This window comes from Ranitomeya imitator, chromosome 1, assembly GCF_032444005.1.
Source record: "Ranitomeya imitator isolate aRanImi1 chromosome 1, aRanImi1.pri, whole genome shotgun sequence".
In the NCBI taxonomy this organism is placed as follows: domain Eukaryota; kingdom Metazoa; phylum Chordata; class Amphibia; order Anura; family Dendrobatidae; genus Ranitomeya; species Ranitomeya imitator.
Window position 1 is genome coordinate 1,149,785,119 of NC_091282.1, and position 1,153,433 is coordinate 1,150,938,551.

A 1,153,433-nucleotide genomic window follows, 5' to 3' on the forward strand; every position below is an offset into this window, starting at 1 on the left:
AAGGAAGCGAACCCTGTTAAGTCACAGGGCCGTGGTACCGCATACAAGAGCACAAGCAAGGAGTCTCCGAGCTCAGTCCTAAGACTTGGGATTTGAGTCTGTGTAGACTACTTGCGGTCGACACAGCAACTGGGGTGTCAGCGTAACCAAAATAATAACAAAAGAATGCACGAGAGTGCGTGCGGTGCTGCACTGGTTGACGCCACTAACCACCCAGGCTTGGGTCAGGAAAGCGCTGTGAAAGCGCACGGCGCCGCACTGGCGGACACAGCAACTAGACGCTGTATTAGTGTGTAACGTGCTGTTGGATAAGTCGGGCGCTAGATAGCAATCACCCACCTTCCGCGAACAGTCATCCAATAGGGAGGGTTATTTAAAGAGCGACTTTCACTCACAACACAGACACGTTTACAAATGTACACTAGCGCATGGCCGTGCGGCCATGCGAGCCTTAAAAAGCTGCAGCACGTATAGGACCTTTCAAAAGAAGGACCAATGGAATTGCTGCAGTACCTGAGCATGTGACCCTAGATCTTCACTGAGAGATCTTGCCCTGGGCATGCTCAGTGTGTGCAAAGTGGGACTTAGTCTCAGAAGTATATAAAGGCACAGATGATTGGCCTCGGGGAGACCAAAACATCCAACACTGCGGAGACACCATCACGTGTTTCTCAACGCAGTGATTCCAGAACACTGCCCCCATCCCTTATGGGAAATATGCAGATGCAGGTAAAGAAGCTGCGGAGACACCATCACGTGTTTCTCGACGCAAGCAGTGAATAGCCAGGCCTTTCCCCGGGAAGGAACAACCACGGGAAGGGCAGCATCCTATGAAGGAAAGCCACCTATGCCAAGCATGGTATCCATCCACAGACAGCTGTTTCGGGGTTTTTGCCCCTCATCAGTGTGGAGTAGGAATCTGGCTATTAGGAGCAGTGCCTAGTAAAAAGGCTATAAAGGCACAGATGATTGGCCTCGGGGAGACCAAAACATCCAACACTGCGGAGACACCATCACGTGTTTCTCAACGCAGTGATTCCAGAACACTGCCCCCATCCCTTATGGGAAATATGCAGATGCAGGTAAAGAAGCTGCGGAGACACCATCACGTGTTTCTCGACGCAAGCAGTGAATAGCCAGGCCTTTCCCCGGGAACTTTTTACTAGGCACTGCTCCTAATAGCCAGATTCCTACTCCACACTGATGAGGGGCAAAAACCCCGAAACAGCTGTCTGTGGATGGATACCATGCTTGGCATAGGTGGCTTTCCTTCATAGGATGCTGCCCTTCCCGTGGTTGTTCCTTCCCGGGGAAAGGCCTGGCTATTCACTGCTTGCGTCGAGAAACACGTGATGGTGTCTCCGCAGCTTCTTTACCTGCATCTGCATATTTCCCATAAGGGATGGGGGCAGTGTTCTGGAATCACTGCGTTGAGAAACACGTGATGGTGTCTCCGCAGTGTTGGATGTTTTGGTCTCCCCGAGGCCAATCATCTGTGCCTTTATTGCCTTTTTACTAGGCACTGCTCCTAATAGCCAGATTCCTACTCCACACTGATGAGGGGCAAAAACCCCGAAACAGCTGTCTGTGGATGGATACCATGCTTGGCATAGGTGGCTTTCCTTCATAGGATGCTGCCCTTCCCGTGGTTGTTCCTTCCCGGGGAAAGGCCTGGCTATTCACTGCTTGCGTCGAGAAACACGTGATGGTGTCTCCGCAGCTTCTTTACCTTAGTCTCAGAAGTGTCTGCTCGCCGCTGCCCAGCACTGGCTTCAATGGCAGAAGCTGGAAAAGTAGCAGCAACCCTATGCACAGAGTGAGACTGAGCAAGACGCTGGGACCAATGTCTCCGCTGAGCAGACTCCGCTGCGGCTAGAGAAGAATGGGAGACTGCAGCAGAGATAGTTCGAGATTCCCCCTGTGCAGAGGTGGGAACTCGACACCTAACACCATGTGCATGGCATTATAAAGACTATCAACAAATTTTGCAGCATAATGTAGGGCCCAGTGTGAGAAAGCTGGGTCTCCCTCAGAGGTCATGGGTCTTCAAGCAGGAAAATGACCCAAAACACACTTCAAAAAGCACTGGAAAATGGTTTGAGAGAAAGCACTGGAGACTTCTAAGGTGGCCAGCAATGAGTCCAGACATGAATCCAATAGAACACCTGTGGAGAGATCTAAAAATGGCAGGTTGGAAAAGGCACCCTTCAAATATCAGGGACCTGGAGCAGTTTGCCAAAGAAGAATGGTCTAAAACTCCAGCAGAGCATTGCAAGAAACTCATTGATGTTTACCGGAAGCGGTTGGTCGCAGTTATTTTGGCTAAAGGTTGTGCAACCAAGTATTAGGCTGAGGGTGCCAGTACTTTTGTCTGGCCCATTTTTGGAGTTTTGTGTGAAATGATCAATGCTTTGCTTTTTGCTTCATTCTCTTTTGTGTTTTTTCATTTAAGACAAATTAAATGAAGATAATAATACCAAAGAATTTGTGTTTGCAATCATTTTCAGGAAGAAACTGAGTATTATCTGACAGAATTGCAGGGGTGTCAATACTTTTGGCCACAACTCTATAGTACATGTGTAACAGTTACAGTTGGCTAATTAATACTTGATACTGCTGCCAACAACACATTGCTATTAATAGTTTATTTTTCATCAAATCAGCTCTTACATTTGTTTAATTTAATGTTATAAGACAATGCTGTACACAGAAGGAAAGTTTCCATGGGCATTTCCATGGGATATGTGTTGGTGTTTAAGAGGGTTGAAATAAACTGTTCCTGCTTCCCCTCTTAGAAGGTAAACTGATACTTTTTACATACTGTATTTTCTGGCGTATAAGATGACCCCCAACTTTTCCAGTTAAAATATAAAATCTTCTCAAAAGTCATGGGTTATCTTATACGCCGGGTGTCGTCTTATAGAGCGGGTGCGGAGCAATCTGCATATGGTGGGGGGAGCAGTCCCTATGACGGGGTGAGGGGAGCCTCACTGGGAAGGTGTAAATGAAGCAAACTGCAGGCGTCCAGGATGCCCGGGGTATGGAAAAAAGATGAGCGGTGAGGACTGCAGTGAAGTGGAGCAGGCACGCATGTGCGACATCTGAGCGGCAGAGAAAGAGGTAATAGGATACAAGGGCGGGCCAGACGGGTGAAAGAGGCGTGTTTTTCTGGGCACAGCACCGCTATCTCTCTTTTTCCATACCCTGGGCGTCCCGGACGCCTGCAGCTTGCTTCATTTACACCTTCCCAGTGAGGCTCCCCTCACCTTGTCGTTGGGACCGCTCCCCCAACCATATGATTGCTCCGCACCCGCTCTATAAGATGACATCCAACGTATAAGACAACCCATGACTTTTGAGAAGATTTTCAGGGGTTAAGAAGTCGTCTTATACACCAGAAAATATGATAGTTATATAGGTTGAAAGAAGCTGGGTGCGGTGGTGTCAATCTGGATTGAGACCCTTATATTACCCAATGGATCTAACCATAGGTACGGGAGTGACGTCATTACCTAAACTAGTAGCGGTATCCACCGCGTAGGTCAACCGGCAGTGATTCTTGCACGCTTGCCACTGAACGGGGCAGCGTTCATTCACTATCACTGCCCAAACCAAGCCCCTTCTAGCACTTTTGAACATCATCACAATTGTCATCCTTGGACCAACCTGAAGCAGGTCAGTGGATAATATCCACTAGTGTGATCGCCTGCTTGAACCAGCAGCACAGTCTGATCGACACCACCGCACCCAGCTTTCCACAGCAGTCTTCACGGTGTGGCTTTCCTGACATCCAGTGCACCCAGCTTTTCCAACATTGATCGTTACCCATTTTCTCCTTACAACCAACACACCACCAGCAGCACAGCCAGAATGCTACCAGCACTCCCAGCTCTCCTCAGCAGTCATTATGTAGCTCTCTAACAGCCAGTGCACCCAGCTATCCTAACATTGATCGCTATCCATCTTCTCTCTACAACCAACGCACCGCGCCAGGAACAACTTACATTAACTAAGATACGGTAATTCCTTTATTGCAACCAATTGCATGGTATAAAATATCGTTTTTAGTAGTGGCAGTTAAGGCACCAGATCATTGGTAAAATTCACGGGGGTAACCCAGGGACCTTATACATATATTATCTCAGTCATTATATGCAATTTTTCGTGTTCACTTCATACTCCTGGAATTTCACCTAACAGCCAGCGCACCCAGCTTTCTCAATAGTGGTTGCTATTAATCTTCTTTCTACAACCAACGCTCATGATACACCATCATTATTGGTGCTAAAGTGCTGAATATACTTTTGTGGCCACGCAAATATTTTCCCGCACTTTTTACCGAATGTTACAAATTTTTCCGGATATTATACAATTTTGCTCGTGTATCCGATCACGAATCCAAATGTGCCATATTCGTATCAAATTTATGTTTTGTACAAATTCGCTCATCACTACTCACCAGGCATCCATCACATCTATACGTAGCCAGTAGAATTGAGCAAAAAGATTAACAGGACCCTGGTACAGTGGCAACTCCGGTAATCCATCACAGATGTACCACATCCCTTTGAATCTCCTTACATATTAACATAGTTACATAGTTATTAAGGTTGAAGGAAGACTATAAGTCCATCTAGTTCAACCCATAGCCTAACCTAACATGCCCTAACATGTTGATCCAGAGGAAGGCAAAAAAAACCATGTGGCAAAGAGTAAGCTCCACATTGGGGAAAAAAATTCCTTCCCGACTCCACATACGGCAATCAGACTAGTTCCCTGGATCAACGCCCTATCAAGGAATCTAGTGTATATACCCTGTAACATTATACTTTTACAGAAAGGCATCCAGTCCCCTCTTAAATTTAAGTAATGAATCACTCATTACAACATCATACGGCAGAGAGTTCCATAGTCTCACTGCTCTTACAGTAAAGAATCCGCGTCTGTTATTATCCCTAAACCTTCTTTCCTCCAGACATAGAGGATGCCCCCTTGTCCCTATTTCAGGTCTATGATTAAAAAGATCATCAGAAAGGTCTTTGTACTGTCCCCTCATATATTTATACATTGTAATAAGATCACCCCTTAGTCTTCGTTTTTCCAAACTAAATAGCCCCAAGTGTAATAACCTATCTTGGTATTGCAGACCCATTCAAATTTATGGGTGAGCAAAAAAAAATGGGTGCCACATGGATCCCCAGTATAGCATCCAATTTTTACTGATACATTTCAGTTCTGTAAGGCTACTTTCACACTAGCGTTAACTGCAATTCGTCACAATGCGTCGTTTTGCAGAAAAAACGCATCCTGCTTGCAGGATGCGTTTTTTCCCCATAGACTTGTATTGACGACGCATTGCGACGGATTGCCACACGTCGCATCCATCGTGCGACGGATGCGTCGTGCTTTGGCGGACCGTCGGCGCAAAAAAACGCTACATGTAACGTTTTTTTGCTGCCAACGGACCGCTTTTTCCGACCGCGCATGCGCGGCCGGAACTCCTCCCCCACCTCCCCGCACCTCACAATGGGGCAGCGGATGCGATGAAAATCTGCATCCGCTGCACCCGTTTGGAGGCGCTTACAACGCTAGCGTCGGTAACCTCGGCCCGACGCTAGTGTGAAAGAAGCCTTACAAAGGAAACTAAATGTTTAATAGCTGGTTGTGCAAAAAAACTGATTGTGTACAGATAATAATTGAGAAAAAAATCATCGCACTTTTTTGGATGAAATGATTTTTTACACGTTTGTGTGAGTCTACCATACCCGTCAGCATCCCCAGCGCCTCTCCTGATTAACAGGTCCAGCGTCATGCATGTGGTGTAACTTGAAGCTCATGGGCCCCAGGGCAAAGGTCTTTAATAGTATTGGTTTCTATTGGATTTTGCTTTTGAGAATCTAGCTGCAGATGTCCTGGTAAACCCTGTGTGCACATGACCCTATAAGTGAAATTTCCATTCTTAGGAACTAAATCTATAGCACTGGCCCTTTAATATGAAGATCATTTCACAGCACAAAGGGACACAATGCATTCCAGCAGGTCCAGTACAGCGCTCTAAAGCTCCATCTAGTGGAAGAAGTAGTAAATGCATCAGCTTAATAAAGGCTCATGCAGCACGTATGAACTGGTAATTGCATAAAGAGTATAATAAAAGGGGAAAATCATACAAAGGCTAGTACTTTGGGGAGGTTTTTTTTAATGATTGAATACTCTGGATGCTCCAAAAGAAAAGGTAATAAAAATTATAAAAATGGCACTTTTTTATGAATGACATGTGAAAGACAAAGAGGCTAAGGCAGCATAAGTAATTCTCACAGTCCGGGGTGATCTATGTAAAGACTAAATAAGAATACATGGGGGGCTTATTCTTTGCACCTGTTTATCTCCGTTCACAAGAAAAGGAGGAATATTTCAGGTCGGAGAAATATTTTATTTCTATTTCCGCTACAAAGCCGGCTCATTAAATTGCCTATAACGTTAATAGCAATTTACAGTATTTATCTGCTCACACGGCTCCAGCATCATTGAAACCATCTGCTGGGCTGAATATATCGCTGCTATAGAATAAACAAGATTGACGTTCTCTCCGGTCCTCGCATTAATTGCAAAATACTGTCTGGCAACTTGTCAAAGCGATTCTCAACCAGCATTGATGCAGAAATCACAGCATTAATTAGCTTCAATATTTAAAGAGACATCTCGAAATTCGCTCTGCGCTCCGTTCACTGTCAGAGGCAGAGGATTAGCCGACAGGGGAATTAATGGGATGTGTACATTTATGCATCCTTGGGCCGGCTCATTCTAACGCTGTCAGTGTGATTATAACATAGAAGCCGAGCTGTCACCATCATCCGCGCAGAATCTGATCAGCTTCTCCGCGTTTACTTCCATGTATAAATTAAATCCAATGCAGGACAGCTGATTGTGTTCATTTTAATTCATGATAATAATGGTAGAGGAGAAGCTTCCTATACCTAAAGGGAATCTGTCAGCAAGTTTTTCTGCCTCATATGAAAGCAGCCTGATATAGGAAAAGAGACACTGATTCCAGTGATGTGTCACTTACTTTACTGGATGCAGCAGTTGTGACAAAATCAGAGTTTTTAGATGTAACATGTAGCAGAGATCAGAAAGTTACAGCCGCCCACACCCTTGATTAGCAGATTTTTATGTACACCGTACATTGACAGTAAGCTGATAATCAATGGTGGGGGTGGGGTTGGACCAGGATGCACACGAGTACTAGTCCAGGCAGTGATAAGCTCATGGTATTAAAACACTAAGGTTATGTGCACACGCTGTGGATTACTCTGCAGATTTTTCCGGACTGATTTTTGTAAATCCGCAGGTAATCGGCACTGTGTATTTCCTGCGGAATTACCGCGGATTTACCACTTTTTTGGCCGATTTCACATCCAGTTTTACACCTGCGGATTCCTATTATGGAGCAGGTGTAAACCACTGCAGAATCCGCACAGAGAATTGACATGCTGCTGAATGTAACCCGCTACGTTTCCGCACTTTTTTTTCCACAGCATGTGTACTGCGGATTTTGTTTTCCATAGGTTTACATGGTGCTGTACAACGCATGGAAAACTGCTGCGAATCTGCAACGGCCAATCCGCTGCAGATCCGCAGCAAAATCCGCAGTGTGTGCACATACCCTAACTGTATTTAAACAACAGCACACAGCCTTTTAAATGACACATTGCTGAAATCAGTGTCTCTGCCGATACATCATGGTGTTCTCAAATTACATAACAAAAACCTGCTGACAGATTCCGTTTAAAAGGAGTGTGTTTTCAGAAAGTGATCCATTTTTTTTAAGCGAACCTGACAGCGGAATTGTGCTCAGTCACCTACAGACAGTCAGGCTGACGCTTTTTATGCTGATTAAGATGATACCTGGGGTGATGAAATCCGTCTTGTGGTTGTTGTTTAATCTTTATTTGCAGTTTTCAGTTACTGATATGCTCGTGCTCGGGGCGGCTTTTTGTGGTGCTCTGCTTACATATGCATCTGTAAGGGCTTATGACAGGTCAACGATCCTTCAGACTCCCACTCCCTATTTTACATACTGCATATATTGTGGGGTTAGAAGAAAGAAATTACATCCAGCAAAATGGCACTGGCGGCAGCGCATGCGCATTAGCGTCTATCGCTTGCTGATTGAGGATACTGCGCAAATGCCGCCGCAATTTTGCTGGAGTAAAAAAAATTTGGTTGCAGCAAAATTGTGTTGGTGGCGGTGCTTGTGCAGTAGAATCGATTGGTCTATTGGAAAGCGATGGATGCTACTGCGCATGCATCACAGCTGACATCCGGCACTATGTGCCAGGAGCGGTCACGGACCGCTCCTGGCACATTAACCCCCGGAACACTGCGATCAAACATGATCGCAGCATTCCGGCGGCATAGGGAAGCTTCGGGCAGGGAGGGGGCTCCCTGTGTTCTTCCCTGAGACCCTTGGAGCAATGTAATGTGTTAACGTTGCTCCTCCGTCCCCCTCCCTGCAGGCCCTGTATCCAAGATGGCAGCGGGGCTCCTTCCGGGTCCTGCAGGGAGGTGGCTTGCAAGCGCCTGCTCAGAGCAGGCGCTGGGAAGCCTCCTGCAGTGCCTGTCCGATTGCTGATCTGACACAGTGCATTGCAAAGTGTCAGATCAGCGATCTGACACTTTACCATGATGTCCCACACTGGGACAAAGGAAAAAAAATTTACACGTGTAAAAAAAAAAAAAAAATCCTAAATAAAAAAATAACATTGTTCCAATAAATACATTTCTTTATGTAAATAATAAAAAAACAATAAAAGTACACATATTTAGTATCTCCGTAACGTAACTGATAAAAGGAATCCTTCATCGCTTCCCAGCATGACATCACCGTCCCCGTGAGGAAAGCAATGCCACTGTAAGAACCAGGAACCTGGGGTGTTACACATACCCATATATTTCCTTACCTGTATTTCAATGTAATTTTATCATTTTTTTAATACAAAATAAAATGTGCACATTCTACCTAGACTATCGACTTCTGTTTCCCCCTTTGGGTTACTCCTAAGGCTGCTGTCACACTATGAGTATTTGGTCAGTATTTTACATCAGTATTTGTAGCCAAAACCAGGAGTGGAACAATTAGAGGAAAAGTATAATAGAACCATATGCTCCACTTCTGCATTTATCACCCACTCCTGGTTTTGGCTTACAAATACTGAGGTAACATACTGACCAAATACTGCTAGTGTGACGGTAGCCTGATATATATGCAGTCACTGTGGCATCTGGGATTATAGAATTAGCCAGTATGACCTTTGTATATAAAATTGTGCAGTGTGCCTCCTGAGTGTGGCAGAACTATATCAGTTTTTAATAAGTTTACATTATTTTCTGTGAACTATGCCTAATGCTTCTATCAGCTATATATATTAGGTGGCGCAGTGGCAAGTCACCCATTTTTGGGATGTACAATAATTATATATATTTATATAGAAGTCACAGCGGCTAATGATTTGTGGAGCGGGCACAATGTGGGGCAATTTTTTATTCATGGGGGATTATTAGGTATATTTATGCTCAGAGGGCACATTGAGGTGAATTTGGAGCGCACGGCAGAGGGAGAGCCCCTGTGTATGGGATAGTTGGTGGATATGGCTGTCAACTGGACAAACGACAGTTATCTACAGTGTCAGTGGGGCTTATGAGTAGTCAAATAGAAAATAGTCAAATATATCATAGAGACATGGCGGGCAGCAGAGTCCGCAAGTCATAACATTCGGGCTATCACGTCATTGTTAGTTTGTTTACTGTATGTGATATTTGTAACTTGTATGTAACCCCTTCTCATGTACAGCACCATGGAATCAATGGTGCTCTATACATAAATAATAATAATATAAAGGCAAGGAGGAAGGTGGAAGAACCATTACTGGTCCTCATAGCCCCTATAGAAGACCTGTGGCTTTCTCTCCACACCACACTTCAAAATGGCCGACATCTCCACACTCTCATTCTGCACCTCCTTGGATGAGAAAAATTCTTACAATTGCTGATGTCTGGCAGGTTTTGGGTCATTTTTTTTGCCTTTCCAGGAGTTTATGAGGTCTCCCCTATTCCACAGATGTCTCCCAGACATTTCCGGCAGTGTCAATCTTTCTGTAGTTAATTTGCCAACTTTTCTCGAATTCTTATTAACATGCACATGGAAGCCAATATGGTTGGAAGGTCAGATTACACAGGATCTGCTTGATGTCTGCAACCTTGGAAGCACAGTTGCCCTTTATAAATTCTGTACATATACAACAATGAGACATTTTTTCATTTTGATAAGTTACTTTATTTTTCCTTTTAGAGGCTTTAAAACAGTGGAAAAAATGCATCCAAAGGTGGGCATAGCTTAGCATTGACATAAAATGTACATACAGAAAAGATTTATACAGTTACATATCCTGTGAACGTATCCTCGGACATAATAATGGCCTCTATACTGGAAATAGTGGGTAAAAACTTTTAATCTTATACTTGGCTGCGAAAATGATGTCATATATTCAGATTGGCCTATTTATAGATGTTTTATGCTGTCTGTCCTTTTATAGTACTCAGATTTTTCCAAATTGAATATTTTACATATTTTACTGCTTTTGCGGTAGGAAGTTAAGTCTTTGAGCGCCATCTTGTGGAAAATGTGATACCACTGTTTGGCAAGATGAAGACGAAGTTTTGAATGCATGCTCGTAAATCTGATTTAGGTTATAAGGAATAGTAAAGCTACACCACCCTCATATCTATATACTTATTGAAAGGAAAGTATGAGAATGATGTCATAAATGTTGTATTCAAATATATCATTATTTAGCCTAGTCAGAAGAAATCTCATTCACGGAGCCTAGTTGGATATACAGTAGAGGTGGCACCCTAGAATAATTTTAAAAGATCCCTCTATGGTAGGTTGATTGCTTAATGGCATGTCTAAATCAATTTAATTAAGGAGGAGAATAATGGGCGGCAGCCATTTTTAATTTTCAGATTTTGAACCAGGCCTAATTTAGACGTTCGTGATTGTTCTCACACGTTAAACCATTGATCGTTTCTCATTGGTGTTTGGCTCATCGGTTTTTACCATCATAATTTCAGCAGTGATTTTCCGGTATGAACAAATTATTAAATTATAAAGATTCTGTATATTACAATGTTTTACATGGACATCGCATGAACTGCACGCGAATGCCATCCATCTGATTTTCATAGACTTGCACTGGTAATTTTAATCTTTGACTGGGATCAAAAACAGACTAATATTTTTGCGGACACAAGGTCCATAAAAACATATGGACATGTGAATTATATAGATTATAATAGGTACGTGTTCTATGCGTAAAAGAATCCTACCCCTTAGATCCTAGTCTTAAAGGGAACCTGTCACCTGAATTTGGCGGGACTGGTTTTGGGTCATATGGGCGGAGTTTTCGGGTGTTTGATTCACCCTTTCCTTACCCGCTGGCTGCATGCTGGCTGCAATATTGGATTGAAGTTCATTCTCTGTCCTCCATAGTACACACCTGCACAAGGCAAGATTGCTTGCCAAATCAGATCTCATACTTTGCACTGATGAGGGGCAATGCCCTGAAACACTGTGTCTGCAAATTGAGATTCTGGTTTGGCTATTATCCCAAGTCACATCTCAAGCCTTGTTAAAGGGTCGACATTGACTGTTAGGATTGCTACTTCCTATAGGTGGCACTAGAGTTCTAGTCCTCTTCCTCTCTGAAGAGGCAACTTGCATATTTAATATCCCAGAGGAGCATGCGTGGCGTATAAGTCTCTTTACACTGACATGCCAGGCCTGACTTTTCACAAGGAGAAACATTACTCCTTAAAGAGGGTATCCAGGACTTTGCAAGATTAAAAAAAAAATGTATTTAAGCACTAACAGGCAGGTAGTTGCAACTTACCTGCCTGTTGTGCATGGCATTGTTCTTCTTCAGCACAAGCAGACTCTCCTGTCGGGGATTCAGCTGCATGTGCTGACGCAACGGTGCGGGACTTCCAAGGTCATTCTGATAGACAGCAGGGACCGGGAAGTCCCGCCCCGACGACAGAGCGGACTGGAAAAGAAACCTCTGCTCTGTAGACGTGACGTCAGCAGAGTCTTCTCAGTCCCTGGCAGGAGAGTCTGTGACCGCTCTGCGTCGGTGAAGAACGGGCACGTAAGTTTCCTGTTGATGCTTAGGTAAATGTTTTGTTTTTTTTTTAAAGTCCTGGATTTTCCCTTTAATACCCGGAAAAAATATGGATAGAACATTTATGTGAAAAATGGACATCTGAGCGTGGCCTAAATCAGACGTTAATAGAAAATTAAAGCCTATAAATGGATGGATGATAATTGTTACGATTTGTTCTAACACTGCAGATACATCCAGATCATAATTTATTAAAGTGCGTAATCATTAATATGAAAATATTTTGATACAATAATTGAAAATATATATATATGTATTTTATAGTGAAATCCTGGATTAATTACATTCAGTGGTTTATAAGCATTGCTGACCTAACATTTATCCATATTGTTCCTAAACTAGAACCACACAAATTGTTTGCGCCATTGTCACCAAAAGTTAAAAAAATGATAAAAATGTTTCAGTGTTATAAAATGAAAACTTTGCTGAATTTTGCTTGCTATATTATCGACTTTGCAAAGTGTGTATTATTATATAAAATAATCTAAAATATTTCAATATTACACATCTCTAAATATATCTAGATAGGGGGCATGGTGTGTTTGGCTTTACTAATGGTGCTTAGACTTTTAGGATAATAGAGTCCTGGGTGTAAATCTGGTACTGATTAGACTTCTTACTTTTGCTATTTTTCCTTGTATTCATACTTGTATTAACTTTTTTTTTTATCATTGTACCATTTGCACATTTTACACAGGTGTACAGTAGATTTTTACTGCCATTGATAAATACTTTGCACTCTTTGAAAAGTGTTTTTATATACTGAGAGATTTTTCATAAAAGATTACAGAGTTGCTAGTCCAAGCATGTTGGGTTCCCATTTCACTTTCATCTGTTCCACTAGATCACTTCTCCCACTCTTTTGAAGGTGTCGACCTAACAGGCGGAATTTATCTGTAGATGTGGGAAGCCTTTTCTTCCATAGACTCAGGAGTTCGTAGATCTGATTAGTCAAGTTATTTGGGCTCTTTAGTCTCACTAGCTGGATGGTACTGCGACGAATGGGTAGAGAATGTAAGAGTTCAGCTGCATCTTCTTCTGAGAGCTCTTGAGCCACCCATTTGAGAACACTGTCCCACAACATATCTATTTTGGGATCATATAGATAAAGACACAATTACATATTGCATAAGTGTATAACATATTCAAACACAGATTCCAAATTGACAAGCATATATTTATATTCTTGATGTGGCTCTGTCATCAGATTCATAATACAAACGGCATACAATATTATACACTGTACGTGTATTTTAAACCTAATGTGGCTGGTGTACTTACTTTCAGAATGGCTTTGTAATTCTTTCTGAAATTTTGCCAGCAGAAAACTAAGAGAGCCTGCTCTCATTGTTATCAGCAACAGCAGATGTAGGCTGATGGGAATAGTACTCTGTCATCAGCCAAAGCCTCTGTCACCAGAGGTAAAAATTTTTCCTCCGGTCACAGCTGCTGACCACTGATCAGAGCCACTGGTGTTTCTTGTGCTGTCATGCAGATGACAGCACAGGAAACACCTGGTGTTTGGGGTGCTGAATCCAAACAGTTACATAGACTTCCTGGAGAAGTTCATGTTCGTTGTCTGTGCCCGAACAGTAAGTGTTTGTTACTGTCGCTACACATTATCACTAAAGCATTTTCATTCCGCCCCTACCTAGATGTAGCCATGCACCCTTGTACATCCCCTTAAAACTGGGACCTATGAGTACGCTCTTGGCTCAGATGCATTATTTTTTGTTTGTTATATATTTTTTTATTGTTTTTATTGTTATCAACTAAAAAAATGCAAACAAAAGTGACTGAACAAAAGAGAAATTCAAATCAAAACAATATTTGACTTTGTTTTCAAAATAGTATTGAGTCTTTTAGCTACACAATGATTGAAGGAACTTGGCAGTGAGGTTGTTCCAAACTTCTTGGAGAATTAACCGCAGATCTTCTGTGGATTGAGACATTGTACGAATCCTTCTGTCTCTTTGTGTTAATCCAACCAGATTCATTGATGTTAAGATAAGGGCTCTGTGGGGGCCATGCCATCACTTCCAGGACTTCTTGTTCTTCTTTATGCTGAAGATATTACTTAATGACATTGTATGTTTTGCATCGTTGTCTTGATGCAGAATAAATTTGGAGGCAATCAGACGCCACCCGTGATATTACGTGATGGAAAATTATTGTGCAGGCGTGTACTATGGAGGACAGAGAATGAACTTCAATCCAATATTGCAGCCAGCGGGTAAGGAAAGGGTGAATCAAAAACCTGAAAACCCCGCCTCAATGGCTGAAGATTGTTCCCTCCAAATTCAGGTGACAGAGTCCATTTAAGTGCATGTAGAAAAGCCGTGGAGACACCATCACGTGTTTCTCAATGCAAGCAATAAATAGCCAGGTCTTTCACCGGGAAGGAACAACCACGGGAAGGGCAGCATCCAAAAAGGAAAACCACCTATGCCAAAACATGGTATCCATCCACAGATGGATCCACACATGTCTGTGGATGGATACCATGAGAAACACGTGATGGTGTCTCCGTGGCTTTTCTACATGCATTTGCATATTTCCCATAAGGGATGGGTGCAGTGTTCTGGATCACTGCGTTGAGAAACACGTGATGGTGTCTCCGCGGTGTTGGATGTTTTGATCTCCCCGAGGTCATTCATCCTTATGTTTATATGTTTAGAGTCCCTTTAAGGACATCATTAGCCTGACTAAATCCCTTAAAGGGAACCTGATAGCAGGATTGTGCACAGTAACCTACAGAGATTATCAGGCTGGTGCCGTTATTTTGATCGAAATGATACCTTGGTTGATATGTGTCTTTTGGTTGTTTCATCTTTATTTTCAGTTTTGAGTTAATGATATGCTCGTGCTATGGCCTGTAGGGGGGTCTTCATGTGGTACTCTGATAAGGTATTCACCAGTATGGCTTCTGACAGGTCAATGATCCCTCAGCGACCTCCCCATTATTTTACATACTGAATATCATATATACTGAAAAAAAAATTCCCCTCTACAGGCAGGTGCCAGCTGCGGCGCCTGCGCTGCAGCCTGGTCACATTTTTTTTTTAAGGTATACATTAATTCATTAAAAAAATCATTCTGAAAATGGTGACGGCCATGCCTGTGCAGTTTTTAAATATAGGTCTTTATTATTAAGGGAAAAAGAAATCCAAACCTACAGGGCCATGTGTCAAAAAGTGATTGCCCCCTAAACCTAATAACTGATTGGGCCATCCTTAGCAGCAACAACTGCAAGCTAGCATTTGTGATAACTGGCAATGAGTCTTTTACAATGCCCTGGAGAAATTGTGTCCCACTCATCTTCGCAAAATTGTTATAATGATGCCACCTTGGAGGGTCTCAGAGTATGAACCGCCTTTTTAAGGTCATGCCACAGCATCTCAATCATATTAAGGTCAGGATTTTGTCTAGGCTACTCCAACGTCCTAATAAAGTTTTTCTTAAACAATTCAGAGGTGCACTTGCTGGTGTGTTTTTGATCATTGTCCTGCAGCATAATCCAAGTTTGCTTTAGCTTGAGCACACAAGCAGATGTCCGAATATTCTCCTTCAGGATTTTTGCTAGACAGCAGAATTCATTGTTCCATTTAACACTATTGTTGAGCGATACCTTCCGATATCCAGAAGTATCGGTATCAGATTGGAGCGGCCGATAACCAAAAAATATCGGATATCGCCGATACCGATACCCAATACCAATGCAAGTCAATGGGACACAAATAACGGAATGTAAATAAGCCCTTTCTGTCCTTCTACATCTTGTTTCGGAGGGGGGAAGAGTGTGGGCTGTGCGTGGGCAGACACTGTGCATGTCTGTGTGTGCGGGCGGGGTATGTGCGGGCCTGCCGGGGATCTGTATGGGCCTCTTGGGGGTCTGTGCGGGTTGCCGGGGGTCTGTGCATGCCTGCCGGGGGTCTGTTCGGGCTGCCGGGGGTCTGTATGGGCCTGCCGGGGGTCTGTACGGGCTGCCGGGGGTCTGTGCGGCCTGCCGGGGGTCTGTGCGGGCCTGCTGGGGGTCTGTACGGGCCTGCAGGGGGTCTGTGCGGGCTGCCAGTGGTCTGTGTGGGCCTGCCGTGGCTCTGTGCGGGCTGCTGGGGGTCTGTGCAGGCCTGCCGGGGGTCTGTACGGGCTGCTGGGGGTCTGTGCGTGTGTCTGTGCGGGTTGCCGGGGGTCTGTGCATGCCTGCCGGGGGTCTGTTCGGGCTACCGGGGGTCTGTACGGGCCTGCCGGGGGTCTGTGCGGGCTGCCGGGGGTCTGTGCGGCCTGCCGGGGGACTGTGCAGGCCTGCTGGGGGTCTGTACGGGCCTGCAGGGGGTCTGTGCGGGCTGCCCGTGGTCTGTGCGGGCCTGCCGTGGCTCTGTGCGGGCTGCTGGGGGTCTGTGCAGGCCTGCCGGGGGTCTGTACGGGCTGCTGGGGGTCTGTGCGTGTGTACAGGCATCGTCCGATGGGACTACAAGTCCCATCAGACGATGCCTGCTACAGTGACAGTGATTGACACATTAGCCAATGATGGGACAGTAGTAGTCCCATCATCCGGCTAATGTTTTGAATGTAAAAAAAAAACATACATACTACATACATACTACATACATACATACTACATACATACTACATACAGTTCATTCGTACATTACATACAATACATTCACACATTACATACAATACATACATATAGACATACAGTACATAAAGCATAGATTACATACCATTACTAAAATTGTCCCTAGTCTCACTTTTGGCATTGCTGTGTGAGAAATTTTCCCACACAGCAATTGCCATAAAATGAGACTTTGAACTATAGTAACCTCAGTGATGCACTGCAGGAGCCATTGTCTCCTGTCAGTGTGTCACTGAGGGTCCTATAGAGCAGTGACATCACCCGATGTCACTGTTCTATAGGGGAGATCATCCTGGGACACTCGTTATTAATTGGACTACGGCGGACAGGTAGTATACGGTTTATTATTTTACGTTTTTTGCAGGTGCTGAAGTATGGTAAGTGTGGTTAAATGAAGAATATTAAAATACTTTTTTCCTAATGTGTGTGCTTTCTTAACCCTTTATTACTACTGGTATAATAATGGATAGGCGTCTTATTGACGCCTCTCCGTTATTAACCCGGCTTAATGTCACCTTACAATAGCAAGTTAACATTAACCCCTTATTACCCCATATCCCACCACTATACAGGAGTGGAAAGAGAGGGGCTAAGTGCCGGAATTTCTGGGGTGGTTACGGACTGGGATTTGTAGCCGGGGGGGCCAATATGCCAATATCCATGACCCCTCTCTAGGCTATGAATATCAGCCCGCAGCTGTCTGCGTAGCCTTTCTGGCTATAAAATATAGGGGGACCCCACGTCATTTTTTTGGGGGTCCCCCTATTATAATAGCGAGTAAAGGCTACGCAGACAGCTGCGGGTTGATATTCATAGCAGGCTACAAATATTGGCCCCCGGCCGTCGGCTTTTCCCCTCTGGCGCAGAAAATTGCGCGGGAGCCCACGCCGTTTTTTTCCATTTTTTTTTAAATTAAATGCTCATTAAGGCCTCTTTCACACTTACGCCGGTACGGGTCCATCGCGTCGGGCCGACATACTGACGCACGTTCTGAAATTTGTGCATGACATGGGCAGCGGATGCAATTTTTCAACGCATCCGTTGCCCATTCTGAAGTCCGGGGAGGATGGGGCGGAGTTTCAGCCACGCATGCGCGGTAGAAAGTGGTGGACACGACGAACAAAAAAACATTCACTTGAACGTTTTTTCGTGCTGACGGTCCGCCAAAACACGCCGGATCCGTTGCACGAAGGACGCGATGTGTGGCCATCCGTCGCGATCTGTCACTAATACAAGTCTATGGGTAAAAAACGCATCCTGTGAGCACATTTGCAGGATCCGTTTTTTCCCAAAACTACGGATTGCGACAGATTGCTAAAAACGCAAGTGTGAAAGTAGCCTTAGAAACATCGGCCTTTCTATTATATATCTATGGATATCTATCTATAGATATATTTATAGATAGATACTAGCTGAAGAGCCCGGCGTTGCCTGGGCATAGTAAATATCTGTGGTTAGTTATAGCACCTCACTTCTCTTATTTTCCCATCACGCCTCTCATTTTCCCAATCACATCTTTCATTTTCCCCCTCACATCTCTCATTTTCTCCCTCAAGCCTCTCATTTTCTCCCTCACTCCTCTCATTCCCCCCTAACACTTGTCATTTCAACCTCACATCTGTCATTTTCTGATCACTCCACTATTTTTCCTCACTCCTCTCATTTTGCACTCACACCTTTTCATTTTCACCTCACACCTCTCATTTTCACCTCATCACCTCAGTATATACATGTTTGTCATCTCCCTTATATATAGTATACATCTGTATGTCATCTCCTGTATATAGTATATACCTGTATGTCATCTCCCCTGTATATAGTATATACCTGCTGTGTGTCATCTCCCCTATATATAGTATATACCTGAATGTCATCTCCTTCTATATATAGTATATACCTGTATGTCATCTCCTCCTGTATATAGTATATACCTGTGTGTCATCTCCCCTGTATATAGTATATATCTGAGTGTCATCTCCTCCTGCATATAGTATATACCTGCATGTCATCTTCTATATATAGCATATACCTGTATGTCATCTCCTCCTGTATATAGTATATACCTGTGTGTCATCTCCCCTGTATATAGTATATATCTGAGTGTCATCTCCTCCTGCATATAGTATATACCTGCATGTCATCTTCTATATATAGCATATACCTGTATGTCATCTCCTCCTGTATATAGTATATACCTGTATGTCATCTCCTCCTGTATATATATGTACCTATATGTCATCTCCTCCTCTATATAGTATATACCTGTGTGTCATCTCTCCTGTATATAGTATATATCTGTGTCATCTCCCCTGTATATAGTATATACCTGTGTGTCATCTCCTCCTGTATTAGACCTCGTTCACACGTTATTTGCTCAGTATTTTTACCTCAGTATTTGTAAGCTAAATTGGCAGCCTGATAAATCCCCAGCCAACAGGAAGCCCTCCCCCTGGCAGTATATATTAGCTCACACATACACATAATAGACAGGTCATGTGACTGACAGCTGCCGTATTTCCTATATGGTGCAATTGTTGTAGTTTGTCTGCTTATTAATCAGATTTTTATTTTTGAAGGATAATACCAGACTTGTGTGTGTTTTAGGGCGAGTTTCATTTGTCAAGTTGTGTGTGTTGAGTTGCGTGTGGCGACATGCATGTAGCGACTTTTGTGAGATGAGTTTTGTGTAGCAACATGCGTGTAGCAACTTTTTGTGTGTCGAGTTGCATGTGACAGGTTAGTGTAGCAAGTTGTGTGCAGCAAGTTTTGCGCATGGCGAGTTTTGCGCATTGTGAGTATTATGTGTGGTGCCTTTTGAGTATGTGCAAGTTTTGTGTGAGGCAACTTTTGCATGTGTTGCAACTTTTGTGCATGTGGCAATTTTTCCGCGTGTGCAAGTTTTGCGTGTGGCGAGTTTTTCATGAGGAGAATTTTGCACTTGTGGTGAGTTTTGCAAGAGCCTAGTTTTTGCATGTGGCGAGTTCTGCGCGTGGCGAGTTTTGAGTGGCGACTTTTGTGTTTTGACTTTTATGTGGCGAGGTTGGTGTATTTGTGGTGAAATGTGTGCTGAGGGTAATATGTGTTCAAGCACGTGGTAGTGTGTGGCGCATTTTGTGTGTGTTCATATCCCCGTGTGTGGTGAGTATCCCATGTCGAGGCCCCACCTTAGCAACTGTACGGTATATACTCTTTGGCACCATCGCTCTCATTCTTTAAGTCCCCCTTGTTCACATCTGGCAGCTGTCAATTTGCCTCCTACACTTTTCCTTTCATTTTTTCCCATTATGTAGATAGGGGCAAAATTGTTTGGTGAATTGGAAAGCGCGGGGTTAATATTTCACCTCACAACATAGCCTATGACGCTCTCGGGGTCCAGACGTGTGACTGTGCAAAATTTTGTTGCTGTAGCTGCGACGCTTCCAACAATTTTCCTTTCACTTTTTTCCCCATTATGTAGATAGGGGCAAAATTGTTTGGTGAATTGGAACGCGCGGGGTTAAAATTTCGCCTCACAATATAGCCTATGACGCTCTCGGGGTCCAGACATGTGACTGTGCAAAATTTTGTGGCTGTAGCTGCGACGCCTCCAACACTTTTCCTTTCACTTTTTCCCCATTATGTAGATAGGGGCAAAATTGTTTGGTGAATTGGAATGCGCGGGGTTAAAATTTCACCTTACAACGTAGCCTATGACGCTCTCAGGGTCCAGACGTGTGTCTGTGCAAAATTTTGTTTCTGTAGCTGCGACGCCTCCAACACTTTTCCTTTCACTTTTTTCCCCATTATGTAGATAGGGGCAAAATTGTTTGGTGAATTGGAAAGCGCGGGGTTAATATTTCACCTCACAACGTAGCCTATGACGCTCTCAGGGTCCAGACGTGTGAGTGTGCAAAATTTTGTTGCTGTAGCTGCGACGCTTCCAACACTTTTCCTTTCACTTTTTTCCCCATTATGTAGATAGGGGCAAAATTGTTTGGTGAATTGGAACGCGCGGGGTTAAAATTTCGCCTCACAATATAGCCTATGACGCTCTCGGGGTCCAGACGTGTGACTGTGCAAAATTTTGTGGCTGTAGCTGCGACGGTGCAGATGCCAATCCCGGACATACACACACACATACACACACACACACACACACACACACACACACACACAGTTAGCTTTATATAGTAGATATCTATAGATACATAGATGCATCTATCCATATATATGGCTGCTTTCACACATCAGGTTTTTGCCGTAAGGCACAATCCGGAGAGTTTTGAAAAAAATGGATCCGGCAAAAAAACGGATCCATCGGAAAAAAACGGATCTGGCAGAAAAAATGGATCTGACTTAAAAAACGGATCGGGCGGAAAAAAACAGATCCTTCTGAAAAAAAACGGATCCGGTGGAAAAAAACGGATCTGGCGGAAAAAAACGTATTCGGCGGAAATAAACGGATCGGGCGGAAAAAAATGGATCCTGCTGAAAAAAACGGATCCGGCGGAAAAAAAACGTATCAGGCGGAAAATAACTGATCCGGTGGAAAAAACTGATACGGCGAAAAAAACGGACCTTGCGGAAAAAACGGATCCGGCAGAAAAAAACGGATCCGGTAAAAAAAACAGAAAAAACAGAAAAAACGGATCCTGCAAATGTGCTCGCAGAATGCGATTTTCATGTGAAAACAGCGGAGGGGGCAGTGCCCAGAGCCCCTGAAGATTTGAGTGACGGCAGAGTGGCGGTTCAAGCAGGGGGGTGAGGACCTGCCTCCCTGGATAAAGACAGGTATTTTGGATAAATTTGAAAACGCTTTATTTTGGGAATACATGAACCAAAAACTAAAAGAGCCACCTTGTTAGAATGCAGAATTACTGCTACACAAGGTGGCTCTTTTAGTTTATAACGGCTGGAGGGGGTGACAGTGGCCCTTTAAGCCGGGTTAATAACGGAGAGGCGTCAATAAGACACCTATTCATTATTATACCAGTAGTAATAAAGGGTTAATAAAAAAACACACATTAGGAAAAAAGTATTTTAATATTCTTCATTTATCCATATATACCATACTTCAGCGCCTGCAAAAAACGTAAAATAATAAACCGTATACTACCTGTCCGCCGTAGTCCAATTAATAACGAGTGTCCCACGATGATCTCCCCTATAGAACAGTGACATCCAGTGATGTCACTGCTCTATAGGAACTTCAGTGACACACTGACAGGAGACAATGGCTCCTGCAGTGCATCACTGCGGTTACTATAGTTCAAAGTCTCACTTTATGGCAATTGCTGTGTGGGAAAATTTCTCACACAGCAATGCCAAAAGTGAGGCTAGGGACTATTTTTTTTTTACAGCGGCGGAAGAATACAGTGCGAAGGATACCGTCCTCCCAACATTGGATTCCTGGAGCCCCTGGAGAGTGGTCGCATCAGCTGATGCTGCTGTTCTCCACGGGAGTTCATCGTGAGACACTCGGATTTCTGTGGATCAGGGATCATATTGGTTGTTTGTTATATTAATATTTTTTACAAATGACACTGGCTTCGTGGATCAAAATGACAAGTAATGGTGAGTATGTAATCTATGTTTACTGTACTGTAGGTTTATATGTATGTATTGTATGTAATGTATGAATTAATTGTATGTAGTATGTATGTAGTATGTACGTAGTATATATGTAGTATGTATGTATTATGTAGCATGTATGTAGTATGTAGTATGTACTGTATATATGTAGTATATATGTAGTATGTAGTATGTATGTAGTATCTAGTATGTATGCAGTATGTAGTATGTATTTATGTAGTATGTATGTACTATGTATGTATTGTAAGATTGCACTTACTAACGGGTAGGGGATTACTCGCTTGGCACGGGATTGACGTAGTCAGGCACGATTTTTGAACAAACAAAACAGTCCATTTGGTTTATTAAAGTATCATAAACCACATCATGAGCAGTCCATTTACATACTGGACCAGGACATCACATCAAGTCTCAGATCCTTAGTCTGCGGTAACTAAACACGCTGGTCCTCTCCTGACCAGTTGCCATGGGTTACCGCACAGTTCATATAACATAACAAGCAGCAACAATCAATGGTACCTTATGGGAGCTCCTGCTCCACCTGCTGACTCCTTCTCAGTCCTCTCTCTTGGGAAGGCTGCCTCACGGGGATCACCAACTTGCCAGGTCGGCACACATTAGTCAGTCCAGATCCACCGAAGGACTGTAGCTTCCCCACACAGTACCTGTCACTGGCTCTGCAGATCCCTGTCCTCACCTCGTGCTGTTCAGGGATCCGGTCCTACTCCCAGGACCTCCCAACACCCAGGTTACTCAGGATCACACAGGTGGCCAGTCCGGGTACTATTCAGGGCGTCCATCCCCAGCCGGGACCGTCCAATACCCAGGCCACCAGGTCTGAAGCCCCACCATGTGCTCTTCAGGAAGCCTCCTCCCAGGTCTTCCAACACAGGCTCACACAGGTCACTCACAGCGACGATACACAGGTACATGTTGACCCACACCCTGGTCACAATATATACCTTGAACCACTCCCCTGGGTGGGAGTGTGGGTGTGTGGCTAGTTTGTCCCACCCATCTCACATAACTAGCCCTGCCAAACCTCCCATGACTATTATACAACATGCATCATACTTGTGGGAATATAGGTCCCAGTACACCACATCACTTCAGGCTGGCAGTGCAGAGTATTCTCCTCTGCGACACACATATCGTCCATTCATCACAATTCCCGACTTTGTCTTATGACCACAGCCATGCATGCAACTGCCATGCACTCTCATGGCCTCAATACACCTCTGTGTGCGTACTGGGGAGACCATGCAGTGCCCCCTACCTGTTACAGGGGTCACTGCATCACAGTTTGTAGTATGTATGTATGTATGTATGTAGTATGTATGTAGCATGTATGTAGCATGTATGTATGCAGAATGTAGTATGTATGTAGTATGCAGTATGTATGTAGTAAGTATTATGTATGTGGTATGTATGTATGTAGTATGTATGTAGTATGTATGTAGTATTTTTTTTTACATTCAACACATTAGCCGCATGATGAGACTACTACTGTCCGATCATTGGCTAATGTGTCACTCACAGTTACTGTAGCAGGCATCGTCCGATGGGACTTGTAGTCCCATCGGACGATGCCTTCTCAGATGCACAGACCCTCGGCAGCCTGCACAGAGCCCCGGCAGCCCACACAGAGGCCCGGCAGCGCTCACAGAGCCCCAGCGGGCCCGCATACACCCCCGGCAGCCCGCACAGACACCCTGCAGCCCGCACAGAGCCCCGGCAGGCCCGCACCGATCCCAGCAGCCTGCACAGAGCCCCAGCAGGCCCGCACAGGCCCCCGGCAGGCACGCACAGACCCCCGGCAGCCCGCACAGACCTCCGGCAGACACGCACAGACCCCAGGCAGCCCGCACAGACCCCCGGCAGGCATGCACAGACCCCCGAGAGGCCCATACAGACCCCCGGCAGGCCTGCACAGACCCCCCATGGTCACACTCCATTATAGTGCATCATTGCACTATGGGAACTTCCGATTCCGGTGTCCGATATCGCAAAAGTATCGGAACTCGGTATCGGAATTCTGATATAGCAAATATCAGCCCATACCCGATATTTGCATTATCGGAATGCTCAACACTATTTCACACAGCAAGTCTTCCATGTCCTAGAGAACAAAATAGCCCTAGACCATCACACTACCACCACTATATTTTACTGTTGGTATGATGTTCCTTTTCTGAAATGCTGTGTTACTTCTATACCAGATGTATTGGGACCTAAACTTTCCAAAAAGTTTTAATTTTGTCTCGTCAGTTGTCAGAGTATTTTCTCAAAAGTCTTGGGGATCATCAAGATATTTTCTGGCGAAACCAAGAAAAGCCTTTATGTTCATATTGCTCAACAGTGGTTTTTGTCTTGGAACTCTGCCATGCCGGCCATTTTTGCCCAGTCTCTTTCTTATGGTGGAGACATAAACACTGATCTTAACTGAGGCAAGTGAAGCCTACATTTCTTTGTATGTTGTTGTGGGGTCTTTTCTTATCTCTTGGATGAGTCATTGCTTTGCTCTTGGGATAATTTTGGTCAGCCGGCCACTCCTGGGAAGGTTCACCACTGTTCCATGTTGGTGCCATTTGTGGATAATGGCTCTCAATGTTGTCCGCTGGAGTCCCAAAGCTTGAGGAATGGCTATATAACCTTAACTAGACTGATAGATCTCAAATACTTTCTTTCTCACTTGTTCCAGAATTTCTTTGGATCCTGGTATGATTTGTAGCTTTTGAGTTTCTTTTGGTCTACTTTACTTTGTCAGACAGTTCCTATTCAGGTGTGGGTAGGGAATTTGAACTTTGAGCTTCTCGAAGATTTAATAAACCACAGTTCATTTGTGTTTTAATGTGAAGGGACAATCACTTTTTCACACAGGGCCCTGTAGGTTTAGATTTCTTTTTCCCTTAATAATAAAGACCTTCAAATAAAAACAGCATATTGTGTTTACTTGTGTTATCTTTTTCTAACATTTAAATATGTTTGGTGATCTGAAACATTTGAGTGTAACAAACAAGGAAAAGCATAGGAAATTAGGAAGAGGGCAAATGCTTTTCACACAACTGTATGTCATGGAGCAGGTGGTTGGGTGTAAGGAACAAGCTCAGGTGTTGCATTCACAACACACATTTCTGCCCAGGAGTGTGTTCTGGGTGCCTTTTGGTCAATCTATGACATGATCACGGGGTGCTGATTAGTTAACATGAAGGTTGCTGCAGCCAGGCCCTCATCGCTGATATATTGGTATTTCTGTGAAGCCAAGTAATAGACTTGTCTTCATAAGAGATCATGATTCATCATTTATACTGCAGTACTGCAAGTTCAACTTCTGAATAGAGTCTAAACCAAGTCAAAAGTAAAAAAAATAAAAAAAAAATTAAAAAGTAAGAAAAATCCAAACTTTTGAATTATCACCCCCCATTCTTCAGTTAAATAAAAGAAAATTAATAAATACAAATATAAGGTTAATATTGATGTATCTATAAAAGTCTGATATATGAAAATATAAAATAGTTTAACCCATATACTGTATTCATTGTTGTAAAGACAGAAAATATAAAAATACCGAAAATACTGTTGTTAATGGCCAACCCTCTAAGAAAGAAGGCTTGAGAAAATTATGATTTTTTTAAGCTGCTAAAATAGTAAAATATTTTTTTTTTACATGTTTGATACTGTCATACAATGAACACAGTAAAAGCAAATCCCCAAAAACTATGATGGAATTGCTGTTTTTTAGCACCATTTATCCTCAAATGTAATTTTGCACCATTTTTGAGTACATTCCATGGTGAATTGAATTAGATCATTATAAACTACAACACATCCTGCAATAATTAAGCCCTCAAATGGAAATATGCTGACAGAAATTTGAAGTTATGTTTATTGGAAAAAAGGAGGAAAATATGAAATGCAAAAAGAACAAAATTGGTTGCAACATTAAAAAAAACACTCCTTCCATCAAAATATTCATCCTCTTTATATATTGCAGTCATTATATTATATGGCACTCTGTATTTTCAGTTGCTCATTTATCCCCCTTTACACAGTAAATTCTTCCCTTTTCAATTAGCTCTATGACATCACGTGATTAAATAGTGTCTAGCTAAATTTTTCTAAGCTCTATGTAGAGACAGGAAGTCTCTCTTCCCTGCAAAAGTTCCTGGCATGGGGAGGAGTGAAGCAGCTGAGTGGGAGATAAAAAGGAGGATGACTCATGGAGTGAAAAGAGACTTCCTGTTTCTACATAGAGCAGAGAAAAGAGAAGAATCAACTGTGTAGAAAAGCGAAATGAGAAATTGTCATTTCACAGTGCTAAATAATATGTTGATTGCAAAATTTTAAGAGAATAAAAAGTTGGATGAGAGTTCCTCTTTAAAGCTATTGTATAATTCGTACCTTTAGGACCCACTGTCAAAAGTTTTGTACTTGATGGACGACTGATATTTTTCTCCACCTGTAACCACAGAATCAGAAACACTGAGTTGTAATAGGAATCATTGGCAATGATATCAGAAATCAAATTCTATTTCAAATTTAATGAAGTGTTGAGTGTTCAAGAATGGTTTCACTCCAAAGATAATGTAAGATAATGTAAAAAAGAACTTGACACTCCAAGAGATGTGCAGAGGATGTAGAAACAATTTATTTCAAAATGGCAATCTTCTATATATGCAGTATTTTTACGTTCAATGGGCACTCATTCAACAGCACATTGTTGCACATCCCTTAGCGTTATACACACATGGTCAAAATTGTTGGTACCCCTCGTTTAATGACAGAAAAACCCACAATGATCACAGAAATATCTTGAATCTGACAAAAGTAATAATAAAAAAAAATCTATGAAAATGAACAAATGAAAGTCAGACATTGCTTTTCATCCATGCTTCCACAGAATTAAAAAAAACTCATGAAATAGGCCTGGACAGAAATGATAGTAATTGATGGTACCCTTAACTTAATATTTTGTTGCACAACCTCTTGAGGCAATCATTGCAATCAAACGATTCTTGTAACTGTCAATGAGACTTCTGTGTTGTGAATTCCATTCTGGAGCTCCCTCCTGTGGTTGCTAATGGTATTTTTGTGAGTTCTGCCCTTGGGCTCCCTCTGGTGGTTTCGAGTGGAACTGCTGCTCCTTTAGGTAGCTGTAGCAGCTGCCTTCACTAATTGCCTTGCCTGGGTTTGTTATTTAAACCTGCTCTGGGTTTTAGTCCATGCCTGCTGTCAATGTTCTTGGTTGGATTTGGTTCTTTCCTTGGAATTCTCATATGGCCAGTCCTTGTCTGCAAAAGATAAGTTTTTGCTAGTTTTTGTTTGTCCATTTGTTTGGACTCTATTGCTTTGCAAATATGTCTCTTTTTGTCCAGCTTGTCACTATGTGTTATTCAGGCTAGCTGGAAGCTCTGGGAAAGCAGATTTGCCCCTCCACACCGTGAGTCAGTGTAGAGTTCATTTTTGTAAACTCTGCGTGGATTTTGTAGTTTTTATACTGACCGCACAGTATCCTTTTCTCTCTGTCTATCTAGTTTAGTATTGGCCTCCTTTGCTGAATTCTGATTTCATTTCTTTGTATGTCATTTCCCTCTCCATTCACAGTCAATATTTGTGGGGGGCTATCTTTCCTTTTGGGGGTTTTCTCTGAGGCAAGATAGCTTTCTATTTCCTTCTTTAGGGGTAGTTATTTCTTAGGCTGTGAAGAGGTGTCTAGGGAGAGTCAGGAACATCCCACGGCTATTTCTAGTGTTGTTGTTAGGATTAGGGACTGCGGTCAGTAGAGATACCACCTTCTCAGAGCTTGCTCCATGTTGCGTTTTAGCCACCAGGTCATATCAGTGTGGCCTCTTAACCACCAGGTCATAACAGTACAGCAGGCCAGAAATGAATTAAATGCATCTCAAAAGAAGGAAAAGAAAGTTCTGAACCATTTTTTTTTTCTGTGCTCTGTTCTGTCTTTTTTTTCCTCTTGATATCTGGGTGGTGCTGGATATATGCTCTGGTATGGAGGTTCAGAGTTTGTTTTCTCGTGTGGATCAACTTGCTACAAGAGTCCAGAGTATCCAAGATTATATTGTCCAGACTCCGGCTCTAGAGCCTAGAATTCCTACTCCTGATTTGTTTTTTGGGGACAGATCCAAGTTTTTGAACTTTAAAAATAGCTGCGAATTGTTTTTTGCTTTGAAACCCCGTTCTTCTGGTGATCCCATTCAGCAAGTAAAAATCATCATATCCTTACTGCGTGGTGATCCTCAAGACTGGCCTTTTGCTCTTGAAACAGGGGATCCGGCATTGTTGAGTGTGGATGCATTTTTTCAAGCGCTCGGATTGTTGTATGACGAACCTAACTCAATAGAGCATGCTGAGAAAACACTGTTGGCCCTGTGTCAGGGTCAAGAAGCGGCAGAGTTATACTGTCAGAAATTTAGAAAATGGTCTGTGCTCACTAAGTGGAATGAAGAGGCTCTGGCTGCTATTTTCAGAAAAGGTCTTTCTGAAACCCTTAAAGATGTTATGGTGGGCTTTCCTACGCCTACCGGTTTGAGCGAATCTATGTCTCTAGCCATACAGATTGATCGGCGCTTGCGTGAGCGCAAGGTGGTGCACCATATGGCAGTTTCCTCTGAGCAAAGTCCTGACTCTATGCAATGTGATAGGATTTTGACTAGAGCAGAAAGACAGAAATTCAGACGTCAGAATGGCCTGTGTTTTTACTGTGGTGATTCTGCTCATGCTATTTCTGATTGCCCTAAGCGTACTAGGAGGGTTCCTGGGTCTGTTACCATTAGTACTGTACAGTCTAAATTTCTCTTGTCTGTTACCCTGATTTGCTCATTGTCGTCCTTTTCTGTTATGGCATTTGTGGATTCTGGCGCTGCCCTGAACTTAATGGACTTAGAATTTGCCTAGCGCTGTGGTTTTTCCTTGGAGCCTTTGCAGAGTCCTATTCCCTTAAGGGGGATTGATGCTACGCCATTGGCCAAGAATAAACCTCAGTATAGGACTCAGTTAACCATGTACATGGCTCCAGCACATCAGCAAAATATTCGCTTTTTGGTGTTGCATAATTTGCATGATGTTGTTGTGCTGGGTTTTCCATGGTTACAGGTACATAACCCAGTGCTGGATTGGAGATCTATGTCTGTAACTGGTTGGGGTTGTCAGGGGATACATAGTGATATTCCTTTGATGTCCATTTCCTCGTCCCCTTCTTCTGAAGTTCCTGAGTTTTTGTCGGATTTCCAGGATGTATTTGATGAGCCCAAGTCCAGTTCCCTGCCTCCTCATAGGGACTGCGATTGTGCCATTAATTTGATTCCTGGCTGTAAGTTCCCTAAGGGCCGACTTTTCAATCTTTCTGTGCCAGAGCATGCCGCTATGCGGAGTTATGTAAAGGAGTCCTTGGAGAAGGGGCATATTCGCCCATCTTCGTCACCGTTGGGAGCGGGATTTTTTGTTGTTGCCAAGAAGGATGGCTCCTTGAGACCATGTATAGATTATCGCCTTCTCAATAAGATCACTGTCACATTCCAGTACCCTTTACCTTTACTTTTTGATTTGTTTGCTCGGATTAAGGGTGCCAGTTGGTTTACTAAAATCGACCTTCGAGGGGCGTATAATCTCGGGCGTATTAAACAAGGTGATGAATGGAAAACAGCATTTAATACGCCCGAAGGCCATTTTGAATATCTTGTGATGCCATTCGGGCTCTCTAATGCTCCATCGGTATTTCAGTCCTTTATGCATGATATCTTCCGGAATTATCTGGATAAATTCATGATTGTGTATTTGGATGATAATTTGGTTTTCTCCAATGATTGGGAGTCTCATGTAAAGCAGGTTAGGATGGTATTTCAGGTCCTTCGTGCTAATGCGTTGTTTGTGAAGGGGTCTAAGTGCCTCTTTGGAGTTCAGAAGGTTTCTTTTTTGGGTTTCATTTTTTCCCCCTCGGCTATTGAAATGGACCCTGTTAAAGTCCAGGCCATTCATGATTGGACTCAACCTACATCTGTAAAGAGCCTTCAGAAATTTTTGGGCTTTGCCAATTTTTATTGCCGCTTTATTGCTAATTTTTCTAGTGTGGTGAAGCCTCTGACCGATTTGACGATGAAGGGCGCTGATGTGGTGAATTGGTCCTCTGCGGCTGTTGAGGCCTTTCAGGAGCTTAAACGTCGTTTTACTTCTGCCCCTGTGTTGCGTCAGCCAGATGTTTCTCTCCCTTTTCAGGTTGAGGTTGATGCTTCTGAGATTGGGGCAGGGGCCGTTTTGTCTCAGAGAAATTCTGATGGCTCTTTGATGAAACCGTGTGCTTTCTTCTCCAGAAAGTTTTCGCCTGCTGAGCGTAATTATGATGTCGGCAATCGGGAGTTGTTGGCTATGAAGTGGGCATTTGAGGAGTGGCGACATTGGCTTGAGGGAGCCAAGCATCGCGTGGTGGTCTTGACTGATCACAAGAATCTGATTTACCTCGAGTCTGCTAAGCGGTTGAATCCTAGACAGGCTCGGTGGTCTCTGTTTTTCTCACGTTTTGATTTTGTGGTCTCGTATATTCCGGGTTCTAAGAATGTGAAGGCTGATGCCCTTTCTAGGAGTTTTTTGCCTGATTCTCCGGGAGTTCTTGAGCCGCCTGGGATCCTCAAGGAGGGGGTGATTCTTTCTGCCATCTCCCCTGATTTGCGGCGGGTATTTCAGGAGTTTCAGGCTGATAAACCTGACCGCTGTCCTGTGGAGAAATTGTTTGTTCCTGATAGATGGACTTGTAGGGTAATTTCTGAGGTTCATTGTTTGGTGTTGGCTGGTCACCCTGGGATTTTCGGTACCAGAGATTTGGTGGCTAGGTCCTTTTGTTGGCCTTCCTTGTCGCGGGATGTGCGTTCGTTTGTGCAGTCCTGTGGGACCTGTGCTCAGGCTAAGCCTTGCTGTTCCCGTGCCAGTGGGTTGCTTTTGCCTTTGCCTATTCCTGAGAGGCCCTGGACGCATATTTCTAGGGATTTTATTTCTTATCTTCCTGTCTCTCAGAAGATGTCTGTCATCTGGGTGGTTTGTGACCGGTTTTCTAAGATGGTCCATTTGGTGCCGTTGCCTAAGTTGCCTTCCTCCTCTGATTTGGTTCCATTATTTTTTCAGCAAGTGGTTCGTTTGCATGGTATTCCAGAGAATATTGTGTCTGACAGAGGTTCCCAGTTCGTTTCTAGGTTTTGGCGGTCCTTTTGAGCTAGAATGGGCATTGATTTGTCTTTTTCTTCAGCATTCCATCCTCAGACAAATGGCCAAACGGAGCGAACCAATCAAACCTTGGAAACCTATTTGAGATGCTTTGTGTCTGCTGATCAGGATGATTGGGTGACCTTTTTGCCGTTGGTCGAGTTTGCCCTTAATAATCGGGCTAGTTCTGCTACCTTGGTTTCGCCTTTCTTTTGTAACTTTGGTTTTCATCCTCGTTTTTCTTCAGGGCAGCTTGAGCCTTCTGACTGTCCTGGTGTGGATTCCGTGGTGGACAGGTTGCAGCAAATTTGGACTCATGTGGTGGACAATTTGACGTTGTCTCAGGACAAGGCTCAACGTTTTGCTAACCGTCGTCGGTGTGTTGGTCCCCGGCTTCGTGTTGGTGATTTGGTCTGGTTGTCTTCTCATCATGTTCCTATGAAGGTTTCTTCCCCTAAGTTCAAGCCTCGCTTTATTGGGACCTATAAGATTTCTGAAATTATCAATCCAGTGTCTTTTCGTTTGGCCCTTCCAGCTTCCTTTTCCATTCATAATGTGTTCCATAGATCCTTGTTGCGGAGATATGTGGTACCTATGGTTCCCTCCGTTGATCCTCCTGCTCCGGTGTTGGTTGAGGGGGAATTGGAATATGTGGTGGAGAAGATTTTGGATTCTCGTTTTTCGAGGCGGAAGCTTCAGTATCTGGTCAAGTGGAAGGGTTATGGCCAGGAGGATAATTCTTGGGTTCTTGCCTCCGATGTTCATGCTGCCGATTTGGTTTGTGCTTTCCATTTGGCTCATCCTGATCGGCCTGGGAGCTCTGGTGAGGGTTCGGTGACCCCTCCTCAAGGGGGGGTACTGTTGTGAATTCCGTTCTGGTGCTCCCTCCTGTGGTTGCTAATGGTATTTTTGTGAGTTCTGCCCTTGAGCTCCCTCTGGTGGTTTCGAGTGGAACTGCTGCTCCTTTAGGTAGCTGTAGCAGCTGCCTTCACTGTTGTGAAAGGCAATTCAGTACTACAATGGACATAGCGGTCAGAGCACATACAGTGATCTGACAATAACCCCAAATCATAGAACGAGCTCTGAGACGTGGGAACTCTGCAGACCGCAATCCCTAATCCTCTCCAAACAACACTAGAGGCAGCCGTGGATTGCGCCTAACTCTGCCTATGCAACTCGGCACAGCCTGAGAAACTAGCTAGCCTGAAGACAGAAAATAAGCCTACCTTGCCTCAGAGAAATACCCCAAAGGAAAAGGCAGCCCCCCACATATAATGACTGTGAGTTAAGATGAAAAGACAAACGTAGAGATGAAATAGATTCAGCAAAGTGAGGCCCGACTTTCTTAACAGATCGAGGATAGAAAAGGTAACTTTGCGGTCTACACAAAACCCTAAAGAAAACCACGCAAAGGGGGCAAAAAGACCCTCTGTACCGAACTAACGGCACGGAGGTACACCCTTTGCGTCCCAGAGCTTCCAGCAACAAATTAGACAAGCTGGACAGAAAAAATAGCAAACAAATAGCAAAGAAGAACTTAGCTATGCAGAGCAGCAGGCCACAGGAATGATCCAGGGAAAAGCAAGTCCAACACTGGAACATTGACAGGAAGCCAGGATCAAAGCATTAGGTGGAGTTAAGTAGAGAAGCACCTAACGACCTCACCAGATCACCTGAGGGAGGAAACTCAGAAGCCGCAGTACCACTTCCCTCCACCAACAGAAGCTCACAGAGAGAATCAGCCGAAGTACCACTTGTGACCACAGGAGGGAGCTCTGCCACAGAATTCACAACAGTACCCCCCCTTGAGGAGGGGTCACCGAACCCTCACCAGAGCCCCCAGGCCGACCAGGATGAGCCACATGAAAGGCACAAAGAAGATCGGGAGCATGGACATCAGAGGCAAAAACCCAGGAATTATCTTCCTGAGCATAACCCTTCCATTTAACCAGATACTGGAGTTTCCGTCTAGAAACACGAGAATCCAAAATCTTCTACACAATATACTCCAATTCCCCCTCCACCAAAACCGGGGCAGGAGGATCAACAGATGGAACCATAGGTGCCACGTATCTCTGCAACAATGACCTATGGAATACGTTATGTATGGAAAAAGAATCTGGAAGGGTCAGACGAAAAGACACAGGATTAAGAACCTCAGAAATCCTATACGGACCAATGAAACGAGGTTTAAACTTAGGAGAGGAAACCTTCATAGGAATATGACGAGAAGATAACCAAACCAGATCCCCAACACGAAGTCGGGGACCCACACGGCGTCTGCGATTAGCGAAACGTTGAGCCTTCTCCTGGGACAAGGTCAAATTGTCCACTACATGAGTCCAAATATGCTGCAACCTGTCCACCACAGTATCCACACCAGGACAGTCCGAAGACTCAACATGTCCTGAAGAGAAACGAGGATGGAACCCAGAATTGCAGAAAAATGGCGAAACCAAGGTAGCCGAGCTGGCCCGATTATTAAGGGCGAACTCAGCCAAAGGCAAAAAGGACACCCAGTCATCCTGATCGGCAGAAACAAAGCATCTCAAATATGTTTCCAAGGTCTGATTGGTTCGTTCGGTCTGGCCATTAGTCTGAGGATGGAAAGCCGAGGAAAAAGACAAGTCAATGCCCATCCTACCACAAAAGGCTCGCCAATACCTTGAAACAAACTGGGAACCTCTGTCAGAAACGATATTCTCTGGAATGCCATGTAAACGAACCACATGCTGGAAGAACAATGGCACCAAATCAGAGGAGGAAGGCAATTTAGACAAGGGTACCAGATGGACCATCTTAGAAAAGCGATCACAGACCACCCAAATGACTGACATCTTTTGAGAAACGGGAAGATCAGAAATAAAATCCATAGAGATATGTGTCCAAGGCCTCTTCGGGACCGGCAAGGGCAAAAGCAACCCACTGGCACGAGAACAGCAGGGCTTAGCCCGAGCACAAATCCCACAAGGCTGCACAAAAACACGCACATCCCGCGACAGAGACGGCCACCAAAAGGATCTAGCCACCAACTCTCTGGTACCAAAGATTCCAGGATGACCAGCCAACACCGAACAATGAACCTCAGAGATAACTTTATTGGTCCACCTATCAGGGACAAACAGTCTCTCCGCTGGACAACGATCAGGTTTATTAGCCTGAAATTTTTGCAGCACCCGCCGCAAATCAGGGGAGATGGCAGACACAATTACTCCTTCCTTGAGGATACCCGCTGGCTCAGACAAACCCGGAGAGTCGGGCATAAAACTCCTAGACAGAGCATCCGCCTTCACATTTTTAGAGCCCGGAAGGTACGAAATCACAAAGTCAAAACGGGCAAAAAACAGCGACCAACGAGCCTGTCTAGGATTCAACCGCTTAGCAGACTCAAGATAAGTCAAGTTCTTATGATCAGTCAATACCACCACGCGATGCTTAGCTCCTTCAAGCCAATGACGCCACTCCTCGAATGCCCACTTCATGGCCAGCAACTCTCGGTTGCCCACATCATAATTTCGCTCAGCAGGCGAAAACTTCCTGGAAAAAAAAACGCATGGTTTCATCACTGAGCAATCAGAACCTCTCTGCGACAAAACAGCCCCTGCTCCAATCTCAGAAGCATCAACCTCGACCTGGAACGGAAGAGAAACATCTGGTTGACACAACACAGGGGCAGAAGAAAAACGACGCTTCAAGTCTTGAAAAGCTTCCACAGCAGCAGAAGACCAATTGACCAAATCAGCACCCTTCTTGGTCAAATCGGTCAATGGTTTGGCAATACAAGAAAAATTGCAGATGAAGCGACGATAAAAATTAGCAAAGCCCAGGAACTTTTGCAGACTTTTCAGAGATGTCGGCTGAGTCCAATCATGGATGGCTTGGACCTTAACAGGATCCATCTCGATAGTAGAAGGGGAAAAGATGAACCCCAAAAATGAAACCTTCTGCACACCAAAGAGACACTTTGATCCCTTCACAAACAAAGAATTAGCACGCAGGACCTGAAAAACTGTTCTGACCTGCTTCACATGAGACTCCCAATCATCCGAGAAGATCAAAATGTCATCCAAGTACACAATCAGGAATTTATCCAGGTACTCTCGGAAGATGTCATGCATAAAGGACTGAAACACTGATGGAGCATTGGCAAGTCCGAATGGCATCACTAGATACTCAAAATGACCCTCGAGTGTATTAAATGCAGTTTTCCATTCATCTCCTCGCCTGATTCACACCAGATTATACGCACCACGAACATCTATCTTGGTGAACCAACTAGCCCCCTTAATCCGAGCAACCAAATCAGATAACAATGGCAAGGGTTACTGAAATTTAACCGTGATCTTATTTAGAAGGCGGTAATCTATACAAGGTCTCAGCGAACCATCCTTCTTGGCTACAAAAAAGAACCCTGCTCCTAATGGTGACGATGACGGGCGAATATGCCCCTTCTCCAGGGATTCCTTCACATAACTGCGCATAGCGGCGTGCTCAGGCACGGATAAATTAAACAGTCGACCTTTTGGGAATTTACTACCAGGAATCAAATTGATAGCACAATCACAATCCCTATGCGGAGGTAGGGCATCGGACTTAGGCTCATCAAATACATCCCGGTAATCAGACAAGAACTCTGGAACCTCAGAAGGGGTGGATGATGAAATTGAAAGAAATGGAACATCACCATGTACCCCCTGACAACCCCAGCTGGACACCGACATGGATTTCTAATCTAATACTGGATTATGGGCTTGTAGCCATGGCAACCCCAACACGACCACATCATGCAGATTATGCAACACCAGAAAGCGAATAACCTCCTGATGTGCAGGAGCCATGCACATGGTCAGCTGGGTCCAGTATTGAGGCTTATTCTTGGCCAAAGGCGTGGCATCAATTCCTCTCAATGGAATAGGACACTGCAAGGGCTCTAAAAGAAACCCACAACGCTTAGCATACTCCAAGTCCATCAAATTCAGGGCAGCGCCTGAATCCACAAATGCCATGACAGAATACGATGACAAAGAGCAGATCAAGGTAACGGACAGAAGAAATTTTGACTGTACCGTACCAATGGTGGCAGACCTAGCGAACCGCTTAGTGCGCTTAGGACAATCAGAGATAGCATGAGTGGAATCACCACAGTAGAAACACAGCCCATTCAGATGTCTGTGTTCTTGCCGTTTAACTCTGGTCAAAGTCCTATCGCACTGCATAGGCTCAGGTTTAAACTCAGGTAATACCGCCAAATGGTGCACAGATTTACGCTCACGCAAGCGTCGACCGATCTGAATGGCCAAAGACATAGACTCATTCAAACCAGCAGGCATAGGAAATCCCACCATGACATCCTTAAGGGCTTCAGAGAGACCCTTTCTGAACATAGCTGCCAGCGCAGATTCATTCCATTGAGTGAGCACGGACCACTTTCTAAATTTCTGACAATATACCTCTATCTCATCCTGACCCTGACAAAGAGCCAGCAAATTTTTCTCTGCCTGATCCACTGAATTAGGTTCATCGTACAGCAATCCGAACGCCAGGAAAAACGCATCGATATTACTCAATGCAGGATCTCCTGGCGCAAGAGAAAATGCCCAGTCCTGAGGGTCGCCGCGCAAAAAAGAAATAACAATCAAAACCTGTTGAACTGGATCACCAGAGGAGCGAGGTTTCAAGGCCAGAAATAATTTACAATTATTTTTGAAACTCAGAAACTTAGTTCTATCTCCAAAAAACAAATCAGGAATAGGAATTCTTGGTTCCAACATAGCTTTCTGATCAATAGTGTCTTGAATCTTTTGTACTCTTGCCGAGAGCTGATCCACAAATGAAGACAGACTTCTAATGTCCATGGCTACACCTGTGTACTGAACCACCCAAATGTCTAGGGGAAAAAAAAGGCAAAACACAGTGCAAAGAAAAAAAAATGGTCTCAGAACTTCTTTTTTCCCTCTATTGAGAATCATTAGTACTTTTGGCTTCCTGTACTGTTGTGAAAGGCAATTCAGTACTACAATGGACATAGCGGTCAGAGCACATACAGTGATCTGACAATAACCCAAAATCATAGAACGAGCTCTGAGACGTGGGAACTCTGCAGACCGCAATCCCTAATCCTCTCCAAACAACACTAGAGGCAGCCGTGGATTGCGCCTAACTCTGCCTATGCAACTCGGCACAGCCTGAGAAACTAACTAGCCTGAAGACAGAAAATAAGCCTACCTTGCCTCAGAGAAATACCCCAAAGGAAAAGGCAGCCCCCAACATATAATGACTGTGAGTTAAGATGAAAAGACAAACGTAGAGATGAAATAGATTCAGCAAAGTGAGGCCCGACTTTCTTAACAGATCGAGGATAGAAAAGGTAACTTTGCGGTCTACACAAAACCCTAAAGAAAACCACGCAAAGGGGGCAAAAAGACCCTCCGTACCTAACTAACGGCACGGAGGTACACCCTTTGCGTCCCAGAGCTTCCAGCAACAAATTAGACAAGCTGGACAGAAAAAATAGCAAACAAATAGCAAAGAACTTAGCTATGCAGAGCAGCAGGCCACATGAATGATCCAGGGAAAAGCAAGTCCAACACTGGAACATTGACAGGAAGCCAGGATCAAAGCATTAGGTGGAGTTAAGTAGAGAAGCACCTAACGACCTCACCAGATCACCTGAGGGAGGAAACTCAGAAGCCGCAGTACCACTTCCCTCCACCAACAGAAGCTCACAGAGAGAATCAGCCGAAGTACCACTTGTGACCACAGGAGGGAGCTCTGCCACAGAATTCACAACACTTCACAATTCGCCTTCCTTGGGTTTGTTATTTAAACCTGCTTTGGGCTTTAGTCCATGCCTGCTGTCAATGTTCTTGGTTGGATTTGGTTCTTTCCTTGGAATTCTAATATGGCCAGTCCTTGTCTGCAAAAGATAAGTTTTTGCTAGTTTTTGTTTGTCCATTTGTTTGGACTCTATTGCTTTGCAAATATGTCTCTTTTTGTCCAGCTTGTCACTATGTGTTATTCAGGCTAGCTGGAAGCTCTGAGAAAGGGGCTATTTGCAGATTTGCCCCTCCACACCGTGAGTCGGTGTGGAGTTCATTTTTGTAAACTCTGCGTGGATTTTGTAGTTTTTATACTGACCGCACAGTATCCTTTTCTCTCTGTCTATCTAGTTTAGTATTGGCCTCCTTTGCTGAATTCTGATTTCATTTCTTTGTACGTCATTTCCCTCTCCATTCACAGTCAATATTTGTGGGGGGCTATCTTTCCTTTTGGGGGTTTTCTCTGAGGCAAGATAGCTTTCTATTTCCTTCTTTAGGGGTAGTTATTTCTTAGGCTGTGAAGAGGTGTCTAGGGAGAGTCAGAAACATCCCACGGCTATTTCTAGTGTTGTTGTTAGGATTAGGGACTGCGGTCAGTAGAGATACCACCTTCTCAGAGCTCGCTCCATGTTGCGTTTTAGCCACCAGGTCATATCAGTGTGGCCTCTTAACCACCAGGTCATAACACTTCTGCACCTCTCGACAGGTATTTTGGCCCACTCCTCAAGAGCAATCTGATCCAGTTGTCTCGTGTTTGAAGGTTGCCTTTTCCAGACGGCATGATTCAGCTTTTTCCAAAGATGCTCAATAGGATTTAGATCAGGGCTCATAGAAGGCCACTTCAGAATAGTCCAATGTTTTCCTCTTCGCCATTCTTGGGTGTTTTTCGGGTCATTATCCTGTTGCAAGACCCATGACCTGAGACTGAGACCAAGCTTTCTGACACTGAGCAGCACCTTTCTCTCTAGAATCCCTTGATAGTCTTGAAATTTCATTGTACCCTGCACAGATTCTAGACACCCTGTGGCAGATGCAGCAAAGCAGCCCCAGAACATAACAGAGCCTCCTCTGCACAAGATATATAATGGCGGTTAGTGATTTTCAATCTTGGCTTCACTGGCTCTTGGGGGTTCTAGTTTCCCAAACCACAGAATGAAGGTAATCTGACAAGAATGTACCATGACAGGGAGTATTTTTTGGATTTATTTAAATATTTTCACCTGAAGAAATTTGGTTCCATCACCCACAAAGTATGGTAAAAAAGATTAGAGTGTGACCTCATCAATTTGAAATAAAAATGGAAAAGTATATCTTTTCATATTTGTCGCACCCCTGTAGTGGAAGCATGGTGTAAAAAGACTGGAGCAGCTTGCAGCGGACAGTGCTTCACAGTAACAGACATTAATCCCTTCTTGGCTGCATTGTCTTGGCTACCTGGAAGAGGAGGAGCAGCAACATTGGGAAAGACAGATTGGCTGAGCAAGTTGGAGAAGAAAGATGGAGCTAGCTGGACATAAAGAGTAGAGTCGAGCTAATTTTTCAAAATTCAGTTTCAATTACGATCGGCAGCCAATATTGTTTTTGCACACAGCCAAAGGTAATTGGAGTCAATGGGAGTTGAAATAAACGAATATGTTCAAAATCGTTCATCAAACATCAATTCAGCATGATTAAGGTACCAATATGGCACGAATATGGCAAATTCAGATTCGGTGAACGATTCTGAACATATTCACCCAACTTTAATAAAGAGATGTGAGTGATCCTCCATTACAGACTGGTGAGAATCTGATCCTGGAGAGCGAAGAACAGAGGCATGCAGTAAGTGCTAACAGCCTGGCAGCTCAGCGTGCATGGAGAGAAGATAATCCTGCAGCTGCACTTCAACTACAGACCAGCCAGGTTACAAGGCGATGCCCACCTCCATCTGGCTTCTGACATAAAAGAATTCTGCCTTCAATTCACTGTGTAACCAAGCACCTGGAACCTGCAGCATCAAGATGGAACCCTATGTGACTTCAGATCTGCTACATTGAGGAGTGAATAGCTACTGGTGGGACTTGCGGTTCCACTGTAAGTATACTAAAGCTATCTTGAAGGGAGCACTACTGAAACTTGCTGTCACGGGGCTACCGCAACAGAGAGGTTCCAGAGAACCACAGCGCTCTGGGCCTCGTTTGCACACAGTGAACAGAAGTTCTTCACCTGTATTCTGACCTACCTGCTTTGTGTCAGCAGTGCAGGTGTTAACCGTATTGCTAAGTTGCTGAGAGCTGGGTCTCTCAGCTGAAGTGGATCTTGTAATCTGATCCTCTATATAGACCCAGTCCTGACTTCAGCTAGTGTCAGTGATCAGTTCTACTGCCTGGCTTGGAGGTTGAAGGAGCGTAGTGTTGGTGTTGGAGGTTTATTTACAGAAATTGGTGTCTGCAGTTTTGGTTGCATGTTAAACCTGTTTTCCTTCCTAAGTTTATTCCTTCTCTTCCCTTCTCTGTGTTTCCTCTGTGGTTGTGTGAGCATTTGGTGAGTTTGAGTCATTTAGTTACCTTGTCTGTATACCCTGTTATTTGTTGTATTATTACACTGGTGCAGTTAACCTCCTTTGGGGAGGAGGGGGCCCCTGATAGGGCCTGCACAGGAGACAGGGATACGCTGGCAGCTCTGACCTACTAACCATCATAGGTACCCCCGAAATAAAGAAAAGCCAGGGCCCCATTTAAGTGGTAGGGACAGGTGCGGGTCCCAGTACGCCGTCCTGCCCCTTTATTGCCGTTTACGGCGTGACACTTGCGGTTCCACTGTTGGGAAGTATACAAAAGCTGTCTTCAAGGGTGCACTGCTGGAACTTGTGGTTCCATGAACAAGGAGTCTATGATAAGGCCATACTTAGAGGGGATTTTGATCTCATTGTATTAAGTGCACCAACGGATCTTGTAAGTGGCAACATTTGTGGCAACATTTGTGGCAACCGGACCCCAACGTTGGACTGTATTATTTTCATTGATGCAGCCACTTTTGGGTTAAGGGTGATTAGTTAGGAATGTCTCTGCTGCCATTGAAAAGGGAGGTGGCAACCTTAACATTCAGCCTTACTGCAAAGCTTAGCTTATCTTGTACCTGTATTGTAGCTTGTATAATACAATTTGTTTTGCTGTTCCCTTTACAATTCTTACGATTTATCCCCCCTATAAAAGAACCTGTTAAGTGTTTGAACCTTTTCTCTTGTGACAGTGTATGGAGCATGGAGAGGGGTATCCTGCGTTGACCCTTGGCAGAATAGGAAGACTCTCCTGCATGCCACGACAGCTCCCAGCAAGATTCGGGTAGAGGCACTGCACCATACTGAGGTGAGAGCTATCAGACACCCTGCCCATGGAGGCAGCATAAAGGGGAGTAACATTTGCACATAACTCCTTTAAAACATGAATTCCCAAAAATAAACAATATGCATTTTAAAATCAACAGTAAACAAATACCTTTGGAAGAGTTACTGACAATTTGCATACTGGAGTCCTTTGTTGTATATAGTTATCTGTGGACAATCCCGACTTGTAACCCTCTGTAATTTCCTCTTTTGATATTTTATAAAAAGCAACAGTTCCCTTAAAATGTGGAGAACTGTAGTTTCCAAACTCATCCACAACACTAATGTCCATGCACTTTTTCTGCATTCTTTGTGAATGAAATGTGAGTTTAAATGTCTTTCCAGACTCTTTGACATCTAAAATTAATGAAATAATAAAACGTTATCAAATTAGAAGTTTATCGAATGATATCACGTTAAAGATTCATCTGTGATCAGACATGCAATAAAGAACAGACTAGTGAAGACGCAACTTGTGGGATCACCATGACTGGGCCAGTAACATTATTTGCACGGTTTCTGTTCAGCATGTGCAGTCATTCTACATACAAGGGCTCGATCCACTTGCGATTAAATCGAACGAATGCAATCCAATCAAAAAATTCGGATTACATTCCTTCCAATTTAATCCTGGAGCACAGAGCACTGATGCTCATCTCCCATTCACAGCAGAGCAGGAGTCGAGTATCATTAGAATATCGCATCGGATGTGATATGCTAGTGGGAACCCGGCCTTGCTGGGAAGTGAAAATGCAAATGAATAAAATAAATGTATTTTAGGGAAGCTCTATTTTAAATTTGGAGTAGAGCTCTAACAATGAAATCTAAACTGGTTTAATAAATCCCAGTTGCTAGAAGGAGGGAGAATCATATTTGCATTGTTTTCTAGTTACAGCGAAGAAAGTTCCTATTGCCTAGGTAGTCAAAGTGGTTTCCAAAAAGGTTTGACAAGCTCCAAAGGTCTAAACAAATGAAAGGGAATTTGTCATCAGGTTTTTGTCATCCTATCTGAGAGCAGCATAATGTATGAAAAGAGACCCCAATTCTAGCGATGTGTCACTTACTGGGCTGCTTGCCGTCATTTTGATAAAATCAATATTTTATTTGCTGCAGAACTGCCAGTTCTCTGAATTTTGAGTTTTATTTAATTCCACCTCCACCACTGATTGGCAGCTTTACGCCCATTTAGAATGTACAGTATACAAAAAGCTGACAACCAGTGGTCGGGGTGCGATTATCTAAAGGTTAAAAATATGGAGGACTACATGGCAGCAGGTTTACTAGTCCTGTAGTGATAATCGCCTGGTGATAAAATCATGATTTTATTAAAACTACAATAAGAAGCCCAGTAAGTTATTTGAGGGGGTGGGAGTCATGTCGCTTTTCGAGAGTCTTTGTTCTACCAGTAACGTGAGAATTCCCTATAGTTCCAGTGACAGATGATGGACCCGAGTGGGGGCTGGTTTTGTGCTGGAAAATTGGGGTTTTTATTGGTGACCTTTTTGGCGTACATAATATTTTTCAATTGCTTCTATAATAAGGCTGGATCACATTCTTGTGTTCGACACTGAGCAGTTACATTAGGTTTTCGGTGTAAATCCTCCAAAAAATGCTAATCAGACAAAACCCCCAAGGGAACAACCCACCATATTGAGGCAGATAGAGACATTTTGGAGTCTGTTTGGTGTCTGCTCCGGTGGTCTCCATCTTTTTAGGTGTTCACTAGTGAAGAGCGAGTATGCGCGTTACTCATGTTTCTCCGAGCATGCTCAGGTTGTCTCCGAGTATTTGGGCATGCTCGGAGATTTAGTTTGTTGACGCAGCTGCATGATTTGCAGCTGTTAGACAGCTTGAATACTTGGGGGGGTTGCTTAACAAACAGGCAATCCCCACATGTATTTAAGCTGTCTATCAACCACAAATCATGCAGCTGTGTCGACATAAACTCTGAGCACGCCAAAATACTCGGAGACCACCTGAGCGTGCTCGGAGAAACCCGAGTAATGAGCATACTCGCTCATCACTAGTGATCACAGATCTGTGGTCACCCACATTTGTGCATTAAAAATGCGCCTAAAACGATGGGACACTGCCGCAACACAGACCTGTCCAAAGTGACTCCATCTGCATCGTAAGTGAGTAGTTCCATCAGGGTTTTGTCTTTATCATGGATTTGGAGAATTTAGATGGAAACCCCAACGTAAGCATGCAGCGCACAGCACAGGATAAATGTGAGCAGTCTTGTTTTGATTTTTGGGAGGAAGAACGAACAAATAGACAGAAGTACAAGAATAGTTCTTATTTTTATTTTTGCGCCGTTCACTGTGCGGTATAAGTGATAAGGCGGATTTATTCTTCAGGTCAGTGCGATTCCAGTGATACCAGATTTGTGTTGTTTTAGGCTTTGCTGCTATCACACCTTAAAAATGCTTGTTTATAAAAAGTAGGGTTTTTTTGTCGCCATATTCTGAGAACTGTAACTTTTCTATTTTTTGGCAAACAGAGATGTATGAGGACTTAGTTGCAGATTGTTTTGTTACCATTTTGGGGTACGTAATATTTTTTGATTGCTTTTTATTCAAATTTTTGAGACACAGGAGGAACAAAACCAGCAATTCAGTTATTGTGCTTACTTTTTATTTTTTTTGCGCTGTTCACCTTGCGGTAAAAGTGACAAGGCCAATTTCTTCATTGGGTCGTTAAGATTGCAGTGATACCAGATTTATATTGTTTTTTTATGATTTGCTATTATTACACGCCAAAAAACAATTTTTTACAAAAAATAATTTGTTTTTGCATTGTCATATTCTGAGAGCTATAACTATTTTTGTGAGTCAGTATATTGAAAAAGCAACATTTTTGGCTTTTTTTAAATTATTTTTTCACAACGTTCATCGTACGAAATAAATAACATGCCAGTTTTATAGAGTTGGTTGTTCCAGACACGTCTATACCAATTATGTGCACTTCTTTTTTTTTTCATCACAAGCGCAGTGTTTTGCATGGTGAAACGGCTTTTTGTGATTTGTGTTTTTCTTACTTTTTTACATGTTTTATTATACTTTTTTTTTTACTTTTTCACTTAGTCCCACTGTGGGACATGTATATTTTTTACTTTGATCACTTGTCTCATACACTGCAGTCATTGTGTACTCCAGTGCATGAGAGCAATCAGTAAGTCCAGTGAGACCATGCTTATAGCTAGATTTCACAGCTCACTGTTCCCTGGGGTCAACATATGACCACAGGGTACCATAGCAGCCATTGGAACCTGCGGTTCTCCTCGCAGGGGTCCGATGATTAGCAAGGAGGTCTTGACAGGGGGTCACAAGACCCCCTGGCAAATTAACAATGGTATTTAAGGGGTTAATTGGCCCCAATCAGCTCTAAAACTTGCTGGGCCGATATAGCAGGGTGTCAGCTGTCAAAAACAGCTGATGCAGCGCCCCGGAGACCTGGTCATTGCAGTAACGTTGCTCTGCCACTAAGGGCAGTGATGGTACGTCTGATGGCACTAAAGGAGTTCTTCTGACCAGGTATCACCAGCACACATTACACTTCACACTCCGGCCACTAGGGGGCGCAAAAGGTTTTATTTATTAGGCCACTCCTCACACTGGTAAAACTAGGGGTTGGATAGGAAGTTAGCCAGAAGCTGACTGGGTTTTGTCCAGGCAACATCCCGTGGCAGGGGGTGTTGTGGGGGAAGATTTAGGGGGGTCCCTGTCAGGCATGGGAACCTGGCAGGTACCTAGCGACTAGAACAGAACGTTACGGAACCGCGCCTGCACCACCCGCGGCGGCGGAGACACAAAGTGAAGGATATTGTTGACAGTGAGAAACGAGATCAAAGCACAAAGGAGAGCCAGTAGGAGTCGTGCCCAGAGAACGGCAACTTCCTACTGAGGCACGTAGCCGGTGCCCGGAACACCGAGGAAGTAACTGACTTTATGCCTTACTTCAAATACCGCAGGACAGTTAATTATAGGTTGGCTGTCTACCTTACATCACCTAAGCAAACATAGGAGGCAACGCGTGGAGAGGGGCATCTCTAGGGTCCCGGAAGAGCTCCAAGCCTTCCCGTCAAACGGGTGCGTCCTAGCCATAACAAACCTGGGGGATGGAGAATAGAAAGAACGAGAAAGAATGAGAAAGAACTGGAACGAACGAGAACAGAAGTTGTGAGGACTATCCCGAATGCTCAGCAGGGAAGCACTACAACACACAGGCACTAGTGGTAGGCCACGATTTCCACCTGTAAAGGGAACTCTGGATGTGCCTTCGGACCGGCCGGTCTCAGACAGGCCTGTTAACCGTGCTCTGGATTGAGGATCCTGAAGTCTTCAGTAAAGAGGTAAAGAGACTGCAACCTTGTGTCCTCGTTATTAACTGCACCTCACACCATCGCCATCTTCATTATCGGGAAGCCCTGGGGACATACTTCACCTGTAGGAAGGTAAACCATCTAGCTGCCATCACATCACCCCAGTGGACCCCAAGCAGCGTCGGTCTCCCTGGCCGAGTACCACAGGTGGCGTCACAAAGCCTTAGCTGACTTTCATCATCCCTTTTATTGGACGCCCCTTAGCAGGGTCACGGACCGGGTCCAGCCACCGTGACAACCCCAGAACTGAGACAGAGAGGGCCGGTACCGAGTAACCTGTGGCCCTGTGTCTGGGGGCGCTACACTGACACCCATGGAAATTGCCACCAGGCCCGCCGTTGCCTGCAATCTCATTTGCAGCTGTCTGACAGTAAACGTAGGTCAAGCCAGTCAAGAGTTTTGTTGGAGAGTTCAGCAAACAGAGTTCAAACATCACATGTGAACGTAAGGACAAGTTACAGGGTAAGCCAATTACAATGTTAGTGGCTCCTTCCTGGAACTTTACAATGGGTTCCCCAGACGACTACAAGTTATGGTAGTTGAAAAAAATCGATCCCTCCATCAGAGGTGGATGTATTATTGAGTAATTACTCAGGTGAAATCCAAGATGAATCTATAACGAGTAGTCTATCACCTAGAGGCCTTAATGAGGAACCACTTTTTTAGCGGCTTTTATAAGAAAACAAGATTATTGTTGTATCCCTGGCTTATACACTTTCTCATTTTGTTTTTATTTTTCAATTACGGTATTTCTTCTCTCTTTTTTTCACAGGTCTCAGTCGCAGCATCACTTTCTGCTGTCGCTTTTGTTTCACCATTAGCATGGATCATTTCCCTGCTTCTTTTTCTTTTTTGGTTGGCAATTCCTCCTCTGTACTGTCTCACAAAAAAAAGGCATGTCCTCATTTATTGAAATTTTTACACATCTTATTCTGTCAGCTATAATTCAACTTTATGGACTCACCCTTCTTGGAAATTGAAATGTTATATACAGTATGTGATTTCACTGAAATAATTTGTTTTACCCATTTTCAAAATTCTTATGAATATTTTCAAGTGTTATTTGTCTTGTTCAGGAATAGTCTCTTTATACTGAGAGTACTCCTCATAAAGCTTAATGGGAATCTGTCAGCCCAAAAATCATATATGAGATAAGGTCACCGGCATCACAGGCTTATCTACAGCATTCTGTAATGCTGTAGATAAGCCCCTGATGTAACCTGAAAGGTAAGAAAAACAGGTTATATTATACTCACCCTGGGGCGGTCCGGCTGCGGTCCGGGTCCGGCGCCTCCTATCTTCATACGATGGCGTCCTCTTGTTGTCTTCCTGCTGCGGCTGCAGCGCAGGCGTACTTTGTTTGCCCTGTGGAGGGCAGAGCAAAGTACTGCAGTGCGCAGGCGCTGGGAAAGGTCAGCGAGGCTGTCACGATCGCCGATACTTACCTGTCCGGCCGGCGCGCTCCCAACGTCCCTCCTCCTTCTGGTCGGCTCGGCTTCTCTGCTTCTTGGCGCATCTGCGGTCCGCGCATGCGCCGTAGGGCCTCTTCCGCCGCTCTGCCTGCTGGGAGGTTGTGACCCGGTGGCTCCGCCTCCAATATGGCGGCGCCCACCGGGTATTTCTGTTCGGCGCTTCCACAGGTAAGCGCCTGTGTATCTTCGCTGTAGCGTTCCTGCTAGCGCCAGCGTCGTATTTGGGCCCATCCTGAGGATACCTTTCTGGGTTCCGTTTCTCCGGTTTCTCCCTGTTCCTCCGGTTTTCCTCTGTTCCCTGTTCCTGCTGGTTCCTGGTTCTGCCTTATCCTAACATTAGTGTTTTTCCTTTTCAGCTCTCCGCCTCGTCTTCCTCTGCGTTCCTGCTCCGCTGCTTCTCCCAGTCGTCCCTTTGGCTCCGGCAGTTGCGGTTCCATCCTCCTTGGGCCTGCTCCTAACACTCCCTGTATAGGGGGTGCATCTATCAGGTTTGCTCGCCCTGGGGGGCTCTGGGACCGTGACCCAGAGGGTCCACTATTGGGTTCACTACGTCTCGTCATCTCACCCCCGTGTAGCGTTATAGTATACACAGGCCATGGATCCCGCTGGAGCCTCGGCTGCTCAGAAAGAGTTGCTCTTTCTTCGTGAAAATCAGTCCCGTATGATGGCTTTCATGAAGTCTATGGATTCCCGTTTGTCCTCACTGCAGTCTTCCGATCCCGGGAATGCGTCTTTGTTGCATAGTTTGCAGCAAGAACTGGCGCAGCAGCGCGACACACAAACGCAAATTTTGTCTTATATGGCTACGATAGATTCTCACCTTCTCTCTCTGCAGACCTCTGCATCTGCTCCCGCTCCGGTCCCCGCTTCTCACGCACCACCTCGTCTGGCCAAACCCCCATGTTATAATGGAGACCCTAAATTATGTCGGGGTTTCTTAAATCAGTGCCGTCTCCACTTTGAGCTCTTGCCCTTACAATATCCCACCGATCGGGCTAAGATAGCTTTCATAATTTCTCATCTTGAGGGGGATGCGTTGGCGTGGGTAAATCCTCTCTGGGAGCGTGACGACCATCTTATGTCTCACTTAGCCGATTTCTTTGAAACCTTCCGTCGAGTTTTCGACGAACCTGGTCGTCTGGCCTCTACTACCGAGTCTCTATTCAGCTTACAACAGGGGACTCTATCTGTGGGTCAGTACGCCATTCAGTTCCGCACGCTGTCGTCTGATCTTGGGTGGAATAATGAGGCCTTGGTAGGGGCATTTTGGCGGGGACTGTCCGGACGCATTAAGGATGAGTTGGCGGGTCGAGATACTCCTACTAATTTGGAGGATTTGATACCCCTGGCTACCCGTATAGACCTCCGATTTCAAGAGCGTGCGCGTGAGAGAAGGATTCCTCGTCCTTCCCTGCCATTACGAAGACCATCTAGTCCCAGACCCAGGGCATCTACTATTGTGCCAGCACCTGAGCCGATGCAAGTGGACCGGCTCAAGATGTCTGAGCAACGGCGCCAGGAGAGGCGCACCCAAGGCTTGTGTTTCTACTGTGGTAGTGCTTCCCATCTCCTCCGTGCTTGCCCTGATCGTCCGGAAAACTCCTCCGCCTAGGTCAGGTAAGAGAGGCCTCCCTAGGTACTTGTGATACCTCTCAACCCCTTACGCTTTCCGTCTTACTTCATGTCTCTGGTAAACGCTATTCTTTGCTAGCCTACATTGACTCGGGTGCTGCCGGGAATTTTATTAGACAAGAGGAGGTTGTTAGATTTTCTGTTCCCGTTAAGACCCTAGAAAGTCCTCTTTTTCTTGCTTCGGTGGATGGCAAACCCTTGCAGGAGACTGTAACCCAAGTCACTCAGGTAGTAGAGCTGCAAGTAGGGGTTTTACATAAGGAGAAAATTGTGTTTTACGTTTTAGCCAATATTTCTCATCCAGTCCTTTTAGGTTTACCCTGGTTACGGACCCACGAGCCCGCATTTGATTGGCATAATGGCAATATTCTTTGTTGGGGGGATTCCTGTCGGACTCGGTGTCTGTCGTCAGTACGTCCTGTGGGTGACTCTTCCTCTTCCATTGTTCTTTCTGGTCTGCCTTCTGTTTACTCTTCTTTTTCTGATGTTTTCAATAAGAAGGAAGTGGAGAGTCTTCCTCCACATCGGTCCTACGACTGTCCTATAGACCTGGTTCCTGGTACCATGCCTCCGTGAGGAAGAATCTACCCTCTCTCCCCTGCAGAGACTCAAGCCATGTCGGAGTACGTTCAGGAGAACCTTGCCAAAGGTTTCATTCGAAAATCCTCTTCGCCAGCTGGAGCCGGTTTCTTTTTCGTCAAGAAAAAAGACGGCTCTCTTCGTCCGTGTATTGATTATAGAGGTTTGAACAACATAATGGTGAAAAACAAATATCCATTGCCATTAATCTCTGAGCTCTTTGACCGTTTAAGAGGAGCATGAGTGTTCACTAAGCTGGATCTCCGTGGTGCATACAATCTGGTACGAATTCGTGCAGGAGACGAATGGAAGACCGCGTTTAACACTCGAGACGGCCATTATGAGTACTTGGTTATGCCTTTTGGACTCTGTAACGCTCCTGCTGTATTCCAAGAATTCGTAAATGACATCTTCAGAGATTGTCTGTATATTAGTGTCGTGGTTTATTTAGACGACATTCTCATCTTCTCTCCGAATCTCACCACTCATCGACGTGACGTCTGTCTGGTTTTACAACGTCTCCGTGAGAATCATCTTTTTGCCAAGATTGAAAAATGTGTCTTCGAACAATCAAGTGTACCTTTCCTGGGATATATCATTTCCGATGCCGGTCTGAAAATGGATCCAGCCAAAGTGTCTGCGGTTCTGGATTGGCCACGACCAGTAGGAGTTAAAGCCATTCAACGTTTCCTCGGCTTCGCCAATTACTATAGGCAATTCATCCCACATTTTTCTTCATTGACCAAGCCCATCTCGGCTCTTACTCGCAAAGGAGTTGATTCCAACAACTGGTCAGCAGAGTCGCAAAATGCATTTCTAACTTTGAAACAGAGATTTGCTGAAGCTCCGGTGCTTCATCGTCCTGATGTCAACAGACCCTTTGTTCTTGAAGTGGATGCATCTTCCTTGGGAGTTGGAGCAGTCCTCTTACAAAAGGCAGCCTCTGGACGTATCGTCACGTGTGGTTTCTTCTCCAAGTCATTTTCGTCTTCGGAACGAAACTACTCCATCGGAGACAAGGAACTGTTAGCCATTAAGTTGGCCTTAGAGGAGTGGCGTTATCTCCTCGAGGGGGCTGTCCACCCCTTCACTATATTTACGGACCATAAGAATCTAGCCTATGTGCAGTCGGCTCAAAGACTTAAAGGGACTCTGTCACCTGAATTTGGCGGGACTGGTTTTGGGTCATATGGGCGGAGTTTTTGGGTGTTTGATTCACCCTTTCCTTACCCGCTGGCTGCATGCTGGCTGCAATATTGGATGGAAGTTCATTCTCTGTCCTCCATAGTAAACGCTTGCGCAAAGCAATCTTGCCTTGTGCAGGCGTGTACTATGGATCGAGGAGTCCAGTTCACGGCTCGATTCTGGAGAGCTCTGTGTGGCTTAATGAAGGTAACTCTGGATTTCTCCTCCGCTTATCATCCTCAGTCTAATGGCCAAGTGGAGCGCGTCAATCAAATTCTCACATCCTATCTACGACATTTCTCCAATGCTCATCATAACGATTGGGTTTCCTTGCTTCCATGGGCGGAATTTGCCTATAACAATCATCCTAATGAATCTTCTTCTAAATCTCCTTTCTTTGTGGTCTTTGGGCAACACCCTGGCATTCCTTTTCCCATTTCCAGCACTTCAGGTGTACCGGCGGCTGATTCTCTGTCCCTGGAGTTCTCCAAGATTTGGCTAGAGACTAAGGAGTCACTTCTAAAGGCTACTGATCGTATGAAAAGGTTTGCAGATAAAAGATGACTGGATGCTCCTCCATATCTACCGGGGGATACGGTTTGGCTCTCCTCTCGGTACATTAGGCTAAAGATCCCTTCTCACAAATTAGGTCCTCGCTACATTGGTCCTTTCGAAATTTCTAGCCGAATCAATGAGGTGGCATATAAGTTAAAATTACCGGCTTCTTTGCGTGTGCCTAATGCCTTTCATGTCTCGCTTCTTAAACCTGCTGTATTTAATCGTTTTCACTCTTCGTCATCTTTTGTCCCATCCTTTTCCTCTTCCGACGATCAGTTCGAGGTGAGGGATATTTTAGCTCAAAAGACAATTAAAGGCCGAATGCTATTTCTTATTGACTGGAAGGGATTTGGTCCTGAAGAGAGATCTTGGGAACCTCGAGAGAACATCAATGCACCCCATATTTTGAAGAGGTTTCTTTCCAGCTCTAAAAGAAGGGGGAGTAAGAAAGGGGGTACTGTCACGATCGCCGATACTTACCTGTCCGGCCGGCGCGCTCCCAACGTCCCTCCTCCTTCTGGTCGGCTCGGCTTCTCTGCTTCTCGGCGCATCTGCGGTCCGCGCATGCGCCGTAGGGCCTCTTCCGCCGCTCTGCCTGCTGGGAGGTTGTGACCCGGTGGCTCCGCCTCATATATGGCGGCGCCCACCAGGTATTTCTGTTCGGCGCTTCCACAGGTAAGCGCCTGTGTATCTTCGCTGTAGCGTTCCTGCTAGCGCCAGCGTCGTATTTGGGCCCATCCTGAGGATACCTTTCTGGGTTCCGTTTCTCCGGTTTCTCCCTGTTCCTCCGGTTTTCCTCTGTTCCCTGTTCCTGCTGGTTCCTGGTTCTGCCTTATCCTAACATTAGTGTTTTTCCTTTTCAGCTCTCCGCCTCGTCTTCCTCTGCGTTCCTGCTCCGCTGCTTCTCCCAGTCGTCCCTTTGGCTCCGGCAGTTGCGGTTCCATCCTCCTTGGGCCTGCTCCTAATACTCCCTGTATAGGGGGTGCATCTATCAGGTTTGCTCGCCCTGGGGGGCTCTGGGACCGTGACCCAGGGGGTCCACTATTGGGTTCACTACGTCTCGTCATCTCACCCCCGTGTAGCGTTATAGAGGCCTGGCGCCTGCAGCGGGACCGCCCCTGAGTGAGTATAATAAAACCTGTTTTTCTGAACATCAAGGGCTTATCTACAGCATTGCAGAAGGCTGTACATAAGCCCTTGATGCCGGTGACCTTATCTCATATATGATTTTTGGGGTGAAAGATTCCCTTTCATCTGTTCTTTACTTCTCTGGCACATTTGTGTTGCTCTTGTTTACATCCCAGCTGTATAGATCAGCTGTCATATGCCCAGAAAGGTGCAGGCTCAGCACCGGAGCAAGCTCCCAACAGGTGGAGTCCGGCATCGGCGTACTATTATGCCCAATGATGGAAAGGGGTTAAAATAAGCTCTACAGGCAGATTCTCATGCAGATCAGTGTCCAGCCCATAGTCCTGAACAGCTCATTTTCATGTAACAAGAGCATGAATTTCTTTGGAATAAGGCTATGTTCACACTTGCGTACCGGGGCTTTGCGGACGGCTGTGCATTTCCTCCCTGAAGCTCCGCCCACTTCGGCACTTCTTCCATTTAGGTCTGCCTACTTTTGCATGCATACCTTTCTTTAACATTGGGTACGCAGGCCATGTGGATGTATGCGGATGCATCGTTTTGACGTACCCACTGACCACACGGAAACGCAACTTGTTGCATCAAAACGATGCATCCGCATACATCCACTTACATCTGCATACATCTGCATGTCCTGCATACCCAATTTTAAAGATAGGTGCGCAGGACGCATGCAGAAGTAGATGGACCTAAACGGAAGAAGTGCGGAAGTGGGCGGAGCTTCAGGGAGGAAGTACACAGCCATCCGCAAAGCCCCGGTGTGCAAGTGTGAGCGTAGACTAAGTAATAGGATTGCAGATATCAAGGTATCATTTTATTCCCTTTTCTAAGACTTGCATGCAGGGCCGTATTTAGAGTTTCTGCTGCCCTAGGCCCTTTAAGTGCTGCCTCCCCCATTGGTATGCATGACACAGTAGAGCAGTACATACACAGTAAGTAGTGTACACTGTCTCTGTCTGCAATGATCTCCCTCCTTGCTCCTGCCCGCGCGTTGCCTGCTGCACGGCTCTGTCTGTGACTCACCTCACAGTCCTCACCCCTTCCCTCACATACCTCAGCCTCGTTTCTGCCTATAGTGTCTGAGCCTGGAGGAGCCATGAAAACACAGTCGGCAGCCCTTAATGTTTGATCTTTGCTCCCGACAGATGGACCCAGGGAGTGAATGGTGGGGGTGGGGTATAATACACCCCCACTCACTCTATCTGGGTCCTGGGGGCAAATATTGCCAGTGCTGGTGTGTGTGCGTGGCTGTATCATATGTGTTTGTGTGTATGTGTGTGTCTGTGCGGAGCTGTGTGTGTGTGCAGAGCTGTATGTGTGTGAGGCTGTATGTATGTGTGTGTGTGCATGCGTGTGGGCAGCGGAGCTGTATGTGTGTGTGGAGCTGTGTGTGTGCAGAGCTGTGTGTGTGTGTGTGCGGGCAGCGGAGCTGTATGTGTGTGTGCGCGAAGCTGTGTGTGCGTGGAGCTGTATGTGTGTGTGTGGAGCTTTATGTGTGGCGGTGCTGTATGTGTGTGATCGGAGCTGTATGTGTGTCTGTGGGGTGCTGTGTGTGTGGGGCTGTATGTGTGTGTGTGGGCAGCGGAGCTGTATGTGTGTGCATGCGAGCAGAGCTGTATGTGTGTGTGGAGCTGTGTGTGCAGAGCTGTATGTGTGTGTGTGTGTGTTAGGGCAGCAGAGCTGTATGTGTGTGTGTGTGCACAGAACTGTGTGTGCGGAGCTGTGTGTGCGTGGAGCTGTATGTGTGTGCGCGGAGCTGTATGTGTGGCGGTGCTGTATGTGTGTGTATGTGTGCGTGGAGCTGTGTGTGGGGCTGTATGTGTGTGTGTGCGGGCAGTGGAGCTGCATGTGTGTGCATGCGAGCAGAGCTGTATGTGTGTGCAGAGCTGTGTGTGTGTGTGTGTGTGCGGGCAGCGGATCCGTATGTGTGTGTGCGCAGAGTTGTGTGTGCGGAGCTGTGTGTGTTCAGATCTGTGTGTGTGCGTGGAGCTGTATGTATGCGTGTGTCTGTGTGGTGCTGTTGGTGTGTGTGGAGCTGTGTGTGTGCAGAGCTGTATGTGTGTGTGGGGCTGTATGTGTGTGCGGAGCTGTGTCTGTGCAGAGCTGTATATGTGTGCGGAGCTGAATGTGTGTGCGGAGCTGTATATGTTTGTGTGCATGTGCGGAACTATGTGTGTAGCTGTATATGTGTGTGTGTGTGTAGCTGTATGTGTGTGTGTGTCCGGAGCTGTGTGTGTGTGCGGCGATGTATGTGTGTGTGTGCGGGGCTGTATGTATGTGTGCCGCGAATGGCAAAAATCGCTGATGTGAAAGTAGCCTAAGTCACTGCTGACAGTGTCTGCATTAGGGTTCACACTCGCAGGCGAGAAACGTGGATGAGCGTCGCACATCTATACCTGGCACTCAGGAGCGGAGCGTGTACTGCTATGCGGCCACAGGCTCTGATCTCAGTGCCGGGTATTGACGTGCGATACTCATCCGAGTTTCTTGCATGTATTAGCCCTTAGTCATACCAATGGGGGAGGCAGCACTAAAAGTGCCTAGTGCAGCACAAACTCTAAATACGGCCCTGCTTAAGATACTATCAAAATCTGGTTTAGGATCAGCAATACTGGGAAGATTGAGAAGCTTTGACTACATATGCCCAAGAGCGCTTTCTGTTGTGAATTCCGCTCTTGGGCTCCCTCCGGTGGTTGTAAGTGGCACTTTTGTGAGTTCTGCTCTTAGGCTCCCTCTTGTGGTTTCTAGTGGTATGGCTGCTCCTTGGAGTTAGCTGTCATCAGCTTCCTCCACTTATTGTCCGCTATTTAAGTCTGGCTCTTTCTTCAGCCTGTGCCACTTGTCAATGTTCCTGGCTGGATTCACATCTCTGCTTGGATTCTCCTGGTTTCCTGACCAGTTCTGCAAAGATAAGTTCTGGCTTTGCTCATTTCAGTCTACATGTTGTGGACTTATTGTTCTGTGCATTCTATATTTGTCCAGCTTGTCAGTATGGATTTTTTTCTGTTAGCTGGAAGCTCTGGGAAGCAAATTTACCCTCCACACCTTTAGTCAGGTGTGGAGATTCTGTAAACTCTGTGTGGATTGTTTTGTAGTTTTTATACTGACCGCACAGTATCCTTTCCTGTCCTATCTATCAAGCTAGACTGGCCTCCTATGCTAAAATCTGATTTCATCTCTGTGTATGTTATTTTCCCTTCCTCTCACCATCAATATTTGTGGGGGGCTATCTTTCCTTTGGGGATTTTCTCTGAGGCAAGATAGGTTTCCTGTTTCCATCTTTAGGGGAAGTTAGATCTTAGGCTGTGCCGAGGGGTCTAGGGAGCGTCAGGTACCCCCCACGGCTATTTTTAGTTGCGCTGCTAGGTTCAGGGTTTGCGGTCAGTACAGATACCACCTCCTTCAGAGCTTGTCTCATGTTGTTCCTAAACCACCAGATCATAACAGCTTTCAGTCTGTTGGGAAATGGTGGGAGCACATACAAAAAGAAAAGCCTTATCTTAAACCCCTATGGATCTGTTCTATCCTTTATAGATCATGTTAATGTTCTCTTACTCTTACTCATATATGTTTTAATACACTTTTACAAGAATAACTTATTCACAAAAAATATTACATTACAATTTTGGGTATTGGAACATTGTAGAAATTAGCTTTACCTGATGCTGCTATGTTTCCACAAAATGTAAAGTGAATTTGGTCTCCCTCTTGAAGGATAATTGCTTCAGAGGGTTCAGGTGGACCAGTGTATCCAGCCTCCATTAGAGCATTGATTTCCCAGTTTAACTCCTTGGATGGAACCAGTTCAGCAATAACTTTGTTAAAGTTGTTATTCTTTCTGTACAACACAACATTGACCATGGAGCTATAGATGGCATATTCCAGGCTTTGAATAAATTTAATCAAGTGAGTGTTGTCCATAGCTGAAGAAAGACGAACTACAATAAATCTGTAAAATGAGATGTTGAAAGGTTATAGAAATGTGTTTCATTAATAATAGGACAGTCATGATTCTTCCTCTAAGTGGGTGACTGTTTTGCTACCGTATGGAATCTGGGTCATGCTGAATTGTTTGTGTTTAATTTTGTGTTAAAAAATTCTTTGTGCTAGAAAAACTCCAGAAAAATTCTTTGTTTGCTAAATTAGAAAAGTGTACTTCGTCTGTTAAAGAAATATCATTCATAGGGTTCATTGTATCTGCTGAAGAGTTTAAGATAGATCCTGGGAAGGTGCAGACAATAATGATTGTGTACAACCTCATGACCATAAAGCACTACAAAAGTTATGATTTTTTTGCAAATCGCTAAACCTCTTACTGAACTCACATGTAAGGGAGCGGATATTAACCCCTTAGTGACAGAGCCAATTTGGTACTTAATGACCGAGCCAATTTTTACAATTCTGACCACTGTCACTTTATGAGGTTATAACTCTGGAACGCTTTAACGGATCCCGCTGATTCTGAGATTGTTTTTTCGTGACATATTGTACTTCATGTTAGTGGTAATATTTCTTCGATATTACTTGCGATTATTTATGAAAAATCGGAAATATGGCAAAAAAATTTAAAATTTTGCAATGTTCAAACTTTGTATTTTTATGCCATTAAATCAGAGAGATATGTCATGAAAAATAGTTAATAAATAACATTTCCCACATGTCTACTTTACATCAGCACAATTTTGGAAACAAAATTTTTTTTTGTTAGGGAGTTATAAGGGTTAAAAGTTGACCAGCAATTTCTCATTTTTACAACACCATTTTTTTTAGGGACCACATCACATTTGAAGTCATTTTGAGGGGTCTAGATGATAGAAAATAATGAAGTGTGACACCATTCTAAAAACTACACCCCTCAAGGTTCTCAAAACCACATTCAAGAAGTTTATTAACCCTTTACGTGCTTCACAGGAACTGAAACAATGTGGAAGGAAAAAATGAACATTTAACTTTTTTTTGCAAACATCTTAATTCAGAACCATTTTTTTTATTTTCACATGTGTAAAAACAGACATGTAACCATAAATTTTGTTATGCAATTTCTCCTCAATACGCCAATACCCCATATGTGGGGGTAAAGCACTGTTTGGGCGCACCGCAGAGCTTGGAATTGAAGGAGCGCTGTTTGACTTTTTCAATGTAGAATTGTCTGGAATTGAGATCGGACGCCATGTTGCGTTTGCAGAGCCCCTGGTGTGCCTAAACAGTGGAAACCCCCCACAAATGACACCATTTTGGAAACTAGACCCCTTAAGGAACTTACCTACATGTGTGGTGAGCACTTTGAACCCCCATGTGCTTCACAGAAGTTTATAACGTAAAGCCGTGAAAATAAAAAAATCGCATTTTTTCTACAAAAATGATATTTTTGCCCCCAAATTTTTATTTTCACAAGGGTAACAGGAGAAATTAGACCATAAAAGTTGTAGAGCAATTTCTCCCGAGTACGTTGATACCCAATATGTGGGTGTAAACCACTGTTTGGGCGCACCGCAGAGCTTGGAAGAGAAGGAGTGCCGTTTTACTTTTTCAATGTAAAATTGGCTGGAATTGAGATCGGACGCTATGTCGCGTTTGGAGAGCCCCTGATGTGCCTAAATAGTGGAAACCCCCCACAAGTGACCCCATTTTGGAAACTAGACCCCCCATGGAACTTATCTAGATGTGTGGTGAGAACTTTGAATGCCCAAGTGCTTCATAGAAGTTTAGAATGCAGAGTCGTGAAAATAAAAAATATTTTTTTCCACAAAAAAGATTTTGTAGCCCCCAAGTTTTTATTTTCACAAGGGTAACAGGAGAAATTGGACCACTAAGGTTGTTGTGCAATTTGTCCCGAGTATGCTGGTACCCCATATGTGGGGGTAAACCACTGTTTGGGCGCATGGCAGAGCTCAGAAGGACGGAGTGCCGTTTTGGAATGCAGACTTAGATAGAATGGCCTGTGGGCATTATGTTGCATTTGCAGAGCCCCTGATGTACCTAAACAGTAGTAACCCCCCACAAGTGACCCTGTTTTGGAAACTAGACCCCCCAAGGAACTTATATAGATGTGTGGTGAGAACTTTGAATGCCCAAGTGCTTCACAGAAGTTTATAATGCAGAGTCATAAAAATAAAAAATATTTTTTTTTTCCACAAAAAAGATTTTGTAGCCCCCAAGTTTTTATTTTCACAAGGGTAACAGGAGAAATTGGACCCCAGAAGTTGTTGTCCAATTTATCCCGAGTACGCTGATGCCCCATATGTAGGGGTAACCAACTGTTTGGGCGCACGGCAGAGCTCAGAAGGGAGGGAGCACCATTTGACCTTTTGAGCGCAAAATTGGCTGTCGTGTTTGGAGACCCCTGATGTACCTAAACAGTGGAAACCCCCCAATTCTAGCTCCAACCCTAACCGCAACACACCAATAACCCTAATCCCAACCCGATCCATAATCCTAATCACTAACCCTAATGATAATCACAACCCTTACCCCAAAACAACCCTAATGTCAACCCTAACCATAACCCTAATCAAAACCCTAAATCCAACACACGCCTAATCCTAATCTCAACCCTAACCTCAAACCTAACCCTAATCCCAATACACCCCTAATCACAACCCTAACCTTAACCCTAATCCCAAACCTAACCCTAATCCCAAGCGTAACCCTAATGCCAACCCTACCCCTAATCCAAACCCTAACCCTAACTTTAGCCCCAACCCTAGTCCTAACTTTAGCCCCAACCCTAACCCTAGCCCTAAGGCTACTTTCACACTTGCGTCGTTTGGCATCCGTCGCAATCCGTCGTTTTGGACAAGAAACGGATCCTGCAAATGTACCCGCAGGATGCGTTTTTTGCCCATAGACTTGTATTGCCGACGGATCGTGACGGATGGCCACACGTCGCGTCCGTCGTGCACTGGATCAGTGTTTTGGCGGACCGTCAGCACAAAAAAACGTTCAATGTAACGTTTTTTTGTACGTCGCATCCGCCATTCCTGACCGCGCATGCGTGGCCGTAACTCCGCCCCCTCCTCCCCAGGACATAGATTGGGCAGCGGATGCGTTGAAAAACTACATCCGCTGCCCACGTTGTGCACAATTTTCACAACGTGCGTCGGTATGTCGGGCCGATGCATTGCGACGGCCCCGTACTGACGTGAGTGTGAAAGAAGCCTAACCCTAAATTTTGCGCCAACCCTTACCCTAAATTTAGCCCCAACCCTAACCCTAAATTTAGCCCTAACCCTAACCCTGGCCCTAACCCTAGCCCTAGCCCTAACCCTAGCTCTAGCCCGAACCCTAACCCTAGCCCTAACCCTAACCCTAACCCCAACCCTAATTTTAGCCCCAACTGCTCTTCTCCTGCCGGCATGCGCCCGCCATTTTCTTTTCCCCGGCGGCCAGGAGGAGCAGCAGAAGGACCCAGGGACACCAGTGAGTATGATAGGGTCCCCGAATCCCCATATTTCTCTGTCCTCTGATGTGCGATCACATCAGAGAACAGAGAATTACACTTTGCCTTTTTTTTTTTTTTGCGGTCGCCGGTAAACAGTTAATTACCGGCGATCGCAAAACAGGGGTCGGTAAAACCGACCACGATCATGCTCATTGCGCATGCGCATGCGCCCGCCATTTTGAAGATGGCGGCGCTCATCGGGAGCTACGAGGAGCACCGGGGGAGACAGGTGAGAATCGGGGGGCGATCGGGGGCCCCTTTTCTCTGTCTTCTGATGTGCGATCACATCGGAGGACAGAGAAATTAAAAAGAAATCGCGTTTTTTTTTTTGCAATCGCCGGTAAATGGTTAATTACCAGCGATCGCAAATGCGGGGTCGGTACAAAACCCCCCGAATCATGTTCTCTTGGGTCTTGGCTACCCCCAGCAGCCGAGACCCCGGAGAAAATCCGACTCTGGGGGGCGCTATTTACTTTTTCCACAGCGCTGTTAATTAACGGCGCTGTGGTTTAAGTGCCCTTAGCGGCCGCCGTTAAAAGGCGTATCGGCGGTTGCTAAGGGGTTAAGGCTATGTGCACACGTTGCAGATTTTTCTGCGGATCCGCAGTGGATCTGCAGCTGCAGGTCCACAGCAGTTTTCCATGTGTTTACAGTAGAATGTAAACCTATGGAAAACGCAATCCGCAGTGCCCATGCTGTGGAAAAAAAATGCTCGGAAACACTGCGGGTTACATTCCGCAGCATGTCAATTCTTTGTACGGATTCTGCAGCGGTTTACACCTGCTCCATAATAGGAATCTGCAGGTGTAAAACCGCAGGTGGAATCCGCATAAAATTCACATAAAAACCGTGGTAAATCCGCAGGTAAAATGTAGTGCCTTTTACCTGTGGATTTCTCAAAATCCGCAGAACTCCTTTCTACGTGTGCACATACCCTTAGGATTGGTTGTCGGGTGCCATTGGGGCTTTTAAGAGTGCCTCTTGTCTGCTCCAGTTTTGATTCAACCCGATCTCCAGAAACTGTTCATCATAGAGGTGAATGCCTCAGGGGTTGGGGTAGGGGCTGTTTTGTCTTAAGTACCAAAACTCTGACTATCTTACGGTCACATGCATTTTTTTCTACCGAATTTTCATCTGCTGAGAGAAAATATGATGTTGGAAATTGGGATTTGTAATTGCTGTTAAGTTATCTTTTGAAGAAAGAAGGCATTTTTTGGGAGCGAGCTATTCATCAGTTCATCGTTTGTGATCAAAAAAATGTAGCCTACATTGAATCTGCTAAAAATTTAAACCAAAGACAGACCAAGTGGTCTTTTTTTTTCTAAATTAAATTTTTCCATCATGTTCAGGCCGGGGTCTAAGAATGCTAGGGCCGACGCTTTGTCACGCAGCTTTGATTCAGCTTCTACTCCAGAATATCCATCCTCCATTCTTCCTCAGGGTTTAGTAATTTTTATAGTATCCTCAGAATTGGAGGCTGAGATTCCCAAAGTCCAGTCGTTAGCATCTTCTGCTACTCATGGGTCTAAATTATTTGTGCCAGTGTGTATAAGATTACGTCTGTTGCAAGAGTCTCATGACACTGTCTTGAGTGGTCACCCCAATGTCGCTGCTACAAAAAAGCTATATGTAGGCTCTTTTCGTGACCATCTATGCTTAACGATATTAAAAGTTTCGTATCCACTTCTGAAGTTTGCGCACATGTTAAAGTTTGTCATAAGTGGCCGGCCAGGGAATTGGCTACATTTCCTATTCCAGAAAGACAGTGGACTCAATTGTCCATGAATTTAATTACTGATTTGCCTTTGTTTAGTGGGAAAACTGTTATTTGGGTGATTGTTGACCGATTAAGTAAACAAACACCTTTTGTTCCATTATCGGGGGTTACCTAATGTGGAGACGCTTTGCAGGTTATTTATCAAGCATGTGGTGAGATTGCATGGCATGCCTTTGAATATTGCCATAGAATGTAAGTCTGCAAGGACAGGGTCCTCTTCCCTCTGTACCAGTCTGTCACTGTAAACCTGCTTACTGTAATCGATATCTATAACCCTGTATGTAACCCCTTTCTCATGTACAGCACCATGGAATTAATGGTGCTATATAAATTAATAATAATAATAATATTGTATCCAATAGGGGAATGCAGATTGTCTTCAAATTCTGGAGAGTTTTGTAAGAAATTTGGAATTGACTTGTCATTTTCCTCTGCTTATTATCCTGAAACCAATGGCAAGACTAGAGGACAAATCAGTTGCTGGAACAAATTTTAAGGTGTTTTACTGCGGCTCAGCAGAAGGACTGGTCCTCATTTTTACCTCTTGCTGAGATCGTCTTTAACAGTCTGGTTAACCAGTATACTGGAACCTCAACTTTTTTGTAATTATGAGTGATTGCCCGCACCTCGGGCGTGCGCGGTGATTATGAAACATGCAATGGGGTGTACCCACGCACCAGACTGGCGTATGTGCAGACTAATAGCAAACATAAATACCTAAAAAAAGAATATGTGAGAGGGCACCACTGAAATAACGTCTATGATAGATGCTAGGTGCTACATATGCGCCAATAAATACTTGTACAAAAAAAGAGAGAAAAGAAGCGCAATAAATGTGCACACTCAGCTGTTATTTAGAAAATGTGAACAATGCTTTATTGAGGCGGAAAAACACAGTGCCTATACATATAAAAACATTTAAAACAGCATGTAAAAACATACCCAAACATATCACTACCGTACCCTCTGGATAAAGGAGTACGGTCAAAAAGCAGACCCCATAGGGAGAAATAATCCCTCAAGACTAGATGGTGAGTATATAGAAAAGATTTTTTAATAAATGGTGCACACAAAATGCTGCAGGGCATGAAAATCAAGGCTTCCCAATGGTAAAAAATATAATGAAATAAAGCGCTGTCACAGCTGGTGTCGGATTCACTAGATGGAAGCTAAGTTGACTCAGTGAGTAAAGCAAGAGCTATACAAAGCTGTGACACTGCTGGGAATTGCCCCGCCACAATGCCTACAGCATATCGTGTGCACAATGCTAGCAGCACAATAACAAAATAACAAAATGACAGCGTAAATAATAATGCTCACTAGTCTGAATGGGGCCCACTGGCTCCCAAGACTAAATGGTGAGTGTATGAGGAGAAAAAAAAAAAAACGTTGTAATAGACAGTACACACAAAATGCTGCAAGGCATAAGGATCAGGGCTTTCCAATAGAGAAAATATAATAAATCTAGCTGAAGAGCCCGGCGTTGCCTGGGCATAGTAAATATCTGTGGTTAGTTATAGCACGTCACTTCTCTTATTTTCCCATCACGCCTCTCATTTTCCCAATCACATCTTTAATTTTCCCCCTCACATCTCTCATTTTCTCCCTCACACCTCTCATTTTCTCCCTCACTCCTCTCATTCCCCCCTAACACGTCATTTCCACCTCACATCTGTCATTTTCCGATCACTACACTATTTTCCCTCACTCCTCTCATTTTGCAGTCACACCTTTTCATTTTCACCTCACACCTCTCATTTTCACCTCAGTATATACATGTTTGTCATCTCCCTTATATATAGTATACACCTGTATGTCATCTCCTGTATATAGTATATACCTGTATGTCATCTCCACTGTATATACCTGCTGTGTGTCATCTCCCCTGTATATAGTATATACCTGTATGTCATCTCCTCCTATTTATAGTATATACCTGTATGTCATCTCCTCCTATATATAGTATATACCTGTATGTCATCTCCTTCTATATATAGTATATACCTGTATGTCATCTCCTCCTGTATATAGTATATACCTGTGTGTCATCTCCCCTGCATATAGTATATATCTGTGTGTCATCTCCTCCTGTATATAGTATATACCTGTATGTCATCTTCTATATATAGCATATACCTGTATGTCATCTCCTTCTGTATATAGTATATACCTGTAGGTAATCTGCTCCTGTATATAGTATATACCTGTGTGTCATCTCCTCCTGTATATAGTATATACCTGTATGTCATCTCCTCCTGTATATAGTATGTACCTGTATGTCATCTCCTCCTCTATATAGTATATACCTGTGTGTCATCTCTCCTGTATATAGTATATATCTGTGTGTCATCTCCCCTGTATATAGTATATACCTGTGTGATCTCCTGTATTAGACCTCGTTAACACGTTATTTGCTCAGTATTTTTACCTCAGTATTTGTAAGATAAATTGGCAGCCTGATAAATCCCCAGCCAACAGGAAGCCCTCCCCCTGGCAGTATATATTAGCTCACACATACACATAATAGACAGGTCATGTGACTGACAGCTGCCGTATTTCCTATATGGTACATTTGTTGCTCTTGTAGTTTGTCTGCTTATTAATCAGATTTTTATTTTTGAAGGCTAATACCAGACTTGTGTGTGTTTTAGGGCGAGTTTCGTTTGTCAAGTTGTGTGTGTTGAGTTGTGTGTGGCGACATGCATGTAGCGACTTTTGTGAGCTGAGTTTTGTGTGGCAACATGCGTGTAGCAACTTTTTGTGTGTCGAGTTGCATGTGACAGGTTAGTGTAGCAAGTTGTGTGCAGCAAGTTTTGCGCATGGCGAGTTTTGCGCGTGGTGAGTTTTATATCTGGTGCCTTTTGAGTATGTGCAAGTTTTGTGTGAGGCAACTTTTGCATGTGTTGCAAATTTTGTGCATGTGGCAATTTTTCCGCGTGTGCAAGTTTTGCGTGTGGTGAGTTTTCCATGAGGTGAGTTTTGCACTTGTGGCGAGTTTTGCGTGAGCCTAGTTTTTGCATGTGGCGAGTTTTGCGCGTGGCGAGTTTTGAGCGGCGATTTTTGTGTTTCGACTTTTATGTGGCGAGGTTGGTGTATGTGTGGTGAAATGTGTGTTGAGGGTGGTCTATGTGTTCAAGCACGTGGTAGTGTGTGGCGCATTTTGTGTGTGTGTTCATATCCCCGTGTGTGGTGAGTATCCCATGTCGGGGCCCCACCTTAGCAACTGATCGGTATATACTCTTTTGCGCCATCGCTCTCATTCTTTAAGTCCCCCTTGTTCACATCTGGCAGCTGTCAATTTGCCTCCAACACTTTTCCTTTCACTTTTCCCCATTATGTAGATAGGGGAAAAATAGTTTGGTGAATTGGAAAGCGCGGGGTTAAAATTTCACCTCACAACGTAGCCTATGATGCTCTCAGGGTCCAGACGTGTGACTGTGCAAAATTTTGTTTCTGTAGCTGCGACGCCTCCAACACTTTTCCTTTCACTTTTTTCCCCATTATGTAGATAGGAGCAAAATTGTTTGGTGAATTGGAAAGCGCGGGGTTAAAATTTCACCTCACAACGTAGCCTATGACGCTCTCAGGGTCCAGACGTGTGACTGTGCAAAATTTTGTTTCTGTAGCTGCGACGCCTCCAACACTTTTCCTTTCACTTTTTTCCCCATTATGTAGATAGGGGCAAAATTGTTTGGTGAATTGGAAAGCGCGGGGTTAAAATTTCACCTCACAACGTAGCCTATGACGCTCTCAGGGTCCATTTCAAAAACCTGACCTGCACATCCAAACATAGACTGAGTGTGAACAGGTGCTGAACCCAGAGTCGCCAACTCGTATATAGTTAAATAAATAGGGCAGCACACTGCAGCGCCAAAACATGCAAACTTGAAAAAACGAAATTTGAACTGCATTACTGCACTAGAAATATGAAAAATGAGAGCTTTTAGCGCACAAAAATGGCCAATTTTATGTGTACCTCGTAGCCACGTTAAGGCATCTCTCTTATACGAGGTCCTACGTTTGACCTACCTCACTGAGAATAAACGTCTCCATCTGAATGGGTACATGTAAAAACCTCTTCTTGGACTCAAATTCTCTCTCTATGTGGAGGGGTATTGGACCTACTATAATTAAAACACCTGAAGCTAGGAGGCGTCCTACGTTTGACCTACCTCACTGAGAATAAACGTCTCCATCTGAATGGGTACATGTAAAAACCTCTTCTTGGACTCAAATTCTCTCTCTATGTGGAGGGGTATTGGACCTACTATAATTAAAACACCTGAAGCTAGGAGGCGGGGAGTGCACGATCAGAAGGCTAGAGAATACATTTCAAAAACCTGACCTGCACATCCAAACATAGACTGAGTGTGAACAGGTGCTGAACCTAGAGTCGCCAACTCGTATATAGTTAAATAAATAGGGCAGCACACTGCAGCGCCAAAACATGCAAACTTGAAAAAATGAAATTTGAACTGCATTACTGCACTAGAAATATGAAAAATGAGAGCTTTTAGCGCACAAAAATGGCCAATTTTATGTGTACCTCGTAGCCACGTTAAGGCATCTCTCTTATACGAGGTCCTACGTTTGACCTACCTCACTGAGAATAAACGTCTCCATCTGAATGGGTACATGTAAAAACCTCTTCTTGGACTCAAATTCTCTCTCTATGTGGAGGGGTATTGGACCTACTATAATTAAAACACCTGAAGCTAGGAGGCGTCCTACGTTTGACCTACCTCACTGAGAATAAACGTCTCCATCTGAATGGGTACATGTAAAAACCTCTTCTTGGACTCAAATTCTCTCTCTATGTGGAGGGGTATTGGACCTACTATAATTAAAACACCTGAAGCTAGAAGGCGGGGAGTGTACGATCAGAAGGCTAGAGAATACATTTCAAAAACCTGACCTGCACATCCAAACATAGACTGAGTGTGAACAGGTGCTGAACCCAGAGTCGCCAACTCGTATATAGTTAAATAAATAGGGCAGCACACTGCAGCGCCAAAACATGCAAACTTGAAAAAACGAAATTTGAACTGCATTACTGCACTAGAAATATGAAAAATGAGAGCTTTTAGCGCACAAAAATGGCCAATTTTATGTGTACCTCGTAGCCACGTTAAGGCATCTCTCTTATACGAGGTCCTACGTTTGACCTACCTCACTGAGAATAAACGTCTCCATCTGAATGGGTACATGTAAAAACCTCTTCTTGGACTCAAATTCTCTCTCTATGTGGAGGGGTATTGGACCTACTATAATTAAAACACCTGAAGCTAGGAGGCGGGGAGTGCACGATCAGAAGGCTAGAGAATACATTTCAAAAACCTGACCTGCACATCCAAACATAGACTGAGTGTGAACAGGTGCTGAACCCAGAGTCGCCAACTCGTATATAGTTAAATAAATAGGGCAGCACACTGCAGCGCCAAAACATGCAAACTTGAAAAAACGAAATTTGAACTGCATTACTGCACTAGAAATATGAAAAATGAGAGCTTTTAGCGCACAAAAATGGCCAATTTTATGTGTACCTCGTAGCCACGTTAAGGCATCTCTCTTATACGAGGTCCTACGTTTGACCTACCTCACTGAGAATAAACGTCTCCATCTGAATGGGTACATGTAAAAACCTCTTCTTGGACTCAAATTCTCTCTCTATGTGGAGGGGTATTGGACCTACTATAATTAAAACACCTGAAGCTAGGAGGCGTCCTACGTTTGACCTACCTCACTGAGAATAAACGTCTCCATCTGAATGGGTACATGTAAAAACCTCTTCTTGGACTCAAATTCTCTCTCTATGTGGAGGGGTATTGGACCTACTATAATTAAAACACCTGAAGCTAGGAGGTGGGGAGTGCACGATCAGAAGGCTAGAGAATACATTTCAAAAACCTGACCTGCACATCCAAACATAGACTGAGTGTGCACAGGTGCTGAACCCAGAGTCGCCAACTCGTATATAGTTAAATAAATAGGGCAGCACACTGCAGCGCCAAAACATGCAAACTTGAAAAAACGAAATTTGAACTGCATTACTGCACTAGAAATATGAAAAATGAGAGCTTTTAGCGCACAAAAATGGCCAATTTTATGTGTACCTCGTAGCCACGTTAAGGCATCTCTCTTATACGAGGTCCTACGTTTGACCTACCTCACTGAGAATAAACGTCTCCATCTGAATGGGTACATGTAAAAACCTCTTCTTGGACTCAAATTCTCTCTCTATGTGGAGGGGTATTGGACCTACTATAATTAAAACACCTGAAGCTAGGAGGCGGGGAGTGCACGATCAGAAGGCTAGAGAATACATTTCAAAAACCTGACCTGCACATCCAAACATAGACTGAGTGTGAACAGGTGCTGAACCCAGAGTCGCCAACTCGTATATAGTTAAATAAATAGGGCAGCACACTGCAGCGCCAAAACATGCAAACTTGAAAAAACGAAATTTGAACTGCATTACTGCACTAGAAATATGAAAAATGAGAGCTTTTAGCGCACAAAAATGGCCAATTTTATGTGTACCTCGTAGCCACGTTAAGGCATCTCTCTTATACGAGGTCCTACGTTTGACCTACCTCACTGAGAATAAACGTCTCCATCTGAATGGGTACATGTAAAAACCTCTTCTTGGACTCAAATTCTCTCTCTATGTGGAGGGGTATTGGACCTACTATAATTAAAACACCTGAAGCTAGGAGGTGTCCTACGTTTGACCTACCTCACTGAAAATAAATGTCTCCATCTGAATGGGTACATGTAAAAACCTCTTCTTGGACTCAAATTCTCTCTCTATGTGGAGGGGTATTGGACCTACTATAATTAAAACACCTGAAGCTAGGAGGCGGGGAGTGCACGATCAGAAGGCTGGAGAATACATTTCAAAAACCTGACCTGCACATCCAAACATAGACTGAGTGTGAACAGGTGCTGAACCCAGAGTCGCCAACTCGTATATAGTTAAATAAATAGGGCAGCACACTGCAGCGCCAAAACATGCAAACTTGAAAAAACGAAATTTGAACTGCATTACTGCACTAGAAATATGAAAAATGAGAGCTTTTAGCGCACAAAAATGGCCAATTTTATGTGTACCTCGTAGCCACGTTAAGGCATCTCTCTTATACGAGGTCCTACGTTTGACCTACCTCACTGAGAATAAACGTCTCCATCTGAATGGGTACATGTAAAAACCTCTTCTTGGACTCAAATTCTCTCTCTATGTGGAGGGGTATTGGACCTACTATAATTAAAACACCTGAAGCTAGGAGGCGTCCTACGTTTGACCTACCTCACTGAGAATAAACGTCTCCATCTGAATGGGTACATGTAAAAACCTCTTCTTGGACTCAAATTCTCTCTCTATGTGGAGGGGTATTGGACCTACTATAATTAAAACACCTGAAGCTAGGAGGTGGGGAGTGCACGATCAGAAGGCTAGAGAATACATTTCAAAAACCTGACCTGCACATCCAAACATAGACTGAGTGTGAACAGGTGCTGAACCCAGAGTCGCCAACTCGTATATAGTTAAATAAATAGGGCAGCACACTGCAGCGCCAAAACATGCAAACTTGAAAAAACGAAATTTGAACTGCATTACTGCACTAGAAATATGAAAAATGAGAGCTTTTAGCGCACAAAAATGGCCAATTTTATGTGTACCTCGTAGCCACGTTAAGGCATCTCTCTTATACGAGGTCCTACGTTTGACCTACCTCACTGAGACGTTTATTCTCAGTGAGGTAGGTCAAACGTAGGACCTCGTATAAGAGAGATGCCTTAACGTGGCTACGAGGTACACATAAAATTGGCCATTTTTGTGCGCTAAAAGCTCTCATTTTTCATATTTCTAGTGCAGTAATGCAGTTCAAATTTCGTTTTTTCAAGTTTGCATGTTTTGGCGCTGCAGTGTGCTGCCCTATTTATTTAACTATATACGAGTTGGCGACTCTGGGTTCAGCACCTGTTCACACTCAGTCTATGTTTGGATGTGCAGGTCAGGTTTTTGAAATGTATTCTCTAGCCTTCTGATCGTGCACTCCCCGCCTCCTAGCTTCAGGTGTTTTAATTATAGTAGGTCCAATACCCCTCCACATAGAGAGAGAATTTGAGTCCAAGAAGAGGTTTTTACATGTACCCATTCAGATGGAGACGTTTATTCTCAGTGAGGTAGGTCAAACGTAGGACGCCTCCTAGCTTCAGGTGTTTTAATTATAGTAGGTCCAATACCCCTCCACATAGAGAGAGAATTTGAGTCCAAGAAGAGGTTTTTACATGTACCCATTCAGATGGAGACGTTTATTCTCAGTGAGGTAGGTCAAACGTAGGACCTCGTATAAGAGAGATGCCTTAACGTGGCTACGAGGTACACATAAAATTGGCCATTTTTGTGCGCTAAAAGCTCTCATTTTTCATATTTCTAGTGCAGTAATGCAGTTCAAATTTCGTTTTTTCAAGTTTGCATGTTTTGGCGCTGCAGTGTGCTGCCCTATTTATTTAACTATATACGAGTTGGCGACTCTGGGTTCAGCACCTGTTCACACTCAGTCTATGTTTGGATGTGCAGGTCAGGTTTTTGAAATGTATTCTCTAGCCTTCTGATCGTGCACTCCCCGCCTCCTAGCTTCAGGTGTTTTAATTATAGTAGGTCCAATACCCCTCCACATAGAGAGAGAATTTGAGTCCAAGAAGAGGTTTTTACATGTACCCATTCAGATGGAGACGTTTATTCTCAGTGAGGTAGGTCAAACGTAGGACGCCTCCTAGCTTCAGGTGTTTTAATTATAGTAGGTCCAATACCCCTCCACATAGAGAGAGAATTTGAGTCCAAGAAGAGGTTTTTACATGTACCCATTCAGATGGAGACGTTTATTCTCAGTGAGGTAGGTCAAACGTAGGACCTCGTATAAGAGAGATGCCTTAACGTGGCTACGAGGTACACATAAAATTGGCCATTTTTGTGCGCTAAAAGCTCTCATTTTTCATATTTCTAGTGCAGTAATGCAGTTCAAATTTCGTTTTTTCAAGTTTGCATGTTTTGGCGCTGCAGTGTGCTGCCCTATTTATTTAACTATATACGAGTTGGCGACTCTGGGTTCAGCACCTGTTCACACTCAGTCTATGTTTTGATGTGCAGGTCAGGTTTTTGAAATGTATTCTCTAGCCTTCTGATCGTGCACTCCCCGCCTCCTAGCTTCAGGTGTTTTAATTATAGTAGGTCCAATACCCCTCCACATAGAGAGAGAATTTGAGTCCAAGAAGAGGTTTTTACATGTACCCATTCAGATGGAGACGTTTATTCTCAGTGAGGTAGGTCAAACGTAGGACCTCGTATAAGAGAGATGCCTTAACGTGGCTACGAGGTACACATAAAATTGGCCATTTTTGTGCGCTAAAAGCTCTCATTTTTCATATTTCTAGTGCAGTAATGCAGTTCAAATTTCGTTTTTTCAAGTTTGCATGTTTTGGCGCTGCAGTGTGCTGCTCTCAGGGTCCAGACGTGTGACTGTGCAAAATTTTGTTTCTGTAGCTGCGACGCCTCCAACACTTTTCCTTTCACTTTTTTCCCCATTATGTAGATAGGAGCAAAATTGTTTGGTGAATTGGAAAGCGCGGGGTTAAAATTTCACCTCACAACGTAGCCTATGACGCTCTCAGGGTCCAGACGTGTGACTGTGCAAAATTTTGTTTCTGTAGCTGCGACGCCTCCAACACTTTTCCTTTCACTTTTTTCCCCATTATGTAGATAGGGGCAAAATTGTTTGGTGAATTGGAACGCGCGGGGTTAAAATTTCGCATCACAACAGAGCCTATGACGCTCTCGGGGTCCAGACGTGTGACTGTGCAAAATTTTGTGGCTGTAGCTGCGACGGTGCAGATGCCAATCCCGGACATACACATATACACACATACACACACATTCAGCTTTATATAGTAGATAACACACTGCCACAGCTAGTGGATGATTCACTGAATGGAGGCTCAGCTGACTAAACAATGAAGCTGAAGTTTTAACAAAGCTGTGACACTGCTGGGAATAGCCCCGCCAGAGTGCCTGCAGCACACCGTGTGCACAATGCTAGCAGCACATTAACATAATGACAGCATAAATGGTGATACTCACTAGTCTTTATGGGGCCCACTGGTCATACACTCACCATTTAGTCTTGGGAGCCAGTGGGCCCCATTCAGACTAGTGAGCATTATTATTTACGCTGTCATTTTGTTATTTTGTTATTGTGCTGCTAGCATTGTGCACACGATATGCTGTAGGCATTGTGGCGGGGCAATTCCCAGCAGTGTCACAGCTTTGTATAGCTCTTGCTTTACTCACTGAGTCAACTTAGCTTCCATCTAGTGAATCCGACACCAGCTGTGACAGCGCTTTATTTCATTATATTTTTTACCATTGGGAAGCCTTGATTTTCATGCCCTGCAGCATTTTGTGTGCACCATTTATTAAAAAATCTTTTCTATATACTCACCATCTAGTCTTGAGGGATTATTTCTCCCTATGGGGTCTGCTTTTTGACCGTACTCCTTTATCCAGAGGGTACGGTAGTGATATGTTTGGGTATGTTTTTACATGCTGTTTTAAATGTTTTTATATGTATAGGCACTGTGTTTTTCCGCCTCAATAAAGCATTGTTCACATTTTCTAAATAACAGCTGAGTGTGCACATTTATTGCGCTTCTTTTCTCTCTTTTTTTGTACAAACATAAATACCTGGTGTACCTCTCCTGCCACTCCTACCTTGTGAATGAAAAAGATCTATAGTTAATACTGTTCGGGTAGAGCTATCCGATAGCGCTATCCATGAAGAAAGTGAACCAGTAGAGCTATCCAATAGCGCAATTCCTCAATGTTGCTGAGTGTAAGCTATTTCACATGGTTTATCACACTAGGGATCTGCCCCCAAGGCCCTGCTCATGCCCAATGTTTGGTTCGTAGACCGCTGCTAGTCCTGCTTTTGTGTACAAAATTTTGTGGTTTTTGCAATTGTTAAAAAGCTTAAGGCTAGGTTCACATTGCATTATGTGAACCCGTTAAAAGGACTACGTTACACCGCGGTATAACGCGGTGTAACGTAGTCTGTTAACGCTGCCATTGCTTGTATTGGCAAACGCATCGCTAGCGCACGCCCACATTGCTTACAGCGTTTGCGGTCCGTTCCTCGCTAGCGCAGATCGGGCATCTGCGCTAGCGGGATCGGCAAACGCGATCCCTTTTGGGACATTGCATTAGCGCAGTCCGTAGCGCTATGCGCTAAACAGACTGCCCTAACGCAATGTGAACCTAGCCTAATAAAAGACTTATTTGTACACACAGTTGACAGTAAACCATTTGTCAACGTTAGGAATAAATTTACCCTGCTTCTGTGTCTCAAGTATTTTGAGCCATATTTGTTGGATTTTCCTTCCCCTAGAGAAAGCCACATATTACTGCCCATGTGAAAACACTGGGAGAGGCAAATAAATTCCTACAATATCTAAGGACTGTCCCTGAGATTTAGTCAAGTAAATAAGGCAGCACACGGCAGCGCTAAAACATGCAAACATGAAACACGAAAATTGAACTGCATTACTGCACTAGAAATATGAAAAATGTGAGCGTTTAGCGCATAAAAATGGCCAATTTTATGTGTACCTGGTAGCCACTTTACGGCATCTCTCTTATACCAGGTCCTACACTTGCCTTTCCTTGCTGAGAATAAACGTTTCCATCTGAATGGGTACATGTGAAACCTCTTCCTAGACTAAAATTCTCTCTCTCTGTGGACGGGTATTGGACCTGCTGTAATTAAAACACCTGTGGCTAGGATGCAGAGTGCTCAATCAGAGTTGGCGATTCCAGGTTCAGCACCTGTTCACACTTAGTCTATGTTTGGATGTGACGGTCAGTTTTTTTAAATGTTCCTGAGATTTATTGACAGTCATTGCAAAAGTCAACATGACAGGAAACTGACGCAATCGTATCTGGACTGGCAAGTTTTTATCTTTGGAAATCAGGTCAATTCTTGGAATAACAACTGTCTGACCCTTTGCTTCTCCATTTAAAGCAATGGCATGAATAACGTTTGCTTTTAAGCTTTTCACATAAAGCCTTGTGCCATTGCAAAGAACAGGCTTTCTGTTAAGATTACGCAGGAGCATAATTACAGCTCCTGCATTCAGCTTAAGTTCATAAAGGTACCTTCACACATGACGATTTCGTTAACGATATCGTTGCAACATCACGCTTTTTGTGACGTAGCAACGATCCCGCTAACGATATCGTTATGTGTGACAGCGACCAACGATCAGGCCCCTGCTGGGAGATCGTTGGTCGTGGGGAATGATCAGGACCTTTGTTTGGTTGCTGATCACCCCGCTGTCATCGCTAGATCAGCGTGTGTGACGCCAATCTAGCGATGTGTTCACCTGTAACCAGGGTAAACATCGGGTTACTAAGTACAGGGCCGCGCTTAGTAACCCGATATTTACCCTGGTTACCATTGTAAATATAAAAAAAAAACAGTACATACTCACATTCCGATGTCTGTCACGTCCCCCGCCGTCAGCTTCCCTGCACTGACTGTCAGTGTCGGCCGTAAAGCAAAGCACAGCGGTGACGTCACCGCTTTATTTTTTTGCCATAATGCCAATGGTTTAGCTGGTTCCCCATATACACAAATTATAGCAAATAATTTGCAAAGTTAGTAGGGCATTTGGAAAGCGATTGAATCCATTATACCATCTTCCCATTGGAAATCATTTTCCAAAAGATGAAGATAAATGCACGCATTTTTATACGTGCTAGGTGCGACACCATTGACAGTCCTTAAGTCAGTATAAGACTTTGCTCCTCTTACGTGAAGTAAAAGGAGTCTTAGGTAATACAGCTCACCATCTGTTAGAGACTGTATACATTTGGGCATTTGTTTTCCCAAATTGAGCCCGTAGTTTTTTCCATCCTTCTAGTACAACTTTTCTATTCCAGACATAGTGATCAGGGATTTCACAGTACAAACACTGAGGGGCGGAAGCGTCAACTCTGTTTAGCTCAAAATAAGCCTGCAGAGTAGAGGCTTTTGTGTCTGAAATAACCATATCCACATTACTATCTTCGAAAAACACTTGTTTTCAAGGTGAACAGCAAGCCTTTCAATGGCATGTGAAGCATCATGCATTTTATTTTTTCGGATTCTCCACATACCCTCAGGGGAGCTTATATATCGAGAATCTAGGTACATGGCTGGTTCATTCCAGTTTAATGTATCAAACTTGATATTGGCACAGTCATGTCCTTTGTTTACATATTTGAAAAGATATTTAACACTTTTTATTGAAGCACATATTGATATGGCAATTGTACTTGAGTAATAAATAAGGGTTGTATGGAATTACCCATCTATTGTTGATTTCTCTCATTCCACATCTGGTTTTCCCAGTATTGCCTTGACGGTACTCTGGAGAACATCAAAATTGGGGTTTATCTCTGTATTAAATTCCTTTGGGAATTTTTTTGCGCATTGACCATCTGTCATGCATATAGCACCAGGTTGATGTTCGCCACATGGGCCTTGAATCATGTGCTTCATCACTGCTTCATGCAGTTTTGGATTTGCTGCCTCATTTGGGATTTCAGCAGAGACCAATTCGTCAATTATTTCTTTGTCCCTTGGTTTATCTTTCACTCCGAGGATTAAGAGCATGTGAGAATGTGGTAGTCCACACTTTTGAAATTCTATTACACGCACATAGACAACTACACGGCCAAAAATTTGTTTTTTCAAAATCTCATTAAGCACGGCTTGGAGTTTGATTTTACTCGTGCAACCAAATTTGGTCTGAACTCTGACCTTTGCCATGGTTCTAAGTTTTCAGTAACTTGTTTCCACTTTGGTTTACAGTTCATCGTAACAAAAAGATTTGGCTTTCTGAGTTTTCGGACAATTGTCATGGCATCTTGGTAATTTTGCTGCATAGCTCTTGGGCTTCCAATAAAGGTGGACAGTAAAATTACTGGTGTCCCAGCTTTTAGGCCTTGGTGTAATGCAGCATTATGGATGCGATCCATAACGCCGGCATAACTGTCGACGCGTAATGCCTTTTGATTTCGTTTTATATATTCTATCCTGTTGGATTCCATTTTGACGTAACTGTCAACGATAAATTGTTACATCAACTTCCCAGCATTTAAAAGGGGATTGAACTCATCACGAATGGCAAGCCTGTATGCATAGTACTGCAGCAGGGTGATTTTTTTTTCTTGTCGATCTTGATCCACTGGTATGGATGGTAGATGAATGTCACCAATTCCTTGATGTTGCACACTTAGGGCAATTGGAGTTGTCAAATTTATTGTTCATTCACTGTCCCCATATGGGAATAGAAGTGGATATATTATTGCATCACACTTTATGTGAAGAAATCTGATTTGAACAGTTTGGTTTTCACTTTCGAGGTGAACTCTGATGTCCCTATTAAATGGGGGTTCACCCATTGCATTTTGATAAATTATAGCTACTTCATTGCACCTTGCATTGTAGCACCTCTGGTCATCATTGTAGTCATTTATAATTGACATTGTTATTTCGAGTGGATTGCGATTTTCTAATTCAGCAATCCTCTCTTCCTGTATTTCAAATTCCCTCATCATTGTGAAGGCTCTTGCGAGTGGGATAATTGCTTTCATTTTCTCTCCAAGAGATGATGGCAGTGCTGGGAGGCACTTTTTATTTGCTTGACTTCTTGTACTTAATGCTTCTTCACTGTCCAAGATATAAATCTGGGCAATCTTGGGAGTACCACCCACAGCGGGATGCAATGGGGCAGTTCTGTGGTAAATTTGCCCATGGATTCGAAAACAGTATGGACCATGACCAGGAGGTGGCGCTACTTGTGCTCCCATTGATGCCAAAGCAAGCGAGCTATTGTATTGCCTTATATTAGCCATAAAGTCATTGGAGTGCTGATGCTCTCCTTTCATCAACTTGACTAATTGATAATCCATGCGAATGGGATGCAATTGGATGCGCCCTCTCTTGCAGCAGGAAGGGAATGTTTTGTCCTGCGCCATTTAGTCTTTGAAATTTTTAGTTTGGCAGAACTGACATCGAAATGTCAGTTTGCCAGCATACTGCTCTTCAATACGTGTCTCATCAATTTGATTTAGAAGTCCTCTAGCGGCAAATGTAATTTGCCGTCGTCGAGTGCCTCTTGCATTTTGGACACGTATTCTATCTTGTTCTCTTTTTTGTGAAATATGTGTATCACTTTGTGCATTGTGTGTTGCTCATTTTCGTGCAGCATTAGATGCTCTTCGACAATTTTGTTCATCTTCTGTTTCATTAAGACGCAGGTTACGCATCCGTATGCGATTCGCTTCTCTATGTGCAGCAGTGCGCTCAATTTGATCCATCTTTGCAATCTTGCCGCACAGTGTTGCCTCACAGGCTAACATTCAAAAAAATGCTTATGCCTTTGTTTATGCCTTAACTCGCCACCAGGGGGAGCTCCTCTCCTTAGGTATCCGTGGTTATGCCCAACTGTGGATGACTCATTGTGCACAGACACACGGACGCATCCAAATTACGTATATTGATGGTTTTCATCCTCATTTTGGTGAATTCTTATGGATGAATTCTGATTGCCCTGGAGTAGAGGTTGCCATACAAAAACTTGAGGGAGATTCAGAAGAATATTAAGGTGACTCAGCTTCAGCAGAAACGAAAGGCTGATAGACCTAAACTAACAGTTTGTCTATTACCATGAGCCCCACTCGATCACTGTAATCCACCCTCCCATGGCACCCCCCTGTGTGACGACAGTCATGAACTTACAGATATTTTTATCTCGTCCACATCCTCCTTTGCTTCCACCTCTTCCTCTGGGACCACAACCAAGAGGGATGATGATGATGGTATCATCAGTGATAACCATCTTAGCAGCAATTTCAACACTGTGCAGAAGGGTGCAGAAGTCCTTCATCTGTTACCACTCTGCAAGTGTGATTTGCACCACGTCCATACTGCGTTGGCCCAAAATATGCAAAAAGACATATTGCACCAGTGCTCGTAGCTACTGCCACAGTCACTGCATCATGTGCAGAGTGGGATTCTACAGTGTGGGAATATTGCAAATCAAATGGTTAACCTGTAGGCCAAAACGCCTATAAAGCGATGCAAGTTGGTGACCTGTGGGGTGCGATCGTCAGAAGAGAACACACAGCGACCGTGCTTTCTGCAGTTTCGCATCCAGGTCATGATAATGGTGGAGAAATTGCTGTACCACTAGGATGAGGATATGAGTCATGCAAGGCACGCGTGTGAGGTTTCCCCAACTTAGGGCCGCCACCACATAGGGCTCCAGGTTCAGTGAGACATCCAATGCTCTAACTCGGCCTGGATAGCTCTCCACAACTCTTGAGCTGTGTGACTGCGATATCTGAGGCATATTCATTTTAACACTGTCTGATTACAGTGAGCCCTGGCTTTGCAGTACGGAGGTGGGGTGATTCTCTCAGCACTGTTGGAATGCCTTTCACATTAAAAAGGAGGTTGAAGGCACAGGTGGAGGGCCTAGAGGTGGTAGAGGAGTCAGAAGCAGGGACTCCAATATTTGTGGAGCAACCCCTTTCCCACCCACAGCCACCAGTTTCACCCAGTGTCCAGTCAGTGAGATGTAAAGCCCCTGCCCATGTTTGCTCATCCAGGTGTCAGTGGTGAAATGCACCCTGGCAGACATAGATTTTTCAGGGAATGGGCGACATGCTGGTGTAGCGCAGGCACAACTTTCTTAAAGAAGTAATGGTGACTAAGCAACTGGTACTGGGGAGTGCGACGTCCATTAACTTTCCGAAGCCGTCTGTATCCATCAGGTGGAAAGGCCACATTTCCGTGGCCAACATATTGGAGATGTGGAGTTTAAGCTCTTAGCTTTTGTGTGTGTAGGAGGAAACTTTCTTTTAATTGACCACAACTGGGGGACAGAGGGCTTGCTGCTGCGCTGAGAGAGGGTGGAGTAGGGTGAACAGGACAAACTGCTAGACTGTGAATGTGGTGCAGGCGGAGATGTTATGTTGAATTGAGAAAGATGTGTTGTGCTCGGAGAAACAGAAACTGCATCCATCTCCACTTATGTAACAGCTGATGGACTCTCACACCATGACTGTAGGGGGTAAACAAGTGGAGTTTCTGCAGCTGGAGACCTGTGTGAGAACACTTGGCATGATGATGTAGAAGGAAGAAGCAGCAGATGTGGTTGATGGGACAGCCAGTGGTTGACAAAGCCTGCTAGTCCGCATTTTAGTGCAGTGAGATTACCACACTAAGGCATTTTGGTCACACATGTGCTGGTTCATGCATGTAGTAGTCAAATTATTGCAACTTTTGCCTCTACAGAGTCTTTTTTTGCAAATTTGTCAGATACCGTGAATTTGGTCATCTTGTGAAGTCTCAAAAAAAGGCCAGGATAGGCAACCCTTGCCTCCCATATGAACTGCAGGCTCACGAACGCTGCTGGGAAAAGCCAGAGTTGTGGCTATGGATGCAGTGCTTTTCATGGATACATCATTCCCTGTCTGTGTGGGACTAACAACATAACCTCCTCATCTTCCTCCTCTTCCACCTCCTCTGATGAGCTACTGAGCAGCATACCTCTGGGTTCACACCAAGTGGGATCTACAACCACATTGTCATCCTTTCTGTTCTCACAGTCCTCACCCTGAGAGTCACCCTCCTCCTCTTCCTGCACTGATACCACAGTACAATCCACATGTGCCTCTTGTGTCCCATCAGGATCACCTCCACCCCTGGTGGTTAACATCTGGTGATGAGGGTCTGGATTCTGTTCGGATCGGGATCCAACATGACAACTTTTTGGGCATCAGTGCAAATGCTTTCCTCCTCTGGAACCTTTGGAGCAGACCTCTGATGCCCAAGGAATACAATGTGTGAACAGCTCTGCAGAATGGCCCATCTGTGGTTCCCCACAGTCAGTTGGGTGTTTGGAAATTTGTGACGCTGGGGACACAAGGGTGTTTTGGGTGCCACCTCTGAGAATTGTACTGTGTGTGAAGTTAAGGTGGAGGAAGAGGAAAAGAAGCTACTTGATGCAGAGCTTGCCATCCACCTCTGCACATGCTTTTCTTGCCCTCATCTACAAGGCATACCGCTGTGCAGCTGCAAAAGAAAGAGAGTGGAGTAGCCTGTCCAGCAACAGATGTCAGTGGTCTTTGGATAGGACGAGATGATGTTTGTTCAGTTGAGCTTTCATTAACATTAACCTGCTGTTCAAGAACATTAGGCCCAAACGTATCAGTAAGCTGTCAGTTATTGAACAATCACTATTTATTTTCTTATATAGTATGCCAGGACAACACACTTATCCCTAATAATTTTTAAGAGGAAATGTGTCCTCCTAATTCCTCAGTGCAACACAGTTATATTACAAACAATTTGGATAAAAAATAGGGCCTCCTGGCTGAATCCCAATATTAGTCCTAACGATTTTTAAGTGGAAATGTGGCCTTCTTTTTCCTCACTGCAACACAATTTTATCCCACGTTATTTGGATTAGCAAATGGGGCCTCCTAAGACTGCAACACAGTTTTAGCACAATCTAGTTAGATGCTGGAAAATTGATTTCACACTTGACAGGATCCTATCTAGCTAACTGACAAGTTCACTTTCAGCATTAAAACTAGCAGGAACTGTTTCACTGCACTGTGACGCTGAAAAAATGGTGACAGCAAAACAAGAGGTCCACTTTTTTATATGGACAGTGGGAGCCAATCACAGATGACCTTGTGCCATGATGTTGTGGATGGATTTTGCGCCCTGATTGGCTGCCGTAATGTACACACATTAAGTTATTAAAGAAAAAAAAGAAAAAAAAATTACACTACACAACTCCTCTAACCTAGACACACCACCAAACCTCATAAAACACGTCCCCAGTGCTGATCATACAGCACACTATCCTAGACAATTGGAGAACGAAGGTATTAGTGTAAATCCGATCATTTACTGAACTTTGGCCGAATTTTACCGACTTTGAGGAAAAATGCTTGGGAAATTAAACACGAATCCAAATGTGCTACGTTTGAGATTGGGGAACATTTTCTGAACAAGTTCGCTCATCTATAGTCATAATCATCCAAGACTTCAACTATATCTCAAGTTTGGAATGATGATAAACTGGAATAGTGACCGAGCTAGAGGAAAAAAATGCATCATGTTCTAGTTTCATCCGACTTTTGGATCGCACTTGGTCATGAAGGTCTAGGGGGTTCTGGAAAACATTAGACTGCACTTGGATGATATCTGAGTGCAGTCCAATGTTCACAGAGTGGCAGAGTGGAGGAGATGGAAAAAATGTTTTTCTACATCTTCTCATCTGAGAAAATTGGATCAAACTATGATTTTCCCTGAGTTTGATCAGAGTGTGATTTGCACAATTGACCTGATTCTCTCAGATGAGAGAACATATATGTTCATGTAACCCAGCCTTAAACAATATAAATGCTGGGATCTATTACTTTCAATAGATCTGATGCAAGTTATCATATTCTATAGGTTAAATAATAGTACTGAAAAAAGTACATGATAGATATACAAAACTCAAACATAATTTATTCTATTTTTACCAATTTACTGAATGTATGTATTTGTTGAGGTTTCTTGCTAGTCTTTTTTTCATTATTGAAGCAGATATATTAATAAAATAATTTACTAATACTGGTACATGGTGCAATCTTTGACAGTATCTTACTTCTAGACTTTGTAGACGTCTTAGATCTGGCATTGATACACTACTCAAAAAAATAAAGGAAACACTTAAAAAGCACAATGTAACTCCAGGTCAATGACACTTCTGGGAAAACAACCTCTCCAGTTAAGAAGCAACACAGATTGTGAATCAATTTCTTCTGCTGTTCTGCAAATGGAACAGAAAAAAGGTAGAAAGGATAAACATTTAGCAAGATCCTGTAGGGATGAACACTGACCATTTCTCTGTTCTCATCCTTTTTGGCTGTTTTTTTGGTCACTTTTGCATTTTGTAATTGCTTTCACCCCTAGAGGTACTGTACAGTAGCATGAGCCGGTGTCTACAACCCACAGAAGTTGTTCAGGCAGTGCAGCTCATCCAGGATGGCACATCAATGCGAGCTATGGAAAGAAGGGTAGCTGTGTCTGTCAGCATAGTGTCCAGAGCATGGAGCTGATACCGGGAGACAGGCCAGTACACCAGGAGATGAGGAGGGGGCTGCAGGAGGGCAACATCCCAGCAGCAGAACATTCCACATTGGTGCCCTGTGCACTTCACGGATAAGGTCAGGTTTACACTGAACACGTGTGCCAGACATGACAGAGTCAGGAGATGCCATGGAGAACATTCAGCTGCCTGCAACATCCTCCCTCCAGCATGACCGGTTTGGCAATGGATCAGTAATAGCATAGGGAGTCGTTTCTTTAGAGGGCCACACAGCCCTAGCCAGAGGTACCCTGACTGCCATTAGGTACTGGGATGAGATCCTCAAACCTATTGTGAGACAATATTCAGGTGCAGTGGGCCCTGAGTTCCTTCTGATGCATGACAATGCTAGGTTGAAGTGTGTCAGAAGTTCCTGCATGATGAAGGCATTGATGCTATGAACTGGTCTGCCCGTTCCCCAGACCTGAATCCATTCGAGCACATGGAATCTGAATGGAATCTGAGAATCTGGAATTGCTTGCCTGAGGAGGTGGTGATGGCGAACTCAGTTGAGGGGTTCAAGAGAGGACTGGATGTCTTCCTGAAGCAGAACAATATTGTATCATACAATTAGGTTCTGTAGAAGGACGTAGATCTGGGGATTTATTATGATGGAATATAGGCTGAACTGGATGGACAAATGTCTTTTTTCGGCCTTACTAACTATGTTACTATGTTACATCTAGGATATCATGTCTCGTTCTATCCACCAATGCCACATTGCACCACAGACTGTCCAGGAGTTGACTGATGCTTTAATCCAGGTCTGGGAGGAGACTCCTCAGGAGAATATCCACCACCTGATCAGGAGCATGACCAGGCTTTGTAGGGAGATCATGTAGGCACATGGAGGCCACGCACACTGTTGAGCATCATTTCCTTATCTTGAGGCATTTCCACTGAAGTTGGATCAGCCTGTAATGTGATTTTCCACTTTGATTTTGAGTATCATTCCAAATTCAGACGGCCATGGGATATTAATTTTGATTTACATTGCTTATTTTTTTGTTTTATTGTTATTAACGCATTCCACTATGTAATGAATAAAGATTTGCAACTGGAACATTCAGTGATATGTAGGATCTGGTATTTTAGTGTCCTCTTTATTGTTTTGAGCTGTGTATATAGCTTTAGAAAAGTGCCAGAAAATGAGTTGAAATAAGTGTGACAATCAGAAAAAGAGTTTCACAAATATAACGAATGAGCAAAAATTGTTATAAATAGTTTGAAACATCTGCCCAATTAAGGGCAAAAACATATTCAAATAATCATAACCATGCAATGTGAGAAAATTTTACCTCTGCATATATTCAGTTACTTCCAGTGAGACTAAGCCATTCTGAACATTTTTAACCACAATGTCATCTAAAATAATCCACTGATCTTCTTTTAATGCCAGTAATTTCAATAATTCACTAGGATTATCACCGTGCTTCCTCACTGAGGCACTGACTGCTCTGTAATATAAAAAAAGCAACATTTATCCAACATTGAGACAAGAGTTAAAAAACAATAAACAGGGTGGGCCATTTATATGGATACACCTAAATAAAATGGGAATGGTTGGTGATATCAACTTTCTGTTTGTGGCACATTAGTATACAGGAGGGGGAAAATTTTTCAAGATGCGTGGTGACCATGGCGGCCATTTTATAGTCGGCCATTTTGGATCCAACTTTATTTTTTTAAATGGGAAGAGGGTCACAGATCAAACTTATTGATAATTTCACAAGAAAAACAATGGTGTGCTTGGTTTTAACATAACTTTATTCTTTCATTAGTTATTTACAAGTTTATGACAACTTATAAAATGTGTTCAAAGTGCTGCCCATTGTGTTGGATTGTCAAGGCAACCCTCTTCTCCCACTCTTGACACACTTATGGCAACACCGCAGAAGAAATGCTAGCACAGGCTTCCAGTATCCGTTGTTTCAGATGCTGCAAATCTCGTATCTTCACAGCATATACAATTGCCTTCAGATGACCCCAAAGATAAAAGTCTAGGGGGGTCAGATCGGGAGATCTTGGTGGCCATTTAACTGGCCCACGACGGCCAATCCACTTTCCAGGAATGCTTGGACCTGACATCCAAGATCGTGCACTACCACATTATCTTCATAGGTGTATAGAGGCCCATTTCCAACAACCATCACTCCAGTGTTGTTATGACACTTTGTTTTTGCTAACTGTGTAAGAAGGCTAATGGATGGTTGGAATACCCTTGAAAACCCTTGTGCTAGTATGTTAGCACAGCTGAAAACAGGTTGGCTGATTAGAAAACCTATAAAACTGACCTTCCTTTGAGCTAGTTGAGATTCTGAAGCATTACATTTGTTGGTTCCCTTAAACTCTCAAAATGGCCAAAAAAAAAGAACTTTCATGTGAAACTCTACAGTCTATTCTTGTTCTTAGAAATGAAGGCTATTTCATGTGAGAAATTGCCAAGAAATTGAAGATTTCTTACAACGGTGTGTACTACTCCCTTCAGAGCAGAGCACAAACAGGCTCTAACCAGAGTAGAAAGAGAAGTGGGAGGCCTTGCATCACAACTGAGCAACAAGACAAGTACATTAGAGTCTGTAGTTTTAAAAATCGATGCCTCACAGGTCCTCAACTGGCAGCTTCATGAAATAGTACACGCAAAACGCCAGTGTCAATGCCTCAGTGAAGAGTCGACTCTGGGATTCTGGCCTTCAGGGCAGAGCAGCAAAGAAAAAGCCATATCTGGGGCTGGCTAATAAAAGGAAAAGATTAATATGGTCAAAAAAACACAGACATTGGACAGAGGAAGATTGGAAAAAAGTGTTATGGACAGACGAATCCAAGTTTGAGGTGTTTGGATCGCAAAGAAGAACATTTGTGTGACGCAGAACAACTGAAAAGATGCTGGAAGAGTGCTTGATGCCATCTGTCAAGCATGGTGGAGGTAATGTGATGGTCTGGGGTTGCTTTGGTGCTTGTAAAGTGGCAGATTTGTACAAGGTAAAAGGGATTTTGAATAAGAAAGACTATCACTCCATTTGACAACACCATGCCATACCCTGTGGACAGCACTTGATTGGAGCCAATTTCATCCTACAACAGAATAATTACCCAAAGCACACCTCCAAATTATGCAAGAACTATTTAGGGAAGAAGCAGGCAGCTGTTATTCTATCTGTAATGGAGTAGCCATCGCAGTCACCAGATCTAAACCCCTTTGAGCTGTTGTGGGAGCATATGGTATGCAAAAAGTGCCCATCAAGCCAAAACAACTTGTGGGAGGGGTTTCTGGAAGCATGGGGTGAAATTTCTCCAGATTACCTTAGCAAATTAACTACTAGAATGCCAAAGGTCAGTAATGCTGTAATTGCTGCAAAGGGAGCATTCTTTGATAAAAGCATAGTTTTAAGGAGAAAATTATTATTTCAAATAAAAATCTTTCTTTCGAACCATGTCAATGTCTGGACTAGATGTTCAATTCATTTGGCAATTCATTTGATTAATAAAAGTATGAGTTATCACGGAAAACACTAAATTGTCTGGGTGACCCTAAACTTTTCAACGGTAGTGTAGTTCTTTATATAGTATAATGTATTCCCCATTGTCCTTGATACAGTATAATGCAGTCCACATATAAAATAATGCAGCCACCCCATAGAGCATAATGCAGCCACCCCACAGAGTATAATGCAGCCACCCCACATAGTATAATGCAGCCACCCCACAGAATATAATGTAGCCCCCTCAGAGTATATTGCAGCCCCGTCATACAATATAATATAACCCCATAGAATATAATGCAGCCCCCCTCATAGTATAATGCAGCTGCTCCATATAGAATATATGATAGCCCCCCACACAATATAATGCAGATCCTCCATAGAAAATAATGCAACCCCCTTTTATAGTATAATGTAACACCTCCATAGATTACAATGTAGCCCTCATATAGTATCATGCAGCCCCCATTGAATATAATTTAGCCCCCTCATAGAGTATAATGAAGCCCCATACAATATAATCTAGCTCCCCATAGAATATAATGCAGCCCCTCATAGAATACAATGTAGCCCCCTCATATAGCATAATGTAGCCCCCTTATAGAGTATGATGCAATCACCCCTCATAGAATATAATAAATATAATACAGCCCTCATAGAATATAATGTAGCCCCCATAGAATATAATACAGCCCATCTCCTAATAGAATATATTGTAGCCCCTCATAGAATATGATACAGCCCACCTCCCCATGGAACATAATCTATTCCCCATGGATTAAAATACAGCCCACCTCCCCAAGGAATATAATGCAGCCCCATCAAAGAGTATGATGCAATCCTCCCTCATAGAATATAATACAGCCCATCCATAGAATATAATGTAGCCCTCCATAAAGTATAACACAGCCCACCTCACAATAGGATATAATGTAGCCCCAAAGAGTATGATGCAAACCTCCCTCATAGAATATAATGCAGCCCCCCATAGAATATAATACAGCCCAACTCCCCCTAGAATATAATGCAGCCCCATCAAAGAGTATAATGCAATTCTCCGTCATAGAATATAATTCAGCCACCCATAGAAAATAATGTAGCCCCCATAAAACATAATACAGCCCACCTCCCCATAGAATATAATGTAGCCCTCATAGAATATAATACAGCCCACCTTCCCATAGAATATAATGTAGCCAACATAGAATATAATACAGCCCACCCCCATAGAATATAATGTAGCCCCCATGAAATATAATAAAGCCCACCTCATCATAGAATATAATGTAGTCCCAAAGAGTATGATGCAAACCTCCCTCATAGAATATAATACAGCCCCCATAGAATATAATGTAGCCCTAAAGAGTAGTGTTGAGCATTCCGATACCGCAAGTATCGGGTATCGGCCGATACTTGCGGTATCGGAATTCCGATACCGAGTTCCGATACTTTTGTGGTATCGGGAATCGGTATCGGATCCATAGTTATGTGTAAAATAAAGAATTAAAATAAAAAATATTGATATATTCACCTCTCCGGCGGCCCCTGGACATCACCGCTGGTAACCGGCAGGCTTCTTTGTTTAAAATGAGCGCGTTTAGGACCTGAGAATGACGTCGCGGCTTCTGATTGGTCCCGTGCCGCTCATGTGACCGCCACGCGACCAATCACAAGCCGCGATGTCATTCTCAGGCACTAAACTCCTCATTCTAGGAATTTAGGACCTGCGAATGACGTCGCGGCTTCTGATTGGTCGCGTGGCGGTCACATGAGCGGCACGCAACCAATCAGAAGCCGCGACGTCATTCTCAGGTCCTAAACGCGCTCATTTTAAACAAAGAAGCCTGCCGGTTACCCGCGGTGATGTCCAGGGGCTGCCGGAGAGGTGAATATATCAATATTTTTTATTTTAATTCTTTATTTTACACATTAATATGGATCCCAGGGCCTGAAGGAGAGTTTCCTCTCCTTCAGACCCTGGGAACCATCAGGATACCTTCCGATACTTGGTGTCCCATTGACTTGTATTGTTATCGGATATCGGTATCGGCGATATCCGATACTTTTCGGGAATCGGCCGATACTATCTGATACTGATACTTTCAAGTATCGGACGGTATCGCTCAACACTACTAAAGGGTATGATGCAATCATCTCTCATAGAATATAATGCAGCCCCCCATAGAATATAATACAGCCCAACTCCCCCTAGAATATAATGCAGCCCCATCAAAGAGTATCATGCAATCCTCCATCATAGAATATAATTCAGCCACCCATAGAAAATAATGTAGCCCCCATAAAATATAATACAGCCCACCTCCCCATAGAATATAATGTAGCCCTCATAGAATATAATACAGCCCACCTTCCCATAGAATATAATGTTGCCAACATAGAATATAATACAGCTCACCCCCCATAGAATATAATGTAGCCCCCATGAAATATAATAAAGCCCACCTCATCATAGAATATAATGTAGCCCCAAAGAGTATGATGCAAACCTCCCTCATAGAATATAATACAGCCCCCATAGAATATAATACAGCGCAACTCCCCCTAGAATATAATGCAGCCCCATCAAAGAGTATCATGCAATCTTCCGTCATAGAATATAATTCAGCCACCCATAGAAAATAATGTAGCCCCCATAAAATATAATACAGCCCACCTCCCCATAGAATATAATGTAGCCCTCATAGAATATAATACAGCCCACCTTCCCATAGAATATAATGTAGCCAACATAGAATATAATACAGCCCACCCCCCATAAAATATAATGTAGCCCCCATGAAATATAATAAAGCCCACCTCATCGTAGAATATAATGTAGTCCCAAAGAGTATGATGCAAACCTCCCTCATAGAATATAATACAGCCCCCATAGAATATAATGTTGCCTCAAAGAGTATGATGCAATCCTCCCTCATAGAACATAATACAGCCCCCTATAGAATATATAGTGTAGCCCCCATAATATATAATACAGCGCACCTCATCATAGAATATAATGTAGCCCCAAAGAGCATGATGCAAACCTCCCTCATAGAATAAAATACAGCCCCATAGAATATAATGTAGCCCCAAAGAGTATGATGCAATCATCCCTCATAGAATATAATGCAGCCCACCTTCCCATAGAATATAATGTAGCCAACATAGAATATAATACAGCCCACCCCCCATAGAATATAATGTAGCCCCCATAAAATATAATAAAGCCTACCTCATCATAGAATATAATGTAGCCCCAAAGAATTTGAAGCAAACCTCCCTCATAGAATATAATTCAGCCACCCATAGAATATAATGTAGCCCCCATAGAATATAATACAGCCCACCTCCCCATAGAATATAATGTAGCCCCCATAGAACATAATAATGCCCACCTTCCCATAGAATATAATGTAGCAAACATAGAATATAAAACAGCCCACCACCCATAGAATATAATGTAGCCCCCATAGATTATAATACAGCCCACCATCCCATAGAATATGATGTAGCCAACATAGAATATAATACAGCCCACACCCCATAGAATATAATGTAGCCCCCATAAAATATAATACAGCCCACCTCATCATAGAATATAATGTAGCCCCAAAGAGTATGATGCAAACCTCCCTCATAGAATATAATACAGCCCCCATAGAATATAATGTAGCCTCAAAGAGTATGATGCAATCCTCCCTCATAGAACATAATACAGCCCCCTATAGAAAATATAGTGTAGCCCCCATAATATATAATACAGCGCACCTCATCATAGAATATAATGTAGCCCCAAAGCGTGATGCAAACCTCCCTCATAGAATATAATGCAGCCCCCATAGAATATAATACAGCCCAACTCCCCCTAGAATATAATGCAGCCCCATCAAAGAGTATCATGCCATCCTCCGTCATAGAATATAATTCAGCCACCCATAGAATATAATGTAGCCCCATAGAATATAATACAGCCCACCTCCCCATAGAATATAATGCAGCCCCCATAGAATATAATACAGCCCACCTTCCCATAGAATATAATGTAACCAACATAGAATACCCCAAAGAGTATGATGCAAACCTCCCTCATAGAATATAATACAGCCCCCATAGAAGATAATATAGCCCCAATAGAATATAATACAGCCCACCTCCCCTTAGAATATAATGTAGCCCCATCAAAGAGTATCAATCATGCAAGCCTCTGTCATAGAATATAATTCAGCCCCCCATAGAATATTATACAGCCCACCTCCGCATAGAATATAATGTAGCCCCCATAGAATATAATACAGCCCACCTCCCCATAGAATATAATATAGCCCCCCATAGAATAGAATGCAGCCCACCTCCCCATAGAATATAATGTAGCCCCCATAGAATAAAATACAGCCCACCTCCCGATAGAATATAATGTAGCCCTCCATAGAATATAATACAGCTCACCTCCCCATAGAATATAATAATAATTTAATAATAATAATTTTTATTTATATAGCGCCAACATATTCCGCAGCGCTTTACAAATTATAGAGGGGACTTGTACAGACAATAGACATAACAGCATAACAGAAATACAGTTCAAAACAGATACCAGGAGGAATGAGGGCCCTGCTCGCAAGCTTACAAACTATGAGGAAAAGGGGAGACACGAGAGGTGGATGGTAACAATTGCTTTAGTTATTCGGACCGGCCATAAGCTGCATGAACCAGTTAATTGCCTAAGTATGTAGCAGTACAGACACAGAGGGCTATTAACTGCATAAAGTGAATGAGAACATGATGCGAGGAACCTGATTTTTTTTTTTAATTTTTTTTTTTTTTTTAAATAGGCCACACAGGGATCGTTAGGTTAATGCATTGAGGCGGTAGGCCAGTCTGAACAAATGAGTTTTTAGGGTACACTTAAAACTGGGGATTGGGGATTAATCGTATTAACCTAGGTAGTGCATTCCAAAGAATCGGCGCAGCACGTGTAAAGTCTTGGAGACGGGAGTGGGAGGTTCTGATTATTGAGGATGCTAACCTGAGGTCAATATAATGTACCTCCCCCTCCCCCGAGAATGGCCCCACAGTCCAGTACTCAATAATATATTTAAAAAAACAAAAAAAACACAAATCCTCACCTTTCTTCGTGCCCCGTGCTGCCCCAGGCTCTCCTCTGGTCTCAGCAGCTTCACTGCCCGGGCCGTGAGTTTGCACTTCGAAGGTCCTCTGTGTAGTGGGAGTTTCAGGGGAGTGGCAGTCTCTGGGAGCTGCAGCCGCTCATTGGCTGTGCAGCTCCGTGCTTTGATTGGCTGCCAGGCTGCAATTGGTCTGACGCTGAATGGTGAATCATAGCAGCGTGGGGCAGAATTAGAAGGTGGAAGGTGTTCTGTTCACAGTATATAGCACAGGTCAGTGATGCTTATCTACACAATATACAGTATATAGTTTAGGTCGGGGATGCTCACCTATACAGTATACAGCTCTGTTTACAATATATAGCTCAGGTCGGGGATGCTCACCTATACAATACAGCTCTGTTTACAATAAATAGCTCAGGTCCGGGATACCCACCTATACAATATACATCTCTGTTCACAGTATATAGCTCAGGTCTGGGATGCTTACCTATACAGTATATAGCTCAGGTTGGGGATGCTCACCTACACAGTATACAGCTCTCTTCACAGTATATAGCTCCTCTGACACTCCCACTACACAGAGGACCTTCGAAGTGCAAACTTATGCCCGGGCCCGGCAAACAGCAGGAGCGTGATGAAGTGATGTCATCGCGGACCCGCAGTGTCAGAGGAAGAGGAGAATGATGGAAGAGGGAGCGTCATCTGACGCTCTCTCCCCCATCATTGCTTTGAACTGTACCAGCGTCTGTCTATGATGTCGGTATAGCTCAATGCGTCAGCAGCGGGGATGTCAGCGCTGGTGGCACAGGCCCCAAAGCAGCTGCGTGATGTGCCGCTATTAGAGGCATGCCATAGGCTGGGGGTCCCTGGGGGAGCGGGGGCCCTAGGCAGCTGCCTGGTCTGCCTGCCACTAACACTGGCCCTGGGCTGACCATAAGTGCTTACAACTACACAAGCAAGAGTCTTATCCAGTAACTATGGAGATGGAAAACGAGCACTGTACAAATTGTGCCACGCTTGAAAGCGCTGATCTGTGATGGCTGAGGTACTGACCACCATTGTACAAGATATGATAATTCGGAAGATATCATAGCTGTAGGGCATTATGGGGAGGTCTGCGTAACAATGTAGGAAATGGTACCCGGCAAAATTTATTTTTAATGAACATCATATCAAATCTCAAAATGTTTGAATTCACGTGAAACCGTAAATTTCAAGAAATGCGACTTGATCGCCATCCTCCATGGATCGATTGGCTCATCTCCAGTGTCAGGGATTTGTCATTTTGTTGTATTCATAACCACTAGGGTTGAGCGACCTTTACTTTTATAGGATCGGGTCGGGTTTCACGAAACCCGACTTTTGAAAAAGTCGGGTCGAGTGAAATCGGCCAATCCTATAAAAAAGTCGGGGTCGGGCGAAACTCGAAACCCAATGCAGTGCATTGGGTTTCCATGGTTCCCAGGGTCTGAAGGAGCGGAAACTCTCCTTCAGGCCCTGCGATCCATATTTTAGAGTAAAATAAAGAATTAAAATAAAAAATATCGCAATACTTACCCTCTGACGCGCCCTGGTACTAACCGGGAACCTTCCTTCCTTAGAATCAGCCTTCCAGGACCTTGCGGTGACGTCGCGGTGACATCGCGGCTTGTGATTGGCCGCGCGGCCGCCCATGTGACCGCTCGCGCGGCCAATCACAAGCCGCGACGTCACCCGCGACGTCACCGAAGGTCCTGGAAGGGCTGATTCTTAGCAAGGAAGGCTGCCGGAAAGAAGCAGGGCGCGTCCGAGGGTGAGTATATTCCTACTAGGTATATACTCACCCTCGGACGCGCCCTGCTTCTTTCCGGCAGCCTTCCTTCCTAAGAATCAGCCCTTCCAGGACCTTCGGTGACGTCGCGGGTGACGTCGCGGCTTGTGATTGGCCGCGCGAGCGGTCACATGGGCGGCCGCGCGGCCAATCACAAGCCGCGACGTCACCGCGACGTCACCGCAGGATCCTGGAAGGCTGATTCTAAGGAAGGAAGGTTCCCGGTTAGTACCAGGGCGCGTCAGAGGGTAAGTATTGCGATATTTTTTTATTTTAATTCTTTATTTTACACTTAAATCTGAATTCCGATACCAATTCCCGATATCTTAAACATATCGGGAATCGGGATCGGAATTCCGATTCTAGATTCAAAAGATCGCCGACTTCATGGCCGACCCCACACTGGGGTCGGATCGGGTTTCATGAATTTCGACCCGTTTCGCTCAACCCTAATAACCACCTCATACTCTCAGCATCTTATACCCAGCTAGCTCTTCAGTCCAATAAAAGGGTTATCCTACGAACAAAATAAATTTTAAGCAAACGATCTTGGAATAAAAATAAGTTGGACAATTAATTAAAACAAATGTTCCTGTACTGAGATAATCTTATAAATGTGACCCTGTTGTGTATTGTGTAAAGGCTGTTTCTGATGATGCAGGAACATGGTCTGATCATACCACTGCTCCTGGGCAGGGGAGGAAGCAAAAGAGAAGCAGGCGATCACAGCTGATTCTTTCTGTGAGGTCAAACAGTAATTTAAACAGGAAGAGAAGGATTTTACTATACATTTTTTAACACATTCAATTGTGGAACTTACTATTATTCCAAGATCTATTGATTAGAATGTACTTTTTTGTAGGAGAACCCCGTAAAAAGTCTCAAGGAGTAGCATAAAGATGTGCTTTTGATTAGTTGTGTGCAATACTTGTAACAAAAAGGTCAAGTTATATGTAATAAAGTACATAGAATGCAAAGGAGCTGTTATATACTACGTAGTATATAAAATTGCCCACGTAGTATATAGCAGCCTCGCAGTATATAACACAGCCCACGTAGTATATAGCACTGTGGGCACCATATCCCTGTTAAAAAAAGAATGAAAATAAAAAATAGTTATATACTCACCCTCCGGCGTCCAGGGAAGCTGTCCCTATGCGCGTGATGTGGCCGCCAGCTTCCATTCCCAGCGATGCATTGCAAAATTACCCAGATGACTTAGCAGTCTCGCGAGACCGCTACATCATCATCTCGCGAGACCGCAATGCAAGGCCCAGAGCGTCGCGATAAGCAGGAAAGGTGCTGAAAGGTGAGTATATAATGATTTTTTTTTTTTTTTCTTATTTTTAACATTAGATCTTTTTACTATTGATGCTGCATAGGCAGCATCAATAGTAAAAAGTTGGTCACACAGGGTTAATAGCAGCGTTAACGGACTGCGTTACACCGTGGCATAACGCGGTGTAACGCAGCCATTAACCCTGTGTGAAAGCTGACTGGAGGGGGCACTGACAGAGAGTAGGAAGGGACGAATTCGCGGCCGGACTGTGCCCGTCGCTGACGCGGGATTTCCGTGACCCTTAGACGATTATATATATAGATTTCATATCCCAACATTCCATGGTGGGGTGCACAATCCCAGAGTCACAAATGTTTAAAGATAGAAATTGATGGAAAGTTAGTCCTAAGATTAAAAAGGAATATTTCTTTTCATTAACTAATCGTCAACTAATTTAAGTATCAAATGATATTAAATGAATAAACTAATAAAATATATGACCAACAAAGAATCCTTCATAGAAACCCTGCACAAAGTCCCATGAAATGACATAGAAACCACATGGTATGTTGAATTTGAGATGCGAGATAACCACATCGTAAATTGGTTTTGAGATGCGCGAAATTCCCATGGTCTTGAAATAAGTCTCATAAACACACAGAAAGAGGCATGTCAATCACACTATGAAAGAGACCTGTCAATCACCTTCAGTGGTGCAGGGAGAAGCCGGCTGGACAAGTCAAGTTTCAAAGAAAAATAAATCTAGCTGCCATCATTCAGTGAGGCTCTGATTCATGCTGCCGATGGATTGTGCAGCCTGAATTAGGCAACGGGTTCCCTTTTAGTCTCTAATTATTTTTTTCTCTTAAACATAGAGCTTAATATATTCCAATAATTAAATGTGTTTTAAGAGAACAACATTAAAACTGTGACTAAAACGTGGTAAAGAATTCAGTGTATATTACAGATAATAGGAGCTTTAAAAGCAGCGACAAAGGATTCAGTGTTCTATAAAAAAAAAAGCCCTTACCGAATCTGATGTGTTCCTGTAGTTTTTGAACCTGCAGCGCTTGCTGCCCTCCTATTTTCTGCATCATCACCTGTCTTCTTTTTCTCTGGGTTCGGAGGGCAAGGAAGGAAAACCGTGACGGGCTTGTGGAAAGCCTGAACTGATGGCTGTTTCACTTGAATGAGTGGGCTGCTTGACACGACTGGATGATATATATCATGTTTCGCCTTCAGTACAGAGATCAACGATGTATCTATTGGTTGAACCTGCAAGAATAATATAAAAGTTAGAAATGGCTTTGAAACTGTAGAAGTAGAAATTTGAAGTGAGAGTTTGATCATTGCCATTTTGTGATGAAAAACCAAGTGAATATTGGATTTCAGTGCGAAAAAGAAATTGTCAAGAGAAGACCAAATCTGCGTTTGGATGATTTGTTAGGAGATATGAGTGTGATAAATGGATCTATCGAGAATCTTCCATAGAAAATGGTAATTGCTAAATGTAACATTAATCGAGGAGATGCTCTCTGATAATGTACAACTACTTAGTTTATTGGTATCATATTTGTTTGCGAAAAAAACAAGATTTTCGTGCATTTGTTTACATGTAGCTTTAAAAGAAGTTGCCCACTACTAGGAAGAGCTCTTCCCATTCCCCATGTTTGGAGCCAATAAAACACCTATACTAACCTCCCGTATCCTGAAGCCGTTCTAGCCGTGTCAGCACTCATGTTCCAGGGGCTCACGTGTGGATGATATGACACGTGAGCCCTGTGTCCAATCATCGCTGACTTCACTGTCCCCACCTTCGGGTGTATTAGTAATTAAGAGTAAGTGGGTAACCAGCTGCAGCTCCTATTTCTTCTTGAGAGATAATATTGCTGGAATTTCGTTGGCACCGGTGTTGAGTATAATTTTTTTTTTTTTAAGGGCCAAACATGGAGACTGAGAAGGTGCTGTCCTAGTAGTAGAGAAGCCTATGGAAAACTCAAGATAGAAATGCCACACCTTGATCATGCTGCTTTGGAAACAAATGCTAGGGCATAGAAAATATCTAAGTGTGAAAAAATGTAAAAAAAATAAATAGCCGACTGTTTGAAATTCATTTCATATTTTCCTGGCGACATGCAGCCACAATTTTATTTATAATGTGTCTTAAATATAAAAAGCTTGCAAACAAAAAAAAGAGTGAATGTCAACTTTAGTTATCACTGTCATAGTCAGAAGCAACAGATAAGGAGATAAGTCCAGGGTTAAGATGGAACGAGACATGTAACTAACGCAGTACAGTAGAACTGAACTTTGTGTTCCAACAAACACTATTATTGCAGCTCTGTTGTATTGCAACATTGGCTTCCTGTGAGATGGAAGCTGAAGCTGAGAGGAACCTGCAGATGTGTCAGGGATAATCACACACAGCTCTGCAGTGAGATCAGGAGAGCAGAGAGTGGACATTATGTATCACACTAAAAATATCTGCTTCATGTAAAATGAACTCTGGAGGCAGATTCTCATGCAGATCAGAGTTCATCCCATAGTCCTGAACAGCTCAGTTACATATAAGGAAAACACGGATTTCTCTGGATTAAAACATTGGTTTGCAGATATCAAAGTATCATTTTATTCAGCTTCCTATACCCTGCATTTCCATATAGCTGGCTTAGGAGGGTTGATCCTTCTTTCCTTTAATTTCAAGACGCAGCCCTTTTTCGTTTTTGCGTTTTCGATTTTCGCTCCCCTCCTTCCCAGAGCCATAACTTTTTTATTTTTCTGTCAATATGGTCACATGAGGGCTTATTTTTTGCGGGCCAAGTTGTACTTTTGAATGACATCAGTGGTTTTACCATTTCGTGTACTAGAAAACGAGAAAAAAATTCCAAGCGTGGTGAAATTGCAAAAAAAGTGCAATCCCACACTTGTTTTTTGTTTTACTTTTTTCTAGCTTCACTAAATGCTAAAACTGACCTGCCATTATGATTCTCCAGGTAATTACGAGTTCATAGACACCTAACATGTCTAGGTTATTTTTTTTATCTAAGTGGTGAAAAAAAATTCAAAACTTTGCCTAAAAATAATAAAAAAAATGCCCCATTTTTCAATACCCGTAGCGTCTCCATTTTTCGTGATCTTGGGTCGTGTGAGGGCTTATTTTTTGTGTGCCGAGCTGACATTTTTAATTATACCACTTTTGTGCAGTTACGTTTTTCTTTTGATCGTCTGTTATTGCATTTTAATGCAATGTCGCGGAGACCAAAAAAAACGTAATTCTGGCGTTTCTAATTTTTTTCTCGCTACGCTGTTTAGCGATCAGGTTAATGCTTTTTTTAATGATATATCGGGCAATTCTGAACACGGCGATAGCAAATATGTGTAGCTTTGATTTTTTTATTGTTTTATTTCGGATGGGGCGAAAGGGGGGTGATTTAAACTTTTATTATTTTTTTATTTTTTTCATATTTTTAAAAACATTTTTTTTAACTTGTGCCATGCTACAATAGCCTCCATGGGAGGCTAGAAGCTGGCACAACTCGATCGGCTCAGCTACATAGCAGCGATCATCAGATCGCTGCTATGTAGCTGAAATGCAGGCTTACTATGAGCGCTGACCACAGGGGGGCGCTCACAGCAGGCTGACATCAGTAACCATAGAGGTCTCAAGGACCTCTATGGTTACTGTCCTGACACATCGCCGACCCCCGATCATGTGACGGGGTCGGCGATGCGCTTATTTCCGGCCATGCTGCCGGAAGCAGTAGTTAAATGCCACTGTCAGCGTTTGACAGTGGCATTTAACAGGTTAATAGCGGCGGGTGAATTGCGATTTCACCCGCCTCTATTGCGCGTACGTGTCAGCTGTACAAAACAGCTGACAAGTCGCGACTTTGATGTGGGCTCACCGCTGGAGCCCACATCAAAGGGGGAGATATGACATGCACAGTAATAGTAATGCTCATGTTATGAAGGGGTTAAGATAAATCATCAGTATCAGATATGAGGGGGTTTAACACTTCGCACCTCCACCAATCAGCTGTTTGCTGTTCCAATGACAGCTTGATGTAAGCAATGCACAGAGGTAGAACTGTGCAGCTGCATGCATTGTTTAGTGACTGCTTTTAGGTACTCTACTGTGTCCCCCATTTACTTGAATAATAGATAAGGTGCAGCATCTGTGAGCTGTGAATAAACAATTTACAGAGATATGTGTCCACCACCAAAAGAGACAACAGCTGATAGGTGGGGGTGCCAGGAGTTGGACCCTCGCTGATGTGAAACTGAGGACCCATAGTCCATCAATATGCTAGTCTTGGAGAACCCCTTTTATTATCTGACTACATTTCTAGTGTGTTCCATTTATTGATTCATAGTACTATTTCTAAAACTCCATAGCTTTCATGAGCTGGAATAAATAAAAAGTATGTGGTCCCCAGAGTTTACTTCTCAGCATCTCTAGGACCAGTTCATTAATTTGGATAATATGGTTTCATTATTCCCTTTGTTAGAAGTCCTATTTTGGTGGCAACTCTTTTTTAGGCTCACCTAGTGAGCTGGATCCTCAAAGCCGAAGGTCTGAGTGGGCACCTGGGCCATGGGGCATTGTTGCAGCAGGCAGGTGGGAAACAGGCAGCAGATGTACTGGAGCAGAGGTTCTGGAGACTGCAAGTGGAGGAATGGGCAGCAGAGGTCCTGATGACCGCAGGTAGACAGGAGACCGGGAACAGGTCCTGCAGACTGCACACACATAGCAGGGGGTTGGACCATATGACCCTGGAGGTACCAGGGTACACTACTGTCTATGATTCTATGATGGCAGAGATGCAGGAGATTATACACAAACAGCGCTAGAAACCACAGGTGAACAAGAGACTGGGAACAGGTAATGGAGGTCTTGGACACCGCAGATAGGTAGCAAAGATCCTGGAGACTGTAGACAAGCAGCCGAGGTCATAAAGACTGCAGGTGAACAGTAGACATTTAAAATATAGCAGAGGTCCTGGAGACCACAGACAGGAAGCTGAAGTCCTGGAGACTATATTCGGTTGGAGACTAGGAATGGGTAGCAAATATCTTGGAGCCAGCAGGCAGAGAGAATTCTGGAGCAATTAGAAGTCTTATCACCAAAACGCAGGTGTGTGTCATGTTAGAACTTATATAAGTCCAAGTAGATGATTATGTAAGATGCAGGACCAGGACCGTAGTTGTGGCTGAGGACATCTGGTTACACATGTCCTTGCCCCCAGTTACATGCAAACAATGTCCCTTCTGCAGCCTACCTTTCACTTCACCCTCTGCACCATCTGGGTCCCATCTGGCTGACTGTAGGCACAGGCGTGTACTACGGAGGACAGAGAATGAACTTCAATCCAATATTGCGGCCAGCATGTAGCCAGCGGGTAAGGAAAGGGTGAATCAAACACCTGAAAACTCCGCCCATATGACCAAAAACCGGTCCCGCCAAATTCAGATGACAGGTTCCCTTTAAAGGGGCATCCTCCTCCCTTTGTGCATGGTACTGTCCTGTGTGCCCCATGTGTGCTGTCTGGTTATAAAGCACAGTCTGATGCTGCAGCTGTACCTGGTCCATTAGTCCAAGGACCCTACTTTTCCATAAAGGTGAAGTTCTGCTATCCAGCAGAAAAAGCTCAACAGGCACAACAAAACATAGCCAACATCTCAATGTTCTTTACTGGCCATACTGGCCGCCTTACTCCCGCTTCTGGGAGTGTGATCAGGGCTCACTTGCCCACAGGGATGCAGAACAGTCCAAATTTATTCTGAAGGTACAACAAGTACAACTTTTCTTAAGTCTCACCAACAAGTGTATGCAGTTCAATGGCAGATATCCTGTGCCGCTCTATCAGACTGGCTCCACGCCCGAGTACGGGCTGAATGGGACTCTGAAGCCACAAAGCCCGCAGGCTGCCAGGATGCAGCAGAAGCAGTATTAGAATGGGGGTAGACGAAACACAGGGGGCCAACCTAGCCTGGTTCTGGCCCGCATACAGGCCCAGGCCATCATCCTCTGAGCAGAGGATCACTGCCACAGCATAGTAGCCCCTGGGACAGTCCTCTTTCATAAAGGAGACCCAGTCCCCTTCTTTCAGGCGTCTCCCAAATTTTATCAAGGCAGTATTTAAGTAAACCTTGTCGTTGGTTCCTGACTCACAGATGAAGCCGAAACTTCTTCCCACCTCCATATATACAAGTTGGCCGTGAGTACGGTGACTGGCCATAACACCCTCTCCATGCCAATGCAATTCGGCCCATATCGCTCTCTCCCACTGCTCCTTATTCTCAATGACACCAGCAATCCAGGCAGACTGCCTGGGAGAAGGGAACGGGCCCTCCATGGCCTGAATAGAACAAAAAGTGCCCATCACAATGCTTGTGCCAGACATGGGCCTGGTGTCCCACTCTGGACATCTACGGGATGGATCAAGAAGTTCGCTCCTTGAAACAGAAGGTCGAGGTACAGTCTGCCCTGGTGGAGTGGAGGGCCACACTCACCGATGTTGTCTGCAGTGATCCAGCCACACCTGTCTTGTGATTGGTGGATCCCTCCGCAGACACCGCAGCACACTCCGACTCTCGCTGACAAAGTGCCGACCTGACCATTGCTTCCGGTTCAGGCTCCTCCAGGACCCTCGTCGATCCTAGGCCCCGATGCTGTTGAGGGAAATGTTCCAGACAAAGTGGTTTCAGCCTCCCCTGCTGTCTCATCTCATGAAGACCTGGCTCCCATTCTGGAAGACTTTGAGGCTCCATTTCCCGCCAAACGGTCTCCGCACAGTATTGCTTGGGCTCCCATGGTGCTACAGCTCGGGCAGCCACAGACAGCTCTCCTCCACAGGTAACGGGGAGGTTTCAGCAGCGTCGTCTCTCTGTCACCGGGGGTCGGGTCCTCTCCTCTTCCTGCTGCCATTTTAACTCCATGCGGCCTACTCCCTTGCAGTGAAGCACGCATGAGTGCTCTATCGCTGCCGGTGCCGTGTCTTGTAATGACACCACACAGCTGCGCCTGGAGTTTTCTTCTGGGCCCCACCCATTCCAGGGTGGGGTCGCTTCTGGTCACTCCACCCGTTTCTTAGTAACCTGTTGTAAGGGGCAAGTCCTTCTTCTTCTCCAACACACCCACCAGGGGCGGGCACCATGGAAAGGCCACCGACTCTGCCAAACAGCTTTTTGTGCCAATTCTCCATCAGGAAGCCGACAAGAGGAGGGATCAGAGTTGTTGTCGCTCAATTGCGTGCCATTATCCACCATCTTTAGGGTCGCCATCTTGGCCATCACAATGTCAGCCTCGTTAAAGGTTTTTTCAAGCCCAGTGTATCAGTTGCTTCCAGCATTTCAGTACCATACATATTGACTTAATTCTTTTCTTTTCTGGGCGCATCAACAACATCTTCCACGACGTTCCCTACAATGCACAGTTGTGGGATCCTGCCACGCTACGCCAAGTGTAAGAGGCAGAACCAGGACCATAGTGGTGGCTAAGGACAACTGGTTACATGAGTCCTGACCCCCAGTTACATGCAAGCAATGTCCCCTCTGCAGCCTACCTTTTGCTCCACCCTCTGCACAATCTGGGTCCCATTGGGATGGATGTAGTTCCGCTGCTCCCATTGTAGAATAAGAGACAGAGTCCTTTTCCAATTTAAAATGTTGAACTTTACTATTCACTTGTCGCAGCACATTCCAGTCAGTTACACCAACAGCATTAGGTTCCAAACAGTTTGATTCTCTGTTCTCCCTATGCTTTCTCCTACTTCCTACAGTACATTACGGGGTCGTATCAGCTCCTGCGATAAAACAGCGTCCTCCCTGTGCAAGCCCACTACACCTGAGTGTTCCTCCATCCGTTTCGTCAGCCCAAGCAAGGATTTGCCACATGGTGAGCGACCTGTGTCCCTGTACTGGTCTTGGACCACTTCTCTAGCTTCTGTCCTGAACTGTGATTACACTGCTGCCTTAGCTGTACTTGTTGTCCATCTGGACTCTGAATGGCTTGGTTTAATGCTTGAACGTTGCAGAGCTGTCTACCCAGCACGGGCACTAGGCCCCTACTGCCTCTAAGTAGGAAGACACTTTTCCACTTAACACAGACAACCCCTCCTACGTAACTACATACAATATTGTGCCCCATGTAGTGTCTGACTAAGGGTACTACACTTACCCTATCACTGTATACGCATAACAACATGGGATCAATACATATTTTACACATAGTAACATACCATATACATTGCAGCATAACTTATTTCACAACTGTATACTTTTAAGGGGTATTGAGGCATGGCACCCCCTTAAAATCACATGGGATCACTCATCCACAAAGGCCGGAGTTGAGCACAACAGAGTTCAGCAGATCGAGGAACAAAACCTTGATCTGGGACAGGTGGTTAACAATTTTGTGTCTGCACCATGTTACTGACCTAATAGTTTCCAATATAGTAATTTTAATAAATTGCAAACAAAGATGTGAAAAGTTTATTTAATGCATTTCACAACCTTTTTAAATAGTAGTATTACTTTTATTGAAAAGATATTTTATGAAAAAAATATATATACCGTATATTGTCACAAACCTGCATATCCTAACAGAATATTACTGGTAAGTAGCTACTCGCTTTGATACAGCTCTATTACTAATTCAGATGTTGTCTGATTAACCCAAGGGGTTCATTTATGAAGTGCGAAATTTCCATGAACATTAACTATGATTTTTTAAAACTGAAAACAGATCAGTTCATCTTGGAGATCAATTAACTAGAGGAGTCATTATACCTGCAGATGGTGAAATTTAAGGTGCGGACATAAAAGTCAGTTTCTTGAAATACTTACCCCCTTAGGAGTACTTATCATTGCTAGCACATTACAATGAGTCTAAGTTGTAATAATGCCTTTCCCACTTTTGTCTCAAGGACTGCTGCTTTGGGAAATAACTCTGACGATTTATGTTCCAGATGTAACACATTTTAAAGAAAAGATACAAATTCAGACTTACCTTAAACTGCACAATTACTGAAGAGCTAAAACAGCCTGGGGGGTAATTTAAGGAAATCCGTGAATCCACGCTCAACTTTAAAGATAATCCTTTTTTAAGAACATTGAACTTCTCCTTTTTCAGACATGAAACCACAGAAAACGTGCCAAGTTTATACACTTTAACCTCTGCAAAACTCCCCTGCATTAAACAAATGGCAGAAATAAAACTGTATAAGGAGCCTGTGAGATGCTAATGTGAAACTGCTGCACATAACATTTTACAGAAAGTATAAAGAATGTGAGCCAAACTGAAAAGAACATGTCTAGAGTATAAAGTCAGCCTACAATTATACTCGTGTTCAAGAGATTTGGAAATTAACTCGTAAAAAAACAAAACAATTGAAACACGATCAGTATTTGCAGTAGATTTTTCTGCTGCAAGAGCCAGTGGCAGGAAAAACTGTGAAAAATAAGTGTGTTTTGGCTGCATTTTTTGAGCTTTTTCTTCTTCATTTGAATGGTTTAAAAATGCTTCAAAACACTGAAATGACTGACGTTCTGCAGACTTGAAAAACATTTTGAAGGTTCAAACGTTCAATGAAATAATAAGCAGCATGTGTTCGAGATGTCAGAAATCGCATTCACTTTGGTTCTTCAAAACACTGTGATTTTTCAGCTCCAAAAACACATGGAAAAACCACAGTGTGTAAAGAATCCCTAATCAAGCCAGAAGACAAAGGCATGCATATCAAAGGTTCGTCCCTGGGTTACAGACAGGAAAAATAAGAGTAGATGAACTGCAAAAGTACTATAATTTGTCATTGCTAGGGAATTCATACTCTGTCAAAAAAACATAAAAATAGATGTCCTAAAATGATAATGTATCACTTATCTGCAAATCTATATTATTCCTCACTCCCTGACGAAGCAACGTGTGAAACGCGCGTTGGAGTGTGGGGTAGCAGCAGCACCACGTGGGAAATGATTCCTGGTTAGTATATGGATGTGTTCATTTTGTTCCAGTCATTCTCCTATTAGGGATTACTATAGGTAATTTATTCATGTGCACTTTATAATATATTTGGGGCTATATGCACCCTGCTTATGCACGTTATATTATACTACTTGGATTTTGATATATATATTTATAAGCACTTTATTATTTATTATGAGATTGAAAATATGAAATGTATGCTACCCTATTTATGGTAGTTGGATTTGTATAGCATTGTATGCTATTTTGTCAATTTGTTCGGATTACGGGTGGTGCTCTGTTCCCCTTGTTTTTTAGATTTGTCGTATATGTTTTTTAATCATTTTGTGTGTTAAATTGGATTGGTGTCCTCAATAAATTTATTTATATCTTGAATATACTTGTTTTCGTGATTATTTTTGGTTATATATATATATATATATATATATATATATATATTCTTTCAAGTGGTTTTTCTTTGGTATACTATCTACAGTGGGGCAAAAAAGTATTTAGTCAGTCAGCAATAGTGCAAGTTCCACCACTTAAAAAGATGAGAGGCGTCTGTAATTTACATCATAGGTAGACCTCAACTATGGGAGACAAACTGAGAAAAAAAATCCAGAAAATCACATTGTCTGTTTTTTTAACATTTTATTTGCATATTATGGTGGAAAATAAGTATTTGGTCAGAAACAAACAATCAAGATTTCTGGCTCTCACAGACCTGTAACTTCTTCTTTAAGAGTCTCCTCTTTCCTCCACTCATTACCTGTAGTAATGGCACCTGTTCAAACTTGTTATCAGTATAAAAAGACACCTGTGCACACCCTCAAACAGTCTGACTCCAAACTCCACTATGGTGAAGACCAAAGAGCTGTCAAAGGACACCAGAAACAAAATTGTAGCCCTGCACCAAGCTGGGAAGACTGAATCTGCAATAGCCAACCAGCTTGGAGTGAAGAAATCAACAGTGGGAGCAATAATTAGAAAATGGAAGACATACAAGACCACTGATAATCTCCCTCGATCTGGGGCTCCACGCAAAATCCCACCCCGTGGGGTCAGAATGATCACAAGAACGGTGAGCAAAAATCCCAGAACCACGCAGGGGGACCTAGTGAATGAACTGCAGAGAGCTGGGACCAATGTAACAAGGCCTACCATAAGTAACACACTACGCCACCATGGACTCAGATCCTGCAGTGCCAGACGTGTCCCACTGCTTAAGCCAGTACATGTCCGGGCCCGTCTGAAGTTTGCTAGAGAGCATTTGGATGATCCAGAGGAGTTTTGGGAGAATGTCCTATGGTCTGATGAAACCAAACTGGAACTGTTTGGTAGAAACACAACTTGTCGTGTTTGGAGGAAAAAGAATACTGAGTTGCATCCATCAAACACCATACCTACTGTAAAGCATGGTGGTGGAAACATCATGCTTTGGGGCTGTTTCTCTGCAAAGGGGCCAGGACGACTGATCCGGGTACATGAAAGAATGAATGGGGCCATGTATCGTGAGATTTTGAGTGCAAACCTCCTTCCATCAGCAAGGGCATTGAAGATGAAACGTGGCTGGGTCTTTCAACATGACAATGATCCAAAGCACACCGCCAGGGCAACGAAGGAGTGGCTTCGTAAGAAGCATTTCAAGGTCCTGGAGTGGCCTAGCCAGTCTCCAGATCTCAACCCTATAGAAAACCTTTGGAGGGAGTTGAAAGTCCGTGTTGCCAAGCGAAAAGCCAAAAACATCACTGCTCTAGAGGAGATCTGCATGGAGGAATGGGCCAACATACCAACAATATTGTGTGGCAACCTTGTGAAGACTTACAGAAAACGTTTGACCTCTGTCATTGCCAACAAAGGATATATTACAAAGTATTGAGATGAAATTTTGTTTCTGACCAAATACTTATTTTCCACCATAATATGCAAATAAAATGTTAAAAAAACAGACAATGTGATTTTCTGGATTTTTTTTTTTCAGTTTGTCTCCCATCGTTGAGGTCTACCTATGATGTAAATTACAGACGCCTCTCATCTTTTTAAGTGGTGGAACTTGCACTATTGCTGACTGACTAAATACTTTTTTGCCCCACTGTATATAATCGTCTAACACTAGAACTACTGATGGAGTCATTTTGACTCCTTTCGATTTTTATTTCTCTTCTGTGACAACATTTTTCAGAATTCCGGCTTGAAACTCGGTGACTTTTCCTCAAATATGATGTGAAAAAAGATTTTGTGAGAATAAATAATTTTGGTAAAAAATTTGCGCGTTTTTTTCAAAATTTACCAAGAACTCCTGAAGGGAGTCATTTTGACTCCCTACTATATTTTGAGGTCCTTTTGTCACTAAATGTTGCTATAAAGTTTTGTGCATAATTTTTTCACTCTGTCTTATTTACCCTGATGTTCATATAGATGTAGTTCAATTTACATGTCAACTTTTCACATTTTCCTTGTGTTTTACCTGCTTGTATTACTGTGTAATGCTGAACAAAATAGCTTGTTTACTCTAGGCTCTTATCTTATGCTAATGAAGGGTGGTGTCCTCAATAAATTTATTTATATCTTGAATATACTTGTTTTCGTGATTATTTTTGGTTATATATATATATATATATATATATATATATATATATTCTTTCAAGTGGTTTTTCTTTGGTATACTATCTATATAATCGTCTAACACTAGAACTACTGATGGAGTCATTTTGACTCCTTTCGTTTTTTATTTCTCTTCTGTGACTACATTTTTCAGAATTCCGGCTTGAAACTCGGTGACTTTTCCTCAAATATGATGTGAAAAAAGATTTTGTGAGAATAAATAATTTTGGTAAAAAATTTGCGCGTTTTTTTCAAAATTTACCAAGAACTCCTGAAGGGAGTCATTTTGACTCCCTACTATATTTTGAGATCCTTTTGTCACTAAATGTTGCTATAAAGTTTTGTGCATAATTTTTTCACTCTGTCTTATTTACCCTGATGTTCATATAGATGTAGTTCAATTTACATGTCAACTTTTCACATTTTCCTTGTGTTTTACCTGCTTGTATTACTGTGTAATGCTGAACAAAATAGCTTGTTTACTCTAGGCTCTTATCTTATGCTAATGAAGGGTGGTGTTTTTCTAAGGTCCTAGCAGGAGACAGTATTCTGGATAGTAACTTTACTTTCAGTTCAGCTGAAGAGACAAAGAGAACAGACGCAGACATATGAGCTCTGAAGACTCATACAGGTATGAATTGTTATGAAATAGTTTAGCTGTCTGTCAACTGATTCAGCCCACCTACTTTTGAAGGTGGCAGAACAGTTATTATTTCTTTTAGTTTTCATTTCATTTCTATTTTTCAGCAGGGAACTATATAGAATTATGGAATTTGTGAGGAATATGGAGAGAAACATAGTAACATAGTAACATAGTTAGTAAGGCCAAAAAAAGACATTTGTCCATCCAGTTCAGCCTATATTCCATCATAATAAATCCCCAGATCTACGTCCTTCTACAGAACCTAATAATTGTATGATACAATATTGTTCTGCTCCAGGAAGACATCCAGGCCTCTCTTGAACCCCTCGACTGAGTTCGCCATCACCACCTCCTCAGGCAAGCAATTCCAGATTCTCACTGCCCTAACAGTAAAGAATCCTCTTCTATGTTGGTGGAAAAACCTTCTCTCCTCCAGACGCAAAGAATGCCCCCTTGTGCCCGTCACCTTCCTTGGTATAAACAGATCCTCAGCGAGATATTTGTATTGTCCCCTTATATACTTATACATGGTTATTAGATCGCCCCTCAGTCGTCTTTTTTCTAGACTAAATAATCCTAATTTCGCTAATCTATCTGGGTATTGTAGTTCTCCCATCCCCTTTATTAATTTTGTTGCCCTCCTTTGTACTCTCTCTAGTTCCATTATATCCTTCCTGAGCACCGGTGCCCAAAGCTGGACACAGTACTCCATGTGCGGTCTAACTAGGGATTTGTACAGAGGCAGTATAATGCTCTCATCATGTGTATCCAGACCTCTTTTAATGCACCCCATGATCCTGTTTGCCTTGGCAGCTGCTGCCTGGCACTGGCTGCTCCAGGTAAGTTTATCATTAACTAGGATCCCCAAGTCCTTCTCCCTGTCAGATTTACCCAGTGGTTTCCCATTCAGTGTGTAATGGTGACATTGATTCCTTCTTCCCATGTGTATAACCTTACATTTATCATTGTTAAACCTCATCTGCCACCTTTCAGCCCAAGTTTCCAACTTATCCAGATCCATCTGTAGCAGAATACTATCTTCTCTTGTATTAACTGCTTTACATAGTTTTGTATCATCTGCAAATATCGATATTTTACTGTGTAAACCTTCTACCAGATCATTAATGAATATGTTGAAGAGAACAGGTCCCAATACCGACCCCTGCGGTACCCCACTGGTCACAGCGACCCAGTTAGAGACTATACCATTTATAACCACCCTCTGCTTTCTATCACTAAGCCAGTTACTAACCCATTTACACACATTTTCCCCCAGACCAAGCATTCTCATTTTGTGTACCAACCTCTTGTGCGGCACGGTATCAAACGCTTTGGAAAAATCGAGATATACCACGTCCAATGACTCACCGTGGTCCAGCCTATAGCTTACCTCTTCATAAAACCTGATTAGATTGGTTTGACAGGAGCGATTTCTCATAAACCCATGCTGATATGGAGTTAAACAGTTATTCTCATTGAGATAATCCAGAATAACATCCCTCAGAAACCCTTCAAATATTTTACCAACAATAGAGGTTAGACTTACTGGCCTATAATTTCCAGGTTCACTTTTAGAGCCCTTTTTGAATATTGGCACCACATTTGCTATGCGCCAATCCTGCGGAACAGACCCTGTCGCTATAGAGTCCCTAAAAATAAGAAATAATGGTTTATCTATTACATTACTTAGTTCTCTTAGTACTCGTGGGTGTATGCCATCCGGACCCGGAGATTTATCTATTTTAATCTTATTTAGCCGGTTTCGCACCTCTTCTTGGGTTAGATTGGTGACCCTTAATATAGGGTTTTCATTGTTTCTTGGGATTTCACCTAGCATTTCATTTTCCACCGTGAATACCGTGGAGAAGAAGGTGTTTAATATGTTAGCTTTTTCCTCGTCATCTACAACCATTCTTTCCTCACTATTTTTTAAGGGGCCTACATTTTCAGTTTTTATTCTTTTACTATTGATATAGTTGAAGAACAGTTTGGGATTAGTTTTACTCTCCTTAGCAATGTGCTTCTCTGTTTCCTTTTTGGCAGCTTTAATTAGTTTTTTAGATAAAGTATTTTTCTCCCTATAGTTTTTTAGAGCTTCAATGGTGCCATCCTGCTTTAGTAGTGCAAATGCTTTCTTTTTACTGTTAATTGCCTGTCTTACTTCTTTGTTTAGCCACATTGGGTTTTTCCTATTTCTAGTCCTTTTATTCCCACAAAAACAACAGGCAAAATGTGGGATTTGAACCCAGGAAAAGCTCCATTGGAGAGTCGACAGCCGGAAGTCTTACCACTGTACCACAAGCTCAACTGAGAAGACGTTTGATAAAGCCTCAGGATATTCTGGCTACTTTGCAATCCATACCGGAGGATGAATCGGAATCCGAATTGCAGGAACATGTATTTGATTCTGACAGTAATGAAGATTTCATTCCTCAGAACATATCATGTGAATCTGAAGACTCAGAAGGAACAAATCCAGAAGGTAAGTAGTTATGTGTATTTATTTGTTCTTCCACACACTGAATTAGGGCCTGTGCACACTAGCAGAATTCTGGCTGAATAGCCATCTGGATATTCTTGCCGCAATACAGGCCGTACCTGCCCGCTCATGCCTGAAGCTCCGCTCCGAACCCCGGGCTGGAGCCGCTGTCAGGGACAGAGCAGCACTTGCTTACGCGCGAGCACGGCTCCGTCCCAGACAGCGGCTCCAGCCCGGGGTTCGGAGCGGAGCTTCAGGTATGAAACTCCGCTCTGTACCTGAGCGGGCAGGTACGGGCCGGATTGTGGTGAGAATATCCTGTCGGATATTCCGCCGCTAATCCAGCCAGTGTGCACGGACCCTTACAAAACAAAAATTCTAAATATTCATCAACTTTTTTCCAGATATTCCAAGCACATCAACTGGGGATCGGGCTCATGCAGTTATGTTGCCTCGTGACCATCCTCCTGGTCGTGGACAGAGAAAAATCAGCAAAACGTCTCAGAAATGAAAGAACAACAGATAACGATGGCGGCGAAGGTAATGCAACAACAAACACCAGAGAAGGCGAATCTGAAGGAATACTAGTTTCAGCGGATGGTATTCAATGGAAACCTGTTGAAATTGGACAACACTTGCCTGGTAGGCGTGACAGCCAAAATTTTCTTCGAGAAGCACCTGGCCCTACAGGATACGCCAGAAGAAATATCATTATCGATAGTCCTTTGAGCGCATGGCGTTTATTTTTTGATTCATATATATTGACACATATAAAGAACTGTACGCTTGCAGAAGCATGCAGGAACAATAATTTACAGTTTACTCTATCTGATGAGGAGCTAGATGCATTCATTGCGATAATCTATGCTCGTGGAATATCTGGCACGAACCGTCACTCGATTAGCAGTATTTGGTGTAATGACTGGGGAATACCGTTTTGCAAAGCGACAAAGTCTAGGGACCGCTTTGTTGAAATTATGAGGTTTCTCAGATTTGATGAGAAATCTACTCGATCGGAGAGACTGCAAACGGACAAGTTTGCTCTATTTTCTACTGTGTGGGACAGGTTTATTGAAAATTGTATTGCGTGTTACAAACCTGGCCCATACATAACGGTGGATGAGCAACTTTTCCCAAGCAAAACTAGGTGTCCATTCACGCAGTACATGCCTTCCAAGCCAGATAAATATGGCCACAAATATTGGCTAGCTGTTGATAAGGAGAGCAAATATCTGGCAAATGGCTTCCCTTATCTAGGCAAAGATGACACACGCCGTGCTGAGGACCGTTTAGCTGACCATGTGGTAATGAAGTTATTGGACCCGTTTTTGAAAAAAGGTCGCAATGTTACAACCGATAATTATTTTATTTCATTAAAATTAGCTAAACAGCTAAAAAGCAAAGGAACAACCATCGTGGGAACACTGAATAAGATAAGGCGAGAAGTGCCTAAAGAAATAAAATCCATGAAAGAGGAATTGTACAACACTAAAGTGTTTAGAAATGAAGACAATTTTACACTTACAGTATATCAAGGAAAGCCCAACAAAAATGTTGTCATTTTGAGTTCCGTCCATCCAGATGTTGTTGTTGCGTCTGATTCCGCTAAAAAAACTCCAGAAACGGTAAAGTTTTACAATGAAACAAAATATGGAGTAGATGTAGTGGATCAGATGGCACGAAAATATACCACACGAACATCCACAAGGAGATGGCCTGTTCATGCATTTGAAAATGCCTTAGACTTTGCGGGTATAAATGCATGTACTGTATAATATTCAAGGAGATTACCCACCAAAAAATGTCACGCAAGGCATTTTTGCAAACGCTTGTGAGAGAGTTGAGTGGTCCTTATGTCACAGATAGGGAAAAGGGTTCTACGTCCCAAGTTTCTACATGTTCAGAAGTGATGGTTCAAACTAAATTTTGCCAGATCAAAGAAAAGTGCAAGAAAAATAGATCTGTCGGCAATTGTAAGACTTGTGGTAAGTCTTTGTGTGGGCAATGTACTGCCATAAATCAAAGGCAATGCCTAAAATGCGAAACACCAAATGTTTAGAAGGTGAATTCTGCGCCATATTTTCATTTTTATGCTCCTCCACCTACATTTTCTCTGCTTTTTGTTCTTCAGTTGTTGTTTATGTGTGTGCACTTGAATAAAAAAAAGTTTGAAAAACGTCTATTATAATTATTGTTATTTTCTGTAGAAAAATAAGAAAAGCAGAAAAAAAACAATCAAAAGCATTACTGTTGGATCTCACAATAATAATACATTACAAAAAATATAATTATTAATAAATAACCACAAATGAAACTCTAAAAATAAACGAAAACAAGCAAGGAGTCAAAATGACTCCTTTCAGAAGTTCTAGGCGGGGTCACGAGTCCAGTAGTCCTAGTGCTAATGGTCACTTCCGTCTGTTTGTCTGTCATGGAAATCCGGCGTCACTGATTGGTCGTGGCTGGACGGCACAGTCCGGCCACGAATTCGCCCTTCCCTACTCTCCTCCAGTCAGTGCCCCCTCCATACTCCCCTCCAGTCAGTGCCCCATTGCGGTTTAGCAGTCCATTAAATGGACGCGGTGTAATGCAGTCCATTTATGCTGCTATTAACCCTGTCGAGACTGCTGCATCATCACGTGTTATTGCCGCAATGCATTCTTGGGACCGGAGGGTCGCGAGGAGCATTGCTAAAGGCCTGGGCTGGATCTGGGGGCCGCCAGAAGGAGAGTATATAACTATTTTTTATTTTAATACTTTTTTTTACAGGGATATGGTGCCCACATTGCTATATACACATTGCTATATACTAAGTGGGCTGTGTTACATACTACGTGGGCTGTGTTATATACTGCATGGGCTGTGTTATATACTGCATGGCCTGTGTTATATACTGCGTGGGCTGTGTTATATACTACGTCTCTGTGCTATATTCTATGTGGGCTGTGCTATATACTACATGGCTGTGCAATATACTATGTGGCTGTGCTATATACTACGTGGGCTTTGTTATATACTACGTCTCTGTGCTATATACTACGTGGGCTGTGCTATATACTACATGGCTGTGCAATATACTATGTGGCTGTGCTATATACTACGTGGGCTTTGTTATATACTATGTGGGCTGTGTTATATACTACGTGGGCTCTGTTATATACTGGGTGGGCTGTGCTATATACTACTATACATATTCTAGAATACCCGATGTGTTAGAATCGGGCCACCATCTAGTAAGTAATAAATGACTAATTGCTTGATTTCCAACAATTGGCCTTCCCATGATCCTTAGAATAGGTTGTCCTGAGTCCCTTTCTTCTCCTTACTGCATGATCACAGTAAACAGAAGATTGAACAGAGCACCTGAAAATTTGCCCTGCTAATAATTCAATGTTTATGAGGTTTACAGAAACACAGAAAATCATATTAATAAGGCTCTTTGCATTAATCGACATTAACAATGTATCCACCTATACATGGCACTAAGATGCAGTATTTATCCTTTTGGAAAACAACTATCAGGTACATCTTCACTGGAGATGAGCGAACGTGTTCGGGAAATGTTCATCAATCTCAAATTCGGCATGAACCTTGCACATTCGGATTCGTGTTCGGATTCCCAAGCATTTTCCTCAAAATCGGCAAAATTTGTCCAAAGTTCAGTAAATGATCGGGTTTCCACTAATGCTTTTGTAAGGACTTTGGCTGGGATAGTGGTGCTGTATAATGAGCGGGGGGGGGGGCTTGTTTGATGAGGGGAGGGGGTCAGAGGAGCAGGGGACTGTTATATTTTTTTTAATTAACTTAATGTGTAGAATCCGGCAGCCAATCAAGGTTAAAAAAAAACCATCCAACATGTCCATACACAAGGGCTTTTGTCAATGGCTACCAAAGTCACATGTCCCTCTCCATATAAAAAGCAGACATGTGGCTTCGGTGTCATTTTGTGAGTGTAACAGCGTAGTGAAATTGCTGTTTTGCTGCTGCAAGTAGGGTTGAGCGACCTTTACTTTTATAGGATCGGGTCGGGTTTCACGAAACCCGACTTTTGAAAAAGTCGGGTCGAGTGAAATCGGCCGATCCTATAAAAAAGTCGGGGTCGGGGTCGGACGAAACTCGAAACCCAATGCAGTGCATTGGGTTTCCATGGTTCCCAGGGTCTGAAGGAGCGGAAACTCTCCTTCAGGCCCTGCGATCCATATTTTAGTGTAAAATAAAGAATTAAAATAAAAAATATCGCAATACTTACCCTCTGACGCGCCTTGGTACTAACCGGGAACCTTCCTTCCTTAGAATCAGCCTTCCAGGTCCTTGCGGTGACGTCGCGGTGACGTCGCGGCTTGTGATTGGCCGCGCGGCCGCCCATGTGACCGCTCGCGCGGCCAATCACAAGCCGCGACGTCACCCGCGACGTCACCGAAGGTCCTGGAAGGGCTGATTCTTAGGAAGGAAGGCTGCCGGAAAGAAGCAGGGCGCGTCCGAGGATGAGTATATACCTAATAGTAATATACTCACCCTCGGACGCGCCCTGCTTCTTTCCGGCAGCCTTCCTTCCTAAGAATCAGCCCTTCCAGGACCTTCGGTGACGTCGCGGGTGACGTCGCGGCTTGTGATTGGCCGCGCGAGCGGTCACATGGGCGGCCGCGCGGCCAATCACAAGCCGCGACGTCACCGCGACGTCACCGCAGGGTCCTGGAAGGCTGATTCTAAGGAAGGAAGGTTCCCGGTTAGTACCAGGGCGCGTCAGAGGGTAAGTATTGCGATATTTTTTATTTTAATTCTTTATTTTACACTTAAATCTGAATTCCGATACCAATTCCCGATATCTTAAACATATCGGGAATCGGTATCGGAATTCCGATTCTAGATTCAAAAGATCGCCGACTTAATGGCCGACCCCACACTGGGGTCAGGTCGGGTTTCATGAAACCCGACCTTGCCAAAAGTCGGCGACTTTTGAAAAATTTCGACCCGTTTCGCTCAACCATAGCTGCAAGTAGTCAGATAGTTAACTAGGTGGTTTATTCTTAGCTAGTTCAGATAGATAGCATCCTGTGTCAAATAGTCTTTCCATATAAGTTAATAGTTCTAATTCTGTGGTGCAGCCACAAGTCCCCACATCAGCATATCATTTCATAGGGCTGCTGATTTTGTGTTACCGCTACCAGTCACCACTAGTGATGTGCGAGTATGCTCATTACTCGAGTTTCCCCGAGCATGCTCGGGTGGTCTCCGAGTATTTCGGCATGCTCGGTGATTGCCAAATAGGCAATTCCCACATGTATTCAAGCTGTCTAGCAGTCACAATTCATGCAGCTGCTATGCACTAGTCACCTCTTCAGCATATAAATCCTTTGTGCTAATTGTGTGGTCTAGCCACCAGTCCACATTTCAGCATATAAATCATTTGTGCTAATTGTGTGGTCCAGCCACTAGTCCACATTTAGCATATCAAGCCTTTGTGCTAATTGTGTGATCCAGCCATCAGTCCACATCTCATGAAATAAATCATTTGTACTAATTGTGTGGTTCAGCCACCAGTCCACATTTCAGCATATAAATTATTTGTGCTAATTGGGTGGTCCAGCCATCAGTTCTTGTTTCAGTATATAAATCCTTTGTGTGATCCAGCTAAAATCCACACTATCTAAGCAAAAAAATACTGATTATTAATTTAGTAAAAGGTGACTGACAGGTCTGGGCCTAGGGTTGTGAAACAGTTGGTTAATAGAGGGGAAGGGTACATCCACCATGAGTGTGAAAAAGCGAGGTTGTGGTGGAAGGGGGAATAGGCTTGGTGTTCGAGGTGTACATGGGGCAGGTGGTAATGTTACTGAAAGCTGAAAGCTCTATTGAACAAACACAGGCTCGTCCTATCCAAAGACAACTGACAACTTCTGCTACTGGATGGGCTACTCGACTCACCTTCTTTGGCAGCCACAAAGTGGTATGCTTTGTAGATGAGGGCCAAAAAGAGCATGTGCTCCAGTGGGTGGTAAGCGCTGCATCAAGTGGCCTCTCTTCCTCTTCCTCCACCTTAACATCACACATAGTACAGTCATAAGAGGTGGCACCCCAATTACCCTTGTTTCCTCCCACGCCACAACTCTCCAACCGTCCAACTGACTCTACAGAGCTGTTCACACATTCTATTCTATCGGCATCAGAGGTCTGCTCCAAAGATTCACAGACTCTAGAGGAGGAAAGCATTTCCACCGATGCCCAATTTTTTTTTCAGTTGGATCCATGGGACAAAGGACGGTACAAGTAGAATCTCATCATCAGTTGTTAACCACTGAGGCAGGAGTTTATACTGATGGGACTCAGGTGCCTGTGGTGCACGTGTACTGTACTGTGCTGTCGGGGCAGGAAGAGGAGGGTGACTCTCAAGTCGAGGAGTGGGAAAACTCAGAGAATGATGATGAGGTTGTAGATCCCACTTGGTGTGAACCCTGAGGCATGCAGCTAAGTAGCTCAGCAGAGGCGGTGGAGGAGGAGGAAGACAAGGAGGTTACATTGTGGCTTCCTGCATAGACATGGAGTGATGCAACCATGACAAGCACTGCATCCTCAGCCACAATTCTGGCTGTGGCCAGATGCAGTTGCGGATCTGCAGTTCACAGGGGCAGCAAGGGTTGCCTAGCCTGGGCTTTTAAGACCACAAAGGATGACACAACTTATGTTATCTGCCAACTTTGTAAAAACTGACTCAGTAGGGGAAAAAATTCCAATAATTTGACTACTACAATGCATGAACTGGAGCATGCGTGATCAACATTCATTAGTATAAGTATATAAGGGGACAATATAAATATCTCGCTGAGGATCTGTTTATACCAAGGAAGGTGACGGGCACAAGGGGGCATTCTTTGCGTCTGGAGGAGAGAAGGTTTTTCCACCAACATAGAAGAGGATTCTTTACTGTTAGGGCAGTGAGAATCTGGAATTGCTTGCCTGAGGAGGTGGTGATGGCGAACTCAGTCGAGGGGTTCAAGAGAGGCCTGGATGTCTTCCTGGAGCAGAACAATATTGTATCATACAATTAGGTTCTGTAGAAGGACGTAGATCTGGGGATTTATTATGATGGAATATAGGCTGAACTGGATGGACAAATGTCTTTTTTCGGCCTTACTAACTATGTTACTATGTTACTATGTTATGTTAGTCTGGGAATCTCACTGCTCTAATGTGGCCTTGCAGGCATCACCAACCCCTGGCCAACCACATCTGCTGCTTCTCCTTCCTCAGTCACTAAGGCAAGTGTTCTCACACAGGTCTCAGGCCAAAGAACCTCCACTTTTTTACCTGCTAAAATAAGGGTGAGGGAGAGCCTGTCAGCTGTTACAGATGTGGGCATGCCTGCTATTTTTGACAGATTTTAGACACCTTGCACACCACATCTTTGTCAATCCAACACAACTTCTCTGCATGCACCTCACCCACAGTCGAGCAGTTTGTCGTGTACACTCTACTCCACCCTCTCTCAGAACAGTAGCCAGCCCTCGGTCCCGCAGTTGTGGTCACGTAAAAGATTTTTTCCTCCTACACATGTAAAAGCTAAGAGCTTGAACTTCACCACCCCTAATCCATTGGCCACGGAAATGCTGCCTTTCCTCCTGGTGGATACAAACGATTTCCGAAAGCTGCTGCTGTTGCAGCCCCCTAGTACCAGCTGCTCAGTCTCCATTAATTTTTTACGAAAGCTGTGTCTGCGCTACACCAGCGTGTCCCAGACAACATCACCAATATCAAAAATATATGTCTGACAGGGTACATTTCACCACAGATACCTGGATGAGTAAGCATGGCCTGTGGCTGTAACTCTCGCTGACTGGGCACTGAGTGATTCATATGGCTGCTCCACAAATCCTGAATTACCCAAGGCATGCGAGACAAACCTCTATATCTAACACATCCTTCACTGCTTCTGCCTCATCCACCTTTTCTTGGGCCTCCACCTGGCACTTCACCTCTCCATTAATTAGACACTCATTCCAACAATGCAGTAAGATTCCCCCCACCTCTGTACTGCACCACCAGGACTCACCACAATCAGGCAGTTCTTGACTTCTAACCCCGAGAATGTCGAGTCGTCAATGCAAAACATTAACAGCAGCAGTGTAAGTGGCAGAAGCAATTTCTGTGAGTTGTTTCACACATTTGTTAGACCATCCCATGCACCAGCAGAAAAGACTAGAGTACAAGTCTTACACATAGTGAATGACTGGAGGGGGTGGTGCAGGAGTATCTCAAGCTCAATATTGATGTCATCAGGGGAGTTTGGACCCTTTTGCATTTTGATCTTCAAAAATGGAAGAGTGGCATAAGCTTGCCTGCCATGCCTTGTAGGCTTTGCCATGCCCAGCAGCCAATGTTGTCTCAGAATGTCACATCAGCATTGGTGGTGTTGTCCTGACAGATAAGCGCATCTGGCTGTCCCTTGAAAGTGTAGACCACCAAACTTTCATCAAGATAACTTTTGCACTGCAGCCACAGACTGGGCAGAGTAGGCAATTGTGTAGTTTTCAGTGTGCTGCATTGATCTCACATTTTTGTAGTCTGTGACACCTTTGTCATGGCTCCTGTGGCTGATGATACTAATAAGTGCTTTGGTGGTGCACCAATCAGGTGTGTCCACCACTATTACTTTTACAATTTTTCTTTTTTTAAAACACCTATTATTTCTCCTATTCCTCTTCCCTTTGGTTCCTCCTGAGTCAGAATAAGCCAAGCTTTTTGGTAAATGGAGACTCTTATTCGGGTCTCCTTGTTGTGTGTTGCCTGTAGTAGCAGGGGTCTCAGAGCACCATTGTACTATTTCTACTCTGGGGAAATTGATGCCACTTTAGTGTTGTGTGCCAATAATTTTTTGAAATGTTGAGACTCTAAGTTGGGTCTCCATCTGGTGGGTTGCCTTAGTAGCAGGGTTCTCAGAACATCATTATACTATTTCTACTCTGGGGAAAATTGATGCCTGTTTAGTGGTGTGTGCCAACAATTTTTTGAAATGTGGAGACTCCAAGTTGGGTCTTCGTCTGTAGGGTTGCATGTAGCAGTAGGGCTGAAGCTAATATTTGTGCCACCTAAGTGTGGCTGAGCAGAAAAGCAGTTTGAGCTGTTGCATAAGGTATCAGGGCTCACAACATAGTAGACCCACCCTGGTGCCTCATCCACCTTTTAATTTTAACTTAAATGCTGGCCTAGACCCTGTCTCATAAATGGCCCATTCCTGACTGCTGCGCCATTATAAAATTTCTACTGTGGATCAATTGATGACATTTTTTCTGATGTCTGCCCCTAATTTTTGAAAATGTTTCTACTCCAAGTTGGGTCTCCTTCAAGTGTATTGCCTGAATTTGGCAGGGCTTCCAGAGCACCAGGCCTAAACCTGTCACTCCTAAACCTGTTGCTGATCAATGTTTAAGCTAGAAATGCTGGTCTAAGCCCTTTCCCAGGGCCTGTCCCATGCATCCATACTGCGCAATTATACTATTTGTACTCTTGGTCAATAGATGCCACTTTTCCTGGTGTCTGCCCCAAATTTAAGATGTTTTTACAGCTTTTGTGCCCGTTGAAGGTGTTACCTATGCGTTTGATTTTGCCTCCCATTGGGTTTAATATGGTTCGCATAAGTTCGGCGAACTGTTTGGTATACATCGGAAAGTTGAGGTAAGACTGAAAGACATTGATAGTTGTTTAACTGAGAGATAACCAGACAGAACATATAACAAGATTTTGTGATTTCTATACTATTGTTATTGCGATTGCTATACTGTTGTTATTGTCATTATCGCTAAGATTGTGTGTTTTTAAACCCCATACACAACTAACCATCTGTTCTTATAGTTAAAATTTAATTTTGTAGTAGGAAAATAAACAGCTTTTGTTGATTACTTCCGCATCATCATTTTCTTCATTGTTGCATCCCAGTATCCCATTCACATAAAAACAAACTTAAATATCTTAGTCATGGGCTTAAGATCTAGATTGCTGTTTTACTGTACCAAACTTAGATGACAAGGGAACTCTAAGGGTCTCAGACTTTAATTCTACTAAAATCCAGGTTTTTAGCCAAAATTTGATTGTTAATATATATATATAGCTAGATTCTAGCTTTGGAAAATTTACCTATTACATAAAAATGTTTAGAATGGTATTAAAAGTATATATAATAGAAGTTATAAACTGCGTCACTTACCTTATGTTCTCCATGACGTCCTTCTAAAGAATTAGGTGTTAAATAGCTTGAATTAAACTTTTTATCAATGACTTTTACCATTATATCCTTATAACTTCCTCTGTAATGACTACTAAATGGAATTGAAATATTAATTGGGTAAGGGATTTTTAAGTGATCATCAAGACAAGATATATTCAACACCTTGCTGACCAATTCTTCCGAATTTGATACTACTAAAGAGCTTATGTCATCCATAAATCTGCACTGCAGTTTCTGCAAGATGGAAGAAGGTGCTCTAATAAAGCAAGCAAGAAGATCTTCACCGACCTCATCATCTTGTAGAGTAAACCTATAACAAAAATAATAATCTCAATTACAATTTAAATCTGCTAATCTACAGAAAAATATTGTAAATGTAATAAAGCTGACCACGCTCCTATTTCAAAATACAATGGGCATTTTTTTTAAATATAGTTAAAATCTAAAGGTTCAGAAAAAATAAAACTGGACTCCTTTTTGTGTATGGAAAATATACATAGAATATTATTGTAAGTGTTGACTGTTTTATACCTTCATGTAATAAAACCTTAAAAGGTATCTGTTGTTTACCAATCTTTGAATAGATCAATAGTACAAGCAAATATATATATATATATATATATATATATATATATCTAATATATAATTGCCTAGAATACTACTTCCGGCAATTTGTGCCAACTTCCGTGGCTTTGTCCGGAGCTAATGTCCGGAGCTAATGTCCGGAGCTAATGTCCGGAGCTAATATCTGGAGATAAGTGACGTCAACAGTGTCCAGTGTCTGATTGGTTGCCGCCTGCTGCGCGCGACCAATCAGAAACGTGCCGTACTGTGACACACTCCGCCCGCCATTTTGGTGTGATTTTTGAATTTTTACCTCACAGCAAGTTTCTACTGCGTGGAGGCGGGCCCAGTGACGTTGCTCTTCAAGCTCCTGCCGAATTTCGTCAAAAAAATGATAATACCATTTACCAAAACTATATATATTTAGTTGTGAAGTGGTTCAGTGACATTTTCACACCAATTTTGAACGTTTGTTTGGTGTTTTCTCCATATACTGCCTATTATTTTTGTTCTTTCTTACTATTATTTATTAATTGTATTATTCTTACATTTGAATAAATAAAGTATATATGGATTCTAGACTCCCGATTCTTTAGAATCGGGCTGCCATCTAGTATATATATATATATATATAGAAAGGCTCAGAGCGAGCCGAAACGTCGCGAGATGTGGGTCTGAAATAAACTTCACAGCTTTTTTCACCTTCATTACCTATTGGAGTGCTGCCTTCCGTTTTTTGCCTAGTATATATATATATATATATATATATATACAGTGGGGCAAAAAAGTATTTAGTCAGTCAGCAATAGTGCAAGTTCCACCACTTAAAAAGATGAGAGGCGTCTGTAATTTACATCATAGGTAGACCTCAACTATGGGAGACAAACTGAGAAAACAAAATCCAGAAAATCACATTGTCTGTTTTTTTAACATTTTATTTGCATATTATGGTGGAAAATAAGTATTTGGTCAGAACTAAAATTTCTTCTCAATACTTTGTAATATATCCTTTGTTGGCAATGACAGAGGTCAAACGTTTTCTGTAAGTCTTCACAAGGTTGCCACACACTGTTGTTGGTATGTTGGCCCATTCCTCCATGCAGATCTCCTCTAGAGCAGTGATGTTTTTGGCTTTTCGCTTGGCAACACGGACTTTCAACTCCCTCCAAAGGTTTTCTATAGGGTTGAGATCTGGAGACTGGCTAGGCCACTCCAGGACCTTGAAATGCTTCTTACGAAGCCACTCCTTCGTTGCCCTGGCGGTGTGCTTTGGATCATTGTCATGTTGAAAGACCCAGCCACGTTTCATCTTCAATGCCCTTGCTGATGGAAGGAGGTTTGCACTCAAAATCTCACGATACATGGCCCCATTCATTCTTTCATGTACCCGGATCAGTCGTCCTGGCCCCTTTGCAGAGAAACAGCCCCAAAGCATGATGTTTCCACCACCATGCTTTACAGTAGGTATGGTGTTTGATGGATGCAACTCAGTATTCTTTTTCCTCCAAACACGACAAGTTGTGTTTCTACCAAACAGTTCCAGTTTGGCTTCATCAGACCATAGGACATTCTCCCAAAACTCCTCTGGATCATCCAAATGCTCTCTAGCAAACTTCAGACGGGCCCGGACATGTACTGGCTTAAGCAGTGGGACACGTCTGGCACTGCAGGATCTGAGTCCATGGTGGCGTAGTGTGTTACTTATGGTAGGCCTTGTTACATTGGTCCCAGCTCTCTGCAGTTCATTCACTAGGTCCCCCTGCGTGGTTCTGGGATTTTTGCTCACCGTTCTTGTGATCATTCTGACCCCACGGGGTGGGATTTTGCGTGGAGCCCCAGATCGAGGGAGATTATCAGTGGTCTTGTATGTCTTCCATTTTCTAATTATTGCTCCCACTGTTGATTTCTTCACTCCAAGCTGGTTGGCTATTGCAGATTCAGTCTTCCCAGCCTGGTGCAGGGCTACAATTTTATTTCTGGTGTCCTTTGACAGCTCTTTGGTCTTCACCATAGTGGAGTTGGGAGTCAGACTGTTTGAGGGTGTGCACAGGTGTCTTTTTATACTGATAACAAGTTTAAACAGGTGCCATTACTACAGGTAATGAGTGGAGGAAAGAGGAGACTTTTAAAGAAGAAGTTACAGGTCTGTGAGAGCCAGAAATCTTGATTGTTTGTTTCTGACCAAATACTTATTTTCCACCATAATATGCAAATAAATTGCTAAAAAAACAGACAATGTGATTTTCTGGATTTTTTTTTCTCAGTTTGTCTCCCATAGTTGAGGTCTACCTATGATGTAAATTACAGACGCCTCTCATCTTTTTAAGTGGTGGAACTTGCACTATTGCTGACTGACTAAATACTTTTTTGCCCCACTGTATATATATATATAAACCCTTCTAAATATACTCGATCAGGGAACTATGTTTCTGTCTTCACGTATGAGCATTTCTACCCTAACCCCTTCAATCATTCACTTTTAAAAAGTGCTAAAATCTGTATTAGTCAAAGAAAAGACAGACCGCCAAGGTCCTCGAAGGATAATATTGCAACTACTTATTGAAAGAGAAGGGGAGCAGAAACAAGCTGCAGAGAGAAGCACAAACACAGACAGATTGGGTTGCAGCTCTTTAGTAGAGATGAGTGGTGTTCGAGTCGAACTGTTCGCCAATTTCAAATTCGAGCTGTTTTGCTTAAAATTCGGCTGTTCGAGTTTCTGTTCGATAACCATCCGTTCACCAAAAGCCTAGCTTGATTTGTACATTAAAACTGTTTATCATTGTTAACCCTAGAACGCTTACCCATAGAAATCTACACATTCATGCACCTGGGGTCTTTTAGGCCTGTTTACAATTATCATGGAATAACTCAAATAAAAATACTTTTCAAAGTTTATTGCAAAGTAAGGATGCATTCCCACTAGCGCAGGGGTCCACCAGTACGGAATTCCGTAATGGATCTGACCTCCTGGTGACCCCAGCTAAGGTTGGCGGACGCATACCTGGGGCCTCGCAGGCCTGCCAGGTTACTTGTTTTCTATTTTCTGTAAAATTACTTTAGTTAGAATTTTGAAACTCTAGGTATTCCTCAGGTATATAGTTGTTAGTAATTTCCAGTTGTTCATATATTTTTATGTTATAGGCATTTCGGTATAGCAACCTTTTTTTGGGACTACCCCATATTCACGTACCTGGGGCCTTTTAGGCCTGTGTGCAAATAACACGGAATAACTCAAATAAAAATACTTTTCAAAATTTATTTTACAATTGCAAGATAAGGATGCATTCCAACTAGCGCTGGGGTCCGCCAGGAGGGGATCTGTAATGGATCTGACCTCCTGGTGACCCCAGCTAAGGCTGGCGGAATCCCGCCATTCCGGCAGCCTTAGCTGGAGTTACCAGGAGGTCAGATCCATTATGGATCTCCTTCTGGCGAACCCCAGCGCTACTGGGAACACAGCCTAAGATTTGTATATTTCAAAACATAATTATGGGCATAAAACAACAAAAAAGTAAGTAAACAGGCACGCCAAATATAGGCATTCTATATGCAATTTTGTTATGAAAACATTTTTTGGTTGTAGCAAACTTGGTGCAGGAATATTTATTTGTAACTTTACATATTCCCCCAACAATTCTCACATATTATTTTTTCGGCTGAATGTTCCTTTGTTAGGGTCCCAGCACACCAAGCGATATAAAGCAGGCAAAGTGCAGTCCCCCTCCTCTTACCTTCAACACATCACTTTCTTGTAGTGCAGTAGAAGCCTCTGGTTTTGGAGCTCAGAAAGTTTCTATTTCCAGACAAAAGAAAGCTGACTTATTCCTCCAAAGTCTCTCCAGCAATTAGGACAAAAAGATCTGCGATGAGGTCAGAGACACATGACTTTGTGAGGGAGCCTCCCTTCCAAGATCACATAACCATGTTGTCATGCAGAATCCACACTCTTCCCAGCAATAGCAGAGTCATAAAAGTTCTTCCCCAATACAGACAAAAAGACTGAGTATCACATGTAAACCTAGTACAGGCCTAAAAGGCCCCAGGTGCGTGAATATGGGGTAGTCCCCAAAAAAGGTTGTTATACCGAAATGTCTGTAACATAAAAATATATGAATAACTGCAAATTACTAACAACTATATACCTGAGGATTACCTAGATTTTCAAAATTCTAACTAAAGTACTTTTACAGAAAATAGAAAACAAGTAACCTTGCAGGCCTGCGAGGCCCCAGGTATGCGTTCTAGGGTTAATAGACTGTTTCAGTGTATAGTGAGCGGGGGGCTAGGGGATAGATCTGTGCTGAAATAACACCGATCTCCATTTTTTTTCTTTCCCGCATTTACAGTGGGGCGGTGCAGTCTCTCAGCCTATCAGCAGTGCACACACAGCAATGTGCATGTGATGCACACAAACAAGGGCATGTGTCATTGGATGTTTATGTCACATAAATAAATAATAATAATCTTTATTTTTCTATAGCGCTAACATATTCTGCAGCGCTTTACAGGTTGCACACATTATCATCGTTGTCCCCGTTGGGGCTCACAAAGTAAATTCCCTATCAGTATGTCTTTGGAATGTGGGAGGAAACCGGAGAACCCGGAGGAAACCCACGCAAACATGGAGAGAACATACAAACTCTTTGCAGATGTTGTCCTTGGTGGGGTTTGAACTCAGGACTTCAGCGCTGCAAGGCTGCTGTGCTAACCACTGCACCACTGTGCTGCCCCTGTCACATGTCCTTGCCCTATAAGAAGCAGCCATTTGTCCCATCGCCACCATTTCCTCACTGCTGCAGCTTAGTGTTAGACGGCACCGCTGCTGCTGTGGGCGCTATACAGACTAAGGGTACCGTCACACAGTGGCATTTTTATCGCTACGACGGCACGATTCGTGACGTTCCAGCGATATAGTTACAATCTCGCAGTGTCTGCCACGCTCCTGCGATCAGGGACCCCGCTGAGAATCGTACGTCGTAGCAGATCGTTTGAAACTTTCTTTCGTCGTCTAGTGTCCCGCTGTGGTGGCATGATCGCATGGTGTAACAAAGGTGTGCACGATAATGCATACGATGTGCGCATAGTAACCAACGGCTTCTACATTGCACATACGTCATGAAATTATCGCTCCAGCGTCGTACATTGCAAAGTGTGACAGCAGTCTACGATGCTGGAGCGATATTGTTACGATGCTGGAGCGTCACGGATCGTGCCGTCATAGCGATCAAAATGCCACTGTGTGACGGTACCCTAAGAGTATTATTTTGGAACGAATTGTCAGAGAGATAGGTTTAGGAAGTTGGAAGGAGTCGGGACTAGTTGTAATATCAGCCCTTTTCAGGGTAGGTCACAGCAGTTCATAGCACTGATTGCCAGGCAGGTCTGTGCCAGTGCTGTGCAAGTGTTTGTCACAGCATTTGGTGTAATCTATCTCAGCCAATCTTTTTGGACTATTAGCATTGTCTGATAGTCATCTGAGTAGCCTACCTGTGAAGCTAGCTACACCGCCTGTATATCTCAATTTTTACTGCACCTAACCCAGTTAATAGTTTAGGGCCTAGGAGCAGTGTCTGCATGTCAGCAGAGTAGCCCGCCTGTGAAACTAACTACACCGCCTGTGTATCTCTATTTTCACTGCATCTAATCCAGTTAATAGTTTACGGCCTAGGAGCAGTGTCTGCACGTCAGCAGAGTAGCCCGCCTGTGAAACTAACTACACCGCCTGTGTATCTCTATTTTCACTGCATCTAATCCATTTAATAGTTTAGGGCCTAGGAGCAGTGTCTGCACGTCAGCAGAGTAGCCCGCCTGTGAAACTAACTACACCGACTGTGTATCTCAATTTTCACTGCATCTAATCCAGTTAATAGTTTAGGGTCTAGGAGCAGTGTCTGCACGTCAGCAGAGTAGCCCACCTGTGACACTAAGTACACCGCCTGTGTATCTCAATTTTCACCGCATCTAAGCCAGTTGATAGTTTTGGGCCTAGGAGCAGTGTCTGCACATCAGCAGAGTAACCCGCCTGTGAAACTAACTATACCGCCTGTGCATCTCAATTTTCACTGCATGTAATCCATGTAAAACAGCAGGTGCTTGAACGGATATCAAGTGCTCGGTCAAGTGGGCTCTCCTCCATGTCACATGTCAACTTCAACATGACAACTACTCCAGTCCTTAGAGTTGTCACCCCAATCGCACTTGCTTCCTCACAGCTCCCAAGTCTCCAGCTGCCCGTCTGAGCATGGGGTGACACACATGGTTGAGTCTGTAGAGCTGTTTATGCATACTATAGCCTGGGACTCAGAGGTCAGCTGCAGAGCTTCTGTGAATCCAGACAAGGAAATGATCTGCACTGTTGCCCATAATCTTTGTGAGTCGGATCCAGGCCCAGATGAAGAAGGTTCTGAGCATAATGTAGATGCTCGTTCCCAAACTGTAAATCCTGTTGGTGGAGACAATGAGGAAGATGATGATGAGACTGAGATACCTGATTGGAACAAAAACTTATCTTTTCGGCCGGGGCAGGAAGAGGTTGGCTCTGAGGACGACGGGTGTGAGAACGCACAGGATGATGATGACGAGGTTGTAGACCCCACTTACTGTGAACCCCCAGTCCGCCAGTCCATACGGTCTGCAGAGGAGGTGGAGGAGGATGCTAGTGACGAGTCTGATGACGAGGTAACGGTGCACCTTCCTGGACAGAGACTGAGTACTGGAAGCACGTCAACACCTGCATCCTCAACCCCAACTGTGCCTCAGACCAGAAGTTGTGGTGGCTCTTCAGGTCGCACAGGCTCTAAGCCTTGCATAGCCTGGGCATTTTTTGACATCGCAAAGGATGACCCAACTCATGTTGTCTGTAAGATTTGTCAACAAAATCTCAGTAGAGGCCAAAAAATCACTAGCTTGAGTACTTCATGCATGAACCGTCACATGGATATGAGGCATAAGTTGCAGTGGGAAGCTCACTCTGCTACAATGCTGCCTATTGGGCCGGGTCAACCACCGTCTGCCACATCAAGTGCATCCGTGTCCTCTTCCACCTCTGTGACTGTGGGGACAGCAGTCGCACTTGGTTTTGGATGCAGACCTTACACCTTTTTACCCGCAATAGCCAGTGTGATTGGCAGGTCGTCAGGACATTTGCAAGTGGAAACACCTGCTGCTGTTGAGCGCTCTCCGACATCGACACCACCTTTTGATCAAGGCAACATAATATCTCCGCCTGCACCTTCCTCACAGACCATCAGTTTGCCGGGGACACCCTACTCAACTCCGTCTAAGCACGGCAGCCAGCCCTCAGTCCCTCAGATGTGGACAAATAAAAGACAATTTCCTCCTAGCCATGACAAAGCTAAGAGGTTGAATTTTTCCTTCTGCAAGCTGTTGGCTACAGAAATGCTGCCTTTCCACCTGGTGGACACAGAGGTTTTTCGAGACCTTATGTCCGTCGCAGTGCCCCAGTACCAGATGCCCAGTCGCCACTACTTCTCAAAGAAGGCTGTACCTGCGCTACACCAGCATGTGGCACACAACATCACCGCTTCCTTGAGAAACTCTGTGTGTGACAGGGTGCATTTCACCACAGACACTTGGACGAGTAGACATGGACAGGGGCGTTACATGTCAGTGACTGGGCACTGGGTAACTACAGCGACATCAGGAAAAGGGGCTGCTGTTCAAGTCTTGCTATCCCCACGAGTTGCTCGTCGATCCTCTGTATCTAGAAGTTCCTCCACTGCTTCTGCCTCCTCAACCTCCTCTCGGTCCTCCACCTGCACCCAAAGCCTGTCTGGTAAAGCCACCCGCGCTGTAACTGCGCAGAAGGAATCCTGCACACCTCCTCACTATGCTGTCACCAGGGCTCAACGGCATCAGGCAGTGTTTACATTGAAATGTCTGGGAAATGCGAGTCACACAGCTGAGGAGTTGTGGTCAGCTCTGGAGAACGAGTTCCATCAATGGTTGTCTCCACTGAACCTGCAGTCAGGGAAAGCCGTGTGCGACAATGCTGCAAGCCTGGGTGCGGCCCTTCGCCGGGACAATGTCACACACGAGCCTTGTATGGCTCACATTTTGAACCTGGTTGTCCAGCAATTTTTATCCCACTATTCCGGACTAGATGGGCTTCTGCAGAGGGCACGGTCATTGTGTGCTCACTTCCGCCGTTCGCATCCCGCAGCTCGACGACTTGCATCTCTACAGAAGTCGTTGGGCCTGCCAGTTCACCGACTGAAATGCGATGTGCCCACACAGTGGAATTCAACTCTGCACATGTTGCAGCGACTGTGGCAGCACCGACGAGCCCTGGTGCAATACGTTATGACATATAGCCTGGGCCAACGAGATCAAGAGGTGGGGCAAATCACGCTGCAGGAGTGGTCTCAGATCAGGGACCTATGCACCCATCTGCACAGTTTTGAAATAGCAACGAAGATGTTTAGTGCTGATGATGCAATTATCAGCATGACCATTCCAGTGATTTACATGCTGGAGCACACCTTACACAGTGTTCGGAGTCAGGTGGTGGAACAAGAGTAGGAGGAGGAGGAGGAACAGGAGGAGTCGTATGCAGAAGGGATCATATCTCCAAGGTCAGGAAGGTTGGCAGCACCAAGGCGGCTGGCATTGGAGGCTGGGGGAGAGGGATTACCGAGGGTACATGGTAGCAGCCAAACTGTTGAGGAAGGTGCAGGAGGCGAGGAAGAAGTGGAGGACGAACTGGCGCTGGGCATAGAAGACACATCAGATGAGGGAGACCTTGATCAAATTTCTGTTGTGCGAGGTTGGGGGGAGAGGGCAGATGAAGGAAGCATGATTCTCACCTCGCCACCACCAAGACAACACGGACTTGGTCCTCCTGGATGCGCATGACACATGAGTGCTTTCTTGCTGCACTACCTGCAACATGACCCTCGGATTGTCAGAATCCAAAGTAATGCCGACTACTGGGTTGCCACACTCTTAGATCCCCAGTACAAAAGCAAATTTGGTGAAATAATTCCTGCCATAGAAAGGGATTCACGCATGCAGGAGTATCAGCAGAGACTGTTACAGAATCTAACATCTGCTTTTCCACAAAACACCAGAGGTGCACGTAGTGAATCTCAGAGTTTTAACTTGCCAACTGTGGGACTATCGTGGGAGTCATCACTCAAACCGTAACAGTAACATCATGTCTGGTGGTAACAGCAATTTTTTTCCAATCGTTTCAAGATTTTTTTAGACCATCCTTTGCAAGGCCACAGGAGACAGGAAGTCTGATGCACAGCCCACGCCTAGAGAGGATGGTACAAGACTATGTCCAAGTTAACATCGATGCCATGACTGTGGTACAGGACCCTTGCTCATTTTGGGCTTCCAATCTTGAAAAATGGCCTGAGCTCGCCACTCACGCCTTGGAGATCTTGTCGTGCCCCGCAACCAGCGTTCTCTCTGAACGTGTGTTCAGCGCTGCTGGTGGTGTGCTGACAGATAAGTGCACGCGGCTGTCCAGTGACAATGTAGACAGACTAACTTTCATCAAGATGAACAAATCCTGGATCCGCAAGGACTTTTCTACCCCTTTTTCATCTTGGGGAGACTAAAAGCTTGATGATTTCTGAAAATCACCTCACCAACCGTTTTAAAAAACTCTCGTGAAATTGATGCCACTTAAGTGGTGTCTGTGGCCGAAATTTTTGACAAAATAAAGACTCTTTATTGAGTCCCCTTGCTGTGTTTTACTTGATGTTGCCATCATCAATTCCAGGTGGGTGTGGTTGTCTGCAGAGTTGTTTACTCATACTATGGCCTGGGATTCAGAGGTCTGCTCCAAAGCTTCAGTGTCTGCTCGTCAGCAGAGTAGCCCAGCCACCCACCGCCTGTTTACCTAACTACTATTTTGTAATGGCATCTATCCCAGGAAATCCTTTTGGGCCTAGTAGAATTTAGTGCTACTCAGCAGCGCACCCCACCCATGAAGCAAGCTACACCGCCTGTTTACCTAAATACTATTTTGTAACGGCATCTAGCCCAGGAAATCCTTTTGGGCCTAGTAGACTTTAGTGCTACTCAGCAGTGTACCCCACCCATGAAGCAAGCTACACCGCCTGTGTACCTAAGTACTATTTTTTAACGGCATCTGGCCCTGGAAATCCTTTGGGGCCTAGTAGCAATTTCTGCTACTCAGCAACGTACCCCTCCCATGAAGCAAGCTACACCGCCTTCTTTCTTTCTCAATCTAACCCCTCGGCTCTGGGGTGTCCACGCTCCCTCCAGCTTTCTCCTTCTCACAGGTGAACTACCGCGTGTTTTCACAGTGTGGCGAATCTTTTGGGCCCAGGCATAAGAAGTCGTCGAGGTAATGGATAATATGTGCCGCCTTACAAGCGTCCATGATGACACATTTGAGGAAGCAACTAAACGCCTCAAATAGTGAGCAGGATATGGAACACCCCATGGGCAAACAGCGATCTATGTAGTATGCTCCTTCACAGAAACAGCCCAATGGGAGGACACTATTCAGAGGCACAGGTAGTAACCGGAACGTCCCCTCAATGTCTGTTTTGGCCATTAGGGTGCCCCTTACCAACTTCTCGACCCGCCTGATTGCCTTATCAAAGGAGGTACAGTACATAGTACTGTACATGGTTCCGCGTCGATGTTGTCGTTTACTGACCTGCCCCTTGGATATGACAAATGGTGGATTAGTCTGAATGTATTGGGTTCATTTTTTGGCACAACTCCCAATGGGTGTACCACTACGTCTTCTAAGGAAAGTGTTCTGAATGGACCCGCCACCATTCTACCTAAAGATATTTATTTTTTATTTTATTTTTTTAACGATGTCTGGGTGTTGGTAGAGTGATTTTAGATTTTTACTCCAGCCTTTCTTGATTTTAGAAGGGCATGACATGCCTATATCTGTGTCTCCTCCACCTTTTACTCCTCCACCTCTTTTCTTTTCGCATGACTATATGTAGTTGTGACTTTTCCATGTGTTTGTTGTGTCTTATGAGCAGTTTGTCAGCTTTTGGACACCTTTTAAGGTGTTTTCCTATGTGTTTTCCATGTGTTTGTATGTGTTTGTGTTTGCCTGCCATTGGTTTCAATGGGGTTCGATGGTGTTCGTCGAACGTTCAACTAACAATTCGTTGAACACCTCCCTGTTCGACAAACCGAACCCGAACACTAGGGAGGTGGCTCAACACTACTCTTTAGTGTCTATGTTTCTTCAGTAATGGATTCACAGCTATACTGCTCAGTATTGATGTAGAATGATTCTAGAAAGTTTGTGAACTTGTTAGAATATTCCATAATTCTGCATAAATTTGATCTAAAATTACCTCAGATTTTCAAAAACTTAAAGAGAACCAAATCAAACAAATGACTCAAAAACATTACACTGATTTATTGCTTTTAGAAAGAACAGCAATAATTGTATCTAAATGTTTTAAGCAATTGATGATTAGTCCTTCATCTGGCATGGAGGAATTTTAGCTCATTCCACCCTACTAAACATCTTTAATTCTGTTATGTTGGTTAGTATTCTCTGATAAATTGCTTGCGCTTCAGGTTTTTCCACAACATTTCAGTCATAGAAGAAAATTAAAATCCATAATACATCTCCAGAAGAGATAAGATCTGATACTTCATCCTCTTTGAAGGACTACACATTGAACACGTGAGACTAATTATAGCTAGGGAGAAATAAACTATTTATAACAAGAGAAATGACAGAGAAGAACTCATACATCATCTCCATTATAGTAGCTGCCCTCTGCAGTGACCAGCTAATTAAAACTGGAAGATCTACTCTGGGAACCAGACACAAAAATGTGGATTTGTTTACACAGAGACGTAAGCTTCTTTCCCTCAAAGAAAAGCTGGACAATTACAGCAGACACTCAGTTGCCAATGTCCAGATATGAATGTTGTTTGCCTTGATCCAATAATTATAGTAGATACATTTTCAGCGTGGTAGCAATGGGACGAACATTACTCATTCACTCACATCACCGTAAGGCAATTCTAACCCCTCCAACTTAATAACAATCAGATAGATGATACTATCTATGTAAAGGTAAAATTGCAATAAGAAATATGACGACAATATCTACCACCTGGGATATCAAGGGGCGAAGATATTCTGTAAGTTGGGAGATCTCATAAAATTCTGAAGAGTCAAGCACATCCCACAATCAGCCCCACATGAGCTCAACAAAGGAAGATATGTGGGCATAACCTAGAGCTAATAAAAGACAGAATTTAGGTTTTAGTCATTGTTCATTCTGGAAGCCATAGTTTGCTGTGAGGGTGGTCTATTTTCCCAATCTGGGTACTTCAGACCACTAAGCTCTTTGCCATTTCCATGAAATCAGGTTTAGTAATTCTCTTTCGTTATTTCTTTTTATTTTAAGTAATTGTATATATTTTATTGTTTTGTTCCCATTATGTATAATCTTTGTACATTTTTTTATAAACACAGTCTATCTTTCAGGATTAAATATATAAAATTTAATAGATCTGCTGCTCTTGCTCTGGAGACTGCACCTCTGAAGCCGTAACGAGTGTCCAATCGGCCTGTATAAATTATTGGTAGTGGAAGCTAGTAGATCTTTTTTTATTGAGGAGCTGACAGTGTCCGCATGGGGGTATATATGTGTATTCCATGTGATGGAATCAGAGGTGTATATACCATATGCTCACTGTGAGTTCCCCAGTAACTGGCCTACTAGTGAAAGCAGCCATGGTCTTGTCCATCACTTGTCACTCAATTGCACAATGATTAGAAACAGCAGGGTTGTGTTCCATTGAAAACTGGTGGCAGCGGTGAGATCTGTGTGATCTCTCCGGTGTCATCTGTGAGAAACTGGTAACAGATGTGGGATCTGAGTGACCCCCCCTGCTGATATCTGTAACAATTTCTATAGGGTTAGGGTTAGGACTTTGCCTTAACTCTTCCAAAATGTAAACTTTTTTTTTTCTTTAACCGTTAATTTGTAGAACAAATTGTGTGCGTAGAGCCATTATCTTGCTACTTGACCAATGTTCTCTTGAGATTTGGCTCATGGAAATGTGTCTTAACATTTTTCTTTACAATTTGCTCATTAAATACAAAATTCATTGTTCCATCAATGATGGTAAGTTGCCCTGGTGCTGCAAAAGAGGCCCAATCCATGATACTACCACCATGTTTCACAGATGGTGTGAGGTTTTTATGCTACAATGCTATATTATTCAATTCTCAATTGAACAAGAAACACTAAAGTTTGGTCTCATCTGTCCACAAAACTTTCTGTCTATAGCCTTCTACCTTGTTCAAGCGATCTAAAGCAAACTGCAGATATGCTTTTTCCTTACAACCCTGTCATGCAACCTATCATTGTTCAGTGTCAGCAGTTTCCTGCTTGCCGATTGGTGTGGAACCATTATAGGGATGGTAGGTTAGGAAGGGTGCTATTAGATCTGCCTAGGGGTCTCCATTCCCCCTTTCCTTAGCGTTTGGGCTTCCTTCTCCTCATCCCCATGTGTTGCATGTATTCTATCAACACTGTGTATGACAGATTAACAGTGGATTGGTGGCATCCAAACTCTTTAATATGGTTTTTAACCTTTTCCATTCTGTTAGGAATGACACACCATAAATGTAAAAGAACCTGGCACTCAACTTCAATGCGTGTGGCTTGAGAATTTATTGCATAGATCCAACAAAAAACGTTTCGGTCTATTCGACCTTCTTCAATTACTAAAGTGTGTGAAAAATTAAATAAATAAATCAATCAATAAATCAAAAATGATGGGTGGACAAAATGGTGAAACGGGAGGGGAACAAAGAAATAAAACAAAACAAAAGTATATACAACATGTGGAACTGGTCAAATCTTTGTTCAGACTTTCTATGAAAAGCATGGATACAACATAATAATCCAATTCCCAATTCAAGATATATTATAGTGGAGGAAAGGAGAGAAGATAATATGGACTAGCATACCGTACTTAATGGATAATTGCGTGTCACTTTGTGATAATGTCCAGTGGGTCTGGTTAGAGACACTGTGGAGTCGAGAGGGCAAATGGGTGTCAGTAACAATAAGGAGGAATACCGTATGTGCCCCAACTGAATGAAGGTTACCTGAGTTATCGGTGCCCTGCTCATGGAATGGGCTGAGAGCTGTGGAGAGAGGAAGTATCCTTACATTTATGGGTAACCGTGCTGTGGTGCCTGTTGTGAATTCCGTTCTGGAGCTCCCTCCTGTGGTTACTAATGGTATTTTTGTGAGTTCTGCCCTTGGGCTCCCTCTGGTGGTTTCGAGTGGAACTGCTGCTCCTTTAGGTAGCTGTAGCAGCTGCCTTCACTAATCGCCTTGCCTGGGTTTGTTATTTAAACCTGCTCTGGGCTTTAGTCCATGCCTACTGTCAATGTTCTTGGTTGGAGTTGGTTCTCTCCTTGGAATTCTCATATGGCCAGTCCTTGTCTGCAAAAGATAACTTTTTGCTAGTTTTTGTTTGTCCATTTGTTTGGACTCTATTGCTTTGCAAATTATGTCTCTTTTTGTCCAGCTTGTCACTATGTCTTATTCAGGCTAGCTGGAAGCTCTGGGAAAGCAGATTTGCCCCTCCACACCGTGAGTCAGTGTGGAGTTCATTTTTGTAAACTCTGCGTGGATTTTGTAGTTTGTATACTGACCACACAGTATCCTTTTCTCTCTGTCTATGTCTATCTAGTTTAGTATTGACCAGGTCATAACAGGTGCCAACTGTATACCGGGCGCTGTCTAATGTATAGCGCTGTGTCGTATATAGTGCTGTGGGTGGGCGGCGGTGCTGGGATTACCTGTATAAGTACGGAGCTTGATGCGGTGTCCACCGCTGGTCAGTGAATGTGCCACACGCATTGAAGTTGAGTGCCAGGTTCTTTTACATTTATGGTATTAGGGTGTGCGAACCTACCTGTGCACCACCGTTGCAGTGCTCACGTTTTTGCTCACCAGGAATGACACACCGTCACATTAAACCATTTTTTGCAGAGATATTCAGCCACTGCTGTTATCTAGCTTTGACGGACATTTTCTCTATGACATAATGGTATATGGCTTAATGGCTACTCAGAACTCCCCTGATGAATCCCTGTGACTGGGGAAGAAATGCATAGGGAGGTGTTTTTATCTTTTTCTACATGTGGTGGGTGTCCATAGCAGGGCTCACTTGGAGCCTGTCCATGTGAGGACAGGAGTATTACAGGGGCACGACAGGGGTTTAGGGCACGGACCCCCCTTACCCTGCTGCATTGCCCCTTCTGGATTCCTCTGAATGACCGTGGGTATCCGTCCATTTATATTTGGTGAGACCAAACCAACTTTTATCTTTGAGCACTGTTTTTGGCACAAGCACTTTATTCATGTATTGTTGGTGTGATATGTTTGTCCAATTTTAAACATTTTCATTAAAAGTTATATTTTAGTTTTTGGGAGACTCTCCAAACTGTACTACATTGTTAACCATGAGGGTGTTTGGTAAATTCATACTGTGGCTGATTGTCTATTAGTTGGGAGAATGACACTGAGGGGACAGGATCTAGGTTGAAGTCCTGGAGCCATAGATGGATGGCCTATGGAGTTTTGGAGATCGGTTGCCAGGTGGGCAGGATCCCTTTGCTAAGGTTTAGGAATATGTTTTCTGAATTTCATAAACTGTGACTTCAGACTATACTGGCGGGAGATATTAAATCTGTGGGCCAAACAAAAGCTGGGAGACAGTGAGTATCGCCTGGTACAGGGACAGTTGGAATACTAGCCCCGGGGAGAGGATCTTGTGGACTGGGGCAATGTATTTTGGCCATCTACCTGGATTTGCTGTAAAACCATGGACATAAGGAATAAAAAATAATTGCATCCTTAACCTGCCTAGATGATTATTACAACCCACAACCTCAAATCCTCACACATCCCTTGGATCTTAATGTGCTCAATGAATTGGAGAGATTACATCAGCTGGTTTTCACCCACTACATCAGGAACAACTTAAAATTAAAAATACAGTTCATCTTGTTGTGAAAACTGGTGAAAATCGCAGGATGCAATTCATATAATGGTCAGAGTTATCGATTCCTAATATACACACAGGACCGCTTTTTCTGAAAAGTTAGTTGAAATGGCAGGTACGCTTGTACTTGTTACACTATTGTTGTCATCGTACATAGAATATAAGACCAACCTTATCAATAAAGTACCCCCCCCCTATTTAACTAGGTTTAGGAGACAAGCGAAAGATAAATTAAATGTGACACTGAGTCACTACTCACGGACAAATCATGATAGGGGTAGTCAGGATATCCAAGGTCAGATACCAGGAGGGCTCGTAGTATTGAGGAACAAGACAAAGGCATGGTCAGGTAACAGTCCAGGGTCAAAAGCCAGAAGGGTATGTCAAAACAAGGGAGTTAAACAAACCAATAGTCAGAGGTCCAGTCTGGTGTCAGATACCTGAATTCAGAGCGCATGAAGAGCAGGAATAGTCACAAGTCACAAGAATGGTCACTACAAATCCTAGGTTTGGCAACAAGGTCAGCGAAGATAGACACTGGGCTAAGCAAGCACACCTACAGTGCTGTGCAAATTAATTGGGACAAAGCATTTTCTAAGTAAAATCATATGTTGGTTACCAGTCAGTGATTCCAACCAGTTTTAATATATAATAAATAAATCTTGGCCAACTAGCCAGTGGAAAAACGTAATTTTCAGTGATGAAACCCATCTTTTTGTTCAAGGGTACAGAGCAAGTGTTGTTAGAAGAAGCAAAAATGAACCATTGCGAGCTGATCATATTCAAAAAACTGTAAAACACCCTCAAAAACAGATGTTTTGGGGCTTTTTTTTTTACAGCTGATGGTACAGGGAGCTTATTTCCTGTTGATGGTATGATGAATTCATCCAAATACATAAGACGTTTTAAAACGCTTTATTGTGCCATTCATGCCTAAATTTGAAAGGAGATTCCAACAAGATTTGGCTCCATGCCACAATTCCAAGTGTGTGAAGAAATTCCAGGAAGTAAATAAAGTAAAAGTGCTGGACTGGCCTGGCAATTCACCAGACTTAAATCTTATAGAAAATTTGTGGAGCATTGTGAAGAGACGTCTTGGCAAAATGGACTGTACAACCAAAGAACGCATGATAAACAGTGCCATACAAGTGTGGTTCCATAATGAAGAATTAAAGAATTTATGCAAAAACTTGGTAGAATCAATGCCAAAACGCATTGACAATCTTATATCTGCTAAAGGAGGACATATTTCTTACTAAAATTAGTATGTAACAGTGAATTAACCTTTTATTATTAAATATTCAAAAATATGTGTTTTTTTGCTTTGTCCCAATTAATTTGCACAGCATTGTAATTTAAGCAAAGCTACAACTGACACTGACAACTAATAGCTAGCCAGCTCAATACCTTGCAAATAATTAAGGGTAGGAAGCACTGGGAAAAACGCCCGCAGACAGGACAAGATTGAGCAGGAGAGTTGTCAATCAAAATTCTGACAGCCCAGCACACCCCAGGATGAGATTGATGACTTGACTCTCACTCACAAAACTGACATAAGTCGGTTTAGCTGTCACTTGCAGCTTCCCTTAGCCACAGTCAATGTTGAAGCCATGACATTGAAATAAATGTTGACCTCTGCCATAGAAAACTGGAGAAATATAGGTATCACCAAGTTTTTGCTCTAGTAGAAAAAGTTTAAATAGCCTTTGCTATAGGGACAGTTGTGCTAAAAAGTTTACATACCCTGGCAGAATTTTTGCTTTCTTGGCCTTATCTCCACTCATGGTTAGTGATTGGGTGAAGCCATTTATTGTCAAATTTCTGTGTTTTCTCTTTTAAATCATAGTAACAACCCAAAACATCCAAATGACCCTGATGAAAAGGTCACATACCCCATTTCTTAATACCGTGTAATGCCCCCTCTAACATCAATGACAGCTTCAAGTCTTTTGTGGTAGTTGTGGATGAGGCTCTTTATTTTCTCATAAGGTAAAGCTGCCCACTCTTCTTGTCAAAAAGCCTCCATTCCTGTAAATTTCTGGGCTGTCTAGTATGAACTGCACATTTGAGATCTCCCCAGAGTGGCTCAATGATATTGAAATAAGGAGACTGAGATGGCCACTCCAGAACCTTCACTTTGTTCTCATCACTCCAAATTACCTTGTTCCAGAAGTTTTGAGGCTTGTCTCTGTGCTGTTTTGCATATTGTAGGTATTTTGTGGCATTTGTGTAGTAATTGCTTTTTTCTGTTGACTCAATCATGCAGCCCATTTTTCTTCAAGTGCCTCCTTATTATGCGCCGCTAGTTTTCAGAGTCCTGTACTTCAGCTGATGTTATTTGTGGTTTTTTCTTTGAATCCCAAACAATTTTCCTGGCAGTTGTTGATGACATTTTTTGTCAGTCTACCTGACCGCGGTTTTGATTTTACAGAGCCCCTGGTTTTCCATTTGTTAATCACAGTTTGAACACTGCTGACTGGCATTATCAATTCCTTGGATATCTTTTCGTATCCCTTCCCTGTTTTATACAGTTCAAAAACCTTTTCCCGTAGATCCGTTGACAATTCTTTTGCTTTCCCCATGACTCACAATCCAGAAACGTCAGTGGCTGGACGAAAGATACAGGAGTCTGTCTGGATCCCAGAAACTCACTCAGCTTTTATGCACACATACTGATTACAAGCAAACAGTTCACAGGCGAGGATGTTACCTTTAGTAGCCATTTAAACCAATTTGTGTCAACATCTGTGCATGTGAACTTTTGATCAGGGTCATTTGTATGTTTTGGGTTGTTAATATGATTTAAAAAGAGAAAACGCAATGGTGTTTGACAATAATTTGACACCGATCTCCTAACCATGAGTGGAGAAAAATATTTGGTGTTTTCATTTATATTCTCTGAAAAAAGGACAAGAAAGCAAAGATTTTGCCTGGGTATGTAAACTTTTGAGCACAACTGTATGTGTCTATGTTTTGACCAATACATGGTTTTGATATATTTTGCAGCTGGTCAAGGGTTTTGGTAGCCTGTTGCTATAACATACCAGATGGGCCAAATTCATCAAGCTCGGTGTTGTTCACACTGGTCTTGATGAAGGGGCGTCCTGGAGTCAGATGTTCATTATTCATGAAAAGGCATATGCCTCTTCATGAATCAGGAGCACCGGATGAGGGGTGTACACATCAGTGTGCGCCCTGCTACAAATCTTACTCCAGCCCCTGCTGGAATAAGATGTGTGGGGTAGCGAATGACGTTGTTAGTCATAAATTTGATGAGCAATACTCATTATGCCTCAGTCTTAGCTCAGGTCTTCCTATTTGGTCAGAGCTGGGATAAACTGGCCTAAAAACGCCAAAACTCACAAAATGTAGTCACAACTATGAGTTGCGGCTATGTTTTTTTCTTTTCAAAGCTTTCACACAAGAATTCTTGTATGAAAGCTTTGATGCATGGGACTGGATGTGTTTAATGAAAATTGGGAGCTTCACCCTTGCAGTCACAAAAAAATGAATGTTAAAATAGTGAGAAGCTATAAACTTCTCCTTACTCTTTATAGGTCCAGGCTCCCGAATCCGATAAGCAATCAGCTTTATGTCTTGTCCCATTAACTATGACCTCTGAACTAGACGGCTCCTCTGCGTTCTCCCGCCTTTGTTCGGGTTGTGGATTTATTATTTGTTCACAGGTAATATTTGTGTTATGTAGATGAGCTTGTTCCTCAGTTACGGAGAAACGATTCTTGTCCATGCATTCTGGCTCATTGGTTTCATCAGTATTGTCATTGATTTTTATTAAATTGTCAGGTTCCTCCCTCTGTACATTTGTCTCTATTTTTCTTTCCTGACTTGTATCTTCACTGAATTCAGAAGAATCTGTAGTAATTACATTTTCTTCACTTTTAGCAATTCCATTGATATGTTCAGAATTAATTCTTAATGCAGCATCATTGTTGTAATTTTCATTGGCAAGTAGTTTTGATTCTGCATCAATGTTTTCCAAATGTTCTTCACTAAGCTTCAGGCTTCCCTCCGTATCTTCAAGTATTTGTTTGACCATAATAAGGTAATTGATGTAATCTGAATGTGAGAAAAAATGAGATTAATGAAACTTTACTTTTGTGACATGTTTTCATCATTGTTGACTTTTTTATGGTCAGATTCAAACCAGTGCTTATGATGGCAGTTACATAGAAAATGTAATCTGTTCCTTGTTTATGACAATCTATATTCATACCACTACCAGCTCTATTTGAGTCTCCTTTATGAGGCCCCAGCTTTAGCTTTATTTTGTTTTTAGATACCTACCAATCACTCTACCACGGGAGTTATAGCTAATCTGTTTATGACCAACAAACTGTGCATTACAAGATTCTGGAAATCAAAGTAGATCACTTCACAGAGAACCATAATTCAATCAATCGCTTACCTAGTTAATTCACTTAACATTTTACCAATTATGGTACTGAGACCTAAAGGGAATCTGTTAAGGTACCGTCACATTAAGCGACGCTGCAGCGATATAGACAATGATGCCGATCGCTGCAGCGTCGCTGTTTCGTCGTTGTGTGGTCGCTGGGGAGCTGTCACACAGACAGCTCTCCAGTGACCAACGATGCCGAAGTCCCCGGGTAAACAGGGTAAACATTGGGTTACTAAGCGCAGGGCCGCACTTAGTAACCCGATGTTAACCCTGGTTACCATTGTAAATGTAAAAAAAACAAACACTACATACTTACATTCCGGTGTCTGTCGCGTCCCCCGGCGTTAGCTTCCCTGCACTGTGTAAGTGCCGGCCGTAAAGCAGAGCGGTGACGTCACCGCTGTGCTCTGCTTTACGGCCTGCCGGCGCTGACACAGTGCAGGGAAGCTGACGCCGGGGGACGCGACAGACACCGGAATGTAAGTATGTAGTGTTTTTTTTTTTTACATTTACAATGGTAACCAGGGTAAATATCGGGTTACTAAGCGCGGCCACACGCCGATTCAGCGATGTCAGCGGGTGATCCAGCGACGAAATAAGGTGCTGGCCTTCTAGCTCTGACCAGCGATGTCACAGCAGAATCCTGATTGCTGCTGCATGTCAAACACAACGATATCGCTATCCAGGACGCTGCAACGTCACGGATCACTATTGTTATCATTGCAAAGTTGCTCAGTGTGAAGGTACCTTTAGTAGGGTCATCCCTCCTAAGCCATCTATATAGGCTTGTATGTTGTGATAGGCAATTCAATATCACAATGGACATAGCGGTCAGAGCACATACAGTGATCTGACAATAACCCAAAATAATAGAACGAGCTCTGAGACGTGGGAACTCTGCAGACCGCAATCCCTAATCCTCTCCAAACAACACTAGAGGCAGCCGTGGATTGCGCCTAACTCTGCCTATGCAACTCGGCACAGCCTGAGAAACTAACTAGCCTGAAGATAGAAAATAAGCCTACCTTGCCTCAGAGAAATACCCCAAAGGAAAAGGCAGCCCCCCACATATAATGACTGTGAGTTAAGATGAAAAGACAAACGTAGGGATGAAACAGATTCAGCAAAGTGAGGCCCGACTTTCTTAACAGAGCGAGGATAGGAAAGATAACTTTGCGGTCTACACAAAACCCTAAAGAAAACCACGCAAAGAGGGCAAAAAGACCCTCCGTACCGAACTAACGGCACGGAGGTACACCCTTTGCGTCCCAGAGCTTCCAGCAAAACAATAAGACAAGCTGGACAGAAAAAATAGCAAACAAATAGCAAAGAAGAACTTAGCTATGCAGAGCAGCAGGCCACAGGAATGATCCAGGGAAATACAAGTCCAACACTGGAACATTGACAGGAAGCATGGATCAAAGCATTAGGTGGAGTTAAGTAGAGAAGCACCTAACGACCTCACCAGATCACCTGAGGGAGGAAACTCAGAAGCCGCAGTACCACTTTCCTCCACAAACGGAAGCTCCCAGAGAGAATCAGCCGAAGTACCACTTGTGACCACAGGAGGGAGCTCTGCCACAGAATTCACAACACTTGTACCTACATAGGAAGCTGAAGCAAATGACACCTTGATATCTGAGATCTGATGTAATATTCCAGAGAAATGCACAATTTTCTTATATGTAAATGAGCTGTTCCAGGCTATGGGACAGACACTGATCTGCATGAGAATTGTGTTTTTCTCATGGTGCTTTCACATTGCGTTTTTGCACCCATTCAGTGGCACTGTCGACACATACATATGAATCCAGTTTTGTTTGGGGTTTGGACGCAAACTGCCAGATACTGTAATGCTGACAGCTGACTGACCACCTCCTGTAGGTGTACACTATTGAAAATGATTCATGGCAGAGCTCATGTTCGCTTTGTTGTCACTATTACAGGCTTTGGTCCCATCGGCCCATACTTCCGAGCCCCGTTTTGCTGGTGGTTCTGACGGGATCACTGAACAGGTGCAGAAACACAATGTGAAAGGATTCACCTTAGAAGTGATAGGCACTCTGTACAGAGTAAAACTGAAAACAAACCAAATAGCTGACAGCGTTCTCATGATTGCTCCTCTCCACCCACTTAAATCCCATTCAGATTCTGTGGCAAAACTGGAAAGCTGCTGTTCTCAGACGCCTCCATCCAATCTCACTGAGTTAGAGCTAGTTTGCAAAGAAAACTAGATGGGTATTTCCTGAAGGAACTACAGATAGTGCTTTGGAATGGTGCCCCGGCTGCCCCTGCAAGACTTTCAAGGCTGCAAGGCTGCCCCTCAGGGTCCGATTTGGTGGGCGGGGCCTCTCAGGGTCCGATTTGGTGGGCGGGGCCCCTCAGGGTCCAATTTGGTGGGAGGGGCCCCTCAGGGGCCGATTTGGTTGGCGGGGCCCCTCAGGGGCCGATTTGGTGGGCGGGGCCCCTCAGGGGCTGATTTGGTGGGCGGGGCACCTCAGGGTCTGATTTGGTGGGCGGGGCCCCTCGGGGGCCGATTTGGTGGGCGGGGGCCGATTTGGTGGGCGGGGCCACTCGGGGGCCTATTTGGTGGGTGGGGGCAACTCGGGGTCCGATTTGGTGGGCGGGGCCACTCAGGGTCCGAATTGGGGGCCGGGGGCGCACTTTTGCACACCCGGGGCCGGGGTGCTCTTACTTTTCACACACGGGACAGGGGGTGCACTTACTTTTCACACACAGGAACGGTGGTGCACTTACTTTTCACACACGGGATCGGGGGTGCACTTACTTTTAACACACGGGACCGGGGGTGCACTTACTTTTAACACACGGGAACGGGGGTGCACTTACTTTTAACACACGGGACCGGGGGTGCACTTACTTTTCACCCACAGGATTGGGGGTGCACTTACTTTTCACACCCGGGATCGGGGGTGCACTTACTTTTCACACACGGGACGGGGGCGCACTTAATTTTGCACACCCGGGGCCGGGGGCGCACTAACTTTTGCACACATGGGGTCGGGGGCGCACTTACTTTTGCACACCTGGGGTGCACTTACTTTTGCACACCCAGGGCCCACTTAGTTTTGCACACCCGGGGCGCACTTACTTTTGCACACCCGGGGCACACTTACTTTTGCACACCCGGGGCCGGGGCGCACTTACTTTTGCATACCCAGGGCCGGGGGCGCACTTACTTTTGCACACCCGGGCCCGGGGGCGCACTTACTTTTGCACATCCCGGGCCGGGGGCGCACTTACTTTTCACATACGGGGCAGGGTGCACTTACTTTTGCACACACGGGGGCGGGGGTGCACTTACTTTTGCACACACAGGGGCGGGGGTGCACTTACTTTTGCACACACAGGGCGGGGGTGCACTTACTTTTACACACTTGGGGTGGGGGTGCAATTACTTTTGCACACATGGGGTGGGGATGAACTTAGTTTTGCATACACAAGGGGTGCACTTACTTTTGCACACATGGGGCAGTGGTGCACTTACTTTTGCACACACGGGGCGGGGGTGCACTTACTTTTGCACATACGGGGCGGGGGTGCACTTACCTTCTGGGTCCGATTTGGTGGGCGGGGCCCCTCAGCGACCAATTTGGTGGGCGGGGCCCCTCAGCATCCGATTTGGTGGGCGGGGCCCCTCAGCGTCCGATTTGGTGGGCGGGGCCCCTCAGGATCCGATTTGGTGGGCGGGGCCCCTCAGCGTCCGATTTGGTGGGCGGGGCCCCTCGGCCTCCGATTTGGTGGGCGGGGCCCCTCAGGATCCGATTTGGTGGGCGGGGCCCCTCAGCGTCCGATTTGGTGGGCGGGCCCCTCGGCCTCCGATTTGGTGGGTGGGGCCCCTCAGCGTCCGACTTGGTGGGCGGGGCCACTCGGCCTCCGATTTGGTGGGCTGGGCACCTCAGGGTCAGATTTGGTGTGCGGGTCACTTTAAGAGCTGATATTATCTGGCAAAACTGTGTCCTGGTGGGGTCATGTAGAGTTCGTAGGCGTTGGCATAGTAACTGGGTGTGACTGCACATAGCAATGAGCTAATCAGCCAGGTGGCAGTTGGCAGTTATTTTGAAATTGCCTCAGAAATCAGCCATTATCCCCTATTGGAACAATTTCCCCATTAAAATGCATTGAGACAAAATTTTCAAACGCCAATTGCGCCAAAACTACAAATCCGATCGACACGAAAAATACTTAGCACACCTCTCAGGAACGCTGGCTTCGAAATGACACCTCACTGGAGTCTGTGCGTGCTGCGGTTTGGGCCGCATTAATTGCGGACTGAATAATAATAATAAGAAGAAGAAGAAGAAGAAGAAGTTGACTACGGTGGAATAACAATATAGTGCTTTTTACAAAGCACTATAAATAGCCAAAAATTATAGCCTCTAGATGTGCAAAGCTGGTAGAGACATACCCCTAAATTCCAACAACAGTAATTGCCCTGAAAGGTGGTTCTACAAAGTATAAACTCAAGAGGGCTGAATACAAATGTACATCACAATTTTCAGACTCATATTTTTTAAATATTTAGAAAACCATGTATCATTCCCTTTACACTTCACAAATACTTGTTACTTTGTGTTGGTATCTAATATATAATTGCCTAGAATACTACTTCCTGCAATTTGTGCCAACTTCCGTGGCTTTGTCCGGAGCTAATGTCCGGAGCTAATGTCCGGAGCTAATGTCCGGAGCTAATGTGCGGAGCTAATGTCCGGAGCTAATGTCCGGAGCTAATGTGCGGAGATAATGTCCGGAGCTAATGTCCGGAGCTAATGTCCGGAGATAAGTGACGTCAACAGTGTCCAGTGTCTGATTGGTTGCCGCCTGCTGCGAGCGACCAATCAGAAACGTGCCGTACTGTGACACACTCCGCCCGCCATTTTGGTGTGATTTTTGAATTTTTACCTCACAGCAAGTTTCTACTGCGTGGAGGCGGGCCCAGTGACGTTGCTCTTCAAGCTCCTGCCGAATTTTGTCAAAAAAATGATAATACCATTTACCAAAACTATATATATTTAGTTGTGAAGTGGTTCAGTGACATTTTCACACCAATTTTGAACTTTTGTTTGGTGTTTTCTCCATATACTGCCTATTATTCACTGACTGTTATACTGAGAGACTGCCGTTTATTAACCTCTTCTTTGCCACATTGGGTATATTGCTCTATTATTTGCCACATAAGGACATTGTCCATTATTGCCCAGCAATTTCTCAGCAATATAAACTGCCTATTTATTAATATCTGCATTCCTGCAAAGAACTATTGCCTATTATTAACTGGCTATTTTCCTACTACCTGACACTGCCTCTTATTAACCTGTTGTTTGCCACCACCACGCTTAAAGCTGTTTAGATTAGCCAACATGAGCTCTAATAGTAAGGATACTAATGACACAGAGCCCAAAGCTGCTGATGGCGCACATAAGATTAGGTCTGATAGAAAGTATACTAATAATGCAGAGCAAAAAGACGCCGATGCCGCACGTAAGCGCAAACAGCGTGCTAACAAGAGTACAGAGGATAGATGCAAGCGCATGGACACTGTTAAGTATACTAATGACACAGAGTCCAAAGCTTATGATGGCGCACGTAAGATCAGGTCTGATATAAAGTATGGTAATGATGCAGAGCGAAAAGCCGCCGATGCCGGACGTAAGCGCAAACAGCGTGTTAACAAGAGTACAGAGGATAGATGCAAGTGCCTGGATACTGTTAAGTATACTAATGACACAGAGCCCAAAGCTGCTGATGGCGCACGTAAGATCAGGTCTGATATAAAGTATGGTAATGATGCAGAGCGAAAAGCCGTCGATGCCGCACGTAAGCGCAAACAGCGTGTTAACAAGAGTACAGAGGATAGATGCAAGCACCTGGATACTGTTAAGTATACTAATGACACAGAGTCCAAAGCTGCTGATGGCGCACGTAAGATCAGGTCTGATATAAAGTATGGTAATGATGCAGAGCGAAAAGCCGCCGATGCCGCACGTAAGCGCAAACAGCGTGCTAACAAGAGTACAGAGGAGAAGTTGTCGTCTGATGTCTTTCATCCCTCCCCTCATAAGCATGTTCATGGATCCTGTGTAACTGTACCTTAAATAACAAGAATTGTCAAGAGCTGGTGAGTGCAGCCATTTTTTGTTCTTTCTTACTATTATTTATTAATTGTATTATTCTTACATTTGAATAAATAAAGTATATATGGATTCTAGACTCCCGATTCTTTAGAATCGGGCTGCCATCTAGTATTACATAAAATCCCAATAAAATACATTTACGTTTGTGTGTGTGATGTGAAAAAACGTGGAAACTATTTCTTCAAGGTGCTTTAAATGCATTCTTTTTTTGTTTTACTTTAGTTCAGCCAGTTTCCCTCTGCCCTCTGACATATACTGCAACGTATGTAGGGAGAGATATGTAATTATCTTTAACTCAGTAACTGACATTAAAAAAATTATATCCTGGAGATATAGGTCGCCTAATGCTGCAATATAAATTGTATCATATATTTCACACTGTAGTGTGCATGAATGTACCAAGCACTCCTGAAGTACATGGACCGTAATTACCGTAACTCATAATACTGTCAATTCTACAAGATAAGTGTGAAGTACTATCCAACTGATGCAATAAAGTCATATATTTAACAGTACAATCAGCCAGTATCCATGTCCTAATGATAGTATTAAAAAAAACTTTTCAGACAGGATGATTTGTGCTCTAGCATCATCTATTGGCTTTAACAATCCTAAAAGAAAATATCAACTCATCAAGGTTTAATGAGGCTTCCCACATGACATATGATAAGAAGCCACACCAGACACTCCATTTGTCGACACATTTGATTTGGTGAGAGGCCTCTATGGTATAATATGTCTGTATGTCTGCATGGAAAGAATGCCATGCTGAGAATTATTACTCTGTCTTTATACAATAAGTCTGAGGCATTTTATACAAAGAAGTCTTCCAGCTTTTCCCTGATGAGGGGTAGACATCCCTGAAACATGTTTGCAAATGGAATGTCTGGTTTACCTTCTTAGCATAAGTCATGTGGCAAGACTCTTTAAAGAGTTTGATATTTACATTTACTATTGACACCCTCAATAGATGGCACTATGTTTCTAGCCCACTTCCACTCTGAAGAGGATTTTTGAATATTTAACCCCTATCTGACCTCGGACGGGATAGTACGTCCGAGGTCAGATCCGCTGCTTTGATGCAGGGCTCCGCGGTGAGCCCGCATCAAAGCCGGGACATGTCAGCTGTTTTGAACAGCTGACATGTGCCCGTAATAGGCGCGGGCAGAATCGCGATCTGCCCGCACCTATTAACTAGTTAAATGCCGCTGTCAAACGCAGACAGCGGCATTTAACTACCGCATCCGGCCGGGCGGCCGGAAATGACGTCATCGCCGACCCCCGTCACATGATCGGGGGTCGGCGATGCATCTCCATTGTAACCATAGAGGTCCTAGAGACCTCTATGGTTACTGATCACCGGTGGCTGTGAGCGCCACCCTGTGGTCGGCGCTCACAGCACACCTCCATTTCTGCTACATAGCAGCGATCAGCAGATCGCTGCTATGTAGCAGAGGCGATCGAGTTGTGCCTGCTTCTAGCCTCCCATGGAGGCTATTGAAGCATGGCAAAAGTAAAAAAAAAAAGTTGAAAAAAATGTTAAAAAAATAAAAAAATATAAAAGTTTAAATCACCCCCCCTTTCGCCCCAATCAAAATAAATCAATAAAAAAAATACAAAATCTACGCATATTTGGTATGCACTCAGAATCGCTCGATCTATCAACTAAAAAAAAGCATTAACCTGATCGCTAAATGGCGTAGCGGGAAAAAAATTCAAAACGCCAGAATTACGTTTTTTTGGTCGCCACGACATTGCATTAAAATGCAATAACGGGCGATCAAAAGAACGTATCTGCACCGAAATGCTATCATTAAAAACATCATCTCGGCACGCAAAAAATAAGCCCTCAATCGACCCCAGATCACGAAAAATGGAGACGCTACGGGTATCGGAAAATGGCGCAAATTTTTTTTTTTTTTTTTTAGCAAAGTTTGGAATTTTTTTTCACCACTTAGATAAAAAATAACCTAGTCATGTTAGGTGTCTATGAACTCGTACTGACCTGGAGAATCATAATGGCAGGTTAGTTTTAGCATTTAGTGAACCTAGCAAAAAAGCCAAACAAAAAACAAGTGTGGGATTGCACGTTTTTGCAATTTCACCGCACTTGGAATTTTTTTCCCGTTTTCTAGTACACGACATGCTAAAACCAATGATGTCGTTCAAAAGTACAACTCGTCCCGCAAGAAATAAGCCCTCCCATGGCCAAATTGATGGAAAAATAAAAAAGTTATGGCTCTGGGAAGGAGGGGAGTGAAAAACGAACACGGAAAAACGAAAAATCCCAAGGTCATGAAGGGGTTAAAGTCCCAAAGGAGCAATGCATGGCCTATAAGTCTCCATATGCTGACAGCCCACTGTCTACGTGGATAAATGTTACTCCTTAGCCAGGGGTCCCCAACTCCAGGCCTCGAGGGCCGCCAACAGTGCAGGTTTTCAGGATTTCTTTAGTATTGCATTGGTGGTAATGTGATCATCTGCACAGGTGATGATTCCAACCCCTGTGCAATACTAAGGAAATCCTGAAAACCTGCACTGTTGGCGGCCCTCGAGGCCTGGAGTTGGGGACCACTGCCTTAGACTCTGTTAGTTCCCATAGACCTTAAACTTCTGAATTATAGTGATTTTCTGGATTTGTTTTCTCAATTTTGACTCTCATAGTTGTGGTCTACCTATGATGTCAGTTACAGGCCTCTCTCATCTTTTTAAGTGGGAGAATTTGCACAATTGGTGCTCCTGGCGCATCTCTGCATGTCCCTGCTTCTCCGACTCCAGAGGCTCTTCCTGTGTTCAGTGGTCACGTGGTACTGCTCATTAAAGTAATGAATATGGACATGACTCCACTCCCATAGGGGTGGAGCCACATATTTATTACTTTAATGAGCAGTACCATGTGACCGCTGAACACAGGCGGCGTCAGAAACCATCGCATCGGAGAAGCTGCCAGGGAGGGTGAGTATAATTGGGGAGGGTGAGCATTGGCTGTGACGTTCAGGTCGGAGGGCCCGGTGATGTGTTTAGTGTGTGCGGCGGTGGTACGGGGACAGGTGAATATTGCAAGTGCCGGTGTCCCCACCTGCTCAGGACAAGAGGTGAGTATGTCATTTTTTTTATTGCAGCAGCAGGATATGGGGCAAATGTTTCAAAGGAGCATCTTATGGGACCATAATCAACCTTTATGCAGCATTATATGGGGCAAATGTTTCTATGGAGCATCTTATGGGGCCATAATCAACCTTTATGCAGCATTATACGGGGCACATTTTCTATGAAGCATCTTATGGGGCCATAATCAATCTTTGTGCAGCATTATAATAGGGGTCATATTTTTGCATGAAGCATCATATGGGGCCCATCATAAACTTTATGGAGCATTATACGGGGTATATTTTATTATGAAGCATCTTATGGGGCCCATCATGAACTGTATGGAGCATTATATGGGGCTCCTGATTCAATATGGATATTCAAAAACACTTAACCTACTGATGTCTCAATTAATGTTACTTTTATTGGTATCTATTTTTATTTTTGAAATTTACCAGTATCTGCTACATTTCCCACCCTAGGCTTAGGGTACCGTCACACAGTGGCATTTTGATCGCTACGACCGCACGATTTGTGACGTTCCAGCGATATATCCGTGATGTTCCAGCGATCTCGCTGTGTCTGACACGCTCCTGCGATCAGGGACCCCGCTGAGAATCGTACGTCGTAGCAGATCGTTTGAAACTTTCTTTCGTCGTCTAGGGTCCCGCTGTGGCGGCATGATCGCATGGTGTAACAAAGGTGTGCACGATATTGTATACGATGTGCGCATAGTAACCAACGGCTTCTACATCGCACATACGTCATGAAATTATCGCTCCAGCGTCGTACATTGCAAAGTGTGACAGCAGTCTACGATGCTGGAGCGATATTGTTACGATGCTGGAGCGTCACGGATCGTGCCGTCGTAGCGATCAAAATGCCACTGTGTGACGGTACCCTTATACTCGAGTCATTAAGTTTTCCCAGTTTTTTTGTGGCAAAATTAGGGGTCTCGGCTTATACTCGGGTCGGCTTATACTCGAGTATACACGGTATGTTGTATTTTGTTAATAAAAAATTAACTGTTAAACCTTGTATATTTGAAACCATTCATATCTTGCAGCATTTTTCACATAATAAAGACTTCCTTTATTTCCTTTTCATTTAAAAATACTAAAAGGAGATTCATTTTTAATCATCTTTAGAAATTACAATTTTTACAATCTTTGTATATTATTTTTTTTTTTACTGGAGCTAGTGATGAGATTGTAACGTATACTTGATAAAGTACGGAATGGCATCATTTTCCATTAAGACTCCTAACCCACTTTGCATATACATACACACACACACACACACGGAAACATAAATATTTAATGTATATATATATATATATGTATATACACAGTATGTATACAGTACACGTTCACTCAGCACTTTAGGTATTTATTTTGTATGCGTTCAGTTTCAGTAATCTTACCATTTGTTGTGTTGAGATCCTTAAATTTCTCCTGAAGTTCCTTTAAAATATGAAGTGTGTTTTGCAGCGTCTCTGTTGTTCCACTCAGTTTCGCACACAGACTTTTGCTAAGGTCACGGATTAAAGGAATTAATAGACACATGAGTTCTTTAAAGTCTTGATGATTTTGGGGATGTGATTCCTCTAGGGCATCTTTCACACTCTCATTGTACTGTTTAATCTGTGCCAGAATCAGAGTCAGATCATCATCCTTAGCATTTGGGCAATTACTAGATGGCATTTCCATCCTTACTGTGAAATCCTATAATTCTGTTCCTGGCTGGTTAGAATCAGGTAGCAGTGAGAATTGAATGTCTTCCCTGCCGGATGTTTCTGCCTCTTAAAGCCATCTGAGCAGGTTTTCTTCCAGCTCCCAGTCATTGGGTGACTAATGGCTGCCAGTTACTATAGCCACTGCAAGGAGTGGCAGAGGCAGCACAGTACACAGAGAGCACAGATAAGGCAGGGAATTGTCCCATTACTGCAGTTCATCACTTCAATGACATGTTCTTTGTTTATGGGACTTACAAATGCAAATCCATGTACTATAACCAGTCAGCAGCCTGTGCTTATCTGTGTTTGATCTGAGCACATCAAATATACTTACTCCAACAATGAGGATTTACTTTTATTTATACAGAAATGTTCCTGTTGCCTAAACACAAATTGAAAGAAAAATAAGATTAAAGGGATTGTGCCAAATATCTAAAATTAGTACTTCTTTAAGTAGTAAATAAACCTTTGCAAAAAATAATCATAATAAATGGGCTTTTTTGTCACTCTGTTGCAGTTTGGTGGTTTTCTTTGTCTTGGGACTCCCACTGATTGCTCCAAAAAGCCCTGAGAAATGCATGGTTAGTGGAGACAGAAGTTCACAGCTCATTCTTAAAGGGAACCTGCACCCCTAAAATCGAATGTGAGGTAAGCCCACCGGCATCAGGGGCTTATCAACAGTGCTGACCTGGGCCTCTCTGACCTTTCCTGGCGCCTGCGCACTGCAGTACTATGCTCTGCCCTCAACAGGGCAGACAAAGTACGCCTGCACCGGAGCTGCAGCGTGAAGACAAGAAGAGGACGTCATTGTAAGAAGATGGGAGGCCCTGGACCGGACCGCAATGCCCATCGGACCGGACCGCAGAGGGACCGCCCATGGGTGAGTATAATATAACCTTTTTTCTCATCTTTCAGGTTACATCAGGGGCTTATCTACAGCATTACAGAATTCTGTAGATAAGCCCCTGATGCTGGTGGGCTTAGCTCATCTTCGATTTTGGGGGTGACAGGTTCCCTTTAAGCATGGGCATTGAGTGAAGAAAGGATTCGATAGAAAGTCCCATAGACTGATGAATCAAAGCCTTCATGCAAGATTTCTGGCATACAAGCTTTTGAAAAGTCGCAACATTTACGCGGAACTGAAAGTTGCGCCAACATTTTGTGACTTTTGCCATTATCATGCCAGTTTCTTCGAGTTATGGCCAATGGGCAAAGGTGGGGCGAGACAGAGGCATAGTGACTAGCACTCATCAAATTCATGAAGAGCAGTGGTGTTCGCCATGCCACAAGTATTACTCCAGGACGGACTAAAGTAGGATTTGTGGTGAGGTGCACACAGAGGTGTACGCTGCTCATCAGATGCTCCTGATTCATGAAAAGGGTTGAACTCCAGACTTGATGCATTGGGTCCTGCCTGTTTTCTATTGCATTCATACTCTACTTTGTGCATGGCCTTAGTCATTAATTGTGAACACTTTTCTACTAAGCTATGCATTTCTCAGGGGTCTGTTGAATAATCAAGTATGGGGTCTTATGACCTGGACCTTCACCAGTCTTTAAGCAATTGAAGGGACAAAATTATTACATTTTTACATACATTTGTAAGCATTGAGTTATCCTTTCTTTTAGAATTATCTTTTATCTTCCTATGCAAATCATGCACTGTCACAGACTAACGACTATATACTATGATATCTATGATATAGAGCTGTGTTCCTTCACCTCTAGTTGATTATAATTGATGTTCGTAAAGCAGCACTCAACCGTTTGTTTATTTTTCAGCGCAGTTGAAGTGGTGCTTCTAATCTAAGCTCCCTGACCCTAGTCTTATACTTTGCCCATTGCTGTCTTCACCTTTTATCGGCTCTGCTCTGGTCCAGCGGCTTCCACTTATGACAGCAGCTTCTGACTGGCTGGAAGTCAGAGGTAAGGATCACAAGCTCGCAACGCAAGTCTACAGGCTTGCTTTGAAACATTACCTCTGACTCGCTCAAACAAACACCGGAGACATCCGGAAGGTCACAAACTGCTGGAGACCTATGGGAACAGCGGTGATTGAAAGTGTAGATGACGGGAGGTACGTCTGAGAATAGGGGAAGAGACCTTATGTTACAAGCACCACTCCTGAACTAAAATAAAATGTATAAAAAATGGAGTGGTGCTATCATTTTTTTATGATTTTTTTTTTTGCAGATTTTGCCTATAAAGGTATACTAGTTTAAATTAAAAAAGACAAGTGTGTTTTGTTTTTATTATTATTAGTAAGTTTTTTATGAACCTAAAGTTACATGGGAGAGGTTCACAGCTTCCTTATTAACTGTTCTCATGTTAACAAATAGAATTAGATTTCAATAAGTAAGTAGAAGATTACATCCATTATTTAGAAAGCGCCCTGTAATAGCATGGTAATGCTATGCCCATTAAATGTTAGGTGTTTAGTGTCTAGTGAGGTGAAATTACCAGATGCATTCCAGTAACTAGGTAAATTTAAAGACAAACCAATTATAGCGGCTCAATAAACACAGTGCTATTAGCAGACGTGGGACTGGTGAGGTGACCCAATGTACTCTCTGCAGTATAGTAAGACATTACACGTCACTATGTACGGCTCGGTCACTGCATTTAATAGTAGAGTTTACATTATTTATTTAAAATTATTGGGACACATCACACCTACAGGAGCTATTATAACATCCCGTTCTAAATCCATAGACATTAATATGGAGTTGGTACCCGCTTTACAGATATAATAGCTTCTACTCATCTGGGAAGGCTTTCAGACTGATTTTGGAGTGTGTCTATGGGAATCTTTGTCCATTTGTGATTTTGGACATTTCTGAGATCAGACACTAATGTTGGATACAAGGCCCAGGCTCACAATCTCTATTCTAGTTCATCCATAATGTACTCGATGGAGGTGAGGTTAGGGTTCTTCGCAGGGCAGCCATGATCTTCCAAGCTAAGCTTACCCATCCATGCCAATATGGAACATCCTTTGTGCACTGGGCACAGTCATGATGGAACAAAAAATGGCCTTCATTAAAATTTTTCCCAGAAAATTGTAAGTTACCAAATGTCTTGTATACTGAAGGATTAAGATTTACCATCACCTTAAAGGGAACCTGTCAACCCGAAAATCGCGGGTGAGGTAAGCCCACCGGCATCAGGGGCTTATCTGCAGCATTCTGTAATGCTGTAGATAAGCCCCCGATGTTACCTGAAAAAGGAGAAAAAGACGTTATATTATACTCACCCAGGGGCGGTCCCACTGCTGGTCCGGTCGGATGGGCGTCTCCGGTCCGCTGCAGCGCCTCCCATCTTCATTCCAAGACGTCCTCTTCTGATCTTCAGCCACGGCTCCGGCGCAGGCGTACTTTGCTCTGCCCTGTTGAGGGCAGACAAAGTACTGCAGTGCGCAGGCGCCGGGCCTCTGACCTTTCCGGCGCCTGCGCACTGCAGTACTATCCTCTGCCCTCAAGAAGGCGGAGCAAAATACGCCTGCGCCGGAGCCGTGGCTGAAGATCAGAAGAGGACGTCTTGTAATGAAGATGGGAGGCGCCGCAGCGGACCGGAGACGCCCATCCGACCGGACCAGCAGCGGACCGCCCCTGGGTGAGTACAATCTAACGTCTTTATCTCCTCTTTCAGGTAACATCGGGGGCTTATCTACAGCATTACAGAAGGCTGTAGATAAGCCCCTGATGCCGGTGGGCTTACCTCACCCGCGAATTTCGGGGTGACAGGTTCCCTTTAACACAGCATATTCACATAAAGGGGTATTCCCATTTCCAAGACCCTATTCCAATATGTAGAAAGGGCAACAATAATAATCTTAGGGCATATCTTCAAGTATAAATGTAGTATAGTTCTTCTGATTTGCTATATCACTTACCCCATGTGTAGGGCATTGTAGTAGCTTAGGTATCCATGGTTATGATCACTCATATAGTGACAGTTAATTAGTTATTTAGCTATTATTGTTCATAACCATTGATACCTAGGCTACTGCAGTGCCATGCACATGAGGTAAGCAACATTGTGAATCAGTAGAACTGTACTACATTTATAATTGGAAATGTTGGCTAATATTATTATTAATAATATACTCACTACATATTGGGATAGTATCTTGGGGATTCAAATGTCCCTTTAACAGCTGACATAACATTTTCCTGTCAATTTCCAATCTAAGACCCATCCATCAGAGTGCCAGATAAAGAAGTGTGACTCGTCTTTCCACACAACACATTTCCGCTTCTCCAGAATCTAGTGGTGGCAGTGCATTATACACCATTTGTGAACTCTTTAGAATGGCAAATTCATTCATAAATGATAATAAAGGGTGAGGGGCTGAATTTTATACAGTTGTTGCAATAGCACTGAATTAAAAATCTGAATTCAATGAACAAAATGTGTGTCTGAATACTTTTGTTCACACAATGTTGGTCCCAGCCATGCCCACCTATATGCCCATACAGTTGCATACATTTTTGTGCCATTGTGTGCTTATAGTTGTATTGAATACAATATTATGCTTTTTAGTGTAAAACAAATGTGCACCAATATAGCCATCATTCACATTAAAGGCAACCAAACTCAACAATTTTGGCAGAACCAGCAAACCATCCAAGGTGTATTTTGGCTCACTTTTACCTGGCAGATGATATTGGGGGTGAAAGGATCTTTTAGTTTAACCCCTTCATGACCGTGGGATTTTTTGTTTTTCCGTGTTCGTTTTTCGCTCCCCTCCTTCCCAGAGCCATAACTTTTTTATTTTTCCGTCAATTTGGCCATGTGAGGGCTTATTTTTTGCGGGACGAGTTGTACTTTTGAACGACATCACTGGTTTTACCATGTCGTGTACTAGAAAACGGGAAAAAAATTCCAAGTGCGGTGAAATTGCAAAAAAAGTGCAGTCCCACACTTGTTTTTTGTTTGGCTTTTTTGCTAGGTTCACAAATGCTTAAAATGACCTGACATTATGATTCTCCAGGTCAGTACGAGTTCACAGACACCAAACATGACTAGGTTATTTTTTACCTAAGTGGTGAAAAAAAATTCCAAACTTTGCTAAAAAAAAAAAAAAAAATTGCACCATTTTCCGATACCCGTAGCATCTCCATTTTTCATGATCTGGGGTCGGTTGAGGGCTTATTTTTTGCGTGCCGAGATGACGTTTTTAATGATAGCATTCTTTTGATCGCCCGTTATTGCATTTAAATGCAATTTCACCGCGACCAAAAAAACGCAATTCTGGCGTTTCGAATTTTTTTCCCGCTACGTTGTTTAGCGATCAGGTTAATGCTTTTTTTACTTCATAGATCGGGCGATTCTGAGCGCGGCGATACCAAATATGCGTAGATTTTATATTTTTTTAATTGATTTATTTTGATTGGGGCGAAAGGGGGGTGATTTAAACTTTTTTATTTTTTTTATCTTTTTAACATTTTTTTTCAACTTATTTTTTTTACATTTGCCATGCTTCAATAGCCTCCATGGGAGGCTAGAAGCAGGCACAACCCGATCGCCACTGCTACATAGCAGCAATCTGCTGATCGCTGCTATGTAGCAGAAATGGAGGTGTGCTGTGAGCGCCGACCACAGGGTGGCGCTCACAGCCACCGGCGATCAGTAACCATAGAGGTCTCAAGGACCTCTATAGTTACAATGGAGACGCATCGCCGACCCCCGATCATGTGACGGGGGTCGCAATGACGTCATTTTCGGCCGCCCGGCCGGAAGCGGTAGTTAAATGCCGCTGTCTGCGTTTGACAGCGGCATTTAACTAGTTAATAGGTGTGGGCAGATCGCGATTCTGCCCGCGCCTATTACGGGCACATGTCAGCTGTTCAAAACAGCTGACACGTCCCGGCTTTGGTGTGGGCTCACCGCGGAGCCGTGCATCAAAGCAAGGGAGCCGACATCGGACGGTATAGTACGTCCGATGTCGGTAAGGGGTTAAAATCCGGATCTTTTTTCTTGTCTCTGGAGGTGAGCTACTGTCTGAAGTGTGTGACAGCGGTCAACCAACAGCTAACTGACGTACTGTATATCTCCAGCCTTAAGGCTAAAAGCTTTCCTGTTTGAATCAGCCAATCAGTTACATTTATGTGTATGGTGTCTTTCTGACTCTTCAAAATAGATTATATACCTGGAGGTAAAAACTGGGTGGTTGGAATTTAATCACCTGTTCCTTTTGCTTTGCATCAGATCTATATGATTTTGCAATGGTTTACTTTTCTCTCTCTACAGAGAATTCTATTTATGGGGTTGTCTGGAGAGAAAGCTCCAATTCAGCCAACAGCTAAGGCTACTTTCACACTAGCATTTTTTTCAATACGTCGCAATGCGTCGTTTAGGGGAAAAAACGCATCCTGCAAAGTTGTCTGCAGGATGCGTTTTTGCCCCACAGACTAACATTAGCGACGTAATGCGACGCATTGACACATGTCACAACCGTCGTGCGACAGTTGCGCCGTGTTGTGGCAGACCGCCGGGAGCAAAAACCGTTACATGTAACGTTTTTTGCTTCTGACGGTCCGCCATTTCCGACCGCTCATGTGCGGCCGGAACTCCTCCCCCACCTCCCCACACCTCACAATGGGGCAGCGGATGCGCTGGAAAAATGCATCTGCTGCCCCCATTGTGCGGCGCATTCACTGCTAGCATCGGTAACCTCAGCCCGACGCACTGCGACGGGCCGAGCCCGACGCTAGTGTGAAAGTAGCCTAAGTCCTCTTTCACACTTCCATCTTTCACCTCCCGTCACAATCCATCAATTTTTGAGAATGCAAGATCCTGCAAAAAAATTTGCAGGATCCTCCATTTTCTCCTAGACTTGAATTAGCAACGGATTGTGACGGATGGCCATCCGTTTCATCCGTCGTGCACTGGATCCTGCATAAAAAAAGGTCCGTCGGGCAGAGAAAACGTTCAGAGGAACGTTTTTTCTGCACGTCGGAAAATCGGTCATCGCTGACTGTGAAAAGCAGGAATCCAGCGATGGGTCCTTTTCAAATTGAGCATGCGTGGGAGAATTTCCCGTCAGCGTCTCTCGCTCGCTCTCCTTCTCTTTTTACTATTGATGCTGCCTATGCAGCATCAATAGTAACAAGATATAATGTGAAAAATAATAATAATAAAAAAAAATGCAATATTCTCACCTACCGAAGTCCGGCGCAGCGTCACCGATGCTCCCGGCAGCCAGCGTTCCTAGTAATACATTGCAAAATCTCGCAAGAATTCTCCATGATTCAAAACTGAGTACTCACCCGGGCATTTCTGCAGTAGCAGAGTCTTTCGGTGGTCTTTAATGGCTTCGAATATTAAGAAGTATGTCGCTGCATGTGGAGTATGAGCCAGTTCTAAGAGTTCTCATTGCCGGCAGGCTGGGGAATTGATGCCCTTATCAATTCCAGGAAGACCATGGACTCACTTGTCCATGGACTTCATTACCAACCTTCCTGCATTTCGGGGTAACATAGTAATCTGGGTAGTCATAGACAGGTTTTCTAAGTTAGCGCATTTTGTACCTAAGGCAAGTCTATCTTCAGCAGAGACTCTCGCTAAGCATTTCCTTGCACAAATTGTACGATTACATGGGGTTCCTATAAACACTGTGTCTGATAGAGGGGCACAATTTGTGGCTAAATTTTGGCAGGCTTTTTGCAAAAGGTTGGAGATATCTTTGTCTTTTTCCTCAGCTTACCATCTGGAGAGTAATGGGCAGACGGAGCACACCAACCAGTTGCTTGAACAAATTCTTTGATGTTTGACTTCTGCTCTGCAAAGCACCTGGTGTGATACCCTACCGTTAGCAGAGTTTGCCTTCAACAACCGTACCAATCAATCAACCAACCAGTAGGTGACCGTTTTTATTAATTATGGTCTGAACCCCGATTTTGGTGAATTCTCGCGATTAGATTCGGGCTGTCCAAGAGCTGAGGACTGTGTCAACCGAATCAGGGAGTTATGGTCAAAAGCTCGGCTAAATATTTCCAGGGCTCAGGACAATTATAAGCTTTTTGCGGATAAAAAAATGGACTCTGCTCAGGTTTTGCAGTGTGGGGACAAGGTGTGGCTCTCTACAGTCTCCATTTGCCCGCTGCCAAACTGAGACTTAAGTTAATCAGTCCCTATGAGATCTTTGAGGTAGTTAACCCAGTGGCGTATCGTCTTCGCCTCCCTCCCTCTTTGAAACTCCATAACGTATTCCATAGATCCTTGCTTAAACCCTTGGGATTGGTGGTAGAAGATCCAGCTGCTGTTCCCTCCCCAGTCTTGGTCAATGGGCATATACTCCCAGCGGGTTCAGGGATCTTTATAGTACCTGGTGCATTGGAGGGGGTAAGGGCTGGAGGACCGGTCTTGCGTGCTGGCCAGATCGGTACACGCTGACCATCTGGTTTGGGCATTCCATGCTTAGAATCCTGAGAAACCTGGGGGTCCAGAGGCCCCCCATTAAGTAGGGGGTACTGTCATTGTTTACTGGGCTCTCAGGTCAGGTAGTTGCAATGTTAACTCAGATGGCCTCTTTCTGGATCCTGGGAGGCTTTTTATAGCCCCACAGTGAGGTCAATCCTTGTCGTTTATACTCTGACCCTTGGCTGAGTGTGTCTGACCCTGGTGTGCCTCTGCTTTGTGCATGTACTATTGTTTGTCTGTTTTTGATCTGGTTACATCCCTGTTGTGATTCCTGCCTGCCATTTCGGTACCTTCTATTGCCTGTTCTGGTTTTCTGATCTCTTGCTACGTCCTGACTATTCTTCTGACTGCCCCTGTGTACTGCGCCGAACTCTCTGTGTATGACCTTGGCTTGTGTGACTATGTTTTTTCCTGTCATCCCTTTTAACATCCTTGGGGCTTCCCCTCATTCTTACACTTTCTCCCAGAGACGCTGCAGCATGGCACTGCAGGCTCAAACAGCTCCACCCACCCCCTCTGACACGCGGTCACGTGACTGTCTGCCTACTCTGGAGAATGGCTAGCACCTGCAGCACCGCTGCTACCACTCTCGTTCACAGCTCCTCGGTGTTACAAGCTGTCCCTGGCACCAGACGTCCAGGCTATCCTCCTGCGCTGTTGCCGGTGAGTGCCCATCAGGTAGCTGGTCCTGACAGTAAGAAGAGTCCGATGGGATCTTGTGCAGAATTTGGACCTGTTACTCCCCCGCATGTTGGTCAGATGTAGGGCCCATTATAGCAAACTAAATCCTATAAAGGACATATGTGTTGCCCCTTTCCCCATTTTTAGTATTGTCCCCCATCATTTACTAATGTCCTCCATCCAGGGCCCATCCTGATATATTTGTCCCCCTTCCATGTGTATATATCTCCCATCCTGGGCCCATTCTTGATATATATGTCCCTGTAAGACTCATGCTGGTGTGGTAGTTGGAGGCAGATATATCTCGCCCAGGTGTTTGTCCTATGTGAATTAGGCCACTCAGTATCTTCAGGGTGCTAATGGGTTAATGATTGCAGGAATAAAAGATGACCAGCTGGGTGTTTCCAGTGTCTGCCTGGGGCACACAGATTGCCTGCCTGTGTGAGACAAACGTGAGTGAAGAGCTCTGCTCAAGAATTGTGTGATGTTAGCTGGGTGGGAGAAGCCCCCCCAGTTGTTGAGATAGCAACGTATTTGTTTAGTTAGTGCCGGACAGGCTAGGATTTATTTTTATGTTTTGTTTTTTGTGTTGCTTTCACGTTAATAAATCTGACCTGAGGTCAGCCTGCTCAGAAACCTGCTGTACGCCTCAGATTCAATGCACAAACCACGTGTCCTTTGACCCCAGCAAAGGCGATCCCAGAGTGTTTTGTCACATTGTGGTGGAGAACGCGGGCATACCGTGGCACAGGCGACAGCATGGAAGACGTGGTGAAAGCCTTAGTACAGTCCACTGCCGTACAGCAGCAGGCCACTGCCGCACAGCACGAAGCTAATCGCTTGATGGCCGCACAGCTGAAGGAGTTACTGGACATGACGGTTGCAGACCGCCAACTTCTCCAACAGGTGGCGCAGCGCCTGGTGAGCATGCCTGACGCTGACCCGGAAGCAGAGTCCAGAAGGATCCATGTGAGTCGATACTGGCAAAAGCTGACTGCAGAAGATGACGTCGAGGCATACCTGACAACGTTTGAGTGGACGGCATTGAGAGAGAAGTGGCCGAAGGCACGATGGGCCGATTTGATTGCCCCGTTTCTCTCCGGCGAGGCCCAAAAAGCTTACCATGATTTGGACCCGGAGGTCGCTCAGGACTTTGAGAAGCTGAAAGCTGAGATCCTGGCCCGGCTGGGTGTGACGACGGCTGTCCGTGCACAGAGGGTACATCAGTGGACATACCAGCAAGATAAACCGGCGCGGTCTCAGATGTTCGATCTGATCTACTTGACAAAGAAATGGCTGCAACCCGAGGTACTGACAATACCCGAAATAATCCAGCGGGTTGTCCTGGACAAGTACCTGAGAGTACTACCCCCAGCGCTGAAAAGGTGGGTAAGCCAAGGAAATCCCACGACAGCGGATCAACTTGTGGAGTTGGTCGAGCGTTATTCCGTGGCAGAAGGACTTCCCGACGACACCGCCAACCCCCGGTCTGTGCCTCCTCCTCGTGGAACCGGTAAGACTGTTCCAGGGACCACGGGTGAAGGAAAATCGCTTAAAACTGTGGGGGAGGAGTCCGGGACTGCTCGCACTCCGAGACCAAGAGTATTGGACGGTGGTCTCAGTAGGGGACCTGTTAGGTGTTTCCGCTGCCATGAGAAGGGTCATGTTTCTGCGAACTGTCCTGTTACCGCTGAACCCATGCAGTGCGATGTTATAGACTCTAGAAAACGCATGTCTTTGGTTACACAGCTAGTGAGTGTGAATGCGGGTCAAAATGATACAGTGAAACACCTGTGTGAATTATCTGTTGATGGGAAAAATGTTGTGGCATTACTAGACTCTGGAAGTGTGGTGACTCTGGTGAAAGCTAGTCTGGTAGCACTTCCGTCTGGTCCGTCTGACAAGTTTTCTGTGACGTGTGTGCATGGTGACACCCGCTCGTACTTAACAGCGGTCATATGGATTTCTACTCCCTATGGGTCAGTGCAGCACAAAGTGGGACTCGTCCCCGCATTGTTACAGGATGTAATCCTGGGCAGGGATTTTCCCTATTTCTGGCAGTTGTGGGAGAATCAGTTGCTCCTTCACGGTAGCTGTACCCGTGAATCTTCTCCCATGCCATCTGGAGGTCCCGAGTCCCTAGAGGAGACCCCACAGGAAGATGTTGCTGGGGAGGTTGGTGAATCTAACCTTCAGTACCCCTTCTCCGTCATGGCGGGGGAAACAGAGGAAACTGAGGAACCTCAGCGAGAGGCGGAGGCAGACAGCCATCCGGCACCCTGCCTGCCAGATTTGGGAGTCCAGGTGGATGACTTCCACAGCGAGCAAATGAAAGATCCTACCCTAACTCCGGCTAGGAAAAATGTAAAAATGATAGATGGGGTACCCGTAGAACCTGACACTAGGCTAGCGTACCCGTATATGGTTCTTGAAAATGATTTGCTCTACCAGGTAGAAAAAAAAGGGGAAGACACAGTGCAACGGTTAGTGGTACCCAAACCTTATCGGCGGAAGGTACTGGATTTGGCCCACGGACATATAATGGGGGGGCATCTGGGGGTACAGAAAACCACAGAAAGGATATTGCATTGTTTTGTGTGGCCTGGAATACATTGTGATGTGCGTAACTATTGTGAGTCCTGTCCAGAGTGCCAAATCGCGGCCCCTAAATCTCAGTTCTGTAGCCCTTTGGTACCCCTTCCTATCATCGGGGTCCCTTTTGAGAGAATTGGGATGGATTTGGTTGGGCCCCTTCCCCGATCCGCACGTGGGCACCAACATATCCTCGTCATCATGGACTATGCCACTCGTTACCCGGAAGCCGTCCCTTTGCGTAACACAGCTACCAAGACGATCGCCAAGGAATTGGTACAAGTGTTTAGTCGGGTGGGAATTCCAAAACAGATACTCACCGACCAGGGGACTCCCTTTATGTCGAGGGTAATGAAGGAGCTCTGCAGGCTCTTACAAATAGAGCCGTTGCGTACGTCTGTCTATCACCCTCAAACAGATGGCCTGGTTGAGCGCTTCAACAAAACCTTAAAACAGATGCTCCGGAAGGCGATAGACAAAGATGGGAAGAACTGGGATTACTTGTTACCCTATTTGCTGTTTGCCATTAGGGAAGTTCCCCAGTCTTCCACAGGGTTTTCGCCTTTCGAACTGTTGTACTCCCGTCGTCCCCGGGGACTGCTGGACGTCGCAAAAGAAACCTGGGAAGGTCAAGTCACTCCCTTTAAAACGGTGATCGACCATGTAACACAAATGCAGGATCGTATTGCCGCTGTCATGCCCATTGTTAGGGACCATATGTTACAGGCCCAGGGAGCCCAGAGGCAAAGTTATGATAGAGGCGCTAAGGTCCGTACATTTGCACCCGGCGATAGGGTGTTGGTCCTAATCCCTACAGTGGATAGTAAATTCCTGGCGAAATGGCAGGGCCCATTTGAGGTCCGAGAAAGAGTTGGTGAAGTGAACTATAAAGTGTACCAGCTGGGTAAGAGAAAACCGGAACAGATTTATCATGTGAATCTGATAAAATCCTGGAAAGACCGCTCTGCCCTAACGGCGGATCTGCCCCGTCCGGTTTGTTCACCTACTGTACCAGAGGTGCAGGTTGCTGAGACTCTCTCAGAACGACAAAAATCTGAGGTTAAGCAATTTTTGTTACAGAACCGACAGTTTTTCTCCGAAAAACCTGGCCGGACTAAGTTGGTGAAACATGAGATTGTCACAGAGCCTGGCGTCACTGTTCATGTGAAGCCCTACCGGATTCCGGAAGCCCGCCGTGAAGCCGTCTCCCGGGAAGTGATGGCAATGTTGGACTTAGGAGTCATTGAGGAGTCACACAGCGCCTGGTCCAGTCCAATTGTGTTGATACCTAAACCGGATGGCTCCATCCGGTTTTGTAATGACTTTAGGAAACTGAATGCAGTTTCTAAATTTGATGCGTACCCTATGCCCCGGGTCGATGAGTTGATCGACCGGCTTGGTAAAGCCCAATACATTACGACCCTGGATTTAAGAGAGAAGACGGCATTTGCTACACCGGAAGGTCTGTTCCAGTATGTCTATATGCCATTTGGACTTCACGGAGCTCCCGCAACGTTCCAGAGATTGATGGATCGAGTCTTGAGGCCTCACAGACAGTACGCTTCTGCCTACCTGGATGACATCGTAATTTACAGCATGGACTGGGAAACTCATCTCCAGAAGGTACAAGCGGTGATTGATGACCTGCGAGATGCAGGTTTAACGGCAAACCCCAAGAAATGCCACATCGGGCTTGAAGAAGCCCGATACTTGGGCTACGTGATTGGCCGAGGAGTGGTTAAACCCCAGATCGACAAAATACAGGCAATTCAGGGCTGGCCACAACCAGTGAACAAGAAACAAGTGCAGGCTTTCCTGGGGATTGCCGGCTATTATCGCCGGTTCATACCCAATTTTGCAGCCATGGCTACTCCCTTGACGGATCTTACCAAGGGGAAGGGTTCCGTCATGGTAAAATGGACCTCAGCTGCTGAAGAGGCCTTCCACAGCCTGAAACAGGCTTTGTGCTCTCAGCCCGTACTAGTGACTCCTGATTTCAGCAGCGAGTTTGTGGTACAAACTGATGCCTCTGATACTGGTGTCGGAGCTGTACTTTCCCAGGTGAGGGACGGAGTCGAACACCCGGTCCTCTATCTCAGTCGGAAACTGAATGTACATGAGCAGAGGTATGCGGTGGTTGAAAAAGAGTGCCTAGCCATTAAATGGGCTCTCGACTCCCTAAAGTATTACCTGGCTGGTCGGAAGTTTAGGCTGGTCACAGACCATGCCCCTCTCAAGTGGATGCACCTCCACAAGGACCGTAATAGTCGGGTAACCCGGTGGTTCCTTGCCCTGCAGGCTTACTCTTTTACGGTGGAGCACCGACCTGGGGTGCAGATGGGGAACGCCGATGCCCTATCCCGAGTGCACTGTTTCAAAAGTGTTCTTGCTCGACCGGAGTGGTCTGAGCAAGGGGGGGGATATGTAAGACTCATGCTGGTGTGGTAGTTGGAGGCAGATATATCTCGCCCAGGTGTTTGTCCTATGTGAATTAGGCCACTCAGTATCTTCAGGGTGCTAATGGGTTAATGATTGCAGGAATAAAAGATGACCAGCTGGGTGTTTCCAGTGTCTGCCTGGGGCACACAGATTGCCTGCCTGTGTGAGACAAACGTGAGTGAAGAGCTCTGCTCAAGAATTGTGTGATGTTACCTGGGTGGGAGAAGCCCCCCCAGTTGTTGAGATAGCAACGTATTTGTTTAGTTAGTGCCGGACAGGCTAGGATTTATTTTTATGTTTTGTTTTTTGTGTTGCTTTCACGTTAATAAATCTGACCTGAGGTCAGCCTGCTCCGAAACCTTCTATACGCCTCAGATTCAATGCACAAACCACGTGTCCTTTGACCCCAGAAAAGGCGATCCCAGAGTGTTTTGTCACAGTCCCCCATTCTGGTATAAATATTCGCCATCCTAAGTCTATCCTGGTATATATATCCCCCTTCCTGGTATGTTTGTCCCCCATCCTGGGCCCCTTCCTGGTATATATGTCCCCCATCCTGGTATATATGTCCCCCATCCTTGGCCCATCCCAGTATAAACATGATTCTCATCCTGGGCCCATTATGGTATATATATATATATATATATATATATATATATATATGTGTATACAGTTAGGGCCAGAAATATTTGGACAGTGACACAAGTTTTGTTATTTTAGCTGTTTACAAAAACATGTTCAGAAATACAATTATATATATAATATGGGCTGAAAGTGCACACTCCCAGCTGCAATATGATAGTTTCCACATCCAAATCGGAGAAAGGGTTTAGGAATCATAGCTCTGTAATGCATAGAGTCCTCTTTTTCAAGGGACCAAAAGTAATTGGACAATGGACTCTAAGGGCTGCAATTAACTCTGAAGGCGTCTCCCTCGTTAACCTGTAATCAATGAAGTAGTTAAAAGGTCAGGGGTGGATTCCAGGTGTGTGGTTTTGCATTTGGAAGCTGTTGCTGTGAGCAGACAACATGCGGTCAAAGGAACTCTCAATTGAGGTGAAGCAGAACATCCTGAGGCTGAAAAAAAAGAAAAAATCCATCAGAGAGATAGCAGACATGCTTGGAGTAAAATCAACAGTTGGGTACATTCTGAGAAAAAAGGAATTGACTGGTGAGCTTGGGAACTCAAAAAGGCCTGGGCGTCCACGGATGACAACAGTGGTGGATGATCGCCGCATACTTAATTTGGTGAAGAAGAACCCGTTCACAACATCAACTGAAGTCCAGAACACTCTCAGTGAAGTAGGTGTATCTGTCTCTAAGTCAACAGTAAAGAGAAGACTCCATGACAGTAAATACAAAGGGTTCACATCTAGATGCAAACCATTCATCAATACCAAAAATAGACAGGCCAGAGTTAAATTTGCAGAAAAACACCTCAAGAAGCCAGCTCAGTTCTGGAAAAGTATTCTATGGACAGATGAGACAAAGATCAACCTGTACCAGAATGATGGGAAGAAAAAAGTTTGGAGAAGAAAGGGAACGGCACATGATCCAAGGCACACCACATCCTCTGTAAAACATGGTGGAGGCAACGTGATGGCATGGGCATGCATGGCTTTCAATGGCACTGGGTCACTTGCGTTTATTGATGACATAAGAGCAGACAAGAGTTGCCGGATGAATTCTGAAGTGTACCGGGATATACTTTCAGCCCAGATTCAGCCAAATGCTGCAAAGTTGATTGGACGGCGCTTCATAGTACAGATGGACAATGACCCCAAGCATACATCCAAAGCTACCCAGGAGTTCATGAGTGCCAAAAAGTGGAACATTCTGCAATGGCCAAGTCAATCTCCAGATCTAAACCCAATTGAGCATGCATTTCACTTGCTCAAATCCAGACTTAAGACGGAAAGACCCACAAACAAGCAAGACCTGAAGGCTGCGGCTGTAAAGGCCTGGCAAAGCATTAAGAAGGAGGAAACCCAGCGTTTGGTGATGTCCATGGGTTCCAGACTTAAGGCAGTGATTGCCTCAAAAGGATTTGCAACAAAATATTGAAAATAAAAATATTTTGTTTGGGTTATGTTTATTTGTCCAATTACTTTTGACCTCCTAAAATGAGGAGTGTTTGTAAAGAAATGTGTACAATTCCTACATTTTCTATCAGATATTTTTGTTCAAACCTTCAAATTAAACGTTACAATCTGCACTTGAATTCTGTTGTAGAGGTTTCATTTCAAATCCAATGTGGTGGCATGCAGAGCCCAACTCGCGAAAATTGTGTCACTGTCCAAATATTTCTGGCCCTAACTGTATATATATATATATATACATATATATATATATATATATATATATATATATATATACTGAAGGCATCAAAAGTATGAATTAACACATGTGGAATTATATATTTAACAAAAAGTGTGAAACAACTGAAATTATGTCTTATATTCTAGGTTCTTCAAAGTAGCCACCTTTTGCTTTGATGACAGCTTTGCACACTTGGCATTCTCTTGATGAGCTTCAAGAGGTAGTCACCCGGAATGGTCTTCCACCAACCTTGAAGGAGTTCCCAGAGCTGCTTAGCACTTGTTGGGCCTTTTTCCTTCACTCTGCAGTCCAGCTCACCCCAAACCATCTCGATCGGGTTCAGGTCTGGTGACTGTGGAGGCCAGGTCATCTTGCATAGCACCCCATCACTCTCCTTCTTGGTCAAAAAGCCCTTACACAGCCTGGAGGTGTGTTTGGGGTCATTGTCCTGTTGAAAAATAAATGATGGTTCAACTAAACGCAAAGCGGATGAAATAGCATGCCGCTGCAAGATGCTGTGTTAGCCAAGCTTGTTCAGTATGCCTTCAATTTTGAATAAATCCCCAACAGTGTCACCAGTAAAGCACCCCCACACCATCACACCTCCCCCTCCATGATTCACAGTGGGAACCAGGCATGTAGAGTCCATCCGTTCACCTTTTCTGCATCGCACAAAGACACAGTGGTTGGAACCAAAGATCTCAAATTTGGACTCATCAGACCAAAGCACAGAATTCCGCTGGTCTAATGTCCATTCCTTGTGTTCTTTAGCCCAATCAAGTCTCTTCTGCTTGTGGCCTGTCCTTAGCAGTGGTTCCCAGCTGCTATTTTACCATGAAGGCCTGCTGCACAAAGTCTCCTATTAACTGTTATTGTAGAGATGTGTCTGCTGCTAGAACTCTATGTGGCATTGACCTGGTCTCTAATCTGAGCTGCTGTTAACCTGTGATTTCTGAGACTGGTGTCTCAGATAAACTTATCCTCAGAAGCAGAGGTGACTCTTGGTCTTCCTTTCCTGGGGCGGTCCTCATGTGAGCCAGTTTCTTTGTAGCGCTTGATGGTTTTTGCCACTGCACTTGGGGACACTTTCAAAGTTTTCCCAATTTTTCCGACTGACTGACCTTCATTTCTTAAAGTAATGATGGTCACTCGTTTTTCTTTACTTAGCTGCTTTTTTCTTACCATAATACAAATTCTAACAGTCTATTCAGTAGGACTATCAACTGTGTATCCACCAGACTTGTGCACAACACAACTGATGGTCCCAACACCAATTATAAGGCAAGAAATCCCACTTATTAAACCTGGCAGGGCACACCTGTGAAGGGAAAACCGTTCCCGGTGACTACCTCTTGAAGCTTATCAAGAGAATGCCAAGAGTGTGCAAAGCAGTCATCAAAGCAAAAGGTGGTTACTTTGAAGAACCTAGAATATAAGACATCATTTCAGTGGTTTCACACTTTTTTGTTAAGTATATAATTCCATGTGTTAATTCATAGTTTTGATGCCTTCAGTCAGAATGTACAATTTTGATAGTCATGAAACTACAGAAAAATCTTTAAATGAGAAGGTGTGTCCAAACTTTTGGTCTGTACTGTATATACACACATATATACCCACAGTATATGTGTCCTCCATTATGGTATACATGTCTCTCATTCTGTGCCCATACTGGTATATATGTCCCCCATCCCATTATATATGTCATCTTGGACCCATCTGGGTATATATGTCTCCCATCCTGGTATATGTGTCCCCCATCCTGGGCCCATCCTGGTATATGTCTTGATATGTCTTGTGTTAATTAATTTAAAAGCGAGCTGCCCATTAACAGCAGCCCTTCTCTTGGTATCCGCAGTCTGAATAGGAGCGACCAGCACAAAAAGTTCTAATTCTAGCCAGGGTCAGGGTATTGTGTACAGTGGCATATAGATGGTTGGAAGTTGAGTATGGTGGTTGCTGGTAGTAGAGATGACTCTGGAGCAGTACATATATATTATTCTTATTATTGATGTGCTCATGTACTAACATTGTGGTAGTTGAATACCCTTGTCATAGTCTATGCTTGCACAGAGGTCTCTGCTGTCTAATTTGTACGATATTTGGTTCTATACATGTGGTATGCTGCTCAGAGAGGAGTGGATATAGGCTGATGAAAGCCAACATGTGGAAGCAATATATAGGGTCAAACAAGTGAGATGATATTAAAAACAAAATCCTGTATTGGTTTTGTATTTTTGTATCAAATAGCACAAAATATAATCCAGCAGCAAACAATCTGGAACATGATAAGTAGAATAGCTGTTACAATATTTGTATGGTAGTAATTGTGCAGATGCAGGTGCCACACTGTTCTGTTTGCTCTTATTTCAAGATCTTAGGATGCATTTACAATGGTTAACCCATGGCAGGCTGACCAGACTTCCTTGCAAGACAGCTAGGAACTAAAACAGTGGTACAACTTAAATGGTGGAACTTAAATGCAATATGTGTATTTCTTACTTTATTGGCTTTTCACATTCCCTGCTTTTTGAAGAAAAAAATAATATATTGAACAGCCCCAAATGTGTTTTTTTTCAACTGTTTTATGGAATGATTGTTAAAGGGTATCTGTCAGCAGGTGTTTGCTGTGTAATTCGAGAGCAGCACAATGTAATGGTTATGAGCTGGATTCCAGAGCTGTGTCACTTAATAGGCTGTGTGACTTTGTTTCAATAAAATCAATGTATTATCAGCAGGAGATTATTACTACAGGACTAGTGTTGTGTGCCTCCCAGTCAACTGCTCTGTGTGATCCACTCCCACCACTGATTAGCTGCTTTCTGTTGATGAATAATGTACAGAAAAGCTGTCAATCAAACATTACACACAACAATGTGCTGCCTAAAGTGATTATTTTTAAGTGAGTTCGAAAATCATTTTGCTCGATAAACGAACGTTTTGATGGTTTGTCAAGTAATTGGTAACTTGTGTAGATGAAACAATTTTTGGGATAAAGCTTTCATGTCAACGCAAGTTTCCGAATAATCAGAAAGTGTATATGGCCCCGTTTTAAAAAGCAAAGATTGCATAATGGAAACTGTATGTTTACATGAAAAGTAAAGCAACGAAGAACAGCTTGTCAACGGAGTTGCTGTAACCAACAAATATGAAAGAAAAATGCTTTTGAAGTCTTTCAGTTCTGAAGATATATAGCAACCATAGGGGCAAGGATTTTTCTGTTCTCATTGTCCGTTATCTTGTTGAATAGCATTAGGTTTTTTATTTCATCTAAAACATGGAGTGGACTCAATAAAGAACAAAGTCTTGATAAAAAAAAGTACACAATTCACACACAGTTTCTTTTTAAGTGGATTGAAGAAGAAGGAAAATTTATAAACGGAACACACATACTGTACAGTCAAGCTTGAAAGTTTTGTGAACACTGCAGAATTTTTCATATTTCTGCATAAAAATGACCTAAAGCGACATAAGAATTTTCACACAAGTCCTAAAAGTAGATAATGAATAACTGAGCAAAAGATATTAGACTTTGTTATTTTTTTTTTACTGAGGAAAATGATCCAATGTTCTATGTCTGTGAGTGGTGAAAGTATGTTAAATTTTAGAATAAGTATAATTTGAAAGTGATATTGCAGAGAGATGTTTCCAGCTAATGGGATTTCAATTAAATATGAGTGGCCGACCTATCTAATGTAAAAACCAGGCATCATCGCGTTTGTGGAATTGTATAATGACACAAACAAAACAGACATGTCCTCGAGGACCTTAGAAGAAGAGTTGTTGATGCCCATCAAGCTGGAAAAGGTTATAAAATCATTTCTAAAGAGTTTGGATTTCACCAATTCTTGGTCAGATAGATTGTGTACAAATGGAGGAAATTCAAGACCATTATTACCTTCCCGAGGAATTGTTGACCAACAAAGATCATTCGAATAGCACGGTTGCATAATTGTCCATGAGATCCCAAAGCAAGTCAAACTAACACCATAGCAAATAAAGGACTCTGACATTAGCTAATCAGGTTAACCCCTTAGCAATAATTGATGTACTGGGTACATCGTATGTCGACTCCCTGATTTTGATGAGGGTTCAAAAGGCGAGCCTGCATCGTTCCTGGCAGATGATGGCTTTGATCATCATCCATCATCTGCCTCAAACATCCGCAGTAAGCAGAGTAAAGCAGAATAAAGTTATAGTTTTGAAAATGCCAAGTCAAAGTCTGGAATCCTATAAAAATATTGTGGATGAACCTAAAGTGAGTGGTTCATGGTAGAAAACACCCAAACTACAAAGTTAAAGCTGTTTTTATGGGAAATAGGCTAAAATTCCCCCACACAGTTATGCAGGACTGATTAACAATTACCATTAACATTCCAATGCACAAGGGGATCTCACCAGATGCTAAAAGTAAAGGTTCACATACTATTGCCATTCACTGACATGTGATATTGAATGATTTTCGTCTTCCTCCACCTCAACATCACACCCAGTACAATCTACAGAGGTGGCACCCAAATTCCCCTTGCTTCCCCCCACGTCCCAACTCTCCAACCATACAATTGACTGTACAGAACCACAGATGGGTGAGTCTGAAGAGCTGTTCACACATTCTATGCTATGTTAATCACAAGTGTTCTCAAAATCTTCGCAGAGTCTAGTGGAGGAAATCTGCACCAATGCCCCAATTTTTTTTGCTTGGAACCGGGGCAGGATGAAGTATGGTCCGAACAGTATCCTGACCCTCATCATCAGATGTTAACCCCTGTAGGGGAGGTGATCCTGATGAGACTCAGATATCTGAGTCTCACGTGGACTGTACTGTACTGTCAGGGCAAGAAGAGGAAGAGGTTGACTCCAAGGGCGAAGAATGTGATAACACAGAGGATGATAATGAGGTGTAAGATCCCAGTTGGCATGAACATAGAGGCACACAGCTGAGTGGATCATCTGAGGAGGAAGAAGAGGAGGTTATGTTGCACCGTACGTCGCAGTGATGCAGCCACAATAGGCAATGCATCCTCAGCCACAACTGTGCCTGTGACCAGCAGTGTCCACTGGTCTGCAGCTTGCAGACATGGCAAGGTTTGCCTAGTCTGGGCCTTTTTGACACTACAAAGGATGAGCCAATTCAATAATGTGCCAACTTGGAAAAAAAAGAGTTCAGGTGAAAAGTGCAATAATTTGACTACTACATGTATAAACTTTCACATGCGCCATCAACATGCTTTGCTGTGGGAATCCCACTGCGCAAAAATGCGGACCAGCAGAACCCAACAACCATCAGTCGCCCCATCAATCGCATCTGCTGCTTCTTCCACCTCTATGACTGTGACTGTGACAACTATTGAGATGCAGGTCTTCGACTGCAGAACCTCAGGTTCTTTACTTGCTTCAGTCACGCTGACCGAGAGTCCGCCATCAGCTGTAATGCAAGCGGACATGCCTGCTCTCATAGTGGTCTGTGAGTACTTTGTACTCATCTTTTGGTGGTATAGATTCCTGATTTTGTGGCGCAATCAGGAATCCAGTTTGACACCACCGTCCTCACAGAAATTGACTTTTTCAAAGTCTTTTTCACTGAAGATTTTGTAAATCTCATGGTGTCGGAAACAAATTTATACGCCCAGCAATTTTTATCCCAAAATCTGACTTAATCATTTGCCAACTGGACCCCTGTAAACACCATAGAAATGATAAAGCGCTGCGGAATATGTTGACGCTATATAAATAAAATTATTATTATTATTATAAAGCTTTGGGGCCTGGTTCTTCACATGGGGATAGTGAAGAATCCAGAAATTCGGCAACATTAGAGTGTTGACATCTTGTATAACACTTCAGTGTTCCGCATGGCTATGCCACTAACCCGCTTTGAGGCCAAATTCCGGCAATACCTGCCCAGTAAGAGGGCCAGGCCAGGTACAGAATGAAGCTGTGCAAACTGTACGAGAGTACCTCAGGGTACACCCACAAGTTTAGGGTTTATGAAGGGAAGGACATCTGGATTCAACCCCCTGAATGCCTCCTAGTGGAATCCCCACATGTATTCAAGCTGTCTAGCAGCTGCAAATCATGCAGCTGCGTCGACATAAACTAAATCTCTGAGCACGCTGAAATACTCAGAGACCACGTGAGCATGCTCGGAGCATACTCGATCATCACTAATGCCTACCTGTCCTGGGAGTGACTGGGAAATTTGTGTGGGATTTGGTGCACTCACTGCTGGATCAAGGCTATCAACTCTATGTAGATAAATTTTATGCCAGTGTTCAAGTCCCTTTCTACGCGAGCTGCCGCAGCCTGCAGTACAGTCAGCAGAAATCAGCGAGGCCTCCCTAAGACATTAAAAGGGCAGATGCTCAGAAAATCAGAAAAGGCGAGAACAGAGCCCAATGATCTCTCTGATCAAGTCCCCCATCTGTACAGTGCCATGAGAAAAGCCAAGATGTGGTACAAGGAGCTGGTAGTGCAGGCCAAACCGAGACCTTCCTTCTGTTCCAGGAATTAGTGATCAAGGCCCTAATATTTGTCAGTCAGGAAAAAGTGGGCCCAGTACTTCAGGAACTGAAAGTGCCTGTGTTATACCAGGCTAACATTTCTGTAGTGCAGAAGCAAGGAAGGATGCAGAAAGATGCAAAGTGTATTGCAGAAGGTGGATACGCAAGGACTCTACTTTCGCCCCCGGAAGAAGCAAAGGGCAAAACATATGTTGGGGTGAGGGGGGACACCTAATCCATCTACATCACATGGTCCAGTGGCTTTGTCTTTCGTACTCAGGTACTGTGTCTCTTTCACTTGTTACATTGCATGTGTAAAAGACTTTTTGATCACACTAGGGTATACTTGCATTATGTTTAGTGTAGATCTGTGTTAAGATTATTTATGGGAGGATTCATTTACCCCTCTGCTCAGAACACCAGGTATATAACATTTTGGCTTTTGACATAATTATTGCACGGTACCCATAATCTATGTATTAGCCTCCTTATCTACATTTGATTTCACATTGGGTCTTTGGGTTTTGACTCATGGGATATATCCCACACTAATTTTTTTATGATCATTGAACCTATATATACTTGAATTTTTCTTGTCTGAACCCCAGGTTACCCATATATCAATAATTGCGGTATTTAACCATTTTTGGATTGGATTGGGGTTCCTCTACTGGTAACTTTGCTTTCTGCTGTTCTAACCAGTGTTTTTATAATTTATAAATAAAATTTAATTTTTATTCTTACATATGGTTCTCTTCTTTCGGCTAACAAAAAATGTAAGTCCGAACTTGGTTAGATATTGTTGGAAGTCCGATAGTTTTTCTAAATTTGGACACTATTGAGTAAATTAATCTCTATATAAATTGTCTATTGACAGTGAGTAAGCCAACAAAACGGGCAAGCAATGCATAAGCTCCGCCATTCAAAATACACAGAAAACCCAACAAAAGAAATGGACACTAGAGCTAAAAAAATATATAAATTTATCCAGAATATTCTAGAAATTAATCAAAAAACAATCATAAATAACCAATGAATGGAGACACAAAAATAAGAGACACAATAGGTAAGATAAACAGGCAACACACTAATGCCCCTTCCAGGTGGAAGATGTCACAGGATTAATCAAAGTAGCCACTTAATAATGTGAATACACTGCATATAGAAATTAATAATATCAAAATTGTATATAATAAATATAGAAGATAGCAGAATTAAGTATATAGGGTAACAGGTCATGGTGGCTAATCAAACCCTAATACCCGGACCAAAATGCCAGTAAAGATAAAGTGCACAGTGCCAGCAATGTAGTATATATAGCTCCGCAATAAGACCACAAAAGTTACACCCAAAAATTTTTAATAATTAATTAGTGGGGAGCGTATATAGACCAGATAGTAATTTATAATGTTTATTGATACTAAATTGCTGGTATACTGAATGTAGAGTGCATAATGCCAGTAGTCCAATATAAATGACCTCAAAGAATAAAGCCAGAGATAGCCAAATAAATGATTGAATCAAATATATAGATGACCAATGCACGTAGAACAGATCTGAGTAAATGAATCATATAGTAAAGTGCAAAGTCCAAGAACTGCAATAAATTATAGGGGAATAATAACCTCTGGCCATAATGGTTACTCAAACCAGTGAATACCATAGGCTACCATAGGCTAACACATCGAAAGTAAATCAGGAAAAAATCCTAATAAATATATGCAAGAAAGAAAAATAAGGGGCCAAAGATGGTAAGGGGAAATGATAAGTACACATGAACCAACCTGCTCCTGGACGCGGGATGGGGAGCTCCTACGCGCGTTTCGCACACTTACTTCCTCGGGGAGAGTCAACCAGTGTTCTAACCAGTGTTTTTATAATTTATAAATAAAATTAATTTTTTTTTCTTACATATGGTTCTCTTCTTTCGGCTAACAAAAATGTAAGTCCAAACTTGGTTACATATTGTTGGAAGTGCCATAGTTTTTCAAAATTTGGACACTATTGAGTAAATTAATCTCTCTATATATTGTCTATTGACAGTGAGATGCTTATTAGAGAAAGGGGTGTAATTGGCCTACTTGGAAGGAGGGAGCTAGTCTCGGCAGTGATAATCTCTTTGTGATAAAACATCCTTTGCATAGAAACAAGGACACACAACCTATTAAGTGACACATTGTTAAAATCAGTGTATCAGCCCCTACCCCATACTGTCCTCAGATTACATAGCAAAAAACTGCTTACAAATTCCCTATAAAAAGTATAAGAACTTGTCACCTGATTCATGCCGTCCAACCTGTAAGCAGCACAAACTGATGCCTGACTGCACAACTGCTGCCAGGTATATTTTTCTCTTAAACATTGTGACATAGATATAGGGCCGCTGCATGAAAGCTTTCGCACCAGAATTCTGGTGTAAAAGCTTTGAAAAGTCACAAAATTTAGGCGCAACTCAGAGTTTTGCCTAAATTTTGAAACATTTGGTATCTTCATGCCAATTTCTACCTGCTCAGAGAAAATGGGTGTATTTGGGCAAGGAGGCAGGCATGGCAAACACGTCAAATTCAAGACGAGCGTCGCCATTCGCTACGAAACAAATCTTACTTCAACAGAAGCTGGAGAAGGATGTGTGACAAGGACAACAGAAAGTTGTATACCGCTCTTCTGACACTCTTCATGAATCAGCAGACTGACTCTAGCACATCATCACCGTCAGGACCACAGTTTGAGCAGCATGAATTAGGTGATGGGTTCAATTTTAAAATCTTATGTCTTATCATCTAGATATGAAAATCTCTGCATAAAGCTCATAAAACTAAAGGGATATAGCTAGAATTGAGAAAAAAGATTTGCAGGGTTCTGGTATAGCAACCATAACAGTAGTCTTAGGCCATCGGACTATAGCACTGTGAACCTCCTACTACCTGCGGAATCCCAAGCACCTCTTCTGATTTTTCGGCTTACAACATTATGACATCAGGTGGCCCACAAATCAGAAGAGGTGTCAGGAATGTCGCAGATATTAGATGGTAAACATTGATCTGGTCTGACTGACCTAGCACTACCTATGTGGCCGTTGGACCAAGGTCCTGCAAGTTTCTAGTTATGACCTTTGGGCTAGAAGTTGGTTGAGATTTCAATGACATTTCAAAGGATGTCTTAGTTTCTTTTACTACATCATCTTCAATGAATCTTTTTTACAAGTCTCCTGATGTTTGTTTGCAGCTGCGTCTCGTAATACCTGTGGGTAAATGTACATTTACTTTGGAAAAAGGAATTTGCATTTATTTTGTCAAAGTTCAAGTTCTTGTTTAGTTCACTATGTAAGTCTTTATGAGCATAACAGATCATGACATCTGCTGGTAAATGTAGCCCTGTGTGTGTATTACACAATACTGCTTTACTAATAAAATATTCTGCATTTGCTTATTGAACCATGCGGAATCACTGCATCCAATGCATTGGACAGGAAATTTATCTTGCAGAGACTGAGCGTTTCCGCAAGATAAATTGACATGCTGCAGTCTCGAAAGACGCGCCGCATGTCCGTCTCCATGGGGAAACCAGAGGCATCCTTACACGCATAGTGGAGATGGGATTTCTTCAAATCCCATCCACTGTGCTGTAACATCTGGCTGCTGCAGGTTGGACGCTGCGGTTGTCTGCAGCATCCAATCCGCAGCGTTCACTAACCATGGGAACATACCTTTAAAGAGTTCTACATTATTGACCAAGTTAATCTTAACTGTACAAGGGCAATATGACAAAAGAAAAATCCTAAACTCCCTTTTTGGCATGTGCACAACCCCTACAAACTCTATGCCCTACTGGTCTACTGGCATCAACATCTGGTAAGAGGGGTGTAAAGGAGTGGAGAAGCTGTTGACACCCCTCTTGAAGATCTTATGGTCATATAATGCATTAACGTGTTTTCAGTGTTGCTTTATCTGGTTTGTGGCGTCCAACAGTTGATTAGATGCAGACAGAGTTAATTAGAGGGGTTAGCCCATGGTTGGAGGAGTTACTTTAGCAAAACCTGTTGTTTGGCATTTAGGGACTTGAAAGGAGAAGGAACAATGGTCCTGAACGTCACAGACTTGCATTAAGAAAAGTGTTTGTGTGGAAAGATGGGAGACTATAATCGGATAACATGTTCTGAAGGAAACAAAGACTAAAGGTACCGTCACACTCAGCAACTTTGCAACGAGAACGACAATGATCCGTGACGTTGCAGCGTCCTGGATAGCGATCTCGTTGTGTTTGACACGCAGCAGCGATCTGGATCCCGCTGTGCCATCGCTGGTCGGAGCTAGAAGTCCAGAACGTGTATCGTCATGTTTGACATCAAAAGCAATGATGTCAGCAACGTTTTACATGGAGCTAACTACCAGCGAGAACGATAAGTGAGTCGCCGTTACGTCACTGGATCGCTCCTGCATCGTTCTGGAGTTGCTGTGTTTGACGTCTCTACAGCGACCTAAGCAGCGACGCTCCAGCGATCTAGTTTAGGTCGGATCGTTGTCTATATCGCTGCAGCGTCGCTGAGTGTGACGGTACCTTAAGTGGCAGAAGGATTTGTTATCTCAGGCAAGTGGGTCTAAAGCAAACATTATCTATACTAGAAGCAAAAGTACAGCCAGACATAAGGGTCATAAAGGAGAAAATGGCCAGGCTGGAATGCATGTTCTCCTATGGGAAACTGAAGATGCAGTGGCACACAAAGTGTGACGCTCATCTAAAGGACTTTGAGATTAGTAGGGCGGTGTCGTAGCAATGCACTTCAGCCAGTGAGGTCCTCACTAGGGAAGATGGAGATTCCCATAATGGTTTGCAGTACTATTGTAACATGTAGTTGAAGCAATGCAACCTCACGCGTGACTGTGAAGTTCTTTAAGTGTTGTGCCTGCAATCTGATGTATATACTTCTCATCAGTTTGTTCAGTAGAGAAAAGATTATTTTTGTACTTTAATCATTCTCATTCATCTCTACCTCATTTGGTCCTGACCTGCCATGTCAAGTGCTAGCATGTTTTCTGCAATTACATATCTTTAAGGTAAAATAACACACACCTAGCCAGGATCCCCATTTTCCTGTAGCATGGCAGGATGCAGATATGACTCTTGGTCACGGCCGCCCCTCGCATTACAGGGGTCATAAGACCTTTACAACAAATCCACAGCCGCTGATCACCTTCAGCCATGTCATTTTCTTCCAACAGTTTATTTTTGCTTAGTCAGAATGTGATGGCTGAAAAACTTGCATCTATTAATGTGCATCTAAGGTAAAATAAATACATAATGATTTAGTTGTAGGCTATAGGGTTCCCTGACAATGGGAAGGTAGTTGAGTGCAGTGCTTCCCTCCGCTTTCACTGTCAGTGCCACAGATTTACAGCTCAGAAAAATAAGGGGAGAACAAGAGATACATGTCCCCTGATGTGAAGATCAGTAAGGTTCTCAGCAGTAGGTTCTACCACATGCAAAAATTGTCATCTATCCTGTCGATAGGTGATAATCTATGTAAACTTTTTATAACTTGGAACCAGAATGAAAAATTATTTTGAGTGTCTATTATGTGTTGAAGCTTTTCTATAATTCATTTCTAAATAGGCAATTTATGAATTTACTGTCCTCCCACCAAAAAAAAGTAGATTCTCTAACTCCTGTTAGGACACATAAAAAGGTATAATGTATCCTAAACACTGAACAACAATATACAGTGGGGAAAATAAGTACACTGCAGATTTTGCAAGTTTTCCGGCTACAAAGTATGGAGAGATCTCTAATTTTTATCGTAGGTACACTTCACATAGAAAAATCACATAGTATGATTTTTACATAATTGATTTGCATTTTATTGCATGAAAAAAGTTTTTGATACAATAGAAAAACAGAACTTAATATTTGGTACAGAAACCTTTGTTTGCAATTAAAAAGGTCAAACGTTTCCAGTAGTTCTTGACCTAGTTTGCACACACTGTAGCAGGGATTTAGGTCATCTACTCCACACATATATTCTCCAGATCTTTCAGGTTTTTGGGCTGTTGCTGAGCAACATTGAGTTTCAGTTCCCTCTAAAGATTATTATCTATTGGGTTCGGGTCTGGAGACAAGCTGGCCCACTCCAGGACCTTGAAATGCTTCTTATAAAGCCGCTCCTTAGTTGCTCTGGCTGTCTGTGTCTGGTCATTGTCATGCTGAAAGACCCATCTGCAATGCTCTTACTGATGGAGGTTGTTGGCCAAAATCTTGCGATACATGACCTCATCCTCCCTTCAATATGATGCAGTCATCCTGCCCCTTTGCAGAAAAGCACCCCTAAAGTATGATGTTTCCCCCACCATGCTTCATGGTTGGGACTGTGTTCTTGGGGTTATACACATTCTTCTTCTTCCTCAAAACACGGCGAGTGAAGTTAATACCAAAAAGTTCTATTTTGGCCTTATGGGACCACATGACCATCTCCCATGCTTCCATTGGATCATCCAGATGGTCATTGGGGAACTTCAAATGGGCCTGGACATGTGCTGGTATGAGTAGGAATTTACCTACCCTGCAGGAGTTTAATCCACGACGGCGTAGTATGTTATTAACAGTAATGTTTGAGACTGTGGTTGCAGCTATCTTCAGGTCTTCTCCTGTGTAGTTCTGGGCTGATTACCAACCTTTCTTAGGCTAGGTTCACATTGCGTTAGTGCAAAGTGTTTAGTGCATATGCTAACGGAATGCGCTAACTCAATGTTCAAAAAGGGATTGCGTTTAGCGATCCCGATCTGCGCCAGCGAGAAACGGACCTCGAACGCTGCAAGCAGCGTTCGAGGTCCATCAGAAAATAACAGGACATTGCTAACGCATGCCAAAAATGGCATACACTAGTGAGGCGTTAGTTACATTGCGGTCAATGGGTGCGCTAACAGATCCGTTACATAGCGTTAATTGCGCCATGTAACGGATTCTGTCAGTGGACACCCACTAACGCAATGTGAACCCAGCCTTAGGCCTTACTCCCACAAGATTTTGCATGGAGCCCCGGGCCAGGGAAGGTTAACAGTCATCTCGTGTTTCTTCCATCTTCTAATACTTGTGCTTGCTTGTTTGCCTATTGTTCTGTAGCCCATCCCTGCATTCTGCAGATCTACTATTTTGTCCCTATTATCCTTAGAAAGCTCTTTGGTCTTGGCCATGGTGGAGAGGTTGGAGTATGATTGATTGACTGAGTGGACAGATGTCTTTTATACTGAGAACGGGTTCAAGCAGCTGAAATTAATACACGTAATGAGTGCAGAGTAGGACGGCTTCTTAAAGAAAAACTAACAGGTCCGTAAGAGCCAGAATTCTTGCTGGTTGGTAGGTGATCAAATACTTATTTAATTCAATAAGATGCAATTTAATTATGTAAAAATCATACAATGTGTTTTTCTGGGAAAACTTGAAAATCAGCAGCGTATCAAATACTTATTTTCCCCTCTGTAAATCAAAATTGGGAAAAGCAAACCTGAAATATTGCACATACTTAAAATGTATACATTGCGCATAATGAAATAAGCACAGTTAGGAAAATACTGATACTGCTCACATGCTTGGCAAATATTCATATGTATTGCGATGGATTTTGGCAGCTATTTTCTGGCCTCGGGTCAGCTTTTCTGAGTACATATAATAATGACAGTTCTTTCGACACAGTGTAAAAAAAAAAAAGAGATATTGCAGCTTATGTACAAGAAAACATTCCTTTCTGATGACTCAGTTTGTGAGTGAACTAGGTGTGACTTATCTAAGTGCCCAGGTAAAAAGAAAATAAGGAAAACCTGTGTCCTGTCTCTGTGAACGAGTATTTTCTGGGGACAAAGTCTACGAAGGAAGCAGGAAAAATGAAAAGGAAGAAACAACCGCCTCGTACTGTACATAATGCCTGGAGCGTTTGCACAACAGACGCTTGTTGCAGACGATGAGAATATTGATAAGGGACTTGGATATTTACAAGGAAAATCGCATTCCCTTCATAAGGTAAGAGGAGAATGAGGCACAGGAAGCAAGAAAGAAGAAAACCGCAGGTTACACAACACTACGATGTGGCTTTCTGTGTATTCTGTACTCACAGTATATTCATGTGATTCTAGGTTGATCATGGTTGACTTAATGTATAAAAGCTACTTTAATAATATCTTTATTTTACATCTTTGCCTTATCTGCCAATGTGTATTTAATGGGGCCCTCACTGTTTGCACTGGGTGTCCTTGGTTATAGCCATCAGCTCCACAGTTGTGAAATGAATGTTCATGCTCAGATCACTTTGTCCTGTCCACAGTGTCTGTGATGCTTGCTATATTGGCAAGATAGGTTGCAGTGTAAAGGTACCTTCACACATAACGATATCGTTAACGATATCGTTGCTTTTTGTGACGTAGCAACGATATCGTTAAGGAAATCGTTCTGTGTGACAGCGACCAACGATCAGGCCCCTGCTGGGAGATCGTTGGTCGCTGAGGAAAGTCCAGAACTTTATTTTGTCGCTGGACTCCCTGCAGACATCGCTGGATCGGCGTGTGTGACACCGATCCAGCGATGTCTTCACTGGTAACCAGAGTAAACATCGGGTTACTAAGCGCAGGGCCGCGCTTAGTAATCCGATGTTTACCCTGGTTACCAGCGCAAAAGTAAAAAAAACAAACACTACATACTTACCTACCGCTGTCTGTCCCCGGCGCTGTGCTTCTCTGCACTCCTCCTGCTCTGGCTGTGAGCGTCGGTCAGCCGGAAAGCAGAGCGGTGACGTCACCGCTCTGCTTTCCGGCCGCTGTGCTCACAGTCAGTGCAGGAGGAGTGCAGAGAAGCTGAGTGCCGGGGACAGACAGCTGAAGGTAAGTATGTAGTGTTTGTTTTTTTTTACTTTTACGCTGGTAACCAGGGTAAACATCGGGTTACTTAGCGCAGCCCTGCGCTTAGTAACCGGATGTTTACCCTGGTTACCCGGGGACCTCGGGATCGTTGGTCGCTGGAGAGCTGTCTGTGTGACAGCTCTCCAGCGACCAAACAGCGACGCTGCAGTGATCGACATCATTGTCGGTATCGCTGCAGCGTCGCTGAGTGTGAAGGTACCCTAAGGCCTCATATTCACATGAGGTAAACTCGGATTAGTCTCGCACGTCAATACCCGGCACTCAGGAGTGGAGCGTGAGGCCACGTAGCAATACATGAAGCCGCCCGCTCCGCTCCTGAGTGCCGGGTGCAGTGCCAGGTATTGACGTGGGAGACATGTTTCTTGCATGTGTGATCCCGGCCTAACGGCAAGTTCACACTAGACGTTTCTTCAGAAGGAAAGAAGCTGCAGACAAAAAAACATGTTTTCCTTGGTTTTTCTTGCGTCGTTTTTTGTGTATTTTTTGTGGTGAATTTGGCTTGCTAAATTTGTGCATGCTGATAAAGTTTAGTGTTGAAAAAAAGGTCTTACTGTGAAAAAAAGTCTTATTGCGTAGAATCAGGCTTTGACACAAAAAACACAGCAAAACGTGATACCTGCATTTTTGGTGCCCTTTCTTCAGTGTTTTTTTTCACCACCCATTGAAGTCAATGGGTGAAAATGGCTGGAAAAACACTGAAAGAAGTGACACGCTTTATGTCCAAAAACATGCAAAAGCACAAAATACTGATGACAAAAAAAAGCAGTGTGTGTGCATGACATTTCTAAAATCTCAGTCTTTACTGGTACTGTAAAAGGCAGCTGAAAATTTGCATAATAAAACACATTAAAAATACGCAGCAAAAATGCCTGGCGTGAATTTAGCCTAAGGCCGGGGTCACACTTGTGAGTGTAATGCGAGAAACTCACGCGAGTCTCTCGCCTCCATACACGGCACTGCCGCCGGCACTCGGGACCATGTATTTCTATGCAGCTGAACCGAGTGGTCCCGAGTGCCGCCAGCTATGTCGGGTATTGAGGCGAGAGACTCACGCGAGTTTCTCGCATTACACTCACAAGTGTCACCCCGGCCTAAGACTTTTTACACCATGGTTTGTCCCTATTTTCCAAGCCTGCATCAGGAAAGCTAATGCTATATATGCTGAATGTATTTATAATCTCCCATTGTCTGCCGAAGGTTAGTCATATTCCACGTCAGAATGGAGAATGGAATAGCATATTGCTATTTGCTATGTAAGCGGGCAGTTTACAGTGGATATTTTTTTAGTACATGATCCTATTAGGAACATATTTCTATGCAGAATATCCAAACAAAACAACACAGCAACTGGTGCTAGATGTATGGGATGATTGATGTATGAAAATTGGATTGCATTTTTGCTACATAGTACGGTATATACTTAAAAAAATGAAGTTATAAATTGGCCAATTCATGAGAGCCCAAAAGCCAGCTTTCTACTTATATTTATTGAACATTCCTGTATTGGGTTAGTGATGAGTGAACGTGCTGGGATAAGGTGTTATCTGAGCATGCTTGGGGGCTAACCAAGTGTCTTCGGTGTGCTCTAAAAAAATGTTTGAGTCCCCGTGCCTGCATGTCTCATGGCTGCTAGACACTTGCAGTGATTGTTTAACAAACAGGCAATCCCTGCATTTGTTGCGGCTGTCAAACAGCCATGGGGACTCGAATACATCATTTGAGCATGCTGAAGACACTCGGTTAGCACCTGAGCATGTTCAGATAACACCTTATCCCAGCACGCTTGCTCATCACTATTTATGGTCCCATCAAAGAACTGTATGCCTTGTCGTGATTCGAGGGCTCTTTCATACATTCAGTGTTTGCATACATCCTAGCGCTTAAGCCACGTGCACACAAGCTCAGGAGAGGAACAGTCAAAGGAAAAGTATAATAGAAACACGTCACCACTTCTGCATTTCTCACCCACTCCTGGTTTTGGCTTACGAATACAGAAGTAAAAAACTCGCCAAATACTCAATGTGTCCACGTGGCCTAACAGAGTGCTGCTGTACTCTTTTGTTTGCACAGTATATTATGCAATCACATCAGCTAGAACCTGTTCACGGTTGCTTGATTCTTTTAGAGGTGCAATTCAGTTTTTTGTTTTTCGTATACTTGTTCATGTCTGTACAGTGGGAAATGTTCTAGTTTACTATTGGAGTCATATATTGGGAGTTCATCCCAACCTACAGTATACCTCCTAGGGAAGGCACTGCTCTAGTTTGATCAGGGCCTAATCTAAATGCAGAGCTTCTGGAGAGGAAGGCCAGCAAGACACTTCTGTTTTTTGTCCTGTCGTGGTGTCATTCAAAAGTGTAACTTGTCTCACAAAAAACAAGCCCTCATATGGCCATATTGACAGAAAAATAAAAAAAAAGTTAGGGCTCTGTGAATAAGAGGAGCAAAAACCGAAAACGAAACATGGCCCGGGGTGAAGGGGTTAAGTCCGCCTTCTGTAGCTTCTGTCTTGCACTCTCTTTTACAGGCTGCAGAACGCTTTTATTTAGAATCAGTCAGTGGACTCGCTCTGGCAGACAGTTTGTAACTCTTTTATCTGTCTTTTTTCTGAGCTCCTTGAATGCCGTGAAAGTTAAATGGTGCAAAATTTTTATATAAACCCAATTGTAAAAATATTTTCAAACTATAATATGTACATCTAAATAAAAAAGTTCCCAAAACTGTCCATATACTTTACAAATAATCACTCATCATGGAAATGTTATACAATTTATAGGCCTTTACAGAGCTGGAGGAGCTGAGCTTAATAATGGAAGAAATTCAATATATCTGTCATGACTCTCTTGTTAGGTGTCCTGGGACAAGGGGCTCCTTCCCTGTTCCTAACACTAGGGGCACCCTTGCTCGCCCTATTCCCTGGGTTACTTCTGATGGTGAAGATGCCGGGGCCACGTACCTTGCCTTAGCTCCTGAATTTACCCTCAGTCTGTATCCTTCCCCCACCCAGTGAAGAGGGGAGTAGTAGTGTACCATAATACACCAACCAGACTAACAAGGTAATACAAACAGGGGTAACAAAGAATACCAAGCATACAAACATAAACATACAAATAACAGAGGGATGCCCCGGGGAGTGTAGGGTGGGGTTAAAGGGAATCTGTCACCCCCAAAATCGAGTGTGAGCTAAGCCCACCAGCATCAGATGCTTATCTACAGCATTCTGGAATGCTGTAGATAAGCCCCCAATGTATCCTAAAAGATGAGGAAAAGAGGTTAGATTATACTCACCCAGGGGCTGTCCCGGTCTGGTCCGATGGGTGTCGCGGTCCGGCACCTCCTATCTTCATCAGATGATGTCCTCTTCTTGTCTTCACGCTGCGGCTCCAGCGCTCCGGCTCCGGTGCAGGCGTACTTTGTCTGCTCTGTTGAGGGCAGAGCAAAGTACTGCAACGCGCAGGCATCGGGCCTCTCTGACCTTTACCGGCGCCTGCGCACTGCAGTACTTTACTCTGCCCTCAACAGGGCAGACAAAGTATGCCTGCGCTGGAGCCGCAGACAAGACAAGAAGAGGACATCTCGTAAGAAGATGGGAGGCCCCGGACCGCGACGCCCATCGTACCGGGACCGACCCTGGGTGAGTATAATCTAACCTCTTTTTCTCATCTTTTAGGATACATCGGGGGCTTATCTACAGCATTCCAGAATGCTGTAGATAAGCCCCTGATGCTGTTGTGCTTAGCTCACACTCGATTTTGGGGGTGACGAGAAGAAAGGGAATTATCACATACTCAAAAGTAGCAACAGTCACAAATAAATCCACCAACTGCCTACTGCAATAACCAACAACAACCTCCAGCCATGCAGCATAAGCTAGCTCTGACAATGAGTGCTAGCAAGGACCCAGTTTATGTAGGAGATGGGATTTGCTAACAGTGCACAGCTGAGAGCCTAAACTCTCCAGGAGCTTTCAATTGAGCAGATTAACCCCTACACTGCCAAAATAAATTTATATAATTTAATATGAAGGTGAAGTGCTTTTAACCAGTGTAGGAGTATGAGAAACCAGACGCTGGGGTTTTCTGGCTCCTCTCTGTCGCTGTAAATCCATAACAATATCTTGTATTTTGGCTTAGGAGTCAAGTAAGCGAACCTAACAGAGGTGTAGTAGGGGGTTCAGCTAAGGGGGTGGCAAAACATCTGAGTGGGCCCTTAACCATGTAACCGGGCTTACAACTATGGTGGCACACCCAAATCATAGGTATAGGGAACCCCAGCAGATGACTCTGCTGTTACTTAAAATCTCTATACAAAAATTAACACATTATTAGAAATTAATAATGCCTCAAGTATTCCCAGTTGACAGTCACAATACCCTGAGTGTCCTATGACAATTATGCTTCTTAAGTACCCACTTAACAAGTTGCTATTAAAGCATGTTGGGCCCACAGCTCCCTTTATACAGCATGATGGACCTGGCAGGAGCCCCTTCTCCTACTGCATGACAGCACCAAGTAGAGCCTCTACACTGTATGACAGCCCTCAGCAGCCCCCAATGTATGATGGCTTCCAGTAGCCCCCCCCCACCACTGAATGATGACACTCCAATAGTCCCCCTACACTGTGTGGTGGCCCCTGGTAGTGCCTTAACACTGTATGCATGGCCTGCAGTAGTCTCCCACATTGTATGGATTGCCTCCAGTAGTCCCCCCAAACTATATGCATGGTCCCCAGTATTCCAGTAGTTCCCCACACTTTATGCATGGACCCCAGTACCCCTTACAATGTATGCATGGCCCCACAGTTGCCCTCCCACATTGTATTCATGACGCCCAGTAGCCCTCTCACATTGTATGCATGGCCACAAGTAGACCCTCCACATTGTATGCATGACCCTTAGTAGTACCCCCACTGTATGATGGCCCCCAGTAGGCCCACCACACTGTAAGATGGCCCCAGCAGTCCCTCAACACTGTCTGCTTGGCCCCCAGTAATCCCCACACACTGTATGCAAGGCCCCAAGTAGCCCCCCACATTGTAGGCATGGATCCACAGTAGCCTTCTTATATTGTATGCATAGTCCCTAAGGAGCCTCCCCCTGCATTGTATGCATGGCCCCACAGGAGCCCTCCCACACAGTATGCTTCATTCCCAGTATTCCAGTAGCCCCCCACACTATAAGTATGGACTCCGGTAACCCCTCCACATTGTATGCTTGGGCCCCAGTAGTCAACAGTGTACAGAAAGAAAACACTCTAAAATTTAAGTTTTAATAGTTAAATTAAAACATGTATACCCTCTGTATAATCTTAGACCAGAGGTAACTTGTTTACCACAAACATAGAGAGACAAATATAGATAGTAGCCCCAGAGACTACTGTACATCCCTAGGGAATGTATCTACCTAGACACTGAGGTTGGCACCCTAAGAGTGAACCTAAATGGCGCCCCTGCTAAACGTCGACTGATTCTGGAAGGTCCTACTTATTACTGGTCTAATGTAATACTGATGGAAAAAACAATAAACCTGGAAGATTCAAAAATCACATAGTAGCCCTATATACCATATTTAGCCAGATAGAAAAGCAGATCCAAAAAGGGGACTGCAGGAAAAATTGAACAATACATTATCTTATGAATCATCTGCTGTGTATGGTCTATAGTTGAAATAAACAAAATAGAATAGAATACAAATAAATGCACTTATCTACATCCCTGCTGTGTCTGCAGCTTCTGTATACCTTGATTCACAAATCAGATGAGTAACTGGCACCCCAAAAGAATTAATAATATATGGTAATTCTATCTCTCCCTGATTGGGTCTGAAAAGAAAGCCGGACCTAGCCGCGTTTGTTGACACCCTACAACATACTAATAAGTCCTATGTAATACTGCTCTGATATAATAATAAATTCGTCAATATCCACTCAATATCCAGGAAGTCTAAAACTAACACGCCAATTTGCATTCACTATTAGGGAGCCAACCTCCGTGGCTAGGAAGATATATTCCCTAGGGACATACAGTGAGAGACAGAAATATTCTACACACTAAATTATGGTTTCTTTGCCATATTTTGTCTAATATTTAAGTAGCAAACAAATGATCCTCTTCTGAGGTTATATTTTTATAACATATACATGTTTTAATTAAACTATTAAAAGTTAATATTTAGTGAGTATTATTTCTGCAAACTGTTAACTAATTACCCTAATTTTTGTAAGTCACCCCCAGTAGTCCCCACAATGTATGATGGCCGTCAGTAGTCCTGTAAGATGGTCCCCAGTAGTCACTCAATACTGCATGCTTGGCTCCCACACATTGTATGCATGGCCTCTAATAGACCAGTAGTTCCCCCCACACTGTATGTTTTGCCCAAAGTAGTTCCCCCACACTGTATATTTGGTCCTCAGTAGTCCAAGCACACTGTATGCATGACCCACAGTAATCCCCTCACACTGTAAGTAAGGTCCTCAGTATTCTAATAGTCCCCTATTCTGTCTGCATGGCCTCCAGTAGCCCCCCAAACACTGTATGCATGACACTAGTAGTCCCCCACACTGTATGCATTACCCTATTATCCAACCACGCTGAATGCATGGCCCCCAGTAGTTCCCTTACGCTATATGGATGGCACCCAGTTGTCCACCACACTGTATGCATGGACCCCAGTAGGCCCCACAGTATATGCAGGGCCCCCAGTAGCTCCCTCATACTGTATGCATGGCCCTCAGTATCCCCCCATACTGTATGCATGACTGTTGTGAATTCTGTGGCAGAGCTCCCTCCTGTGGTCACAAGTGGTACTTCGGCTGATTCTCTCTGTGAGCTTCCGTTGGTGGAGGAAAGTGGTACTGCGGCTTCTGAGTTTCCTTCCTCAGGTGATGTGGTGAAGTCGTTAGGTGCTGCTCTATTTAACTCCATCTAGTGCTTTGATCCTGGCTTCCAGTCAATGTTCTAGTATTGGACCTGTTTCCTCCTGGATCGTTCCTGTGGCCTGCTGCTCTGCATAGCTAAGTTCCGCTTTTGCTTTTTGTTTGCTGTTTTTTTCTGTCCAGCTTGCTTATTTGTTTTCTCGTGCTTGCTGGAAGCTCTGGGACGCAGAGGGTGTACCTCCGTGCCGTTAGTTCGGTACGGAGGGTCTTTTTGCCCCCTTTGCGTGGTTGTTTGTAGGGTTTTGTGTTGACCGCAAAGTTACCTTTCCTATCCTCGCTCTGTTCAGAAAGTCGGGCCTCACTTTGCTAAATCTATTTCATCTCTACGTTTGTCTTTTCATCTTAACTCACAGTCATTATATGTGGGGGCTGCCTTTCCCTTTGGGGTATTTCTCTGAGGCAAGGTAGGCTTATTTTCTATCTTCAGGCTAGCTAGTTTCTCAGGCTGTGCCGAGTTGCATAGGGAGCGTTAGGCGTAATCCACGGCTGCCTCTAGTTGTGTTGGAGAGGATTAGGGATTGCGGTCAGCAGAGTTTCCACGTCTCAGAGCTCGTTCTATGTTTTTGGGTTATTGTCAGGTCACTGTATGTGCTCTGACTCCTATGTCCATTGTGGTACTGAATTACCAGATCATGACACATGACCTCCCGTAGTTCCCTCCCACTGTATGTATGGCCCTCAGTATTTCAGTAGTCCCCCACATTGTGTGCATGGCCACTAATAGCCCCCACAGTGTATGCATGGCCCCAGTAGCACCCCCCTCCCATTGGCGGTCTGGGGACATGCTCACGTCCTGTAGCAGCTCCTATTGGACCACCAGGAAGGTCCTTGTCGCTGCAGCTATAAAAGGTTCACATAGCCGCACGGCCATGCGCTAGTATCAACCTCTGTTTTGAGCCTTGCTACTGTGTGGTCATGTTTGTGTGAGGTCAGGATTGGCTGAAATAAGCCCCTAGAATACCAGCACCTCCGGTGAGGAGTTTTGTGTGTTTGGATTCAGGTCTTGGCTGAAATAAGCCCCTAGAATACCGGCACCTCCGGTGAGGAGTTGTTTGTGTGCTATGCTGACTGCATGACCACAGTTTTGCTCTGTTTGGTAGCTGTGTTCCTCTGTGAGGTTAACTGGGCACAGCATTTCCCTATCCTAGCTATTCTGTGAAGTAACAGAGTTCGCTAATACCACCATATAGCGCTGCCAATTGTAAGCAGCAGGTTCCTCTCCTGCACGGTGGACCCCGGGTTGCGAACGCACCTATTATTACCTATATTTATACTCGGTGCGTTCCGCCAACCCTAACACATAGTAGTCCCCATACTGTTTTCTGGGCCCACTGAAGTTTCCGCACAGTATGATTGTATAACAATATGATTGTAGTTCCCACACAGAATGACCAATGTATGATCCTCACATATTATGATGCCCTCACATTCCCTTACAAGAACTTACTATCAAAATAAAAAATAGCTTAAATTTCTCACCTAATCCCTGATTGTGGTGTGTCTGTCAGCAGTTAGTATCACGGCCCAGGCAGACCAACTTGACTCTGTCATTGCACATACAGGAAGTCCTGTGTGTCACATTGCCAGTCATTAGGCTGCAGGCCTGAAATATCCTGAAGACTACAGAACAGAGAACGGTAGTGCAGGGAGACTATGGCTCCCTCCTCTGCTGCAGAGTGTAACAGGCTGTTCCACCCCTCTGCCCCACAGTAGTTACGGTACTACTGCTAAATCCTTATTATGTAAGAGTTTCAGTGAATAAAATGCAAGTTATACTGAATCGTTTCCCACAAGCCTATATAATAATATTCTTAGCTACTCTGTCTTTTTCACATTCTGTCTATGGTGCAGATTGTATTTTCTATGTATCAGGTTTCTTTTGGTATTTAGGATTATATACGGTTATAAATATAACTAATCACCATTAAATACTGTAAGTAAGTTCTTATAAGTTATTGAAGCAGGCGTTGCTTGCCAAAATTGACCTATTATTTCTCTTATCAAGCTACAGCAACTGTATACCAATGGATTAAATGTTGTTATGCCATCTCTTTAGTACCAAAGCAGAGGCTTAACAAAATATGAAAGAATTCATTTCTGTAGCCCTAAACCTATTTCAACATTGCCAATCATTCTCATTTTACAGTTAGGCTCCATAAGTAAAGTACAACTGCCCTATGTGTCGGGAAAGCCCCAGCTGCAAACAGGAAACGTATTTAGAGGCCCAATTTACCCAAAGTATGCCAAAAGATTGTCCTTTCGACATGTGTTTGCAAGATACGTGCCAGAATTATTTTTTCAGCTGTATTAGTCATCTACAGTTTTCAGTAAAAGCTTTATTGAATAATGGTAGATTGTGTGAAATACATTTCATTCATATGGGATCACACCATAAAAATCTGTCACTGTAAGGTATAGTGTTTCCGGAAGGTTATGAATTGGGTCTCTTTTAGAGATGAGCAAATTTGCTTGGAAAATTCAGTTTGCATTGAATTTATTAGATAAAAATTAAATTTGCCATCTAAAGACATATATCTTCTCAGAGGTCTCTCCAGATCCAAAAGCATAATAAATCTGTTATTAAAAAAAAAAAAAATATATATATATATATATATATATATATATATATATATATATATATATATATATACAGTTAGGTCCATATATATTTGGACAGAGACAACATTTTTCTAATTTTGGTTATAGACATTACCACAATGAATTTTAAGCAAAACAATTCAGAAGCAGTTGACGTTCAGACTTTCAGCTTTCATTTGAGGGTATCCACATTAAAATTGGATGAAGGGTTTAGGAGTTTCAGCTCCTTAACATGTGCCACCCTGTTTTTAAAGGGACCAAAAGTAATTAGACAGATTCAATAATTTTAAATAAAATGTTCATTTTTAGTACTTGGTTGAAAACCCTTTGTGGGCAATGACTGCCTGAAGTCTTGAACTCATGGACATCACCAGACGCTGTGTTTCCTCCTTTTTGATGCTCTGCCAGGCCTTCACTGCGGTGGTTTTCAGTTGCTGTTTGTTTGTGGGCCTTTCTGTCTGAAGTTTAGTCTTTAACAAGTGAAATGCATGCTCAATTGGGTTAAGATCCAGTGACTGACTTGGCCATTCAAGAATATTCCACTTCTTTGCTTTAATAAACACCTGGGTTGCTTTGGCTTTATGTTTTGGGTCATTGTCCATCTGTAGTATGAAACGATGACCAATCAGTTTGGCTACATTTAGCTGGATCTGAGCACACAGTATGTCTCTGAATACCTCAGAATTCATTCGGCTGCTTCTGTCCTGTGTCACATCATCAATAAACACTAGTGACCCAGTGCCACTGGCAGCCATGCATGCCCAAGCCATCACACTGCCTCCGCCGTGTTTTACAGATGATGTGGTATGCTTTGGATCATGAGCTGTACCACGCCTTCACCATACTTTTCTCTTTCCATCATTCTGGTAGAGGTTGATCTTGGCTTCATCTGTCCAAAAAATGTTCTTCCAGAACTTTGTTGGCTTTTTTAGATGTTTTTTTAGCAAAGTCCAGTCTAGCCATTTTATTCTTGATACTTATGAGTGGCTCGCACCGTGCAGTGAACCCTCTGTATTTACTTTCATGCAGTCTTCTCTTTATGGTAGATTTGGATATTGATACGCCTACCTCCTGGAGAGTGTTGTTCACTTGGTTGGCTGTTGTGAAGGGGTTTCTCTTCACACGGAGATTATTCTGCGATCATCCACCACTGTTGTCTTCCGTGGGCGCCCAGGTCTTTTTGCATTGATGAGTTCACCAGTGCTTTCTTTCTTTCTCAGGATGTACCAAACTGTAGATTTTGCCACTCCTAATATTGTAGCAATTTCTCAGATGGGTTTTTTTCTGTTTTCGCAGCTTAAGGATGGCTTGTTTCACCTGCATGGAGAGCTCCTTTGACCGCATGTTTACTTCACAGCAAAACCTTCCAAATGCAAGCACCACACCTCAAATCAACTCCAGGCCTTTTATCTGCTTAATTGAGAATGACATAACGAAGGGATTGCCCACACCTGTCCATGAAATTGCCTTGGAGTCAATTGTCCAATTACTTTTGGTCCCTTTAAAAACAGGGTGGCACATGTTAAGGAGCTGAAACTCCTAAACCCTTCATCCAATTTTAATGTGGATACCCTCAAATGAAAGATGAAAGTCTGAACTTCAACTGCATCTGAATTGTTTTGTTTAAAATTCATTGTGGTAATGTCTATAACCAAAATTAGAAAAATGTTGTCTCTGTCCAAATATATATGGACCTAACTGTATATATATATATATATATATATATATATATATACCCACCTCCCACCAGATTCCACCTGTTCTGCTCCACAGCTACATCTGGTTATTTTCACTCTTCAGGATTCTTTGGTGCATCCGGAAGCTGACTAGTCCTCACAATATCATGTCACGATGTTGCGTGAGGCTTTGTCACTTAATGTTATGGTGATGTCCTGCAACTTCATGGCTTTTGTTGCCCCACCACATCATGATACCATGAGGCTTAACTGAAACTATAAGGCCCAGTCGGTGCTACAGACATTAAAGAGCCCTGAAGAGTTGAAGAAGCTAAAGGAAGCAAAGCAACAGCAGGCTGGTATAAGGTGAGCATTATACATATATATTTATACCTTCCTGGCCATTAAACAAATTCATCAATTGCGCAGCCTGATTTCTTGAATTTTCACTTTCATTCAAGTGTGGTGACAACATAGTCCTCTTTGGTGTACAGTCATTGTATGGAAACCAAAAATCACACCAGTACTAGAAAGAAATCAGGATACACGTAGGAAACCCACTAAAAGAGAAGTAAACATAGAAACTTATTGCAGATGAAGTTGTGGGTCAGAATTATCCCCAGGACTCCACAAGTGGAAGGCAACAATTTTAACAGAGCCCATCAAGATTTTTTGTGTGTAAAGATGTAATTCTTCCCAACTGTAGAGGAGAGCAGTGTCATTCTTTTCCTGAGTTTTAACAAACACCAAACATGAAATTTACTAATCATTTGTTTCTAATTTTGCTTTTTCAGAAATGTTTTTTATGTTTGAAGTGTTGGAAACACTATAATAATTTCCTGCCTTTTTTAGGTACTGACATCTTACATGAAAGGTCTCAGAATTTGTTTAGCCACAGTCATCTTCCAGTTATGTTTATGCTAATATCAGGATTACAGAATGGCCTTCGACAATAAAAACAGGTATCCTGTTGACCAAATGCTAAATGATATTCATTTGGAAATTTATCACAAGCTCTTCGGGATATTAGGCTATAGAACAGTTTCAGACTGTGCACCATTAAATCATGAAACGTTACAGGAAATGGGAGTCTCTCTTACTGGACACCGGAAGAGAATTCTCAGGAAGATACAAGAAGAATTGGAAAAGGGTTATGGAGACCTTGAACTTTCTAATGCTGAAAAACAAAAGGTCAACAATGACATCTTATTAATTGATGACAGAAAGAGAACAGTACCTGATCAGGAGGCGATTGCTTTGAATTCCGAATTCAATAATCTAATGGAATATTGTACAACTACATCAATTGATTGTGGGATGCCCAACAAAAATGTCAATGATGTTTCTGAACTTTTGGAACACAGTGCCAAAGAAAAAAACACTGAATCATTCCCTGAATCCAATGGAGAAAGTAGTGATAAAACATTAGATGATATAGAGGAGTTGGACTCCGAAAATTTTTTTGAATTTCAAGGACCTATGACTGAAAATGAATTATATAAAGAAATCAATTTAGAAATGGTGAATAGAAAAGCAACAGGTCCTACAAGATCATTCATATTAAGGAATAGACCTGTACCCGATTTACCGGATTCTGCCACAAACACATCATACAATTTGTAAGTATTATGCTTTAGTAATACTCTTTACATAAAAATTTAGATAATAAACCAATAATCTATGTCTTTAATATACAAAAATGCAATCTAATGTTGTTTGGTACAGTGATGATGTTAGTGTATTTTAGACCAATTTTCGTGGTTATTGCTGTTCTTCATCAACAATAAACAACATCCATTATATGGATGAACATTTCAATTTTATTTATCATGGCAGCATAAAAACATCTTCATTTTAGAAAAAACAAATAGTAAGTATAAATGCCACGTCTACTGACTTTTATATTTACATTCATCATTGGTGCTTAGAGGATCATTTTTATGAACCTTTAGATTTCTCTCTTTAGACGAGGATTATACTATTGTACACAATGGTTTGGTAGTTTATATTGTATAGTCTACTTAAAAACCTAAATAATGATCTACAAAAAGTCTCTTATTCTAGTAATTCATAGAGCTACATAGGAACTATAGACATAAAACTGTAGAACAGCATTTAGAGGTTGTCTGGGAAAATTGCATTGATGATCTGCAGATTGCTATAGAATTAGTCATCATTATCAGATTGGTGAGGCCAACACTCATTAACCCCAAGAATCAGCTGTGGTCAGATCGAGCAGCAGCTGAATGTAAACAGTGAAAGGACCTGAACAGCATAGCTCTGTTCACTTTGTAGCCCACCACTGCCAAGAACTGGAGATCAGCTCCTTTTAAAAAAAATGGATGGTAACAATATCAGATCAGTGGGGGTCTGATACTTGGCACTGCTGTTGATCAACTATCATCAGCTCTGCAGGCAACGGGATAAAAACATTGAATAGAGGTCAACAGCTCAACTTCATGCACTGTGTAGTAGTCACTATTGAAAGCTGTAGATCATCTCCAATTATCTAGTATTAGAGATAAACTTCAGCTCTTGTATAAGAAATAGGGTCATCTGCAGATAAACTGCTGCACTGCTGTATACATCAAGGCCTTTAACCCCTTAATGACCGCCGATACGCCTTTTAACGGAGGCAGTTAAGGATACTTAAACCTCAGCACCGTCAATTAATGGCGCTGTGGAAAAAGTGAATAGCGCCCCCCAGAGTCGGGTTTTCTCTGGGGTCTCAGTTGCCAGGGGTAGCTGAGACCCCAGAGAACATGATTCGGGGTTTTTTTACCGACCCCGGGTTGCGATTGCTGGTAATTAACTGTTTACCGGCGGTCGCAAACAAAAAAACGCGATTTCCCATTTAATTTATCTGTCCTCCGATGTGATCGCACATCAGAGGACAGAGAAATGGGGTCCCTGATAACCCCCGATACTCACCTGTCTCCCCCGGTGGTCCTCGTGGCTCCCGATGGGCGCCGCCATCTTTTTCCAGCAAAAAAATGGCGGTCGCATGTGCAGTGCGCCCGCCGACCGGCACCCGGAAGATTTTTGGGGTTTCGGCTGCCAGGGGTAGCCGAGACCCCAAAGAACATGATCGGGGTCGGTTTTTACCGACCCCAGTTTTGCGATTGCCGGTAATGAACTGTTTACTGGCGGTCGCAAAAAAAAAAGCGATCTGTCATTCTCTGTCCTCTGATGTGATCGCACATCAGAGCACAGAGAAATAGGGGGATTCGGGGACCCTGTTATACTTACCGGTGTCCCTGGATCCTTCTGCATCCCCTCCTGCCCGCTGGCTTCTTCTTCGGGAAAGAAAATGGCTGGCGCATGCGCAGTGCGCCCACCATGATCTGCCGGCCGGCAGCTAGAGGAGTTGGGGCTAAAATTAGGGTTAGTGTTGGGGCTAAATCTAGCGTTAGGGTTGGGGCTAAATTTAGGGTTAGGGCAAGGATTAGGCTTCTTTCACACTTGCGTCGGTACAGGGCCGTCGCAATGCGTCGGCCCGACGTACTGACGCATGTTGTGAAAATTGTGCACAACATGGGCAGCGGATGCAGTTTTTCAATGCACCCGCTGCCCAGTTTATGTACTGTGGAGGAGGGGATAGAGTTATGGCCACTCATGCGCGGTCGGAAATGGTGGACGCGATGTACAAAAAAAAGGTTACATTAAACTTTTTTTTGTGACGACGGCCTGCCAAAACACAACGGATCCAGTGCACGACGGACGCGACGTGTGGCCATCCGTCGGCAATACAAGTCTATGGGCAATAAAGGCATCCTGTGGGCACATTTGCAGGATCCGTTTTTTGTCCAAAACGACGGATTACAACGGATGCCACACAACGCAAGTGTGAAAGTAGCCTTAGGGCTAGGGTTAGGGTTGGGACTAAAGTTAGGGCTAGGGTTAGGGTTGGGGCTAAATTTAGGCTTAGGGTTAGGGTTGGAGCTAAATTTAGGGTTAGGGCTAAAGTTAGGGTTACGGCTAGGGTTAGGGTTGTGGCTAAATTTAGGGTAATGGCTAGGTTTAGGGTTGGGGCTAAAGTTAGGGTAGGGCTAGGGTTAGGGTTGGGGATAAAGTTAGAGCTAGGGTTGCGGCTAAAGTTGGGGTTAGAGTTGGGATTAGGGATAGGGTTTGGATCAGGGATGGTATTAGGATTAGGGTTGGCATTAGGGTTATGTTTGGGATTAGGATTAGGTTTGGGATTAGGGTTAAGGTTAGGGTTGGGATTAGGGTTAGGGGTGGATTGGGATTAGGGTTAGGTTTGAGGTTAGGGTTGAGATTAGGATTAGGGGTGTGTTGGATTTAGGGTTTTGATTAGGGTTATGGTTAGGGTTGAGATTAGGGTTGTTTTGGGGTTAGGGTTGTGATTATCATTAGGGTTGTGATTAGGATTATGGATCGGGTTGGGATTAAGGTTAGGGGTGTGTTGGGGTTAGGGTTAGATTTAGAATTGGGGGGTTTCCACTGTTTAGGTACATCAGGGGATCTCCAAACACGACAGTCAATTTTGCGCTCAAAAAGTCAAATGGTGCTCCCTCCCTTCTGAGCTCTGCCGTGCGCCCAAACAGTGGTTTACCCCACATATGGGGCAACAGCGTACTTGGGATAAATTGGACAACAACTTTTGGGGTCCAATTTCTCCTGTTACCCTTGTGAAAATAAAAACTTGGGGGCTAATAAATCTTTTTTGTGGAAAAAAAATATTTTTATTTTCACGACTCTGCATTATAATCTTCTGTGAAGCACTTGGGCATTCAAAGTTCTCACCACAAATCTAGATAAGTTCCATGGGGGGTCTAGTTTCTAAAATGGGGTCAATTGTGGGGGTTTCTACTGTTTAGCTACATCAGGGGCTCTGCAAACACAACATAAAGCCCGCAGATCATTCTATCAAAGTCTGCATTCCAAAATGGCGCTCCTTCCCTTCCGAGCTCTGCTTTGCACCCAAACAGTGGTTTACCCCCACATATGGGGTACCAGCATACTCAGGACAAATTGGACAACAACTTTTCGGGTCCAATTTCTCTTGTTACCCTTGTGAAAATAAAAGCTTGGGGGCTAAAATATCTTTTTTGTGGAAAAAAAAATATTTTTTATTTTTACGACTCTGCACTATAAACTTCTGTGAAGCACTTGGGCATTCAAAGTTCTCACCACACATCTAGATAAGTTCCATGGGGGGTCTAGTTTCTAAAATGGGGTCACTAGTGGGGGGTTTCTAGTGTTTAGGCACATCAGATGGCATCCAATCTCAATTCCAGACAATTCTACATTGAAAAAGTAAAACGGCACTCCTTCTCTTCCAAGCTCTGCAGTGTGCCCAAACAGTGGTTTACCCCCACATATGGGGTATCGACGTACTCAGGAGGAATTGCACAACAACTTTTGTGGTCTAATTTCTCCTGTTACCGTTGTGAAAATAGAAATTTAGGGGCAAAAAGATCATTTTTGTAGAAAAAATGTGATTTTTTTTTCACGGCTCTACGTTATAAACGTCTGTGAAGCACATGGGGGTTCAAAGTGCTCACCACACATCTAGATAAGTTCCTTAAGGGGTCTAGTTTCCAAAATGGTGTCACTTGTCTGGGGTTTCCACTGTTTAGGCACACCAGGGGCTCTGCAAACGCAACATGGGGTCCGATCTCAATTCCAGACAATTCTACATTGAAAAAGTAAAACGGCACTCCTTCCCTTCCAAGCTCTGCGGTGCGCCCAAACAGTGGTTTACCCTCACATATGGGGTATCGACGTATTCAGGAGAAATCGCACAACAACTTTTGTGGTCTAATTTCTCCTGCTACTGTTGTGCAAATAAGAATTTGTGGGCGAAAAGATCATTTTTGTGTAAACAAATGCGATTTTTTATTTTCACGGCACTACGTTATAAACTTCTGTGAAGCACTTGGGCGTTCAAAGTGCTCACCACACATCTAGATACATTCCTTAAGGGGTCTAGTTTACAAAATGGTGTCATATGTGGAGGGTTTCCACTGTTTAGGCACATCAGGGGCTCTCTAAACGTGACATGGCATCCAATCTCAATTCCAGCCAATTCTGCATAGAAAAAGTCAAACGGCGCTCCTTCCCTTCCGAGCTCTGCGGTGCGCCCAAACAGTGGTTTGCCCCCACATATGGGGTATTGTTGTATTCAGGAGAAATTGCACAACAAAATTTATGGTTAAATTTCTGTTTTTACACTTGTGAAAATTAAAAAAAATGGTTCTGAAGTAAAATGTTTGCAAAAAAAAAGTTAAATGTTCATTTTTTCCTTCCACATTGTTTCAGTTCCTGTGAAGCACGTAAAGGGTTAATAAACTTCTTGAATGTGGTTTTGAGCACCTTGAGGTGTACAGTTTTTAGAATGGTGTCACACTTGCTTATTTTCTATCATATAGACCCCTCAAAATGACTTCAAATATGATGTGGTCCCTTAAAAAAATGGTGTTGTAAAAATGAGAAATTGCTGGTCAACTTTTAACCCTTATAACTCCCTAATAAAAAAAAATTTTGTTTCCAAAATTGTGCTGCTGTAAAGTAGACATGTGGGAAATGTTATTTATTAACTATTTTGTGTGACATATCTCTCTGATTTAAGGACATAAAAATACAAAGTTTGAAAATTGCAAAATTTTTAAAATTTTCGCCATATTTCCGTTTTTTTTTCATAAATAATCGCAAGTAATAGCAAAGAAATGTTACCACTAACATGAAGTACAATATGTCATGAAAAAACATTCTCTGAATCAGTGGGATCTGTTAAAGCGTTACAGAGTTATAACCTCATAAAGTGACAGTGGTCAGAATTGTAAAAATTGGCTCGGTCATTAAGTACCAAATTGGCTCTGTCACTAAGGGGTTAAACAAGATATAGTACAAAAGATGTGTAGTCTATTGTATATTCCATAAACTTGGAGCAATATAAGAGAAAATGGTATCAATGTGAAGGTATTGAGGCAGCTCACTAGTTTTACCCATCATTAGATATTTATTGTCTGGCACCTTGGTAATGGTAAACCTTTTGTTTTTGGGTAAACCTTTTGATAGCTTAACCCCTTAGCGACCGCCGATACGCCTTTCAACGGCGGCCGCTAAGGGTACTTAAGCCACAGCGCCGTTAATTAACAGCGCTGTGGAAAAAGTGAATAGCGCCCCCCAGAGTCGGATTTTCTCCGGGGTCTCGGCTGCCGGGGGTAGCCGAGACCCCAGAGAACATGATTCGGGGGGTTTTTAACTCACCCCGCATTTGCGATCGCCGGTAATTAACCGTTTACCGGCGATCGCAAAAAAAAAAAACAACACGATTTCTTTTTAATTTCTCTGTCCTCCAATGTGATCGCACATCAGAGGACAGAGAAAAGGGGTCCCAGGTAGCCCCCCAATACTTACCTGTCTCCCCCGGTGCTCCTCGTGGCTCCCGGTGGGCGCCGCCATCTTCAAAATGGCGGGCGCATGCGCAGTGCGCCCGCCGGCCGGCCCCGGGAGAATCTTTGGGGTCTCGGGTACCGGGGGTAGCCGAGACCCCAAAGAGCATGATCGGGGTCGGTTTTACCGACCCCTGTTTTGCGATCGCCGGTAATTAACTGTTTACCAGCGACCGCAAAAAAAAAAAAAAAAAAGTAAAGTGTAAATCTCTGTCCTCTGATGTGATCGCACATCAGAGGACAGAGAAATAGGGGGATTCGGGGACCCTATTATACTTACCGGTTTCCCTGGGTCCTCCTGCTGCTCCTCCTGGCCGCCGGCGTCTTCTGGGGAAAAGAAAATGGCGGGCGCATGCGCAGTGCGCCCGCCATCTGTCTCCATCTGCTGGCCGGCAGGAGAATAGCAGTTGGGGCTAAAATTAGGGTTAGGGTTAGGGCTAGGGTTAGGGTTAGGGTTAGGGCTAGGGTTAGGGTTAAGGTTAGGGTTAGGGCTAGGGTTAGGACTAGGGTTAGGGTTATGGCTAGGGTTAGGGTTAGGGCTAGGGTTAGGGCTAGGGCTAGGATTAGGGTTAGGGTTAGGGCTAGGGTTAGGGTTAGGGCTAGGGTTAGGGCTAGGATTAGGGTTAGGGCTAGGGTTAGGGTTAGGGCTAGGGTTAGGGCTAGGGTTAGGGCTAGGGTTAGGGTTAGGATTAGGGCTAGGGCTAGGATTAGGGTTAGGGCTAGGGTTAGGGTTAGGGCTAAATTTAGGGTTAGGGTTGGGGCTAAATTTAGAGTTAGGGTTGGTGCTAAATTTAGGGTTAGGCTTCTTTCACACTTACGTCGGTATGGGGCCATCGCAATGCATCGGCCCGACATACCAACGCACGTTGTGAAAATTGTGCACAACGTGGGCAGCGAATGTAGTTTTTCAACGCATCCGCTGCCCAATCTATGTCCTGGGGAGGAGGGGGCGGAGTTACGGCCACCCATGCGCGGTCAGAAATGGCGGATGCGACGTACAAAAAAACGTTACATTGAACTTTTTTGTGCTGACGGTCCGCCAAAACACTGATCCAGTGCACGACGGACGCGACGTGTGGCCATCAGTCAGGATCCGTCGGCAATACAAGTCTATGGGCAAAAAACGCATCCTGCGGGCACATTTGCAGGATCCGTTTCTTGTCCAAAATGACGGATTGTGACGGATGCCAAAGACGCAAGTGTGAAAGTAGCCTTAGGGCTAGGGTTAGGGTTGGGGCTAAAGTTAGGGTTAGAGTTGGGATTAGGGTTAGGGTTTGGATTAGGGTTAGTATTAGGGTTAGGGTTGGCATTAGGGTTACGCTTGGGATTAGGGTTAGGTTTGGGATTAGGGTTAAGGTTAGGGTTGTGATTAGGGGTGTATTGGGATTAGGGTTAGGTTTGAGGTTAGGGTTGAGATTAGCTTTAGGGGTGTGTTGGATTTAGGGTTTTGATTAGGGTTATGGTTAGGGTTGACATTAGGGTTGTTTTGGCGTAAGGGTTATGATTATCGTTAGGGTTAGTGATTAGGATTATGGATCAGGTTGGGATTAGGGTTAGGGGTGTGTTGGGGTTAGGGTTGGAGCTAGAATTGGGGGGTTTCCACTGTTTAGGTACATCAGGGGGTCTCCAAACACGACAGCCAATTTTGCGCTCAAAAAGTCAAATGGTGCTCCCTCCCTTCTGAGCTCTGCCGTATGCCCAAACAGTGGTTTACCCCCACATATGGGGCATCAGGGTACTCAGGATAAATTGAACAACAACTTTAGTGGTCCAATTTCTCCTGTTACCCTTGTGAAAATAGAAATTTGGGGGCAAAAAGATCATTTTTGTAGAAAAAATGCGATTTTTTTTTCACGGCTCTACGTTATAAACGTCTGTGAAGCACATGGGGGTTCAAAGTGCTCACCACACATCTAGATAAGTTCCTTAAGGGGTCTAGTTTCCAAAATGGTGTCACTTGTCTGGGGTTTCCACTGTTTAGGCACACCAGGGGCTCTGCAAACGCAACATGGCGTCTGATCTCAATTCCAGACAATTCTACATTGAAAAAGTAAAACGGCACTCCTTCCCTTCCAAGCTCTGCGGTGCGCCCAAACAGTGGTTTACCCTCACATATGGGGTATCGACGTATTCAGGAGAAATCACACAACAACTTTTGTGGTCTAATTTCTCCTGTTACCCTTGTGAAAATAAGAATTTGTGGGCGAAAAGATCATTTTTGTGTAAACAAAAGCGATTTTTTATTTTCACGGCTCTACGTTATAAAATTCCGTGAAGCACTTGGGGGTTCAAAGTGCTCACCACACATCTAGATAAGTTCCTTAAGGGGTCTAGTTTCCAAAATGGGGTCACTTGTGGGGATTTTCCACTGTTTAGGTACATCAGGGGCTCTCTAAACGTGACATGGCGTCCGATCTCAATTCCAGCCAATTCTGCATTGAAAAAGTCAAACAGCGCTCCTTCACTTCCAAGGTCTGCGGTGCGCCCAAAAAGTGGTTTACCCCCACATATGGGGTATTGGCGTATTCAGGAGAAATTGCGTAACAAAATTTATGGTTAAATTTCTGTTTTTACACATGTGAAAATAAAAAAAAGGTTCTGAATTAAGATGTTTGCAAAAAAAAGTTAAATGTTCATTTTTTCCTTCCACATTGTTTCAGTTCCTGTGAAGCACGTAAAGGGTTAATAAACTTCTTGAATGTGGTTTTGAGAACCTTGAGGGGTGTAGTTTTTAGAATGGTGTCACACTTGGTTATTTTCTATCATATAGACTCCTCAAAATGACTTCAAATGTGATGTGGTCCCTTAAAAAAAAATGGTGTTGTAAAAATGAGAAATTGCTGGTCAACTTTTAACCCTTATAACTCCCTAACAGAAAAAAATTTTGTTTCCAAAATTGTGCTGATGTAAAGTAGCCATGTGGGAAATGTTATTTATTAACTATTTTTCATGACATATCTCTCTGATTTAAGGGCATAAAAATACAAAGTTTGAAAATTGCAAAATTTTAAAAATTTTCGCTATATTTCCGTTTTTTTCATAAATAATCGCAAGTAATAGCAAAGAAATGTTACCAATAACATGAAGTACAATATGTCACAAAAAAAATTCTCTGAATCAGCGGGATCTGTTAAAGCATTACAGAGTTATAACCTCATAAAGTGACAGTGGTCAGAATTGTAAAAATTGGCTTGGTCATTAAGTACCAAATTGGCTCTGTCACTAAGGGGTTAAACAAGATATAGTACAAACGATGTGTAGTCTATTGTATATTCCATAAACTTGGAGCAATATAAAAGAAAATGGTATCAATATGAAGGTATTGAGGCAGCTCACTAGTTTTACCCATCATTAGATATTTCTTGTCTGGCACCTTGGTAATGGTAAACCTTTTGTTTTTGTGTACACCTTTTTATAGCTTAACAAGCTGATATTATTTTTGACTAAGTGGCAGGATTGTTTTCTAATTACTGATAGATTACAGCTGGCGTCATGACTTTCCATGACTTTTTACACATCTCTTTTTTTCATGTGTTCAATATTTTTTCCCTGTGTCATTTCTCATTATTACTTGTGATGAGCGAGTATACTCTTCACTCGAGAATTCCCGAGCACGCTCGGTTGGTCTCCGAGTATTTCGGCATGCTCGGAGATTTAGTTTATGTCGACGCAGCTGCATGATATGCGAATACTAGAGAGCTTGAATACGGGTGGGGGTTGCCTGTTTCTTAGGGAATCCAAAATAATCGGAGACCACGCAAGCATGCTCAGGAAATCTCGAGTAACGAGCATTCTCGCTCATCACTAATTATTACACATAATTTTATTTATGGACATCTGTGTGTTGATTTCTTTGACTATTTGGTTTGGATGGGCTGTTACTGATATCTGGTGAGAATTTCATGTCAAAAACACCTTTAGAAATGGTTGAAGTGTTCAATACTTATATCACCCACTGTATATGCATTTGAGTGAGTTATGCCTGACACAACCAATAAAGGTGAACACAATCCCACCCTCTTTCTTTGTCTCAAACTGTACCATGCTCTGCATTGCTTCTACTTCAATTCACATTAAGAACTTCAGTTCTTGGCAGGGGCTACTACACAGTGAATGGAGCTGTGCTCCTTAGCTCTAATCACTGTTTAAATCTGGCTACCGCATGTGCTGACCAGATTTGGTCACAGGTGTAAATCCCCTATTTATCTAATATCGTTAACCTATCAGATTGATTGATTATCAATATCTTTAGACCAGACTGTCTGTCTGTCAGTCTGTCTGTCTATCTACAATATTATTTATTTTTGTTACCTAAGGTCCCCAAATACATCTTTATATCTGATTGAAAAAGAGAAGAGAAGTCTTGTTGTTTCATTTGTTTTCTTTCTCTAACTCCTCGTGGTGTTTTCTGTTAAACAATTCCATCTCAAATCCTGCTCCAATTATACTCTGCAACTCAGAACTCCAGATACCAGTTTCTTTTATGACTCATAATTCCCTATACTACATTACAGAAAATGATTATTTTCATAGCCTTCTAAAGCTAGCTGAAAATAATGCCAAACTGTTCTTTACCCACAACAATTTGAAGACACTTGAACAGGTTTACTCACCTTTGTTTGAAGAGCATTTTCACTAAACTATTGCAAATTGTCAAAGGGGGAATCTTCAAGCCTTGTATCTGGTAGCTATTTGGGCAGGTGTCCTATGCAGAGTAGTCTAAGAGAACTAAGTCACAGTTAGGATATAAAATATATATGACAGTCACATTGAGCAATTCTATCTATAGTCTTACATCTTAAATATCGCATATCTATCTTTCATGACTCTTGCAAAAACATGCACACTTGTCAAACCCGAGTGTATATATTTACTTCAATAGAAAGAATGAAATCAGCCATGCCAAGAGCCCAATATCTGCTATCAAAGGATATTTGGGAGGTTCTTACACACATTAGTTGTTTGGCTGATCCCATGTAACTAGTATATGTATCCTAACTAGTGATGAGCGAGTATACTCGTTCCTTGGGTTTTCCCGAGCACGCTCGGGTGATCTCCGAGTATTGTGACTGCTCGGAGATTTAGTTTTTGTTGACGCAGCTGAATGATTTACATCTGCTAGCCAGCCTGAGTACATGTGGGGGTTGCCCGGTTGCTAGGGAATCCCCACATGTAATCAAGCTGCCTAACAGTTGCAAATCATGCAGCTGAGGCAACGAAAACTAAATCTCCGAGCAGTCACAAATACTCGGAGATCACCCAAGCGTGCTCGGGAAAACCCCAGCAACGAGTTGACTTGCTCATCACTAATCTTAACCGCCGGCATCTATGGCACATTTTTTGATTAGCATGGCATGAAGTTGTGTGTGCATCATGTTGCAACAATATCAGTCATGCTAGGCCGGCTAATCAAAAAAAATAGTCAGTGATTCAGGAAAGATACAGTTTACGGGGCTTCTAATAACCACCGACGACCAAGCCGTCCAGTGATTTAGTTGTTCAGGAGGGTCCTCGGTGGCTGCCAGTGACTGAAAAGCCTTTGGCAATGTGCACATAAAGGCAGAGGTTTGTCAGTCACTGTCAGTGGGTGGAAGAAAGCCGCTAGGCAGCCAGGGACTCGCCCGTATGACTAGTGCACAGTGCAGCTTGGTCCCTGGCCGTTCAGAGACAAACATATATGGTTGCGATTGTACAGCCATATACCTCCACAGTTTGGACAGCATGTATCAGCTGACTGGTTCTTTTTAACTTTACATTTCATTCCTTTTTAAGCAGTCGAAAAGCAGCTAGAAAAAAGGATCTGCATACTGGAGGAAAACCTATCCAAAGTTTACAAAATGGTGAGTTAGTATGTCTTTATACTATAAAGTGCTGCATATAGATGTGACATGTTCTAACTTGACACACATGTAAAAATGCAGCAAGATATTTTGATGGAGAAAACTGTAATTCGATAACTTACTTGTCATCTTGATGGAGTTATACTTTTTTATATTTAGACTTTTGTATTCACTTATGTAACACCAGTATTTCACAGTGCTTTACAGAAATCAGCAGTTTTTTCCATCAAGTTACTTTTTTGCATAACTAATTTATGACACAAAATTTAGGACACAAAAAACATCACTGCCAAAAGGGCCTAGACGTGTTTCCGTTTTGTTTTTTCATGTATGTTTTGAAATGGTTTTCTCAAAATTGGACATTATAGGGCATAGGATAAAAGATTGGGGATAACTTGCTGACTGCTGGAGACCGAACAGATAGAAATCCATAGATTAGGGTCTGTAACCCCGAGATTGTTCAGTTTTTTTTAATAAACATGCCTACAACTGTGAACATTTGTTTTTCTTTTTATTGTGAAGCAAACAGCAATTAGGAGAAAATAATTTAAAACTTCAGTGTGCATACTGTAACTATTCACCCCCTCTATGGAGTGTACTGCTTATTGTGGTCATACGGACAGATACTGACTTGTTTGGACATCTCCTTGGTCTTCATGGTGCTGTTTGGTTAGTGGTGCCTCTTGCTTAATGGTGTTGCAGCCTCTGTGGATTTTCAGAAAAGGTAAAGTCTATGTACTGACAGGCCATGTGACACAAGTTATTTGAGCTCATAAATTTAATGCATTCCTATATTTTTCAAACTTCACCGACTTTGACTATTTAGTGCTGATAGACACAAAGTGGATTACGAAAATATTTAAACACAGGTCGTAAAGTAACAAAGTTTGTACAAAGCCAAGGAGGGTGAAAACTTTGAAAGCCGCTGTATTTCTGGAAGTTTCCTTTAGAATGACTGGAGCCATTGGCATTGATGTACATCTTATGTCTTTTCAAGGTGGGGCTATGCAGACTCCCATTCACAGTGTTCTTGAGATTGTTGGTAATCTCAGTGGTTGGAAGCCCAGCTATCCGTCAATTGATCCCCTTTCCTATGAGTAAGAAATAGCGATTTTGTGAAAACCATTTCATTTGCTCTAAGGGGTATTCCAGCTCCTCTCGCTTCTGAATCATGTGAGTGATTGGTAAGCATCACTCATCTCTTTTCTAATCATTAAAAAGTACTAGTTACTACTATTAAAATGATTATTATTAATAATATCGAACATGTAGATTATGTGGCAATTACGAGTGGATTTTTTTTTCTAGTACAGTACAAATGAAGTTGTATAGAGTAGGAATTTTCAAGATGTTAAGGGAGGCCCATACACTGCAAAGAGCAGCAGTGTTTCTTAATCAGTGCTCAGTGAAACCCAGTTAGAAGTTCCAAAAAAGGTAAAAAAAAAACATTTTTTAATTGATTAGCCGTGAAACACAAGACTGCAAAATCTCCAATTGCCCTGGAAAGACAGTTGTACCACTCTATCCAACCCTTTTCAGCTCTTTAACACAAAACCAGCCTTAGTAGTGTTAAATTAACTTCACCATTAAAGTAGATGTCAGAAATCAAAAGCTCATTTATAAACACAATATACTTACAGATTTTTCATGTTTAAAAAAATCATACAACTTAGTCATTTGTAACGAGAAGGACCATATGGTGCAGAACACTGACTGGAACTGATAGTATTGCTGTCAGAGGTAACATCATCCTGCTGTGTGGGGTGAACATATTCCATAACACCTTCTGCTTCTTCCCACTAACACACTTGACCGAGGCAAAGGAGGCTAATTGTGGATCGTGATTGGTTGTTCTACTGCCCAAACAAATGGTGCCAATGGTGGTGACAGTGGAGTTACTGCTGCTAGCGACACACATCCTCAGCAGCGATATGTTATTATTTCCTTTCTAACTATCCAATACATTATCATTGCCCATTTTTCACCATACATTTTGTATCACGTTATAATTTACTTCTGATCATCATTTTAGCCCAGACAATTCAAACCCTGATTAAAAGGATATAATGTAAAATGCTAGATAGGTAGTTACACTCAAAGAAAGCGAAATGTCCTGCAGTTGCAAGTCACAATATAGTTTGTTGAATTTGATCTTATCAAACAGATGTTCATAAACAGATCTGTTTAGCTAAATGTCTAAAAAAAAATTTATTTAATTTTTTTAATTCATCCCCTTCACAAAAAGGTAGGTACACATCCAAAAAGATGTGAAAAAAATATTGTTTATGACATACACACCTTGGGTTATAGACAATCATAGATAAATGGCTGAAGTTTTGGGAAATTGTCTTTGCATTTAAAAAATAAACAGTTATTCCCATCTTCACAAAAAAAATTGCACAAGAAATGCAAAAACTCTGTAAAGTCGCTTGTGACTAGCAGCAATAAGTATATCCTTTCTGCTTGTCACTGATTTCAGATATTTTTTATACGGCTTGTTGCTGCTTTCTAGTGCATAATGAGTAAAGAAAGAAGAATGTGTATTTGTAATTCAAATGCAGGAGGACAAATGCCTGCTACATCATATCACAGACTAAGCATCCGCATAATGTAGGGACCCTTATTACAGAGATTTGTCAATGTCACTTACTTGTCTTCTTTCTGTAGCTTTCATAAAGTCATTGTTTTATCAGCAGGAGATTATCACTGTAGGACTTCTTGGTCTTCTGCTCAGTAGTCCATCCTTGCCTCCACCACTGATTAGCAGCTTTCGGGCTATGCATAGTGTACACAGAATGCTGCCAATCAGTGATGTGGCTGGAATATGCAGAGCTCAGTATTCAGAGAACTACTAGATCTGCAGAAGAGAACACAGTGTGTAATCAAAACTGCAGCACCCACTAAAGTAGGTGATACATCACTGGAATCACGGTATTTGCACCTATATCATGCTGCTTCCTGATGGAGGAGCAAAATTCTGGTGACTTATGCTCTTTAATCAGACTGCATCTAGTACTTCTGCTGATAACTCATGTATCAATTAAAAGTCTGCATTAGGCCGGTGTCCTATTTTCAACTGCAATGCGAGAAATTAGTGCGAGTCTCTCGCATCAATACCCAGCACTGCAGCAGGCGGTTCGGACTGGAGCGTTCAGCTGCATCGAAATACATGCAGCCGCACACTCCAGTCCCGAGTGCCGGTGGCAGTGCTTGGTATTGAGGTGAGAGAGTCACGCGCAGTGGTGTATCTAGGGGGTCAGCCGGGGCATGTGCCCCGGGCGCAGTTGGCATGGGGGCGCAGTCGGGCCGCCTAATGCGGCGGTCTGCAGTGTCTCCCCCGACAGCTGCATTCTGCCGCCCTTTGGACTGAGAGTCGGCTTTCAAGCTGACAGCCAGCACAGAGAAGCTGCAGTGGGCCAGCACCCAACAAGTGCGGACATACCACACTGGGACCCGGCAGTGGAGGGGGCCCCTGCAGGGTGGCTTCGGTGGGCAGGGAGAAATCTCTGCAGCTCCGCTGCCTACAAGAGAAAATAGCAGCGGAGCTGCAGTGATCTGTCTTCCTGCCCGCGTTTTCTCTCACATAGGCAGCGCCGCTGGATGACGTCATCATTCAGCGGCCGGCTGTGTGAGAGGAAGGCGATGGAGATGCTGCTGCAGAGCGTGTGGAGAGGTGAGAAGTTGTGTGTGTGTGTGTATAGAGGTGAGAGGTTGCATGTGTGTGTATAGAGGTGAGAGGTGCCGTGTGTGTGTTGTGTGTGTGCGCGTGCATTCTTAGCACTGCGGGTGAATGTGCAGAGAGAATTCAGAAGCTGCAATGTCAGGATTCAGCTCTGCAGGTTCCAGTAGTCGTCAAATGGACACTTCACTCATATGTGATTTTCATACCTATGGTTTTGTGACAACGAGCTTCTCTTCTGCTTCTCTGTTTTTCACTGAATATTGAGAGCATTAGGGAGAGCAGCTCGTCGGTACTTGACTAAGTGTGAAAATCACATATGTCCTTGGAGGGGGGGCGCCAAAAAGAATTCTTGCCCCGGGTGCCAGAAACCCTAGATACACCTCTGGTCACGCGAGTTTCTCACATTGCAGTTGCAAATGTGATACCGGCCTTATTCACATACTACTACATTCATTTTTTCGCTTCTGCAGTCATACGACACTTTACTGACTGGAGCATTTGTTCAATGTTTTCGGAATTCCTCTCTTTCTATTGATGCGCTGTGAGCTCTGACATCCTTTCACTATACTAAATCACCACTAAAATGGTTGCTGTATTCCCGGCACAGTCATTTATAAAGGCTACTATAATATCGCCTGATTGGCTGCACAATATCATGTGATGTGGTAGCTGCAGTGCATTATGGAGAGGCCCACGCAATACGCAATTGCGACTTGGGTCATTTCAGCCTTCTACGGCTGATGCAAACTTCAGGAAAGTGTAAAAAGTCAGTAGGCATTATTTAGTTGATTTGCTCAAATCAAATGACAAATTGTTTGAAATCACTAGGACCTCTATGAGTACCAGAAAATTCAACTCATTTTTTCTCAATTTTAATCAAATCCAAAGCTTTTAACATTTACAGTAAAATTGTTAGGCTGATTTTAGGCATGTTAAATATTCAAGATATGGAAAGAGGCAAATCAGTCAATAAATGTCAGCCAGAACGTATAAATAGTTGTGATTATGAATATTGTGTCAAGTTTGAGGACAAGGAGAAGTGGTTCCAGGTTGGATAAACATTGGTTTTGCCATCATAAAAGATTTTGGGGAATTATTATGCTATTCTTGTCTAAAGTCTGTAAATATTCAGCGATATTAAATGTACCATGAGTGTGACTGTTTATTTCACTTAATTAATGCAGAACAATCTGGGGGTGAAAACATTCCTCCAATCTCACCATATGAAGAGACATTCTTTTTCAGACATTCAGAGGACACGAAGGTATGTGAAATCATATACGTCAATGCAAATTAGCTACAATAATAGAATCCTTGCAGACAATTCATTTCTGCTATAGAAAACGTAATTACAAACTAATGCAGGTAATTAAAATTGCTACAGATTGGAGGCAAAATCTAGGAAATGTAAGAAAGCAAATGAAATAATTCTATTAAAAAAGGAAATTACTTGATAAAAGTAATTTCTTTTATTTATAGTTTATTGTTTAAGGTGAATATATGGGAAAATACTAATGCAATAGAAAAACTAAGACCCTATTGTGCTAGTATTCAGAGGTTTCAAAGTTTTTTCTTACTCATGTCTTGATATCTTGATAACTACAGTAACCTCCAGGGTCCTGTCTTAAGTAACCATGTCATATGTATAAATACATTCTTTGCAGCAACCCACAATATCTGGTATACAGTATATAGTTGACATGCAGCAATAATTCCAAAATGTTGGAACGCTGTGTAAAATGTAAAAAATTCAAGAATGCACTTATAGGCAAATCTCTTATAGCCGTATTTAACACAACATGGAACACATGTTGCAAGGAAAATATTACAATAAAAAAACTTGGCACTCGGGAAGTTGCAGTGAAAGAAAACAAGTTTTACTTGGCAATCCTTATAGTTGGTAACGTTTCGGTCCTACATATGGACCTTCATCACAACTGTACAAAATACATAAGGAAATAATAGTGAGTGATGAGAGATAAGAATATTTACAAAATTTACATTTATGCATGTATCAAATACATGGCCAAGCATTTAATCCTTTTGTCGAATACAAGATACAGCATAATTCCGAATATTATTGAGTATCATTTTAGGCAATATTATATTAAAAACAGTTCTCTAAATTGACATTTGATAGGAATTCATATATAGAACAAATAAGACATAGAAGGATATTGGAAAAGGATATGGAGGTGATCTAGCTGTGATCTGTACCAAGGTTCCAGATTCCATCACTAGGTGGTGGCCTGTCCAAAAGGAAGGGGAAGCAGTGCAGTCCTGTTTGGTTGTGGCGATGCCAGTATTGAAGATTGATATTCCAAGGTATAAGAACAGGAAAATAGTACTGTGAGCCAAATATCTCAGATTAAGAACATTCTATACCGAAAACACCACAACCCCACAGGACTGCACTGCTTCCCTCGAAATCTTCTGTGAAGCCATGCAGTTGTGATGGATGCAGTAAGTCTTTTAGCATGATCCTACTGAAATATGTAAGATCTTCCTTGAAATAAATGTTCTCTGGATGGAGCATATGTTATTCTAAAATCTCTACATAATGCTCAGCATTGATAGTGCCTTTCTTGATGGGTAAGCTTCCTTTCCATATGCATCACCGTGCCACAGAGGTGCAGCAGCTGTGCATTGATAATAAGCTAGATGGTCCATCTCCTCTTGAGTCTGCAGGCGTCTGTGGCTTCAATAAATAATTCCAAAATTGTATTAATCTGAACACACAACAATTTTCAATTTTCCATCCATTTTAATTGAGCTTTACTAGAGAGAAGACAGCACTGTTTCTGGATTATGTTGATCAGGCTTCTTTGCATAATAAAGTTTTAATTTGCATTTGTGGATTGTACGGCAAACTGTGTTTACAGACATTTATTTTTGGAAGTATTCCTGAGCCCAACAATGATTTGCTCAATGAATTATGCCTGCTTTTAATATAGTGTCCCCTGAGCGTCCGTAAGTCACAAGCATCCAATATTGTCCATTGCCTTTGTCTTTTGTGCGCATGGATTTCTCCACAAACACTGAATCCTTGATGATATTATGTACCTTATGTGGTGTAATATTCTAAGTCTTTGCAATTCTACACTAAAAAGCATTTTTCTGAAATCGTTCTGCAATTTTTATATGCAGTTGTTAACATATTGGTGAATTTCTGACCACCTTTGCTTCTGGGAGGCTCTGCCTCTCTAACGTGCTCTTTTTTTTTCTATAAGATTATGTGATTTAGTTGAATATTGCTGTCTTGACTTTTTTGAGATGTGTTACTGCCATCCTTTTTTTAAATGAATGATTGATTTCAAATAAAGTGGGAACATGTCTCTCATCAACTCATCTGCATTCTATGTTTTACTGCAAATACAATATTACTGTTAGAGATTTTCAAATTGCATTCTTGTTTCCTTTCCATTTTACCCAGCGTCTCAACTTTTTGGGAATTGAAATTGTATATTGATAACTAATATCGCATAGGTATTTATGAGTAACAATAACAGACTCAGAAGAGATTCATTAAAAATAGGCCCATAAATAAATAGATTCATTGATAAATATATTACTATTAACAGATTTATTTTGCCTTTTTTTCACCTTATGATGTATTGGTAAATTGTTCCTATAGTCTTTTTGCTTTTTGGAAACTTCATTTTTGTACTTGGATCAATTCACAAAATTTATGTTTGCAGATAATTGTGTCTCTTTTTTTGTTGAAAAAATCATTAGTATTTTTAATTCAATATAAAAGTTTGATTTTAAGTTTAAATGGCTATGGTGGAATACATTTTACATAGAGGCATAGCAACACTAATGTCATGCTATGTCTGTAGTTCACTATTAGTGAATACTCCAAATAATCTCATCACTTATGTGACAATGTACAGTACCTATATCATTTAAAGAGGTCCGGTCACTTTCTTAAAAATTGAGTTGAATAGATGCAAAAAATGTATTATCTCCCTTGATTCTTCCTTTTTCTTTATGTTTAAAACTGCATCGTTCAATTATAGGTACATTCACATTTGCAGCTTTTCGAGCACAGTGTATGTATTCTATGTTTTCAGACCAACTGGGCGTTTGTTCTCTTGGGAAACTCCTTCCTCCAAAATACTGTAAATCACAGCTTGACAGATGATAAGACACACTGCCGAGTTATGATTGGCTGTGTTGGGGGAGGATTGACAGAGCACACCCACAGAAAAAACTTTGAAGAAATGTCAAGTTGGTCTGCAATCAGAGATTTCACATACTATGCTCCAAAAGCAACAAATGTGAATATCTCTGCAATAGAGCTACAAACAGCAAAATGGAAAAAAGCAGCTGAATCAGGGGAGTTCAGAAATCTTTTTTGCAAGGTATGTAACGAAATTTTTGAGCAAATGACATGAGGAAAAAGTGTCATTGTTTTGCCAAATTACACTGACATCCCATGGCTCAAACTCTATTGAAATATGTAGCTGATTGTGGTTGTATACAAGAAATATACCAGCATTTTTAATAGTAATCTATGGTAGACATACTATGAGAAAATAAATACCATATGCAGTCATTCCAATTGTTTGTCTATCCATTTTTTCAGACTATTTTAACCGGTCTAAACATAAACACTGTACATCACAGAAATTTAATCTTATCCTTCTTTATATTAAAAAGAGGTTGCCCGTTTGTAGGACAAATTGGCCTATAATTAACATAATTGTTCTTATTTGAAGAAAGTGATTGGCTGATGAGGTCACATGATGTAGAGGGGAAGTCACTGATGCAGCCCCACAAACAAATGTGGGGAGCAATGGAGAAGTGGCACTGGGGAATCAGGGCCATCTATATAATGCTTAGTTTATTACTATGAAGCGTTATTTTGAAATAAGCCAAATTGGCCTGAGACCAAATACCGTTCAATAGTATTGATCTTTAAAGCATGTCAAGTTTTTTTTTTTTTTACTTTGGACAATCTCTTTTTGAATTAGGTCACTCCTCTGTTAACTCACAGGCTAGAGATGCAGACTTGAGAGTTTTTTGCTTTCCAGTATTTGAAAATCGCCTGTGCAATACATGGATATGTCTAGTTTTCAAATGGGAATTGGCCCAAAAAGATAAACTATTTAAATATAATTTATTGGATTTATGATCTATGAAAAACTCTCCAAAATAAAACTGAGGAATGTATAATTAAAATGTTTAATTATAATGTTTTCAAGGAATACCATGGTGAAGCCGTTTCATTTTCTAGTACGAGTGACTTCAGTGACGGGAGAGAAACCAATGCAAGGTAAAAACAAACTTTCTGATTGATAACCTATAATAAAACATCTTTGGTTTTGTTATCATTCCGTCTTTCTTATTTTTTACTTATTGTTCAGTAAAATGTATTGACTGTCATAATGAGCTTTATGAGATTTATACAACAATTACCATGTTCAGTGATCATCATCTATAATATTTTTCACCAGACTAGCATAATTTATTATAGGACAGTATTTATTGTAGCACATTTTCACCCTTTTAAACCTTCACACTTGTGCATCTTTTCATTCTCTTTCAAATTTTTCCACTCTTTTCTATTTATTTTCACTCTAATATTTGTTTTCTTCCATATCTTTTCTATATATCTTCACTTCTGTACCTTTCACTTCCTCTTTCTTAGCATGTTTAGTAAGACTAGGATGTTTTCTAACCCCTTACCGACATTGGGCGTAAAAGTACACTGATGTCGGTATCCCTCCCTTTGATGTGGGCTCCGACGGTGAGCCCACATCTTTCCAGGGACATGACAGCTGTATTGAACAGGTGACTTGTGCCCGCAATAGCCGCAGGTGGAATCAAACTCTAAAAGCGGCATTTAAATGACGCTTCCGGCAATCGTGTCGGAAATACGCACACCGCTGACCCCCGTCACATGATCGGGGGTCATCGGTTTGTTGGCATGATGACCAGACGTCTTCTGGAGACCTCTATGGTTGTCAATGCTGGATTGCTATGAGCTCTACCCAGTGGTCGGTACTCATAGCAAGTCAGTAATTAGTCAGTCAGTAAAGCGAACTGATCATCGCCTCTACGTAGCTGAGCTAATTGGGCTATGGCAGCTTCTAGTCTCCTTTGGAGACTATTGAAGCATGTCAAAAGTTAAAGAAAAATGATAAAAAAATAAATAAATTAAAAAAATATAAAAGTTCAAATCACCCCCCTTTTGTCCATTTCAAAATAAAGCAATAAAAAGAATCAAACATACACATATTTGTATCGCTGCGTTTAGAATCGCCCGATCTATCAATAATAAAGAAAAGGATTAACCTGATCCCTAAACGGCATAGCAATAAAAGAAAGTAAAAACGCCAGAATTATTTTTTTGGTCGCCACAACATTGCATTAAAATGCAATAACGGGCGTTCAAAAGAACGTATCTGCACCAAAATAGTATCATTAAAAACGTCAGCTTGGCACGCAGAAAATAAGCCTTCAACCAACCCGAGATCATGAAAAATGGAGATTCTATGGGTATCGGAAAATGGCACAATTTTTTGTTATTTTTTAGCAAAGTTTGGAATTTATTTTTTCTCCACTTAGATAAAAAACAACCTAGTCATGTTTGGTGTCTATGAGCTTGTAATGACCTGAAGAATCATAATGGCAGGTCAGTTTTAGCATATATTGAACCTAGTAAAAAATTCAAACAAAAAACAAGTGTGGGAATGCACTTTTTTTTGCAATTTCACTGCACTTAATTTTTTTTTGCCATTTTCTCGTACACGACATGCTAAAACCAATGGGGTAGTTCAAAAGTACAACTCGTCCCGCAAAAAATAAGCCCTCACATGGCCATATTGATGGAAAAATAAAAAAGTTATGGCTTAGGGCAGAGAGGAGTGAAAAACGAAAATGCAAAACTGAAAAAAAAGCTCCCAGAAAAAAAAGACATTTTTTGAATTTACCAAATGGCTGCAATGAAACAAAGAGTGAAAAATTTAAAGGGGTCTGTTAGGAGTAGAGTTTCCTCTGCTGCACAGGGGGAATCTCGATCCGTCTCCGCTGCGGTCTCCCATTCTCCTCCAGCCGCAGTGGAGCCTGCTCAGCAGGGACGTCAATCCCAGCGTCTCGCTCAGTCTGACTCTGTGAGAAGAGTTACTGCTGCTTCTCCAGCTTCTGCCTTTAAAGCCAATACTGGTCAGCAGCGAGTGGACTTCTCTGGGACTAAGTCCTTGTCTGCGCACACTGAGCATGCCCAGGGCAAGATCTCCCGTTGGAGATCGAGGGTCATGTGCTCAGACTCTGCAGCGCATTCTATTGGTCCTCTTGGCAGGTCTCGGAAGGGCAAAGTTTCTGTGGCCGCTTCCTGTCCTGCAGCTATATAAACTGCGCATGACCGCACGGCCATGCGCTAGTGTACAACTTTATACGTGTGTTTGTTGTGAGTGCAAGTCGTCCTTTAAATACCCCTACCCTACTGTATGATTGTTCGCGTATGGTGTATGGCTGCTATCTAGCGCCCGACTTAACACTCAACGTGTCACACACGTGTCAGCGTCCTCTGCTGTGACCGCCAGTGCGGCGCAACGCGCCTGTGTGCGCTTCCTGACCCATGTCTGGGTACTTAGTGGTGCCTGCCAGCACGGCACAGTTTGCACTTCGGTGCCTCTATTGTATATACTTTTCACACCCAGTTGTGGTGTAGTGCCAGCAAGGGTCTAATCGGACTACTATCCCTGTTGGGGTCTAGTTCGCTGACCACTTGCTCGCGCTCTATGTGCGGTACCGCGATCCTGTGACGCAACAGGATCGCTTTCTTCACGCTGGGTGAGGTTTAACCCACGCGTGTATACTTATGAGTACCGCCATATCGTCTGTCATGTCCTAGCAGCAGGTTTCACCTGCACGGTGGACCCCGGACTGCGAACACATCCATTACATCTCTCTTGGTGCGTTCCGCCAGTCCTAACATTACACTAGCGCCAGGGTCTGGCTAGTGATGACAGACATACAGCAATCTCTGCGGCATATCCAGCAGCTGGAGGGTAGGTTGGCGGCTCTCGAGAGCGCGACCTCAGCTGTGGATGTTACTGCAGTAGCTGTACAGGCTGCCAGCGTGGCTGCAGCTACTATGTCCATTGCCACCCCTGTTCCGACATTATCTCACCTCCCGCTGCCAGAAAAATTTTCTGGTGATAGCAAGTTTTGTAGGGGATTTGTGAGTCAGTGCTCTATTCATCTCGAGCTCCTGGCTACACGTTTTCCCACAGAGCGGGCTAAGGTGGGATTTATTTTGTCTCTATTGTCGGACAGGGCGTTGGAATGGGCTACGCCGCTGTGGGAGCGTCGCGATCATGTGGTGCAGAGTGCTCCGCTGTTTCTGAGCGCTCTGAAACAGGTCTTTTTAGGACCTCAAGTCACCCATGATACTGCTCTCCAATTGCTGGCATTAACTCAGGGTGAGTCCTTGGTCAGTCATTTTGCCGTCCAATTCCGCACCTTAGCATCTGAGCTGGATTGGTCGGATAAAGCTCTTATCCCCATATTTTGGAGGGGCTTGGCTGACCACGTAAAGGACGCTCTGGCCACTAGGGAGATTCCTGCCACACTGGAGGAGTTAATAACTGTCTCCACTCGAATTGACCTCCGTTTTAACGAGCGGAGGTTAGAGCGAGCCCAGTGTAGGCAGAGGTTTCGGCTGGCTCCTACTTTTGCCAAACCTCTTGAATTTCCAGTCCTGGTTCCTGAGTCATATGAGGCCAGGGAGGTGTCACAAGCAGGATCTAAGTCCCGGACCGCTTGTGCACTCAGGGTCTGTCATGTTTGCCAGCAGTCAGGACATCTAGCCACCAGATCTCCTCAGCGGTCAAGGAAACGTCAGCGTCTAGTGGTAGTTGGTGGAGGTACACTAGACACGGCGACGTTTGCCTCTAAGTTGTCCTTTAAGGGGACAATTACTATTGGCTCATTTTCCCACTCGGTAGAGCTCTGCGTGGATTCTGGGGCGGAGGGCAACTTTATGTCTTCTGCCTTCACCCAACGTCACGCAATACCCTTGGTTATGCTTGCTCAACCAGTAACGGTGCGAGTGGTGAATGGGTCGACATTGCCCTCACAGATAACACACCAGACCATCCCTTTTACTCTGTCCATGTCGCCATCTCATCAGGAGATAATTTCTCTGCTCGTCATTCCGGAAGGAATTGATGAGATCCTGTTGGGAATACCTTGGCTACGGTACCACTCTCCTCATATCGAGTGGTCCTCAGGCAGAATTCTGGGTTGGGGTGAATCTTGTGGGGGTAGGTGTCAGAGGGAGTGCGTTCAGGTTGCTACTACTGAGGTATCCGCAGATCTATCCTCTCTCCCCAAGCAGTATTGGTCATATGCAGACGTATTCTCCAAAAAGGCGGCGGAGACCCTTCCGCCCCATCGCCCCTATGACTGTCCTATTGACCTCTTGCCTGGTGCTGAGCCTCCCCGGGGTCGAGTCTATCCGCTATCTCTCCCGGAGACGGAGGCAATGTCACAGTACATACAGGAAAATCTGGCAAGAGGGTTCATCAGGAAGTCAGTGTCACCTGCTGGGGCAGGATTCTTCTTCGTGCAGAAGAAGAGTGGGGAATTGCGTCCATGCATAGACTACAGGGGTCTTAACGCCATCACCGTTAAGAATAAATACCCTTTGCCTTTGATATCTGAACTGTTCGATAGGCTTCGGGGAGCAAGGGTATTTACTAAATTAGATCTGCGGGGTGCTTACAACCTGATTCGCATCCGTGAGGGGGACGAATGGAAGACGGCTTTTAACACCAGGGATGGGCACTATGAATATCTGGTGATGCCCTTTGGGCTCTGTAATGCCCCAGCCGTTTTCCAAGACTTTGTGAACGATATCTTCCGGGATATGCTTTCCACCTCGGTCGTAGTCTATCTGGATGATATTCTCATCTACTCTCCAGATATTGACTCCCACCGGAGAGATGTTTGCAAAGTCTTCGACCTCCTACGGGCAAACTCCCTCTATGCCAAGTTGGAGAAGTGCATGTTTGAGCAGGAGTCCTTACCTTTCCTAGGCTACATCATCTCAGCCCAGGGATTGGCTCTGGATCCTGCCAAACTACAGGCTGTGATGGACTGGCAGGAACCTCATTCTCTTAAAGCGGTGCAGCGCTTTATGGGGTTCATCAATTATTATCGCCAGTTCATCCCGCATTTCTCAACTTTGGTAGCTCCCTTGGTTGCCCTCACCAAGAAGGGGGCAAATCCTAAATTGTGGTCTGAGGAGGTCTCCAAGGCCTTTATCTCTATAAAGTCACACTTCGCTAGCGCTCCCATACTTCATCGCCCCGATGTTGATAAGCCATTTATCATGGAGGTGGATGCCTCTTCTGTTGGTGCTGGAGCAGTCCTCTTCCAAAAGGATGCTCAAGGTCGGAAGCATCCTTGCTTCTTTTTGTCCAAGACCTTCGCACCAGCAGAGAGGAATTATTCCATCGGGGACAGGGAGTTGCTAGCCATGAAGTTGGCTTTCTCGGAGTGGAGACATCTCTTGGAGGGAGCACGTTTTCCCTTCCAAGTCTTCACAGATCACAAAAATTTGGTGTATCTGCAGACAGCCCAGCGGTTGAATTCTCGCCAGGCCAGATGGTCCTTGTTCTTCTCCCGGTTTCATTTCACCCTCCATTTCCTTTCTGGGGAGAAGAACATTCGGGCCGATGCTCTCTCTCGCTCCGTTGTGTCATCTGCGGAGGAGGAGGAGGAGCCTCGGCTTATTGTCCCCACCGAGAGTTTGAGAACCGTGGCCCCGGTTTCACTGGAGTCTGTGCCCCCGGGCAAGACTTTTGTTCCATCTAGTTTGCGGCCGGAGGTTCTCTCTTGGGCGCACTCGTCCAGGGTGGGTGGACATTTTGGTACTAAAAGGACATCTGAGTTACTGGCGAGGACATACTGGTGGCCGCATATGGCTCGTGATGTCGCGGAGTACGTTCGGGCGTGTGTCTCTTGTGCCAGGAACAAGACTCCTCGGCAACGGCCAGCTGGTTTGCTTTACCCTATGCCCGTGGCTGACAGGCCCTGGGAGATGGTCGGGATGGACTTTGTGGTGGGCTTACCCAAGTCTCGTAATTGCACCATTATCTGGGTGATCACCGACCATTTCTCCAAAATGGTGCATTTGGTGCCTCTTCCACGGCTACCATCTGCACGGGCATTGGCTGTCTTGTTTATCAAGCATATCTTTCGCTTACACGGTATGCCAGACAAAATTGTTAGTGACCGGGGTCCCCAGTTTGCCTCTCGATTCTGGAGGGAGCTATGTCGTTTACTCAGTATTGAGTTAAATCTCTCTTCGGCATATCATTCCGAGACGAATGGGTTGGTAGAAAGGGCCAACCAGACCTTGGTCACATATCTGCGACATTTTGTTTCTGCCAGACAGGATGACTGGGCATCCTTGCTACCGTGGGCAGAGTTTGCACTTAACAATGCCGTAGCCGACTCCACCGGTCAGACTCCATTCCTCTTAAATTACGGCCAGCATCCGCGTGTTCCAGTGCCCATGCCTGTGTCTTCCGCTGATCCCAGGGTGGCAGACTGGGCTGTGGAGGCACGGGACATTTGGGATCGCACGCAGGATGCCATTCGGGCCTCCAAGGAGAGAATGAGGTCCTCCGCCGATGTTCATCGGCGCCCTGCTCCGACTTTTGTCCCTGGCGACTTGGTGTGGCTCTCCGCCTGTAACATCAGGCTGCGAGTTGAGTCCACTAAGTTTGCTCCTCGCTACTTGGGTCCCTTCAAGGTTCTCGAACAGGTTAATCCTGTGGTCTACCGCCTGGCTCTTCCTCCACGCTTGGGTATCACCGACACATTTCATGTGTCCCTCTTGAAACCCGTATACATGTCCCGGTTTTCCGAGTCATCTGCCGGGACATCGGGTTCGTCTACGGACGATTACGAGGTGAACGCTATTTTGGGGTGTAAGGTGGTACGCGGCAAAAAGTTCTATCTGGTGGATTGGAAGGGTTATGGTCCAGAGAACAGGTCATGGGAGCCTGCTGAAAACATTCGGGCCCCACAGCTCATTGCTGCCTTCGAACGTAGCGAGGCCCAAGGAGGGGGGGGCCCTAGGAGGGGGGGGTAATGTTAGGAGTCAAGTTTCCTCTGCTGCACAGGGGGAATCTCGATCCATCTCCGCTGCGGTCTCCCATTCTCCTCCAGCCGCAGTGGAGCCTGCTCAGCAGGGACGTCGATCCCAGCGTCTCGCTCAGTCTGACTCTGTGAGAAGAGTTACTGCTGCTTCTCCAGCTTCTGCCTTTAAAGCCAATACTGGTCAGCAGCGAGTGGACTTCTCTGGGACTAAGTCCTTGTCTGCGCACACTGAGCATGCCCAGGGCAAGATCTCCCGTTGGAGATCGAGGGTCATGTGCTCAGACTCTGCAGCGCATTCTATTGGTCCTCTTGGCAGGTCTCGGAAGGGCAAAGTTTCTGTGGCCGCTTCCTGTCCTGCAGCTATATAAACTGCGCATGACCGCACGGCCATGCGCTAGTGTACAACTTTATACGTGTGTTTGTTGTGAGTGCAAGTCGTCCTTTAAATACCCCTACCCTACTGTATGATTGTTCGCGTATGGTGTATGGCTGCTATCTAGCGCCCGACTTAACACTCAACGTGTCACACACGTGTCAGCGTCCTCTGCTGTGACCGCCAGTGCGGCGCCACGCGCCTGTGTGCGCTTCCTGACCCATGTCTGGGTACTTAGTGGTGCCTGCCAGCACGGCACAGTTTGCACTTCGGTGCCTCTATTGTATATACTTTTCACACCCAGTTGTGGTGTAGTGCCAGCAAGGGTCTAATCGGACTACTATCCCTGTTGGGGTCTAGTTCGCTGACCACTTGCTCGCGCTCTATGTGCGGTACCGCGATCCTGTGACGCAACAGGATCGCTTTCTTCACGCTGGGTGAGGTTTAACCCACGCGTGTATACTTATGAGTACCGCCATATCGTCTGTCATGTCCTAGCAGCAGGTTTCACCTGCACGGTGGACCCCGGACTGCGAACGCATCCATTACATCTCTCTTGGTGCGTTCCGCCAGTCCTAACAGGGTCTGAATACTTTCCATACACACTGTATATACATATACACTGCACGTATATACCACCCTAGTGAACATGTACGTTACTCCTTGAGAAAGACACCTAGAGAAACATACATTAGAGTCCTTGGGTTTCTTTTCCTGTGTTATTTTCTTTCATATGGTATGTCTGCTGATATTTTATCTATCCACCAATTTTTTTGTATATTTAATGATCCTGCTGCTATAACCACATACAGACTTAGAATTACATTTTGGGAAGATAACATTGTAATTTTTATTAAATATTTTTTTTTTATCAAACCCACTCTCTATGCGTTTCACTGTGAAAATTTCCTTGAGTATGGTCTCCCTCCCCCATATATGTTTACGTGTTTCTTTATTTTGATGTGATAGTACAATTATATATTTTATCAAGAAAACCTTTTTGGTTTGTGGCTATACATGTTTATTGGTAGTATATTAAACATGTAGTTGAGACAAGGACAAAGCCGAAAAAAGATTGTGCACATGATGAATGGAATTTGATCTGGCATGTCGCAGAAGAAAGGGACATATCCCCACAAAGCCTGATTTGATTTATAAGTTATATTAAAAAGAACATTATATTAAAATAAAAAGGAAATTCAAATACTTAATACTTTAATACCTACAACAGGGAAACTCCTATAAATAACTATTTTCTTTAAAGGAATCCTGCCACCACTATTCAGTGTCAGCTATGCATTCCCTAAATAGTTATGTAACCCCCTGACTCCCCATGTATTACCCATGAAAATTTGTTATATTTCTCCTGCAATGTATGCTGCTAATAGGGTCTGCCTGGATCTATGGGCGTGGCTTTGGTTCACTCACTCCACCCCTCTCCTTGGCTGCTGCTCTCAGTCCTTGAGGTGAATGACGCAGATCGCAGCGATGAGCCCGCACTTTTTCTGGCACATGACACCAGATCTGATCAGCTGAAATGTGCTTCTAACAGCCGCGGGTGGAATCGCGATCTACCCGTGGCTATTAACATGTTAAATACTGCTGTCAAACTCTGTCAGCGGCATTTAACATGCACGCACAGGAAGCGCGTCATTACCTCCTCCTAATAATGCCCGTGTCACATGACAGTGGCTCTCTGATAGGTTGGCATGACAACCCGTGGTCAGCAGGAGACCCCTGTGGTTGTCAAAGCCAGATAGCTATGAGTGCTGCCCAGCCGTCGGCGCGCATAGCAAGTGAGCATATATGCTGTTATGATCCGGTGACCTTGGAGCAGCATCAAAAAACTTTCACTGGAGTAGGTGGTAACTATACTGACCGCAAATCCTGATCTTAACACCGCAACTAGAAGTAGCCGTGGGGTGTACCTAACAAACCCTAGACACCTCGTCACAGCCAGAGGACTAGATACCCCTATAGATGGAAATAGGAATACTACCTTGCCTCAGAGCAGAACCCCAAAGGATAGGCAGCCCCCCCACAAATATTGGCTGTGAGTAGGAGAGGAAAGACAAACACAGGCAGAAAACAGGATTTAGCACAAGAGGCCACTCTAGCTAAAATAGGAAAGGATAGAACAGTGTACTGTGCGGTCAGTATTAAAACCCTTCCAAAAATATCCACAGCAGATCATACAAAAAATTCCTCCATCTAACTAAAGACGTGGAACGTATATCTGCAACTCCAGAGACTCTGTTGTGAATTCTGCTCTTGGGCTCCCTCCGGTGGTTATGAGTGGTAGTGCTGCGGTAGTTGGATCGCAGAATTTATCAGGTGTATCCATTTTTTGTAATTTGGGCTGGGTTATTTAAGTCCTGCTTTATCCTTTGTCAGTGCCAGTTGTCCATTGTTTTTGGAGGATTCACATCCATTCTTGGTCTCTCCTGGTCTGCTGTTTATTTCTTCAAAGATACAGTGGGGCAAAAAAGTATTTAGTCAGTCAGCAATAGTGCAAGTTCCACCACTTAACAAGATGAGAGGCGTCTGTAATTTACATCATAGGTAGACCTCAACTATGGGAGACAAACTGAGAAAAAAAAAATCCAGAAAATCACATTGTCTGTTTTTTTAACATTTTATTTGCATATTATGGTGGAAAATAAGTATTTGGTCAGAAACAAACAATCAAGATTTCTGGCTCTCACAGACCTGTAACTTCTTCTTTAAGAGTCTCCTCTTTCCTCCACTCATTACCTGTAGTAATGGCACCTGTTTAAACTTGTTATCAGTATAAAAAGACACCTGTGCACACCCTCAAACAGTCTGACTCCAAACTCCACTATGGTGAAGACCAAAGAGCTGTCAAAGGACACCAGAAACAAAATTGTAGCCCTGCACCAGGCTGGGAAGACTGAATCTGCAATAGCCAACCAGCTTGGAGTGAAGAAATCAACAGTGGGAGCAATAATTAGAAAATGGAAGACATACAAGACCACTGATAATCTCCCTCGATCTGGGGCTCCACGCAAAATCCCACCCCGTGGGGTCAGAATGATCACAAGAACGGTGAGCAAAAATCCCAGAACCACGCGGGGGGACCTAGTGAATGAACTGCAGAGAGCTGGGACCAATGTAACAAGGCCTACCATAAGTAACACACTACGCCACCATGGACTCAGATCCTGCAGTGCCAGACGTGTCCCACTGCTTAAGCCAGTACATGTCCGGGCCCGTCTGAAGTTTGCTAGAGAGCATTTGGATGATCCAGAGGAGTTTGGGGAGAATGTCCTATGGTCTGATGAAACCAAACTGGAACTGTTTGGTAGAAACACAACTTGTCGTGTTGGGAGGAAAAAGAATACTGAGTTGCATCCATCAAACACCATACCTACTGTAAAGCATGGTGGTGGAAACATCATGCTTTGGGGCTGTTTCTCTGCAAAGGGGCCAGGACGACTGATCCAGGTACATGAAAGAATGAATGGGGCCATGTATCGTGAGATTTTGAGTGCAAACCTCCTTCCATCAGCAAGGGCATTGAAGATGAAACGTGGCTGGGTCTTTCAACATGACAATGATCCAAAGCACACCGCCAGGGCAACGAAGGAGTGGCTTCGTAAGAAGCATTTCAAGGTCCTGGAGTGGCCTAGCCAGTCTCCAGATCTCAACCCTATAGAAAACCTTTGGAGGGAGTAGAAAGTCCGTGTTGCCAAGCGAAAAGCCAAAAACATCACTGCTCTAGAGGAGATCTGCATGGAGGAATGGGCCAACATACCAACAACAGTGTGTGGCAACCTTGTGAAGACTTACAGAAAACGTTTGACCTCTGTCATTGCCAACAAAGGATATATTACAAAGTATTGAGATGAAATTTTGTTTCTGACCAAATACTTATTTTCCACCATAATATGCAAATAAAATGTTAAAAAAACAGACAATGTGATTTTCTGGATTTTTTTTTCTCAGTTTGTCTCCCATAGTTGAGGTCTACCTATGATGTAAATTACAGACGCCTCTCATCTTTTTAAGTGGTGGAACTTGCACTATTGCTGACTGACTAAATACTTTTTTTCCCCACTGTAAGTTCTGGCCTTGTTTTTGCTGTCCACCTGCTGTGGACCTTATAGTCTGTGCATTTTCTTGTTTTGTTTTGTCAAGCTTTGTCTGTGAAGGATTTTTTGCAGCCTAGCTGTGTCTCTGGAGATGCAGATATACCCTCCATGTCTTTAGTCAGATGTGGTGTTTTGTATTTTCTGTGGTGGATATTTTCTAGTGTTTTTATACTGACCGCATAGTACTCTGTCCTATTCTTCCTTTTTAGCTAGTATAGCCTCCTATGCTAAATCCTGATTTCATGTCTGCGTATGTTATTTCCCTCTCCTTTCACAGTGAATCCCCTTTGGGGATTTTCTCTGAGGCAAGATAGTTTTCCCGTTTCTGTCTTTAGGGGCAGTTAGTTCTTAGGCGGTGTCGAGGGGTCTAGGGAGTGTTAGGTACCCCCCACGGCTACTTCAAGTTGCGCTGCTAGTTCAGGGTTTGCGGTCAGTAAAGGTACCACCTTCTCCAGAGTACGTCTCATGCTGCTCCTAGGCCACCAGATCATAACAGTACAACTGGCCAACAATGAGTTAAATGCATCTCAGAAGAAGGGAAGGAAGCTCTTGAGCCATTTTTTTTCTCCAGTCTATTCTGTGTTCTCTTCCCTCTTAATCTCTGGGTGGCTACTGAACCTAGTATTAACATGAATGTTCAGGAGTTAGTTTCTCGGGTGGATCAGCTTGCTGCTAGGGTACAGGGTATTTCAGATTTTATTATTCAGACTCCTGCCTTAGAACCTAAGATTCCCACTCCTGATTTATTTTTTGGTGACAGATCCAAATTTTTGAGTTTCAAAAATAATTGTAAACTGTTTTTTGCATTGAGACCCCATTCTTCTGGTGATCCCATTCAGCAGGTTAAAATCATCATATCCTTGCTGCGTGGTGACCCACAGGATTGGGCATCTTCCCTGGAATCTGGCAATCCTGCTTTGCTTAATGTTGATTCTTTCTTTCAAGCATTGGGGTTATTGTATGATGAGCCTAATTCTGTGGATCAAGCTGAGAAGATCTTGTTGGCCCTGTGTCAGGGTCAAGAAGCGGCAGAATCGTATTGCCAAAAATTTAGAAAATGGTTTGTACTGACTAAATGGAATGAGGATGCCTTGGCGGCAATTTTCAGAAAGGGTCTTTCTGAATCCGTTAAAGATGTTATGGTGGGGTTCCCCACGCCTGCTGGTCTGAGTGATTCTATGTTTCTGGCCATTCAGAATGATCGGCGCTTGCGCGAGCGCAGAGTTGTGCACACTGTGGCGTTGTCATCCGAGAGGAGCCCTGAGCCTATGCAGTGTGATAGGATTTTGTCTAGAGCTGAACGACAAGGATTTAGGCATCAGAGTAGGTTGTGTTTTTACTGTGGCGATTCTGCTCATGTTATTTCTGATTGCCCTAAGCGTACAAAGAGAATCGCTAGTTCTGTTACCATCAGTACTGTACAACCAAAATTTCTGTTATCTGTGACCTTGATCTGCTCATTATCGTCATTTTCTGTCATGGCATTTGTGGATTCAGGCGCCTCTCTGAATTTAATGGACTTGGAATTTGCCAGACATTGTGGTTTCCCCTTGCAGCCTTTGCAGAACCCTATTCCTTTAAGGGGGATTGATGCTACACCGTTGGCTAAAAATAAACCTCAGTTTTGGACACAGCTGACCATGCGCATGGCGCCAGCCCATCAGGAAGATTGTCGATTTCTGGTGTTGCATAATTTGCATGATGATATTGTGCTGGGTTTTCCCATGGTTACAGCTACATAATCAAGTGTTAGATTGGAAATCCATGTCTGTGACTAGTTGGGGTTGTCAGGGGGTTCATGATCATGTTCCTTTGATGTCAATTTCCTCTTCCCCCTCTTCTGAAATTCCTGAGTTTTTGTCAGATTTCCAGGATGTATTCGATGAGCCTAAATTTAGTTCCCTTCCACCACATAGGGACTATGATTGTGCTATTGACTTAATTCCAGGTTGTAAGTTCCCTAAGGGTCGACTTTTCAACCTGTCTGTGCCAGAACATGCCGCCATGCGGAGCTATATTAAGGAGTCTTTGGAGAAGGGGCATATTCGGCCATCTTCTTCACCATTGGGAGCAGGTTTTTTTTTTGTTGCCAAGAAGGATGGCTCCTTGAGACCGTGTATTGATTATCGCCTCTTGAATAAGATCACGGTCAAATTTCAATACCCTTTGCCCTTGCTTACTGATTTGTTTGCTAGGATTAAGGGGGCTAGCTGGTTTACTAAGATTGACCTTCGAGGGGCATATAATCTTATTCGTATTAAACAGGGTGACGAATGGAAAACTGCATTTAATACGCCCGAAGGCCATTTTGAATACCTGGTGATGCCATTCGGACTCTCTAATGCCCCATCTGTGTTCCAGTCTTTCATGCATGATATATTTCGGAGTTATCTTGATAAATTCATGGTTGTATATTTGGATGATATTTTGATTTTTTCTGATGATTGGGAGTCTCATGTGAAACAGGTCAGGATGGTATTTCAGATCCTCCGTAATAATGCTTTATTTGTGAAGGGGTCGAAGTGCCTCTTTGGAGTGCAGAAGGTTTCTTTTTTGGGCTTCATTTTTTCTCCCTCATCTATAGAAATGGATCCGGTTAAGGTTCAGGCCATTCATTATTGGATTCAGCCCACATCAGTGAAGAGCCTTCAGAAATTCTTGGGCTTTGCTAATTTTTATCGTCGTTTCATTGCCAACTTCTCCAGTGTGGTTAAACCTCTGACCGATTTGACGAAGAAAGGCGTTGATGTGACGAATTGGTCCTCTGCGGCTGTTTCAGCCTTTCAGGAGCTTAAACGCCGATTTACTTCTGCCCCTGTGTTGCATCAGCCGGATGTTTCTCTTCCATTTCAGGTTGAGGTTGACACGTCTGAGATTGGGGCAGGGGCCGTCTTGTCTCAGAGGAATTCTGATGGTTCCTTGATGAAACTGTGTGCCTTCTTTTCTCGGAAGTTTTCGCTTGCGGAACGCAATTATGATGTCGGCAATCGGGAGTTGTTGGCTATGAAGTGGGCATTTGAGGAGTGGCGTCATTGGCTTGAGGGGGCCAAGCACCGTATTGTGGTCTTGAACGATCATAAGAATCTGATTTACCTCGAGTCTGCCAAATGACTGAATCCTAGACAGGCTCAATGGTCACTGTTTTTCTCCCATTTTGATTTTGTGGTCTCGTACCTTCCTGGTACTAACAATGTTAAGGTGGATGCCCTGTCTAGGACTTTTTTGCCTGATTCTCCTGGGGTCCTTGAGCCGGTCGGCATTCTGAAGGAAGGAGTGATTCTTTCTGCCATCTCCCCTGATTTACGATGGGTTCTTCAGGAATTTCATGCTGATAAACCTGACCGCTGTCCAGTGGGGAAACTGTTTGTTCCTGATAGATGGACTAGTAAAGTGATTTCTGAGGTTCATTGTTCTGTGTTGGCTGGCCATCCTGGGATTTTTGGTACCAGAGATTTGGTTGGTAGGTCCTTTTGGTGGCCTTCTTTGTCGCGGGATGTGCGTTCTTTTGTGCAGTCCTGTGGGATTTGTGCGCGGGCCAAGCCTTGCTGTTCCCGCGCTAGTGGGTTGCTTCTGCCTTTGCCGGTCCCTGAGAGGCCTTGGACGCATATTTCTATGGATTTTATTTCAGATCTTCCGGTTTCCCAGAGGATGTCGGTTATCTGGGTGGTTTGTGACCGGTTTTCTAAGATGGTTCATTTGGTACCTTTGCCTAAATTACCTTCCTCTTCTGATTTGGTTCCGTTGTTTTTTCAGCATGTGGTTCGCTTGCATGGCATCCCGGAGAATATTGTGTCCGATAGAGGTTCCCAGTTTGTTTCTAGGTTTTGGCGGGCATTTTGTGCTAGGCTGGGCATTGATTTGTCTTTTTCTTCCGCATTTCATCCTCAGACAAATGGCCAGACCGAGCAAGCTAATCAGACTTTGGAAACTTATTTGAGATGCTTTGTGTCTGCTGATCAGGATGATTGGGTGGCGTTCTTGCCATTGGCCGAGTTTGCCCTTAATAATCGGGCTAGTTTTGCTACCTTGGTTTCGCCTTTTTTTTGAAATTTTGGTTTTCATCCTCGTTTTTCTTCAGGACAGGTTGAGCCTTCTGATTGTCCTGGTGTGGATTCTGTGGTTGACAGGCTGCAGCGGAATTGGGCTCATGTGGTGGACAATTTGGTGTTGTCTCAGGAGGAGGCTCAGCGTTTTGCTAAACATCGTCGGTGTGTTAGTTCCCGGCTTCGGGTTGGGGATTTGGTTTGGTTGTCTTCCCGTCATGTTCCTATGAAGGTTTCTTCCCCTAAGTTCAAGCCTCGGTTTATTGGTCCTTATAGGATTTCTGAGATTATTAATCCGGTGTCTTTTCGTTTGGCCCTTCCAGCCTCTTTTTCCATCCATAATGTATTCCATAGATCTTTGTTGCGGAAGTATGTGGTGCCCGTTGTTCCCTCTGCTGATCCTCCGGCCCCGGTGTTGATTGATGGGGAGTTGGAGTATGTGGTTGAGAAGATTTTGGATTCTCGTTTTTCGAGGCGGAAGCTTCAGTATCTGGTCAAATGGAAGGGTTATGGCCAGGAGGATAATTCTTGGGTTGTTGCCTCCAATGTTCATGCTGACGATTTGGTTTGTGCCTTTCATTTGGCTCGTCCTGATCGGCCTGGGGGCTCTGGTGAGGGTTCAGTGACCCCTCCTCAAGGAGGGGGTACTGTTGTGAATTCTGCTCTTGGGCTCCCTCCGGTGGTTATGAGTGGTAGTGCTGCGGTAGTTGGATCACAGCATTTATCAGGTGTATCTATTTTTTGTAATTTGGGCTGGGCTATTTAAGTCCTGCTTTATCCTTTGTCAGTGCCAGTTGTCCATTGTTTTTGGAGGATTCACATCCATTCTTGGTCTCTCCTGGTCTGCTGTTTATTTCTTCAAAGATAAGTTCTGGCCTTGTTTTTGCTGTCCACCTGCTGTGGACCTTATAGTCTGTGCCTTTTCTTAATTTGTTTTGTCCAGCTTTGTCTGTGAAGGATTTTTTGCAGCCTAGCTGTGTCTCTGGAGATGCAGATATACCCTCCATGTCTTTAGTCAGATGTGGTGTTTTGTATTTTCTGTGGTGGATATTTTCTAGTGTTTTTATACTGACCGCATAGTACTCTGTCCTATTCTTCCTTTTTAGCTAGTATGGCCTCCTATGCTAAATCCTGATTTCATGTCTGCGTATGTTATTTCCCTCTCCTTTCACAGTCAATATTTGTGGGCGGCTGTCTATCCTTTGGGGATTTTCTCTGAGGCAAGATAGTTTTCCCGTTTCTGTTTTTAGGAGTAGTTAGTTCTTAGGCGGTGTCGAGGGGTCTAGGGAGTGTTAGGTACCCCCCACGGCTACTTCTAGTTGCGCTGCTAGTTCAGGGTTTGCGGTCAGTAAAGGTACCACCTTTGTTGTGAATTCTGTGGCAGAGCTCCCTCCTGTGGTCACAAGTGGTACTTCGGCTGATTCTCTCTATGAGCTTCCGTTGGTGGAGGAGAGTGGTACTGCGGCTTCTGAGTTTTCTTCCTCAGGTGATGTGGTGAAGTCGTTAGGTGCTGCTCTATTTAACTCCACCTAGTGCTTTGATCCTGGCCTCCAGTCAATGTTCTAGTATTGGACTTTCTTCCTCCTGGATCGTTCCTGTGGCCTGCTGCTCTGCATAGCTAAGTTTCGCTTGTGTTATTTTTGTTTGCTGTTTTTTCTGTCCAGCTTGCATATTTGGTTTTTCTTGCTCGCTGGAAGCTCTGGGACGCAGAGGGTGTACCTCCGTGCCGTTAGTCGGTACGGAGGGTCTTTTTGCCCCCTTTGCTTGGTTGTTTGTAGGGTTTTGTGTTGACCGCAAAGTTACCTTTCCTATCCTCGCTCTGTTCAAAAAGTCGGGCCTCACTTTGCTAAATCTATTTCATCTCTATGTTTGTCTTTTCATCTTAACTCACAGTCATTATATGTGGGGGGCTGCCTTTTCCTTTGGGGTATTTCTCTGAGGCAAGGTAGGCTTATTTTCTATCTTCAGGCTAGCTAGTTTCTCAGGCTGTGCCGAGTTGCATAGGGAGCGTTAGGCGCAATCCACGGCTGCCTCTAGTGTGGTTGGAGAGGATTAGGGATTGCGGTCAGCAGAGTTCCCACGTCTCAGAGCTCGTTCTATGTTCTTGGGTTATTGTCAGATCACTGTATGTGCTCTGACTTCTATGTCCATTGTGGTACTGAATTACCTGATCATTACAGTACTGGAGGCCAAAAGTACTAATGATTCTCAATAGAGCGAAAAAAGAAGTTCTGAGACCATTTTTTTTTTCTCTGCACTGTGTTTTGCCTTTTTTTTCCCCTAGACATTTGGGTGGTTCAGGACACAGGTGTAGCGATGGACTTTAAAGGTCTGTCTTCATGTGTGGATCAGCTCACGGCAGGAGTACAAAAGATTCAAGACACTATTGATCAGAAATCTATGTTAGAACCTAGAATACCTATTCCTGATTTTTTTTTTGGAGATAGAACTAAGTTTCTTAGTTTCAAAAATAATTGTAAACTATTTCTGGCTTTGAAACCTCGCTCCTCTGGTGACCCAGTTCAACAAGTTAGGATCATTATTTCTTTTTTACGTGGCGACCCTCAGGACTGGGCATTTTCCCTTGTGCCAGGAGATCCTGCATTATGTAATATTGATGCGTTTTTCCTGGCGCTCGGATTGCTGTACGATGAACCTAATTCGGTGGATCAGGCAGAGAAGAATTTGCTGGCTCTGTGTCAGGGTCAGGATTAGATAGAGGTATATTGTCAGAAATTTAGAAAGTGGTCTGTACTCACTCAATGGAATGAAGTTGCGCTCGCAGCTATTTTCAGAAAGGGTCTCTCTGAAGCCCTTAAGGATGTCATGGTGGGATTTCCTATGCCTGCTGGTCTGAATGAGTCTATGTCTTTGGCCATTCAGATCGGTCGACGCTTGCGTGAGCGTAAATCTGTGCACCATTTGGCGGTATTATCTGAGCATAGACCTGAGCCTATGCAGTGCGATAGGACTTTGACCAGAGTTGAACGGCAAGAACACAGACGTCAAAATGGGAAGTGTTTCTACCGTGGTGATTCCACTCATGCTATCTCTGATTGTCCTAAGCGCACTAAGCGGTTCGCTAGGTCTGCCACCATAGGTATGGTACAGTCAAAATTTCTTTTGTCCGTTACCTTGATCTGCTCTTTGTCATCTTATTCTGTCATGGCATTTGTGGATTCAGGCGCTGCCCTGAATTTGATGGACTTGGAGTATGCTAGGCGTTGTGGGTTTTTCTTGGAGCCCTTGCAGTGTCCTATTCCATTGAGAGGAATTGATGCTACTCCTTTGGCCAGGAAAAAGCCTCAGTACTGGACCCAGCTGACCATGTGCATGGCTCCTGCACATCAGGAGGTTATTCGCTTTCTGGTGTTGCATAATCTGCATGATGTGGTCGTGTTGGGATTGCCATGGCTACAAGTCCATAACCCAGTATTAGATTGGAAATCCATGTCTGTGTCCAGCTGGAGTTGTCAGGGGGTACATGGTGATGTCCCATTTCTGTCTATTTCGTCATCCACCCCTTCTGAGGTCCCAGAGTTCTTGTCTGATTACCGGGATGTATTTGATGAGCCCAAGTCCGATACCCTACCTCCGCATAGGGATTGTGATTGTGCTATCGATTTGATTCCTGGTGGTAAATTCCCAAAAGGTCGACTGTTTAATTTATCTGTGCCTGAGCACGCCGCTATGCGGAGTTACGTGAAGGAGTCCTTGGAGAAGGGGTATATTCGCCCGTCATCGTCACCATTAGGAGCGGGGTTCTTTTTTGTGGCCAAGAAGGATGGTTCGCTGAGACCTTGTATAGATTACCGCCTTCTAAATAAGATCACGGTAAAATTTAAGTACCCCTTGCCGCTGTTATCTGATTTATTTGCTCGGATTAAGGGGGCTAGTTGGTTTACCAAGATAGATCTTCGTGGTGCGTATAATCTTGTGCGTATTAAGCGAGGCGATGAATGGAAAACTGCATTTAATACGACCGAGGGCCATTTTAAGTACCTAGTAATGCCATTCGGACTTGCCAATGCTCCATCAGTGTTTCAGTCCTTTATGCATGACATCTTCCGAGAGTACCTGGATAAATTCCTGATTGTATACTTGGATGATATTTTGATCTTCTCGAATGATTGGAAGTCTCATGTGAAGCAGGTCAGAACGGTGTTTCAGGTCCTGCTAAAGAAGATCCAGGAAAACATACTCAGAAGGGAGGTAAGAACATTTCTAAAACAATCCACAGCGAGGAGATTGGAACAAAACAAAATCCTCTAAACTGCATGCTCGCAAACGCCAGAAGCCTGACAAACAAGATGGAAGAACTAGAAGCAGAAATATCTACAGGTAACTTTGACATAGTGGGAATAACCGAGACATGGTTAGATGAAAGCTATGACTGGGCAGTTAACTTACAGGGTTACAGTCTGTTTAGAAAGGATCGTAAAAATCGGAGAGGAGGAGGGGTTTGTCTCTATGTAAAGTCTTGTCTAAAGTCCACTTTAAGGGAGGATATTAGCGAAGGAAATGAGGATGTCGAGTCCATATGGGTCGAAATTCATGGAGGGAAAAATGGTAACAAAATTCTCATTGGGGTCTGTTACAAACCCCCAAATATAACAGAAACCATGGAAAGTCTACTTCTAAAGCAGATAGATGAAGCTGCAACCCATAATGAGGTCCTGGTTATGGGGGACTTTAACTACCCGGATATTAACTGGGAAACAGAAACCTGTGAAACCAATAAAGGCAACAGGTTTCTGCTAATAACCAAGAAAAATTATCTTTCACAATTGGGGCAGAATCCAACCAGAGGAGCAGCACTTTTAGACCTAATACTATCTAATAGACCTGACAGAATAACAAATCTGCAGGTGGTCGGGCATCTAGGAAATAGCGACCACAATATTGGACAGTTTCACCTGTCTTTCACTAGGGGGACTTGTCAGGGAGTCACAAAAACACTGAACTTTAGGAAGGCAAAGTTTGACCAGCTTAGAGATGCCCTTAATCTGGTAGACTGGGACAATATCCTCAGAAATAAGAATACAGATAATAAATGGGAAATGTTTAAGAACATCCTAAATAGGCAGTGTAAGCGGTTTATACCTTGTGGGAATAAAAGGACTAGAAATAGGAAAAACCCAATGTGGCTAAACAAAGAAGTAAGACAGGCAATTAACAGTAAAAAGAAAGCATTTGCACTACTAAAGCAGGATGGCACCATTGAAGCTCTAAAAAACTATAGGGAGAAAAATACTTTATCTAAAAAACTAATTAAAGCTGCCAAAAAGGAAACAGAGAAGCACATTGCTAAGGAGAGTAAAACTAATCCCAAACTGTTCTTCAACTATATCAATAGTAAAAGAATAAAAACTGAAAATGTAGGCCCCTTAAAAAATAGTGAGGAAAGAATGGTTGTAGATGACGAGGAAAAAGCTAACATATTAAACACCTTCTTCTCCACGGTATTCACGGTGGAAAATGAAATGCTAGGTGAAATCCCAAGAAACAATGAAAACTCTATATTAAGGGTCACCAATCTAACCCAAGAAGAGGTGCGAAACCGGCTAAATAAGATTAAAATAGATAAATCTCCGGGTCCGGATGGCATACACCCACGAGTACTAAGAGAACTAAGTAATGTAATAGATAAACCATTATTTCTTATTTTTAGGGACTCTATAGCGACAGGGTCTGTTCCGCAGGATTGGCGCATAGCAAATGTGGTGCCAATATTCAAAAAGGGCTCTAAAAGTGAACCTGGAAATTATAGGCCAGTAAGTCTAACCTCTATTGTTGGTAAAATATTTGAAGGGTTTCTGAGGGATGTTATTCTGGATTATCTCAATGAGAATAACTGTTTAACTCCATATCAGCATGGGTTTATGAGAAATCGCTCCTGTCAAACCAATCTAATCAGTTTTTATGAAGAGGTAAGCTATAGGCTGGACCACGGTGAGTCATTGGACGTGGTATATCTCGATTTTTCCAAAGCGTTTGATACCGTGCCGCACAAGAGGTTGGTACACAAAATGAGAATGCTTGGTCTGGGGGAAATTGTGTGTAAATGGGTTAGTAACTGGCTTAGTGATAGAAAGGAGAGGGTGGTTATAAATGGTATAGTCTCTAACTGGGTCGCTGTGACCAGTGGGGTACCGCAGGGGTCAGTATTGGGACCTGTTCTCTTCAACATATTCATCAATGATCTGGTAGAAGGTTTACACAGTAAAATATCGATATTTGCAGATGATACAAAACTATGTAAAGCAGTTAATACAAGAGAAGATAGTATTCTGCTACAGATGGATCTGGATAAGTTGGAAACTTGGGCTGAAAGGTGGCAGATGAGGTTTAACAATGATAAATGTAAGGTTATACACATGGGAAGAAGGAATCAATGTCACCATTACACACTGAATGGGAAACCACTGGGTAAATCTGACAGGGAGAAGGACTTGGGGATCCTAGTTAATGATAAACTTACCTGGAGCAGCCAGTGCCAGGCAGCAGCTGCCAAGGCAAACAGGATCATGGGGTGCATTAAAAGAGGTCTGGATACACATGATGAGAGCATTATACTGCCTCTGTACAAATCCCTAGTTAGACCGCACATGGAGTACTGTGTCCAGTTTTGGGCACCAGTGCTCAGGAAGGATATAATGGAACTAGAGAGAGTACAAAGGAGGGCAACAAAATTAATAAAGGGGATGGGAGAACTACAATACCCAGATAGATTAGCGAAATTAGGATTATTTAGTCTAGAAAAAAGACGACTGAGGGGCGATCTAATAACCATGTATAAGTATATAAGGGGACAATACAAATATCTCGCTGAGGATCTGTTTATACCAAGGAAGGTGACGGGCACAAGGGGGCATTCTTTGCGTCTGGAGGAGAGAAGGTTTTTCCACCAACATAGAAGAGGATTCTTTACTGTTAGGGCAGTGAGAATCTGGAATTGCTTGCCTGAGGAGGTGGTGATGGCGAACTCAGTCGAGGGGTTCAAGAGAGGCCTGGATGTCTTCCTGGAGCAGAACAATATTGTATCATACAATTATTAGGTTCTGTAGAAGGACGTAGATCTGGGGATTTATTATGATGGAATATAGGCTGAACTGGATGGACAAATGTCTTTTTTTGGCCTTACTAACTATGTTACTATGTTAATTCTTTGTTTGTGAAGGGATCAAAGTGTCTCTTTGGTGTTCAGAAGGTTTCATTTTTGGGGTTCATTTTTTCCCATTCTACTATCGAGATGGACCCTGTTAAGGTCCAAGCCATCCATGATTGGACTCAGCCGACATCTCTGAAAAGTCTGCAAAAGTTCCTGGGCTTTGCTAATTTTTATCATCGCTTCATCTGCAATTTTTCTAGTATTGCTAAACCATTGACCGATTTGACCAAGAAGGGTGCTGATGTGGTCAATTGGTCTTCTGCTGCTGTGGAAGCTTTTCAAGAGTTGAAGCGTCATTTTTCTTCTGCCCCTGTGTTGTGTCAACCAGATGTTTCGCTTCCATTCCAGGTCGAGGTTGATGCTTCTGAGATTGGAGCGGGGGCTGTTTTGTCGCAGAGAAGTTCTGATTGCTCGGTGATGAAACCATGCGCCTTCTTTTCCAGGAAGTTTTCGCCTGCTGAGCGAAATTATGATGTTGGCAATCGAGAGTTGCTGGCCATGAAGTGGGCATTCGAGGAGTGGCGTCATTGGCTTGAAGGAGCTAAGCATCGCGTGGTGGTCTTGACTGATCATAAGAACTTGACTTATCTCGAGTCTGCCAAGCGGTTGAATCCTAGACAGGCTTGTTGGTCGCTGTTTTTTGCCAGTTTTGACTTTGTGGTTTCGTACCTTCCGGGCTCTAAAAATGTGAAGGCGGATGCCCTGTCTAGGAGTTTTGTGCCCAACTCTCCGGGTTTATCTGAGTCGGCGGGTATTCTCAAAGAGGGAGTAATTGTGTCTGCCATCTCCCCTGATTTGCGGCGGGTGCTGCAAAAATTTCAGGCTAATAAACCTGATCGTTGCCCAGCGGAGAAACTGTTTGTCCCTGATAGGTGGACGAATAAAGTTATCTCTGAGGTTCATTGTTCGGTGTTGGCTGGTCATCCTGGAATCTTTGGTACGAGAGAGTTAGTGGCTAGATCCTTTTGGTAGCCATCTCTGTCGCGGGATGTGCATTCTTTTGTGCAGTCCTGTGGGATTTGTGCTTGGGCTAAGCCCTGCTGTTCTCGTGCCAGTGGGTTGCTTTTGCCCTTGCCGGTCCCGAAGAGGCCTTGAACACATATCTCTATGGATTTTATTTCAGATCTTCCCGTCTCTCAAAAAATGTCAGTCATTTGGGTGGTTTGTGATCGCTTCTGTAAGATGGTCCATTTGGTACCCTTGTCTCAATTACCTTCCTCCTCTGATTTGGTGCCATTGTTCTTCCAGCATGTGGTTCGTTTACATGGCATTCCAGAGAATATCGTTTCTGACAGAGGTTCCCAGTTTGTTTCGAGGTTTTGGCGAGCCTTTTGTGCTAGGATGGGCATTGACTTGTCTTTTTCCTCGGCTTTCCATCCTCAGACTAATGGCCAGACCGAACGAACCAATCAGACCTTGGAAACATATCTGAGATGCTTTGTTTCTGCTGATCAGGATGACTGGGTGTCCTTTTTGCCTTTGGCTGAGTTCGCCCTTAATAATCGGGCCAGCTCGGCTACCTTGGTTTCGCCGTTTTTCTGCAACTCTGGGTTCCATCCTCGTTTCTCTTCAGGGCAGGTTGAGTCTTCGGACTGTCCTGGTGTGGATACTGTGGTGGACAGGTTGCAGCAGATTTGGACTCATGTAGTGGACAATTTGACCTTGTCCCAGGAGAAGGCTCAACGTTTCGCTAATCGCAGACGCTGTGTGGGTCCCCGACTTCGTGTTGGGGATTTGGTTTGGTTGTCTTCTCGTCATATTCCTATGAAGGTTTCCTCTCCTAAGTTTAAACCTCGTTTCATTGGTCCGTATAGGATTTCTGAGGTTCTTAATCCTGTGTCTTTTCGTTTGACCCTTCCAGATTCTTTTTCCATCCATAACGTATTCCATAGGTCATTGTTGCGGAGATACGTGGCACCTATGGTTCCATCTGTTGATTCTCCTGCCCCGGTTTTGGTGGAGGGGGAGTTGGAGTATATTGTGGAGAAGATTTTGGATTCTCGTCTTTCAAGACGGAAACTCCAGTATCTAGTTAAGTGGAAGGGTTATGCTCAGGAAGATAATTCCTGGGTCTTTGCCTCTGATGTCCATGCTCCCGATCTTGTTCGTGCCTTTCATATGGCTGATCCTGGTCGTCCTGGGGGCTCTGGTGAGGGTTCGGTGACCCCTTCTCAAGGGGGGAGTACTGTTGTGAATTCTGTGGCAGAGCTCCCTCCTGTGGTCACAAGTGGTACTTCGGCTGATTCTCTCTATGAGCTTCCGTTGGTGGAGGAGAGTGGTACTGCGGCTTCTGAGTTTCCTTCCTCAGGTGATGTGGTGAAGTCGTTAGGTGCTGCTCTATTTAACTCCACCTAGTGCTTTGATCCTGGCCTCCAGTCAATGTTCTAGTATTGGACTTTCTTCCTCCTGGATCGTTCCTGTGGCCTGCTGCTCTGCATAGCTAAGTTTCGCTTGTGTTATTTTTGTTTGCTGTTTTTTCTGTCCAGCTTGCATATTTGGTTTTTCTTGCTCGCTGGAAGCTCTGGGACGCAGAGGGTGTACCTCCGTGCCGTTAGTCGGTACGGAGGGTCTTTTTGCCCCCTTTGCGTGGTTGTTTGTAGGGTTTTGTGTTGACCGCAAAGTTACCTTTCCTATCCTCGCTCTGTTCAGAAAGTCGGGCCTCACTTTGCTAAATCTATTTCATCTCTACGTTTGTCTTTTCATCTTAACTCACAGTCATTATATGTGGGGGGCTGCCTTTTCCTTTGGGGTATTTCTCTGAGGCAAGGTAGGCTTATTTTCTATCTTCAGGCTAGCTAGTTTCTCAGGCTGTGCTGAGTTGCATAGGGAGCGTTAGGCGCAATCCACGGCTGCCTCTAGTGTGGTTGGAGAGGATTAGGGATTGCGGTCAGCAGAGTTCCCACGTCTCAGAGCTCGTTCTATGTTCTTGGGTTATTGTCAGATCACTGTATGTGCTCTGACTTCTATGTCCATTGTGGTACTGAATTACCTGATCATAACACACCTTCTCCAGAGTACGTCTCATGCTGCTCCTAGGCCACCAGATCATAACAAGACTCCCAAACTCAGAGCATGAATACAATCAAAAAACAAGCACACAGCTTGTGTGTCATAGAAAAAGAAACAGACACTTATCTTTGCTGAATTGGCAGCTAAGCAGGAGAAGCCAGACAGAGATCCAACACTTCCCAAGAAACATTGACAACTGGCAAGGACTAATGAGTCCTGCAAACCTAATTACCCCAGTCAGAATTGCAATCAGCAGATACACCTGTCCAGGACTGCAGGCCAGGGACAACTGCATTACCACCTACAACCACCGGAGGGAGCCCAAAAGCAGAATTCATAACTATCTGCTACATAAAGCAGGATGAGCGCAGCTTCTAGTCTCCCATGGCGACTATTGAGGCAAAGTAAAAAGTAAAAAAAAAGTTTTTAAAAAATTTAAAAATAAATAAATTCAAATCACCCTCCTTTTTCCCCATTCAAAATAAAACAATAAGAAAAATCAAATACACACATATTTGGTAGCGCCACGTTCAGAATCACCCAATCTATCAATATATAGAAATCTATAAATCCAATTGGTAAACGGCGTAGCGAGATACAAAATTGAAACGCCAGAATTATGTATTTTTGGTCACTGCAGCACCGCAATAAAGTGCACTAACGGGAGATCAAAAGATCATATATGCACCAAAATAGAATCAATAAAACATCAGATTGGCACTCAAAAAATAAGCCCTCACCCAGCCCCAGATCCCGAGAAATGGAGACACTACGGGTCTCAGAAAATGGCAATTTTTTTTTACAAAATTTTTGAAAAAAATTTCACCACTTAAAGGGAAGCTGTCACCCCCCCAGGCGTTTGAAACTAAAAGAGCCACCTTGTGCAGCGGTAATGCTGCATTCTTACAAGGTGGCTCTTTTAGTTATTGGTGCGGTAAATGCAGAAATAATCGGTTTTGTAATTTGTCCAAAATACCTGTCTTTAGTCCTAGAGGCAGGTCTTTCCCCCCCCCGCCGCAGACGCCTCACAACCATCACTCAAGTCTTCTTGGCACTGGGCGCCGCTTCTTCAGCGCTGTTTGTTTTGAAATCTGCTGGCGCCTGCACTCTTTTGTCTTGCCTGGGGCAGGCGCAGTGAGCGCTGCCCGTCTGTCCTCATATGCAGTCTCGCTGACTGCGCGGCCACCCTGCTTGTGAATCCCAGCCCCTCAGTGTCTTATGATTTATTCACACTGTGGGGCTGGGATTCCTGGGCATGCGCACTGTGACCTGGGTGAGTGGCTTTGACACGCAGTGCGCATGTCCAGAAATACCAGCCCCGCAGTGTGAATAAATCATAAGACACTGTGGGGCTGGGATTCACAAGCAGGGTGGCCGCACAGGCGCAGTCAACGAGACTGCATATGAGGACAGACAGGCAGCGCTCACTGCGCCTGCCCCAGGCATGACAGAATAGCGCAGGCGCCGGCAGATTTCAAAACAAACAGAGCTGAGGAGGCGGCGCCAAGAAGACTTGAGTGACGGCTGTGAGGTGTCTGCAGCAGGGGGGGAAAGACCTGCCTCAAGGACTGAAGACAGGTATTTCGGACAAATTACAAAACGGATTATTTCTGCATTTACAGCACCAATAACTAAAAGATCCACCTTGTCAGAATGCAGCATTACTGCTGTACAAGGTGGCTCTTTAAGTTTCAAACGCCTTTTGGGGGTGACAGCTTCACTTTAAATAAAAAATAACGTAGACATCTTTGGTGTCTGTGAACTCAAAATGACTCGGAGAATCATAATGACAGGTAATTTTAGCATTTAGTGAACATGGTAGAACAAATCCCCAAAACATTTATGGAATTGCACTTTTTTTTGCAATTTCGTTGCATCTGGAATATTTTTCCTGCTTTCCAGTACATGATATGGTAAAATTATTGATGCCATTCAAAAGTACAACTCATCGCACAAAAAACAAGCCCTCCCATGGCGATATTGATGGAAACCCCTTAAGGGGTTAGACTCAGATTAATTACACTTCCACCAACTAACAAAATGTGTTTAATTCACACACACATGGCCAGAACTGACTGGGAAGACTGTGCTGGGTCATCCAGTAGGCATGGAAATTTTGACTATGATACTATAATTTACCTAATCGTGCAGCCACCTAGTGCGGATACTAAGTTTTTACCTGGAAAACTGGAACATTCAAATGAATGCCAGGGATGGCTTATTGGTAATGCAGCACATCAGATTACAAACGTAACAAGATGACTCTAAAACCCCTAGGTAGATCCGAGTTATTGAATTATACACCGTCGTGTTCACTTTAAGGATCATGTGAGTGCAATGGGTCACTCCACGGATCACCTCTGTGTACTTTGGTAGATCCCCTTTAATGCTGTAGTCTCTGTAAGTTTCTAGTGACTCAGCAAGCTGAGCCTGATGGGCACTGATTCATTCAAATGCCTGTTCTTTGCTGCCGAATGTGTCCCTATTACTGCCCCTGATACCTCAATACTGAGCTACAGCTGCCATATGTGTCCCTATTACTGCATCTGATACCCCAATACTGAGCCGCTGCTGCCGTATGTGTCCCTATTTCTGCCCCTGATACCCCAATACTGAGCCGCTGCTGCCGTATGTGTCCCTATTACTGCCCCTGATACCCAAATACTGAGCCGCTGCTGCCGTATGTGTCCCTATTACTGCACCTGATACCACAATACTGAGCCGCTGCTGCCGTATGTGTCCCTATTACTGCCCCTGATACCCCAATACTGAGCTGCTGCTGCCGTATGTGTCCCTATTACTGCCCCTGATACCCCAATACTGAGCCGCTGCTGCCGTATGTTTTCCTATTACTGCACCTGAAACCCCAGTACTGAGCCGCTGCTGCCGTACGTGTCCCTATTACTGCACCTAATACCCCAATACTGAGCCGCTGCTGCCATATGTGTCCCTACTACTGCCCCTGATACCTCAATACTGGGCCGCTGCTGCTGTATGTGTCCCTATTACTGCACCTGATACCCCAATACTGAGCTGCTGCTGCCATATGTGTCCCTATCACTGCACCTGATACCCCAATACTGAGCTGCTGCCGTATGTGTCCCTATTACTGCCCCTGATACCCCAATACTGAGCCGCTGCTGCCGTATGTGTCTTATTACTGCACCTAATACCCCAATACTGAGCCGCTATAGCCGTATGTGTCCCTATTACTGCCCCTGATACCTTAATACTGAGCCGCTGCTGCCGTATGTGTCCCTATTACTGCGCCTGATTCCCAATACTGAGCCGCTGCTGCCGTATGTGTCCCTATTACTGCCCCTGATACCCCAATATTGAGCCGCTGCAGCCGTATGTGACCCTATTACTGCCCCTGACACCCCAAAACTGAGCCACTGCAGCCGTATGTGTCCCTATTACTGCCCCTGATACCCTAATACTGAGCCGCTGCTGCTGTATGTGTCCCTATTACTGCGCCTGATTCCCAATACTGAGCCGCTACTGACGTATGTGTCCCTATTACTGCACCTGATACCCCAATACTGAGCCGCTGCTGCCGTATGTGTCCCTATTACTGCCCCTGATACCCCAATACTGAGCCGCTGCTGCCGTATGTGTCCCTATTACTGCCCCTGATACCCCAATACTGAGCCGCTGCAGCCGTATGTGACCCTATTACTGCCCCTGACACCCCAAAACTGAGCCACTGCAGCCGTATGTGTCCCTATTACTGCCCCTGATACCCTAATACTGAGCCGCTGCTGCTGTATGAGTCCCTATTACTGCGCCTGATTCCAAATACTGAGCCGCTACTGACGTATGTGTCCCTATTACTTCGCCTGATTCCCAATACTGAGCCGCTACTGACGTATGTGTCCCTATTACTGCCCCTGATACACCAATACTGAGCCTCTGCTGCCTTATGTGTCCCTATTACTGCACCTGTTGTGTGGTTCTCTGTGCCCTCTAAATTCTAAGGCAACCCTCTATAATATAGGAATGCCAGGTGCAAGTGCCCTACAAAACAGCGCACATATTTTGCCCTCTAGAAAGTAATATTGTCCTGTGTGCCCCTTTGATAGTCACAGTAACCTGAGTTCCCTTATAACAATAAGTGCCCACTTTACATTTAATAATGTCCTGAGTCTCCCCCCTGTACAGCTCCCCTAAATACAGCATGATGCTCTCTTATACACAGTATACTGACCCCTTAGTAGCCTTCAAACTGATGGCTCCAACACTGTAATCCCCACACTGTATGATGCCCCTCTAGATAGCCTCCATATAGTATAATGCACCAGGTCATCCTCAATATATTATAATGCACCAGATAGTTCTCAATCTACTATATAATTGTCTAAGGGTCACTTCCGTCTTTCTGTCTGTCCTTCTGTCTGTCACGGATATTCATTGGTCGCGGCCTCTGTCTGTCATGGAAATCCAAGTCGCTGATTGGTCGTGGTAAAACGCCCACGACCATTGCCACAACCAATCAGCGACGGGCATAGTGCGCCGGCAAAATGGCCGCTCCTTCCTCCCCGCAGTCAGTGCCCGCTCCGTACTCCCCTCCAGTCAGCCCTCACACCGGGTTAATGCCAGCGTTAATGGACCGCGGTGTAACACACTCAATTAATGCAGCTATTAACCCTGTGTGACCAACTTTTTACTATTCATGCTGCCTATGCAGCATCAATAGTAAAAAGATCTAATGTTACAAATAATAATAATAAAAAAAACGTTATTCTCACCCTCCGACGTGTCGCCCTGTCCTCGGCAGTGCAAGCGGCAGGTTCTGGTGCCAAGGATGCTATGCGAGAAGGACTGCGACGTCATCACAGGTTCTGCGCTCATACCAACCCTGGGACCGGAAGATGCCGCGTGCACCGCACACAGGCGACAGGACTACAAGGGGCCTTCGGAAGGTGAGTATATGTTTATTTTTTATTTTAAGTCTTTTTTAACCTGTTACATACGTGGCTGGGCAATATACTACGTGGCTGGGCAATATACTACGTGTCTGGACAATATACTACGTGACTGGGCAGTATACTACGTGTCTGTTCTGTATACTACGTGGCTCTGTGCTGTATACTACGTCACTGTGCAATATACTACGTTGCTGGGCAAAATACTACGTGGCTGGGCAAAATACTACGTGACTGGGCAATATACTACGTGACTGGGCAATATACTACGTGGCTGGGCAATATACTACGTGGTTGGGCAATATACTACGTGGCTGGGCAATATACTACGTGGGTTGTGCAATATACTACGTGGACATGCATATTCTAGAATACCCGATGTGTTAGAATCGGGCCACCATCTAGTATAGTATAATGTACCAGATAGTCCTCAATATAGTATAATGCACTCCCCATAGGCCTACTCTATATTGTATAATGCACCCCCCCATAGGCAGACTCTATAGCACAAGGCAGCACCCATAGGCAGACTCTGTAGTATAAGGCAGCACCCCATAGGCAGACCCTGTAGTATAAGGTAGCAACCACAGGCAGACCCTGTAGTATAAAGCAGAACCCCTATAGGCAGACCCTGCATTATAAGACAGCACCCCTACAGGCAGACCCTGTATTATAAGACAGCACCCCTATCGGCAGACCCTGTAGTATAAGGCAGCACCTCCATAGGCAGACCCTGTAGTATAAGGCAGACCCCAATAGGCAGACCCTGTAGCATTAGGAAGACCCCCTCATAGGCAGACCCCCCCATAAGCAGACCCTGTGGTATAAGGCAGACCCTGTAGCATTAGGCAGACCCAACATAGGCAGACCCTGTAGTATTAGGCATACCCCATAGGCAGACCCTGTAGTATAAGGCAGACCACCTCTCTTCTTCATGGTTCCTGTGCTGCTCTTAGCTCCCGCTCATCTCCTGACAGTTGGCGCCGGCCAGTGACTCATTACGCCCCTTGTCAGCGTTGCCGAGGTCAGATGCTGACAGGGGGATAATGGGGAAAGGAGCACAGCGCTCCTTCCCTCATCATTGCGGTCAGCTGTATCGGCTAAATGCCGGTACAGCTGACCCTGCGATGACAGGCGGGGGGCCCACTGCTGGCACCGGGCGCCCCCGCCTGCTCAGGGGCCCCATAGTGACAGAGAAGGGAGATCGATTCAGATACAGTTACAGTAGCGTAGCTTCAGGTGGGCCCCCTCAGAGCTCCGGGCCCGGGCGCCCGCACCCTCTGCCCCCCTGGTAGCTATGCTACTGGTGTGTGTGCATGCTCCTACCCTAATGTTTGCGGTGGGCCTGAGCTCAGGATTTACAGACCTGTGTCTAGCCAGTATGTCGTTGCAGAGATGAGCCTGCCTGGACAACAGCTGTCAGACCAAGGAATGATGTGATTCTAACTGGTGTGTGGTACTACAGCCGACTTGGTGGAGGGTCTTACGGGTGTGTAACAGATGTCAGATGCTGGGGATTTCCACTCAATGGATGGCACACTATAGAGGCGTTACACATCCTCCTCCTTCCAGATCGCACCAATCTTTCTGAAGATGGCCACCGAACCAACCCTTCCTGTCAGGCACTTCTAAATTACTTGCACTGCCCCCTGGCCTGGGGCTCTGTTTGGTTCTGTCCAAACTGTAGTTCAAACCAGCAGAACAGAGTCCATTTAGCATAATAACAGTCACTGACAACAGAATCGCTGTTTTTATTTCTCCTCACAGAACTGTAGTCACCGCCTCAAAATCAAACTCCTGCACAAACATGTTTTAGCCGGAGTCATCAAGCAGTTGCAGGGGAAGCAGTGGCCTCTTGTGGCCGGTGATTAGTACTTCAGGCAATAAAATTATAAATTCTACATTACTAGCAAAATATTATTATTATTATTTATTATTGTAGTGCCATTTATTCCATGGCGCTTTACATGTGAGGAGGGGTATATACATAATAAAAACAAGTGCAATAATCTTAAACAATACAAGTCACAACTAGTACAGGAGGAGAGAGGACCCTGCCCGCGAGGGCTAACAGTCTAGAAAATAAATGCAAACGGTTAATGGTAGGTGTTGGTCAGCGGCATATTCCCCCATCAACTCCCAGTTACACGCTTTCAAGGTTTTCTTCCATATGACCATTCCATTTCTCTCACCTATAACCTCCAAAACTTGAGTTGGAAAACAGGTTCTAATATTGACGTCAAGGTTCGTAGTTCACAAATTTGTGAGTTGATGTTGGTTTAGAATGATTTTAAATTCACACAAACCATGGATAAATGGATGTTTCCATTAATATTTTACAAGTTATGGTAAGAACAATTGGATCATTTTTTTTTTTTTTTTTTATATAGCGATCAACATATTTCGAAGAGGAATTCAGACTTATCACTGCATGCAAGTTCAGAGGAGTCAATATATTCAACACTGGAGGAAAGCAATATTCGACTGAGTTTAAAAAAATATTCCAATGAGGACATAAAAAGACATTCATTCCAGAATACCACATTACAAAATGATGGCGTCAATCACCAAAAAAAATCAGAGACTCAAAATCAGAATTCATCATCCCAAGAAGAGTTCTCGATCACACCATATGCATGCTTCTATGAGCCATACGCTACTTTGAATAAAGCCGGCTGGTTGGAAAAACTTTCCCCTCACAGGTGAGCTTCATCTTCTTATAATTTAAGGTATTCAGCATTATAAATATGCTGGTAATAATAACCTCTTAGTGACCACCAATACTTTTTTTTACTGACCTGTGATATAAGAAACTAGCATCTTCCAACAAGTGACAATATTGTAGCTGTCGGCTGTAGACTATAGCTGACACCTTGCTGCGTCAGCCACGATCAGTGTTAGCACCGATTATGGTTTTTATCCCCTTAAATGCTGCTGTCAATAGTGACTACAGCATCTAGATGGTTAACAGAGTGTGGAGGCTTCCTCTTTATCCCCATCGGCATCCTGAGATCATGATCGTGTGGTCCTGATATTTGCCATGGCAATACATGGCTAAATAACGGCCTGAGAATCTGCCGGCTATTGTGGCCTGTTCAGAAGTTATCAAAATTTAGCTGGTAAAACTAAGCCTTTTCATTCCTGTCATGCCACTTTGCATGAATTCCTGAAAAGCACCTGAAGGGTTAAAAAACTACCCAAAACCAATTTTGAATATGTTGAAGGGTGCAGATTTTAAAATCGTATCACTTTGGGGGGTTTTCCAATATATAAGACCCCCAAAATCACTTCAAAGCTGAACAGGTCCCTAAAAAAGTGTGTTTAGTAAATTTCCTTGAAAAAATGAAAAACCGACAGGAGGTGCACTGTTAATGCTGTTGTCACAGATGGACATCGGAATTTTACACGTTTGACAGGTTAAAAATAATGGCTGATCGCAAGCTAAGCCAGCATCAGAGTCAGGGAGCTGTCATATGTTGTTAAAGGGACACTGTCACCTGAATTTGGAGGGAACAATCTTCAGCCATAGAGGCGGGGTTTTTGGGTGTTTGATTCACCCTTTCCTTACCCGCTGGCTGCATGCTGGCTGCAATATTGGATTGAAGTTCATTCTCTGTCCTCCGTAGTACATGCCTGCACCAGGCAATCTTGCCTTGCACAGGCGTGTACTATGTTCTAGATCCACATTGGTGCACCCATGACGTGATTGCAGGGCGCCGACAGGTAGCTAAAGACCCCTTTGCTTTTCATAATGGTATTCAATGACTGTGATTTTTGCTATACTACGGTATTGCTGTATATATAGTACAATCAGACTTCTTTCAAAAATATGAAAAAAAAAAGTTCAAATTCCCTCGCTTTTCCACATTAAAAATAAAGAAATAAAAAAGTACACATATTTGATATCACTGCATTTTTCATTTTTAAAGTCTGATCTATTAAGATATAAAATAAATGTATCTGATCGGTAAACAGCATAATGAGAAAAGAAATCAAAAAGACAGAATTGTGCTTTTTTCAGCTGTCACAACAATGATAGGAGTATGTGATGCAAGGTGATCAAAATATCACGTTACCCAAAATTATATCAATAAGAATATTGGCCAGGCACAAAATGCAACCAGTCACGACCGCCGATATGCCTTTTAACGGTTGTCATTAAGGGTACTTAAACCACAGCGCCGTTAATTAATGGCGCTGTAGAAAAAGTGTATAGCGCCTCCCAGAGTCCGATTTTCTCCAGGGTCTCGGCTTCCGGGGGTAGCCGAGACCCCAGAGAACATGACCCCGAATTTGCGATCGCCAGTATATAATCGTTTACTGGTGTCCGCAAACAAAAAACGACTTTGCATTTCATTTCTCTCTCCTTTGATGTGGTTGCACATCAGAGGGGGGAGAAATAGGGTCCCTCGAGCCCCCCACGATACCTTATGTACCGTAAAAGCTGTCCCCCGATCCCCCTCCATCTTCTCCGGCAGAAAGAAAATGGCGGGCACATGTGCAGATGCGCTCGCCAAAATCTATCTTCCGGCACCCAGCTACAGAATTTGAAGCTAGATTGGGGTCGGTTTTTACCGACCCCGGGGCGATCGCACACTTGGGAGTCTTTACAGACCCCCGGGGTTGCGATCACCCCATATAAGATATCGGAAAAAAATAGTTTGTTTTGCATTTTCTCTCTCCTCTGATGTGATCACTAGTGTTGAGCATTCCGATACCGCAAGTATCGGGTATCGGCCGATACTTGCGATATCGGAATTCCGATACCGAGATCCGATAATTTTGTGGTATCGGGTATCGGTATCGGATCCATAGTGAGGTGTAAAATAAAGAATTAAAATAAAAAATATTGATATATTCACCTCTCCGGCGGCCCCTGGACATCACCGCGGGTAACCGGCGGTAAATTCTAGGAATTTATTACCTGAGGAATGATGTCGCGGCTTCTGATTGGTCGCGTGGCGGTCACATGGGCGGCACGCGACCAATCAGAAGCCGTGACGTCATTCCTCAGGTCCTAAACGCGCGCATTTTAAACAAAGAAGCCTGCCGGTTACCCGCGGTGATGTCCAGGGGCCGCCGGAGAGGTGAATATATCAATATTTTTTATTTTAATTCTTTATTTTACACATTAATATGGATCCCATGGCCTGAAGGAGAGTTTCCTCTCCTTCAGACCCTGGGAACCATCAGGATACCTTTCGATACTTGGTGTCCCATTGACTTGTATTGGTATCGGATATCGGTATCGGCGATATCCGATACTTTTCGGGTATCGGCCGATACTATCCGATACCGATACTTTCAAGTATCGGACGGTATCGCTCAACACTAGTGATCACACATCAGAGGGAAGAGAAATGGGGTCCCCCGATCCCCCTACGGTACCTTTGTCCCCCATAGAGGTGGTCCCCGGACCACGAACCCCCTTCTTCTCCTTCACAGGAAGAAAATGGAGGGCGCATGCGCAGTGTGCCCTCCAAGATCTGCCGGCGCACACCTGGCAACTAGTGAAAATTTTCTCATTGGCTGCTGGGTTTTGATTACTGTAATAGGTCCTATCACAGTGATCATACCCCCTAATGTTGGATAAACATGGCAGCACTTGGGCTGTACCTCTCTCTTATTTCCTTGTAGTTGTTCTGGGAGAGAAGAGAGAGAGAGAGACTACTGTTGAAGTGCTGCCCTGTCAGTGACCCAAAAAAAATTTGTTGTTATAATTTTTCTTTCTAATAATTTTTATTTTTTAGGGTTAGGGTTAGGATTACGCATACTAGGGTCAGGGTTACACCTATTAGGGTTAGGGTTACACATATTAGGGTTAGAGTTATGCATATTAGGGTTAGGGTTAGGGTTACACATATTAAGGTTAGGGTTAGCAGAGGAAATAAATAAAATGGCCCACAAAACTTTCAACGCTGAGCAAGCTTACAACCTGCTTTGCTCCGGCAGCTCCGGCGGTGAAACAGAATCTGCCTCTGAAGCTAAGCAGCTTTCAGACAGTGACAGCGACTCTTCCTTGATGGGATCCCCCAGCCCAGTAGTAGCAGAGTCGGTCATCACTGATGAAGCTTCAGAGGTAGAACCAAGTACCACAGTCCCCCCACTGCTGTGGTATAATGACACCTCATTTTCCCCTCAAATTCCCCCTTTTCTGCAGCCCCTGGACTAAGAGTAGATGTCGCCAATTTTACCAAAATTGATTATTTCCAAATTTTCATTAGCCCCGAAGTCCTGCAATTAATCGTCCACTAAACAAACCTATATGCCTGACAACATATTTCCCAAAAACCCACTGCTTTTCATTCCTGTTCCTGGATTCCCACAAATGTCCCCGAAATAAAAAAAATTCTTAGGCCTCTCCCTGAATATGGGTTTAGTAAAAAACCCCACACTTAGTTCTTACTGGGCAACAAAAGCTGTCCACAGCACCCCTGTATTTGCAGCCATCATGTCCCGAGTCCGTTACGAAGCTCTGATGAGATTCCTCCACTTCAGTGACAATTCACAAGCCCCCCCTAGAACTGACCCCAACTACGATCGGCTAAATAAATTGAAACCCCTAATTTCCCTCCTAAAAACTTAATTTCTAAAGTCTTATACCCCATAGAAATATATGGCAGTCGACGAGTCCTTAATGAGCTACAAGGGCGTCTATCATTCCACCAATTTATTCCCTCCAAGAGAGCCAAAGACGGCATAAAATTATACAAAACTCATCAGGGTACACTTCCACCTTCCTAATTTATGAAGGTAGGGACCGCCAAATAAACCCCCCAAACTGCCCCAAGACAATTGGTATCCCAGGCAAAATTGTCTGGGAGCTAATGATGCCCTTTCTCAATCAAGGGTACCACATGTATACTAACAACTACTACACGAGCATCCCCCTATATAAATCCCTCCATGCTGCAAGTACAGGGGCCTGTGTGACAGTCAGGAAAAACAGAGTGGGGTTTCCGTCACAGTTGGTGTCCAGAGTTTGGAGAGGGGGGCGTCATTCTCACTCGTAAGTGACCAACTTCTTGCAATGAAGTGGAAAGACAGGAACGACGTCTACATGCTTACCACACTGCATGCGGACACCACTGTGATGGTCAGAGAGAGGGGTGCCACCAGGGACAAGGAAAAACCAGTCTGCGTCACAGACAGGTTTTGCAACAATACCTGGTCAAGAGGAAGACCAGGGTCTGGAACAAAAAGGTGGCAATCTACCTTATTCAAACTGCCACATATAATAACTTTGTCCTATATAAAAAGTCTCAAGGACCACTTATGTTCCTGCACTTTCAGGAAAAAATTGTAGAGAGCCTCATATTTGAGTCAATGGCACCGGGGGAAGCCTTCGACTCTGAGGATTCCCGGAGACTTGCAGAACGCCATTTTCCTTACCCTGTCCCTGTCACTCCCACCCAAAGGTATCCTCAAAAAAGATGCCGAGTTTGCAGAAAGCATGGCAAACGGAGTGATTCCCGATTCTATTGCCCCACATGCCCATCCCAACCAGGCCTTTGTATCTCCCCCTGTTTTGAAACCTACCACACCACCTACAATTATTAGTTTGGTTTTTTTTTTCAATAATTTTTATTTTCTGCTTGGTGGCCCCAGTAGAACAATTTGGAACAGTTGATAAAGAATACTTTAATTAGTAGATCCCATTTTACCCCATTTCACAATTAATTCCAGAACTTGATCAATCCCATACCAAACTACTATCCCAACAAATTCTCGTCCACGTACCCACGTCTATAAACTCTAGAGTGTGGACCCCACAAATGTTCTTGCAAAGTCAGGTCATCTGAAAATTCAAGGACTTGATCAATTCCATATCAACCTACTATCCCAACAAATTCTCGTTCACGTACCCACGTCTGTACGCTCTAGAGTGTGGACTCCACAAATGATCTTGAAAAGTCAGATCATCTTAACATGATTTCTAGGACTTGATTACTCAAATACTTTTGACCATTTATCTAACTTTGACTGTTTTTATGATTGTCTTGCTACACAAAACTATGGCTTCCATTTATATTACTTATTTTTATGTTGATGATACGGGCATGATCATTTTATTGGAGGATTTCTAAAAATGAGGAAGTTCCGTACTTATACACTATGGGCTTTACTTTATGGTTCTTGCCGAACCTCTGGTACCAAACAATACTTTCTATAGAGAACTGGTTGTTTTGTGCATATAGCGGATCTCACCTTGGTGGGTGGGAGCTTGCTATGATGTACCACGTCTATTGGCACATTTGTCTCTCATATAGGGATTGATGGAGCTAAACGGACGTTGTACGACTAGTCTCTGAAAGTGTCTGCCATTCTAGCCCTGATGGTGTTCTTTCATCTTTGGAACAAACTCAGCTTTGCCACATAGTTGGCTGCATTTTCCTCCACATTTTGCCCTTCATTCCAGTACAGTTTATTCTTCCTGCTACAATATACGCAAATGCGGGACAACTGTTTTGTTAGCAAGACCAATTTTATAATCAGCCAATATGTTTTAGGAGCATGCCTCCCTCTGTGAGTAATAATTCCTGGAAGGATTTTCTTGTTTGCTCAATGTCTCTAGAAGCTTTGAATGGGTCCTGGATCTTCAATTTCACCCTAAAGACCAAACGGTGTGCCATCTTTTATAGCCACAGCGATGTCTCCAGTACTCAAAAACTAGTGAAATAAAATTTGAGGTTTGTTTCTCAGAACGTACAAAAAAGAATCATAAAAGAGACAGTGAAAAAAAATGCAAATTGTAAATTTTCAAGCTTGTGTTGCATCAACTGCATAAAAACTGGTGGCGTCAAACTACGCATTACCTCCCTAGATAAATAGATTAGAGGGTACAATTTATAAAAAAATGGGGGATTTCTGTTGCTCTTGAACCATACAGGCTCTGCCAGTATAATAATCGATTTCAAATAAAGCCTAATTTGTCACATTGTGCCCCTTTCTGTCCGAGCCCTGCCATTTGTCCAAACAGAACTTTTTGACTATATATGGGATATTGCTGCGCTCATAATAAAGTGGGTAATGAATTGTGGGGCCCACCTTTTGGTGTTACTTCTGAAAAAAGTGAGAAATTCAGGTCTCAAATAAGATTTTTGTGAAAAAAATGATTTTTTTCAATATGACGACCTAATGTTATCAAATTCTGTGTCGTACATGTGGGTTCAAATTGCTCAATATACCCCTGATTAAAATCTTTGAGAGGTGTAGTTTCCAAAATGGGGTCAGTTGTGGGGGGTTTCTGCTGTTAGGCACATCTACAAACCCGAAATTGCGTCCGCTCTCACAATTAAGAGATTAAAAAGTCAAACAGCGCTCCTTCCCTTCCGAGCTCCGCAGTGCACCCAAACAGAGGTTTAACCCCACATATGGGATATCAACATACTCAGGACAAATTGCACAACAACTTTTGGGGTCTAATTTCTCTTGCTACTCTTGGGAAAATAAAAAATTGGAGGCGAAAAAATTATTTTTGTGAGAAAAGTATGATTTTTCATTTTTACGGCTCTACGTTCTAAACTTGTGTGAAGCACTTGGGGGTTCAAAGTGTTCATCAAACACCTAAATAAGTTCCTTAGGGGGTCTAGTTTCCAAAATGGTATCACTTGTGGGAGGTTTCCACTGTTTAGGCACATCAGGGGCTCTCCAAACACGACATGGCGTCCGATCTCAATTCCAGCCAATTCTGCGTTGAAAAAGTCAAATGGCGCTCCTTCCCTTGTGAGCTGTACTGTGCACCCAAACAGTGGTTTACCCCCCACATATAGGGTATCAGCGTACTCAGGACAAATTGACCAACATCTCTTGGGGTCCAATTTCTGTTATTACCCTTGGGAAAGAAAATAAAAAATTGGGGGCGAAAAGATCATTTTTGTGAAAAAAATATGATTTTTTTACTTTTACAGCTCTACATTATAAACTTATGTGAAGCACTTGGGGGTTCAAAGTGTTCACCACACACCTAGATAAGTTCCTGAGGGGGTCTACTTTCCAAAATGTTGTCATTTGTGGGGGGTTTGCATTGTTTAGGCACATCAGGGGCTCTCCAAACACGACATGATGTCCGATCTCAATTCCAGCCAATTCTGCGTTGAAAAAGTCAAATGGCGCTCCTTCCTTCCTGAGCTCTTCTGTGCACCCAAACAGTGGTTCACCCCCACATATGGGATATCAGCGTACTCAGGACAAATTGCATAACATCTTTTGGGGTCCAATTTCTCTTGCTATCCTTGGGAAAATAAAAAATTGGTGGCGAAAAATCATTTTTGTGAAAAAAAATATAATTTTTTTACTTTTACGGCTCTACGTTATAAACTTGTGTGAAGCACTTGGGGTTCAAAGTGTTCACCACACACCTATATAAGTTCCTTAGGGGGTCTAGTTTCCAAAGTGGTGTTACTTGTGGGGGGTTTCCACTTTTTAGGCACATCAGGTGCTCTCCAAACACGACATGTCGTCTGATCACAATTCCAGCCAATTCTGCGTTGAAAAAGTCAAATGGCGCTCCTTCCCTTCTGAGCTCTACTGTGCACCCAAACAATGGTTCACCCCCACATATGGGGTATCAGCATACTCCGGACAAATTGCTCAACAAATTTTGTGGTTCATTTCTCTTTTTATATTTGTGAAAATAAAAAAAATTGGTTCTGAAGTAAAATGTTTGTAAAAAAAATTTAAATGTTCATTTTTTCCTTCTACATAGCTTCAGTTCCTGTGAAGCAACTGAAGGGTTAATAAAGTTATTGAATGTGGTTTTGCACACCTTGAGGGGTGCAGTTTTTAGAATGATGCCACTGTTTCGTATTTTCTGCCATATAGACCCCTAAAAATGACTTCAAATGTGAGGTGGTCCCTAAAAAAATGGTTTTGTAAATATTGTTGTAAAAATAAGAATTTGCTGGTCAACTTTTAACCCTTATAACTCCCTAATAAAAAAAATGTTGTTTCCATAACTGTGCTGATTTAAAGTAGACATGCGGGAAATGTTATTTCTTGACCAATTTGTGTGACATATCTCTCTGATATAAGGGCATAAAAATTCAAAGTTTGAAAATTGCAAAATGTTCTAAATTTTCGCAATATTTCAGTTTTTTTAATACATAAACATAAGTAATATCAAAGAAAATTTACCACTATCATAAAGTACAATATGTCATGAAAAAACATTGTCAGAATCAGTGGGATCCGTTGAAGCATTCCAGAGTTATAACCTCATAAATTGACAGTGGTCAATTGTAAAAATTGGCTTGGTCATTAAGTACCAAATTAGCTCTGGAACACATTACAGCTCTTATGGAAAATGGCATAACAGATTCACAAGTAAATTTTTTTTTTTTACAACTTTATGAATTTTTTTTAGCACTTAAATAAAACAAAAACTATGCATGTTTGGTATCTCCGTAATTGAGCTGATTTGGAGAATCATATTACTCAATTTTTACTTTAAAATTAATGATGTAAATAAACTAAAAAAAAAACAATTGCCTAATTATGCTTTTCATTCTATTTTCCCACACTTGGACCTTTTTTCCCGCTTTCCAGTACATCACATGCTAAAATGGATAGTGTTATTAACCCCTTTACCCCCAAGGGTGATTTGCACGTTAATGACCGGGCCAATTTTTACAATTCTGACCACTGTCCCTTTATGAGGTTATAACTCTGGAACGCTTCAACGGATCCCAGTGATTCTGATATCGTTTTCTCATGACATATTATACTTCATGAAAGTGGTAAAATTTCTTTGATATTACCTGCGTTTATTTGTGAAAAACATGGAAATTTGGAGAAAAATTTTAAAAATTTTGCAATTTTCCAACTTTTAATTTTTATGCAATTAAATCACAGAGATATATCACACAAAATACTTAATAAGTAACATTTCCCACATGTCTACTTTACATCAGCATAATTTTGGAAACAATTTTTTTTTGTTAGGGAGTTATAAGGGTTAATACTTGACCAGCAATTTCTCATTTTTACAACACCATTTTTTTAAGGGACCACATCTAATTTGAAGTCATTTTGAGGGGTCTATATGATAGAAAATACCCAAGTGTGACACCATTCTACAAACTGCACCGCTCAAGGTGCTCAAAACCACAAGAAGTTTATTAACCCTTCAGGTGTTTCACAGGAATTTTTGGAATGTTTAAATAATAATGAACATTTAACTTTTTTTCACAAAAAATTTACTTCAGCTCCAATTTGTTTTATTTTACCAAGGGTAACAGGAGAAAATGGACCCCAAAAGTTGTTGTAAAATTTGTCCTGAGTATGCTGATACCCCATATTTGGGGGTAAACCACTGTTTGGGCGCATGTGAGAGCTCGGAAGGGAAGGAGCGCCGTTTGACTTTTCAATGCAAAATTGACAGGAATTGAGATGGGACGCCATGTTGCGTTTGGGGAGCCACTGATGTGCCTAAACATTGAAACCCCCCACAAGTGACACCATTTTGGAATGTAGACCCAATAAGGAACTTATCTAGAGGTGTGGTGAGTAGGGTTGAGCGAAACGGATCGGGTCGGCGGTCGGCGATCTTTTCTCCAAAGTCGGGTTTCATTTTATATATATCTATATATATATATATAAAATTGAGACATATACATATATTTATATTTACTTCAGCGCGATATTGCAGAGAAGCCGGTAATTCAATTGCCGGCTTTTCATTTCTCCTTCCTAAACCCGACATGATATGAGATATGAAATTTAATAGCTACAGGCAATTTAAGGATTAAATCGAGGAAAAAATTGGCGTGGGCTCCCGCGCAATTTTCTCCACCAGAGTGGTAAAGCCATGACTGAGGGTAGATATTAATAGCCTAGAGAGGGTCCACGGTCATTGGTTCCCCCCTGGCTAAAAACATCTGCCCCCAGCCACCCCAGAAAAGGCACATCTGGAAGATGCGCCTATTCTGGCACTTGGCCACTCTCTTCCCATTCCCGTGTAGCGGTGGGATATGGGGTAATGAAGGGTTAATGTCACCTTGCTATTGTAAGGTGACAATAAGCCAGATTAATAATGGTGAGGCGTCAATTATGACACCTATCCATTATTAATCCAATAGCATGAAATGGTTAAAAAAGCACACACACAATATTGCAAAGTATTTTACTGAAATAAACACACAGGTTGTTGTAATATTTTATTGCACTCTCAATCCACCTGAAGACCCTCGACCTGTAACAAATTAAAAATAATAAACCAACAATATCTCATACCTTCCGTCGATATGTCCCACGATGTAAATCCATCTGAAGGGGTTAAATAATTTTACACCCAGGAGCTCTGCTAATGCAGCTGTGCTTGTGGCTGTAAAACCCCAGCGAATGAAGTTAATGTAGGTCAATGACCTATAGTTACCTTCATTCATGGTGATGCGCCCTCTGCTGGGAGAGCTCGGAAGGGGAGGAGCGCCATTTTGACTTTTCAATGCAAAATTGACAGGAATTGAGATGGGACACCATGTTGCATTTGGAGAGCCACTGATGTGCCTAAACATTGAAACCCCCCACAAGTGACACCATTTTGGAAAGTAGATCCCCTAAGGAACTTATCTAGAGGTGTGGTGAGCACTTTGACAAACCAAGTGCTTCACAGAAGTTTATAATGCAGAACCGTAAAAATAAAAAATCATATTTTTTCACAAAAATTATCTTTTCGCCCCCAATTTTTGTATTTTCCCAAGGGTAAGAGAAGAAATTGGACCCCAAAAAGTTGTTGTACTATTTGTCCTGAGTACGCTGATACCCCATATGTGGGGGTAAACCACTGTTTGGGCGAATGGGAGAGCTCGGAAGGGAAGGAGCACCGTTTGACTTTTCAAGGCAAAATTGACAGGAATTGAGATGGGATGCCATGTTGCATTTGGAGAGCCACTGATGTGCCTAAACATTGAAACCCCCCACAAGTGACACCATTTTGGGAAGTAGACCCCCTAAGGAACTTATCTAGATGTGTGGTGAGCACTTTGACCCACCAAGGGCTTCACAGAAGTTTATAATGCAGAGCCGTAAAAATAAAACAAACATTTTTTCCCACAAAAATTATTTTTTAGCCCCCAGTTTTGTATTTTCCCGAGGGTAACAGGAGAAATTGGACCTCAACAGTTGTTGTCCAATTTGTCCTGAGTACGCTGATACCCAATATGTAGGGGGGAACCACTGTTTGGGCGCATGGGAGGGCTTGGAAGGGAAGGAGCGCCATTTGGAAAGCAAACTTAGATGGAATGGTCTGCAGGCATCACATTGCGTTTGCAGAGCCCCTAATGTACCTAAACAGTAGAAACCCCGCACAGGTGCTACACCACTTTGGAAAGTAGACCCCCTAAGGAACTTATCTAGATGTGTTGTGAGAGCTTTGAACCCCCAAGTGTTTCACTACAGTTTATAACTCAGAGCTGTGCAAATAAAAAACATTTTTTTCCACAAAAATTATTTTTTAGCCCCTAGTTTTGTATTTTTCCAAGAGTAACAGGAGAAATTCGACCCTAAATATTGTTGTCCAATTTGTCCTCAGTACGCTGATACCCGATATGTGGGGGGGAACCACCGTTTGAGCACATGGCAGAGCTCGGAAGGGAAGGAGCATCATTTGGAATGCAGACTTAGATGGATTGGTCTGCAGGCGTCACATTGCGTTTGCAGAGCCCCTAATGTACCTAAACAGTAGAAACCCCCCACAAGTGACCCCATATTGGAAACTAGGCCCCCCAAGAAACTTATCTAGATGTGTTGTGAGAACTTTGAGCCCCTAATTGTTTCACTACAGTTTATAACGCAGAGCCGTGAAAATAATTAAAAAAAAAATTTTCCCCAAAAAATAATTTTTTAGCCCGCAGTTTTGTATTTTCCCAAGGGTAACAGGAGAAATTGGACCCCAAAAGTTGTTGTCCAATTTGTCCTGAGTATGCTGATACCCCATATGTGGGGGGAACTACCGTTTGGGCGCATGGGAGGGCTCGGAAGGGAAGGAGTGCCATTTGGAATGCAGACTTAGATGGAATGGTCTGCAGGCGTCACATTGTGTTTGCAGAGCCCCTAATGTACCTAAACAGTAGCAACCCCCCACAGGTGACCCCATATTGGAAACTAGACCCCCCAAGGAACTTATCTAGATATGTTGTGAGAACTTTGAGCCCCCAAGTGTTTCAGCACAGTTTATAACGCAGAGCCGTGAAAATAAAAAATCTTTTTTTTTCCCACAAAAATTATTTTTTAGCCCCCAGTTTTGTATTTTCCCAAGGGTAACAGGAGAAATTGGACCCCAAAAGTTGCTGTCCAATTTGTCCTGAGTACACGGATACCCCATATGTTGGGGTAAACCCCTGTTTGGGCACACGGGAGAGCTCGGAAGGGAAGGAGCACTGTTTTACTTTTTGAACGCAGAATTGGCTGGCATTGAGATCGGATGCCATGTCCCGTTGGGAGAGCCCCTGATGTGCCTAAACAGTGGAAACCCCCAAATTATAACTGAAACCCTAATCCAAACACACCCCTTACCCTAATCCCAACGGTAACCCTAACCACACATCTAACCCAGACACACCCCTAACCCTAATCCCAACCCTATTCCCAACCATAAATGTAACCCAATTCCTAACCCTAACTTTAGCCCCAACCTTAACTGTAGCCTTAACCCTAGCCCCAACCCTACTCCTAGCCCTAACCCTAGCCCTAACCCTAATGGGAAAATGGAAATAAATACATTTTTTAAATTTTTTATTTTTTCCCTAACTAAGGAGGTGATGAAGGGGGGTTTGATTTACTTTTATAGCGGGTTTTTTAGTGGATTTTTATGATTGGCAGCCATCACACACTAAAAGATGCTTTTTATTGGAAAAAATACTTTTTGCGTTACCACATTTTGAGAGCTATAATTTTTCCATATTTGAGTTCACAGAGTCATGTGAGGTCTTGTTTTTTGCGAGACGAGTTGACGTTTTTATTGGTAACATTTTTGGGCACATGACTTTTTTTATCGCTTTTTGGCAGAATGACCAAAAACCAGCTATTCATGAATTTCTTTTGGGGGAGGCGTTTATACCGTTCCGCGTTTGCTAAAATTGATAAAGCAGTTTTATTCTTCGGGTCAGTTCGATTGCAGCGATACCTCATTTATATTTTTTTTATGTTTTGGCGCTTTTATACGATAAAAACTATTCTATAGAAAAAATAATTATTTTTGCATCGCTTTATTCTGAGGACTATAACTTTTTTACTTTTTTGCTGATGATGCTGTATGGTGGCTCGTTTTTTGCCGGACAAGATGACGTTTTCAGCGGTACCATGGTTATTTATATCTGTCTTTTTGATCACGTGTTATTCCACTTTTTGTTCGGCGGTATGATAATAAAGCGTTGTTTTTTGGCTCGTTTTTCTTATGGTGTTTACTGAAGGGGTTAACTAGTGGGACAGTTTTATAGGTTGGGTCGTTACGGACGAGGCGATACTAAATATGTGTACTTTTATTGTTTGTTTTTTTTATTTAGATAAAGAAATGTATTTATGGGAATAATATTTTTTTTTCTTTATTTAGGAATTATTATTTATTTATTTTTTTTACACATGTGGAAATTTTTTGGGGGACTTTTTTACTTTGTCCCGGGGGGGACATCACAGATCACTGATCTGACAGCTTGCACAGCACTCTGTCAGATCAGCGATCTGACTTACAGCGCTGCAGGCACTTGGTAAGCCACCTCCTTCCCTGCAGGACCCGGATGCCGTGGCCATTTTGGATCCGAGCCTTGCTGCAGGGAGGAAGGTAAGAGACCCTCGCAGCAATGTGATCACATCGCGTTGCTGCGAGGGTCTCAGGGAAGCACGCAGGGAGCCCCCTCCCTGCGCGACGCTTCCCTGCACCGCCGCAACACTGTGATCATGGGGACAGATTCCTTTAGCTGCATCCGCAGCACTGCTGCACTTCTTTCTCCTAGAGGAACCTTCCCGCGCAAGCTATTCTATGCTGGGTGCCTCTCTTGTAACATTACGGGGCACAATAACTTCTGGCCAGGCAGCCCTGTGAGCTGCACGGGCGCCCAGGCCCTGACTGACTAAAACAAAGAAGCCTAACTATTCTTATGCCACTGTGCCCTCTCCTACTCTAACTATATGCTACAGTGCCCCCCTCTAATGGCCAATTGTGGACACTATGCCCCTACCACTATACTGGGCCTGGGGACAAACTTTCTGTAACACAAAGTGTGCCAAACATATCTATATATATATATATACAGAACACTATACAGAAAGTATAGCAATGCTCTTGTACAGGGTGGAAATAGACTTTATGTGTAGCAGTACCACCGTGTACGAACACACACATTAATAACATACATTATACACACTTTAAGGGGTTGGGGAGAAGAGGGAACAATAACATATTCATATCCCCTACACACACTGCTTAAAAAAAGGTTTAAAAAAGAATAATTAAGTTTTGCCAAAAATACCATAGACAATATTTATACCTTCTAGGAAAATGTTCTACGGACAGATTAAATCAAACTAGATATCTCCCAATGCAGATAAGCATTATGTTTATAGAATAAATGAAGTCAATGAAGAAAAGTAAACCCTATCTGTAGTGAAACATGATGGAGGATTCATAGTGCCTTAGGACTCCTTTGAAGTCCCTCGAAGTGGAAGCCTCAAACACTGTCAAAGCTTGAACAAATCGGGTGATAAAGGAAGATTATCACCCAAAGCACACATCTAAAAGTACACTGTAATGGACAAGAAAGAAAAATTGTCTGTTTAAACTGGTCAGTATTGAGTCCTTAATTCAATCTAATTAAAATGGAGACCGATGAAATCCTCTATTAGAAAAAGGATCCTTACAAACATTCAAGAGCTTGAGAGAATTTAATTGGAAGGAACCACCAACAGCCGAGTGCAAGAAGCTCCTAGATGACTACAAAAAACTAGGAGGCTGTCATTGCTACACTATGTTGTGCAACCAGGTTTAGAAAGGGTGCCCTTAGTGTTGCCCATGTCCCATATCCTATATCCAATATCACATGACATGTTTCTTTTTTCTCTTTTTTACACGACTGCATGTTTGGTGACAGATCATTTGTTTTCGTGTATGTATTTAGACTTGCTATTAATATTCTAATGATGCACAGTTGGTAAATGTCCACTTATTTATTGAATGAACTCTTTTCTAAAAATTTATCAATAGTTCCAATAAAGTTGATGACAGGTATATGAATTCTTAGTCAATGATTTTCTAGCTACTGTATATCAATTGAAAATGGATGTACATTACCATATTCCTCTATGGCAGGAATGAGAGCACCCATGGGATATTGCATAATAGAGCAAGCACTTTACAAATGGAGAATACATACTACTGTATATGTCTAATGAGTTGAAGACAGCTTTTTGTCTTTAGTCTCCACTATGTGGAATAGGTCAAATACTATATGTACTAATATCCTTAAAGCACTTTAGGGAAACTTCAAGTTCCATTTTTTTTTGCCGAAAAAACTAGAAGAGCAATGACTCAATGCACAAAATAGAATAAATGCTGAGCTTTTTAAATTGTATATAATGGAGCAGCTTTTTCAAAGTCAATTACATGAGTAATTATTCAGGCTGATTGACTTGATAGATCTCTAGAAATAATTGAAAAATGTGCATGCCAAAACCAAGAGGGACTGAACTAGCTTTACGAGTATTCCAATTTAAAAAAAATGATATATCGCTATGATGTGCATGCAAAAAAATAAAAATCCAGCAGCAGGAAGAAATCCTTTTAGAAAGCTCTGTTTTTTTATGTACATGAAAACTCTAGAGCCTGTATCACTGTCCTATGTGTGTTAGATAACTATATCTAATATCTGTCTGAAACATGTAGGCCAGCTTTGACAGCAATGTGTCATTATTTTTAGATCAATAAGGGTCTGTCATATGGGACCTCCACTGATCCTAAGACCAAAGACACCTTAGCGCTGATTTTGTTCTTTCCTATACTATATCATCCAGCAGGCATGGCCACCCATAGGGCAGGTGAACTGAATCAGAGTCAGGTGCTATTATGTGTGCCGCCAGGTGGCCGGGAGCTTGATACCCAGAGGTTGAACCTGACTGGTTATAATCTTTATGACAAACTGTCCATAGTTTTTGCTGTCGTAACCTCGTCTTGTCCAAGTTTAGCTACATAGTTGGCTACATCAGAGCAGTCTGTCTGTGAAAGGATGATCTCACCTTAAACCGCGGTCAATCACTGATAAAATATTCCTAAATGTGAAGTCTGTATCCCTCATGATAATATGTAAGGGTAAACTGGCTGTGTAGTCTGGACGGGATGCAGTAACGAACAAGAGGCAGACCAAGGGTTTACAAGGGGTTTGATAAACAATAGTAACTCCTCGCAGGGAGATATGTACACAAGGAGGAAGGTTATACCTAATACAGAGAGAACTAATAAGGGGGGAGGTTTTCTAACAAACAGGGGAGAATAATACAAATAATACTCTTAACACTTTGGGCATCAGCCACTGGTGTGCTCCTGCCTGTGACTGAGGACGTTTAGATTATGTGACAAAAAAAGGATCTGTCACTGTTCTGTTAAAAAAATGGGGAACTTCCCTGGCGTTAACGGTGTCCTCCTATCGTCCTGAAGATGGCAGTGTCCTCTGGTGGTGCTGGTGGTGGCGATGTTCTCTGGTGAACCTGGCGATGGCGATGATAGTCTGTGGTATTATCACGGGCACTGGCCCCAAGGTATGAAGGGATGAAGGAGGAATAGCCTCTTCCCTCGGCGGTGAGAGTCCCTACGCTGCCGAACCCTGTGACACTATCCGTAGACATTCTATAATGGCCAGCTCGGTCTGCTGTGCCGTACCGATGAGCGCCTGTATCCCATACACAGACCTTGCCTTTCACAGTTTTTTCTCCAGGCTGGGGTGGTCTTGTCAGCTTCGTTGACTGAGTCAGCAGTCTCTTAAAGGTCTGCGATGTAAGCAGGGACAGCGGTGTTAGTGAGGACAGCGTTATCTGTGGTGTCTCAGCGGGACCCTCTTGGTCATTTCCTGTCAGCACATCTGCTCGTCCCCGGCTTCACTCAGCGCCGCCCTGTCGCCTCACAGCTGATCTACTCTTACAGGACTCTCGCCAGCGTGCCGTTCCCACCTGAACTGTTTTAATTTCTGAACGTGCGTTAACTGTGTGCTTAGCCACGCCCCCTTCTCTCGAGCGCAGGAACACTCCAAGCTCTCCCTCCTGTATCCTAGGTGACAGACCCGATGGTTCTAGACCTGTTACGGATGAGGCAAACCTGGTTAATTTATCCCCCTTACATAAACTTATTGCTCGGGTCTTCCCGAGCAAGTTCAGGTGGTCTCCGAGTATTTATGGGTGCTCAAATATTTAGTTTTTGTTGACACGGCTGCATGATTTGCAGCTGTTAGACTGCTTGAATAAATGTGGGGATTCCCTAGCAACCAGAAAACCCCCACATGTATTCAAGCTGTCCAGCAGCTGCAAATCATGCAGCTGCAGCAACAAAAACTAAATCTCCGAGCACTAACAAATACTCCGAGACCACCCAAGCTTGCTCGTGAAAACCTGAGCAACGAGTATACTCGCTCATTACTAGTGGTGGGACATTCTCCCTTAACAGCAATGGCTGTCTTGTGTTCTCTCATAACAAAATTCTGAGCAAATCTCCCTGAATATCTGAATAAAGCATAAATGTCTGAGCCAGGATGAGTGTCCTACTGCCTGATCCTGTGATGTTACACAGATAAATGAGTGGCTGCCTCCATAGTGAGTAACTATTTGGTTGTCAGACAGCACCATTGTTGTATTGCAGTGGTATTTGGGTATTATTTGCTATCTTTTTTCACTATTTATGAAGCATTATTAGGATAATTGGCATGATTATTTGTATATTGTATTTTAAAAAATTGTTGATATAGAGTAAAGCTGTTTTGCTTGCTCTGTATAAGTACATAGCTTAATGTCCTAATGTTGTAATAATCCTATAATAGCAGGTAAACACTTCCCTATATACAATAGAATATATCAACCCAGGTACATATTAAACGCAGGAAGAAAGAAGTGTTGCAATGTTGAATTTAAAAAAAAAAATTGTATTGGTAACATAGTAAAAAGGTGATTAAAATAAAAGAAAGGTACAGGATATACAATTCATTGCAGGGGCATGTGGCATGGTAAATAACTCCTTTAGTGGAGCAAATAATGTGCTTGTGAATATCGTAGGTTTCTGAGGTAAAGAATGTTTTCTCTGAAATATCACAGCGTTTCACAGTAACAAAGAAATATCTGTAATAAAGGAGCCAGACTCTGATGCTCTTCGCGGTTCGGGCATCATGAATTACCTAACAATTTTTTTTATTTATCCTATACCATGTCTATATTTATTTAGATCATATCTACATTTACCAGTATGTTAAGTGTATCCATATTAGCAGGCACCTGCTATGCCATATAGTACATAAAGTTATAGGGAAAAGTTTGGGCACTCCTATTAATCTTAAGCTTAATGTTTTATAAAAATTGTTTTTTTTTGCAACAGCTATTTCAGTCTCCTATATCTAATTACTGTTGGACACAGTAATGTTCCTGCCTTGAAATGAGGTTTATTGTACTAACAGAAAATGTGCAATCTGCATTCAAACAAAATTTGACCGGTGCATAAGTATTGGCACCCCACCAGAAAAGTGATATTAATATTTAGTAGATCCTCCTTTTGCAAAAATAACAGCCTCTAGTCGCTTCCTGTAGCTTTTAATGAGTTCCTGGATCCTGGATGAAGGTATTTTCGACCATTCCTCTTTACAAAACAATTCCAGTTCAGTTAAGTTTGATGGTCGCTGAGCATGGACAGCCCTCTTCAAATGATCCCACAGATGTTCAATGATATTCAGGTCTGGGGACTGGGATGGCCATTCCAGAACAGTGTAATTGTTGCTGGGGCAAGGATATGGAAGTGCCTGATGATGGTGCATCAGAATGTGCAAGAACAGGTGCAAGGGCAGGAGGTATCTGTGCCAGTGTCATGGACAGAAGGCTGGAAAGCACCTACCATAGGGAAGAGGCAATGGTATGACTCGCTTTCCATGCTGGCACCAATCACAAATCCAGGCTTTTGGCCCACTGAGTCGGGTGCTTAGATGACACGTGTCTGATAATACTGGTGGTCGTTAGGCTCTTGGTGGTCAGACCCCTGCTGATCTTGGCATGTCACAGTTTGCAAATGACAATTTTTTTGTCTCGGAACTATTTTTTAAAAGTCTCAGGTTGGAGAACACAAGCTTTTTGACAGAGAAATTCAAGAGTATTGTTGCTTTGGAAAACAGTTGCCCGCCTTCTTCCTCTTTTCACCTCACTGCCTCTTCCTGACTTATTGGCAACTGTGTTTCATCATCATCATCTTCCTCATTAGACAAAATTTCCTCACCATCATTTTCTTGTGGCCATGGCTACTATAAGTTTTGTGCTAAACAGTATCTCCTCCTGTCCCTCTTGGAACATTCGGAGTGATAGGCCACAATTAAGAATTGATGTTGTAAAGAGCTCCTTGGAGTGTCCTAGTGTGGGATCACTAGTCTCCTGGGACTCAACATGATGGGAGGAAGTAGGATCAGGGTGATGATTAAGTAATTCAAACTGTTGGCTGGTGAGATTGGACCAAGCGGAAGACTAGGTGGTGCTTGCAACCCTGCTGTAAACATTATCTGCTATCCAAACGACCACTTGCGTGCACTGCACTGGCTTCAGAAGTGGTTTACCATGCCTTCCTAGAAAGTGTATGGTCATGTTTCTAGTGCTGCAGCAAAAGGCATAGTCACACCTGTCCCCCATATCCTAGGTGTCTGCATACACGATCATAAGCACTTCAATTTAATTGTCACTTGCCGAACATATTAAGCATTTTCTAGTGCTACTTCTCTTAAAACCCAGATCATTTCTCATTTAAAAAAAAATGATCACATGCAGAAGTCAAAGTGTTTTTTAGAGTTTAATACCACCTTTATTTACCACAAATAACACTTGTTTGAAGTGTTATATAAAACCAAAATTTACCACAGACCATGGTTTGAATGATGTTTTTGCACTGGAATGTAACATCGAAATGTACCACTGATCACGCAATAGTATATGGGTGAGTAATTGAATACAGAAAAATGTTCAAAAGGCTTTTTTGGACTGTTTCATAGCACAGAAAAATTTCACAAAGCACCTAATACTCTATGAATTACATTATAGTCAATTTTTTCACCCCATAAAGAAAAATTTGGTCTACTGCTGCAACTTTATATTTAGCAACAGACTGCAAAGCCCTAATGCCTGCCTAGAGACTGTATTTAGCCACACTCCTTGCTTCTGCAACTTTCTCTCCCTCCCTAGGCTAAATGCAGATTGTGCCTGATACAAGCAGCAAAGCACAAAATTAGCCCTTACACTGACTGTTACTATGATGGTTCGGGTTTAGCACCAGTATCAACACTAGAGGACTCTGATTCGTAAAACTGTGCACACGCAGGCCTAGACAAACACTCTCTTGCTCCAATAAGAACTGTCCCAGAGCTGTGCAATGGCATCAGTGTACCAAGCCTAGCGGAGCCAGACCTTTAATAATCCCTGACAATGTCACATGGCACTAAACCTAGAGGATGACTCCTTGGTCGTGTCACATTCAAGTGTATACAGATCATTAGAAAGATCTCTGTGCTGTACTGACCCTTCAAATATTTGAAGATTCTAAAAAGATCACCCCTAAGTTTTAGCTTTTTCAAAGTGAATAACCTTGAGTTTGATAACCTGTCTTGGTATTGCAGTCCAGTCTTTCATCTATTTCCTTCAATGACAGTTACAAGGAATTTCAGCAATTCATCTGCTTTGCAATTGTGACCCATTATTCCTCCATTACCGCCTTGCAGCTGGCATGGGAGCTGGTCAGATTGACAATTCTGTAGGAGAGGTGTCACCTGGCACAGCAATGCACTGATCAGCTCTGCATCCGCACACTCTATTCTTTCCTTGCTGTGTTGATGCTAGCTATTGGAATCAGACTTGCACTTACAACTCCACAGACTATGTGATTTGAGTAACACATAAAATCTCTCAATGTAACTAACACCTGTCCTGCAGAAAGACCAATGTCAAAAACACCTCTCCTTCACAGGTGACAATGACACGTTTCATTGCAAAGGTATTAACTGACTCACATGTTCTGCAGAGGTGTCTGTATTACTTCAATAGGTAGCACCTGTACAGCCAGGGAAGTAATACACTGTGAATACAGATTAGTTAAGTGCATATCTGTGCTAAGGAAGGAGAGAGAGGGACCTTCCACTACACATTAGTAGAGGCCAGGAGGTGGAGCCCACCTGGAGATTCACCAGCTATCCAGTGGGACAGTCCAAGCCTGCTGAATACATTGAAATGTTTTGAATATTTTGATTCCATTATTTCATCATATGGATATTATTAATATGTCTATTGATCCTGTGATTTCCATAGCTCCATAGATTTTCTTTCTTGGTGTTGCAACTTTAATGTTAACGATTGTATATGCAGACTAGAACACCCAACATGTTTTTCGTATTTGTATCGCTACCATGAGTTTATGGCAAATCTATTTTCATTGGGCTAAATTCTGACACTTGATCACACACATTATTTCCTCTACTTTGTCAGGCTTCCCTAGCCATCAGTTGTAGTGAGTGAGTCCTGTATCACCTATCATTTCCACTGTGTAGAGAATTGATTAACGGAATTTATCCCTGAACAATGTGAAATGTGACCTAAAATAATTAGTGATTAAATTGTAGTTTTTTGCAAGAACAATTAGAGGACACAGGTGCTACACTTATTTATAGGTATATTGTATAAGGAACTATACCTTTCTATATCCCATAGTGCCATATCACAATGGGCCCTTGATTACCCTGCTTGTTTCCAGTCATCGCTATCTCTCTCTGATTTACAAATTGGCCTCCTGATGATACACTTTCTTGAGGAAAGATGTGGAGGCATGGGAGACTGACACTATGACATGTTAACACAATCTTTTTTTTATCATTTTGATGGTGTGTCTTTATGCCCTGTTTATGCTTATGTTGTTTAGACTAGTGATATATCAGCATCTGCATGTCTAGCAGGGACAACTAGAGAAAACTAGGTTGAGCCACTGTGGAGCGAGGGCACCAAATTCCTAGGGTGCCAACCTATGCTGCTAGGTAGTTACAGCCTAGTTTGATTCCTGGGAAAAATAGGATTTATATATTTTGTGATATGAAATGGGATTATTTCCACTAATATGCAACAGTGGTAATACAAATTATCTTGTTCATCCCTTTAATGGTGATAGCAATTTCTTACTACCATATGATCTCTATATTATTGCAATCTACGCTTTTATTGGAACCCAATTAGTTTCTTTTCTGATCATTACTGTGCACAAGGCTGGGTGTTTTTTTTATTATTAATTGAATAAATTGATGCTGTAAAGGGGTATTTGATGTACACTAATGACCCAATTGACCAAAATGTATTGACTGCAAAGATGCATTTTGATGGGTAGATTTCTGGCCATACATGAGACCAATGAACAATTGTAAGTAGTGTTGAGCATTCCGATACCGCAAGTATCGGGTATCGGCCGATACTTGCGGTATCGGAATTCCGATACCGAGATCCGATACTTTTGTGATATCGGGTATCGGTATCGGATCAATAGGGATGTGTAAAATAAAGAATTAAAATAAAAAATATTGATATGCTCACCTCTCCGGCGGCCCCTGGACATCATGCTGCTAACCGGGAGGCTTCTTTGTTTAAAATGCGCGCCTTTAGGACCTGGGAATGACGTCCCGGGTTCTGATTGGTCGCGTGCCGCCCATGTGACCGGCACGCGACCAATCAGAACCCGGGACGTCATTCCCAGGTCCTAAAGGCGCGCATTTTAAACAAAGAAGCCTCCCGGTTAGCAGCATGATGTTTCGGGGCCCGCCGGAGAGGTGAGCATATCAATATTTTTTATTTTAATTCTTTATTTTACACATCCCTATGGATCCCAGGGCCTGAAGGAGAGTTTCCTCTCCTTCAGACCCTGGGAACCATGAGAATACCTTCCGATACTTGATGTCCCATTGACTTGTATTGGTATCGGATATCGGTATCGGCGATATCCGATATTTTTCGGGTATCGGCCGATACTATCCGATACCGACACTTTCAAGTATCGGACGGTATCGCTCAACACTAATTGTAAGTCAATCAGCATCTATTCACAAGGGCCCAATCTCTCTACCTACTGCATATCTAAGGAATTTGGCCTCTTCTTTCCCATTGGACCATTTATTTGTAATTTATAAAGAACCCCACCTTCATGAAAGCATCAAACACTGACTGGAACTTTCCCAGGTGACTTTCCCAATCTGGACTGAAGATTACCATATCATTCAGGTATGTCACAGCGTAATTCTTACGTGGAGTGACGATTCGGTCCATGGCCCTTTGGAAGGTGTGCGGAGTTTCCTGCAGTCTGAACGTCATCCGGACATATTGGAAGCAACTGTTGACCATCGAAAAAGCTGTCATCTCCTTGGCTTCTTGTGACGTGGGGATTTGCCAAAATCCCTTTGTTAGTTCCAAGGTGGTTATGTACCTTGCAGGCCAAGCCTCTCAATCAGTTCATCGGATATGCATCGGTCTTAGAGACTTTGTTGATAATCATTACAGAATCTCTACTCTCCATCAGGTTTCAGATCAAGTCCAATCGGATTAGACCACCCTCTTTAAAATTTCTCAATGACTCTGAGATTCAGCATACGCTTCACTTCTTTCAAGATCAGTTCTCGAGAGTGAGATGATAAGACAAAAAATGCAATTCTGGTTTATTATTTATTCTTTTATTTATTATATTTATCGTAAAGACAAATTAATTTTGCATTTTAACACCTTTGATGGGCCAGACTCCAAGTGCGGCAATGCCAAATATGCTAGTTTGTTATGCTTGTTTTTTCATTTCTTTCATTTTTAAACTTTTTTTTTCATTTTTTCAGTCTCCTTAGGGGACCTAAACCTGTGATTGTATTAACACTTATCATATACTATTTTAAACTATTAGTATTCTGGTGTGTAGGATAAATCATAGTCTGCAAAGCAGCTTAGCTTGTGGCACAAGAGAGCCAAAATGGCAGTGATGGGTTCCTTTGAATATAAATATAGATGTAATATTCCATTCTAGTGAAATAATATTTTATAATCATAGCTATGTAGCATGTCATCTGACAAGTTGTAGATTGCTGTATCTGTATACTACCAGAAGCAATAACAATATAGCTGTCACAAAGGTGTTGGGACTTTAGGCACTAACCAGGTCCCTAAAACTAGGGGCACCCTGGTCTATCTGTGTCTCCCAAATTACTCCTGAAGGTGGAAACACTGGGTTCTATTGCCTTGCTATGCTCCTACATCTACCCTGATTTGTCCCCTCCCCTCCCAGGGAAGTGGGAAGCTGAAGTGATTACGGAAACACTAGCCAGACAAACAAGAGAAGACAGGAATTAATTAAAATACCAACCATACAAAATACACTCACCAAACAACAGAGTGGGACACGGGCGTTAAAGGAGAAACCAAATAGGAGAGAATGAGGATGTGCACACAAACAAAACTTTAAGCAACCATCTCCTGAAAAATCTCCAAGCAATCTTCAAGCACTAACTCAAACCAACTCAAACAAATTGTGACTTGTAGGATCGCTACTTCCAATAGGTGGCGCTATAGAGTTTAAGTCCTCTTTTTCTCAGAAGAGGCAATTTGTATAACTCAAACCATGAACTACACCTCCAACTCCAGTAGCAGGCAGAAAAAACTAACACTGGCAATTACTTAGTGTCAGAGGTGAGCATACATAGCAGAGAGGAGTGGCCAACACTGAACAACTGAGACAATCCAGGTAAAAACACCTGCATTCTGTAAAACGAAGATGAAGTACTTCTAACCAGTGCAGGAGTGCATAAAACCAGACATCGCAGACTTCTTGCCCCTCTCTGTCGTGGTATCCCAGTGACAATAACATGGTAGTTATTGCGATTCATGTCTCTAGTAGAATGGTGCTACCCCAGCAATCTGCACCCATCTAATAAAGGTCCGAACCAGGGCCAAAACAAGAAAATATTTTAGATGTACTATCTGGAATTGCTTAATTTAGATGAATAAATAAATAATTTCTTGCTTTATGTTACCCTTGGAGTACTAAGTTTTTGACATATTTATCATCGGTACATAATACAGAACCAAACCCGCCATTAGTAAATTACTTCATCACAAGAGCATCATCAGTACAGGCATACATCACCCGAACCACCATTAGTACATGAACACATCACCAAAACCACTAACAGTACATGAATAGAGCACGAGGACCATCATCAGCACATGAATATCGCACTAGTATCAACTGAAATGTCAGGTGAACCACTGCCAAATAAACTGGTATCATACAAACCTACAGCTCCCAGTATGTTCTTAACAATGGTAATAAGATGTTTTGAGTTACTGTTCCTAGCCATTGTCAGTCTATTGATCATACGGGAACAACAATCTGACCTTCTGAATCATATCCCAACTAAGTGCCATTAAAAGTAGCAGTGTCAAAATAATGTGCTCTGTATAAATATATTTGTTGGGACTCCAAATAAATTATTTGCCCTTACTGTGAATACTGCAGAAAATATGACATGCAAAATTATGGTTCATTGCCTTGACATCATCCACTTTTATGAACTAAAACTGCCACACTGCTCATCCATATCTATGCTGCACCACCTTTTACATCTGCATAATGTACCCACCATACTATGGTCTCAAACAACCCACGCCATCCCACCATGTACAATTATAGTTCCTTATTTCTTTGGCTCTACAATGGAGCACTTACCACTAGAGCACTCACCTCGAGCAACCATTTCTGTGCAGCAGTGATTTCGATAGCATGATTAGGTGATCTCATCATACTGCTGCACATTGCCTCAAACCTGGAAGTGCCCATGCATCACTCATAACCTCAATTGCATTTTTATCCGAAAAAGTGAATATAATTGAATGCAAAAAGCCAGAAGCTGATAATATAGTTCTTCTCTGAGATGGCTCCTGGCTTACCAACCAGTTCGGATAAAGAGCCAGATCCCACTCCTGAGAGACACCTTGGACCAACATCTGTGGTGAGTGCTCGTATTTAGTGATGAGCGAGTATACTCGCTACGCGGGTTTCCACGAGCATACTCGGGTGGTCTCCGAGTATTTTGGCGTACTTGGAAATTTAGTTTTTGTTGCCGCAGCTGCATGATTTGCAGCTGCTAGACAGGCTGAATGTATTCAGGCTGTCTAGCAGTTACAAAACATGCAGCTGCAAAAAATAAATCTCCGAGCACGCCAAAATACTCAGAGACCACCCGAGCATGCTTGGGGAAACCCAGAGTAACGAGTATACTCGCTCATCACTACTCATCTTCCCTCATGGCACAAGCAGCCCTTAATACATATTAATTCAATTCTAGTAGTAGTAGGACCTATAGAATGTAATATGTTGTTATTGTTATATGAAAATTTAAATAAGACAAGTCAAAATAAAACTGTGACTGTCCAGTGACTGTAACAATTCTAACAATTGTGTTCACTAATTTACAGAATTTTTGCTTTCTTGGCCTTTTTCCAGAGAATATGAATGATAACACAAAGGGTAATTGGCATGTTTTGGGTTGTCATTATGATTTTAAAAGAGAAAACACAGTAGTTTGACAATAAATGGCTTCACCCAACCACTAACCATGAGTGGAGAAAAAGTTTTGGTGCTATCATTCAAATTGTCTGAAAAAGGCCAAGAAAGCAAAAATTCTGCCAGGGTATGTAAACTTTTGAGCACAACTGTATGCATTCAGAGAAATGATTTTCTGTTCTTTTATTTTTTTTTCAGCAGTCGCATGTTTCAGAAGCGATGGGTAAAAGTGGATGGACTTTGCATATCGTACTATCATAGTGACAGGGTAAGATTTTAGTCAATTCTACTTAATAGTGAAATTGCATGTTGATTTAGTCTCAGGGCTGTATTTAGAGTTTCTGCTGCCCTAGGCACTTTTAGTGCTGCTTCCCCCTTTGGTGAGTATGACACTATCGGCAGTGACTTTGCCGGTGAATACACACTGCAGATCTTTGCTCTGCCTTTTTCAAAGCAGGGAGATGTGAGCTTGCACAGGAGCACAATGGGGGACACTGTGTGGATGATGTAGGACGCGTCATTCACATGAAGCAGTGAAAGATGATGACAATTAAGGAAGGGAGGAGGCATTGGATCATAACCAGAGATGAGTATCAGACCAGACAGTGCCATTTATGAGTATATTAAACGGTCTTTTGGATGACTTTTTTACACCATTCTAGTATGCTGTAAAAGAGGCCTTGATGGTGGTGACCATACCTTATATGGAGTAAACCTGGTGACGGGTTCCCTTTAACAACTTCACGACCTTGGACATACTCAGAATGTCCTGGTTAGGAAGTGCTTCCCGACTTTGGACTTAGGCTGGAGTCACACTAGTGATTTTAAAATCAGTCCAATTTTGTTCCTGCAAAGTCGGACGAGTGTAAGGCAAGTGTCATGAGAGTGTCATGCGTTTTTCATGGGAGTACAATCCAATTTTTCACACTTAGCATCCGATTTACATTCAAATGCAGTGTGATTGCTATCCAACTGCAATGCAATTTTAACATGAGCTTATACATAGAGCAATTCTCTATATCATTTACACATCATTTTCAAAGGGAATATTTTTCAAAACATACAGTACAGACAAAAGGTTTGGACACACCTTCTCATTTAAAGATTTTTCTGTATTTTCTTGACTATGAAAATTGCACATTCACACTGAAGGCATCAAAACTAAGAATTAACACATGTGGAATTATATACTTAACAAAAAATTGTAAAACAACTGAAATTATGTCTTATATTTTAGGTTCTTCAAAGTAGCGACCTTTTGCTTTGATGACTGCTTTGCACACTCTTGGCATTCTTTTGATGAGCTTCAAGAGGTAGTCACCGGGAATGGTCTTCCAACAATCTTGAAGGAGCTCCCAGAGATGCTTAGCACTTGTTGGCCCTTTTGCCTTCACTCTGCCGTCCAGCTCACCCCAAACCATCTCGATTGGGTTCAGGTCTGGTGACTGTGGAGGCCAGGTCATCTTGCGTAGCACCCCATCACTCTCCTTCTTGGTCAAATAGCCCTTACATAGCCTGGAGGTGTGTTTGGGGTCATTGTCATGTTGAAAAATAAATGATGGTCCAACTAAACGCAAACCGGATGGAATAGCATGCCGCTGCAAGATGCTGTGGTAGCCATGCTCGTTCAGTATGTCTTCAATTTTGAATAAATCCCCAACAGTGTCACCAGCAAAGCACCCCCACACCATCACTCCTCCATGCTTCATGGTGGGAACCAGGCATGTAGAGTCCATCCGTCTACCTTTTCTGCGTTGCACAAAGACATGGTGGTTGGAACCAAAGATCTCAAATTTGGACTCATCAGACCAAAAACACAGATTTCCACTGGTCTAATGTCCGTTCCTTGTGTTCTTTAGCCCAAACAAGTTTCTTCTGCTTGTTGCCTGTCCTTAGCAGTGGTTTCCTAGCAGCTATTTTACCATGAAGGCCTGCTGCGCAAAGTCTCCTCTCAACAGTTGTTGTAGAGATGTGTCTGCTGCTAGAACTCTGTGTGGCATTGACCTGGTCTCCAATCTGAGCTGCTGTTAACCAGCAATTTCTGAGGCTAGTGACTCGAATAAACTTATCCTCAGAAACAGAGGTGACTCTTGGTCTTCCTTTCCTGGGGTGGTCCTCATGTGAGCCAGTTTCTTTGTAGTGCTTGATGGGTTTTGCCACTGCACTTGGCGACACTTTCAAAGTTTTCCCAATTTTTCGGACAGGCTGACCTTAATTTCTTAAAGTAACGATGGCCACTCGTTTTTCTTTTCTTAGCTGCTTTATTCTTGCCATAATACAAATTCTAACAGTCTATTCAGTAGGACTATCAGCTGTGTATCCACCAGACTTCTGCACAACACAACTGATGGTCCCAACCCCATTTATAAGGCAAGAAATCCCACTTATTAAACCTGTCAGGGCACACCTGTGAAGTGAAAACCATTCCTGGTGACAAATTCTTGAAGCTCATCAATAGAATGCCAAGAGTGTGCAAAGCAGTCATCAAAGCAAAAGGTGGCTACTTTGAAGAACCTAGAATATAAGACATAATTTCAGTTGTTTCACACTGTTTTGTTAAGTATATAATTCCACATGTGTTAATTCATAGTTTTGATGCCTGCAGTGTGAATGTACAATTTTCAAAGTCATGAACATTCAGAAAAATCTTTAAATGAGAAGGTGTGTCCAAACCTTTGGTCTGTACTGTATATCATGTAGATAGATCGAGAGATATTTTCCCACGGCGCTCGTGCTGATGTCATAAGGGTGAAGTGAGTTCTTTGGCTGTGAACTCGCAGGACCTGTCTGACAGCACCGTGATCAGGAGAACTTTCTCACAATCGCGGTGTCATCAGATAAGTAATAGAAGTTCACAGGGAGACACTGAACACATGGAGCTCAATGTCTGCTGGATGACATGCTGTATGGTCTCATCATGCAACCATGCAGCCTGCCATCTGCCAGCTTGACCTGTTGTGGGACAAATGGGTTACTAGCATCTCTGCGGCAAGGTGAGGAATATTGTTGTTTGTTTTTTTAACTCTTTTGCAAATGATGACGGCATCGGGGATTGGGCGATGTCGTAAGTATGGTTTAACTAAGATTGTTAAAGGAGTCTATGTCATTCTTTCAATTAAAGGACTTTTTCTGGGTGTCTATATTTTCATACAATGTGACTATGGGGTTAGTAATGGGGGCGTCTTATTGTCGCCTCTCCATTACTAACCTCGGGGCTTGATGTCACCTGACAATACAACCCACTCCAACTATCACCTCACTTACCACCGCTAAAGGGCAAGTGGGAAGAGCGAGGCTAAGTGCCAGAATTGGCAAATCTTAGAGATGTACCTTTTCTGGAGCTGCTGAGACCTAATGTTTTTAGCCTGGGGGGCCAATATCCATGGCCCCTTCCTAGGAAATTAATATCAGCCCACAGCTGTCTGTATAGCCTGCACTGGTTATTAATTATAGGAGGACCCTACAACTTTTTTTGGGGGGTCCCCCATTTTAATAGTCAGTAAAGGCTAATTATACAGCTGTGAGCTGATATTAATAGCCTGGGAAGCTTCATGGATATTACCCACTATAAACATCTGCCCCCAGCTGTTGGCTTTCCCTCTACTGTTTTGCTGTTTAAGAAAATTAAGCAGAAAACCATGCCATTTTTTTTCCGAAAAATAATCTTTTATTAATTAAGTACATGTACAGTAAGCTGCACACACGCTGTACTAATTTTGTTTGTCACTGACATCTATATATCTACCTATTCCTTATGTATTTACTGTATGTAATCCATCTCTTCTATCCTGTCGGCTCCTGCAATGATTTTACAGTACACGGCAGATGAATTGCCGGCTTTTCTTCTAGGTATCTATCTATCTATCTATCTATCTATCTATCTATCTATCTATCTATCTATCTATCTATCTATATGTGTGTGTGTGTCACTGACATCTATATATCTTACTTATCCCACTTGTATATATCTATTCTCTCTATTCTTTACAGTACGTGGCATATGAATTGCCCACTTTTCAAATACGATCAGTGTGTAAAAATCGGACAGCACTCGCATGGTCCGAGTGCTGTGTGATTCTTTTCTCGCACCCATTGACTTCTATTGTGGGATGCAATTCGAATTCCAAATACAATCGCAGCATGCTGTGACTTTTTTCCAGTCCGATTTATGATCGAATCCGAGCTGGAAAAAAAAAATGCAGATGAACACACAATGATAGAATAACATTGCTCCAGTTTCATCGCAAGTGAGATTGAGCCCTTACTGAGTATGTTCAGACAATTTTGCGAGCACAGGGGCTGTGCGCACGATTGTCGCCAGGTGTAACCTGATTCTCACAGCTGACACCCAACACTCACTGCCAAGAGTGGTGCACACATTGCTCCCGACTCTTTAATCCTCTAAATGTTACGATCGCTAGCAATCGCAGCAGTTATCAGGCATGCAGAGGGAAAGAGCCCCCTTTGCCCTCTAATTGCCACCCCCACAATGTTATCGCAGGGGCCAGATTATTGTAATGGTAACCTAATGTCATCATGATGACATCCAGGTCACCAGGCTCTAGCAATCTTCTAAGATTCTGCTCAGTGCATGATCTAACAAGTTCGAGTGAGAGCAGGCTGACAGTTCTAAATGCTACAATGCTGATGCATTAGAACCACAATCAAACTGCAGAAATTGAAAGTCACATAGTGGTACAACGCAAAAACATTTTAAAAAAGTTTTAAAAATTGTGAAAAAAAATGAAAAAGCCACAAAATAATAAAACAATAAAATAAAATCTGCACTCCAAGAGGAAAATAGCTCTCCGTCCCTCCTGAGTCTCTTACTGTAAAGCCATAATGGGCATTTGTACATTCAGCAAGAATTGTGGGGCAAATATTGGTGCCATTTTTACCCATTTACCAGTGTACAAAATGTAAAATATTCAGCTAAAGCAAAAATTTGGTGGTAAAGAAGTAGTTATTTTTTTCTTCACTGCCAATGGTTTGAAATACTGTGACCCATTGTGTCAATATGATCACTGCACCCCTAGATTCATTTGTTGGGAGGTGTTGTTTGTAAAATGGGGCCTCTTGTAGGAGGTTCTGCTGTCCTGGCACCTCAGGGGCTCTGTCAATGTGACGTTGTCTAGCAAAACTCCAATAAGGCGATTCTTCCCTTCTGAACTTTGCGCTGCGCCGCAAAAGCAGTTTTTGACCACATACGGGGTATCAGCATACTCAGGAAAAATTGCACAACAAATTTTGAGTTCCATTTTCTTCTGCTATCCTTGTGAAAATAAATTAAATTGTGCCTAAAATAATATTTTCGTGGGTAAATTTTTTTTTTTATTATTTCCACAGATCAAAGTTGTAAAATTCTGTAATGCACCTGTGGTTTCTGTTAGAATCTGTTTAATTTGTGACTGTCCGCCATTTTCTTGTGGAGCTCTGGCTGCTGGTCTTTTTCCTCTGGTGCTGGGTTTGTCTTGGGTCAGGTGTTTGTTTCACTTTTTATTAGCCAGAACCTGCCTCCCAGTCCTTGCTGGACAACAGTGTTTATCTGGTTGAGCTATAGCTTGGTGCTTTGCTTTGTCTTCTGTATGTGTTATTTGTGCAGTGCTGGTACCTCTAGTTCTGCTAGCCTTAGTTTCAGTTTTCTATTGGTTTCTGCAGTCTTCACTTCGTTTTCTATTAGGAGGTGGGGAAAGGTGAGCAAGGAATGAGTTGCCCACTCCATCGTAGGGTTTCAGCCTAGTCTTAGTGCAGGGTCAGTTTCCCCCTTCTACCTTAGTCCTGTGTTACAGATCCGTAACAGTTTGTCCAGCCAGAAAGAAGTATAAAAAAAACAAAAAACTCCCCTCCCAGATTTCTGCAATATGAACAGCGTTCAAGATCTTGCTCAGCGTCTGCAAGGGTTAAAGTTGGAAGTTGCCAGCTTACAACAGCTCGTGAGTAATGGCCCTGGAATCTGCTCTGAAGAACCTAAGGTGGGTTTGCCTGAAACTTTTTATGGTAAACGGCAGGAATTTTTTTCGTTTAAAATGCATGTTTACTTAATTTTCGGCTTAGACCCAGGTCTTCGGGGGCTGAATTACAGTGTGTGGGGATTATTATATCGTTATTGCGAGGTGAGCCGCAAGTTTGGGCATTTTCTTTGCATTTGGATGACCCTTGTTTGATGTCAGTAGAAGCGTTTTTTTCTGCTATGGGGGTATTATATGATGATCCTGATCGGGTCACAACAGCCGAGGCAGAACTCAGGTGGCTGAAACAGGGTTCTGGCGACCCTGAAAGATATCGTACCCAGTTCAGACGATGGTCTGCAGAGGTCAGCTGGAATGATCCAGCACTCGAGAGTCAGTTTTTAGCAGGTTTGAATGACAGGGTTAAAGATTTGCTCATTGCATGTCCTGCACCTGCTACGCTTGAGACTGCTATGCAATTAGCTATCCGGGTGGATAGAAGATTGAGAGGTAGACAGAATGAAGAGAAGGTTTCAATTTTGCTGGAGAGCCCCACTGACTGTGGGGAGCCGATGCAACTTGGGGTGATGTCTTCTCGTTCCCAGGAAAGGCAGAGAAGATTGTCTGAGGAGCTATGCCTTTATTGTGGTAAGGCTGACCATTTTATTAAGCAATGTGAACAATGCATAAACAAGGAGAAGAGAAAAAAAAGGTCAATCAGAATAACCCTCCCTTTCGCATTGCATTTTTACGGTCGGCAGGAGTTTCTTTTTCTGGTAGTTCTACCTGTCGTGGTCATTCGATTGATTTTCAAGTGATAGTGGACTGTGGTTCTGCACTTAATTTGATTTATCAACAATTTCTAGACACGTAAAACATTGATTCTGTACCTTTATCATGCCCTTTTCTTGTAGTGGCGATTGATAACACTCCTCTAGAGCATGGGTTCGTTTCTCGAAAGGTCACCGAGTTTCCACTCACTGTGAATATGGAACACCCGGAATCTTTAGATTTGTTTGTACTTGAAAAATTGCTTTTCCAGTTGTCCTGGGGTTACCCTGATAAAAAATGCACAATCCTGGACTGGACGTCAAGTAAGATAATTCCTGGGGTCAGGAGTGTTGTGGGAAATGTTGTGATGTACACATTGCTGCTGTTGTGAAAAATGAGCTACCTTAAGCTTTTCAGAAATTCTGGAAAGTATTTTCAGAAGTGAAGTCACAAGCTCTCCCACCTCATAGAGATTATGATTGCTCTCTTGAGTTTGTCCTAGGTGCTACTCTCCCTAAAAGTTGTTTATTTAATCTGACGATTCCCAAGAGGGAAGCCTAATAGGAATACCTGCAGACTAGTCTTGCTGCAGGTCATATAAGACCCTCTAAGTCCCCTGTGGCTGTGAGGTTCTTTTTTGTAAAAAAAGAGATGGGGGTCTTAGGCCGTGTCTGGATTTCAGGGAGATTAATAAGATCACTGTGTGCAATTCTTACCACTTGCCGCTAATTCCGGATTTGTTTAACCAATTAGTTGGAGCCAAGTGGATCTTTAAGATTGATCTCCGTAGGGCATGTAATTTGCGGCGGGTTAAAGAAGGCGATGAATGGAAGACAGCCTTTAATACCCCGGAAGGTCATTTTGAGTGTCTAGTTATGCCTTTCGGCCTTACAAATGCTCTGGCAATCTTTCAAAATTTCATTAACGACATCCTGAGTGTCACGCCCGCTGCACATACTCACCCGGCTTCTTCCATCCCGCGGCGCGCTTGCGATCCTGTCCCGCGCCGCGCTGCGTCCTCCTTTGCCGGCTCTCGGCGTCCAGTCTCTCTGCACATGCGCAGTCGCATCTCCTCTGTCGCTGGGCCTGCTGGGAGGTCGCGACTCGATGGCTCCGCCCCAACATGGCGGCGCCCATCGGCTATTTCTTTGCGGCATCTTTCCAGGCAAGATGCCTTTGCCTTGTAGGTGCACTGCCTGCTGTCAGTGTCCCTATGCCCTAAGGCTCCCCTGTATCTTTTCCAAGCTTAGTTCTCGTTTTGTCTCAGTGTTAGTTCCGTGTTCCTGTTGTGTCCTGCCAAGTTCCGTGTTCCTGTTGTGTCCTGCCAAGTTCCGTGTTCCTGCTGTGTCCTGCCAAGTTCCGTGTTCCTGCTGTGTCCTGCCAAGTTCCGTGTTCCTGCTGTGTCCTGCCAAGTTCCGTGTTCCTGCCGTGTCCTGTCAAGTTCCGTGTTCCTGCTGTGTCCTGCCAAGTTCCGTGTTCCTGCTGTGTCCTGCCAAGTTCCGTGTTCCTGCCGTGTCTTGCCAAGTTCCGTGTTCCTGCCATCTCCTGCCAAGTCCTGTGTTCCTGCCGTGTCCTGCACCGTCTCGTGTTCCTGTCTTTATCAGTTAAGTCCTGTTTTCCTATCATTTTACCGCCATTCCAATAGCTCTGTGGTCACCTTCCTTATCTTGGGTCGTCCCTTTGGCTCTAGCTGTTGTGTCTCCATTCCCCCGAGGTCCTGCCCCTAACACTCCCTGTATAGGGGGTGATTCCATCTGGTCCGCTTGACCCCGGGGGCTCTAGAGTCACGACCCAGAGGGTCCACTCTCGGATTTTTGTCCGAATCCTTACAGTAGGCAAAGGCCATGGACCCCGCTGGGGCCTCTGCTGCGCAAAAAGAGTTACTCTTTTTGCGGGGAATCAGTCCCGTATTATGTCCTTTATGAAGGCTATGGATTCTCGCCTGTCTACGCTCCTGCCCTCTGATCCTGTCAACGCCGCTCTACTCGTTGGCTTACAGCAAGAGTTAGCTCAGCAGCGTGACACCCAGGCTCATATCCTTAGTTATATGTCTTCGATAGACGATCGGCTGCTTTCTATCCAGACAGCCGCTACTACCTAAGCTTCTGCTCCCCATCCTCCACCCCGCTTGGCTAAGCCACCTCGGTACAATGGGGATCCTAAATTCTGCCAAGGATTTTTGAACCAATGCCGTCTTCACTTTGAACTTCTGCCCCAGCATTACCCGACGGATCGCTCCAAAGTTGCCTTTTTGATTTCCCATCTGGAGGGTGACGCCTTGGCATGGGTTAATCCACTCTGGGAGCGAGACGATCCCCTAGTCTCCCGGTTGTCTGAATTTTTGGAGACCTTCCGTCTTGTCTTTGACGAACCTGGTCGTCTGGCCTCTACTACTGAGGCTCTATTGTCTCAGCATCAGGGATCGTTATCTGTGGGCCAGTATGCTATTCAGTTCCGCACCCTCTCCTCTGACTTAGGCTGGAACAATGAGGCGTTAGTGGGCGCTTTCTGGCGGGGCCTCTCTGGGCGCATTAAAGATGAGTTAGCTGGTCGGGACACCCCTACGGTTTTGGAGGATTTAATTTCCTTAGCTACCTGTATTGACCTTCGGTTCCAGGAACGCGCCCGGGAGCGGAGATCTCTTTGTCCTTCCCCTGCCACCCGTAAGCCACTCAGCCCACAGCCTAGGTCTTCCTCTCTGGCGTCCGCACCAGAACCTATGCAAGTGGACCGTCTTAAGATGTCCGAACAGCGACGTAAAGAGAGGCGTACTCAGGGTTTATGTTTTTACTGCGGGAGTGCTGCCCATTTGCTGCGGTCTTGCCCTGAACGTCCGGAAAACTCCTCCGCCTAGGTCAGGTAAGAGAGGCCTCCCTAGTTGTGTGTGATTCCTCTCAACCCCTCACTTTGTCTGTCATTTTGCATATCTCTGGCAAGGGCATTTCTTTGGATGCTTATGTGGATTCTGGCGCAGCAGGGAATTTTATCAGGTTGGAAGAGGTTTTGAAATTCTCCGTTCCAGTCAAAACCCTAGAGGCTCCTGTGATTCTTGCATCTGTGGATGGTAGACCGTTACAGGAGACCATTACTCAAGTTACGCTTGAGGTGGAACTTCAAGTTGGGGTTCTGCATAAGGAAAAAATTGCATTTTATGTTTTAGCGGGTCTGTCTCATCCTATGCTTTTAGGTCTTCCTTGGTTACGGAATCACGAGCCCACTTTAGATTGGCGCAATGGCAATATCTTGCGCTGGGGAGAGCTTTGTCGGGAACGTTGTCTGCTGCCGGTGCATCCTGTAGGTTCTTCTTCTTCTCCTTCCTCCTCTTTTCCCGCCTTACCCTGCGTCTACAGTGCTTTCTCTGATGTCTTCAACAAGAAAGAGGCTGAGGGTCTTCCGCCTCATCGTCTCTATGATTGTCCCATAGATCTCGTGCCTGGAACTAACCCGCCCAGGGGAAGAATCTACCCTCTCTCTCCTGCTGAGACACAGGCTATGTCTGAGTATATTCAGGAAAATCTTGCTAAAGGATTCATTCGCAAGTCCTCTTCTCCCGCCGGAGCTGGGGTTTTTTTCGTGAAGAGGAAGGATGGTTCTCTTCGTCCCTGTATTGATTATCGAGGCCTAAACAACATCACGGTGAAGAACAAATATCCTCTGCCACTCATTCCAGAACTCTTCGATCGTCTTCGAGGTACGCAAATTTTTACCAAACTGGATTTACGTGGCGCATACAATCTGGTTCGAATTCGTGTGGGCGATGAGTGGAAGACCGCCTTCAATACTCGTGACGGTCACTATGAGTACTTGGTTATGCCGTTTGGTCTCTGCAACGCCCCTGCGGTTTTCCAGGAATTTGTGAACGATGTATTTCGGGATCTTCTCTACTCCTCAGTCGTGGTTTACCTTGACGACATTCTCATCTTTTCTCCGGATCTCTCCACTCATAGACGAGATGTCCGCCGTGTTCTGCAACGGCTAAGAGAGAATCATCTGTTCGCTAAGATTGAGAAGTGCGTCTTTGAGCAATCTTCACTTCCCTTCCTTGGATATATTGTCTCAAGATCCGGCTTAGAGATGGATCCAGAGAAGGTTTCTGCTGTCTTGAATTGGCCCCGTCCTCTTGGAACAAAAGCAATCCAACATTTTCTTGGCTTTGCCAATTACTATAGACAATTTATTTCTCATTTTTCTTCCATGACCAAGCCTATCTCTGCCCTAGTTCACAAGGGAGTCAACTCCAGTCTTTGGACCCCTGAAGCTGAAGAGGCCTTTCAGTCCCTTAAACAAAGCTTTGCTACAGCCCTTGTGCTTCATCGTCCTGATGCTAATAGACCGTTTGTCCTTGAAGTCGACGCATCCTCTGTTGGAGCCGGAGCAGTACTTTTACAAAGATCCTCGTCCGGACATTTGGTGACCTGTGGTTTTTTTTCTAAAGCCTTTTCTGCTCCTGAGCGTAACTACTCCATTGGGGATAAAGAACTATTGGCTATCAAACTAGCCTTAGAAGAGTGGCGTTATCTCCTTGAGGGGTCTCTTCATCCATTCACCATTTACACAGACCACAAGAATCTGGCCTATATTCAGTCTGCCCAAAGACTAAATCCACGACAAGCCAGATGGTCTTTATTCTTCGGACGATTTGAATTTGAACTTCATTTCCGACCCGGAAATAAAAATGTCAAAGCGGATGCACTTTCTAGATCCTTTCAGCCTCAGGACATTGAGGATTCTCCGGCTCACATTATTGATCCTGCGAAGGTCGTCACTCTCGCTCCTCTAAGAGTGATTTCAGCTCCTCCTGGCAAGACTCTTGTGTCTAATCAAGACAAGGAGAGAGTTTTACGTTGGGGTCACTCCTCCAAGATTGCGGGGCATGTAGGAGTCAAGAAAACAATTTCCCTCATCTCTCGGCACTACTGGTGGCCATCTCTCCGACAAGACGTCACCGAATTCGTTGCTTCTTGTTCTTCTTGTGCCAAAAATAAAGTTCCTAGGCAGCTTCCTTCCGGTCTCCTGCATCCTCTGCCTGTGCCTTCCGTCCCATGGAGCCATATCGCTATGGACGTCATCACTGATCTACCTTGTTCCTCGGATTGCTCTGTCATTCTAGTTGTAGTGGATCGGTTCTCTAAGATGGCTCATTTCATCGCGCTGCCTGGTCTGCCTTCCGCTCCTGAGTTGGCAAAAATCTTTTTACACCAAGTCTTCCGTCTTCATGGTTTTCCACATCATATTGTCTCAGACCGCGGAGTACAATTTACCTCACGTTTTTGGAGAGCTCTCTGTAGTCAATTGAAAATTAACTTGGACTTCTCTTCCGCTTATCACCCTCAGTCCAACGGTCAAGTAGAGCGAGTTAATCAAGTCCTGACTACCTACTTACGACACTTTTCCAATGCACATCAAGATGACTGGGTCTCCCTTCTCCCCTGGGCTGAGTTCTCATATAACAATCTTCCCAGTGAGTCTTCCTCCAAATCTCCCTTTTTTGTGGTCTATGGTCAACATCCAAGCATTCCTCTTCCTGTTTCTCTCTCCTCGGGGGTACCGGCAGCGGATTTCTTGTCCCGGGAATTCTCTAAGATTTGGAGTGAGACTAAAGAGGCTCTTGAGAGAGCTAGCCATAATATGAAGAGATTTGCTGATAAAAGACGTTTGGATGCTCCTCCCTATTCCCCGAGTGATAAAGTTTGGCTCTCCTCTCGCTATATCAAGCTCAAAATCCCCTCTTACAAACTGGGTCCTCGCTATATTGGTCCTTTTCCTATCTTGAGTCGCATTAATGATGTTTCCTACAAATTGAAACTACCTGCCTCTTTACGCATTCCCAATGCCTTCCATGTATCTCTTCTCAAGCCCGCAGTCTTTAATCGTTTTCACTCCGCTACCTCTCTTTCTCCTCAGCTCTGTACCACTGATGGAATCTTTAATGTTAAAGATATTCTTGCCAAAAAGGTAGTTAGGGGCAAAACTTATTTTTTGATTGATTGGGAGGGATTCGGTCCTGAGGAGAGGTCCTGGGAGCCTCGAGAGAACAGCACCTGCCAGCACCTGCCTCCCAGTCTTTGCTGGACAACAGTGTTTATCTGCTTGAGCTCTAGCTTGGTGCTTTGCTTTGTCTTCTGTGTGTGTTATTTGTGCACTGCTGGTACCTCTGGTTCTGCTAGCCTTAGTTTCTGTTTTCTATTTGTTTCTGCAGGCTTCTCTTAGTTTTCTATTACGAGGTGACCCGTTTTTGTACCTAGTCCTTAGTTCTTTTAGGGAACCCCTTCCCCTTAACTATAGGTCTTCGCTTGAGATTAACCTAGGATCCTCAGTGGGTCTATTCGCAAGGAATGGGTCGCCCACTCCATCGTAGGGTTTCAGCCTAGTCATGGTGCAGGGTCAGTTTTCCCCCTTCTAACTTAGTCCTGTTTTGCAGATCCGTAACAGTTTTAAGGTGATCTGCACACATCTAGATAAATTGCTTGAGGGGTATAGTTTCCAAACTCGGGTCACTTGTGGGGGTGTTCTACTGTTTAGGCATATCAGGGGCTCTTTAGACATCACATGATATGGGTAGACCGTTTAATTAAAGTCTGAATTCCAAAACGTCACTCCTTCTTTTCTGAACATTGTTTGGTGCCCAAATAGTAGTTTTCCACCCCATATGGGGTACCTGCGTACTCAGGAGAAATTGCACAACAAATTTTTGAGTCTATTTTATACTGTGACCTTGCGAAAATAAAAACATTGGGACTAAAGTACATTTTTGTTGGAAAAATGTAACATTTATTATCTCTATAACTTTTGTGAAGCATCTGGGGTTCAAGGTACTCATCACACAGTTAGTGCTATAAGGAATCTAGTTTCCAAAATGATGTCACTTTTTTTGTGTTTCCCTTTTTCAAGCACATCTCTCCAAACACGACATAGCACCCACTAATTATCCCGGTAAATTTTGCTTTAAAAAAATCAAATGGAGCTTAGTACTTTGCAAGCCCTGCTGTGTGCCCAAACGGTAGTTTTTATTCACATTATGGATATCGGCGTACTCAGGAGAAATTGCACAAGAAATTGCAAGGATACCCTTATGAAAATGAAAAATTTGGGGTTAAAAAACATTTTTGTGGGGAAAATGTGATTTTTTTTTCTTTCTTTGCTCAATATTATAAACTTCTGTGAAGCAACCTAGTGGTTCAATGTGCTCACCACACATCCAGATAAGTTTCTTGAGAGGTCTAGTTTCCAAAATGGTGTCAATTGTGGGGTGCACTGTTTTGGCACATCAGAGGCTCTCTAAATGCAATATGGCATTTGCTAATTACTGTATTCCAGCTAACTTTGCATTCAAAAAGTCAAATGGCACTCCTTCCCTTCCAAGACCTTCAGTGCAGCCAAACAATAGTTTTCCCTCACATATTGAGTAGTTGCATACTCAGTAGAAATTGCACAACAAGTTTTGGAGTCCCTTTTTTCCTGTTAACCTTGAAAAAAAAATTTGGATCTAAAATAAAAATTTTCGTGAAAGAAAAGTAAGTTTATTTTTTCCTTCCACATTCCAATAATTCCTGTGATGCATCTGAAGGATTAATAAACATATTGAATATAGTTTTGAGCACCTTAAGGGGTGCAGTTTTTAGTAGGGTGTCACTTTTGGGTATTTTCTGTCATATAGATTCCTTAAAGCCATTTCAAATGTAATGTGGTCCCTATAGAAAACGCTTTGTAAAATTTGTGGGAAAAATGAGAAATTACTGGTCAACTTTTAACCCTTCTCACCTCCTAGCAAAAAAAAATATGCTTCAAAAATTATGCTGATGTAAAGAAGGCTTGTGTGAAATGTTATTTATGGATTATTTTTTGTGACGTAACTCTCTGATTTCAGGGCATAAAAATTAAAAGTTTGAAAATTGCTTAGTTTACCATAAATTTGTTTTGTTTTTTTCACAAATAAATGCAATATGTCTTAAAAGTACAATATGTCTTGAAAAATCAATATCAAAATCAGTGGGATCCATTTAAGCGTTCCAGAGTTAGTACCTCATACACTGACACCCGTCAGAATTGTAAAATTTGGCCTGGTCATGAAGGTGAAAACAGGTTTGGGGGTGACAGGGTTAAATAATCTCGACAGCAGATCCTCTAGGAGGTCTGTGTCCGGCCTGTAGATCTTAACAGCTCATTTGTGTTTAATAAAATATTGATTTTTTTGGAATAAGCCATCGGATTGCTGATGTCAAGGTATCATTTATTCAACTTTCTATGGCCTGCATGCCCAGATAGCCAGCTTAGGAGGGCTGATCCTTCTGACATAATATCATTATATATTAAACTTGGCTCATGTACATACTAAAAAATTCAAGTCTTAAACGTAATTTTCTTGTCTTTCGGCCCTATTGACTAAAACCAAGTCAATAGAAATGACTTATACTAAAACTTCCCTTTTTAAACCAAAAAGCATCCTTGAAAAATTAAAAATTGACTTATTTCTCAATTACATCGATCGTTTGGTCATTTCAGTTAATGCAAGATACATTCAGGATTTGGAAGGCATCATGCTTACAAATTAGATCAAGTGAGCACCAGATGTTGGATAAAGGATGAATTGGACACACAGCAGCCATTAATGGAAACTGGTAGATGGCAGATAAAGGCATTAAGAACGGAAAAGAAAAGTAAAGAAAATTGGCAGTTTGGGTATTAATCAATGGGTGGAGATTGTATTACTCTAATAGGATTGGATTAAAAAGTAAAAGTGAATAAGGATTTCTTTTTATAGTACTGTGAGCAATATATCAGAAAAGTGGTGGTCATTGGCATTACTGCACATAAACCATCAGCATCAGTCCAAGTTGGAAACAGATACATTTATTTAATTAGCTCCATTACCACAAACCTCAAGCTATGGCTGCGATCAAACAAGACTTTCATCTATAAAATTATTATAAACGGTTGGAGAAAATATAAACATATATACAGAGCCAGTTTTAGATGTGTGGCATTGGCAACAAATTAAAAGTGGGAGCCTAAATACTAAGATATTGCTCCATTTACAGAAATATTTAAGGTAATTTATTTTAGTCAATTTTAGACCGTTAAACGAGCACCAATTAATTATATCCAAGTCATTTGACGCTTGTTTACTGGCCTCTTCATTCAAGCTGACTATGAGGCCTCTTTCACACATCCGTATGAAAACTGTAACCACACATACCGGTGACACTGACACACGTAGACCCATTCAAGTGAATGGGTTTGTGCACGCCCTGCGTGTCCATGGGCAAAACACGCTGACATGTCCTTTTTTTACTGTCAGCATGGGCCGCAAGACTTCCCGCACACATGCACAGGGAGAACACACATTGATGTAATCTGTGTTACATGCATTGGCACCGAGGATGAAGCGCTACATTAAGCGCTGTTCCTCAGTGGCAGGTGCTGAAGATGGCTGTCATCATTCTCCCCTGCTCTGCTGGTGATCGTCACGAGCACAGGAGAATGATGACGAGAGTTATATTAAAGTCAGAACGATGACAACAGGTAGGGGCAATTGGGACTCTTACTCCCACACACGGCACACGGGCGGCATACGGTTGCCACACTTGTACCGCAAGTATTACACACACGGACGCATGGACACACGAACACAGATAGCTCCAGTACCGGTTTCTCCGGTACCGGAAATATCAGGATGTGTGAAAGAGGCCTGAATGATTGGGATAGAACCATCACTAATACACCCATACTTTCTCCATACAGTATCATGTTATATGGCAAACGTCTTGCCTTCACTGGGCATTAGCTGTTGAGAATGATACCATCACCCGATGAATGAGCATTAATCTCGTTCTTTGGGTGTTTGCAAAAACGCTTGTTTACGCTGCTGGTATTTTAAAAGGAAAATGTTAGACATACTGTGACCCCCATTCATCAAAGTGCTTTTGTGAGAAATCTGTCGTAACAAACGTTTGAAATTTTTGAATAATGTTAAGTTACACGAAAACTTTGCAAACTTTTAGTGTGTAACTTTTCACGTCAGTTTACACACCAAGTGGAGCCAGGGTGGAATGCGGCAGGATGGGATGTGGATTAATTTATTCTAATTCATCTTCCTCCAGTCTCCAGAGATTTGTGTATATCACCCTCCTATTTCGCAGCACTTTGCAGACATCAACATTGCATACCCCAATAGGGCTCACAGTCTAAATTCCCAATCAGTATGTCTTTTTTGAGCGTGAAAGGAAGCCACCTCTGAGATAATCGTACTCTTATCAGAGTCTGAATAGCATAATTGTATTGCTTTTCTTTGATGGAGTCAAAATGGACATGTGACCCTAGCCTAATACTGAAAATGATGGACATGTGAAATTTCAACATTCCCATTCATTTTGTTCATAGGGGAAGTAAGCTGCTGCCAGAGAACATGTACACGATCAGCCAAGCATGCCTGTAAATAAGGAAGCTGAAAGGACTAGTTGTTAGCTGAACAACCTTTTAGCTGGTAGCAGACTATATACTGTACACCTTTACAAAGAGTTTTTATTTTATTGTTCACTTGTTTTTCCTGAATGTAAAGTTTTGCAACTATTTAAATAGTCTTCATTAAAATATATTCTACCTAGTTGCTGCTGTGATATGTTTGTAAGTTTTTTATCTAGCTAAGGCTACGTTCACACTAGCGTTGTGCGCCGCTGCGTCGGCGACGCAACGCACAACGCACGCAAAAACGCAGCAAAACGCACGCAAAAACACTGCGTTTTGCGACGCATGCGTCTTTTTTGCCGAAAATCGGACGCAAGAAAAATGCAACTTGTTGCGTTTTCTTGGTCCGACGCTTGCGGCAAAAAAGACTGACGCTAACCCGACGCACACTAGCATAACGCTAGTGTGAACGTTACCTAAGCACTTCTGCAAAACTGATACAAATCCATCAAAGCTCTTGCTCGTGATGGCTCTCTGCTCTCTTCTCCATTTTTATAGTGTTAGATATATCAGAAGGGATAGGGAGTAATGATGAGCAAGTGTACTTGTTGCTCAGGTTTTCCCAAGCACGCTCGGGTGACCTCTGAGTATTTCTGACTGCTCGGAGATTTAGTTTTCATCGCTGCAGCTGAATGATTTACAGCTACTAGCCTGCTTGATTACATGTGGAGATTCCCTAGCAACCAGGCAACCCCCACATGTACTCAGCCTGGCTAGTAGCTGTGAATCATCCAGTTGCCGTGATGAAAACTAAATCTCCGAGCAGTCATAAATACTCAGAGGTCACCCGAGCGTGCTCGGGAAAACCCGAACAACGAGTACACTCGCTCATCACTAGTAGGGAGCAATTGTTTATATATCTGCAGTGGAAAGGGGAGAAAATTTCTAAATTGTTATGGAGTGCAGATTAAACAGGCTATAGACATGGAGGAAAGCACATGGGGATTAAATCTGTGTAGTTCTAGAGCTCTGCTGATACATGTGAGTAAGTAAAGACAGCAGCACGCTGGTTATTACTGGGAGAGACACTGCCACAGGTGAAAAATTAGGAATTTGGATTAAGCTGCAAACTGCATATTAAGCGGTCTAATGATGAATTAAGGAGTGAGGATTGCAGAATAAAACTTTGTGCAGAGAAAATAAATTGTAATAAACAATTTTAATTTCTTTAATCCTAGGATGTGTTTTCAAAAGGGAAGATTTTTCTATCTGCAGTACTGAAAGCGCAAAAAGTCGGAGACAATAAATTTGAAGTTGTGACGTCACAAAAGACATTAGTCTTTCGAGCATTAAGAGAAGGTATGCACTACAGCCTGTTGACAATTTGTTAACTGTAGAAGGACAATTTGACTCTGTGTAACTACATTTACCTCCTCAGTATGGACTGCCTAATCTGCTCTATAATACTGAGTATTGGTCAAGAATGGGCTCTGAAAGTTACATTAATAGACTGTACATCAGGTTAATGTCCACTAAATTGCTGATTTCAGGACTGTCTGCTATCTTATTTGAAAGGGAACCTTCCCTCTAAAAAATAATGTTGGAGGAAAGAAGAATTGAGCATGTTAAATTCCAATACCCTTTTGGGTCCTTATAAGAAAAGTGACCACCAAAGGAGTCTGCTCGGGGACGGAGGAGTCTATTAGCTGCTCAATAATGGTTTCTAGCTAGCAAAAATCACCAATTTAATCTGCACGCATATTTGAAAATAATTAGAGATGCAAAATAATATTCCTAATAACAGAGAGCCCTAGGAGATCCACACTACTGAAAAGTATTTTAAGAAGATTTGGTCCTCAAAATAATGGTCTTGGGGACTAGGCAGACAAAGAGGAATCTTATGTGGACTACTTAGTTGACCGGCAGACCACAAATGCTCAACTGACTCGGTCAACTCTCAATGGTTTTGTACGCAGAATTCTATAATTAACCATTATAGAAATTTGGACAGTCAGTTTAGATGAGAACATATATCCCAAAAATTTATATCGAATTTAACAAGAAAGAAAAAAAAAGTTTAAGCTTACTGACAGCAGGCAGTAATCCTCAAAATGGTGAGACATTGGCTCACAAATTACATTAGATAGTTACAGAACTGTCAAAATATTAAACAGAACTGTCAAAATATTAAAAAGTACCTGCCATTTCAAGGGGATGTCCAGCCTCGTAAATCCTCACAGCGTGCGCACGGTGTGCTGTAAGGTTTCTCCAGTGTCGGCATCTGGAGCAGGCGATCATGTGACAGCAAGTACGTAATTTCCATACTTCCAGTCACATTCCGACTAGACATGTCCAGCCACACTCTATACACTCGCATTGAGTGAGGCTGTGCACGTCTAGTCAGCACGGGACTGCATGTATGCAAATCACCTACTTGCAATAACGCTCAGCACCGCAGGACTAGAGAATCCTCACAGAGTACAGTGCATGTGAGGGTTCACAAGTCTTCAGTTACATGGGAGATTTACAGTGACATTTAAATGGTTAAATAGCTAGCTCTAATCTCTATTGTTAGTCATGCTCTGGCCGTACTACACAGGCGACATTTGCCCTCCTGATCGCTCTCCATGCACCTGCCTAACTCCATGAAGTAACAGTACATCATGTAGCAGGAATAGGCTAAAGGATTTATTGAATCTGGAACAATAATGGCATATCGATAGGATAAAATGTAGAAGAGATGCAGGTAACAGAGAATCAGGCTCTGACACTCACTCTCAGCAATGCTTGGAGATCCTCACATATAGAGCATCAATTTTGCCGCAACCTCTTTATTCCTGACAGCCCACGTTGGAGCCCCATTCTTAAGATGCATGCAGGACGCAGCTGTAAATCAATATCCACCAGTCATTTTTGGAATATCCTAGCGATCTACTATCTGATTGTCTAAGGGTCACTTCCGTCTGTCTTTCTTTCTGTCTGTCTGTCTGTCACGGATATTCATTGGTCGCGGCCTCTGTCTGTTATGGAAATCCAAGTGGCTGATTGGCCATGGCAAAACGCCAATGACCATTGCCACGACCAATCAGTGACGGGCACAGTCTGGCAGCAACATGGCCGCTCCTTCCTCCCCGCAGTCAGTGCCCACTCCATACTCCCCTCCAGTCAGCACTCACACAGGGTTAATGGCAGCACTAGCGGACCGTTTTATGCCGTGGTGTAACGCACTCCATTAACGCTGCTATTAACCCTGTGTGACCAACTTTTTACTATTGATGCTGCCTATGCAGCATCAATAGTAAAAAGATCTACCGTAATGTTAAAAATAATTAAAAAAATTAAAAATAGTTATATACTCACCGTCTGTCAGCCCCTCGGATCCAGAACAGGCCTTTACCGCTCCTCACGAAGCTCCGGTGACCGCTCCATGCATTGCAATCTCATGAGATGATGACGTATCGGTCTCGTGAGACCGGAGCGCGAGGAGCGTCGGTAAACGCTTCCTGGATCCGGGGGCCAACGGAAGGTGAGTGTATAACTATTTTTTATTCTAATTCTTTTTTTTATCACGGATATGATGCCCACATTGCTATATACTACGTGGGCTGTGCAATATACTACGTGGGCTGTGCAATATACTACGTGGGCTGTGCAATATACTACGCAGGCTGTGCAATATACTACGTGGGCTGTGCAATATACTACGCTGGCTGTGCAATATACTACGTGGGCTGTGCAATATACTGCGTGGGCTGTGCTGTATACTGCGTGGGCTGTGCAGTATACTGCGTGGGCTGTGCAGTATACTGCGTGGGCTGTGCAATATACTGCATGGGCTGTGCAATATACTGCATGGGCTGTGCAATATACTGCGTGGGCTGTGCTATATACTGCGTAATGTACTACGTGGGCTGTGCAATATACTACGTGGGCTGTGCTATTTACTGTGTGGGCTGTGCAATGTACTACGTGGGCTGTGCAATGTACTACGTGAGCTGTGCAATGTACTACGTGGGCTGTGCATTGTACTACTTGGGCTGTGCAATATACTACGTGGGCTGTGAAATACACTACATAGGCTCTGCTATACACTATGTGGCCTGTGTTATACACTACGTGGGCTGTGTTATATACTGCGTGTGTGGGCTGTTATATACTACGTGAGCTGTGTTATATGCTATGTGGGCTGTTATACACTCCGTGGGCTGTGCTCTATGATACATGGCTGTGCTATATACTACGTGGCTCTGCTATATACTCCGTGGGCTGTGCTATATACTCTGTGGGCTGTGCTATATACTACGTGGCTGTGCAATATACTACGTGGCTGTGCTATTTACTATGTGGGCTGTTATATACTATGTGACTGTGCTATATACTATGTGGCCGGCCGCGAACAATCAGCGACAGGCGCAGTCCGGCCGCGAATTTGCACGGGAGTTGAACCACGCTTCGCTAATTGGTCGCGGCTGGGCAAATCATATTCTAGAATACCCGATGCGTTAGAATCGGGCTACCATCTAGTATGTCATAAATAACCAAGATGGGAGCACACCTTTTACTCAGTACTAGAATGAAACATTAGGTGGAGTCATACTTTAAATTGAATATCCTTCTACATTACACATAATCTTTCCGCAGTCGCATAATCGAGTGAGTTGGTTTTTGTTATCTATCACTTATTTTCCATTGTAGATTCTGTTTGTCTTGGACTATAGCCTCCAATTCTGTCTCCAAAATGTAAATACATAAAGAAATAAGTGAAAAATACAGAATCTGGCAGGAGATGATTACATTGCCTCTTTTGAAAATAGCATTACTCATGCAAACACACTATGGATGCATGAAAAACAAAATCCATTTCCCATCTATTGCATCTCTCATGTCTTCATGAATGAAAAATGATATGCTGCTGCAGGTGTCCTAGGTACATTACACATCAAGTCATAACTGATAATATATATTTTATAGCAATAGACCCGGCTGGTGCAAACATTTACATGTTACTTAGATCTATGACACAACTAGAATATGATCTCTTTTATATTGTATTTTGCTTCCTCTGAATTTTATTCCGGCCTATTCTACATTATTGCACTATTTACTTTTCGGTAAAAAAAAAGACAGGTTTGAATAGACACAATCAAATATTTTGCTTTAGGCAGCGCATTTTATCTAATACATCATTCCAATTTCTTTTTCTTCTCTGTACCTGGAGGAAAGGGTCACCTTTATACTAACCAGGTAATCAGTACAAAGAGCCGCGGAAAAGAGATATAACAGAGCTTAGTTTGTCATTTTGCCCAATCCATGAATCACAATGTGGTTGTCCATAGCTACTTATCTTACATCAGTAATTAATAATGCATTTTTCTTTATAGGGGGCAGAAATATATGGATAAAAACATTGGAAGACGCATTAAGAATACAGGCAAAGAGGAATCCTGTGCTCCGCGCTGGTGATAAAAGTGGATACCTTGAATTAAGGGGATATAAAAACCGAATTTTTACTGTTGAAAATGGAAGCAAATTATGGCTCAGCAAAAGCAAACAGGTATATATCAGAATAATGCCTTTTATTCTCAACTTGACAAAGTCTAAAACTCACAGGGAACCTGTGACCATGAAAATTCAGTCCAATCTGCTGGCACCATGTTATGGAGCAGGAAAAGCTGAGAAGATTGATATATAGTTCTGTGTGAAAGGATTTATGCATTTTTACCTGTTCTCTTTCTGTGGTTTTGGGTCCAGTGGGCGGTGCCATCAGTGACTGACAGCTTTCTTTACATACGTATGCATACAGAGTTAGCTTTCAGTCATTGATAGCACCGCCCACTGGACTGAAAATCCCATTAAGAGTAGAGAATTAAATGCATAAAACACAGATTATGCTGAATCCTTTCTCACAAATCAATATATCGATCTACTCGGCTCCCCCTGCTCAATAACATGGTGCCTGCAGACTGGACTGCATTTTCATAGTGACATGATCTCATCTCATTATCTTCATATTGGATCATTTTGGCTCCGTTTATCACTGCAGGTTTACATTGTTTCAGATCAGATATCACAGCGCAAAAAAAGTGTGAGTTGACATCTATCTTGACATTGGCCTTTGGTTCGTACAATGGTAAGGGTCAAATGTGTTTAGTTTTTGCTCTTATTTTATTCCTGCTGCTCCATGAGAATGTGTTTCATCTTCTTTAAGTCCATCATATAGTTACAGAGATGTAGGTCTTTTATCCAGTGCTAACACTCCATGTAATGCTCACTGGATTCTTTGGGGGCATGTCTTTAGTTTGCTTTATATACTCACCTTGTGACCAATGACCCCCTTGGTAAAGACCATAAAAATTTGCATGAAATAAAAGATTGACATTATATCTTTATAATCATATAGTTGATTAAAAAAGTACCATGAAATATTCAAGGGAGCAGCAGGAATGAAATAAAAGCAAAACCCACTTTTGAAATGGTGACAGGCCCTTCTTAGGTGGCTAAACCTTCTCTAACAAGTTGTCATTGTGAGTCCATGAGGCTTGACTCGTAAATGTTAATTTGGATTTTTTTCTCTATTCTTCATTTTTACATGTTTGAACTTTAGATTATTATTATTATTATTATTATTATTATTTATTATTATAGCGCCATTTATTCCATGGCGCTTTACATGTGAGGAGGGGTATACATAATAAAACAAGTACAATAATCTTGAAAAATACAAGTCACAACTGGTACAGGAGGAGAGAGGACCCTGCCCGCGAGGGCTCACAATCTACAAGATTACAAGATTATCATAAAGATTGTCCATAGTCTGTTGTGCATATATTACAATTGGGGTTTTAGGTCAGCTAACATGATGATGATGAAGGAGCTATGTACAAATCTAGTATTTGGCTTCCCTTCTGTATGGCACATATAGGAATCTGTAAATCAAGTGGCTGGCAAGTCTATTGTTTTCCCGTGAGGACTGTGCCTAGTGTGTTTTTAGCATATTCAGTTGTGGATCAATAGCCTAAAACATAGAAATATTTTGGTAAATTACCGTATATACTCGAGTATAAGCTGAGATTTTCAGCCCATTTTTTTTAGGCTGAAAGTGCCTCTCTCAGCTTATACTTAAGTCACCCCCACTGTCTGTCTCTCGGCACCCCCTGCCGGTCAGTCTCCCCTCTCCCCCGGTCCATCTCTCTGTCACATCATACTCACCTTTAAGCTGCCGGCGCCGGAGAGACGATCGCATTGGAGAAGCTGCCAGGGACCGTGCCGGGAGGTTGAGTATGACAGGGAGGGTGAGAATTGCAATATTCACCTGTCCCCGTTCCACCGCCATGCGCCACTCCGTCTTCTCTGTCTCCGTCTTTTGCGTCCTCTGACTGTGACGTTTAGGTCAGAGGGCACGATGACGTGTGTAGTGTTTAGCAGATAGCCGGAAGACGGAGCGGTGCGCAGCGGTGGAACGGGGACAGGTGAATATCGCAGTTGCCGGTGTCCCCGACTACTCAGGACAAGAGGTGAGTATGTATTTTTTTTTTAATCGCAGCTGCAGCATATGGGGAAAATGTTTCTATGGAGCATCTTATGGGGCCAAAATAAAAAAAAAATCAACCTTTCTGCAGCATTACATGAGGAAAATGTTTATGGAGCATCTTATGGGGCCATAATCAACCATTATGCAGCATTGTATGGGGCAAATGTTTCTATGGAGCATCTTATGGGGCCATAATCAACCTTTTTGCAGCATTATATGGGGCATATTTTTGTATGGAGCATCTTATGGGGCCCATCATAAACTGTATGGAGCATTATATGGGGCTCCTGATTCAATATGGATATTCAAAAACACTAAAGCTACTGATGTCTCAATTAATTTTACTTTCATTGTTATCTATTTTTACTTTTGACATTTACTGGTAGCTGCTGCATTTTCCACCCTAGGTTTATACTCGAGTCAATAAGTTTTCCCAGTTTTTTGTGGCAGAATTAGGGGTCTCGGCTTAAACTCGTGTCGGCTTATACTCGAGTATACACGCTAACTTCCAAATGTACCTAGTGTATATTTGAATAGAATATTTTATGTATAAAACTATCAGGATCTGGAGAATTTGTCAGGATCTGGAGAATTTGTGAATACCGATTTTTGAAGAAATATATTAACATGAGGTTTTTATTTATGGCATTTCAAAATGTCAGGCACTTCTTCAGAATCCAACCATATGTGTTTGCCAGATTCATCAAAATATCTTGGTAGATTTGATTCCAGAATCTTTTTGTTAGTAATTGAATATATTTGAAAGCCTCCAATTGATATATAAATTGTGTGTGACACTATTCTCTTTTCTCACACACTGTGCTTCCAAGCTGTTCTGTCACTTTATGTCTGTACAGTTTCTTCACCATTTTATGGCTTTCTTTCGCTATCTCTATGTCTAAGCTGTGAGCTATGATGTGCTTTCACTAATCCAATTCACCCCGAATGGATGCTGCATTTCCTGCTTGGCTTTTATACATGCTACGATAGTCTCCCATGATTGACTATACTATATAATGTGATGCGATTGCTGCAAGTCATTATGGGGAATATACAAATATAGATCAGAGCAATAATAGTACTATACAAGATCTGGCAACATTGGATAAACTCAATATCCCAGTACGACAGAAAAACTCTCAAACATTTGCAAAATTCTAAAAATTTGGAGTCATAAAAACTGTCTTTAAAGTAAATACAAAAACTCATTTATTAAATACCAATATCACATGAAAAAGTATAAACAGTACAAGAGTAAAATTAGACACACATAATGTTCAAACGGGTATCTAAGGCATGAAGGACACAGGTAAAAGAATCCAGAAGACCACAGTGATAGAAACAAAGTAAAGTCCGACCAGAGAAATCAAGTTCTTTAGGCTAATAGACCATAAAATATAATGTGTATACACCTTTAAGAACATCTAAACAATTTGGCTAGCCAAAGATTGATCCTCCTCCAGATTGGTCGCATTGTGGGAATGGACTTCCCCAGCCCCTATGCGCGTTTCACGCAGGCTTCTTTGGGGGGCCGTGATGGGGGTCCATGAAGATTATGAGGTTTTTTTAAATTCTGTAGAAGCATGGATGAAAAGCAATGTCTGACTTTCATTTGTTCATTTTCATAGATTTTTGTATTTATTATTACTTTTGTCAGATCCAAGTTATTTCTTTAACCATTGTGGGTTTGTCTGTCATTAAATGAGGTGTACCAACATTTTTTTGCCACATTCGTACAGGTTTATCACACACTAGATGGTGGCCCGATTCTAACTCATCGGGTATTCTAGAATATGCATGTCCACGTAGTATATTGCACAGCCCACGTAGTATATTGCCCAGTCACGTAGTATATTGCCCAGCCACGTAGTATATTGCCCAGCCACGTAGTATATTGCCCGGCCACATACCACACCAGCGGAAAAAAAAGAGGAGTATCGACACAAAAATAGGTAGAAAAAAGGTAACAATATTTTATTAATACATAAATACAACAAAAAATAACAGACACATAAAACGGCATGATAGCCTGTAACAAGAATTCCACCATGCTAAGAGGAGGAGAACCAACCAGTACACTAATGGTAAACCACACAGATACGAAATAAGACCTGGGTAAGGGGGAGTGAAAAAGCTACGAACGCGAAACGCGCATCAGGGGCAGTGGGAAGACTACGTCGATACAGACTGATGATGGGTGAGTATACAGCATGTTGGTGATATTGTGTATCTAGGATTATATTATCTTGAACTACCTTATGGTGCCTATTTGGCTCCGGAGGGACTATCCCTCATGGTAGGTACTTTAATATCCGTGATCACTTGAAGTAATTTCTCTGATTCTTACCCAGGTCTTATTTCGTATCTGTGTGGTTTACCATTAGTGTACTGGTTGGTTCTCCTCCTCTTAGCATGGTGGAATTCTTGTTACAGGCTATCATGCCGTTTTATGTGTCTGTTATTTTTGTTGTATTTATGTATTAATAAAATATTGTTACCTTTTTTCTACCTATTTTTGTGTCGATACTCCTTTTTTTTCGCTGGGGTGGTATTCTTGTATTTGGGAGCAACACTCCTACTCATATGTATTTGTTTGATAATAGGGAGAGTTATTTTGGTATATTCTGACCATGCTCTCGGCCACTTACTGTATTCGATGCTTACTGATTATTGTATCTGCCCAGCCACATAGTATATTGCCCAGCCACGTAGTATATTGCACAGCCCACGTAGTATATTGCCCAGCCACATAGTATATTGCCCAGCCACGTAGTATATAGTACAGCCCACGTAGTATATTGCCCAGCCACGTAGTATATTGCCCAGTCACGTAGTATATTGCCCAGCCACGTAGTATATTGCACAGCCCACATAGTATATTGCACAGCCCACGTAGTATATTGCCCAGTCACGTAGTATATTGCCCAGTCACGTAGTATATTGCCCAGCGACGTAGTATATTGCCCAGTCACGTAGTATATTGCCCAGCGACGTAGTATATTGCCCAGTCACCTAGTATATTGCCCAGCGACGTTGTATATTGCCCAGTCACGTAGTATATTGCCCAGCGACATAGTATATTGCCCAGTCACGTAGTATATTGCCCAGTCACGTAGTATATTGCCCAGTGACGTAGCATATTGCCCAGCGACGTAGTATATTGCCCAGTCACGTAGTATATTGCCCAGTCACGTAGTATGTTGCCCAGCGACGTAGTATGTTGCCCAGCGACGTAGTATATTGCCCAGTCACGTAGTATATTGCCCAGTCACGTAGTATATTGCCCAGTCACGTAGTATATTGCCCAGCGACGTAGTATATTGCCCAGTCACATAGTATATTGCCCAGTCTCGTAGTATATTGCCCATTGACGTAGTATTCAGCACAGAGCCACATAGTATATTGCCCAGCCACGTAGTATATTGCCCAGTCACGTAGTATATTGCCCAGCCACATAGTATATTGCACAGCCCACTGTTGTGAATTCTGTTATCGAACTCCCTCCTGTGGTCATGAATGGTACTTCGGCGAGTTCTGTCCATGGACTCCCTCTGGTGGCTGTGAGTGGAGCTGCTGCTTCTGAGGTTCCTTCCACAGGTGTCTCAGTTTATTCTTTGGCTGGCTGCTCTATTTAACTCCACTCAGATCGTTACTCCATGCCAGCTGTCAATGTTCTTGTACTGGTTCAGTTCGGTCTTGGATCTTTCTGGTGACCTGTCTACTCCAGCAGAAGCTAAGTCCCTGCTAGTTTATTATTTGTTCATTGTTTTCTTGTCCAGCTTGCTATCATGATTTTGCCGTGCTAGCTGGAAGCTCTGGGATGCAGAGTGGCACCTCCGCACCGTGAGTCGGTGCGGAGGTCTTTTTGCACACTCTGCGTGGTCTTTTTGTAGTTTTTTGTGCTGACCGCAAAGATACCTTTCCTATCCTCAGTCTCTTTAGTAAGTCTGGCCTCCCTTTGCTGAAACCTGTTTCATTTCTGTGTTTGTGACTTTCATCTTAACTCACAGTCAATATATGTGGGGGGCTCCCTTTTCCTTTGGGGGAATTTCTCTGAGGCAAGGTAGGCTTTATTTTCTATCTCTAGGGCTAGTTAGCTCTTAGGCTGTGAAGAGGCGTCTAGGGAGAGTCAGGAACGCTCCATGGCTATTTCTAGTGTGTGTGATAGGATTAGGGGTTGCGGTCAGCAGAGCTCCCACTTCCCAGAGCTTGTCCTTTGTTAGTTTAACCATCAGTTATTTTCGGGTGCTCCTAACCACCAGGTCCATAACAGCCCACGTAGTATATTGCACAGCCCACGTAGTATATTGGCCAGCCACGCAGTACATTGCCCAGTCACGTAGTATATTGCCCAGTCACGTAGTATATTGCCCAGCGACGTAGTATTCAGCACAGAGCCATGTAGTATATTGCCATGTCACGTAGTATATTGCCCAGTCACGTAGTATATTGCCCAGTCACATAGTATATTGCCCAGTCACGTAGTATATTGCCCAGTGACATAGTATATTGCCCAGCCACGTAGTACATTGCCCAGTCACATACTATATTGCCCAGTCACGTAGTATATTGCCCAGTCACGTAGTATATTGCCCAGCGACGTAGTATTCAGCACATAGCCATGTAGTATATTGGCCAGTCACGTAGTATATTGCCCAGTCACGTAGCATATTGCCCAGTCACGTAGTATATTGCCCATTGACGTAATATTCAGCACAGAGCCACGTAGTATATTGCCCAGCAATGTAGTATATTGCCCAGTCACGTAGTATATTGCCCAGCCTTGTAGTATATTGCACAGCCCACGTAGTATATTGCACAGCCCACGTAGTATATTGCCCAGTCACGTAGTATATTGCCCAGTCACGTAGTATATTGCCCAATCACGTAGTATATTGCCCAGTAACATAGTATATTGCCCAGCCACGTAGTATATTGCCCAGTCACGTAGTATATTGCCCAGTCACGTAGTATATTGCCCATTGACGTAGTATTCAGCACAGAGCCATGTAGTATATTGCCCAGTCACGTAGCATATTGCCCAGTCACGTAGTATATTGCCCATTGACGTAATATTCAGCACAGAGCCACGTAGTATATTGCCCAGCAATGTAGTATATTGCCCAGTCACGTAGTATATTGCCCAGCCTTGTAGTATATTGCACAGCCCACGTAGTATATTGCACAGCCCACGTAGTATATTGCCCAGTCACGTAGTATATTGCCCAGTCACGTAGTATATTGCCCAATCACGTAGTATATTGCCCAGTAACATAGTATATTGCCCAGCCACGTAGTATATTGCCCAGTCACGTAGTATATTGCCCAGTCACGTAGTATATTGCCCAGCGACGTAGTATATTGCCCAGTCACGTAGTATATTGCCCATTGACGTAGTATTCAGCACAGAGCCATGTAGTATATTGCCCAGTCACGTAGTATATTGTCCAGCCACGTATTATATTGCCCAGCCATGTAGTATATTGCCCAGCCATGTAGTATATTGCCCAGCCACGTAGTATATTGCCCAGCCATGTAGTATATTGGCCAGCCATGTAGTATATTGCCCAGCGATGTAGTATTCAGCACAGAGCCATGTAGTATATTGGCCAGTCACGTAGTATATTGCCCAGTCACGTAGTATATTGCCCAGCGACGTAGTATATTGCCCAGTCACATAGTATATTGCCCAGTCACGTAGTATATTGCCCATTGACGTAGTATTCAGCACAGAGCCACGTAGTATATTGCCCAGCGACGTAGTATTCAGCACAGAGCCATGTAGTATATTGCCCAGTCACGTAGTATATTGCCCAGTCACGTAGTATATTGCCCAGTCACATAGTATATTGCCCAGTCACGTAGTATATTGCCCAGTGACATAGTATATTGCCCAGCCACGTAGTATATTGCCCAGTAACGTAGTATATTGCCCAGTCACGTAGTATATTGCCCAGCAACGTAGTATATTGCCCAGTCACATAGTATATTGCCCAGTCACGTAGTATATTGCCCATTGACGTAGTATATTGCCCAGCCACGTAGTATATTGCCCAGTCACGTAGTATATTGCCCAGTCACGTAGTATATTGCCCAGTCACATAGTATATTGCCCAGTCACGTAGTATATTGCCCAGTCATGTAGTATATTGCCCATTGACGTAGTATTCAGCACAGAGCCATGTAGTATATTGCTCAGTCACGTAGTATATTGCCCAGCCACGTATTATATTGCCCAGCCATGTAGTATATTGCCCAGCCACGTAGTATATTGCCCAGCCACGTAGTATATTGCACAGCCTACGTAGTATATTGCCCAGCCTCGTAGTATATTGCCCAGCCACGTAGTATATTGCCCAGCCACGTAGTATATTGCCCTGTCACGTAGTATATTGCCCAGTCACGTAGTATATTGCCCAGTCATGTAGTATATTGCCCAGTCACGTAGTATATTGCCCAGCGACATAGCATGTTGCCCAGTCACGTAGTATATTGCCCAGTCACGTAGTACATTGCCCATTGACGTAGTATTCAGCACATAGCCACGTAGTACATTGCCCAGTCACGTAGTATAATGCCCAGTCACGTAGTATATTGCCCAGTCACGTAGTATATTGCCCAGCGACGTAGTATTCAGCACAGAGCCATGTAGTGTATTGGCCAGTCACGTAGTATATTGCCGAGTCACGTAGTATATGGCCCAGTCACGTAGTATATTGCCGAGTTAAATAAATAGGGCAGCACACTGCAGCGCCAAAACATGCAAACTTGAAAAAACGAAATTTGAACTGCATTACTGCACTAGAAATATGAAAAATGAGAGCTTTTAGCGCACAAAAATGGCCAATTTTATGTGTACCTCGTAGCCACGTTAAGGCATCTCTCTTATACGAGGTCCTACGCTTGACCTACCTCACTGAGAATAAACGTCTCCATCTGAATGGGTACATGTAAAAACCTCTTCTTGGACTCAAATTCTCTCTCTATGTGGAGGGGTATTGGACCTACTATAATTAAAACACCTGAAGCTAGGAGGCGGGGAGTGCACGATCAGAAGGCTCAGAATTTGAGTCCAAGAAGAGGTTTTTACATGTACCCATTCAGATGGAGACGTTTATTCTCAGTGAGGTAGGTCAAGCGTAGGACCTCGTATAAGAGAGATGCCTTAACGTGGCTACGAGGTACACATAAAATTGGCCATTTTTGTGCGCTAAAAGCTCTCATTTTTCATATTTCTAGTGCAGTAATGCAGTTCAAATTTCGTTTTTTCAAGTTTGCATGTTTTGGCGCTGCAGTGTGCTGCCCTATTTATTTAACTATATACGAGTTGGCGACTCTGGGTTCAGCACCTGTTCACACTCAGTCTATGTTTGGATGTGCAGGTCAGGTTTTTGAAATGTATTCTCTAGCCTTCTGATCGTGCACTCCCCGCCTCCTAGCTTCAGGTGTTTTAATTATAGTAGGTCCAATACCCCTCCACATAGAGAGAGAATTTGAGTCCAAGAAGAGGTTTTTACATGTACCCATTCAGATGGAGACGTTTATTCTCAGTGAGGTAGGTCAAGCGTAGGACCTCGTATAAGAGAGATGCCTTAACGTGGCTACGAGGTACACATAAAATTGGCCATTTTTGTGCGCTAAAAGCTCTCATTTTTCATATTTCTAGTGCAGTAATGCAGTTCAAATTTCGTTTTTTCAAGTTTGCATGTTTTGGCGCTGCAGTGTGCTGCCCTATTTATTTAACTATATACGAGTTGGCGACTCTGGGTTCAGCACCTGTTCACACTCAGTCTATGTTTGGATGTGCAGGTCAGGTTTTTGAAATGTATTCTCTAGCCTTCTGATCGTGCACTCCCCGCCTCCTAGCTTCAGGTGTTTTAATTATAGTAGGTCCAATACCCCTCCACATAGAGAGAGAATTTGAGTCCAAGAAGAGGTTTTTACATGTACCCATTCAGATGGAGACGTTTATTCTCAGTGAGGTAGGTCAAGCGTAGGACCTCGTATAAGAGAGATGCCTTAACGTGGCTACGATGTACACATAAAATTGGCCATTTTTGTGCGCTAAAAGCTCTCATTTTTCATATTTCTAGTGCAGTAATGCAGTTCAAATTTCGTTTTTTCAAGTTTGCATGTTTTGGCGCTGCAGTGTGCTGCCCTATTTATTTAACTATATACGAGTTGGCGACTCTGGGTTCAGCACCTGTTCACACTCAGTCTATGTTTGGATGTGCAGGTCAGGTTTTTGAAATGTAGTATATTGCCGAGTCACGTAGTATATTGCCCAGTCACGTAGTATGTTGCCCATTGATGTTGTATTCAGCACAGAGCCACGTAGTATATTGCCCAGCCACCTAGTATATTGCCCAGTCACGTAGTATATTGCCCAGCCATGTAGTATATTGCACAGCCCATGTAGTATATTGCACAGCCCACGTAGTATATTGGCCAGCCACGTAGTACATTGCCCAGTCACGTAGTATATTGCCCAGCGACGTAGTATTCAGCACAGAGCCATGTAGTATATTGCCCAGTCACGTAGTATATTGCCCAGTCACGTAGTATATTGCTGCCCAGTGACATAGTATATTGCCCAGCCACATAGTATATTGCTCAGTCACGTAGTATATTGCCCAGTCATGTAGTATATTGCTGCCCAGTGACATAGTATATTGCCCAGCCACGTAGTATATTGCCCAGCCACGTAGTATATTGCCCAGTCACGTAGTATATTGCCCAGTCACGTAGTATATTGCTGCCCAGTGACATAGTATATTGCCCAGCCACGTAGTATATTGCCCAGTCACATAGTATATTGCCCAGTCACGTAGTATATTGCTGCCCAGTGACATATTATATTGCCCAGCCACGTAGTATATTGCCCAGTCACGTAGTATATTGCCCAGTCACGTAGTATATTGCTGCCCAGTGACATAGTATATTGCCCAGTCATGTAGTATATTGCCCAGCGACGTAGTATATTGCCCAGTCACATAGTATATTGCCCAGTTACGTAGTATTCAGCACAGAGCCACTTAGTATATTGCCCAGTCACGTAGTATATTGCTGCCCAGTGACATAGTATATTGCCCAGCCACGTAGTATATTGCTCAGTCACGTAGTATATTGCCCAGTCACGTAGTATATTGCTGCCCAGTGACATAGTATATTGCCCAGCCACATAGTATATTGCCCAGTCACGTAGTATATTGCCCAGTCACGTAGTATATTGCTGCCCAGTGACATAGTATATTGCCCAGCCACGTAGTATATTGCCCAGTCACGTAGTATATTGCCCAGTCACGTAGTATATTGCTGCCCAGTGACATAGTATATTGCCCAGCCACGTAGTATATTGCCCAGTCACGTAGTACATTGCCCAGTCACGTAGTATATTGCTGCCCAGTGACATGGTATATTGCCCAGCCACGTAGTATATTGCCCAGTCACGTAGTATATTGCCCAGTCACGTAGTATAGTGCCCAGTCACGTAGTATATAACACTGCCCACGCAGTATTTAACAGTGTGGGCACCATATCTCTGTTAAAATAAAAGTAATTAAAATAAAAAATTGTTATATACTCACCCCTGGGATCCAGCGAAGCTGTGTGATGCGGCCGCCATCTTCCGTTCCCAAAATGCATTGTGAAATTACCCAGATGACTTAGCGGTCTTGCGAGACCGCTAAGTCTTCTGGGTAAGTTCGCAATGCATCTCTGGGAACGGAAGATGGCAGCCGGCGCGAGCGGCTCGGCGGAGTACGGAGGGTGAGTATAGCAGGTTTTTTGTTTTTTATTATTTTTAACATTACATCTTTTTACTATTGATGCTGCCTATGCAGCATCAATAGTAAAAACTTGGTCACACAGGGTTAATAGCAGCGGTTACGGAGTGCATTACCCGTGGCATAACGTGGTCCGTTACCGCTGGCATTAACCCTGTGTGAGCGGTTACTGGAGGGGATTATGGAGCTGGCACTGCGTGCAGGGAGTATGGAGCGGGCCCCGGGGACACTGACTGCGGGGAGTATGGAGTGGAGCGCCGGGGACACTGACTGCGGGGAGCGGGGAGTATGGAGCGCAGCGCCGGGGACACTGCAGGGAGCGGGGAGTATGGAGCGGAGCGCCGGGGACCCTGACTGCGGGGAGTATGGAGCGGAGAGCCGGGGACACTGACTGCGGGGAGTATGGAGCGGGCGCCGGGGACACTGACTGCGGGGAATATGGAGTAGAGCACCAGGGACACTGTCTGCGGGGAGTATGGAGCGGGCGCCGGGGACACTGACTGCGGGGAGTATGGAGCCGAGAGCCGGGGACACTGACTGCGGGGAGTATGGAGTAGGCGGTGGGCACTGTGACTGTAGGGGAGGGACTAATCGGACTGTGCCCATCGCTGATTGGTCACGGCAGCCATTACAGGCAGCTGCCGAGACCAATCGGCGACGCGGGATTTCCATTACGGACATTGAGGACAGAAAGACGGAAGTACCCCTTAGACCAGTGATTCTCAACTTTTCTAATGCCGTGACCCCGCAATACAGTTCCTCATGTTGCGGTGACCCCCAACCCAAAAAATAATTTTGGTGGCTACTTTAAAACTGTAATTTTATTAGTTATGATTCGGAATGTAAATATCTGATATGCATTATGTATAGAGGTAATACAGAGATCACTGGTGACATTATACACAGGACCTCTATATAGTATACAGTGTATAGTGTCAGTGTATAGGTAACACTGACTCACCAGTGACGTCTCTAGGTGAAGTCCTTCATCTTTCATCCAGCACAGACCGCCATCATTCCTTCCAGCCAGGACTCGTTTCTGCAGGAAATAACACAGTTATCTAGAACTCCGCTTGCAGAACACATTACTTAATTTTTCACAACTTCTACATTACACCACATAAAGATAAAAAGGCGATATAGTGTCACTCTGCACAGTAACAGGACCGCCCCCCCATTTAAAACAGTATACTCAAAAAATAAAATAAATACATCACTGCAGTAATAATATCCCTTAATTATCCCCTATTATGCCTATGGTAACACTATTCCCCACCCTGGCCCCGTTTATCTCATTCCTGGCTCCAGCCATATGTTCTCGTATCCTGCCTTCATGAGTATCCATTCTACTCCATATGATCTCCCCATCCTGCCCCACCAGCCTCCATCGTATCCGTCCTGCCCCATGATCCAATCCTGCCCCGTGTCTCCAATCATGCCCCGTATCTACATTCTGCCCATGCCTCAAGTCCTGCCCCCAGTGTGTCCAGCATATTACCCCCATGTTGTCCAGCAATCTGCCCCAGTGTGTCCAGCATATTACCCCCAGTGTCCAGCATTGCCCCAGTGTGTCCAGCATATTACCCCCAGTGTGTCCAGCAATCTGCCCCAGTGTCCAGCATTGCCCCAGTGTCTCCAGAAGTCTGCCCCAGGGTCTCCAGCATTGCCTCAATGTGTCCAGAAATCTGCCAAAGGGTCTCCAGTATTGCCCCAGTGTGTCCAGCAATCTGCCCCATAGTCTCCTGTATTGCCCCAGTGTGTCCAGCAATCTGCCCCATGGTCTCCAGCATTGCCCCAGTGTGTCCAGCATTCTGCCCCATGGTCTTCAGTATTGCCCCAGTATGTCCAGCATTCTGCCCCATGGTCTCCAGTATTGCCCCAGTGTGTCCAGCAATCTGCCCCATAGTAGTCTCCTGTATTGCCCCAGTGTGTCCAGCAATCTGCCCCATGGTCTCCTGTATTGCCCCAGTGTGTCCAGCATTCTGCCCCATGGTCTCCAGTATTGCCCCAGTGTGTCCAGCAATCTGCCCCATAGTCTCCTTTATTGCCCCAGTGTGTCCAGCAATCTGCCCCATAGTCTCCTGTATTGCCCCAGTGTGTCCAGCAATCTGCCCCATGGTCTCCTGTATTGCCCCAGTGTGTCCAGCATTCTGCCACATGGTCTCCTGTATTGCCCCAGTGTGTCCAGCAATCTGCCCCATGGTCTCCAGTATTGCCCCAGTGTGTCCAGCATTCTGCCCCATGGTCTCCAGTATTGCCCCAGTGTGTCCAGCAATCTGCCCCATAGTAGTCTCCTGTATTGCCCCAGTGTGTCCAGCAATCTGCCCCATGGTCTCCTGTATTGCCCAAGTGTGTCCAGCATTCTGCCCCATGGTCTCCTGTATTGCCCCAGTGTGTCCAGCATTCTGCCCCATGGTCTCCTGTATTGCCCCAGTGTGTCCAGCAATCTGCCCCATGGTCTCCTGTATTGCCCCAGTGTGTCCAGCATTCTGCCACATGGTCTCCTGTATTGCCCCAGTGTGTCCAGCAATCTGCCCCATGGTCTCCAGTATTGCCCCAGTGTGTCCAGCAATCTGCCCCATGGTCTCCAGTATTGCCCCAGTGTGTCCAGCAATCTGCCCCATGGTCTCCAGTATTGCCCCAGTGTGTCCAGCATTGCCCCCAGACAGTCAGACATAAAGAAAAAAAAAAAAAAGTAAAATCCTCACCTCTCCCGTTCCTAGCGCAGGTCCGGTGCAGCCAGTCAGCGTCTCTCCGGCTCTGCGACGCTCAGGACAGAGAGGCAGAGCGGCGCGCACAGTAGTGACGTCATCGCGCCCTCTGCTCTGAGACGTCGCAGAGTCAGAGGACGCTGCAGCTGCCGGCGCCGCAGGAACCAATAGAGGTGAGTATTAGAGCGGGGGCGGGGCCCGGGGGTGGGGGGAGCTGGCCCTGGTCGTGGCGGCGGACGGCGCCGCCCGAAGATTTAAAGGGGCGTCTTTTTTTTTTTTTTTCTTCTTCTCCCCCCTTCCTACGCCACTGGTGGCGACCCCTGTGTTTTGGTCGTTCGACCCCCCTCGGGGTCGCGACCCCCAGGTTGAGAACCGCTGCCTTAGACAATTACATATATAGATTTGTAGCAGAATGAATGAAAAGTGGCCATGGCTTGTTCCTTAGCCAGGATATACTGTAGACACATTTATGACATAGGACTCTTGCTAATAAACTTGCCAAGCTTTAACCTAGGCATTGGCCACAAATTTAATAAATCCAAGTCATTTTGTCTCAAAATTTAGAAGAGTAAAGCAGCATTTACATTGAAAGGTAATTATGAAGGAATTTTGTTAAGAAAGCTCATTTCATAATCTTTCAGTGTAAACAGGTTGATGATCACCAGAGGAATGAGCAAAATACTTACTGCTCGAGAGAAATGATATTTTGTGCAGCACCAGAAAAAAAATCTAAATTCCCAGCAGTGCATCGTCCTGTGCAAACAAGAGTCACACTGGCGAGAACTATATCAGTCTATGCACACTGATTGAAGGGGTTGTCCACTATTAGGACAGCCTTTAGTAAATTTGAATGTTTCCTCCATTTAAATAGAAACACATGTATTCCTCTCCCATTCTGGCGTCTTTCCAGCAGTTTCGGCAATCGCGTTCTCGGTGCTCACATTAGATTGTTATGTCACGTGACCCCTGCGACCAATCAGTGCTGGAGTCACTGTTGCAGCGTTTGGGTGTATAAGTAGTCAAGAGAACGAAAGGGCTGTGGCTGGCTTCTCACCTCTCCTTGATTACTTGTTATTATTATTTTTTATTGTTATAGCGCCATTTATTCCATGGCGCTTTACATGTCAGGAGGGGTATACATAATAAAAACAGGTACAATAATCTTAAACAATACAAGTCATAACTGGTACAGGAGGAGAGAGGACCCTGCCCGCGAAGGCTCACAATCTACAAGGGATGGGTGAGGATACAGTAGGCGAGGATAGAGCTGGTCGTGCAGCGGTTTGGTCAATCGGTGGTTACTGCAGGTTATAGGCTTGTCGGAAGAGGTGGGACTTATATGTCCAAAAGAGGGGATAGAGCTGGTCGTGCAGCGGTTTGGTCAATCGGTGGTTACTGCAGGTTATAGGCTTGTCGGAAGAGGTGGGACTTATATGTCCAAAAGAGGGGATAGAGCTGGTCATGCAGCGGTTTGGTCGATCGGTGGTTACTGCAGGTTATAGGCTTGTCGGAAGAGGTGGGACTTATATGTCCAAAAGAGGGGATAGTGACACCAGCGCTGATTGGGCGCAGGGTACATGTGACATAACAACCTCATGTGAACCCTGGGAAACACTGCTGGAACGGGAGGTGACGATAAGTGCTTCTGTGTTAATGGGAAAAGCACTCAGATTGAAAAGAGGTGGTCCTAGTAGTGGACAACCTATTTAGTCTATTACAGACTGTTCTGAGTGCATCATAGGTCTACCTATAAACAAGGCTATTAAAAGACTGGCAATCTGGAAATGTTGATGATTGTTTAGTACAGGCGGTTGGTTTGTGTAAACGTTCCCACTATGAGTTTTTGATGTTGTAGATTTTCTGCACCACTTTTGCACCTATTAGGCAAAATAGATCACTTGCATTTTTTCATTGCATTTTTCAGTGCTTATTATTTCATTTTTGATGCTGCGTTTTATGTCTCTTTTTGGTGTGTCATGATTTAAAGGGAACCTGCCAGTCATAACGCTGCCAACCTGCCGATGCAGTGGGGCAGCGCTGTTTCACTCTCCGCTCTGAGTATACAGAGCAGCTGCTGTAACCGCACCCCCAGCCATGACTGACACTGGCTCTACATTGCGGCCAGCTCTCAGACAGGGATGGTGGTGCAGTTACAGCCACTGTATACTCAGAGTTCTGACTGAAACAGCAATGGAACCACCCTCCATGACTTAAAAACAAATTCTGACAGAGAAAATAAAGATATTTTTCTTCCCTCTGCATTCGGCTGCATGCAGACACCGGACAGCATCTTAACACTGCAGATTTACCCCATATCTGCAGGTTAACATGGTCACCGGTTCCCTTTAAAGAAAGCTGCTATGTTTTTAATTCTTCATTGGTATTTGACTTTGACAAAACTTTATTGATACAATCATATGCCGAATACATGCCTTTTTCATGCTTTTCTGCCATGGATACGCACTAAAAACACATATGTGCTTTTTACCCGTGAATTCTCTGCATCTAATACAAGTCTATGGGGAAAAGCTGCACATAAAATTGAGTGTACCTCTAAGAGAAATTGACATGTTGTGAGTTTAACGGGAAGCGGTCACCAGGACTGGCCGATATTGATATTGATTTACCGCCATCTTTCACGGCTGATATACAGCACTCTTTAATACTGTATATCTGCAAGACAAGAAAAAGACCTTTTATTATCCTCACATGTGGGGTGGTAGTGTCCAAGGGAGTGTGGCTCTTATGGATCTGGCGCCTCCTCTCTTCTTGCGACACTGTTCTCTTTCTTGGTTTGTGTGGAGGACACGTCCCTGCCTAATCCACAGGAGTCTCCTTATCATCACGCCTGTGCAGGCATACTTCTCTGCCTTGTTGATATAAATGTAAGACAGTGCATGTTTGATGCATTGAAAATACGCAGCATTAAAGCTCATTGTTTTGTAACACTCCAGTGGCAAGAATTTCTTCTTTGGGCCACCTGGAAGCAATAGCTCCAGCATGGTTGATCCTACTAAATTTGCTATTGGTTTTTGAAAACGTGCAGGACTCTTAATGCAAAGTTAATAGTTTGCTAAATAGTTAGCAAATTAAAGGAAGGGGAAATGTCATGAAAAGGATTTGGCGTATGGAAAAAAAAACACCATCAACTTCTGTTCCGGGTGGGTGGACCAAATACTATAATTTAGCTGCTACTTTCTAACACATTATATCTTGGGTTCAAGACAAACCCACCAATGACAACATTTGCAAGGTGTGCAAGTTCTTCCTGTGTTTGTGTGGGTTTCCTCCGGGTTCTTTGGTTTCCTCCCACACTTCAAAGACATACTGGTAGGGAATCTAGATTGTGAGCCCCAATGGGGACAGTGATGATAATGTTGGTAAAGCGCTGCAGAATTAATGATGACATTTAAGTGAGTAAAGTAAATAACGTGCCTAGGGAGGTGCAACAAAACAAAATTGACCTAGCAGTCCTTGATACTTTACACTTCGTGCCTCCGTGGCCTTCTGGCTTTGTCTTCTCATGGGATGGGAAGAAGAAACATCAGGAACCCACTGCAAGTGGCCGCTGATTAGCTGCAGAGGACATGATTTGTCTGAGGCAGAAAGGCCTTGTCACTTTCTAAGCTCATTCACACTGAATTTGCTATTTTTTACTGTCTTATCCCAAATCCCACTCACTAAACTGTCTTGATGTACTGGTTTCTCGGAGGATACTGCAGAACCTGGGAGATTTGGCAGATCTTCCTGTTGTTAGGAATGACTTTCCTTTTTTCTAGGAGCTTCTTGGATGTTTCAGATTTGGTTTGTGTTAGGGTTGGCGGATTGCACTAAATACATTTAATAGAGAAGTGCAGTCGCAACCCGGGGTCCACCATGCAGAGATGTAAAACTGCAGCTAGTGTGAACAATGACGGAACACACAGCGAGCGATTGCTTTCACATGCTGAGTTAAATGCCACTCAGTGAACAGCACATGAAGCTGTATCACTTGCTCACAGCAATGGAATAGATGCTCTGCAGTAGAGCTGTTTCACTCGCACACAGAAACGGAATAGATGCTCTGCTATAGAGCTATGTCACTCGCACACAGTAATGGAATTGATGCTCTGCTATAGAACTGGAATAGAAATGATGCTAGATATGATCCCTGTTAACCTCACAGGGGAACGAAACCCGCTCACGGGGTGAGATGCAAAGAGTGGTCACTCGGTCAGCAAAAGCATTCAACTAACTCCTCTCAGGAGGTGCCGGAATTCTAATGGCTAAACGCCAGCCCTGAATTAATTCTGACAAACTACTCTTCAGAGAACCGGAATTCTAACGGCTTACCGTCGACCCTGAGCCCATGCTGAAAAAGACCACACTGTTGCAATGTCCCATTCACACACGTGCACCTCTGAGACCCTTTTGTACGATCAGCTCATGTCCAGTTGGACAGGACAACGCTTGCGGACCAATCTGGAGCTGCCACATCACCAGAGCAGCTGACGACCGACCACCAATGAGACATCGCCACATCACGAGCATGCTCAGCAGAGTGATTTCTGGACTTAGTCTCCAGAGCGTTCGCTCGTCGCTGCCTACCGCTGGTTACCATAGGCTTGGCTGAAGAGTCAGCAGTAACCAGGTGAACAGCACGAGCCTGAGCAAGACGCCGGGACCAACGTCTATGCTCAGCAGCACCTGCAGCTGCCAAAGCTGTATGGGAGATCACTGATGCAGGTAAGGCTTGGGATCTGCCCTGTGCAGCTGGAGAAACCTGGCACCAAACAGATTGTTTATTAAAAGAGGAGTCAAGAAATCAAGAACATGAACTTGTCAATGATATCTGTGAACATATTTTGCTAAAGCAAAATGGGCAGCACGGTGGCTCAGTGGATAGCACTGTAACCTTGCAGCACTGGAGTCCTGGGTTCTAATCCCACCAAGGACAACATCTGCAAGGAGTTTGTATGTTCTTTCAGTGTTTGCGTGGGTTTCCACCGGGTTCTCCAGCTTCCTCTCACATTTCAAAGACAGACTGATAGGGAATTTAGATTGTGAGCCCCATTGGGGACAGTGTGTGTAAAGCGCTGCAGAATATGTTAGTGCTATATAAAGATTATTATTATTAAAGCAAATGTCTAACCGGTTCTATATAATAAGCCATACTGCACTAAAATCTTAATATTAAGACAAAACATACCCTTGCCCTGAATTTTCCCTTTTAATTAATTTTAAAACTTTGTCCCAGTGCAGCGTCTAAGAACTCAATAACTCAGATTCAAAGATGCAACCTAAAGTTCTGAATAATGACCAGCAGAGGGCAATGTTGTCCTAAAAACTGGAAGCTAGCGGCATGCAATAACCCTGAAAATTCACAAAGGGATGAGCTAATACTCTTCTTATATTGGCACTCACATCCATGCTAGAACTGCTCCCATTGTGATTTATAGAGCTTTATTATGACTGCAGTGCTAAAACTTACCTAGTGTTAAAATAAGAACACATCACACTGAATTCTATTAACTCCAGTTCAGGAAAAAAGTAACTCTGTATAGCGTTTTTTTTTTTCTCTCCAAGATTTTCTCAAACTGTTCTTATGAAATGTAAATCACTGTTACATTTACACCCATGTGTTGTTAACAAAAACTTCCTGGTCATAAATATAAGAATGATGTACGAGTTGATTGTAATGTGTTTAGAAATAATATCTGGCAAATTTCAGAAGTAAACTGATCCAAAAACCATTCCTGGCAATAATGTGTTATTAACAATGATATGCACTATAATGCCAAGTATAGCAATCATTCTAAAAGCTGTAATGCATAAAAACATTTATTAATCATCATCATCATCAATAATCTCAAGATAAAATTGAATAACATTTTCTACATTTTAGACATCTTCTGAGCATTCATAAGTGCAACATTGTGTCATACAAAATCTGCACGTACCAATCAGGCTCACTAGGCATTTTTCTAAGGCAAAAGTTGCACATCAACAATGGAATTATTAAATGTATTTACATTATGTAATAGTTTTGTACTATTTATTTTTCACCGTGAGCTACACTCATACATTCTTTTTATTGGTAAGTTTGGTTGTGAGTAAGATCATTCCTTCTGATTTCTCAAAAATGCAGCAACTGATAGAGGACATAAGATTTAGCTTTAAAGACCTGCATGCCCATGTATGCTATTTTGGAGGGGGGTGGCATAGGCATGCAGGTCAATGACAGCAAAATATTTCACCATCTTTATATTTTATGTCTGAGTCAGTGGCTAACTTCATATGCAAATTAAACTGTTAAGTGCTCTGGTTTTGGCAAAGCACTTCCCAAGCCTCTGCCTCCAGAGATTGCCTAGTACCAGCCTTTTTGGCTTTTTTTGGTAGATCACTGTTTGATTTCTTTGCCTGGCACCTTGATTGACAGTGAGCTGCCAATCAAGGTAAAGATGTTTGTGCTAGGAGACAACCGCAGAATGCGGATCCTTGGAAAGTGCTCAGTCACACCCATAGCACCTTATTTGCACATTCAAACACTTATTTATCAGAAAGGCAGCAACATAGAGAAGATATAAAGGTGCTGATGGATTTAGCTTTTAAAACCCTGTATTCTTAGATAAGCGATTTGAGGCGGAGGGGGTTAATTTTACTGACAGATTTCCATTATGTTTGTTGTAACATGGCTGACAGACTATTAGGCTAAGGGTCACATTTAACATATGCACTTCCATTTATCTGCCTATACTGTGAAGAGGAATTCACATGCAAAAAGTAGACGTTGAAATACTGATTCAAACTGAAGTGTAGAGCCAACATCATTATTATGTGGTCTGTTTAGCTTACATTTTGTGTAGAAAAAAAAATGGAACAGCACCGTATAAGTGAATTCAGGGTGCAGGGCCGTCAAAACAAATATCCATTTGTATAAATGATAAAAAAAGGAGGCAGCGCACCAATAAATGATGAAAAAGGTGGGCTTTATTAGCCCCTATGGTGTGGCAACGTTTCCGCTGTGACCAGCCTTTCTCAACCTTCTTTTGAGAAAGGCTGGTCACAGCCAAAACATTGCCACACCATATGGGCTAATAAAGTCCACTTTTTTCATCAGTTATTGGAGTGCTGCCTCCTTTTTTCTTTGCTTTTCTTTTTTTTACATTTTGTGTAGATTTTCAGAATGAAAGAAAAAGTTCTGAAATCTCTTCTGTTTGCCTCAATAATGCAATGAATGTATTTTACCATGAATTCCATTTGTCTGTTTTGCTAAAATAGAACAGACAAATCTAATATGCAAACAGAAATGAGAACTTAGCCTAAAATGGAAATGATAGTTGGGGGGCTATTTTAGATTTTCCACTGGCGTTTAGTGTCACATTTTTGGATTTGTGGCAGCTCTGGTTCCTCTATAATATAAATGTAGATTTTTTCCTTCAGGCCTTCAAGGGTTAATGTCACTTTTCCTTGCTGGAAGCCGCTGCTTTGCTGGTCAGCTGATATGAGTGGTGACCACTCCCACCAACCTTTAAATAGTCACCTGACGCATCAGCTGACTTTTGGTGATAGGGTTTTTCTCTGGAGACCAGCCAATGAGTGTGGAGCTCTCTAGTGTAAGCAGTGTATTAGCTGCATGAGGTCCTGGTTCCGAATCCTCTTCTGTGTGGAGTTTGCAGCAGCAGCTTGGAAGCTAAGTTTCCTTATTCCTTGTCTTTGTCTGTCTTGTGCTTGTCACTACCCCCTGTGCTTGCACCATTTGCAGTGGTGGGGTGTTATGATGCGGTGGTCTAGGAGCAACATGGAACGAGCTCTGAAGGAAGTGTAACTGTACTGACCGCAGTCCCTAAGCTCAACACAACACTAGAAGTAGCCGTGGAATGCTCCTAACTCTCCCTAGGCATCTCGTCACAGCCTAAGAGCCAACTACCCCTAAAGACAGAAGCAGGAAAACTATCTTGCCTCATAGAAAATCCCCAAAGGATAGATTAGCCCCCCACAAATAATGACTGTGAGTGGAGAGGGAAAAGACATATACAGAATGAAACCAGGATGAGCACAGGAGGCCAGTCTAGCTTGATAGATAGGACAGGATGGAATACTGTGCGGTCAATATAAAACACTACAAAAATCCACACAGAGTTTACAAAAAAAATCTCCACACCTGACTAAAGGTGTGGAGGGTAAATCTGCTTCCCAGAGCTTTCAGCAAGACAGAATTAATTCATACTGATAACGCTGGACAAACATAGAAAGCACTGAACGGATAAGTCCACAATCTGTGAACAAAAAAGCGCAAGCAAAAACTTAGCTTTGCAGAACTGGTCAGGATAACAGGGAAATCCAAAGAGATGTGAATCGAACCAGGAACCATTTACAAGTGGCACTGGCTGAAGAAAGAGCCAGGCTTAAATAGCCGATCAGAAGAGACGATAAGTGGAGGCAGCTGATGACAGCTAACTCCAAGGAGCAGCCATACCACTTGAAACCACAAGAGGGAGCCCAAGAGCAGAACTCACAAAAGTGCCACTTACAACCACCGGAGGGAGCCCAAGAGCGGAATTCACAACAGTGGGGCTAGCGTCCTTGCTGTCCAGTGCACTAGCCAGGGTATAGTGAGGTGATAGTGAGGGATGAATTTCGTGATGATGGCGGGGGGAAGGACCCACATAGGACATTAGAGGAGCTTAGGTAGAGGCACAGGCTGAGTTAGGAGGTAACCCGTCCCCTGTTCCCTACTAGTAGGGCCTTCCTTTCCCTTTTTCCATCCCCTTGTTGGTGTTGGTTGTGCCGTCTGCTGGTCCGACCCTTGTGGGTCGTGACACTTACAGGCTGAAAGTTATCCACTGCCATCATCTCCCATCCATATGGTAGTATGTAAGTAAACTTACATAAACAAGGCAGCTTATGGTGATGTCCTCTGGGAATCCATGTTCACATCCAACTACATGTCACCTAGCATTGACGTGCCAAGGAAATACCATAAAGCAAATGTATCAGGGAAATTCCATTGCAATGATTTCAAATTAAATATGTTTTTTAAATTAGCTTAAATGGGAACAGTAATTTCAACCAACATAAATGAATAGTGCAGGCAAATACAAAGTAAAATCTTGCAATTTTGTATCTTATTAGAGAAATCTGCATCTAGCATCTGTTGTATGAGAAATTTCCTGAAGAAGGGGTCGCATTGACCTTGAAATGTGTTGAATAAACCACCGTCTAATTTCATCATCCTTTGGATCCTCATTATTAAGGCAGCGCGGATTTAACCCACACCTCCTACACAGTTTATCATATTCATAAAACTATCAGTTTCCCATACAATCTTCCAAAGTAGACAAGTGTGACTTACACACCACACACCTGTACAAAGTACACTAACACGCGCACAAAATTATATAATTACTTGCTTTCTGGAGAACTTGTCTGCAACAGTCAAAAGAAGATCCTTCTAGCCAATTTACAGAAGTTGTCTTGCGGCTGCCATTCTGGTAGAACTAGAGGATTCCATAGTGACTTTTACTTGCAAAATGGTCATATTAAATTACACAAGCACAGTATGGAATCTTACAAAGACCAGTCAACTTCTCTGCAGGGAAACATTCTAATGGTGTGATGGTCACAGTGATGCATGATTTGACCATGTGCAACCTAATGTCGTTGTGCAAGAAGAGACTTATTTTCATAGAAAAATGGATGCACCAGAAACCATGAGGTCTATTGTGATGTGTGATCAAATATAGTAGGTAAATCTGCGCAAGCCTCATCAATGATATTATAATAGTAAACTAACTACCTGATGATTCACGGAGAAGAAAATTCCTAATTATTGGAGAATTTTTCCACATTTACATAATACAGAAATAATTCTGTATTTAATGGAAATTTGAAAAAAATAATACAAATAATTCAACATTTGTATTTTCTTATCTTGTTCAGTTGCGATTATTTTAATATTTTCCATTACTTCAGGGTTACCATGGCTGCATCGAAAGACCTTTATTCACGAATATCCTGTCTTGCAACCTCCACTCATGAGAACTCATTTATAAAAGAGGAGGTCAGATGACAAGAAAATCATGCACAAAGAGTTGGTCTATTACTTTTATATTACTGCAGCCAATATAGCTGGAAAAAGAAAGAAAAAAATATCTCAGTGTGTTGTAAAATATCATTTTTTTATCATGTAAAATCTCTTGACTTCTTTTCAAACTTATTGTAAGCCAATAATATTTTATAGCTATGTCCTTTAACGGTTCTTCTTTATGAAATATTTATTCCAGAATTTCCAAGACCCCCAATCATCCCCAAAAAGTGAGGGCAAAGGTTATTTTGAAATTTCTACTTTACTGCACAGCTCCAGTTTAGAACTACATTCATAGGATCATTGGGGCTCCTAGCATTTGGTGCTAGAATTTGGACGCTTGCATCTTAGTAATGTTTAATCGCTTCCTACAGAAGGAAGAAACCTGTTGAAAATGAAATGTTAGATTATTTTATAGATGAGCCACAGATCAATTGCTATTTCTGATGGGTTACTGTAACATCTGTGCTGATTCGTGTCCCTATGTTTTCGCTTTGACTGCTGGGTGATGCATGACAGCGACTGTCCCGTTTTTGTCCAAGGACTTTTTGTGGCTCTTAATCAGGCAGCTATGTGGTTAATTTTGATCTGATATTGTCCAGCCTTTCCTGAGAGTCCTTGGTGGGGGCTGTGTACTATTTAAAACCCTAAAACAATCACTTCCACTTCAAGTCAAAGTTGTACTTACTTGTTCTAAAGCTCGTTGTTGTGCTTCTGTCCTTTTATCCTGTTTTATCCCTTTCTTTGACCTCTGCTTGTTTATTGATGTTTCTTCTGATCGATCATTTTTGTACCTCCTGTACCTCCTGATTCTGAGCCAGCTGCCTAACTAGTCTCCTTACCAGCTTGCGTCCCCAAACATCAGCTGACTCCGTGTCCCAACCCGATCGGTCTCTGCTTAGGTCCAGATCCCAGAATAGTGTAACCAATTGGATATAGAAAATGGAGTAGTTAATGCCACGACTGTTTGTGGTAGCCATTTTGGAGTTGCCACGTGAACACAAGCAGTGCCCTCGTAACAATTACACATTCAAGTTGCTGTATATATTAGTCAAATCAATTTCTCCTCCTGGCAATTGCATGTAATAGAGAGTCTCCTGGTCACAACTTGTTGCTATTTACCAAAGCACAAGAAGTATCTGTAGGCTCATATGGTGTCTCAATAGCTTATGTTTTGGGGATGACAAGTGATGAAATATTTTTCATACAGATTCCATTAAAATATATAATGACATATACAATGTATTCATCCCCTCAGCATTTTTTCATGTTTTCCTACCTCACAAACTGGAATTTCACTATTTTTTGGAGGATTTACATTAGTTCATATAAAGAACCTGCCCACAACTTTGAACATTTGTTTTTTTTTTCTTGTGAAGCAAACAACAAATACAACATAATAACTGAAAACTTCAGTGTGCATAACTATTCACCCCCTTAAGTCAGTACTTTGTAGAGCCTCCTATGATGGCAATTACAGCTGCAAGTCAATTTTGCTAAGTCTCTATGAGGTTTCCACATCTTTCATCTGGGATATTTGCCCATTCCTCAATATAAAACTGCTCCAGCTGCTTCAAGTTAGATGGCTTTCTCTGGTGAACAGCAATCTTCAAGTCTGACCACAGATTCTCATTTGGATTAAAGTCTGGGTTTTGACTAGGTAACTCCAAATCATTTACACATTTCCCCTTGAACCACTCGAGTGTTGCTTTAGCAGTATGCGTTGGGTCATTGTCTTGTTGGAAGGTTAACCTAAGTCCCAGTCTTAAATCACTGACAGACTGAACTACTTTTGTTCAAGAATATCCCTGTATTTCTCACCATCCATATTCCCTTCGACTCGGATCATTTCCCTTCCCATGTCCTCTGTTCTGCTAATGATCTAAGATTAATAGCCTCAGTAATCTGAACTTCCCATTCCCATCTCCAAGACTTCTTGAGTACTGTGCCAATTCTTTGGAATGCACTACCCAGGACAATTTGATTAATCCCCAATACCCACAGTTTTAAGCGTACCCTAAAAATGCATTTCTTCAGGCTGACCTATGTTAAATATGCTTATTTTGCACATTTATTTAATCAGGACTATTCACCAGGTGCGTTACTCTTAAAGAAAAAATGTCATGATATTTTCGTAAAAAATTTAGTGGTTTATTGAATTGTCCACAGAAAAACCACATTTCAGCAAAACATAAAAATAGTTGAAATAGCTATGAACAGATTGTCCATTAGTAAATTGTTGTGAATTCCGCTCTTGGGCTCCCTCCGGTGGTTGTAAGTGGCACTTTTGTGAGTTCTGCTCTTGGGCTCCCTCTGGTGGTTTTAAGTAGTATGGCTGCTCCTTGGATTTAGCAGTCTGCAGCTGCTTCCACTGATTGTTTTTCTGCTCGGCTATTTATGCCTGGCTCTTCCTTTCAGCCAGTGCCACTTGTCAATGTTTCCTGGTTGGATTCACATCTCTCTTGGATTTCCCTGATATCCTGACCAGTCCTGCAAAGTTAAGTCCTTGCTTTGCTCTTTTCTGTCTACATGTTGTGGACTTATTCGTTCTGTGCATTCTATGTTTTGTCCAGCTTGTTAGTATGGATTAATTCAATTAAGCTGGAAGCTCTGGGAAGCAGATTTACCCTCCACACCTTTAGTCAGGTGTGGAGATTTTTGTAAACTCTGTGTGGAATTTTGTAGTTTTTAATACTGACCGCACAGTATTCTATCTTGTCTTATCTATCTAGCTAGACTGGCCTCCTGTGCTACATCCTGGTTTCATTCTGTGTATGTCTTTTCCCTCTCCACTCACAGTCATTACTTGTGGGGGGCTATCTATCCTTTGGGGATTTTCTCTGAGGCAAGATAGTTTTCCTGTTTCTATCTTTAGGGGTAGTTAGTTCTCAGGCTGTGATGAGGTGCCTAGGGAGTGACAGGAACATCCCACTGCTACTTCTAGTGTTGTGTTGAGCTTAGGGACTGCGGTCAGTACAGGTACCACCTCCTTCAGAGCTCGTCCCATGTTGCTCCTAAACCACTAGTTAATAACAGTAAATATCAGCGCTTGTTACTCATCATTTCTGAGATAAAGTAGAAGTCATCTTTCTTTCATGGCGTAGAATCATGGCTACCAGCTGTTCCTTCCTTGTGTGACTTGTCTGACGTCCATGGAGAATGATGGTGAAGGCAGGAGGTGACAGCTCCCACGTGACAACCCCCCTCCACCTCATAAGAGATGTTATTTATATGTCCCACAGATCACGTGTTCTCTCTATATGGTGTTAACTTATACTCTGAGCTATACAGATATAGCTTTTGTAATGTCAGTAAAAGACAATGTGATCAGTACAGAATTCAGAATAAGAATAATTCAATTAATAATTAATATTTAACAACCTGCCACCTCAACATAATTATCTAACTATCCCTGTTTTGTGCATTCAAATTTTTTTTTCAAAATCAGGACCCTTGTCTCATCTGTTCTCACACACTTTATGCATTTAATGGCCCTCTTTGTCTGTACTTTTACACATACTGGGTGGTTACCGGTTCATGCAGCATTATTTGAACAACCTATTAGTTAAATTGATGCCTGGAGAGTAAAATTAAAGCAATTGTTACCATCAACCTTTCATGTCCTATTTCCTCATAGATTGTAAGCTTGCAAGCAGGGCATTTACTCCTCTTGGTATCTCTTGATTTATATCATTATTGTTATTCTGTAAAGTCGTTTATTGTCTGCTCTAAAATGTAAATAGCTGCTGAATATGTCGGCTTTATAGAAATAAAACTGCTACTATTTTTTTCCTATCCCTGATGCCAAAAAACATCCCCACAGCACCACCATGTTTTACTGTGGGGATGTTGTCCTCAGTGTGATTAGCTGTGTCCGTCTGGTGCCAGACATAGCATTTACTTTGGTGTCCAAAAAGTTCAATTTTGGTCTTACCTGACAAGAGCACCTTCCTCCATACTTTTGGGGAGTGTCCCACATGTATTTTGGTAAACTCAAAATGAGCCTTACAATTTTTGTTTGTAAGTAAAAGCTGTTTTCTGCCCACTCTTCCATAAAGACCACCACTGTGTACAGCTTATTGTGACCATATGGACAGATACTCCAGTTTCTGCTTGGGAACTATGCAGCTTCTTAAGGGTTACTATTTGGTTTCTGTGATGCCTAACTAATGCCCTCCTTGTGTGGCTGAGAGCTTTGGTGGGCGGCCTTCGATTGGCAGATTTATTTTGGTACCATATTCTTTTCATTTGATGATATTTGTCTTTATTGTGATCCAGGGGATCATCTAAGATTGGGATATTTTATTATAACCCAACCCTGACTTTACTTCTCAACAACTTTGTCCCTATCTTGTTCGGAGATCCAAGGTAATTGCTTGCACCAGAAATGTTTAGGGGCTTCATAGAAAAAAGAATGAATATATTTACACATGCCAATTTTTTGTCAATTGAACCCATACATTTCATTTATGCCTATATTATTGTCACTTCACTAACTTAGACTATTTAGTGATGATATGTCACACACAAATTGTATTTTAAAAATATTTAAACACAGATTGTAATGTAACATTGTAATAGGACAAAACTAAGGGGGTTGTGAATACTTACAATGTACAATGGTCATGCTATGTCTGCATTGCCATATTATTACATAATACTATTTTTGTAGAAAAGTTGTTTTGCCAGTCTTGCAACTGTGTGAGGTAGAAAAATATTCGTTTGTGCTCAACCCTTTGACCAATGGATCTAGGCCAGCATAAGAAATGTGGATTTAATAGATACAAATGCACACTGCATGTAACATTAATCTATTCATAGTATTTATTTCCCAATTAAAAGCGCCTAAATTAAGAGAAATTCATTACATATACAAGCATAATAAAGCAATAAAATATTTGAGAGAAAAACGCATTGATTATGTGTTAGGCAAACAGTGTTTGCATCAGCATTAGATTAGGCCTTGAAATGCGTTGCAGAAACAAAGTAATGAAGCGGGCGTAAAAACATCTGCTGCATCTGTACAAAGTGATGCAATCATTCTTTATTTAATTAGTTCGACAGAAGAGTTCTAATTTTGCAAACTCTTATAGTAATTTAATTAATTTGTCATAGCAAAGAGTGGAAAATACATTCTATACATAAATAGCAGCCGGAATTAATAAAGTAAACCACAATATTCAAGCCGCAATTTATAAAATATTTATTTTTTTATTGCTGAATAATTTACTCCTCGATATTGATTTTTTTTTTTTTCCCCGAATAATGTCAAGGCAGTCGTTTGATTTTCTGCATCTCTCTTAATGACAAGCTATGTTCCAATTGAGGATAATCTATTTGCATGATCCAAAAATAAGAGTTACGGTTTTATAGCGTTTTAATTTGTGTTGCTAGATTTTTTTTAATGCACTTTCATTCGGAGGTGGCGAAGCCTAAAACAAATCACGGTTTGATTTTTTTTGTTTTGTTTTTCAGAAAGAAATAATTCTAATTAATTGTAATCCCATAAATTACTGACGGGACGGGGAGCACTAAAATAAGACAGGCAAAATTGAGCTGCCAGTCGGAATGAAGAATTGAGTAAGCACCGCTTGAATATATTTCGAGAGAATCAGATTACAATGGAAGAAATAGATTCAGTCGAGGTCCTTTGAGGTATAAAAATAATAGGAGGAGGAAACTAGTGCAAAAATATATTGATAAACGGAGCTAAGGAAGAGACTTTGGGGAAATCATAGAAAAAGGAGGAATGGGGACCAAAATGTATCTAGTTATTACATGTGATAAATGCTCCCAGTTGTGTTACCTCTGGCCCTGAATGTGAGATGAAATCTATGCACAGTGTTAATGATCATCATATCTAGTGGGTATACACTAAGGAGGTGCAACCTTTCATTTGTAGATTTATTTAAAAGGCTTTTGCCCTTGAGTCAGTGAGTGGATGTGTTTCGGATTCAAAATGCTTTATAGCGCGATGTTGAGTTATTACGGCCCGACGCTACTATGTCATCCTCAGAATATATTCCTACCAAATCACTGCCTGCAATGCCGTCTACTCAAATAATCCAACAAATACTGTCCAAGGATAAAACAACTTGATGAACATTGCAGCCTAGTAGTCCTAATAGCCAGCAGACATATTTATTCTAAAATTTAGTGTCTAAACGGTAATTTTGTGTGTGTGATTGGATTGGTTAACTAACAGTATAAGGCATGCTTCAGGCAAAGAACGTTATAGCTACGCCACGTATATTAGATGACAATTCCAAGAAAATGTCTAAAACTTATATCTCAAGTTCAAATCAAATATTTATTTTGAAGGCATCATAAGTAAGAATGACTGGAGGGAAGGAGCAGACGTATGTTTTAATTAGTGGTTCTATTTATTGGCATGTAATTGCTGGGCCATATGTTCCAGGCATTCGTCATCCTTCATTCTGTTAAAGTACTTCTGTTCAGTTCAACTTCAAGTCAGCGTCCATATTTTAATACTAAATTGTAATTTTTACATCCGACATTTTGTGCAGAGAAATTTACTATATCCTTAGCTTAGTTTTTGTTAAAGAGGTAATGTGTACTGAAAAGGCAGGCCACATTCAGATGGGTGATTTTTTTTTTTTTAAATTAGTTTTCTTTTTTGGTATTTTGGCATGCATTGGTTACTTTTGCACCAAATTCATCAAAATGAAATGAATGTAAATTTTGTGAAAAATAAAAATGATATTTTTTTATCTTTATCTGTTTTGCAACATTTTGGTGCAAAAATGTGCATGTTTCGCTAAAATGTTCTAAACTATGCAGAACATTTCTGGCATACATAGAATCTAGTAAACTTGTAACATATTTTATAACTTTTTAAAAAGTCACAAATGATGAATCAGGCATAAGCAACATAGAGTCAGGCCACAATGAAAAACTAAAACCTGTTGAATACATAGAAAAGTGAATTATAAAAAGCACAAATGGCAAAATTAATATGGAGCAAACAAAAAAGCTGAAAACTTGACAAAAGAGAGGCGCAAATGGGATAATGATCAGGTCCCTTAGTGTTATGAGCTCTTCTGTTGAAATGGAAACCCTAAGCAATAGGTCGTAGTGTTATGAGCTCTTCTGTTGAAATGGAAACCCCTAAGCAATAAGTCGTAGTGAGCAGCACGAACAGAAGACACTGATTCAGCTGAGCAGGACTTCCCGGATTCAATGTGTGTAAGATGCCCAAGCAAGGAAGTCGTGGGCAAGCTTTGGTTCCACTCACCCCAGCATCTTACAGACAAGGTGTTTCTCAGTCCTGGTGTGCTGTAGTGTATAGTGAAGGAAATGTTCCTCTTGACGTGTGCTTAAACTTCATCATCAACTGCAAAAAAGTCTGACTGCTGTGCTTGCCAACAATCGCATACAGTCCGGGAAGACTTACTATCATTGCGACGTGATTTCCAGACAGAGACAAGTGGATTCCAGGGAGCGGAAATAGCGTCAGATGCCATTACAGGAGGAGGTGGAGTTTGGTAACAATGAAATGATGCTAGACGAGAGTATAGGTGGACTGTACTTTATGCAGGAACATTAACGGACCGGTTAGACCCCTTTTTCGGTACTGCTTGCCACTGCAAAAGACCGATTTGTTTACTATCAACAAGGTTCCCCCCTGATAAACCCCCCCAAACAGAGGGGGAAACGCGTTGGGAGTTCATATAGGTTTTGGGAGGCTACACAATTCCCCCTTATTTTTGGGTAAATTTAAACAGGCCATACTTGGGTACTGCCCTTGGAAGGGGGGAGCACTACTGTTGTGAATTCTGCTTTTGGGTTCCCTCCAGTGGTTGTAGGTGGTAATGCAGTTGTCCCTGAGTTGCAGTCCTGGTCAGATGTTTCTGCTAATTGCAGTTCTGACTGGGGTATTTAGGTGTGCAGGATTCATTAGTCCTTGCCAGTTGTCCATGGTTCTGGGAGGTTTTGGATCTTTGTCTGGTTCCTCCTGCCTTGCTGCCAATTCAGCAAAGATAAGTGTCTGGTTTTGTTTCTGTGGCACACATGCTGTGTGCTTAATAATTCTGTGCTATTCATTTGTTTTTTATTGTCCAGCTTAGGCTGTGTCAGTGTTTTCTCAGCCTTGTTGGATTCTCTGGTGTTGCAGATATACGCTCCACATCTTTAGTTAGATGGTGGAATTTTTTGTATTTTCTGCTGTGGATATTTTTCGAAGGATTTTAATACTGACCGCTTAGTATTCTGTCCTATCCTTTCCTATTTTAGCTAGAGTGGCCTCTTTTGCTAAATCCTGTTTCCAACCTGCGTGTGTTTTTTCCTCTACTACTCACAGTCAATATTTGTGGGGGGCTGCCTATCCTTTGGGGTTCTGCTCTGAGGCAAGGTAGAATTCCTATTTCCATTTATAGGGGTATTTAGTCCTCCAGCTGTGTCGAGATGTCTAGGATTTGTTAGGCACACCCCACGGCTACTTCTAGTCGCGGTGTTAAGTTCAGGATTTGCGGTCAGTACAGTTTACACCAACTCCAGAGAAAGTTCCATGCGGCTCCAAGGTCACCGGATCATAACACACTACAGGGGCATGGCAGGGAGTTATATGAACAACTCATAATCTATCTCCTCCTGCTATTATTGCTTCCTCCCTGCTCCTGTTCTGTGGTGCATCCAGTTCAGAAGACTACCTTGGTGAGATCAAACCATTTTTTATGAGTACGGTTGATCATGAGCACTAGCACTTTATGTCTGGTTGGCATTTTTGCATGTTAGTCTAGATTTTAATATTATGATTAAAAGTTACTTTTTATGTAATTCCTATTCAGCTGAAAAATAATTTAACATTTGGTAGGAATAGAGTCCAGTGACAACTCATTGTACTCTTGCTGATATTCTTGAAAACTACTGTTGGGTGCATGGCAGAGCTTGGAAGGGAAGGAGCGCCATTTGACTTTTTGAATGCAAAATTTGATGGAATAATCAGCGGATGCCATAACACATTTGAAGAGCCTCTGATGCCATTTTTAAAACTAATCCCCTTATGGAAATTATCTACATGTGTATTGAGCACCTTTAACCCTCAGATGCTTCACAGACGTTTATAGCGTAGAGTCGTGGAAATAAAAAAATTGCATTTCTCCCAAATAAATCTTTTTTTAGCTCCATGTTTTGCATTTTCATAAAGGTAACAGGGGAAATTGCTCCATACAATTTGTTGTGCCATTTCTCTGCACTGGAACCAATGTGATTCAATGGGGCAGTGCAGATATTTTTCACTGACCGAATCTGTGTGTGCACTAGTTTCCTTCTTAAATCGGATGGGACTAATCCATTCAAGTCTATGGGTGTGAGAAAAAAATTGGATGCCTTATGGAGCCATGGTATTCCACCCATTTTTTATGGACGTATTGCAAATCTGCAGTTTTACAATTTAGCAAACTGTAAATGGTCCGGTAGCTGCTGCGGTAAAACACGGATTGTATACGTACAACACAAGTGAGAAAAAAATCATCTCACTTTTCTGAATGAAACTCTGAATGAATTTTTGTATGTAATAGTGTAAACCTACCCTAAGAATGAGTGTCAATTTTTAAATGTACAGATATAGCTAATTCTTTCCACTAGGGTTGTTACCGAATGAACACATAAGCATGCATAGATTCCCAATGATTTTTCAAAATCATCACTTCTCTACTTCAATCATGTTAAACTTGGATTAGGCATCATGCACACAGCATAGCAAAGTGTAGGGGGTTGTACGAGGCCCCATGTGTATTTTTTTTACAAAAGCGCAAATATTTCATGTACATCTATATGATGCTCCATCTGTTGCTATCTTTTCTGCTTGTTCTAGGGGAGAATGACTCTGTAATGAAGTATGCAATGGAGCAGGCTTTGAGTTTTGTCTACAACTGTTTCAAAGTTGGGAACGTGGTGGTTCCATAAGTTCCAATGCTCCTCAAGGGCTCGCTCACATGGGCGTATAACATTGCCAAGTTCTAACTGATGAAACATTGGACCAATGTTATACTACGGGGCAGTGCAAATCTGTCTATGGAAAAAAATGCAGCATGCTGCGAGTGGCTCCAGAATTTGGATCACTCGCACACCTACAAGTCTATGGGTGCATGAGACACATCCACAGACCTAATGAAGAATATGGAGAAATTAAGTTCTCCATCTTCTCCGCACCTGTGCTGCAATTCTCTAAACTGAGATTACTGGATCACAGTATGAGGAAACTCGGTTCGATTGCTGACAACATTTGAGCCAAGTATCATTAGCATAATCAATACGATTCTCTCGCATGACAGAATCATCCATCGTGTGACCACAGCTTTATAGGGAGCCTTATCTTGTCAAAACTTCCATCCTACTCACCTTATAATAAATGATTCTACATTTTCGAATGTGACAACAGCTGTCCTATTTATGAAAAATGTATTTACGATGATCTTGATAATATCCAAGATATGTAGTATGTAATATTTGATTTTCTCTACCGCTGCAAATAAATTAGCTGAAATATTAAGATGCCGTTACGGAAATCAATTCTCTACCTGCTGTCTGATTCAATTTGTCTAAAACTTGAAAGTTTTCTAATATGTGTCATATTCTTATGTTTTAATTACACTCAATGGGACCATACCACATTAATCCATGTTAAAATCAGACACATTTAGGTGAAGAAAAGTACTTGTGGTTAGCTTCTCTTCTCTTCGATTTACCTGTATCAGGTATTGACTTGTATACAAAATATCCAGCACGGACACACAACGTGAGCTAAAAAAGCAAATAAAACACTTCATCTAGCCCCAGCTGACTTTATCTCCACGTCTTGCCTCCTGGAGTTGGTAGCAGGACGAGACACATTTCTATCAGAATGGTAGAAGGTGGCATAAAGGAAATCGAAAGCTGTTGTTCTAGAAATCTAACATGGAGAAATGTGTCTTCCTCAGAGCATTTGTTATTTGTGTTGTGCTTCAGTGATGACAGAGAGGTATTGTTGTATTGTATTCATAATTATGAAGTGTGCATGGTCTACTGCCAAGGATCACACAATGTCATATACATTAGCATATTATCTTTGACTATCTTTTTGTATCATTACAACATATGTCATACAAGAAAAAAAAACATTGTATTGAGAATGAGTGGGTAAATAGAATATTAACTTTTATTTGTAATTAATTCTCTTTTTTTTAATGTTTCAAAAATGTCAAGAATACAGAAAGAAATGCTAGTGAAAAAATCAAATAAAAATCAATAAAGCATCAGTAAAAGGACAGTAATCAAGAGCAATTATCTAAATCAATAATGGAGACAACTGAAGCATCTTAATCTGAGACATGCATTATATGGATACCTTACAATTTCTAAATCCATAGGCATTATTATGCAGTTGCCATTTTTTGGGTGGCTGAGCTTCCCCTCACTGCATCCATAGGACAGAGTGAGTGGCGGATTCTTCACAGAACACGATGATGGTGTCCTATTACAGAACAATGCTCAAATTCACTGAGCTTTTTAGAATAAGCTATTCTGTCACATGTTGGTAAATGCAGGCTGAATGGATAGGGACTGAATTTTACATAGCTGAGGCCATATTGACTGTATGAAACCTGAATTCAATAATTAAGAAGTGTATCCCAGTACTATCTCCATATAGTGTATATATAGTATAACCATAAATCATATATACAGTGGGGGAACTAAGTATTTGATACAATGCCGATTTTGAACATTGTCCCATCTACAAAGAATGGAGAGGTCTGTCATTTTTATCATGGGTACACTTAAACTGTGAGATACAGAATTTAAAAAAAAATGCAGAAAATCCCATCACATTGTATGATTTTTACATACATTATTTCCATTTTATTGCATGAAATAAGCATTTGATACAAAAGAAAAACAGAACTTAATATTTGGTACAGAAAACTTTGCTTGCAATTACAGAGGGTAGATGTTTGCTCTAGTTCTTGACCAAGTTTGCACACACTGCAGCAGGGATTTTGGCCCACTCCTCCATACAGATCTTCTCCAGATCTTTCAGGTTTTGGGGCTGTCGCTGGGCAACATTGAGTTTTAGCTCCCTCCAAAGATTTTCTATTGGGTTCAGGTCTGGAGACTGGCTAGGCCACTCCAGGACATTGAAATTTTTCTTACAAAGCCACTTCTTAGTTGCCCTGGCTGTGTGTTTAGTGTCATTTTCATTCTGGAAGACCCAGCCACGACCCTTCTTCAGTGCTCTTACTAAGGGAAGGGGGCTGTTGGCCAAAATCTCACAATACATGACCTCATCCATCCTCCCTTCCATACAGTGCATTCCTCCTGTCCTCTTGACAGATAAGCACAATAAAATATGAGGTTTCCCCCAACATGCTTCACGGTTGGGACTTGTAGCCCATCCCAGTCTTGTGCAGGTCTACAATTTTGCCTCTGATGTCCATGGTCTTTGCCATGGTGGAGAGGCTGGCGTGTAAATGATTAAGTATGTGGACAGATGTCTTTTATACAGATAACAAATTCAAAAATAGGTAATTAATACAAGTAATGAATTCAAAGTAGGGCTGCTTCTTAAAGAAAAAATAACAGGTCTGTAAGAGACAGAATTCTTGCTGATTGCTAGGTAATCAAATACTTATTTCATGCAATAAAATGCAATTTAATTATTTAAAAATCATACAATGTAATATTGTTTTCTTTTTGTAAATTCTGTTTTTCGCAGTTGAAGTGTACTTACTATAAAAATTTCAGACCTCTATATTCTTTGTAGGTGGGAAAACTTGCAAAATCAGCAGTGTATCAAATACTTCTTTTCCCCACTGTAAGTAGATAGTCATAGATAGTGTTGAGCATTCCGATACCGCAAGTATCGGGTATCGGCCCATACTTGCGGTATCGGAATTCCGATACCGAGTTCCGATACTTTTGTGGTATCGGGAATCGATATCGGATCCATATTAATGTGTAAAATAAAGAATTAAAATAAAAAATATTGATATACTCACCTCTCCGGAGGCCCCTGGACATCACCGCTGGTAATCGGCAGCCTTCTTTGCTTAAAATGAGCGCGTTTAGAGCCTTCCATGACATCACGGCTTCTGATTGGTCGCGTGCCGCTCATGTGACTGCCACGCGAACAATCACAAGCCGCGACGTCATTCTCAGGCCCTAAACTCCTCATTCTAGGAATTTAGGACCTGAGAATGACACCCGGTAGATCACACCCGGTATTCATGGCATCATGTGAAGCATAGCGCGAATTTGCCAACCTGAATACCGAGCCAAATAAATTTAAAACACTTGGAAACATGCCCTTATCCTTTATCTTCAGTACTTATAATGAAATAATCAACCCCTTTTGGGCAAATCACCAAATTTTGAAACTCAGGGATATTTTCAATGGAAAAAATTTCCTTCCCTTTAAATCACTAAGGGATACTTTTGCCGTCCCGTCCTCAGCCTTCTGGGACTACCAGATAGTAAAAAACCAAGTAAAAAAATTTATTGCAAATAAACCATCATTCTCAGAACCCTCTATTAACCTGCTGTGTAATCCTGGCCATAACATCTTCTGGAGCTATAGGTACATTTATGGGTGGTTCAGCAAGAATATGGTTTTTACCAAAACCGCTTCCATGATTAAGTGGGAGAGAGACCTTCAAATTACATTCCAGACAGAAGAGTGGGAGGAGACCCTTTCTTACACTTACTCATCCACGATCTCCTTAAACCTGCAAGAGTCCTTCTTCAAGATGATATCTAGGTGGTATCTAACCCCTTCAAGGCTATTCTCCATAAATAATAGCATCTCTCCTGACTGCTGGAGGAACTGTAGGAAAAGGGGGAACATACTCCATATTTTCTGGCAATGCCCTAAACTGAAACCATTGTGGCGAGGAATCTCCAACATTTTAAACACTTTAGCAAAAGGGAAGATTGACCTCTCCCCTCAACTAGCACTGCTGTCCATAGGTATTGACCGTATTAGCCCCTCTCTTAGGCCTATTGTGGCATATATTCTCCTCGTAACTAAAAATTCCATTGCATTCCATTGGAAAAAACCTTGCCCTCCTACAACGCAAGAATTTTTTGATCTGGTCTCCCTACATAAATCCTACGAATATAAATTTTCCATTGCCAATGCAGGTTTTAAAAAATTTGCCATCAAATGGCACCGCTGGTTAGAGATTATCCCTAATATATCTGGTCATGCATATGTGGGTTCTTGTAGTTTCAGAATGCTGATAAATATTAAACTTACATTGTTTATTTCTCTTCTACTACATAAAATACTTGAGAGTTATTGATTTTCCTAACTATTAAAACCAATCAAAAGTATTCAGTTTTCTAGGTTGTTACACCAACATTAGTTGCTACTGTTTTGTTCCAATTACTGATTGTTATACAAATATTCACCTATCAAAGTTGTTATAGTTGTGTAAACTATCTACGCTGCGTACGTAGATCATATTTGTCTTCTTACCTTGTCTTTGTCTCCTCCCCTATGTCCTCATGTGCCACCCCTTTTTTCCTAGCCCTTGAACCCCACCACCTCCTCCCCTTTCGTGTTATGTCTCGTGTTATGTCTTGTTGACATGGTTGAGAAATTTTTCAATAAAAACTATTTGAATGAAAAGACCTTTAGTGACACTGTGGTCACCTGAGCATGATGTTACCAAAGGTCCTTTAACTTTGGATTAGAAACACTGGGATCCCCAAAGAAAGTCAGGATCTGGGAAATTGCCCAATTTGCCCTCCCTCTAATGCTGCCATGCCACCGACTGTAAGTAGGGCTTATTTTAGGAGCAAGGTTTATATTTCAAGCATACTTCAAAAATCTTGTAAAATCATAGTAGGGCTTATTTTCGGGTAAACACGGTAAGATGCTTTTGTCATTTTAGAACGTTGTCGTTTTTTATTTTTATTTTATTACTTATGAGCAGTGTAACCTCTTTCGCACACAGGTACACTATTCCTATAGGTAAATCCTGTTCTGAGACATTCCCTCTAAATACCGGCATACAACTAATGAATAATCTACTCCAATAATAAATAATTTAATGAATGCGAGCCACATGCCGAGCTGTATCACTAACCCTATAATCAATTTGAACCTTGTAAGAAGTCGAGAATAAGATCCCCATTTTACATACAGCTCTTCTCTCTCATGTTAAATTGGTGTAATCACAGTTTAGATGGAAATCAGCAGCATCTTGTTAAAACTTGTACCATCCATCTGCCAGGACAATAACAATGGCTTTCTGCATTCAATCTTTTTCACAGACAAGACTGTCAGGTCGCTTTCTTATTGCTTAACATTGGAACTCAAGACACTGGAATGAATTTCCAGCCAGTTTTTTAGGTCAGTCTGTTTAATCTTCCTGAGCAGGAAATAATAGGGCGATATAATCTAATCAGCAAAGCCATTCTTAAGCTATTGAAGTATCTGACCAGTCCCTAGATGCACGCTGTGCTCATCAGCGTGAGCCTTACATTTCAAGGGACAGTGGCTCTTACTGGAATTATGTCCGATTTTCCTCCTATTTTATGTTGACTGGGGAAAAAAAAATCTTGCTGGTGCCAAGCTTCAGCAAAAATATATGTATGTAATACAGGAACACAGCTTGCCTTGTTGCTGATGCTGTGAGTGGATTCATGATGCCTGGCTGAAAAGAACATTATTAATGGTACGCACTGAGGTTTCATGCGTCAGCATGTGCAATCCTCATATCACCTCTCTTCAAAAAATCCATTACGGATCAGAACATCAAAGATAACGTTCAAGCAAGAAGCATCTATTAGAAGTGATCATGGATTGGAAAAATAAAATCTGACCATCCTTAAGACATATATATCTTACAGTGACAGATAATCTATGTATGGAAGCAACTGACACTAGACTAATTAGAACAATAACTTTTGGTAGAGTGTAGTCTGCGGTATACTGTAGTGGACATCCTGGCTACACAGTGCAAAATAAAACATGGATTTAAAAGTGATAGATCTGACTTTTTTATCAGAAATATCACTCTTATCCACGCGTCTGGTACTGTAATGGTATGTTTCCATGGGGCATATTTTTGCTGCGGATTGGATGCTGTGTACAGCCAGAGCGTCCAATCTGCAGCGTCCAGATGTTACATCATAGTGGAGGGGATGTTATGAAATCCCATCTCCACTATGCGTACAAACACGCAAACGGCAGACCTGCGCAACCGGACATGCGGCGCATCCTTAAAGACTGCAGCATGTCTATTTATCTTGCAGAGATGCTCCGTCTCCACAAGATAAATAACACAGTCTATGTATAGGATGCGGTGATTCCACCTGTGTTGAATGAACAAAGGTGGAATCACCGCACGTACAAAAGGGGGCAGGGCTTTGGTCAGAGCGGGTGTTATCCGCTGTGTCCAAAGCGCTGCCAATACACCCCGTGGACACATACCCTAACTCAGGCCTATTCAAATGAATATGGTTTAATTCTAATACCAGACACAACCATAGATGGAGTAACACTATTTCTGAATTAAAAAAATATATTGATTCATAGGATAACCACTCCTAGTAGATGATACCTTGCGCTATAGACCCCCATGAGGCTCCATAAGCACTGTGCTCAGGCAGCTCTTCCGTATTCTGCCAGACTCAACTGGCAAGGGGTGACAGCCATTCAGAAATTGTAGGACAGTCCGTAAATATAGGGCACTTTTTTTCCAAAAAAAAAATTTAAGACGTCTGAGATTTTTTTGAAGCTGAAGAAACTTAGATTATTTTGACTGTAATTATCATCATTTTACATTTTACAGTAAATGCAGCTTCATACCAGAATTATGTGCTGTAGACATAATTCACTTATGATCATAATGATTTGTTATGGTTTTCAAATGTGTCCATAAAAAAGGTGATTTTTTGATAAGACGTTGAGAAAAAAAAAATTCAAGGTGGCCACCCTGGGAGTGGCTTATGTGTATGAACAGACATTGACTTCTACTCCAGTCACGTTTCCTAGTACATTTTCCTGGCACATTTGTTCTGTAGAGAGCTAATTTACATACTTCTCTCCAGGAGCATATTACCCGTAATAGCACACCTTACAACTGTTATGGGGTCTGTGAGTCTGTATCTTCAGAATTCGGATACAGTGGAATTGAATGGGGTAACAAGAAGCCATCAGCTCTCTGCTGCAACATTTAGCTGAGCTTTTCAGTTTTAGCACATAAACCATGATGACATCACTAGAACGCACCTGCTGTGCTGAGCCTCAGTTCACTGTCAATACTTGTGGGGGGACTGTGAGGACCCTAATACAGTGTATTGGAAATTATGCTGTGGGGGAAATCATAATCTGTGTGGGGGACTGTGTGGGTATCATATTGTGTTGGAGACACCAAGAGGGCACTATACCTTGTTTAAGGCAATATGAAGGCATCATACTTTGTTGGGGCACTAAGGGGCATTACACCATGTTGAAAGCAATATAGGGGCATCACACTGTGTTGGCACCACTGTGTGCCTTCATACTCTGCATGTGAGGGGTACTGTGGGGGCAAATTACTTGGTGAAATTCTCTGTGGGGGTATCATACTGTATGTTGCTGCATTTTGGGGATCATCATCATAGTCTGTAGGGGCCAACGATGGGGCATTGGAGTAGTCAAGAACACTAAAAGGCTTCAGTAGGGGTACAATTACCGCCTGCCACAATACATGAGACTCTCCCTGTTTTTACAAGTTAAGATGTATGCCTACTATGTTAACTTTATGTACAGTATATATATATATATATATATATATACTGTACATATAAAAATGTACATATAATAATAATAATTTTTATTTATATAGCGCCAACATATTCTGCAGCGCTTTACAAATTATAGAGGGGACTTGTACAGACAATAGACATTACAGCATAACAGAAATCACAGTTCAAAATAGATACCAAGAGGAATGAGGGCCCTGCTCGCAAGCTTACAAACTATGAGGAAAAGGGGAGACACAAGAGGTGGATGGTAACAATTGCTTTAGTTATTCGGACCAGCCATAGTGTAAGGCTCGGGTGTTCATGTAAAGCTGCATGAACCAGTTAACTGCCTAAGTATGTAGCAGTACAGACACAGAGCGCTATTAACTGCATAAAGTGAATGAGAACATGATGCGAGGAACCTGATTGTTTTTGTTTGTTTTTTTTAAATAGGCCACACAGGGATCGTTAGGTTAATGCATTGAGGCGGTAGGCCAGTCTGAACAAAATGAGTTTTTAGGGCACGCTTAAAACTGTGGGGATTGGGGATTAATCGTATTAACCTAGGTAGTGCATTCCAAAGAATCGGCGCAGCACGTGTAAAGTCTTGGAGACGGGAGTGGGAGGTTCTGATTATTGAGGATGCTAACCTGAGGTCATTAGCGGAGCGGAGGGCACGGGTAGGGTGGTAGACTGAGACCAGAGAGGAGATGTAGGGTGGTGCTGAGCCATGGAGTGCTTTGTGGATGAGGGTAGTAGTTTTGTACTGGATTCTGGAGTGGATGGGTAGCCAGTGTAATGACTGGCACAAGGTAGAGGCATCGGTGTAACGGTTGGTGAGGAATATGATCCTGGCAGCAGCATTCAGGACAGATTGGAGCGGGGAAAGTTTGGTAAGAGGGAGGCCGATTAGTAGAGAGTTACAATAGTCCAGACGAGAATGAATAAGTGAAACAGTAAGAGCTTTTGCAGAGTCGAAAGTAAGAAAAGGGCGAATTGTAGAAATGTTTTTGAGATGCAGGTAAGAAGAGCGAGCCAGTGATCGGATGTGGGGTGTGAATGAAAGGTCAGAATCAAGGATGACCCCAAGGCAGCGGGCATGTTGCTTTGGAGTAATGGTGGAACCGCACACGGAGATGGCAATGTCAGGCAAAGGTAGGTTAGTAGAGGGAGAGAACACGAGGAGTTCAGTTTTTGACAGGTTCAGTTTCAAATAGAGGGAGGACATGATGTTAGAGACAGCGGTAAGACAATCACTGGTGTTTTCTAAAAAGGTCGGCGTGATATCAGGAGAAGAAGTGTATAATTGGGTGTCGTCAGCATAGAGATGGTACTGGAACCCAAATCTACTGATTGTTTGTCCAATAGGGGCAGTATACAAAGAGAAGAGGAGGGGGCCTAGGACTGATCCTTGAGGAACCCCAACAGTAAGGGGAAGGTGAGAGGAGGAGGAACCAGCAAAACATACAGTGAAGGATCGGTCAGAGAGATAGGAGGAGAACCAGGAGAGAACGGTGTCCTTGAGGCCGATGGAGTGGAGCATAGTGAGGAAGAGCTGATGATCCACAGTATCGAATGCTGCAGAGAGATCCAAGAGAATTAGCATGGAGTAGTGACCATTAGATTTAGCTGTTAATAGGTCATTAGAGACTTTAGTGAGGGCAGTTTCAGTAGAGTGTAAAGAGCGGATGCCAGATTGAAGAGGGTCGAGAAGAGAGTTATCTGAGAGATAGCGGGTAAGACGGGAGTGGACCAGGCGTTCGAGGAGTTTAGAGATGAAGGGAAGATTAGAGACAGGTCTATAATTAGCGGCACAGTTTTGATCGAGGGATGGTTTTTTAACCCCTTCCCGACCCATGACGCCACGTAGGCGCCATGAAAGTCGGTGCCAATCCGACCCATGACGCCTATGTGGCGTCATGGAAAGATCGCGTCCCTGCAGATCGGGTGAAAGGGTTAACTCCCATTTCACCCGATCTGCAGGGACAGGGGGAGTGGTAGTTTAGCCCAGGGGGGTGGCTTCACCCCCCCGTGGCTACGATCGCTCTTATTGGCTGTTGAAAGTGAAACTGCCAATCAGAGCGATTTGTAATATTTCACCTATTATAAAGGGTGAAATATTACAATCCAGCCATGGCCGATGCTGCAATATCATCGGCCATGGCTGGAAATACTAATGTGCCCCCACCCCACCCCACCGATCGCCCCCCCAGCCCTCCGATCTGTCCGGTACACTGCCCCTCTCCCCTCCGTCCTCCTGTCCACGCCCCCCTGTGCTCTTGTCCGCTCACCCCCGTGCTCCAATCACCCCCCCGTGCTCCAATCACCCCCCCTGCACTCCGATCCACCCCCCCGTGCTCCGTTCCACCCCCCGTGCTCCGTTCCACCCCCCCGTGCTCCGTTCCACCCCCTGTGCTCCGTTCCACCCCCCCGTGCTCCGTTCCACCCCTCCTGCATTCCGATCCACCCCCCCATGCTCCGATCCCCTCCCGTGCTCCCCCCCACCCCATCATACTTACCGATCCTGCCGGGGACCGTCCGTCTTCTCCCTGGGCGCCGCCATCTTCCAAAATGGCGGGCGCATGCGCAGTGCGCCCGCCGAATCTGCCGGCCGGCAGATTCGTTCAAAGTGCATTTTGATCACTGAGATATAATCTATCACAGTGATCAAAATAAAAAAATAATAAATGACCCCCCCTTTGTCACCACCATAGGTAGGGACAATAAAAAAAATAAAGATTTTTTTTTTCCACTAATGTTAGAATAGGGTTAGGGGTAGGGTTAGGGTTAGGGGTAGGATTAGGGGTAGGGTTAGGGGTAGGGATAGGGTTAGGGCTAGGGTTAGGGGTAGGGTTAGGGGTAGGGTTAGGGGTAGGGTTAGGGTTTCGGTATGTGCACACGTATTCTGGTCCTCTGCAGATTTTTCCACTGCGGATTTGATAAATCCGCAGTGCCAAACCGCTGCGGATTTATGGCGGATTTACCGTGTTTTTTCTGCGCATTTCACTGCGGTTTTACAACTGCGATTTTCTATTGGAGCACTTGTAAAACCGCTGCGTTTCCGTGCAGTTTTTCCGCAGCATGTGTACAGCGATTTTTGTTTCCCATAGGCTTACATTGAACTGTAAACTCATGGGAAGCTGCTGCGGATCCACAGTGTTTTCCGCAGCGTGTGCACATACCTTTAGAATTAGGCTATGTGCACACGGTGCGGATTTGGCTGCGGATCCGCAGCGGATTGGCCGCTGCGGATTCGCAGCAGTGTTCCATCAGGTTTACAGTACCATGTAAACCTATGGAAAACAAAATCCGCTGTGCCCATGGTGCGGAAAATACAGCGCGGAAATTCTTTGTGCGGATTCCGCAGCGTTTTACACCTGTTCCTCAATAGGAATCCACAGGTGAAATCCGCACAAAAAACACTGGAAATCCGCGGAAAATCCGCAGGTAAAACGCAGTGCCTTTTACCCGCGGATTTTTCAAAAATGATGCTGAAAAATCTCACACGAATCCGCAACGTGGGCACATAGCCTTAGGGTTAGGGTTGGAATTAGGGTTGTGGTTAGGGTTAGGGGTGTGTTGGGGTTAGGGTTGTGGTTAAGGGTGTGTTGCGGTTAGGGTTGTGATTAGGGTTATGGCTACAGTTGGGATTAGGGTTAGGGGTGTGGGGGGTTAGTGTTGGAGGTAGAATTGAGGGGTTTCCACTGTTTAGGCACATCAGGGGTCTCCAAACGCAACATGGCGCCACCATTGATTCCAGCCAATCTTGTTTTCAAAAAGTCAAATGGTGCTCCCTCACTTCCGAGCCCCGATGTGCACCCAAACAGTGGTTTACCCCCACATATGGGGTATCAGCGTACTCAGGATAAACTGCGCAACAATTACTGGGGTCCAATTTCTCCTGTTACCCTTGTGAAAATAAAAAAATGCTTGCAAAAACATCATTTTTGAGGAAAGAAAAATGATTTTTTATTTTCACTGCTCTGCGTTGTAAACATCTGTGAAGCACTTGGGGGTTCAAAGTGCTCACCACATATCTAGATAAGTTCCTTGGGGGGCCTCGTTTCTAAAATGGGGTCACTTGTGGGGGGTTTCTACTGTTTAGGCACACCAGGGGCTCTGCAAACGCAACGTGACGCCCGCAGACCATTCCATCAAAGTCTGCATTTCAAAAGTCACTACTTCCCTTCTGAGCCCCGACGTGTGCCCAAACAGTAGTTTACCCCCACACATGGGGTATCAGCGTACTCAGGAGAAACTGGACAACAACTTTTGGGGTCCAATTTCTTCTGTAACCCTTGGGAAAATAAAAAATTCTGGGCTAAATAATTATTTTTGAGGAAAGAAAACGTATTTATTATTTTCACGGCTCTGCATTATAAACTTCTGTGAAGCACTTGGGGGTTCAAAGTGCTCACCACACATCTAGATAAGTTCCTTTCGGGGTCTAGTTTCCAAAATGGGGTCACTTGTGGGGGGTTTCTACTGTTTAGCCACATCAGGGGCTCTGCAAACGCAACGTGACGCCCGCAGAGCATTCCATCAAAGTCTGCATTTCAAAACGTCACTACTTCACTTCCGAGCCCCGGCATGTGCCCAAACAGTAGTTTACCCCCACATATGGGGTATCAGCGTACTCAGGAGAAACTGGACAACAACTTTTGTGGTGAAATTTCTCCTGTTACCCTTGGGAAAATAAAAAATTGCAGGCTAAAAGATCATTTTTGAGAAAATATTTTTTTTATTTTATTTTCATGGCTCTGCGTTATAAACTTCTGTGAAGCACTTGGGGTTCAAAGTCCTCACCACACATATAGATTAGTTCCTTTGGGGGTCTAGTTTCCAAAATGGGGTCATTTGTGGGGGATCTCCAATGTTTAGGCATACAGGGGCTCTCCAAACGTGACATGGTGTCCGCTAATGATTGGAGCTAATTTTCCATTTAAAAAGCCAAATGGCGTGCCTTCCATTCCGAGCCCTGCCATGCGCCCATACAGTGGTTTACCCCCACATATGGGGTATCAGCGTACTCAGGACAAACTGGACAAGAACATTTGGGGTCCAATTTTTCCTATTACGCTTGGCAAAATAGGAAATTCCAGGCTAAAATATCATTTTTGAGGAAAGAAAAATTATTTTTTATTTTCATGGCTCTGCGTTATAAGCTTCTGTGAAGCACCTGGGGGTTTAAAGTGCTCAATATGCATCTAGATAAGTTCCTTGGGGGGTCTAGTTTCCAAAATGGGGTCACTTGTGGGGGAGCTCCAATGTTTAGGCACACAGGGGCTCTCCAAACGCGACATGGTGTCCACTAACAATTGGAGCTAATTTTCCATTCAAAAAGTCAAATGGCACGCCTTTCCTTCCGAGCCCTGCCGTGTGCCCAAACAGTGGTTAACCCCACCATATGAGGTATCGGCGTACTCGGGAGAAATTGCCCAACAAATTTTATGATCCATTTTATCCTATTGCCCATGAGAAAATGAAAAAATTGAGGCAAAAAATTTTTTTTGTGAAAAAAAAGTACTTTTTCATTTTTACAGATCAATTTGTGAAGCACCTGAGGGTTTAAAGTGCTCACTATGCATCTAGATAAGTTCCTTGGGGGGTCTAGTTTCCAAAATGGGGTCACTTGTGGGGGAGCTCCAATGTTTAGGCACACAGGGGCTCTCCAAACGCGACATGGTGTCCACTAACAATTGGAGCTAATTTTCCATTCAAAAAGTCAAATGGCACGCCTTTCCTTCCAAGCCCTGCCGTGTGCCCAAACAGTGGTTAACCCCACCATATGAGGTATCGGCGTACTCGGGAGAAATTGCCCAACAAATTTTATGATCCATTTTATCCTATTGCCCATGAGAAAATGAAAAAATTGAGGCAAAAAATTTTTTTTGTGAAAAAAAAGTACTTTTTCATTTTTACAGATCAATTTGTGAAGCACCTGAGGGTTTAAAGTGCTCACTATGCATCTAGATAAGTTCCTTGGGGGGTCTAGTTTCCAAAATGGGGTCACTTGTGGGGGAGCTCCAATGTTTAGGCACGCAGGGGCTCTCCAAACGCGACATGGTGTCCGCTAACAATAGAGATAATTTTTCATTCAAAAAGTCAAATGGCGCTCCTTCCCTTCCGAGCCTAACCATGTGCCCTAACAGTGGTTTACCCCCACATGTGAGGTATTGGTGTACTCAGGAGAAATTGCCCAACAAATTTTAGGATCCACTTTATCCTGTTGCCCATGTGAAAATGAAAAAATTGAGGCTAAAAGAATTTTTTTGTGAAAAAAAAGTACTTTTTCATTTTTACGGATCAATTTGTGAAGCACCTGGGGGTTCAAAGTGCTCACTATGCATCTTGATAAGTTCCTTGGGGCGTCTAGTTTCCAAAATGGGGTGACTTGTGGGGGAGCTCCAATTTTTAGGCACACGGGGGCTCTCCAAACGTGACATGGTGTCCGCTAAAGAGTGGAGCCAATTTTTCATTCAAAAAGTCAAATGGCTCTACTTCCCTTCCAAGCCCTGCCGTGCGCCCAAACAGTGGTTTACCCCCACATATGAGGTATCAGCGTACTCAGGAGAAATTGGACAACAACTTTCGTGGTTCAGTTTCTCCTTTTACCATTGGGAAAATAAAAAAATTGTTGCTAAAAGATAATTTTTGTGACTGAAAAGTTAAATGTTCATTTTTTCCTTCCATGTTGCTTCTGCTGCTGTGAAGTACCTGAAGGGTTAATAAACTTCTTGAATGTGGTTTTGAGTACCTTGAGGGGTGCATTTTTTTAGAATGGTGTCACTTTTGGGTATTTTCAGCCATATAGACCCCTCAAACTGACTTCAAATGTGAGATGGTCCCTAAAAAAATGGTTTTGTAAATTTTGTTGTAAAAATGAGAAATCGCTGGTCAAATTTTAACCCTTATAACTTCCTGGCAAAAAAAAATTTTGTTTCCAAAATTGTGCTGATGTAAAGTATACATGTGGGAAATGTTATTTATTAACTATTTTGTGTCACATAACTCTCTGGTTTAACAGAATAAAATTTCAAAATGTGAAAATTGCGAAATTTTCAAAATTTTCGCCAAATTTCCGTTTTTATCACAAATAAACGCATAATTTATTGACCTAAATTTACCACTAACATGAAGCCCAATATGTCACAAAAAAAAATCTCAGAACCGCTAGGATCCGTTGAAGCGTTCCTGAGTTATTACCTCATAAAGGGACACTGGTCAGAATTGCAAAAAACGGCAAGGTCTTTAAGGTCAAAATAGGCTGGGTCATGAAGGGGTTAAGTAATGGATGTATGATGGCATGCTTAAATGAGGAGGGAAAGTGAGGGAAAGGTTGAATATTTTTGTTAGGTGAGAGGTGACAGCCGGGGAAAGGGACTGGAGGAGATGTGACAGAATGGGGTCACTGGTGCAAGTGGTCGGGCGAGAAGATGCAAGGAGCCTGCTTACTTCTTCTTCTGTAACTGCTTCAAAGTCAGAGAGTGAATTAGATGCAGTGAGGGAGGGAGGACAGTGCATGGTGTGAAGAGATTGGGAGATGATTTCCTGTCGAATGTGGTCAATTTTTTCTTTGAAGTAATTGGCCAGATCGTCAGTACGGAGATCCGTGGTTGGGGCCTGCTCTCTTGGGTTGAGTAGGGACTGGAACGTGTCAAAGAGACGTTTAGGGTTATTGGACAGGGAGGTGATGAGGGTGTTGAAGTAGGTTTGTTTGGAGAGGTGAAGGGCAGAATTGTATGTCTTTAGCATGAACTTATAATGGATGAAATCTTCGTGTAGATTAGATTTTCTCCACAGACGTTCTGCACACCTGGAGCACCGCTGCAGGAAACGTGTTTGCAGCGTGTGCCACGGTTGTTGCCGTCTGTGCCGAGTTGTTTTATGTATAGGAGGAGCAGCTTCATCCAGAGCACTTTGCAGGTTTTCATTGTAATGCTTCAGAGCAGAATCAGGACATGAGATGGAGAAGATTGGGGCCAATGAGGACTGCAAGTCCTTCATAAGTTTCTGGGTGTTAATGGCCTGTATGTTTCTATAAATGGGGAAAGTGGGGGTGGCCTGAGCGGGATGGCAGTTCTTGATAGAGAATGAAAGAAGGTTGTGGTCAGAGAGCGGGAGAGGGGAGTTTGTGAAATCATCCACTGAGCAAAGCTGGGAGAAGACCAAGTCAAGGGAGTTTCCATCTTCATGTGTTGGAGAGTTAGTATGCTGCGAGAGGCCGAAAGAGGGGGATAGAGATAAAAGGTGAGAAGCAGATGGGGAGAGGGGAGAGGCAATGGGGATGTTGAAATCACCCATGATAAGGGTGTCACAGGAGAGAGAGTGTGGAAGCCAGGTGGCAAAGTGATCCAGGAACTGATGAGAGGGGTCGGGAGGACGATACACCACTGCCACTCGCATGGAGAAGGGGACGTAGAGTCTGACCACATGGACCTCAAAGGAAGGGAAGACAAGTGAGGGTACTTGGGGGATAAATTGGAAAGTACATTTGGGTGAAAGGAGCAGACCAACGCCTCCACCTGCTCTGTTGTCCAATCTTGGGGTATGAGAAAAATGTAGTTCACCATATGAAAGAGCAGCAGCAGCGGTGGTGTCTGACTGCTGGATCCAGGTTTCAGTAAGAGCCAGGAGATTAAGAGAATTAGAAAGGAAGAAGTAATGAATGAAAGACATATAAAAATAATATAAATATATATATATATATATATATATATATATATATATATATATATATATACTGTACATAAAGTTAACATAGTAGGCACACATCTTAACTTGTAAAAACAGGGAGAGTCACATGTATTGTGGCAGGCGGTAATTGTACCCCTACTGAAGCCTTTTAGTGTTCTTGACTACTATATATATATATATATATATATATATATATATATATATATATATTTATATTATTTTAGATGGTTACTATTTCTGTGTACTTATAATTAGCTATAGCGTGAGGTGAGCACCACTATTAATATATCCTCAGGATCATCAATGTTACTAGCTAGGAGGATACCCCTATATAAAAATGTTATATAGGGGTATCCTCCTAGCTAGTAACATTTCTATGTACTCCCTGCTTTTCTCAGATGAATCGTTTCTGTTGAGACTCCATACTCAGCTGGTCACTTTTACAGTGACGGAGTACTTCCTCACAAAATTTATGGAAGAAGCTACATTTCGTCAACATTGGCACAGTCACTGCCCCATTATAGCTTTTTGTGAAACAGCTGAAAAGCCAGAAAGGGTCAATCACAGGTTCTCCCTCCTTTTGTGTATTTCTGACATTTCGGACAATTCAATCTCAGACATTTATTGAACTTGCTCGGCAATTTTCTGAACTTTCCTGGAAGTGAATAGAGAGAGTCACACAAGAGCATTAACCTCACTATTCCTAGTGGTGAGAATGATCAGATGGACGGGTTTCAGAGGTGGAACCTGCATCTATCTGACATTTAGGGCATATTCTTTTGTTATGCCTTAAATATCTGAGATAGTATACCCCTTTGAGGGTAGAATCTGGTAGTTTTTATTCCAGTTTTTTTGTTCCAATTTGTTTTGTGTGAAGCAAAAATGATTTTGGGGAAGGGGGAATTGGAATTAAAAAAGAAGGTCTTATGCTGGCTTTGTCTCAAAACATTGCATATAAATCTGCTTGATCATTTCCAGTCAACTGTTATTTCATTGGTCATTAGGAGGCTCATACAAGGACTCAACTGTTTAAATATAGTTTTGATTCAAAAGTTTTCCTTAAGAATGACCCTCATTGTGAATATCTTAGGTTATCTAGCTGACTAAGCGAAGATGATCAAATTAATATGAATTTTCATATTCAGCCTAATATTTTATTCTATAGGGGGATTAAAATGTTTTCCTCAATAAATAATTTATTGTCAGAAGCAGAAAGCATGTGAATGCCCAATGGTTTACAGAAAGCATGTAAGTATAAGCTTGTTTGAATCATATTAGGAAGGCAAACCTTCTGAGCTGATGTCTGCTGTCTATACCAGCAGTGAGCCAGTTTGTGTTATCAGGTAATGTCACTTTAGATTAACATGGTGCCACCTTCTGAGATCTGGTGACAGCGAACATGTTCTTCACAAAACACTGAGCATTGCACTGCAAGATTGTGCATTTTCTATTCTGGGAGATGAAGTAAAAGATACACAATACTCAAAAAAAAAAACACCACTCCATTGTTATTTTTTTTAACATTTAAATTTTAGCGCTGGAGTGATGTCACTAACCTAAATTCCCTTTCCCTAGAATTATATACTTACTATCATCTTATTTCATCTGTTGTAAGTGCCACTCTGGTTGGTTTCCAGAAGTTTGTGACCTTCTGGATCATTCCAGTGTTTGCTGGACGGGATTGAATTCACAGCTCAATGTAAGTCTATGAGTGGCAGAATGTGGCCAGAATGAGACTCTCATAGGTTTACACTGAGAGCTTGGGATCATTACCTCTGACTTCCGGGCAGTCAGAAGTTGTGGTCACAAGACCAGATGGCAGCACAAGGTCATAGCAGCGCTGGGAAAAGCTGAAGACAGTGTCTGTTCAGTATAAGACTAGGATCAAGGAACTTACGTTAGTGGCAGCACTCCAGCGCTGAAGCAAAGGAAAAAAAGTGGTGCTTCAAGTCGCTGGTGAAAAAATGTACTTTTTAACGTAGAAGGGTCCAGCTAAATGTATCTATCTATCTATCTATCTATCTATCTATCTATCTATCTATCTATCTATCATACATTTATTTCATCTCTCTTATTTATCTATTAAAGAAGCACGCTTCCTCCCATCAAAGTTTAATCCTCTTAATATATTGTTGCCATCATATTATATGGCACTGTGTACTTAGAATTGCTCAATTTTTCTTTCTACCCAGTTAATTATTCTTTTTTCCATGATTTCTATGACATGATGTGCTTAAAAACTGACTAGCTGAATCCTTCTAAGCCCTATGTAGAAGGATGAAGCCTCTTTTCCCTACATGAGTCATCAATAAAGCTAGAATCCTATGTCAGTGACAAAAGGAAACAAGGGAGAAAGACAAAAGCAAAAGGGGTGGGGGAAACTTTGTCAGGAGTTGAAGAAGTGAAGAAAGGATGCCAAGGAATTTTTGGTTATACAGAATTGTAGTTCTAACGATGACTCATGCAGGGAAAATAGACTTCCTGTTTTTACATAGAGCTTACAAAGATTCAGCTAGTCAGTTTTTAAATATGTAATGTCATAGACCTAATGAAAAACAGGAGAATCAGCTGGGTAAAATGAGAAAATGAGGAATTGTAAGTACACTGTACTATATACGGCGGGGAAAAATATTTAGTCAGCCACCAATTGTGTAAGTTCTCCCACTTAAAAAGATGAGAGAGGCCGGTAATTCACATCATAGGTAGACCACAAGTATGAGAGTCAAAATGAGAAAACAAATCCAGAAAATCACCTTGTCTGATTTGGCAAGATTTATTTTGCAAATTATGGTGGAAAATAGCTATTTGGTCACCTAAAAGCATGCAAGATTTCTAGCTCTCACAGACCTGTAACTTCTTAAAGAAACTCCTCTGTCCTCCACTCATTACCTGTAGTAATTGCACCTGTTTGAACTTGTTATCAGTATAAAAGCCACCTGTCCACAACCTCAAACAGTCACACTCCAAACTCCACTATGGTGAAGACAAAAGAGCTGTCGAAGGACACCAGAAACAAAATTGTAGCCCTGCACCAGGCTGGGAAGACTGAATCTGCAATAGGCAAGCAGCTTGGTGTGATTAAATCAACTGTGGGAGCAATAATAAGAAAATGGAAGACATACAATACAACTGATAATCTCCCACAATCTGGGGTGCCACACAAGATCTCACCCCGTGGGGTCAAAATGATCACAAGAATGGTGAGCAAAAATCCCAGGACCACACGGGGGATCTAGTGAATGACCTGCATAGAGCTGGGACCACCGTAACAAAAGCTACCATCAGTAACACACTATGCCGCCAGGGACTTAGATCTTGCAGTCCCAGACGTGCCCCCCTGCTTAAGCCAGTACATGTCCGGGCCCACCTGAAGATTGTAAGAGAGTATTTGGATTATCCAGGAGAGTATTGGGAGAATGTCATATGGTCTGATGAAACCAAAGTAGAACTGTTTGTTAGAAACAAAATTTGTCGTGTTTGGAGGAGACAGAATTATAAGTTGCATCCAAAGAACACCATACCTACTGTGAAGCATGGGGGAGGCAACATCATGCTTTGGGGCTGTTTCCCTGCAAAGGCACCAGGATGACTGATCCGTGTACATGAAAGAATGAGATTTTTAGTACAAACCTCCTTCCATCAGGAAGGGCATTGAAGATGAAACATGGATGGGTCTTTCAGCATGATAATGATCCCAAGCACACCACCAGGGCAACGAAGTAGTGGTTTCGTAAGAAGGATGTGAAGGTCCTGGAGTGGCCTAGCCAGTCTCCAGAGATCTTAACCCCATAGAAAACCTTTGGAGTGAGTTGAAAGTCCGTGCTGCCCAGCAACAGGCCCAAAGCATCAGTGCTGTAGAGGAGATCTGCACGGAGGAATGGGCCAACAAACCACCAACTGTGTGTGCCAACCTTGTGAAGACTTCCAGAAAACACTTGACCTCTGTCATTGCCAACAAAGGATATATAACAAAATATTGAGATGAACTTTTGTTAATGACCAAATACTTATTTTCCACCATAAATTGCAAAATAAATCTTGCCAAATCAGACAAGGTGATATTCTGGATTTGTTTTCCCATTTTGACTCTCATAGTTGTGGTCTACCTATGACGTCAATTACAGGCCTCGCTCATCTTTTTAAGTGGGAGAACTTGCACAATTGGTGGCTGACTAAATACTTTTTTTGTCACAGTAATATGAAAACTGTAATATATTAAGAGGATAAAAACTTTGACAGGAGAAGGAGTGCTTCTTTAATGTATCATCTGTTTAATCTACATGTTGCTCTATTAGGTTGAGCACTAGAGCAGGCTATGCAATTCTTTTACTCTTACATGTATATTAAAAAACCAAAGAACATTGCTATTCTATATTTGGTCCTACCCAGAGATGTAACGTAGTGCTGGGTGCCATTGGGATGCCTTGTCAGGATTGTAAATGAAGGGAAACAACTGGCAGATGGTGAAGTGCTGTAGTTCATGTAATTGTTAAAAAACAAAAATATATATATATTTTTTAAAGAGCATATAATTGAAAGGTCAATAGGTTTGTCTTCAGCGCACCTACAAAAATGGTTCATTCAATGTCACTTTTTTCACATCTGAGAAAATCTATGACAGTTTCTTTCACCAGTGACTGTGGGCAGCATTTCATCTGAATTTTACCAGTGTTTGGTCTAAGTTTTCTCAATTTTTTTCGGACGTGAATGAAAAAGTTTCTCCTACTTCTATTATCAATCCATGAGAACTGTCCCGCACTTGAGTTACATCAAAGTGCTGCCTGATTTTTTTTTTCACTAACATATCCAATATATAAAAATAATTGTAAGAAAAGGCAAATACCAATTAGACTGAGTTATACTGACCCTTTTTGTCTTTAAAATTTTTAAAAAATGTTAAACACAAATGTCATTTTGTACATTTTCCTCCGTAATCGCCAAAAATATCTTAAAATAGGTATGTAAAAATTATATGAAAACTAGGTTCCATGTATTACAATAAAAGGCAAAATTGTTTTACTAATGGATAGAAAACAATTTTACAGCTTTTTGCTTTTTTTTTTTTCGGGGGTGGGGGGGGGGGGGCATTATAAAACTGTCCGATTAATATTAAGTTGCAAATATCTATAATTATTTGTTTTTACTATTTTTTGACCAGCATGAAAAATTCTTATTACAGAGATTTACCCATTACTTTGCTGTTCACAGGATAAAAATCTGCAACTTGAGCACTTCTCATAATTCTTGCTCATTCGTTTTCTAGGACTTCAATGCTGGGATTGCCATTACTGACATCACAATGACAATGGTCACCTTAAAAAATACAGACAGGAAAACCTTTGAGATCATAACTCCTTTTCGAAATTTTTGGTAAGGTCAAAACATTTCAATCTTTTTTTCAGGATTTTCTGTAGCTTCTATACTATGTGAGTGCATGGTAAATTACTACAAAATGTAGAACCTTTCAATTAACTTGTATGAACGTATCCATATGCTGTCATTGGCCTGACATATGCCCATTGTGTGCCCTTACATGCTTCTGTATAACTTTATTAAAGGTAAACGGTCACCTAATTTTCATAATATAAAATTGGTCCAAAATCTTAAGCCCTAATTTCCAGCATACTAGTATTCTGTATATAAGTCCCCAATCCACTATGCAAGACACAAAAAATTACTTTTATTATACTTACAGATAGCACGGTCCGGATGCCTCTGTTTAGATCTGGCACCTCCTCTTTTCTTATGACCGTTATGTTCTTACCCGTCCTGTGTCATCCACACAGTGTCTCACATTGTGCTCCTGCGTAGGTGCACTTGCCCTGTCTAGGGCAAAGCAAAGTCTTACAGTGCATAAATGGCAGCTTTGCTTACAGGACATCTGTGCTTTTTGGCCTTTCTCGGCGCATGCGCACTACAGCGCTTTGCTTTGCCTTCAGTAGGGCAGTGAGAGGTACGCCTGTGCAGGGGCATGATGGAGGACACTGTGTGGATGAAATCAGCTACACGAAGTAGGGAAGTCATAAGAAGAGAGCAGGCGTCAGATCAAGACTAACAATGTCCATCAGAACAGTCCGCGCCGTCTTTGAGTATCATAAAAGCTGTTTTTGTGCCTTGCATACTGGATCGGGGACATATATACAGCATTCTAGTATGTTGCAAAAAAAAATGCTTACAGGTGCTGGCAGTACTTTATATAGGGAAAACCTGGCGACAGGTTACCTTTGACCTTGCGGTATACATTTTTTTACAATGGCATTCAGTAAACTACATATACAGCTGTATGTGATACAAATGCCATACAATGTAAGCATAGGTGGTAGTAATGACCAGTGTCTTATCTAGAAGTCAAGCTGTGTTTATCAGTGCATAAATAATGAAAACATTTACCTATTTACTTTTTATATCATCTCTAACCTCATGATCAAAAACAATCACCACGGCACACAAAGCGGCGCACTGTAACAGTCTATATTACCATCTGCTGGGAGAATTATTTGGAGTAATAATTTACAATTGTGTTATAAAAAGCTCAAACAACACAATATCATGTTTAATTCTTACAACTAGTAAAAGTAATATTAATCGCCAACATTGCTTGACGATTAAATGATATATGCTATATATTTAAATCAACGTCACCTTTACATATAGTAGTAATTTAACTACGTATACGACACTGGTTTTCACAATACAACGTGCCTACATTGCTAAATAGATACCTTTTGACATCTTTTGAGACTATTGCACTCATTGTGATACTAGTGGCTGTATAATCCATTTTGAATGTGTTGATTCATTTTCTGCTCAGCTAGCCTGACGGGCAGCTCCACAGTGTCCCTCCTTCTGTTGAGATCTCTCACTGCTCAGTAGAAGTTGCAGCTCTCAATCTGGCTGGGTGGACAGACACCGAATACACTTTGACTCTAGATTAGATCATGCACCTCAATGTATAAATTATCATCTTAATTTGATACAGCCTGTCTGAATTTCTGACACATATTTTAAAAATAAGTACACCAGTATCATCAGGTTTAAGAGATTTATATATTAATGTATGCAGTTTGTATTGTGAAAACTCAGATCCGCTTTGAAGTGGATTACATATTATGGTCTTTACCGGTGGTTACCTGCTAACTCAATGGATAGCTACAGATGTCTACTCATGTTTCCAGCAATAGCTACAAGTAAAATGTGGGATTACATGCTGCCTTTTTCCAAGGTCCACTACTGATGTCTATATGCCATAATAGAACAATCTTTTTTACGTGGATAGGTTACAATATTCCGCTGCCTTTCGTGTAAGAGATTTCGCAAAGTAACAAAATAGTAATAGGATTCTTGTAATATTTTAGCTTTACAGCAGAGTCAGAAATTGAGAAGCAAGAGTGGATTGAAGCATTGCAACAATCAATAGCTGAGACGGTAGCAGATTATGAAGTAGCTGAAAAGATTTGGTTCAATGAATCGAACAGGAGGTGCGCAGATTGCCGAGCTCCAAATCCTGACTGGGCATCCATCAACCTGTGTGTTGTCATCTGCAAGGACTGTGCGGGTAAAAGAATACTGCGATTTTGTGCTTCAGCATGGCTTGTAGCTCATTGCTTATCATTAAGTGGATTTTCTCTTCATTCTTCATTTTGCTTCTTTTAAAAGACTGAGAAATAAAACACGTAGCGACAACATGTGACTACAATCATAATCCAAACATAAGAGCTAAATCTTCTGTAGCTGTTAACTAATATATAAACTTTTTTTAAGCATTTTATTTGGGCAAAAAGTATCGAAATACATGCTTCACATATTGCCTAGGACACCAGGACTTGCTTTCAGGTGGTGTTTGCCGCATCTGTACTATATATACATACCATACTGTATATAAAATGCACACATGTTTACATTGTTTATATAGATTTGTCATATGCACAATATTTACCTAATTATCTATGGTAAAGGGGTTTTCCACTACTCGGAAAGCCCCAACTCAATTGCTATATTACCCATTATTAAATAAAAACTGCCTAAACTCACCTCCGGTGCCAGCGCAGTGACAGCAAAGATGGCGCCTTGTCTCTTGTGGCTACATGACATTGTTTTGCCATGTGAATCCAGCAACCAATAAGCGACCGATTCACTCCAGGTAGACATAGAAATGCTGACGCTCTCTGACTGTCTCCAAATGTCGATTACATTCGAAGAAAATGAGAATCATCTTGGGAATGACATCTGCCCCGGAGGTGAGTACAGGCTGTTGCCTATTTTACAAGGGGGAATATAGTAATTGAGAAGGTGTTGTCCAAGTAGTTGACAACCCATTTAAGTCCAATGCAGATATTGATATGGTGGAACGCTCCTACAGAGATAGAAGCATATAGTTCTCTAAGTTGCCGAATGAAATTTAGCTTTCTAGTGAAAAATGTGAAATACTAGTCCAAGATAAGTCCTTACAAGGTTTCAGAAATTAGCAAGCAGCAAACTTTGCATACAATCTAATATATAAAGCTGAATGTGTGTGTGTGTGTGTATGTCCGGGACTGGCATCTGCACCGTCGCAGCTACAGTCACAAAATTTTGCACAGTCACATGTCTGGACCCCGAGAGCGTCATATGCTATGTTATGAGGCGAAATTTTAACCCGGCACTTTCCAATTCACCAAACAATTTTGCCCCTATCTACATAATGGGGAAAAACTGAAAGGAAAAGTGTTGGAGGCAAATTGACAGCTGCCAGATGTGAACAAGGGTGACTTAAAGAGTGAGAGCGATGACGCCAAAGAATATATGCTGTACAGTTGCTAAGGTGGGGCCCCAACATGTGATACTCACCACACACGGGGATATGAACACACACACAAAAGGCGCCACACACTACCACGTTCTTGAACACATATACCACCCTCAGCACACATTACACCACACATACACCAACCTCACCACATAAAAGTCGAAACACAAAAGTCGCCGCTCAAAACTCGCCACGCGCAAAACTCGCCACATGCAAAACTAGGCTCACGCAAAACTCGACACACGTGCAAAATTCACCTCATGGAAAACTCGCCACACGCAAAACTTGCGCACGTGGAAAAATTGCCACATGCACAAAAGTTGCAACACATGCAAAAGTTGCCTCACACAAAACTTGCACATACTCAAAACGCACCACACATAAAACTCGCCAGGCGCAAAACTCGCCATGCGCAAAACTTGCTGCACACAACTTGCTAAACTAACCTGTCACATGCAACTCAACACACAAAAAGTTGCTACATGCATGTCGCCACACAAAACTCATCTCACAAAAGTGGCTACATGCATGTAGCCACATGCAACTCAACACACACAACTTGACACATGAAACTTGTCCTAAAACACACACAAGTCTGATATTATCCTTCAAAAATAAAAATCTGATTAATAAGCAGACAAACTACAAGAGCAACAAATGTACCATATAGGAAATACAGCAGCTGTCAGTCACATGACCTGTCTATTATGTGTATGTGTGAGCAAATATATACTGCCAGGGGGGAGGGCTTCCTGTTGGCTGGAGATTTATCAGACTGCCAATTTAGCTTACAAATACTGAGGTAAAAATACTGACCAACTAACATGTGAATGAGGTCTAATACAGGAGGAGATGACACAGGTATATACTATATACAGGGGAGATGACACACAGGTATATACTATATACAGGAGGAGATGACACACAGTTATATACTATATACAGGAGGAGATGACAGACACATATATACTATATACAGGGGAGATGACACACAGGTATATACTATATACAGGAGGAGATGACACGCTGGTATATACTATATAAAGGGGAGATGACATACAGGTACATACTATATACAGGAGGAGATGACACACAGGTGTATATACTATATACAGGAGCAGATGACACACAGATATATACTATGTACAGGAGGACAACACCAAAAATATATCCACCAAAGGAAGACCATGAAGGAATATAACTATAACACCAAAAACCTGCCTTCACACAAGGTCAGTAAAACAAAAATCATTTTATTAATCAAACAAAAGAAAAATATACATATAAAATACAGCGGGAATACACCAAAGTACAGGAATGGGCGGGCAACCCAGGTATGAGCCCCAAAACGTAGTGGTATCATATAGATTATGACCAAATCATATTAACGCAAAAAAATCAATGTGCAAGTGACCATGTACAAAACATGCAGAAAAATGATAAGGTAATAACAGTAACTTATAATATTAAGTAGTACAGAAATAATGATATAATTACCAAATGGGGCACTCCTGGGGACCCACCAACACCCGACGCGCGTTTCGCACCGAAATGCTTCACCTGGGGGTGGTTGGGTACTGGCCATTGTTTGTATATATGTATGAAAGATCCAATAGGGACAGAGCTAACAATAATTAACTAATATAAGAGTCCTGTGTACGCCTGCGCAGATAGGAGTAATGGCGGTGAGATGGAAACTCAGATGTAAACCCACCTTAGTAATTGCCAAGAGACACGTGCGCCAGCCGACGGCCGCCATGACCGCATTGCCACAACAACTCCAGCAGTAACCGGAACCACCATCGCCGCCTAGTGCTGATGTCACATCCGGTGCGGCGCAGCTTGACACCATGGCAACCGCCACCAGAGAGACAGCGCGCTCCGTCAGCCTCATTGAAATACATCAACCACTGGGACATCAACAGGTATCAATCACCGCAGAAGGAACGGGCATCAGCCAACTAAAAACTGACCATATTGTGGTAGTATACCACAAAGAGCAGCGCTGCCCTCCACTGACGTCACATCCGGCGGCATATGCCACCATGGTAACCACCATAAACACAGCGCAGAACGCGCACCATATGTCTGCACATAGATAGAAACACAATAAGACCCGATAAATAATAAGTGCAAAGTGAAATATGTGCGCAGTGAGTGAAAAAAGAAAACACAGCGCTGAAAGAAAATATGCAATTAATAAATAAAAAATATAAAAAAACACATAAATATAAGCTATATGTGTTATACATAGTAAAAAGGACTGATGAGATATACAAAAGACATGTGGACACAGTCCAAAAGCCACATGTACAGAATATCATAAATAGTGACATGTAAAAATATGTATACAATCATTAACATACTAAAAAGGCACATACATAGGAAAAGTGAAAGCACATGATGCACATGGACACCAGCACAGAGAAAACAACAACGTAACAAAACGCCGATTGTAGCCATATCCAAAAAGAGTATAATATCATAAGAGGCGGAAGATTTCGCGTTGCACCATAATATCCACTGTACCACAGGACACTAAAAACCAGCACTAGCCCTAAGGATCAAAAACAGAAAAAGAAAAGAAAAATATTTTTATTAATAAAACAATAAAACCAGCTAAAAACAAATTAAAAGATAAGACTGCACTGAAGAACTGCCAATACTGGTATAATGAAATAATGATGAAAAAAAAAAAAACAGGTAAGTATAAAAGGAGGACCAGAACACATCTATCTAAAAGATGCAAACAGCATCTAACCTGACCCCAAATCTATCTTGGAATCACATGGACAAAAAGGGGGAAAAGCTGTTGTGATCATTCAAGCCCATGGGTGTAATAGTGGATCTTTCATACATATATACATGGTCACTTGCACATTGATTTTTTGGCCTTAATATGATTTGGTCGTAATCTATATGATACCACTACGTTTTGGGGCTCATACCTGGGTTGCCCGCCCATTCCTGTGCTTTGGTGTATTCCCGCTGTATTTTATATGTATATTTTACTTTTGTTTGATTAATAAAATTATTTTTGTTTTACTGACCTTGTGTGAAGGCAGGTTTTTGGTGTTATATATACAGGAGGAGATGACTTACAGGTATATACTATATACAGGAGGAGATGACATACAGGTATATACTATATAAAAGAGGAGATGACACATAGGTATATAGAGGAGATGACATACAGCAGGTATATACTATATACAGGGGAGATGACATACAGGTATATACTATATACAGGAGAGATGACATACAGGTATATACTATATACAGGAGGAGAAGACACATAGGTATATACAATATACAGGTATATACTATTTACAGGAGATGACATACAGGTGTATACTATACATAAGGGAGATGACAAACATGTATATACTGAGGGGAAAATGAGAGGTGTGAGGTAAAAATGAAAAGGTGTGAGTGCAAAATGAGAGGAGTGAGGGAAAATAGTGGAGTGATCAGAAAATGACAGATATGAGGTCGAAAGGACAAGTGTTAGGGGGGAATGAGGGGAGTGAGGGGCAAAATAAGAGGAGTGAGGGGGAAAATGAGAGATGTAAGGGAGAAAATGAGAGATGTGAGGGGGAAAATGAGAGGCGTGATGGGAAAATAAGAGAAGTGAGGTGCTATAACTAACCACAGATATTTACTATGCCCAGGCAACGCCTGGCTCTTCAGCTAGTCATTAACAATTGGAAATAAGAAACTTTGTTATATATCTTGTCAGATAAATCTGCTTCCTTCCTCCATAGCCCCAGAACTTATCATCCAGTCTGAGAAAAGCAGCTCAGATCCATCTTGGTCAGACAAGACAAATTTTCAGATCACTTTGGTCACAACCACACAGCCCATTGTATATAAAAGGGAGAATGGAGGAGGAGAGGGGATCACCTAGAGAGGGATGGGGAACATCAGGCCCCAGGGCCATTTACGGCCCTCGATAACCCTTTATCAGGCCCCTGAGCAGATTCTCAAGGACCACATTCTTGGGCAGGGAGGTGTATTTTGATTTCAACCAGCTCATTAATTTCTTCTTGCTCTGTTAGCACACACATGCAGTGTTCACTACACTGCCAGAGCCAGGATGTACTTTGTGGGCGGAGGATGGTATAAATATCGAAATGGCCCTTGGCAGAAAAAAGATTCCCCACCCCTGACCTAGAGGAATCTAGCAAGAAGATTCACTGAAAGTGTGTTAACATTTCTAATAAGTCATTTTTCTCATCTCAGAGCTGGAATCACAAGTACACTGCTTAGTGTTGCTGTATGTGCTTAAAAAAAGGAAAAAAGACCAGGAATCCCTCTTTGTATGATGTGCTATGCATGGCAAAGAACATTGCAGCTAGTGTTGTCCCACCAGCTCAGAGTGGATTGAAAATTAACAGATAGAGCCAACAGAGGAAAAACTTGTGAAAATATATTGCCCAGAAATAGTGTTATTTTTTCATGCACTCACATGGGACAGCTTACAGAGGCCTACATAGAAATCATGGGGCACTACAGCATAAGTCCTAATTGCCCCATGCCCCCCCCCAAATAAATATTCAACGGCATCACAGAAGAGACTATCTCACAACTTTGCAGCCCTTACAATTTAATTTTTCTTCTGTTGAAGCCCCTTAGTGTTTTCCAATATATATTGTGTTTATAAAGTGGTTGCAACATTCTCTGTGATGCATCACCTGTTCACTGTCTTCACTAAATCTAAAAATAATTACATCCCAATTATATATTATTATTAAAATATTATTATTATAATTTACTTGTGATATGCCAAGAAGCAGGTGATATTTACCCAAGTAAATCTTTATCTTATAGTCTGACCTTTTCATTCTTTGTCATTAATCCTGCTTGATGCAGTCTTATACTGTTCCCCATTATCCCATCAGTCCTCACAGGTAAGCAGGTACTTATTACCGCTCTCTGTCCCTACTGACATTCTGGTTTATAGATCAATATGTAATCATAGAATTTCTATTATCAAAGCTGCTTAAAACACTACAAATTGGTAATATCATTGACACACACTGTATATACAGTGGGGCAAAAAAGTATTTAGTCAGTCAGCAATAGTGCAAGTTCCACCACTTAAAAAGATGAGAGGCGTCTGTAATTTACATCATAGGTAGACCTCAACTATGGGAGACAAACTGAGAAAAAAAAATCCAGAAAATCACATTGTCTGTTTTTTAACATTTTATTTGCATATTATGGTGGAAAATAAGTATTTGGTCAGAAACAAAATTTCATCTCAATACTTTGTAATATATCCTTTGTTGGCAATGACAGAGGTCAAACGTTTTCTGTAAGTCTTCACAAGGTTGCCACACACTGTTGTTGGTATGTTGGCCCATTCCTCCATGCAGATCTCCTCTAGAGCAGTGATGTTTTTGGCTTTTCGCTTGGCAACACGGACTTTCAACTCCCTCCAAAGGTTTTCTATAGGGTTGAGATCTGGAGACTGGCTAGGCCACTCCAGGACCTTGAAATGCTTCTTACGAAGCCACTCCTTCGTTGCCCTGGCGGTGTGCTTTGGATCATTGTCATGTTGAAAGACCCAGCCACGTTTCATCTTCAATGCCCTTGCTGATGGAAGGAGGTTTGCACTCAAAATCTCACGATACATGGCCCCATTCATTCTTTCATGTACCCGGATCAGTCGTCCTGGCCCCTTTGCAAAGAAACAGCCCCAAAGCATGATGTTTCCACCACCATGCTTTACAGTAGGTATGGTGTTTGATGGATGCAACTCAGTATTCTTTTTCCTCCAAACACGACAAGTTGTGTTTCTACCAAACAGTTCCAGTTTGGTTTCATCAGACCATAGGACATTCTCCCAAAACTCCTCTGGATCATCCAAATGCTCTCTAGCAAACTTCAGACGGGCCCGGACATGTACTGGCTTAAGCAGTGGGACACGTCTGGCACTGCAGGATCTGAGTCCATGGTGGCGTAGTGTGCTACTTATGGTAGGCCTTGTTACATTGGTCCCAGCTCTCTGCAGTTCATTCACTAGGTCCCCCCGCGTGGTTCTGGGATTTTTGCTCACTGTTCTTGTGATCATTCTGACCCCACGGGGTGGGATTTTGCGTGGAGCCCCAGATCGAGGGAGATTATCAGTGGTCTTGTATGTCTTCCATTTTCTAATTATTGCTCCCACTGTTGAGTTCTTCAATCCAAGTTGGTTGGCTATTGCAGATTCAGTCTTCCCAGCCTGGTGCAGGGCTACAATTTTGTTTCTGGTGTCCTTTGACAGGTCTTTGGTCTTCACCATAGTGGAGTTTGGAGTCAGACTGTTTGAGGGTGTGCACAGGTGTCTTTTTATACTGATAACAAGTTTAAACAGGTGCCATTACTACAGGTAATGAGTGGAGGAAAGAGGAGACTCTTAAAGAAGAAGTTACAGGTCTGTGAGAGCCAGAAATCTTCATTGTTTGTTTCTGACCAAATACTTATTTTCCACCATAATATGCAAATAAAATGTTAAAAAAACAGACAATGTGATTTTCTGGATTTTTTTTTCTCAGTTTGTCTCCCATAGTTGAGGTCTACCTATGATGTAAATTACAGACGCCTATCATCTTTTTAAGTGGTGGAACTTGCACTATTGCTGACTGACTAAATACTTTTTTGCCCCACTGTATGTTCATATGTAAGTGTATCGGAAGGTTCTAAGCAATGTGAAATCAAGAGAACGTTAATCATGGGGAGATAAGACAAAAACTCTGGAATACTTCAACGTTTCCCAGTGATTCTGAGAGCATTTATTTGTGACACATTTTACATTATGTTAACATTAAATTTAGGTTGTTATGTTTCATATTTTTTTATGAAAATATCTGAAATCTGGTGAAAAATTAGAAAATTAGCAGTTTTCAAATGTTTATATTCCTAAAAACCAAACTCTCACACTGTTAGGGCTAGCGGAACGCACATAGTATAGATAGGTAGCTACAAGGTGCATTCGCAGCCCGCGTCCACCAAGCAGAGATATCTGCTGCAAAGTAATGGCGGATAACTTCTGAGCTCACATGTGGGTTAAGCTTCACCCCGTGTGAACTGGAAGCGATCTCTGTTGACTCACAGAGTCGCGCTGTACACAATACTATTACCCTAACTAAGGGTTGTGTGACGCTAGCTGCCTGCCTGAGTGTACAGTCCCAAAGCTACAGCCTCAAATTACATATTTATTGAGTGGTATAGTATCCACTGGCATAAGCCAAACACATTTGATACTACTGCATGGCCATGCGAACCTTTTATAGTTGCAGCTCTACAGGACCTTCCTGATGGACCAATAGGAGCTGCAACAGGGCCTGAGCGTGTGACCCCCGACCTCCAATGAGAGGTCCTCCTGTGGGCATGCTCAGTGCGTGAAAAGCAGGATTAGTCCCAGAAAAGCCTGCTCGCCGCTGACCAGTGCTGGCCACAAAGGCAGAGCCTGGAAAGGCAGCAGTAACCATTCGCACAGTATCAGGCTGAGCCAGACGCTGGGACCAACGTCTCCACTGAGCAGACTCCACTGCGGCTGGAGGAGAATGGGAGACTGCAGCAGACATGGTTCGAGATTCCCCCTGTGCAGCGGCGGGAACTCGACACCTAACACACACCACATAAAGTGGTTAATTCATAACATTTCCAATATGTCTACTTTATGTCAGCATCATTTTTCAAAAGTCCTTGTATTTTGTTAGAATGGTTAAAATTTAGCAGCAATTTTTATTTAGTCCAAGGAAAATGATTAAGAAAATTCAATTTTTTACAGATCTATTCAGTTTTTAAATAACTTTGAGGGATATATTATTTTTCAAAATGGCATCTCTCAAACTGTTCTAAACTGCTGTCATAAATTTGTTAACCATTCAAGACTTAATAATTAAACCCTTCCCAACATGCACTGAATGTATGCTGCTTTGTGGGAGCTGCGTTCCCACAAAGAGAAGTATATGATCGGTGCTTTGATCGCTCGGGCTCATGCTGAGTGATGCCTTTGTCAGGTGCAGGTGTCAGCTCTGTGTGAAAGCTGACACCCTACAGAAACACCCATGATTGGTGCTAGCACCAATCATGGTTGTTTAACACCTCTGATGCCGCTGTCTGCAGTGACAGCGACATTGATGAGCATCGCAGAGGGAGTTGGCTCCCTGTGTGCTTCCATCAGCACAACGCGATTTGATCGTGTTGGGCCGATGGTCTCCATGGTGACACCGACCACAAGATGGCTACAAGGTCCTTCAGGGTCCTGCTTAGAGCAGTGGCTGACACTGCTCCTTCTCTGCCTGTCAGATGCTGCTCTGATGCCCTACAGTGCAGAAGCATTGCAGAGTATCAGATCAGTGATCTGTCACAGTACAGTGATGTCCCATCCTGGGACAATGTAAAAAAGTAAAAAAAATTACAAAGTGTACAATTTAAAAAAAGAACAAATAAAGAAAAAAAGATAAAATATTATTCCAATAAGTACATTTTTAAATGTAAAATATGTACACAGGATTGGTATTGCCACATCTGGAACAACCAGACCTAAAAAAATGTCCCACTAGTTAACCTCTTCAGTGAACACTGTAAAAAAAAATTTTAAAAAATGAAGCAAAATACTACGTATACTTTATCATCATACTGCCCAAAAATGTGCAGTAAATTGTTATCAAAAAGACAAATTTCAATAAAAATAGTGCCGCTGAAAACATAATCTTGTGCCACAAAAAAATAATAAGCTGCCGGAAAACTCCATCAGCGAAAAATGAAAAAAGTTAAAGCTCTCAGAATAAAGTGTTGCAAAAATAATTTTTTTTTCTATAATATAATTTTTATTTTGTAAAAGCACCAAAAGATTAATAAAAATCATATAAATGGCGTATCACTGTAATCGTACTGACCCGAAGAATAAAGCTGCCTTATCAATTTTACAACACATGGAAAGGTGTTAAAAACCCTCAAAAAATTCCTGAATTGCTGTTTTTTGTTTATTCTACCCCCAAAAAATCAGAATAGAAAGAGACTAAAAAATGTCATGTGCCCAAAAATGGTACGAATAAGAATGTCAATTCGTCCCGCAAAAAAGAAGCTGTCACTGTTTGGAAAAATTATAACTACCTAAATATGGAGATGCAAAAACTAGTTATTGCAATAAAAAGCATCTTTTCATGTGTCACAGCTGCCAAACATAAAAACCTGATGTAAATCTGCTAGCGCTGTAATCGCACCGACCCCAAAAAATAGTTATCTAATCACTTATACCGCAGGAAGAACAGCATACAAAAATAAATTAACCCCTTAGTGACAGAGCCAATTTGGTACTTAATGACCGAGCCAATTTTTGCAATTCTGACCACTGTCACTTTATGAGGTTATAACTCTGGAACGCTTCAACGGATCCCGCTGATTCTGAGACTGTTTTTTCATGACATATTGTACTTCATGATAGTGGTAACATTTCTTCGATATTACGTGAGTATTTATGAAAAAAACGGAAATATGGCGAAAATTTTGCAATTTTCAAACTTTGTATTTTTATGCCCTTAAATCAGAGAGATATGTCACAAAAAATAGTTAATAAATAACATTTACCACATGTCTACTTTACATCAGCACAATTTTGGAAACAAAATTTTTTTTTGTTAGGGAGTTATAAGGGTTAAAAGTTGACCAGCAATTTCTCATTTTTACAACACCATTTTTTTTAGGGACCACATCACATTTGAAGTCATTTTGAGGGGTCTATATGATAGAAAATAATGAAGTGTGACACCATTCTAAAAACTACACCCCTCAAGGTTCTCAAAACCACATTCAAGAAGTTTATTAACCCTTTACGTGCTTCACAGGAACTGAAACAATATGGAAGGAAAAAATGAACATTTAACTTTTTTTTGCAAACATCTTAATTCAGAACCATTTTTTTTTATTTTCTCAAGTGTAAAAACAGAAATGTAACCATAAATTTTGTTATGCAATTTCTTCTGAATACGCCAATACCCCATATGTGGGGGTAAACCACTTTTTGGGCGCACCGCAGAACTTAGAAGTGAAGGAGCGCCGTTTGACTATTTCAATGCAGAATTGGCTGGAATTGAGATCGGACGCCATGTCACGTTTAGAGAGCCCCTGATGTGCCTAAACAGTGGAAACTCCCCACAAGTGACACCATTTTGGAAACTAGACCCCTTAAGGAACTTATCTAGATGTGTGGTGAGCACTTTGAGCCCCCAAGTGCTTCACAGAAGTTTATAATGTAGAGCCGTGAAAATAAAAAATCGCTTTTGTTTACACAAAAATGATCTTTTCGCCCACAAACTCTTATTTTCACAAGGGTAACAGGAGAAATTAGACCACAAAAGTTGTTGTGCGTTTTCTCCTGAATACATCGATACCCCATATGTGAGGGTAAACCACTGTTTGGGCGCACCGCAGAGCTTGGAAGTGAAGGAGCGCCGTTTTACTTTTTCAATGTAGAATTGGCTGGAATTGAGATTGGACGCCATGTCGCGTTTGGAGAGCCCCTGATGTGCCTAAACAGTGGAAACCCCCCACAAGTGACCCCATTTTGGAAACTAGACCCCTTAAGGAACTTATCTGTGTGGTGAGAACTTTGAATGCCCAAGTGCTTCACAGAAGTTTAGAATGCAGAGTCGTGAAAATAAAAAATATTTTTTTTTTCCACAAAAAAGATTTTTTAGCCCCCAAGTTTTTATTTTCACAAGGGTAACAAGAGAAATTGGACCCCAAAAGTTGTTGTCCAATTTGACCTGAGTATGCTGGTACCCCATATGTGTGGGTAAACCACTGTTTGGGCGCACGGCAGAGCTCGGAAGGAAGGAGTGCCGTTTTGGAATGCAGACTTTGATAGAATGGTCTGCGGGCATTATGTTGCATTTGCAGAGCCCCTGATGTACCTAACCAGTAGAAACCCTCCACAAATGACCCCATTTTGGAAACTAGACCCCCCAAGGAACTTATCTAGATGTGTGGTGAGAACTTTGAATGCCCAAGTGCTTCACAGAAGTTTAGAATGCAGAGTCGTGAAAATAAAAAATATTTTTTCTCCACAAAAAAGATATTTTAGCCCCCAAGTTTTTATTTTCACAAGGGTAACAGGAGAAATTGGACCACTAAAGTTGTTGTCCAATTTATCCTGAGTATGCTGATGCCCCATATGTGGGGGTAAACCACTGTTTGGGCGCACGGCAGAGCTCAGAAGGGAGGGAGCACCATTTGACTTTTTGAGCGCAAAATTGGCTGTCGTGTTTGGAGACCCCCTGATGTACCTAAACAGTGGAAACCCCCCAATTCTAGCTCCAACCCTAACCCCAACACACCCCTAACCCTAATCCCAACCTGATCCATAATCCTAATCACTAACCCTAACCATAATCACAACCCTTACCCCAAAACAACCCTAATGTCAACCCTAACCATAACCCTAAATAAAACCCTAAATCCAACACACCCCTAATCCTAATCTCAACCCTAACCTCAAACCTAACCCTAATCCCAATACACCCCTAATCACAACCCTAACCTTAACCCTAATCCCAAACCTAACCCTAATCCCAAGCGTAACCCTAATGCCAACCCTAACCCTAATACCAACCCTAATCCAAACCCTAACCCTAATCCCAACTCTAACCCTAACTTTAGCCCCAACCCTAACCCTAGCCCTAAGGCTACTTTCACACTTGCGTCGTTTGGCATCCGTCGCAATCCGTCGTTTTGGACAAGAAACGGATCCTGCAAATGTGCCCGCAGGATGCGTTTTTTGCCCATAGACATGTATTGCCGACGGATCGTGACGGATGGCCACACATCGCGTCCGTCGTGCACTGGATCACTGCACTGTTTTGGCAGACCGTTAGCACAAAAAAAGTTCAATGTAACTTTTTTTGTACGTCGCATCCGCCGTTTCTGACCGCGCATGCGTGGCCGTAACTCCGCCCCCTCCTCCCCAGGACATAGATTGGGCAGCGGATGCGTTGAAAAACTACATCCGCTGCCCACGTTGTGCACAATTTTCACAACGTGCGTCGGTATGTCGGGCCGATGCATTGCGACGGCCCCGTACCGACGTAAATGTGAAAGAAGCCTAACCCTAAATTTAGCGCCAACCCTAACTCTAAATTTAGCCCCAACCCTAACCCTAAGTTTAGCCCTAACCCTAACCCTAACCCTACCCCTAACCCTACCCCTAATCCTACCCCTAACCCTAACCCTAGCCCTAACCCTACCCCTAACCCTAGCCCTACCCCTAGCCCTACCCCTAACCCTACCCCTAACCCTAGCCCTAACCCTACCCCTAACCATAACCCTAGCCCTAACCCTACCCCTAACCCTAACCCTACCCCTAACCCTACCCCTAGCCCTAACCCTAGCCCTACCCCTAACCCTACCCCTAACCCTAGCCCTACCCCTAACCCTAGCCCTAACCCTAACCCTAACCGTAACCCTAGCCCTACCCCTAGCCCTACCCCTACCCCTAACCCTACCCCTAACCCTAGCCCTAACCCTACCCCTACCCCTAACCCTAACCCTAGCCCTAACCCTAACCCTAACCCTAACCCTAACCCTAATTTTAGCCCCAACTGCTCTTCTCCTGCCGGCCGGCAGATGGAGACAGATGGCGGGCGCACTGCGCATGCGCCCGCCATTTTCTTTTCCCCAGAAGACGCTGGCGGCCAGGAGGAGCAGCAGGAGGACCCAGGGACACCGGTAAGTATGATAGGGTCCCCGAATCCCCCTATTTCTCTGTCCTCTGACGTGAGATCACATCAGAGGACAGAGAATTACACTTAGCTTTTTTTTTTTTTTTTTTTGCGGTCGCCGGTAAACAGTTAATTACCGGTGATCGCAAAACAGGGGTCGGTAAAACCGACCCCAAAGATTCTCCCGGGGCCGGCGGGCGCACTGCGCATGCGCCCGCCATTTTGAAGATGGCGGCGCCCACCGGGAGCCACGAGGAGCATCGGGGGAGACAGGTGAGTATCGGGGGGCTATCTGGGACCCCTTTTCTCCCCTTTTCTCTGTCCTCCGATGTGCGATCACATCGGAGGACAGAGAAATTAAAAAGAAATCGCGTTTTTTTTTTTTTGCGATCGCCGGTAAACGGTTAATTACCGGCGATCGCAAAAGCGGGGTCGGTACAAAACCCCCCGAATCATGTTCTCTGGGGTCTCAGCTACCCCCGGCAGCCGAGACCCCAGAGAAAATCCGACTCTGGGGGGCGCTATTTACTTTTTTCACAGCGCCGTTAATTAACGGCGCTGTGGTTTAAGTACCCTTAGCGGCCGCCGTTAAAAGGCGTATCGGCGGTCGCTAAGGGGTTAAACCAATTCTTCACCTGCTGCTGTTTTGTTCATTATGTTTCCCAAAGCTTGCAGTACGGTGCATATTTATCCTGCACTGAATGCTTACATTGGGTATTTCGTGTAAATCTCTGATATATGTGATTCAGACGGAATCCCAGGTGGAAGATTCCCTCTTATGAGGCAGATGGAGACACTTTGGATGCCATGAGACCTGTGATCCGACGTTGTCCATCTTTCTGGCGAGCATAAAAGCGAGGTCTATCACAGTTTGGTGTCCAGAGTAACTCTACTGCCTCAATATAGTGAATGGATACCTTGGGGGTTTCATCTGTCATGTCGCTATGAGATTTCAATGGAAACTCCAAAGTAAGTGCTCAGCGTAGACCACCAGATAAATGTGATTTTAAATGTTATGTAACATGTTCCCAATAAAAGCTTCAACTCAATCCACAAAAAAAGCAAGTCACCACTCAGGTACATCATCAGTCCATGGAAATATAGGGCGCTTCCACGTTCCTGGTAGTACAAAGGCTTTGGAAAAAGCTAAATGGTTCCTCACCCCCAAAAGAAATTAATCAAATTCTGTGCACCAAAATCCAAATGCCCCCCTCCATTTTGAGCCCCATAATGTCTAAACTCCATTTAGTACTCACACAAATAGCATTTCTGTAGCGATGGGAGCCCACCTAAGTTACGTGTGCGTGTCTACAGATGCATGGGCTCATCATAATGTACTGGTCACTACAATGAACTGGGCACTATAATGTACTGGTCACTACAATGGTAGTTTGCAGTTTTTAGGCTACGTTCACATTAGCGTTGCATCGGGCGCAGCTGCGGCGATGCATGCATCATGCGCCCCTATATTGGGGGGCGCATGGACATGCGTTGCACTTGTGTTTTGTGACACATGCGTCACTGTGGCGCATGCGTCAGGGCGCAGAGGACGCTGCATGATGCCGTTTTTTCTGTGCCAAAAACCATGCAATAGTGGACGCATGCGTCACAAAACGCTGCGTTGTGCATGCGTTTACATTTGCGTTGTGCGTTGCGTCACCGACGCTGCACCGCACAACGCAAATGTGAACGTAGCCTTACTCAGCAACATCCATTGCTGCTTGATTCTGAAAAAATACCCATGGAGTCAAAATCATCACTAAACTTATAGATAAATTCCCAAAGGGGTATCATTTCCAAAATGGAGTCAACTGAGGGGGAATTCTGCTTTTCTAGCTCTTAGGTGCTCTGTATATGGAGTATGCAAACTATTCTAGGAAAATCTGTGATCCAGGAGGCAAATAGTGCTCCATTCCTCCTGAAGCTCGCCATGTGGCTAAATAGTACTGTACAGCCATATATAGGGTATTTCTACAATTAAATTGTGGGTCAAATTTTAGTGCCATTTATACCTATTTCCCAGTATGAATCTTGGTGGTAAAAATGTAAATTATTTTTTCTTCACTGCCTAATTATATACAATTTGTGACAATATGATCACTGCACCCCTATATGAATTGATTGAGAGGTGTACTTTGCAACATGGTGTCATTTATGGGGGGTTCTGCTGTTCTGGGACCTCAGAGGCTTTGCCAATGTGACATGACACCTTCAAACCAGTGCAGCAAAATCTGCACTGTAATATGGCGCTCCTTCCTATCTGAGCTTTGTACTGTGCCTCAAAAGTAGTTTTCAATCACATATGGGGTATTGGAGAATTCAGGAGAAATTGCACAACAAATTTAGAGTTCACTTTCTCTTGTTATCCTTGTGAAAATGCAAAATTGGGGGTAAAAAACATTTTTGTGGGACAAATGTGATTTTTTTTATTTTTATGGCTCAATGTTCTAAACTGAGCAAAAAAGGGGAGAAGCCAGCGCAGCCTAAGGTTAAGACGCAATACATAAAGTGCAAATGCACATATTAATTTCTAACTGTATTTTCAAAATGAGACATTTAGCAAACAATTGATCAATTCTTTGAGCCACCCCGCCTCTTCACGGCAATCTCATATTGGGGCAGTCCTACACTACGTTTTTTATATTCGCTGTGCCATAAAGGCCTCATGTTTTTAATGTGGTCTTGCATTTAGTTCATTTAGGAGGCCTTTATGGCACAGCGAATATAAAAAACGTAGTGTAGGACTCCCCAATATGAGATTGCCGTGAAGAGGCGGGGTGGCTCAAAGAATTGATCAATTTGAAAATACAGTTAGAAATTAATATGTGCATTTGCACTTTATGTATGGCGTCTTAACTAGGGTTGAGCGACCTTTGCTTTTATAGGATCGGGTCGGGTTTCACGAAACCCGACTTTTTCAAAAGTCGGGTCGAGTGAAATCGGCCGATCCTATAAAAAAGTCGGGGTCGGGGTCGGCCGAAACGCGAAACCCAATGCAGTGCATTGGGTTTCCATGGTTCCCAGGGTCTGAAGGAGCGGAAACTCTCCTTCAGGCCCTGCGATCCATATTTTAGTGTAAAATAAAGAATTAAAATAAAAAATATCGCAATACTTACCCTCTGACGCGCCCTGGTACTAACCGGCAGCCTTTCTTCCTTAGAATCAGCCTTCCAAGACCTTGCGGTGACGTCGCGGCTTGTGATTGGTCGCGCGGCGGTCACATGGGCGGCCGCGCGACCAATCACAAGCCGCGACGTCACCGCAACATCACCGAAGGTCCTGGAAGCGCTGATTCTTAGGAAGGACCTTCGGTGACGTCGCGGTGACGTCGCAGCTTGTGATTGGTCGCGCGGCCGCCCATGTGACCGCCGCGCGACCAACCACAAGCCGCGACGTCACCGCAAGGTCTTGGAAGGCTGATTCTAAGGAAGAAAGGCTGCCGGTTAGTACCAGGGCGCGTCAGAGGGTAAGTATTGCGATATTTATTATTTTAATTCTTTATTTTACACTTAAATCTGAATTCCGATACCAATTCCCGATATCTTAAACATATCGGGAATCGGTATCGGAATTCCGATTCCAGATTCAAAAGATCGCCGACTTCATGGCCGACCCCACACAGGGGTCGGGTCGGGTTTCATGAAACCCGACTTTGCCAAAAGTCGGCGACTTTTGAAAAAATTCGACCCGTTTCGCTCAACCCTAGTCTTAACCTTAGGCTGCGCTGGCTTCTCCCCTTTTTTGCAATGTTCTAAACTGTTGTGAAGTGGGGCTTCAAGATGCTCACCTGAGTGGTCTAGTTTCCAAAATAGTGTCGATTGTGGGGGGTTTACACAGTTTAGGCACATCAGGGGCTCTCCATACGCGACATGGCCTCTGCTAATTATACCAGCAAACTTTGCATTCAAAAAGTCAAAAGGCACTCCTTCCCTTCTGAGCCCTGCAGTGCACCAAAACAGTGGTTTTCCCAAGCCTATTGGGATTTGGCATGCTCATGAGAAATTGTGCAACAAATTTTATTGTGCAATTTCTCCTGTTACATGTGAAAGGAAAAAAATTGGGTCTAAAGGAAATTTTTTGTGAAAATAAGTTAAATGTTTATTTTTGCCTTCCACTTCCCATTAAATCCTTTGAATCACCTGAAGGGTTAATAAACTTCTTGAATATGATATTGAGCACCTTGAGGTGTGCAGTGACTCTCTGATTTAAGGGCATAAAAATTAAAAATGTGAAAATTGCTAAATTTTCAAAATATCACAAAATTTCCAATTTTTTCACAAATAAACATGTCATATAAAAGAAATTTTACTATTATCATGAAGCACAATATGTCACGAAAAAACAATCTTAGAATCAGAGGGATCTGTTGAAGCATTCCATAGTTATGACCTCATAAAGTGAAGGTGTTCAGAAACACTAGTTGGGAAGGAGAAAAAAGACGTCAAGGTGAAGGTGGTTGAGGCAAAGTGGAATGAAAAAAAATGAAAAATGTTCTTTTTTCCACATTAACCCCTTCGTGACATGCGCCGTACTAGTACCGCGCTGCCGGCACTGCATTTGTGCCAGCAGCAGTACTAGTACGGCGCACCGATCACCGTGGTCTCGCGCTGAGCGCCGCGGTGATCGGGTGCGGGTGTCAGCTGTATATGACAGCTGACACCCCGCAGCAATGCCCACGATTGGCGGTAGCACCGATCGCGGGCATTTAACCCCTCTGATGCCGCTGTCAGTAGTGACAGCGGCATAAAGGGGGATCGCGCAGGGACGGGGGCTCCCTGCGCTCTCCCACCAGAGAAACGCGATGAGATCGCGTTGCTCCGGTGACCCGGAAGGAGTCCCCGGATCCAAGATGGCCGCGGGACTCCTTCCGGGTCATGAAATGACCTGGCTAGCCGGCGCCTGCTGAGAGTTGCTGAGAGCAGGCGCCGGAAAGCCTCCTGAACTTGCCTGTCAGATCGTTGATCTGACAGAGTGCTATGCACACTGTCAGATCAACGATCTGATCTAATACAGTGATGTCCCACAATGGTAGAAAGTAAAAAAAAAAAAAAAAATAGAATGTATAAAAAAAAATTTAAAAAATCCCCAAATAACGAAAAAAAAAACATTTCCGAGTAAATCCATTTATTTATGTAAATTAAAAAAAACAATAAAAGTACACATTTGGTATCGCCGCGTCCGCAACGACCCGCTCTATAAAACTATCCCACTAGTTAACCCCTTCAGTGAACACCGCAAAACAAATAAATTAAAAACAAGTCAAAAAACATTGCTTTATTATCATACAGCATAACAAAAAGTGGAAGAACACGCAATCAAAACAACAGATATAAATAACCATGGTACCGCTGAAAACATCATCTTGTCCCGCAAAAAAAAAGCCGCCATACAGCATCATCAGCAGAAAAATAAAAAAGTTATAGCTCTCAGAATAAAGCGATGCAAAAACAATTATTTTTTTATATAAAATAGTTTTTATGTAAAAGCGCCAAAACATAAAAAAAGCTATAAATGAGGTATCGCTGTAATCGTACTGACCTGAAGAATAAAGCTGCTCTATCAATTTTACCACACGTGGAACGGTATAAACGCCCCCCTAAAAGAATTTCAGGAATTGCTGGTTTTTGTTCATTCTGCCTCACAAAAATCGGAATAAAAAGCGATCAAAAAATGTCATCTGCCCGAAAATGGTATCAGTAAAAATGTCAACTTGTCCCGCAAAAAACAAGATCTCAAATGACTCTGTGGGCCAAAATATGGATAAATTATAGCTCTCAAAATGTGGTGATGCAAAAACTATTTTTTGCAATAAAAAGCGTCTTTTAGTGTGTGACAGCTGCCAACCCTAAAAATCTGCCAAAAAAATGCTATAAAAGTAAATCAAACCCTCCTTCATCACCCCCTTAGTTAGGGAAAAATAATAAAATGTAAAAAAATGTATTTATTTCCATTTTCCCATTAGGGCTAGGGTTAGGGCTAGGGCTAGGGTTAGGGTTGGGGTTGGGGCTAGGGTTAGGGTTGGGGTTAGGGTTACCATTGGGATTAGGGTTAGGGGTGTGTTTGGATTAAGGTTTCAGTTACAATTGGGGGGTTTCCACTGTTTCGGCACATCAGAGGCTCTCCAAACGCGACATGGCGTCCGATCTCAATTCCAGCCAATTCTGCTTTGAAAAACTAAAACACTGCTCCTTCCCTTCCGAGTTCTCCTGTGCACCCAAACAGTGGTTCCCCCCCACATATGGGGTATCAGCATTCTCAGGACAAGTTGGACAACAACTTTTGGGGTCCAATTTGTCATGTTACCCTTGGGAAAAAAAAATCTGGGGGCTAAAATTGTTGTGAATTCTGTGGCTGAGTTCACTTCTGTGGTCACAAGTGGTATTGCAGTCTCTGGGCTTCCTCCCTCAGGTGTTTTGGTGAGCTCGTTGGCTGCCTTGCTATTTAGCTCCACCTGAGTCTGTCTTCCTTGCTCCTTGTCAATGTTCCAGTGTTGGATCTGAGCTACTGCATCTTTCCTTGGGCCTGCTGCTCTGCTAGATAAGTGCTTCTAGTTGTTTTCTGTTTTTTTCTGTCCAGCTTGCTATTGTCTTTTGCTGGAAGCTCTGAGAAGCAGAGGGGTGCACCGCCGTGCTGTTAGTTCGGCACGGTGGGTCTTTTTGCCCCTTTGCGTGGTTTTCGTTTTAGGGTTTTTTGTAGACTGCATAGTTCTCTTTGCTATCCTCGCTCTGTCTAGAATATCGGGCCTCACTTTGCTGAATCTATTTCATTCCTACGTTTGTCTTTTCATCTTGCTAACAGTCATTATATGTGGGGGGCTGCCTATTCCTTTGGGGTATTTCTCTGAGGTAAGTCAGGCTTGTATTTCTATCTTCAGGCTAGTCAGCTCCTCAGGCAGTGCCGAGTTGCATAGGTAGTTGTTAGGTGCAATCCACTGCTGCTTATAGTTGTGTGAGGATAGATCAGGTACTGCAGTCTACAGAGATTCCACGTCTCAGAGCTCGTCCTATTGTTTTTGGTTATTGCCAGATCTCTGTATGTGCGCTGATTACTGCACACTGTGTTGCCTGATTGCCAGACATAACAGTACAAGGAGCCACACCAATGATTCCCAATAGAGGGAGAAAAGAAATCCTGACATCATTTTTTTTTCTTAGCTCTGTCTTCAGTCTTTTTTTTCCCCTAGACATTAGAGTGCTTCAGAACACAGCTGTGGACATGGATATTCAGGCTCTGTGCTCCTCAATGGATAATCTCGTTGTAAATGTACAAAAGATTCAAGATACTATTGATCAGAAATCGATGCTAGAACCAAGAATTCCGATTCCTGATTTGTTTTTTGGTGACAGAACTAAGTTCCTGAGCTTCAGAAATAATTGTAAGCTATTTTTGGCCTTGAAACCTCATTCTTCTGGTAATCCTATTCAACAGGTTTTGATTATTATTTCTTTTTTGCGTGGCGACCCACAGGACTGGGCGTTTTCTCTTGCACCAGGAGATTCTGCATTGAGTAATGTTGATGCATTTTTCCTGGCGCTCGGATCGCTTTACGATGAGCCTAATTCAGTGGATCAGGCTGAGAAAAATCTGCTGGCTTTATGCCAGGGTCAGGATGATGTAGAAGTATATTGTCAGAAATTTAGGAAATGGTCAGTACTCACTCTGTGGAATGAATCTGCACTAGCGGCTTTGTTCAGAAAGGGTCTCTCTGAAGCTCTTAAGGATGTAATGGTGGGATTTCCTATGCCTGCTGGTTTGAATGAGTCTATGTCCTTGGCCATTCAGATCGGTCGTCGCTTGCGCGAGCGTAAATCTGTGCACCATCTGGCGGTACTGCCTGAGAGTAAACCTGAGCCTATGCAGTGCGACAGGACTATGACTAAAGTAGAACGGCAAGAACACAGACGTCTGAACAGACTGTGTTTCTATTGTGGTGATTCTACTCATGCTATTTCTAATTGTCCTAAACGCACTAGGCGGTTCGATAGCTCTGCCGTTATTGGTACTGTACAGTCCAAATTCCTTTTGTCCATTACCTTAATGTGCTCTTTGTCATCGTATTCTGTCATGGCGTTTGTGGATTCAGGCGCTGCCCTGAATCTGATGGATTTGGATTATGCTAAACGTTGTGGATTTTTCTTGGAGCCTTTGCGGTGTCCTATTCCGTTGAGAGGAATTGATGCTACACCTTTGGCCAAGAATAAGCCTCAGTACTGGGCCCAGCTGACCATGTGCATGGCTCCTGCACATCAGGAAGTTATTCGCTTTCTGGTACTGCATAATTTGCATGATGTGGTCGTGTTGGGGTTGCCATGGCTACAAACCCATAATCCAGTATTGGATTGGAACTCTATGTCGGTAACCAGCTGGGGTTGTCAGGGAGTACATGGTGATGTTCCATTTTTGTCTATTTCGTCATCCATTCCTTCTGACATCCCAGAGTTCTTGTCGGACTTTCAGGATGTATTTGAAGAGTCCAAGTCTGATGCCCTACCTCCGCATAGGAATTGTGATTGTGCTATCGATTTGATTCCTGGTAGTAAATTCCCTAAGGGTCGTTTATTTAATTTGTCCGTACCTGAACACACCGCTATGCGCAGTTATGTGAAGGAGTCCCTGGAGAAGGGACATATTCGCCCATCGTCGTCACCATTGGGAGCAGGGTTCTTTTTTGTAGCCAAGAAGGATGGTTCGCTAAGACCGTGTATTGATTACCGCCTTCTTAATAAGATCACTGTTAAGTTTCAGTATCCCTTGCCATTGATTTCTGACTTGTTTGCTCGGATTAAGGGGGCTAGTTGGTTTACTAAGATTGATCTTCGTGGTGCGTATAATCTGGTGAGAATCAGGCAGGGAGATGAATGGAAAACGGAATTTAATACGCCCGAGGGTCATTTTGAGTATCTGGTGATGCCGTTCGGACTTGCCAATGCTCCATCTGTTTTTCAGTCTTTTATGCATGACATTTTCCGTGAGTATCTGGATAAATTCTTGATTGTTTACTTGGATGACATTTTGATCTTCTCAGATGATTGGGAGTCTCATGTGAAGCAAGTCAGAATGGTTTTCCAGGTACTGCGTGCTAATTCCTTGTTCGTGAAGGGATCAAAGTGTCTCTTCGGTGTGCAGAAAGTTTCATTTTTGGGGTTCATCTTTTCCCCTTCTACTATCGAGATGGATCCGGTTAAGGTTCAGGCCATCCAGGATTGGACTCAGCCGACATCTCTAAAAAGTCTGCAGAAATTCCTGGGCTTTGCTAATTTTTATCGTCGCTTCATCTGTAATTTTTCTAGCATTGCCAGACCATTGACCGATTTGACCAAGAAGGGTGCTGATTTGGTTAATTGGTCTTCTGCTGCCGTGGAAGCTTTTCAGGAGTTGAAGCGTCGTTTTTGCTGTGCCCCTGTGTTGTGTCAACCTGATGTTTCTCTTCCGTTCCAGGTCGAGGTTGATGCTTCTGAGATTGGTGCAGGGGCGGTTTTGTCACAGAGAGGTTCTGGTTGCTCAGTGTTCAAACCATGTGCTTTCTTTTCCAGGAAATTTTCTGCTGCTGAGCGTAATTATGATGTGGGCAACCGAGAGTTGCTGGCCATGAAGTGGGCATTCGAGGAGTGGCGTCATTGGCTTGAGGGTGCTAAGCATCGCGTGGTGGTATTGACTGATCATAAGAACTTGACTTATCTCGAGTCTGCCAAGCGCTTGAATCCTAGACAGGCCCGTTGGTCGTTATTTTTTGCTCGTTTTGATTTTGTGATTTCATACCTTCCGGGCTCTAAAAATGTGAAGGCGGATGCTCTGTCTAGGAGTTTTGTGCCCGACTCTCCGGGGTTATCTGAGCCGGCGAGTATCCTCAAGGAAGGAGTCATTGTGTCTGCCATCTCCCCTGATTTGCGGAGAGTGTTGCAGAAATTTCAGGCTAATAAACCTGATCGTTGTCCGGCCGAGAAACTGTTCGTCCCTGATAGGTGGACTAGTAAAGTTATCTCTGAACTTCATTGTTCGGTGCTGGCCGGTCATCCAGGAATCTTTGGTACCAGGGAGTTGGTTGCTAGATCCTTCTGGTGGCCATCTCTGTCACGGGATGTGCGTGCTTTTGTGCAGTCCTGTGGAATTTGTGCTAGGGCTAAGCCCTGCTGTTCACGTGCCAGTGGGTTGCTTTTGCCCTTGCCGGTCCCGAAGAGGCCTTGGACACATATTTCGATGGATTTCATTTCTGACCTTCCCGTTTCTCAAAAAATGTCGGTCATTTGGGTGGTCTGTGATCGCTTTTCTAAAATGGTCCATCTGGTGCCCTTGGTTAAATTGCCTTCCTCCTCTGATTTGGTGCCTTTGTTCTTCCAGCATGTGGTTCGTTTACATGGCATTCCTGAGAATATTGTTTCTGACAGAGGTTCCCAGTTTGTCTCGAGGTTCTGGCGAGCCTTTTGTGGTAGGATGGGCATTGACCTATCTTTCTCCTCGGCCTTCCATCCTCAGACTAATGGCCAGACCGAACGAACCAATCAGACCTTGGAAACATATCTGAGATGTTTTGTTTCCGCTGACCAGGATGATTGGGTGTCATTTTTGCCGTTGGCTGAGTTCGCCCTTAATAATCGGGCCAGCTCGGCTACCTTGGTCTCTCCATTTTTCTGCAATTCTGGGTTCCATCCTCGTTTCTCTTCAGGACAGGTTGAGTCTTCGGACTGTCCTGGTGTGGATTCTGTGGTGGACAGGTTGCAGCAGATCTGGACTCAGGTAGTGGACAATTTGACCTTGTCCTAGGAGAAGGCTCAGCTTTTCGCTAATCGCAGACGCCGTGTGGGACCCCGACTTCGTGTTGGGGATTTGGTTTGGTTATCTTCTCGTCATATTCCTATGAAGGTTTCCTCTCCTAAATTTAAACCTCGTTTTATTGGTCCGTATAGGATTTCTGAGATTCTCAATCCGGTGTCTTTTCGTCTGACCCTCCCAGACTCCTTTTCCATACATAATGTATTCCATAGGTCGTTGTTGAGGAGATACGTGGCACCTATGGTTCCATCTGTGGAGCCTCCTGCCCCTGTTTTGGTGGAGGGGGAATTGGAGTATATTGTGGAGAAGATTTTGGATTCTCGTGTCTCTAGACGGAAACTCCAGTATCTGGTCAAATGGAAGGATTATGCTCAGGAAGATAATTCCTGGGTTTTTGCCTCTGATGTCCATGCCCCAGATCTTGTTCGTGCCTTTCATGTGACTCATCCTGGTCGGCCTGGGGGTTCTGGTGAGGGTTCGGTGACCCCTCCTCAAGGGGGGGGTACTGTTGTGAATTCTGTGGCTGAGTTCACTTCTGTGGTCACAAGTGGTATTGCAGTCTCTGGGCTTCCTCCCTCAGGTGTTTTGGTGAGCTCGTTGGCTGCCTTGCTATTTAGCTCCACCTGAGTCTGTCTTCCTTGCTCCTTGTCAATGTTCCAGTGTTGGATCTGAGCTACTGCATCTTTCCTTGGGCCTGCTGCTCTGCTAGATAAGTGCTTCTAGTTTGTTTTCTGTTTTTTTCTGTCCAGCTTGCTATTGTCTTTTGCTGGAAGCTCTGAGAAGCAGAGGGGTGCACCGCCGTGCTGTTAGTTCGGCACGGTGGGTCTTTTTGCCCCTTTGCGTGGTTTTCGTTTTATGGTTTTTTGTAGACTGCATAGTTCTCTTTGCTATCCTCGCTCTGTCTAGAATATCGGGCCTCACTTTGCTGAATCTATTTCATTCCTACGTTTGTCTTTTCATCTTGCTAACAGTCATTATATGTGGGGGGCTGCCTATTCCTTTGGGGTATTTCTCTGAGGTAAGTCAGGCTTGTATTTCTATCTTCAGGCTAGTCAGCTCCTCAGGCAGTGCCGAGTTGCATAGGTAGTTGTTAGGCGCAATCCACTGCTGCTTATAGTTGTGTGAGGATAGATCAGGTACTGCAGTCTACAGAGATTCCACGTCTCAGAGCTCGTCCTATTGTTTTTGGTTATTGCCAGATCTCTGTATGTGCGCTGATTACTGCACGCTGTGTTGCCTGATTGCCAGCCATAACATAAAATATCATTTTTGTGGAAAAAAAATATTTTTTATTTTCACGGCTCTGCGTTATAAACTGTAGCGAAACACTTGTTGGTTCAAAGTTCTCACAACACATCTAGATAAGTTCCTTGGGGGGTCTAGTTTCCAATATGGGGTCACTTGTGGGGGGTTTCTACTGTTTAGGTACATCAGAGGCTCTGCAAATGCAACATGACACCTGCAGACCAATCCATCTAAGTCTGCATTTCAAACGGCGCTTCTTCCCTTCCGAGCTCTGCCATGCACTCAAACGGTGGTTCCCCCCAACATATGGGGTATCAGCATACTCAGGACAAATTGGACAATAACTTTTGTGGTCCAATTTCTCCTGTTACCCTTGGCGAAAAAAAAAATTGCGGGCTAAAACATCATTTTGTGGAAAGAAAAAATGATTTTTTAATTTTCACACCGCTACATTCTAAACTTTAGTGAAACAATTGGGGTTAAAAGTGCTCACCACACATCTAGATAAGTTCCTTAGGGGGTCTTCTTTCCAAAATGGGGTCACTTGTGGGGGGTTTCCACTGTTAAGGCACGTCAGGGGCTCTCCAAATGCGACATGGGTTCCGATCTCAATTCCAGCCAATTTTGCATTGAAAAGTCAAATGGCGCTCCTTCCCTTCTGAGCTCTGCCATGCGCTCAAACAGTGGTTTATCCCCATATATGAAGTATCGGCATACTCAGGACAAATTGCACAACATCTTTTGGGGTCCAATTTATCCTGTTACCCTTGGGGAAAAAAATTGGGGGCAAAAAGATCATTTTTTGTGAAAATTAATATGAAATTTTTTTTTACGGCTCTACATTATAAACTTCTGTGAAGCACCTGGAGGTTCAAAGTGCTCACTACACATCTAGATTAGTTCCTTAGAGGGTCTACTTTCCAAAATGGTGTCACTTGTGGGGGTTTCCACTGTTTAGGCACGTCAGGGGCTCTCCAATCGTGACATGGGCTCCGATCTCAATTCCAGCAAATCTTGCATTGGAAAGTCAAATGGCGCTCCTTCCCTTCCGAGCTCTGCCATGTGCCCACATATGGGGTATCGGCGTACTCAGGACAAATTGTACAACATCTTTTGTGGTCCAATTTCTCCTGTTACCCTTGGTAAAATGAAACAAATTGGACCTGAAGTAAAAATTTTGTGAAAAAAAGTTAAATGTTAAATATTTTTAAACATTCAAAAAATTCCTGTGAAGCACCTGAAGGGTTAATAAACTTTTTGAATGTGGTTTTGAGTACCTTGAGGGGTGCAGTTTTTAGAATGCTGTCACTTTTGGGCATTTTCTGTCATATAGACCCCTCAAAGTCACTTCAAGTGTGAGGTGGTCCGTAAAAAAAATGGTTTTGCAAATTTTGTTGCAAAAATGAGAAATTTCTGGTCAACTTTTAACCCTTATAACTCCCTAACAAAAAAAAATTATGTTTCCACAATTGTACTGATGTAAAGCAGACATGTGGAAAATGTTGTTTATTAACTATATTGTGTGATATAACTCTCTAATTTAAGGGCATAAAAACTAAAAGTTTGAAAATTGCTAAATTTTCATAATTTCCGACAAATTTTTGTTTTTTTCACAAATAAATGCAAGTCATATCGAAGAAGTTTTACCACTTTCATGAAGTACAATATGTCACGAGAAAACAATGTCAGAATCACTAAGATCCGTTGAAGCGTTTCAGAGTTATGACCTCATAAATTGACAGTGGTCAGAATTGTAAAAATTGGCCCTGTCACTTAGGTGAAAACAGGCTTTGGGGTGAAGGGGTTAAAATGTTGCTTTAGTGGCACATTTTTCATTTTCAAAAGGCATAATAGGAGAAAATGGACCCCAAAATGTATTAGACAATATATCTCAAATAAGGCCATATTCCATAGATGGTCAAAAACTGTTATTTGGGCACACAACAAGGCATGGAAGTGAAGAAGTGCTATTTGATTTTTTGGTGCCACATCACATTTCCAGTATCCCTAAGGAACCATAACAGCAGAATCCCCAAAAAGCTACCCCTTTTGGGAAACTAGACCCCTCAAGTCATTCAACTAATGATATCAAATGTTGTTTTAGCCAAACTTGAAATTTTCACTCTTTTCATAAACAGTAGTAGGAGAAAATGGACCTCATAATTTATTTCACATATTCTCCCATAAAAAGTGCTGCTCTGTATATGGTTAGAATCTAATGTTTGTTCACACGGCATGGCTTGGAAAGCAATGAGCGCTGTTTAATTTTTGGGATACAAATTCAGACACCAAGTTGCATTTACAGAGCCCCAGAGGTGCCAAAAAATGCAGAAATCCCCAAGGCAACCCCATTTGGAAAATAAACTTTACATGGAATTCATGTAGTGGTGTGGTGGGCATTTTTAACCAACAATGAAGGAGTGTCATTTCCCATTTTTACCCATTTAAATGATACTTTTGCAATTGACAGTGACAAATAAGTGGTAAACAGCCTCAACAAGTGCCAAAACCAATGCAATACGGTGTCAGCTGTCATATACAACCAGCAATCATGTCATGATCTCCCCACAGAAATTGCTATTCATCTATTTCTTAGAACTACATAATAGCACCATAACAAAATCTCCTGATGAACAGCGCATATGCGGTTGTTAAAGGGAACCTGCCACATCAGATTGCGCTATTTTCCAGATATAGGGATGATCTGCAGATTATTAGAGTTAGAAAGGTGTCTGCAACTGAAAGCATGGCTACCAGGGGGAAATTAACTTTATTGCTCCTCGGAGTTGTTGGCTTCCAATCTTACCGCCGTGCCACAACAGCTACAGTCGCCACTCACAACATTGTGAGAAGTGTCTGTAAGGATGTTCTGGCGCTTTGACTGACAGACTACACTGCATTGATATACCGTAGAGCCAGCTGTAAGTCAATGTTCTATGGCATGTTCACAGCCCACTCCCTGTCACTGTAGCCATATTGGCACGCCTATATGACTGAAAGCCAGTGGCTCCTGGTAGGAATAAAGTTCATTTCCTACCTTGAGCCGCATTTTCAGGATAGTGGCCATGCAAATTTTTAACACTATTAAATTGCAGAATGACCTTATATCTGCAGGTTAATAGCATTTCCTGACATGACACCTTCCATTTATGGCTACTTTCACACTAGCGTTGTTCGACGCATGTCACAATGTGTCGTTTTGAAGAAAAAACGCATCCTGCAAAGTTGCCTGCAGCATGTGTTTTTTCTCCATAGACTTTCATTAGCAACGCATTGCGACGGATTGCCACATGTTGCATCCGTCGTGCGACGGATGCGACGTGCTTTTGCAGTACGTCGGGACAAAAAATTGTTGCTTGCAACGTTTATGTCTGTCGGGTCCTCTTTTTCTGGCCGCGCATGCGCAGCCGGAACTCCGCCCCCTCCTTCCCGGACCTTACAATGGGGCAGCGGATGCGTTGTAAAACTACATCCGCTGCCCCCGTTGTGATTTTACTTCACAGCATGCATCGGTATGTCAGCCCGACGCACTGCGACGGGCCCGTACCAACGCTTGTGCGAAAGTAGCCTAACGGGTTAAACTTGTAGATGTTGAGTCACATATCATGCTCTGCATCCTTTATGTTTAGTTAGAGATTCCGAATTTCACATAAAGCGGCAATTTACAGCTAGAAGAACTGACAGTGTGCAGGATTTGCAAGCAGAGACAAATGCTTTGGGTGATTAGCGTCTTGGTGGTAGATCCTGTAGACGACTTATACCGCCGAGTTTCATGGAACAACGTGAGGTGTTGATGCTTAAACTGTCACTGAATAGTGAATGATTTCCTTAGAGGATATTTTACTGCTTCATTTATGATTAAATATTTCTGTTAAATACAGAAATAAGAAAAGAAAAGTAACAGAAAAAGAACTTAGAACTTAGACTCTTTCAGAAAGTCACCACAACAAATCGCAGCTAAAATATGTACTTGTATATAGATTTCGCTCATTGTGAAAGTAAACTTTTAATTGATTTCTTTACCTTTTTAAAGTAATCCATTTATATATTTGGAAGTTATTAATTTTAATTTAATTATCCCTGCAACACATATATTGAAAATCAGAGTGATTTTGAAAACAGCAAAAATACTATAACTTTTCCCAACTCTTGCAGATTTATTTTATTATCTAGGAAAATTATTTGTTTTCTTAAATATATTTAATGAAGTATTATAATTTCATTCTGATGAAAAAAAAACATCCAGTGTAGTACTTATGCCATTTATCCACATAGTATGTTGCCTCGTGGTGTCCAAAGTGCAGATCTATGAGCTGAGTGCTAAGTGATCCTATGATCACTGCTGAGCAGCCAATAAAAATCGCTTTCTCTCTGCTTGTCAGAAGTAAACTAGTAACCTAGGATGGCAGTGTAAGTTATTATTGTCAGCTGCCAGAAGGGGAAGAAAGGTGATTCTGCTCGGAGCTCATCAATCAGCACAGATTACTAGAAGCACAATAGGAAAATAATTTCAAGTTATTTTTTTTAAAAAAGGGAATCTGTCATCGAGTTATTGCTACCTCATCTGACCTCAGAATGATGTAGGCAAAGAGACACTGAATCACATTATGTGTCATTTAGTTTACTGAGTGAAGTAGTTTTGTCACAATCAGAGTTATTAGATTTAGAATACAGCAGAGCTAAGAAAGTTAACCACGTCCACACCTGGCTCTGCATGTAATTGGTCTATAGACATTGAGCTACTTATTACAGGAATGGGCGGAATGGGACAAGAGCCCATGCAAGAGCTGGTCCCAGCAATGATAATGTCCTAGTGATGAAATCTTCACTGTAAGTCCTCTTTTACACTTCTGTCTTTCAGCTCCCGCCACAATCCGTCGCTTTTTGAGAATGCAGAATCCTGCAAAAAAATTTGCAAGATCCTGCATTTTCTCATAGACTTGTATTAGCGATGGATTGTGACGGATGGCCATCCGTTTCATCCGTCTTTCACTGGATCCTGCATAAAAAAACGGTCCGTCGGGCAGAGAAAACGTTCAGAGAAACATTTTTTCTGCACGTTGGAAAATCGTCGCTGCCTGTGAAAAGCAGGAATCCAGCGATGGGTCAAAGAGAGCATGCGTGGAAGAATTTCCAGTCAGGGTAATTCTCTCTCGCTCGCTCTCTTTCTCTTGTTACTATTGATACTATTGATACTGCCTATGCAGCATCGATAGTAACAAGATATAATGTTAAAAATAATAAACAAATAAAAATCGCAATATTCTCACATACCGGCGTTCCCACGCAGCGTCACCGATATTCCCGGCAACTAGCGTTACTTCCTAGTAATACATTGCGAAATCTTGCGAGAAGTTGCAGTCTCGCGAGACCGCGACTTCTCGTGAGATTTCACAATGTATTACTAGGAACTCTAGCTGCCGGGAGCATTGCTGCGTGGGAACGCCGGTAGGTGAGAATAGTGCAACTTTTTATTTTTTTAACCTGGTTCGTGTTGTGTATGCATTTTCGCAGCTGAAAACCGCTGCGAAGACGCATACACAAAAGGTGCACATAGACTCGACAGGTCCGTCAGAAAGACGGGCCCAGTGCACACGTTTTCCACAATCTGCACAGGATGCGTCATTTCAACGTCTTGACGGATCCTGTGCAGATTTGGAAGACGGAAGTGTGAAAGAAGCCTAAGTAAACAACAGCACAAAGCCTGACATGTGACACATCGTTGAATTCTGTGTTTTAACTCCTACTTCATGCTGTCCTCAGGTTAAATGGCAAAAACATGCTGAGAAATTACTTTAAAAACACTATTACTAGACTCAATGGTGGACACAGACACAGACAGAAAAGGACCCAAAAATAATATATGGGCCTCTTTGAGCCCAAGTGGTTCTAAAAATGTAAAATTGCACCTTAAGGTACCTTCACACATAACGATATTGTTAACGATATCGTTGCTATTTGTGACGTAGCAACGATATCGTTAATGAAATCGTTATGTGTGACAGCGACCAACGATCAGGCTCCTGCTGGGAGATCGTTGGTCGCTGAATAAAGTCCAGAACTTTATTTCGTCGCTGGACTCCTGCTGACATCGCTGGATCGGCGTGTGTGACACCGATCCAGCGATGTCTTCACTGGTAACCAGGGTAAACATCGGGTAACTAAGCGCAGGGCCGCGCTTAGTAACCCGATGTTTACCCTGGTTACCATGCTAAAAGTAAAAAAAAACAAACACTAGATACTTACCTACAGCCGTCTGTCCTCCAGCGCTGTGCTCTGCACTCCTCCTGTACTGGCTGTGAGCGTCGGTCAGCCGGAAAGCAGAGCGGTGACGTCACCGCTCTGCTTTCCGGCCGCTGTGCTCACACAGACAGTACAGGAGGAGTGCAGAGCACAGCGCTGGAGGACAGACGGCTGTAGGTAAGTATGTAGTGTTTGTTTTTTTTACTTTTAGGATGGTAACCAGGGTAAACATCGGGTTACTAAGTGCGGCCCTGCGCTTAGTTACCCGATGTTTACCCTGGTTACCGGCATCGTTGGTCGCTGGAGAGCGGTCTGTGTGACAGCTCTCCAGCGACCAAACAGCGACGCTGCAGCGATCCGGATCGTTGTCTGTATCGCTGCAGCGTCGCTTAATGTGAAGGGGCCTTTAGAGGTAGAAATGGGCCCCCTTATCTCTCAGGCTCCTGAACTGCCACAAAGGTTGCACCAATGATATGTCCATCCCTGATTAGCCTTTCAGGACATTTTGAAGAGGTAAGATTGATGGGATAACCCATTTTACTACTTATTTCCAAATTAACTGTAGAAAATAGTAGTTGTCTTCCAGCACATCTGTGTGGCCAGTCAACAAATAGAATACTTTATGCTCAGTTCATTCATGACTGCACTTTATAATGAAAGCAATGATACTACTGGGAATGGAGCAATGCTTAAAAAAAGTTTTAAAAAATTGCACAAATATATATAGCACAAAAAATGCACCAATAATCTTCAATCAACACATTTAACACACTTGTGTTTTTTCCTGAAAGGTCAACATAAGATCCTTGGAAGCAAAATTTCAAAGGTACAAAGCTTAAAACTAGATCCGACAATATGGAGCAATGAACTTGTTCAGGTACGGTACAAGAATACTTTATATTCCCTGTCATTGAAGTCAATATGGTAGATTATGATTCCAGAACTTAGTGGGTATCTTAATCACAGCCCTCAGTCTATGTTTCATCCCCACAGTAAAGTAAAAAGATCTAAAAAGCCGGCAACACATATAATAAATGATTTCATTATGTTTGGGTTTGTTCGTGTTTTCTTTTGGTAGCTTTTCATTGTTCTGGGAAATGAAAAAGTTAATAGCTTCTGGGAAGCAAATCTTTTGCCTGAAAACGTGCTTTGTGTGACCTCCACTATTAATCAGAGAAGATTATTTGTTGCACAAAAATACAAAGAAGGAAGATTTAAAAAGACGCTTTCTCCGAGCCCAACTTCTCAGCAACTAAATGAGGTGTGTAAGTATCACAAAGTGTATATGTTATTTTTCACCAGTGATTTAATAAAGCAAGTGCACAGAGTCTGGCTGACATATAATGTTTAGAAGAATAAAAGGGCAGCAAATAATGCATTACTATATAACATTCATTTTGGATGCTACGTCAGGATTGAGGTTCCAGATATGATAGAGTAGAATGTAAGCATTTCATTAGTTTTCTTTTATTTACTCTTTTATTATTATTTCTGTGACTTTAATTGAGATTTTCCAATATTTACTTAAATTTTTATTGTAATAATAATAGTTATTATTAATATTTTCTATTACATAGTATTTCTGCAATTGTTTAACTAGGTGTGGGACAACCACAAAGGAAAATAGCAATTGCCATATTTTTTGGACTATAAGATGCATTCTTTACAAAAAAATTGCGAGGAAAATTGAGGGTGCGTCTTTTACTGCGTACGCAGGATTACCAGGGGGTTGTGGCAGAGGTGTGATGATGCTGTGGAGGTGGGCGGTGCAGAGTGCACCTGAGCAGGGTCCCTTCTTCAGGATACCGGCGTCAGAAATGTGGTGACACTGTGGCTCGGTGTCAACAGTGACCAGAGCTGAGTGCATCACTGGTTTTCCTGCAGCCTTCTTTCTGAAGCCGTGGCCCACCGGAGGCTTCAGGAAAATGGCCGCCGGAGGCTGCGAGTGTGCCAATTTAAATCTTTGCAGCACTCGGCTTCAGGAAAATGGTCACCAAGATCTCAATCTGCTCAAGCGTGGCCTTCAGGGGCAATTTTCCTGAAGCCTCGGGCAGCCCACGGCTTTAGGAAAATGGCTGCAGTGAAGCTGGTGATGCACTTGGCTCTACTCACCTTGAACTCTGGGCCGTGGTGTTACCACATTTCTTCCACTGGAATCCTGAAGAAGGGACCCTGCTCCATGCTCTGCCTCACCGCTAACGCCGGACCCACAGCATTGCCCCACTTCTGCCACCGACGGCATCCTGAGGAAGGGACCATGCCTGCTATGACCCTGCTGTACCATCGCCAGCCCTCAGGTAAGATGCCTTAAAATCAGACAATAAGACAGACTCCTATCTTATAAAAACCTTTTTTTCTGCTATTTTCCACCCCAAAATTTTGGATGCATCTTATGGTCCGATGCTTCTTATAATCCGAAAAACATAAATGTGTTGTCCACTACTGGATAACACCATGTAAATAGCTCTGCAGCAGAAAACACAATAAAAATAATTAAAACTTACCTCTCTGACCTACGCTGTTCCTGGCATGTCGGTGATGTGACCATTGGTGGTCACAAAACATTGTTTAGTCAAGTGACTACTGCAACCAGTTAGTGGCCATTGGTTAGCTACAACGTTTCAGTTGATGCATATAATGAACTGTACGAACGTAACTGCAGTTGAAATGGACTATATGTCAGTCCTGTTCAAATACCCTGCCGTGGTTTATAGAGCTATAATAAACCAGGCACGGACTTTGTAAAGAAAATACGGTCTTACTGTGTGTTATATCGCTGCCAAGGGAGTATTCCCCAACCCGTTAGCAATCGCTGAATCACATATGGTGCTAGACTGTGGGCAACGATCCAGGAAGCACGTGTGAGGTGATTATTACTGTAACTCGGTGGGGTTATGAAGTTTGCTTTCGAACGGCAGGTCCACGAAGCTTACAAACGTCTGGCTGTAACTCGGCGGGGTTACGAAAAGTTGCTGTGGATCGGTGGATCCACGAAGTCTGCAGTGCGGAGCTGTGCAGAGCCTTGTGGAGAGTAGCTGCAGGTGCAGCAGGAGGTTCTGCAGCATCAGGAGCTGCAGTTTCAGCAGCAGTGGCTTGTGGTCAGCACCCAGAGGTGCCGGCAGTTTGTGACTGCAGCAGGAGCTGTGGTAGCACCAGCAGGAGCTGGTGAGGTGTCGTAAGGACATTGGTAGTCCTGATCGTGCAAACAGTTAAAGGTCCATTCCTGGCCCAAAGAGATTTTCTGTGTACTGTCCGAACTGGGGACTGAGAGTACTGTGGGGAAGTCCATAGGGTGTACCCAAGAAAACGGGGTGGTGTCCCTAAAAGTGGGTGGCAATCCAAAAAGGATGATTGCCCAGAAGGGTGTGGAGTCCCAAAAGGGGGCAGTGACGCTAAAGGGAATGGAGTCCCAAAAGGGGGCAGTGACCCTAAAGAAGGTGGAGTCCTGGGAAATGGTAATTACCCAAAGAGGATGGAGCATTCTGAAGTCAAAGGGGTGGCACAGACAGATTGTTGCCAAGGGCAATTGTACTATGTGTGTCCAATCTGCTCTATGAACTACCCACCTGGCAAGAGGCTATGTGGGTGTGCCCAGCAGATGAATGAAGAGGATATGTTTGGACTGGTCGATTCTGGGAGCACAGTGACTCTGGTGAGGGTTGTGCCCAAGGGATGGGTAGTGACCAAATGGAAGATGGGGGTAATCTGTATCCATGTTGGCACTAAGGATTGTCCAGTTGCCAGGGTGATCCTGGAGGTGGCCAGGGACATAGCATTCTATGATGTCGCTATAGTCCCAAGCATAACCCTGTCCGATGATAATGGGGCTGGACTCTAGGTTACTCACAGACTTGTGAGAGAAGGGAGCTCCTCTGCAGCAGGAGCACAGAGGGCTCTCTGCTGATTGGGTGGCGTAATTAAAAGTAGTAATACCTTCCAAAATTGATGGGTCAGACGTCAGGTTATCCAGTAGGAAGGGTGCGTCTTCCCAACTTACGGACATGATGTCACCTGATGTGTACCACAAGATGACTGTTAGTGATGTGGAAGATAAAACATATGAAGCTGACACTTATTTAGAGACCAACTGGAGGGTTCACCATGTAGTGGGGTGAGAGACAGACTCCGGGGGTGACTGTGACATGTCATTGTCAGTAGCAACTGCTAAAGCTGAGTACGATATTGTGCTGTCAGAAGCATTGACTCAGTGGAATGACAGTGCTCCACAAGGTGAAGTCAGGATGGTGGTGGCAGCCATACCAGAAAAATATGACCTGTTTAAGTGGGGACTGCTGGTTCCAGGATGACTGATTGGGTGGTGGTGACTACCATTCAGATGGTGAGTGCAGTAAGGATGCCACCTTTGAGACCAAGGGTGTAGAGGTGGAGGAAGCCACCAAAGAAGTGGGGCCTGAAGCAGATACCTCCTCGAGTGATGGAAACTCAACCAATCCAGAGGATGGGAGAAGCGAGTTAAGGAGGATCCAGGAGACAGTAGAAGCCCGTTTGAAGCAAAAGGAGCTTCAGAGGCAGGCTGCTGAGTGCTGTGTGAGTGTCTTGGAGAAAGAGGTGGCGGAGCTCAGAGGTAGCCTGGCAGAAAGCCAGTCGATGAATATAAAAGCCTTGAAGAAGATGGAATGGCAGGTGTCAACCCTGGCCAGACAGGTGGAAGCAGATGACATGCTGAAGCAGATGGCTCCGAGAGCGAACAAAATGGTGAACTTGTGACAGCAGAAGAGAAGGAAACTTCCTTGTTTAAATACATGATAGATGTACCTGAAGACCTGAAAGAGGCATGTGCCAGGGAGTCTATGCATGAAGTGTTCAAGAAGGTTGTGGGGGCGTGTAGGGTGTACTGGACCCCAGAAACTAAACAGCTAGTGGTACTGTCCACAATGGATGTCACGGCGAAGAGAGTAGCTGTCCTGAGTGACCTGCACTGGAGATGTATATGGACGAAACAGAGGATCCTCTTGAGGAATGAAGATGCTGCTCAACGTCTGGAGCGTGCGAAGAAATCTCAAAGTCAGCTGGGCATTATGGAAGACATCATTCAAGTGCCCAGAGGTCTGGTGAGGAAGGTCATCAGAAGACTTGGGAAAATGATGCAGGAGATGATGAATAGGGTGAGGATTCCAGCTGATGACGAGGCCCTGGTCATGGGTGAAGTTGGGATGGTTCCATTCCTTGCTGTGGGATCCATGGAGAGCCTTGGGAATATCTGGATGCTCCTGGAATATCGCGTGGCGTACCTAAAAGTGATAGAGCAGCTAAGACTTGAGAGGGAGCAGATTAATAGAGAGCTGCAGGAAATGGGAAATAGGTGGCCACCACCTTCAAATTGCGGTATAGAGAGGCGAAGAGGTTCGCTAAAGACTGGAGGTCCTCAAGCTGAAGCATACAGAGGACATAGAGACAAATGGAGGAACTGCTCTTCGTCAATAAAGACCAGAAGAGAGATAAAAGAAGGGGGCCTTTTGGAAGAGGTAGAAGTATTGATGCCTTGTCACGCTCGCGCCTGGACTGGTTGGCGCAGGCGTACGGGGGTGTGGCCCCACTGTGCCACAAACCAGACTACCCTGGAAGGGGCGTGACTAAGTAGCTTCCTAGGTGTTCGCTGGAGCCTCTGATGGTGAGGTCCGACTTGTGCAATAGGAAGCTACCAGGTGCCACTCCAGGGTGATGTCTGGCTGTGGCTGCTGATCCCACTAAGGAACGGAACATAGACAGGCAAGCGGGCACGGCTGGCACTCTGGCTGACAGGCGGGCATGGCTGGGACACAGGCAGGCAGATGGGTACAACAGAGACACTGGCGGGCAGGCAGACACGGCTGGCTCTCTGGTAGGCAGGCAGGTACGGCTGGAACATAGGTAGAACCGGTAGGGACCGGTCTGCAGGCAGGTATGTGAAACAGGTAGGATCCTGTTCAGACAGGAGGACTAAGTAACAAGTAGAGAAAGACCGCAAGAGCGGATGCAGAGCGAAAGCACAAGAGCTAGAACCAAGAACAGAAACGCAGGAGGTGGAGTCAAGAGCAGGAGGCGGAGCCAGTGCAGAAACGAAGGAGGCAGAGCCAAGAGCAGGAGAAGTAGAACCGCAAAGAGCGGAGCCAGGTAGAACCGCAAAGAGCGGGGCCAGGTAGAACCGCAAAGAGCGGAGCCAGGTAGAACCGCAAAGAGCGGAGCCAGGTAGAACCGCAAAGAGCGGAGCTGCAGAGCGAAGCCACAGATTGCAGAGCAAAGCCACAGAGTGCAGAGCAAAGTTACTGAGAGCAGAGCTAGAGCTAAGCCACAGAGTGCAGAGCTGAGTGCAGAGCAAGACACAGAGTGCAGAGCTGAGAGCAAAGGCACAGAGTGCAGAGCAAGGAGCAAAGCAAGGTCGCAGAGAGCGCAGCCAAAAACAGAGCAAAGCAAGACACAGAATGCACAGCAGAAAAGGCAAACCAAGACAGAGATATAGACACCAGAATAAGGACTAGACTAAGACAGAGTCAGGAACGAGACAAGACAAAGAGACATGGACACAAGCCAGGGTATGATGCCCCTTTGGGTGGCAGACATAGGCCAGGGTACGAAGCCCCGCTGGGTGGCTACACAAAAACATAAGCCAGGGTACTAAGCCCCACTGGGTGGCTACACAGGACACAGACCAGGGTACAACGCCCCCCTGGGTGGCAGACAAGAGAGAGTAACAGAGACAGGGCCTGGCACCTCAGCAGCTAAGAACTGACTGAGGGAGTAAGTTGCACAGGCCCCCACCAATGGGTGGGGATGTCTTAAATACAGGAAGCCTCATGGCGATTGGCCAGGGACACCTTAGCAAGGTGCACACAGTCTCTATATGAAACAGGAGTTGCTGGCGCCCACCCCCTATGCACACAGACAGAGCATGCACAGAGCAAACAGCAGACATGAGGCACACAGCATGGAGCTGGCAGCAGAGAGAAGTCACCACAAGGCCCAGAGAAGTTAGAGAGTTTGAGTGTAATACAGGTGGGGGATGGGAGGCCATGCATTGATGCCAGCAGGGTTGTTACACGCCTCAGTTAGCTCATTGCTGAGTGACGTAGGCGGGAGACCCTGTAACTGATGTGAGGACAAAGAATCACAAGACCATACTGACTGCTGGGGGTGGGGGAGGCCTAACAAGGGTATGATAATGAAGGATGCTCAATACTAACTGAGAGGACCCTCTCAACTAGTAGGGTAAGGTGACTTGGATACCCGATCTCAAAACCCCTGTTGTGTAACAAGTAGTGTTGAGCATTCCGATACCGCAAGTATCGGGTATCGGCCGATATTTGCGGTATCGGAATTCCGATACCGAATTCCGATACTTCCCGCGTATTGGATACCGGAATCGGAAGTTCCCAGAATTCAAACTGAACGCAGCAGCCAATGAGGAATGATTGGAAGTGTGGGCACATCCTGTTTAGCATGGTGGGCATGTAAATACTGGCAAGGCTTGGATTGGCTGCTGAAATGATGTCACTCTGCACTATAAAAAACGCTGCCGCCATTTTGCGCTCACTCTGCTGTGATTTCAGTTAGGGACAGGACGCTGTGTTCTAACTGAGGGCCAGTCGAGCTAGCTAATTGCTTTATTTTCCTTTCCAAAGGCTAATTTAGCAAAACGCTGTGTGTTCTTCATTGTTCACCTTGCTCTTGCCTTGCAGCGCTGTTTTAACAGCGTTCTGCAAGGTCTCTGTGTGTGTGTGTGTGTGCAGCTCACTCTGTAGTCGGTGTGCAGCCATATACCCGGTTGTATTCAGCTCAGGGGGGTTCACACTGCCTCACACAGTTGTCCTTTTTTGCTCTTAGTGCAGCCTGCTGCACATTTTTTCTCAAATTTCCTATTAGTGTTTTTCCACCAGTCTCCAGCTCTATTGTGGAAAAACACTACATAGGATAACCTAGAGGGGGGTTTTTGGGCCTTGCAGCGCCGTTTACGGCTGTCTGCACGGTCTCCGTGTGAGCCCAGCTCGCCCTGTAGTCTGTGTGCAGCCATAGCCGGTTGGATTCAGCTCAGGGTTCGTTACTGGCTCATACCTAGAGAAAAATGTTACTTTTTTTCAAATAGTGCAGCCTGTTTAAAATTTGAAAAACAAAAATTCCTATTAGTGTCTTTCCACTCGTATCCAGCTAAATAGTGGAAAAACACTATATAGGATAACCTAGAGGAGGGTTTTTTGGCCTTGCAGCGCCGTTTACGGCTGTCTGCACGGTCTCTGTGTGAGCGCAGCTCGCCCTGTAGTCTGTGTGCAGCCATAGCCGGTTGGATTCAGCTCAGGGTGCGTTACTGCCTCATACCTTGAAAAACAATTTCCTTTTTTTCAAATAGTGCAGCCAGTTTAAAATTTGAAAAAAAAAAATTCCTATTAGTGTCTTTCCACTCGTATCCAGCTAAATAGTGGAAAAACACTATATAGGATAACCTAGAGGAGGTTTTTTTGGCCTTGCAGCGCCGTTTACGGCTGTCTGCACGGTCTCCGTGTGAGCCCAGCTCGCCCTGTAGTCTGTGTGCAGCCATAGCCGGTTGGATTCAGCTCAGGGTTCGTTACTGCCTCATACCTTGAGAAAAATTTTACTTTTTTTCAAATAGTGCAGCCTGTTTAAAATTTGAAAAAAAAAATTCCTATTAGTGTCTTTCCACTCGTATCCAGCTAAATAGTGGAAAAACACTATATAGGATAACCTAGAGGAGGGTTTGTTGGCCTTGCAGCGCCGTTTACGGCTGTCTGCACGGTCTCTGTGTGAGCGCAGCTCGCCCTGTAGTCTGTGTGCAGCCATAGCCGGTTGGATTCAGCTCAGGGTGCGTTACTGCCTCATACCTTGAAAAACAATTTCCTTTTTTTCAAATAGTGCAGCCAGTTTAAAATTTGAAAAAAAAAATTCCTATTAGTGTCTTTCCACTCGTATCCAGCTAAATAGTGGAAAAACACTATATAGGATAACCGAGAGGAGGGATTTTTGGCCTTGCAGCGCCGTTTACGGCTGTCTACTTGGTCTCCGTGTGATTTAAACTAGCTCTGTAGCCCGATCTGCACCAAAAAAAAAGTTAAGTTCACCAAACACAACTTAACACTTGTGTAGGCCTGTTAGGAGGAGCATTTCAGGAATAAGCACACTAAGGCCTTAGTACTTTTCTGCTTATCTTTATCTGTCAACCAAGATGAAGAGGGCAGGGAGTAAGGCACGTGGGCGTGGGCGCGGAGCAGGGAGAGGAGCAGGGAGAGGACGTGGTGATTCTGTGCCTGCTGCGGGCGCCGGTGACTCGTCGTCACTCAGTTTCAGCAGGGAACAGTCCTTCATGCGCAGCTTTGTCGGAGAGCGCCGTGCACCGCTGCTACGTGAAGACCAAATTGAAGCCGTTGTCGGGTGGATGGCAGCTAACGCCTCGGCATCGACTTCAGTTAGTGCCACATCCTCTCAGGCACAGAGCACTGGAGAGCAGCCATCTGTCTCTTCACCACCTGCCAAATTGGCCAGGCAGTCAGAGAGCCCAGGACAGGAGCCGTCTCTACTTCTGTTCTCTGAATCTCTTGGCTTGGAAACAGGGGGCCAGCCAAGCAGCATTGGAGAAATGGAAGAAGAGGCAGTGTGCAGTGATGCCCAAAAGCTTTATCTCTCTGACTCTGAAGAGGCAGGTGGGCCAGTGCCTCCAGTGACCACAGCGCAGTACGCATCTGATGATGAAACTCAGGTGCCGCTTTCTGATGCGTACTGTGCTGCCGAGACTACCCAGGAGGAGCAGTTGGTGGCAGAGGGTAGTGGAGATGATGAGGTCCTTGACCCATCGTGGCGTGAGGAACAGGAAGGTGGTGGGAGCAGCTCTGAGGAAGAGCTTCCCCTTACGGGCCAAAGAGGGAGAGGGAGGGGGAAGACTGCGGAGCCTGTAGCCTCCACTTTGGCACCCGTTAGGAGCCTGTCTCTTTCCAAAGCCAAAAAGGGCGCTCCCAAGACTTGCAGTGCCTGGTCCTTTTTTGACACAGTTGCAGATGACATTTGTTTTGTCAAATGCAAGCTGTGTCATCAGAAAGTAAAAAGAGGTAAAAGTGTCAGCAACCTCAATACCACAAATATGTGGAAACATGTGCGGAACAGGCACGCGGTGGAGTTACAGAAACACAGTGAAGACGTAGGCCAACCAACAGCGGCAGCTACCACCTCTTCATCTCGTGTTGCCTCTTCCTCCACTGTTGTCCAGAGACCTAGTGTAATTCCACCCACAGCACCACCTTCCCAGTCATCCTCACACTCCCAGTCTACTCTACAGCCATCGGTAGTCCAGGCATGGGAGAAAAGGCGGGCATTCTCGGCCAACCACCCCCGAGCACAGGCTCTGAATGCAGGCATTGCCAAACTGTTGTCCCTGGAAATGCTCTCGTTCAGGCTGGTGGAGACTGACAGCTTCCGTGACTTGATGGCATTGGCAGTCCCACAGTACAAGGTGCCCAGCCGCTTTTACTTCAGCAGGCAGGCTGTCCCTGCCCTGCACAGGCATGTTGAGGCAAAAATAAAACATGCGCTACTGAACGCCGTCAGTAGCAAGGTCCACCTCACCACCGATGCGTGGACCAGTCAGCATGGACAGGGGCGATATGTTTCCCTCACTGCCCATTGGGTTTATGTTGTTGAGCCAGGTACAGATCGTGCGAGTGGCGCAGGACGTGTCCTGCCCACTCCAAGGATTGCAGGAATCCAGTCTGTACGCATCGACTCCTCCTCTTACACCAGTTCCTCTGATTCCTCTCTGCAGGATCCGTCACAGTCCACCTCCACATGGACCCGTGAACGTTTACCTATGACCGACATGAGCACAGCCGTGGCCAAACGTCAGCAGGCCGTCTTGAAACTAGTTTCATTGGGGCATCGAAGCCACACAGCGCAGGAGCTCTGGAATGCCATCAAGCAGGAGAGCGATGTGTGGTTACTGCCAGCGAATCTCCAGCCAGGCATGGTAGTGTGTGACAATGGCCGAAATCTGGTAGCAGCTTTGGCCCTTGGCAACCTCACTCACATCCCATGTCTGGCACATGTGCTCAATTTGGTTGTGCAGAGTTTTCTGAGTGACTATCCGGATCTTGATGCCCTGCTGCACAAGGTCCGCCTAGAGTGTGCTCACTTGCGGCGTTCCAGCTTGGCCAGATCCCGCATTGCTGCTCTGCAGCGCCGATTCCGCCTTCCGGAACACCGCATCATATGTGACCTACCTACCCGGTGGAATTCCACGTTACATATGTTGGAGCGGTTGTGTGAGCAGCAGCAAGCAGTTATGGAGTACCAGCTGCATCAGGCGCAAAGAAGTCGCAGTCAGCGCCGATCAGACTTCACAACCACAGAGTGGGCCACTATGAAGGACGTCTGCCAGGTTTTGCGTCCTTTTGATTATTCCACGCGGATGGCAAGTGCAGATGATGCACTAGTCAGCATGACTGTCCCCCTTATCTGCCTGCTTCAGCAAACTTTGCAAGGGTTAAGGGATGATGTGGTGGAAGAGGTGGAGGATGAGGAGTCACCTTTTCCATCAGCTTCTGGAGAGTCAGCGCCACGTGGTTCCTCACAAAGGGGTACGCAGGGGCCAATTTGTGAGGAGGATGAGGAGGAGTCAATGGAGGAGGAAGAGCTCCGTCCAGAGGAGGGAGCGACACAATTGTCCAGTGGTCAGTGTGTACAGCGAGGGTGGGGTGATGACGAGCGGGCAGAGATCATGTCTCAAGCAGGGGACAGCGTTTCTGGGCCAGTTGGCACTCTGCAGCACATGGTGGATTTCATGCTGCAGTGCCTGAGAAACGACCGCCGCATCGACCACATTCTCAACATGCCTGATTATTGGGTGTTCACCCTCCTCGATCCTCGCTACCGGGACAACGTCCAAAACCTCATCCCTGCGTTGACCCGGGAGCGTAAATTGCGGGAGTACCACGACACACTGGTGAATTCCATCATCTTCTCCTGTCCAACTGAGAGGAGTGCTGCTAGTGCTTTACAAAGCAGCTCAGTGCGTCGAGGCAGTGGGGGAGGCTCTGCCCAAAGAGGGAGCAGAAGCAGTGCCTCTGCCCAAGGCAAGCCCAGTATGGCACAACTCTGGCACACTTTTGTGTGCCCGCCCCAAATGTCTACACCATCACCGGCGGCTCCAGTCAGCAGGAGGCAACGGTTCCGTCAGATGGTGACAGACTACATGGCTTGCCCTCTTACTGTACTCCCAGACGGCTCTTCCCCGTTCAAGTTTTGGGTCTCTAAGCTGGATACATGGCCAGAGCTAAGCCAGTATGCATTGGAGGTGCTGGCTTGCCCTGCGGCTAGTGTCTTATCGGAACGTGTCTTTAGTGCCGCAGGTGGTGTACTAACAGACCGTCGCATGCGACTATCCTCCGATAACGTTGACCGGCTTACTTTCCTGAAAATGAACCAGGCCTGGATCTCGCAGGAATTTGCCACTCCTCTGCCTGATTAAGTAATTGGGTGTCATCCAGGTCTCCTGCCGTGTTCATCTTTCTACCACCTGAACTGCTATTCCTGGGCTCCAACACCGCCAGTTGCAGCTCAGAAGTGCAGGCTGCACAGTAAAAACATACGACCCAGTGTTATTGGGTTTCAGTAACGTCAGCTGATCCCCAGCTGTGTAGCCGGCAATGTGTCCTGCGACCGCCACGCTGGCACAACAACCTAAATGTAAGGGAACCTGTCCCCCCCCCCCCGTCGTTTGTTACTGAAAGAGCCATCTTGTGCAGCAGTAATGCTGCACAAGGAAAAGGTAGCTCTTTTTTTTTAGCTCTTTGCACACGCAGAACTTAACACTTATAAAATGTGTTCACTGATACCGTTATACCGTCCCGGAGCTGGGACTTTCCTTCGTAATGTGACGCAGCACAGCCGTCATTCCTACCCCCTTGGTGCCATGCGCTGCCTCCTCAGCGTTGTTTTAAGCTGTCACGGAGCCTGCGCTGTTCTGTTATCCCTTGGGCATGCCCTATTTGCGCTGCCTGTCTTCTGACATAATTTGGTGTCAGGCTGGCTGCGCCTGTGCGGCCGCGCTGCCCGAGATCCCGCCTCGCAGTGTCTTCTGATTGAGTCACACTGCGGGCCTGGGATCCATGGGCATGCGCAGTGCATATCTTCCCCTCGGGCTCTCGCTCATTTCCCTCCGCCTTCTTTAGACTGTGCGCCGTCAGCTGATCCCTAGCATGCCACGGCCGTGACACCGCACAGTCTGAAGAAGAGGGAAGGAGGGGAGTGAGAGTCGAGGTTATGCACTGTGCATGCCCATGGTTCCAAGGCCCGCAGTGGGATTACGTTAGACGAGACTGCGAGGTGGGATCTGGAGCAGCGTGGACGCACAGGCACTGACAGCCTGACACCAAATTATGTCAGAAGACAGGCAGCGCTAATTGGGCATGGCCAAGGGCTAACAGAACAGCGCAGGCTCCGTGACAGCTTAAAACAACGCTGAGGAGGCAGCGCACGGCATCAAGGGGATAGGAATGACAGCTGTGCTGTGTCCCATTACGAAGGAAATTCGCACCTCCGGAACGGTTTAACGGTATAAAGGGACACATTTTTAGTGTTTACTTCGGTGTTTGCAAGGAGCATAATTAAAAGAGCAACCTTTTCCTTTTGCATCCTTAGTGCTGCACAAGATGGCTCTTTCAGCTACAAACGTCTTGGGGGGGGGGTTAAAGGTTTCCTTTCAACTTGCTCCAATCAGGCTTCGGCCTACACTCTGTTCCTCTGCTCCTCCTGCTGTCCCTGGGCTCTAACACCGCCAGTTGGTGCCTGGAAGTGCTGTGTGCACAGTCAACAGTCGCTCCTCTGTTATTGGGGTTCAGTAACGTCAGCTGATCCCCAGCTGTGTGTGCGGCAATACCTCCAATCTGCTCCTCCTGCTGTCCCTGGGCTCTAACACCGCCAGTTGGTGCCTGGAAGTGCTGTGTGCACAGTCAACAGTCGCTCCTCTGTTATTGGGGTTCAGTAACGTCAGCTGATCCCCAGCTGTGTGTGCGGCAATACCTCCAATCTGCTCCTCCTGCTGTCCCTGGGCTCTAACACCGCCAGTTGGTGCCTGGAAGTGCTGTGTGCACAGTCAACAGTCGCTCCTCTGTTATTGGGGTTCAGTAACGTCAGCTGATCCCCAGCTGTGTGTGCGGCAATACCTCCAATCTGCTCCTCCTGCTGTCCCTGGGCTCTAACACCGCCAGTTGGTGCCTGGAAGTGCTGTGTGCACAGTCAACAGTCGCTCCTCTGTTATTGGGGTTCAGTGCCACGCTGGCACAACTAAAATGTAAGGGGACCTGTCCCCCCCCCCCCCTAGGCGTTTGTTACTGATAGAGCCACCATGTGCAGCACTAATACTGCACAAGGGAAAGGTCGCTCTTGAAATTATGCTCCTTGCAAACGCTTAACTACACACTCATGTAATGTGTCCCCTCACACCGTCCAACCGTCCCGGAGGTGGGACTTTCCTTTGTAATGTGACGCAGCACAGCCGTCATTGCTACCCCCTTGGCACCGTGCGCTGCCTCCTTAGCGTTGTTTGGTTCCATCATGGACCCTGCGCTGTTATGTTATCCCTTGGCCATGCACAGTTTGCGCTGCCCGTCCTCTGACATCATTTGTTGTCGTCCTGGCTGCGCCTGTGCGTCCACGCTGCCCGAAATCACACCTCGCAGTGTCGTCTAATGTGATCCCACAGTGGGCCTGGTATCCATGGCCATGCGCAGTGCATATACTAGCCTCTCACTCCCCTTCTTCACGCTTCTTCAGACTAGGCGGCGTCAGCTGATCCCTAATAGCATGCCACGGCCGTGACGCCGCACAGTCTGAAGAAGCAGGAAGGAGGTGAGTGAGAGGCGATGATATGCACTGCGCATGCCCATGGATCCCTGGCCCGCAGTGGGACTACATTAGATGACACTGCAAGGTTGGATCTCGGGCAACTTGGACGCACAGGCACTGCCAGTCTGACACCTACATGATGTCAGAAGACGGGCACCGCTAACTGTGCATGGCCAAGGGATAACATTACAGCGCAGGCTCCGTGACAGAACCAAACAACGTTGAGGAGGTGGCGCCCGGCACCAAGGGGCTGGAATGACGGCTGTGCTGTGTCACATTACAAAGGAAAGTCCCACTTCCGGGATGGTTTGACGGTGTGAGGGGACACATTATATGAGTGTGTACTTCAGCGTTTGCAAGGAGCATAATTTTCGGAGCCACCATTTTCCATGTGCAGTATTACTGCTGTACAAGATGGCTCTTTCAGCAACAAATGCCTGGGGGGGGGGGGGTTAAAGGTTCCCTTTCAACTTGCTCCACTGCAGGCTTCGGCCTACACTCTGCTCCTCTTTGATTCCCTGGGTTTCAACACTGTCAGTTGCCACCTGGAAGTGTTGTCTACACAGAAAAAACACTAGGTGATGTGTCAGTGGGGTTCAGCACCGCCAGCTGTTCCCCTGCTGTGTAGTCGGCAACGTGTCCAGCACAAGCCACGCTGCCACAACAGAACAAAAGCTGCCACCAGTGCAGGCTTCGGCCTACACTCTGCTCCTCTCCTCCTCCTGCTGACCCTGGGCTCAAACACCGCTAGTTTTTGCCCGGAAGTGCTAGCTGCACAGAGAAAAACACCAGCCAATGTGTTAGTGGGGTTCAGCAACGCCAGCTGTTCCCCTGCTGTGTAGCCGGCAACGTGACCTGCAAACGCCACGCAGGGACATGAACTGAAATTAAAGGGAACCTGGCCCCACCCCCCCCAGGTGTTTCTATGTATAACAGCCACCTAGTACAGCAGTACTGCTGCATTTGTACAAGGTGGCTGACTTTTTCTCCTTGCCCACGTGGAACTCAACACGTACAAAATGTGTCTCATTGAGACCATTCCACTGTCCCTGAGGTGTGACTTTCCTTTCTAATGATACGCAGCACCACCCTTGGTAGCGTTTCCCGTCTTTTGTCATCATGGTTAGCTGGCTGCGCCTGTGCATCCGCCCTGCTAGAAACAACGCCCCTCGTTGTCATATTTATTTTGTCAGCGAGGGTGTGTTTTATGGGCACGAGCAGTGCATATGTTCGCCTGTCTTAACTCATCTCCTTCCGCCTTCTTCAGACTGTGCGGCCTCCTGGCCGTGGTAGGCGATAAGGGATCAGCTGAGGCCTCCCAGTCTGGAGCAGTTGTAAGGACATGTGTAAGCGGCAAACCTATTTACTGCACAAGGCCACGAATCCCAGCCACGCAGTGTGATTTTTTGAAAACACACTGTGGGTCTGGGATTCATGTCCATCGCTAACCGCAACGGCCGAAATGAAATGAGGTCAGAAGACAGGAAGCGCTCACAGCGCATGGCCAAGGGATCACAATAGCGCAGACTCCTGTACAGCAAATAACAATGCTCAGGAATCTGCGCCCAGTACCTAGGTGCAAATTTTGACACCTGTGCTGCGTCTCCTTAAAAAGACAAGTCACGCCTCCACAACTGTTTGACAGTATAATGGGCTAAATAGTGTACGTGTTTTAGTCAGCGTGTGCAAGGAGCAAAACAAATAGAGCAACCTTTTACTTGTGCAGCATTAATGCTGCACAAGGTGTGGCTCTTGTACCTTGCAACACCTGAGGGGGGTTAAAGGTAACCTTTGAAATTGGTTCAACTAGGCTTCGGCCTACACTCTGCTCCTCTCCTGCTGACCCTGGGCTCAAACACCGCTAGTTTTTGCCCGGAACTGCTAACTGCACAGAGAAAAACACCAGTCAATGTGTTAGTGAGGTTCAGCACCGCCAGCTGTTCCCCTGCTGTGTAGTCGGCATCGTGTCCAGCACAAGCCACGCTGGCACAACTGACCAAAAGCTGCCACCAGTGCAGGCTTCGGCCTACACTCTGCTCCTCTCCTCCTCCTGCTGACCCTGGGCTCAAACACCGCCAGTTTCTGCCCGGAAGTGCTAGCTGCACAGAGAAAAACACCAGCCAATGTGTTAGTGGGGTTCAGCACCGCCAGCTGTTCCCCCGCTGTGTAGCCGGCATCGTGTCCAGCACAAGCCACGCTGGCACAACTGACCAAAAGCTGCCACCAGTGCAGGCTTCGGCCTACACATTGCTCCTCTCCTCCTCCTGCTGACCCTGGGCTCTAACACCGCCAGTTTTTGCCCGGACATGCGAGCTGCACAGAGAAAAACACCAGTCAATGTGTCAGTGGGGTTCAGCACCGCCAGCTGTTCCCCTGCTGTGTAGCTTGCAACGTGACCTGCAAACGCCACGCAGGCACATGAACTGAAATTGAAGGGAGCCTGCCCCCCACCCCCAGGTGTTTCTATGTAAAACAGCCACCTTGTACAGCAGTACTGCTGCATTTGTACAAGGTGGCTGACTTTTTCTCCTTGCCCACGTGGAACTCAACACGTACAAAATGTGTCTCATTGAGACCATTCCACTGTCCCTGAGGTGTGACTTTCCTTTCTAATGATACGCAGCACCACCCTTGTTAGCGCTGCCCGTCTTTTGACATCATTGGTTAGCTGGCTGCGCCTGTGCGTCTGCCCTGCTCGAAACAACGCCCCTCGGTGTCTTATTTTTTTGAACAGCGAGGGTGTGATTGATGGGCATGTGCAGTGCATATGTTTGCCTGTGTTCACTCATCTCCTTCCGCCTTCTTCAGACTGGGTGTCCTCATGGCCGCGGCAGGCGATAAGGGATCAGATGAGGCCGCCCAGTCTGAAGCAGGTGTAAGGACATGTGTGAGCGTCAAACATATTTACTGAACAAGGCCACGAATCCCAGCCACGCAGTGTGATTTTTTGAAAACACATTGTGGGTCTGGGATTCATGTCCATCGCTAACCGTAACGGCCGACATTAAATGAGGTCAGAAGACAGGAAGCGCTCACAGCGCATGGCCAAGGGATCCCAATAGCGCAGACTCCTGTACAGCAAATAACAACGCTCAGGAATCTGCGCACAGCAGCTAGGTGTAAATTTTGACACCTGTGCTGCATCTCCTTAAAAAGACTAGTAGTCACGCCTCCACTACTGTTTGACAGTATAATGGGCTAAATAGTGTACGTGTTTTATTCAGCGTGTGCAAGGAGCAAAATTAAATAGAGCAACCTTTGACTTGTGCATCATTAATGCTGTTCAAGGTGTGGCTCTTGTACCTTGCAACACCTGAGGGGGGGGTTAAAGGTAACCTTTGAAATTGGTTCAACTAGGCTTCGGCCTACACTCTGCTCCTCTACTCCTCCTGCTGACCCTGGGCTCAAACAACGCCAGTTTCTGCCCGGACATGCTAGCTGCACAGAGAAAAACACCAGCCAATGTGTTAGTGGGGTTCAGCACCGCCAGCTGTTCCCCTGCTGTGTAGTCGGCATCGTGTCCAGCACAAGCCACGCTGGCACAACTGACCAAAAGCTGCCACCAGTGCAGGCTTCGGCCTACACTTTGCTCCTCTCCTCCTCCTGCTGACCCTGGGCTCAAACAACGCCAGTTTCTGCCCGGACATGCTAGCTGCACAGAGAAAAACACCAGCCAATGTGTTAGTGGGGTTCAGCACCGCCAGCTGTTCCCCTGCTGTGTAGCTGGCAACGTGTCCTGCAAACGCCACGCAGGCACATGAACTGAAATTGAAGGGAGCCTGCCCCCCACCCCCCCAGGTGTTTCTATGTATAACAGCCACCTTGTACAGCAGTACTGCTGCATTTGTACAAGGTGGCTGACTTTTTCTCCTTGCACACGTGGAACTCAACAAGTACAAAATGTGTCTCATTACAGACCATTACAATGTCCCTGAGGTGTGACTTTCCTTTTTAATGACACGCAGCACCCCCATTGTTAGCGCTGCCCGTCTCCTGACATCATTGGTTGGCTGGCTGTGCCTGTGCGTCCCCCCTGCCCGACACAACGCCCCCCGTTGTCTCATATATTTTGACTGCGAGGGTGTGATTGATGGGCACGAGCAGTGCATATGTTCCCCTGTCTTCACTCCCCTCCTTCCGCCTTCTTCTGACTGTGCGGCCTCATGGCCGCGGCATGCGATAAGGGATCAGCTGAGGCCGCCCAGTCTGAAGCAGGTGTAAGGACATGTGTGAGCGGCGAACATATTTACTGCACAAGGCCACGAATCCCAGCACCGCAGTGTGACTTTAGGAAAAGCCACTGTGGGTCTGGGATTTATGGCCATCGTTAACCGCAACGGCCAACATGAAATGAGGTCATGAGACGGCCTGCACTAACAGGGTATTGCCAAGGGATAACACAAGAGCGCAGTTTCCTGTACTGCAAATAACAACGGTAAGGAATCTGCGCACAGCATCTAGGTGTAAATTTGTACACCTGTGCTGCGTCTCCTTAAAAAGACTAGTAGACTAGTCACGCCTCCACTACTGTTTGACAGTATAATGGGCTAAATAGTGTACGTGTTTAATTCAGCATGTGCAAGGAGCAAAATTAAATAGAGCAACCTTTGACTTGTGCATCATTAATGCTGTTCAAGGTGTGGCTCTTGTACCTTGCAACACCTGAGGGGGGGGTTAAAGGTAACCTTTGAAATTGGTTCAACTAGGCTTCGGCCTACACTCTGCTCCTCTACTCCTCCTGCTGACCCTGGGCTCAAACACCGCTAGTTTTTGCCCAGAACTGCTAGCTGCACAGAGAAAAACACCAGTCAATGTGTTAGTGGGGTTCAGCAACGCCAGCCGTTCCCCTGCTGTGTAGTCGGCAACGTGTCCAGCACAAGCCACGCTGGCACAACAGAACAAAAGCTGCCACCAGTGCAGGCTTCGGCCTACACTTTGCTCCTCTCCTCCTCCTGCTGACCCTGGGCTCAAACAACGCCAGTTTCTGCCCGGACATGCTAGCTGCACAGAGAAAAACACCAGCCAATGTGTTAGTGGGGTTCAGCACCGCCAGCTGTTCCCCTGCTGTGTAGTCGGCATCGTGTCCAGCACAAGCCACGCTGGCACAACTGAACAAAAGCTGCCACCAGTGCAGGCTTCGGCCTACACTTTGCTCCTCTCCTCCTCCTGCTGACCCTGGGCTCAAACAACGCCAGTTTCTGCCCGGACATGCTAGCTGCACAGAGAAAAACACCAGCCAATGTGTTAGTGGGGTTCAGCACCGCCAGCTGTTCCCCTGCTGTGTAGCTGGCAACGTGTCCTGCAAACGCCACGCAGGCACATGAACTGAAATTGAAGGGAGCCTGCCCCCCACCCCCAGGTGTTTCTATGTATAACAGCCACCTTGTACAGCAGTACTGCTGCATTTGTACAAGGTGGCTGACTTTTTGTCCTTGCCCACGTGGAACTCAAAACGTACAAAATGTGTCTCATTGAGACCATTCCACTGTCCCTGAGGTGTGACTTTCCTTTCTAATGATACGCAGCACCCCCCTTGGTAGCGCTTCCCGTCTTCTGACATCATTGGTTGGCTTGTTGCGCCTGTGCGTCCGCCCTGCCTGAAACAATGCTCCTCGTTGTCTTATTTTGACTGCGAGGGTGTGATTGATGGGCACGAGCAGTGCATATCTTCACCTGTCTTAACTCATCTCCTTCCGCCTTCTTCAGACTGTGCAGCCTCATGGCCGCGGCATGCGAGAAGGGATCAGCAGAGGCCGCCCAGTCTGAAGCAGGTGTAAGGACGTGTGTGAGCGGCCAAAATATTTACTGCTCAAGGCCACGAATCACAGCACCGCAGTGTGACTTTATGAAAAGGCACTGTGGGTCTGGGATTTATGGCCATCGTTAACCGCACCGGCCAACATGAAATGAGGTCATAAGACGGGCAGCTCTAACAGGGCATTGCCAAGGGATAACACAAGAGCGCAGACTCCTGTACAGCAAATAACAACGCTCAGGAAGCTGCGCCAAGCACCAAGGGGTTATTTGGGACACCTGTGCTGCGTCTCCTTAAAAAGCCAAGTCACGCATCCACTACAGTTTGACTGTAGAATGGGCTAAATTGTGTACGTCTTTCATTCAGCGTGTGCAAGTAGACAAATTAATAGAGCAACCTTTCACTTGTGCAGCATTAATACTGCACAAGGTGTGTCTCTTGTACTTTGTAACACCTGAGGGGGGGTTAAAGGTTTCCTTTGAAATTGGTTCAAATAGGCTTCGGCCTACACTCTGCTCCTCTCCTCCTCCTCCTGCTTCAACACGGGCTCTAACATCGCTAATTTTTGACCGCAAGTGCTAGCTGCACAGAGAAAAACACACGCCATTGTGTTAGTGGGGTTCAGCAACGCCAGCTGTTCCCCCACTGTGTAGCCGGCAAAGTGTCCTGCAAACGCAACGCAGACACAAAGCTGCCTCCAGTGCAGGCTTCGGCCTACACTCTGCTCCCCCTGCTTACCCTTAGCTCCAACACCGCTAGTTGGGGCTCTAGGAAGACAATCTTTAATAGGCAATGCATCTGGGTTCCAGCACCGCCAGCTGGTTCTCGGCAGTGTTCTTGTCACAGGTACTCCCTCGTGCCAAGCCTGGTTTCAGCACCATCAGCTGTTTCCGGGTTGTGTCAAGCTCACTGAGACGCCTATGCTTGCCCCGTCGTGGTGCGGTCGGGTTAGCCAACTCCAGGGTGCCTCCAGTTTAGGAGCTTCCTATGTGGGCTGCGTGAACTGGTAGTCAAGGCTGGTTCTGTAGTGCCAGTAGGCCCAGCTCCCCCTGTAGGACTGTTGGGGTTCGGTAACTGCGGCTGCCTCGCGGCCTAGCTGTTCTCTCTTCTCCTGTGGGCCTTGGGGTCCACCACCTGGTTCCAGCACCGTCAGCTGGTTCCAGGCCGAGCCTTTGGCTTAGGTGCCTCCTCCTGGGTATCCGAGTTCCGCCAACGTCAGGCGGTCCTTGGTAGTGCTTTTAAGCGCGGGCACCTACAGCTTAGTAACCGTGTTCCAGCACCGCCAGCTGGTCCTCGGTCGTGCCATTGGCTCTTGCACACTGGGGCAACGCATCTGGGTTCCAGCACCGCCAGCTGGTTCTCGGCAGTGTTCTTGTCACAGGTACTCCCTCGTGCCAAGCCTGGTTTCAGCACCGTCAGCTGTTTCTGGGTTGTGTCAAGCTCACTGAGACGCCTATGCTTGCCCCGTCGTGGTGCGGTCGGGTTAGCCAACTCCAGGGTGCCTCCAGTTTAGGAGCTTCCTATGTGGGCTGCGTGCACTGGTAGTCAAGGCTGGTTCTGTAGTGCCAGTAGGCCCAGCTCCCCCTGTAGGACTGTTGGGGTTCGGTAACTGCGGCTGCCTCGCGGCCTAGCTGTTCTCTCCTCTCCTGTGGGCCTTGGGGTCCACCACCTGGTTCCAGCACCGTCAGCTGGTTCCGGGCAGAGCCTTTGGCTTAGGTGCCTCCTCCTGGGTATCCGAGTTCCGCCAACGTCAGGCGGTCCTTGGTAGTGCTTTTAAGCGCGGGCACCTACAGCTTAGTAACCGTGTTCCAGCACCGTCAGCTGGTCCTCGGTCGTGCCATTGGCTCTTGCACAATGGGGCAACGCATCTGGGTTCCAGCACCGCCAGCTGGTTCTCGGCAGTGTTCTTGACACAGGTACTCCCTCGTGCCAAGCCTGGTTTCAGCACCGCCAGCTGTTTCCGGGTTGTGTCAAGCTCACTGAGACGCCTATGCTTGCCCCATCGTGGTGCGGTCGGGTTAGCCAACTCCAGGGTGCCTCCAGTTTAGGAGCTTCCTATGTGGGCTGCGTGAACTGGTAGTCAAGGCTGGTTCTGTAGTGCCCATAGGCCCAGCTCCCCCTCTAGGACTGTTGGGGTTCGGTAACTGCGGCTGCCTCGCGGCCTAGCTGTTCTCTCCTCTCCTGTGGGCCTTGGGGTCCACCACCTGGTTCCAGCACCGTCAGCTGGTTCCGGGCCGAGCCTTTGGCTTAGGTGCCTCCTCCTGGGTATCCGAGTTCCGCCAACGTCAGGCGGTCCTTGGTAGTGCTTTTAAGCGCGGGCACCTACAGCTTAGTAACCGTGTTCCAGCACCGTCAGCTGGTCCTCGGTCGTGCCATTGGCTCTTGCACACTGGGGCAACGCATCTGGGTTCCAGCACCGCCAGCTGGTTCTCGGCAGTGTTTTTGTCACAGGTACTCCCTCGTGCCAAACCTGGTTTCAGCACCGTCAGCTGTTTCCGGGGTGTGTAAAACTCGCTGAGACGCCTATGTTTGCCCCGTCGTGTTGCAGTCGGGTTAGCCAATTCCAGGGTGCCTCCAGTTTAGGAGCTTCCTATGTGGGCTGCGTGAACTGGTAGTCAAGGCTGGTTCTGTAGTGCCAGTAGGCCCAGCTCCCCCTGTAGGACTGTTGGGGTTCGGTAACTGCGGCTGCCTCGCGGCCTAGCTGTTCTCTCCTTTCCTGTGGGCCTTGGGATCCACCACCTGGTTCCAGCACCGTCAGCTGGTTCCGGGCCGAGCCTTTGGCTTAGGTGCCTCCTCCTGGGTATCCGAGTTCCGCCAACGTCAGGCGGTCCTTGGTAGTGCTTTTAAGCGCAGGCACCTACAGCTTAGTAACCGTGTTCCAGCACCGTCAGCTGGTCCTCGGTCGTGCCATTGGCTCTTGCACACTGGGGCAACGCATCTGGGTTCCAGCACCGCCAGCTGGTTCTCGGCAGTGTTCTTGACACAGGTACTCCCTCGTGCCAAGCCTGGTTTCAGCACCGCCAGCTGTTTCCAGGTTGTGTCAAGCTCACTGAGACGCCTATGCTTGCCCCGTCGTGGTGCGGTCGGGTTAGCCAACTCCAGGGTGCCTCCAGTTTAGGAGCTTCCTATGTGGGCTGCGTGAACTGGCAGTCAAGGCTGGTTCTGTAGTGCCAGTAGGCCCAGCTCCCCCTGTAGGACTGTTGGGGTTCGGTACCTGCGGCTGCCTCGCGGCCTAGCTGTTCTCTCCTCTCCTGTGGACCTTCAGGTCCACCACCTGGTTCCAGCACCGTCAGCTGGTTCCAGGCCGAGCCTTTGGCTTAGGTGCCTCCTCCTGGGTATCCGAGTTCCGCCAACGTCAGGCGGTCCTTGGTAGTGCTTTTAAGCGCGGGCACCTACAGCTTAGTAACCGGGTTCCAGCACCGCCAGCTGGTCCTCGGTCGTGCCATTGGCTCTTGCACACTGGGGCAACGCATCTGGGTTCCAGCACCGCCAGCTGGTTCTCGGCAGTGTTCTTGACACAGGTACTCCCTCGTGCCAAGCCTGGTATCAGCACCGCCAGCTGTTTCCGGGTTGTGTCAAGCTCACTGAGACGCCTATGCTTGCCCCGTCGTGGTGCGGTCGGGTTAGCCAACTCCAGGGTGCCTCCAGTTTAGGAGCTTCCTATGTGGGCTGCGTGAACTGGTAGTCAAGGCTGGTTCTGTAGTGCCAGTAGGCCCAGCTCCCCCTGTAGGACTGTTGGGGTTCGGTAACTGCGGCTGCCTCGCGGCCTAGCTGTTCTCTCCTCTCCTGTGGACCTTCAGGTCCACCACCTGGTTCCAGCACCGTCAGCTGGTTCTCGGCAGTGTCTTTTGCTCTTGTACCTTCTGCTCCCCATCCTGGTTCCAGTACCGTCAGCTGGTTCCGGGCAGAGCCTTTGGCTTAGGTGCCTCCTTCTGGGTATCCAAGTTCCACCAACGTCAGGTGGTCCTTGGTAGTGCTTTCGGGCACGGGTACCTCCTGCTTAGTAACCGGGTTCCAGTAACGTCAGCTGGTCCTCGGTAGTTCCATTGGCTCTTGGACCTTCGGCTACCCATCCGGGTTCCAGTACCGTTAGCTGGTTCTCGGCAGTGTCTTTTGCTCTTGTACCTTCTGCTCCCCATCCTGGTTCCAGTACCGTCAGCTGGTTCCGGGCAGAGCCTTTGGCTTAGGTGCCTCCTTCTGGGTATCCGAGTTCCGCCAACGTCAGGCGGTCCTTGGTAGTGCTTTTTAGCACGGGTACCTCCTGCTTAGTAACCGGGTTCCAGTAACGTCAGCTGGTCCTCGGTAGTTCCATAGGCTCTTGAACCTTCGGGTAGCCATCCGAGTTCCAGTTCCATCAGCTGGTTCTTGGCATTTTCTCAGCCTTCTTGTACCTTCTGCTACATTTCCAAGTTGAAGACCCTAAAGTCGACGACCCGGAAGACCACCCCGATGACGACGACGACGACCCGGAAGACCACCCCGATGACGACGACGACGACGGCGGAGACGACGACGGCTGAGACGACGACGGCGGAGATGACGACACTGGAGACGACGACCCTGGAGACGACGACATGGAAGACCGAGAAGCAGAAGAACAAGAGGCTGCAGAACAAAGAGCAGAAGAACATTAAAGGGAACCTGTCACCCCGTTTTTGAAAGATGAGATATAAATAGTGTGAAATAGGGGCAGAGCTGGGCTTTACATTAGTGTCCTTTTGGTGCCTTTATTCCCCCGGGATGCTGCTGAAATACCTTTGTGAAGTGTCCGTTTTGTCCTGTCAGTCAAGTTGGTCAGGTCGAATGGGCGTTGTAAAATAGCGGTTCCTCCCCCACCTCATGCAATTCCCTGCGAAGTTTAGTTCCGCCGTTGGCGTTATGTTTAGCGCTTGCGCAGTGAATTTGCCTCCGGCAATCTGTGGGCAAAGCATAATTGACATCATTGCGCATGCGCGGGCCTTCACTTTAGCCGGGGTGCCCCGGAAGTTGTCATATCGGCAAAGTGTTATTCTGGATGCCGTATCTCATCCCACACTGCGAGCGTAAGTTTTGTGCCAAGATCGCTCGCCTGCCTTACGCTCGCAGTGTGGGATGAGATACGGCATCCAGAATAACACTTTGCCGATATGACAACTTCCGGGGCACCCCGGCTAAAGTGAAGGCCCGCGCATGCGCAATGATGTCAATTATGCTTTGCCCACAGATGGGCAAAACATAATGCGCAGGCGCCGGAGGCAAATTCACTGCGCAGGCGCTAAGAAAAAGCGCGATCTGTGCTATTCACAGATCGCGTTTACGAAAGACAAGCCGAGAATCAGGGGGAGGAACCGCTATTTTACAACGCCCATTCGACCTGACCAACTTGACTGACAGGACAAAACGGACACTTCACAAAGGTATTTCAGCAGCATCCCGGGGGAATAAAGGCACCAAAAGGACACTAATGTAAAGCCCAGCTCTGCCCCTATTTCACACTATTTATATCTCATCTTTCAAAAACGGGGTGACAGGTTCCCTTTAAGCATAAGACTTAATATCAGAGCAAAAGATATTATCTAAATTATATGCAGAAGAAGACTAAGCAGTGTATGGGGGTGAGTCCGTTCCTCCTCGTGGTGCCCCTGGATAAAGCCTGATGCTGCAGGCCAAACTGAACGCGGACAAATGTAACTTTTGTGACTGGCAGAACGGAAGGTGTAATCTTCCAACTTTTATAGATAACAACTACGGGAATGCCTGTCACAAATGAGAATATGATGAAGAAGTAGAATAGGAAGAATAATAACAGTGGAATAAAAAGAATATGTAGAATAGGAAGAATAATAATAGTTGAATAAAATGAATATGAAGAATGTAATAAAAAAAAAAAATAGGTAGAAGATGAAGAAGAAGATGAATAAGGTGAAGAAGAAGTTGATGTCAAAGATGCTGATGATGATGAAGATGAAAGTGTGGGAAAAGTAAAAAAAAAAAAAGAAAAAAAAAGAAGGGGAAGGGCGTGGAATAGTGAAACATCAATATCTGACAAAATAAAAAAAAATTTACATACTCAATATCTTTTTCACTCCGAACGTCTTAAAAAAAAAAAAAAAACATGCTATTCTATTTGATTGGGCTAAACCTCATTGCCTTTAATGTCTCCGCCACCTCCCACAATACATCCTACATTATTCTTAGTTGTTTTCCTTGATGTAGAATGAACCTACAAGGAAAGAAAGGGTTTATTTTAATTCCGATATTTTGGTCCCATTGACTTGCATTGGGATCGGGTATCGGTATCGGCGATATCCGATATTTTTTGAATATCGGCCGATCCCAACCGATACCGATACTTTCCGATATCGGAAGGTATCGCTCAACACTAGTAACAAGTGTTCAACCCCACAGGATTGAACAGAGGGGTGGATATGTCATTCAGTGACCCCTGTTACAGCTAGCGGCCGCTGCATGTTCTCTCCAGAATATGCACTGAGGCATATTGAGGCCATGGGAATGCATGGCAGTCACAGGCATAACTATGATGGTGAGACTACGTCCGACATTATTGTAAATGGCCAGTATGTGTCGCAGATGAGATCCTCTGCGCTGTAAGCCAATAATGTTGCTCTGGGACCTGTTGTCCTACCAACCTTGTGTTTGTGTAGCTTTAAAGGGAGGTTTACAGGGTTAGTCATTGAGCTGGGTGGGTCTGACTAACCACACACACCTCTCACCTATGGGAGTGGTTACAGGTACATAATGTGACCATGGTGTGGTCACATTTTTAGAACGTGTATGGACGGACCTCATTGGTCCCTGTGTAAGGTCCTGGAAGGCCTATGTGTTGGAGGTGCTAACTTCCTGAAGAGTACATGGTGAGGTTTTCGACCTGGTGGCCTGTGTGTTGGATGGTTCCAAGTGGGGACGGACGTCCTGAACAGCACACAGATAGGGCCGAGTTGGCAGAGTCAGTGATGGCACTGCGTTTGGGGGAATTATCGTTCGTCTAAGGATCTGGACTGTCGGGAGTGCACTGGCCACAGGGACAGTGATCCCAGTTCAGCAGCTTCCCCAGAAGAGAGGACTGACAGGAGGTCAGTGTGTGGAGCAGGAGCTGCAGGAAGGTAACTCCAGCAAGGGGTTATAACGGCAGAGAATCTGCTAATGGAACTCACTGATCTGATGTGTGCCTGACAGGCAAGTCAGTGATTGTTATGTTCCGTTGATGCATATAATGAGCTGTATGAACGTAACCGCAGCTGTAATGAACTATATGCCGGTGCTGTGATGTTCAAATGCCCTACCATGGTTTATGGAGGTATAATAAACCAGGCACGGACTTTTGTTAAAGAAAATACGGTCTTGCTGTGTGTTATATCGCTGTCAAGCAAGTATTCCCCAACCTGTTATAGTGATTGCGGCATCACACCCCATATTGTCTTTTCACGCTTTCCTACATACAATGCTTTCTGTCATGATTCCAATGGCAGGGAATCACAAAAGGACAAGCACCAACGAGCTCTAGGGTGATGGAACCTGAGCTGACCGCGACCCTAAACCTGAACACACAAATAACAATAGCCGGGGAACGTGCCTACGTTGATCCTAGACGTCTCGCACCAGCCGAAGATCTAACTTCCCCTATTAGAAGAAACACAGACCTCTCTTGCCTCCAGAGAAATACCCCACAGAAATAGCAGCCCCCCACATATAATGACGGTGAAATGAGAGGAAGGCACATACACAGTATGAAAACAGATTCAGCAAAATGAGGCCTGCTAAAACTAGATAGCAGAGGATACAAAAGTAAACTGCGCGGTCAGCAAAAAACCCTTCAAAAAACCATCCTGTAATTACTTGAACTCATGTTCCAACTCATGGAACATGAGGAGCAATTACAGCCCGCTAGAGCAACCAGCAGCAAAGAAACAATTATATGCAAGCTGGACAAGACAAAAATAAAGCAAAACGTGGAACAAGAAAATCAAAAACTTAGCTTGTCCTGAACATTACTGAAGCCAGAAGCTGAGGTAACAAAACACTCTGATAACCTTGATAGCCGGCGGGGAAATGACAAGAAAGCCCGGTTAAATAGGAAACTCCCAAATCCTAATAGAACAGGTGGACACCAGAGACAGCAGAACACAAATCACCCAGTACCATCAGTAACCACCAGAGGGAGCCCAAAAACAGAACTCACAACAGTACCCCCCCCTTGAGGAGGGGTCACCGAACCCTCACGAGAACCACCAGGGCGACCAGGATGAGCCCTATGAAAAGCGCGGACCAAATCATCAGCATGAACATCAGAGGCAACCACCCAAGAATTATCCTCCTGACCATAACCCTTCCACTTGACCAAATATTGGAGTTTCCGTCTGGAAACACGAGAATCCAAGATCTTCTCCACAACATACTCCAATTCTCCCTCCACCAGCACCGGAGCAGGAGGCTCAAGCGAAGGAACAACAGGTACCTCATACCTCCGCAACAACGACAGATGGAACACATTATGAATAGCAAACGATGCCGGGAGATCCAAACGAAATGACACAGGGTTAAGAATTTCCAAGATCCTATAAGGACCGATGAACCGAGGCTTGAACTTAGGAGAAGAGACCTTCATAGGAACAAAACGAGAAGACAACCACACCAAGTCCCCAACACGAAGTCGAGGACCCACGCGGCGACGGCGATTAGCAAACTGCTGAGCCTTCTCCTGGGACAACTTCAAATTGTCCACCACATGACTCCAAATCTGATGCAACCTATCCACCACCATGTCCACTCCAGGACAATCAGAAGGCTCCACCTGACCAGAGGAAAAACGAGGATGAAACCCTGAATTACAAAAGAAAGGAGAAACCAAGGTAGCAGAACTAGCCCGATTATTAAGGGCAAACTCAGCCAGCGGCAAAAAGGTAACCCAGTCATCCTGATCAGCAGAAACAAAACACCTCAAATAAGTTTCCAAGGTCTGATTAGTTCGCTCCGTCTGGCCATTCGTCTGAGGGTGGAATGCAGACGAAAAGGACAAATCAATGCCCATCTTAGCACAGAACGTCCGCCAAAATCTAGACACAAACTGGGATCCCCTGTCAGAAACGATGTTCTCCGGAATCCCATGCAAACGAACCATGTTCTGGAAAAAACAGAGGGACCAACTCAGAGGAGGAAGGCAACTTAGGCAAGGGTACAAGATGAACCCTTTTAGAAAAGCGGTCACACACAACCCAGATGACGGACATTTTTTGAGAGACAGGGAGATCCGAAATAAAGTCCATGGAAATGTGCGTCCAAGGCCTCTTCGGGATAGGCAAAGGTGACAACAATCCACTGGCTCGAGAACAGCAAGGCTTAGCCCGAGCACAAACCTCACAAGACTGCACAAAAGAACGCACATCCCTCGACAAGGAAGGCCACCAAAAAGACCTGGCCACCAAGTCTCTAGTACCAAATATTCCAGGATGACCTGCCAACGCAGAAGAATGGACCTCGGAGATGACTCTACTGGTCCAACTATCCGGAACAAACAGTCTCTCAGGCGGACAACGATCAGGTTTACCCGCCTGAAACTCCTGCAAAGCACGTCGCAAGTCTGGGAAGACGGCCGACAAAATCACCCCATCCCTAAGGATACCAGTGGGCTCAGAATTTCCAGGGGAGTCAGGCACAAAACTCCTAGAAAGAGCATCCGCCTTCACATTCTTTGAACCTGGCAGGTATGAAACCACAAAATTGAAACGAGAGAAAAACAGTGACCAACGAGCCTGTCTAGGATTCAGACGCCTGGCAGACTCAAGGTAAATCAGATTTTTGTGATCAGTCAAGACCACCACACGATGTCTAGCACCCTCCAGCCAATGACGCCACTCCTCAAATGCCCACTTCATGGCCAAAAGTTCCCGATTACCCACATCATAATTCCGCTCAGCGGGCGAAAATTTTCTAGAAAAGAACGCACATGGCTTCATCACCGAGCAATCGGAGCTTCTCTGTGACAAAACCGCCCCCGCTCCAATCTCGGAAGCATCAACCTCAACTTGGAAAGGAAGCGAAACATCAGGCTGACGCAACACAGGAGCAGAAGAAAACCGGCGTTTAAGTTCCTGAAAGGCCTCCACAGCCGCAGGAGACCAATCAGCAACATCAGCACCCTTCTTAGTCAAATCCGTCAAAGGCTTAACAACACTAGAAAAATTAGTTATAAAACGACGATAGAAATTAGCAAAGCCCAAGAACTTCTGCAAACTCTTAAGAGATGCAGGCTGCGTCCAGTCACAAATAGCCCGAACCTTGACGGGATCCATCTCAATAGTAGAAGGGGAAAAAATATACCCCAAGAAAGAAATCTTCTGGACTCCAAAGAGACACTTTGAGCCCTTTACAAACAAGGAATTAACCCGCAGGACCTGAAACACCTTCCTGACCTGCTGAACATGAGACTCCCAGTCATCAGAAAAAACCAAAATATCATCCAAATACACAATCATAAATTTATCCAGATATTCACGGAAAATATCGTGCATAAAGGACTGGAAGACTGAAGGAGCATTAGAAAGTCCGAAAGGCATTACCAAATACTCAAAATGGCCCTCAGGCGTATTAAATGCGGTTTTCCACTCATCACCTTGCTTTATTCGTATAAGATTATACGCACCCCGGAGATCAATCTTAGTGAACCATTTAGCCCCCTTAATGCGAGCAAACAAATCAGTCAACAAAGGCAAAGGATACTGATATTTTACGGTAATCTTATTCAAAAGACGATAATCTATACAAGGCCTCAGGGACCCATCTTTCTTGGCCACAAAAAAAAAACCTGCTCCCAAAGGGGACGAAGATGGACGGATATGTCCCTTTTCCAAGGACTCCTTAACATAATCCCGCATAGCAGTATGCTCTGGCACTGACAGATTGAACAAACGACCTTTAGGAAATTTACTACCAGGAATTAAATCTATAGCACAATCGCAATCCCTGTGAGGAGGAAGCGAACTGAGCTTAGGCTCCTCAAAAACATCCCGATAATCCGACAAAAATACAGGAACCTCAGAAGGAGTAGATGAAGCGATAGAAATCGGAGGTGCATCATCATGAACCCCCTGACATCCCCAGCTTAACACAGACATTGTTTTCCAGTCAAGGACTGGATTATGAGTTTGTAACCATGGCAGACCAAGTACTAGAACATCATGTAAATTATACAATACCAGGAAGCGAATCACCTCCTGATGAACGGGAGTCATACGCATGGTCACTTGTGTCCAGTACTGAGGTTTATTCATAGCCAAAGGTGTAGAGTCAATTCCCTTCAAAGGAATAGGGACTTCCAGAGGCTCCAGACTAAACCCACAACGATTGGCAAATGACCAATCCATAAGACTCAGGGCAGCGCCTGAATCCACATAGGCATCGACGGAAATGGATGATAATGAACAAATCAGAGTCACAGACAGAATGAACTTAGACTGTAACGTACTAATGGCAACAGACTTATCAACCTTTTTTGTGCGTTTAGAGCATGCTGATATAACATGAGCTGAATCACCACAATAAAAGCACAACCCATTTTTCCGCCTATAGTTTTGCCGTTCACTTCTAGACTGAACTCTATCACATTGCATTGTCTCAAGTGCCTGTTCAGAAGACACCGCCAAATGGTGCACAGGTTTGCGCTCCCGTAAACGCCGATCAATCTGAATAGCCATAGTCATAGACTCATTCAGACCCGTAGGCGCAGGGAACCCCATCATAACATCTTTAATGGCCTCAGAAAGGCCATCTCTGAACTTTGCAGCCAGGGCGCACTCATTCCACTGAGTAAGCACTGACCATTTCCGAAATTTTTGACAATATATTTCTGCTTCATCTTGCCCCTGAGAGAGAGCTAATAAAGCTTTTTCAGCCTGAATCTCTTGGTTAGGTTCCTCATAGAGCAAACCCAATGCCAGAAAAAACGCATCCACATTAAGCAACGCAGGATCCCCTGGTGCCAATGCAAATGCCCAATTTTGAGGGTCACCCCGCAGGAAAGATATAATAATCTTAACCTGCTGAGCAGGGTCTCCAGAAGAGCGAGATTTCAAAGAAAGGAACAGCTTGCAATTGTTCCTAAAATTCAGAAAACTAGATCTATCTCCAGCAAAGAACTCTGGAATAGGAATTCTAGGTTCAGACATAGGAGCATGTACAACAAAATCTTGTATATTTTGAACCTTAGCAGCAAGATTATTCAAGCTGGAAGCTAAACTCTGGACGTCCATGATAAACAGCTAAGGTCAGAGCCATTCAAGGATTAAGAGGAGGAAGAGAAAAAAAAAAAATCAGCCAGGCTGCAATTAGGGCTAGGCAGCAACCTCAGAGGAGTAAAAAAAAAAAAAACTTCCTCAGACTACTTTTCCTCCTACTTCAGCACAAACATTTTGGGCCGGCTATACTGTCATGATTCCAATGGCAGGGAATCACAAAAGGACAAGCACCAACGAGCTCTAGGGTGATGGAACCTGAGCTGACCGCGAGCCTAAACCTGAACACACAAATAACAATAGCCGGGGAACGTGCCTACGTTGATCCTAGACGTCTCGCACCAGCCGAAGATCTAACTTCCCCTATTAGAAGAAACACAGACCTCTCTTGCCTCCAGAGAAATACCCCACAGAAATAGCAGCCCCCCACATATAATGACGGTGAAATGAGAGGAAGGCACATACACAGTATGAAAACAGATTCAGCAAAATGAGGCCCGCTAAAACTAGATAGCAGAGGATACAAAAGTAAACTGCGCGGTCAGCAAAAAACCCTTCAAAAAACCATCCTGTAATTACTTGAACTCATGTTCCAACTCATGGAACATGAGGAGCAATTACAGCCCGCTAGAGCAACCAGCAGCAAAGAAACAATTATATGCAAGCTGGACAAGACAAAAATAAAGCAAAACGTGGAACAAGAAAATCAAAAACTTAGCTTGTCCTGAAGATTACTGAAGCCAGAAGCTGAGGTAACAAAACACTCTGATAACCTTGATAGCCGGCGGGGAAATGACAAGAAAGCCCGGTTAAATAGGAAACTCCCAAATCCTAATAGAACAGGTGGACACCAGAGACAGCAGAACACAAATCACCCAGTACCATCAGTAACCACCAGAGGGAGCCCAAAAACAGAACTCACAACAGCTTTCATACTTTTCTCCCAATACTGTCCTCTCACACTGTTCCTTCACACTTCCCCTATATTGTCCCCTCACACTTTTCTCCATTCGATACTGTCCCCTCACATTCTATCCATACTGGCTTAGCACAATATCTCCACCATACTGTCCTCTTACACTTTCCCTCCCATACTGTCTCCACATACTTTTCCCCCTCATACTACCTCCTCAAACTTTATCACCACATAATGTTCCCACATGCTCCTCCTGTACCATCACCTCACACTTTTTCCCCCCATACTTCCCCTCACAAGATTCCCCTCTTTCTAATAACATTCCAGTTTCTTTGGCTCCATTGTATCGCTTATAATACCGCCATCGACCTCTGCGGTGCAGGAGTGATGTCAGCTGCTTGGTCAGGATATTAAAGGCTAAGGATTTTTTGTTAGCGGTGAAAGAATTTAAAACTAAAAATGCCTCTTTACAAACAATGTTTGAACACTCATATAATTTGATATGAGTGATTGACAAAATGAATTGCACTTGTAGAATGGAGGATTTAGAAATGAACACGTTACAAGATGTTCCAGTTGAAGAATACCATTTTATTTTTTGACCTTACCATATTCTTCAGACTCATAGCTTCTGATTTAAAAGAAACTATAAAATTTGTCTGTTAATTGCTTGTAGGCATTGTGTACTGCAGTGACTAAACCGGATGTGTTTGAAACCATAACGTTAGTGTTTAGCGGCGCTGATGTCATGTGCTCTACTGGAGATCCTCTGAACAGCACTCCATATCTTCTGGCAAAAATGTCAGGACAACGCTTGCAGATGGAATTTCTACATCATAACAAGTTTTCAGGTAAAAGTTTTACAGGACAATTTACTCTTGGTCATTATTTTATCAATCACTATTAATGGAGCTTCTGAGTTGTTGACAGATTTTTTCTAGGGACAGCATGAATAAACCAACCATATTTACTTCTCACTTTATATTTTTGTTTCAACATGTGGCAGATTTACTAAGCAAAATGTGGCAAAAAAAGGATATAGTTTGCACCAATTTTATTATTCCTTTCATATATTGAACAAAAAACTGCCACCAGCTAAGATAAGTTGTGCGTTACAGAAGATGTGCACAATATTGTGACACACCATGAATAGAGAAAAAAGTGCATCTTATACACTGTTATACTGTATAATTTTGAGTTGGACCAAATTTAATGTTCCATGTGTACCATCTCGATCAATGTTTGCCATTTTGCTCATTGATTATAAACATAATTTTTTAATATTCTGAATATTCAAAAGTGTTGAAATAATAATAGCCCAAAAATAAAATCCATTGACTAATATCTGCAGCAAAAAAATCCTCCTATTTTAGAACATATAAGCAATTTGTTTTTAAACATTCTAGATTACACATCATCAGAAGTTCTGTCAGCGAATGGAAGCAATCTACATATGTCCTATTGTGGATTCTTGTATAAAGCATCTTCATCCTCTTCTAAACTATTGACAAACCGAAAATCAAAAGAAGGTAAGTAGTTAAGCTGATACCTAAAATAAAAGCTGTGATAGTTAATGTTTGAATATAAGAAGCTTTGTGTTTTAGTGGAATTGTACCTTGTGGCTGCAACAAAATCTGTAGTATGAGCATACACAAGAGCTGTGCGCGCCTGAAAACACAACTCATTGGACTGAGTGGAGCACATGACTGGGAGGATCAATGTACTGCACAGAGAGGCTGAGGAGCAATGTACTGCATAAGGAGGTGGTGCATAGAGAGGCTGAGGAGCAATGCACTGCATATGGAGGCTGTGCATAGAGAGGCTGAGGAGCAATGTACTGCATATGGAGGCTGTGCATAGAGAGGCTGAGGAGCAATGTACTGCATAAGGAGGTGGTGCATAGAGAGGCTGAGGAGAAATGTACTGCATATGGAGGCTATGCACAGAGAGGCTGAGGAGCAATGTACTGCATAAGGAGGTGGTGCATAGAGAGGCTGAGGAGCACTGCACTGCATATGGAGGCTGTGCATAGAGAGGCTGAGGAGCAAGGTACTGCATATGGAGGCTGTGCACAGAGAGGCTGAGGTGCAATGCACTGCAGATGGAGGCTATGCATAGAGAGGCTGAGGAGCAATGTACTGCATATGGAGGCTATGCATAGAGAGGCTGAGGAGCAATGTACTGCATATGGAGGCTATGCATAGAGAGGCTGAGGAGCAATGTACTGCAGATGGAGGCTGTGCATAGAGAGGCTGAGGAGCAAGGTACTGCATATGGAGGCTGTGCATAGAGAGGCTGAGGAGCAATGTACTGCAGAAGGAGGCTGTGCATAGAGAGGCTGAGGAGCAATGTACTGCATATGGAGGCTATGCATAGAGAGGCTGAGGAGCAATGTACTGCATATGGAGGCTGTGCATGGAGAGGCTGAGGAGCAATGTACTGTAGATGGAGGCTGTGCATAGAGAGGCTGAGAAGCAATGTACTGCAGATGGAGGCTGTGCATAGAGAGGCTGAGGAGCAATGTACTGCATATGGAGGCTGTGCATAGAGAGGCTGAGGAGCAATGTACTGCATATGGAGGCTGTGCATAGAGGGGCTGAGGAGCAATGTACTGCAGATAGAGGCTGTGCATAGAGAGGCTGAGCAGCAATATACTGCAGAAGGAGGCTGTGCATAGAGAGGCTGAGGAGCAATGTACTGCAGATGGAGGCTGTGCATAGAGGGGCTGAGGAGCAATGTACTGCAGATAGAGGCTGTGCATAGAGAGGCTGAGGAGCAATATACTGCATATGGATGCTGTGCATAGAGAGGCTGAGGAGCAATGTACTGCAGAAGGAGGCTGTGCATAGAGAGGCTGAGGAGCAATGTACTGCATATGGAGGCTATGCATAGAGAGGCTGAGGAGCAATGTACTGCAGATGGAGGCTGTGCATAGAGAGGCTGAGAAGCAATGTACTGCATATGGAGGCTGTGCATAGAGAGGCTGAGGAGCAATGTACTGCAGATGGATGCTGTGCATAGAGAGGCTGAGGAGCAATGTACTGCAGAAGGAGGCTGTGCATAGAGAGGCTGAGGAGCAATGTACTGCATATGGAGGCTATGCATAGAGAGGCTGAGGAGCAATGTACTGCAGATGGAGGCTGTGCATAGAGAGGCTGAGGAGAAATGTACTGCATAAGGAGGCTGTGCATAGAGAGGCTGAGAAGCAATGTACTGCATAAGGAGGCTGTGCATAGAGAGGCTGAGAAGCAATGTACTGCATATGGAGGCTGTGCATAGAGAGGCTGAGGAGAAATGTACTGCAGATGGAAGCTGTGCATAGAGAGGCTGAGGAGCAATGTACTGCATAAGGAGGCTGTGCATAGAGAGGCTGAGAAGCAATGTACTGCATATGGAGGCTGTGCATAGAGAGGCTGAGGAGCAAGGTACTGCAGAAGGAGGCTGTGCATGGAGAGGCTGAGGAGCAATGTACTGCATATGGAGGCTGTGCATGGAGAGGCTGAGGAGCAATGTACTGCATATGGAGGCTGTGCATAGAGAGGCTGAGGAGCAAGGTACTGCATATGGAGGCTGTGCATAGAGAGGCTGAGGAGCAATGTACTGCAGAAGGAGGCTGTGCGTAGAGGGGCTGAGAAGCAATGTACTGCAGAAGGAGGCTGTGCATAGAGAGGCTGAGGAGCAATGTACTGCATATGGAGGCTGTGCATGGAGAGGCTGAGGAGCAATGTACTGCATATGGAGGCTGTGCATAGAGAGGCTGAGGAGCAAGGTACTGCATATGGAGGCTATGCGTAGAGGGGCTGAGAAGCAATGTACTGCAGAAGGAGGCTGTGCATAGAGAGGCTGAGGAGCAATGTACTGCAGAAGGAGGCTGTGCATAGAGAGGCTGAGGAGAAATGTACTGCATATGGAGGCTGTGCATAGAGAGGCTGAGGAGCAATGTACTGCATAAGGAGGCTGTGCATAGAGAGGCTGAGGAGCAATGTACTGCATATGGAGGCTATGCATAGAGAGGCTGAGGAGCAATGTACTGCAGAAGGAGGCTGTGCATAGAGAGGCTGAGGAGCAATGTACTGCAGAAGGAGGCTGTGCATAGAGAGGCTGAGGAGAAATGTACTGCATATGGAGGCTGTGCATAGAGAGGCTGAGGAGAAATGTACTGCATATGGAGGCTATGCGTAGAGGGGCTGAGAAGCAATGTACTGCAGAAGGAGGCTGTGCATAGAGAGGCTGAGGAGCAATGTACTGCAGAAGGAGGCTGTGCATAGAGAGGCTGAGGAGCAATGTACTGCATATGGAGGCTATGCATAGAGAGGCTGAGGAGCAATGTACTGCAGATGGAGGCTGTGCATAGAGAGGCTGAGGAGAAATGTACTGCAGATGGAAGCTGTGCATAGAGAGGCTGAGGAGCAATGTACTGCATAAGGAGGCTGTGCATAGAGAGGCTGAGAAGCAATGTACTGCATATGGAGGCTGTGCATAGAGAGGCTGAGGAGCAATGTACTGCAGATGGATGCTGTGCATAGAGAGGCTGAGGAGCAATGTACTGCAGAAGGAGGCTGTGCATAGAGAGGCTGAGGAGCAATGTACTGCATATGGAGGCTATGCATAGAGAGGCTGAGGAGCAATGTACTGCAGATGGAGGCTGTGCATAGAGAGGCTGAGGAGAAATGTACTGCAGATGGAAGCTGTGCATAGAGAGGCTGAGGAGCAATGTACTGCATATGGAGGCTGTGCATAGAGAGGCTGAGGAGAAATGTACTGCAGATGGAAGCTGTGCATAGAGAGGCTGAGGAGCAATGTACTGCATAAGGAGGCTGTGCATAGAGAGGCTGAGAAGCAATGTACTGCATATGGAGGCTGTGCATAGAGAGGCTGAGGAGAAATGTACTGCAGATGGAAGCTGTGCATAGAGAGGCTGAGGAGCAATGTACTGCATAAGGAGGCTGTGCATAGAGAGGCTGAGAAGCAATGTACTGCATATGGAGGCTGTGCATAGAGAGGCTGAGGAGCAAGGTACTGCAGAAGGAGGCTGTGCATAGAGAGGCTGAGGAGCAATGTACTGCATATGGAGGCTGTGCATGGAGAGGCTGAGGAGCAATGTACTGCATATGGAGGCTGTGCATGGAGAGGCTGAGGAGCAATGTACTGCATATGGAGGCTGTGCATAGAGAGGCTGAGGAGCAAGGTACTGCATATGGAGGCTGTGCATAGAGAGGCTGAGGAGCAATGTACTGCAGAAGGAGGCTGTGCGTAGAGGGGCTGAGAAGCAATGTACTGCAGAAGGAGGCTGTGCATAGAGAGGCTGAGGAGCAATGTACTGCATATGGAGGCTGTGCATGGAGAGGCTGAGGAGCAATGTACTGCATATGGAGGCTGTGCATAGAGAGGCTGAGGAGCAAGGTACTGCATATGGAGGCTATGCGTAGAGGGGCTGAGAAGCAATGTACTGCAGAAGGAGGCTGTGCATAGAGAGGCTGAGGAGCAATGTACTGCAGAAGGAGGCTGTGCATAGAGAGGCTGAGGAGAAATGTACTGCATATGGAGGCTATGCGTAGAGGGGCTGAGAAGCAATGTACTGCAGAAGGAGGCTGTGCATAGAGAGGCTGAGGAGCAATGTACTGCAGATGGAGGCTGTGCATAGAGAGGCTGAGGAGCAATGTACTGCATAAGGAGGCTGTGCATAGAGAGGCTGAGGAGCAATGTACTGCATATGGAGGCTATGCATAGAGAGGCTGAGGAGCAATGTACTGCAGAAGGAGGCTGTGCATAGAGAGGCTGAGGAGCAATGTACTGCAGAAGGAGGCTGTGCATAGAGAGGCTGAGGAGAAATGTACTGCATATGGAGGCTGTGCATAGAGAGGCTGAGGAGAAATGTACTGCATATGGAGGCTATGCGTAGAGGGGCTGAGGAGCAATGTACTGCAGAAGGAGGCTGTGCATAGAGAGGCTGAGGAGCAATGTACTGCAGATGGAGGCTGTGCATAGAGAGGCTGAGGAGAAATGTACTGCATAAGGAGGCTGTGCATAGAGAGGCTGAGGAGCAATGTACTGCATATGGAGGCTATGCATAGAGAGGCTGAGGAGCAATGTACTGCAGATGGAGGCTGTGCATAGAGAGGCTGAGGAGCAATGTACTGCATATGGAGGCTATGCATAGAGAGGCTGAGGAGCAAGGTACTGCATATGGAGGCTGTGCACAGAGAGGCTGAGGAGCAATGCACTGCAGATGGAGGCTATGCATAGAGAGGCTGAGGAGCAATGTACTGCATATGGAGGCTATGCATAGAGAGGCTGAGGAGCAATGTACTGCATATGGAGGCTATGCATAGAGAGGCTGAGGAGCAATGTACTGCAGATGGAGGCTGTGCATAGAGAGGCTGAGGAGCAAGGTACTGCAGAAGGAGGCTGTGCATAGAGAGGCTGAGGAGCAATGTACTGCATATGGAGGCTATGCATAGAGAGGCTGAGGAGCAATGTACTGCATATGGAGGCTGTGCATGGAGAGGCTGAGGAGCAATGTACTGCAGATGGAGGCTGTGCATAGAGAGGCTGAGAAGCAATGTACTGCATATGGAGGCTGTGCATAGAGAGGCTGAGGAGCAATGTACTGCATATGGAGGCTGTGCATAGAGGGGCTGAGGAGCAATGTACTGCAGATAGAGGCTGTGCATAGAGAGGCTGAGGAGCAATGTACTGCAGATGGAGGCTGTGCATAGAGAGGCTGAGGAGCAATATACTGCATATGGAGGCTGTGCATAGAGAGGCTGAGGAGCAATGTACTGCAGAAGGAGGCTGTGCATAGAGAGGCTGAGGAGCAATGTACTGCATATGGAGGCTATGCATAGAGAGGCTGAGGAGCAATGTACTGCAGATGGAGGCTGTGCATAGAGAGGCTGAGGAGAAATGTACTGCATAAGGAGGCTGTGCATAGAGAGGCTGAGAAGCAATGTACTGCAGATGGAGGCTGTGCATAGAGAGGCTGAGGAGCAAGGTACTGCAGAAGGAGGCTGTGCATAGAGAGGCTGAGGAGCAATGTACTGCATATGGAGGCTGTGCATGGAGAGGCTGAGGAGCAATGTGCTGCATATGGAGGCTGTGCATGGAGAGGCTGAGGAGCAATGTACTGCATATGGAGGCTGTGCATAGAGAGGCTGAGGAGCAATGTACTGCAGAAGGAGGCTGTGCATAGAGAGGCTGAGGAGCAATGTACTGCATATGGAGGCTGTGCATGGAGAGGCTGAGGAGCAATGTACTGCATATGGAGGCTGTGCATGGAGAGGCTGAGGAGCAATGTACTGCATATGGAGGCTATGCGTAGAGGGGCTGAGAAGCAATGTACTGCAGAAGGAGGCTGTGCATAGAGAGGCTGAGGAGCAATGTACTGCATATGGATGCTGTGCATAGAGAGGCTGAGGAGCAATGTACTGCAGAAGGAGGCTGTGCATAGAGAGGCTGAGGAGAAATGTACTGCAGAAGGAGGCTGTGCATAGAGAGGCTGAGGAGAAATGTACTGCAGAAGGAGGCTGTGCATAGAGAGGCTGAGGAGCAATGTACTGCATATGGAGGCTGTGCATGGAGAGGCTGAGGTGCAATGTACTGCATATGGAGGCTGTGCATAGAGAGGCTGAGGAGCAATGTACTGCAGATGGAGGCTGTGCATAGAGAGGCTGAGGAGCAATGTACTGCATATGGAGGCTATGCGTAGAGGGGCTGAGAAGCAATGTACTGCAGAAGGAGGCTGTGCATAGAGAGGCTGAGGAGCAATGTACTGCATATGGAGGCTGTGCATGGAGAGGCTGAGGAGCAATGTACTGCATATGGAGGCTGTGCATAGAGAGGCTGAGGAGCAAGGTACTGCATAAGGAGGTTGTGCATAGAGAGGCTGAGGAGCAATGTACTGCATATGGAGGCTATGCATAGAGAGGCTGAGGAGCAATGTACTGCAGATGGAGGCTGTGCATAGAGAGGCTGAGGAGCAATGTACTGCATATGGAGGCTATGCATAGAGAGGCTGAGGAGCAATGTACTGCAGAAGGAGGCTGTGCATAGAGAGGCTGAGGAGCAATGTACTGCATAAGGAGGTTGTGCATAGAGAGGCTGAGGAGCAATGTACTGCAGATGGAGGCTGTGCATAGAGAGGCTGAGGAGCAATGTACTGCATATGGAGGCTATGCATAGAGAGGCTGAGGAGCAATGTACTGCAGATGGAGGCTGTGCATAGAGAGGCTGAGGAGCAAGGTACTGCATATGGAGGCTATGCGTAGAGGGGCTGAGAAGCAATGTACTGCATATGGAGGCTGTGCATAGAGAGGCTGAGGAGCAAGGTACTGCATATGGAGGCTATGCGTAGAGGGGCTGAGAAGCAATGTACTGCAGAAGGAGGCTGTGCATAGAGAGGCTGAGGAGCAATGTACTGCATATGGAGGCTATGCATAGAGAGGCTGAGGAGCAATGTACTGCATATGGAGGCTGTGCATGGAGAGGCTGAGGAGCAATGTACTGCAGATGGAGGCTGTGCATAGAGAGGCTGAGAAGCAATGTACTGCATATGGAGGCTGTGCATAGAGAGGCTGAGGAGCAATGCACTGCAGATGGAGGCTATGCATAGAGAGGCTGAGGAGCAATGTACTGCATATGGAGGCTATGCATAGAGAGGCTGAGGAGCAATGTACTGCAGATGGAGGCTATGCATAGAGAGGCTGAGGAGCAATGTACTGCAGATGGAGGCTGTGCATAGAGAGGCTGAGGAGCAAGGTACTGCATATGGAGGCTGTGCATAGAGAGGCTGAGGAGCAATGTACTGCAGAAGGAGGCTGTGCATAGAGAGGCTGAGGAGCAATGTACTGCAGATGGAGGCTGTGCATAGAGGGGCTGAGGAGCAATGTACTGCAGATAGAGGCTGTGCATAGAGAGGCTGAGGAGCAATGTACTGCAGATGGAGGCTGTGCATAGAGGGGCTGAGGAGCAATGTACTGCAGATAGAGGCTGTGCATAGAGAGGCTGAGGAGCAATATACTGCATATGGAGGCTGTGCATAGAGAGGCTGAGGAGCAATGTACTGCATATGGAGGCTATGCATAGAGAGGCTGAGGAGCAATGTACTGCAGATGGAGGCTGTGCATAGAGAGGCTGAGGAGAAATGTACTGCATAAGGAGGCTGTGCATAGAGAGGCTGAGAAGCAATGTACTGCAGATGGAGGCTGTGCATAGAGAGGCTGAGGAGCAAGGTACTGCAGAAGGAGGCTGTGCATAGAGAGGCTGAGGAGCAATGTACTGCATATGGAGGCTGTGCATGGAGAGGCTGAGGAGCAATGTACTGCATATGGAGGCTGTGCATAGAGAGGCTGAGGAGCAATGTACTGCAGAAGGAGGCTGTGCATAGAGAGGCTGAGGAGCAATGTACTGCATATGGAGGCTGTGCATGGAGAGGCTGAGGAGCAATGTACTGCATATGGAGGCTGTGCATGGAGAGGCTGAGGAGCAATGTACTGCATATGGAGGCTATGCGTAGAGGGGCTGAGAAGCAATGTACTGCAGAAGGAGGCTGTGCATAGAGAGGCTGAGGAGCAATGTACTGCAGAAGGAGGCTGTGCATAGAGAGGCTGAGGAGAAATGTACTGCAGAAGGAGGCTGTGCATAGAGAGGCTGAGGAGAAATGTACTGCAGAAGGAGGCTGTGCATAGAGAGGCTGAGGAGCAATGTACTGCATATGGAGGCTGTGCATAGAGAGGCTGAGGAGCAATGTACTGCAGATGGAGGCTGTGCATAGAGAGGCTGAGGAGCAATGTACTGCATATGGAGGCTATGCGTAGAGGGGCTGAGAAGCAATGTACTGCAGAAGGAGGCTGTGCATAGAGAGGCTGAGGAGCAATGTACTGCATATGGAGGCTGTGCATGGAGAGGCTGAGGAGCAATGTACTGCATATGGAGGCTGTGCATAGAGAGGCTGAGGAGCAAGGTACTGCATATGGAGGCTGTGCATAGAGAGGCTGAGAAGCAATGTACTGCAGAAGGAGGCTGTGCATAGAGAGGCTGAGGAGCAATGTACTGCATATGGAGGCTGTGCATAGAGAGGCTGAGGAGCAATGTACTGCAGAAGGAGGCTGTGCATAGAGAGGCTGAGGAGCAATGTACTGCATATGGAGGCTATGCGTAGAGGGGCTGAGAAGCAATGTACTGCAGAAGGAGGCTGTGCATAGAGAGGCTGAGGAGCAATGTACTGCAGATGGAGGCTGTGCATAGAGAGGCTGAGGAGAAATGTACTGCATAAGGAGGTTGTGCATAGAGAGGCTGAGGAGCAATGTACTGCATATGGAGGCTATGCATAGAGAGGCTGAGGAGCAATGTACTGCAGATGGAGGCTGTGCATAGAGAGGCTGAGGAGCAATGTACTGCATATGGAGGCTATGCATAGAGAGGCTGAGGAGCAATGTACTGCAGATGGAGGCTGTGCATAGAGAGGCTGAGGAGCAATGTACTGCAGATGGAGGCTGTGCATAGAGAGGCTGAGGAGCAATGTACTGCATATGGAGGCTGTGCATAGAGAGGCTGAGGAGCAATGTACTGCAGATGGAAGCTGTGCATAGAGGGGCTGAGAAGCAATGTACTGCATATGGAGGCTGTGCGTAGAGAGGCTGAGGAGTAATGTGCTGCAGATGGAGGCTGTGCATAGAGAGGCTGAGGAGCAATATACTGCATAAGGAGGCTGTGCATAGACAGGCTGAGGAGCAATGTACTGCAGATGGAGGCTGTGCATAGAGAGGCTGAGGAGCAATGTACTGCAGATGGAGGCTGTGCATAGAGAGGCTGAGGAGCAATGTACTGCATATGGAGGCTGTGCATAGAGAGGCTGAGGAGCAATGTACTGCAGATGGAGGCTGTGCATAGAGAGGCTGAGGAGCAATGTACTGCATATGGAGGCTATGCATAGAGAGGCTGAGGAGCAATGTACTGCAGATGGAGGCTGTGCATAGAGAGGCTGAGGAGCAATGTACTGCATATGGAGGCTATGCATAGAGAGGCTGAGGAGCAATGTACTGCATATGGAGGCTATGCATAGAGAGGCTGAGGAGCAATGTACTGCAGATGGAGGCTGTGCATAGAGAGGCTGAGGAGCAAGGTACTGCATATGGAGGCTGTGCATAGAGAGGCTGAGGAGCAATGTACTGCAGAAGGAGGCTGTGCATAGAGAGGCTGAGGAGCAATGTACTGCAGATGGAGGCTGTGCATAGAGGGGCTGAGGAGCAATGTACTGCAGATAGAGGCTGTGCATAGAGAGGCTGAGGAGCAATGTACTGCAGATGGAGGCTGTGCATAGAGGGGCTGAGGAGCAATGTACTGCAGATAGAGGCTGTGCATAGAGAGGCTGAGGAGCAATATACTGCATATGGAGGCTGTGCATAGAGAGGCTGAGGAGCAATGTACTGCATATGGAGGCTATGCATAGAGAGGCTGAGGAGCAATGTACTGCAGATGGAGGCTGTGCATAGAGAGGCTGAGGAGAAATGTACTGCATAAGGAGGCTGTGCATAGAGAGGCTGAGAAGCAATGTACTGCAGATGGAGGCTGTGCATAGAGAGGCTGAGGAGCAAGGTACTGCAGAAGGAGGCTGTGCATAGAGAGGCTGAGGAGCAATGTACTGCATATGGAGGCTGTGCATGGAGAGGCTGAGGAGCAATGTACTGCATATGGAGGCTGTGCATGGAGAGGCTGAGGAGCAATGTACTGCATATGGAGGCTGTGCATAGAGAGGCTGAGGAGCAATGTACTGCAGAAGGAGGCTGTGCATAGAGAGGCTGAGGAGCAATGTACTGCATATGGAGGCTGTGCATGGAGAGGCTGAGGAGCAATGTACTGCATATGGAGGCTGTGCATGGAGAGGCTGAGGAGCAATGTACTGCATATGGAGGCTATGCGTAGAGGGGCTGAGAAGCAATGTACTGCAGAAGGAGGCTGTGCATAGAGAGGCTGAGGAGCAATGTACTGCAGAAGGAGGCTGTGCATAGAGAGGCTGAGGAGAAATGTACTGCAGAAGGAGGCTGTGCATAGAGAGGCTGAGGAGAAATGTACTGCAGAAGGAGGCTGTGCATAGAGAGGCTGAGGAGCAATGTACTGCTGATGGAGGCTGTGCATGGAGAGGCTGAGGTGCAATGTACTGCATATGGAGGCTGTGCATAGAGAGGCTGAGGAGCAATGTACTGCAGATGGAGGCTGTGCATAGAGAGGCTGAGGAGCAATGTACTGCATATGGAGGCTATGCGTAGAGGGGCTGAGAAGCAATGTACTGCAGAAGGAGGCTGTGCATAGAGAGGCTGAGGAGCAATGTACTGCATATGGAGGCTGTGCATGGAGAGGCTGAGGAGCAATGTACTGCATATGGAGGCTGTGCATAGAGAGGCTGAGGAGCAAGGTACTGCATATGGAGGCTGTGCATAGAGAGGCTGAGAAGCAATGTACTGCAGAAGGAGGCTGTGCATAGAGAGGCTGAGGAGCAATGTACTGCATATGGAGGCTGTGCATAGAGAGGCTGAGGAGCAATGTACTGCAGAAGGAGGCTGTGCATAGAGAGGCTGAGGAGCAATGTACTGCATATGGAGGCTATGCGTAGAGGGGCTGAGAAGCAATGTACTGCAGAAGGAGGCTGTGCATAGAGAGGCTGAGGAGCAATGTACTGCAGATGGAGGCTGTGCATAGAGAGGCTGAGGAGAAATGTACTGCATAAGGAGGTTGTGCATAGAGAGGCTGAGGAGCAATGTACTGCATATGGAGGCTATGCATAGAGAGGCTGAGGAGCAATGTACTGCAGATGGAGGCTGTGCATAGAGAGGCTGAGGAGCAATGTACTGCATATGGAGGCTATGCATAGAGAGGCTGAGGAGCAATGTACTGCAGATGGAGGCTGTGCATAGAGAGGCTGAGGAGCAATGTACTGCAGATGGAGGCTGTGCATAGAGAGGCTGAGGAGCAATGTACTGCATATGGAGGCTGTGCATAGAGAGGCTGAGGAGCAATGTACTGCATAAGGAGGCTGTGCATAGAGAGGCTGAGGAGCAATGTACTGCAGATGGAAGCTGTGCATAGAGGGGCTGAGAAGCAATGTACTGCATATGGAGGCTGTGCGTAGAGAGGCTGAGGAGTAATGTGCTGCAGATGGAGGCTGTGCATAGAGAGGCTGAGGAGCAATATACTGCATAAGGAGGCTGTGCATAGACAGGCTGAGGAGCAATGTACTGCAGATGGAGGCTGTGCATAGAGAGGCTGAGGAGCAATGTACTGCAGATGGAGGCTGTGCATAGAGAGGCTGAGGAGCAATGTACTGCATATGGAGGCTGTGCATAGAGAGGCTGAGGAGCAATGTACTGCAGATGGAGGCTGTGCATAGAGAGGCTGAGGAGCAATGTACTGCATATGGAGGCTATGCATAGAGAGGCTGAGGAGCAATGTACTGCAGATGGAGGCTGTGCATAGAGAGGCTGAGGAGAAATGTACTGCATAAGGAGGCTGTGCATAGAGAGGCTGAGAAGCAATGTACTGCATATGGAGGCTATGCATAGAGAGGCTGAGGAGCAATGTACTGCAGATGGAGGCTGTGCATAGAGAGGCTGAGGAGCAATATACTGCATAAGGAGGCTGTGCATAGAGAGGCTGAGGAGCAATGTACTGCAGATGGAGGCTGTGCATAGAGAGGCTGAGGAGCAATGTACTGCAGATGGAGGCTGTGCATAGAGAGGCTGAGGAGTAATGTACTGCATATGGAGGCTGTGCATAGAGAGGCTGAGGAGCAATGTACTGCATATGGAGGCTGTGCATAGAGAGGCTGAGGAGCAATGTACTGCATATGGAGGCTGTGCATAGAGAGGCTGAGGAGCAATGTACTGCAGATGGAGGCTGTGCATAGAGAGGCTGAGGAGTAATGTACTGCAGATGGAGGCTGTGCATAGAGAGGCTGAGGAGTAATGTACTGCATATGGAGGCTGTGCATAGAGAGGCTGAGGAGTAATGTACTGCAGATGGAGGCTGTGCATAGAGAGGCTGAGGAGTAATGTACTGCATATGGAGGCTATGCATAGAGAGGCTGAGGAGCAATGTACTGCAGATGGAGGCTGTGCATAGAGAGGCTGAGGAGAAATGTACTGCAGATGGAGGCTGTGCATAGAGAGGCTGAGGAGCAATGTACTGCATATGGAGGCTATGCATAGAGAGGCTGAGGAGCAATGTACTGCAGATGGAGGCTGTGCATAGAGAGGCTGAGGAGCAATGTACTGCATATGGAGGCTGTGCATAGAGAGGCTGAGGAGCAATGTACTGCAGATGGAGGCTGTGCATAGAGAGGCTGAGGAGCAATGTACTGCATATGGAGGCTATGCATAGAGGGGCTGAGGAGCAATGTACTGCAGATGGAGGCTGTGCATAGAGAGGCTGAGGAGAAATGTACTGCATAAGGAGGCTGTGCATAGAGAGGCTGAGGAGCAATGTACTGCATATGGAGGCTGTGCATAGAGAGGCTGAGGAGCAATGTACTGCATATGGAGGCTGTGCATAGAGAGGCTGAGGAGCAATGTACTGCATATGGAGGCTATGCATAGAGAGGCTGAGGAGCAATGTACTGCAGATGGAGGCTGTGCATAGAGAGGCTGAGGAGCAATGTACTGCAGATGGAGGCTGTGCATAGAGAGGCTGAGGAGCAATGTACTGCATAAGGAGGCTGTGCATAGAGAGGCTGAGGAGCAATGTACTGCATATGGAGGCTATGCATAGAGAGGCTGAGGAGCAATGTACTGCAAATGGAGGCTGTGCATAGAGAGGCTGAGGAGCAATGTACTGCATATGGAGGCTGTGCATAGAGAGGCTGAGAAGCAATGTACTGCAGATAGAGGCTGTGCATAGAGAGGCTGAGGAGCAGTGTACTGCATATGGAGGCTGTGCATAGAGAGGCTGAGGAGCAGTGTACTGCAGATAGAGGCTGTGCATAGAGAGGCTGAGGAGAAATGTACTGCAAATGGAGGCTGTGCATAGAGAGGCTGAGGAGCAATGTACTGCAAATGGAGGCTGTGCATAGAGAGGCTGAGGAGCAATGTACTGCATATGGAGGCTGTGCATAGAGGGGCTGAGGAGCAATGTACTGCATATGGAGGCTGTGCATAGAGAGGCTGAGGAGCAATGCACTGCAGATAGAGGCTGTGCATAGAGAGGCTGAAAAGCAATGTACTGCAGATAGAGGCTGTGCATAGAGAAGCTGAGGAGCAATGTACTGCATAAGGAGGCTGTGCATAGAGGGGCTGAGGAGCAATGTACTGCATATGGAGGCTGTGCATAGAGAGGCTGAGGAGCAATGCACTGCAGATAGAGGCTGTGCATAGAGAGGCTGAAAAGCAATGTACTGCATAAGGAGGCTGTGCATAGAGGGGCTGAGGAGCAATGTACTGCATATGGAGGCTGTGCATAGAGAGGCTGAGGAGCAATGCACTGCAGATAGAGGCTGTGCATAGAGAGGCTGAAAAGCAATGTACTGCAGATAGAGGCTGTGCATAGAGAAGCTGAGGAGCAATGTACTGCAGATGGAAGCTGTGCATAGAGAGGCTGAGGAGCAATGTACTGCATATGGAGGCTGTGCATAGAGGGGCTGAGGAGCAATGTACTGCATATGGAGGCTGTGCATAGAGAGGCTGAGGAGCAATGTACTGCAAATGAAGGCTGTGCATACAGAGGCTGAGGAGCAATGTACTGCATATGGAGGCTGTGCATAGAGAGGCTGAGGAGCAATGTACTGCAAATGAAGGCTGTGCATAGAGGGGCTGAGGAGCAATGTACTGCATATGGAGGCTGTGCATAGAGGGGCTGAGGAGCAATGTACTGCAGATAGAGGCTGTGCATAGAGAGGCTGAGGAGCAATGTACTGCATATGGAGGCTGTGCATAGAGAGGCTGAGGAGCAATGTACTGCATATGGAGGCTGTGCATAGAGGGGCTGAGGAGCAATGTACTGCATATGGAGGCTGTGCATAGAGGGGCTGAGGAGCAATGTACTGCAGATAGAGGCTGTGCATAGAGAGGCTGAAAAGCAATGTACTGCAGATAGAGGCTGTGCATAGAGAGGCTGAGGAGCAATGTACTGCAGATGGAAGCTGTGCATAGAGAGGCCGAGGAGTAATGTGCTGCAGATGGAGGCTGTGCATAGAGAGGCTGAGGAGCAATGTACTGCATATGGAGGCTGTGCATAGAGAGGCTGAGGAGCAATGTACTGCAGATAGAGGCTGTGCATAGAGAGGCTGAAAAGCAATGTACTGCAGATAGAGGCTGTGCATAGAGAGGCTGAGGAGCAATGTACTGCAGATGGAAGCTGTGCATAGAGAGGCCGAGGAGTAATGTGCTGCAGATGGAGGCTGTGCATAGAGAGGCTGAGGAGCAATGTACTGCATATGGAGGCTGTGCATAGAGAGGCTGAGGAGCAATGTACTGCAGATGGAGGCTGTGCATAGAGAGGCTGAGGAGCAATGTACTGCATATGGAGGCTGTGCATAGAGAGGCTGAGGAGCAATGTACTGCATATGGAGGCTGTGCATAGAGAGGCTGAGGAGCAATATACTGCATAAGGAGGCTGTGCATAGAGAGGCTGAGGAGCAATGTACTGCAGATGGAAGCTGTGCATAGAGAGGCCGAGGAGTAATGTGCTGCAGATGGAGGCTGTGCATAGAGAGGCTGAGGAGCAATGTACTGCATATGGAGGATGTGCATAGAGAGGCTGAGGAGCAATGTACTGCATATGGAGGCTGTGCATAGAGAGGCTGAGGAGCAATGTACTGCATATGGAGGCTGTGCATAGAGAGGCTGAGGAGCATTGTACTGCATATGGAGGCTGTGCATAGAGAGGCTGAGGAGCAATATACTGCATAAGGAGGCTGTGCATAGAGAGGCTGAGGTATAATGTGCTGCAGATGGAGGCTGTGCATAGAGAGGCTGAGGAGTAATGTGCTGCAGATGGAGGCTGTGCATAGAGAGGCTGAGGAGCAATATACTGCAGATGGAGGCTGTGCATAGAGAAGCTGAGGAGCAATGTACTGCATATGGAGGCTGTGCATAGAGAGGCTGAGGAGCAATATACTGCATAAGGAGGCTGTGCATAGAGAGGCTGAGGTATAATGTGCTGCAGATGGAGGCTGTGCATAGAGAGGCTGAGGAGTAATGTACTGCATATGGAGGCTGTGCATAGAGAAGCTGAGGAGCAATGTACTGCATATGGAGGCTGTGCATAGAGAGGCTGAGGAGCAATGTACTGCATATGGAGGCTGTGCATAGAGAGGCTGAGGAGCAATGTACTGCATATGGAGGCTGTGCATAGAGAGGCTGAGGAGCAATATACTGCATAAGGAGGCTGTGCATAGAGAGGCTGAGGTATAATGTGCTGCAGATGGAGGCTGTGCATAGAGAGGCTGAGGAGTAATGTACTGCATATGGAGGCTGTGCATAGAGAAGCTGAGGAGCAATGTACTGCATATGGAGGCTGTGCATAGAGAGGCTGAGGAGCAATGTACTGCATATGGAGGCTGTGCATAGAGAGGCTGAGGAGCAATATACTGCATAAGGAGGCTGTGCATAGAGAGGCTGAGGTATAATGTGCTGCAGATGGAGGCTGTGCATAGAGAGGCTGAGGAGTAATGTGCTGCAGATGGAGGCTGTGCATAGAGAGGCTGAGGAGCAATATACTGCATATGGAGGCTGTGCATAGAGAGGCTGAGGAGCAATGTACTGCATAAGGAGGCTGTGCATAGAGAGGCTGAGGAGCAATGTACTGCATATGGAGGCTGTGCATAGAGAGGCTGAGGAGCAATGTACTGCATATGGAGGCTGTGCATAGAGAGGCTGAGGAGTAATGTACTGCAGATGGAGGCTGTGCATAGAGAGGCTGAGAAGCAGTGTACTGCAAATGGAGGCTGTGCATAGAGAGGCTGAGGAGCAATGTACTGCATAAGGAGGCTGTGCATAGAGAGGCTGAGAAGCAGTGTACTGCAAATGGAGGCTGTGCATAGAGAGGCTGAGGAGCAATATACTGCATATGGAGGCTGTGCATAGAGAGGCTGAGGAGCAATGTACTGCATATGGAGGCTGTGTATAGAGAGGCTGAGGAGCAATGTACTGCATATGGAGGCTGTGCATAGAGAGGCTGAGGAGCAATGTACTGCATATGGAGGCTGTGCATAGAGAGGCTGAGGAGGAATGTACTGCATATGGAGGCTGTGCATAGAGAGGCTGAGGAGCAATGTACTGCAGATGGAGGCTGTGCATAGAGAGGCTGAGGAGAAATGTACTGCATATGGAGGCTGTGCATAGAGAGGCTGAGGAGTAATGTACTGCAGATGGAGGCTGTGCATAGAGAGGCTGAGGAGAAATGTACTGCATAAGGAGGCTGTGCATAGAGAGGCTGAGAAGCAATGTACTGCATATGGAGGCTGTGCATAGAGAGGCTGAGGAGTAATGTACTGCAGATGGAGGCTGTGCATAGAGAGGCTGAGGAGAAATGTACTGCATAAGGAGGCTGTGCATAGAGAGGCTGAGAAGCAGTGTATTGCATATGGAGGCTGTGCATAGAGAGGCTGAGAAGCAGTGTACTGCATATGGAGGCTGTGCATAGAGAGGCTGAGGAGTAATGTACTGCATATGGAGGCTGTGCATAGAGAGGCTGAGGAGTAATGTACTGCAGATGGAGGCTGTGCATAGAGAGGCTGAGGAGAAATGTACTGCATAAGGAGGCTGTGCATAGAGAGGCTGAGAAGCAGTGTATTGCATATGGAGGCTGTGCATAGAGAGGCTGAGGAGCAATGTACTGCATATGGAGGCTGTGCATAGAGAGGCTGAGGAGCAATGTACTGCAGATGGAGGCTGTGCATAGAGAGGCTGAGGAGAAATGTACTGCATAAGGAGGCTGTGCATAGAGAGGCTGAGGAGAAATGTACTGCAGATGGAGGCTGTGCATAGAGAGGCTGAGGAGCAATGTACTGCAGATGGAGGCTATGCATAGAGAGGCTGAGGAGAAATGTACTGCAGATGGAGGCTGTGCATAGAGAGGCTGAGGAGCAATGTACTGCATAAAGAGGCTGTGCATAGAGAGTCTGAGGAGCAATGTACTGCAGATGGAGGCTGTGCATAGAGAGGCTGAGGAGAAATGTACTGCATAAGGAGGCTGTGCATAGAGAGGCTGAGAAGCAATGTACTGCATATGGAGGCTGTGCATAGAGGGTCTGAGGAGCAATGTACTGCAGATGGAGGCTGTGCATAGAGAGGCTGAGGAGCAATGTACTGCAGATGGAAGCTGTGCATAGAGAGGCTGAGGAGCAATGTACTGCAGATGGAGGCTGTGCATAGAGGGGCTGAGGAGCAATGTACTGCAGATGGAGGCTGTGCATAGAGGGGCTGAGGAGCAATGTACTGCAGATGGAGGCTGTGCATATAGAGGCTGAGGAGCAATGTACTGCAGATGGAAGCTGTGAATAGAGAGGCTGAGGAGCAATGTACTGCAGATGGAGGCTGTGCATAGAGAGGCTGAGGAGCAATGTAATGCATATGGAGGCTGTGCATAGAGAGGCTGCGGAGCAAGGTGCTGCAGATGGAGGCTGTGCATAGAGAGGCTGAGGAGCAATGCACTGCAGATGAAGGCTGTGCATAAAGGGGCTGAGGAGCAATGTACTGCAGATAGAGGCGGTGCATAGAGAGGCTGGGGAGCAATGTACTGCAGATGGAGGCTGTGCATAGAGAGGCTGAGGAGCAATATACTGCATATGGAGGCTGTGCATAGAGAGGCTGAGGAGCAGTGTACTGCAGATGGAGGCTGTGCATAGAGGGGCTGCGGTGCAATGTACTGCATATGGAGGCTGTGCATGGAGAGGCTGAGGAGCAATGTACTGCATATGGAGGCTGTGCATAGAGAGGCTGAGGAGCAGTGTACTGCAGATGGAGGCTGTGCAAAGAGAGGCTGAGGAGCAATATACTGCATATGGAGGCTGTGCATAGAGAGGCTGAGGAGCAATGTACTGCATATGGAGGCTGTGCATAGAGAGGCTGAGAAGCAATGTACTGCAGATGGAGGCTGTGCATAGAGAGGCTGAGGAGCAATGCACTGCAGATGGAGGCTGTGCATAGAGAGGCTGAGGAGCAATGTACTGCATATGGAGGCTGTGCATAGAGAGGCTGAGGAGCAATGTACTGCATATGGAGGCTGTGCATAGAGAGGCTGAGGAGCAGTGTACTGCAGATGGAGGCTGTGCATAGAGAGGCTGAGGAGCAATGTACTGCATATGGAGGCTGTGCATAGAGAGGCTGAGGAGCAATGTACTGCATATGGAGGCTGTGCATAGAGAGGCTGAGAAGCAATGTACTGCAGATGGAGGCTGTGCATAGAGAGGCTGAGGAGCAATGTACTGCATATGGAGGCTGTGCATAGAGAGGCTGAGGAGCAATGCACTGCAGATGGAGGCTGTGCATAGAGAGGCTGAGGAGCAATGTACTGCATATGGAGGCTGTGCATAGAGAGGCTGAGGAGCAATGTACTGCATATGGAGGCTGTGCATGGAGAGGCTGAGGAGCAATGTACTGCATAAGGAGGCTGTGCATAAAGAGGCTGAGGAGCAATGTACTGCATATGGAGGCTGTGCATAGAGAGGCTGAGGAGCAATGTACTGCAGATGGAGGCTGTGCATAGAGAGGCTGAGGAGCAATGTACTGCATATGGAGGCTATGCATAGAGAGGCTGAGGAGCAATGTACTGCAGAAGGAGGCTGTGCATAGAGAGGCTGAGAAGCAATGTACTGCATATAGAGGCTGTGCATAGAGAGGCTGAGGAGCAATGTACTGCAGAAGGAGGCTGTGCATAGAGAGGCTGAGGAGCAAGGTACTGCATATGGAGGCTGTGCATAGAGAGGCTGAGGAGCAATGTACTGCAGAAGGAGGCTATGCATAGAGAGGCTGAGGAGCAATGTACTGCAGATGGAGGCTGTGCATAGAGGGGCTGAGGAGCAATGTGCTGCAGATGGAGGCTGTGCATAGAGAGGCTGAGGAGCAATATACTGCATATGGAGGCTATGCATAGAGAGGCTGAGGAGCAATGTACTGCAGATGGAGGCTGTGCATAGAGAGGCTGAGGAGCAATGTACTGCATATGGAGGCTGTGCATAGAGAGGCTGAGGAGCAAGGTACTGCAGAAGGAGGCTGTGCATAGAGAGGCTGAGGAGCAATGTACTGCATATGGAGGCTATGCATAGAGAGGCTGAGGAGCAATGTACTGCAGATGGAGGCTGTGCATAGAGAGGCTGAGGAGAAATGTACTGCATAAGGAGGCTGTGCATAGAGAGGCTGAGAAGCAATGTACTGCATATGGAGGCTGTGCATAGAGAGGCTGAGGAGCAAGGTACTGCAGAAGGAGGCTGTGCATAGAGAGGCTGAGGAGCAATGTACTGCATAAGGAGGCTGTGCATAGAGAGGCTGAGGAGCAATGTACTGCATATGGAGGCTGTGCATAGAGGGGCTGAGGAGCAAGGTACTGCAGATAGAGGCTGTGCATAGAGAGGCTGAGGAGCAATGCACTGCAGATAGAGGCTGTGCATAGAGAGGCTGAGGAGCAATGCACTGCAGATAGAGGCTGTGCATAGACAGGCTGAGGAGCAATGCACTGCAGATAGAGCCTGTGCATAGAGAGGCTGAGGAGCAATGCACTGCAGATAGAGGCTGTGCATAGACAGGCTGAGGAGCAATGTACTGCATAAGGAGGCTGTGCATAGAGAGGCTGAGGAGCAATGCACTGCAGATAGAGGCTGTGCATAGAGAGGCTGAGGAGCAAGGTACTGAATATGGAGGCTGTGCATAGAGAGGCTGAGGAGCAATGCACTGCAGATAGAGGCTGTGCATAGAGGGGCTGAGGAGCAATGCACTGCAGATAGAGGCTGTGCATAGAGAGGCTGAGGAGCAATGTACTGCATAAGGAGGCTGTGCATAGAGAGGCTGAGGAGCAATGTACTGCATATGGAGGCTGTGCATAGAGAGGCTGAGGAGCAATGTACTGCAGATGGAGGCTGTGCATAGAGAGGCTGAGGAGCAATGTACTGCAGATGGAGGCTGTGCATAGAGAGGCTGAGTTGCAATGTACTGCAGATGGAGGCTGTGCATAGAGAGGCTGAGGAGAAATGTACTGCATAAGGAGGCTGTGCATAGAGAGGCTGAGAAGCAATGTACTGCATATGGAGGCTGTGCATAGAGGGGCTGAGGAGCAATGTACTGCAGATGGAGGCTGTGCATAGAGGGGCTGAGGAGCAATGTACTGCAGATGGAGGCTGTGCATAGAGGGGCTGAGGAGCAATGTACTGCAGATGGAGGCTGTGCATAGAGGGGCTGAGGAGCAATGTACTGCAGATGGAGGCTGTGCATAGAGAGGCTGAGGAGCAATGTACTGCAGATGGAAGCTGTGAATAGAGAGGCTGAGGAGCAATGTACTGCAGATGGAGGATGTGCATAGAGAGGCTGAGGAGCAATGTAATGCATATGGAGGCTGTGCATAGAGAGGCTGCGGAGCAAGGTACTGCAGATGGAGGCTGTGCATAGAGAGGCTGAGGAGCAATGCACTGCAGATGGAGGCTGTGCATAGAGGGGCTGAGGAGCAATGTACTGCAGATAGAGGCTGTGCATAGAGAGGCTGGGGAGCAATGTACTGCAGATGGAGGCTGTGCATAGAGAGGCTGAGGAGCAATGTACTGCAGATGGAGGCTGTGCATAGAGAGGCTGAGGAGCAATGTACTGCAGAAGGAGGCTGTGCATAGAGAGGCTGAGGAGCAATGTACTGCATATGGAGGCTATGCATAGAGAGGCTGAGGAGCAATGTACTGCAGATGGAGGCTGTGCATAGAGAGGCTGAGGAGCAATGTACTGCAGATGGAGGCTGTGCATAGAGGGGCTGCGGAGCAAGGTACTGCAGATGGAGGCTGTGAATAGAGAGGCTGAGGAGCAATATACTGTATATGGAGGCTGTGCATAGAGAGGCTGAGGAGCAGTGTACTGCAGATGGAGGCTGTGCATAGAGAGGCTGAGGAGCAATATACTGCATATGGAGGCTGTGCATAGAGAGGCTGAGGAGCAGTGTACTGCAGATGGAGGCTGTGCATAGAGAGGCTGAGGAGCAATGTACTGCATATGGAGGCTGTGCATAGAGAGGCTAAGGAGCAATGTACTGCATATGGAGGCTGTGCATAGAGAGGCTGAGGAGCAATGTACTGCATATGGAGGCTGTGCGTAGAGGGGCTGATGAGTAATGTGCTGCAGATGGAGGCTGTGCATAGAGAGGCTGAGGAGCAATGTACTGCAGATGGAGGCTGTGCATAGAGAGGCTGAGGAGCAGTGTACTGCAGATGGAGGCTGTGCATAGAGAGGCTGAGGAGCAATATACTGCATATGGAGGCTGTGCATAGAGAGGCTGAGGAGCAATGTACTGCATATGGAGGCTGTGCATGGAGAGGCTGAGGAGCAATGTACTGCATAAGGAGGCTGTGCATAAAGAGGCTGAGGAGCAATGTACTGCATATGGAGGCTGTGCATAGAGAGGCTGAGGAGCAATGTACTGCAGATGGAGGCTGTGCATAGAGAGGCTGAGGAGCAATGTACTGCAGATGGAGGCTGTGCATAAAGAGGCTGAGGAGCAATGTACTGCATAAGGAGGCTGTGCATAAAGAGGCTGAGAAGCAATGTACTGCATATGGAGGCTGTGCATAGAGAGGCTGAGAAGCAATGTACTGCATAAGGAGGCTGTGCATAAAGAGGCTGAGAAGCAATGTACTGCATAAGGAGGCTGTGCATAAAGAGGCTGAGAAGCAATGTACTGCAGATGGAGGCTGTGCATAGAGAGGCTGAGGAGCAATGTACTGCAGAAGGAGGCTGTGCATAGAGAGGCTGAGGAGCAATGTACTGCATATGGAGGCTATGCATAGAGGGGCTGAGGAGCAAGGTACTGCAGATAGAGGCTGTGCATAGAGAGGCTGAGGAGCAATGTACTGCATATGGATGCTGTGCATAGAGAGGCTGAGGAGCAATGTACTGCATATGGAGGCTGTGCATGGAGAGGCTGAGGAGCAATGTACTGCATATGGAGGCTGTGCATGGAGAGGCTGAGGAGCAATGTACTGCATATGGAGGCTGTGCACAGAGAGGCTGAGGAGCAATGCACTGCAGATAGAGGCTGTGCATAGAGAGGCTGAGGAGAAATGCACTGCAGATAGAGGCTGTGCATAGAGAGGCTGAGGAGCAATGCACTGCAGATAGAGGCTGTGCATAGACAGGCTGAGGAGCAATGTACTGCATAAGGAGGCTGTGCATAGAGAGGCTGAGGAGCAATGCACTGCAGATAGAGGCTGTGCATAGAGAGGCTGAGGAGCAAGGTACTGCATATGGAGGCTGTGCATAGAGAGGCTGAGGAGCAATATACTGCATATGGAGGCGGTGCATAGAGAGGCTGAGGAGCAATGCACTGCAGATAGAGGCTGTGCATAGAGGGGCTGAGGAGCAATGCACTGCAGATAGAGGCTGTGCATAGAGAGGCTGAGGAGCAATGTACTGCATAAGGAGGCTGTGCATAGAGAGGCTGAGGAGCAATGTACTGCAGATGGAGGCTGTGCATAGAGAGGCTGAGGAGAAATGTACTGCATAAGGAGGCTGTGCATAGAGAGGCTGAGAAGCAATGTACTGCATATGTAGGCTGTGCATAGAGAGGCTGAGGAGCAATGTACTGCAGATGGAGGCTGTGCATAGAGAGGCTGAGGAGCAATGTACTGCAGATGGAGGCTGTGCATAGAGAGGCTGAGGAGCAATGTACTGCATAAGGAGGCTGTGCATAGAGAGGCTGAGGAGCAATGTACTGCAGATGGAGGCTGTGCATAGAGAGGCTGAGTAGAAATGTACTGCATAAGGAGGCTGTGCATAGAGAGGCTGAGAAGCAATGTACTGCATATGGAGGCTGTGCATAGAGAGGCTGAGGAGCAATGTACTGCATATGGAGGCTGTGCATAGAGAGGCTGAGAAGCAATGTACTGCATATGGAGGCTGTGCATAGAGAGGCTGAGAAGCAATGTACTGCATATGGAGGCTGTGCATAGAGAGGCTGAGGAGCAATGTACTGCATATGGAGGCTGTGCATAGAGAGGCTGAGGAGCAATGTACTGCAGAAGGAGGCTGTGCATAGAGAGGCTGAGGAGCAATGTACTGCATATGGAGGCTGTGCATAGAGGGGCTGCGGAGCAAGGTACTGCAGATGGAGGCTGTGCGTAGAGGGGCTGATGAGTAATGTGCTGCAGATGGAGGCTGTGCATAGAGAGGCTGAGGAGCAATATACTGCATATGGAGGCTGTGCATAGAGAGGCTGAGGAGCAGTGTACTGCAGATGGAGGCTGTGCATAGAGAGGCTGAGGAGCAATATACTGCATATGGAGGCTGTGCATAGAGAGGCTGAGGAGCAGTGTACTGCAGATGGAGGCTGTGCATAGAGAGGCTGAGGAGCAATGTACTGCATATGGAGGCTGTGCATAGAGAGGCTGAGGAGCAATGTACTGCATATGGAGGCTGTGCGTAGAGGGGCTGAGGAGCAATATACTGCATATGGAGGCTGTGCATAGAGAGGCTGAGGAGCAATGTACTGCAGATGGAGGCTGTGCATAGAGAGGCTGAGGAGCAATGTACTGCATATGGAAGCTGTGCATAGAGAGGCTGAGGAGCAATGTACTGCATATGTAGGCTGTGCATAAAGAGGCTGAGGAGCAATGTACTGCATATGGAGGCTGTGCATAGAGAGGCTGAGGAGCAATGTACTGCAGATGGAGGCTGTGCATGGAGAGGCTGAGGAGCAATGTACTGCATAAGGAGGCTGTGCATAAAGAGGCTGAGGAGCAATGTACTGCATATGGAGGCTGTGCATAGAGAGGCTGAGGAGCAATGTACTGCAGATGGAGGCTGTGCATAGAGAGGCTGAGGAGCAATGTACTGCATATGGAGGCTATGCATAGAGAGGCTGAGGCGCAATGTACTGCATATGGAGGCTATGCATAGAGAGGCTGAGGAGCAATGTACTGCAGAAGGAGGCTGTGCATAGAGAGGCTGAGAAGCAATGTACTGCATATGGAGGCTGTGCATAGAGAGGCTGAGGAGCAATGTACTGCAGAAGGAGGCTATGCATAGAGAGGCTGAGGAGCAATGTACTGCAGATGGAGGCTGTGCATAGAGAGGCTGAGAAGCAATGTACTGCATATGGAGGCTGTGCATAGAGAGGCTGAGTAGCAATGTACTGCAGATGGAGGCTGTGCATAGAGAGGCTGAGGAGCAATATACTGCATATGGAGGCTATGCATAGAGAGGCTGAGGAGCAATGTACTGCAGATGGAGGCTGTGCATAGAGGGGCTGAGGAGCAATGTACTGCAGATGGAGGCTGTGCATAGAGGGGCTGAGGAGCAATGTACTGCAGATGGAGGCTGTGCATAGAGAGGCTGAGGAGCAATGTACTGCAGATGGAAGCTGTGAATAGAGAGGCTGAGGAGCAATATACTGCAGATGGAGGCTGTGCATAGAGAGGCTGAGGAGCAATGTAATGCATATGGAGGCTGTGCATAGAGAGGCTGCGGAGCAATGCACTGCAGATGGAGGCTGTGCATAGAGGGGCTGAGGAGCAATGTACTGCACATAGAGGCTGTGCATAGAGAGGCTGGGGAGCAATGTACTGCAGATGGAGGCTGTGCATAGAGAGGCTGAGGAGCAATGTACTGCAGATGGAGGCTGTGCATAGAGAGGCTGAGGAGCAATGCACTGCAGATGGAGGCTGTGCATAGAGGGGCTGAGGAGCAATGTACTGCACATAGAGGCTGTGCATAGAGAGGCTGGGGAGCAATGTACTGCAGATGGAGGCTGTGCATAGAGAGGCTGAGGAGCAATGTACTGCAGATGGAGGCTGTGCATAGAGAGGCTGAGGAGCAATGTACTGCAGAAGGAGGCTGTGCATAGAGAGGCTGAGGAGCAATGTACTGCATATGGAGGCTATGCATAGAGAGGCTGAGGAGCAATGTACTGCAGATGGAGGCTGTGCATAGAGAGGCTGAGGAGCAATGTACTGCAGATGGAGGCTGTGCATAGAGGGGCTGCGGAGCAAGGTACTGCAGATGGAGGCTGTGCATAGAGAGGCTGAGGAGCAATATACTGCATATGGAGGCTGTGCATAGAGAGGCTGAGAAGCAGTGTACTGCATATGGAGGCTGTGCATAGAGAGGCTGAGGAGCAATGTACTGCAGATGGAGGCTGTGCATAGAGGGGCTGCGGAGCAATATACTGCATATGGAGGCTGTGCATAGAGAGGCTGAGGAGCAATGTACTGCATATGGAGGCTGTGCATAGAGAGGCTGAGGAGCAATGTACTGCATATGGAGGCTGTGCATAGAGGGGCTGCGGAGCAATATACTGCATATGGAGGCTGTGCATAAAGAGGCTGAGGAGCAATGTACTGCATATGGAGGCTGTGCATAGAGAGGCTGAGGAGCAATGTACTGCAGATGGAGGCTGTGCATGGAGAGACTGAGGAGCAATGTACTGCATAAGGAGGCTGTGCATAAAGAGGCTGAGGAGCAATGTACTGCATATGGAGGCTGTGCATAGAGAGGCTGAGGAGCAATGTACTGCAGATGGAGGCTGTGCATAGAGAGGCTGAGGAGCAATGTACTGCATATGGAGGCTATGCATAGAGAGGCTGAGGAGCAATGTACTGCAGATGGAGGCTGTGCATGGAGAGACTGAGGAGCAATGTACTGCATATGGAGGCTGTGCATAGAGAGGCTGAGGAGCAATGTACTGCAGATGGAGGCTGTGCATGGAGAGACTGAGGAGCAATGTACTGCATAAGGAGGCTGTGCATAAAGAGGCTGAGGAGCAATGTACTGCATATGGAGGCTGTGCATAGAGAGGCTGAGGAGCAATGTACTGCAGATGGAGGCTGTGCATAGAGAGGCTGAGGAGCAATGTACTGCATATGGAGGCTATGCATAGAGAGGCTGAGGCGCAATGTACTGCATATGGAGTCTATGCATAGAGAGGCTGAGGAGCAATGTACTGCAGAAGGAGGCTGTGCATAGAGAGGCTGAGAAGCAATGTACTGCATATGGAGGCTGTGCATAGAGAGGCTGAGGAGCAATGTACTGCATATGGAGGCTGTGCATAAAGAGGCTGAGGAGCAATGTACTGCATATGGAGGCTGTGCATAGAGAGGCTGAGGAGCAATGTACTGCAGATGGAGGCTGTGCATGGAGAGACTGAGGAGCAATGTACTGCATAAGGAGGCTGTGCATAAAGAGGCTGAGGAGCAATGTACTGCATATGGAGGCTGTGCATAGAGAGGCTGAGGAGCAATGTACTGCAGATGGAGGCTGTGCATAGAGAGGCTGAGGAGCAATGTACTGCATATGGAGGCTATGCATAGAGAGGCTGAGGCGCAATGTACTGCATATGGAGTCTATGCATAGAGAGGCTGAGGAGCAATGTACTGCAGAAGGAGGCTGTGCATAGAGAGGCTGAGAAGCAATGTACTGCATATGGAGGCTGTGCATAGAGAGGCTGAGGAGCAATGTACTGCAGAAGGAGGCTGTGCATAGAGAGGCTGAGGAGCAATGTACTGCATATGGAGGCTGTGCATAGAGAGGCTGAGGAGCAATGTACTGCAGAAGGAGGCTGTGCATAGAGAGGCTGAGGAGCAATGTACTGCAGAAGGAGGCTATGCATAGAGAGGCTGAGGAGCAATGTACTGCAGATGGAGGCTGTGCATAGAGGGGCTGAGGAGCAATGTACTGCAGATGGAGGCTGTGCATAGAGAGGCTGAGGAGCAATATACTGCATATGGAGGCTATGCATAGAGAGGCTGAGGAGCAATGTACTGCAGATGGAGGCTGTGCATAGAGAGGCTGAGGAGCAAGGTACTGCAGAAGGAGGCTGTGCATAGAGAGGCTGAGGAGAAATGTACTGCATAAGGAGGCTGTGCATAGAGAGGCTGAGGAGCAATGTACTGCAGATGGAGGCTGTGCATAGAGAGGCTGAGGAGCAATGTACTGCAGATGGAGGCTGTGCATAGAGAGGCTGAGGAGCAATGTACTGCAGATGGAGGCTGTGCATAGAGAGGCTGAGGAGCAATGTACTGCATATGGAGGCTGTGCATAGAGAGGCTGAGGAGAAATGTACTGCATAAGGAGGCTGTGCATAGAGAGGCTGAGGAGCAATGTACTGCATATGGAGGCTATGCATAGAGAGGCTGAGGAGCAATGTACTGCAGATGGAGGCTGTGCATAGAGAGGCTGAGGAGAAATGTACTGCATAAGGAGGCTGTGCATAGAGAGGCTGAGAAGCAATGTACTGCATATGGAGGCTGTGCATAGAGAGGCTGAGGAGCAAGGTACTGCAGAAGGAGGCTGTGCATAGAGAGGCTGAGGAGCAATGTACTGCAGATGGAGGCTGTGCATAGAGAGGCTGAGGAGCAATGTACTGCATAAGGAGGCTGTGCATAGAGAGGCTGAGGAGCAATGTACTGCATATGGAGGCTGTGCATAGAGGGGCTGAGGAGCAAGGTACTGCAGATAGAGGCTGTGCATAGAGAGGCTGAGGAGCAATATACTGCATATGGAGGCTGTGCATAGAGGGGCTGAGGAGCAATGTACTGCATATGGAGGCTATGCATAGAGAGGCTGAGGAGCAATGTACTGCATATGGAGGCTGTGCATGGAGAGGCTGAGGAGCAATGTACTGCATATGGAGGCTGTGCATGGAGAGGCTGAGGAGCAATGTACTGCATATGGAGGCTGTGCACAGAGAGGCTGAGGAGCAATGCACTGCAGATAGAGGCTGTGCATAGAGAGGCTGAGGAGCAATGCACTGCAGATAGAGGCTGTGCATAGAGAGGCTGAGGAGCAATGCACTGCAGATAGAGGCTGTGCATAGACAGGCTGAGGAGCAATGTACTGCATAAGGAGGCTGTGCATAGAGAGGCTGAGGAGCAATGCACTGCAGATAGAGGCTGTGCATAGAGAGGCTGAGGAGCAAGGTACTGCATATGGAGGCTGTGCATAGAGAGGCTGAGGAGCAATATACTGCATATGGAGGCGGTGCATAGAGAGGCTGAGGAGCAATGCACTGCAGATAGAGGCTGTGCATAGAGGGGCTGAGGAGCAATGCACTGCAGATAGAGGCTGTGCATAGAGAGGCTGAGGAGCAATGTACTGCAGATGGAGGCTGTGCATAGAGAGGCTGAGGAGCAATGTACTGCATAAGGAGGCTGTGCATAGAGAGTCTGAGGAGCAATGTACTGCATAAGGAGGCTGTGCATAGAGAGGCTGAGGAGCAATGTACTGCAGATGGAGGCTGTGCATAGAGAGGCTGAGGAGCAATGTACTGCATAAGGAGGCTGTGCATAGAGAGGCTGAGGAGCAGTGTACTGCAGATGGAGGCTGTGCATAGAGAGGCTGAGGAGCAAGGTACTGCATATGGAGGCTGTGCATAGAGAGGCTGAGGAGCAATGTACTGCATATGGAGGCTGTGCATGGAGAGGCTGAGGAGCAATGTACTGCAGATGGAGGCTGTGCATAGAGAGGCTGAGGAGCAAGGTACTGCATATGGAGGCTGTGCATAGAGAGGCTGAGGAGCAATGTACTGCATATGGAGGCTGTGCATGGAGAGGCTGAGGAGCAATGTACTGCATAAGGAGGCTGTGCATAGAGAGGCTGAGGAGCAATGTACTGCATATGGAGGCTGTGCATAGAGAGGCTGAGGAGCAATGTACTGCAGATGGAGGCTGTGCATAGAGAGGCTGAGGAGCAATGTACTGCATAATGAGGCTGTGCATAGAGAGGCTGAGGAGCAATGTACTGCAGATGGAAGCTATGCATAGAGAGGCTGAGGAGCAATGTACTGCAGATGGAGGCTGTGCATAGAGAGGCTGAGGAGAAATGTACTGCAGAAGGAGGCTGTGCATAGAGAGGCTGAGAAGCAATGTACTGCATATGGAGGCTGTGCATAGAGAGGCTGAGGAGCAATGTACTGCAGAAGGAGGCTGTGCATAGAGAGGCTGAGGAGCAATGTACTGCAGATGGAGGCTGTGCATAGAGGGGCTGAGGAGCAATGTACTGCATATGGAGGCTGTGCATAGAGAGGCTGAGGAGCAAGGTACTGCATATGGAGGCTGTGCATAGAGAGGCTGAGGAGCAATGTACTGCAGATGGAGGCTGTGCATAGAGGGGCTGAGGAGCAATGTACTGCAGATGGAGGCTGTGCATAGAGAGGCTGAGGAGCAATATACTGCATATGGAGGCTATGCATAGAGAGGCTGAGGAGCAATGTACTGCAGATGGAGGCTGTGCATAGAGAGGCTGAGGAGCAAGGTACTGCATATGGAGGCTGTGCATAGAGAGGCTGAGGAGCAATGTACTGCAGAAGGAGGCTGTGCATAGAGAGGCTGAGGAGCAATGTACTGCATATGGACGCTATGCATAGAGAGGCTGAGGAGCAATGTACTGCAGATGGAGGCTGTGCATAGAGAGGCTGAGGAGCAATGTACTGCATATGGAGGCTGTGCATAGAGAGGCTGAGGAGCAATGTACTGCATATGGAGGCTGTGCATGGAGAGGCTGAGGAGCAAGGTACTGCAGATGGAGGCTGTGCATAGAGAGGCTGAGGAGAAATGTACTGCATATGGAGGCTGTGCATGGAGAGGCTGAGGAGCAATGTACTGCATAAGGAGGCTGTGCATAGAGAGGCTGAGGAGCAATGTACTGCATATGGAGGCTGTGCATAGAGAGGCTGAGGAGCAATGTACTGCATATGGAGGCTGTGCATAGAGAGGCTGAGGAGCAAGGTACTGCAGATGGAGGCTGTGCATAGAGAGGCTGAGGAGAAATGTACTGCAGATGGAGGCTGTGCATAGAGAGGCTGAGGAGCAATGTACTGCAGATGGAGGCTGTGCATAGAGAATCTGAGGAGCAATGTACTGCATAAGGAGGCTGTGCATAGAGAGGCTGAGGAGCAATGTACTGCATATGGAGGCTATGCATAGAGAGGCTGAGGAGCAATGTACTGCAGATGGAGGCTGTGCATAGAGAGGCTGAGGAGAAATGTACTGCATATGGAGGCTGTGCATAGAGAGGCTGAGGAGCAATGTACTGAATATGGAGGCTGTGCATAGAGAGGCTGAGGAGCAAGGTACTGCAGATGGAGGCTGTGCATAGAGAGGCTGAGGAGAAATGTACTGCATATGGAGGCTGTGCATGGAGAGGCTGAGGAGCAATGTACTGCATATGGAGGCTGTGCATAGAGAGGCTGAGGAGCAATGTACTGCAGATGGAGGCTGTGCATAGAGAGGCTGAGGAGAAATGTACTGCATATGGAGGCTGTGCATGGAGAGGCTGAGGAGCAATGTACTGCATAAGGAGGCTGTGCATAGAGAGGCTGAGGAGCAATGTACTGCATATGGAGGCTGTGCATAGAGAGGCTGAGGAGCAATGTACTGCATATGGAGGCTGTGCATAGAGAGGCTGAGGAGCAATGTACTGCAGATGGAGGCTGTGCATAGAGAGGCTGAGGAGCAATGTACTGCAGATGGAGGCTGTGCATAGAGAGGCTGAGGAGCAATGTACTGCATATGGAGGCTGTGCATAGAGAGGCTGAGGAGCAATGCACTGCAGATAGAGGCTGTGCATAGAGAGGCTGAGGAGCAAGGTACTGCATATGGAGGCTGTGCATAGAGAGGCTGAGGAGCAATGCACTGCAGATAGAGGCTGTGCATAGAGAGGCTGAGGAGCAAGGTACTGCATATGGAGGCTGTGCATAGAGGGGCTGAGGAGCAATGTACTGCAGATAGAGGCTGTGCATAGAGGGGCTGAGGAGCAATGCACTGCAGATAGAGGCTGTGCATAGAGAGGCTGAGGAGCAATGTACTGCATAAGGAGGCTGTGCATAGAGAGGCTGAGGAGCAATGTACTGCATAAGGAGGCTGTGCATAGAGAGGCTGAGGAGCAATGTACTGCATATGGAGGCTGTGCATAGAGAGGCTGAGGAGCAATGTACTGCATATGGAGGCGGTGCATAGAGAGGCTGAGGAGCAATGCACTGCAGATAGAGGCTGTGCATAGAGGGGCTGAGGAGCAATGCACTGCAGATAGAGGCTGTGCATAGAGAGGCTGAGGAGCAATGTACTGCATAAGGAGGCTGTGCATAGAGAGGCTGAGGAGCAAGGTACTGCAGATGGAGGCTGTGCATAGAGAGGCTGAGGAGAAATGTACTGCATATGGAGGCTGTGCATGGAGAGGCTGAGGAGCAATGTACTGCATAAGGAGGCTGTGCATAGAGAGGCTGAGGAGCAATGTACTGCAGATGGAGGCTGTGCATAGAGGGGCTGAGGAGCAATGTACTGCAGATGGAGGCTGTGCATAGAGAGGCTGAGGAGCAATATACTGCATATGGAGGCTGTGCATAGAGAGGCTGAGGAGGAATATACTGCATATGGAGGCTGTGCATAGAGAGGCTGAGGAGCAATATACTGCATATGGAGGCTGTGCATAGAGAGGCTGAGGAGCAATGTACTGCAGATGGAGGCTGTGCATAGAGAGGCTGAGGAGGAAGGTACTGCATATGGAGGCTGTGCATAGAGAGGCTGAGGAGCAATGTACTGCATATGGAGGCTATGCATAGAGAGGCTGAGGAGCAATGTACTGCAGATGGAGGCTGTGCATAGAGAGGCTGAGGAGCAAGGTACTGCATATGGAGGCTGTGCATACAGAGGCTGAGGAGCAATGTACTGCAGAAGGAGGCTGTGCATAGAGAGGCTGAGGAGCAATGTACTGCATATGGAGGCTATGCATAGAGAGGCTGAGGAGAAATGTACTGCATAAGGAGGCTGTGCATAGAGAGGCTGAGGGGCAATGTACTGCATATGGAGGCTGTGCATAGAGGGGCTGAGGAGCAATGTACTGCATATGGAGGCTATGCATAGAGAGGCTGAGGAGCAATGTACTGCAGATGGAGGCTGTGCATAGAGAGGCTGAGGAGAAATGTACTGCATAAGGAGGCTGTGCATAGAGAGGCTGAGGAGCAATGTACTGCATATGGAGGCTGTGCATAGAGGGGCTGAGGAGCAATGTACTGCATATGGAGGCTGTGCATAGAGAGGCTGAGGAGGAAGGTACTGCATATGGAGGCTGTGCATAGAGAGGCTGAGGAGCAATGTACTGCAGATGGAGGCTGTGCATAGAGAGGCTGAGGAGAAATGTACTGCATAAGGAGGCTGTGCATAGAGAGGCTGAGGAGCAATGTACTGCATATGGAGGCTGTGCATAGAGGGGCTGAGGAGCAATGTACTGCATATGGAGGCTATGCATAGAGAGGCTGAGGAGCAATGTACTGCAGATGGAGGCTGTGCATAGAGAGGCTGAGGAGAAATGTACTGCATAAGGAGGCTGTGCATAGAGAGGCTGAGGAGCAATGTACTGCATATGGAGGCTGTGCATAGAGGGGCTGAGGAGCAATGTACTGCATATGGAGGCTATGCATAGAGAGGCTGAGGAGCAATGTACTGCAGATGGAGGCTGTGCATAGAGAGGCTGAGGAGAAATGTACTGCATAAGGAGGCTGTGCATAGAGAGGCTGAGGAGCAATGTACTGCATATGGAGGCTGTGCATAGAGGGGCTGAGGAGCAATGTACTGCATATGGAGGCTGTGCATAGAGAGGCTGAGGAGGAAGGTACTGCATATGGAGGCTATGCATAGAGAGGCTGAGGAGCAATGTACTGCAGATGGAGGCTGTGCATAGAGAGGCTGAGGAGGAAGGTACTGCATATGGAGGCTGTGCATAGAGAGGCTGAGGAGCAATGTACTGCATATGGAGGCTGTGCATAGAGAGGATGAGGAGCTATGTACTGCAGATGGAGGCTGTGCATAGAGAGGCTGAGGAGCAATATACTGCATATGGAGGCTGTGCATAGAGAGGCTGAGAAGCAATGTACTGCAGATGGAGGCTGTGCATAGAGAGGCTGAGGAGAAATGTACTGCATATGGAGGCTGTGCATGGAGAGGCTGAGGAGCAAGGTGCTGCAGATGGAGGCTGTGCATAGAGAGGCTGAGGAGAAATGTACTGCATATGGAGGCTGTGCATGGAGAGGCTGAGGAGCAATGTACTGCATAAGGAGGCTGTGCATAGAGAGGCTGAGGAGCAAGGTACTGCAGATGGAGGCTGTGCATAGAGAGGCTGAGGAGAAATGTACTGCAGATGGAGGCTGTGCATAGAGAGGCTGAGGAGCAATGTACTGCAGATGGAGGCTGTGCATAGAGAGGCTGAGGAGCAATGTACTGCATAAGGAGGCTGTGCATAGAGAGGCTGAGGAGCAATGTACTGCATATGGAGGCTATGCATAGAGAGGCTGAGGAGCAATGTACTGCAGATGGAGGCTGTGCATAGAGAGGCTGAGGAGAAATGTACTGCATATGGAGGCTGTGCATAGAGAGGCTGAGGAGCAGTGTACTGCAGATGGAGGCTGTGCATAGAGAGGCTGAGGAGCAATATACTGCATATGGAGGCTGTGCATAGAGAGGCTGAGGAGCAATGTACTGCATATGGAGGCTGTGCATAGAGAGGCTGAGGAGCAAGGTACTGCAGATGGAGGCTGTGCATAGAGAGGCTGAGGAGAAATGTACTGCAGATGGAGGCTGTGCATAGAGAGGCTGAGGAGCAATGTACTGCAGATGGAGGCTGTGCATAGAGAGGCTGAGGAGCAATGTACTGCATAAGGAGGCTGTGCATAGAGAGGCTGAGGAGCAATGTACTGCATATGGAGGCTATGCATAGAGAGGCTGAGGAGCAATGTACTGCAGATGGAGGCTGTGCATAGAGAGGCTGAGGAGAAATGTACTGCATATGGAGGCTGTGCATAGAGAGGCTGAGGAGCAGTGTACTGCAGATGGAGGCTGTGCATAGAGAGGCTGAGGAGCAATATACTGCATATGGAGGCTGTGCATAGAGAGGCTGAGGAGCAATGTACTGCATATGGAGGCTGTGCATAGAGAGGCTGAGGAGCAAGGTACTGCAGATGGAGGCTGTGCATAGAGAGGCTGAGGAGAAATGTACTGCATATGGAGGCTGTGCATGGAGAGGCTGAGGAGCAATGTACTGCATATGGAGGCTGTGCATAGAGAGGCTGAGGAGCAATGTACTGCAGATGGAGGCTGTGCATAGAGAGGCTGAGGAGAAATGTACTGCATAAGGAGGCTGTGCATAGAGAGGCTGAGGAGCAATGTACTGCATATGGAGGCTGTGCATAGAGAGGCTGAGGAGCAATGTACTGCATAAGGAGGCTGTGCATAGAGAGGCTGAGGAGCAATGTACTGCATATGGAGGCTGTGCATAGAGAGGCTGAGGAGCAATGTACTGCAGATGGAGGCTGTGCATAGAGAGGCTGAGGAGCAATGTACTGCATATGGAGGCTATGCATAGAGAGGCTGAGGAGCAATGTACTGCAGATGGAGGCTGTGCATAGAGAGGCTGAGGAGAAATGTACTGCATAAGGAGGCTGTGCATAGAGAGGCTGAGAAGCAATGTACTGCATATGGAGGCTGTGCATAGAGGGGCTGAGGAGCAATGTACTGCAGATGGAAGCTGTGCATAGAGAGGCTGAGGAGCAATGTACTGCAGATGGAGGCTGTGCATAGAGAGGCTGAGTAGCAATGTACTGCAGATGGAGGCTATGCGTAGAGAGGCTGAGGAGCAAGGTACTGCATATGGAGGCTGTGCATAGAGAGGCTGAGGAGCAATATACTGCATATGGAGGCTGTGCATAGAGAGGCTGAGGAGCAATGTACTGCAGATGGAGGCTGTGCATAGTGAGGCTGAGGAGCAAGGTACTGCATATGGAGGCTGTGCATAGAGAGGCTGAGGAGCAATGTACTGCAGAAGGAGGCTGTGCATAGAGAGGCTGAGGAGCAATGTACTGCAGAAGGAGGCTATGCATAGAGAGGCTGAGGAGCAATGTACTGCAGATGGAGGCTGTGCATAGAGGGGCTGAGGAGCAATGTACTGCAGATGGAGGCTGTGCATAGAGAGGCTGAGGAGCAATATACTGCATATGGAGGCTGTGCATAGAGAGGCTGAGGAGCAATGTACTGCAGAAGGAGGCTATGCATAGAGAGGCTGAGGAGCAAGGTACTGCATATGGAGGCTGTGCATAGAGAGGCTGAGGAGCAATGTACTGCAGAAGGAGGCTGTGCATAGAGAGGCTGAGGAGCAATGTACTGCAGAAGGAGGATATGCATAGAGAGGCTGAGGAGCAATGTACTGCAGATGGAGGCTGTGCATAGAGAGGCTGAGGAGCAATGTACTGCATATGGAGGCTGTGCATAGAGAGGCTGAGGAGCAATATACTGCATATGGAAGCTGTGCATAGAGAGGCTGAGGAGCAATGTACTGCAGATGGAGGCTGTGCATAGAGAGGCTGAGGAGCAATATACTGCATATGGAGGCTGTGCATAGAGAGGCTGAGGAGCAATGTACTGCAGATGGAGGCTGTGCATAGAGAGGCTGAGGAGCAAGGTACTGCATATGGAGGCTGTGCATAGAGAGGCTGAGGAGCAATGTACTGCAGAAGGAGGCTGTGCATAGAGAGGCTGAGGAGCAATGTACTGCAGAAGGAGGATATGCATAGAGAGGCTGAGGAGCAATGTACTGCAGATGGAGGCTGTGCATAGAGGGGCTGAGGAGCAATGTACTGCAGATGGAGGCTGTGCATAGAGAGGCTGAGGAGCAATATACTGCATATGGAGGCTATGCATAGAGAGGCTGAGGAGCAATGTACTGCAGATGGAGGCTGTGCATAGAGAGGCTGAGGAGCAATGTACTGCATATGGAGGCTGTGCATAGAGAGGCTGAGGAGCTATGTACTGCAGAAGGAGGCTGTGCATAGAGAGGCTGAGGAGCAATGTACTGCATATGGAGGCTATGCATAGAGAGGCTGAGGAGCAATGTACTGCAGATGGAGGCTGTGCATAGAGAGGCTGAGGAGAAATGTACTGCATAAGGAGGCTGTGCATAGAGAGGCTGAGGAGCAATGTACTGCAGATGGAGGCTGTGCATAGAGAGGCTGAGGAGCAATATACTGCATATGGAGGCTATGCATAGAGAGGCTGAGGAGCAATGTACTGCAGATGGAGGCTGTGCATAGAGAGGCTGAGGAGAAATGTACTGCATAAGGAGGCTGTGCATAGAGAGGCTGAGGAGCAATGTACTGCAGATGGAGGCTGTGCATAGAGGGGCTGAGGAGCAATGTACTGCAGATGGAGGCTGTGCATAGAGAGGCTGAGGAGCAATATACTGCATATGGAGGCTGTGCATAGAGAGGCTGAGGAGCAATGTACTGCAGAAGGAGGCTGTGCATAGAGAGGCTGAGGAGCAATGTACTGCATATGGAGGCTATGCATAGAGAGGCTGAGGAGCAATGTACTGCAGATGGAGGCTGTGCATAGAGAGGCTGAGGAGCAATGTACTGCATATGGAGGCTGTGCATAGAGAGGCTGAGGAGCAATATACTGCATATGGAAGCTGTGCATAGAGAGGCTGAGGAGCAATGTACTGCAGATGGAGGCTGTGCATAGAGAGGCTGAGGAGCAATATACTGCATATGGAGGCTGTGCATAGAGAGGCTGAGGAGCAAGGTACTGCAGATGGAGGCTGTGCATAGAGAGGCTGAGGAGAAATGTACTGCAGATGGAGGTTGTGCATAGAGAGGCTGAGGAGCAATGTACTGCATATGGAGGCTGTGCATAGAGAGGCTGAGGAGCAAGGTACTGCAGATGGAGGCTGTGCATAGAGAGGCTGAGGAGAAATGTACTGCAGATGGAGGCTGTGCATAGAGAGGCTGAGGAGCAATGTACTGCATAAGGAGGCTGTGCATAGAGAGGCTGAGGAGCAATGTACTGCATATGGAGGCTATGCATAGAGAGGCTGAGGAGCAATGTACTGCAGATGGAGGCTGTGCATAGAGAGGCTGAGGAGCAATGTACTGCATATGGAGGCTGTGCATAGAGAGGCTGAGGAGCAAGGTACTGCAGATGGAGGCTGTGCATAGAGAGGCTGAGGAGAAATGTACTGCATATGGAGGCTGTGCATGGAGAGGCTGAGGAGCAATGTACTGCATATGGAGGCTGTGCATAGAGAGGCTGAGGAGCAATGTACTGCAGATGGAGGCTGTGCATAGAGAGGCTGAGGAGAAATGTACTGCATATGGAGGCTGTGCATGGAGAGGCTGAGGAGCAATGTACTGCATAAGGAGGCTGTGCATAGAGAGGCTGAGGAGCAATGTACTGCATATGGAGGCTGTGCATAGAGAGGCTGAGGAGCAATGTACTGCATATGGAGGCTGTGCATAGAGAGGCTGAGGAGCAATGTACTGCAGATGGAGGCTGTGCATAGAGAGGCTGAGGAGCAATGTACTGCAGATGGAGGCTGTGCATAGAGAGGCTGAGGAGAAATGTACTGCATATGGAGGCTGTGCATAGAGAGGCTGAGGAGCAATGCACTGCAGATAGAGGCTGTGCATAGAGAGGCTGAGGAGCAAGGTACTGCATATGGAGGCTGTGCATAGAGGGGCTGAGGAGCAATGTACTGCAGATAGAGGCTGTGCATAGAGGGGCTGAGGAGCAATGCACTGCAGATAGAGGCTGTGCATAGAGAGGCTGAGGAGCAATGTACTGCATAAGGAGGCTGTGCATAGAGAGGCTGAGGAGCAATGTACTGCATAAGGAGGCTGTGCATAGAGAGGCTGAGGAGCAATGTACTGCATATGGAGGCGGTGCATAGAGAGGCTGAGGAGCAATGTACTGCATATGGAGGCTGTGCATGGAGAGGCTGAGGAGCAATGTACTGCATAAGGAGGCTGTGCATAGAGAGGCTGAGGAGCAATGTACTGCATATGGAGGCTGTGCATAGAGAGGCTGAGGAGCAAGGTACTGCAGATGGAGGCTGTGCATAGAGAGGCTGAGGAGAAATGTACTGCAGATAGAGGCTGTGCATAGAGAGGCTGAGGAGCAATGTACTGCATATGGAGGCTGTGCATGGAGAGGCTGAGGAGCAATGTACTGCATAAGGAGGCTGTGCATAGAGAGGCTGAGGAGCAATGTACTGCATATGGAGGCTGTGCATAGAGAGGCTGAGGAGCAAGGTACTGCAGATGGAGGCTGTGCATAGAGAGGCTGAGGAGAAATGTACTGCATATGGAGGCTGTGCATGGAGAGGCTGAGGAGCAATGTACTGCATAAGGAGGCTGTGCATAGAGAGGCTGAGGAGCAATGTACTGCAGATGGAGGCTGTGCATAGAGGGGCTGAGGAGCAATGTACTGCAGATGGAGGCTGTGCATAGAGAGGCTGAGGAGCAAGGTACTGCATATGGAGGCTGTGCATACAGAGGCTGAGGAGCAATGTACTGCAGAAGGAGGCTGTGCATAGAGAGGCTGAGGAGCAATGTACTGCATATGGAGGCTATGCATAGAGAGGCTGAGGAGCAATGTACTGCAGATGGAGGCTGTGCATAGAGAGGCTGAGGAGCAATATACTGCATATGGAGGCTGTGCATAGAGAGGCTGAGGAGGAAGGTACTGCATATGGAGGCTGTGCATAGAGAGGCTGAGGAGCAATGTACTGCAGATGGAGGCTGTGCATAGAGAGGCTGAGGAGGAAGGTACTGCATATGGAGGCTGTGCATAGAGAGGCTGAGGAGCAATGTACTGCATATGGAGGCTGTGCATAGAGAGGATGAGGAGCTATGTACTGCAGATGGAGGCTGTGCATAGAGAGGCTGAGGAGCAATATACTGCATATGGAGGCTGTGCATAGAGAGGCTGAGGAGAAATGTACTGCAGATGGAGGCTGTGCATAGAGAGGCTGAGGAGAAATGTACTGCATATGGAGGCTGTGCATGGAGAGGCTGAGGAGCAAGGTGCTGCAGATGGAGGCTGTGCATAGAGAGGCTGAGGAGAAATGTACTGCATATGGAGGCTGTGCATGGAGAGGCTGAGGAGCAATGTACTGCATAAGGAGGCTGTGCATAGAGAGGCTGAGGAGCAATGTACTGCATATGGAGGCTGTGCATAGAGAGGCTGAGGAGCAAGGTACTGCAGATGGAGGCTGTGCATAGAGAAGCTGAGGAGAAATGTACTGCAGATGGAGGCTGTGCATAGAGAGGCTGAGGAGCAATGTACTGCAGATGGAGGCTGTGCATAGAGAGGCTGAGGAGCAATGTACTGCATATGGAGGCTATGCATAGAGAGGCTGAGGAGCAATGTACTGCAGATGGAGGCTGTGCATAGAGAGGCTGAGGAGAAATGTACTGCATATGGAGGCTGTGCATAGAGAGGCTGAGGAGCAGTGTACTGCAGATGGAGGCTGTGCATAGAGAGGCTGAGGAGCAATATACTGCATATGGAGGCTGTGCATAGAGAGGCTGAGGAGCAATGTACTGCATATGGAGGCTGTGCATAGAGAGGCTGAGGAGCAAGGTACTGCAGATGGAGGCTGTGCATAGAGAGGCTGAGGAGAAATGTACTGCATATGGAGGCTGTGCATAGAGAGGCTGAGGAGCAATGTACTGCATATGGAGGCTGTGCATAGAGAGGCTGAGGAGCAATGTACTGCAGATGGAGGCTGTGCATAGAGAGGCTGAGGAGAAATGTACTGCATAAGGAGGCTGTGCATAGAGAGGCTGAGGAGCAATGTACTGCATATGGAGGCTGTGCATAGAGAGGCTGAGGAGCAATGTACTGCATAAGGAGGCTGTGCATAGAGAGGCTGAGGAGCAATGTACTGCATATGGAGGCTGTGCATAGAGAGGCTGAGGAGCAATGTACTGCAGATGGAGGCTGTGCATAGAGAGGCTGAGGAGCAATGTACTGCATATGGAGGCTATGCATAGAGAGGCTGAGGAGCAATGTACTGCAGATGGAGGCTGTGCATAGAGAGGCTGAGGAGAAATGTACTGCATAAGGAGGCTGTGCATAGAGAGGCTGAGGAGAAATGTACTGCAGATGGAAGCTGTGCATAGAGAGGCTGAGGAGCAATGTACTGCAGATGGAGGCTGTGCATAGAGAGGCTGAGTAGCAATGTACTGCAGATGGAGGCTATGCGTAGAGAGGCTGAGGAGCAAGGTACTGCATATGGAGGCTGTGCATAGAGAGGCTGAGGAGCAATATACTGCATATGGAGGCTGTGCATAGAGAGGCTGAGGAGCAATGTACTGCAGATGGAGGCTGTGCATAGAGAGGCTGAGGAGCAAGGTACTGCATATGGAGGCTGTGCATAGAGAGGCTGAGGAGCAATGTACTGCAGAAGGAGGCTGTGCATAGAGAGGCTGAGGAGCAATGTACTGCAGAAGGAGGCTATGCATAGAGAGGCTGAGGAGCAATGTACTGCAGATGGAGGCTGTGCATAGAGGGGCTGAGGAGCAATGTACTGCAGATGGAGGCTGTGCATAGAGAGGCTGAGGAGCAATATACTGCATATGGAGGCTGTGCATAGAGAGGCTGAGGAGCAATGTACTGCAGAAGGAGGCTGTGCATAGAGAGGCTGAGGAGCAATGTACTGCATATGGAGGCTATGCATAGAGAGGCTGAGGAGCAATGTACTGCAGATGGAGGCTGTGCATAGAGAGGCTGAGGAGCAATGTACTGCATATGGAGGCTGTGCATAGAGAGGCTGAGGAGCAATATACTGCATATGGAAGCTGTGCATAGAGAGGCTGAGGAGCAATGTACTGCAGATGGAGGCTGTGCATAGAGAGGCTGAGGAGCAATATACTGCATATGGAAGCTGTGCATAGAGAGGCTGAGGAGCAATGTACTGCAGAAGGAGGATATGCATAGAGAGGCTGAGGAGCAATGTACTGCAGATGGAGGCTGTGCATAGAGGGGCTGAGGAGCAATGTACTGCAGATGGAGGCTGTGCATAGAGAGGCTGAGGAGCAATATACTGCATATGGAGGCTATGCATAGAGAGGCTGAGGAGCAATGTACTGCAGATGGAGGCTGTGCATAGAGAGGCTGAGGAGCAATGTACTGCATATGGAGGCTGTGCATAGAGAGGCTGAGGAGCTATGTACTGCAGAAGGAGGCTGTGCATAGAGAGGCTGAGGAGCAATGTACTGCATATGGAGGCTATGCATAGAGAGGCTGAGGAGCAATGTACTGCAGATGGAGGCTGTGCATAGAGGGGCTGAGGAGCAATGTACTGCAGATGGAGGCTGTGCATAGAGAGGCTGAGGAGCAAGGTACTGCAGAAGGAGGCTGTGCATAGAGGGGCTGAGGAGCAATGTACTGCAGATAGAGGCTGTGCATAGAGAGGCTGAGGAGCAATATACTGCATATGGAGGCTGTGCATAGAGAGGCTGAGGAGCAATGTACTGCAGATGGAGGCTGTGCATAGAGAGGCTGAGGAGCAATGTACTGCAGAAGGAGGCTGTGCATAGAGAGGCTGAGGAGCAATGTACTGCATATGGAGGCTATGCATAGAGAGGCTGAGGAGCAATGTACTGCAGATGGAGGCTATGCATAGAGAGGCTGAGGAGCAATGTACTGCAGATGGAGGCTGTGCATAGAGAGGCTGAGGAGAAATGTACTGCATATGGAGGCTGTGCATAGAGAGGCTGAGGAGCAATGTACTGCATAAGGAGGCTGTGCATAGAGAGGCTGAGGAGCAATGTACTGCAGATGGAGGCTGTGCATAGAGGGGCTGCGGAGCAATGTACTGCAGATGGAGGCTGTGCATAGAGAGGCTGAGGAGCAATGTACTGCAGATGGAGGCTGTGCATAGAGGGGCTGCGGAGCAATGTACTGCAGATGGAGGCTGTGCATAGAGGGGCTGCGGAGCAATGTACTGCAGATGGAGGCTGTGCATAGAGAGGCTGAGGAGCAATATACTGCATATGGAGGCTGTGCATAGAGAGGCTGAGGAGCAATATACTGCAGATGGAGGCTGTGCATAGAGAGGCTGAGAAGCAATGTACTGCAGATGGAGGCTGTGCATAGAGAGGCTGAGGAGCAATGTACTGCATATGGAGGCTGTGCATAGAGAGGCTGAGGAGCAATGTACTGCATATGGAGGCTGTGCATAGAGAGGCTGAGGAGCAAGGTACTGCATATGGATGCTGTGCATAGAGGGGCTGAGGAGCAATGTATTGCAGATGGAGGCTGTGCGTAGAGAGGCTGAGGAGCAATGTACTGCATATGGAGGCTGTGCATGGAGAGGCTGAGGAGCAATGTACTGCATAAGGAGGCTGTGCATAGAGAGGCTGAGGAGCAATGTACTGCATATGGAGGCTGTGCATAGAGAGGCTGAGGAGCAATGTACTGCATATGGAGGCTGTGCATAGAGAGGCTGAGGAGCAATGTACTGCAGATGGAGGCTGTGCATAGAGAGGCTGAGGAGCAATATACTGCAGATGGAGGCTGTGCATAGAGAGGCTGAGAAGCAATGTACTGCAGATGGAGGCTGTGCAGCAGATGGAGGCTGTGCGTAGAGAGGCTGAGGAGCAATGTACTGCATATGGAGGCTGTGCATGGAGAGGCTGAGGAGCAATGTACTGCATATGGAGGCTGTGCATGGAGAGGCTGAGGAGCAATGTACTGCATAAGGAGGCTGTGCATAGAGAGGCTGAGGAGCAATGTACTGCATATGGAGGCTGTGCATAGAGAGGCTGAGGAGCAATGTACTGCAGATGGAGGCTATGCATAGAGAGGCTGAGGAGCAATGTACTGCATATGGAGGCTGTGCGTAGAGAGGCTGAGGAGCAATGTACTGCAAATGGAGGCTGTGCATAGAGAGGCTGAGGAGCAATGTACTGCATATGGAGGCTATGAGTAGAGAGGCTGAGGAGCAATGTACTGCAGATAGAGGCTGTGCATAGAGAGGCTGAGAAGCAATGTAATGCATATGGAGGCTGTGCATAGAGAGGCTGAGGAGCAAGGTACTGCATAAGGAGGCTATGCATAGAGAGGCTGAGGAGCAATGTACTGCAGATGGAGGCTATGCATAGAGAGGCTGAGGAGCAATGTACTGCAGATGGAGGCTGTGCATAGAGAGGCTGAGGAGCAATGTACTGCAGATGGAGGCTGTGCATAGAGAGGCTGAGGAGCAATGTACAGCAGAGAGGCTGTGCATAGAGAGGCTGAGAAGCAATGTACTGCAGATGGAGGCTATGCATAGAGAGGCTGAGGAGCAATGTACTGCAGATGGAGGCTGTGCATAGAGAGGCTGAGGAGCAATGTACTGCAGATGGAGGCTATGCATAGAGAGGCTGAGGAGCAATGTACTGCAGATGGAGGCTGTGCATAGAGAGGCTGAGGAGCAATGTACTGCAGATGGAGGCTGTGCATAGAGAGGCTGAGGAGCAATGTACAGCAGATAGAGGCTGTGCATAGAGAGGCTGAGAAGCAATGTACTGCATATGGAGGCTGTGCATAGAGAGGCTGAGGAGCAAGGTACTGCATAAGGAGGCTATGCATAGAGAGGCTGAGGAGCAATGTACTGCAGATGGAGGCTGTGCATAGAGAGGCTGAGTAGCATTGTACTGCAGATGGAGGCTATGCATAGAGAGGCTGAGGAGCAATGTACTGCATATGGAGGCTATGCGTAGAGAGGCTGAGGAGCAATGTACAGCAGATAGAGGCTGTGCATAGAGAGGCAGAGAAGCAATGTACTGCATATGGAGGCTGTGCATAGAGAGGCTGAGGAGCAAGGTACTGCATAAGGAGGCTATGCATAGAGAGGCTGAGGAGCAATGTACTGCAGATGGAGGCTATGCATAGAGAGGCTGAGGAGCAATGTACTGCAGATGGAGGCTGTGCATAGAGAGGCTGAGGAGCAATGTACTGCAGATGGAGGCTGTGCATAGAGAGGCTGAGGAGCAATGTACAGCAGAGAGGCTGTGCATAGAGAGGCTGAGAAGCAATGTACTGCAGATGGAGGCTATGCATAGAGAGGCTGAGGAGCAATGTACTGCAGATGGAGGCTGTGCATAGAGAGGCTGAGGAGCAATGTACTGCAGATGGAGGCTATGCATAGAGAGGCTGAGGAGCAATGTACTGCAGATGGAGGCTGTGCATAGAGAGGCTGAGGAGCAATGTACTGCAGATGGAGGCTGTGCATAGAGAGGCTGAGGAGCAATGTACAGCAGATAGAGGCTGTGCATAGAGAGGCTGAGAAGCAATGTACTGCATATGGAGGCTGTGCATAGAGAGGCTGAGGAGCAAGGTACTGCATAAGGAGGCTATGCATAGAGAGGCTGAGGAGCAATGTACTGCAGATGGAGGCTGTGCATAGAGAGGCTGAGTAGCATTGTACTGCAGATGGAGGCTATGCATAGAGAGGCTGAGGAGCAATGTACTGCAGATGGAGGCTGTGCATAGAGAGGCTGAGGAGCAATGTACTGCAGATGGAGGCTGTGCATAGAGAGGCTGAGGAGCAATGTACTGCATAAGGAGGCTGTGCATAGAGAGGCTGAGGAGCAATGTACTGCATATGGAGGCTGTGCATAGAGAGGCTGAAGAGCAATGTACTGCATAAGGAGGCTGTGCATAGAGAGGTTGAGGAGCAATGTATTGCATAAGGAGGCTGTGCATAGAGAGGCTGAGGAGCAATGTACTGCAGATGGAGGCTGTGCATAGAGAGGCTGAGGAGAAATGTACTGCATAAGGAGGCTGTGCATAGAGAGGCTGAGAAGCAATGTACTGCATATGGAGGCTGTGCATAGAGGGGCTGAGGAGCAATGTACTGCATAAGGAGGCTGTGCATAGAGAGGTTGAGGAGCAATGTACTGCATAAGGAGGCTGTGCATAGAGAGGCTGAGGAGCAATGTACTGCATATGGAGGCTGTGCATAGAGAGGCTGAGGAGCAATGTACTGCATAAGGAGGCTGTGCATAGAGAGGCTGAGGAGCAATGTACTGCATATGGAGGCTATGCATAGAGAGGCTGAGGAGCAATGTACTGCAGATGGAGGCTGTGCATAGAGAGGCTGAGGAGAAATGTACTGCATAAGGAGGCTGTGCATAGAGAGGCTGAGAAGCAATGTACTGCATATGGAGGCTGTGCATAGAGGGGCTGAGGAGCAATGTACTGCAGATGGAAGCTGTGCATAGAGAGGCTGAGGAGCAATGTACTGCAGATGGAGGCTGTGCATAGAGAGGCTGAGTAGCAATGTACTGCAGATGGAGGCTATGCGTAGAGAGGCTGAGGAGCAAGGTACTGCATATGGAGGCTGTGCATAGAGAGGCTGAGGAGCAATATACTGCATATGGAGGCTGTGCATAGAGAGGCTGAGGAGCAAGGTACTGCATATGGAGGCTGTGCATAGAGAGGCTGAGGAGCAATGTACTGCAGAAGGAGGCTGTGCATAGAGAGGCTGAGGAGCAATGTACTGCAGAAGGAGGCTATGCATAGAGAGGCTGAGGAGCAATGTACTGCAGATGGAGGCTGTGCATAGAGGGGCTGAGGAGCAATGTACTGCAGATGGAGGCTGTGCATAGAGAGGCTGAGGAGCAATATACTGCATATGGAGGCTGTGCATAGAGAGGCTGAGGAGCAATGTACTGCAGAAGGAGGCTGTGCATAGAGAGGCTGAAGAGCAATGTACTGCATATGGAGGCTATGCATAGAGAGGCTGAGGAGCAATGTACTGCAGATGGAGGCTGTGCATAGAGAGGCTGAGGAGCAATGTACTGCATATGGAGGCTGTGCATAGAGCGGCTGAGGAGCAATATACTGCAGATGGAGGCTGTGCATAGAGAGGCTGAGGAGCAATATACTGCATATGGAGGCTATGCATAGAGAGGCTGAGGAGCAATGTACTGCAGATGGAGGCTGTGCATAGAGAGGCTGAGGAGCAATGTACTGCATATGGAGGCTGTGCATAGAGAGGCTGAGGAGCTATGTACTGCAGAAGGAGGCTGTGCATAGAGAGGCTGAGGAGCAATGTACTGCATATGGAGGCTATGCATAGAGAGGCTGAGGAGCAATGTACTGCAGATGGAGGCTGTGCATAGAGAGGCTGAGGAGAAATGTACTGCATAAGGAGGCTGTGCATAGAGAGGCTGAGAAGCAATGTACTGCATATGGAGGCCATGCATAGAGAGGCTGAGGAGCAATGTACTGCAGATGGAGGCTGTGCATAGAGGGGCTGAGGAGCAATGTACTGCAGATGGAGGCTGTGCATAGAGAGGCTGAGGAGCAAGGTACTGCAGAAGGAGGCTGTACATAGAGAGGCTGAGGAGCAATGTACTGCAGATGGAGGCTGTGCATAGAGGGGCTGAGGAGCAATGTACTGCAGATAGAGGCTGTGCATAGAGAGGCTGAGGAGCAATATACTGCATATGGAGGCTGTGCATAGAGAGGCTGAGGAGCAATGTACTGCAGATGGAGGCTGTGCATAGAGAGGCTGAGGAGCAATGTACTGCAGAAGGAGGCTGTGCATAGAGAGGCTGAGGAGCAATGTACTGCATATGGAGGCTATGCATAGAGAGGCTGAGGAGCAATGTACTGCAGATGGAGGCTATGCATAGAGAGGCTGAGGAGCAATGTACTGCAGATGGAGGCTGTGCATAGAGAGGCTGAGGAGAAATGTACTGCATATGGAGGCTGTGCATAGAGAGGCTGAGGAGCAATGTACTGCATAAGGAGGCTGTGCATAGAGAGGCTGAGGAGCAATGTACTGCATATGGAGGCTGTGCATAGAGGGGCTGAGGAGCAATGTACTGCAGATGGAGGCTGTGCATAGAGGGGCTGCGGAGCAATGTACTGCAGATGGAGGCTGTGCATAGAGAGGCTGAGGAGCAATATACTGCATATGGAGGCTGTGCATAGAGAGGCTGAGGAGCAATATACTGCAGATGGAGGCTGTGCATAGAGAGGCTGAGAAGCAATGTACTGCAGATGGAGGCTGTGCATAGAGAGGCTGAGGAGCAATGTACTGCATATGGAGGCTGTGCATAGAGAGGCTGAGGAGCAATGTACTGCATATGGAGGCTGTGCATAGAGAGGCTGAGGAGCAAGGTACTGCATATGGATGCTGTGCATAGAGGGGCTGAGGAGCAATGTACTGCAGATGGAGGCTGTGCGTAGAGAGGCTGAGGAGCAATGTACTGCATATGGAGGCTGTGCATGGAGAGGCTGAGGAGCAATGTACTGCATAAGGAGGCTGTGCATAGAGAGGCTGAGGAGCAATGTACTGCATATGGAGGCTGTGCATAGAGAGGCTGAGGAGCAATGTACTGCATATGGAGGCTGTGCATAGAGAGGCTGAGGAGCAATGTACTGCATATGGAGGCTGTGCATAGAGAGGCTGAGGAGCAATGTACTGCAGATGGAGGCTGTGCATAGAGAGGCTGAGGAGCAATATACTGCAGATGGAGGCTGTGCATAGAGAGGCTGAGAAGCAATGTACTGCAGATGGAGGCTGTGCATAGAGAGGCTGAGGAGCAATGTACTGCATATGGAGGCTGTGCATAGAGAGGCTGAGGAGCAAGGTACTGCATATGGATGCTGTGCATAGAGGGGCTGAGGAGCAATGTACTGCAGATGGAGGCTGTGCGTAGAGAGGCTGAGGAGCAATGTACTGCATATGGAGGCTGTGCATGGAGAGGCTGAGGAGCAATGTACTGCATAAGGAGGCTGTGCATAGAGAGGCTGAGGAGCAATGTACTGCATATGGAGGCTGTGCATAGAGAGGCTGAGGAGCAATGTACTGCAGATGGAGGCTATGCATAGAGAGGCTGAGGAGCAATGTACTGCATATGGAGGCTGTGCATAGAGAGGCTGAGGAGCAATGTACTGCATATGGAGGCTGTGCATAGAGAGGCTGAGGAGCAATGTACTGCATATGGAGGCTGTGCATAGAGAGGCTGAGGAGCAAGGTACTGCATAAGGAGGCTGTGCATAGAGAGGCTGAGTAGCAATGTACTGCAGATGGAGGCTATGCATAGAGAGGCTGAGGAGCAATGTACTGCATATGGAGGCTATGCGTAGAGAGGCTGAGGAGCAATGTACAGCAGATAGAGGCTGTGCATAGAGAGGCTGAGAAGCAATGTACTGCATATGGAGGCTATGCATAGAGAGGCTGAGGAGCAATGTACTGCAGATGGAGGCTGTGCATAGAGAGGCTGAGTAGCAATGTACTGCAGATGGAGGCTATGCATAGAGAGGCTGAGGAGCAATGTACTGCAGATGGAGGCTGTGCATAGAGAGGCTGAGGAGCAATGTACTGCAGATGGAGGCTGTGCATAGAGAGGCTGAGGAGCAATGTACTGCATATGGAGGCTGTGCATAGAGAGGCTGAGGAGCAATGTACTGCATAAGGAGGCTGTGCATAGAGAGGCTGAGGAGCAATGTACTGCATATGGAGGCTGTGCATAGAGAGGCTGAGAAGCAATGTACTGCATATGGAGGCTGTGCATAGAGAGGCTGAGGAGCAATGTACTGCAGATGGAGGCTGTGCATAGAGAGGCTGAGGAGCAATGTACTGCAGATGGAGGCTGTGCATAGAGAGGCTGAGGAGCAATGTACTGCATATGGAGGCTGTGCATGGAGAGGCTGAGGAGCAATGTACTGCATAAGGAGGCTGTGCATAGAGGGGCTGAGGAGCAATGTACTGCAGATGGAGGCTATGCATAGAGAGGCTGAGGAGCAATGTACTGCAGATGGAGGCTGTGCATAGAGAGGCTGAGGAGCAATGTACTGCAGATGGAGGCTGTGCATAGAGAGGCTGAGGAGCAATGTACTGCAGATGGAGGCTGTGCATAGAGAGGCTGAGGAGAAATGTACTGCAGATGGAGGCTGTGCATAGAGGGGCTGAGGAGCAATGTACTGCTGATGGAGGCTGTGCATAGAGAGGCTGAGGAGCAATGTACTGCAGATGGAGGCTGTGCATAGAGAGGCTGAGGAGAAATGTACTGCAGATGGAGGCTGTGCATAGAGGGGCTGAGGAGCAATGTACTGCTGATGGAGGCTGTGCATAGAGAGGCTGAGGAGCAATGTACTGCGGATGGAGGCTATGCATAGAGAGGCTGAGGAGCAATGTTCTGCAGATGGAGGCTGTGCATAGAGAGGCTGAGGAGCAATGTACTGCTGATGGAGGCTGTGCATAGAGAGGCTGAGGAGCAATGTACTGCATATGGAGGCTGTGCATAGAGAGGCTGAGGAGCAATGTACTGCATAAGGAGGCTGTGCATAGAGAGGCTGAGGAGCAATGTACTGCATATGGAGGCTGTGCATAGAGAGGCTGAGGAGAAATGTACTGCATAAGGAGGCTGTGCATAGAGAGGCTGAGAAGCAATGTACTGCATATGGAGGCTATGCATAGAGAGGCTGAGGAGCAATGTTCTGCAGATGGAGGCTGTGCATAGAGAGGCTGAGGAGCAATGTACTGCAGATGGAGGCTGTGCATAGAGAGGCTGAGGAGCAATGTACTGCAGATGGAGGCTGTGCATAGAGAGGCTGAGGAGAAATGTACTGCAGATGGAGGCTGTGCATAGAGGGGCTGAGGAGCAATGTACTGCTGATGGAGGCTGTGCATAGAGAGGCTGAGGAGCAATGTACTGCAGATGGAGGCTGTGCATAGAGAGGCTGAGGAGAAATGTACTGCAGATGGAGGCTGTGCATAGAGGGGCTGAGGAGCAATGTACTGCTGATGGAGGCTGTGCATAGAGAGGCTGAGGAGCAATGTACTGCAGATGGAGGCTATGCATAGAGAGGCTGAGGAGCAATGTTCTGCAGATGGAGGCTGTGCATAGAGAGGCTGAGGAGCAATGTACTGCTGATGGAGGCTGTGCATAGAGAGGCTGAGGAGCAATGTACTGCATATGGAGGCTGTGCATAGAGAGGCTGAGGAGCAATGTACTGCATAAGGAGGCTGTGCATAGAGAGGCTGAGGAGCAATGTACTGCATATGGAGGCTGTGCATAGAGAGGCTGAGGAGAAATGTACTGCATAAGGAGGCTGTGCATAGAGAGGCTGAGAAGCAATGTACTGCAGATGGAGGCTGTGCATAGAGAGGCTGAGGAGCAATGTACTGCAGATGGAGGCTGTGCATAGAGAGGCTGAGGAGCAATGTACTGCAGATGGAGGCTGTGCATAGAGAGGCTGAGGAGAAATGTACTGCAGATGGAGGCTGTGCATAGAGGGGCTGAGGAGCAATGTACTGCTGATGGAGGCTGTGCATAGAGAGGCTGAGGAGCAATGTACTGCAGATGGAGGCTGTGCATAGAGAGGCTGAGGAGAAATGTACTGCAGATGGAGGCTGTGCATAGAGGGGCTGAGGAGCAATGTACTGCTGATGGAGGCTGTGCATAGAGAGGCTGAGGAGCAATGTACTGCAGATGGAGGCTATGCATAGAGAGGCTGAGGAGCAATGTTCTGCAGATGGAGGCTGTGCATAGAGAGGCTGAGGAGCAATGTACTGCTGATGGAGGCTGTGCATAGAGAGGCTGAGGAGCAATGTACTGCATATGGAGGCTGTGCATAGAGAGGCTGAGGAGCAATGTACTGCATAAGGAGGCTGTGCATAGAGAGGCTGAGGAGCAATGTACTGCATATGGAGGCTGTGCATAGAGAGGCTGAGGAGAAATGTACTGCATAAGGAGGCTGTGCATAGAGGGGCTGAGGAGCAATGTACTGCATATGGAGGTTGTGCATAGAGGGGCTGAGGAGCAATGTACTGCATATGGAGGCTGTGCATAGAGAGGCTGAGAAGCAATGTACTGCATATGGAGGCTGTGCATAGAGAGGCTGAGTAGCAATGTACTGCATATGGAGGTTTTGCATAGAGGGGCTGAGGAGCAATGTACTGCAGATGGAGGCTGTGCATAGAGAGGCTGAGTAGCAATGTACTGCAGATGGAGGCTGTGCATAGAGAGGCTGAGGAGCAATGTACTGCATATGGAGGCTGTGCATGGAGAGGCTGAGGAGCAAGGTACTGCAGATAGAGGCTGTGCATAGAGAGGCTGAGGAGCAATGTACTGCAGATGGAGGCTGTGCATAGAGAGGCTGAGAAGCAATGTACTGCATAAGGAGGCTGTGCATAGAGAGGCTGAGAAGCAATGTACTGCAGATGGAGGCTGTGCATAGAGAGGCTGAGGAGCAATGTACTGCAGATGGAGGCTGTGCATAGAGAGGCTGAGGAGCAATGTACTGCAGATGGAGGCTATGCATAGAGAGGCTGAGGAGCAATGTACTGCAGATGGAGGCTGTGCATAGAGAGGCTGAGGAGCAATGTACTGCAGATGGAGGCTATGCAAAGAGAGGCTGAGGAGCAATGTACTGCAGATGGAGGCTGTGCATAGAGGGGCTGAGGAGCAATGTACTGCAGATGGAGGCTATGCATAGAGAGGCTGAGGAGCAATGTACTGCAGATGGAGGCTGTGCATAGAGAGGCTGAGGAGCAATGTACTGCAGATGGAGGCTGTGCATAGAGAGGCTGAGGAGCAATGTACTGCAGATGGAGGCTGTGCATAGAGAGGCTGAGGAGAAATGTACTGCAGATGGAGGCTGTGCATAGAGGGGCTGAGGAGCAATGTACTGCTGATGGAGGCTGTGCATAGAGAGGCTGAGGAGCAATGTACTGCAGATGGAGGCTGTGCATAGAGAGGCTGAGGAGAAATGTACTGCAGATGGAGGCTGTGCATAGAGGGGCTGAGGAGCAATGTACTGCTGATGGAGGCTGTGCATAGAGAGGCTGAGGAGCAATGTACTGCAGATGGAGGCTGTGCATAGAGAGGCTGAGGAGCAATGTACTGCTGATGGAGGCTGTGCATAGAGAGGCTGAGGAGCAATGTACTGCAGATGGAGGCTGTGCATAGAGAGGCTGAGGAGAAATGTACTGCATAAGGAGGCTGTGCATAGAGAGGCTGAGGAGCAATGTACTGCATATGGAGGCTGTGCATAGAGAGGCTGAGGAGCAATGTACTGCATAAGGAGGCTGTGCATAGAGAGGCTGAGGAGCAATGTACTGCATATGGAGGCTGTGCATAGAGAGGCTGAGGAGAAATGTACTGCATAAGGAGGCTGTGCATAGAGAGGCTGAGAAGCAATGTACTGCATATGGAGGCTGTGCATAGAGAGGCTGAGTAGCAATGTACTGCATATGGAGGTTGTGCATAGAGGGGCTGAGGAGCAATGTACTGCATATGGAGGCTGTGCATGGAGAGGCTGAGGAGCAATGTACTGCATAAGGAGGCTGTGCATAGAGAGGCTGAGAAGCAATGTACTGCATATGGAGGCTGTGCATAGAGAGGCTGAGTAGCAATGTACTGCAGATGGAGGCTGTGCATAGAGAGGCTGAGAAGCAATGTACTGCATAAGGAGGCTGTGCATAGAGAGGCTGAGGAGCAATGTACTGCAGATGGAGGCTGTGCATAGAGAGGCTGAGGAGCAATGTACTGCATATGGAGGCTGTGCATGGAGAGGCTGAGGAGCAAGGTACTGCAGATAGAGGCTGTGCATAGAGAGGCTGAGGAGCAATGTACTGCAGATGGAGGCTGTGCATAGAGAGGCTGAGAAGCAATGTACTGCATAAGGAGGCTGTGCATAGAGAGGCTGAGAAGCAATGTACTGCATATGGAGGCTGTGCATAGAGAGGCTGAGGAGCAAGGTACTGCATATGGAGGCTGTGCATAGAGGGGCTGAGGAGCAATGTACTGCAGATGGAGGCTGTGCATAGAGAGGCTGAGTAGCAATGTACTGCAGATGGAGGCTGTGCATAGAGAGGCTGAGGAGCAATGTACTGCAGATGGAAGCTGTGCATAGAGAGGCTGAGGAGCAATGTACTGCAGATGGAGGCTGTGCATAGAGAGGCTGAGTAGCAATGTACTGCATATGGAGGCTGTGCATAGAGGGGCTGAGGAGCAATGTACTGCAGATGGAAGCTGTGCATAGAGAGGCTGAGGAGCAATGTACTGCAGATGGAGGCTGTGCATAGAGAGGCTGAGGAGCAATGTACTGCAGATGGAGGCTGTGCATAGAGGGGCTGAGGAGCAATGTACTGCAGATGGAGGCTGTGCATAGAGGGGCTGAGGAGCAATGTACTGCAGATGGAGGCTGTGCATAGAGAGGCTGAGTAGCAATGTACTGCATATGGAGGCTGTGCATAGAGAGGCTGAGGAGCAATGTACTGCATATGGAGGCTGTGCATAGAGAGGCTGAGGAGCAATGTACTGCAGATGGAAGCTGTGCATAGAGGGGCTGAGGAGCAATGTACTGCAGATGGAGGCTGTGCATAGAGAGGCTGAGTAGCAATGTACTGCATATGGAAGCTGTGCATAGAGGGGCTGAGGAGCAATGTACTGCAGATGGAGGCTGTGCATAGAGAGGCTGAGGAGCAATGTACTGCAGAAGGAGGCTGTGCATAGAGAGGCTGAGGAGCAATGTACTGCAGAAGGAGGCTATGCGTAGAGGGGCTGATGAGTAATGTGCTGCAGTGGAGGCTGTGCATAGAGAGGCTGAGGAGCAATATACTGCATATGGAGGCTGTGCATAGAGGGGCTGAGGAGCAATGTACTGCAGATGGAGGCTGTGCATAGAGAGGCTGAGTAGCAATGTACTGCATATGGAGGCTGTGCATAGAGAGGCTGAGGAGCAATGTACTGCAGATGGAGGCTGTGCATAGAGAGGCTGAGGAGCAATGTACTGCAGATGGAAGCTGTGCATAGAGAGGCTGAGGAGCAATGTACTGCAGATGGAGGCTGTGCATAGAGAGGCTGAGTAGCAATGTACTGCATATGGAAGCTGTGCATAGAGGGGCTGAGGAGCAATGTACTGCATATGGAGGCTGTGCATAGAGAGGCTGAGGAGCAATGTACTGCAGATGGAGGCTGTGCATAGAGAGGCTGAGGAGCAAGGTACTGCAGAAGGAGGCTGTGCATAGAGAGGCTGAGGAGCAATGTACTGCAGAAGGAGGCTGTGCGTAGAGGGGCTGATGAGTAATGTGCTGCAGATGGAGGCTGTGCATAGAGAGGCTGAGGAGCAATATACTGCATATGGAGGCTGTGCATAGAGGGGCTGAGGAGCAATGTACTGCAGATGGAGGCTGTGCATAGAGAGGCTGAGGAGCAATGTACTGCAGAAGGAGGCTGTGCGTAGAGGGGCTGATGAGTAATGTGCTGCAGATGGAGGCTGTGCATAGAGAGGCTGAGGAGCAATATACTGCATATAGAGGCTGTGCATAGAGGGGCTGAGGAGCAATGTACTGCAGATGGAGGCTGTGCATAGAGAGGCTGAGGAGCAATGTACTGCAGAAGGAGGCTATGCGTAGAGGGGCTGATGAGTAATGTGCTGCAGATGGAGGCTGTGCATAGAGAGGCTGAGGAGCAATATACTGCATATGGAGGCTGTGCATAGAGGGGCTGAGGAGCAATGTACTGCATAAGGAGGCTGTGTAATGACCAGAGGTCCGAATAAGATCCAGTGAGTCACAAACCAAGACCAAGGCAGAAATCTCCAACGGTATTTACTCAAAGGCAAATTAATCAAGGTAATATGGAGAATATTAAGGCAGATGCACCCCAAAGATACACTAATTCAGCAGCAGCTGAAATCACTGTGCCACTCAAAGGTCTCCTGAGAACTGTATACTACAACAGACTAGTAAGAAATTTACCTTACAGGCAACTAAAAACAGGAACAAGTGTAAATTGAATGTAGTGTTATTAAGGGGAGCCCCTGGAATGGCACACTGAGTATAACTTACACAACTCTAATATAAGATACACCTCTAAAGTAACAATCTAGCACTCTGAGCAGAGATACCCGGGTATCTATAACTATGGTACCGTATCCTGAGATGGATTTCCTCTCAGGCAGGAATCCGCACAGGCTGCAGCCAGTTCATATTTTCAGCGCCAATAAGTTACAGCAAACTCCTCTTGTCTTGTCTTGTCGGCCGATGCCGAGCCCAAACGCCGGGGACTTAGTTAGTGGTCTCACGATGTAGTCTCTGCTTCTGTAGCTCCTAGGAATGCTTCCACGACAATCCGTCCGTCTCTGTATCAGCCGTCTGTCCAGACTTGGTTCTCCACTCAATGCACAGGGAATCCACAGACTTCCAAATACGTACTGGGTTCTTAGCAAAGTCTCAGTCTTTTGTTAAATAAAGGGTTAACTCCTCTCCAGGAAACGTTAGCCACACAAGTCTCTCACAGAGTTAAACAAAAGGTTAATTCTTCTCCAGGGGAACATTAGCAACAAAAAGTCTCTCAAAAGCTTCTTTTCCTCCAAAAACACTTGCAGTAAATCCACACAGTCTCTCTTTAAGATATCACAGCAGCTTCTGCCTTTGCTTCCCGCCTTTTTCTCTCTCAGCTCTCACTTCCAAGTTTCACTTTACACCCGAGACACTAGACCCCACCCAGCAGCACACATTGTCTCTGGGAGTTTTGCACGGTCTGTTCTCTTCTGCAATAGGCAAAAACCACAGGGTCCTAGTGCCCTCTCAGTGGGACTACAGTTCACCCTCTTACATGCCACCCCACTAGAGGTTGGCGTCCTCGACATACCTTCCCACTCAAATTCATCTTGAGCATATCGCTGAGGCGGTATTCCTGCCGTAGATCGTGTAGTTCTCCTGAGTCCTACATCAACAGGTGCGACCTTAGAGGGAGCTAGAGTCTCTTCCATGGTCGTGTCAGTGGGCGTAAGTGGAGTTGTCTCCTCCTGCGGCTCGATGTCCTGTGATACAGCGTCAGGACCAAGCAGTTGACCTGATGCACTCTCCTCAACAACATCCTCCATATCCCCAACATTCTCATCACCCGAGGCCAGATCGGTCACAGGGGGCAAATAAGCAGGCGCAGGAGTAAGCACACCATCAAACTCAAGATCATTCAGAGCTTCCGCCCCTTGAAACATGGCCTCTGGCTCTAGCGGGGTAGGCGCCGAATCTTCAAACCAGCACCGCTGTAACATGTTATGATGCAAATTACGGGTTGGCCCCCCTGTCCCCACCGGTTCGACCTCGTACACTGGAATCTCAGGGTTCACCTGTTTTTTTATCAGATACGGTATCGCCTCCCATCGGTCACTCAGCTTTCCTGACCGTCGTTTTGTCCTCACCAACACTCTGTCTCCCGGAAAGAACAGCTCTGTTTGTACAGGTCGCGTGTCCTTATGGACCACCTGGCGAAGGCGGTCACCCACCACCTGATGCACCACCCTCAACCGCCGCCGATGCTCTCGTACCCACTCGGATGCAGTCCGAAGGGGGGCGAAGGAGGGATCTGGCATGCTCAAATCCTCAATGTCTCGGCCAGGTCTACCAAACATCAACATGTGTGGTGAGTAACCAGTAGTACTGTGCACCCTGTTATTGTAAGCCCACATCAATTCGGGGAGATACTCAGGCCAGCATGTCTGTTGCTGACTCTCTAAGGACCTCAACATTTGCAACAGGGTCCGATTAAAACGCTCACACGCCCTGTTACCCTGAGGGTGGTAAGGCGTTGTTCTCGACTGCTTGATACCATAGAGCTGGTGCAACTCTTTCATCAGCGTTCCCTGAAAGCAGGCCCCTTGATCTGAATGTATTCTCTGCGGACACCCGAACACTTGGAAGAAATGTCGGCACACTGCCTCAGCCGCCGACTTGGCCGTCTGATCTCTTGTCGGCACCGCTACAGCATACTTGGTAAAGTGATCTGTCATCACCAGGCAGTAGGAGTACCCTGATGTAGAGTACCCTATCAACACGTAGTCAATCATGAGTAGTTCCAGTGGAGCTGAAGTCTTAATAGACTGTGTGGGAGCCCGCTGCTCAGGGCTTTTGTTGAGCCCACAAATTCGGCACTGCCGACACGCGTCGGCCACCATCCCTCCCAACTCAGGGCAGTAGAGGACTCGCTGCAACCACTGAAGTGTCTTTTCACTTCCAAAATGGGCCCCCTTCTCATGCGCCTCACGAGCGACCACCGGCCCCATCCCCACAGGAATTATCAGTTGGTACCGATGCTGCAGCTCCGATGGCAGGTACACCTTACGATACAAAAGACCTTGTTCCACACACAATTTATCCCATTGTCGAAGGAGTTTCATTCCTTCCATGGACAACTGAGCCTTGTCCTCTGCACTGGGCCAGGCCTTGTTTTGTACCCAACGGCGCACAAGTGCAACGTCCGGACACTCATCCTGGACTCTTGTCCAATCTGAGGGTGTTTTACCCAGGACACAGGGCATCCCGGTGGCCACCCCACTTGAGTGTACCACACTTTGGAAGATAGGTATTTGCCCCAAAGCTGGAGTTTCAGTATCCTCAAGTTGTTCATCAACATCTTCCCCGGATGACCCAAGGGGCACTCTTGACAATGCATCTGCATTGCCGTTCTCTCGACCAGAGCGAAATTTAATGCGGTAATTGAACTTGGCCAGTCTGGCGACCCACCGCTGCTCCAACGCCCCCAGTTTTGCATTCTCTAAGTGAGCTAGCGGGTTGTTATCTGTCATGACTAGCACCTCAGCTCCTGTTAGATACTCGGCGAAGCGTTCTGTCATTGCCCACACCAGGGCCAGCAATTCCAGACGGAATGAGCTGTAGTTAGCCGGATTTCGCTCGGAGTCTCTTAAAGATCTGCTGCCATAAGAAATCACTCGTTCTCGGCCGTCCTGCACCTGTGCTAGTACTGCCCCCAACCCATGAAGACTACCATCGGTATACAACAAAAAAGGGGTGTCAAACCGGGCGTAGGCCAGCAATGGGGCACTCGTTAGGGCGGTTTTCACTCCATCAAATGCCTTTTTCTGTAGGGGCCCCCATGGAATGGGGCGATTTCGAGGACCCAGCGCTGTCCTTCTCAAAAGTTCATTCAAGGGACTCACCACTTGTGAGAATTTAGGCACAAACCGCCGATAGTATCCTGCTAGGCCCAGGAAGGCCCGCACTTCTCGCAGGTCACAAGGAGGTGGCCACTCTTGTACCGCCTTAATCTTACTGGCTAAAGGTAGTACCCCGTCCGGGGTCACCAGATGCCCCAAATATTCAATCTGGTTTCGTAACAGCTGACATTTTTTTGGCTTTATTTTCAGGCCGTAGCTCTTGAGCCGCCGGAGAACTTGACGCAGCTTCTCCAGATGATCTTCAAATGAGGTTCCGAACACCACAATGTCGTCCAAATATATCAGGACTGATTCAAAATTTAGATCACCCAAGCAATGTTCCATCAGGCGTTGGAAGGTTCCCGGGGCGGTAGCGAGGCCAAAGGGCATCCGGTTGAACTCAAAGAGCCCCATTGGCAATACAAACGCCGTCTTGGCCCGATCTTTTTCAGCCATTGGGACCTGCCAGTACCCGCTTGCCAAATCCAACGTTGAGAAATACTTGGCCCGACCCAGGGCCGACAGGGATTCTTCAATACGGGGTAAAGGATAGGCGTCCCGTACGGTGTGGGCATTCAATTTCCGATAGTCCACACAAAATCGGAGTGTCCCATCCTTCTTGCGGACCAAGACTACAGGGGCCGCCCAGGGACTCCGGCTCTCTCGGATCACTTGGTTGTCCAGCATACTGGCCACCATGCTCTTCACCTCTTGATAGAGCGCCGGAGGAATTTGGCGATATCTTTCTCTAATGGGTGGAGTATCCCCCGTTGGAATCTCATGCTCAATCGTCTGGGTACACCCGAAGTCCTCTCCATGTCGGGAAAAGGTCTCTTGATGTTCCCACAAAACTCTCTCCAACTGCTCCAACTGCACGGGGGTCAGCTTCTCCCGATCCACTCCCATCTGCTCCATGATCACATGAACATTCCATTCCTCCGTAGGAGGTTCAGTCCGGCCTACCTCGACCGCGAATGTCCAGGATGACTGTTGGTCTGGTCGCAATTCGAACCCTGCATTTTCCGGCACCTTCTCTGCCGGTACGAACAGTTCAGCCAGTATGGTCCCAGCGGGAATTGCAACAGCTTCATCTAAAACATTGATGCATCGGACCGGTACTCGTCCATTCTTCACAATCGCCAAAGAACGGGCCACATGTACCTTGGCAAATGAGGAACCCTCTCGGGCGGGCTCAAGTAGCACTTCAAGCCCATTCAATCTCTGTGCAGCTCCCACAGGCAGCATTAAGAGTTCCTCTTGTCTGGGTCCCAGCAGGATCGGGGCCCTCGAAGTCACTCGGACCCGGCCCACCCGGCCACCTGGGACCGCACTTTTCAGCAAGTCGCAACTCAGCACTAGACGGTGTAGAATTCTCTGTGTGGGTCGGTGTCTTGTCGCACGGGCCCAGTATCGGGGTCCTTCACTGGCATACATCTGGTGATTCAAATCTCGCAGCACGTTCATTCCAAGCGTCACTTCCATCCCTCTTCTAGGGGGGTGATCCACCAGTACTACCCCTTTCTGCCCCAGCTCTTGACCAAACATTTTTAGTTGCATCCACACGATCCCTTTTACTGACAATTGACCATTATTTGCGGCGGTCAGTCGTATCACTCGGCCATCCTCTGGAATCACTAGTCGACTGAAGTATCTCTCATATACTTCTAGAGGCATTATAGTACATTCGGATCCCGTGTCAACCAAGCACCTCATCTTCCGCCCTTCAAACTCTGCTTCTATCACTGGACTACATGCAAACAAATCTTGTTCATTCCGTCGAGGGCTTTGTGTGGGTGGGGCCGCTGCTGCTTGCCCTCTCATGGCAGCGGCCGGAAGTTTAAAGCCGGCGACGGGGTTTCTGGGGCTGTAAGCGCCCGGCAGTAACGCGAGATGTGTCCCTGGCGGCCACACTTCCAGCAGGTGATTGTTCCTCGTGGGTAAGGGCTTGACTCATTCTGATAGGACGACCTGGCCATTTGCGGGGTCACCGTTCCAGGGGGTGAGGCAGGAGGTTCCCGCGAGGGGGTAGAGGCGGGATCAACTGTCAGTTGAGACAATTTCAGCTTCAACTCCTTCACCTCAGCACGCAGAGCTTGTACCACGCTTACCAGCCCCTCTCCCCCCGACCCTGATGAACCACCTTCCTCCAGCTGGGCACTGTTCACTGACCCCTCGGGAACATAGGCCGATTTCTCTTCCCTTTCCACTGCAGCTCGGTAAATCTGCCAGAAAGATGACTCTGGTGCAACCCGGGCCATTTCCAACAGTTTGTCCCGGAGAAGTCTATTGGCTACACCGGTGATGAATTGGTCCCGGAGCAAGCGGTCTACCTCCCGGAATGCCCCCATGGCCCCCGGGTCTAGTCGCTGCATCTCATTCAACATCTCTTGCAAAATATTAGAGTACTGCATCAGGGACTCACACTCTCTCTGGGGACGATTAAAGAATAGGGACCGAAGCTGAGCCACACGCGCTCGGCCCCCCAAACTCCCCTCTAACAGTTCCAAAATCTTTTCTAATGTATCCCTCTCTGATTCTGGGCGCACCATCACCATACGCCTAATATCACCCTCCAGTGCATTTAATGCCAGCTCAGCGCGTAACGCGGGGGTCAAATTACACATGCGCAGAATACTCCGGATTCTCTCAGCCCAATCTTGCAACGCCATATTGCGCCCATCGTATTTCGGCATGTGCTGAAGTAAAGCCCCTACAGGCACATACCCTCCCGGAGTCGCAGCGGCTGCCAAGGGAACCCCAACCCCTGAGGAGGATGCGGATACAGCGGGGTCATTTCCACCCTCGCCCTCGTCCATGACAAACACTGGATCCTGCCGACTACGCCAAAAATGTAATGACCAGAGGTCCGAATAAGATCCAGTGAGTCACAAACCAAGACCAAGGCAGAAATCTCCAACGGTATTTACTCAAAGGCAAAATAATCAAGGTAATATGGAGAATATTAAGACAGATGCACCCCAAAGATACACTAATTCAGCAGCAGCTGAAATCACTGTGCCACTCAAAGGTCTCCTGAGAACTGTATACTACAACAGACTAGTAAGAAATTTACCTTACAGGCAACTAAAAACAGGAACAAGTGTAAATTGAATGTAGTGTTATTAAGGGAGCCCCTGGAATGGCACACTGAGTATAACTTACACAACTCTAATATAAGATACACCTCTAAAGTAACAATTTAACACTCTGAGCAGAGATACCCGGGTATCTATAACTATGGTACCGTATCCTGAGATGGATTTCCTCTCAGGCAGGAATCCGCACAGGCTGCAGCCAGTTCATATTTTCAGCGCCAATAAGTTACAGCAAACTCCTCTTGTCTTGTCTTGTCGGCCGATGCCGAGCCCAAACGCCGGGGACTTAGTTAGTGGTCTCACGATGTAGTCTCTGCTTCTGTAGCTCCTAGGAATGCTTCCACGACAATCCGTCCGTCTCTGTATCAGCCGTCTGTCCAGACTTGGTTCTCCACTCAATGCACAGGGAATCCACAGACTTCCAAATACGTACTGGGTTCTTAGCAAAGTCTCAGTCTTTTGTTAAATAAAGGGTTAACTCCTCTCCAGGAAACGTTAGCCACACAAGTCTCTCACAGAGTTAAACAAAAGGTTAATTCTTCTCCAGGGGAACATTAGCAACAAAAAGTCTCTCAAAAGCTTCTTTTCCTCCAAAAACACTTGCAGTAAATCCACACAGTCTCTCTTTAAGATATCACAGCAGCTTCTGCCTTTGCTTCCCGCCTTTTTCTCTCTCAGCTCTCACTTCCAAGTTTCACTTTACACCCGAGACACTAGACCCCACCCAGCAGCACACATTGTCTCTGGGAGTTTTGCACGGTCTGTTCTCTTCTGCAATAGGCAAAAACCACAGGGTCCTAGTGCCCTCTCAGTGGGACTACAGTTCACCCTCTTACAGCTGTGCATAGAGGGGCTGAGGAGCAATGTACTGCAGATGGAGGCTGTGCATAGAGAGGCTGAGTAGCAATGTACTGCAGATGGAAGCTGTGCATAGAGAGGCTGAGGAGCAATGTACTGCAGATGGAGGCTGTGCATAGAGAGGCTGAGGAGCAATGTACTGCATATGGAGGCTGTGCATAGAGGGGCTGAGGAGCAATGTACTGCAGATGGAGGCTGTGCATAGAGAGGCTGAGGAGCAATGTACTGCAGATGGAGGCTGTGCTTAGAGAGGCTGATGAGCAATGTACTGCAGATGGAGGCTGTGCATAGAGAGGCTGAGGAGCAATATACTGCATATGGAGGCTGTGCATAGAGGGGCTGAGGAGCAATGTACTTCTGATGGAGGCTGTGCATAGAGAGGCTGAGGAGCAATGTACTGCAGATGGAGGCTGTGCATAGAGAGGCTGAGGAGCAATGTACTGCAGATGGAAGCTGTGCATAGAGGGGCTGAGGAGCAATGTACTGCAGATGGAGGCTGTGCATAGAGAGGCTGAGTAGCAATGTACTGCATATGGAGGCTGTGCATAGAGAGGCTGAGGAGCAATGTACTGCAGATGGAGGCTGTGCATAGAGAGGCTGAGGAGCAATGTACTGCATATGGAGGCTGTGCATAGAGAGGCTGAGGAGCAATGTACTGCAGATGGAGGCTGTGCATAGAGAGGCTGAGGAGCAATATACTGCATATGGAGGCTGTGCATATAGGGGCTGAGGAGCAATGTACTGCAGATGGAGGCTGTGCATAGAGAGGCTGAGGAGCAATGTACTGCAGATAGAGGCTGTGCATAGAGAGGCTGAGAAGCAATGTACTGCATATGGAGGCTGTGCATAGAGAGGCTGAGGAGCAATGTACTGCAGATGGAGGCTGTGCATAGAGAGGCTGAGGAGCAATGTACTGCAGATGGAAGCTGTGCATAGAGAGGCTGAGGAGCAATGTACTGCAGATGGAGGCTGTGCATAGAGAGGCTGAGGAGCAATGTACTGCAGATGGAGGCTGTGCATAGAGAGGCTGAGTAGCAATGTACTGCAGATGGAAGCTGTGCATAGAGAGGCTGAGGAGCAATGTACTGCAGATGGAAGCTGTGCTTAGAGGGGCTGAGGAGCAATGTACTGCAGATGGAGGCTGTGCATAGAGGGGCTGAGGAGCAATGTACTGCAGATGGAGGCTGTGCTTAGAGGGGCTGAGGAGCAATGTACTGCAGATGGAGGCTGTGCATAGAGGGGCTGAGGAGCAATGTACTGCAGATGGAGGCTGTGCATAGAGAGGCTGAGGAGCAATGTACTGCAGATGGAGGCTGTGCATAGAGAGGCTGAGTAGCAATGTACTGCAGATGGAAGCTGTGCATAGAGAGGCTGAGGAGCAATGTACTGCAGATGGAAGCTGTGCATAGAGAGGCTGAGGAGCAATGTACTGCAGATGGAAGCTGTGCTTAGAGGGGTTGAGGAGCAATGTACTGCATATGGAGGCTGTGCATAGAGAGGCTGAGGAGCAATGTACTGCAGATGGAGGCTGTGCTTAGAGGGGCTGAGGAGCAATGTACTGCAGATGGAGGCTGTGCATAGAGGGGCTGAGGAGCAATGTACTGCAGATGGAGGCTGTGCATAGAGAGGCTGAGGAGCAATGTACTGCAGATGGAGGCTGTGCATAGAGGGTCTGAGGAGCAATGTACTGCAGATGGAGGCTGTGCTTAGAGAGGCTGAGTAGCAATGTACTGCATATGGAGGCTGTGCATAGAGGGGCTGAGGAGCAATGTACTGCAGATGGAGGCTGTGCATAGAGGGGCTGAGGAGCAATGTACTGCAGATGGAGGCTGTGCATAGAGGGGCTGAGGAGCAATGTACTGCAGATGGAGGCTGTGCATAGAGGGGCTGAGGAGCAATGTACTGCAGATGGAGGCTGTGCATAGAGGGGCTGAGGAGCAATGTACTGCAGATGGAAGCTGTGCATAGAGAGGCTGAGGAGCAATGTACTGCAGATGGAGGCTGTGCATAGAGAGGCTGAGTAGCAATGTACTGCAGATGGAAGCTGTGCATAGAGAGGCTGAGGAGCAATATACTGCAGAAGGAGGCTGTGCATAGAGAGGCTGAGGAGCAATGTACTGCAGATGGAGGCTGTGCATAGAGAGGCTGAGGAGCAATATACTGCAGAAGGAGGCTGTGCATAGAGAGGCTGAGGAGCAATGTACTGCAGATGGAGGCTGTGCATAGAGGGGCTGAGGAGCAATGTACTGCAGATGGAGGCTGTGCATAGAGGGGCTGAGGAGCAATGTACTGCAGATGGAGGCTGTGCATAGAGGGGCTGAGGAGCAATGTACTGCAGATGGAGGCTGTGCATAGAGGGGCTGAGGAGCAATGTACTGCAGATGGAGGCTATGCATTGAGAGGCTGAGGAGCAATGTACTGCAGATGGAGGCTGTGCTTAGAGAGGCTGAGTAGCAATGTACTGCATATGGAGGCTGTGCATAGAGGGGCTGAGGAGCAATGTACTTCAGATGGAGGCTGTGCATAGAGAGGCTGAGTAGCAATGTACTGCAGATGGAAGCTGTGCATAGAGAGGCTGAGGAGCAATGTACTGCAGATGGAGGCTGTGCATAGAGAGGCTGAGTAGCAATGTACTGCAGATGGAGGCTGTGCATAGAGAGGCTGAGGAGCAATGTACTTCAGATGGAGGCTGTGCATAGAGAGGCTGAGTAGCAATGTACTGCAGATGGAAGCTGTGCATAGAGAGGCTGAGGAGCAATGTACTGCAGATGGAAGCTGTGCATAGAGGGGCTGAGGAGCAATGTACTGCAGATGGAGGCTGTGCATAGAGAGGCTGAGTAGCAATGTACTGCATATGGAAGCTGTGCATAGAGGGGCTGAGGAGCAATGTACTGCAGATGGAGGCTGTGCATAGAGAGGCTGAGGAGCAATGTACTGCAGATGGAGGCTGTGCATAGAGAGGCTGAGGAGCAATATACTGCATATGGAGGCTGTGCATAGAGGGGCTGAGGAGCAATGTACTGCAGATGGAGGCTGTGCATAGAGAGGCTGAGGAGCAATGTACTGCAGATAGAGGCTGTGCATAGAGAGGCTGAGAAGCAATGTACTGCATATGGAGGCTGTGCATAGAGAGGCTGAGGAGCAATGTACTGCAGATGGAGGCTGTGCATAGAGAGGCTGAGGAGCAATGTACTGCAGATGGAAGCTGTGCATAGAGGGGCTGAGGAGCAATGTACTGCAGATGGAGGCTGTGCATAGAGAGGCTGAGGAGCAATGTACTGCAGATGGAGGCTGTGCATAGAGGGTCTGAGGAGCAATGTACTGCATATGGAGGCTGTGAATAGAGAGGCTGAGGAGCAATGTACTGCAGATGGAGGCTGTGCATAGAGAGGCTGAGGAGCAATGTACTGCAGATGGAAGCTGTGCATAGAGGGGCTGAGGAGAAATGTACTGCAGTTGGAGGCTGTGCATAGAGAGGCTGAGGAGGATTGTACTGCATATGGAGGCTGTGCATAGAGAGGCTGAGAAGCAATGTACTGCATATGGAGGCTGTGCATAGAGAGGCTGAGTAGCAATGTACTGCATATGGAACCTGTGCATAGAGGGGCTGAGGAGCAATGTACTGCAGATGGAGGCTGTGGATAGAGAGGCTGAGGAGCAATGTACTGCAGATGGAGGCTGTGCATAGAGAGGCTGAGTAGCAATGTACTGCATATGGAACCTGTGCATAGAGGGGCTGAGGAGCAATGTACTGCAGATGGAGGCTGTGGATAGAGAGGCTGAGGAGCAATGTACTGCAGATGGAGGCTGTGCATAGAGAGGCTGAGGAGCAAGGTACTGCAGCAGGAGGCTGTGCATAGAGAGGCTGAGGAGCAATGTACTGCAGAAGGAGGCTGTGCGTAGAGGGGCTGATGAGTAATGTGCTGCAGATGGAGGCTGTGCATAGAGAGGTTGAGGAGCAATGTACTGCAGAAGGAGGCTGTGCATAGAGAGGCTGAGGAGCAATGTACTGCAGAAGGAGGCTGTGCATAGAGAGGCTGAGTAGCAATGTACTGCAGATGGAGGCTGTGCATAGAGGGGCTGAGGAGCAATGTACTGCAGAAGGAGGCTGTGCATAGAGAGGCTGAGGAGCAATGTACTGCAGATGGAGGCTGTGCATAGAGAGGCTGAGGAGCAATATACTGCATATGGAAGCTGTGCATAGAGGGGCTGAGGAGCAATGTACTGCAGATGGAGGCTGTGCGTTGAGAGGCTGAGGAGCAATGTACTGCATATGGAGGCTGTGCATAGAGAGGCTGAGGAGCAATATACTGCATATGGAGGCTGTGCGTAGAGAGGCTGAGGAGCAATGTACTGCATAAGGAGGCTGTGCATAGAGAGGCTGAGGAGCAATGTACTGCATATGGAGGCTGTGCATGGAGAGGCTGAGGAGCAATGTACTGCATAAGGAGGCTGTGCATAGAGAGGCTGAGGAGCAATGTACTGCAGATGGAGGCTGTGCATAGAGAGGCTGAAGAGCAATGTACTGCAGATGGAGGCTGTGCATAGAGGGGCTGAGAAGCAATGTACTGCAGATGGAGGCTGTGCATAGAGAGGCTGAGGAGAAATGTACTGCATAAGGAGGCTGTGCATAGAGAGGCTGAGAAGCAATGTACTGCAGATGGAGGCTATGCATAGAGAGACTGAGGAGCAATGTACTGCAGAAGGAGGCTGTGCATAGAGAGGCTGAGGAGCAATGTACTGCAGATGGAGGCTGTGCATAGAGGGGCTGAGAAGCAATGTACTGCAGATGGAGGCTGTGCATAGAGAGGCTGAGGAGAAATGTACTGCATAAGGAGGCTGTGCATAGAGAGGCTGAGAAGCAATGTACTGCAGATGGAGGCTGTGCATAGAGAGGCTGAGGAGCAATGTACTGCAGATGGAGGCTGTGCATAGAGAGGCTGAGGAGCAATGTACTGCAGATGGAGGCTGTGCATAGAGGGGCTGAGAAGCAATGTACTGCAGATGGAGGCTGTGCATATAGAGGCTGAGGAGCAATGTACTGCAGATGGAGGCTGTGCATAGAGAGGCTGAGGAGCAATATACTGCATATGGAAGCTGTGCATAGAGGGGCTGAGGAGCAATATACTGCATATGGAAGCTGTGCATAGAGAGGCTGAGGAGCAATGTACTGCAGATGGAGGCTGTGCATAGAGAGGCTGAGAAGCAATGTACTGCATATGGAGGCTGTGCATAGAGAGGCTGAGGAGCAATGTACTGCAGATGGAGGCTGTGCATAGAGAGGCTGAGGAGCAATATACTGCATATGGAAGCTATGCATAGAGAGGCTGAGGAGCAATGTACTGCAGATGGAGGCTGTGCGTAGAGAGGCTGAGGAGCAATGTACTGCAGATGGAGGCTGTGCGTAGAGAGGCTGAGGAGCAATGTACTGCAGATGGAGGCTGTGCATAGAGAGGCTGAGGAGCAAGGTACTGCATATGGAGGCTGTGCATAGAGAGGCTGAGGAGCAATGTACTGCAGAAGGAGGCTGTGCATAGAGAGGCTGAGGAGCAATGTACTGCATATGGAGGCTGTGCATGGAGAGGCTAAGGAGCAATGTACTGCAGATGGAGGCTGTGCATAGAGAGGCTGAGGAGAAATGTACTGCATAAGGAGGCTGTGCATAGAGAGGCTGAGAAGCAATGTACTGCATATGGAGGCTGTGCATAGAGAGGCTGAGGAGCAAGGTACTGCATATGGAGGCTGTGCATAGAGAGGCTGAGGAGCAATGTACTGCAGAAGGAGGCTGTGCATAGAGAGGCTGAGGAGCAATGTACTGCATATGGAGGCTGTGCATGGAGAGGCTAAGGAGCAATGTACTGCAGATGGAGGCTGTGCATAGAGAGGCTGAGGAGAAATGTACTGCATAAGGAGGCTGTGCATAGAGAGGCTGAGGAGCAATGTACTGCAGATGGAGGCTGTGCATAGAGAGGCTGAGGAGCAAGGTACTGCATATGGAGGCTGTGCATAGAGAGGCTGAGGAGCAATGTACTGCAGAAGGAGGCTGTGCATAGAGAGGCTGAGGAGCAATGTACTGCATATGGAGGCTGTACATGGAGAGGCTAAGGAGCAATGTACTGCAGATGGAGGCTGTGCATAGAGAGGCTGAGGAGTAATGTACTGCATATGGAGGCTGTGCATAGAGAGGCTGAGGAGCAAGGTACTGCATAAGGAGGCTGTGCATAGAGAGGCTGAGTAGCAATGTACTGCAGATGGAGGCTATGCATAGAGAGGCTGAGGAGCAATGTACTGCATATGGAGGCTATGCGTAGAGAGGCTGAGGAGCAATGTACTGCAGATAGAGGCTGTGCATAGAGAGGCTGAGAAGCAATGTACTGCATATGGAGGCTGTGCATAGAGAGGCTGAGGAGCAAGGTACTGCATAAGGAGGCTGTGCATAGAGAGGCTGAGTAGCAATGTACTGCAGAAGGAGGCTGTGCATAGAGAGGCTGAGGAGCAATGTACTGCAGATGGAGGCTGTGCATAGAGAGGCTGAGGAGAAATGTACTGCATAAGGAGGCTGTGCATAGAGAGGCTGAGGAGCAATGTACTGCATATGGAGGCTGTGCATAGAGAGGCTGAGGAGCAATGTACTGCATAAGGAGGCTGTGCATAGAGAGGCTGAGGAGCAATGTACTGCATATGGAGGCTGTGCATAGAGAGGCTGAGAAGCAATGTACTGCATATGGAGGCTGTGCATAGAGAGGCTGAGGAGAAATGTACTGCAGATGGAGGCTGTGCATAGAGAGGCTGAGGAGCAATGTACTGCAGATGGAGGCTGTGCATAGAGAGGCTGAGGAGAAATGTACTGCAGATGGAGGCTGTGCATAGAGAGGCTGAGGAGCAATGTACTGCATATGGAGGCTGTGCATAGAGAGGCTGAGAAGCAATGTACTGCATATGGAGGCTGTGCATAGAGAGGCTGAGGAGAAATGTACTGCAGATGGAGGCTGTGCATAGAGAGGCTGAGGAGCAATGTACTGCATATGGAGGCTGTGCATAGACAGGCTGAGGAGCAATGTACTGCAGATGGAGGCTATGCATAGAGAGGCTGAGGAGCAATGTACTGCAGATGGAGGCTGTGCATAGAGAGGCTGAGGAGCAATGTACTGCAGATGGAGGCTGTGCATAGAGAGGCTGAGGAGCAATGTACTGCAGATGGAGGCTGTGCATAAAGAGGCTGAGGAGAAATGTACTGCATAAGGAGGCTGTGCATAGAGAGGCTGAGGAGCAATGTACTGCAGATGGAGGCTGTGCATAGAGAGGCTGAGGAGCAATGTACTGCAGATGGAGGCTGTGCATAGAGGGGCTGAGGAGCAATGTACTGCAGATGGAGGCTGTGCATAGAGGGGCTGAGGAGCAATGTACTGCAGATGGAGGCTATGCATACAGAGGCTGAGGAGCAATGTACTGCAGATGGAGGCTGTGCATAGAGAGGCTGAGGAGCAATGTACTGCAGATGGAAGCTGTGCATAGAGAGGCTGAGGAGCAATGTACTGCAGATGGAGGCTGTGCATAGAGAGGCTGAGAAGCAATGTACTGCAGATGGAAGCTGTGCATAGAGAGGCTGAGGAGCAATGTACTGCATATGGAGGCTGTGCATAGAGGGGCTGAGGAGCAATGTACTGCAGATGGAGGCTGTGCATAGAGAGGCTGAGTAGCAATGTACTGCAGATGGAAGCTGTGCATAGAGAGGCTGAGTAGCAATGTACTGCATATGGAGGCTGTGCATAGAGGGGCTGAGGAGCAATGTACTGCAGATGGAAGCTGTGCATAGAGAGGCTGAGGAGCAATGTACTGCAGATGGAGGCTGTGCATAGAGGGGCTGAGGAGCAATGTACTGCAGAAGGAGGCTGTGCATAGAGAGGCTGAGGAGCAATGTACTGCAGATGGAGGCTGTGCATAGAGAGGCTGAGGAGCAATGTACTGCAGATAGAGGCTGTGCATAGAGGGGCTGAGGAGCAATGTACTGCAGATGGAGGCTGTGCGTTGAGAGGCTGAGGAGCAATGTACTGCATATGGAGGCTGTGCATAGAGAGGCTGAGGAGCAATGTACTGCATAAGGAGGCTGTGCATAGAGAGGCTGAGGAGCAATGTACTGCATATGGAGGCTGTGCATGGAGAGGCTGAGGAGCAATGTACTGCATATGGAGGCTGTGCATAGAGAGGCTGAGGAGCAATGTACTGCATATGGAGGCTGTGCATAGAGAGGCTGAGGAGCAATATACTGCATATGGAGGCTGTGCATGGAGAGGCTGAGGAGCAATGTACTGCAGATGGAGGCTGTGCATAGAGAGGCTGAGGAGCAATGTACTGCAGATGGAGGCTGTGCATAGAGAGGCTGAAGAGCAATGTACTGCATAAGGAGGCTGTGCATAGAGAGGCTGAGGAGCAATGTACTGCAGAAGGAGGCTGTGCATAGAGAGGCTGAGGAGCAATGTATTGCAGATGGAGGCTGTGCATAGAGGGGCTGAGGAGCAATGTACTGCAGATGGAGGCTGTGCATAGAGGGGCTGAGAAGCAATGTACTGCATATGGAGGCTGTGCATGGAGAGGCTGAGGAGCAATGTACTGCATATGGAGGCTGTGCATAGAGAAGCTGAGGAGCAATGTACTGCATATGGAGGCTGTGCATAGAGAGGCTGAGGAGCAATATACTGCATATGGAGGCTGTGCATAGAGGGGCTGAGGAGCAATGTACTGCAGATGGAGGCTGTGCATAGAGAGGCTGAGGAGCAATGTACTGCAGATGGAGGCTGTGCATAGAGAGGCTGAAGAGCAATGTACTGCATAAGGAGGCTGTGCATAGAGAGGCTGAGGAGCAATGTACTGCAGAAGGAGGCTGTGCATAGAGAGGCTGAGGAGCAATGTATTGCAGATGGAGGCTGTGCATAGAGGGGCTGAGGAGCAATGTACTGCAGATGGAGGCTGTGCATAGAGGGGCTGAGAAGCAATGTACTGCATATGGAGGCTGTGCATGGAGAGGCTGAGGAGCAATGTACTGCATATGGAGGCTGTGCATAGAGAAGCTGAGGAGCAATGTACTGCATATGGAGGCTGTGCATAGAGAGGCTGAGGAGCAATATACTGCATATGGAGGCTGTGCATAGAGGGGCTGAGGAGCAATGTACTGCAGATGGAGGCTGTGCATAGAGAGGCTGAGGAGCAATGTACTGCAGATGGAGGCTGTGCATAGAGAGGCTGAAGAGCAATGTACTGCATAAGGAGGCTGTGCATAGAGAGGCTGAGGAGCAATGTACTGCAGAAGGAGGCTGTGCATAGAGAGGCTGAGGAGCAATGTACTGCAGATGGAGGCTGTGCATAGAGGGGCTGAGAAGCAATGTACTGCATAAGGAGGCTGTGCATAGAGGGGCTGAGGAGCAATGTACTGCAGATGGAGGCTGTGCATAGAGAGGCTGAGGAGAAATGTACTGCATAAGGAGGCTGTGCATAGAGAGGCTGAGAAGCAATGTACTGCAGATGGAGGCTGTGCATAGAGAGGCTGAGGAGCAATGTACTGCAGATGGAGGCTGTGCATAGAGAGGCTGAGGAGCAATGTACTGCAGATGGAGGCTGTGCATAGAGAGGCTGAGGAGCAATGTACTGCATAAGGAGGCTGTGCATAGAGGGGCTGAGAAGCAATGTACTGCAGATGGAGGCTGTGCATAGAGAGGCTGAGGAAAAATGTACTGCATAAGGAGGCTGTGCATAGAGAGGCTGAGAAGCAATGTACTGCATATGGAGGCTGTGCATAGAGAGGCTGGGGAGCAATGTACTGCATAAGGAGGCTGTGCATAGAGAGGCTGAGGAAAAATGTACTGCAGAAGGAGGCTATGCATAGAGAGGCTGAGGAGCAATATACTGCATATGGAAGCTATGCATAGAGAGGCTGAGGAGCAATGTACTGCAGATGGAGGCTGTGCATAGAGAGGCTGAGGAGCAATATACTGCATATGGAAGCTATGCATAGAGAGGCTGAGGAGCAATGTACTGCAGATGGAGGCTGTGCGTAGAGAGGCTGAGGAGCAATATACTGCATATGGAGGCTATGCATAGAGAGGCTGAGGAGCAATGTACTGCAGATGGAGGCTGTGCATAGAGAGGCTGAGGAGCAAGGTACTGCATATGGAGGCTGTGCATAGAGAGGCTGAGGAGCAATGTACTGCAGAAGGAGGCTGTGCATAGAGAGGCTGAGGAGCAATGTACTGCATATGAAGGCTGTGCATGGAGAGGCTAAGGAGCAATGTACTGCAGATGGAGGCTGTGCATAGAGAGGCTGAGGAGAAATGTACTGCATATGGAGGCTGTGCATAGAGGCTGAGAAGCAATGTACTGCATATGGAGGCTGTGCATAGAGAGGCTGAGGAGCAAGGTACTGCATAAGGAGGCTGTGCATAGAGAGGCTGAGTAGCAATGTACTGCAGAAGGAGGCTGTGCATAGAGAGGCTGAGGAGCAATGTACTGCAGATGGAGGCTGTGCATAGAGAGGCTGAGGAGCAATGTACTGCAGATGGAGGCTGTGCATAGAGAGGCTGAGGAGAAATGTACTGCATAAGGAGGCTGTGCATAGAGAGGCTGAAGAGCAATGTACTGCATATGGAGGCTGTGCATAGAGAGGCTGAGGAGCAATGTACTGCATAAGGAGGCTGTGCATAGAGAGGCTGAGGAGCAATGTACTGCATATGGAGGCTGTGCATAGAGAGGCTGAGAAGCAATGTACTGCATATGGAGGCTGTGCATAGAGAGGCTGAGGAGAAATGTACTGCAGATGGAGGCTGTGCATAGAGAGGCTGAGGAGCAATGTACTGCAGATGGAGGCTGTGCATAGAGAGGCTGAGGAGCAATGTACTGCATATGGAGGCTGTGCATGGAGAGGCTGAGGAGCAATGTACTGCATAAGGAGGCTGTGCATAGACAGGCTGAGGAGCAATGTACTGCAGATGGAGGCTATGCATAGAGAGGCTGAGGAGCAATGTACTGCAGATGGAGGCTGTGCATAGAGAGGCTGAGGAGCAATGTACTGCAGATGGAGGCTGTGCATAGAGAGGCTGAGGAGCAATGTACTGCAGATGGAGGCTGTGCATAGAGGGGCTGAGGAGCAATGTACTGCAGATGGAGGCTGTGCATAGAGGGGCTGAGGAGCAATGTACTGCAGATGGAGGCTGTGCATACAGAGGCTGAGGAGCAATGTACTGCAGATGGAGGCTGTGCATAGAGAGGCTGAGGAGCAATGTACTGCAGATGGAGGCTGTGCATAGAGAGGCTGAGGAGAAATGTACTGCATAAGGAGGCTGTGCATAGAGAGGCTGAGGAGCAATGTACTGCATATGGAGGCTGTGCATAGAGAGGCTGAGGAGCAATGTACTGCATATGGAGGCTGTGCATAGAGAGGCTGAGGAGCAATGTACTGCATATGGAGGCTGTGCATAGAGAGGCTGAGGAGAAATGTACTGCATAAGGAGGCTGGGCATAGAGAGGCTGAGAAGCAATGTACTGCAGATGGAGGCTGTGCATAGAGAGGCTGAGGAGAAATGTACTGCATATGGAGGCTGTGCATAGAGAGGCTGAGGAGCAATGTACTGCAGATGGAGGCTGTGCATAGAGAGGCTGAGGAGCAATGTACTGCAGATGGAGGCTGTGCATAGAGAGGCTGAGGAGCAATGTACTGCATATGGAGGCTGTGCATGGAGAGGCTGAGGAGCAATGTACTGCATAAGGAGGCTGTGCATAGAGAGGCTGAGGAGCAATGTACTGCAGGTGGAGGCTGTGCATAGAGAGGCTGAGGAGCAATGTACTGCAGATGGAGGCTGTGCATAGAGAGGCTGAGGAGCAATATACTGCATATGGAGGCTGTGCATAGAGAGGCTAAGGAGCAATGTACTGCAGATGGAGGCTGTGCATAGAGAGGCTGAGGAGAAATGTACTGCATATGGAGGCTGTGCATAGAGAGGCTGAGGAGCAATGTACTGCAGATGGAGGCTGTGCATAGAGAGGCTGAGGAGCAATGTACTGCAGATGGAGGCTGTGCATAGAGAGGCTGAGGAGCAATGTACTGCATATGGAGGCTGTGCATGGAGAGGCTGAGGAGCAATGTACTGCATAAGGAGGCTGTGCATAGAGAGGCTGAGGAGCAATGTACTGCAGATGGAGGCTGTGCATAGAGAGGCTGAGGAGCAATGTACTGCAGATGGAGGCTGTGCATAGAGAGGCTGAGGAGCAATATACTGCATATGGAGGCTGTGCATAGAGAGGCTAAGGAGCAATGTACTGCAGATGGAGGCTGTGCATAGAGAGGCTGAGGAGCAATGTACTGCAGATGGAAGCTGTGCATAGAGAGGCTGAGGAGCAATGTACTGCAGATGGAGGCTGTGCATAGAGAGGCTGAGGAGCAATGTACTGCAGATGGAAGCTGTGCATAGAGAGGCTGAGGAGCAATGTACTGCAGATGGAGGCTGTGCATAGAGAGGCTGAGAAGCAATGTACTGCAGATGGAAGCTGTGCATAGAGAGGCTGAGGAGCAATGTACTGCAGATGGAGGCTGTGCATAGAGAGGCTGAGAAGCAATGTACTGCAGATGGAAGCTCTGCATAGAGAGGCTGAGTAGCAATGTACTGCATATGGAGGCTGTGCATAGAGAGGCTGAGGAGCAATGTACTGCAGATGGAAGCTGTGCATAGAGAGGCTGAGGAGCAATGTACTGCAGATGGAGGCTGTGCATAGAGAGGCTGAGTAGCAATGTACTGCATATGGAGGCTGTGCATAGAGGGGCTGAGGAGCAATGTACTGCAGATGGAGGCTGTGCATAGAGAGGCTGAGGAGCAATGTACTGCAGATGGAAGCTGTGCATAGAGAGGCTGAGGAGCAATGTATTGCAGATGGAGGCTGTGCATAGAGAGGCTGAGTAGCAATGTACTGCATATGGAGGCTGTGCATAGAGGGGCTGAGGAGCAATGTACTGCAGATGGAAGCTGTGCATAGAGAGGCTGAGGAGCAATGTACTGCAGATGGAAGCTGTGCATAGAGGGGCTGAGGAGCAATGTACTGCATATGGAGGCTGTGCATAGAGGGGCTGAGGAGCAATGTACTGCAGATGGAGGCTGTGCATAGAGAGGCTGAGGAGCAATGTACTGCAGATGGAAGCTGTGCATAGAGAGGCTGAGGAGCAATGTACTGCAGATGGAAGCTGTGCATAGAGGGGCTGAGGAGCAATGTACTGCAGATGGAGGCTGTGCATAGAGAGGCTGAGGAGCAATGTACTGCATATGGAGGCTGTGCATAGAGGGGCTGAGGAGCAATGTACTGCATATGGAGGCTGTGCATAGAGGGGCTGAGGAGCAATGTACTGCAGATGGAAGCTGTGCATAGAGAGGCTGAGGAGCAATGTACTGCAGATGGAGGCTGTGCATAGAGGGGCTGAGAAGCAATGTACTGCAGATGGAGGCTGTGCATAGAGAGGCTGAGGAGCAATATACTGCATATGGAAGCTGTGCATAGAGGGGCTGAGGAGCAATATACTGCATATGGAAGCTGTGCATAGAGAGGCTGAGGAGCAATGTACTGCAGATGGAGGCTGTGCATAGAGAGGCTGAGAAGCAATGTACTGCATATGGAGGCTGTGCATAGAGAGGCTGAGGAGCAATGTACTGCAGATGGAGGCTGTGCATAGAGAGGCTGAGGAGCAATATACTGCATATGGAAGCTATGCATAGAGAGGCTGAGGAGCAATGTACTGCAGATGGAGGCTGTGCGTAGAGAGGCTGAGGAGCAATGTACTGCAGATGGAGGCTGTGCGTAGAGAGGCTGAGGAGCAATGTACTGCAGATGGAGGCTGTGCATAGAGAGGCTGAGGAGCAAGGTACTGCATATGGAGGCTGTGCATAGAGAGGCTGAGGAGCAATGTACTGCAGAAGGAGGCTGTGCATAGAGAGGCTGAGGAGCAATGTACTGCATATGGAGGCTGTGCATGGAGAGGCTAAGGAGCAATGTACTGCAGATGGAGGCTGTGCATAGAGAGGCTGAGGAGAAATGTACTGCATAAGGAGGCTGTGCATAGAGAGGCTGAGAAGCAATGTACTGCATATGGAGGCTGTGCATAGAGAGGCTGAGTAGCAATGTACTGCAGATGGAGGCTATGCATAGAGAGGCTGAGGAGCAATGTACTGCATATGGAGGCTATGCGTAGAGAGGCTGAGGAGCAATGTACTGCAGATAGAGGCTGTGCATAGAGAGGCTGAGAAGCAATGTACTGCATATGGAGGCTGTGCATAGAGAGGCTGAGGAGCAAGGTACTGCATAAGGAGGCTGTGCATAGAGAGGCTGAGTAGCAATGTACTGCAGAAGGAGGCTGTGCATAGAGAGGCTGAGGAGCAATGTACTGCAGATGGAGGCTGTGCATAGAGAGGCAGAGGAGAAATGTACTGCATAAGGAGGCTGTGCATAGAGAGGCTGAGGAGCAATGTACTGCATAAGGAGGCTGTGCATAGAGAGGCTGAGGAGCAATGTACTGCATATGGAGGCTGTGCATAGAGAGGCTGAGGAGCAATGTACTGCATAAGGAGGCTGTGCATAGAGAGGCTGAGGAGCAATGTACTGCATATGGAGGCTGTGCATAGAGAGGCTGAGAAGCAATGTACTGCATATGGAGGCTGTGCATAGAGAGGCTGAGGAGAAATGTACTGCAGATGGAGGCTGTGCATAGAGAGGCTGAGGAGCAATGTACTGCATATGGAGGCTGTGCATGGAGAGGCTGAGGAGCAATGTACTGCATAAGGAGGCTGTGCATAGACAGGCTGAGGAGCAATGTACTGCAGATGGAGGCTATGCATAGAGAGGCTGAGGAGCAATGTACTGCAGATGGAGGCTGTGCATAGAGAGGCTGAGGAGCAATGTACTGCAGATGGAGGCTGTGCATAGAGAGGCTGAGGAGCAATGTACTGCAGATGGAGGCTGTGCATAAAGAGGCTGAGGAGAAATGTACTGCATAAGGAGGCTGTGCATAGAGAGGCTGAGGAGCAATGTACTGCAGATGGAGGCTGTGCATAGAGAGGCTGAGGAGCAATGTACTGCAGATGGAGGCTGTGCATAGAGGGGCTGAGGAGCAATGTACTGCAGATGGAGGCTATGCATACAGAGGCTGAGGAGCAATGTACTGCAGATGGAGGCTGTGCATAGAGAGGCTGAGGAGCAATGTACTGCAGATGGAAGCTGTGCATAGAGAGGCTGAGGAGCAATGTACTGCAGATGGAGGCTGTGCATAGAGAGGCTGAGAAGCAATGTACTGCAGATGGAAGCTGTGCATAGAGAGGCTGAGGAGCAATGTACTGCATATGGAGGCTGTGCATAGAGGGGCTGAGGAGCAATGTACTGCAGATGGAGGCTGTGCATAGAGAGGCTGAGTAGCAATGTACTGCAGATGGAAGCTGTGCATAGAGAGGCTGAGTAGCAATGTACTGCATATGGAGGCTGTGCATAGAGGGGCTGAGGAGCAATGTACTGCAGATGGAGGCTGTGCATAGAGAGGCTGAGGAGCAATGTACTGCAGATGGAGGCTGTGCATAGAGAGGCTGAAGAGCAATGTACTGCATAAGGAGGCTGTGCATAGAGAGGCTGAGGAGCAATGTACTGCAGAAGGAGGCTGTGCATAGAGAGGCTGAGGAGCAATGTATTGCAGATGGAGGCTGTGCATAGAGGGGCTGAGGAGCAATGTACTGCAGATGGAGGCTGTGCATAGAGGGGCTGAGAAGCAATGTACTGCATAAGGAGGCTGTGCATAGAGAGGCTGAGGAGCAATGTACTGCAGATGGAGGCTGTGCATAGAGAGGCTGAGGAGCAATATACTGCATATGGAAGCTGTGCATAGAGGGGCTGAGGAGCAATGTACTGCAGATGGAGGCTGTGCGTTGAGAGGCTGAGGAGCAATGTACTGCATATGGAGGCTGTGCATAGAGAGGCTGAGGAGCAATGTACTGCATATGGAGGCTGTGCATGGAGAGGCTGAGGAGCAATGTACTGCATATGGAGGCTGTGCATAGAGGGGCTGAGGAGCAATGTACTGCAGATGGAGGCTGTGCATAGAGAGGCTGAGGAGCAATGTACTGCAGATGGAGGCTGTGCATAGAGAGGCTGAAGAGCAATGTACTGCATAAGGAGGCTGTGCATAGAGAGGCTGAGGAGCAATGTACTGCAGAAGGAGGCTGTGCATAGAGAGGCTGAGGAGCAATGTATTGCAGATGGAGGCTGTGCATAGAGGGGCTGAGGAGCAATGTACTGCAGATGGAGGCTGTGCATAGAGAGGCTGAGGAGAAATGTACTGCATAAGGAGGCTGTGCATAGAGAGGCTGAGAAGCAATGTACTGCAGATGGAGGCTGTGCATAGAGAGGCTGAGGAGCAATGTACTGCAGATGGAGGCTGTGCATAGAGAGGCTGAGGAAAAATGTACTGCATAAGGAGGCTGTGCATAGAGAGGCTGAGAAGCAATGTACTGCATATGGAGGCTGTGCGTAGAGAGGCTGAGGAGCAATGTACTGCATAAGGAGGCTGTGCATAGAGAGGCTGAGGAGCAATGTACTGCATATGGAGGCTGTGCATAGAGAGGCTGAGGAGCAATATACTGCATATGGAGGCTGTGCATGGAGAGGCTGAGGAGCAATGTACTGCATATGGAGGCTGTGCGTAGAGAGGCTGAGGAGCAATATACTGCATATGGAGGCTGTGCGTAGAGAGGCTGAGGAGCAATGTACTGCATAAGGAGGCTGTGCATAGAGAGGCTGAGGAGCAATGTACTGCATATGGAGGCTGTGCATAGAGAGGCTGAGGAGCAATATACTGCATATGGAGGCTGTGCGTAGAGAGGCTGAGGAGCAATGTACTGCATAAGGAGGCTGTGCATAGAGAGGCTGAGGAGCAATGTACTGCATATGGAGGCTGTGCATAGAGAGGCTGAGGAGCAATATACTGCATATGGAGGCTGTGCATGGAGAGGCTGAGGAGCAATGTACTGCATATGGAGGCTGTGCATAGAGGGGCTGAGGAGCAATGTACTGCAGATGGAGGCTGTGCATAGAGAGGCTGAGGAGCAATGTACTGCAGATGGAGGCTGTGCATAGAGAGGCTGAAGAGCAATGTACTGCATAAGGAGGCTGTGCATAGAGAGGCTGAGGAGCAATGTACTGCAGAAGGAGGCTGTGCATAGAGAGGCTGAGGAGCAATGTATTGCAGATGGAGGCTGTGCATAGAGGGGCTGAGGAGCAATGTACTGCAGATGGAGGCTGTGCATAGAGAGGCTGAGGAGAAATGTACTGCATAAGGAGGCTGTGCATAGAGAGGCTGAGAAGCAATGTACTGCAGATGGAGGCTGTGCATAGAGAGGCTGAGGAGCAATGTACTGCAGATGGAGGCTGTGCATAGAGAGGCTGAGGAAAAATGTACTGCATAAGGAGGCTGTGCATAGAGAGGCTGAGAAGCAATGTACTGCATATGGAGGCTGTGCATAGAGAGGCTGAGGAGCAATATACTGCATATGGAGGCTATGCATAGAGAGGCTGAGGAGCAATGTACTGCAGATGGAGGCTGTGCATAGAGAGGCTGAGGAGCAAGGTACTGCATATGGAGGCTGTGCATAGAGAGGCTGAGGAGCAATGTACTGCAGAAGGAGGCTGTGCATAGAGAGGCTGAGGAGCAATGTACTGCATATGAAGGCTGTGCATGGAGAGGCTAAGGAGCAATGTACTGCAGATGGAGGCTGTGCATAGAGAGGCTGAGGAGCAATGTACTGCAGATGGAGGCTGTGCATAGAGAGGCTGAGGAGCAATGTACTGCATAAGGAGGCTGTGCATAGAGAGGCTGAGAAGCAATGTACTGCATATGGAGGCTGTGCATAGAGGCTGAGAAGCAATGTACTGCATATGGAGGCTGTGCATAGAGAGGCTGAGGAGCAAGGTACTGCATAAGGAGGCTGTGCATAGAGAGGCTGAGTAGCAATGTACTGCAGATGGAGGCTATGCATAGAGAGGCTGAGGAGCAATGTACTGCATATGGAGGCTATGCGTAGAGAGGCTGAGGAGCAATGTACTGCAGATAGAGGCTGTGCATAGAGAGGCTGAGAAGCAATGTACTGCATATGGAGGCTGTGCATAGAGAGGCTGAGGAGCAAGGTACTGCATAAGGAGGCTGTGCATAGAGAGGCTGAGTAGCAATGTACTGCAGAAGGAGGCTGTGCATAGAGAGGCTGAGGAGCAATGTACTGCAGATGGAGGCTGTGCATAGAGAGGCTGAGGAGCAATGTACTGCAGATGGAGGCTGTGCATAGAGAGGCTGAGGAGAAATGTACTGCATAAGGAGGCTGTGCATAGAGAGGCTGAAGAGCAATGTACTGCATATGGAGGCTGTGCATAGAGAGGCTGAGGAGCAATGTACTGCATAAGGAGGCTGTGCATAGAGAGGCTGAGGAGCAATGTACTGCATATGGAGGCTGTGCATAGAGAGGCTGAGAAGCAATGTACTGCATATGGAGGCTGTGCATAGAGAGGCTGAGGAGAAATGTACTGCAGATGGAGGCTGTGCATAGAGAGGCTGAGGAGCAATGTACTGCAGATGGAGGCTATGCATAGAGAGGCTGAGGAGCAATGTACTGCAGATGGAGGCTGTGCATAGAGAGGCTGAGGAGCAATGTACTGCAGATGGAGGCTGTGCATAGAGAGGCTGAGGAGCAATGTACTGCAGATGGAGGCTGTGCATAGAGGGGCTGTGGAGCAATGTACTGCAGATGGAGGCTGTGCATAGAGGGGCTGAGGAGCAATGTACTGCAGATGGAGGCTGTGCATAGAGGGGCTGAGGAGCAATGTACTGCAGATGGAGGCTGTGCATACAGAGGCTGAGGAGCAATGTACTGCAGATGGAGGCTGTGCATAGAGAGGCTGAGGAGCAATGTACTGCAGATGGAGGCTGTGCATAGAGAGGCTGAGGAGAAATGTACTGCATAAGGAGGCTGTGCATAGAGAGGCTGAGGAGCAATGTACTGCATATGGAGGCTGTGCATAGAGAGGCTGAGGAGCAATGTACTGCATATGGAGGCTGTGCATAGAGAGGCTGAGGAGCAATGTACTGCATATGGAGGCTGTGCATAGAGAGGCTGAGGAGAAATGTACTGCATAAGGAGGCTGTGCATAGAGAGGCTGAGAAGCAATGTACTGCATATGGAGGCTGTGCATAGAGAGGCTGAGGAGAAATGTACTGCATATGGAGGCTGTGCATAGAGAGGCTGAGGAGCAATGTACTGCAGATGGAGGCTGTGCATAGAGAGGCTGAGGAGCAATGTACTGCAGATGGAGGCTGTGCATAGAGAGGCTGAGGAGCAATGTACTGCATATGGAGGCTGTGCATGGAGAGGCTGAGGAGCAATGTACTGCATAAGGAGGCTGTGCATAGAGAGGCTGAGGAGCAATGTACTGCAGATGGAGGCTGTGCATAGAGAGGCTGAGGAGCAATATACTGCATATGGAGGCTGTGCATAGAGAGGCTAAGGAGCAATGTACTGCAGATGGAGGCTGTGCATAGAGAGGCTGAGGAGCAATGTACTGCAGATGGAAGCTGTGCATAGAGAGGCTGAGGAGCAATGTACTGCAGATGGAGGCTGTGCATAGAGAGGCTGAGGAGCAATGTACTGCAGATGGAAGCTGTGCATAGAGAGGCTGAGGAGCAATGTACTGCAGATGGAGGCTGTGCATAGAGAGGCTGAGAAGCAATGTACTGCAGATGGAAGCTGTGCATAGAGAGGCTGAGGAGCAATGTACTGCAGATGGAGGCTGTGCATAGAGAGGCTGAGAAGCAATGTACTGCAGATGGAAGCTGTGCATAGAGAGGCTGAGTAGCAATGTACTGCATATGGAGGCTGTGCATAGAGAGGCTGAGGAGCAATGTACTGCAGATGGAAGCTGTGCATAGAGAGGCTGAGGAGCAATGTACTGCAGATGGAGGCTGTGCATAGAGAGGCTGAGTAGCAATGTACTGCATATGGAGGCTGTGCATAGAGGGGCTGAGGAGCAATGTACTGCAGATGGAGGCTGTGCATAGAGAGGCTGAGGAGCAATGTACTGCAGATGGAAGCTGTGCATAGAGGGGCTGAGGAGCAATGTACTGCATATGGAGGCTGTGCATAGAGGGGCTGAGGAGCAATGTACTGCAGATGGAGGCTGTGCATAGAGAGGCTGAGGAGCAATGTACTGCAGATGGAAGCTGTGCATAGAGAGGCTGAGGAGCAATGTACTGCAGATGGAAGCTGTGCATAGAGGGGCTGAGGAGCAATGTACTGCAGATGGAGGCTGTGCATAGAGAGGCTGAGGAGCAATGTACAGCAGATGGAAGCTGTGCATAGAGAGGCTGAGGAGCAATGTACTGCAGATGGAAGCTGTGCATAGAGGGGCTGAGGAGCAATGTACTGCAGATGGAGGCTGTGCATAGAGAGGCTGAGGAGCAATGTACTGCATATGGAGGCTGTGCATAGAGGGGCTGAGGAGCAATGTTGTTAGCCGGAGTATTACCACAGCAGCGCGTGTTACTTCATATAAGCAGCAGAATCCAACGTAAGGCAAACTGTGTTTAATATATGCAGCTTGAACTGGAACAAAATAAGAAAGCTTTGACAGTAACTACCGATATAATCTAGTCCATGTAACACATGTCTCTCTGTGAAGGAAACAGCAGCAGAATGATGCAATCAGTGAGAGTCCTCTGACCTTTTTGTACAAACTTTAACAATCACAGCATAGCTGACAAATGAACACTCATAGACATTCAATGCAGACTACAACAGGAATGGAGTTGTTGCATTTAAACTTATTCCAACACCCCCACTCAACAACTGCTTATCCTGTTAGTCCCATTGCAGTTCTGAATTCTTCAAACTTGGCTCTTGACAATGGCTTTGTCAAAACATCTGCTAACATCTTGTCAGATTCACAGTAAACAAACTTTAGAACTTCACGCTCTACTAAGTCACGCAAGTGATGATGTTTAACATCAATGTGCTTTGTTCTTGCACTTATCCTTTCACTGCTGGCGAGCTTGATACATCCTTGGTTGTCCTCATAGATAACAGTTGGTTCAGCTAGTGGTTTGCCGAATTCTTCCAAAAGTTGCTTCAACCAAATTAACTCTTGACTTGCATGAGCAGCTGATGTATATTCTGCTTCTGTAGAAGACAATGCAACTGACACTTGTTTTCTACTGGACCATGAGATTGAAGTGTGTCCTAACTTGAACAAGTAACCACTTGTTGATCTTCGATCACTTGAGTCTCCAGCCCAATCTGCATCTACATATCCTCTGAGAATTAGATCTCCTGATGCAGAAATCTTTAGACTTAACTCTTGGGTTGCCTTAAGATACTGAAGAAGTCTCTTAATTGCATTCCAATCTCTTTGGCGTGGCTTGCTTACACGTCGGCAGAGAATTCCCACTGTGGCTGAGATATCTGGACGGGTTGTGGTTGCTATGTATAGAAGTGCCCCCACTGCTTGTCTGTAACTGTCATTTGTGGGTAGCAGATCTTCTTCTCCTTCCAATTTTAGGTAAGATGGATCCATTGGAGTTGATATGCCTTTGGCTTCTGACATTCCAAACTGGTTTAGAACTGTGGAGATTTTAGAATTTTGATTAAGAAGAAAACTTCCATCTTCCTCTCTCTGGATTTGGATTCCCAAATAGTATGTCACATCTCCAAGGTCCTTGGTCTCGAAATGCTTGTTCAGAATTTGACCTAGTTTTGAAATTTCTCTCTCTTCTTGATGCGCTATTATTACATCATCCACATATAGAATAACATACATCCAATCTTGTGATACACCTTTTGTATACAAACATGGATCCGCTTGAGACCTTTTAAATCCTTCGTCGATTAACACTTTGTTCATCTTAGTGTTCCATGCTCTTGCTGATTGCTTAAGGCCGTAGAGAGATTTTTGCATTCTGCAAACAAGGTTCTCTTTACCCCTTTTAACATAGCCTTCTGGTTGAGTCATGTACAGCTCTTCTTCAATGTCTCCATGTAGAAAGGCTGTTTTGATGTCAAAATGTCTTACTTTCATCTGCTGAACAGCAGCTATGGATAATAAAGTTCTGAATGTAGTTTGCTTGGCAACTGGAGCAAAAGTAGCATCATAATCTTCACCATATTTTTGTGAATATCCTTTTGCGACCAATCTTGCTTTAAAACGATGAACATTACCTTCGGAGTCATATTTGTTCTTAAAGACCCACTTACATCCAATTGCTTTCTTGCCTTGAGGTAGCTCTGTGAGCTCCCATGTTTTGAGCTTATGAAGGGATTCCATTTCTTCATCAGCAGCTTTTATCCATTTTTGCTTCTTATGAATAGGCAGTTTTTGCATTTCCTGCCATGACTGTGGCTCTTCTTCTGGAATTGATCTGACCATATAAGAAAGGCGTTTAGCTGGAATTCCTTTATTTGATCTTTCTGATCTTCTGATCTCCTGAGGTTGGCTTGGTTCTTCTGTTTCTTTTTCAGTACTTTCAGAGCATATCCAGACTTCAGTATTTTCTTTGAGATTCTCTTCAATGTCTGGAATCACTGACTGAAATTCTTGTTCCTTAGGTTGAATTATTTGCGTAACCTCATGAAATTTGAGCGATACTGAGTTTTCATCAATCACTACATCTCTGCTGATTGTTACTGTGTTGGTCTGTGGGTGCAGGATTCTGTATCCTTTCTGAGTTTCACTGTACCCCACAAGAACTCCTTCCTTTGCATGAGATTCCCACTTAGAACGTTTTTCTTTGGGAACATGCACAAAAGTTTTGCTTCCGAATATCCTGAGATGCTTCAGGTTGGGCTTCTCACAGTTCCATAGCTCATATGGAGTTTTACTTGTAGCTTTACTTGGCAGTCGATTTTGAAGATAGGTAGCAGTCATGATGGCTTCTCCCCAATATGTTGTAGGTAGGTTTCCATCAAATAGCATACTTCTTCCACTTTCACAAAGAGTTCGGTTCTTTCTCTCTGCTGTGCCATTCTGCTCTGGGTTGTATGGAACGGTTGTCTGGAACACGATTCCATTCTTTTTCAGGATGGTTTGCACTTTACCACTTGTATATTCAGTTCCATTATCTGCTCGCAGTACCTTTGGTATTCTTCCAAATTTGTTAAGAACTGCAGCAAGATATTCTTCAAGTTTCTGTGGAACTTCATCTTTACTTTGAAGTAGGTAAGTAACAGTATATCTGGAATAATCATCAATGAATGTGAGAAAATATCTCTTCTTGCTGGGAGTAAGAACACTCATTGGACCACACACATCTGTATGTATCAAATCCAGTATCTGTGCAGATTTAGTAGTGCTTACTTTAGGAAACGATTTTCTGGACATTTTCCCTTTTAGGCAACTTGTGCACTTCATTGTTTGATTACACTGGTTGATTGCAATACCATTTGCAAGTTGAGCTAGTTTCTTTACTGCTTCTGGATCTCTGTGGCCTAGGCGTCTGTGCCACACATGAATACAGTCCTTATGAAAATCTTGTCTAGCACTGTAAACAGTTTCATTGCATTTCAGCTGATAAAGTTCATCTTTGATTTTTCCTTCGGCAAGGGTATGACCCTTCTTTGAAATGATGCATCTGTCATCCTTAAATGTAACTATATTTCCCTGTTGTGCAAGCTTCTTTACAGATAAAAGGTTACTTTCAAGTTTGGGAACATACAGCACGTCTTTAACTGGGATTTTTCTGACTTGTGCTGAGGATTGAACTTGACAATGGAGATAACCATCTCCTATTCCTTCTGATGTCATATAGTGACCATTAGCTAAAATTACCTTTTCAGACTTGCTTTCATCTAGATTAATGAAGAAATCTTTATCACGTGTCATGTGAGCAGTCGCTCCAGAGTCAATACACCAAACATGGTTTGCATATGGGCTTGTGCTGACCCCAAATGCAGTCGCAATACATGCATCTTCCTTCTTTACAGCTGTTTTAACCTTTTGATGACTGTCCTGCTTTTTAAACTGATTCATTCTTGCTTTCCACACTCTGCAGTCTGCTTTAAGGTGACCAGGCTTTTTACAGACAAAACATTCACGAGTTTCCTTTAAATGACTCTGAGCTTTAGAAAAGTACTGTGTCTTTAATGCTGCTTCTGCTTTGCATATATTATTGCTAATAGTCTCTGACTTTCTCTTGTATTCATCTGCAAGTTTCCCTTTCACATATTCTAGTGTGAGTTCATCATCTGGTCTGGCATCTAATGCAGTCACAAGCGTGTCATAACTTTCTGGAAGACCACTTAATAGTAATGCAGCAACATGAAAATCTTTAATTTCTTCACCAATACCCCTTAGGCGCTCCACAATCTCTAGGGTGTTTCTGATATAGTCCTGCATATGCTGGCCATCACTTAATTTAGACTGATACAGCTTTCTCATAAGATATAGCTTATTGCTGAGATTTGACCTTTCATGCACTTTCTGTAATTCTTCCCACATTTTCTTTGCAGTATCACATTTGCATACATGTACAATCTGGTTATCATCTATGCTGAGGGAAATAGTGCTTTGTGCTTTCTGATCAGTCTCTAGCCAATCACCCGGTACTGGGTCAGGCACAGGCTGTTCAATACATTTCCATGTACCCTCTCTTATAAGTAACATCTTTACCTTGAATTTCCAGGAGCTGTAATTGTGATTTGTGAGACTTGGCACTGTGTACTTCACTGCATTCCTTTCTGTAGACATTCTTGTCTCTTGTACCTTTTTTTTTTTTTTTTTTGTTTGTTACTGGCCCTTTAAGCTGCGCTGTCCGGTGCTCTGTACACTGCGGTACCTTTGCGTTCCGGTGTCCTTGTATTCCGGGGGTTCCTCTGTGCTGTCTGCGCTTGGCTCGCTGCTTATTCCGGTGACTGGGCTTTTTACCATTTACTTTCCGGTGGCTGGGCCCATAACCTGTTAGCCGGAGTATTACCACAGCAGCGCGTGTTACTTCATATAAGCAGCAGAATCCAACGTAAGGCAAACTGTGTTTAATATATGCAGCTTGAACTGGAACAAAATAAGAAAGCTTTGACAGTAACTACCGATATAATCTAGTCCATGTAACACATGTCTCTCTGTGAAGGAAACAGCAGCAGAATGATGCAATCAGTGAGAGTCCTCTGACCTTTTTGTACAAACTTTAACAATCACAGCATAGCTGACAAATGAACACTCATAGACATTCAATGCAGACTACAACAGGAATGGAGTTGTTGCATTTAAACTTATTCCAACAAATGTACTGCAGATGGAGGCTGTGCATAGAGAGGCTGAGGAGCAATGTACTGCAGATGGAGGCTGTGCATAGAGAGGCTGAGGAGCAAGGTACTGCAGAAGGAGGCTGTGCATAGAGAGGCTGAGGAGCAATGTACTGCAGAAGGAGGCTATGCGTAGAGGGGCTGATGAGTAATGTGCTGCAGATGGAGGCTGTGCATAGAGAGGCTGAGGAGCAATATACTGCATATGGAGGCTGTGCATAGAGGGGCTGAGGAGCAATGTACTGCAGATGGAGGCTGTGCATAGAGAGGCTGAGTAGCAATGTACTGCATATGGAGGCTGTGCATAGAGAGGCTGAGGAGCAATGTACTGCAGATGGAGGCTGTGCATAGAGAGGCTGAGGAGCAATGTACTGCAGATGGAAGCTGTGCATAGAGGGGCTGAGGAGCAATGTACTGCAGATGGAGGCTGTGCATAGAGAGGCTGAGTAGCAATGTACTGCATATGGAAGCTGTGCATAGAGGGGCTGAGGAGCAATGTACTGCAGATGGAGGCTGTGCATAGAGAGGCTGAGGAGCAATGTACTGCAGATGGAGGCTGTGCATAGAGAGGCTGAGGAGCAATGTACTGCAGATGGAGGCTGTGCATAGAGAGGCTGAAGAGCAAGGTACTGCAGAAGGAGGCTGTGCATAGGGAGGCTGAGGAGCAATGTACTGCAGAAGGAGGCTGTGCGTAGAGGGGCTGATGAGTAATGTGCTGCAGATGGAGGCTGTGCATAGAGAGGCTGAGGAGCAATATACTGCATATGGAGGCTGTGCATAGAGGGGCTGAGGAGCAATGTACTGCAGATGGAGGCTGTGCATAGAGAGGCTGAGGAGCAATGTACTGCAGAAGGAGGCTGTGCGTAGAGGGGCTGATGAGTAATGTGCTGCAGATGGAGGCTGTGCATAGAGAGGCTGAGGAGCAATATACTGCATATGGAGGCTGTGCATAGAGGGGCTGAGGAGCAATGTACTGCAGATGGAGGCTGTGCATAGAGAGGCTGAGGAGCAATGTACTGCATATGGAGGCTGTGCATAGAGAGGCTGAGGAGCAATGTACTGCAGATGGAGGCTGTGCATAGAGGGGCTGAGGAGCAATGTACTGCATATGGAGGCTGTGCAAAGAGAGGCTGAGGAGCAATGTACTGCATATGGAGGCTGTGCATAGAGAGGCTGAGTAGCAATGTACTGCAGATGGAAGCTGTGCATAGAGAGGCTGAGGAGCAATGTACTGCAGATGGAGGCTGTGCATAGAGAGGCTGAGTAGCAATGTACTGCAGATGGAGGCTGTGCATAGAGAGGCTGAGTAGCAATGTACTGCAGATGGAAGCTGTGCATAGAGGGGCTGAGGAGCAATGTACTGCAGAGGGAGGCTGTGCATAGAGAGGCTGAGGAGCAATGTACTGCAGATGGAGGCTGTGCATAGAGGGGCTGAGGAGCAATGTACTGCAGATGGAGGCTGTGCTTAGAGAGGCTGAGTAGCAATGTACTTCAGATGGAGGCTGTGCATAGAGAGGCTGAGGAGCAATATACTGCATATGGAGGCTGTGCATAGAGGGGCTGAGGAGCAATGTACTTCAGATGGAGGCTGTGCATAGAGAGGCTGAGGAGCAATATACTGCATATGGAGGCTGTGCATAGAGAGGCTGAGTAGCAATGTACTGCAGATGGAAGCTGTGCATAGAGAGGCTGAGGAGCAATGTACTGCAGATGGAGGCTGTGCATAAAGAGGCTGAGGAGCAAGGTACTGCAGATGGAGGCTGTGCATAGAGAGGCTGAGGAGCAACGTACTGCAGATGGAGGCTGTGCATAGAGAGGCTGAGGAGCAATGTACTGCAGAAGGAGGCTGTGCATAGAGAGGCTGAGGAGCAATGTACTGCAGAAGGAGGCTGTGCATAGAGAGGCTGAGGAGCAATGTACTGCATATGGAGGCTGTGCATAGAGAGGCTGAGGAGCAATATACTGCATATGGAAGCTGTGCATAGAGGGGCTGAGGAGCAATTTTCTGCATAAGGAGGCTGTGCATGGAGAGGCTGAGGAGCAATGTACTGCATAAGGAGGCTGTGCATAGAGAGGCTGAGGAGCAATGTACTGCAGATGGAGGCTGTGCATAGAGAGGCTGAAGAGCAATGTACTGCATAAGGAGGCTGTGCATAGAGAGGCTGAGGAGCAATGTATTTCAGATGGAGGCTGTGCATAGAGGGGCTGAGGAGCAATGTACTGCAGATGGAGGCTGTGCATAGAGAGGCTGAGGAGCAATGTACTGCATAAGGAGGCTGTGCATAGAGAGGCTGAAAAGCAATGTACTGCAGATGGAGGCTGTGCATAGAGAGGCTGAGGAGAAATGTACTGCATAAGGAGGCTGTGCATAGAGAGGCTGAGAAGCAATGTACTGCAGATGGAGGCTGTGCATAGAGAGACTGAGGAGCAATGTACTGCAGAAGGAGGCTGTGCATAGAGAGGCTGAGGAGCAATGTATTGCAGATGGAGGCTGTGCATAGAGGGGCTGAGGAGCAATGTACTGCAGATGGAGGCTGTGCATAGAGAGGCTGAGGAGCAATGTACTGCATATGGAGGCTGTGCATGGAGAGGCTGAGGAGCAAGGTACTGCAGATAGACGCTGTGCATAGAGAGGCTGAGGAGCAATGTACTGCATATGGAGGCTGTGCATAGAGGGGCTGAGAAGCAATGTACTGCAGATGGAGGCTGTGCATAGAGAGGCTGAGGAGCAATGTACTGCATAAGGAGGCTGTGCATAGAGAGGCTGAAAAGCAATGTACTGCAGATGGAGGCTGTGCATAGAGAGGCTGAGGAGCAATGTACTGCAGATGGAGGCTGTGCATAGAGAGACTGAGGAGCAATGTACTGCAGAAGGAGGCTGTGCATAGAGAGGCTGAGGAGCAATGTATTGCAGATGGAGGCTGTGCATAGAGGGGCTGAGGAGCAATGTACTGCAGATGGAGGCTGTGCATAGAGAGGCTGAGGAGCAATGTATTGCATATGGAGGCTGTGCATAGAGGGGCTGAGAAGCAATGTACTGCAGATGGAGGCTGTGCATAGAGAGGCTGAGGAGCAATGTACTGCAGATGGAGGCTGTGCATAGAGAGGCTGAGGAGCAATGTACTGCATAAGGAGGCTGTGCATAGAGAGGCTGAAAAGCAATGTACTGCAGATGGAGGCTGTGCATAGAGAGGCTGAGGAGCAATGTACTGCATAAGGAGGCTATGCATAGAGAGGCTGAGGAGCAATGTACTGCATAAGGAGGCTATGCGTAGAGGGGCTGAGAAGCAATGTACTGCAGATGGAGGCTGTGCATAGAGGGGCTGAGGAGCAATGTACTGCAGATGGAGGCTGTGCATAGAGAGGCTGAGGAGCAATGTACTGCAGATGGAGGCTGTGCATAGAGGGGCTGAGAAGCAATGTACTGCATATGGAGGCTGTGCATGGAGAGGCTGAGGAGCAATGTACTGCATAAGGAGGCTGTGCATAGAGAGGCTGAGGAGCAATGTACTGCATATGGAGGCTGTGCATAGAGAGGCTGAGGAGCAATGTACTGCAGATGGAGGCTGTGCATGGAGAGGCTGAGGAGAAATGTACTGCATAAGGAGGCTGTGCATAGAGAGGCTGAGGAGCAAGGTACTGCATATGGAGGCTGTGCATAGAGAGGCTGAGAAGCAATGTACTGCATATGGAGGCTGTGCATAGAGAGGCTGAGGAGCAAGGTACTGCATATGGAGGCTGTGCATTGAGAGGCTGAGGAGCAATGTACTGCATAAGGAGGCTGTGCATAGAGAGGCTGAAAAGCAATGTACTGCAGATGGAGGCTGTGCATAGAGAGGCTGAGGAGCAATGTACTGCAGAAGGAGGCTGTGCATAGAGAGGCTGAGGAGCAATGTATTGCAGATGGAGGCTGTGCATAGAGAGGCTGAGGAGCAATGTACTGCATAAGGAGGCTGTGCATAGAGAGGCTGAAAAGCAATGTACTGCAGATGGAGGCTGTGCATAGAGAGGCTGAGGAGCAATGTACTGCAGATGGAGGCTGTGCATAGAGAGACTGAGGAGCAATGTACTGCAGAAGGAGGCTGTGCATAGAGAGGCTGAGGAGCAATGTATTGCAGATGGAGGCTGTGCATAGAGGGGCTGAGGAGCAATGTACTGCAGATGGAGGCTGTGCATAGAGAGGCTGAGGAGCAATGTATTGCATATGGAGGCTGTGCATAGAGGGGCTGAGAAGCAATGTACTGCAGATGGAGGCTGTGCATAGAGAGGCTGAGGAGCAATGTACTGCAGATGGAGGCTGTGCATAGAGAGGCTGAGGAGCAATGTACTGCATAAGGAGGCTGTGCATAGAGAGGCTGAAAAGCAATGTACTGCAGATGGAGGCTGTGCATAGAGAGGCTGAGGAGCAATGTACTGCATAAGGAGGCTATGCATAGAGAGGCTGAGGAGCAATGTACTGCAGATGGAGGCTGTGCATAGAGGGGCTGAGGAGCAATGTACTGCAGATGGAGGCTGTGCATAGAGAGGCTGAGGAGCAATGTACTGCAGATGGAGGCTGTGCATAGAGGGGCTGAGAAGCAATGTACTGCATATGGAGGCTGTGCATGGAGAGGCTGAGGAGCAATGTACTGCATAAGGAGGCTGTGCATAGAGAGGCTGAGGAGCAATGTACTGCATATGGAGGCTGTGCATAGAGAGGCTGAGGAGCAATGTACTGCAGATGGAGGCTGTGCATAGAGGGGCTGAGAAGCAATGTACTGCATATGGAGGCTGTGCATGGAGAGGCTGAGGAGCAATGTACTGCATAAGGAGGCTGTGCATAGAGAGGCTGAGGAGCAATGTACTGCATATGGAGGCTGTGCATAGAGAGGCTGAGGAGCAATGTACTGCAGATGGAGGCTGTGCATGGAGAGGCTGAGGAGAAATGTACTGCATAAGGAGGCTGTGCATAGAGAGGCTGAGGAGCAAGGTACTGCATATGGAGGCTGTGCATAGAGAGGCTGAGAAGCAATGTACTGCATATGGAGGCTGTGCATAGAGAGGCTGAGGAGCAAGGTACTGCATATGGAGGCTGTGCATAGAGAGGCTGAGAAGCAATGTACTGCATATGGAGGCTGTGCATAGAGAGGCTGAGGAGCAAGGTACTGCATATGGAGGCTGTGCATTGAGAGGCTGAGGAGCAATGTACTGCATAAGGAGGCTGTGCATAGAGAGGCTGAGGAGCAATGTACTGCATATGGAAGCTGTGCATAGAGGGGCTGAGGAGCAATGTACTGCATATGGAAGCTGTGCATAGAGGGGCTGAGGAGCAATGTACTGCAGAAGGAGGCTGTGCATAGAGAGGCTGAGGAGCAATGTACTGCAGATGGAGGCTGTGCGTAGAGAGGCTGAGGAGCAATGTACTGCATATGGAAGCTGTGCATAGAGGGGCTGAGGAGCAATGTACTGCAGAAGGAGGCTGTGCATAGAGAGGCTGAGGAGCAATGTACTGCAGATGGAGGCTGTGCGTAGAGAGGCTGAGGAGCAATGTACTGCATAAGGAGGCTATGCGTAGAGGGGCTGAGGAGCAATGTACTGCAGATGGAGGCTGTGCATAGAGAGGCTGAGTAGCAATGTACTGCAGATGGAGGCTGTGCATAGAGAGGCTGAGAAGCAATGTACTGCAGATGGAGGCTGTGCATAGAGAGGCTGAGGAGCAATGTACTGCAGATGGAAGCTGTGCATAGAGGGGCTGAGGAGCAATGTACTGCAGAAGGAGGCTGTGCATAGAAAGGCTGAGGAGCAATGTACTGCAGATGGAGGCTGTGCGTAGAGGGGCTGAGGAGCAATGTACTGCAGATGGAGGCTGTGCATAGAGAGGCTGAGGAGCAATGTACTGCAGATGGAGGCTGTGCATAGAGAGGCTGAGGAGCAATGTACTGCATATGGAGGCTGTGCATAGAGAGGCTGAGAAGCAATGTACTGCATATGGAGGCTGTGCATAGAGAGGCTGAGGAGCAAGGTACTGCATATGGAGGCTGTGCATAGAGAGGCTGAGGAGCAATGTACTGCATAAGGAGGCTATGCGTAGAGGGGCTGAGGAGCAATGTACTGCAGATGGAGGCTGTGCATAGAGAGGCTGAGTAGCAATGTACTGCAGATGGAGGCTGTGCATAGAGAGGCTGAGAAGCAATGTACTGCATATGGAGGCTGTGCATAGAGAGGCTGAGGAGCAATGTACTGCATATGGAAGCTGTGCATAGAGGGGCTGAGGAGCAATGTACTGCAGAAGGAGGCTGTGCATAGAGAGGCTGAGGAGCAATGTACTGCAGATGGAGGCTGTGCGTAGAGAGGCTGAGGAGCAATGTACTGCATATGGAGGCTGTGCGTAGAGAGGCTGAGGAGCAATATACTGCATATGGAGGCTGTGCATGGAGAGGCTGAGGAGCAATGTACTGCATAAGGAGGCTGTGCATAGAGAGGCTGAGGAGCAATGCACTGCAGATGGAGGCTGTGCATAGAGAGGCTGAGGAGCAATGTACTGCAGATGGAGGCTATGCATAGAGAGGCTGAGGAGCAATGTACTGCAGAAGGAGGCTGTGCATAGAGAGGCTGAGGAGCAATGTATTGCAGATGGAGGCTGTGCATAGAGGGGCTGAGGAGCAATGTACTGCAGATGGAGGCTGTGCATAGAGGGGCTGAGAAGCAATGTACTGCAGATGGAGGCTGTGCATAGAGAGGCTGAGGAGCAATGTACTGCATAAGGAGGCTGTGCATAGAGGGGCTGAGGAGCAATGTACTGCAGATGGAGGCTGTGCATAGAGAGGCTGAGGAGCAATGTACTGCATAAGGAGGCTATGCGTAGAGGGGCTGAGAAGCAATGTACTGCATATGGAGGCTGTGCATAGAGGGGCTGAGGAGCAATGTACTGCAGATGGAGGCTGTGCATAGAGAGGCTGAGGAGCAATGTACTGCATATGGAGGCTGTGCATAGAGGGGCTGAGGAGCAATGTACTGCAGATGGAGGCTGTGCATAGAGAGGCTGAGGAGCAATGTACTGCATAAGGAGGCTATGCGTAGAGGGGCTGAGAAGCAATGTACTGCATATGGAGGCTGTGCATAGAGGGGCTGAGGAGCAATGTACTGCATAAGGAGGCTATGCATAGAGGGGCTGAGGAGCAATGTACTGCATAAGGAGGCTATGCGTAGAGGGCCTGAGGAGCAATGTACTGCATATGGAGGCTATGCGTAGAGGGGCTGAGAAGCAATGTACTGCAGGTGGAGGCTGTGCATAGAGAGGCTGAGGAGCAAGGTACTGCATATGGAGGCTGTGCATAGAGAGGCTGAGGAGAAATGTACTGCATAAGGAGGCTGTGCATAGAGAGGCTGAGGAGCAAGGTACTGCATATGGAGGCTGTGCATAGAGAGGCTGAGGAGAAATGTACTGCATAAGGAGGCTGTGCATAGAGAGGCTGAGGAGCAATGTACTGCAGATGGAGGCTGTGCAGAGAGAGGCTGAGGAGAAATGTACTGCATAAGGAGGCTGTGCATAGAGAGGCTGAGGAGCAAGGTACTGCATATGGAGGCTGTGCATAGAGAGGCTGAGAAGCAATGTACTGCATAAGGAGGCTGTGCATAGAGAGGCTGGGGAGCAATGTACTGCATAAGGAGGCTATGCGTAGAGGGGCTGAGAAGCAATGTACTGCAGATGGAGGCTGTGCATAGAGGGGCTGAGGAGCAATGTACTGCAGATGGAGGCTGTGCATAGAGGGGCTGAGGAGCAATGTACTGCAGATGGAGGCTGTGCATAGAGAGGCTGAGGAGCAATGTACTGCATAAGGAGGCTATGCGTAGAGGGGCTGAGAAGCAATGTACTGCATATGGAGGCTGTGCATAGAGGGGCTGAGGAGCAATGTACTGCAGATGGAGGCTGTGCATAGAGGGGCTGAGGAGCAATGTACTGCAGATGGAGGCTGTGCATAGAGAGGCTGAGGAGCAATGTACTGCAGATGGAGGCTGTGCATAGAGAGGCTGAGGAGCAAGGTACTGCATATGGAGGCTGTGCATAGAGAGGCTGAGGAGCAAGGTACTGCATATGGAGGCTGTGCATAGAGAGGCTGAGGAGCAATGTACTGCATAAGGAGGCTATGCGTAGAGGGGCTGAGAAGCAATGTACTGCAGATGGAGGCTGTGCATAGAGGGGCTGAGGAGCAATGTACTGCAGATGGAGGCTGTGCATAGAGAGGCTGAGGAGCAATGTACTGCAGATGGAGGCTGTGCATAGAGAGGCTGAGGAGCAATGTACTGCATAAGGAGGCTGTGCATAGAGGGGCTGAGGAGCAATGTACTGCAGATGGAGGCTGTGCATAGAGGGGCTGAGAAGCAATGTACTGCATATGGAGGCTGTGCATAGAGGGGCTGAGGAGCAATGTACTGCAGATGGAGGCTGTGCATAGAGGGGCTGAGGAGCAATGTACTGCAGATGGAGGCTGTGCATAGAGAGGCTGAGGAGCAATGTACTGCAGATGGAGACTGTGCATAGAGAGGCTGAGGAGCAAGGTACTGCATATGGAGGCTGTGCATAGAGAGGCTGAGGAGCAAGGTACTGCATATGGAGGCTGTGCATAGAGAGGCTGAGGAGCAATGTACTGCATAAGGAGGCTATGCGTAGAGGGGCTGAGAAGCAATGTACTGCAGATGGAGGCTGTGCATAGAGGGGCTGAGGAGCAATGTACTGCAGATGGAGGCTGTGCATAGAGAGGCTGAGGAGCAATGTACTGCATATGGAGGCTGTGCATAGAGAGGCTGAGGAGCAATGTACTGCAGATGGAGGCTGTGCATAGAGGGGCTGAGGAGCAATGTACTGCAGATGGAGGCTGTGCATAGAGAGGCTGAGGAGCAATGTACTGCAGATGGAGGCTGTGCATAGAGAGGCTGAGGAGCAATGTACTGCATAAGGAGGCTATGCGTAGAGGGGCTGAGAAGCAATGTACTGCATATGGAGGCTGTGCATAGAGAGGCTGAGGAGCAATGTACTGCAGAAGGAGGCTGTGCATAGAGAGGCTGAGGAGCAATGTACTGCAGAAGGAGGCTGTGCATAGAGAGGCTGAGGAGCAATGTACTGCATATGGAGGCTGTGCATAGAGAGGCTGAGGAGCAATGTACTGCAGAAGGAGGCTGTGCATAGAGAGGCTGAGGAGCAATGTACTGCAGAAGGAGGCTGTGCATAAAGAGGCTGAGGAGCAATGTACTGCAGAAGGAGGCTGTGCATAGAGAGGCTGAGGAGCAATGTACTGCAGAAGGAGGCTGTGCATAAAGAGGCTGAGAAGCAATGTACTGCATATGGAGGCTGTGAATAGAGGGGCTGAGGAGCAATGTACTGCAGAAGGAGGCTGTGAATAGATGGGCTGAGGAGCAATGTATTGCAGAAGGAGGCTGTGAATAGAGGGGCTGAGGAGCAATGTACTGCAGAAGGAGGCTGTGCATAGAGAGGCTGAGGAGCAATGTACTGCATATGGAGGCTGTGCATAGAGAGGCTGAGGAGCAATGTATTGCAGAAGGAGGCTGTGAATAGAGGGGCTGAGGAGCAATGTACTGCAGAAGGAGGCTGTGCATAGAGAGGCTGAGTAGCAATGTACTGCATATGGAGGCTGTGCATAGAGAGGCTGAGGAGCAATGTACTGCAGAAGGAGGCTGTGCATAGAGAGGCTGAGGAGCAATGTACTGCAGAAGGAGGCTGTGCATAGAGAGGCTGAGGAGCAATGTACTGCATATGGAGGCTGTGCATAGAGAGGCTGAGGAGCAATGTACTGCAGAAGGAGGCTGTGCATAGAGAGGCTGAGGAGCAATATACTGCAGATGGAGGCTGTGCATAGAGAGGCTGAGGAGCAATGTACTGCAGAAGGAGGCTGTGCATAAAGAGGCTGAGGAGCAATGTACTGCAGAAGGAGGCTGTGCATAGAGAGGCTGAGGAGCAATGTACTGCAGAAGGAGGCTGTGCATAAAGAGGCTGAGAAGCAATGTACTGCATATGGAGGCTGTGAATAGAGGGGCTGAGGAGCAATGTACTGCAGAAGGAGGCTGTGAATAGATGGGCTGAGGAGCAATGTACTGCAGATGGAGGCTGTGCATAGAGAGGCTGAGGAGCAATGTACTGCATAAGGAGGCTATGCGTAGAGGGGCTGAGAAGCAATGTACTGCATATGGAGGCTGTGCATAGAGGGGCTGAGGAGCAATGTACTGCAGATGGAGGCTGTGCATAGAGGGGCTGAGGAGCAATGTACTGCAGATGGAGGCTGTGCATAGAGAGGCTGAGGAGCAATGTACTGCAGATGGAGGCTGTGCATAGAGAGGCTGAGGAGCAAGGTACTGCATATGGAGGCTGTGCATAGAGAGGCTGAGGAGAAATGTACTGCATAAGGAGGCTGTGCATAGAGAGGCTGAGGAGCAATGTACTGCATAAGGAGGCTATGCGTAGAGGGGCTGAGAAGCAATGTACTGCATATGGAGGCTGTGCATAGAGGGGCTGAGGAGCAATGTACTGCAGATGGAGGCTGTGCATAGAGGGGCTGAGGAGCAATGTACTGCAGATGGAGGCTGTGCATAGAGAGGCTGAGGAGCAATGTACTGCAGATGGAGGCTGTGCATAGAGAGGCTGAGGAGCAAGGTACTGCATATGGAGGCTGTGCATAGAGAGGCTGAGGAGCAAGGTACTGCATATGGAGGCTGTGCATAGAGAGGCTGAGGAGCAATGTACTGCATAAGGAGGCTATGCGTAGAGGGGCTGAGAAGCAATGTACTGCAGATGGAGGCTGTGCATAGAGGGGCTGAGGAGCAATGTACTGCAGATGGAGGCTGTGCATAGAGAGGCTGAGGAGCAATGTACTGCAGATGGAGGCTGTGCATAGAGAGGCTGAGGAGCAATGTACTGCATAAGGAGGCTGTGCATAGAGGGGCTGAGGAGCAATGTACTGCAGATGGAGGCTGTGCATAGAGGGGCTGAGAAGCAATGTACTGCATATGGAGGCTGTGCATAGAGGGGCTGAGGAGCAATGTACTGCAGATGGAGGCTGTGCATAGAGGGGCTGAGGAGCAATGTACTGCAGATGGAGGCTGTGCATAGAGAGGCTGAGGAGCAATGTACTGCAGATGGAGACTGTGCATAGAGAGGCTGAGGAGCAAGGTACTGCATATGGAGGCTGTGCATAGAGAGGCTGAGGAGCAAGGTACTGCATATGGAGGCTGTGCATAGAGAGGCTGAGGAGCAATGTACTGCATAAGGAGGCTATGCGTAGAGGGGCTGAGAAGCAATGTACTGCAGATGGAGGCTGTGCATAGAGGGGCTGAGGAGCAATGTACTGCAGATGGAGGCTGTGCATAGAGAGGCTGAGGAGCAATGTACTGCATATGGAGGCTGTGCATAGAGAGGCTGAGGAGCAATGTACTGCAGATGGAGGCTGTGCATAGAGGGGCTGAGGAGCAATGTACTGCAGATGGAGGCTGTGCATAGAGAGGCTGAGGAGCAATGTACTGCAGATGGAGGCTGTGCATAGAGAGGCTGAGGAGCAATGTACTGCATAAGGAGGCTATGCGTAGAGGGGCTGAGAAGCAATGTACTGCATATGGAGGCTGTGCATAGAGAGGCTGAGGAGCAATGTACTGCAGAAGGAGGCTGTGCATAGAGAGGCTGAGGAGCAATGTACTGCAGAAGGAGGCTGTGCATAGAGAGGCTGAGGAGCAATGTACTGCATATGGAGGCTGTGCATAGAGAGGCTGAGGAGCAATGTACTGCAGAAGGAGGCTGTGCATAGAGAGGCTGAGGAGCAATGTACTGCAGAAGGAGGCTGTGCATAAAGAGGCTGAGGAGCAATGTACTGCAGAAGGAGGCTGTGCATAGAGAGGCTGAGGAGCAATGTACTGCAGAAGGAGGCTGTGCATAAAGAGGCTGAGAAGCAATGTACTGCATATGGAGGCTGTGAATAGAGGGGCTGAGGAGCAATGTACTGCAGAAGGAGGCTGTGAATAGATGGGCTGAGGAGCAATGTATTGCAGAAGGAGGCTGTGAATAGAGGGGCTGAGGAGCAATGTACTGCAGAAGGAGGCTGTGCATAGAGAGGCTGAGGAGCAATGTACTGCATATGGAGGCTGTGCATAGAGAGGCTGAGGAGCAATGTATTGCAGAAGGAGGCTGTGAATAGAGGGGCTGAGGAGCAATGTACTGCAGAAGGAGGCTGTGCATAGAGAGGCTGAGTAGCAATGTACTGCATATGGAGGCTGTGCATAGAGAGGCTGAGGAGCAATGTACTGCAGAAGGAGGCTGTGCATAGAGAGGCTGAGGAGCAATGTACTGCAGAAGGAGGCTGTGCATAGAGAGGCTGAGGAGCAATGTACTGCATATGGAGGCTGTGCATAGAGAGGCTGAGGAGCAATGTACTGCAGAAGGAGGCTGTGCATAGAGAGGCTGAGGAGCAATATACTGCAGATGGAGGCTGTGCATAGAGAGGCTGAGGAGCAATGTACTGCAGAAGGAGGCTGTGCATAAAGAGGCTGAGGAGCAATGTACTGCAGAAGGAGGCTGTGCATAGAGAGGCTGAGGAGCAATGTACTGCAGAAGGAGGCTGTGCATAAAGAGGCTGAGAAGCAATGTACTGCATATGGAGGCTGTGAATAGAGGGGCTGAGGAGCAATGTACTGCAGAAGGAGGCTGTGAATAGATGGGCTGAGGAGCAATGTATTGCAGAAGGAGGCTGTGAATAGAGGGGCTGAGGAGCAATGTACTGCAGATGGAGGCTGTGCATAGAGAGGCTGAGGAGCAATGTACTGCATAAGGAGGCTATGCGTAGAGGGGCTGAGAAGCAATGTACTGCATATGGAGGCTGTGCATAGAGGGGCTGAGGAGCAATGTACTGCAGATGGAGGCTGTGCATAGAGGGGCTGAGGAGCAATGTACTGCAGATGGAGGCTGTGCATAGAGAGGCTGAGGAGCAATGTACTGCAGATGGAGGCTGTGCATAGAGAGGCTGAGGAGCAAGGTACTGCATATGGAGGCTGTGCATAGAGAGGCTGAGGAGAAATGTACTGCATAAGGAGGCTGTGCATAGAGAGGCTGAGGAGCAATGTACTGCATAAGGAGGCTATGCGTAGAGGGGCTGAGAAGCAATGTACTGCATATGGAGGCTGTGCATAGAGGGGCTGAGGAGCAATGTACTGCAGATGGAGGCTGTGCATAGAGGGGCTGAGGAGCAATGTACTGCAGATGGAGGCTGTGCATAGAGAGGCTGAGGAGCAATGTACTGCAGATGGAGGCTGTGCATAGAGAGGCTGAGGAGCAAGGTACTGCATATGGAGGCTGTGCATAGAGAGGCTGAGGAGCAAGGTACTGCATATGGAGGCTGTGCATAGAGAGGCTGAGGAGCAATGTACTGCATAAGGAGGCTATGCGTAGAGGGGCTGAGAAGCAATGTACTGCAGATGGAGGCTGTGCATAGAGGGGCTGAGGAGCAATGTACTGCAGATGGAGGCTGTGCATAGAGAGGCTGAGGAGCAATGTACTGCAGATGGAGGCTGTGCATAGAGAGGCTGAGGAGCAATGTACTGCATAAGGAGGCTGTGCATAGAGGGGCTGAGGAGCAATGTACTGCAGATGGAGGCTGTGCATAGAGGGGCTGAGAAGCAATGTACTGCATATGGAGGCTGTGCATAGAGGGGCTGAGGAGCAATGTACTGCAGATGGAGGCTGTGCATAGAGGGGCTGAGGAGCAATGTACTGCAGATGGAGGCTGTGCATAGAGAGGCTGAGGAGCAATGTACTGCAGATGGAGACTGTGCATAGAGAGGCTGAGGAGCAAGGTACTGCATATGGAGGCTGTGCATAGAGAGGCTGAGGAGCAAGGTACTGCATATGGAGGCTGTGCATAGAGAGGCTGAGGAGCAATGTACTGCATAAGGAGGCTATGCGTAGAGGGGCTGAGAAGCAATGTACTGCAGATGGAGGCTGTGCATAGAGGGGCTGAGGAGCAATGTACTGCAGATGGAGGCTGTGCATAGAGAGGCTGAGGAGCAATGTACTGCATATGGAGGCTGTGCATAGAGAGGCTGAGGAGCAATGTACTGCAGATGGAGGCTGTGCATAGAGGGGCTGAGGAGCAATGTACTGCAGATGGAGGCTGTGCATAGAGAGGCTGAGGAGCAATGTACTGCAGATGGAGGCTGTGCATAGAGAGGCTGAGGAGCAATGTACTGCATAAGGAGGCTATGCGTAGAGGGGCTGAGAAGCAATGTACTGCATATGGAGGCTGTGCATAGAGGGGCTGAGGAGCAATGTACTGCAGATGGAGGCTGTGCATAGAGGGGCTGAGGAGCAATGTACTGCAGATGGAGGCTGTGCATAGAGAGGCTGAGGAGCAATGTACTGCAGATGGAGGCTGTGCATAGAGAGGCTGAGGAGCAAGGTACTGCATATGGAGGCTGTGCATAGAGAGGCTGAGGAGCAAGGTACTGCATATGGAGGCTGTGCATAGAGAGGCTGAGGAGCAATGTACTGCATAAGGAGGCTATGCGTAGAGGGGCTGAGAAGCAATGTACTGCAGATGGAGGCTGTGCATAGAGGGGCTGAGGAGCAATGTACTGCAGATGGAGGCTGTGCATAGAGAGGCTGAGGAGCAATGTACTGCATATGGAGGCTGTGCATAGAGAGGCTGAGAAGCAATGTACTGCATAACGAGGCTATGCGTAGAGGGGCTGAGAAGCAATGTACTGCATATGGAGGCTGTGCATAGAGGGGCTGAGGAGCAATGTACTGCAGATGGAGGCTGTGCATAGAGGGGCTGAGGAGCAATGTACTGCAGATGGAGGCTGTGCATAGAGAGGCTGAGGAGCAATGTACTGCAGATGGAGGCTGTGCATAGAGAGGCTGAGGAGCAAGGTACTGCATATGGAGGCTGTGCATAGAGAGGCTGAGGAGCAAGGTACTGCATATGGAGGCTGTGCATAGAGAGGCTGAGGAGCAATGTACTGCATAAGGAGGCTATGCGTAGAGGGGCTGAGAAGCAATGTACTGCAGATGGAGGCTGTGCATAGAGGGGCTGAGGAGCAATGTACTGCAGATGGAGGCTGTGCATAGAGAGGCTGAGGAGCAATGTACTGCAGATGGAGGCTGTGCATAGAGAGGCTGAGGAGCAATGTACTGCAGATGGAGGCTGTGCATAGAGAGGCTGAGGAGCAAGGTACTGCATATGGAGGCTGTGCATAGAGAGGCTGAGGAGAAATGTACTGCATAAGGAGGCTGTGCATAGAGAGGCTGAGGAGCAAGGTACTGCATAAGGAGGCTGTGCATAGAGAGGCTGAGAAGCAATGTACTGCATAAGGAGGCTGTGCATAGAGAGGCTGAGGAGCAATGTACTGCAGATGGAGGCTGTGCATAGAGAGGCTGAGGAGCAATGTACTGCAGATGGAGGCTGTGCATAGAGAGGCTGAGGAGCAATGTACTGCAGATGGAGGCTGTGCATAGAGAGGCTGAGGAGCAATGTACTGCATATGGAGGCTGTGCATAGAGAGGCTGAGGAGAAATGTACTGCAGAAGGAGGCTGTGCATAGAGAGGCTGAGGAGCAATGTACTGCAGATGGAGGCTGTGCATAGAGAGGCTGAGGAGCAATGTACTGCAGATGGAGGCTGTGCATAGAGAGGCTGAGGAGCAATGTACTGCATATGGAGGCTGTGCATAGAGAGGCTGAGGAGAAATGTACTGCAGAAGGAGGCTGTGCATAGAGAGGCTGAGGAGCAATGTACTGCAGATGGAGGCTGTGCATAGAGAGGCTGAGGAGCAATGTACTGCAGATGGAGGCTGTGCATAGAGAGGCTGAGGAGCAATGTACTGCAGATGGAGGCTGTGCATAGAGAGGCTGAGGAGCAATGTACTGCATATGGAGGCTGTGCATAGAGAGGCTGAGAAGCAATGTACTGCATAAGGAGGCTGTGCATAGAGAGGCTGAGGAGCAATGTACTGCATAAGGAGGCTGTGCATAGAGAGGCTGAGGAGCAATGTACTGCAGATGGAAGCTGTGCATAGAGAGGCTGAGGAGCAATGTACTGCAGATGGAAGCTGTGCATAGAGAGGCTGAGGAGCAATGTACTGCAGATGGAGGCTGTGCATAGAGAGGCTGAGGAGCAATGTACTGCAGATGGAAGCTGTGCGTAGAGGGGCTGAGGAGCAATGTACTGCAGATGGAAGCTGTGCATAGAGAGGCTGAGGAGCAATGTATTGCAGATGGAGGCTGTGCATAGAGGGGCTGAGGAGCAATGTACTGCAGATGGAGGCTGTGCATAGAGGGGCTGAGAAGCAATGTACTGCAGATGGAGGCTGTGCATAGAGAGGCTGAGGAGCAATGTACTGCATAAGGAGGCTGTGCATAGAGAGGCTGAGGAGCAATGTACTGCAGATGGAGGCTGTGCATAGAGAGGCTGAGAAGCAATGTACTGCAGATGGAGGCTGTGCATAGAGAGGCTGAGGAGCAATGTACTGCATAAGGAGGCTATGCGTAGAGGGGCTGAGAAGCAATGTACTGCAGATGGAGGCTGTGCATAGAGAGGCTGAGGAGCAATGTACTGCATATGGAGGCTGTGCATAGAGGGGCTGAGGAGCAATGTACTGCAGATGGAGGCTGTGCATAGAGGGGCTGAGGAGCAATGTACTGCAGATGGAGGCTGTGCATAGAGAGGCTGAGGAGCAATGTACTGCATAAGGAGGCTGTGCATAGAGAGGCTGAGGAGAAATGTACTGCATAAGGAGGCTGTGCATAGAGAGGCTGAGGAGCAAGGTACTGCATATGGAGGCTGTGCATAGAGAGGCTGAGGAGCAAGGTACTGCATATGGAGGCTGTGCATAGAGGGGCTGAGGAGCAATGTACTGCAGATGGAGGCTGTGCATAGAGAGGCTGAGAAGCAATGTACTGCAGATGGAGGCTGTGCGTAGAGGGGCTGAGAAGCAATGTACTGCATATGGAGGCTGTGCATAGAGAGGCTGAGGAGCAATGTACTGCAGATGGAGGCTGTGCATAGAGAGGCTGAGGAGCAAGGTACTGCATATGGAGGCTGTGCATAGAGAGGCTGAGGAGCAATGTACTGCAGATGGAGGCTGTGCATAGAGAGGCTGAGGAGCAATGTACTGCAGATGGAGGCTGTGCATAGAGAGGCTGAGGAGCAAGGTACTGCATATGGAGGCTGTGCATAGAGAGGCTGAGGAGAAATGTACTGCATAAGGAGGCTGTGCATAGAGAGGCTGAGGAGCAAGGTACTGCATATGGAGGCTGTGCATAGAGAGGCTGAGAAGCAATGTACTGCATAAGGAGGCTGTGCATAGAGAGGCTGAGGAGCAATGTACTGCAGATGGAGGCTGTGCATAGAGAGGCTGAGGAGCAATGTACTGCAGATGGAGGCTGTGCATAGAGAGGCTGAGGAGCAATGTACTGCATAAGGAGGCTATGCGTAGAGGGGCTGAGAAGCAATGTACTGCAGATGGAGGCTGTGCATAGAGGGGCTGAGGAGCAATGTACTGCAGATGGAGGCTGTGCATAGAGAGGCTGAGGAGCAATGTACTGCAGATGGAGGCTGTGCATAGAGAGGCTGAGGAGCAATGTACTGCAGATGGAGGCTGTGCATAGAGAGGCTGAGGAGCAAGGTACTGCATATGGAGGCTGTGCATAGAGAGGCTAAGGAGAAATGTACTGCATAAGGAGGCTGTGCATAGAGAGGCTGAGGAGCAAGGTACTGCATATGGAGGCTGTGCATAGAGAGGCTGAGGAGCAAGGTACTGCATATGGAGGCTGTGCATAGAGAGGCTGAGGAGCAAGGTACTGCATAAGGAGGCTATGCGTAGAGGGGCTGAGGAGCAATGTACTGCAGATGGAGGCTGTGCATAGAGAGGCTGAGGAGCAATGTACTGCATATGGAGGCTGTGCATAGAGAGGCTGAGGAGCAATGTACTGCAGATGGAGGCTGTGCATAGAGAGGCTGAGGAGCAATGTATTGCAGAAGGAGGCTGTGAATAGAGGGGCTGAGGAGCAATGTACTGCAGAAGGAGGCTGTGCATAGAGAGGCTGAGTAGCAATGTACTGCATATGGAGGCTGTGCATAGAGAGGCTGAGGAGCAATGTACTGCAGAAGGAGGCTGTGCATAGAGAGGCTGAGGAGCAATGTACTGCAGAAGGAGGCTGTGCATAGAGAGGCTGAGGAGCAATGTACTGCATATGGAGGCTGTGCATAGAGAGGCTGAGGAGCAATGTATTGCAGAAGGAGGCTGTGAATAGAGGGGCTGAGGAGCAATGTACTGCAGAAGGAGGCTGTGCATAGAGAGGCTGAGTAGCAATGTACTGCATATGGAGGCTGTGCATAGAGAGGCTGAGGAGCAATGTACTGCAGAAGGAGGCTGTGCATAGAGAGGCTGAGGAGCAATGCACTGCAGAAGGAGGCTGTGCATAGAGAGGCTGAGGAGCAATGTACTGCATATGGAGGCTGTGCATAGAGAGGCTGAGGAGCAATGTATTGCAGAAGGAGGCTGTGAATAGAGGGGCTGAGGAGCAATGTACTGCAGAAGGAGGCTGTGCATAGAGAGGCTGAGTAGCAATGTACTGCATATGGAGGCTGTGCATAGAGAGGCTGAGGAGCAATGTACTGCAGAAGGAGGCTGTGCATAGAGAGGCTGAGGAGCAATGTACTGCAGAAGGAGGCTGTGCATAGAGAGGCTGAGGAGCAATGTACTGCATATGGAGGCTGTGCATAGAGAGGCTGAGGAGCAATGTACTGCAGAAGGAGGCTGTGCATAGAGAGGCTGAGGAGCAATGTACTGCAGAAGGAGGCTGTGCATAAAGAGGCTGAGGAGCAATGTACTGCAGAAGGAGGCTGTGCATAGAGAGGCTGAGGAGCAATGTACTGCAGAAGGAGGCTGTGCATAAAGAGGCTGAGAAGCAATGTACTGCATATGGAGGCTGTGAATAGAGGGGCTGAGGAGCAATGTACTGCAGAAGGAGGCTGTGAATAGATGGGCTGAGGAGCAATGTATTGCAGAAGGAGGCTGTGAATAGAGGGGCTGAGGAGCAATGTACTGCAGAAGGAGGCTGTGCATAGAGAGGCTGAGGAGCAATGTACTGCATATGGAGGCTGTGCATAGAGAGGCTGAGGAGCAATGTATTGCAGAAGGAGGCTGTGAATAGAGGGGCTGAGGAGCAATGTACTGCAGAAGGAGGCTGTGCATAGAGAGGCTGAGTAGCAATGTACTGCATATGGAGGCTGTGCATAGAGAGGCTGAGGAGCAATGTACTGCAGAAGGAGGCTGTGCATAGAGAGGCTGAGGAGCAATGTACTGCAGAAGGAGGCTGTGCATAGAGAGGCTGAGGAGCAATGTACTGCATATGGAGGCTGTGCATAGAGAGGCTGAGGAGCAATGTACTGCAGAAGGAGGCTGTGCATAGAGAGGCTGAGGAGCAATGTACTGCAGAAGGAGGCTGTGCATAAAGAGGCTGAGGAGCAATGTACTGCAGAAGGAGGCTGTGCATAGAGAGGCTGAGGAGCAATGTACTGCAGAAGGAGGCTGTGCATAAAGAGGCTGAGAAGCAATGTACTGCATATGGAGGCTGTGAATAGAGGGGCTGAGGAGCAATGTACTGCAGAAGGAGGCTGTGAATAGATGGGCTGAGGAGCAATGTATTGCAGAAGGAGGCTGTGAATAGAGGGGCTGAGGAGCAATGTACTGCAGAAGGAGGCTGTGCATAGAGAGGCTGAGGAGCAATGTATTGCAGAAGGAATGTATAGAAGGGCTGAGTGTTCATATACTGCAGATGGGGGATGTATATATAGGGCTGTAGAGCAATGTGCTGCAGGAGTTTGCATTACATTGAGAGGCTGAGGACTCATGCAGTGCAGATGGAGGTGGTATATGGAGGGGTTGTAGAGTGAAGTAATGCAGATGGAGGCTGTGTATAGAGGCACTGATGTGCAAAGTGATGCAGATGAAGGTTAGATATAGAGCGCTGTGGAGTGATGCACTGCAGATTAACAACTAATTAATAAGTACAAGGTGTTTGTGATTATATTGCCATGGAGAGGGGGCAGCTGATTACTTTTGTAGGGGTCATGTTATAACCTGGGCGGATGGCATTAATTTTTATACTACAGGTGATCACAGTGATATAATTATGTGTCAGTAAAGGATTGATTTGCTGTTATGTGGGGGATTATTACTGCAAGGGGCTAAGTGATTGTTATTTGTGGGTGTTCCAAATCACTGCACCTTTCAAACGAAGCACAAGAAATTAGATGCAAATTGCTTGGTTTTTGGTAATGCAGAGGAGCCGGAGTGTGTCTTCAAGAAAATGGCGCCGGAAAGCGCGGACTGCGCAGGCGCCGATTCCTGCTGCCGGAATCGGCGCCTGCGCAGTCCGCGCTTTCCGGCACCATTTTCTTGAAGACACTCCGGCTCCACTGCAGGTGTGTCTTCAAGAAAATGGTGCCGGAAAGCGCGGACTGCGCAGGCGCCGTTTCCGGCAGCAGGAGGACGAAGAAAATGGGTGGAAAGGAATGGCGTAAGTAACAAATTGCTGTGGCATGAAGCTGTGGCACTTCATGCCACAGCAACTTGTTATTTACGCCACCTGATTCCTTTCCGCCGTCATTTTCTTGGTCCTGCTGCCGGAATCGGCGCCTGCGCAGTCCGCGCTTTCCGGCGCCATTTTCTTGAAGACACACTGCCGGCGCCATTTTCTTGAAGACACACTGCAGGTGTGTCTTCAAGAAAATGGCGCCGGAAAGCGCGGACTGCGCAGGCGCCGATTCTGCCAGCAGGAGGACCAAGAAAATGGCGGTGGAAAGGAATCAGGTGGCGCAAGTAACAAATTGCTGTGGCATGAGGCTGTGGCACTTCATGCCACAGCTATTTGTTACTTACGCCACCTGATACGGGGCATATACTATGGAGCATCTTATGGAGCAGCATATGGGGCATATGGATGGGAGCAGCAAATTAAAGAACGGTGCCGCAGGATGGGAGCAGCACATGACAGAATGGGGGCGCAGGATGGGAGCAGCACATGACAGAACTGGGATGCAGGATGGCAGCAGCACATGACAGAACGGGGGCGCAGGATGGGAGCAGCACATGACAGGATGGGAGTAGCAAATGACAGAACGGGGGCGCAGGATGGGAGCAACACATGACAGAACGGGGGCGCAGGATGGGAGCAACACATGACAGAACAGGGGCGCAGGATGGGAGCAGCACATGACAGAACGGGGGCGCAGGATGGGAGCAGCACATGACAGCGGGAGCGCAGGATGGGAGCAGCACATGACAGAACGAGGGCGCAGGATGGGAGCAGCACATGACAGGATGGGAGCAGCAAATGACAGAATGGAGGCGCAGGATGGGAGCAGCACATGACAGAACGGGGGCGCAGGATGGGAGCAGCACATGACAGAACGGGGGCGCAGGATGGGAGCAGCACATGACAGAAAGGGGGCGCAGGATGGGAGCAGCACATGACAGAACGGGGGCGCAGGATGGGAGCAGCACATGAGAGAACGGGGGATGCAGGATGGAGCAGCACATGACAGAATGGGGACGCAGGATGGAGCAGCACATACCAAGATGGAGACCATATACCAATATAAATGCTCGCCACTCGGGCGTAGAACGGGTTCAATAGCTAGGTAAAAATAAGCAAACTCTTTGTGATTAACTTGTAATGATGCAGCACAAAGAGGCTGTGAATTTTATGAAATGAGTTGTTAGTAGCCTTACCATGGAAACGAGTGCTGCACGAGAGCCACATCTATAGATGGGCCACGCCACTTTGGGCATGACTTCCAGGCTAAAAATGAGTGTTTAGCCAGTTGTATACTTGCAAAAAGTAGTGTATGTGTCATAAGTTGCAGATACACAAGAGACGATAGATATCACTCTCTCGACTTCATAATTTATATTCATTCACATTTAATTGATATTATACATATTTTTGGAACTTCTGAAGCAGGACTTATTAGTCTAAAACTCAAAAATGATTTTGTTTTTGGAGCCTGGATCAGTAAACTGTTCACCTCTGCTGCAGTGGCTCCTTTCCCACCAATTTCTACTCTCAGAAAACTGTCTTGGTTCCCAATACACATTAGACAAAAGGTTGATACATTTTATACTGTACATACTGTATATATGCCCAACTTTGGAAAACATTAAGCTTTCACCAATATCATATTTCTAATATTTTATTGTGGACGTTGCATTAAATGTTTTTTCTATTGTTATTTAGAAATGAAAAAATTGTGGTGTACCATCGACAATGGCCTCCTGAGCTACTATGAAGATGAAAACCATTCTGACCCAGAGGGATTTGTTGATTTAAGTGAAGCTATATGTTTGGAAGTCCACTCGACGGAATTTACTCTAAATGCAAGGTAAGCACATAAATCATGTGTGGTGCAACATTTTGTGAAATGATAAATATCTATGCCATATGGATAAATTAAATTGAAATTAATAAGAAAAAGGGACTAAAAAGGACAAACTGTTGGGTCACAATACTGCTGCAATAATAGCAGGGAAGGGCAGTGTACATATCTAAGACTAGAGAGCTTACTGCGGCAGGACACAGCATGAAATATTTAAATGAAACAAACCAGATAAAAGACACTCGCATCAAGATAAAAAGGCAAATGGATTTGATAAGTGCAGATAAAACAAAAGTGTTATGTAAAAAATACTTTTTCGGAAAAAAATAAACCACTATGCGTTACGGCTGCATCTAGCCTAATTGTTTGTTCTAAAGGTGTAACCTGGATCATAACAAAATCACTATTACAGTATGATTGATAACTTGTCGAGGGAGGCTTTACTTTAGAAAACCATTCTTTGTATTACGTCTATGTCCAATCATATGGGACAGCAGAGTTTGCGTAGTGCCACAAGCATAATGTAGACCGCAGATACAGTTACATGCATAAATGATATAATCTGAACTACAAAAACAAACGGTAAAGCTGGAGAGACAAAGAGCACAAATAAGGTTTTATCCGATAGTCAAGTGGTATAAGATATTATTGGTATGCTCACCTGATAGGGTTCTGACAGTCACAACAACTATAGAAACATATAAAGGCTGCAGCTAGACCACCAAGGAGATACGATGCAATGAATGAGGATTGCGATAGTTCAAAGTCCGCGCTGCCCAAGGTTCCAAAAATCCGTTATTATTAAAGTTTGGTCCTGATTAAGAGATATAGAAACCATGAAACACATTGACAAATAAACCATATTAATGCTTCATCTCCGTGGGTGATTGCATTTTTCAAATATTGGGCAGTGTGGGCTATAATCTGAATTACAAAACAGTCTTTATTTAATACCGTAAATCTCATCTGTGAAATGAGATTTTTGACACTGCATTTGAAAACACCTGGAGCCCTCTTGTTTTTTTTTTTAAATCCCTTTGTGATTATTATATTTTTTATTGTAATGCCCCCACGAAATATGATATTCGGTTCAGCCAGGATTAACTCTTTTAATATTGGATCTTTTTTAAAAAAAAAATATACCAGTATTTTTGTACAACATTTCTAATAGTTTAATAGTTTTTTTTTCTTATTGTAAGAAGTAATAAAATTAAGTTTCCATCGATTATTTATCTGATTTATATTAGTCTTATTGGTCTCAGATTTTTGGGTTTTCTTAGATGGGTTTTTATTAGAAGAAATAGACTCATGTTGAGTTAGACTTAGATTTTTTTTATATGCTGTTTCTAAAAATTTTATTGGATATGTTTTCTCAGGAAACTTTTTGAGTAGTACTTTTGAGTGATTACTATAATCCTCTTTTGAGGTACAATTTCCCTTTATATGATGAAATTGGCTCAGAGGAATATTTACTTTCCATTTAATGAAATGTGCACTGTTAAAGCCAAGGTATTCATTTGCATCAATATATGTTTTTATCATAAATGCCTTATTTTCACGCGATATCTATAAATCTAAAAAAACGTATCCACAGAAATATTTGCTATGAAAAATATTTCCCATTCATTTTTGTTCACTATCTCAACAAAGTGAGAAGACTCTAAAGGCGTACCACACCAAGTTATGAAGAGGTTGTAGATTTCACATCGATAATATAAAATACAGCTTTGATAATTCTCAGTTACAATACGTGATAGGACTCAAATTGTCCAACAAAGAGATTTCCAAAACTTGGGGCGACCCGAGTCCCCATCGCTGTGCCGCGTAGCTGCAAGAACAATTTTTTCTTGAAAGGGGAATAAATTGCGCTTAAGTATAAATTCTAAACCATTTAACAGGAATCGCCTTTGTACGTTTTTTAAATTACCATAAGATGGCAGGTAGTAATCTACAGATAAAGACTGTAGCGAAACAGAGCGCACCAGACCATAGGGTGATACCTTTACAAAACGATATATTAAACCCAGGTAGTCTACTTACCTGAGCAGACTGTGTAGGCACAACGTCTGTGCAAGCTCAATAACCATTGCTGCTGCTCTGTGGCTGAGGAATGAACTCCACCAGGAAGGGAAAGACAAGATGAAGATTGAATCAAGGATCATCATCTTGATTAGCACAGCTAATACTGTAAATTATCTTTTCTTTCAGGTAATAATGTACGACATCCAAACCCAATTCATGATTGATATTGTAATATATGGCCAATTACATCTAATATGATGATAGAACATTCTCATTCATACAATTTTCCTAGTCTCCATAATTAACTGAGTTGAATATCTCAAATATGATGGTAGTTTGGCTACTAACTCCAGTAAGAAAAAAATCGATATAATGTGAAAGGGAACTAGTCAAAGATCCAATTCCCGATATATTGGGATGACCATGGGTTTTTATTTTGGTCTTTATGGAATTTTGGAAGATGATAAAATAGTGCTTTATTTGGAGAAAAATCCATTCAAAATCTTTTTTATTTTTTATTGACTATTTGACATCTGTAAGCATCTTTAATCAATTTTTGTAACTCACGTTCATACTGAGTAGTGGGTTTGTTGTGACTTTCAATATAATATTTGGTATTGACAGGATTTTATAAGCTTCTGCCATATAATCAACACGGTTTTGTATTACTAACCCTCCTCCCTTGTCTGCCTGTCAGATCACAATATTATTATTACTTTTTAAAGCTTCATTAAAGGATAAATTGGTAATCCCAATGTGTTTAGATATAATGGAATGATGTACAATAACAAATTGTATTGTGGTACCGTGTTAGCCAGAAAAATCGATGTGAATACTTTTCTGCCCAATGATGACAGAAGTATTCTAGGAGAATAAAGATATCACTCCTAGAATACTTCTGTCATCATTGGGCAGAAAAGCATTCACATCGATAATGGAATGACATTCCTCTGCTACAAGGGAATACAAAGTTTCAAGATAATTGTCCCGGTAATGTGTTTGAAACTGGTCTGATATCTTGATGTATGTAATTGTCAACAAGTGTGGTAACATCATCATTATCTGGACCATTATTAATTAAAAAAAGCCTCTGTAAAGTCAGCTTTTGGACAGAATTACTAAGATCAAGAAAGAGATGGAAGTCATTTGTACATTGAAATGGACGGAAATTCAAACCTTTTTTCAAAAGACAAACTTCCGCCTAATTCAGTATATTTTTATAAAAATTAACATTTTTTTTCAATTTGTGAACTTTTCTTATCGTACCTGTACAAGTTTTTCTTGTGTCTATGTAAATGTGTCTGTATCAATGAGATATTAAAAGTGTGCAATTATGGACAATAGTTTTGAAACTGACCAAAATTTTGTTTTTCACAAAATTTGCTGCTTCAGAGTATTAGATCTTTTAATCAGATGTTTCTATGTTTACTGAAGTACAACTATAAACATTTTATAATATTTTAAACTTTTTTGACTAATCCACAAAGTTTATGTAACAACTCAATATTTTCAGTGCTAATCCTTTTTTGTAAGGCTTCAGAAATTTACCTTGGCATGCTAGATATCAGCTTCTGGGCAAAATCACTACTGATGGCAATGCATTCTATCCTAATTAATGTTTCTTCTTTTATCCACCTGCCTTTTGAGATTTGACCACAGGTTCTCAATGGGATTGAGATTTGTGAAAATTCCTGGCCATGTCAATGTTTTGATCATAAAGCACTAAGTTATCCCTTTTGCCTTGTTATATGTTGCTCCATCATACTAAAGAAACATTGTTCGTCACCAAAATGCTACTGGATCAATATAAAAATGTGGTCTTAGAAGATGTTTAGATACCAGTTTTCTTCAGGAAAGCTGTGAAGGAGCCAGCCTACCTCCATGGATGAAAACCAAAACCAAAACAAATCACTGAAATTTTAGGTCAATGGCCAGGAAATTCCCCAAAATTCAATCCCATTGTGAAACTATGCTTAATTCACAAAAAAGCGATTGAAGAAACAAAAACACAGAAATTGTGAGAAATTCCAAGCATTGACTATGTAAAAAATAGTTGCCTTCTGTAAGGATTAAGTCCGCATGCTGATTTGTAGCACACTAGGGCGAATTGTAGAATTCTTGTAAAATAAGGGCCAACACTATAGAAAATTTTTGCATAAACTTGATGTATTTGTCAATAAAAGTTATAAAACTTATGATTATACTTCATTAACCATATAAATATGTGACTGAAATATCTAAAACCACCGTAGAGGCAAAGTTTGTGAAAACCCTCACAAATTTTGATCTTCACTTTATACCTTTTGATATTCTTGTTTGCTCCACAAAGACAGTTGCATTTTCAGAAAATTTTCAGATACACCTTCTCTGAAGGGAAAGCAAATAATTTTGTTATTCTTATCCAAGTATTCCTGGTTTTTCATAACCTGAGCTCCACAGCACCAAAAAATGCCTATAAGACTGTTGCATTCTGGTCTGGAGACCCACAGCTGATGTTTAATAATTGTCGTCCATACTCAAACTGTGAATTTTATATGAAATCGGAGTGCGTAAACAAAAAAGTGAAAAAAAGTTGCCCAGACTATAACAAGTCCAATCTTTTGATTTAACCTCTAGGGAACAGTGGTTTATGAGATGTCTATTCATATACCGTAAAGATCTATGGCGAAGAAGCTTCATAAATGTTACTTATCATTTATTACTAACACTCTGGCTACTAATATTTCCTTTTATGACTGGTAATTAAAATGACACTGTGGAATAATGACTGCAGGGATAATCTTCAAGCTGCAGTTTGAGTCAAGGGAAATGACTGAAAGTGCCATTCTGCAAAAAGGCAGGACTTTTGAAACCTTCTCAATCACAATGTAAATGACAAATAATGTGAAAAACTAAATTGATTAAATTAAACTTTTGGGCCTGATTCATCAATGCAATTTGAAAAACTTAAATATGTAAAGCTTTGAATCATTTCAAAATTTTTTCATAACTCATTGTACATAATCATAGCCATAGCATGTATTTATATTGCTGGAAAAATAATTTTAATAGAGCTAAATGAATTACCGTCCTCAAAAATGAAACTGTGTCACTAAGAAGAAAAAGTCTTGGGAATATGAAAATCAGAGGATCTGCTGACATTTTAATAATATGAAAATGATGTAAAACTAGAAACAAAAATGTTAAACATTTTGTGTTTTCACTATCTAGTATAAATGGCAAGAGATTTCTACAATTAAACATCTTGGCATGTTATGAAACTATTAATGGTTTACTGAGGAAAGTTCTGCCATGATGAATGCACTAGATACCACAAACTATCCAAATTCACCCTTTGCAATTATTGACCAATGACATCACAGATGTGCTCAATCGAAATCAACTCCAAAGACAATGCCCAGGGTTGCATGTTTAGGCTATGCAGGCTGCTCATAGTAACATGAACAATACAAAAACCTGTCACCTTGCCAACATTGTCTCCAAAGAAAAAAGTGGGACTAATCATTAAGAAGATAGACCTCCAGTCCAGCCTCCATTGCCAGCTTGCTTTGCACCATGACAACCAATGAGATTGGTGAGTTGAGTTCAATAGAGTACCTGTAGCTGGACGTCTGCTTTGTAGCCTAATACCATGCAACCTCCTTCAAAATTTTTTAGTTTTTATTGTTTTGTGCATTAGGATTAGCATGAGGCATCTAACTTGACTTGCAGTATAATAGTGGTGCTACCATTTTTCAAAGTGCGCCATGAGCTGTTTTTCAATACAACAACATAATATGCACGTTGCTGAAGCCACTGTGAGCAACTTGCATGCCCTAAACATGATACCATGCCCTGCAATGTTTGCCGGACTTGTCTCCCATTGAACACAAATAGGACATCATTAGTCGGCAATTGCAAAGGAAGCTACCTGCTGCGGATCTTGGTGATATGCTTCTCACAAAATTATAATATCATCAAAAAGCTAATTTATTGCAGTTCTTCAATACAAAAAGTGAAACTCATATATTATATAGAGTCATTACAGAGTCATCTATTTCAAGTGTTTATTTTTGTTTATGTTGATGATTATGGCTTACAGCCATTGAAAACCCAAAAGTTATTATCTCAGTAAATTAGCACACTTTATAACACCAGCTTGAAAAATTGTTTTAAAATCTGAAATGTTGGCCTACTGAAATTTATGTTTAGTAAATGCACTCACTACTTGGTCGGGGCTCCTTTTGCATCAATTACTGCATCAATGCGGCGTGGCATGGAGGCGATCAGCCTGCTGAGGTGTTATGGAAGCCCAGGTTGCTTTGATAGCAGCCTTCAGCTCGTCTGCATTGTTTGTTGGATCTGGTGTCTCTCATCTTCCTCTTTACAGTACCCCATAGGTTCTCTATGAGGTTAAGGTCAGGCGAGATTGCTGGCCAATCAAGCATTGTGATACTGTTGTTTTTAAACCAGGTATTGGTTCTTTTGGCAGTGTGGACAGGTGCCAAGTCCTGCTGGAGAAAAAAATATCCATCTCCAAAAGCAAGTCGACAGAGAAAAGCATGAAGTGCTCTAAAATTTCCTAATAGACCGCTGCGCTGACTTTGATCTTGATAAAACACAGTAGACCTACACCAGCAGATGACCTGGCTCCCCAGACCATTATTGATTGTGGAAACTTCACACTAGACCTCAAGCAGCTTAGATTGTGGCCTCTCCACTCTTCCTTCAGACTCTGGGACCTTGATTTCCAAATGAAATGCAAAATTTACTTTCATCTGAAAACAACACCTTGGACCACTGAGCAACAGTCCAGTTCTTTTTCTCCTTGGCCCAAGTAAGGCGCTACTGGCATTATCTATTGTTCATGAGTGGCTTGACACAAGGAATGTGATACTTGTAGCCCATGTCCTGCATACGTCTGTGTGTGATAGCGTTTGTAGCAATGACTCCAGCAGCAGTTGACTCATTGTGTTTCCTCCAAATTTTTGAATGGCCTTTTCTTAACAATTCTTTCAAGGCTGCGATTAACACAGTTGCCTGTGCACCGTTTTCTACCACAGTTTTTCCTTCAGCTCAACATTCCATTAATATGCTTGGATACAACACTCTGTGAACAGCCAGCTTCTTTAGAATTGACCTTTTGTGGCTTACCCTCCTTGTGGAGATTGTCAATGACTGCCTTCTGGGTATCTGTCAAGACACCAGTCTTCTCCATGATTGTGGAGCCTACTGAAACAGACTAAGGTACCTTTATAAATGCTTAGGAAGCCTTTACAGGTGATTTTTTGTTATTCTAATTTACTGAGATAAGGACTTTTGGGTTTTCAATGGCTGTAAGCCATAATCATCATTAACAGAAATAAACACTTTCAATAGATCACTCTGTTTGTACTGTTTGTAATGACTCTATATAATATATAAGATTCACTTTTTGTATTGAAGAAATGAAATAAATTAACTTTTAGATGATATTCTAAATTTGTGAGAAGCACCTGTATTTCCATTTTTTCATCATTTGTATGTCATTAACAGGTCTATTCATCCTGTTGATGCTGACTTTGCACTCTGTTTTTGAAGTTAGATAGATGAATGCAGAAATAGTGATACATTTAGGTAAATATTTTGGATTCAGTTATGAAAATACCTGGATTTTGACAAAAATTTTGAAAATTTTACAATTTTGAAACCTTTGAATGTTTACACCCTCAAAGCAGAGTGTTGCACCACACAAACTGATTAATAAGCAACATTTTGCAAATATCTGCTGAATATCAGTGTAATTTCTCAAACGTTCTTTTATTCTTTTACACTGTTAGAAGGGTTACATTTAGCAGCAATTTTTCATTTTTTAAGGAAATTTAGAAAGCCTATTTTTTAACTATTCAATTTCATAGTGACTTTGTGTGGACCATATATTGAAAAATTCCCAAAGTGACAGTATTTTTGATATTGTACCACTCAAGTTATTCAAAACTGTTGTCAGGAAATGTATTAACATTTTAGGTGCTTCAAGGGAATTAATACAACGTGGAATGAAAAACTGGAAAACATTTTTTTGTCCAGTTAGATATTGATTTAGCCTCAAATGTTTCATTTTCACATGGATTAATAGGTGAAAACAAACCGCTTAATTTGTTGCACAACTTTTTCTGAATATAGCAATACCCCATGTGTGGTTAAAAAAAAACTTGTTTCGACACACAGCATAGGTAGGTAGGGAAAAAGCTCTATTTCATTTTTGGAGCACATATTTAGCTAGAATAGATTGCAGATGCCATATAGCATTCACAGAGCACCTGAAGTTTAAAAACCACAACCACTTCTTGGACACTTTAATGATTATATATATTATACTCCGAGGGTGAGTATATTCCTATTAGGTATATACTTACCCTCGGACGCGCCCTGCTTCTTTCCGGCAGCCTTCCTTCCTAAGAATCAGCCCTTCCAGGACCTTCGGTGACGTCGCGGTGACGTCGCGGCTTGTGATTGGTCGCGCGAGCGGTCACATGGGCGGCCGAGCGACCAATCACAAGCTGCGACGTCACCACAAGGTCTTGGAAGGCTGATTCTAAGGAAGGAAGGTTTCCGGTTAGTACCAGGGCGCGTCAGAGGGTAAGTATGGCGATATTTTTTATTTTAATTCTTTATTTTACACTTAAATCTGAATTCCGATACCAATTCCCGATATCTTAAACATATCGGGAATCGGTATCGGAATTCCGATTCCAGATTCAGAAGATCGCCGACTTCATGGCCGACCCCACACAGGGGTCGGGTCGGGTTTCATGAAACCCGACTTTGCCAAAAGTCGGCGACTTCTGAAAATTTTCGACCCGTTTCGCTCAACCCTAATGATCACACCTCATTTGTTGTCAGAAAGCAAATTTTTGAGCGTGCTGCAGGGTTCAAAATGGAAAGAGATTGATTTGGATAACAAATTCATCTAGCTTTGCAGAGAGTATTTTGACCCCACATGTGCCTCAGATAATTTTATAACATATTTTATTTTCTTAGATCAATTTTTGTGATGCACATGTGGGTTCAAAATGTTCAATAGGGTGAGCTGCCAAGAAGCCTTCAGCAACATTAAAAATCTACAGGAATTTCTGACAAGTACTGGTTGTTTACTGCATGTAGCAACAGTCTCTTGTACTCTTTATGTCCTGTAGGATAGGGTTTCAAGGTGGAAGCCTTTTCTTAGAATAACATCCAACCAGGAGATGTTTTAACAAATTAAGTGTCTAAAGGATGTGGGAAAACATATTATGGTCTTATGAAGCCAAGTTTGAACCAACACTGTGCACAACCAAAAGAACACCATACTCATAGTGAAACAGGGTGGAAGAAGCTTTATGATTTAGGGCTTTTTTTTTGGAAATAGTCAAGGTGTAGAGAATTATAAACAGTTCCAAATATCTGCCAATTTTGTATCAAAACCTTCAGGCCTTTGCTAAAAAGCTGTAAAGAGGAATTTCAAATTTTAGCATGGCAATGACCCTAAACATTCCTTCAAATCAGAAAAAGGATAGCTTCACCAGAAGAAGATTTGGACTGGCCCAGCCAGAGCCCAGACCTTAGTCCAAATGAATATCTGTGGGTTGACTTGAAGAGGGCGCTGTAGACCGGAGATGCCTTCACAATCTATAGATTTGAATCGCTATTGCAAGGAAGAGTGGGAAAGATTGCCAGTTCTAGATATGCCATGCTGATAGACTCCTACCCAAAAAGACTGAATGATGTCATCATAAATTCAAAGGGTACTTACAGAAAGTATTAGTTTAAGGTTGTGTATATTTTTGAATTGATTGAATTGTGCAAATTATAGGTGACATTAAAGTGGGAAAGGTTCTGACACAATTATTCTTGGTAAGATTTTATTGCATGCCAAAAAAAGCTAGCATTGTATCAGTGGTTTGTAGATTTTATATCTATTCTAGATGCTGGTGTCATGATTGACAGTTGCATTTAGCTGTGTTAAATGGCCACGATTGCTGCTAAACATGTTAATGACTGATGCAGCAGTGTGTCAGCTTCCAAATACAGACAACTTCCACTGCATTTTCACCTAAAACGGGGCGCTATTCACTTAATCCTTAGCACCATAAAAAAAAGTGATGCTGAGGATTAAGACCCCTTAATGAATGCAGTAGAAAGATGCAGCGAAGGGGTTAATTATGTGCATCTTTATGTACAAAGTCTTTAGACCTATAACTGAAGCATCAAGCTGTAGACCTCATGCAATCATCAGTGACTTTTCCTGCATGTAAAAACACAGATTCTTGTTTATCAGTATGTTGCATCCAAGTGGCATTTTTAGCTCTCAATGTATCAGCAGCTCACAGACGGCTCACTGATGCCATCATCGTGCTGTTTTATTTTCAGACTCATAGACTTTGTGTGGATAATTTTAAATCTCTGATTTTGATCAAAAACAGACATGTTGTGATATTTTTGATGACGACTTGGTCTGCAAAAATACACAGAGGTGAACAGCCCTATAGAGTATAATGGATACATGTTCTACCCATGAAAAAGACAAATAGAACATGCACTCGACCACAGACAATTGAGTAAGGTACTTGATTACACAGCTGATTTGATGTACACAGTCCAAGCAGGCGATAGCAAGAACTCTCATGTTTCTGCTTTATGTCTACTGCTAATATTTTATTTTTAATTTTGTTAGTTAATCAAAATCATGGGAGATAATTGTTGATCAAACCAATGACATGTATCGCAGCTTGACTCACACTTGATGTCCGGGTTGTAAAAGTTTTTCTTTTAAAAATGCAAGCTGAAAACAGCTTATTTGAGTCAAACAAGTCTTGTTTTCAAGCTGCCAATGTTTTGTTCTTGCTACATGTCAATTTGAGTCGTTTCGATAAATTGATTCCAGCACACTACATTGGTTACAAGTAATAAATTATTTTCATGGTGCAACAATAAAGTTGAAATTCACAGCACATTGAGTGCTTCCAAATAGGTTTTTTTTTCTGAACACAGTGGGAATAATTGTAAGTCAAATCCTAAATATTTTCTACAAATAGTAATTTTATTACTTTGGGCAAGTGTGCTAAAAGTTTGCAAATTTTGGGTTGTCAGTCTGATTCTTCTACAGCAAGTGTATTTAATGAAGTATGTAGGAAAAAATATGAATAAAAGAAGTTGCTTGACTGTCAGCATAGTTTTTCGATAACTTAGTAAAGTAAATGAAAAATATATTTTTGCACCTCAAAATCATTGATTTCAGTCTACAAATAACTTTTAAATGCTGTTTTATATTTTTTATTCCATTTATGTTTAACTGCTTTCCCAAGAAGTTTTGGCCTTTATGATTAACCACTTTTTTCCACTTTTTGGGAGCCATAACTTTCATTTTTTTGTTGGCACAGCTGAGTGATAGCTTTTTTTTTCGGGGGGAAGATAAGAGAGGTGGGTTTTGAGTTTTCTTTACAAGTTGCACTATTTTGGGATATTAAGATTTAAGAAACTTAACTCTTTATGGGAGGAGAATAATGATATTTGTGTCTTTTTCAACCATTTTAACAGAAGTTCTGCAATATTTTTCATTTTAAAGGGAACCTGTCACCCCCAAAATCGAAGCTGAGCTAAGCCCACCGGCGTCAGGGGCTTATCTACAGCATTCTGTAATGCTGTAGATAAGCTCCCGATGTATCCTGAAAGATGAGAGAAAGAGGTTAGATTATACTCACCCCAGGGCGGTCCCGCTGCGGTGGGCATCGCGGTCTTGTTCGGGGCCTCCCATCTTCTTACAATGATGTCCTCTTCTTGTCTTCATGCTGCGGCTCCGGCGCAGGCATACTTTGTCTGCCCTGTTGAGGGCAGAGCAAAGTACTTCAGTGCGCTGGCGCCAGGGCTCTCTGACCTTTCCCGGTGCCTGCGCACTGCAGTACTTTGCTCTGCCCTCAACAGGGCAGACAAAGTACGCCTGTACAGGAGCCACAGCATGAAGACAAGAAGAGGACGTCATCGTAAGAAGATGGGAGGCCCTGGACCGGACCGCGACGCCCATCGGACCGGACCACAGCGGGACCGCCCCTGGGTGAGTATAATCTAACCTGTTTTTCTCATCTTTCAGGATACATTGGGGGCTTATCTACAGCATTACAAAATGCTGTAAATAAGCCCCTGATGCCGGTGGGCTTAGCTCAGCTTCTATTTTGGGGGTGACAGGTTCCCTTTAAACTATATATTATTGACCAAAATATGATGTTATTTTTCTCAGAATGCCTATATGTGGTAGACTATCAGACTTCGCCTTAAACATGATTTGACATGTAACATATTACAGATGCATAAGCCATTATTCGGACTCAGGTTGCCATAGCAAACAATTGGTATCCTTTAATATAGTGTTCTAATTGGCTGACAAAGGGCATATTCTCCCACTGTCAAACTTCTCAACTTCTTCTTGGGATGTATTCTATATATGCATCAACCAAGACAGAAAAGGAAGCTGGCTTAAACATTTAAATGAGCAAGTTAACCAACCCCCTTCCTGTGCCATGTGGATTATATGATGGCAGCATAAGCTTTATCTAGCCAAAGTTACAACAGAATTTCTGCAGTACTCAAGGTTCCTAAGAGCATAGTGGCCTCTATAATCCACCAGTTCGCATCTCAACTTCCGGAAAATGGCCGCCGTGATCTCCATCTGTGCACGCGCGGCATCCCGCGGCCATTTTCCTGAAGCCCCGGGCAGCAGAGGACTCCATATGCGCACGCGCGGCCTCAGGAAGATGGCCGCCCCCACAGATCACCAGGGAAATAGCGCCGATCACGCGTTTTTTCTTCTCCTGCCCAATGGATTCAGAAGATGGGCATGCGCAAACCACTACGCCACCAACGGAAATATATGCAAGATCTGAGGGAAGATACAGCGATGTTGCCACGCCCATCTGACCTAACCAGCCTGATTGACAGGCGAAAACGGCGACTTTGTTAAGTTATTTCGGCAGCTTAGGGGTGGAATCAGGGTACACAAAATACACTGTAGTAACGCACAGCTCAGGCCCTATTTAACAGTATTTTTATTTCGTACTGAAAAACCGGGGTGACAGGTTCCCTTTAATAAATTTGCAAAAATTACTACATTTGTTTTTTTCAGTCAAGATGGGGTGCAGAGTGTAAATTAATGAGAAAAAAATGAACTTTTTTGAATTCATCAAAATTTAAAGGGGTCTGAATACTTTCCATACCCACTGCACACTCCCCTAAAACACTAGTTAAAAATTTACTCGGCACTAACTATTCTTTTTTTTGCTTAATAAAAACGGACGTCACTAACACTGCGACATACGCACCCATAATGCACTAGCTATAAATTTACTCTGACCTAACTATACTTTTTTTCCTTGCAAAACAAAAACTTGCTATAAAGTTAATCTGTATTAACTGCTATTTTTTTCTAAAAGAAAATTGAACATCACTAACACTGTGATGTCCCCTACTCTAGTACGCTACCTCCCTACTTTAAAAGCTACTCAGAACTATTTTTTTTTCAATTGGAAAATCGGATGCCACTAACAGTATGACGTCTGCTTCTCTAACATGCTACCCTCCTACCTTTATTGCTGTTCTGTACTAAGTACTATTTTTGCTTTCTAAAAGAAAATTGAATGTCACTAACACTGAGACATCGTCTACTCTAATACGATACCTCCCTACCTATAAAGCTACTCTGTACTAACTGCTATTATTTTTTTTTCTAAAAAAAATAGAATGTTACTTACACTACGATCCCTGCTACTCTGACTAGCTAATAAAAGAAAAAGTTCCTTGGCTCTTCTCTGATCAGCAGCGATACACATCAGAGTACTGCAACTTGGGTATGAGCACGAATGCTCTGCACAGAACACTGTGCACATGGAAAAAGTATGTGCACAAAAATACCATTGAAAGTCGAGGTTGTGGGTGGGATAAGCACTGTGACTGGAAATAGCAGAGCCATATATATGTTGCGCTTTGCGGGAACACAGCTTCCACAGCACCATTTATATATACGATGCATGTCGTGAAGGAGTTGAAAAGATGAATTTAAACAAAAATTGTACCTCTGATAATGTAATTTTGTCTTGCAAAAAAAACGGAAAACCAATTTTTTTTTTGCAAAATAGCTTTTATTGCGTAAAAGCATCAAAACATAAAAAAAATGTAAATGTGGTATCGCTGTAATTGTAATAATCTGAAGAATACAGCTGTCATCAATTTTACCACATATGAAATGGCATAAAAAAAATTCTTGAATTTCTGGTTTTTGATAATTGTGCCTCCCAAAAATCGGAATAGAAAGATGATCATTAATTACAGTATTATGTTAAAGAAAATGGTACCAGTAAAATTGTCATGTTGTCCCACAAAAAACAAGCCCTCCAATGAATCTGTTTGCAGATATAGAGGAAATATATGGCTCTCAAAATATGTAGATGCAAAAACTTATTTTTGAAATAACTTTATTCCTTGGATCGTTGAGATCGCAGTGATACCACGTTTATATCTTTTTTTATGTTTGGCTGCTGTCACACACTAAGTGTGACATCAGCCAAACATACAAAAAAAATAAATGTGGTATCGCTGCGATCTCAACGACCCAAGTAATAAAGTAATCTAATCATTTATGCCGCATGAGAAAAGGCATAAAAAATAAATAAAACCAATTCTTCACCTGCTGTTGATTTGTTTATTTTACTTCCCAAAGAGCGCAGTTAGGCTCAGCTCACAATTATCCTGCGCTCTTCCCTGAGTGCTTACACTTGGTTTTCCAAATAAATCTCTGAAATATGTGATTCAGATGGAACCCCTGGCACAAGATTCACTATAATGAGGTAGGTGGGGACACTGTGGAAGCTGAAAGGCCTATGATCCTAGGATCATGTTGTATCCGCCTTTTGAAACATGCATAAAAGCACGGTTGGACACAGTTTTTTTGCACATCTGAAAAGTACACAGTTGAACAGAGGCCAGACAAAGTGCAGAGTAACTCTCTGAGTCATGTCTATCAGAGTTTAAGATGGAAACTCTGATGCAAGTGCTCAGCATTTACCACAGGATAAATGTGATACAAAATTATGTGTAAAATGTTCCCAACAAAAGTTTCAAATCAATCCACAAACAAAGTAAGTCCCCCTCAGGTCTGTCATCTGTTAACCAAAATATAGAAGGCTTTCATATTTGTTCAAGTGCAAAGGCTCTGGAAAATGGAAATGGCTCTTCACCCACCCAAAAGAAATTCATCAAGTTCTGTGCTCTCAAATGAAAATGTCCTCCTCCCTTCTGAGCCGCACTGTGTTCCCAAACCACATTTAGCGCTCACATGTTTGGCGTTTATGTAGGAACGAGAGATTAACTAATTTATGGGTACATGACTCCAGAAGCTTGGCACTAAGGAGTTCTGTATATTGAGTCTGCAAACCTACTCTAGGAAACTCCGTGCTCTAGGAGGCAAATAGCTGTCCGTCCCTGCAGAGTCTCACTATGTGCCTAAGCAGTACTATATAGCTACATGTGGAGTATTTTCACATTCAGCTGAAATTGTTTGACACATTTAGGTGCCAAATTTACACTTTTGCCAATGTGAAAATATAAAATATGGGGTTGAAACAAAAATGTTGTGGTAAAAATGCAATTATTTTGTCTTCACTACCCAATGGTATAAAATTCTGTGACACACCTGTGGTGTCAATACGATCACTGCACATTTAGATAAATTCATTGAGAAGTGCAGTTTGTAAAATGGGGTCACTTATGAGAGAGATGCTGCTGTTCTGCACTTCAGGGGCTCTTCCAGTGGATGATGCACCCGCACACCATAACAGGAAAATTTGCTCTAAATTATGTGGCTCCTTCCCTTCTAAGCTTTGCACTCTGCCTAAAAAGTAGTTCCCAATTACTGGTCTGGTATTTGCACATTCCAGAGAAATTGCACAACTAACCGAGATGTCCATTTGTTTGCTACACCATGTTCCAAATTATTATGCAAATTGGATTTAAGTGTCATAAAGATTTAATTGTGTTGTTTTTCAAATAAACTCATGGATGGTATTGTGTCTAAGGGTACCGTCACACAGTGGCATTTTGATCGCTACGACGGCACGATTTGTGACGTTCCAGCGATACATCCATGACGTTCCAGCGATACATCCATGACGTTCCAGCGATCTCGCTGTGTCTGACACGCTCCTGCGATCAGGGACTCCGCTGAGAATCGTACGTCGTAGCAGATCATTTGAAACTTTCTTTCGTCGTCTAGTGTCCCGCTGGGGCGGCATGATCGCATGGTGTAACAAAGGTGTGCACGATATTGTATACGATGTGCGCATAGTAACCAACGGCTTCTACATCGCACATACGTCATGAAATTATCGCTCCAGCGTCGTACATTGCAAAGTGTGACAGCAGTCTACGACGCTGGAGCGATATTGTTACGATGCTGGAGCGTCACGGATCGTGCCGTCGTAGCGATCAAAATGCCACTGTGTGACGGTACCCTTAGGGCTCAATGGATCACTGAAATCAATCTTAAACACATGTGATGATTAGTTTTCCAGGTGATTCTAATTAAAAGAAAACTACTAAAAATGATGTTCCACATTATTAAGCACGTCACAGGTTTCAAACAATATGGGAAATAAAAGGGATCTTTCTGCTGCTGAAAAGCGTTAAATAGTGCAATGCCTTGGACAAGGTATGAAAACATTAGATATTTTACGAAAACTTAAGTGTTCATCATACTGTGAAGAGATTTGTGACTGAAACAGAGCACAGACAGACTTCATGCAGATAAAGGCATAATGAGGAAGGTTTCTGCCAGAAAAACTCATTGGATTAAGAGAGCAGCTGCCAAATACCATTACAAAGCAGCAAACACGTATTTGAAGCTGCTGGTGCCTCTGGAGTCCCCCGAACCTCAAGGTGTAGGATCCTTCAAAGGCTTGCTGTGGTGCAAAAACCTACTATTCGGCCACCCCTACACATTGTTTACAAGCAGAAACGTTTGCAGTTGACCCAGACATACATGAAGACTAATTTTCAAACAGTCTTGTTTACTAATGAGTGTCGAGCAACCCTGGATGGTCCAGATGGATAGAGTAGTGGATGGTTGGTGGATGGCCACCATGTCCCAACAAGGCTGCAACGTCAGCAAGGGGGTGCAGGAGTCATATTTTGGGCCAGAATCATGAGGAAACAGCTGGTAGAGCCCTTTAAGGTTCCTGAAGGTGTGAAAATGACCTCTGCAAAGTATACTGTGTAGTTTCTGACTGACAACTTTCTTCCGTGGTATAAAAAGCAGAAATGTGCCTTCAGGAGCAAAATCATCTTCATGCATGACAATGCACCATCTCATGCTACAAAGAATACCTCTGAGTCATTGGCTGCTATGGGCATAAAAGGAGATAAACTCATGGTGTGGCCACCATCTTCCCCTGACCTCAACCCTATAGAGAACCATTCGAGTATCATCAAGCAAAAGATCTATGAGGGTGGGAGGCAGTTCACATCAAAACAGCAGCTCTGGGAAGCTATTCTGACTTCACGCAAAGAAATACAAGCAGAAACTCTCCAAGAACTCACAAGTTCAATGGATGCAAGAATTGTGATGGTGACATAAAAAAAGGGGTCCTATGTTAACATGTAACTCGGCCTGTTAGGAGGTTTTGGAGTTAAATAACTTTTTTGTTCAGTGATTGTGACCTCCTAATGCTGCAAATTCCACAAATGAGCATTTTCAGTTAAAACATATCAAATGTTTAGAAATTCTACTGTGCCTAATAAGAACAGTGCATTTTGAGTTTTTATTCATTTTGGAGATTATACTGTTATCATTGGGAGGTTTATTCAATAAAATTCGATGTATAATCTAACGGTTGATGACTTTTATTAGACTGACTGTCATTTGCACCGACCGTTTAGGAAAATCCGAGAAAAATGTCATTTGCATAATAATTTGGAACATGGTATATTAGCCCTTATAAAAATTAGAAACTTGAGGCTAAAACAACATTTTAGTGGCAAAAAGGTAATTCTTGTTTCTTCACTGCCCAATGGTATAAAATTCTGTGAGGCACATTTGGAGTCAATATGCTCAGTGCACTCCTTGATAAATTAATTTGGGTTTGTAATTTGTAAAATGAGGTAACTTATGGGGGTTTCTGCTGTTCTGGCACCTCAGGGACTCTATAAATGTGACATGGCACCCTCAACTCATTCCTTCTGAGCTATGCACTGTGCCTCAAAAGTAGTTTTCGACCACATATGGGGTACAGGTGTGCTCAGGAGGAATTGGCTGACAAATTTTTTGTGGTCCACTATCTCCTTCTTTCTTTGTGAAAATGAAAGCAATTGGGGTTCAAACAACATTTTTGTGGGAAAAATACAATTCTTTCATTTTCACAGTTTACCATTGTAAATTTCTGAGATGCACCTGGGGGTCCAAACTGCTCACTACACATCTAGATTAATTCCTTGGGGGGTCTAGTTTCCAAAATGAGGTAGCATGTCAGAGTTTCCACTGTTTAGGCACATCAGACACTCTCCAAATGCGCCCACAAACCATTCCATTAAAGTATGCTTCCAAAATGTAATTCCTTCCTTTCTGAGCCCTGTCATGCACTCAAACAGTAGTGTTCCCCCACATATAGGGTATCGCATATTTGGGATGGATGACACAAAAAAAAGTTGTCCGTCTTACCTGTTACCCTTGTGAAAAAAAACTTGGGTTAAAACAACTTTTTGTGAAAAAATGTGATTTTTTTTATTTTCACGTTATAGGCTTAAGTGAAGCAGTTAGGGGTTTAAAGTGCTTACCACACATCCATATCAATTCCTTGATGATGGGTCTAGTTTCCAAAATGGGTTCAGTTGTTGGGGTTTTCCACTGTTTAGGCACATCAAGAGCTCTTCAAAAGCAACATGGCGTCCGCTCTTGATTCCAGACAATTTTGTGTTTAAAAAGTCAAATGGTGTTTCTTCCCTGCCAAGACCTGCCACTCGCCCAACCAATAGATAAATTCCTATGGGGTTATAGTTTCCAAAATGGGGTCACTTTTGGGGGGGTTTCCACTTTTTTGGCACATCAGGGGCTCTCCAAACACGACATGGCATCCGCTCTCGATTCCAGCCATTTTTTGCGTTCTAAAAATTTCCTTTGTATTAACAGAAAATTCAGCCTGTAATATAATAATTTACTTTTCCACTTTTTTCTCTCTTTATGCTTCATATCCCCTAATTCAACTTTATTGTATTGTTTAAAATGTTTTTTTATTATTCCAATAAATTGTGACATTAATATCACCAATAAAATTTTATTGTTTCCCTATAAAACCATGTGTGGTGAAACTTTAATTTTAGGAAATTGCAGTACACACAGGCTCAGTGGCGAATCGTATCATCATCATCTCTATGGAACAACCATTGTTATGCAATTATATTAAGATGCACATCCTCCTATTTGAAGATGCACTTTGTACAATTAATAATGTAGATATGTAACAGTAGTTAGATCATTTTATACAGCTGCATTGACCGCTATACTTTCAAAATGAGTAGTGTATTTATTTGTTGTTATCTCCAATTATATTGACATTTTTTGTCCTATAAAGCATATAAATCAGCTTAATATTGGAGTACATTCTTTTATATAGGATACACTATTCCTATCATGATATCTAAACACAGGACACTTCGATCCTAGACAACTACCATAGTTTTGTACTAGAATTTTTGATAATATTTTTACTTGCCATTGAAATTTAAAAAAATGATGAGTATCCTTCATGACATTCTACTTTACCCAATCCTGCAGTAGAGCAACAAGATAGTCATCTGTCATTAAATCACACATATTAATATGATGCTTCTACTGACCTTCGGAAGTCTGCAAACAGAAGTGCAACAGAATTGCTTGGGATATGAGCTCTGGTCATCAATTGTCAAAGCCAAACATTTAGCAACCAATATACAGGTTGAGCATGAGGTATGAAAATATATAAGTACAGCACAAAATCAGTTACTTCCCTTTGGTCAGTATTATGAGTCACGGCAGGTATTATCATACTTTCAATAAATCAAGCACATAGTACAAGCAAATAAAATAATGTGTTTAATATCTCTTATGAAAGAAATATGCTTTTTTTCTTTACTTAAGAAACATTTAAAATTAAATCCATTTTGTTCATGACAATTTTGACTGTTGAGAAATGATCTTTGTGCTGCACAGATGATGTCACACTGGGCCAGTAAATCTAAAGCTGCGCTGGGAAACCAGGAAGCTCAGGAAATTTGCCATGCCAAGAGCACTGAACAGGACTATGGACTGGGGTTGCACAAAGCAATCAGCTCATCTTTATTACTGTTACTTGTCTTTTTGAGTCAATGGAGATTAAAGGAAGAGGAGAAGAAGGGAGTAACAAGATGAATAAAAGTGACACACCTACACTACTTCCGCTACTAAATGATTTATCTCATATCAGTGCTGGATTCACAGTTACACTGCTCCGTTCTATTGTATAATGTCCTTCATGCTGAAGCTGCTGCTAAACATGTTCTACACAGAGACAGGAGTGCTGTTATCCCTCCTGTCTCTGTGCAATGTATATGTAAAACTAGAGACATGTGAAAATTAGAGAAAGAAAAACTGGTGAAAAAGCAGCATGTAATTCAACCCGAAATAGTGTAATTCCTAAAATATACACACATGACTGCTTATTCCAAAATACCTCCTGAAATGATGTACATAGTCTAAGACTATGTACACTCATACAACCTACTTTCTTATTGTTCTAAACTGAAAAATGAGGCATGTCAGTAAATTTAGATGAGAGAGCACACAAAATAGAATAGCGCTGCTTGACACAATCCTTTATATTTCTTATGATAATCCCCCATGACTGTGAGTTTTCAGAAGTGTGACAATGGGCATATTTTTTTTTCTGGCCAGTCAATGTAAATCGAAACACAAACTGTTTGCAGTTATAGGGACCTGAGAAATTTAATTTGATTCAAATCAAATTTGATTTGCTGCAGTTCAATTTGCTTCTCTCTAGCGAGTATCAATGCTTTGTTTTGCTTTTTTGCTCAATTCTAGGACCATTAATACAAACACTGATTCATCACACAGAGTTTTGCAAAAAAATGTTGTGCCTTTTCCAGTTCACCCAGCTCCACCACAATAGGTTGAGCTGGAAAGGGACAGGGGAGGAACAGAGATGTGCCACCACAGCCCATCTAATTCATGATGAACTGTAGGGTACCTTATGGTAAAAATCATACTCCAGTCTTTGACTGGCATAAGATTTGTGGCAAGGTGCAAGGTGGCACACAACATTTTTCACAGAGGTTACCACTGGCCACTGAGGCTGCATTCCCAGCCGGGCTGAACTGCGGTGACCTCAGCACCATGGGAAAAAAAATGACTGAGTTCACCACAGTTCAGCTGTGTGAGACATGTATTGAAATGCATGAGTCCTCTCATCTTTACACTGGCATCTCACCAATCAGACCCTGCTGGTGGCTGGGTCTAAAAGGCCATCATAGCTGGCAGACATCATTTGACTTCTGGCTGCCATGACAATCCTTGGCTCTCCTGTGATCGTGTTGCGGGGGTGCCGGAAGTGTGAGAGAAAGAGCCCACTGCCTCCCACAATCTTGAGTATAACACAGAATTAACATCTTTGAGACCTGAGCCACTCACACCTCGATGATGTGGCCATTGCAGATCAAGCATTCTGCATCAGAATCCTGATGATTGGAGGTAGATGGGAGTTCATAATCAAACATCGGCTCTGCACAAAACCAAGCAAGCGCTGTCATTTATTTACCATCAGCGGTTGGGAAGCAGTTAACAGAGAAAGGAGTCAAAATTATAAACTTAGTAGAAGAGCCATCTAAGAACTCAAGGGCTTATATATGCTGGAGGCAATCCATGTACCATAATTGATTGTAGACCCATGAAGAGAGGCGACTTAATCCTTGCTGGTCCCATCATCAATAAAGAGTTTGAATCCACCATCAGGTCTCTTTTAACCATTTTTTCTCAAACCATTTTTATTAGACTATTATTTATACATCTTGCACTGCCATTTTCATGAATTTACAATTTCTTGGAAAAACGCATTGCCTCAACCCAGTAGTACAGTTTATAGGGCAGCAATCAGAGTAATTTCCTGCTAATGGACGCCATAAAATACTTCTGTTTTCTGCCGAACAATAATTAGTTTTAAGTAAAATGGATTGCTTTTAGCATGATCAATGAAACACAGCGTGGGTTGTGTATTTAGCTCCTGTAATTTGTCTGAAAGGGCTTTTAAAACATAACTAAGTGTATTTTAACTTTAAAGGTAATTACAAATAAAGCATATGTCAGACTGCCAATTTACTCCAAGGTGCTCACTGAAAAGGACGCATAAAAAGCTGTCTGAGGCTTGTTTTTCTTTCCATAGAAAAAAAAAATAATTTCTTCTCCTCCGAGCACAATGCAAATTTCACCTTTTAAATGTTTTATACAATTCATTATTAGTAACATTTTGCATTGCAGGAATGAAGCATTCGCTCTCTCACTGACTCCGTTACATAAATTTTTTTGCCATCAACTCCCTCCACTCTTCGTAGCACTGGAGCGGGAAGAATACCTCCAAAATTGATCACATTAATCTCTATTACATTTTTATTCTGCCACTGCACTATACACTGGAGTTTTACTGATTGAACCCATATTTCTTTGCATGAAGCCGAAGAAATCTAAACAGCAATTATCATTATATCGAAGATAACACTTTGTATTAATTTAAATAATTTAGGAAAAAAAGTAATACGTCTCTATATCAAAGTTTTTCCGCAACGATAATCTAGCAGTGTTCTAAATGAGTGCTGCTTTTAAATAGCTTTAGGAAATGAGCTGTAAATCTATAAAATAATTGTATCAGATATATTGCAAGAACAAATAGGCATTTAGTCAAAGAAGACAAAAAACTTCTAAGTGGTTATTGACTATTTGTGAGCAACCGCCTAAAGTCTTTACTGGGAATTAAATATAATTGTTTTCAGGGCTTCTGGGTGAAAATAGGAAAATTTTTTAAAGGTGTCGTATATGGAATGTAAGTGCTGGTAGTTTCTCTAAATACAGCAATTTTTCAAGCTTTCAATATATCAGATATTATTAGGCATGTTTCTCCACACTAACAGATATGAGTAAGTATTCTGCGAGGACATTAGCAGAAAATGCTATTGAAGAGAATTAAGCCTCGGGCTACGTTAGATTATAGAATCTAAATACAGTGCAACTTTTTTATGTTTGCTTTAGGGCTATGTTTACCTTTGAGATCTACTTATTGGCGGAACGTATGTTTCTTTTCGGAGCTGAAAATGCAGAGACTCAGAGAGAATGGGCCAAGGCAATATCTAAGGTAATGCTGATAATTATCTGATAAAGTTAAGCCTCAGGCATTAGCATAAAATAAATTGGCGCTGTTAACAGTAGGCCCTCCAAGGAATCAGCTTTAATGTTTTTAATATATTCATTTACCGTATATACATTTTGCAATGTTCTTTATTATGTGCAACATTTTATTTTATCTTCTTGTTATTTTTTTTTTTACTGTGCTAAAGGGAAAATGCATGCATAACCTGCTAGAAATCCGCTAATGTGTATGATGTTGCAAATGGATTTTTCAGATAAAAGGAAATACAACCGACTTGGTGTTGAAATGAACAAATTTACAGGATTATTACAATGTGTCAGGGATGGAAAATAGGCATATGATTAAATGAAAAAATTTTCAGAAAAGATTTCCAAATTTAACATATCAATTACTAGTGTATTGTCAATATCACTTACCATTTAGTTCAAACTCCTTCCAGGGGCGAAAAGTGGATAGCAGTAGAATTAATTGCTTTCCACCTCATGTAGTCGATGTTATTTCGAGGAGTGAACAGGGCATTTGCTTTAGAAACAGTAGTAAAATGTAGACAAAATATAAAATTCAATCATCCTAGGATGCAGAATAGCTTGTGGTAGAACAACTTAACGATTCTAGATAATCCCTTTGATCAGTAGCAGACATGGTTTGAAGAGGGCCACTGGGCAAGAACAATATATTGTCCCTTTCCAGTCCAGTGGCTCATCATAAAGAGCAATTACATGAGCATTGGTGGTGGATATAAGTCCCCTTACCCCTTACTTTTTGGGTCCTGTTGCAGGTGTATAGGTTACACAGGTAGTACTTCCACCCTTGTTAAAAGGGTTAACCTGGACTTTTCCATTAATGGTATAAGCTTACACTCAGTTATGGAGCTGCACAGCACAGCGCCATAGACTATATAGTGGCTACGGCTGGGTACTGCACATCTGCCACCTATTGAATTGAATAGGTGGTGGATGTACACTACCTGGCTGCAGCCACTATTGAATTGATGGAGTAGCACTGTGCAGCTCCGTAACTGAGCAGTGCATTAGCTGCTGACTGGAACGAGCCTGCTAGGGACAAAGTTAGGGATAATAACAAATCCAAAAAAAGTGTGTAGTCAATCACATTACAAAAGTAAGAGAAGCCAGGGGACCCAAGGGTCAAAACAGTGAGAGGATTAATCAGGAGAATATTCAGGAAGTCAAAACACAGAATTGCAATCCAAGAATGCACCAGTGAAGCACCCAAATGTCATTCAATATTTACATAGCCACATCAAGTGACAGAATACAGGGGATTTAGATATAGCATGGGATCACCAACTGAACCTGTCTCTTGACTAGTCCATGACAGTTCTTGTGATTGGCTCTCAGGAAATTCAGTAAGTCTGGTCAGGTGGTTCCAGCACTGCCCAACTTCTCTGTCACAGATGCCCAGCAGTAGAACAAGTTCAGATAATAAGGGCAGATAACTGTGACAAATATGTGATAAAACATCATTACCCACTCTGCACTAATACGATTCTAGTTAGAACATCAAATGATGCTAGCTTATACATGCACGATGCGTCAGTGTGCTGCATTTAATGAATACATGAACTCCAATATACCTGTAAACATTAAAGACACTTAGCGTTTTTTGATAAATAAGCACAAAAGTCATCCAATCACGTCAAGGTGAACCAAAATACGGATGGTCCCTAAAATGTTATATCTCTCCATGTGCCAAAAAAGGGCTCATCTGTGAAACAAATCCAGGCGTAGCTCACAATAACAACCTTGTGTGGAAAAGATGGATGGATAAGGGTGCGTAGTCCTGGGGGTCACATACCCCTATATGTAAGAAAAATAAGGCTCTCACAACTTAAGTATTGTCTATTTTCTTTCTTATTTTTTCCATTTTCTTTCCTTTATTTTTCTCATGTTTTTCTTCTTTACTAACTTTCTTTTTTTGTAGACCAAATGATGCTCATATTTACTGTTTAATGACTTATTATCTACATTTCTATGTATCTTATTATTTCTTTCCTAGAATTTTGTTCCTACTGTAGATGAATATTTAACAGAGTTAGAATTTGATTTAATTGGACGCTTGTGCTACAAAGACACATATAGTCTTATGGAATGGAAAGAAAGCTGGTTTGCCTTGGAGAAAACCTGTCTACACTACAGTCATGGTCAACCGGATGTTCAAGGAGACATAATTCAGCTAAAGAAACTGAAGGAACTGAGTAAGGGAATATATCCAATTTATTCTATAAAAATAATATTCACTGAATATTTACATGGTAAGCTGCAGTAGCTATGATGTTAGCACCTGGACTAAAGTATATGGACCTTTTTAAGAAAACTTTTGTTTATTTAAATACATGTGTTTTTGGCCAATAATATATTTTTGCAATTGAGGGTCTTATTAAATGTTTGAATAATTTTGCTTCAAGGGAACCTGTCACCCCCCTCAGGCGTTTGTAACAGAAAGAGCCACCTTGTGCAGCACAAATGCTGCATTCTGACATGGTGGCTCTTTTAGTTATGATGCCTGCACACACTGAAATAATCACTTATAAAATGTGCCCCCTCTTACCCTGAAATTTTCCCGGAGGTGGGACTTTCCTTGCTAATCAGACACAGCACAGCCGTCACTCCGGGCCTGTGCATGCCGGGCGCTGCCTCCTCAGCACTGTTTTCAAATGAGCCAGTGCCTGTGCTCTTTTCTCATGCCTTGGGCATGCGCAGTGAGCACTGCCCATCCTCTGTCCTCATTTGCAGTCTAGCTGACTGTACCTGTGCGGCCACCCTGCCTGAATAAATCAGAAGACACTGCGGGGCGGGATGTCCGGCAGGGCGGCCGCACAGGCGCAGTCAGCTAGACTGCAAATGAGGAGTGATGGCTGTGCTGCACAAGGTGGCTCTTTTAGTTACAAGCGCCTGATGGGGGTGACAGGTTCCCTTTCAATATACTTTTATGTATCATTGTTTATTGTTGAACAGAAAAATTACTTACAATAAGAGTTAGTCTGTCAGTGACTACATTCTGTAGGAAGAGTTTGTACTTTTTTATTGAATTGTAAATTAAATCAGTATTAGATGAATTAGACCTTTTATTGATGATATTGAACTGATATATTTTCAATACAGAGAAAACTTCAATCATTTCGAATTCAACTTGTAACATCTTTTTCCTAGCACAAAGTTCAACAATGATAAATGGAGAAAAGAGGAATGTTGTGTTACTGGTTGAAAATGGAAGGTAATAATTTCATTAAAATATGTTACATTATTTTTGCATAAGGTGTAGAAAACAAATATGACAAGTGTGAGGAACCATTTTTCACTTTTTAATTAAACAGAAACTATTCCCAAACATAAGTTATAAATATCTTCTCAGACAAATATAATTCTATGACCTAGTTGAATTTTAAGTACACCAAAACTTTCTTGAATATTTCGATATTATGAGTCCCTTTAAATGACTTGTAGACTGGAGGGGTTCTGGATTCTGAGATCACCACTGTTCTTCGCACAGCAATGCTCCTGCAAGAAAGAGCAAACTGTTGAGAACATATAAGAGCTCAGACACTGCTGCCTGTACAATCCTGCATGAGCTGTGTGCTTCTGCTCAGAGACATGAGTATTGGATCAGAACCTCAGGAACCTGACAGCCCATCTACAGGGACTTCAAAATAGCCCAAAACATCTGAAAGTTGAGTTACACTTTAAAGGACTACTTCTTGAAGCCTTAAAGTTTGCATATGCCTTGTTCAGAGAGGTCTGCGGAGCATCATGACACTGATTCATAGAACACAAAAGAGAAAATACTTGTGGTATTTATCACTTTTCCAGCTCTTCTACTAGGAGTAACAGTTCCGGTACTTTGTGTGCTGATCATCCACATTTGCTATAAAAGCCTGTAACGTCACAAGACTATCCCATATTAATGTTGCTCTAACTTAGCCAACAATTTGCCCAGTTTTTGCCTAGGCACATAGGGCATTCTGAAAAGGAAGTTTATTATTGGCGGTGAAGGAAGATAAATCCAGGTTGAATTAATCCCTTCACGACATGCCCCATACTAATACGGGGCATGTCATGTCTCCCCCTTTGATGTGGGCTCTGGCGCTGAGCCCACATCAAAGTCGCAACATGTCAGCTTTTATGTACAGCTGACATGTGTGCGCAATAGCAGCAGATGGAATCGCGATCCACCTGCCGCTATTAACCTGTTAAATGCCGCTGTCAAACGCTGACAGCGGCATTTAACTACCGCTTTTGGCTGGAAATGAGCGCATCGTTGACCCCATCACATGATCGGGGGTCAGCGATGTATCAGGACAGTAACCATAGAGGTCCTCGAGACCTCTATGGTTACTGATGCCAGCTAGCTGTGAGCGCCACCCTGTGGTCGGCGCTCATAGCAAGCCTTCAAATCAGTTACATAGCAGCGATCCGAGTTCAGAATCACCTGATCTATTAATAAAAAAAGCATTAACCTGATTGCTAAACAGCATAGCGACAAAAAAATTTGAAATGCCAGAATAACGTTTTTTTGGTCGCAGCGACATTGCATTAAAATGCAATAACGGACGATCAAAAGAGCATATGTGCACAAAAGTGGTATCATTAAAAACGTCAGCTCGACATGCAAAAAATAAGCCCCCACACGACCCCAGATCATGAAAAATGGAGACGCTATGGGTATCGGAAAATGGTGCAATTTTTCCTTTTTTTTAGCAAAGTTTTGAAAATTTTTTCACCACTTAGATAAAAAATAACCTAGAAATGTTTGGTGTCTATGAACTCATAATGACCTGGAGAATCATAATGACAGGTCAGTTTTTAGCAAAAAAGCCAAACAAAAAACAAGTGTGGGATTGCACTTTTTTTGCAATTTCACCACACATAGAATTTTTTGTTCCTGTTTTCTAGTACAAGACATGGTAAAACCAATGGTGTCGTTCAAAAGTACAACTCGTTCCGCAAAAAATAAGCCCTAACATGACCATATTGACGTAAAAATAAAAAAGTTATGGCTCTGGGAAGGAGGGGAGCGAAAAACGAAAACTCTAAAACGAAAAAGGGCCGCAACGTGAAGGGGTTAAAACATGAAGGTGAGGTAGGTGGTTTCTTAGTGTACCACTAAATAGAGGGAGCATAATGAATAAAAAAAAACATAGGGTGTAACTTATCAAAAAAATGTTGCCAGAAAACTGTAGTGAAACATTTGCAAATGTGACACTTGCTGTTCTTATTTGAGCTCCAAGAACTTTTGAAAAAGTGTGGAGCTCAGCAGAAGTTACATGGCCTTTAATGAGTTTTCCATTCTTCTGATGAAAGTCTGCAGTTGCTGCATGCTATCGGGATTCTCCAGTGTTGCATGCATCAGCGGGTGACACGTGACCGCTAGTATGCGATTTGCTTACTTTCAGCCTCATTCCAACTAGATCTGCTCTTCCTCACTCAATTCACTTGTAGTGAGTGAGGCAGAGTGCATCTAGTCGGGATGTGACCGCATGTATGCAAATCCCTTACTGATTGTCCATTCTCACTGCAAGCACCGGAGAATTCTGACAGCATGTGGTGCATGGATTCAAAAGACGGCGGTCACATAGAGTGACTTCACACTTTCATCCCAAGCATGGACAACCTCTTTAACCCCTTCACCACTTGCAATTTTCCATTTTTGCGCTTTCATTTTCATTATTTCTCGTTACGCCTTTTACTTATCAGCATAATTCATTTTATATTTCAATAGTCTGCTTTCTTCTGAACACAGCAATACCAAATATGTGAATTTTTTTATTTATTTTAAATGGGACAAAAGGGGGGTGATTTGAACTTTTATATTTTTTACATTTGTTTAATAGTTTTAAAAACTTGTTTGTACTTTTCACTTGTTTCAATAATTTCCTTAGGAGACTTGAAGCTGTGTTCTTCTTATCACTTGAGCTACACATAGCAGGGCATCAGGCCTGCTATGAGTAGCCGAATTGATCATCTACTACAAGCACCCACCATGGGGCAGCGCTCATAGCAAACCATCAATGACAACCACAGGGGTGTCCTGCAGACCCCGGGTTGTCATGCCAACTCTTTGACGCTCCGCGATTATGTGACAGGGACTTTGATGGGCGGGGCTTGAGATGCCTTTCCTACGCGTGTATGTTAAATCCCGATGTCAGAGATTGACAGCAATATTTAACATGTCAACAGCCGCGAGTAGATCGTGATTCCACTGGGAGTTTTTAGGGGCACATGACAGCTGATCAGATCAGTTGTCATGTGTCTGAAAATATGCGGGCTCTGCACTGGAGCTCACATCAAGGTGAGGGAGGTGACCTATGACACATAGGTACATCATAGGTAGTAAAGGGGTGAAAGGGAATCTGTCAGTAGGATTAACCCTATTAAGCCATCTATATGGGCATACAGATTATAAGAAGCTGAATAAAATGATACCTTGGTATGTGCGATCCAATTTCTTATTCCAGAGGTATCCATGGTTTTCTAAATGTACCATCACACTCAGCGACGCTGCAGCGATATAGACAACGAGCCAATCACTGCAGCGTCGCTGATTAGGTCACTGTAGAGACGTCAAACATGGCAACACCAGAACGATGCAGGAGTGATCCAGTGACGTACTTATCGTTCTTGCTGGTTGTTAGCTCCATGTAAAAACATTGCAGGCATCGTTGCTTTTGCTGTCAAACATGACGAATCAGCCGACCTGATGACCAAATAAAGTTCCGGACTTCTAGCTCCGACCAGCGATGGCACAGCAGGATCCTGATCGCTGCTGCGTGTCAAACACAACGAGATCGCTATCCAGGACCTGCAACATCACGGATCATTGTCGTTCTCGTTGTAAAGTTGCTCAGTGTGAAGGTACCTTTATGTGGCTGTTAAGATCTATGAGCTGGACATTCATTTGCATGAGAATCTGCCTCCAGAGCTTATTTTTGATAAAATGAGGTGTCACCAGTGTGAAACATGTAACACACCGTTACATATAAGCAAAATGTGGATTTCTCTGGAAAAACACATTATATCTCAGATATCAAAGTATCATTTTATTCATCTTCCTATGTCCTACATACCCACATGGATGGCTTAGAAGGGTTAATCCTACTGACAGATTCCCTTTAAGTGTACCGGCAAGTTCATTATAATTTGTGCGGTAACGGTAGCATAATTTTTTCCCAAAATGTACTCCAATCTATGTAAAAGTACATTTCTATCTCTAGCACATGACAGGTTAATGGTGCAATTAATTTACAACATTTTTATCCAAAAGATTGTGGATCAAGACCCATAGACAAAAATACCAGTCTTGTTTAATCTGCCCCATAGTGTCTTTATATACGGGAAGAAGAGACTGGAGTGGAGGGAAATGGGGGTATAAATTATAACTAAGGACACCAAGGATTGGTTGTAAAGGGGGATTAACAAAGTGATTTGTACAGTGAAAAGTGATTGTCCACCCAGAAGATATTAGGTTCATTTCAGGGACCAAGAGAAGTTGGAGACACTTAGAAAACATTGCCTAGGCATCAAGAAAGTTAATGTACCATTATGGCAGCCTTATTACTGCTTCATACTAAATGGAGCTATAATACAACCATTGGCATAAGACCTTAGATTTTAAAAGCTATATTTGCTGCTGTGCTAGATAAAGAATATTGCTTGTATGAATCTGTTCACTGACTGTTATAAAGCATTCACAATTTTGAGAATGGCTTGTACAAAATATCTATATTTAATTTCATCTTTTATATATACGCAAAGCATGAATCTGTTTTTCCGTCTTAATTTTTCCAACGTGCAGGACATTATATATCCATGGACATACAATACTGGATTTCATGGTCTGGCATTGTGCAATTGAAAAAGCAGCAGGTACAGATGGCAAGGCACTACAGGATCAGCAGCTCTGCAAAAACAACATTCCTATTATTGTGAACAGCTGTATGGCATTTGTTACACAGTATGGTGAGTATTACAGACTTTATGCTCAGCAGATTGTTTCTAAATGATATTAGTTATTTGCGAGACTGCTAGAGCCGGTATATTTTCAATACACGTATATCAATTAAATGAAAAAAAAAGTCAGTATGGAGAAACTTGTTGTTTTCTGAGTAATTAGAAGCAACCTTCTGGTCTCGGATCTGCACTGCTGATGTTTGCCGGAACAGGTTGGCACAATAACCGTGAGACCAGAATGTGTAACTTGTCTAACAAGAGTTATTTACAGGCTTTTATCCCCATATACCCTGCAATATTATGCGCTGAGGGACAGCTTAGTAATTTCATTATTCTATCAGACAACATCTTATATTTACACAGAACAAAAAAAGCTACATTCAGTGGCTTATCTGTAAGATGTTGTGGGACCCATACGACATAAATGGGACTGCTGCCATCTGCTCTAAAATTGTGTGTTCTCACAGATAAAAAAAAAGCAAAATAAAATTCTCATGTGATGATGTCTGGGCAGACCCATGTATATTCTGTCGTAATCACTGGCGTACCACTAATAGTGGCAGACAAAGAGGTAGCTATAGAGTCCGTGAAATTGGGTGCTGGAACCAAATGTCTGGTATCCAGGTACAGACTGGGGCTGAAATTCAGCCCTGGGCCATATGAAATCACACAGGCCCATGTTGTCCCCGTCCCCATGAACCAGATGGGATATATTACTAATATTACCCTGGATGGAGGAAAGGAAGATTTACTACAAGACCAATATTTCTAATGACACCCATGGCCTGCTGGGTAAGTGACGGAGTCAGCGACTTTGTGCACCATCATAACTCTTAACAGTATGGAGATCTTGAGAATGGCGATTCTGCTAATATCATAGCAGACAAGGCAGCCCATGACCAGACAGGCCCTTCTGGCATTTGCCAGAATTGCCAGATGGCCAGTCTGGCCCTGCTGGTATCTCTGCTTCAACAGTATTTGTATCCTCAAGATATGGACACAGCTTTGTGCTCCATCATTCACCCTGTGCATTTGAGTCTCAGGACAGCAGGCACAATGGTATCACAAGATTGCGCCTGTGGAGCCTCAGTCCACACACAGCACATGCTGGACCAGCACATTGAGACAATGGGTCTAAATATTTTTTTTTCTGTCACTATTTGTAGAAAAAACTGTAGGCTTGATAATGTACGTTGGGGAACTGTGGGGCATCATATTTTGGAGCATTCACTGTCGGCCACCTGCATAAAAGGTGAAATCTGCACTGAAAATCATGAATTGATATGTTGCATTTGTTAAAATATACACCACCAGTCAATTTATACCATGATGTCTTTTTTTGCACAGCTTGAGAATGAGTATCCCTGACACTATAATTTGCTATGAGTTTTTCTGCCAGGAGCAAACTGGAAAGAAATTCCTCATGGTGTCTGGCCCAAATGACCATATGTATGATTTACTGTAGTGTTAAGAAAAGTTTGTGCATATATAAACTGTCTAAAAGAACAACTGTCTTTTTTTACATATAGTAACCAACCACAGGACAGCTTTAATTTATTTTATCATGATCTTGAAAAAGAAAGCTAGGCTGAGTTTAGTGACATGGGAAATATACTCAGTTTTCATTCTAAGCAGTTTCTACCCTTTTAACCCCTTTACCCCCAATTTTGGTTTGCATGTTAATGACCGGGCCAATTTTTACAATTTTGACCATTGTTCCTTTGAGAGGTAATAACTCTGGAATGCTTTAAAGTATCCCGGTGATCCTGAGAATGTTCTCTCGTAACATATTGTACTTCATGATTGTGAAAAAAAATGGAAATTTGACAAAAACTTTGAAATTTTACCACTTTGAATTTTCATTCCCTTAAGGCCGGCCTCACACTCAGTGTATAAAAATACGGTCCGTATTTTACGGCCGTAATACGCCACAAAATTCCAAAAATGGTGATCCGTTTGTAATCTGTAGGCAAGGTGTGGTCGCGTATTTTGCGCATGTAATGTTGCGTATGTAATCCGTATGCCCACCGTAATGCGTATTTTTCACGCAACCTGACAAAATGGACATTTAACGGTTTTGGAGGCTGAAATTGATTTAAATCACCATAATCAACCCCCATAAGTGACCCCATTTTATGAACTACACCTCTCAATGAATTCATCTAGGGGTGCAGTGATCATATTGACAACATGGGTGTGTCACAGAATTTTATAACATTGGGCAGTGAAGAAAAAATAACTACATGGTTAGATGAAAGCTATGACTGGGCAGTTAACTTACAGGGTTACAGTCTGTTTAGAAAGGATCGTAAAAATCGGAGAGGAGGAGGGGTTTGTCTCTATGTAAAGTCTTGTCTAAAGTCCACTTTAAGGGAGGATATTAGCGAAGGAAATGAGGATGTCGAGTCCATATGGGTCGAAATTCATGGAGGGAAAAATGGTAACAAAATTCTCATTGGGGTCTGTTACAAACCCCCAAATATAACAGAAACCATGGAAAGTCTACTTCTAAAGCAGATAGATGAAGCTGCAACCCATAATGAGGTCCTGGTTATGGGGGACTTTAACTACCCGGATATTAACTGGGAAACAGAAACCTGTGAAACCCATAAAGGCAACAGGTTTCTGCTAATAACCAAGAAAAATTATCTTTCACAATTGGTGCAGAATCCAACCAGAGGAGCAGCACTTTTAGACCTAATACTATCTAATAGACCTGACAGAATAACAAATCTGCAGGTGGTCGGGCATCTAGGAAATAGCGACCACAATATTGTACAGTTTCACCTGTCTTTCACTAGGGAGACTTGTCAGGGAGTCACAAAAACACTGAACTTTAGGAAGGCAAAGTTTGACCAGCTTAGAGATGCCCTTAATCTGGTAGACTGGGACAATATCCTCAGAAATAAGAATACAGATAATAAATGGGAAATGTTTAAGAACATCCTAAATAGGCAGTGTAAGCGGTTTATACCTTGTGGGAATAAAAGGACTAGAAATAGGAAAAACCCAATGTGGCTAAACAAAGAAGTAAGACAGGCAATTAACAGTAAAAAGAAAGCATTTGCACTACTAAAGCAGGATGGCACCATTGAAGCTCTAAAAAACTATAGGGAGAAAAATACTTTATCTAAAAAACTAGTTAAAGCTGCCAAAAAGGAAACAGAGAAGCACATTGCTAAGGAGAGTAAAACTAATCCCAAACTGTTCTTCAACTATATCAATAGTAAAAGAATAAAAACTGAAAATGTAGGCCCCTTAAAAAATAGTGAGGAAAGAATGGTTGTAGATGACGAGGAAAAAGCTAACATATTAAACACCTTCTTCTCCACGGTATTCACGGTGGAAAATGAAATGCTAGGTGAAATCCCAAGAAACAATGAAAACCCTATATTAAGGGTCACCAAGCTAACCCAAGAAGAGGTGCGAAACCGGCTAAATAAGATTAAAATAGATAAATCTCCGGGTCCGGATGGCATACACCCACGAGTACTAAGAGAACTAAGTAATGTAATAGATAAACCATTATTTCTTATTTTTAGGGACTCTATAGCGACAGGGTCTGTTCCGCAGGATTGGCGCATAGCAAATGTGGTGCCAATATTCAAAAAGGGCTCTAAAAGTGAACCTGGAAATTATAGGCCAGTAAGTCTAACCTCTATTGTTGGTAAAATATTTGAAGGGTTTCTGAGGGATGTTATTCTGGATTATCTCAATGAGAATAACTGTTTAACTCCATATCAGCATGGGTTTATGAGAAATCGCTCCTGTCAAACCAATCTAATCAGTTTTTATGAAGAGGTAAGCTATAGGCTGGACCACGGTGAGTCATTGGACGTGGTATATCTCGATTTTTCCAAAGCGTTTGATACCGTGCCGCACAAGAGGTTGGTACACAAAATGAGAATGCTTGGTCTGGGGGAAATTGTGTGTAATTGGGTTAGTAACTGGCTTAGTGATAGAAAGCAGAGAGTGGTTATAAATGGTATAGTCTCTAACTGGGTCGCTGTGACCAGTGGGGTACCGCAGGGGTCAGTATTGGGACCTGTTCTCTTCAACATATTCATTAATGATCTGGTAGAAGGTTTACACAGTAAAATATCGACATTTGCAGATGATACAAAACTATGTAAAGCAGTTAATACAAGAGAAGATAGTATTCTGCTACAGATGGATCTGGATAAGTTGGAAACTTGGGCTGAAAGGTGGCAGATGAGGTTTAACAATGATAAATGTAAGGTTATACACATGGGAAGAAGGAATCAATGTCACGATTACACACTGAATGGGAAACCACTGGGTAAATCTGACAGGGAGAAGGACTTGGGGATCCTAGTTAATGATAAACTTACCTGGAGCAGCCAGTGCCAGGCAGCAGCTGCCAAGGCAAACAGGATCATGGGGTGCATTAAAAGAGGTCTGGATACACATGATGAGAGCATTATACTGCCTCTGTACAAATCCCTAGTTAGACCGCACATGGAGTACTGTGTCCAGTTTTGGGCACCGGTGCTCAGGAAGGATATAATGGAACTATAGAGAGTACAAAGGAGGGCAACAAAATTAATAAAGGGGATGGGAGAACTACAATACGCAGATAGATTAGCGAAATTAGGATTATTTAGTCTAGAAAAAAGACGACTGAGGGGCGATCTAATAACCATGTATAAGTATATAAGGGGACAATACAAATATCTCGCTGAGGATCTGTTTATACCAAGGAAGGTGACGGGCACAAGAGGGCATTCTTTGCGTCTGGAGGAGAGAAGGTTTTTCCACCAACATAGAAGAGGATTCTTTACTGTTAGGGCAGTGAGAATCTGGAATTGCTTGCCTGAGGAGGTGGTGATGGCGAACTCAGTCGAGGGGTTCAAGAGAGGCCTGGATGTCTTCCTGGAGCAGAACAATATTGTATCATACAATTAGGTTCTGTAGAAGGACGTAGATCTGGGGATTTATTATGATGGAATATAGGCTGAACTGGATGGACAAATGTCTTTTTTCGGCCTTACTAACTATGTTACTATGTTACTATGTTACATTTTTTCCACCCAAATTTTGCTTTAGCGAAATATTTTACATTTTCACACAAAAGTGGGTAAAAATGGTGCCAAATTTGTCCCACAATTTCTACTGAACGTGGCAATACCCCATATGCGGCTGTGCAGTACCACTTAGGCATATGGAGAGCCTCAGGAGTGGAGCTCTATTTGCCTATTCAAGTGAATGGGTCTGTGCACAAAAATAAAAAAAATAACAATATCTCTCACCTCTCAGTTGTTCTGTCCAACGCTGTAATTCATGTCTGGGGATAATTAGTTTTCATCCTGGACAGTGCCAAGATGCGACGCTGGTGAATGAGCCACTGGGAATGCAATGATAGTGACTGGGGGTGACATAATAGAGTTTACCTCCATCACTGAGGCTCCGTTCCCAGCTGGGCTGAACTGCAGTGAGGCCCTCATCATCTCCAGCCTCGATTACTGCAACACCCTCCTCTGTGGCCTCCCCGCTAACTCTCTTGAACCATTCCAGTCTGTCCTCAACTCTGCTGCCCAGCTAACCCACCTCTCTCCTTGCTATTCCCCTGTTTTTCCCCTCTGCAAATTCTTCCACTGGCTCCCAATTCCCCAACGAATCCAGTTCAAACTACTAACACTGATCTACAAATTCATCCACAACATGTCCCCTCCCTATATCTCTGAACTAATCTACCAATATCTTCCCTCAAGTAATCTTCGATCCTCCCAAGGCCTCCTACTCTCCGCCACACTTTTTCGTTCCTCACACAACTGCCTCCAAGATTTCTCACAAATATCCCACATCCACTGGAATTCATTCAACGCCTCAACATGTCCAATTATTATTTGACTTCTCTTCAAATTGGTCCGAAAACAGACCACAATGCAAGGACTGACTGCAAGTGTCCCAAACTAAGCATGAGAGCTTTATATACAGTGCCTTGCAAAAGTATTCGGCCACCTGGAACTTTTCAACCTGTTCCCACATATCATGCTTCAAACAAAGATACCAAATGTAAATTTTTGGTGAAAAATCAACAACAAGTGGAACACAATTGTGAAGTTGAACGAAATTTATTGGTTATTTTAAATTTTTGTGGAAATTTAAAAACTGAAAAATAGGGTGTGAAATATTATTCGTCCCTTTAACTTAATACTTTGTTGCACTACCTTTTGCTGCGATTACAGCTGCAAGTCACTTGGGGTATGTCTCTATCAGTTTTGTGCATCAAGAGACTGAAATTCTTGCCCATTCTTCCTTGGCAAACAGCTCGAGCTCAGTGAGGTTTGATGGAGATCGTTTGTGAACAGCAGTTTTCAGTTCTTTCCACAGATTCTCGATTGGATTGAGGTCTGGACTTTGAATTGGCCATTCTAACACCTACTTTTATTTGTGAACCATTCCATTGTACATTTTGCTTTATGTTTGGGATCATTGTCTTGTTGGAAGACAAATCTCCGTCCCAGTCTCAAGTCTTTTGCTGACTCCAACAGGTTTTCTTCAAGAATGGTCCTGTACTTGGTCCACCCATCTTCCCATCAATTTTAACCAACTTCCCTGTCCCTGCTGAAGAAAAGCAGGCCCAAACCATGATGCTGCCACTACCATGTTTGACAGTGGGGATGGTGTGTTCAGAGTGATGAGCTGTGTTGCCTTTACACCAAACATATCGTTTGACATTGTTGCCAAAAAGTTTGATTTTGGTTTCATCTGACCTGAGCACTTTCTCCCACATGTTTGGTGTGTCTCCCAGGTGGCTTGTTGCCAACTTTAAACAACACTTTTTATGGATATCTTTGAGAAATGGCTTTCTTCTTGCTACTCTTCCATAAAGGCCAGATTTGTGCAGTGTACGACTGATTGTTGTCCTATGGACAGACTGTCCCACCTCAGCTGTAGATCTCTGCAGTTCATCCAGAGTGATCATGAGCCTCTTGGCTGCATCTCTGATCAGTCTTATAATTGTTTGAGATGAAAGTTTAGCGGAACGGCCGGGTCTTGGTAGATTTGCAGTGGTATGATACTCCTTTCATTTCAATATGATCACTTGCACACTGCTACTTGGGATGTTTAAAGTTTTGGAAATCATTTTGTATCCAAATCCGGCTTTAAACTTCTCCACAACAGTATCATGGACCTGCCTGTTGTGTTCCTTGTTCTTCATGATGCTCTCTGTGCTTCAAACAGAACCCTGAGACTATCACAGAGCAGGTGCATTTATACGGAGACTTGGTTACACACAGGTGGATTATATTTATCATCATTAGGCATTTAGGACACCATTGGATCATTCAGAGATCCACAATGAACGTCTGGAGTGAGTTTGCTGCACTGAAAGTAAAGGGGCCAAATAATATTGCGCACCCCACTTTTCAGTTTTTGAATTTCCACAAAAATTTAAAATAACCAATAAATTTTGATCAACTTCACAATTGTGTTCCACTTGTTGTTGATTCTTCACCAAAAAATTACATTTGGTATCTTTATGTTTGAAGCATGATATGTGGGAAAAGGTTGAAAAGTTCAAGGGGGCCATATACTTTCTCAAGGCACTGTATATCCATGAAGCTGTCATGCTCATGTGGGGAGACCTGCAGACAGTATGTGCATTGTGTTTCGATCTAATACCATTTTGCACAGATGTTTGAATGAGAACTCTGTAGCATATCTTTTGCAATTTGGACAAATCTTTTGATTTTTTTTAATTGCTGTAAATACTTTCACAGATTTTGTCATTTTTTTCTATGCCCCTTCTATATATTTTTCACTGTCTAGAAAGTGAATTTGTGGAAAGAAAAAAGTGGAAAATTCTATGCTGCTTGTAGATAGTAACAAAACCAAGTCCACACTAAGTATGACAACACAGCATTTATTCTTATTTATGAAAGACGTATATTTCAGTAGATCAAGAAACATAGATTATGAATTATGAATCTGAATGCTGACTATTTAATTGATGTTTGTGAACTGTTGAATTACTTTTTATATCAGCTCCTACAGGTTATTGTCTGCAATTTTTGGAGGACAGCGACGCAGGGTCATTGAACAGTCGATGTTTGCTAATATGTTGATTGCTCATTGCCCATGTAGCTTGTTGACCTGCCAAACAGTGGAGGAAAAACTATGCAGATTGGTTAAATATTTAAACAATGAGAGTTATTCTTATCCCATCCTCCTCCATGACCTGAGGATAATGACCTCAACCACAGATGTGGAAATAAAAAGGATCTCTATCCTTCTGCAAAGAGACTCTACAGAACAACAGCCAAGTGACCATGGCTCCATCAAGAGGATAGATCTGCTCCACTTACCATCACTTAACCCATGGAGACATTTGGGGCAGCCAGGCTGGGACCCTCTGGTCATATAGCACCATGGATATATTGAGGGAAGCCAGTTGGGGATCGTCCAGTCACCAGGCCCCATGGAGATGTTTGGAGAGGTCAGGTTGGGACCCCCCGGTCACCTGGCCATGTGTCTCATTGGACTGTCAGCTTCCTAAGCTTGTCGTTACTTCCTCTCTGTCGGTGCCTGCCAAAGCGGGGTGACACTGGAGGGGGTAGATGTCCCTGGAAGCCCAGAAGTTGCAGCTGCTTTAATCCAGGCGAGTCAGCGGAAGGGTGAGACTCTGTAATTTGCACCCTCTTGGATATTTGCTTTCTTTATATTTTGCTACCCATTTCAAAGTACTATACTTCTTCCTAAGGACAAAAAACAATGATATAGTGTGGACCTGGATTTGTTACCATCTACCATCCACTTTTTCCTTTCCACATATTGCTACTTGGTCTTTGGACCTGCTGCAGCTAGGATTATATGCTATTTTTAAATGTTATGTGAACACAACATTATCAGATAAGCATAACCTTTAATAATTTTATCTATCTTAACCAGATGGGACCCTATTGCACTTTTGTGACTTTCACTTTTTGGAAATCGAATTTAACAGTTTATTGAATTTGTTGCCTAAACCCAATGTAAATACAATAAACATTTTATATGGTCCCTAGTAAGTCTCCAGGATATTTTTTATATATTTGCTTAATCTACATTCATGCTAAAGTAGTAATTTAAGATCTCAACTGCTTTTTTTATTTTTATTTTTTTATTTTGGCAAGCCAAGGCTTAAGAATAATTTCCACCGAGTATAACTTACAAGGGAACATTTACATTCTTCATACAACGTTTTAATATACATTATTATAATTTGCTCAGACATGTTTATTTTCATGTCCCTTTCTATTAAGGTTTAGGAAGCAAATCTCTGTATCTGAAGAACGGAAATCCACTTAAAGTAAGAGAGTTGTTAGAAGATTTTAAAAAGGACGCACGAAGCATTAAACTAAAAGTCGGAAGACATCAGCTGGAAGACGTGACTGATGTCCTGAAATCTTTCTTATATGAAATAGATGATGCACTTCTGACAAAAGAACTTTATCCATATTGGATCTCTGCCCTAGGTAATGACACTGTGTTCCAGAAATAGCTGTTTCATTATTCATTTGAACGAATGCATCTACTAAGTAAAAGATGTTTATTTAAGTGAAAGATTTTTTGCTTAAACTCCCCTGAGACAGCAAACATAATGCTATTAGAGTAAGCTTCCTATGCTGGAAAATTAGAATGAAGCATCTTGCTGTCAGCACATACAGTACCTTCAACCTACCACTTTACAGAAAGCTGATAATATAAGCAACATATGTTATCAGATACAAACCGTTGCATTAGGCGCTTCTGTTTCCTCTTGTTATGTTTTTAAAAGAATTTCTTCTGTGCAGATTCTTGGTCGATGAACATATGATCACTCCATCATACGCGCTACATTTCATTGCCATTTTAAACTAGTACATCCAACCCTGGAGGCTTTTTAGATACTGCAGAATGTCTTGAACAGCACCTACAGACAGGTTAGGCTGGCCTCAGGCCTTTTTTTTCCAGGTCAGGTTTAAAAGAACCTCTGTCTTGGTATAGGATTATATAGCAATTTATTATTTCAAATTTCTGCATTGACATAAATGAAATATATTTTCATTGTAAGCTTTTTGAAACACATTATTCTGGACTGTCATAGTGGCACAATAAAGAGACATTGCTAATCACATAGCTTTACATCAATTTTTACAATTGCTCGTACTATGCTAAATGTAAAAAAATCAATTATTCCAAAGTAGAATTTGGCATGTGAATGCAATGTGATGAATGTACTGACAACCATTTTACATAGGTTAGCGTGTTCTTAGAATGGTTAAAACCGGTAGAATGGAAACATTCAGGTGAAAAGGTTAAAAAGAGCAATAGGATTGGCTTACTCTCAACTTTTAAGAATATAAATATACTAAAGAATATTCAACTGCTAGCTAAAAGTATTTGTGTAAAGCCCAATTATTGCTTATTACATTCAATAAAGGTAAGAGAATTTTAATGGGGCATTTTTGATAAATCTATTCTTGAAGTTTTATGCTCAAGTGCAGCAGGTTGAGCACTTCACTCCTTAGCTCTGCTGTTCTTCTCTGCCACCCTGACAATATTTAGTTGTTGATTACTCTGTCACTCTTCTCCCAGTGACATTTCTCCACTTTACTGGTTCAATCATTGCATGGGTATTTTTATCTGAAAGGCTGGGGCTTGCGCTATGAGCTCCTGATGATATTCTAAGATCAATGTACCAGCTCATGCAATGACATCATAAGCTATTTTTGCAGGCGCTATCATTGCAATAAACCTAGGTTATGTTGACAAACTTCCCTTTTTCACCATTCTAAGAACACAATAGCATGATTGTCACCACAGTTAATGCATTTATAGCACATGAGAAATTTGACTTTGTGATAATTAATGTTTTGGATTCAGCATAGTACAAGCAATTGTAAGTGCAATAAAACTGTATAGCTCAACAGTTTTAAAAATGTCTCTTAACCCCTTAACCCCCAAGGGTGGTTTGCACATTAATGACCAGGCCAATTTTTTCAATTCTGACCACTGTCCCTTTATGAGGTTATAACTCTGAAACGCTTCAACGGATTCTGATGACTCTGACAATGTTTTCTCGTGACATATTGTACTTCATGATAGTGGCAACATTTCTTAGATATTACTTGGATTTATTTGTGAAAAAAATGGAAATTTGGCAAACATTTAGAAAATTTCATAATTTTCCAACTTTGAATTTTTATGCCCTTAAATCACAGAGATATGTCACACAATATACTTAATAAGTAACATTTCCCACATGTCTACTTCACATCAGCACAATTTTGGAACCAACATTTTTTTTTGTTAGAGAATATAAGGTTTAAAATTTGACCAGCAATTTCTCATTTTTACAACACCATTTTTTTTAGGGACCACATCACATTTGAAGTCACTTTGAGGGGTCTATATGATAGAAAATACCCAAGTGTGACACCATTCTAAAAACTGCACTCCTTAAAGTGCTCAAAACAACATTGAAGAAGCTTATTAACCCTTCAGGTGTTTCACAGGAATTTTTGAAATGTTTAAAAAAAATGAACATTTAACTTTTTTTTCACAAAAAATTTACTTCAGCTCCAATTTGTTTTATTTTACCAAGGGAAACAGGAGAAATTGGACCCCAAAAGTTGTACAATTTGTCCTGAGTACGCTGATACCCCATTTGTGGGGGTAAACCACTGTATGGGCGCATGGCAGAGCTCGGAAGGGAAGGAGCGCCCTTTGACTTTTCAATGCAAAATTGACTGGAATTGAGATAGGACGCCATGTCGGGTTTGGAGAACCCCTGATGTGCCTACACATTGAAATCCCCCACAAGTGACACCATTTTGGAAAGTAGACTCCCTAAGGAACTTACGTAGATGTGTGGTGAGCACTTTGACCTACCAAGTGCTTCACAGAAGTTCATAATGTAGAGCCGTAAAAATAAAAAATCATATTTTTTCACAAAAATGATCTTTTTGCCCCCAATTTTTTTAATTTCCCAACAGTAACAGAAGAAATTGGACCGCAAAAGTTATTGTGCAATTTGTCCTGAGTACGCTGATACCCCATATGTGGGGATAAACCACTCTTTGGGCGCATGGCAGAGCTCGGAATGGAAAGAGCACTGTTTGACTTTTCATTGCAAAATTAACTGGAATTGAGATAGGACGCCATGTCACGTTTGGAGAGCCCCTGATGTGCCTAAACAGTAAACCCCCCCACAAGTGACACAATTTTTGAAAGTATGCCCCTAAGGAATTTATCTATATGTGTTGTGAGAACTTTGAACCCCCAAGTGTTTCACTACAGTTTATAACGCAGAGCCGTAAAATAAAACATCTTTTTTTCCACAAAAATTATTTTTTAGCAGCCAGTTTTGTATTTCCCCAAGGGAAACAAGAGAAATTGGACCCCAACCTTTGTTGTCCAATTTGTCCTGAGTACGCTGATACCCCATATGTGGGGGGGGACCTCCGTTTGGGCGCATGGTATAGTTCAGAAGGGAAAGAGCGCCGTTTGGAATGCAGACTAAGATGGATTGGTCTGCAGGCATCATGTTGCATTTGCAGAGCCCCTGATGTACCTAAACAGTAGAAACCTCCCACTAGTGACCCCATATTGGAAACTGGACCCCCAAGGAACTTATCTAGATGTGTTGTGAGAACTTTGAACCCCCATGTGTTTCACTACAGTTTATAACGAAGAGCCGTGAAAAAAAAAAAAATTCCCACAAAAATGATTTTTTTAGCCCCAAAATTTTTATTTTCCCAAGGGTAACAAGAGAAATTGGACCCTAAAAGTTGTTGTCCAATTTGTCCTGAGATCAATGATACTCCATATGTTGGGGTAAACCCCTGTTTGGGTGCACGGAAGAGCTCAGAATGGAAGGAGCACTGTTTTACTTTTTCAATGCAGAATTGGCTGGAATTGAGATCGGACGCCATGTCACGTTTGGAGAGCCCCGGATGTGCCTAACCAGTGGAAACCCCCAATTCTAACTAAAACCCTAACCCAAACACACCCCTAACAATAATCCTAACCCTAACCATAACCTTAGCCACACCCCTAACCTGAACACGCCCCTAACACTAATCCCAACCACACCCCTAACCCGAACACACCCCTAACGAACACACCCCTAACACACACCTAACCCTAACACACCTCTAACCCTATTCCCAACCCTAATCACACCCCTAACTCCAACACACCCCTAAACCTAATCCCAACCATAACCCTAACCACACCCCTAACCCTGACACACCACTAACCGTAATCCCAACCCTAATCCCAACCATAAATGTAATCCAAACCCTAACCCTAACTTTAGCCCCAACCCTAACCCTAACTTTAGCCCCAACCCTAACCCTAACTGTAGCCCCAACCTTAACTGTAGCCCTAACCCTAACTTTAGCCACAATCCTAACCCTAATGGGAAAATGGAAATAAATAAAAAAAAATGTATTTTATTATGTTTCCCTAACTAAAGGGGTGATAAAGGGGGGTTTGATTTACTATTTATAGCTGTGTTTTTTAGCGGATTTTTATGATTGGCAGCTGTCACTCACTAAAAGATGCTTTTTATTGCAAAAAATAATTGTTGCGTCTCCACATTTTGAGAGCTATAATTTTTCCATATTTTGGTCCACAGGGTCATATTAGGTCCTATTTTTTGCGGGACGAGTTGACATTTTTATTGATATCATATTCGGACATATGACATTTTTTGATCGCTTTTTATTTCGATTTTTGTGAGGCAGAATGACCAAAAACCAGCTATTCATGAAATTCTTTAGGGGCTTTTTTACGGTTCCACATTTGGTAAAATTGATAAAGCAGTTTTATTCTTCGGGTCAGTACGATTACAGCGATACCTCACTTATATAATTTGGCGCTTTTATACAATAAAAACTATTTTAAATAAAAAATAATTATTTTGCATCACTTTATTCTGAGGACTTTAACATTTTTATTTCTTCACTTATGACGCAGTATGGTGGCTCATTTTTTGCGGGACAAGATGATGTTTTCAGCGGTACCATGTTTATTTATATCTGTCTTTTTTGATAGCGTGTTATTCCACTTTTTGTTCTGCGGTATGATAATAAAGCGTTTTTTGCCTCATTTTTTTACGGTGTTCACTGAAAGGGTTAACTAGTGGGACAGTTTTTATAGGCCGCGCCGTTTCGGCGATACTAAATATGTGTACTTTTATTGTTTTGATTTTTTATTTACATAAAGAAATGTATTTGTTGGAACAATTTTTTTTTCTTTATGTAAGAATTTTTTTTTGTACAGATATAAATATTTTTTTAAAACATTTTTTACTTTGTCCCAGGGTGGGACATGGTTGTATAGTGTCAGATCGCTGATCTGACACTTTGCAGTGCACTGTGTCAGCGATCTGACAGGCAGTGCTGCAGGCTTGCCGGCACCTGCTCTCTGCAGGCGCTTGCAAGCCACCTCCCTGCAGGACCCAGAAGGAGCCCCGCAGCCATCTTGGATCCGGTGCCTGCAGGGAGGAGACACTCAGAACAATACGATCACATTGTGTTGTTCCAAGGGTCTCAGGGAAGCATGCAGGGAGCCCCCTCCCTGCGCGATGCTTTCCTATGCCGCCGGTTCTGGGGGTTAATGTGCCGGGAGCAGTCCGAGACCGCTCCAGGCACATAGTGCTGGATGTCAGCTGTAATAATCAGCTGACACCTGGCGGCGATCGGCCGCGCTTCCCCACCCCCCGAGAGCACAGCTAATCGTCAAATGGCAGAAATGGGTTAATGTATCCAGTTCAAACTTCTAACATTGACTTACAAAACTATCCATTATGAACTTCTACTCCTTCAACAGGGGTGCAGGCTCAGATTGGCAGAGTGAGCATAGTTTGACCTGGTGGTAGAATGAGGTTGGCAGCAGCTGGAATGACTACCTTCCCCAATGTCCTTCCTTCACCTGATGTCTCTTGGGCCCGGGCCACTCGTATCAACCTCTGAAACACCTTTCTCTGGGGGGGTGTGAGGGCTCCATTGACTCAAGAACACATCTACTGACCCATTGACCAGGATGCTCTTGAGTTCTTTCAACACATTCATTTCCACGTTTCCATAGTCACAGTGGGACCATTGCCTGGGTCACCGGCGATTAACACAACTCCCTTCCGGCCCACATCTTTACCATATACAGTGATTTGCATCCAAACCACTCCTGCAACTGAGATGGGTAGCTGAAGGGCCGCCAACCTGTTTTGCATGTGGAAACACTGGACATTTTGCCCGTGGATGCACATGCCAGAGTACATCTCCCAACTGCCGTCTGTTAAACTAGCAGGCACCGTGGCTGGGGGATGCCACCCAGAGCCTGAGCAGTCAAGAGGGAGAAAAAGAAGTTCCACAAGTTTAGTGTCTCTAACTCCACAGGTATGAGCCAAAATGCATGGACAGGCCGTCTGCTGCCTAGTTGATACCGTCTCTCAAGTGACTACTTTGCCCGAGAATTATTTCAGATGTCACTTTCCCAAAGCGATGTGAGTTGTGAATTCTGCTTTTGGGCTCCCTCCGGTGGTTGTAGGTGGTAATGCAGTTGTCCCAGGGCTGCAGTCCTGGTCAGGTGTATCTGCTGATTGCAATTCTGACTGGGGTATTTAGGTTTGCAGGATTCATTAGTCCTTTCCAGTTGTCAATGGTTCTTGGGAGGTGTTGGACCTCTGTCTGGTTTCTCCTGCTTAGCTGCCAATTCAGCAAAGATAAGTGTCTGTTTTTTTTCTATGGCACACATGCTGTGTGCTGGATTTTTGATTGTATTTCTGCTCTGTGTGTAGGATTCTCTGGAGTTGCAGATGTACATTCCACGTCTTTAGTTAGATGGAGGAATTTTTTGTATAATCTGCTGTGGATATTTTTGGAAGGGTTTTATACTGACCGCACAGTATTCTGTCCTATCCTTTCCTATTTTAGCTAGAGTGGCCTCTTTTGCTAAATCCTGTTTTCTGCCTACGTGTGTCTTTCCTCTCCTACTCACAGTCAATATTCGTGGGGGGCTGCCTATCCTTTAGGGTTCTGCTCTGAGGCAAGATAGTATTCCTATTTCCATATATAGGGGTATTTAGTCCTCCGGCTGTGACGAGGTGTCTAGGGTTTGTTAGGCACACCCCACGGCTACTTCTAGTTGCGGTGTCAGATCAAGATTTGTGGTCAGTACAGTTACCACCTACTCCAGTAAAAGTTATTCATGCGGCTCCAAGGTCACCGGATCATAACAGATGTGGCCTGAATGGGGCCCAGTAATTAAATTGATGGTGGCCAATCAGCTACCCATCCCGGTAGAGCCCGCTTTAGTGGAACTACCTCCAGGGATTCTCATTGCACGGATGTTAGCCACAGTTCACAACGATACTGTACTGGTAAGATGTGTTAACTTAGGAGAGGACAGTCTTACGTGCCCAAAAGAGAAGTAGCACAGATAGTGGCTATGATAGAAGAGTTGATACCACCGGAGGCTGTTCAATTGACGGTGAAACAAGTGGATCCCTGGACAGTGGCCGTGGCGGTGTCTCTTTAATTGCCCACTATTCATCTTAAGGATGGACACCAAATCCTGGAGCACATGTGAGCCAAACTAATGGAACTCTTACCCCAACAGGTGCAACAAGTGGAAGCGGTGCTGGAGTGATACTAGGAAGTCTTTGCTCATCATGACAATGATTTCGGCTGTACCACAGCCATCACCCATAAGACTCTAACAGGAGACACAGCACCTATTCGAGAACTTTAATGGCAAATTTCACCACAAATGTACCAGGAGGTAAAGGAGATGTTAACGCATATGCTACAGAGCAATTGTTGACTGTGAAGAAGAAGAATTCTTCATCCCATCTCCTATCAACCCAGAAGAGGCACCAGAGTCTGAAACTCCCGAAGTGGCTGCTCCACTGAATCTGGTCGCGTCCCCACCCTCGCCGGTTTAACCTAACTCCACTACTCAGCCTGACTGGGCCACTCAACCCAATTTACGCCGCACAGAAGGAACAACTGCTGGAATACGACCCAATCATTGAGAACAAAACCAATTTATTTGGCAGCGAATCATTCAAGAAATGGAGGAATGTCAAAGTTTACTGCAGGAACTCTTGTCCGTGGAATGGCAAGCTAAAGGAGAGGGGGAGTGTAAGAAGAAGAACCAGGCCATGGGTACCTGTTCTGTGCCGGGTCCGGAACTGTCTTTCTACTTTCTACTTTGTTGTCCGGGGGAAAGAGTCAGAGACCGGACAGACCTTTGTACTCGGCAATAAGGGGTGTGGTTAAGTAGCATCAGCCACAGCAGGCGCAGAAGCAGTCAGTCTTGGCGGGAAGAGGCAGCTCACAGGACAGAGAAGCGCTCCAGCCCTTGAGAGCCAAGCCTGCGCCAGCCTGCGTTTTGTACTCCAGCCATGACCAGTGGGTACTGCAGAGAGAGAAGTTCAACTCGCCCGGTAACTGACAGAGAGCGAGATGCCGTGCTCTTCGTGACCGTGAGTAAATAGCCCATGCCGCAAAGAGAAAAGTGGCTATTGGACAGACATTTGCGGCCCACCTTAAAATCAGATGCCTTCCCACCTGCAGAGGGCCTTGATCGTTCTGCGGCCTTGTTTGTTCCAGCCATATATGTTCATGGACTAGGGGCTCAGAAGAAGGTGCCGGAGACCGACCACTGCTGCCAGAAGACGGATCGCCGTTACCAGCTGGATCTTCTTGGACCACCATTGTGCCAGCCGTTGATGGCACTACCTACCCTCCAAGTCATACCTGCATTTTGAAAAACTTCTGACATGATAAGTGCACCACCGAACTTCTGCCACTTTGTTCATTTACCCTGCATATTTTCCACAATTGAACTTCTATGCCCCTGTTTAACCCTTCACCTCCCTGTGTTCCTGTGAGGAGTTCACCCCGGTTAAAATTAAAAACTGTTAACCCTCGCTTTGCCTTCTGTTTGTCACTGTATCCCGCTACCTGCTTACATCTCCTTCATATATCTCCAGACTTTTCCCCCGATATCCCCCCACACATAATCTTCAATCCTCCCAGGACCTTCTTCCTTCCTCCACATTTAAATATTCCACAATCAGTCACCTCCAAAACTTCTCCAAAATATCCCCCATTCTCTGGAGTTTTGTTTTCCAACACATTGCATTGTCCACCATATTCAGAACTTTCAGACAAAACTTGAAAACTTATCTCTTGAGGACAGCTTACAGCCCGCAATGACCCTGCTGTCTCCTCACCACCATGGGATATGCCACAAATCTTTCCACCCAACCTTCTGTCTCCTTCCTCATTACTCTATTAAATGTAAATCCTCTCCTTTTTATTTCAGTCTTTCTTTGTAAGTTTATTCATTATAATTTATTTTTGGATTTTGTATGAAACCCCTTTTCATATACAGCACCATGGAATCAAAAATAAATAATAATAATAATAATAATAATAATAATAATAATAATAATAATAATATTATTGCACCACCATGACTGCCTAGTAGAATTTGTTCCAAAAACTTACAATTAAAATCTATTTAATTTTACATCAATATAGAAATTTGAAATATTAAATTGCTATACAATCCTACAACAAGAAAGATGTTTTTATAAACCTGACCAGAAAGCCCCCACCCACCTTGGTCAGCCTAGCCTGAATTCTTAAAAATATCTCAACAGAATTCTACTAGCAAGGTATTAATGAGAAAAAGCATTAGAGGGACTTCACGCTTATACCTTTACTTAGGGGTCAAAAATCCTGCTGACAGGTCCTCTTTAACTCTATTGTAAATTTATTGATATGGTATGTTGGGATCTGACAGATAGAAGAGATAGTGAATGTGTGATCTGTCTGAAAGGACATGATCTGGCACCAAATGAAGATATTTAGAATATGCGAGGGCTGTAGAATAAAAGGTCTGGCACATTTGAGACCTGTGCGTAGAATGGCAGCCATATAACTTATACACTTTTTTGGCCAACAGCCACTCTCCCTGACCCTCCTATACACATGCATTCTGTGCTTAATTACACATGTACAGGTCCTTCTCAAAAAATTAGCATATAGTGTTAAATTTCATTATTTACCATAATGTAATGATTACAATTAAACTTTCATATATTATAGATTCATTATCCACCAACTGAAATTTGTCAGGTCTTTTATTGTTTTAATACTGATGATTTTGGCATACAACTCCTGATAACCCAAAAAACCTGTCTCAATAAATTAGCACATTTCACCCATCCAATCAAATAAAAGTGTTTTTTAATAACAAACAAAAAACCCAACAAATAATAATGTTCAGTTATGCACTCAATACTTGGTCGGGAATCCTTTGGCAGAAATGACTGCTTCAATGCGGCGTGGCATGGAGGCAATCAGCCTGTGACACTGCTGAGATGTTATGGAGGCCCAGGATGCTTCAATAGCGGCCTTAAGCTCATCCAGAGTGTTGGGTCTTGCGTCTCTCAACTTTCTCTTCACAATATCCCACAGATTCTCTATGGGGTTCAGGTCAGGAGAGTTGGCAGGCCAATTGAGCACAGTAATACCATGGTCAGTAAACCATTTACCAGTGGTTTTGGCACTGTGAGCAGGTGCCAGGTCGTGCTGAAAAATGAAATCTTCATCTCCATAAAGCATTTCAGCCGATGGAAGCATGAAGTGCTCCAAAATCTCCTGATAGCTAGCTGCATTGACCCTGCCCTTGATGAAACACAGTGTACCAACACCAGCTGCTGACACCACCCCACAGCACTCTGGGAACAGCCTATTTGTTGAGAAATTTCTTTCTGGGTCTTACCCTCTTGCTTGAGGGTGTCAATGATGGCCTTCTTGACATCTGTCAGGTCGCTAGTCTTACCCATGATGGGGGTTTTGAGTAATGAACCAGGCAGGGAGTTTATAAAAGCCTCAGGTATCTTTTGCATGTGTTTAGAGTTAATTAGTTGATTCAGAAGATTAGGGTAATAGGTCGTTTAGAGAACCTTTTCTTGATATGCTAATTTATTGAGACAGGTTTTTGGGGTTATCAGGAGTTGTATGCCAAAATCATCAGTATTAAAACAATAAAAGACCTGACAAATTTCAGTTGGTGGATAATGAATCTATAATATATGAAAGTTTAATTGTAATCATTACATTATGGTAAATAATGAAATTTAACACTATATGCTAATTTTTTGAGAAGGACCTGTATACTGGCCTAGCCAAGCGCTTATCTGCTCACAATAGGTAAAAGGTTATAGACTGCTGCTCAATTCTGCTCAATTTAGATGTAACTCCCAGAAAATCCTTTAAGCTGCAGGTTGTCACCTATATATTTATACAAATCCAAATATAGAGTGTGTGTTAATGTCAGACTTTAACAATCAACACTAGAGTTGAGCGACCTTGACCTTTTTAGAGTCGAGCCGGGTTCCGCGAAACCCGACTATCTCAAAAGTCGGGTCGAGTGAAATCGGCCGATTATGACGTAAAGTCGGGATCGACCGAAACACGAAACCCAATGCAAGTCAATGGGGCAGCATAGTCGGCAGTGATTGGGGGCCAGGAAAACACCTAGAGTGCCCATTTTAATGTCAAAACCATCCATTCTTCTTAATGAAGCTTGTCAAGCGTAATTTACCTTATAATAATTGGAAGGCATTTGAAATTGGGGGTCATTTGGCTAAAGTTGTGGTAGGTAGGGCTGGTTCAAGTAATTAGTGGGCCCAGGAAATCTGGACCACGTCACGGCAGTGGAGCAGGGAGAGGTAAGTATTTCAACTTTGCAAGTGCTGTGAACCTGAGCAAGCAGGGGGGGCCCACTCGTTGGCATTGGCACTGGCACAGGGCCCCTCAAAGTACAGCGGTGTGTTTGCACGGCGGGGGCGCCTCCCACCAGCAGCAACACTTTTGTGTACTATGAGAGGCCCTGTGCCAGTGACGTCGCCAACTAGTATTCCTCCCCCACCTGATGAAGGAACCTGCACTTTCATCTGCACCTTCCTCTTTGTCCCCGTGTAAGGTGGTATGGTATGCGGGAAGAGCAACCTGACTTTCAGCAGGGTCACAATGTTGTTGTGTAGCGTGCACGGGGAATGTTGCGTTATGGGTCAATGTACCAGCAGACTCATCTATCACTGGCTGGGCAATGGGCAGGATGAGGAGGAAACACAGATATAGGCCCAAAGAATAAAGTTGGCTAAATGCAGTTCAAAATTGGTAACACAGGAATAACCAGGGGGCATTGCAGTGGAGGACAACTGGAATGAGAGGCTGACACAGAGAGTAGGCCCAAATCAATAAGTAGTCGAAATGCAGTTCAAAATTGGCAACCGTAGTAAACAGGCGGCACAGCTTTGTTCAGTGGAGGAGAACAGCAAGGAGTGGCAGACACCGATAGTAGGCCCCAACCCAACTAGTAGGCCAAATGCAGTCTAACATTAACAACTACTTAACGAGCGCCTGAAAACGGAATTTCAGGACAGGAAACCAGGAGAACAGCAAGGAGTGGCAGACACCGATAGTAGGCCCCAAACCAACTAATACGCCAAATGCAGTTGTTCCGTTTAACCACAATTTAATGAGAGCCTGAAGATAGAAGTTCAGGAAAGGCAACCTGGAGAACACCTTGGAGTGGAACACACCATCTCTCTACACCCCATACCCAATTTGTAGGCCTAATGCAGTGTAGTTTCCAAGAACTACTAAACGAGAGCCGGAAGATCGAAGCTCAGGAAAGGCAACCTGGAGAACACCTTGGAGTGGAACACACCATCTCTCTACACCCCATACCCAATTTGTAGGCCTAATGCAGTGTAGTTTCCAAGAACTACTAAACGAGAGCCGGAAGATCGAAGCTCAGGAAAGGCAACCTGGAGAACACCTTGGAGTGGAACACACCATCTCTCTACACCCCATACCCAATTTGTAGGCCTAATGCAGTGTAGTTTCCAACAACTACTAAACGAGAGCCGGAAGATCGAAGCTCAGGAAAGGCAACCTGGAGAACACCTTGGAGTGGAACACACCATCTCTCTACACCCCATACCCAATTTGTAGGCCTAATGCAGCGTAGTTTCCAACAACTACTAAACGAGAGCATGAAGATCGAAGCATTGGCGAGGAAACCTGGGGAACACCTTGGAGTGGAACACACCATCTCTCTACACCCCATACCCAATTTGTAGGCCTAATGCAGCGTAGTTTCCAACAACTACTAAACGAGAGCATGAAGATCGAAGCATAGGCGAGGAAACCTGGGGAACACCTTGGAGTGGAACACACTATCTCTCTACACCCCATACCCAATTTGTAGGCCTAATGCAGCGTAGTTTCCAACAACTACTAAACGAGAGCTGGAAGATCGAAGCTCAGGAAAGGCAACCTGGAGAACACCTTGGAGTGGAACACATCATCTCTCTACACCCCATACCCAATTTGTAGGCCTAATGCAGTGTAGTTTCCAAGAACTACTAAACGAGAGCCGGAAGATCGAAGCTCAGGAAAGGCAACCTGGAGAACACCTTGGAGTGGAACACACCATCTCTCTACACCCCATACCCAATTTGTAGGCCTAATGCAGCGTAGTTTCCAACAACTACTAAACGAGAGCATGAAGATCGAAGCATTGGCGAGGAAACCTGGGGAACACCTTGGAGTGGAACACACCATCTCTCTACACCCCATACCCAATTTGTAGGCCTAATGCAGTGTAGTTTCCAAGAACTACTAAACGAGAGCCGGAAGATCGAAGCTCAGGAAAGGCAACCTGGAGAACACCTTGGAGTGGAACACACCATCTCTCTACACCCCATACCCAATTTGTAGGCCTAATGCAGTGTAGTTTCCAACAACTACTAAACGAGAGCCGGAAGATCGAAGCTCAGGAAAGGCAACCTGGAGAACACCTTGGAGTGGAACACACCATCTCTCTACACCCAATACCCAATTTGTAGGCCTAATGCAGTGTAGTTTCCAAGAACTACTAAACGAGAGCCGGAAGATCGAAGCTCAGGAAAGGCAACCTGGAGAACACCTTGGAGTGGAACACACCATCTCTCTACACCCCATACCCAATTTGTAGGCCTAATGCAGTGTAGTTTCCAACAACTACTAAACGAGAGCCGGAAGATCGAAGCTCAGGAAAGGCAACCTGGGGAACACCTAGGAGTGTAACACACCATCTCTCTCCACCCGATACCCATTTTGTAGGCCTAATGCAGTGTAGTTTTCTACAACTACTAAACGAGAGTCGGAAGACCGAAGCAATGGCAAGGAAACCTGGGGAACACCTTGGAGTGTAACACACCATCTCTCTCCACCCCATACCCAATTTGTAGGCCTAATGCAGCCTACTTTCCGACAACTACTAAACGAGAGCATGAAGATCGAAGCTCAGGAAAGGCAACCTGGGAACACCTTGGAGTGTAACAAACCCTCTCTCTACACCACGGAAGGGCTGATTCTTAGGAAGGAAGGCTGTCGGAAAGAAGCAGGGCGCGTCCGAGGGTGATTATATTCTTATTGGGTATATACTCACCCTCGGACGCGCCCTGCTTCTTTATTTGTAATGAATGTTATTTGCAATGTGGTTTTGACTTACTCTTTTTTTGGTAAATAATGATTTTATTATTTTCATTGTTTTGCATCTTCTTGGCAATAATATAAAGAAGACGCGACAGGACAACACTCGGTGGATGCCATATCTGTGTTTTAAATTGAAAAAAACTTTCAGTTAACTACTTGCATGAGAAAGTTATTGTAGCTGGTGGCCATTTTTAGTACTGTACCAGATTTTTGTTGTATGTGTTTGTTTTTAATGTTAAAATGTCTGCATTTGATATCTCTCCAGTATTTTCTTTTTTATAAGCAAAATACATATTTTTATATTTTCTGATGTTGGTTCAAGGGGTACACGGGCAGCAGTAGACAGGTCAGTGGAGGCCTAGTGGAAGGAGGGACCGCAGACAGGCTTCGAAGCCCTAACATAATAAATTGGGGTGGCTGTAGGCAATTTAAAATTGGTTCCAGGGGAACACGGGCGGCAGTAGACAGGTCAGTGGAGGCCTAGTGGAAGGAGGGACCGCAGACAGGCTTCGAAGCCCTAACATAATAAATTGGGCTGGCTGTAGGCAATTTAAAATTGGTTCCAGGGGAACACGGGCAGCAGTAGACAGGTCAGTGGAGGCATAGTGGAAGGAGTGACCGCAGACAGGCTTCGAAGGCCTAACATAAGAAAAATGTCAATACAATGGTATTGACAGTGCCAGGCATTGAGGGATGTCAGCGCATAGACTAAACATTGGTTGAGCTGTGAGAGAAAATTTTGCAAGTCGTAGAGCACTCTTTGACCTGGGGGGGGGGACTGTCTTGTGGCCGGCGGTACAGGCCCAGGGCCCCTCATATTACAACGGTGTGTCTGACGTTGGGTGCGCACCACCACCGCCAGACACTTTATTGTACTATGAGGGACCTAGTGGCAGTGCTGTCGACCAAAAGCGGGCACACCCACCTCTTCAGACAAACAGTACTCTCACGGGTGCTGGCGCCAAGTGGCGATACCACGGCCCCGTGTGGGGACTTTGGCCATTTAGGGAGGTGTTAACATGTCGGATGCTGGACAATCAGGTGCTGCAAATTACGAGATTGGAAAAGTCGTTCAGAATAGTCCACAGGCAAGACCTTTACATAGGAAAGCTAGGTGTCAGCCGGGCAAGGTGGGGCAAAAGATTTCGAAATCCAGTTGTGGTTCATTTTAATGAAGGTTAGATCATCTACATTTTGGGTAGCCAGACGAGTCCTTTTTTCTGTTAGTATTGAATCTGCAGCACTGAATTCTCTTTCCGATAGGACACTAGCTGCCGGGCAAGCAAGCTCCTGCAATGCATATTCTGCCAATTCTGGCCAGGTGTCTAATTTTGATGCCCAGTAATCAAATGGGAATGACGGTTGAGGGAGAACATCGATAAGGGATGAAAAATAGTTTGTAACCATACTGGACAAATGTTGTCTCCTGTCACTTTGAATTGATGCTGCAGTACCTGTCCTGTCTGCGGTCATAGCAAAATCACTCCACAACCTGGTCAGAAAACCCCTCTGGCCAACGCCACTTCTGATTTCTGCCCCTCTAACTCCTCTGGTCTGCTGGCCCCTGCAGCTCGTGTGAGAACGATCACGGGCGCTGTGTGCAGGGAATGCCAGAAGCAAACGGTCAACAAGAGTTGATTGTTTGGTTGCTAATATTAGTTCCAAGTTCTCATGTGGCATTATATTTTGCAATTTGCCTTTATAGCGAGGATCAAGGAGGCAGGCCAACCAGTAATCGTCATCGTTCATCATTTTAGTTATGCGTGTGTCCCTTTTGAGGATACGTAAGGCATAATCCGCCATGTGGGCCAAAGTTCCAGTTCTCAAATCTCCGGTTGTGCTTGGTTGAGGGGCAGTTTCAGGCAAATCCACGTCACTTGTGTCCCTCCAAAAACCAGAACCCGGCCTTGCCGCGCCACCAATTTCCAGTGGCCCCGGAAAAGCTTCCTCATTAAAAATATAATCATCCCCATCATCCTCCTCGTCCTCCTCCTCCTCGCCCGCTAACTCGTCCTGTACACTGCCCTGGCCAGACAATGGCTGACTGTCATCAAGGCTTTCCTCTTCCTCAGCTGCAGACGCCTGATCCTTTATGTGCGTCAAACTTTGCATCAGCAGACGCATTAGGGGGATGCTCATGCTTATTATGGCGTTGTCTGCACTAACCAGCCGTGTGCATTCCTCAAAACACTGAAGGACTTGACACATGTCTTGAATCTTCGACCACTGCACACCTGACAACTCCATGTCTGCCATCCTACTGCCTGCCCGTGTATGTGTATCCTCCCACAAAAACATAACAGCCTGCCTCTGTTCGCACAGTCTCTGAAGCATGTGCAGTGTTGAGTTCCACCTTGTTGCAACGTCTATGATTAGGCGATGCTGGGGAAGGTTCAAAGAACGCTGATAGGTCTGCATACGGCTGGAGTGTACGGGCGAACAGCGGATATGTGAGCAAAGTCCACGCACTTTGAGGAGCAGGTCGGATAACCCCGGATAACTTTTCAGGAAGCACTGCACCACCAGGTTTAAGGTGTGAGCCAGGCAAGGAATGTGTTTCAGTTGGGAAAGGGAGATGGCAGCCATGAAATTCCTTCCGTTATCACTCACTACCTTGCCTGCCTCAAGATCTACAGTGCCCAGCCACGACTGCGTTTCTTTCTGCAAGAACTCGGACAGAACTTCCGCGGTGTGTCTGTTGTCGCCCAAACACTTCATAGCCAATACAGCCTGCTGACGTTTGCCAGTAGCTGCCCCATAATGGGAGACCTGGTGTGCAACAGTGGCAGCTGCGGATGGAGTGGTTGTGGGACTGCGGTCTGTGGACGAGCTCTCGCTTCTGCAGGAGGACGAAGAGGAGGAGGAGGGGGTGCGAACGGCTACAGCCAACTGTTTCCTAGACCGTGGGCTAGGCAGAACTGTCCCAAACTTGCTGTCCCCTGTGGACCCTGCATCCACCACATTTACCCAGTGTGCCGTGATGGACACGTAACGTCCCTGGCCATGCCTACTGGTCCATGCATCTGTTGTCAGGTGCACCTTTGTGCTCACAGATTGCCTGAGTGCATGGACGATGCGCTCTTTAACATGCTGGTGGAGGGCTGGGATGGCTTTTCTGGAAAAAAGTGTCGACTGGGTAGCTCGTAGCGTGGTACAGCATAGTCCATCAGGGCTTTGAAAGCTTCGCTTTCAACTAACCGGTAGGGCATCATCTCTAACGAGATTAGTCTAGCTATGTGGGCATTCAAACCCTGTGTACGCGGATGCGAGGCTAAGTACTTCCTTTTTCTAACCATAGTCTCATGTAGGGTGAGCTGGACTGGAGAGCTGGAGATCGTGGAACTAGCGGGGGTGCCGGTGGACATGGCAGACTGAGAGACGGTGGGAGATGGTATTGTTGCCGCCGGTGCCCTAGATGCAGTGTTTCCTACTACGAAACTGGTGATTCCCTGACCCTGACTGCTTTGGCCTGGCAAAGAAACCTGCACAGATACTGCAGGTGGTGCGGAAAATGGTGGCCCTACACTGCCGGAAGGGATGTTGCGTTGCTGACTAGCTTCATTGGCCGAGGGTGCTACAACCTTAAGGGACGTTTGGTAGTTAGTCCAGGCTTGCAAATGCATGGTGGTTAAATGTCTATGCATGCAACTTGTATTGAGACTTTTCAGATTCTGTCCTCTGCTTAAGGTAGTTGAACATTTTTGACAGATGACTTTGCGCTGATCAATTGGATGTTGTTTAAAAAAATGCCAGACTGCACTCTTTCTAGCATCGGATACCTTTTCAGGCATTGCAGACTGAGCTTTAACCGGATGGCCACGCTGTCCTCCAACAGGTTTTGGCTTTGCCATGCGTTTTGGGCAAGATACGGGCCCGGCAGATGGAACCTGTTGCGATGTTGATGCCTGCTGCGGCCCCTCCTCCTCCGCTTCAGAACTGCTGCCGCCTGCACCCTGTTCCCCCAATGGCTGCCAATCGGGGTCAAGAACTGGGTCATCTATTACCTCTTCTTGTAGCTCGTGTGCAACTTCGTCTGTGTCACCGTGTCGGTCGTTGGTATATCGTTCGTGATGGGGCAACATAGTCTCATCAGGGTCTGATTCTTGATCTGCACCCTGCGAGGGCAATGTTGTGGTCTGAGTCAAAGGTCCAGCATAGTAGTCTGGCTGTGGCTGTGCATCAGTGCAATCCATGTCAGATTCAACTTGTAATGGGCATGGACTGTTAACTGCTTCACTTTCTAAGCCAGGGACGGTATGTGTAAAGAGCTCCATGGAGTAACCCGTTGTGTCGCCTGCTGCATTCTTCTCTGTTGTTGTTTTTGCTGAAGAGGACAAGGAAGCGACTTGTCCCTGACCGTGAACATCCACTAACGACGCGCTGCTTTGACATTTACCAGTTTCACGAGAGGAGGCAAAAGAGCTAGAGGCTGAGTCAGCAAGATAAGCCAAAACTTGCTCTTGCTGCTCCGGCTTTAAAAGCGGTTTTCCTACTCCCAGAAAAGGGAGCGTTCGAGGCCTTGTGTAGCCAGACGACGAACCTGGCTCCACAGCTCCAGACTTAGGTGCAATATTTTTTTTCCCATGACCAGCTGATGCTCCACCACTACCACTACCCTCATTACCAGCTGACAATGAACGCCCCCGGCCACGACCTCTTCCACCAGACTTCCTCATTGTTTTAAAAACGTAAACAAACTAACAGTATTTGTTGCTGTCACACAAATTACACGGTGAGCTATAACTTCAGTATGATTTAGCTACCCCTTTACAGGTGAGTGAGACCACAACGAAAATCAGGCACACTGTTACACACTCTGTTGTTGGTGGCAACAAATGAGAGAGATGCCACACACGCAGGACTGTCACTGAAGCACAAATGTAAATATTAATCTCCCACTGATTTGATTTTTTTTTTTTTTTCAGGGAGACTTTAGGAAAAAAAAATAATAGAATAAAATGATTTTTTCAGGAAGAATTTAGAAACCAAATAAAATAAAATGATTTTTTCAGGGAGAATTTAGAAAACAAATAAAACAAAAAAAGGCTTTCTATGGCCCACTGAGTGAGAGATGACGCACACAGGAGTCAGGAGTGGCACACAAGCCCAGAGGCCAATATTTATCTCCCACTTTTTTTTTTGTTTTGTTCCAGGGAAAATGTATAAACCCAATAAAAAAAATAATAAATAGGCTTTCTATGGCCCACTATCTGAGAGAGAGAGAGAGATGGCACGCTTAGGACTGGCACACAAGCCCAAAGGCCAATATTAATCTCCCTTTTTTTTTTCAGGGAGAATTTATAAAACCAAAATTAAATAAATAAATAGGCTTTCTATGGCCCACTATTTGTGAGAGAGATGGCACGCTCAGGACTGGCACACAAGCCCAGAGGCCAATATTAATCTCCCACTTTTTTTTTTTTTTTTCCAGGGAAAATTTATAAACCCAATAAAAAAAATAATAAATAGGCTTTCTATGGCCCACTATCTGAGAGAGAGAGATGGCACGCTTAGGACTGGCACACAAGCCCAAAGGCCAATATTAATCTCCCACTGATTGATTTATTGATTTTTTCAGGTAGAATTTAGAACCCAAATAAAGCAAAAAAAAAAAAAAAAAATGGGCTTTCTATGGCCCACTGAGTGAGTGATGATGCACACAGGAGTCAGGAGTGGCACACAAGCCCTGAGGCCAATATTTTTCTCCCACTGATTGATGTAGTGATTTTTTCAGGTACATTTTAGAACCCAAATCAAGCAAAAAAATAAATAGGCTTTCTATGGCCCACTATTTGTGAGAGAGATGGCACGCTCAGGACTGGCACACAAGCCCAGAGGCCAATATTAATCTCCCACTTTTTTTTTTTTTGTTCCAGGGAAAATTTATAAACCCAATAAAAAAAATAATAAATAGGCTTTCTATGGCCCACTATCTGAGAGAGAGAGATGGCACGCTTAGGACTGGCACACAAGCCCAAAGGCCAATATTAATCTCCCACTGATTGATTTATTGATTTTTTCAGGTAGAATTTAGAACCCAAATAAAGCAAAAAAAAAAAAAAAATGGGCTTTCTATGGCCCACTGAGTGAGTGATGATGCACACAGGAGTCAGGAGTGGCACACAAGCCCTGAGGCCAATATTTTTCTCCCACTGATTGACGTAGTGATTTTTTCAGGTAGATTTTAGAACCAAAATCAAGCAAAAAAATAAATAGGCTTTCTATGGCCCACTGAGTGAGAGATGGCACACACAGGGATGGCACTCTAGCAGAAATGTCAATCTTAATCTCCCACAAAAAAACAAAAAAAAACAAAACAGGGAGTGTCCTTCAATTACTATCTCCCTGCAGTAATCTCAGCCAGGTATGGCAGGCAGCAATAAGGAGTGGACTGATGCACAAATTAAATAAAAAGTGTGTACAAACAAAAAAGATAGCTGTGCAGAAAGGAAGGAACAAGAGGATTTGTGCTTTGAAAAAAGCAGTTGGTTTGCACAGCGGCGTACACACAGCAATGCAGCTATCAGGGAGCCTTCTAGGGCAGCCCAATGAGCTACAGCGCTGAGAGGAAAAAAAAAAATAAAATGTAGCTTCCACTGTCCCTGCACACCGAAGGTGGTGTTGGGCAGTGGAAATCGCTACAGCACAAGCGGTTTGGTGGTTAATGGACCCTGCCTAACGCTATCCTTGCTTCTGACGAAGCGGCAGCAACCTCTCCCTAAGCTCAGATCAGCAGCAGTAACATGGCGGTTGGCGGGAACTCCCCTTTATAGCCCCTGTGACGCCGCAGACAGCAAGCCAATCACTGCAATGCCCTTCTCTAAGATGGTGGGGACCAGGACCTATGTCATCACGCTGCCCACACTCTGCGTTTACCTTCATTGGCTGAGAAATGGCGCTTTTCGCGTCATTGAAATGCGACTTTGGCGCGAAAGTCGCGTACCGCATGGCCGACCCCGCACAGGGGTCGGATCGGGTTTCATGAAACCCGACTTTGCCAAAAGTCGGCGACTTTTGAAAATGAACGACCCGTTTCGCTCAACCCTAATCAACACTTTTATCTTGGTGTGTAAATTAGCCAAGTTCATGGTGTTAGTGTTGTGCAAAATGGCAACTTCATATAGTGTGAAATTTGTATTAGCTTGTGTTAGTTTTTATGGATTAGTGAATAATTATACATACTAAACCATATTACATTAAGATATTCAATAATATATTAGACACTTCTCTAGTCTCTAGATTTGTCCACTAGAGATGATCGAAGTGATTCAATGCAAATTAAGTCAAACCTTATGAAATTATCAAGTACCATAAAAAAAAAAAGATTTGGTGAGGTCACTATGGCACTAAAGCTGTGTTTGTGTTAAAGTGCCTGGAGGTGTTGAACCCAGCCAGAGATGATCTTACAGTGTTACATGTCTTTTCATGGCAACCGGACAGAGGTTTTTCAGTATTATGATTTGCAGCATATAAAATTTGGTATGGTAAACATGCTGTAAAAAAAGAAAATGCAAAAAAATTGAAGTGATAATAGTTAAAGTGGTTGTGCCATGAACAAATTATATTTTAATCAATAGATCTTATAATATTATAAATTAAACCCCTTCCGGACCTCCGCCATACTATCACCTCAAAGTCGGGACATGTCAGCTGTTTTGAACAGCTGACATGTGTCAGCAATAGCGGCGGGTGAAATCGTGATTCACCTGCTGCTGTTAACTAGTTAAATGTCGCTGCCAAACGCTGACAGCGGCATTTAACCGGCGCTTCTGGACGCGCGGCCGGATATATTCACATCACCAACCCCGTCACATGATCGGGGGTCAGCGATGCATCAGGATAGTAACCATAGAGGTCCTTGAGACCTCTATATGCCGGCTAGCTGTGAGCGCCCCCCCCTGTGGTCGGGCTCATAGCAAGCCTGCAATTCAGCTACATAGCAGCGATCTGATGATCGCTGCTATGTAGTTGAGCACATCGAGTAGTGCCCGTTTCTAGCCTCCCATGGAGGCTATTGAAGCATGGCAAAAGTAAAAAAAAGTTTTAAAAAAATGAAAGAAATAGAAAAAAATATAAAAGTTTAAATCACCCCCCTTTCTCCCCATTCAAAATAAAACAATAAAAAAAATCAAACCTGCACATATTTGGTATCGCTGCGTTCAGAATAGCCCGGTCTATCAATAAAAAAAGGACTAACCTGATTGCAAAATGGCGTAGTGAGAAAAAAATTGAAACGCCAGAATTACGTTTTTTTGGTTGCCGCGACATTGCAATAAAATGTAATAACAGGCGATCGAAAGAACATATCTGCACCAAAATGGTATCATTAAAAACGTCAGCTCGGCATGCAAAAAACAAGCCCTCACGCAACCCCAGATCACGAAAAATGGAGACGCTACGAGTATTGGAAAATTGCGCAATTTTTTTTTTTTTTTTAGCAAAGTTTGGAATTTTTTCTTTAACCACTTAGATAAAACGTAACCTAGACATGTTTGGTGTCTATGAACTCGTAATACATTTCAAAAACCTGACCGGCACATCCAAACATAGACTCAGTGTGAACAGGTGCTGAACCTAGAGTCGCCAACTCGTATATAGTTAAGTAAATAAGGCAGCACACTGCAAACAGCAAACCGGTCAGGTTTTTGAAATGTATTCTCTAGCCTTCTGATCGTGCACTCCGCCTCCTAGCTTCAGGTGTTTTAATTACAGCAGGTCCGATACCCCTCCAGAGAGAGAGAGAATTTTGGTCTAGGAAGAGGTTTCACATGCACCCATTCAGATGGAGACGTTTATTCTCAGCGAGGAAGGCAAGCGTAGGACCTGGTATAAGAGAGATGCCGTAAAGAGGCTACCAGGTACACATAAAATTGGCCATTTTAATGCGCTAAAAGCTCTCATTTTTCATATTTCTAGTGCAGTAATGCAGTTCAAATTTCGTTTTTCAAGTTTGTATGCTCTAGCGCTGCAGTGTGCTGCCTTATTTAATTAACTATATATGAGTTGGCGACTCTAGGTTCAGCACCTGTTCACACTGAGTCTATGTTTGGATGTGCCGGTCAGGTTATTGAAATGTATTCTCTAGCCTTCTGATCGTGCACTCCGCCTCCTAGCCACAGGTGTTTTAATTACAGCAGGTCCGATACCCCTCCACAGAGAGAGAGAATTTTGGTCTAGGAAGAGGTTTCACATGTACCCATTCAGATGGAGACGTTTATTCTAAGCGAGGTAAGGCAAGTGTAGGACCTGGTATAAGAGATATGCCGTAAAGGGTCTACCAGGTACACATAAAATTGGCCATTTTTATGCGCTAAAAGCTCTCATTTTTCATATTTCTAGTGCAGTAATGCAGTTCAAATTTCGTTTTTCATGTTTGTATGTTCTAGCGCTGCAGTGTGCTGCCTTATTTACTTAACTATATACGAGTTGGCGACTCTAGGTTCAGCACCTGTTCACACTGAGTCTATGTTTGGATGTGCCGGTCAGGTTATTGAAATGTATTCTCTAGCCTTCTGATCGTGCACTCCGCCTCCTAGCCACAGGTGTTTTAATTACAGCAGGTCCGATACCCCTCCACAGAGAGAGAGAATTTTAGTCTAAGAAGAGGTTTCACATGTACCCATTCAGATGGAGACGTTTATTCTCAGCGAGGTAAGGCAAGTGTAGGACCTGGTATAAGAGAGATGCCGTAAAGGGGCTACCAGGTACACATAAAATTGGACATTTTTATGCGCTAAAAGCTCTCATTTTTCATATTGCAATTGTTATCATCCACCTCTCGTGTCTCCCCTTTTCCTCATAGTTTGTAAGCTTGCGAGCAGGGCCCTCACTCCTCCTGGTATCTGTATTGAACTATATTTCTGTTATGCTGTAATGTCTATTGTCTGTACAATTCCCGTCTATAATTTGTAAAGCGCTGCGGAATATGTTGGCGCTATATAAATAAAAATTATTATTATTATTATTATTATATTTCTAGTGCAGTAATGCAGTTCAAATTTCGTTTTTCAATTTGTATGTTCTAGCGCTGCAGTGTGCTGCCTTATTTACTTAACCATGAACTCGTAATGACCTGAAGAATCATAATGGCAGGTCAGTTTTAGAATTTAGTGAACCTAGCAAAAAAGCCAAACAAAAAACAAGTGCGGGATTGCACTTTTTTTGCAATTTCACCGCACACAACATGCTAAAACCAATGATGTTGTTAAAAAGTGCAACTTGTTCCGCAAAACACAAGCCCTCACATGGCCATATTGATGGAAAAATAAAAAAAGTTATGGCTCTAGGAAGGAGTGGAGCGAAAAGCGAGAATGCAAAAACGGAAAAGGGCAAGGCCGTGAAGGGGTTAATATTCATGTGCTGAGATAATCTTATAAATGTGCCTCTGCTGAGTACTGTGTAATGGCTGTGTCTCACTGGGTAGGCACATGGTTTGAACATGCCACGGCTCATGGGCAGGGGAATAAGCAAAAGAAGGTGTACAGAAACTGCTGCACAGGATCACAGCTGTTTGTTTATGTGAGGAAAAGCATTTGCTACTTGTTTGTAAACATGTTTTGCATCACAGAAAGCAGCAGCTGCGATCTCGTACTGTCCTGTCTGTGTACTCTTTTTTGCTTCTTCCCCTGGCAAGGAGATGTGGTATGTTCAGATCATGTTCCTGCATGGTCAGACACAGCCATTACACAGTACATATACATTTATAAGATTATCTCAGCACAGGAACCTTTTATTAACACATGCAATTGTGGAACTTATTTTTATTTCAAGATCTGTTGAATAAAATGTACTTTGTTCATGGGAGAACCCCTTTAATTTTGATTTAAATGGAACAGATTCAGTGTAAATGAATAAAAGAGAAATTTGCATAAAATACATTCTTGATGTGGTCACTGATTGCCTTCAAAATCAATTCTTCTAGATACACTTCAATTTCTCATCATTGAGGACATCATTAATCCTGCTCATATCTCCATCTCCATTTGCTGAAATGCAACCCAAAACAAACCTGCAAGGACCTTTCCCCATGCTTCACTGCTACCTGTGACCACTCGTTATTGTTCCGCTATCCAGCTCTTCGAAAAACAATCTGCCTTCTGTTACAGTCAAATATTTCACATTTTGACTGATCAGTCCTGATCACCTGTGGCAATTCTTCTCCACCCCAGTTCCTATGTTTTCTATCAAAGTTGAGTCACTGGGCCTTGTTTGTATATCTAAGGCAGGGGTGGGGAACTTACGGGCTGGTCCTCGGAGTCCCCAATGCTCGGGCGGCAGCTGTATCTTGCCGACCCTTTAAGCCCCAAGTGCACAGCACGCAGATTATGTCGTCAGGGTGGACAGGGTTAGCACCCAATGCTCTTATGTCCTGGAAAAGGAGCTGCTGCTGAGTCCAGAGCGATCTCTGTGCCAGCAACTCTGTGCCTTCCAGGGATCTCTGTGCCAGCAGCTCTATGCTTTTCTACTGGAGATATGTGCCCCCTGTGATCTATGTGCCCCCCAGCTATGCAGCTATGTGCCCCCTTATGATCTCTATGCCCCCTAGCTATGTGCCCTATGTAATCTTTTTGCCCCTGTGATATGTGCCCCCTAACTATCCACCCTGTGATCTTTGCGCCTCCCAGCTATGTGCCCCCATGTAATTTTTTTCCCCCCTGTGATCTGTTCCCTCTCCAACTAAATGCCACCCTGTGATCTTTGTGACTCCCAGCTATGTGCCCCATGTGTTCTGTACCCCCCTGTGATCTCTTTGGACCCAACTATGTGCCCCCCCTGTGATCTCTGTGCCTCATAGCTATATGTCCCCCTGTGATCCCTGTTCCCTCAGCTATGTGCCCCCTGTAATTTATGTGCCTCCCAGCTATATGGCCCCTGTGATCTGTGCCCCCCAGCTATATGCCCCCTGTGATCGCTGTGGTCACCTGCTATGTGAACCCTGTGATATCTGTGGCTCCCAGCTTTATGCCCCCTGTGATCTATGTGCCCCCCTATTATCCCAGTTCCCCCCTGCTATGCACCACCTGTGATATTTGTGATCTCTGTACCCCCTATGATCTCTGTCCCCTCCAGCTATGTGCCCCTCGGTAATCTATGAGCCTCCCACCCCGGTGATCTATGTGCCCCCCAGTGCTGTATATCCCCTCCCCCTGTGCTGTATATCCTCGCATGGCTGTATGTGCCCCCAAGTGATGTGTATATTCCTCAGTACTGCATTTACCCCGAAAGTGCTGTATATCCCCCCACCTGTGATATATATAGCCCCCAGGGATGTATTTGACCCCACCAGTGATGTATATTCCTTCACCCAGGGACATATATACCCCTAGTTCTGTCTGTGCTTCCTAGTGATATACTGTGTATAGCCCTTCAGTGTTGTCCATTCCCCCAGTCTCCCCGATGATGATTATGTCCCAGCATCTCCTGTGATGTCTATGCCCCCAGCCCCTGCTGTAATGTTTATAACCCCACAGTCTCCTGTGATGCATATATAGCAGACTCCATGTTTCCTATGTTATGTATGTACAGCAGTCCCAGCTTCTCCTATGTGATGTATATACAGCAGTCCCAGCGTCTCCTGTGTGATGTATATACAGCAGTCCCAGAGTCTGCTGTGTGATGTATATACAGCGTGTCTCCTGTGTGATGTATATACAGCAGTCCCAGCATCTCCTGTGTGATGTATATGCAGCAGTCCCAGCATCTACTGTGTGATGTGTATACAGCAGCTCCAGTGTCTCCTGTGTGATGTATATACAGCAGTCACCGCATCTCATGTGTGATGTATATGCAGCAGTCCCAGCATCTCCTGTGTGATGTATATACAGCAGTCCCTGCAACTCCTGTGCAATGTATACACAGCAGTCCCTGCATCTCCTATGTGATGCATAGTACAGACCAAAAGTTTGAACACACCTCATTTAAAGATTTTTCTGTATTTTCATGACTATGAAAATTGTACATTCACACTGAAGGCATCAAAACTATGAATTAACACACGTAGAATTATATACTTAACAAAAAAGTGTGAAACAACTGAAAATATGTCTTATATTCTGGGTTCTTCAAAGTAGCCACCTTTTGCTTTGATGACTGCTTTGCACACTCTTGGCATTCTCTTGATGAGCTTCAAGATGTCATTTGCAGGCACCAGATGTCATTTGATAATCCAAATCGTTTTGGATAATACTCTGTTGCAGCCACCAGGCCTCATTTCATAATCATAATCATTAAGGATAAAACTCTGGTACAGGCACCAGTCCACATTTCATAAATATAAATCCTTTATTCTAATACTGTGCTGCAAGTACAATGCCTCATTACATAATCCAAATTGTTTGGGATAATACTCTGGTGCTGTTACCAGGCCTCATTTCATAATCCAAAACGTTTTTGGATAATACTCTGGTGCAGAAACCAGAACTAATTTCCTATTCTAAATCATTCGGTATAATTCTCTGTTGCAGGCACCAGCAAACATTTCATAATATAAATCCTTTGTTCTGATACTGTGTTACAAGTACAATGCCTCATTGTAGTAGTTTTTGGGATAATAGTCTGGTACAGGCACCAGAACTCATTTCCTAATCCAAATCATTTAGCCTAATATTCTGCTGCAGGCACCAGCACAAATTTCATAATATAAATCCATTGTGCTAATACTGTGTTGCCAGCTCCTGGCCTAATTTCATAAACCAAATTGTTTGGATAATATTCTGGTACAGGCACCAGGCCTCATATTATAATCCAAATTGTTTGGGGAAATAGTGTGATGCAAGCACCAGACCTCATTTCATGATTGAAGTCATTTGGGATAATACTCTGGTGCAAGTACCAGCCCACATTTCATAATATAAATCCTTCATTCTAATACTGTGTTGCAAGTACAATGTCTCATTTCATAATCCAAATTGTTTGGGATAGTAGTCTGGTATAGGAACCGGAACTTATTTCTTAATCCATATCGTTTGGCCTAATGCTCTGGTGCAGGCACCAGCCCACATTTCATGATATAAATCCATTGTTCTAATACTGTGTTGCCAGCCCCAGGCCTCATTTCATAAACCAAATTGTTTTGATAAGATTCTGGTGCAGGCACCAGGCCTCATTTTATAATCAAAATTATGTGGGATAATAGTCTGTTGCAAGCACTAGACCTCATTTCATGATGCAAGTTGTTTGGGATAATACTCTGGTGCAAGTACCAGGCCTAATTTCATTATCCAAATCATTTGGGATAATACTTTGGTGCAGCCACCTGGCCTCATTTCATATTCATAAGCATTTGGGATAAAACTGTGGTGCAAGCACCAGCCCACGTTTCAGAATATAAATCCTTAATTCTAATACTGTGATGCAGGCACAACACCTTAATTCATAATCCAAATCATTTGGTATAATACTCTGGTGCAGGTAACTGGCATCATTTCATAATCCACATATTTTCAGATAATACCCTGGTGCAGACTCCAGGCCTCATTTCATAATCCAAATCATTTGGCTTAATGCTCTGGTGCTGGCACCAGGCATCATTTCATAATAAAAAAAAAAGGGAAGAAGCCAGCACTGCTCATGGTCAGAACGCAATAACTGAAGTGCAATTGCACATAAATTCTAACTGTATTTCAAATATGAGACATTTAGCAAACAATTGATCAATTCTTTGAGCTACCCCGCCCCTTCACGGCATTCTCATAATGGGGTAGTCCTAATCTACGTATTTTATTTACGTTGTGCCATTATGGCCTCCTGAATGTATAAAAGAAAAAAAAGGAAAAAAAAGGACCACATTAAATGCAAACTGTACCTGGAGCATTTTCAGAGTCACTCCCTTGGTGCCAGGAAAGGCAAGCGCAGGTAAAGGCCGATCAGGTCCAGTGCGGACATTTCAGATCTGGCTTCCACACTGCCAAACCCGCACCAAAGATGAAGGGTGAGACAGGCTGAGACACAGGTGCACAATTAACTTGAGCCTGAGGCAGGGCAGGGCTGCTGTGTGTGTGCACAGCAGCCTATCAATCACAGTGAACACAGAAAGAATGGCGCAATAACCCAGCGTGCGCGGCAACAGTGGTGGTCAGCCACATACCAATGCAAAGCAAAAAAAAGGGAAGAAGCCAGCACTGCTCATGGTCAGAACGCAATAACTGAAGTGCAATTGCACATAAATTCTAACTGTATTTCAAATATGAGACATTTAGCAAACAATTGATCAATTCTTTGAGCTACCCCGCCCCTTCACGGCATTCTCATAATGGGGTAGTCCTAATCTACGTATTTTATTTACGTTGTGCCATTATGGCCTCCTGAATGTATAAAAGAAAAAAAAGGACCACATTAAATGCAAACTGTACCTGGAGCATTTTCAGAGTCACTCCCTTGGTGCCAGGAAAGGCAAGCGCAGGTAAAGGCCGATCAGGTCCAGTGCGGACATTTCAGATCTGGCTTCCACACTGCCAAACCCGCACCAAAGATGAAGGGTGAGACAGGCTGAGACACAGGTGCACAATTAACTTGAGCCTGAGGCAGGGCAGGGCTGCTGTGTGTGTGCACAGCAGCCTATCAATCACAGTGAACACAGAAAGAATGGCGCAATAACCCAGCGTGCGCGGCAACAGTGGTGGTCAGCCACATACCAATGCAAAGCAAAAAAAAGGGAAGAAGCCAGCACTGCTCATGGTCAGAACGCAATAACTGAAGTGCAATTGCACATAAATTCTAACTGTATTTCAAATATGAGACATTTAGCAAACAATTGATCAATTCTTTGAGCTACCCCGCCCCTTCACGGCATTCTCATAATGGGGTAGTCCTAATCTACGTATTTTATTTACGTTGTGCCATTATGGCCTCCTGAATGTATAAAAGAAAAAAAAGGACCACATTAAATGCAAACTGTACCTGGAGCATTTTCAGAGTCACTCCCTTGGTGCCAGGAAAGGCAAGCGCAGGTAAAGGCCGATCAGGTCCTGTGCGGACATATCATTTCATAATCCAAATTGTTTGGTACAATACTCTGGTGCAGGTACCAGGGCTCATTTTGTAATCCAAATCATTTGGGATAATATCCAGGTGCAGGTACCAGACCTCATTTCATAATCCAAATCATTTGTGATAATACTATGGTGCAGGCACCATCCCATATTTCATAATATAAATCATTTGTGCTAATACTGTATTGCAGGCACCAGGCCTCATTTAATAATCCAAATAGTTTGGGATAATACTCTGATGCAGGCACCAGGCCTCATTTAATAATCCAAATAGTTTGGGATAATACTCTGGTGCAGGCACCAGGCCTCATTTCATAATCAAAATCGATTGAGATGATACTCTGGTGCAGGCTCCAGGTCTCATTTCATAATCCAAAATTGTTTGGGATAATTCTCTTGTGCAGGCACCAAGCCGCAATTCATAATCAAAATCATTTGGCCTAATACTACGCTATCAAAGACAAATAGCAGACCACCAAAAAATTGTCTGCAAGAACCTATCAAGATCATGGAAGACAGAATGAGAGGTGTCCGCCAAAGGAAGGAGGATAATTTCAATGCGAGAGTCAAGTTCAAAACCTTACAAGTTGGAGACACAGTTCTAAAAAGAACCACCACTCCCACAACCTGGATGACCAATGGTAATCCTGCACTTACATCATCACCAATATCTCATTCACTGGAAAAACTATCTCTGGATAATAGCATAGCTCAGTTCTAAGGAAGAAATATTCTGATTTGATGAAACATGTGTCCCAAAGAGATCTGCCAGTCAGCATACACAAGTTAATCTTCAACTGTGAGTGTAAACCTGAACACTAATTCCCTACTATTTGTAATTAACAACTTCCCCATTATCATCAGTAAAGAGAATTTTCTGTTTAAGTTCATACTGATTTTTCATAAATGGGGCTTAGCTGCACAACCCACTATCACCACCATCATCCTCAACTTAGAGTCAGCTACTGCGCAAATCATCATTCCTCCACATGAACCATTCTGATGTGCACAGATTTGGGATTCGCCATCAGCCCTATGTCCAGGAGCATGTCTTAAAAGGTTTGATGTGCATCTGGAGCAGCGACAAACTATCTCCCACTGTGATATCCCTTGTCTTTTTATCTATTGTGTAACTTTGTGTGTATGTAGTTGTAGAGGAAAAGAGGCTCATCATGACAGAAAGCTTGGCCACATTATTAACTGCCAGGAGTACAACCACCTGCTATACACCACAGTCACTGATAAAATCGCCCATTGGACCAGAAATCCATAAAAGACCAGAGAGTTAAATGATTAAAACAACGGTAATACTGAATCTTTTTTCACAAAACTGTTTAGCAGTCTACTCATAAAATCATAGAATTTTAGAGTTGGAAGGGACCTCAAGGGTCATCGTGTCCAACTCCCTGCTCAATGCAGGATTCACTAAACCATCTCAGACAGATGTCTGTCCAGCCTCTGTTTGAAGACTTCCATTGAAGGAGAATTCACCACCTCTCATGGCAGCCTGTTCCACTTACTGCTCACCCTTAAACTCTGTTCCCCCTGATCTATAACACGGTGACTAAAGATTAGACTGCATTTTCGTGGTGACAGGTTCTCTTTAAATCTGTGCTCTTTGGGTGATGCTCCATCATTTTTGCCAGCAAATCCACCAAGACATATCCAACTTTCTTAAAGTGGAGAAAAAGGTCATTCTTGGAGCTATAGTTTGCCAACAGTTGGAGTCACAGAGTGGATTACCAATTTCTTAAAATGGCTAAAACCCCTGTTTTAAAATAGTAAGGGACAAATTTTGTGTTTAGAATGCAAAAATAAATATATATTTTATTATGTGGTTTTCTGCCAAGAAAAATGACTTTCATCAGCTGCATCATAAAAGCAATTAATAAACTGAAATCTCTTGGCGGAACCAATGTTATTTGCCATCTTCTTTTGTTTATTGAGTAAGACACACATCCAATGTGTGATATAATTATCAGGTCTTCACACATAAGTTAACGTTTCACCCACATATTTCTATATATGTTCAAGCAGTCAGTAAGAACATATGTTAACAATAAAATCATCTATTAATGAATATATATTGCTGCTAAATATTGATTCAAAAATGTTTGTAGTCTTCGTGCTCATTAGTTGAGTCTTCTCTTCTTTTTTAACCATTCACATTTCAGTAAAAAATATTTTCATGTTTTCAGATATTGTAAAAGTGGAAAAATACGATTTAAAGTCAAATATTGTATCTTTACTTAGTATTATAGAAAAGGAAGTGTAAATTATTTTCATTACAGAGATAAAGTGTAAGCTATGCCAATTTTTTCTTTATTATTTGCATATTATATTTTTACATTGTAAATATAGAAGATTCAATTCGATTTTTTTGATTGTGGTTCATCTGCATTTAACAAATGAAGAACAATGTAGTCAGTAAAAACTCTCCCATTTGATTAATAAAAAATGTGATTTTATTAAGGTATAATGTAAAATTGGTAATTAAATAAGGAGAATTCAGCAAGGAGAGACATACAAAGTGTGAAAGGATACAGCTCTCACATCAATAACATACTGTAAGCAGAAAATTAATATCAATTTTAGCCAATGTCGTCAAAGTTTGTAAACAGTCTGAACACCAGGGTAACAATTAATTATAATGATAATGACTATTCACAGTATTAATCCACTTTTACACATTCAGTATTTGGTCATATTTATATCCTCCAGTATTTGTAAGCCAAAACCAGGAGTGGGTGAAACATGCAGAAGTGGTCATGTGTTTTTATTATACTTTTCCTCTGATTGCCCCACTCCTGTGTTGTGAATTCTGCTCTTGGGCTCCCTCCGGTGGTTATGAGTGGTAGTGCTGCGGTAGTTGGATCGCAGCATTTATCAGGTGTATCCATTTTTTGCAATTTGGGCTGGGCTATTTAAGTCGTGCTTTATCCTTTAGTCAGTGCCAGTTGTCCATTGTTTTTGGAGGATTGACATCCATACCTGGTCTCTCCTGTTCTGCTGTTCATTTCTTCAAAGATAAGTTCTGGCCTTGTTTTTGCTGTCCACATGCTGTGGACCTTATAGTTCTGTGCATTTTCATGTTTTGTCTTGTCCAGCTTTGTCTGTGAAGGATTTTTTGCAGCCAAGCTGTGTCTCTGGAGATGCAGATATACCCTCCATGTCTTTAGTCAGATGTGGTGTTTTGTATTTTCTGTGGTGGATATTTTCTAGTGTTTTAACCCCTTAATCCCATATGACGTACTATCCCGTCCAGGTGACCTGGGACTTAATTCCCATGGACGGGATAGTACGTCATATGCGATCGGCCGCGCTCACGGGGGGAGCGCGGCCGATCGCGGCCGGGTGTCAGCTGCCTATCGCAGCTGACATCCGGCACTATGTGCCAGGAGCGGTCACGGACCGCTCCCGGCACATTAACCCCCGGCACACCGCGATCAAAGATGATCGCGGTGTGCCGGCGGTGCAGGGAAGCATCGCGCAGGGAGGGGGCTCCCTGCGGGCTTCCCTGAGACGATCGGTACACGGTGATGTGCTCACCGTGTACCGAGCGTCTTCTCCCTGCAGTCCCCGGATCCAAAATGGCCGCCGGGCTGCATCCGGGTCCTGCAGGGAGCACTTCCGGGTCAGGATCAGGCTGCAGCTGCAGCTCTAATCCTGCCCGGCTGTATGTCAGATCACCGATCTGATAGAGTGCTGTGCACACTGTCAGATCGGTGATCTGTGATGTCCCCCCCTGGGACAAAGTGAAAAAGTAAAAAAAAAAATTTCCACACTTGTAAAAAAAAAAATAAAAAAAAAATTCCTAAATAAAGCAGAAAAAAAAAAATATTATTCCCATAAATACATTTCTTTACATAAAAAAAAAACAAAAAAACAATAAAAGTACACATATTTAGTATCGCCGCGTCCGTAACGACCCGACCTATAAAACTGGCCCACTAGTTAACCCCTTCAGTGAACACCGTAAGAAAAAAAAAAAAAAACGAGCCAAAAAACAACGCTTTATTATCATAACGCTGAACAAAGAGTGGAATAACACGCGATCAAAAAGACGGATATAAATAACCATGTTACCTCTGAAAACGTCATCTTGTCCCGCAAAAAACGAGCCGCCATATAGCATCGTAACCAAAAAAATAAAAAAGTTATAGTCCTCTGAATAAAGCGATGCCAAAATAATTATTTTTTCTATAAAATAGCTTTTATCGTATAAAAGCGCCAAAACATAAAAAAAATGATATAAATGAGGTGTCGCTGTAATCGTACTGACCCGAAGAATAAAACTGCTTCATCAATTTTACCAAACGCGGAACGGTATAAACGCCTCCCCCAAAAGAAATTCATGAATAGCTGGTTTTTGGTCATTCTGCCTCACAAAAAAATCGGAATAAAAAGCGATCAAAAACTGTCACGTGTCCGAAGATGTAACCGATAAAAACGTCAACTCGTCCCGCAAAAAACAAGACCTCACATGACTCTGTGGACCAAAATATGGAAAAATTATAGGTCTCAAAATGTGGAGACCTATCTTTCACAATTGGTGCAGAATCCAACCAGAGGAGCAGCACTTTTAGACCTAATACTATCTAATAGACCTGACAGAATAACAAATCTGCAGGTGGTTGGGCATTTAGGAAATAGCGACCACAATATTGTGCAGTTTCACCTGTCTTTCACTAGGGGGACTTGTCAGGGAGTCACAAAAACATTGAACTTTAGGAAGGCAAAGTTTGAACAGCTTAGAGATGCCCTTAATCTGGTAGACTGGGACAATATCCTCAGAAATGAGAATACAGATAATAAATGGGAAATGTTTAAGAACATCCTAAATAGGCAGTGTAAGCGGTTTATACCTTGTGGGAATAAAAGGACTAGAAATAGGAAAAACCCAATGTGGCTAAACAAAGAAGTAAGACAGGCAATTAACAGTAAAAAGAAAGCATTTGCACTACTAAAGCAGGATGGCACCATTGAAGCTCTAAAAAACTATAGGGAGAAAAATACTTTATCTAAAAAACTAATTAAAGCTGCCAAAAAGGAAACAGAGAAGCACATTGCTAAGGAGAGTAAAACTAATCCCAAACTGTTCTTCAACTATATCAATAGTAAAAGAATAAAAACTGAAAATGTAGGCCCCTTAAAAAATAGTGAGGAAAGAATGGTTGTAGATGACGAGGAAAAAGCTAACATATTAAACACCTTCTTCTCCACGGTATTCACGGTGGAAAATGAAATGCTAGGTGAAATCCCAAGAAACAATGAAAACCCTATATTAAGGGTCACCAATCTAACCCAAGAAGAGGTGCGAAACCGGCTAAATAAGATTAAAATAGATAAATCTCCGGGTCCGGATGGCATACACCCACGAGTACTAAGAGAACTAAGTAATGTAATAGATAAACCATTATTTCTTATTTTTAGTGACTCTATAGTGACAGGGTCTGTTCCGCAGGACTGGCGCATAGCAAATGTGGTGCCAATATTCAAAAAGGGCTCTAAAAGTGAACCTGGAAATTATAGGCCAGTAAGTCTAACCTCTATTGTTGGTAAAATATTTGAAGGGTTTCTGAGGGATGTTATTCTGGATTATCTCAATGAGAATAACTGTTTAACTTCATATCAGCATGGGTTTATGAGAAATCGCTCCTGTCAAACCAATCTAATCAGTTTTTATGAAGAGGTAAGCTATAGACTGGACCACGGTGAGTCATTGGACGTGGTATATCTCGATTTTTCCAAAGCGTTTGATACCGTGCCGCACAAGAGGTTGGTACACAAAATGAGAATGCTTGGTCTGGGGGAAAATGTGTGTAAATGGGTTAGTAACTGGCTTAGTGATAGAAAGCAGAGGGTGGTTATAAATGGTATAGTCTCTAACTGGGTCGCTGTGACCAGTGGGGTACCGCAGGGGTCAGTATTGGGACCTGTTCTCTTCAACATATTCATTAATGATCTGGTAGAAGGTTTACACAGTAAAATATCGATATTTGCAGATGATACAAAACTATGTAAAGCAGTTAATACAAGAGAAGATAGTATTCTGCTACAGATGGATCTGGATAAGTTGGAAACTTGGGCTGAAAGGTGGCAGATGAGGTTTAACAATGATAAATGTAAGGTTATACACATGGGAAGAGGGAATCAATATCACCATTACACACTGAACGGGAAACCACTGGGTAAATCTGACAGGGAGAAGGACTTGGGGATCCTAGTTAATGATAAACTTACCTGGAGCAGCCAGTGCCAGGCAGCAGCTGCCAAGGCAAACAGGATCATGGGGTGCATTAAAAGAGGTCTGGATACACATGATGAGAGCATTATACTGCCTCTGTACAAATCCCTAGTTAGACCGCACATGGAGTACTGTGTCCAGTTTTGGGCACCGGTGCTCAGGAAGGATATAATGGAACTAGAGAGAGTACAAAGGAGGGCAACAAAATTAATAAAGGGGATGGGAGAACTACAATACCCAGATAGATTAGCGAAATTAGGATTATTTAGTCTAGAAAAAAGACGACTGAGGGGCGATCTAATAACCATGTATAAGTATATAAGGGGACAATACAAATATCTCGCTGAGGATCTGTTTATACCAAGGAAGGTGACGGGCACAAGGGGGCATTCTTTGCGTCTGGAGGAGAGAAGGTTTTTCCACCAACATAGAAGAGGATTCTTTACTGTTAGGGCAGTGAGAATCTGGAATTGCTTGCCTGAGGAGGTGGTGATGGCGAACTCAGTCGAGGGGTTCAAGAGAGGCCTGGATGTCTTCCTGGAGCAGAACAATATTGTATCATACAATTATTAGGTTCTGTAGAAGGACGTAGATCTGGGTATTTATTATGATGGAATATAGGCTGAACTGGATGGACAAATGTCTTTTTTCGGCCTTACTAACTATGTTACTATGTTACTATGAGACGCAAAAACTTTTTTGCTATAAAAAGCGTCTTTTAGTGTGTGACGGCTGCCAATCATAAAAATCCGCTAAAAAACTCGCTATAAAAGTAAATCAAACCCCCCTTCATCACCCCCTTAGTTAGGCTAGGTTCACATTGCGTTAATGGGTTAACGCTAACGGACAGCGTTGCACGGCGAAAATGTCACAATTAACGCCGTGCAACGGGTCCGTTAGCACAACCATTGACAGCAATGTGATTTTCAGGTGTAGCGCATCGCTAGAGCGTGCCATTTTCGGCTCGCGCTAGCAAGGTGCCATTCTTTTGTGGCGCGCCTCAGACGCTGCTTGCAGCGTCCGCGGCGCGCCCGAGGTCCGATCCCCGATCTTCCAGAGCGGGGACGTTAACGCGACCACTAAACACGACACCTAAAAAGACATTGTGTTAGCGCAATCCGCTAGTGCTAAACGGATTTCCCTAACGCAATGTGAACCTAGCCTTAGGGAAAAATAATAAAATTAAAAAAAATGTATTTATTTCCATTTTCCGGTTAGGGTTAGGGTTAGGGTTAGGGCTAGGGTTGGGGCTAGGGTTAGGGTTTGGATTACATTTACGGTTGGGATTAGGGTTGGGATTAGAATTAGGGGTGTGTCTGGGTTAGGTGTGTGGTTAGGGTTACAGTTGGGATTAGGGTTAGTGGTGCGTTTGGATTAGGGTTTCATTTATAATTGGGGGGTTTCCACTGTTTAGACACATCAGGGGCTCTCCAAACGCGACATGGCGTCCGATCTCAATTCCAGCCAATTCTGCATTGAAAAAGTAAAACAGTGCTCCTTCACTTCCGAGCTCTCCCGTGCGCCCAAATAGGGGTTTACCCCAACATATGGGGTATCAGCGTACTCGAAACAAATTGGACAACAACTTTTTGGGTCCAAGTTCTCTTGTTATCCTTGGGAAAATAAAAATTTGGGGGGCTAAAAATCATTTTTGTGGGAAAAAAAAGGATTTTTATTTTCACGGCTCTGCGTTGTAAACTGTAGTGAAACACTTGGGGGTTCAAAGTTTTCACAACACATCTAGATAAGTTCCATGGGAGGTCTAGTTTCCAATATGGGGTCACTTGTGGGTGGTTTCTACTGTTTGGGTACATCAGGGGCTCTGCAAATGCAACGTGACGCCTGCAGACCAATCCATCTAAGTCTGCATTCCAAATGGCGCTCCTTGCCTTCCGAGCTCTGCCATGAGCCCAAACAGTGGTTCCCCCCCACATATGGGGTATCAGCGTACTCAGGACAAATTGAACAACAACTTTTGGGGTCCAATTTATTCTGTTACCCTTGAAAAAATACAAAGCTGGGGGCTAAAAAATCATTTTTGTGAAAAAAAAAAGAATTTTTATTTTCACGGGTCTGCGTTATAAACTGTAGTGAAACACTTAGGGGTTCAAAGTTCTCACAACACATCTAGATAAGTTCCATGGGAGGTCTAGTTTCTAATATGGGGTCACTTGTGGGGGGTTTGTACTGTTTGGGTACATCAGGGGCTCTGCAAATGCAACGTGACTCCTGCAGACCAATCCATCTAAGTCTGCATTCCAAATGGCGCTCCTTCCCTTCCGAGCTCTGCCATGCGCCCAAACAGTGGTTCCCCCCCACATATGGGGTATCAGCGTACTCAGGACAAATTGGACAACAACTTTTGGGGTCCAATTTATTATGTTACCCTTGTGAAAATACAAAACTGGGGGCTAAAAAATTTTTGCGAAAAAAAAATAAATTTATTTTAACGGCTCTGCGTTATAAACTGTAGTGAAACACTTGGGGGTTCAAAGCTCTCAAAACACATCTAGATAAGTTCCTTAGAGGGTCTAGTTTCCAAAATGGTGTCACTTGTGGGGGTTTTTAATGTTTAGGCACATCAGGGGCTCTCCAAACCAACATGGCGTCCCATCTTAATTCCAGTCAATTTTGCATTGAAAAGTCAAATGGCGCTCCTTCCCTTCCGAGCTCTGCTATGCACCCAAAAAGTGGTTTACCCCCACATATGGGGTATCGTCGCACTCAGGACAAATTGCACAACAACTTTTGTGGTCTAATTTCTTCTCTTACCCTTGGGAAAATAAAAAATTGGGGGCGAAAAGATCATTTTTGTGAAAAAATAAGATTTTTTATTTTTACGGCTCTGCATTATAAACTTCTGTGAAGCACTTGTTGGGTCAAAGTGCTCACCACACATCTAGATAAGTTCCTTAAGGGGTCTACTTTTCAAAATGGTGTCACTTGTGAGGGGTTCCAATGTTTAGGCACATCAGGGGCTCTCCAAACGCAACATGGCGTCCCATCTCAATTCCAGTCAATTTTGCATTGAAAAGTCAAATGGCGCTCCTTTCCTTCCGAGCTCTGCCATGCGCCCAAACAGTGGTTTACCCCCACATATGGGGTATCGTCGCACTCAGGACAAATTGCACAACAACTTTTGTGGTCTAATTTCTTCTCTTACCCTTGGGAAAATAAAAAATTGGTGGCGAAAAGATTATTTTTGTGAAAAAATATGATTTTTTATTTTTACGGCTCTGCATTATAAACTTCTGTGAAGCACTTGTTGGGTCAAAGTGCTCACCACACCTCTAGATAAGTTCCTTAAGGGGTCTACTTTCCAAAATGGTGTCACTTGTGGGGATTTCAATGTTTAGGCACATCAGGGGCTCTCCAAACGCAACATGGCATCCCATCTCAATTCCAGTCAATTTTGCATTGAAAAGTAAAATGGCGCTCCTTCCCTTCCGAGCTCTGCCATACGCCCAAACAATGGTTTACACCCATATACGGGGTATCAGCGTACTCAGGACAAATTGGCCAACAATTTTTGAGGTTCAATTTCTTCTCTTACTCTTGGGAAAATAAAAAATTGGGGGCGAAAAGATCATTTTTGTGAAAAAATATGATTTTTTATTTTTACGGCTCTGCATTATAAACTTCTGTGAAGCAATTGGTGGGTCAAAGTGGTCACCACACATCTAGATAAGTTCCTTAGGGTGTCTACTTTCCAAAATGGTGTCACTTGTGGGGGGTTTCAATGTTTAGGCACATCAGTGGCTCTCCAAACGCAACATGGTGTCCCATCTCAATTCCTGTCAATTTTGCATTTAAAAGTCAAATGGCGCTCCTTCCCTTCCGAGCTCTGCCATGCGCCCAAACAGTGGTTTACCCCCACATATGGGGTATCAGCGTACTCAGTACAGATTGTACAACAATGTTTGGCATCCATTTTATCCTGTTACCCTTGGTAAAATAAAACAAATTGGAGCTGAAATAAATTTTGTGTGAAAAAAAGTTAAATATTCATTTTTATTTAAACATTCCAAAAATTCCTGTGAAACCCCTGAAGGGTTAATAAACTTCTTGAATGTGGTTTTGAGCACCTTGAGGGGTGCAGTTTTTAGAATGGTGTCACACTTGGGTATTTTCTATCATATAGACCCCTCAAAATGACATCAAATGAGATGTGGTCCCTAAAAAAAAATGGTGTTGTAAAAATGAGAAATTGCTGGTCAACTTTGAACCCTTATAACTCCCTAACAAAAAAAAATTTTGGTTCCAAAATTGTGCTGATGTAAAGGAGACATGTGGGAAATGTTACTTATTAAGTATTTTGCGTGACATATCTCTGTGATTTAAGGGCATAAAAATTTAAAGTTGGAAAATTGCGAAATTTTCAAAATTTTCGCCAAATTTCCGTTTTTTTCACAAATAAACGCAAGTTATATCGAATAAATGTTACTACTAAAATGAAGTACAATATGTCACGAGAAAACAATGTCAGAATCGCCAAGATCCGTTGAAGCGTTCCAGAGTTATAACCTCATAAAGGGACAGTGGTCAGAATTGTAAAAATTGGCCCGGTCATTAACGTGCAAACCACCCTCGGGGCTTAAGGGGTTAATACTGACCGCATAGTACTCTGTCCTATTCTTCCTTTTTAGCTAGTATGGCCTCCTATGCTAAATCTTGATTTCATGTCTGCGTATGTTATTTCCCTCTCCTTTCACAGTCAATATTTGTGGGGGGCTGTCTATCCTTTGGGGATTTTCTCTGAGGCAAGATAGTTTTCCCGTTTCTGTCTTTAGGGGTAGTTAGTTCTTAGGCTGTGTCGAAGGGTCTAAGGAGTGTTAGGTACCCCCCACGGCTACTTCTAGTTGCGGTGCTAAGTTCAGGATTTGCGGTCAGTACAGGTATCACCTTCTCCAGAGTACGTCTCATGCTGCTCCTAGGCCACCAGATCATAACACTCCTGGTTTTGGCTTACAAATACTGATGTAAAATACTGACCAAGTACTCAATATGTGAATGTGGTCTTAAGGTAATACATCATCAGTTATTCAATTACCCTACATTAGTAACCACCCAGATGTATGAATATGGTAGGCGAATGAATCAAACATGATCAATAAATAATACAGTTAAATCAAAGTTAACTTGCTTTAATATAGCAATCAGCGCCAGTATAGATGCAATGACCTGAGTATATCATAACAGATGACTTGTAAATGTGATTGTGTGTAATTATAATGAGCACCGATTATACTTGAATGGGTAGTTACTATATCCATGAATTATAGATCTGTTCAAGTATAGTTCTACTGTAAGAAAATGGAAATCCTGCCCATGTTCCCACTTTAAAAATATATGTGTTGTTGATGTGTAATGTGAACTGTGAAATGCGTTATGGTGTTGGTGTTGTATTCTGCCCAGCAATTGGTAGTTGACAGGGAAAGTAAGAGTTAATGGTTGAGACTAACCCAGAGGGGGAATGGCAAAGCTGAAGGGACAGAGGTAGTTTCCTGTCAGGAAGTTAGAAATGGCCCAGTGTACATAGAAAAATGACCTAAGGCCTGATGTGAGCAGTGCTTAATAAAAGAGGAGATAGAGATAGAGGATAGCGAGATACTAGAGGAGAGTAAGTGAGACAAGTGACCAAAAGAACAGAGTGATTGATCAGAGACTGGTTCTGCATCAGGAGTCAAGACGTCTAGTATTATGGCCCAGAGTATATAACTCATAGTGATAAAGGTCATAAATGGGAAAGAGTATGTAAGACGAAGAGGGTGCCCGGGCGGGTGTTCCAGAGCGTCGGAGACAGAAAAGATAAGTTCCAGCCATACTGGTAATCTAGTTTCCTAGAGATGAAAGAAGATACAGAACCTCTGCTTGAGTAGATGACTCTTGCTGGTCTGTAGTACTGAGCTGGGCTGTGGTGAATGGGAAAGGAACGGTAAAGGTACCTCGCTCACGGCTACCACCCCGTGCCACGTTACAATACAACATATAGATTTGAGCATAATTGCATATAACTCTAAAATCCAAGGAATTGTGTTAAAATGCACAATATCATTGATACTATTTAGGTGTAATTAATGAGCAGCACTCATAGTTAAATAGCTGGCTTAATCCAAAGTGCCATGGTTGCTGTGTAACCTCTGTCCTATACAATTGTGCTTATCATATCCAGCTTTATCAAATTAAAATATATCTTCAAGTTTTTTTTATAACTGGGTTTTCGATCCTTGTAGAGTTTGTTGAGAATTTCTAGGACAGGTTATCCATACTATATGCTCCTTTAGCTTGCTCTCTGCAGTCCCAAAACATATTGGGGTTCCTCTTTCCCTGTGAGCTGTAGATGAGAACCTCAGGGTCCACATGCAGTTTTCCATAGAATGAATAGAATGGAAAATAATTGTATTAGGTTTCGGTATTTTTGTAGAAAAATATAGACAATGTTTGTCATCATTAAATCGGCTTAGAAAAGGTTATATCATCAGGTGACCTTTTTCTTGAAAAATGCAGATATAAATAATTTTCTCCTTAGGATGATGAACTGTAATATAAATGTGCAGTCAATTTTCTTTACTTTTTCTTCTCTGTCAGATATTCAAGATGATCAGGAACGGGTGATAAAGTACAAAAATTTAATTGATACACTTTCAGCAGTGAACAAGACAACTCTGGCTGCTGTAATTGAGCACCTTTACAGGTCAGTCTGCTAAATAAAAAAACGAATTCCTTGTTTGCTATTACTGTTGCTAAAATAATAATTTTAATATTCATTCTAAGAATATCACAGTATAACATGTTTTGTTTTTTATTCAAAAACTTAAACATATGTTTGTAATAATAATAATAATAATAATAATATTATTTACTAGTGAGGAGGGTATGCAAATTGCCTCTTCAGCGAGAAAGAGAACTTAAACTCTATAGCGCAACCTGTTGGAAGTAGCGAACCTACAAGTCACAATCAACCCTTTAATGAGTCTTGCAATATGACTTAGGATAAAAGACAAATCAGAATCTCAATTTGCAGACAAGTAACCCCTGGATAAGTCACGGAGGGTCCGAAAGGAGGGGGCCATGACCGGGCAGGTTGCAAGTGACAGATATATTTGGGGTATTTGGGGGTTAGGAAAAGGCAGTGGGACAGCAGGGGTAAGCAGGGGGGGGAAGTAGTAGGGGATTGATCAAAGGGGAAGTGACATAGAGGAAGTGACTTAGGACGAGTGAAAGGGGGGGCACACGGTGTTAAATAGGACGCAGGGAGGAGCCGTGACCCTCTTTCGCTCTGGACGTCCGGACATCAAGCCCCACCCACCCATCCCAGAGGAAAAGAAGGAAGACCGGGTCACAGTAGCAGATGAACCGATCGGACGAGGACATGAACGATACTTAAACAAAACTACTTATTTGGCAGTTACCTTTAAGCCCAGGGGAAGGGCAGTCCATCGCCATAGTTCCCTGGAGGTTTCCCCCACAGGGGTTCTTTCCTCTCCTGACTGGTGACGGATAGCTCTTCATGAGCACGAGGTTCTGTTACATCATTGTTATGATGATTTGAGTGTTGGTGGGTCCTCAGAGCTGGCAGAATAGTTCGGTAAAGGGGGATTCTTGCATTGCGGGACCCCTCCTACTGTGGATAGTTACTTTGTTGGTGGTCTGGTGATACCTGGGTGATACCCGACGAGGCAGGTTGGGGTCACGTTATCGTGGGACCCGGAGGGCCACCTGATGTTGGAGGTCGGGTGCACGGTACCGATGGGTGGGTACCCAAAGATGGAAGTCGGGTACAGGCTAACGGTGTGGATGAAACCTCTCCCCTCAACTCTTGGTGCTTCCGAGCATGGGAAAAATGCGGCTGGAAGTAAGGCTGAGAGGGAAGAGGCAGTGCCGATGGGATAATCACCAGACCAGGATCGGGTTAGCTTCGAGGGCCTCACCAAGGGTCTTTTTATTATTATCATTAATAAATTGGCTGCTGTGGCCGTTATTATCCAAAAATATGGGTGTGGTGTGGTTATTCAAGAAAGGTCTGGGGAGTCATGGGGAGTCAACCGTGCCAAGGTCACGGTGTTTTGGGCTATTGGCCCTCGTCAGTGCAAAGTGTGAGATCTGATTTGGCTAGGTGAGAGGCTCTGAATTGGAGTCTAAGGGGTAAGGCTTCTCCTTGTGGAGAGTGACATACCAGCTCTTGCTTGTCAAAGTAAGGAGGCTTATTTGCCGTGCAATGCTCCGCTGAGAAATTTTATATGCAAATTACTTCCAACAGATGGCGCTATATAGAGTTCAAGTCCTCCTTCACTCCAAAGAGGCAATTTGCATATAAAATTTCCCAGAGGAGTATTGCACAGTGAATAACCCTCCTTACCTTGACAAGCCAGAGCTCGTATGTCACTCTCCACAAGGAGAAGAGTTTCCCCCTTAGACTTTAGTGATGAGCGAATACATTCAGCACTATTCATTACTCGCAAAAATAGTACTATATTTGGGCTATTCATTACTCGGTGAGTAATTTGCTATTTGCCTCTGTATAATCAAGTGAACTCAGCATGTTTTGTGCTTTATTTCAGCCAATGAACATATTAATCTTGCTTGCCAATCACAGTACCATCTTTGATATGGCATTACTGTGATTGGCTGCCCGAACACCGGGTGCCGGTCATGCTGTCATGTGCATGGCAATGTGGCAAACACTCTTCTAATAGGTGATGAAATTATTGCCGCTGTTTAGAGAACCGCGGTTTTCACACTGCCAAAAGACAGCATGAGTGCACAGCTGTGATCGGAGGTATAAAGTTCACCTTTGTTCACTGGTGTCAGCTGATGGAACTACAGCTCCCTTCATGCGAAACCTACTGCCACTAATAACAGTAAGAGCAGGAGCGGCAGATAGGAGTATTCAATGGTGTTTTATTTTATTTCTAATAAAAGACTTTATACTTGCTGTGTCATTATTTACCATATAACTATAGGATTAGTAATGGATAGGTGTCTTGTAGACATCTCACTATTACTAAGCCATGGGATTGATGTCACCTGATAATACAAATGTGACATCAACCCCACAAATATGAACCCCACGTGCCATCACTACAGGGCAAGTGGGAAGAGTCAGGAAAAGCACCAGAATTGGTGCATCTAATAGATGTGCCTTTTCTGGGCAGCTGTGGACTGACTTTTTTAGGCTGGTGGGTCAATATTCATGGCCCCTAGCTGTCTGCTGTAGCAAGGCTGGTTGTCAAAAATGGGAGAACCAAAAATACAGCGTGGGCACCCCTCTATTTTTGACAACCAGCCTTGCTAACACAGTGTGTACAGTTTCAGGAATGAGACTCATCTAGTGGTGATACCGTAGCTGAACCACCATAGAAAACCTTTTATGGGCTAACTTTGTGCTTTTCCTTTTCTATGGGATACATCCTGCATTTAGGGACACCTGCTGGAGCAGGTAGAGTGGCAGAATACAGCCACTAGGCAGGGCTTAGGGCTTTGCATCCTGTTTCTAAATATATAGCTGATACTGGTGTTAAAAAAAATAACTGTATTGTCTTCCATTCAGTATAACTGCTGCTTTGTGTTAAACTGCAGTGATTTTAAACAAAACAAAAATCACTTTGTGTGCTTCAGTTGACGATTTTTTTGTCATCTGTACAGTTTAACTTGATTTGTGTTAATTTACCATGGTATTACACTAATAATCACTTTGCCTGCTGCAGATGACCAAATTGTATTAGTTAAAAAATTGACTGTATTGTCATCTACATGGTTTATCCTGCTTTGTGTAAAATTACAATGGTTTTAAACTTAAAAAAAAATGCTTTGCCTTTTGCAGGTGACCCAATTATTTTTTTATACAAAATATATATTTTCAATTAATCACGGAAACTTTTTTCTTACAAAGACATAACAATTAGGAAATAAGGCATGCAGTAAGGGACGGGAAAGTAGAACTGCTGATAATGGTGCATGCAGACAGTGCGAAAGCGGGGCAGTTGCGACTGTGCATGATGCTGGAGCACAAGAAACACGCCCATCCACGACACATAGCTTCCTGTCCTTCTTTGCAGGGATACATGGGACACAACTTCTTAAGCCAGACCAGTGTAAACAGGTGGTCTGTTGGATAGCATATAATGCTTACAGCATCTTGCCAGCACCACTCAGTATTCCACATGGTCCAACCTCACCAGCCAAGAGTCTGGATCACTTAACCTTCACCCTGATCCTTCTTCCTCCTACTATGCTTAGTTCCAGCAGATTAGGAATCTCATATTAGGAGCTCTTTACGTCATCTTTTCTTAAGTGTGGCCTCTCGCCCTGCATGTTCCAAGAGGGGCAGGAGGATATGCTGTTTAGTGAAGCACAAAACGTAGAATAGCCATGGTAACAAGGAGATATTTGTATGCATCCCCCACTTCAAGGGTCTATGGATGACCCTTCTTATTTTCAGCAGGGTTTGCCCTGTGTGCAGATTTTTTATGAGGTAGGGTTACCACAAGTACACTTTGTTCACAATATTTGAATGAGGCACTACAGTTGGTGCCATCAAGAATGTATGGATGACCCTGCTTGTAATTTTTGGCAGGCTTTGCACTTAGTGCATACCCTTTATGAGTCTAGGAGTACCACTACATGACAATTTGAACAGAATGTCTACAATGCCCTTCTTTATGTCTAATACAGTATCTGATTCCCTCTTCCATCTAATTTTTGTCATGCTCCTCGGCCTAGTTTATAGGAAATACTTCAGCAGTTTTTTTTGCTATGTAATCTGAGGACAGCATGAGGTAGGGGTTAAAACACCGAATTCAGTGATGAGTCACTTATTAGGCTGTGTGCTGTCATTTACTTTCACTGAAGGTTGTATCAATAGGAAATTATTGTTGCCCAAACTTGCTGCCTCGTGCCAAGTCACCCGATCATGCTCCCTCCTCTGATAAGCAGCTCATTATCAGTAGACAATGTTCACAAAGAGCCTGGTAAGGGTGGGGGTAGCTTTCTGAGCTTTGCTACATGCTACATCGAAATAGTCTGATTGTGCTACAACTACTGCACCCAGTAAACTAAGTGATACATCATTGGAATCAGGGTCTCTTTTCCTACATTATACTGCTTTCAGATGAGATAGCAAAAACCTGGCGACAGGTTCCTTTAAACTAATATGGGAGTTCCTGAGTGGTCTTAGACTTGCTGCCGCTCGGTAGTCCTAGTGTAATTTTTACATAACAAACTACATTTTCAAGTTTCTGGTAGAAGCAGGAAATTAAGACACTATATCAGAACAGTTTTTCCACTTTTGATGTTTTAACTGAACTGATAAAACTACTTGCACATATAATTTGGTTTAGACCATAAACCGACTACTTCCACTAATCACTATGAATACCAATTAAATGTTCCCTTTTTGTCCATTCTAGATGCTTTAAATGATATTGTTTTTGTTGAGAATAAGTTTCTACCTTTATTAAGTACAATACAAATGTTACGGGTAGAAATGGCCATTATTTTAATGAAAGCGTTACATCTAAGTAGATTTTGCCTTGTCGGTAAGTCTGATCGTTGCGGCTAGTGCAATTTTCTAAGAATACCTGCTGATTTGCAGCCATTAGTAGACATAGAAATGTGTCTTTTCTCACTGGAGAATTCAAATGACAGTAATTAGAAAGAATAATGATATAATCAGGATATTATTTTCTAGCTGGGATTTCCACACTCATTACTGTTTCCTAAGCTCTGTGTATTTTAAAACTATGTTAAACAAAAAGTTGGTGACTAATCTGTCACTTGAGTCTCCGATGCCCGAGAACTGTTTCTTTATTTTGTTATCCACTGGATGAGCTGAGCGCTTCATTGAATGAAATGTGTTGCACCCAGACGATACGCTGTAGACGAAGTAGCGGAAGTGCCGTGCCTTTTTTGCTCCACAGTAATCACCTTTAGTGAACACACACACATAAAGAAATACATCTGGAAATAAAATACTATTATTTAACCCAATATTGCAAGGTGAGATCATATGACACACTGAGCTCTGCTATATCTGTCTAATACCGTGCAGCAACATTTAAAATGTACCGTATTTTTCTGACCATAAGACGCACTTTTTTTCCTCCATATTTGGGAGGAAAGTGTGGGTGCGTCTTATGGTACGGATGTAGCATGTGGGGAGGGGGGCAGCAGTGAGTGGGATCGCACTGTTATCCCACTTCAGGATGTCCCTGCTGCCTGGAATCAATGCTGGGGAAACCATGTGGTCCCGATGATTAAGTGCAGTGAATATTCATTAGCTACTCCCCGCCCACCTATCAGCTGAGTGGTGAGCTGGGAGAGGCAAATGAATACTGCACTTAAGCAGGGACACACATGGCTTCCCCAGCACTGATTCCTGCAGCAGCTGGGGAGATCCGTGTGTCCAGGGGAGAGGAGATAACTGTACCTTCCTGGGCTGGAGCTGAGTGCTGTGCAGTGTGCACAAGGTGGACCTGTGATGATGTCAGAAGTGGGCAAGCTGGAGCATCACATGGCAGCACAGAGCCCTCCCTCTTCTTGACATTATCACAGGTCCTTCAGACTCCAACACTAGAATCTGCTGGCTTCCATTACCTGTGCTGTGGAAAGGCAACAAGAGGGAGGGCTCTGTGTGCAGTCATGGGATGCTTTTACCTCACCACAGTGTGGCTGGCTGCCACAATTAAGAGGTTAGTCTTTCCAAAACACAATAAAGCACTCTGCCACTTCTTTAGTGAACTATAACTCCCAGCATGTCATAGGATCTGCAGGACATGCTGGGAGTTATAGTTCTCCCATTGGATTTTAAAGCAGCACTCCAGTGTTATTTTGCAGTGCTGGAGTGGTGCTTTAAATATAAGCCCTGTGCCCCCATTCTTATACTCACCCTCCAGCATCTTCATATAGTACTGTACAGACACCACACTGGTCCCGCAGCTTCCAACATAATAACATACTATTATATGTGGTGTTATTATATATAATAGTATGTTATTAAATATTTTACCACATTTTTTTGCTTCAAATATTTTTTTCCCTATTTTCCACCTCTAAAACCTGGGTGCGCCTTATAGCCCGGTGCGTCTTATAGTCTGAAAAATACGGTACTTATAAGTATGGGATTTTACTGTTACCAATTATTGCACAGTATGCTGAGCTGACTCTGTGGGAAAACTACATCACATGGACAGTTGAAGTCAGTGCTGGATTAACCCTGTGGAGGCCCCTGATCAGTCAAAATCTAAAAAATCCCCCTGTAAATTATCATCTAATATGTTTTTTAATTTACTAACAGCTTTTTAATATGTCAATTAAATATAATTAAACAGAACAAAAATTAGGGTAATCAAACTTCATTATAATACAGATAAGGTAATTAACTAACGTTGACCTCGGTCGTTTGCCTATACAGCTCTGGCAAAAATTAAGAGACCACCACATCAAAACCCTGTCATGGGCAGCCCAATCTCCAGACCTGAACCCCATTGAAAACCTCTGGAATGTAATCGAGAGGATGATGGATAGTCACAAGCCATCAAACAAAGAAGAACTGCTTACATTTTTGTGTCAGGAGCAGTGTGAAAGACTGGTGGAAAGAATGCCAAGACGCATGAAAGCTGTGATTAAAAATCATGGTTATTCCACAAAATATTGATTTCTGAACTCTTCCTGAGTTAAAACATTAGTATTGGTGTTTCGAAATGATTATGAACTTGTTTTCTTTGCATTATTTGAGGTCTGAAAGCACTGGGTTTTTTTTAATTTTGACTATTTTTCTTTGTCAGAAAAAAATACAAAAATGATTGCTTGGAAATTCAGAGACATGTTGTCAGAAATTTATAGACTAAAAGAACAAATTACATTTTACTAAAAAATATACATATAAAGAGAAAAATCACACAAACTGAACATTTTACAATGGTCTCTTAATATTATCCAGAGCTATATATACTCATCTGTGTTCCCAAAGCTTCTACACAAGAATGTTCTATCTAGAGCTAGCGGCCACTTACTTCTCCTCATCTCCCACTCACTTTTTTTTTAGAATTTTCATAAGAGTGTTAATTCTAAACTGGTAAATAGAGAAAGAATTGCAGGACACTGTGGATGAGAAGAAGAGGATGGCCTCACAAAACATTTTTGTAGAATTTTTAAGAGTGGGACTCCTACACTGGTAAGGCCTAGCAAAAATTTAAACGAGGGACTCCAATACTCCCTGGAAGACATGAAGAGAATGACCTTAGATAATTTTGTTGTAGAATTTTAAAAAGAATGTGATTCCTACACTGGTAAGGCCTAGCAAAGTTTAAGAAAGGACTGCAATACACCCTGGAAAAGACATGTAGAGGCTGGCTTCAGAATATTTTTTTTTAGAATTTTCAAAATTACTCCTACCCTGGTAAAAGCTATGCATTAAAATCAAAGCCTAGCATCAATTTAAAGGAGGAATTGCAACACAGCCTTGAAAACAAGTAGAGGATGTCCAAAGAATACATTTTTGTAGAATTTTAAGAAGAGTGAGACTCCTACACTGGTAAACCGTATGCACTAAGTTCAAAGCCTAGCATATATTTAAAGGAGGGATTGCAATACACATTGTAAGTAAAGTAGAGGATGGCCTTTGAAAATTTATTGTTGACTATTACTAATTTAAAAAGATGGTACGAAGAGACAGAATTTGTCAAGTAATTCATGGAAAGAAGCTATCATGTTGTGGACTGTGGAAAAGATTTAAGTGACCAGAACAAACACTGATTTCCATCAGATGATACTGATATGAAACAAAGAGAAATAGAACAAAATGTGAAAAAACAAGAACTTGAATGAAACTAAAGCTGTTGACGTGACATGGGGTGCATGGGAATACAAAAAGCAATATTTTACTTGACTTGAAGGGTCTATTGAAACTGTCCGAGGCTTTTGATAGTGTTCCTCTGCCTCTGTTGAACCTAGTATGTGTCTCTCTCGTTGCTACTCCTTGGCTGCTCAATGAGTTCTGACCTCTGCTACCAGCATTGTCAAATAGGGCTTTTTGGTATTGCACCAATTTACTAGCCCTCTCAGCTGCAGGAAGGAGAGATGTAAAGTTCTCCTTTCCCCATGGGTCGACAAGGGTGAACAACCAGTAATCAGTGTTGGCCAAATGCATGTAATGTGAGGGACATGGGAAAGGTAGCAGTACATAAAGTCAGCCATGTGTGCCAGACTCCCAACAGGCAAGCCTTCTCTTTCCCCATAAGGAGGACTACTCTCCATCATCTCCTTCTTCTTCCTCTCTATCTCCTGCTCCTCATCTTCAAGCCATCCATGATGAATAGACAAGAAGATGGGGTTGGTAGTACCTTCTTCAGGGAGGGTAACCATTTTCTGTTCCTAGTCCTCCTCATTATCACCCAATACATGCTTCCTTCATCTCCACCTAGTCCACAGATTTAGCTTCCTTTTTCATTTTGAGCAACGAGTGTTTGAGTAGACACAGAAGTGAGATGGTTATGCTGATTATGGTGTCATCGCTTCTCACTATCTTAACTGTTTCCTTAAAGAATTTTTAGAACCGCACAGATGTCAGACATCTATGCCCACTTGTTGGTTCTTATGTACGGAGGCTGATCAGAATACTGATGGGTATGTTGTTGCTGATATTCAACTACTGCCCTCTGTGTTATGACCTGGTGGTTAGGAGCACCCGGAATGACCTGATAGTTAAACCTCATACAGGACGAGCTCTGGGATGTGGGAGCTCTGCTGACCGCAAGCCCTAATCCTATCACACACACTAAAAATAGCCGTGGAGCGCTCCTGACCAGACCTAGGCGCCTCGTCACAGCCTAAGAACTATCTAGCCCTAGAGATAGAAAATAAAGCCTACCTTGCCTCAGAGAAACTCCCCAAAGGTAAAGGAAGCCCCCCCACATATATTGACTGTGAGAAAAGATGAAAGTCACAAACGCAGAGATGAAACAGGTTTCAGCAAAGGGAGGCCAGACTTACTAAATAGACAGAGGATAGGAAAGGTAACTTTGTGATCAGCACAAAAACCTACAAAAGACCACGCAGAGTGTGCAAAAAAGACCTCCGCACCGACTCACGGTGCGGAGGGACGACTCTGCATCCCAGAGCTTCCAGCTAGCAAGACAAAATCATGAAAACCAGCTGGACAAGAAAACAGTGAACAAATAATGACTATCAGGAACTTAGCTTCTGCAGGAGAAGGCAGGTCACCAGAGAGATCTAGGAGCAAACTGAACAAATGCAAAAACATTGACAGCTGGCATGGAGTAACGATCTGAGAGGAGTTAAATAGAGCAGCCAACCAAAGGACAACCCACGTCACTTGTGTAAGGAACCTCAGAAGCAGCAGCTTCACTCATAGCCACCAGAGGGAGCCCATAGACAGAACTCGCCGAAGGACCACTCACGACCACAGGAGGGAGTTCGACAACAGCATTCACAACAGTACCCCCCCTTGAGGAGGGGTCACCGAACCCTCACCAGAGCCCCCAGGCCGATCAGGATGAGCCAAATGAAAGGCATGAACAAGATCGGCAGCATGAACATCAGAGGCAAAAACCCATGAATTATCTTCCTGACCATAACCCTTCCACTTGACCAGGTACTGGAGTTTCCGTCTCGAAACACGAGAATCCAAAATCTTCTCCACCACATACTCCAACTCCCCCTCGACCAACACCGGGGCAGGAGGATCAACGGAGGGAACCATAGGCGCCACGTATCTCCGCAACAACGACCTATGGAACACATTATGGATGGCAAAAGAAGCTGGAAGATCCAAACGAAATGACACAGGATTAAGAACTTCAGAAATCTTATATGGTCCAATGAAACGAGGCTTAAACTTAGGAGAGGAAACCTTCATAGGAACGTGACGAGATGACAACCAAACCAAATCCCCAACACGAAGTCGGGGACCAACACAACGCCGGCGGTTAGCGAAACGTTGAGCCTTCTCCTGGGACAATGTCAAATTGTCCACCACATGAGTCCAAATCTGCTGCAACCTGTCCACCACCGCATCCACACCAGGACAGTCCGAAGACTCAACCTGCCCTGAAGAGAAACGAGGATGGAAACCAGAATTACAGAAAAATGGAGAAACTAAAGTAGCCGAGCTGGCCCGATTATTAAGGGCAAACTCAGCCAAAGGCAAGAAAGACACCCAATCATCCTGATCAGCAGAAACAAAGCATCTCAGATATGTCTCCAAAGTCTGATTAGTTCATTCGGTTTGGCCATTAGTCTGAGGATGGAAAGCCGAAGAAAAAGACAAATCAATGCCCATCTTAGCGCAAAAGGACCGCCAAAACCTCGAAATAAACTGGGAACCTCTGTCCGAGACGATGTTCTCTTGGAATGCCATGCAAACGAACCACATGCTGGAAAAACAATGGCACCAAATCAGGGGAGGAAGGCAGTTTAGATAAGGGTACCAAATGGACCATCTTAGAGAAGCGATCACAAACCACCCAAATGACCGACATCTTTTGAGAAACAGGGAGATCAGAAATAAAATCCATGGAAATATGCATCCAGGGCCTCTTCGGGATCGGCAAGGGCAGAAGCAACCCACTGGCACGAGAACAGCAGGGCTTAGCCCGAGCACAAATCCCACAGGACTGCACAAAAGAACGCACATCCCGTGACAAAGAAGGCCACCAAAAGGATCTAGCCACCAAATCTCTGGTACCAAAGACTCCAGGATGACCAACCAATACTGAACAATGAATCTCCGAGATAACTCTACTAGTCCATCTATCAGGGACAAACAGTTTCTCCATAGGACAACGGTCAGGTCTATCAGCCTGAAACTTTTGCAGCACACGCCGCAAATCAGGGGAAATGGAAGACAAAATTACCCCTTCTTTAAGAATACCCGCCGGCTCTGGAACACCCGGAGAGTCAGGCACAAAACTCCTTGACAGGGCGTCAGCCTTCACATTCTTAGATCCCGGAAGGTATGAAACCACAAAATCAAAACAGGAGAAAAAGAGCGACCATCGAGCCTGTCTAGGGTTCAACCGTTTGGCAGACTCGATATAAGTTAAATTCTTGTGATCCGTCAAGACCACCACGCGATGTTTAGCTCCTTCAAGCCAATGTCACCACTCCTCGAATGCCCACTTCATGGCCAACAACTCCCGATTGCCCACATCATAATTGCGCTCAGCAGGCGAGAATTTTCTAGAAAAGAAGGCACAGGGTTTCATCACCGAGCCATCAGAACTTCTTTGCGACAAAACAGCCCCTGCTGCAATTTCAGAAGCATCAACCTCCACCTGAAAAGGAAGCGAAACATCTGGCTGGCACAACACAGGGGCAGAAGCAAAACGACGCTTCAACTCCTGAAAAGCCTCTACAGCCGCAGAGGACCAATTGACCACATCAGCACCTTTCTTGGTCAAATCAGTTAACGGCTTAGCTACACTGGAAAAGTTAGTGATGAAGCGACGATAAAAATTAGCAAAGCCCAGGAATTTCTGCAAGCTCTTCACAGATGTCGGCTGAGTCCAATCGTAAATGGCCTGAACTTTAACAGGGTCCATCTCGATAGTAGAAGGGGAAAAAATGAAACCCAAAAATGAAACCTTCTGAACTCCAAAGAGACACTTTGACCCCTTCACAAACAAGGAATTCACACGAAGGACCTGGAACACCATTCTGACCTGCTTCACATGAGATTCCCAATCATCCGAAAAGACCAAAATGTCATCCAAATATACAATCATGAATCTATCCAGGTACTCTCGGAAGATGTCATGCATAAAGGACTGAAACACAGATGGAGCATTAGAAAGCCCGAATGGCATAACCAGGTACTCAAAATGGCCCTCGGGCGTATTAAATGCCGTCTTCCATTCATCACCCTGTTTAATTCGCACAAGATTATACGCACCACGAAGATCTATCTTGGTGAACCAACTAGCCCCCTTAATCCGAGCAAATAAATCAGACAGCAGCGGCAAAGGATACTGAAATTTGACTGTGATCTTATTAAGAAGGCGGTAATCAATACAAGGTCTCAAAGAACCATCCTTCTTGGCCACAAAAAAGAACCCTGCTCCCAATGGTGACGACGACGGGCGAATATGACCCTTCTCCAAGGATTCCTTTACATAACTCCGCATAGCAGCGTGCTCTGGCACAGATAAATTAAACAGACGGCCCTTAGGAAACTTACTAACAGGAATCAAATCAATAGCACAGTCGCAATCCCTATGAGGAGGTAGGGCACCAGATTTGGGCTCTTCAAATACATCCCGGTAATCTGATAAAAACTCAGGGACTTCAGAAGGAGTGGAAGGTGAAATTGAGAGCAATGGAACATCACCATGTACCCCCTGACAACACCAACTGGACACAGACATAGATTTCCAATCCAACACTGGATTATGGACCTGTAGCCATGGCAACCCCAAAACGACCACATCATGCAGATTATGCAACACCAAAAAGCAAATATCCTCCTGATGTGCAGGAGCCATGCACATGGTCAATTGAGTCCAGTACTGAGGCTTATTCTTGGCCAAAGGCGAAGCATCAATTCCTCTCAATGGAATAGGATACTGCAAGGGCTCCAAGAAAAAACACAGCGCCTGGCAAACTCCAAGTCCATCAAATTCAGGGCAGCACCTGAATCCACAAATGCCATTACAGAATAGGACGACAGAGAGCAAATCAGAGTAACGGACAAAAGAAATTTAGACTGTACCGTACCAATGGTGGCAGACCTAGCGAACCGCTTAGTGCGCTTAGGACAATCGGAGATAGCATGAGTGGATTCACCACAGTAAAAACACAGCCCATTGCGACGTCTGTGTTCTTGCCGTTCAGCTCTGGTCAAAGTCCTATCACACGGCATAGACTCAGGCCTATGCTCAGAGAATACCGCCAGATGGTGCACAGCTTTGCGCTCATGCATGCGCCGATCGATCTGAATGGCCAAAGACATAGACTCATTCAGACCAGCAGGCGTGGGAAATCCCACCATGACATCCTTAAGGGCTTCAGAAAGACCCTTTCTGAAAATTGCCGCCAGGGCACATTCATTCCACTGAGTAAGCACAGACCACTTTCTAAACTTTTGACAGTACACCTCTGCTTCATCCTGACCCTGACACAAAGCCAGCAAGATTTTCTCTGCCTGATCCACTGAATTAGGTTCATCATAAAGCAATCCAAGCGCCAGAAAAAACGCATCAACATCACGCAATGCAGGATCTCCTGGCGCAAGGGAAAATGCCCAGTCTTGAAGGTCACCACGCAACAAAGAAATAATGATTTTTACCTGTTGAACGGGGTCACCAGAGGAGCGGGGTTTCAAAGCTAGAAACAGTTTACAATTATTTTTGAAATTCAAGAACCTAGATCTAGCCCCAGAAAATAAGTCAGGAATAGGAATTCTAGGCTCTAACATAGGATTCTGAACCACAAAATCTTGAATGTTTTGTACCCTTTCAGTGAGATGATCCACACAAGAGGACATACCTTGAATGTCCATGTCTACACCTGTGTCCTGAACCACCCAAAGGTCTAGGGGAAAAGAAAGACAAAACACAGTGCAAAGAAAAAAAAATGGTCTCAGAAGTTCTCTTATCCCTCTAATGAGATGCATTAATACTTTGGGCCAGCTGTACTGTTATGACCTGGTGGTTAGGAGCACCCGGAATGACCTGATAGTTAAACCTCATACAGGACGAGCTCTGGGATGTGGGAGCTCTGCTGACCGCAAGCCCTAATCCTATCACACACACTAAAAATAGCCGTGGAGCGCTCCTGACCAGACCTAGGCGCCTCGTCACAGCCTAAGAACTATCTAGCCCTAGAGATAGAAAATAAAGCCTACCTTGCCTCAGAGAAACTCCCCAAAGGTAAAGGAAGCCCCCCACATATATTGACTGTGAGAAAAGATGAAAGTCACAAACGCAGAGATGAAACAGGTTTCAGCAAAGGGAGGCCAGACTTACTAAATAGACAGAGGATAGGAAAGGTAACTTTGCGATCAGCACAAAAACCTACAAAAGACCACACAGAGTGTGCAAAAAAGACCTCCGCACCAACTCACGGTGCGGAGGGACCACTCTGCATCCCAGAGCTTCCAGCTAGCAAGACTTAGCTTCTGCAGGAGAAGGCAGGTCACCAGAGAGATCCAGGAGCGAACTGAACAAATGCAAAAACATTGACAGCTGGCATGGAGTAACGATCGGAGAGGAGTTAAATAGAGCAGCCAACCAAAGGACAACCCACGTCACCTGTGTAAGGAACCTCAGAAGCAGCAGCTTCACTCATAGCCACCAGAGGGAGCCCATAGACAGAACTCGCCGAAGTACCACTCACGACCACAGGAGGGAGTTCGACAACAGAATTCACAACACCTCTGCTGCAAGGTGGCACTTGCAGGTGCTTCTGCAGCTCTGACAGACCGAAGACATCTGTAGCAGACTTGTGAAATTGGCGCACACAGTGGCATACATTCACAAGTAGCTTAGGCAAATTTTGGTAGTTTTGCAGAAACAGTGAACCACTAGGTTGAGAAGATTCACCAGTCATGTTACTTGTGCCAGCTTGCCAAGCTTCAGAGCCACCACCAGGTTACGGACATATCACACATGACCATGCTTGGATGTAGATGGTTAAGTGGACCTTCCTAGTAGCTGGGATGTTCAGGGCATGGGTGATGTTTTGGGACTCGTGCTTGATTAATGCAGGACAGCACACTGGAAAATATAGTGGTGGCTGGACAGTGAGTGCCAAGAAAAAGCCTGTGTCCACAAGCCTAAATGGCAACTTTTTCAGGACAAGCTGTCTGGAAATGTGTCCTTTTAGTGTTTGGGCCTTTAGGTGGGTGGCTGCATATTTCTGCTTGCGCTCACTGTCCTGGGGAAGGGACAACTGAACCTTGTGCTCGGACAGTGAAGTGCATGTTGTTCCTGATTGTGGTTCAGAATATGGAACAAAAGGTGCAGGGCATGAGGTATTTGCGTCTGCGTCTTGGACAGAGATTGGCAAGCACAGAGGAAGAGGCAGTAATTTCAGCCTCAGACATTGATTGTGGGCCCAGGTGTTTGGCATACCTAGTCGAGTGCTTTTATGACATGTGCCTGAGAATGCTGGTGGTGTAGTAAAGAAGACATAGCCAGAATAAAGTCCTGTATTTGAAATAAAAACACAGACTCCTTTTTTTTAAATAAAACTCCCCACCCTCTCTTACCTATTTATTTTCAAAAAACAAAAAATATAAAAACAACATATTCATCAGCTGTCCAAAAAGAAGATTATCTATATCTGTGCCACGATGTTCTCCAGCTTTCCAAAATTCCAGCAATACCTGCCCAATACATGGTAATGGCAGCAACCCCTCCGCTGTATGAGATGTATCTACGCAGGTCCCAGAATGTGTCCTGGGGTATAATAAGAACATGCGGGGAGTTGATCTCTCTGATCAAGTCCTCGAGCCCTACAGTGCCATGCAGAATGCTAAGGTGTTGTACAAAAAGTTGGCTGCTCACATTATACAGATGTCAATGTGTAACGATTACATGCTATCACGATGTGCAGACCAGACCGGCACATTTCTATACTTTCAGGGAGTAGTGATCAAGGACCTAATATTTGGATGTCAGGAAGGTGAAGTACCTCTGTATCTGAAGTTGCACTTATAGTACAATGGCAGATATTTCCCCAATGAGGCCCCCTTGAATCTGGAAAAAAGTAAGGTCACAAAAAAGGTGCAAAGTATCTTACAGAAAGGGAATAAGAAGGTACGCTATTTTTCAACGTGACACCTGCCCTGACAAGCCTGGAATTTGCATAAAAGACTTTCAAAGTGTAAACCTCATCCATGGAATACTAAATTTATTTCTTATTTACCATACTTTATTGCATGACTTTATGTACCTAACCCTACACAACTCACATTTGCCAACCTGGTGTACTGTATAACACTTACATAAATCATCCTGATATACTCTGCAAATCTCATATATGACAACCTCATGTACTCTACACAACTCCCTTATGCCAACCCATTTACTCTACATAACTCATAGGCCAACCGGATGCACTCGCGCAACTTGTGTGTGCCAACTCGATGTTCTCTACGCAATTCACATATGCCACCACATTGTAAAATTCATATACAAGGAAAACACTAGATGAATTCCAATGTAGGGTCACTCGTGGGGGTCTTCTACTGTTTAGGCACCTCACAAGCTCTGCAAATTCATCATGGCTCCTGCAAACAAATCCATCAAAGTCTACACTCCAATACATCACTCCTTCCATTTGGAGTTCGGCAGTGTGCCCATACAATAGGTTTCCACCCAATATATGGGGTACTATTTTACTGAGCAAAAATTGCGCAACAAATTTTGGGGTCGTTTTACTCCTGTTACCCTTGTAGAAATGAAAAAATTTGATGCTAAAGCAACATTTTTGTTTTTAAATATATATATTTTTAAATTTTCATGGTTCAGCATTGTGAAATTCTGTGAAGCATCTGTAGTTTCAAGGTGCTCAGTGCTCACCACACATCTAGATAAATTCCTTATGGGTGTTGTTTCCAAAATGGGGTCACTTGTGGGAGGTTTTCCACTGTTTAGGCACATCTAAGAGGCCCTCCAAACGTGATATAACGCCAAGCCATTCCATCAAAGTCTGTGTTCCAAAACGTCACACCTTCCTTTCAGAGCTCGACAGTGCTTTCAAACAGTAGTTTCCCACCCAATATGGTGCATCGGCATACTCAGGAGAAATTGAACAACAAATGGTGGGGTCAGTTTTCTTCTTTTACCCTATGTAGTAAGCATCAAGGCATTTTCAATGAGTTCATCATGAACTTGCCAATCATGAAAACTTTCATTTTATTGAATGATAAAGATGTTCAAAAATTTGTATCATTTTAGGAAGAATTAATAGCTAGAATATACTAATAATTTCCTACCAAAGGCAGTTTTCCTCTATTGGTTAAGAAATGGGTCTTCTGTGGCTCGCAAAGCAGATTACAAAAAAAGAGAAATGCCTATAGAATGAAAATGTGGACAACGAGACTCATACATGTTTAGACTGAAAATAAATGTGCTGGTATACTCAACTACTGTACATTACTTCTGCAAAATGCTATCTCTGCTGCTTCCACAGCAACATAATGTTACTCTAGATACCGATGTTCTGTTAAAGCGTGAGGTAATGTAGATCAGCAAAATCCGTAAGTAAACATTGACTCTCGGGACTTCTCTTCCCAACTCTTTCTTGATATTTTCACAGGAAATTTTTCTTTTAGAGAATCAGCAACAATTCAAACTAAAAGAAAAGTACAAGCATTAAATGAAATAATACTAATGTGTAACTGAATTCTAGCAACGTTGCTATGGGGAAATAATGAGTTTATAAATATTTCATATTTAAATGCAGTAAAATTCTGTAGGTTGCAAGTACATTAGACCTGAATGGAACTGAACCATCATCATTCGGTAATACCTTTGATACTCATTTTGGATATTCCCATGATAAATTGGCATGAAGCCTCAATACCTGCAGTATATTACGTGACTTATGTAAGGAAAATAGTAAGCAATTGAAACATTACATGTACTAGAAAAATACAGCTAAATCTTATTATTTACAATATGAAATTCCCAAATATGTAAGACATATATATATATATATATATATATATATATATATATATATATATATATATATATATATATATATAAATATACGAAGCTGAATGTGTGTGTATGTATGTATGTCCGGGATTGGCATCTGCACCGTCGCAGCTACAGCCACAAAATTTTGCACAGTCACACGTCTGGACCCCAAGAGCGTCATAGGCTATGTTGTGAAGCGAAAATTTAACCCTGCGCGTTCCAATTCACCAAACAATTTTGCCCCTATCTACATAATGGGGAAAAAAGTGAAAGGAAAAGTGTTGGAGGCGTCGCAGTTACAGCCACAAAATTTTGCACAGTCACACGTCTGGACCCCGAGAGCATCATAGGCTATGTTGTGAGGTGACATTTTAACCCCGCACTTTCCAATTCACCAAACAATTTTGCCCCTATCTACATAATGGGGAAAAAGTGAAAGGAAAAGTGTTGGAGGCGTCATAGCTACAGCCACAAAATTTTGCACAGTCACACGTCTGGACCCCGAGAGCATCATAGGCTATGTTGTGAGGTGAAATTTTAACCCCGCGCTTTCCAATTCACCAAACAATTTTGCCCCTATCTACATAATGGGGAAAAGTGAAAGGAAAAGTGTTGGAGGCAAATTGACAGCTGCCAGATGTGAACAAGGGGGACTTAAAGAATGAGAGCGATGGCGCCAAAGAGTATATACCGTACAGTTGCTAAGGTGGGGCCCCGACATGGGATACTCACCACACATGGGGATATGAACACACACACAAAATGCGCCACACACTACCACGTGCTTGAACACATATACCACCCTCAGCACACATTTCACCACACATACACCAACCTCGCCACATAATAGTCGAAACACAAAAGTCGCCGCACAAATCTCGCCATGCGCAAAACTCGCCACATGCAAAACTAGGCTCACGCAAAACTCGCCACACGTGCAAAACTAACCTCATGGAAAACTCGCCACACGCAAAACTTGCACATGCGGAAAAATTGCAACATGCACAAAAGTTGCAACACATGCAAAAGTTGCCTCACACAAAACTTGCACATACTCAAAAGGTACCACACATAAAACTCGCCATCCGCAAAACTCACCATGCGCACAACTTGCTGCACACAACTTGGTACACTAACCTGTCACATGCAACTCAACACACAAAAATTTGCTACACGCATGTCGTCACAAAACTCATCTCACAAAAGTCGCTACATGCATGTAGCCACACGTAACTCAACAACCACAACTTGACACATGAAACTCGCCCTAAAACACACACAAGTCTGGTATTATCCTTCAAAAATAAAAATCTGATTAATAAGCAGACAAACTACAAGAGCAACAAATGTACCATAGAGGAAATATGGCAGCTGTCAGTCACATGACTTGTCTATTATCTGTATGTGTGAGCTAATATATACTGCCAGGGGGGAGGGCTTCCTGTTGGCTGGGGATTTATCAGGCTGCCAATTTAGCTTACAAATACTGAGGTAAAAATACTGACCAAATAACGTGTGAACGCGGTCTAATACAGGAGGAGATGACATACAGATATATACTATGTACAGGGGAGATGACACACAGGTATATACTATATACTATATACAGGAGGAGATGACACACAGATATATACTATATACAGGAGGAGATGACATACAGGTACATACTATATACAGGAGGAGATGACAAACAGGTATATACTATATACAGGAGGAGATGACACACAGGTATATACTATATACAGGAGCAGATGACCTACAGGTATTTACTATATACAGGAGGAGATGACATACAGGTCTATGCTATATATAGGAGGAGATGACATACAGGTATATACTATATACAGGAGATGACACACAGATATATACTATATACAGGGGAGATGACACACGTATATACTATATACAGGAGGAGATGACATACAGGTATATACAATAAATAGGAGGAGATGACATACAGGTATATACTATATACAGGGGAGATGACACACAGCAGGTATATACTATATACAGGGGAGATGACATACAAGTGTATACTATATATAAGGGAGATGACAGACATGTATATACTGAGGTGAAAATGAGAGGTGTGAGGTGAAAATGAAAAGGTGTGTGAGTGCAAAATGAGAGGAGTGAGGGAAAATAGTGGAGTGATCGGAAAATGACAGATGTGATGTCAAAATGACAAGTGTTAGGGGGAATGAGAGGAGTGAGGGGGAAAATAAGAGGTGTGAGGGGGAAAATGAGAGGTGTGAGGGAGAAAATGAGAGACGTGAGGGGGAAAATGAAAGATGTGATGGGGAAAATGAGAGGCGTGATGGGAAAATAAGAGAAGTGAGGCGCTATAACTAACCATAGGTATTTACTATGCCAAGGCAACGCCGGGCTCTTCAGCTAGTATATATATATATATATATATATATATATACAGTGGGGCAAAAAAGTATTTAGTCAGTCAGCAATAGTGCAAGTTCCACCACTTAAAAAGATGAGAGGCGTCTGTAATTTACATCATAGGTAGACCTCAACTATGAGAGACAAACTGAGAAAAAAAATCCAGAAAATCACATTGTCTGTTTTTTTAACATTTTATTTGCATATTATGGTGGAAAATAAGTATTTGGTCAGAAACAAACAATCAAGATTTCTGGCTCTCACAGACCTGTAACTTCTTCTTTAAGAGTCTCCTCTTTCCTCCACTCATTACCTGTAGTAATGGCACCTGTTTAAACTTGTTATCAGTATAAAAAGACACCTGTGCACACCCTCAAACAGTCTCACTCCAAACTCCACTATGGTGAAGACCAAAGAGCTGTCAAAGGACACCAGAAACAAAATTGTAGCCCTGCACCAGGCTGGGAAGACTGAATCTGCAATAGCCAACCAGCTTGGAGTGAAGAAATCAACAGTGGGAGCAATAATTAGAAAATGGAAGACATACAAGACCACTGATAATCTCCCTCGATCTGGGGCTCCACGCAAAATCCCACCCCGTGGGGTCAGAATGATCACAAGAACGGTGAGCAAAAATCCCAGAACCACGCGGGGGGACCTAGTGAATGAACTGCAGAGAGCTGGGACCAATGTAACAAGGCCTACCATAAGTAACACACTACGCCACCATGGACTCAGATCCTGCAGTGCCAGACGTGTCCCACTGCTTAAGCCAGTACATGTCCGGGCCCATCTGAAGTTTGCTAGAGAGCATTTGGATGATCCAGAGGAGTTTTGGGAGAATGTCCTATGGTCTGATGAAACCAAACTGGAACTGTTTGGTAGAAACACAACTTGTCGTGTTTGGAGGAAAAAGAATACTAAGTTGCATCCATCAAACACCATACCTACTGTAAAGCATGGTGGTGGAAACATCATGCTTTGGGGCTGTTTCTCTGCAAAGGGGCCAGGACGACTGATCTGGGTACATGAAAGAATGAATGGGGCCATGTATCGTGAGATTTTGAGTGCAAACCTCCTTCCATCAGCAAGGGCATTGAAGATGAAACGTGGCTGGGTCTTTCAACATGACAATGATCCAAAGCACACCGCCAGGGCAACAAAGGAGTGGCTTCGTAAGAAGCATTTCAAGGTTCTGGAGTGGCCTAGCCAGTCTCCAGATCTCAACCCTATAGAAAACCTTTGGAGGGAGTTGAAAGTCCGTGTTGCCAAGCGAAAAGCCAAAAACATCACTGCTCTAGAGGAGATCTGCATGGAGGAGTGGGCCAACATACCAACAACAGTGTGTGGCAACCTTGTGAAGACTTACAGAAAACGTTTGACCTCTGTCATTGCCAACAAAGGATATATTACAAAGTATTGAGATGAAATTTTGTTTCTGACCAAATACTTATTTTCCACCATAATATGCAAATAAAATGATAAAAAAACAGACAATGTGATTTTCTGGATTTTTTTTTCTCAGTTTGTCTCCCATAGTTGAGGTCTACCTATGATGTAAATTACAGACGCCTCTCATCTTTTTAAGTGGTGGAACTTGCACTATTGCTGACTGACTAAATACTTTTTTGCCCCACTGTATATAATGTTAATCAATTCAATACAAGGCCATTTATCTCTGTTTCTGACAAGGTACTTTTTTTTCATATGTGATATAAATAGCTGTAAGAAAAATTCTCTTCTGGACATTCAAATCATTTATGGATATTTTTCTCATGATAGGCGGAGCCTAATTTTGGGGGATGGTTTTGCTACTTTATTTATTTTATTGATGTTATCAGTCAAAATAGGTGGGGAAAAATGGAAATAATTGGTCTTCAGATTTTTTTCTTTTCTTTCTTTTTATGACCACAAAGGACCACTAAAATACATATCAATTTTGTTACCCATTCTGTAATAATTATTTTAATATATTGGACATATGTTTATTTTCTTTTTTACAAGCTTTTTTGTTTATTTTTTTCCTGCTTTATATTTATTCATTAATTTATTTAATGATTTGTTTTAATTTATTATAAATTGTGCCCCAACATGCAGGGTTATCAAAGACCATTTGGAGCATTTCAACAAATAAACACTTTTTTTCTTTCTAATTTCACCTGTAGATGTAGCTGGTACATTAGCCCCAGTTACAGGGCAAACTCAGCCTAGTGGCTGCATAGCAGAACTGAATGGATCTCTGTGAACCAGCAGATCCTGCTCTCTCCATACACCAAGGAATCACAAAACCACTGGGTCTGGAGGAGGAAGCACAGTCAGTGCTTGCTTAGTGCTCTGTAAAATGTAAACAGTAAATAAGAAGGCAGGAAAAGTAATTAACCTCAGCCTTCTCTAGGGGAACTCTGACTATATCTGACAACCTATTCTCCACTACCACAGCTAAAATCCAACACTGTTTTTATGATGCAATTTATTGTAATCAATGGATAAGTCGTTTATGAAACAAATTATGTTTCGGTCACATTGACATTCATCAGACATACGCAAAGAGCATATTTAATCCAGTTATTTTAAAGAAAATTCATAGTGCATTTCTAAGACGAAGCCAATAGGAAAATGCAGCCAGGAGGAACAACATTGACTCACATCACACATACTCCTGGTTGCATCCGCCTATCGGTTGTGTCTTTTATCTTTTAACTTTTAATAATGTATGATTTAAAGTTTGATTTTTTTATTTAATAACACATCTTAAAGGGATATTATCATGTACATAAATTGCTTTAGTTAATTAGAAAGCATAAAAATAAGTAAGTTTGCAATTGACTTGTTTCCTTATCTGCTTTCATTCTTCTGCTGTGTAAAGCATTTATCTTACATAGTGTACAGCTTATTTCCAAAGACATTGACCAATCCAATTGCCTGTCCAACATCAGGAGCTACATTCCAGGCCGATAATTTAACTTCTTAGATTACAATCATCATTTCCAAGCCTATTGATTTCTGTACATCATTTAGCTACTCACTTCCATGTCCCTCTTCCTCTCAGTTCCTGGCCAAGTTCTTGTTAACAGTCTTGCATAATCTGTTTTCAGGGCAGCTCTACTAAACATGGCTCAAACTTTTCTGAGACCCTGTGCTCCTTCACACATCATAATATCTGTATATTCAAATGTAGAGACAACAGTATAGGGTTCAGAACAATGACAGTAGCAGTAGGAAACTGGACAGGACTTTTACTTAAAAATTAGTGACTGCCCCCAGGAGCCAGGAAGTAAGGAGACTGCAAAGCTATAAGTTGCTTAAGAGACAATTAGAAATATGTTTTAAATGCCCTCGTGATCATTCTTAAAAAGGTCTCTGTTTGTCTTTTAACAGAATTCAGAAATGTTCTGACGTCAATCATCTTGATAGAAAAACTTTGGCGAAAGCGTTCGCGCCTTGCCTCTTTCAAACCAATGGACAGCATGATGCAGAGGTCCGTGTTGTAGAGGAGCTGATTCATCAATTTCCTGGGATTTTTTATGTAAGATATGTCACACTTATATGATTTAATGCTAACATATTGTGCCATGATGTAACTTCTATGTTTTTTTTTATAGGTGAGCCAAGAACAACTGCAGCAAATGGATATTGAAAACCGTTTTATTACTAAATGGAATGACAACCAGGTAACAAGCATATTCATTTTTTAATTGCAAAACATAGCTTCAAATTAATAGTGGAATACTGAAATTTGTGTTTAGCTGGAAGTGCACATATTGTATCTGCCTGTTTAAATATGCATTGGGCTATAAAAAGGACAATTTTGAAGCCAGTTATCCATTTATTTTCTTCCTATGTTGTGCTGCTCATCTATGAAGAAGTGCTTCCTGGCTGATATCATAAAAATAACCTCCTATGACTTTCTTCTTTAGATAGAGCATCTGTATGAATGACATACTTACATTGCATTTTATTATCTATCTTATCCTAGCAGCTTCCATGCATGGATGATGAAGGGAACTTAACTATGGGGTAGATTAATTAAAATTGGTATTTTATATGTCAGTCTTAATACAGAGCTCTCTTTAGAACAATGTGCCCAAATTTATTAAGAGGCACAAGCCAGTTAATGAATTTGGTGCATTTTTTCCAGTGGCATGAGCACCCATTGAGCCTCACCAGAAATATTAATCCAGTCAGGGGTTGGAGTAGCATTTCTGGGATAAAAAACAGCTGCATTGTTGTAGAAATTGATGGGAAGGCATAACTGTGCCTGTCCCACCCCTTCGTCTTCATTACTCATTTTGGTGGAACTGCTTTAAACATTCGTCAAAATGCTAAAGTCGCACAATTCTTTGCACACCTCCTGTGATTAGCACAAATTTTGCAACTTGTCACAGCATATTATGCTAGTTATCTGGCATAAAAGGTTTAATAAATCATCCCCTATGACTTTATTCACAGTTTATATCAAGATTTTCAGTTTCTCTGATGGCGAGAGTACCACTGCCTGCCTGAATCAGAAATACTGGAGCCCTCGAAAGCACCAACCTAATCTGCTTGTGACCATTTGGATACATTGGAAAATTAATTAATTGTCATTTTGTTGCTTTCATTAGGAGGCCAGCTCCAATATATAATTGAAATGACCACTGATTGCCTAATTTAAAGAGCTTGTCCAGTGAAAGCAAGTTGTCATCCATCCAAAAGATGGGTGACAACTTGCTGATCAGAGGGTTTTCTACCGTTGGGGCTCACACTGAAAGGAAGAATGGGGAATTTGTATCCATGTTACAAAATGTAACCGCAGGTCAGATGCCCAACTGCCGCTCCATTCATTCTATACAGTGCTACTATAAAATGGTGAGCACAGCGCAGATTTCAAGAATGTACACTGCCACTCCATTGTAAAGAGGATAAATGTTCCCCATTCTGCAAGACAGTATTGGTCTCAGCAGTTGAATGCCCAACTATTAGCAAGTTGTCACTTATGCTCTGGATAGCTGATAAAGAGTTCGACCATTGAAAACATATTCATACCTGTTTATAATATTTTAAGTATTTTGGCGCGATTACATTTATATACAGGTATATTAGGTACATGGATAGTATGTGTTTTTTCTTTAAAAAAAATAGTAAAAATAAAAAAAATGTTCTGCAAAAATGTACTTCAGGCCAACTTTATGAAATATACCATTGGATAACTGAATCAAATATATGATGGTACTTATTTTCTGTAGAATATTTATTTATTTATTGTATTTATTTTCTTTTATTTCCTTTTCTTGAATAGTGGTCTGAAAAACCTTAATAACAAAAAATATCAGTGATTAAATATAGTATTAAAATTGTATAGCAAAGAATAAGAACTAGAGCATAAGGATCTATTTTTTTGTGTAAAATATGAAATAATTGAGTTAATTATACATTTCAGATTCTGATTCCACAGTCAGGAGATTTGCTGCTTGAAGTCTTTTTAGAAAAAAAGGATCCTGATATGTGTGTTATTATAAGGGTAATGATTTCCATGGTTAATTCGTATAAAATAAATGGACAGTAAAAATGTGAAGGAATGTAGGCCTGTATCCCGTACTATTATTATGAAGACATTTGCAACTATTACAGAGAGCATGAAAATGATAATAGTTATAGTGAAAATAGTACAGGATCTTCCAGCTTCAAAAAGATCATCGGCATATTCTATTTTTTTATGGACACTTGGGATTAAGTTACCTTTTGAATGAATTTCCATTAACGTATTGGCATTTGACAACTTTGAGCAAAGCTAAGTATCCTGGAATGTTCTTTAAACCCTTTCCGACATTAGGCATATTGGTACGCCCATGTTGGACTCAAAGCACCAGAGCCCACACCTTTCCGGGCACTTGACAGCTGATCTATACTGCTGACATATGTCCACAACAGCCACAGGTGGAATCGCGATCCACCCGTGGCTGTGAACTAGTTAAATGGAGCTGTTAATCTCACCCGATCTATCAACCTAATAAAAGAATTAACCTGATCGCAAAACGGTGTAACAATAAAAAAAATTCAAAAAGCCAGAATTACATTTTTTGGTCACCGCTACATTGCAATAAAATGCAATAACCGCGATCAAAAGCACCTACAACACAGCAGTATCAATAAAAATGTTAGCTTGGTGTGCAAAAAAGTAGGGCCTCCTACAGTGACAGATCATGAAAAATGGAGACACTACAAGTCTCGGAAAATAGCGCCATTTTTGTTTTTCATTTTTTAACAAATTTGGGAATTTTTTTTCTTAACTTAAATAAAAAAAGAACTTATACATGGTTGGTGTCTGTGAACTCATTATGACCTATAGAATCATAGTGGAAGGTCAGTTTTAGTAATTAGCAAACATAGTTCCAAAAAATCAGTAATTGCACTTTTTTGGCCATTTCACCACATTTGGAATATTTTTCTCATTTTCCTGTACGCGATATATTAAAATCAATGGTGTTGTTCAAAAGTACAACTTGTCCTGCAAAAAAAAGCCCTCACATGGCCATATTTATGACAAAATAAAAAAGGTATGGCTCTAGTTAAATGGGAGCAAAAACAGAAATTCAAAAACTGAAAAAAAAAAACTGGCCAGGAGTTAATAAGAGTGAGAATGTGTGTTTCCTAAAAGGAAGACAAAAAAGTATTAGCACGATTTTGGAGTATGTAAAGAAACTTGAGGAAAAAAAATGGAAACTTGCACAGCTATAAGGACCACATACAAAATTCATGCATGCCCTTAGTTAAGTATTGAACCAGCAGCTTAGTGTTGCAATGCACTAAAAACTAAAAATCGAGTTACCGTCCAACCTTTATAACATACTGTAAGATAACAAAACTAGCTAACTGAATGGCTTACATCAAGTGAGTTCACTTTTTTTAGTTCAAGTGATTGTTATCAGCTAGTTTCTTAGAGCAATTTTCTCAGTGTGTGAGATGTAATGATACAGCCCATATCTCATGGCCTAACCTGCATGAGACAGTGTAGGAGGAGGGGTAGCTCTGATCAATTTAGCTATGTCTGATTGACAACTTTTCTACCATCTCTGATGAGTACTGAATGCATTAATTATCGCCATAATATCTGTCTTACTCAAGCAACTTGCAATTGCTCTGCAGTGAGATCATGGCTTTCAATACATCTCACACAGGAGTAACCGGCCTGTTCTGGACTACTCCTGTGTGACAAATAATGAGACCTGCTCTGATCTCATTGCAGTGTGATAACAAGTTTAGCACAATAGACATAAGTGTGGTTACTGACACATCACTGGACATGCAATGTGGGGAAGAGGCAGTACAGTAGAGGTTATTGTGCTGGAAATAAAAAGAGATGATAAAATGGTTTGTAATGTGACACAGCTAAGCTCAACTGTTCTGCTCCTCTCCCACAGGAATCATATCTGACAGGTGTTAGTCATCTGTGCTTTTTAATCATACAGGTCATGCAGAAGTTTGGACTAGGGAATCAGAACGGTATGATTTTATCTTACACACTGAGAAACTTGCTCTAAGCTATTTTAGGGTCATGTTCTTTCCTTTGAGTTTTGCTGCCTACATATAAATGGTCAATATTATACAGGGGGTACAAGTACATGCCCTCAGTGAAAACTGTCTGATAACACAATCGTAGACTTAATGAAAAGTCATCTCATTTGGAGAGAAATACATTTTTGGCAAATATTTCTGCAACAGACTAGTACATTTTGTGTCCATTTCAACATGAACAAATTGTCGAAAGGTCCTCTTTAATCTGGAATTGCATGTGCTAGTGAGGTAAAATAAAAATTAATACAATAAACCAATAAATATAGAATAAAACAGGTAAATTAGGATAGAAACATTTTAGATACATGAATAAGTGTGAAGATTTTTTTTTACAGGTTTCGCCACATATGGCAGCTGCAGAGCTCACAACCTGTGTAGCTGGTATTAGAAACATCATCCTGTCGAAAGAAATGTTTTGGACCACATTTGAAGTCATTGAAAATGGAGAACTTGGTATGAAGTTTCTATATTTAGTTCATATGGTTGTTTAGTAGAGTGCACACCGCATTCTCATGTGCATATCCGTGTTATACGTACATGTTCTGTCTGTTTTTTTCACAAATATAACATGTACTCATTATAATCTATGGTGCTATTCAGATGTCTATGCTTTTTCATGGATCGGAGACATGGACACATGCCTGTTTTTCTCCAGTATCATGGATGAAAAGGGCCAAAAACAATCTAAGGCCGGTGTCACACTTGCGAGTGCGATGCGAGAAACTCGCACGAGTCTCTCGCCTCAATACCCGGCACTGCCGCCGGCTCTCGGGTACGGAGCGCTCAGCTGCATAGAAATACATGCAGCCGCACACTCCGGTCTTGAGTGCCGGCGGCAGTGCCAGGTATTGATGCGCGAATTTCTCACATTGCACTCGCAAATGTGATCCCGACCTTAGGGTCCATGACAAACACGTATAGCACACAGATGGAATCCGTGTGTCGGCATGCTGTCCATATTTATCATTGCAAAGAATAGGAGAAGGTTTGGTATTTATTTATTTATTTATCTATCCATCTGGCAAAAACACTGATGAAACTGTGGTTAAAAACGGACACATCGACCATACACTGATGACAAACTGATACAAAACACTTCTGACACACTGATCGCAAAAAATATAACTGAATCATTTTCAAATGGAAGAGAATGGCTATCCTTCAAACAGATACATTCACATTGACTTTAATGATTTATCAAACTTATCAAATGGATCCAGAATATATCAAGTCAGGCAAAAAAAGATGTGCATACAATGATCAAATAATATATGAATTTTGGAATCATAAATCAGACTTCAGATGAAGAAATATAAGGGTTACATATCCTGCCAGATACACAGATAATTTATTCTGCAGTCAACCATGTACATAAAAGCTGTAAAAGCAAAATAGTTAAAAAAAATTGAAAATTAATTGCAATAGAAGAAAATGTTTTTATGCCAAAATATATGCATTTAAGTGAAAAAAGAATGTAGTTGTAGTGGTAGTTGTGGACAACTCCATTAAAAAGAAAATATGCTGGTTTCCTAATTAACACAATTAATATTGCACTATCATCTGTGAACAAGTAAAGATAGTGAATACAATTATTATTTTTCATTACATAGAACGTCCAATGCACTACAAGGAGAATGTTTTAGCCACAGTTTTAGAATGGAGCATGCTTCCTGAACCAGGAGCAGCCTACCTGCTTGTAAAACCGTTTTACACAATTAATCACCTACTCATTGGAGGTAAGTTTTCATACTCAATCAAAAAAAAAGTACAGCGATTAGTTATGGAGAGCATGATTTTATTCCTGTATGACCTCACTCGCACTGAGAATATAGGCATGCAGTTTTATTATGAGGTCCCAGTGTAAAGCCGTGGCATATTTTTTGCCAATTTTTATTTACTTATATATTTTTTTATATTTTCAGAGAACTCCGTTTTTTTTATTTATAGCATGTGCTTGCTGTGTATTAATTATACAATCATTTATTGAAATAATAAGGAAAAATAATGCCACAAATTCCAGTGCTAAAATATGAAACAGCTCTGGTGTGTAAAAGTAGAATGTTGTAAATTCTGATTCAATTAAATTGTATGCTTGGTTATTAATTTTAGATAAATAATTGTTGCAACTTTTTAATATACTATGGTTTCAAATTCCTCATTGTTGTTATACCATTACGGTTCCAATAGGGACTTTTCTGTTTATTTCCTATTGTGAATTTGTGCCCCTTTTTAAGGGAAATCTGTCCGCATGTTTTTGCCATTAATCTGAAGATGGCAGGAGTTAGAGGCTGAAACACAGATTTGTCATTTTTGGGGCTGTATGCTGTTTTTACTTACAATGAAGATTTTATCACTTCAAGATTATTGCTGCCTGAACTTGGTCTCAAATGCCTGCTAGCCCAACCCACAGCCTCTCCTGTGATAAGCAGCACACTGTCAACAGACAATGTGCACAGAGCCTGGTGTGGGCTGGGTTAGCTTTATCTTCTCTGCTTCATCTTAAGTCTAAACACTTTGATTGTGTCACAACTACTGCACACAGTAAATTAAGTGATACATAGTTGGTTTCAGGGTCTCTTTTTCCACATTATGCTGTTCTTAGATGAGATAGCAAAAACTTGGTGACAGATTCCTTTAAGTTACCTTTACTCAGTTGTGACTGCTTTTTCATGTTCAACAATGTGATCATAAATTTCATTGAATTGCTTAGACTAATACATCATTTGCAATTTTTTTTAAAACATCCCAATTTTTGCGCAATTGAAGACTAACATGTGACATTTCAAAGGATAATGTCAATTTTGGCTCTAAAACTGCACAATAAAAGTAAAACAAAGGGAAAAAAGAGCATGGCAACAAATGCCACAAGACAAGAAAGAATAGTCAAGTCAGTGAAACCACAGTGAAGACATAAGACTTATGTGCTTTGCTGCCAAATGTAAGAACTTTGCTTGCTAACAGTGAAAATATGCATTATTTATTTACTTGTGTTCAGGAACATTATCTATATATATAATTGTCTAAGGGTTTTTCCGTCTGTCTGTCTGTCTGTCTGTCTGTCCTGGAAATCCCGCATCTCTGATTGGTCGAGGCCGCAAGGCCTCGACCAATCAGAGACCGGCACAGCATCGACGTAGAAATCCCGCGTCTCTGATTGGTCGAGGCCGCCAGGCCTCGACCAATCAGCAACGGGCACAGCGACGATGATGTCATAAAGAACGTAGACATCCCGCGTCTCTGATTGGTCGAGGCACAGCGACGATGATGTCATAAAGGACGTAGACAACTCACGTTTATGATTCAGCGACGGGCACAGTATCGACATAGATGTCATAATGGTTGCCATGGCGACGATGATGTCATAAAGGTTGCCTCGACCAATCAGCGACGGGCACAGTCTGCCGCGAATTCTGGAATCATCATTGTCCATATACTACGGGGACATGCATATTCTAGAATACCCGATGCGTTAGAATCGGGCCACAATCTAGTACATTTATAATTGAGTGAATCACGGGTGTACTACCAATTTCTACAAGCCACATGACTGATTTATGGCCTATGTGCTTGGGGGAGCCCGATGCCAACAGACTGCCCCAGCTTGGCATCCATGCGCCATATATTTACAGTAGAAGTTGGTTGGATTTGTATGCAGCAGGCTCATGTGCTGAGCCTGCTGCATACTCGGTGGTTGCTAGCTATTTTATACAGCAGACATGCCAATCACTCCTGTAACTTTCTCCTATCGTAGCAGTTGAACCTCTTTAATGCTGTGACTTAAGCTGTGTGCAGACGTTGCAGATTTTTCGTGTTTTTTTCACGTTTTTTCGCTATAAAAAATGCTTAAAAAACGCATACATTATGCATCCCATCATTTAGAATGCATTCCGCAATTTTTGTGCACATGATGCTTTTTTTTCCGCAAAAAAAAACGCATTGCGGTAAAAAACGCAACATGTTCATTAATTTTGTGGATTTTTTGCGGATTTCCCATTATATTGTAGCCTTTGCCAGTTCCTGATAAACCATGGACACATTTGTCCATGGATTTTATCACCAATATTCCTCCTTCCAAGGGTAATACTGTCATCTGGGTGGTGGTGGACAGGTTTACTAAGCAAGCACACTTTGTACCCAGAGTGGCACTGCCCTCTGCTGAAACTTTGCTTAGGTTGTTCATTCAACATGTGGTTCATTTGTATGGTGTACCCTTGAATGTGGTGTCTGACCATGTCTGTGGTGTGCAGTTTGTGTCCAGGTTTTGGAGGGCACTTTGTAAAAGGTTGGGTATTGAGTTGACCTTTTCGTCTGCATACCATCTGGAGTCCAATGGTCAGACCGAACGGACCAATCAGTCATTAGAGCAAATTTTGCGCTGTCTTTCCACTTCCAGTCATGATGATTGGTCCAATGCCTTGCCTTTGGCAGAGTTTGTGTTCAATAACGTGTTAACCACTCTACCGGTACCTCCCCTTTCTTCTGTAATTATGGGTTTAATCCACACTTTGGGAAGTTTTCTCTTCTTTACTCCAGTGGCCTGGTGGCTGATTTAGCTGTACAGCAGTTGGGGAATTTATGACGGGAGGTCCAAAATAATATTGGGGAGGCTCAGGGGAAGTTTAAGATTTTTGCAGACAGGAGACGGATGGTGGGGCCCATCCTTCGGGTTGGGGATGCAGTATGGTTGTCAGCTAGGAACATTTAGCTTAAGGTTTGTTCAGTGAAATTGGGGCCTAAGTTCATTGGTCCTTATGAGATCACGGAGTTGGTTATCCCAGTGGTGTTTCAGCTGCGCCTCCCAGTCTCTTTTAAGATTCCCAATGCATTCCATAGGGCCCTGCTAAAACCTTTGAGGGCTGTGGAAGACGCATCATTGGGTCCCTCACCGCCTGTATCGGTGGATGGTCAGGAGGAATTTGAGGTGGAGCGCATCATGGATTCCCAGTTAGTCCGCCGATCTCTCCAGTATCTTGTGCACTGGAAGGGGTATAGGCCTGAGGATCAATCCTGGGTTTCTGCCCGATCAGTTCATGACGATTGTCTGGTGTGCTTTTTTTCATGGCCGGTTTCCTGGGAAACCTGGGGGTCTGGTGGCCCCCCATTGAGGGGGGGTACTGTCATGACTCTGACAGGGTGGTTCTGCCTCCATCCTGGTCAGTTTAGGGTTAATTTTAGTCATGTCTCTTTGGTTCTGAGGTGACTATTTTATGTTGGTAGTTCCTGGGTTTGGTGTCGGTGATACTTCCGTATATTTGGTTTATGGTTGCTGGCCCAGGTTACTCGTCCTTAATTGTTGTGCCTCTGTGAGTGTGAGCTTTTGCTGTGTATGACCTGGTGTGTCCCCTGACTTTTGCCTCTGTATCCTGCATTATACTGCCCTGTCCTTCCTGGTTATCTGACCCCTTGACTCGTCTCAAATTTATAAAAGGACATTAGATTAATCTCACATGACTTGTTTGCTACAAACCCATGCTGATAGTAGAAGAAGATGGACAGCTTAACTGCACTGCAGTCAATATCCTACAAAGAATAGCGGAGAATTTATAAGATAAAAAATTTGCTTATTCTGTGGTGTGGATCTGTGTGTTTCGAGGTACTCCAACCTCGTCCTCAAGATATAACTACCTGGTCATGATGTTATTTCCCGAGGACGTGTTTGGAGTACCTCGAAATGCATAGATCCACACCACATAATAAACAAATGATTTTATGTTATTGATTCTCCATTTTCCTTTGTGGGACATTGACTGAAGCTCAAGAAGGCCATCCATTTCCTTCTACTATCCTTATGGTGTATCAGTAATGGTCTGCAGCAGCTGTTCAGGTGTATTCATTGTTGCAAATGCAACAAAACAAGGTGAGCTTACACCACCTGTTTAGTCTCTCTTTTTATCACGGGTATCACCTTATTTGCGCTCTTGCTCCCTAATTTCTTCACAACCCCATGCTGGTTCTGGTTAATTACTGTATTTTTATGCAAGTACTTACATAAATGCTGTTTAACAATTTGTGCAACAATCTTTCCTGGTAAGAAAGGCTCATTGGTCTGTAAATTCCTGGCTCTGTCGTCTTTCCTTTTTTGAAGACATACACAACATTTGCCCTTCTCCAATCTTTTGTGATTTCTGTTCTCCAGGAATTTTCAAAGATTCTGGCAAGTGGTTCTGCAATTTATTTTATCTCTTTCAGTACCCAAGGATGGAATTAATCTGGACCAGGAGATTTAAGTTATTTAACTTAGTTAAGTGTTTCCTCACCATCTCTTATTGTTTATAGATTTTTTGGATTTATTTTCCTTCTAGAACACAGTGATCATCAGTTGATGATACGTTTAATTTCCTTGAGAACTTAGATGCAAAATAGGAATTTAAAAGTTTGACCTTTTCAACATCATTTTTGGTCACTTACTTCTATGATGAAATCAATAAAGCAAGTTGTAATGTTCCACAATTTGGTAGGAAGAATAAGTTTTAGATATAAAAACTCATAGCTGAAAAAAGTTAATTGCTTTTACTCATAAGCAAACTCCAGTACTGAACAGTACAGCTGTGAATTCAGCCCTGTGGTAAAATGGAAACATCTACTAAAAAACAGCAGCATTGTCTGTGTATCTCTCTCTTCCATTCTTACTCAGTTTCTCATTTCTCTGCCTTCACTTCTCAGTTGTAAACTGCTCCCTCCCTGAATGAGCTGGAAGATTTTTTGCATTGGAAAATACAGATTGCTGCATTTTTTTAAGAGTGAAGGATATGTTCATGAGGATGAGAGGAAAAGTTGCTAATAAGTGAAGAAATATATATTTAGCGAAGTTACAGTATATTATAAAGTTTCTTATAATTACTTTTATTATTGATTTATGTAAAATGTGTTTAAACGATTTAAATCTGGGAGGCACTTGTGGTCCTGTAGTGGGAGGCCCTTGTGGTCCTGTAGTGGGAGGCCCTTGTGGTCCTGTAGTGGGAGGCCCTTGTGGTCCTGTAGTGGGAGGCACTTGTGGTCCTGTAGTGGGAGGCACTTGTGGTCCTGTAGTGGGAGGCACTTGTGGTCCTGTAGTGGGAGGCCCTTGTGGTCCTGTAGTGGGAGGCACTTGTGGTCCTGTAGTGGGAGGCACTTGTGGTCCTGTAGTGGGAGGCCCTTGTGGTCCTGTAGTGGGAGGCCCTTGTGGTCCTGTAGTGGGAGGCACTTGTGGTCCTGTAGTGGGAGGCACTTGTGGTCCTGTAGTGGGAGGCACTTGTGGTCCTGTAGTGGGAGGCACTTGTGGTCCTGTAGTGGGAGGCACTTGTGGTCCTGTAGTGGGAGGCCCTTGTGGTCCTGTAGTGGGAGGCCCTTGTGGTCCTGTAGTGGGAGGCCCTTGTGGTCCTGTAGTGGGAGGCACTTGTGGTCCTGTAGTGGGAGGCCCTTGTGGTCCTGTAGTGGGAGGCCCTTGTGGTCCTGTAGTGGGAGGCACTTGTGGTCCTGTAGTGGGAGGCACTTGTGGTCCTGTAGTGGGAGGCACTTGTGGTCCTGTAGTGGGAGGCACTTGTGGTCCTGTAGTGGGAGGCACTTGTGGTCCTGTAGTGGGAGGCACTTGTGGTCCTGTAGTGGGAGGCACTTGTGGTCCTGTAGTGGGAGGCCCTTGTGGTCCTGTAGTGGGAGGCACTTGTGGTCCTGTAGTGGGAGGCACTTGTGGTCCTGTAGTGGGAGGCCCTTGTGGTCCTGTAGTGGGAGGCCCTTGTGGTCCTGTAGTGGGAGGCACTTGTGGTCCTGTAGTGGGAGGCACTTGTGGTCCTGTAGTGGGAGGCACTTGTGGTCCTGTAGTGGGAGGCACTTGTGGTCCTGTAGTGGGAGGCACTTGTGGTCCTGTAGTGGGAGGCACTTGTGGTCCTGTAGTGGGAGGCCCTTGTGGTCCTGTAGTGGGAGGCCCTTGTGGTCCTGTAGTGGGAGGCCCTTGTGGTCCTGTAGTGGGAGGCACTTGTGGTCCTGTAGTGGGAGGCCCTTGTGGTCCTGTAGTGGGAGGCCCTTGTGGTCCTGTAGTGGGAGGCACTTGTGGTCCTGTAGTGGGAGGCACTTGTGGTCCTGTAGTGGGAGGCACTTGTGGTCCTGTAGTGGGAGGCACTTGTGGTCCTGTAGTGGGAGGCACTTGTGGTCCTGTAGTGGGAGGCACTTGTGGTCCTGTAGTGGGAGGCCCTTGTGGTCCTGTAGTGGGAGGCCCTTGTGGTCCTGTAGTGGGAGGCCCTTGTGGTCCTGTAGTGGGAGGCACTTGTGGTCCTGTAGTGGGAGGCACTTGTGGTCCTGTAGTGGGAGGCACTTGTGGTCCTGTAGTGGGAGGCACTTGTGGTCCTTTAGTTGCCTTCTATTTTAACACAGGCAGTTGGATGTACAGAAGGAGTGAAATATCTAGAAATAGTGATCTAATAGCTGCCTATGAGCCTCATGGATGTAAATATGGCAATGTGTGATACTTTACATGCAGTTTTCCATCTCTATTTCTGTGAATTGATTCTTTTGTTGCTGGGTAACACATTTATAATTTCACAGATCATATGTGTTAAGCAGAACTGACAAGTTGAGAAAAATAGAAATTTGACTATACTTTAGTAAGAAGCAAGTACAATTGATACGCAGGGTTTAGTTAAATATTTTTTGCTAGACTGCAATATGAGAAAGTGGATGTCTGAGTTACTAAAATGTTAAAGCTTTTATTGAAGTGAATCACAAAGTCATTATTAAATGCTGTCCTCAGTTTCCTCAGACTCTTTCAGGATAAATTTCCTTGCACTTATTTCACTTGTTTCTTTAGCTCATTCTTTGGTGTAGATCAATGACATCCAAGAGAATTTGCCAATTAAACAGGAACAATAATCTATCAAAGGCTGACAAAGACCAAAAAGACCCACAGGACAAGTAAAGACCTCGCTTCAATTAGTGAAAACCTGCCGGAGTCCAGACATTATTTCCATGTATCTTTGAACAATACAGACACAACATAAAATAGACCTAAGATGCAGTTACAATAAGCACAATCTTTACTGAAATAAAATACACATCTTTGATAAATGTTTTCACATTTCGGAAAAATATTATAACGCAGTACCACTGACTATATTTTACTGGTTTTCCACTTACCATATATACTCGAGTGTAAGCCGACCCGAGTATAAGCCGAGACCCCTAATTTTGCCACAAAAAACTGGGAAAACTTCATGACTCAAGTATAAGCCTAGGGTGGGAAATGTAGCAGCTACCAGTAAATGTCAAAAATAAAAATAGATACCAATAAAAGTAACATAAATTGAGACATCAGTAGATTAAGTGTTTTTGAATATCCATATTGAATCAGGAGCCCCATATAATGCTCCATACAGTTCATGATGGGCCCATAAGATGCTCCATACAAAATATGCCCCATATAATGCTCCATACAGTTTATGATGGGCTCCATAAGATGCTCCATATTAAAATATACCCCATATAATGCTGAACAAATGCTGAATATGACCCCATATCGATAACATTAGTAAATATTTGGAGCAAAAAATGTGGTCACATGTAGCAGGCAAAGCTTTTTTTTAGATTCCAAACCACTGTAATTTCACATGTAGTAGGTTAACTTGTATGGATGACAACAGTCAATTTTTGGAACAAAAAAATGTGGTCACCTGTAGCAGGCCAATAGTTGTTTTTACATTTCAAACCCCCATAATTTCAAACAAAGCAGGTTAAACTGTATGGATGACAATACAGTCGATTTATTAACCCCCCAAAAAAAAATTTGGTCACCTGCAACAGACTAGACTTCCTTCTTCATGATGAAGAAGGTCGTTTGCCTTCGAAACGCATTAGTCACCCTCCTCTTTTTTGGTCCTAACGCCGCTCCGCAGCAGTGTGAGGTCACATGTAGGCACATGCGAGCAGGTATCTGCAGCCATCTTCCTCCATCTTCCTTCGGCCGAGGGTCCCTGGTATTACGCCAGCTGCGACACGCCACCCCGTTCCCTACCCTCGATACTCACCAGCAGCAGGCAGCAGACTCTATTCATTTCCCCCTTGCATACTCTTTGCCGACCGGCCACTCTATCCTGAGGTATCCTGACCCGAGGACGCACGTTCACAACCTACAGGGTAAGCGCTGATCTTTATATTTACAATTATACAGTATATGCATTACAATAACCAGCAAAGGGAATTTGTTCAAATTGTCACTGCCATCAATCTATCTTTGCGATACACAGTCAACTAGTCAAGCACCACCGGCAACTTAACCCCTAAGCGCGGCATCACACCTCGTGTTGAATATTGTCCATATATATATAGGATAGGCACAAATCCTGTTTTTTGATTCCAGCAGCTAGGGGTTGTTATTCCTCAACCTATCCTAGGGGAGGCAGCTGTCCACCCTGTGGCAAGCGCCAGTGTGATCTATCATTTCAATATTCAAGTATCACTGAGCATGTTTGCTGACCACTACTGAGCACCTCTAGGTCTTAGTTACTGTACATGAGGGGTCCAGCTACGGTACATTATGTTATCCAAGACCATAATACCTTGAATAGGACTGCTGTGACTTTCCCCTGGGAAGGCATCTTTATGGTATTGCACATATGGTGTTTAGTCCAGTCTCCAGCTATCATTTTGCACAAGAAAAAGCAGGACTCATTGCTGAAGAGAAAAGATCCATATTTTCACCTCAATTACTTCTTTAAAGTCTCTGGTCATCATCTGAAGACAATATAGGCTACAAGTAAAAGATACCTCCATATGGCTTCTTGGGATTATGGTGTGGGTTAACATAATGTACGGTAGATGGTCTTCACTCCATGTGCACTAGCAGCTCAGCATTACTTTGATTTGCTTGGGGAACCACTGTTTCAGCCATTTTTCCAAAGTTTCAAAGGAGTTTTTTAACATTATATATCCACTTTAAAGGGGTTATCCACTAATTGGACAACCCCTTTTGAGTCCCTATGTTCCCCCCAGCAAAATAATAACACTTATACTCACATCTGGAGCAGGCACTGGCCCATCAGTGTTAGCACTGGCTCTCTAATGATATTGATATGGGATCTGTGACATTGTGATGTCATTCAATCTTTTTCAGCTAATTAACACTGGCTTCACTTTCCTCTCTTTCGGACAAATCAAGGTATCCAAAAAAAAGTGAAAGCTGCTGCTGCTTTTTCACTTCCTCTGGATGTCTCACATATGTCCTGGGAGAGCCAGTGAAGACAGCGCTAATATGGCGGTGAGTGAGTTAGGCTGGAATTACATCAGTGTATGGCATCTGATACCAGAGCATCGGATGTGACATGCTAATGACCCTTGGCTCCTGTTCTGCTGCCAGCAGGAGCCAAGTGTCATGCAACTGTGCTCCGATCCTCTCGCACAGAGCGGATTGGAGAACAGCTACGGAGGAGGTGGAGAAAGCAATTTATCCTTCTCCTCCTCTGCTGGCGACGGTGTATATCGCACCACACTCGGATGATATCCTAGAGCTGTGCGTTGTGTCACTCGCACCCATACACTTATATGGATGCGAATGAGCCGAGACCCAATCACAGCATGCCGATTCTGCATGAGCAAATAATCGCAGATGTGAGCTGCCCCATAGAGTATCACTACCGTATTGTACGGTAGTGTGACACTGGCCTAAGTGTTATTATTTTACCTGGGGGAAAACATAAGGATTCAGAAGAGGCTTTCTGAATAGTGGACAACCCTTTTATGAAATAAATATTTAGAAATTGAATTTTATTTAACTGCTTATTTGTTCCTTGTAAATTTAGTTATATCATTTATTTATGTATAATGAGTAAAACCTTAATTTTTTTAATTTTTTTTTGGTCACCTCTTTTAAAGTGTGATTTTAGCACAAAAAATAAGAAAAAATGTATGCCCAGCTCACTACTGTGTATATAGTTCCTATTAATAGTCTTAAACATCTTGATTTGTTCGTGATTAAGTCTGCAGTCAGCAGAATATCACTGAGAAAATCAACTCTCATGTAAATGAAAGAACTGTTCTTGCACTTATCGGTACAATGGCAATTAGAGAATAATGTGAGGTATAATCCCTAAAGTCACAGGACCACCTCTAATTACATTTTTCTAGGTATGCAAAGTATATAAAAACACTTTCTGTAGGAGTCAAATTTAGCTATATTTTGCAAATTAATGATAAAAGGCTTTGGAAATCACTAAAATTGGCTATTGCTATTTTATTACTGAAATCATGGATCCGCATTCTTTTTAGTATAAGTGCAATGTGTAGTTGCACATTCACACTGTGGCCATTAATAGACAAATCCTAGAATAAAATCAATGAATAGATACTCTGCATTAAGTACATGAGCAGTAATACATGTAAAAACCACGTGTGGTACCTACTTAACACTATTTTGAAGAAAAGATTGTAACAATAAAATAAATATCCTAATTTTCAACAATAAAAAGCGCAAGCTTATTTAAATTCTGCATTATTATTTATCATTCTGTACAATATCATTTTTACACCAAAATTACATAAATAACGGATCATGAAATAAATAGGAAAACGGGCATGACTCAGGAGCAAACAGTAGAAGGAGTAATAATGCTTAAATTATGTCATGATTAAATCTATTAAATGTAATAGAAAGTATAATAGCAACTGAATTTACAGATAGCAGCCACACAGAAGGCACTTAAAAGCATGTATTGACGGTTTATATGAAACGATGATTCTCACAGCTGAAGCACAAAAAACAGTAAAATGAATAACGGTGTAATCTATTTAAAAAAAAAATTATATTCACAAGATAGATATTAAATGTGGTCCCAACAATGTGATCTGCATATATCTCTGGAACAGGAACTATGTATGCTCTCACAATTAATTTTAAGGAAGTGAGACTAAAATTATTCTCCTGTTACTAACTTGCCAAAATTGCTGAGACACCGAGCGAGAGAAACTCCTGCAGCTTCCCCTTGTCATTGTCTAGTGCTCACTGCTTTACAATTCAAGCAGTTTGTACCTACGTAAAAGGGTTCTGAAGATTTACTGACAGTCTTTAAAATGGAAAAAAATAAACTAAATGTTGATCGAAAATGGGATTTTAACCCCTTCATGACCGGGGTATTTTTCGTTTTTCCGTGTTCGTTTTTCGCTCCCCTCCTTCCCAGAGCCATAACTTTTTTATTTTTCCGTCAATTTGGCCATGTGAGGGCTTATTTTTTGTGGGACGAGTTGTACTTTTGAACGACATCATTGGTTTTAGCATGTCGTGTACTAGAAAACGGGAAAAAAATTCCAAGTGCGGTGAAATTGCAAAAAAAGTGCAATCCCACATTGGTTTTTTGTTTGGCTTTTTTGCTAGGTTCACTAAATGCTAAAAATGACCTGCCATTATGATTCTCCAGGTCATTACGAGTTCATAGACACCAAACATGACTAGGTTATTTTTTATCTAAGTGGTGAAAAAAAATTCCAAACTTTGCTAAAAAAAACCAAAAAACAAATTGCGCCATTTTCCGATACTCGTAGCGTCTCCATTTTTCGTGATCTGGGGTCGGTTGAGGGCTTGTTTTTTGCGTGCCGAGATGACATTTTTAATGATAGCATTTCGGTGCAGATACGTTCTTTTGATCGCCCGTTATTGCATTTTAATGCAATGTCGCGGCAACCAAAAAAACGTAATTCTGGCGTTTCGAGTTTTTTTCCCGCTACGCTGTTTAGCGATCAGGTTAATACTTTTTTTTATTTGATAGATCGGGCAATTCTGAGCGCGGCGATACCAAATATGCGTAGATTTGATATTTTTTTTATTGATTTATTTTGATTGGGGCGAAAGGGGGGTGATTTAAACTTTTATTTTTTTTTTTATTTTTTTCACATTTTTTTAAACTTTTTTTTTTAACTTTTGCCATACTTCAATAGCCTCCATGGGAGGCTAGAAGCTGGAACAGCACGATCGGCTCTGCTACATAGCAGCGATCTGCTGATCGCTGCTATGTAGCAGAATTGCACGTGTGCTGTGAGCGCCGACCACAGGGTGGCGCTCACAGCGACGGGCAATCAGTAACCATAGAGGTCTCAAGGACCTCTATGGCTACAATGGAGACGCATCGCCGACCCCCGGACATGTGACGGGGGTCGGCGATGACGTCATTTCCGGCCGCCCGGCCGGAAGCGGTAGTTAAATGCCGCTGTCTGCGTTTGACAGCGGCATTTAACTAGTTAATAGGTGCGGGCAGATCGCGATTCTGCCCGCGCCTATTACGGGCACATGTCAGCTGTTCAAAACAGCTGACATGTCCCGGCTTTGGTGCGGGCTCACCGCGGAGCCCTGCATCAAAGCAGGGGAGCCGGCATCGGACGGTATAGTACGTCCGATGCCGGTAAGGGGTTAAAGGGAACCTGTCACCCCCAAAATCGATGGTGAGATAAGCTCACCGTCATCAAGGGCTTATCTACAGCATTCAGTAATGCTGTAGATAAGCCACCGATGTAACCTGAAAGAGGAGAAAAAGAGGTTAGATTATACTCACCCAGGGGCGGTCCCGCTGCGGTCCGGTCAAATGGGTGCCTCAGGTCCACTCTGGCGCCTCCTATCTTCATTCCATGACATCCTCTTCTGGTCTTCACGCCGCGGCTCTAGCGCAGGTGTACTTTGTCTGCCCTGTTGAGGGCAGAGCAAAGTACTGGAGTGCGCAGGCGCCGGGCCTTTCTGACCTTTCCGGCGTCTGCGCACTGCAGTACTTTGCTCTGCCCTCAACAGGGCAAAGTACGCCTGCGCCGCAGCCGCAGTGTGAAGACCAGAAGAGGAGGTCATGGAATGAAGATGGGAGGCGCTCTTCCGGACCTGAGACACCCATCGGAGCAGGACCGCCCCTGGGTGAGTATAATCTAACGTCTTTTTCTCCTCTTTCAGGTAACATCGGCGGCTTATCTACAGCATTACAGAATGCTGTAGATAAGCCCCTGATGACGGTGAGCTTACCTCACCATCGATTTTGGGGGTGACAGGTTCCCTTTAAGTCCTTCATGACTCGGGGTATTTTTGTATTTTCTTTTTTGTTTTTCACTCCCCTACTTCCCAGAGCCATTACTTTTTATTTTTCCATCAATATGGCCATGTGAGGGCTTATTTCTTGCAGGACGAGCTGTACTTTTGAACGACATCATTGGTTTTGACATGTCATGTACTAGAAAACGGGAAAAAAATTCCAAGTGCGGTGAAATTGCAAAAAAAAGTGCAATCCCGCACTGTTTTTTTGTTTGGCTTTTTGCTAGGTTCATTAAATTCTAAAATTGACCTGTCATTTTGATTCTCCAGGTCATTACGTGTTCATAGACACCAAACATGTCTAGGTTATTTTTTATCTAAGTGGTGAAAAAAAATTCCAAACTGTGTTAAAAAAACATTGCACAATTTTCCAATACACGTAGCGTATCCATTTCTCTTGATCTGGGGTCGGCTGAGGGCTTATTTTTTGCTTGCCGAGCTGATGTTTTTAATTATACCATTTTGACAAAGATAAGTTCTTTTGATCGCCCGTTATGGCATTTTAATGCAATGTCACGTCACGGCGACCAAAAAAACGTAATTCTGGCGTTTCAAATTTTTTCTTGATACGCCATTTAGTGATCAGGTTAATCCTTTTTTTTATTAATAGATCGGGCGATTCTGAACTCGTTGATACCAAATTTGTGTATATTTGATTTTTTTATTATTTTTTTTTTAATGGGGCAAAAGGGGGGTGATTTAAACTTTTATTTATTTTTTATTTTTTTTCAAAACTTTTTTTTTTAATTTTGCCATGTTTCAATAGATTCCATGGGAGGCTAGAAGATGGCACAACTCGATCACCTCTGCTACATAGGAGCGAAGCTCAGATCGCTCCTATGTAGTAGAATTGTTGCATTTCTAGGAGCGCCAACCACAGGGTTGTGCTCACAGCAATCCAACATCAACAACCATACAGGTCTTTAATAGACCTCTGCTTGTCTTGCCGACACATCATTATCCTCGATCACGGGACGGGGTTCAGCGATGCGCGCATTTCCAGCCTGATGACCGGAAGCGCTAGTTAAATGCCGCTGTCAGCGTTTGACAGCGGCATTTAACTAGTTAATAGCGGTGGGTGAATCGCGATTTCACCCGCCGCTATTGCGGACACAAGTCAGCTGTACAAAACAACTGACATGTCCCGGCTTTGATGCCGGCTCACCGCCAGAGCCCACATCAAAGCAGGGATCTGACATCGGACGCACTTTCCTGTCCGAGGTCAGAAAGGGGTTAAAGGGATTGTATACAACTGGACAACCCATTATTAATAACTTTCCTGTACAATATCAAATAAAAACACTTCATTAGTTGCCTCCCATTCTCATACCAGAAACTCCGATCTACATGATGTGTCCCCCAGTAGTACTGTCATTAATAAAATCATGCAGCCAATCAGTGACTGCCGATCGGCTACTATTAGAGAAACTTCAAATCTTGGAAGCTTCCTTTCTTTTCCCCAGATTGGGGTAGTGACACAATCAGCCATCTACCAAGTTCCACTTGACACTGTAGGGAACCTGTTACAGACAATATTATGAGTTTTTTTATTGAGTTTTTTTAATTAGTTTTTTTCTACCCCCTGATGAACCCCCCAAACGGCGGGAGAAACACGTGGAGGAGGCTACATGTCCCTATGGGTAGCTTACAATAGGTTCACACTAGGGTACTGCCCTTGTCAGGGCAGGAGTAAATGAGGGGCACGACAGGGAGTGGTAAGATACTAAAAAATACTCCCGAAAATCCCCGTTTATTGGTTCTTTTTGTCTGGATTGAAGAAACTTCTGAACATGAAATAATAGAAATATACAGGAAGAAGGAGGTTCTATACTGGTGAGACTGTTTCAGTTTTTTATCTAGAGCATGGTTATTTGGAGCACTTGCACTTTATTAATGCCTTGGGGCTTAGGGCCTTTTTAGAGTATCATTAAAGGTTATGTTTTACTTAGTTTTTTGCCTACTCTGCTGGTAACATTGATATTAGCATCTTACCACAAAATGTTTCCTCCACTCTTACCATGTGTGATTCATTAGGGGACCACGAAGGGTTAAAGGCTTGGAAGCAGTGTTGGACTGGGATGTCAAGGGCCCACCAGTAAACAACTCAGGGCCCTACTTTTCAACTACATGCACATGTGACATTATCATCAATAACAAATGTAAACAATAATCTAGGTGGATACCTAAATGAATAAGTTGCCTTTGTCTGTACATAGGTATTTAAGTATATTGTGCCAAGAACTGCTCCTATAAAAGAGCGGTGGCCTACTCTTGTACGGGGGTCCACTGGCAAATTATCCTGTGGGCCAGTCTTTGCTTGCTTGGCAGCTTCAGTGGCTCTTGCAAGTCTGTACTGTATCCAAATCAACAGTGTCACAATGGGTTAAAAAGAAATATGGCCAGTTATGTGCTGCACATCGACGGGATCTTTGTTTCATGTCTAACATGTTTGTACGTATATTCTCAGTACTAAATTATGGGCATTTGTACGTGTTTCTTACAAGCAAAAGCGAAAAAGTTATTTTTAGCAAGGGAGGGTTTATTTTTTGAGACTTGTAAGCCTAAAGCATACTGTCCCTCAAATAACACTCATTGCTTAGAAAAATTGCTTAGGAATTAATTTGCTATACTTCATAGAGATATTATCTTCATAAGTAATCTCTAGTCTGTTTAATTTAGACAGGTCTATCTCCCGACACATTCAATCAGGTAATCTGAAATACAAAGAGGACTCATCAAAACGTCTTTCTGGAAATAAATTTCAGGAAAAGTACATTGTATTGAGGGAGAGGAAGCTTCTTATCTACAAAGACATAAAGGTATTTCAGCATTTTGGTTTGCGCGGGCACAAGCCTGTATTCTTTCGTCAGCCTATGTTTTAAAGAACAATTTCCATGATGTTTGCACTTAATGCAAGTAAGCTAAACTTAAAAGCAATCAACATTTTAGTGATTAACTTCAGATTTTAGTATATAACTAGCTGAAGAGCCCGGCGTTGCCTGGGCATAGTAAATATCTGTGGTTAGTTATAGCACCTCACTTCTCTTATTTTCCCATCACGCCTCTCATTTTCCCAATCACATCTTTAATTTTCCCCCTCACATCTCTCATTTTCTCCCTCACACCTCTCATTTTCTCCCTCACTCCTCTCATTCCCCCCTAACACTTGTCATTTCCCCCTCACATCTCTCATTTTCTCCCTCACACCTCTCATTTTCTCCCTCACTCCTCTCATTCCCGCCTAACACTTGTCATTTCGACCTCACATCTGTCATTTTCCGATCACTACACTATTTTCCCTCACTCCTCTCATTTTGCACTCACACCTTTTCATTTTCACCTCACACCTCTCATTTTCACCTCAGTATATACATGTTTGTCATCTCCCTTATACAGTGGGGCAAAAAAGTATTTAGTCAGTCAGCAATAGTGCAAGTTCCACCACTTAAAAAGATGAGAGGCGTCTGTAATTTACATCATAGGTAGACCTCAACTATGGGAGACAAACTGAGAAAAACAAATCCAGAAAATCACATTGTCTGTTTTTTTATCATTTTTTTTGCATATTATGGTGGAAAATAAGTATTTGGTCAGAAACAAACAATCAAGATTTCTGTCTCTCACAGACCTGTAACTTCTTCTTTAAGAGTCTCCTCTTTCCTCCACTCATTACCTGTAGTAATGGCACCTGTTTAAACTTGTTATCAGTATAAAAAGACACCTGTGCACACCCTCAAACAGTCTGACTCCAAACTCCACTATGGTGAAGACCAAAGAGCTGTCAAAGGACACCAGAAACAAAATTGTAGCCCTGCACCAGGCTGGGAAGACTGAATCTGCAATAGCCAACCAGCTTGGAGTGAAGAAATCAACAGTGGGAGCAATAATTAGAAAATGGAAGACATACAAGACCACTGATAATCTCCCTCGATCTGGGGCTCCACGCAAAATCCCACCCCGTGGGGTCAGAATGATCACAAGAACGGTGAGCAAAAATCACAGAACCACGCGGGGGGACCTAGTGAATGAACTGCAGAGAGCTGGGACCAATGTAACAAGGCCTACCATAAGTAACACACTACGCCACCATGGACTCAGATCCTGCAGTGCCAGACGTGTCCCACTGCTTAAGCCAGTACATGTCCGGGCCTGTCTGAAGTTTGCTAGAGAGCATTTGGATGATCCAGAGGAGTTTTGGGAGAATGTCCTATGGTCTGATGAAACCAAACTGGAACTGTTTGGTAGAAACACAACTTGTCGTGTTTGGAGGAAAAAGAATACTGAGTTGCATCCATCAAACACCATACCTACTGTAAAGCATGGTGGTGGAAACATCATGCTTTGGGGCTGTTTCTCTGCAAAGGGGCCAGGACGACTGATCCGGGTACATGAAAGAATGAATGGGGCCATGTATCGTGAGATTTTGAGTGCAAACCTCCTTCCATCAGCAAGGGCATTGAAGATGAAACGTGGCTGGGTCTTTCAACATGACAATGATCCAAAGCACACTGCCAGGGCAACGAAGGAGTGGCTTCGTATGAAGCATTTCAAGGTCCTGGAGTGGCCTAGCCAGTCTCTAGATCTCAACCCTATAGAAAACCTTTGGAGGGAGTTGAAAGTCCGTGTTGCCAAGCGAAAAGCCAAAAACATCACTGCTCTAGAGGAGATTTGCATGGAGGAATGGGCCAACATAACAACAACAGTGTGTGGCAACCTTGTGAAGACTTACAGAAAACGTTTGACCTCTGTCATTGCCAACAAAGGATATATTACAAAGTATTGAGATGAAATTTTGTTTCTGACCAAATACTTATTTTCCACCATAATATGCAAATAAAATGTTAAAAAAACAGACAATGTGATTTTCTGGATTTTTTTTTCTCAGTTTGTCTCCCATAGTTGAGGTCCACCTATGATGTAAATTACAGACGCCTCTCATCTTTTTAAGTGGTGGAACTTGCACTATTGCTGACTGACTAAATACTTTTTTGCCCCACTGTATATAGTATACACTTGTATGTCATCTCCTGTATATAGTATATACCTGCATGTCATCTCCTCCTATATATAGTATATACCTGTATGTCATCTCCTTCTATATATAGTATATACCTGTATGTCATCTCCTTCTATATATAGTATATACCTGTATGTCATCTCCTCCTGTATATAGTATATACCTGTGTGTCATCTCCTCATGTATATAGTATGTACCTGTATGTCATCTTCTATATATAGTATATACCTGTATGTCATCTCCTCCTATATATAGTATATACCTGTAGGTAATCTGCTCCTGTATATAGTATATACCTGTGTGTCATCTCCTCATGTATATAGTATGTACCTGTATGTCATCTCCTCCTTTATATAGTATATACCTGTGTGTCATCTCTCCTGTATATAGTATATATCTGTGTGTCATCTCCCCTGTATATAGTATATACCTATGTGATCTCCTGTATTAGACCACGTTAACACGTTATTTGCTCAGTATTTTTACCTCAGTATTTGTAAGATAAATTGGCAGCCTGATAAATCCCCAGCCAACAGGAAGCCCTCCCCCTGGCAGTATATATTAGCTCACACATACACATAATAGACAGGTCATGTGACTGACAGCTGCCGTATTTCCTATATGGTACATTTGTTGCTCTTGTAGTTTGTCTGCTTATTAATCAGATTTTTATTTTTGAAGGCTAATACCAGACTTGTGTGTGTTTTAGGGCGAGTTTCGTTTGTCAAGTTGTGTGTGTTGAGTTGTATGTGACGACATGCATGTAGCGACTTTTGTGAGATGAGTTTTGTGTGGCAACTTGCGTGTAGCAACTTTTTGTGTGTCGAGTTGCATGTGACAGGTTAGTGTAGCAAGTTGTGTGCAGCAAGTTTTGCGCATGGCGAGTTTTGCGCGTGGTGAGTTTTATGTCTGGTGTCTTTTGAGTATGGGCAAGTTTTGTGTGAGGCAACTTTTGCATGTGTTGCAAATTTTGTGCATGTGGCAATTTTTCCGCATGTGCAAGTTTTGCGTGTGGCGAGTTTTCCATGAGGTGAGTTTTGCACTTGTGGCGAGTTTTGCGTGAGCCTATTTTTTGCATGTGGCGAGTTTTGCGCGTGGTGAGTTTTGAGCGGCGACTTTTGTGTTTCGACTTTTATGTGGCGAGGTTGGTGTATGTGTGGTGAAATGTGTGCTGAGGGTGGTATATGTGTTCAAGCACGTGGTAGTGTGTGGCGCATTTTGTGTGTGTGTTCATATCCCCGTGTGTGGTGAGTATCCCATGTCGGGGTCCCACCTTAGCAACTGTACGGTATATACTCTTTGGCGCCATCACTCTCACTCTTTAAGTCCCCCTTGTTCACATCTGGCAGCTGTCAATTTGCCTCCTACACTTTTCCTTTCATTTTTTCCCATTATGTAGATAGGGGAAAAATAGTTTGGTGAATTGGAAAGCGCGGAGTTAAAGTTTCACCTCACAACATAGCCTATGACGCTCTCGGGGTCCAGACGTGTGACTGTGCAAAATTTTGTGGCTGTAGCTGCGACGCCTCCAACACTTTTCATTTCACTTTTTCCCCATTATGTAGATAGGGGCAAAATTGTTTGGTAAATTGGTAAGTGCGGGGTTAAAATTTCACCTCACAACGTAGCCTATGACGCTCTCAGGGTCCAGACGTGTGACTGTGCAAAATTTTGTTTCTGTAGCTGCGACGCCTCCAACACTTTTCCTTTAATTTTTTTCCCCATTATGTAGATAGGGGCAAAATTGTTTGGTGAATTGGAAAGCACGGGGTTAAAATTTCACCTCACAACGTAGCCTATGACGCTCTCAGGGTCCAGACGTGTGACTGTGCAAAATTTTGTTGCTGTAGCTGCGACGCTTCCAACACTTTTCCTTTCACTTTTTTCCCCATTATGTAGATAGGGGCAAAATTGTTTGGTGAATTGGAACGCGCGGGGTTAAAATTTTGCCTCACAATATAGCCTATGACGCTCTCGGGGTCCAGACGTGTGACTGTGCAAAATTTTGTTGCTGTAGCTGCGACGCTTCCAACACTTTTCCTTTCACATTTTTCCCCATTATGTAGATAGGGGCAAAAGTGTTTGGTGAATTGGAACGCGCGGGGTTAAAATTTCGCCTCACAATATAGCCTATGACGCTCTGGACCCTCGGGGTCCAGACGTGTGACTGTGCAAAATTTTGTGGCTGTAGCTGCGACGGTGCAGATGCCAATCCCGGACATACACACACACATACATACACACACACATTCAGCTTTATATAGTAGATTGTAACTATAATAAATGAATGACATTTGTTGGAGATCGTAAGCTGGAACCATTGCCTTTTTACCTCAGCATGATTTTCGTCTTTATGCAACAAGGTATGGTGTATATGCACCTGAAAAAAGCAAATTTACTAAAAAGACCCTGTTTCTATTCACAACACTTTTATTCTTATTACCATAAAAAGGTGGGATGTAAGAATATAATAGAGTTACAGGGAAGGGAGCGGACAGTGGAGCTTGCTGTGTCGCAGTCTCACACACTTCCCGTACCTTGCCGCTGAGGTTGACACCCTAGTATTGCGATATGGCACCCCCCTCGTTGGCTCTCCTGCACTGACCCTATTGTGCTCTAAATGTAAACACCAAAGATATGTGATAAGGTGACAATATCCGTGAAGATAGCAATAATGACTATAAGTATAAAAGTACCGTCACACTAAGCGACGCTGCAGCGATAACGACAACGATGTCAATCGCTGCAGCGCCGCTGTTTGGTCGCTGGAGAGCTGTCACACAGACAGCTTTCCAGCGACCAACGATGCCGGTTCCCTGGTAACCAGAGTAAACATCGGGTTACTAAGCGCAAGGCCGCGCTTAGTAACCCGATGTTTACCCTGGTTACCAGCGTAAAAGTAAAAAAAAACAAACACTACATACTTACATTCCGCTGTCTGTCCTCCGGCGCTCTGCTTTCCTCTGCACTGTGTAAGCACAGCGGCCGGAAAGCACAGCGGTGATGTCACCGCTGTGCTCTGCTTTCCGGCCGGCGCTCACAGTGCAGAGAAGCAGAGCGCCGGGGACAGATAGCGGAAGGTAAGTATGTAGTGTTGTTTTTTTTTACTTTTACGCTGGTAACCAGGGTAAACATCGGGTTACTAAGCGCGGCCCTGCGCTTAGTAACCCGATGTTTACCCTGGTTACCAGTGAAGACATCGCTGAATCGGCGTCACACATGCCGATTCAGCGATGTCTGCAGAGAGTCCAGCGACGAAATAAAGTTCTGGACTTTCTGCAGCGACCAACGATGGCACAGCAGGATCCTGATCGCTGCTGCGTGTCAAACTGAATGATATCGCTATCCAGGACGCTGCAACGTCACAGATCACTAGCGATATCGTTCAGTGTGACGGTACCTTTAGGGTGCTAAGGAAAAATGAACTGTGCAAATTGGTCAGTCTTACCCCTCAAATTTGTTCCTTTTGGCATAAGGATTCACCACGTAAAATATGTTGACATTAAATATAGATTTACCACTTGCTCAAGGCATGTGAATTATTCCATGTTTCTCATTTTCCACAATATTGTACACACAATAACCACTCAGTTTGTCATCTTATCTTTAACTGGATATACTACTTATAAAAAACCTAAAAGTTCAAATCGCCCCCCTTGCAAATTAAAGGGTTAAAAAAAAAACCAAAAAACCACACATTTGGTATCGCCGCGTTCTATCAAAATATAAAATCAATTAATCTGATCAGTAAATGGCATAACATATCATACATAACGCGGGATATGCATGATGATAAATACTAAACAAACATTTAAAACTGTAATATGATGTGCCATTGAGCAACCAGTAAATGATAACTAATCTTAAAAAAGGAAAACTATAAAATATCTATGACCAAAAAGGAACAAAATTAGGAGGTAAAACCTTCAAAAACTTGCTGCTTAATTTTTACCATGCATTTCCTTAGCATCCTAATATGTACTGTATATAAGGGTATATAAAGGCCATCAATTAAACAGTTTGAGCCTTAGTGAAATATTTTGATCACTGCTGCAAAAACAATGCAAGCTCAATTGAAAAGATATTAAGTTTTTCTCCCTAAATAAGTTTAACCTCTACTGTGGGTAAAATCCTGGAGGGCATTCTAAGGGATGCTATACTGGAGTACCTGAAGAGGAATAACCTCATGACCTAATACCAACATGGGTTTACTAGGGACTGTTCCTGTCAGACTAATTTCATCAATTTTTATGAAGAGGTAAGTTCTGGACTGGACCAAGGGAACCCATTGGATGTAGTGTATATGGACTTTTCAAAAGCTTTTGATACGGTGCCACACAAAAGGTTGATACATAAAATGAGAATAATGGGGATAGGGGAAAATATGTGCAAGTGGGTTGAGAGCTGGCTCAGGGATAGGAAACAAAGGGTGGTTATTAATGGAGCACACTCGGACTGGGTAGCGGTTAGCAGTGGGGTACCACAGGGGTCAGTATTGGGCCCTCTTCTTTTTAACATATTTATTAACCCTCCGTCACATACAACTGATCTGACAGGCGCTTCTCTTTTACTTTCATTTCTCCTTCCTCACCAGATTGTGAGGAAACCCCCTCCCTCCAGGTAGTCTCCTGTCTCTTGAAGGTCTGTGAAACCTGATATCACAGTTGGATTTCAGAGCTTCAGGGGAGAGGATATAGCTGCACAGATCTCTCAGGCTCATTGTATGTGAATACATCACATTCAGTAAGGTTGGTATTTTATGTTTTTATTCATCACAATAGTTTATTTAGCTTGTTTTATGAATGTATAGCACAAAATGTGAGGATATTTCATAGAAATAAGGGAGATTTTATAAAAGAAAGTGTGCTGCTCAGGCATATACAGTAGTTCCCTAACATATTCCTTCTCTTGCTTCAGATTATCTGCTGAAATGGAGAGGAAAATGTACAATTTATCCAAACAACTTGATGTTGAGGAAGTAACAAACATGCTGTTAGATGATAGAGACCTCACACTGAATGAGGATTTAGGAGAGGAAAGTGAGATTGATTCTCATGATGAGGTGGAAGAATGTGTCCTGGATTCTGAAACAGAGCAAGATGGTGACAGTGGTGAGGATGAAGAAGTTGGATCATATTATATTGGAAAAGATAAAAATACTAAATGGAACAAGAAGCCATTCCAGAAAAAACGTAGGGAACCTTTAAACATTATTACTCACCTTCCTGCAGTAATAGGAACTGCACGTAATGCAAAAACTGCAGTTGAATGCTGGAACAGTATATTTACAGATGACATTCTGGACTCTATTTTCACATATACAAACCAATATATAGACATTATAAAGGACAAGTACATCTGCAACAGAACCATCAAGCCCACAGATGAAATAGAACTGCGTGCTTTTTTTGGATTACTGTACCTTGCAGGAGCTTATAGGGCAAATAGACAAAGTTTTGAGGAACTTTGGGGTAAAGATGGGGATGGAGTTGAAAAATTTAGCCTTGTTATGTCCATAAACAGATTCAAGATTCTAATTCGTTGCCTTCGGTTTGACGACAGAACTACCCGAACCGAACGCAAAACACATGACCGACTTGCTCCAATTCGTGATATATTTCAAAGATTTGTTGTAAACTGTAAACAAAGTTATTACCCTGGAGAGAATCTCACTATTGACGAAATGCTCCCTGGTTTTCGTGGTAGATGTGCCTTTCGTCAATATATTCCATCAAAGCCAAACAAATATGGAATAAAAATTTATGCCCTTGTTGATGCCAGTAAGACCTACACTTTCAACCTGGAAGTTTATGCAGGAAAACAACCAGAAGGTCCTTACTGTGTGAGCAACAAACCCATTGATGTTGTAAAAAGACTGTCTGAACCCTTATTTGGATCGGGTCACAATATTACAGCTGACAATTGGTTTACAAGTTGTGATCTGATTGATTATCTGACAATTCAGAAGCTGTCATATGTGGGAACTGTAAGAAAAAACAAAAGGGAATTGCCGCCACAGTTTGTAAGTGTGAAAGAGAGACAACAGTACAGCAGTATGTTTGCATTCCATAATGGAAAGGCTTTAGTTTCCTATGTACCACATGCCAAAAAAATCGTACTTCTTCTATCAACACTTCATGATGATGCTGCCATCGATCCTGGGACTGGGGCAGAAAAAAACCCGGAGATAATTACATTTTACAATGCCACCAAAGGGGGTGTGGATACAGCAGATCAGATGTGCTCCACTTTCAACGTCAGCAGAAACATCAAACGCTGGCCAATGGTCATATTTTTTGCTATGTTTAATTTGGGTGGTATAAATTCACAAGTAATTTATCTTGAAAACAAGCTTGAACCACTCCGTAGACGATTGTATCTGAAAAAATTGGCCCATGAACTAGTACTTGGAGAGCTACGCAGGAGAAGCGTGAAAACAATCGGTATCCCCTCTCGCCTTCAAGTTCAGCTCAAAAGGTTCCGCCCAGAAGATGATGGTGAAAAGTCACCATCTGCACCACCTCACAAAAGAAGGAGATGCACCACCTGCCAAACGGAAAGCGGAACCAGAAGGCTTTCAAATTATGAATGTCTCAAATGTCATAAAGCAATTTGCCTGACACATGCAAAAATGGTGTGTAATTCTTGCTATTTGCTCTGCAAGTGTGACTTTTCTGGGGAAACCTCAGCATCTACTTCTGATTGAATATGTTTTTAATAGTACTTAAGGTACCTTAAAATTAAGTTTGTGTTCAAAAATTTTCTTTGTACATTTTTTTGAGAGAGTCGAACTGGGGACTATTTGGCGGGAGTTTTGAAAAGTTTGTATTTCATAGTTATTAGTTTTATGTTAAGTAAATGGTTTTTTTTTGCAACTGATTATGTGTAGTCTCTTTTATTACATCCCTATGAAGGTCACTGATCACTTTTAGAGCACTGAAATTGCAAACATTAGATATTATAAGTATTTTTCCAGCAGGCGCCTGACAGGCACTTTGTATGTGAACTGGTTAGTCCGAATATTGTATGTGACGGAGGGTTAATGACCGTGTAGGGGGCATTCAGAGTAGAATTTCAGAGTAGAATTTCAATATTTGCAGATGACACTAAACTCTGCAGGGTAATCAATACAGAGGAGGACAATTTTATATTACAGGATGATTTATGTAAACTAGAAGCTTGGGCTGATAAATGGCAAATGAGCTTTAATGGGGATAAATGTAAGGTCATGCACTTGGGTAGAAGTAATGATGTATAACTATGTGCTTAATTCTAAATATCTAGGCAAAACCATCAATGAAAAAGACCTGGGTGTATGGGTGGATGACAAACTCATATTCAGTGGCCAGTGTCAGGCAGCTGCTACAGAGGCAAATAAAATAATGGGATGCATTTAAAGAGGCATAGATGCTCATGAGGAGAACATCATTTTACCTCAATACAAGTCACTAGTGCGATCACACTTAGAATACTGTGCACAGTTCTGGTCTCCGGTGTATAAGAAAGACATAGCTGAACTAGAGCGGGTGCAGAGAAGAGCGACCAAGGTTATTAGAGGACTGGGGGGTCTGCAATACCAAGATAGGTTATTACACTTGGGGCTGTTTAGTTTGGAAAAACGAAGGCTAAGGGGTGATTATGTTAATGTATAAATATATGAGGGGACAATACAAAGACCTTTCTGATTATCTTTTTAATCATAGACCTGAAACAGGGACAAGGGGGCATCCTCTACGTCTGGAGGAAAGAAGGTTTAAGCATAATAACAGACGCGGATTCTTTACTGTAAGAGCAGTGAGAATATGGAACTCTCTGCAGTATGATGTTGTAATGAGTGATTCATTACTTAAATTTAAGAGGGGACTGGATACCTTTCTGGAAAAGTATAATGTTACAGGGTATATACACTAGATTCCTTGTTAGGGCGTTGATCCAGGGAACTAGTCTGATTGCCGTATGTGGAGTCGGGAAGGAATTTTTTTCTCCATTGTGGAGCTTACTCTTTGCCACATGTTTTTTTCTGCCTTCCTCTGGATCAACATGTTAGGGCATGTTAGGTTAGCCTATGGGTTGAACTAGATGGACTTAAAGTCTTCCTCCAACCTTAATTACTATGTTAAATAAGTTTAATAGGCGATTTGAGCTTCAATAACTTACTTCTATGCACTGGTTTAAACATAATACAGATCAACTCAATTAGATATATCTCATAAAGTTTAAGACAGAAATCCGTGTTTCCATTAAAAAAACAGCAAATTGAAAAGAAAACAGGCTTACAGTGAACAAATACTTTCTTGGAATATAAAAAAAATGTTCATATATAGACATAGAATGCAATCTGTTCCCTACTCCAAGACTAAATAAATATATTATTGTTGGAGTTAGTGCATCATTGTCTAAGAACATATACATTTTATATATAGATACCCAGATGCACAAATCCTTAATGAGGACAATGTCCCACAAGCCCAAATAATAACCAAGGCATATTATAGGCACAAATCCCAAGAACAAGGGTCCCAAAGTATTTTGTGACAATTTACTGCTCCATTTATTTCTATAGGAGAGATGAATGAGTCCCATAGAAACAAGAAAAATATAGAAAAAAATGTTTCCTGATTCCCTTGTTAATTTTATTGAGCTTTTTTTTTCCAGTGATTAAGTTGTTTTAGCCTATGTCCCTTAAACACTTTTTTTGCCTTTTCAGTTTTTGGTGTCTATGAAAGATACATCTAACCTAAATGTCCTATAAACCCCTACAGTATAATCGTCAAATTGGGGATTTCCTGCTTAAATATCTCTATTAGTCTATGTGGAGAACTGCCGCAAAGAGCAATTCTTTCCTTGTCAGACCATGTTTTACTGCCCAATTACTAGAATGTACACAATTTAATACTACAGTATGTGAACTCTTGTAGTTCCAATAACAGCTGGTGGACTATGTTTCTACAGCTAGATTTTCAGCAAAATCATCTGATCGCTGAGGTGTATTTCTCTTAATAAAATGCAAGCGTGGTGCATGTGTCGACATAGTAAATTACTATTACTTTTTTTTAAAACTGGTGTGTGGGCTGTGCACGCACTTTCTGTCTGAAGTTTAATTTAAAGCATTAAATGTTCCAGGAACAAAGAGTAATTAAGTAATCTCATTATTTGTTGAAAACACTGAATAATTTAAGATCTGATCACTTTGCCGAGTGCAGTCTGTCAGAGTTGTAAAGTTTCAGACATGTCTTGTAAAATAAGCCGAATGTCTTTGCTGTTTAGTTTTCTAATGTATTTGCTAAATATACTGTACATAAAATGTCACAACTAGTGTTGAGCGATACCTTCCGATATCGGAAAGTATCGGTATCGGATAGGATCGGCCGATATTCAAAAAATATCGGATATCGCCGATACCGATACCCGATCCCAATGCAAGTCAATGGGACCAAAATATCGGAATTAAAATAGACCCTTTCTTGCCTTGTAGGTTCATTCTACATGAAGGAAAACAACTAAGAATAATGCCGGATGTATTTGGGGAGGTGGCGGAGACATTAAAGTCATAGAGGTTTATCCCAATCAAATAGAATAGCATGTTTTTTGTTTTTTTTTTAAGACGATCGGAGTGACAAAGATATTGACTATTTAAATTTTTTTTTTAATTTTGTCAGATATTGATGTTTCACTATTCCACGCCCTTCCCCTTCTTTTTTTACTTTTTTTTTTTCTTTTCCCACACTTTCATCTTCATCATCATCAGCATCTTTGACATCAACTTCTTCTTCACCTTATTCATCTTCTTCTTCATCCTTTACCTTTTTTTTTTATTACATTCTTCATATTCATTTTATTCAACTATTATTATTCTTCCTATTCTACATATTCTTTTTATTCCACTGTTATTATTCTTCCTATTCTACTTCTTCATCATATTCTCATTTGTGACAGGCATTCCCGTAGTTGTTATCTATAAAAGTTGGAAGATTACACCTTCCGTTCTGCCAGTCACAAAAGTTACATTTGTCCGCGTTCAGTTTGGCCTGCAGCATCAGGCTTTATCCAGGGGCACCACGAGGAGGAACGGACTCACCCCCATACACTGCTTAGTCTTCTTCTGCATATAATTTAGATAATATCTTTTGCTCTGATATTAAGTCTTATGCTTAATGTTCTTCTGCTCTTTGTTCTGCAGCCTCTTGTTCTTCTGCTTCTCGGTCTTCCATGTCGTCGTCTCCAGGGTCGTCGTCTCCAGTGTCGTCATCTCCACCGTCGTCGTCTCAGCCGTCGTCGTCTCCGCCGTCGTCGTCTCCGCCGTCGTCGTCGTCATCGGGGTGGTCTTCCGGGTCGTCGTCGTCATCGGGGTGGTCTTCCGGGTCGTCGACTTTAGGGTCTTCAACTTGGAAATGTAGCAGAAGGTACAAGAAGGCTGAGAAAATGCCAAGAACCAGCTGATGGAACTGGAACTCGGATAGCTACCCGAAGGTTCAAGAGCCTATGGAACTACCGAGGACCAGCTGACGTTACTGGAACCCGGTTACTAAGCAGGAGGTACCCGTGCTAAAAAGCACTACCAAGGACCGCCTGACGTTGGCGGAACTCGGATACCCAGAAGGAGGCACCTAAGCCAAAGGCTCTGCCCGGAACCAGCTGACGGTACTGGAACCAGGATGGGGAGCAGAAGGTACAAGAGCAAAAGACACTGCCGAGAACCAGCTGACGGTACTGGAACCCGGATGGGTAGCCGAAGGTCCAAGAGCCAATGGAACTACTGAGGACCAGCTGACGTTACTGGAACCCGGTTACTAAGCAGGAGGTACCCGTGCCTGAAAGCACTACCAAGGACCACCTGACGTTGGTGGAACTTGGATACCCAGAAGGAGGCACCTAAGCCAAAGGCTCTGCCCGGAACCAGCTGACGGTACTGGAACCAGGATGGGGAGCCGAAGGTACAAGAGCAAAAGACACTGCCGAGAACCAGCTGATGGTGCTGGAACCAGGTGGTGGACCTGAAGGCCCACAGGAGAGGAGAGAACAGCTAGGCCGCGAGGCAGCCGCAGTTACCAAACCCCAACAGTCCTACAGGGGGAGCTGGGCCTACTGGCACTACAGAACCAGCCTTGACTACCAGTTCACGCAGCCCACATAGGAAGCTCCTAAACTGGAGGCACCCTGGAGTTGGCAAACCCGACCGCACCACGACGGGGCAAGCATAGGCGTCTCAGTGAACTTGACACAACCCGGAAACAGCTGACAGTGCTGAAACCAGGCTTGGCACGAGGGAGTACCTGTGACAAGAACACTGCCGAGAACCAGCTGGCGGTGCTGGAACCCAGATGTGTTGCCCCAGTGTGCAAGAGCCAATGGCACCGAGGACCAGCTGGCGGTGCTGGAACCCGGTTACTAAGCTGTAGGTGCCCGCGCTTAAAAGCACTACCAAGGACCGCCTGGCGTTGGCGGAACTCGGATACCCAGGAGGAGGCACCTAAGCCAAAGGCTCGGCCTGGAACCAGCTGACGGTGCTGGAACCAGGAGGTGGACCCGAAGGCCCACAGGAGAGGAGAGAACAGCTAGGCCGCGAGGCAGCCGCAGTTACCGAACCCCAACAGTCCTACAGGGGGAGCTGGGCCTACTGGCACTACAGAACCAGCCTTGACTACCAGTTCACGCAGCCCACATAGGAAGCTCCTAAACTTGAGGCACCCTGGAGTTGGCTAACCCGACCACACCACGACGGGGCAAGCATAGGCGTCTCAGTGAGCTTGACACAACCCGGAAACAGCTGACGGTGCTGAAACCAGGCTTGGCACGAGGGAGTACCTGTGACAAGAACACTGCCGAGAACCAGCTGGCGGTGCTGGAACCCGGATGCGTTGCCCCAGTGTGCAAGAGCCAATGGCACCGAGGACCAGCTGACGGTGCTGGAACCCGGTTACTAAGCTGTAGGTGCCCGCGCTTAAATGCACTACCAAGGACCGCCTGACGTTGGCGGAACTCGGATACCCAGGAGGAGGCACCTAAGCCAAAGGCTCGGCCTGGAACCAGCTGACGGTGCTGGAACCAGGAGGTGGACCCGAAGGCCCACAGGAGAGGAGAGAACAGCTAGGCCGCGAGGCAGCCGCAGTTACCGAACCCAACAGTCCTACAGGGGGAGCTGGGCCTACTGGCGCTACAGAACCAGCCTTGACTACCAGTTCACGCAGCCCACATAGGAAGCTCCTAAACTGGAGGCATCCTGGAGTTGGCTAACCCGACCGCACCACGACGGGGCAAGCATAGGCGTCTCAGTGAACTTGACACAACCCGGAACCAGCTGGCGGTGCTGGAACCCAGATGCGTTGCCCCAGTGTGCAAGAGCCAATGGCACCGAGGACCAGCTGGCGGTGCTGGAACCCGGTTACTAAGCTGTAGGTGCTCGCGCTTAAAAGCACTACCAAGGACCGCCTGGCGTTGGCGGAACTCGGATACCCAGGAGGAGGCACCTAAGCCAAAGGCTCGGCCTGGAACCAGCTGACGGTGCTGGAACCAGGAGGTGGACCCCAAGGCCCACAGGAGAGGAGAGAACAGCTAGGCCGCGAGGCAGCCGCAGTTACCGAACCCAACAGTCCTACAGGGGGAGCTGGGCCTACTGGCACTACAGAACCAGCCTTGACTACCAGTTCACGCAGCCCACATAGGAAGCTCCTAAACTGGAGGCACCCTGGAGTTGGCTAACCCGACCGCACCACGACGGGGCAAGCATAGGCGTCTCAGTGAACTTGACACAACCCGGAAACAGCTGACGGTGCTGAAACCAGGCTTGGCACGAGGGAGTACCTGTGACAAGAACACTGCCGAGAACCAGCTGGCGGAGCTGGAACCCAGATGCGTTGCCTATCAAAGATTGGCTTCCTACAGCCCCAACTAGCGATGTTGGAGCAAAGGGTAAGCAGGGGGAGCAGAGTGTAGGCCGAAGCCTGCACTGGAGTCAGCTTTGTGTCTGCATTGCGTTTGCAGGACACTTTGCCGGCTACACAGTGGGGGAACAGCAGGCGGTGCTGAACCCCAATAACACATTGGCTGGTGTTTTTCTCTGTGCAGCTAGCACTTCCGGGCAAAAACTAGCGTTGTTAGAGCCCAGGGTCAGCAGGTGGAGGAGAGGAGCAGAGTGTAGGCCGAAGCCTAGTTGAACCAATTTCAAAGGTAACCTTTAACCCCCCTCAGGTGTTGCAAGGTACAAGAGCCACACCTCGTGCAGCATTAATGCTGCACAAGTAAAAGGTTGCTCTATTAATTTGTCTACTTGCACACGCTGAATGCAACACGTACACAATTTAGCCCATTCTACAGTCAAACTGTAGTTGAGGCGTGACTTGTATTTTTAAGGAGACGCAGCACAGGTGTCCCAAATAACGCCTTGGTGCTTGGCGCAGCTTCCTGAGCGTTGTTTTTTGCTGTACAGGAGTCTGCGCTCTTGTGTTATCCCTTGGCAATGCCCTGTTAGCGATGCCCGTCTTATGACCTCATTTTATGTTGGCCGCTGCGGTTAACGATGGCCATAAATCCCAGACCCACAGTGCATTTTCATAAAGTCACACTGCGGTGCTGGGATTCGTGGCCTTGAGCAGTAAATATTTTCGCCGCTCACACACGTCCTTACACCTGCTTCAGACTGGGCGGCCTCATCTGATCCCTTTTCGCATGCCGCGGCCATGAGGCCGCACAGTCTGAAGAAGGCGGAAGGAGATGAGTGACGACAGGCGAACATATGCACTGCTCGTGCCCATAAACCACACCCTCGCTGACAAAATAAATATGACAACGAGGGGCGTTGTTTCTAGCAGGGCGGATGCACAGGCGCAGCCAGCTAACCATGATGTCAAAAGACGGGAAACGCTAACAAGGGGGGTGCTGCGTATCATTAGAAAGGAAAGTCACACCTCAGGGACAGTGGAATGGTCTCAATGAGACACATTTTGTACGTGTTGAGTTCCACGTGGGCAAGTAGAAAAAGTCAGCCATCTTGTACAAATGCAGCAGTACTGCTGTACAAGGTGGCTATTATACATAGAAACACCTGGGGGTGGGGGGCAGGCTCCCTTCAATTTCAGTTCATGTGCCTGCGTGGCGTTTGCAGGTCACGTTGCAAGCTACACAGCAGGGGAACAGCTGGCGTTGCTGAACCCCACTGACACATTGACTGGTGTTTTTCTCTGTGCAGCTCGCATGTCCGGGCAAAAACTAGCGTTGTTAGAGCCCAGGGTCAGCAGGAGGAGGAGAGGAGCAGAGTGTAGGCCGAAGCCTGCACTGGTGGCAGCTTTTGGTCGGTTGTGCCAGCGTGGCTTGTGCTGGACACGATGCAAGCTACACAGCAGGGGAGTAAATTTTGTCGCCTGTCCCTCATGTCCTTACACCTGCATCAGACTGGGCGGCCTCATCTGATCCCTTCTCGCATGCCGCACATTCTGAAGAAGGCGGAAGGAGATGAGTAAAGACAGGCGAATATATCCACTGGTCGTGGCCATCAATCACACCCTCGCAGTCAAAATAAGTAAGACAACGAGGAGCGTGGTTTCAGGCAGGGCGGACGCACAGCCGCAGCCAGCCAAGCAAAGATGTCAGAAGACGGGCAGCGCTAACAAGGGGGGTGCTGCGTGTCATTAAAAAGGAAAGTCACACCTCAGGGACATTGTAATGGTCTGTAATGAGACACATTTTGTACGTGTTTAATTAAACGTGGGCAAGTAGACAAAGTCAGCCACCTTGTACAAATGCAGTAGTACTGCTGTACAAGGTGGCTGTTATAAATAGAAACACCTTGGGGTGGGTGGCAGGGTCCCTTTAATTTCAGTTCATGTGCCTGCGTGGCGTTTGCAGGTCACGTTGCCGGCTACACAGCAGGGGAACAGCTGGCGTTGATGAACCCCACTAGCACATTGGCTGGTGTTTTTCTCTGTGCAGCTAGCACTTCCGGGCAAAAACTAGCGGTGTTAGAGCCCAGGGTCAGCAGGAGGAGGAGATGAGCAGAGTGTAGGCCGAGGCCTGCACTGGTGGCAGCTTTTGGTCATTTGTGCCAGCGTGGCTTGTGCTGGACACGATGGCGGCTACACAGCAGGGGAACAACTGGCGTTGCTGAACCCCACTGACACATTGACTGGTGTTTTTCTCTGTGCAGCTCGCATGTCCGGGCAAAAACTGGCGGTGTTAGAGCCCAGGGTCAGCAGGAGGAGGAGAGGAGCAGAGTGTAGGCCGAAGCCTAGTTGAACCAATTTCAAAGGTTACCTTTAACCCCCCTCAGGTGTTGCAAGGTACAAGAGCCACACCTTGTGCAGCATTAATGCTGCACAAGTAAAAGGTTGCTCTATTTAATTTGCTCCTTGCACACGCTGAATAAAACACGTACACTATTTAGCCCATTATTCTGTCAAACAGTAGTGGAGGAGTGATGACTTGTCTTTTTAAGGAGATGCAGCACAGGTGTCAAAATTTACACCTAGGTGCTGGGCGCAGCTTCCTGAGCGTTGTTATTTGCTGTACAGGAGTCTGCGCTCTTGTTATCCCTTGGCCATGCGCTGTGAGCGCTTCCTGTCTTCTGACCTCATTTCATGTTTGCCGTTGCGGTTAGCGGTGGACATGAATCCCAGACCCACAGTGTGTTTTGAAAAAATCACACTGCGGTGCTGGGATTCGTGCCCTTGTGCAGTTAATATGTTTGCCGCTCACACATGTCCTTACACCTGCTTCAGACTGGGCGGCATCATCTGATCCCTTATCGCATGCCGCGGTCATGAGGCCGCACAGTCTGAAGAAGGCGGAAGGAGATGACTTAAAACAGGCGAACATATGCACTGCACATGCCCATCAATAACACCCTCGCAGCCAAAATATATGAGACAACGAGGGGCGTTGTGTCGGGCAGGGCGGACGCACAGGCACAGGCAGCCAACCAATGATGTCAGAAGACGGGCAGCGCTAACAAAGGGGGTGCTGCGTGTCATTAAAAAGGAAAGTCACACCTCCGGGACATTGTAATGGTCTCTAATGAGACACATTTTTTACGTGTTGAGTTCCACGTGGGCAAGGAGAAAAAGTCATCCACCTTGTACAAATGCAGCAGTACTGCTGTACAAGGTGGCTGTTATACATAGAAACACCTGGGGGTGGGGGGCAGGCTCCCTTCAATTTCAGTTCATGTGCCTGCGTGGCGTTTGCAGGTCACGTTGCAAGCTACACAGCAGGGGAACAGCTGGCGTTGCTGAACCCCACTGACACATTGACTGGTGTTTTTCTCTGTGCAGCTCGCATGTCCGGGCAAAAACTGGCGGTGTTAGAGCCCAGGGTCAGCAGGAGGAGGAGAGGAGCAGAGTGTAGGCCGAAGCCTGCACTGGTGGCAGCTTTTGGTCGGTTGTGCCAGCGTGGCTTGTGCTGGACATGATGCAAGCTACACAGCAGGGGAACAGCTGGCGTTGCTGAACCCCACTGACACATTGACTGGTGTTTTTCTCTGTGCAGATCGCATTTCCGGGCAAAAACTGGCGTTGTTAGAGCCCAGGGTCAGCAGGAGGAGGAGAGGAGCAGAGTGTAGGCCGAAGCCTGCACTGGTGGCAGCTTTTGGTCGGTTGTGCCAGCGTGGCTTGTGCTGGACACGATGCAAGCTACACAGCAGGGGAACAGCTGGCGTTGCTGAACCCCACTGACACATTGACTGGTGTTTTTCTCTGTGCAGATCGCATTTCCGGGCAAAAACTAGCGTTGTTAGAGCCCAGGGTCAGCAGGAGGAGGAGAGGAGCAGAGTGTAGGCCGAAGCCTGCACTGGTGGCAGCTTTTGGTCGGTTGTGCCAGCGTGGCTTGTGCTGGACACGATGCAAGCTACACAGCAGGGGAACAGCTGGCGTTGCTGAACCCCACTGACACATTGACTGGTGTTTTTCTCTGTGCAGATCGCATTTCCGGTCAAAAACTGGCGTTGTTAGAGCCCAGGGTCAGCAGGAGGAGGAGAGGAGCAGAGTGTCGGCCGAAGCCTAGTTGAACCAATTTCAAAGGTAACCTTTAACCCCCCTCAGGTGTTGCAAGGTACAAGAGCCACACCTTGTGCAGCATTAATGCTGCACAAGTAAAAGGTTGCTCTATTTAATTTGCTCCTTGCCCACGCTGAATAAAACACGTACACTATTTAGCCCATTATACTGTCAAACAGTAGTGGAGGCGTGACTTGTCTTTTGAAGGAGATGCAGCACAGGTGTCAAAATTTACACCTAGGTGCTGGGCGCAGCTTCCTGAGCGTTGTTATTTGCTGTACAGGAGTCTGCGCTATTGTGATCCCTTGGCCATGCGCTGTGAGCGCTTCCTGTCTTCTGACCTCATTTCATGTCGGCCGTTGCGGTTAGCGATGGACATGAATCCCAGACCCACAGTGTGTTTTCAAAAAATCACACTGCGTGGCTGGGATTCGTGGCCTTGTGCAGTAAATATGTTTGCCGCTCACACATGTCCTTACACCTGCTTCAGACTGGGCGGCCTCATCTGATCCCTTATCACCTGCCGCGGCCATGAGGACACCCAGTCTGAAGAAGGCGGAAGGAGATGAGTGAACACAGGCAAACATATGCACTGCACATGCCCATCAATCACACCCTCGCTGTCCAAAAAAATAAGACACCGAGGGGCGTTGTTTCGAGCAGGGCAGACGCACAGGCGCAGCCAGCTAACCAATGATGTCAAAAGACGGGCAGCGCTAACAAGGGTGGTGCTGCGTATCATTAGAAAGGAAAGTCACACCTCAGGGACAGTGGAATGGTCTCAATGAGACACATTTAGTACGTGTTTAATTAAACGTGGGCAAGGAGAAAAAGTCATCCACCTTGTACAAATGCAGCAGTACTGCTGTACAAGGTGGCTGTTATACATAGAAACACCTGGGGGTGAGGGGCAGGCTCCCTTCAATTTCAGTTCATGTGCCTGCGTGGCGTTTGCAGGTCACGATGCAAGCTACACAGCAGGGGAACAGCTGGCGTTGCTGAACCCCACTGACACATTGACTGGTGTTTTTCTCTGTGCAGATCGCATGTCCGGGCAAAAACTGGCGGTGTTAGAGCCCAGGGTCAGCAGGAGGAGGAGAGGAGCAAAGTGTAGGCCGAAGCCTGCACTGGTGGCAGCTTTTGGTCGGTTGTGCCAGCGTGGCTTGTGCTGGACACGATGCAAGCTACACAGCAGGGGAACAGCTGGCGTTGCTGAACCCCACTGACACATTGACTGGTGTTTTTCTCTTTGCAGCTCGCATGTCTGGGCAAAAACTGGCGGTGTTAGAGCCCAGGGTCAGCAGGAGGAGGAGAGGAGCAAAGTGTAGGCCGAAGCCTGCACTGGTGGCAACTTTTGGTCGGTTGTGCCAGCGTGGCTTGTGCTAGCGTGGCTTGTGCTGGACACGATGCAAGCTACACAGCAGGGGAACAGCTGGCGTTGCTGAACCCCACTGACACATTGACTGGTGTCTTTCTCTGTGCAGATCGCATGTCCGGTCAAAAACTGGCGGTGTTAGAGCCCAGGGTCAGCAGGAGGAGGAGAGGAGCAGAGTGTAGGCCGAAGCCTAGTTGAACCAATTTCAAAGGTTACCTTTAACCCCCCCTCAGGTGTTGCAAGGTACAAGAGCCACACCTTGTGCAGCATTAATGCTGCACAAGTAAAAGGTTGCTCTATTTAGTTTGCTCCTTGCACACGCTGAATAAAACACGTACACTATTTAGCCCATTATACTGTCAAACAGTTATGGAGGCGTGACTTGTCTTTTTAAGGAGACGCAGCACAGGTGTCAAAATTTGCACCTAGGTACTTGGCGCAGATTCATGAGCGTTGTTATTAGCTGTACAGGAGTCTGCGCTATTGTGATCCCTTGGCCATGCGCTGTGAGCGCTGCCTGTCTTCTCACCTCATTTCATGTTGGCCTTTGCGGTTAGCAATGAATATGAATCCCAGACCCGCAGTGTGTTTTCCAAAAAACACACTGCGTGGCTGGGATTCGTGGCGTTTTGCAGTAAATAGGTTTGCCGCTCACACATGTCCTTACACCTGCTTCAGACTGGGCGGCCTCAGCTGATCCCTTATCGCCTACCACGGCCAGGAGGCCGCACAGTCTGAAGAAGGCGGAAGGAGATGAGTTAAGACAGGCGAACATATGCACTGCTCGTGCCCATAAACCACACCCTCGCTGACAAAATAAATATGCCAACGAGGGGCGTTGTTTCTAGCAGGGCGGATGCACAGGCGCAGCCAGCTAACCATGATGTCAAAAGACGGGAAACGCTACCAAGGGGGGTGCTGCGTATCATTAGAAAGGAAAGTCACACCTCAGGGACAGTGGAATGGTCTCAATGAGACACATTTTGTACGTGTTGAGTTCCACGTGGGCAAGGATAAAAAGTCAGCCACCTTGTACAAATGCAGCAGTACTGCTGTACTAGGTGGCTGTTATACATAGAAACACCTGGGGGGGTGGGGCCAGGTTCCCTTTAATTTCAGTTCATGTGCCTGCGTGGCGTTTGCAGGTCACGTTGCCGGCTACACAGCAGGGGAACAGCTGGCGTTGCTGAACCCCACTAACACATTGGCTGGTGTTTTTCTCTGTGCAGCTAGCACTTCCGGGCAAAAACTAGCGGTGTTTGAGCCCAGGGTCAGCAGGAGGAGGAGAGGAGCAGAGTGTAGGCCGAAGCCTGCACTGGTGGCAGCTTTTGTTCTGTTGTGCCAGCGTGGCTTGTGCTGGACACGTTGCCGACTACACAGCAGGGGAACAGCTGGCGGTGCTGAACCCCACTGACACATCACCTAGTGTTTTTTCTGTGTAGACAACACTTCCAGGTGGCAACTGACAGTGTTGAAACCCAGGGAATCAAAGAGGAGCAGAGTGTAGGCCGAAGCCTGCAGTGGAGCAAGTTGAAAGGGAACCTTTAACCCCCCCCCCCCAGGCATTTGTTGCTGAAAGAGCCATCTTGTACAGCAGTAATACTGCACATGGAAAATGGTGGCTCCGAAAATTATGCTCCTTGCAAACGCTGAAGTACACACTCATATAATGTGTCCCCTCACACCGTCAAACCATCCCGGAAGTGGGACTTTCCTTTGTAATGTGACACAGCACAGCCGTCATTCCAACCCCCTTGGTGCCGGGCGCCACCTCCTCAACGTTGTTTGGTTCTGTCACGGAGCCCGCGCTGTAATGTTATCCCTTGGCCATGCACAGTTAGCGGTGCCCGTCTTCTGACATCATGTAGGTGTCAGGCTGGCAGTGCCTGTGCGTCCAAGCTGCCCGAGATCCAACCTTGCAGTGTAATCTAATGTAGTCCCACTGCGGGCCAGGGATCCATGGGCATGCGCAGTGCATATCATCGCCTCTCACTCACCTCCTTCCTGCTTCTTCAGACTGTGCGGCGTCACGGCCGTGGCATGCTATTAGGGATCAGCTGACGCCGCCCAGTCTGAAGAAGCGTGAAGAAGGGGAGTGAGAGGCTAGTATATGCACTGCGCATGGCCATGGATACCAGGCCCACTGTGGGATCACATTAGACGACACTGCGAGGTGGGATTTCGGGCAGCGTGGATGCACAGGCGCAGCCAGGACGACAACAAATGATGTCAGAGGATGGGCAGCGCAAACTGTGCATGGCCAAGGGATAACATAACAGCGCAGGGTCCATGACGGAATCAAACAACGCTAAGGAGGCAGCGCACGGTGCCAAGGGGGTAGCAATGACGGCTGTGCTGCGTCATATTACAAAGGAAAGTCCCACCTCCGGGACGGTTGGACGGTGTGAGGGGACACATTACATGAGTGTGTAGTTCAGCGTTTGCAAGGAGCATAATTTCAAGAGCGACCTTTCCCTTGTGCAGTATTAGTGCTGCACATGGTGGCTCTTTCAGTAACAAACGCCTAAGGGGGGGGGGACAGGTCCCCTTACATTTTAGTTGAGCCAGCGTGGCGGTCGCATGACACGTTGCCGGATACACAGCTGGGGATCAGCTGACGTTACTGAACCCCAATAACAGAGGAGCGACTGTTGACTGTGCAGACAGCACTTCCAGGCACCAACTGGCGGTGTTAGAGCCCAGGGACAGCAGGAGGAGCAGATTGGAGGTATTGCCGCACACACAGCTGGGGATCAGCTGACGTTACTGAACCCCAATAACAGAGGAGCGACTGTTGACTGTGCACACAGCACTTCCAGGCACCAACTGGCGGTGTTAGAGCCCAGGGACAGCAGGAGGAGCAGAGGAACAGAGTGTAGGCCGAAGCCTGATTGGAGCAAGTTGAAAGGGAACCTTTAACCCCCCCCAAGACATTTGTAGCTGAAAGAGCCATCTTGTGCAGCACTAAGGATGCAAAAGGAAAAGGTGGTTCTTTTAATTATGCTCCTTGCAAACACCGAAGTAAACACTAAAAATGTGTCCCCTTATACCGTTAAACCGTCCCGGAGGTGCGAATTTCCTTCGTAATGGGACACAGCACAGCTGTCATTCCTATCCCCTTGGTGCCGTGCGCTGCCTCCTCAGCGTTGTTTTAAGCTGTCACGGAGCCTGCGCTGTTCTGTTAGCCCTTGGCCATGCCCAATTAGCGCTGCCTGTCTTCTGACATAATTTGGTGTCAGGCTGTCAGTGCCTGTGCGTCCACGCTGCTCCAGATCCCACCTCGCAGTCTCGTCTAACGTAATCCCACTGCGGGCCTTGGAACCATGGGCATGCACAGTGCATATCCTCGACTCTCACACCCCTCCTTCCCTCTTCTTCAGACTGTGCGGTGTCACGGCCGTGGCATGCTATTAGGGATCAGCTGACGGCGCACAGTGTAGGGTATAGAGTGTAGAGTGTATGGTATAGAGTGGAGGGTATGGAGTGTAGGGTATAGAGTGTAGGGTATAGAGTGTAGGGTATAGAGTGTAGAGTGTAGAGTGTAGGGTATAGAGTGTAGAGTGTAGGGTATAGAGTGCATGGAATAGAGTGTAGAGTGTAGGGTATAGAGTGTAGGATATAGAGTGTAGGGATTAGAGTGTAGGGTATAGAGTGTAGGGTATAGAATTTATGGAATAGAGTGTAGAGTGTAGGGTATAGAGTGTAGGGTATAGAGCGTAGGGTGTAGGGTATAGAGTGCAGGGTATAGAGTGTAGGGTATAGAGTGTAGAGTGTAGGGTATAGAGTGTGTGGTATAGAGTGTAGGTTTTAGAGTGTAGGGTATAGAGTGTAAGGTATAGAGTGTATAGTGTAGGGTATAGAGTGTAGGGTGTAGAGTGTATGGTATAGAGTGTAGAGTATAGAGTGTATGGTATAGAGTTTAGAGTGTAGGGTATAGAGTGTAGGGTATAAAGTGTATGGTGTAGGGTATAGAGTGTAGAGTGTAGGGTATAGAGTGTATAGTATAGAGTGTAGGGCATAGAGTGTAGAGTGTAGGGTATGGAGTGTAGGGTATAGAGTGTAGGGTATAATGTGTAGGGTATAGAGTGTAGGGTACAGAGTGTAGAGAGTAGGGTATAGAGTGTAGGGTATACCCTACACTCTATACCCTACACTCTATACCCTACACTCTATACTCTATGCCCTACACTCTATGCCCTACACTCTAATCCCTACACTCTACACTCTATACCCTACACTCCATACCCTACACTCTATACCCTACACTCTACACTCTATACCCTACACTCTATACCCTACACTCTATACCCTACATTCTATACCCTACACTCTATACCCTACACTCTATACCCTACACTCTATACCCTACACTCTACACTCTATACCAAACACTCTATACCAAACACTCTATACCAAACACTCTACACTCTATACCCTACACTCTATACCCTACACTCTATACCCTACACTCTATACCCTACACTCTATACCCTACACTCTATACTCTACACTCTATACCCTACACTCTATACCCTACACTCTATACCCTACACTCTACACTCTATACCCTACACTCTATACCCTACACTCTACACTCTACACTGTATACACAGTCTAAAGAAGGCGGAGGGAAATGAGCGAGAGCCCGAGGGGAAGATATGCACTGCGCATGCCCATGGATCCCAGGCCCGCAGTGTGACTCAATCAGAAGACACTGCGAGGCGGGATCTCGGGCAGCACGGCCACACAGGCGCAGCCAGCCTGACACCAAATTATGTCAGAAGACAGGCAGCGCAAATAGGGCATGCCCAAGGGATAACAGAACAGCGCAGGCTCCGTGACAGCTTAAAACAACGCTGAGGAGGCAGCGCATGGCACCAAGGGGGTAGGAATGACGGCTGTGCTGCGTCACATTACGAAGGAAAGTCCCAGCTCCGGGACAGTATAACGGTATCAGTGAACACATTTTATAAGTGTTAAGTTCTGCGTGTGCAAGGAGCTAAAAAAAAAGAGCTACCTTTTCCTTGTGCAGCATTACTGCTGCACAAGATGGCTCTTTCAGTAACAAACGACGGGGGGGGGGGACAGGTTCCCTTACATTTAGGTTGTTGTGCCAGCGTGGCGGTCGCAGGACACATTGCCGGCTACACAGCTGGGGATCAGCTGACGTTACTGAAACCCAATAACACTGGGTCGTATGTTTTTACTGTGCAGCCTGCACTGCTGAGCCGCAACTGGCGGTGTTGGAGCCCAGGAATAGCAGTTCAGGTGGTAGAAAGATGAACAAAGCAGGAGACCTGGATGACACCCAATTACTTAATCACGCAGAGGAGTGGCAAATTCCTGCGAGATCCAGGCCTGGTTCATTTTCAGGAAAGTAAGCCGGTCAACGTTATCGGAGGATAGTCGCATGCGACGGTCTGTTAGTACACCACCTGCGGCACTAAAGACACGTTCCGATAAGACACTAGCCGCAGGGCAAGCCAGCACCTCCAATGCATACTGGCTTAGCTCTGGCCATGTATCCAGCTTAGAGACCCAAAACTTGAATGGGGAAGAGCCGTCTGGGAGTACAGTAAGAGGGCAAGCCATGTAGTCTGTCACCATCTGACGGAACCGTTGCCTCCTGCTGACTGGAGCCGCCGGTGATGGTGTAGACATTTGGGGCGGGCACACAAAAGTGTGCCAGAGTTGTGCCATACTGGGCTTGCCTTGGGCAGAGGCACTGCTTCTGCTCCCTCTTTGGGCAGAGCCTCCCCCACTGCCTCGACGCACTGAGCTGCTTTGTAAAGCACTAGCAGCACTCCTCTCAGTTGGACAGGAGAAGATGATGGAATTCACCAGTGTGTCGTGGTACTTCCGCAATTTACGCTCCCGGGTCAACGCAGGGATGAGGTTTTGGACGTTGTCCCGGTAGCGAGGATCGAGGAGGGTGAACACCCAATAATCAGGCATGTTGAGAATGTGGTCGATGCGGCGGTCGTTTCTCAGGCACTGCAGCATGAAATCCACCATGTGCTGCAGAGTGCCAACTGGCCCAGAAACGCTGTCCCCTGCTTGAGACATGATCTCTGCCCGCTCGTCATCACCCCACAGTCGCTGTACACACTGACCACTGGACAATTGTGTCGCTCCCTCCTCTGGACGGAGCTCTTCCTCCTCCATTGACTCCTCCTCATCCTCCTCACAAATTGGCCCCTGCGTACCCCTTTGTGAGGAACCACGTGGCGCTGACTCTCCGGAAGCTGATGGAAAAGGTGACTCCTCATCCTCCACCTCTTCCACAACATCATCCCTTAACCCTTGCAAAGTTTGCTGAAGCAGGCAGATAAGGGGGACAGTCATGCTGACTAGTGCATCATCTGCACTTGCCATCCGCGTGGAATAATCAAAAGGACGCAAAACCTGGCAGACGTCCTTCATAGTGGCCCACTCTGTGGTTGTGAAGTCTGATCGGCGCTGACTGCGACTTCTTTGCGCCTGATGCAGCTGGTACTCCATAACTGCTTGCTGCTGCTCACACAACCGCTCCAACATATGTAACGTGGAATTCCACCGGGTAGGTAGGTCACATATGATGCGGTGTTCCGGAAGGCGGAATCGGCGCTGCAGAGCAGCAATGCGGGATCTGGCCAAGCTGGAACGCCGCAAGTGAGCACACTCTAGGCGGACCTTGTGCAGCAGGGCATCAAGATCCGGATAGTCCCTCAGAAAACTCTGCACAACCAAATTGAGCACATGTGCCAGACATGGGATGTGAGGGAGGTTGCCAAGGGCCAAAGCTGCCACCAGATTTCGGCCATTGTCACACACTACCATGCCTGGCTGGAGATTCGCTGGCAGTAACCACACATCGCTCTCCTGCTTGATGGCATTCCAGAGCTCCTGCGCTGTGTGGCTTCGATGCCCCAATGAAACTAGTTTCAAGACGGCCTGCTGACGTTTGGCCACGGCTGTGCTCATGTCGGTCATAGGTAAACGTTCACGGGTCCATGTGGAGGTAGACTGTGACGGATCCTGCAGAGAGGAATCTGAGGAACTGGTGTAAGAGGAGGAGTCGATGCGTACAGACTGGATTCCTGCAATCCTTGGAGTGGGCAGGACACGTCCTGCGCCACTCGCACGATCTGTACCTGGCTCAACAACATTAACCCAATGGGCAGTGAGGGAAACATATCGCCCCTGTCCATGCTGACTGGTCCACGCATCGGTGGTGAGGTGGACCTTGCTACTGACGGCGTTCAGTAGCGCATGTTTTATGTTTGCCTCAACATGCCTGTGCAGGGCAGGGACAGCCTGCCTGCTGAAGTAAAAGCGGCTGGGCACCTTGTACTGTGGGACTGCCAATGCCATCAAGTCACGGAAGCTGTCAGTCTCCACCAGCCTGAACGAGAGCATTTCCAGGGACAACAGTTTGGCAATGCCTGCATTCAGAGCCTGTGCTCGGGGGTGGTTGGCCGAGAATGCCCGCCTTTTCTCCCATGCCTGTACTACCGATGGCTGTAGAGTAGACTGGGAGTGTGAGGATGACTGGGAAGGTGGTGCTGTGGGTGGAATTACACAAGGTCTCTGGACAACAGTGCCAGAGGTTCTTCCATGGCGATCCTGGGAGGAAGCCAAACCAGCTGTGCGTGAGCTGGAGGAAGAGGCAACACGAGCTGAAGAGGTGGTAGCTGCCGCTGTTGGTTGGCCTACATCTTCAGTCTGTTTCTGTAACTCCACCGCATGCCTGGTCCGCACATGTTTCCACATATTTGTGGTATTGAGGTTGCTGACATTTTTCCCTCTTTTTACTTTCTGATGACACAGCTTGCATTTGACAAAACAAATGTCATCTGCAACTGTGTCAAAAAAGGACCAGGCACTGCAAGTCTTGGGAGCGCCCTTTTTGGCTTTGGAAAGAGACAGGCTCCTAACGGGTGCCAAAGTGGAGGCTACAGGCTCCGCAGTCTTCCCCCTCCCTCTCCCTCTTTGGCCCGTAAGGGGAAGCTCTTCCTCAGAGCTGCTCCCACCACCTTCCTGTTCCTCACGCCACGAAGGGTCAAGGACCTCATCATCTCCACTACCCTCTGCCACCAACTGCTCCTCCTGGGTAGTCTCGGCAGCACAGTACGCATCAGAAAGCGGCACCTGAGTTTCATCATCAGATGCGTACTGCGCTGTGGTCACCGGAGGCACTGGCCCACCTGCCTCTTCAGAGTCAGAGAGAAAAAGCTGTTGGGCATCACTGCACACTGCCTCTTCTTCCATTTCTCCAATGCTGCTTGGCTGGCCCCCTGTTTCCAAGCCAAGAGATTCAGAGAACAGAAGTAGAGACGGCTCCTGTCCTGGGCTCTCTGACTGCCTGGCCAATTTGGCAGGTGGTGAAGAGACAGATGGCTGCTCTCCAGTGCTCTGTGCCTGAGAGGATGTGGCACTAACTGAACTCGATGCCGAGGCATTAGCTGCCATCCACCCGACAACGGCTTCAATTTGGTCTTCACGCAGCAGCGGTGCACGGCGCTCTCCGACAAAGCTGCGCATGAAGGACTGTTCCCTGCTGAAACTGAGTGACGACGAGTCACCGGCGCCCGCAGCAGGCACAGAATCACCACGTTCTCTCCCTGCTCCTCTCCCTGCTCCGCGCCCACGCCCACGTGCCTTACTCCCTGCCCTCTTCATCTTGGTTGACAGATAAAGATAAGCAGAAAAGTACTAAGGCCTTAGTGTGCTTATTCCTGAAATGCTCCTCCTAACAGGTGTAAGAAACACTAATGTTGTAAAGTGTGGACTAAACTTTATTATTTTTCAAATGTGGCCTACACAAGTGTTAAGTTGTGTTTGGTGAACTTTAATTTTTTTTTTTGTGCAGATCGGGCTACAGAGCTAGTTTAAATCACACGGAGACCGTGCAGACAGCCGTAAACAGCGCTGCAAGGCCAAAAAACCCTCCTCTAGGTTATCCTATCTAGTGTTTTTCCACTATTTAGCTGGAGACGGGTGGAAAGACACTAATAGGAATTTTTTTAAAAAAATTTTAAACAGGCTGCACTATTTGAAAAAAAGGAAATTGTTTTTCAAGGTATGAGGCAGTAACGCACCCTGAGCTGAATCCAACCGGCTATAGCTGCACACAGACTACAGGGCGAGCTGCGCTCACACAGAGACCGTGCAGACAGCCGTAAACGGCGCTGCAAGGCCCAATAAACCCCCTCTAGGTTATCCTATGTAGTGTTTTTCCACTATTTAGCTGGAGACGGGTGGAAAAACACTAATAGGAATTTTTTTGTTTAAATTTTAAACAGGCTGCACTATTTGAAAAAAAGGAAATTTTTTCTCAAGGTATGAGCCAGTAACGAACCCTGAGCTGAATCCAACCGGCTATGGCTGCACACAGACTACAGGGCGAGCTGGGCTCACACGGAGACCGTGCAGACAGCTGTAAACGGCGCTGCAAGGCCCAAAAACCCCCCTCTAGGTTATCCTATGTAGTGTTTTTCCACAATTTAGCTGGAGACGGGTGGAAAATCACTAATAGGGAATTTTTTTTTAAATTTTTAAACAGGCTGCACTATTTGAAAAAAAGGAAAATTTTTCTCAAGGTATGAGCCAGTAACGAACCCTGAGCTGAATCCAACCGGCTATGGCTGCACACAGACTACAGGGCGAGCTGGGCTCACACGGAGACCGTGCAGACAGCCGTAAACGGCGCTGCAAGGCCCAAAAACCCCCCTCTAGGTTATCCTATGTAGTGTTTTTCCACAATTTAGCTGGAGACGGGTGGAAAAACACTAATAGGGAATTTTTTTTAAAATTTTTAAACAGGCTGCACTATTTGAAAAAAAGGAAAATTTTTCTCAAGGTATGAGCCAGTAACGAACCCTGAGCTGAATCCAACCGGCTATGGCTGCACACAGACTACAGGGCGAGCTGGGCTCACACGGAGACCGTGTAGACAGCCGTAAACGGCGCTGCAAGGCCCAAAAACCCCCCTCTAGGTTATCCTATGTAGTGTTTTTCCACAATTTAGCTGGAGACAGGTGGAAAAACACTAATAGGAAATTTGAGAAAAAATGTGCAGCAGGCTGCACTATGAGCAAAAAAGGACAACTGTGTGAGGCAGTGTGAACCCCCCCTGAGCTGAATACAACCGGGTATATGGCTGCACACAGACTACAGAGTGAGCTGCACACACACACACAGAGACCTTGCAGAACGCTGTTAAAACAGCGCTGCAAGGCAAGAGCAAGGTGAACAGTGAAGAACACACAGCGTTTTGCTAAATTAGCCTTTGGAAAGGAAAATAAAGCAATTAGCTAGCTCAACTGGCCCTCAGTTAGAACACAGCGTCCTGTCCCTAACTGAAATCACAGCAGAGTGAGCGCAAAATGGCGGCAGCGTTTTTTATAGTGCAGAGTGACATAATTTCAGCAGCCAATCACAGCCTTGCCAGTACTTACATGCCCACCATGCTAAACAGGATGTGCCCACACTTCCAATCATTCCTCATTGGCTGCTGCGTTCAGTTTGAATTCTGGGAACTTCCGATTCCGGTATCCGATACGCGGGAAGTATCGGAATTCGGTATCGGAATTCCGATACCGCAAATATCGGCCGATACCCGATACTTGCGGTATCGGAATGCTCAACACTAGTCACAACATGGAAGAAAACTAAGGATGATATGGATGATGGAGAGGATAATGACCCCTGATATTTTTTAAATCTACCGTACTTTGTTCTTTTGATTTTTTATTTGCAATCAGATAGTGGATAGTGATGAGCGAATATACTCGTTACTCGAGATTTTTCGAGCACGCTCGGAGGTCCTCTGAGTATTTTTTAGTGCTCGGAGTTTTAGTTTTTATTGCCGCAATAGGAATATACTCACCCTCGGACGCGCCCTGCTTCTTTCCGGCAGCCTTCCTTCCTAAGAATCAGTGCTTGCAGGACCTTGCGTGATGTCGCGGTGACGTCGCGGCTTGTGATTGGTCGCACGAGCGGTCACATGGGCGGCTGCGCGACCAATCACAAGCCGCGACGTCACCGCAAGGTCCTGGAAGCGCTGATTCGAAGGAAGGAAGGTTCCCGGTTAGTACCAGGGCGCGTCAGAGGGTAAGTATAGCGATATTTTTTATTTTAAATCTTTATTTTACACTTAAATATGGATCCCAGGGCCTGAAGGAGAGTTTCCGCTCCTTCAGACCCTGGGAACCATTGGAAACCCAATGCACTGCATTGGGTTTCGAGTTTCGGCCGACCCCGACCCCGACTTTTTTATAGGATCGGCCGATTTCACTCGAACCGACTTTTGAAAAAGTCGGGTTTCGTGAAACCCGACCCGATCCTATAAAAGTAATGGTCGCTCAACCCTACTCCTAGCTATTGGCTGGGAGACATCTAACGGGTGTTCAAATTAACTAAATGCATTCCAACTGTCATCTGGATGCATTTTGCCATGTGCATTCTGCCCCGTTAAAAGCAGAGGAGTGCGCTCATGAGCGTATTAAGCCCACCGCTGAAACTGCGGTGCCCACATAGACCAGGAAACAGGAGCACGCAGAGGACCATGTTGGGGCAGTGAGTAAGCAGTGAGTAAGCCAGCGTCCCCGCATGGAGGGGTGAGGGGAATCATGTGGAGGTGCTGGCGGATGCTACAGGATGGATGACTTTAATGGATCACATTTATAGAAAGATTTGCTTATATAAGAGGCTCAGGGGTTTGCTGGGTATATATATAAAAAATATCATTATACATACATGTCTAACTACCTTTAATTAGGTATCTGTCTAAGCATTGGTTAGGGTTGTAATCACTATAATATAAACAAATGGCAGCCATCTTTTTACATCAACAGAAACCTGCCCTAGGATATTAATAGTATATGTGCCTGTAAGCATGTGTAGTAGGAAGATCCACCTCTTTCCCTTACTGTGTAGGAAGATTTATTCCCATTGAATATTCTGATCTAATGCTGGAGATACCAGGGTAGAGGAGATACTGCTCACGATGATGTCCACCATGTTTACCTGATCTAATACTGGATATAACTGAGGTGCTCAGATAAGTAGAGGCTGCTTACACTGCTCTCCATCCAGTCTTTCTGATCTCATACCGGAAATTCCAGATGTGTGACCGATCACACTGTTGTCCACCATGTTATTTTGGTATAATGCTGAATGTATCTGAGGGGCTAAGATAAGAAGAGGCTGCTCACACTGCTGTCCACCATGTTTTTATTGGATAATATTGGAAGTACCAGGGGTGCTGAAGCATGCTTACACTAATGTCTATCATTTTTTCTTGATCTAATACTGGAGACAGAGGCATAGCTAGGGTTTTGGTTTGGGGGGGCAAAACTTCTGAGTGGGTCCCTAACCAGGAAACCTTGATAACAACTATGGTGAGTGGAGACGCATCCTAATAGTGTAGGAAAACCTCAGCAGATGACCGTTCTGTTGCTGAAAATAATCTCTATACAATGACCAACATTGATATTACTGTCATATGGTCAGTGGTAGGTACCAATCCTACAGAACATATAAGTGATTACAGCACAGTTATACATAGTGACTTACACCTGAAATTCTTTCTGGTGGAATAGTTCACTTTTCACGTCTTTTCCATCTGGTCCAAACCGACATGATAACTTCTTCCAGCCAGGACTCATCTGCAGAGATTACAACAAAGACACATTGCATGTCTCATATTTTCAGCACTGTCCCAATAATACTATTGCCAACCTGCACAAACTCCTTGTCCTGCTGATACCCCAATGCTGAGCCACTGCTGCCTCATGTATCCTTATTACTGCACCTGATACCCCAATACTGAGCCTCTACCGTATGTGTCCCTATTACTGCACCTGCTGTGTGCCCTCTAAATTCTAAAGCAACCCTCTAGATTATGGTACTACCATGCGCAACTGCCTAGAAAACAATGTCCCCTTTTCCCCCCTAGAAACCTAGAAAGTAATAATGTCCTCTGTGCCCCTTTGACAATCACAGTAACCTGAGTTCCCCCTAAAACAATAAGTGCCCACTTACATTTAATAATGTCCCAAGTCTCCCCCCTGTACAACTCCCCTATACACAGTATGATGCTCTTTTGTACACAATATTATTATTTATTATTATAGCACCATTTATTCCATAGCGCTTTACATGTGAGGAGGGGTATACCTAATAAAAACAAGTACAATATTCTTAAACAACATAAGTCACAACTGGTACAGAAGGAGAGAGGACCCTGCCCGTGAGGGCTCACAATCTACAAGGGATGGGTGAGGATGCAATAGGTGAGGGTAGAGCTGGTCGTGTAGCGGTTTGGTCGATCAGCGGTTACTGCAGGTTGTTGTAGGCTTGTCGGAATAGGTGGGTCTTCAGGTTCTTTTTGAAGGTTTTGATGGTAGGCGAGAGTCTGATATGTTGTGGTAGAGAGTTCCAGAGTAGGGGTGATGCGTGAGAGAAATCATGCCACTCTTTACAGTATCATTTTTACTCTGCACAGGGACCCTCTGTGACAGGCTTACCTTTCCATAATTCACAGTGGTCACTCCCGTGTTGGAAAGTATACTGGCCAATGCCTGTGAATCTGCAACAAAATCTACAGGAGCCACACCTCCAGCCTTCTTCCTGGGATCTTGCTTCCCTGCAAAAGAATCTTACTCTGGTGTATTCTTTTCATGCTTATCTGCTGGCAATACAGAGCTTTCCACATCTTCAATGACTGGATGGAGCGGAGTGGACTTGATCATTGTGACCTCCTGACTTTGGAAAGGTGGTGAAGTCATACTTGAGGTTTGCACATTAGCAGTCCTATTCATCTGTTGTAATACTGGATTCTCTGTGTTCTTGCAGAGGTTGGATGATTGAGTAATTGATGACACCCTCGTTGGCACTCTCTGAGCCAAGCTAAGTTTACATCAGAGAGAATACTAGCCAAGGCTGCTGGATCAGCTTTAAATTCAGCATTTCCACTTTTTCCATCAGAATCCTTGGACTGATTTTTTTAACCAAAAGTTACTTCAGCCAATGGTTCTCTCCTGTGTATTGCTGGAGGACTCACAGATGGTCGTTTATCTGGAGCAAATCGAGACTGATCCAACTTCTGCGAAAATTTGAAAGGCTGGGGACGAGTGCAAGCCTTCTTGTTCACTGCTTTACCCTTCTGAAACTGGTTCTGCCAAGATTGATGCAGCTTTTGTAAATCAGGGGGTTGAGTTACTTTTGAGAGAATTGGCAGTCTGCTTTTGGGAGGGTCCTGTGGCCCATGTTTCTCCAGTGTTGGATTTTGCTTATCCGGCTGAAAACATGCTGAATAATGCCCCCTCACTGTATAGTACCACCCACACTGCATACTGACCCCTTAGTGTCCCCCAAACTGTTTGATGGCTCCAACACTGTATGACGGCACTCTCGCTGTAATCTCCACCCTGCATGATGGCCCCCTAGATAGCTTCCATATAGTATAATGCACTAGGGGTGCAGTGATCATATTGACACCCCAGATGGGTCATATAATTTTATCAAGAAAATGAGGAATCTAGCTCAACGAGATAGTGAAAAAGAACTTGGAAAATGTGTTCAGTGGAGGATAAAAACATCAGCAATTACAGAGAATAAAATGCGATATCAACGCGTTTCTGGTGACCAAGCACCCTTAGTCATGAGCTGGACTTTGTTTGATTTCATAAAATAAATACCATTGGGCAGTGAAGAAAATAATAATTACAGTTTTACTACCAAAATTGTGTTTTAGCCCCAGATGTTACATTATCACAATGGGAAATGAATAATAATGGCACCAAAATTTGTCCCCAATCTCTGCTGAATGTACAAATTCCCTTTATATGGCTGTACAGTACCGCTTAGCCATCCAGCAAGACTCGGAAGGAACGGATAAAGCACAATTTGCCTCCTAAAGTGCAGATTTTTCTAGAATAGTTTGAGGACTAGATATACAGAGCCACTGGGTGCTAGAAGAGCAGAATTCCCACTCAAGTGACCCCTTTTTTGAAATTATACCTCTTTGGGAATTTATCTACAGGTGTAGTGAAGCTTTTGACTCATGGGTATTTTCAAGAAACAAGCAGCAATAGTTGTTGCTGAGTGAAAATTGCAAACTGCCATTGTATTGACCAGCATGTTTTAATGACCAACAAGTTATGCCTAGATCCTGCTTCTGGACACATGCACCCTTAAATTAGTCAGGCTCTTATCGCTACCGAAATGACAAACATGTGGACGCTAAATGTAGTTTAGGGACACTGTGAGGCTCAGTAGAGAAGGGGCTTTTGGATTTTGGAACTACAGTAAGAATGTGCTGAATATCTTGTGGGGAGGCCAGGAGTCATTTTGCTTTTCCAGAGCCTTTGTGCTACCAGTAACATGAACGTGACCTGAGTGGGGTCTTTTTTGTGGATTGAATTGAAGCTTTTATTGGGAACATTTTACATAATGTTTGGGAATACATTTATCCTGTGCTCTATGCTGAGCAATTACTTTGGGGTTTCCAAAATAGTTTTTGGAGTTTCCAAATCTTCGAGTGACATTATTCAGATGAAACCCCCAAGGGATCCTTTTATTATAATGCGACAGCATAGTTACCTCTGTTCAGCAATGTCCTTTTGTTTAGTGCAAAAAACTGTGGCAGACATCGCTTTTATGCATGTCTAAAATGACGTACTCTGCGGGATCATAAGCCACAGTGTCTCCTTCTGCCTCTTTATAGAATCCATCTGAATCACCTGTTTCACAGATTTAATCCCAGATATAAGTGCTCCGTAGAGAGCGCATGATAAATGTGAACCGAGTTGTACTGCAATCTTTGGGAGGCCGAATAAACAAATTAACAGCACATGAAGAATTCACTTTATTTATTTTTATGCCGTTCCTAATGCTGTATAAGTGATTAGATGACTTTCTTTGGGTTGGTGCAATTATAGCGATACCAGATTTATATCAGGTTTTTCTGTTTATCAGTCACACACTTCAAGATGCTTTTTTTAGACATATTTTTAAAGCTACAATTTTTTCATATTTGGCAGACAGAGTAATGTGAGTAATGCTTTTTGCGGAAAGAGTTGACATTTTTATTGGTATCATAATCGGACACATGACATTCTTTGATCGCTTTCTATTCTGATTTTTAGGAAGCAGAATAAGCAAAAAACAGCAATTCAGGACTTTTTAAATAAAATTTTTTATGCTGTTCCACATGGGGTGAAATTGATAAGGCTTCTTTATTCTTAGTCAGTCTGATTACGGTGATACCACATTTATATTTCTTTATGTTTTGGTGCTTTTATTACACAATAAAAACTATTTTATGGAAAAAAAAATCTTGCTTTACTTTATCCAGAGACCTATAACTTTTTTTTCCCACTGATGGATCAATTTTTTGCTCTGCAGTATGATGATAAAACATAGATTTTTATTTTATTTTTTTGCGGTGTTCCCTAAAGGGTTTTACTAAGGGGCACTTTTTTAAATCGAGTTGTTCCGGATGCGACAATACCAAATGTGTTTACGTTTGTTGTTTTTTTTCCATAAAAATTGTGAGCACAATATATATTTTTATTTTTATTATTTTGCGATTGTTTAGTTTTTACAGTTATTTTCACTTTTTTTTTTACTTTGCCCCACTATGGGACTTACACTTTTTTGCAGTCTGATCACTTGTAAAGCATAGCAAAGCAGGAACTTTGCAATGCTTTGTAAACTGTCAGCACTGCACTGACAGGAAACTTGCTACACCATTCTGTGAGCATAATGTAAGCAAGTTTTCTAGCTTTGCTGACCCCGATGTCGTCGACATTGTGTCACCATGGCAATAATCGGCCCCTCACGGGGGTGCTGATCATAGTTTAAAGGGGGCTCTCTCCCTCTTCTTGCCTTCAAAATACTGCAATCAATTTTGATCAATATACATAAACCCAGGCTCATATTGTAGAGTGTCCAGAAACCATGTCCTGAGCACTACCAAATCCTGCTCCAAACGGCAATATCTAATACAGGAGAAAAAAAGGGAGCTTACAGATATCAAGTATAAAAACTACAAAATTTTATTAAGATACTAACAAACACATACTAACAAATACACACATAGAAATAAAATAAGGACACTAAGAACCATCCCTATCCCCCATCTAATCCAAGGATAGTACTATTCAGCGCTACTTGTGCTGCTATCCTGTACCTCATATGTACTTCTGTGAGGTGTATGGCTTACATTGACCCATTGTCCATATAGGCACATGGTCTTTTCCTCTACCGTTTGTGTATATCACATTACTCCTTGGATTAGATGGGGGATAGGGATGGTTCTTAGTGTCCTTATTTTATTTCTATGTGTGTATTTGTTAGTATGTGTTTGTTAGTATCTTAATAAAATTTTGTAGTTTTTATACTTGATATCTGTAAGCTCCCTTTTTTTCTCCTGTATTAGAAATCAATTTTGATCGCAGTATTTAGGGGTTCAAAGTGCCAAGAGCCATGCTGGCACCACTCCTGCACTGAGTGGCGGGTGTCAGCTGTCAGAATCAGCTGACACAGTCTCCATGCATACAAAATCATCATGAAGTATCCGTACGTCCAAGGTCAGTAAGTAGCAAGTTACCTGACGTATGAACACGTCTAAGGTCATAAAGGGGTTAAAGAAGGAGGGCAAAAATATTGTATCTACTGGTCTTAGCCATTTCATTTTAGTGAAATTGGTCATTTCAGGCATTGCAGGAAAAGAGAAAAAAGTTGATTGGAAAGAAGAAAATATAAAGGTGTGCAGAAAATAAATGGCTGCTCAGCTAGAAAGATTTCCAATGTTTTAAAATGGTAAACAAAACCTGAAATACATTGTAGGAAAAGAAATTCTACCATCCACATATATCATAGAATAAGATGACCCATAAAATCTAAATTCAAGCCACAGTACATTGTGAAGACTAAAACATGCAGTCGTAGGCATAATGGTTTAGGGATGTTTCTCAAACTGTGGAGGTGGTCCCGTTTATCGCATACCAGGCACCACAGACTAGTTTGAATATATTTAAATACTGAACGAGGTCATGTTGCTTTACGCTGAAGAAGAAATGCCCCTGAAATCGGTGCTTCAGCAGGACAGAAACATCAAACAAAGCCAGCCCAATCCTCAGACCTTAATCAGATTGAGAATTTGTGGAGTGACATTAAAAATTCAGTTTTGGACACAAAACCTAAGAATGCAAAAGAACTGTGGAATGCAGTCAGGTATTAGTAGACACCATGTCCCACAGAAATGAAGCAGTTATCAGAAATAAAACTTACAAACTAAATATTAGTTCAGAGAATAACAGAAAAGCTGTCTGCAAACAAATTTCAGTTTATACTCAAAATATTCTCGTTTGAAAATGAAAAAGCAGACACTGCTATTTTTTAACAGCCTACTATTCCTTTTTCTTCATTTTCAATTTACAAATGTATATTTTGTTCATGTTTTCATTTGGAATTGAACGTGCAGCTCCCAGTGCCTTTGTGTATATTATAAACACTATTATTTAAAGATTTCATTTCTTCTTAGGCTACTTTCACACTAGCGTTTTCTGCAATCCGTCACAATGCGTCGTTTGGCAGAAAAAACGCATCCTGCAAAAGTGCTTGCAGGATGCGTTTTTTCCCCATAGACTTGCATTGACGACGCATTTGCGACGGATTGCCACACGACGCATCCGTCGAGCGACGGATGCGTCGTGCTTTTGCGGACCGTCGGGAGCAAAAAACGCTACATGTAACGTTTTTTGCTCCTGACGGACCGCTTTTTCCGACCACGCATGCGCGGCCGGAACTCCGCCCCCACCTCCCCGCACCTTACAATGGGGCAGCGGATGCGCCGGAGAAATGCATCCGCTGCCTCCATTGTGCAATGTGCTAAACGCTAGCATCGGAATCTCTCCCCGATGCATTGCGACGGGGAGATTCCGATGCTAGTGTGAAAGAAGCCTTAGTTGTTTTAAATACACTGCTATTATTTTGGAAGAAGGATGGAAAGTAGTGTGAGCACATGCTTCTTAAGGTACCGTCACATTTAGCGACGCTCCAGCGATATAGACAACAATCCGACCTAAACTAGATCGCTGGAGCGTCACTGTTAGGTCGCTGTAGAGATGTCAAACACAGCAACTCCAGAACGATGCAGGAGTGATCCAGTGATGTACTTATCATTCTCGCTGGTTGTTAGCTCTGTGAAAAAACATTGCAGGCATCGTTGCTTTTGCTGTCAAACATGACGAATCACGCCGACCTGATGACCAAATAAAGTTCTGGACTTTCAGCTATGACCAGCGATGTCACAACAGGATTCTGATCACTGCTGCGTGTCAAACACAACGAGATCGCTATCCAGGACGCTGCAACGTCACGGATCGTTGTCGTTCTCATTGTAAAGTTGCTCAGTGTGAAGGTACCTTTACCTTAGCACTCCTGCTATTTCCATTATGAGATCATGAGGACACAGTGGACAATAGGGTGGACATGAGTGTGAGCGGCCTCTTCTTACTTCAGTACCTCAAGTATGTCCAGTATTAAATTAGGTAGACAGGGAGGACATCAGTGTGAGCAGCCTCTTACTACCTCAGTACTTCAAATATATCCAGTATTATAGCAGGTAGACAGGGTGGACATCAGTGTGAACAGCCTCTTCTTACCTCAGTACCTCAAGTATATCCAGTATTAGTTCAGGTAGACAGGGTGGAGATTAGTGTGAGCAGCCTCTTCTTACCTCAGTACTTCAAATATATCCTGTATTATATCTGGTAGACAGGGTGGACATCAGTGTGAGGGGCTTCTTCTTACCTCAGTACCTCAAGTATATCCAGTATTATATCAGGTAGACAGGGTGGACATCAGTGTGAGCAGCCTCTTCTTACCTCAGTACCTCAAGTATATCCAGTATTAGATTACGTAGACAGGGAGGACATCAGTGTGAGCAGCCTTTTCTTACCTCAGCATCTCAAGTATATCCAGTATTATATCAGGTAGACAGGGTGGAGATTAGTGTGAGCAGCCTCTTCTTACCTCAGTACTTCAAATATATCCAGTATTATATCTGGTAGACAGGGTGGACATCAGTGTGAGGGGCCTCTTCTTACCTCAGTACCTCAAGTATATCCAGTATTATATCAGGTAGACAGGGAGGACATCAGTGTGAGCAGCCTTTTCTTACCTCAGCATCTCAAGTATATCCAGTATTAGATTACGTAGACAGGGAGGACATCAGTGTGAGCAACCTCTTACTACCTCAGTACTTCAAATATATCCAGTATTATATCAGGTAGACAGGGTGGACATCAGTGTGAGGGGCCTCTTCTTACCTCAGTACCTCAAGTATATCCAGTATTAGATCAGGTAGACAGGGTAGACCTCAGTGTTAGCAGCCTCTTCTTACCTCAGTCATAACACAATTCACCATTTTCCACATTGCTGAGACATCAGAAAGGTGGCAATTGTCTTTTTACATTGCTGCGTGGACTTCCCTATAATGCCCTGCAGCTATGACATCTCTCTCTCTTCTGCAGTGTGTCAGTGGGGTTCTCTCTCGCTCTCTCCTCTCCTGCACATGTATTTTCAGTCACTATTACAAGATTTCCATTATTGAGACTCATAAAAATGTATTTGCTGCAAATTAAATTTTTGGGTAAAATTTGGCAAAGTTATCAAAAACATTTCTCAAAAGATCCATTTATGTCTAATTATAACTATTTGCCCCTACTGTTTGCTACAATAAGTTTAGATAATTTCTTAGCAATGCAAGTCACATTTTGAGGGCAGAATAAAATCTTCAGTCTCTACATATTAATGAAATACTAGCACATTAAATCTAAAAAACCTAAAAGAAGTGAAAAAGACAGTAGACATTTTCTGTACTGAAAGTGAGTTTTATGTTCATTTTTTGCCATTTTTTTATTGATGCACTTCCGGGTATTGGACCTCTTTCTGATATCTTAATATAATATTAAAGTAGTTTTTCATGTTCCCATATGAGGTCTTAATACTTTTCATGCTCTAGGATATTGAACCTTTTAAAACTGTATGACCTGGGATACATTTTAGTTAGGTAATATGAGTGATTGCGCGCCCTTAGGGCACACGCGGTGATTACGAACCACGCAATGGGGTGTACCCATGCACCAGACTGGCGTATGTGCAGACTGATAGCAAACATAAATACCTGGTGTACCTCTCCTGCCACTCCTACCTTATGTATGAAAAAGATCTATAATTAATACTGTTCGGGTAGAGCTATCCGATAGCGCTATCCATGAAGAAAGTGAACTAGTAGAGCTATCCGATAGCGCTATTCATCAATGTTCCTGAGCGTAAGCTATTTCACATGGTTGAGCGCACTTGGGATCTGTCCCTAAGGCCCTGCCCATGCCCAATGTTTGGTCCGTAGACCGCGGCTAGGAGTTAGTCCCGCTTTTGTGTACAAAATTTTGTGGCTTTTACAATTGTTAAAAAGCTTAATAAAATACTTCCTTGTACACACAGTTGACAGTAAACAATTTGTCAACGTTATTAATAAGTTTACCCTGCTTCTGTGTCTCAAATATTTAGACCTTTATTTGTTGGCTTTTCCTTCCCCTGGAGAACGCCACATATAACTGCCCGTGTGAAAACACTGGGAGAGGCAAATAAATTCCTACAATATTCAAGGACCTTCCCTGAGATTTATTGATGGCCATTGCAAAAGCCAACATGACAGGAAACTGACGTAGTCGCATCTGGACTGGCAAGTTTTTATCTTTGGAAATCAGGTCAATTCTTGGAATAAGAACTGTCTGACCCTTTGCTTTTCCATTTAAAGCAACAACATGAATAACATTTGCTTTTAAGCTTTTCACATAAAGCCTTGTACCATTACAAAGGCCAAGATTTCTGTTAAGATTACGCAGGAGCATAATAACAGCTCCAGGTTTCAGCTTTAGTTTAGGAGGAGGCATCCCTGTGGGATTCAAAGGGTTAAGAAACTCTACAGGGTAATCTGTATCACACCCTCCTCTTCAGCAATTGTGTCCATGGAGTGATATGTTGAGTGTTCACCTTAAACTTGACTAAGAATTTTGTCATTCAAGGCGTGAACGTCATCATTCAATGGCGTAAGAATTGCTTTATTGGCAATTGCTTCTATCGTTGCATCGGTAATCTCAATTGAGTCACCAAAAAAGCTGTAATTAAATCACCCTCTTCAATAAAAGAATTCGGGATTTCAATTGTGTCTTCTGGTAGACCATATACATTTGACAACTCTCCATTGCCAAGTTTCAGTAACCATGAGTTGTACTCAACTTCGTCCTGAGACGTTCTCATATTCTGTTGTAACTGGAACCGTGAAAACTGATTCCAAATTTTGAGTGTTTAATGGTTGACTGTACAATTTGGGCTCTTTTTCCACCTTCCACTATTGGTAGGGTTCGACGAAAGTCACCACCGTTTATGAAAACTTTTCCACCAAATGGTCTTTTTTTTCATATATGTCTTGGAACAAATTATCCACAGCGTTCATATTAAAACAGGGAGTCATTGTTACTTCGTCCCAAATACGAAAGATGACTCCCTAAGCTCCTTTGCTTGAAGTGGGGTTGGTTTAATTTTTGACACTGAGGTCTCATTTGTTGTAATTCCAAGACCAAATTTGGAATGGTAGGTGCTACAATTTTGTAGTAAAGTAGCCATCAATCCAGTGGAGGCTACTGAGCAAATAGACTTCTTTTCTGCTTGCAGTGTCTTGTGCAAGCAGTTGTACAAAAATGTCTTCCCACTGCCTCTTGGGCCGTCCAGAAAAAAACAGTGTGAGCTAGTGTCGTCTGGCTGATGCAGCATTGACTGCTTGCATAATTGCATCGAAAGCTGATTTCTGAGCTTCGTTAAGCATAGCTTTTAATTGCTCAGCCTCCTGCTTTATTACAGCGTAATTCAGTTGGTCCAGTTTTTCATATGGAACATTTACTGGAGTTGGAAATCCGTAGTCAGCACAGGACTTGAGCACTTCATTAATATTACGAAGAGCCAGTTGCTCAGCAATTTCTGGCTTATACCGCCTGGTATAATCCTCTATAAATTCAGTTTTATATTTTTGCCATAATGCCAATGGTTTAGCTGGTTCCCCATATGCACAAATTACAGCAAATAGTTTGTGAAGTTGGTAGGGTCTTTGGAAAGTGATTGCATCCATCATACCGTCTTCCCATTGGGAATCATGATAAAGATGAAGATCAATGCAAGCATTTTTATACATGTCATGTACGAATCCATTGACAGTCCTTAAGTCAGCATAAGACTTTGCTCCTCTTACATGAAGTAAAAGGAGTCTTAGGTAATACAGCTCACCATCTGTTAGAGACTGTATAAATTTGGGCAATTGTTTTCCCAAATCATTTTTTCCATCCTTCTAGTATAATGCAGCATTATGGATGTAAATGGTGTAATGCAGCATTATGGATGTGATCCATAACGCCGGCATAACTGTCGACGCGTAATGCCTTTTGATTTTTTTTAATTTATTCGATCATGTCGGATTCAATTTTGACGTAACTGTCAACGATAAATTGTTGCGTCAACTTCCCAGTATTTAAAAGGGGATTGAACTCGTCACGAATGGCGAGCCTGTATGCATAGTATTGCAACAGGGTGATTTTTTCTTGTCGATCTTGATCCACTGATATGGATGGTAGATGAATGTAACAAATTGTAACACTTAGGGCAATTGGAGTTGTCAAATTTATTGTCTATCCACTGTCCCCATATGGGAATAGAAGTGGATATGTCATTGCATCACACTTTCTGTGAAGAAAGCTGATTTGAACAGTTTGGTTTTCAATTTTGAGGTGAACTCTGATGTCCCTATTAAATGGGGGTTCACCCATTGCATTTTGATATATTATAGCTACTTCATTGCACCTTGCATTGTAGCACCTCTGGTCATCGTTGTAGTCCTTTATAATTGATATTGTTATTTCGCGTGGATCGCGATTTTCTAATTCAGCAATCCTCTCTTCCTGTATTTCAAATTCCCTCATCATTGTGAAGGCTCTTGCGAGTGGGTTAATTGCTTTAATTTTCTCTCCAAGAGATGATGGCAGTGCTGGGAGGCACTTTTTATTTGCTTGACTTCTTGTACTTAATGCTTCTTCACTGTCCAAGATATAAATCTGGGCAATCTTGGGAGTACCACCCACAGCGGGATGCAATGGGGCAGTTCAGTGGTAAATTTGTCCATAAATTCGAAAACAGTATGGACCATGACCAGGAGGTGGCGCTACTTGTGCTCCCATTGATGCCAAAGCAAGCGAGCTATTGTATTGCCTTATATTAGCCATAAAGTTATTGGAGTGCTGATGCTCTCTTGGATTTGTGTGCTGCTGTAAGAGTTGGTTGGTAGTTGGCTGGCAATGTAAAAAAAATATTTAATAATTAACTAATCTTTTTATAATGAGTTTATATTTTGAAAAAAAAAGAAAAACAAGAAATAAAATCAATTCTAAGGTAAACTGTAAAATGTGATTTAGAGCAGCAACCAACCATTTGAGGTGGTTCACTAACTCATTCAAAGAAAGTTTGCAAACTGAGTGAATAGCTGATAGCTATGACGCTATAATGACCAATGTAGTGCCTTTAAAGTGGATCTTTCACAATCTTAACTGCATAAATAGATCTTTTGGACCTGATGAGACTGCTATATTTACTTTGAAGATGTATATTAGAATGGCTGTAAAATGTTCTATGAAAGTTTAACTCAATCTCTGCCCACCTTTTCGAATGTGAAGCCCCTCATTGTGTCTCCTGCTGCTGAATGTGACTAAGGACAGACTGCAGCTGTCAGTCAGGCTGGGTGGGTGGAGACTGATTACACTGGAACTCATGAACTATTTGATTCCATAACTGGACCCATCAAATGCATATCTTAAGGTCAATATTATACAGCCATTTTGACTTTTATTTTCAAAGTAAGTTAAGCAGCTTCATCAGGAGATCTGGTAATAATGTGAAATGTTTGTAATGTGAAATCTGGTGCCCGATCTGCTTTAATGGGAATCTGTCACCAAGATTTTGATACCTAATATGAATGCAGCTTAATGTAGAGACGGAGACCCTAATTGCAGTAATGTATCACTTACTAGACTGACTGCTTTAATTTCAATAAAATCACGTTTTTATACATTATTACCATTAGTAGACTAATAAAGATGCTGTTATGTAGTCCTCCTTATTCAAGAGCTCTGCTTAACCCAACCACATCGACCACCACTAATTGGCAGCTTTCTGCCTATGCACAGCATGCACTGAAAGCTGCCAATCAGTGAGGGGTGGGGTTATCCTGAGCTCTGGATTCAGAGAACTGGTAGATTTGCAGCAGAGAAAACAGAGACTTTATCAAAATGGTAGCATGCAACTCAGTAAGTTACACATCCCTGGAATCAGGGTCTCTGTCCCCACATCATGCTGCACTCAGATGAGTTGACAAAAACCTAATCATAGATTCCCTTTAAATGTAGCAAACCATGGGGGATTCCCAACTCATCCATTTAAAGGGAATCTGTCAGCAGGTTTTTGCTACCTCATTTGAGAGCAGCCAAAGAGGCAAAGAGACCCTGAATTCAATGATGTATCACTTAAATTCTTGGGTGCAGTTGTTCTGACACAATTTTAGATTTAGCAATCCTGCAGAGCAGAGAAAGCTAACCGTGCCCACACCAGGCTTTCAGTGTACATAGCTATTGACAGTGAGCTGATTATCACAGAAGAGATGAAAAGCAGAAAACCTGGAGTGAATAAGCCAAAGAAAAATGTACTAAAAAAGTTTTTATCTTTATTACATCACAAAAAGGCACATGAATTTACAAAAATGTACATGACAACAATAGTTTATACAGAGAGGGATCGATAACAAAAAATGTGGGTCTCAAAGAACATATAATGAGGTGGGTATAGCATTCATCACATCATATATAAAGTGCTAGTGCTAAGATAGGGAGGTGCATACCCAGAATATCATGGTTCAATGCTAATTATGTGCAGTCCTTAGTAAACAGAATCCATGAAGTGCCACATGCCAATATATAGAATCCCTACTGCCTATCTCATAAATGCGAGAGTGCTCTTACCCATAGTACCTCCTTAAGACACCACAGCCATAGCCCCTATTGTGGCTCCTGACTGAAGCATCGCTTCCAGCTCCTGGTAGTGACGTGTGCGGGTCATTGATGTCATCGGAGAGTTCCCCATGACCCGCACCGCCAAGATGGTGCTCGGAGATTATGCAATTGCCGACGCTCGCAATCAATCACATGCACCTTGACCAGTTATAAGCATATACACCTGCAATAGCGATATTTAAGGGGTACTGGGGACACCTTATTTCACTACGGCCCCCTGAGGAAGCCAACTCGAAACGCGCGTCGGGGCTCTGCATGTGGCACCACAGATAGGAACATGGGCAAGAGTCATTAACTGTTAGCTGCATGCTACCATTATCAATGTTGGTAATGAGACTTGGGACTTTACTACATGTGCTACAATTGTATTTCCATTGATGTGGTTTCATGCATCTGCATCAAGAAATTGTACCACTGTCACTTTATCTAGAGTTTAATTTCATTATTATGCTCTCCCTGATCGCACTATATTTCTGCTGCTACGCCACCTTTTCCTTTGTACCTGATCTCTGCTTTGAACAACTCTGTCACTGATACATTTTTCATTATGTATTGCCTTGTGTATACAGTTAGGGCCAAAAATATTTGGACAGTGACACAATTTTCGCGAGTTGGGCTCTGCATGCCACCACATTGGATTTGAAATGAAACCTCTACAACAGAATTCAAGTGCAGATTGTAACGTTTAATTTGAAGGGTTGAACAAAAATATCTGATAGAAAATGTAGGAATTGTACACATTTCTTTACAAACACTCCACATTTTAGGAGGTCAAAAGTAATTGGACAAATAAACATAACCCAAACAAAATATTTTTATTTTCAATATTTTGTTGCAAATCCTTTGGAGGCAATCACTGCCTTAAGTCTGGAACCCATGGACATCACCAAACGCTGGGTTTCCTCCTTCTTAATGCTTTGCCAGGCCTTTACAGCCGCAGCCTTCAGGTCTTGCTTGTTTGTGGGTCTTTCCGTCTTAAGTCTGGATTTCAGCAAGTGAAATGCATGCTCAATTGGGTTTAGATCTGGAGATTGACTTGGCCATTGCAGAATGTTCCACTTTTTGGCACTCATGAACTCCTGGGTAGCTTTGGCTGTATGCTTGGGGTCATTGTCCATCTGTACTATGAAGCGCCGTCCAATCAACTTTGCAGCATTTGGCTGAATCTGGGCTGAAAGTATATCCCGGTACACTTCAGAATTCATCCGGCTACTCTTGTCTGCTCTTATGTCATCAATAAACACAAGTGACCCAGTACCATTGAAAGCCATGCATGCCCATGCCATCACGTTGCCTCCACCATGTTTTACAGAGGATGTGGTGTGCCTTGGATCATGTGCCGTTCCCTTTCTTCTCCAAACTTTTTTCTTCCCATCATTCTGGTACAGGTTGATCTTTGTCTCATCTGTCCATAGAATACTTTTCCAGAACTGAGCTGGCTTCTTGAGGTGTTTTTCTGCAAATTTAACTCTGGCCTGTCTATTTTTGGTATTGATGAATGGTTTGCATCTAGATGTGAACCCTTTGTATTTACTGTCATGGAGTCTTCTCTTTACTGTTGACTTAGAGACAGATACACCTACTTCACTGAGAGTGTTCTGGACTTCAGTTGATGTTGTGAACGGGTTCTTCTTCACCAAATTAAGTATGCGGCGATCATCCACCACTGTTGTCATCCGTGGACGCCCAGGCCTTTTTGAGTTCCCAAGCTCACCAGTCAATTCCTTTTTTCTCAGAATGTACCCAACTGTTGTTTTTGCTACTCCAAGCATGTCTGCTATCTCTCTGATGGATTTTTTCTTTTTTTTCAGCCTCAGGATGTTCTGCTTCACCTCAATTGAGAGTTCCTTTGACCGCATGTTGTCTGCTCACAGCAACAGCTTCCAAATGCAAAACCACACACCTGGAATCCACCCCTGACCTTTTAACTACTTCATTGATTACAGGTTAACGAGGGAGACGCCTTCAGAGTTAATTGCAGCCCTTAGAGTCCATTGTCCAATTACTTTTGGTCCCTTGAAAAAGAGGACGCTATGCATTACAGAGCTATGATTCCTAAACCCTTTCTCCGATTTGGATGTGGAAACTATCATATTGCAGCTGGGAGTGTGCACTTTCAGCCCATATTATATATATAATTGTATTTCTGAACATGTTTTTGTAAACAGCTAAAATAACAAAACTTGTGTCACTGTCCAAATATTTCTGGCCCTAACTGTATATATATATATATATATATATATATATATATATATATATATAAAATTAAGGTCTTTTTGTACTCTATTTTGGATTATATTCTTCAATAATTCTGTATGCAACATGGAGGAGCCACATCATTATTGCATCATCTCCTGCTCTTTGTACTTGAACCCATAGTGTGCAGAGTGCTTGAGAGAACTATGTATTAAAATGTAAGTATAAAGTAGGATTAAAATATATATGACCGCTATCATTAAAAGATGGTAACAAATTGCACGCTGCTACTCAGGTCTCAGGTTTGTTACCATCTTTTCAGTTAGCCATTAAAAGGTATCAACTAATGAGGACTCTCAGATTTTAATTTTTATCTATCTACCGGCGAACACGGGACCAATATAATTGTATCTTTTGTATTAATGTTACATATTTGATATTTTAGAGTATCAAACCAGATAAGGAGCTACCTGTGATGCCCTGCAAAGTTTACCTAGGAGTGCGGAAGAAACTGAAAGCACCTACAAGGTTTGTAAAGATGAAAACCTCTAGCGATGTATTGAAGGTTGGAACACAATAAGGTTTATATTTTTCTAACATGAAATTCTCTTACCAACATTAGGAAAATAAAAAATATATATGCGTAATATTCATTGTCATAAACAATATGTGTCCTTTCACATTTACTCTTTGACGCTCATAGCCATGCCTTTTTTACCTTCTTTGTCTTTCAATATCTTGGGCCTGTTCCATTCTTTGCATTTTTGAAGTCAGTTTTCTTTCTCAGATATTTATTGCTTTCAATTCCTCAACATGATACACGTGGTTAATGAATTTTTTTCACAAAAAAATGCTCTTGATTTTAATTTTTTAACGCTTATTGATATTTTTTAGTTCAAAACATCGCATGTACCAATAAAATAATGCAAATTTGAGGCATACATAAAATCACTCCAAGAAAAAAAATTGTACTTGATGAATAACCTGAAAACCCGCCATGGTAAACGTATGCTGAATTTTTATATATAAGAGGAAACATAAACCAAACTAAAAAAAAAGGTGTAGATTGAAACAAAAACAGGGAAAAACATCACAAATTAGAAAAAGGGTGCAAATGCAATAATGCAATAATGAATCAGGTCCTTTGTCTTTCAGTTATTTTGCATCTTCAGGTTTCTGTTTGATGTCAGTATATAGTAATATATTTATTTTCGTCTAAAGACTTAACGAGACATCCTTTATGGGAATTTGGCACTAGAATTTTGCTACCGAATCTGAGAGGAACATAATATAGAGAAAGAGTTCCTGATTCTAGCGATTAACACTTACTGGTCTGTATATTGTAGTTTTTACAAAAAAAATCTGTTTTATCAGCAGGAGGACTACTAAACATAATACTTGGTAGCCAAAACACACCCCAGCAACTGATTGGCAGCTTTCTGCCTATGCAAAGAATACATAGAAAGCTGCCAAACAGTGGGGGTTGGGGTTATACAGAGCTCAATGTTCAAAAATTTGCTGCACGCAGCCCATTAATGATATGGCATGACGGTTTTTGCCCCTACCTATGCTGCTCTTAGATGAGGTAGCAAAACCTGGTGACAGATTCTCTTTAATTCTCTAATTGGAGAGTTTTCCCGCACTTTAGGCTGTATGTATTCCAAATTTGGTATATTATTACCTGTTATACTAATTACTGAGGTTCTGAAATATTACTGTTCTAAATATTTTACAGATTTGGTTTGACAATTTGTCTAGAAAAACACCAATGGTAAGTAATTAGATTCATTTAAGAATATATTTACTTTTTGGCTTTTATTACATTTACTCGTGGCAATGTATTACGTAGAGAAATATGATTGACTTAAAGAGTTAAGGAACATGTTTGTGCCTTGGGGCGGCCTGTGGACAGGTATTTTCTTAGTTTCCCTGGCATAGAGCAGGAAGAAAAGACTCTGCCTACAGTCCAACCACGAAGCATGAACTTATCATTACATGAAAATTTCAAAAACAAATTACACAAGAACCACAAAACGGATTTCTTCACTGCAGGCATCATTTTAAACTGTGTAACAATGTCAACTTGACAATGTATATAGCAAAATTCTGCTGACAGCTTCTCTTTAAGACTTGACGTGATCCATTTTGACTGCATTCTGTGAATAGAAGCAAATTTATTTTTCAAGAATTAAAATCACTAAGAATGTACCCCCCAAAAAATAGATTCTAACTAATTCAAATTATGGGAATATCTAATTTGTAACATAACATAGTAACATAGTAACATAGTTAGTAAGGCCGAAAAAAGACATTTGTCCATCCAGTTCAGCCTATATTCCATCATAATAAATCCCCAGATCTACGTCCTTCTACAGAACCTAATAATTGTATGATACAATATTGTTCTGCTCCAGGAAGACATCCAGGCCTCTCTTGAACCCCTCGACTGAGTTCGCCATCACCACCTCCTCAGGCAAGCAATTCCAGATTCTCACTGCCCTAACAGTAAAGAATCCTCTTCTATGTTGGTGGAAAAACCTTCTCTCCTCCAGACGCAAAGAATGCCCCCTTGTGCCCGTCACCTTCCTTGGTATAAACAGATCCTCAGCGAGATATTTGTATTGTCCCCTTATATACTTATACATGGTTATTAGATCGCCCCTCAGTCGTCTTTTTTCTAGACTAAATAATCCTAATTTCGCTAATCTATCTGGGTATTGTAGTTCTCCCATCCCCTTTATTAATTTTGTTGCCCTCCTTTGTACTCTCTCTAGTTCCATTATATCCTTCCTGAGCACCGGTGCCCAAAACTGGACACAGTACTCCATGTGCGGTCTAACTAGGGATTTGTACAGAGGCAGTATAATGCTCTCATCATGTGTATCCAGACCTCTTTTAATGCACCCCATGATCCTGTTTGCCTTGGCAGCTGCTGCCTGGCACTGGCTGCTCCAGGTAAGTTTATCATTAACTAGGATCCCCAAGTCCTTCTCCCTGTCAGATTTACCCAGTGGTTTCCCGTTCAGTGTGTAATGGTGATATTGATTCCCTCTTCCCATGTGTATAACCTTACATTTATCATTGTTAAACCTCATCTGCCACCTTTCAGCCCAAGTTTCCAACTTATCCAGATCCATCTGTAGCAGAATACTATCTTCTCTTGTATTAACTGCTTTACATAGTTTTGTATCATCTGCAAATATCGATATTTTACTGTGTAAACCTTCTACCAGATCATTAATGAATATGTTGAAGAGAACAGGTCCCAATACTGACCCCTGCGGTACCCCACTGGTCACATCGACCCAGTTAGAGACTATACCATTTATAACCACCCTCTGCTTTCTATCACTAAGCCAGTTACTAACCCATTTACACACATTTTCCCCCAGACCAAGCATTCTCATTTTGTGTACCAACCTCTTGTGCGGCACGGTATCAAACGCTTTGGAAAAATCGAGATATACCACGTCCAATGACTCACCGTGGTCCAGTCTATAGCTTACCTCTTCATAAAAACTGATTAGATTGGTTTGACAGGAGCGATTTCTCATAAACCCATGCTGATATGGAGTTAAACAGTTATTCTCATTGAGATAATCCAGAATAACATCCCTCAGAAACCCTTCAAATATTTTACCAACAATAGAGGTTAGACTTACTGGCCTATAATTTCCAGGTTCACTTTTAGAGCCCTTTTTGAATATTGGCACCACATTTGCTATGCGCCAGTCCTGCGGAACAGACCCTGTCGCTATAGAGTCACTAAAAATAAGAAATAATGGTTTATCTATTACATTACTTAGTTCTCTTAGTACTCGTGGGTGTATGCCATCCGGACCCGGAGATTTATCTATTTTAATCTTATTTAGCCGGTTTCGCACCTCTTCTTGGGTTAGATTGGTGACCCTTAATATAGGGTTTTCATTGTTTCTTGGGATTTCACCTAGCATTTCATTTTCCACCGTGAATACCGTGGAGAAGAAGGTGTTTAATATGTTAGCTTTTTCCTCGTCATTTACAACCATTCTTTCCTCACTATTTTTTAAGGGGCCTACATTTTCAGTTTTTATTCTTTTACTATTGATATAGTTGAAGAACAGTTTGGAATTAGTTTTACTCTCCTTAGCAATGTGCTTCTCTGTTTCCTTTTTGGCAGCTTTAATTAGTTTTTTAGATAAAGTATTTTTCTCCCTATAGTTTTTTAGAGCTTCAATGGTGCCATCCTGCTTTAGTAGTGCAAATGCTTTCTTTTTACTGTTAATTGCCTGTCTTACTTCTTTGTTTAGCCACATTGGGTTTTTCCTATTTCTAGTCCTTTTATTCCCACAAGGTATAAACCGCTTACACTGCCTATTTAGGATGTTCTTAAACATTTCCCATTTATTATCTGTATTCTCATTTCTGAGGATATTGTCCCAGTCTACCAGATTAAGGGCATCTCTAAGCTGTTCAAACTTTGCCTTCCTAAAGTTCAATGTTTTTGTGACTCCCTGACAAGTCCCCCTAGTGAAAGACAGGTGAAACTGCACAATATTGTGGTCGCTATTTCCTAAATGCCCAACCACCTGCAGATTTGTTATTCTGTCAGGTCTATTAGATAGTATTAGGTCTAAAAGTGCTGCTCCTCTGGTTGGATTCTGCACCAATTGTGAAAAATAATTTTTCTTGGTTATTAGCAGAAACCTGTTGCCTTTATGGGTTTCACAGGTTTCTGTTTCCCAGTTAATATCCGGGTAGTTAAAGTCCCCCATAACCAGGACCTCATTATGGGTTGCAGCTTCATCTATCTGCTTTAGAAGTAGACTTTCCATGCTTTCTGTTATATTTGGGGGTTTGTAACAGACCCCAATGAGAATTTTGTTACCATTTTTCCCTCCATGAATTTCAACCCATATGGACTCGACATCCTCATTCCCTTCTCTAATATCCTCCCTTAAAGTGGACTTTAGACAAGACTTTACATAGAGACAAACCCCTCCTCCTCTCCGATTTTTACGATCCTTTCTAAACAGACTGTAACCCTGTAAGTTAACTGCCCAGTCATAGCTTTCATCTAACCATGTCTCGGTTATTCCCACTATGTCAAAGTTACCTGTAGATATTTCTGCTTCTAGTTCTTCCATCTTGTTTGTCAGGCTTCTGGCGTTTGCGAGCATGCAGTTTAGAGGATTTTGTTTTGTTCCAATCTCCTCACTGTGGATTGTTTTAGAAATGTTCTTACCTCCCTTCTGAGTATGTTTTCCTGGGTCGTCTTTGTTCGAGTCTAATGTTTTTCTTCCCGTCCCCTCTTCTTCTAGTTTAACGCCCTCCTGATGAGTGTAGCGAGTCTTCTGGCGAATGTGTGTTTCCCAGGTTTGTTGAGGTGTAGTCCGTCTCTGGCGAGGAGTCCATCATACCAGTAATTCACACCGTGGTCCAGGAATCCAAATCCTTGTTGTCTGCACCATCGTCTTAGCCAGTTGTTTGCATCAAGGATCCTGTTCCATCTCCTGGTGCCATGCCCGTCTACTGGAAGGATAGAAGAAAAAACTACCTGTGCATCCAGTTCCTTTACCTTCTTCCCCAACTCTTCAAAGTCCTTGCAGATTGTCGGTAGGTCCTTCCTTGCCGTGTCATTGGTGCCAACATGTATCAGAAGAAATGGGTGGACGTCCTTGGAGCTGAAGAGCTTTGGTATCCTATCGGTCACATCCTTGATCATCGCACCTGGAAGGCAGCATACTTCTCTTGCAGTTATGTCTGGTCTGCAGATGGCTGCTTCGGTGCCTCTCAGTAGTGAGTCTCCCACCACAACCACTCTTCGTTGCTTCTTGGCTGTACTTTTTGCTGTCGCTTGTTGCTGTGTGCCCTTTTCTTTTTTGCTTGCTGGTATTGCTTCATTCTTAGGTGTGCCATCTTCATCCTCTACAAAGATTTGATATCGGTTCTTCAGTTGTGTGGTTGGTGATTTCTCCATGGTCTTCTTGCTTCTTTTGGTCACATGCTTCCACTCTTTTGGAGGTTCTCTGACACTTTTTGCACCTTCTGTGACCAGTAGAGATGCTTCTGTTCTGTCTAGAAAGTCTTCATTCTCTTTGATGAGTTTCAAAGTTGCTATTCTTTCTTCCAGACCCCGCACCTTTTCTTCTAAAAGGGCCACTAGTCTACACTTCTGACTTCTGATTTGTATGAATCCAGGAAAATTGTGACCAGCCACAGCTATTTTCTGGATTCCCCAGGCCAGGAGGAAAATAAAAAAATAATAAATTCTTAGTCTCATCACTCCTCATCCCTCCCATTAATTGTGCTACCATCACTCTCCCCAAGTCTTCCAATTGGGTCCTTTTTCTTCTCCCTCCAATCTTTTTGCAGTTTCTACAACTGACTAATCTCATGACCATATGGGGTATGGCGCATGTGTTTAATATCAATAATGTGCGTCACACCACATGTGACTACATGGGACCTAGGATACAGTGACACCAACCATCAGGGCCGGACTGGCCATCTGGCAATTCTGGCAAATGTCAGACGGGCCTGTCTGGTCATGGGCTGCCTTGTCTGCAAAATAATTAACAGAATCGGTGTTCTCAAGACACCCATACTGTTAAAAATTTTGACAGAGCACAAAGTCGAAGACTTCATCACTTACCCCAGCAGGCCACGGGTATCATTAGTAATATTGGTCTTGTAGAAAATCTTCCTTTCCTCCATCGAGGGTGATATTAGTAATATATCCCCATCTGGTGCTTTAGGACAGGGACAGCATGGGCCTGTGTGATTTCAAATGCCAGGGCTGAATTTCAGCCCCAATCCGTACCTGCTAGCCATAGTAAAGTAAGGGGAATAAAAAGGTTGGGTAGTCGATTGGAGACCTTGATGGGGACCTGCAGTGGCAGGACAGGTATGGGGAGGACAGAAAAAAGTTGAGCATGACAGATTATTTCTTATTTTAATTATTCTAGGCAGATTTGATTCATAGCAAATGTATACTTGCACCTGAATTGAGCATATTGGCCCAAACTTAAAGTGGCTATCTGGCTTTAAGTAACAAGTCTTCAGTCACTCTATGTGAGTGTTGACTTGTGAACCCTCGCATCGCACACACTGCACGCTGGAGGATTCACAGCTGGTTCGTAATCGCCAGAATGTGATTTGCATACATGTGATCACGTGCCGACTATATGGGCGGCTTCACTCAATGCAAGTGCATTAAGCAAGGCTGGATACTCTCTGATCAAAATGTGGCCAGAAGTATCCAAATGGCATATTTGTAGTCGCATGACTGCTCACTCCCGGCACCACAGAATCCTCACAGCATGCACTGTGAGGATTCAAAAGTCTGCAGTCATATAAGAGTGACTGCAGATAAGTAGCCTAAAGGTACCTTCACACTAAGCAACTTTACAATGAGAACGACAACGATCCGTGACGTTGCAGCGTCCTGGATAGCGATCTTGTTGTGTTTGACACGCAGCAGCGATCTGGATCCTGCTGTGCCATCGCTGGTCGGAGCTAGAAGTCCAGAACTTTATTTGGTCATCAGGTCGGCGTGTATCGTCATGTTTGACAGCAAAAGCAACGATGCCAGCAATGTTTTACATGGAGCTAACAACCAGCGAGAACGATAAGTGAGTCGCCGTTACGTCACTGGATCGCTCCTGCATCGTTCTGGAGCTGCTGTGTTTGACGTCTCTACAGCGACCTATACAGCGACGCTGCAGCGATCGGCTCGTTGTCTATATCGCTGCAGCGTCGCTGAGTGTAATGATACCTTTAGGCCGGACATCCCTTTTAATTTAGGGAGAAGTGAACTTCACTTTTCTTGATTGAAGACAATGGGGTTTGAAAAGTGACTCTATGCTAATTTTTAACCACAGGTTGTAGAACGTTCATTAAATGTGAAAATTATCATCTAGCAACTGTTGATATTTTTTATTTAATTTATATGCATTTTTTTTTAAATTTTCAATATATTTAGCAAAATATATTATTAAAAACTGTATAATATATTTGCATGGTTCGGAATGAGAAGACACAAAAGAGAATAGTGAAACCAAAAACACTCAGTTTGAAAAAATGTTGCAGTAATCCGCAAGTGCTAGTAAAAGATGTAAAAAACAGGGTATTTGGTTGATACGTTTTTTGCAAAAAATGTATACTAAGCTGCTCTACCAATCTTCACGGTATACCCTTATCAGAGCAGTCCTAACTAATGTATGCAATCCCTATCTGATGTATTTAAAAACCTGATCATCTGTATATAACCTGTGTGAACAGGGTTCAGAGAGGAAAAATCCATGTGTGCATACAGGGTAGAACAGCTTTTGTGCAGATAGCCCAAGAGGAGTGGTGGAACTCCCCAGTCTTGTAGACACAAGAGAACAATTATGGAAACAGGAACACATGGGCTACTTGCACAGTGAACAAGTCTGTATGATCATGTTCACACACCACCAAGAAACCTGAAGACACAAAAGAGAATAGTGAAACCAAAAACACTCAGTTTGAAAAAATGTTGCAGTAATCCGCAAGTGCTAGTAAAAGATGTAAAAAACAGGGTATTTGGTTGATACGTTTTTTGCAAAAAATGTATACTAAGCTGCTCTACCAATCTTCACGGTATACCCTTATCAGAGCAGTCCTAACTAATGTATGCAATCCCTATCTGATGTATTTAAAAACCTGATCATCTGTATATAACCTGTGTGAACAGGGTTCAGAGAGGAAAAATCCATGTGTGCATACAGGGTAGAACAGCTTTTGTGCAGATAGCCCAAGAGGAGTGGTGGAACTCCCCAGTCTTGTAGACACAAGAGAACAATTATGGAAACAGGAACACATGGGCTACTTGCACAGTGAACAAGTCTGTATGATCATGTTCACACACCACCAAGAAACCTGAAGACACAAAAGAGAATAGTGAAACCAAAAACACTCAGTTTGAAAAAATGTTGCAGTAATCCGCAAGTGCTAGTAAAAGATGTAAAAAACAGGGTATTTGGTTGATACGTTTTTTGCAAAAAATGTATACTAAGCTGCTCTACCAATCTTCACGGTATACCCTTATCAGAGCAGTCCTAACTAATGTATGCAATCCCTATCTGATGTATTTAAAAACCTGATCATCTGTATATAACCTGTGTGAACAGGGTTCAGAGAGGAAAAATCCATGTGTGCATACAGGGTAGAACAGCTTTTGTGCAGATAGCCCAAGAGGAGTGGTGGAACTCCCCAGTCTTGTAGACACAAGAGAACAATTATGGAAACAGGAACACATGGGCTACTTGCACAGTGAACAAGTCTGTATGATCATGTTCACACACCACCAAGAAACCTGAAGACACAAAAGAGAATAGTGAAACCAAAAACACTCAGTTTGAAAAAATGTTGCAGTAATCCGCAAGTGCTAGTAAAAGATGTAAAAAACAGGGTATTTGGTTGATACATTTTTTGCAAAAAATGTATACTAAGCTGCTCCACCAATCTTCACGGTATACCCTTATCAGAGCAGTCCTAACTAATGTATGCAATCCCTATCTGATGTATTTAAAAACCTGATCATCTGTATATAACCTGTGTGAACAGGGTTCAGAGAGGAAAAATCCATGTGTGCATACAGGGTAGAACAGCTTTTGTGCAGATAGCCCAAGAGGAGTGGTGGAACTCCCCAGTCTTGTAGACACAAGAGAACAATTATGGAAACAGGAACACATGGGCTACTTGCACAGTGAACAAGTCTGTATGATCATGTTCACACACCACCAAGAAACCTGAAGACACAAAAGAGAATAGTGAAACCAAAAACACTCAGTTTGAAAAAATGTTGCAGTAATCCGCAAGTGCTAGTAAAAGATGTAAAAAACAGGGTATTTGGTTGATACGTTTTTTGCAAAAAATGTATACTAAGCTGCTCTACCAATCTTCACGGTATACCCTTATCAGAGCAGTCCTAACTAATGTATGCAATCCCTATCTGATGTATTTAAAAACCTGATCATCTGTATATAACCTGTGTGAACAGGGTTCAGAGAGGAAAAATCCATGTGTGCATACAGGGTAGAACAGCTTTTGTGCAGATAGCCCAAGAGGAGTGGTGGAACTCCCCAGTCTTGTAGACACAAGAGAACAATTATGGAAACAGGAACACATGGGCTACTTGCACAGTGAACAAGTCTGTATGATCATGTTCACACACCACCAAGAAACCTGAAGACACAAAAGAGAATAGTGAAACCAAAAACACTCAGTTTGAAAAAATGTTGCAGTAATCCGCAAGTGCTAGTAAAAGATGTAAAAAACAGGGTATTTGGTTGATACGTTTTTTGCAAAAAATGTATACTAAGCTGCTCTACCAATCTTCACGGTATACCCTTATCAGAGCAGTCCTAACTAATGTATGCAATCCCTATCTGATGTATTTAAAAACCTGATCATCTGTATATAACCTGTGTGAACAGGGTTCAGAGAGGAAAAATCCATGTGTGCATACAGGGTAGAACAGCTTTTGTGCAGATAGCCCAAGAGGAGTGGTGGAACTCCCCAGTCTTGTAGACACAAGAGAACAATTATGGAAACAGGAACACATGGGCTACTTGCACAGTGAACAAGTCTGTATGATCATGTTCACACACCACCAAGAAACCTGAAGACACAAAAGAGAATAGTGAAACCAAAAACACTCAGTTTGAAAAAATGTTGCAGTAATCCGCAAGTGCTAGTAAAAGATGTAAAAAACAGGGTATTTGGTTGATACGTTTTTTGCAAAAAATGTATACTAAGCTGCTCTACCAATTTTCACGGTATACCCTTATCTGAGCAGTCCTAACTAATGTATGCAATCCCTATCTGATGTATTTAAAAACCTGATCATCTGTATATAACCTGTGTGAACAGGGTTCAGAGAGGAAAAGTCCATGTGTGCATACAGGGTAGAACAGCTTTTGTGCAGATAGCCCAAGAGGAGTGGTGGAACTCCCCAGTCTTGTAGACACAAGAGAACAATTATGGAAACAGGAACACATGGGCTACTTGCACAGTGAACAAGTCTGTATGATCATGTTCACACACCACCAAGAAACCTGAAGACACAAAAGAGAATAGTGAAACCAAAAACACTCAGTTTGAAAAAATGTTGCAGTAATCCGCAAGTGCTAGTAAAAGATGTAAAAAACAGGGTATTTGGTTGATACGTTTTTTGCAAAAAATGTATACTAAGCTGCTCTACCAATCTTCACGGTATACCCTTATCAGAGCAGTCCTAACTAATGTATGCAATCCCTATCTGATGTATTTAAAAACCTGATCATCTGTATATAACCTGTGTGAACAGGGTTCAGAGAGGAAAAATCCATGTGTGCATACAGGGTAGAACAGCTTTTGTGCAGATAGCCCAAGAGGAGTGGTGGAACTCCCCAGTCTTGTAGACACAAGAGAACAATTATGGAAACAGGAACACATGGGCTACTTGCACAGTGAACAAGTCTGTATGATCATGTTCACACACCACCAAGAAACCTGAAGACACAAAAGAGAATAGTGAAACCAAAAACACTCAGTTTGAAAAAATGTTGCAGTAATCCGCAAGTGCTAGTAAAAGATGTAAAAAACAGGGTATTTGGTTGATACGTTTTTTGCAAAAAATGTATACTAAGCTGCTCTACCAATCTTCACGGTATACCCTTATCAGAGCAGTCCTAACTAATGTATGCAATCCCTATCTGATGTATTTAAAAACCTGATCATCTGTATATAACCTGTGTGAACAGGGTTCAGAGAGGAAAAATCCATGTGTGCATACAGGGTAGAACAGCTTTTGTGCAGATAGCCCAAGAGGAGTGGTGGAACTCCCCAGTCTTGTAGACACAAGAGAACAATTATGGAAACAGGAACACATGGGCTACTTGCACAGTGAACAAGTCTGTATGATCATGTTCACACACCACCAAGAAACCTGAAGACACAAAAGAGAATAGTGAAACCAAAAACACTCAGTTTGAAAAAATGTTGCAGTAATCCGCAAGTGCTAGTAAAAGATGTAAAAAACAGGGTATTTGGTTGATACGTTTTTTGCAAAAAATGTATACTAAGCTGCTCTACCAATCTTCACGGTATACCCTTATCAGAGCAGTCCTAACTAATGTATGCAATCCCTATCTGATGTATTTAAAAACCTGATCATCTGTATATAACCTGTGTGAACAGGGTTCAGAGAGGAAAAATCCATGTGTGCATACAGGGTAGAACAGCTTTTGTGCAGATAGCCCAAGAGGAGTGGTGGAACTCCCCAGTCTTGTAGACACAAGAGAACAATTATGGAAACAGGAACACATGGGCTACTTGCACAGTGAACAAGTCTGTATGATCATGTTCACACACCACCAAGAAACCTGAAGACACAAAAGAGAATAGTGAAACCAAAAACACTCAGTTTGAAAAAATGTTGCAGTAATCCGCATGTGCTAGTAAAAGATGTAAAAAACAGGGTATTTGGTTGATACGTTTTTTGCAAAAAATGTATACTAAGCTGCTCTACCAATTTTCACGGTATACCCTTATCTGAGCAGTCCTAACTAATGTATGCAATCCCTATCTGATGTATTTAAAAACCTGATCATCTGTATATAACCTGTGTGAACAGGGTTCAGAGAGGAAAAGTCCATGTGTGCATACAGGGTAGAACAGCTTTTGTGCAGATAGCCCAAGAGGAGTGGTGGAACTCCCCAGTCTTGTAGACACAAGAGAACAATTATGGAAACAGGAACACATGGGCTACTTGCACAGTGAACAAGTCTGTATGATCATGTTCACACACCACCAAGAAACCTGAAGACACAAAAGAGAATAGTGAAACCAAAAACACTCAGTTTGAAAAAATGTTGCAGTAATCCGCAAGTGCTAGTAAAAGATGTAAAAAACAGGGTATTTGGTTGATACGTTTTTTGCAAAAAATGTATACTAAGCTGCTCTACCAATCTTCACGGTATACCCTTATCAGAGCAGTCCTAACTAATGTATGCAATCCCTATCTGATGTATTTAAAAACCTGATCATCTGTATATAACCTGTGTGAACAGGGTTCAGAGAGGAAAAATCCATGTGTGCATACAGGGTAGAACAGCTTTTGTGCAGATAGCCCAAGAGGAGTGGTGGAACTCCCCAGTCTTGTAGACACAAGAGAACAATTATGGAAACAGGAACACATGGGCTACTTGCACAGTGAACAAGTCTGTATGATCATGTTCACACACCACCAAGAAACCTGAAGACACAAAAGAGAATAGTGAAACCAAAAACACTCAGTTTGAAAAAATGTTGCAGTAATCCGCAAGTGCTAGTAAAAGATGTAAAAAACAGGGTATTTGGTTGATACGTTTTTTGCAAAAAATGTATACTAAGCTGCTCTACCAATCTTCACGGTATACCCTTATCAGAGCAGTCCTAACTAATGTATGCAATCCCTATCTGATGTATTTAAAAACCTGATCATCTGTATATAACCTGTGTGAACAGGGTTCAGAGAGGAAAAATCCATGTGTGCATACAGGGTAGAACAGCTTTTGTGCAGATAGCCCAAGAGGAGTGGTGGAACTCCCCAGTCTTGTAGACACAAGAGAACAATTATGGAAACAGGAACACATGGGCTACTTGCACAGTGAACAAGTCTGTATGATCATGTTCACACACCACCAAGAAACCTGAAGACACAAAAGAGAATAGTGAAACCAAAAACACTCAGTTTGAAAAAATGTTGCAGTAATCCGCAAGTGCTAGTAAAAGATGTAAAAAACAGGGTATTTGGTTGATACGTTTTTTGCAAAAAATGTATACTAAGCTGCTCTACCAATCTTCACGGTATACCCTTATCAGAGCAGTCCTAATTAATGTATGCAATCCCTATCTGATGTATTTAAAAACCTGATCATCTGTATATAACCTGTGTGAACAGGGTTCAGAGAGGAAAAATCCATGTGTGCATACAGGGTAGAACAGCTTTTGTGCAGATAGCCCAAGAGGAGTGGTGGAACTCCCCAGTCTTGTAGACACAAGAGAACAATTATGGAAACAGGAACACATGGGCTACTTGCACAGTGAACAAGTCTGTATGATCATGTTCACACACCACCAAGAAACCTGAAGACACAAAAGAGAATAGTGAAACCAAAAACACTCAGTTTGAAAAAATGTTGCAGTAATCCGCAAGTGCTGGTAAAAGATGTAAAAAACAGGGTATTTGGTTGATACGTTTTTTGCAAAAAATGTATACTAAGCTGCTCTACCAATCTTCACGGTATACCCTTATCAGAGCAGTCCTAACTAATGTATGCAATCCCTATCTGATGTATTTAAAAACCTGATCATCTGTATATAACCTGTGTGAACAGGGTTCAGAGAGGAAAAATCCATGTGTGCATACAGGGTAGAACAGCTTTTGTGCAGATAGCGGATTACTGCAACATTTTTTCAAACTGAGTGTTTTTGGTTTCACTATTCTCTTTTGTGTCTTCAGGTTTCTTGGTGGTGTGTGAACATGATCATACAGACTTGTTCACTGTGCAAGTAGCCCATGTGTTCCTGTTTCCATAATTGTTCTCTTGTGTCTACAAGACTGGGGAGTTCCACCACTCCTCTTGGGCTATCTGCACAAAAGCTGTTCTACCCTGTATGCACACATGGATTTTTCCTCTCTGAACCCTGTTCACACAGGTTATATACAGATGATCAGGTTTTTAAATACATCAGATAGGGATTGCATACATTAGTTAGGACTGCTCTGATAAGGGTATACCGTGAAGATTGGTAGAGCAGCTTAGTATACATTTTTTGCAAAAAACGTATCAACCAAATACCCTGTTTTTTACATCTTTTACTAGCACTTGCGGATTACTGCAACATTTTTTCAAACTGAGTGTTTTTGGTTTCACTATTCTCTTTTGTGTCTTCAGGTTTCTTGGTGGTGTGTGAACATGATCATACAGACTTGTTCACTGTGCAAGTAGCCCATGTGTTCCTGTTTCCATGGTTCGGAATGAGGCCTTGAAGAAAATGAACAGAGTAAAGTTCTTAATTTACGTCATCTGAAACCACAGATCACAAATTGTAGATGTACTGTTATATAAAATATTGGTGGCATTTACACTACATGAAATTAATTTAATCTATGTCCTTCCGTCTTGATTTGTACTTATGCTCTAATCTATTTGCAGGTACGTGTGCTGTGACTCTGCAGAAGTCCAGATGGAATGGCTGATCAGTATTCTTAATGCACAGGTAAAGTAGTGTTAGCAAGATCAATGCATACACATATTTCTGTGATTTTAAAGACACACATTTTTCTTTCGAGATATATTACGCAAGTCATAAACCTGTTATTGAAGAGCTACAAATCAAACTGCTGGGAATGATTTTATGATTTGGGTATTAAAGCATCATGCATAAAATTTGGCTAGAATTCAATCATGACCAATAAAATTTATGATGAGTCTCAGGAATACTAATTAACTATCTTTTAGATTTACAGTAATGAAAATGCTGATGAAAAAAAAAATTGACTTACTTAACAGATTTGGATGAAAATATAAATTACTAGATTTTTTTTTTTTACATAGAGTTATAGATATTTATGTTAGATTATTTGTTCTTTGACATTTAATTTTTGTTACATCCATATTAAAATGACTGCAGCTGAATGCTTGGAACAACAATCAAAATTAATTAAGTGCTTCTTGTCTGTTATTATTTGGTTCTGTGCTAGTACAGTCAGTAAAAACATTCATTATTCATTACTATGGTTAATTTGATATTTTGACCACACAAAAATCATCTCATTTCTCCTGCTTACAATGAAACAAATGAACATCACGGCTTGCTGATGAAGGGGCAATATTCTAGCATTGGTTGTTTCTTAAGAAAATATCCCCAGTGGAAAGAAAAATCTGCTAATGTATGTTTGCAGCTCCTCACATTGGGTTGCAGAACATTCATTTTTTTTAACCTAGGTTGCAATATTATGACAAATCCTAAAAATAGGTCATTAATATTATATCAGTGGGGTTTCAACATTCCAACAGCCAGCACCTGCACATTCAGCTTTTTAGGCCACACATGTTTAGTATTTGGTCAGTATTTTACTTCAATAATTGTAAGCTGAAGGCATACTGCTTCAAAACAGTGATTTATTACCACAGATGATAAATTGATGCGTTCAAGAGAAATCGAGTACCAAATTTTAAGTTGCATTTTTACTCACTTCCTCTAGCGAATATGAAAAATTTGCAGCCAATATAAATTTTTAGTGGTAAAAATTACATTTTTTTTTGCTATAGCCCAATTTTATAAAATTCTGTAGTTAAAAGAAAAAAAAGGGTATTTTGTTTTATGCTGGCATTTTGGATGGCTGTGTTGGTGCTCCTGTGCTTTCATCTTGATCTCGGACACTTCTAGGGTTAAGAAAAGTTAGAAATTGTCCTTGTTCTTCTGGCATACAAAGATTAGTACAATGGGTTCAGTGAAACCTTGTGGAAAGGTTGCCTCTACTTGTGTGCAGACCTTATCCTGCATCCAGATCTCTGCATGTGGCTAGACATCTGCCTGTATACAATCCTCTTTTGGTGTCCATACCTCTGCAGGTGTCCAGACCTCGGTCTGCATCCAGAACTTTTTCCTGCATCCAGATCTATCCTGGTATCCAAACCATTGCAGGTGTCCAGACCTCTGACTGCATGCAGGCCTATTTGTGTGTTCTGATTCCAGACCTTATCCTGCGTCTACATCTTCGCTGGTAACCAGACATCTCTGAGTGTTCAAATCTCTGCCTGTATCTAATCTTTTGAAGTGTATTTCACGTTCAGCTCAGCCTCATCAGTTTGAAGGTTAATTCCATTACAATATGCCAGATACAGATGTTAGCCAATAAAAGGTATCATAACTACAAGATTATCTTGTTTTTTCCCCACTGAAGGCGTGCGATTCTATGAGGCATGTCTGTGTTAAAAATACTCAATTCATACCTAGATGAACTGGGATTGGTGTAGTTTCCAAAATGGAATTTTTTTTCTTTTTGCCACCTTAGACAATATGCTAATATGTCATGACATCAACAGCACTCCATCTCATCGATGTCATGCCATAAGACCAAAAAGTAGTAGCACCACTTATGGGGTTATCACTGTGTTCAGTGTAACAAGCTGTGGGATCCCCTTTCTCCTATTACCACTTGTGACCAGGAAAATATTGAAGTTGAAGCCACATTTTAGTGGATACAGATTCCATAATGGGATCATGTGTGGAGGGCTTATCCTGTTTTGACACCTCAGAAACATCAGTAATTTATTCGGACTCCCATGACAGCACACGAGAGAGGGGATCCGCCCTTAAGGAACAGGAAACCTACAGATACAAAAGGGCGGCACCTCTCCCCATGCATCAGTTGGTTTCCTGTTCCTGAAGGGACTGGATGCCTATAGATACTACAGGAGTCCAGGCCGGCCGGACCGATTCTGGTGGCGAGAGGGTCTCCCACTTCGGCCGGTGCGGGTACCTGAAGTAGTCACGGTGGCCCTGGCAGGGCGGCACGGCGGTGACTAGGCAGCGAGGAGCGGTCGCCAGGGGGTGTCCGGTCTCCGGGGCCAGCGTCTGGTAAGTCGCCCTTCCCGTGGGCTGTGGGTCTCTCTGGAGCAGGGGGGAGCGCGGCGGCATCTGGGGGGCGCCGATCGGATCGTAGCTGGCCGGCCTCGGCGTTCCACGAGAGCTGCAGCGCTGACAGGAAGCGCTGTAAGCTGTGGTGACGTCGGGGGGCGGAGCCAGCGACGTCTTCCGGATCGGTAAGCTCCTGCGCATGCGCGGGGGCTCCAAGATGGCGGCGCCCACCGGAGATCATGCCGCAATCCCTCCGGAGCGATGATTGATTCCCCACAGCTGCGGGGGGGCGGGAAAATTAAACAAGCAAGCTGGGCAAGGTGCGCTGACCGAAGGAGGGGCCTTATAAGGCGGCTCCAGCAGCATGTTCCCGGGTTCTGGCTCCAATTTACTGAAAATGGATTCAGATCAGGATCAGCAGGTTGTGCTGCTGGAACAAGCATCCCAGAGACCCAAGGAGAAGGAACATGAAAAAAGGAGCGATGGTTCGGGCCGCAGAAGCTCCTCCAGACAGGGGTCTGGAGGGTCAGTCAAAAAGGATCCCCCTCGTGCTTCGGTATTTCTGGGTGTGAGCAGCCACTGGTAAGTGATCTTCGAGAAAGTTCACTTAGTGACTAGTCTCCCCTCATGTGTTTTATGCAGGGAAGGAAAAACGTCAGTAAGGCGAAGCATAGGGAATGTGCCATCTGCGGGGTTCCCTTGCCTGACTCACACCCTAAAAAACTATGTGACCCCTGTATCCAGCAGACGGTGAGGTTCTGGAAGGAGGGGAGGGGGTATAGCATGTAGATTTTACACTCTAGTCTACCTTACTTATCCCCGTAGGTAGCCGAAGAATCCTCCTCTATTACGGCCAGTCTCAAGGAGATGATTAGAATGGAGGTTAAAGAGTCCTTTAAAAACCTTTCACAGTCAGGAGGTTCTAGGCAGAGAACTGAGTGGGCATCGGATTCGTCTGTGGAAAAGGACAAGTCCGAAGAATCAGACAATTCAGCAGCATCATCCTCCTCTTCGGAAGAAGACGCTGCTCGGTTTTGCCTACCCCTAGAAAGGATAGACAAATTGGTAAAGGCGGTCAGAGGCACAATGGGTATATCGGAACCCAAGCCTCAACTATCCAAAGAACAAATGATGTTCAGTGGATTGGAGCAAAAGAAGCGCAGAGTGTTTCCTTTAAATGAGAAAATACAAGATCTTATTAATAGGGAATGGAGGAAACCTGAGAGAAAAGGCTCCTTACCACCTGCGCAAAAACGCCGATACCCTTTTGATGACCCAGCAGTAGGTAACTGGGAGAAAGCACCCAAGCTGGATGCAGCAATTGCCAAGGTAGCTAAACGATCTTCTCTCCCATTTGAAGATATGGGAACACTTAAAGACCCCCTGGATAGGAAAGTGGATACCTTCCTGAAGGGAACCTGGGAGATGGCAGCTGGCTCCTTAAGACCTGCGGTAGCTTCAACCTGCACGGCAAGGTCAATGATGGTCTGGCTGGACCAGTTGGAGACCCAATTAAAACAAGGGGCCTCTAGAGAGTCCATTCTCTCAGCATTACCTGTAATCCAGGAGGGGGCGGCTTTTTTATCAGACGCCTCAATTGACTCCGTAAAGTTGGCAGCTAGAGCAGCAGGACTTTCTAATGCTGCAAGGAGAGCCCTATGGCTGAAATGCTGGCCGGGGGATATGCAGGCAAAAGCGAAGCTCTGCGCTATCCCTTGTAAAGGCGAATATTTATTTGGGCCTACCCTGGATGAACTCCTGGAGAAAGCAGGAGATGATAAGAAAAAGTTTCCCAACCTGTTCAATCCATACCGTCGTCCCTTCAACAAAAGAAGGTTCAACCGGGGAGGAAAGCGAGCCTTTTCACCAGGGAGAGATCGTCCCAGATGGGAGGATAGGCGAAAGCGAGGTACAGGTCTCATGCTTCGCCGTAACCAGACGGAAAATAAAAAACAAGACCAATGACTGGCAATTCCAGTGGGAGGGAGACTATTGCATTTCTCGGCAGAGTGGTCGAAAATCACAAACAGCGTTTGGATAAAAGACACTGTTTCCCATGGTCTCAAGCTGGAATTTGTTCATATTCCACAGGACAAATTTAGGTTAACACCCTGGCGCTCATCTCCCACTGAACAATTCGCCCTAGAAGAGGAAGTGAGGACTCTTTGTTCCAAAAATGTTTTGGTAGAAGTGCCGTATTCTCAGGCAGGGGAAGGGTTTTACTCTCCCCTGTTCCTAATCCAGAAGCCTGATAAATCTTACAGGACCATTATAAATCTTAAGGGTCTCAATAAGTTTTTGGTGAAACATACTTTCAAAATGGAGTCCATCAATTCGGCAATAAAAATGCTTTTCAACAACTGTTTCATGGTAGTAGTGGATTTGAAAGATGCCTACTATCATGTACCCATTCATGCTGATTTCCAACGATACCTGAGGGTAGCGATACTAATGGGGGGTAGGATTCGACATTTTCAATTCAGAGCGCTCCCCTTTGGGATCACCTCGGCACCTAGGGTGTTTACTAAAATAATTGCGGAAGTTATGGCGCATTTAAGAGAGTCAAATATCCTTATAGTCCCCTACTTAGACGATTTCCTCATTGTAGGTAACTCGGTAGATCATTGTCTGTCACAATGGGAGATTGCTAAAACCAAACTAGAACGGTTGGGTTGGATCATAAACTTTGAAAAATCTAAATTACAGCCCCTAAATGTTCAAAAATTCCTGGGGTTAATGTTGAATTCAGTGACACAGCAGTGTCTCCTCCCTATAGAGAAGATGGACCAAATTCAGAGTTTTGTATTAAGAGCAATCAATACACCTTCCATGACACTTAGGCAAGCAATGTCTCTACTTGGGTCACTCACATCTTGCATCCCAGCAGTTAAGTGGGCTCAGTTCCACACCAGGTCCCTACAAAATGAAGTCCTGTTCCATGACAGAGCCTTAGGAGGCGCATTGAATGGAAAATTGACATTGAGGCCGATAACATTGAATTCCCTTAGATGGTGGCTAGATAAACAAAATTTATCAGCAGGGGTTCCCTGGATGATAGATGTCACCCACGTGATAACCACGGATGCCAGCTCTTCAGGGTGGGGAGCCTATATGGGGGACATGGTGGTCCAGGGACAGTGGGAACCCTTCACAACATTTTCATCAAATCAAAGAGAGTTGTTGGCGGTTGAACTGGCTGTTAAAAAATTCCTCGTATATCTGCAGGGCCAGCACGTCAGAATTCTGTCGGACAACAGAGTGGCGGTCGCTTACATAAACCGGCAAGGGGGAACTCGTTCCGAAACTTTAATGCAGATCACGGATCGGTTGTTCCAGGTGGCAGAGCTCAATTTTCTATCTTTGACAGCTCTTCACATCAAAGGAAAAGAAAATGTGGCAGCAGATTTCCTCAGCCGAAATGTGTTAAAACAGGGAGAGTGGTCTCTCAACGAGGACATTTTCAATCTTGTCGTCCGCAGATGGGGTCAACCAGTGGTGGATCTATTCGCCACCAGAAACAACAGAAAAGTAAAACTTTTTTGCTCCCTAAATCCCAGGGAGAATCCCCTGGCGGTAGACGCGTTTCTCATAAAATGGGATTTTCCACTAGCCTATGCTTTCCCACCACTGAACCTGATACCTCTAGTGGTGAGGAAAATCAGGGAGGATCGAGCGAAAGTCATCCTTATCGCCCCCTTTTGGCCCAGAAGAACCTGGTTTGCCTGGCTCAAGACAATGTCTGTAGCGGTCCCCTGGGTACTGCCAGAGATCCCGAACTTGCTTTCGCAGGGACCGATCTCCCATCCACAAGTGACGGGGCTCCATTTGACGGCATGGTGTTTGAACGGTCACTATTAATGGGAAAAGGCTTCTCTCCAAACTTGGTGGAGACGCTCCTAAAGAGTAGAAAGCAAATAACTACGAAAATCTACTCTAGGACTTGGAGAAAGTTCTTGTCTTGTTCAAAGTTTAATATCCAAGACGGGGTGCCAGTACAACAAATCCTAGAGTTCCTACAAAAGGGGTTCGAGTTGAAACTCTCTCCTAGTACCCTTAGGGTACAGGTCTCAGCTTTAGGTGCCCTGTTTTCCTGTAATATAGCGAATAACTACTGGATAGCGAGGTTTATGAAGGCAGTTAGTAGATCTACACCACTGCATAAAGACAGAACAGTTCCATGGGATTTAAATTTAGTTCTGTCCTCTCTAACTAAACCCCCCTTTGAACCTCTGCAGGAGGCCTCGATCAAAATGTTGACACTTAAGACAGCCTTCCTGATCGCCATAACCTCAGCTCGCAGGATAGGGGATATACAGGCACTTTCCAGAGCTCCTCCATACACTGAAATCTTGTCAGACAGAGTAGTCCTTAGACCAGACCCAGCATATCTGCCAAAGGTGGCGACACGGTTCCATAGATCACAGGAGATAGTTTTGCCGTCCTTTATTCCTAATCCCTCTAATCCTAAAGAGCAGGAGCTTCATACGTTAGACGTCAGGAGATCTCTTCTTCAGTATATTTCAGCTACTGATAATTGGAAGAAGGATGGGGCACTGCTTCTTTCCTTCCAAGGTCCAAAGAAAGGATTTAGAGTATCGAAATATTTACTGGCTAAATGGATTAGGGAAACTATCTCTCTAGCTTATACAGCAGGTGGGGGGCCAGCTCCGCAGAACCTAAAGGCACATTCCACCCGGGCCATGGCGTCATCCTGGGCAGAAAGATCTGGAGTATCAGTGGAGCAGATATGTAAGGCGGCCACATGGTCATCCCCTTCCACTTTCTTTAAACACTATCGGTTGGATTTGGGGTCCTCCTCTGATCTTTCCTTTGGGTTAAGGGTGCTACAATCTATAGTCCCTCCCTAAGGTAGCTTACATCTCTGTAAATCTCTCGTGTGCTGTCATGGGAGTCCGAATAAAGCATTAAGCTACTTACTGGTAGCGGCATTTTTCGGAGGCCCATGACAGCACCCTTAGTTCCCTCCCTATTCACGTGGGGGTAGCACTTCCTGATATGTATATAGCGTAATATGTAAATCTCACGTATGGTGTCTTATTACAATAATGGGTTATTTTGTTTCAAATGTATATAATGTATATATTGTATATTTGTGTACCACTAACCGCGGCAGTCCTCTCAGGCTCTGAAATACAACTGATGCATGGGGAGAGGTGCCGCCCTTTTGTATCTGTAGGTTTCCTGTTCCTTAAGGGCGGATCCCCTCTCTCGTGTGCTGTCATGGGCCTCCGAAAAATGCCGCTACCAGTAAGTAGCTTAATGCTTTTTTCCAGCCAAAATTTCCCTAAAAAATGAATGGCTCTCCCTTTCTTCTGAGCTCTGCCATGTGCCAAAAATGTAGTCTTTGACCACATATCGGGTATTGTAATGTTCTATAGAAATGTTCAAAAATGTTGGGGTTAATTTCTCTTATTTCCTGTAGTAAAAATGAAAATATTAGGGGAAAATAATATAGTTAGTGGTAGGCGTCGGCATTCTCCCGCTGTGTCGGATTGATCCCAAGCATTATCTGCTTCTGCAGTCTCCCATTCGGCTCCGGACGCTGTGTTTTCTGCTCAACACATATGTCAGTCCCAGCATCTTGCCCAGGCTCGTGGTATACTTTTGGTTGCTGCTGGCTCTTCAGCCAAGTCTATGGTAACCAGTGATACGCAGGTGCAGTCTTGTGCTCTGGAGTCTAAGTCCAGAGATCACCTTACTGAGCATGTCCTTATGGTGGCGGCTTCTCTCTGGTGGTCAGACGTTAGCTCCTCTGATGATGTGGCAGCCTTGGATTGGCCCATAGGCGATGTCTCAGCCAACTGGACATGAGGGTTTGGGGTAGAGCCTAGCGTATAAAAGGCTCTCTGCGGTGCACGCGGGCGTGCTACTGTCATTCATGTTTAGTGTGTGTGGCTACTCTACCACTCTGCCCGTTTGTGTGTGCGTCTTTGCTCGGAGACTGTACACGTTGACAGACAGGTTGCACACTTATGTGGTTTTGTTCCCTTGGCTCAGTGCCTCAGTCATTACTCTGCTACATGCTTAGGGTGCTGGTCAGGCATAGGTTCAGCAGTGACAGGACTGGGGTAACTAGCCGCTTGGCTTAGCATCTGTTTCATTCTTGTGTGCGGTTAGCAGAGTTCAGCTACAGAGTAAGCTCAAACCTTATGCTATACTTCTCGGTGAAAGTGACAAGGTATTGTACCTAGCGTCAAAGAGCTCTCTATTGGCTCACCATCTTCTTCATTCGTGTGTGTGGTTAACACCGTTTAGTTGCAGAGCTAATCCAATCCACATGCTATTATCCCTGTGACTTTAACATGGTATAGCCCTTTGTATACTCGTGCCGTACCTCTTGGTGAAGTAACTAAGCTTGGTACTCTATGTTCCATTCACACTGAGTGGTGTTAACTCAGTGTGATCAAGGTAACTCTTGCTGTTGTGTTCCATCACTATTCAGTAGCAGCAGGGTTCTTCTCTGCACGGTGGACTCCGGGTTGCGATTGCACTTCATCTTATATTTTATTTAGTGCAATCCGCCAACCCTAACAACCATAATGTGCAATGTACAAATCACTGACAATATTGTTGGCCTAGCCCCAATATTAGAACGCTCATTGAAAATGGGATTAAACTTAACCTATTATTAATAATCTAAAATATATGCAGGCATTGAACTCACAATTCACACCCTGATGGTTAATCAGAAAGTAGAGAAGGGCGGACCCCTGGTTGTTTGAGTCCGGCGAGTTAGGCTGAATAGTTAAAAGAAAGTTTGAGTTTGAGTACAAGAACAGGACTCAGACCCAAACATAAACCCCATTCACTTGAATGGAGGGCCCGAATATGTGCATGTGAATGACAGCGTGGGAAATACTGCCTCTGATCGGTGGTAAAATCATTACCACCGGTCAGACAGCTGCGGTTCCTGCAAATGAGAGCGTGAGCCCGCAGCTGTGATCAGAGGTAAAAACTTTACCACCGGTCACTGGCGTCAGATGATGAGACTACTGCTCCCAGCCGGTGAATGTGCTCTAAACAAATAAGAAAAATATGCATGGGTTCCCTTGAATTTTTGATAATCAGTGAGGTAAAACTGACAGTAGCGGGTTGCAACTCTCAACTGTCAGTGTTAGCAAGGCTGGGTATCAAGAATAGAGGGGTCCCCATACAGTTTTTTTTATTATTGCCCTGTGGCAGTGGCAATTGGGGTTCATATTTGTGGGGTTGTCACCTTTGTAATGTCCAGTGACATCAAGCCCACGGCTTAGTAATGAAGAGGAATCTATAAGATGCCTCTCCATTACTAATCCTATTGTTAAATTGCAAATAAACACAAATAAAGTATGAGCAAGAATAAAGTATTTTATTTGAAATAAAAAAACACACACATTTCCTTTTTTATTTAAAAATAACAGTTATGCTCACCTAATGCCCATTCAATTGAAGCCCTTGTCCCCTGTAATAAAACAAAAATGAAAAAGAACCGTATCCCTCACCTGTCCGTCATTCTGTCCTATGCCATAATTCAAGTCTGAGGATAAACAGTTTTCAACCTGAATGTGCCAAGATGCGATTGTCCAGGCTGAGAACCACTGAGGAATGAGATTCTGCGAGCGCAGCCTCAGTGACTAGCGGTGACATCATCAAGGATACTGCCAGTCACTATAGCTGCGTTCTCAGTTGGGTCCCTGAACTGCAGGGACCTTGGTGACATCACCACTAACACAGTGAGAGAAAGTCTCAAAATGCATCGCTAAGCTCATAGAGATCATAGGGAGATATGAGAAATTTTTTCTGGTGAACTGCTCAGAGATTATGCCATGTAGTTCAGAGAATCAGAAAATTCTTGATTCCCTATTTTCCTATTTCCTCAATTTATAAAACTAACAAAAGTAGATAAGTATTGCATTGGAAATTCTGCTGATGAGTAAGTTGCCATAATTTACTATAAATCATTATATATTATATATTTTTTTAGTACACGGCATCAAAATAAAATTGAGAAATGTGCTATTATCAGTTTGATTGCTTGAAAGCATGTTGAGAAAGCTATTTTAACATGAAATTGTAATCTTAATAATATCAGAAGCACTGATGTATGAGATTCATCTACACTACATATTTAGGTCTATTTGCTAAAATTTAGATAATTTCGATTCTGCAGTCTTTCTCTCCTTAACATTGAAATTGCAACACCGAGAAGGAAAAGTCATACAATTAGGAAAATTACAGGACCAAAGGGCATGTTAATAATATCCAAATGATAAAGAAATGGAATCAACATTTTCAAAATATCTCGATTTGTTCAGCATCGAATATGAGCACCAAATGTAGAAATATATGCATATACAAGCATTGGCTGCAATCAAAAAGTGTATTAATTATTAGGAATGTTTTGCCACGCTGCATGAACTTGGTACACAAATCATTAAGGTCTGCTATTATAAGCACACTTTACAATTGCTGACCAATCAAATCCCAAGTGAGTTCATTGGGAGACTAGTCCATTGCGACTGAAGGTCGTGGCAGCATGTGTAGAGCATCTAGGAGGTTCATAGTAGCATGAGCAACATGCCATCTGGCATTATCGTGTTGAAAAATGACTCTGAAGATACTTTGGGCAGAAAGCTATACCACTGGTTCAATGATCAAATCACTGCAATGCATAGCTGTTAGTGCACCTGAAATGAAGACTAGAGGGTCTGGCCACCATACATTATTAGCCACAAGCGAGTCTTTGTTAGACTTGTGGTTGGCAGGCAACTGTTTGATGAAAGCGTCACCGAGCAGATAATGCAACTTGTCTAAAGTTCAACTGACCCAGCATAAAACTAACCCTCATATGGCTATAATGATGTAAAAATAAAAAAAAGTTATCCCTCTTAGATATAGAAGAATAAAAAGCGAAAATGCAAAAATATTAAAGTGCCCAGTTATTAAGTTGTTAAATGCCTTAGCTATGATTTGCATCATGTTACCTGTTTGTGCAAGGCAATGATTACTTCCTTTAACTTTAATACCACTCATTTTAGTCACAACCTGAAAATATTAGTAAAATATAATCCATTGCCTAGAATTGGATGTCTGGCTCTTCATCTATGAGAATACCATAACAGGCAAAGGGTGCTCTACTAAGTAGTCATACGAATGACGCTTGAAGAAGCTAACTAAGGCTATGTTCACACATCCATGTGACAATCTGAGTACTGTCTGATTTTTTTTATCAGAAAGAACTCAGACCCATAAAGTAAATAGGAATGTTTTCACACATCCTTGAAAATTATGGATGCCAGAGTTAAGGTACCTTCACACTAAACGATATCGCTAGCGATCCGTGACGTTGCAGCGTCCTGGCTAGCGATATCGTTCAGTGTGACAGGCAGCAGCGATCAGAATCCTGCTGTGATGTCGTTGGTCGGAGCTAGAGGGCCAGCACTTTCTTTGGTCGCTGGCTCTCCCGCTGACATCGCTGAATCGGCGTGTGTGACACCGATTCAGCGATGTCTTTGCTGGTAACCAGGGTAAACATCGGGTTACTAAGCGCATGGCCGCGCTTAGTAACCCAATGTTTACCCTGGATACCATCCTAAAAGTAAAAAAAACAAACGCTTCATACTTACCTTCGGCTGTCTGTCCCCGGCGCTCTGCTTTCCTGCACTCACTGTGAGCACAGCGGCCGGAAAGCAGAGCGGTGACGTCACCGCTCTGCTTTCCGGCCGCTGTGCTCACAGCCAGTACAGAGAAGCACAGAGCCAGGGACAGACAGCGGAAGGTAAGTATGAAGCGTTTGTTTTTTTTACATTTACGCTGGTAACCAGGGTAAACATTGGGTTACTAAGCGTGGCCCTGCGCTTAGTAACCCGATGTGTACCCTGGTTACCGGCATAGTTAGTCGCTGGAGAGCTGTCTGTGTGACAGCTCTCCAGCGACCAAACAGCGACGCTGCAGCAATCCGGATCGTTGTCTGGATCGCTGCAGCGTTGTTTAGTGTGAAGGTACCTTTAGATTCATGTGACTCAGAGACTGCCATTTTGTAATCTGATTTTGTCAATTAGACCTAGCCATTAAAGTATATAGGGACCTGTGAGACACGGATGGAAATCGGAAGCCTTCTGATTTGCTTCTGTTTTGTATCCAAGGACTCACCGATCTGTGACTTTACCTAGTGACAAATTTGACTAAAAATGTGTAAACTTCCAGGGCTTTATATTATCTTGGGAGCAAGTATAACTTGTCATTGCAATTAGTGTTGAGCCACCTCCCTAGTGTTCAGGTTCGGTTCGTCATTGAAACCAATGGCAGGCAAACACAAACACATACAAACACATGGAAAACACATAGAAAACACCTTAAAAGGTGTCCAAAAGCTGACAAACTGCTCAGAAGACACAACAAACATAGAAAAGTCACAACTACATATAGCTATGCGAAAAGAAAAGTGGTGGAGGAGTAAAAGGAGGAGGAGACACAGATATAGGCATGTCATGCCCTTCTAAAATCAAGAAAGGCTGGAGTAAAAATCTAGACTCACTATTAGTGTTGAGCATTCCGATACCGCAAGTATCGGGTATCAGCCGATACTTGCGGTATCGGAATTCCGATACCGAGATCCGATACTTTTGTGATATCGGGTATCGGTATCGAATCAATAGGGATGTGTAAAATAAAGAATTAAAATAAAAAATATTGATATGCTCACCTTTCCGGCGGCCCCTGGACATCACGCTGCTAACCGGGAGGCTTCTTTGTTTAAAATGCGCGCCTTTAGGACCTGCAAATGACGTTCCGGCAGTGTGATGTCCAGGGGCCGCCGGAGAGGTGAGCATATCAATATTTTTTATTTTAATTCTTTGTTTTACAAAACCCTATGGATCCCAGGGCCTGAAGGAGAGTTTCCTCTCCTTCAGACCCTGGGAACCATGAGAATACCTTCCGATACTTGATGTCCCATTGACTTGTATTGGTATCGGATATCGGTATCGGCGATATCCGATATTTTTCGGGTATCGGCCGATACTATCCGATACCGAAACTTTCAAGTATCGGACGGTATCGCTCAACACTACTCACTATACCAACACCCAGATGTCTTGACAAAAAAAATAAAAAAATAAATATCTTTAGGTAGAATGGCGGCGGGTCCATTCAGAACACTTTCCTTAGAAGACATAGTAGTACCCCAGTTGGGAGTTGTGCCAAAAAATGAACCCAATACATTCAGACTAATCCACCATTTGTCATATCCAAGGGGCAGGTCAGTAAACGACAACATCGACGCGGAACCAAGTACAGTACTATGTACTGTACCTCCTTTGACGAGGCAATCAGGCGGGTCAAGAAGTTGGTAAGGGGCACCCTAATGGCCAAAACAGACATTGAGGGGGCATTCCGGTTACTACCTGTGCTGTTATGAATTCTGTTGTCGGGCTCCCTCCTGTGGTCATGAATGGTACTTTGGCTGGTTCTGTCCATGGACTTTCTCTGGTGCCTGTGGGTGTTTCTGAGTTTCCTTCCACAGGTGACGAGGCTAATTCATTAGTGGGCTGCTCTATTTAACTCCACTTAGATCTTTGCCCCATGCCAGCTGTCAATGTTGTACTATGGCTCTAGTTCGCTCCTGGATCATTCTGAGTTCCTGTTGCTCCAGCAGAAGCTAAGTTCCTCTGTGCTATTTTGCTTGTTTGCTATTTTTTCTGTCCAGCTTGCTTTTGTCAATATTGCCTTGCTTGCTGGAAGCTCTGGGACGCAGAGGGGCGCCTCCCGCACCGTGAGTCGGTGCGGAAGGTATTTTTCCCTGCACTCTCTGCGTGGTCTTTTGTAGGTTTTTGTGCTGCCCGCATAGTAACCTTTTCTATCCTCGGTCTGTTCAGTAAGTCGGGCCTCACTTTGCTAAATCTATTTCATCTCTGTGTTTGTATTTTCATCTTTACTCACAGTCATTATATGTGGGGGGCTGCCTTTTCCTTTGGGGAATTTCTCTGAGGCAAGGTAGGCTTTATTTTTCTATCTTCAGGGCTAGCTAGTTTCTTAGGCTGTGCCGAGTTGCATAGGGAGCGTTAGGCGCAATCCACGGCTATTTCTAGTGTGTTTTGATAGGTTTAGGGATTGCGGTCAGCAGAGTTCCCACGTCCCAGAGCTCGTCCTTATTATCAGTAACTATCAGGTCCACATTTGTCCAAACCACCGGATCATAACAGTACAGATGGCCCAAAGTATTGATGCATCTCAATAGAGGGATAAGTGAAGCTCTGAGACCATTTTTTTTTCTTTGCAGCGTGTTCTGTCTCACTTTTCCCCCTTTACCTCTGGGTGGTTCTGAACACAGGTGTAGACATGGACATTCAAGGTCTGTCCTCTTGGATGGATAATCTCACTACAAGGGTACAAAACATTCAAGATTTTGTGATTCAGAATCCGATGTCAGAGCCTAGGATTCCAATTCCTGATTTATTTTTTGGTGATAGATCTAAGTTCTTGAATTTCAAAAATAATTGTAAATTGTTTCTAGCTTTGAAACCTCGTTCCTCAGGTGATCCTGTTCAACAGGTAAGGATCATTATTTCCTTATTACGTGGCGACCCTCAAGACTGGGCATTTTCTCTTGCGCCAGGAGACCCGGCATTGCGTGATGTAGATGCGTTTTTCCTGGCGCTCAGATTGCTTTATGACGAACCTAATTCAGTGGATCAGGCAGAGAAAATCTTGCTAGCTCTATGTCAGGGTCAGGATGAAGCAGAGATATATTGTCAGAAGTTTAGAAAGTGGTCTGTGCTCACTCAGTGGAATGAATGTGCCCTGGCAGCAATCTTCAGAAAGGGTCTCTCTGAAGCCCTTAAAGATGTCATGGTGGGATTTCCCATGCCTGCTGGTCTGAATGAGTCTATGTCTTTGGCTATTCAGATCGATCGGCGCTTGCGTGAGCGTAAAACTGTGCACCATTTGGCGGCACTATCTGAGCATGGGCCTGAGCCTATGCAGTGTGATAGGACTTTGACCAGAGCTGAACGGCAGGAACACAGACGTCAGAATGGGCTGTGTTTTTACTGTGGTGACTCCACTCATGCTATCTCCGATTGTCCTAAGCGCACTAAGCGGTTCGCTAAGTCTGCCACCATTGGTACGGTACAGTCTAAATTTCTTTTGTCCCTTACTCTAATTTGCTCTTTGTCGTCCTATTCTGTTATGGCATTTGTGGATTCAGGCGCTGCCCTGAATTTGATGGACTTGGAGTATGCTAGGCGCTGTGGTTTTTTCATGGAGCCCTTGCAGCATCCTATTCCATTGAGAGGAATTGATGCTACGCCTTTGGCGAAGAATAAGCCTCAGTACTGGACCCAATTGACCATGTGCATGGCTCCTGCACATCAGGAGGATATCCGTTTTTTGGTGTTACATAATCTGCATGATGTGGTCGTTTTAGGGTTACCATGGCTACAGGTCCATAATCCAGTATTCGACTGGAAATCTATGTCTGTGTCCAGCTGGAGTTGCCAGGGGGTACATGGTGATGTTCCATTTTTGTCAATTTCGTCTTCTACTCCTTCTGAAGTTCCGGAGTTTTTGTCGGATTATCAGGATGTATTTGATGAGCCCAAAGCCAGTGCCCTACCTCCTCATAGGGATTGCGATTGTGCAATTAATTTGATTCCTGGTAGTAAGTTTCCTAAGGGCCGATTGTTCAATTTATCTGTGCCAGAACACGCCGCTATGCGGAGTTATATAAAGGAATCCTTGGAGAAAGGCCATATTCGCCCATCGTCATCACCGTTGGGAGCAGGGTTCTTTTTTGTGGCCAAGAAGGATGGTTCTTTGAGACCTTGTATTGATTACCGCCTTCTTAATAAAATTACAGTCAAATTTCAGTATCCTTTGCCATTGCTGTCCGACTTGTTTGCTCGTATTAAAGGGGCTAGTTGGTTTACCAAGATAGACCTTCGAGGGGCGTATAATCTTGTGCGTATTAAACGGGGCGATGAATAAAAAACAGCATTTAATACGCCCGAGGGCCATTTTGAGTACCTAGTGATGCCATTCGGGCTTTCCAATGCTCCATCAGTGTTTCAGTCTTTTATGCATGACATCTTCCGAGAGTACCTGGATAAATTCCTGATTGTGTATTTGGATGATATTTTGGTCTTTTCGGATGATTGGGAGTCTCATGTGAAGCAGGTCAGAATGGTGTTCCAGGTCCTTCGTGCTAATTCCTTGTTTGTGAAGGGGTCAAAGTGTCTCTTTGGAGTTCAGAAGGTTTCATTTTTGGGGTTCATTTTTTCCCCTTCTACTGTCGAGATGGACCCTGTTAAAGTCCAGGCCATTCATGATTGGACTCAGCCGACATCTGTGAAGAGCCTGCAAAAGTTCCTGGGCTTTGCTAATTTTTATCGTCGCTTCATCGCTAATTTTTCTAGTGTTGCTAAACCGTTGACTGATTTGACCAAAAAGGGTGCCGATGTGGTCAATTGGTCTTCTGCGGCCGTGGATGCTTTTCAGGAATTGAAGCATCGTTTTTCTTCTGCCCCTGTGTTGTGCCAGCCAGATGTTTCGCTCCCGTTTCAGGTTGAGGTTGATGCCTCTGAGATTGGGGCAGGGGCTGTTTTGTCGCAAAAAAGTTCTGATGGCTCGGGAATGAAGCCATGTGCTTTCTTTTCTAGAAAGTTTTCGCCTGCTAAGCGCAATTATGATGTTGGTAATCGAGAATTGTTGGCCATGAAGTGGGCATTCGAGGAGTGGCGTCATTGGCTTGAAGGAGCCAAGCATCGCGTGGTGGTCTTGACAGATCACAAAAATTTGACTTATCTTGAGTCTGCCAAACGGTTGAATCCGAGACAGGCTCGATGGGCGTTGTTTTTCTCCCGTTTTGATTTTGTGGTTTCGTACCTTCCGGGCTCTAAGAATGTGAAGGCTGATGCCCTGTCAAGGAGTTTTGTGCCTGACTCTCCGGGTGTTTCTGAGCCGGCAGGTATTCTCAAAAAGGGGATAATTTTGTCTGCCATCTCCCCTGATTTGTGGCGGGTGCTGCAAAAATTTCAGGCTGATAGACCTGACCGTTGCCCAGCAGAGAAACTGTTTGTCCCTGATAAATGGACTAATAGAGTTATCTCTGAGCTTCATTGTTCGGTGTTGGCTGGGCATCCTGGAATCTTTGGTACCAGAGATTTGGTGGCTAGATCCTTTTGGTGGCCATCTTTGTCATGGGATGTGTGTTCTTTTGTGCAGTCCTGTGGGACTTGTGCTAGGGCTAAGCCCTGCTGTTCTCGTGCTAGTGGGTTGCTTTTGCCCTTGCCGGTCCCGAAGAGGCCCTGGACGCATATTTCTATGGATTTTATTTCAGATCTCCCCGTCTCTCAAAAGATGTCAGTCATTTGGGTGGTTTGTGATCGCTTTTCTAAGATGGTCCATTTGGTACCCTTGTCTAAATTGCCTTCCTCCTCTGATTTGGTGCCATTGTTTTTCCAGCATGTGGTTCGTTTGCATGGCATCCCGGAGAACATCGTTTCAGACAGAGGTTTCCAGTTTGTTTCGAGGTTTTGGCGATCCTTTTGTGCTAGGATGGGCATTGATTTGTATTTTTCCTCGGCTTTCCATCCTCAGACAAATGGCCAAACCGAACGAACTAATCAGACGTTGGAAACATATCTGAGATGCTTTGCTTCTGCTGATCAGGATGATTGGGTGTCCTTTTTGCCGTTGGCTGAGTTTGCCCTTAATAATCGGGCCAGCTCGGCTACTTTGGTTTCGCCGTTTTTCTGCAATTCTGGTTTCCATCCTCGTTTCTCTTCAGGGCAGGTTGAGTCTTCGGACTGTCCTGGTGTGGATACTGTGGTGGATAGGTTGCGGCAGATTTGGACTCATGTGGTGGACAATTTGACATTGTCCCAGGAGAAGGCTCAACGTTTCGCTAACCGCCGGCGCTGTGTGGGTCCCCGACTTCGTGTTGGGGATTTAGTTTGGTTGTCGTCTCGTTATGTTCCTATGAAGGTTTCCTCTCCTAAGTTTAAGCCTCGTTTCATTGGTCCATATAAAATTTCTGAGGTTATCAATCCTGTGTCATTTCATTTGGCCCTTCCAGATTCTTTTGCCATCCATAATGTGTTCCATAGGTCGTTATTGCGGAGATACGTGGCGCCTGTGGTTCCATCCGTTGACCCTCCTGCTCCGGTGTTGGTTGAGGGGGAGTTGGAGTATGTGGTGGAGAAGATTTTGGATTCTCGTATTTCGAGACGGAAACTCCAGTACTTGGTCAAGTGGAAGGGTTATGGTCAGGAGGATAATTCCTGGGTTTTTGCCTCTGATGTTCATGCGGCCGATCTGGTTCGTGCCTTTCATTTGGCTCATCCTGGTCGGCCTGGGGGCTCTCGTGAGGGTTCGGTGACCCCTCCTCAAGGGGGGGGTACTGTTGTGAATTCTGTTGTCGGGCTCCCTCCTGTGGTCATGAATGGTACTTCGGCTGGTTCTGTCCATGGACTTTCTCTGGTGCCTGTGGGTGTTTCTGAGTTTCCTTACACAGGTGACGAGGCTAATTCGTTAGTGGGCTGCTCTATTTAACTCCACTTAGATCTTTGCCCCATGCCAGCTGTCAATGTTGTACTATGGCTCTAGTTCGCTCCTGGATCGTTCTGAGTTCCTGTTGCTCCAGCAGAAGCTAAGTTCCTCTGTGCTATTTTGCTTGTTTGCTATTTTTTCTGTCCAGCTTGCTTTTGTCAATATTGCCTTGCTTGCTGGAAGCTCTGGGACGCAGAGGGGCGCCTCCCGCACCGTGAATCGGTGCAGAAGGTATTTTTCCCTGCACTCTCTGCGTGGTCTTTTGTAGGTTTTTGTGCTGACCGCAAAGTAACCTTTTCTATCCTCGGTCTGTTCAGTAAGTCGGGCCTCACTTTGCTAAATCTATTTCATCTCTGTGTTTGTATTTTCATCTTTACTCACAGTCATTATATTTGGGGGGGCTGCCTTTTCCTTTGGGGAATTTCTCTGAGGCAAGGTAGGCTTTATTTTTCTATCTTCAGGGCTAGCTAGTTTCTTAGGCTGTGCCGAGTTGCATAGGGAGCGTTAGGCGCAATCCACGGCTATTTCTAGTGTGTTTTGATAGGTTTAGGGATTGCGGTCAGCAGAGTTCCCACGTCCCAGAGCTCGTCCTTATTATCAGTAACTATCAGGTCCATATTTGTCCAAACCACCGGATCATAACACTGTGCCTCCGAATAGTGTCCTCCCATTGGGCTGCTTTTGTGAAGGAGCGTACTACATAGATCGCTGTTTGCCCATGAGGTGCTCCATATCCTGCTCACTATTTGAGGCGTTTAGTTGCTTCCTCGAATATGTCATCATGGACGTTTGTAAGGTGGCACATATTATCCATTACCTCGACGACTTCTTATTCCTGGGCCAAATTGATTTGCCACAGTGTGAAAACACGCGATATTCCACCTGTGAGAAGGAGAGAGCAGGAGAGTGGACACCCCAGAGCCGAGGAGTTAGATTGAGAAAGAAAGAAGGCAGAGTAGCTTGCTTCATGGGTGGGGTACTCTGCTGAGTAGCAGATATTGCTACTAGGCCCAAAAGGATTTCCTGGGCCAGATGCCATTAAAAAATAGTACTTAGGTAAACAGGCGGCGGTGTAGCTTGCTTCATGGGTGGGGTACGCTGCTGAGTAGCACTAAATTCTACTAGGCTCAAAAGGATTTCCTGTGCTAGATGCCATTACAAAACAGTAGTTAGGTAAACAGATGGTGTAGCTTGCTTCATGGGTGGGGTACGCTGCTGAGTAGCAGAAATTGCTACTAGGCCCAAAAGGATTTCCTGGGCCAGATGCCATTAAAAAATAGTACTTAGGTAAACAGGCGGTGTAGCTTGCTTCATGGGTGGGGTATGCTGCTGAGTAGCAGAAATTGCTACTAGGCCCAAAAGGAGTTCCTGGGCCAGATGCCGTTAAAAAATAGTAGTTAGGTAAACAGGCGGTGTAGCTTGCTTCATGGGTGGGGTACGCTGCTGAGTTGCACCAAATTCTACTAGGCCCAAAAGGATTTCCTGGGCTAGATGCCATTAAAAAATAGTACTTAGGTAAACAGGCGGTGTAGCTTGCTTCATGGGTGGGGTACGCTGCTGAGTAGCACTAAATGCTACTAGGCCTAAAAAGATTTCCTGGGCCAGATACCATTAAAAATAGTACTTAAGTAAACAGGCAGTGGGTGGCTGGGCTACTCTGCTGACTAGCAGACACTGAAGCTTTGGAGTAGACCCCTGAATCCCAGGCCATAGTATGAGTAAACAACTCTGCAGATGACCCCACCCACCTGGAATTGACGATGGCAACGTCATGTAAAACTCAGCAAGGGGACTAAATAAAGAGTCTCCATTTTTTCCAAAAAATTGGCCACAGACACCACTTAAGTGGCATCGATTTCGTCAGAGTTTTTTAAAACAGTTGGTGAGGTGATTTTCAAAAATCATCAAGCTTTTAGTCTCCCCAAGATGACACAGGGGTAGAAAAGTCTTTGCTGAACCAGGATTTGTTCATCTTGATGAACGTTAGTCTGTCTACATTGTCACTGGACAGCCGCGTGCGCTTATCTGTCAGCACACCACCAGCAGCGCTGAACACACTTTCAGAGAGAACGCTGACTGCCGGGCATGATAAGATCTCCAAGGCGTGAGTGGCGAGCTCAGGCCATTTTTCAAGATTGGAAGCCCAAAATGAGCAAGGGTCCAGTTCCACAGTCATGGCATCGATGTTAACTTGGAGATACTCTTGTGCCATCCTCTCTAGACGTTGGCTGTGCGTCAGACTTCTTGTCTCCTGTGGCCTTGCAAAGGATGGTCTAAAAAAATCTTGAAACGATTGGAAAAAATTGCTGTTACCATCAGATACGATGTTACTGTTACGGTTTGAGCGATGACTCGATAGTCTCACGGTTGGCAAGTTAGAACTCAGAGATTCACTTCGTGCACCACTGCTGTTTTGTGGAAAAGCAGATGTTAGATTCTGTAACAGTCTCTGCTGATACTCCTGCATGCGTGAATCCCTTTCTATGGCAGGAATTATTTAGCCAAATTTGCTTTTGTACCGGGGATCTAACAGTGTGGCAACCCAGCAGTCGGCATTACTTCGGATTCTGACAATCCAAGGGTCATGTTGCAGCAAGAAGGCACTCATGTGTCTTGTGCATCCAGGAGGACCAAGTCCTTGCTGTCTTGGTGGTGGTGAGGTGTGAAACATGCTCCCTTCGTCTGCCCTCTCACCCCAACCTCACACAACAGAAATTTGATCAAGGTCTCCCTCATCTGATGAGTCTTCCATGCCCAGCGCCAGATCGTCCTCCACTTCTTCCTCACCTCCTGCACCTTCCTCAACAGTTTGGCTGCTACCATGCGCCCTCAGTAATCCCTCTCCCCCAGCCTCCAATGCCAGCCGCCTTGGTGCTGCCAACCTTCCTGATCTTGGAGAAATGATCCCTTCCACATATGACTCCTTCTGTTCCTCATTCTCTTGTTCCACCACCTGACTCCGAACACTGTGTAAGGTGTGCTCCAGCATGTAAATCTCCGGAATGGTCATGCTGATAATGGCATCGTCAGTAGGGTTTAGCGAAACGGGTCAGCCATTTTCAGAAGTCGCCGACTTTTGGCAAAGTCGGGTTTCATGAAACCCGACCCGACCCCTGTGTGGGGTCGGCCATGAGGTCGGCGATCTTCTGTTCTGGTATCGGAATTCCGATACCGAGTTCCGATATGTTTGCGATATCGGGAATCTGTATCGGAATCCATACTTAAGTGTAAAATAAAGAATAAAAATAAAAAAATATTGATATACTCCCCCTCGGACGCGCCCTGGTTCTAACCGACAGCCAGCGTTCCTAAAAATGAGCAAGTGAAGGACCTTCGATGACGTCGCGGCTTGTGATTGGTCGCGTGAGTGGTCACATGGGCGGTCACGCGACCAATCACAAGCCGTGACGTCATCTAAGGTCCTTCACGCGCTCATTCTTAGGAAGGAAGGCTGCCGGTTAGAACTAGGGCGAATCCGAGGGTGAGTATATTCCTATTAGGGATATACTCACCCTCGGACGTGCCCTGATTCTAACCGGCAGCCTTCCTTCCTAAGAATGAGCAAGTGAAGGACCTTCGATGACGTCGCGGCTTGTGATTGGTCGCGTGACCGCTCACGCGACCAATCACAAGCCGCGACATCATCGAAGGTCATTCACTTGCTCAGTTTTAGGAACGCAGGCTGCCGGTTAGAACCAGGGCGAGTCCGAGGGTGAGAATATACCTATTTTTTATTTTTATTCTTTATTTTACACATTAATATGGATCCCAGGGCCTGAAGGAGAGTTTCCTCTCCTTCAGACCCTGGAACCATTAGTATCCCATTGCACTGCATTGGGTTTCGTGTTTCGGCCGACCCCGACCCTGACTTTTCTATAGGATCGGCTGATTTCACTCGACCCGACTTTTGAGACCCGATCCTAAAAAATGAAAAGTCGCTCAACCCTAATCGTCAGCACTAAACATCTTCGTTGCTATTTCAAAACTGTGCAGAAGGGTGCATAGGTCCCTGATATGAGACCACTCCTGCAGCGTGATTTGCCCCACTTCTTGATCTCGTTGGCCCAGGCTATACATCATAATGTATTGCACCAGGGCTCGTCGGTGCTGCCACAGTCACTGCAACATGTGCAGAGTTGAATTTCACCGTGTGGGCACTATTATGACCTGGTGGTTAGGACAATAATGGACTTGGTGGTTAAGAGCCCACGGAATGACCTGATAGTTACTAATAATACAGAACAAGCTCTGAGACGTGGGAACTCTGCTGACCGCAATCCCTAATCCTATCACACACACTAGAAATAGCCGTGGATTGCTACTAACGCTCCCTATGCAACTCGTCACAGCCTAAGGAACTAGCTAACCCTAAAGATAGAAAAATAAAGCCTACCTTGCCTCAGAGAAATTCCCCAAAGGAAAAGGCAGCCCCCCACATATAATGACTGTGAGTAAAGATGAAAATTACAAACACAGAGATGAAAAAGATTTAGCAAAGTGAGGCCCGACTTACTGAACAGACAGAGGATAGGAAATGTAACTTTGCGGTCAGCACAAAAACTACAAAAAGACCACGCAGAGGGCGCAAAAAGACCCTCCGCACCGACTCACAGTGCGGAGGCGCTCCCTCTGCGTCCCAGAGCTTCCAGCAAGCAAGACAAAAATCAAAATAGCAAGCTGGACAGAAAAAATAGCAAACAAGAGAAAAACAAGCAGGAACTTAGCTTCTGCTGGGAAGACAGGTCACAAGAACGATCCAGGAGCGAACAAGACCAATACTGGAACATTGACAGGTGGCATGGAGCAATGATCAAAGTGGAGTTAAATAGAGCAGCCAGCTAACGAATTAACCTCGTCACCTGTGGAAGGAAACTCAGAAGCCGCAACCCCACTCACAACCACCAGAGGAAGCCCATGGACAAAACCAGCCGAAGTACCATTCATGACCACAGAAGGGAGCTTGACAACAGAATTCACAACAGGGCACATCACATTTGAGCCGGTGAACTGGCAGGCCCAACGACTTCTATAGAGATGCAAGTTGTCAAGCTGCGGGATGAGAACGGCGGAAGTGAGCACACAGCAACCGTGCCCTCTGCAGAAGCCCATCTAGTCCGGGATAGTGGGATAAAAATTGCTGGACAACCAGGTTCAAAACATGAGCCATAAAAGGCACGTGTGTGACACTGCCCCGGCGAAGGGCTGCACCCAGGTTTGCAGCATTGTCGCACACAGCTTTCCCTGGCTGCAGGTTGAGTGGAGACAACCATTGATGGAACTCGGTCTCCAGAGCTGACCACAACTCCTCAGCTGTGTGACTCACATTTCCCAGACATTTCAATGTAAACACTGCCTGATGCCATTGAGCCCTGGTGACAGCATAGTGAGGAGGTGTGCAAGATTCCTTCTGCCCAGTTACCTCGCGGGTGGCATTACCAGACAGGCTTTGGGTGCAGGTGGAGGACCGAGAGGAGGTTGAGGAGGCAGAAACAGTGGAGGAACTTCTAGATACAGAGGATCGACGAGCAACTCGTGGGGACGGCAAGACTCGGACAGCAGCCCCATCTCCTGACGTCGCCATAGTTACCCAGTGCCCAGTAACCGACATGTAACGCCCCTGTCCATGTCTACTCGTCCAAGTGTCTGTGGTCACACACAGAGTTTCTCAAGGAAGCGGTGATTTTGTGTGCGACATGCTGGTGTAGCGCAGGCACAGCTTTTTTTAGAAGTAGTGGCGACTGGGCATCTGGTACTGGGGCACTGCAACGGACATAAGGTCTCGAAAATCCTCTGTGTCCACCAGGCGGAAAGGCAGCATTTCTGTAGCCAACAGCTTGCAGATGGAGAAATTCAACCTCTTAGCTTTGTCATGGCTAGGAGGAAATGGTCTTTTACTTGTCCACATCTGGGGGACTGAGGGCTGGCTGCCGTGCTTAGATGGAGTTGAGTAGGGTATCCCCAGCAAACTGCTGGTCTGTGAGGAAGGTGTAGGCGGAGATGTTATGTTGCCTTGATCAAAATGTGGTGTCGATGTCAGAGAGCGCTCAACTCCAGCAGGTGTTTCCACGTGCAAATGTCCTGACGACCTGCAAATCACACTGGCTGTTGCGGGTAAAGAGGTGGAAGGTCTGCATCCAAAACCATGTGTGACTGCTGTCCCCAGAGTCACAGAGGATGAAGACGACACGGATGCACTTGATGGGGCAGATGGTGGTTGACCCGGCCCACTAGGCCGCATTGTAGCACAATGAGCTTCCCACTGCAACTTATGCCTCATATCCATGTGACGGTTCATGCATGAAGTACTCAAGCTAGTGATTATTTTGCCTCTACTGAGATTTTGTTGACAAATCTTACAGACAACATGAGTTGGGTCATCCTTTGCAATGTCAAAATATGCCCAAGCTATGCAAGGCTTAGAGCCTGTATGACCTGAAGAGCCACCACGATTTCTGGTCTGAGACACAGTTGGGGTTGAGGATGCAGTTGTTGACGTGCTTCCAGTACTCCGTCTCTGTCCAGGAAGGCGCACTCTTACCTCGTCGTCAGACTCATCACTAGCATCCTCCTCCACCTCCTCTGCTGACCTCATGGACTGGCGGACTGGGGGTTGACAGTAAGTGGGGTCTACAAACTCGTCATCATCATCCTGTGTGTTCTCACGCCCGTCATCCTCAGAGCCAACCTCTTCCTGCCCCGTCCGAAAAGTCAAGTTTTCGTTCCAATCAGGTATCTCAGTCTCACCATCATCTTCCTCATTGTCTCCACCAACAGGAGTTACAGTTTGGGAACGAGGGTCTACATTATGCTCAGAAACTTCTTTATCTGGGCCTGGATCTGACTCACAAAGATTCTGGGCATCAGTGCAGATCATTTCCTCGTCTGGATTCACAGAAGCTCTGGAGCAGACCTCTGATTCCCAGGCTATAGTATGCGTAAACAGTAGGGTTGAGCGAAACGGGTCGAACATTTTCAAAAGTCGCCGACTTTTGACAAAGTCGGGTTTCATGAAACCCGATCCGACCCCTGTGCGGGGTCGGCCATGCGGTACGCGACTTTCGTGCCAAAGTCGTGTTTCAATGACGCGAAAAGCGCCATTTCTCAGCCAATGAAGGTAAACGCAGAGTGTGGGCAGCGTGATGACATAGGTCCTGGTCCCCACCATCTTAGAGAAGGGCATTGCAGTGATTGGCTTGCTGTCCGCGGCGTCACAGGGGCTATAAAGGGGCGTTCCCGCCGACCGCCATGTTACTGCTGCTGATCTGAGCTTAGGGAGAGGTTGTTGCCTCTTCGTCAGAAGCAGGGATAGCGTTAGGCAGGGTCCATTAACCACCAAACCGCTTGTGCTGTAGCGATTTCCACTGCCCAACACCACCTTCGGTGTGCAGGGACAGTGGAAGCTACATTTTTTTTTTTTCCCCTCAGCGCTGTAGCTCATTGGGCTGCCCTAGAAGGCTCCCTGATAGCTGCATTGCTGTGTGTACGCCGCTGTGCAAACCAACTGCTTTTTTCAAAGCACAAATCCTCTTGTTCCTTCCTTTCTGCACAGCTATCTTGTTTGTTTGTCCACACTTTTTATTTAATTTGTGCATCAGTCCACTCCTTATTGCTGCCTGCCATACCTGGCTGAGATTACTGCAGGGAGATAGTAATTGAAGGACAGTTCCTTTTTTTTTTTTTTTTGTGGGAGATTAAGATTGGCATTTCTGCTAGAGTGCCATCCCTGTCTGTGTCATCTCTCACTCAGTGGGCCATAGAAAGCCTATTTATTTTTTTGCTTGATTTGGGTTCTAAAATCTACCTGAAAAAATCACTACATCAATCAGTGGGAGAAAAATATTGGCCTCAGGGCTTGTGTGCCACTCCTGACTCCTGTGTGTGCCATCTCTCACTCAGTGGGCCATAGAAAGCCTATTAATTTTTTTGCTTGATTTGGGTTCTAAATTCTACCTGAAAAAATCAATAAATCAATCAGTGGGAGATTAATATTGGCCTTTGGGCTTGTGTGCCAATCCTAAGCGTGCCATCTCTCTCTCTCAGATAGTGGGCCATAGAAAGCCTATTTATTATTTTTTTTATTGGGTTTATAAATTTTCCCTGGAAAAAAAAAAAAAAGTGGGAGATTAATATTGGCCTCTGGGCTTGTGTGCCAGTCCTGAGCGTGCCATCTCTCTCACAAATAGTGGGCCTTAGAAAGCCTATTTATTTTTTTGGTTGATTTGGGTTCTAAATTCTACCTGAAAAAAATCAATAAATCAATCAGTGGGAGATAAATATTGGCCTCTGGGCTTGTGTGCCACTCCTGACTCCTGTGTGCGTCCTCTCTCACTCAGTGGGCCCTACAAAGCCTATTTTTTTTTAATTTGTTTTCTAAATTCTCCCTGAAACAATCATTTTATTTTATTTGGTTTATAAATTCTTCCTTAAAAAATCATTTTTTTAAATTATTTTTTTTTTCTAAAGTCTCCCTTTTAAAAAAAAAAAAACACAAATCAGTGGGAGATTAATATTGCCCTTTCTGCTTGTGTGCCAGTCTTGACTCCTGGGTGTGCCATCTCTCTCTCTCCAATTGTGGGCCATAGAAAGCCTATTAATTTTTTTGCTTGATTTGGGTTCCAAAATCTACCTGAAAAAATCACTAAATCAATCAGTGGGAGATTAATATTGCCCTTTCTGCTTGTGTGCCAGTCTTGACTCCTGGGTGTGCCATCTCTCTCTGTCTCTCCAATTGTGGGCCATAGAAAGCCTATGTATTTTTTTGCTTGATTTGGGTTCCAAAATCTACCTGAAAAAATCAATAAATCAATCAGTGGGAGATAAATATTGGCCTCTGGGCTTGTGTGCCACTCCTGACTCCTGTGTGCGTCCTCTCTCACTCAGTGGGCCCTACAAAGCCAATTTTTTTTTTATTTGTTTTCTAAATTCTCCCTGAAACAATCATTTTATTTTATTTGGTTTATAAATTCTTCCTTAAAAAATCATTTTTTTTTTATTATTTTTTTTTTCTAAAGTCTCCCTTTTAAAAAAAAAAACACAAATCAGTGGGAGATTAATATTGCCCTTTCTGCTTGTGTGCCAGTCTTGACTCCTGGGTGTGCCATCTCTCTTTCTCCAATTGTGGGCCATAGAAAGCCTATTAATTTTTTTGCTTGATTTGGGTTCCAAAATCTACCTGAAAAAATCACTAAATCAATCAGTGGGAGATTAATATTGCCCTTTCTGCTTGTGTGCCAGTCTTGACTCCTGGGTGTGCCATCTCTCTCTGTCTCTCCAATTGTGGGCCATAGAAAGCCTATGTATTTTTTTGCTTGATTTGGGTTCCAAAATCTACCTGAAAAAATCAATAAATCAATCAGTGGGAGATAAATATTGGCCTCTGGGCTTGTGTGCCACTCCTGACTCCTGTGTGCGTCCTCTCTCTCAGTGGGCCCTACAAAGCCAATTTTTTTTTATTTGTTTTCTAAATTCTCCCTGAAACAATCATTTTATATTATTTGGTTTATAAATTCTTCCTTAAAAAATCATTTTTTTTATTATTTTTTTTTTCTAAAGTCTCCCTTTAAAAAAAAACAAAACACAAATCAGTGGGAGATTAATATTGCCCTTTCTGCTTGTGTGCCAGTCTTGACTCCTGGGTGTGCCATCTCTCTCTCTCCAATTGTGGGCCATAGAAAGCCTATGTATTTTTTTGCTTGATTTGGGTTCCAAAATCTACCTGAAAAAATCACTAAATCAATCAGTGGGAGATTAACATTGCCCTTTCTGCTTGTGTGCCAGTCTTGACTCCTGGGTGTGCCATCTCTCTCTTTCTCTCCAATTGTGGGCCATAGAAAGCCTATGTATTTTTTTGCTTGATTTGGGTTCCAAAATCTACCTGAAAAAATCAATAAATCAATCAGTGGGAGATAAATATTGGCCTCTGGGCTTGTGTGCCACTCCTGACTCCTGTGTGCGTCCTCTCTCACTCAGTGGGCCCTACAAAGCCTATTTGTTTTTTATTTGTTTTCTAAATTCTCCCTGAAACAATCATTTTATTTTATTTGGTTTATAAATTCTTTCTTAAAAAATCATTTTTTTTTATTATTTTTTTTTTCTAAAGTCTCCCTTTTAAAAAAAACAAACACAAATCAGTGGGAGATTAATATTGCCCTTTCTGCTTGTGTGCCAGTCTTGACTCCTGGGTGTGCCATCTCTCTCTCTCCAATTGTGGGCCATAGAAAGCCTATTAATTTTTTTGCTTGATTTGGGTTCCAAAATCTACCTGAAAAAATCACTAAATCAATCAGTGGGAGATTAATATTGCCCTTTCTGCTTGTGTGCCAGTCTTGACTCCTGGGTGTGCCATCTCTCTCTCTCCAATTGTGGGCCATAGAAAGCCTATTAATTTTTTTGCTTGATTTGGGTTCCAAAATCTACCTGAAAAAATCAATAAATCAATCAGTGGGAAATAAATATTGGCCTCTGGGCTTGTGTGCCACTCCTGACTCCTGTGTGCGTCCTCTCTCACTCAGTGGGCCCTACAAAGCCTATTTTGTTTATATTTGTTTTCTAAATTCTTCCTGAAACAATCATTTTATTTTATTTTGTTTCTAAATTCTTCCTGAACAATTCATTTTTTTGTATTTTTTTTTTCTAAAGTCTCCCTGAAAAAAAAAAAAAAATCAAATCAGTGGGAGATTAATATTGCCCTTTCTGCTTATGTGCCAGTCTTGACTCCTGGGTGTGCCATCTCTCTCTCTCTCTCCAATTGTGGGCCATAGAAAGCCTATTTATTTTTTTTGCTTGATTTGGGTTCCAAAATCTACCTGAAAAAATCACTAAATCAGTGGGAGATAAATATTGGCCTCTGGGCTTGTGTGCCACTCCTGACTCCTGTGTGCGTCCTCTCTCACTCAGTGGGCCCTACAAAGCCTATTTTTTTTTTTATTTGTTTTCTAAATTCTCCCTGAAACAATCATTTCATTTTATTTGGTTTATAAATTCTTCCTTAAAAAATCATTTTTTTTAATTATTTTTTTTTTCTAAAGTCTCCCTTTTAAAAAAACAAACACAAATCAGTGGGAGATTAATATTTACATTTGCGCTTCAGTGACAGTCCTGCGTGTGTGGCATCTCTCTCATTTGTTGCCAACAACAACAGAGTGTGTAACATTGTGGCTGATTTTCGTTGTGGTCTCACCCACCTGTAAAGGGGTAGCTAAATCATACTGAAGTTATAGCTCACCATGTAAGTTGTGTGACAGCAACAAATACCGTTAGTTTGGTAACGTTTTTAAAACAATGAGGAAGTCTGGTGGAAGAGGTCGTGGCCGGGGGCGTTCATTGTCAGCTGGTAATGAGGGTAGTGGTAGTGGTGGAGCATCAGGTGGTCGTGGGAAAAAAAATATTGCACCTAAGTCTGGAGCTGTGGAGCCAGGTTCGTCATCTGGCTACACAAGGCCTCGAACGCTCCCTTTTCTGGGAGTAGGAAAACCGCTTTTAAAGCCGGAGCAGCAAGAGCAAGTTTTGGCTTATCTTGCTGACTCAGCCTCTAGCTCTTTTGCCTCCTCTCGTGAAACTGGTAAAAGTAAAAGCAGCGCGTCGTTAGTGGATGTTCACGGTCAGGGACAAGTCGCTTCCTTGTCCTCTTCAGCAAAAACAACAACAGAGAAGAATGCAGCAGGCGACACAACGGGTTACTCCATGGAGCTCTTTACACATACCGTCCCTGGCTTAGAAAGTGAAGCAGTTAACAGTCCATGCCCATTACAAGTTGAATCTGACATGGAGTGCACTGATGCACAGCCACAGCCAGACTACTATGCTGGTCCTTTGACTCAAACCACAACATTGCCCTCGCAGGGTGCAGATCAAGAATCAGACCCTGATGAGACTATGTTGCCCCATCACGAACGCTATACCACCGACCGACACGGTGACACAGACGAAGTTGCACACGAGCTACAAGAAGAGGTAATAGATGACCCAGTTCTTGACCCCGATTGGCAGCCATTGGGGGAACAGGGTGCAGGCGGCAGCAGTTCTGAAGCGGAGGAGGAGGGGCCGCAGCAGGCATCAACATCGCAACAGGTTCCATCTGCCGGGCCCGTATCTTGCCCAAAACGCGTGGCAAAGTCAAAACCTGTTGGAGGACAGCGTGGCCATCCGGTTAAAGCTCAGTCTGCAATGCCTGAAAAGGTATCCGATGCTAGAAAGAGTGCAGTCTGGCATTTTTTTAAACAACATCCAATTGATCAGCGCAAAGTCATCTGTCAAAAATGTTCAACTACCTTAAGCAGAGGGCAGAATCTGAAAAGTCTCAATACAAGTTGCATGCATAGACATTTAACCACCATGCATTTGCAAGCTTGGACTAACTACCAAACATCCCTTAAGGTTGTAGCACCCTCGGCCAATGAAGCTAGTCCTCAACGCAACATCCCTTCCGGCAGTGTAGGGCCACCATTTTCTGCACCACATGCAGTATCTGTGCAGGTTTCTTTGCCAGGCCAAAGCAGTCAGGGTCAGGGAATCACCAGTTTCGTAGTAGGAAACACTGCATCTAGGGCACCGGCGGCAACAATACCATCTCCCACCGTCTCTCAGTCTGCCATGTCCACCGGCACCCCCGCTAGTTCCACGATCTCCAGCTCTCCAGTCCAGCTCACCCTACATGAGACTATGGTTAGAAAAAGGAAGTACTTAGCCTCGCATCCGCGTACACAGGGTTTGAACGCCCACATAGCTAGACTAATCTCGTTAGAGATGATGCCCTACCGGTTAGTTGAAAGCGAAGCTTTCAAAGCCCTGATGGACTACGCTGTACCACGCTACGAGCTACCCAGTCGACACTTTTTTTCCAGAAAAGCCATCCCAGCCCTCCACCAGCATGTTAAAGAGCGCATCGTCCATGCACTCAGGCAATCTGTGAGCACAAAGGTGCACCTGACAACAGATGCATGGACCAGTAGGCATGGCCAGGGACGTTACGTGTCCATCACGGCACACTGGGTAAATGTGGTGGATGCAGGGTCCACAGGGGACAGCAAGTTTGGGACAGTTCTGCCTAGCCCACGGTCTAGGAAACAGTTGGCTGTAGCCGTTCGCACCCCCTCCTCCTCCTCCTCGTCCTCCTGCAGAAGCGACACCTCGTCCACAGACCGCATTCGCACAACCACTCCATCCGCAGCTGCCACTGTTTCACACCAGGTCTCCCTTTATGGGGCAGCTACTGGCAAACGTCAGCAGGCTGTATTGGCTATGAAGTGTTTGGGCGACAACAGACACACCGCTGAAGTTCTGTCTGAGTTCTTGCAGAAAGAAACGCAGTCGTGGCTGGGCACTGTAGATCTTGAGGCAGGCAAGGTAGTGAGTGATAACGGAAGGAATTTCATGGCTGCCATCTCCCTTTCCCAACTGAAACACATTCCTTGCCTGGCTCACACCTTAAACCTGGTGGTGCAGTGCTTCCTGAAAAGTTATCCGGGGTTATCCGACCTGCTCCTCAAAGTGCGTGGACTTTGCTCACATATCCGCCGTTCGCCCGTACACTCCAGCCGTATGCAGACCTATCAGCGTTCTTTGAACCTTCCCCAGCATCGCCTAATCATAGACGTTGCAACAAGGTGGAACTCAACACTGCACATGCTTCAGAGACTGTGTGAACAGAGGCGGGCTGTTATGTTTTTGTGGGAGGATACACATACACGGGCAGGCAGTAGGATGGCAGACATGGAGTTGTCAGGTGTGCAGTGGTCGAAGATTCAAGACATATGTCAACTCCTTCAGTGTTTTGAGGAATGCACACGGCTGGTTAGTGCAGACAACGCCATAATAAGCATGAGCATCCCCCTAATGCGTCTGCTGATGCAAAGTTTGACGCACATAAAGGATCAGGCGTCTGCAGCTGAGGAAGAGGAAAGCCTTGATGACAGTCAGCCATTGTCTGGCCAGGGCAGTGTACAGGACGAGGTAGCGGGCGAAGAGGAGGAGGAGGACGAGGAGGATGATGGGGATGATTATATTTTTAATGAGGAAGCTTTTCCGGGGCCAGTGGAAATTGTTGGCGCGGCAAGGACGGGTTCTGGTTTTTGGAGGGACACAAGTGACGTGGATTTGCCTGAAACTGCCCCTCAACCAAGCACAACCACAGATTTGAGAACTGGAACTTTGGCCCACATGGCGGATTATGCCTTACGTATCCTCAAAAGGGACACACGCATAACAAAAATGATGAACGATGACGATTACTGGTTGGCCTGCCTCCTTGATCCTCGCTATAAAGGCAAATTGCAAAATATAATGCCACATGAGAACTTGGAACTAATATTAGCAACCAAACAATCAACTCTTGTTGACCGTTTGCTTCTGGCATTCCCTGCACACAGCGCCCGTGATTGTTCTAACACGAGCTGCAGGGGCCAGCAGACCAGAGGTGTTAGAGGGGCAGAAATCAGAAGTGGCGTTGGCCAGAGGGGTTTTCTGACCAGGTTGTGGAGTGATTTTGCTATGACCGCAGACAGGACAGGTACTGCAGCATCAATTCAAAGTGACAGGAGACAACATTTGTCCAGTATGGTTACTAACTATTTTTCATCCCTTATCGACGTTCTCCCTCAACCGTCATTCCCATTTGATTACTGGGCATCAAAATTAGACACCTGGCCAGAATTGGCAGAATATGCATTGCAGGAGCTTGCTTGCCCGGCAGCTAGTGTCCTATCAGAAAGAGTATTCAGTGCTGCAGGTTCAATACTAACAGAAAAAAGGACTCGTCTGGCTACCCAAAATGTAGATGATCTAACCTTCATTAAAATGAACCACAACTGGATTTCGAAATCTTTTGCCCCACCTTGCCCGGCTGACACCTAGCTTTCCTATGTAAAGGTCTTGCCTGTGGACTATTCTGAACGACTTTTCCAATCTCGTAATTTGCAGCACCTGATTGTCCAGCATCCGACATGTTAACACCTCCCTAAATGGCCAAAGTCCCCACACGGGGCCGTGGTATCGCCACTTGGCGCCAGCACCCATGAGAGTACTGTTTGTCTGAAGAGGTGGGTGTGCCCGCTTTTGGTCGACGGCACTGACACTAGGTCCCTCATAGTACAATAAAGTGTCTGGCGGTGGTGGTGCGCACCCAACGTCAGACACACCGTTGTAATATGAGGGGCCCTGGGCATGTACCGCCGGCCACAAGACAGTCCCCCCCCCAGCTCAAACAGTGCTCTACCACTTGCAAAATTTTCTCTCACAGCTCCACCAATGTTTAGTCTATGCGCTGACATCCTTCAATGCCTGGCACTGTCAATACCATTGTATTGACATTTTTCTTATGTTAGGCCTTCGAAGCCTGTCTGCGGTCCCTCCTTCCTCTAGGCCTCCACTGACCTGTTTACTGCTGTCCGTGTTCCCCTGGAACCAATTGTAAATTACCTACATCCCAATTTTTGTTATGTTAGGCCTTCGAAGCCTGTCTGCGGCCCGTTCTTTCCACTACTACTACACTGACCAGGCCACTGCTGCCCGTGTTCCCCTGGAACCAATTTTAAATTGCCTACAGCCAGCCCAATTTATTATGTTAGGGCTTCGAAGCCTGTCTGCGGTCCCTCCTTCCACTAGGCCTCCACTGACCTGTCTACTGCTGCCCGTGTTCCCCTGGAACCAATTTTAAATTGCCTACAGCCAGCCCAATTTATTATGTTAGGGCTTCGAAGCCTGTCTGCGGTCCCTCTTTCCATTAGGCCTCCACTGACCTGTCTACTGCTGCCCGTGTTCCCCTGGAACCAATTTTAAATTGCCTACAGCCCAATTTTTGTTATGTTAGGCCTTCGAAGCCTGTCTGCGGCCCGTTCTTTCCACTACTACTACACTGACCAGGCCACTGCTGCCCGTGTTCCCATGGAACCAATTTTAAATTGCCTACAGCCAGCCCAATTTATTATGTTAGGGCTTCGAAGTCTGTCTGCGGTCCCTCCTTCCACTAGGCCTCCACTGACCTGTCTACTGCTGCCCGTGTTCCCCTGGAACCAATTTTAAATTGCCTACAGCCAGCCCAATTTATTATGTTAGGGCTTCGAAGCCTGTCTGCGGTCTCTCCTTCCACTAGGCCTCCACTGACCTGTCTACTGCTGTCCGTGTTCCCCTGGAACCAATTGTAAATTGCCTACATCCCAATTTTTGTTATGTTAGGCCTTCGAAGCCTGTCTGCGGCCCGTTCTTTCCACTACTACTACACTGACCAGGCCACTGCTGCCCGTGTTCCCCTGGAACCAATTTTAAATTGCCTACAGCCAGGCCAATTTATTATGTTAGGGCTTCGAAGCCTGTCTGCGGTCCCTCCTTCCACTAGACCTCCACTGACCTGTCTACTGCTGCCCGTGTTCCCCTGTAACCAATTTTAAATTGCCTACAGCCAGCCCAATTTATTATGTTAGGGCTTCGAAGCCTGTCTGCAGACATTTTAACATTAAAAACAAACACATACAACAAAAATCTGGTACAGTACTAAAAATGGCCACCAGCTACAATAACTTTCTCCTGCAAGTAGTTAACTGAAAGTTTTTTTCAATTTAAAACACAGATATGGCATCCACCGAGTGTTGTCCTGTCGCGTCTTCTTTATATTATTGCCAAGAAGATGCAAAACAATGAAAATAATAAAATCATTATTTACCCAAAAAATAGAGTAAGTCAAAACCACATTGCAAATAAACATTCATTACAAATAAAGAAGCAGGGTGCGTCCGAGGGTGAGTATATACCTAATAAGAATATAATCACCCTCGGACGCGCCCTGCTTCTTTCTGACAGCCTTCCTTCCTAAGAATCAGCCCTTCCGTGGTGTAGAGAGAGGGTGTGTTACACTCCAAGGTGTTCCCCAGGTTGCCTTTCCTGAGCTTCGATCTTCATGCTCTCGTTTAGTAGTTGTCGGAAAGTAGGCTGCATTAGGCCTACAAATTGGGTATGGGGTGGAGAGAGATGGTGTGTTACACTCCAAGGTGTTCCCCAGGTTTCCTTGCCATTGCTTCGGTCTTCCGACTCTCGTTTAGTAGTTGTAGAAAACTACACTGCATTAGGCCTACAAAATGGGTATGGGGTGGAGAGAGATGGTGTGTTACACTCCAAGGTGTTCTCCAGGTTTCCTCGCCATTGATTCGATCTTCTGACTCTCGTTTAGTAGTTGTAGAAAACTACACTGCATTAGGCCTACAAAATGGGTATCGTGGAGAGAGATGGTGTGTTACACTCCAAGGTGTTCCCCAGGTTGCCTTGCCATTGCTTCGGTCTTCCGACTCTCGTTTAGTAGTTGTAGAAAACTACACTGCATTAGGCCTACAAAATGGGTATCGGGTGGAGAGAGATGGTGTGTTACACTCCAAGGTGTTCCCCAGGTTGCCTTGCCATTGCTTCGGTCTTCCGACTCTCGTTTAGTAGTTGTAGAAAACTACACTGCATTAGGCCTACAAAATGGGTATGGGGTGGAGAGAGATGGTGTGTTACACTCCAAGGTGTTCTCCAGGTTTCCTCGCCATTGCTTCGATCTTCCGACTCTCGTTTAGTAGTTGTAGAAAACTACACTGCATTAGGCCTACAAAATGGGTATCGGGTGGAGAGAGATGGTGTGTTACACTCCAAGGTGTTCCCCAGGTTGCCTTGCCATTGCTTCGGTCTTCCGACTCTCGTTTAGTAGTTGTAGAAAACTACACTGCATTAGGCCTACAAAATGGGTATCGGGTGGAGAGAGATGGTGTGTTAAACTCCAAGGTGTTCCCCAGGTTGCCTTGCCATTGCTTCGGTCTTCCGACTCTCGTTTAGTAGTTGTAGAAAACTACACTGCATTAGGCCTACAAAATGGGTATCGGGTGGAGAGAGATGGTGTGTTAAACTCCAAGGTGTTCCCCAGGTTGCCTTGCCATTGCTTCGGTCTTCCGACTCTCGTTTAGTAGTTGTAGAAAACTACACTGCATTAGGCCTACCAAATGGGTATCGGGTGGAGAGAGATGGTGTGTTACACTCCAAGGTGTTCCCCAGGTTTCCTTGCCATTGCTTCGGTCTTCCGACTCTCGTTTAGTAGTTGTAGAAAACTACACTGCATTAGGCCTACAAAATGGGTATCGGGTGGAGAGAGATGGTGTGTTACACTCCAAGGTGTTCCCCAGGTTGCCTCGCCATTGCTTCGGTCTTCCGACTCTCGTTTAGTAGTTGTAGAAAACTACACTGCATTAGGCCTACAAAATGGGTATGGGGTGGAGAGAGATGGTGTGTTACACTCCAAGGTGTTCTCCAGGTTTCCTCGCCATTGATTCGATCTTCTGACTCTCGTTTAGTAGTTGTAGAAAACTACACTGCATTAGGCCTACAAAATGGGTATCGTGGAGAGAGATGGTGTGTTACACTCCAAGGTGTTCCCCAGGTTGCCTTGCCATTGCTTCGGTCTTCCGACTCTCGTTTAGTAGTTGTAGAAAACTACACTGCATTAGGCCTACAAAATGGGTATCGGGTGGAGAGAGATGGTGTGTTACACTCCAAGGTGTTCCCCAGGTTGCCTTGCCATTGCTTCGGTCTTCCGACTCTCGTTTAGTAGTTGTAGAAAACTACACTGCATTAGGCCTACAAAATGGGTATGGGGTGGAGAGAGATGGTGTGTTACACTCCAAGGTGTTCTCCAGGTTTCCTCGCCATTGCTTCGATCTTCCGACTCTCGTTTAGTAGTTGTAGAAAACTACACTGCATTAGGCCTACAAAATGGGTATCGGGTGGAGAGAGATGGTGTGTTACACTCCAAGGTGTTCCCCAGGTTGCCTTGCCATTGCTTCGGTCTTCCGACTCTCGTTTAGTAGTTGTAGAAAACTACACTGCATTAGGCCTACAAAATGGGTATCGGGTGGAGAGAGATGGTGTGTTAAACTCCAAGGTGTTCCCCAGGTTGCCTTGCCATTGCTTCGGTCTTCCGACTCTCGTTTAGTAGTTGTAGAAAACTACACTGCATTAGGCCTACAAAATGGGTATCGGGTGGAGAGAGATGGTGTGTTAAACTCCAAGGTGTTCCCCAGGTTGCCTTGCCATTGCTTCGGTCTTCCGACTCTCGTTTAGTAGTTGTAGAAAACTACACTGCATTAGGCCTACCAAATGGGTATCGGGTGGAGAGAGATGGTGTGTTACACTCCAAGGTGTTCCCCAGGTTTCCTTGCCATTGCTTCGGTCTTCCGACTCTCGTTTAGTAGTTGTAGAAAACTACACTGCATTAGGCCTACAAAATGGGTATCGGGTGGAGAGAGATGGTGTGTTACACTCCAAGGTGTTCCCCAGGTTGCCTCGCCATTGCTTCGGTCTTCCGACTCTCGTTTAGTAGTTGTAGAAAACTACACTGCATTAGGCCTGCAAAATGGGTATGGGGTGGAGAGAGATGGTGTGTTACACTCCAAGGTGTTCTCCAGGTTTCCTCGCCATTGCTTCGATCTTCCGACTCTCGTTTAGTAGTTGTAGAAAACTACACTGCATTAGGCCTACAAAATGGGTATCGGGTGGAGAGAGATGGTGTGTTACACTCCAAGGTGTTCCCCAGGTTTCCTTGCCATTGCTTCGATCTTCAGACTCTCGTTTAGTAGTTGTAGAAAACTACACTGCATTAGGCCTACAAAATGGGTATGGGGTGGAGAGAGATGGTGTGTTACACTCCAAGGTGTTCTCCAGGTTTCCTTGCCATTGCTTCGATCTTCCGACTCTCGTTTAGTAGTTGTAGAAAACTACACTGCATTAGGCCTACAAAATGGGTATCGGGTGGAGAGAGATAGTGTGTTACACTCCAAGGTGTTCCCCAGGTTTCCTTGCCATTGCTTCGGTCTTCAGACTCTCGTTTAGTAGTTGTAGAAAACTACACTGCATTAGGCCTACAAAATGGGTATCGGGTGGAGAGAGATGGTGTGTTACACACCAAGGTGTTCCCCAGGTTTCGTTGCCATTGCTTCGGTCTTCAGACTCTCGTTTAGTAGTTGTAGAAAACTACACTGCATTAGGCCTACAAAATGGGTATCGGGTGGAGAGAGATGGTGTGTTACACTCCAAGGTGTTCCCCAGGTTTCCTTGCCATTGGTTCGGTCTTCAGACTCTCGTTTAGTAGTTGTAGAAAACTACACTGCATTAGGCCTACAAAATGGGTATCGGGTGGAGAGAGATGGTGTGTTACACACCAAGGTGTTCCCCAGGTTTCGTTGCCATTGCTTCGGTCTTCAGACTCTCGTTTAGTAGTTGTAGAAAACTACACTGCATTAGGCCTACAAAATGGGTATCGGGTGGAGAGAGATGGTGTGTTACACTCCAAGGTGTTCCCCAGGTTGCCTTGCCATTGCTTCGGTCTTCCGACTCTCGTTTAGTAGTTGTAGAAAACTACACTGCATTAGGCCTACAAAATGGGTATCGGGTGGAGAGAGATGGTGTGTTAAACTCCAAGGTGTTCCCCAGGTTGCCTTGCCATTGCTTCGGTCTTCCGACTCTCGTTTAGTAGTTGTAGAAAACTACACTGCATTAGGCCTACAAAATGGGTATCGGGTGGAGAGAGATGGTGTGTTAAACTCCAAGGTGTTCCCCAGGTTGCCTTGCCATTGCTTCGGTCTTCCGACTCTCGTTTAGTAGTTGTAGAAAACTACACTGCATTAGGCCTACCAAATGGGTATCGGGTGGAGAGAGATGGTGTGTTACATTCCAAGGTGTTCCCCAGGTTTCCTTGCCATTGCTTCGGTCTTCCGACTCTCGTTTAGTAGTTGTAGAAAACTACACTGCATTAGGCCTACAAAATGGGTATCGGGTGGAGAGAGATGGTGTGTTACACTCCAAGGTGTTCCCCAGGTTGCCTCGCCATTGCTTCGGTCTTCCGACTCTCGTTTAGTAGTTGTAGAAAACTACACTGCATTAGGCCTACAAAATGGGTATGGGGTGGAGAGAGATGGTGTGTTACACTCCAAGGTGTTCTCCAGGTTTCCTCGCCATTGATTCGATCTTCTGACTCTCGTTTAGTAGTTGTAGAAAACTACACTGCATTAGGCCTACAAAATGGGTATCGTGGAGAGAGATGGTGTGTTACACTCCAAGGTGTTCCCCAGGTTGCCTTGCCATTGCTTCGGTCTTCCGACTCTCGTTTAGTAGTTGTAGAAAACTACACTGCATTAGGCCTACAAAATGGGTATCGGGTGGAGAGAGATGGTGTGTTACACTCCAAGGTGTTCCCCAGGTTGCCTTGCCATTGCTTCGGTCTTCCGACTCTCGTTTAGTAGTTGTAGAAAACTACACTGCATTAGGCCTACAAAATGGGTATGGGGTGGAGAGAGATGGTGTGTTACACTCCAAGGTGTTCTCCAGGTTTCCTCGCCATTGCTTCGATCTTCCGACTCTCGTTTAGTAGTTGTAGAAAACTACACTGCATTAGGCCTACAAAATGGGTATCGGGTGGAGAGAGATGGTGTGTTACACTCCAAGGTGTTCCCCAGGTTGCCTTGCCATTGCTTCGGTCTTCAGACTCTCGTTTAGTAGTTGTAGAAAACTACACTGCATTAGGCCTACAAAATGGGTATCGGGTGGAGAGAGATGGTGTGTTAAACTCCAAGGTGTTCCCCAGGTTGCCTTGCCATTGCTTCGGTCTTCCGACTCTCGTTTAGTAGTTGTAGAAAACTACACTGCATTAGGCCTACAAAATGGGTATCGGGTGGAGAGAGATGGTGTGTTAAACTCCAAGGTGTTCCCCAGGTTGCCTTGCCATTGCTTCGGTCTTCCGACTCTCGTTTAGTAGTTGTAGAAAACTACACTGCATTAGGCCTACCAAATGGGTATCGGGTGGAGAGAGATGGTGTGTTACACTCCAAGGTGTTCCCCAGGTTTCCTTGCCATTGCTTCGGTCTTCCGACTCTCGTTTAGTAGTTGTAGAAAACTACACTGCATTAGGCCTACAAAATGGGTATCGGGTGGAGAGAGATGGTGTGTTACACTCCAAGGTGTTCCCCAGGTTGCCTCGCCATTGCTTCGGTCTTCCGACTCTCGTTTAGTAGTTGTAGAAAACTACACTGCATTAGGCCTGCAAAATGGGTATGGGGTGGAGAGAGATGGTGTGTTACACTCCAAGGTGTTCTCCAGGTTTCCTCGCCATTGCTTCGATCTTCCGACTCTCGTTTAGTAGTTGTAGAAAACTACACTGCATTAGGCCTACAAAATGGGTATCGGGTGGAGAGAGATGGTGTGTTACACTCCAAGGTGTTCCCCAGGTTTCCTTGCCATTGCTTCGATCTTCAGACTCTCGTTTAGTAGTTGTAGAAAACTACACTGCATTAGGCCTACAAAATGGGTATGGGGTGGAGAGAGATGGTGTGTTACACTCCAAGGTGTTCTCCAGGTTTCCTTGCCATTGCTTCGATCTTCCGACTCTCGTTTAGTAGTTGTAGAAAACTACACTGCATTAGGCCTACAAAATGGGTATCGGGTGGAGAGAGATAGTGTGTTACACTCCAAGGTGTTCCCCAGGTTTCCTTGCCATTGCTTCGGTCTTCAGACTCTCGTTTAGTAGTTGTAGAAAACTACACTGCATTAGGCCTACAAAATGGGTATCGGGTGGAGAGAGATGGTGTGTTACACACCAAGGTGTTCCCCAGGTTTCGTTGCCATTGCTTCGGTCTTCAGACTCTCGTTTAGTAGTTGTAGAAAACTACACTGCATTAGGCCTACAAAATGGGTATCGGGTGGAGAGAGATGGTGTGTTACACTCCAAGGTGTTCCCCAGGTTTCCTTGCCATTGGTTCGGTCTTCAGACTCTCGTTTAGTAGTTGTAGAAAACTACACTGCATTAGGCCTACAAAATGGGTATCGGGTGGAGAGAGATGGTGTGTTACACTCCAAGGTGTTCCCCAGGTTTCCTTGCCATTGCTTCGGTCTTCAGACTCTCGTTTAGTAGTTGTAGAAAACTACACTGCATTAGGCCTACAAAATGGGTATCGGGTGGAGAGAGATGGTGTGTTACACTCCAAGGTGTTCCCCAGGTTTCCTTGCCATTGGTTCGGTCTTCAGACTCTCGTTTAGTAGTTGTAGAAAACTACACTGCATTAGGCCTACAAAATGGGTATCGGGTGGAGAGAGATGGTGTGTTACACTCCAAGGTGTTCCCCAGGTTTCCTTGCCATTGCTTCGGTCTTCCAACTCTCGTTTAGTAGTTGTAGAAAACTACACTGCATTAGGCCTACAAAATGGGTATGGGGTGGAGAGAGATGGTGTGTTACACTCCAAGGTGTTCTCCAGGTTTCCTCGCCATTGCTTCGGTCTTCCGACTCTCATTTAGTAGTTGTAGAAAACTACACTGCATTAGGCCTACAAAATGGGTATCGGGTGGAGAGAGATGGTGTGTTACACTCCAAGGTGTTCCCCAGGTTGCCTTGCCATTGCTTCGGTCTTCAGACTCTCGTTTAGTAGTTGTAGAAAACTACACTGCATTAGGCCTACAAAATGGGTATCGGGTGGAGAGAGATGGTGTGTTAAACTCCAAGGTGTTCCCCAGGTTGCCTTGCCATTGCTTCGGTCTTCCGACTCTCGTTTAGTAGTTGTAGAAAACTACACTGCATTAGGCCTACAAAATGGGTATCGGGTGGAGAGAGATGGTGTGTTAAACTCCAAGGTGTTCCCCAGGTTGCCTTGCCATTGCTTCGGTCTTCCGACTCTCGTTTAGTAGTTGTAGAAAACTACACTGCATTAGGCCTACCAAATGGGTATCGGGTGGAGAGAGATGGTGTGTTACACTCCAAGGTGTTCCCCAGGTTTCCTTGCCATTGCTTCGGTCTTCCGACTCTCGTTTAGTAGTTGTAGAAAACTACACTGCATTAGGCCTACAAAATGGGTATCGGGTGGAGAGAGATGGTGTGTTACACTCCAAGGTGTTCCCCAGGTTGCCTCGCCATTGCTTCGGTCTTCCGACTCTCGTTTAGTAGTTGTAGAAAACTACACTGCATTAGGCCTGCAAAATGGGTATGGGGTGGAGAGAGATGGTGTGTTACACTCCAAGGTGTTCTCCAGGTTTCCTCGCCATTGCTTCGATCTTCCGACTCTCGTTTAGTAGTTGTAGAAAACTACACTGCATTAGGCCTACAAAATGGGTATCGGGTGGAGAGAGATGGTGTGTTACACTCCAAGGTGTTCCCCAGGTTTCCTTGCCATTGCTTCGATCTTCAGACTCTCGTTTAGTAGTTGTAGAAAACTACACTGCATTAGGCCTACAAAATGGGTATGGGGTGGAGAGAGATGGTGTGTTACACTCCAAGGTGTTCTCCAGGTTTCCTTGCCATTGCTTCGATCTTCCGACTCTCGTTTAGTAGTTGTAGAAAACTACACTGCATTAGGCCTACAAAATGGGTATCGGGTGGAGAGAGATAGTGTGTTACACTCCAAGGTGTTCCCCAGGTTTCCTTGCCATTGCTTCGGTCTTCAGACTCTCGTTTAGTAGTTGTAGAAAACTACACTGCATTAGGCCTACAAAATGGGTATCGGGTGGAGAGAGATGGTGTGTTACACACCAAGGTGTTCCCCAGGTTTCGTTGCCATTGCTTCGGTCTTCAGACTCTCGTTTAGTAGTTGTAGAAAACTACACTGCATTAGGCCTACAAAATGGGTATCGGGTGGAGAGAGATGGTGTGTTACACTCCAAGGTGTTCCCCAGGTTTCCTTGCCATTGGTTCGGTCTTCAGACTCTCGTTTAGTAGTTGTAGAAAACTACACTGCATTAGGCCTACAAAATGGGTATCGGGTGGAGAGAGATGGTGTGTTACACTCCAAGGTGTTCCCCAGGTTTCCTTGCCATTGCTTCGGTCTTCAGACTCTCGTTTAGTAGTTGTAGAAAACTACACTGCATTAGGCCTACAAAATGGGTATCGGGTGGAGAGAGATGGTGTGTTACACTCCAAGGTGTTCCCCAGGTTTCCTTGCCATTGGTTCGGTCTTCAGACTCTCGTTTAGTAGTTGTAGAAAACTACACTGCATTAGGCCTACAAAATGGGTATCGGGTGGAGAGAGATGGTGTGTTACACTCCAAGGTGTTCCCCAGGTTTCCTTGCCATTGCTTCGGTCTTCCAACTCTCGTTTAGTAGTTGTAGAAAACTACACTGCATTAGGCCTACAAAATGGGTATGGGGTGGAGAGAGATGGTGTGTTACACTCCAAGGTGTTCTCCAGGTTTCCTCGCCATTGCTTCGGTCTTCCGACTCTCATTTAGTAGTTGTAGAAAACTACACTGCATTAGGCCTACAAAATGGGTATCGGGTGGAGAGAGATGGTGTGTTACACTCCAAGGTGTTCCCCAGGTTTCCTTGCCATTGCTTCGGTCTTCAGACTCTCGTTTAGTAGATGTAGAAAACTACACTGCATTAGGCCTACAAAATGGGTATAGGGTGGAGAGAGATGGTGTGTTCCACTCCAAGGTGTTCTCCAGGTTGCCTTTCCAGAGCTTCGATCTTAATGCTCTCGTTTAGTAGTTGTTGGAAACTACACTGCATTAGGCCTCCAAATTGGCTATGGGGTGGAGAGAGATGGTGTGTTACACTCCAAGGTGTTCTCCAGGTTTCCTCGCCATTGCTTCGATCTTCCGACTCTCGTTTAGTAGTTGTAGAAAACTACACTGCATTAGGCCTACAAAATGGGTATGGGGTGGAGAGAGATGGTGTGTTCCACTCCAAGGTGTTCTCCAGGTTGCCTTTCCTGAGCTTCTATCTTCAGGCTCTCGTTAAATTGTGGTTAAATGGAACAACTGCATTTGGCGTACTAGTTGGTTTGGGGCCTACTAACAGTGTCTGCCGCTCCTTGCTGTTCTCCTGGTTTCCTGTCCTGAAATTCCGTTTTTTGAGGCGCTCGTTAAGTAGTTGTTAATGTTAGACTGCATTTGGCCTACTAGTTGGGTTGGGGCCTACTATCGGTGTCTGCCACTCCTTGCTGTTCTTCTCCACTGAACAAAGCTGTGCCGCCTGTTTACTACGGTTGCCAATTTTGAACTGCATTTCGACTACTTACTGATTTGGGCCTACTCTCTGTGTCAGCCTCTCATTCCAGTTGTCCTCCACTGCAATGCCCCCTGGTTATTCCTGTGTTACCAATTTTGAACTGCATTTAGCCCACTTTATTATTTGGGCCTATATCTGTGTTTCCTCCTCATCCTGCCCATTGCCCAGCCAGTGATAGATGAGTCTGCTGGTACATTGACCCATAATGCAACATTCCCCGTGCACGCTACACAACAACATTGTGACCCTGCTGAAAGTCAGGTTGCTCTTCCCGCATACCACACCACCTTACACGGGGACAAAGAGGAAGGTGCAGATGAAAGTGCAGGTTCCTTCATCAGGTGGGGGGAGGAATACTAGTTGGCGACGTCACTGGCACAGGGCCTCTCATAGTACGCAAAAGTGTTGCTGCCGGTGGGAGGCGCCCCCGCCGTGCAAACACACCGCTGTACTTTGAGGGGCCCTGTGCCAGTGCCAATGCCAACGAGTGGGCCCCCCCTGCTTGCTCAGGTTCACAGCACTTGCAAAGTTGAAATACTTACCTCTCCCTGCTCCACTGCCGTGACGTGGTCCAGATTTCCTGGGCCCACTAATTACTTGAACCAGCCCTACCCACCACAACTTTAGCCAAATGACCCCCAATTTCAAATGCCTTCCAATTATTATAAGGTTAATTACGCTTGACAAGCTTCATTAAGAAGAATGGATGGTTTTGACATTAAAATGGGCACTCTAGGTGTTTTCCTGGCCCCCACTCACTGCCGACTATGCTGCCCCATTGACTTGCATTGGGTTTCGTGTTTCGGTCGATCCCGACTTTACGTCATAATCGGCCGATTCCACTCGACCCGACTTTTGAGATAGTCGGCTTTCGCGAAACCCGGCTCGACTCTAAAAAGGTCAAGGTCGCTCAACTCTAGTAAACATATCTACAGACTCAACCATGTGTGTTACCCCATGCTCAGACGGGCAGCTGGAGACTTGGGAGCTGTGAGGAAGCAAGTGCAATTGGGGTGACAACTCGGAGGACTGGAGTAGTTGTGATGTTGAAGTTGACATGTGACATGGAGGAGAGCCCACTTGAACGAGCACTTGATATCCGTTCAAGCACCTGCTGTTTTTGTGCCTCAACTGGAATTTTTGGCGATGCTTGTAGCGATGGTTGTAGGAAAGGGATCATATCAGATTGTCCACGAAAAGAAGTAGACATCTTACTTTGGCTGGAAGATGGTCTTTCTTCTGCAGATGTTACTGTTGCTTGACCACCTACCCCACGGACACAACCTTTTTTTCCCTTTTCAACACGGCCTATTCCCCTTTCCACCAGCAACAGGCTTTTTGCCACTCATTTTAGTGCTTAACTAATTGGCAACTCTGTATCTGTAGTTGTTGGCACAACAACCGATGGATGAAAACCGAGCAGAACTGAGTGGCCAAACCGTGGTACTAGGCCCAAAACTAATAACTGGATTAGATGCAGTGAAAATTGAGATACACAGACGGTATAGTGTGTTTCACAGGCAGGCTACTCTGCTGGCGTGCAGACACTGCTCCTAGGCCCTAATCTATCAACTGGATTAGATGCAGTGAAAATTGAGATACACAGGCGGTATAGTTTGTTTCACAGGCGGGCTACTCTGCTGACGTGCAGACATTGCTCCTAGGCCCTAAACTATCAACTGGATTAGATGCAGTGAAAATTGAGATACACAGGCGGTATAGTTTGTTTCACAGGCGGGCTACTCTGCTGACGTGCAGACACTGCTCCTAGGCCCTAAACTATCAACTGGATTAGATGCAGTGAAAATTAAGATACACAGGCGGTGTAGCTAGCTTCACAGGCGGGCTACTCATGTGACAATGCTACTAGCCCAAAAGAATTGGCTGAGCTAGATTACACCAACTGCTGTGACAAACACTTGCACAGCACTGACACAGACCTGCCTGGCAATCAGTGCTATGAACTGCTGAAACCTACCCTGAAAAGGGCTGATATTACAACTAGTCCCAACTCCTCCCGATGCCCTAAACCTATCTCTCTGACAATTCACTCCAAAAAAACACAATTAGTCTGTATAGCGCCCACAGCAGCAGCGGTGCCATCTAACACTAAGCTGCAGCAGTGAGGAAATGGTGGCAACAGGGCAAATGGCTGGCTCTTATAGGGCAAGGACATGACACATGCCCTTGCTTGTGTGCATCACATGAACATTGCTGTGTGTGTGCGCACTGCTGATAGGCTGAGAGACTGCACCGCCCCACTGTAAATGCGGGAAATAAATAAAAAAATGGAGTTCGGCGTTATTTCAGCACAGATCTATCCCCCGCCCACTATACACTGAAACAGTCTATTAACAATGATAAACAGTTTTAATGTGCAAATCAAGCGAGGCTTTTGCTGAATGAACAGTTATCGAACAGAAACTCGAACAGCCGAATTTTAAGCAAATTGTTCGGGTTCGTCGAACGACTTGAACACCGCCCAAAACAGCTCGAATTTGAGATTGGCGAACAGTTCGACTCGAACACCGCTCATCTATAATTGCAATAGATGTTAGAGAAAAATATACTGGAAACCAGAACCCAACTCTGATGACATTTGAGAAAAAATTGGTTAATTTCTCTTGAATATTTAGGCTACGTTCCCACAATCGGTAATACTAGTATTTTGCTGCGTCCAAAACGCTGCATTGTACAGTACAGTGAGAGTCACTGCGCAGTAGCAGAGACTCGCCGACACCTGCGCATAAGATTGATGAAGACTCTGCCCATAAAAGGGCGGTTAAGATTCACATAACCGCCCAATGGGCCGGCGCATGTGTGGGATTTCATTGCCGCAACAACACATTACAGGTCAGTGTGATGTGCATCAGAAAGGCGGTGTTATTATAGTAAAGCAAGGAGGCTGGGATTTCTTCCAGGCACCCCACGCCCCAGAGCATGGAAGAAATTAACCTATAAAACTGCTTTTTTCAACATCTACACAGCAGCTATAAGGCATACAGGTAAGACTGGTTTAATCATTCTCTTTCCTGTATGCCCATAATAGTAGCTAAAATTTGTCCAGGGGGTGATAGATTCCCCTTAAATTGGCCCGGTCTGCCAAAATGAACACATCTCCTTCATATTTTTCCTATTTTCTGGTTCATAGGAGTGACCCCTTACTTTATTAGTTTCATATACTGTAGGAGAATATACTTCTTTAATATCTGAACTAATACTGTATTAGTGATGTGTGAAAAAAACCTGTTACTTATATAACAATATTTTTCCCTACAGTATGCTGGTGATTTGTTTCCTAGAAAAAAAAAAGAACACAATGTAACAGCGAAAAATCTGCAGATATATGAGAATGCAGTAAAGAGCGCCACTGAAAAAATGCACATGCCAACAGTAAGCCTCTGGTTTAGTATATTCAACCCTCTGTTTTAGTGCTTTGTCTGAATAATTATGTACTTGGTAAGAGAAATATACTAAATTACACCGCTTCTACATTAGCGGAGATAATAATATCAATTAAGTGCTTCAAGATTAAATAGTATACTGACGCACTGGGTGATGAATAGCTAGCTCCTATACAAAAAGACTGATTAATATCATTTTGATTTTAGTTGGGTGAACCACTTCAATAAATAATAGTTACATATTCTGGAAAATGAGTATATTGCGCATATTATGCATGGGTTTCTTTAACACTGACAGCTGGATAATGTAATTCTAAACTGATATGTTTGTGATTGACATTAAGATTCACGTATGGTGAATCTAATCAAATACATTTAGGGATTAGCCAGTTCTTTACTATGGGTTGTACCTGGTATTTCAGACCTATTTACCCAAAAAGGGCTGATCTGCTCTTTAATGTTATACCAGATGAAGCCACTAGTAAAATTATAGTGCAATGCATTGTAAATAATAGAGGAATCATGGTACTCATTAGACCGCCATGATATCTTCAAAAAGCTCAACAGCCAAAGTCCCATGAGTCAGTAAAGTCTATCTATTTAAGAACTGCTTTGAAGAATTATTGCCATCAAATTTTTTATCCTCTTAATGTATTGCAGTCATCATATTATCTAGCACTGTGTACTTACAATTGCTTATTTGCCTTTCTACCCAGTTAATTGTTCTATTTTCTAATTCTTCTCTTTTCTATTAAGTTTATGACATCTCGTGACTAGCACTTCTAAGCCCTATGTACTGTAGAATAAGGAGGACAATTTTCCTTGTATGAGTCATGAGTCACTGTAAAAGTCCATGCAGGGTGGAGGACGGAGCAGCTGAGTCAAGAGTTTAAGAGGGGAATGATTCATGCAGGGAATATAGACTTCCTGCTTCTACATATTGCAGAGAAAACCAAAGAATTAACTGGGTATAAAGGCAAAATGAGCAACTGTAAGTACACAGTGCTATATAATATGATGACTGCAATATATCAAATAGATAAAAACATTGATGGGAGTGCTTCATTAAAGGGATTTTCATGCCACATTGTCCAACTACTCCACCACTACCATTGTTTAAATCTAAGTGACAGCAGCATTAGGAAATAACTGTGCCACGTTAGCTTTTGTTGGCTCTACTCAATTGGCGTAGCTTCCTAGTAAATATAATAGATTTGTCATGCAACCTACAGGAAAGAGGATTGCAGCATACAGGAGTTATAAGAACAAAAAACATTGAAAATCCGCAACAAAATTCAAAAGAATCTCATCAATTAAAACATTTAATGTCATAATTGTCTTGAAAAACTTTCCTAAATCACATGGAGATTGTTATTGACTGGAGTTTGAAAGCACATGGGGCCCGGATGCTGCGTTCTAGAGTTGGCTGCTTTTTTAAGCATATTAAGATATGAAGTTAGGAGATCCAACTAAATTTTTGCCATAGATGAAAGAAAGGCCTACTTACACCCCTAAACTCATCACTGTCTGCTTGATTACAAGCTCCCATATCATCTGTCAGTGCCCACTTTGATGTGGGGGGTACATAAACATCACTCATTTTAATGCAATTCCTAGCCCAAATTTGCTGAGGCTGTTTCCAAAAACTTAGAAAACTCTCTGCAAATTTGAGATTTTTGGCACCTGGGTCTTTTCAATGATATCCCTGGGATGGCTCTTTTACAAACCTATAGAACATTCTGTGGATCCCATTGGTTAAAGGTGCTTTCCAATTTAAAACAATATGGCATGCTGATAAGATAGAATTTAAAACTCTCTCTGAGTCTATGACCAAACACAATGACCCAAGTCTATAGCCAGAATGAAGTAATAACGGCACTATGGAAGGTCCACCATGTCCACCCACAAGCCAAAAATCTGAAATAGGCAGAGTTTTCTGGAATCGTATAATATATAGTGTATATCTGATCCTCTCCTTTTAGGTTGCAAAAATATTAATGGCATATTAACATGCATATTATGTTTGTTGTATGGTCCATTTTTCATACACAGCTGATTTTGAGCCGTCAGGATCATGTTTCTCATAGTGATACACCATGAATACCAGAGCAATGCAAATTGAATTTTTCTATATTTGTTATGTACATGTTTAATTAATAAAAATATATTTTTGCTTTTGTTACTTTACTAAATTAATTATAATTTTATATATGTTTTATTTTCATCAAGCTAAAGCCTGGTGGAAGAATAAGAGCACTGAACCATGTAGATCTCAGCATCACACTACAACAGAGATTGTCTATGATGCTGGATTCTTTTGACTATAAAGAAGAAAGGCTTAGTAACCAGAAGAAGCACTACAGTTTGGCTGACCTTGATGATTCTAAGAACTACGGTGATGAGACAAGAGAAATACAAACAATGAATGCCAAAGGACTACACAATCCAGATGATCAGTTAAACAAAGACTTGACATCCTACACACAACTGCCCCAGAACGTTATCAAGGAGCTAAACCAGGTTCTTAAGAAAAGCAGAAAAAACAAGACTGAAAGAGAATGATGCAGACAATTCACAACATTATACAAAAGACTAAGAATCATACTTCAAAGAACAATTGGATTTCACAATACTTCATTTTCAATCGGTTGAATACAAAGATTAATCATAAGTACTCTACAGGCTTTCACTCATTTAAGTTGCACAAAAGTTTCTTAGAGTTTTGACTATTTATTCCAGACATTTTATCATGCTGGTTAAAAATATTTCATGCCATATATCAACAAGCTTATTTTCAAATAAAGTCTAAATATGTATATATAAAAAGAAAATTTGTTAGCTCAACATATAAGGTATGGGATCATAATTCACTATAAATAATGACTTTTGGATGTAGATAAGTGTCATTTTGAAACTAATGCTATATGATGAAAACAGAACAGGCCAGCTATCAAATTTCATTAGATTTGTAAATGTATTAATTATATTGTGTTGAACAGTTATGCTTATATGAAAAATGCATTAAAAAGTGCGTGTCATTTACAAAACAAAAATCACAACCCTTCCTTAATGCGTACCAGGTAGTGATAAGCGAGTGTTCTCGTTGCTGGGGTTTTCCCGAGCACGCTTGGGTGGTCTCCGAGTATTTCTTAGTATTCGGAGATTAAGTTTTCATCTCCTTAGCAGCATAATTTGCGGCTACTAGACAGTTTGAACACATGTGGGGATTCCCTAGCAACCAGGCAACCCCCACATGTATGCAGGCTGGGTAGTAGCTGTAAATCATTCAGCTGCGGCAATGAAAACTAAATCTCCGAACACTAACAAATACTCGGAGACCACCCAAGCGTGCTCGGGAAAACCCGAGCAACGAGTATTCTCGCTCATCACTAGTACCAGGTCATGTGAAGTCTGAAATACTCTGTGGCTTAAATGTTAATTTACTCTCTATACCTGTGCTAAGTATGAGGGTTCCTCGTAGTTTGCTCTTAGAACTCTGCTCTATTCTCTTAGCCAATCAGAGGCTCTCCCCACAGTTTCCCACTTATGTAGTTTCACAGAGGCTAAGGCAAAGACTGTGATATTTATCGTCTCCTCTTACAGCATCTAGTCCCAGCTTCTCTTCATCTTACTGTGCGGAATTTACCCATTCATTCTTGCTGTTTTTATTTTTAATTAGAGATAAACTTTATGACCGCTTAAACTACTTCTCTAATGACAACTCTGATCATGCGTCACTAAAAAAACATCAATTAGTATTTACTAAAGAGTGGAAATAGCCTTATTTGCAAAAAGTACACACAGTATGTCACCAATAATATAAAAACAGCTAAACAAATAGTCTTAAAAATAAAATTATTTTTTTACCTGAGCATAATTGAAATTTATGATAATTAAATAAGCCTTGCCATGAAGATTTTTTTTAATTAAATGTGTGTATAGCGGGGAAAGTAAGCATTTAATACACTGCCTATTTTGCAAGTTTTTCCACCTATAAAGAATGGAGAGGTCTGTAATTTTTATTGTAGGTACACTTCGCTTGTGAGAGATAGAATCTAAAAATAAAAAAACAGAAAATCACATTGAATGATTTTTAAATGATTAAATTGCATTTTATATTGCATTTTATTGCATGAAATAAGTATTTGATCAGCTAGCAACTAGCAAGAATTCTGGCTCTCACAGACCTGTTAGTTTTTCTTTAAGAAGCCCTTATACTCTGCACTCATTACCTGTATTAATTGCTGCTGTTTGAACTCTTTACCTGTATAAAATACATCTATCCACACACTCAATCAATCCCATTTCAACATTTCCACCATGGTCAAGACCAAAGAGCTGTCTAAGGACACCAGGGACAAAATTGTAGAACTGCACAAGATTTGGATGGGCTACAGGACAATATGCAAGCAGCCTGGTGAGAAGGCAACAACTGTTTGCACAATAATTAGAAAATGGAAGAAACAAAAGATGACTGTCAATCTTCCTTGGTCTGGGGCTCCATGCAAGATCTCATCTCTTAAGGTAAGGATGATTCTGAGAAAGGTCCAGAATCATCCCAGATCTATAGATGTGCTCAAAAGTTTCCCTAACCCGGCTGAGTTTTTGCTTTCTTGGCCTTTTTTTCAGAGAATATGAATGATAACACCAAAACTTTTTCTCCACTCATGGTTAGTGGTTGGGTGAAGCCATTTATTGTCAAACTACTGTGTTTTCTCTTTTTAAATCATAATGACAACTCAAAACATCCAAATGACCCTGATCAAAAGTTCACATACCACATTTCTTAATACTATGTATTGCCACCTCTAACATCAATGACAGCTTGAAATCTTTTGTGGTAGTTGTGGATGAAGTTCATTATTTTTTCAGATGGTAAAGTTGCCCACTCTTCTTGGTAAAAAGCCTTCAGTTCCTGTAAATTCCTGGGCTGTCTAGCATTAACTGCGTGCTTGAGATCTCCCCAGAGTGGCTCAATGATATTGAGGTCAGGAGACTGAAATGGTTACCCCAGAACCTTCACTTTGTTCTGCTGTAGCCAATGATAGGTCGAATTGGCCTTGTGTTTTGGATCGTTGTTATGTTGGAATGTCTGAGTGCAACCCATGCGCTGCTTCTGGGCTGCTGATTGCAAATTTGTCTCCAGTATTTGCTTATAATGTGCTGCATTCAACTTTCCTTAAACTTTGACCAAGTTTCCTGTGCCTTTGTAGCTCATACATCCCCAAAACGTCAGCGATCCATCTCTGTGCTTTACAGTAGGAATGGTGTTCCTCTCATCATAGGCCTTGTTGACCTCTCTCCAAATGTAACGTATATGGTTGTGGCCAAAAAGTTAAGTTTTGTTCTGATCACTCCAAATTACCTTGTTCCAGAATTTTTGAGGCTTGTCTCTGTGCTGTTTTGCATACTGTAGGTGAGATTCTTTGCGGCATTTGCGCAGTAATGGCTTTCTTCTGGCGACTCCACCATGCTGCCCATTTTTCTTCAAGTGCATCATTATTGTGAATCTTGAAACAGCCACACCGCTATGTTTCAGAGAGTCCTGTATTTCAGCTGATGTTATTTGTGGGTTTTTCTTTGCATCCCGAACAATTTTCCTGGCAGTGGTGGATGACATTTTTGTTGGTCTACCTGACTATGGTTTTGTTTTTACAGAGCCCCTGATTTTCCATTTGTTTATCACAGTTTGAACGCTGCTGACTGGCATTATCAATTCTTTTGATATCTTTTTGTATCCCTTTCCTGTTTTATACAGTTCAACTACCTTTTCCCATAGATCTGTTGACAATTATTTTACTTTCCCCATGACTCACAATCCAGAAACATCAGTGGCTGGATGAAAGATGCAAGAGTCTGTCTGGATAACAGAAACTCACTCAGCTTTTATGCACACAGGTCACAGGTGAGGATGTTACCTTCAGTAACCATTCAAACCCATTTGTGTCAACTTCTGTGCATGTTATCAGGCCAAAATAACCAGGGTGTGTGAAATTTCGATCAGGGTCATTTGGATATTTTGGGTTGTCATTATGATATAAAAAGAGAAAACACAGTAGTTTTTTTAGACGGCTCACTTATTTGGTTTTGCTGTCAGATTAAGCAGCAAAAGTCTGGTGACAGATTCTTCAAATTTGTTTTATGTGCTGAAAGCTGTTCCAGAGTATGTGTCAAAATAATCATATTGTGATTCCTTTCGATTGCTAAGTTGTTGGAGACTGAAAAAGCCTTTTTTGTATTCTTATGTTATCATCTCTATATGCCTCCAATTTTATACGTAGGTAATGTTGCATTTTTTTTCTGTTCAAGTTCATGTAAATTTGAAACAATTGTTGCAAAATCAAATGAAAACGATATCAAAGAGCTATTAACAAATCTGTATGGAATACTTAGGGTACCGTCACACAGTGCAATTTTCATCGCTACGACGGTACGATCCGTGACGCTCCAGCGTCGTAACAATATCGCTCCAGCGTCGTAGACTGCTGTCACACTTTGCAATCTACGACGCTGGAGCGATAATTTCATGACGTATGTGCGATGTAGAAGCCGTTGGTTACTATGCGCACATCGTATACGATATATGTTACACCATGCAATCATGCCGCCACAGCGGGACACTAGACGACGAAAGAAAGTTTCAAACGATCTGCTACGACGTACGATTCTCAGCAGGGTCCCTGATCGCAGGAGCGTGTCAGACATTGCGATATCGCTCGAACGTCACAGATATATCGCTCGAACGTCACGAATCGTGCCGTCGTAGCGATCAAAATTTCACTGTGTGACGGTACCCTTACTGTTCTGTATTTTAAATCAGGTAAAATACAGATAAGTGAGATAGGATTGTGGTTTAACAAATACTTAGGTCCCTACATCACTACTGTTGTAAATGTGTTCTTCACTTGACTCCTGGAGCTAACAGTAGAACCAAACACTTTTCTGCTCATCTCTTGGGCTACAATTGGCCCTTGGGGTCCACAAACAAATGGAGATTGTAATTGATTTTTATACCTTTATAAAACAGCACAGTATGATTCTTCTTTTTGCATAAGGTCTATATATTCCTCATACTTAGGAGTTATAGCAGACATTGTTTTTAAATACTTTATTAAACCTATATTATTTTACTCAAACATTTGATTTTAGTTGCTGAAGAGCAACACTACTAGAAGCGTGAATTATGTATTTGTCAAATGAGAGCATATATTAAAATAAACCATCAATGCTAAGATGTTGGACACATTCCTAAAATAGCAAATTGATTCAATGCCCAATTACTGTATCCGCCATGAACATATACAGTGTGCAGTGTGACAGCAAGTAATTATGAAACAAAACTAACAATCACGCTCCCTATAAGTGACAGAAGGTGGTTCCCTCAGCTAGCTGGCAGCAAAGGTTGTTTACCTGGTTTCTGATATTTAATTGACTGTCTGGCATTCTTAGTAGCAGCTGGTCTTTAATTAGTTGGAAAATTATTGTCACTTAAAAAAAACAAAAGAAAAAGAACAAAGCAATTATATACAGAAATCCATATGGTGTCATTGTTATACATTGTCCTCGACTTCATTTTTTCTCCATCTTTATGCTTGTAGAAGAGAACAGAAGCAATTCTGTCATCACATTTCCTCTTTATTAGTTTTTTGTGTTGCTTAATAATTAATGGCATGTGTGTATTGTTTGAAAGTTGAAATAAGTGAAGACTTCGTTATGCAGAGAAATTTATTGACTTAAAGAAGCACTTAAATGTGTGTATATGTGCATGTAGTGTAGTATGAGTCTTTTAATATACTCACGTAATGTTCTGCTTCTTTTCTCAGTGACGTCACTGCTCTGCAGACTCTTCGGGTCACTCTGAGATCTACATGACCCAGAATTGACTTTTACAATGTAAGTCTAGGAAGCGTCATAAAGAAGGTGCATAGGCTTTCATTGTAAAAGAGACTTCCGGTTCGTTTATAGAGCATGAAGTGAGCTGGCTAGTCACAGTTGCGGTGTCACCACTGAGAAGAGGAGCAGAACGGTGCTGGACACTGGAGAGAGCAGCAACAGGTGATGATATTAATACGCTCACACTACACTACATGCACATTTACACACACTTAATACAACAAAAAATATATGACTTGTCTTAATTTCTAAAGCCTAGTGCTTTCAAATCCAATGATTGATAGTTACCTCTGCACACTGATACAAAGAAAGCTGTCAAACACTGATAGCACTGCCAACTGAACCAAAAACACCAGAAATAGAAGAGGATTAAAAGATGAAAACACAAGTTATGCTGAATCCTGTCTCACAAACTTATGCATCAATCTATCAATCTACTGCGTTATTTGGTGACAGATTCCCTTTAAAAATCCGTTTAACATAGCCAACATCCCAATGCACATAATTTATATCCTGATCTTAAATGCTAACATTGTATTCTTGTGTTTTGTTTTTCTGCATATGCAAACTGTTTAAATTAAGTTGTGATGGGAATTTGCATATTATTAGTCATAATAGGAAAAGTGCAATGTTCTCATATACTTAGGGATGAGCTAACGTGCTCACTAATGATCAGATATCACTCAAGTATCTTGATGCTCAGTTGTTCTTTTTACTAGAGATGAGTGACTATGTTCGGAAAACGATCGCCAAACATAAATTCGGCAGGAATTTTGTACATTCGGATTCATGATCGGTAACACGAGCATTTTTCAGAAAAAGTCAGTAACATTCTGTGAAAGACAGACTGAAAGCCGACAATTGATGTGAGGCGTTCAGTTAAATCATAGCGTGAAAGGTTTGAATAGAATAGATAGAAAAGATATAGACACATAGAATGTATATATATATATATATATATATATATATATATATATATATATAAATGTATATACAGTATATATATACACTGCTCAAAAAAATAAAGGGAACACTTTACATCCTACATCCTACATATCACTGAATGAAATATTCCAGTTTTAAATCTTTATTCATAACATAGTGGAATGTGTTGAGAACAATAAAACCTAATAATGATCAACGTAAATCACAAATAATATCCCACGGAGGTCTTGAGTTGGAATGGTGCTCAAAATTGACTGCCTGTAGCAGCACCGAACACGTGAACCCTGGTGATCTAGTGGTGGAAAATGATGAGAGGTGGAGCAACACCTCATTAAAAACTAGGCCCAATTTAAAGGAGCGGGTCTCCTAGACTTGTAATTCCCATACGCTAAGTGTATGGGCTGACAAACATTTTCCCACGGGGGGATAATTTTTAAAAAATATACTATGGGCATCATAGACACCCTTGCCAAAAAATTGACTGTCTCTAGCAGCACAGAAGACGTTAAGCCTGGTGATCTAGTGGTAGAGAATGAAGAGACATTGCTGACGGCCTCATTAAAAACTAGGCCCAATTTAAAGGAGCAGGTCTCCTAGACTTGTAATGCCCATACACTAAGTGTACGGGCTAACAAACATTTCCCCATGGGGGGTAAAGTTTTACAAAATATACTATCAGCATCATAGACACCCTTGCCAAAAAAGTGACTGTCTGTAGCAGTCCAATTTAACCCCTTTACCCCCAAGGGTGGTTTGCACGTTAATGACCAGGCCAATTTTTACAATTCTGACCACTGTCCCTTTATGAGGTTATAACTCCGAAACGCTTCAACGGATCCTGGTGATTCTGACATTGTTTTCTCGTGACATATTGTACTTCATGATAGTGGTAAAATTTCTTTGATAGTACCTGCGTTTATTTGTGAAAAAAACGGAAATTTGGCGAAAATTTTGAAAATTTCGCAATTTTCAAACTTTGAATTTTTATGCAATTAAATCACAGAGATATGTCACACAAAATACTTAATAAGTAACATTTCCAAAATGTCTCCTTTACATCAGCATAATTTTGGAACCAATTTTTTTTTTTGTTAGGGAGTTATAAGGGTTAAAAGTTGACCAGCAATTTTTTTTTTTTACAAAACAATTTTTTTTTAGGGACCACGTCTCATTTGAAGTCATTTTGAGGGGTCTATATGATAGAAAATGCCCAAGTGTGACACCATTCTAAAAACTGCACCCCTCAAGGTGCTCAAAACCACATTCAAGAAGTTTATTAACCCTTCAGGTGTTTAATAGGAATTTTTGGAATGTTTAAATAAAAATGAACATTTAACTTTTTTACACAAAAAATTTACTTCAGCTCCAATTTGTTTTATTTTACCAAGGGTAACAGGAGAAATTGGACCCAAAAAGTTGTTGTCCAATTTGTCCTGAGTACGCTGATACCCCATATGTGGCAGTAAACCACTGTTTGGGCGCAAGGGAGAGCTCGGAAGGGAAGGAGCGCTATTTGACTTTTCAATGCAAAATTGACAGGAATTGAGATGGGACGCCATGTTGCGTTTGGAGAGCCACTGATGTGCCTAAACATTGAAACCCCCCACAAGTGACACCATTTTGGAAAGTAGACCCCCTAAGGAACTTATCTGGATGTGTGGTGAGCACTTTGACCCACCAAGTGCTTCACAGAAGTTTATAATGCAGAACCGTAAAAATAAAAAATCATATTTTTTCACAAAAATTATATTTTTGCCCCCAATTTTTTATTTTTCCAAGGGTAAGAGAAGAAATTGGACCTCAAAAGTTGTTGTCCAATTTGTCCCGAGTACGCTGATACCCCATATGTGGGGGGGAACCACCGTTTGGGCGCATGGGAGGGTTCGGAAGGGAAGGAGCGCCATTTGGAATGCAGACTTAGATGGAATGGTCTGCAGGCGTCACATTGCGTTTGCAGAGCCCCTAATGTACCTAAACAGTAGAAACCCCCCACAAGTGACACCATTTTGGAAAGTAGACCCCCTAAGGAACTCATCTTGATGTGTTGTGAGAGCTTTGAACCCCCAAGTATTTCACTACAGTTTATAACGCAGAGCCATGCAAATAAAAAATATTTTTTTTTCCACAAAAATTATATTTTAGCCCCCAGTTTTGTATTTTTCCAAGGTTAGCAGGAGAAATTGGACCCTAAATGTTGTTGTCCAATTTGTCCTGAGTACGCTGATACCCGATATGTGGGGGGGAACCACCGTTTGGGCGCATGGGAGGGCTCGGAAGGGAAGGAGCATCATTTGGAATGCAGACTTAGATGGATTGGTCTGCAGGCGTCACATTGCGTTTGCAGAGCCCCTAATGTACCTAAACAGTAGAAACCCCCCACAAGTGACCCCATATTGGAAACTAGACCCCTCAATGAACTTATCTAGATGTGTTGTGAGAACTTTGAACCCCCAAGTGTTTCACTACAGTTTATAACGCAGAGCCGTGAAAATAAAAAATCTTTTTGTTTTCCCACAAAAATTATTTTTTAGCCCCCAGTTTTGTATTTTCCCAAGGGTAACAGGAGAAATTGGTCCACAAAGGTTGTTGTCCAATTTGTCCTGAGTACGCTGATACCCCATATGTTGGGGTAAACCCCTGTTTGGGCACACAGGAGAGCTCGGAAGGGAAGGAGCACTGTTTTACTTTTTCAACGCAGAATTGGCTGGAATTGAGATCGGACGCCATGTCGTGTTTGGAGAGCCCCTGATGTGCCGAAACAGTGGAAACCCCCCAATTATAACTGAAACCCTAATCTAAACACACCCCTAACCCTAATTCCAACGGTAACCCTAACCACACCTCTAACCCTGACACACCCCTAACCCTAATCCCAACCCTATTCCCAACTGTAAATGTAATCTAAACCCTAACCCTAACTTTAGCCCCAACCCTAACTGTAGCCCCAACCCTAACCCTAACCCTAGCCCTAACCCTAGCCCTAACCCTAGCCCTAATGGGAAAATGGAAATAAATACATTTTTTTTTATTTTTCCCTAACTAAGGGGGTGATGAAGGGGGGTTTGATTTACTTTTATAGCGAGTTTTTTAGCGGATTTTTATGATTGGCAGCCGTCACACACTGAAAGACCCTTTTTATTGCAAAAAATATTTTTTGCAATACCACATTTTGAGAGCTATAATTTTTCCATATTTTGGTCCACAGAGTCATGTGAGGTCTTGTTTTTTGCGGGACGAGTTGACGTTTTTATTGAAAACATTTTTGGGCACGTGACATTTTTTGATCGCTTTTTATTCCGATTTTTGTGAGGAAGAATGACCAAAAGCCAGCTATTCATGAATTTCTATTGGGGGAGGCGTTTATACCGTTCCGCATTTGGTAAAATTGATAAATCAGTTTTATTCTTCGGGTCAGTACGATTACAGCGATACCTCATTTATATCATTTTTTTATGGTTTGGTGCTTTTATACGATAAAAACTATTTTACAGAAAAAATAATTATTTTTGCATCGCTTTATTCTCAGGACTATAACTTTTTTATTTTTTTGCTTATGATGCTGTATGGCGGCTCTTTTTTTGCGGGACAATATGACGCTTTCAGCGGTACCATGGTTATTTATATCTGTCCTTTTGATCGCGTGTTATTCCACTTTTTGTTCGGCGGTATGATAATAAAGCGTTGTTTTTTGCCTCGTTTTTTTTTTTTTTTCTTACGGTGTTTACTGAAGGGGTTAACTAGTGGGACAGTTTTATAGGTCGGGTCGTTACGGACGCGGCGATACTAAATATGTGTACTTTTATTGTTTTTTTTTTTTATTTAGATGAAGAAATGTATTTATGGGAATAATATATTTTTTTTTTTTTCATTATTTTGGAATATTTTTTTTTATTTTTTTTACACATTTGGAAAATTTTTTTTTTACTTTTTTACTTTGTCCCAGGGGGGGACATCACAGATCAGTGATCTGACAGTTTGCACAGCACTCTGACATGCAGCGCTGCAGGCTTCACAGTGCCTGCTCCGAGCAGGCTCTGTGAAGCCACCTCCCTCCCTGCAGGACCCGGATCCGTGGCCATCTTGGATCCGGGGCTGGAGGGAGCAGGGAGGGAGGTGAGACCCTCGCAGCAACGCGATCACATCGCGTTGCTCCGGGGGTCTCAGGGAAGCCCGCAGGGAGCCCCCTCCCTGCGCGGTGCTTCCCTGCACCGCCGGCACATCGCGATCATCTTTGATCGCGGTGTGCCAGGGGTTAATGTGCCGGGGGCGGTCCGTGACCGCTCCTGGCACATAGTGCCGGATGTCAGCTGCGATAAGCAGCTGACACCCGGCCGCGATCGGCCGCGCTCCCCCCGTGAGCTCGGCCGATCGGCTATGACGTACTATCCCGTCCAGGGTCAGATAAGCCCAGGGCACCTCGAAGGGATAGTACGTCTAAGGTCACAGAGGGGTTAAAGGAGCGGGTCTCCTAGACTTGTAATTCCCATACACTAAGTGTATAGGCTGACAAACATTTCCCCATGGTGGGTACATTTTTTAAAAATATACTATCAGCCTCATAGACACCATTGCCAAAAAATTGACTGTTTGTAGCAGCACAGAAGATGTTAAGCCTGGTGATCTAGTGGTGGAGAACGAGGAGTCTTTGCTGAAGGCCTTATTAAAAACTAAGCCAAATCTAAAGTCATGTGTCTCCTAGACTTGTAATGCCCATACACTCAGTGCATGGGCTGACAAACATTTCCCCAAGGGGGGTACCTTTTTAAAAAATATACTATGGGCATCATTGACTCCCTTGCCAAACAATTGACTGTCTGTAGCAGCACAGAAGACATGAACCTGGTGATCTAGTGGTGGAAAATGATGAGAGATGGAGGAAGGCCTCATTAAAAACTAGGCCAAATTTAAAGGAGACGATCTCCTAGACTTGTAATGCCCATACACTAAGTGCTGACAAATATTTCCCCATTGAATAATTTTTAAAAAATATGCTATGGGCATCATAGACACACTTGCAAAAAAATTGATTGTCTGTAGCAGCACAGAAATAAATAAACAAAAAACAGCCACACTCTATCAGGCTATGCTTTGCAGAAGTAGTAGTGCATTTATTTACATGTGTTGAATTTTTTTTTTTTTTATATATACAGCAGGAGAATGATAGAAAAGTAACGTTTCGACCCCGCTTAGGGTCTTTCTCAAACTTCACTGAAAATAAAAATACAAACCAAAATTAGTGTTCTGTACAAAATTTCACATGATCAAAAAACCATGAAAGATATATTCACATATACACAAAAAATCCAAAAATAAATCACAAAACAAGCAATTATGCATAGAGTACAGCTAATACGGTAGAATCCTAACCGCGGCCTTGTGTAGGCTAGACATTGTACAAAGTATTAATTTTGGTGGGGAACAGATATATGTATGGAACTTAAGACAATAAGTGGTGGATAATGCGAGCCTTACAGTAGTAGTAATATGTATAAGCAGACAACTGACCTGAAATATTTGTAGAAAAAAGTGGGTATGGTCCCTTTAAATGCTGAAAATAGAAAGGTCTCAGTTAAAGTGTTTGTGAGCGAGGAAAATAGCGATATGGCAAGGGGTGTGAGTAGATCCTAGGATACTGACCTCCTTATGATGCAGTGGTGGGGTATCCTGCTTTTGGATTAGTGCCTGCCTGCAGTGGTTCTATTTATAGAAGGCTGTGGCTGTCAAAGCAAGGTGTGGCGAGCTGTATTCGCGCTGCAATGGTGGTGCATAATAATAATAATAATCTTTATTTTTATATAGCGCTAACATATTTCGCAGCGCTTTATATTTTGCACACATTATCATCACTGTCCCCGATGGGGCTCACAGTTTAAATTCCCTATCAGTATGTCTTTGGAATGTTGGAGGAAACCGGAGAACCCGGAGGAAACCGATGCAAACATGGAGAGAACATACAAACTCTTTGCAGATGTTGTCCTTGTTGGGGTTTGAACCCAGGACTCCGGTGCTGCAAGGCTGCAATGCTAACCACTGCGCCACCGTGCCGCGCCGTGCATGCGCTGTGTACTTACTGAGGATGAGGCTTGGACTCTGACGTCTCACGGCTTCAGAGCTGTGTCACTGGAAATGCGCGGTGCGCGCTGGGGAGAGCAGTATGTATCCCTGGAGGGATGAGCGTGTCTATGTTGCCGAATGCCTACAATAATGTAGAATGGAGGCAGAGTGATAGTGTCAGGCTGCCGTCACACTAGCAGTATTTGGTCAGTATTTTACATCAGAATTTGTAAGCCAAAACCAGGAGTGGGTGATAAATGTAGAAGTGGTGCATATGTTTCTATTATACTTTTCCTATATTTGTTCCACTCCTGGTTTTGGCTTACAAATACTGCTGTAAAATACTAACCAAATACTGCTAGTGTGACGGCAGCCTTAGGGTATGTGCACACGTTGTTTTGAGCTCTGCGGATTTTTCCGCAGCGGATTTGAGAAATCCACAAGTAAAAGGCACTGCGTTTTACCTGTGGATTTACCGCAGATTTTATGCGGATTTTGTGCGGATTCCATCTACGGTCTTACACCTGAGGATTCCTATCATGGAGCATGTGTAAAGCGCTGCGGAATCCACACAAAGAATTGACATGCTGCGGAATGTAAGCCGCAGTGTTTGCGCATGCTTTTTTCCGCAGCATGGGATCCGCTGCGGATCTGCTGCAAAATCCGCGACGTGTGCACATAGCTTTATGGAAGTACTGTGTTAACACAAATGAGCCGAGAGGGAAATGGTGGCTGCAAACCTAAGAGGGGGGAAAAATGCCACTGAAAAAAATAGGAGAAAATATGAGAACAGAAAAAAAGGGGAAAGAAAAAAGGGATAAAAATAAAGAGTAAAATAATAATAAGAAATATAGAGAAAATAAAGAAAATAAAAAAATAAAAAATAAAAATTGGAAATGAGAATAATAAAATGTAAAAATATGTTGTCTGTTGGTGGTTTGAGGCACCTGGGGTTTCACAGTGGTAAATAGTGGATATAGGCCCAGAAAATTCCAGGTAAGTGTACCCATGAATAATGTAACAATACCAAAATGGTACAAACATGAAAAGGATAGGGGGGGAATAATAATAAAAAATAAAAAAGAGTGGTATTCACCTGCGCTGTCTACAAAAACGAACAATAAAATGAAAAATAGATGAATAAATGAATAAGAGAGCACTTACTTAATGAGTAATCATTGGTTATGCAGTGGATGTTGCAATGGGTCCTTAAAGTACTACCAGAATCTTAGGGTAATGAGGAGAGAAAAAAAAAAAAAAAAGGGGGTAAATGTTTGTATTGGTGAATATAGTGAGACTAAATAGATTTATAATATATACTCACTCAGATATTAAATGGAAATGTGCAATGAAGAGACGTGATCCCTGTGTATCTGCAATTGATGCGGGTATTGTGATGACCACAGTTGCTTAATCTTCAGAGGTTTATAGTAGATGCCCCTGCTTAGATAAATGTACAACCTTTATAGGTAATGGTGGTTTTAAATAAATGTGGTCTAGTTTTCCCAGTACATAATAAACTTACTGCTGGTGGGAGTAGTGCAGGATTCCGTTAGGTTAAGGTAGTAAGATGACCATCAGATGCTGGCTGACAAGGATTACTGTGATTAGAATTGATTGCCCATATGTTGAGATGAGGAGAAATGCTCCCCTAGTATGTTGGAGCACTAATATGCCACAATTGCTATGTGCACATAAAATATGCTATACTCACTGTGGTGCTGAGTGCGGAGGGAAGCGGTTCCGGAAAGTCTGAGCCACCGCTAGGTGTACCACTATGACAGAGCGGTGGGTTTTTATAAAAAATAAAAAGTTAAAAATAATGAGTAAAAAATAATGAATAACAAATGAATGAATAAAATAAAAAAAAATGTATAAAATAAAAAATAAATAAATGAGCAAATGAACAAATAAATAAACCCCAGGAATAAGAAAACAAAAAGAAAATGGAAATAAAAATAAAAAAATGATGTGAGTTAATAATAAACAAAAAAAAAAAATAATAAAAATAAAATAAAAATAAAAATGAAAATGAAAAAATATAGAATAAATAAATATATATATATATATATATATATATAAAACAGAAAATTAAAATTAAAAAAATAAATAAAAATAAAAAGTGAAAAATGTGCACTTATCCTTGGGGGGTTTTGAGCATTACTCGTAGAATCAGTGAGTCTGGAAAAGTAAACATAAGGTTAGAAAGAGAAGAAACATGGCTCATATATACTAGCATCTATCCACCACAAAATTCATATCATGTATGATATATGTAATAAACATAAAGGTAGTTAATCAATTATAAAGTCCAAACATAGTACAACAGACAGAGTATGTCAACCCGGTAGCGAACGGGTAGTTTAAATCAGAAGGTCCAATTCTCTGTTGAGACCCTTGGGTGCTAGAGTTTGTAATATGTGTATCCAGTATGCTTCCCTTTCTTTCCTCATTGCCTACCAAGCCAAGTTGGGAAGACATGAGGCTGGACAGAGTGTAATCCCCCTGTATGGTTCCTTGATCTATGTCCTCATGCTCTGCGTGTAATGCATGCTCTTTAATTGTGAGCAGAGAGGTTTTCAGAATGCTGAGAAACGAGATGGTGACACTAATTATGGCATGATCGCCGCTCACCATCTTGGTGCAGTCCTCAAAAATTTGTAGGATGGTACATATGTCTGATATCCATGTCCACTCCTGATGTCTTATGTGTGGAGTTTGAACTGAATATCAACAGCCTTGTTCATGTTGGTAGTTAACAACTTCCCTCTTCTGCTCACAAATCCTTTCCAACATATGCTGCATAGAGTTCCAGTGCGTGGGGACATCACACACCAGTCGTTGAGCCAGAAGCTGCAAGTGCTGCTGAAGCACGGCAAGGGCGGCTGAAGCTGGAGCTGATGTTATAAAATTATCAGACAGACGGCGTACTTTCACTAGCAGATCCGGCAGCTCCGGGTAGCTTTTCAGAAAACATTGAATCACGAGGTTAAGCACATGGGCCAAGCAAGGTACGTGTGTGAGATCACCTTGCCTCAGAACCGCCACCAGGTTACGGCCATTGTCACACACAACCATGCCTGGCTGTAGGTTCAGCTGTGTCATCCAAATATCTGACTGCTCTTTCAGCGCTGTCCATAACTCTTCTGCATTGTGCGGTTTGTCACCTATGCAGATTAGCTTCAGCACAGTCTGTTGCCGTTTGGCTGAGGCAGTGCTGCAGTGCTTCCAGCTTCTGACCGATGTGTTGATTAAAGAGATGGAGGCTGAAGAGGAGGAGGAGAAGGTGCAGGAGCTGTAGACTGGGGGCAACCCTGATTGACGTAGGGCCTACTATGCTCGGCGTGGGGAGGATGTGTTCCATCCCAAGGTCAGACTGGGTCCTGGCTTCCACTATGTTAACCCAGTGTGCCGTCAGTGAGATGTACCGTCCCTGGCCACAAGCACTTGACCATGTGTCCATGGTTAGGTGGACTTTCCCAGCAACAGCATTGTTGAGGGCACGGGTAATGTTGTGGGACACATGCTGGTGTAATGCCGGTACGGCACACTGGGAGAAATAGTGGCGAATGGGGAACACGTACCTTAGGACGGCAGCCGCCATCAGGTTGCGGAAAGCTTCTGTCTCAATGAGCCTAAATGGCAACATTTTGAGCTCAAGCAGAAGAGAAATGTTAGAATTTATGACTGTGGCCTGTGGGGCGTTGGCTATTTCCGCTTGCGTTCCAATGACTGGGGTGTAGACAACTGAAGGTTGTGCCAGGACAAGGACGTAGACGGGCTTGATCATGGTGCTGCTTGACTGTGGGCAACAACAGGTGCAGGGCTAGAGGAATCTTCACATTCATGGTGGACTGGGGATTGTCTTCGCCTTCTATTCAAAACAGTGGCACAGAGTACAAAGGAGGGCAACAAAATTAATAAAGGGGATGGGAGAACTACAATACCCTGATAGATTAGCGAAATTAGGATTATTTAGTCTAGAAAAAAGACGACTGAGGGGCGATCTAATAACCTAGTATAAGTATATAAGGGGACAATACAAATATCTCTCTGAGGATCTGTTTATACCAAGGAAGGTGACGGGCACAAGGGGGCATTCTTTGCATCTGGAGGAGAGAAGGTTTTTCCACCAACATAGAAGAGGATTCTTTACTGTTAGGGCAGTGAGAATCTGGAATTGCTTGCCTGAGGAGGTGGTGATGGCAAACTCAGTCGAGGGGTTCAAGAGAGGACTGGATGTCTTCCTGGAGCAGAGCAATATTGTATCATACAATTATTAGGTTCTGTAGAAGGATGTAGATCTGGGAATTTATTATGATGGAATATAGGCTGTACTGGATGGACAAATGTCTTTTTTCGGCCTTACTAACTATGTTACTATGTTAAGCAGAGGTGTCACCTGCACACAGTGTCCCTCGAGCCTGGGGGTTGGACCACAAAGTCAGATGCTTTGCAGCCATGTGCCTGATCATGCTGGTGGTGGTCAGGCTGGTAGTTTTGCTACCCTTGCTGTTGCAGGTATGGCATGTGCTGCAAATGGCCTGTTTGGGGTTATCGGCAGAGTCTTTAAAAAATAACCAGACTCGGAAAGATCTAACAGTTGGAATGGCAACATGTTGGTGTTACAGGGAACGTATGCACGCCTTCTGTCTGTGGCTACCACACTGCTTCTTCCTGCCTGTTGGGGTAATATTCATCCTTCCCCATGTGTGCTGCTGTCCTCGCTCTGCATGTCCTCCTGCCAAGTTAGGTCAGTCACTATGTCAACCACCTCATTTTCCACATCCGCACCCTGCTCCTCCTCCTGACATTCTGGCATTTGGGTCTCATCATCGTCCACCTCTTGTGACACTTTCCCACCATTGCCTTCATGTGACCGTGGCTGGTCAAAGCTTTGGGCATCGCTACATGCGATCTCATCTGGCCCCACTTCATGTTGACAAAGTGAGTACGGAATCTTGAAAGGGAAAACTGAACAGCTCTTCGAAGTGTCCAAGTGTGGGATCAGTTGACTCAGGGCACTCGGCATGGTGGGTGGAAGGAGGATCAGGTTGAGGAATATCCGGTCCACACTCATGCCTACTCAGACTTGACCGTGAGGAAGACATGGTGGTTGTGGTGGTGGCTAAGTGTCTTGAAGCATTATCTGCTATCCAACCAACAACCGTTTCACACTGATCTGGCTTCAATAGTGGTGTGCTGCAATCCCCTAGAAACTGGGAAAGGAAGGTAGAGCGAGAAGATGTGGGTTTTTGTCGTGGCCCACTTTCAGCTTGGCCACGGCCTCATACTCTGCATGCACCATCAGCATCACGTCCACTTCCCCATCCCTTGCCCCTTGCCTTGCCCATTTTAAATGGACTACGAAACTATTTCAAAAGCTCAACAAACATTCATTTTTTTGGAGCAAAATTATATCTGATCCGTATGCCTTCAAATCTACGATTTTTCCACCACAAATACACCATGCCTCAGCCTGACATAACAGACTGTAAAAAATATTTTCTGGGGGGTGAATTTTTTTTGCAAAAAAAGGAGACCAAGGCTAGCACATAGAACTATGATACGTATGCCTGCGAAACTAAGATTTTTCCACCACCGATACACCAGGCCTCAGCCTGCCATAACAGACTGTACATTTTTGGGGGGTTGGGAGAATTTTTAGAATAAAAAAAAAGTGAAACAAGGATAGCAGACAGAACTATGAATCTTATGCCTACAAAGCTACAATTTTTCCACAACTGATACAACAGGCACAGCCTGACATAACAGACTGTATACATTTTTTTTTGGGGGGGGTTGTAGAATTTTTAAAATACCAAAAAAGGGCGGAACAAGGCTAGCAGACAGAACTATGAAACTTATGCCTGCAAAGCTACAATTTTTCCACCACCGATACATCAGGCCTCAGCCTGACCTAACAGACTGTATACATTTTTGGGGGAGTTTTGGAGAATTCTTAGAATATCAAAAAAAGAGTGGAACAAGGCAAGCAGACAGAACGATGAAACTCATGCTTGCGAAGCTAAAATGTTTCCACCACCGATGCACCAGGACTCAGCATGACAAAACAGACTGTATAAATTTTTTGGGGGGTTTTGGAGAATTTTTAGAATAACAAAAAAAGAGTGGAACAAGGCTAGCAGACAGAACTTTGAAACTTATGCCTGCGAAGCTACAATTTTTCCACCACCAATACACCATGCCTCAGCCTGACATAACAGACTGTATATATTTTTTTTATGATTTTTGGATTTTTTTTTTAAAGTGTTAACAAGGATAGCAGACAGAACTAAGATGCTTATACCTGTGAAGCTACTATTTTTCAAACACAGATACACCAGGTCTCAGCCTGACGTAACAGGCTGTATAATTTTTTTAGGGGGTTTGGATAATTTTTTTTTTTTTTTAAAAAGTGGAACACGGCTAGAAGACAGAACTATGAAACGTATGCATACAAAGCTACGATTTTTCCACCACCGATACAACAGGCCTCAGCCTGACATAACAGACTGTATAATTTTTTAGGGGGGTTGGGGAATTTCTAAAATAACAAAAAAGTGGAACAAGGCTAGCAGACAGAACTATGAAACTTATGCCTGTGAAGCTACCATTTTTCCACCACCGATACACCAGGCCGCAGCCACAGATAACAGAGTGTATTTTTTTTTTCTTATATGTGAAATTTGGCAAAAAAATAAAAATGAGCACAACAACGCTAGCAAACAGAACTGATACATATGTCTGTGGCTGCCGTCACACTAGCAGTATTTGGTCAGTATTTTACATCAGTATTTGTAAGCCAAAACCAGGAGTGGGTGATAAATCCAGAAGTGGTGACGTGTTTCTATTATACTTTTCCTCTATTTATTCCACTCCTGGTTTTGGCTTACAAATACTGATGTAAAATACTGACCAAATACTGCTAGTGTGACGGCAGCCTGTGAAGTTACAATTTTTCCACCACAGATACAACAGGCCTCAGCCTGACATAACAGACAGTATAATTTTTTTGGAGGGGTTGGAGAATTTTTAAAATTAAAAAAAAGAATGGAACAAGGCTAGCAGACAGAACTATGAAAATTATGCCTGTGAAGCTATGATTTTTCCACCACAGATACAACAAACCTCAGCCTGACATAGCAGACTGTATAATTTTTGGGGGGTTTTAGAGAATTTTTAAAATTAAAAAAAATGAGTGGAACAAGGCTAGCAGACAGAACTATGCAACTTATGCCTGTGAAGCTACAATTTTTCCACTACAGATACAACAGGCCTCAGTCTGACATAACAGACTGTATAATTTTTTTCGGGGGTTGGAGAATTTTTTAAATTAGAAAAAAAGAGTTGAACAAGGCTAGCAGGCAGAACTATGAAACTTATGCCTGCGAAGCTACGACTTTTCCATCACAGATACACAAGGCCTCAGCCCGACATAACACTGTATAATTTTCGGGGGGAGTTTTGGAGAATTTTTAAAACAAAAAAAAGTGGAAAAAGGCTAGCAAACAGAACTATGAAACTTATGCCTGCAAAGCTACGATTTTTCCAACACAGATACACCAGGACTCAGCCTGACATAACAGACTGTATAAAATATATATTTATGGGGGGGTGAATTTTTGGAAAAAAAAAAAAGAACAAGGCTAGCACACAGAACTGATACGTATGCCTGTGAAACTATGATTTTTCCCCCACCGATATACCATGCCGCAGCCACAGATAACAGACTGTATAATTTTTTTTTCTCTTGTATGTGAAATTTGGCAAAAAATTAAAAATGAGTAAAACAAGGATAGCAGACAGAACTATGAAACTTATGCCTGCGAAGCTACAATTTTTCCACCACAGATACACCAGTCTTCAGCCTCAGTTAACAGACTGTTCTAAATGTGGCCTTGATTTTTTGGGCACAACTAAATTGTGTCAATAAGTTGGCTATGACACACACACAAAAAAATAGATTTTTTGGCGCACTCACATCTGGTGCCTGGGACAAAAAAAATGGTAGATTTGCATGTTCTTCGATTACAATAACCTGGCTGTAGTAGGCAGCATGACCAAGCAAATAAATGTTGAAATAAGGGGGCTATGGATTGCTTTAGAATAAAAGGAGCAGGTATAAGGTGAAGAAAAAAAAAGCCACAGAAAACTGCAGCTAGGTATATGTTACATAAGCAGCAGCAGGAGCAGAGAGTAATGGAGCCTTTATATGTATGAGACACATGGCTGGATTTTTGGCATGTTGTCAGAGCTCAAGTTGCAGTTCAAGTGAAGGTCTGGGGTGCTTGGTTTCTTTTCATACACACACACTATTTAACCGATCATTTACTAAACACAGGTGAGGATGTAAACCAGGATTGGGTGCATTATATGACCAGGCAACAAAACTTTTGTCTTGCCAAAATATGACCATTCTGTGTCCATTAACTGATCATTATTTCTGCACTGATGCCAATTTATTTTTTTAACCTAAACCACATTTCGGAGGGTTTCAGCTTTCAAAAGAATAATTTATACAACCAATGGATGAATTTAACGTCAGGTTATAAGCTTATTTATATAACATGGATAAGCGACATAACTTCTCTCAGGGAGTGTACTCAAATACAGTGCTTGCAGGCCTTGCACTGATGTGGATATGTGCACATAGACTTCCCTACCTACCTAGCGCTGCAATCTCTGAACCCCCAAATTAGCCCTAAAAAGGACTGTTGGTTTCTCAGGAGTTGTGGACTCAACAGTTGCCGACCTACACTAAATCATAAAAGCATGATGGTGACCCAACTCAGCAGCAGCTCTCTCTACAATAGCTAAGTCCAGAGCAGAATGTGGCGAGCAGGGCGGCACCAGGTGTTAGGACTGGCGGAACGCACCCAGAAAGATGATATAGATGCGTTCGCAGTCCGAGGTCCACCGTGCAGGTGAAAACCCGCTGCTAGTAAATTGCAGACTATATGGCGGTACACTAAAGTAAACACACGTGGGTTCAACCTCACCCAGCGTGAAGGAAGCAATCCTGTTGCGTCACAGGACCGCGGTACCGCACCTAAAGTGCGAGCAAGCAGTCAGCGTACTACTTAACCCCAGCAGGGATTGAAGTCCGATTAGACCCTTGCTGGCACTACACCACAACTGGGTGTGTAAGGAAACTAATTAGAAATATATAAATGCACAGGAGTGCGAGCAATGCCGCACTGTCGGACGCCACCAACCACACAGGCTTGTGTATGGAAAGCGCAAGGCAAGCGCACGGCGCCGTACAGGCGAACATAGCAAGAGGACGCTGTAATGTGTGTATCGTGCAGATGGTTAGTCGGGCGCTAGATAGCTACCAACATCCGCGAGCAGACAACAACTCTAGGGAGGGATATTTAGGAGCTTTCATCCATCGACATACATCCATCTACACACACACATATATCATTATGAGACAATACTAGCGCATGGCCGTGCGGTCATGCGCAGTTTATATAGTTGCAGCACAGGAAGTGGCTACAGAACTTTTGCCCTTCCAAGACCTGCCAAGAGGACCAATGGAATGTGCCGCAGAGCCTGAGCACCTGACCCTCGATCTCCAACGGGAGATCTTGCCCTGGGCATGCTCAGTATGTGCAGACAAGGACTTAGTCCCAGAGAAGTCCGCTTGCTGCTGACCAGTACTGGCTTTAATGGCAGGAGCTGGAGAAGCAGCAATAACTCTTAGAACAGAGTGAGATTGAGCAAGACGCTGGGACCGACGTCTTTGCTGAGCAGACTCCACTGCGGCTGGAACAGAATGGGAGACCGCAGTGGAGATGGCTCGAGATTCCCCCTGTGCAGAAGCAGGAACTCGACCTCTAACATTACCTCCCCTCCTAAGGCCCCCCCTCCTTGGGCCTCGCTACGTTCGAAGGCAGCAATGAGCTGCGGAGCCCGAATGTGCTCAGCAGGCTCCCAGGACCTGTCCTCAGGGCCGTAACCCTTCCAGTCCACCAAAAAATATTTTTTGCCACGTACCACCTTGCACCCCAAGATAGCGTTCACCTCGAAATCGTCCGTAGACGAACCCGATGTCTCGACAGATGACTCAGAAAACCGGGACATGTATACGGGCTTAAGGAGGGACACATGAAAGGTGTCGGTGATACCAAGGCGTGGAGGAAGGGCCAGACGGTAGACCACAGGATTAACCTGTTCGAGGACCTTGAAGGGACCCAAGTAGCGAGGAGCAAATTTAGTGGACTCAACTCGCAGCCTGATGTTACGGGCGGAGAGCCACACCAAGTCGCCAGGAGCAAAGGTCGGAGCGGGGCGCCGATGAGCATCGGCGGAGGACCTCATTCTCTCCTTAGAGGCCCGAATGGCATCCTGAGTGCGGTCCCAAATATCCCGTGCCTCCACAGCCCAGTCTGCCACCCTGGAGTCTGCGGAGGACACGGGCATAGGCACAGGTACCCGTGGATGCTGACCATAGTTGAGGAGGAATGGGGTTTGTCCAGTGGAGTCGGCTACGGCGTTGTTCAGCGCAAACTCTGCCCATGATAGCAAGGATGCCCAGTCATCCTGCCTGGCTGAAACAAAATGTCGCAGGCATGTGACCAAGGTCTGATTGGCCCTCTCTACCAACCCATTCATCTCGGGATGATAAGCGGAAGAGAGATTCAACTCAATACTGAGTAGACGACAAAGCTCTCTCCAGAACCGAGACGCAAACTGGGGACCTCGGTCACTGACAATTTTGTCAGGCATACCATGTAGGCGGAAGATGTGTTTTATGAACAACGCTGCCAAGGCCCGTGCAGAAGGTAACCGTGGTAGCGGCACCAAATGCACCATTTTTGAGAAATGATCGGTGATGACCCAAATGATGGTACAGCCGCGAGATTTGGGTAAACCCACGACAAAGTCCATCCCGACCATCTCCCAGGGCCTATCTGCCACCGGCAAGGGATAGAGCAACCCAGCTGGCCTTTGACGCAGAGATTTAGTTTTGGCGCAGGAGACACACGCCAGAATATAATCCCTGACATCCCGGACCATATGCGGCCACAAGTACGTCCTCGCCAGTAGCTCAGATGTCCTTTTTGTCCCAAAGTGTCCACCCACCCTGGACGAATGAGCCCAAGAGAGAACCTCCGGTCGCAAATTAATGGGCACAAAAGTCTTGCCCGGAGGCACAGACTCCAATGAAACCGGCGCTACGGTTCTCAGGCTCTCAGCAGGGACAATAAGCCGAGGCTCCTCTTCCTCCTCCTCAGTTGACATAAGGGAGCGAGAGAGAGCGTCGGCACGAATATTCTTCTCCCCGGCGAGATAGTGAAGAGTAAAATGGAACCGGGAGAAAAATAAGGACCATCTGGCCTGACGAGAATTCAGCCGCTGGGCTGTGTGTAAATACACCAAATTTTTGTGGTCCGTGAAGACCTGGAAAGGAAACCGTGCACCCTCCAGAACAGAGGTCCCCAACTCCAGTCCTCAAGGCCCACCAACAGGTCATGTTTTCAGGATTTCCTTTGCATTGCACAGGTGATGCAATTATTACCTGGGCAAGACTAAGGAAATCCTGAAAACATGACATGTTGGTGGGCCTTGAGGACTGGAGTTGGGGACCCCTGCTCCAGAAGATGTCTCCACTCCGAAAAGGCCAACTTCATAGCTAGCAACTCCCTATCCCCGATGGAGTAATTTCTCTCCGCTGATGTAAAGGTCTTTGAGAAAAAGAAGCATGGATGCTTCCGACCTTGAGTATCCTTTTGATAGAGGACTGCTCCAGCACCAACGGATGAGGCATCCACCTCCATTAGGAATTGCTTATCAACATCGGGGCGACGTAAGATGGGAGTGCTAGCAAAGTGGGACTTAATAGAAGTGAAGGCCTTGGAGACCTCTTCCGACCACAATTTGGGATTCGCTCCCTTCTTGGTGAGGGCTACCAAGGGAGCTACCAGAGTTGAGAAGTGGGGAATGAACTGGCGATAATAATTGATGAACCCCATAAAGCGCTGCACCGCTTTAAGAGAATGGGGCTCTTGCCAGTCCATCACAGCCTGTAGTTTGGCAGGATCCATAGCCAATCCCTGGGCGGAGATGATATAGCCCAGGAAAGGTAAGGACTCCTGCTCAAACATACACTTCTCCAATTTCGCATAGAGAGAGTTTGCCCGTAGGAGGTCGAAGACTCTGCCAACATCTCTCCGGTGGGAGTCCATATCTGGAGAAAAGATGAGAATATCATCCAGATAGACTACAACTGAGGTGGAAAGCATACCCCGGAAGATGTCGTTGACAAAGTCTTGGAAAACGGCTGGAGCATTACAGAGCCCGAAGGGCATCACCAGATACTCATAGTGCCCATCTCTGGTGTTAAATGCCGTTTTCCATTCGTCCCCCTCACGGATGCGAATCAGGTTATAAGCACCACGCAGATCTAATTTAGTAAACACTCTAGCTCCCCGAAGCCTATCGAAGAGCTCGGATATCAAGGGCAAAGGATACTTGTTCTTAACGGTGATACCGTTAAGACCCCTGTAGTCTATGCATGGACGTAGTTCCCCATTCTTCTTTTACACGAAGAAGAACCCTGCCCCAGCAGGTGACACTGACTTCCTGATGAACCCTCTTGCCAGATTCTCTTGAATGTACTGAGACATGGCCTCCGTCTCCGGGAGAGATAATGGATAAACTCGACCCCGGGGAGGCTCCGCACCAGGCAAGAGATCGATAGGACAGTCATAGGGGCGATGGGGCGGAAGGGTCTCCGCCGCCTTTTTGGAGAACACATCTGCATAAGACCAATATTGCTTGGGGAGAGAGGATAGATCTGCGGGTACCTCTGTAGTAGCAACCTGAACGCACTCTCGGTGACACCTACCCCCACATGATTCACCCCATCCCAGAATTCTGCCAGAGGACCACTCGATGTGAGGAGAGTGGTACCGTAACCAAGGTATCCCCAACAGGACCTCATCAATCCCCTCAGGAATGACGAGCAGAGATATAATCTCCTGATGGGATGGTGACATGGACAGAGTAAAAGGGATGGTCTGATGTGTTATCTGTGCGGGGAGTGTCGACCCATTCACCATTCGTACCGTTACTGGTTGAGATAGCATAACCAGGGGTATTGCGTGACGTTGGGCGAAGGCAGAAGACATAAAATTGCCCTCCGCCCCAGAATCTACGCAGAGCTCTACCGAGTGGGAGGATGAGCCAAAAGTAATTGTCCCCTTGAAAGACAATTTGGAGGCAAACGTCGCAGTGTCTAGTGCACCTCCACCTACTACCACTAGACGCTGACGTTTCCTCGACCGCTGATGACATCTGGTGGCAAGATGTCCTGACTGTTGGCATACATGGCAAACCTGGAGTGCACGGGCGGTCCGGGACTTAGATCCCGCTCTTGACACCACCTTAGGTTCATGGGACTCAGGAGCCTGGACTGGAAATTCTAAAGGTTTGGCGAAGGTGGGAGCCAGCCGAAACCTCTGCCTACACTGGGCTCGCTCTATCCTCCGCTCGTGAAAGCGGAGGTCAATACGAGTAGATACAGTTATTAATTCCTCCAGTGTGGCGGGAATCTCCCTAGTAGCCAGGGCGTCCTTAACGTGGTCAGCCAGCCCCCTCCAAAATATAGGGATAAGGGCTTTATCCGTCCACTCCAGCTCAGATGCTAGAGTGCGGAAGTGGACGGCAAAAAGGCTGACCAAGGACGAGCCCTGAGTCAATGCCAACAGTTGGAGCGCCGTATCATGGGTGACACGAGGTCCTAAAAAGACCTGTTTCAGAGTGCTCAGGAATAACGGAGCACTCTGCACCACAAGATCGTCACGCTCCCACAGCGGCGTAGCCCACTGCAACGCCCTGTCCGACAATAAGGAAATGATAAAGCCCACCTTAGCCCGCTCTGTAGGGAAACGAGAGGCCAGAAGCTCGAGATGTATTGAGCACTGACTCACGAAACCCCTACAGGACTTACTGTCACCAGAAAATTTCTCTGGTAGCGGGAGGCGAGATAGCGTCGGTACAGGGGCGGCAGTGGACAAGGTAGCTGCAGCCACACTTGCAGCCTGAACAGCGACAGCAGTAACATCCACAGCTGAAGTTGAACGCTCTAGAGCCGCCAACCTTCCCTCCAGCTGCTGGATGTACCGCTGTAAACGCTGATCGTCCGCCATTTACTAGCCAGACCTTGGCGCTAGTATTATGTTAGGACTGGCGGAACGCACCCAGAAAGATGATATAGATGCGTTCGCAGTCCGAGGTCCACCGTGCAGGTGAAAACCCGCTGCTAGTAAATTGCAGACTATATGGCGGTACACTAAAGTAAACACACGTGGGTTCAACCTCACCCAGCGTGAAGGAAGCAATCCTGTTGCGTCACAGGACCGCGGTACCGCACCTAAAGTGCGAGCAAGCAGTCAGCGTACTTAACCCCAACAGGGATTGAAGTCCGATTAGACCCTTGCTGGCACTACACCACAACTGGGTGTGTAAGGAAACTAATTAGAAATATATAAATGCACAGGAGTGCGAGCAATGCCGCACTGTCGGACGCCACCAACCACACAGGCTTGTGTATGGAAAGCGCAAGGCAAGCGCACGGCGCCGTACAGGCGAACACAGCAAGAGGACGCTGTAATGTGTGTATCGTGCAGATGGTTAGTCGGGCGCTAGATAGCTACCAACATCCGCGAGCAGACAACAACTCTAGGGAGGGATATTTAGGAGCTTTCATCCATCGACATACATCCATCTACACACACATATATCATTATGAGACAATACTAGCGCATGGCCGTGCGGTCATGCGCAGTTTATATAGTTGCAGCACAGGAAGTGGCTACAGAACTTTTGCCCTTCCAAGACCTGCCAAGAGGACCAATGGAATGTGCCGCAGAGCCTGAGCACCTGACCCTCGATCTCCAACGGAAGATCTTGCCCTGGGCATGCTCAGTATGTGCAGACAAGGACTTAGTCCCAGAGAAGTCCGCTTGCTGCTGACCAGTACTGGCTTTAATGGCAGGAGCTGGAGAAGCAGCAGTAACTCTTAGAACAGAGTGAGATTGAGCAAGACGCTGGGACCGACGTCTTTGCTGAGCAGACTCCACTGCGGCTGGAACAGAATGGGAGACCGCAGTGGAGATGGCTCGAGATTCCCACTATGCAGAAGCGTGGAACTCAACCTCTAACACCAGGTCTCAAATAGCAGTGCAAAATAATGCCGAATACAGATTATTATCATTTATATTTTGTGTGCTAATATACCAAGCAATCACCCCCCCCATAGATTGGTAGATTGAGAGTGATTGCTACATCAGTATTGCTGCACTTGTGTTTCTGCCATCATTAATCGGGTCCGCTGCACCCTGTCAGTGCATTTCTTTGGCGGCTGAGCAGGTAATCATCTCTGCTCTTTTTCTGTGATTTTTCAAATTTTTGGAGGATTTTCAAGTCTTCTTTTTGTGTTGGTGATCTCTGTTTTTATGTTTAGTTTTAGGACTGGCAAATGTAAGGACTCTTGACGTGGGTGGCCAGCTTGCGTATTGTGGCCGCAATATTAGCTAATACCTTACATATACTGATTTTTTTTTTGCACTTTATCTTACAGGGTGCAGTTGGACCTAGATGGCTCTGTAAACTGTTGGCTCTGTTCACACAGTATGCTTTTTGTAGCACTGGGCGGCCGACCTCTGTGCGCTACTAATAGCCCGTTAGCCAGATGCTATGAATTACCTGTGTGAATAACGCCAAATACAGATTATTATCATTTATATTTTGTGTGCTAATATACCAAGCACTCACCCCCTCCATGGATTGGTAGGCTGAGAGTGATTGCTACATCGGTATTGCTGCACCTGTGTTTCTGCCATCATTAATCGGGTCCACTGCACCCTGTCAGTGCATTTGTTTGGAAACCTGAGCAGGAAATCATCTCTGCTTTTTTTCTGTGGAGGTATATCAGTCAAGTAGTGTAGTGAGCTACCGCCAGTGTGGCTATTAAATTTACCATCCAGCATTTTATTTCTTTTTTTGACATTACTAAGATCCACAAAGAAAGCCAGAAGGGCACATGCTCTGCAGTGCTTCTATTGTGATCCATGCATTAGTATAGCATTCTAATTCACATATAGCTAGTGAAAAAATATTAAAAAGCCTGCTGTATCCCACCTTGTCGTTTAGTGATGTGGTAATATAAAACTATCTGCAGACCTAAGGCACATTAAAAAAAATATTTTTTTCTGTTGATAAATATGAAACAGCCTGCTGTATCCCATGTTGTCATTTTGTGGCAGTGATATAAACCTGTCTGCAGACCTAAGGCACATTAAGAAATTATAATTTTTTCAGTTTGAAAAAGTTAGACAACTCACCGTATTACACTTTGTCATTTGGTTGGGTTGAATTTAAACTGTAGAGGCCTGATCCATAGGCCACAAAAAATCTTCTGTTATTAACATCATACAGTAAGGGACCTGACTTTAAAATTGTTTGTAGCATAACTTCTTTGTCATACAGGCCTCATCCACACTCAAACAATTCTTTTTTCTGTGACTAATACGATACAGCACTCCATATTTTAACTTTGAATTTACTGTGGCTGAAATTCAGCTATTTGCAGAGGTGGTGCAGAGTTTAAAATCTAATTTTTTATTGCTAATACTGTGCTTCTATCTCTCTATCTGAGCAACATGACTGGGAAAATGCGAGGCCGTGGTGGAAGGGGAAATAGACTTGGTGTTCAATGTGTACGTGGGGCAGGTGGTAATGTTTGTGAAAGCACTAGTGAATCAACGTCACATCCTATGCAAATATAACTGACAATTTATGTTACTAGACAGGCTGCCCAATTACCTTTCTTTGGCAGATGCACAGTGGTACACCTTGTCGATGATGCCCAGAAAGAGCATGTACTGAAGTGTATGACAAGTGTAGCTTCAAATGGCCTCTCTTCTCCACCTCACCATCACACCCAGTACAGTCCACAAAGGTGGCACCAAAATTCCCCTTGCTTCCACCCCGTGTCCCAACTATCCAATCATTCAACTGACTGTACAGATCCACAGATGGGTGAGTCTGAAGAGCTGTTCACACATTCTATGCCATGTTCATCAGAAGTGTACTCTTTGCAGAGCCAAGGGGAGGAAATCTACTCCAATGTCCAAATTTCTTTAAGCTTGGATCCAGGGCAGGACGAAGTACGGTCTGAACAGCATCCTGACCTCGTCAGATGTTAACCCCTTGAGGGAGGTGATCCTGATGAGAGTCAGATATCTGAGGCTCACACGGACTGTACTGAGCTGTCAGGGCAAGAAAAGGAGGAGGGTGATTTCAATGGCGACGAATGTGATCACACAGAAGATGATGATGATGAAGTGTTAGATCCCAACTGGCATGAACATAGAGACACACAGCTGAGTAAGTCATCTGAGGAGGAAGACGAGGAGGTTACATTGCGCCATACGTCGCAGACACATAGTGATGCAGCTACGATGAGCGATGTATCCTCAGCTTCAACTGTGCCTCTGACCAGCAGTGTCCACAGGTCTGCAGCTCGCAGGGGTGGCAAGGGTTGCCTAGCCTGGGCCTTTTTGAAACTGCAAAGGATGAGCCAAGTCACATAATCTGCCAACTTTGCAAAAAAAAACTGAGTCGAGGTAAAAAGTCCAATAATTAGACTACTTCATGTATGAACCTTCAATTGCGCAATGAGCTCCACCATCTCCAATTTGTTGGCCACAGAAATGCTGCCTTTCCACCTGGTAGATACTGACGGTTTCCGAAAGCTGATGGCCGTCGCAGTCCCCAAGTACCCAAGTGGTGATGGCAAACTCAGTCGAGGGGTTCAAGAGAGGCCTGGATGTCTTCCTGGAGCAGAACAATATTGTATCATACAATTATTAGGTTCTGTAGAAGGACGTAGATCTGGGGATTTATTATGATGGAATATAGGCTGAACTGGATGGACAAATGTCTTTTTTCGGCCTTACTAACTATGTTACTATGTTACTATGTTACTATGTTACCAATTACCCACTCGCCATTACTTTTCTAAGAAAGCTGTGCCTGCGCTACACCAGCATGTCGCAGAGAACATCACCCATTCCTTGACAAAATCTCAGTCTGCCAGGGTGCATTTCACCACAGACACTTGGACGAGTAAGCTTGGCCAAGGGCATTACATCTCGCTGACTGGTCGCTGGGTGACTCTGGTGGCTGTGGGTCAGTCGCTGCTCCACAAGTCATGGAAATATTTGCTCTTCTCTACTCCTTATGACTAGTGTTGAGCGATACCGTCCGATACTTGAAAGTATCGGTATCGGATAGTATCGGCCGATACCCGAAAAATATCGGATATCGCCGATACCGATATCCGATACCAATACAAGTCAATGGGACATCAAGTATCGGAATGTATCCTCATGGATCCCAGGGTCTGAAGGAGAGGAAACTCTCCTTCAGGCCCTGGGATCCATATTAAAGTGTAAAATAAAGAATTAAAATAAAAAATATTGTTATATTCACCTCTCCGGCGGCCCCTGGACATCAGCGGGAGGATCCGGCGTCCGGCACGGCTTCTTTCTTCAAAATGCGCGCCTTCAGGACCTGTGGAATGACGTCCCGGCTTCTGATTGGTCGCGTGCCGCCCATGTGACCGCCACGCGACCAATCAGAAGCCGCGACGTCATTCCTCAGGTCCTAGAAGGCGCTCATTCTAGGACTTTAGCTGAGGAATGACGTCGCGGCTTCTGATTGGTCGCGTGGCGGTCACATGGGCGGCACGCGACCAATCAGAAGCCGGGACGTCATTCCACAGGTCCTGAAGGCGCGCATTTTGAAGAAAGAAGCCGTGCCGGACGCCGGATCCTCCCGCTGATGTCCAGGGGCCGCCGGAGAGGTGAATATAACAATATTTTTTATTTTAATTCTTTATTTTACACTTCCGATACCGATACCCGATATCACAAAAATATCGGATCTCGGTATCGGAATTCCGATACCGCAAGTATCGGCCGATACCCGATACTTGCGGTATCGGAATGCTCAACACTACTTATGACATTTGAAGGTGTTCTGTGGCATCTAGCAACTAGACATTAGTAGAAGCTTATTTAAAGGGAATATCTTAACTGGTTTTTATCACCTAATCTGTGAACAGCACGAAGTAGGTGAGGAGAACATGATTCTAGCAATTTATCACTTAATGGGCAGCTTTGTGCACTTTTGATGAAATTCACTTTAATTTCTGTAAACTGTGCGGTGGGTAGCCCTTGAATTGAACTTGGGATTGTGATTTTTCAGCACATTCCAGACATGCTTGATTCAGCTGACATGAAATTTGACTGAAATTTATTTTCCAAGAGAAGCCCTAAAGCTACTTTGTCAAGTCCCTCAAGAAATTCCTGATAGTACTAAATAGAATAAATTAATCATTTTAACAGTTAAATAAGGTCTTTAAGTTAAATCTGTAGTTAAGGATTTGCGGACCCATGGAAGTTTGGGTTTTGGTACCAGACTTGAATCAGAACCCAAACCTCATTCAAAAGACTATGAACTAGTGATGAATGAATGTGCTTGGATAATGTCTTATCCGAGCATGCTTGCATGTTATCAGAGTATCTCAGGTGTCCTTGTATATTATATTTGAGTCCCTGCAGCTGCATAATTTGTTGGGATTCCTTAACAAACAGGCAATCCCTGCATGTGTTGAGGCTGTCTAACAGCCACAAATCATGCACCATAGGGACTTGAACATAATATACGAGCAAACCTGAGATACTGTGTTAACACCCAAGCTTGTTATCTGAACATGTTCCCTCATCACTACTAGGGACCCAGATTTTTGAGCTGGAAAATTCTCTCCCTCTCTGCAATGGACTTCCTATGGAGCTACAAACTTTGCAAAAGAATTTCGGGATTAGTCTGTGTTCAGGTACTCTAATCTAGACCTTATAATCTATATAACATATTAATCCAGAAATAGGCAAAAAAAACATGACTTACATGCTACTGGCCTTGTAGAGGGGGAATAAAATTCTTGAATCAGATTTAGATTTATACCAAGATTTATGCCAAGGAAGGTGACGGGCACAAGGGGGCATTCTTTGCGTCTGGAGGAGAGAAGGTTTTTCCACCAACATAGAAGAGGATTCTTCACTGTTAGGGCAGTGAGAATCTGGAATTGCTTGCCTGAGGAGGTGGCGATGGCGAACTCAGTCGAGGGGTTCAAGAGAGGCCTGGATGTCTTCCTGGAGCAGAACAATATTGTATCATACAAGTATTAGGTTCTGTAGAAGGACGTAGATCTGGGGATTTATTATGATGGAATATAGGCTGAACTGGATGGACAAAAGTCTTTTTTCGGCCTCACTAACTATGTTACGATGTTACTATGTATGTTAGATTAGGTCCCTTGATCAATATCCTTTCTCCAGAATCTAGTACTCTTCGTGCTCGTCAATATATTTTAGAGGAAATACATCATGATTCTTCTTGAACTTGATTACTGAACTGGCTATGACAACATGTTGTGACAGAAGAGAGTACAAAAATGTCACTGCTCGTACAATAAAAATACCACCTGTGAGGATGATTAAACCTTTCTTTCCTTTTGGTGTAGAGGATGCTCCTTTGTCATCATTGTAGGCTTAGATAAAAAAAAGATGATAGAAAGATCTGTATACTGTTCAACTGTTAATTCATACACTTGCACATTGTAATAAGATGACAATAGTAAAAGACGCTAGTCAAAACCATTTATGCTGGTGGAATAACCACCAAAATGACTATATTTTTCCTTTAAATATGATTGATTTACACTCATTGCTTACACATTCCCTAGGTAAAATGCCCCTCTCAGTTAAACTTGATCACTTAGTCTGTCAGCCTTAGGCTATGTTCACATGTAGTGTCAGAGTGTTTTAAAATCTGACACAGTTTTGCAATAGAATCAGCTGCTGGAATCCAAGGCAAACTGTCATATCTCTCTAGTAAAAATGTACAGTTTGACAAGTCTATTAGCCTCATTAAATGGTCCTAATCCATGTATATAAACAGATTTAATAAAGGATAAGTATTTTTTTCCCATGATGCTGATGAAAATCCACCAGGCACCATTTGGGCAATGCTGCAAATTTTTAATTGAAATGAAAACATAAACTTTTTGAAGGAAAACGTAAGGAGGATTTCAGCTAAGAAAATAGAGCAAAATTGGTGTAAAATAAACTCTATGCAAACAGAACCTTTTATACATCGCCAGGGGTAAAAGTTTATTGCTTTTTATTATATCAGGATAATAGCTGTAGAAACCAAAAACAATTATACATTTTTTTTTGGTTTGACATTTCAATGGTATGAACTCTGCCTCAATTCAAATATAGAAGCAAATTGAACAATTGTACAAAGTGCTCTTAAAGTTTCCATAAATAATACAGTTATTATTAGTGTTGAGCATTCCGATACCGCAAGTATCGGGTATCGGCCGATATTTGCGGTATCGGAATTCCGATACTGAATTCCGATACTTCCCGCGTATCGGATACCGGAATCGGAAGTTCCCAGAATTCAAATTGAACGCAGCAGCCAATGAGGAATGAATGAAAGTGTGGGCACATCCTGTTTAGCATGGTGGGCATGTAAGTACTGGCAAGGCTGGGATTGGCTGCTGAAATGATGTCACTCTGCACTATAAAAAAGCGCTGCCGCCATTTTGCGCTCACTCTGCTGTGATTTCAGTTAGGGACAGGACGCTGTGTTCTAACTGAGGGCCAGTCGAGCTAGCTAATTGCTTTATTTTCCTTTCCAAAGGCTAATTTAGCAAAACGCTGTGTGTTCTTCACTGTTCACCTTGCTCTTGCCTTGCAGCGCTGTTTTAACAGCGTTCTGCAAGGTCTCTGTGTGTGTGTGTGTGTGCAGCTCACTCTGTAGTCTGTGTGCAGCCATATACCCGGTTGTATTCAGCTCAGGGGGGGTTCACACTGCCTCACACAGTTGTTCTTTTTTGCTCTTAGTGCAGCCTGCTGCACATTTTTTCTCAAATTTCCTATTAGTGTTTTTCCACCAGTCTCCAGCTCTATTGTGGAAAAACACTACATAGGATAACCTAGAGGGGGGTTTTTGGGCCTTGCAGCGCCGTTTACGGCTGTCTGCACGGTCTCCGTGTGAGCCCAGCTCGCCCTGTAGTCTGTGTGCAGCCATAGCCGGTTGGATTCAGCTCAGGGTTCGTTACTGGCTCATACCTTGAGAAAAATTTTCCTTTTTTTCAAATAGTGCAGCCTGTTTAAAATTTGAAAAAAAAAATTCCTATTAGTGTCTTTCCACTCGTATCCAGCTAAATAGTGGAAAAACACTATATAGGATAACCTAGAGGAGGGTTTTTTGGCCTTGCAGCGCCGTTTACGGCTGTCTGCACGGTCTCCGTGTGAGCCCAGCTCGCCCTGTAGTCTGTGTGCAGCCATAGCCGGTTGGATTCAGCTCAGGGTTCGTTACTGGCTCATACCTTGAGAAAAATTTTCCTTTTTTTCAAATAGTGCAGCCTGTTTAAAATTTGAAAAAAAAAAAAATTCCTATTAGTGTCTTTCCACCAGTCTCCAGCTCAATTGTGGAAAAACACTACATAGGATAACCTAGAGGTTTTTTTGGGGGCCTTGCAGCGCCGTTTACGGCTGTCTGCACGGTCTCTGTGTGAGCGCAGCTCGCCCTGTAGTCTGTGTGCAGCCATAGCCGGTTGGATTCAGCTCAGGGTGCGTTACTGCCTCATACCTTGAAAAACAATTTCCTTTTTTTCAAATAGTGCAGCCAGTTTAAAATTTGAAAAAAAAAATTCCTATTAGTGTCTTTCCACTTGTATCCAGCTAAATAGTGGAAAAACACTATATAGGATAACCTAGAGGAGGGTTTCTTGGCCTTGCAGCGCCGTTTACGGCTGTCTGCACGGTCTCCGTGTGATTTAAACTAGCTCTGTGGCCCGATCTGCACCAAAAAAAAGGTTAAGTTCACCAAACACAACTTACACTTGTGTAGGCCACATTTGAAAAATAATAAAGTTTAGTCCACAATTTACAACATTAGTGTTTCTTACACCTGTTAGGAGGAGCATTACAGGAATAAGCACACTAAGGCCTTAGTACTTTTCTGCTTATCTTTATCTGTCAACCAAGATGAAGAGGGCAGGGAGTAAGGCACGTGGGCGTGGGCGCGGAGCAGGGAGAGGAGCAGGGAGAGGACGTGGTGATTCTGTGCCTGCTGCGGGCGCCGGTGACTCGTCGTCACTCAGTTTCAGCAGGGAACAGTCCTTCATGCGCAGCTTTGTCGGAGAGCGCCGTGCACCGCTGCTGCGTGAAGACCAAATTGAAGCCGTTGTCGGGTGGATGGCAGCTAACGCCTCGGCATCGACTTCAGTTAGTGCCACATCCTCTCAGGCACAGAGCACTGGAGAGCAGCCATCTGTCTCTTCACCACCTGCCAAATTGGCCAGGCAGTCAGAGAGCCCAGGACAGGAGCCGTCTCTACTTCTGTTCTCTGAATCTCTTGGCTTGGAAACAGGGGGCCAGCCAAGCAGCATTGGAGAAATGGAAGAAGAGGCAGTGTGCAGTGATGCCCAACACCTTTTTCTCTCTGACTCTGAAGAGGCAGGTGGGCCAGTGCCTCCGGTGACCACAGCGCAGTACGCATCTGATGATGAAACTCAGGTGCCGCTTTCTCGTGCGTACTGTGCTGCTGAGACTACCCAGGAGGAGCAGTTGGTGGCAGAGGGTAGTGGAGATGATGAGGTCCTTGACCCATCGTGGCGTGAGGAACAGGAAGGTGGTGGGAGCAGCTCAGAGGAAGAGCTTCCTCTTACGGGCCAAAGAGGGAGAGGGAGGGGGAAGACTGCGGAGCCTGTAGCCTCCACTTTGGCACCCGTTAGGAGCCTGTCTCTTTCCAAAGCCAAAAAGGGCGCTCCCAAGACTTGCAGTGCCTGGTCCTTTTTTGACACAGTTGCAGATGACATTTGTTTTGTCAAATGCAAGCTGTGTCATCATAAAGTAAAAAGAGGGAAAAATGTCAGCAACCTCAATACCACAAATATGTGGAAACATGTGCGGACCAGCCACGCGGTGGAGTTACAGAAACACACTGAAGATGTAGGCCAACCAACAGCGGCAGCTACCACCTCTTCAGCTCGTGTTGCCTCTTCCTCCAGCTCACGCACAGCTGGTTTGGCTTCCTCCCAGAGACCTTGTGTAATTCCACCCACAGCACCACCTTCCCAGTCATCCTCACACTCCCAGTCTACTCTACAGCCATCGGTAGTACAGGCATGGGAGAAAAGGCGGGCATTCTCGGCCAACCACCCCCGAGCACAGGCTCTGAATGCAGGCATTGCCAAACTGTTGTCCCTGGAAATGCTCTCGTTCAGGCTGGTGGAGACTGACAGCTTCCGTGACTTGATGGCATTGGCAGTCCCACAGTACAAGGTGCCCAGCCGCTTTTACTTCAGCAGGCAGGCTGTCCCTGCCCTGCACAGGCATGTTGAGGCAAACATAAAACATGCGCTACTGAACGCCGTCAGTAGCAAGGTCCACCTCACCACCGATGCGTGGACCAGTCAGCATGGACAGGGGCGATATGTTTCCCTCACTGCCCATTGGGTTAATGTTGTTGAGCCAGGTACAGATCGTGCGAGTGGCGCAGGACGTGTCCTGCCCACTCCAAGGATTGCAGGAATCCAGTCTGTACGCATCGACTCCTCCTCTTACACCAGTTCCTCTGATTCCTCTCTGCAGGATCCGTCACAGTCCACCCCCACATGGACCCGTGAACGTTTACCTATGACCGACATGAGCACAGCCGTGGCCAAACGTCAGCAGGCCGTCTTGAAACTAGTTTCATTGGGGCATCGAAGCCACACAGCGCAGGAGCTCTGGAATGCCATAAAGCAGGAGAGCGATGTGTGGTTACTGCCAGCGAATCTCCAGCCAGGCATGGTAGTGTGTGACAATGGCCGAAATCTGGTGGCAGCTTTGGCCCTTGGCAACCTCACTCACATCCCATGTCTGGCACATGTGCTCAATTTGGTTGTGCAGAGTTTTCTGAGGGACTATCCGGATCTTGATGCCCTGCTGCACAAGGTCCGCCTAGAGTGTGCTCACTTGCGGCGTTCCAGCTTGGCCAGATCCCGCATTGCTGCTCTGCAGCGCCGATTCCGCCTTCCGGAACACCGCATCATATGTGACCTACCTACCCGGTGGAATTCCACGTTACATATGTTGGAGCGGTTGTGTGAGCAGCAGCAAGCAGTTATGGAGTACCAGCTGCATCAGGCGCAAAGAAGTCGCAGTCAGCGCCGATCAGACTTCACAACCACAGAGTGGGCCACTATGAAGGACGTCTGCCAGGTTTTGCGTCCTTTTGATTATTCCACGCGGATGGCAAGTGCAGATGATGCACTAGTCAGCATGACTGTCCCCCTTATCTGCCTGCTTCAGCAAACTTTGCAAGGGTTAAGGGATGATGTGGTGGAAGAGGTGGAGGATGAGGAGTCACCTTTTCCATCAGCTTCTGGAGAGTCAGCGCCACGTGGTTCCTCACAAAGGGGTACGCAGGGGCCAATTTGTGAGGAGGATGAGGAGGAGTCAATGGAGGAGGAAGAGCTCCGTCCAGAGGAGGGAGCGACACAATTGTCCAGTGGTCAGTGTGTACAGCGAGGGTGGGGTGATGACGAGCGGGCAGAGATCATGTCTCAAGCAGGGGACAGCGTTTCTGGGCCGGTTGGCACTCTGCAGCACATGGTGGATTTCATGCTGCAGTGCCTGAGAAACGACCGCCGCATCGACCACATTCTCAACATGCCTGATTATTGGGTGTTCACCCTCCTCGATCCTCGCTACCGGGACAACGTCCAAAACCTCATCCCTGCGTTGACCCGGGAGCGTAAATTGCGGGAGTACCACGACACACTGGTGAATTCCATCATCTTCTCCTGTCCAACTGAGAGGAGTGCTGCTAGTGCTTTACAAAGCAGCTCAGTGCGTCGAGGCAGTGGGGGAGGCTCTGCCCAAAGAGGGAGCAGAAGCAGTGCCTCTGCCCAAGGCAAGCCCAGTATGGCACAACTCTGGCACACTTTTGTGTGCCCGCCCCAAATGTCTACACCATCACCGGCGGCTCCAGTCAGCAGGAGGCAACGGTTCCGTCAGATGGTGACAGACTACATGGCTTGCCCTCTTACTGTACTCCCAGACGGCTCTTCCCCGTTCAAGTTTTGGGTCTCTAAGCTGGATACATGGCCAGAGCTAAGCCAGTATGCATTGGAGGTGCTGGCTTGCCCTGCGGCTAGTGTCTTATCGGAACGTGTCTTTAGTGCCGCAGGTGGTGTACTAACAGACCGTCGCATGCGACTATCCTCCGATAACGTTGACCGGCTTACTTTCCTGAAAATGAACCAGGCCTGGATCTCGCAGGAATTTGCCACTCCTCTGCCTGATTAAGTAATTGGGTGTCATCCAGGTCTCCTGCTGTGTTCATCTTTCTACCACCTGAACTGCTATTCCTGGGCTCCAACACCGCCAGTTGCGGCTCAGAAGTGCAGGCTGCACAGTAAAAACATACGACCCAGTGTTATTGGGTTTCAGTAACGTCAGCTGATCCCCAGCTGTGTAGCCGGCAATGTGTCCTGCGACCGCCACGCTGGCACAACAACCTAAATGTAAGGGAACCTGTCCCCCCCCCCCCGTCGTTTGTTACTGAAAGAGCCATCTTGTGCAGCAGTAATGCTGCAAAAGGAAAAGGTAGCTCTTTTTTTTTAGCTCTTTGCACACGCAGAACTTAACACTTATAAAATGTGTTCACTGATACCGTTATACCGTCCCGGAGCTGGGACTTTCCTTCGTAATGTGACGCAGCACAGCCGTCATTCCTACCCCCTTGGTGCCATGCGCTGCCTCCTCAGCGTTGTTTTAAGCTGTCACGGAGCCTGCGCTGTTCTGTTATCCCTTGGGCATGCCCTATTTGCGCTGCCTGTCTTCTGACATAATTTGGTGTCAGGCTGGCTGCGCCTGTGCGGCCGCGGTGCCCGAGATCCCGCCTCGCAGTGTCTTCTGATTGAGTCACACTGCGGGCCTGGGATCCATGGGCATGCGCAGTGCATATCTTCCCCTCGGGCTCTCGCTCATTTCCCTCCGCCTTCTTTAGACTGTGCGCCGTCAGCTGATCCCTAGCATGCCACGGCCGTGACACCGCACAGTCTGAAGAAGAGGGAAGGAGGGGAGTGAGAGTCGAGGTTATGCACTGTGCATGCCCATGGTTCCAAGGCCCGCAGTGGGATTACGTTAGATGAGACTGCGAGGTGGGATCTGGAGCAGCGTGGACGCACAGGCACTGACAGCCTGACACCAAATTATGTCAGAAGACAGGCAGCGCTAATTGGGCATGGCCAAGGGCTAACAGAACAGCGCAGGCTCCGTGGCAGCTTAAAACAACGCTGAGGAGGCAGCGCACGGCATCAAGGGGATAGGAATGACAGCTGTGCTGTGTCCCATTACGAAGGAAATTCGCACCTCCGGAACGGTTTAACGGTATAAAGGGACACATTTTTAGTGTTTACTTCGGTGTTTGCAAGGAGCATAATTAAAAGAGCAACCTTTTCCTTTTGCATCCTTAGTGCTGCACAACATGGCTCTTTCAGCTACAAACGTCTTGGGGGGGGGGGTTAAAGGTTTCCTTTCAACTTGCTCCAATCAGGCTTCGGCCTACACTCTGTTCCTCTGCTCCTCCTGCTGTCCCTGGGCTCTAACACCGCCAGTTGGTGCCTGGAAGTGCTGTGTGCACAGTCAACAGTCGCTCCTCTGTTATTGGGGTTCAGTAACGTCAGCTGATCCCCAGCTGTGTGTGCGGCAATACCTCCAATCTGCTCCTCCTGCTGTCCCTGGGCTCTAACACCGCCAGTTGGTGCCTGGAAGTGCTGTGTGCACAGTCAACAGTCGCTCCTCTGTTATTGGGGTTCAGTAACGTCAGCTGATCCCCAGCTGTGTGTGCGGCAATACCTCCAATCTGCTCCTCCTGCTGTCCCTGGGCTCTAACACCGCCAGTTGGTGCCTGGAAGTGCTGTGTGCACAGTCAACAGTCGCTCCTCTGTTATTGGGGTTCAGTAACGTCAGCTGATCCCCAGCTGTGTATCCGGCAACGTGTCATGCGACCGCCACGCTGGCACAACTAAAATGTAAGGGGACCTGTCCCCCCCCCCCCCCCCTAGGCGTTTGTTACTGAAAGAGCCACCATGTGCAGCACTAATACTGCACAAGGGAAAGGTCGCTCTTGAAATTATGCTCCTTGCAAACGCTGAACTACACACTCATGTAATGTGTCCCCTCACACCGTCCAACCGTCCCGGAGGTGGGACTTTCCTTTGTAATGTGACGCAGCACAGCCGTCATTGCTACCCCCTTGGCACCGTGCGCTGCCTCCTTAGCGTTGTTTGATTCCGTCATGGACCCTGCGCTGTTATGTTATCCCTTGGCCATGCACAGTTTGCGCTGCCCGTCCTCTGACATCATTTGTTGTCGTCCTGGCTGCGCCTGTGCGTCCACGCTGCCCGAAATCACACCTCGCAGTGTCGTCTAATGTGATCCCACAGTGGGCCTGGTATCCATGGCCATGCGCAGTGCATATACTAGCCTCTCACTCCCCTTCTTCACGCTTCTTCAGACTAGGCGGCGTCAGCTGATCCCTAATAGCATGCCACGGCCGTGACGCCGCACAGTCTGAAGAAGCAGGAAGGAGGTGAGTGAGAGGCGATGATATGCACTGCGCATGCCCATGGATCCCTGGCCCGCAGTGGGACTACATTAGATGACACTGCAAGGTTGGATCTCGGGCAGCTTGGACGCACAGGCACTGCCAGCCTGACACCTACATGATGTCAGAAGACGGGCACCGCTAACTGTGCATGGCCAAGGGATAACATTACAGTGCGGGCTCCGTGACAGAACCAAACAACGTTGAGGAGGTGGTGCCCGGCACCAAGGGGGTTGGAATGACGGCTGTGCTGTGTCACATTACAAAGGAAAGTCCCACTTCCGGGATGGTTTGACGGTGTGAGGGGACACATTATATGAGTGTGTACTTCAGCGTTTGCAAGGAGCATAATTTTCGGAGCCACCATTTTCCATGTGCAGTATTACTGCTGTACAAGATGGCTCTTTCAGCAACAAATGCCTGGGGGGGGGGGTTAAAGGTTCCCTTTCAACTTGCTCCACTGCAGGCTTCGGCCTACACTCTGCTCCTCTTTGATTCCCTGGGTTTCAACACTGTCAGTTGCCACCTGGAAGTGTTGTCTACACAGAAAAAAACACTAGGTGATGTGTCAGTGGGGTTCAGCACCGCCAGCTGTTCCCCTGCTGTGTAGTCGGCAACGTGTCCAGCACAAGCCACGCTGGCACAACAGAACAAAAGCTGCCACCAGTGCAGGCTTCGGCCTACACTCTGCTCCTCTCCTCCTCCTGCTGACCCTGGGCTCAAACACCGCTAGTTTTTGCCCGGAAGTGCTAGCTGCACAGAGAAAAACACCAGCCAATGTGTTAGTGGGGTTCAGGAACGCCAGCTGTTCCCCTGCTGTGTAGCCGGCAACGTGACCTGCAAACGCCATGCAGGCACAGGAACTGAAATTAAAAGGGAACCTGGCCCCACCCCCCCAGGTGTTTCTATGTATAACAGCCACCTAGTACAGCAGTACTGCTGCATTTGTACAAGGTGGCTGACTTTTTCTCCTTGCCCACGTGGAACTCAACACGTACAAAATGTGTCTCATTGAGACCATTCCACTGTCCCTGAGGTGTGACTTTCCTTTGTAATGATACGCAGCACCCCCCTTGGTAGCGTTTCCCGTCTTTTGTCATCATGGTTAGCTGGCTGCGCCTGTGCATCCGCCCTGCTAGAAACAACGCCCCTCGTTGTCATATTTATTTTGTCAGCGAGGGTGTGGTTTATGGGCACGAGCAGTGCATATGTTCGCCTGTCTTAACTCATCTCCTTCCGCCTTCTTCAGACTGTGCGGCCTCCTGGCCGTGGTAGGCGATAAGGGATCAGCTGAGGCCGCCCAGTCTGGAGCAGGTGTAAGGACATGTGTAAGCGGCAAACCTATTTACTGCACAAGGCCACGAATCCCAGCCACGCAGTGTGATTTTTTGAAAACACACTGTGGGTCTGGGATTCATGTCCATCGCTAACCGCAACGGCCGACATGAAATGAGGTCAGAAGACAGGAAGCGCTCACAGCGCATGGCCAAGGGATCACAATAGCGCAGACTCCTGTACAGCAAATAACAACGCTCAGGAATCTGCGCCCAGTACCTAGGTGCAAATTTTGACACCTGTGCTGCGTCTCGTTAAAAAGACAAGTCACGCCTCCACAACTGTTTGACAGTATAATGGGCTAAATAGTGTACGTGTTTTAGTCAGCGTGTGCAAGGAGCAAAACAAATAGAGCAACCTTTTACTTGTGCAGCATTAATGCTGCACAAGGTGTGGCTCTTGTACCTTGCAACACCTGAGGGGGGGGTTAAAGGTAACCTTTGAAATTGGTTCAACTAGGCTTCGGCCTACACTCTGCTCCTCTACTCCTCCTGCTGACCCTGGGCTCAAACACCGCTAGTTTTTGCCCGGAAATGCTAGCTGCACAGAGAAAAACACCAGCCAATGTGTTAGTGGGGTTCAGCACCGCCAGCTGTTCCCCTGCTGTGTAGTCGGCAACGTGTCCAGCACAAGCCACGCTGGCACAACAGAACAAAAGCTGCCACCAGTGCAGGCTTCGGCCTACACTTTGCTCCTCTCCTCCTCCTGCTGACCCTGGGCTCAAACAACGCCAGTTTCTGCCCGGACATGCTAGCTGCACAGAGAAAAACACCAGCCAATGTGTTAGTGGGGTTCAGCACCGCCTGCTGTTCCCCCGCTGTGTAGCCGGCATCGTGTCCAGCACAAGCCACGCTGGCACAACCGACCAAAAGCTGCCACCAGTGCAGGCTTCGGCCTACACTTTGCTCCTCTCCTCCTCCTCCTGCTGACCCTGGGCTCTAACACCGCTAGTTTTTGCCCGGACATGCAATCTGCACAGAGAAAAACACCAGTCAATGTGTCAGTGGGGTTCAGCAACGCCAGCTGTTCCCCTGCTGTGTAGCTTGCAACGTGACCTGCAAACGCCACGCAGGCACATGAACTGAAATTGAAGGGAGCCTGCCCCCCACCCACAGGTGTTTCTATGTATATCAGCCACCTTGTACAGCAGTACTGCTGCATTTGTACGAGGTGGCTGACTTTTTCTCCTTGCCCACGTGGAACTCAACACGTACAAAATGTGTCTCATTAGAGACCATTACAATGTCCCTGAGGTGTGACTTTCCTTTGTAATGACACGCAGCACCACCCTTGTTAGCGCTGCCCGTCTTTTGACATCATTGGTTAGCTGGCTGCGCCTGTGCATCTCCCCTGCTCGAAACAACGGCCCTCGGTGTCTTATTTTTTTGGACAGCGAGGGTGTGATTGATGGGCATGTGCAGTGCATATGTTTGCCTGTGTTCACTCATCTCCTTCCGCCTTCTTCAGACTGGGTGTCCTCATGGCCGCGGCAGGCGATAAGGGATCAGATGAGGCCGCCCAGTCTGAAGCAGGTGTAAGGACATGTGTGAGCGGCAAACATATTTAGTGCACCAGGGCACGAATCCCAGCACCGCAGTGTGTTTTTTTAAAAACACACTGTGGGTCTGGGATTCATGTCCATCGCTAACCGCAACGGCCGACATGAAATGAGGTCAGAAGACAGGAAGCGCTCACAGCGCATGGCCAAGGGATCACAATAGCGCAGACTCCTGTACAGCAAATAACAACGCTCAGGAATCTGCGCCCAGTACCTAGGTGCAAATTTTGACACCTGTGCTGCGTCTCGTTAAAAAGACAAGTCACGCCTCCACAACTGTTTGACAGTATAATGGGCTAAATAGTGTACGTGTTTAATTCAGCGTGTGCAAGGAGCAAAATTAAATAGAGCAACCTTTGACTTGTGCATCATTAATGCTGTTCAAGGTGTGGCTCTTGTACCTTGCAACACCTGAGGGGGGGGTTAAAGGTAACCTTTGAAATTGGTTCAACTAGGCTTCGGCCTACACTCTGCTCCTCTACTCCTCCTGCTGACCCTGGGCTCAAACACCGCTAGTTTTTGCCCGGAAATGCTAGCTGCACAGAGAAAAACACCAGCCAATGTGTTAGTGGGGTTCAGCACCGCCAGCTGTTCCCCTGCTGTGTAGTCGGCAACGTGTCCAGCACAAGCCACGCTGGCACAACAGAACAAAAGCTGCCACCAGTGCAGGCTTCGGCCTACACTTTGCTCCTCTCCTCCTCCTGCTGACCCTGGGCTCAAACAACGCCAGTTTCTGCCCGGACATGCTAGCTGCACAGAGAAAAACACCAGCCAATGTGTTAGTGGGGTTCAGCACCGCCTGCTGTTCCCCCGCTGTGTAGCCGGCATCGTGTCCAGCACAAGCCACGCTGGCACAACCGACCAAAAGCTGCCACCAGTGCAGGCTTCGGCCTACACTTTGCTCCTCTCCTCCTCCTCCTGCTGACCCTGGGCTCTAACACCGCTAGTTTTTGCCCGGACATGCAATCTGCACAGAGAAAAACACCAGTCAATGTGTCAGTGGGGTTCAGCAACGCCAGCTGTTCCCCTGCTGTGTAGCTTGCAACGTGACCTGCAAACGCCACGCAGGCACATGAACTGAAATTGAAGGGAGCCTGCCCCCCACCCCCCCAGGTGTTTCTATGTATAACAGCCACCTTGTACAGCAGTACTGCTGCATTTGTACAAGGTGGCTGACTTTTTCTCCTTGCACACGTGGAACTCAACAAGTACAAAATGTGTCTCATTACAGACCATTACAATGTCCCTGAGGTGTGACTTTCCTTTTTAATGACACGCAGCACCCCCATTGTTAGCGCTGCCCGTCTCCTGACATCATTGGTTGGCTGGCTGTGCCTGTGCGTCCCCCCTGCCCGACACAACGCCCCCCGTTGTCTCATATATTTTGACTGCGAGGGTGTGATTGATGGGCACGAGCAGTGCATATGTTCCCCTGTTTTCACTCCCCTCCTTCCGCCTTCTTCTGACTGTGCGGCCTCATGGCCGCGGCATGCGATAAGGGATCAGCTGAGGCCGCCCAGTCTGAAGCAGGTGTAAGGACATGTGTGAGCGGCGAACATATTTACTGCACAAGGCCACGAATCCCAGCACCGCAGTGTGACTTTAGGAAAAGCCACTGTGGGTCTGGGATTTATGGCCATCGTTAACCGCACCGGCCAACATGAAATGAGGTCATGAGACGGCCTGCACTAACAGGGTATTGCCAAGGGATAACACAAGAGCGCAGTTTCCTGTACTGCAAATAACAACGGTAAGGAATCTGCGCACAGCACCTAGGTGTAAATTTGTACACCTGTGCTGCGTCTCCTTAAAAAGACTAGTAGTCACGCCTCCACTACTGTTTGACAGTATAATGGGCTAAATAGTGTACGTGTTTAATTCAGCGTGTGCAAGGAGCAAAATTAAATAGAGCAACCTTTGACTTGTGCATCAATAATGCTGTTCAAGGTGTGGCTCTTGTACCTTGCAACACCTGAGGGGGGGGGTTAAAGGTAACCTTTGAAATTGGTTCAACTAGGCTTTGGCCAACACTCTGCTCCTCTACTCCTCCTGCTGACCCTGGGCTCAAACACCGCTAGTTTTTGCCCGGAAATGCTAGCTGCACAGAGAAAAACACCAGCCAATGTGTTAGTGGGGTTCAGCACCGCCAGCTGTTCCCCTGCTGTGTAGTCGGCAACGTGTCCAGCACAAGCCACGCTGGCACAACAGAACAAAAGCTGCCACCAGTGCAGGCTTCGGCCTACACTTTGCTCCTCTCCTCCTCCTGCTGACCCTGGGCTCAAACAACGCCAGTTTCTGCCCGGACATGCTAGCTGCACAGAGAAAAACACCAGCCAATGTGTTAGTGGGGTTCAGCACCGCCAGCTGTTCCCCCGCTGTGTAGCCGGCATCGTGTCCAGCACAAGCCACGCTGGCACAACAGACCAAAAGCTGCCACCAGTGCAGGCTTCGGCCTACACTTTGCTCCTCTCCTCCTCCTCCTGCTGACCCTGGGCTCTAACACCGCTAGTTTTTGCCCGGACATGCAATCTGCACAGAGAAAAACACCAGTCAATGTGTCAGTGGGGTTCAGCAACGCCAGCTGTTCCCCTGCTGTGTAGCTTGCAACGTGACCTGCAAACGCCACGCAGGCACATGAACTGAAATTGAAGGGAGCCTGCCCCCCACCCCCCCAGGTGTTTCTATGTATAACAGCCACCTTGTACAGCAGTACTGCTGCATTTGTACAAGGTGGCTGACTTTTTCTCCTTGCACACGTGGAACTCAACAAGTACAAAATGTGTCTCATTACAGACCATTACAATGTCCCTGAGGTGTGACTTTCCTTTTTAATGACACGCAGCACCCCCATTGTTAGCGCTGCCCGTCTCCTGACATCATTGGTTGGCTGGCTGTGCCTGTGCGTCCCCCCTGCCCGACACAACGCCCCCCGTTGTCTCATATATTTTGACTGCGAGGGTGTGATTGATGGGCACGAGCAGTGCATATGTTCCCCTGTTTTCACTCCCCTCCTTCCGCCTTCTTCTGACTGTGCGGCCTCATGGCCGCGGCATGCGATAAGGGATCAGCTGAGGCCGCCCAGTCTGAAGCAGGTGTAAGGACATGTGTGAGCGGCGAACATATTTACTGCACAAGGCCACGAATCCCAGCACCGCAGTGTGACTTTAGGAAAAGCCACTGTGGGTCTGGGATTTATGGCCATCGTTAACCGCACCGGCCAACATGAAATGAGGTCATGAGACGGCCTGCACTAACAGGGTATTGCCAAGGGATAACACAAGAGCGCAGTTTCCTGTACTGCAAATAACAACGGTAAGGAATCTGCGCACAGCACCTAGGTGTAAATTTGTACACCTGTGCTGCGTCTCCTTAAAAAGACTAGTAGTCACGCCTCCACTACTGTTTGACAGTATAATGGGCTAAATAGTGTACGTGTTTAATTCAGCGTGTGCAAGGAGCAAAATTAAATAGAGCAACCTTTGACTTGTGCATCAATAATGCTGTTCAAGGTGTGGCTCTTGTACCTTGCAACACCTGAGGGGGGGGTTAAAGGTAACCTTTGAAATTGGTTCAACTAGGCTTTGGCCAACACTCTGCTCCTCTACTCCTCCTGCTGACCCTGGGCTCAAACACCGCTAGTTTTTGCCCGGAAATGCTAGCTGCACAGAGAAAAACACCAGCCAATGTGTTAGTGGGGTTCAGCACCGCCAGCTGTTCCCCTGCTGTGTAGTCGGCAACGTGTCCAGCACAAGCCACGCTGGCACAACAGAACAAAAGCTGCCACCAGTGCAGGCTTCGGCCTACACTTTGCTCCTCTCCTCCTCCTGCTGACCCTGGGCTCAAACAACGCCAGTTTCTGCCCGGACATGCTAGCTGCACAGAGAAAAACACCAGCCAATGTGTTAGTGGGGTTCAGCACCGCCAGCTGTTCCCCTGCTGTGCAGCTTGCAACGTGACCTGCAAACGCCACGCAGGCACATGAACTGAAATTGAAGGGAGCCTGGCCACCACCCCCAGGTGTTTCTATGTATAACAGCCACCTTGTACAGCAGTACTGCTGCATTTGTACAAGGTGGCTGACGTTTTCTCCTTGCCCACGTGGAACTCAACACGTACAAAATGTGTCTCTTTGAGACCATTCCACTGTCCCTGAGGTGTGACTTTCCTTTCTAATGATACGCAGCACCCCCCTTGGTAGCGCTTCCCGTCTTCTGACATCATTGGTTGGCTACTTGCGCCTGTTCGTCCGCCCTGCCTGAATAAAATGCTCCTCGTTGTCTTAATTATTTTGACTGCGAGGGTGTGATTGATGGGCACGAGCAGTGCATATCTTCGCCTGTCTTAACTCATCTCCTTCCGCCTTCTTCAGACTGTGCAGCCTCATGGCCGCGGCATGCGAGAAGGGATCAGCAGAGGCCGCCCAGTCTGAAGCAGGTGTAAGGACGTGTGTGAGCGGCCAAAATATTTACTGCTCAAGGCCACGAATCCCAGCACCGCAGTGTGGCTTTATGAAAAGACACTGTGGGTCTGGGATTTATGGCCATCGTTAACCGCACCGGCCAACATGAAATGAGGTCATAAGATGGGCAGCGCTAACAGGGCATTGCCAAGGGATAACACAAGAGCGCAGACTCCTGTACAGCAAATAACAACGCTCAGGAAGCTGCGCCAAGCACCAAGGCGTTATTTTGGACACCTGTGCTGCGTCTCATCAAAAAACCAAGTCACGCATCCACTACAGTTTGACTGTAGAATGGGGTAAATTGTGTATGTCTTTCATTCAGCGTGTGCAAGTAGACAAATTAATAGAGCAACCTTTCACTTGTGCAGCATTAATACTGCACAAGGTGTGTCTCTTGTACTTTGTAACACCTGAGGGGGGGGTTAAAGGTTTCCTTTGAAATTGGTTCAACTAGGCTTCGGCCTACACTCTGCTCCTCTCCTCCTCCTCCTGCTTCAACACGGGCTCTAACATCGCAAGTTTTTGCCCGCAAGTGCTAGCTGCACAGATAAAAACACACGCCATTGTGTTAGTGGGGTTCAGCAACGCCAGCTGTTCCCCCAGTGTGTAGCCGGCAAAGTGTCCTGCAAACGCAACGCAGACACAAAGCTGCCTCCAGTGCAGGCTTCGGCCTACACTCATCTCCCCCTGCTTACCCTTTGCTCCAACACCGCTAGTTGGGGCTCTAGGAAGACAATCTTTAATAGGCAAGGCAACGCATCCGGGTTCCAGCACCGCCAGCTGGTTCTCGGCAGTGTTCTTGTCACAGGTACTCCCTCGTGCCAAGCCTGGTTTCAGCACCGTCAGCTGTTTCCGGGTTGTGTCAACTTCACTGAGACGCCTATGCTTGCCCCGTCGTGGGGCGGTCGAGTTAGCCAACTCCAGGGTGCCTCCAGTTTAGGAGCTTCCTATGTGGGCTGCGTGAACTGGTAGTCAAGGCTGGTTCTGTAGTGCCAGTAGGCCCAGCTCCCCCTGTAGGACTGTTGGGGTTCGGTAACTGCGGCTGCCTCGCGGCCTAGCTGTTCTCTCCTCTCCTGTGGGCCTTCGGGTCCACCACCTGGTTCCAGCACCATCAGCTGGTTCTCGGCAGTGTCTTTTGCTCTTGTACCTTCTGCTCCCCATCCTGGTTCCAGTACCGTCAGCTGGTTCCGGGCAGAGCCTTTGGCTTAGGTGCCTCCTTCTGGGTATCCAAGTTCCACCAATGTCAGGTGGTCCTTGGTAGTGCTTTCAGGCACGGGTACCTCCTGCTTAGTAACCGGGTTCCAGTAACGTCAGCTGGTCCTTGGTAGTTCCATTGGCTCTTGGACATTCGGCTACCCATCCGGGTTCCAGTACCGTCAGCTGGTTCTCGGCAGTGTCTTTTGCTCTTGTACCTTCTGCTCCCCATCCTGGTTCCAGTAACGTCATCTGGTTCCGGGCAGAGCCTTTGGCTTAGGTGCCTCCTTCTGGGTATCCGAGTTCCGCCAACGTCAGGCGGTCCTTGGTAGTGCTTTTTAGCACGGGTACCTCCTGCTTAGTAACCGGGTTCCAGTAACGTCAGCTGGTCCTCGGTAGTTCCATAGGCTCTTGAACCTTCGGGTAGCCATCCGAGTTCCAGTTCCATCAGCTGGTTCTTGGCATTTTCTCAGCCTTCTTGTACCTTCTGCTACATTTCCAAGTTGAAGACCCTAACGTCGACAACCCGGAAGACCACCCCGATGACGACGACCCGGAAGACCACCCCGATGACGACGACGACGACGACGGCGGAGACGACGACGGCTGAGACGACGACGGCGGAGATGACGACACTGGAGACGAAGACCCTGGAGACGACAACATGGAAGACCGAGAAGCAGAAGAACAAAAGGCTGCAGAACAAAGAGCAGAAGAACATTAAGCATAAGACTTAATATCAGAGCAAAAGATATTATCTAAATTATATGCAGAAGAAGACTAAGCAGTGTATGGGGGTGAGTCCGTTCCTCCTCGTGGTGCCCCTGGATAAAGCCTGATGCTGCAGGCCAAACTGAACGCGGACAAATGTAACTTTTGTGACTGGCAGAACGGAAGGTGTAATCTTCCAACTTTTATAGATAACAACTACGGGAATGCCTGTCACAAATGAGAATATGATGAAGAAGTAGAATAGGAAGAATAATAACAGTGGAATAAAAAGAATATGTAGAATAGGAAGAATAATAATAGTTGAAGAAAATGAATATGAAGAATGTAATAAAAAAAAAAATAGGTAGAAGATGAAGAAGAAGATGAATAAGGTGAAGAAGTTGATGTCAAGGATGCTGATGATGATGAAGATGAAAGTGTGGGAAAAGAAAAAAAAAAAAAAGAAAAAAAAGAAGGGGAAGGGCGTGGAATAGTGAAACATCAATATCTGACAAAATAAAAAAAATTTACATACTCAATATCTTTTTCAATCCGAACTTCTTTAAAAAAAAAAAAAAAACATGCTATTCTATTTGATTGGACTAATCCTCATTGCCTTTAATGTCTCCGCCACCTCCCCCATACATCCTACATTATTCTTAGTTGTTTTCCTTCAGGTAGAATGAACCTACAAGGAAAGAAAGGGTTTATTTTAATTCCGATATTTTGGTCCCATTGACTTGCATTGGGATCGGGTATCGGTATCGGCGATATCCGATATTTTTTGAATATCGGCCGATCCAAACCGATACCGATACTTTCCGATATCGGAAGGTATCGCTCAACACTAGTTATTATGTTTCGCGCGGTGAAACAAGACATCTCTTGCTGATGACTGTAATTCATGCATCACTTTAAATTAATGTACTGTGATCTCTGCTATCTGGCTGTGACACACATGATGATGTGTTGAACCGTACACTTAATTCAATCTTCCCCCTACGGCATACAATAAAAAAACTGTCACCTGACACTAAGAAGAACATGCCAGCTGCTAGATTCTTGACAACTTGCCTCAGGCATAAAACAATAACCCTTTTCTGACAACACATACAGTACTACCTTGAATTTCTATTATTTTTGTATTTCTATCAAAAGTTAATTTGTAACAAAGCAATTGAAATTTCAGCTTCTCTATTGCTATGTTTAATCATCATTGGGAATTTTTTGTAATATGGAACATTTATGTACAAATGTATATCTTTGGAATGACTAAAAAGGAACATGAAAAAGGTAAAATATTTAAATTGCTACTTTTTTATATTTTAGTGCATTTTGTTTTGCATACCATCAAAGAATAACTGTTTACATTATATAGTAATGTCCAAATATGATATATGCTACAAGATTTCTCTCGCGTATCACCCCTACTCTGGAACCCTCTACCACAACACATCAGACTCTCGCCTACCATCGAAACCTTCAAAAAGAAGCTGAAGACCCACCTCTTCCGACAAGCCTACGACCTGCAGTAACCACCGATCGACCAAACCGCTGCATGACCAGCTCTACCCTACCTACTGTATCCTCACCCATCCCTTGTAGATTGTGAGCCTTCGCAGTCAGGGTCTTCTCTCCTCCTGTACCAGTTATGACTTGTATTGTTTAAGATTATTGTACTTGTTTTTATTATGTATACCCCTCCTCACATGTAAAGCGCCATGGAATAAATGGCGCTATAACAATAAATAATAATAATAATAATCTTCTTTGATGAGCATTAATTTAGCTATTCTATCCTGAAAACTTTGCACCTTTTCCTCTATCAGAGTAGCAAGCTTGCTTTTCTGGCATGTAAAGTTTGTCTTTTCCTATCGCAAGTACGTAAACATATAGAACACATTGCAGCACACCATATAGGTAATCTCCTTCTCCATGTTGAGGAAAATAAAAATTCTGTGGAATTGCACCCAAAGATCCTCAGACTTGCGGCGACTCTTCACTCTTCCCAGAATGCACCAGTAATATGCAAATCATATCCTTCAAGCTTCAATTCCTTTCCTCAACAGTGAATCTACCAAAATGTTAGTGCATACCCTAAGCACCTCCCATCTCTACTACTGCAATATCCTCCTCCGTGGCCTCCCTGCTAACACTCTTGCACCTCTCCAGTCTGTCCTTGATTCTGCTGCCCAACTAACCTACTTCTATCCACACTACTTCTCTCCTCAAAAAATTTCTTCAATTGATCAAAATTCCCCAACGTATACAGTATAAAATACTAACAGTGAGCTACAAAGCAGTTCATAATTTGTCTCCTCTGTATATGTCCAAAATAATCTGCCAGTACTTTCCAACATGCAAGCTCCAGTCCTCTCAATACCTCCATCTCTCTTCCACACTCATATGTTTCTCACCCAGTTGAGTTAAATACTTTTCCCAAGTATGCCCCATCCTCTGGAATCCGGTGTCGCTATACATTCGATTATCTGCCACACTCTGAACTTTTAGATGGAACTTGAAAACCCATCTCTCCAAAAAAACTTGCCAGCAATGACGACCTGCCACCTCACCACCAACTTGGCATGACCATCTCTACCCTCACCCACTGTATTCTCACCCATCCCTTGTAGATTGTGAGCCTTCGCGGGCAGGGTCCTCTCTCCTCCTGTACCAGTTTTGACTTGTATTGTTTAAGATTATTGTACTTGTTTTTATTATGTATACCCCTCCTCACATTTAAAGCGCCATGGAATAAATGGCGCTATAACAATAAATAATAATAATAATAATAATGCCAATGCGGAGGGCCAATTGTAAGTTTAAAAATTATTTAACTCAGTATCTATGGGTTATATACAGTACATGTTGTTGTTGAAACTATTAACATATTTAACCCCTGCAAAATGTAATGTTTATTAAAGGTATTAAAATATTCAAGAAAATAATTCCCACCTAAAGTGAAAATAGTGCTATATATAAAATATTTGTTGGTTCCAAGTGTTATTCAGTACAAGTGCCTAACAAACAGGCAATCCCCACATGTATTAAAGCTGGACAGTAGCTGCAAATCATGCAGCTGCGTCAACAAAAACTAAATCTCCGAGCACGCCAAAATACTCTGAGACCACCCGAGCATTCTCGGAGAAACTCAAGTAATGAGTATACTCGCTCATCACTAGTACTGACATATATATATATATGTATATGCCAAAGAAATACACCACTGACAGTTTAGAGAAGACTCGGCAACTTGTTAGCAATTGTAAGTCACGCGCCATGATACTTATCAGTCCACATGTTCTTTTCTGTAACATATCGATGCTTTTCCCCACTAGAGGTTAGTTCATTAGAAGATCTGTGGGCAAAGGATCAATTTGTGATAAGTTGCAACAGAGAAGAACATGTGGACTGATAAGTATCATGGCACATGATTCGCTTTATTATATTTATATGTCTATGATTTCATTTTAATTATGATGTTTGATCTATTTAATTTTAAAGCTTGCTTACAAGTTGCTGAGTCTTCTCTAAACTCATATTATTGTCAAATTGTGGGTTTTTTAGTGTGGTTTTTCTTCTGCAAATATATGTCAGTACACTCTGTTTGATCCTTTTCTATAAGATATATACTGTGTAGGAACCTATAAGAGGTGGGCTATACATACAAAATCATATCAGTTTATTGAGTTCCTACCTCCGATATACAGTTAGGTCCATACATATTTGGACACAGACAACATTTTTCTAATTTTGGTTATAGACATTACCACAGTGAATATTAAACAAAACAATTCAGATGCAGTTGAAGTTCAGACTTTCAGCTTTCATTTGAGGTTATCCACATTAAAATTGGATGAAGGGTTTAGGAGTTTCAGCTCCTTAACATGTGCCACCCTGTTTTTAAAGGGACCAAAAGTAATTGGACAGATTCAAGAATTTTAAATAAAATGTTCATTTCTAGTACATGGTTGAAAACCCTTTGTTGGCAATGACTGCCTGAAGTCTTGAACTCATGGACATCACCAGACGCTGTGCTTCCTCCTTTTTGATGCTCTGCCAGGCCTTCACTGTGGTGGTTTCAGTTGCTGTTTGTTTGTGGGCCTTTCTGTCTGAAGTTTAGTCTTTAACAAGTGAAATGCATGCTCAATTGGGTTGAGATCAGGTGACTGACTTGGCCATTCAAGAATATTCCACTTCTTTGCTTTAATAAACTCCTGAGTTGCTTTGGCTTTATGTTTTGGGTCATTGTCCATCTGTAGTATGAAACGACGACCAGTCAGTTTGGCTGCGTTTGGCTGGATCTGAGCACACAGTATGTCTCTGAATACCTCAGAATTCATTCGGCAGCTTCTGTCCTGTGTCTCATCATCAATACACACTAGTGACCCAGTGCCACTGGCAGCCATGCATGCCCAAGCCATCACACTGCCTCCGCCGTGTTTTACAGATCATGTGGTATGCTTTGGATCATGAGCTGTACCACGTCTTCGCCATACTTTTCTCTTTCCATCATTCTGATAGAGGTTGATGTTGGTTTCATCTGTCCAAAGAATGTTCTTCCAGAACTGTGCTGGCTTTTTTAGATGTTTTTTTAGCAAAGTCCAGTCTAGCCTTTTTATTCTTGATGCTTATGAGTGGCTTGCACCGTGCAGTGAACCCTCTGTATTTACTTTCATGCAGTCTTCTCTTTATGGTAGATTTGGATATTGATACGCAGACCTCCTGGAGAGTGTTGGTCACTTGGTTGGCTGTTGTGAAGGGGTTTCTCTTCACCATGGAGAATTATTCTGCGATTATCCACCACTGTTGTCTTCCGTGGGCGCCCAGGTCTTTTTGCATTGATGAGTTCACCAGTGCTTTCTTTCTTTCTCAGGATGTACCAAACTGTAGATTTTGCCACTCCTAATATTGTAGCAATTTCTCGGATGGGTTTTTTCTGTTTTCGCAGATGGCTTGTTTCATCTGCATGGAGAGATCCTTTGACCATATGTTCACTTTACAGCAAAACCTTCCAAATGCAAGCACCACACCTCAAATCAACTCCAGTCCTTTGCCATCTGCTTAATTGAGAATGACATAATGAAGGGATTGCCCACACCTGCCCATGAAATAACCTTGGAGTCAATTGTCCAATTACTTTTGATCCCTTTAAAAACAGGGTGGCACATGTTAAGGAGCTGAAACTCCTAAACCCTTCATCCAATTTTAATGTGGATACCCTCAAATGAAAGCTGAAAGTCTGAACTTCAGCTGCATCTGAATTGTTTTGTTTAAAATTCATTGTGGTAGTGTCTATAACCAAAATTAGAAAAATGTTGTCTCTGTCCAAATATATACGGACCTAACTGTAGTTCTGTTTGAGAACTTTTGTTGCCAGCAACCGTATAGTGGCATGTGTTTGATTTATACTGCAAAGGTGCTACCTATTTAGTACATACCGTATATACTCGAGTATAAGCCGAGATTTTCAGCCCATTTTGTGGGGCTGAAAGTCCCCCTCTCGGCTTATACTTGAGTCATACCCAGGGGTCGGCAGGGGAGGGGGGGCGGGGGCTGTCTAGTTATACTTACCTACTCCTGGCGGTCCCTGCAGTCCCTGCTTCTTCCAGTGCTGCAGATTCTTCCTGTACTGAGCGGTAACATGGCACCGCTCATTACAGGAATGAATATGCGGCTCCACCTCCCATAGGGGTGGAGCCGCATATTCATTACTGTAATGAATATGTAACTGTGACCGCTCAATATAGGAAGAAGATGCAGCGGTGGAAGAAGCAGGGACCGCGCCAGGAGCAGGTAAGTATACGGGGAGGGAAGCGCTGCGCGATATTTACCTGCTCCTCGTTTCGGTGCGGCTCCGTCTCCAGCGTCCTATGGCTGTGACGCTCAGGTCAGAGGGCCCGGTGACATAGTCAGTGCGCGCCCTCTGCTGAGCGTCAGTGCTGGAGACGGAGCCACACGAGGAGCAGGTAAATATTGAAAGCGCCGGCGTCCTGAGCGAAGAGAGGTGAGTATGTGATTTTTTTTTTATTGCAGCAGCAGCATTCTATATGGCACAGCATTATATATTGCACAGTTTTATATGGAGCATCTATGGGGCCATGATGAACAGTGCAGAGCATTATATGTGGCACAGCATTATATGGGGCCATAATGAACGGTGCAGAGCATTATATGTGGCACAGCTTTATATGGAGCCATAATGAATGGTGCAGAGCATTATATGTGGCACAGCTTTATATGGGGCCATAATGAATGGTGCAGAGCATTATATGTGGGGCACAGCTTTATATGGAGCATCTATGGGGCAATAATGAACGGTATGGAGCATCTATTTTTATTTTTGAAATTCACCGGTAGCTGCTGCATTTCCTACCCTAGGCTTATACTCAAGTCAATAAGTTTTCCCAGTTTTTTGTGGCAAAATTAGGGGGGTCAGCTTATACTCGGGTCGGCTTATACTCGAGTATATACGGTATTTGTATCTTTTCACTTGTGGATGTTGTTATACCACTGTGTGAACAATATCTTTTTCACTCTTATGTCAGGTTTTTTTGGCTGTCCCAAATGTATCTGTATCTAATACAAACAACTCGTGAGTGGGGGCGTCACTGGCACGCTGTATTAGGGTGCTGATCTGCACGGACTGGAAAGGTGAGTCTAGGAGATTTTCAGTATAGCTAACCCCCATTCCCCTCTCACAAAGCTTGTCTATGATATGTCTACAAATTGTGTGTTTATATTGTGGCAAATTAAGGATATACTTTTGTGTTTCAAATTGAAGTCCTAGTACTTTCCTGTTTTTATATGGTGTTTTTTGTCCTCCCGTTTATGCCCTGTTTTCTCTAGCTCTATTGTTGTCTAATAATCCTACAAAAACTGGAGAACTCTATTTAAAATGATAATTGACAAATCTTTATTACACACAAAAATAATTCATTCACATAAAAATGTAAGGGTTCTAAGGTAGCACATGATTAGACAACACATGGTACATTTGGGTAAAGAAGTGGTATCAATTCATGCAATATCAAAGATTTTTGTATAATTATTACATCAAATAAGCAAGTTATTCTCATAAAAATTATGTTTTTAGATCATATATATTTATATGAATTATTTTTGTGCATAATAAAGATTTGTAATTTATAATTTTAAATAGAGTTCTCCAGTTTTTTGTAGGATTATTCAGTAATTAGTTAAGAGATACGGTAATTTTTTGCCCAACTCTCTTATATCTATTGTTATCTAAGGATGTATAGGGAAATGGCGGGAGAGACAACGTTGAGTGGGGTCGCCACTGGCGTATTATAGTAGGGTGCCAACCTCCACTGACAGCAATGATGAGATTAGGGAATTTTAAGGATGGCTATTCTCCATTGCTTCTCATGTTTCCATGTGCAAATGAGAATAAAACTGATCCCTCTACACTGTGACAGCCCTTGAGATATTTTAAGGTACCGTTACACTAAGCGACGCTGCAGCGATGTAGACAACGAGCCGATCGCTGCAGCGTCGCTGTTTAGGTCGCTAGGAGACGTCAAACAGGGCAGCTCCAGAACGATGCAGGAGCGATCCAGTGATGTACTTATCGTTCTCGCCGGTTGTTAGCTCCATGTTAAAACATTGCTGGCATCGTTGCTTTTGCTTTCAAACATGACAAATCACGCCGACCTGATGACCAAATAAAGTTCCGGACTTCTAGCTCTGACCAGCGATGTCACAACGGGATCCAGATCGCTGCTGCATGTCAAACACGAGATCGCTATCCAGGACGCTGCAACGTCACGGATCGCTGTCGTTCTCGTTGTAAAGTTGCTCAGTGTGAAGGTACCTTTAGACAGCTATTAAGTCTCCTCTTAACGTTCTTTTTTGCAAGCTTAACATTCCTAGAGCCTTTAACTGTTCTTCTTAGGATATACTTTGCAGTATGATTACCATCTTGGTAGCTTTTCTCTGAACTTGACAATTTTTTTTGTATGTCTTTTTTAAAATGTGGTGCCCAGAACTGGACACAGTATTCCAGATGAGGCCTGACCAAGGAGGAGTAGAAGGGGATAATTACTTCACATGATCTAGATTCTATGCTTCTTTTAATACATCCCAGAACTGTGTTTTCCTTTTTTGCTGCTGCATCACACTGTTGACTCAAGTGCAGTCTGTGATCTATAAGTATGGACAAGTCTTTTTCACACGTGCTATTGTTTAGTTCTATTCCTTCCATTTTATAGATGTAATTTTAATTTTTCTTGCCCAGATGTTGAACCTTACATTTCTCCCTTTTAAATACCATTCTATTAGTCGATGCTCATTGTTCAATCTTATCTAGATTCTTCTGAATCCTTTCTTTGTCTTCTCTAGTGTTAAGGTACTGTCACATTTAGCGATGCTGCAGCGATACCGACAATGATCCCGATTGCTGCAGCGTCGCTGTGTGGTCGCTGGAGAGCTGTCACACAGACAGCTCTCCAGCGACCAACGATGCCGAAGTCCCCGGGTAACCAGGGTAAACATCGGGTTACTAAGCGCAGGGCCGCGTTTAGTAACCCGATGTTTACCCTGGTTACCAGTGTAAATGTAAAAAAAAAAAAACACTACATACTTACATTCCGGTGTCTGTCCCCCGGTGCTGTGCTTCTCTGCACTGACTGTGAGCACCAGCCGGAAAGCACAGCGGTGACGTCACCTTGCAAGTCCAAATAGTTCTGCAAACTTCCCCAGTGTCTTTCTGTCATCTGGCTCCCACATTCACTGGCTCTTAGGGTATGTGCACACATAGTTTTGAGCTCTGCGGATTTTTCCGCAACGGATTTGAGAAATCCGCAGGTAAAAGGCACTGCGTTTTACCTGCGGATTTACTGTGGATTTACCGTGGATTTTATGCGGATTTTGTGCGGATTCCACCTGCGGTTTTACACCTGCGGATTCCTATAATGGAGCAGTTGTAAACCGCAGCGGAATCCGCACAAAGAATTGACATGCTGCGGAATGTAACCCACAGTGTTTACGCACGTTTTTTTCCGCAGCATGGGCACTGCGGATTGCGTTTTCCATAGGTTTACATTGTACTGTAAACGCATGTAAAGCTGCTGCAGATCCACAGCAAAATCCTCAGCGTGTGCACATAGCTTTATAATGACAGAGCTCTCAATCAAGAAAGAGACAAATACAAAAAAAAAACCTTAAAGGGAACCTGTCACATCTGATATTATTGTTAACGTTATAGGGTTAATCTACAGGTTTATAGCATTAAAAAGGTGCCCGGCCGCCGCACTTTAAGCTAGGATCCTAGGATTAATAAACAAAGTTAATTTTCTCATGGAAGCCGCAGTTATAACTGTGTTCAAGCATCTGCCTAATGCTATTAACCTGCAGTCTGATCCTATATCTGCAGATTAATAGCATTATCCGGCATGACTGGCTCCCTTTCAACCTGTTGCCATTCTGTAATATTTGACATATGTTCCATTTTATATGTAGTATAATGTAAAAAAAATAGTGCATGTTAAAAGCATAGCACTATTTTACTAGTTTATATGTTGTATATGCACCATCATTGACCATATAAGCAAAGCTTTCCTCCACAGATGCTCTGCATAAAAAATTATGTACCGTAAATACAAAGGTTGAAAAAAGACTTGGGTCCATCAAATTTAGCCTTCCTCCACCAGTTATATATTCTTTATCGTCAGATTATTTATAACCCATGATGTAATTTGATGTGAGAAAAACATCCAGCCCTTCCTTATTTGCTAATATAGTTTCTGCCAATTTTATGTCTTGTGGTCGGGCATTACACAGTCTGACTATGATAACTGTAAAGAACACTTTGCTACCTCACCCACACCAGATCTGCTGCAACCTCTGAACCTACTGTCTCCTTCCCCATTATCCTGTAGAATGTAAGGACACCAGGGTAGGGTCCTTCCCCTCTGTACCTATATGTCACTATTAGTTTGTTCATTGTTATTTCTATTTGTGTTTTGTATTGAACCCCTTCTCATGTACAGCCCCATGGAATCAATGGTGCTGTAAATATAAATAATAATAACCCCACCCAGTCTTCACCCCTGCCCTCTTTGCCAGTGTACACACAGCATAAAGCTGCAGTAGTTGACATCTGTTTCATCATCATGCGGCAGCCAGGGTCATATTTCTGTCCAGCCGCTTCACCGATGCCTCCATCTTGTGCCAGTCATTACACTGGCTACCCATTCGCTACAGGGTCCAATATAAACTCATCAGCTCTAAAACACAGTATAAACAGTATAAACACAAAGCTCTCCACAGTTCTGCACCACCTTATATCTCCTCTCTCATCTCCGTCTATCGCCCTACACGTGCCCTCCGTTCTATAAATGACCTAAGACTAACATCCCCCGTAATCCGAACCTCACACCTCCATCTCCAAGACTTCTCTCGTGCTGCGCCAGCTCTCTAGAATGTACTTCCCCAGACGATCAGACTGATACCTAGCCCCGACCTATTCAAGCGTGCTTTAAAAACTCATCTCTTCAAACAAGCCTACCACATCAACTACTCAGTAAACTAACTTTGCCCTGCTCCCTCCTTCCAAATATTATCTGCATGTGAATCTGCACCCTACTATTCATCTGTCCCCACACCCTCCATGCACATAACTGCACTTGATACTTGACTATTGCACTTAAACACACGGGCTGATGACCGGATCATGCAGCTTTATATGAAAATCCCTATTTATTATAATTGCCAGACCTGAAATAACAAGCACTTTTCACCTATTGTGTCCCCCCATTTCCTTGTAGATTGTAAGCTTGCGAGCAGGGACCTCACCCCTAATGTCACTGTTTAAATTGTCTTAACTTGTACTGAATTTATTGTCTTGTCATGTCCCCGCTTAATTGTAAAGTGCTGCGGAATATGTTGGCGCTATACAAATAAAAATTATTATTATTATTATCACCAGCATCATCAGAGATGTGCTGCGGTGGTTGCTGACCATTTGTACTACCTTTCCCAAGTACTCATTCTCCAACAGAATAAGTGGTTAGGCATCAGTGCACCTAATCTCTTTGAATTATGGGGCAGGGCCGGTGGATGGCTCATGGAACTACAGTCTACAGTACTGGTTGCTTACATAATTTTCAAGGTGATGAGGTGGAAGACATATGCCTATGGGTGGCAGGTGCAAAATTTAAGCTTTCAGCAGGGGATCGGGTGGAAGACAAAGCAAAGGGATTGAAGCCACTGTGAGCCAATCAATCTAAAACCACCTCTACTTGTTCTGGCCTCATCAGTCATTCCACGGTATTCGGGCCTGCAAAATTTCGTAGAACATTCTGTCGCCTGCTTTCACCAGAGGTAAGTGTTCAGGTTCAGCCCTCAAAACTGCAGGGTATTACACGGCCTCTACACAAAGAGAGTGACCATTAGGTTATTACATTGCCTATTTTTAGGGTACTACCACAAAAAGCAATAAAAAAGCAAAAACATAAAAACAGGGTTGGCTACCTCCTCCCCCTCATCTGCCTTTTCCTCCTACACTGTCTCCTCTACATCCTACTCAACTTCCTTCTCACTTGGAACTTCGCCTCTTGATTCAAGATTATAATTGTTTCTTTTTTTATTCTGTTACTTTAAAGAAAACAAAAACAATGATGGCTTCCTTACCCCCTCCAAGCCTCTTTTACCTACACCGCCACCTTTATTTGGACCTCCTGGTTCAAGATTACTAGATTTTCCGATTTTGTAAGTAATTTCCCTATCCACATTTGTTTTCAGAGCAATTTTCTTGCTCTTTATCTCATTTAGGTTCTTTTTGAAGCTCCCTAGGTCTTACTATGACCATTTTACAGCCATTTTAAAGCCCTAAGTTACGGGTCCCCACTCACTTCTATTGGGTTCAGGTTTGGAGTCAAGTTTGGACACAAACCAAATATCTTCCTCTAGTTTGGCCAAACCTAATGAATACAAACATCCATGGGACCCCTCAGCATCACACTATTTTTTTTTCTTTAATTAAGAGTGCCCTTACACAATAGTCTTCTTTAGTCTTCACAGTAGCCATCACACAGTTGTCATCTTTAGTCACCTACACACCAGTGAAACATTTGTACCAATAAAAAAAAATATCTCAACTGACATGGCCTGCTATGTTTACAAGCAGCCTGGCAGCACGAGTCAGTCTCCAAGTCAACAAGCTGTAAAGAAAATAAAAGTAATAATATCTCATCGGAAACTTATAATAAGCAGCAAATTCCAAGCATTATTTAAAAATACCCATTTGTAAAGATGGGAATAACACTTTAACCCCTTCTCAGCACTCCTCTTATAGTGATAACTTTAAAATCTTAGCTGACTCCATGCTGTAAGGCTGACGTCACACTAGGCGTATGAAAATACGATCCATTTTTTACAGCCGTAATACGCAGAAATGTTCCCAAAATAGTGATCCGTATGTCATCCGTAGGCAGGGTGTGGCAGCGTATTTTGCGCATGTCATCATCCGTATGTAATCCGTATGGCATCCGTACAACGAAATTTTCTCGCCGGCTTGCAAAACGGACACACAATGGATCCATGGGCTCAAATAATCGTAAAAACATATATACTGTCTATATATACAGTATATATATGTCAGTGAGACACACATATATATATATATATATATATATATATATATATATATATATATATATATATATATATATATATGTGTGTATATTTCATACAGCGCAAGATAGCAGAAGAGCCGGTAATTCAATTGCCGGCTTTTGCTATCTCCTCCACAAACCCGACAGGATATGAGACATAGTTTACATACAGTAAACCACTTCATATCCTGTATTTGTTTTACATATTCCTCACTACTAATGTTAGAAGTGTATGTGTGCAAAATTTGGGTACTCTAGCTGTTAAAATAAAGGGTTAAATCGCGGAAAAAACTGGCTTGGGCTCCCGCGCAATTTTCTCCACCAGAATGGTAAAGCCAGTGACTGAGGGCAGATATTAATAGCCTAGAGAGGGACCATGGTTATTGCCCCCCCTGGCTAAAAACATCTGTCCCCAGCTACCTCAGAAAAGGCACATCTTTAAGATGTGCCTATTCTGGCACTTGGCCACTCTCTTCCCACTCCCCTGTAGTGGTGGGATATGGGGTAATAAAGGGTTAATGTCACCTTGCTATTGTAAGGTGACATTAAGCCAGGTTAATAATGGAGATGTGTCAATAAGACACCTATCCATTATTAATCCAATAGTAGTAAATGGTTTGTAAAACACACACACATTAGGAATAAAGTATTTCATTGAAATAAAGACACAGGGTGTTGTAATAGTTTATTATACTCTCAATCCAATTGAAGACCCTTGTCACCTGAAACAAAGTTAAAATAACAAATCAAAAATATCCCATACCTTACCATACCATACCATACCATATTCTAAACTCTGCTGCCCGACTAATCCACCTGTCCCCCCGCTATTCCCCAGCTTCTCCCCTCTGTCAATCCCTTCACTGGCTCCCCATTGCCCAGAGACTCCAGTACAAAACCCTAACCATGACATACAAAGCCATCCACAACCTGTCTCCTCCATATACAGTATCTGTGACCTCGTCTCCTGGTATTTACGTACATGCAACCTCCTATCCTCACAAGATCTCCTTCTCTACTCCCCTCTTATCTCCTCTTCCCACAATCAAGATTTCTCTCGCGTATCACCCCTACTCTGGAACCCTCTACCACAACACATCAGACTCTCGCCTACCATCAAAACTTTCAAAAGAGCCTGAAGACCTACCACTTCCATCAAGCCTATAACCTGCAGTAACCACTGATCGAACAAACCGCTGCATGACCAGCTCTACCCTCGCCTACTGTATTCTCACCCATCCCTTGTAGATTGTGAGCCTTCGCGGGCAGGGTCCTCAATCCTCCTGTACCAGTTATGACTTGTATTGTTTAAGATTATTGTACTTGTTTTTATCATGTATACCCCTCCTTACATGTAAAGCGCCATGGAATAAATGGCGCTATAACAATAATAATAATAATAATAATAATAATACCTTCCGTCGTTCAGTGTTGTCTCACGCTGTAAATCCATCTGAAGAGGTTAAATAATTTTACAAGCAGGAGCCTGCTAATGCAGCCGCCCCGCCTGTAAGAATTGGGGAATGAATGGAAAGCAGGGGAACATAGCTACCTAGACTTGCGGTGCTGCACCCCCTGCTGGCATAACCTCAGATGAACTCGAGCATGAGAAAATATTCTGAAAAATTCCCATGTTCGAGTTCATCTGAGGTTATGCCAGCAGGGAGCGCAGCACCACAAGTCTAGGTAGCTATGTTCCCCTGCTTTCCATTCATTCCCCAATTTTTACAGGCAGGGGCGGCTGCATTAGCAGGCTCCTGCTTGTAAAATTATTTAACCCCTTCAGATGAATTTACAGCGTGGGACAAGACTGAACGACGGAAGGTATGGGATATTGTTGTTTTTTTTTATTTTAACTTTGTTTCCTTTGACAAGGGTCTTCAATTGGATTGAGAGTATAATAAACTATTACAACACCCTGTGTCTTTATTTCAATAAAATACTTTATTCCTAATGTGTGTGTGTTTTATTAACCATTTACTACTATTGGATTAATAATGGATAGGTGTCTTATTGACGCCTCTCCATTATTAATCTGACTTAATGTCACCTTACGATAGCAAGGTGACATTAACCCTTTATTACCCCTTATCCCAACACTACAGGGGAGTGGGAAGAGAGTGGCCAAGTGCCAGAATAGGCGCATCATACAGATGTGCCTTTTCTGGGGTGTATGGGGGCCGATGTTTTTAGCCAGGGGGGGGCAATAACCATGGTCCCTCTCTAGGCTATTATTATCTGCCCTCAGTCACTGGCTTTACCATTCTGGCGGAGAAAATTGCGCCACATTCTGTGGTCAAAGGAGCTCTCCATGCAGGTGAAACAAGCCATCCTTAAGCTGCGAAAACAGAAAAAACCCATCAGAGAAATTGCTGCAATAATAGGAGTAGCAAAATCTACAGTTTGGTACATTCTGAGAAAGAAAGAAAGCTCTGGTGAACTCATCAATGCAAAAAGACCTGGGCGCCCACAGAAGACAACAGTGGTGGATGATCGCAGAATAATCTCCATGGTGAAGAGAAATACCTTCACAACAGCCAACCTAGTGAACAACACTCTCCAGGAGGTCGGCGTATCAATATCCAAATCTTCCATAAAGAGAAGACTGCATGAAAGTAAATACAGAGGGTTCACTGCACGGTGCAAGCAATTCGTAAGCATCAAGAATAAGAAGGCTAGACTGGACTTTGCTCAAAAAACATCTAAAAAAGCCAGCACAGTTCTGGAAGAACATTCTTTGGACAGATGAAACCAACATCAACCTCTACCAGAATGATGGAAAGAGAAAAGTATGGCGAAGGCGTGGTACAGCTCATGATCCAAAGCATACCACATCATCTGTAAAACACGGTGGAGGCAGTGTGGTGGCTTGGGCATGCATGGCTGCCAGTGGCACTGGGTCACTTGTGTTTATTGATGATGTGACACAGGACAGAAGCAGCCGAATGAATTCTGAGGTATTCAGAGACATACTGTGTGTTCAGATAAAGCCAAATGCAGCCAAACTGATTGGTCGTCATTTCATACTACAGATGGACAATGACCCAAAACATAAAGCCAAAGCAACCCAGGAGTTTATTAAAGCAAAGAAGTGGAATATTCTTGAATGGCCAAGTCAGTCACCTGATCTCAACCCAATTGAGCATGCATTTCACTTGTTAAAGACTAAACTTTAGACAGAAAGGCCCACGAACAAACAGCAACCGAAAACCACCGCAGTGAAGGCCTGGCAGAGCTTCAAAAAGGATGAAACACAGCATCTGGTGATGTCCATGAGTTCAACACTTCAGGCAGTCATTGCCAAAAAAGGGTTTTCAATCCAAGTACTAAAAATGAACATTTTATTTAAAATTATTGAATCTGTCCAATTACTTTTGGTACCTTTAAAAACAGGGTGGCACATGTTAAAGAGCTGAAACTCCTAAACCCTTCATCCCGTTTTAATGTGGATACCCTCAAATGAAAGCTGAAAGTCTGAACTTCAACTGCATCTGAATTGTTTTGTTTAAAATTCATTGTGGTAATGTCTATAACCAAAATTAGAAAAATGTTGTCTCTGTCCAAATATATATGGACCTAACTGTATGTAACAGGTTAAAAAATAAACATGCTCACCTTCTGAAGGGCCCCTTGTAGTCCTCTCGCCTGTGTGCGGTGCACGCGGCAGCTTCCGGTCCCAGGCCTGGTATGAGTGCAGGAGCTGTGATGACATCGCGGTCACATGACCGTGACGTCATGGCAGGTCCTTGTCGCATACCATCCTTAGCACCAGAACCTGCCGCTTGCACTTCCGAAGACAGGACGCCATTTCGGAGGGTGAGAATAACGGGGTTTTTTTATTATTATTATTTGTAACAGTAGATCTTTTTACTATTGATGCTGCATACGCATCATCAATAGTAAAAAGTTGGTCACACAGGGTTAATAGCTGTATAACCGGAGTGCGTTACACAGCACTCCGGTAACTCTTTCATTAACTCTGTGTGAGGGCTGACTGGAGGGGAGTACGGAGCGGGGACTGACTGCGGGGAGGAAGGAGCGGCCATGTTGCCGCTGGACTGCACCCATCGCTGATTGGTTGTGGCAATGGTCGTGGGCGTTTTGCCACGACCAATCAGCGACTTGTATTTCAATGACAGAGGCCGCGACCAATGAATATCCGTGACAGAAAGACAGAAAGACAGACAGAGAGACGGAAGTGACCCTTAGACAATTATATAGTATATATATATATATATATATATATATATATGCCTATACTATGTGAAGACATTTATTCTATCTATTCTATTCTAACCTGTCAGTGTGATTTTACTGTACACTGCACTGAGTTGCCGGCTTTTCTATAGAACACTGGAACACCGCTGCGTATTTCTCGCAAGTCACACTGCTGGTCCATGTGTAATCTGTATTTTTCTTGCCCTCATTGACTTTCTTTTGGCGTATTTTTTGCGCAGTACGCTGACGAACGCAGCATGCTACAATTTTCTACGGCTGTACAATACCGTATAATACGGATGCGTAAAATATGGCAGATAGGAGCTGCCCCATAGAAAATCCTTGGTCCGTGTGCAATGCATATTTTCTGCGCCTCTCACACGTCCGTAAAACTCGCTAGTGAGACGCCACCCTAATAGTTGCCATGATCAGGTTCAAACACACCTCCTGACTGTGTTTGAATGACAGCAGGTCTCATATTCCACAAAGCATAAGTATTGCATGTTATTAGACCAGCAATAAAACAAATGAAAGATGATGTTCACACTAATGATTAGCGAATTTGCTCGAAAAACAATCGCCAAACATAAAATCGCCATGAATATGTCACATTCTGGTTTGTGATCTGAAACACAAGGAAAATTTTATAAAATCGGAAAATATCTGTAGCATTCGGTAAAAATTGCGGGAAAATATTTGTGTTGCCAGTAAAGTATTTTAAGCACTTTGGCTATGATAATGGTGGTGTATGATAAGCATGGGGCATGAGTTTGATGAGGGTAGGGAATTTGAAGAGCGGCGTGCTTGTAAACAGTAATTTTTTTCTACTAACTTTGTGTGTGCACATTGCGGCTAGCCAGTCAAGGAACAGGAAACATCCACAATGTCCTAACACAAAGGCTTGCATCATTGGCTGCTGAAATCACATGTCCCTCTCCATATAAAGAGTGGACATCTTGTTTTAGCACTGATTTGACACTGTATCAGTGCAGAGAGGCTGCTCCTGACGACATTTCACATAACTGTGTTGTGCACTGCTTCTATTATGCAACATGGATCAGTAGACCATTCTAAATATTATTTTTTTACTTGATAAATGTGATACAGCAAGGCAAATACCACCTTGTCATTTAGTGGAGTGGTGACATTTTTCTGTGATTTGAGCTGTTATGCATGAAAACAAAAATTGGAGGCCAGTTGCTATCGTTATTGACCATGCCATTTAGTGGCAGTGAAATTCCATTACCTGCATAGCTTATGCAGATTAAAAAACATTCTGTTGCTAAATGTGATATATCCCGGCTTATCCCCCATTGTAATGTTGTGGCATTGAATTTAAGCTGGCTGCAGAACTCATGCACATCAAAAATTTAAAAAAATGATTTTGCTAACCGTGATACAGCCCGCCATATCCCCTGTTGTAATTTTCTGGCGGTGAAATTAAGCTGTCTGCAGAACACGTGCACATAAAAAAATCTGTTGATAAACATCATACAGCCCACCATATTCCCCATTGTAATATTTTGGGATTAAAATTAATCTGTCTGCAGGCCTCATGCACATGAAAAAAGTCATTTTTTTTCCAGTTGCTAAATGTTATACAGCCCGCCACATCCCACAACGTAATTTTGAGGCCATAAAATTGTTGTGTGTGCAGAGCTGTAGCACATAAAACATTTTGGGGGGGTTTACAAATGTGATAGAGCAAGCTAAATCCTATTTTGAAATTGGAGCATATCTTCTAAGTTAGGCTAAGTTCATATTTGTGTTCGGGGGCTTTGCGGAGGGCTGTGTACATCCTCCATTAAACCCTACCTACTTCCGTAGACTTCTGCATGCGTCCTGCGTACCTATCTTTAACATTGGGTATGCAGGACATGCAGATGTATGCAGATGTATGCGGATGCGTCGTTTTGACGTGGACGGTGGGCGCATCAAAACGACGCATCCGAATACATCCGCATACATTCGCATGTCCTGTGTACCCAATTTTAAAGATAGATACGCAGGACGCATGCAGAAGTATGCGAAAGCAGGCGAGGCTTAACGGAGGATGTGTGCAGCCCTCTGCAATGCCCCCGATCGCAATCTGACCCCTGCCTTATACAGGCATCAACCACACTTAAAATTTTTTTGTTCAGTTAAAAACATTGTACAGTAGGGGATATTTCATGTTGAAATTGTTTGTATCATCTACTGTATGTTATACTGACCCTTTCCACAGGCACAAAAAAAGTTTTCGTTTACTAACGTCATACAGTAGGGGGATCTTACATTGAAATTGTTTGCAGTATCTAGTCTTTGTTATACAGGCCTCATCCACAGGCTAAAAAATATTTCTTCTGTTACTGAAGTCATACAGTAGGTGACATCTCATTTTCAAATTGTTTGTGATATCTAGGCAATATTATACAAGCCTCATCCACAGGCCAAAAAAATCTTCTGTTACTAACAAATTACAGTAGGGTAGATCTCACTTTGAATTTTTGGTAGCATCTAGTCAATGTTAAAAAGTCTCATCGATAGGCCCCCCAAAATATCTTCAGTTACTAACGTCATACAGTAGGAGAGATCTCACTTTGAAATTGCTTGTAGCATCTAGTTTTTTCATACAGTCCACATTCAACAACAAAAATTCTTCTGTTACTAATGTTCTACAGTAGGGGAGAGCTAACTTTGAAATTGATTGTAGTATCCAGTTTATGTTATACTGGCTTCATCCACAGGGCTTAAATATTTTATCTGTTACCAACGTATTACAGTAGATGAGATTTAATTTTAAAATTGTTTGGAGCATATCTTCTTTGTCACACAGGCCTCATCCACACTCAAACAATTCTATCTTTTGTGAATAACGCGATTCAGTATGCCATACTTCACGTTGTCAGTTTCTGCTGCTGAAATTCAGCTGTTTGCTGACCTGGTGCAGTTAAAAATCTAATTTTGTTGCTAACACTGTGCTCCTACCGCATTATCTGAGCAACATGACTTGGAAAAAGCAAGGTTGTGGTGGAAGGGGGATTAGGCTTGGTGTTCAATGTGTACATGGTATAGGTGGTAATGTTTGTGAAAGCACTATTGAACAAGCAATGTCACGTCCTATACAAAGACAACTGACAACTAGGGTTGAGCGACCTTTACTTTTATAGGATCGGGTCGGGTTTCACGAAACCCGACTTTTTCAAAAGTCGGGTCGAGTGAAATCGGCCGATCCTATAGAAAAGTCGGGATCGGCCGAAACTCGAAACCCAATGCAGTGCATTGGGTTTCCAATGGTTCCCAGGGTCTGAAGGAGCGGAAACTCTCCTTCAGGCCCTGGGATCCATATTTAAGTGTAAAATAAAGAATTAAAATAAAAAATATTGCTATACTTACCCTCTGACGCGCCCTGGTACTAACCGGGAACCTTCCTTCCTTCGAATCAGCCCTTCCAGGACCTTGCGATGACGTCGCGGTGACATCGCGGCTTGTGATTGGTCGCACGGCCGCCCATGTGACCGCTCGCGCGACCAATTACAAGCCGCGACGTCACCGCGACGTCACGCAAGGTCCTGCAAGCGCTGATTCTTAGGAAGGAAGGCTGCCGGAAAGAAGCAGGGCGCGACCGAGGGTGAGTATATTCCTATTAGGTGTATACTCACCCTCGGACGCGCCCTGCTTCTTTCCGACGTCACCACGATGTCACCGCAAGGTCCTGCAAGCGCTGATTCGAAGGAAGGAAGGTTCCCGGTTAGTACCAGGGCGCGTCAGAGGGTAAGTATAGCGATATTTTTTATTTTAATTCTTTATTTTACATTAAATATGGATTCCGATACCGATTTCCGATATTGCAAACATATCGGAAATCGGGATCGGAATTCCGATACCACATTCAGAAGATCGCCGACTTCATGGCCGACCCCACACAGGGGTTGGGTCGGGTTTCATGAAACCCAACTTTGCCAAAAGTCGGCGACTTCTGAAAGTGGCCGACCCGTTTCGCTCAACCCTACTGACAACTTCTGTTAATGGATGGGCTACTCCACTACCTTTCTTTGGCAGATGTTCAGAGGTGCGCCTTGTTGATGAGGCCCAGAAAGAGCATGTGCTCGAGTGGATGCAAGCGCAGCTTTGAGTGTCCTCTCCTCCTCTTCCACCACCTCAGCATGACGCCAAGTAGAGTCCACAGAGGTGGCACCCAAATTATCCTTGCTTCCCCCAGCGTTACAGCTCTTCAACTGTACAACTGACTGTAGGAAACCACAGATGGGTGAGTCTGAACAGCTGTTCATACATTCTATGCCATGGGTATCAGAAATGTACTCAAAAGCTTCACAGATTCAAGAGGAGGAAATCTGCAGAGACATCCAACATTTTTTTAGCTTGGATCTGGAGCAGGACGAAGTATGGTCCGAACAGCATTCTGACCTTTGTCATCAGATGTTAATCCCTGGGTGGAGGTGATCCTGATGAGACTCAGATATCTAAGGCTTATGCAAACTGTACTGTGCTGTCAGCAGGAATAGGAGGAGGGTGACTCTAAGGGTGAAGAACGTGATAACACAGATGATGATGATGATGATGAAGTGGTAGATCCCTGAGTAGGTCATCAGAGGAGATAAATGAGGAGGTTATATTGCACCATACATTGCAGACACATAGTGATGCAGTCACAATGAGCAATGTATCCTCAGTCACAACTGTGGCTGTGACCAGCAGCATTCACGGGTTGGCAGCTTGCAGGAGCGGCAAGAGTTGTCTAGCCTTGGCCTTTTTGACACCGCAAAGGATGATTCAACAGTCATAATCTGCCAACTTTGAAAAAAAACCTTTGTAGAGGGAAAAAGTGCAGTAATTTAACTCATACATGTATGAACCTTCACATGAACAATCAACATGAGTTACTTTGGGAATTTGGGGAATCCAACTGCTCTAAACTGCAGACCAGTGGACCTCAGCAACCATCAATTGCATCTACTACTTCTTCCCCTTCTCTGTTACTCCGTCCAGTATTGTGACACAGGTCTTCGATCGCAGATCCTCGGGTACTTTTCCCGCTCCAGTCACACTGACTGTGAGCCCGCCATCAGCTCTAACGGAAATGGACATGCCTGCTGTTTTTTGACAGATCTCAGACAATGAGCACACCACAACTTTCTCATTCCACTATAACATCTCCTCATGGTCCAGCAGCCAGCCCACTGTCCCGTAGTTGTGATCATGTAAAAGATTGTTTCTGACTACCCATGACAATGCTTAGAAGTTGAACTCCACCATCTCCAATTTGTTGGCCTCGGAAATGCAGCCTTTCAACCTGGTAGATACAGACCGTTTCTGAAAGCTGATGGCCGTTGCAGTCCCCCAGGTGTTCCTGCACTACACCAGCATGTCGCAGACATCACAAGCTCCTTGACTAAATTTATGTCTGCAAGTTTTCATTTCACCACAGACACTTGGATGAGAAAGCATGGCCAAGGGCATAATAACTCGACTGGGCACTGGGTGACTCTGGTGGCTGTGGGGGCAGGCGCTGCCACACAAGTCTTAGAATCCACAAGGCTTGAAGAACAAACCTCTATATTTCACACTTCCTCCACTGCTTCTGCCTCCTCCACCTCCTCTAGGACCTTCACCTGGACCCTGAACCTCTGCCTTAATGAGACATGCATTCCAACAGTGCAGAGTGAATCCCCATGCTGCGCAGCTAGGGCTCACCGCAATCAGGCAGTCTTAAAATTGATATGCCTTTGAGATTGCAGTCATACAGCTGAAGAGATTTGGACAGCTGTCCAGGACAAGTTTTTGCAATGGCTGTCTCCGCTGAACCTGCAACAGTTAACAAAGTGAACCTGGTGGCGGCCCTACTGTGAAGCAAGCTCACACACATGTCTTGTATGGATCATGTCCTCAACCTGGTGGTACAGTGATTTCTCCACCACTATCCTGGCCTGGGTGAGCTGCTGCAGAAAGCATAAAAGCTGTGTGCTCACTTCTGCCATTCGCACCCTTTAGGTCGTCGACTTGCATTGATACAGAGGTCATTCTCCATGCCTGTTAACAAGTTAATATGCGATGTGCCACTCGGCACATGTTGTAGCGACCATGGCAGCAGTAATGAGGTCTCATGCAGTATGTTTTGTTGTATAGCCTGGGCCAAGGCAGTACGGACAAGGCGCATATCACGTTTACAGAGTGGGCACAGATTAAGGACCTCTGCAGCCTTCTGCACAGTTTTGAAATGGCTACTAAGATGGTTATCACTGATGATGCTATCATCAGCATCTTTGTTCAATACTGTAGTCAGGTCGGTGAAAAGGGTGGGTGAATTATTGCAATCGAGTGAGGTTGGTTATAACAGACAAACTGTTGGTAAAGTTGCAAGATCCGAGGAATTAATGGAGGTGGAAGAGGTGATGGGTGAACAACTGTCAGTAGATGAAGATGATAATCATCCTCTCTCTGTTGTTCATGGTTGGTGGGAGGGGACAGAAGCAACAAGCATTAGTTTTACCCAGCCACCAACACAGCATGGGCTCTGACCTCATGGTAGATCCTGACATATGAATGCCATCTTGCTGCACTGTCTGCAACATGGTCCCCTTTATAGTTATGATTCAAAATAGTGCTGACTACTGGGTTGCCACTATTAGATCCACGTTATAAGACCAAATTTTTCCAGATGCTTCACACCCCGGAAAGGGACCCGCAAATTCTGGAGTATCGAAACACGTTTTTACACAACCCTAACAGAAGTTTTCCCCAATACAGCAGTGAAACAAACAGTGTGCAACATCCAACATCCGGGAAGTCAATTCGTCAAAGCCAAAATGGTAGCAGCAGCTGCACCAGCAGCAGCAGTACTGTAAGTGAAAGAAGCAATTTTGTGAGTCCTTTGTCACTTTTATTAGACCAGCTTGTTCCTCAGCACAACAGAGTTCAAGTCTGACACGTAATGAATGAATGGGGATGATGGGGCAGGAGCATCTAGAACTGAATATCAATACTATCAGGGAAGGTTTGGACCCTTTCATATTTTAGTCTTCAAAAATGGATGAGTGGCCTGAGCTCGCCTCCCATGCCTTAGAGGTTTTTAGTGATGAGGTTTTTGTTGCACGGGTTTTTCCAAGCACGCTCCCGTGACCTCCGAGCATTTGGTAGTGTTCGGAGATTAAGTTTTCATCACCTCAGCTGAATGATTTACAGCTATTTGCCAGGCTGAGTACATGTGGGGGTTGCCTGGTTGCTAGGGAATCCCCACTTGTAATCAAATTGGCTAATAGCTGTAAATCATTCAGCTGCCGCAATGAAAACTTAATCTCCGAACACTAACAAATACTCGGAGGTCACCCGAGCGTACTCGCTCATCACTAGAGATTTTTTCATGCCCAGCCGCCAGTGTTCTATCAGAATTTTGTGTTTGCATATATATTGGTCTCTAAAGAGTGCTGCTGCTTTCCTCCTTTTTCAAGTTATGTATTCATTGCAGTAGGCATCTGTTCACACTATATGGAGGTGCTGGTCAGGTTTATTTGTTCTATACAGATATCCATTGGTGGTTGCTACCGCCTCCTTTCTGCCTCTGTATGAAAAAGTGCAGCCAGGAGGTTAAGGTGTATTGCACACTGTATGACAAAATCCCTATAAGACTTGCTATCACCAGAGACCTTATCTGGCAGTGGGAGGTGGGATAAGGTCGGAACAGGGGTGGCAGCAGACAGACTGGCTCCAGCCACGCTAGCAGCCTGAACAGCTACAGTGGTAGCATCCACAGCTGAGGTTGTGCACTCAAGAGCTGCCAACCTGCCCTCCAGCTGCTGGATGTACCGCTGCAGTCGCTGCTCGACTGCCATTACTAGCCAGACCCTGGTGCTAGTATAATGTTAGGTCTGGCGGAACACACCAAATAATATTAAAAAAATAAAGTGCATTCGGAGCCTAGGGTCCACCATGCAGAGATATTACCTGCTGCTCGGCAATGGCAGACAGTATATGGTGGTATAATGAGAACATACACGGATTAACACCACCCAGTATGTAACGAGACAGACCCTGTTGCATCACAGTGCTGCAAATACCGTTGAATAAATGCTAGTGTTTGGTCACAGGACTCTGCCCGAAGTACACGGTGTAAGAGTCTCTCTAGACCCACTAGCGCTCAGCTCCACACCTGCGGTGTCTAGGATAAATTAAAAATAAATTTAGCACACTGAGTGCACATAGCGCTGCTCTGGTGGATACCACTAACCGCCCTAACTAGGAACAAGAAAGCCCACTAGTTGCGCACGGCGCCGCGTTGTCGGATGCTGCTAGAAACGTGCTCAGTGCTTGATGGCAATAACTGGCGCTAGACAGCTCCAAACACCCACACTCAGTCAACAATGCTAGAGAAGGAGATCAATTAGGAGCTTTCCCCAGAACATACATGCATCCATATACACCATGTTTTGAGGTTATACTAGCATATGGCAGAGCAGCCATGCAAACCTTTTATAGTTGCAGCCTTCTTTGACCTTCCCAGTGTCCAATCAGAGACGCTTCAGGACCTAGGCATGTGACCTCCGACCTCCAATGAGAAGTTGTCCCACGGGCATGCTCCCTAGGCAAAAAGCAGGACTTCGTCCCAGGAACGTCTGCTCCATGCTGAGTAATGCTGGTTACAATAGTTGGACTTGGGACAGCGGCAGTAACCAGACGTACAGCATCAGCTTGAGCAAGATGCTGGGACCAACGTCTCTGCTGAGCAGGCTCCTCTGCGGATGAGGCAGAATGGTAGACCGCAGAGGACATAGTTCAACATTCCCCTTGTGCAGTGGTGGGAACTTGACACCTAGCACACACAGTATATATATATGTTATAATATTTTAATGTTATGTATTTTGATGTTAATGTTATGTATGTATATGTTAGAGCTGCTATATTCCACCCATATATTGCTTAGCTTGGGCAAAGCAGTTTTCAGCTAATCAATGGGGTGTCAGACCCCCTCCGATCTCATATTGAGATTGCTAAGTTCTAAACAGACCTTTTAACAATTTATGGGTCGTATGACTCCAGATGCCCAAGATGGTCATTTTTTGCACTGAGATGACAATTTTGAGGGTCAAAGTAGTCACTACATAAAGATTAATTCCCTTAGTGTAATTTCAAAAACAAGGTGACATTTTGAAGATTACTGCTGTTTTAGCACTTTGATGGCCCTGAAAATGGTTCCCACAAATTACTTCAGGAAACTTTTAATCCCAAAAACCAAACAGAGCTTCTGTGTTTCTGAGCTCTGCATTTGTATGACCACATATAGGAAATTGCCAGACTTGGAAAAAATACTGTAATTATTTACAGAGTACTTTTCTATATAAGGGAAAGGTGAAACATTTTAGATATTAATACTACTTATTATTGTAACAAATATAAGTTATCAATTTCCCAAAGCCCAATGGTAAAGAAATCTGTGAAACAACTGTGGAATAAAATGCTCACTACATTCCTACATGAATTTTCTTAGTGGTGTCATTTCCAAGATGAGGAAAATTTGGCTGTTTTCTGATGTTTTTGCACCTCAGGGATTCTAAAAGTGGAGCCAACAAACTAATAGTATCAAATTTGTGCTCCAAAAAGTGTTTCTTTCCTTCCGAACCTTGCCGTGTGCCCAAACATTAACCCCTTCACCCCCGCAGCTTTTTCCGCTTTTTCATTTTCGTTTTTTGCTCCCCTTCTTCCCAGAGCCATAACTTTTTTGTTTTTCCGTCAATATGGCCATGTGAGGGCTTATTTTTTGCGGGACGAGATGTACTTTTGAAAGATACCATTGATTTTACCATGCCATGTAACAGAAAACGGGAAAAAAATTCCAAGTGTGATGAAATTGCAAAAAAAGTGCAATGTCACACTTGTTTTTTGTTTGGCTTTTTTGCTAGGTTCACTAAATGCTAAAACTAACCTGCCATTATGATTCTCCAGGTCATTACGAGTTCATAGACACCAAACATGTCTAGGTTATTTTTTATCTAAGTGGTGAAAAAAAATTCCAAATTGTGCTAAAAAAAAAAAAAAAAAAGCGCGATTTTCCGATACCCGTAGCGTCTCCAATTTTCGTGATCTGGGGTCAGGTGAGGGCTTATTTTTTGCGTGCCGAGCTGGCGTTTTTAATGATACCATTTTGGTGTAGATACGTTCTTTTAATCGCCCGTTATTGCATTTTAATGCAATGTCGCGGCGACCAAAAAAACTTTATTTTGGCGTTTTGATTTTTTTTCTCGCTACGTCATTTAGCGGTCAGGTTAATCCTTTGTTTTTATTGATAGATCAGGCGATTCTGAACGCGGCGATACCAAATATGTGTATGTTTGATTTTTTTTTAATTGTTTTATTTTGATTGGGGCGAAAGGGGGGTGATTTGAACTTTTATATATTTTTTATTTTTTTTATATTTTTAATCACTTTTTTTTTTAATTTTGGCATGCTTCAATAGCCTCCACAGGAGGCTAGAAGCATGCATAACTCGATCGGCTCTGCTACATACTGCTAAACTGCATGCTCGCAAACGCCAGAAGCCTGACAAACAAGATGGAAGAACTAGAAGCAGAAATATCTACAGGTAACTTTGACATAGTGGGAATAACGGAGACATGGTTAGATGAAAGCTATGACTGGGCAGTTAACTTACAGGGTTACAGTCTGTTTAGAAAGGATCAAAAAAATCGGAGAGGAGGAGGGGTTTGTCTCTATGTAAAGTCTTGTCTAAAGTCCACTTTAAGGGAGGATATTAGCGAAGGGAATGAGGATGTCGAGTCCATATGGGTTGAAATTCATGGAGGGAAAAATGGTAACAAAATTCTCATTGGGGTCTGTTACAAACCCCCAAATATAACAGAAACCATGGAAAGTCTACTTCTAAAGCAGATAGATGAAGCTGCAACCCATAATGAGGTCCTGGTTATGGGGGACTTTAACTACCCGGATATTAACTGGGAAACAGAAACCTGTGAAACCCATAAAGGCAACAGGTTTCTGCTAATAACCAAGAAAAATTATCTTTCACAATTGGTGCAGAATCCAACCAGAGGAGCAGCACTTTTAGACCTAATACTATCTAATAGACCTGACAGAATAACAAATCTGCAGGTGGTTGGGCATTTAGGAAATAGCGACCACAATATTGTGCAGTTTCACCTGTCTTTCACTAGGGGGACTTGTCAGGGAGTCACAAAAACATTGAACTTTAGGAAGGCAAAGTTTGAACAGCTTAGAGATGCCCTTAATCTGGTAGACTGGGACAATATCCTCAGAAATGAGAATACAGATAATAAATGGGAAATGTTTAAGAACATCCTAAATAGGCAGTGTAAGCGGTTTATACCTTGTGGGAATAAAAGGACTAGAAATAGGAAAAACCCAATGTGGCTAAACAAAGAAGTAAGACAGGCAATTAACAGTAAAAAGAAAGCATTTGCACTACTAAAGCAGGATGGCACCATTGAAGCTCTAAAAAACTATAGGGAGAAAAATACTTTATCTAAAAAACTAATTAAAGCTGCCAAAAAGGAAACAGAGAAGCACATTGCTAAGGAGAGTAAAACTAATCCCAAACTGTTCTTCAACTATATCAATAGTAAAAGAATAAAAACTGAAAATGTAGGCCCCTTAAAAAATAGTGAGGAAAGAATGGTTGTAGATGACGAGGAAAAAGCTAACATATTAAACACCTTCTTCTCCACGGTATTCACGGTGGAAAATGAAATGCTAGGTGAAATCCCAAGAAACAATGAAAACCCTATATTAAGGGTCACCAATCTAACCCAAGAAGAGGTGCGAAACCGGCTAAATAAGATTAAAATAGATAAATCTCCGGGTCCGGATGGCATACACCCACGAGTACTAAGAGAACTAAGTAATGTAATAGATAAACCATTATTTCTTATTTTTAGGGACTCTATAGCGACAGGGTCTGTTCCGCAGGACTGGCGCATAGCAAATGTGGTGCCAATATTCAAAAAGGGCTCTAAAAGTGAACCTGGAAATTATAGGCCAGTAAGTCTAACCTCTATTGTTGGTAAAATATTTGAAGGGTTTCTGAGGGATGTTATTCTGGATTATCTCAATGAGAATAACTGTTTAACTCCATATCAGCATGGGTTTATGAGAAATCGCTCCTGTCAAACCAATCTAATCAGTTTTTATGAAGAGGTAAGCTATAGACTGGACCACGGTGAGTCATTGGACATGGTATATCTCGATTTTTCCAAAGCGTTTGATACCGTGCCGCACAAGAGGTTGGTACACAAAATGAGAATGCTTGGTCTGGGGGAAAATGTGTGTAAATGGGTTAGTAACTGGCTTAGTGATAGAAAGCAGAGGGTGGTTATAAATGGTATAGTCTCTAACTGGGTCGCTGTGGCCAGTGGGGTACCGCAGGGGTCGGTATTGGGACCTGTTCTCTTCAACATATTCATTAATGATCTGGTAGAAGGTTTACACAGTAAAATATCGATATTTGCAGATGATACAAAACTATGTAAAGCAGTTAATACAAGAGAAGATAGTATTCTGCTACAGATGGATCTGGATAAGTTGGAAACTTGGGCTGAAAGGTGGCAGATGAGGTTTAACAATGATAAATGTAAGGTTATACACATGGGAAGAGGGAATCAATATCACCATTACACACTGAACGGGAAACCACTGGGTAAATCTGACAGGGAGAAGGACTTGGGGATCCTAGTTAATGATAAACTTACCTGGAGCAGCCAGTGCCAGGCAGCAGCTGCCAAGGCAAACAGGATCATGGGGTGCATTAAAAGAGGTCTGGATACACATGATGAGAGCATTATACTGCCTCTGTACAAATCCCTAGTTAGACCGCACATGGAGTACTGTGTCCAGTTTTGGGCACCGGTGCTCAGGAAGGATATAATGGAACTAGAGAGAGTACAAAGGAGGGCAACAAAATTAATAAAGGGGATGGGAGAACTACAATACCCAGATAGATTAGCGAAATTAGGATTATTTAGTCTAGAAAAAAGACGACTGAGGGGCGATCTAATAACCATGTATAAGTATATAAGGGGACAATACAAATATCTCGCTGAGGATCTGTTTATACCAAGGAAGGTGACGGGCACAAGGGGGCATTCTTTGCGTCTGGAGGAGAGAAGGTTTTTCCACCAACATAGAAGAGGATTCTTTACTGTTAGGGCAGTGAGAATCTGGAATTGCTTGCCTGAGGAGGTGGTGATGGCGAACTCAGTCGAGGGGTTCAAGAGAGGCCTGGATGTCTTCCTGGAGCAGAACAATATTGTATCATACAATTATTAGGTTCTGTAGAAGGACGTAGATCTGGGTATTTATTATGATGGAATATAGGCTGAACTGGATGGACAAATGTCTTTTTTCGGCCTTACTAACTATGTTACTATGTTACTATGTATGTTACATAGAGGTGAAGTACAGATCACCTCTATGTAGCAGAAATGCAGGGTTGCTTTGAACGCCGACCACAGGGTGGCGCTCAAAGCAATCGGCCATCAACAACCATAGAGGTCTCAAGGAGACCTCTGGTTGTTATGGCGATGCACTGCTGACCCCCGATCATGTGACGGGGGTCCGCAGTGCGAGCACTTCCGGCCACGCGGCCGGGAGCGCTAGTTAAATGCCGCTGTCAGCGCTTGACGGCGGCATTTAACTAGTTAATGGGCGCGGGCAGATCGCGATTCCGCTCGCGCTCATTGCGCGCACATGTCAGCTGTACAAAACAGCTGACATGTCGCGGCTTTGAGGTGGGCTCACCGCCGGAGCCCACCTCAAAGCAGGGGATCTGCCAGCTGACGTACTATTCCGTCAGCTGGCAGAAAGGGGTTAATGTTTGACCACATATGGGGTATTGCCGTCGTTAGTGAAAATTACTTTGCAAATTGTGGCATCCATTGTCTCATAGTACCTCTTGTGAAAAAGAAAAAAATGGGCTAAATCATCATTTTACAGGGAAGAACATTCATTTTAATATTTGCATACAAATGTTATGCATTTTTGTGAAGCAAATGTGGGTCCAAAAAAGTCACTACAATCCGAGATGAACTCCATGGATGGTGTAGTATCAAAAATAGGGTCTCTTGTGGGCAATTTCTTTTATTCCAGCACTTCAGGAGCTGTAGTAATGCAACATGACATCCACAACGAATTCTATCAAAAATTACTGTCTAAAAGATAAATACCACACCTTCCCTTCTAGGACATGCTGTGTGCTCAAACAGTAGATTCCAACCATATATTGGATAGCGGCATGTTCAGAAGAAATTGTTTCATTTTTGGTACACTTTCCAGCTTTTGAAAATTAAAATAAATTGATACTAAAGCAACATTTTTCAATATTATCTGAGAAGCACCTACAGGGTTAACAGACTTCATGAATGCAGTTTAAATACTTCATGGGTTTTTAAAATGATAACACTTTTGGGGGTTTTCTGACACACAGTTCTCTCCGAGTCACTTCAAATCCTAATAGGTCTGTAAAAAAAAATAGACTTAGTAAATTTAATTGAAAATATAATTGCTTCTCAAATTCTAAATCTTTTAATACCCTAACAAAATAAGAGGTATTTTAAAAATGATACTGATGTAAAGTAAACATATAGAAAATTATTATTTATTAACAATTTTGTGTGAAATGGCTACATGTTATAAGAGCATAAAAATTAAAAGTTTGAAATTTGCAAATGTTTCAAGTTTTTCACTTAATTTTTGATATTTTGATAAATAAATTAAAATGTTATCAGCCTTAAAGTACCATTTCCAAGAAGTACAATGTGTAATGCAAAAACACTCTCAAAATCGATGGGATTGGATGAAGAATCCCTTTATTACCATAAGTGCCACATCAAAATTTTTAAATAACTTATTTAGTTAGTCCAAGTTCAGAAATGGTGCCCAAAGTCAAGACCATTCACAATAAGCAAGAACAAAAAAGCAACTGTATACATCATCGGCTGGCAAGTATTGGCATGTCAGAGTACTTAAATCTATCTAGGAATCTATTTCATTGGGTACCACTTAATAGGAAAATAGCTTTGGGCAAATCAACAATGAATTCACTGGATAACGTCTTGAAATCGAGGAACATTTCACTAATGAAAAAAAATCTTGTATATCGTCTCATCTTTTCTGTTGAAGCATACGGATGTAAAACCTGGATGATAAAGAAACAAGACAGAAGAAATGAGGCATTCGAATTGTGGTGCTGGAGCACGGTGGTGCAGTGGATAGCACAGCAGCCTTGCAGCGCTGGAGTCCTGGGTTCAAACCCCACCAAGGACAACATCTGCAAAGAGTTTGTATGTTCTCTCCGTGTTTGCGTGGGTTTCCTCCGGGTACTCCGGTTTCCTCCCACATTCCAAAGACATACTGATAGGAAGTTTAGAATGTGAGCCCCAACGGGGACAGTGATGATAATGTGTGCGCTAATAATGATAATGTAAAGCGCTGCGGAATATGTTAGCGCTATATAAAAAATAAAGATTATTATTAATAAAGATGAGCAAACCTTTCAAGGTTCGGCTTAGTTTGGTTTGCCAAAAGTCCCGATGTTTGCCAAACAGTTCAACAAAAGTACAGGGACCCAATTAACCCCTTCGTGACCCCAGTTTTTTTCGGTTTTGCGTTATCGTTTTTCGCTCCCCTCCTTGCCAGAGCTATAACTTTTTTATTTTTCTGTCAATATGGCAATGTCAGGGCTTATTTTTTGCGGGACAAGTTGTACTTTTGAAAGACATCATTGGTTTTAGCATGTCATGCACTAGAAAACGGGAGAAAAAATCCAACTGCCGTGAAATTGCAAAAAAAGTGCAATCCCACACTTGTTTTTTGTTTGGCTTTTTTGTTAGGTTCACTAAATGCTAAAACTGACCTTCTGTTATGATTTTCCATGTCATTATGAGTTCATAGACACCAAACATGTCTAGGTTATTTTTTATCTAAGTGGTAAAAAAATGTCAAACTTTGTTAAAAAAAAAATTGTGCAATTTTTCGATACCTGTAGCATCTCTATTTTTCGTGATCTGGGGTCGGGTGAGCACTTATTTTTTGCATGCCGAGCTGACATTTTTAATGATATAATTTTCGGTGCACATTCTTTTGATCGCCCGTTATTGCATTTTAATGCAATGTCGCGGCGACAAAAAAATGTAATTGTGGTGTTTCAAATTTTTTTCTCTCTACGCCATTTAGCGATCAGGTTGGTCCTATTTTTAATTGATAAATCGGGAGATTCTGAACTCAGCAATACCAAATATGTGTATATTTGATTTTTTTTTAGTTTTATTTTGAATGGTGCAAAAGGGGGGTGATATAAACTTTGATTTTTTTAATTTTTTTCATATTTTTTATAACATTTTTTTTAACTTTTGCAATACTTCAATAGCCATGGGAGGCTAGAAGCTAGCACAACTTGATCAGCTCTGCTACATTGGAGCGATGCATAGACTGCTCCTATATAGTAGATTTACTGCATTGCTGTGAGCACCAACCACTGGGTGATGCTCACAGTAATCCGGCATCAATAACTATAGAGTTTTTCAATAGACTTTTGGTTTTCATGCCGACGCATCACTGACCCCCGATCACGTGACGGGTCAGCGATGCGCTCATTTTTGGCCCAATGGCCGGAAGCGTTAGTTAAATGCCGCCAAAGACAGCTAAATAAATAATAAGTAAACAAATGATAATAATTGGGAGACACAGTAACATCCAACTTGGTATGAGTATGAAGTTTCATGCTCTCTTAACTTAACTCAACACCTATATGTATCCAACCCAGTTTGAACATGGCATGAATGTTGGACATGTGGATCCAGCCAAAAAATAGGGATTGCAAAGCAGACAAGACGATCCCAAAATCATCACCACCAAATAGCTTCATAAAGTCACTGAGTTGTCAATCACACATACTTTCATTTACTATACATATATATACAGTATGTATACACGCACACAAACAACACACATTCTATACATTTATTTTCAGTCTGCATTTGTTAAAATTCTATTCATTTGTGACCATTTGCCCAATTACACATCACCAACAGTGAAAAAGAATGTGTTCACTAAAAATAAAATCAGTTGTTTTACAAAGGATACTTTGCCCTCTCCCTTGTACCCAAAAGAATAGATTTTGCTTCCTTAAAACTTATCCTATCATTTTTTTTAACTGTATAAAATAAATCAAAAGCAAAGCTTCAGCGTGTCAGAGCACTTGTCTATTGTGTAGCCTGTGTGAATTGTGTATGATTTAGGACATTTCGTTCAGCAGCATTGTGTATTGAAGTGCAGAGTGAAAAGGTTGGAGAGTAATGCTGTGCTTTCATTTGCAAATTAGCCTTAGTGGACAGATACAAGATTTTCTTTTTATTAAAAGACAAAAGATTGTTTTCACAAAAGCAGGATTTTATTTTTTATTTTTTACACCTGTATCAGCAGGAAGTCTTGTGATAATATAAAGGATGGATGTTTTAAAATCACAAACTTTGAAATTCCCTCTGTCACAGTAATAACATTTCTGAAACTTTGAACCAGCTTAATAGAAATAGATTTTATGAAAGTTTATCCTTAAGAAAATGCAGTATTAAGTATAAAAAAATCACTTCTCCAGACTTAATTTGATATTTTTCTACCCAGTCTATTTCACATACCTTTCTGCATTATTTTGACAACAAAATCTGGTTTTAACTGAGTTTAATATATATGTAGTTTTTAATAAAAGGCTTGTATCTTCATCGAGGAAAAATTCTTTAATATGGCAAGTAACAAGGGTTATTTTCATTTCGGCATGCAGAAATTAGTTTTTATACCAGTTGTATCATTCCAAATATGATGTTGTCAAGTTAATCGTCCTATTTTGAATGATAGTTTTAGACTTTTCAGTTTATAAACACTATGAAATATATACATAATACATATTTGTCTTATCACGTTATTTCAACAATGCAAAAAATGCCTTAAACCTACTGTATGTCCATTGAAGAAGTCATTGTGCTTAACCCCTTCCCGACCTTTGACGCACCGCATGTGTCATGAAAACCCGTGCCAATCCGACCTGTGACGCAGCATATGCGTCATGGCCGGATTGGGCTCCCGCAGGCCGGGTGAAAGGGTTAACTGTAATTTCACCCGGCCTGCAGGGACAGGAGGAGTTGTACTTTAGCCCAGGGGGGTGGCTTCACCCCCCCGTGGCTACGATCGCTCTGATTGGCTGTTGAAAGTGAAACTGCCAATCAGAGCGATTTGTAATATTTCACCTAAAAAACTGGTGAAATATTACAATCCAGCCATGGCCGATGCTGCAATATCATCGGCCATGGCTGGAAACACTTTTGTGCCCCCACCCCACCGATCGCCCCCCCAGCACTCCGATCTGTGGTCCGCTCCCCTCCGTCCTGTGCTCCGCTCCCCCGTCCTCCTGTCCGCTCCCCCTGTGCTCCAATCCCACCCCGTGCTCTGATCCACCCCCCTGCACACCGATCCACCCCCCCGTGCTCCGATCCACCCCCCCGTGTTACGATCCACCCCCCATGCTATGATCCACCCCCCCGTGCTCCGATGCCCCCCGTGCCCTGATCTCCCCTCCCTTATACTTACCTAGCCTCCCGGGGTCCATCCATCTTCTTTCCTGGGCGCCGCCATCTTCAAAAATGGCGGGCGCATACGCAGTGCGCCCGCCGAATCTGCCGACCGGCAGATTCGTTCCAATGTGAATTTTGATCACTGTGATAAAACCTATCACAGTAATCAAAATAAAAAAAACAGTAAATGACTCTCCCCTTTGTCACCCCCATGGGTAGGGACAATAATAAAATAAAGAATTTTTTTTTTTCCCACTAAGGTTGGAGTTAGAACTAGGGTTAGGTTTAGGGTTAGGGGTTAGGGTATGTGCACACGTATTCTGGTCCTCTGCGGATTTTTCCGCAGCGGATTTGATAAATCCGCAGTGCTAAACCGCTGTGGATTTATCGCGGATTTACCGCAGTTTTTCTGCGCATTTCACTGCGGTTTTACAACTGCGATTTTCTATTGGAGCAGTTGTAAAACCACTGCGGAATCCGCAGAAAGAAGTGACATGCTGCGGAATGTAAACCGCTGCGTTTCCATGCAGTGTTTCTGCAGCATGTGTACAGCGATTTTTGTTTCCCATAGGTTTACATTGAAATGTAAACTCATGGGAAACTGCTGCGGATCCGCAGCGTTTTCCGCAGCGTGTGCACATACCTTTAGAATTAGGCTATGTGCACACGGTGCGGATTTGGCTGCGGATCCGCAGCGGATTGGCCGCTGCGGATTCGCAGCAGTGTTCCATCAGGTGTACAGTACCATGTAAACATATGGAAAACCAAATCCACTGTGCCCATGGTGCGGAAAATACCGCGTGGAAACGCTGCGTTGTATTTTCCGCAGCATGTCAATTCTTTGTGCGGATTCCGAAGCGTTTTACACCTGTTCCTCAATAGGAATCCGCAGGTGAAATCCGCACAAAAAACACTGGAAATCTGCGGTAAATCCGCAGGTAAAGCACAGTGCCTATTACCCGCGGATTTTTCAAAAATGATGCTGAAAAATCTCACACGAATCCGCAACGTGGGCACATAGCCTTAGGGTTAGGGTTGGGTTGGAATTCGGGTTGTGGTTAGGGTTACGGCTACAGTTGGGATAAGGGTTAGGGGTGTGTTGGGGTTTGTGTTGGAGTTAGAATTGAGGGGTTTCCACTGTTTAGGCACATCAGGGGGTCACCATTGATTCCAGCCAATCTTTATTCCAAAAGTCAAATGGTGCTCCCTCCCTTCTGAGCCCCGACGTGTGCCCAAACAGTGGTTTACCCCCACATATGGGGTACCAGCATACTCAGGACAAACTGCGCAACAATTACTGGGGTCTAATTTCTCCTGTTACCCTTGAGAAAATAAAAAATTGCTTGCTAAAACATCATATTTGAGGAAAGAAAAATGATTTTTTATTTTCACGGCTCTGCGTTGTAAACGTCTGTGAAGCACTTGGGGGTTCAAAGTGCTCACCACATATCTAGATAAGTTCCTTGGGGGGTCTAGTTTACAAAATGAGGTCACTTGTGGGGGGTTTCTACTGTTTAGGCACACCAGGGGCTCTGCAAATGCAATGTGACGCCCGCAGACCATTCCATCAAAGTCTGCATTTCAAAAGTCACTACTTCCCTTCTGAGCCCCGACGTGTGCCCAAACAGTGGTTTACCCCCACACATGGGGCATCAGCGTACTCAGGAGAAACTGGACAATAAATTTTGGGGTCCAATTTCTCCTGTAACCCTTGGGAAAATAAAAAATTTTGGGCTAAAATTTATTTTTGAGGAAAGAAAACGTATTTATTATTTTCACGGCTCTGCGTTATAAACTTCTGTGAAGCACTTGGGGGTTGAAAGTGCTCAACACATATCTAGATAAGTTCCTTTTGGGGTCTAGTTTCCAAAATGGGGTCACTTGTGGGGGGTTTCTACTGTTTAGCCACATCAGGGGCTCTGCAAACGCAACGTGACGCCCGTAGAGCATTCCATCAAAGTCTGCATTTCAAAACGTCACTACTTCATTTCTGAGCCCCGACATGTGCCCAAACAGTAGTTTACCCCCACATATGGGATATCACCATACTCATGAGAAACTGGACAACAAATATTGAGGTCAAATTTCTCCTGTTACCCTTGGGAAAATTAAAAAATTCTGGGCTAAAAAATTACTTTTGAGGAAAGAAAACATATTTATTATTTTCACTGCTCTGTGTTATAAACTTCTGTGAAGCACTTGGGGGTTCAAAGTGCTCACCTCACATCTAGATTAGTTCCTTTCGGGGTGTAGTTTCTAAAATGGGGTCACTTGTGGGGGGTTTCTACTGTTTAGCCGCATCAGGGGCTCTGCAAACGCAACGTGACGCTCGCAGAGCATTCCATCAAAGTCTGCATTTCAAAACGTCACTACTTCACTTCCGAGCCCCAGCATGTGCCCAAACAGTGGTTTACCCCCACATATGGGGTATCAGCGTACTCAGGAGAAACTGGACAATAACTTTGGGGTCAAATTTTCTCCTGTTACCCTTGGGAAAATAAAAAAAATTGCGGGCTAAAGAATCATTTTTTGAGAAAAGAAATTTTTTTTTTATTTTCATGGCTCTGCGTTATAAACTTCTGTGAAGCACTTGAGGGTTCAAAGTGCTCACCACACATCTAGATTAGTTCCTTTGGGGGTCTAGTTTCCAAAATGGGGTCATTTGTGGGGGATCTCCAATGTTTAGGCACACAGGGGCTCTCCAAACGTGACATGGTGTCCGCTAATGATTGGAGCTAATTTTCCATTTAAAAAGTCAAATGGCGTGCCTTCCCTTCCAAGCCCTGCCGTGCGCCCAAACAGTGGTTTACCCCCACATATGGGGTATCTGCGTACTCAGGACAAACTGGACAACAACATTTATGGTCCAATTTCTCCTATTACCGTTGGCAAAATAGGAAATTCCAGGCTAAAAAAATCATTTTTGAGGAAAGAAAAATTATTTTTTATTTTCATGGCTCTGCGTTATAAACTGCGTTATAAACTTCTGTGAAGCACCTGGGGGTTTAAAGTGCTCAGTATGCATCTAGATAAGTTCCTTGGGGGGTCTAGTTTCCAAAATGGGGTTACTTGTGGGGGAGCTCCAATGCATAGGCACACAGGGGCTCTCCAAACGCGACATGGTGTCTGCTAACAATTGGAGCTAATTTTCCATTCAAAAAGTCAAAAGGCGCGCCTTCCCTTCCAAGCCCTGCCATGTGCCCAAACAGTGGTTTACCCCCACATATGAGGTATCGGCGTACTCGAGAGAAATTGCCCAACAAATTTTATGATCCATTTTATCTTATTGCCCATGTGAAAATGAAAAAATTGAGGCGAAAATATATTTTTTGTGAAAAAAAAGTACTTTTTCATTTTTACGGATCAATTTGTGAAGCATCTGAGGGTTTAAAGTGCTCACTAGGCATCTAGATAAGTTCCTTGGGGGGTCCAGTTTCCAATATGGGGTCACTTGTGGGGGAGCTCCAATGTTTAGGCACACAGGGGCTCTCCAAACGCGACATGGTTTCCGCTAACGATGGAAATAATTTTTCATTCAAAAAGTCAAATGGCGCTCCTTCCCTTCCGAGCCTTGCCATGTGCCCAAACAGTGGTTTACCCCCACATGTGAGGTATCGGTGTACTCAGGAGAAATTGCCCAACAAATTTTAGGATCCACTTTATCCTGTTGCCCATGTGAAAATGAAAAAATTGAGGCTAAAAAATTTTTTTGTGAAAAAAAAGTACTTTTTCATTTTTACGGATCAATTTGTGAAGCACCTGGGGGTTCAAAGTGCTCACTATGCATCTAGATAAGTTCCTTGGGGCGTCTAGTTTCCAAAATGGGGTCACTTGTGGGGGAGCTCCAATTTTTAGGCACACAGGGGCTCTCCAAATGTGACATGGTGTCCGCTAAAGAGTGCAGCCAATTTTTCATTCAAAAAGTCAAATGGCGCTCCTTCCCTTCCAAGCCCTGCCTTGTGCCCAAACAGTGATTTACCCCCACATATGAGGTATCAGCGTACTCAGGACAAATTGGACAACAAGGTTCATGGTTCAGTTTCTCCTTTTACCATTGGGAAAATAAAAAAATTGTTGCTGAAAGATCATTTTTGTGACTAAAAAGTTAAATGTTCATTTTTTCCTTCCATGTTGCTTCTGCTGCTGTGAAGCACCTGAAGGGTTAATAAATTTCTTGACTGTGGTTTTGTGCACCGTGAGGGGTGCAGTTTTTAGAATGGTGTCACTTTTGGGTATTTTCAGCCATATAGACCCCTCAAACTAACTTCAAATGTGAGGTGGTCCCTAAAAAAAATGAATTTGTAAGTTTCGTTGTAAAAATGAGAAATCGCTGGTCAAATTTTAACCCTTATAACTTCCTAGCAAAAAAAAATTTTGTTTCCAAAATTGTGCTGATGTAAAGTAGACGTGTGGGAAAGGTTATTTATTAACTATTTTGTGTCACATAACTCTCTGGTTTAACAGAATAAAAATTCAAATTGTGAAAATTGCAAAATTTTCAAAATTTTCGCCAAATTTCCATTTTTATCACAAATAAACACAGAATTTATTGACCTAAATTTACCACTATCATGAAGCCCAATATGTCACGAAAAAACATTCTCAGAACCACTAGGATCCATTGAAGCGTTCCTGAGTTATTACCTCATAAAGGGACACTGGTCAGAATTGCAAAAAACGGCCAGGTCTTTAAGGTCAAAATAGGCTGGGTCATGAAGGGGTTAAAGGGATTTTGCCATTCAACACATTCAAAGGATAAAGAATTAACTAATTAAGTGCATGATCACTGGATGTCTGATCCACTGAGATGCCACCAATCAAAAGAATGAAGCTCGTTGATTTCCCTGTGTGAAAGAAAAACATACTAAAGCTGGAGTCACACTCGGCGTAAGACAATATGGTCCGTATATTACGGCCGTAATACACTGAAAAGTCCCCAAAATAGTGGTCTGTAGCTCCTCCGTAGGCAGGGTGTTTCAGCGTTTTTTGCGCATGGCGTCCTCTGTATGTAATCCGTATGGCATCCGTACTGCGTGTTTTTCTCGCAGGCTTGCAAAACCAACATACGGCAATACAAGGGATCCATGTGTAAAAAAAAAAAAAAACATGTACTGTCTACATATATATATATATATATATATGTCAGTAGACACATATATGTATATATATTATTACTTCATACAGCGCTAGATAGCTTTAAAGCCGGTAATTCAATTGCTGGCTTTTGCTATCTCCTTCCTAAAACCCGACATGATATGAGACCTGGTTTACATACAGTAAACCATCTCATATCACCTTTTTTTTGCATATTCCACACTACTAATGTTAGTAGTGTGTATATGCAAAATTTGGCCGTTCTAGCTATTAAATTAAAGGGTTAAATGGCGGAAAAAAATGGCGTGGGCTCCCGCGCGATTTTCTCCGCCAGAGTAGTAAAGCCAGTGACTGAGGGCAGATATCAATAGCCTGGAGAGGGTCCATGGTTATTGGCCCCCCCTGGCTAAAAACATCTGCCCCCAGCCACCCCAGAAAAGGCGCATCTGGAAGATGCGCCTATTCTGGCACTTGGCCACTCTCTTCCCATTCCCGTGTAGCGGTGGGATATGGGGTAATGAAGGGTTAATGCCACCTTGCTATTGTAAGGTGACATTAAGCCAAATTAATAATGGAGAGGCGTCAATTATGACACCTATCCATTATTAATCCAATAGTAGTAAAGGGTTAAAAAATACACAAACACATTATTAAAAAGTATTTTAATAAAAAAATCACAAAGGTTGTTGTAATATTTTATTCTACGCTCAATCCACTCACTGAAGACCCTCGATCTGTAACAAAAAAAAACAAAAAACAACAATATACATACCTTCCGAAGATCTGTAAAGTCCCACGATGTAAATCCATCTGAAGGGTTTAAAATATTTTGCAGCCACAAGCTCTGCTAATGCAGCGCTGCTCCTTGCTGCAAAACCCCAGAGAATGAAGGTACAGTAGGTCAATGACCTATATTTACCTTCATTTGCGGTGAGACGCCCTCTGCTGGCTGTTCCTAGATCTTGGGAACTTTCCTAGAAAGCTCCCAGACTCGAGTTTATATGAGGACAACCAGCAGAGGGCACCTCATATGAACTCGAGCCTGGGAACTTTCTAGGAAAGTTACCACGATCTAGGAACAACCAGCAGAGGGTGCCTCACCGCAAATGAAGGTAAATATAGGTCATTGACCTACTTTACCTTCATTTTCTGGGGTTTTGCAGCAAGGAGCAGCGCTGCATTAGCAGAGCTCCTTGCTGCAAAATATTTTAACCCCTTCAGATGGATTTACATCGTGGGACCTTACAGATCTTCGGAAGGTATGTATATTGTTGGTTTATTATTTTTACTTTGTTACAGAGCGAGGGTCTTCAGAAGGATTGAGCGTAGAATAAATTATTACAACAACCTTTGTTTTTATTTCATTAAAATAATTTTTAACAATGTGTTTGTGTTTTTTTTAACACTTTACTAGTATTGGATTAATAATGGATAGGTGTCATAATTGACGCCTCTCCATTTTTAATCTGTGTCACCTTACAATAGCAAGGTGACATTAACCCTTCATTACCCCATATCCCACCGCTACACAGGAATGGGAAGAGAGTGGCCAAGTGCCAGAATAGGCGCATTTTCCTGATGTGCCTTTTCTGGGGTGGCTGGGGGCAGATGTTTTTAGCCAGGGGGGGCCAATAACCATGGACCCTCTCCAGGCTATTAATATCTGCCCTCAGTCACTGGCTTTACTACTCTGGCGGAGAAAATTGCGCGGGGGCCCACGCCAATTTTTTCCGCCATTTAACCCTTTAATTTAATAGATAGAACGGCCAAATTTTGTATATACACACTACTAACATTAGTAGTGTGGAATATGCAAAAAAAATGGGGATATGAGATGGTTTACTGTATGTAAACCATGTCTCATATCATGTCGGGTTTAGGAAGGAGATAGCAAAAGACGGTAATTGAATTACCGGCTTTAAAGCTATCTAGCGCTGTATAAAATAATAATATATATACATATATGTGTCTCATTGACATATATATATATACCTATTCTATGTGTACACATTTATTCTACCTATTCTACTGTAAGCTGTCAGTGTGATTTTACTGTGCACCGCACTGAATTGCCGGCTCTTCTCTCTAACACCGCTGCGTATTTCTCGCAAGTCACACTGCTGGTCTGTGTGTAATCCGTATTTTTGGGGCTTCCATAGACTTTCATTGGTGTTTTTTTTGCGCAATACGGTGACAAACGCAGCATGCTGCGATTTTCTACGGCCGTAGAAAGCCGTATAATACTGATCAGTAAAATACAGCAGATAGGAGCAGGGGCATAGAGAATAATTGTGCCGTTTGTTTGGTGAGTTTTACGGACGTATTTTCTGTGCTCTTACGTCCATAAAACTCGCTAGTGTGACTCCAGCCTAACTGTTCTTGAACCAGCTATTTATTATGCTCACCTCTATCACACCATTGATTCCACAGCACGCTCCTCACTTAGGCTTGCAATCGAAGTTTGTGATCAATATGTATTTGGAGGAAACCAGAGAATCTAGAGGAAATCCACACAAACACTGGGACAACATTCAAACTCCTTTCACATGTTGTCCTTGAACAGAATTGAACCAAGAACCCCAGCATTGCAAAGCAATAGGGCTAACCACTGAACCAAAATGCTGCACAATGTTAATGTACTTGCATGGAAAATGCAGAAAGAAACACTACATGTTCCATGTGTTTTTCTACTGAGATGCAAAACCTTTATTTAAAACAGGATCTTTAACAAAAAATTGATTTATATGACAATCCTAAATTGGGAACATACCTCTTTGACAAGACAAAATTGAAATATCCAGTTGTGATACTTTTCAGTATGCACACAACATTTTTTCAGGTAGGTACATTTTTCGAGGAGAACATAGTTTTTTTGTATTTCTTGAGTGCCTTTTGAAAGGTTTTATCACCTTTCGTATTTCTAAATGCTTTTTTTCAGCATTTTTGTGGCATTTCTCACTTTTGCCAGTCAATTTTTAGCTCAATTTAAAAAAAATACTGGCAAACCGATAAAAAATTGCCCTAGCATCTTCCTTGTATCTTTTGAGCTTGCCCATTGATTTGAGCTTTAAAGGTTAGAGCAAAAAAGGCTTAAAGAACAGTTAGCTCACTTCTTTTAACCACTTGATGTCTTTGAAAAACAGGAGCAGATAAAAAAAAAAGCTTAAAAGATTGAACATATGAACAGCAAGTAGTTTTTATAAGGAAATGTTTATATTCACTATTTGAACCTTTAGTTTGCAATTTTTCAGGCAGTTTTAAAGCCAAATATTTAGAAAAAAGAAAGATTTCGCTCACTTACCCTAAAAGGAATGGTACAATGCAAATAAAGATGCTCTGGATTATTTTTTCTATGGGCAGTATTTAGGTGGGGTTACATCAGGACTTGTAATAAGCTCTTTACCTATTTTGAAGGTTCAGATAGATCTGCAGGATATTTGTTATTGATTTGGTGATTTAGTTGTGAACTGTAGGCACATGAGAGGCTGTAAAATTCTTGTTAATATGATGAAGTGCACTGAAAGCATATGTAGGGGCTGTGGGATGTTTGTAAATGGTGTGTTGTAAGCACTGCAGAGGCAGGTTTATCTAATGCTTAACCCCTTCACCCCAAAGCCTGTTTTCACCTAAGTGACAGGGCCAATTTTTACAATTCTGACCACTGTCACTTTATGAGGTCATAACTCTGAAACGCTTCAACGGATCCTGGTGATTCTGACACTGTTTTCTCGTGACATATTGTACTTCATGATAGTGGTAAAACTTCTTCGATATGACTTGCATTTATTTGTGAAAAAAACAAAAATTTGTCGGAAATTATGAAAATTTAGCATTTTTCAAACTCTTAGTTTTTATGCCCTTAAATTAGAGAGTTATATCACATAATATAGTTAATAAACAACATTTCCCACATGTCTGCTTTACATCAGCACAATTTTGGAAACATAATTTTTTTTTGTTAGGACGTTATAAGGGTTAAAAGTTGACCAGCGATTTCTCATTTTTGCAACAAAATTTGCAAAACCATTTTTTTACGGACCACCTCACACTTGAAGTGACTTTGAGGGGTCTATATGACAGAAAATGCCCAAAAGTGACACCATTCTAAAAACTGCACCCCTCAAGGTACTGAAAACCACATTCAAAAAGTTTATTAACCCTTCAGGTGCTTCACAGGAATTTTTTGAATGTTTAAAAAAATTGAACATTTAACTTTTTTCACAAAATTTTTACTTCAGGTCCAATTTGTTTCATTTTACCAAGGGTAACAGGAAAAATTGTACCACAAATGTCGTTGTACAATTTGTCCTGAGTACGCCGATACCCCATATGTGGGGGTAAACCACTGTTTGGGCACATGGCAGAGCTCGGAAGGGAAGGAGCGCCATTTGACTTTTCAATGCAAGATTTGCTGGAATTGAGATCGGAGCCCATGTCACGATTGGAGAGCCCCTGATGTGCCTAAACAGTGGAAACCCCCACAAGTGACACCATTTTGGAAAGTAGACCCCCTAAGGAACTAATCTGGATGTGTGGTGAGCACTTTGAACCTCCAAGTGCTTCACAGAAGTTTATAATGTAGAGCCGTAAAAAAATTTTTTTTATTAATTTTCACAAAAAATGATCTTTTTGCCCCAAATTTTTTATTTTCCCAAGGGTAAAAGGATAAATTGGACCCCAAAAGTTGTTGTGCAATTTGTTCTGAGTACGTCGATACTTCATATATGGGGATAAACCACTGTTTGAGCGCATGGCAGAGCTCGGAAGGGAAGGAGTGCCATTTGACTTTTCAATGCAAAATTGGCTGGAATTGAGATCGGACGCCATGTCGCATTTGGAGAGCCCCTGACGTGCCTTAACAGTGGAAACCCTCCACAAGTGACCCCATTTTGGAAAGAAGACCCCCTAAGGAACTTAAATAAACATACACCATACAAGGTACAAAAGATGAAATGGTGCTATCAGGACAAACTACAGTATTCATATCCGTGCACCAGCAGGACTCTCCCTATCAGATATATCACATATGAAAAAAATGGAGAACGGTCCAAGAGTATCAAAATAACAATTTTATTACATAAATAACAACCAATAAAATGTACAAAATACAAAATACAAGACTAGGATCGGGAAAAAGGGAGGGCAGAAGTCACGACCAAACAGATGGAAAAAATGGCCAACATGGGAAAGAAACACAGGCTAAGTGCCATCAATAGAAAAGGAACCCTGAGTAGTAGATCCGTATTGAGTCCAATGACTAGTTAAATCAGACATGTAGTGCGCACTACCTCCTAACTACACTCCGGTTCATGTATTATCATATTTGCTTACCCATGCTTCAGCCAGGTCGGGACAACTGCCCCCTGCCGCCACCGACGCGCGTTTCGCCTTCTTTGTCAAGGGGCCTTTTTCCCGATCCTAGTCTTGTATTTTGTATTTTGTACATTTTATTGGTTGTTATTTATGTAATAAAATTGTTATTTTGATACTCTTGGACCGTTCTCCATTTTTTTCATATGTGATATACCCCATAAGGAACTTATCTAGATGTGTGGTGAGCACTTTTAACCCCCAATTGTTTCACTAAAGTTTAGAATGTAGCATTGTGAAAATTAAAAAATCATTTTTTCTTTCCACAAAATGATGTTTTAGCCCGCAATTTTTTTTTCCCAAGGGTAACAGGAGAAATTGGACCACAAATGTTATTGTCCAATTTGTCCTGAGTACGCTGATACCCCACATGTGGGGGGGAACCACTGTTTGAGTGCATGGCAGAGCTCGGAAGGGAAGGAGCGCCATTTGAAATGCAGACTTAGATGGATTGGTCTGCAGGCGTCATGTTGCATTTGCAGAGCCCCTGATGTACCTAAACAGTAGAAACCCCCCACAAGTGACCCCATATTGGAAACTAGACCCCCCAAGGAACTTATCTAGATGTGTTGTGAGAGCTTTGAACCAACAAGTGTTTCACTACAGTTTATAACGCAGAGCCGTGAAAATAAAAAATATTTTTTTTTCCACAAATATGATATTTTATCCCCTATGTTTTTATTTTCCCAAGGGTAACAGGACAAATTGGACCCCAAAAGTTGTTGTCCAACTTGTCCTGAGAACGCTGATACCCCATATGTTGGGGGGAACCACTGTTTGGGCACACAGGAGAACTCGGAAGGGAAGGAGCACTGTTTTACTTTTTCAAAGCAGAATTGGCTGGAATTGAGATCGGACGCCCCCTGATGTGCCTAAACAGTGGAAACCCCCAATTATAACTGAAACCCTAACCCCAACCCTAGCCCTAACCCTAACCCTAGCCCTAACCCTAACCCTAGCCCTAACCCTAGCCCTAACCCTAGCCCTAGCCCTAACCCTAGCCCTAACCCTAGCCCTAACCCTAGCACTAATGGGAAAATGGAAATAAATACATTTTTTTACATTTTATTATTTTTCCCTAACTAAGGGGGTGATGAAGGGGGGTTTGATTTACTTTTATAGCGTTTTTTGGCGGATTTTTATGATTGGCAGCTGTCACACACTAAAAGACGCTTTTTATTGCAAAAAATAGTTTTTGCATCACCACATTTTGAGAGCTATAATTTATCCATATTTTGGCCCACAGAGTCATATGAGGTCTTGTTTTTTGCGGGACGAGTTGACATTTTTATTGGTAACATTTTCGGGCAGATGACATTTTTTGATCGCTTTTTATTCCGATTTTTGGGAGGCGGAATGAACAAAAACCAGCTATTCATGAATTTCTTTTAGGGGGGGCGTTTATACCGTTCCACGTGTGGTAAAATAGATAAAGCAGTTTTATTCTTCGGGTCAGTACGATTACAGCGATACCTCATTTATGTAATTTTTTTTATGTTTTGGCGCTTTTACACAATAAAAACTATTTTATATAAAAAAATAATTGTTTTTGCATCGCATTATTCTGAGAGCTATAACTTTTTCATTTTTCTGCTGATTGATGCTGTATGGCGACTTTTTTTTTGCGGGACAAGATGACGTTTACAGCAGTACCATGGTTATTTATATCCGTCGTTTTGATCGCGTGTTATTCCACTTTTTGTTCGCCTGTATGATAATAAAGCGTTGTTTTTTGCGGTGTTCACTGAAGGGGTTAACTAGTGGGATAGTTTTATAGAGCAGGTCTTTACGGACGCGGCGATACCAAATATGTGTACATTTATTGTTTTTGGTTTTTTTTACATAAATAAATGGATTTATTGGGAAATGTTTTTTTTTTTTTATTTGGGGATTTTTTTTTATTTTTTTTTACACATTCTATTTTTTTTTTTTTTTACTTTCTAACATTGTCCCAGGGTGGGACATCTCTGTATTAGATCAGATCGTTGATCTGACACTGTGCATAGCACACTGTCAGATCAACGATCTGACAGGCAGCTTAGCTGGCTCTCCAGCGCCTGCTCTCAGCAGGCGCCGGCTAGCCAGGTCACCTCATGACCCGGAAGGAGTCCGGCGGCCATCTTGGATCCGGGGACTCCTTCCGGGTCACCGGAGCAACGCAATCTCATTGCGTTGCTCCGGTGAGAGAGCGCAGGGAGCCCCCGTCCCTGCGCGATCCCCCTCTATGCCGCTGTCACTACTGACAGCGGCATCAGAGGGGTTAAATGCCCGTGATCGGCGATAGCGCCGATCGTGGGCATTGCTGCGGGGTGTCAGCTGTCGTATACAGCTGACACCCGCACCCGATCACCGCGGCGCTCAGCGCGAGACCGCGGTGATCGGTGCGCCGTACTAGTACTGCTGCTGGCACTAATGCAGTGCCGGCAGCGCAGTACTAGTACGGCGCATGTCGCGAAGGGGTTAAATACTGTAGTGTAATCTATGCGTGTTGTGTGTTTTGCATAATATTTTGTTTGTGTTGTGTTTTGAAATGTATGTAGTGTCTGTGTGTGAGGTGTATGAGTAATAAGCAGATATGTTGGATTTGGGTGGGTCTAATTTTTTTGTCTAATCTGATGTCTGGAGAACAAAAATAGTTCAAGACAAGAAAAAAAAACATTTGGTACTTTGCTCCTAATGAATTAATCACATGTGCCTTTTTGATGACCCTGATGAATCAGGGTCATACTGTCTTAATTTATTTTGGGTTCAAGCCTGAAGTCTGAATTAATTTTGCATTAAGACTTCGAATTAACTTCGGAGTCTATTCTAGGGCATTTATTTTGGAGTTGGGTCTGATATTTTTATTTATTTAGTTTCAAAAGTCCAGGGAATTCAGCATGAGTAATGGCGATAAGAAAATGTGGCAAGGACAAGACGAGTGATGGTGAAATATGGGGGGCTGGAGGTGTTAAGCTTCTGTGTGTACTCTGCGACCTGTGGGAACATCCTGCCAAAAAGCCTTTGTATGTTATCTGCATACCCCGTCTGTGGGAGTACTGCACCTTTCAGCTTCTGTGTGTACTCTGAACCTCCGCTTGTCGGAGTGTTGTGCCTCAAAGCCTCCTGTGTATACTATGCTACCCCACCTGTGGGAGACCTGTTCCAAAAAGCATGTGTACTCTGCAGCCATGTCTATACTAGTGGTGTGCCAAAATATGCAGCCATCTCTTTCCAATTTATTGGCTGAAAAAAAATATTTTATTCTACCGCTGTGTGTATAGTAGTAGTAGTGCTTCTAACAAAAAGGTTTTACTCTGCAGCCGACTCTTTGCCATTTGTGGGGCACATTTTTTTTTAATTCTCGTGTCTATACGAATAGTATTTCTAAAAAAATGGTTATACTATTCACAGAATACAGAGAAGGAAAGCATCTGTATCAATGCCAAAATGTATTCCTGTCAGATCCGGGGCTGGATGAAGTAGGGTCTGTGCAGAATCCAGACCCTCGTCACCAGTCGTTAATCCCAAATGGAGGAGGTGATACTGATGAGACTAAGACACCTGAGGTGCATGTGCACTGTACTATATATTCAGGGCAGGAAGAGGAGGAGGGTAACTCTCTGGTGAGGAATGGGAGAACAGAGAGGATGATGATAAGGTTTTAGATCTCTCTTGGTTTTAACTGAGACACACAGCTGAGTAGCTGAGCACACAAGGTGGAAGTGGAGGTTACATTGCGGCTTGCCACAAAGGCATGGAGTGATGTAACCACGACAAGTATTGCATCCTCAGTCACAATTGTGGCTATGCCCAAGATCAGACATGAGTCTGCAGTTTACACGGGGGGCAAGGATTGCTTAGCATGGGCATTTTATGAAACTGCAAAGGATGAACCAACTCATATGACCTGCCAACTTTGCAAAAAATGATTCAGTAGAGTCAAAAAGTGCAACAATTTGGTTACTACATGCCTTCACTGGCACATATATGATCAACATGCCTTAGTCTGGGAATCACACTGTTTTAAAATGCAGACTAGCTGGCCTCGCCAACCACCAGCTGTCCCATCAACCACATCTTCTGCTTCTTTCTCCTCCTCCACTGTGGCAAGTGTTCTGACACAGGTTTCTGGCAGCAGAACCTCTATTTGTTTACCCTCTGCATTCAGGATGAGAGTCCCTCAGCTGTTATGTAAGCGGTGATGCCTCCTGCTTTTGTTTCACTGAGCACACATATTTCTCAATCCACCATAAAATATCCACCTGCACCTCACTCACAGTTTGTTGTGTGAACCCTACTCCACCCTCTCACAGCACAGAAGCCAGCCCTCTGTCCTGCAGTTGTGGTCATGAGAAATAATGTTTCCTCCTCCACATGCCAAACCTAAGAGCTTGAACTCCACCCTCCCCAATTTGTTGGCCATGGAAATGCTGTCTTTCTGCCTGGTGGATACAGATGTTTTCTTAAAGTTGATTGCCGTCGCAGTCCCCCAATACCCGTTGCCCAGTTGACATTACTTCTCTAATAAAACTGACATGCACTACACCAGCATGTCGCAGACAACATCACCCGTTCCCTGAAATATCTGGGTGTGCCCTTGTGCATTTCACCAGAACTACAAGATCCCATGTACTTTCAGCTGCATTACATCTAATGAGGTGTATTAATTATTTGTACCAAATGTCCAACAGTGGGTCTGTATGTAGCGGAAACAGGGCAAAAGCTTTAAACAAGGATGAATTCTCATCACCACACAATAAAATAAAAAAAGAATAGATTTACCTGTGGCTGAACATTTTTGTATCCCTGATCACAGCACCAAGTACATGAAATTACTTTTATTCAAAGGTAACTTCAAATCTCAGAGAGGCAGAAGTGGGAGTATAAACTTAAACCTTTGAAAAACTCAGTGCAGGAATGAATGTGTTGCATTGTTTTATGTCTTTCTACATCAACTAAGGAATTTGCTCCTCAGACCCTGTAGGGTGTTAATAACACAGAAACAGACCCCAACCAGAGGACAGTAAAACTTTCAAACTCCTTATCTATGAACTGTTCCACTGTACAGTATATGGCAACAACAGTTTCTCCCTCTCATATAATGATAGTTTTGCTTCATGTCACTTGTCTTATCTATTGCATTATTTTGGTGCTCTCTTGTGTATAAATATGCAATTCTTCAGATTTTGAATTTGTCTATGCCTGATGAAAAGACCTAAATAGTCTCGAAAGCTTGCAAGTTTTTACCATCTTTTCAGTTAGACATTAAAAGGTATCAACCACTGAGGATTCTAAAATCTAAATATTTTTCATTGCAGTTATGGATTTCCAACCCAGGGATTGTTGAGTTGTCAATGCAAAAACATTAGTAGCTGCAGTGTAAGTGGCATAAGCAATTTCTGTGAGTCATTTCACATATTTTTTCGACCAGCACGTACACCAGAAAAAAGTATATAAGTCTGATGCATTGTGAATGACTGGAGAGGATGGTGCAGGACTATCTCGAACTCTATGTCAATGCCATCAGGGGGAAATTGGACCCTTTTGCATTTTGATCTTCAAAAAGAAGAGTGGTCGGAGTTCGCCTGAAACTCCTTGGAGGTTGTCGTATACGACAGCCAACGATCTCTCAGATTGTGCCTTGAGGCTGCTGGTGGTGTCCTGATGAATAAGTCCATCAGGCTGTCCCTTAAAGGTGTAGACCACCTAACTTTCATCTAGATGAACAAGTATTGGATTAATAACAACTTTTACACCCCAATCACAGACTGGGCAGACTGTTGTGAATTCTGTGGCCAAGCTCCCTCCTGTGGTCGTGAGTGGTACTGCGGCTGGTTCTGTCTATAAGCTTCCTTTGGTGGATGAGAGTGGTACTGCGGCTTCTGAGTTTCCTTCCTCAGGTGATGAGGTTAAGTCGTTAGGTGCTGCTCTATTTAACTCCACCTGGTGCTTTGATCCTGGCCTCCAGTCAATGTTCTAGTATTGGTCTTGCTTCCTCCTGGATCGTGCCTGTGGCCTGTCTATCCTGCATAAGCTAAGTTCTGCTTGTGTTATTTTTGTTTGCTATATTTTCTGTCCAGCTTGCTATATTGGTTTTTCTTGCTTGCTGGAAGCTCTGAGACGCAGAGGGAGCACCTCCGTACCGTTAGTCGGTGCGGAGGGTCTTTTTGCCCCTCTGCGTGGTTGTTTGTAGGTTTTTGTGTTGACCGCAAAGCTATCTTTCCTATCCTCGGTCTATTCAGTAAGTCGGGCCTCACTTTGCTAAATCTATTTAATCTCTGTGTTTGTATTTCATCTTTACTCACAGTCATTATATGTGGGGGGCTGCCTTTTCCTTTGAGGAATTTCTCTGAGGCAAGGTAGGCTTATTTTTCTCTTCAGGGCTAGTTAGTTTCTCAGGCTGTGCCGAGTTGCATAGGGAGCGTTAGGCGCAAACCACGGCTACCTCTAGTGTGGTGTGATAGGATTAGGGATTGCGGTCAGCAGAGTTTCCACGTCTCAGAGCTCGTCCTATGTTTTTGGTAAATGTCAGGTCACTTTGTGTGCTCTGAACTTCAAGGTCCATTGTGGTTCTGAATTACCTGTTCATAACAGTACTGGAGGCCCAAAGTACTAATGCTTCTCAATAGAGGGAAAAGAGAAGTTCTGAGACCATTTTTTTTTCTTTGCACTGTGTTCTGTATTTCTTTTCCCCTTTACATCAGGGTGGTTCAGAACACAGGTGTGGACATGGACATTCAGCGTCTGTCCTCTTTGATGGATAATCTCACTATAAGAGTACAGAACATTCAAGATTTAGTGGTTCAGAATCCTATGTTAGAACCTAAAATTCCTATTCCTGAGTTATTTTCTGGAGATAGAGCTAAGTTTTTGAATTTTAAAAATAATTGTAAACTATTTCTGGCTTTGAAACCCCGCTCCTCTGGTGACCCAGTTCAACAAGTTAAAATCATTATTTCTTTATTACGTGGCGACCCTCAAGACTGGGCATTTTCCCTTGCGCCAGGAGATCCTGCATTGCGTAATATTGATGCGTTTTTTTCTGGCGCTCGGATTGCTGTACGACGAACCTGGTTCAGTGGATCAGGCAGAGAAAAATTTGCTGGCTCTGTGTCAGGGTCAGGATGAGATAGAGATTTATTGTCAGAAGTTTAGAAAGTGGTCCGTGCTCACTCAATGGAATGAATGTGCGCTGGCAGCTATTTTCAGAAAGGGTCTCTCTGAAGCCCTTAAGGATGTCATGGTGGGATTTCCTATGCCTGCTGGTCTGAATGAGTCTATGTCTTTGGCCATTCAGATCGGTCGACGCTTGCGTGAGCGTAAATCTGTGCACCATTTGGCGGTATTATCTGAGCATAAACCTGAGCCTATGCAGTGCGAAAGGACTTTGACCAGAGCTGAAAGGCAAGAACACAGATGTCAGAATGGGCTGTGTTTCTACTGTGGTGATTCCACTCATGCTATCTCCGATTGTCCTAAGCGCACTAAGCGGTTCGCTAGGTCTGCCACCATTGGTACGGTACAGTCGAAATTTCTTTTGTCCGTTACTTTGATCTGCTCTTTGTCTTCCTATTCTGTCATGGCATTTGTGGATTCAGGCGCTGCCCTGAATTTGATGGACTTGGAGTTTGCTAGGCGCTGTGGGTTTGTCTTGGAGCCCTTGCAGTGTCTTATTCCATTGAGAGGAATTGATGCTACGCCTTTGGCCAAGAATAAGCCTCAGTATTGGACCCAGCTGACCATGTGCATAGCTCCTGCGCACCAGGAGGATATTCGCTTTCTGGTGTTGCATAATCTGCATGATGTGGTCGTGTTGGGGTTGCCATGGCTACAAGTCCATAGCCCAGTATTAGATTGGAAATCAATGTCTGTGTCCAACTGGGGTTGTCAGGGGGTACATGGTGATGTTCCATTTCTGTCTATCTCATCATCCACCCCTTCTGAGGTCCCAGAGTTCTTGTCTGATTACCGGGATGTATTCGATGAGCCCAAGTCCAATGCCCTACCTCCGCATAGGGATTGTGATTGTGCTATCGATTTGATTCCTGGTAGTAAGTTTCCTAAGGGTTGACTGTTTAATTTATCTGTGCCTGAGCACGCCGCTATGCGGAGTTACGTGAAGGAGTCTTTGGAGAAGGGTCGTATTCGCCCGTCATCGTCGCCATTGGGAGCGGGGTTCTTTTTTGTGGCCAAAAAGGATGGTTCGTTGAGACCTTGTATTGATTACCACCTTCTAAAAAAAATTACGGTCAAATTTCAGTACCCCTTGCCGCTGCTGTCTGATTTGTTTGCTCGGATTAAGGGGGCTAGTTGGTTCACCAAGATAGATCTTCGTGGTGCGTATAAAACGGGGCGATGAATGGAAAACAGCATTTAATACGTCCGAAGGCCATTTTGAGTACCTGGTTATGCCATTCGGACTTTCTAATGCTCCATCAGTGTTTCAGTCCTTTATGCATGACATCTTCCGAGAGTACCTGGATAAATTCCTGATTGTATACTTGGATGATATTTTGGTCTTCTCGGATGATTGGGAGTCTCATGTGAAGCAGGTCAGAATGGTGTTCCAGGTCCTGCGTGCTAATTCTTTGTTTGTGTAGGGGTCAAAGTGTCTCTTTGGTGTTCAGAACATTTCATTTTTGGGGTTCATTTTGTCTCCTTCTACTATCGAGATGGACCCTGTTAAAGTTCAGGCTATTTATGATTGGACTCAGCCAACATCTCTGAAGAGTCTGCAGAAGTTCCTGGGCTTTGTTAATTTTTATCGTCGCTTCATCGCTAATTTTTCTAGCATTGCTAAACCTTTGACTGATTTAACCAAGAAGGGTGCTGATGTGGTCAATTGGTCTTCTGCTGCTGTGGAAGCTTTTCAGGAGTTGAAGCGTCGTTTTTCTTCTGCCCCTGTGTTGTGCCAACCAGATGTTTCGCTTCCGTTCCAGGTCGAGGTTGATGCTTCCGAAATTGGAGCAGGGGCTGTTCTGTCGCAGAGAAGTTCTGATTGCTCGGTGAAGAAACCATGCGCCTTCTTTTCCAGGAAATTTTCGCCTGCTGAGCGAAATTATGATGTTGGCAATCGAGAGTTGCTAGCCATGAAGTGGGCATTCGAGGAGTGGCGTCATTGGCTCGAAGGAGCTAAGCATCGCGTGGTGGTCTTGACTGATCACAAAAACTTGACTTATCTCGAGTCTGCCAAACGGTTGAATCCTAGACAGGCTCGTTGGTCACTGTTTTTCTCCCGTTTTGACTTTGTGGTTTTGTACCTTCCGGGCTCTAAGAATGTGAAGGCGGATGCCCTGTCTAGGAGTTTTGTGCCCGATTCTCCGGGTTTGCCTGAGCCGGCGGGTATTCTCAAAGAGGGGGTAATTTTGTCTGCCATCTCCCCTGATTTGCGGCGGGTGCTGCAAAAATTTCAGGCTAATAGACCTGACCGTTGCCCAGCGGAGAAACTGTTTGTCCCTGATAGGTGGACGAATAAAGTTATCTCTGAGGTTCATTGTTCGGTGTTGGCTGGTCATCCTGGAATCTTTGGTACCAGAGATTTGGTGGCTAGATCCTTTTGGTGGCCGTCTCTGTCGCGGGATGTGCGTTCTTTTGTGCAGTCCTGTGGGATTTGTGCTCGGGCTAAGCCCTGCTGTTCTCGTGCCAGTGGGTTGCTTTTGCCCTTGCCGGTCCCGAAGAGGCCTTGGACACATATCTCTATGGATTTTATTTCGGATCTCCCCGTCTCTCAAAGAATGTCGGTCATTTGGGTGGTTTGTGATCGCTTCTCTAAGATGGTCCATTTGGTGCCCTTGTCTAAATTGCCTTCCTCCTCTGATTTGGTGCCGTTTTTTTTCCAGCATGTGGTTCGTTTACATGGCATTCCAGAGAACATCGTTTCTGACAGAGGTTCCCAGTTTGTTTCGAGGTTTTGGCGAGCCTTTTGTGCTAGGATGGGCATTGATTTGTCTTTTTCCTCGGCTTTCCATCCTCAGACAAATGGCCAGACTGAACGAAAGAAAACGCAATATCCTAAAAAAATACTTTATTAGTAATATCTAAAATTCTCATAAACAATAAATATACTAGAATGTATGCTACCAACATCAAACATCTGGGTTTGGGTAGGTCAGAAAAAATTGCAGGGAGGAATAGCACCTGTATTCCTAACACAGTCCCTATGAGGTGGCCCTATAGTAGCTTTCACCTACCTAACAGCGGAGGTTGGCACCCTAAATTGCGATATGGCGCCCCCGCTCCACGTCGACTGTCCCTTTTTGCCCTATTAGGCCCTGTCAACTACCCACGCCCAGATACCCCACAGACATACACACAAATTGACCAACAAGGTCACACTAACCAAAAACGTGAAAAAAGGTGTAAAAAAAAGTGAAAAAATGTGTAACAAAACATACAAAACATACTAAAAACAGCGCAGCAGAAAAATGATGTTGCGTAAAGGTCACTAAGTTGCTTGTACCCCAAGGCTCTGTCAGCCGAAATATTATATATATTGCTTGGTAAAGAAGGTGTTTAAGGTATAGATAATGATGCCCAAGCAATATTCAAAAAATCAAAATTTGGGGTACAATAGGGCACAGATGTATTGTGCTCATAAATACTCAGAGGTCATAGAAAATATACCTCTAGTATATATACCAATGTGTCACTGTTTTTATTAGCACATGACCTGTATGTCATTAGAAGCAGACCTGTACACAGGACCCATGCGTAGGGCTAATGCCTAAACAGAGTATCTCAGATCCGAAATAACAGATATATTGGCTCACTCAAACGGTGTTCATGTATTTGGGTATTGGCGAGATGGGACGAACTATGTCACATACTCAGATAAGTTATTTTTTTCTATCTGTCATGGCAGACCGAACATAGCACTTATGCCTAGGAAAGTAATGAGGGATTGGCCTCAGTTCCTTTTAGGCTCATATATACAGCTGCATAGTGTGTAGGGTGTAAATTCATATATCACCCGTATAAGCCCGTAAAGTATCGAGCAAAGTATTTATTTATACAAAAATGAAGGGCTGTTTTCAGATGTGTTGGGCTTTTTTATATACTGGCCCAATATAATTGGGAGACACCATATGCGATACCAGATATAGCATACATTTGTTTGTTTTGTTTTTTTCTTCTTATTATTTTTTCATATTTTGCTTATTTTTTATTCCTGATATGCGATATTGAACGTGCATGTATCCAGGGTGCAAACTTGTGTCCCACTCGGATTTATGAGCACACACAGGACTGAATATAGGACTGAGTATAGTACTTATCTATGAGAAGGGAATAAGGGATTGGCCTCAGATATATCGGGCTCTGATGTATATTGGTTCAATTTAAAAGAAACCATACTCGATATCTGATATAGCATACATTTTTCTTACATTTGTATTTTTGTAATTTTTGTTGAACTTTTTTGTTTTCATATTTTTTTATTATTTATTACGTTATATGCTGAATTTATATGGTATCCAGGGTGTAAATTTATACACTACCCAAATACATGAACACCCTTTGATTGAGCCAATATATCTGTTATTTCGGATCTGAGATACTCTGTTTAGGCATTAGCCCTACGCATGGGTCCTGTGTACAGGTCTGCTTCTAATGACATACAGGTCATGTGCTAATAAAAACAGTGACACATTGGTATATATACTAGAGGTATATTTTCTATGACCTCTGAGTATTTATGAGCACAATACATCTGTGCCCTATTATACCCCAAATTTTGATTTTTTGAATATTGCTTGGGCATCATTATCTATACCTTAAACACCTTCTTTACCAAGCAACATATATAATATTTCGGCTGACAGAGCCTTGGGGTACAAGCAACTTAGTGACCTTTACGCAACATCATTTTTCTGCTGCGTTGTTTTTAATATTTTTTGTATGTTTTGTTACACATTTTTTTCACTTTTTTTACACCTTTTTTCACGTTTTTGGTTAGTGTGACCTTGTTGGTCAATTTGTGTGTATGTCTGTGGGGTATCTGGGCGTGGGTAGTTGACAGGGCCTAATAGGGCAAGAAGGGACAGTCGACGAGGATCGGGGGCGCCATATCGCAATTTAGGGTGCCAACCTCCGCTGTTAGGTAGGTGAAAGCTACTATAGGGCCACCTCATAGGGACTGTGTTAGGAATACAGGTGCTATTCCTCCCTGCAATTTTTTCTGACCTACCCAAACCCAGATGTTTGATGTTGGTAGCATACATTCTAGTATATTTATTGTTTATGAGAATTTTAGATATTACTAATAAAGTATTTTTTTAGGATATTGCGTTTTCTTTGGTTGTCTAATTGAGTATATCCTAATAGTATTCTAGTTGGTTGTTTTTTTCAGACTGAACGAACCAATCAGACCTTGGAAACATATCTGAGATGTTTTGTTTCTGCTGATCAGGATGATTGGGTGTCCTTTTTGCCTTTGGCTGAGTTCGCCCTTAATAATCGGGCCAGCTCGGCTACTTTGGTTTCGCCGTTTTTCTGCAATTATGGGTTCCACCCTCGTTTCTCCTCAGGGCAGGTTGAGTCTTCGGACTGTCCTGGTGTGGATACTGTGGTGGATAGGTTGCAGCAGATTTGGACTCATGTGGTGGACAATCTGACTTTGTCCCAGGAGAAGGCTCAACGTTTCACTAACCGCAGGCGCTGAGTGGGTCCCCGACTTCGTGTTGGGGATTTGGTTTGGTTGTCATCTCGTTATATTCCTATGAAGGTTTTCTCTCCTAAATTTAAGCCTCGTTTCATTGGTCCATATAGGATTTCTGAGGTTCTTAATCCTGTGTCTTTTCGTTTGACTCTTCCGGCTTCTTTTTCCATACATAAAGTGTTCCATAGGTCGTTGTTGCGGAGATAAGTGGCACCTGTGGTTCCATCTATTGATCCTCCTGCTCCGGTTTTGATTGAAGGGGAATTGGAGTATATAGTGGAGAAGATTTTGGATTCTCGTGTTTCGAGACGAAAACTCCAGTATCTGGTTAAGTGGAAAGGTTATGGTAAGGAAGATAATTCCTGGGTCTTTGCCTCTGATGTCCATGCTGCCGATCTGGTTCGTGCCTTTCATGTGGCTCATCCTGGTCGGCCTGGGGGCTCTGGTGAGGGTTCGGTGACCCCTCCTCAAGGGGGGGTACTGTTGTGAATTCTGTGGCCAAGCTCCCTCCTGTGGTCGTGAGTGGTACTGCGGCTGGTTCTGTCTATAAGCTTCCTTTGGTGGATGAGAGTGGTACTGCGGCTTCTGAGTTTCCTTCCTCAGGTGATGAGGTTAAGTCGTTAGGTGCTGCTCTATTTAACTCCACCTGGTGCTTTGATCCTGGCCTCCAGTCAATGTTCTAGTATTGGTCTTGCTTCCTCCTGGATCGTGCCTGTGGCCTGTCTATCCTGCATAAGCTAAGTTCTGCTTGTGTTATTTTTGTTTGCTATATTTTCTGTCCAGCTTGCTATATTGGTTTTTCTTGCTTGCTGGAAGCTCTGAGACGCAGAGGGAGCACCTCCGTACCGTTAGTCGGTGCGGAGGGTCTTTTTGCCCCTCTGCGTGGTTGTTTGTAGGTTTTTGTGTTGACCGCAAAGCTATCTTTCCTATCCTCGGTCTATTCAGTAAGTCGGGCCTCACTTTGCTAAATCTATTTCATCTCTGTGTTTGTATTTTCATCTTTACTCACAGTCATTATATGTGGGGGGCTGCCTTTTCCTTTGGGGAATTTCTCTGAGGCAAGGTAGGCTTTATTTTTCTATCTTTAGGGCTAGCTAGTTCCTTAGGCTGTGTCGAGTTGCATAGGGAGCGTTAGGAGCAATCCACGGCTATTTCTAGTGTGTGTGATAGGATTAGGGATTGCGGTCAGCAGAGTTCCCACGTCTCAGAGCTCGTCCTATATTATTTGTAACTATCAGGTCATTCCGTGTGCTCTTAACCACCAGGTCCATTATTGTCCTTACCACCAGGTCATAACAACTAGGGTCAGGGTTGTGGTTAGAGCTAGGGTTTGGGCTAGGGTTAGAGTTGGGACTAGGGTTAAAGATGGGGCTAGGGTTGGGGCTAGGGTTAGAGTTGTGTTGGGGTTAGGGTTCGGGATACAGTTGTGGTGTTGGGGGTTAGGGTTGTGTTGGGGTTACAGTTGTGGTGTTGGGGTTCGGGTTGTGGTTGTGGTTAGAGTTTGGATAAGGGTTAGGGTTGAGATTAGGGTTAGGGGTGTGTTGGGGTTAGGGCTGTGCTACAGTGGGAGTTAGAATTGAGGGTTTCCACTGTTTAGTTACATCAGGGGGTCTCAAAAGGCTACATGGCGCCCGCTATTGATTCCAGCCAATTTTGAGCTAAAAAAGTCAAATGGTGCTCTCTTCTTTCTGAGCCCTGCCATGCACCCAGACAGTGGCTTTCCCTCACATACAAGTTATGGGCAGTCTCTGGAGAAATTACGCAACAAATTTTATGGTCCATTTTCTCCTGATACCCTTGTGAAAATAAAAAAGTTTGAGTCTAAAGTAATTTTTTTGTGAAAAAAGTAAAATGTTCATTTTTTCCTTCCATATTGCTTTAGTTCTTGTGAACCTTCTGAAGGGTTAATAAACTTCTTGAATGTGGTATTGAGCATCTTGAGGGGTTCAGTTTTAAGAATGGTGTAACTTTTGTGTATTTTGTGTCATTTTACCTCCCAAACTCACTTTAAATGAGAGGTGGACCCTAAAAAATGGTTTTGTAAGTTTGTTTGAAAAATGAGGAATCACTGGTCAACTTTTAACCCTCATAATGTCCTAACAAGAAAAAAATATTTTTCCAAAATTGTGCTGATGTAAAGCTTATATGTGCAAAATGTTATTTATTAACTATTTTGTGTGACATGACTCTCTAATTTAAGGGCACAAAAATTAAAAAATAATTTTTTTTCATTAATGCAAGTCATATTGAAGAAATTTTACCATTACATGAAGTACAATATGTCACAAGAAAATCTCAGTATCAGTGAAATTCGTTGAAGCGTTCCAGAGCTGTAGCCTCATAAAGAGACAGTGCTTTGAATTGTAAAAATTGGCTTGGTCATTAAGGTCGAAATTGGCTCGGTCACTAAGGGATTAAAGCACCAACATTCTGGCTCAGGATCAAGTTCAGATGCTGAACTGAACTTTTAACTGTAGTTTGGCCTAACCTGACGAACCGTAACATCCACGGTTCCGCTCATCCCTAGTTAAGATGCATAGAGTATTTTTCTACTTTGCTTGGTTTACATGCAGCATTTATACACAGAGCTTCTGTTTGGAATTATATTATGTGCTGAGCTTGGGTCTAGTGCTGGATTAATGTAGTGAGCTTAGTTCTAACACTATACTGAGATTTAGTCTGGTACTGCAAATATATTCTGAGTTTAGTGCTTTCATCATATTTATATATTTATCTTCTTTATATATTTATATATTTATCTTCTTTATATATTTATCTTCAATAGTATTTAATTGAACATAATTTTGACACGTTATTGATGCAGTGAGCTTAACCCCTTTCTGACATATGACATACTATCCGGTCGAGGTGGGGTGAGCCCGTATGACCACTGACGGGATAGTACGTCATACGCGATTGGCCACGCTCACGGGGGGAGCACGGCCGATCGCGGCCGGGTGTCAGCTGCCTATTGCAGCTGACATCCGGCACTATGTGCCAGGAGCGGTCACGGACCACCCCCGGCACATTAAAACATCAAACATGATCGCGGTGTGCCGGCGGAATAGGGAAGCATTGCGCAGGGAGAGGGCTTCCTGCGGGCTTCCCTGAGACCCCCTGCAGGGATAGTTTTTATCGTATAAAAGCGGCAAAATATAAAAAAATGATATAAATGAGGTATCGCTGTAATCGTACTGACCCGAAGAATAAAACTGCTTTATCAATTTTACCAAACGCGGAACGGTGTAAACTCCTCCCACAAAAGAAATTCATGAATAGCTGGTTTTTGGTCTTTCCGCCTCACAAAAATTGGAATAAAAAGCGATCAAAAAATGTCACGTGGCCGAAAATGTTACCAATAAAAACATCAACTCGTCCGGCAAAAAACAAGACCTCACATGACTCTGTGGACTCAAATATGGAAAAATTATAGCTCTCAAAATGTGGTAACACAAAAAATATTTTTTGCAATAAAAAGCGTCTTTCAGTGTGTGATGGCTGCCAATAATAAAAATCCACTAAATAACCCGCTATAAAAGTAAATCAAACCCCCCTTCATCACCCCCTTAGTTAGGGAAAAATTAAAAAAATGTATTTATTTCCATTTTCCCATTAGGGTTAGGGTTAGGGCTAGGATTAGGGCTAGGGTTAGGGCTAGGGTTAGGGCTAGGGTTAGGGTTAGGGTCAGGGCTGGGGTTAGGGTTAGGGTTAGGACTAGAGTTAGGGTTAGGGTTAGGGCTATGTTTAGGGTTTGGGTTAGGGCTAGGGTTAGATTTGGGGCTAGGGTTAAGGCTACAGTTAGGGTTGGGGCTGAAGTTAGGGTTAGGGTTGGTGCTCAAGTTAGGGTTAGGGTTTGGATTATATTTACGGTTGGGAATTGGGTTGGGATTAGGGTTAGGGGTGTGTCTGCGTTAGAGGTGTGGTTAGGGTTACCGTTGGGATTAGGGTTAGGGTTGTGTTTTGATTAGGGTTTCAGTTATAATTGGGGGTTTCCACTGTTTAGGCACATCAGGGGCTCTCCAAACGTGACATGGCGTCCAATCTGAATTCCAGCCAATTCTGCGTTGAAAAAGTAAAACAGTGCTCCTTCCCTTCCGAGCCCTCCCGTGTGCCCAAACAGAGGTTTACCCCAACATATGGGGTATCAGCGTGCTCAGGACAAATTGTACAACAACCTTTGGGGTCCAATTTCTCCTGTTACCCTTGGGAAAATACAAAACTGGGGGTTAAAAAATAATTTTACTGGGAATTTTATTTTTTTATTTTCACAGCTCTGCGTTATAAACTGTAGTGAAACACTTGGGGGTTCAAAGTTCTCACAACACATCTAGATAAGTTCCTTGGGGGGTCTATTTTCCAATATGGGGTCACTTGTGGGGGGTTTCAACTGTTTAGGTACATATGGGGCTCTGCAAACGCAATGTGATGCCTGCAGACCAATCCATCTAAGTCTGCATTCCAATTGATGCTCCTTCCCTTCCGAGCTCTGTCATGCGCTCAAACGGTGGTTTCCCCCACATATCTGGTATCAGCGTACTCAGGACAAATTGGACAACAACATTTAGGGTCCAGTTTCTCCTGTTACCCTTGGAAAAATACAAAACTGGGGGCTGAAATATAATTTTTGTGGAAAAAAAAATATTTTTTTATTGGCACGGCTCTGCGTTATAAACTGTAGTGAAACACTTGGGGGTTCAAAGCTCTCACAACACATCTAGATGAGTTCCTTAGGGGGTCTACTTTACAAAATGGTGTCACTTGTGGGGGTTTCTACTGTTTAGGTACATTAGGGGCTCTGCAAACACAATGTGACGCCTGCAGACCATTCCATCTAAGTCTGCATTCCAAATGGCGCTCCTTCCCTTCCGAGCCCTCCCATGCGCCCAAACGGTGGTCCCCCGCATATGGGGTATCAGCGTACTCAGGACAAATTGGTCAACAACTTTTGGCATCCAATTTCTCCTGTTACCCTCGGGAAAATACAAAACTGGGGGCTAAAAAATAATTTTTGTGGGAAAAAATTTTTGTTTTATTTTTACGGCTCTGCATTATAAAGTTCTGTGAAGCCCTTGGTAAATCAAAGTGCTCAACACACATCTAGATAAGTTCCTTAGGGGGTCTACTTTCCAAAATGGTGTCATTTTTGGGGGGTTTCAATGTTTAGGCACATTAGTGGCTCTCCAAACGCAACATGGTGTCCCATCTCAATTCCAGTCAATTTTGCATTGAAAAGTAAAACGGCACTCCTTCTGTTATGGCTGGCAATCAGGCAACACAGCGTGCAGTAATCAGCGCAGATACAGAGATCTGGCAATAACCAAAAACAATAGGACGAGCTCTGAGACGTGGAATCTCTGTAGACTGCAGTACCTGATCTATCCTCACACAACTATAAGCAGCAGTGGATTGCGCCTATCAATACCTATGCAACTCGGCACTGCCTGAGGAGCTGACTAGCCTGAAGATAGAAATACAAGCCTGACTTACCTCAGAGAAATACCCCAAAGGAATAGGCAGCCCCCCACATATAATGACTGTTAGCAAGATGAAAAGACAAACGTAGGAATGAAATAGATTCAGCAAAGTGAGGCCCGATATTCTAGACAGAGCGAGGATAGCAAAGAGAACTATGCAGTCTACAAAAAACCCTAAAACGAAAACCACGCAAAGGGGCAAAAAGACCCACCGTGCCGAACTAACAGCACGGCGGTGCACCCCTTTGCTTCTCAGAGCTTCCAGCAAAAGTTAATAGCAAGCTGGACAGAAAAAAACAGAAAACAAACTAGAAGCACTTATCTAGCAGAGCAGCAGGCCCAAGGAAAGATGCAGTAGCTCAGATCCAACACTGGAACATTGACAAGGAGCAAGGAAGACAGACTCAGGTGGAGCTAAATAGCAAGGCAGCCAACGAGCTCACCAAAACACCTGAGGGAGGAAGCCCAGAGACTGCAATACCACTTGTGACCACAGAAGTGAACTCAGCCACAGAATTCACAACAGTACCCCCCCCCTTGAGGAGGGGTCACCGAACCCTCACCAGAACCCCCAGGCCGACCAGGATGAGCCACATGAAAGGCACGAACAAGATCTGGGGCATGGACATCAGAGGCAAAAACCCAGGAATTATCTTCCTGAGCATAACCCTTCCATTTGACCAGATACTGGAGTTTCCGTCTAGAGACACGAGAATCCAAAATCTTCTCCACAATATACTCCAATTCCCCCTCCACCAAAACAGGGGCAGGAGGCTCCACAGATGGAACCATAGGTGCCACGTATCTCCTCAACAACGACCTATGGAATACATTATGTATGGAAAAGGAGTCTGGGAGGGTCAGACGAAAAGACACCGGATTGAGAATCTCAGAAATCCTATACGGACCAATAAAACGAGGTTTAAATTTAGGAGAGGAAACCTTCATAGGAATATGACGAGAAGATAACCAAACCAGATCCCCAACACGAAGTCGGGGTCCCACACGGCGTCTGCGATTAGCGAAAAGCTGAGCCTTCTCCTGGGACAAGGTCAAATTGTCCACTACCTGAGTCCAGATCTGCTGCAACCTGTCCACCACAGAATCCACACCAGGACAGTCCGAAGACTCAACCTGTCCTGAAGAAAAACGAGGATGGAACCCAGAATTGCAGAAAAATGGAGAGACCAAGGTAGCCGAGCTGGCCCGATTATTAAGGGCGAACTCAGCCAACGGCAAAAATGACACCCAATCATCCTGGTCAGCGGAAACAAAACATCTCAGATATGTTTCCAAGGTCTGATTGGTTCGTTCGGTCTGGCCATTAGTCTGAGGATGGAAGGCCGAGGAGAAAGATAGGTCAATGCCCATCCTACCACAAAAGGCTCGCCAGAACCTCGAGACAAACTGGGAACCTCTGTCAGAAACAATATTCTCAGGAATGCCATGTAAACGAACCACATGCTGGAAGAACAAAGGCACCAAATCAGAGGAGGAAGGCAATTTAACCAAGGGCACCAGATGGACCATTTTAGAAAAGCGATCACAGACCACCCAAATGACCGACATTTTTTGAGAAACGGGAAGGTCAGAAATGAAATCCATCGAAATATGTGTCCAAGGCCTCTTCGGGACCGGCAAGGGCAAAAGCAACCCACTGGCACGTGAACAGCAGGGCTTAGCCCTAGCACAAATTCCACAGGACTGCACAAAAGCACGCACATCCCGTGACAGAGATGGCCACCAGAAGGATCTAGCAACCAACTCCCTGGTACCAAAGATTCCTGGATGACCGGCCAGCACCGAACAATGAAGTTCAGAGATAACTTTACTAGTCCACCTATCAGGGACGAACAGTTTCTCGGCCGGACAACGATCAGGTTTATTAGCCTGAAATTTCTGCAACACTCTCCGCAAATCAGGGGAGATGGCAGACACAATGACTCCTTCCTTGAGGATACTCGCCGGCTCAGATAACCCCGGAGAGTCGGGCACAAAACTCCTAGACAGAGCATCCGCCTTCACATTTTTAGAGCCCGGAAGGTATGAAATCACAAAATCAAAACGAGCAAAAAATAACGACCAACGGGCCTGTCTAGGATTCAAGCGCTTGGCAGACTCAAGATAAGTAAGGTTCTTATGATCAGTCAAAACCACCACGCGATGCTTAGCACCCTCAAGCCAATGACGCCACTCCTCGAATGCCCACTTCATGGCCAGCAACTCTCGGTTGCCCACATCATAATTACGCTCAGCAGCAGAAAATTTCCTGGAAAAGAAAGCACATGGTTTGAACACTGAGCAACCAGAACCTCTCTGTGACAAAACCGCCCCTGCACCAATCTCAGAAGCATCAACCTCGACCTGGAACGGAAGAGAAACATCAGGTTGACACAACACAGGGGCACAGCAAAAACGACGCTTCAACTCCTGAAAAGCTTCCACGGCAGCAGAAGACCAATTAACCAAATCAGCACCCTTCTTGGTCAAATCGGTCAATGGTCTGGCAATGCTAGAAAAATTACAGATGAAGCGACGATAAAAATTAGCAAAGCCCAGGAATTTCTGCAGACTTTTTAGAGATGTCGGCTGAGTCCAATCCTGGATGGCCTGAACCTTAACCGGATCCATCTCGATAGTAGAAGGGGAAAAGATGAACCCCAAAAATGAAACTTTCTGCACACCGAAGAGACACTTTGATCCCTTCACGAACAAGGAATTAGCACGCAGTACCTGGAAAACCATTCTGACTTGCTTCACATGAGACTCCCAATCATCTGAGAAGATCAAAATGTCATCCAAGTAAACAATCAAGAATTTATCCAGATACTCACGGAAAATGTCATGCATAAAAGACTGAAAAACAGATGGAGCATTGGCAAGTCCGAACGGCATCACCAGATACTCAAAATGACCCTCGGGCGTATTAAATGCCGTTTTCCATTCATCTCCCTGCCTGATTCTCACCAGATTATACGCACCACGAAGATCAATCTTAGTAAACCAACTAGCCCCCTTAATCCGAGCAAACAAGTCAGAAATCAATGGCAAGGAAAACTGAAACTTAACAGTGATCTTATTAAGAAGGCGGTAATCAATACACGGTCTTAGCGAACCATCCTTCTTGGCTACAAAAAAGAACCCTGCTCCCAATGGTGACGACGATGGGCGAATATGTCCCTTCTCCAGGGACTCCTTCACATAACTGCGCATAGCGGTGTGTTCAGGTATGGACAAATTAAATAAACGACCCTTAGGGAATTTACTACCAGGAATCAAATCGATAGCACAATCACAATTCCTATGCGGAGGTAGGGCATCAGACTTGGACTCTTCAAATACATCCTGAAAGTCCGACAAGAACTCTGGGATGTCAGAAGGAATGGATGACGAAATAGACAAAAATGGAACATCACCATGTACTCCCTGACAACCCCAGCTGGTTACCGACATAGAGTTCCAATCCAATACTGGATTATGGGTTTGTAGCCATGGCAACCCCAACACGACCACATCATGCAAATTATGCAGTACCAGAAAGCGAATAACTTCCTGATGTGCAGGAGCCATGCACATGGTCAGCTGGGCCCAGTACTGAGGCTTATTCTTGGCCAAAGGTGTAGCATCAATTCCTCTCAACGGAATAGGACACCGCAAAGGCTCCAAGAAAAATCCACAACGTTTAGCATAATCCAAATCCATCAGATTCAGGGCAGCGCCTGAATCCACAAACGCCATGACAGAATACGATGACAAAGAGCACATTAAGGTAATGGACAAAAGGAATTTGGACTGTACAGTACCAATAACGGCAGAGCTATCGAACCGCCTAGTGCGTTTAGGACAATTAGAAATAGCATGAGTAGAATCACCACAATAGAAACACAGTCTGTTCAGACGTCTGTGTTCTTGCCGTTCTACTTTAGTCATAGTCCTGTCGCACTGCATAGGCTCAGGTTTACTCTCAGACAATACCGCCAGATGGTGCACAGATTTACGCTCGCGCAAGCGACGACCGATCTGAATGGCCAAGGACATAGACTCATTCAAACCAGCAGGCATAGGAAATCCCACCATTACATCCTTAAGAGCTTCAGAGAGACCCTTTCTGAACAAAGCCGCTAGTGCAGATTCATTCCACAGAGTGAGTACTGACCACTTCCTAAATTTCTGACAATATACTTCTACATCATCCTGACCCTGGCATAAAGCCAGCAGATTTTTCTCAGCCTGATCCACTGAATTAGGCTCATCGTAAAGCAATCCCAGCGCCTGGAAAAATGCATCAACATCACTCAATGCAGAATCTCCTGGTGCAAGAGAAAACGCCCAGTCCTGTGGGTCGCCGCGCAAAAAAGAAATAATAATCAAAACCTGTTGAATAGGATTACCAGAAGAATGAGGTTTCAAGGCCAAAAATAGCTTACAATTATTTCTGAAGCTCAGGAACTTAGTTCTGTCACCAAAAAACAAATCAGGAATCGGAATTCTTGGTTCTAGCATCGATTTCTGATCAATAGTATCTTGAATCTTTTGTACATTTACAACGAGATTATCCATTGAGGAGCACAGAGCCTGAATATCCATGTCCACAGCTGTGTCCTGAAGCACTCTAATGTCTAGGGGAAAAAAAAGACTGAAGACAGAGCTAAGAAAAAAAAATGATGTCAGGATTTCTTTTTTCCCTCTATTGGGAATCATTGGTGTGGCTCCTTGTACAGTTATGGCTGGCAATCAGGCAACACAGCGTGCAGTAATCAGCGCACATACAGAGATCTGGCAATAACCAAAAACAATAGGACGAGCTCTGAGACGTGGAATCTCTGTAGACTGCAGTACCTGATCTATCCTCACACAACTATAAGCAGCAGTGGATTGCGCCTATCACTACCTATGCAACTCGGCACTGCCTGAGGAGCTGACTAGCCTGAAGATAGAAATACAAGCCTGACTTACCTCAGAGAAATACCCCAAAGGAATAGGCAGCCCCCCACATATAATGACTGTTAGCAAGATGAAAAGACAAACGTAGGAATGAAATAGATTCAGCAAAGTGAGGCCCGATATTCTAGACAGAGCGAGGATAGCAAAGAGAACTATGCAGTCTACAAAAAACCCTAAAACGAAAACCACGCAAAGGGGCAAAAAGACCCACCGTGCCGAACTAACAGCACGGCGGTGCACCCCTTTGCTTCTCAGAGCTTCCAGCAAAAGTTAATAGCAAGCTGGACAGAAAAAACAGAAAACAAACTAGAAGCACTTATCTAGCAGAGCAGCAGGCCCAAGGAAAGATGCAGTAGCTCAGATCCAACACTGGAACATTGACAAGGAGCAAGGAAGACAGACTCAGGTGGAGCTAAATAGCAAGGCAGCCAACGAGCTCACCAAAACACCTGAGGGAGGAAGCCCAGAGACTGCAATACCACTTGTGACCACAGAAGTGAACTCAGCCACAGAATTCACAACATCCTTCCCTTCCGAGCTCTCCCATGCGCCCAAACAGTGGTTTACCCCCACATATGGGGTATCAGCATACTTAGGACAAATTGTACAACAACTTTTGTGGTCCAATTTCTTCTCTTACCCTTGGAAAAATAAAAAAATTGGGGGCGAAAAGATAATTTTTGTGAAAAAATATGATTTTTTATTTTTACGGTTCTGCATTATAAACTTCTGTGAAGCACTTGGTGGGTCAAAGTGCTCACCACACCTCTAGGTAAGTTCCTTAGGGGGTCTACTTTCCAAAATGGTGTCACTTGTGGGGGGTTTCAATGTTTAGGCACATCAGGGGCTCTCCAAACGCAACATGGCGTCCCATCTCAATTCCAGTCAATTTTGCATTGAAAAGTCAAATGGCGCTCCTTTCCTTCCGAGCTCTGTCATGCGCCCAAACAGTGGTTTACCCCCACATGTGAGGTATCAGCGTACTCAGGACAAATTGTACAACAATTTTTGCAGGCGATTTTCTCCTGTTACCCTTGGTAAAATAAAACAAATTGGAGCTGAATTAAATTTTTTGTGAAAATAGGTTAAATGTTTATTTCTAAATATAAAAGCGGCCAGGGGCGCTGCATATAATGTATATTAATAATAGTGGTGGTATATTAATAATAGTGGTATTCCTGCTGCGAATATATGGACACAACTACCTGAATTGTACAATGTAAAGTGCAAAAACACCAAATGCCATACAGTTAGGTCCATATATATTTGGACAGAGACAACATTTTTCTAATGTTGGTTATAGACATTACCACAATGAATTTTAAACAAAACAATTCAGATGCAGTTGAAGTTCAGACTTTCAGCTTTCATTTGAGGGTATCCACATTAAAATTGGATGAAGGGTTTAGGAGTTTCAGCTCCTTAACATGTACCACCCTGTTTTTAAAGGGACCAAAAGTATTTGGACAGATTCAATAATTTTAAATAAAATTTTCATTTTTAGTACTTGGTTGAAAACCCTTTGTTGGCAATGACTGTCTGAAGTCTTGAACTCCTGGACATCACCAGACGCTGTGTTTCCTCCTTTTTGATGCTCTGCCAGGCCTTCACTGTGGTGGTTTTCAGTTGCTGTTTGTTTGTGGGCCTTTCTGTCTGAAGTTTAGTCTTTAACAAGTGAAATGCATGCTCAATTGGTTTGAGATCAGGTGACTGACTTGGCCATTCAAGAATATTCCACTTCTTTGCTTTAATAAACTCCTGGGTTGCTTTGGCTTTATGTTTTGGGTCATTGTCCATCTGTAGTATGAAACGACGACCAATCAGTTTTGCCGCATTTGGCTGGATCTGAGCACACAGTATGGCTCTGAATACCTCAGAATTCATTCGGCTGCTTCTGTTCTGTGTCACATTATCAATAAACACTAGTGACCCAGGGCCACTGGCAGCCATGCATGTCCAAGCCATCACACTACCTCCGCCGTGTTTTACAGATGATGTGGTATGCTTTGGATCATGAGCTGTACCACGCCTTCGCCATACTTTTCTCTTTCCATCATTCTGGTAGAGGTTGATCTTGGTTTCATCTGTCCAAAGAATGTTCTTCCAGAACTGTGCTGGCTTTTTTAGATGTTTTTTAGCAAAGTCCAGTCTAGCCTTTTTATTCTTGATGCTTATGAGTGGCTTGCACCGTGCAGTGAACCCTCTGTATTTACTTTCATGCAGTTTTCTCTTTATGGTAGATTTGGTATTGATACGCCGACCTCCTGGAGAGTGTTGTTCACTTGGTTGGCTGTTGTGAAGGGGTTTCTCTTCACCATGGAGATTATTCTGCGATCATCCACCACTGTTGTCTTCCTTTGGGTGCCCAGGTCTTTTTGCATTGATGAGTTCACCAGTGCTTTCTTTCTTTCTCAGGATATACCAAACTGTAGATTTTGCCACTCCTAATATTGTAGCAATTTCTCGGATGCGTTTTTTTCTGTTTTCACAGCTTAAGGATGGCTTGTATCACCTGCATGGAGAGCTCCTTTGACCGCATGTTTACTTCCCAGCAAACCCTTTAAAATGCAAGCACCACACCTTAAATCAACTCCAGGCCTTTTATCTGCTTAATTGAGAATGACATAACGAAGGGATTGCCCACACCTGTCCATGAAATAGTCTTGGAGTCAATTGTCCAATTACTTTTGGTCCCTTTAAAAACAGGGTGGCACATGTTAAGGAGCTGAAACTCCTAAACCCTTCATCCAATTTTAATGTGGATACCCTCAAATGAAAGCTGAAAGTCTGAATTTCAACTGCATCTGAATTGTTTTGTTTAAAATTCATTGTGGTAATGTCTATAACCACAATTAGAAAAATGTTGTCTCTGTCCAAATATATATGGACCTAACTGTATATATATCTCTATATCCGCGCTGGAAATGCCACAAAAATATATATATTTCTTTCTAGATGAAATATTATCCTAACTAAGATAAGCGGTGACTTAATTAGGCACTGATATAGCATTCAAGATAAGATAAATATGGTTACCGGATGATGGCAAGCAATTTCCTCCTGGTCCGGATTCCCGAATGTGTGAGGGCAGAACAAAGTACGCCTGCGCCGGAACCGTGGCTGAAGATCAGAAGAGGACGTCTTGTAATGAAGATGGGAGGCGCCGCAGCAGACCAGAGACGCCCATCTGACCTGACCAGCAGTGGGACCGCCCCTGGGTGAGTATAATCTAACGTCTTTTTCTCCTTTTTCAGGTAACATCGGGGGCTTATCTACAGCATTACAGAATGCTGCAGATAAGCCCCCGATGCCGGTGGGCTTACCTCACCCGCGATTTTCGGGGTGACAGGTTCCCTTTAATAACATTCATCTCCATTGAAGATAGTGCTGAATGCTTTTATAATTTCTTACCTGCAATGGCTTCGACTATGCTAAAAAGAAATATAACATCACTAGTCCTAATTACTCTTTATATCAAGATGACTTTTATACAATAGTAAGGTATATGTATGTACCCTTTAATAACACAGCAAATGAGTATGTTCAGTTCAAAACAATACTAAAGTCATGTTAATTGAAGTTCATATTTTATCTAAATAATATCAAAAGCATCAGTTAAGGTAGTGATATTATTATTTACTACTGATGAGCGAATATACTCGTTACTTGAGTTTTCTCGAGCATGCTCGGGGGTACTCCGAGTATTTTTTAGTGCTAGGAGATTTAGTTTTTCTTGCTGCAGCTGAATGATTTACATCTGTTAGCCAGCATAAGTACATGTGGGGGTTGCCTGGTTGCTAGGGAATCCCCACATGTACTTATGTTGGCTATCAAAAGTAAATCATTCAGCTGCGGCAAGAAAAACTAAATCTCTGAGCACTAAAAAATACTCGGAGGACCCCCGAGCATGCTCGAAAAATCTCGTGTAACGAGTATATTCCCTCATCACTATTATTTACATATTTTACAATAGGTTGCTAAAAGTAATACGACATTTCCTGTGTGTTGTAGTTTTTTAGCTTTAGTGTGTAGACTGGGCCAGATTAGTACAGTGATCACAGAGGAGGAAATTTAAGACATATAACAACTGCGTTGTACTCCTGAAGACAAGACATCAACTCTATATGCCAGGGTTCCGCAACCTGTAGCTCGGGAGCCACATGTGGCTCGTGGTTCCATGAATTGTAGCTCGCGGCTGTCTGCCAGCTTGGTGCATTAGCTCCAGGGCTAGCAAACAGGTATGAAGAGCACAACTAAAAATGGTGAATTTTGTGAGCAGCCCTGCACAGAAGAGTAGATATTGATGTACATATACTGGTCTTAGGGGTTTTGAGATAATTTATGTGTGGTATGCCGGAGACAAGATGATACCACCTGTCAGAGAAGGTGTTTGAAACTGGATATGACAGTGTCTTGGGAGCACCTTATAGGAGAATACTGAATGTGTGGTAATTGTGTAATTGTGGGAACCCCTGGATCTTAGTATACTAGTTTGGGGTGATTTTTGTGGAAAACCTTTGGCTACCATTATGCCTGCAATTGGGGCTTTGGTTGCCACTACTCTGAGGAGGCGGGAGCTGAGTGTGGCTTGCGACCCTCTCTCAAGACTGGATGTGGTTTGCTACCCTCTCTCAGAGCTGATTGTGGCTCTCAAGGTCAGAAACATTGGGGACATCTGCTATATGGTATAAACTCAGATAGCTATCATGCACATAACTGCACTTGATACTTGACTATTGCACTTAAACACACAGGCTGATGACCGGATCATGCAGCTTTATATGAAAATCCCTATTTATTATAATTGCCTGACCTGAAATATCTAGCACTTTTCACCTATTGTGTCCCCCCATTGCCTTGTAGATTGTAAGCTTGCGAGCAGAGACCTCACCCCTAATGTCACTTTTTGTTTAAATTGTCTTAACTTGTACTGAATTTATTGTCTGTACATGTCCCCACTTAATTGTAAAGTGCTGCGGAATATGTTGGCGCTATATAAATAAAAATTATTATTTTATTATTATTATTAGGGATGAGCGGAGCTTTTGAAATGTTAATTTATCGACTTTGAAATTTTTTCGCCAAAAATTGATTTGCTGCAAATAAATTTGCACAAATCTCAATACTGGAAAGCTTGTTATGCTTGGGAAATACAAATAAGAGAGAGGAGAGGGAGAAGCCAGCTGACCATAAGAGGTTACTTTAGAAGAGAGAGAGAAAAGACTCCATTGATCATAAGAGCTTACACTATACAGACGAGAGAAGGAGAGAGAAGACTCCACTGACCATAAGAGATTACACACAACAGAAGAAAGAGTGAGGACTCCGCTGACCATAACAGTATAAACTCTACAGGAGAGAGATGACTTTACTGACCGTAAGATCTTACATTCCAAAGGAGAAAGAGATAGAGAGAAAGAGAGAGAAAGAGAGATGACTATGCTGAAAATAAGAGATTACACACAACAGAAGGAAGAGTGAGGACTCCGCTGACCATAACAGTATAAACTCTACAGGAGAGAGATGTCTTTACTGACCGTAAGATCTTACATTCCACAGGAGAAAGAGATAGAGAGAAAGAGAGATGACTATGCTGAAAATAAGAGCTTACACACTACAGGAAAGAGGGGACCCTGCTGACTATGAGAGCTTACACACTACAGGGGAGAGAAAGAGACTTACCCAGTGACTGTAGATGCAAAGTGTCTCTGACCATACACACTGTGCTCCACTGGAAACTGCTGATCTGTGGTGGCCCAGCTACTGACCACCACTGTACAAAGAATGATAATGCGCTAGATGTCACAGCTGCAAGGTACTATTGGGAAGCCAGAGCAGCAATGCAAAAAGACGCCTGTCTACCCTCTGATGTTTCCACAGCATGGAACATGTTGCCAGGCAAGGTTTGTTTTTTTTGGCGAACCATGAATCAAATCTGAAAGTGTTTGAATTTGTGTGAAACCACAATTTTCAGGAAATTCGACTTGAACTCAATCTTCCAAGGATCAATTTGCTCATCTCTAATCAATATGCATCAAATATGCTACTTTCTGATCCCAAGTAAATACTCCCTGAGACGGTAATAAAGTTTACGTACCTTACTGTACTTTATATACAATGTAATATGGATGTATATTCCTGTAATATGGAAAATCTAGAGACTTTTTTTCAAATAAAGTTATATAAAAAAGAATAATAAACACAGTATTTTATTTTTAGATATCTTTTGCTAGTTAAACTAAAATACAACATATGATAGAGTAGTTTTTTATTAAATTAAGAACTACACGTTTTACTGCTACAAATAACATCCAAGTATTCTTTGAGAGTCAATAGTCTTTTCCTGAAGAATGCTCTACCAATTTATTATTTTTATGTTCTTCCGATAACATCGCTGGTTGCACATGGAAAAATGCTCTAAAATACTTATAATTTACACAGTTACAAAAAACTTGCATTTTTATGAAATTACTACAGTTATGTAGAACAAAAAAATGTTCAGCTCAAGAAAACATATTTTCTTCAGATAAATTGATTCTAGACTTCCATACCTCATGCCTTATTAAAGTCATTTTGTTTTTCAGAGACTTCTCTTGGTTTCTATAGCAACAGTGAAGTCGTGGCCCAATGCATAAATGAAATTAAGTATGTGAATAAAAAGGCCAAACGTGAAAAAAGTAATGAGAGATGTAACAAGATCATTGACCCAATATTTTACTAATGGCAAAAATAATAATTCCTTTCAGTTGGTTATTTTATTTCTTTATTTCAGTGCAAATGTTATTTTTAATATCATTTTAAGCACTAGGCTAGGCAGACTTCACAGTCTGACTTGACAAAACATCTTCTAATGGACATATCAATTTAACAATTTCGAACAACTTGTAGGTCCTAAAGTATAAAACTAAAGTGATTATAAAACTGCTTTATCCCATTTGTCACTAGCAATTGGGAACACTAAGCTGGCACTGTCAAAAATGAGCAGTCATATTCCTTAATCTGAACCTAATGTACTTTGACACACTATGTATCCTGACTGCTACTGAGAGGAGAGTTTATATGTTGCACATAGTTGTTGACCTGCAAATTCAATGAATGGATGATGCCCTTTTCTCATCCCTATATAATATTTTGTGCATTGAATGTTTGCCTCGGCTCAAATGCCCATGTGCAAAAGCAACCCACTACATGATTCAAAGGGAATCTGTCACCAGTGTTTTGCTACCTCATCTGAGAGCAGCAGAATGTAGGATAACAGACTCTGATTGCAACAATGTATCACTTAGTTTATTGGGTGCAGCAGTTCTGCCACAATCATAGTTTTTAGATGTAGCATGGAGCAGAACTCAGAAAGCTGTCCCCTCCGACCACAAACTCTCCGTGTACATTGCTTACTGCAAGTGAGCTGCTTATCAGAGAAGGGGGAGTGGCAGGACCACTTGGCAGAAGGGAGCAGTGATTAACCTCGGACTGGTAAATGGGGGAAGAAGAGAATATCCTTTTGGCTCCTGTGCAGATCTAGGCCTCCAACCCCACTGCATGGGCAGTACTTGGCATAATCCACCCCTGTGGTCTTGCTTTTAATACATTTAAAAGGCCGTAATGGCACAGCGAATATAAAAAATGTAGAGTAGGACTGCCCCATTGTGAGAATGCCGTGACGTGGCGGGGTGGCTCAAAGAATTGATCAATTGTTTGCTAAATGTCTCATTATTGAAATACAGTTAGAAATCAATATGTGCATGTGCACTTTATGTTTTGCATTCTGACCATAAGAAAAAGCAGCAAAATAAGGCAGAGATGCTTACATGCCTTTGCCTCAAACAAATGCACTATCAGGATGCAGTGGACCTCTTTTTGTGCTCTTGCTATTTAGAATTAGGACTCATGAGCGTGGGGACCCTTGTCGCGTGTCATGAGCTTCCATATTTTGGCCAAAATATCAACTAATACCTCACATATATTTTTTTATGTGTTTTTTGCACTTATTTCCGGGGTGCAGTTGGGCCCATTTTTGTCTTGTAAACTGTGGTGTCTGTTCACATGGGGTGCATTTGTTTAGCGCTGGGCAGGCCCGCCTGATCTAAGAGAAGGGTGTCACTACTAGATTTGCCTGGATGCTGTGCATCTCCATTGTGTGAACAGCGCCGCATACAAGTCTTTTATGTGCAGCAATGTGCCAAGCAGCCACCCCCTCCATTAGTTTGACAGGTCGAGAGTGGCTGAATCATCGGTTATGCTGCACCTGTGTTTTTTCTATCTTAACCACATCGGTCCACTGCGTTTGTTTGAGGCCTAGGCAGGTAAGCATCTCTGCCTTATTTTGCTGTTTTTTCAAATTTTTGGAGGATCTCTGAATCCTCTTTCTGTGCTCTTGCTATTTAGCATTATGACCATAAGCAGCGCCGACTTCTCCCCCTTTTTTACCATACTCCATCCCTACCACGTGCTGTCCTCAGATTACATAGCAAAAACCTGCTGACAGATTCCTTTTAACGGAAGTGAAAGCATAGGTGCCCCCATTGATTATTAATGGATCATCTGGGACTCAACTCGTGTCTGTTTCTAGAATGAGAAAGAAATTATTTTATTTCTTTTCTAAAAACACACACACAATATAAATCCCAGGGGACCGACAACAAACATCAATGAGGCCCCTCTGTTTCCACTTGCATTACTAAAGCAATGTCTGTTTCTAAAATGGACCAAAATGGAATATTCATGCAGACATTTGAGCAGAGCCTTAAGAGACTGGTAGAAAAGTAGAAACACTGAAGGCATCAAAACTATAAATTAACACATGTGGAATTACATACTTAACAAAAAAAGTGTGAAACAACTGAAATTATGTCTTATATTCTAGGTTCTTCAAAGTAGCCACCTTTTGCTTTGATAACGGCTTTGCACACTCTTGGCATTCTCTTGATGAGCTTCAAGAGGTAGTCACCAGGAATGGTTTTCACTTCACAAGTGTGCCCTGTCAGGTTTAATAAGTGGGACTTCTTGCCTTATAAATGGGGTAGGGACCATCAGTTGTGGTGTTCAGAAGTCTGGTGGATGCACAGCTGATAGTCCTAGTGAATAGAATTTTAGAATTTGTATTATGGCAAGAAAAATGAGTGGATATCATTACTTTTAGAAATGAAGGTCAGTCAGTCCAAAAAATTGGGAAAACTTTGAAAGTGTCCCCAAGTGCAGTGGCAAAAACCATTAAGCGCTACAAAAAAACTGGCTCACATGAGGACCGCTCCATGAAAGGAAGACCAAGAGTCACCTCTGCTTCTGAGGATTAGTTTATCCGAGTCAACAGCCTCAGAAATCACTGGTTAACAGCAGCTCAGATTAGAGACCAGGTCAATGCCACAAAGAGTTCTAGCAGCAGACACCTCGCTAAACAACTGTTAAGATGAGACGTTGTGCAGCAGGCCTTCATGGTAAAATAGCTGTTAGGAAACCAGTGCTAAGGACAGGCAACAAGCAGAAGAGACTTCTTTGGGCTAAAGACTGCAAGAAATGGACAATAGACCAGTGGAAATCTGTGCTTTGGTCTAATGAGTCCAAATTTGAGATCTTTGGTTCCAACCACCGTGTCTTTGTGAACGGATGGACTCTACATACCTGGTTCCCACCGTAAAGCATGGAGGAGGAGGTGTGATGGTGTTGGGGTGCTTTGCTTGTGACACTCTTGGGGATTTGTTCAAAATTGAAGGCATACTGAACCAGCATGGCTACCACAGCATGTTGCAGCGGCATGCTATTCCATCCGGTTTGTGTTTAGTTGGACCATCATTTATTTTTCAACAGGACAATGACCCCAAACACATCTGCAGGCTGTGTAAGGGCATTTTGACCAAAAAGGAGAGTGATCGGGTGCTACGCCAGATGACCTGGCCTCCACAGTCACCAGACCTGAACCCAATCAAGATGGTTTGGGGTCAGCTGGACCGCAGAGTGAAGGCAAAAGAGCCAAAAAGTGCTAAGCATCTCTGGAAACTCCTTCAAGATTGTTGGAAGACCATTCCCAGTGACTACATTCATTAGGAGACTGCCAAGAGTGTGCAAAGCAATCCTCAAAGCAAAAGGTGGCTACTTTGAAGAACCTAGAATATAAGACATAATTTCAGTTGTTTCACACTTTTTTTGTTAAGTATATAATTCCACATTTGTTAATTCATAGTTTTGATGCGTTCAGTGTGAACGTACAATTTTTATAGTCATGAAAATACAGAAAAATCTTTACATGAGAAGTTGTGTCCAAACTTTTGGTCTGTACGTATCTATCTATCTATCTATCTATCTATCTATCTATCTATCTCCTAAAAGCCGGTAATTCCATTGCCGGCTTTTGCTAAGTCCTTAACAAACTCGACAGGATAGGAGACATGGTTTACAGAAAGTAAACCATTTCATATCCATTAGATTTTTACATATACCTCACTAATAATGTTAGAAGTGTTTGTGTGCAAAATTTGGGAGCTCTAGGTGTTAAATTAAAGCGTTAATTCACGGAAAAAACTGGTGTGGGCTCATGTGCAATTTTATCTGCCAGAAAGGCAAAGCCAGTGACTGAGGGCAGATATTAATAACCTAGAGAGAAACCATGGTTATTGCCCCCCCCTGGCTGAAAACATCTGCCCCCAGCCACCCCAGAAAAGGCACATCTGTAAGATTCGCCCATTCCGGCACTTAGCCACTCTCTTCCCACTCCCGTGCAGCGGTGGGATATGGGGTAATAAGGGGTTAATGTCACCTTGTTAATGTAAGGTGACATTAAGCCTGGTTAATAATGGAGAGGAGTCAATAAGACACCTATCCATTATTAAGCCACTAGTCTGAAAGGGTTAATAAAACACACGCACATTAAGAATAAAGTATTCTAATAAAATAAATGAACACCCAGATTTCATTATCTTTATTGTATGCTCAATCCAACTGAACACCCTCGTTCTCCTGTAAAAAATCCCAAAATAAAAAAGCAACAATATCCCATACCTGTCTGCCGTACAGTCAAGTCCCATATTGTAATTCCATCTCAAGGGGTCAAATACATTTACAACCGGGAGCGCTGCTAATGCTGCTGCTCCCGGCTATAAAAGACTGGGGAATAAATGAAATCCAGGGAACGGAGCTTTGGTAACTAGCGATGCCATCACCGAAGCTGCTCCCCCTGGAGGCATGAACTCATATGAACTCTGTAGCGTGGGAAAGTTTCTGAATATTTTCATGCTGTTATTTCATACGCATGTATAATATGGCTGAAAAAACAACGGATGATGGCAGCTGCCCCATAGATTAACATTGGTCCGAGTGCTATGCGATTTTTTTATCGCATAGGATCGGTCCGAATTACGGTGTAGTGTGATGCCGGCCTTAGAGTTAGCTGAAAGAAGGATCTAATTACTAGGTTACCTGTCAGTATTTGGGACGGTGCACACTACCGTTTTATATCCATCTGATAAAAATTGTGCTATTATTCTAATAAGACTCTAATCAGAGTTTGATCAGAGTTTGATCAAAGTTGCATCAGTGTTTCTCAGAGGTGGAGAGAAAAAAAATGGTTTCTCCACCCTCTCCAATGAATCAGGCAGTGAAAATCGGACCTCACTCAGAACTCCATGATAAAAGGGGGGAAACCACTCACAAACCAACCAGTTCATGGATGGGGTGGCTTCCTAATTATGATCCTTGACGTGGGTTTTGAGCTTGTGTATTTTGGCCAAATATCGACCAATACCCATGTGATGTATTTATCATATACATTATTTTTCCTTTTTTATTGCAAATTTTTCAATTTTTGTAAGATGCAGCCAGGACCTTTAATGTTGGTTGGGTGTACTGTAGAATCTGTCCTTGTGGGTTGCACTCATATAGTGCTGAATAGCCCAACTGATCTAATAGTGTGGGCATCATTAATAAGCCGTAAGCCGGACACTGTGCATCACATGGGGCATCCTATGCAATCCTCATTTGTGTGGAATTTTTTTACCAGGCAGCCATCTCCTCCATGAATTGGTAGGTTTGTGAGGAGCTCCTCCCATCAGTATTTTGCACCTGTGCTGGCCCCGCCTTTATCATGGAGGTCTGCTGCATCTTGCTTGTGCATTTGTGATCTGACTTGGTGTTGGTAAGGTTGTCTCTTTTTCTGGTATGTACAATAAATAGTATATATTATAAAAAAGCATGAACATTACTGTTTTATTTATATTCTCTGCATAACGAGTAGATCAAATTTAGTTAACAATCTATAAGAAAGTGGCTTTTAATAACAGCCAAAACTGTGTTCACAGGATAGGTGTTAAATCAAGCAGCAAATATTTACTCTATATAAAATGAAAAACTTCCCTTTCATCACAATATGATCATTATAAATCTGTATTTCCTGCTGTATGAAAGCTATATTCCTGTTTTTCCAACTCAGTGTTGAGCCCACCGGGAAACAGAGGTCAATTCAAAAGAGCCAGACAAGAAGAAGCAGAAAAATGCTTGTGGATGTTGGGAAAGAAGATGGAGTAAGTTATCTGCTATAAGTTTCCTTCCAATTCTACTATAAATGTATCATGTTATTACCAGATTTCTAGAATTAATCACGGGCCTTTTAACCTAATCTCTGTGGATGGTGTCTTTCACATTAGATGACAAAGCCATATAGATTGCTTCTTCTCTTTCAAAGCATCATATGTACATGGGACCAAACAAGGACGTTCTGTTTTTCGTTCCCCTTCTTCTCAGAGCCATAACTTTTTTTATTTTTCCATCAATATGGTCATTTTGTGGGACGAGTTGTAATTGTCAACAACACCATTGGTTTTACCATATCGTGTACTCAAAAACAGGAAAACAATTCCAAGGGAGGTGAAATTGCAAAATAAAATGCAATTCCAAAACTGTTTTTTTGAATTTTTTTTGACCATGTTCACCAAATGCTAAAAGTGATCTACCATTATGATTCTCCGGGTCATTATGAGTTCATAGGCACCAAACCAAACATGTCTAGGTTTTTTTTATTTAAGTGGTGAAAAAATCCAAAGTTTATTGAACAAAAAAAATAAATTCTGTCATTTTCCGAGATCCGTAGTGCTTATCCTGACCTCGGGTTGAGTGAGGGCTTAGTTTTTGCGTGCCAAGCTGACATTTTTACGATACCATTTTGGTGCAGATACATTGTTTTGATCACCCGTAATTGCATTTTAATGGTTGATTTTGTTTTATATTGATAGATTGGGCAATTCTGAATGCGGCTATACCAAATATGTGTTTACTTGATTTTTTTTTTATTGTTTTGTTTTTCTAATGGGGCAAAAGGGGGGTGATTTGAACTTTTTTTTTTTTTTTTTTAATATTTTTAAAAACATTTTTTTAACTTTTTTTCTGCTTCAATAGTCTCCATGGGACAATAGAAGCTGCCATAACTTGATCGGCTCTGCTACATACAGGTGAAGATCACATAGCAGAATTGCTAACTTGCTATGAACGCCGACCACCGGGCAGCCCTCAGCAATCTGGCAGTGACAACCTTAGAGGTCTGCAGGAGACCTCTGGTTGTAATGCCAAATCATCGGTGACCCGCTATCATGTGACGGGGTCACCGATGGGCTGTGCTTCTGTTCAAAAGAGCCTTTAAAGACTTTCTACTAGGCACTGCTCCTGATAGCCAGTTTCCTACTCCACACTGATGAGGGGCAAAAACCCAGAAACAGTTGTCTGTGGATGGATACCATGCTTGGCATAGGTGGTTTTCCTTTATTGGATGTTTTCCTTTATTGGATGCTGCCCTTCCCTTGGTTGTTCCTTCCCGGTGAAAGGCCTGGCTATTCACTGCCTGCGTTGAAAAACACGTGATGGTGTCTCCGCAGCTCCTCTACTTGCATTTGCATATTTGGGGGCAGTGTTCTGGATCACTGCGTTGAGAAACACGTGATGGTGTCTCCGCGGTGTTGGATGTTTTGGTCTCCATGAGGTCAATCATCCGTGCCTTTATAGACTTTCTACTAGGCACTGCTCCTGATAGCCAGTTTCCTACTCCACACTGATGAGGGGCAAAAACCCCAAAACAGCTGTCTGTGGATGGATACCATGCTTGGCATAGGTGGTTTTCCTTTATTGGATGTTTTCCTTTATTGGATGCTGCCCTTCCCTTGGTTGTTCCTTCCCGGTGAAAGGCCTGGCTATTCACTGCCTGCGTTGAGAAACACGTGATGGTGTCTCCGCAGCTCCTCTACTTGCATCTGTTCAAAAGAGCCGTCATGTGCCTGAAACAATGTGGGCTCAGCGCCGGAGCCCACATCAAAGGGGGAGAAACCACACATGTCATGAAGGAGTTAATACTAGAGACAGGACCGTCCCGACTGGGTAAACCTTGTCATGGTTGGATAATTATTATGCTGTTTTCATAAAAATAGTTATAATTAAGTACCCTATGTTATTTACATATGCGATTACTATTTAATTACTATAAGGTATATACTTATATGTGACTGGCACCTGGCACACAATACCACTGCTCTCATTAGGTGCAGGGATCGTTTTGTACCATTTTCCCACAGTCTGTACTTTCACTACATGCCTATCTACTGTGCCTCCCCTATTGGTCCATTCTGAACTACCAACATCAACTGGGGTTCTTTTCCTCACATTTTTTCCATAAATACATGTGCACTAGTGAGGTTGATCACTAGGACAATTACGGGGATGTCCATTTTTGATTGGTTTTTACTCTTTCGAGGCACCTTATATACAGGAGGTCATCCATCCTTAAAGACAGTCTCACCTTCTTGCCTGTGTTATATATGTAAATATATACTGCTTTTTGGCACCAATATTGACTGTGCTTTGCATTCTATATGTGCATATGTTTTGCCATGTAGGCCACAATAGATTCAGAGGTGTTGTTACATTGTTTTGAAATGTTTTTATCTTGTCATATGTGTTTTGGTGTCAAGAAATATATGCTTTTTACTTTTATATCCAGGTCTGTGCATTGTATATGCATTGACAATCTTCTGTTACTCGCCTGATTCTGATGTTCCATGCATTTTGCAGCAGCCTCCCTGTCCTGCATATACTTATCGGTCTATTGAGTACAGGTACGGACTGGGGATGAAATTCAGCCCTGGCATTTGAAATCACACAGGCCCATGTTGTCCCTGTCCCCAATAACCAGATGGGATATATTACTAATATTACCCTGGATGGAGGAAAGGAAGATTTACTACAAGACCAATGTTTCTGATGACACCCGTGGCCTGCTGAGGTAAGTGACGGAGTGACCGGCTTTGTGCTCCATCACTGTTAACAGTATGGGTATCCTGAGAACATTGATTCTGTTAACAGCATAGCACACAAGGCAGCCCATGACCAGACAGGCCCTTCTGGCATTTGCCAGAATTGCCAAATGGCCAGTCCGGCCCTGATTGAGTAGTCCCCCTACCTTACATACATCATGGTGTCCGCTCTCTCTCTTTTGTAAATTGTAAGTTCTTATCTTCAGCAAGGTTCTCTTTCTCCCTGCCTCTTCATGCTCTAGAGACTAAAAAGTAAGTTCTTAGGATCAGCGAGGTTCTCTCTCTCCTTTCTCTCACATATATTTTACAAACAATTACAAGCCTTCCAGTATTGAAACTAAATCAAATTGAATTTTTGGGGAAAATTAATCGATGTCAGCTAATTCAAATTTTTAAAAATGTACACATCTCTAAATTCTAGCAATTCTTTCATTTTGCATATGCATTAAAACCATAGACAACATTAGGTTGTATTAGAAATTAAGTTGGAGCAGTTGGAGTAAATAGACTCTGTGCTCTGGGCTGTTCCTAAACTTGGAGCATCCTCCTTTACACTAGTGCAAATCACCGAGCAAGCAAGCTTAATTATGGTTAAACAGTACAGTATGCCCTTGTTAAACTTGTAGAGTAAAATTATTTGTGTTTTCTCTCATTATCATCTAATTTTGTAGCTGAAAGCACTACAAGTGGCCACAGGAGGCTCAAAGTGTGATGTAACTCATTTGACAACCATTAGGTGGCCACACATAGGCATGTAGTGAAATTGCAGACTGTGCAAAAATGGTACTAAAGGATCCCTGCTGCTAATGCGAGCAGCGGGGATGTGTGTCAGGTGCCCGTTCACATGGTAATGAGGCCGCAATAAAAACTGATAGGCCTTCATATAGTCAAGACAGAGGATACCAAAGTAGGTAGTCGTCCCAATTGCCAGGGTTGTGAGGAGAACCCCACACATATCACTGCGGGCACAGCTTTGTCAAGGGAAATTATGCTGGCTGGTATCAGCAAAGCTATGAGGTATGATTGGTTGATGATGTGCATAGCAGTGTGCCACTGCAGAGGGATAAGAGAAACACGTGATAAGCATATGGATGGTGACCGGGAGAACAGCTGTTCTTGGATGATGCACAGCAGGTATCGGAGCATGCACAATCAATGTAAAGCCGGATGCCTGAGATAAGCCAAGCCAGCACAAGTGTGCTGATCGGCATAGTGTGTTAGCGCATGCGCATTTGATATATTTAGTTATCAGAGCTGGTTGGCATAATGAGAAAAGGACATAAATGGGTATAGCAATGCTGCGCTACATATCAATTAATGGTGCAGTTATGATAAAGGTAGAAATCACAATAAACATGACTAACCTCCATCTCAGCAGGCCAAGAAGTGCCTGCACAAAACTTGCAAGGAAAATGGACAGAATTGGCCGAGATTGCATAAAAACAGTCTCAAATAAGGGCATTGTATATATAATGTCAAGAGATGCTGAAAATGGAGCCCTACCAGTCAAGAGAGATTAAAACCATGTAATGGAGGCAACAAAATGAATAGTCTAAAACTGTTAGTTTATGGAGTCATCATGGTGGCACAAATGAGTGCCTGGAAAAAAAAAAGGAAGGCACGCCGTCCAAACGTCCGTAGGGGAAGTGGCACCACCATCTGGGTTTAGGTAAGTTGTTTCTATATGTGTTGTTAGGGGTTTCTTTAAACCTTTTGTTTGGCAGTTCTGGCGTTTCCTTACTATTCATAGTTGGTATTTATATATGTCACATGATTCAAATTGCTTAACTTTATGCTATAGACCAGTAATCTCTTGGTCTATGCATGTGTTTTTGATACGGACACTTAATGTAACATCGCCATTTTATGCCACTTAGTTGGTACCTTTCTACCTGTTTACCCATGGTGGTGCCACCATGATCTGTTTGGCTCCTTTCATTCACCATTGGCTACGTTTTAATTCTTGAATATGTGAATTTTTTGGTTTTGTTCTTGTTATCAATAACATTTTCTACCTTGTTCAATATACGTTTTTTTGTTTATATGCTTCTATTCAATTACGCAAATCTATACACATTGTGTGCAGAATTATTAGGCAAGTTGTATTTTGATCACATGATACTTTTTATACATGTTGTCCTACTCCAAGCTGTTCAGGTTTGAGAGCCAACTACCAGTTAAGTAAATAAGGTGATGTGCATCTCTGTAAGGAGGAGGGGTGTTGTATAATGACATCAAAACCCTATATAAGGTGCGCTTAATTATTAGGCAACTTCTTTTCCTTTGGCAAAATGGGTCAGAGGAGAGATTTGACGGGCTCTGAAAAGTCCAAAATTGTGAGTTGTCTTGCAGAGGGATGCAGCAGTCTTGAAATTGCCAAAATTTTGAAGCGTGATTGCCGAACAATCAAGCGTTTCATGGCAAATAGCCAACAGAGTCGCAAGAAGCGTGTTGGGCAAAAAAGGCGCAAAATAACTGCCCATGAATTGAGGAAAATCAAGTGTGAAGCTGCCAAGATGCCATTTGCCACCAGTTTTGCCATATTTCAGAGCTGCAACGTTACTGGAGTAACAAAAAGCACAAGGTGTGCAATACTCATGGACATGGCCAAGGTAAGGAAGGCAGAAAAACGACCACCTTTGAACAAGGAACATAAGATAAAACTTCAAGACTGGGCCAAGATATATCTTAAGACTGACTTTTCAAAGGTTTTATGGACTGATGAAATGAGACTGACTCTTGATGGGCCAGATGAATGGGCCAGAGGCTGGATCAGTAAAGGGCAGAGAGCTCCACTCTGACTCAGACGCCAGCAAGGTGGAGGTGGGGTACTGGTATGGGCTGGTATCATCAAAGATGAACTTGTGGGACCTTTTCAGGTTGAGGATGGAGTGAAGCTCAACTCCAAGACCTACTGCCAGTTTCTGGAAGACAAGTTCTTCAACCAGTGGTGCAGGAAGAAGTCGGTATCGTTCAAGAAAACATGATTTTCATGCAGGATAATGTTCCATCACATGACTCCAACTACTCCACAGCATGGCTGGCCAGTAAAGGTCTCAAAGAAGAAAAAATAATGACATGGCCCCCTTGTTCACCTGATCTGAACCCCATAGAGAACCTGTGGTACCTCATAAAATGTGAGATCTACAGGGAGGGAAAACAGTACACCTCTCGGAACAGTGTCTGGGAGGCTGTGGTGGCTGCTGCACGCAATGTTGACCGTAAACAGATCAAGCAACTGACAGAAGCTATGGATGGAAGGATGTTGAGTGTCATTATAAAGAAAGGTGGCTATATTGGTCACTAATTTTGGGGTTTTTTATTTTTGCATGTCAGAAATGTTTATTTCTAAATTTTGTGCAATTATATTGGTTTATCAGGTGAAAATAAACAAGTGAGATGGGAATATATTTGGTTTTTATTAAGTTGCCTAATAATTCTGCACAGTAATAGTTACATGCACAAACAGATATCTTCCTAAGGTAGTGAGAACATAGTTGTTGATCAATAATAAAAATAATCCTCTAAAATACAACTTGCCTAATAATTCTGCACACAATGTGTATATATTTAGTCCTGTATTTTGGATGCGGGTATTTTTCAAATTTTTTTTATGAAATGACCTTCTACCATCTTGTGTCGCATCTGCTAAGGATACTGATTTGATTTTGTTATGTGATGTGATAGATGCATGGCATTATGGGGAAGCCAACCTGCTTTCTAGCTGCTGCAATCTTCAGCAGGGTGTGAAATGGTGCAGAGAATATTTTTTTATGTGATCCTTTTGAATGGAATCACAAATTGTTTTAGTTCTCGTGGACCGGCAAATTTCAGGAAATGCGACTCAAAGTCAATTTGCAGCAGATAGATATGATCATCTATGATGTTTAATATTACTCAATGGTTGGAATATTGAGCATACATCCACCTACCAAGAAAATGAAAAGAATTCCAAAGTGAAACACTAAAACTGTATTATTTATGATCAACCATCAATACAAAATACTGTTCCATAATGACAAATATTACTTTTGTCAGATATTGAATATCTAGCATGCAAACGTTGATTTAGGAACATATTTTTATGTAACAACATTATTCTCTCATCTCCGGTGATAGAATAAAAGAAGCGTAACAGGGCATGATACCCATAATTAACATTAGAATATTAAAATACATTTTAGCATAAGGTACTTTGATGCTATAGCTCCATAAATTTGAAGTTTCAGTGACCTTTTGGAAATGTATGAAAGCTTAACGCAGCCTGGAGCTTACATGCAATATTAATATGCTGGTGTTTTATTTTTGTAATATCATTTTGATTAAATATTAATTTCATAGGAACCGAAAGGTGCCATGTAGCATAAATGATTGCTTTAAAGGAAGAAAAAACACATCAACAGTGTCTAAAGAAAGCAGGGCTGAGTGCCAGAAAGAATTTAATAAAATGCAGTGGTCAGAAAAATTTGGGTTTTAATAATTGATGCATTGTTTGAAGAAGTTACTGGCAATGCCAAGAGAGCACAGAATTCATTCATTCATTTCTTGTATAAATTGACAGTGTAACTTCAGTAATAAAAGAAGAAAGCAACAGAAAATCCTACAACTTGCCCATTAAACACATTACACTATGTTACAAGACCAGGGGAGAAGTGTTTAGATTTTCCCTAGGTTTCTGTCTTGGTTCTCATGCAGACGAGTCCAATCATCAGATGAGTGCTATCCATTGTTTTGACTTGTCCCAATGTTATTCTTTGGAGCCGTGCTCGTGTCCAATTCTTTCCTTGGAAAGAGTCGATCTGTGGAAAAAATTGGACCATTCCCAAGTTTGATCAGACATTCACATCGCACTCAGCCACATAAGTAAATGAGTGCTTGAAAAACATGGGACTGTACTCCGATGACATCTGAGTCCAATCCAATTTGCACAGACTGACAGAATGGAGAACATGGAGAATTGTTATTCTCCATCTTCTCATCATAGAGAATCGGATCACACAATGATCCCATTACGATCAAACTCTAATCAGAGTCTGATTTGCATAATCGACCCAATACTCTCAGATGAGAGAAGATACTCTCATGTGTCCCAAGCCTTATACTGTGTAATAAACCAGTCAGGTAGTTTGGTGGCAGGGAACTTTGCATTTTTTTCTGAACAATTGTGCCGCTACTAGTGTTGAGTGATACCTTCCGATATCGGAAAGTATCGGTATCGGATAGGATCGGCCGATATTCAAAAAATATCGGATATCGCCGATACTGATACCCGATCCCAATGCAAGTCAATGGGACCAAAATATCGGAATTAAAATAAACCCTTTCTTGCCTTGTAGGTTCATTCTACATGAAGGAAAACAACTAAGAATAATGCCGGATGTATTTGGGGAGGTGGCGGAGACATTAAAGTCATAGAGGTTTATCCCAATCAAATAGAATAGCATGTTTTTTTTTTTTTTTTAAGACGTTCGGAGTGACAAAGATATTGACTATGTAAATTTTTTTTTTATTTTGTCAGATATTGATGTTTCACTATTCCACGCCCTTCCCCTTCTTTTTTTTCTTTTTTTTTTTTACTTTTCCCACACTTTCATCTTCATCATTATCATCAGCATCTTTGACATCAACTTCTTCTTCACCTTATTCATCTTCTTCTTCATCCTTTACCATTTTTTTTTTTATTACATTCTTCATATTCATTTTATTCAACTATTATTATTCTTCCTATTCTACATATTCTTTTTATTCCACTGTTATTATTCTTCCTATTCTACTTATTCATCATATTCTCATTTGTGACAGGCATTCCCGTAGTTGTTATCTATAAAAGTTTGAAGATTACCCACATAAAGCTATAGAATGGGACGGCACTAGAACGATACCATATACAGCAGTCAGGACTTGAGATGGGATCCAGAGTATTAGGCGTCACGCTTACTCCGGGGTATGAGGTGCTCAGCAGCTGAAAACTAATAGTTCATTTGTACTCATAAGTAAGAAAATATGCGGCACTCACCCCAAATTCTGCAGTGGAAAGCGTGAATTTTAATGGAAAACTTCAACAGATAAACATCCGTTACAACATAAGGTAAGCAGGAGGGTGCGGTGTTGGAGCTTGGACGACGGCCGTTTCGCACAGCAGGTGCTTCAACGGGTCCAGATGGTAGATTGCTACACGTCATTTCCTTATAAAGGTTTCTTGACGTGCAAGCGTTATTCAGAAAGTGAAAATACATATATATAAAAAATATGTGAAATAGTGACAAATTATAACATAATCTACATAAACAGAACCTGCAATATAAAGGATTAATGCAATTAGTATTTTATACAACATTAAATATTAAATATTCTTATTAGTAATATTGCTTTTTATTTTTTACTTTTTAAGAGCTATATTTATAGTATTTTTCCGACCTATACTATTATAAAAATACAGACATGTCAAGCCTGTCGTTTAATCCTATCGGACCTTGTGCGTTAGCATTTAGGATCCATTTGGCTTCTTTTTGTAAAAGTAGCCTGTCTTGATCACCTCCCTGCGGGGGAAATTTAACTATTTCAATGCCTGCAAAACTGAGCAACTCAGGGTTGGTTTCATGTTTCTCTCTCATGTGTTCTATTAGTCTTAGACAGCCTTTTCCCGTTCTGATTGAATTATAGTGCTCTCTGAACCTCACAATCAAAGGTCTTATTGTCTTGCCGATATAGAAATACCGGCACGGACAAAACAAAACATATATCACATATTTGCTTTTACAGAAGATAAAATCTTTTACCCTATGTGTAATAGAACCTATTTTCAAAGGATTTTTTGTTACATGAAGGTGACAGAATCTGCAATTGCCGCATTTATGGTTCCCTACAGCAGTATTACTAGTTAACCATGTATTTTTAGAAGACAATAATCTGTTATGCACCAATAAATCAGACAAATTGTGGGCACGCTTATATGCAAACTTTGGAGCATTTTTATATATTGATACAAGATCTTTATCTGTTTGTAATATGTGCCAGTTTTTTCTGATAGAGGCATGAATAGCCTTATCCATATTACTGTGCTTAAAACAGAATGAAAAATTACTGTCAATTTTTTCACTTTTATTTTTTCTTTTTAGAAAATGGGATTGAGTATATTTATTTATCCGAGTTTCGGCTTCTTTTAGTAGCTGTGAAGGGTAACCTCTTTTTAGGAAGCGGGTTTTTAATTCATTTATCTGTTTATTAAATGTTATATCGCTGTTATTAATTTTACGCAATCTCGTCATTTGGCTGTATGGCAGTCCTCTTTTCGTGTGCAAGGGATGAGCACTCCCGAAATGAAGAATATTATTGGTAGCAGTTTGCTTCCTAAATACTTTGGTAAAAATATTTCCTTCTATAATTTCCATTTTGACATCCAAATATTCGAGATTGTCATTCCCAAAACAATAGGTAAATCTCATATTTTCTCTATTGGAAAGATTCAAATATTCCACAAATTCCCTAAACTCTATTTCATTACCATCCCATATGATCATAATGTCATCCACAAATCTAGTATAGAATCGAATATGCTTCAAAAAGGGGTTATTAATATTATTGACATATGTATCCTCAAATACTGCTAGGAACAAATTTGCATATGTACAAGAGATGGGCGTACCCATTGCAGTTCCAATTAGTTGTGTATACCATCTATCCATAAATTTAAATGAATTATTTGATAATATAAAATCCAAACTGTCCAATATAAACGCAATAATTTCTGGATCTAATTCCCTTTTAAGTAGAATTGTTTGAATGGCCTGTATACCTTTTTCCTTTGGGATTCGAGTGAATAAATTCACTACATCAATAGATGCTAAAGCAAACGTAGGTTGCCAATCTACCTCTTTTAAGATTGATACTAATTCTCCTGAATCTTTAATATATGAAGGAATTGTTAGCAATAATGGTTTCAATAACCAATCCATATATTGAGACAATGCTTCGGTTACAGAATTGATCCCTGAAATTATTGGGCGTCCTGGGGGTTCTTTTGTATCTTTATGTACTTTAGGTATACTGTACCAATGGGGAAATTGCGGGTGTTCTAACAGTAAACTCTCTGCACGCTTTTTTGGAAGGATTCCTTTCTCAACATATTTCCTCAACAGCGATCTTAGTTTAAGTGTATATTTGTGGGTGGGATTATTTGGCAAAGTACAATAGGTGGTCTGGTCATTTAATTGTGTGTATGCGTCTTTTATATAATACTCTTTATCTAACACAACAATATTACCTCCTTTGTCAGCTCTCCTGATAACGACATCGTCCCATTTTTGTAACTCTTTCAGAGCTATTAATTCGTTATTGCTAAGATTGTTTGCTGGGGCAGGATACAGAACTGCTTCTACATCTTTTATAACCAAGTCTTGGAAGAGATCGATGACGTTACCAGGAGAGGTGGGAGGTATAAATCGGGACTTAATACCGCCTCTGAATGATTTCATTTTGTCCATATTTACAGTCTGTGTGCTAGATGTATCATTTAGACTCAATAGTAGTGCAGCATCTTTGCTATCTTCATCTATTGCCGCTGGATATACCATAAATCCTAAAGCTCCAATCTCATTCTCTGCAAACGTCGATGTTTCATGTAATATTTGTAAGTCAGATGTAGATGACACATATTTTTTATCTTTTTGGAAATATTTATGAAGATGGAGTTTCCTTATACTTTTATATAAATCAATCTTGAAACCTGTCAAATCAAATGATTCCTCGAGGCAATAATTAAGCCCTTTAGATAATAATGCTATATGGTCTGCATTTAAAGTTCTTTTTGACAGGTTTAAAACCTGCAGTCCATCTGTTGTTTCTTCTGTATCCGTCAAATTTATCTTCTCCATGAAACTTGTTTTCGTTTTCCTTTGGGCATTGCGGTTTTTTCCTCCTCGTCTGATCTTTCTTCTAAAGGGATTGAACCGCTTGCTTTTACTGAAGTAGTGGACTTAGGTTCACCTGTGTCCTCTGCAGCACTTGATTCGGAATCCGTAATCCAGCCGTCTTGCCTTTTCTTCTTATAGGCTTTTTTACTTTTTTGATTGCGATTTTTATTGTAGTATGCAGATTGCTTTTTATTTTTGTTCCAATTAAAAATAGCCCCCATGTCGTAATCGGTTTTATCCCTTAAGAATTTTTCTTTCTTTTGTTGTTTAATTTCTATTTGCAGTAATGTTAATTTTCTTTCCAGTTTATTGTGAAAATTTTTATTTTGATTATCTGTCACTCGGGAAGATAATTCTTTTTTGGCTTTCTCTAATTCTTGACATAAGATTGTATATTCTTTCTCATTTTGGGAGGTTACCAACAATAATAAACTGCGAGAGCACTGCAAATGAATTTTTTCCCATTCCTCTTGGAACGAACTGTCATGTTGAAACTGGGAGATTTCCTTGAAAACACGCAAACCTCTGGGCACTCTGTCACAGTCTATATATGATTTCAAAGATTTAATAGTCCAAAAAAGCCGCATTTCCTTTTCGGCAAGCATGCTAATTTTGGTTTCCAAGGTCTTCGTACTAATAATTTGAAGCTCATCCTTTAAATTGCAGTCTGCAAAAAACTCCACCGCACCCTCTCGCCCTGCTAAAATACCAAGGTTTTCCGATCCTGTATTCTCAGTGGAATCCATCTTTTCCGTATTATCATCCATGATTATTATTAGTCCTCAATGCAAAAACTTTTAAAGTATAAACTTGTATCAATCAAATCTGTGCTCTGTCCATCAACATGAAATTGATAATCCACATAAAGCTATAGAATGGGACGGCACTAGAACGATACCATATACAGCAGTCAGGACTTGAGATGGGATCCAGAGTATTAGGCGTCACGCTTACTCCGGGGTATGAGGTGCTCAGCAGCTGAAAACTAATAGTTCATTTGTACTCATAAGTAAGAAAATATGCGGCACTCACCCCAAATTCTGCAGTGGAAAGCGTGAATTTTAATGGAAAACTTCAACAGATAAACATCCGTTACAACATAAGGTAAGCAGGAGGGTGCGGTGTTGGAGCTTGGACGACGGCCGTTTCGCACAGCAGGTGCTTCAACGGGTCCAGATGGTAGATTGCTACACGTCATTTCCTTATAAAGGTTTCTTGACGTGCAAGCGTTATTCAGAAAGTGAAAATACATATATATAAAAAATATGTGAAATAGTGACAAATTATAACATAATCTACATAAACAGAACCTGCAATATAAAGGATTAATGCAATTAGTATTTTATACAACATTAAATGTTCCCTGCGGGGGAAATTTAACTATTTCAATGCCTGCAAAACTGAGCAACTCAGGGTTTGTTTTGTCCGTGCCGGTATTTCTATATCGGCAAGACAATAAGACCTTTGATTGTGAGGTTCAGAGAGCACTATAATTCAATCAGAACGGGAAAAGGCTGTCTAAGACTAATAGAACACATGAGAGAGAAACATGAAACCAACCCTGAGTTGCTCAGTTTTGCAGGCATTGAAATAGTTAAATTTCCCCCGCAGGGAGGTGATCAAGACAGGCTACTTTTACAAAAAGAAGCCAAATGGATCCTAAATGCTAACGCACAAGGTCCGATAGGATTAAACGACAGGCTTGACATGTCTGTATTTTTATAATAGTATAGGTCGGAAAAATACTATAAATATAGCTCTTAAAAAGTAAAAAATAAAAAGCAATATTACTAATAAGAATATTTAATATTTAATGTTGTATAAAATACTAATTGCATTAATCCTTTATATTGCAGGTTCTGTTTATGTAGATTATGTTATAATTTGTCACTATTTCACATATTTTTTATATATATGTATTTTCACTTTCTGAATAACGCTTGCACGTCAAGAAACCTTTATAAGGAAATGACGTGTAGCAATCTACCATCTGGACCCGTTGAAGCACCTGCTGTGCGAAACGGCCGTCGTCCAAGCTCCAACACCGCACCCTCCTGCTTACCTTATGTTGTAACGGATGTTTATCTGTTGAAGTTTTCCATTAAAATTCACGCTTTCCACTGCAGAATTTGGGGTGAGTGCCGCATATTTTCTTACTTATAAGTTTGAAGATTACACCTTCCGTTCTGCCAGTCACAAAAGTTACATTTGTCCGCGTTCAGTTTGGCCTGCAGCATCAGGCTTTATCCAGGGGCACCACGAGGAGGAACGGACTCACCCCCATACACTGCTTAGTCTTCTGCATATAATTTAGATAACATCTTTTGCTCTGATATTAAGTCTTATGCTTAATGTTCTTCTGCTCTTTGTTCTGCAGCCTCTTGTTCTTCTGCTTCTCGGTCTTCCATGTCGTCGTCTCCAGGGTCGTCGTCTCCAGTGTCGTCATCTCCGCCGTCGTCGTCTCAGCCGTCGTCGTCTCCGCTGTCGTCGTCTCCGCCGTCGTCGTCTCCGCTGTCGTCGTCTCCGCCGTCGTCGTCGTCGTCATCGGGGTGGTCTTCTGGGTCGTCGTCGTCGTCATCGGGGTGGTCTTCCGGGTCGTCGACTTTAGGGTCTTCAACTCGGAAATGTAGCAGAAGGTAGAAGAAGGCTGAGAAAATGCCAAGAACCAGCTGATGGAACTGGAACTCGGATGGCTACCCGAAGGTTCAAGAGCCTATGGAACTACCGAGGACCAGCTGACATTACTGGAACCCGGTTACTAAGCAGGAGGTACCCGTGCTAAAAAGCACTATCAAGGACCGCCTGACGTTGGCGGAACTCGGATGCCCAGAAGGAGGCACCTAAGCCAAAGGCTCTGCCCGGAACCAGCTGACGTTACTGGAACCAGGATGGGGAGCAGAAGGTACAAGAGCAAAAGACACTGCCGAGAACCAGCTGACGGTACTGGAACCCGGATGGGTAGCCGAAGGTCCAAGAGCCAATGGAACTACCGAGGACCAGCTGACGTTACTGGAACCCGGTTACTAAGCAGGAGGTACCCGTGCCTGAAAGCACTACCAAGGACCACCTGACGTTGGTGGAACTTGGATACCCAGAAGGAGGCACCTAAGCCAAAGGCTCTGCCCGGAAACAGCAGACGGTACTGGAACCAGGATGGGGAGCAGAAGGTACAAGAGCAAAAGACACTGCCGAGAACCAGCTGACGGTGCTGGAACCAGGTGGTGGACCCGAAGGCCCACAGGAGAGGAGAGAACAGCTAGGCCGCGAGGCAGCCGCAGTTACCGAACCCCAACAGTCCTACAGGGGGAGCTGGGCCTACTGGCACTACAGAACCAGCCTTGACTACCAGTTCACGCAGCCCACATAGGAAGCTCCTAAACTGGAGGCACCCTGGAGTTGGCTAACCCGACCGCACCACAACGGGGCAAGCATAGGCGTCTCAGTGAACTTGACACAACCTGGAAACAGCTGACGGTGCTGAAACCAGGCTTGGCACGAGGGAGTACCTGTGACAAGAACACTGCCGAGAACCAGCTGGCGGTGCTGGAACCCGGATGCGTTGCCCCAGTGTGCAAGAGCCAATGGCACCGAGGACCAGCTGACGGTGCTGGAACCCGGTTACTAAGCTGTAGGTGCCCGCGCTTAAAAGCACTACCAAGGACCGCCTGATGTTGGCGGAACTCGGATACCCAGGAGGAGGCACCTAAGCCAAAGGCTCGGCCCGGAACCAGCTGACGGTGCTGGAACCAGGTGGTGGACCCCAAGGCCCACAGGAGAGGAGAGAACAGCTAGGCTGCGAGGCAGCCGCAGTTGCCGAACCCCAACAGTCCTACAGGGGGAGCTGGGCCTACTGGCACTACAGAACCAGCCTTGACTACCAGTTCACGCAGCCCACATAGGAAGCTCCTAAACTGGAGGCACCCTTGAGTTGGCTAACCCGACCGCACCACGACGGGGTAGGCATAGGCGTCTCAGTGAACTTGACACAACCCGGAAACAGCTGACGATGCTGATACCAGGCTTGGCACGAGGGAGTACCTGTGACAAGAACACTGCCGAGAACCAGCTGGCGGTGCTGGAACCCGGATGCGTTGCCCCAGTGTGCAAGAGCCAATGGCACGACCAAGGACCAGCTGACGGTGCTGGAACCCGGTTACTAAGCTGTAGGTGCCCGCGCTTAAAAGCACTACCAAGGACCGCCTGACGTTGGCGGAACTCGGATACCCAGGAGGAGGCACCTAAGCCAAAGGCTCGGCCCGGAACCAGCTGACGGTGCTGGAACCAGGTGGTGGACCCCAAGGCCCACAGGAGAGGAGAGAACAGCTAGGCCGCGAGGCAGCCGCAGTTACCGAACCCCAACAGTCCTACAGGGGGAGCTGGGCCTACTGGCACTACAGAACCAGCCTTGACTACCAGTTCACGCAGCCCACATAGGAAGCTCCTAAACTGGAGGCACCCTGGAGTTGGCTAACCCGACCGCACCACGACGGGGCAAGCATAGGCGTCTCAGTGAGCTTGACACAACCCGGAAACAGCTGACGGTGCTGAAACCAGGTTTGGCACGAGGGAGTACCTGTGACAAAAACACTGCCGAGAACCAGCTGGCGGTGCTGGAACCCAGATGCATTGCCCCAGTGTGCAAGAGCCAATGGCACGACCGAGGACCAGCTGACGGTGCTGGAACCCGGTTACTAAGCTGTAGGTGCCCGCGTTTAAAAGCACTACCAAGGACCACCTGGCGTTGGCGGAACTTGGATACCCAGGAGGAGGCACCTAAGCCAAAGGCTCGGCCCGGAACCAGCTGACGGTGCTGGAACCAGGTGGTGGACCCCAAGGCCCACAGGAGAGGAGAGAACAGCTAGGCCGCGAGGCAGCCGCAGTTACTGAACCCCAACAGTCCTACAGGGGGAGCTGGGCCTACTGGCACTACAGAACCAGCCTTGACTACCAGTTCACGCAGCCCACATAGGAAGCTCCTAAACTGGAGGCACCCTGGAATTGGCTAACTCGACCGCAACACGACGGGGCAACGCATAGGTGTCTCAGTGAGTTTGACAGTACCCGGAAACAGCTGACGGTGCTGGAACCAGGCTGGGCACGAGGGAGTACCTGTGACAAAAACACTGCCGAGAACCAGCTGGCAGTGCTGGAACCCGGATGCTTTGCCTATCAAACATTGTCTTCCTACAGCCCCAACTAGCGGTGTTGGAGCAAAGGGTAAGCAGGGGGAGCAGAGTGTAGGCCGAAGCCTGCACTGGAGTCAGCTTTGTGTCTGCGTTGCATTTGCAGGACACTTTGCCGGCTACACAGTGGGGGAACAGCAGGCGGTGCTGAACCCCACTAACACATTGGCTGGTGTTTTTCTCTGTGCAGCTAGCACTTCCGGGCAAAAACTAGCGTTGTTACAGCCCAGGGTCAGCAGGAGGAGGAGAGGAGCAGAGTGAAGGCCGAAGCCTAGTTGAACCAATTTCAAAGGTAACCTTTAACCCCCCCTCAGGTGTTACAAAGTACAAGAGCCACACCTTGTGCAGCATTAATGCTGCACAAGAAAAGGTTGCTCTATTAATTTGTCTACTTGCACACGCTGAATGCAACACGTACACAATTTAGCCCATTCTACAGTCAAACTGTAGTTGAGGCGTGACTTGTATTTTTAAGGAGACGCAGCATAGGTGTCCCAAATAACGCCTTTGTGCTTGGCGCAGCTTCCTGAGCGTTGTTTTTTGCTGTACAGGAGTCTGCGCTCTTGTGTTATCCCTTGGCAATGCCCTGTTAGCGCTGCCCGTCTTATGACCTCATTTCATGTTGGCCGCTGCGGTTAACGATGGCCATAAATCCCAGACCCACACTGCCTTTTCATAAAGTCACACTGCGGTGCTGGGATTCGTGGCCTTGAGCAGTGAATATTTTCGACGCTCACACACGTCCTTACACCTGCTTCAGACTGGGCGGCCTCTGCTGATCCCTTTTCGCATGCCGCGGCCAGGAGGCCGCACAGTCTGAAGAAGGCGGAAGGAGATGAGTGACGACAGGCGAACATATGCACTGCTCGTGACCATAAAACACACCCTCGCTGACAAAATAAATAAGACAACGAGGGGCGTTGTTTCACGCAGGGCGGATGCACAGGCGCAGCCAGCTAACCATGATGTCAAAAGACGGGAAGCGCTACCAAGGGGGGTGCTGCGTATCATTACAAAGGAAAGTTACACCTCAGGGACAGTGGAATGGTCTCAATGAGACACATTTTGTACATGTTGAGTTCCACGTGGGCAAGGAGAAAAAGTCAGCCACCTTGTACAAATGCAGCAGTACTGCTGAACAAGGTGGCTGTTATACATAGAAACACCTGGGGGTGGGGGGCAGGCTCCCTTCAATTTCAGTTCATGTGCCTGCATGGCGTTTGCAGGGCACGTTGCCGGCTACACAGCTGGGGAACAGCTGGCGGTGCTGAACACCACTGACACATTGGCTGGTGTTTTTCTCTGTGCAGTTAGCACTTCCAGGCTAAAACTGGCGGTGTTATGAGCCCAGGGTCAGCAGGAGGAGGAGAGGAGCAGAGTGTAGGCCGAAGCCTGCACTGGTGGCAGCTTTTGTTCTGTTGTGCCTGCGTGGCGTTTGCAGGTCACGTTGCCGGCTACACAGCTGGGGAACAGCTGACGGTGCTGAACCCCACAAACACATTGGCTGGTGTTTTTCTCTGTGCAGCTAGCACTTCCAGGCTAAAACTGGCGGTGTTATGAGCCCAGGGTCAGCAGGAGGAGGAGAGGAGCAGAGTGTAGGCCGAAGCCTGCACTGGTGGCAGCTTTTGTTCTGTTGTGCCTGCGTGGCGTTTGCAGGTCACGTTGCCGGCTACACAGCTGGGGAACAGCTGGCGGTGCTGAACCCCACTAACACATTGGCTGGTGTTTTTCTCTGTGCAGCTAGCACGTCCGGGCAAAAACTGGCGGTGTTAGAGCCCAGGGTCAGCAGAAGGAGGAGAGGAGCAGAGTGTAGGCCGAAGCCTAGTTGAACCAATTTCAAAGGTAACCTTTAACCCCCCTCAGGTGTTGCAAGGTACAAGAGCCACACCTCGTGCAGCATTAATGCTGCACAAGTAAAAGGTTGCTCTATTAATTTTGCTCCTTGCACACGCTGAATAAAACACGTACACTATTTAGCCCATTCTACTGTAAAACAGTAGTGGAGGTGTGACTTGTCTTTTTAAAGAAAGTAACACCTTGGTGCATGGGCGCAGCTTCCTGAGCGTTGTTATTTGCTGTACAGGAGTCTGCGCTCTTGTTATCCCTTGGCCATGCGCTGTGAGCGCTTCCTGTCTTCTAGCGGTGGACATGAATCCCAGACCCACAGTGTGTTTGGAAAAAATCACACTGCGTGGCTGGGATTCGTGCCCTTATGCAGTTAATATGTTTGCCGCTCACACATGTCCTTACACCTACTTCAGACTGGGCGGCCTCATCTGATCCCTTATCGCATGCCGCGGCCTTGAGGCCGCACAGTCTGAAGAAGGCGGAAGGAGAAGAGTTAAGACAGGCGAACATATGCACTGCACATGCCCATCAATAACACCCTCGCAGCCAAAATAAATGAGACAACGAGGGGCGTTGTGTTGGGCAGGGCGGACGCACAGGCACAGGCAGCCAACCAATGATGTCAGAAGACGGGCAGCGCTACCAAGGGTGGTGCTGCGTATCATTAGAAAGGAAAGTCACACCTCAGGGACATTGTAATGGTCTCTAATGAGACACATTTTGTATGTGTTGAGTTCCACGTGGGCAAGGAGAAAAAGTCAGCCACCTTGTACAAATGCAGCAGTACTGCTGTACAAGGTGGCTGTTATACATAGAAACACCTGGGGGTGGGGGGCAGGCTCACTTCAATTTCAGTTCATGTGCCTGCGTGGCGTTTGCAGGTCACGTTGCCGGCTACACAGCAGGGGAACAGCAGGCGGTGCTGAACCCCACTAACACATTGGCTGGTGTTTTTCTCTGTGCAGCTAGCAATTCTGGGCAAAAACTAGCGTTGTTAGAGCCCAGGGTCAGCAGGAGGAGGAGAGGAGCAGAGTGTAGGCCGAAGCCAGCACTAGTGGCAGCTTTTGGTCAGTTGTGCCAGCGTGGCTTGTGCTGGACACAATGCCGGCTACACAGCAGGGGAACAGCTGGCGGTGCTGAACCCCACTATCACATTGGCGGGTGTTTTTCTCTGTGCAGCTAGCACTTCCAGGCTACAACTGGCGGTGTTATAGCCCAGGGTCAGCAGGAGGAGGAGAGGAGCAGAGTGTAGGCCGAAGCCTAGTTGAACCAATTTCAAAGGTAACCTTTAACCCCCCCTCAGGTGTTGCAAGGTACAAGAGCCACACCTTGTGCATCATTAATGCTGCACAAGTAAAAGGTTGCTCTCTTAATTTTGCTCCTTGCACACGCTGAATAAAACACGTACACTATTTAGCCCATTCTACTGTAGAACAGTAGTGGAGGCGTGACTTGTCTTTTTAAAGAACAGCAGCACAGGTGTCGAAAATAACACCTTGTTGCATGGGCGCAGCTTCCTGAGCGTTGTTATTTGCTGTACAGGAGTCTGCGCTCTTGTTATCCCTTGGCCATGCGCTGTGAGCGCTTCCTGTCTTCTGACCTCATTTCATGTCGGCCATTGCGGTTAGCGATGGACATGAATCCCAGACCCACAGTGTGTTTTCTAAAAATCACACTGCGTGGCTGGGATTCGTGGCCTTGTGCAGTAAATATGTTTGCCGCTCACACATGTCCTTACACCTGCTTCAGACTGGGCGGCCTCATCTGATCCCTTATCGCATGCCGCGGTCATGAGGCCACCCAGTCTGAAGAAGGCGGAAGGAGATGAGTGAACACAGGCAAACATATGCACTGCACATGCCCATCAATCACATCCTCGTTGTCCAAAAAAATAAGACACCGAGGGGCGTTGTTTCGAGCAGGGCAGACGCACAGGCGCAGCCAGCTAACCAATGATGTCAAAAGACGGGCAGCGCTAACAAGGGTGGTGCTGCGTATCATTAGAAAGGAAAGTCACACCTCAGGGACAGTGGAATGGTCTCAATGAGACACATTTAGTACGTGTTTAATTAAACGTGGGCAAGGAGAAAAAGTCTGCCACCTTGTACACATGCAGCAGTACTGCTGTACAAGGTGGCTGTTATACATAGAAACACCTGGGGGTGGGGGGCAGGCTTCCTTCAATTTCAGTTCATGTGCCTGCGTGGCGTTTGCAGGACACGTTGCCAGCTACACAGCAGGGGAACAGCTGGCGTTGCTGAACCCCACTGACACATTGACTGGTGTTTTTCTCTGTGCAGCTCGCATGTCCGGGCAAAAACTGGCGGTGTTAGAGCCCAGGGTCAGCAGGAGGAGGAGAGGAGCAAAGTGTAGGCCGAAGCCTGCACTGGTGGCAGGTTTTGGTCAGTTGTGCCAGCGTGGCTTGTGCTGGACACGATGCCGGCTACACAGCAGGGGAACAGCTGGCGTTGCTGAACCCCACTAACACATTGGCTGTTTTTTTTCTCTGTGAAGCTCGCATTTCCGGGCAAAAACTAGCGGTGTTAGAGCCCAGGGTCAGCAGGAGGAGGAGAGGAGCAAAGTGTAGGCCGAAGCCTGCACTGGTGGCAGCTTTTGGTCGGTTGTGCCAGCGTGGCTTGTGCTGGACACGATGCCGGCTACACAGCAGGGGAACAGCAGGCGGTGCTGAACCCCACTAACACATTGGCTGGTGTTTTTCTCTGTGAAGCTCGCATTTCCGGGCAAAAACTAGCGGTGTTAGAGCACAGGGTCAGCAGAAGGAGGAGAGGAGCAGAGTGTAGGCCGAAGGCTTGTTGAACCAATTTCAAAGGTAACCTTTAACCCCCCCTCAGGTGTTGCAAGGTACAAGAGCCACACCTTGTGCAGCATTAATGCTGCACAAGTAAAAGGTTGCTCTATTTAGTTTGCTCCTTGCACACGCTGAATAGTACACGTACACTATTTAGCCCATTATACTGTCAAACAGTAGTGGAGGCGTGACTTGTCTTTTTAAGGAGACGCAGCACAGGTGTCAAAATTTACACCTAGGTGGTGGGCGTAGATTCCTGAGCGTTGTATTAGCTGTACAGGAGTCTGCGCTATTGTGATCCCTTGGCCATGCGCTGTGAGCGCTGCCTGTCTTCTAACCTCATTTCATGTTGGCCGTTGCGGTTAGCAATGGATATGAATCCCAGGCCCACAGTGTGTTTTCAAAAAATCACACTGCGTGGCTGGGATTCGTGGCCTTGTGCAGTAAATATGTTTGCCGCTCACACATGTCCTTACACCTACTTCAGACTGGGCGGCCTCAGCTGATCCCTTATCGCCTACCACGGCCAGGAGGCCGCACAGTCTGAAGAAGGCGGAAGGAGATGAGTTAAGACAGGCGAACATATGCACTGCACATGCCCATCAATCACACCCTCGCAGCCAAAATATATGAAACGAGGGGGGTTGTGTTGGGCAGGGCGGACGCACAGGCACAGGCAGCCAACCAATGATGTCAGAAGACGGGCAGCGCTACCAAGGGGGGTGGTGCGTGTCATTAAAAAGGAAAGTCACACCTCAGGGACATTGTAATGGTCTGAAATGAGACACATATTTTACGTGTTTAATTCTACATGGGCAAGGATAAAAAAACAGCCACCTTGTACAAATGCAGCAGTACTGCTGTACTAGGTGGCTGTTATACATAGAAACACCTGGGGGGGTGGGGCCAGGTTCCCTTTAATTTCAGTTCAAGTGCCTGCGTGGCGTTTGCAGGTCACGTTGCCGGCTACACAGCAGGGGAACAGCTGGCGTTGCTGAACCCCACTAACACATTGGCTGGTGTTTTTCTCTGTGCAGCTAGGACTTCCGGGCAAAAACTAGCGGTGTTTAAGCCCAGGGTCAGCAGGAGGAGGAGAGGAGCAGAGTGTAGGCCGAAGCCTGCAATGGTGGCAGCTTTTGTTCTGTTGTGCCAGCGTGGCTTGTGCTGGACACGTTGCCGACTACACAGCAGGGGAACAGCTGGCGGTGCTGAACCCCACTGACACATCACCTAGTGTTTTTTCTGTGTAGACAACACTTCCAGGTGGCAACTGACAGTGTTGAAACCCAGGGAATCAAAGAGGAGCAGAGTGTAGGCCGAAGCCTGCAGTGGAGCAAGTTGAAAGGGAACCTTTAACCTCCCCCCCCCCAGGCATTTGTTGCTGAAAGAGCCATCTTGTACAGCAGTAATACTGCACATGGAAAATGGTGGCTCCGAAAATTATGCTCCTTGCAAACACTGAAGTACACACTCATATAATGTGTCCCCTCACACTGTCAAACCGTCCCGGAAGTGGGACTTTCCTTTGTAATGTGACACAGCAAAGCCGTCATTCCAACCCCCTTGGTGCCGTGCGCCACCTCCTCAACGTTGTTTGGTTCTGTCACGGAGCCCGCGCTGTTATGTTATCCCTTGGCCATGCACAGTTAGCGGTGCCCGTCTTCTGACATCATGTAGGTGTCAGGCTGGCAGTGCCTGTGCGTCCAAGCTGCCCGAGATCCAACCTAGCAGTGTCATCTAATGTAGTCCCACTGCGGGCCAGGGATCCATGGGCATGCGCAGTGCATATCATCGCCTCTCACTCACCTCCTTCCTGCTTCTTCAGACTGTGCGGCGTCACGGCCGTGGCATGCTATTAGGGATCAGCTGACGCCGCCTAGTCTGAAGAAGCGTGAAGAAGGGGAGTGAGAGGATAGTATATGCACTGCGCATGGCCATGGATACCAGGCCCACTGTTGGGTTCATTAGACGACACTGCGAGGTGGGATTTCGGGCAGCGTGGACGCACAGGCGCAGCCAGGACGACAACAAATGATGTCAGCAGCGTAAACTGTGCATGGCCAAGGGATAACATAACAGCGCAGGGTCCATGATGGAATCAAACAACGCTAAGGAGCCAGCGCACGGTGGCAAGGGGGTAGCAATGACGGCTGTGCTGCGTCACATTACAAAGGAAGTCCAACCTCCGGGACGGTTGGATGGTGTGAGGGGGCACATTACATGAGTGTGTAGTTCAGCGTTGGCAAGGAGCATAATTTCAAGAGCGACCTTTCCCTTGTGCAGTATTAGTGCTGCACATGGTGGCTCTTTCAGTAACAAACGCCTAGGGGGGGGGGGACAGGTCCCCTTACATTTTAGGTGTGCCAGCGTGGCGGTCGCATGACATGTTGCCGGATACACAGCTGGGGATCAGCTGACGTTACTGAACCCCAATAACAGAGGAGCGACTGTTGACTGTGCAGACAGCACTTCCAGGCACCAACTGGCGGTGTTGGAGCCCAGGGACAGCAGGAGGAGCAGATTGGAGGTATTGCCGCACACACAGCTGGGGATCAGCTGACGTTACTGAACACCAATAACAGAGGAGCGACTGTTAACTGTGCACACAGCACTTCCAGGCACCAACTGGCGGTGTTAGAGCCCAGGGTCAGCAGGAGGAGCAGAGGAACAGAGTGTAGGCCGAAGCCTGATTGGAGCAAGTTGAAAGGGAACCTTTAACCCCCCCCCCAAGACGTTTGTAGCTGAAAGAGCCATCTTGTGCAGCACTAAGGATGCAAAAGGAAAAGGTTGCTCTTTTAATTATGCTCCTTGAAAACACTGAAGTAAACACTAAAAATGTGTCCCCTTATACCGTTCAACCGTCCCGGAGGTGCAAATTTCCTTCGTAATGGGACACAGCACAGCTGTCATTCCTATCCCCTTGGTGCCGTGTGCTGCCTCCTCAGCGTTGTTTTAAGCTGTCACGGAGCCTGCGCTGTTCTGTTAGCCCTTGGCCATGCCCAATTAGCGCTGCCTGTCTTCTGACATAATTTGGTGTCAGGCTGTCAGTGCCTGTGCGTCCACGCTGCTCCAGATCCCACCTCGCAGTCTCGTCTAACGTAATCCCACTGCGGGCCTTGGATCCATGGGCATGGGCAGTGCATATCATCGCCTCTCACTCACCTCCTTCCTGCTTCTTCAGACTGTGCGGCGTCACGGCCGTGGCATGCTATTAGGGATCAGCTGACGCCGCCTAGTCTGAAGAAGCGTGAAGAAGGGGAGTGAGAGGCTAGTATATGCACTGCGCATGCCCATGGATCCCAGGCCCGCAGTGTGACTCAATCAGAAGACACTGCGAGGCGGGATCTCGGGCAGCGCGGCCGCACAGGCGCAGCCAGCCTGACACCAAATTAAGTCAGAAGACAGGCAGCGCAAATAGGGCATGCCCAAGGGATAACAGAACAGCGCAGGCTCCGTGACAGCTTAAAACAACGCTGAGGAGGCAGCGCATGGCACCAAGGGGGTAGGAATGACGGCTGTGCTGCGTCACATTACGAAGGAAAGTCCCAGCTCCGGGACGGTATAACGGTATCAGTGAACACATTTTATAAGTGTTAAGTTCTGCATGTGCAAGGAGCTAAACCAAAAGAGCTACCTTTTCCTTGTGCAGCATTACTGCTGCACAAGATGGCTCTTTCAGTAACAAACGACGGGGGGGGGGGGGGGGACAGGTTCCCTTACATTTAGGTTGTTGTGCCAGCGTGGCGGTCGCAGGACACATTGCCGGCTACACAGCTGGGGATCAGCTGACGTTACTGAAACCCAATAACACTGGGTCGTATGTTTTTACTGTGCAGCCTGCACTTCTGAGCCGCAACTGGCGGTGTTGGAGCCCAGGAATAGCAGTTCAGGTGGTAGAAAGATGAACACAGCAGGAGACCTGGATGACACCCAATTACTTAATCAGGCAGAGGAGTGGCAAATTCCTGCGAGATCCAGGCCTGGTTCATTTTCAGGAAAGTAAGCCGGTCAACGTTATCGGAAGACAGTCGCATGCGACGGTCTGTTAGTACACCACCTGCGGCACTAAAGACACGTTCCGATAAGACACTAGCCGCAGGGCAAGCCAGCACCTCCAATGCATACTGGCTTAGCTCTGGCCATGTATCCAGCTTAGAGACCCAAAACTTGAACGGGGAAGAGCCGTCTGGGAGTACAGTAAGAGGGCAAGCCATGTAGTCTGTCACCATCTGACGGAACCGTTGCCTCCTGCTGACTGGAGCCGCCAGTGATGGTGTAGACATTTGGGGCGGGCACACAAAAGTGTGCCAGAGTTGTGCCATACTGGGCTTGCCTTGGGCAGAGGCACTGCTTCTGCTCCCTCTTTGGGCAGAGCCTCCCCCACTGCCTCGACGCACTGAGCTGCTTTGTAAAGCACTAGCAGCACTCCTCTCAGTTGGACAGGAGAAGATGATGGAATTCACCAGTGTGTCGTGGTACTCCCGCAATTTACGCTCCCGGGTCAACGCTGGGATGAGGTTTTGGACGTTGTCCCGGTAGCGAGGATCGAGGAGGGTGAACACCCAATAATCAGGCATGTTGAGAATGTGGTCGATGCGGCGGTCGTTTCTCAGGCACTGCAGCATGAAATCCACCATGTGCTGCAGAGTGCCAACTGGCCCAGAAACGCTGTTCCCTGCTTGAGACATGATCTCTGCCCGCTCGTCATCACCCCACCCTCGCTGTACACACTGACCACTGGACAATTGTGTCGCTCCCTCCTCTGGATGGAGCTCTTCCTCCTCCATTGACTCCTCCTCATCCTCCTCACAAATTGGCCCCTGCGTACCCCTTTGTGAGGAACCACGTGGCGCTGACTCTCCAGAAGCTGATGGAAAAGGTGACTCCTCATCCTCCACCTCTTCCACAACATCATCCCTTAACCCTTGCAAAGTTTGCTGAAGCAGGCAGATAAGGGGGACAGTCATGCTGACTAGTGCATCATCTGCACTTGCCATCCGCGTGGAATAATCAAAAGGACGCAAAACCTGGCAGACGTCCTTCATAGTGGCCCACTCTGTGGTTGTGAAGTCTGATCGGCGCTGACTGCGACTTCTTTGCGCCTGATGCAGCTGGTACTCCATAACTGCTTGCTGCTGCTCACACAACCGCTCCAACATATGTAACGTGGAATTCCACCGGGTAGGTAGGTCACATATGATGCGGTGTTCCGGAAGGCGGAATCGGCGCTGCAGAGCAGCAATGCGGGATCTGGCCAAGCTGGAACGCCGCAAATGAGCACACTCTAGGCGGACCTTGTGCAGCAGGGCATCAAGATCCGGATAGTCCCTCAGAAAACTCTGCACAACCAAATTGAGCACATGTGCCAGACATGAGATGTGAGTGAGGTTGCCAAGGGCCAAAGCTGCCACCAGATTTCGGCCATTGTCACACACTACCATGCCTGGCTGGAGATTCGCTGGCAGTAACCACACATCGCTCTCCTGCTTGATGGCATTCCAGAGCTCCTGCCTGCGCTGTGTAGCTTCGATGCCCCAATGAAACTAGTTTCAAGACGGCCTGCTGACGTTTGGCCACGGCTGTGCTCATGTCGGTCATAGGTAAACGTTCACGGGTCCATGTGGAGGTGGACTGTGACGGATCCTGCAGAGAGGAATCTGAGGAACTGGTGTAAGAGGAGGAGTCGATGCGTACAGACTGGATTCCTGCAATCCTTGGAGTGGGCAGGACACGTCCTGCGCCACTCGCACGATCTGTACCTGGCTCAACAACATTAACCCAATGGGCAGTGAGGGAAACGTATCGCCCCTGTCCATGCTGACTGGTCCACGCATCGGTGGTGAGGTGGACCTTGCTACTGACGGCGTTCAGTAGTGCATGTTTTATGTTTGCCTCAACATGCCTGTGCAGGGCAGGGACAGCCTGCCTGCTGAAGTAAAAGCGGCTGGGCACCTTGTACTGTGGGACTGCCAATGCCATCAAGTCACGGAAGCTGTCAGTCTCCACCGAACGAGAGCATTTCCAGGGACAACAGTTTGGCAATGCCTGCATTCAGAGCCTGTGCTCGGGGGTGGTTGGCCGAGAATGCCCGCCTTTTCTCCCATGCCTGTACTACCGATGGCTGTAGAGTAGACTGGGAGTGTGAGGATGACTGGGAAGGTGGTGCTGTGGGTGGAATTACACAAGGTCTCTGGACAACAGTGCCAGAGGTTCTTCCATGGCGATCCTGGGAGGAAGCCAAACCAGCTGTGCGTGAGCTGGAGGAAGAGGCAACACGAGCTGAAGAGGTGGTAGCTGCCGCTGTTGGTTGGCCTACATCTTCAGTCTGTTTCTGTAACTCCACCGCATGCCTGGTCCGCACATGTTTCCACATATTTGTGGTATTGAGGTTGCTGACATTTTTCCCTCTTTTTACTTTCTGATGACACAGCTTGCATTTGACAAAACAAATGTCATCTGCAACTGTGTCAAAAAAGGACCAGGCACTGCAAGTCTTGGGAGCGCCCTTTTTGGCTTTGGAAAGAGACAGGCTCCTAAAGGGTGCCAAAGTGGAGGCTACAGGCTCCGCAGTCTTCCCCCTCCCTCTCCCTCTTTGGCCCGTAAGGGGAAGCTCTTCCTCAGAGCTGCTCCCACCACCTTCCTGTTCCTCACGCCACGATGGGTCAAGGACCTCATCATCTCCACTACCCTCTACCACCAACTGCTCCTCCTGGGTAGTCTCGGCAGCACAGTACGCATCAGAAAGCGGCACCTGAGTTTCATCATCAGATGCGTACTGCGCTGTGGTCACCGGAGGCACTGGCCCACCTGCCTCTTCAGAGTCAGAGAGATAAAGCTTTTGGGCATCACTGCACACTGCCTCTTCTTCCATTTCTCCAATGCTGCTTGGTTGGCCCCCTGTTTCCAAGCCAAGAGATTCAGAGAACAGAAGTAGAGACGGCTCCTGTCCTGGGCTCTCTGACTGCCTGGCCAATTTGGCAGGTGGTGAAGAGACAGATGGCTGCTCTCCAGTGCTCTGTGCCTGAGAGGATGTGGCACTAACTGAAGTCGATGCCGAGGCGTTAGCTGCCATCCACCCGACAACGGCTTCAATTTGGTCTTCACGCAGCAGCGGTGCACGGCGCTCTACGACAAAGCTGCGCATGAAGGACTGTTCCCTGCTGAAACTGAGTGACGACGAGTCACCGGCGCCCGCAGCAGGCACAGAATCACCACGTCCTCTCCCTGCTCCTCTCCCTGCTCCGCGCCCACGCCCATGTGCCTTACTCCCTGCCCTCTTCATCTTGGTTGACAGATAAAGATAAGCAGAAAAGTACTAAGGCCTTAGTGTGCTTATTCCTGAAATGCTCCTCCTAACAGGTGTAAGAAACACTAATGTTGTAAAGTGTGGACTAAACTTTATTATTTTTCAAATGTGGCCTACACAAGTGTTAAGTTGTGTTTGGTGAACTTTACTTTTTTTTTTGTGCAGATCGGGCTACAGAGCTAGTTTAAATCACACGGAGACCGTGCAGACAGCCGTAAACGGCGCTGCAAGGCCAAAAAGCCCTCCTCTAGGTTATCCTATGTAGTGTTTTTCAACTATTTAGCTGGAGACGGGTGGAAAGACACTTATAGGAATTTTTTTTTTTTAATTTTAAACAGGCTGCACTATTTGAAAAAAAGGAAATTGTTTTTCAAGGTATGAGGCAGTAACGCACCCTGAGCTGAATCCAACCGGCTATAGCTGCACACAGACTACAGGGCGAGCTGCGCTCACACAGAGACCGTGCAGACAGCCGTAAACGGCGCTGCAAGGCCCAATAAACCCCCTCTAGGTTATCCTATGTAGTGTTTTTCCACTATTTAGCTGGAGACGGGTGGAAAAACACTAATAGGAATTTTTTTTTTTTAATTTTAAACAGGCTGCACTATTTGAAAAAAAGGAAGATTTTTCTCAAGGTATGAGCCAGTAACGAACCCTGAGCTGAATCCAACCGGCTATGGCTGCACACAGACTACAGGGCGAGCTGGGCTCACACGGAGACCGTGCAGACAGCCGTAAACGGTGCTGCAAGGCCCAAAACCCCCCCTCTAGGTTATCCTATGCAGTGTTTTTCCACAATTTAGCTGGAGACGGGTGGAAAAACACTAATAGGAAATTTGAGAAAAAATGTGCAGCAGGCTGCACTATGAGCAAAAAAGGACAACTGTGTGAGGCAGTGTGAACCCCCCCTGAGCTGAATACAACCGGGTATATGGCTGCACACAGACTACAGAGTGAGCTGCACACACACACACACACACAGAGACCTTGCAGAACGCTGTTAAAACAGCGCTGCAAGGCAAGAGCAAGGTGAACAGTGAAGAACACACAGCGTTTTGCTAAATTTGCCTTTGGAAAGGAAAATAAAGCAATTAGCTAGCTCAACTGGCCCTCAGTTAGAACACAGTCCCTAACTGAAATCACAGCAGAGTGAGCGCAAAATGGCGGCAGCGTTTTTTATAGTGCAAAGTGACATCATTTCAGCAGCCAATCACAGCCTTGCCAGTACTTACATGCCCACCATGCTAAACAGGATATGCCCACACTTCCAATCATTCCTCATTGGCTGCTGCGTTTAGTTTGAATTCTGGGAACTTCCGATTCCGGTATCCGATACGCGGGAAGTATCGGAATTCGGTATCGGAATTCCGATACCGCAAATATCGGCCGATACCCGATACTTGCGGTATCGGAATGCTCAACACTAGCTGCTACATGTGACTCTAATAACTGGCTAATCACCTGCAATGCTCAGGAATCTTATAAAATTGTAGAAAGTCTACAACGAAATGGTCTTCTCTGGGCTCTTGGGAAAACTGATGTGAGTAAAGCAATTGATTGGTTACATGCTGTGCACTAGGCCAAGATCTAGTATGTCAGGACTTTTTTGACTGTTTTCACTCTTTTAGTTATGTGTTCAGTACCCTAAGGATTCCTGTCCCTCTCCCCATAGATTATTCTAGAGCGATCCGACAGGTCACAAACTGCTGGAGACTAGTGATGAGCGAGTATACTCGTTGCTCGGGTTTTCCCAAGCACACTCGGGTGATCTCCCAGTATTTGTTTGTGTTTGGAGATTTAGTTTTCATTGCGGCAGCTGAATGATTTACAGCTATTAGCCAGGCTGAGTACATGTGGGGGTTGCCTGGTTGCTAGGAAATCCCCACATGTAATCAAGCTGGCTAAAAGCTGTAAATCATTCAGCTACAGTGATGAAAACTAAATCTCTGAACACTAACAAATACAGAGAGATCACCCGAGTGTGCTTGGGAAAACCCGAGCAACGAGTATACTCGCTCATCACTACTGGAGACCAAAGGGGTTGGTGAAAGACGATGGCGAGTAAGTATAAAACTAGTGGCAGAGACCTTACATTAGATTCACAACTCCAGTGATGGAATAAACAAACTGCTGGAGTGGTGCTTTAACAATGCCTCCACTTTTTTTCAGCTAAATTGATCTTACAGCTATGATATCATTTTACTCAATGTGGGCAATCTGGATTGCTTCTTAAGATAAATACAAACTTGAAGCTTTAAATACACATAATGAATTGGTTTTACCATATTGTGTTCTCAAAAATGGGAAAATAATTCCAAGTGCCTGGCAGTTGCAAAAAAAGTGCAATTCCACAACTTTTTTTGGGATTTTTTTTACCATGTTCACCAAATGCTAAACTGATCTTTCATTATGATGCTCCAGGTCATTTTAAGTTCAAAGATACCAAATATGTATAGGTTATTTTTTGCTTAAATGATGAAAAAAAAATTCAAAGTTGGTTAAAAAAAAAAAAATTGCGTAATTTTCCGAGAAACATGGCATCTCCATGTTTCGTGATCTTGAGCTAGGTGGGGACTTATTTTTGTCCCAAGCTGATGTTCTTAATGATACCATTTTGTTGTGGATATGATCTTTTGATCACTTGTTATTGCATTTTATTGCAATGTTGTATTGACCAAAAAAACGTAATTCTGGTGTTTTTACTTTTTTTTCCCTTTGACGTTCTAGAAGGGATTTACTCTAAAGGATAACTGCTTTAAAGTAACTTTTCAGAATAAGCACAAGCCATCATTATTGTCTCTATTAGTGTTGAGCGATACCTTCCGATATCGGAAAGTATCGGTATAGGATTGGATCGGCTGATATTCAAAAAATATCGGATATCGCCGATACCGATACTCGATACCACTGCAAGTCAATGGGACGAAAATATCGGAATTAAAATAAACCCTTTCTTTCCTTGTAGGTTCATTCTACATGAAGGAAAACAACTAAGAATAATGTAGGATGTATTGGGGGAGGTGGCGGAGACAATAAAGGCATAGAGGTTTAGCCCAATCAAATAGAATAGCAGGAATTTTTTTTAAAGACGTTCGGAGTTACAAAGATATTGACTATGTTAAGATTTTTTTTATTTTGTCAGATATTGATGTTTCACTACTTCCACGCCCTTCACCTTTTTTTTTACTTCTCCCACACTTTCTTCTTCATCATCATCAGCGTCTTTGACATCAACTTCTTCTTCACCTTATTCATCTTCTTCTTCATCTTCTACCTATTATTTTTTTGTTACATTCTTCATATTCTTTTTATTCAACTATTATTCTTCTTCATATTCTACTTCTTCATCATATTCTTATTTGTGACAGGCATTCCTGTAGTTGTTATCTATAAAAGTTTGAAGATTACACCTTCCGTTCTGCCTGTCACAAAAGAGTTACATTTGTCCGCGTTCAGTTTGGCCTGCAGCATCAGGATTTATCCAGGGGCACCACGAGGAGGAACGGACTCACCCCCATACACTGCTTAGTCTTCTTCTGCTTACAATTTAGATAATATCTTTTGCTCTGATATTTAGTGTTATGCTTAATGTTCTTCTGGTCTTTGTTCTGCAGCCTCTTGTTCTTCTGCTTCTCGGTCTTCCATGTCATCGTCTTCAGGGTCGTCGTCTCCAGGGTCATCGTCGTCATCGGGGTGGTCTTCAGGGTCATCGTCTCCAGGGTCGTCGTCATCTCAGTGGTTGTCATCTCTGGTGTCATCGTCATCTTAGGGGTGGTCGTCCGGGTCGTCGTCTTTAGGGTCTTGAACTTGGAAATGTAGCAGAAGGTACAAGAAGGCTGAGAAAATGCTGAGAACCAGCTGATGGAACTGGAACTCGGATGGCTACCCGAAGGTCCAAGAGCCAATGGAACTACCGAGGACCAGCTGATGTTACTGGAGCCTGGTTACTAAGCAGGAGGTACCCATGCCAGAAAGCACTACCAAGGACCACCTGACGTTGGTGGAACTCGGATACCCAGAAGGAGGCACATAAGCCAAAGGCTCTGCCCGGAACCAGCTGACGGTACTGGAACCAGGATGGGGAGCAGAAGGTAAAAGAGCAAAAGACACTGCCGAGAACCAGCTGACGGTACTGGAACCCGGATGGGTAGCCGAAGGTACAAGAGCCAATGGAACTACCGTGGGCCAGCTGATGATACTGGAACCCAGTTACTAAGCAGGAGGTACCCGTGCCTGAAAGCACTACCAAGGACCACCTGACGTTGGTGGAAGTCGGATACCCAGAAGGAGGCACCTAAGCCAAAGGCTCTACCTGGAACCAGCTGATGGTACTGGAACCAGGATGGGGACCTATTCAAGATTGTCTTCCTAGAGCCCCAACTAGCGGTGTTGGAGCAAAGGGTCAGGAGGGGGAGCAGAGTGTAGGCTGAAGCCTGCACTGGAGGCAGCTTTGGGTCTGCGTGGCGTTTGCAGGACACGTTGCTGGCTACACAGCAGGGGAACAGCTGGTGTTGCTGAACCCTACTGACACATTGGCTGGTGTTTTTCTCTGTGCAGCCAGCACTTCCGGGCACCAACTGGCGGTGTTAGAGCCCAGGGTCAGCAGGAGGAGTAGAGTGTAGGCTTATTTTAGGCTTATTAGGCATGTTTATAGATATTTACCTCCCTTCTGCTTGTCCTCATGCAAAGAGATCACATAACTGTTTCAAAGCGGTTTATGATCCATGTAGACCTGGACATTTGTTTATCTGATCACTACATTTATTGTGTCCTGCTGTCTCAACTGAGTTAGATTGATTGCTAACGAGAGGGAAACAAAAAAAAAAGAGATCTAAGAGCTAGCCTTCTATAAATGTAGACATACAGTGGGGCAAAAAAGTATTTAGTCAGTCAGCAATGGTGCAAGTACCACCACTTAAAAAGATGAGAGGCGTCTGTAATTTACATCATAGGTAGACCTCAACTATGGGAGACAAACTGAGAAAAAAAAATCCAGAAAATCACATTGTCTGTTTTTTTAACATTTTATTTGCATATTATGGTGGAAAATAAGTATTTGGTCAGAAACAAAATTTCATCTCAATACTTTGTAATATATCCTTTGTTGGCAATGACAGAGGTCAAACGTTTTCTGTAAGTCTTCACAAGGTTGCCACACACTGTTGTTGGTATGTTGGCCCATTCCTCCATGCAGATCTCCTCTAGAGCAGTGATGTTTTTGGCTTTTCGCTTGGCAACACGGACTTTCAACTCCCTCCAAAGGTTTTCTATAGGGTTGAGATCTGGAGACTGGCTAGGCCACTCCAGGACCTTGAAATGCTTCTTACGAAGCCACTCCTTCGTTGCCCTGGCGGTGTGCTTTGGATCATTGTCATGTTGAAAGACCCAGCCACGTTTCATCTTCAATGCCCTTGCTGATGGAAGGAGGTTTGCACTCAAAATCTCACGATACATGGCCCCATTCATTCTTTCATGTACCCGGATCAGTCATCCTGGCCCCTTTGCAGGGAAACAGCCCCAAAGCATGATGTTTCCACCACCATGCTTTACAGTAGGTATGGTGTTTGATGGATGCAACTCAGTATTCTTTTTCCTCCAAACACGACAAGTTGTGTTTCTACCAAACCGTTCCAGTTTGGTTTCATCAGACCATAGGACATTCTCCCAAAACTCCTCTGGATCATCCAAATGCTCTCTAGCAAACTTCAGACGGGCCCGGACATGTACTGGCTTAAGCAGTGGGACACGTCTGGCACTGCAGGATCTGAGTCCATGGTGGCGTAGTGTGTTACTTATGGTAGGCCTTGTTACATTGGTCCCAGCTCTCTGCAGTTCATTCACTAGGTCCCCCCGCATGGTTCTGGGATTTTTGCTCACTGTTCTTGTGATCATTCTGACCCCACGGGGTGGGATTTTGCGTGGAGCCCCAGATCGAGGGAGATTATCAGTGGTCTTGTATGTCTTCCATTTTCTAATTATTGCTCCCACTGTTGATTTCTTCACTCCAAGCTGGTTGGCTATTGCAGATTCAGTCTTCCCAGCCTGGTGCAGGGCTACAATTTTGTTTCTGGTGTCCTTTGACAGCTCTTTGGTCTTCACCATAGTGGAGTTTGGAGTCAGACTGTTTGAGGGTGTGCACAGGTGTCTTTTTATACTGATAACAAGTTTAAACAGGTGCCATTACTACAGGTAATGAGTGGAGGAAAGAGGAGACTCTTAAAGAAGTTACAGGTCTGTGAGAGCCAGAAATCTTGATTGTTTGTTTCTGACCAAATACTTATTTTCCACCATAATATGCAAAAAAAAATGATAAAAAAACAGACAATGTGATTTTCTGGATTTTTTTTTCTCAGTTTGTCTCCCATAGTTGAGGTCTACCTATGATGTAAATTACAGACGCCTCTCATCTTTTTAAGTGGTGGAACTTGCACTATTGCTGACTGACTAAATACTTTTTTGCCCCACTGTACTTTGGGGAAGCATTCATGCAGGGGTGCATTCGTGCACTATTATCCGTGTACATTTATTCAAAGTACTTTTAGTACTTTTAGTAGTTCGGCAGTTATAACATGGCAGTTAGACAGGGCAGGAGACAGGTAAGAAAAACTAAATATATTCACTATTCCCTTGAAACAGAACAAATACTCACCATATGTATTTGTATATTCTATATCCTGACAGGCGCATTCACTCACATTCACCGCCCTTGCATAAACTCTTTACAATCCATCCATATCGGCCCCTCTGTCCTTCCCTCTCCTATATATAGCACTCACGCTCTGTTCACATTGCTTAACAGTGCAGATCCATTAAGTCCCACCATCCAACACAAGAGACACTCTCACAAATCACTTAACCACCTACTCACTCTTTCTATCCTCCTTCTCCTAGCTGCTGGAGACATCTCTCCCAACCCCGGCCGTCCATGTTATAGCCAGTCAAACCTCCCAACTACTACACTCAGAAACCCCTCTAACCTTATTAATATTCCATGCATGCCTTCTTTATCTTTTAATTGTGCCCTTTGGAATTCTTGCTCTGTGTGTAATAAACTCTCCTTCATTCATGACTTCTTCCTTTCTAACTGTCTCAATCTCCTGGCCCTTACTGAAACCTGGATCCAGCAATCAGACACCACCACTGCTGCTGCTCTTTCATATGGTGGACTACACTTTTCTCATACCCCAAGATCAGACAACAGAGCAGGTGGAGGCGTTGGTCTGCTAATTTCACCCAAATGTACCTTCCAAATTATCCCCCAAGTACCCTCACTTTTATTCCCTTCCTTTGAGGTCCATGCTGTCAGACTCTACGTCCCCTTCTCCATGCGAGTGGTGGTGGTGTATCGTCCTCCCGGCCCCTCTCATCAGTTCCTGGATCACTTTGCCACCTGGCTTCCACACTTTCTCTCCTGTGACACCCCCACCCTTATCATGGGTGATTTCAACATCCCCATTGCTTCTCCCCTCTCCCCATCTGCTTCTCATCTTTTATCTCTAACCTCCTCTTTTGGCCTCTCGCAGCATACTAACTCTTCAACACATGAAGATGGAAATTCCCTTGACTTGGTCTTCTCCCGGCTTTGCTCAGTGGATGATTTCTCAAACTCCCCTCTCCTGCTCTCTGACCACAACCTTCTTTCATTCTCTATCAAGAACTGCCATCCCGCTCAGGTCACCCCCACTTTCCACACTTATAGAAACATACAGGCCATTAACACCCAGAAACTTATGAAGAACTTGCAGTCATCATTGGCCCCAATCTCCTCCATCTCATGTCCTGATTCTGCTCTGAAGCATTACAATGAAACCCTGCAAAGTGCCCTGGATGAAACTGCACCTCCTATACATAGAACAACTCAGCACAGATGGCGACAACTGTGGCACACGCTGCAAACACGTTTCCTGCAGCGTTGCTCCAGGTGCGCAGAACATCTGTGGAGAAAATCTAATCTACCCGAAGATTTCATCCATTATAAATTCATGCTAAAAACATACAACTCTGCCCTTCACCTCTCCAAACAAACCTATTTCATCACCCTCATCACCTCACTGTCAAATAAACCTAAACGTCTCTTTGACACTTTCCAGTCCCTACTCAACCCAAGAGTGCAGGCCCCAACCACGGATCTCCGCGCTGACGATCTGGCCAATTACTTTAAAGAAAAAATTGACCACATTCAACAGGAAATCATCTCCCAATCTCTTCATACCATGCCCTGTCCTCCCTCCCCCACCGCATATAGTTCACTCTCTGACTTTGAACCAGTTACAGAAGAAGAAGTAATCAGGCTCCATGCAACTTCTCGCCCAACCACTTGCACCAGTGACCCCATTCCGTCACATCTCCTCCAGTCCCTTTCCCCAGCTGTCACCTCTCACCTAACAAAAATATTCAACCTTTCTCTCATTTCCGGTATTTTTCCCTCCTCATTTAAGCATGCCATCATACATCTATTACTTAAAAAACCATCCCTCGACCAAAACTGTGCTGCTACCTATAGACCTGTCTCTATTCTTCCCTTCATCTCTAAACTCCTCGAACGCCTGGTCCACTCCCGTCTTACCTGCTATCTCTCAGATAACTCTCTTCTAGACCCTCTTCAATCTGGTTTCCGCTCTTTACACTCTACTGAAACTGCCCTCACTAAAGTCTCTAATGACCTAATAACAGGTAAATCTAATGGTCACTACTCCATGCTAATTCTCTTGGATCTCTCCGCAGCATTCGATACTGTGGATCATCAGCTCTTCCTCAATATGCTCCGCTCCATCGGCCTCAAGGACATCGTTCTCTCCTGGTTCTCCTCCAATCTCTCTGACTGATCCTTCACTGTATGTTTTGCTGGTTCCTCCTCCTCTCACCTTCCCCTTACTGTTGGGGTTCCTCAAGGATCAGTCCTAGGCCCCCTCCTCTTCACTTTGTATACTGCCCCTATTGGACAAACAATCAGTAGATTTGGTCTCCAGTACCATCTCTATGCTGACGACACCCAATTATACACCTCTTCTCCTGTTATCACGCCGACCTTTTTAGAAAACACCAGTGATTGTCTTACCGCTGTCTCTAACATCATGTCCTCGCTCTATCTGAAACTGAACCTGTCAAAAACTGAACTCCTCGTGTTTTCTCCCTCTATTAACCTACCTTTGCCTGACATTGCCATCTCGGTGTGCGGTTCCACCATTACTCCAAAGCAACATGCCCACTGCCTTGGGGTCATCCTTGATTCTGAGCTTTCATTCACCCCCCACATCCAATCACTGGCTCGCTCTTCTTATCTGCACCTCAAAAACATTTCTAGAATTTGCCCTTTTCTTACTTTGGATTCTGCAAAAACTCTTACTGTTTCACTTATTCATTCTCGTCTGGACTATTGTAACTCTCTACTAATCGGCCTCCCTCTTACCAAACTCTCCCCACTCCAATATGTCCTGAATGCTGCAGCCAGGATCATATTCCTCACCAACCGTTACACCGATCCACTCCAGAATCCAGTACAAAACTACTACCCTCATCCACAAACCACTCCATGGCTCAGCACCACCCTACATCTCCTCTCTGGTCTCAGTCTACCACCCTACCCATGCCCTCCGCTCCGCTGATGACTTCAGGTTAGTATCCACAATAATCAGAACCTCCCATTCCCGTCTCCAAGACTTTACACGTGCTGCGCCGATTCTTTGGAATGCACTACCTAGGTTAATACGATTAATCCCCAATCCACACAGTTTTAAGCGTGCCCTAAAAACTCATTTGTTCAGATTGGCCTACCGCCTCAACACATTAACCTAATGATCCCGGTGTGGCCTATCATAAAAAAAAAAAAGCTCCTTGTATCATGTTCTCATACACTTTATGCAGTTAATAGCCCTCTGTGTCTCTACTGTTACATATTTAGGCAGTTAACTGGTTCATGCAGCTTTACATGAACAACCGAGCCTTACACTATGGCTGGTCCGAATAACTAAAGCAATTGTTACCATCCACCTCTCGTGTCTCCCCTTTTCCTCATAGTTTGTAAGCTTGCAAGCAGGGCCCTCATTCCTCTTGGTATCTATTTTGAACTGTGATTTCTGTTATGCTGTAATGTCTATTGTCTGTACAAGTCCCCTCTATAATTTGTAAAGCGCTGCGGAATATGTTGGCGCTATATAAATAAAATTATTATTATTATTATTATTATTATTAGGCTGAAGCCTGCACTGGTGGCAGTTTTGTGTCTGCGTGGCGTTTGCAGGACACGTTGCCGGCTACACAGCAGGGCAACAGCTGGCGTTGCTGAACCCCACTGACACATTGGCGGGTGTTTTTCTCTGTGCAGCCAGCACTTCCGGGCACCAACTGGCAGTGTTAGAGCCCAGGGTCAGCAGGAGGAGCAGAGTGTAGGCCGAAGCATGCACTGGCGGCAGCTTTGTGTCTGCGTGGTGTTTGCAGGACACGTTGCCGGCTACACAGCAGGGGAACAGCTGGCGTTGCTTAACCCCACTGACACATTGGCTGGTGTTTTTCTCTGTGCAGCTAGCACTTCCGGTCACCAACTGGTGGTGTTAGAGCCCAGGGTCAGCAGGAGGAGCAGAGGGAGCAGAATGTAGGCCAAAGCCTGCACTGGAGGCAGTTTTAGGTCTGTTGTGTCTGCGTGGCGTTTGCAGGACATGATGCCGGCTACACAGCAGGGGAACAGCTGTCGTTGCTGAACCCCACTGACACATTGGCTGGTGTTTTTCTCTGTGCAGCCAGCACTTCCGGGCACCAACTGGCGGTGTTAGAGCCCAGGGTCAGCAGGAGGAGCAGAGGAGCAGAGTGTAGAACGAAGCCTGCACTGGCGGCAGCTTTGTGTCTGCGTGGCATTTGCAGGACACATTGCCGGCTAGACAGCAGGGGAACAGATGGCGTTGCTGAACCCCACTGACACATTGGCGGGTGTTTTTCTCTGTTCAGCCAGCACTTCCGGGCACCAACTGGCGGGGTTAGAGCCCAGGGTCTGCAGGAGGAGCAGAGTGTAGGCCGAAGCCTAATTGAACCAATTTTAAAGGGAACCTTTAAACCCCCCTCAGGTGTTACAAACTAGAAGAGCCACCTTGTGCAGCAGTAATGCTGCACAATCAAAGGTTGCTCTTTTAATTTTGTTCCTTGCACACGCTGAATGAAACACGTATAAAATTTAGCCCCTTATACAGTCAATCTGTCTTGGAGTTGGGAGTTTCCTTCTTAATGAAACGCAGCACAGCTGTCAAAAATACCACCTTGGTGCTGGGCGCGGCCTCCTAAGCATCGCTTTTTGCTGTACAGGAGTCTGCACTGTTGTTATCCCTTGGCCATGCGCTGTTAGCGCTGCCTGTCTTCTGACATCATTTGATGTCGGCCGGTGCGGTTCGGGATGCCCATGAATCCCAGCCCCGCAGTGTCTTTTCATTTATTCACACTGCGGGGCTGGGATTCATGGCCTTGCGCAGTAAATATGTTCGCCTCTCACTCATGTCCTTACACCTGCTTCAGACTGTGCGGCGTCAGCTGATCCCTTATCGCATGCCACGGCCATGAAGCCGCACAGACTGAAGAAGGCGGAAGGAGATGAGTGATAGTCGAAGATATGCACTGCTCATGCCAATCAATCACACCCTCGCAGTCAAAATAAATGCACCGAGGGGCGCTGTGTCGGGCAGGGCGGCCGCAGAGGCGCAGCCAGCCTACCAATGATGTCAGAAGACGGGCAGCGCTACCAAGGGGGTTGCTATGTGTCATTACTCCCCTCCTTCCGGCTTCTTCAGACTGTGCGGCATCACGGCAGTGGCATGCTATTAGGGATCAGCTGACGCCGCACAGTCTGAAGAATCTGGAAGGAGGGGAGTGTGAGGTGAGGATATGCACTGCGCATGCCCATGGATCCCAGGCCCGCAGTGGGATTACATTAGATGACACAGTGGGTGGGATCACGGGCAGCACGAACGCACAGGCCCAATCCACCTGACACCAAATGATGTCACAAGACGGGCAGCGCAAACAGCGCATGGCCAAGGTTAAACATAACAGCGCCGGCTCGGTGAAAGATTCCAACAACGCTGAGGAAGTGGCGCACGCCGCCAAGGGGGTAGGAATAACGTCTGTGCTGTGCCCTACCATGAAGAAAAGTCCCACCTCCGGGACAATTTCACGGTATCAGGGGACACATTTTATAAGGGTTTAGTTCAACGTTTGCAAGGAGCATAATTAAAAGAGCCACCTTTTCCTTGTGCAGCATTTGTGATGCACAATTTGGTTCTTTCAGCAACAAACGCCTGGGGGGTTAAAGGTTCCCTTTCAACTTGCTCAAAGTAGGCTTCTGCCTACACTCTGCTCCTCCTGCAGACCCTGCGGTATCAGTGGACACATTTTATAAGTGTTAAGTTCTGCGTGTGCAAGGAGCTAAACTTAAAGAGCTACCTTTTCCTTGTGCAGCATTACTGCTGCACAAAGTGGCTCTTTCAGTAACAAATGCCTAGGGGGGGAAAGGTTCCCTTTAATTTTAGTTGTTGTGTCAGCGTGGCGGTCACAGGACACGTTGCCGGCTACACAGCTGGGGAGCAGCTGGCGTTACTGAACCCCAATAACAGAGGAGCGACTGTTGACTGTGCAGACAGCACTTCTGGGCAGCAACTAGTGGTGTTGAAGCCCAGGGACAGCAGGAGGAGCAGGCTGGAGGTATTGCCGCAACACAGCAGGGGAGCAGCTGGCGTTGCTGAACCCCAATAACAGAGGAGCGACTGTTGACTGTGCAGACAGCACTTCCGGGCAGCAACTAGCGGTGTTGAAGCCTAGGGACAGCAGGAGGAGCAGGCTGGAGGTATTGCCGCAACACAGCAGGGGAGCAGCTGGCGTTGCTGAACCCCAATAACAGAGGAGTGACTGTTGACTGTGCAGACAGCACTTCTGGGCAGCAACTAGCGGTGTTGAAGCCCTGGGACAGCAGGAGGAGCAGGCTGGAGGTATTGCCGCAACAAAGCAGGGGAGCAGCTGGCGTTGCTGAACCCCAATAACAGAGGAGCGATAGACTTTGCAGACAGCACTTCCGGGCAGCAACTAGCGGTGATGAAGCCCAGGGACAGCAGGAGGAGCAGAGGATTACAGTGTAGGCCGAAGCCTGATTGGAGCAAGTTGAAAGGGAACCTTTAACCCCCCCAAGGTGTTTGTAGCTGAAAGAGCCATCTTGTGCAGCACTGGATGCAAAAGGAAAAGGTGTCTCTTTTAATTATGCTCCTTGCAAACCCAGAACTAAACACTTATAAAATGTGTCCCCTGATACCGTAAGACCGTCCCGGAGGTGGGACTTTCCTTCGTAATGGGACGCAGCACAGCCATCATTCCTACCCCCATGATGCCGTGCGCCGCCTCCTCATCGTTGTTTGAATCTGTCCCGGAGCCTGCGCTGTTATGTTATCCCTTGGCTATGCACACTTAGCGCTGCCCGTCTTCTGACATCATTTAGGTGTCAGGCTGGCAGCGCCTGTGCGGCCACGCTGCCCGAGATCCCACCTCGCAGTGTCGTCTAATGTAATCCCACTGTGGGCCTGGGATCCATGGGCATGCGCAGTGCATATCCTCGCCTCTCACTCCCCTCCTTCCGGCTTCTTCAGACTGTGCGTTGTCACGGCTGTGGCATGCTATTAGGGATCAGCTGACGGCGCACAGTCTGAAGAAGGCGGAGGGAGATGAGTGAGAGCCTGAGGTGAAGATATGCACTGTGCATGCCCATGGATCCCAGGCACGCAATGTGATTAAATCAGAAGACACTGCAAGGCGGGATCTCGGACAGCACGGCCGCACAGGCGCAGCCAGCCTGACACCAAATGATGTTAGAAAACGGGCAGGGCTAAGCGTGCATGGCCAAGGGATAACATAACAGCGCAGGCTCCGGGACAGATTCAAACAACGGTGAGGAGGCGGTGCACGGCACCAAGGGGGTAGGAATGACGGCTGTGCTGCGTCCCATTACGAAGGAAAGTCCCACCTCCGGGACGGTTTTACGGTATCAGTGGACACATTTTTTAAGTGTTAAGTTCTGCGTGTCCAAGGAGCTAAACTAAAAGAGCTACCTTTTCCTTGTGCAGCATTACTGCTGCACAAAGTGGCTCTTTCAGTAACAAATGCCTGGGGGGGACAGGTTTCCTTAAATTTCAGTTGTTGTGTCAGCGTGGCGGTCGCAGGACACATTGCCGGCTACACAGCTGGGGATCAGCTGACGTTACTGAAGCCCAATAACACTGGGTCGTATGTTTTGACTGTGCAGACGGCACTTCTGAGCCTCAACTGGCGGTGTTGCAGCCCAGGAATTACAGTTCAGGTGATAGAAAGATGAACACAACAGCAGACCTGGATACTGTAGACACCCAATTATTTAATCAGGAAGAGGAGTGGCAAATTCCTGCGAGATCCAGGCCTGGTTCATTTTCAGAAAAGTAAGCCGGTCAACGTGATCAGAGGATAGTCGCATGCGACGGTCTGTTAGTACACCACCTGCGGCACTAAAGACGCATTCCGATAATACACTAGCCGCAGGGCAAGCCTGCACCTCCAATGCTTACTGGCTTAGCTCTGGCCATGTATCCAGCTTAGAGACCCAAAACTTGAAAGGGGAAGAGCCGTCTGGGAGTACAGTAAGAGGGCAAGACATGTAGTCTGTCACCATCTGACGGAACCGTTGCCTCCTGCTGACTGGAGCCGCCGGTGATGGTGTAGACATTTGGGGCAGGCACACAAAACTGTGCCACAGTTGGTCCATACTGGTCTTGCCTTGGGAAGAGGCACTGCTTCTGCTCCCTCTTTGGGCAGAGCCTCCTCCACTGCCTCAACACACTGAGTTGCTTTGTAAACCACTAGCAGCACTGCTCTCAGTTGGACTGGAGAAGATGATGGAATTCACCAGTGTGTCTTGGTACTCCCGCATTTTACGCTACCGGGTCAACGGTGTGATGAGGTTTTGTACGTTGTCCAGTAGCGAGGATCGAGGAGGGTGTACACCCAATAATCAGCCATGTTGAGAATGTGGGCGATGCGGTGGTCATTTCTCAGGCACTGCAGTATGTAATCAACCATGTGCTGCAGACTGCCAACTGGCCAAGAAACGCTGTCCCCTGCTTGAGGCGTGATCTCTGCCCGCTCTTCATCACCCCACCCTCGCTGTACACATTGACTACTGGACAATTGTGTAACTCCCTCCTCTGGACGGATGTCTTCCTCCTCCATTGACTCCTCCTCATCCTCCCTCACAAAGTGTCCCCTGCCTACGCCTTTGTTAGGAACCACATGGCGCTGACTGTCCAGATGCTGATGGAAATGGTGACTCCTCATCCTCCACCTCTTCCACAACATCATCCCTTAGCACTTGCAGTGTTTGTTGAAGCAGGCAGATAAGGGGGACAGTCATGCTGACTAGTGCATCATCTGCACTCGCCATCTGCGTGGAATAATCGAAGGGACGCAAAACCTGGCAGACGTCCTTCATAGTGGCCCACTCTGTGGTTATGTAGTCGCGGAGTGCGACTTCTTTGCGCCTGATGCAGCTGGTACTCCATTACTGCTTGCTGCTGCTCACACAACCGCTCCAACATATGTAACGTGGAATTCCACCTGGTAGGTAGGTCACATATGATGCGATGTTCCGGAAGGCGGAATCGGCGCTGCAGAGCTGCAATGCGCAATCTTGCCGTGCTGGAACGCCGCAAGTGAGCACACTCTAGGTGGACCTTGTGCAGCAGTGCATCAAGATCCAGAGAGTCCCTCAGAAAACTCTGCACAACCAAATTGAGCACATGTGCCAGACATGGGATGTGAGTGAGGTTGCCAAGGGCCAAAGCTGCCACCAGATTTCGGCCATTGTCACACACTACCATGCCTGGCTGGAGATACGCTGGCACAAACCACACATCGCTCTCCTGCTTGATGGCATTCCAGAGCTCCTGCGCTGTGTGGCTTCGATTCACCAAAAGAAATTAATTTCAAGACGGCCTGTTGACGTTTGGCCACGGCTGTGCTCATGTCGGTCGTATCAAATAAACGTTCACGGGTCCATGTGGAGGTGGACTGTGACGGCTCCTGCAGTGATGATTCTGAGGATCTAGTGTATGAGGAGGAGTCAATGCGTACAGACTGGATTCCTGCAATCCTTGGAGTGGGCAGGACATGTCCTGCGCCACTCGCACGACCTATACTGTTGTGAATTCTGTGGCAGAGCTCCCTCCTGTGGTCACAAGTGGTACTTCTGCTGATTCTCTCTGTGAGCTTCCGTTGGTGGAGGGAAGTGGTACTGCGGCTTCTGAGTTTCCTCCCTCAGGTGATGTGGTGAGGTCGTTAGGTGCTGCTCTACTTAACTCCACCTAGTGCTTTGATCCTGGCTTTCTGTCAATGTTCCAGTATTGGACTTGTTTTCCTCCTGGATCGTTCCTGTGGCCTGCTGCTCTGCATAGCTAAGTTTTCCTTTGCTATTTTGCTTGTTTTTTTTCTGTCCAGCTTTTCTATTTGTTTGCTGGTAGCTCTGGGACGCAGAGGGTGTACCTCCGTGCCGTTAGTTCGGTACGGAGGGTCTTTTTGCCCCCTTTGCGTGGTTTTTAGGGTTTTGTGTTGACCTCAAAGTTACCTTTCCTATCCTCGCTCTGTTCAGAAAGTCGGGCCTCACTTTGCTAAATCTATTTCATCTCTACGTTTGTCTTTTCATCTTAACTCACAGTCATTATATGTGGGGGGCTGCCTTTTCCTTTGGGGTATTTCTCTGAGGCAAGGTAGGCTTATTTTCTATCTTCAGGCTAGCTAGTTTCTCAGGCTGTGCCGAGTTGCATAGGGAGCGTTAGGCGCAATCCACGGCTGCCTCTAGTGTTTGTTGGAGAGGATCAGGGATTGCGGTCAACAGAGTTCCCACGTCTCAGAGCTCGTTCTATGTTTTTGGGTTATTGTCAGATCACTGTATGTGCTCTGACCTCTATGTCCACTGTGGTACTGAATTGCCTAGTCATAACACTATACCCGGCTCAACAAGATTAACCCAATGGGCAGTGAGGGAAAGGTATCGCCCCTGTCCATGTTGACTGGTCCACGCATCGGTGGTGAGGTGGACCTTGCTACTGACGGCGTTCAGTAGCGCGTGTTTTATGTGTCCCTCCACATGCTTGTGCAGGGCAGGGACGGCTTGCCTGCTGAAATAAAAGTGGCTGGGCACATTGTACAGTGGGACTGCCAATGCCATCAAGTCACGGAAGCTGTCAGTCTCCACCAGCCAGAATGAGAGCATTTCAAGGGACAGTAATTTTGCAATGCCAGCATTCAGAGCCTGTGCTCGGGGGTGGTTTGCCGAGAATGGCCACCTTTTCTCCCATGCCTGTGAAACCGATGGCTGTAGACTGGGCTGGGAGTGTGAGGATGACTGGGAATGTGGTGCTGTGGGTGGAATTACAGTGGGTCTCTGGACAACAGTGCCAGAGGTTCTTCCATGGCGATCCTGGGAGGAAGCCGAACCAGCTGTGTGTGAGCTGGAGGAAGAGGCAACACGAGCTGAAGAGGTGGTAGCTGCCGCTGTTGGTTGGCCTAAGTCTTCAGTGTGCTTTTGTAACTCCACCGCGTGTCTGGTCCGCACATGTTTCCACATATTTGTGGTATTGAGGTTGCTGACACTTTTCCCTCTTTTCACTTTCTGATTACACAGCTTGCATTTGACAAAGCAAATGTCATCTGCAACTGTGTCAAAAAAGGACCAGGCACTGCAAGTCTTGGGAGCGCCCTTTTTGGCTTTTGGAAGAGACAGGCTCCTAACGGGTGCCGAAGTGGAGGCTACAGGCTCCGCAGTCTTCCCCCTCCCTCTCCCTCTTTGGCCCGTTCGGGGAATCTCTTCCTCAGAGCTGCTCCCAGCATCTTCCTGTACCTCATGCCACGATGGGTCAAGGACCTCATCATCTACACTACCCTCTGCCACCAACTGCTCCTCCTGGGTAGTCTCGGCAGCACAGTATGCACCAGAAAGTGGCACCTGAGTCTCATCATCAGATGCATACTGCGGTGTGGTGACCGGAGGCACTGGCCCACCCGCCTCTTCAGAGTCAGAGAGACAAAGCTGTTGGGCATCACTGCACACTGCCTCTTCTTCCATTTCTCCAATGCTTTTCTCCAATTTCCAAGCCAAGAGATTCAGAGAACAGAAGTAGAGATGGCTCCTGTCCTGGGCTCTCTGACTGCCTGGGCAATTGGGGAGGTGGTGAAGAGACAGATGGGTGCTCTCCAGTGCTCTGTGCCTGAGAGGATGTGGCACTAATTGAAGTCGATGCGTTAGCTGCCATCCATCCGACAACAGCTTCAATTTGATCTTCACGCAGCAGCGGTGTACGGCGCTCTCCTACAAAGCTGCGCATGAAAAACTGTTCCCTGCTAAAACTGGGTGATGATGAGTCACCGGTTCCCGCAGCAGGCACAGAATCACCACGTCCTCTCCCTGCTCTGCGCCCACGCCCACGTGCCTTACTCCCTGCCCTCTTCATCTTGGTTGACTGATAAAGATAAGCAGAAAAGTACTAAGGGCTTAGTGTGCTTATTCCTGAACAGCTCCTAACAGGTATAAGAAACACTAATTTTCTAAAGTGTGGACTAGACTTTAATTTGAGCTAATGTGGCCTACACACCTGTGTGTGTTTGGTGAACTTTATTATAATTTTTTTCTGGGGGGGCAGCTCTGACTACAGAGCGAGTTGCACTCACACGGAGACCGTGCAGACAGCCGTAAATGGCGCTGCAAGGCCCAAAAAACCTCCTCTATGTTATCCTATGTAGTGTTTTTCCACAATTTAGCTGGATACGGGTGGAAAGTCAATAATAGGAAATTTTTTAAAAAATGTGCAGCAGGCTGCACTATTAGCAAAAAAGGACAATGTGTTTTACGGTATGAGGCAGTGACGCACCCTGAGCTGAATACAACCGGCTGTGGCTGCACGCAGACTACAGGGCGAGTTGCACTCAAACGGAGACCGTGCAGACAGCCGTAAACGGCGCTGCAAGGCCCAAAACACCTCCTCTATGTTATCCTATGTAGTGTTTTTCCACAATTTAGCTGGATACGGATGGAAAGCCACTAATAGGAAATATTTGAAAAAAATGTGCAGCAGGCTGCACTAATAGCAAAAAAGGACAATGGATAGAACAGTATGAGGCAGTGTGAACCACCCTGAGCTGAATACAACCGGCTGTGGCTGCACACAGACTACAGAGTGAGCTGCACTCACACACACACACACACACAGAGACCTTGCAGACTGCTGTGAATACAGCGCTGCAAGGCAAAAGCAAGGTTCTCACGCAGCGGTTGCTAAATTAGCCTGGGAAAAGCACAATGAATCAAATCGCTATCTCAACTGGCCCTCAGTCAGAACACAGCGTCCTGTCCCTAACTGAATTCACAGCAGAATGAGCCCAAAATGGTGGCAGCGTTTTTTATAGTGCATCATGACATCATTTCAGCAGCCAATCACAGCCTTGTCAGTAGTTACATGCCCACCATGCTGAACAGGATGTGCCCACACTTGTAATCATTCCTCATTGGCTGAATTCGTGCAGTTTGAATTCTGGGAACTTCTGATTCCGGTATCCGATAGGCGGTAAATATCGGAACTCGGTATCGGAATTCCGATACTGCAAATATCGGCCGATACCCGATACTTGCGGTATCGGAATGCTCAACACTGGTCTCTATATAATAATCCAATGTTGTCTGGACTACAATTGTGACATTTGTGCCTGTGTCTGTCCCCACTACTGTTGATTCACTCGTCAGCCAATGCTGACAAGTTCAGTAACCCTACTTTATCTTGAAACTTGTGGCTCTGGCCAGTCCTGAAGCTATGGGGTTAATCTTGCTTCCTGACGTACCTCCCATTCCTCCTGGATCTTACCCTTGTACCTGACTTTCCCTCTTGCAAGCTTGTGTCATTGAATACCAGCTAACTTTGTGGCCCAGCACTGGGACTGCTGTGTAAGTCCAGGTACAGTATCTAGTGCCTAGCTTGTTCGTGGTAGCATTTTGGAGCTGCCATGTGACTGCAAACAGTGTCCTTGTGACCAATATTATGGCACAGTGGCAAAAACTAATGATAAATATAACAACAATAATATAAATATGGCTGTGTATGTGGCAGCTCTCTGTCAATTATAATGGAAGTCATGTGAAAAGATAAGATCATCTCCTATAAAGATAAATGTAAAGAAGTGAATATGCACCATCAAATTTCTGTTAAGGTTGTTGCTAACCATCCCACCTTATGGACTGGAATTAAGGAAAACCCAGTTCTTCCATCCTGCATCTTTCAGATATTTATTGCCTAACGCATGAATATGCCAGAAATTAATGCAATAACATTTTAATTTAGACGATAATGACGTACATAATGAAATCCCTCTAAAGATGGCTAAAACACTTTAGAGACTATTTATTTTGCTCTTTATACATGATCCTACAATCTTGTGCATCCCCTTAGTTTCAATTCTAATACACATGAATATTTTACCCCTTCAAGACTTTGGGATTTTCCATTTTTGTGTTCCTGTTTTTTGCTCCCCTTCTTCTCAATTCCCATAACTTTTTTTTATTTTTCTGTCAAAATGGTCATGTGAGGGTTTGATTTTTACCAAATAAGTTTTGATTTTGAATGACACCATTGGCTTTACCATATCATATACTGAAAAATTGGAACAAAATTCAAAGTGCAATGTAATTGCAAAAAAAGTGTAAATACACAATAGTTTTTTGTTTTTGCCTGTTACCATGCTCACTAAATGCTAAAACTGACCTGCTGTTCTGATTCTCCGGGTCATTACAAGTTCACAGATACCAAACATGGTTTGTTTTTTTTTAAGTGGTGAAAACAAAATCCAAAGTTTGCAAAAAAACAAACAAATTGGCCCCATTTTCTGAGACCCGTAGTGTCTCCATTTTTCAGGATCTGGGGTTTGGTGAGGGCTTAATTTTTGTGCACCTAGCTGACGTTTTAATTGATGAAATTTTGGTGCGGATACAATCTTTTGATTGCTGTTATTGCATTTTATTGTAATGTTGCGGTGAACCAAAAATCGTAATTCTGGAGATTCAATTTTTTTTCTCATTATATCTTTTACTGATTGGATTAATTCTGTTTATATTTTGATAGATCAGGCATTCCTGAATACGTCGATACCAATATGTGTATTTTTTTATTGTTTTATTTTGAATGGAGAAAAAGGTGGGTGATTTGAACTCTTATTTTATTTTCAATTTATATATTTAAAACGGAATAGCTACAATTGTACCACTCAGCTGGACAAAGGTTAAAAACATTTTTTTCAGATTTCACTTGCTTCAATAGTCTTCCTAGGAGACTTGAAGCTGCGGTCATCTGATTGCTTGTGCTACACACGGCAGGCCTTCTTCTTTACATAGCAGAATTGATCATCTGCCACGACCTCCAGCAATGGGGCAACCCTCATAGTAGAAAAATAATTACAACCATAAGGCCGGGATCACACATGTGAGAAATACGGCCGAGTCTCGCATTGCCACCGTCACTCAGGAGCAGAACATGCGGCCGCATAGCAATACATGGAGCCTCACGCTTCGCTCGTGAATGACAGCAGAAATGCTGGCTATTAACATGCGAGACTCGTCCGTATTTCTCACATGTGTGATCCTGGCTTAAGGGTCTCCTGCAGACCCCAGGTTGCCATGCCAACCCATCGAAGCCCCGCATTCATGTGACAGGGGTGCTGATAGGCGTGATTAGAGACATGCTTCTAGCACGGCCATGTTAAATGCCCTTGTCAAAGATTGACAGCGGCATTTAACATGTTTACAGCTGGGGTCGAATCACGATTCCACCTGCGGCTGTTAGGGACACATGTCAGCTGATTAATTCAGCTGTCTTGTGATGGAAAAGATGTGAGCTCAGCGTCGGACCCTGAATGGAATGCAGGGGAATGACTTATGTTGTATATGTACTCCATAAGTCATAAAGGGGTTAAAGGGCTATTCCTAAAATCATAAATTGGCCTGTTTCCTGTTCATACAGAATTAATCATGTGTATCTGTAACTGGGGCAGGGTTGCAGTCATACCGGAGTATGTCTGGTTTGTCACCCCGGGCCGCTACAGAAATAGGGAAACCTTTTGGTTCCTGGTTGTGTGGCGCTGTGGTGTTTCGGTTGGTGAGATTTTGATACTCACTTCTGATTCGCATACCACGGCACCAACTTTTTTGGTCTCAGAATGAGGAAGTTACGTCAGTTTAAAAATGCAAAGTCTTTTTTACTAACAGCAACTCTCAAATACAGGGAGGAACATGTAATATGGCTTCCTTGTTCTTCAAACAATGGCACATTCCCAGTGGTGATGGACACAGACACAATTCTCGCAATACAGATGAATGCAGAGTGCTTCAACCCCAAGGCCAGGGTCACACTTGCGAGTGCAATGTGAGAAACTTGCACGAGTCTCTCACATCAATATCCGGCATAGCCGCCAGCTCTTGGGAACGGATCTTTCAGCATAGAAAAACATGCAGCTGCACACTCTAATCCCGAGTGCCGGTGGCAGTGCCATGTGTTGATGCGAGAGACTCGTGTGAGTTTATCACATTGCACTCGCAAGTGTGACCCCAGCCTAAGGGTAGCTCCATTTCCTTGGAATCTTCATGTATGGGAGCTCCTGGTGGAACCATATTTTTCCAGCTACCTGACTTTCCTGGATGCTCCTCGCAGATAAGGCTGTATGCAGTCCCAGCGCGCTTACTACTGTGTTGCAGTTGCAAAAGGATGGTGTCAGCAAATTGGCCTTTTGTGGTAAAATTAATATGCTGATTATATTTCTTTGTATTTGCCACACACCTGACTCTTCTTCTTGCTTCCTGACACCTCCTGCTCCTTTTGTCTTCTTTAACTAACTAACGTGAATCCCACTTTTTTACCAAGAGATCCCACTGTAATCCAACCCAACTAAGGGCCGGCCTATATGGTTGACCCTATGCCAAACTAACAGGATTATACCAAGAAGAATAACGTTTATTGCAATAAAATCATAGCCATCTTATGGCTATTAATCATTTCACAACCTTACACATTGAACTACATTCAAGTACATATATAAATATAAATGTATAAATAATAATAATAATAATAATAATAATAATAAATACATTTAACCCATGGTAGTTTGTCGAAGAAATGGAACGCCATCCTCAACACCCTTAGATACTAACACAACTTTTTCAAAAATATATTTTCTGATTTGTACTTATCATCCCCTCATTATTCTTATTGCCCTGGCAGCCAGGTGTAACACAGCTTAGCTATAATATGCTCAACTAAGCAGGCGGGGGATTATGTTCTATAAATCCCCTTGAACCACCAATTAATTGTGGAGTTTGCAAACAGTAATGAATAGAGATAGGCTAACACAAACAGTAAAGTTTAGCAACTGTATCAAACACCTACTGCTTGGGCACGAACACTGAACATGGACTTCACAAGGTAGTCCGTGTTACTGTTCGGGTTCAGCCCCTCGAACACGGGATGTTTGTCATGCTGTCAGATGACAGAGGGAGCACGCAGCTGTGATCGGAGGTAAAAAGTTTAATAATAGTGGGAGTAGGAGTGGCTGATAGGAGTATTCAGCTGGTGCCTGCACTGTAAGCAAATAATTTAAAAAAACGGCGTGGGTCCCCCCTGCAGCAGACGTTGACTAATGTGAGTATTAGTCTCATCATCTTGACACCAGTGGCTGATCAGAAGTGGTGTTCAGAATTCAGGTCCGCATAATGTTCTGGCAACTGAACCCAAACTTTTTGTTTCTGTTAGGCCAGACCCAAACATCCAGGTGTCCGTCCATGTCTAGTAATGAATATACATCAAACAGTGGGTCACAGTCACTACATTCAAAACTATCAATGGTCACCTCATCCATAGAAAGAAACATTTTGGATTGATTTATCAGGAGAGCATGGAATAGCCTGCAGCACTGAGGAGAAGCAGGGACCTGATATATATATATATATATATATATATATATATATATATATATATATATATAATATAGTATACTATATGAAATATAGTGTTAATAGTGAAGAATAGGACCAGCCATTGTTATGGAAATTTGGTTTGGATAAATCTATCCCTGTGTGTGCTGCGGCCGTTCCCAATTAGACTGAGTATTTTGAGTGCTCAAGAATGAGACTGCACACCATTGTGACAATAACATTCCACCAATACTGATGATTTATTGTACATACATGGTTTTATAATTGAATGTAGAAAGGAGGTGGTTAGGGGTGGTTAGTTAATTAACATACAATTTAGCTGTTATTTTATTGGTTGACTGAGTACATGATATATTTTGACTGAGTTCATGGCATATTCTGACTAAGGTCTACCTAGCAACAAGCTGATTTAGCACTCTTAAAAGTAGCTGCCACATTTATCCTGCTACTCAGCAGGACTCTAGACATTAGTTCAAGACATCTGGCCTAAGTTCCTGTTTTGGTGTCTGGAAAGTACTGAGGAACCATCTGGCCTAGCTCATGTGGACCAGTTGAGCAATTGATTATAAACTAGCTGTGTATATAGATATATTTTGCGTTTATATGAGTATATATGATTATAAAGGAATATACATGCAAGTGAAATCTACAGTTAGGGCCAGAAATATTTGGACAGTGACACAATTTTCGCGAGTTGGGCTCTGCATGCCACCACATTGGATTTGAAATGAAACCTCTACAACAGAATTCAAGTGCAGATTGTAACGTTTAATTTGAAGGGTTGAACAAAAATATCTGATAGAAAATGTAAGAATTGTACACATTTCTTTACAAACACTCCACATTTTAGGAGGTCAAAAGCAATTGGACAAGTAAACATAACCCAAACAAAATATTTTTATTTTCAATATTTTGTTGCAAATCCTTTGGAGGCAATCACTGCCTTAAGTCTGGAACCCATGGACATCACCAAACGCTGGGTTTCCTCCTTCTTAATGCTTTGCCAGGCCTTTACAGCCGCAGCCTTCAGGTCTTGCTTGTTTGTGGGTCTTTCCGTCTTAAGTCTGGATTTGAGCAAGTGAAATGCATGCTCAATTGGGTTTAGATCTGGATATTGACTTGGCCATTGCAGAATGTTCCACTTTTTGGCACTCATGAACTCCTGGGTAGCTTTGGATGTATGCTTGGGGTCATTGTCCATCTGTACTATGAAGCGCCGTCCAATCAACTTTGCAGCATTTGGCTGAATCTGGGCTGAAAGTATATCCCGGTACACTTCAGAATTCATCCGGCTACTCTTGTCTGCTCTTATGTCATCAATAAACACAAGTGACCCAGTGCCATTGAAAGCCATGCATGCCCATGCCATCACGTTGCCTCCACCATGTTTTACAGAGGATGTGGTGTGCCTTGGATCATGTGCCGTTCCCTTTCTTCTCCAAACTTTTTTCTTCCCATCATTCTGGTACAGGTTGATCTTTGTCTCATCTGTCCATAGAATACTTTTCCAGAACTGAGCTGGCTTCTTGAGGTGTTTTTCTGCAAATTTAACTCTGGCCTGTCTATTTTTGGTATTGATGAATGGTTTGCATCTAGATGTGAACCCTTTGTATTTACTGTCATGGAGTCTTCTCTTTACTGTTGACTTAGAGACAGATACACCTACTTCACTGAGAGTGTTCTGGACTTCAGTTGATGTTGTGAACGGGTTCTTCTTCACCAAATTAAGTATGCGGCGATCATCCACCACTGTTGTCATCCGTGGACGCCCAGGCCTTTTTGAGTTCCCAAGCTCACCAGTCAATTCCTTTTTTCTCAGAATGTACCCAACTGTTGATTTTGCTACTCCAAGCATGTCTGCTATCTCTCTGATGGATTTTTCTTTTTTTTCAGCCTCAGGATGTTCTGCTTCACCTCAATTGAGAGTTCCTTTGACCGCATGTTGTCTGCTCACAGCAACAGCTTCCAAATGCAAAACCACACACCTGGAATCCACCCCTGACCTTTTAACTACTTCATTGATTACAGGTTAACGAGGGAGACGCCTTCAGAGTTAATTGCAGCCCTTAGAGTCCATTGTCCAATTACTTTTGGTCCCTTGAAAAAGAGGACGCTATGCATTACAGAGCTATGATTCCTAAACCCTTTCTCCGATTTGGATGTGGAAACTATCATATTGCAGCTGGGAGTGTGCACTTTCAGCCCATATTATATATATAATTGTATTTCTGAACATGTTTTTGTAAACAGCTAAAATAACAAAACTTGTGTCACTGTCCAAATATTTCTGGCCCTAACTGTATATGATATGTATTTCCATCACAATCCCCCCTTAGATATCACTTGCCCTAATCCTAGCCTTCTGTCCCAAAGCGCTGCAACTCTTTTATGCCGGTGAGGTGACGCATGCCTAGCGCATACACCCCCCTTCGTACAGATTTTTTGCAAATGGGTGGTCAGGAGATCTGTCCCTAACGGGGGTTCATTGCAATCAGTCTCTTAGTCAACAGCATGTGTAGTGAGCGGTGTATATTCTTTATCAGGTACATCATCTATTCCGTCAGGCAGGGCATTCACAACATCATTCTGGCTTGGGTGTCATCCTCTGGTATGGGATCTTTCTTGCAATGCGATGCGTGGATCCAAGTGGGTCTTCCCTCCAGTTTCGCAGAGGTTGGTGTCCTCAGCAGCACTTGGAAAGGACCATCAAATCTGGGATCGAGTGGTGTTCTCCTTACAAACTTTCTCACCAACACCCAGTCACCTGGCTTCAAGGAGTGCGTACTGGACACTGAATCTGGATATGAAGAAAAAACTCGAGAATGGATATAAGCAAGTTTCTTGGTGAGTTCAATTACATAAGCAGACAAAGTATCATATTGCATAGTCAGCTGCTGAGGAAAGAATACCCCTAACCTCGGACTAGACCCAAACAAAATTTCATATATTTTGACAGCTTTTATGGGCCTCTGGGAGTGTGCCTAACACTAAGTAGTGTGATTGGGAGTGGCTCCTGCCATGGTTTGTTTGTCTCTTGGGCAACTTTCAAAATCCTGTTCTTAAGTGTCCCATTCAGTCTTTTTACATTCTCGCTACTCTGGGGATTGTAGGGAGTGTGTAGGCCTAAATCTGACCCTACTGCTGACCAGATCTCTCGTGTGAGATTTGCTGTGAATGCAGGTCCCTGGTCACTATCACTTCTGGGACCCCATATCTGCATACTATCTCTGAGAGTAGCTTCTTTGCAGTAGTCTTTGCTGACTGGTTCCTTACTGGGAAAACTTCTGGCCATCCTGAGAACACGTCCACGACCACAAGGGCATATTCGAATCCTCCACTTGGCGACATCTGGATGTGGTCTGTCAGGATCCTCTGGAAGGGGTACAGTGGTCTGGCAAGATGATGTGTGGGAACTTTCTCCATTCTTCCAGGGTTGCTTTTGCCGCAGGTCAGATAGTTGCTAGTGAATTTGGCTGTTAGAGTGGAGATCCCTGGAGCGAACCAGTAGGCACCTATCAGATCATTCATCTGTGTCTTTGATCTGTGTGTGGGCCCATGTGCCCATTGAACCACCATAGGGTACATGCTTCGGGGTAAACAGGGTTTGTAGTCCATTGAGTATACCCTTCCTTCTACATGTGTTGCTCCCTTCTGCATCCAGCATTCCTTCTTCTCCTTTGGGGCTTGCCCCTGCAGCTTTTTGAGCAGATCCCAGGTCGTCATCTGGTCAGGTTTCTTGTCTTCAGTCATCATGTAGTAGCCGTCCGGCTCTACGACCTCTCCCACTTCTCCATATTGTCTTTCTTTGGCTGCTTCTTTGGCTGTCATATCCGCCATGTTATTGCCCCGTGCCTCTACTATGTTCAGTTTTCGATGTGCTTTGACCTTTAGTACTGCCACCATTTTTGGAAGTAGGAGTGCATCCAGCAGGTCCTTGATATCTCCATGATGCTTCACGGTTGTTCCGCTTGCTGTCATGAAGTCTCTTGCAGCCCAGATGGGTCCAAAGTCATGTGCTATGCCATGCGAGTACCTTGAATCGGTATATATGTTCACAGTCTTGTCTTCTGCCATCTGGTAGGCCTTCATCAACGCTATCAGATCTGTTTCTTGGGCTAACAGACTAGACGGCAGACTTCTGGACCACAGGATCTCTTGATTGCTGGTCACTGCACATCCCGTGTGGAATCTTCCTTCATCATCTGCAAATCTGGAGCCATCCACATAGAGGATCAACTCTGGGTTGGTCAGTGGCTCTTCTGCCACCTTGGGTAGTCCTGCTGTTTCCTGTTGCATGATGCTGAAGCAATCATGGTCATCCGTCCGGAGCAAATCCAGATCCCTGCGGAAGGTATCATGCAGATTTTGATCAGAATTTTGATCTGAGGGTCCATATCTGTATCCCCCTTGGGTGTGGGAGTAGAGTGGATGGGTTGAGGACTGTGCATCTGGAGATGGTGACATTGTTGGGCAGGAGTAGAGAGCACTGGAGGTGAAGATGCCTGGCGGTGGAGAGATGTTTTGGCTGGGTTTGGTTGAGGATTGCTGAGATGTCATGCGGAGCCAGGATTTCCAATGGATATCCAAGAATGATGTCAGCAGTCCTGTCCAGGAGGGCGTGTGCTGCAAATGCTGTTCTCATGCAGGAGGGGGCTCCCCTTGCAACTGGATCCAGGCAAGCTGCAAAGTAGTCTAAAGGTCTCTGCTTTCCCCCCTGAATGGCTTCTCATAGTCAGGTAGGCCAAGTGCTGGCACTGAGACTACAGAGCCTTTTAACTTCTTGAACGAGCTGAAGTCTGCATCTGTCAGGAGGAACTGGGTTACGTTGACGCAATCATACAGAGGCTGCATTAGGACTGAGGCATCAGGGATTCGGGCTCTGCAATACAAAACTAGACCAAGGAAGGCCTGTAGCGCCTTTGGAGTTGTTGGAGGAACCATCTTCTCCACTGTGGTCTTCCTGTCATCTGTCAGGTGTTTCGTCTGGTAAGCAATACAGTGTCCCTGGAACATAACTTGCTTCAGACACCACTGGACTTTGTTCTTTGAGACCTTGCAGTGCTGCTCCGCCAGGTAGAGTAGGAGAGACAAGGAATGGGCTTTGCACATGTCAAAGTCAACTGCACAAAGGAATAGATCGTCCATGTATTGTAGCAGGGTTACTTCTGCATGTTTTGTGACCCAGTTGGTGAGGACTGTGGACATTGCTTTGGTGAACTGTGAAGAGCTGTTCTGGGCCCGATGTGGCATCACTGTCCATGTGTGCTGTGTCCCCTGGTGCAATAAGGCAAAGAGGTACTGGTCATCCGGATGAAGGGGAACACTGGAGAAAGCATTAGCCAAGTTGGTCACTGTGAACACTTTTGCTGTGGAAGGCACATTTGAGAGCAGATTGTGCAGATTTGGCACAATTGGAGTTTCAATCAACGTGGCGTCATTCACAGCTCTAAGGTCATGTACCATTCTGAACTTGGCTGGCTCTCCTTTTACATTCTTTTTTTATGACCGGGAAAAGCGGGGTATTGCAAGGCGATTTGCAAGGAACAATGATTCCTATTTACAGGTAGACCTTCAGTTGATCAGAGACAGCTTGATTCTAGGTGATGGACAGGGGATACTGGGCCTTACGAGGGTGTGGGGTACCTGGCTTGAGTGACACTCGTACTGGGGCAACGTGAGGTTCTCCCATGTCCTGGGGTCCCTTAGACCATAGAATTTCTGGTACTACGTCCAGTACCTCCTTGGATAGGCCTCCGTTGGTTGTTTGAGGTTCTTGTGGGCCGCCAGCATGATTCTTCTTGGGTCAGGGATGAATAAAGTGTCACGGTTCCATCTCCCTGGAACACTATGGTCGCCTTCAGCTTCTGCAGTAGGTCTGCTCCCAGCAGGCTGAGTGGCAGGTCCCTGACACCACAAACTGGGACAGGATAGAGTGTCCTGGCTGAGTGCACAATCTCAGAGGCTTTGTAGGTTGGGAATGTCTGACTTGACCATCAATGCCCACGCAAGACACAGAGGATAGGCAGGTGGGATCAGGGAGTTCCACATGTCTCATCACACTTCTGGATTCACCAGTGTGCAGAAGAAAAGATCTGACAACGTCATCCACTTTCAGGGTAATTTGAGGTATTGGTCCTGCAGATTGGGTTTTACATGTCAGGAGCGTAGTGTCTTGCGGACCTGGCTTGCTTGCCCCCGTCCTATGGATGGGGTACTTCACTGCTTTATGTACTGTACTTCTTCCTTGACCTGCTTCTCTGGACCAACTCTTGGGTTGCATGGGTGCTCTGTACTGTTTTTGGAAATGGCCAAACTTGCCACAGATGTAACACTTGACACTTCTTCAGTCTTTGTAGGGTGGTTGCGCTTCCAGGTCAGCGGTCACCATGAGAGGGGCCATATTCTGCACTCCTGGTTGGGACTCAATCCCTTTGGCTAGGGTTGAGCGAAACGGGTCGAACATTTTCAAAAGTCGCCGACTTTTGGCTAAGTCGGGGTTTCATGAAACCCGATCCGACCCCTGTGCGGGGTCGGCCATGCGGTACGCGACTTTCGCGCCAAAGTCGCGTTTCAATGACGCGAAAAGCGCCATTTCTCAGCCAATGAAGGTAAACGCAGAGTGTGGGCAGCGTGATGACATAGGTCCTGGTCCCCACCATCTTAGAGAAGGGCATTGCAGTGATTGGCTTGCTGTCTGCGACGTCACAGGGGCTATAAAGAGGCGTTCCCGCCGACCGCCATCTTACTGCTGCTGATCTGAGCTTAGGGAGAGGTTGCTGCCGCTTTGTCAGAAGCAGGGATAACGTTAGGCAGGGTCCATTAACCACAAAACCGCTTGTGCTGCAGCGATTTGCACTGTCCAACACCACCCTCGGTGTGCAGGGACAGTGGAAGTTTTTTTTTTTTTTTTTTTCCCCTCAGCGCTGTAGCTCATTGGGCTGCCCTAGAAGGCTCCCTGATAGCTGCATTGCTGTGTGTACGCCGCTGTGCAAACCAACTGCTTTTTTCAAAGCACAAATCCTCTTGTTCCTTCCTTTCTGCACAGCTATCTTTTTTGTTTGTCCACACTTTTTATTTCATTTGTGCATCAGTCCACTCCTTATTGCTGCCTGCCATACCTGGCTGAGATTACTGCAGGCAGGGAGATAGTAGCTGCCTGCCATACCTGGCTGAGATTACTGCAGGCAGGGAGATAGTAATTGTAGGACATTCCCTGTTTTTTTTTTTTTTTTTTTTTTGGTGGGAGATTAAGATTGGCAATTTGGCATTTCTGCTAGAGTGCCATCCCTGTGTGTGCCATCTCTCTCACATAGTGGGCCATAGAAAGCCTTTTCATTTTTCTGTATTTTTTTTTGTGGGGTGTATAAATTCTCCCTGATAAAAATACAGTGGGAGATTAATATTGGCCTTTGGGCTTGTGTGCCAGTCCTGAGTGTGCCATCTCTCTCACAAATAGTGGGCCATAGAAAGCCTATTTATTTTTTTTTTTGGTTTTATAAATTCTCCCTGAAAAAAAGGGAGATTAATATTGGCCTCTGGGCTTGTGTGCCAGTCCTGAGCGTGCCATCTGTGCCAGCCCTGAGCGTGCCATCTCTCTCACAAATAGTGGGCCATAGAAAGCCTATTTAATTTTTTTTTTTGTTTTATAAATTTTCCCTGAAAAAAGGGAGATTAATATTGGCCTCTGGGCTTGTGTGCCAGTTGTGAGCGTGCCATCTGTGCCAGTCCTGAGCGTGCCATCTCTCTCACAAATAGTGGGCCATAGAAAGCCTATTTAAATATTTTTTTGGTTTTATAAATTCTCCCAGAAAAAAAGGGAGATTAATATTGGCCTCTGGGCTTGTGTGCCAGTCCTGAGCGTGCCATCTGTGCCAGCCAGCCCTGAGCGTGCCATCTCTCTCACAAATAGTGGGCCATAGAAAGCCTATTTAATTTTTTTTTTTGTTTTATCAATTTTCCCTGAAAAAAGGGAGATTAATATTGGCCTCTGGGCTTGTGTGCCAGTTGTGAGCGTGCCATCTGTGCCAGTCCTGAGCGTGCCATCTCTCTCACAAATAGTGGGCCATAGAAAGCCTATTTAAATATTTTTTTGGTTTTATAAATTCTCCCAGAAAAAAAGGGAGATTAATATTGGCCTCTGGGCTTCTGTGCCAGTCCTGAGCGTGCCATCTGTGCCAGTCCTGAGCGTCCCATCTCTCTCACAAATAGTGGGCCATAGAAAGCCTATTTTATTTTTTTTTTGGGTTTTAGAAATTCTCCCTGAAAAAAGGGAGATTAATATTGGCCTCTGGGCTTGTGTGCCAGTTGTGAGCGTGCCATCTGTGCCAGTCCTGAGCGTGCCATCTCTCTCACAAATAGTGGGCCATAGAAAGCCTATTTAAATATTTTTTTGGTTTTATAAATTCTCCCAGAAAAAAAGGGAGATTAATATTGGCCTCTGGGCTTCTGTGCCAGTCCTGAGCGTGCCATCTGTGCCAGTCCTGAGCGTCCCATCTCTCTCACAAATAGTGGGCCATAGAAAGCCTATTTTTTTTTTTTTTTGGGTTTCAGAAATTCTCCCTGGAAAAAAAAAGGGAGATTAATATTGCCCTTTGGGCTTGTGTGCCAGTACTAAGCGTTCCATCTCTCTCTCTCTCTCAGTCAGTGGGCCATAGAACGCATATTTTTGGTTTTATTTGTTTTCTAAATTCTCCCTGAAAAAATCATTTTATTTTATTTGGTTTCTAAATTCTTCCTGATAAAATCATATTTTTTTTATTATTTTTATTTCTAAAGTCTCCCTGAAAAAAAAAAAAAAAAACAACCAAAAAAACAGTGGGAGATTAATATTGGCCTTTCTGCTTGTGTGCCAGTCTTGACTCCTGGGTGTGCCATCTCTCTCTCTCTCTCTCTCTCTCTCTCTCTCTCCAATTGTGGTCCATAGAAAGCCTATATTTTTTTTCCTTGATTTGGGTTCTAAAATCTACCAGAGAAAATAACTACATCAATCATTGGTAGAAAAATATTGGCCTCTGGGTTTGTGTGCCACTCCTGACTCCTGTGTGCGTCATCTCTCAGTCAGTGGGCCATAGAACGCCTATTTTTGGTTTTATTTGTTTTCTAAATTCTCCCTGAAAAAATCATTTTATTTTATTTGGTTTCTAAATTCTTCCTGATAAAATCATATTTTTTTTATTATTTTTTTTTCTAAAGTCTCCCTGAAAAAAAAAAAAAAAAACAGTGGGAGATTAATATTGGCCTTTCTGCTTGTGTGCCAGTCTTGACTCCTGGGTGCGTCATCTCTCAGTCAGTGGGCCATAGAACGCCTATTTTTGGTTTTATTTGTTTTATAAATTCTCCCTGAAAAAATCATTTTATTTTATTTGGTTTCTAAATTCTTCCTGATAAAATCATATTTTTTTTATTATTTTTTTTTCTAAAGTCTCCCTGAAAAAAAAAAAAAAAAAACAACCAAAAAAAACAGTGGGAGATTAATATTGGCCTTTCTGCTTGTGTGCCAGTCTTGACTCCTGGGTGCGTCATCTCTCAGTCAGTGGGCCATAGAACGCCTATTTTTGGTTTTATTTGTTTTATAAATTCTCCCTGAAAAAATCATTTTATTTTATTTGGTTTCTAAATTCTTCCTGATAAAATCATATTTTTTTTATTATTTTTTTTTCTAAAGTCTCCCTGAAAAAAAAAAAAAAAAAACAACCAAAAAAAACAGTGGGAGATTAATATTGGCCTTTCTGCTTGTGTGCCAGTCTTGACTCCTGGGTGTGCCATCTCTCTCTCTCTCTCTCTCTCTCTCTCTCTCTCTCTCTCTCTCCAATTGTGGTCCATAGAAAGCCTATATTTTTTTTCCTTGATTTGGGTTCTAAAATCTACCAGAGAAAATAACTACATCAATCATTGGTAGAAAAATATTGGCCTCTGGGTTTGTGTGCCACTCCTGACTCCTGTGTGCGTCATCTCTCAGTCAGTGGGCCATAGAACGCCTATTTTTGTTTTTATTTGTTTTATAAATTCTCCCTGAAAAAATCATTTTATTTTATTTGGTTTCTAAATTCTTCCTGATAAAATCATATTTTTTTTATTATTTTTTTTTCTAAAGTCTCCCTGAAAAAAAAAAAAAAAAAAAAAAACAAAAAAAAAAACAGTGGGAGATTAATATTGGCCTTTCTGCTTGTGTGCCAGTCTTGACTCCTGGGTGTGCCATCTCTCTCTCTCTCTCTCTCCAATTGTGGTCCATAGAAAGCCTACATTTTTTTTCCTTGATTTGGGTTCCAAAATCTACCAGAGAAAATAACTCCATCAATCATTGGTAGAAAAATATTGGCCTCTGGGCTTGTGTGCCACTCCTGATTCCTGTGTGCGTCATCTCTCACTCAGTGGCCCATAGAAAGCATATAGTTTGTTACATTTGTTTTCTAAATTCTCCCTGCAAAAATCTATTTTTTTTTTTTTGGGGGGTTTCTAAAGTGTTCCTGAAAAAAATAAAAATAAAAAAAAAATAATAGTGTGACATTAATATTAACATTTGTGCTTCAGTGACAGTCCTGCGTGTGGGGCATCTCTCTAATTTGCAGCCACCAAAAAAAGAGTGTGTAACATTGGGCCTGATTTTCGCTGTGGTCTCACCAACCTGTAAAGGGGTAGCTAAATCATACTGAAGTTATAGCTCACCGTGTAAGTTGTGTGACTGCAACAAATAACGTTAGTTTGGTTACGTTTTTAAAACAATGAGGAAGTCTAGTGGAAGAGGTCGTGGCCGGGGGCGTTCATTGTCAGCTGGTAATGAGGGTAGTGGTAGTGGTGGAGCATCAGGTGGTCGTGGGGGAAAAAATATTGCACCTAAGTCTGGAGCTGTGGAGCCAGGTTCGTCGTCCGGCTACACAAGGCCTCGAACGCTCCCTTTTCTGGGATTAGGAAAACCGCTTTTAAAGCCGGAGCAGCAAGAGCAAGTTTTGGCTTATCTTGCTGACTCAGCCTCTAGCTCTTTTGCCTCATCTCGTGAAACTGGTAAAAGTAAAAGCAGCGCGTCGTTAGTGGATGTTCACGGTCAGGGACAAGTCACTTCCTTGTCCTCTTCAGCAAAAACAACAACAGAGAAGAATGCAGCAGGCGACACAACGGGTTACTCCATGGAGCTCTTTACACATACCGTCCCTGGCTTAGAAAGTGAAGCAGTTAACAGTCCATGCCCATTACAAATTGAATCTGACATGGAGTGCACTGACGCACAGCCACAGCCAGACTACTATGCTGGTCCTTTGACTCAGACCACAACATTGCCCTCGCAGGGTGCTGATCAAGAATCAGACCCTGATGAGACTATGTTGCCCCATCACGAACGCTATACCACCGAACGACACGGTGACACAGACGAAGTTGCGCAGGAGGTACAAGAAGAGTTATTAGATGACCCAGTTCTTGACCCCGATTGGCAGCCATTGGGGGAACAGGGTGCAGGCGGCAGCAGTTCTGAAGCAGAGGAGGAGGAGGGGCCGCAGCAGGCATCAACATCGCCACAGGTTCCATCTGCCGGGCCCGTATCTTGCCCAAAACGCGTGGCAAAGCCAAAACCTGGTGGAGGACAGCGTGGCCATCCGGTTAAAGCTCAGTCTGCAATGCCTGAAAAGGTATCCGATGCTAGAAAGAGTGCAGTCTGGCATTTTTTTAAACAACATCCAATTGATCAGCGCAAAGTCATCTGTCAAAAATGTTCTACTTCCTTAAGCAGAGGTCAGAATCTGAAAAGTCTCAATACTAGTTGCATGCATAGACATTTTACCACCATGCATTTGAAAGCTTGGACTAACTACCAAACGTCCCTTAAGGTTGTTGCACCCTCGGCCAATGAAGCTAGTCATCAACGCAACATCCCTTCCGGCAGTGTAGGACCACCATTTAGCGCACCACCTGCTGTATCTGTGCAGGTATCTTTGCCAGGCCAAAGCAGTCAGGGTCAGGGAATCACCAGTTTCGTAGTAGGAAACACTGCATCTAGGGCACCGGCGGCAACAATACCATCTCCCACCGTCTCTCAGTCTGCCATGTCCACCGGCACCCCCGCTAGTTCCACGATCTCCAGCTCTCCAGTCCAGCTCACCCTACATGAGACTATGGTTAGAAAAAGGAAATACTTAGCCTCGCATCCGCGTACACAGGGTTTGAACGCCCACATAGCTAGACTAATCTCGTTAGAGATGATGCCCTACCGGTTAGTTGAAAGCGAAGCTTTCAAAGACCTGATGGACTACGCTGTACCACGCTACGAGCTACCCAGTCGACACTTTTTTTCCAGAAAAGCCATCCCAGCCCTCCACCAGCATGTTAAAGAGCGCATCGTCCATGCACTCAGGCAATCTGTGAGCACAAAGGTGCACCTGACAACAGATGCATGGACCAGTAGGCATGGCCAGGGACGTTACGTGTCCATCACGGCACACTGGGTAAATGTGGTGGATTCAGGGTCCACAGGGGACAGCAAGTTTGGGACAGTTCTGCCTAGCCCACGGTCTAGTAAACAGTTGTCTGTAGCCGTTCGCACCCCCTCCTCCTCCTCCTCCTCGTCCTCCTGCAGAAGCAAGAGCTCGTCCACAGACCGCAGTCGCACAAACACTCCATCCGCACCTGCCACTGTTGCACACCAGGTCTCCCATTATGGGGCAGCTACTGGCATACGTCAGCAGGCTGTATTGGCTATGAAGTGTTTGGGCGACAATAGACACACCGCGGAAGTTCTGTCCGAGTTCTTGCAGCAAGAAACGCAGTCGTGGCTGGGCACTGTAGATCTTGAGGCAGGCAAGGTAGTGAGTGATAACGGAAGGAATTTCATGGCTGCCATCTCCCTTTCCCAACTGAAACACATTCCTTGCCTGGCTCACACCTTAAACCTGGTGGTGCAGTGCTTCCTGAAAAGTTATCCGGGGTTATCCGACCTGCTCCTCAAAGTGCGTGGACTTTGCGCACATATCCGCCGTTCGCCTGTACACTCCAGCCGTATGCAGACCTATCAGCGTTCTTTGAACCTTCCCCAGCATCGCCTAATCATAGACGTTGCAACAAGGTGGAACTCAACACTGCACATGCTTCAGAGACTGTGCGAACAGAGGCGGGCTGTTATGTTTTTGTGGGAGGATACACATACACGGGCAGGCAGTAGGATGGCAGACATGGAGTTGTCAGGTGTGCAGTGGTCGAAGATTCAAGACATGTGTCAAGTCCTTCAGTGTTTTGAGGAATGCACACGGCTGGTTAGTGCAGACAACGCCATAATAAGCATGAGCATCCCCCTAATGCGTCTGCTGATGCAAAGTTTGACGCACATAAAGGATCAGGCGTCTGCACCAGAGGAAGAGGAAAGCCTTGATGACAGTCAGCGATTGTCTGGTCAGGGCAGTGTACATGACGAGGTACCGGGCGAAGAGGAGGTGGAGGATGAGGAGGATGATGGGGATGAGTATATTTTTAATGAGGAAGCTTTCCCGGGGGCACGGGAAATTGGTGGCGTGGCAAGGCCGGGTTCTGGTTTTTTGAGGGACACAAGTGACGTAGATTTGCCTGCAACTGCCCCTCAACCAAGCACAACCGCAGATTTGACAACGGGAACTTTGGCCCACATGGCGGATTATGCCTTGCGTATCCTCAAAAGGGACACACGCATTACAAAAATGATGAACGATGACGATTACTGGTTGGCCTGCCTCCTTGATCCTCGCTATAAAGGCAAATTGCAAAATATTATGCCACATGAGAACTTGGAACTAATATTAGCAACAAAACAATCAACTCTTGTTGACCGTTTGCTTCTGGCATTCCCTGCACACAGCGCCCGTGATCGTTCTCACACGAGCTCCAGGGGCCAGCAGACCAGAGGTGTTAGAGGGGCAGAAATCAGAAGTGGCGTTGGACAGAGGGGTTTTCTGACCAGGTTGTGGAGTGATTTTTCTATGACCGCAGACAGGACAGGTACTGCAGCATCAATTCAAAGTGACAGGAGACAACATTTGTCCAGTATGGTTACAAACTATTTTTCATCCCTTATCGACGTTCTCCCTCAACCGTCATTCCCATTTGATTACTGGGCATCCAAATTAGACACCTGGCCAGAATTGGCAGAATATGCATTGCAGGAGCTTGCTTGCCCGGCAGCTAGTGTCCTATCAGAAAGAGTATTCAGTGCTGCAGGTTCAATACTAACAGAAAAAAGGACTCGTCTGGCTACCCAAAATGTAGATGATCTAACCTTCATTAAAATGAACCACAACTGGATTTCAAAATCTTTTGCCCCACCCTGCCCGGCTGACACCTAGCTTTCCTATGAAAAGGTCTTGCCTGTGGACTATTCTGAATGACTTTTCCAATCTCGTAATTTTCTTCACCTGATTGTCCAGCATACGACATGTTTCCACCTCACGAAATGGCCAAACTCCCCACACGGGGCCGTGCTATCGCCACTTTGCGCTTGGACCCTTGAGAGTGCTGTTTGTCTGAAGAGGTGGGTGTGGCCGCTTTTGGTCGACGGCACTGCCACTAGGTCCCTCATAGTACAATAAAGTGTCTCTGGCGGTGGTGGTGCGCACCCAACGTCAGACACACCGTTGTAATATGAGGGGCCCTGTGCCTGTACCGCCGGCCACAAGACAGTTCCCCCCCCCAGCTCAAACAGTGCTCTACCACTAGCAAAATTATCTCTCACAGCTTCACCAATGTGTAGTCTAGCCGCTGACATCCTTCAATGCCTGGCACTGACAATACCATTGTTTTGACATTTTTGTTATGTTAGGCCTTCGAAGCCTGTCTGCGGTCCCTTCTTTCTACAACTACTACACTGACCAGGCCACTGCTGGCCGTGTTACCCTGGAACCAATTTAAAAGTGCCTACAGTCAGCCCAATTTTGTTATGTTAGGCCTTCGAAGACTGTCTGCCGTCACTCCTTCCACTAGACTTCCACTGACCATACACTGCTGCCCATGTACCCCTGGAACCAATTTAAAGTGCCTACAGCCAGCCCAATTTTGTTATGTTAGGCCTTCGAAGCCTGTCTGCGGTCACTCCTTCCACTAGACTTCCACTGACCAGACCACTGCTGCCCGTGTACCCCTGGAACCAATTTAAAAGTGCCTACAGCCAGCCCAAGTTTGTTATGTTAGGCCTTGGAAGCCTGTCTGCGGTCACTCCTTCCACTAGACTTCCACTGACCAGACCACTGCTGCCCGTGTACCCCTGGAACCAATTTAAAAGTGCCTACAGCCAGCCCAAGTTTGTTATGTTAGGCCTTGGAAGCCTGTCTGCGGTCACTCCTTCCACTAGACTTCCACTGACCAGACCACTGCTGCCCGTGTACCCCTGGAACCAATTTAAAAGTGCCTACAGCCAGCCCAAGTTTGTTATGTTAGGCCTTGGAAGCCTGTCTGCGGTCACTCCTTCCACTAGACTTCCACTGACCAGACCACTGCTGCCCGTGTACCCCTGGAACCAATTTAAAAGTGCCTACAGCCAGCCCAAGTTTGTTATGTTAGGCCTTGGAAGCCTGTCTGCGGTCACTCCTTCCACTAGACTTCCACTGACCAGACCACTGCTGCCCGTGTACCCCTGGAACCAATTTAAAAGTGCCTACAGCCAGCCCAAGTTTGTTATGTTAGGCCTTGGAAGCCTGTCTGCGGTCACTCCTTCCACTAGACTTCCACTGACCAGACCACTGCTGCCCGTGTACCCCTGGAACCAATTTAAAAGTGCCTACAGCCAGCCCAAGTTTGTTATGTTAGGCCTTCTAAGCCTGTCTGCGGTCCATTCTTTCAACTACTACTACACTGACCAGGTCACTGCTGCCCGTGTACCCCTGGAACCAATTTAAAATTGCCTACAGCCAGCCCAATTTTTTTATTTTAGGCCTTCGATGCCTGTCTGCGGTCCATTCTTTCAACTACTACTACACTGACCAGGTCACTGCTGTCCGTGTACCCCTGGAACCAATTTAAAATTGCCTACAGCCATGTGTTATTATTTTAGGCCTTCGATGCCTGTCTGCGGTCACTCCTTCCACTAGGCCTCCACTGACCACACCACTGCTGTCCGTGTACCCCTGGAACCAATTTAAAATTGCCTACAGCCATGTGTTATTATTTTAGGCCTTCGATGCCTGTCTGCGGTCACTCCTTCCACTAGGCCTCCACTGACCACACCACTGCTGTCCGTGTACCCCTGGAACCAATTTAAAATTGCCTACAGCCAGCCCAATTTTTTTATTTTAGGCCTTCGATGCCTGTCTGCGGTCCATTCTTTCAACTACTACTACACTGACCAGGTCACTGCTGTCCGTGTACCCCTGGAACCAATTTAAAATTGCCTACAGCCATGTGTTATTATTTTAGGCCTTCGATGCCTGTCTGCGGTCACTCCTTCCACTAGGCCTCCACTGACCACACCACTGCTGTCCGTGTACCCCTGGAACCAATTTAAAATTGCCTACAGCCATGTGTTATTATTTTAGGCCTTCGATGCCTGTCTGCGGTCACTCCTTCCACTAGGCCTCCACTGACCACACCACTGCTGTCCGTGTACCCCTGGAACCAATTTAAAATTGCCTACAGCCAGCCCAATTTTTTTATTTTAGGCCTTCGATGCCTGTCTGCGGTCCATTCTTTCAACTACTACTACACTGACCAGGTCACTGCTGTCCGTGTACCCCTGGAACCAATTTAAAATTGCCTACAGCCATGTGTTATTATTTTAGGCCTTCGATGCCTGTCTGCGGTCACTCCTTCCACTAGGCCTCCACTGACCACACCACTGCTGTCCGTGTACCCCTGGAACCAATTTAAAATTGCCTACAGCCATGTGTTATTATTTTAGGCCTTCGATGCCTGTCTGCGGTCACTCCTTCCACTAGGCCTCCACTGACCACACCACTGCTGTCCGTGTACCCCTGGAACCAATTTAAAATTGCCTACAGCCAGCCCAATTTTTTTATTTTAGGCCTTCGATGCCTGTCTGCGGTCCATTCTTTCAACTACTACTACACTGACCAGGTCACTGCTGTCCGTGTACCCCTGGAACCAATTTAAAATTGCCTACAGCCATGTGTTATTATTTTAGGCCTTCGATGCCTGTCTGCGGTCACTCCTTCCACTAGGCCTCCACTGACCACACCACTGCTGTCCGTGTACCCCTGGAACCAATTTAAAATTGCCTACAGCCATGTGTTATTATTTTAGGCCTTCGATGCCTGTCTGCGGTCACTCCTTCCACTAGGCCTCCACTGACCACACCACTGCTGCCCGTGTACCCCTGGAACCAATTTAAAATTGCCTACAGCCAGCCCAATTTTTTTATTTTAGGCCTTCGATGCCTGTCTGCGGTCCATTCTTTCAACTACTACTACACTGACCAGGGCACTGCTGGCCGTGTACCCCTGGAACCAACATCAGAAAATATAAAAATAAGTATTTTGCTTATAAAAAAGAAAATACTGGTGAGATATCAAATGCAGACATTTTAACATTAAAAACAAACACACAACTCTAATCTGGTACAGTACTAAAAATGGCCACCAGCTACAATTACTTTCTCCTGCAAGTAGTTAACTGAAAGTTTTTTTAAATTGAAAACACACATATGGCATCCACCGAGTGTTGTCCTGTCGCGTCTTCTTTATATTATTGCCGAGAAGATGCAAAATAATGAAAATAATAAAATCATTAATTACCAAAATAATAGAGAAAGTCAACACCACATTGCAAATAAACATTCATTCCAAATAAAGAAGCAGGGCGCGTCCGAGGGTGAGTTTATACCTAATAAGAATATAATCACCCTCGGACGCGCAATGCTTATTTCCAACAGCCTTCCTTCCTAAGAATCAGCCCTTCCGTCGTGTAGAGAGACGTTGTGTTACACTCCAAGGTGTTCCCCAGGTTGCCTTTCCTGAGCTTCGATCTTCCGGCTCTCGTTTAGTAGTTCTTGGAAACTACTCTGCATTAGGCCTTCAAATTGGGTATGGGGTGTAGAGAGATGGTGTGTTCCACTCCAAGGTGTTCCCCAGGTTGCCTTTCCTGAGCTTCGATCTTCCGGCTCTCGTTTAGTAGTTGTTGGAAACTACGCTGCATTAGGCCTTCAAATTGGGTATGGGGTGTAGCGAGAGGGTGTGTTACACTCCAAGGTGTTCCCCAGGTTGCCTTTCCTGAGCTTCGATCTTCCGGCTCTCGTTTAGTAGTTCTTGGAAACTACACTGCATTAGGCCTTCAAATTGGGTATGGGGTGTAGAGAGAGGGTGTGTTACACTCCAAGGTGTTCCCCAGGTTGCCTTTCCTGAGCTTCGATATTCCGGCTCTCGTTTAGTAGTTGTCGGAAACTACGCTGCATTAGGCCTACAAATTGGGTATGGGGCGTAGAGAGAGGGTGTGTTACACTCCAAGGTGTTCCCCAGGTTGCCTTTCCTGAGCTTCGATATTCCGGCTCTCGTTTAGTAGTTGTCGGAAACTACGCTGCATTAGGCCTACAAATTGGGTATGGGGTGTAGAGAGAGGGTGTGTTACACTCCAAGGTGTTCCCCAGGTTGCCTTTCCTGAGCTTCGATCTTCATGCTCTCGTTTAGTAGTTGTCGGAAACTACGCTGCATTAGGCCTACAAATTGGGTATGGGGTGTAGAGAGAGGGTTTGTTACACTCCAAGGTGTTCCCCAGGTTGCCTTTCCTGAGCTTCGATCTTCCGGCTCTCGTTTAGTAGTTGTTGGAAACTACGCTGCATTAGGCCTTCAAATTGGGTATGGGGTGTAGCGAGAGGGTGTGTTACACTCCAAGGTGTTCCCCAGGTTGCCTTTCCTGAGCTTCGATCTTCCGGCTCTCGTTTAGTAGTTCTTGGAAACTACACTGCATTAGGCCTTCAAATTGGGTATGGGGTGTAGAGAGAGGGTGTGTTACACTCTAAGGTGTTCCCCAGGTTTCCTTGCCATTGCTTCGGTCTTCCGACTCTCGTTTAGTAGTTGTAGAAAAGTACACTGCATTAGGCCATACAAAATGGGTATGGGGTGGAGAGAGATGGTGTGTTACACTCCAAGGTGTTCCCCAGGTTGCCTTTCCTGAGCTTCTATCTTCAGGCTCTCATTAAATTGTGGTTAAATGGAACAACTGCATTTGGCGTACTAGTTGGTTTGGGGCCTACTATCGGTGTCTGCCACTCCTTGCTGTTCTCCTCCACTGAACAAAGCTGTGCCGCCTGTTTACTACGGTTGCCAATTTTGAACTGCATTTCGACTACTTACTGATTTGGCCCTACTCTCTGTGTCAGCCTCTCATTCCAGTTGTCCTCCACTGCAATGCCCCCTGGTTATTCCTGTGTTACCAATTTTGAACTGCATTTAGCCCACTTTCTTCTTTGGGCCTATATCTGTGTTTCCACTTCATCGTGCCCATTGCCCAGCCAGTGATAGATGAGTCTGCTGGTACATTGACCCATAACGCAACATTCCCCGTGCACGCTACACAACAACATTGTGACCCTGCTGAAAGTCAGGTTGCTCTTCCCGCATACCATACCACCTTACACGGGGACAAAGAGGAAGGTGCAGATGAAAGTGCAGGTTCCTTCATCAGGTGGGGGGAGGAATACTAGTTGGCGACGTCACTGGCACAGGGCCTCTCATAGTACGCAAAAGTGTTGCTGCCGGTGGGAGGCGCCCCCGCCGTGCAAACACACCGCTGTACTTTGAGGGGCCCTGTGCCAGTGCCAATGCCAACGAGTGGGCCCCCCCTGCTTGCTCAGGTTCACAGCACTTGCAAAGTTGAAATACTTACCTCTCCCTGCTCCACTGCCGTGACGTGGTCCAGATTTCCTGGGCCCACTAATTACTTGAACCAGCCCTACCCCCCACAACTTTAGCCAAATGACCCCCAATTTCAAATGCCTTCCAATTATTATAAGGTAAATTACGCTTGACAAGCTTCATTAAGAAGAATGGATGGTTTTGACATTAAAATGGCCACTCTAGGTGTTTTCCTGGCCCCCACTCACTGCCGACTATGCTGCCCCATTGACTTGCATTGGGTTTCGTGTTTCGGTCGATCCCGACTTTACGTCATAATCGGCCGATTTCACTCGACCCGACTTTGGACATAGTCGGGTTTCGCAAAACCCGGCTCGACTCTAAAAAGGTCAAGGTCGCTCAACTCTACCTTTGGCTACTGTGGACTGATTGAAGCTGCAGGCACTGCGGGGCCTGTTGGTAATATGAGGCCTGCAGGTGCGTCCGTGGCGAGGCCCGGGGGTGCCATGAGACCGGCGGATGCATCCAACCCGAGGTCTTGGGGCATTACAGGGGCTGCGGCTGCATCTGCAACCACTTCTTCCCCTTGGTCTGACATAGCTTCTCCCCTTTGCTAACCTTATTGAGGTCGGTGTCTACTCTCCGGAGTCTGCAGCGGTTCTTTCAGTGTGTCGCTTGGCACTTTGCAGCGTCTTCACTTCTGGCTCCCCTTCTGGTGTTCTCAGCAGTGCGGCACCCATTTCCTTCTTCGCTCTCTTTGCAGCTGGCTCCACCCACAAAGGTAAGCCTCTTCTTCCCTCGCGCTCTTCGTGGCACTATAATGGTGGCAGTCTTGGCAACAATTGGCCATAAACAGTCTCCTAGGCGCACATGACCCGTTTTGCTGGGTCAGTCCACTGCTATTGACCTGTTCTGGGGCCTAGCCACTATCAGTGGTTTCCTGATTGGCTGTCTCAGTCCATGCACAAAGGCCTTTGCCAACATTTGCCTGTGTATCTGGTCATGAATGGTGAAGCCCAAGTCTTGGAATACTTGCATTACTCTGGCATGAAACTTCTCTACAGACTCTGTCTTGTCTTGGCTCATGTCATGTAAGCTGAGGGCTTGTCCTGCCAATCTGCCTTTGACCAACTCTCTGAGCTGTTCAATTAGCTGTGGCCATGACTCACAAGCGTGTACATCTAACTCTGCTGGAAGTTTGAATTGTTCCTTCATGATTGGCCAGCGTGCATCAACTGCTTTTATTTCCATTTATGGCCCAGAGATCATTCCAGGTGCGTATGTTCGCTGGCTCTGCTACATTCTTCGGTAAAATGGCATTGGGTGAAGTGTACATAGTGTAATGGTGTCAATAACCAAAATCCTAAATGTATATACACCTCAACAACAATACATAATAAACACTTTCTCCATCTAAACGAGGAGAAAAAATAGAGGAATTCACAATAAAAATAAAAATGTATGAAATTTATTACAAAAAATTATACAATAATAATAAATAATAATAATAATAATAATTTTATTTATATAGCGCCAACATATTCCGCAGCGCTTTACAAATTATAGAGGGGACTTGTACAGACAATAGACATTACAGCATAACAGAAATACAGTTCAAAACAGATACCAGGAGGAGTGAGGGCCCTGCTCGCAAGCTTACAAACTATGGGGAAAAGGGGAGACACGAGAGGTGGATGGTAACAATTGCTTTAGTTATTCGGACCAGCTATAGTGTAAGGCTCAGGTGTTCATGTAAAGCTGCATGAACCAGTTACCTGCCTAAGTATGTAGCAGTAACGACACAGAGGGCTAATACTGCATAAAGTGTATGAGAACATGATGCGAGGAACCTTTTTTTTTTTTTTTTTTTAATATAAATAGGCCACACAGGGATCGTTAGGTTAATGCATTGAGGCGGTAGGCCAGTCTGAACAAATGAGTTTTTAGGGCACGCTTAAAACTGTGGGGATTGGGGATTAATCGTATTAACCTAGGTAGTGCATTCCAAAGAATCGGCGCAGCACGTGTAAAGTCTTGGAGACGGGAGTGGGAGGTTCTGATTATTGAGGATGCTAACCTGAGGTCATTAGCGGAGCGGAGGGCACGGGTAGGGTGGTAGACTGATACCAGGGAGGAGATGTAGGGTGGTGCTGAGCCATGGAGTGCTTTGTGGATGAGGGTAGTAGTTTTGTACTGGATTCTGGAGTGGATGGGTAGCCAGTGTAATGACTGGCACAGGGTAGAGGCATCGGTGTAACGGTTGGTGAGGAATATGATCCTGGCTGCAGCATTCAGGACAGATTGGAGCGGGGAGAGTTTTGCAAGAGGGAGACCGATTAGTAGAGAGTTACAATAGTCCAGACGAGAATGAATAAGTGAAACAGTCAGAGTTTTTGCAGAGTCGAAATTAAGAAAAGGGCGAATTCTAGAAATGTTTTTGAGATGCAGGTAAGAAGAGCGAGCCAGTGATCGGATGTAGGGGGTGAATGAAAGCTCAGAATCAAGGATGACCCCAAGGCAGCGGGCATGTTGCTTTGGAGTAATGGTGGAACCGCACACGGAGATGGCAATGTCAGGCAAAGGTAGGTTAGTAGAGGGAGAGAACACGAGGAGTTCAGTTTTTGACAGGTTTAGTTTCAGATAGAGGGAGGACATGATGTTAGAGACAGCGGTAAGACAATCACTGGTGTTTTCTAAAAAGGTCGGTGTGATATCGGGAGCAGAAGTGTATAATTGGGTGTCGTCAGCATAGAGATGGTACTGGAAACCAATATAATAATAATAAATAATCTTTATTTTTATATAGCGCTAACAAATTCCGCAGCGCTTTACAGTTTGAACACATTACCATCACTGTCCCCGATTGGGCTCACAATCTAGAATTCCTATCAGTATGTCTTTGGAATGTGGGAGGAAACCGGAGCGCCCGGAGGAAACCCACGCAAACACGGAGAGAACATACAAACTCTTTGCAGATGTTGTCCTGGGTGGGATTAGAACCCAGGACCCCAGCGCTGCAAGGCTGTAGTGCTAACCACTGCGCCACCGTGCTGCCCTGTATGTATGTAACAATATGTAAATAGCAACAGATTCAAACAATACAAAGGAATCTAGATTAAAAACATACGGCAAATGAGCAAAAAGTAATCATATAGATATTTCATAGCATCTAATATATAAGAGAGGAATGATGGTATAATTCAGACCCTCTATATCCCAAAATATGATGGAAAGCAACACTGCTGTAGTCCTATACTGATATAGGCAACATATGAATTAACAGCAAAAAATGCTTTAATTAGAAATAAAGCAAGGGATAAATAGATATAGTCAGGGAAAGCCGACAAAAAGGATATTTGAAAGAAAGGTATTTGAAAATACACCGATAGTATAAAATGTCAGAGGATAAATCAGTTCAAATTGAACAAACCTGATCACTCTATGGAGTGAAACAATGCATAGCTATGCCTATAAGACCTTAAGTAAGCTAGAGTGATGTGCTAAATACCTATCATAGTTATTAGAGCCAAAAAATAAGTTAACTTGCATGATATGTTTAGATAGTGCACGTGCTGCGCCCGTGCCATTACCCCGTCAGCGCCGTTTCACCTACCAGGCTTCTTCCATATGGGGGCCGAATGTGATTCTTTTTGTCGGCTTTCCCTGACTATATCTATTTATCCCTTGCTTTATTTCTTATTAAAGCATTTTTTGCTGTTAATTCATATGTTGCCTATATCAGTATAGGACTACAGCAGTGTTGCTTTCCATCATATTTTGGGATATAGAGGGTCTGAATTATACCATCATTCCTCTCTTATATATTAGGTGCTATGAAATATCTATATGATTACTTTTTGCCCATTTGCCGTATGTTTTTAATCTAGATTCCTTTGTATTGTTTGAATCTGTTGCCATTTACATATTGTATAATTTTTTGTAATAAATTTCATACATTTTTATTTTTCTTGTGGATTCCTCTATTTTTTCTCCTCGTTAAGATGGAGAAAGTGTTCATAGTGTAATGGTGGTGCCTCTATCTGCCCCTGCATTCTTGGTGCCTGTGGGTTTATTTTGTTGTACTGGGAATCATGTATGATGTTCCCTCTTCATCTTCATCAGAGGAATAGTTGAGATAGCGGGTACTGGGGTCATACACTGGCTGATATTTGGACTTAGAAGTTGCCTTTTTGTGTGAGAATGTCTCCCCCTTGCTGAAGCATAGGCTTATAGTTCTATGTTGGTGTGAATGTAGGCAGCTCTGACCGGTGCTGAAGTTGTACATTATCAGCAGATGGTGATGTCAGTCCTCCCCCCTCTGCACCTAGGGCTGAGCTGTCTGCTGCCTGGTGTGTCTGGGGGTTGCCTACTGCATTGTGTGTAGGGGGATTTTCACCTTCTTTCCCCGATATCACAACTGGCAATGGCTGGACTGTGCCTGTAAGCACTGAATACAGAGGCACTACACTAGTTGAATTGGGCGTTGGCCCAGCCTGCAACAAAGAAGAAGAGGAAGGGTGTGTAAAAGGGGGAGATAGGAGAGGCAGAGAAGAAAGAGGAGGAGAGAGGTGTGGTGCAGAAAGAGAGGTGTGGAGGAGGAAGAGCAGGAGAAGATAGGTGTGATGGCAGAGTGAAGAAGGAGGAGAGAAGGAGGAGAGAAAAAGGTGAGTGAAGAAGAAGGAAAGAGGTGTGGAGAAGAAGAAGGAGGAGTAGAGAGGTGTGGGGAAGGAGAAGGAGAGAGCGAGCATGAAGAAGGAGGAGAGAAAGAGTGACAAAGAAAGAGGAGGAAAGAGAAGAGAATTCCTCCCCCCTCTGTGCAGTCTGACAGGGCATGGTTGGAGCAATGATGCCTTTTCCCTGTAGGGAGGGACGGGGCTTGCCACATACTGTGCAAAAACTCCCTACACCATGGATTCTGTTGAGAGCAGACATGTCACATGCACATGTCTAATATCTCCTGTTTCCGTATGGGGAGGCGCTGATGGCTTAACACCATCTTGTACACATAAAAATCACCTCCTGGTTTGCTCATATATCTTTCTGTACCAACTAAACGATGTAAGCTCTGCTTCTACTTTATACCATGTATTAGAATTCAGCAATTTAACATCAGCTAACTTCCCTTATTTTCCTTTCTACGTCATGCCATTCCGCAGCTTGAATTCTGCCATTCTGATGGATTTCACATATTTTATACCTTCTAAAATTTTTCACATACTTAACACCTTCATGTTCTGCCACTATCGGGGGGGCTGTTTGCCCCTCCTGTTGCTTGGCCACCTTATTCCCATGGCAAAAACAAAAATGAAAAACAAACAAAAAGGAAAAAAAACAACAAAAAAACTTCAAAAAGATTGGTATATAAACAAAAAAAGAAAAGGAAAAAATTCAAAAAGATTGGTATAAAAACAAAAAAAAAGAAAAACTTCAAAAAATTTGGCACAAAAAGGCAAACTGAAAATTTTGATACAGAAAGAAAAATTGCAAAAAGTAAAAAGACAGAAGGAAAAACTTCAAAGAGTAAAAAGTTAAAACGGCTTTTTTAACACTTTATCTGTGCTCAAACGCAGTCAGACTTCCCCTTTCTTATGCTGCTGTATCCAAAGTCACTAAAATCACATATCTAAAAACAAGTAGCTCACAGCAAGTTACAGATACTACTGAGTTTCACTTCAAAAATTACTACACTGTAGCTAGCACTTATCTCAAAATGCAGAAACCGGAAACTTTGCAAAAACATATGTTACAGTGTGATTTACAATGGATATATCCTCGCTAACAGCAGAAAGGGGGAGGCATGGAAAAGCAAAACTTTCTTTTACAACTGCACGCTCATAAAGCTACAGTACATGACATGAACAAAAACAGATACAGATGTCCGGGTGAACCGATGCCCTCTTTATTATTCTGTGACACGTGCAGGCTGTTCTGGGAACAGACAACTATCAAACGCACTGGGCATGCATATGCCCAGGCCGCCTGAGTGAGAAGCACAACAAGCGGGAATTCTACCACCCTCCGATCTGGTCATCCTGACTGGCTCGCCGGCTATGGGAATCTGTGGCAGCCCTCTAAGCTGTCACCATCCGAGCCCAAGATCTATCCCTGTGTGTGCTGCAGCCATTCCATTTAGGCTGCCGTCACACTAGCAGTATTTGGTCAGTATTTTACATCAGTATTTCTCAGCCAAAACCAGGAGTGGGTGATGCAGAAGTGATGCATATGTTTCTATTATACTTTTCCTCTAATTGTTCCACTCCTGGTTTTGGCTTACAAATACTGATGTAAAATACTGACCAAATACTGCTAGTGTAACGGCAGCCTTAGACTGAGTATTTTGAGCACACAAGAATGAGACTGCACACCATTGTGACAATAACATTCCACCAATACTGATGATTTATTGTACATACATGGTTTTATAATTGAATGTAGAAAGGAGGTGGTTAGGGGTGGTTAGTTAATTAACATACAATTTAGCTGTTATTTTATTGGTTGACTGAGTACATGATATATTTTGACTGAGTTCATGGCATATTCTGACTAAGGTCTACCTAGCAACAAGCTGATTTAGCACTCTTAAAAGTAGCTGCCACATTTATCCTGCTACTCAGCAACAAGCTGATTTAGCTTGCTGCTGCTGAAAAAATAAGTAAGAAATAGTGATAAGTGAATATACTCGTTACTCGAGATTTCTCGAGCATGCTCGGGTGTCCTCCGAGTATTTTTTATTGCTCGGAGATTTTGTTTTTCTTGCCGCAGCTGATTGATTTACATCTGTTAGCCAGCATAAGTACATGTGGGGATTCTCTAGAAACCAGGCAACCCCCACATGTACTTATGCTGGCTAACAAATGTAAATGATTCAGCTGCGGCAAGAAAAACTAAATCTCCGAGCACTAAAAAATACTCAGAGAACACCAGAGCGTGCTAGAGAAATCACGAGTAATGAGTATATTCGCTCATCACTAGTAAGAAAAAAGTAAAAAGATTGATAACATTTACTCCTTAAAAAGGGAATCAGGTAAATTTTAAAGAAGAATAAACCTCCATATTAAACCACTCAACTTGGCTAAGGATAAATAGCACAATAATAGATAAAAAATGGTAAAAAAAATAAACAAACTTAAAACAATAAAAGGAATATAAATGTAAATTAAATAATTCATAAAAGGACCCAAAGATTAAAAAAAAAAACACTATGTGTAGTTCAAGTAATGGAACAACAGACACAGTGTAGCAAAATGCTGCAAGTTGTCCCCTTAGGCGGGGGTCACACTTGCGAGTTCAATGCGAGAAACTGGCGCGAGTTTCTCGCATTAATACACTGCACTGCCAACGGCACTCGGGACCTGAGCATTCATCTGCATGTATTTCTATGCAGCCGCATGCTCCGGTCTTGAGTGCCAGCGGCGGTGCCGGTTATAGATGCGTGAATTTCTCACATTGAACTCACAAGTGTGACCCCGACCTTACTTGCATACTTGCATTATTGTACCAGTGCTTTCCCAATACCATTCTTCTATTTTCTAAAAAACATCTTTAAATGAGAGACAAGAGAGAATATTGTCCCAATTTACAAGATATTCATCTAATTTTCACCATTCTCTGAAACCGTCACGAATATTACTTATTTGCTGTTAAGTCCCCCCAAAATCCTAAATTTTGTGAAGCTAAATTGTCACCTTTATTTGCGGTGCCTATCTGAATTATTTTTTCTTTTTTTTAAAGAAAAGGCGGAATTTCATATGAAACATTGTAGAAACTTACTTTTTGTATTACACCTGTAAGTGATAGGAAATTACAGCTTCTTGTTTCTGACAGTAATGAAGACGTCCCTCTTTCATTACTCATGGATCATAAAGTGCTTTGATCAACTCAGCTGGATCTTTTTCTTGTTTCTTCATACAAGAGACATTTTCTTTTCTCACTTCCTTACAGTCTCTGTGCTGTATCTAGCATAAAGTAGCACAATCTTGTCACATAATGCTGCACCCATGGATGGAGCATTGCTGTGCTGTATGTATATTTACGTGGTCATTAGTCTGACCTGAATCCCATTTATGGATGCTATGGAGTGGTATACACTATATGGACAATAGTATATGGATACCTACATATTACACCTACAGGAGCTTTTATGACATTCTATTCTAAATCAATAGACATTGATATGGAGTTGGTCCCATCTTTGCAGCAATAATAGCTTATAATCTTATAGCAAAGGTTTTTTTATGAGTTTTTTGGGTGTAGTGGTTGAATTTTTGCCCATTCATCCAGAAGTGCATTTGTGAGGTCAGACAATGATGTTGGAGGAGAGGCCAGACTTATTCTAGCTCAACCCAAAGTTGTGCAATGACATTGAGTTCAGGGATCTGTGTGGGTCAATCAAGTTCTTTCATACGAAATTCACCCAACAATGCCTTATTGAACTTTGCTTTGTGCAATGAGGCACAATCTTGAAGGATCAGAAAAGGGCTTCTTCCAAGCTGTTCCCTCAAATTTGGAGGTACAATTGTCCAAATATCTTGGTATGCTGAAGCGATAAGATGTTCCTTAAATGGAAGTAGGGGACTAGCTCAGCCCTAGAAAATAAATTCCATTGCAGTACCATTCCACCACCAACGTTAGAGATGGCATAATGCAGTCATGCAGTTCTTCTGGCATTCACCATACCCAGAATTTGTCCATCAAAAGTTTCATAGAGAAGGATAATTCATCACCCTACAGAACAGGTTTCCACTTCTCCAGACTCAAGTAGCAGAGTGCTTTACAACACTACATCCGTCTGTTGACCTTGTGTTTGGTGAGGTAAGCTTTCATTTGGTTGAATTATAATGTAAAGTAATGCTCAGTTTATATGGTCATGTTAATGTCAAAGATGTTTTCAAACTCTGCAGTTATCAGTTCAGCATAGTATTTTATGCACTATGCACCTCGGCACTTGATGAAATTGTTCTGCCACCAACATTTTTGTGGGTCAAAGAACATCAAAGAAAGAGGTAAGACAAGACTAACAATGTACTATCAGGTCTGCACCAAGCATAAAGCAGGAAATGCTTTCTTAAAGTAAGGTTTTGTTAACCCCATCTTAAACAACCATGATATGAAGGCAGAGACCCTGATTGTAGCAATTAATCACTTACTGAGGCATTTTTTCTACCAGTTCTCTGAATGTTAAGTCCTATATAACCCTGCACACATCACTGCTGGTGGGCACACGGACTCCGGGAAGGTCTGCACACTGCTGTTTTATATTGAGGTAAGATCCGCTCTGTATATCTGTTGGCACTTTTACCACTGTGGCCTGGTTGCCTTTCGCCTAACTGGACTCTGGCTGTATTTACCCATTGTGGTATAGATCCTTCTGATATTTGGTCTATTTATCTTCGCTAGTGATTGGCACCGCTATTTATACTGGACTCTGGCTGTATTTTGAGGTTTAGATCCTCTGATATGATGTTGATTCATCTCTGCTAGTGATTGACATCGCCACTTATATTAAGCCGGATGGTTACTTATATTATGGTCTGCCTCAGTTCCTTTGTGAACTGTTAGTATATATATATTTATATGCAGGTGCTTTCCTTCCCCGACTCCGTGTGCCTGTGGTGGTTTTTACACCGGTGAGGCATTTTGTGCACACCATGTGGTACTCTGTCCCATTTGTCTTGTTCTGTTTTGTCCATTTATATTGCTCTATTTAATAAAGACTTCTTTATATATACTTTCTCGTATGGACTTTGTGGTCGTTTTTTTGGTCCTTGTGACCATGTTTTGTTCTATAGTTATTAGCGACTAGTCCGTCTTTAGTCCTCCCCTTTTTGTGGGATTTCTGAATACATTTGTTGTATCATGTTGTGCTCTGTCGTGCTTTTAGCTAACTATGATATCATGTAGGGCCAGCAAAAAGTTCATAGTTTTTAATAGGCACAGACAGCGTCAGACTGGAGCACCTTGGGCCCACCAGAGAAATCATTCTTGGGGCCCACTATGTAGCTACATAGAAATACATTCAAGACCATCAATTGTGCAGTAAAACACGCTAATATCAGGGCATAATATAAGGTAGTACATGTCTTAATTATGTAGCAGGGGTTGGGGTAGCCCCCTCATAGAATATAAAGTAGCCCCTCTCATAGAATATAATGTACCCTCCCACAGAATATAATGCAGCCCCCCATAGAATATAATACAGATCCCTCATAGAATATAATGTAGCCTCCCTCATGGAATAGAATGCAACCCCCTTCATAGGGTATAATACAGCACCCCACAAATGTAATGCAACCCCCTCATAAGGTATAATGCAGTCCCCCCATAGAATATAATGTAGCTCCCTCATATGGCATAATGCAGCCCCTCCACAGAATATAATGTAGCCCCTCAGAGTATAATGCAATCCCCCATAGAATATACTGTAGCCCCCTCATAGGGCATAATGCAGCTCCCCTCATATAGTATGATGTAGCCACCTGAGAGAATAATGCAGCCCCCACATATAATATAATGCAGCCTCTCCACAGAATATAGTGTATCCCCCTCATATTATAATGCCAACCCCTCATAAGGCAGCTCCCCATAGAATATACTGTAGCCCCTCATAGGGCATAGTGCAGCTCCCTCATATAGTATGATGTAGCCCCCTCAGAGAATAATGCAGCCCCCACAGAATTATAATGTAGCCCCCTGAAAGGGTATAATGCAGCCCTCCTGGATGGGTATAATGCAGCCCCCTCCACCATCATCATTTTTCTCCCCCTCCACCATTGTACTCATTACCACCCCCATCATTGCCTCCTTCCCCACCACCATTGTCCTTTCCACCACAACCATCTTTGTCCTTTACACCACAACCATCATTGCTTTCTTCCCCACCATCATCATTGCCCCCACCACCATCATCATTGCTTCCAGCACCATCATCATTGCCCCACCACCATCATCATCATCGCCTCCAGCACCATCATCATTGCCCCCACCACCATCATCATCATCATTGCCTCCAGCACCATCATCATTGCCCCCACCACCATCATCATTGCCTCCAACACCGTCATCATTGCCCCACCACCATCATCATTGCCTCCAGCACCATCATCATTGCCTCCAGCACCATCATCATCATCATTGCCTCCAGCACCATCATCATTGCCTCCAGCACCATCATCATCATCATTGTCTCCAGCACTATCATCATCATCATTGCCTCCAGCACCATCATCATTGCCTCCAGCACCATCATCATCATCACTGCCTCCAGCACCATCATCATTGCCCCACCACCATCATCATTGCCCCCACCACCATGATTATTGCCCCCACCACCATCATCATTGACCCCAGCACCACCATCATCATTGCCTCCAGCACCATCATCATTGCCCCACCACCATCATCATTGCCCCCACCACCATGATTATTGCCCCCACCACCATCATCATTGACCCCAGCACCACCATCATCATTGCCTCCAGCACCATCATCATTGCCTCCAGCACTATCATCATCATCATTGCCTCCAGCACCGTCATCATTGCCTCCAGCACCATCATCATCACTGCCTCCAGCACCATCATCATTGCCCCCACCACCATCATCATTGACTCCAGCACCATCATCATCATTGCCTCCAGCACCATCATCATCATTGCCTCCAGCACCATCATCATCATCATCATTGCCTCCAGCACCATCATCAACATCATTGCCTCCAGCACCATCATGATCATCATCATCATCATTTCTTCCAGCACATCATCATTTCTTCCAGCACCATCATCATTATTTCCCCTCACCACCATCATCATCATTGCCCCACCACCATCATCATCATTGCCCCCACCACCGTCATCATCATTGCTCCCACCACTGTCATCATCATTGCCCCCACCACCATCAACATTGACTCCCCCCCACACACACAGCTGCACACATGGAGGCAGAGACGCAAACACGCAGGCACACACACACACAGACACACACACAGGCACACTTGCATGCACACACACACACACAGCACCCACTCACCTCTCCGCACGTTCCCAGCAGCCGCAGCATATTCTGGCAACTTTCTGTCTGAATTAGCCGCGCTGAATGATGACGTCATCCAGCCGTGATGATTCAGACAGGAAGTGCCGGGCAGGAAGAAGGACATTGTGGATCTCTGCAGCTCCGCTCTGGTCCCAAGCTGCAGGGATCGCAATCAAGGATTGCCACCCTTTAGGTGCCTACCTCCAGGGCCCCCCATTCAGCAGCAGCGGCGGGCAGTGTTAGCCTCAGCCTGTGGCTAACGCTGCCAACCAATAAAGTGAAATGGTAATCATGCCTATCCACACCCATGGGGGCGTGGGGACGCGTGAATATTAATTTCTCTTTAGCAGTGGGGACAGGCTCCTGTCTATCTGCTGCTCTCTAGAACCAGAAGGGCCCCCCTTGACTCAGGGGCCCCATAGCAGCTGGGTGTGCCACTATTAGCGACACTCCACTAGCTGGGGGGCCCCTGGAGCAGTGGGGGCCCTAGGCAGCTTCTGGCCAATATGCCAGCAGGTGTCAGTGCCTGGGCCCACCGGAGAATCCTCCAGTTCTCCGGTGCGCCAGTCCGACCCTGGCCACAGACTAATCCTAAACTTGTCAAATATTTCCACTCTAAGTTATAACATCTCTGTGTCAATCCTCACAGCTAGCGTTAAGCATTTAGATACTGCAAATATCGGGTATTGGCCGATATTCACTGTATCGGAATTCCGACACTGAGTTCCGATACTTTCTCAATATCAGCTACCGGAATCGGAAGTTCCCATAATTCAATGAGCCAGTTTGATTTAATTCAGCCAATAAGGAATCCTAAGCAGTGTGGGCACATCCTGTTATGCATGTTAGTCATGTAACTACTGGCATGGCTGTGATTGGCTGCTGAAATGATGTCATGATGCACTATAAAAGTCGCCGCCACCATTTTGTGTTCACTCTGCTGTGAATTCAGTTAGGGACAGGACGTTGTGTTCTGACTGAGGGCCAGTTTAAGATACTGCACCTGTGTGACCATGCTGCCTGAGATCCCGCCCCGCAGTGTCTTCTGATTTATTCACACTGCAGGGCTGGGATTCATGGGCATGCGCAGTGCATATCTTCGCCTCTCACTCATCTCCCTCCGCCTTCTTCAGACTGTACAGCGTGAGCTGATCCCTAATCGCCATGGCATGTGCTTAGGGATCAGCTGACGCCCACACAGTCTGAAGAAGGCGGAAGGAGATGAGTGAGAGGCAAAGATATGCACTGCGCATGCCCACGAATCCCAGCCCCGCAGTGTGAATAAATCAGAAGACACTGCGGGGTGGGATCTCGAACAGCGCAGCCGCACAGGCGCAGTCAGCCTGACAACAAATGATGTCAGGAGATGGGCAGCGCTATCTGCGCATGCCCAAGGGATAACATAACAGCGCAGGCTTCGGGACAGATTCAAACAACGCTGAGTAGGCAGCGCCCGGCGCCAAGGGGGCATGAATGACGGCTGTGCTGCATCTCATTAAGAAAGAAAGTCCCGCCTCTGGGATGGTTTCATGGTATGAGGGGGCACATTTTATAAGTAAGAGCCACCTTTTCCTTGTGCAGCATTAGTGCTGTACAAGGTGGCTCTTTTAGTTACAAACACCTGGGGGGGTTACAGGTTCTCTTTCAACTTGCTCCAATTAGGGCTCAGCCTATACTCTGTTTCTCCTGTAATCCCTGAGCTCCAACACCGCCAGTTGCTGCTCAGAAGTGCCGTCTGCAGTCAGCACATGATCCAGTGTTTTGGGGTTCAGTAACGTTGGCTGATCCCCAGCTGTGTGTGTGGCAATTTCTCCTGCTCCCTCCACATTGACACCACTACAGATTTTAAACTTGCTCCAATTAGGCCTCAGCCTACACTCTGTTTCTCATGTAATCCCTGGGCTCCAACACCGCCAGTTGCTGCTCAGAAGTGTCTCTGGCACAGGGGCTCCCTCCTGCCCAGACTGGTTCCAGCATGCCAGCTGTTTCCAATTAGTGTCAAGGTCTCTTTGCCTCCAATACGTTGTCCTGTCCGGTTGTGGTCAGGTTAGCCAACTCTATGGTGCCTGCAGTTTAGGTGCTTCCTATGTGGGCTGGGGGAACTGGCAATCAAGGCTGGTTCCAATAGGACAAGCTCCACCTGTAGGACTGTGGGTTTTCGGTAACTACGGCCGGCTCGCGGCCTAGCAATTATTTTTTTCCTGTGGAACTTCTGCTGCCTATCTGAGTTCCAGCAATATTAGCTGGTTCTTTGAAGACAATCTTGAATAGGTCCCCCTGGTTCCAATACCATCAGCTGGTTCCAGGCAGAGCCTTTGGCTTAGGTGCTTCCTTCTGGGTATCCGAGTTCCACCAACATCTGGTGGTCCTTGGTAGTGCTTTCTGGCACGGGTACCTCCTGCTTAGTAACTGGGTTCCAGTACCATCAGCTGGTCCTCGGCCAGTTCCATTGGCTCTTGTACCTTCTGCTACCCATCTGGGTTCCAGTACCGTCAGCTGGCTCTCGGCAGTGTCTTTGGCTCTTGTACCTTCTGCTCCGCATCCGATTTTCAGTACTGTCAGCTGGTTCTCGGCAGTTCCTCAGCCTTCCTTTACCTTCTGCTACATTTTCAAGTTCAAGCTTTTGGAAATGGTTTTTGCTAATCACTCTGGATCTCCCTGACGATGACCCTAAAGACGATGACCCTGAAGACCACCCCGAAGAAAATGAAGACCCGGAGAGGAGACCCTGGAGACGACGACCCCGGCGACGACAACCCCGGAGACGATGACCATGGAGACGACGACCCTGAAGACCAAGAAGCAGAAGAACAAGAAGCTGCAGAACAAAAAGCAGAAGAACATTAAGCATAAGACTAAAAATCAGAGCAAAAGATATTATCTAAATTATAAGCAGAAGAAGACTAAGCAGTGTATGGGGGTGAGTCTGTTCCTCCTTGTGGTGCCCCAGGAAAAAACCTGCTGCAGGTCAAACTGAACGCGGACAAATCCTGTTGTAAATCTTTTGTGACAGGCAGAACGGAAGGTGTAATCTTCAAACTTTTAAAGATAACAACTACAGAAATGCCTGTCACAAATAAGAATATGATGGAGATGAAGAATATGAAGAAGATGAAGAAGTAGAATATGAAGAAGAATAATAGTTAAATAAAAATAATATGAAGAATGTAAAAAAAAGAATAATAGGAAGAAGGTGAAGAAGATGAATAAGGTGAAGAAGTTGATGAAAAAGATGCTGCTGCTGAGGATGATGAAAAAGATAGTGTGGGAGAAGTAAAAAATAAGGTGAAGAGCACGGAAGTAGTGAAACATAAATATCTGACAAAATATAAAAAAAATCTTAACATAGTCAATATCTTTGTAACTCCGAACGTCTTAAAAAAAATGAATTCCTGCTATTCCATTTGATTGGGCTAAACCTCTATGCCTTTAATGTCTTCTCCACCTCCCCAATACATCCTACATTATTCTTAGTTGTTTTCCTTCATGTAGAATTAACCTACAAGGAAAGAAAGGGTTTATTTTAATTCCGATATATTTGTCCCATTGACTTGCATTTCCAAATATCGGAAGGTATCGCTCAACACTACTTACAGCTCCTCTCTAACATAAAATAAATTCAGTAGCAACCAATATATGGTGCGCGTCTATACTTTCTAAGATCTGCTCTCAAACTTAGAGTATGATCTGTACAGAGAAGAAAAATCAGCTGCCATCCCATGATGACTGTCTTTGCTCTCCATCACAAAGTGTCTTCTGGCTTCTGTCAGCCATGTTATTATGAACTAAGAACACAGGCATGTGAAAGTGAAGTCAAATACCATGCAGATAGTAGAACATGACTGTGTGTAAGATTTATTATTTATGAGTCACTGGAAGTTCTTTTTTTCCTATATTCACTTCATAGCATTGTATAGCAAATGTTAGCAGAGCGTCTTTGTGCCAGTAGTGTCTGAGATTCAAGTTCAGCCATCGAGAACATATACCTGTACTATGTCTGTATAGTCTCCTGATGTTTTCACTGGCTGGACTCCTCCACACTCAAAACATTTAGTAATGGTATTGCACCTGGGAAAGACAATAATGTACCCCTACAGATTAGAATAATGCTGAGCAAGGATTGTTCGCCTAAACAATATACAGCTCTGGCAAAAATTAAGAGACCACTGCAAAATGTTCAGTTTGTCTGATTTTTCTCTTTATAGGTATGTTTTTGAGTAAAATATGAATTGTTCTTTTATTCTATAAACTTCTGAAAACATATCTCCCAATTTCCAAGTAATAAATTTTGTATTGTTTTTCTGACAAAGAAAAATGGTCAGAATTAAAAAAAGCAGTGCTTTCAGACCTCAAATAATGCAAAGAAAACAAGTTCCTAATCTTTTAGAAACAGCAATACTAATGTTTTTACTCAGGAAGAGTTCAGAAATCAATATTTTGTGGAATAACACACTGCTCCTGGCGCAAAAATATAGGCAGTTCTTCTTTGTTTGATGGCTTGTGACTTTCCATCATCCTCCTGATTACATTCAGGAGGTTTTCAATGGGGTTCAGGTCTAGAGATTGGGCTGCCCATGACAGGGTTTTGATGTGGAGGTCTCTTAATTTTTGCCAGAGCAGTATGTAAATTGTAGCTCCAACCCTCTCTCAATATCTGATTCAAGGCAATAGAAAAATTGAGCATGCTTTTAGCACAATTATCTTTTGTTCTACAGGAGATTTTTTTTGCCAGAAGTGTCCAGCAGCAACGTCTTCCCTTCTACCCATTGATAATGCATGCTTGTGTATGTGTGCGGGAGAGACTGGAGAAATAGCTTTGGGCTAACAGCAATAATGAGTGAATCTGGTGAAGCGTGAATTTAGCAGATTTGATCAGATTAGACTGGGGTACTTGATTTGCAGCAAAATTAGTTGACGTAAAAAAAAATTGCTTTATTATGCTCTGAGGTTTCTCCGGACTCTAGCGCACAATAAATATAATAAAAAAATATTAATGACATGTCCAGCCACTAAGCTTCACTCCGGTCTTCAATTTACTTCACTTTGGCATCTTCAGCTACTCCCCAGCTGTCCAGTCTTCTAGCCTCTTCACTGCAGTTTTCACTAGGCTTCATTAAATTGTGGGGAAACTTTAATTGACTCACTCATCTCTAGCCATCAGCTATTGTAAGTATTGGCAGCTTTGATCCTATCTATGTTTAGCTTGGTGGATCATGTTGGCACAGTGGAAGAATCAATAGAATTGACCTAAGCTGTATACATAGTTGAAAATATTTTCTATGAAGTCGTTTATCCAAAATGGAAAATGTATCTAAAGAACTGAAGAAGTATTCTACATTCACTTCTACACTTGGCTTCATTCGTGAAATTTGCTAAAAAATTCAATAGACAACTGTAGTCAAACCTGTTATCCTTAGTATATACAGGTCCTTCTCAAAAAATTAGCATATAGTGTTAAATTTCATTATTTACCATAATGTAATGATTACAATTAAACTTTCATATATTATAGATTCATTATCCACCAACTGAAATTTGTCAGGTCTTTTATTGTTTTAATACTGATGATTTTGGCATACAACTCCTGATAACCCAAAAAACCTGTCTCAATAAATTAGCATATCAAGAAAAGGTTCTCTAAACGACCTATTACCCTAATCTTCTGAATCAACTAATTAACTCTAAACACATGCAAAAGATACCTGAGGCTTTTATAAACTCCCTGCCTGGTTCATTACTCAAAACCCCCATCATGGGTAAGACTAGCGACCTGACAGATGTCAAGAAGGCCATCATTGACACCCTCAAGCAAGAGGGTAAGACCCAGAAAGAAATTTCTCAACAAATAGGCTGTTCCCAGAGTGCTGTATCAAGGCACCTCAATGGTAAGTCTGTTGGAAGGAAACAATGTGGCAGAAAACGCTGTACAACGAGAAGAGGAGACCGGACCCTGAGGAAGATTGTGGAGAAGGACCGATTCCAGACCTTGGGGAACCTGAGGAAGCAGTGGACTGAGTCTGGTGTGGAAACATCCAGAGCCACCGTGCACAGGCGTGTGCAGGAAATGGGCTACAGGTGCCGCATTCCCCAGGTAAAGCCACTTTTGAACCATAAACAGCGGCAGAGGCGCCTGACCTGGGCTACAGAGAAGCAGCACTGGACTGTTGCTAAGTGGTCCCAAGTACTTTTTTCTGATGAAAGCAAATTTTGCATGTCATTCGGAAATCAAGGTGCCAGAGTCTGGAGGAAGACTGGGGAGAAGGAAATGCCAAAATGCCTGAAGTCCAGTGTCAAGTACCCACAGTCAGTGATGGTGTGGGGTGCCATGTCAGCTGCTGGTGTTGGTCCACTGTGTTTCATCAAGGGCAGGGTCAATGCAGCTAGCTATCAGGAGATTTTGGAGCACTTCATGCTTCCATCGGCTGAAATGCTTTATGGAGATGAAGATTTCATTTTTCAGCACGACCTGGCACCTGCTCACAGTGCCAAAACAACTGGTAAATGGTTTACTGACCATGGTATTACTGTGCTCAATTGGCCTGCCAACTCTCCTGACCTGAACCCCATAGAGAATCTGTGGGATATTGTGAAGAGAAAGTTGAGAGACGCAAGACCCAACACTCTGGATGAGCTTAAGGCCGCTATTGAAGCATCCTGGGCCTCCATAACATCTCAGCAGTGTCACAGGCTGATTGCCTCCATGCCACGCCGCATTGAAGCAGTCATTTCTGCAAAAGGATTCCCGACCAAGTATTGAGTGCATAACTGAACATTATTATTTGATGGTTTTTTTGTTTGTTATTAAAAAACACTTTTATTTGATTGGATGGGTGAAATATGCTAATTTATTGAGACAGGTTTTTTGGGTTATCAGGAGTTGTATGCCAAAATCATCAGTATTAAAACAATAAAAGACCTGACAAATTTCAGTTGGTGGATAATGAATCTATAATATATGAAAGTTTAATTGTAATCATTACATTATGGTAAATAATGAAATTTAACACTATATGCTAATTTTTTGAGAAGGACCTGTACAGGGCTGCACCATTCACAATGTGAGATGAGCATCTGCAGGTACAAGTCAGTGCAAGACTGCAATGATCAGATCCTGATGTGGTTCCATATAGGAGTATCAGCAGGAACAAGAAAATTGTGTAAGAGAGAGTTTTAATCTGTGGACTGTGTTAGGAGAGTTTGCAATATGGTCTGTGATCTGTGTTTTTGAGGCATCCGTTCTCCAGTCTATCCCTATTTCGAGAGTCAGGTTTAGTGTCAGCTTTTATTTTAAGAGTATAGCATGGAGTGTAATTTCATTATCGGGTTTGTGGTCTTTCTATTTTATGGGTCTAGCTTGTATTCTCTGTTCTTATGTTAGGATGTAGGATTTAAATTTATAATACAATTTGGTCTGATGTTTGTATTTATTTTAAGATCTTTACTTATTCTGAGGTTTATATGAATAGTAGTTTGGGTTCTGGTCTGAGATTATTATCTATTTTGGGGTTCAAAATATTATTTGGATCTTTGTGGGATTTTTTTAAATTTTAGACTGTTTTATGCTGTTTAATTACAGTTAGGCCTTATGTTGTTCTTTTGTTTTATATTGGAGACAGATGCACTATTTGTGGTTCGTGATGTTTGGAGTGTGAGGTTTTTAAACGAACAACAGTATCTGCGCTCTGCTATATTAACCCTGTTGCTCTAAATCGTGTCAATGTAACTACTGAAAAGTAGGTGAATCTATGTGTGAATCTCTATGGGCACATTTGCTAAGTTTTCTTGTGTTTGTTGCAAGTGACAAGAGAATCAAAATAAGGGGCGATACAAAGCAAGGGAGATCAGGTACTGGACTCAAAAATGTGACAACCATTTGAAGATCGCCATAGCTTATCAGCATCAACAGATTCTTTTATTCAGACCCGACACATCAACAACAATCATTGACCTTTGACAATTCAGAAGTATTGCTATGGAAGGTATGAAAAGTCAATGTTCGGGATCAACATTTATTTAATCAGAATTCCAACAAAATCTGAAATTTTATTATTTGAAAAGTTTACATGGTATCATATAGAATGTCTAATCACAACTCATTTTTTTTAAATCTATGGGTTTTTTTGCATTTACCTTGTATTATTGTTGGGTATTTACTAAATCTCTAGTGTAACTTATTTGCAATGACTGCCAGACCTAAGCCAATCTATAGAAAACTGACATCTTAATATAGTGAATACTTAGCTTGCAATGACTTCACATCCTGTTCCGTCCAGATGTGTCCAGATCCCAGAATTCCAAGAGGTGGAAGTTCACCGACATCCATATTGAGACACCCAAGTGATAGGTGTCTCAATATGGAAACTGGTGCCAACCAACCTATTGTGCGGTACCACCAGCGGAACACCGTCGCACTACACACACACACACACACACACACACACACTGTATACGCCGTACACAGCCACTTGCATGATACCACCAGCGGAGCACATCGCAAACACGCCGCTACCAGGATCAGCCAAATAATTCACTGACCACCGCCATCTTTGTACAGGAGGAGAGCTGTTGTGAATTCCGCTCTTGGGCTCCCTCCGGTGGTTGTAAGTAGCATTTTTGTGAGTTCTGCTCTTGGGCTCCCTCCTGTGGTTTTGAGTGGTATGGCTGCTTCTTGGATTTAGCTTCTGCAGCTGTTTTCACTGATCGTCTTTCTGGCTCGGCTATATTAGTCTGGCCTTATCCCTCATTCAATGCAAGTTGTCAATTGTTCCAGCCTGGAGTCATTGCTCTTTGGATTTTCCTGACACTCTGACCAGTTCAGCAAAGCTAAGTCCTTGCTTGTTCCTTTGCAGTTCACTTGTTGTGGACTTTGTTGTTCAGCACTTTCTATGTTTTGCTCATTTGTCCAGCTTATCAGTTTGGATCTATTCAGCTAAGCTGGAAGTTCTGGGCAGCAGAGTTTGCCCTCCACACCTTTAGTCAGGTGTGGAGATTTTTGCATTTCTCTGCGGTGGACTTTTTCTAGTTTTTTACTGACCGCACAGCGTTCTGTCCTGTACTATTTCTATCTAGCTAGAAGTGGCCTCCTGTGCCAAATCTTGTTTCATTCTACGTATGTAATTTCCTTCTCCTCTCACAGTCATTATTTGTGGGGGGCTAATCTATCCTTTGGGGATTTTCTCTGAGGCAAGATAGTTTTCCTGCTTCTATCTTTAGGGGTAGTTAGCTCTTAGGCTGTGACGAGGTGCCTAGGGAGAGTTAGGAGCATCCCACGGCTACTTCTAGTGTTGCGTTGAGCTTAGCGACTGCGGTCAGTATAGTTACCACCTGCTCAGAGCTAGTCACATGTCGCTCCTTAATCACTAGACCATAACAGAGAACATGCGCAGTTTAGATAACACCACTATCTGTCTGCACAAAGATGGCGGTGGTCTGATTTACTGCACCTGCATGAATTCCGTGCAGGTGCAGTGAATCATTCGGATGATCCTCTTAGCAGATGCACGACATGTCTACAGGCAGAGGAAGACGGTCACATTAAAGGGGTTTTCCCATGAACAAAAGTTCATTTTAAAAATTGTATGTGCCTGACCGTGTATGGAGCATACCACATCTCCTGGGCAGGGGAGGAAGCAAAAGACAATACTGACATTACGGCAGGGAATCACAGAGGATTTCTTTTGTCAGGTAAAATATTTCACCTCATTTTACCTCACAAAATGTATCCTCTGCGATCTCCTGCTGTAATGTCTTTGTGGGGAGAACCCAGCACAGGCAGGAGAGAGACAGTAGACAAGGGGGATAGCACATGGGGTAGACAGGTCAAAGAAGAGAGCACAGATGGGAGAAGTCAGCACATGGGGAAGAGAGAGTGAATAGGTGGGTGAACACATGAGGGGGAGAGATTCTCAACGCTGCAAAGCCTGCCACCATTGTGACATTACCGCCCTCCAAATGGTATAGCATCGGACCTCCATCTAGTTTCAAATATGTTTCTTATAGGCATATAATGGCCATTAATCACACACCAGATAAAACAGGTGAAATTCAATTACTGCTACAACTGATGAAATATTCAGCTTCTATTTCTGATTATGTTAAAAGAACCGTAATAAACGATAAACTAATTTTATTTTGCTATTATATGATTATTTAATAAAAATCTACTTGCAGAAAAAAATATTTATCAGAAACATCACGACCTGCTAACATGTACAAATTTAGTGTGATAAATAACAATTATAGATATGTTACAGGTTGCTATATTCCTTTACTGTAGATTTACCAGATGTTATATGGCAGTGTATAATCAGCCACATGATGTCACTGTTGATCTAAGTATGATAACTTATGTATTTCTGAAACTCGTTAGTCTCCATTTTTCACAATACTCCAGTGTTCCTGTAAATGTTTAGAAAGCACAGCTCAGAAACAAATGTGAAATTTTACAAAGTTCTGAAATGGATGTTATTATTTAAAGTAAATGCTTCTGTTGGCATTTTCTTGTATTTATATGGGGCAAATAAGTATTTGATACACTGGCGATTTTGCAAGTTTTCCCACCTACAAAGATTGGAGAGGTCTGTAATTTTTATCGTAGGTACACTTTAACTATAAGAGACAGTATCTAAAAGTAAAACCAGAAAATCACACTGTATGATTTTTAAACGATTAAATTGCATTTTATTGCATGAAATAAGGATTTGATCTTTTATCAGTCATCAAGAATTCTGGCTCTCACAGACCTGTGAGTTTTCTTTAAGAAGCCCCCCTACTCTGCACTCACTACCTGCATTAAAAGTGCATTAAAAGAGGTCTGGATACACATGATGAGAGCATTATACTGCCTCTGTACAAATCCCTAGTTAGACCGCACATGGAGTACTGTGTCCAGTTTTGGGCACCGGTGCTCAGGACGGATATAATGGAACTAGAGAGAGTACAAAGAAGGGCAACAAAATTAATAAAGGGGATGGGAGAACTACAATACCCAGATAGATTAGCGAAATTAGGATTATTTAGTCTAGAAAAAAGACGACTGAGGGGCGATCTAATAACCATGTATAAGTATATAAGGGGACAATACAAATATCTCGCTGAGGATCTGTTTATACCAAGGAAGGTGATGGGCACAAGGGGGCATTCTTTGCGTCTGGAGGAGAGAAGGTTTTTTCACCAACATAGTAGAGGATTCTTTACTGTTAGGGCAGTGAGAATCTGGAATTGCTTGCCTGAGGTGGTGATGGCGAACTCAGTCGAGGGGTTCAAGAGAGGCCTGGATGTCTTCCTGGAGCAGAACAATATTGTATCATACAATTAGGTTCTGTAGAAGGACGTAGATCTGGGGATTTATTATGATGGAATATAGGCTGAACTGGATGGACAAATGTCTTTTTTCGGCCTTACTAACTATGTTACTATGTTACTATGTTACCTAAATTAATTGTACCTGTTTAAATTTGTTACCTGTATAAACAGACATGTCCATGCATGTAATCAATCACACTCCAACCTCTCCAAAGAGCTGTCTAAGGACATCAGGGACAACATTTTAGACCTCCACAAGGCTAGAATGGGCCATAGGACAATAGGCAAGCAGCTTGGTGAGGAGGCAACAACTGTTGGCACAATTATTAGAAAATGGAAGAAACACACGTTGACTGTCAATATTCATTGGTATGGTGCTCAATGAAAGATCTCACTTCATGAGGTATGGATGATTTTAAGAATGGTCAGAAATTCGCCCAGGACTACAAGGTAGGACCTGGTTAATTACCTGCAGAAAGCTGGGACCATCTTCTCAAATATTAGTAACACATTATGCCATCATGGATTAAAATCAAGCCAGCACACGTCCAGGCCCACTTGAAGTTCACCAATCTGGATAATATAAAGGAGGCATGGGAGAAGGTCATGTGGTCAGATGAGATCAAAATAAAATTTTTGGTATCAACTTCATTCGCCATGCTTGGAGGAAGAAGAAGATAAGTAAAATCACAAGAACAATCTCCCAACTGTGAAGCATGGTGGGGGAACATCATACTTTAGGGGTTCGTTTCTGAAAAGGGGAGAAGACAACTGCACCTTATTGAAGGGTAGGATGTATGGATGTATGGGGTCATGTATCATGAGATTTTGGCCAACAAACTCCTTCCCTCATTATGAGAATTGAAGATGGGTCATGGCTAGGGTTGAGCGACTTTTCTTTTTATAGGATCGGGTCGGGTTTCACGAAACTCGACTTTTTCAAAAGTCGGGTCGAGTGAAATCGGCCGATCCTATAGAAAAGTCGGGGTCGGACGAAACCCGAAACCCAATGCAGTGCATTGGGTTTCTAATGGTTCCCAGGGTCTGAAGGAGAGGAAACTCTCCTTCAGGCCCTGGGATCCATATTTAAGTGTAAAATAAAGAATCAAAATAAAAAATATTGATATACTTACACTCGGACGCACCCTAGTTCTCACCGGCAGCCTTCCTTCCTTCGAATGAGCGCCTGAAGGACCTTCGATGACGTCGCGGCTTGTGATTGGTCGCGTGAGCGGTCACATGGGCGTCACCCGACCAATCACAAGCCGCGACGTCATCTAAGGTCTTTCAGGCGCTGATTCTTAGGAACGAAGTCTGCGGGTTAGAACCAGGGCGCGTCCGAGGGTGAGTATATACCTATTAGGAATATACTCACCCTCGGACGCTCCCTCGGACGCTTCCTTCCTAAGAATTAGCGCCTGAAGGACCTTAGATGACGTCGCGGCTTGTGATTGGTCGCGTGACCGCCCATGTGACCGCTCACGCGACCAATCACAAGCCGTGACGTCATCGAAGGCCCTTCAGGCGCTCATTCTTAGGAAGGAAGGCTGCCGGTGAGAACCAGGGCGCGTCCGAGGGTGAGTATATCAATATTTTTTTTTTATTCTTGATATTACACTTAAATATGAATTCCGATACCGATTCCCGATATCTTAAGCATATTGGAACTCGGTATCGGAATTCCGATTCCAGATCAGAAGATTGCCGACCTCATGGCCGACCCCACACAGGGGCCGGGTCGGGTTTCATAAAACCCGACTTTGCCAAAAGTCGGTGACTTCTGAATCTGGCCGACCCGTTTCGCTCAACCCTAATCATGGCAAAACATACAGTCAGGGCAACTAAGGAGTTGCTCCGTAAGAAAATTCAAGGTCCCGGACTGGACTAGCCTGTCTCCACACCTAAACCCAATAGAAAATCTTTGGAGGGAGCTGAAACTCAATGAAGTCCACTGCATTCATGGGGTCACTAAGGATTATCCGGTGTCCAGGGTAATCATTGAGACACCCACTATTATTTCCAGCCATGATGTCCCTGTGGTCCCAGATTTGCCATTCCCTGTAGTAATAGGCCAGGACTTTGAAAAGTTTTGGGACTTGTGGGAGGAAAGAGGAGTGTCTCATTGCTCAGAAGGGAGCCGGAATGACTCTAAGGAAGCTCAACCACAACAGGCGGCTGTAGTGATTCTGGGTGGTGTGGTGTGTAAAAAGGAGATAGCAACACCTCAGGTCAAAAGTCTAGAGTTCCGGGTGACTGGAAGAAAGTGTGGGTCTGACCAACTCGGGGACTTAGTTGAGGTGACCAAACGTATGACCGTGGGAAATGGGGTAGCTACAGAAAAGGGGTCTGACACCTGTTAAAGTGGGGACTTGCTGTTCCAGGATGACAAGGTGAAAGGGGGTCACTCCTATTCAGGGGAGAAAGTGACGGCTCTTATCATTCTACCCTGCTCTGCTGGCAATCAACAGCAGAGCAGGAGAGAATGATGAGAGCCGTGTTCTGCAACCGATGCCGGGGAACAGCGCTTACTGTAATGCTTCTTCCCCGGCGCTGATGCGTGTCACATGGGTGACATCCATATGTGTTATGTGCATGCACATGTGCTGGATGTTTTGTGGCCCGTGCTGACATTAAAAAACAGACATGTCAGTGGGTTTTGCCCACGAACATGGTCCGTGGAAACACACTGATGTGCACAGACCCATTTACTTAAATAGGCAAATAGTGCTCCATTCCTCCTGAGTCTCTCCACTTGGCTGCCCAATGGTATAAAACTCTGTGACACACCCATTGTGTCAATATGATCACTGCACCCCTAGATGAATTCATTGAGAGGTGTAATTTGTAAAATGGGGTCACTTATTGGGGGTTCTGCTGTTTTGGTACCTCATGTGCTCTCTCAGTGGGTCATGGCACTTGCAAACCATAACAGTAAAGTCTGATGCTCCTTCCCTTCTGAGCTCTGCCATGTGCCCAAACAGTGGTTTATCCCCACATATGGGGTATCAGCGTACTCAGGACAAATTGCAAAATAACTATTGGTGTCCAATTTCTTCTGTTACCCTTGGGAACATAAAAAATTGTGGGCAAAAAGATCATTTTTGTGGAAAAAATATATTTTATTTTTACGGCTCTACGTTATAAATTTCTGTGATGCCCTTCGGGGTTCAAAGTGCTCACCACACATCTAGAAAAGTTGCGTTTAGTTTCCAAAATGGTGTAATTTGTGGGGGGTTTCCACTGTTTAGGCACATCAGTTGCTCTCCAAATGCGAAATGACGCCCGCAGACCATTCCATCAAAATATGAATTCCAAATGTCACTACTTCACTTCCTTGAGGGGGTCTAATTTCCAAAAGGGTGTAATTTTGGGGGGTTTCCACTCTTTAGGCACATCAGGGGCTCTCCAAACGAGACATGGCGTCTGATCTCAATTCCAGCCAATTTTGCATTGAAAAGTCCAATGGCGCTACTTCCCCTGCAAGCTCTGTCATGCATCCAAACAGTGGTTTACCCTCACATATGGGGTATCAGCATACTCATGACTAGAGTTGAGCGACTTTTACTTTTTTAGGATCGAGTCGGGTTTCGCGAAACCCGACTTTGTCAAAAGTCGGGTCGGGTGAAATCGGCCGATTATTTTGAAAAGTCGGGGGCCGACCGAAACACGAAACCCAATGCAAGTCAATGGGGAATCAAAGTCGGCAGTGAGTGGAGGACAGGAAAACACCTACAGTGCCCATTTTAATGCCAAAAACATCAATTCTTATTTCTTAACCTTGTCAATCTTAATTTACTTTATAATAAAAGTTAGGCATTGAAAACAGGGGGTCACTTGGCTAAAGTTGTGGGAACGTAGGGCTGGCTCAAGATTTTCATGGGCCCAGGAAACGCGGAATACGTCACGGCGGTGGAGCAGGGAGAGGTAAGTATTTCAACTTTGCAAGTGCTGTGATCCTGATCAAGCAGGGGGGCCAACGCGTTGGCACTTGTGTTGTGAATTCCGCTCTTGGGCTCCCTCCGGTGGTTGTAAGTGGCACTTTTGTGAGTTCTGCTCTAGGGCTCCCTCTGGTGGTTTCAAGTGGTATGGCTGCTCCTTGGATTTAGCTGTCATCAGCTGCTTCCACTGATCGTCTTTTCTGCTCGGCTATTTATGCCTGGCTTTTCCTTCAGCCAGTGCCACTTGTAAATGGTTTCTGGTTGGATACACATCACTTTGGATTTCCCTGGTATCCTGACCAGTTCAGCAAAGCTAAGTTCTTGCTTGCTCTTTTCTGTCCACAGATTGTGGACTTATCCGTTCTGTGTTTTCTATGTTTGTCCAGCTTATCAGTATGAATTAATTTTCTGTCTTGCTGGAAGCTCTGGGAGGCAGATTTGTCCTCCACACCTTTAGTCAGGTGTGAAGTTTTTTGTAAACTCTGCGTGGATTTTTGTAGTGTTTTATACTGACAGTATTCCATCCTGTCCTATCTATCTAGATAGACTGGCCTCCTGTGCTCATTCTGGTTTCATTCTGTGTATGTCTTTTCCCTCTCCACTCACAGTCATTATTTGTGGGGGGCTAATCTATCCTTTGGGGATTTTCTCTGAGGCAAGATAGTTTTCCTGCTTCTACCTTTAGGGGTAGTTAGCTCTTAGGCTGTGACGAGGTGCCTAGGGAGAGTTAGGAGCATCCCACGGCTACTTCTAGTGTTGTGTTGAGCTTAGGGACTGCGGTTAGTACAGATACCACTTTCTTCAGAGCTCGTTCCATGTTGCTCCTAAACCACCGCATCATAACAGTACAAGTGGCCATAAATGAATTAAATGCATCTCAAAAGAAGGAAAAGAAAGTTCTGAACCATTTTTTTTCTGTGCTCTGGTTTGCCTCTTTTTTCCTCTTGATCTCTGGGTGGTTCAGGATATATGCTCTGGCATGGATGTTCAGGGTTTGTTTTCTCGTGTGGATCAACTTGCTGCAAGAGTACAGAGCATCCAAGATTATGTTGTCCAGACTCCGGCTTTAGAGCCTAGAATTCCTACTCCTGATTTGTTTTTTTGGGGACAGATCCAAGTTTTTGAACTTTAAAAATAGCTGCAAATTGTTTTTTGCTTTGAAACCCCGTTCTTCTGGTGATCCCATTCAGCAAGTAAAAATCATCATATCCTTGCTGGGTGGTGACCCTCAAGAATGGGCTTTTCTCTTGAACCAGGGGATCCGGCATTATTGAATGTAGACGTATTTTTTCAAGCGCTCGGATTATTGTATGACAAACCTAATTCTGTGGATCATGCAGAAAAAACCCTGTTGGCCTTGTGTCAAGGTCAGGAAGCGGCAGAATTATACTGCCAGAAATTTAGGAAATGGTCTGTGCTTACTAAATGGAATGAGGATGCTCTGGCTGCTATTTTCAGAAAGCGTCTTTAAGAAAGCCCTTAAAGATGTAATGGTGGGCTTTCCTACGCCTACTGGTTTGAGCGAATCTATGTCTCTAGCCATTCAGATTGATCGGCGTCTGCGCGAGCGCAAAGCTGTGCACCATATGGCAGTGTACTCTGAGCAGAGTCTTGAACCTATGCAATGTGATAGGATTTTGACTAGAACAGAACGGCAGGAATTCAGACGTCAGAATAGGCTGTGTTTTTACTGTGGTGATTCTGCTCACGTTATCTCTGATTGTCCTAAGCGTACTAAGAGAGTCGCTAGGTCTGTTACCATTAGTACTATACAGCCTAAATTTCTCTTATCTGTGACCCTGATTTGCTCATTATCGTCCTTTTCTGTCATGGCATTTGTGGTTTCAGGCGCTGCCCTGAACTTAATGGACTTAGAATTCGCCAGGCGCTGTGGTTTTTCCTCGCAGCCTTTGCAGAGCCCTACTCCTTTGAGGGGTATTGATGCTACACCCTTGGCCAAGGATAAACCCCAGTACTGGACGCAGATGACTATGTACATGGCTCCAGCACATCAGGAAGATTGCCGTTTTCTGGTGTTGCATAATCTGCATGATGTTGTTGTACTGGGTTTTCCATGGTTACAGGAACATAATCCGGTGCTGGATTGGAAAACTATGTCTGTGACTAGTTGGGGTTGTCAAGGGGTACATAGTGACATTCCTTTGATGTCAATTTCCTCTTCCCCCTCTTCTGAGGTCCCTGAGTTTTTGTCGGATTTCCAGGATGTATTTGATGAGCCCAAGTCCAGTTCCCTTCCACCGCACAGGGACTGTGATTGTGCTATTAAAGGGACACTGTCACCTGAATTTGGAGGGAACAATCTTCAGCCATGGAGGTGGGGTTTTTGGGTGCTTGATTCACCCTTTCCTTACCCGCTGGCTGCATGCTGGCTGCAATATTGGATTGAAGTTCATTCTCTGTCCTCCGTAGTACATGCCTGCACAAGGCAATCTTGCCTTGCGCAGGCGTGTACTATGGAGGACAGAGAATGAACTTCAATCCAAAATTGCAGCCAGCATGCAGCCAGCGGGTAAGGAAAGGGTGAATCAAACACCCAAAAACCCCGCCTCCATGGCTGAAGATTGTTCCCTCCAAATTCAGGTGACAGTGTCCCTTTAACTTGATTCCTGGTTGCAAGTTCCCTAAGGGCCGACTTTTCAATCTGTCTGTGCCAGAGCATGCCGCCATGCGGAGTTATGTTAAGGAATCTTTGGAGAAGGGGCATATTCGGCCCTCTTCGTCACCATTGGGAGCGGGTTTCTTTTTTGTTGCTAAGAAGGATGGCTCCTTGAGCCCTGTATAGATTATCGTCTTCTTAATAAGATCACGGTCAAATTCCAAAACCCCTTGCCTTTGCTTACTGATTTGTTTGCTCAGATTAAGGGGGCTAGTTGGTTTACTAAGATTGACCTCCGAGGGGCATATAATCTTGTTCGTATTAAACAGGGTGACGAATGGAAAACTGCATTCAATATGCCCGAAGGCCATTTTGAATACCTTGTGATGCCATTTGGGCTCTCTAATGCTCCATTTGTGTTCCAGTCGTTCATGCATGATATTTTCCGCAATTATCTTGATAAATTCATGGTCGTATATTTGGATGATATTTTGATTTTTTCCGATGATTAGGAGTCTCATGTGAAGCAGGTCAGGATGGTGTTCCAGATCCTTAGTGATAATGCTTTGTTTGTGAAGAGGTCTAAGTGCCTATTTGGAGTTCAGAAGGTCTCTTTTTTGGGTTTTATTTTTTCTCCCTCATCTATAGAAATGGATCCTGTTAAGGTCCAAGCTATTCATGACTGGATTCAACCCACATCTGTGAAGGGCATTCAAAAATTTTTGGGCTTTTCTAATTTCTATCGCCATTTCATTGCCAACTTTTCCAGTGTGGTTAAGCCCCTTACTGATTTGACGAAGAAAGGCGCTGATGTGACGAATTGGTCCTCTGCGGCTGTTGAGGCCTTTCGGGAGCTTAAACGCCGATTTGCTTCTGCCCCTGTGTTGCGTCAGCCGGATGTTTCTCTTCCTTTTCAGGTTGAGGTCGATGCTTCTGAGATTGGGGCAGGGGCCGTTTTGTCTCAGAGGGAGTCTGATGGTTCTTTGATGAAACCGTGTGCTTTTTTTTCCAGAAAGTTTTCGCCTGCGGAACGCAATTATGATGTCGGCAATCGGGAGTTGTTGGCTATGAAGTGGGCGTTTGAGGAGTGGCGACATTGGCTTGAGGGAGCTAAGCACCGCGTTGTGGTCCTGACAGATCATAAGAATCTGATTTACCTCGAGTCGGCTAAGCGGCTGAATCCTAGACAGGCTCGATGGTCCCTGTTTTTCTCCCGTTTTGATTTTGTGGTCTCGTATCTTCCGGGATCTAAGAATGTTAAGGCTGATGCCCTCTCTAGGAGTTTTTCGCCTGATTCTCCTGGAGTCCTTGAGCCAGTTGGCATTCTTAAGGAAGGGGTGATTCTTTCTGCCATCTCCCCTGATTTGCAGCGGGTGCTTCAGGAATTTCAGGCTGATAGGCCTGACCGCTGTCCTGTGGGGAAGCTGTTTGTTCCTGATGGATGGACAAGTAAGGCGATTTCTGAGGTTCATTGTTCAGTGTTGGCTGGTCATCCTGGGATTTTTGGTACCAGAGATTTGGTTGCTAGGTCCTTTTGGTGGCCTTCCTTGTCGCGGGATGTGCGTGCTTTTGTGCAGTCCTTTGGGACTTGCGCCCGAGCCAAGCCTTGCTGTTCCCGCGCTAGTGGGTTGCTTTTGCCTTTGCCAGTCCCTGAGGGGCCCTGGACGCATATTTCCATGGATTTTATTTCGGATCTTCCTGTTTCCCAGAAGATGTCTGTTATCTGGGTTGTTTGTGACCGGTTCTCTAAAATGGTCCATCTGGTACCTTTGCCTAAGTTGCCTTCCTCCTCAGATCTGGTTCCATTGTTTTTTCAGCATGTGGTTCGTTTACATGGCATTCCGGAGAATATTGTGTCTGACAGAGGTTCTCAGTTTGTCTCTAGGTTTTGGCGGGCCTTTTGTGCTAGGATGGGCATTGATTTGTCTTTTTCTTCGGCGTTTCATCCTCAGACTAATGGCCAAACTGAGCGAACTAATCAGACCTTGGAGACCTATTTGAAATGCTTTGTATCTGCGGATCAGGATGATTGGGTGTCCTTCTTGCTGTTGGCCGAGTTTGCCCTTAATAATCGGGCTAGTTCGGCTACTTTGGTTTCACCTTTCTTTTGTAATTTTGGTTTTCATCCTCGTTTTTCTTCTGGGCAGGTTGAGCCTTCTGATTGTCCTGGTGTGGATTCTGTGGTGGACAGGCAGCAGCAGATTTGGACTCATGTGGTGGACAATTTGACGTTGTCTCGGGAAAGGGCTCAACGTTTTGCTAACCGCCATCGGTGTGTTGGTCAACGGCTTCGTGTGGGGGATTTGGTTTGGTTGTCTTCTCGTCATGTTCCTATGAAGGTTTCTTCCCTTAAGTTTAAGCCTCGGTTTATTGGTCCTTATAAAATTTCTGAAATTATTAATCCGGTGTCTTTTCGTTAGGCTCTTCCAGCCTCTTTTGCCATTCATAATGTTTTCCATAGATCTTTGTTGCGGAGATATGTGGTGCCCGTTGTTCCCTCGGTTGACCCTCCTGCCCCGGTGTTGGTTGAGGGAGAGTTGGATTATGAGGTTGAGAAGATTTTGGATTCTCGTTTTTCGAGGCGGAGGCTTCAGTATCTTGTCAAGTGGAAGGGTTATGTCCAGGAGGATAATTCTTGGGTTGTTGCCTCCGATGTCCATGCCACCGATTTGGTTCGTGCTTTTCACTTGGCTCGTCCTGATCGGCCTGGGGGCTCTGGTGAGGGTTCGGTGACCCCTCCTCAAGTGGGGGTACTGTTGTGAATTCCGCTCTTGGGCTCCCTCCGGTGGTTGTAAGTGGCACTTTTGTGAGTTCTGCTCTTGGGCTCCCTCTGGTGGTTTCAAGTGGTATGGCTGCTCCTTGGGTTTAGCTGTCATCAGCTGCTTCCACTGATCGTCTTTTCTGCTCGGCTATTTATGCCTGGCTTTTCCTTCAGCCAGTGCCACTTGTAAATGGTTTCTGGTTGGATTCACATCTCTTTGGATTTCCCTGGTATCCTGACCAGTTCAGCAAAGCTAAGTTCTTGCTTGCTCTTTTCTGTCCACAGATTGTGGACTTATCCGTTCTGTGTTTTCTATGTTTGTCCAGCTTATCAGTATGAATTAATTTTCTGTCTTGCTGGAAGCTCTGGGAGGCAGATTTGCCCTCCACACCTTTAGTCAGGGGTGGAGTTTTTTGTAAACTCTGCATGGATTTTTGTAGTGTTTTATACTGACCGCACAGTATTCCATCCTGTCCTATCTATCTAGCTAGACTGGTCTCCTGTGCTCATTCTGGTTTCATTCTGTGTATGTCTTTTCCCTCTCCACTCACAGTCATTATTTGTGGGGGCTAATCTATCCTTTGGGGATTTTCTCTGAGGCAAGATAGTTTTCCTGCTTCTACCTTTAGGGGTAGTTAGCTCTTAGGCTGTGACGATGTGCCTAGGGAGAGTTAGGAGCATCCCACGGCTACTTCTAGTGTTTTGTTGAGCTTAGGGACTGCGGTCAGTACAGATACCACTTCCTTCAGAGCTCGTTCCATGTTGCTCCTAAACCACCGCATCATAACACACTTGGCACTGGCACAGGGCCCCTCATAGTACGGCAGTGTGTTTGATGGCGGGTGGCGCCTCCCACTGCCAGATACACTTTTGTGTACTATGAGGGGACCTGTGCCAGTGATGTCGCCAACGAGTATGCCCCCCCACCCGATGAAGGAACCTGCACTTTCCTCTGCACCTTCCTCTTTGTTCCTGTGTAAGGTGGTATAGTATGCGGGAAGGGGAACCTGGCTTTCAGCAGGGTCAGATTCAGGCTGTGTAGAGTGCAAGGGGAATGTAGTGGTCTGGGTCAATGTACCAGCAGACTCATCTAGCAGTGGGTGGGCAATGGGCAGGATGAGGAAGAAACACAGATATAGGCCCAAATAATAAAGTAGGCTAAATGCAGTTCAAAATTGGTAACAGGACTAAGCAGGCGGCATAGCTTTGTTCAGTGGAGGACAACTGTAATGAGTGGCGCAGACACAGTTAGTAGGCCCAAAATAAAAAAGTAGGCTAAATGCAGTTCAAAATTGGTAACAGCACTAAACAGGTGGCCGAGCTTTGTTCAGTGGAGGAGAACTGTAATGAGTGGTGCAGACACAGTCAGTAGGCCCAAATACAAAAGTAGGCTGAATACAGTTCAAAATTGGTAACAGGACTAAACAGGCAGAATAGCTTTGTTCAGTGGAGGACAACTGTAATGGGTGGCGCAGACACAGTTAGTAGGCCCAACTAAAAAAGTAGGCTAAATGCAGTTCAATATTGGTGTAGTGAGCTGGCCGGCTGTGACTGTTCTGTTATCATTGACATAGAATCTGTGACAGACACTGCCCCCGTGTGGCCAGAAGTTATACCTATGCCAAATGTGATTACAGAGGGACAAACTGTATTGGCAAAACTTTCCCCTGGGGTCTCATGTGAACAGGAAGGGGAGGGAAAGAGGAAGCCCGGAAAACTGGTGTGTGCAGAGAGAGGTCGGTGTGTGCTGGCGTCCTCCTATAGAGGCGATATAGAAGATTGCCTGGATGACCTCTCTCTCTTGAAAGCTGACATCCAGATTGTTCCGAGCACCCACACTGCGGAGCACTCAACGGTGACATCCTCACAGATCCTGGAGCCCATGAACTGTAAGCGGGTCCTCTGTTGAGAGGCCGAACCTTCCACCCTTACCTGTTGAACCCCAAGGACTACAGTCTGGACCTGAGAGACGGCAATTTGTTTAATCCTTGTTGTTTTCTCTTCGGCCGGAGCGTCCCCCTGCAGTGACAGACAGGCCTGCGACGTGGGAAGATAGCCTCTTGGAGCAAAGGAACTGGTAACGTGTGGATAGGGAAAGTGAGGGACAGTTTGTTATTACACGTTATCTCTGTGAATAGGCATATTTTGTATTGTCTATTATTGTGTTCCGCCGTGTTAAGGAAAAATGTATAACAGTAAAGATACGATTGTTAAAATGGAATCTGAGTGTGGAAGTTTTGCTGGGCCAGATCATAGATATACATGGGCGACCTTGCCCTCGGTCACTTCATCTGGCGTAGTCGGCAGGATCTGTGCCCAGCAGGATTCCCACCCAGGCCCAGTGTACAGTCAGAAACTGCCGCCGGTGTCCATTGTACACCAGGTCAGGAAGTTTGGCGGGCGAAACTTCCCCGTACCAGAATGGGTGGAACAAGTGCGGATACTGGGAGAAATGTATAATATTGACCCTAAGACCTTGGCAGAAATGGCGGTACTGACGCTAGAGGGGGAGGCATGGACGACAGTCAGACTGGAGACGGTCAGGGGGCAGCGTACGTTGGAGGATTTGGTGCGGGTGCTGGAAAAGACCCATGGGCCTACTACGTACCAGGGAACACTGCGATACCTGTTCTTCAGACAGACACAGCTTGAATGGGAAGACATTCCCCAATATGCAAATGCCCTTCAGGTACTCCTTGAACAAGTCTGTGCAAAAGGGGAACAACTGGCTACTATAGCTCCTCGTGACCTGGTACTGAGAGACCAATTCGTTATAGGGCTGAGAGACCAGTATCTTAACCAAACGCTACAGGACTTGATTCGGATGACGCCGACTCTCACCTTCGCTGAAGTCAAGCAGGAGGCCATAGAACGTTCTAGGGGACCCGTCATGGATGTGGGAACTCAAAGCGCTGCGTGCAGATCCATATTAGACGTTAAACAGCCCAACAGTGACACCAAGGAGCTGAAACAGATGGTAGCAGATTTACAGCAACAGGTGTCACAGTTAACACTAGAACGACAGAGAGACCAGCGGATGCAACCTAGCCGTCCCGCAGGACCGTGTTGGTCATGGGGTGATCCTCGTCATAGGGCAAATCATTGTCCTCAACGAACAAACCATCAGTTACCACGACGAACAGAATATCAGCTACATCCACGAGCAGAGCCGCCACGCCAGGTCTCACCACAATGGCCGCCGTTAAACTAGACACCCCTGCAGCTGAGGTTCGAGCAGCAGGGGGGGACAGAGAATGGGGTGTAGAAAAACAGAGCCAGCAACGGAGTACTCTTGCCTCGAGTAGTCCAACACTTGAAGTTATTCTGGAGGGAGTTGCAGTACAAGGTTTGATGGACACTGGGTCACAAGTGACCACGATCTCTGAACAGTTTTATGAAAAGTACCTCAAACCAAGGACTGCTTGTGATCCAGATACCACCATTAAGATAATTGCGGCTAATTACCTACCCATTCCAGTAACCGGAGTCGCCTGGATGGATACGAAGGCCTGCGGGCAAGACCTAGGGAAACGAGGAATCGTCATTGTCAAGGAAGGCTTCGGCTCCGAGACCCCAGTAATAATCGGAATGAATATCTTGAAAGACCTGGATCTCATGCTGTCGACAAGAAAAGGACCCAAGTACTGGCAGAAAGTTACGAAACATAAACCGACTCGTCTGGCGTTCCAGCGCGTAATCCGGACCGTTGGACTCCAACAGATGGCAAAGGAACAACTACCCCTAGCAGCCATTAAAGTGCCCCGCTGTACCCGGATCACTTTGCCCGCTGAAAAAGAGACAGTCATTTCCCTGCCTCTTAACACCAACCGACAGCTTGAAGGAGTTGAAGTGTTAATCGAGCCGAGGGCTCCAAGTGGGGGTAAGCTAAACCCACTAGTCGCCCGCACCCTAGCCGTCGTGAGGAACGGAAGAGTCCCTGTCCGGCTGAACAACACCGCAGACGTAGGTGTAGCCCTTGAAGCTGGCACGCAACTTGCCAGAATATATGCCCTACCCACAGAAGTGAACCCCATGGGGCCCTTACAATTCACCCCGTCTACAGAAGATGGCTGGACGGTAACTGTCTCAGCCATAAATGCTCAAGCAGATGATGAAGACATTGGGCGAAAACTACTGGAAAAAGTGCAACTGGACCCGTCCCAGTACACCAAACAGGAAGTGTCTCAAGTGGAGAGACTACTGCGAGAACACCAAGACTCCTTTGCAAAGCATGACACCGACTTCGGGTACACCACCAGTATCCAGCACGAGATTCCCACGGGCGATACTGCCCCTATTCGCGAGAGGTACCGACAAATACCACCTCAACAATACCAGGAGGTGAAAAGCCTCTTAGAATCTATGCTACACGCCGGAGTGGTGCGGGAGAGCCAGAGCCCATGGGCTGCACCCGTGGTGATAGTCAAAAAGAAAAATGGATCCCTGAGATTTTGCGTAGACTACCGTCGGCTGAACGCTTGCACGATCCGGGACTCCTATCCACTCCCCCGGATCGAAGAGTCACTAACCGCCCTGAAAAAGGCCAAATATTTTTCGTCTCTAGACTTGGCCAGTGGATATTGGCAGGTCCCCATGAGTGAGAAGGACAGACAAAAGACCGCCTTCATCCTTCCCATGGGCCTGTACGAGTTTGACCGGATGCCATTCGGCTTGAGTAACGCACCCGGAACCTTTCAGAGACTGATGGAACGCTGTCTGGGAGATTTCAACTTCGAATTCACGCTGATATACCTTAATGACATCGTGGTATACTCCGCCACCTTTGAGGATCATCTTCACAAGCTTGGCAAGGTGTTCCAGCACTTGAAGAGACACAGCTTGAAGTTGAAGCCCAGCAAGTGCCGTCTATTCCAGCAGGAGATCGATTACCTGGGACACCGGATCTCGGCCGAAGGTGTCCAACCCTCTCCAGAGAAGATAGCAGCTGTCCGAGAGTGGCCACAACCAACTACCATCAAAGAAGTCCAGGCTTTCCTGGGGCTAGCGGGCTATTACCGCCGATTTGTCAAGGACTTTGCCCGGCTTGCGGAACCACTGCATGAAACTCTCCAAGGGACCGCGAACAGTCCCAGAGGACGGCGCATCAGCTGGGGGCCCGACCAAGAAAAATCCTTCCGGGCGCTTCAAGCTGCTCTGACATCACCCCCTATTCTGGTATTTGCAGATTACACGTTGCCGTTCCAGTTATACACCGACGCCAGCCTTCAAGGTCTCGGGGCGGTCCTCTCCCAAGTCCAAGATAACAAGGAACGCGTAATAGCCTATGCCAGTAGATCCCTCCGTGACACTGAAAAAAACCCCGTCAACTACAGCTCTTTCCGCCTGGAACTCCTGGCCCTGACCTGGGCTATGACAGAGAAATTTGCTGGCTACCTGACAGGGGCGGAGGTGCTGGTCGTAACAGACAACAATCCTCTTGCCCACCTAGAAAATGCCAAACTAGGGGCAATGGAACAGCGCTGGATGGCAAGGCTCTCTAGATTCCAATACACAATTAAATACAGAGCGGGGATGGAGAATCAGAATGCTGACAGCCTTTCCAGAGTGACATCATCCCCGCCAGTGGGGAACCGGGATGAAGAGTTGGAGGAAGATGAATTGCCTGACTTTGCCCGGCTAGCTAAACAAATAGAAGATAGCCGCCAGTATGCTGTAGGCGGGAATCGAAGCCACAGTGGGGTCCCCCCTGTCGCCACAAGAATGGGCCAAGCTTCAAGATCGAGACCCTGAACACGTCTTACTGAAACAGTACGTGAAGACACAAGAGAAACCACCCTCCGAAGTAAGAGCCCGACTATCAACCAGGACCTCCGCCCTACTTGCCCAATGGGATCGGCTGATCGTGAAGGATGGAGTCTTGTATCGCAGGGCCCTGTTATCCCATAAGCTGGAAGAATGTTTGCAGATTGTTGTCCCGGAGCAGCTGGCCCATGAGATGGTTGCTGAAACCCACAGAAGGAACGGCCACTTCGGCATAGACAAGACCCTCCGGTGGACCCAGCAATTCATTTTTTGCCCAGGACTCCGTGAGCTGGTTGAAAACGTCTGCCTAAGGTGTCGTACATGTGAACTCCACAAGTCTACTGAGCAGCGTGCACCCGTCCAGACTATTAGCACATCCAGGCCCCTCGAATTGTTGATGGTGGACTATCTGTTGATTGGAACGGCGAATAGTGGCTACCAGTACTGTCTGGTGATGGTGGACCACTTCACGAAATTCGCCGTCGCTGTTGCTACCAAAGATCAGACTGCCGAGTCAGCTGCACAGGCCATCTGTCAACACTTCGTTCGGGTTTACGGGTGTCCGGAGCGGCTGCACTCCGATCAGGGGGCGTGCTTCGAAGGGCGAGTCATTGAAGAACTTCAGCAGATGTATGGATTCAAGAAGTCCAGGACCACCCCGTATCATACACAAGGGAATGGCGCGTGTGAACGTTTCAACCGGACCCTCTTACAACTGATCCGAACCTTAGCAGAAGACAAAAAGCCCGACTGGCCTCGATTCCTCCCAGAACTGCTGTGGGCCTATAACAATCAAGTCCATTCTGTCACCGGATACATGCCTTACACCCTCCTTTTTGGCCGCCCAGGCAAAGGCATCCATGAGCTACACCTGTCTAACCCTGATGAAGACACCTGTATCCTTCCTGGCTACAAGCACACCGTCAAAGGATGGAAACTGTCTACCGGCTGGTGGAACAGCAGATCCAGGACCAGGTCCACACTGATCCACTTCCAGTACAAGAAGACCTACTGAGTGTGGGTCAACTGGTACTAGTTCGTATAAAGAAACAGCAAGGAAAACTCCAGCCCAAGTGGGAGACCGAAGTCTATCAAATAATTGGACACCCGTACCCTGGTGGCCCCGTCTACCAAGTACAAGGCGAAGACAGCGGCAGCCTCTGCACCCTGCACCACAACATGTTGCGCCCCTGTCGTTCTCAGCTTGACTCCCCTCCTGTGATACCTAGAGAGATGGATATCACTAATACTGTGGGAGACACCGATACCGGGGATGTAGAGGTGGAAGACATCCCTACCCCTGCTCGCCTGACTGAAGCTTCTGAACCCCATACCTCCTCGACTGACTTACCGACTGGGGCAGAGAGTGGGGTGACTGATTGGGAAGAGAGGTTAGCACCCGTTAGGCGGACAACGAGGACCACCGCAGGAGTGCCCCCGGGACAGTCCTACAGAGACCAATATGTGTGGCCCTTTTCACAGCCGGGTCCTACAGCCTCCACAGCCATCGCCGCCCTGGAGACAGTCGTTGACAGGGACTGCCAACCTTTAAGCGGGGGGGGGGCGTGTAGTGAGCTGGCCGGCTGTGACTGTTCTGTTATCATTGACATAGAATCAGTGGCAGACACTGCCCCCGTGTGGCCAGAAGTTATACCTATGCCAAATGTGATTACAGAGGGACAAACTGTATTGGCAAAACTTTCCCCTGGGGTCTCATGTGAACAGGAAGGGGAGGGAAAGAGGAAGCCCGGAAAACTGGTGTGTGCAGAGAGAGGTCGGTGTGTGCTGGTTTCCTCCTGTAGAGGCGATATAGAAGATTGCCTGGATGACCTCTCTCTCTTGAAAGCTGACATCCAGATTGTTCCGAGCATCCACACTGCGGAGCACTCAATGGTGACATCCTCACAGATCCTGGAGCCCATGAACTGTAAGCGGGTCCTCTGTTGAGAGGCCGAACCTTCCACCCTTACCTGTTGAACCCCAAGGACTACAGTCTGGACCTGAGAGACGGCGTTTTGTTTAATCCTTGTTGTTTTCTCTTCGGTCGGAGCGTCCCCCTGCAGTGACAGACAGGCCTGCGACGTGGGAAGATAGCCTCTTGGAGCAAAGGAACTGGTAACGTGTGGATAGGGAAAGTGAGGGACAGTTTGCTATTACACGTTATCTCTGTGAATAGGCATATTTTGTATTGTCTATTATTGTGTTCCACCGTGTTAAGGAAAAATGTATAACAGTAAAGATACGATTGTTAAAATGGAATCTGAGTGTGGAAGTTTTGCTGGGCCAGATCATAGATATACATGGGCGACCTTGCCCTCGGTCACTTCATTGGTAACAGGACTAAACAGGCGGCATAGCTTTGTTCAGTGGAGGACAACTGTAATGAGTGGCCCAGACACAGTTTGTAGGCCCAAAATAAAAAAGTAGGTTAAATGAAGTTCAAAATTGTCAACAGGACTAAACAGGCGCATAGCTTTGTTCAGTGGAGGACAACTGTAATGAGTCGCGCAAACACAGTTTGTAGGCCCACAATAAAAAAGTAGGCTAAACGCAGTTCAAAATTGGTAACAGGACTAAACAGGCGGCATAGCTTTGTTCAGTAGAGGACAACTGTAATGAGTGCCGCATACATAATTTGTAGGCCCACAATAAAAAGTAGGCTAAATGCAGTTCAAAATTGGTAACAGGACTAAAGAGGCGGCATAGCTAGGTACTGGGGTGGGCTCCTCTGCTGAGTAGCAGACAGTGGTAGTAGGCGCAAAGTATTAACTGGTCTAAATGGAGGCCAGGGCCCCTGTATATTGTAACTATCATCTATCATTTCAACAAATTTGTATTGGCAGTGCCATTGAAGGATTTAACAGCACAGACTACAAAGTGGTGGAGCAGGGAGAGAGGTAAGAGAACACTCTCTCATGGGCGGCGGTACTGGCACAGGGACCCCTCATATTACGACGGTGTGTCTGATGTTGGTTGTGCACCACCACCGTCAGAGACACTTCATTGTACTATGAGGGACCCTGTGCCAGTGCCGTCACCCAAGAGTGGGCGCACCCACCTGTCCAGGCAAACGGCATTCGCACGGGTGCTTGCGCCAGGTGGTGACCACAGCCCTGTGGGGGGAGTCAGCCCATTTAGGGAGTTATAAAAATGGCCTATGGTGGACATTCAGCATCTGCAAATGGCGGAATTGGAGAAGTCAGTAAGAGCAGGCCAAAAGCAAGACATTTTTCAGGCAAGCTACATGTCAGCAGGAGAAGGTGGGGCAAAATAATTTGAAATCCATGATTGGTTCATTTTAATGAAGGTTAGATCATCAACATGTTGGGTAGCCAGATGTGTCTTTTTTTCAGTCAGTATTGAAATAGCAGCACTGAAGACTCTTTCTGATAGCACACTAGAAGCAGGGCAAGCGTGCTCCTGTAATGCATATTCTGCCAATTCAGGCCAGGTGTCTATTTTAGATGCCCTGTAATCAAAGGGGAATGACCAGTGAGGGAGAACATCGATAAGGGAGGAAAAGTAGTTTGCAACCATACTGGAAAAATGCTGTCTCCTGTCACTGGGAATCGATGCAGTGGCAGAAAGTGGCTGGAATATATATGAAAAAATACAAGGACTGTAGTACAATTTCAATCTCCCTACAATGATCTCAGAAAAATTATGGCAGCAATAAAAAGTACTGCTGCACACAAAAGTCTGGACAAATAAACAAGATATCTGTGCAGAAAGGAGCAACAGGATTTTTGCTTTTAAAAAAGCAGTTGGTTTGCACAGCGGCATGCAAACAGCAATGCAGCTATCAGGGAGCCTTATAAGGCAGCCTAATAAGCTACAAAGCTGATGCACAAAAATATAGCCTCCACTGTTCCTGCAAACAAATGGTGGTGTTGGACAGTGGAAGTCGCTACAGCACAAGCAGTTTCGGAGCTTAATCTTCCCTCCCTAACTATATCCCTTCTTCTGATGAAGCTGCGGCAACCTCTCCCTATGCTACGATCAGCAGAAGTAAGATGGCGGTCAGCGTGCACACTCCTTTATAGCAAATATTAAACAAGGAAATAAAGAGCAGCGGCACTCACCAGTTTGCTGATTTCGATGTGTTTAATCCAAAATGCAGATTATCTCAAAACACATACTGAGTAGTTGCGAGGGTGCGGGGAGTGCAGGTGGACGACGGCCGTTTCGTGCAATCAGCACTTCCACGGCCGTCGTCCACCTGCACTCCCTGCACCTTCGTAACTACTCAGTATGTGTTTTTAGATAATCTGCATTTTGGATTAAACACATCGAAATCAGCAAACTGGTGAGTGCTGCTGCTCTTTATTTCCTTGTTTAATATTTGACATACAATACTTCAATCAAGCTGAGCACCAGAAGTCCAGTTGCTTTTGACTGTGTGCAAGTGAATGGGGAAACGTGATTTCAGTGTCTCCTGCTGTGAGTTCTCTGGACCTAGTGCCATTCCGCTTCTGAAAGATTAAAACCACCCCTTTATAGCCCCTGTGACACCGCAGAAAGCAAGCCAATCACTGCCATGCCCTTCTCTAAGATGGTGGGGACCGAGACCTATGTCCTCACGCTGCCCACACTCTGCGTCCTTCTTCATTGGCTGAAAAATGGCGCTGAAAGCATCATACAAAATGCGACTTCGGCGCGAAGATCGCCAACCTCATGGCCGATCCCACAGTAGGATCGGGTCGGGTTTCATGAAACCCGACTTTGCCGAAAGTCGGCGATTTTTGAATTTGTCCGATCCGTTTAGCTTAACCCTACTCATGACAAATTGCACAATAATTTTTAGGGTCCAATTTCTCCTGTTACCTTTCGGAAAATAAAAAATATTGGATCTGAAGTAATTTGTTTGTGAAAAAAAGTTAAATGTTAATTTTTTTTAAACATTCCAAAAATCCCTGTGAAGTACCAGAAGGGTTAATAAACTTCTTGAATATGGTTTTGAGCACCTTGAGGGGTGCAATTTTTAGAATGGTGTAACTTTTGGGTGTTTCCTATCATATAGACTCCTCAAAGTGACTTCAAATGTGATGTGGTCCCTAAAAAAAAGATGTAAAATGAGAAATGGATGGTCAACTTTTAACCCCTTTCTGCCATTAGACGTACTATTCCGTCCATGTGGGGTGGGCTTCACTTCCCAAGGACGGAATAGTACGTCATAGGCGATCAGCCGCGCTCACGGGGGGAGCGAGGCCGATCGCGGCCGGGTGTCAGCTGCTTATCGCAGCTGACATCCGGCACTATGTGCCAGGAGCGGTCACGGATCGCCCCCGGCACATTAACCCCCGGCACACCGCGATCAAACATGATCGCGATGTGCCGGCGGTGCAGGGAAGCATCGCGCAGGGAGGGGGCTCCCTGCGGGCTTCCCTGAGACCCCCACAGCAACGCGATGTGATCGCGTTGCTCCGGGGGTCTCCTACCTTCCCCCCTGCATCAAGTCCCGGATCCAAAATGGCCGCAGATCCGGATCCTGCAGGGAGGGAGGTGGCTTCACAGAGCCTGCTCAGAGCAGGCACTTGGTAACGCTGCAGCACTCTGAGACAGATCGGTGATCTGTCAGAGTGCTGTGCAAACTGGCAGATCACCGATCTGTATTGTCCCCCCGGGACAAAGTAAAAAAGTTCAAAAATTTTTTTACAAGTGTGAGAAAAAAAAAAAAAAATTCCTAAATAATGAAGAAAAAAAAATTATTATTCCCATAAATACATTTTTTAATCTAAATAAAAAAAAAACAATAAAAGTACACATATTTAGTATCGCCGCATCCGTAACGACCCGACCTATAAAACTGTCCCACTAGTTAACCTCTTCAGTAAACACCGTAAGAAAAAAAAAAACGAGACAAAAAACAACGCTTTATTATCATACCGCCGTACAAAAAGTGGAATAACACGCGATCAAAAAGACGGATATAAATAACCATGGTACCGCTGAAAGCGTAATCTTGTCCCGCAAAAGCGAGCCGCCATACAGCAACATCAGCAAAAAATTAAAAAAGTTATAGTCCTCAGAATAAAGCGATGCAAAAATAATTATTTTTTCTATAAAATAGTTTTTATCGTATAAAAGCACCAAAACATAAAAAATGATATAAATGAGGTGTCGCTGTAATCGTACTGACCCGAAGAATAAAACTGCTTTATCAATTTTACCAAACGCGGAACGGTATAAACGCCTTCCCCAAAAGAAATTTATGAATAGCTGGTTTTTGGTAATTCTGCCTCACAAAAATCGGAATAAAAGCAATCAAAAAATGTCACGTGCCCGAAAATGTTACCAGTAAAAATGTCAACTCGTCCCGCTAAAAACAAGACCTCACATGACTCTGTGGACCAAAATATGGAAAAATTATAGCTCTCAAAATGTGGTAACGCAGAAAATATTTTTTGCAATAAAAAGTGTCTTTCAGTGTGTGACGGCTGCCAATCATAAAAATCCGCTAAAAAAAGCTATCAATAGTAAATAAACCCCCCCCTTCATCACCCCCTTAGTTAGGGAAAAATCAAAAAATTAAAAAAATGTATTTATTTCCATTTTCCCGTTAGGGCTAGGGTTAGGGCTAGGGTTAGGGCTAGGGTTGGGGCTAGGGTTAGGGTTAGGGCTAGGGTTAGGGCTAGGGTTAGGGCTAGGGTTAGGGTTAGGGCTAGGGTTAGGGCTAGGGTTAGCGCTAGGGTTAGGGCTAGAGTTATGGTTAGGGCTAGGGTTAGGGCTAGAGTTATGGTTAGGGTTAGGGCTAGGGTTAAGGCTACAGTTAGGGTTAAGGCTACAGTTAGGGTTAAGGCTACAGTTAGGGTTGGGGCTAAAGTTAGGGTTAGGGTTTGGATTACATTTACGGTTGGGAATAGGTTTGGGATTAGGGTTAGGGGTGTGTCTGGGTTAGAGGTGTGGTTAGGGTTACCGTTGGGATTAGGGTTAGGGGTGTGTTTGGATTAGGGTTTCAGTTATAATTGGGGGGTTTCCACTGTTTCGGCACATCAGGGGCTCTCCAAACGCGACATGGCGTCCGATCTCAATTCCAGCCAATTCTGCGTTGAAAAAGTAAAACAGTGCTCCTTCCCTTCCAAGCTCTCCCGTGTGCCCAAACAGGAGTTTACCCTAACATATGGGGTATCAGCGTAGTCAGGACAAATTGGACAACTTTTGGGGTCCAATTTCTCCTGTTACCCTTGGGAAAATACAAAACTGGGGGCTAAAAAATAATTTTTGTGGGAAAAAAAAAGATTTTTTATTTTCACGGCTCTGCGTTATAAACTGTAGTGAAACACTTGGGGGCTCAAAGTTCTCACAACACATCTAGATAAGTTTGTGGGGGGTCTAGTTTCCAATATGGGGTCACTTGTGGGGGGTTTCTACTGTTTAGGTGCATTAGGGGCTCTGCAAACGCAATGTGACGCCTGCAGACCATTCCATCTAAGTCTGTATTCCAAATGGCGCTCCTTCCCTTCCGAGCCCTCCCATGCGCCCAAACGGTGGTTCCCCCCCACATATGGGGTATCAGCGCACTCAGGACAAATTGCACAAAGACTTTTGCGTTCCAATTTCTCCTGTTACCCTCGGGAAAATACAAAACTGGGGGCTAAAAAATAATTTTTGTGGGAAAAAATTTTTGTTTTATTTTTACGGCTCTGCATTATAAACTTCTGTGAAGCTCTTGGTGGGTCAAAGTGCTCACCACACCTCTAGATAAGTTCCTTAGGGGGTCTACTTTCCAAAATGGTGTCACTTGTTGGGGGGGTTTCAATGTTTAGGCACATCAGTGGCTCTCTAAACGCAACATGGCGTCCCATCTCAATTCCAGTCAATTTTGCATTAAAAAGTCAAATGGCGCTCCTTCGCTTCCAAGCTCTGTCATGCGCCCAAACAGTGGTTTACCTCCACTTATGGGGTATTGGCGTACTCAGGACAAATTGTACAACAAGGTTTGGGGTCCATTTTCTCCTGTAACCCTTGGTAAAATAAAACAAATTGGAGCTGAAATAAATTTTTTGTGAAAAAAAGTTAAATGTTATTTTTTATTTAAACATTCCAAAAATTCCTGTGAAACACCTGAAGGGTTAATAAACTTCTTGAATGTGGTTTTGAGAACCTTGAGGGGTGCAGCTTTTAGAATGGTGTCACACTTGGGTATTTTCTATCATATAGACCCCTCAAAATGACTTCAAATGAGATGTGGTCCCTAAAATAAAATGGTGTTGTAAAAATGAGAAATTGCTGGTCAAATTTTAACCCTTATAACTCCCTAACAAAAAAAAATCTTGGTTCCAAAATTGTGCTGATGTAAAGTAGACATGTGGGAAATGTTACGTATTAAGTATTTTGTGTGACATATCTCTGTGATTTAATTGCATAAAAATTCAAATTTGGAAAATTGCGAAATTTTCAAAATTTTCGCCATATTTCCGTTTTTTTCACAAATAAACGCAGGTAATATCAAAGAAATTTTACAACTATCATGAAGTACAATATGTCACGAGAAAACAGTGTCAGAATCACCGGGATCCGTTGAAGCTTTCCAGAGTTATAACCTCATAAAGGGACAGTGGTCAGAATTGTAAAAATTGGCCCGGTCCATAACGTGCAAACCACCCTTGGGGGTAAAGGGGTTAACCCTTATAACTCCCTAACAAAAAAGTGGTTCCAAAATTGTGCTGATGTAAACTATACATGAGTGAAATGTTTCTTAAGTATTTTGTCTGACATATCTGTGTGATCTAAGAGCATGAAAAGTTGGTAAATTGTGAAATTTTTGGCAAATTTCTGTGTTTTTCACAAATAAGCGCAAGTCATACCAAAGAAATGTTACCACTTACATGAAGTACAATATGTCACCAGAAAACATTGTCAGAATCACCAGGATCCATGAAAGTGTTCCAGAGTTATAACCTCATAAAGGGACAGTGGTCAGAATTGTAAAAATTGGCCAGGTCATTAACATATAAACCACCCTTTGGGGTAAAGAGGTTAATTGTTTTTTATTTACTGTGAAAAAAGAAATTTATTTTGAATTACTATGGCAGTTGATGTAGCTGTTTCATATTGGAATAACAATTGTCATTCACAACTATACCAAAGAGAATTTTGTGTTCTTACAGAAGCCCTGTGGCTTTGATCAACTACGTAGGATCTAAATTAGCCAAATAACTTAAGACTGAAGCAGGCAATATTATGAAGAGATAAAAAAGCAAAGATATTGGCTAGAAGACTATAAATTTCAGAAAGTGAAACAGATAACTTTACAGGAATTTGGAAAACAGAAACAATGACAGGAAAATGTACCGTTAATTACAAGCTGGCAGAGGTGAGAAATGATTCAGATTTTAAACGTTAACAGGGACTAACTTGAAAATGTACTATTAATTTTAAGCTGGCAGAGGTGAAAGATGATTCAGACTGTAGGACTGAGTAACTTGAAAATGTACTCTTTATATAAAGAGAACTGAAATTAATATTACAGTTATGCCATCTTTAACTGTGATAAATTTTGCACAATTCCCCCTATACAAATTTCTCAGAAAAATAGTGTTCTTGGCCTAACACCATGTAAAATTACAGTTTGGGTCTCATGCCAAGGAAATCTCTATATTTAATGAAAGAAAACATTATTAGCTAAAAACATCTAAAATGTAAGGATAAACAAAATGGTGACCACTCTAACAATCTCAGTAAGTTTGCAGTGTAAGAATTTGTTATGCTCATATTAGTATATTTACCGTTTTCAAGCAGCCATGTTCTCCTGTTTCAGATTAACCCTTTAGAAGCAGCTGTATCCTCCTTCTTTCTTTGTGATGCACAATACACATATGCATCTTATTGCATGGCTTATTGATATCCAGACTCTTCTGACTTCAACTGACGTACATTTTTATCTGATTTCCAGCAGGTTGTATTGTTGAAATAATTTATAATATTTGTACCTGGCTTCTGACAAAATTGTGAGGAAAATAGCTGAAACAATTCTACCCTTTTATTCTGTTGAAAATGAGAGACAGGTGATTAAATGTGCTCACACAAATCTGAGCAATAAGTTGAATTTCGTATTCAAATGCTGTATAGTATCAGCCTCTTCCCTATCAATAGTTATATTCTAGAGAAGAGAATCACACCAGATATTTTGCTCACCCTGGTAAAAATCTAAGCAAAACATATGCAACTGTTAAACTCAGGAGAATCGTCTGATTTGTTAATGACTTGTACTTGAAAAAGTCTAAAAATGACATCTTCAGTCACTTATATTTTTCTCAGAAGTGATAGATCTCTTGTAAAAGTTCAAAACAATTTTTCTTGTAATTATTATTATTATTATTATTATTATTATTTATTATTATAGCGCCATTTATTCCATGGCGCTTTACATGTGAGGAGGGGTATACATAATAAAACAAGTACAATAATCTTGAAAAATACAAGTCACAACTGGTACAGGAGGAGAGAGGACCCTGCCCGCGAGGGCTCACAATCTACAAGGGATGGGTGAGGATACAGTAGGTGAGGGTAGAGCTGGCCGTGCAGCGGTTTGGTCAATTATTATATTATTACATTTGATAGACAATTAGGCTACTCTGCTGCCATAGTCTTATACTTATTGTTATCTTAGGACCTTTTAATTAGGCCTCCAATTAGTATGATATCTAATTTATGTGCCAAAATTGTGTCACAGGGTATTGATGGAAATACATAAGGAGATCCACCTATCTGTTAAGTTCTTTCTGATTGAATGCAACATCTATAGGGTTAAAAAGATGGGATCAAAGTTTTCTCTGATTCTAAACATTACAGCTGAAAAATGGCTGTGAGTTCCTACTGGTCTCATGCTGTTGATCATCATGATAAATTTATAGGACTTGAAACTATTGTGTAGGGCAATCAGTGATGAAGTAAGTAGTGATACTTGAAAGAGGTTTTCCAGGATGGGAATAAAAATCTGTAGTCATTCTACGTGGTGGCAGAATGTCGAATTAAGACAGTCTGCAAAATGCACACTATCATACTTTCTCTTTATTGCCCTTGATATAGACAGTCCAATGACTTGAAGTAGGTGAGTTACATACTTCCAGTCACATGTCAACTAGACTCGTCTTCACTTCTTTCAGTGTTCTATTGTGGAAAGAATAGAACTTGGCACACTTTACTTCTCAACCCTAAAAAACACCTAAAACTGTGTGCATACATTGAATGTTTGCCACATTTTTGTTGCATTTTTGCTGTGTGAGATTCCTGATTCCAGCAAAGTGAATGAGAAGAATGAAGTGTCATGCGCATGTTGCTTATTTGTGACTTGGAGATTTGGTGCAGATTCAAATCTGCAGCATGTCAATTCTTTCAGTGTTTTTTCACCTATTAACTTCATTGAAATCAGTCAAAATAGTTATAAAAATGCATGATGTTTTTTATTGCATCTTTCCATGCATTTTTAGACAGCAGTGAATGCCATAGAGATAGATAATAATAATAACAACCTTTTTGGCCTCTGTGTCAATATGAGAGTCAAATGCCTCATTGGGTGTCCCTGGGCACATTCATATGGTAACTAGTCTGCATTGTTTGCAGGTGTATGAAGCATATGGTTATGTGTGGTTGTTGATCGATTTTGTACCTTGGTCTACTCATTTGTTTACACTGGCTTAGCTCTCCCTTTGTGAGACTCCCATACTGTCACACCTTGGAGCATTATTTGCACACACCCTGTTGATTTTATATATACCTATTTATGCATCACACTATCATCCATTACTTAAATGCTATTTCTATTCTAAGGCGCCTTAGAACAAAGATCCTGGATCTCCTCGTACCTTTCCAACTGCACATTCAGCATCTCCCACTTTCACACTACCTCCTCATCCCACCCTCTCTCTTTTGGAGTCCCCCAAGGCTCTGTTCTAGGACCCCTACTCTTCTCAATCTATACACTTGGCCAGGGACAACTCATAAAGTCCCATGGATTCCAGTACCACCTCTATGCTGATGACACTCAGATCTACCTCTCTGGCCCAGACGTCACCGCTCTGCTGTCCAGAATCCCGGAGTGTCTATCAGCCATATCCACCTTCTTCTCCTCTCGCTTCCTCAAACTCAGTGTGGACAAATCTGAACTAATTATCTTTCCTCCATCTCATAGATCTTCCTTACCTGACCTATCTATCGCAGTCAATGACATCATGCTTTCCCCCGTTCCCGGAAGTCCGCTGCCTCAGAGTAACCTTCGACTCCGCCCTGTCCTTCAAATCGCACATCCAAGCTCTTTCCACCTCCTGTAGGCTCCAGCTCAAAAATATCTCCAGAAACCATCCTTTCCTCAACCATCAATCTACTAAAATGCTTGTGCATGCCCTCATCATCTCCCACCTTGACCACTGCAACATCCTTTTCTGCGGCCTCCCTGCTAACATCCTTGCACCTCTCCAGTCCATCCTTAACTCTGCTGCCCGACTAATTTATCTCTCTCCTCGCTATTCCTCTGCTTCTCCCCTCTGCAAATCTCTACACTGGCTCCCATTCCCTCAGTGTATCCAGTTCAAATTACTAATACTGACCTACAAAGCCATCCATATCCTGTCTCCTCCATATATCTCTGAACTAATCTCCCGATATCTTCCCTCACGCAATCTCCGGTCCTCCCAAGACCTCCTTTTCTCCTCCCCACTTATTTGCTCCTCACCCAACCGCCTCCAAGACTTCTTCCGAATATCCCCCATTCTCTGGAATTCTTTGCCCCAACAGGTCCAACTATCAACCACATTCGGATCCTTCAGATGGAACCTGAAAACCCATCTCTTCAGGAAAGCCTACAGCCTGCACTGACCCGGCTGCCTCCTCATCACTATCAAAACTACCGCCTCACCAACACTGGAGCTCCTGCAACACTCAACCTATTGTCTCCTTCCCCATAATCCTGTAGAATGTAAGCCCGCAAGGGCAGGGTCATTGCCCCTCTGTATCAGTCCATCATTGTTAGTTTGTTTACTGTAAGTGATATCTGTAACTTGTATGGAACCCCTTCTCACGTACAGCGCCATGGAATCAGTGGTGCTATATAAATAAATAGTAATGATAATAATAATAATAATAATAATAATAACAAAGCTCCATAGGTTTTAAACAATGGATTTGGGGAACATCTTGGGAATTGCTAGACTACGTTGGATCTATGTAGGAATTATTTTTCTAATAATTGTGAAAACCACAGGTGAAAAAAATCATGCAAAAACGCATTGAAAATGCAAAACAAATGCAAGTTTTTGCTGCTGCATTTTTCCTGCTAACAGATGCAGGAGTGGTTAAACTTGAGTGCCATTATGCTCAATATACATAGATAGGTTTTACATTAAAATAGTTTCTCAATTTGTCCTATTTCTGCAACATTTCTCAAAATATCAGATCTATATTTAATTGAATAGAATCAGTTGACCCTTTGATATTATATAGTGACATAATTTATTTTCTCCATTCATTTTCTTTATGTATTACAGGTTCGCTTATTATTAGAATTTTTTGTGAATTATTTTTTTCTCTGAAGCTTCATCACCTCAAAATCCAGTTACAATTACATCACAGTTCAAGATAGAAATAAAAGTGGGATCCTTAGTGTAAAAATCTGAAGGTAAGTCAAGTAAAATATGTAATAATATCTGGAGTACTTTTTCTGAATATGTACAACATTGGAAAATGTTCATATTCTTTAAATTTACTAACATAGTAACATAGTTAGTAAGGCCGAAAAAAGACATTTGTCCATCCAGTTCAGCCTATATTCCATCATAATAAATCCCCAGATCTACGTCCTTCTACAGAACCTAATAAATGTATGATACAATATTGTTCTGCTCCAGGAAGACATCCAGGCCTCTCTTGAACCCCTCGACTGAGTTCGCCATCACCACCTCCTCAGGCAAGCAATTCCAGATTCTCACTGCCCTAACAGTAAAGAATCCTCTTCTATGTTGGTGGAAAAACCTTCTCTCCTCCAGACGCAAAGAATGCCCCCTTGTGCCCGTCACCTTCCTTGGTATAAACAGATCCTCAGCGAGATATTTGTATTGTCCCCTTATATACTTATACATGGTTATTAGATCGCCCCTCAGTCGTCTTTTTTCTAGACTAAATAATCCTAATTTCGCTAATCTATCTGGGTATTTTAGTTCTCCCATCCCCTTTATTAATTTTGTTGCTCTCCTTTGTACTCTCTCTAGTTCCATTATATCCTTCCTGAGCACCGGTGCCCAAAACTGGACACAGTACTCCATGTGCGGTCTAACTAGGGATTTGTACAGAGGCAGTATAATGCTCTCATCATGTGTATCCAGACCTGTTTTAATGCACCCCATGATCCTGTTTGCCTTGGCAACTGCTGCCTGGCACTGGCTGTTCCAGGTAAGTTTATCATTAACTAGGATCCCCAAGTCCTTCTCCCTGTCAGATTTACCCAGTGGTTTCCCGTTCAGTGTGTAATGGTGATATTGATTCCTTCTTCCCATGTGTATAACCTTACATTTATCATTGTTAAACCTCATCTGCCACCTTTCAGCCCAAGTTTCCAACTTATCCAGATCCATCTGTAGCAGAATACTATCTTCTCTTGTATTAACTGCTTTACATAGTTTTGTATCATCTGCAAATATCGATATTTTACTGTGTAAACCTTCTACCAGATCATTAATGAATATGTTGAAGAGAACAGGTCCCAATACCGACCCCTGCGGTACCCCACTGGTAACAGCGACCCAGTTAGAGGCTATACCATTTATAACCACCCTCTGCTTTCTATCACTAAGCCAGTTACTAACCCATTTACACACATTTTCCCCCAGACCAAGCATTCTCATTTTGTGTACCAACCTCTTGTGCGGCACGGTATCAAACGCTTTGGAAAAATCGAGATATACCACATCCAATGACTCACCGTGGTCCAGCCTATAGCTTACCTCTTCATAAAAACTGATTAGATTGGTTTGACAGGAGCGATTTCTCATAAACCCATGCTGATGTGGAATTAAACAGTTATTCTCATTGAGATAATCCAGAATAACATCCCTCAGAAACCCTTCAAATATTTTACCAACAATAGAGGTTAGACTTACTGGCCTATAATTTCCAGGTTCACTTTTAGAGCCCTTTTTGAATATTGCAACCACATTTGCTATGTGCCAGTCCTGCGGAACAGACCCCGTCACTATAGAGTCCCTAAAAATAAGAAATAATGGTTTATCTATTACATTACTTAGTTCTCTTAGTACTCGTGGGTGTATGCCATCCGGACCCGGAGATTTATCTATTTTAATCTTATTTAGCCGGTTTCGCACCTCTTCTTGGGTTAGATTGGTGACCCTTAATATAGGGTTTTCATTGTTTCTTGGGATTTCAACTAGCATTTCATTTTCCAACGTGAATACCGTGGAGAAGAAGGTGTTTAATATGTTAGCTTTTTCCTCGTCATCTACAACCATTCTTTCCTCACTATTTTTTAAGGGGCCTACATTTTCAGTTTTTATTCTTTTACTATTGATATAGTTGAAGAACAGTTTGGGATTAGTTTTACTCTCCTTAGCAATAAACTAAACTAAACTAAAGAGAAGACTGCAGTGCAAATTGATGGATATCCAAAGTTTTCCTTTGGAGAACAGAAGATAGAATAGGGAAGAAAAAACCAAGAGCTACTAAAGAAAAGGACCAGAGAAGACAAATGTCCAAGCTCATCTTTTTTAACCCTTTTGTTAAAGAAGAGCACATGTTACATTTGTTTTTCTCCACAAGTAACATAGCACAGTAATTAGGCTGCTGAGTGTTCAACAATGTTTCTACTTATGCCTTAATGTTAACTATGTTGTATACGTTAGCCTTTGCTAAGCAACATTTTCCATTATTACATACTTACAAAGGTTTTAAAAAGACCTAGGTCCATCACATTCAACCTTCCTCCATCAACTGTACATTTTGCCACTAAATTAACCATAACCCACAATGTTATGTGTACTGAGAAAATCATCCAGACATTTATTAAAAGCTGTCAGTGTCGGCCATTACTACCTCTTGTGGTCGGCATTCCACATTCTGACTGCTCTAACTATAAGGGTATGTGTCCACTTTCAGGATGGCCGGCGGTATCGCCGGAGCGGCTTAGCCGCTCTGCGGTAAGCCCCGCCCCCTTTCTGGGACGCGATGATGCTGGATGTGTTCACAGCACACATCCGGCATCATCGCTCCCCACCATAGCGCCCTGTGCTATATCTTGCGGCGACGCAGCGGCGACGCAAGATATACGGACATGCTGCGACCTGAAAAGACGCGCAGCATGTCCGGAGTCGCAGGGCCGCCGCGTGCATGTTACCACGCATAGTGGAGACGGGATTTCATTAAATCCCCTCCAGTATGCTGTAACATCTGGACGCTGCGTGTCTGACGCTGCGGCTCTATGCAGCGTCAGACACGCAGCGTTTCCTGCACGTGGAAGCATACCCTAAAGAAACCTTTCCTATCTAACTTCCAAAATTGTCTTTATTCCACCTGTAATGAGTGCCCCCTGATACTTACTATTGTCTTTGGAAGGAATAAGTCACGATTCAGTCCTTTGTACTGACCACCCATACATTTGAATGAGATCTCCCCTGAGGCGTCTTTTTTCTAAGCTAAACAAGGCCAACTTTTCCAACTTCTCATATTATGAGAGGACGTCCATCCCTTATAATTATCTTTTTTGACTTTCCTTAAACTGATTCTTCCGTCTGAATAACGTTCTTAAAATGTGGAACCCAAAACTGAATGCCATATTCCAGATGTGGTCTCACAAGTGATTTATAAAAGCGTATAAATACGTTAAGATAGTAGCATGTTATCTCTCTTTTTATACTGTAAAGGGGTTGTACTCACTCAGGTGCGGCAGGATGAAAACAGGAGGCTCGTTTTTTGCAAAGTCTGTGCGAGTTTATTTAGCTCATAAACCCATAAGCAACAACACAAGGTAAATGTCCTTCAGGCAAAACAACACAAACATGTCCTTAGCCAGGCTCTACTCCTTGAAGCCTGTGTGCACACACGTGTCCATCATGCAGGCTCGTTCTGGAACCACACACACAGGACGGCTTCTCCCTCTCTGCACACAGACCACTCTGTGGTGTCCAGCCTGGACACATGGAAATCTGTTTACACTGACAGACTCACAAACCACTCACTTCAATTTGCCAAACACACATCATTACGTAGAGGCAACACCCAGTGAGGAGACATGGTTGGCGGTTCCCTCCTGCACTGGACCACCCACTAAGCTTGGCCCAGAAAATGGAGGATTCACCCCTCCGGCCATGAAATGCTGGGACAAATCTTCCAAGCCCACATCACAGAAAATAGACCTTTCTGTGATGCATATCTCCCCCTGTTATACATTGTCAGGGACCCTGTCACAACACTCTAAAATATTGTTTGCTCCTGCAGCTGCTGCTTGACATAGAGTACTGCTACTTACAACGAGAATACGAAAGTCCTTCTCCTGTTCTGTAGTTCTGCATATACTTCCATTTAATGTAGATGTTAGGGTATGTGCACATGTCAGGATTTCTTGCAGACCGGATATTTCTGCCAGAAATCCGCATGCGTTTTTACCGCGATTTTACCGCGTTTTTGATGCATTTTTGGTGCGTTTTTGGTGCGTTTTTCCCAAATGCATAGAATTGCAGGAAAAACGCAGAAAATACGCAAAAATAATGAACATGCTCATTTTTTTACCGCAATGCGTTTTTTTCGCGGAAAAAAACGCATCCATGTGCACAAAACATGCAGAATGCATTCTAAATGATAGAATGCATAATGCATGCATTTTTAATGAGTTTTTATAGCATTTTTAGCGTGAAAAATGCAAAAAAAAAACACAAAAAAACCTGAACGTGTGCACATAGCCTTACTGTAAAAGTCAGAAGGACGGTAAAACCTAGGATTTACCGGTCAATCTGGACATTCACCGAGGCCGTCGGTAAAAGCTCAAAATGAAAAGTAAAATTGGACTTTTACCGGTGAAGTCTTGGTAAATGCTAACATTTCTCAACAGCGTTGGTAAAAGTCAGATGTATTCCATATAAACGAACGATTTTGGACTTTAACCTGGGCGAATTGGTAAATCTTTACATTTACCAGCATGTGTTGGTAAAAGTAACTTAGAGTCACAGAATTCTGACTCTGACCAGCAGATGATGGTGGTAAAAGTTAACTAAATGCAATTTCTGACTCTGATGAAGGCCTTAATCGTTAGAAATATTTTTATTGTCCTCCATTTCCTCACCCACGGTGGCTTACACTTTTTATTACACCCTTCTCAGCTACATTTACCAAGAAGCCGTGGTAAATGTGCACAGACATTCGTTCTCATACACCAGGTTAAGAAAATATCTATGAAAATAATCTAATGGAAAAGATATTGGTACATGGTTTCCCTACCTGGCAGCGGAGATTGGCACCCTAGGGGATACGTTGTTATGCCCCTGCTCAACGTATGCTCACCTAGTCTGACTCTTAAAGGAAATAACTTAATTAAGCCATCACCAATACTGATAAAGTGCTTAAGTGCTTTGGAAATATTGAACCTGACTGTAAATGCATTATTTAGGTGACCAGTTTATACATGGACAAAAAATTGTAGTATGCTTACTATTTCAGAGTAGTAAGTTGCAGGTGTCTGTGTTGTTATAATATTTTTGATAAATGCAATTACAAACAACAGCAAACTGTCATGTGCAATCACACTCCAACAAATAGCAAAACCTCTTAGGTGAACAGACTTATTCACCACATTATGTCACTTAGCTTTAGACAAAACTGCATCTCATCCTGAAGCGTTTCCTCCCCTTCTTTAATAGACTAAGGGGTTCATCAGAGGATTCAGGAGTGAGGGGCTCCAATAAACTCCCAGTCACTCTCACCGCAAGGGTTGGTTTGTGCCAAAGTGTAGACAGTTTTGTCTAAAGCTAAGTGACAATGTCAGTGCTTATATGCAAAAAGTTTACTACAACTCACAAGAATTGTTATTGAACCTGTCTTCTATACTCATTAAGAGTAACACATTTATGTGGCTATGATTGTTTTGAGGGGATAATTTGTCCCTAGCAAATTAGTGGATGTTATATGTTTTTTATTTGTCTATTAACAGTTGAGTATTTCATTTTATTTGGAGAATAAGTGTCAGAGTGAGTAAAACAGACGGATGGTCACAAGGAAGTCCAAGGTCAGGCAACAACAGATCAACCATACCGAACGCAAGGCACAGGAGCACAAACCTCACAAGCTGAATGCATTTCTGGCAGATACAGGTCAGTTAAGTAGCATGCCAATCATCTGGAATAATGAAAAGTTGGAGGCAGCTGACGCCTCCCAGTCTCAGACTGGATAGTCAATATGTCATCAACACACTGACAGCTCAGCAAACCACTGTATCAGATTGGATGGCCAAACTATCAGTCAAAGTACTGACAGCTTCTGCACAGCCCTATACCAGAGCTGTCGGTAACTGCATCCCAGACATTCTGAGGAATGGAACCTTGACAGTACCCATTATTCTAGGGGGGGGGCACCATCTCCCAGGCTTCCCAGGAAATTTTAGTTGGAAAGCACTGACTAACCGATCGGCCTTCACATCTCGAAAAGGAAACCAGTATCTCTCCTCTGGTCCTGTTCTCCCTTCCTGTCAAAGAGGTACTGGACAGAATTATACACCCTCCAAAAATCCACAACCCTCTGAACCTCATACTCCAGGCCACCATCTACTGAAAGCAGAGGAGGCAGGGATGAGGGAGACAATGCAGAAGGGACATACTCCTTTAATAGGGATTTATGGAATATGTTTTGATGAGAAGGGAAATCCTATGGAATTTAATCTAAATTCCATAGGATTGACCAATTCTAGGATCTCATATGGACCAATAAACTTTGGACCCAACTATACTGACGACACTTTAAGTTTAATGTTCCTAGAAGACAACCAAATCTTATCCCCAAACATAAAAACTGGACCACCCGAACATCTATCAGTCTTTTGTTTTTGGCAAATCTGGGCAGTACCAATATTCTTTTGAATGTCCCTCCAGATATCCCCAAGACTCTGTACGACTACCTCCACACTAGGGCATTCAGAACTTATCCTAGAAAATTCACCACAAAGAGGATGAAAATCATAAGTACAGAAGAATGGTGAGGTTCTGGTAGATTGATTTATTCAACTGTTAAAAGCAAACTAAGCAAGAGGTAAAAATGAAGACCAGACCTCCTGTCAAGCTGCCACAAAGCATCTTAAAATTTGTTCCAAAGATTGGTTTGTCCTCTCAGTCTGACCATTGGTTTCAGGGTGATAACCAGATAAAAATGACAAGTCAATCCCTAGTTTACAGCAAAAAGCTCTCTGAAATTTAAAGACAGCTTGTACTCCCCTATCAGACACAATGTTCAGAGGGATCCCATGCAACATTACAATATGAGAAAAAAAACAACTTTAAGAGTGTCTCTGCATAAGGTAATTCTGACAAAGGAGCAAAATGAGCTTGTTTGCTGAATCAATCAACCACCACCCTGATGGCAGTATTCCCATCAGACAGAGGTAAATCTGTAATGAAATCCATGGACAAATGAGTCCATGGTCTTTTCGGAGTAGGCAATGGAGCCAATTCTCCATCCGGCCAGCCATGATTGACTTTGGCGTATTTGCAGACTTCACAAGCACAGCTTCAGCTCACTCCTGTACCAGATTGGATGGCCGAGCTGTCAGTAACTGCATCCCAAACAATCTGAGAGGTGGAACCGTGAAAAATTCAAAACATATTTTTTGAAGTATATCTTAAATAGCACAAATAGCTTTGTCAAATAGTTCGCAAGGTGTGGAAAATAGGCAATTGTTTGATAAAATATATATTATTTCACATCCTTTCTCTTTTTCCCTGGTTGGGCCTTTGACTTGTAATAAAGGGATAAAAAATATTTTTCTATAAACTAGAGAATCATAATACTCTCAGCAGCTTTTGTCTGAAAAACATCTAATGTGAAAACAAAATAAGGACATCTATGGGATCCATACTAATGTTTATTTCCATATGCTTTCCTTGTTTCAGTAGCTAAAAAATATGAGAAAGAACAAAAAAACTGATTTGAACAGATTCTCAGAGCGTAGGCATTAAACAGTAATATCAGCTGCAAGCTTTCAATAATTCCTGGTTTCTTTACCTTGAAACCCTATTGATCTATTGTTTGATCCTTTATATACCATGTCTTTCAACACTATTTAGATCACTGAACAATTCTCCCATTTACCAAGCAAAAAAGTACCTACTACACTGAAATATTGATTTCCTGGATATTTTCTTTCAAAGTACTGAATCTTGCAGTAATCTCAAGTGACTTTGTTTAGTTACAATAATTTTTAAAGAACAAAATATAATTTATTTTGTGCAATTATTGTAGCTGTAAACATAAAAAATGAAGCAAAAAATATTTGTCTCAAAGGAACAGGTGATAACTTACATTTGGCTAGAGTTGAGCTTTTACTTTTTCAGGATCGAGTTGGGTTTCGCAAAACCCTACTTTCTCAAAAGTCGGGTAGGGTGAAATCTGCTGATTATTGTGAAAAGTCGGGGGACGACCGAAACACGAAACCCAATGCAAGTCAAAGGGGAATCAAAGTCGGCAGGGAGTGAAGGACAGGAAAACACCTACAGAGCCCATTTTAATGCCAAAAACATCAATTCTTATTACTTAAGCTTGTCAATCTTAATTTACTTTATAAAAATAGTTAGGCATTGAAAACTGGGGGTCATTTGGCTAAAGTATTTCAACTCTGCAAGTGCTGTGATCCTGAGCAAGCAGGGGGGCCCACTAGTTGGCACTGGCACAGGGCCCCTCATAGTACGGTGGTGTGTTTGACGGCAGGCGGCGCCTCCCACTGCCAGAGACACTTTTGCTTACTATGAGGGGCCCTGTGCCAGTGCCAACGAGTATGCCCCCCCCCCACCTGATGAAGGAACCTGCACTTTCATCTGCACCTTCCTCTTTGTCCCCGTGTAAGGTGGTATAGTATGTGGGAAGGGGAACCTGACTTTCAGCAGGGTAAGATTCTGGCTGTGTAGAGTGCAAGGGGAATATAGTGGTCTGGGTCAATGTACCAGCAGACTCATCTAGCAGTGGCTGGGCAGAGGCAGGATGAGGAGGAAACACAGATATATGCCCAATTAATAAAGTAGGCTAAATGCAGTTCAAAATTGGTAACAGGACTAAACAGGCGGCATAGCTTTGTTCAGTGGAGGACAACTGTAATGAGTGGCACAGACACAGTTAGTAGGCCCAAAATAAAAAAGTAGGCTAAATGCAGTTCCAAATTGGTAAGAGGAGTACACAGGCGGCATAGCTTTGTTCTGCGGAGGACAACTGTAATGAGAGGGTGACACAGTTACTAGGCCCAAGTAAGTAAGTAGGCTAAATGCAGTTCAAAATTGGTAAGAGGAGTACACAGGCAGCATAGCTTTGTTCAGCGGAGGACAATTGTTATGAGAGACTCACACAGTTACTAGGCCCAAGTAAGTAGGCTAAATGCAGTTCAAAACTGGTAAGAGGAGTACACAGGCGGCGTAGCTCTTTTCAGCGGAAGAGGACAACTGTTATGGGAGGCTCACATGGACTTAGTAGGCCTAAAATAAAAAAGTTGGCTAAATGCAGTTCAAAATAGGTAAGAGGAGTACACAGGCGGCATTGCTTTGTTCAGTAGAGGACAACTGTAATAAGTGGCTGACACAGTTAGTAGGCCAAAATAATAAAGTGGGCTAAATGTCAGCCAAAAAAATGTTCATAAATAAACTGGTGGCATAGCTAGGTACAGGGGTGGGCTCCTCAGCTAAGTAGTAGACAGTGGAAATTGGCGCAAAGTATTAACTGGTCTAAATGGAGGCCAGAGCCCCTGTATATTTCTACTATCATCTATCATTTCAACAAATTTGTATTGGCAGTGCCAGTGAAGGATTTAACAGCACAGACTGCACAGTGGTGGAGCAGGGAGAGGTAAGTTTTGCAAGTGGTAGAGCACTGTTTGAGCTGGAGGGGAACACTCTCTCGTGGGCGGCGGTACTGGCACAGGGCCCCTCATATTACGATGGTGTGTCTGATGTTGGTTGTGCACCACCACCATCAGAGACACTTCATTGTACTATGAGAGACCCTGTGTCAGTGCCATCACCCAAGAATGGGCACTCCCACCTGTCCAGGCAAACGACACTCACACGGGTGCTTCTGCCAAGTGGTGACCACGGCCCTCTGGGGGGAGTTAGCCAATTTAGGGAGGTATAAAAATGGCCTATGGTGGACATTCAGCAGCTGCAAATGGAGGAATTGGAGAAGTCAGTAAGAGGAGGCCAAAAGCAAGACAATTTGAAGGCAAGCAATGAGTCAAGAGGGGAAGGTGGGGCAAAACAATTTGAAATCCCTGATTGGTTCATTTTAATGAAGGTTAGATCATCATCATTTCTGATAGCCAGACGTGTCCTTTTTTCGGTCAGTATTGAACCAGCAACACTGAAGACTCTTTCTGATAGCACACTAGCAGCTGGGCAAGCGAGCTCCTGTAATGCATATTCTGCCAATTCAGGCCAGGTGTCTATTTTAGATGCCCAGTAAACAAAGGGGAATGACCTGTGAGGGAGAACATCGATAAGGGAGGAAAAATAGTTGGTAACAATACTGGACAAATGCCGTCTCCTGTCACTTTGAATTGATGCAGCAGTACCTGTCGTGTCTGTGGTCATTGCGAAATCACTCAACAACCTGGTCATAAAACCCCTCTGTCCAATGCCACTTTGGATTTGTGCACCTCTAACACCTCTGCAATGTTGCCCCCTACAGCTCGTGTGAGAACCATCACCACCTCTGTGTGCTGGGAATGCCTGAACCAAACGGTCTACAAGAGTTGCTGGTTTGGCAGCCAATATTTGCTCCAGGTTCTCATGTGGCATGATATTTTGTAATTTTCCTTTGTATTGTGAATCCAGGAGGCAGGCCAACCAGTAATCCCTTTTTAGGATACTCAAGGCATACTCTGCCATGTGGGCCAATGTTCCAGGTGTCAATTCACTGCTTGTGCTGGGTTGAGGAGCACTTTCTTGCAAATCAATATCACTTGTGGCCCGCAAAAACCCCGTACCTGACCTTGCAACGCCACCAGTTTCTATTGCCCCCAGAGAAGCATCTTTCTCCCATAAATATGCATCCCCATCCTCCTCCTCCTCCTCTTTGTCCGCCACCTCGTCCAGGAGAGTTCCCTGACCAGACAATGGCTGACTGTCATCAAGGCTTCCCTCCTCCTCGGCTGCAGACGTCTGCTCTTTGATGTGCGTCAAACTTTGCATCAGCAGACGCATTAGTGGGATGCTCATGCTTATGATGGCGTCATCTGCACTTACCAGCCGTGTCCATTCCTCAAAACACTGAAGGACTTGAAAGAGGTCTTGGAGCTTCGACCACTGCACACCAGACAACTCTATGTCTGCCATCCAACTGCCTGCCCGTGTATGTGTATCCTCCCACAAACAAATGACAGCACGCCTCTGTTCGCACAGCCTCTGATGCATGTGCAGTGTGGAGTTCCACCTTGTTGCAACGTTGATTATTAGGCGGTGCTGGGGAAGATTCAGCGATCGCTGATGGTTCTGCATATAGCTGGAGTGTACGGCTGACCGGCGGATGTGTGAGCAAAGTCTTCGCACCTTCAGGAGCAGGACTGGTGACTCCGGATAATTTTTCAGGAAGTACTGCACCACCAGGTTCAAGGTGTGAGCCAGGCAAGGAATCTGTTTCAGTTCTGAAAGGGCTATGGCAGCCATAAAATTCCTTCCATTATCACTGACTACCTTGCCTGCCTCAAGATGTACACTGCTCAGCCATGACAGAGTTTCTTGCTGCAAGTACTCGGCCAGTACTTCCGCGTTGTGTCTGTTGTCGCCCAAACACTTCTTTTCTAGCACAGCCTGCTGACGCTTACCACTAGCTGTTCCATAATGGGACACCACGTGTGCAACACTGGCAGCTGCGGATGGAGTGGTCGTGCAACTGCGCTCTGTGGACGAGCTTTCACTTCTGGAGGAGGAAGAGGGGAGGCGAACGCCTACAGCCAACTGTTTCCTAGACTGTGGGCTAGGCAGAACTGTCCCACTATGGCTGTCCCCTGTGGACCCTGCATCCACCACATTAACCCAGTGCGCCATGATGGACATATAACTTCCCTGCCCATGCCTACTGGTCCATGCATCTGTTGTGAGGTACACCTTTCTACTGACTGATTGCCTCAGTGCATGGACAATGCGGTCTTTGACATGCTGGTGGAGGGCTGGGATGGCTTTTCTCGTAATGAAGTGTTGACTGGGTAGGTCATATCGTGGTACTGCGTAGGCCATCAGGGCTTTGAAAGCTTCGCTTTCAACCAACTGGTAGGGCATCATCTCTAACGAGATTAGTCTAGCAATGTGGGCGTTCAAACCCTGTGTACGCGGATGACAAGATTAGTACTTTCTTAATGTGAGAGAAGCAATGTAGCGTTGCTGACTACCTTCATTCTGAGCAGGTGCACCAAAGGTACTGGATGTTTGGTAGTTAGTCCAGGCTTGCAAGTGCATGCTGGTTAAATGTCTAAGCATGCACTTTGTATTTAAATTTAGGAGATTCTTCCCTCTGCTAAAGGTCTTTGAGCACTTCTTACAGATAACTTTGCACTGATCATTCGGATCCTGGTTAAAAATGCCCACACTGCACTCTTCCCACTATGGATTACCTTTTCAGGCATTGCACGCTGTGCTACTTTCACCGGATGGCCACGGTGTCCTAAAACTGTTTTTGGATTTGACAAACATTTTTGGCCAGATACGGGCCTGCCAGATGAAAGCTGTTGCGATGTAGATGGCTTCTGCAGATCATCCTCCTCCATATCTGAGCTACTGTCAGCGGCACCCTCTTCCCCCAATGGCTGCCAATCTGGGTCAACAACTGGGTCATCTATCACCTCCTCTTCAATTTCATGTGCACCTTCCTCTGTGTCACCGTGTAAGGTGCTATAGCGTTTGTGACGGGGCACCATAGTCTCATCAGGGTCAGATTCTGGCTCAGTACACGTCGAGGGCAATGTAGTGATCTGAGTCAATGGAACAGCGTAATAATCTAGCTGTGGCTGTGCATCAGTGCACTCCATGTCCGATTCATCTTGTAATGGGCTTTTAACAATTTCCCTCTCTAACCCAGGCACGGTATGTGTAAAGAGCTCCATGGAGTAAATTGTAGTTTCGCCTGCCGCATCCTTCAATTTTGGTTTGGATGAAGGACACAAGGAAGCGACTTGTTCCTGACCGGGAGCATCCACTGACGACTCTCTGCTTTTAGATTTCGAACCTTCTGAAGAGGAGGCGAAAGAGCTAGAGGCTGAGTCAGCAAGGAAAGCCAAAACTTTTTCCTGCTGCTCCGGCTTTAAAACCTGTTTTCCTACTCCCAGATAAGGGAACCTTCGAGGCCTTGTGTAGCCAGACGATGACGCTGGCTCAACACCTCGAGCCTTTGGTGCTATTTTGCTTTTCCCACTACCACCAGATGCTCCACCACCACCACCACCATCAGTACCAGCTGGCAACGCCCGCCCACGGCCTCTTCCACCAGACTTCCTCATTTTTGGAAAAATCTAACCAAAATAACAACCGTTATATGGTACTGTGAAACAAGATAGCAGGTGTATATAAACTTGTGGAGAATTTAAATCTCCCTTTTTTTTGGGGGGGGGGAACTGCAACAAAACTCAGGCGTAGTGTATTACACTACACAATGTAAGTGGCAGAACGTGGCTGGAAGATATACGACAAACTAACAGAACTATGACGTAGATCCACTTAGTGCCAATTTAAATCTCCCTTTTATTTGGGGGAGACTGCAACAAAACTCAGGCCCAGTGTATTACACTATACAATGTCAGTGGCAGAACGTGGCTGGAAGATATATATATATAAAAAAGGGCTGTAGTACAATTTCAATCTCCCTACAATGATCTCAGGACAAGTAAGGCAGCAAAAAAAGGACTCCTGCACACAAACGTGTGGACAAAGAAACAAGAAAACTGTGCAGAAAGGAGCAACAGGATTTTTGCTTTTAAAAAAGCAGTTGGTTTGCACAGCGGCGTACAAACAGCAATGCAGCTATCAGGGAGCCTTATAGGGCAGCCTAATAAGCTACAGAGCTGATGCACAAAAATATAAAGTTCACTGTCCCTGCAAAGAAAAGTTGGTGTTGGACAGTGGAAATCGCTACAGCACAACTATATCCCTTCTTCTGATGAAGCTGCAGCAACCTCTCCCTATGCTAAGATCGGCAGAAGTAAGATGGCGGTCGGCGTGCATGCCCCTTTATAGCCCCTTTGACGCCGCAGAAAGCAAGCCAATCACTGTAATGTCCTTCTCTAAGATGGTGGGGACCGAGACCTATGTCAGCATGCTGCCCACATTCTGCGTCCTCCTTCATTGGATGAGAAATGGCGCTGAAAGCGTCATACGAAATGTGACTTTGGTGCGAAGATCGCCGACCTCATGGCCGATCCCACACTAGGATCGGGTTTCACGAAACCCGACTTTGCCGAAAGTTGGCGATTTTTTTAATTTGTCCGATCCTTTTCACTCAACCCTACATTTGGCCTGTCCCAGAGAATAATCAGAATACCTTTCATATTATATGGATATTACGACCCAGCTAAAGGATCATTCGACTATGTTCCCATGATGAGCTTTTGGTGAGTTTTCAATATTGCAGATTTTCTGCCCATTTCTGCAACCTTTAAATATAATAGGTTACTTGCAAGCAGGGCTTGAACTAGCATGTTTAGCTGAAACATTGATCAGTAACTGGTGGATGAGTGGCAGGTACAGTCCTGGTGCTATGAGAGGCCTGCCAAATTACTGCAACAGACATGAAGGAGACCCATCTAGGAGTCCAAAGATTTCCCCAAATTAGGAGGAGACAGCAGAAAAAGTGGCATAACAGTAGAAATTTCATAATGGTGCAGCAGTAGTAAGCCATGGGCCATGCAGTAATGTTAAAATGTACTATCAGGGTCTGGGTCAGCATTTAGAGCTATGAATTTACATTTCAATGAAGACAAGGTGGGTGAAGGACCAATGTAAGCGTGCTTTGCCTGGAGCCCTGATACGTTATACAACAGTTCAAACCGGAGACTTGTGTGAGAGCAAGTCTCATGGTGACAGAAGAGGACAAAGCAGATGCGGTTGATGGGGCAGCCGGTGGCTTAATGAGGCACACTAGGCCACATTTTGGTGCAGTGAAACTTCCAAACTAATGCATGTTGATCACGCATGTGCCTGTTCATGCATGTAGTAGTCAAGCAGTAGTCAAATTATTGAAATTTTTGCCTCTACTGAAGACATTTTTGCAAAGTTGGCAGATAACGTGAGTTGGATCATCCTTTTAGTCTCAAAAAAGGCCCAGGCTAGGAAACCTTACTGCCTATGCAAACTACAGACAAACCACCACTGCTGACCACAGCCATAGATGTGGCTGAGGATGCAGTGCTTCTCCTGGTTCCACCACTTCGTGTCTGTGTGGCAAGCCGCAACATAACCTCCTCATCTTCTTCCTCCTCTGCTGAGCTACTCAGCTACATGCCTCTGGGTTCATAACAAGCGTGATCTACATCCAAAGAAGAAAAAGTCCAGCTCCAGGAATCCCATAAAAGAAATTTTATTGCAAAATCTTAAAAATCTGTTGCAAACAGCATAATAGTCACAATCCCAGGGGAGATAAAGTTCACATTGGCATACAAGTTTCACACCTTAAAGTCTTTAGTCACTGCAATCCAAAATGATTTACCTATCGACCTTTTATACTGCTTCCTGTCTGGAACAGCTATTTTTTTTTCTAGCCAATCCTATTATACTGCAATGCATAAATTTAAAAAGCATACAATTCAAGTTGTAACAACCCTGTCGGCATCACTGCATGGCCTTCCATTCCCCACCTGCCTGCTACATCTACTCACTCACCCAGTGCCATGCTGTGAGATCTGTCTGCTGCTGGTTCCATGCCATGTGCTTTATGGCGGCCTGCTCTGTGTACACTTCCTGGCCGTGTGCATAGGGGGGCGGCGCCAGCCACTCCGGATTCTTATTGAGACTGTGTGCACCTCCCTAAGGTGCTTCTGGCCAATTGCCAAGAGGCCTCCTGTATATAGGGCAGCTCCACCCTGTGGTCTGGGCCTGTGCAATGTGTTTGCTCAGTTAGTGTTTTGCTTCTGAGTTTGCCAGGTCTAGCTCTGTGTTGCTCCCTCTCTGGAGGCTTTTCTCTGTGCATTTGCCTTTATCTTTGTCCGCCCTCCAGGAGGCAGAATATCCTGGTCCCTGTGTCTTTGTCCCTGTGTCTTTGTCCTTGTGTCTTGTTCCATTGCCTTGTCTGTACTTAGTCTTGTCTCGGTCTCCTTGTGTGTGGCTTCCTTCCCTGCTGTGTCTTTCCTGGTGTTCTCGGTCTGCTTGCACTCCGCACTCTTGCGGCTCTGCCTGCTCTGCATCTTGGTGGCTTTGCCGCTGCTCCGCACTTCTGCGGTTCTGCTCCATCTTGCTCTGCTCCGCTCCCGTTGCTGAAGAAACCTCTTGCTGCAGTTCCTCTCTGCAATCCTTGCGGTTCCACTTTGCTTAGCTTCTGCAGTATCTCTTGCTGCAGCTTCTCTCCACATTCTTTGTGGCTCTGCTCAGCTTTTGTCGCTACGCTACCGCTTGCTGCTTTTCCATTCCTATCTGCAGTCTTTCACTCCTCTCCTGTGTGAAGAGGTCCCTACCTGTTCCTCCAAACTATATATCCCTACCTGTTCCTTCATCTTACTCACAATTGGTCTGCACTCGGGTGTCATCTGAGTGCAGCCTGATTCTAATATCTCATCAGCTAGTCCTGTGTTTCCTGCTGTCCTAACCAGTCCTGTGTCTCCTGCCGTCCTAGCAAGCCCTGTGTTCTCTGCCGTGTCTCTGCCAGCCCTGTGTTCCAAACTACATATCTGTACCTGCATGTCCAGTGTGAACAGGCCCTTACCTGTTCCTTCATATACCACATCAACCAGTCCTGTGTTCTCTGCCGTGCCTCCCAATCCTGTGTTCCTGCCAGTCCTGCCGTTCCTGCCCTGCCTTCCAGTCCTGTGTTCCTGCTGTCCTAGCCAGTCCTGTTTCCTGCCGTGTCTCTTCCAGCCCTGTGTTCTCTGCCGTGTCTCTGCCAGCCCTGTCTCAGCCGTGCCAGCCTACTCGTCTGTGTTCCAGCCATGCTCTTCTGCCAGTCCTGCCTAATGCCCGCACCAATCCTGGTGTTCCTGTCTCCCAAGTGGGATCAGCAGCCACAGCCAGACACCACCCTGGAGTAGCACCTGGCAGCTGCCTGCTGTACAAGCCTGTCCTCACCATCAGAGGCTCCAGTGAAAACCCAGGCAGCTGTTATAGTCACGCCCCTTCCAGGGTAGTCTGGTTTGTGGCACAGTGGGGCCACAAAACCCCCGAGCTCACGCCCACCAGTCAGGGCGTGAGCGTAACACAAGTTAATTAAAAATAAATAGCGAAAATGATGTCAATTCTTACATATGATCCAATTATAAATCAGAAACATGACATGATTATTCATAGTAGTAGATAATGCTACTTTCATACATTCGATTTTTTGATTCAGGCTAAATCCAGCTCTTGGGGGAAAAACCGGAACCGTAAAAAATAAAAACCGGAACCGGTTTTTCCCCCATTGACATGTATTAGTGCAGGAGTGCGCCGGATGGCCCAGCGTTCCTTCCGGTTTGATGCCGGATCCGGCGTACAATCGATTCCGGCGTCTGGAAAAAATGTCTACTGTAACGTTTTTTGTCTGCGGTGAAAAAGCCAAAATGGCCGGATCCGGCCTTTCCGGCTTTTCACTACAATGCATGTCTACGGACGCCGGATTGCGCCGGATCCAGAAAAAGGTGGATCCGGCGGCCTGATCCGGCTTTTTACACTGAGCATGCTCAGAAACTATGTGCCTGCCCCCAGGACACATATATAAAGCAATGCCATTGAGGCCTTCACTCATTTCCAGCCATACTGCCAGCCAGAGAGACCGCACCCTGCCAAGACTGAAGAACAAAGGAGCCAGAGAGCGGAGCCAGCTACAAACCTGCCACAGGGGCCAGCCAGCTATAACCTGCCACCGAGCCCAGCCAGCTCTCCTGCTACAGAGCCCACCCAGCCACGGGCCTGCAACAGAGGCCAGCCAGCCAGCTATAACCTTCCACAGAGGCCAGCCAGCTATAACCTGCCACATAGCCCAGCCAGCTCTCCTGCCACAGAACCCAGCCAGCCATGGGCCAGTCACAGCGGCCAGCCAGCTATAACCTGCCACAGAGCCCTGCCAGCTCTCCTGCCACAGAGCCCAGCCAGCTCTCCTGCCACAGAGCCCAGCCAGCCTTGGGCCTGCCACAGAGGCCAGCCAGCTATAACCTGCCACAGAGCCCTGCCAGCTCTCCTGCCACAGATCTCTGCCAGCTCTCCTGCCACAGAGCCCATCCAGCTCTCCTGCCACATAGCCCAGCCAGCCATGGGCCTGCCACAGAGGCCAGCCAGCTATAACCTGCCACAGAGCCCAGCCAGCTCTCTTGCCACAGAGCCCAGCAAGCCACGGGTATGCCACAGAGGCCAGCCAGCTATAACCTGCCACAGAGCCCAGCCAGCTCTCCTGCCACAGAGCCCAGCCAGCTCTCCTGCCACAGAGCCCAGCCAGCCACGGGCCTGCCACAGAGCCCAGCCAGGCATGGGCCTGCCACAGAGGCTAGCCAGCTATAACCTGCCACAGAGCCCTGCCAGCTCTCCTGTCACAGAGCCCAGCCAGCTCTCCTGCCACAGAGCCCAGCCAGCTCTCCTACCACGGAGCCCAGCCAGCCACGGGTCTGCCACTGAGCCCAGCCAGCCACGTGCCTGCCACAGAGGCCAGCCAGCTATAACCTGCCACAGAGCCCAGCCAGCTCTCCTGCCACAAAGCCCAGCCACCTCTCCTGCTACAGAGCCCAGCCAGCCACGGGCCTGCCACAGAGGCCAGCCAGCTATAACCTGCCACAGAGCCCAGCCAGCTCTCCTGCCACAGAGCCCAGCCAGCCTTGGGCCTGCCACAGAGGCCAGCCAGCTATAACCTGCCACAGAGCCCTGCCAGCTCTCCTGCCACAGATCTCTGCCAGCTCTCCTGCCACAGAGCCCATCCAGCTCTCCTGCCACATAGCCCAGCCAGCCATGGGCCTGCCACAGAGGCCAGCCAGCTATAACCTGCCACAGAGCCCAGCCAGCTCTCTTGCCACAGAGCCCAGCAAGCCACGGGTATGCCACAGAGGCCAGCCAGCTATAACCTGCCACAGAGCCCAGCCAGCTCTCCTGCCACAGAGCCCAGCCAGCTCTCCTGCCACAGAGCCCAGCCAGCCACGGGCCTGCCACAGAGCCCAGCCAGGCATGGGCCTGCCACAGAGGCTAGCCAGCTATAACCTGCCACAGAGCCCTGCCAGCTCTCCTGTCACAGAGCCCAGCCAGCTCTCCTGCCACAGAGCCCAGCCAGCTCTCCTACCACAGAGCCCAGCCAGCCACGGGCCTGCCACTGAGCCCAGCCAGCCACGTGCCTGCCACGGAGGCCAGCCAGCTATAACCTGCCACAGAGCCCAGCCAGCTCTCCTGCCACAGAGCCCAGCCACCTCTCCTGCTACAGAGCCCAGCCAGCCACGGGCCTGCCACAGAGGCCAGCCAGCTATAACCTGCCACAGAGCCCAGCCAGCTCTCCTGCCACAGAGCCCAGCCAGCCTTGGGCCTGCCACAGAGGCCAGCCAGCTATAACCTGCCACAGAGCCCTGCCAGCTCTCCTGCCACAGATCTCTGCCAGCTCTCCTGCCACAGAGCCCATCCAGCTCTCCTGCCACATAGCCCAGCCAGCCATGGGCCTGCCACAGAGGCCAGCCAGCTATAACCTGCCACAGAGCCCAGCCAGCTCTCTTGCCACAGAGCCCAGCAAGCCACGGGTATGCCACAGAGGCCAGCCAGCTATAACCTGCCACAGAGCCCAGCCAGCTCTCCTGCCACAGAGCCCAGCCAGCTCTCCTGCCACAGAGCCCAGCCAGCCACGGGCCTGCCACAGAGCCCAGCCAGGCATGGGCCTGCCACAGAGGCTAGCCAGCTATAACCTGCCACAGAGCCCTGCCAGCTCTCCTGTCACAGAGCCCAGCCAGCTCTCCTGCCACAGAGCCCAGCCAGCTCTCCTACCACAGAGCCCAGCCAGCCACGGGCCTGCCACTGAGCCCAGCCAGCCACGTGCCTGCCACAGAGGCCAGCCAGCTATAACCTGCCACAGAGCCCAGCCAGCTCTCCTGCCACAGAGCCCAGCCACCTCTCCTGCTACAGAGCCAAGCCAGCCACGGGCCTGCCACAGAGGCCAGCCAGCCTGCTATAACCTGCCACAGAGCCCAGCCAGCTCTCCTGCCACAGAGCCCAGCCAGCCTTGGGCCTGCCACAGAGGCCAGCCAGCTATAACCTGCCACAGAGCCCTGCCAGCTCTCCTGCCACAGATCTCTGCCAGCTCTCCTGCCACAGAGCCCATCCAGCTCTCCTGCCACATAGCCCAGCCAGCCATGGGCCTGCCACAGAGGCCAGCCAGCTATAACCTGCCACAGAGCCCAGCCAGCTCTCTTGCCACAGAACCCAGCAAGCCACGGGTATGCCACAGAGGCCAGCCAGCTATAACCTGCCACAGAGCCCAGCCAGCTCTCCTGCCACAGAGCCCAGCCAGCTCTCCTGCCACAGAGCCCAGCCAGCCACGGGCCTGCCACAGAGCCCAGCCAGGGATGGGCCTGCCACTGAGCCCAGCCAGCCACGTGCCTGCCACAGAGGCCAGCCAGCTATAACCTGCCACAGAGCCCAGCCAGCTCTCCTACCACAGAGCCCAGCCAGCCACGGGCCTGCCACTGAGCCCAGCCAGCCACGTGCCTGCCACAGAGGCCAGCCAGCTATAACCTGCCACAGAGCCCAGCCAGCTCTCCTGCCACAGAGCCCAGCCACCTCTCCTGCTACAGAGCCAAGCCAGCCACGGGCCTGCCACAGAGGCCAGCCAGCCTGCTATAACCTGCCACAGAGCCCAGCCAGCTCTCCTGCCACAGAGGCCAGCCAGTTATAACCTGCCACAGAGCCCAGCCAGCCAAGCCATACCAGAGCAGCCATGACTTCTTCTGGGAGCTCTCCCTCCCGTCAGCAGCGCACTGAGGTAAATATGCTTTAAACATAATTTTGCTCTCTTGCTCTCTCTCCCTCGCTCTCTTTTGTGTATGTGTGTATGTGTATGTGTGTGTGTGTATGTATGTATGTGTGTGTGTGTATGTGTGTGCATGTGTGTGTGTATGTGTGTGTGTATTTGTGTATATATGTGTATATGTTAATGTATTTTGCCATTTTTCATCTTTGTAGGAAGCTGCTGAAGCTGCTGCCACAGTCCAAGAGGTGCTCCCCGAAGAAGAGGGAAGGGGTGGAGAAAGACCTGGAGCGGGATCACAATTGGTATGTTTCTTTCATGTATCGTGGAACCACAACCTCACACTACACACAACACATAGCAACACAAGATAGTTACAGATAGAACACAACACATACAAACTGATAAATTCAGACATCACACAACACATAAAAAATTATCATTATAGATATCACATGGCACACTACACATAAAAAGGCTACATACAAGCACATAATTATGTTTTTTTCTTTTCTAGAGTTCGGATTCTCGTGCTCAATCCAGAGCTCCTCCCAGTGGCTCCCAGGGTCGTCGGCATGCAAGTCATGGTGGCTGTCATCGTGTAAGCATATATATATATATATTTTTTTTAAGGTGTATTCTTTATGTTGTTTACAATTTAGTTTTACTTTGTTTTTTCCTTTCTTTTTACAGGCTTCACAGCGTGCTCCTGATTCTGACGGTGAGGAGGTCGGCCTCAATATTGACCTCCTCATCGATCTTGTCCAAGACAGGGAGCCGCTGTGGAACATGATTTACCGCTGCCATGGTGATTGTTGTGAATTCTGTTGTCGAGCTCCCTCCTGTGGTCATGAATGGTACTTCGGTGAGTTCGGTCCGTGGGCTCCCTCTGGTGGCTGTGAGTGGAGCTGCTGCTTCCTTACACAGGTGACGTGGTTTATCCTTTGGTTGGCTTCTCTATTTAACTCCACTCAGATCTTTTCTCCATGCCAGCTGTCAATGTTTTAGCATTGGTTCAGTTCGCTCCTGGATCTGTCTAGTGTCCCGTCTTCTCCTGCAGAAGCTAAGTTCCTGATTGTTATCATTGTTCTTGTTTCTTTGTCCAGCTGGTTATCTTGATTTTGTCTTGCTAGCTGGAAGCTCTGGGATACAGGGTGGCACCCCCGCACCGTGAGTCAGTGCGGAGGACCCTTTTGCACACTCTGTGTGGTCTTTTGTAGGTTTTTGTGCTGACCGCAAAGATTCCTTTCCTATCCTCTGTCTATTTAGTTAGTCGTGCCTCCCTTTGCTGAAACCTATCTCATTTCTGCGTTTGTGACTTTCATCTTTACTCACAGTCATTACATGTGGGGGGCTGCCTATTCCTTTGGGGAATTTCTCTGAGGCAAGGTAGGCTTTATTTTCTTCTCTAGGGCTAGCTAGCGCTTAGGCTGTGACGAGGCGCCTAGGGAGCGTCAGGAGCGCTCCACGGCTATTTCTAGTGTGTGCGATAGGATTAGGGCTTGCGGTCAGCAGAGCTCCCACATCCCAGAGCTCGTCCTGTATGAGTTTAACTATCAGGTCGGGTGCTCCTAACCACCAGGTCACAACAGTACAGCTGGCCCAAAGTATTAATGCATCTCAATAGAGGGATAAGAGAAGTTCTGAGACCATTTTTTTTTCTTTGCACTGTGTTTTGTCTTTCTTTTCCCCTAGACCTTTGGGTGGTTCAGGACACAGGTGTAGAGATGGACATTCAAGGTCTGTCCTCTTGTGTGGATCATCTCACTGCAAGGGTACAAAACATTCAAGATTTTGTGGTTCAGAATCCGATGTTAGAGCCTAGAATTCCTACTCCTGATTTATTTTCTGGAAATAGATCTAAGTTTCTGAATTTCAAAAATAATTGTAAACTGTTTCTAGCTTTGAAACCACGCTCCTCTGGTGACCCCGCTCAACAAGTAAAAATCATTATTTCTTTATTACGTGGTGACCCTCAAGACTGGGCATTTTCCCTTGCGCCAGGAGATCCTGCATTGCGTGATGTTGATGCGTTTTTCTGGCGCTAGGATTGCTTTATGATGAACCAAATTCCGTGGATCAGGCAGAGAAAATCTTGCTGGCTTTGTGTCAGGGTCAGGATGAGGCGGAGGTGTACTGTCAGAAGTTTAGAAAGTGGTCTGTGCTTACTCAGTGGAATGAATGTGCCCTGGCGGCAATTTTCAGAAAGGGTCTTTCTGAAGCCCTTAAGGATGTCATGGCGGGATTTCCCACGCCTGCTGGTCTGAATGAGTCTGTCATTGGCCATTCAGATCGATCGGCGCTTGCGTGAGCGCAAAGCTGTGCACCATTTGGCGGTATTCTCTGAGCATAGGCCTGAGCCTATGCAATGTGACAGAACTTTGACCAGAGCTGAACGGCAAGAACACAGACGTCGGAATGGACTGTGTTTTTACTGTGGTGACTCCACTCATGCTATCTCCGATTGTCCTAAGCGCACTAAGCGCTTTTCTAGGTCTGCCACCATTGGTACGGTACAGTCTAAATTTCTTTTGTCCGTTACTCTGATTTGCTCTCTGTCGTCATATTCTGTTATGGCATTTGTGGATTCAGGCGCTGCCCTGTATTTGATGGACTTGGAGTTTGCCAGGCGCTGTGGTTTTTCCTTGGAGCCCTTGCAGCATCCTATTCCATTGAGAGGAATTGATGCTACACCTTTGGCCAAGAATAAACCTCAATACTGGACGCAATTGACCATGTGCATGGCTCCTGCACATCAGGAGGATATTCGCTTTTTGGTGTTGCATAATCTGCATGATGTGGTCGTTTTGGGGTTGCCATGGCTACAGGTCCATAATCCAGTGTTGGATTGGAGATCTGTGTCTGTGTCCAGCTGGGGTTGTCAAGGGGTACATGGTGATGTTCCATTGTTGTCAATTTCGCCTTACACTCCTTCTGAAGTCCCTGAGTTTTTATCAGATTACCGGGATGTATTTGAGGAGCCCAAATCCGGTGCCCTACCTCCTCATAGGGACTGCGATTGTGCTATTAATTTGATTCCCGGTAGTAAGTTTCCTAAGGGCCGACTGTTTAATCTTTCTGTGCCAGAGCACGCTGCTATGCGGAGTTATATAAAGGAATCCTTGGAGAAGGGTCATATTCGCCCGTCGTCGTCACCATTGGGAGCAGGGTTCTTTTTTGTGGCCAAGAAGGATGGCTCTTTAAGACCTTGTATTGACTACCGCCTTCTTAATAAGATCACAGTCAAATTTCAGTATCCTTTGCCGCTGATGTCTGAACTGTTTGCTCGAATTAAGGGGGCTATTTGGTTCACTAAGATAGATCTTCGAGGGGCGTATAATCTGGTGCGAATTAAACAGGGCGATGAATGGAAAACAGCATTTAATATGCCCGAGGGCCATTTTGAGTACCTGGTTATGCCATTCGGGCTTTCTAATGCTCCATCTGTGTTTCAGTCCTTTATGCATGACAACTTCCGAGAGTACCTGGATAGATTCATGATTGTATATTTGGATGACATTTTGGTCTTTTCGGATGATTGGGAGTCTCATGTGAAGCAGGTCAGAATGGTGTTCCAGGTTCTTCGTGCTAATTCCTTGTTTGTGAAGGGGTCTAAGTGTCTCTTTGGAGTTCAGAAGGTTTCATTTTTGGGTTTCATTTTTTCCCCTTCTACTATCGAGATGGACCCTGTTAAGGTCCAGGCCATTTATGATTGGACTCAGCCGACATCTGTGAAGAGCCTACAGAAGTTCTTGGGCTTTGCTAATTTTTACCGTCGCTTCATCGCTAATTTTTCTAGTGTTGCTAAACCGTTGACTGATTTGACCAAGAAAGGTGCTGATGTGGTCAATTGGTCCTCTGCGGCTGTAGAGGCTTTTCAGGAGTTGAAGCGTCGTTTTTCTTCTGCCCCTGTGCTGTGCCAGCCAGATGTTTCGCTTCAGTTTCAGGTCGAGGTTGATGCTTCTGAGATTGGAGCAGGGGCTGTTTTGTCACAAAGAAGTTCTGATGGCTCGGTGATGAAACCATGTGCCTTCTTTTCTAGAAAATTCTCGCCTGCTGAGCGCAATTATGATGTTGGCAATCGAGAGTTGTTGGCCATGAAATGGGCATTCGAGGAGTGGCGATATTGGCTTGAAGGAGCTATACATCGCGTGGTGGTCTTGACGGATCATAAGAATTTGACTTATCTCGAGTCTGCCAAACGGTTGAATCCTAGACAGTCTCGATGGTCGCACTTTTTCTCCCATTTTGATTTTGTGGTTTCATATCTTCCGGGATCTAAGAATGTGAAGGCTGACGCCCTGTCAAGGAGTTTTGTGCCTGACTCTCCGGGTGTCCCGGAGCCGGCGGGTATTCTTAAAGAGGGGGTAATTTTGTCTGCCATCTCCCCTGATTTGCAGTGCGTGCTGTAGAAGTTTCAGGCTGATAGACCTGACCGTTGTCCTACGGAGAAACTGTTTGTCCCTGATAGATGGACTAGTAGAGTTATCTCTGAGGTTCATTGTTTGGTGTTGGCTGGTCATCCTGGAATCTTTGGTACCAGAGATTTGGTGGCTAGATCCTTTTGGTGGCCTTCTTTGTCACGGGATGTGCGTTCTTTTGTGCAGTCCTGTGGGACTTGTGCTCGGGCTAAGCCCTGCTGTTCTCGTGCCAGTGGGTTGCTTTTGCCCTTGCCGGTCCCGAAGAGGCCCTGGACGCATATTTCCATGGATTTTATTTCTGATCTCCCTGTTTCTCAAAGGATGTCGGTCATTTGGGTGATTTGTGATCGCTTCTCTAAGATGGTCCATTTGGTACCCTTGTCTAAATTGCCTTCCTCCTCTGATTTGTTGCCATTGTTTTTCCAGCATGTGGTTCGTTTGCATGGCATTCTGGAGAACATCGTCTCGGACAGGGGTTCCCAGTTTGTTTCAAGGTTTTGGCGGTCCTTTTGTGCTAAGATGGGCATTGATTTGTCTTTTTCTTCGGCTTTCCATCCTCAGACTAATGGCCAAACCGAACGAACTAATCAGACTTTGGAGACATATCTGAGATGCTTTGTTTCTGCTGATCAGGAAGATTGGGTGTCCTTTTTGCCTTTGGCTGAGTTCGCCCTTAAATAATCGGGCCAGCTCGGCTACTTTGGTTTCTCCTTTTTTCTGCAATTCTGGTTTCCATCCTCGTTTCTCTTCAGGGCAGGTTGAACCTTCGGACTGTCCTGGTGTGGATACTGTGGTGGACAGGTTGCAGCAGATTTGGACTCATGTGGTGGACAATTTGACATTGTCCCAGGAGAAGGCTCAACGTTTCGCTAACCGCCGGCGCTGTGTTGGTCCCCGACTTCGGGCTGGGGATTTGGTTTGGTTGTCATCTCGTCATGTTCCTATGAAGGTTTCCTCTCCTAAGTTTAAGCCTCGTTTCATTGGGCCATATAAGATTTCTGAAATTCTTAATCCTGTGTCATTTCGTTTGGACCTTCCAGCTTCTTTTGCCATCCATAATGTGTTCCATAGGTCGTTGTTGCAGAGATACGTGGTGCCTATGGTTCCCTCCGTTGATCCTCCTGCCCCGGTGTTGGTCGAGGGGGAGTTGGAGTATGTGGTGGAAAAGATCTTGGATTCTCGTGTTTCGAGACGGAAACTCCAGTACCTGGTCAAGTGGAAGGGTTATGGTCAGGAGGATAATTCCTGGGTTTTTGCCTCTGATGTTCATGCTGCCGATCTAGTTCGTGCCTTTCATTTGGCTCATCCTGATCGGCCTGGGGGCTCTGGTGAGGGTTCGGTGACCCCTCCTCAAGGGGGGGTACTGTTGTGAATTCTGTTGTCGAGATCCCTCCTGTGGTCATGAATGGTACTTCGGTGAGTTCGGTCCGTGGGCTCCCTCTGGTGGCTGTGAGTGGAGCTGCTGCTTCTGAAGTTCCTTACACAGGTGACGTGGTTTATCCTTTGGTTGGCTTCTCTATTTAACTCCACTCAGATCGTTTCTCCATGCCAGCTGTCAATGTTTTAGCATTGGTTCAATTCGCTCCTGGATCTGTCTGGTGTCCTGTCTTCTCCTGCAGAAGCTAAGTTCCTGATTGTTATTATTGTTCTTGTTTCTTTGTCCAGCTGGTTATCTTGATTTTATCTTGCTAGCTGGAAGCTCTGGGATGCAGGGTGGCACCCCCGCACCGTGAGTCAGTGCGGAGGACCCTTTTGCACACTCTGCGTGGTCTTTTGTAGGTTTTTGTGCTGACCGCAAAGATTCCTTTCCTATCCTCTGTCTATTTAGTTAGGTTTCAGCAAAGGGAGGCACGACTATCTCATTTCTGCGTTTGTGACTTTCATCTTTACTCACAGTCATTACATGTGGGGGGCTGCCTATTCCTTTGGGGAATTTCTCTGAGGCAAGGTAGGCTTTATTTTCTTCTCTAGGGCTAGCTAGCGCTTAGGCTGTGACGAGGCGCCTAGGGAGCGTCAGGAGCGCTCCACGGCTATTTCTAGTGTGTGCGATAGGATTAGGGCTTGCGGTCAGCAGAGCTCCCACATCCCAGAGCTCGTCCTGTATGAGTTTAACTATCAGGTCGGGTGCTCCTACCCACAAGGTCACAACAGTACAGCTGGCCCAAAGTATTAATGCATCTCAATAGAGGGATAAGAGAAGTTCTGAGACCATTTTTTTTTCTTTGCACTGTGTTTTGTCTTTCTTTTCCCCTAGACCTTTGGGTGGTTCAGGACACAGGTGTAGAGATGGACATTCATGGTCTGTCCTCTTGTGTGGATCATCTCACTGCAAGGGTACAAAACATTCAAGATTTTGTGGTTCAGAATCCGATGTTAGAGCCTAGAATTCCTACTCCTGATTTATTTTCTGGAAATAGATCTAAGTTTCTGAATTTCAAAAATAATTGTAAACTGTTTCTAGCTTTGAAACCACGCTCCTCTGGTGACCCCGCTCAACAAGTAAAAATCATTATTTCTTTATTACGTGGTGACCCTCAAGACTGGGTATTTTCCCTTGCGCCAGGAGATCCTGCATTGCGTGATGTTGATGCGTTTTTCTGGCGCTAGGATTGCTTTATGATGAACCAAATTCTGTGGATCAGGCAGAGAAAATCTTGCTGGCTTTGTGTCAGGGTCAGGATGAGGCGGAGGTGTACTGTCAGAAGTTTAGAAAGTGGTCTGTGCTTACTCAGTGGAATGAATGTGCCCTGGCGACAATTTTCAGAAAGGGTCTTTCTGAAGCCCTTAAGGATGTCATGGCGGGATTTCCCACGCCTGCTGGTCTGAATGAGTCTATGTCATTGGCCATTCAGATCGATCGGCGCTTGCGTGAGCGCAAAGCTGTGCACCATTTGGCGGTATTTTCTGAGCATAGGCCTGAGCCTATGCAATGTGACAGAACTTTGACCAGAGCTGAACGGCAAGAACACAGACGTCGGAATGGACTGTGTTTTTACTGTGGTGACTCCACTCATGCTATCTCCGATTGTCCTAAGCGCACTAAGCGCTTTTCTAGGTCTGCCACCATTGGTACGGTACAGTCTACATTTCTTTTGTCCGTTACTCTGATTTGCTCTCTGTCGTCATATTCTGTTATGGCATTTGTGGATTCAGGCGCTGCCCTGTATTTGATGGACTTGGAGTTTGCCAGGCGCTGTGGTTTTTCCTTGGAGCCCTTGCAGCATCCTATTCCATTGAGAGGAATTGATGCTACGCCTTTGGCCAAGAATAAACCTCAATACTGGACGCAATTGACCATGTGCATGGCTCCTGCACATCAGGAGGATATTCGCTTTTTGGTGTTGCATAATCTGCATGATGTGGTCGTTTTGGGGTTGCCATGGCTACAGGTCCATAATCCAGTGTTGGATTGGAGATCTGTGTCTGTGTCCAGCTGGGGTTGTCAAGGGGTACATGGTGATGTTCCATTGTTGTCAATTTCGCCTTACACTCCTTCTGAAGTCCCTGAGTTTTTATCAGATTACCGGGATGTATTTGAGGAGCCCAAATCCGGTGCCCTACCTCCTCATAGGGACTGCGATTGTGCTATTAATTTGATTCCCGGTAGTAAGTTTCCTAAGGGCCGACTGTTTAATCTTTCTGTGCCAGAGCACGCTGCTATGCGGAGTTATATAAAGGAATCCTTGGAGAAGGGTCATATTCGCCCGTCGTCGTCACCATTGGGAGCAGGGTTCTTTTTTGTGGCCAAGAAGGATGGCTCTTTAAGACCTTGTATTGACTACCGCCTTCTTAATAAGATCACAGTCAAATTTCAGTATCCTTTGCCGCTGATGTCTGAACTGTTTGCTCGAATTAAGGGGGCTATTTGGTTCACTAAGATAGATCTTCGAGGGGCGTATAATCTGGTGCGAATTAAATAGGGCGATGAATGGAAAACAGCATTTAATACGCCCGAGGGCCATTTTGAGTACCTGGTTATGCCATTCGGGCTTTCTAATGCTCCATCTGTGTTTCAGTCCTTTATGCATGACATCTTCCGAGAGTACCTGGATAGATTCATGATTGTATATTTGGATGACATTTTGGTCTTTTCGGATGATTGGGAGTCTCATGTGAAGCAGGTCAGAATGGTGTTCCAGGTTCTTCGTGCTAATTCCTTGTTTGTGAAGGGGTCTAAGTGTCTCTTTGGAGTTCAGAAGGTTTCATTTTTGGGTTTCATTTTTTCCCCTTCTACTATCGAGATGGACCCTGTTAGGGTCCAGGCCATTTATGATTGGACTCAGCCGACATCTGTGAAGAGCCTACAGAAGTTCTTGGGCTTTGCTAATTTTTACCGTCGCTTCATCGCTAATTTTTCTAGTGTTGCTAAACCGTTGACTGATTTGACCAAGAAAGGTGCTGATGTGGTCAATTGGTCCTCTGCGGCTGTAGAGGCTTTTCAGGAGTTGAAGCGTCGTTTTTCTTCTGCCCCTGTGCTGTGCCAGCCAGATGTTTCGCTTCCGTTTCAGGTCGAGGTTGATGCTTCTGAGATTGGAGCAGGGGCTGTTTTGTCACAAAGAAGTTCTGATGGCTCGGTGATGAAACCACGTGCCTTCTTTTCTAGAAAATTCTCGCCTGCTGAGCGCAATTATGATGTTGGCAATCGAGAGTTGTTGGCCATGAAATGGGCATTCGAGGAGTGGCGATATTGGCTTGAAGGAGCTATACATCGCGTGGTGGTCTTGACGGATCATAAGAATTTGACTTATCTCGAGTCTGCCAAACGGTTGAATCCTAGACAGGCTCGATGGTCGCTCTTTTTCTCCCATTTTGATTTTGTGGTTTCATATCTTCCGGGATCTAAGAATGTGAAGGCTGACGCCCTGTCAAGGAGTTTTGTGCCTGACTCTCCGGGTGTCCCGGAGCCGGCGGGTATTCTTAAAGAGGGGGTAATTTTGTCTGCCATCTCCCCTGATTTGCAGTGCGTGCTGTAGAAGTTTCAGGCTGATAGACCTGACCGTTGTCCTACGGAGAAACTGTTTGTCCCTGATAGATGGACTAGTAGAGTTATCTCTGAGGTTCATTGTTTGGTGTTGGCTGGTCATCCTGGAATCTTTGGTACCAGAGATTTGGTGGCTAGATCCTTTTGGTGGCCTTCTTTGTCACGGGATGTGCGTTCTTTTGTGCAGTCCTGTGGGACTTGTGCTCGGGCTAAGCCCTGCTGTTCTCGTGCCAGTGGGTTGCTTTTGCCCTTGCCGGTCCCGAAGAGGCCCTGGACGCATATTTCCATGGATTTTATTTCTGATCTCCCTGTTTCTCAAAGGATGTCGGTCATTTGGGTGATTTGTGATCGCTTCTCTAAGATGGTCCATTTGGTACCCTTGTCTAAATTGCCTTCCTCCTCTGATTTGGTGCCATTGTTTTTCCAGCATGTGGTTCGTTTGCATGGCATTCCGGAGAACATCGTCTCGGACAGGGGTTCCCAGTTTGTTTCAAGGTTTTGGCGGTCCTTTTGTGCTAAGATGGGCATTGATTTGTCTTTTTCTTCGGCTTTCCATCCTCAGACTAATGGCCAAACCGAACGAACTAATCAGACTTTGGAGACATATCTGAGATGCTTTGTTTCTGCTGATCAGGAAGATTGGGTGTCCTTTTTGCCTTTGGCTGAGTTCGCCCTTAAATAATCGGGCCAGCTCGGCTACTTTGGTTTCTCCTTTTTTCTGCAATTCTGGTTTCCATCCTCGTTTCTCTTCAGGGCAGGTTGAACCTTCGGACTGTCCTGGTGTGGATACTGTGGTGGACAGGTTGCAGCAGATTTGGACTCATGTGGTGGACAATTTGACATTGTCCCAGGAGAAGGCTCAACGTTTCGCTAACCGCCGGCGCTGTGTTGGTCCCCGACTTCGGGCTGGGGATTTGGTTTGGTTGTCATCTCGTCATGTTCCTATGAAGGTTTCCTCTCCTAAGTTTAAGCCTCGTTTCATTGGGCCATATAAGATTTCTGAAATTCTTAATCCTGTGTCATTTCGTTTGGACCTTCCAGCTTCTTTTGCCATCCATAATGTGTTCCATAGGTCGTTGTTGCGGAGATACATGGTGCCTATGGTTCCCTCCGTTGATCCTCCTGCCCCGGTGTTGGTCGAGGGGGAGTTGGAGTATGTGGTGGAAAAGATCTTGGATTCTCGTGTTTCGAGACGGAAACTCCAGTACCTGGTCAAGTGGAAGGGTTATGGTCAGGAGGATAATTCCTGGGTTTTTGCCTCTGATGTTCATGCTGCCGATCTAGTTCGTGCCTTTCATTTGGCTCATCCTGATCGGCCTGGGGGCTCTGGTGAGGGTTCGGTGACCCCTCCTCAAGGGGGGGTACTGTTGTGAATTCTGTTGTCGAGATCCCTCCTGTGGTCATGAATGGTACTTCGGTGAGTTCGGTCCGTGGGCTCCCTCTGGTGGCTGTGAGTGGAGCTGCTGCTTCTGAAGTTCCTTACACAGGTGACGTGGTTTATCCTTTGGTTGGCTTCTCTATTTAACTCCACTCAGATCGTTTCTCCATGCCAGCTGTCAATGTTTTAGCATTGTTTCAGTTCGCTCCTGGATCTGTCTGGTGTCCTGTCTTCTCCTGCAGAAGCTAAGTTCCTGATTGTTATTATTGATCTTGTTTCTTTGTCCAGCTGGTTATCTTGATTTTGTCTTGCTAGCTGGAAGCTCTGGGATGCAGGGTGGCACCCCCGCACCGTGAGTCGGTGCGGAGGACCCTTTTGCACACTCTGCGTGGTCTTTTGTAGGTTTTTGTGCTGACCGCAAAGATTCCTTTCCTATCATCTGTCTATTTAGTTAGTCGTGCCTCCCTTTGCTGAAACCTATCTCATTTCTGCGTTTGTGACTTTCATCTTTACTCACAGTCATTACATGTGGGGGGCTGCCTATTCCTTTGGGGAATTTCTCTGAGGCAAGGTAGGCTTTATTTTCTTCTCTAGGGCTAGCTAGCGCTTAGGCTGTGACGAGGCGCCTAGGGAGCGTCAGGAGCGCTCCACGGCTATTTCTAGTGTGTGCGATAGGATTAGGGCTTGCCGTCAGCAGAGCTCCCACATCCCAGAGCTCGTCCTGTATGAGTTTAACTATCAGGTTGGGTGCTCCTAACCACCAGGTCACAACAGGTGATATCATCATGACCCGGCGACTCAGGGAGCAAGTCTGCCAAGAGCTTATTGTGAAGTGGGAGGACCTCGATGCTCGGGCCCAGAATCAAGAACGTACGTATACTCTGTTCAGTTTTCTTGATGCATTCTAAGTTTTTTTTCTAACCAAGTTGTGTTTCTCCTTTTTTAACAGGTGAAAGGATTGTAAAACGGTGGCGGTCGATTAGGGATCGCTTCAAGAAGGAATTCAATAAAGAGATGTGGGCCCGAGTGGATCTGGAGGACACAGGAGCAAATACAAGTATGCCGAAGCCCTGTCGTTCCTCAGGTCAACAATGGTGACACGAAGGTAAATATTACCCACCACGTGTGATGATAACCAATGTTTTACACGTCTAACCCTCTTTTGCTCTTTCAGCCAGGGCCATGCAATTATAGTATATTAATTGTTTGTTTTTTCTCTTTTGTTCCACAGCACCATCGGCAGCACTCGGGAGCCTGCAGCACAGTTGAATCCTTCTGGGGTGATCCCTCAGGAGGCTGCCACCGAGGGACACTTTGACAGTGCGAGCCCCTCTGCACCTTCCCACTCTGCACCTTCCCAGCCTTCCCACACATCAGATCCCTCTGTACCATCTGCGAGCGCTGGAGCATCTTGGCCGGTTCCATTGCATGTATCTGCTGGTAGGGATATAGCGTTTCCTGTACCCCACCCCTCTGCTGCTGCCACCTCAAGTACACCTGTAGCATTGGGGAGCCATCGGCAGGGAGGTCAGGTACAGAGTTATGCTCCTGAGTTCTTACACCTGAACGCATCCTTCCAGAACTGTCTAAAAGTTTTGTCCAAGCAAATGGTTGCAGGTTTTAATTTCATAAATAAAAGTATACTCGAGATGCATACACTTCTGTTAACGATGAGTTCAGAGGCAAGACAGTCACCGAACAACACTTTCTTCCAGTCGGTACTTGAACAAATGGAGACGCTATCTACTTCTCAGCAGATGCAAGTAATGGAATCCTGCCAGTCAACTCTAGCGCTCATTGCCTCAAAAGCCGAGACTCTTGCCACCCATGTTGCAACTGCCCCCCTTTCCTCCACTGTCGATCACTACAGCCACTACCATCCTCCTGACCCGTACCACCAACGTGCCCGTGCCCCATCCCACCAACCCCACCATTAACCACATTGTGCCTGTACCCCGTCCCACCAGCCACAACCCTCACAGCATTCCCGTGCCCCTTACCACCAGCCACACTACCAGCGTCCCGTCCGTGCCCCTTCCCACCAATATGATGATCCCGACCATACCACTTCCCATCTACTTCATCCATGCCTCCTCTCCCTGCCCACTACCAACAGTCTCTTTCACCTCCTTCCCAACCGTCTTCTCCACCCATCACTGCTTCTGCCTTCCAATCCTCCCAAAACATCACCTACACCCCTCCATCCTACCAAACTCCTAACCCCAATCCCACTTTCCTGTTCACTCGCTCAATTGCCTTCTCCACTCCTTCACCACTACCTATTGATCCTTCCCTACCACAACACATTCCTCTCTCTACACTCCCACTGTCGAAGTGTCCCTATCTGACAGCCCCCCAGCCCTATCTCCACCCCGACTTATTCCAATCTATAGTTTTGTGTGCTGCAAAATAGTTTTTTTTGTGTTTCAAAATAAAAATTTGTTTTTGTTATTTTAAAAAAATGTAATAAAACTGTGTTGTTTACAGCTATCTTGTATTTATTCTTTATAAGGTATAGATAACACTTTGGTTAAACAAGGTTTATTGGTCAGAGGTAAAATACTTTGGGTACAACCCAAACAGATGCACAACTTGTGTAAAAGGTAAAACCAAACAGGTACACAACTTTGGTAAAATGTAAAATCAAACAGGTACACAACTTGGGTAAAAGATTAAATACTTTGGGTACTACCCAAACAGGTACACAACATGGGTAAAAGGTAAAAAAGTTGTTACTATGTTCAAGACAAATTGTTTAAACTCTCTCATCCTGCCAGTGTATTCTTCCTTCGGGTGAAATAAAATATTCAGCAAATTGATCCCGAATTCTGGTAAGTGGCAGAACATCTATACGTTTGGTTGCTATAATCAGCCAAGGTGGTTTGTTCAGACTGGTCCTCAATGGAAATCTGTTCCTTGGATAGCACATAATTGTGCAGGACAACACAAGCTTTCACTACCTCATCCACAGTGTCTTCAAGTTAATGGATGTCAGGAGAACTCTCCATTTGGCGGTTAAGATCCCAAACGCACACTCTACCATTCTCCGTGCACGTGTGAGTCGGTAGTTGAAAATTCTTTTAGTAATGTTTAAACCACGGCTGGAGTAGGGTTTCAAAAGATGTTCTGAAAGCTGAAAGGCTTCATCCCCAACACTAACAAAAGGCATTAGTGGCTCAGAGGTTTGAGGCAGTGGTCTAGGGGGGTAATTGAAAGGTTTGTCCATACAAATGCCGCCCCATAGAAGACAGTTTGAAAACTTGTGAATCATTTGAGCGGCCATACGCCCCAATATCCACCATCAGCACGATGGAAAAGTACTTTTTATAGTTGAAATACTCAGATCCAGAACCAGCCGGTTTCACGATACGGATATGTTTCCCATCCACCGCGCCCAAGCAATTGGGAAACTGACACACTTCCTGGAATCTGACAGCTACTTCCAACCATGTCTACATTGTGGGATGTGGGATGAATTAGTCATGCAGAGAGTCCCACACTGCTCGGCAAGTGTGCCTCACTATTCCAGATATAGTTGAAATTCCCAGTCTGAACTGGAAATGTAGTGAAGCTAGGAATCTGTGAACAAAAGCAAGGCAGAAATTACTGCAAATTCAAAATATCTATCAATGAAAGTGCGCTACAAGAGTACATAAAAAAAGAATGCTTACCGAAGAGTGACCATCAGACACTCAGCCGGTGTAATGGAGAATCTGTAGTATGTATCACTCCTTCTTATTAGATGTTCAATCCGCTCCACCAATACATCAAAGTTCTCCACTTTCATCCGCACATAGCTGAAAAACTTCTCTTGGTCTCCTCGTAGCTCCATGTATAAAGTACAAAAGACTCCCCGTGTCATTCTCTGTGCCATGATGGGGTGGATCCACAAACGGCATCGGCGCAGACGCATGATGCGCTGTCTCTGTCGCTCCTTCTCAAGAACAATTGTTTTCAATCGATTCGCCTCCACGATGAAATCCACGTTGTTCTGCAGAATCTTCGCAATAATGCCGTCCATCTTGCTCTGTATCTTGCTCCTCTCCAACCTGTCACTGATGGGCTGCAGGAACACTGTATATATAGTTTTCAGCGGGCCAATCACATTTTTAGCCTGTAAGGAGGCATTTTTAAAAACCAGATCCGTCAAAAACCGGATGGAAAACTGGACGAAACAGATGACAACCGGATGGGACAGATCCGGTTTCTCACCGGATCCGGCTGAAAAATGGATCCATCTCATCCGGTTTCCACAAAGTAAGCTGGATCCGACGCTGCGTCGTGACACCGGACTCGGCATGCGGCGAAAAACATGATGTGTGAAAGTAGCCTAAGATCGTATTTTATGTTCATGCCTAACGGAGGCCTGGGCTGCAGCAGATGCATCCACCAGAACTCCTGATGAAGAAGTTTCCTATGGTGGTCACTTCTCAAAGGTATAGAAACTATTTCTATGCCGGTAAACCTACAAGCCGAATTGTCTACATTGTGGTACATTGAGAAGTGTTTTGTAGCCGATGAACATTTGAAAATTAATTTATTTGCTGCATCGGACCAGGGACATCTAATTCTAATCTTTAAAGGATTAGTAGTGCAACTCACATAGTAAATATTGTAGGGTAGGCAAATAAGTATATATACAACACTAGATAATGGCCCCATTCTAACGCATCGGGTATTCTAGAATAGTATATTTCCCAGCCACATAGTATATTGCCCAGTCACGTAGTATATTGCCCAGCCACGTAGTATATTGCCCAGCCACGTAGTATATTGCCCAGCTACATAGTACATTGCCCAGCTATGTCGTATATTGCCCAGCTATGAAGCATATTGCCCAGCCACGTAGTATATTGCCCAGCCATGTAGTATATTGCCCAGTCACGTAGTATATTGCCCAGCCACGTAGTATATTGCCCAGCCACGTAGTATATTGCCCAGCTACATAGTACATTGCCCAGCTATGTCGTATATTGCCAAGCTACGTAGTATATTGCCCAGCCACGTAGTATATTGCCCAGCCATGTAGTATATTGCCCAGTCACGTAGTATATTGCCCAGTCACGTAGTATATTGCCCAGTCACGAAGTATATTGCCCAGCTACATAGTATATTGCCCAGCCACGTAGTATATTGCCCAGCTACGTAGTATATTGCCCAGCAACATAGTATATTGCCCAGCTACGTAGTATATTGCCCAGCTACATCGTATGTTGCCCAGCTACGTAGAATATTGCTCAGCAACGTAGTAAATTGCGCAGCCAAGTAGTATAATGCCCAGCCAAGTAGTATATTGCCCAGCCACATAATATATTGCCCAGCCACGTAGTATATTGCCCAGTCACGTAATATATTGCCCAGCCACGTAGTATATTGCCCAGCTACGTAGTATATTGCCCAGCCACGTAGTATATTGCCCAGCCACGTAGTATATTGCCCAGCCAGATAGTATATTGCCCAATCACGTAGTATACTGCCCAGTCACGTAGTATATTGCCCAGTCACATAGTATATTGCCCAGCCACGTGGTATATTGCCCAGCTACATAGTATATTGCCCAGCTACGTAGTTTATTGCCCAGCTACATAGTATATTGCTCAGCTATGTCGTATATTGCCCAGCTACGTAGCACATTGCCCAGCCACGTAGCATATTACCCAGTCACGTAGCATATTGCCCAGTCACGTAGTATATTGCCCAGCTATGTAGTATATTGCCCAGCCACGTAGTATATTGCCCAGCTACGTAGTATATTGCCCAGCTATGTAGTATATTGCCCAGCCACGTAGTATATTGCCCAGCTACGTAGTATATTGCCCAGCAATGTAGTATATTGCCCAGCTACGTAATATATTGCCCAGATACGTTGTATATTGCCCAGTTATGTAGTATATTGCCCAGCAACTTAGTATATTGCACAGCGACGGAGTACACAGCACAGAGCCATGTAGTATACAGACTTAAAATAAAAAATAAACATATACTCACCCTGCGTTGAAGTCCTTGCCCTGCGTGTGGTGCACCCGGCAGCTTCCGGTGCCAGGGTTGGTATGGGCGCAGGACCTGTGATGACGTCGCCGTCACATGACCGTGACGTCATGGCAGGTCTTTCTCGCAGGACCTGTGATGATGTCATGGTCACATGACCGTGAAGTCATGGCAGGTCCTTGTTGCATACCATTTTTGCCACCAGAACCTGCCGCTTGCATGGACTGGTCACTAGAGCGCCGCAAGGAGCGGGAAAGGCGCCGAAATATGAGTATATGATGATTTTTTAAATTATTTTTAACATTAGATCTTTTTACTATTGAGGTTGCATAGGCAGCTTCAATAGTAAAAAAGTTGGTCACACAGAGTTAATAGCAGCGTTAATGGAGTGCGTTACACCGCGGCATAACACGGTCCATTAGCGCTGCCATTAACCCTGTGTGAGCGCTAACTGGAGGGGAGTACGGAGCGGGCACTGACTGCGGGGAGGATGGAGCGGCCATGTTGCTGCCGGACTGCACCCGTTGCTGATTGGTCGTGGCAATGGTCGTGGGTGTTTTGCCACGACCAATCAGCGGCTTGGATTCCATGACAGACAGAGGCCGCGACCTATGAATATCCGTGACTGACCGAAGGACAGACAGAAAGACGGAAGTGACCCTTAGACAATTATATAGTAGATATGTAGTTTTGCAATTAAATAAGTTATTGATTTTACAAGATTGCTTAGTAGTTGTAGATGTAAACTGAGTAATATGTTCTACATATTTGCAAAATGTGCTCATGTGATTACCCCATGTGAAGAAACCTACTGTGTGTAGCAAAGTTTTTTCTGTTTTAATTTTACTAATTGAGATAAACTTGGGGATAATATCTTGTTAAATGTTGGAGCTTTCCTTGCTGTAAATCTTATAGGATTACTAAGGATCTATTTTTGTTTTTTACCTTGATGTCAAACAGGAATTTTTTTGTGTGAGTTTTTTAATTTCTGAAAATTATGGGCTGATTTATGTCACAAAAGAAATCTGGTTCCGATGCTTAGAGATATCTTTATTTTTATTTCAACATGTCCTGTCAATTACTCTGAACAGCAGTATTCCTGGCTCTATTCATGATCTGTTGTGATTATCTTCGTTCCCTTAATATATCGCTAATCAGAGAAGTTTCTTTCAAATAGCGAAGCTCCTTGCTTTTGTATATAAAATAAACCATTGAAAGAAAATAGTTAAAAGATACAATAATTCTGGTGTCATTAAAATAAATTATTTAATGGCTGGAGTTTAATTACGGAAATATTGTAAACACTATCCCAAAGATTTCAGGTCTAGCTTACACTGGGGTATAAACTAGTAGCATCGCATGACAATCATATGCAATTTTCCATCCATACATTATTATCTAGAGAGGATATGACATGTTTTGCATCCCTTAAATAATTAGGAATATTTTTTTTACAAGGAGTTGTAAGTACAGGTCTACCCAGGAGCTGAATCTTTCACCTAAATTTCCCATACCTGTGACAATGGGGCGTTCTGGAGGGGGAAATTGTTGCTTATGGATTTTAGGGAGAGAATGGAAAATGGGGACTAAGGGACATGTAACTATTAGATCTTTCGACAGTTTATCTGTTACTGCTCTAATCTTCACTCTCACTTGTAATAAGCTTTTTAATTCCCCAGAGAATTTATTGGTGGGGTCAGTGCTCAATTCCTGATACACCTGTTTATCTGATATCATATTCACACTAAGTTTTTCATACAGTATCTAAAAGAACCACTGCTCCTCCCTTATTTGCTTTTCGTACGCAATAAGTATTTATCAGCAGAAAGTTCTTTCAATGCCCTTTTTTTCCATAGGAAAGATAGTAAGATTGGGAGGAATATATTCTTTTTCTGTTCTCTTTTAATAAATGTAACTTCTCCACAATTTCTAGAAAATTGTCCAAAAGACTTTCTGTCATAGAATTATAGCTTTTTAGTTCTATGCAATACATTCAAGTCAACCAAATTCTCTAATGATTCACTCTCTAGGTATTGTAAATTGAGAAAAGTGCACTGCTCTTCAAAATTCTATATATTCAAAATTTCTGTTCCCATAGAATTTCACCCTTTGTCCGATAATCCCCTTCTCTAGATAGCTCCCCACTGTCCAAAAAATGGTAATGCAAAGAAATCTGACAAATTTATTTATATCCAATATTGTCCTGTAAACATCATATACATTGTTGGGTGAAAAATAAAGTCCCTTTAATAATAATTGTAATTGTGAATCGCTGATTATATAGTTGGGTAAGTTCACTACAGGCAAATTTAGACTTTTCTGAATCTTTGCGGCAGTTTGGTGGCATCTCTTATGCATGCTCCTCATGTGTTATAATCCGTCTCATCAGTTTAAATGAGCATTCCATTAAGATATCTGGCCATTTCTGTTCAAAGATATCAGAATATATTGTGTAGCTATTTTCTTTAACCAGAGACCCTGTGGAATAATTTGTTTTTCTATATAAGAGTGTAGTGTGGTCCAGTCCCCCCAAGGTCTTCATCTCATTAATGAGCAAATTTTCCAACTTGATCATGAGTATGTTAACATCATTATCAGACTTTGGAAGTTCCACTGAGTCTAATGAAAATATTAAAGCCATTTTGCTATGCCTCTGTGAATCACAGTTTTCGCAGTAAGGATATTTGCTTATAATTTACTTGAATTGTATGGTTTTTTAAATTAATACATTGCAGTATAATAGGATTGGCTAAGAAAAATCAGCTGTTCTTGACAGAAAGCAGTATATAAGGTTGATAGGTAAGTGATTATGGGATGCAATGACTAAAAACTTTAGAGTCTGAAGCGCGTCTGCCAGTGTGAACTCTCCCCCCTGAAATAGTGACTATTATGTTGCTTGTGACAGATTTTTCAAGAAAATTCATATTATGGGATTACTAGAGCTGGACTTTTTCTACTTTGGATTCATCTTTCTGCTGCACAGCTGACCTGTCCGGACTTTGGATTCCCTCCTTCTTTTGGGTGAGCTGACTTACTTTTCATATAATTAAAGTGTGATTTACAACCTCATCATCATCCTCTTTGTTCTCCCATTCCTCACCACGATACTTACCCTCCTCCTTTTCTTGCCTTGATAGCACAATACAGTACGCATGAGCCTCATGTATCTGTCATCTAAAACACCTTCACCTCCAGGGGTTAATGTCTGGTGACAAGTGTCTTGATTCTGCTTGGATAATAATTCGCCCTTCCCCAGATCCAAGTGAAAAAAATTTGGCAGTTGGTGCAGTGGTACAGATCTTCCTCTTTTTGAGTCTGTGAATCTTTGGAACAGACCTCTGATGCCCATGGAAAAGAATGTGTAAACAGCTCTGCAGACTCACACATCTGTGGTTCCCTACAGTCAGTTGGGTGGTTGGAGAGTTGTGACTCGGTAAGAAACACAGTTAATTGGGGTGCCACCTCTCAGGGCTGTACTGCATGTGATTTTAAGGGGGGGAGAGGACAAAAGGTCACTTGATGCAGCATTTGCCATCCACTGGAACACATGCTTTTTCTTGCCACTTAATGAATTTGTCACCCCTTATCAGTGGCGTGCATCTCTGTGTGCCTAGTTAGAAATGTTACTTCAGTGTAACACTGGAGTAACATTTCTGGAAGGGGGAAAGCTGTCCCTGTTGAAGATTTTGCCCCATCCTGCCCTAGCTCATCCTCAGATCTGATCATTTTGGCAGAGCAGACCAAGACTAGCCAAAAGTCATAACATTTTTGCATAACTCCGCATTTCACTTTAATAGTGTTTTACTCCAGTTTTCTGTCTTAAACACTTGGATGATTTGGTACCTAAGTGTTTGTCTGAACAAACCATTGGATCACTTTTGTCTTGTGTGAGTGGGAAAGCCAAAGCAAAATATATGGCTCTCTTTTGAAAGAAAGTGGCCATAAAAATGTGCAGGAAAGATAAAAATCTTGGTACAGGGTTAGCCAGTAAATAGAAAAATATTTAGAATTGAGAGTCCTCAGTGGTTGATACATTTCAATGGCTAACTGAAAAGACTTTAGTCTATGCCCGATGAAGAGACCTGTGTAGCTTGCAATTTGTTACCATCTTTTCAGCTAGCCATTAAAAGGTATCAACCACTGAGGACTATCAATTCTAAATATTTTTAAACATGTGCAAGAACTTAGTCCTCCAGAGTAAAGTTAACGTTTGCAGCAAGTGACTTTTCCAGACCTTTGACGTCCCTATTCAGAAATGATGGATTGTCCCCAAAGTGTTTATCTAAACAAACCACTGGATTACTTGTCTTCTCTGGGTCAGAAAATTTAACCTCCCGAAGATATTCTGTAGTTGTCTCAGGTAGCTTAGGCAGCCAGAAACTAGAATGCGTGACGTCACAAATCTACACATTTACGTAATGGGGGCCTCTTAGGCCCCCGTTCAAATCATATGGAGAAAGTCACATAAATAACGTTTACAAGTTTATTTCAAAATTTCAAAATAAGATAGGAATAATGCACATTTTAATTATAATTTTTTTGCAGAAAACACCAAAAAACATTTTGTTCCAAGTTTCAAACAAAGATATGAAAACACACATAGGTATATAAATCTATAATAAACTAGCTGCAGCTACATTTTCAGTACTGCTGAGAACATGATAAAAATAGCAGGGGACTAAAAGGCCCCAGTTCCATACAGATGTGGTTTTCCCCAAAAAAGCATTGTTACACCAAAATGCCTATCAAAAAAATTATATGAACAACTGGATATTATCAACAACGACATACTTGAGGAATACCTAGAGTTTCAAAATTCTAACTAATGTAATTTTGCAGATAGCAAAAAAGTAAGCACCGGGGCATAAAATGCCTCCAATATGCATTCTAGGGTACAGGGCTGTCATTCGAGGAAAAATAAAGTGACAATAAAAATACAAATTCAAGCACTAAGAATGAAAGCAATTAATGTAGCAGGTGATCCTTTCTGACCACTGATGTTCCAATACACAAAGGTAACTAAAAAGGAAACTATTACTTCTTGACAGATTATAAAAAGTCATTTTTTATGGACTGATATCATATTTGTTAACTTTCATAAAAAATAATTATTTTGACAGTTTTTCAATCTTAATTCAACTACCCAAATTACCATTGCCTCCTTAAATGCACACATTATTAGAAAGTCAATGACAAGAGCTAGAAAGTTATTCACTTGTGTTAAAATGTTAACTGCATCAAATGAATGCAGTGTGTTTGTAAAATATCAATAAAGCAGGGTTACCAAGGTTAAAGAATGCAAGTTAACACCTCTTCTGTAAAGTCATTAGCATGGCTATTCCATTTCATTTCAAAGTCATTACTGTTTCATCTTGCCATTGACAAACTGCCTTATTTGAACAAAGCAGAACTGCGTGATATAAATCAATACAAAACAAAAGCAGCTGGGTTAAAAGCTGAAAACCCAACCTGGTTTTGAAGTATTTTAGGTTTTTATTTGCAATGTTTTCACATTTTCACTTTTCTATTAAGCAAGTGAACATTATAAAATGTAATTTTTGGAGCAAAAATACAAAATAAAGCGACAAGAAGAATCCTATTGTGCAAGAATCCAATTGTGTATATTAGTGTTTTATACACCATCATTGTTATTACCATTATTATGTCCAAGATAAAAAAAAAATAAATTAAAAATATTTACCTTTTTATGAGATGATAAGGCTTATAAAAAATATTGGCTGATCATTGCATTAGTCTGTGACATAGGCTAGTCAGAGATGTAGGCCACAACGCTTTATTTAGTCCAATTAACACCACACAGCATCCTCAAAGTTCACCTATAAATTTTTAGGTTGGTTTCTATAGAATGAATTTTAGCCCAATCCTACCACACCCACTCCAAAACACACCCAAACCCCTCCTTCCTCTCTCTTCAAAAAGATTTGTGATGACATTTCTGTCCAACCTTCTCTTTTACATTTGTCCAACCCACACTCTAATACACACAGATAGATAGATAGATAGATAGATAGATAGATAGATAGATAGATAATAGATAGATGATAGATAGATAGATAGATAGATAGATAGATAGATAGATAGATGGATAGATAGATGGATAGATAGATAGATAGATAGATAAGATAGATAGATAGATACAGAGATAGATCTATATATCTATTTCCAAAGATATGCCCATATCCATGTTTCTAAACCCCTTCACCCCTGGAGCTTTTTTCATTTTTTCGTTTATCGCTCCCCTTCTTTCCAGAGCCATAATTGTTCAGATAATATGGCTATGTGAGGGCTTATTTTTAGAAGGACAAGTAATACTTTTGAACGACACCATTGGTTTCACCATGTCGTGTAACAGAAAATGTAAAAAAAATTCAAAGTGCGATGAAATTACAAAAAAAGTGCAATCCCACACTTGTTTTTTGCTTGGCTTTTTTGCTAGGCTCACTAAATGCTAAGGCTATGTGCACACGTTGCGGTTTTGATTGCAGATCCGCAGCGTTTTTTGCCGCATGGAATTGCATTAAATCTGCAGTGTAGTGCACAACCAATGTAAGTCTATGGGAGCCGCAGACTTGTTGTGCACATGCTGCGGAAAAATCCGCCCCGAAACACAGCTTTTTTTTCTGCATCATGTCACTTCATTTGTGTGGATCTGCAGCGTTTATGCATCCTTAGACTTGCATTGAGTCGGGCACATCGGCAGCAAAACCGCAGATGTAAAACAGATCTGCAGTTTTGCTGCGGATGTGGGTCCGAGAAACGCTGCAGTTCGGGAGGAGGGAAGTGTGTGGACGGTTACTGTGTGCATGTATGTGTGTGCGGGGTCTGCAGTCTGTTCAGATGTGTGCGTGTGTGTGCTGGACTGTTCGGGTATGTGCGGGGATGTCAGGATGTGTGCGGGTCTGTGCAGGGGTCTTTGGGGGTGTGACGCAGGCATTATCCGATGGGACTACAAGTACACAGCATCCAATCTGCAGCTAATCCGGATGTAATCCAGACAGTGGACACGAACTCTACACTATACATACATCTATCAATAGATATATATATGAATAGATAGATGTATGCATCTATAGATCTATCTACAGTGGGGCAAAAAAGTATTTAGTCAGTCAGCAATAGTGCAAGTTCCACCACTTAAAAAGATGAGAGGCGTCTGTAATTTACATCATAGGTAGACCTCAACTATGGGAGACAAACTGAGAAAAAAAAATCCAGAAAATCACGTTGTCTGTTTTTTTTAACAATTTATTTGCATATTATGGTGGAAAATAAGTATTTGGTCAGAAACAAAATTTAATCTCAATACTTTGTAATATATCCTTTGTTGGCAATGACAGAGGTCAAACGTTTTCTGTAAGTCTTCACAAGGTTGCCACACACTGTTGTTGGTATGTTGGCCCATTCCTCCATGCAGATCTCCTCTAGAGCAGTGATGTTTTTGGCTTTTCGCTTGGCAACACGGACTTTCAACTCCCTCCAAAGGTTTTCTATAGGGTTGAGATCTGGAGACTGGCTAGGCCACTCCAGGACCTTGAAATGCTTCTTACGAAGCCACTCCTTCGTTGCCCTGGCGGTGTGCTTTGGATCATTGTCATGTTGAAAGACCCAGCCACGTTTCATCTTCAATGCCCTTGCTGATGGAAGGAGGTTTGCACTCAAAATTTCACGATACATGGCCCCATTCATTCTTTCATGTACCCGGATCAGTCTTCCTGGCCCCTTTGCAGAGAAACAGCCCCAAAGCATGATGTTTCCACCACCATGCTTTACAGTAGGTATGGTGTTTGATGGATGCAACTCAGTATTCTTTTTCCTCCAAACAAGACAAGTTGTGTTTCTACCAAACAGTTCCAGTATGGTTTCATCAGACCATAGGACATTCTCCCAAAACTCCTCTGGATCATCCAAATGCTCTCTAGCAAACTTCAGACGGGCCCGGACATGTACTGGCTTAAGCAGTGGGACACGTCTGGCACTGCAGGATCTGAGTCCATGGTGGCGTAGTGTGTTACTTATGGTAGGCCTTGTTACATTGGTCCCAGCTCTCTGCAGTTCATTCACTAGGTCCCCCCGCGTGGTTCTGGGATTTTTGCTCACCGTTCTTGTGATCATTCTGACCCCACGGGGTGGGATTTTGCGTGGAGCCCCAGATCGAGGGAGATTATCAGTGGTCTTGTATGTCTTCCATTTTCTAATTATTGCTCCCACTGTTGATTTCTTCACTCCAAGCTGGTTGGCTATTGCAGATTCAGTCTTCCCAGCCTGGTGCAGGGCTACAATTTTGTTTCTGGTGTCCTTTGACAGCTCTTTGGTCTTCACCATAGTGGAGTTTGGAGTCAGACTGTTTGAGGGTGTGCACAGGTGTCTTTTTATACTGATAACAAGTTTAAACAGGTGCCATTACTACAGGTAATGAGTGGAGGAAAGAGGAGACTCTTAAAGAAGAAGTTACAGGTCTGTGAGAGCCAGAAATCTTGATTGTTTGTTTCTGACCAAATACTTATTTTCCACCATAATATGCAAATAAATTGTTAAAAAAACAGACAATGTGATTTTCTGGATTTTTTTTTCTCAGTTTGTCTCCCATAGTTGAGGTCTACCTATGATGTAAATTACAGATTCCTCTCATCTTTTTAAGTGGTGGAACTTGCACTATTGCTGACTGACTAAATACTTTTTTGCCCCACTGTATATGTAGATCTGTCTATCCATCTCATCTATCATCTATCTGTGTGTGTAATGGAATGTGGGTTGGACAAATGTAAAAGAGGAGGTTGGACAATAATGACATCACAAATCTTTTTTTTATTGTTCAACAATACATCTTTATTTAGTTTTCAAAAATGCATGCAAAAACTCATACAGAAATGCATAAATACTGCACCAAAAACGAATAAAAAAATGCATTGAAACCATACAACAAAACTGCACTAAAAACTGCATCAAAACCGCACCAAAAACTGCATCAAAACCGCGCAAAAACTGTACCAAAAACTGCATCAAAACTGAGCAAAAACCGCCAATAAAACTGCATCAAGACTGCATCAAAACCACGCAAAAACTGCACCAAAAACTGCATCAAAAACACATCAAAACCGCACAAAAACCACACCAATAAAAACTGCATCAAAACCGCACCAAAACTGCATCAAAACAGCACCAAAACTGCATCAAAAACGCATCAAAACTGCACCGAAAACAGCATAAAAAAGGCATCAAAACTGCACTAGAAAGTGCATCAAAAACACATCAAAACCGCGTAAAAAAATGCACCAAAAACTGGACCAAAAACTGCATAAAAAAGCATCAAAAACTGAATCAAAATTGTGCAAAAACACAGCTACGTTTTCTGCCAGGAGATGCAGATTTTGTGCAGAAAATTCTGCAACCAAATCTGCAACATGTCCACACAGCCTAAAACTGACCTGTCATTATGATTCTCCAGGTCATTATGAGTTCATAGACACCAAACATGTCTAGGTTCTTTTTTATCTAAGTGGTGAAAAAAAATTCCAAACTTTGCTAAAAAAAATTAAAAAATAAAATAAAATAATTGCGCCATTTTCCGATACCCGTAGCGTCTATTTTTTCTGAGATATGCGGAGGGTGAGGGCTAATTTATTGTGTGCCAAGCTGATGCTATTAGTGATATCAATTTTGTGCAGATACAATCTTTTGATCGCCCGTTATTGCATTTTAATGCAATGTTGCGGCAACCAAAAAAACATAATTTTGGCTTTTGATTTTTTTCTCGCTATGCCGTATAGCGATCATGTAATTTTTTTATTGAAAACAGTTGACATGTTGCGACTTTGAAGTGGGCTCACCACCGAAGCTCACCTCAAAGCGGGGGATACTGCCAGCTGACGTACTATTCCGTCAGCTGGCAGAAAGGGGTTAATGAACAATATGTTTCAGTTTAAAAAAAAAAATAAAAAAAATAGTGTGGGCTCAGCTCAATTTTCTGCGCCAGAGGGGGAAAGCCGATGGCCGGGGCCAATATTTGTAGCCTGGGAAGGGGTTAATTTCCATGGCCCCTCCCAGGCAATGAATATCAGCCCTTAGCTGTCTGCGTAGCCTTTACTGGCTAGTAAAATAGGGGGACTCTCAAAAAAATGATGTGGGGTCCCCCTATATTTTATACCCAGAAAGGCTATGCAGACAGCTGCGGGCTGATCTTCATAGTCTAGAGAGGGGCCATGGATATTGCCCACCCCGGCTACAAATACCAGCTCGCAGCCACCCCAGAAATGGTGCATCTGTAAGATGCGCCAATTTCGGCACTTAGCCCCTCTCCTCCCAGTCCCCTGTAGCGGTGGGATAAGGGGTAATAAGGGGTTAATGTCACCTTGCTATTGGAAGGTGACATTAAGTCCGGTTAATAATGGAGAGGCGTCAATAAGACGCATATCCATTATTAATCCTAGAGTAGTGAAAGAGTTAAAAAAAATAAAGACACAGCTAGAAAAAAGTATTTTAATATTCTTAATTTAACCATAATTACCATACTCTATCACCTGCAAAAAAATTAAAAATAATAAACCGTATACTACCTGTCTGCCATAGTCCAATTAATAATGAGTGTCCCGCGACGATCTCCCCTATAGAACAGTGACATCGGGTGATGTCACTGCTCTATAGGACATTCAGTGACACACTGACAGGAGACAATGGCTCTTGCAGTGTATCACTGAGGTTACCTTAGTTCAGGGTCTCACTTTATGGCATTGCTGCATGGGAACTTTCTCATAAAGCAATGCAAGAAGTGAGACTAGGGACTATTTTCCCACAGGGGCATAGGAATACATTGTGGGGATTACAGTGTGGAAGGATACCTTCCATCATTGTATTCCTGGAGCCCCTGGAGAGCGATCACATCAGCTTATGCTGCTGCTCTCCACAAGAGATCATCATGGGACACTCATTTTAATTGGATGTCTGCGGATCAGGGAGTATATTGTTTGTTTATTATTTTAATATTTTTTACAGGTGACACTAGCTTCGGGGATCAAGGTGACAAGGTGATGGTGAGTATTTACTCTGTTATATGTACTGTATGTCTATATGTATGTTAAATGTACTGTATGTATGTGTTGTATGTTGCATTGTGTATGCTGCATGTCGTATGTTGCATGTTGCATGTCACACGTTGCATGTCTCATGTTCCCCTCGCATGTCGCATGTCGTATATTGCATGTCATATGTTGCACGTCACATGTTGCACGTCGCATTTTGTGTGTTGCATGTCATGTGTGGCACATTGCAAGTCGCATGTCTTATGTTGCATGTCGCATGTTGCATGTCACATGTCGTACGTTGCATGTTGCACGTTGCATGTCGCTTGTCGCATGTTGCAAGTCGTAGGTTGCATGTCGTATGTTGCATGTCGCATCTTGCACACCATATGTTGCATGGCAAATGTTGCACGTTGCATGTCGCATGTTGCACGTTGCATGTTGCACGTCACATGTTGCACATCGCACGTCGCACACAGCATGTTGCACGTGGCATGTTGCACGTTGCATGTCGCATGCCGCATGTTGCACGTGGCATGTCGCATGTCACACATCACACGTTGCACGTCGCATGTTGCATGTCGCATGCCACATGTTGCACGTCGCATGTCATATGTTGTATGTCACATGTTGCACATCACATGTTGCATGTCGCATGTCGTATATTGCACATCGCATGTTGCACATTGCATGTTGCACGTCACAGGTTGTATGTCATATGTTGCAAGTCGCATGTTGCATGTCACATGTCGTATGTTGCATGTTGAATGTTGCATGTTGCACGTCACATGTCGCATGTTGCATGTCGTATGTTGCATGTAGCATGTCATATGTTGCATGTCGCATGTTGTACACCGTATGTTGCATGTCGCATGTTGTACACCGTATGTTGCATGTCACATGTTGCACGTCACATGTTGCACGTCACATATTGCACGTTGCACATCCCGGTGTAGCCATGCAGACCCCTCCGTGCCTGCAGATCCCAGCGCAGCCCCACGGCACCGCCCTGCGCCCACACATCCCAGTGCAGCAACGCAGAACCCCGGTGCACGCACATCCCAGTGCAGCATCATTGCACCACCCGGTGCCCGCACATCCCAGTGCAGCCATGCAGACCCCCTCACGCCCCCGCATCCCAGCACAGCCCCACTGCACTGCCCGGCACCCGCACATCCCGGCGCAGCCACGCAGATCCCCTTATGCCCACACATCCCAGCGCAGCACCCCCATCCCAGCACCGCCCCGCCCATCCCAGCACAGCCTGCACATCCCAGCCTAGCCCCGCCCACACATCCCAGCACAGTCCCAAGCACCACCCACAGCCCAGTCACTCTTGAGTTACCGCTGTCTGTGCAGGCTGGGTCCCTTCTACTGATGACGTCACGTCAATTTTCCAGAGTCTGGAAATTGACGTGACATCAGCCAAAATTAGCGGCGGCTGCAGCCTGGGGGTCATGTGGCCCAGACTCAGCCACTGGCATAGCGCCGCTCACAGGCGAAAAAGGCTACATAAAGTATTTACAAAATTCATAAGGGGCCCCGGGGGGATACATTGGGGGGGGTAATTAAAAGTAGTGGACAACCCCTTTAATTTATCTACAATGTAACCAACACGCTATTCATTTCAACCACTACCAATCTAATTTGGGACTGTGGGTTTGATGATATTGTTATGGGTGAGTTAAAATATTTTTTGTCTTCAATGCCCCAACCCTACAAAAAATGTTAGAGAATGCTATCCTCTATACTGAATTACTACAGACCTCATAAATAGTAACAAAAACAGTAATTCCATGAATTACATTAGACTAAAGTAGTTCAAACCTCCTTATATCAATAAGCACACCTCATGGACTAATTGGTATGGTGGCCACCTGACTCTGTTGGATTTCTAACTGCCAATCCTTTGGTTCTTTGGGATATATTCAGTGCCTTGCGAAAGTATTTGGCTCCCTGGAACTTTTCAACTTTTTCCCACATATCATTCTTCAAACATAAAGATAACAAATGTAAATTTTTGGTAAAGAATCAACAACATGTGGAACACAATTGTGAAGTTAAACAAAATGTATTGGTTATTTTACATTTTTGTGGAAATTCATAAAATGAAAAGTGAGGTATGCAATATTATTCGACCCCTTTAACTTAATACTTTGTTGTGCCACCTTTGGCCGTGATTACAGCTGCAAGTCGCTTGGGGTATGTCTCTATCAGTTTTGCACATCGAGAGACTGAAATTCTTGCCCATTATTCTTTGGAAAACAACGTGAACTCAGTGAGGTTTGATGGAGATTGTTTGTGAACAGCAGTTTTCAGCTCTTTCCACAGATTCTCGATTGGATTGAGGTCTGGACTTTGACTTGGCCATTGTAACACCTGGATACGTTTATTTGTGAACCATTCCATTGTAGATTTTGCTTTATGTTTGGAATCATTGTCTTGTTGGAAGACAAATCTCCATCCCAGTCTCAGGTCTTTTGCACACTCCAACAGGTTTTCTTCAAGAATGGTCCTGTATTTGGCTCCATCCATCTTCCCATCAATTTTACCACCTTCCCTGTCCCTGCTGAAGAAAAGCAGGCCCAAACCATCATGCTGCCACCACCAGGTTTGACAGTGGGGATGGTGTATCCAGGGTCATGAGCTGTGTTGCCTTTATGCCAAATATATCATTTGACATTGTTGCCAAAAAATTCGATTTTGGTTTCATCTGACCAGAGCACCTTCTTACACATGTTTGGTCTGTCTCACAGGTGGCTTGTTGCAAACTTTAAATGACACTTTTTATCAATATCTTTGAGAAATGGCTCTCTTCTTGCCACTTTTCCATAAAGGCCAGATTTGTGCAGTGAATGACTGATTGTTGTCCTATGGACAGACTGTCCTACCTCAGCTGTAGATCTCTGCAGTTCATCCAGAGTGATCATGGGCATCTTGGCTGCATCTCTAATCAGTCTTCTCCTTATTTGAGATGAAAGTTTAGAGGGATGGCCGGGTGTTAGGGGTCGAGTTCCTGCCTCTGCACAGGGGGAATCTCGGGCCATCTCCGCTGCGGTCTCCCATTCTTCTCCTGCCGCAGTGGAGACATCGATCCCAGCGTCTCGCTCAGTCTGACTCTGTGCTAAGAGTTACTGCTGTGTTTCCTGCTTCTCCTATTGAAGTCAGTGCTGGGCAGCAGCGAGCGGATGCTTCTGGGGCTAAGTCCTGCTTTTCACATTCTGAGCATGCCCTGAGTAAGATCTCTCAGTGGAGATCGAGGGTCACATGATCAGATACTGCAGCTAAGGTCCTTGTAGCTGCTAGGACTAAATCCTGTTTTGCACTCTGAGCATGCCCAGGGCGAGATCTCTCAGTGGAGATCCAGGGTCACATGCTCAGGTGCTGCAGCACTCCATTGGTCCTTCTTTGTAAGGTCCTAAACATGCTGCAACTATTTAAGGCTCGCATGGCCGCACGGCCATGCGCTAGTATCAAGTCATATGTGCTTTGCGCCAGTGTGGTTATGCATAAGTGTGTTCAGGGACCCGGCTGAAATAAGCCCCTAGAATACCGGCACCTCCGGTGAGGAGATTGTATGAGAGTGTTGAGGGACCCGGCTGAAATAAGCCCCTAGAATACCGGCTTCTCCGGTGAGGAGATTGCATGTTGTATAACCACAGACTGCTATCAGCTTGGCAGTAAGCTTGTGCTCCTGTGAGGCTAACAGGGCGCAGTGCTTTCCTCTCGCGGCTGCTCTGTGAGGTAACAGAGCTAGTCTATACCGCCAAACAGTGCCACCATTCACTAGCAGCAGGTTCTCCCTGCACGGTGGACCCCGGGCTGCGAACGCACCATTTATAATAAATATCTATTTCTACTCTGTGCGTTCCGCTAGCCCTAACAGTATACTAGCGCCAGGGTCTGGCTAGTAAATGGCGGACGGTGAGCGTTTACAGCGGTACATCCAGCAGCTGGAGGGTAGGTTGGCGGCTCTCGAGCGCACAACCTCAGCTGTGGATGTTACTGCAGTCGCTGTTCAGGCTGCAAGTGTAGCTGCAGCCAGTTTGTCCTCTGCCATCCCTGCTCCGACTTTATCCCGTCTCCCGCTTCCAGACAAGTTTGCTGGTGACAGTAAACAATGTCGGGGATTCGTGAGTCAGTGCTCTATACATCTTGAGCTTCTGGCTGCACGTTTTCCTACGGAACGGGCGAAAGTGGGATTTATTTTATCCCTTTTATCGGGCAGGGCGTTGGAGTGGGCAACGCCGCTATGGGAGCGCAATGATCATGTGGTACAGAGTGCTCCTCTCGTCTTGGACGCTCTGAAACAGGTCTTTTTGGGACCTCGTGTCACCCACGATACCGCGCTCCAATTGTTGGCTACAACCCAGGGTTCGTCCATGGTCAGCCAGTTCGCCGTTCAATTCCGGACTCTGGTCTCGGAGCTGGAGTGGCCGGATAAAGTCCTTATTCCGGTGTTCTGGAGAGGACTGGCAGACCATGTGAAGGACGCCTTGGCCACCAGGGAGATTCCCGCCACACTGGAGGAGCTTATTTCTCTATCTACCCGCATCGACCTCCGTTTTAACGAGTGGAGGTTGGAGCGGGCCCAGTGTAGGCAGAGGTTTCGGCTGGCTCCCACCTTTGCCAGACCTCTAGAATCTTCCGTTCAGGCGTCCGACTCCCATGAGGCCATGGAGGTCTCTCGAGCGGGACCTAAGTCTCGGACCGCTCGAGTACCCATGGTTTGCAGAAATTGCCAACAAGAGGGACATTATGCCAATAAATGTCCACGGCGGTTGGGTAAACGACCGTGTCTAGTGACCCTTGGAGGAGGTTCTTTAGACACAGCGGCTTTTTCCTCCAAGCTGTCCTTCAACGGGACAATCATATTAGGCTCTCACTCTCTGACAGTCGAGCTTTGTGTGGACTCCGGAGCTGAGGGGAATTTCATGTCCTCGGCTTTTGCTCTGCGCCATGCAATACCTCTGGTGATGCTCGCCAAACCGGTGACTGTCAGAGTAGTGAACGGGTCAACACTTCCATCTCAGATCACACACCAGACTGTCCCTTTCACGTTAGCTATGTCCACATCCCACCAGGAGATAGTTTCCCTTCTTGTCCTTCCCGAGGGAATGGATGAGATTCTGCTGGGAATACCCTGGCTCCGTTTCCACTCTCCACATATTGAGTGGTCCTCTGGGAGGATATTGGGTTGGAGTGAATCCTGTAAGGGCAGATGTGTGAAAGAGTGCGTTCAGGTTTCCACCACTGAGATACCCGCAGATCTCTCTTCTCTCCCCAAATACTATTGGTCCTATGCAGACGTCTTCTCCAAAAAGGCTGCGGAGACCCTTCCACCTCACCGCCCCTATGACTGTCCTATAGATCTCCCTGCTTGGAGCAGAACCTCCTCGGGGACGTGTCTATCCCCTCTCTCTTCCGGAAACGGAGGCCATGTCCCAATACATCCAGGAGAATTTGGCAAGAGGGTTCATTAGGAAGTCAGTGTCACCAGCAGGGGCAGGGTCCTTCTTCGTGCAGAAGAAGAATGAAGAATTACGTCCTTGCATAGATTACAGGGGTCTTAACGCCATCACCGTTAAAAATAAGTATCCGCTGCCCCTGATTTCTGAGCTTTTTGATAGGCTAAGGGGAGCTAAGGTATTTACCAAATTGGATCTGCGGGGTGCTTATAACCTGATTCGCATCCGTGAGGGGGACGAATGGAAGACGGCGTTTAACACCAGAGATGGGCACTATGAGTATCTGGTGATGCCCTTCAGGCTCTGTAATGCCCCAGCCGTTTTCCAAGATTTTGTCAACGACATCTTCCGGGATATGCTTTCCACCTCGGTCGTAGTCTATCTGGATGATATTCTCATCTTTTCTCCAGATATTGACTCCCACCGGAGAGATGTTGGCAGAGTCTTCGACCTCTTACGGGCAAATTCTCTCTACGCAAAGTTGGAGAAGTGTATGTTTGAGCAGGAGTCTTTACCTTTCCTGGGCTATATCATCTCTGCCCAGGGATTGGCTATGGATCCTGCCAAACTACAGGCTGTGATGGACTGGCAAGAACCCCATTCTCTTAAAGCGGTGCAGCGCTTTATGGGGTTCATTAATTATTACCGCCAGTTCATTCCCCACTTCTCAACTTTGGTAGCTCCCTTGGTAGCCCTCACCAAGAAGGGAGCGAATCCCAAATTGTGGTCTGAAGAGGTCTCCAGGGCCTTTTCTTCTATTAAATCCCGTTTTGTTAGCGCTCCCATCTTGCATCGTCCCGATGTTGATAAGCCGTTCATAATGGAGGTGGATGCCTCTTCCGTTGGTGCAGGAGCAGTCCTCTTCCAAAAGGATGCTCAAGGTCGGAAGCATCCGTGCTTCTTCTTCTCCAAGACCTTCACACCTGCGGAGAGGAATTATTCCATTGGGGACAGGGAGTTGCTAGCGATGAAGCTGGCTTTCTTGGAGTGGAGACATCTCTTGGAGGGGGCTCGTTTTCCCTTTCTGGTCTTCACGGACCACAAAAATTTGTTATACCTGCAAACAGCCCAGCGGCTAAATTCTCGCCAGGCCAGATGGTCCTTGTTCTTCTCCCGGTTCCACTTCACCCTTCATTATCTCGCTGGGGAGAAGAACATTCGTGCAGACGCTCTCTCTCGCTCTGTTGTGTCATCTGAGGAGGAGGAGAGGGAGCCTCGGCTTATTGTCCCTTCAGAGAGCCTGAGAACTGTAGCGCCGGTTTCGCTTGAGTCTGTGCCTCTCGGCAAGACTTTTGTGCCCATTAATTTGCGACCGGAGGTTCTCTCTTGGGCTCATTCGTCCAGGGTGGGTGGACACTTTGGGACAAAGAGGACATCTGAGCTACTGGCGAGGACGTACTGGTGGCCACATATGGTCCGGGATGTCAGAGATTATATTCAAGCGTGTGTCTCCTGCGCCAAAAATAAATCTCCTCGTCAAAGGCCAGCTGGGTTACTCTATCCCTTGCCGGTGGCAGATAGGCCCTGGGAGATGGTCGGGATGGACTTTGTTGTGGGTTTACCCAAGTCTCGCGGCTGTACCATCATTTGGGTCATCACCGATCATTTCTCAAAAATGGTGCATTTGGTGCCGCTACCACGGTTACCTTCTGCACGGGCCTTGGCAGCGTTGTTCATAAAACACATCTTCCGCCTACATGGTATGCCAGACAAAATTGTCAGTGACCGGGGTCCCCAGTTTGCGTCTCGGTTCTGGAGAGAGCTTTGTCGTCTTCTCAGCATTGAGTTGAATCTCTCTTCCGCATATCATCCCGAGACGAATGGGTTGGTAGAGAGGGCCAACCAGACCTTGGTCACATACCTGCGACATTTTGTTTCAGCCAGGCAGGATGACTGGGCATCCTTGCTATCATGGGCAGAGTTTGCACTGAACAATGCTGTAGCTGACTCCACTGGACAAACGCCATTCCTCCTCAACTATGGTCAGCATCCGCGGGTACCTGTGCCTATGCCCGTGTCTTCCACCGACTTCAGGGTGGCAGACTGGGCTGTGGAGGCACGGGATATTTGGGACCGCACTCAGGATGCCATTCGGGCCTCCAAGGAGAGAATGAGGTCCTCCGCTGATGCACATCGGCGCCCCGCTCCGACCTTTGCTCCTGGCGACTTGGTGTGGCTCTCCGCCCGTAACATCAGGCTGCGAGTTGAGTCCACTAAGTTTGCTCCTCGCTACTTGGGTCCATTCAAGGTCCTCGAACAGGTTAATCCTGTGGTCTATCGTTTGGCCCTTCCGCCACGCCTGGGTATCATCGACACCTTTCATGTGTCCCTCTTGAAACCCGTGTATATGTCCCGGTTTTCCGAGTCATCTGCTGGGACATCGGGTTCGTCTACGGACGATTACGAGGTAAACGCTATTTTGGGGTGCAAGGTGGTACGTGGCAAAAAATTTTATTTGGTGGACTGGAAGGGTTACAGCCCTGAGGATAGGTCCTGGGAGCCTGCGGAGCACATTCGGGCTCCGCAGCTCATTGCTGCCTTCTAACGTAGCGAGGCCCAAGGAGGGGGGGTAATGTTAGGGGTCAAGTTCCTGCCTCTGCACAGGGGGAATCTCGGGCCATCTCCGCTGCGGTCTCCCATTCTTCTCCTGCCGCAGTGGAACCTGCTCAGCGGAGACATCGATTCCAGCGTCTCGCTCAGTCTGACTCTGTGCTAAGAGTTACTGCTGTGTTTCCTGCTTCTCCTATTGAAGTCAGTGCTGGGCAGCAGCGAGCGGATGCTTCTGGGGCTAAGTCCTGCTTTTCACATTCTGAGCATGCCCTGAGTAAGATCTCTCAGTGGAGATCGAGGGTCACATGATCAGATACTGCAGCTAAGGTCCTTGTAGCTGCTAGGACTAAATCCTGTTTTGCACTCTGAGCATGCCCAGGGCGAGATCTCTCAGATCCAGGGTCACATGCTCAGGTGCTGCAGCACTCCATTGGTCCTTCTTTGTAAGGTCCTAAACATGCTGCAACTATTTAAGGCTCGCATGGCCGCACGGCCATGCGCTAGTATCAAGTCATATGTGCTTTGCGCCAGTGTGGTTATGCATAAGTGTGTTCAGGGACCCGGCTGAAATAAGCCCCTAGAATACCGGCACCTCCGGTGAGGAGATTGTATGAGAGTGTTGAGGGACCCGGCTGAAATAAGCCCCTAGAATACCGGCTTCTCCGGTGAGGAGATTGCATGTTGTATAACCACAGACTGCTATCAGCTTGGCAGTAAGCTTGTGCTCCTGTGAGGCTAACAGGGCGCAGTGCTTTCCTCTCGCGGCTGCTCTGTGAGGTAACAGAGCTAGTCTATACCGCCAAACAGTGCCACCATTCACTAGCAGCAGGTTCTCCCTGCACGGTGGACCCCGGGCTGCGAACGCACCATTTATAATAAATATCTATTTCTACTCTGTGCGTTCCGCTAGCCCTAACACCGGGTCTTGGTAGATTTGCAGTGGTATGATACTCCTTCCATTTCAATAAGATGGCTTGCACAGTGCTCCTTGGGATGTTTAAAGTTTTGGAAATCATTTTGTATCCAAATCCAGCTTTAAACTTCTCCACAACAGTATCACGGACCTGCCTGTTGCGTTCCTTGGTCTTTATGATGCTCTCTGTGCTTCAAACAGAACCTTGAGACTATCACAGAGCAAGTGCATTTATACGGAGACTTGATTACACACAGGCAGATTATATTTATCATCATTAGGTATTTAGGACAACGTTGGATCATTCAGAGAGCCAGTTTGCTGCACTGAAAGTAAAGGGGCCGAATAATATTGCACGCCCCACTTTTCAGTTTTTGAAAAAAAAGAAAATAATTATTATTATAATTAGTTATTATTGCGGGGTTTCCACTGTTTAGGCACATCAGGGGCTCTCCAAATTCGACATGGCATCCGATCTCAATTCCAGCCAATTCTGCATTGAAAAAGTAAAACAGTGCTCCTTCCCTTCAGAGCTCTCCCGTGCACCCAAACAGGGGTTTATCCCAACATATGGGGTATCAGCATACTCAAGACACATTGGACAACAACTGTTGGGGTCCAATTTCTCCTTTTACCTTTAGGAAAACACAAAACTGGGGGCTAAAAAATAGTTTTTGCGGAAAAAAAGTGTTTTTATTATCACGGCTCTGCGTTATAAACTGTAGTGAAACACTTGGGGGTTCAGAGTTCTCACAACATATCTAGATAAGTTCCTTGGGGTGGTCTAGTTTCCAATATGGGGTTACTTGTGTTTTTTTTTTACTGTTTAGGTACATTAGGGGCTCTGCAAATGCAATGCGACGCCTGCAGACCAATTCCATATAAGTCTGCATTCCAAATGGTGCTCCTTCCCTTCTGAGCTCTCCCTTGCACCTAAACAGTGGTTTATTCCCACATATGGGGTATCAGCGTACTCAGGACAAATTGGACAACAACTTTTGGGGTCCAATTTATTTTCTTACCCTTGGTAAAATACACTGCACACCACACATTGGGTCAAACTGCACAACAAACATCTAGATAAGTTCCTTAGGGGGTCTACTTTCCAAAATGGTGTCACTTGTGGGGGGTTTCAATGTTTAGGCCCATCAGGGGCTCTCCAAACGCAACATGGCGTCCCATCTCAATTCCAGTCAATTTTGCATTGAAAAGTCAAATGGCGATCCTTTATTTCCGAGCTCTGCCATGCGCCCAAACAGTGGTTTACCCCTACATATGGGGTATCGGCGTACTCAGGACAAATTGTACAACAACTTTTGAGGTCTATTTTCTCATGTTACTCTTGGTAAGATAACACAAATTGGAGCTGAATTAATTTTTTTGTGAAAAAAAGTTAAATGTTCATTTTTATTTAAACATTCCAAAAATTCATGTGAAACACCTGAAGGGTTAATAATCTACTTGAATGTGGTTTTGAGCACCTTGAGGGGTGCAGTTTTTAGAATGGTGTCACACTTCGTTATTTTCTATCATATAGACCCCTCAAAATGACTTCAAATGAGATGTGGTAAAAAAATGGTGTTGTAAAAATGAAAAATTGCTGATCAACTTTTAACCCTTATAACTTCCTAACAAAAAAAAAATTTGGTTCCAAAATTGTGCTGATGTAAAGTAAACATGTGGGAAATGTTACTTATTAAGTATTTTGTGTGACATATCTCTGTGATTTAATTGCATAAAAATTCAAATTTGGAAAATTGCGAAATTTTCAAAAGTTTTGCCAAATTTCCGTTTTTTTCACAAATAAACGCAGGTAGTATCAAAGAAATTTTACTACTATCATGAAGTACAATATTTCCCGAGAAAACATTGTCAGAATCACCTGTATCTGTTGAAGCGTTCCAGAGTGTCAACCTCATAATGGGACAGTGGTCAGAATTGTAAAAATTGGCCCGGTCATTAACATGCAAACCACCCTTGGGGGTAAAGGGGTTAAAAGATCACCACAGTGGTACTTGAATAAAATCAATTCTTTTATTTAACCAAGTATAAAATATAAATAGCATATAACAAGAAGGGTGCATAATCCAGAATAATCCAGAAAAAGAGGGACTAAACTTCCATAGGATTTTTCTAAAACAGAGGCTAAATACAGTGGGGCAAAAAAGTATTTAGTCAGTCAGCAATAGTGCAAGTTCCACCACTTAAAAAGATGAGAGGCGTCTGTAATTTACATCATAGGTAGACCTCAACTATAGGAGACAAACTGAGAAAAAAAATCCAGAAAATCACATTGTCTGTTTTTTTAACATTTTATTTGCATATTATGGTGGAAAATAAGTATTTGGTCAGAAACAAAATTTCATCTCAATACTTTGTAATATATCCTTTGTTGGCAATGACAGAGGTCAAACGTTTTCTGTAAGTCTTCACAAGGTTGCCACACACTGTTGTTGGTATGTTGGCCCATTCCTCCATGCAGATCTCCTCTGGAGCAGTGATGTTTTTGGCTTTTCACTTGGCAACACGGACTTTCAACTCCCTCCAAAGGTTTTCTATAGGGTTGAGATCTGGAGACTGGCTAGGCCACTCCAGGACCTTGAAATGCTTCTTACGAAGCCACTCCTTCGTTGCCCTGGTGGTGTGCTTTGGATCATTGTCATGTTGAAAGACCCAGTCACATTTCATCTTCAATGCCCTTGCTGATGGAAGGAGGTTTGCACTCAAAATCTCACGATACATGGCCCCATTCATTCTTTCATGTACCCGGATCAGTCGTCCTGGCCCCTTTGCAGAGAAACAGCCCCAAAGCATGATGTTTCCACCACCATGCTGTACAGTAGGTATGGTGTTTGATGGATGCAACTCAGTATTCTTTTTCCTCCAAACACGACAAGTTGTGTTTCTACCAAACAGTTCCAGTTTTGTTTCATCAGACCATAGGACATTCTCCCAAAACTCCTCTGGATCATCCAAATGCTCTCTAGCAAACTTCAGACGGGCCCGGACATGTACTGGCTTAAGCAGTGGGACACGTCTGGCACTGCAGGATCTGAGTCCATGGTGGCGTAGTGTGTTACTTATGGTAGGCCTTGTTACATTGGTCCCAGCTCTCTGCAGTTCATTCACTAGGTCCCCCCGCGTGGTTCTGGGATTTTTGCTCACCGTTCTTGTGATCATTCTGACCCCACGGGGTGGGATTTTGCGTGGAGCCCCAGATCGAGGGAGATTATCAGTGGTCTTGTATGTCTTCCATTTTCTAATTATTGCTCCCACTGTTGATTTCTTCACTCCAAGCTGGTTGGCTATTGCAGATTCAGTCTTCCCAGCCTGGTGCAGGGCTACAATTTTGTTTCTGGTGTCCTTTTACAGCTCTTTGGTCTTCACCATAGTGGAGTTTGGAGTCAAACTGTTTGAGGGTGTGCACAGGTGTCTTTTTATACTGATAACAAGTTTAAACAGGTGCCATTACTACAGGTAATGAGTGTAGGAGACTCTTAAAGAAGAAGTTACAGTTCTGTGAGAGCCAGAAATCTTGATTGTTTGTTTCTGACCAAATACTTATTTTCCACCATAATATGCAAATAAAATGTTAAAAAAACAGACAATGTGATTTTCTGTTTTTTTTTTTCTCAGTATATCTCCCATAGTTGAGGTCTACCTATGATGTAAATTACAGACGCCTCTCATCTTTTTAAGTGGTGGAACTTGCACTATTGCTGAATGACTAAATACTTTTTTGCCCCACTGTATATGTGATCAATAGTTAAATAACTTACAATGAAATGCTCAAAATGCTAGCAGGTATGTGTCTGAACTCTGCCAATCAGTACCCAGTACCTAAACTAAAGTATCTCTAGTCGCTAATGTTTGGGTAAGATAAGACTTATCCCTAAAAATGTTCTAGAGTATTGCAAACTGTGATAATAAAAATCATTGGGTAAGTAAGTACGTTATATTGTACCTCACAAATCACCACGTGAAATTCCTCGGCATCCCTCTGCCCCTATCCTATGGAAGTTTAGTCCCTCCTTTTCTGGATTATGTAACCTTCTTGTTATATGTTATTTATATTTTATACATGGTTAAATAAAAAAATGGATTTTATTCAAGTACCACTGTGGGGATCTTTTAATGTTTGGTCACCTTGGTAGTGAAATGTCACATAATTTATCTGCAGTTTAAAAGCATTTGGGGACATGACAGGTTCCTTTTAACCCTCTGCTGGGCACACCTCTGGCACTCCCGAGTTCAGGTGCAGTGAATCTGAAAGGCACAGGTTATGAAACCACCTATAATATCTAATTATCTCAATTTAAGGACTATAAAATTAATCAGTGACCTTCAATTGGAAATATTAAAGGTACCTTCACACATAACGATATTGTTAACGATATCGTTGCTATTTGTGACGTAGCAACGATATCGTTAATGAAATCGTTCTGTGTGACAGCGACCAACGATCAGGCCCCTGCTGGGAGATCGTTGGTCACTGAATAAAGTCCAGAACTTTATTTCGTCGCTGGACTCCTGCTGACATCGCTGGATCGGCGTGTGTGACACCGATCCAGCGATGTCTTCACTGGTAACCAGGGTAAACATCGGGTAACTAAGCGCAGGGCCGCGCTTAGTAACCTGATGTTTACCCTGGATACCATGCTAAAAGTAAAAAAAAACAAACACTAGATACTTACCTAACGCTGTCTGTCCTCCAGCGCTGTGCTCTGCACTCCTCCTGTACTGTCTGTGAGCCGGAAAGCAGAGCGGTGACGTCACCGCTCTGCTTTCCGGCTCACAGACAGTACAGGAGGAGAGCAGAGAAGCAGAGCGCAGCGCTGGAGGACAGACAGCGTTAGGTAAGTATCTAGTGTTTGTTTTTTTTTACTTTTAGCATGGTATCCAGGGTAAACATCGGGTTACTAAGCGCGGCCCTGCGCTTAGTTACCCGATATTTACCCTGGTTACCGGCATCATTGGTCGCTGGAGAGCGGTCTGTGTGACAGCTCTCCAGCGACCAAACAGCGACGCTGCAGCGATCCGAATCGTTGTCGGTATCACTGCAGCGTCGCTTAATGTGAAGGGGCCTTAAGAGAGAGTACACAAAATCAGATGCAAAAAAAATCATTTAATAACCATAAACATATTAAAACAAAAAGTACCAAATTTCAAAATTACAAATTACAAAATTAGGGTCTTCCTCATCATCATTTAACACCAGATTCTTAATTTCTTCAAAGTGTAGGGGGTGAGATAAATCATACATTATACTGGCCATTTCTGCAGAGAATCTGAAGCAAGAGAGAAAGTGCGTGTTTGTCCGGGGTCAGACGAGCGCATTTCATCCGATGCGAGAGTTTCTGCTCCTGCTCTGATGCGAGCAGGAGCCGAGCATCATGAATCTGTGCTCCGAGCTGCTCGCAGAGGGGCTCGGAGCACAGCGGCGGCGGCGGCGGAGGCAGAGAAATGACTTTCTCCATCTCCTCTATTGCCGGGGTCAACGTATATCACACATCACTTGGATGATATCTGAGTGTTGTGCGTTGTCTCACTGTCACCCATAGGCCTATATGGGTGTGAGTGAGCCGAGACTCAGCAGAGTTACAGTGACAATCGCATCATGCTGCGATTTCACTCGCGCGTACAATATGGCTGAGGAAAAAAAAACAGTGTTGGGAGCTGCCCCACAGACGAATACTGGTCCGAGTGCTATGCAATGTTTTATCTCATAGCACTCGTCTTTCCTCGCATGTGTGACCCCGGCCTTAGAGTGCAATGTACCATAGTTTTTTTTAAGAAAACCCTACTTATTTCCACAAATGTTGCATTATTCAATCATAAAACAAGCTAAATAAACAATTGAGATGAATAAATAGAGAAAATACAAACCTTCAAATGTGAACCTGAGAAGCCACAAAGGTTGGATATGCTCTCCAGAAGGTCTGCTGTATCACTGTGAGATCAGGTTTCAAAGAACATTGTAACGACAAGAAATAATTAAGTGGGAGAGATTTTCTGATAACTTGAATAGGAGAAAAAAATTAAACTAATTCTGTGCCTGTCAGATCAGCTGTGCCTGACGGAGGGTTAATGTAGTGTTTCCTGTTGCAGCAAAAAAGTTTTAATTTTCTTTTATTAAACATGCTATATTGATTTCTTCATGTTTTCAACTCTCTATAATTGTTTCTATCTATCAATAAGCCTCTGATATAAGACATCATTAGAGGTTGGGGCTGTTGTCACTTGACATAGTTTCTGTGAATGCCACCATCCCCTGGTAATGTCCTCTTTTAGTAGTAGCCATGTAGGTGTGACCACAGCTTCTGTTCTTGTCACGACAGTCACTGTTTTCCTCCCCGCTGCCTCTTTCAATGAAACATCAAGAGGTGGTGATAGAAGCAGGGTGAGTGATTGCAGTGCTGCCCTAAAACAATCATCATCAGAGGGCAGAAATGCTGTTGCTCATCCTGTTTCTATTACTGACCCTGATGATGATCCATTTCAGGGTGGTGATAGGAACTTCTGCCCTTTGGAACAGTTTTGAAAAAATATATTATAACATTATTCAATTTGTCATGTGTTGTTGTTCATCTAAATTTTTATATAACCCATTTTAAGATCTTCCAAGGACCAGATATTTTTTAATTATGTTTTGATATCTAAAATATATTTTTTGTCATTACTGAAAAGCAAAAAGTAAATACCACATACCTTACCAACAAGGTAGCAATGATGCTCCAGTGGTAGTCAAGGTCTTAATTTACCAATAACTTACTACAAGTGCTATAATGCATGCTTATGCCTGTCAGGGCTCTTATTGGCAGAGTAAACAAATGGAAAAAAAATGATTACTGTATGTTTTTGGGCTTTGTAGCTGTTTATATTTTTTCAAAGTTTTGATAACCTTTTTAAACAGTATACCTCTCTGATAACAAATTGAGATATTCACCCTTCCTCAGTCCTACATTTAACTCCTTGTCTCTTCTCTAGTGACTGTGGTTTAGTTGTATCGGTGATGTCTCAACTACAGCATGCATCACTACTGAAGCCAATCATTGACCTTGGCAGCTCAACCTCCTCACCGGAACATTGTCGGGGATTGGCACTGAGCGGGAGGGAGAGTGAACATTATCTCTATTTGTTTTCTACTACAATATTTTCTGTAGAAAATCCTTTTAAACAGGGTTTCCTTACATGTTATATAGTCAACAATTAAGCTAGGACAATGTCTGGCTATTTTTGTAGGTGTGTGTAGACCCCTTTGTCTTTTTTGCTCCTGTACAGTACAGATTGCACATATGATATGTCAGCTCCTGTATAACCCTCTGCCTGGTGAGAATCCAGCAGCTGCGACTTCCAACTTTGACTGCTCATGATCTTTCACTTGCTATTATAGAACTACGAAACCACTGAAATCGACACAATATATATGTATATATATATATATATATATAAATATATATATATATATATATATATACACAGTATATATCTCTCTATTATGTAATATATATATATATATATATAATGTAATTGCAAATGTTTTATCACAAACTATAATGTTAATTAAAATTCTAACATTACATTTGCAACACATTTCACTGTAAGTCTTAACACCAATATATAATTTCACAATATTAATTTTTATTGAGATGATAGGCTGCTACTTCCTATAACATTCTTCACAGCAATTTTCATTTTGAAACACTACCTTGTTTTCAACTAACTAAAGCGCTGCCAAGCAAAAACTGTTAAAAGAAAAGCAATTTTTGACATGATTTTTTATTCCAAATGCAGAATTTATGTCAGAGGAAATTTTTACATCAGTGACAAGTAAGCTAAAACCCATCAGTTTGGAGGAAGGTTTGCTTGGTGAAACACAGTATATTTCCATTAAGTTAATCTAAAAGTCAGCCTTTTGTAATCCTAAGTATAATACATTAAAGTCTTTCAAGTGCAACTCAGCAAAATGTAGACTTTCATATCCCTACTTACTGCCGGCGTTCATTTCTAACTATTAAACATTTATATATTGTACAGGTTAAAGATGGGAAACACTCACAATGATTAATTATGGATGATAGTGGGAATATCTTGCCCTTCATCTTCTCCTGTAGCCAGTAAAGCAGCTTTTCAGACCCATTTTTGTAACATCCTGATACACGTTTTGATTTCTTATATGAAACATTTTTTCTTGGGAAACATTAATATTACTTTTAAGATAAAATAAATATATTTTTGTTAAAGTGCTCTGTGTGCAACAACAAATTTAGTACATTTTAAAATGGAAAAATAGATAAATATTAGGGTTGAGTGAATGTGCTCAGCGATACTCAGATATCGCTCGAGTATATGGGTGCATGGATGTGCCCAGCACCTGTCAAGCATTAGCTGGTGCTCGAATTTGAAACTCAAATTCCCACCTTGCATTTTTGGCGCCTGTTAGGGTGCGTGGTCATAATCAGGAACTGCTGCGAGTTTCATGCCGAGTATTTATGTAGCAACAAACCCGCAGTGGCCAGCTGTGACATAATAGTGGATGAGATTTCAATAACTCCCATGTCCACTATGCATACATAGTTGCCTGCAGAACACCAGCGGACACTGACATGTGGTGCGTCTTTTAAGACAGCAGCCTTTCAATTTATCTTGCGGAGAACTCACTCTCCGCAACAGAAATTACATCAATAGAAATGTATTCAATGTGGTAAATCTGCATGGTTCATTGAAATTTCATGTGTCATGGGGAAGGACGGAAATGCCTGTATACATAAGCCACGACTAATAAGGTTAAGTTGTAAATATTGCTCCAAAGAGCTTTTGGTCCACCATATCTTTGTCCTTTTATATAATATATCCTTCCAAATCCTTTTATACTCTTGACTGCTCTCATTCATTCCATCAATCCCATTACGACTAGTGTCTTTGAAGATGGAGGAAAATTGTGATAACCAATTAGAGTCACGATTCTTGTAATCCATTATTAATGGTCTTTTCAAAAAACAAAAAAATAGACAAAACACCTATATAGAAAAGAAATACCATTAATGTGTCGCTCATAAAAAGCTAAGTATGCCAAAATATAATATATCACCCAACAAATATATTCAAAGACAGAAAAAAATAGAATATATAAAAAACTTTATTAAAATTTAATGATACATGATTATACACAAAAAATTCCAAAAGGCAGAATAATTATCTACAAAAAAAAGTTGACATCAAAGAATCTGTATTAAAAACGTAAAAATAATATCAAAGTTAATGTGTGACTGCGGAAAAAAAATGCCAGACAAGTCATGAAGGCATGTAAAAAATTCTTGCTTCTGAAATTCATGTACATAAATGATATGACAAAAAAGCTACTCCATGAGCAAAAAATGTGAGAAAATATAATAATACTGGTGCAAACAACAATATAAGTGCTAAAATATAAAATAAATCCCCAGTGGTAATAATATAATATGATCAAAAAATGTGCACCCACTACAACCAATTAACAATCCATATGTAAAAATTAATATATATAATGTAAATGTGATCACAGTAATCATTATCACCCTAGAGTGAAATAATGCAAAATAAGAGGTAGCTGTAATAAATCACTATGAACTACCAAGTGGTCAGCAAAGAAGATCTAATTGCAATAAAACATATATTGCTAATACATGGAGGTCAGATACCAGGCAGTCTGACACTCATCTGTCTCCTGCAGACCACTTCAACGCAAGTTTCACTTCCGCTTCATCAGGGAGTGGTGTGGCAAGGGTACAGTGGAAGTTAAAAAGAGGTGGAGACAGCTGTTTCAAATAACAATCAGCGGCGCCATATTATATGATGCTGCTACTCACACGTGCAGCCGCCGACATCATGGACTGGGAGCCCGGAAGCACATTACCAAGTGCGACCTAGGTCACAGTTGGTAACGCAACACCCAGGCAGCCAACCCAGCGAAGAGGCCGGCGCATGTGCAGTGCGGCGTGCGATGTGCGACGCCGCTGCAGCCATCATGAAAAGTGGAATGCAGCAATAATAACAATGACACAGAGGGCAAAGAATATATGTGAAATAACAATACAAATAAGACTAATAATCAATTCAATTCAAAACAAAAATAGGGAACAATCCATATTAGAATCAATTGATTAAGATTATGATGATAATTCATAATACTAAGCCCAAAACAGTAAATAATATGAGGGTGAAATGAAACAATATGTGCTAATGATAAAAAATAATAAAAAATACATAATAAAAATAAGTGTTATATATATATTAAATGTCATAAAACATTCCATTTATATATTATAATTAAAAGTGATGAGTGATGAGGAAGTGCGAGGAAATGTATAAATAGAGTATATATGTGCATCCAATATTTGAAAAAATGCATATATAAATGTGCATCCATACAAACACACATAAATACACATACATGTATATGTTAAAAATCTCTTTATTGTCATACAAAAAAGGTAAAAATAAAAAAGTAAAACATAAAATGAAAATAATTTTTTTTTACATAAAAATAATAATAAAAAATAAAAAATCTACATAACATAATATCATTGATATATATGCAAACAATATATGGAAAAATGCATATATATGTATATATCCATAACCATACAAATATACACACATACATGTACATGTAGAGAATTTCTTTATTACCAATAAAAAAACATAAAACATAAAAATGAAAAAAATGTAAAAATATATATTTTCTTCTTTATCAAAAAAATATAAAATAAAAAATTAAAACACTATAAAACAAAAATTGTACATGAAATAATATCATTAATTATATCATACCCAACAGTATGGATGAAATCCTGTGTTAGCAAAAAATATAGAATATTTAAAAAATAATAATAATAAAAACACAAAAAAATATTAATTAGAAAGAAATAAAAATAAAAAAAATATAAAAATAAAAAATAATAAAAAGTACTGTACAAATAGTAGTGTATAATACACAAGCACCCGTACCTACATGATTGCACAGAAGAAAACAGTCATAAACTTGTCATATGCATATGCTCCATAAAAATTACATACACATACATTCATACACACATACACATAAATGTGAGTGAACACATACATACAAATTAAACTCATACATAATGAGTACTAAAAAAAACCTAAAAAACTGCATACCACATACCACAAACCCAAACCATACCAGGCACAAAAATATATTAAAACAATAGATATTGAAACTACAAAAAAACAAGAAAAACTCCACTGCTCATTCAAACCACATGGTGTCATAGTTTGCAACATAGTAATTAGTGTTGAGCGATACCGTCCGATACTTGAAAGTATCGGTATCGGATAGTATCGGCCGATACCCGAAAAATATCGGATATCGCCGATACCGATATCCGATACCAATACAAGTCAATGGGACATCAAGTATCGGAAGGTATTCTCATGGTTCCCAGGGTCTGAAGGAGAGGAAACTCTCCTTCAGGCCCTGGGATCCATAGGGATGTGTAAAATAAAGAATTAAAATAAAAAAAATTGATATATTTACCTCTCCGGCGGCCCCTGAACTCAGCGCGGGTAACCGGCAGGCTTATTTGTTCAAAATCAGCGCTTTTAGGACCTGAGAATCACGTCCCGGCTTCTGATTGGTCGCGGGCCGCCCATGTGACCGCCACGCGACCAATCACAAGCCGCGACGTCACCGCAAGCTATTAGCGCGCTCATTTTTGAAAAATGAGCGCGTTAATGACTTTCAAAGACGTAGCGGCTTGTGATTGGTCGCGGCCACGCGACCAATCACAAGCCGCGACGTCACCGCAAGCTATTAACGCGCTCATTTTTAAAAATGAGCGCGTTAATGGCTTTCAAAGACGTAGCGGCTTGTGATTGGTCGCGGCCACGCGACCAATCACAAGCCGCTACGTCTTTGAAAGCCATTAACGCGCTCATTTTTAAAAATGAGCGCGTTAATAGCTTGTGGTGACGTAGCGGCTTGTGATTGGTCGCGGCCACGCGACCAATCACAAGCCGCTACGTCTTTGAAAGCCGTTAACGCGCTCATTTTTAAAAATGAGCGCGTTAATAGCTTGCGGTGACGTCGCGGCTTGTGATTGGTCGCGGCCACGCGACCAATCACAAGCCGCTACGTCTTTGAAAGCCATTAACGCGCTCATTTTTAAAAATGAGCGCGTTAATAGCTTGCGGTGACGTCGCGGCTTGTGATTGGTCGCGGCCACGCGACCAATCACAAGCCGCTACGTCTTTGAAAGCCATTAACGCGCTCATTTTTAAAAATGAGCGCGTTAATAGCTTGCGGTGATGTCACGGCTTGTGATTGGTCGCGGCCACGCGACCAATCACAAGCCGCTACGTCTTTGAAAGCCATTAACGCGCTCATTTTTAAAAATGAGCGCGTTAATAGCTTGCGGTGACGTCGCGGCTTGTGATTGGTCGCGTGGCGGTCACATGGGCGGCCCGCGACCAATCAGCGCTGATTTTGAACAACGAAGCCTGCCGGTTACCCGCGCTGAGTCCAGGGGCCGCCGGAGAGGTAAACATATCAATATTTTTTATTTTAATTCTTTATTTTACATATCTCTATGTATCCGATACCGATACCCGATACCACAAAAGTATCGGATCTCGGTATCGGAATTCCGATACCGCAAGTATCGGCCGATACCCGATACTTGCGGTATCGGAATGCTCAACACTAATAGTAATCCATTTACACTCCTTTTGAGCCAACTTCTGCTATAATCTCCTTGTCTGTTGCCTGGATATAAACAGTCTATAATTCTAAGGCCTCTTTCACACTTCCGTCTTTCAGCTCCCGTCACAATCCGTAGTTTTTTGAGAATGCAGGATCCTGCAAAAAAATTTGCAGGATCCTGCATTTTCTCATAGACTTGTATTAGCGACGGATTGTGACGGATGGCCATCCTTTTCATCCGTCTTTCGCTGGATCCTGCGTAAAAAAACGGTTCGTTGGGCAGAGAAAACGTTCAGAGGAAGGCTACTTTCACACTAGCGTCATGCACTGCACGTCGCTACGCGTCGTTTTGTAGAAAAAACGCATCCTACAGAAGTGCTTGCAGGATGCGTTTTTTCTCCATTGACTTGCATTAGCGTCAGTTTGCGACGCTTTGCCACACGTCGCAACCGTCGTGTGCCGTGTTGTGGCGGACCGTTGGCTGCAAAAAACATTACATGTAACGTTTTTTGCTGCCGACGGTCCGCCACAACACGGCACACGACGGTTGCGACGTGTGGCAAAGCGTCGCAAACTGACGCTAATGCAAGTCAATGGAGAAAAAACGCATCCTGCAAGCACTTTTGTAGGATGCGTTTTTTCTACAAAACGACGCGTAGCGACGTGCAGTGCATGACGCTATTGTGAAAGTTACATGTAACGTTTTTTGCTGCCGACGGTCCGCTATTTCCGACCGCGCATGTGCGGCCGGAACTCTGCCCCCACCTCTCCGCACCTCACAATGGGGCAGCGGATGCGCTGGAACAATGCATCCGCTGCCCCCATTGTGCGGCGCATTCACTACTAGTGTTGGTACATTGGCCCGACGCACTGCGGAGGGCCGAGTAAGACGCTTGTGTGAAAGTAGCTGAAGATTTATTCTGCACGTCGGAAAATCGGTCAGTGATGCATCCTGTGCTGCCTGTCACTGGCTACAATAGTAGCCTATGGGCGCAGGATGCGTCGCTGCCTGTGAAAAGCAGGAATCCAGCGACGGGTCCTGCCTTTTCAAAGAGAGCATGCTTGGAAGAATTTCCCATCAGGGAAATTCTCTCTTGCTTGCTCTCTTTCTCTTTTTACTATTGATACTGCCTATGCAGCATCAATAGTAACAAGATATAATGTTAAAATAATTAAAAAATAAAAAATTGCAATATTCTCACCTACCGGCGTTCCCGCGCAGCGTCACCGATGTTCCCAGCAGCTAGCTTTACTTCCTAGTAATACATTGCGAAATCTCACGAGAAGTCGCTGTCTCATGAGACTGCGACTTCTCGCAAGATTTTGCAATGCATTACTAGGAACGCTAGGTGTCGGGAGCATTGCTGCGTGGGAACGCCGGTAGGTGACAATAGTGAGATTTTTTTTTTTAACCTGGTTTATGTTGTGTATGCATTTTTGCAGCGGAAAACCACTGCGAAGATGCATACACAACAGGTGCACATAGGCTCGACGGGTTCGTCAGAAAGACGGGCCCAGTGCACACGTTTTCCTCAATCTACACAAGATCCATCATTTCAACGTCTTGATGGATCCTGTGCAGATTTGGAAGACGGAAGTGTGAAAGAAGCCTTACTTTTAACAAGTGAGATTGACCATGATGAAACTGGTCATATTATATTATTACCACTGGGTATCTAATATATAAAGCTGAATGTGCGTGTGTGTGTATGTGTGTATGTCCAGGAATGGCATCTGCACCGTCGCAGCTACAGCCACAAAATTTTGCACAGTCACACATCTGGACCCCGAGAGCGTCATGGGCTATATTGTGAGGCGAAATTTTAACCCCACGCTTTCCAATTCACCAAACAATTTTGCCCCTATCTACATAATGGGGAAAAAGTGAAAGGAAAAGTGTTGGAGGCAAATTGACAGCTGCCAGATGTGAACAAGGGGGACTTAAAGAATGAGAGTGATGGCGCCACAGAGTATATACCATACAGTTGCTAAAGTGGGGCCCCGACGTGGGAAACTCACCACACACGGGGATATAAACACACACACAAAATGCGCCACACACTACCACGTGCTTGAAGACATACTGTATACCACCCTCAGCACACATTTCACCACACATACACCAACCTCGCCACATAAAAGTCGAAACACAAAAGTCACCACTCAAAACTCGCCACGCGTAAAATTTGCCACATGCAAAACTTGCCACATGCAAAATTAGGCTCACGAAAAACTAGTCACATGTGCAAGACTCACCTCATGGAAAACTCACAACATGCAAAACTTGCACACGCGGAAAAATTGTCACATGCACAAAAGTTGCAACACATGCAAAAGTTGCCTCACACAAAACTTGCACATACTCAAAACGCACCACACATAAAACTCGCCACGCACAAAACTCACCATGCGCAAAACTTGCTGCACACAACTTGCTACAGTAACCTGTCACATGCAACTTGACACACAAAAAGTTGCCACACACATGTCGCCACACAAAACTCATCTCACAAAAGTCGCTACTCGCATGTCGCCACACGCAACTCAACACACACAACTTGACACATGAAACTCACCCTAAAATACACACAAGTCTGGTATTTTCCTTCAAAAATAAAAATCTGATTAATAAGCAGACAAACTACAAGAGCAGCAAATGTACCATATAGGAAATATGGCAGCTGTCAGTCGCATGACCTGTCTATTATGTGTATGTGTGAGCTAATATATACTGCCAGGGGGGAGGGCTTCCTGTTGGCTGGGGATTTATAAGGCTGCCAATTTAGCCTACAAATACTTAGGTAAAAATACTGACCTGACCAAATAACATGTGAATGAGGTCTAATACAGGAGGAGATGACATACAGGCACATACTATATACAGGGGAGATGACACACAGGTATATACTATATACAGGAGCAGATGACGCACAGGTATATACTATACACAGGAGGAGATGACTTACAGGTATATAGTATATACAGGAGGAGATGACATACAGGTGTATACTATATAAAAGAGGAGATGACACATAGGTATATAGAGGATGAGATGACATACAGCAGGTATATACTATATACAGGGGGAGATGACATATAGGTATATACTTTACACAGGAGATGACATACAGGCATATGCTATATATAGGAGGAGATGACATACAGGTATATATTATATACAGAAGAGATGACATACAGGTATATACAATATACAGGAGGAGAAGACATACAGCAGGTATCTACTATATAATTGTCTAAGGGTCACTTCCGTCTTTCTGTCCTTTGGTCTGTCTTTCGATCTGTCACGGATATTCATTGGTTGGGACTTGCGGCTTCTGTCTGTCATGGAATCCAAGTCGCTGATTGGTCGTGGCAAAACGCCCACGACGATTGCCACGACCAATCAGCGACGAGCACAGTCCGGCGGCAACATGGCCGCTCCATGCTCCCTGCAGTCAGTGCCCGCTCCATACTCCCCTCCAGTCAGCGCTCACACAAGGTTAATGGCAGCGCTAATGGACCGTGTTATGCCGCGGTGTAACGCACTCCATTAACGCTGCTATTAACCCTGTGTGACCAACTTTTTTACTATTGAGGCTGCCTATGCAGCCTCAATAGTAAAAAGATCTAATGTTAAAAATAATAAAAAATAAAAAATCATCATATACTCACATTCTGGCGCCTTTCCCGCTCCTCGCGACGCTCCGGTAACCGCTCCATGCAAGCGGCAGGTTCCAGTGGCAAGGATGGTATGCGACAAGGACCTGTCATGACATCACGGTCATGTGACTGCGACCTCATCACAGGTCCTGCGAGAAAGATCTGCCATGACGTCACGGTCATGTGGACCTGCCATGACGTCACAGTCACCCTGGGACCGGAAGCTGCCTTGTGCACTGCACACAGGGCCAGGACTTCAACGGAGGGTGAGTATATGTTTATATTTTATTTTAAGTCTGTATACTACATGGCTCTGGCCTGTATACTCCATCGCTGTGCAATATACTACATGGCTGGGCAATATGCTACGTGACTGGGCAATATACTGCGTGGCTGGGCAATATACAACGTGACTGGGCAATATACTACGTGGCTGGGCAATATAATACGTGGCTGGGCAATATACTATGTGGCTGGGCAATATACTACGTGGGCATTCATATTCTAGAATACCCGATGCGTTAGAATCGGGCCACCATCTAGTCTACTATATACAGGGAAGATGACATACAGGTATATACTATATACAGGGGAGATGACATACAGGCATATACTATATACAGGAGATGACATACAGGTGTGCAGTTGTGGCCAAAAGTGTTGGCACCCCTGCAATTTTGTCAGATAATACTCAGTTTCTTCCTAAAAATGATCTTATTTTGTCTTAAATGAAAAAAACACAAAAAGAATTGTCCTAAAGTCAAATTGGATATAATTCCACACCAAACATAAAAAACGGGTGGACAAAAGTATTGGCACTGTTCGAAAAATCATGTGATGCTTCTCTAATTTGTGTAATTAATGGTACAATCTCTTCTTGCTGTCATCTGCTGCCTATCATCCTGCAACAATTCCTTTAATGGTACAATCTCTGCTGCTGTCATCTGCTGCCTATCATTCTGCAGCAATTCATTTAATGTGCCTGCTGAATGTTTGCTAAACTCATTTATGGCATTGTGTTCAATACTTACTGCTGCACATTCATGCTGGGGTCACAGGAGATACTATCTGGTGCAAGATGTTACAGCATATGGTTGTAGCCAGGCCCAGTGCCTTTGATCATGTAACCTCCTCTGGTGCCTTGGCCAATTGCTAATTTATCCCAAATAAGGTCCCACAATCCCCCTCACCTGATCCTTTACTTAGTCCTATAAATTTAATAGCATTTAAGAGGGGCACGTGTGCGGGTCAGGCACTTCTTATTACTTGGATCTAGCTTTTGTATTAACCCGTCCTACTCCTTGACCATGTTTACATATGCCCTTACAGTGTTTGCTCCACTAAACCTATCTCTCCTTCGCTATCCACAAACCCCAGCACCCTCTAACCAAATAATCATCTCCCCTTTCCTCTTGCCTACCCACCTGTCCTCTTCTGCTGACCTGCTCCTCAACCTCCAATCTGTCCTTATAAAACATAAAATAATCCGCCCACTCACCTCCTACCTGCTTTCCCTTTCTCTGCTTCTCCACACTGCTGGCAAAATATCTCCCTACCCTGGAATCCCACAGCTCATATCTCCAATTACTACCCCCTTCTACCGCTCCTATCTAATATGAACTACAGCAATCTTTCAACTTAAAAACCGTGCCCCTGACACCCATCCCACTACTCCCGCTCTCTGGAGCACTCTAGAATGCCTGCTCAATCTGCAATAAGCTTCATGTGATTTTTCTCTTTCACAAGCTTGCCTTCCTCGGCCTCACAGAAACATGGCTAACACTATCTGACACCGCCTTCCCTGCTGTGCTGTGTTACGGCGGCCTCCACTTCACCCACACCCCTTGCCCTGGCAACAGACATGGTGGATGAGTGGGTCTTTTCTTCAAACTGCACCTTTAACCCAATGCCGCCTCTACCCTCCCGTATCCTCCCCTCTTTTGAAGTCCACTCTGTCAGCATCTACTCTCCCTCCAACCTCCAAGTGGCCGTCATATACCGACCTCCGGGCCTGACCACTGCTTTTATTGACCAATTCTCCACCTGGCTTCTTCACTTTCTCTCTGCTGACATTACCACCATCATCATGGGTGACTTCAACATCCCCACTGATACCCTTCAGTCAACAGCTTCCAAACTTCTGTCCCTTACTTCCTCTTTTGTACTTACTCAGTGGTCCTCCGCAGCCACCCACACAGATGGACATACACTAGACCTGGTATTCACCCATTTCTGCTCTCTATCTAACTTCATCCCTGTCCTCCTCACCGGTCACCCATGTCCAGCAAAATGCTCACTCCCGTAGAAACCTTGCACACCTAGACACCCACACACTTTCCGATTCTATCCTACCACTGGCATTCATATCCTCACTCTACGACACAGACAGTGCCACTGCTTTCTACAATGCCACTCTCACATCAGCTATTGACATGGTTGGCCCTCTCGATAATGGCAGAGTGTGACGTATCAATAGACAACTTTGGCACAATAACACCACTAAAAAGCTCCGGCAATTGTCCAGGGTTGCAGTGCGGCACAGAAAGAAAACACATTCGCAAGACGACTTCACTGCATTTAAACAGGCAACACTAGCTTTTAAATCTGCTCTCACTGTCACCTCTGCTAAACAGGCCTACTTCACATCCCTCGTATCTTCCCTATCCGCCAACCCCAGACAGTTATTCAAAACCTTTAACACCCTCCTCCCCCCCCCCACTGCCCCTCCAACCTCCCTCATCTCTGCTGAGGACTTTGCCACACACTTTAAAAATAAGATTGATAAAAAAAGGCAAGTCTTCATTGTTCAACCACCACAACCCCTTTGTACACCAGACCAATGCCCAAACCCCATAACCTCCCTATCCAACATCACTGAAGGGGGCTTAACTGTCTCCTCTCCAAATCGCATGTTACCACCTGTGCGCACCATCCCATCCCATCCCACCTCCTCCCCAACCTCCCCACCACTCTTATGCCATCCCTAACCCACCTCTTCAACCTTTCCTAATGCTTTAAAACATGCCACAATCACGCCTATCCTTAAAAAAACAACCCTTGATCTAACTGCTATGTCCAACTATCGCCCAATATCGCTGCTCTCATTCGCTTCCAAACTCCTGGAGCAGCATGTCCATGATGAACTTTCCTCTCACCTCTCATCTAACTTGCTCTTTGACAATCTACAATCTGGTATCTTCCCCATCACTCAACTGAGACAGCCTGAACAAAATTTCTAGCGACCTACTTACAGCCAAAGCTAATAGACAATACTCTGCACGCCTCCTTCTAGACCTGTCCTCTGCTTCTGACACAGTTGACCACTGCCTCCTATTACAGATCCTCTCCTACTTTGGCATCAAAGACCTCACCCTATTCTGTATCTCCTCATCCCTTTCCATCTGCACATTCAGCGTCTCCCACACCCACACTACCTCCTCATCCCACCTTCTCTCTGTTGGAGTCCCCCAAGACTCTATTCTAGGACCCCTACTCTTCTCAATCTATACACTTGACCTGGGACAACTCATAAATTCCCATGGATTCCAGTACTACATTTATGCTGATGACACTCAGATCTACCTTTCTGGCCCAGACGTCACCTCTCTTCTGTCCAAAATCCCGGAGTGTCTATCAGCCATTTCCTCTTTCTTCTCCTTTCGCTTCCTCAAACTCAATGTGGACAAATCTGAACTCATCATCTTTCCTCCATCTCATAGATCTTCTTTACCTGACCTAGCTATTGCAATTAACGACATCCTGCTTTCCCCTGTACCGGAAGTCCGCTGCCTCGGAGTAATGCTTGACTCTGCCCTGTCCTTCAAACCACACATTCAAGCTCTTTCCACCTCCTGTCGCCTCCAGCTCAAAAACATCTCCATAATCTGTCTTTTCCTCAACCGCCAATCTACTAAAATGCTTGTGTATGCCCTCATCATCTCCCATTTTAACTAATGCAACATCCTTTTCTGTGACCACCCTGCTAACACCCTTGCACCTCTCCAGTTCATCCTTAACTCTGCTTCCCAACTAATTCATCTCTCTCCTCGCTACTCCTTCGCTCCCCCCTCTGCAAATCTCTTCACTGGCTCCCATTCACTCAGAGTATCCAGTTCATATTACCAATACTAACCTACAAAGCCATCCACAACCTGTCTCCTCCATATATCTCTGAACTAATCTCTCGATATCTTCCCTCACGAAATCTCCGGTCCTCCCAAGACCTCCTTCTCTGCTCCACACTTATTCGTTCCTCAACCAACCGCCTCCAAGACTTCTCCCAAATATCCCCCATCCTCTGGAATATTTTGCTCCAACACACCCGACTGTCAACCACATTCGGATCCTTCAGACCTGACCTGAAACTCACCTCTTCAGGAAAGCCTAGAGCCTGCACTGACCTTGCTGCCTCCTCACCACCACCAAAGCTACCGCCTCACCAACACTGGAGCTCCTGCAACCCTCAACATATTGTCTCCTTCCCCATAATCCTGTAGAATGTAAGCCCGCAAGGGCAGGGTCCTCGCCCCTCTGTATCAGTCTGTAATTGTTAGTTTGCTTACTGTAAGTGATATCTGTAATTTGGATGTAACCCCTTCTCATGTACAGCACCATGGAATCAATGGTGTTATATAAATAAATAATAATAAGAAGAAGAATTATTATTATTATTATTATTTTTATTATTATTACATAAAGTTACACACGTCAAGTTCAAGAAATCTGATTAGGTTAAAAAGAAAAAGCGGTCTGCTGCAACAAGGGGTTAAAGAGATTTGCTTTAAAGAGGTTTTCTTGTTTCAAGCTAATAATAATTTTTCACTGTAAAAATAAAAAGTAAAAAAAATTCTTATATACTGTGCTTCAGTTCTTTACCATTTTCAAGATAACTGCTTGTTATCAGCAAATGAAAAGACATTGTTTGTATTCGCAGGCTCCAAGCCTATGCATAACTATCCCTGTTCTGAGCTGAAAAATGTATACAATTCTAAACAATACTCTGTGACCTGGATACAACAGCAGCTTCTCAACAAATATCTGGTAGTTTGCTAAAATGTTTTATTTTGCAATCCAGAAAGATTAAAGGAAACCTGTCAACATTCTAAAAGTGGCCAGTCTTTATTATTATTTTATAGTCACTGCTGGTTTGAGCCACTTTTTGTTTTTCTTAAATCCATCATATGATTCCAGACATTTGTTTTTTTTTTTACTTAGCGCTAATTTTTATGGTCTTTATGAGGAGGCGGTAATCACAGAATTCTCTGGGGGGGCATGTCTTTAGACTGCTTTGCAATAGAGTCAAAGAAATTTTTACTTATAAATTGACAAAGGCCTATTTACATAAAATTGTTTAGTAGAGGAAAAAATATTATTTAGGAACAGAAAGAAATTAAACTAAGATGTAAATGGTATGGAACAAAATCAGTAGTCAAATCATTTACTGATTGTAAGTGAAATAATTAAAAGAAAGTAGGGAGATGATTTGCTAGAGTTTCTTGTCCAGAATAATAGCAATCAAATTGTCATTTCAATTAAATGTAAGTCCTTCTACTTGAATAATGAAATTAATAGAGATAGCAAGTAGGGTGTCAGATAACTTATAAGTTAACATTGGTTGATTAAAATGTGTTTCAAAATAATCTGAAACTGCTAGACAGCTGCTGTATTTATAGCAAATTATAAAATGAAAGCTTGGAAACAAACAGCCGAAAAGGAAATTCACTGCCTGGCACTGAAGCCTTTTCTATACAGCAGAACACATTTCTGAACACTCTTAAAAATGTCAAACACAAAGTTTCAAACTCTCATTTCCACAACAAGTGATGCATGAACCAGAAGATTAAGTTCCTCAGAAACAGGAACTGCATGAGACTTGAACACTTGAAGTAGCAGTCCATATACATGGATCAGAACATAAAACAAAATATATGGATCATCCAGATTTACCTGAGGGTTAATTGACCTAATTTACACAACTTTTCTGTTAGCTGATCGCTGGTAGACTATTGGATTTATAGGACAGATATTTTACTTTACTGAAATCTTGATTCCATTATGTACAACATATGTTTATAGCCCATATACAATTACACTGCCTACTATTAAGTCAGCTACAAAGCAGATGTTATTTGGCACATAGTTATTTATATATAACTAAAAGGTAAAAAATATCACCCTAAATTTAACTGAGCCACTATGTTACATGCATATAAACCATTTAAAATGGATTGTGCAGAATTTGAAAAAGATCAAGTGTTATGAGATTGTTGCCCCAAGTATCTATGCACTGGCCAGTGCTTTAATTTTGATGGACTATCCTTAGGATAGGTTATCAATATCCAAACGGTGGTAATTCGACACCTTACCCCTCCTGCCAGTCAGCTGTTTCCGATGCCCCCCTAAAGTGATCAGATGTAAAATAGAACAGAAAAAAGTGTTGTCAACTAGTGGCATTAAGTCAAATAGGGGTGGGTTTTCAGTGCCCATCTATACCTCACTATACAGTTGACCGAGCTGTGCTGTGCAGCTCTGGAACTGATCACATCCAGTTGACACCAGCTCAGAGTACAGCTGATCTGCAGTGGTGCTGCTGATTGTCGCACCTTAACTGATTTGATAGGTCTTTGACATAAAAGTACTTTGCTACATTTACTTGATGGTGACATGAAGAGTGGAAAAGATGTGTTAACCCCTTCACAACAAATAACATTCATTTACTTCATATATCTTGTCGCTGACTTTCATACAGGCTAGCACATCCAGGCCTCCTCTTTCCCAGCAGATGATGGCTGATTTAATAAGCCATCATGTGCCTTTTACAGTCATGGGTGGAGCAGAAAAGTACAATCTTTAAAAATATAAAGTAAATAAATCTGATTGGTAAACAGCGTAAAAAAAATCAAATTGTGTTTTATGTGTTTTTGGCAACATTGTTATAAAGTGGTGATCAAAAGATCATATGTGTTAGGGCTAGCGGAACGCACTAAATAATTAAAGAAAAGGAATAAGATGCGTTCCTAGCCCGGGGTCCACCGTGCAGAGATGGAACCTGCTGCTAAGCAATGATGGACTATATGGCGGTACAATGAGGATATACACACGGGTTGGCATCACAGAGTGTGAAAGAAGTGAACAATGTTGCGTCACAGGGCCGCTGTACCGCACGTAACAGAAATCTAATAAATAAAGCAGAATGTGTGTGTGTGTGTATGTATGTATGTATGTGTGTATGTCCAGGATTAGCATCTGCACCGTCGCAGCTACAGCCACAAAATTTTGCACAGTCACACATCTGGACCACAAGAGCGTCATAGGCTATGTTGTGAGGCGAAATTTTAACCCCGCACTTTCCAAGTCACCAAACAGTTTTGCCCCTATCTACATAATAGGGAAAAAGTGAAAGGAAAAGTGTTGGAGACAAATTGACAGCTGCCAGATGTGAAAAAGGGGGACTTAAAGAGTAAGAGCGATGGTGCCAAAGAGTATATACCGTACAGTTGCTAAGGTTGGGCCCCAACATGGGATACGTACCACACACGGGGATATGAACACACACACAAAATGCGCCACACGCTACCACGTGCTTGAACACATATACCACCATCAGCACACATTTCACCAAACATACACCAACCTCGCCACATAAAAATCAAAACAGAAAAGTCACCGCTCAAAACTCACCACGCGCAAAATTCACCACATGCAAAACTTGCCACATGCAAAACTAGGCTCACGCAAAACTAGCCAAACATGCAAAACTCACCTCATGGAAAACTCGCCACACGCAAAACTTGCACACGCGAAAAAATTGCCACATGCACAAAAGTTGCAACACATGCAAAAGTTGCCTCACACAAAACTTGCACATACTCAAAACGCACCACACATAAAACTCGCCATGCGCAAAACTCACCATGCGCAAAACTTGCTGCACACAACTTGCTACACTAACCGGTCACATGCAACTCGACACACAAAAAGTTGCTACACGCATGTCGCCACACAAAACTCATCTCACAAAAGTCGCTACATGCATATCGCCACACGCAACTCAACACACACAACTTGACACATGAAACTCGCCCTAAAACACACACAAGACTGGTACTATCCTTCAAAAATAAAAATTTGATTAATAAGCAGACAAACTACAAGAGCAACAAATGTACCATATATGAAATACGGCAACTGTCAGTCACATGACCTTTCTATTATGTGTATGTGTGAGGTAATATATACTGCCAGGGGGAGGGCTTCCTGTTGGCTGGGGATTTATCAGGCTGCCAATTTAGCTTACAAATACTGAGATAAAAATACTGACCAAATAACATGTGAACGAGGTCTAATACAGGAGGAGATAACATACAAAACAAAAGAGGGGAGAAGCCAGCGCTGCCTATGGTTAAAACGCAATACATAAATTGCAAATGCACAAATTAATTTTTAACTGTATTTTCAAGATGAGACATTTAGCAAACAATTGATCATAATGGGGCAGTCCTACACTACGTTTTTTATATTCGCTGTGCCATAAAAGCCTCCTAAACTAATTAAAAACAAGACCACATAAAATGCAAGCTGTACCTGGTGCATAACTGAATCACTCCCATGGCACCAGAGACCACAGGGATAACCTGCTCCAGAACCTTGAAAGGACCAAAGAAGCAAGGTGCAAACTTAGTGGACTCAACTCGCAGCCTGATCTTATGGGCAGAGAGCCACACTAAGTCACCAGGAGCGAAGGTCAGAGCAGGGCGCCGGTGAGCATCAGCAGAAACCCTCATTCTCTCCTTGGAAGCCCGAATGGCATACTGTGTGCGGTCCAAATGTCACGTGCCTCCACTGCCCAGTCTGCCACCCTGGAATCAATGGATAACACTGGCATGGGCACAGGGACACGTGGATGCTGGCCGTAATTAAGGAGAAAAGGAGTCTGCCCAGTAGAATCAGCTACGGCGTTGTCCAGAGCAAATTCTGCCCAAGGTAGCAAAGATGCTCAGTCATCCTGCCTAGCAGAGACAAAATGTTGCAAATATGTCACCAGAATCTGGTTGGCCCTCTCTACCAACCCATTTGTCTCGGGATGATATGCAGAGGAGAGATTTAGTTCTATGCTATGTAAATGACAGAGCCCTCTCCAAAACTGAGACGCGAACTGGGGACCCCGGTCACTGACAATTTTAACAGGCATGCCATGTAAATGGAAAATGTGCTTAATGAACAATGCCGCCAAGGCCCGTGCAGAAGGTAACCGTGGAAGTTGCACCAAGTGCACCATCTTAGAGAAATTATCGGTGACAACCCAGATAATGGTGCAGTTACGAGACTTGGGTAAGCCCACCACAAAGTCCATCCCGACCATCTCCCAGGACCTGTCTGCCCCCAGCAGGGGGTAAAGTTGCCCAGCAGGCTGTTGCCAAGGAGACCAATTCTGGGAGCAGGAGATACACATCGGAATATAGTCCTTGACATCACGGGCCATATGCGGCAACCAGTACGTCCTCGCCAAAAGCTCAGATGTCCTCTTGGTCCCAAAATGTACACCCACCCTGGACGAGTAAGCCCAAGAGAGAACTTCCGGTCACAAATTAGATGGAAGGAAAGTCTTCCCTGGGGGCACAGACTCTAGCGAAATCGGAGCTATAGTTCTCAGTCACTCAGAAGGGAAAATAAGCCGAGGCTCCTCCTCCTCAGATGACACTACGGAGCAAGAGACAGCGTCGGCACGAATATTCTTCTCCCCGGAGAGAAAATGGAGAGTAAAATGGAACTGGGAGAAGAACAGGTACCATCTAGCCTGGTGAGAATTCCGCTGTCTGTAATTACACGAAGTTCTTGTGGTCTGTAAACACTTGGAAGGGAAAGCGAGCTCCCTCCAAGAGGTGTCTCCACTCTGAGAAAGCCAACTTTATGGCTAGTAACTCCCTGTCCCCAATGGAATAATTTCTCTCCGCTGGTAAAAAGGTTTTGGAGAAGAAGAAGCAAGGATACTTCCGACCTTGAGCATCCTTTTGGAAGAGGACTGCTCCAGCACCAATGGATGAGGCATCCACCTCCATAATAAATGGCTTATCTACTTCGGGGCAATGTAGGATGGGAGCGCTAGCGAAATTTGACTTAATTGAGAGAAAGGCCTTGGAGACCTCCTCCTACCACAACTTGGGATTTGCTCCCTTCTTGGTGAGGGCAACACAGGGACCAAAGTTGAGAAGTGTGGGATGAACTGGCGATAATACTTAATGAACTCCATAAAGTGCTGCACTTCTTTAAGAGAATGGGGTTCTTGCCAGTCCATCACAGCCTGTACAGTAGCTTGGCAGGATCCATAGCCAATCCCTGGGCAGAGATGATATAGCCAAGGAAAGGCAAGGACTCCTGCTCAAACACACACTTCTCCAACTTGGCGTAGAGGGAGTTTGCCCATAAGAGGTCGAAGACTTTGCGATCATCTCTCCGATGGGAGTCAATTTCTGGAGAGTAGATGAGAATATCATCCAGCTAGACTATGACTAAGGGAGTGAGCATCTCCCAGAAGATGTCGTTCACAAAGTCTTGGAAAACAGCTAGGGCATTACAGAGCCCGAAGGGCATCACCAGATATTCATAGTGCCCAACCCTGGTGTTAAAAGCCGTATTCCATTCGTCCCCCTCATTTATGCGAATCAGGTTGTAAGCACCCCGCAGATCTAACTTAGTAAATACTTTTGCTCCCCATAGCCTATCAAAAAGCTCAGATATCAGGGGTAGTGGGTATTTATTCTTTACGGTTATGGCATTAAGACCCCTGTAGTCTATGCATGGATGTAATTCTCCATTCTTCTTATGCACAAAGAAGAACCCAGCCCCTGCAGGTGACACTGATTTCCTAATGAATCCTCTTGCCAGATTCTCTTGAATGTACTGGGGCATTGCCTCCGTTTCCAGGAGAGATAACGGATAGACTCGACCCTGGGAATGCTCTGCACCAGGTAAGAGGTCAATAGGACAGTAATAGGGGTGGTGAGGCGGAATGGTCTCCGCAGCCCTTTTGGAGAACACGTCTGCATAGGACCAATAGTGCTTGGGGAGAGAGGAAAGATCTGCGAGTACCTCTGTAGAAGCAACCTGAACGCAATCCCTCTGACATTTACCCTCACATGATTTACTCCATCCCAAAATTTTCCCTGAGGACCACTCTATATGAGGAGAATGATAGCGAAGCCATGGTATCCCCAGCAGGACCTCGTCAATTCCCTCATTAATGGCTAATAGGGAGATAATCTCTTGATGTGATGGAGACATAGAAAGAGTGAATGGAATGGTTTGATGTGTAATCTCTGAGGGTAGTTTTGACCCATTTACCACTCGAACGGTCACTGGTTTGGCGAGCATCACCAGGGGTATTGCGTGACGCTCGGTGAAGGCAGATGACATGAAATTGCCTTCCGCCCTGAAGTCCAGGCAAAGCTCTACCATAAGAGTAGATGGATCTATGGTAATTTTCCCCTTGAAAGACAATTTAGAGGAGAATGTCTCCGTGTCTTGTGTACCTCCTCCAACTACTACTAGATGCTGACGTTCCCACGACCGCTGAGAACACTTCGAGGCAAGATGTCCTGACTGCCGGCAAACATGACAGACCATAAGTGCATGAGCGGAGCGGGACTTAGATCCCATACGCAACGCCTCTATGGCATCACATGACTCAGACGCCTGGACTGGAGATTCCTGAGATTTGGCGAAGGTGGGAGCCAGCCGAAACCTCTGCCTACACTAGGCTCGCTCCAACCTTCGCTCGTGAAAACGAAGGTCGATGCGGGTTGACATAGCTATGAGCTCCTCCAATGTGGTGGGAATCTCCCTAGTGGCCAAAGCGTCCTTCACATGGTCAGCCAGCCCTCTCCAAAATACCGGGATAAGGGATTTATCTGACCATTCCAGCTCAGACGCAAATGTCCGGAAGTGGACGGCAAAATGGTTGACCATGGACAAACCCTGAGTCAATGCCAGCAGTTGGAGTGCTGTATCATGGGTGACTTGGGGTCCTAAAAAAACCTTTTTCAGAGTGATCAAAAACCAAAGAACACTTTGCACCTCATGATCGCCACGCTCCCACAGCGGCGTGGCGCACTCCAATGCCCTGTCCGACAGCAGAGAAATTAGGAATCCCACCTTTGCCCACTCTGTTTGAAAGCATGCAGCCAGGAGCTTGAGGTGTATACTGCACTGGCTCATGAAACCCCTACAGGATTTACCATCACCAGAGTATTTCTCTGGCAGCGGGAGGTGAGATATGGTTGGAACAGAGATGGCAGTGGGTAAAGCTGCCGCAGCCACGCTAGCAGCATGAACAGCTATAGCGGTAACATCAACCGCTGAGGTTGCACGCTCGAGAGCCGCCAACCTGCACTCCAGCAGCTGGATGTACCCCTGCAATCGCTGTTCGTCTGTCATTACTTAGCCAGACTCTGGCGCTAGTATAATGTTAGGGGTAGCGGAATACACCAAATAATTAGAGAAAAGAAATAAGGTGCACCCCGGGGTCCACCGTGCAGAGATGGAACCTGCAGCTAAGCAATGATGGACTATATGGTGGCACAATGAGGATACACACACAGGTTAGCTTCACCCTGTGTGAAAGAAGCGAACCTTGTTGCGTCACAGGGCCGCAGTACCGCATGTAACAGAAACAATAAATAAAGAAAGCCATGCAAAGTTTGGGAGAACATACAAGCTCCTTTCAGATGTTGCCCTTTATGGGATTTGAACCCAGGACCCCATAGCTGCAAAGGAACCAGTGCTAATTAATGAGCTACCCACCGCCAAGTTTGGTGTTTGTGGCCTCAACGTATTAAATTTGGTATTTTTGTATGTCGACTTAATAAAATTGGTGTTTTTTATGTCAGTCATAGAGAGGCTATGCAGAAATAAGATGTACCAAGTTCATTAAGAGCCATACCCCACTTAACGAATTAAGCTCATTATATCAGTGGAGTAGGCTTCCGTAACCATTGCTACAATTGTTACTTCAGTCGGAATTAAGTTACATTTCTAACATAGAAAATACCTGTCATGCCTCTGGATTTTATCTGGCAGTGTTTTGTATGTTTGCCAGTGTCTATATCCGTTGAGCCACTGGAGATCCAATTGATGTATGGGGGTTGATTAGCCTTTGCCTTTTCGGCCACTCTTTTCCTACAGCAGGTGTTTTCTATTTGCTTTTTGGCCTATCCTATCACTCTGCCGTGCCTTTTATTTAAATATCACTGTTACCTCTGTTCTCTGTTGGTGATAGCTTACTACTACCCAGTTTGGTGGTGAAGGAGTTGTCATTTCTGTGAAAGTCTGTTAGTGTCTTTTGTAGGAGTTATTTATATGGTTTTGGTTGAGTGTGCATTTCCTTTACCACTTTCATTTGGTTGGGTGCTCCTGTTCCCTTGTTTTCCACTTTGTTTTTTCATGGGCATTTTTGTATGATTGAAGTTTCATTTCATCCAAGTCTCTTACACCTGTATGTGCTGTTTTGGCTACTCATTTCACATCATTTCCATTCCTCTTTAGATGAGGTAGGGAATAGTTTCAGTGTGTAATCAGCGGCATAGTAAGATTAGAGACCCAGGCCTCTCTACCTTCAAGAGTACCTCTAGGAAAGGAATAGTGAGGGTCATTGCTCCAGGGACAGTTGCAGGTCCCCCTCTTCCTTACTTCAGATCAGCACATCATGACAATATCTGCATTTTTTCTGATTTTGACTGGTGGTTTTAGCCAAGCGGCATCCCATTATATTGCCATTCTAGCTCCCTCCACTTAGGCAGAGCTGCTTTAAACTTGCATATAAATGCCGTAAATCACAAAGTTTCCAATAAGGCTAATGCCTGTTTTCTTGTGTATACACTTTGATGTATCAGCCTCAGACCAATCAGTGACGGGCACAGCGACGATGATGTCATAAAGGACGTAGACATCCCGCGTCTGTGATTGGTCGAGGCCGCCAGGCCTCGACCAATCAGCAACGGGCACAGCGACGATGATGTCATAAAGGATGTAGAAATCCCACGTTTCTGATTCAGCGACAGGCACAGTATCAACGTAGATGTCATAATGGTTGCCATGGCGACGATGATGTCATAAAGGTTGCCTCGACCAATCAGCGACGGGCACAATCTGCCGCGAATTCTGGAATCATCATTGTCCATATACTACGGGAACATGCATATGCTAGAATACCCGATGCGTTAGAATCGGGCCACAATCTAGTATATATACAGTGGGGCAAAAAAGTATTTAGTCAGTCAGCAATAGTGCAAGTTCCACCACTTAAAAAGATGAGAGGCGTCTGTAATTTACATCATAGGTAGACCACAACTATGGGAGACAAACTGAGAAAAAAAAATCCAGAAAATCACATTGTCTGTTTTTTTAACATTTTATATGCATATTATGGTGGAAAATAAGTATTTGGTCAGAAACAAAATTTCATCTCAATACTTTATAATATATCCTTTGTTGGCAATGACAGAGGTCAAACGTTTTCTGTAAGTCTTCACAAGGTTGCCACACACTGTTGTTGGTATGTTCGCCCATTCCTCCATGCAGATCTCCTCTAGAGCAGTGATGTTTTTGGCTTTTCGCTTGGCAACACGGACTTTCAACTCCCTCCAAAGGTTTTCTATAGGGTTGAGATCTGGAGACTGGCTAGGCCACTCCAGGACCTTGAAATGCTTCTTACGAAGCCACTCCTTCGTTGCACTGGCGGTGTGCTTTGGATCATTGTCATGTTGAAAGACCTAGCCACGTTTCATCTTCAATACCCTTGCTGATGGAAGGAGGTTTGCACTCAAAATCTCACGATACATGGCCCCATTCATTCTTTCATGTACCCGGATCAGTCGTCCTGGCCCCTTTGCAGAGAAACAGCCCCAAAGCATGATGTTTCCACCACCATGCTTTACAGTAGGTATGGTGTTTGATGGATGCAACTCAGTATTCTTTTTCCTCCAAACACGACAAGTTGTGTTTCTACCAAACAGTTCCAGTTTGGTTTCATCAGACCATAGGACATTCTCCCAAAACTCCTCTGGATCATCCAAATGCTCTCTAGCAAACTTCAGACGGGCCCGGACATGTACTGGCTTAAGCAGTGGGACACGTCTGGCACTGCAGGATCTGAGTCCATGGTGGCGTAGTGTGTTACTTATGGTAGGCCTTGTTACATTGGTCCCAGCTCTCTGCAGTTCATTCACTAGGTCCCCCCGCGTGGTTCTGGGATTTTTGCTCACCGTTCTTGTGATCATTCTGACCCCACGGGGTGGAATTTTGCATGGAGCCCCATATCGAGGGAGATTATCAGTGGTCTTGCATGTCTTCCATTTTCTAATTATTGCTCCCACTGTTGATTTTTTCACTCCAAGCTGGTTGGCTATTGCAGATTCAGTCTTCCCAGCCTGGTGCAGGGCTACAATTTTGTTTCTGGTGTCCTTTAACAGCTCTTTGGTCTTCACCATAGTGGAGTTTGGAGTCAGACTGTTTGAGGGTGTGCACAGGTGTCTTTTTATACTGATAACAAGTTTAAACAGGAGCCATTACTACAGGTAATGAGTGGAGGAAAGAGGAGACTCTTAAAGAAGAAGTTACAGGTCTGTGAGAGCCAGAAATCTTGATTGTTTGTTTCTGACCAAATACTTATTTTCCACCATAATATGCAAAAGAAATGATAAAAAAACAGACAATGTGATTTTCTGGATTTTTTTTTCTCAGTTTGTCTCCCATAGTTGAGGTCTACCTATGATGTAAATTACAGACGCCTCTCATCTTTTTAAGTGGTGGAACTTGCACTATTGCTGACTGACTAAATACTTTTTTGCCCCACTGTATATATCTATATATATAATTGTCTAAGGGTTTTTCCGTCTGTCTGTCTTTCTGTCTGTCTGTCTGCCTGTCTGTCCTGGAAATCCCACGTCTCTGGTCGAGGCCTGGCGGCCTCGACCAATCAATCAGCAACGGGCACAGCATCGACGTAGAAATCCCGCGTCTCTGATTGGTCGAGGCCGCCAGGCCTCGACCAATCAGCAACGGGCACAGCGACGATGCTGATTGGTCAAGGACGCCAGGCCTCGACCAATCAGCAACGGGCACAGCGACGATGCTGGTTGGTCAAGGCCGCCAGGCCTCGACCAATCAGCAACGGGCACAGCGACGATGATGTCATAAAGGACGTAGACATCTCACGTTTCTGATTCAGCGACGGGCACAGTATCGACGTAGATGTCATAATGGTTGCCATGGCGACGATGATGTCATAAAGGTTGCCTCGACCAATCAGCGACGGGCACAGTCTGCCGCGAATTCTGGAATCATCATTGTCCATATACTACGGGGACATGCATATTCTAGAATACCCGATGCGTTAGAATCGGGCCACAATCTAGTATATATATATATATATATATATATATATATATGTATATATATATACATATATATATATATATATATATATATATATATACAGTACAGACCAAAAGTTTGGACACGCGTTCTCATTTAAAGATTTTTCTGTATTTTCATGACTATGAAAATTGTACATTCGCACTGAAGGCATCAAAACTATGAATTAACACATGTGGAATTATATACTTAACACAAAAGTGTGAAACAACTGAAAATATGTCTTATATTCTAGGTTCTTCAAAGTAGCCACCTCTTGCTTTGATGATTGCTTTGCACACTCTTGGCATTCTCTTGATGAGCTTCAAGAGTTAGTCACCGGAAATGGTTTTCACTTCACAGGTGTGCCCTGTCAGGTATAATCAGTGGGATTTCTTGCCTTATAAATTGGGTTGGGACTAGGGTTGAGCGAAACGGGTCGAAATTTTTCAAAAGTCGCCGACTTTTGGCAAAGTCGGGTTTCATGAAACCCGACCCGACCCCAGTATGGGGTCGGCCATGAAGTCGGCGATCTTTTGAATCTGAAATCGGAATTCCGATACCGATTCCCGATATGTTTAAGATATCGGGAATTGGTATCGGAATTCAGATTTAAGTGTAAAATAAAGAATTAAAATAAAAAATATCGCAATACTTACCCTCTGACGCGCCCTGGTACTAACCGGCAGCCTTTCTTCCTTAGAATCAGCCTTCCAAGACCTTCGGTGACGTCGCGGTGACGTCGCGGCTTGTGATTGGTCGCGCGGCGGTCACATGGGCGGCCGCGCGACCAATCACAAGCCGCGACATCACCGCGACGTCACCGAAGGTCCTGGAAGCGCTGATTCTTAGGAAGGACCTTCGGTGACGTCGCGGTGACGTCGCGGCTTGTGATTGGTCGCGCGGCCGCCCATGTGACCGCCGCGCGACCAATCACAAGCCGCGACGTCACCGCGACGTCACCGAAGGTCTTGGAAGGCTGATTCTAAGGAAGAAAGGCTGCCGGTTAGTACCAGGGCGCGTCAGAGGGTAAGTATTGCGATATTTTTTATTTTAATTCTTTATTTTACACTAAGATATGGATCGCAGGGCCTGAAGGAGAGTTTCCGCTCCTTCAGACCCTGGGAACCATGGAAACCCAATGCACTGCATTGGGTTTCGCGTTTCGGCCGACCCCGACCCCGATTTTTTTATAGGATCGGCCGATTTCACTCGACCCGACTTTTGAAAAAGTCGGGTTTCCTGAAACCCGACCCGATCCTATAAAAGCAAAGGTCGCTCAACCCTAGTTGGGACCATCAGTTGTGTTGAGCAGAAGTCTGGTGGATACACAGCTGATAGTCTTACTAAATAGACTGTTAGAATTTGTATTATGGCAAGAAAAAAGCAGCTAAGCAAAGAAAAATGAGTGGCCATCATTACTTTAAGAAATGAAGGTCAGTCAGTCTGAAAAATTGGGCAAAGTTTTGAAAGAGTCCGCAAGTGCAGTGGCAAAAACCATCAAGCGCTACAAAGAAACTGGCTCACATGAGGACTGCCCAAGGAAAGGAAAACCAAGAGTCACCTCTGCTTCTGAGGATAAGTTTATCTGAGTCACCAGCCTCATAAATTGCAGGTTATGAGCAGCTCAGATTAGAGACCAGGTCAATACCACACAGAGTTCTAGGAACAGACACATCTCTACAACTGTTAAGAGGAGACTTTGTGAAGCAGGCCTTCATGGTAAAATAGCCTCTAGAAAATCACTGCTAAGGACAGGCAACAAGCAGAAGAGACTTGTTTAGGCTAAAGAACACAAGGAATGGACAGTTGACCAGTGGAAATCTGTGCTTCGGTCTGATTTGAGATTTTTGGTTCCAACCAAAATTGTGCGATGCAGAAAAGGTGAACAGATGGACTCTACATGCCTGGTTCCAACCGTGAAGCATGGAGGAGGAGGTGTTATGGTGTGAGGGTGCTTTGCTGGTGACACTCTTGGGGATTTATTCAAAATTGAAGGCATACTGAACCAGCATGGCTACCACAGCATCTTGCAGCGGCATGCTATTCCATCCGGTTTGCGTTTAGTTGGACCATCATTTATTTTTTTAACAGGACAATGACCCCAAACACACCTCCAGGCTGTGTAAGGGCTATTTGACCAAGAAGGAGAGTGATGGTGTGCTATGCCAGATGACCTGGCCTCCACAATCACCAGACCTGAACCCAATCGAGATGGATTGGGGTGAGCTGGACCGCAGAGTGAAGGCAAAAGGGCCAAAAAATGCTAAGAATCTCTGGGAACTTCTTCAAGATTGTTGGAAGTCTATTCCCAGTGACTACCTCTTGAAGCTCATAGAGAGAATGCCAAGAGTGTGCAAATCAGTCATCAAAGCAAAAGGTGGCCTACTTTGAAGAACCTGGGATATAAGACACTAGCTGAAGAGCCCGGCGTTGCCGGGGCATAGTAAATATCTGTGGTTAGTTATAGCACCTCACTTCTCTTATTTTCCCATCACGCCTCTCATTTTCCCAATCACATCTTTCATTTTCCCCCTCACATCTCTCATTTTCTCCCTCACACCTCTCATTTTCTCCCTCACTCCTCTCATTCCCCCCTAACACTTGTCATTTCAACCTCACATCTGTCATTTTCTGATCACTCCACTATTTTTCCTCACTCCTCTCATTTTGCACTCCCACCTTTTCATTTTCACCTCACACCTCTCATTTTCACCTCATCACCTCAGTATATACATGTTTGTCATCTCCCTTATATATAGTATGCATCTGTATGTCATCTCCTGTATATAGTATATACCTGAATGTCATCTCCTTCTATATATAGTATATACCTGTATGTCATCTCCTCCTGTATATAGTATATACCTGTGTGTCATCTCCCCTGTATATAGTATATATCTGTGTGTCATCTCCTCCTGTATATAGTATATACCTGCATGTCATCTTCTATATATAGCATATACCTGTATGTCATCTCCTCCTGTATATAGTATATACCTGTAGGTCATCTGCTCCTGTATATAGTATATACCTGTGTGTCATCTCCTCCTGTATATAGTATATACCTGCATGTCATCTCCTCCTGTATATATATATATGTATCTGTATGTCATCTCCTCCTCTATATAGTATATACCTGTGTGTCATCTCTCCTGTATATAGTATATATCTGTGTGTCATCTCCCCTGTATATAGTATATACCTGTGTGTCATCTCCTCCTGTATTAGACCTCATTCACACGTTATTTGCTCAGTATTTTTACCTCAGTATTTGTAAGCTAAATTGGCAGCCTGATAAATCCCCAGCCAACAGGAATCCCTCCCCCTGGCAGTATATATTTGCTCACACATACACATAATAGACAGGTCATGTGACTGACAGCTGTCGTATTTCCTATATGGTACATTTGTTGCAGTTTGTCTGCTTTTTAATCAGATTTTTATTTTTGAAGGATAATACCAGACTTGTGTGTGTTTTAGGGCGAGTTTCGTTTGTCAAGTTGTGTGTGTTGAGTTGCATGTGGCGACATGCATGTAGCGACTTTTGTGAGATGAGTTTTGTGTGGCAACATGCGTGTAGCAACTTTTTGTGTGTCGAGTTGCATGTGATAGGTTAGTGTAGCAAGTTGTGTGCAGCAAGTTTTGCGCATGGCGAGTTTTGCACGTGGCGAGTTTTATGTGTGGTGCCTTTTGAGTATGTGTAAGTTTTGTGTGAGGCAACTTTTGCATGTGTTGCAACGTTTGTGCATGTGGCAATTTTCCACGTGTGCAAGTTTTGCGTGTGGCGAGTTTTCCATGAGGTGAGTTTTGCACTTGTGGCGAGTTTTGCAAGAGCCTAGTTTTTATGTGGCGAGTTCTGCGCGTGGCGAGTTTTGAGTGGCGACTTTTGTGTTTTGACTTTTATGTGGCGAGGTTGGTGTATTTGTGGTGAAATGTGTGCTGAGGCTAATATGTGTTCAAGCACGTGGTAGTGTGTGGCGCATTTTGTGTGTGTGTTCATATCCCCGTGTGTGTTGAGTATCCCATGTCGGGGGCCCACCTTAGCAACTGTACGGTATATACTCTTTGGCGCCATCGCTCTCATTCTTTAAGTCCCCCTTGTTCACATCTGGCAGCTGTCAATTTGCCTCCTTTTCCTTTCATTTTTTCCCATTATGTAGATAGGGGCAAAATTGTTTGGTGAATTGGAAAGCGCGGGGTTGAAATTTCACCTCACAACATAGCCTATGACGCTCTCGGGGTCCAGATGTGTGACTGTGCAGAATTTTGTGGCTGTAGCTGCGACGCCTCCAACACTTTTCCTTTCACTTTTTCCCCATTATGTAGATAGGGGCAAAATTGTTTGGTGAATTGGAAAGCACGGGGTTAAAATTTCACCTCACAACATAGCCTATGACGCTCTCAGGGTCCAGACGTGTGACTGTGCAAAATTTTGTGGCTGTAGCTGCGACGCCTCCAACACTTTTCACTTTTTTCCCCATTATGTAGATAAGGGCAAAATTGTTTGGTGAATTGGAACGCGCGGGGTTAAAATTTTGCCTCACAACATAGCCTATGACACTCTCGGGGTCCTGACGTGTGACTGTGCAAAATTTTGTGGCTGTAGCTGCGACGGTTCAGATGCCAATCCCGGACATACATACATACATACACACACACACATACAGCTTTATATATTAGATATTTTTCAGTTGTCTCACACTTCTTTGTTAAGTATATAATTTCGCATGTGTTAATTCATAGTTTTGATGCCTTCAGTGTAAATTTACAATTTTTATAGTCATGAAAGTACAGAAAAATCTTTAAATGAGAAGGTCTGTCCAAACTTTTGGTCTGTACTGTACACACACACACACATATATATAAATACTAACTGAAGAGCCCGGCATTGCCTGGGCATAGTAAATATCTGTGGTTAGTTATAGCACCTCACTTCTCTTATTTTCCCATCACGCCTCTCATTTTCCCAATCACATCTTTCATTTTCCCCCTCACATCTCTCATTTTCTCCCTCACACCTCTCATTTTCTCCCTCACTCCTCTCATTCCGCCATAACACTTGTCATTTCAACCTCACATCTGTCATTTTCTGATCACTCCACTATTTTTCCTCACTCCTCTCATTTTGCACTCACACCTTTTCATTTTCACCTCACACCTCTCATTTTCACCTCATCACCTCAGTATATACATGTTTGTCATCTCCCTTATATATAGTATACATCTGTATGTCATCTCCTGTATATAGTATATACCTGTATGTCATCTCCCCTGTATATAGTATATACCTGCTGTGTGTCATCTCCCCTATATATAGTATATACCTGAATGTCATCTCCTTCTATATATAGTATATACCTGTATGTCATCTCCTCCTGTATATAGTATATACCTGTGTGTCATCTCCCCTGTATATAGTATATATCTGAGTGTCATCTCCTCCTGCATATAGTATATACCTGCATGTCATCTTCTATATATAGCATATACCTGTATGTCATCTCCTCCTGTATATAGTATATATCTGTGTGTCATCTCCCCTGTATATAGTATATATCTGAGTGTCATCTCCTCCTGCATATAGTATATACCTGCATGTCATCTTCTATATAAAGCATATACCTGTATGTCATCTCCTCCTATATATAGTATATACCTGTGTGTCATCTCCCCTGTATATAGTATATACCTGTGTGTCATCTCCTCCTGTATTAAACCTCGTTCACACGTTATTTGCTCAGTATTTTTACCTCAGTATTTGTAAGCTAAATTGGCAGCCTGATAAATCCCCAGCCAACAGGAAGCCCTCCCCCTGGCAGTATATATTAGCTCACACATACACATAATAGACAGGTCATGTGACTGACAGCTGCCGTATTTCCTATATGGTGCAATTGTTGTAGTTTGTCTGCTTATTAATCAGATTTTTATTTTTGAAGGATAATACCAGACTTGTGTGTGTTTTAGGGCGAGTTTCGTTTGTCAAGTTGTGTGTGTTGAGTTGCGTGTGGTGACATGCATGTAGCGACTTTTGTGAGATGAGTTTTGTGTAGCAACATGCGTGTAGCAACTTTTTGTGTGTCGAGTTGCATGTGACAGGTTAGTGTAGCAAGTTGTGTGCAGCAAGTTTTGCGCGTTGCGAGTATTATGTGTGGTGCCTTTTGAGTATGTGAAAGTTTTGTGTGAGGCAACTTTTGCATGTGTTGCAACTTTTGTGCATGTGGCAATTTTTCCGCGTGTGCAAGTTTTGCATGTGGCGAGTTTTTCATGAGGAGAATTTTGCACTTGTGGCGAGTTTTGCAAGAGCCTAGTGTTAGGACTGGCGGAACGCACCAAGACAGGTGACGAAGATGCGTTCGCAGTCCGGGGTCCACCGTGCAGGTGAGAACCTGCTGCTAGCAATTTGCAGACTCTATAGCGGTACACTAAAGTAAACACGCGTGGGTTAAACCTCACCCAGCGTGAGGAAAGCGATCCTGTTAATTCACAGGACCGCAATACCGCACTAGAGAGCGAGCAAGTGGCCAGCGGACTTAACCCCAGAAGGGATTGAAGCCCGATTAGGCCCTTGCTGGCACAACACCGCAACTGGGTGTGTAGAGAACCTTCAGAAATATAAGCGCACAAGTGCGCGAGCGATGCCGCACTAACGGACGCCACTAACCACCCAGACTTGGGTATGGAAAGCGCAAGGCAGGCGCACGGCGCCGTACTGGCAGGCACAGCTACAGGACGCTGTGATGTGTGTTTAGTGTAGTAGGCTAAGTCGGGCGCTAGATAGCAGCCGTACACCTTCCGCGAACAGACATTCAATAGGGAAGGGGTAACCAAGAACGACTTGCACTCACACATACACACATATCAATTGTAAGACAATACTAGCGCATGGCCGTGCGGTCATGCGCAGTTTATATAGCTGCAGCACAGGAAATGGCTACAGAACTTTTGCCCTTCTAGGACCTGCCAAGAGGACCAATGGAATGTGCCGCAGAGCCTGAGCACATGACCCTCGATCTCCAACGGGAGATCTTGCCCTGGGCATGCTCAGTGTGTGCAGATAAGGACTTAGTCCCAGAGAAGTCCGCTCGTTGCTGACCAGAATAGGCTTCAAAGGCAGAAGCTGGAGAAGCAGCAATAACTCTTCTCACAGAGTCAGACTGAGCGAGACGCTGGGATCGACGTCCCTGCTGAGCAGACTCCACTGCGGCTGGAAGGGAATGGGAGACCGCAGCGGAGACGGATCGAGATTCCCCCTGTGCAGCAGAGGAAACTCGACTCCTAACATTACCCCCCCTCCTAGGGCCCCCCCCTCCTTGGGCCTCGCTACGCTCGAAGGCAGCAATGAGCTGTGGGGCCCGAATGTTTTCAGCAGGCTCCCAAGACCTGTCCTCTGGACCATAACCCTTCCAATCCACCAAATAAAACTTTTTGCCGCGTACCACCTTGCACCCTAAAATAGCGTTCACCTCGTAATCGTCCGTAGACGAACCCGATGTCCCGGCAGATGACTCGGAAAACCGGGACATGTATACGGGTTTCAAGAGGGACACATGAAAGGTGTCGGTGATACCCAAGCGTGGAGGAAGAGCCAGGCGGTAGACCACGGGATTAACCTGCTCGAGGACCTTGAATGGGCCCAAGTAGCGAGGAGCAAACTTAGTGGACTCAACTCGCAGCCTGATGTTACGGGCGGAGAGCCACACCAAGTCGCCAGGAGCAAAGGCCGGGGCAGGGCGCCGATGTGCATCGGCGGAGGACCTCATTCTCTCCTTCGAGGCCCGAATGGCATCCTGAGTGCGGTCCCAAATGTCCCGTGCCTCCACTGCCCAGTCTGCCACCCTGGAGTCAGCAGAGGACACGGGCATAGGCACAGGAACCCGCGGATGCTGGCCGTAATTAAGGAGGAAAGGAGTCTGACCGGTGGAATCGGCTACAGCGTTATTAAGGGCGAACTCTGCCCATGGTAATAAAGATGCCCAGTCATCCTGCCTGGCAGAAACAAAATGTCGCAGATATGTGACCAGAGTCTGATTGGCCCTCTCTACCAACCCATTCGTCTCGGGATGATATGCGGAAGAGAGATTTAACTCAATGCTGAGAAGACGACAAAGCTCTCTCCAGAACCGAGACGCAAACTGGGGACCCCGGTCACTGACAATTTTGTCTGGCATGCCGTGTAGGCGGAAGATGTGTCTTATGAACAACGCTGCCAAGGCCCGTGCAGAAGGTAACCGTGGGAGCGGCACCAAGTGCACCATTTTCGAGAAATGATCGGTAATTACCCAAATGACGGTACAGCCGCGAGACTTGGGCAAACCCACTACAAAGTCCATCCCGACCATCTCCCAGGGCCTGTCTGCCACCGGCAAGGGATAGAGTAACCCAGACGGCCGTTGTCGAGGAGACTTATTTTTGGCGCATGAGACACACGCCAGAACGTAATCCCTGACATCTCGCAGCATATGCGGCCACCAGTACGTCCTCGCCAGCAGCTCAGATGTCCTTTTAGTCCCAAAGTGTCCACCCACCCTGGAGGAATGAGCCCAAGAGAGAACCTCCGGTCGCAAATTTATGGGCACAAAAGTCTTGCCTGGAGGCACAGACTCAAGCGACACCGGAGCCACGGTTCTCAAGCTCTCAGAAGGAACAATAAGCCGAGGCTCTCCTTCCTCCTCCTCAGATGACACAACAGAGCGAGAAAGAGCATCAGCTCGAATGTTCTTCTCCCCAGCGACATAATGGAGGGTGAAGTGGAATCGGGAGAAGAATAAGGACCATCTGGCCTGGCGAGAATTTAGCCTCTGGGCTGTTTGCAAATATAGCAAATTTTTATGGTCTGTAAATACTTGAAAGGGAAAACGAGCCCCCTCCAAGAGATGTCTCCACTCAGAGAAAGCCAATTTCATCGCTAGCAACTCCCTGTCCCCGATGGAATAATTCCTCTCCGCTGGTGTGAAGGTCTTGGAGAAGAAAAAGCACGGATGCTTCCGACCTTGAGCATCCTTCTGGAAGAGGACTGCTCCAGCACCAACGGAAGAGGCATCCACCTCCATTATAAACGGCTTATCGACATCGGGACGATGTAGGATGGGAGCGCTAGCAAAATGAGACTTAGTAGAAGAAAAGGCCCTGGAGACCTCTTCAGACCACACTTTGGGATTTGCTCCCTTCTTGGTGAGGGCTACCAAGGGAGCTACCAAAGTTGAGAAATGGGGAATGAACTGGCGGTAATAATTAATGAACCCCATAAAGCGCTGCACCGCTTTAAGTGAATGGGGTTCTTGCCAGTCCATCACAGCCTGTAGTTTGGCAGGATCCATAGCCAATCCTTGGGCAGGGATGATATAGCCCAAGAAAGGTAAAGACTCCTGCTCAAACACACACTTCTCCAACTTTGCGTAAAGAGAGTTTGCCCGTAAGAGGTCGAAGACTCTGCCAACATCTCTCCGGTGGGAGTCAATATCTGGAGAGAAGATGAGAATATCATCCAGATAGACTACGACCGAGGTGGAAAGCATATCCCGGAAGATGTCGTTGACAAAGTCTTGGAAAACGGCTGGGGCATTACAGAGCCCGAAGGGCATCACCAGATACTCATAATGCCCATCTCTGGTGTTAAACGCCGTCTTCCATTCGTCCCCCTCACGAATGCGAATCAGGTTATAAGCTCCCCGCAGGTCTAATTTGGTAAATACCTTAGCTCCCCGTAGCCTATCAAAAAGCTCAGAAATCAGGGGCAGCGGGTACTTATTTTTAACGGTGATGGCGTTAAGACCCCTGTAGTCTATGCAAGGACGCAACTCTCCATTCTTCTTCTGTACGAAGAAGAACCCTGCCCCAGCTGGTGACACTGACTTCCTAATAAATCCTCTTGCCAAATTCTCCTGGATGTATTGGGACATAGCCTCCGTTTCCGGGAGAGAGAGGGGATAGACACGTCCCCGAGGAGGTTCTGCTCCAGGCAAGAGATCTATAGGACAGTCATAGGGACGGTGAGGCGGAAGGGTCTCCGCGGCTTTTTTGGAAAAGACGTCTGCATAAGACCAATAGTGTTTGGGGAGAGTAGAGAGATCTGCGGGTATCTCAGTGGTGGAAACCTGAACGCACTCTTTCACACATCTGCCCTTACAGGATTCACTCCAACCCAATATCCTCCCAGAGGTCCACTCAATATGTGGGGAGTGGAAACGAAGCCAGGGCATTCCCAGCAGAATCTCATCCATTCCCTCGGGAAGGACAAGAAGGGAAATAGTCTCCTGGTGGGATGGGGACATGGCTAACGTGAAAGGGACAGTCTGATGTGTGATCTGTAATGGAAGTGTCGACCCATTCACCACTCTCACGGTTACTGGTTTGGCTAGCATAGCCAGAGGTATTGCGTGGCGCTGAGCAAAAGCAGAAGACATAAAATTTCCCTCTGCTCCTGAATCCACACAAAGCTCTACTGTAAGAGTGGATATGCCTAACAGGATTGTCCCTTTAAAGGACAATTTTGAGGAAAATGCCGCGGTGTCCAGTGAACCTCCTCCAATGGACACTAGACGCGATCGTTTTCCCGACCGCCGTGGACATTTATTAGCGAAATGTCCCGGTTGCTGGCAATTTTTACATAGCACAGGTACTCGAGCGGTCTGAGACCTAGATCCCGCTCGAGAAACCTCCATGGCCTCATGGGAGTCGGACGCCATAACAGGAGATTCTAGAGGTTTGGCAAAGATGGGAGCCAGCCGAAACCTCTGCCTACACTGGGTCCGCTCCAACCTCCGCTCGTTAAAACGGAGATCGATGCGGGTAGCTATAGTAATAAGCTCCTCCAGTGTGGCGGGAATCTCCCTGGTGGCCAAGGCGTCCTTCACATGATCTGCCAGTCCTTTCCAGAACACCGGAATAAGGACTTTATCCGGCCATTCCAGCTCAGAAGCTAGAGTCCGGAATAGGATGGCAAACTGGCTGACCATGGACGAAGCCTGAGTAATTGCCAACAATTGGAGCGCGGTATCGTGGGTGACACGAGGTCCCAGAAAGACCTGCCTCAGAGCGTCCAGGAAGATAGGAGCACTCTGCACCACACGATCACCACGTTCCCAAAGCGGCGTTGCCCACTCCAACGCCCTGCCCGACAAGAGAGATATAATGAATCCCACTTTCGCCCGTTCCGTAGGAAAACGTGCAGCCAGCAGCTCGAGATGTATGGAGCACTGGCTCACGAATCCCCGACATGGCTTACTGTCACCAGCAAACTTGTCTGGAAGCGGGAGACGGGATAAGGTCGGAGCAGGGGTGGCAGCGGACAAACTGGCTGCAGCTGCACTTGCAGCCTGAACAGCGACAGCAGTAACGTCCACAGCTGAGGTTGTGCGCTCGAGAGCCGCCAACCTACCCTCCAGCTGCTGGATGTACTGCTGTAGACGCTGACCGTCTGCCATTTACTAGCCAGACCCTGGCGCTAGTATTATGTTAGGACTGGCGGAACGCACCAAGACAGGTGACGAAGATGCGTTCGCAGTCCGGGGTCCACCGTGCAGGTGAGAACCTGCTGCTAGCAATTTGCAGACTCTATAGCGGTACACTAAAGTAAACACGCGTGGGTTAAACCTCACCCAGCGTGAGGAAAGCGATCCTGTTAATTCACAGGACCGCAATACCGCACTAGAGAGCGAGCAAGTGGCCAGCGGACTTAACCCCAGAAGGGATTGAAGCCCGATTAGGCCCTTGCTGGCACAACACCGCAACTGGGTGTGTAGAGAACCTTCAGAAATATAAGCGCACAAGTGCGCGAGCGATGCCGCACTAACGGACGCCACTAACCACCCAGACTTGGGTATGGAAAGCGCAAGGCAGGCGCACGGCGCCGTACTGGCAGGCACAGCTACAGGACGCTGTGATGTGTGTTTAGTGTAGTAGGCTAAGTCGGGCGCTAGATAGCAGCCGTACACCTTCCGCGAACAGACATTCAATAGGGAAGGGGTAACCAAGAACGACTTGCACTCACACATACACACATATCAATTGTAAGACAATACTAGCGCATGGCCGTGCGGTCATGCGCAGTTTATATAGCTGCAGCACAGGAAATGGCTACAGAACTTTTGCCCTTCTAGGACCTGCCAAGAGGACCAATGGAATGTGCCGCAGAGCCTGAGCACATGACCCTCGATCTCCAACGGGAGATCTTGCCCTGGGCATGCTCAGTGTGTGCAGATAAGGACTTAGTCCCAGAGAAGTCCGCTCGTTGCTGACCAGAATAGGCTTCAAAGGCAGAAGCTGGAGAAGCAGCAATAACTCTTCTCACAGAGTCAGACTGAGCGAGACGCTGGGATCGACGTCCCTGCTGAGCAGACTCCACTGCGGCTGGAAGGGAATGGGAGACCGCAGCGGAGACGGATCGAGATTCCCCCTGTGCAGCAGAGGAAACTCGACTCCTAACACCTAGTTTTTGCATGTGGCGAGTTCTGCGCGTGGCGAGTTTTGAGTGGCGACTTTTGTGTTTTGACTTTTATGTGGCGAGGTTGGTGTATTTGTGGTGAAATGTGTGCTGAGGGTAATATGTGTTCAAGCACGTGGTAGTGTGTGGCGCATTTTGTGTGTGTTCGTATCCCCGTGTGTGGTGAGTATCCCATGTCGAGGCCCCACCTTAGCAACTGTACGGTATATACTCTTTGGCGCCATGGCTCTCATTCTTTAAGTCCCCCTTGTTCACATCTGGCAGCTGTCAATTTGCCTCCTACACTTTTCCTTTCATTTTTTCCCCATTATGTAGATAGGGGCAAAATTGTTTGGTGAATTGGAAAGCGCGGGGTTAATATTTCACCTCACAACATAGCCTATGACGCTCTCGGGGTCCAGACGTGTGACTGTGCAAAATTTTATACATCCAAAGAAGCAAAAAAGCTATAGCCTTAAAAATGTAAATGTTTTATTTCAATCAATAATTAAAATCAAAACATGAATTTAAGCAAAAGGATAAGAAATTGCAGAGACACTGTGCAAACTGTATGCGGACCAGCCCACGAAAATAGTGCTGATAGGTCTATGTGAAAAAAAGGGGGGGAGGAATATATAGGTATACAGAGAAAGGGTAAATAAACGGTGGGAAAAACACCCCTCCTAAAGTAAATCTATGTATACCTATATGAATAAATAAGGGGTGATATCAAGGGCCTACAACTAATTATGGCCAAGAATGGTATCAGTACTCACAGAGATTAGTATAAAAAGTAGTAAGGTGCAAGTGCAGCTTAAAATGGGAAGACAAGGGATTAATAAACCAATCACATAAAGACCTAAAGATTAAATTGCTTAGTAGCGTGGGCACATTACCTCCGTGGGCGTGGACCGGTTCCCCAACGCGCGTTTCGCGTGCAGCTTTATCAAGGGGTAAGTATGAAGAGTGCTATATGCAGGGAGCTTATATATCATGAGGCGAGCGGACATTGGTGATAGCGGCTATAGTGGCGCTCCAACCAGGAAGATCCGCCGACGTCATCGGGTCTCGGCGTCACGCGGCATCGGGGCTCCTCCCCGCTCGACGCGTCAGAGCGAAGGGAGGAGAGACCGAGCCGCTGTAGACGCGTCGCCCCGGCAACGCTAAGGCAGGAAGCCCGGAAGAAGCGCACACCGCTGGTACACTGTTGTGCATAGCGGGACGAGAGGGCTCATAGCGGATGGACTAAATATCGGGGGGGCGGGGGGGAGTTGTCCCTATAAGGGCAAGGGAGAAAGGGGATGTTATTTCTATAGTGGCAATAGGCTCTACCGCGGATAAATTAAATAAAAGAATGAAGAAAATTTTCCTGTGTGATGAATGTGGATAAAGAGCATAGAAATAGGTGTGCTGTGAGCAAGACATTGTAGAGTAAGTGAGTAAGGCTATATTAGTGTGTAAGGCTATATTAGAAAGCCTTTGACATAATGGGGATATGGTCCACTGGGTTCAAAAGTGATGAAGAAGGGACATGTGATCAAAAAATATATACTGTTAATGTGTATACATTTTTGGAAATTCTTTTAACAACAAACCATTATAATATTGGCATAAAGAATTGAAAAATAAAAAATATATAAAAAATATATAAAAAAAATGTATATATACATAGAATGTGAACAAGAGAAATTTTATGATATATTAATAATAATTACAAATAAAATGTGATGATCCGCTGTATAGAGTAAAGTCCATAATCAGGTCCGCTAAAAGCATATTGTGGATAGTTCATTTTATGTGCATCCAGAAGTCCCGCAGATCGATAGTAAACCGTCAGCAATGCCCAAAATATGGTGAAGTGAGCGAAGGGATGACATAGATAAGGAACAGAAATCCAATCTAAAGACAAGGAAATAAAAATGGTTAAAAACATGATAAAACAGCTAAAAAATACTATAATATTAGAGAAATGGGGCAAAACTGAGTATTTCGTTGAGACCAACTGGTTGAACTGATCCCACCCTGTAGATCCAGCGGGCTTCCAATTGTGCGAGAGATTTCCTCCAATTGCCCCCCCTGGCATCAATGTGTATTTTATCTATGCCCATGGCTTTTAAAAGGGAGGCATCGCAATTATGTGCCATCTTGAAGTGCTTGGGTACTGATTTAAGAAGCATGGGGTCATCGATCTCCTTGGCATTAATGATGTCACGATAGTGCTCTCTGATCCTGGTTTTGAGGGGTCGCGATGTGAGGCCTACATAGACCTTGGGGCAGGGACATGAGATGTAATACACAACCCCGACAGTATTGCATGTGATGTGTTGTGTTATGGAAAAAGTTGTTTTACCATCACAGGACTGAAAGGTAGTGGACCGAAGCATGTTGGGGCAAGCAATGCAGTCACCGCATGGATAAAACCCCCATTTCGGTCCCCTTGAGGAAAAGGCCTTTTCCAAAGAGGGGCCAGGATAGTAGCTCCGGACCAACTGATCTTTGAGGTTGGGTGATTTCTTATATGTGATAGAGGGTTGATCAAATAGGTGTTTAGAAAGAGTTTTATCTATCTTTAGTAGTGGCCAATATTTCGTCAAAGCCGCTTTCATGTCCCGCCAACTGTTATTATAAGTAGTAATAAACTGCACTGGAGCATCCTGAGTGATCTTAGTGCGTGGTTTTCGCAGTTCCATCCGGTTGGCCTTCTCAGCTCTTTTCAAGCCCCTCTTAATGCCTCTGTTGGAGTAACCCCTTTCCTGGAATCGAGCAGTCAAAATATTGGCCTGCTCGTTAAAATTCTCTTCACTTGAGCAAATACGTTTAGCCCTAAGGAATTGCCCTACCGGTATACTCGAGATGAGGGACTGTGGGTGGGAGGAGGAAGCGTGGAGAAGAGAGTTCACCGCAGTGTCCTTGCGGTATACATTGGTTTCCAGATAGCCACCGGGAAAACCTGCAATTTCAATATCAAGGAAGTCAATTGATGTTTGGCTGTGTTTATGAGATAGTCTTATATTGTAGGGGTTCTGATTTAGAAGTCCAATGAATTCGAGGAGGTCCTGCTCCGGGCCCTGCCATATCATTAAGATATCGTCTATGTAGCGAGCCCAGAACAGGACCCGCTCGATGTGAGCCACTGGTTTGGAAAAGAAGATGTCCCTCTCCCACATGCCCATAAATAAATTCGCATATGAAGATGCGAAGGCCACCCCCATTGCGGTCCCTTGCTGTTGCAGATTAATACTCTGTTTAAAGATGAAAAAATTATGCTCAAGGGCAAATTGAAGTAATGTGAGGAGGAACTCTATGAAATCAGGTTGGTAATCCGACATCCCTAGAAAGGTTTTAGTGGCCCGAATGCCATCCTGGTGCTGGATAGAGGTGTATAAGGATTCTACATCCATAGTTACCAACCACATGTCGGGGTCCAGAGGAATACCCTCAATTTTTCTAAGGACATCCCCAGTGTCCTTGACGTATGAGGGGAGATCAGCGACCAATGGTTTGAGATGGAATTCTAGATATTTACAGATTATTTCAGATAGACTTCCATTGCCAGAAACGATGGGGCATCCTGGTGGATTGTTGGCGTTTTTATGCACCTTAGGGATAAAGTATATGCAAGCCATTTTAGGGTATAGGGGAATTAGGTGGTTTTTGAGATCAACTGTTATGAGTCCCTGGTCAAAGGCCTTGTCTAGGATGTCCTGTAGTTCTCCCTTAAATTTGATTGAGGGGTTGAAAGTTAATTTCATATAGCAGGTTGTGTCCCTCAGCTGCCTAAAGGCCTCCTTCTCGTACATGTGTGTGGGCCATACCACCACGTTGCCCCCTTTGTCAGCTTGTTTAATAACCACCCCCTTGAGATTTTTCAATTCAATTAAAGCTGTTCTTTGTGTAAATGTAAGATTTTGTTTGGGTTTGGATTTAGAGGTTTTTATCCGCTCAAATTCCTGAGTTACAAGTTTGACGAATAGCTCAATGTTGGGGTATAGGTTAATTGGGGGAAATTTTTTGGGAATGGGTGGTATGAATTTACCTGTGGATTTTACTTCAGGCGGTTGATCACTGAGCTCCTCAAGGATGGATATGGCACGTAATTCATCTTCAGTCCAGGTCTCCCCAGAATGGGGCCTGTCATGCAATTTTTTCAAGACAAGCTTGCGGGCAAAGAGCTGGAGGTCTTTGGTGGCTAAAAAGGAGTCAAAGGAATTTGAAGGTGAAAAGGAGAGGCCCAGACTGAGAACTTCGATCTGAGGTGGAGTGAGAATAATGTTAGACAGATTAATTACCTGCATTCTTGAAGAAGAGGCATTATTGGGGCGACCCTGGAATTTTTTCGGGGTATCATTTTTCCTGGGAAAATTACTTTTACGTAAATTATAGGTGCGTGGGTGGGAGTCACCACTTTCCCGGGAGGATACAGAAGATATAGAGGAGGATCGCGTAGGAGTTCTTTCGCGCCTGCCACCTGATGGCCATTTGTAAATGGAACCATTGTTGAAGTCATTCAAATCTCTTTGGAATTTTTTGGCTTTTATTTCTTTGACCTCCTTTTCCCATATGGTGAATTGATTGTCAAGATCCTTATTGATGGCTTCAATTTCAGCCGGTGGAAGATTGTCCAATAGTTTGAGGCGGGTTGATTCAATGTCAATATCAAGTTGCTCAAGAGTTTTTTTATTATTTCCTACAAGGAGTTCAATGAGTGATTTAGAGCAAGAGGTGCATGATTCTTCCCACCTTGTTCTAAATATTGGATCATCGATGGGAAAGGATGGCATAATGCGTATACGCAGCCCCCTGGGTATTAAGCCTTTTGCCAGATAGCTTTCCAGGGAGGCCTTGTTCCACCATTTCCTAGTTCTTCTTTTTAAAAGATGTTTGAGTGTGTTTCTAAGTTCAGTTCTATGCCCATTCTCAGTGGTACTAAAATGCACTGTGTCCCCACAAAATACCGTGTCGATGCAAGAGAGCCAGTTTTTGTCTCTCGCTTTGTAGTCCATCCTGGCACGTGGAAGAAAAACCTGTAACTAAGTACAGAAAATAAATGATAACCTCAAAACAATGTCATGCCTAGGTGCAGGCAGCTCATGAAAAGTATATACATCCAAAGAAGCAAAAAAGCTATAGCCTTAAAAATGTAAATGTTTTATTTCAATCAATAATTAAAATCAAAACATGAATTTAAGCAAAAGGATAAGAAATTGCAGAGACACTGTGCAAACTGTATGCAGACCAGCCCACGAAAATAGTGCTGATAGGTCTATGTGAAAAAAAGGGGGGGGGGGAGGAATATATAGGTATACAGAGAAAGGGTAAATAAACGGTGGGAAAAACACCCCTCCTAAAGTAAATCTATGTATACCTATATGAATAAATAAGGGGTGATATCAAGGGCCTACAACTAATTATGGCCAAGAATGGTATCAGTACTCACAGAGATTAGTATAAAAAGTAGTAAGGTGCAAGTGCAGCTTAAAATGGGAAGACAAGGGGTTAATAAACCAATCACATAAAGACCTAAAGATTAAATTGCTTAGTAGCGTGGGCACATTACCTCCGTGGGCGTGGACCGGTTCCTCAACGCGCGTTTCGCGTGCAGCTTTATCAAGGGGTAAGTATGAAGAGTGCTATATGCAGGGAGCTTATATATCATGAGGCGAGCGGACATTGGTGATAGCAGCTATAGTGGCGCTCCAACCAGGAAGATCCGCCGACTTCATCGGGTCTCGGCGTCACGCGGCATCGGGGCTCCTCCCCGCTCGACGCGTCAGAGCGAAGGGAGGAGAGACCGAGCCGCTGTAGACGCATCGCCAAAATATGGTGTAGTGAGTGAAGGGATGACATAGATAAGGAACAGAAATCCAATTTAAAGACAAGGAAATAAAAATGGTTAAAAACATGATAAAACAGCTAAAAAATACTATAATATTAGAGAAATGGGGCAAAACTGAGTATTTCGTTGAGACCAACTGGTTGAACTGATCCCACCCTGTAGATCCAGCGGGCTTCCAATTGTGCGAGAGATTTCCTCCAATTGCCCCCCCTGGCATCAATGTGTATTTTATCTATGCCCATGGCTTTTAAAAGGGAGGCATCGCAATTATGTGCCATCTTGAAGTGCTTGGGTACTGATTTAAGAAGCATGGGGTCATCGATCTCGCGGGGCGACGCGTCTACAGCGGCTCGGTCTCTCCTCCCTTCGCTCTGACGCGTCGAGCGGGGAGGAGCCCCGATGCCGCGTGACGCCGAGACCCGATGACGTCGGCGGATCTTCCTGGTTGGAGCGCCACTATAGCTGCTATCACCAATGTCCGCTCGCCTCATGATATATAAGCTCCCTGCATATAGCACTCTTCATACTTACCCCTTGATAAAGCTGCACGCGAAACGCGCGTTGGGGAACCGGTCCACGCCCACGGAGGTAATGTGCCCACGCTACTAAGCAATTTAATCTTTAGGTCTTTATGTGATTGGTTTATTAACCCCTTGTCTTCCCATTTTAAGCTGCACTTGCACCTTACTACTTTTTATACTAATCTCTGTGAGTACTGATACCATTCTTGGCCATAATTAGTTGTAGGCCCTTGATATCACCCCTTATTTATTCATATAGGTATACATAGATTTACTTTAGGAGGGGTGTTTTTCCCACCGTTTATTTACCCTTTCTCTGTATACCTATATATTCCTTCCCCCCCCTTTTTTTCACATAGACCTATCAGCACTATTTTCGTGGGCTGGTCCGCATACAGTTTGCACAGTGTCTCTGCAATTTCTTATCCTTTTGCTTAAATTCATGTTTTGATTTTAATTATTGATTGAAATAAAACATTTACATTTTTAAGGCTATAGCTTTTTTGCTTCTTTGGATGTATATACCTTTCATGAGCTGCCTGCACCTAGGCATGACATTGTTTTGAGGTTATCATTTATTTTCTGTACTTAATTACAGGTTTTTCTTCCACGTGCCAGGATGGACTACAAAGCGAGAGACAAAAACTGGCTCTCTTGCATCGACACGGTATTTTGTGGGGACACAGTGCATTTTAGTACCACTGAGAATGGGCATAAAACTGAACTTAGAAACACACTCAAACATCTTTTAAAAAGAAGAACTAGGACATGGTGGAACAAGGCCTCCCTGGAAAGCTATCTGGCAAAAGGCTTAATACCCAGGGGGCTGCGTATACGCATTATGCCATCCTTTCCCATCGATGATCCAATATTTAGAACAAGGTGGGAAGAATCATGCACCTCTTGCTCTAAATCACTCATTGAACTCCTTGTAGGAAATAATAAAAAAACTCTTGAGCAACTTGATATTGACATTGAATCAACCCGCCTCAAACTATTGGACAATCTTCCACCGGCTGAAATTGAAGCCATCAATAAGGATCTTGACAATCAATTCACCATATGGGAAAAGGAGGTCAAAGAAATAAAAGCCAAAAAATTCCAAAGAGATTTGAATGACTTCAACAATGGTTCCATTTACAAATGGCCATCAGGTGGCAGGCGCGAAAGAACTCCTACGCGATCCTCCTCTATATCTTCTGTATCCTCCCGGGAAAGTGGTGACTCCCACCCACGCACCTATAATTTACCTAAAAGTAATTTTCCCAGGAAAAATGATACCCCGAAAAAATTCCAGGGTCGCCCCAATAATGCCTCTTCTTCAAGAATGCAGGTAATTAATCTGTCTAACATTATTCTCACTCCACCTCAGATCGAAGTTCTCAGTCTGGGCCTCTCCTTTTCACCTTCAAATTCCTTTGACTCCTTTTTAGCCACCAAAGACCTCCAGCTCTTTGCCCGCAAGCTTGTCTTGAAAAAATTGCATGACAGGCCCCATTCTGGGGAGACCTGGACTGAAGATGAATTACGTGCCATATCCATCCTTGAGGAGCTCAGTGATCAACCGCCTGAAGTAAAATCCACAGGTAAATTCATACCACCCATTCCCAAAAAATTTCCCCCAATTAACCTATACCCCAACATTGAGCTATTCGTCAAACTTGTAACTCAGGAATTTGAGCGGATAAAAACCTCTAAATCCAAACCCAAACAAAATCTTACATTTACACAAAGAACAGCTTTAATTGAATTGAAAAATCTCAAGGGGGTGGTTATTAAACAAGCTGACAAAGGGGGCAACGTGGTGGTATGGCCCACACACATGTACGAGAAGGAGGCCTTTAGGCAGCTGAGGGACACAACCTGCTATATGAAATTAACTTTCAACCCCTCAATCAAATTTAAGGGAGAACTACAGGACATCCTAGACAAGGCCTTTGACCAGGGACTCATAACAGTTGATCTCAAAAACCACCTAATTCCCCTATACCCTAAAATGGCTTGCATATACTTTATCCCTAAGGTGCATAAAAACGCCAACAATCCACCAAGACGCCCCATTGTTTCTGGCAATGGAAGTCTATCTGAAATAATCTGTAAATATCTAGAATTCCATCTCAAACCATTGGTCGCTGATCTCCCCTCATACGTCAAGGACACTGGGGATGTCCTTAGAAAAATTGAGGGTATTCCTCTGGACCCCGACATGTGGTTGGTAACTATGGATGTAGAATCCTTATACACCTCTATCCAGCACCAGGATGGCATTCGGGCCACTAAAACCTTTCTAGGGATGTCGGATTACCAACCTGATTTCATAGAGTTCCTCCTCACATTACTTCAATTTGCCCTTGAGCATAATTTTTTCATCTTTAAACAGAGTATTTATCTGCAACAGCAAGGGACCACAATGGGGGCAGCCTTCGCATCTTCATATGCGAATTTATTTATGGGCATGTGGGAGAGGGACATCTTCTTTTCCAAACCAGTGGCTCACATCGAGCGGGTCCTGTTCTGGGCTCGCTACATAGACGATATCTTAATGATATGGCAGGGCCCGGAGCAGGACCTCCTCGAATTCATTGGACTTCTAAATCAGAACCCCTACAATATAAGACTATCTCATAAACACAGCCAAACATCAATTGACTTCCTTGATATTGAAATTGCAGGTTTTCCCGGTGGCTATCTGGAAACCAATGTATACCGCAAGGACACTGCGGTGAACTCTCTTCTCCACGCTTCCTCCTCCCACCCACAGTCCCTCATCTCGAGTATACCGGTAGGGCAATTCCTTAGGGCTAAACGTATTTGCTCAAGTGAAGAGAATTTTAACGAGCAGGCCAATATTTTGACTGCTCGATTCCAGGAAAGGGGTTACTCCAACAGAAGCATTAAGAGAGGCTTGAAAAGAGCTGAGAAGGCCAACCGGATGGAACTGCTAAAACCACGCACTAAGATCACTCAGGATGCTCCAGTGCGGTTTATTACTACTTATAATAACAGTTGGCGGGACATGAAAGCGGCTTTGACGAAATATTGGCCACTACTAAAGATAGATAAAACTCTTTCTAAACACCTATTTGATCAACCCTCTATCACATATAAGAAATCACCCAACCTCAAAGATCAGTTGGTCCGGAGCTACTATCCTGGCCCCTCTTTGGAAAAGGCCTTTTCCTCAAGGGGACCGAAATGGGGGTTTTATCCATGCGGTGACTGCATTGCTTGCCCCAACATGCTTCGGTCCACTACCTTTCAGTCCTGTGATGGTAAAACAACTTTTTCCATAACACAACACATCACATGCAATACTGTCGGGGTTGTGTATTACATCTCATGTCCCTGCCCCAAGGTCTATGTAGGCCTCACATCGCGACCCCTCAAAACCAGGATCAGAGAGCACTATCGTGACATCATTAATGCCAAGGAGATCGATGACCCCATGCTTCTTAAATCAGTACCCAAGCACTTCAAGATGGCACATAATTGCGATGCCTCCCTTTTAAAAGCCATGGGCATAGATAAAATACACATTGATGCCAGGGGGGGCAATTGGAGGAAATCTCTCGCACAATTGGAAGCCCGCTGGATCTACAGGGTGGGATCAGTTCAACCAGTTGGTCTCAACGAAATACTCAGTTTTGCCCCATTTCTCTAATATTATAGTATTTTTTAGCTGTTTTATCATGTTTTTAACCATTTTTATTTCCTTGTCTTTAGATTGGATTTCTGTTCCTTATCTATGTCATCCCTTCGCTCACTTCACCATATTTTGGGCATTGCTGACGGTTTACTATCGATCTGCGGGACTTCTGGATGCACATAAAATGAACTATCCACAATATGCTTTTAGCGGACCTGATTATGGACTTTACTCTATACAGCGGATCATCACATTTTATTTGTAATTATTATTAATATATCATAAAATTTCTCTTGTTCACATTCTATGTATATATACATTTTTTTTATATATTTTTTATATATTTTTTATTTTTCAATTCTTTATGCCAATATTATAATGGTTTGTTGTTAAAAGAATTTCCAAAAATGTATACACATTAACAGTATATATTTTTTGATCACATGTCCCTTCTTCATCACTTTTGAACCCAGTGGACCATATCCCCATTATGTCAAAGGCTTTCTAATATAGCCTTACACACTAATATAGCCTTACTCACTTACTCTACAATGTCTTGCTCACAGCACACCTATTTCTATGCTCTTTATCCACATTCATCACACAGGAAAATTTTCTTCATTCTTTTATTTAATTTATCCGCGGTAGAGCCTATTGCCACTATAGAAATAACATCCCCTTTCTCCCTTGCCTTTATAGGGACAACTCCCCCCCCCCCCGATATTTAGTCCAACCGCTATGAGCCCTCTCGTCTCGCTATGCACACCAGTGTACCAGCGGTGTGCGCTTCTTCCGGGCTTCCTGCCTTAGCGTTGCCGGGGCGACGCGTCTACAGCGGCTCGGTCTCTCCTCCCTTCGCTCTGACGCGTCGAGCGGGGAGGAGCCCCGATGCCGCGTGACGCCGAGACCCGATGACGTCGGCGGATCTTCCTGGTTGGAGCGCCACTATAGCCGCTATCACCAATGTCCACTCGCCTCATGATATATAAGCTCCCTGCATATAGCACTCTTCATACTTACCCCTTGATAAAGCTGCACGCGAAACGCGCGTTGGGGAACCGGTCCACGCCCACGGAGGTAATGTGCCCACGCTACTAAGCAATTTAATCTTTAGGTCTTTATGTGATTGGTTTATTAACCCCTTGTCTTCCCATTTTAAGCTGCACTTGCACCTTACTACTTTTTATACTAATCTCTGTGAGTACTGATACCATTCTTGGCCATAATTAGTTGTAGGCCCTTGATATCACCCCTTATTTATTCATATAGGTATACATAGATTTACTTTAGGAGGGGTGTTTTTCCCACCGTTTATTTACCCTTTCTCTGTATACCTATATATTCCTTCCCCCCCCTTTTTTTCACATAGACCTATCAGCACTATTTTCGTGGGCTGGTCCGCATACAGTTTGCACAGTGTCTCTGCAATTTCTTATCCTTTTGCTTAAATTCATGTTTTGATTTTAATTATTGATTGAAATAAAACATTTACATTTTTAAGGCTATAGCTTTTTTGCTTCTTTGGATGTATATACCTTTCATGAGCTGCCTGCACCTAGGCATGACATTGTTTTGAGGTTATGCTGTGCAAAATTTTGTTGCTGTAGCTGCGACGCTTCCAACACTTTTCCTTTCACTTTTTTCCCCATTATGTAGATAGGGGCAAAATTGTTTGGTGAATTGGAACACGCGGGGTTAAAATTTCGCCTCACAATATAGCCTATGACGCTCTCGGGGTCCAGACATGTGACTGTGCAAAATTTTGTGGCTGTAGCTGCGACGCCTCCAACACTTTTCCTTTCACTTTTTCCCCATTATGTAGATAGGGGCAAAATTGTTTGGTGAATTGGAACGCGCGGGGTTAAAATTTCACCTCACAACGTAGCCTACGACGCTCTCAGGGTCCAGACGTGTGACTGTGCAAAATTTTGTTTCTGTAGCTGCGACGCCTCCAACACTTTTCCTTTCACTTTTTTCCCCATTATGTAGATAGGGGCAAAATTGTTTGGTGAATTGGAACGCGCGGGGTTAAAATTTCGCCTCACAATATAGCCTATGACTCTCTCAGGGTTCAGACGTGTGACTGTGCAAAATTTTGTGGCTGTAGCTGCGACGGTGCAGATGCCAATCCTGGACATACACACATACACACACACACATTCAGCTTTATATAGTAGATATATATATATATATATATATATATGTATATATACAGTGGGGCAAAAAAGTATTTAGTCAGTCAGCAATAGTGCAAGTTCCACGACTTAAAAAGATGAGAGGCGTCTGTAATTTACATCATAGGTAGACCTCAACTATGGGAGACAAACTGAGAAAAAAAAAATCCAGAAAATCACATTGTCTGTTTTTTTAACATTTTATTTGCATATTATGGTGGAAAATAAATATTTGGTCAGAAACAAAATTTCATCTCAATACTTTGTAATATATCCATTGTTGGCAATGACAGAGGTCAAACGTTTTCTGTAAGTCTTCACAAGGTTGCCACACACTGTTGTTGGTATGTTGGCCCATTCCTCCATGCAGATCTCCTCTAGAGCAGTGATGTTTTTGGCTTTTCGCTTGGCAACACGGACTTTCAACTCCCTCCAAAGGTTTTCTATAGGGTTGAGATCTGGAGACTGGCTAGGCCACTCCAGGACCTTGAAATGCTTCTTACGAAGCCACTCCTTCGTTGCCCTGGCGGTGTGCTTTGGATCATTGTCATGTTGAAAGACCCAGCCACGTTTCATCTTCAATGCCCTTGCTGATGGAAGGAGGTTTGCACTCAAAATCTCACGATACATGGCCCCATTCATTCTTTCATGTACCCGGATCAGTCGTCCTGGCCCCTTTGCAGAGAAACAGCCCCAAAGCATGATGTTTCCACCACCATGCTTTACAGCAGGTATGGTGTTTGATGGATGCAACTCAGTATTCTTTTTCCTCCAAACACGACAAGTTGTGTTTCTAACAAACAGTTCCAGTTTGGTTTCATCAGACCATAGGACATTCTCCCAAAACTCCTCTGGATCATCCAAATGCTCTCTAGCAAACTTCAGACAGGCCCGGACATGTACTGGCTTAAGCAGTGGGACACAGTCAGGCACTGCAGGATCTGAGTCCATGGTGGTGTAGTGTGTTACTTATGGTAGGCCTTGTTACATTGGTCCCAGCTCTCTGCAGTTCATTTACTAGGTCCCCTCGCGTGGTTCTGGGATTTTTGCTCACCGTTCTTGTGATCATTGTGACCCCACGGGGTGGGATTTTGTGTGGAGCCCCAGATCGAGGGAGATTATCAGTGGTCTTGTATGTCTTCCATTTTCTAATTATTGCTCCCACTGTTGATTTCTTCACTCCAAGCTGGTTGGCTATTGCAGATTCAGTCTTCCCAGCCAGGTGCATGGCTACAATTTTGTTTCTGGTGTCCTTTGACAGCTCTTTGGTCTTCACCATAGTGGAGTTTGGAGTCAGACTGTTTGAGGGTGTGCACAGGTGTCTTTTTATACTGATAACAAGTTTAAACAGGTGCCATTACTACAGGTAATGAGTGGAGGAAAGAGGAGACTCTTAA

At 44.5% G+C, this 1,153,433-nt stretch overlaps 2 protein-coding genes across 5 annotated transcripts; one reads left to right on the forward strand and one right to left on the reverse strand.

Annotated features, from left to right (window-relative positions):
- Positions 1-10,321: 10,321 nt before the first annotated feature.
- Positions 10,322-151,933, reverse strand: DTHD1 (death domain containing 1). 2 transcript variants are annotated; one of them, XM_069744624.1, is made up of 10 exons: positions 151,553-151,933; positions 140,013-140,541; positions 119,854-120,184; positions 102,973-103,152; positions 94,993-95,237; positions 83,564-83,722; positions 56,451-56,740; positions 41,945-42,189; positions 26,845-26,902; positions 10,322-13,322 (listed from the first exon to the last, which is right to left on the reverse strand). In XM_069744624.1, exons 1-10 carry the CDS (start codon positions 151,836-151,838, stop codon positions 13,021-13,023), a joined length of 2,625 nt encoding a protein of 874 aa, XP_069600725.1. In that variant the 5' UTR covers positions 151,839-151,933; the 3' UTR covers positions 10,322-13,020. The 2 variants fall into 2 exon arrangements, with proteins under 2 accessions (XP_069600725.1, XP_069600726.1); XM_069744625.1 differs by having other exon boundaries at positions 12,934-13,322; positions 120,163-120,184; positions 151,553-151,916.
- A 30,703-nt stretch (positions 151,934-182,636) lies between these two features.
- On the forward strand, positions 182,637-781,321 carry ARAP2 (ArfGAP with RhoGAP domain, ankyrin repeat and PH domain 2). Of its 3 annotated transcripts, none has more exons than XM_069744626.1 (33): positions 182,637-182,826; positions 195,778-196,544; positions 208,116-208,183; positions 213,050-213,129; positions 217,073-217,143; positions 250,012-250,323; positions 277,596-277,665; positions 295,759-295,879; positions 299,902-300,074; positions 356,307-356,413; positions 358,399-358,598; positions 391,588-391,673; positions 391,875-392,057; positions 425,209-425,383; positions 425,939-426,061; positions 536,000-536,144; positions 559,462-559,564; positions 561,596-561,794; positions 562,750-562,813; positions 567,389-567,552; positions 576,813-577,025; positions 619,932-620,037; positions 643,781-643,928; positions 644,005-644,073; positions 645,822-645,902; positions 648,292-648,409; positions 649,567-649,692; positions 665,655-665,794; positions 715,156-715,238; positions 716,446-716,481; positions 729,899-729,962; positions 778,154-778,267; positions 780,508-781,321. In XM_069744626.1, exons 2-33 carry the CDS (start codon positions 195,865-195,867, stop codon positions 780,838-780,840), a joined length of 4,755 nt encoding a protein of 1,584 aa, XP_069600727.1. In that variant the 5' UTR covers positions 182,637-182,826; positions 195,778-195,864; the 3' UTR covers positions 780,841-781,321. The 3 variants fall into 3 exon arrangements, with proteins under 3 accessions (XP_069600727.1, XP_069600729.1, XP_069600728.1); XM_069744628.1 differs by having other exon boundaries at positions 182,689-182,826; positions 780,514-780,992; XM_069744627.1 differs by having other exon boundaries at positions 182,695-182,826; positions 208,119-208,183; positions 780,508-780,992.
- Positions 781,322-1,153,433: the final 372,112 nt, after the last annotated feature.

Excerpts from the sequence above, each read along its gene's own strand:
- DTHD1 (XM_069744624.1), bottom strand. The coding sequence starts at position 151,838 with ATGGAAATGCCATCTAGTAATTGCCCAAATGCTAAGGATGATGATCTG. Across the intron at positions 103,153-119,853 it reads GACGTCATGGAGAACATAAG|GGGAGTTTTGCAGAGGTTAA; the intron begins GTAAGTGACGCA and ends TGTTTAATGCAG. Across the intron at positions 83,723-94,992 it reads ACAGGAACACATCAGATTCG|AGCAGTCAGTGCCTCAGTGA; the intron begins GTAAGGGCTTTT and ends TTTATATTACAG.
- ARAP2 (XM_069744626.1), top strand. The coding sequence starts at position 195,865 with ATGGCCTTCGACAATAAAAACAGGTATCCTGTTGACCAAATGCTAAAT. Across the intron at positions 277,666-295,758 it reads CGTACTATCATAGTGACAGG|GATGTGTTTTCAAAAGGGAA; the intron begins GTAAGATTTTAG and ends CTTTAATCCTAG. Across the intron at positions 644,074-645,821 it reads CTAAATGGAATGACAACCAG|ATTCTGATTCCACAGTCAGG; the intron begins GTAACAAGCATA and ends TATACATTTCAG.